We start from the raw sequence: 1,030,353 nt of genomic DNA on the forward strand, positions 1-1,030,353 counted from the left end.
TATAATACCAGAATCCACAACGCCAAAATCAAGCACCAAAGAGCTCTTTATTATCCTGAAGGAGTTCGAATCTCCAGCACCTCCATCCCAGGATTGTACCAAGGATACTGCCTGGTGCACAAAAATTCAACAAGCATTAGCGGACAAAATCACCCTATTACAAAGTAAGATCGAATCCAGAAAAATAAGCCTCTCAAGCTGCCACCGCCCTAAATCGGAGTCTGTGAATAGTCATCCACAATGCACACCCATCACATTTTCCCAAGTAACCCCGAAAGAAGTGGAAGACATCATCAAAATGTTGAAACCCTCCCACTGTCAGGGGGACGTCGGTCCAGCCTCCATCATTAAGGAAGGAGCCAAAGACCTAGCCTCTTTCATCGCCACTCTGATAAATTCCTCATTCAAACCAACCACGTCCCTACCAATCTCAAGGAAGCCTGGGTCATGCGGCTCCTAAAAAAGAAAAAAACAACCTTGACCCCAATACTCCAACTCCGGTTCAGGTTTCCGCTCCCAGTCCTCCTCTGCAGGTGGTTTTACCGGGGAACATTCCATTAGCCCCCCCATAAAGGTTTATGGGGGATCCGAAGCGTTTTGCAGTATTCATGAATCAATGTAATTTACAATTCCTGTCTTGATCCCGATTTCCTGTGTTGATCCCGGGTCTTTCCTTCAGATCAGGTTAAGGTGGCATTTGTGTTATCCTATTTGGGTGGACATGCTGCTGATTGGTCCATTCCCTTAGTCTATCAATAGTCAATCGAGATGATCCGTTATTAAGAAACTTCACTGGGTTTCAGCAGGAATTAGAAAAGCTCTTTGCCTGTCATTCACAGGGATAGGCCTTAGATAATGAGCTGTTCTCTTTACGCCAAGATAGTCAGTTGGCTTCTTTTAATCGACTAGTAGTAGAAACTAATTAACCCGAAGAGAAGAGGACAACCCTCTTTTATCGAGGATTACGAGGAGAAATCAGACATATTGGCTCAAGTAGTGAACCCTCCTACAGGTTGTGCAGAATTCATAGACCTTACTATGCAATTGGATCATCGGTTGCAAGATCGACAAACTGATCGTGCCAGATAAGAAAATAGATCACTCTGTCTGTTCAAAAGACAGTGGAATTCGTCAAGTAACTGAAGGTCATTCAGAACCAATGCAGTTAGGAGGTGTTCGGGGTCCAATTTTTGCCTCCATTGTGGTTCAGCTGGTCATCATCTTCGTAATTTCCCAGAGAAACCTCCATGGAAACCAGTGGGAGCTGTAGACAAGACTGACAAGAATGTAACAAAAATTAACTGATGGAAAACTCCAACGCCCGAGAAGTATAGAGGTCGACTTGTCGACCCAGAAGAAGGAAATTCAGATCTCTCATTTCGTTGTTCCCGTTATCACAAGTAGTGACCTTCAACGTTCCAAGGTATATTCTCTTGAAGTATATGTGGACAGTGGTGCGATTGGAAACTGCATGGATTACGAAGTAGCAGGCAAGATGGGTATTGGTATGCATCCAAAGTCTGTGGTAGAGAATGTCACAGCAGTTGAAGGATGGACATCGAGAAAAGATCTCGTTTGACCTAATAAGTGCTCCACAGTTTAAAATCATTTACAGAGGAAGGCAAACACTCATGCTATGTTCAAGGCGGAAATTCAGGAAAAGAAGTTCCAGCGATTTCAAGAGGAAATCCCACTTTAGGATTAATAGGAATTCTACTACCTGAGTATCAGGATTTTCAAGAAGTTTTTGAAGAAGAACAGGCCAACGTGCAACTCCCGAATCGGTCATATGACTGTCAAATTGATTTAATCCCTGTGTCTCAAACCCCATGTAGTAGAATCTAAGCCTTAACCGAACAAGAAAATATTAATTTGAAGACATATTTGGATAAGTACTTATCCAATGGTTTTATTTGGCCTTACAATTCCCCAATGGCCTCTCCTCTGTTCTTCGTGCCCAAGAAGTAATGGGACCTTCGTACTTGCATAGACTATTGTGCTTTAAACCAAATTACAGTCAAGAACATATACCCCCTTCCACTCGTTCCAGTGTTAATGGACCAAGTCAAAGATGCAAAAGTTTTTACCATACTGGATCTTCGGGGAGCTTACCATTTAGTGAGAATCAAACAAGGGGGTGAATGGAAAACGTCCTTCCACACAAAATATTGTTTATACAAGTATCAAGTTATGCCGTTTGGCTTATAGAACACACCAGCAGCTTTTCAGACTTTTATGAATGATGTTCTAGATGTTTGTAGTGTACATCAATGACATTCTAATTTATTCAAGCCCAGCCCAGGAGCACATAGCTAATGTGAGAGCAGTACTTACGAAGCTACGGCAACACAAGTTATATGTCAAGCTGGAAAAATGCTCATTTCATGTGACCTCAGTGGAATTTATTGGGATTCATTATCTCACCATTGGGAATTCAAATGGACAACAGAAAAGTTTAGGCAGATTTAAATTGACCTTCCCCTACGTCAGTGAAAGGAGTGCAATGTTTTCGGGATTCACCATTTTTAATAGGCGCTTTGTTGCAGGATTATCCCAGCCAGTCCATCCAATAACTTCGTTATTACAAAAGAACAAGAAATTTGCTTGGACCAAGAAGAAGCTTTCCAGATCTTAAAGAACAACTTTACCACTACTCCCATTTTAAGACACCCACAACCTGAGTTACCGTTTGTGGTAGAAACTGACGCATTTAGTGCTGCAATGGGAGCTGTATTATCTCAAAACGATTCAGAAACCAGACAATTGCATCCAGTGGCATTTTGGTCAAAAAAGTTCTCAACAGCAGACTTAAATTACAGTATCACAGATAAAGAATTATTAGCAATAAATAACGCTTTCAAGGAATGGAGACACCATTTACTGGGGGCCTGCCACACCATCACTGTTCTCACAGACCACAGAAACCTGCAATATTTACTCAATGCAAAGGCTCAGTCCTCACGACAGCTCCATTGGGAATTGTTTTTTGTGGAATATGATTTTGTCATAACTTACCGCCCAGGAGTATGTAATGGTAAAGCGGATGCTTTGTCACGTATCTGAGAGAAGGAGGAGGACCAAAGTATCTCGGATCCAGTGAGCATAATTCTGGAACAGAAAATGCTGGGAGTCACTGCATTTTCAGAAGAAGACCTACAGTCACAGATTCAACTTAGCATGACCATTTCCGAGTTAGAGGCCTGGGAGTCAAAAGGAACAAAATGTGTCCTTCAAGAAGGTTTATCCTATTTCCAGAGTCGTCTTTATTTACCAACTCAGGAACTGCAAAGAAAGGTCATAGCAGATTATCATGGAGCAATACTAGAAGCCTATCCTGGAATTGCTAAGACTACAGCCAAGATCAAAAGACATTTTTGGTGGCCAACATGGCACAAGGATATTAAAGAATTCATCCAAACTTGTTTTATTTGCGCCCAAAAAAAAAGTTCAAAGCAGAAACCAGCAGGACTCCTTCAACCTTTACCAATTCCACCAGCCCCATGTCACGCCATTTCAATGGACTTTATTACTGAGTTGCATCCTTGTTCGGGTTATAATACAGTTTTAGTAGTGGTGGATTTATTCTCCAAATTGGCTCATTTCATTGCTCTAAAGGGACTTCCCTCGTCATCAGTCTTGGCAAAAGTTTTCCTGGAACAAATTGTACGTCTTCATGGATTTCCGTAAGCAGTGATCTCTGGTCCAGGGAGTCAATTTGTTTCCCAATTCTGGAAAAAATGTTGGGAGTTGGCTAAAATTGAAGTACGTTTATCTACCAGTCACCATCCACAAACTGACGGTAGAACTGAGAGAACAAATCAAACCTTAGAACAATACCTTTGGTGTCTACTCCACCAAACAGATTATTCTTGAGTGGATGTGCTCTGGGTTGCAGAGTATGCTTACAATAACACACTTCTGCAGGGCATACCCACTTTTACATACTTAATGGTTCACACCCTCGGACCTCTACCTTTGATCCAGCATATTCTTTAGAGATGCCCGCCATGAAAAATCTTCATCAAAACATTACCCGAGCACAGAAGGAGGTCTTGAGGCATTTAACTGAAACAAAAGAAAGTCAAAAGAAATTTGCGGATAAACTTAGAAGAAAACCTCCAGATTATAAGGTGGGAAACAAAGTATGGTTAGCTTCAAAACACATCGCACTTAAGGGCCCACGTAAATTCCAGCCAGAATAGACTAACTTACGTTTTACGTTTTCTCATCCTGAGTATCCCTGCAACCATACTGCATCCATGGTTGCTTTCATCATGAAGAAAACTCTTCCTTAAAAGTGTGCATCATTCATAGTGAGCGATCCAACTCCCTAGAACTTGCAAAAAGGGGAAAAGACAAAAGTAATTAGTATGAGAGATCTCTCCAACGTAGGAATCATTTAAAACTCTGAAGGACTACAGTATCTTCAATTGTTTACCTACCTAAAGACTCATTCTTTTAAAAAGACTCTCTCCCTCAAAGAATTACCGAGTTCTTCATCATTCCAAGTTTTAGCAATGTCACCATATCAATGCGCCCCTGTTGAAAGCAGGATGGAGAGCTCCACAATTACAAAACACAGGTGAGAAGGGTGTTAGCACTAGAGTTAGAGGGGAATAACATTCTAGGTATTGATACACATTTCATCGAGCATTTACCCCCCATTGTTGTCATCTGTCTGTCTTAACAGAAAAAAGAATCCTAAAGGCTCCAAGGTTACAGGTTTACGGGTTGAAGGGATAGTACGCTCCTGAGGAGTCCAGGTAAGCGTTACACCTTGGAAGAACCCAGCAGCTTTCGGAATACACAAAGAAAATGCAGTAGCAGACTTCTCGATCTGGCTCCAGGGAACAGCTTCTTCCCACTTGAGCTTCTGGACATCCATTTCAAGATTGGCTTCTGAACAAATTGGTGAGTGAGAGGTCCCCTGTTATACACATTTGTTCCCCATTCACTCAGACTGAGTCAGGGTCGGCAGCCAGTTATTCATGAGTGCATTCATGCAGGCAGGTAGCTAATCAGGCTCACAGCCATTAAGGCTATTCACTCCACCCAGTCACCCATAACAAAGAATGGAGATTGGGGTAAGCACCCAGCCTTTCAGTACACTGCACTGCATTCACTCCAGTTTCAGTCAGGGCTGTCTCAGGCATTGTGTCACATATACCACACCCAGACACCCACAACACAGAATATGAGTTCACTTCAGACTCCATTCATACATGTGCCACCCAAAGGGTGTACCTACCACACACAGCAACTGGGAATGCTCCAGTCAGTCTGACAGGAGGCAGCCCCAGAGCAATTTATGGTATTTCCACCCAACAGCCAGTCTGGAGGAAAAAGACAGGGGCAGGACTTCCCAGGACTTGGGGAAACGAGGTGAAAGGCAATAGAAACCAAGAAGCCACAGTGGCCATCTTGCCTCTGTTAAGGAACTCATTGATTGGCAGGGCCTGGGTGTCCCAAAAATGGAGGATACTCTGAGCCACTGCCAAGTCAGCATGTAGCTGCCACCAGTCCATACCCTGTTTGTGGCCAACACACATAAGGAGTACAGGGTGTTCTCCCACCCATGGGTGCCATAAGGGTGTTGTTCACCTAAAGGAAAACATGAAGAGCTGCACTACCAGAGGTCCAGGTGTGACCTCAGTGGCAGAAAACATAGAGAAAACACACACAGAGAAGTGGTAGGTCAAGGACTAGGTCTTCAAAACTTAAATCACACTTCTAGTTGTTACCTGCAGAGTCATCATCAATTTCACCCATCTAGTCAGCATATCAATGACTACAATGCAATACGTCTGGCTCCCGCCACTCCAAATGGGTCCAATCACGTCAATCGCCAGTTTCTCCCATGCAGGGGAGTTGCTAGGTCTGGAAAAGACCCGGGGCTAAGCTGATGCCGGAACGGTTGGGGTTGGGGGCTAGCTAGTCTTTTGGCTGTAGCTCCTGAGATTCTATCCGGGGCTACAACCAAAAGATCAGGGGCTATAGCTCCCTTAGCCCCCCCCCCCTAGCAACGCCCCTGCTCCCATGGCCTCCCTGGTATATCCGTGAGACCCATTGGACATTACTCACTCACACACACTTTGTCACAGTTGGGCCAAGGATACAATCCCTAACAATTCTTTCAATTTGGGTGTGTCACGCCGGCCACCAATAGCTGTTCCTTATTCTACGTTTAGTCTTAACTATTCCTTGATGGCCTTCATGTCCGAGATGTATCACTTTTTCCCTTATTCCTTCCGGCGGTACCAGCTTATCACCTTTCATCAGGATTCCATCCTGGACACACAGTTCATCCACATACAGTGGATTCTTTCCATTAAAGCGCCCATTGATTGCATGCTTCCTTTTACTGCCACACGGCTGCCCATCTACCACCCTGGGGCAGCCTCCACTTGGGCAAAGGGAGAATGTGACTTAATGCCCCATTTGCTTGGTGGTCCTCGTGAGTACTCTAAGATGGACGCCCCTTTCCCTGCAATGTATAAGGACCTTCGAAGTCATCCTCTCTCACCTGCTTGCAGCCGATTGTTTTGGGAGATTAGCAAATTTGCCTATTGGGGACCGGCAGACTTTAGACAGCCCCCTCTCTAAGTGTCCTATCTGCTCCCTGTCCTCTGCCTGGTCGGGTGGAGAGGTGCACCCACATGAACACATGGAGGCAGAGGAGAACTCCACACACTCTGACACTGGAAATCAATGGAGCATCTAACATACCTCGGAAGGTTAGTTCCCTCAGCTAACTTCTTTGGTCCTCTACCTCCACACCTTTCTGTGACTGTCCCACCTCTCACTCCATCTCATCTGGACTCCCACTCCCCATACCTAACTTTGCTGTGCCTAGTTGCTGCATTCTGTTTTCACCTTGTACTGCCAAAGGCGAATTTAGCTGTGCCCCGTTGCTGCATTCTGTTTTCACCTTGTACTGCCAAAGGTGAATTTAGCTGTGGCCAGTTGCTGCATGTGTATCCACCTGTCCTGCCAAAACCGAATTTAGCTGTACCCAGTTGCTGCATTCTGTTTTCACCTTGTCCTGCCAAAGTCGAATTTCGCTGTGCTCAGTTGCTACATGTGTATTCACCTGTCCTGCCAAAATCGAATTATCGGTGCCCAGTTGCTGCATGTGTATACACCTGTCCTGCCAAAACTGAATTTAGCTGTGCCCAGTTGCTGCATTCTGTCTTCACTGTGTCCTGGCAAAGTCGAATGTAGCTGTGCCCAGTTTCTGCATTCTGTTTTCACCTTCTCCTGCCAAAATCGAATTTAGCTGATTCTGTTTTCACTCTATCCTGCAGATATTGAATCTAGCTTTGCCTAGTGGCTACGTGGTGTCTTCATTAGCTGTGTATGCTACCCCTCTGTATCTCTCCACCTCCCTTGTGCCTCTCACCCCAACCCTTCCTCCCTGTGCATCAGTACCTCAAACTGGTAAGTGTTCCCCCACCATTGTAGCCAACTGTGTCGTTATCTATCACTCATATCTTCTCTAACTGCTTCTCTATCTCATATCCCTCTCCTATCACTAAATCTGGTCGGGAGGAACTTAAGAAGGACATACTGGGCTCCAACCCAGGCCTTTCTATTGCAGACACCTATGTCACGGCTTCCACCAGAGAGACTCTCACAGACATTCTCTTTTTCGTAAACGCGTCTGACCTATGGACTCGCTGCATGGTCGTCTTTCTCCTATCGCGTCTTCTCCCATTAATGGTGGCACTTGCTGGGGGAGTCTCCTTGACCTCTTCGCCATTTCCAGAGTCGTCATCAATGTCTATTTCAATGGAAGTATCATGGTTCAGGGTCCTCAACCCAAACTTCTTCTCTTTGACAGGCTCCTTCCTCGCCTCTCTAACCTCACCTCTCACTCTGGCCAGGATCCCCTTCCGCCTGTGCCTCTTCCCTCCTCTGCACTGGCTCCCTCGCCTACTTTGCCCTCCTCCTCTGCAGTGGCTCCCTTGCCCACTGTGCCTTCCTCCTCTGCAGTAGACCCCTTGCCCACTGTGCCTTCCTCCTCCTCTGCAGTGGCTCCCTTGCCCACTGTGCCTTCCTCCTCCTCTGCAGTGGCTCCCTTGCCCACTGTGCCTTTCTCCTCTTCACTGACGCCCTTGCCTTGCCGCACTGTTCTGGCTACCTTATCAGCCTTGGCTCCTCTGCCATCATCCACTATCCCTCTGGCCCAGCCGCCACCCTCGGGGAGGGGACCTTCGTCCTCTGCATCCCGTGCAGAAGACCATCAAAGATGGCAAGCTGCTCCATATTGGCACGCTCAACTCTCGCTCCGCTGTCAAACACTTGTCTGACATCTATAACTTCCTTGAACTCATGGACCTTGATGCACTCGTCATCATAGAGACATGGTTCAAGGATAGCCCTGTCACAAGCTTTTTGACACTCCTCCCTGAAGGTTACAAAATCCTCTCTGCGCCTAGACCAAAGAAGACAAGGGGGGAATGGCGCTGATCCTCCCAGAATGGATACCTGTGTCCATCATCCCTACTCAGGCCTACTCCTCTTTCGAGTGCCTAGTCTGCAGGCTCTCACTCTCTCCTAAATCTTCTCTCCTTTTGGCTACCTTCTATTGGACACCAGGACAGTCCACTCCCTTCATCTTGGAATGGGATGACTTGGCCTCCTCTCTACTTTCCTCCTCCTCGCAAATCCTCCTGATGGGGGATCTCAACATCCAGCTGGACTCTCCTTACTCCTCAGGACCTTTCTGCAATCTATGTGACTCTGTCGCCCTCTCTATCCTACCCTCTGGCTCCATGCACACCGCGCAGTGGCGTAACAGGGGCCACCGCAGCCCCCGCAGTGCGGGGTCCCCACGCCATCATCACTGAGGGGGGCCACAAGGCCACTCTCCCAACAATACTGTGCTCTGTCTCAGTCAGAGCTGCTGCTGCACTGACTGCACTTCACAGCACAGTGGCCCATCGCTGCCTGTGCTGGCAGCAGCAGTCACCATGCTTGCAATAAATTATATTTACTCAATAAATTATATTTACTCTCTTTCGTCGGGGTCGGGTCAGGCACAGGCAGGCACACACACCTAGTTGCCTTGCCTTGCACATTTGGCGAGCTGCGCCTGCGCTGCTTGCTGCAAGGCACATGCGCAGCTGGCAAGCCCTGCCTCTGCACAAGTTGGAGAGGACAGGGAGCCGCACCCTGACAGTGTCACTACACGTGCGTGCGATGAGACAGAGATAAGGTTATGTGTCAGACTGAGTCTGACAACATCATTATAATTCGTTGGTTGCAGCAGGATGAACTGAGGCTTCAGTTCGCAGGTCGGGACTTGAAGGACTTCACTTTCACTGAGTCTGAATGTCGACTCGTCAAGGTAAGTTATTTGTATTTTAACTAAGCATGGCCTGAGCAGGCAGCCTTACGATGATGCTACGTGAATGCCAGCATGCGCAATACTCAGACCCTAGTACAGCTTACCGAGATTTTCGAATTTGCGATACAAACGCAAAATTATTTGCTGCAAATGCCCCGTAATACACATTAAACTCTGCAAAAATTGCTTTCCCTCCCTGCAGGCTGCTTCTGTGTTTGTTTTTCCTGGCGGCAGGGTGAAGTTGAGATAGTGTGGCTTCAGTCTGATTGCGCAAATGGGTCTAGGATGAGTGGGGACTGGAGGCTACACTCAACATACACAAAGCTGCCATTGGCTGTGTATGCAAGTTCAGTTTCTCTTTGACCCAGCGCGCGGCAGAAATTGGCACCGAATATAATGAAAGCCCTTACACCGGGTGGCTCTCTATTTGCCCCCTGGGTCTGTTCAGCACTGCCCCCCTCTGCCCACTCCAAGAACAGGACCAGTGCTCACTTGTGTCCTCGGATCTGCAGGACAAGGAGTCAAGGACCCCAGGTATCCACACCCAGGTCTGTCTTCATCCTGCAACTTGTGAGCTTTTACCTTGACATTTTCTCCATTCTGTCTTTTCCCATTTCCTCACTCGGTTCCCCATGTACCTCTCTTCTCACCCCCATTCATTAAATGCAGCCCAGTTGCCCTGTCACGCACTCAGTGCCACACAAACTCACTCCTCCATGCGCCCATGTTCACGAGCACCTGCAGTCACATGCACCCTCTCACCCTTGCAGGGATCCTGTCTTTCACCCTCATTCTCGCATACTCTCACAACTACCCTCTCACTGACTCACTCTCATAGGCACCCATCATGCTGACCCTCAAGTCCACTCTACAAGTCTACATCCATACGTGCACTGCCATCCAGCCCCATTTCAAACACTTCACTCCCCCATGCACCCACGGTCACAGGCACCCTCAGTCACATGCACCCTTGCAGGCATCCCGTTCCTAACCCTCATTCTCGCACGCACTCTCTCAAATACCCTCTTACTCTCAGACACCCATCACACTGACCTTCAATTGCACAATACATCAGTCTTTACAGTGCAGTCCAGCCCCTATTTCACGCACTCGGCTCTAGATAAACTCACTCCCCCATGCACCCACAATCACAGGTAACCTCAGTTCCATGCAACCTCTCACCCTTGCAGGCATCCCATTTCTCTCACACTCATTCTCGCACAGCCTCAATCTCGCGCACACTCAGATTCCTTCTCACCCGTCACACAGACCATCCATCTAATGGGAGCTCAGTCTAATGTGATTTCTGTCCCTGCATTACAGTTTTGCCCACACTCCTCCACTTAGCCCAGCCAGCCAGTACCATGTGCACTCCCTGCCCTTTCTTGAATCACTCACCCCCTCCTGGCCCTGAATTGTGTGCCATCCCCACGGCACTGTATTGTGGAACCACTAAGCTAACTTCCCCTTGCCCTGCATGATTAGCCCCATTCCAGGCGCTGTATTGCATACTGGCCCCAGTTGTGCAACACCACACTCCAATAGGTACCTCTTTGTGCATTCCCCTACACAAGTCTTCTAAGCTCTGTAAATTGGTGTCCTCTGATCTGATTTTTAAAGAGGTTCGTGCTGGAGTGCTCAGCTTATAAGCTCTGTACATTGTTAACATCTGCTTTATGTAGTGCTCCATTCTGCATTCTGCAGCTTTTAAGTGCGGTACATTTTCAACATCTGCTCTATGTGGATATTCATGTTGAATTCCTCATGCTTAAAAGCACTGTAAATTGTTAGCATCTGTTTTACGTAGTGCTTCATGCTGTATTGCTCAGCTTCTAAGTACTGTAACTTGGTGTCATCTGATATGATATTTATACTGCTCAGTGCTTGAGTTCTCAGCTTCTAAGCACTGTAAATGGTTGTCCACATCTGCTTTATGTAGCACTTATTGCTGAATTCCTACTTGTTTCAATGTACAGTTGGGTAAAATGAAATCGTATATGGGATTTCGGTGGTGGGGTGCAGTACAGGTTGATGAAGCAGATCTACGTGTGGCAGAGGGTAGGTATACCGACAAAGCCAGGTACCCGCTAAAGTTCAAAAGACAATCATGTAATCATGGGACAGCTAGTTTTGCGCATGCAACGTGTTTCTTCATTTATTTACCGGCCTGATTCCTCTAGTGGGGTTGACTACTAGAACATCTAGTCTCGGTCTGCAGTTAAGAACCGTCTCACAAGGTGCACCAGAAAGGCACCTCTTGTCCTGTTGGTGCAGGAAGGAACTCAGAAAGACAGTGAGAGAGAAAGGGAAAGCGAGAGAGATGGGTTGCGGGAGAGTGACGGAGTGAGGGAGCGAAAGAGGGAGAGAGAGTGAGAGAGAGGGGCAGAGGGAGAAGTGCAGGAGAAGAGGGCGTGGGGACACAGGGTGAGATGAAGGTGGAGCAAAGGCTGCTAGAAGATAGTTGTTGACGAATTGTGTGAAGACAAACGATTATCAAACCCTGAAGATAATTTTAGGGTATCAGTATTTTACACCAATATTGATATCACAGTTACAAAAAGATTTTCAGGTATAGATGCCATTGTTCAAAGATTTAATTTCATGACCCCATCGAAAATTCTGAAAGCAACTGATTTGTTTTTCAATCAAACACATGTCAGGGGGAACAATGAAAGATTTGCCAGACCTTTTATTTTTGAAAAATAGTGGAATTCTGGCTAGTGTTTTGGATGTTGCAACAGCTATTAAACTTTTCCAGTAACTGTTGCTACTGCGGAACGATCTTTTTCTAAGCTAAAATTAATAAAAAATTACCTTAGAAGTTCCATGACACAGGAGAGACTGACCGGACTGTCCATTGTGAGTATAGAGAGCCAAAGAGCAAGGAAAGTAGATGTTAAGGAGCTAACAGATGAGTTTGCACAAACAAAAGCAAGCAGACAAACTTTATTCCAACACAGTACTAGAGTTTCAAAGAAAGGTGCAAGCAACATTTAAATTCTAATCCAAGGTGTTACTCAAAATCACAGATCAACATAACCTCTCTTTCTTGATTGCAAGTGCGGTAAACTGCCTAACAAAATTGCTCTTTTATCTAGTCATAAAAGCATGTTCTGGAATGCATGGATACCCAGAGAAAAACAATGTTAAGAAAACTGCAAACCTAAGTAGTGGAAAAGTAAAACAGAAAAGTCATGTTCATACTTGCGGAGCTTAAACTGTGCTTGACTAACACCATGAAAGTAATTAAACAACGGCGGTATGATGACAGTGCGTCTTTTGCCCTAATACTCTACAACTTTAATTTTCCAGCAAATCAGTCATCAATATGTAGTTCAGTGTGAGTGCAAAACAATAATCGGTGTAGTCCATTTTGTCAACCAGTCAAGCCGTCAACAGGCAAATGTGCCAGCAAGCATCCAACAGTCTGAAGTCCAGGTTGCCAGCCAAGACGTTATCAGTCCAGTGTACCAGCCAACAGCAAAGCAGTCATTAGTCTATGGTCAAGTGTGCCAGCCAAGTAGTCATCATTTCTTCCAGCCAGACAGTCAGTCTACATTTTCCAGTTGAGCAGTCATCTGTCACGTTTGCCAGCTAAGCAGCCATGAGTCTGTAGTCCAGTGTGATAGCAAAGCAGTAATTGGTGTAGTCCAGTTTGTCTGCCAATCAAGCAGTCAACAGTCAAGTTTGGCAGTCAAGCAGCCAACAGTAACATTTTCAAGCCAAGCAGCCATGAGTCTGTAGTCAAATGTGACAGCGAAGCAGTCATTGGTGTAGTCCAGTTTGTCTGCCAGCCAAGCAGTCAACAGTCACATTTTCTAGCCAAGCAGTCAACAGTCCAGATTGCCAGCCAAGCAGTCACCAGGCTCTAGTTCAGTGTGCCAGCCAAGCGTTCATCAGTGACAGTCAAGTTTACCAGCCAAGCAGTCAGTCTCCAGCCCAGTGTGACAGCCAAGTGTTTCATAGATATGAGGCATTCATTATTTGTAGCGTTCCTTTTTTCTCCAAAAATGTCTTTTACAAGTGATGTTGAAATTACTTTAATTAGCAGTTTTGTTTTTAGCAACCGTTCACTTAGCATTTTTAACAATGAAGTAGTGCATCTGATTATTTGTTAGGAAACAAATCTAAAGGCAGTTCATATACAGATACATTATTACTTTTAAATCATAGGGTAATTTGCTAGATGGTTAAATGTATGATGTGTATGTTGCTTATAAGGTACTTTATTTCATTCTTGTTTCTTTCCTCAAATTATAGTTCTGGACTTCAGGTGCAAGGATCTTTCACTGTGACAATGTTAATTGAAGGGACTTCATTCACTAAATCGATGCGCTGTCACACTGTTTAGCTGGTGAGACCATTTTGCCCTTTCTTTACCCTGCTCAATTGCCTTTTTTGTTTCCCATTGATGTTTATGCACTGTCTATTGGCATGCACACATGCCTTTTCTTTGTATTTATATGTTAATATACATAAGTCATTAAGATTGTTTTATTTTTGAAAACCTGCAATTCCAAATTCCCAACACTTGATTTGGGATAATGACTGTTGTTTGACTGACAAGAAGAAGCATATATTTTATAATATTTTATTTTGATCACTATACTCTGATTTGGGGCTTGTTATCTTTATCACTTCCTTATGTATATTTGCTTAGTTTGCATGTATCGTAAGATAACATAAGTATTGCATTATATTCTGACTGTGCCATGTATTCGATACAATACATTGTACATTAACTGGTAGCAATGTTTACAAAATAAACGTGAGAACGTTGTACTTGAGTGCAGATGCTCGTCAAGGTATGAGTGGGAGTAATGGCTATGAGTGGAACATAAATATACGAGTGTAGCAAATTTGTATGGATGGGGCATATGGTGGTGGGCGTGGTCTAAATTGGTGGGCAGGGCATACCTATCTTGGGGCGGAGCTTAGGGGGGCCCCCATTGGGAGGTCTCACAGGGGGCCCCCCACATTTTGTATAATGCCACTGACACCGCGGGCCACACTTTGGATGCTCTCATCTCTATTGACATCCCTCTCTCTATCCCTCTCACTACCTCTCTTTCTTGGACTGACCTCTTTCTTTTCGCAACACACCTGAAGCTCTCCTCTTCTCTTGCAGCGTGACACCCAGCATGGCCACCCGGCTTCAAAGTCACCAGACCCATGAAAAAAGTGGCAGTGGCTGCCTTTGCCTCCACCTACTCTCCTCCCATTCGTGCGGCTGACTCCCACCCTGACACAGCCCTCGCTAACCTTAATCTCTGTCAGACCAAGGAAGCACTTGAAATGGAGCGACTTGCCTCGTCGTGTAGATGACAAAGTCTTCCAAATAATGTACCTGTCTGGCTATTTAGAAATAACCAGAATGGTCTATTACTGGAAAGACAGGAGACCGATGACCCAGGCGCCGTAGAAGTGTAGACACGGTATACAGGAGGACACACCACCAGCTGAAAACAAGGCAAGTATCAGACTTTGCATAGACAAGAAAGCCAATACAAAACAGCATACACGGAATACCACTAACCTGCTAACTCAGGTAAGAAAGTTTTAACCGGTTGGTAATGCTGGCACCTGCAGTCTAAGCAAAGAATACGGCAATGAATCACTTATCAATAAGCATCAACAGAATAACTAGGAGTCCCTAATTACACTCATAGTCTTACCGTGTTGGACTCCTGTCCAGTGGTAACAAGGGTCCAGAGGGGCAGAGGAAGTTCATAGCAAAACCTCAGTCGCGAGGCAGAAGACAAGCAAACAACCCACAACGTACACCTTTGGAAGTCTCTAGTCCATGTACTTGTGAGGGACGAAAGCAAGGAAGTTCAAAAACCAAGACGGAACAAAATCTTTCAAGGCGAGGTAGCAGCGTGGAAGCAATCCAAGGCAAAGTCCAATAACAATCCAATGTCATGCAGGGAGCGAGCAATGCAGACCAAATCAGTATCCAAGGCAATATCCAATGTCAGGCCAAAGTCGAGCAGGGAGCGGGCAGTGCAGACCAATTCAGAATCCAAGGCAAAATCAGGGACAGTCCGTGGTCAAGACAAGGAAGGCAACCAGATCAAAGGCAAATTCCAAAGAGCAACCAAAGCAGTCCAAAGTCAAAACCGGGAGGACCAGAAAAAACTGTGATCAGGAAACAGGAATCAATGAATCAGAAAACAGGAAATCCGAATCCGAAACGCCACCGAAGAAAGTTCAAAAGCGCCGGTGATTGTACAGGGAGGAGCTTATGAAAACGGTATCACGTGACTTGGTTTGTGTGATACCGTCACAGCAGGACGAGTGCTCCTGTAGTGTAGAGGACGCCCGCGTTGCCAGGCTACCTTCCAGGCACTGCGTTGCATCCGGGGTAAGTGAAGTATTCGACTGCTAGGATACACCTTTGTTTTGCGCTGAAGGCTTTGATCGAGGATGCGCCGGTGAGCAACTGGCGACGTCGTGCTTTCTTTTCCAGCTAACAGACTGGAAGGGCAGAGAGATCTAACAGTATCCTCCCCCAAAGAGGCCCTCACCCTTCGGACAGACCAGAACTGGGAAACTAGAGCTGGAGCATGTATATTACACGCCGGTTCCCAGGTACGATCTTCCGGACCGTACCCCTTCCAATCTACTAGGTAAAACCGTCTACCTCTGCGTATCCGTGTGCCCAGAATAGCGTTCACTTCATATTCATCTGAACCATGAACTCTAATAGGAAGCGGACGAGATGGAAGCCTGGTAGAAGGATGGCAAGGTTTAACAAGAGAAACATGAAACACTGGATGGATTTTCCAGGTAGACGGGAGTTTCAACCGGACAGCCACCGGATTAATGACTTCCGAAATGACGTACGGCCCTACGAATTTAGGTGTTAGAGCCTTGCGACCCGGTATTCGCAGATTGGTACCTATTTTGTATTTCGGAGCCAGAGACCTATGAGTGTCCGCCGTTTCTTTCATTTTTGCTTGAGCTTGGAGTAAATGTTGTCGAACTTTTCTGCGTGTTTCAGACAAATCCCTCACACAAGCCAGAGCTGCAGGGTTATTCGGTGGAAGCTCGAACTGTATAGGAAGGGCTCTAGGATTCATTCCATACATAGCAAAGAACGGAGAAACACCTGTCGCAGTATGCATAGAATCATTATAAGCGTATTCAGCAAAGGACAGAAGCGAGACCCAAGAACCTTGAAGATGACTGATAAGGCAGCGTAGGTATTGTTCCATAGTCGCGTTTACGCGTTCAGTCTGCCCATCGGTTTGTGGGTGATATGCACTGGAGTATCTACCATCAATACCTAGGGTAGAGGTTAACGCTTGCCAAAAGAGAGAAGTGAATTGTGAACCCCGATCAGTAATGATGATTGATGGAAGACCAAAACGCCTGAATACATGCTTCCGAAACAGGCTCGCCAGAATAGGAGCTGTAGGGATTCCTTTGCAAGGAACGAACAAGGCCATCTTCGTGAGATAGTCAATGATAACCCATATTGTGTCAAAGCCTTCCACCAGCGATAGTTCCACAACAAAGTCCATGGAAAATCATGGTCCATGGAAGTTTGGGTATGGGCATAGGCCGTAACAAGCCTACTGGTTTGCCATGAAGGGTTTTGCACTGGGCGCAAACCGCACAGGTTGACAAATGGTCTGCAACATCTTTTGCCATACATGGCCACCAACACTTCAGTAAATCCAGAGTTTTCCGGATACCCGGATGGGCGGCAATAGACCAATCGTGGCACCATTGCATCGCCTGTTGTCTAGTAAGAAAATCGGGTAGATAGACCTTCCCATCTTTATAAGGGAGGGACTGCACTATCTCCAGCCCCAGAGTGGATATTTCCGAGGGAGATGTCTCCACCCAATCTCAAAGCTTGTCTTTAAAAAACGGTTGGAGGGTACAACCACATACCACCTGGTTAGCTAAAAGTGGAACCCCATCCATGTTACTGGGCTCAGGACTACCATGGTTACGAGAAAGTGCATCAGCTTTCGAATGGAGGGCTCCTGGGCGATACAAGATAGTGAAGTTAAACATTGAGAAAAACTCGTGCCAGCGAGCATGCCGAGCTGTAGTACACTTAACGGACTGGAGTGCAAGCAGATTTCTGTGGTCGGTAAAAACCTGGACAGGTTCTGAGGTACCCTGCAAATGGTGCCTCCATACCATGAAAGCATCTCTTAATGCCAACAACTCTCGTTCTGTGATAGTGTAATTCCTTTCATATGAGGTGAGTTTCCTGGAGTGGTATGCAACCGGGTGAAGACCGTTGATCTCGGGGCATAATTGCGACAGTATCACTCCAAGAGCAATACCTGAGGCATCTGCTTCCACAATGTAAGGCCGTGCCGGATTGGGGTGCTGGAGTACAGGTGCAGTAGTAAATGCGGTCTTGAGACTTTCAAACGACGTTTGAGCTTCCCCATTCCAGCGAAAATGCTTTTTGGAAAAGGTCAAAACCGTGAGGGGGGCAGCAATGGTTGAGAAATCCTTAATGAAGCGTCGGTAGAAGTTAGAGAACCCCAGAAAGGACTGAAGCTCTTTCAAGGTCACAGGGGTCGACCATTGTAACACTGCTGATACCTTAGAGGGACTCATTTGCACCCCATGGTTGGTAATGTTGTAACCTAGGAACTCCACCTCCTGTACATGAAATATCCACTTTTCCAATTTGGCGAACAAGTGGTTTTCTCTTAATCGCTGCAATACACTGGTTACATGTGAAATGTGTGTTTCCAGAGAGGGTGAATAGATCAAAATGTCATCCAGATAAACCACCAGATAACGGTCAAGCATATCATGGAACACTTCATTGATGAAATACTGAAAGGTAGCCGGGGCGTTGCACAGCCCAAAAGGCATCACGCAATACTGAAAAAGCCCATATTTGGTTTTGAATGCGGTCTTCCATTCATCTCCCTTTCGAATTCTCACCAGGTTATACGCTCCTCGCAAGTCCAGTTTAGTGAACACCACTGAACTTCCGAGTTGATCCAATAAGACAGAGATCAGCGGGAGTGGATATTGATTTCTTATGGTAACCACATTCAGAGCCCGATAATCAATACAAGGGCGTATGTCCCCCTCCCTTTAGGGGACAAAAAATAAGGGAGAGGCTGCTGGGGACTTTGATGGGCGAATGAAACCAGTTTCTAAGGATTTCTCAATATAGTGCTTTAGGATTAAATCTTCTTTGGGTGTCAGAGAGTATATTCGCCCGGGTGGTATCTTTGCCCCAGGTACCAGTTCTATTGGACAATCATAAGTCCTGTGGGGTGGCAGAATGTCTGCTGCAACTGAATCAAAAACGTCCTTGTATTCTTGATATTCCCTTGGTAAAATTGTGTTGATAACAGCTCCCACAATGGAAGCGGTATCAAGCAAGGCGTGACTAGGTTTCGATGTGTCTGGAGTACTTTCCAAGCAGTTGTTTTCGCAATGATCAGAAAGGAACATCACCTCCCCCGATTGCCAGTCAATTACGGGGTAATGTAACCGTAACCAAGACAGTCCCAATATGCACTTAAGCTGTGGAGCCGCAATGAGATCAAAAGTTATATTTTCGTTATGCCCAGACTACTGGTCATTACCAACATGGCTGTACACTCTGTTACGGGACCTGAAACCAATGAAGACCCATCAACAGCACTCACGGTTTCAGGAAAAGGTTTAATCACAATAGGCAATCCCAACTCTCGAGCATAATTTTCGTCCATATAACAGCCAGTAGCCCCCGAGTCTAGGACAGCCAAGACCTCCTTTAGACCACCTGTGTGAGAAGAGAGGGTAGCCGAGAGGTAATATGGGGTGGAAGAATTAGAGTCCATGGAAGAAATGCCCGGCAGCTGGACCCCTTCTACTGCCGAGCTTTGGCGTTTCCCTGCTTCTTAGCTGGTTTCTTGGGACAAACACGCAGAAGATGATCTGAGGCCCCGCAATAGAAACACAATCCGTTCTTCCACCTGTGTTCTCTCGTCTCAGCGGAGAGAGGTCCCCGTAATACACCTATTTGCATAGGATCCCGAAGGACTAGGCGTAGGAGCGGGGGGTGAAAAGGACGTGGGAGGAACAGTTCGTTTTTTTCCCCTTTTCTTTCCGCTCGTCTTGAATCGATTTGTAACACCAAATCAAGAAGTTCAGGGAAGGTATTTGGCACAACCGGAACAGTGGCCAGGGTATCTTTCAGGGGTTCCGAAAGGCCTTTGTTAAACAGTGATGCCTTCTTATCTTCAGGCAATCCGGTCTCTGCCACCAGATGATTGAACTTGGCCAAATATGCAAGAAGAGAAATCTCCCCTTGCTTGAGGCCCAGTAAGTCTAGATCTGTAGCTTGAGTAGCATAACGTGTATCAAACACACGACTCATTGCATCTATCAAGGCGTCACAATTGTACAGCAAATGACTGCCATCCTCTAGCAATGGGTTAGCCCAGGCGGCCGCTGTACCACCCAAATGGGACAGCAAAAAGGCGGCCTTAGTCGTAGAGTCAGGAAAGGAAGCAGATCTACAGAGGAAATGCAACCTGCATTGATTCAAAAAGGTCCTGTAGGATTTAGGATCTCCGTTGAATCATTCTGGGGGCGCCAATGGGAACTGTGCCGTCATGTACACTGGCCCAGTCCCTGGTGCCGGTGGTCCTACACCTGACCCAGATGCCATGTCAGACGGTGGTAGTTGTGTGCCTGGGGATTGCATACCCGATTGTAGCTCATCGATCTGTCGTTGGGTGACGGAATGGGCAGCAGTCATATCGTTACGAAGGGCAGCCACTAATTGCTAAATAGTGGTCAAGGTCTCGTTTACATCCATATTTAAAGGCTTCTGAATCTGTCAGACCAAAGAAGCACTTGAAATGGAGCGACTTGCCTCGTCATGTAGAAGACGAAGTCTTCCAAATAATGTACCTGTCTGGCTATTTAGAAATAACAACCAGAATGGTCTATTACTGGAAAGACAGGAGACCGATGACCCAGGCGCCGTAGAAGTGTAGACACGGTATAAAGGAGGACACATGACCAGCTGAAAACAAGGCAAGTATCAGACTTTGCATATACAAGAAAGCCAATACAAAACAGCATACATGGAATACCACTAACCTGCTAACTAAGGTAAGAAAGTTTTAACCGGCTGGTAATGCTGGCACCTGCAGTCTAAGCAAAGAATACGGCAATGAATCACTTATCAATAAGCATCAACAGAATAACTAGGAGTCCCTAATTACACTCATAGTCTTACCGTGTTGGACTCCTGTCCAGTGGAAACAAGGGTCTGGAGAGGCAGAGGAAGTTTGTAGCAAAAGCTCAGTCGCGAGGCAGGAGACAAGCAAACAACCCACAACGTACACCTTTGGAAGTCTCTAGTCCGTGTACTTGTGAGGGACGAAAGCAAGGAAGTTCAAAAACCAAGACGGAACAAAATCTTTCAAGGCGAGGCAGCAGCGTGGAAGCAATCCAAGGCAAAGTCCAATAACAATCCAATGTCGTGCAGGGAGTGAGCAATGCAGACCAAATCAGTATCCAAGGCAATATCCAATGTCAGGCCAATGTCGAGCAGGGAGCGGTCAGTGCAGACCAATTCAGAATCCAAGGCAAAATCAGGGACATTCCGTGGTCAAGAGGAGGAAGGCAACCAGATCAAAGGAAAATTCCAAAGAGCAACCAAAGCAGTCCGAAGTCAAAACTGGGAGGACCAGAAAAAACTGCGATCAGGAAACAGGAATCAATGAATCAGAAAACAGGAAATCCGAATCCGAAACGCCACCGAAGAAAGTTCAGAAGCGCCGGTGATTGTACAGGGAGGAGCTTATGAAGACGGTATCACGTGACTTGGTTTGCGTGATACAGTCACAGCAGGACGAATGCTCCTGTAGTGTAGAGGAGGCCAGCGTTGCCAGGCTACCTTCCAGGCACCGCGCTGCATCCGGGGTAAGTGAAGTATTCGACTGCTAGGATACACCTTTGTTTTGCGCTGAAGGCTTTGATCGCGGATGCGCCGGTGAGCAACTGGCGACGCTGTGCTTTCTTTCCCAGCTAACAGACTGGAAGGGCAGAGAGATCTAACATTCTCTCTATCTCCAACACTCTTGATACTCTTGCCCCTGTCATGAGGGTCTGACTGAAGCCTTCCAAAAAGTGCAACTCTTGGTACAACTCTGATCTGGCTGCCCTTAAACGCAAGTGTAGGGCAGCTGAGAGGAAATGGAATTAGTCGGGTGGACCATCGGACAAACTGGCCTGACGCCTCCTTCAAAGGCATTATCGACTATGCATCCGCTCCAAGAAAATAATCTTTATTCAAGCCTGCATTGCCCCGGAGCATCAAACAACATGGCAAACTTTTCAAAGTCTGCAAGGAACTGGCCAATCCTCCAGCAGCCTCTTCTTCTGTCACACCCACCCAGGACCTTTGTCCGGCCCTGACTGCACACTTCATCACAAAAACCCAAGACATCTGTTCCTCTCTCTCCTCCACACCAGAGCATGCAGCAACACCGGAGCCTCCCTGCCCCCCCTTCACTTTCCCTCTCTGCTCTCTCACCCATCCCACCCAATGAGCTCACTAGACAAGTCCGGTCTATGAAGGCTTCATCCAAAAAAATTGGACCCTTGCCCCTCCAAAACCATTAAGAACTATATTGACTCCCTCGCCCCAGCCTTGGCTGATCTCTGCAACCTCTCCTTTTCCACTGGAGTATTCCCAACTGCTCTTAAGCACTCCCTTGTGCACCCTCAGCTCAAGAAACCCTCTACCTACCCCATCATTCCAGCAAATTACCATCTGATCTCTATCACTCCTTTCCTGGGCAAACTCCTGGAGAAGTTGGCTATCTCTCAGCTGACCCTCCACACTGAATCTATTGGTTGCTTCCATGACCATCAATCTGGCTTTAGAGCACCCAGAGGCATGGAAGCTGCTCTTCTGAACACCTATAAAGACCTGCTCTCAAATCTTGACACTAACACTCCCTCTGTCCTCATTCTCCTTGATCTCCCCTCTGCCTTTGACGTGGTAAACCACAACATCCTGATCACACGTCTCCGTGACAGCCTAGGAATCGCAGGTCAGGCTCTGGCGTGGTTAACCTCCTTTCTTTCCGACTGCCCATCCCAGGTGGAACTCAGAGCCTTTCTTTCGACTATCGCTCTCTTAACCTGCAGCGTTCCCCAGGGATCAAACCTATTCTCCTGGTTCTTCAACCTCTATATAGCTACCTTAGCATGTGTGATTACCACTTTCACCTCGAACTTCCAATGTTACATGGATGACACGCAACTATCCTTCAGGCTATCCTCAGCTGCCTCCTCCTCGTCGCTCATATCTGGCTGTCTGTCCGCTATTCAGTCATGGTGTGCTGCTAACGACCTCTGCCTCAACGCCAGTAAGACTGAGATCATTCGCATTGGGACCCATGCTCCCGCCTTCCCGCTTTCACCCTGGCCGGCCTCCCTTGGCCCTGCGCCCACACCCACCTGTGAGTCCAAAAACCTTAGGGTCATCTCCGATTCCACTCTCTCGTTCTGCTCTCACATTTCAGACATCTCAGAAACGTTTCTCAGCTACACCTCCTCAGAGGCACTCTACCTTTTTTTACTTTCCCTCAACGGCTCACTGTCTCCAGAGCCCTGTTTCTCTCCAGGCTGGAATATTGCAACAGCCTCTTCTTCAACCTCCCTCCTTCTGCCCTGCGCCCGCTGCAACTCATCCATAACAGAAGTGCATGATTTATCATTGGTCTCAAGCCCAGGGACCGCATCTCTCCGGCACTGAAATCCCTTCACTGGCTCCCTGTGGCTGCAAGGATCAAGTTCAAGACCTAACTACCTGCAACGGTGCCTACTTAAATACTATCCCTCAGAAGCCCTACGCTCATCTACTTCCAACCTTCTGCAAGTGAGCCGTTTCTCTAAGCAGATTTGGAGGGAGATCCCTGTCCTTAGCAGGTGCCTCCCTCTGGAACGGCTTCCATGCCACCCCCTGTTTTGAGCCTGATCTTCTTAAGTTCCGGAAACTCCTCAAGACCTTCCTCTTCTCCTCCTCCTCCTCTCTCCCTCTACCCTGCTAACCTAGCTCTTTGCTCTCTCCATTTCTCCCTCCTCTTCCTTACAGCTTGCCGACTGGTCACCTGGTGTACCTCATAGTCTCACAGGTCCCCGGCAGTCCTCTCTGCACTTGCCTCAGGGCCCTGCACCCCATCCTCCCTCAATGCACTTGAAAATTAACTCAAGAGAGTGGCCCTCTCTGCACTCACACCAGTCTCCACCAACTGGGCTCACTTGGACCTCCCTTGACCGTCTGTGCACTTGCACGATCCAAATGCACCTTTGTCTGAAGATAGTCTGTCTGTTCACCCTTGTCTTCAACCCTTAATGTGCACTTGGTAAAACTGCAGAATCGTCGTCAGGCCTATTTGCTATATCTCAATTGTTAAATGTATAACACTCACTTACTCTGCCTGTAAAGACTATTATCGTCTCAGAAATTCAAGGGCTCTGAGCGACTGTTGTTTTTCCCCCATGTTCCCACCCTCCTTGAGCGCTTTGAAACACTTGCCTGTGTATAGGCGCTTCATAAATAAACATTACCATTCCAGAAACCTTTCATTCCTAATCTTTGTATAGTCTCTCTATTTAATCCACCTTCCATTAAATCATTAATGATGAAAGATGGCAAAATGAGTATCTTCATTTCTTTTCACCATTCCTGCTTCGAGATTGATGGTTCCGATACCTCACAAATTACATCTTGGTCTTCAACACACTTGGTCTCTACATTTGTTGTCATTCTGCAGCATGTTTCTTTTACTCCAGAAATGTATATCACTGTAAAATCAAATTTTTGTAATCTGGACACCCATCTTCTTGCTGCCTTTCAACACTTGTGATGCAAATGTTATCACATGTTCTTTTCTTTCTTCGATTTGTGTTAAAACTGCTCCCAATCCAACATTACTTGCATCCGTCGTAATCACTGTACGTCACTGCTGCTAGCGCTCGTTTTATGTATTGAAATTAGTTCTCTCAGCTATCAACCCATCCTCGCCGCCGCTCTGTGGCGTGTAGAAAAGCATGGGTACGTGGACACTATGTGTAACTTGGGAATGTTTAACAGGATATTTATATATATGTAAATGGAGATGGGGATCTAAATGCAAGCCCTGCTTCCTGTGTCCGGGTGCTCCAATGGTCAGTCTGTTCCAGAGTTCCATCGTGTCACTGCATTCTGCAGGTTCAATACTACAGGGACGGACGTAGTCCCACCAATCAGCTCTTGTAACCTGCCTTAAAAATGTATCTGTAATGTTGTATGGTAATTTGGCAAATTATGTATGAAATGTTCAGCCGCAGTGGGCAGCGTTGTCAGATATCACTTCAGTTCCACGTGGCCTCTCAGAACCATGCTTCCCAGCTGTTTGGGTCCAATAAAATTGCTTTACTTCTTGTTTTGTATACGCTCTGTTACTTTTAGATTACTTTTATTTCCTGGAGTTACTTTCTGGAGGAGGTTCCCTGGTACAGTAGCTTGGAAAGCAGTCAAGGCTTATTCTCAGGGCGAATGACGGTGTTTAGGGTCTCCAGTGAGCGTACACAGCGAAACACCATTACAATTAGATAGTAGTATGCAGAAATACACAGTTTATTATAGGCCCAATAACAACACAATGAATAATGAAATGCACTAGTAAAATACCACACAAACAGGGCACTATTTAATATATATATATATATATATATATATATATATATATATATATATATATATATATATATATATATATATATACACAATCACTGGAGTCAATGCGAGAAAGTTAATAACTCCACCAATACCTGCAAAGGAAGAAGGTAACTTTTGTAGCACTGACAGATGTCGGATGTCACAATCCTAAATTTAGGAGTCCAGCCCTAAGATGAGTGGAGCTTTCTGTTCAGTTTTCAATGCACATGTAAAACACACTTACACACTTTACTTGTGTGTAAATTTCACAAGTACTTTTTAGGGAGCAGGAAAAAGTTAGAAGAATTCTGAATGTGTAAAACTATTCCAAGAGTCAGGTGAGGATCTGCTGCAACACACACAACTGTTCCCGACTTTCAGAGAGCTCTAGGCAGCAAAAACCACCTAAGCAAACAGGTAGGCCAGCAATTAGCCTTCAAGGAATGAATGTGTTTGGATGAACAAGGGGCAACCGGTAAGTGACGTTACTTCTTGCTACCCTTAGTTCGGTTTTGGTCAGACTTGGCAGGTTCAGAGGTGGACACCAGAAGTACAATTTCCCGCCCTCCGTTCGCGTTCCAGATGCACAGGTGCTGCGGGTGCAGGCACAGGCCCGGTATGGCAGAGGAGCTGATACACTTTATTCCAACAAGGAAAGAAGAAAACACTGATGCAGCAAGTCCCAGAGCATTGGAAGGAACACAGGAAAACAGTCTTCAGCGACTGTCACTGCAGCACAGAGACGCAAGGGGAAACAGCTCTGGCGGTATGACGTAGCCTTCTATCTCATGGCCCAAAGATGCTAGGATGACAAAATTCAGCAGAAGGGTGCCTTGTTGGATAAGCTAGGTCTCCTCAAAGTCTCTGGTTGAAACTTGAAATGACAACGCTCCTGCACAGCAACATGGGTTTGAGCTGGACAGCCTACTGGATGGCCCAGGGACACTTCCGAACAGACTCACTTGCAGGGTTACCAGGAGTCGTCGAGAGTGATTGGTCCCACCCCTCCAAGGAAGGTCTTTTGAGATCAGGCACAAGAAAGGGCTTCACCGGGACAACAGAGGGATTCGGGTGCCAGGCCTCCTCCAAGTGCATCTGAAGTTCGTACTTTGTTCTGCTAGGTTCCTCAGGATTCTTGTCTCCTTCTTCAGATCTGGTGAATGAATGCAGGATCCCTCCTCTTATTCACAGTCAGGTGAGTGCTTGCACCCAGCCCACCAATGGCGAGTTCTGCTCCATGCATGCACACCAGCAGTGGTCCAATCAGGGACCACTGGGGTGCTCATGGTCTCATGCACACCAGACACCCTGGCACCAACAGTGCGGATTGGGACCAAACAGTCCCAGTCCACTTCCTGGGTGCCTACACATGTGACCTGCAGAGGCCCACAAAATAAACAGCTTTTGTGGGTGAATACATGCCCAACGAAGAAAATCCCAGTACTGGAAGGACAGGGAGAAGGCAAAGGACAAAATGGCCAAAGGAACAGACAAAAGACCTTGTGGCACGGCCATGTTAGACGCTAGCCATACTCTGGAGCCACATGCGGTAAGGTTTGGTAAAATGTTAAACAAATACGAAAAAAACTACTGCTGCCACCAGTCTGTTCCGAGGCAAACTGCACAATGCGAAAACACATAGGCCCCATTGAACGGTACTGGAAGGTACTTTGTGCAATGATAAAATGTTACCAACAAGTGCCAACAAAGTCAAAAGACTAAGAGAAAGAAAGGTTCTCAGTACTGACAGCCTAAAGAATGTGCCAGTTTCCCCATAACAATGAGCGAAAGCCCAGTAGAGAGGATCTGAAGGCTGCACTCCACTGTAAAAATTCAGATCAGAATACAAAAACAAATTCAAAAAGTGTGGGGATCCATGGTCTATAGAGGAAAAGTTGTTTCTGGAGAAATCTTTCCCAACAGATGGTGAGGTTGAGCGCCGAAGAGGGTCGAAGGGAACAATATGATGAGTAAACTGAGATAGAGCCAGACATGTATTGAGGAGCAAGACCATTGATGGCTTTGTAGTCTAGAAAGAGCTAGACAAGAGAACAGGTCTGCATAGAGAGCCAACCAGCTTATTGGTGTTGGTAGGTAGAAGTGGGGGAGAATCAAGGTAGGTTGTAGAGTGTGGATAGCAAAGTTGAGGACTTTGTCTAGAAGGGAGAAAGGAGTCGATCAGAAGACCAAAGAGTACGCTTGAGAAGTGGTCGCGTTTGCTGAACACAGTTTTTGTTGTGTGGTTAGTAAGGAAAGGACACATTTTCTGATCGTTGATGTTAGTACGAGAAGCAGTGGTAGTAATGAATTGTTGGAGCTGTAGGTCGCTAACAAAGAGGACCGCAAGATTGCAAGCTTTGGATGAGGGACATTGGTATAGTGGAGGCCTCCGTGGTGTGGACGCAGGCTGCTGCCCCCTGTCCTGAGGGAGAGGGGTCCCAGACTTTGATAAAAAATCCTTTCTTTTTGAAGTCACTCTGACTTCAGCAAAAAATAATTTCTGTTATGACTGTAACAGAAATCATTTCGTTCTGAAGTCCAAGGGCCCCCACAAACCTCCAAGATGTGGTTGGAGGCCTCTGGCTCCTGTGCTTTGTGTATGACGGGAACTGTCTTGTTTTAATATTTGTAAATGTGTTTGCGTGCGTGCTTGCAAGGTTGCCTGTGTGTATGGATATTATGTAATGTTTGTGAATGATGTATGTGTGGCTGGGTGTGCGTGTGTGTCAGGCAGAGGCGCAACAACCATTGGGCAGATTGGACTTAAGCCCAACCCCCTCCCAGAAATATTGGGTTATGTTGACTTGTCCTGGCTGAACTACAGAGCTCTGGCAGGACATTACATAGACAATAAAAGGTGCCTGTGGCTGCACAGTTACCAAATGCCTAGCAATTACAAATGTAAATTGTTTCATTGTTAGTACCTGCATTCGTATGCATACATTTTTAGGAAACTGAAATCTCGGTGGGGTGTGAGTTTTTGCATGTAAGGAGAGTGATTGGAAGGGTAGAAGGGGACAGAAGACAGCTCATTCTCACAGCAGTCCTTAAGTGTCTGATTTCAGATGTGAATGAGAGAATACACTGCTTGTTTACATTAAAGCTACGCAAGGAGAGTTTCATCAGAACATGTAAAGAATGTAAATGTCGCCACACAAGTTTGCCCCTCCTACACACTCTATGATGTTAACCCCTCTCCCAACATTTGAAGGGTTGGCTCCCTACCCCGAAAATGTATCCCAATTGCACCCCTGTTGTGATTGTATGGTGAATGTGTGCACATGTAAATAAGCTGGTGAATGTGTGCGCGTTTGTATTTGATGCTGGGCTAAGGAGATGATTTTGGGGTTTGGTTGAGCGTGTGGGAGGCAGAGGGGATGTGTTGGAGAGGGGATGTGTGGGGGCATACATATATCATGAAATATGTGTGAATGAGTGAGTGCGTGATGTATGGGAGGCTGTGTGTGTGAGTGTATGGTTAATGGGTGCGTGTGTACTTGTCTTTAGTGCTGGCCCAAAGAGCTGATTCTGGGGTTTGGAGGAGGCTGGGAGGGAGATGGGACGTTTGGGGGTGCAGCGTCGTTCACTAACACAATTTGAATGGGCATCCATGATAAAGCAGGCATGATATGTGTTATTAGCGGCTAGACTGATATTTTGCTGCAGCCAGTCTAGTAATTTCTTACTGTGGCATGATATTGTGTTTACTGGGTTTCTATAATAAAGTAAGCATGATAAGTGTTATGACCTGGCTAGCCTTGCATTTGGGTGCAGCCAGTCTAGCCTTTTCTTACTGTGTTATTGCATATTTTTCTGGACATCTATTATAACGTAAGCATGATAAATGTTAAGTGGTTAGACTGGCATTTTGGTGCAGCCAGTCTAGGTGTGTCTTACTGTAGCACTGTTGGCGACTTGCATCTATTGGATTTTTGAATTGGAGTTACCCTACAAAACCAATTGCAAATCCTCTGGCTTTTTACCTATTTCTTCTCAGAAAGTGTTGCATGATGCACCATTTTAAGCCATTATTCAAACATTTATCTTGGGGATAGAGGGGGCGGAGTGGGGAGGGAGACACCCCCAAAACCCCTTTGGATGATTTGTGCCCCCCCCCACTACGCTCAGGCAGTCTGGCATCTTTGTGGGAATTAGAAAATTCACCAGCTGCCATTGGATGAGTGACTGGTGGCAATGTTGTTTACATGTTTTGCTGGCAAAGTCAACTTAATGAATGTTATTAAATGGCAGATCATTTGGGCTGAGGGATTTATAGCACAAGGTGGTAGGCAGACTGGCCAATGTCTGTGGTATGGCGTGTTGTACTCCCAAAAGGGGTAAGACCAAATTGATGTCTGTTCTTACATGGTGGGTGAAGGCATGTATGCAGCCAAACAAGGAAATGTTTCCTTACAGTAGTATTGCATGTTTTGCTGGCGTTGAAGGTAAAGTCAACATGGTGGTGCTGGAATTGAGCAAGCATTTGTGCAGCCAGAAATATCATGTTATCTCCCGATGGCATTATATTTGTACTTCCATTAAAGACAAAGCCCACAAGCGAATGTTGGTACATGGGGATATTGTCAGAGCCAGCATGAACATGTTTTCTTATGGTATCATTACTGTGCGTAATATGACTGGCCATACAGAGAGTTTGCTGGTACATTTGGGTGCCTGGAGGTAGCCACAGCCCGTTGTTTCTAAGTTAGGTGAAAGATTTAAGGTTTTATTTAAATCTTTCACCTAATGCAGTGTGTGGCATACCTCTGCAGCAGCATGATCATCATGTGTATTGCGCATTAGTGGTGGTCCAATCCGTCCCAGAGTGTGGCACGTCCCCCCTTTGTTTGTTGTTGAGCTTTGGGGGGGCTTATCATGACTCGCACAGGGGGCCCCAACATTTTGAGCTATGCAAATGGTGAAGAAGCAAGAAGGTTAGGTGGGAAGACCGTAGAAGATGGCAGGGTAGGAATGGCATTGGAAGCCCGGAGAAAGAAGACTTCAGTTTTTGAAGAATTCGGTATTAGGCAACCCATCTAGTGACAAATTGCAGTGAGACAGTTTGTAATCCATTCAGAGATGGCTGAGGTGCAGGGGGAATGAGAAGAAAAAGTGTAATCAGCAAAAAGGTGAACGTGAAAGCCACAGGATGAGAGAAGTCTTCCTAGATCAGAGGTATAAAGGGTAAAGAGCAGAGGTCCAAGGACTGATTCTTGGGGGATGCTACTTTGGAAAGTGGTCGGGACAGAGGTTGTTCAGTTGCAAGAGATCTTAAAGGATCGACCTACTAGGGAGGAGGTGATCCAATCAAGGACAGATTTTCAAAATCTAAACTGGAGAAGTGAGGATGAAAGAGGTGTAGTCGACATTCTTGAAAGGGTGAAAGGTCCAAAAGGTATAGAGGAGAGGTGGGAGTGGTGGCATTGGAGAAAAATTAAGAGCCATGCATGAGTGCCGTCTCAATGGAGTGCTTACTACAGAGGCCAGATTGCAGTGGATCTCCAAGGCTATTATCCTAAAAGTACTTAGTGATACAGTCAAAGACTATTTATGCAAATAATTTGAATAATGGGGAAGGAGAGACACTGGGTAATAGTGTGTTGAGACGTTTGCGTCAACAAACGGGTGTCTTCAACAGGTGTAAGACTGTCTGGCCAAGCTAAAAATGTGTATCTAGGTTTCCCATTGCCTATGCACCCTAGAGACCTAGGTTCTTGTGCCTTGATTGTCTAAATCGAATCTAGATGACCTTTGCCTCACACCCTTATAGTGAACCATGCTTTATACCTGTTTGCTAATTAAATTTAGGTGACCCCCTGCCTATGCACCCTGCTAGGGTGTCCCATGCTCTAGTGCCCTGATTGTTAAAAACGATTCTAGATGACCCTTTGCCTTCAAACTGCAGTAAGCGACTGTTGCACTCGTGCCGTGACTGTTAAAAACTGAATCCAAGTGACTCATTGCCCTCGCACTATGTTAGTGACCTTGCCTTCATGCCTGGACTGCGCAAATCGACTTTAGGTGCCTCAATAGACTAGACCCACACTACCAGACATTAATACATCGCACCAGTCTACCCTGCCCAACACTACAATGTATCTCCACACGCTTTATACAGCGTTATTGAGATTAACATTGTACATCTTGAATAGCCAATACCTAATCATGCTACCCAACCTATCTGCACCTGAGCCTGCACACAACCCACACTTATTAACTGAAATGAACTCCATACCCTGCCCTGTTCTCGCAAGAAACCTTAGATTACGTGCCAGGCTGGCAAGACTCTATGACCCACTGTCTAAACTAGCCCATAACAAGGTGACCAGGAATCCATCTCTACACCCTCTTCAACTGAACAGTAGACTCCACCGTGATCCCATCCGAGACCAGAAAAGCACGCACGATGCTATGCCACCACCCCTAAACCTAGCAGATCTAGGGACTAAAGGCGCATTTATAAATGCACGTTCCATGGTAGCCCACGCATCAGACATTGCTGACCTGCTACATAATGAAGACCTGGACTTCTTAGCAGTTACCGAATCCTGGCTTCACCCCATGGCAGGCCCTGCAATTATGCTAGCAGTCCCAGACGATTACACGCTATTAAGACTTGATCGCACCACTTCTAGAGGTGGAGGTCTTGCCATTATAGCCAAAACTAAATTTACTATCACAATCGAATCTCCTATCAATGCTAGCTCCTGTGAATCTCTTACAGCTAAGTTAACCCTCTCTAGCACTCAATCCATCTCCATTCACCTTATCTACCGACCACCGGGCCCTTTAGGATCATTCGAAGAAGACCTCACAGACATCTTATCAGACAATCTCAAAAACTCCTCACAACGCATCCTACTAGGAGACTTTAACCTTGGCTTTAGCGACCCTGCAGACGCCAATGCTAGTACAATCAACAATACCTTAGAGGAACTGGGCTTCACCCAGAAGATTACCGAACCTACCCATATCAAAGGGAGAACTCTGGACTGGCCAGCTGTGCACAACTGCCCAGTCCTGGTCTCTGCCATACTCCCACAGCCCTGGACAGACCACTATTTGATCTCGTTTACCCTAAAGACAACCCCAGCACAAGCCAGTACTATAGCTCCAGCCGTCCAATCCCGTAACAAAAAAAACATCACCCTGGAAAACCTGATCCCGCTTATCACACCAACCTTGAATGCCATCCCGGACCACACTGATCCACTCACTATGGTGGATATCTATAATGAAATCATGCTCTCATCCCTCGACGCTATAGCCCCTTTGAAGCTAAAAAAGAGCAAGCCCCGGAAACACATTAACTCCTGGTTCTCGCCTCATCTCAAAGCCCTCAGACAAGAAAAGTGACGCGGTGAGAAAATCTGGCGAGCTTCCCCCTCAGAAAAAAATAAAAAAAAACCTGAGTAGCCTATCCTCCTAATATAAAAAAGAAATTATACTGGCTAAACAATCGTCATTCAGCATGCGGATCTCACAAGCCAAATCTAACACTAGAGAGCTTTTCACAATACTTAAAGAGATCAAATCCCCGATTCAAGTACCTGACTTGTGTATCAAAGACAAAAACTGGTGCACAGGCATTCAAAATGCCCTAGCGAACAAAATCTCATCCCTCAAGACTAAAATAAGCAATAAAAAAGAATATTTACTCTCCTCCACCAAACAGAGTACCGCCTCCCACAAAAAGGCTCACCCGACTCAATCCCCCCCCAGCGCTTAACCCATCCTTCAACTTCCACAAAGTATCCACCAAAGAGGTAGAGAATACTATTCTCACCCTCAAACCCTCAAACTGCCAGGGAGACTTATGCCCCGCTCAACTGATTAAGGATGCTGCCCGCGATCTCGCACCATTTATTACCAAACTAATAAATGCGTCCTTCACTTCAGGCACCGTACCTAATAATTTAAAACAGTCCTGGGTCCTCCCTCTGCTTAAAAAACCGAATCTGGACCCTTCCACCCCCACCAACTACCGCCCTATTACCACAGTACCTTTCCTCCTTAAAATCATAGATAAAATAGCATACCAACAGATCCAACACTACCTTGAGCACTTCCAATTCCTAGGCGTCCGCCAATCAGGTTTCAGGCCACAACACGGAACTGAGACCGCACTCATAGACCTCAAGGCACAGATAGATGAGTTGAGAGACCAGGGGAAGACAGCACTATTGCTTCTCCTTGATCTCTCTGCGGCCTTCGATCTGGTCGAACATGAGATCTTGTGCAACCACCTACAAATAGCTGCCCACTTCTCTCAAGATGCAACTAACTGGATCCAATCCTTCCTTAATAACCGTACAATGAGAGTCTTCTCATTAACAGCAGCAGCCGACCCTATCTCGATCACGTGCGGTGTACCGCAAGGATCGTGCGTCTCCCCCACACTTTATAACATTTTTACGAAGCCCCTTTTTGATGATCTAGACGATCTGGGTATCACCTACACTATCTACGCCGATGATACCCAGATCCTCATCCCGTTGTCGGGGGATTATGACAAGGATTTGGCCTTCGTTAATAAAGTGTACCTCATCACCCAGGCATGGATGGCCTCACACGGACTATGCCTGAATGATGACAAGACGGAACTTCTCATTCTAGGCTCCACACACCACCTCAACAAACTGGGCCACAAATACTCCTCATTCATAATTGACAACAACAAAATAATGGTAGCTAAGGAGGTTAAAACCCTCGGATTCTATCTAGATTCCACCCTTACCTTCAACAAACAAGTGAACGCAATGGCCTCCGCCACCTCTTACACTTGCAAACTTATCAGGGCAGCCAAACCCTTTCTCTCCCCCACCAACTGCACCACCTTGGCCAGGGCGCTGATCCTGTCCAAGTTGGACTATTGCAATGCCTTATATGTAGGCTGCAACAAATATATCTCTAACAAAATCCAAATACTCCAGAACAATGCCCTCAGAGCGGCCCTTAGCATCCCGAAGAAAGCCCATATCTCAGATTCCAGAAGAACTGCTAATTGGCTATCCACCAAGGACAAGATATTTCTTAAATCAGTGTCTTTGATTCATAAATGCCTCCACCAAGCAGCCCCCCAATACCTCATCGCCAGATTCACCAGACCCACCCTCTCACGCCCCGCGAGAACGGCCAATTCCAACCTTCTTCTGGTGCCCAGGTTTAAACGTACTACATCTGGAGGAAACAGCTTTCCAGTAAAAGCAGCACAATACTGGAACTCCCTCCCTCCGTCGTGCAGGGAGGACCTACCCTACCACCAGTTCAGAGCTAGGACCATCCATTGGCTCAAATCTCTCGACTCACAATGACTCTTAGAGACCCAGATGTGCCACTACCATGTGGCGCCTCACTGAATGTAAATTTGTTTATAGTATTGCCCTAATGCACATGTTATGTTCGTCCCCTACGCATTAATTGTAAATATGTTTATAGTACTGCCTTTAATGTACATGTTCTACCCTCCTACTTGGCGTGATATTTCCGGCAATGTAACCCTAGCTGGACCTCGCCACACGTATGTAACGAAGCTTTGCAACCCTCTTGCTGCCTTTGCGCCTGGCTACCTTCGGGTTAGGTGTGCATTACAAATAAATACAATACAATACAATACAATATAATATATCTATCTGAGACTCCGTGGGTCCCTTTGAGATGCCCACTAATTCCCATTAAGCAAACTGCCTTGCAACCCTATATTTAGAAAACTTTATTTGTCCCTGCATGTGGGTTGAAGTCTTGCATATACAGTGCACTTCAAGATATGCCACAAGAGGGGCATAGCTAGACCATCTGGCATGTCTGCCTTGTCCGGGAGCCCAGATATCACAAAATGAAAAGTCCTAACTATTATTGTACCAAGGGTATGGCCCTCCGAGCTTCACTCATTGTGAAGGTGCACTGATGAAGAGGATAGGCTAATGGCTCAGACCTATGAGAGCAGAGAAGGGTGAGTATGCATGGATCAGCCTATCTGCCCCACCATTCCATCTCTGACCACATTGCATGGGGGATAGAGGCTGCTCTGCCAGCCTTTGGTGATGTGATGGCTAGACCATTAGCACAGTGCACAGGACTGTACTTGTTGTCCTGGCTTCAGTTGGGGCTTAACCAAACCGGGTTTAGAGGTTCTTAGGCCTGGGATACATGACTGCTAGCATGCGAGTACATGCACAGTGTTTATCCTTGCCCACAAAGTGTTGCACCCTCCGTTTATACCCTCATAACTTCTCATTGCACCCTAAACTGTGTGATTTTGTTACTTCATTCACTTGTCATCTCCTGGCCCATGGTCCATTATTCATCATCTTCTGTTGTAAGGCATGCAACTGCTTGAAGGATGTATTTCTGAAAGTGCTTCTTATCGTAACACCATACACTAAAACATAAGAATGCAGAACAAGACTGGTATCTAGGGTGGAGAAGATAAGTGACTAGTCCATTTACGATTCATGCACATTTGGAACATAGATATTTGGAACATAGATGCACATCAGATAAGGATTGTCCATGAGGGAAGTATAAAGGGGCAGACCTACCACTGTGGAGGACACGGCAGCAGGGAGACAGGAATAAAGGCCTGATGCTGGCCTTCCTCCCTTAGAGTCAGAGCAAACTAAAGGACTTGGCAGATAAATGTTGATGGTGAGATGATCTTTCTGTATCACATAAGACTGGCAGAGACAGTCTATTTGGCACTTTCTGGGGTGTCCTCAATGTGATTGGCAGACCCACTGACTCCCCGATGAGAGGTGAGCACAGTTCTAGAGATGTACTCTTAATCAGATCCAAATGGAAGAGTATAGTAAAGTCACAAATATGGCACATAAGCCAGCACATAGGGACAGTAGAAAATTGGATTTTCTGTATACCTGAGGAGAAGTCACATAGGTGTGGTGTGTCTGGTGTTGGCTCACCACGTTCCTCCTCTTCTGACAAAGCCATTAAGGAGAGTTTATGCCAAATTGAGAAGACAACCACCAAGGTGGATTTCAGTTAGTCAAGTTCAGTGTGGTGGATTTTAGGCTTGAAAGTCTGGTTGATAAAGTGGCACACGCTGCTTCTATGTTACCAATGTGATCTTCAGAAGGCAGCGTCGGTGTTAGAGACCCTTATCACTTCTTTGAACAAGGGAATAGAGCACTGGTTCACCCAGAGAAGCTTGAAAATCATCAGAGCCCCATTCATAGAGTGAGTCTGATTAAGGATCGAAAATGTTGCATTTTTGAACCACCGGTTGCGTCAGTTTGTGCGTGTGTCATGTTGGGGAGTGCTCTAACGATTTGTAGATTTTGTCTTCGCTGCTGATTCTGTATTTCTTCCCTCGGTTTGTTTCTCCCTTCTGAGTTTCAAGAGTATCTGCGGAGAAACCACAAAACAGGAGTGTCTGTGGGTGGACAGTCAAGACCTAGCATCTAAATAATCTTGCATTATTAGGTAGCGATGTGGCATTTGTGGCTTGTTAACTGACTAGTCCTATTCCACCGTTAATGAAATGTAAGTGGCATTGAGCTAGGAAAGCCTGAAACTGTTTAAATAACCTAAACGGTGATGTTTGGAGACTAGGGAATGTTGCTGATCCTATTTAGCGCCCTGATGCCTGAGGGTTTGTGTGTGCTTTATAAATGCAAAAATAAAATAAATAAATGATTGCTGTGCAAGAGTTACTGGCTGCATATTGTGGGAACACAGGCACATTTTACATTGTTAAATATCTTGTAATGCAACTTATCAACACAGTAAAGTACTGTATTTACTTATTTTATTTATTTAATTTAAAGTGCTTTTTTAGATGACTTGCATCTTTTTCACACTATATCACATAATACATATAAAATATACATTTCTTATACACTTCATTTAAAACCAATTTAAAACAATTTAAAACAATTCTAAATAAATGTAAACAATCTTGGCTCAGACTAAACGCCTACTTGGCTTCTGGGATATATAATGCGTGAAATGGTCAGATCTATACAAATTGCCAATATTCAATGTTTTACAGATTCTCATACCTCAAGTCCATTTACTTAGAGATAGCCTTCTCCATTTTGGCCATCTTTTTAATTGCTATCTCCCATACATGAAAGGCTGCATGGTTTAAAACTGATGTCTTGGCCATAAAAATATCACTCGAGAATAGGTCAGAATTGTGATTTCCATATTTTCCATACGCCAACCTATGCGTTGCTTCCAGTTCCTGACATTGGGTTAGAATATGTCTGGCCGTCTCGATACATCTACCACATAGGCGGCATAATCTTTCCTCTCTTGGTATGCCACTGCGGGCACCAGTATTTTCCAGGACTTTGATATTTTGAAGTATGAGGGACAGAATAAATCTAGTCATCTTTGGGTAGCGCTTCCTTACCAAGTAGGGGAAGGGCCTACCTCTATCAAAGGGCTGCCTTACATACTCTCTAAAAACTTTTTGCGTGCCCAGGTGCGTTAAGGAGGTATCTAGGTCAATGGTCCTTGCCTTAAAGGGAATTTTGGCTATGTTCAAATCTAGGCAGGTTTCAGGGACCTGGGTTATTCCAATTTTATGTAAATAGTTTGTCACTCTGCCTTCTAATTCCCTGTTCCATTTACTAGATTCATATCGAAGGGCGTGAGGAATCGTGTATGCTAATAGGCTATCTGGACCGGCCAAGTCGTACTTTATTCTTGCCCATAAATTACAAGAGGCAATTGACCAGTACATATTCCAAGAAGCCAGCCCCAATTCCAGTCTAATAGCTTGCACAGGGGAGCCCGGAGGGAGACTTAGCATTGATCGTAAGATCTTTCCTTCCAATTTCTGAATTGGTGCGATCCATTTCCAAGGAAAGACCTCAAGGGCATACAAGATTGTAGGGATAATTGATGTTTTATATGCTAGAACCTTTGCTTCCAGCGATCAACCTACTTGCCCGTCTATCAATTTCTTTAAGGCTAGCCATTTGCCCATGCCTTTTTTGTAACCGCCTCAAGCGTGGCCGCCGCCGTAAGCTTGGTGTATCGATAGCTTGAAACAATTTCGACTCTGTCATCCCCTAACCACCACAAACTGGATTTATTGTTAGTGGTGGAATCTCCAAATATCAGGATCTTTGTCTTTTGAATATTGGGTTTGAGTGACAGTTCCTGGGAAAATAATGACAGAGCCGTAAGGGAGCATTGTAGCCCTACTTTGGTACTGTCTAAAATGACCACATCGTCTGCGTACACAATGCATGTCAAGCCCTTATTGCCATAGTAGGGGGGGTTGTGGGCCTCTTCCAATCCAGTATTTACTTATTCATTTCTTACTTGTATGTATTTGATGGCTATCCATAACCAGCAAGGGATTTTTATCCTTCAATCCTTGTTGCAGTACATTTTTCATAAAAGTAGGGCAAACTTTCAGGATCCAGTTGAGCGCTTGTGAGATATAATATCTTGATGGTAGCCCACTCACAAAGCTGTGTCCTTCTGTCACTGTAGTTCATTTATTTGACTGCTTTTTAATGCATCAAAAAGTGTCCTTCTGACCATATTTCAGTATTTGAGAGTTTGCCATTAATGGCTAAGCATCCCAAAGAAATCAGCTGGGGTGTATGGTGGCTGCTTGTATCTAGGGTTAGATAGTGGGGTGGCAATGGGAACCAGGGGCCACTGTGCTCTATGTGATGGTGGATCCAGAGGCGCAGTCGGGTAGATAACCACCCCACCATTCCCCGGCTGTGTTTGTCAGGGGGTTATCGTGGCAGAATGCCATCTGCAAGGGTTAAATGCTCTTTGCAAAAATCATAGTGCACTCATGTGCCTTTGCTGGGGAAGTCTCCTGACCGTTCCAGGTAGTGGCAGCAGTGCAGTTTCAACGGTAATGTGCATTCCATAGCATCTGCTGAAACACAATTCCAACAGACAAAGGTAGCTTTTTAATTGTCTGCACCTCGGTTCAAAGCATAATTGTGTGCCCCAACCGTTTGGTGGATGTTAAACTGTAAAAATAAGCTATGTCCAGTTATGATGTGATGGCTACTGAGATTATACCATTAACCACAGCATTTGGATGTTCTATTGTCTCGGACAATTCACTCATGACAGGGCTGAGTGTGTATTAGCTGGCCTTGGCCTTCCTCATGTGAATCAAATGCCTTCCTACAATGCAGAAGAACCCTCCCCGAGAGGGCCCCTAGAAACTGGTGCTTCTGCTACAGTCCTGGCATGACTTTCTCACAGCAAGGGTGGTGATTACTGGTGTCCTACTGGCGTATGCGGACACTGTAAGAGGGTGAAGTTAGAGTGACCCATAGTTGAGGTTTAGGCCAAGAGATGGGTTCCACCTTGGTGGACTCTGGTAAGGCTCCCTAAGCGTCCTGCTTCCTCCCCACTTCCTGCAGACAAAGCACTCTTGGTTTGACATCAGAAGGCAAATGGCACGTGTCGCAGCAGCCTAGATTGAACCTCTGAAAATGTGCTTGATTGGGATCAATCTGCTGTGACAATTTGCCTTTATAAGCGGGAAAACTCCACCTTTAGCTGATATCTTTGGACTTAGAGAGCAGAATGATTCACCTGGAACTCTCTTGGGGAGACCGTCTATTCTAAAATACTCTGCCATAGAGGTGAACATAGAAGACCCCAAAGAAGAGAAAAGCTCTTCTCCCGACCAAACTCAAGGGCACATTTGGGGTGAAGCTGTGTGGACAAGGCCTACTTCAACAGTGGCACTAGTTCACAAGACCCTTCCACTGAGGTAACATATTCCCTGCAAAAGCCTCCTCCAAACCTTCCTGATTGAGAAGGGCAGAAGAAAGGACTTCACTTTCTCCTGAGACCAAGGACTGGTTATCCAAGCAACCACAGAACCATGGTAGCGGTACCTGGCTCTCCCTGCATCTGTGAACCGAGCTGCTGCAATTGAACTATCAGAGTCCTCTCTGATCTGGACCACCTCCGCGTCTGAGTTTTGCTCGACACAGATGCCAAAGTTCTTTCATCTCTGCATCTGAGAACCACTACATTTTGTAGTATCCTCAACTTGACACTGCCCCCTGGTAACCAGGTTCTTTGAACTCCAATCTAACACTGCAGCAGAACCATGAAACTAAGTTGAGCCAGAGGAGCGCACTCGCTGCTGAATGCTATTCTCTGCTTCTCGTACTTGAGGCCACAGTACACCGACCAGACATTGCATGTTGTTAACACAGTCTATGATCCGTATGCTATCATGGATGCTTAACAGCACTACTTAGTGGGAACCTGTCACTGCCGCTCCCCAACTCGACACTGGCCCAGTGCCGTAAGTGCCCAGACTCCTGGTTTGACTCTGAAAAGCCTTGCTGAATGACAGTGCAACAAGCAAGTTGGAAGAACAACGGGGATCAGCCACTCCGTAAGCCTAAATGATTAGTTATAAGAAGGAGCGCAGGGAAAATGATGTGGCAAAACATGTAAGAGGTGTGGGAATAAGTAAAAGAGAGTTAAATGAGGAGATGACAGGAGGCACAAGAGGGAGTCACTTGGGTGTGAGACTATGTTGACCAATTGAGGAGACAGACCAAGATAGGGTGTTGGGGATCCAAATGGGGAGCCAGGACCCCAAGACAGGGAAATGAAGAAGCCAGCTGAACCATACCTCCAGAGCCTAGCTGACCAGCCATCCCGTGGAAGTTTTGGAGTTCTTCATTTTGCCATTTAGCCTTGACATTTGCCATTAGACTGAACCAGCCTAGATTAGCATGCAGGCACATGTAGGGTCCTGAGACCAGGAGAGTGCCTTCCCCTGGAGTATAAGATGAGTTGGTATGGACCAAAGACAACTGGCTAAACCTTACTTCAAGGCAACCCCAGGCTTGGCTGGCTTGGATTTGTGCAGCATTTGCGATGGGGATGTTCCAACTGAGTGCAGGACCCTCACCTCTACTGGACTGAAGGTCCATCTCCCCCATGGAACCTATGGACAGATAGGCCTAGCAATGAAGTATAGCACTGATGTTGGAGCTGTGTAAGTGGATGGAGATAATCGTAGGATAATTAAAGTGCTAGTTGTTAACAAGGGGAAAGATGTTTACGTAGTTCCATTGTAGTATAATTAAAGTGCTAGTTGTTAATAAGGGGAAAGATGTTTACATGGTTCCTGGTTGTTTATGTGGTTCCTGGTTGACCAAATGATTTCCGGAGAGGACTGTAGAATCAGGCCAGATCCTACTTTGTTGTCAAAAGTGTATGCTATACAGGGCAGAACATATACAAGATGTGAGGCCGAACCCATGCCACTTGTTTCTTTCTTCATTTACTAGAACTGTCCTGGATTTGGCCCATTCACACCTGACAGCAGGCCACCATGGGGTTGCCAGAATACAAGATAGTGTTCTAAATAGTTTGTATGGCCCAGCATTTATCAGTAGGTAAGGTTCTGGGAGGAATGTGCTATCTGCCTGAAAAACTCCTGCATAGATATTGGCTGTGCCCCTTTCCAATCCTTAGAAATTATTGATTTTCCCTTTCACTGCTTACGTATCTATACTATGGCCCCTTTGAGCCCCTACATTGTTGGGAATAAATGTAGCCTAGTACTTGTGGACTGTGCCACATGATACCCTGAGACATCCCCCTTATGTGATAATACAATTTGACAATTATGAAACATCCAATTCAGTTTTTGCTGGAATGGGTGTTTCCCAAGAGGTCATTATGGACCAAGGCTCTGTTTATGTCCAAGCTGATGACTGAACTAGAAACCATGATACGATGCAATGCAGTGCCATCCAAACCTCAATGTATAGAGTGTAAATGGGTGGCTCAGTCGAGGGATTTAGTCCTTGAAGAGTCTTCTGCAAAAGGTAGTGGAGGGGCCAAGAATTGGGATGACCTCTGTTCCTGCGCCCTATTTACTGTGAGACACCCCACCAAGCCCCCACTGGACTTTCTCCATTTGAACTGGTTTATGGGCATGAAACCCGAGATGCCTTGGACATGCATAAGAGGGCCCACCGTCTAGGAAATTCATTATAGTGGGGGATGAAGATCTGGTGCTATTTTCTTCATCAGAACCCAAACTCTAGGCATGAAGGCATGGGCCTAAGCAAATCTGTGAAGTCCTGACTTGGCCTCCACTATTCTGTCAAACTAGGTGATCGACAGAAGGCTTCAGAAGTATAGCAAAAGAAGTGATGGCTGGAAAGTTTAGAAGCAATCTTAACCTCTGGTATAGCTCTTAGGACCCCTCCAAATCATTGTTCGGCCTCTCCTCACCAGACTCAACTTCCCTTGTGATCTGTTCCATTATGTTGCCAAAGAAGTTCAGCGGTAAGAGGGAAGAAAATTCAAGGTGTTTCATGTTCATGACAGATTGTCACAGATGGCTTTGTGCCTTAAGTATGTGTTTGCTCTGACTGAACCGTCCCAGAGAAACAGAGTGGAAATTATTAACTCTGAACCGGCACGCCCCCCTCTGCAGGTTTACCAGTTCGTTTTCAATCTCCATGTCTCCTTCATTCAAGTCTGAGGCAAATGTTGTAGTTTCTATATCAGAGGTATAAAGGGTAAAGAGCAGAGGTCCAAGGACTGATTCTTGGGGGATGCTACTTTGGAAAGTGGTCGGGACAGAGGTTGTTCAGTTGCAAGAGATCTTAAAGGATCGACCTTCTAGGGAGGAGGTGATCCAATCAAGGACAGATTTTCAAAATCTAAACTGGAGAAGTGAGGATGAAAGAGGTGTAGTCGACATTCTTGAAAGGGTGAAAGGTCCAAAAGGTATAGAGGAGAGGTGGGAGTGGTGGCATTGGAGAAAAATTAAGAGCCATGCATGAGTGCCGTCTCAATGGAGTGCTTACTACAGAGGCCAGATTGCAGTGGATCTCCAAGGCTATTATCCTAAAAGTACTAAGTGATACAGTCAAAGACTATTTATGCAAATAATTTGAATAATGGGGAAGGAGAGACACTGGGTAATAGTGTGTTGAGACGTTTGCGTCAACAAACGGGTGTCTTCAACAGGTGTAAGACTGTCTGGCCAAGCTAAAAATGTGTATCTAGGTTTCCCATTGCCTATGCACCCTAGAGACCTAGGTTCTTGTGCCTTGATTGTCTAAATCGAATCTAGATGACCTTTGCCTCACACCCTTATAGTGAACCATGCGTTATACCTGTTTGCTAATTAAATTTAGGTGACCCCCTGCCTATGCACCCTGCTAGGGTGTCCCATGCTCTAGTGCCCTGATTGTTAAAAACGATTCTAGATGACCCTTTGCCTTCAAACTGCAGTAAGCGACCGTTGCACTCGTGCCGTGACTGTTAAAAACTGAATCCAAGTGACTCATTGCCCTCGCACTATGTTAGTGACCTTGCCTTCATGCCTGGACTGCGCGAATCGACTTTAGGTGCCTCAATAGACTAGACCCACACTACCAGACATTAATACATCGCACCAGTCTACCCTGCCCAACACTACAATGTATCTCCACACGCTTTATACAGCGTTATTGAGATTAACATTGTACATCTTGAATAGCCAATACCTAATCATGCTACCCAACCTATCTGCACCTGAGCCTGCACACAACCCACACTTATTAACTGAAATGAACTCCATACCCTGCCCTGTTCTCGCAAGAAACCTTAGATTACGTGCCAGGCTTGCAAGACTCTATGACCCACTGTCTAAACTAGCCCATAACAAGGTGACCAGGAATCCATCTCTACACCCTCTTCAACTGAACAGTAGACTCCACCGTGATCCCATCCGTGACCAGAAAAGCACGCACGATGCTATGCCACCACCCCTAAACCTAGCAGATCTAGGGACTAAAGGCGCATTAATAAATGCACGTTCCATGGTAGCCCACGCATCAGACATTGCTGACCTGCTACATAATGAAGACCTGGACTTCTTAGCAGTTACCGAATCCTGGCTTCACCCCATGGCAGGCCCTGCAATTATGCTAGCAGTCCCAGACGATTACACGCTATTAAGACTTGATCGCACCACTTCTAGAGGTGGAGGTCTTGCCATTATAGCCAAAACTAAATTTACTATCACAATCGAATCTCCTATCAATGCTAGCTCCTGTGAATCTCTTACAGCTAAGTTAACCCTCTCTAGCACTCAATCCATCTCCATTCACCTTATCTACCGACCACTGGGCCCTTTAGGATCATTCGAAGAAGACCTCACAGACATCTTATCAGACAATCTCAAAAACTCCTCACAAGGCATCCTACTAGGAGACTTTAACCTTGGCTTTAGCGACCCTGCAGACGCCAATGCTAGTACAATCAACAATACCTTAGAGGAACTGGGCTTCACCCAGAAGATTACCGAACCTACCCATATCAAAGGGAGAACTCTGGACTGGCCAGCTGTGCACAACTGCCCAGTCCTGGTCTCTGCCATACTCCCACAGCCCTGGACAGACCACTATTTGATCTCGTTTACCCTAAAGACAACCCCAGCACAAGCCAGTACTATAGCTCCAGCCGTCCAATCCCGTAACAAAAAAAACATCACCCTGGAAAACCTGATCCCGCTTATCACACCAACCTTGAATGCCATCCCGGACCACACTGATCCACTCACTATGGTGGATATCTATAATGAAATCATGCTCTCATCCCTCGACGCTATAGCCCCTTTGAAGCTAAAAAAGAGCAAGCCCCGGAAACACATTAACTCCTGGTTCTCGCCTCATCTCAAAGCCCTCAGACAAGAAAAGCGACGCGGTGAGAAAATCTGGCGAGCTTCCCCCTCAGAAAAAAATAAAAAAAAACCTGAGTAGCCTATCCTCCCAATATAAAAAAGAAATTATACTGGCTAAACAATCGTCATTCAGCATGCGGATCTCACAAGCCAAATCTAACACTAGAGAGCTTTTCACAATACTTAAAGAGATCAAATCCCCGATTCAAGTACCTGACTTGTGTATCAAAGACAAAAACTGGTGCACAGGCATTCAAAATGCCCTAGCGAACAAAATCTCATCCCTCAAGACTAAAATAAGCAATAAAAAAGAATATTTACTCTCCTCCACCAAACAGAGTACCGCCTCCCACAAAAAGGCTCACCCGACTCAATCCCCCCCCAGCGCTTAACCCATCCTTCAACTTCCACAAAGTATCCACCAAAGAGGTAGAGAATACTATTCTCACCCTCAAACCCTCAAACTGCCAGGGAGACTTATGCCCCGCTCAACTGATTAAGGATGCTGCCCGCGATCTCGCACCATTTATTACCAAACTAATAAATGCGTCCTTCACTTCAGGCACCGTACCTAATAATTTAAAACAGTCCTGGGTCCTCCCTCTGCTTAAAAAACCAAATCTGGACCCTTCCACCCCCACCAACTACCGCCCTATTACCACAGTACCTTTCCTCCTTAAAATCATAGATAAAATAGCATACCAACAGATCCAACACTACCTTGAGCACTTCCAACTCCTAGGCGTCCGCCAATCAGGTTTCAGGCCACAACACGGAACTGAGACCGCACTCATAGACCTCAAGGCACAGATAGATGAGTTGAGAGACCAGGGGAAGACAGCACTATTGCTTCTCCTTGATCTCTCTGCGGCCTTCGATCTGGTCGACCCTGAGATCTTGTGCAACCACCTACAAATAGCTGCCCACTTCTCTCAAGATGCAACTAACTGGATCCAATCCTTCCTTAATAACCGTACAATGAGAGTCTTCTCATTAACAGCAGCAGCCGACCCTATCTCGATCACGTGCGGTGTACCGCAAGGATCGTGCGTCTCCCCCACACTTTATAACATTTTTACGAAGCCCCTTTTTGATGATCTAGACGATCTGGGTATCACCTACACTATCTACGCCGATGATACCCAGATCCTCATCCCGTTGTCGGGGGATTATGACAAGGATTTGGCCTTCGTTAATAAAGTGTACCTCATCACCCAGGCATGGATGGCCTCACACGGACTATGCCTGAATGATGACAAGACGGAACTTCTCATTCTAGGCTCCACACACCACCTCAACAAACTGGGCCACAAATACTCCTCATTCATAATTGACAACAACAAAATAATGGTAGCTAAGGAGGTTAAAACCCTCGGATTCTATCTAGATTCCACCCTTACCTTCAACAAACAAGTGAACGCAATGGCCTCCGCCACCTCTTACACTTGCAAACTTATCAGGGCAGCCAAACCCTTTCTCTCCCCCACCAACTGCACCACCTTGGCCAGGGCGCTGATCCTGTCCAAGTTGGACTATTGCAATGCCTTATATGTAGGCTGCAACAAATATATCTCTAACAAAATCCAAATACTCCAGAACAATGCCCTCAGAGCGGCCCTTAGCATCCCGAAGAAAGCCCATACCTCAGATTCCAGAAGAACTGCTAATTGGCTATCCACCAAGGACAAGATATTTCTTAAATCAGTGTCTTTGATTCATAAATGCCTCCACCAAGCAGCCCCCCAATACCTCATCGCCAGATTCACCAGACCCACCCTCTCACGCCCCGCGAGAACGGCCAATTCCAACCTTCTTCTGGTGCCCAGGTTTAAACGTACTACATCTGGAGGAAACAGCTTTCCAGTAAAAGCAGCACAATACTGGAACTCCCTCCCTCCGTCGTGCAGGGAGGACCTACCCTACCACCAGTTCAGAGCTAGGACCATCCATTGGCTCAAATCTCTCGACTCACAATGACTCTTAGAGACCCAGATGTGCCACTACCATGTGGCGCCTCACTGAATGTAAATTTGTTTATAGTATTGCCCTAATGCACATGTTATGTTCGTCCCCTACGCATTAATTGTAAATATGTTTATAGTACTGCCTTTAATGTACATGTTCTACCCTCCTACTTGGCGTGATATTTCCGGCAATGTAACCCTAGCTGGACCTCGCCACACGTATGTAACGAAGCTTTGCAACCCTCTTGCTGCCTTTGCGCCTGGCTACCTTCGGGTTAGGTGTGCATTACAAATAAATACAATACAATACAATACAATATAATATATCTATCTGAGACTCCGTGGGTCCCTTTGAGATGCCCACTAATTCCCATTAAGCAAACTGCCTTGCAACCCTATATTTAGAAAACTTTATTTGTCCCTGCATGTGGGTTGAAGTCTTGCATATACAGTGCACTTCAAGATATGCCACAAGAGGGGCATAGCTAGACCATCTGGCATGTCTGCCTTGTCCGGGAGCCCAGATATCACAAAATGAAAAGTCCTAACTATTATTGTACCAAGGGTATGGCCCTCCGAGCTTCACTCATTGTGAAGGTGCACTGATGAAGAGGATAGGCTAATGGCTCAGACCTATGAGAGCAGAGAAGGGTGAGTATGCATGGATCAGCCTATCTGCCCCACCATTCCATCTCTGACCACATTGCATGGGGGATAGAGGCTGCTCTGCCAGCCTTTGGTGATGTGATGGCTAGACCATTAGCACAGTGCACAGGACTGTACTTGTTGTCCTGGCTTCAGTTGGGGCTTAACCAAACCGGGTTTAGAGGTTCTTAGGCCTGGGATACATGACTGCTAGCATGCGAGTACATGCACAGTGTTTATCCTTGCCCACAAAGTGTTGCACCCTCCGTTTATACCCTCATAACTTCTCATTGCACCCTAAACTGTGTGATTTTGTTACTTCATTCACTTGTCATCTCCTGGCCCATGGTCCATTATTCATCATCTTCTGTTGTAAGGCATGCAACTGCTTGAAGGATGTATTTCTGAAAGTGCTTCTTATCGTAACACCATACACTAAAACATAAGAATGCAGAACAAGACTGGTATCTAGGGTGGAGAAGATAAGTGACTAGTCCATTTACGATTCATGCACATTTGGAACATAGATATTTGGAACATAGATGCACATCAGATAAGGATTGTCCATGAGGGAAGTATAAAGGGGCAGACCTACCACTGTGGAGGACACGGCAGCAGGGAGACAGGAATAAAGTCCTGATGCTGGCCTTCCTCCCTTAGAGTCAGAGCAAACTAAAGGACTTGGCAGATAAATGTTGATGGTGAGATGATCTTTCTGTATCACATAAGACTGGCAGAGACAGTCTATTTGGCACTTTCTGGGGTGTCCTCAATGTGATTGGCAGACCCACTGACTCCCCGATGAGAGGTGAGCACAGTTCTAGAGATGTACTCTTAATCAGATCCAAATGGAAGAGTATAGTAAAGTCACAAATATGGCACATAAGCCAGCACATAGGGGCAGTAGAAAATTGGATTTTCTGTATACCTGAGGAGAAGTCACATAGGTGTGGTGTGTCTGGTGTTGGCTCACCACGTTCCTCCTCTTCTGACAAAGCCATTAAGGAGAGTTTATGCCAAATTGAGAAGACAACCACCAAGGTGGATTTCAGTTAGTCAAGTTCAGTGTGGTGGATTTTAGGCTTGAAAGTCTGGTTGATAAAGTGGCACACGCTGCTTCTATGTTACCAATGTGATCTTCAGAAGGCAGCGTCGGTGTTAGAGACCCTTATCACTTCTTTGAACAAGGGAATAGAGCACTGGTTCACCCAGAGAAGCTTGAAAATCATCAGAGCCCCATTCATAGAGTGAGTCTGATTAAGGATCGAAAATGTTGCATTTTTGAACCACCGGTTGCGTCAGTTTGTGCGTGTGTCATGTTGGGGAGTGCTCTAACGATTTGTAGATTTTGTCTTCGCTGCTGATTCTGTATTTCTTCCCTCGGTTTGTTTCTCCCTTCTGAGTTTCAAGAGTATCTGCGGAGAAACCACAAAACAGGAGTGTCTGTGGGTGGACAGTCAAGACCTAGCATCTAAATAATCTTGCATTATTAGGTAGCGATGTGGCATTTGTGGCTTGTTAACTGACTAGTCCTATTCCACCGTTAATGAAATGTAAGTGGCATTGAGCTAGGAAAGCCTGAAACTGTTTAAATAACCTAAACGGTGATGTTTGGAGACTAGGGAATGTTGCTGATCCTATTTAGCGCCCTGATGCCTGAGGGTTTGTGTGTGCTTTATAAATGCAAAAATAAAATAAATAAATGATTGCTGTGCAAGAGTTACTGGCTGCATATTGTGGGAACACAGGCACATTTTACATTGTTAAATATCTTGTAATGCAACTTATCAACACAGTAAAGTACTGTATTTACTTATTTTATTTATTTAATTTAAAGTGCTTTTTTAGATGACTTGCATCTTTTTCACACTATATCACATAATACATATAAAATATACATTTCTTATACACTTCATTTAAAACCAATTTAAAACAATTTAAAACAATTCTAAATAAATGTAAACAATCTTGGCTCAGACTAAACGCCTACTTGGCTTCTGGGATATATAATGCGTGAAATGGTCAGATCTATACAAATTGCCAATATTCCATGTTTTACAGATTCTCATACCTCAAGTCCATTTACTTAGAGATAGCCTTCTCCATTTTGGCCATCTTTTTAATTGCTATCTCCCATACATGAAAGGCTGCATGGTTTAAAACTGATGTCTTGGCCATAAAAATATCACTCGAGAATAGGTCAGAATTGTGATTTCCATATTTTCCATACGCCAACCTATGCGTTGCTTCCAGTTCCTGACATTGGGTTAGAATATGTCTGGCCGTCTCGATACATCTACCACATAGGCGGCATAATCTTTCCTCTCTTGGTATGCCACTGCGGGCACCAGTATTTTCCAGGACTTTGATATTTTGAAGTATGAGGGACAGAATAAATCTAGTCATCTTTGGGTAGCGCTTCCTTACCAAGTAGGGGAAGGGCCTACCTCTATCAAAGGGCTGCCTTACATACTCTCTAAAAACTTTTTGCGTGCCCAGGTGCGTTAAGGAGGTATCTAGGTCAATGGTCCTTGCCTTAAAGGGAATTTTGGCTATGTTCAAATCTAGGCAGGTTTCAGGGACCTGGGTTATTCCAATTTTATGTAAATAGTTTGTCACTCTGCCTTCTAATTCCCTGTTCCATTTACTAGATTCATATCGAAGGGCGTGAGGAATCGTGTATGCTAATAGGCTATCTGGACCGGCCAAGTCGTACTTTATTCTTGCCCATAAATTACAAGAGGCAATTGACCAGTACATATTCCAAGAAGCCAGCCCCAATTCCAGTCTAATAGCTTGCACAGGGGAGCCCGGAGGGAGACTTAGCATTGATCGTAAGATCTTTCCTTCCAATTTCTGAATTGGTGCGATCCATTTCCAAGGAAAGACCTCAAGGGCATACAAGATTGTAGGGATAGTTGATGTTTTATATGCTAGAACCTTTGCTTCCAGCGATCAACCTACTTGCCCGTCTATCAATTTCTTTAAGGCTAGCCATTTGCCCATGCCTTTTTTGTAACCGCCTCAAGCGTGGCCGCCGCCGTAAGCTTGGTGTATCGATAGCTTGAAGCAATTTCGACTCTGTCATCCCCTAACCACCACAAACTGGATTTATTGTTAGTGGTGGAATCTCCAAATATCAGGATCTTTGTCTTTTGAATATTGGGTTTGAGTGACAGTTCCTGGGAAAATAATGACAGAGCCGTAAGGGAGCATTGTAGCCCTACTTTGGTACTGTCTAAAATGACCACATCGTCTGCGTACACAATGCATGTCAAGCCCTTATTGCCATAGTAGGGGGGGTTGTGGGCCTCTTCCAATCCAGTATTTACTTATTCATTTCTTACTTGTATGTATTTGATGGCTATCCATAACCAGCAAGGGATTTTTATCCTTCAATCCTTGTTGCAATACATTTTTCATAAAAGTAGGGCAAACTTTCAGGATCCAGTTGAGCGCTTGTGAGATATAATATCTTGATGGTAGCCCACTCACAAAGCTGTGTCCTTCTGTCACTGTAGTTCATTTATTTGACTGCTTTTTAATGCATCAAAAAGTGTCCTTCTGACCATATTTCAGTATTTGAGAGTTTGCCATTAATGGCTAAGCATCCCAAAGAAATCAGCTGGGGTGTATGGTGGCTGCTTGTATCTAGGGTTAGATAGTGGGGTGGCAATGGGAACCAGGGGCCACTGTGCTCTATGTGATGGTGGATCCAGAGGCGCAGTCGGGTAGATAACCACCCCACCATTCCCCGGCTGTGTTTGTCAGGGGGTTATCGTGGCAGAATGCCATCTGCAAGGGTTAAATGCTCTTTGCAAAAATCATAGTGCACTCATGTGCCTTTGCTGGGGAAGTCTCCTGACCGTTCCAGGTAGTGGCAGCAGTGCAGTTTCAACGGTAATGTGCATTCCATAGCATCTGCTGAAACACAATTCCAACAGACAAAGGTAGCTTTTTAATTGTCTGCACCTCGGTTCAAAGCATAATTGTGTGCCCCAACCGTTTGGTGGATGTTAAACTGTAAAAATAAGCTATGTCCAGTTATGATGTGATGGCTACTGAGATTATACCATTAACCACAGCATTTGGATGTTCTATTGTCTCGGACAATTCACTCATGACAGGGCTGAGTGTGTATTAGCTGGCCTTGGCCTTCCTCATGTGAATCAAATGCCTTCCTACAATGCAGAAGAACCCTCCCCGAGAGGGCCCCTAGAAACTGGTGCTTCTGCTACAGTCCTGGCATGACTTTCTCACAGCAAGGGTGGTGATTACTGGTGTCCTACTGGCGTATGCGGACACTGTAAGAGGGTGAAGTTAGAGTGACCCATAGTTGAGGTTTAGGCCAAGAGATGGGTTCCACCTTGGTGGACTCTGGTAAGGCTCCCTAAGCGTCCTGCTTCCTCCCCACTTCCTGCAGACAAAGCACTCTTGGTTTGACATCAGAAGGCAAATGGCACGTGTCGCAGCAGCCTAGATTGAACCTCTGAAAATGTGCTTGATTGGGATCAATCTGCTGTGACAATTTGCCTTTATAAGCGGGAAAACTCCACCTTTAGCTGATATCTTTGGACTTAGAGAGCAGAATGATTCACCTGGAACTCTCTTGGGGAGACCGTCTATTCTAAAATACTCTGCCATAGAGGTGAACATAGAAGACCCCAAAGAAGAGAAAAGCTCTTCTCCCGACCAAACTCAAGGGCACATTTGGGGTGAAGCTGTGTGGACAAGGCCTACTTCAACAGTGGCACTAGTTCACAAGACCCTTCCACTGAGGTAACATATTCCCTGCAAAAGCCTCCTCCAAACCTTCCTGATTGAGAAGGGCAGAAGAAAGGACTTCACTTTCTCCTGAGACCAAGGACTGGTTATCCAAGCAACCACAGAACCATGGTAGCGGTACCTGGCTCTCCCTGCATCTGTGAACCGAGCTGCTGCAATTGAACTATCAGAGTCCTCTCTGATCTGGACCACCTCCGCGTCTGAGTTTTGCTCGACACAGATGCCAAAGTTCTTTCATCTCTGCATCTGAGAACCACTACATTTTGTAGTATCCTCAACTTGACACTGCCCCCTGGTAACCAGGTTCTTTGAACTCCAATCTAACACTGCAGCAGAACCATGAAACTAAGTTGAGCCAGAGGAGCGCACTCGCTGCTGAATGCTATTCTCTGCTTCTCGTACTTGAGGCCACAGTACACCGACCAGACATTGCATGTTGTTAACACAGTCTATGATCCGTATGCTATCATGGATGCTTAACAGCACTACTTAGTGGGAACCTGTCACTGCCGCTCCCCAACTCGACACTGGCCCAGTGCCGTAAGTGCCCAGACTCCTGGTTTGACTCTGAAAAGCCTTGCTGAATGACAGTGCAACAAGCAAGTTGGAAGCACAACGGGGATCAGCCACTCCGTAAGCCTAAATGATTAGTTATAAGAAGGAGCGCAGGGAAAATGATGTGGCAAAACATGTAAGAGGTGTGGGAATAAGTAAAAGAGAGTTAAATGAGGAGATGACAGGAGGCACAAGAGGGAGTCACTTGGGTGTGAGACTATGTTGACTAATTGAGGAGACAGACCAAGATAGGGTGTTGGGGATCCAAATGGGGAGCCAGGACCCCAAGACAGGGAAATGAAGAAGCCAGCTGAACCATACCTCCAGAGCCTAGCTGACCAGCCATCCCGTGGAAGTTTTGGAGTTCTTCATTTTGCCATTTAGCCTTGACATTTGCCATTAGACTGAACCAGCCTAGATTAGCATGCAGGCACATGCAGGGTCCTGAGACCAGGAGAGTGCCTTCCCCTGGAGTATAAGATGAGTTGGTATGGACCAAAGACAACTGGCTAAACCTTACTTCAAGGCAACCCCAGGCTTGGCTGGCTTGGATTTGTGCAGCATTTGCGATGGGGATGTTCCAACTGAGTGCAGGACCCTCACCTCTACTGGACTGAAGGTCCATCTCCCCCATGGAACCTATGGACAGATAGGCCTAGCAATGAAGTATAGCACTGATGTTGGAGCTGTGTAAGTGGATGGAGATAATCGTAGGATAATTAAAGTGCTAGTTGTTAACAAGGGGAAAGATGTTTACGTAGTTCCATTGTAGTATAATTAAAGTGCTAGTTGTTAATAAGGGGAAAGATGTTTACATGGTTCCTGGTTGTTTATGTGGTTCCTGGTTGACCAAATGATTTCCGGAGAGGACTGTAGAATCAGGCCAGATCCTACTTTGTTGTCAAAAGGGTATGCTATACAGGGCAGAACATATACAAGATGTGAGGCCGAACCCATGCCACTTGTTTCTTTCTTCATTTACTAGAACTGTCCTGGATTTGGCCCATTCACACCTGACAGCAGGCCACCATGGGGTTGCCAGAATACAAGATAGTGTTCTAAATAGTTTGTATGGCCCAGCATTTATCAGTAGGTAAGGTTCTGGGAGGAATGTGCTATCTGCCTGAAAAACTCCTGCATAGATATTGGCTGTGCCCCTTTCCAATCCTTAGAAATTATTGATTTTCCCTTTCACTGCTTACGTATCTATACTATGGCCCCTTTGAGCCCCTACATTGTTGGGAATAAATGTAGCCTAGTACTTGTGGACTGTGCCACTTGATACCCTGAGACATCCCCCTTATGTGATAATACAATTTGACAATTATGAAACATCCAATTCAGTTTTTGCTGGAATGGGTGTTTCCCAAGAGGTCATTATGGACCAAGGCTCTGTTAATGTCCAAGCTGATGACTGAACTAGAAACCATGATACGATGCAATGCAGTGCCATCCAAACCTCAATGTATAGAGTGTAAATGGGTGGCTCAGTCGAGGGATTTAGTCCTTGAAGAGTCTTCTGCAAAAGGTAGTGGAGGGGCCAAGAATTGGGATGACCTCTGTTCCTGCGCCCTATTTACTGTGAGACACCCCACCAAGCCCCCACTGGACTTTCTCCATTTGAACTGGTTTATGGGCATGAAACCCGAGATGCCTTGGACATGCATAAGAGGGCCCACCGTCTAGGAAATTCATTATAGTGGGGGATGAAGATCTGGTGCTATTTTCTTCATCAGAACCCAAACTCTAGGCATGAAGGCATGGGCCTAAGCAAATCTGTGAAGTCCTGACTTGGCCTCCACTATTCTGTCAAACTAGGTGATCGACAGAAGGCTTCAGAAGTATAGCAAAAGAAGTGATGGCTGGAAAGTTTAGAAGCAATCTTAACCTCTGGTATAGCTCTTAGGACCCCTCCAAATCATTGTTCGGCCTCTCCTCACCAGACTCAACTTCCCTTGTGATCTGTTCCATTATGTTGCCAAAGAAGTTCAGCGGTAAGAGGGAAGAAAATTCAAGGTGTTTCATGTTCATGACAGATTGTCACAGATGGCTTTGTGCCTTAAGTATGTGTTTGCTCTGACTGAACCGTCCCAGAGAAACAGAGTGGAAATTATTAACTCTGAACCGGCACGCCCCCCTCTGCAGGTTTACCAGTTCGTTTTCAATCTCCATGTCTCCTTCATTCAAGTCTGAGGCAAATGTTGTAGTTTCTATTTACAAGTGCTTTATACGCAATAGTTTTTTTTTAATGTGTAAAAAGGCTATTTTGGCCCTAATTGATGCAGGCAGGTGGACTGGCAGACCAAGCCAAGGCTGTATCATCAGTGTTCCGAGCCTGCGCTGCCAGATTTTGATAATTATCCTTATAGAACTCATGTGTGCATGGGAATCTGAGCGGCCCCAGATTGTTGTGCTAATGTCCACTCCATTCGTACATTTTGACAGGATCACTGACGTATGAGCATACAGCAACAACAGTGATCAGTAATGGTGGCAGTCACTTAAACACATTGGGCCTCATTACAAGGTTGGAGGTATGTTTATGTTTATTATTTGTAGTGCGCGCCTAACCCAAGAGTAGCAGGGCGCAGAAGAAACAAGAGGATTGTAAAGTTTAAGTTACAGGAGTGCAATAGATGGCGTCCATCTGAGGTTACATTGCTGGACAACATCAAGAACAGTGAAAGCCAATACGGCAAATTATAATTACAGGAAATATACAATACTTACAGGTTAATTGATATGTCTAAACAAAGATGATCAGTAGATGTACATAGTAATACACAATTTACAGTAATAAGTATAGCGCGGCAAGTAAGAGCGTTAGGTATCGTGTTCCTTGAGCCAGCAGATGGTATTGGATCTGAATTGAGGGTAAGGAAGGTCTTCCCTGATGGGTGGTGGTAGGGAGTTCCAGAATTGTGCTGCTTTAACAGGAAAGCTATTCCCTCCAGACAAAGTGCGTTTGAATCTTGGCACCAGAAGGAGGTTAGAGTTGACCTTTCTGGCAGGGCGGCAGGATGCTGGTCTGGTGAATCTCATTATCAAGTATTGAGGGGCAGCTTGGTGGAGGCATTTGTGAGTCAGAGAGACAGATTTAAGGAATATTTTGTCTTTCGTTGAAAGCCAATTGACAGATCTTCTAGTCTCTGAGATGTGGGCTTTCTTCGGGAGGCTTTGTGCAGCTCTTAAAGCATTATTTTGTAAAATTTGAATTTTGTTCGTGATATATTTATTGAGAAAATAAATATAACTTGATTCTGGAAAAACGGCACAAAGCCAAAATTTGATAAGTCTGAAAATAACACTTTGTCAATAAATTTGATTTCACTCACCGTACAGCAACTTTACATCTAATCATTTAAAGAGTTGGCACATTGGAGTGACAATTTTTCCCATATTGACCATTTAATGCATATATTTATTGCTGCCTACATAAAGAGCATTATAATAGTCCAACTTGGACAGGATCAAAGCTCCGGCTAGGCTGATGCATTTAGTGGGTGAAAGGAATGGTTTGGCTGCTCTAATAAGTTTGCATGTATAAGATGTGGCGGATGCCATAGCATTAACTTGTTTTTTGAAGGTAAGTGTGGAGTCTAAATAGAAGCCGAGGGTTTTGACCTCCTTGGCTACGGTGATGTTGTTGTTGTCTATTACAAATTAAGAGTAGTTTTGGCCTAGTTTATTAAGGTTGGATGTGGTGCCTAAGATGAGGAGTTCTGTTTTGTCATCATTCAGGCATAGACTGTGTAAGGCCATCCATGCCTGGATGATGAGGTACACTCTATTTACAAAGGCCAAATCCTTGTCATAATCCCCCGTCAGCGGGATGATGATCTTGGTTTGATCAGCATAATTTGTGTAGGTGATACCCAGACCATCAAGATCATCGAAAAGGGGCTTTGTCAAAATGTTGTACAAGGTGGGAGAGACACAAGAGCCCTGAGGCATAACGTGGAGTTCTCTCTATGTTATTGTCATCACCTGGAGACTTGTGGAGCCTGAGCTTGGTTCACGTCATAGCAGACCTGGGTCGGGCTTTCCCAGATCCTGTGGGTTATGGGGAGCTTTGATTGTGAGTCCTGTGTAATGGTGTGCTGCTCTTCCATAGTCATTGTCAGCCCAAGATAATTATATGCTCCCTTCTTCGAACCCCACTTTACTCAGTCTTCTCTGCTTGGCTAGACTACTCTTGTTTGTCTCCTCTCTGCATCTCCTGAATGTTCCCAATGATTGGGACTTCTTCAACTTCTCCACTTCGCTGTGTGATTCTTTGCTTTCACCTCTCTGTACTCTCTCTACGTTTTTTCTCCCCATTCCTCGCTTCTTTCGATCCCCTCTCTTCCTACATCTCTTTTCACTCTCTGCCTTCTCCAACCTATACTCCTCACACCAGGTCTTTCTTCTCTTTTCCCCCTCCTTTCTCTTCTTCCCACTTCTGTGTTCCTCCTCTGCTCTCCTGGTCAACCCACTCTTTTCTGCCTACCCAACCTCTGCGCCCCTCATCCTCGATTTAGGATACATGTACAGCGCACGCAGACCCCCCTAAGGTCTTGAGGCAATCCTCACCAACATGCTCACAGGAGTCAACGGATCTGAGATTTTGGATCTCAACATCGAGATCATACCAGTAGTTGTCGGCCTGTACAGCAAATCTTCTGCCTCCTTTGGAGGAGAGTTTGAAATGGCCGGACGCAAACAGTGAGCTTGCAGTGCTTCGCAGGGAGCGGGTAGAGTTATACCATGTTGTATTTTTTGTTTCGATTTTTTTGCAGACATTTGAAGGACAAGCAGTTTCATTTAAATTAAATTGTCTCTTCGCCCAATGAAGTGAATGTCTGACCTTAGAGATTTGGTCCTGTTTGTAGAGGGCACAGACGAGACTAACAGCCAGATTATATGCACATTGGAGTTTATCAGTCTGATATGGAGCATATGATTGGAGACGTGCATAGAGATCACTATGCATTTCCCCCTCCTCTGTGCTCTGTTCCCCTCTATAGGTTTCTCCGCTCCTTGCTCCCTCCAGTCTTTTCCTCTCTCTTTATCTCTCAGCTCCTTCCTCCCTCACTGTACACCTATATCCAGGTCTCCCTTTCCTCTATCCTTACTTCACCTCCACTGCTTCCCTCTATCTCTGCACTCTTCTGACACGCCCACCTCCCTCTTGCACGCTATTCGCTCTACTCCTCGCGCGCTCTCCCTACTTACCTCCAGGGCCATCTTAAGCACTTTTGGGGCCCTGGGCACGGACATATTTGGGGCCCTCCTCCACCAAACCAAAGGGGTTAAGGGTTCAAGAATGCTGGTCGCATAAGATATATTAGATGATTTAACCAGGATTACTGTATCGCCTGCTGGCAAATCCAGATACAAGCATGAACGCTTTTGTTCCGTAGTCTTGAATTTGGATAATTATTCACCTCCTGGCCTAACAGTTTATGCCATCGTTGGAGGCGATTGCCTAGGTTTTACAACACCCCATCTGAACAAAGCAATTTCTAGACCTTCACTATACAGATGATATGTTAGTTTTTATGGCAACCACTGTCTGGTACAGGTACATTGCTGATAATAGCAGATGTTGTTCTGCAAAACCAAGTACATATGCAGACAGGTTTATAAACTTCAGACACAGGAAAGGTTCAGCCAGCCTTGCTGGAATGTAATATTCTAATTTTGCATGTAAACACATATCTCTGCAAAGGGTGCTTCACACACTGAGCTAACTTCTGAACCATCGTGGCACTCAATTGATCAATATGCATTTCACTGTTGCCTATTGCACACGATCAACATAATTCCCACAGGAAGGAAAGAATGCTACAGAGTTGTTCCGTAAGGAACACACAAACTATGTACACCACAGTGAACACAGAAAGGAATACATGATGAATTGATGAAGGCAGAATGTACTTGTCAAAACAGAAAGGCAATGCGTTTAGACCCTCAGCATCACCCCATAAAATATCCTGACGTGTGTCCTGACGTGTGCTATTTAAGACTGGTGAACAATGTAATCTTACTTCTTCAGATCAGACAGCCCTGAGGGGCCCCCCTCAAAGGTGGGGCCCTGGGCAAGTGCACCTTTTGCCCTCCCATAAAAACGTCTCTGCTTACCTCTCCTCACCACTGCTAGATTCCTTCTAACGCCCTTCTGTCGCGTAGCTTTGTACCAGATTTTACAGAGGTGCTGACCTGCCGTCCAGATCTGCAAATGACAGCTGCAACACAATGACCCTTCTCCACAGGTTGATCATTATTCCATGTTTGTCAGTGCTGCTCTGCAGAGCGAACATATAAGAGAGATGCCCGCCATTTTGCTTCTTATGCTGCTCTGCAACACCTGCTTACCTTCTCCGTGCTTGGCAGCTGGTAAAATGTTTTCTGTCATTCGAAGAAAAATGCCTCACAATTCTCAAGACATGAAACCAATGCTAGATATGTGTTGGTGAAAAACGGGTAGACCCTGCAGCCATTGATTCCCCCTCGGGTACTTCAGTTGGTTGCATTTTGATTTTTTGGTGCACAAAACTGCTGGTCAACATAACTTGGCACATTATATTTAGTGCAAGGCTGGCCTACTTCAGGCATTTGTTCTTGAAAGGGGTGCTGTAACTTTCACAGACCTCCATAGGTAATGGGTATTTGAAGGTGGGGTTTTATCAAATGGGAATTCTGGCATAGCTGGTGGGTGATAGGGCACAGGGGAAGGGTCAGGGTGATAGCTTGTAAAACAACTTCTTTGGTTGTGGGGCCTCCCTAAAACGTCAGGGAGGCTGTTTCTCATCTCGAGGACCATAGGTTTTAGGAAATCTGATTATGGGAAAGGGTTGATTTTGTCTTGGTTCTTGAGTTCCCCTTCCCCAAATGCTATTCCTTTGTCTAGCATATCATTTTTGTTTTGCTTTATAATCTCCTTCTCTCAGGGGTCCCTATTTCTCTTATTTCGAGGACCTCTCTGTTTTTGTGGAGAGGTATTTTTTCAGAGGCCGAGGATTGTCTGTACAACCTTGTGGATTTACCTTTTACCTCTTCCAGGTCCTACATCACATGACGGGTGGTGGCACCCATACCCATTGTTCCTCCAGACCCATCCTTCAGCCCAAAACACTGGACTGTGTCATAGTTCTTATACATCTCTGAAAAAGTAATAGAGGAGAAGATAAACAAGTACTGGTAAGGTCAACAGTGTTGGCTTCTGTGCAGGCATAGGGTATGCATTTGCCAGGCACTGCCTTAGTAGTGCAAGTACCTGGGCATATGATAGCGGTGCCTGGGCACATGCCTATAAAAGAACCAAAACGGTTGGGTTAGCCAATGCTTGTTTTTGCCAGGAACTCAATGCAAGTACAGATTTGCAGACATACATATTGCTTAAAAATCAAGCGACTGAAGGCATTCATCATACAGCTGAGGACCCAGAATAATCTGAATAAATAAACGTGAAGCAAATACTCACGAGATCGATGAAATATGAAGGGAAACGTAGTGACTAATTGAATGAGGCCGCACATTCATTCAACTATTCAACAGAGTTCGAGCACACACTAGAGGCAGGTAAATGCATATCTTATAATTTGATTAATTGATCAGCATTAAGAGAATGAAGCACAATCAGAATTATCAGCCAATGTATGTACATATTGACTAAGAATTTTCTTTTGCGATGAACATCAATTCATAAAACTGAGGACTGAAGCAGGCTCCTTTGCATACTCCGCTGGATATATTTTCTTTATAAATGGGATAAGCCCTAAGCCAACGAAAGTTTTTGAAGCATTCAGTATTGTCTTTCCAAGAGAATAATGAATAACGATGTAACAAGCACAGCTAGGGTTTTTTTGGACTAAGTTATGGTGCGCTCTGAAATGAAACTGGGCATTTGACAATTGATTTGTGTGAAAGAATTAGTTTCATATTGGTGACTTTTTCCAAATTAGAGATTTTTGAGTTTACTAATATCTGTTTCCTTCTTTTTCTCTTCCCTCCTCTTCCTCTTTTGTTTTGTCTCTCTCATATGTGCAGCATTTTACTAAGACAGTTGGTACCAATTCATGACTGTAGAGTTAGATTTTGTGCCCTGACGAGGAGCCAGAGGGTCGAAACATGTGTTGGCAATTAATTATTTCAAGAATTTTTATATATGTACTGATTATATGAATTTGTGCAGCAAAGCTCTAACTATAAACCTTGCACATGCACTAATGCAAAATAAATTGCAACTGTCTTCAGGCACACTCCTCTACGTGGTTTTTCATTTCCAATAAGTACTGAATTGTTGATTAATTATTATAGAAAGGTATAGCGCGTACTAGTGGAACCACTGGACTAATACTATAAAAATCCTTGATGTTACTGCATGCTACAGCTAGATCAGAGAGATTCCAGAAGGGTGTGTTTTGAGGCAGGGAAGGGCAGCCATTGAGTGGGAATGGAATGGCCATACCTATGACCATGGTCAGGGGCAGTCAGTTGGTTGGGTATGCAGGTTCTTTGTGATTTGGTTGAAAACAAACCATCAAATCCATTTTCATCCAATGTTTCTTTATTTTTCTAGATTTTGCTGCAAATATATGTGGGGGGAAGACCCCCTGCAGCCCTACCCAATAACCACCCACACAATAGTGTTTACACTAAACCCTCCCTGGCCCCATCCCCCACATTTGGGGCAAAATTAGATTTGAAATCATTTGTTAAACAAATTGGATGGATTCTCCCAAGAAAACCCATGGGTATACAACCAAACACCCAGATGCTGTGTCCCTCCTCACATCTAATCTCTGTCCTATCTGTTTTCCCTTGCCAATAGTTTTGGATTCATGGCTGGTGCTGTAGCAGCACTTAATAGTTAAACCTAAAAATGTTAATTTTCCAATTCCATAACGACGGAATTCTGAAAAGTTGTAGGCTCAAGATGTTTTGGCCCATCGCTTATTAGTAAAGGTAATTGCTGGTCATGGTAGGTGAAAGGCCCACCACTTTCATTTTCCATTTAGGAAAAAAATCACCCCTTTGTTATTCCTCCTTTAACACCATTGAGAAAATTGAACTAAAATCTATCCGCTTTAAATGTGCATCCAAGAGAATACATTTCATCGCTTTTGAATTTGCAGTTTTATTTGGATGCTTTTTTATGTAAATGTAGCATATCGTCTGCAGCTCGCCTTCTCATAGTGCGGTTTAAACATGTATTTATACTATAAACTAGGCGCTATTATGGAGTGGATTTGAAAGATGATTAACTTGTGCAGGAAAAATATAGCTATCCATTATGCAGGCACAATAGAAATAGTAAAAAATGTTAACTTTATCTTCTTCATTTATTGTATATTGGTTTACAAAAACCTTTACAAATCTCATATTTCATAAATACGTCATCACAATAACAATAAGGCTAAAAACAATTTTCTATTTACATCAACCATATATGCTTTTTGTTTCAGTTTTTCGGTTTATAATAATAAAAGTTCTTTATACACCTTATATTCATAATACACCCAGTACCATTCAAGCAATACAGTACAATACATAAATCCTATCAAGACACTTTGCAGATAATCGTTAAAAACGCTATAACTCTGATCTTCAACGACATGTCATACCCATGGAGCATTTCAAACCATATTTTCTCTCTAGACACACATGAAGTATCATCAACGAAATCTGAAAAGTAAGCAAGCCTTTCATTCATCAACAAGGGACAGACTAACAAGAGATGTAACAGTGTTTCAATGGTCTCCTCATTCATACAGAATCTACAAATCTTCCTATTTTCAGGAATTAATTTCCTTATAAAACTAATTTCATTGGTATTCATCACGTTGAACCTGAACCGCATAACACTATTGCGTAATTTACGAGAAGGATATTTTACAAGATAAGACTCAGGTACCGGGAACCATTTCAACACAGATAGGGCTTGCCAATACAAGTTAGAAAAAATGTTAACAAATCTTGATACTAGTATTTTGGCGACCACAAAGTAATACCACAAAGATGCCCGTCTCCCTTTTCCACTAGAACGCTAACCTCTGTGCTGTGTGGGTGTTCTCTGTATTGCAGTTTTGGGAATTTGCAGACGTTTATGTCACTCACTCCTCTTGTTTTCCTAGCTAGATTAAAAACCGATTGAGACCCTAATTGTTATGGTTTGTTGTTGTTTATTTTTTTCACACATATGACGACAGGTCTGTAGGTACATTAATTTACCTTTTAATGTTGCCCTGAGTGCGACCTAAAAAAAACTCTCCCTCCAACCATTCTATCTAATCCCTCCTGTGGTGTATGACCCTAGATCGCACTGGTGTGCCGCTTATCTAGGGTTAGGGGACAGATAAAAGAGGCTTGTCCTAACTTATCCAGGCAATGGAACGGTTTATCGAATCCCAATGTTATAAAATACACACTTGTCTATGGGCATTAAAGAATGTTGTGGTTTATGCCACGCACCGCTGCCATTTTCATGGTCTGCAGGTGCTCCGGCGGATCTGAAAAAGAAGGGGGTTGGGAGGGGTTCATTAGTGGGATTTAGGGGGAAAGGTGCAAGAGAGCTTTGGCATGCTGTTGGCTGCTTCAGTTCAGAAAAACCTATCGCTCCGTGCTGGTTTGTTTTTCGGTGGTCGACGCTGTGGGGTGTTTGGTGCAATGTTGTATATGGGGGGTTTATGTGTGTTTGGTTTAGTGTCCTGTTGAGTGTGTGGCTTATTGTTAGATTGTCTGTAGTTTCCGGGTTTTTTTGTGGCAGAGGTGTGTGTGTGGTTTGTTCAGTGTTGGAGGGTGGGTATGCAGAGTATTGAAGTTTTTAGTAGAGTTAGTCAGTGTTTGTTTGAGTCTTTATCTGCAGGTTGGGTTGATCTGTCGAGTTAATGTTATTCTATGGTGCTTTGTGGTCAGATGCTTTATTTCTTTGGGTGGCCTGGTTTCGGGGAATCAGGTTTTCTGTGTTTTTATTGTGTTGCATTGGCAGTTTTTCTTTGCTGGTGTTTCCTCTTTAGCTTAGTGAGTTAAAGAGCCATGTTTTTAACAGTTTCCTGAATTTTAACTGATCATCTGTTCTTCCTCTGGGTGCGGGTTCCAAATCCTCACCGCTATGCAGGAGAATGCTGATCACCTGAATGTGTGATTTGCTTATTGTTTATGCCGTTGCTGAAACCTAATGTTCTTTTTGATTAGTAGATTGAGATTTTTCCCTGTATGAATTTCGCTCCTTAGCCATGAATTTCTCTGTGTGTGTTATGCAGAGTGTTTTGAAGAAAATGTGTTTTTTGACCGATAGCTAATGTAGTGTTCTCAGTCCTGGTGTGATGTGTTCTCTCTTAGTCTGAACATGGAACTAACACTAGAACCGCAAGTCAACGCAGTAGTTAAGAGATGCTTCTTCCACTTACACACAATTAAGAGGATACTCCCCTTCTTCACCTTCCCACACAGAACACTCGCTCTAATCTCTCTTCTCATGTCAAGAATAGACTATGCAAACAGCATCTATCTCGGAATGCCAGAATACCGTATGAAAAAACTACAACGAGTATAGAATGCAGCAGCAAGACTGATCCTCAGATATCACAGACAAAGAACTCCTGGCCATTAAGTCAGCCTTTAATGCATGGCGGCACTACCTCTTGGGCGCCAGACACACAATCACCGTAATAACTGACCACCGGAACCTCCAGTACCTAAAAACGGCAAAGGCCCAATCCTCACGACAACTACGTTGGGCTCTTTTATTTGCTGAATACGACTATGTGATTACATTTCGACCAGGAATGAAAAACGGGAAGGCCGATGCCCTTTCCCGTATAGGGGTGGAAGAGCAAGGGTATCAGACCCCTGACCCAATAGCAATCATCCCGAGTGACAAGCTCCTAGGAATCACAGCAACCATAACTCAGAAAGAATTACATGAAGAAATCCAAAACCTGATGAGTCTGGAGCAATTACAAGCGTGGAGTGCACAAGGAGAACATTACATGATAAAAGATCAGTTGCCCTACTTCAGGAATCATTTATTCTTACCAAACCAAGAACTACGAGAACAAGTCATGTCCGGTTATCATGATTCCTTGATCGAGGGCCACCCCGGAATCGCTAAAACCCTAGCCAGGGTAAAATGAAATTATTGGTGGCCCACGTGGCGTAAAGACATTATCCAATTAATCCTATCTTGTGAAGTGTGTGCTCAAAACAAGTCATCCAAGCAGAAACCGGCTGGGCTATTACAACCATTGGAAATCCCACCAGCACCCTGGCACACGTCCCTCGATTTTATTACTGACTTACCACCCAGTCAAGGGTTTAACACTATTCTTGTGGTCGTGGACCTATTTTCAAAGATGGCACATTTCATTCCTCTTAAGGGACTCCCAAATGCTTCCACTCTGGCAAAGGTATTTCTTGAAGGCATCGTACGGCTCCATGGATTTCCTTCAGTTTTGGTCTCAGACCGAGGTACTTGTATCTAACTTCTGGAGAAAATGCTGCTCTATGGCCCAGATCGACATCCGGCTATCCACCAGTCACCATCCCCAAACGGATGGTCAAACTGAGAGGACAAATCAGACACTCGAGCAGTATCTGCGTTTTATGTTACACCAAGCTGAAGGAAGCTGGTTCGACCTATTATGGATAGCTGAATATGCTTATAATAATTCCCTACACACCAGCACTGGGCAGACACCCTTTTATACCATGTATGGCAGGCACCCACGTACTTCTGAGTTGGACGTTCCAACAACCCTGGAAATGCCAGCAGTCAAATCCTTGCACAGGACCATTTCTCAAACCTTTAAAAGGGCAGCTGAACACCTACTTCAAGCTAAGAATCGCCAAAAGAAGTTTGCTGATCAACACAGAGCAAAGGCCCCCAACTACCAAGTGGGAGACAAAGTCTGGCTGGCATCTAAACACGTGTCCATTAAAGGAATCCAAACTTTCCGTCCAAGATACCTGGGTCCATTCACCGTCACCTCCGTGATAAATCCTGTGGCGGTCAGACTAGCTTTGCCGTCAAACATTTAGATTCATCCTGTGTTCCACGTGTCTCTCCTTAAACCTGTTCAACCTGGGATCCGGGTAGCAACGCCACCGCAGCCAGTAGTAGTCGCAGGGGAGCCAGAATTCGAAGTCAAGGACATCCTAGATTCAAAGTACTTCAGATCCAAATTATATTACTTAATAGACTGGAAAGGGTATGGTCCACAAGACAGAACATGGGAGCCTTGTGAGTACATCCATGCACCTTGCTTGCTTAGACGATTTCATCAAAACCATCCAACCAAACCAGGACCAGACAGAAGAGCCTTGAGAGGGGCATTGGGGGGAGTGCTGTCATGATTCCTGCCCCTCATGTCCCCAGCCCTCCAAGATGTCAGGCTGCAGCCAGGCCACGATCACCTACATGGCCCTCAGGGGTCTCTCCATCCCTCCAAAGACCCACTTGGAGTCAGACTTGGCGCTTGCGACACCAGACTCACTCACTCCCATAGGATAACATTGGGGATTGGACTTGTAGTGCATTGATGGGGACAAGATGGATGCCCCCACATATTTCGGTTCCCAGAACTGCATGTGCGGTCTAGTCTTTTGGGTGTGGTTCAGCCCAAAAGCACCTGGGATACCCAGAGACTATTTAAGCCACACCCAGGTTGAAAAACATGCTTTGTGTTTTCTGCACCTGCAGCGTGACACCCACCGTGTTCGGATCGGTCTCCAGTATGCCTGCATCTTTCTTCTGCGCTCAGCTCCTGCAAGAACAAGAACACCATTAGGAACAGCCTTACCTTGCAGCGCTTCTGCCCATCAGTCATCGCTCCTTCTGTTCTGCAGGCATCTTCGGCGGTGTCATTCCCATCCCGGCACGCCGCTTCCTAAGGAAAAGGGAAAAGAACAGAAAAAAGGCATTAGTAAGCATTCTGCAAATCTTCTCTTATTTTTAAATACTGTACGAGCTTCAAACGCTTACCTGAATCCCAGCCGTTCTGGGGGAACTCTGTCTCCGGAACTTCTCATCCATCTGCAAGCGGGAAAACACACTCCAGGTTAGCGTGGAAAGATTTAGAGGCGTCGCATACCGGGCTTACCCACCGCATTTGTTCTTCATAATCGGTATCCACGCTGAAAACGTTGCGGCATCTAAAAGACACAGAAAAAGAACTCAATGCAAATACGAAAGGGGTGCATTGCGCTCTCACTCACCTTCAGTGCTACTCATCTCAGCAGCACGCCGCCATCCCAGGACGCCGGCCATCATCTAAGGAAGGAAAGGAACGAAGTTAGAGAACTGTTAAAAAGACTCATTATACTTACCTGTGGGACTCTTCCCAGTGAAGTAACTAGGCAGCAACAAGCCTGCATCAATCAATGCGCCCCTGCACTGAAGGCAGGACGGAGAGCACACTATCCAAGAAAACAAGGTGAGCTGTGGATCAAAGGGAAGGGTTGGACCCCGGGGAAGAAGGGGTTGAAGCACACAGAGACAATAGGGAGTTTAACTCCACCAATCCTGTGTTTCAGCCTAGTCTCCAGTCGAATAGCCTCCAGGGAAGGGTTCGGTGTCGTAAGAGGCCAGAACAGGCTGTGTGACGTCCCCGTAGATGCCAGGTGAGCGTTACAGCTGTGTATATTGCTCCTTTCACCAGTTGTTGTAGATGCATTGTTGGTAGTTGATTTGTTAATGTTTTGGGTTAGTCGATGTTTTGTTCTTCAAACCAGATGTTGAAATCTCCCAGTATGATAAGGTTATCATGTTTAATGGCAATGCTGCTGGTGGCATCTACAAATGTGTCAGTGAAAGTAGGGTTGTATGTCGGTTGCCTGAAGACATGTAGGAATGATAGGTTGGTTTGGTGATCTAAGGCTAAGCGCAGGAGGGGTAATTTGCAGTTTGGGATGTTTAGTGGTGGTGCTGTTATTTTTAGCTGGTCCTTGTATGCCACAACGAGATCTCCTCCTTTTGACTTCTCAGTTGGCTTGTTTAAGTTTGAAGTTGAATAGGAAATTACGTTCTGTTACATTGAAGTTTTGAGTTAGCAAGGTTTCAATGAGGAATAGCATGTCTGTCCCTTCCTTTGCTTAGCAGTTCGTATATTTCTGTTGTGTGTTTTGACATTGATCTGGTGTTGAGTAGGTTGCAGTGTATCTTTGCTTTCTGTGGTTTGTTTGATCTGTGGATGTCTAGTTGGGAGTTTGAGTTGATATTGATTAATTTTTCCATCAACTTGTGCGTTCAGTTTGGTTTCTTCATAGAGTAGTTCGGCAAGGTTGCGTCGTGGATTGATGTTTTTTTCAGGGTCGTCTGCTCACTTTGATGATTCATTGTGTCATGGCAATTCATTGTGACGAATGGCGTGTAAAGGTCGTTTCTTCCTGTTTTGCTTCTTTGTGTTTCCCGTCTGTCCGTTGGGTTTCCAGTTATCCTCCTTATGTGCTTAAAGTTCTTGAGGTTGGATGGTTGTCCGAGTGGGTGGTAAGTTGATTGTTAGTGAGATAAGTAGAGTGATTTTGGTCTTGTTGTGACAAAGGGGCTCTTTTGTGGTGACCTGGTAGGTGTGCTATCTCTTGTTACAGGTTGGCTCCTGGGTGTGAGGTTTTGAGATTATTAGGATTGTTCCAATTGGTTTATTCTGTTTTGGTTATTTCTTGTGTGTCAGACTTTCCTGGTGTGGTTCATTTTGTGGTTGGGGTCAATCCCAGGGACAGGGGCTATTCCCATGGGTGGGGACTATCCCCGGGGGCTGAGCTGTCTTGTGGCCGTAGGTGTTTCAGGGCAGAGTTATCTCAGGAGTAAGGCTGTTCCTGGGGCGGAGCTATTCCAGGGTGGAACTATTCCCTTGCCAGATTATTCACCAGAGCTGGATTTCTGAGTGATAAATTCTTACTATGTTATGTTTCCCTGTCTTGAGTTCACATAGTGATGCTCCCTTGTATTGGTAAGTCACTTAGTTGATTTAGCCTCCTGATGGTGTGGGCTTCCCTTTATGGGGTCTTGTATAGTTAAGTGCTTCATAGTGAAAAGGGCCTCTCTGTGGTGGTTGGATTTCAGTCTCAGAGTCACGTGATGCTTGGGGATCCCAGCTTGTTAGGGCTTTCTAATGGTGTCAGGTTCACAGTGTGGAGAGCCTCTCTGTGGTCTTATATTTTAGTCTCCAAGCTTTGTGGTGCTTGGGAATTCCCATTTTACCATGGTATTTGAGGCAAGAGTTGAAGGGTTCCAGGATTGCTAGTGGGAGGTTTAGAGTGTTGGAGTCCAAAAAGGTCTTGTTTTTTTAGTCACAATATCAACTTGGGGCCTTAGTTAGGCAGGATGCAAATGTGACAAACTATGGGTATTGGCCATACTTACTGGGTGAGTAAGAATACACAGTGTGGTGGAGCAGGGCACGAGCAGGGTTGTAAAATGTGAAACCAATCTGGGGAGTTCTGTGGGAAGAAAATGTAGCATAGCGGAACACAACACTAACAAAAATCAAAAATGAAACCAAACCCAAATTAGGAGGTGCTTTGGAAGAAAATACAGTGTGGTGGAACGAATCTAAGTGATCCAGCCGTGGCTGAATTTACTGCGGCCGGAACGTTCGCATGAGAAAGGTGCAAACTACAAAAAGTTTGCACCTTTCTCATGCGAACACACATTCATACTCACACCCACCCACAACACACCATAATACACCCCCCACCCACACCCTCAGCACACCCACACCCCCAACATAAACATACCCTACTTACCTCCTTCTTCACGCTGGTTTCCTGCGACGCCAGTTCCCTTTCACTTCCGTGATCGGGAACCGGTGCTGCAGGTCCTTTTCTTTTCTTTTCTTTTTTATTTTACGGGGGATACAGGGGTTTCCCCCGCAACCCTTGCTCACTATACTGTAAAGTATAGTAAAGTATAGTGAGCGGGGTGTTGCGGGGGACACCCCTGCAGCCCCCGTTTTCTTTTTTTTTGCGGGTATGCTGCGGGGGTGTCCCCCGCAACACCCCGCTCACTATAACAAACAGTATAGTGAGCAGGGTGTTGCGGGGGACACCCCCGCAGCCCCCGCAGTCTTTTTGTTTTATACTTACCTACAATGCTACCACCAAAGGTTTGAACCTTTGGTGCTTCAAACCTTTGGTGGTAGCATTTTTCAGACTTTTAGTCCATGCAAACTTTTGGATGCGTTCCGTGCGACTGCATCCGGTGGAACACAATACCAGCCGGATTCAAAATGTAACCAAACTCAAATCAGGTTGTGCTGTGGAGGAAAAAATGAGATGTGGAATACAATACTAGCAAGATTAAAACACAACCAAACTCACATCAGGTGGCTATGTGGCAGGAAAATGCAATATAGTGGAACACAGCACCAGCAAGATTCTAAATACAAAGCCGACCCCACTCGGGGAGCTGTGTGGAAGACAAAATGCAATGTGGTGAGACACAACACCCGCGAGACACAAATATGCAAACAGCCCAACCTGGGTAACACTGTGGCAAGAAAATGCAACATGGCTGCACAAAACAAAACAAAGAGATTGACAATGCAAACCCAGCCCTGAGCACCGTGGGGAGAAATTGCAATGTGGTGGACCACAACACCAGTAAGACTCAAAATGAAGGCCAATTCAAATCAGGCAGCGCTGTGGAAGAAAAATGCAATGTGGTGGATCACCATACAAGCAAGATTTAAAATGTAACCAAACTCAAATCAGGTGGCTCTACACCAATCACCAAGCCTCCTACCTGTGTGTTGCTGCAGACCGCAATAACTGTACCTTGCAGGGCTGGGGCGCTGTGGCAGGGCAGAAGGAGTCGGACTCAAGTTGGACATTTTTGACTGGTTTATTTAAATAATAAGAAAAATGCTTACTCGCACTATTGCTATGGGAATGTTCCCTACATCGCTAAACGAACTAAGGGTGCTCATCTGCCGTCAAAAATCCAAAGAGAAATGTCCTCAGTCCAAAACCTACTTCTATCTGACCCTAACACTAAATCTAATGGCTAACAATTACTAAAATTCATATCTTCTGTCACCCTCCCTTTTGACATATGTCTTGGAGCTTTATTTCAGGGGTTTTGCCACTGACTGGAAACAAGTTAGTAGAAACTAATGATCATAGTTCCCAGTGTAGATGGTGCTGTGTATTCATAGGTCGGCTGTCCCAGAGTGTGCAAGACCTATCAATGTCCTTCTTTTTGGATGTAGTTTTTACATTCCTTCCTCTCTATATTAGTCCTTCAGACTCTTTATAGTTGATGCTCTTTTGGTTGGGGCTTGGTATACCCTTAACAATGGTATGACACCACCAGTCCTGGGGGCTCTCTACTGGGTACCCCTTTCTTTGTCTCTGAGATTGATACTTGAACTTAACTCAGAGCGGTTTTCAAAGTCTTAGTAATGGCTTCCAATGTTCCTCCACAATTATACTTGGTAACTTTCTCACTCTTTTCCCCATATACACATTTGTGGTCCTTAATGCTTCCCAGTCAATTTAAGGGGACGGCCCTCTTTGGTATCTGTTAGCCATTAGGGGTGTGCACTCTCTCTCTATCCTCCAATCAATATTAGTTACAACTCAGTGTTTTCCAATAGGTATGCTCCGGTTTTCTCAAGGTTTCACAATCAATATTGCTTATATCTTTCCTTGGTATCTTCCAATATAAATGCTCGGCTACTTCTCTCATTTAAGCCTGGTTGTCTCCCCTTTCTCTGTCCACCCCTCTACGGTCAGTTGTGGGTCGATGTATGGGGCTTGGGTCGATTTTTATTGACTTTGTCTCCCCTTTCTCAACTACACGGCAGACTCACTCTCGGCATCTCACTGCGTTGGTGTGTTCGGCTTATGGCTGCAGATGGAAGGTTTTGTTCCTTCTGTCCTCTCTGGTTTTGCTGGTGTTGGTCAGGCTCCAGGCCTACCAGGGCTTTTCCATGGCCACACCACCAAGTAGGAGGGTCTCCAATATTCCGTTCTGACTGCAGTTTCCCCACTGTCCATTGCAACAGGGCCCTGGCATCTTCCTCTGCCATTCTCTCCTTCGCGAGCTGCTGAGGACTCAGCGCTGCTCCACCTCTCGAAGATGTCACTACGTCAGAGGGCTTTCCCTCCATATGGCTCTCTCTGTCGTCTTGATCGGTTCACCCCTTTTACATACAAGTTCACGTTCAAAGGGCCTTTCGTTTTCCTTCAGGTGTTGTATTGTGTCCAGCATTACCTAAAGCCAAACAAATGGGCCTTCACAAGGTGGGTCTAAGCAGGAGACTCTGCCATTGGGTCCACTGTCTGATGTCAAATGTGTGTGTTGTTGCATGGGTAAGCAGTTTTCACTTATGGCTGTACAATCAATACCACTAACAGTACTCCTAGCTGGTGAGAAGAGAGACATACAGTAGTCATTTGTAGTATTGACTTTTTAAACAACTACTCTTGGCATATGAACAAAAGTGCTTCAACACCAACTTCAATTATATTACACAAATTGAACACCCTATTGTAATCACAAATTGTTCTTCAACAATTATAAATTCTCTTTGTCAATAATGCATAACAATCCATAAACGGGTTAGTACACATTTTACCCATGTGTATTGCCTGTAACCATAAAAATAAAAGTTGCGCACAACTTCTTTCCTTATGAGTGCCCCATCATTGATATCTCATGTGAGTTCATGTATTGCTACTGCAGCTCCTTCTGGTACAGTGGTGCGAAGAAAGTTATTTCTCCTAGTAGGGATATTATGAAATATGCAACAAGGCACTGTGATGAAGGCCACTTTTGGGGGGAAAAACAGCAGATCCACCCTTCTTACATGTAAACACCGAACTCTGGATTTTAGGATTCCAAAGGTCAGTTCAATGGTATTAGTTTTCCAGATGTGCTGTGAAGGCATCATGAAGTAGACACAGACAACGGGATAACGTTTGGGCTATAAGCGTTTATTTAAAAGGCGTGTTGGAAAAGTGCCTAACTTGCCGTATGCTAAGTTGGGATTCCCCTACCTAAAGGAACCGATGGCTACTCTGTGTCAGGAAGTACAAAGCACATGTCTGTCTGTGTCCAAAACCTATACTTGCCCTCACATGTAATTGTATACAATGTGTATGGATTCATAGGAAGGATCTCCACCAATATCTTAGCCAGAAATGGTGTCTTCGTAAGTGATGCTCCATTACATTAGACACAGCGACCCAAGCACTTATGCCACAAACTATTGATTATAAGGACTCAGATGTTTTGGACCATTGATTAGTCACCCTAATGTGAACCATTGGTGACGCAAACTGAGACTAAACACTCCCGAAAGGGTTTATGATCTTGAGACACTCTAGGCCTTGACAACGACCAGGGATCGAAACACGTGTCGGCTGTTTTTTCATCACTGAGGAATAAATACAACACATCTCATATTTGAATACATTTTTTGGATGGACTATTTATCAAATTTTTTAAAAGACTGGTTTTGAGTGCGAGATACTCTCTCCCTAAGTCACTTTTTTGTGTACATTTAGTCACAAACTCTGTGGGAAGTTTGAGGGTGGTGGTTTTTCTCGCTGCCAAACGATTGTGATTGAGTAATAGGCTTTGCCCTTCAACGTAAACATTTTGGAGTGGTGATTAGCGCGCCTACAGAGATCAATCGCATAGCTCTAAATGTTATAGAGCCATATCATATCTTATCATAAAACATTTGGAAAATGGTCCAGGATTTAAATCCGCATTTGTAGTTGATAATGAGATATTTTGGAGCCCATCATTCAGCACAACATTCAATACCTGCTGGAGTACATTTGAAAATCCAGGCTGGAACAGTGATGTCATCACTGCAGCTGTGTTTTGAGTTGAGACACTGGGCCAAAAACTGAAGAACGGAAAGTAGTTTCACCAATGGTGAGATTGCCGTCCTGTGGCAATTTTGGGCCCCCAACATGCCCTTCACAGAGTATGTATAGGATGGCTTCACAGCCCCATGTATATATCTACATGCCTTGCACCTTCGACATCTGGAATACATTCACCCTCATCCTGTAGATGCGCTCTCTGATAGGTCTTGCATGTCTCCTATGTCTTCTCCTTTGCCTCAGGCAACACCATAGCCAAGTTAACATACACAATAGTAGTATCTTCAAATAGAACACCATCTACAGGCCCAACACGATCAGGTACTTCAGCAAAATATGAGGCGTAGACTGTTAGGCGAAGTTAAGCATCCTAGAAACAGTCCTATAAAGTTAATGTTTTTTTTTTTACTTCCTTAAGATTTGTGCATTTTTTTCACTTACTGATTAAAAAAAACGTGGACTCTTTACACTTCTAACCATTAGTACATGCCACAATCTAGGTTCATAAAAATGTTTGACCTTCATGATACTGGCTACCTGGGGACGCTTGCCTTCACATGTTAGAAAAAGCCACAACCCACACGTGAAAGTGGCACACACCGTTTCTGGCTGCCACTTATACATACATACATACACACGCACATTACTCTATTGAATGCATTACCATGTGGGGACTTGGGTTTAGGTCCCCAGAGTGTGCGTGTGTGTGTTTTCATACCCAAGTCCCCACAAGGATAGTCTCTCTCTCTCTCTCTCTCTCTCTCTCCCTTTCTCTCTCCCTCTCTCTCTCTCTCTCCCTCTCTCTCCCCGCCCCCCCACCTTTTACAGTTGTGACATATGCACATCGGTGCCTGAGGGCAGGGGTGTTGCTAGGTCTAGAAAAGATTTGTGGCTACAATAATGTCGGGAATTGGGGCTAGCTAGCCTTTTGGTTGTAGCCCCTGAGCTTCTATCTGAGCCCCCCTAGCAGCGCCTCTACCTGAGGGAAATAAAGCTGTGTGTGGCAACTCATCCATCACTTTATACCTAACAAAGAAACAGCATTTTGTAAAAGAAGTGTACAATTTCAGAATGGAATTCCACAACAATGAATAGCTCTTTCCCTTTTGGGAAGTGGACCCCATTGGCGAAGTGGATTTTGATGAAAAAGGAGCTTGGTTTGGGTTCCATTTAGTTAAATCCTACTTTTGACAAAGTGTCCATGATGTAGTATTCAGTAATCGGAAAAGGTGGAATATCTGGTTACTCACAGTTTGTGTGGCTCTTTAAGACCTTCAACCTTTCAGTAACACTGCATCCTGCTCTTAAGTAAGCTTACCTAGTGGCTCAGACTTGTATTGACTTCTCAGCCTGATCTTTATTGCATCCAAGCACATTGTGTTTTGAGTAAGACCCATTAGCTGCTCAAACATATTTCCTCTGCCACCCCATGGCACACTCGTTCAATATAGCGGCAGCAACCACGTCTCAAACCAATGATGCATTCATAAGTCATGATTTGTTCATAAAATATTTCCTCTTCCTAGGCCCTTGAACTACTGCCCCAACCCTTACCATGATTACTAGATAAAGCAAGACTAATATTTATCTTTTGGTTTTGGTCTCTTTTAATGCACTTCTCCAGTGGGTGGATGTTAAAGAGACAGGGTTAGGACCCATGCAAACTTAATTTTTCAACATTATATTAGATCCGAATGGACGCATACCACAAAGGGCATTGACCAAAACAGCATGTAATTTGAAAGACGTGGGTTCTCATTACAAGCCTGGTGATCTGGCAAGAAGGGTGCTGGTAGCAATGTACCGGTACCCTTTCCGGACTGCCGGACTACGAGAATGCCTGCAGGGGCCAGTGCTATCGGCAGGGCTGACATACCAGAAGCATCGGCCCCTGCAGGCATGGTTTTCAGGGAAGTACCAGTGCTTCCGTGTCCCCATTCCCGTGGAGTCCTATGGGACTTCACGGGAATGGGAACTTACACTTTCCGCCGCCTGAAATCCCTGGCCGCCGGGACTTGTAATGTCCCTGTGGCACTGGGATCTCAGGTGGCGAAACAGGGTTCCAAGGTCGGCAGCAACCCGCCGGTAGCACCAGCGGGTTACTGCCGACCTTATAATGAGGCCCATGGACTAGTTCCTCTGTGGATTGTAGGAAGACTGGTATTTGTATCTGTTTGAATGTGTAGACTTCCTTGAAGAGGATAGTCTTGAACCATATGTGTTGTATCTGCACTGTGGTGAATTGGGGTGCATGCTAAAGAGAATCATTTTCAACATCATTTTCAATACGACCATTTTGCTTGTTCGTAAGTCCATTTTGGAGTTGATTAATTTGTGCTCGCAGTCACGTTTTCTTGGGCCTGAATAATGCTTTGGTTCTCTCCCATTTCCAGCCAACATGGAAATTCTGTAACACACAGTAAATTCACTTCCCTGTGATTGAGTGAAATACGCAAAAACCGCTTCCAGAGATCAGCCTCTTTTCCAACAGTAGCCAAGTAAGTTTGGCACACAGACTTTAGGTACTGTAGAGAGATTGAGTAATGGTACAATGTACTACACAAGAGATGTTAATAGGGAAATATTCTAGAAAGAATAAGGAAACACTTAATAAATCAGTATCAAGGACGAGATGACTTAAAATGGGGTTCTTCATATGCCCCTTTCACCTCTGGATGATTTTCTTTATAACACAAAAGTCTTGATCCTACTGTTTTAATTCCCTGTCCCTCCCAGGATGCCCTATTGTAATAACTAAAGTCCCACAATAATAGCCAACTAGTTCAAATCTATTATTTGTCCTTTAGAGTCCTGGCTAATTCTAAGCTTCAATCAGAAGTTCACCAATCTTGGCCAATAGAAATGTTCATAAACTTGTGCTTTCGAAGTCCATTCCTACTCTAGTAAACAAACCTTTATAAGATGTTTTCATGGGCATTCCATTCCTGGGGATACTTGCAGTTCTGCCTTCTGCTGGACTCCTGGTCAACACAGGTTCTCTAGGCCCGTGCGCTGCCATTTGTTCCTCTGACCACATCAATCGTCTCAGGTCTCTCCATGACCCCTGATTCTCTCCCATTTCTCTTAAATCTCCTCATGAGCTCTGATTCTCTCATGTTTCTGTCCCCTCTCTCCACGACCTGGGATTCTCACAAAGATAACGAGTACTTCCATGTCACTGTTTCCTCCTTTGTTTTTAGGCAGACAATATTCTTTTGCTCCTCTCAGGAACTCTTCTTATGCTTCTTAAGCATGCACCCAGTCCTCAGGCCGTCCTTCTGGTCTCAGGTTTGGCTGGTAGAACATGCCTCTAGGTTTTCTTCACAGCAGAGTACCATTGCTGTTTGTTATGTTAAGTTGATTTATACCATTCACCACTGCCATTCTAATGGTCTCCAGGTGCTCACGTGGGCCTGTAAGGAAAAGAGGGATAAGATAGATGATGTGCTCATCTGCAGAACCAGGAGCAACTGGCGTCTGTGCGTGTGAGCTTTCTGGATGTGCTTTGTTTTGTGCACTGGACGTGTTTTGGCCAGAAGTGCAGCATCCAGTGTTTCACTTGTTTGTTGCCTGAGGTGGTTGGTTTTATTGCTTGGTTAGAGAGATGTGCAGTTTGCATGTTTTGGTGGCTTCATACACTCGCCTTTTTGGCATGTGTTGTAGTTGAGGAGTATGGGTTGTGTGGGAGAGAAGAAGTGGTTAGTGCGTTTGTGGTGATCTTTGGTTATTTGTAGTTGTTATTGTTTTCCATTCTAGATTGATCCCTTGTTTCCCTTTTTCCCATTTATGGTTTGTAGAAGCAGGGATTGTTTGGGTTGGGCAGGTTTGTTCATGAAGTGGTTGTTAAATGGTTGATCCGTGTTTATCTCACCGAATTGAAAAGCCAGACTTTTCCTGAAAGTGAGGTGCTCTTCCATTGTTTTTATTTACTTAGGGATAGAGTTACATAGTTTGGCTATTAGATAGGAAAGGGCAATTTCTCTGAATTTTCTTTTCTTGTAGTGTCTTGTTTCTATTTGGAGGTCGGTACTGGATTTTAAGTGGCTCCTGAGGTGGTATCAGGTGATTTTTGTTTGGATGAATTCTGCTCCGTGTCAATGTACTGATTAATGGCCAATGTAGAGGGCTTTGAATTTGATGCGTTTCTTTACTGGTATCCGGTGTTGATTTCTTAGGGCCAGTGTGATGTGGTCTCTCCTATTTAATCTCAGGAGTAGTCTTGCTGGAGTTTGTTTAATATGTTATAGTTTTTTTGGTGAGGCATTCCGGCATTCCTATTTGTGTAGTCTATCCTTGATAATACAAAGGAGATGATTGCGCGGATTGTGTGTGTGAAGTTTAGGTAATGGAGGTTCTCTCTTATTAATCGGATGAGGTAGATGCATTTTTTAGCTGTTGCGTTGACTTGTGGCTTCAAGGTGAGGCTGTTGTCCAGGAGGATTCCTAGATTTGTTATCACTGTTGTTGTCTCCGGTTGGGTTCCAATGTTAGTGGGCCATGTTAGGGTGTCTTCATTGGACTGTTTTCTTGTGGGGTTATTAATATTTTTGTTTAGTTGGGCTTATTTTGAGGTTATTTGCCATCTATGTGTTTTTCAGTGAGACATTCATTGAGGGTGTGGCCGGATCGCTGTCATTAGTTGTTTGAAGGTAAGTTGGGTGTTGTCTGTGTAATTGTAGGCTGTCACTCTGTGAGTTTGAATGTATTTCATTAGGGGATTGATACAGATGTTGAATAGGAGTTGGGAGAGGCTTGGTCCTTGTGGTACACCGCATGTAATATTTTTTGTGTTCGATGTGAATGATGGGATGTGGGTTCTTTCTGTTCGGTCGGTGAGTAAAGATTTCAGCCATTGTAGTGCAGAGCTTTGTATGCTGGATTCCTTCGGTCTCTTGATTAGTATTGTGTGCCTGATTGCATCGAAGGCAGCTCATATGTCCAGTAGTACAAGGACCGATTGGATGTTGTCGTACATTTTTAGGTCATCTCATATGGAGAGGAGTGCCGGTACACATGGTTTTGCAGAATTTCTCTGGAAATGGTAGATTTGATATGGTAGTTAGTAGGGTCATCTGTGTTTCCCATCTCATCTTTTAGGAGAGGTTTGATGTATGCAGATTTTAATGAGTTGGGTACTGTTCCCTTGTTTAATGATAGGTTCATTAGTATTTGGATATAGAGGGCTGGTGATTCCTGGGAGAGTAGCCTTTTGTAGATATCTAGTGTTGCGTTGGCTTTTGGGGTGCTAGTTTCTGGGAGGGGGTGTTTGTAGTCCTGCGGGATGTTGATGGCCTGTTGTATTGCTTCTATTTTTGCTCTTAGGTGGGTCGTGATGCTGACATATAGGGTTTTCGAGGGTACAATGATGTTGTTGCATGAAGTTGAGATTTTTATTTCCTTTGCGATTCTAAACATTTCCTTTCCTGGCTTTGTTCCCAATTTGTTACTCGCAGTATAGCATGCTTTGTTGGCTTTCAGAACCTTCAATTTGTATAGCTGGTTTTGTCATTGGTAGTTAGTTTTGTCTATTTGATTGTAGTGCTTCCTCCATGGCTTTTCTAGTTTCTGGCTACTTTTTTTCAATTCCCTTAGTTCCTTTGTGAACCATGTTGCTGCAATTTATTTCATTGTGGGTTTGAAGAGTTTTTATTTTTAAAAACTTTTTTTTATTAGAGTTTTAAACAGGTTCATACACATTACAGGAACATTGCTGGTGGCATATTACATTTAATTACTTACTGTTTCATTTCCCCCCTCCGGCAACACCTAAATGCGTAAATCACATCAACATTCCCCTCCCAACCTCCCCCTCTCTGAACGGTGTGCTCTTGTGACTCTTTACGATGTGTCTAATTCTCAAATTCGTGGTTTGTGTTCAGTTTTAGCCTTTATCGGTAAACCATAAGTGCGCCCACCTGTTTAAAGCCCTGTTTCGAAAACTTACCTTGACCCCCTCAGGTGAAGCTGCTTTCCGGTTTCAATCAGTAAGTACGTTCTGAAGGTGTATACTGAAGTCCGATTTAGTACACCCCCTCCACTAGGGTTTCTCAGATGCCAGGCATATACTTCTCAACAAAGGTTCCCCATAGAGTCTCATATTGGGTGGATTTCCCATGGAGGGCTGCCGTGATTCTTTACATTATACAGATATTCGTAGCCACATATCTCCACTCCATTTTCCCTGGAACATGGCTTCCCTTCCACTGAATCACTACGGTGGCCCATGCTGCTAATAATAGTGGCACTGACAGGTTTGTCACCCTCCTAAAATCACCTTCACTCTTTTCATACCCAAACAGTATTAGGAGGGGATCAGCAGTGTGTTGGATCTCATCCAGTTCCTTAATCCATCCCAGGACCTCATCCCAGTAAATCCTAATACGGGGACATCCACACCACATGTGCCAGTAATTGGCATTCTCCCCACACTCGCGCCAGCACATAGGACTTCAGGTCTGGAACATCTGGGATAGTCTATGGGGGTCATACTGCCATCTGTGTAGAGGTTTGATAGCGTGTAACTTATACTGGCATGCTATCGAGACTTTCAAGGTCCTCTGCATATTTTCTTCCACAAGGCCCGATCAATCTCTTCACCCAGATCCCTTTCCCACCTACTTTTTAGATTCCCGGTTGACCCCTTCCCGTTAACTATCAAGACTCTGTACACTTCTGAGATCAGGCCTTTGGACTCGGTTCTGGTATTTAATAATTGTTCGAAGGGGGTAAGATCCCTCTGGACCTTCTCCTTCCATTTGTTTTTTGTAAGGATCCCCTTGAGCTGTAAGAAGGGGAAGACCGGGAGGGGGGACAACCCAAATGCCTCTTCCAATTCTGTGATTGTTAGAAATGTGCCCTCTTTCCATAGCTGACCAACCCTCTCCAATCCAGCTTCAAACCAGGGCTTGAATCTTTTGTGATTGGGGATCTCATCTCTAACCTCTGGTGCCCAGATGTGACTTGAAGGGCACGGCCATGCAGTGATTCCCTGCATGTTGGTCCCTTCCCTCCATGTGTCCCATATGGTCCCCATTATCAGGTGATTCCTTGTTCTTCATGGAAGTTTATTTTGGGGGAACCATAACCATTCAGCAAGGGTGACAGGGGACAGGTGGTAATTATCCATGTCTATCCATTGGAGCCCTGACTGTTTTCTGAGGTGGGGGACCAGGATTCTCAACTGTACAGCTTCATAGTATTTGTTGAGGTCTGGCAGACCAACGCCCCACCCCCCATGTCTTTGGGTAACGTCAGGGTCTTGTAGGCTATCCTAGTCTTCTTCCCCTGCCATAGAAACTTTAGTATTGCCCTCTTTGTTTCACTGAAGAAGGCGTCCGGCATCCGTAACGGAAGCATCTGAAAGGAGTAAAGGAATCTAGGCAGACACACCATCTTTATGGCGTTCAGCCTCCCTACCCAGGACATTGTTAGTTTATCCCACTTCGTTAGCTCTGCATGGAAACTCTCAATAAGGGAGGGGAAGTTGGCTTCATACAGTGAGTTTAAGTCCCTTGTGATGTTTATCCCCAAGTATTGAAGAGTGTTGTCCCCGGTTGTTAGTCCCAGATGGGAGAATCTTTCATCATCCCCCTGTGAGGGTTCCCGCAGCGAAACAAAATTGATTTACCTCTGTTTATTGTAAACCCAGAAAGCTCCCCATATTCCCCAATCAGTCGTATAGCTTTAGGAATCGACGGCAGAGGGTTCTGGATGCGTAGGAGTAGGTCATCTGCATATAGAGGCACTTTACATTCTTTCCCTTCCATCTGAAGACCCTCAATCTGCGGATCTTCTCTGAGACTCTGGGATAGGGTTCTAGGGAAAGGGCAAACAATATGGCAGTGAGAAGGCACCCCTGTCGTGTACCTCTGCCAAGATCAAACCAGCGAGAATACTCTCCGTTAACAAACACGGAGGCTCTGGGGGATGTATAGACCGTCTAAATTCCTTTCCTAAATTTAGAACCTAGTCCCACTTTGCTCAGGATCGCCTCCAAAAAAACCCTTTCAACCATGTCAAAGGCTTTTTCCGCGTCAACCGAGAGGAGGACCGGGTTGTTAGACATTTGTAGGGTCTTACTCATAGTATCAGCGCCCTGTCTCCCCATTATGAATCTGACTTGATCGGAGTGTATCAGGTGCGCCATAAGAGTCTCCAATCTCGCGGCAAGGACCCTTGGGTAGATTTTGGCATTGATATTCAACAGGGATATGGGGCGATATGAGCTACATTGTGTGGGATCTATGTCTTCCTTAGGAATCATGCTGATGAGAGCATGCGAGAAGGAGTCGGGGGCGATACCTGATTCCAGAATATCATTGAAGAGTTCTACCATAAAGGGGAGGAGTGGAGAGAGAAAGGACTTATAGAAGCCTGCAGTATAGTCGTCTTCCCATGGGGCTTTCCCCAGGGAGAGTCTCTTCACAGCTCTCTTAATTTTCTCGGGAGTGATGGGAGTGTCAAGGCCAAGAGAATCTTCTTGGGACCGCATTGGCATCACAACGTTTGCCATATAGTGGTGAATTCCTATGGGTGAGAGGTCTGCTTCGGATTTGTATAGACCCTCATAGAACATTGCGAACTTCTCCGGAATAGTCCTACCCCCTGCGGTTTGGGCGCTACCATGTCTTCGATGCATGCAACCCGTTTCTCAGCGCGTTGGCGAGGAGCCTGACAGCCAACATCGTATCTACCTTGTCCACTTTTTCATGACTGCTTATTCTCTGTACTCTCCTCCTCTCCCTTTCTCCCTTTTCCTATCTCCTCCCCTCCTCCCTTTACTTTCTTCTATGCACTTACTCTATCAGAATTGTCCTTGGACCTAATATGATAGCAACCTCGTCTGTTTCCTCCCCCTCCCATTACTTGTGTCTCCCACCTTCAGCACTGTCTGAAATGTCGCCAGGCCTAGTACGATAGTTGCTTGTTTTGTTCCCCCCCTCCCTTTCTGCACCCCTCTCCTTCACCTTTTGTTTTTCTCCGGCTCTGCCAGAAATGTCATCAGGCCTAGTACGGTAGTCGCCTTTCCGTTTCCATTTCCTTCCCACTCTCCCCCTCCCTTCCTTATCTATGTTTTAGCTCTTGCACTATCTGAAATCTCATCAGGCCGAGTACGATAGTTAATTTCACATCTTTACTCTTCATGGCCTCTAAGAATGTCATTGTATTTTCCCTTGTTCCCTCCCTTGCCTTGAAGCGCTTTGAAACACATTGTGTATAGGCGCTATACAAATAAACTATCATATCATACCGTGAACATGTCGTGATCGGACCATGAGATCGGTACAATCTCCGATCACAAGACTGCCCCGCTTAGGTCGTCTGTGGTATATACATAATCGATCCTTGTGAAGTACCATGTGGTACAGAGTAAAGTGTGGAACCTGCTTCCTCTAGGTGGAACTCCCGCCATGCATCTCTCTGTTTATAAAGTTCCAATATTTCCATAACTTCTGCACAACCTCCCTCTATTGGATCTTGTGTGCTGGGGTTGCCCACCCTCCTATCCAATCCGATGTCAGCCCACCAGTTAAAATCCCCCCCTAGGATTATGTGCCTAGAGTCCTCAAGCATTATTTTGGGGAGTGTCCTTTTTAGGAATTGGATTTGACCCATATTGGGTGAGTACACAGTCGCCAGAGTGAGGGTTAGCTTTTGTGCAGTGCCCACTATCAGTAAGGATCTCCCTTCCACGTCAGTCCACATCTTAGTCACCTCGAAGTTTAACCCTTTTCTAATGAGAATCCCCACTCCTGCCTTCCTCAGGGGCCCAGAGCCCCAGAGTTCAACTGCCAACATTGAGTGCAGTATCCTTCGTTCTTCCCCCTTTGCATATTTAGTTTCCTGTAAGAACATTACATCGAGCCCTGCTCTGCGGAACTCTGTTCACCAGGGACCTTTTCAGTCAGTGACTTCAATCCCTTTTCATTCAGTGTTCCAACCTTGAGGAGCCCTTTACATTGCTGGTCTAGGTTAATTGCCATTCGTTTCTGTTAAACCATGGTGACCCTCTAATATGTGGCCACGCACTTTGGAGAACACACACTTTGCCACGTTTTTGTTGCTGCAAGAGGATCCCGTTCCTACCCTTCCCTCCCAACCCCTTCCCCACCCATCTCCACCCCTAACGGCATCCAATCTGGCCCAGGTAACCTCGGCAAGTCAAGTTCGGACCACCAACTGGGACCGGCTTTCTGTCGGTCCTATCTAAAGAGCAACCTAATTAACATTGAGCCCCCTTTACAACCCACCCATCTCTCAACACCACACATGAACTTCATAATCGTTTCAACATTTTCGGGGGGTTTCAGGCCTCTGCATCAGGGGAGGCATTTCCACTTCGGTACTTCCGGGACACGGATATACATCGTCGTTTCAGGCCTTGAATACGCCTTCAAAACGCCACTGTCTATCATCGGGTCTGGACTCCTTTTGTTCCTGTCCATCTTCCGGATTGCCCAAGAGTTCGGCTATGCAGTTCTTGATATCTTTCTCAGTCCTCAGCCTTTCTCTTCTGCCATCCAGTTCGAAGGTAAGGGAGAATGGGTATCCCCATCTATAACGAACCCCCTTTCCCTTCAGCCATTTTGTGAGGGCCATGCACATTCGCCTCAGGGCCAAGGTCAAGGACGAAAGGTCTTGGAAGATCGTTATTCTTGCTGCCCCTAGGATGATGGCATCACTGTGTTTGGCCTTTTACAGGATCCTGGCCTTGTCTTGGTAGTTGTGGAAGCAGATTAATATCGCCCTTGGGCCGCCAGCTGCTCCTCCTGCTCTGTGTATTCTCTCAGCCTTTGGTTTGTCGATGACATCATCTTCGAATCGTAGTTTCGTAATTTCGTGAATCGTTTTTTTCAGGTTTCGCTCTGTTTCTCCATCTTTTTCAAGAATACCAAAGAATCTTAGGCTATTCCGTCTTTCTCAGTTTTCCAAATCATCCATTTTGAGCTGCAATTCCTCTTCTCTTGCTTCTATTTCGGTGATCCTTTGGTCAAATTGAGTCTTAAGGGTGTTCAGGTACGATTGCTTGTTCTCGACTCCTTTGAGTTTCTCCTCCATTTTGTCCATTCTTTGAGTCATTTTATCAATCTTTCCCTCGATGTTCGCACCCATATTTTTAATTTCTTCCAGTCGACCTGCCACGTCACCCTTGGTTGCTGCTGCTTCTGCCCCCAAGGTTGCAATATCTGGTCCTTGGTGTGATTTAGGTGCGGGATGATGCAGGGAGTAGCTATATGTTGCCAACTTCCGACGTATTTCCATGCACTTTGCAGTCGGCCCCTCTGGACAGGATCCCAGATTTTGTACGTGGTCTCTTTTTTCACACTGTGGTTTTGTCCCTCTGGAGTTATCTTGGTACGGGTAGGGGGTCAGGTGCAGACATTTGACACTCTTAGACGGGGGCGGTCAGTCTTCACGTGTTTCCGTGGACTTGCACCCTGGAGGAGGGCACACGTCCCAATCAAGACTAGGGCCCAATCCTCACCGGTTGCCTGAGGTAGGTCAGCACAATGTTGCTCTGTCCGTCTCAGAGGATGGGTCAGGGGGGGTAGTGATCCTACAGCGGGGGCCTGTTGAAGTCCACAAGTTGTAGAGAGGTAAGCCATTGCCTTCTTCTCAGTGGTGGAGTAGATTTAGGTTTCAAGATAGTGTTTTGTCTGGTAGATGCAGAGGACCCGGGTGGCTGTGGTGAGGCAGAATATCTGGGGCGGCTCTGGCTTCGGTCAAATGAGACTGGCCCTCCTAATCAAGGTTTGACCCTTCCTGACGGATCTAGTCTCTCCAGTGTGGGTTACTTTGTGGATCCCATTTTCTTGGGTGTTAGACCCGGCGAATTATTAATTCTCCCCCTCTCTTCGCCATTGTCTCTGTGTGTGCTCCAGAAGATGTGTGAGTAGTGAGCAGAAGGAGGGTACACGCCCCAAAATTGGGGGCCCAACCCTTCCACCAAGGGACAGTGTTCTGTGCGTCTTTGGTCTGTAGTCAGCGGCACCAATTGTGTAAAGTAGGACGCTCAGGTTCAGTGACGTGAGGTTGCGGTCTCACCTAATCCTTCTAGGTTGGATATGGGGATCACACTTTCGGCAGGATCGTGCTCTCACTGTTATCCGTGTTGAAGTCCGGTTCTTCCTTCGTTGCACCTGGGTAGCTCGTTTGCTCGCAGCCACCTAACAGGGTATTATCACAGTCCAATGTCTGCAGTCTCGATCCCTCCTTCCTGAGGCTTAGTAATGCGTGGGCCCACCCAGCTGTCCATGTCCTACGGGCTAGGTGGATGGAGTGGCCTGTGATCGTGGGCCAGATAGGAGGTTCTTTCTTCCTTAGGCTTAGCGTTCAATGAGCCAAGTCAGGTAGTTGCAGTTCCATGTGGCATAGCGCCGGTGGTACACAGCCAGACCCCAGTGTTCAATTCCTCCTATCGGTGTGCAGGCCAGTGAACCGAAAGCAAGACCAGCTTTCTCCTCATGTTGCACTAGTAGGTCAGCCGGATGAATCCGAGTGGCACGTCTGACGCCGGTGGTACGCAGCCACAGACCCCAGTGTTCAATTCCTCCTATCGATGTGCGGGCAAGTGAACCGAAAGGAAGACCAGCTTTCTCCTCATGTTGCACTAGTTGGTCAGCTGGATGAATCCGAGTGGCATGTCTGACTTTGGTGTACGCCTCCGAGAGGGCGCTTGTATCAGTACATTTTAGGGTGCCACACCTCGTCCTTCAGAGGGTCTTTAAAGGTCTATAGCCCCCAGGGGCCCCCGACCGCTCTATTATTCTGACCCTAAGTTGGCTGGGCGGACTGCATGCTCGGGCCGCGGGAAGCCTCTCGCACCAGGAGTGTAATGTGGGGTAGCCCTCCTAACCGTTGCCATCACCTGAAGCGAGTCGCAAAGCCTTGTGGTTCACTCACCTGCTCCTCGTCAGGGTGTTGCTTATTCCCTGTAGGCAGTTGCTGGAGGTAGAGGGATTCACCAGCTACATGCCGCAGAGCGGTCGCTGAAGTTCACGCTCGTCTCTTCATGGCCTGTAAATTCGGGAGGGGCACACCGTTGAGGATCCGTTGCGTTCTATAATCTTGAGAGACCTCGGTCAGGGCCTGCGGGGCGAGTCCATGCAGTTTGTGTACGTAGACCGGGGGGTCGGTTAGCTCATTCTGACTTCTCCTTCGTGCCGAGTTGGTTACGTGTCTCTACCAACGCGAGGCCGAGGAGTTACTTTCACTTCCAGCTTGCTTCAGGAGAATCATGCTCCGGATCTCACTCCGATGGGCAAGGAGAACTCCTCTGTTTCTTCACCGATTTGTACCGCTTTTTCGCTCAATGTGTGGGGGGGGGTTCACATCCCATTTTGCTAGCTCTATTTCAGCTGGGGGGGTCTTTTAGTGGGGGGCTCAGACCACTTGTTGGACCACTGGGCGCGGAGCTCACGCGGAGGCTGACCACATCCGCGTGCCCCCTGGTCGCCGTCCGGTTTGAAGAGTTTTAAGGGTGTTAGTTGGTCTAATGTGTCTGTGATCAAGGTGTGAAGGTTTTATTCAACTGTATCTGGTGTCATTTCGTTTAGGTGGGAGATGCCTGGTTTGGTAGTTTCTAATATTTGTGTTAAAGTTTCAGTATCAAGTCTTTTCCAGTTTCTTTTGTTTGTCGCTGGCAGTTGTGCATTTGTGGGCATCTTGTGGCTCGGGTTTTTGACGGTGAAAGGGATCATATGGTGGTAGCGCCATAGGATTGGTACCGGAGTGGTGGCACGCGAAAGTCCATCCCTGCAGAAAACTGTATTTAGTGTTTGTCCAGCTCTGTGAGTGGGTCAGTTCACTATTTGAGATGAAGAGTTTCCAGAAGGGTACTGAGGGAATTTGTTGTGGTTTAATTTTCTCTTTCGAACCAAATGTTGAAATCTCTTAGAACAAACAGGTTATTGTGATTTGTGGAAAGGTTAGCTATGACGTCATTGAGTTTTGCAGCAAAATTAGGGTTATAGGTGGGGGGTCTGTAGATCAGAAGGATGAGTACGTTGAATAGGTAATTGAGCTTGAAGTTGCTTAGGAGTGATTCGCAGTCTTCTATGTCTGTTGAGGGTAGAGATGAGGAGCTGATGTGATTTTTTTGCACTGGAGCGATTTCTCGTCCCCTTGTTTCTCTGTTAAATTGTAATCATTTGTAATTGTCGGGTATGGCTTCATGGGTGATTACTTTGTAGTTGTCTGAGAGCCATGTTTCTGTGAAGAATAAGAGTGTCTGTACCGCCTTTGCTTAAGAGGTCATACATTTCTGTTGTGTGCTTTCCCATAGGTCACACATTGAGAAGGCTGTAGTTTATTGTGTGGGGGCTGGTGTTGTTCTCTGTAAGAAGTTATTTCTGGTGTTTCGGTTGGAGCAGTGTTAATTTGCCCTTTGACTCTCTATTAGGTTGGCCTGTTTATTATTGGGTGTGCTTTCGTCTCATCTGTTCCCTTCGTTGAGAAGTTCCATTAGGTTGCGCAATGGGATTCTCTGTTCTGATTTGTTGTAATTAGATATTTGGTTGTCTTGGTGGTCTTTTTCCCCCATCTCTGGTAATGTAAGGGGTGTGGGCGGTCAGGGATACCAGTCTAGCTCTCGTTTTTAAGGGGTTTTTCTGATACTGTTTTCTGTGTGTTGTGGTTTGATAGTATACTGGGATCGCCTCTAGTCTTCCCTTAAATGTGGGCTGTTTGATTTCTGGTGTGGCTGGCTTGTAGGTGGAGAGGTAGCGGGAGATGTATGATGTCTTTGTTCAAGCCTTAGTCCTGATCTTTAGTTCTTTTAGTGGGTGTTGATGGGCATTTCGAGGTGTTGTGAATTCCAGTAGGTTGTTCTTGTTGTTTGGTGGGGGATGCCTTCTTTTGTCTTTTCTGTTCTGTTTTCCATCCTCGTTAGTTTGTCCTTTTTGTATCGGGGCAGTGATTGTTGCAAGTAGGTGGTCTATTGATGTTGTGGTTGTGCATCAAGCTGTTCTGGTTGTAGGCTTCCTGGTTGCAGTGGTTCGCTGATGTCGATAGGTCCTGCTGGTTCTAATTATGCTGGTTATGCCGTGTTGTTGGGCATATACAAATCCTGTCGACTGCATTTGTTGGCTTAACACAGTGGAAAATGCCTCGCTGTGGTAACAGGGTGGGGAGGCTTGTGTTTGTCAGGGCCTCGTATGCTTTTTGGTTACAGAGGTGAAAGCCCTCCTCTGGTGAGTTGTTTCTTAGTCTCTGGGGTTCGAAGGCAGTGGAGGGTAAACCAGTACAGCTCAAAAGTGGCCAGAATTCATAAGTGGAAGAGATTATGTCCTTACAGCTGCAAATAGGCTAAATTCAAGTAGTAGAAATCAGACCAGATCTTCCCTGTGTGGTGAAATCTCTTGCATACCTTTGCCATAGCAACATCTGCATAACTGGTGATAGGTAAACTACCACTTCCCAGGTAGTAGTCTCCCTGTATATCCAAGGATCAGTGATAAGCATGTCTGCTTTCTCCAAGTCGTTGCTCTCTTCTGGCTATTCCTGGCCTCTTTTTTAACGCTGGGCTGTAGGCTGCCTTTCTAGACCAGCCCAGGATTGGTCTCCACTGAGCAAGTTGTTTTATGTTTCCCGATTGGTTTGGCCACTCATGACATTTTTATTCAAAAGTGCCTTATTTCTCATTTGTATTAGGATTTAATTGCTATTGTTCAACTGTGGGCCCTGAGCCAATAAATATGGATCGGGCCCTCAGCGCATCTTAGAACTGCAAATACATGTGGATGTGCTTAGTGGTGCAATTTTATGTTCAGTGTTCTCATAGCAAGCAGGTGTTTGCTGTTTCACATGTTCATATGAACATTAACAGTCATCAACAGTCTGCTGCTCCTCCTTATGCCTGAACTAAAGGTATAACGCTTTATTGATGATCTCACAGATGGATATCTTGTGGTGTACCATTGCTTCAGCATTTCATTTGTTAAAGGGTTGTGGCTAGATTTAACTTCACAATAACAAGTCCATGCACTCTGAGTTTTTATTGTTCTCCTTGTATTCAAGTTTAGGAAGTATTTTCATTTAACATCTTTCTTTCGGATAGAATTTAACAGTTTTGAGAGACGTTGCAACTTGCGGTCTCAAGTCATCTCATTAGACAATGATAAAAACTGGATGAATTTATGGAATACAGTGTCTTGGAGGGGAGGGCAAACTCAGGGAATCCTGCTCCATCTACCCACTCCGAGGCACCCTGGGTAGTGACCATCCCAATCCAGTCTTCTGTGGCTTGGCATCCTAATAAAAAAGGATAGGGTATATACCCCTTCCCTTTCTTTCTGGCCTCTCCCATTTTCTAGGGGGAATCGAAATAGCTAATCCACATCACCTTGCTCATTTCCTCAGTGTTCTACTTCAAAGTTTATAATGGGAGGAGGCAGCAGATTATTCTCGCCATTGCTACCTTTGTGTTGAGCAAGCCATATCAATGGAGCATGATCCATATTAAAGGTAAACTTTTGGTTTTCAGTATCCCATTTGATGGCAGGAGCCTCAAATTCAATAGTCATGTAATTTTTCTCCCTTGGACAGAACTTACCACTGGTGAAACGGTTCAGTGTTCTCTATTGAAGTAAATTTGATACAATACCACTCCTAAAATAACCAAATATGCATCATTCCATAACAATAAAAGGTCTTGCAAAATCAGACATTCATAACAATTGGGGTTACAGAGACACTCCTTTTAGTTTCTTGAAGGCTTTTTGGTTTTCTTTTCCCCAGGTCAGCCTTGCAGGTTAACTTCTTTAAACTTTGCAGTTACATGAGCTGCTATAGTTTAAAATGTGGTGATGAATATCTGATAGTGCCCAACAAACATAGAAAGGATTTAAAGTATGTCTTAGAAGGATCCAGAGGGGTATCACGTACAGCCTCTTACTTTTTCTCTTGTTGGTGGTCTATCCCCTGTCTCATGAAGAATTCAAAATTAACCACTGCATGTTTGGTAAAATTCTGGTTATAGATTAAAGGATTGAATGAAAAGGATCGTATGACAAAAGGTTCGAGTCAAAAGGACCGAAAAAAAGTGTCAAACCCCTGTTTTTGGTGTAAAAACCACTTTTTTTTACCTATACGGAAGCCCAAAAAAAATATACATTTTAAAAAAGGCGTTCAACCTTTTTGTTTTTCGGTCCTTTTGACTTGAACCTTTTGTCATTCGATCCTTTTCATTCGATCCTTTGACTGGACATGCAAAATTCTATTTGTCAGGATTCACTGTGAGAGCTTCTGCTGTAAAGTCCATTAACTCTTGGAATGTGTCATGAGCTCCATGCAACTTGAACAGCAGGAATGTAAACGGAAACAAGCCAAATGGTGTTGAAAGTCTGTCTTTGCTTGTCCTCAGCAGCTAATAGAACATGCCAATGCCTTTTTGTTGAATCTAGATTGGAAATAAGCTTGGTGGCCCGCGGTATTTCAATTAGTTCATCAATACGAGGGATTGAGTATGCCTCAAAGGAAGAGATGGCACTTGCTCTATATCAATTTTAGAAAAGTAAGTGACATCTCTTCCTTTGACGCATACTCTATCCCTTGCATCGATGAACTAATTAACAGATTGTTGGACACAATGTTTATTTCCACACTATATTTAACAAAAGTGTTTTGGCAGGTACCATTGGATTTCGCAGCAAGGTCTTTGGCTGGTGACCACTGGGTGGTAGAAAGCTCACTCACCTTAAGTCGTAACATTTTATCTATTGCCTATCTATTACCTGTCGTTGGGTTTCAGGGTGAACCTTTCACCCAAAGGGTCTGAATGTGTTGGAAAGACCCATCAACTCTTCCAGTATTTTGGGAGAGAACATCTGGGTAATTGATCTTTAAATTCTGTAAGTGTTGCTTTCCTGAGAGTCTAGGTTTCTTGATTTCCTTGAGAATCTATTGGTGATATGGGTTGGCATGTTCTTAGAGGCCTTGACGAGGATACCCATGTAGATATTTCTATTACAGTAATAAATCTTATATTTTTAGTCTTGTCTATCTCACACAATAGTTTAGCTGCCCTGCTACCTTAATGATTTCATATGGCTCATACCATTTAGCTAAAATCTTGTTTTCAGAAGTGGGAAGTAGACCAGAACATTGTCTCAAACTTTAAGTTTGTGGAGTAGGGATTCTTGTGCTATAATAATTTCAGATTTTCTTAGGCGGAGTGTGATGGCCCTCGGCTAGTCCTTGAACATGGGTCATACGTGTCAGAACATCTTGAACTATGCTGGCCTATCCCCTTGATCATTGTGATCTTCCTAGCTCTCCGTCAGCATGTCTACCAGATCCCTGGGCCCCTATGGTACACTAATTGTAAGGGTGCAAACCAAGTAGATATTTAGGGGTCCTTTGCCTGAAAAACAAAGCCCACATGAGCAAGATATTCTACTGACTTCTACCCTCACTGATGAGCTTCCTTAGGAAGGCCTTAAGTGTCTTATTAACTCTCTACCAAGCCATCGGTCTGGAGATGGTATACTGATTTTCTTAAAGTTTTGAACCAGTAGAGTTCTTTAATCTAGACCATATGTTTTGACATGAATATGCTGTCCTGATCAGTAAAGATTTCTTTGGGGAACCTAACGAGGGAAAAGAATGTGATCAGATTTTCAAACTTTACTGGCTATTATTGTTCTTCAATGGGAAAGCTTCCAGGTACCTTGTGACATAGTCAATTACAAGCAGGATGTATCTAGTTGCCTGTTTGTCCATTGGGGATATGGGAAAAGGGGCATCTATTGTTAGCAGGGGCTGAAGGGATGCCCTTGGTTTGGGACCTGCTGCACCTTTTTAACATATTGGACAAGATGTAATATACCTCTTTATGCTATTATAATGGGGCCAGAAAAAGTGAGGCAGCATCTTCCTAATCCATTGATGCCATGAAGTGATATGTGAATGAGTAATCTCCATTAGCTTTCGCTAAAAACATGCTAGGACTAGCAGTTGGAGGCTCCTGTCCTGTTTCACAGTATTCTCTGCCTGCATAGCGCACCAATTTCTCTTTACAAAGTAGGATCCTTTGATCCCTTCCCCACCATCTTCTGATATTGCTTCTCGGAAGGCATGCATCAACACAGGATCATTTCTCTAGGCACTTGTAAAGTGAGAAGAAGGGGTCTCAAAGATGTTCAAGTGGATCTCTGCTATGGTAGATTTTGAGCTGGTTGGTTGATGGTTCTGATATACCAAGGTAGAACCAAACATTCCACTGCTTCTCTTATTTGAGTCCGGCGAGGTTACCTCCCTCACCTGGAGACTAATATTTAGTTTGCACATTACTTGTGCCATTAGATCCCCCACATTGATGTCATAATTTACATACTGTCATTTTCCATAAGAACTTGTATTTTCCCTCAAGAAACCATTTCTATAGCCCAAACGTTCACACCCTCAGAGCTAGAAATTGATAAAACTAGATTTTGGATTATCCTTCCGCAAGTGAACCCTGGTAATTGGGCTTCATGTCCAGTCCTGACCTTCATTTTACCACTGTTTGGAATGGTTACCGTAATAAAGCTACTTCCAGGCTTCTTTGTGGGTTACTTTAGCTTCAATGACATCTTCTTAAGTTACAGTTACATTAAGGTATATGGAAATAAAAACACTGGCACACATCACCCAGGCAAGGGAGCTCTAACTGCCTGAGTGTGGAACCTTCAACTCAACATTCCTACATGCACATCACAACACTCCACATGACATCACCATCTTACACCAAACACAGACAGGCACTATACAACACACCTCCTTCCCTTACTGATACACAACATACACACTGGCACATCACACAGCACAGCACAACACAACACATCTCCCATCCTGCACACAGGATCACACTGGAAGCACGAGGAAACAAATGGTGCACCTTTTTATGGAGAGGTGCAACTTGCAACAAATATTTCAACCACACTCACTACATACTAAAGCTGGAGTCCCTTCCTCCCTGAAACCCTTGTAGCTACTTCAACCACACTCACTACATACTAATGCTGGAGTCCCTTCCTCCCTGAAACCCTTGTAGCTTACTCAACCACACTCACTACATACTAATGCTAGAGTCCCTTCCTCCCTGAAACCCTTGTAGCTACTTCAACCACACTCACTACATACTAATGCTAGAGTCCCTTCCTCCCTGAAACCCTTGTAGCTACTTCAACCACACTCACTACATACTAATGCTGGAGTCCCTTCCTCCCAGGAACCCTTGTAGCTACTTCAACCACACTCACTACATACTAATGCTGGAGTCCCTTCCTCCCAGGAACCCTTGTAGCTACTTCAACCACACTCACTACATACTAATGCTGGAGTCCCTTCCTCCCAGGAACCCTTGAAGCTACTTCAACCACACTCACTACATACTAATGCTGGAGTCCCTTCCTCCCAGGAACCCTTGTAGCTACTTCAACCACACTCACTACATACTAATGCTAGAGTCCCTTCCTCCCTGAAACCCTTGTAGCTACTTCAACCACACTCACTACATGCTAATGCTGGAGTCCCTTCCTCCCAGGAACCCTTGTAGCTACTTTAACCACACTCACTACATACTAATGCTGGAGTCCCTTCCTCCCAGGAACCCTTGTAGCTGCTTCAACCACACTCACTACATACTAATGCTGGAGTCCCTTCCTCCCTGAAACCCTTGTAGCTGCTTCAACCACACTCACTACATACTAATGCTAGAGTCCCTTCCTCCCTGAAACCCTTGTAGCTACTTCAACCACACTCACTACATACTAATGCTGGAGTCCCTTCCTCCCTGAAACCCTTGTAGCTGCTTCAACCACACTCACTACATACTAATGGCGGAGTCCCTTCCTCCCTGAAACCCTTGTAGCTACTTCAACCACACTCACTACATACTAATGCTAGAGTCCCTCCTTCCTGAAACCCTTGTAGCTACTTCAACCACACTCACTACATACTAATGCTGGAGTCCCTTCCTCCCAGGAACCCTTGCGGCTATTCAACCACACTCACTACATACTAATGATGGAGGCGCTACCTCCCTGAAACCCTTGCGGCTATTCAACCACACTCACTACATACTAATGCTGGAGTCCCTTCCTCCCAGGAACCCTTGTAGCTACTTCAACCACACTCACCTCATACTAACTCTGGAGGCGCTACCTCCCAGAAAACCTTAGGGCTGCTCAACCACACTCATACCCTAGCATACACCAAAATAACACTAGAGAAACGCTACCTCTCCCTCATCCACACTTTCATCTGTACACTGACGCTGGAGGTGCTACCTCCCAAACACTGTGGCAGCACACACATAGCCACAATCTCACTTTCTTCAAACTGGTGGCGCTAACACCCAATTCCTTGCGGGACATCATCCCCACATATTATGCCATCATCACAGACATGCACTTTAAACATTTTTAGCATTAACTTCCTTACTTTCTTTTAAAACAACTTTAAAGTTACATTACTAGTAACACCTGTGTTTGAAGCTAAAAGTCCATGCTGAACGAAATCTGCTCTAACTACCTGCAATGCCTCAAAAGGTTAAATCTACACACTATCTAAGATAGCACATACTGCAAAGTCTCAAAGAGTTAAAACCACACACCAAACACACCCACTAAAAGTTCCAGGTGCACAACTTCTTAACATATTTTCAAATTGCTTAAAGTTGTCACATTACTGACCATAGCTACACATTTCTCATGCTCTGCTTATGCTTCCAGTCAATCATCCATTCCCACAGCATGCATCATCAAACTCTACATGTCACTTTATGACAAACGTTTGTAAACTTTTAACTGCTTGAACTGTTCCTTGACAGTTACTCTATAAAATGCCTAAAAGGATACTGCCAGCTTCATCTCCTTCCAAGCTTTACTGCAGTCCATACACCGCAACGCTTCTGTCCATGAAGGATGTATTTAACGAAAATCCTGGGTAACATGTTCCTCTCAATTTGTTACGTTCCATGGTATCGGAGACCAGTCTCATCACAGACACTTCTCTTCCTTGAGCATTGTCGCTCTGACAAACCGGCATTATTAGTCATTACATGCCGTACGCTGACTAACAAAGCATGCAACCCATATTTCACTTGCAGAATCCATTTATATTTGATTTTCAGGCTCCTAATCGCCTCCTTCACCCAACGAACGTCCAACGTATCATAGCTCTACTTTGCTACTATTCACTTCCTGTTCACGCAGCCGACGTTGTTAGGTTCTTTACTCAGAAGACTCTCCTTCAATCCCTGAGCCGTGCTGTCCTTGTGCTTCTCATCTTCACTGTATTAAGCATAAGCAGAATTTCTCTGTCTTGCCCAGGGAAGCACCCAGCCACTTGACTACTGCACTTCAGGGTCAGTCTATGTATTGATCCAGCCCGTCCATGGCACTGCTTGCCCTCTCCAGCATATGGGCAAGATTTCCTTTTCCAGCCTGTGTGGACAACTTCCCTTTCCACCTTTTGGGTCTGCTCCCTTCTTATGGGCACAGATTCCCATTTCAGTTTATGGGCACAGCCTCCCTTTTTACCATATAGGCACAGCTTCTCTTTTCAGCACATGGGTGCGGCTTCCCTCTCCAGCCCCTGGACACAGCTCTCCCTCCAGCTTATGGACAGCTTATCCCTCCTGTTACTGGGCTCTAATCCTCCCCCTTGATGCCCTGGGTGATGGTCTTACTTGTTTGGGGGCAGTGTTGTCATTCTTCCAGCACCCACCAGAGCAGGTTTCCTCAGCTTCCTTCTTTTCCTTGCACGCAGGTTCTTCTTCTTGAGACCAACTCATCGCCAATGTAATAAAGCTACTTCCAGGCTTCTTTGTGGGTTACTTTAGCTTTAATGGCATCTTCTTAAGTTACAGTCACATTAAGTTATATCGACATAAAAACACTGGCACCCATCACCAAGGCATGGGAGCTCTAACTGCCTGAGTGTGGAACCTTCAACTCAACATTCCTACATTCACATCACAACACTCCACATGACATCATCAGTTTACAACAAACACAGACAGGCACTATACAACAGTTACCTCCTCTGCACTAAAGAGGTTCAGTGCCTTTGGTGGCTCTAAGAGATAGTTTGGCCTAAGGGGAACATTGAGAGTTGTAAAGCTTGAGCTATGTTTTGGCGATTGTATCAGAGCTCTCAAGCCAATTTCTGACACTACTTGTCAGGTGGTTCAGCATTGACACAACATACTAAACAAGTGAAATATAATGATGATTAATATTTACAATATAAGGTCTTGGGTTGGATGAACGCCTATAGTTAAAAGGGAAATATGGTCCAAAGAATGAGGAAAAACTTTAAAAAACAGTACAACGCTAGTATAACTTAAAGTGGGGTTCTTCAGGTGATCCTTCCATCACAGGATGATGATTTTGTTTAAAAAGACTTGAACATTCTCTCATAAGTCTCTGGACTTTTGTTATTCTAGTTGAGTGACCTGGAGGGACAAAAATGATGGCCAACTGAAAGCTCAAACCTATTCTTGGAGACATGCTAGCCTCCTGGCTAACCTTAAACTGCAGCAAAAGTTCTCCAGATTTAGCCAAAACAAATGTTCATAAATATATACTTTCGATGTCCATCTCTATTCTAGAAAACAAACCTATACTAGATGATTTCCTGTGCAGTACCTTCCTGGGGATACTCGCTTCTTCCTTCTTCAGGATCTCTGGTCAATGCAGGTCATCCAGGTCTCTACATGGCCTCTTGTTCCTCTGACCACATCATCCTTCTGTGGTATCTCCATGACGTCTGATTCTCTCACGTTTGTCTTTGCTATCTCCACAACATCTGCTTCTCTAATGTTTATCTTATGTCTTTCCATGACCTCTTGTTCTCTCAAAGATTAACTAATAATACTCCATCATCCCATTCCCTTTCAACTAGACTTATGGGAATTCCTGCTGAGCTGGGATGGGACCTGAGTCTTAGCAAAGCAATGTTCGCCCTTCCTCAACTGCTGGTCTCGGTAGGCCCTCGGGTACAGTGGCAGTGCGCGGGGCAGGATGCACCTCAGGATGATTACTGGTACATGGCAAACTTCCTTCAGGAGCGAGGATCCCTGTACAAGCCCTTAAAGCGGCTGGGGCCACAACCTGGTTGTGGTGCCACCGAAAACATAGGTTTACTCAACCACAAAGCTCTTCTGATGTTTCAGCGGAGCGACCCTGAAGATCTCTTCTCACCACAACAATCGATGCTTAAGTGACTTCTGAGAAAGTGCACCACAGAGTGCACATGTGTCCCATTGATAAAGCAGACCTAAACATTGTAAACACAGAGTATTTGGGTCTGCCCGGTGCATACCGAGAATCCGGCTTTACTTGTCATACACGATAGAGAGATGATTAGAGCGGGGCATAGAAAAAACAAATCCAAAAAGTACTGCACAGAATTAAAAAGAGCTTTACCAGGTGACCGACTGGAAGGAGTGTGGGCTGCAGGCAGGGGCCTAGCTGTGTCCCACACATGCAGCTTGCCTCTCTGTGCCAATGTAAACTGAAAGTGTGCATGTTGGATTAGTAAGGCTCTTGTCCCATCCCGCTCTGCGAGAACTCCCATAAGTATGGAGGAAACGGATTTTCGAAGTAGGAGGATAGTAGTCACTACATTGGGTAACTTTTTCTTTCACCAACGTTCGTTCAGGGTCCTTTTCAGGCAGACTATATTCTTTTCCTTCTGCCAGGGGCTTTTCATATAATAAGATATGATATGATATGGCATTTATAACGCGCCTATACACAAGTGTTTCAAGGCGTAACGAGGCAAGGGAGGGGGGAACAAAGGGAAGACAGACAACGATCCATTGAGATCGCGCAAGTGCAGGGGAGGGGGAGGGGAATAGTGTGAGAGGAAAAGGGAGGGGGCAGTGCAGTACATGGGATCACACAGTAGAACAAATAAAACAAATAAATAAAAAGGGAGGCCGGCTGGTGGCAAGTGCAAGGGTAAGTACACACATCGAATGTCAAATGCTGGTAAGGGACTGGAGGGATACAGAAACAGACCCAGAGTGCAAGGGTTGCCAGAAGGGCAACCAGTGCCGGAGTTCTACTGGGGGGAGGGGACCTGGGACCGTGATTAGAGGAGGGGTTCAGCAGGGGAGAGGAAGAGAGAAAGCAGAAGCAAAGAGGAAGGTCTTGAGGTGCTTCCGGAACCAGAGATCTTTCTCCTCAAGTTTCAGAGAGGCAGGAAGGCTGTTCCAGAGGGAGGCCCCAGCCGAAGAAAGACATCTACGACCAACTCATTGCTTGGAGGAGCGACTGACCCTGAGGGAGTTGGAGGCGAAGGAGAGACAGGCCCGAGAAGGAAGATATTTAAGAAGCAGGAGTTGAAGATATTGAGGCCCCAGCCCCCAGAAGGCCTTGTGGACAATGCACAGGGTTTTGAACTTAATTCTCGCAGCCACTGGGAGCCAGTGAAGAGATTTCAGTCCTGGAGACATATGTTCCCTGGGCTTGAGGCCAAGGACAAGTCTCGCAGCCCTGTTTTGGATGAGTTGCAGAGGACGGAGAGTAGAAGCAGGCAGATTTAGAAAGAAGCTGTTGCAGTGGTCCAGCTGTTGCAGTGGAACCAGAGCTCTGGAGACAGTGAGCTTCTGGGGGAAGGAGAGGAATGGAAGAATACCTCTGAGGAGGTGCAGTTGGTAGTGTGACCTCTTAGAGACGTCGGAGATGTGAGGAGAGAAGGAGAGTGTGGAGTCGAAGATGACCCCAAGGTTTTAAGCCTCACAGGAGGGAGCAGGAAGAGGGCCAGGAGATGCCAGCCAGAGAGTGACAGGAAAGGAGGGAGCAGGTGTGCCGATGAGGAGAATCTCGGTCTTACCTTTCATTAAGGCAGAGATCATTGGCGGCACACCACTCCTGGATAGCAGGCAGACAGTCAGAAATGAGAGATGGAGAGGAGTTGGCAGAGGGGAGCCTGAAAATGAGCTGAGTGTCATCCGCATAACACTGAAGTTGGGGCAGAGAGCGGCAATGCAGTGGGCAAGAAGTGCCAGGTATTGGTTGAACAGCCAGGGAGAGAGTTTGGACCCCTGGGGAACATCACAGGTAGAGAGAGAGCTAGAGGAGAGGAAGGACCCAAGTTGGACATGGGAGGGTCGATCAGAGCGGAAAGAGGTAAGCCAGGCTAGGGGCTGATCGGTGATACCCAGGTTATCACGGAGACGGTTGAGCAGGATGGCATGGTTGACCGTGTCAAAGGCAGAAGAGAGATCAAGTAAGATAAGGACACAGGGGGTATTTGAATCGAGGTTGGAGAGCAGGTCTTCACGGATGTTCAGGAGAACAGTTTCTGTGCTTCTGGCGGCTCTGAAGCCAGACTGATGGTCATGGAAGCAAACAACGGTTCAGTCTGAAGATTAAGTTGGGAGATGGACAGTTTTTCCAAGAGTTGTCCCAGGAAAGGAAGTGCCCATTCTTCAGGCCCGCCTTCTGGTCTCAGAAGTGGCTTGTAGAACCTACCTCTAGGTTCTCTCCTCAGTGTACCACTAGGGCTTGTGTTGGGATCTCTGGTGTAGCTCTGCCGGAGCAATTGTTGAATAACTTACAATAGGCGAACTACCTCTTCCCAGGTGGTAGTCACTTTGGAGCTAATTTTCTTTAAAAATGTAAATTGCAACCGGTCCCCTCTGGGAAATTTTCGTCATTTGCACTGCAGAGTGCAAATGCGAAGCATAAAGAGACGGCAGAAGCCTCTTTACACTTCTCTAGTTTCAATTCTCATTGCAAATAGAGTACACTCTGCTTGCCATGTTCACATGGCAGGCAGGGTTTACAATGATATCCTATAGAAAAACGCCCGGTGCCAAGTGCAAAAAGAAGGCGGATTCCATGGGGAAATCATTGGTTTCATGCCAGCATGAAAATGTCCGTTTTTTGTGTTCTTTTTGTGTTTTTTTCTACTTATGGCCCTGATGAAGACATTGCCAAAGTTGGGCATCTATGTCAAAACTAGGACCGTCCCACTAGATCTACACCATATTGTGTAATATCTATTCTAGCAGGCAGTGTATTGGGTCACAGTTGTCATAGCTGTGTTTTTTAATGAAGTTCAGTTTATTGTCATCTTGAGCCACAACTCTGGATTAGTTTGACTTACAGTGACTTACAGTGTTGAACTGCGCATAGCTAGTAGGCCAGTTTGACGTCTACACAGTTTTGCCATCCCTGTGATGGCATGCCATCAGTAGCTATCTATCTTTGTGCTTAGTATTGGACTGATTATTTTTCAATATATGTTTTTCTTTATTTTTTCTTTATTGTGCATCTAGTTAATACAAACTTTAGGCACATTAAAAAAAATGTTTCCTCAATGACATCATAATAGAATTTAAAAGAGAAACAAAAATTTACTATATTGAAATATGTGATAACCAATTCATGCAATTTAAACTCTCAATAAGATCAATAAAATTGAAGAAACAATTCCTTAGAATCTCCTCAAAGCTTCTTTCCATATGGCTAAAGCTGCTGCAACCATAACTATTGAATCCGCCCCAAAAAGTGCCGACTAAAATTGATTGTGAACAATGTTCTCAATTTTATTACCATAGCGAGAGTAACCTTTATGATAATTAATTTCTAAAATCGGGCAGGCAGTCGATATGTGATGGCAAGTCTCTACTTCTTTATTGCAAAGCCGACATAAACATTCAGTTGATGGAATATTCTGCCATGCAGCAACAAATTCCATAGTGGGGAGTAAATTTAGGCGTAAATATAATATAAAACATTTTTCACAACATTTAGACAGATAACTGCAAGGTGTATGCAGAGAAAAATTCTGGTGTGAATATTCGTTATACCTTCTTTTACTATGTAGTTTTTCTACATTTTTAGCTTTGTCACATGACTTCCATTTGTTTATTATTAACATTTCGAAGTTAGGCACAGAGTCAAAAATATCCGACTCTAGGTCCAATGCGGCCAAATGTGTCATACCTGTCGATTTTAGTTCCAAGACAAAAGCCTTTTAATCTCCAATGTCAATCCTTTTGCCTAAAAGTTGCAGTAGGCCATTGGAGTTTTGGTTTGTTCGTAAAAATGTGGCATACAACAATGTTCTCTGTACTTGCCACATGGTCATTAAAGAAGATAGCCCAAATTCCAACCTTAGTGCTTCAACCGGCACTGAGTTTGGAAGGTTTATAACTGCCGAAGCAGTTTACCTTCAAATCGATCAAGCCAGAGTACATGTTTGTGCACTAGCACAGCAAGCACATACATTGTGCCTGGTACAATGCTAGTACAATAAACTTTCAAGAGACCCACAACATTATATCCTCCACAATGCACTATATAATCTGGCATTTTTCCAAATTTTTGCTATGGTCATTTTGCCATAATAAGGGAGTAGAGGGTTCAATCTGATATGGAAGCCCAAAAAGGTGTATTCTTCTACTCTTTTAAGATGGTCATCTTTCAATTTACACACAAATGGGTGTTTCTTTGTGGTACCTTTTACCAGCGCCTGACTTCCTGGTGCCACCTGGAGATTACAACTCTGGTGACCCGGAAAGTCAGGCGCCGGTAAAATGTAAGCCCCCAGTACCATACAGTCACATAGGACTCAATGGGAGTGGGGACACAGAAGCACCGGCACCGTTGCTAACGGCGCTTCCGTGACCGGTCTGCCTACTGTGGCCGCGGTGCCCGGCAGGGTCAGACAGACCTATAAACTGCTGGTCCGTTAACAACATTGCCGGTGAGCTTACTGGCACCCTTGTTTCCGGACTGGAAGGGTCATAATGAGGCATATAGTCTTTGATTTAATTGTATTGATAACCATGACGTTTTTTGTAGCATAGTCGGCTAAAGCATTGATCGTGTGCTGCAGTCCGATCGGGGTCAGGTCGAACGGTACCACATCATCAACGACGAAAGCCACGATATTCGTTCACTGTTTATTTTAGGTAGAAAATTGTGGGCTAGGCATAAGACTTGAGCCAGATCAGAAGTGTAAAGATTATACAAAATGGGACCCAAAACGCAGCCTTGTTTGAGGCCGCAGTTTGTATGATGGTAGTTAGTGTATACACCTGCTAAATTCAGTCAAATTGTGATTGAAGTGTTTGTGTGTAGCTATTGAGTATAGTATAATAATTTAGGGTGTATTCCCCACAATTTAAGGTCATTCCAAGGCAAAGGTCGAGAAATAAGATCGAATGCTTTGCTAAAGTCAACATAGCAGGGGGGTGCTGTTGCGCGGGCCATAAAATGGCCACAGCCTAAGAGTGCTCCAGCAGAGTCTCAAACATTTGGTTAGAAATCCTGCGGTCCAGCTGTATGCTGAGGTGGGAAATTGCATGGCACGGCCTCAGAACTATAGAGGCATTGAGGTTCACTGACATTTGTCTCTGCGAGCCCGTGGATCTTGGGCTACCAAGTTGTCTCCCTTGAGGCCGCCGCGGCTCGGTTGGATTTGGTGGGTCATTCCTCCACCACCGGCGACTGCAGTATCTCTTCATGGCTCCCTCTCTCTGCAGCACGGCACGCCACCATCTGTGGCGGCGGCACGGTGGCCTCCACCCGCCCCTCTTCGGTACCCGGATCGCCTGCTGCTGGAGGGCTGGCACAGCGGGACCCGCTATTAGCCCCCCTGTGGCTTACTGAACTTGGCCGTGCTGCGATGGGGGCCCCGGTCGCTCACTCGCGGGTGCCTGAAGGGGCGCCTCCCCTTGCCGAGCACGGCGCGGGCTGGGTCTGCCTCCTGGAGCCCATCCGCAGTGTTGGTGGAACCTTGCCCTCACCTGCTTGCGAGTGCTTGGTGCACCTCAGGACTCACTGTTTCCTTCTTTGCCGCCCAGCCACGCTGGACTGACACCTTTGCATAGCGGTGAGTCGGGTGGCTGATGGGGGAGTGTTTAGTGGGTGCTCCTGCTTCGGGGTGGGGGCAGACACGACGGAGAACCGGGGCTCACCGTACTTGAACTGCCTGATTGCACAACCTCTTGGTCCCTGTCCCCCCTCCTTTTTTCTTGCGCAGTGGGGCTCTCGGACTGCTGGAGGTGCAGTGGCTCTGAACTGGGGGAGACCTGTACAGGGGGCCTTGCGCTGGCATTGCTGGTTGTCCACGTTCTGCAGCGCCCCCCTATCCCTACAGTGTGGGGCTGGTGGGGGGTCTCTCTGGGGGCGGGGGGCGGTCGCTCCATCTGTCTGGGTGGTGCGGGGGGCTGGGGGCCCCGCATGGACCAGGAGGCACCATAGACTGAGACTGTTGGTGAGAATACCTAGCGGGGACACACCTCCCACCTCTAGCCAGTTCTCTGCATAAACAATCTATACCCTGGACCGTCCCTCTTGGGCGCCCATAGAGTGTTACCTGGCCTGTGGGGGACTGCCTTTCTGCCCTGTTTGTCTCCTCTGTCGGGTGGTCCTCGGGCGGTGACATTGGGGCCCTCCGTCCCCGGTTGTACCTCCCTGCAGCCCTCCTGGATACACTGTGTTATGCCTCACAACCCTGGGACTGGCCCACGTGCAACCCGAGTCCACAACCCGCGCCCGGAATGGGCAATCAGAAGAAGATGGATCAGTATGCCAGGTCGGACTCTTCACAACAGGAGGCCGAGACTGGCCCGTCCCAATTCGATATTATGGCTCTCAGCCAGACCTTGTTAGCGCTAAAAGGCAGAACGGACAATTTGGGCGCTAAAATTGACGCGCTAATGTGCAAAGCGGATGTGTCAGCAGTACAAATTGAAAAATGATGCGGCAGGATGTCTGAGCCGGAGCACCGGATTGGGGAAGGGGAGGACAAGATTGCGGTGCTTCAGCGTGAGGTGGAGTCCCTGCAACAGACGGTGAAAAGAGTGGTGGCCAAGAACGACGACTTAGAGGAACGGTCCAGAAGAAATAACATAAGGATCACATAAGGATCACAGGGGTTGCTGAATCAACTCCCATTGACAATATGGAATTATTTGTGGAAAAACTGCTTAAAGAGGTCCTCGACTACCCTCCCGTCACGAACATGTTCATGGTGGAGCGGGCCCACCGTTCCCTGGCGGCATACCCCCCCTCCCCCTATCGGTACCGGGATATCCTGCTCCACAATGCTAGGGGAATAAAATCTCTTCAGTGGGGCTCTGCTACAATTAGACTTTTCCCAGACTTTAGTCAGCAAGTGCAGGACCAGAGGAAGCCTTTCCAGGCGGTGAAAAATATCCTGAGCAAGAAAGACATTCGCTACTCTATGATGTACCCCCGCCCAACTCAGGGTCGTTTATCAGGGGAAAACCTTATTCTTCACGACTCCGGAGTCGGCGGAGCGATTGCCTCCCCCCGTCATCCATCCTAGTCTGCTTGTTTTTGGGGGGAAATTTTACACAGCTGTGTCTTGCTCCCGGGGGCCTCGGTGAACCTCGGGGCTCTGCTTTGCAGTTATTGGAACCAGTTACTAAGCATGTTAATTCCAATGTAGTAGTTTAATGTGGTAAATGAGCCTCTTGCTACCGGGAGGCACAGCGGCCGCCGGCACCCCCCATGCCCATCGGCGCCTAAACGACTTGAAGTTGAATGGTTGTTGTTAAGTGGGTGGGGAAAACAGAAAACAAAATCCTGGCGAAACTGCTTTCGGAACGGCTCCTTCCCCACATGCCCGCCCTGATCCTCCCAGATCAGGCGGGATTTATCCCAGGACGATCTACACAGAACAATCTGCGTAGATTATTCACTTTAATACATAATGTGAACCCGGACGTTCCTATTGCTGGGGTGGCTTTGGATGCGGAGAAGGCGTTCGATTCTGTTGAATGGCCTTTTCTGTTCGAAGTCCTTTGACGCACGGGCGTAGGTACCACGTTTCTTCACTGGATCCGGCTCCTCTACTCAGCCCCGCGTGCCCTGGCATACACAAATGGAATTCAATCCACTCCTATTTATCCTACTCGAGGTATTAGGCAGGGGTGTCCCTTACCCCCCTCTTATTTGCCCTGGCTGTCGAGCCGATTACTTGCGCCCTGAGAGAGTTTCACTCCCACCGCGGAGTGAGAATCCGCTCACATGTATCTATTTTCTCCTTCTATGCGGACGATGGGCCTCATTACGAGTCCGGCATTAACCGAGGCGGTAAAACCGCCTGGTTAACGCCGGACTCGTATTACCATTCCGCCTTCGTGATTCCCGGAATTACCGGGGCATTACAACCCCGGTTTTCCGTGAATCACGGAGGCGGAATGGTGTAAATCCCCATTCCGTCCTATGGGACTCGATGGAAATGGGGATCATGGAAACACCGGCAGCATCTCGTAATGCTGCTGGTGTTTCCTCGTCCGCCTGCATGCGGGAGGTGTTAAACCCGCCAGGTCAGACCTGGCGGGAACATCACCTCCCGCCTGCACGGGTCGGACTCAGGCTGTCCGGAAACAACAGTGGCGGCGGGTTTACCGCCACCGTTATTTCCGGACCGCCTGGGTCGTAATGAGGCCCCATATGTTGTTATACATAAAACACCCTCGGATCAACTTACAGCCCGTGAAGGAGGAGATATCCACATTCGGTGCCATTTCTGGCCTACAAATAAATTGGTTTAAATCCAAGGTCCTTCCACTCACAACAGGGGTCTCCTCGCAAGATGTTGGGGAGACCTTTGCTTGCTGCCCACAGGGAATTTGTTACCCGGGTATAAGAGTGTCCACATCCCCTACAAACCTTTTCAAGGAGAACTACAGCACGGCCCTGCAACACTTGGAACACAGAGTAGATACTTGGACACGACTCCCCCTTTCCCAAGCAGCCCGCATCTCTCTATCTAAAATGGTTATCCTACCGAAACTACTATACATTTTCAAAAACGTCCCAGTATGGCCCCCTATATCCTTCTGGAATCGCGTAAGATCACTGAGGTCTAAGCTGATCTGGACGAGGAAACGTCCTCGCATATCCCTACGCACATTGTGCTGTTTGTATGCTCAAGGTGGGCTGGAGGTCCCCAATCTTTTTCTTTATTACCTTATAGCTCAGATCCAATATTCAACCTGGTGGTGGTCCCCTATGAATAATTGTCTCCATTCACAATTGAAAGGGCAGTCGCTCAGACCGACGACTTAAGGGGCTTCCTCTGGGCCGCCGGGGAGCGCCACGTGAGGGCGGAGGTTCAACCCCTAGAGATCACGCTGAAGGCTTGGGATCAGCTGGCAAAATGGGCAGAGTTGGGACCGTGGTACTCCCCAATGATGGTCATATATAGGGTCCGCGGGATTCCTCTTACATTCGAGCACATTTTTATTCAGCACTTCCAGAACCTGCATATCCACACGTTAGGGGATGTTGCACCGCATGGCAAATGTATAACTTGGGACGAGCTTAAGTCCAGGGGCGACTGGTCCCCGATCACTATGCTACTGTATTTCCGTCTCCGTGAAGTGTTGAATTTAAGATGGCCCGATTTCCCGATTGCTCCTGAGGTTTCCTCAATTTTTGAGTATGTTACAAACCCGATATCCACTAGAAGGGTGGTATCATCCCTGTATGGTATGGCTCGATTGTTGGTGTCCCCCTCATCATCCCAATATAGGACTAAATGGGAAGACAGTATGTCACGTTCTCTGTCAGAGATTCAATGGGGTTTTATACTTGCTCAGTCCAAATCGATCTCCATCAACAATAGATTTCGCTTGATCCATTATAAGTTCCTATATCAACTGTATTACTCCCCTCTTTCTTTGCATAAACTGTTCCCACTTAGGTCCCTGAAGTGCAAGAGATGTCAAAAGGCCCCAGCCGATTTCTACCATGTTGCCTGGCTCTGTCCTCATATTCCAACCTTTTAGGTGGCCATTGCAGAAGCTATGGAGAAGTTAGTAGATGATCCGATTCCATTTACTCCCGAAACCTGGTTGCTGGCATTGGTGGAATTGCAATCATGTAGCGATAAACGTTTGGTTGGCATGGCCTCTGTGGTTGCTAGGTCATTGGGGGCACGCACATGGGGGGCAGCTACAGCCCCTACCTTACACCATTGGGTGAACTCTATGTCGATGTGTGAACAGAGAGAGACCCAGTACAATCAGACGCTCCCCCTCAACAGCAGGCCCAGGGACTATTGGTTGGCCTTCAGGAGCTACATATCTGATGGATTGAACTGTGAGAGCATCTCATTGTCGCAGGGCGCCCTGGAGGCTACTCCGACAATGCATTGAAGGACTTCGACCACTGAGTCGGAACAGTCACTTTGTTTTGGTGTGGGTCTGTCTTTGGGATATATCTCTTATAGCAATAGAGCACTTTAGGTTTTCTTTTCTTTTGGAACTCTAGTTATGACACTAGTACGCTGACGTGTTATTGTGATATGCATGCAGGACCTGGAAGGGGTTGGGAGGCGGGGTGGGGGGGGATGTTAGTCCCCATGAGGGGGCTTTGTTAAATTGTATGAATTGTATTGTAAAAGTTAATAAAAACATTTTTAAAAATAAAGTCAACATAGTAGCAAAACAAATTGGTTCTGTGACTATTGCAAGCATCTGCTATTAGATACTGGATAGTCCAAATGTTGGTTATTGTATTATACGTTTTTCTCAATCCTGTCTGAAAAGGGCTTAAAGGTTGGTTCTTTCAGCCCAGCTAGTAAGTTGTCTTAATAGCACAGTGGCAAAAATCTTCTGGCTGAAATGCATCATGGCCAAAAGGAGATAGTTGGAAGGATCCAATCTATCACCTTTTTTTACAGATTGGCGCAAGCACAGATTTCCACCAACTGACAGTAATAGAGCCAGAGAGTTCAATGTGCAAATATAAATGTGTTCATATTTTTACCCACATTTCCGGGTGGTCCTTGAAGACAACGTTGGGTATACCGGCTTGGCCAGGAGCATGTGATCCCTTTAACTTTAAAATGATGTTAACCAGTGTGTCTTCTTCTTTATCCAAGATAGCAGGGTGTGGTTTTACATTTTCTGGTCCTTCTTGTGGATAAATCGTATTGGGTTCAGTGTATAGCTGATCAATATATCTGAACCATGTAGCTTCTGACATGGGGTTTAGTTCTGCGGGCCACACTATTAAAGTTAATCAAAATGAATGAGTGTCATGAGATTTTAACCATCCAAACATCAGTAGCCAATTGGAATTAGTAGTTGCATGTTTATATTGTTTCAACCAGTTTTTATACTAGGTGGCAACCTTTTTAGTACGCATTTGTTTCTCATGACCAAGAGGCTGCCCATATTTGAGGCTCGGGCTTTCTGGAGGTTGCGCTTTTTTTCTGCTATAGTCTCACCAAATGGGGAATTGTTTTTTATATTACAGTAATTTACCACAAATCACTGTTTATCTAGGTGTCTTTCACTTTGGTTCACATCATAAGTTCCAAGTACCAGTTAGCTTGCAACAGGGCAGTCTCAGTAGATTTTTGGTCCGACCACGAAGAATCGTTCATGTCCTTTATATTTGATGCAGTCCAGCGAAGCCGCTTTCCCCGAAAGTTAGAGATGATATTAAAACTTCTAGCCATATTTACACAGATAGTGTCAATATCAACTATCCAACTCAGGACCGCATGATCACTCGAGTCGTTAAACTGAGTTTTCACTGAACAACATCTTTCTTTCAACACTGGATCAGTAGTAATGTAATCAATATGTGACCTTACGGATCCATTTGTCCCAGTATGACTAACGATATCTAGCTTAGATGTAATGAATGGTAACTATGTAGGTCATAAGATCTTATAAAGCGTGACCAGTGGCAATAGGGATTAGTGAAAGTTGATGTAGACAGGTGTAAGTTTCTTGCATTTAAATCGCCCGGTACAACAATCAAACCCGTAGGAGTTATCTCGTTCCATTGAATGATGGTGTCATCAATTATAAACTGTATAGATTCAGTTTGTGCATCAGTTTGTGCACCCCCGGGGGGGTCATATACATTTATAATCAAGGTACGAGATAATATGTACTGCAATGTCTGAAGAATCGCTGATCGTACATAAGGCGATTGGATAACTTTGGGGAATGTCAAAGTATACATAGATTTTGAACCAATAACGAGGCCGCCACTAGCACAGCCCCTATTTGAGGGAATGGCTTTGTTTTGACAGTCTGATATCCATGTATAGTAAAAGCTTTGATACACCAAGTTTCCTGTACGATAAAAATATTGCATGATTCAATGATCTGTAAACCAACAGGATGGACAAGGAATGATGGATATCCGCGAGTGTTCCATGATATCCATTTTTGGCTATTCTTTGTAGTATGCAGTCAGTTTGCTCCATTGATGATGCGTTCGGGTAGCCAGAATTCCATTTCCTGGTCGTTTGTTACAGCTTAATCGTTATTCACTTGGAGGGCATGTAATGTTGCTCTCTCAGATTTTTGTGCATCTTTTATGAAGAGGTAATTGTTTGTTCCTTAAGAAACTGGTTCTAAGCATCTGGGTGTCTTTGACTTTCGACATATGATAAGAGGTAAACCTAGTTGTGTAAAGGATGTAGCATACGTAAAGCCACCATCAATGATAAAGAGAATTCTATAAGTGCCCAATTAGTGGGACTGCCAGTCCCAGGAAGTTCGATTTGGATGATGTCGGTTGAGCTAATCAGGCTAAAATGTGGCAGCTGGTTAAATATGCCCAATAGTCTGGGCCGTTTTAAAAAGGGGCTATAATTGGTAAGATTAATTTCTTCCTGAAGGATCCATTTACCCAAATATTGCAAATCATTAGTTGATTTTCAATCACGGTGGTACTAGCCCTTATATCGGGCTGCAGCTGAACCGCGGGCATAGTAATGATGGTAGGCATGTCTAGTTTTTATCGACTTGAATAACTTGTACGCAAACAATTGGCCGATTTGGAACAGCTGGACCTAGTTTCGGAGTTCTGATTTGAACATGTAGGCCTCTGTAGTTGAGTTTCTGACGTGCCAGTTTGAGTCGAATAGGAGTGATGATCTGGTGAGCCATTTAGCTGAACTTGTCAGACCGAGCCGTCAGATGTGTTTGTCACTGTAATTGTCTTTTTTACATTTTCTGAAATTTTGTGGGTTTTGCATTGAGAATTTCTTTGACAGGGACCCTTTCATCGTTTTTCGATGCATGCTGATTTTTTCAATCATGGCCAAATATAACAGTTTTGACGGCTTTTGCTGACTAGATGTTTTTTTTAGTAGCTTTTTTAGGCTCAAGAACCAGTGGGGTTTGTATCTCCTCATAGTCCCAGTTGTCGATCGGGACATCAGTTTGAGTTGCATGGATAAAGGGACACAGGGCCAACGATGGTGAGTTTTGCCCGTTGCTCACGATATAGATTAAGTCCTAACAGTTTTAGTTGTTATAGCGTTGAAGTCTCTTTGAGATGAAATAGAGTCAAACATTGTTTTACTTGAGATCGAGATCGGATCAATCACTTTTGCTAGTGTCAGTTTGGCATCCAGCTGATCCTTAGCAAAAGTAGCTATTATCATCAATAAGGCATCCACTTTGGATATTATTCTATTTATGCCGCTGAGGATTGATGTATCGCCTGACTCAAGTTCTACTTGTCCGCCAGTGCGCTCGCTTCCTCACTTTCACTGTTGGTTTCAAGCAGGTCAAAGAATCTGAGGAAGACACCAATGCGGCTAAATCAGGAGAATTAGACAAATCGATTTCAATTATAATCCCATCACAGTCCTTTTCACCACCAAGAGAAGCACGCTGTAAACCAACACATATGTTTAGGAGCAAGTTGTTATTATCAATGGTGTGGGAAGACGTCTGTTCACACATCTCAGTCGAAGAAGTCGAGAAATGTTGGTTTGTAGGTGGAGGTTCTTTGGTATCGAAAAAACCTGTGATGGTAGGTTGAAAGGGATTAAGGTGAGTTTTTCCTTATCGGTAGTAGTGACCTTGGACTTCAAATCTAGGCCTTGTTTCTTGGCGGCTCGGGCTGTACGAGAGCTGTTGCACTGCGTAATATAGATTTCACTGGTAGTACAGTGCTTCATTTGTTGGACAGTTATTCACAAGTAGTCTTACCTGGGGTGTTGGCAGATCAGTCTCATGTGACACAAGACACTCCTGCTTACACGACGCGTGCGCTGACACGCATGTTTGCAGGATTCATGACCGGGTCTGCAGGCGAGCACTGAGCATCGAGTGGCAAGCCGCTCCAAGCAAAGGCAATCAAGCCCAGAAACACTGCTTTGCCTGCAGTGCCGCTCTCCAGGTAATTCGAAGAAAGTGAAAACAGTCGAAAATCCCAGTAACACAAGACACTCTGCCACACTCCTGCTTTCATGACGGGCCCATATATACTGGTAATTCACATTTTAATTCTACAGATGTGCGTTCACATTGTCATGTATTGCTTTAGCACCTTAGTTGCAGGTGAAGCCAAGCAATCTTTTGTTTTACTTTAATAAATGATGTATTTTGGACACCAGTCTCTAGGAAATTCCTTAATCAACAGTGTTGGCTCTACCTTGTCACTAATTGAAAAATTATACATCTACTGACGTATTAACTGGGTTCACATTGGATCATAATGCAAAGTTTGTTTATTTATTTGCATTTGTACAGCGCACCTGCAGCCCAGATGCATCTTGTTGTGTGTCTAAGCAAAAAAATCTCATGTCGTTGTGAAACCAAGTTGTTTTTGGAGGAGGAGGGCAAAAGGGAGGTGGAAACGTAACTCCTGAAAATCCTCTGGAGCGTAAATGGAGCCGTTAAGACAGGTGTAACGAGGTTACACCTGTCTTTATCTCCTCCATTTACGTTCCAGGGACTTCAAAAATTAGCTCCTTTGTGTATTAAAGGAGCAGTCAATAGAATGTCTGCTTCCTCCTCACTACCTTCACCGGTATCAGGTAATATAATCGCGGCAAAAATGTTGTGGTAAACAAATATTGTGGCAAAAATGCGTTTGACCCGGTAAAAGTGTGCCCCTTATACCATTTAAGGGGAGCAGGAGTTGCGGGGGGGTCCCCGCACCCTTTACATGGTATAATGGGTCCACGGGTTGCGGGGGTGTCGCCTGCATGTTTTACATGGACTGCGGCGCAAAAACGGCGGCATTTTTGCCGCGATATTTTGTTATCACAGCAATTTTTGCCGCTATTATATCACATGGAACCTCTTCACCCTCTTCTGGCTTTTTCCAAACTCTTTTATAATGGCGGGCTGTTGGCTCTCTTTCTAAGCATGCCCAGAAATGGTATTTCCAATGATCGGCCTGTTTTAGGTTTCCTAATTGGTTTGTGTCTCATGATGTTTTATTGGAAATAGTGTCTTATTATTTTCTCCTTGAATTGGTCAGGAGTTAATTGGTAGGTAGATTGTTCAATGGTTGGCTCTTTGGCTGGAAATATAGGCTGGGACCGCTGCACTATCTAGGAACTGCAAATGCTTGTGGGTGCTGATCTGCAGTATTTGATATTTTGCACCATGTGGACTCTACTGTTTCACTCAAACAAGTACAGTGCTATACTGCTTTTTCTCGTGGAATATTTTCTGTCCACGTTCAGCATTCCATGAACTCTTGCAGTGCACCATTCCTTCGGCATTCAAGTCAATTAAAGGGTTGCAGTTAGCTTTTACTCTGCAATAAACATTCCCTGCAGTGTGAGTTTTGACTGTTCTCCTTGTGTTAGAATTTAGCAAGCATTTCCAGTTGCCACCTTCTCTTCTGTTAGAATATGAGTTTTCTGAGGCATGTTGACACTAGCAGTTGCTAATCATTGTTTTAGGCAATGATTGATTGAATGGATTAATGGAATACTCTGTCAGAGGGAAGGGTGAACCCAGTCAATCATGCTCCATCCACTGCTTGGAAGGCACAGCGGGCACTGGGTGGCTCGGGACCTACATAAGAAAGGATGGGACTTCCTTCATCTCACCAGAGAGACCTCCACCTCCCTGTTCTTTACCTTCCCTCTCTCACTATCCCACAATTTTGTCGGTCGAGTTCAGTGCTGTACAGAGAGCAGACAGTTCAGTAAACTAAGCTATTTTGCCAGTGTTCTCTCGTTTCACACTACTGATCCATGTTAACTGAACTCGTAAATTGCAGCTCAGTGGTAGATAGAAACGTGTGGTATGTATGCAGATTATTCCCAGAGAAATCCAGCAACCACCTAAGGAGGGCCAGTCTCCACAACGCCCCAAGAATCCGCATAGGTTTGTCTCAAGTGCCGATTGACTGCTCGACCAGCAGCCTCGGGACTGTATTCTCAGCAGAGAACCAATATACTGAAGGCCACCCTGACCTGGCCGTGTCTTCATGCTCACCCACGTATCCTTACTGTAGAACTGGATGTTTGGGGTTGGGGGGCCATCCAATGCAGAACATCTAGATTAACTGGTGCTTACGCTGTTGGTGTGCAGCTTCCAAGACCCTCCCCGCTTCCCTCCTCAGTTCTTTGTAACTGACTTACTGTGACATATATTGCTATGCAAGCACCAAGCATGTCATGTAAGATTAGCATCCCTCCCCTGAATGGGATCCCCAAGCTGTGCAGTGACTGCACACTCACACATGAATTCCAATTCATTATTACGTTGTGGCCTCCCACTGCAACAATCCTTCAATATGTGGCCATGAAAGTATGCAACTCGTATGGGTGGCCCACACATCTCTCTTCCCCTATGTGTGCATATCACTTGCATTGTACACAGGCTGCTCTGGACTCTTAGCACTTCGGAAAGTTGGTTGGGCAATCCCAGCTGTATCTCTCTGGAGTGTGACAGCTAATAGACACGCACCCTGCGTTCAAGGGTATGCTGGAGCACATATCAAGTCCACCATGCAACCACTCACTGACACATTTCAGAATTCCTCTGAAAGTACTAGAAACTGCCACAAAGCACTATGCTGTGATCGTTCAAACATGCATTACAGACTTGCACACCATTACAAACTTCATAGACTTCCGCTCATTCCCCTTTGTACCTGTACACATTTTTCATGTGTGCTTTTCCTGCCATTTTGTCTTTTCCCCCACCCCTGCTACCCTTTTCTATTCTCTGAGATCTGGAAAGTCTTAGTGGGGGCATAATATGCCACTCTTCCCACAAGCCTCTGCAGTGTTAGACCACTAGGGACCATGACTGGTTATAGACCAAATATACTCTTACCATGCTTACTTTCCACAAAGGGTGCCATCTGTCCAGATAAGCTCTTTGGTGAAGACGGTGGGTGGCTCTGGAAAGAGGATGTATGTGCACAAGGGGGGGCATGCAGCCCCCTGAGGTATGTGCTTGGATTGCACAATGGTTGGTTACACCAGAGTTTACCCTCATAGATGAAAAATAAACACTCATTGCATTACATCGATTTCATAACAAAACAATTTAATAGATATACAGTGCCATTTTCTGTTGATATTAAAAACAAAATCACCGAAAGCAAAATCTGAAGTGTTTTGTACAATAAATAATAATTTTAAATGTACAAAGATGGTGCCTGCAGATAGGAAACGGATATAGGTTCTGTGTATTGGAATAGAAAGATATATTCACTTTTATAACTATAATAATTTACTCATGAAATATAGCTCTATATAATATACATGTTTTGGTCAGTCACTATGTTTTTATCCATGAAGAATGGAATTGCGTTGATGGCTGTTTCTCGTTTTAAATGTAAATAACTCACAGTTTGAACTTATTGACATTATTGTACAGCTCTTTGCTGGCGGGAAGTCGATCTGATTTGTTTGGTTCCAAGGCAGGGATAGAAAAGCTTGTGATGCTGTAGACGCTGCATTGACTGCGCCAAGTGGACAGAGCAGAGGGGTGCGAATGAGAACAATGTGCCGGTCTTGGGGTCACTCTTGGAGTCCTTTCTTTCCGGAGCCATCGGTTTCCCCTATTGACCCGTGGAATTGTCCTTGTTCATCGGTACTTTGGGGGGATCAGGGGGGGGACCGCAAGGCCACAGCAAGGATTCATTCCACCACAGGTAAAAGAGCAAGCCTTTCATCCCTCAAAATGTGTCGGGAGTCGATTTGTTAGGGCCAAAACAGCACCCATTCTTTAAACTCCATTCCAATAATGTACACCCCATAAAACGTTTTAATCTGAATAGCTCCAGCTCCGGATGGTCAGTAGAGCAAACAGTTCATGAAAGATCTAACATTGCAAATAAATAACTGTCTCACGCTTCTAAATTCCCATCAAATTATGCTTTCATTTGGGAGTGGCATAGCTAGGAGGGCAATCTCTGGTTTCGTCTACACAATTTAGCGCAGTTGTTAATTAAGATCTACTGTTTCGGTGGCATGACCCTATATATGTGTATATATATATATATATGTGTGTGTGCGTGTGTAAACAATGGAGAAAGAAAGTCCAGGTGGCACTGCACACACTGGACTTACTAGTTACTTCAAAAAAAAAATATATAGGGCCATACTATATGTGGGAATGGAGGGGAGAGCTGGGTGTTTGGAGAAGGGGGGGGTTAGTAAAAGAAAAAACTTCCAACTATAGTTTAGCTAGGAGTGCTTAGTACACGGCTATACATGGCTCTCATGACACATCTCAGTAGGTACACGTGGACAGCAGACACAGGATCTGCAGCGTAACAATGTGTACAGTTCAAAGCCAACAGAAAATACATAAGTAGTGTGTGACTTTTTCTGCGGACGGATGCAAAAACATTGCATTGAATTATTCTGAACTTCCTCGCCAGGGGCCTGAGCCATAGCAGCCGCTCTTTACAGATTGTCAACGTATATAACTACATTGTGCCTTGGTACTACACTGGCCCTGCACTGGCACCTTTTTTGTATCGTTTGCATTCCTGAGGAAGTTTGCGCAGCCTCACCAACCTAAACTATGGCGAGGATATGTGTACCACCTTAGCATTATGTTGCTATAGGTATTACATACTCGCTTTTCTATATCCGTATCTTTTCATCCTCCCCAGCTCCATGGCACTCCTTGTATGAGCACTTTGGCAGGAGGTTGTATGAGATCAATAAAAAGGCAGGGCGTGATTTTCCACACCCTGAGGCTGCAGCAAGGAGGTGCAGCGAGAAGCCCTGCTTGCCGGCTCAGCACTCGGGCCATCTAGAGGTTCTGCTGTGCATTTACCAAATGCAAAAGAAGCGCCATGCTTGCCGGATAATGAAACTGGTCATCTTTCCAGCTTTCATTTGTTTGTTAAAGGAATTGTGAAAATAGAGCGTTAATGTAAGTAACAAATAATTACTGATGTTTGACATTGGCTTTGCATAACTAACAAGATTCATATTTGTAGAGGAAATAGAATTTTCGGAATATGGCAACATTTTCTGGTTTATTTCTTGAAGTGTGTTATGGGCGCACACACGCACAGTTGTTTTCAGTTACCACCCCCCCCCCCCCACCCCAATTGGTTTACTATCAGGGCACCACCAATTACTTACACACTTTATTTTGGCAATCTTTTCAGGATCTGTTCCTAATAGAGTCTTCCAGACTAATTTCCGTTTGATATATGAACGTCCTATTCCCACGTACCAGAGACCACAATTCCATTAATTCAAACTAGTATTTTAGGTTCCAGAGAGAGCCTTCTCGTTCTCCCATGTGGTCCAACTGTCTTTCTTGACCCTCATTCAGGTCAGATGGCAGGTAGCCTACTTCAGGGGTCGCTACACTGTTAAGTCCTAGCACATGCAACTCCCTGTGGTTTAAAAGAGCTACTAGCATCAGCCCCCAAGCACCTTTGTATCACTTGTGCTGGCAACATCGTTCCTAAGGGTAGTCCATGAAACTGGAGCATCCCCAGCGACAACCTCGTCCACCCTCCCTACGCTGATGTAGCACCTGCACACATAACTCAACAGCATGATCTGCTTGTAATTACTGCTAGTGGTCTGTGCCCAACTGATATTAATGTTTGCTTTGAACTGAAGCGAGGAATCAGAGAAATGTAAGTGGCTCCAAAGGTAGAAAAGATGTTTAACTGAGTGTTTCAGAGGCAGGGATGAGCAGGTGCTCATCTTCCAGACCCCTGAGGTTCTAACTAGTAAGCAACCACGTTCACTTAGCCAGCTTACTTAATTGGAAGCTCCCTTTCCGCTGGGCATACCTCTGGTCTTACTTGCTGTTTGATATTTTGGGAGCTTCGTGTAGGTGTTTTGGTGGTAAGTCTGCGTCTGTCAGTTCTTGTAAGAGGCAGGCTCTTTCACACCCTATGCATGGCCATGATACTGTCCCCCTCATTCCTTTTCCACTGATTCGAGTGTGGCGCAAGCATCATGAGAATGCCCAGTGGTTTCCTGTAGGGACTATTCGGGGTCCCTTCGTTTGAACGTTGGCACGCACTATGATAAACAGGCTTCTAAAGGAGGGCACTGGCTCATGAATGTGTTAAGCATCCGATCAACCTGTGTGGCATTATCCAACCCTTTGTAATACAATGCAGTTAATCAAGCCGGCACCACCTCGAGATCCTGAAAACGCAATGCTTCTAGTAGACATGAAAACAGACATGTAGTTTATTTGGCTTGCGAATATTTGGTGTATACCGCTGTTGAAAATTCCGGGCTCTTGTCCAACTCTTTTAGCCAGCATTGTTCTCTTTTTTTCTCCAAAACGTGGAAAACGTCATTGTCCTGTGTGTATACAAGTACTGCATTATATTTCAAGGCGTTGCCATCTTGTAAGGAATCAAAGTCTCTCCTGCAGCTCCAACGTTGCCCTCCCTGCCAGATCCAGGCATAACCAGGCATAGCAGTGGCTGCATAGTCCATGGGTATGGATATGGCTGCCGGCTGAAGCTTGGCTTTCTGTCCCTCTCTTGATGGTCTATTTGTTCTTGCTTCTTGAATGGCAATACTTAAAGCACCTGAAACCTAAAAAAAAGAAAAAAAAACAAGATTTGTTTTTTAGAATTCTGCCACCAGTTGGTCATTGTAAAATAAACTGAAGACAGCTCACACACGCACACAATGCATTTTGCTGGGTTAATAGAATTAGTAGCAAGTGCTGGTAAATGGGTGCTCTAAAAAGGATAGGTTCCACCTTGCATAGCTATATTCCAGGGAAAGGCATGACCCTTGGGCAATCATCAATGTCTGCTCATTCACCCTTTTATGTGATCGACGGATCTCATAGTCTGTGGTCATGCAAGTTGGTAAGAAGAGGGATCATAGAAGGGCAGACGTGTTCAGCTCAAATGTGGTTTCTTTTTGACAAATCCTCCTTTGATTCTTTATTTTGGGAATGTGTACACCCCTTACATACCAAAACCTAACTTCAGGGCCCCAGAAATGAGGAGGGGGGAGATCAGGGAGGGCTAAGGGAAAAGGGATAGAAACAGGATAAAAAGGAAGTTCAATAGCCATTTCAGGGTAAACATTCCTCAACGTGACTGTGTTGGGGAGACTTCAATTGTTGCAGAACTAAACAGAACCACTTGAATGTTTAGGAACTATTCCCAATGTAGAGGTGGGTGGAGCAAAGGTGACTTCTCTGAGCTTCTGCTTGAGTAACTTCTTGAATTTCTTTTGACCATGAATGTTCTTAAGTTATGGGTTCATAACATTCCAGGGTCGAGAGCCTTCAATTGATAAGGCTAAACCCGTTAAAATCTTCTTCACAGGTTTTATTTGTAGACTCCTTGTTGATGACGATCAATGTTTTTTTTTGGCAAGAGAAAAAATGTCAGTGCAGTATTTCGGACCAATCCTCCAAACTACCTTATGCATGAGGCAGACTGCCTTAAGGGGAAGCAAACCCTGTGTTTTTTGTGCTGGTGTAATGTGAGGCCTTAACTTAATTGTGCAGCTTATCTTTTGCAGCAACTGTTTTTGGGTTTGGATCTATTAGCAGGCCTAGATCAAGACCATTAAAGTAATCATGCTTAAATGGAATTTGCGCTTGAACTATTTGAGTTTTATGGACTGTACTTAGAAGGGAGAGACTCCTTTAAGCAAGGTAGTGGTGGTAGTGTATGTTGCAACTCACTGCTTCAATTCTGTTGTGAACTAACATTATGAATTTAAAAAGCCACTTTTTAAAAAACTGTCTTTGCTACATTGGTGGGGTCTCCTAAAGGGTATGACCTTTTGGATGGGAACAGACTCGGTGTGTGGTTTGAAGTACAAGTTTGTCATTTTTATTCCCATTCAAGCAGAAGGAATAATTAACCATCCAAATGTGAATTATTGCGAGGCAATCCATTATCTGGCCTCTTTGTCATTGTTCAGGAGTTTGACCATCAGTGGGGTGTTGAAATGTGGTACAGGGTTCTGAGAGGACATTTGCTATACAGCAGATGTAATCATTAAACTACCAGGGAGGTAAGGAAGATCCATCAGGTATTCCACAGGAGTGCCTAAAATGCCTCATGAAATCGGCCTAGTTTTACTTCAGCAGATCAGTCTTGTAGAATATATTTTTTCAATGTAAGGGCTACTCCTCCAAGGACGGTACTGAGATGCAATTGGCCAATGAGAATTGTGTGGTTCCCCGTGTCATATGCCAGGAAGATCGGAATATATTGCTTATTATATCCAGTGCTTTCAGTAGGGATTTTCTGAAGTTGGTTACTGTGGTTTCAGCGCTTCTAGAGGGGCAGAAGCCTAATTGCCTATCATCGAAACTGCCTCAATTTTCTCTGTAGTTCTCAAGTTGTTAGGCTTGCAATTTCTCTAGGATTGTACCCATGAGAGGAGGGGGATTAGAGATAGGGCAGATGTTTGTAAAGTCAGGTGGGTTATCATTGAAATTTTTTAGGAGCGGTATCTGATAGCCTTACTCAGTTTTCTTGGTGTTATGCCCCCACTTGAAGTACCCATTGAAGATGTGCGTGATAGGTGGACCTATAGTTTGAATGTAGTGCTTAATCAAAGAGGCAGGCCACTGAGGGCGCTGAGCGGAACATGCGGCCATCTTCCAGCTATGTGAATCATATTCAGGGTAGAGATTGTGAGGAATTTGTCAGAGCAAGGTTCAATGGGAAGGACATTTGTTGGTGCTGTTGTCATTCTCTAATTTGTTTGGATCTTTACATCAGAGAATGCATACAACATACTAAAGGTTCCAGGGAAGAGAGAACCTCATCTAAAATTTAGTTTGTAGCAGGAAAGCTCCTTGTTGATATTAAATGGTTATTTTAACTTGGTTGATGTCTTGGAGATACATTTGGCATAGAATTTTTTTTTTTTATTTTCAACTAAATGCCCTGTTGTATTATCAAGCGTAGATCTTGGAAGGCTACAGCATCCGGCTAGGTGTCTGATTGCTGCCATTTATGTTGCCTTTTCAACTCATAAACGCCTTCCTTGTTATATAAATTGTTGGCAAGATTTTCTCTGGTTTGGGGTTTCCTCAATGTTGCCAGGCCCATTATACATAATGGTCTCAACATGTCCTTGTTGAAGACATTAAGGACTGATGTTGCATCAGACCCCTCTATATGGGGACAGTAGTATTTCCAAGACTTTTTTTTCAACTTTCCCAAATAATGGTTTAGTCTCAATTGACTATTAGTTGGCAACTGGTTTGTTTGAGCTTGATTAGGTTTTCGGTAGAAGGTGGTGACCAGGCATAAGGATGTGGCCTGACCAGAAGTGAGTGTTGTTTTCCACTATAGACTATTCCAGTCAAGGAAAGCATCCTTTGTGAGTGGTCATTGTCTGTGTGGTTACCATGGGTCAGGGTGAGACCTATGCTGTTCATATGTGAGAAAACATTATGAGCTGGTTTGTTGGACGTATTTCCAAACCATGGATTTCGTGGCCTGTTGGGCATTGCATATTGAGGAAGGGGATACTTTTTTTTTTGTAAAGATTTTTATTATTTTATAACAACACTCCAAACATTACAAACAATTAGGACTTACGTGTTTAAGTTTCACAATGTTACATTACAGAATACACTCTTCTGTCCTCCCCCCTCCCACCCCTTTAACTCGAGCCCCTGTGTCCATGTCATCAGCCTGTTCATCATCAGGCTTGTCAGCTGCCAATATCTCTTCCGTGTCATCATCACTATGGTCGGCCTGGAGGGGCCCGCCATTGAGGCCACCAATTGTCTCCATGCTATTAGGGGTCCCACCTCCTCCTCCTCCCCCCTGCTGACCGCTTCGTACCAGGCAGCCGTTTCTGCCTCTGCCTCTGCCCACTTCACGAGGTTAGCCCACCACATCTCTATTCTAGGTCTATGGGCTGCTTTCCAGCACATTGCAAATCTCCGTTTGGCCAGGATGTAGGCCAGGTCCTTCATCTTACTAATGTGCCTCAGGTTACGTGGTCTGGGAAAGCCCCCAAGCATACATGCCCAAGCTGACTCCACCTCCAGCGTAATCCCTTTTTCTGCCAAGCGTACCTTCAGTTCTGTCCAAAACATTCCCACCTCTGGGCAAGCCCAAAACATGTGTAGCATCCCAGCTTCCTCCTCCCCACACCTACGGCAGTTCTGTGTCAACGGGCCACCAAATCTGGCAATTTTACTGGGGGCCAAATATGCTCTATGAGTGACATATAATTGAATCTGCAGGAGCCTCGCATTTCGGGACACCTTCTTATGAAACCTTTGGGCTCTATCCCATTGCCCATCCGACATGGGTTCACCCACCTCTTCTTCCAAATCTCGCCTCAGTTGGAGCAACTCCTTCCCCACTCTGGTCCCCAGTAGCTCATATATGCGTGATATTTCATGCCCACCCTCCGAGATGTCATACATCGTCTCGATGGTAGCATCAGGTTGTTCCGCAAGCACTGCCGCAGGCCACCTTTCTCGCACTCGTTTAATGATTCTAGAATAGGTGATATGTTGGCCCTTATGCACCCCAGTGTCTTCTATTAGCCTCTGAAAGTCCAATACCTGCCCCTCCTGCCATATATCTCCAAGGGTAGCCAGGCCCATCGGTTCCCAGTATCTGCGGACCCCTTTTATCATTTGGCAGTCCTCTCCGCATAGCGCCACTAACGGCACCTGCATGGAGAACGGAGCTGGGTATCCCACAGTCTGCCATGCTCTATGCCACACCTCCCAGCCAAGCACCAGCAGCCTCGCCATTCCTAGTACCTTTGTTTTAGGTAACCACACTGTCTCTCTAAGGAAGTAGGGAGCAGGATCCTTACATAACAGCCTGGTTTCAGCCGTTTCTTCTTCAGACAACCACCTGGCCACATATTGCAGCTGTCCCGCCAAGTAATACAATTCAAAATTCGGCAGGTTTATACCACCCCTATCACACAAGTTTTGTAATTTCCAGAGGGCCACCATGTTCCTGGAGTTATGCCATATAAAACCCCTGCACAGGCTGTGGAGCCTGGCAAAGAAGCGCTTGGGGATCACATACGGAATGTTTACAAAAAAGTGTAACAGTCTGGGCAGGACTACCATCTTGATCAGAGCCGCTCTCCCCATCATGGCCAGGGGTAGTCTGAACCAAAATCCCATGCTGTTTTTAATGCCTGCATCTGCCTTTTCCGTGTTGTGTTTGTGTTCTTCTCCTATCGTGTGGTATATGTCAATGCCCAGGTATCGGAACATCTCGGTTCGCCAGGGTATTGGCAATACCGGTAGGCTCCTCGGTAGGGCACGTCTGTATCTCCCCAGGGGGAACATGCTGGATTTCTTGGGGTTCACTGCTGTGCCCGAGAGGGTAGCGTATCTATCGTTCCATCACCTCCAGGCCATATTGTAGGTTCTCCTCTGGGAAGCGCAGATATAAAAGTATGTAATCGGAATACAATGATATGAGATGCGAGCCTCCCGCAGTGTGGATCCCTATCTCCCCATATTGTTGTCTGAGGCATACTGCCAGTGGCTTCAACGCTAGGATATATAGCGTAGGCGACCAAGAGCAGCCCTGTCTAGTGCCCCTGCTGAGTTGCCATTTATCTGAGATGGTAGCGCCGGTTTTGACCCTTGCGATTGGGGAACTATATAACATTTTAACCCACCTTAGGTACCCCGGCCCCATTCCATATTCTCTCAGAGTTGCTAGCAACCAAGGCCATCTCACTGAGTCGAAGTCCTTGACCGCATCCAGCGAGACGATTGCCAATTCGCCAGAGTCCTTCTCTGCGTGGTCAATAATGTGGTGAAGTCGCCTATGATTATCAGTTATATTCCTACCAGGGACGTAGCCTGTTTGGTCGGGGTGTATCAGGCTTCCGATGACTCGCTTAAGCCTGTTTGCCAGCACTGCCGTGAGGATCTTGCTGTCCTGATTAAGCATCGATAGGGGTCTATATGACCCACAGTCTGTGCTTGGTTTACCTGGTTTTAAGAGCGGGATGATCACCGCCTCTCGCAGGGACTCTGGCAGCCTACCGCGCTCAAACGCCTCATTAAGCATGGCCAGCAGCGGGGGGAGCAGCTCTTGTTTGTATGTTTTGTAGAATTTGCTGGGGAGCCCATCCGACCCCAGAGCTTTGCATGTGGGCAGGTGCTGGATTACTCTATCTAGTTCTTCTGAGGTGATTGGGGCGTCCAGGTCTGCCCGTTCCAGATCGTCTGAGTGGGCAAGCCTATGTCTTCTAGTGTGTCCTGGATCTCTTGGTCCCTTACTTCACCTCTGTCCTCATAAAGGTGTTTATAGTATCTAAGGAACTCTTCGTTTACTCTCTCTTGGGTATCCCAGATCTGGTCACTGGTTGTGATGTTTCGTTTTTATATAACCAGGCCAGCAATCTGCCCGGCTTGTCTCCCCCGCATGCTGCCTTTCGACATACTTCTTATAGCTCAACTTGCATAATCTATCCCAGTGCTCACTGCTGGTTTGTTGTAGCAGTCTAATCCTTGCCCCATCCTCCCGAGAGGTGCCCCCCTTAAGCATTATGTCTTCCAACTCCCTCTCTGTTTCTTGCAGCTCCCGTTCTATACCCCCCTGGAGCCCTCTGGATTTTGATATGGCTACACCCTGCACCACAACTTTGAATGCCTCCCATACGGTTCCTACAGATTGGACGCTTCCGGTATCAATATCGAAGTACTTAGTGATCGCCTCGCTCAGGTCCCCCCGGAATCCCGAGTCTTGCAGTGCCTCAGCTCTGAGCTTCCACGTCAGGATTCACGCTCTAGGGGGTTGGTGTCACCACTCCAGGACTAAGTGAGAGTGGTCCGAAAGCACTCTGGCCTTATATTCCGCGCCCACCATTTCCCTTACTAACTCAGCAGCAGAAAACACATAATCCAGCCTTGTGTGCAGGTCATGTGGTGCCGCGTAGTGTGAGTACTGCCTGTCCACCGGGTGCAGCTGTCTCCAGACGTCTACGAGTCCAAAGTCTCTCAGCAGGGCCTGTAACGCCTTTGCGGCCGGGGTGGGTTTGTCTAGTTTACCATCTGACCTGTCCACTTTAGGATTCAATGTACAGTTAAAGTCCCCTCCCCATAGGATCGTGCCACCCAATAGGGGGCTAATTTTGCTGTATAAAGTCCTAAAATAGGCCGCTGTATCTTGGTTAGGGGCGTATAAATTTATAATGCTCACTTCCTGGTTTTCCAGCATCCCCCGCACTACTATCATTCTGCATTCTGGGTCCCCTGTAGACTGAATCAGTTGAAATGGTACATGCGGTGCCACCCATATGATAATTCCCCTTGCGTAAACTGAGTATGTAGCTCCCGTGGTGTTCCCTTTCCACTTTCTCTTGACCTTTGTAATGCTTCAGATAGCTATTAAGGCCCCTCACATTCCAGGTGACCACTCTAAGACTACCCAACGCCATTTATAAAGAATCCCGCTTCCCCTCCCAATTTCCCCTCCCGTCTGATATGACACAAAATTTGGCTCGCTCCCTTCCCACTTCCAACAAACTCTCCCTCCCCCCCTTTCCCAACTTTAAACCACTTCACGCAACCCCTTCCCTCGCCCCTCACCACCTAACCCCAACAAGTGACCAGCTCCATCCCTGGATCTCAGGCTCCCCCATGTTTGGTCCTGCCTCGGAATGCCAAAGCCAGGAACCCGACAGGGTGTCTCCGGACTACCGGTGACCTAACTAAACTTCTCGTTGTGGGGGTATGAGGGCAGGCTCTGTAAGGCTCCTGCGCTATTATCAAGGTTTCTCGGTGCCAACGGATCATGCATACTTGTATGGCCCTAGCTAAACCCACCCAAAGGCTATGTCTTATACTATATTCAAGTCCCATTGTCTTAGGCTGTGACACCCTGGGTGCCACAGACATCTGTTATTTATCTACTCCTTCTCCTGTCTGGATACCTGATTCTTGGGGGCAGCTCTGCATGTCCAGCCACCCCATAGCGTCCTCCGGGGTTTCGAAAAACAAGGTTCTGTTCTTGTGGAACACCTTCAGTTTTGCCGGGTAGATCAGCATATACCTGTGGCCTGCTTCACGCAATCTTCTTTTCACAGTCCCAAAGTTCATGCAAGGTGTAATCCGGGTATGCGGTTATGTTTGCCGACCCCTTTTGTATTGTTCCGCCTTTCCGAAAGTGTTCAAGAATTCTTTCGCGATCCCGGTAATTCAGGATCTTGGCGATCACCGGCCTAGGGGGGTTCCCCGGTGGCGGTCTCCTCGTTAGGGCCCTATGCGCCCTTTCCACAGCAAACCCCTGGGACAACACACCCCCAGTTATCTCCCGCACAGCATAGATTCAATGTACTCCGTGGGGTTGGGTCCCTCAGCTCCTTCCGGGAATCCAACGATACAGATATTATTTCTTCGGGCGCGTCCTTCTGCATCCTCCGCCCTACTTTCCAGGTTCCCCACACGTTGCACTAGGGCGTGAAGTTCCGATTTGTGGGTTGCGCAGTCCGCTGTGTTCGGGGCCACCTCTTTTTCTAGGTTCCCCGTGCGTTCTGCCATTGACCTGACATCTTGCCGGAGAAGATTTACCTCCTCCTGCACCGCCCCGACTTTAAGCTCTTTCAATTTGGTCATGGCCAGTCCCAGTTTGGTCTCCCAGGCCACTTTCAGATCGGCAATCGCAGCAAGAATCTCTTGGTTCGTGCCCATATTGGCTGTGCCCCCCACAGGGTTTTGTCTTTGCTCCTGGCTTCTTCTGGACCCGGCGATGTTGTGGCGTATTCGTCGAGCGCTGGTTGCTTGCCCTTTGTTCTCAAAGGTTTATTGGTCCTCGTGTTGTGGCAGAGAAGTGCGGGCAAGCCCCACCACTTTTGGCCCCCGGCCTTAGTAAAGTTTAGGCTGCTATTAGTGTTAGGGCCCAGCCGGGCCGTGCCAGGGGCGTAATTAAGCTGCCTGTATTGCTCCTGGAGGGGGCTGTATACAGTGCCGCCCGCAATCTCACACCGCACCTCCACACTCCGTGGGCCCCGTCGCCAACATCCCGACTTGGCAGGGTCTCATCCCATCCGCAAAGGTCCTCCTTTGCTGGCACACACACCGGCCTCCACCTGTCCCGCCAGGACACGGCGGGCTCGGTCTCCTCTGCGCCTCTCCTGCCACCTTTCCCTGCGACGCAGCGGTCAGTTTATATGGCCCTTTGTTCGCCTTCTGCCATTTTCTTCAGCCCCGAGACTCGGGCTCTCCAAATCTTCCAGCATCCGTTCCACGCCCGTCACGCCGCAGATCGGTCCCTCATTGCGCTCCATTCGTGCCCCCGATGTTCATGCATCCATAGATGTGCGGCAGGCACATGTGTAAAAGGTGAAGCCCGTTCATATCCAAGGATCAATGTCGGATCTGCGGGAGCCGTCCAAGAACCCGTCCACTCACACGGCCATGTAGCCACGCCCCCCTCAAAGGGGATACTTATGTTAGTATTGATGAGCAATTTTAGATTAATGTTCTCATGCCTGTTTTGAAATCCTTTTTTTTGGTCGGGGTTTGAAGTCCCAGTACCAAAATCTCTAAGAGAGACGCATAGTTGGGGCAAAACCATATCTATGCGATTTCTGAGAGAGAGAGATTGTGTGATTTAAGGCAGAAGTCTTTCTTCATTTGGATTATCGCTGCCTCAGTCCCGGTATTGTCGTTTAAGTTGTGACTAAAAGTAAGTGTCCAGTGTCTCTCAGAAATTTAGGATTGTGGGGAAGGTTGAAGGAAGCAGGGTTAATTTGGGTGCAACTTTGCGATCTTTGTAGGACCCTGATGTATTTAGGATTTTTTGTGTATGAGTGAATGTTTGATGAGCCATGGGCTTAGACCTAATAACTGTGTTTTGTCCAGGAGCTCCTTGGAGAAGACGTCTCATAATCAGCAGTTTTGAGTTGGTGTTAGTTCTTGGTGTAGGAAGTTATGGTACAATTACTGACTGGAGTATGTTTTCAAGGATGGCAAGTTAGCTCTGATCTGAGATTCACTACCATTTTGTCTAGGGCTTTGAATCTGTTTTCTACAGCTTACGTAAAGATCAGCCCACTCTTAAAGAAGCTGGTAGTGAGTGTGTTGCTATATTTGGGTCTGTCTCTGATGGTTGATCTTTAACGTCCTTGTATTGTTGTTCATATGAATGCAGAGAAATGCCATCACAATAGAAAACAAGAGGATGTCTTTAGCGGTAGTACCAGTTTTAGAACATTGGTAGGTGTCTGCTATAGAGACTTGAGGGTGTCCTTGTACTTTGCAGTATCTTCAAGTCACAGTTTTGCATTGCAAGGATAACTAATGTTACTGCCATTTTGGAATGTGGGTGAAAGTGTAACGTCATATTAGTATTAGATATATTTTGATCACATTTAACAGGACAGGAGTAGTCCTACCAATGAAAACCTTTACAGCCGTTAAGGATGCCGAGAGCAGTAACGTCTAAAAGCCTGCACTTTGGTAAGGTGGCCACGGTCAAAGAAACCATGAGGACACAGTGGTAAGGTGGAGGGCTATGATGACATTATCATGGTAAGCAAGCCTTGCCTGGCAACTGAAAAAAACACTGATCTCCTCCAACCTACAAACTGTGAAAACAGAATATGAGCATTCAATATTGCCTATTGATTTCAAATATTGTATAGTTTATAATCATTTCACATATTGTTATATTTTCAAAAAATCACTATAAATAAACAACAGACATAATTGAGGCTTTACTAAGCATGCAAACACGCTGTCTCTGTAAGGGAATTGGGTAATGGTTGTTGGAGTGAAAATTGTTAGAGAGTACAATCGAAAAAACAAGCTAAAAACATTTGAACGCAAGATAGAGTAGGATGAATCGAACAGTATGCCTGTTTCAAGTTATAAGTTAATAGATATAAAAGAAAGTTACACTAATGCCAGTTTCCTTTGCTCTGTGTCACCTTGAGGTACATTCTCCAGCCACTTTGCCACTGAAGGTTGCAAAATACTGTATTTTATGTATGTGTTACTGATTCTGCCCCATGCTTGTTTTATCCTTTGTTGGCAAAATAATTAAGCAATATGCCCCGAATGGCGGGGGCATTACCGACTCAGGTAATGCCCCGGGGCCCATAGTTATACCAGAGTCTGTAATGCCCCCGCCACGAGGGGCATATAGCTATTAGTACCCCGGCCTGAAATATCTGCGTGACCGGGGCACTAAAAGCATTTTTTATGTCCCGAAACGCTGCAGCGTTTCGGGACAGAAAAAAAAAACAAGAAATTGGCCGCCAGGAAAGGGAAAACGGAGTCAGTTTTCCCTTTTCATGGCGGCCATGGGAGCGGGCATGCTGGGAACAGAAGTGTTCCCGGTATGTCCGTTCATGAAAGAAGACGGAGAAGAAGGTAAGTGGGGTTGGGAGGGAGGGGGGGAAACGTACCAGGTCCCTGGCGCGGGACGATGGAAGCCTCCAGCCGCGTGGAGGCACAAAGCGGGGATGGTCCCGCTCCGACTCTCCACACGGCTGGAGGCTGCCATCGTCCCCCACTAGCGACAAAGGAGCAAGAAGGTAAGTGGAGTGGGTAGGGCAGGGAGGAGGGAGGAACAGGGAAGGAAAAAAAAAGCCTTACCTGAGTCCCCGGCGGGGAGTGAAGGCAGCCTCTTAGCCATTGGGAGACTCGGTGAGGGGATAGCACAACTTCGAGCCTCCTCATTGGGTGAGGGGCTTCCATGCCCCCCCGCCGGGGACAATGGCAGTGGAATCCCGACCGAGGGATTCCGGCCGGGTAATGCCTCGGCGAGGGCCAATCGGAATGTTTTTTTCATTTTGATTGCGCCCTCGCTGGATACTAATAGGGAAAATAATGAATTTCTTTATTTGTATATGGTTTTAAACAAAACCTTTACAAAACACTATTTAAAATAAGTAATACAGTTAAAAGAAAACTAAAAACAGCAAATACAATTTGTCTAAAGTATATAATAGGGAAAATAAGACTATACGGAACCAGGCTGCTTCAGTCGACAAAATAATAGAATTAAAGAGTGTTGTCCCAATTAATTACACTGGATACATATTTTACACGTGCCTCCTATGCTATTGTCTCTTTCCAATACCAGAGCATCTATCGTGTGTCTTAAACTCTTACAGGTGGAGAAAGATCTCAAACTGGGCCAAACACAGTACAGTGTGAAGCACGTGAATCAACTGCCACATCCCGCTCCTCACTTCAAACATTCCACTAGAACACATCTTCCCCAAATTACAAAACAACTATTCCCCGAAATAGTTTATGTGACTTGGGTAAAACAAGGATACACCATTACTTCTTATTTAAAACACATCTTAAGCTTGTAGCTAACTTGGAATCCTCCTTTGACTTTCAGCATCTTCCATTAGTAATGACATGGCCAGGGTCTTATTCAGTATTTATGGGAGAATGCTCAGAGTCCTCTAATCCCGCCTCATCCACAGCATTTAGATAAAGAAGTTCACAAGCTTTGTTTTCACACAGTTTGGGCGTGGGCCTCTTGTGCCTCGGACAAATACAAACTACTGACAGTAGGCAGAATGTATACAACTAAGGGATGGGAAAGAAGAATGCACACATTGTGAGAAATCAATTTGCTCGTAAAAAGAAGCATAACAATTATTCAATAACTGGGCGAGACCTGCCCCCTGAAAGTGGCTGGCAAAGCAGAAAGGGAGAGTAAGCAGGTCTCTGTAAAGAATTGAAGTGAGGGCATATAAGGATTGGGGCAAGAGTGTAGATGCACGAAACACATTATTGGGTACATTAATCAGGTTTATAATTGGGGAGAACGAACATCAGGATATTTCAAGTATTAGAGGATCCATTCGAGCCGGAAGGTGGATTTCATTACTTACTAACAAGGTGACGTATCCACACATGTGCTTTGGGAGGAGAGACTGTAGAATAAGCAAAAGGGACAGAGGGGAGTGTATTTGTGGGCCAGCTAACTCATGCATTGCCCCTTCTGGCAGAAGATTCAGGATTACCAGGAGAGTTTACGGCGTTCCTTCTATACTGATTGATCGCATAAGTCAGATGACTGTCATTAACTCACTCAGATCTTCTCTGATTTAGTTCTTTATTCATTCTTGGGACTCCACATCCAATTATGATATATTCTGTTGTTTTGTCCTATTCAGACATCCACAGCCTCTTTATACTCCTCAGGTCTACACTTGGGCCAACTTTCCTTGAGAACCAGTCAGGAACGTTAGCCTGCAGTGCCTAACAGGAATCTATTTTTTCTATCTCGGCCAAGGTGCTAATATGATGGATTGCCTTTCTTTTAAATGTGCAGTGATTTTGGGATCTTTCACCACTGCCATGTTGCCTTTGACTCTTAGTGTACTCCATGCATGTATATGATAGGAAAGCAGGGGGAATTATCCTTGGGTTTGTTTATTGCTCTAGGTCCTTCGTGCAGTTTGTCCATGGGTCTTACTTGTTCCATTTGTTGGGGGTTTGCCATTAACATTATTGTGGCTGCCCATCTGAATTGAGGGTTTGTTTCTTTCAATACCTATTGTAGATTTCGGCAATAGATGGTTGACAGTGGTGGTTAGAACATTTGGTGTTATTAGATCATACCAATTAGCTAAGTTAAAACAGCCTACATAGTTGTTTTTTCCTGGTAGGTGTGGTGAATTGAATTGCCACAAGTAAAAGTAACTCCTCACAAGAGTTAACGGCTGAAAATGAGCCTCAGATATATCATGCTGGTAAGATAGCTCAGTGGATTGAGCACTTACTGCTGGGATCTGTGTGATTTGCAGATAGCAAGGTCAAATCCTGGCAAGGCCAACTCAACCTTTCATCCTTCTGAGTTGGATAAATAAGTACCAACTTCGTTTGGGTGGTATTGTATGCAAATATGTTCTATGTAAAGCACTTTGGCAAAAGTGCTTTATCATTATCATCTCGTTCCCCCTCCCCCCATCCCTCCTATTTGTTATTCAGGCTGCAATATGGAATGAGTGGTAGAAATATCTGGGGATACAGGTGAAAGCGTTTCACCTTCTAGATGATTTCAGACATTCAGAGGGGGTCTGGTGAAAGCAGGGGAGCTGGGGCACACTGGCATTATAACCTATAACATTTTTGTAACGCCCAAACCCAAGGATACCACAGCATTTCTACCGAAGACCATTTAAAAGTGGCCCCCCTGCAGCTTTCAATGTCCCCTACAGACGAGCAGAAGCCTGAAAGCTCGCCCCAACCTGCAGACGATAGGTTGACCTGCAGTGAAATGCTACCCCCTTCTGGAAGCCAGCAGACGACACCGGCCGCCTTTAAAAGCCATCTTTTAAAGTAATTGGAGGGGAACCCTGTCCAGCCTTGAACAGCTTACGGTGCCTTTATTCTACTCCCGCTCTGCCGTCCCACCATACCCCATCCTCACTCCTCCTTGAACCACTTGATCATGGCTACTTTGCCACTCAAGGTAAGAGATGCGACGCAACGCTTGCGCACCTCCCTCGGGCCATACGCTATGGTGCTATGGGGTACATCGTCATGATTACTTTTCTTTTGCCTAGTACCTCCAAGTGACTCATGCCTCGGTGTGTGCAGCACTCACATGGCAGCTGCAGCTTTCCTGGCCCCTCCTCTCAAACATTGGTGTCCGTCCTTGACACCTGCCGGCGCAAACTCCTTCCGCCGCCATCACCTTTTCTTCACCCTGGTGGCTCTAGGCACTACCTGATAGTCCAGTGGCTTGCTAAAGCTTACCGCGACAAGCCCACTGTGCAAGATATTCCTTTCAATGTTTGCTCATTTGAGACCCAACCTCTGTCTCACCCCCGACACACCCAACCTTATTCTCCTTCCTCCCACTCCAGTCCTCTCTTCTACCTTCCACACCCAGGCCACCTCTAATGTGGGTCTTTACATTCACGCACTTCTGGTCAAGGCCTGCCACGCCCACCCTAATTCTAGGACACTGCACGCCTCCGCCTATACCTCGCTCAAGAGCATTCCCTTCATTACACATTTTCTGCCAAATAATAATAGCTTTGCTATGCTCATGCCTGATGGGGATCTCCCAGCTTACTCACTGTTGACTCCTTCCCTAGGTAGTGACAATGACAGCCCACCTATTCTTATGACTGACGGGAACGTCCTAATCTCCTCACTGCAGTCACCTACCACATGCAGTGACAAATACAGCCTAATTGTTTGTCTTATAGAACTGCTCGACTGAACCCAAAATTCCCTTCCCCTCATATCCAACCCTGTGTGGGCACGGAATGCCACAAGTAACTGTGCTCTAGAACTCTCCTAACGCTCATTGCAGTGCCCAGACTCACGTATCCCATCTTGGGATTTGCCAGAAATAGCAGGCTTTCCTCCCACACCAACCCCCACCCTCACATCCCCTCCCCTTTCCAACACCCCTCCCCTAACTCATCCTGTTGCTCATTCTCATGCTGTTTATTTTTGCTCCTCTCCAAGATGGCTGTGTGAGGTGTAGTGGAGCCTGTGCAGATAGGCCTGGGCCCTTGCCCATTGGCTGCTTGTGGTCTTATCCTCCAATCGTCTTGACCGCTGTCCCTCAAAGGCCCACTTCCGGCCCATGCTACCTCAATTTATCTTGTTTTCTGGACCCTGCCGAACACGTGCGTGCTCCTTCACCAGCATTGCAGCTGTTTTTCTTCCTCTCCAGTCCTGCGGATATCGCGCTCCGTGCGCGCACCTCCTATCCAAGATCAGCTGTGCCTCCATGAAGGATCGTGCATCACGCGCTCTCCGTGTGCACCTTTTTGCCATCATCAACTGTTCTTGGTTTTGGAGGCTGAGCTTGCGCACCTGCGCGCGTTCCAAACCTCGGATCAGCTGTTGCCGTGCTTTCTCCACGGTGCTCACGTGTCGCTTACTTCCTTTAATCTGTTAAGACCTGTGGGTCTTCTTCAGTGTCCCTTTCCCCTTGTTACTGAATCTTTTTTTCCTCTGCTACTTTTTTCTTGAATGCAAATAAAAGGAAAAACTATACAAATTTGGGACACATATTTTTTATTGAAATCTTTTATTCTGGTTGAACCTCGCAGCAGCATGTTCTGAAAAAGCATGGATTTGCGCGCGTGTTTTTTTGTCCAGCATTGAGCTGTGTATGCACCAGAATCCTGAATTGTGAGCCTTTTCCCACCACCATTTTGCTCCTCTCCAAGATGGCTGTGCGAGGTGTAGTGGAGCCTGTGCAGCTTGGCCTGGGCCCTTGCCCATTGGCTGCTTGTGGTCTTATCCTCCAATCGTCTTGACCGGTGAGGCGGAAGCCGGCCTTTTCCTCAAAGGCCCACTTCTCAAGCCCCTGTCAGCTTCTTTGTCCGCTTACAGGCCGCTTGATGAGACTCCTGCCACAACCCAAACCCTGCATGAGGCTGTTACCCCTGGACTATTGGACTACCATGACTCTCTTACCATATTCTGCATGGGTTAGTTCCCTCCTTCTTGATTTCCCTGTACTTCCTTTTTCGGCAGGCACTCTCTGTTCTCCCTGTTATGTACTCATTTGAAGCTGTTTCTGTACTCACCTTTACTGTCTGACTCCCACTTTCAATTCCTTAACTTCTGGGACCACATTTAACTTGAAAGTCAAACTTGGGTGTATTTTGCATTTAACTTGAAAGCCAAACTTGGGCGTATTTTGCATTTAACTTTGGCCATTGATTGTAACCTGCTAGCCCAGTGACTGTTCTATACCGCTGTACTTTGCTTACTCCTCCCTCTGCCTCCTCTCTTCACACTCATGGCGCTTTCTGTGTCTCCCATCTATTCCAACTGCTTCTCTATCAACTATCCTTCCCTTCTCACTAAGTCTGGAAAGAAGAAGTTTAAAACGGATATCTTGCCCTCCAACCCTGGTCTCCCTATTGCTGATACCTACACCAGCGCCTCTTCCAGACAGACCCTCACCAATGTCCTCTTTGTTGTTCCTTCGCCGGATCTGTGGACACCCCATATGATTTCTGTGCTCTGTCCTGTCTCCTCCTCTCCCATTAATAGTGGCACTTGCTGGGAAGTCCTCATGGCTTCTTTCGACTCCTCCTCAGTCATCCTTAAAGTCTACCTAAATGGCACTGTCATGGTTCAAGGTCCTCAGGCCAATATCCTCCTACCTCGCCTCATCAACTTCCTTACATCCCCGGCTGTTCCCTCCTCTCATTCCTTGACAACCTTGCCCACTCTTCCATCCTCTGCCCCTCTTCATGCTACCTCCACAACTCCGCAAGGCGTACCTCTGATTTGTACCCCTCCCCGGAAGGTCTTTAAGGCTGGCAACCTTCTTCATCTTGCCCCTCTCAACTTTCACTCTGCTGTCAAACACTCCTCCGACATCTGCCGCCTCCTTGAAGAACTGGAACTCGATGTCCTTGGTTTTACGGAGACATGGTTCACGGCCAGCTCTGTCACCAGCTTTGATACTCTCCTCCCTGATGTCTACAAGATCCTCTCTGCGCCCACTCGCCCTGGAGGGGGGCGTAGCCCTAACATTTTCCTGAGTGGATTCCTGCCACTATCATTCCCACTCAGATTTACTCCTCTTTTGAATGCCTTGTCTGCAGGCTCTCAATCTCTCCTAGCAACTCTCTTACTGTTGCTATTCCCTACCGACCCCTTGGTCAAATCACCTCTTTTTTCTCTGAGTGGGCTGACCTCTCCTCCCTCCTGGCCTCAACCACTCAACTCCTCCTCCTTGGTGTCCTCAACATCCACCTCGATTCTCCCTGTCCCTCATCTCTGCTCTTTTGCGACCTCTGCAATTCCCTCTCCCTCTCTATCCTCCCCTCTGGGCAGACGCACTCTGCAGGACACACACTTGATGTCTTGTTCTCCTCTGGCCTCCCCCTCTCTATCCCTCTGACCACTCCTCTCTCCTGGAGTGACTACTGCCTTCTCTCATCTCTCATTCCCTTCCCCGCAAGCCAAGCCCACCCCCTACACTGCCACCTACCTTCTCGGACATCCGTCCTATGAAGCGTGTGTCAGTTGAGGCTTTTGCTGACACCTTCTCCCCCTCCCTCCTCTGGCTGACTCACACCCGGATACAGCCCTGTCCCTTCTCTACTCCTATATTTCTGATACGCTTGATGCTCTTGCCCCTGTCATGAGGATCCGCTTGAAGTCCAAGGCCAAGTGCAATTCTTGGTATGACTCCAACCTAGCTACACTTAAAGAGAAGTGTAGGGCGGCTGAGAGGAAATGGAGGGCTTCTTTCTCATCCTCTGACAAACTGGCCTGTCGCCTACTCCAAAGGCATTAACGACTCTCTGTCTGCACCAAGAAGAAAGTCCACATTCAAGCCTGTGTCTCTGCGGCATCTAACAACTCGGCCAAACTCTTTAAAATCTGCAGGAAGCTTGCCAACCCTATTGCAGTCTCTACCCCTCCTCTTGCCTCCCAGGCTCTCTGCAATGCCCTTGCCTCTCACTTTATCTCAAATCCCGGGACATCCTGTCCACTCTCTCCTCCTCTGCCCCTCCTCTTCCCGCTCAGTCTGTGCTTACTGACCCCCCCCCTTTAACCACCCACCCACCATCCTTCTCGTCCTTTCCTCCCCTGATGAAGTTGCTAGACAAGTCCGATCTATGAAAGCCTTGTCAAAACAGGTTCATCCCTGTTCCTCTAAAGCCATCAAGGACCACATTGACACCCTTGCTCCGGCCCTTGCCACTCCTTTGCCTCAGCATCCTTCCTCTCCCCTCTGAAGCACTCCCTTGTGCATCCTCTTCTCAAGAAACCCACAGCTGATCCTTCCTGTCTGATTGTTCTCTTCAAGTTGCAGGGATGCTGTTCCAGAGGGAGGTCCCAGCAGAATAATGTGATCTACCACCAACTCGTTGTTTGGAGAAGCAACTGATGCAGAAGAAGTTGGAAGTGGAGTAGCGAGGAGTTTGAATAGGAAGGTGTTTACGAAGGGAGAGTTGAAGATATTGCGGACCCAGGCCCCAGAAGGCCTTGTGGAGAATGTAGAGGGTTTTGAACATAGTCCTCGCTGCCATTGGGAGCCAGTGCAGAGATTTCATTCCTGGAGAGAAACAATCCCTGGGCTTGAGGCCAAGGACAAGTCTAGTAGTCCTGTTTTGGATGGTTTGCAGAGGGTGGAGAGTAGAGGCAGGCACATTTAGAAAGAGGCTGTTGCAGTAGTCCAGCCTGGAAAGAACCAAACCTCTAGAGACAGTGAGTTTATGGGGTAAGGAGTGGAAGGCGAAGGAGAGGAAAGGAAGAATCCCTCCGAGGAGGTGCAGCTGGTAGTGTGACTTCTTAGAAACATCAGAGATGTGAGGAGAGAAGGAGAGTGTGGAATCGAAGATGACCCAGAGGTTTTTAGCCTCACAGGCGGGAAATATATCACCAATAGCAACCACAGACATGCGTTTTATCGATCGAGTAACAGTTATACAAATGAAGGGAAGTTTAAAGATATACATTAATGAATCATACACCGGATTAAATCTGCACAATTAAATACTTTTATAGCATTTAAATTGAATGCAGTAGCATTCGATTGGGGAACATAACGAATTTCTTTTATTGTGAGCACATTATGAAGACAGCTACAAATCATATAAATCGGGAAGTGAACTTTTCAATAAGTTCCGTTTTAGGTACACAGGGCTCGTTTGCAATGTTTTGTGGCATTGTATGTGTCCTATATAGCAGGTAAGCTGGATGAAAACATCCAGCTATTAAGTTGCTCTCTAATCTTGTCCCAAAAATAGGGTTTCAAAAACCATTGTACTTTCTCTCCGAATGTAATAATTTCAATATTTTTTGTTAATTCCTGTAATAAATTAGCCGTAGTCATAAACTTCTGTTTTGAAGTGATTTTCTTTTGTTGTATTCACTAAATGTTACTGAGGTGAGGCAAATTCCAGCACATATACTGATACATATGAGGGTTCTAGTGCTAATGCATTTCGTAATATTATTCCTTCATCGGGGCAAGCCTCATAGTCTATGCACATACAGTAATAGTAAAATCACAATTAAAGGTAAACACGTACCATCAATCCAAATATTTTCACATTGTCAGCCCATGTGGTGGAAAAGAAATACAGGAAACGTATGTCAATTAAGCAAATAATTTGCTAATAGCCATTAAGGTATGTGAAATATCATGTCTCATGTTACCTGAATATGCAGTTTCTTTAGGTAGTGCTCGATCAGTTCTTAATATGGCACAAGTGCCGTACTACAATATACAGGCGCTGTTTAGTGGAAATATATTCCCAGTTAGTATCTCTCCTTTATCCCAAAAACAAAGGTCACTAAGCCACATGAAATGAAACTCATTAGGGACCTGTATGGTACAAGAGAAATCACCATACGACCAGCTGATAAAGGGGGAGCCTTAGTTATCATGAATACCGGTGATTACGACAAAGAATGCGAAAAGCAACTCCAAGACCTCACCATCTATGCCCGATGGATAATGACCCCACAATAACAATCAAACAGAATCTTGAAATCCTTCTTGACAAGGCTGAAGAACTGGAATGGATCAATGCACACACACACACAAATTCCTAATTAATCAACACCCAAGGATCCCTAATTTCGATACATTACCCAAAATACACAAGGATCTACTACAACCACCAGGGAGACCGATTGTGGCTGGAATGAACAGTATACTCCCAACCCCTAGGAATATACATTGATCACTTCCTGCAACCATTAATACAAGGGACAACAACATACATTAAGGACGCAACACACTTTCTTCAGATACTGAAAGCTACAACTTTCCACCCAGATTATCTCTTGTTCACTATAGACATCAAGAGTCTATACAATCGATACCACATGCACTGGGCATTGAAGCAGTTGAATGGATGCTTCTGGAAGCTCTGGAAATTGAAGCAAGAAAGGAATTCATCATGTCACTGCTCCAGTTCATAGCAGAGAATTGTTATTTCCAATACAAGAACCACTACTATCTAAAGATCTCCGGCACCTCCATGGGAGCCACCATGGCCCCGACATATGCAAATTGCTTCATGCATAAATATGAAACAGACCACGTGCTGAACAACCCGCAATGGAAAAGGTACATTCACCTATGGGTACGGTACATAGATGATATTTTCGAGATACGGTCTGGAACAGAGACAGAATTTGACAATTTCTTCATGTATATCAATAGTATTGACCACAGAATACAATTCACCAGAGAGGCTTCCAAGAAGGAAATCCATTACTTGGATGGTAGAGTAATGATCACAGATGAGGGGTATAATACCAATCTATTCCGCAAACCAACAGACAGGAACAATCTGCTGCATAGACTCAGTTTCCACCAACCTAGCCTGATCCGCAATTTACCATAAAGTCAGATTTTGTGATTTAAAAGGATTGTGAGTGATCCTGAAGACTCCAGCCAAAAACAGGCAATGATGGGAAATAAGTTCTTAGCTCGTGGTTACAAAAAGGATGAAATCAAATCCACAATACAAAGGATCAATGCCATCGACCGAGAAACACTATTATCTACTAAGACTAAAGACACTAAAGAGCTTAAAACACCAGTGTATACATCTAAATTTTCGATATAGAGTGGAAGAATTAAAAACGCCGCTAGAAAACATTGGAAAATCTTTAAAGATGATACAAGAGTACAACACCTAGTTCAGGAACCTCCTGTTTTTGCATTCCAGAGAAGCCATAATTTACGTGATGAACTAGTGAAAACCAAAACAACAGGAGTAACAGGGGATACCAGGCATATCTGGGTACTGTGACCTGGCCTGGATAGAACCAAAATATTTATTTAAACATCAAAGGTCAGAGCACTGGTGTTTTTATGTGGTGAGTTCAGATGCAGTCTACCGATCTACATGATCACACTAACTTAACGACTTAGGCAACACCTGTCAGGTGACGTGTCTCTCAAAAAACTGTATGCTGAGATGAAACAAATTCAATCCAACCCAGTGGACACTTAATCATGATTAAACATATTTATTAACATATAAAAAAAGTCATTATAAAAGACTGATCTCATTATAAAAAACAGTCGCAAATATGAGTATCAATACATTCATTAGTTAGACAATCCATCAAATTAATAAATGGATTAGTGCAATACATCATTTCCATCTAAAACCATCCCAAACCACACACCGACCATACTACATTCATACTCAAACAATTCATCAATTCACTCAATTATAACATAAAAAACAATCATGCTAAAATACAACAATACAGTTTCTTGTCCATTATCAATATGAACCATGAGTTTGTCATAGCTGGGCCACCGCTGATTGTGCGGTCTATTCCAGATCCAACTAGTGTCAATTAAAACTGTTTACAAGTAACAGTACAATCCCAGACCCGACATGTTTCTTTCTGTACAAATCTTGTTCACCAGAAATTCTTCAAGGGCACTATGGTCCAGCGTGGTCAGAAGGAATGTAGATGGAAAAGAGAACTGGTAGACTACATCAACAAAGCTCACCTAAATATAAACATAAAAAACACACAATCAATCGAGCTCAATGCTTAAGTGTCTAGATTGATCATTACTACCACCGCACCGCAAATGAACGGGGTGTAGAAAAGGGTTATTAGTACCCATCGACTCCCTCTACCAATCTGGGGATCATAAGAACCGAGATTCGGAACCATGATTGATTTACCATATTAATTGGTATGTCTCACCAGCTATCACCATCAGCAACACCACGTGACATGCCAAGACTTCCAGAACCATTAAGGCCGTCCCTCAGGGTAGAGGTGAAACCAACCACAACCCAGTTGTGTGTCATGCGAGAAAAAGGAGAAGGCTATAACCAAAATAAATTCCGCCAGACACTCACATTGAGTCTTCGGTCAATATCTCGATGTATGACGCTGGTGTTTGCCGACCAGAATGGTGCACGATCACCACTGAGAAAGTAATTCCCGACAATCAAGGGGGCATGCACAGCTCTATGGAGCGTTGGTGTACGTCAGGGTAAGTCCTTGACCCCCTAGCATCAAATAAGGGCGGAAAACAAACATTTCATAACCGTAACGGCACTGTAAGGTTCATTCATCCCTTCATCCACATTAACACATGGTATATTTCAAATAGCCACTGTGTATAAAATGTGTTGACACCCTGGACAGAACACAGAGAGCACTGCTTACCTTACTCACAACAGAGCGTCCTTCGCTCTTCGCCGCAGTGGTTCTGTTAGCCGGTGCGACCAACGTTCAAACTCTGCGCATCCGGGTAATATACGCACTCGCATGATCACGTGACGTTCAAGTCACGTGAAGTATAGCGTACTTTCAAGGCGTAAGCCCACTCGGTCGGGGCTAATAATGCAACACGCCTCAACGTAATGGACACAAATACGTCACATTCAGGTGAGGTGCCTTTATTAAATCAAAGAATCACAACATCACAATCCGGCGTCATCCGTGATTGGTGCTCCGAAGACCACTCATGCATTAATTTTTACATGTGCTCAAACCCAAGGACAAGTCGGCTCTCGTGGGGTGTATAATACATCCCCTCAACAGCATTTACATGCTGGAAACAATCTAGACAATATACTAGAAAGCCTCATATGTTCTGGCTATCTTGTAAAGTTTAAACTGAAATAACGGAGATAGCCTGAAATATGAAACAACTCGAGCTACAGGTGCCAATCTATCGCCTAACTTAAACCGACCAAATAGCTTTGACTTAAAAAAGATAAGTTAAGTCTTTTCCTAGTTCGTCCTGGAATGTGCAGAACATGTAACGAAGTGTCAGCTAACAGTGATATTCCCCATCAAAGAGGGAGGAAAATGACAATGAATCCCACGGACAAAAAAGCCGTGCAAAAACACAAACCAACAGGAGTAACAGGGGATACCAGGCATATCTGGGTACTGTGACCTGGCCTGGATAGAACCAAAATATTTATTTAAACATCAAAGGTCAGAGCACTGGTGTTTTTATGTGGTGAGTTCAGATGCAGTCTACCGATCTACATGATCACACTAACTTAACGACTTAGGCAACACCTGTCAGGTGACGTGTCTCTCAAAAAACTGTATGCTGAGATGAAACAAATAGTGAAAACCAAGCCACCTACCAAAGAATTGACAATGCGACACAGAGGAACATATCCTCGCTTACACTGTGCAAATTGTAACTTTGTTATTAAAGGGACACAGTGTACCACCCACGCACAGGTGCAAAAATTAAATTGAAGACTTTTGGTACATGTGACAGCACTAACATTATTTATGGGATTAAATGCCCCTGTGGACAATACTATGTAGGGAAATCAACACGATCAGCAAAAACTTGCTGGAATGAACATCGCTCCTGCATTAGGAACTGCAACACCAATTCAGCAGTTACGAGACACTGGATTAAGAAAGGACACAATCTATCCCAAATAAGATTTCTAATCCTTGAAGTGGTATGGAAAAATAATCCGCATGAGGATATGGACCTCAGACTTGATCAAAGGGAAACTTTTTGGATAGACCGATTGGGGTCTCTTACCCCAAATGGATAGAATGAGGAGATACATTCCATTGTTATATTTGAATTTGCTATATATGCAAGAAATGCACCTTACACAAGGGAGAAGCCACATGCGAATTGATAGTTTATCTGAATGTGTTAAATTGAATGTGCCATGTGTTTGTAAACAATGTGGGAACTGTTGATTTAACTACATGATTAATGCACCATAGCTAATTATAAACTCACTGGAATGTTTACTAATCTGCATAGATTCAACTTTAGGTACAATATATAAGTATGTCAGTCCAAATTGCACTAGTGGCTCAGGCATTTAGTCCCAATCGCTTTCACTAGCGCCTGGGACCTGGGATGCGACACCAATGTGCCTGAGTTTAAGACACAAGGTAAATGACATGAGAACTGTTTATTTAACTATGTGATCTAGATGCCACATTATTATGAATACATCGGAACGTTTAATAATTCACATAGACAGATCTTTAGGCACAATGTATAAATGTGCCAGTCTTAACCGCACCAGTTGCCGAGGCATACAGTCCCAAACGCTTTCACTAGCGTTTGCGACCCGGGTGCCGCGCTATGCGACACCAATATGCCTGGTTGATCTGGACTAGAATTCACATAATTTCCATTTAATAAAGCGCTTGTGCGCGGGACACATCAAAGGATACCAATCGGCCGCTGGGTACGCCCGGGTTGCCATGGGGTTTTAGCCTACCTTGCTGACTGTGATCACAAGGGCAACCGGACGCGTACGTAATAGAATCATACTGTGTATTTTCACTATATTGACATACATTTTTGGCATTTATAACTTAACGCTCTAGTCAGTAAGGATAGCAGATTTAAACTTTTTAAACAACATTATATCAGGATATACATTATTATGTTTGCCACGCACGAAAGCGGCAGAATACATAAAAGAGTCCTGTTGTCCCGGGAACAAATTCTAACAGGAAAAAGACACGCGTTCACGAGAGAGCAGAGACGCGTCCGTGTGAGAATGAGAAGTAAATGCTTTAAGGTAAGCAGGGAAACTCCAAGGGCTTAGTGACCTTTGTTTTTGGGATAAAGGAGAGATACTAACAGGGAATATGTTTCCACTAAACAGCTCCTGTGTATTGTAGTATGGCACTTGTACCGTATTAAGAACTGACCCAGCACTACCTAAAGAAACTGCATATTCAGGTAACATGAGCCATGATATTTCCCATATCTTAATGACTATTAGTACATTATTTGCTTAATTGACATACTTTTCCCGTATTTCTTTTTTCTTTTCCACCACATGGGCTGACAACAATGTGATAATATTGGGATTGATGGTATGTGTTTACATTTAATTGTGATTTTACTATTACTGTATCTGCATAGACTATGAGGCTCATCCCGAGGAAGGAATAATATTCCGAAATGCATTAGCACTAGAACCCTCATATGTATCTGTATTTGTGCTGAAATTTGCCTCACCTAAGTAACATTTAGTGAATACAAATAAAGAAAATCACTTCAAAACAGAAGTTTATGACTACGACTGATTTATTACAGGAATTAACAAAAAATATTGAAATTATTACATTTGGAGAGAAAGTACAATGTTTTTTGAAACCCTATTTTTGGGACAAGATAGGAGAGCAACTGAATAGCTGGATATTTTCATCCAGTTTACCTGCTATACAGTTATTTCTAGTCTGGTGTCTATGGACTCTTTTCAGTTAGCTCCTACAAGATATTTACACATTGAGAGATACATGATTATCTACAACTACGCGTATGAATAAGTGTGGTGCCCACCTTTAAGGTAAGAGTTGGGGAGTTTGTTGTGGAGGATTCGTATTTTCTGTTTCTTACATAACATGACCAGTGTACCTATGTGTTTTCTTCCACTCTAGCTCTGTTGCTGCCCGGCCTTTTCACCTGAGCCCCAGTCTGACAAGTTCATTCTATCCTGCGGACCGCGCTCTCTGGGGGAAAGTCTCTCCCTGAAGGATCCCCCTGTCGTCCTAGGACGTCAGGGGATACATCGTGGGACCCGATTACCGACAATCAGCATCTGATTTTGCAAATTTATTTCTCTTCTAAAGTTCTCTCCTTACGTCAGGACATTCTATCGTCACCCTCTTATAACTCTTCTCCTTTACCTCTGCCTACTCCTTCTAATACTGTCTCTAACTTCGCTCCTGTTTCTGATTCTGAGATGGCTTTTCTCTTGGCCAAAGCTCGCCCCACTGACTCTATTACTTCTTTAGTCATTCCTAAAATCTATCAGTTTCTGGTAAATTTTTTTGCCTCCTTTTTTAATATCTGTCTCTCCACTTCTACGTTTCCCTCTGCTTTCAAACATGCAATTATTATTCCAATACTCAAGAAACCTACAGCTAATTCCCTTCTTGTTTCAAATTTTCGTCCTATATCTCTATTACCTTTTTTATCTAAGCTTCTTGAGCGACTTGTTTATTTACAAATTTCTACATTCGTGTCTGGTCTATCCCTTCTTCCTCCTACTCAGTCTGGCTTTTGTCCCTGTCACTCTACTGAAACAGCCGACTTGTGTGCTTAACTCTCTTCTTACAGCTTGTTATTCTAAACACTCTTCTATTCTTAGTCTTCTTGACCTATCTGCTGCTTTTGGCACTGTGGATCATGCTTTGCTTCTGGATTCTCTCTCCTCCTTTGGCCTTCGTGGTTCTGTTCTAGCATGGTTTTCATCTTATTTATCTAACCATACTTTTGCTGTCTCCTGGGGTGGTAACACTTATCTATCTTTTCTCCACTTATCTATCTTTTCCCCTTGATGATGGTGTTCCTCTGGGCTCAGTCCTTGGTCCTTTTCTATTCTCCTTATATACTTCTCTTCTTGCCGCTATAATTTCTTCATTTGGACTATCATACCATTTCTATGCTGATGATACTCAGCTCTTTCTATCCTTCTCATCTTGGACACCTGATATTCATCATACTCTCTCAACCTGCCTTTCTGCCATTAAATCCTGGATGACATCTCATTTCCTTACTTTAGATGCCGGAAACACTGAAGTCATATTCTTTCCCGCTAACGCTCTCTTGCCACAATCTCCTCCCTCTTCTATTTGTTTTCCTCCCTCTAGTCTATCTATCCACTGCCCGTAATCTTGGTCTTTACTTTGATTCTAATCTTTCCTTCGCCCCCCTTACATCTCACGCCTGTCGATTTCATCTCTATAATATTCGCAGAGTCCGCCCCTTTCTCACTTTTCATGCCACGAAACTTCTTATCTCTTCATTAATTTTCTCTCGACTATTTATTGTTCTGTCACGTTCTTTTGTCTTCCTTGTTCACGTCTCACTCCTCTTAAACAAATTTACCATTATTCTATTTGCTCACTCTGCCATCTCCCTTATCAGGACTCGATCTCTTCTTCTCTAGCCTCACTCGGCTGGCTGTCTTTCTATTCTCAACTTAAATATAACTTTCTTTGCCTAGCTTTTAAATCCATTTACGGACTTGCCCCTGGCTATCTTGCATCTCTCCTTTCATTTTATTCTCCTTCTCGTTCTCGCCATTCTTCTGGTCTTTTTAGACTGCATGTTCCCCATCCCCCATGTGCTCAATCCCGCTTTCGTTCTTTTTAGCTCCTTGCTCCTCTTCATTAGAACTTGCACCCTCTGTCCCTTTGTTCCATTACTTCTTACTCTTTGTTCAGTTCCTCTCTAAAAACTCACCTACTTCAGTCCTCTGATTGATTGCTACCAGCAGCATCTGAACGCCTATTTGCATTGCTGATTTTATGTACTGTTGTCTTTTTTATGTAAAGCGCTTTGGACAAAGGCGCTCTCTAAAGCACAATAAAAATACAAAATAAAAATACTAATCAATGAAAGCCATCTTTCAAGTAACATTTCTACAGACCCATCGCAAGTTTTGGAGCTCCACCAAAGATGGTTGCTGATAGACTGACACTACTTTAAAATATTTTCTGAACCCTTTTTTTTACCAGCAGCTTTAATTTTTTTATTGACTGATTTGGCAACTTGCCATACATCAAATTGATGACGAATGTGTGGAAACTGCTCTCGCATGGCCTTGGCTACTGAAACATGCCTGTCAGTGGCTATATGGTCTATTTACAATCCCCTCGATTGAAGATGTTCGACGGATTTGATGAAACCATGTTTCTCCATGGCCACAGAAGATGTACATTCGGACACCTGCACGATCTCTGAACTCACAATTTTTTTACTTTCCATTTCTTGAAAGTGGAATGTGCTGTACTTTGCTGAAAATCCGTGGATGTCACACTGTCCGTGGCCAGCTAGCCAGAAACGTTTGGCGGTGAATGTGCTTTCCATTGACATCTGTTCAATTTTCCAAGCTTGACTAATAGTGCAGAATAAGAATTCCCATTGATATTTGTTGTACTGGGTATTAGCAGGGTACTGAACTCCCACAAATTGACAGAAACTGGAAATCTTACCGAAAGTCGACCTGCTGAAAAGTAAAGCTGCTGATGTCCAGCGGGCACTTTGCCCAGCATCTGTTGAGCGGACCATGAAAAAGTATTATGGAGGTGGACACAGCTGGCTTGTATTTTCAGGTTAGTGCCTTCTAATGCACAAGACATATTTACCAATGGCTCCCCGCATATGTTCCTCCTCAATGCATGGACACATTTCAGCATCTGTACAATCTCTAGCAGGCAGCTGTCGAATACAGTGTATTTTTGCTCCTTTATTAGCCAATCGTCCGGTATGAATGTGTTTTTGACTCGACTGTGGTGGACAAATGCCCACACGAGGCAAACTGAAGTTGAGACCCTTAGCAAATTCCTTGGTCAATTGTGTTGAAGCTTCACTCTCTGCTAGTTCAGGTTGTGATATTTGCACACGAATTGGTAACATTGAATGGAATATGTTTAGCTGGTGTAGATTGTGTCAAAGGGTCTGCGAGGAATGGCAATGCATCTTCATTGTACTCAGTTTCATCTTGTCCAGTTGTCACATGGTAGCAATGGTCCATGGACACTTTGCACGAATCTCCGGTCACATTGCATTCAGTTTCCGGCCATTGGGCATAAGCATCACAAGTCTGCTTATTGACTGGACCACGCTGCTCCCCAATTAGTAGTTGCTCCATTGTAAAATATGTTTGGCAAGCACCTTCTTTGGTTTCATGTGTTGTCTGTGTCTTTATACTTCTCTTACTTCTGGGCATCTAAGAGATGGTTTGAAAAACAGGCTCAATGTATAGCACACATACAGCAGATACCAGTTTAAAAACAAAAACATTCTATGAATAAAACACCAGCCTAAAAACTTCTACAAAACCAACTTGTTTCTTCATTACCCTTGTTTTCTTTGAAACCGTGGGCTTCTCTCTTACCACCGCACAAGCAAGCTGGAAAGAATTGCGTTTTTCTATGGTTTAAATCAAGCACATTTAATTTCAATGCAAACAAACATATGTACATATCTACAAACAGAACTAACTTGATTGAATAGATTAACAGGCCGATTCATGGAACTAATGTGCGCTGAAAATGTCTGCGCAAGCGTGCGAAAGCGTGCGAATCGCAGCGCATGTGCGAAAATTGCAGCGAAACCCACGCACAGCGATTCATGGAAGTCTGTGCGCGTGTAAATCCATGGATGTGCGCTAAAATCCTGTGTGGCGCACGCTGGAGCACACGTCTTCAAACAGCCTGCGCTACGCACACAGTGAAAGCGCACATAGCGCAGCACACACAACCAAAGTAGGCGTAACACGGGGTGTAACACGCGGAATGGGGAACAACGCGTGAAAATGTGGGCGTCACGGGGGAAGTGCAGGAGGCAAATGCGCGGAACGGCCACACGCGCGCCTACAACATGTATTCATGGAATCAAACGGGGCTAATGCGTGCGCCAAAAGAGACGCGCTTATCCGGAAACACGTACGCCAGCAGGAAACAGGCGTACGTGGACCCGCGCATCAGAAAAGTGCACGCAAACAACAAACAAGCTCAGACGCTAAGATGAATATACCATTCCTTGCAGCAGTGGTCGTGGGATACCGCAGGACGAGGAGGAGGAGGATAGTCAGGGCCAGAATTTTTACACCCAGAACCAGCCTTTTTGGGATGCCTGATGACCAGGTGTATGGGAGGTACAGGTTTCCACCTCACATAATACTCGACCTGGTGAGTGAGTGGGAGGATGTCCTCACATCACCCACCCTGTGCTCCCAAGCACTGAGCCCCTTGGAAAAGGTGCTCAATGTACTGCACTTTTTGGCCACTGGTTCATTTCAGCGGACAAGTGCCATAGTGGGGGGGGATGTCACAGGCCACGCAGTCACGCTGCCTGCACCAGGTGTTGGCCATCATGACTGCACGCCAATCAGTCCGCAGGCACATATACCTGCTCAGAACACCTGCAGAAAGGCAGGCTGTCATCCAGGATTTTTACGGGGTGGCACACTTCACCAAAGTGCTAGGTGCCATTGATTGCACCCATGTGGCTCTACGTCCTCCCAGGGCCACTGAGCACATCTATCGAAACCGCAAGCACTGGCATTCCATCAACGTGCAGGTAGTATGTGATGCCAAGGGAATCATCACCTCAGTATATACCAACTATCCAGGGTCCACCCATGACAGTTTCATTTACAGAATGTCAACCCTAAACCGAGACCTAGAAGCTGGTGGGCATGGCGATACATGGCTGCTTGATGAGTATAAATGCCCCAGCACATGCATGCATGTCAGATACTGAGTAATGCCACAACCCCACTAATGATACCCATCATCACCTCCCCAGGGGACAGTGCCTACCCTCTGAGCACCCACATGATGACGCCAATTCGGAACCCCACCACACCACCCGAGGTAAGATACAAAACAGCCCATATTGCAACCCGTGGCATAGTGGAGCGCACATTCGGAGTGCTCAAGTCACGCTTTCACTCCCTTGACCGCTCTGGTGGGCAGCTGCTATACGCGCCCCCAGTAGTGTGCAGGATCATAGTGGCAGCATGTGTCCTGCACAACGTTGCAACACGCCGGGGCCTGCCGGTGGACATGGTGGTGCCCCCACATCCCCAACCACAAGCACGGCCGCTGCGCATGGGAGGGGAAAGGGCACGTGGTGAGGCAGCCCGTAAGCAGCTGGTGGCTAATTACTTCACCTAAAATCACACCCCTGGCACATACCAGCTGACAATCAATGATGATGACATAAGGGACAGTCAACTGTCACAATCATACCAGCCTGAGATTGGTCACCTGGAAGTGTTACATTGTGTGCATCCCTACCTACCGAAAGACAACCAATGCTGTGTCACAAAAAGACACACATTTATGCTGCATGAATGACTATCCCCTTGCAAAATACAACATGAAAATAGCGCCATGTCACCCAACCCCTCCCCATTTCCGCCACCCAACACACCATGGCATGTCCTGCAATGTGAAAGCAAACAAAGGAATGCACAACACATGACACAAGTGTCACAAAGTGCACTGTCCCAAATGGAAACAGGCCACAGACAATATGCTCCCAGTAATCAATAACAAACAGCACACATGACCAAATACTTACCAGCAACACAATACAGCAACACAGCATGAAACATTGCCAAAATATGACAGTACAAACTCAAAGTAATGTAAGTCATACAACCTCAATAAGCCAGCACATCGACTCCTTCCAACTCCAGAGTGTTGCTGTCAGGCAAATGTGTCAGTGTACTGCATACAACATTAACTGCATCTGCAAAGGAGACAGCCTTGTGAAGACATGAAGAAGGTACCTGCGAATAAGGAGGAAGACATGGATGCACAAGCACATATCAATACACCATGCAGTGTTCAATACAAAAACAAACCCCACTAGGGATGTCCATACAGACTGCTCACACAGCTCATGGGAGCCCAATGTCACTGTGTAAGTCACTGTCACTTGGTCACACACTTTGCGAGCCCATGTAAATGGGAAGCAGGAGGGGTGTGTGTGTCAGGAACCCAAGCATCTAACCCAAACACAGGACAGGTCTGCATGTGCCCAGCCGGAATACACAGTGGATGCCCACGGGAGCCATACAAGGTAACGCACTGTAAAAAAAAAGAAAAAAGAAAAATCAAAAATGGCCATGTGGGGGGCAAGGGGGGTGAGGCCACCCAGGAGGTCCGAGGACAGGGTGCACACCAACACCCACCTGTGTGGATGTTGCAAAAAAATAAACACCTCCATGGGCTCATGGCCTGCATGGCTACGCTACTGTGGGAGAAGTGCTGCTGTCGCTCTCATCACCTTCTGCTGCTGCATCAGGAGGTGGTGGTGCTATGGGAGGCAACCCACGCAAAGCCCTGGTATGGTCCTCCATGGCAGCAAGCATGCGGGTGTGGAAGGTCTCGTTCTGGAGGATGACACTACGGCGATCCCCATGCAGCACCTGACGGGTTGCCTGCATTTCTGCACGGATGGCCTCCTGTGATGCCTGGATCGCCTCCCGAGTTGCCTGCAGCTCAGCTGAGAGTGAACGTGTGAGCCGCTCCAGCTGCTGTTCTGTCCTCAAATTCGTGGAAGCCTCAAGTTCAACAAGAGTCTCCCTGAGGTTATGGAGTTCTACCCTCAGTGCTTCCCTGTGGCCCTGTGACTCTATAGAAATGGCTTCCCGCAGAGTCTCCAGTGCCGCCCGTCGGTCCCTGTTGGATGCCAACATGTCTTCCCTGTGTGATTGGCAAATGGAGTCTGTTGCCTGCTGTTGTTGCTCCATCTGCCTTTCAGGGGGGATAATGGAAGTGGCCACCCTCTCCATTTCCTGAGCCATCATTTTAACTGATGCTGCCTGTTGGGTTACCATACCGTACATGTAGTTCTCCCATACAGTATTGCCTGGTGGCATACAGCCACCGCATCGGCGGGCACCACACCTGTTTGGGGCAAGGCGATCTGCACCTTGCTGTGCTGGCACTGCCTGAGGCTGCAGGACTGCAATCCCCCTCTGATCTGCTGGCCCAGAAACAGGATGTGGAGTGTGACCCTACATCCGTAACCGCCAAAGGCGGAGTAAACAACACTGACATCCCCATAGAGGGTTCTACCCCTGGTGCAGGTGGGTTGGACAGAACAGAATCCCTGCCAGAAACACTCACCTGCGACAGAACATAAGTCTCATCATCCGATTCAGCACATGAATAGAGGTCTGGGGAGGTGCACCCAGAGACACCCCCTGGACAGTATGGTCTGCAGTAACAAAGGGTTTTCACCCACCACCACACCACGTCCCCCACTGGTGCCCGGTCGTGCCTGAGATTACTCCTGGGTCTGCACCATCTCCTCCACCTCAACAGCATCAAGTGCGTCATCACCTGCAAAAACATGAAAGACAACAAATGGAAACAGGCAGGAGCACCATAGCACACACATAGGCCTGACAAGGCAGAGATCCAGTACATGAATTACACATGTCCCACATGACTATAACCCTGGCATGCATGCACTGTCAATGAGTTGGAAGGGGAGGCAAAAAGCACACACTGATGACACCAAGATGGAAAAGCAAGACATTTGCTGCATGCTGGGTAGCACTGGCATCACACATTAGCCTGTGAGTGGCATGTCCAATACACATACATGACACATGCCATCACACAGATGGCATGTAGCATAGCCATGGTACATTCCACAAGTACAGCCATATGTCAGTGAATGAGTACTGTCAGCCATCCATGTGAGATGGACATGATGAGATGAAAAATGCTACATAGTGTGACAAAATATGCATGTGCCACTCACTGCAACACATCCAGTGTACAAAAATACAGTGATTGCAGACAGATGTACACATCAATGGTTGGTCACTTAAACTTGACAGGAAACAACTATCATGTACCACACACAAACAGGCCCCAAAAATCAATGTGAGCAGGCCAATACTCAATCAGCCTGAATGGTCTAATGATTCACATTACAAGGTAACAAATGTGGGCCAATGTGGGGTGTAATCAATGACAGAAGCATGTCACATATGTGACAATAGGGCTGAAAAATGCGTTGCAAAAGTGGGAGAATTGAAACAATCAGCCTGAATGAACACTGAAAAATTCTGAACAATGTTGTTGCAAGATGACAGTTCAAGTGCAACTACAGTAATGTGGCGCTAAATGGCTACTGTGGGCAGAAGGGATACTGTCATACCCAAATCCAAGGCCAGTGAATGTTTTGGAGGAAGCACATGGGTGACCCATTCCACTCAGGTGCACACACCCTCACCTGGCACTCAATCAGAACCCGTCACCCACACAACATACACATGGATTACACACACATGCATGGGCATTCACCGGACAATGCGTCGTAATCTGGTAGGTCTCCCACGCCTTGGATCTGTTCCTCTGTGACGAAGGTTCCAGCAACAGACTCATGTTCAGTGAGTTGGTTGTCCTCTTGTGGAGACCCACCGCCATTCACCAGAGTAGAAGCATGATTTGAGGCCAGCTTGTTCTTTGCTCTCCGTTTCAGGTCATTCCACTGCTTGTAGCAATCATCAGCTGTGCGCCTCACAAATCCAAGGGCACTAATGATGTCCGCGATGGTCTGCCAGTGTGCCTTACGTTGACCAGGTGTGGTCTTGCACCCTGCAGTCACCACCATTTTGCGGCTATGTGCCGACACATAGGCCACAAGTGCATCAAGTTCGGCGTCATTAAAGCTAGGCTTCCTTGACGTGCCGGAGTGTGTAGCTGTGTCTGGGGTCTCAGCCTGTAGTGCCAGAGCACCCTTATTCCTCATTTTCAAAGGTGGTGCGGATCCTGAGTGGCTTACGCCGCTCTGGTCAGTAGGGGCAGAAGCGCCGGTGGACTGGGTACTAGGAGTGTGCGAATGCACAATGACCATAGGTCTTGGTGCAGGCATTGGCTGCAGGGTGATGTTGGCAGGGGCAACGTCGGTTTAATGGACCGGGACCCAAACTGTCCCGGCTGGGAGACTCAGAGCTGGGGTGGATCGAGCTGCAGCTGCCCCTGCAGCCTCCCCACCCTGCCTACTTGGGGCAGCAGATGACATAGCTGGCCCAGATCCACGTGGCCTGGTGACACCAACTTTCACCGCCACACGTGGCTTAGACTTGCTGACCTGGAAGTCAGCCTGGGAGTCATCCTGTGCCGGTTCAGGTGCCACAATGGGCTGGTCCAACAAGGGCTGAGCTGGGATGGTGTCAGCTATGTTTCCCACAACCATGGGGGGGCATGGGTGTCCCTGATTGCTCCTCCACACATGGGGGTCTAGGGGCACCCTGCAAATCCTGGCCACGTCCCCTACTGTGCCCACCACACCCACCTTTTGGAGGTCGGCCACCTTTGCCTCCCTTACCACTTGGTCGCCTCCCAACCATGGCACTGATGTTGTTGTGCATATGGGAGTTGCAGTAAACGATTGTCCTGGGCAATTGGGGGTGAAAGGGGTAGGGTACTAGATGGAATTCGTACCCTAGTGCTCTAGCAAGGCTGTCTGTGACCCCTGGGGGAAGATGACGGGTCATGCAATGCACAGGCACCCCGAAAACAAAAAATAACATGCACGCAACCCCTCGTAGACCACGTGCGTGGAAAAATGAACCCGCACTACGCTGTGGCACCCAGAAACACAAAAGTAAGCGTACGCGTAATACACGCAACCTACAATGATACACGACACACGGGGCAAGCACAGTTGGTAAATACGTGCGCGACTCACCGTCTGCCTGGAAAAAGAACGTGAAAAAGACGTGCATGTGCGCGTTGGCAACAACCCTGCCAAAAGAAGAATTGTACGCTGTCTGAGGAGACAGGACAAAAGAAGAAGTGAACGCTGTTTGAGGAAACAGGCCCAACAAAAAAATTGAACGCTGTCAGAGGTAAAAGGGAGTACGAACTTGAAACGCTGTGAAGTAATCGCGTGTGAACCGACAAGAAGTACAGAATTCACCCACTCGCTCTCCATGAAAAGCACGTACAAGGAAATGGCATCCTACACGTACCTTTTAAACCGGCCCACACGTACAACGTCACTTACGCATGTATGCGCTAAGGCCCTTTCCTCCAATTACACAAGCTGACACTCGGACATGCAGTTTTTGCACGTGTACAATGAACATGCACCCGTGTTGAGGGAAACGCCCTTGCGTGTCACGTCACAGACGCGCACAACGCCCTAAGGGCCTTTGGTCCAATGATTTCGCGTACGTGCTCTTTCTTCACGTGCTGATTCACTATGCACCCGTCACTAGGGAAACACCCGTGCGCGTAACGTCACAGACGCGCTTACACGCTAAGGGCCTTTCCTCGAATTACACGCAGACGTGCAAGATTTTCACGTGCCAAATCACTCCGTATCAAGCTGGCCACGCAACAACACATGGAAGTCCACGCTCCTGCCCAGAAGGCCGAATTACTGCCCCCAGAGCCCCGAACACGCTCCCACCGGCCATCTGCTGCTGCCTGCCTGCTGCCCAAGTGCCCTGCTATTTGCTGTCTGCACGTCTGCCAGGGGTGCAGTTGCTGTGACCACCCCTGCTGGAACCAAAGACTCCCGACTGGAATACCGTTGCTCCACAGCCCAGCCCCAGGACCCAGTTGGCCACCCACACCTGCCTCTGGGGTTGCCATGTCGGGCACTACACCATCTACCACCACTGGCAGCCCCCAGCCAGAGAGGCAGAGGGCCACCAGCTTCAGTGCCAGGGAAGTTGGTGTCCTGGTGGAGCAAGTCCTGGGGCAGTATGATGCCCTCTTTGGAAGTTTGCGCGCTGACTATGAAGGACGGACCAGGATCTGGATGGACATTGTGACTGCCATCAACGCGGAGGGGGTGGCAGTCCGCAACATCAAGCATGTCCGGAAGCGCTGGGAGGACTTCAGGTCCAGGACCCTCGACAAGGCCCAGCACCTCTTGAAGGCAGCGGATGCCAAGGGGCACCGGGGCCAGCTGTCAGACCACCAGATGAGGGTCTTGGAACGCACACGCCCAGCGCTGCACGTCCAGGTCCTTGAGAGGCTGGCCCGTCTGGAGTCGAGCGGTAAGTGTTCATGCATACAGATTGGACGCTGTGCGTGTTGTGGTGTGCCAGTAGTGTGCAGGTTACACATGTGTTTTTGTAGGGCCATGTATGGATGTGTATGTACAGGGCCGTGAGGCTGAGACATGTGAGTCCTCTCATGTGTGAGACACATGGATGGTGTATGTGTTGGTAAGCATGAAGGCCAAATGCCGGTGTGGGAGCACACAAGTATGCATTACTGTGTATGTATGTTGCCATGGTTGCGGTGTCACACATGGATGGTGGTTCCAGCTGCATGTATCTGCACTGTGTACATGTGCATGTGTGTGTATTTGACAATTGTGCAACCGTGATGCAACATGGATGCATGTGGCACTGACATGTAGAAGGCTGAATGCCAGATGTGACATGGATGTCGATCTCTTCACTGTGACAGTTGTTGGACATGTCCACATGCATGTGAGTGTGGTGGCGTGTGTGCATTTGTTGTGCACTCTCCGTGTTTCATGTGACGTCAGGCTCAGCTTCGGATGCTCATGCTGTTGTATGTGTATGGATGGTGCTGCATGGTGCAATATTGCTGTGGATTTGCTCATGTGTGGGGTTAAAAATGACATGTGTGTTGTGGAGTTTTATGCCATGTCTGAAGTTTGACAATGCCACTCATGTAAACTGTCATGTGTGTATCAGTCCATTGTACAGTGCCCTGATGCCTGTGTTTTATCTCTCCCAGTCTGCAGCTTAAACTGATGAAGAGGGCGTAGAAGGTGCTGTGGAGCACAGCAGCAGGGATCGCACCACCATCCGGAGACGCAATGCCCGGCTCCCTTCCCAGATTGTCATCTCGTCGGGGAGTGAGGAGTCTGGTGCCGCGTCCCAGGCCGCAGCTGCCGAGGGTAGGTCCAAGAGGCAGAGGTCGGAGGTGGACTCCTCGGCAGCAGAAGGGGCAGCTGAGACCCCACAGGGTCCGACGGAGGAAGATGGCACTGAGTCATCCAGGTTGGTGGGGGGTTTGGTGGAGGAGGCCGCGGAAGGGACACACACAGGGTTTGGAGGTGGGGATTCCACTGGTGCTAGTGGTGCAGTGCAGGACCAGGGACAGGAGGCAACACAGGCCGCCGCGGAGGTGCCTGTGTGCAATCCTGTCCCTGATCCTGTCACTGCATCATCTGGCACCAGCAGGGATGCCAGCGTCCAGACCCGTTTTCAAGAAGGGGATCAGCGCACAACAACTAGCCTTCCCCTCCCTGCGGACGTGGATTTCCGGGACCGTGTTGAGCCTGTCCTGGCTGGGATAGTGTTGCGTCACCGGGGCATGCGAGGTGACCTGCGGTCTTTTCGTGAAGAGACTGCACGTCATCTCGGATGCCTCTTTGACCGCGTTAACCTGCTGGGATGGGTCTCCAGTGCTGGATTCCTCCGTGTGCTGGACCTTCTTGCGATCCCCTCCTCACCTGAACCCCTTACGTGCCAGTCGTCCTCCATGCCATTTTCCCACCCATGTATCACCTGGGTACCCTGTGGAGCTGCCTCTGACCAAGCGGCCAGGCTGGTGGAGGACACATCCCTGCCACAGTCGGGAGTCGGACGTCCAACAGGGGTGGCCACCACGACAACTGCACCCCAGCCGGAGGAGGACGTGCAGGCAGCAAGAGCCAGGGCGCAGGCACAGGCAGAGCAGCAGCAACATGGTGGGAGCAATTATGGCTCGGGGCCTTCAACATCGGAGGGGCAGGCATTGGCCAGAGGGCAGGAGGACCCAGGATTTCAAGTGTCTTCCGTGTGGCAGCGGTTGGGCCATGCCATAGATGCGGAGCGGCAGCGGGCGGAAGAAGCACGGCTCACAATGGTCAGGGCGTAGAACTCCATTCGGAGGGCCCTGAGGCAGGCCGAGTGCCTCGAGGCAATTCGCAGGGAGTTGGAGGTGAACATGTCGTCATCCCTGCGAACCCTCTGGGCCATGGAAGAGGACTGCCTCCAGGACATTGAGCGGGAGTTCCATGATGCCCTGGCCCGGGACATCCAAAAGTGAGCCGTCGGACTAGCCCGCTGCCATTGTAAATAGTTAGTTAGTTAGTGTTAGGTTTCCTTTTGTTTCAAAAAATGTTTTGGGTGCTTGGGCAATACCCCACATTTTTGTATATAGTTCTTCGTTAGTTAGTGCATTTTTGTAGGTTTTATTTGGACAGCTGGGCTCATGGACCCAGGATTTGATACTTGTAAATAGTTGGAGTGTGGATTTGGCAACTATTTCTTTTTGGATTTCTCCATGGAGCAATGGATTTTACTTTTTCATTTCTGTTTGGATTTGCTTTGTTGGAGGGAGACTTTGGAGACAATTTTTTTTTTCTTATATTTTGGATTCTGATTTACTTGTTTTATCATTATGTGACAATCTGCTTTGTTTTCCTTATGTCCTTAGTTTTGTGTTTAATTTTGTTTCAACACTATTTTTGGTTCAATACATTTTTTCACATACTTCAATGTCTGGTATTCTCTCATTGTTTTCATGCATGTCATGATGTGGGTTTTCACATTCACTGGCACCCATTGTGTGTGTGTGACGGATATGTGTTGATGCATACATGCCATTTGGATTGTTTCATGTAATGGCCATTTCAATGTGGTGTGTATGTTATGTTTGGTTGTTTTTTTGGCCGGGGGGGCGTGGGATTTGGGTGGCCATGAGAGCCATGATTGTGGGTCATGTTGACGTGTTGGGGGGGACATGAGTGGGGGCCTGCTGGCAGGTGCCCCTCACTGCTGGGGGGTGGGGGTGCTGGGGGACATGAGTGGGGGCCTGCTGGCAGGTGCCCCTCACTGCTGGGGGGTGGGGGTGCTGGGGGACATGAGTGGGGGCCTGCTGGCAGGTGCCGCTGACTGCTGGGGGGTGAGGGTTCAGGGGGACATGAGTGGGGGCCTGCTGGCAGGTGCCCCTCACTGCTGGGGGGGTGGGGGTGCTGGGAGACATGAGTGGGACATGAGTGGGGGCCTGCTGGCAGGTGCCCCTGACTGCTGGGGGGCGGGGGTGCTGGGGGACATGAGTGGGGGCCTGCTGGCAGGTGCCCCTGACTGCTGGGGGGTTGGGGTAAAGGGGGACATGAGTGGGGGCCTGCTGGCAGGTGCCCCTCACTTCTGGGGGGTGGGGGTGCTGGGGGACATGAGTGGGGGCCTGCTGGCAGGTGCCCCTCACTGCTGGGGGTGGGGGTGCAGGGGGACATGAGTTGGTGGTCACTAGTGCAAGGTGACATGTGGCCTGGCTGGGGGCATGCCCATGGTGGATGGACTGCCTGCGGGACATGACCAGGGGTGCTGGGTAGTCCCCTGTGGTGTGGGTTGCCTGCAGGGTCCGTGGAGGGGGTAGAGGGCACACCTGTGAGAACCCACACTGCCAATTGACGTGTGGGACTCCCCGCGCACCCCTCTGGATACACGTACCCCGCTCTGACAGCGAAAGCACGTGTGGAACTTCCCCCGTACCGCATTGTACATGTACCCCGCTCGCACAGGGCCAATCGCGTGTGAAACTTCCAGCGCACCCCCCAAATCCACGTACCCCGCTCGCACTGGGCCAATCGCGTGTGAAACTTCCCGCGCACCCCCAAATCCACGTACCCCGCTCGCACTGGGCCAATCGCGGGTGAAACTTCCCGTGCATCCCCCAAATCCACGTACCCCGCTCGCACTGGGCCAATCGCGGGTGAAACTTCCCGCGCACCCCAGTAATCCACGTAGTCCGCACGCACAGGGCCAATCGCATGTGAAACTTCCCGCGCACCCTAGTAATCCACGTACCTCGCTCGCACTGGGCCAATCGCGTGTGAAACTTCCCACGCACCCCAGTAATCCACGTACCCCGCTCGCACTGGGCCAATCGAATGTGAAACTTCCCGCGCACCTCCCAAATCCACGTACCCCTCTCGCACTGGGCCAATCACGTGTGAAAGTTCCTGCGCAACCCCCAAATCCACGTATCCCGCTCGCACTGGGCCAATCGCGTGTGACACTTCCCGCGCACCCCCCAAATCCATGTACCCCGCTCGCACTGGGCCAATCGCGTGTGAAACTTCCCGCACCCCCCAAATCCACGTACCCCGCTCGCACTGGGCCAATCGAGTGTGAAACTTCCCTCGCACTGCCCAAATCCACGTACCCCGCTCGCACTGGGCCAATCGCATGTGAAACTTCCTGCGCACCCCCCAAATCCACGTACCATGCTCGCACTGGGCCAATTGCGGGTGAAACTTCCCGCGCACCCCCAAATCCACGTACCCCGCTCGCACTGGGCCAATCGTGTGTGAAACTTCCCGCGCACCCCAGTAATCCATGTACCCTGCTCGCACTGGGCCAATCGCGTGTGAAACTTCCCGCGCACCCCCCAAATCCACGTACCCCGCTCGCACTGGGCCAACCGCGTGTGAAACTTCCCACGCACCCCAGTAATCCACGTACCCCGCTCGCACTGGGCCAATCGTGTGTGAAACTTCCCGCGCACCCCAGTAATCCACGTACCCTGCTCGCACAGGGCCAATCGTGTGTGAAACTTCCCGCGCACCCCCCAAATCCACGTACCCTGCTCGCACTGGGCCAATCGCGTGTGAAACTTCCCGCGCACCCCAGTAATCCACGTACCCTGCTCGCACTGGGCCAATCGTGTGTGAAACTTCCCGCGCACCCCCCAAATCCACGTACCCTGCTCGCACTGGGCCAATCGCGTGTGAAACTTCCCGCGCACCCCAGTAATCCACGTACCCCGCTCGCACTGGGCCAATCGCGTGTGAAACTTCCCGCGCACCCCAGTAATCCACGTAGCCCGCACGCACAGGGCCAATCGCATGTGAAACTTCCCGCGCACCCTAGTAATCCACGTACCCCGCTCGCACATTGCCAATCGCCTGTGAAACTTCCCGCGCACCCCCCAAATCCATGTAGCCTGCTCGCACTGGGCCAATTGCGTCTGAAACTTCCCGCGCACCCCAGTAATACATGTACCCCGCTCGTACAGGGCCAATCGCTTGTGAAACTTCACGTGCAGTGGGGTACGTGTATTCGGAGGGGTGCGCGGGGAGTTTTACAGGCGTTTTTGTGGTTGTGGGCCTGTGCGCCATGTACGGGATGTGTGCGCTGTACATGGCGCACGGGTAGGGGTTGGGGGCGTAACTGTCGCTGCTGCAGGGCCGCTGCACCACTCTGCGCCACGGCTGGTTTTGGATGTTAAAATCCTTGACTACGCTGTGTGCGGAAATGGATTTTAGCGCACGTGGCTGGCGCAGAAAGTCGTACGCGCACACTGTGCGCCAACCGCGTGCGCCACTTGTGCGCTGAATTCTATGAATTACCCCCAAAATTACAAAATTAAAAAGTATTCCAAATGCAATGTGATGTCCAATTGTATTCAATATTAGGTTATGTTCACCTCTTGTCCATGTGACTCCTCTTCTAATTCCACGCCTTGTGTACGTTCCTTGAATAGAATATTCATTAAAAAAAATAAGTCAATCGTACTGGAAATGAAAATCATTGCACAGAGCACTTGCACACAAAGTAGTATTAAATGATTAAAAACCGTGTACTACAAGGTTTGTTGTCGCAACACTAATAGAACATTCGTATGAACATAACCTCGCAAACAGTGTACGTCATTTAGTCATAATATACTTTTGAAATTTCACCTGATAACCTTCCTAGATGACACATGTACCTGATCAGAGATCACTGTGCAAAACATACTGATTATAATGTTGCCCTAAAACATTTTTTTATGTATTCTGCATTAGGGAGGAAGTGTAATGTTAAAACTGAAATCTGAAAAGTTTGAAACAGTGTACGGTTATATGCATTTCACTCTCTAATAATATCCTTTGTAGGATTTGCTTTCATTCTTGCAAGGGAACTGTAAGCACGCATACCTCATACTCTGGAACAGTTGCAAAGGAGGAAGTTATTGTAGTCGAAGTTCCAGCATTCCCCTGTAGCGCCGTACTTGTTTTAGTAAGGATGAAAACAGCAAAATGGAACTGAGACAATGAGATGCAGACAGTGGTACATATAGAGAGAGACACCCATACATGCAACTTAGTGTAAATAACAAGGTAGCATACATAAACATTTTCTTATTATTTGAAATTCCAAGCATAACACATTCTCGTAAAGGACAAGTAAAATAAAATTACTTGATAGGCGAGTGAATTTGATGTTGACTCGGGAAAAGAAATTGATGCGGAATCTTGCTCCTTCATTTTCAGTGCATTATCATAAAGTGGTAGAAGGGAAAATTAAAGTTGTATTAGATATGTGGGCAGATCCAATGCTAGAGAATATCACTTTGTGCATGTCGGTAGGGCTCACGATTGGGATACTGGACATGTCGGTCGTTTCATCACTTGTGAGGGTCTGTGCTTCCATCAGTGTGTTCTGCGTAAAAAGGGACATGTCAAGCAACCGATTACGAAAAAAACATTATGCTTCTTTTAAAGGGCATTATGGCATTGTTTTCTAGTGGTCATAATTCCTTGATTTATTAGAGGCTCCAGAAAGCGGGGACAGATGTAGTATAGTAAAATGTAGTATAGGAAAAATTCAATACAATCTGGTAACTATGCAAACTTTAGTAAGACACACTTTAAGTAAATATACACCGAAAGCACCAACCCGTTCATGAAGTTACCTTTTCAATACCCTACCCTAATTAGATTGAGAGATCATAGATAATATTTAGTTATGTAGACCATCATCCTACATAACAGCAAACAAAGCTAATTCATCATCCCGGACTCACCTGAGGCAGCGTGTGAATACATTTAGTTGGAATTGCATTTGGAAGCAATTTAGGAAAAATTCTGGGTCGATGCTTTTTTGTGTACTTCGATTGTTCGTACATATCGTCGGTAAAGTGCAGGCTGCAGATGCAAAATCGATTGGCCCTCACACGTCCTTCAAGACATTCTGTGCTCTACTTTCCGTCTCATCCACCGGAAAACCACAATATTTAACCCATCTTCTTATTAAATCAATATCCTTCGGGAATGTATGCAGCACTGTGTCTGGAATTTTGGTATGGCTCCTAGAAGGTCAACCAAAAACCATACAAATAGACATTCTTGAAAAGTCTGTAAGATCTACATAAAACAATATAAATAATTTAAAAATGATATACTGTATGCATGTGATTTATGGAATTGTATCACAGCTTTCTATGCAATATTTGTTTTAGTCAAAGAAGGAAAAACTGTGTATCCTAGTTGAATGAACACGGCAATACCTTCCTTACAGAATTGATTGGTATACCGCAAATCGTAACTTGTTCCTCGTCTGTTGAATGCACTTGTATACATCAAAAGGAAACATGCTTACAGACACAAAAGATTCCATTCCATTAAAATTGACACTGATGCGATGTGCTATTTATTGAGATCAAAATACTTGAAATATTAGACAATGATGAAGTCATTGAGATAAATGAACATAACAATACTGGGTACATTAGGTCTAAATAGATAGAAAATTTGAGATCAGCAATTGATGAATATAGAGAGTTAAATAGGTAACCTACCCTTACCTGGACGAACAAACAAGCCAATTCAGCAAGCACGGTAGCAAGTAGCTGGGGAACATGTAGCACGATAAAGAGATAGCTTGCAGAGCTCAGAGATGTTCTCCTGTAAATTATCAAGGTGTTTATAAAGGATTAGAAAGGTGGGGGTGTATGTGATTATGTGACGTGTTTGTTGCAGGGTCTTGGAGAGGGGAGCCTTGAGACGCTGGGTCTGGGGAGGGCATGAGAACAATGGTCACTGTGCAGAAGAACTCTTTTGAAGTATACATGGCGTTTGGCACCTTCGCCGTTCCCATCCTCCCAGCCCCCTTGCGAGTGCATGGCCACAGGTGCGAACTGCCATTGCTACTGGAGGGGGGATGGATGGGCATGAGGCGAGCATAAAATGCCGGGAACACTGCCGAAGGGAGACACACTTATGTGGGTTGCAGGGGAGTGGTCTTCAAGAGGAGAGTCTGGAGACATTAGGTCTGGGGAGGCCATGAGAACAATGGTCACCATGCAGAAGAACCCTTTTGAAGTGTACATGGCGTTTGGCACCTTGGCCGTTCCCATCCACCCAACCCCAATGCGAGTGCATGGCCACAGGTGCGGACTGCCATTGATACTGGAGGGGGGATGGATGGGCATGAGGGGAGCACAAAAGGGCCGGAACACTACTGAAGGGAGACACACTTATGTGGATTGCAGTGGCGGGATCTTGAAGAGGGGAGTCTGGAGACACTGCGTCTGAGGAGGCCATGAAAACAATGGTCACTGTGCAGAAGAACCCTTTTGAAGTGTACATGGTGTTTGGCACCTTGGCCGTTCACACCCACCTAGTACCACAGTGTGATATAATAGAGTGTAGATGGATTTATGCGGACGAGGTGAGTGTAAAAGGGAACCAACCATTCTTTTATGTCCCTCATAAACTAGTTGTTAATTCACTGAAATATTGAAACAACTATTTGTAAATGCTCATTTGTATTGTATTTATTTTGGTGATGTTGATGGATCAAAAATAACTACAAATTGTATACTTGAGGTTGCAGCACAGTGTGTGAAAATCCCCTGTACTGTCTGCTGTCAATGGGGAATTTGGCACAAATGGCTCCAACGACACAGGCGGGTATTACTCGTTGAACACGGAATCCAAGCCTCCCATAAAGCCACTATGTAAATGCACGGTAGGCTACCAGCCAGTACCACCTGTGGAAGAGAAACATACATAATGTAACTAAATGAACCTGATAAGCGTACAAACCTTACTTGAAAATGCACCCTGTATTTTATGGCATAGTTGCCCGTACAAAAGTTACTTCATGGATAATTGAACTTGGGCTTTGAAGTCCCAACACATTACAAAAGTGAACACCCATTCTATCCAAAACGTTTGGGGGCACGGAGAAATATTGTTTCTTAGTTGAATGTGAAAGATACGTAAGATGAACACTGATTTCTCAAAAGCGAGAGAAATATATTCAATTTGCAGACTACATTCATTTGTCAGTGATGGATCAAAGTTACAACAATATAGGAGACAAACATGAAATGTTAGTCGTCTCAGTGGTCAAAATGACATCACATCTAGAGTACACTCACTCATTACTTAGGTTGCGAGGGCAAACTGTTGCGCGAAGTTTGTGCATAAGCACCATCATACTCCTCAACAGGGACCTTGTGAGGCAGGCTGCCCTGAAGTCATGAAGCTTGGTAACGCATAGCAGTGGTGTGTCTTCTTCTGATATGTAGGCCAAGCATCCAGAGTTTTCTTTGGAGCAGCAGTTCTCCACCTCGGTTGGCATGACCTTGCAGCGATTGCAGGTGCACCAGGTGGAAACGTCTTCAATGCGACTAGGCTAAGGCTCATGGTCTGGTGATTCAACTTCCCAACTATTGTCCCATTCCCCATCGTTTTTGCATCTTTCTCTTTACATTAGTTCCTCCTTGGAATACTCAGGCTTGTACTGGTAGGCCTGTATTGTTGCCATTATACGACACCATTTTTAAATAAAACGCAAGTAACGATTGAAATCAATAGTAATGCTAGTGTAAGTAACTGTTCGCAGGGGCTTCGTGCAACGAAGATAGCTGAACAGAGCAGAAACGAGTCACAGGTGATCCAAAAAAATAAGACCGTGAAACGATTGAAAAAGCAACTCTGATGTTGTCTGATGAGAAGGGGTCTGTTTATACTTATTGAGGAAAGAGGCGTCCGGCCATTTCCATGGAGACACGTCAGTAGCTTGCGCACACAGACCCTTGACACGAGACATGCATTGGCGTTGAGACAAGGGGCGTAAGCGTCAAGTGATGTCAGCTTCAGGGGCGTGTGATATGATTTAGTGCCGCAACGGCAACTTAGGGCGATGCAGCCACGGATAAGATTAGCACAAGATGGCTGCCCCCAACCTGTTGTTTTCGCATTTGTAAAAGTGAGGAAAACCAAGGTAAGATGTATATTTTTTTTTATTTTAATTTTATTTTATTACATTTGTTATACGCCCAGACCCTGAGATATCACGGTGTATAGGAAATTCTTTACAATGGATCACATTATGCTTAAAAACACATGCCCGAACGCTCGGGACAATGAAGTTTTTGAGCACACTATCCCTTTAAGGCCACCTTCTCCTCCCTTTGTACCTCAACACTATCAGCTAACAATAGCCCAGAAGCATTAGCCAACCTAGAACACCAGAGCGGCCGCCGCCGCCTTCTCACGATGGATCAATATGCTCCCCTCAAACCCAAAGCTCACAAACCCACCAACTTCTGGTTCTCTGATGAGCTTGTCTCACTTTGTAGAAAAAGGAGAACTCTTGAGCACCTTCGCCAAAAAAAAAACCTCCCAAGTCAACCATTATAATTTAGCTAAAGCTGCTCCCTCAAGGCTAATTCGTATAACACCAGAATTTCTAATGCCAGCTCTAACTCTAAAGAATTGTTCTCCATCTTGCGAAAGTTAGAAAACACTGTCATTCCCAACACTCACACTAGTAACAACAAACATTGGTGTACCACCAATTAGGATGTGCCACGCCAACAAAATCGACTTACTTCGAAACAAAATGACTGCCCAAAAAATCCAACTAGTCTCCAAAACCTCCACTCCTGGTACCTTCCCATCATCAATTCACCTTAACCTTGCAGAGACAACCACTTTTTTATTCTCTCATGAATCTGAAGATTACGTCCTGGAGACCATCCTCGCCCTTAAACCCTCAAACTATAATGGTGACTCCTGTCCACACTACATTGTCAAGCTGTGGGCACCCACAGCCAATCATCACAGACTTTGTGAATGCTGTGAGGGGTCAGCAATGCGAGGTGGACAACTTTAAGATGATTGTTCAAAATATGGCATTTTATTAAGTTATAAAAGTTATCAAACGCCTCACTATCCTTACTCTGACAAGGGTTTCCCTGCCAAACAAAACTAAAGGGAAAGACTCTAGCATGGGATGCCTGGCCCTCACACTTAAACATCAAATGCACACAGAAAATATAAGGAGCTGGAGTTGCAAGAGGCAGGAATGAAGGTGAGGGAGTGGCAGGGAGGGTCCAGGCATTCTGCAGAAATTGCAGCAAACTAAATGAGATACATGAGACAATGAGTGGTGATTATAAAGAGGGCAGATGCGAGACCGTGAGATATACGAGAACAAAGGTTAAAATAGTCTAGAAAGAATTCGAAAGATAGAGAATGTTATACAACAATTGGAGAGTAGAGAAACCCTGTCTGAGTGTTGGCACTTTGAAAAAGTGATTTTTCAACATATCATAATTTCCTTTGTGTGTAGGTGTTTGTATCCTCCTAGCCTTAACCCAGTAGAGTGTGCACCTGTCCCACTTCTATTCCCCCATCCTTTCCTATCATTGCTTTAAAGCGGCCTTAGCTAAAAACAAGCAATATGCCCTAGCACATGGCAATGATTCTCAGCCACCCCTCCCCCGGTCACACAGTTTCATAGAGTTGCCATTGGGCTTTATGTGAATGCCAATGGGAGAAGCCTTGGCTGCTGAGTGTGTCACCGTTGCCAAGGTTTAACCATCCCATGCAGTCCCACCTTCTTCTCCAAAGCGGTTTTAGCTGGCTTTAGGCAACCGAGAGCCCTGTTCAAGAACCCTCATTCAGCACTGTTCACTATTACATTTTCCAGAAATGGGCCAACTTACCAAACACATGAAACATAAATATCGTAATAGGAATTTGGTTTTTGAAACGTAAGCAGTAAGATCTGCTTTGTAGAGTGTTTTATTTGTTTGATGGTCATAGGTCAATACCAAGATGTTGCCCTTATCGCATATAGTATTAACATTGCCTATATTTCGACTTCTACAAGTAGACCTTTGTTAATCGTGCACAACAGTAAATTGGTTGAACTAAACGATGTCTTTCAAATTTGTATTTAAAAAGCAAAGCGAATGATACTTGAAAAAGAACAACTTAGAATGCCAGTACTGGTTAGACTTTGTTTTTTTAAAGTTTATTATTTATGAAAGTAACCCCAAAACAGTCACTCCGTAGGGTACTGGTGAAAAATGTGTAACAATATGTAAGGAATGGAAACTCCCTGTGCTGCCCTAATTCGGAGTAGCGCAAACATAGTTAAACAACAATAACGTCTAATATTAAAACAGAAAGCAAAAATCATATTACAGTTTCCTTCACCCTCACAAGCAGAAACCTTTTGTTTATCATTTTGAGCCTTTCCAATTAAAAGGTTTACATTTGTACCTGGTACATTTCCCCCAGTGCGGTAATATAAGAACATTGTCTGTGGGTACATGTTTGTGTCAATTGGGGGCCTGCCCAACCGGCAGTGCATTAGGCATGCTTGATTTCATGAAGTAGGTGCTGTACCTTCTCGGCTGTGGGTCCTATAGAATCCCTGGTACTTTGAGACGTCTGTCCACTCGTGCTTGGGGTTGCTTGGTCTGGTTTTTCCTTTTTGTCCTATCCAGAGAAACCTTTTTCCTGCAAAGGGAATAGTGCAGTTTAGTTACTATGGAGTAATGGGATTCCCACAAGATGTGCTTTAGGGGACAGCCTCCTAATTGAGGCTAAGGATCAGCTGATCTGAAATAGAAATCACCTCTAAAACATGAAAGCTGAGTGTGGGAGGTGAGGGGGCATCTGTTTGCCGCATCCTCCGGCTTTGGGGGTGCCTGGAAGCATTCATTATCAGTGAAGCTCAGATTGATCAAGATGTTGAGAGCAAAAATGATGGGCAGTTGCCCAATGAAAGCCATTGCATGTTGCTTTAGAAGAGTCATGCCGGAGTAATGCCATGCACGGAAGCCACAATGAACAGCTGAGATAGTATGGATGCGTGTTGCCTCTGAGTGGACATGCAGCTTCAGCTGCCTGGGGTGTTATTGAGGGGGTGACTGTGGAGGAACACAACGAGTTATAGCAACTCCATGCACTGGCTGTCAAAGTGCATACATCCCTGTACAAACGCACTGCCTGCAGAGCATACCTAGAGGCAAGATGCTACAAGGTCTATGTTACCATAGCCCCTTACCCCCTGAATTGTTTGCTTTTGGCAGAGCTGGTGAAGTACTCATCACCATTCTCAGCAGCTGTTATGCATTATTCATCTAGCATGTTATCTGTCGCCACCTCTAAACGAGTGTCGTCCTCGTCTGATGCTGGAAAGCTCCTTTTTAGAGAGTTTGACTTTCATTGTATTCTAATCAGGTCTAATTTTGTACTTTGAAACCGCACAGCAATATAGCCGAACACGTCAGATGCGGAAAGGAAAATCAGTTTAAACTCGAATCTGAGTTCTTTTCGCTGCACTTTATTCTGGAAAGCAGTTAAATGGTGAACGTTCGTATGTAGGGAGTGCTGTAGCTATTGAAATGTTCCTGGGTAGAGCTGCTATATTTATTTTGATCACCTCCTTATTTTGTTTTTACAAGTATCCATTGAGTGACATTTGATTGGTACATTTTGAATTGCTTATGTTGCCATTATTGTCGATAGATAGATATCACGTGAACAGCAAAGGCTCCACCCCAAATGGTTTCTCGACTTTTCGGAATCGTGACGTAGGAACAATCTCTCTTTAATACCATGTTGCACAAGGCACCTGAGATCATTGGGTCATGTAGGCCTTTGGCCACCAAGAGGACAGTAGCACGCATTAACACTTGAGTCGAGCCCTGGGCTCTTGCTTGCCTCAGAGCTTTAGTGAAGACTCCGTCAGAAGTCACTGAGCACCCGAGTGGTCCTGGAGACAGGCTACAGCCTATCCTAGCAAGCGTTCCATAGCGGACATCATGGTCCTTCCATAGAGCAATACTCTTATGGGCTCCCTCCCTGTGTGATGTATTACTTGGCACTAGAATGATTGTCACTGGCAGCCAAGGGAAAGTGAGAAGAAAAGTAACTCCCCACAGAAGAAACCTGCTTTCCTAAAAGCCACTCCCATTAAGAGCGTCCATACATTCCTTTATTTGGGAGTAATGTTTTCCTCTCTATAGATCTTAAGAGGAAATAAGCACAAGTGCCTGAGTGTGACATGCAGTGCAAAGCTAAATTATAACATTAAAACAGCACTGTTTCATTGCCCATAGTTCATTGTTTGTAGTGAGTCAAGGAATGGATTTTAACCATTACAATGTCTGCTCCTAAACGGGTTTCCCCCTAACATAGGCGTGCTATCTGGTGCATGTACTGCCTACACCTTCGCCATTGTTAAATGGGGCCATAGAGAGAATAAGGAGGCACGTTGGCTGGGCATCGGAGCAATTTGACAATCGCAAGATGTTTTGACTCGGGCTCTGCGAATGCAAGCTCCTCATCTTGAAATTTCCAAACCTAGGAGGCTTCTCCCTCTTGAGGAGGGGTCTGTTTGTTGGATTTGAGACCAGATTCATAATGGAGTTACAACTGGCGGAGCAAGGTGTAACAAACCATTAACACCAGTTATATATAGGTCTTTCTCCAGTGCTGTAACTGTAATGCATCACTCTATCCCAATAGCAGCGGTCCAATGAATATTTTGAGGGGGGGAGGTGAGACCTTTGCCTACTTCAAGCGTCTGTGAAGGTGCTATTAGCAGCAGACCATGGGGACTATGGGAGTAAAAGCAAGATGGCAGGACTGTGCCAAAAGATAATTGAATCCCCTGGGGAGAGGCCCTTCAACAGGAGTATAACTGACCTGTGAGATCCCCGATAGAAAATGTTAGTAGCATGGAGTGCATGAATGGGCCAATTGGAAGCCCTCCAATGCCGAAAGAATGTTATGTAAGGTGAAGAATCCAGATACACCGATGTTCTGAGCGTCCCTAGATTGACACCTGTGTGTGGGCCCTAGCTGCCATTTAACTTCTTTTATAAGGGTTAAATAATCTTGTAGGCAGACACAACTCCGCAATGACTGGGATCATTCATCCGGAGATGAAACAACATTAAAAAAAAACACGTGCACACATCTGTAGCAATAATCATGAGCTCTGCATATACCACCTACTCTACTTCTGCCCATGGTATGCAGTAGACCGGATGAAAATGTGCTTGACCATCAGTTCAAAGCCAAATGTTTCCAGGTGGAGTGAGAGCCACTGCCAGATCGCTCATAAGAGCAATGAAGGAAAGCGAGCAAGACCCCGCTCGGGCCCATGATGTCACAAGAACTTTGCACCGGTGCAAGTGCAATTGTTTACCGTATTAGCACTAAGGCAAAGATTGCCCCGGTGAAAAAAAGGCATTGAAAGAAGCATTTTGACATTAGAGATTGTTTTCACTAGTAATAATGACACACAATTGCACTTGTACTGATATTAACACCACCACAAACAAAGATGAAAACATATTGCTAGAATTAATAGAGTGGGTAAAAAATACAGACCAGCATATAAAATATCGAAATAAAGTGTAATGATAGGGGTGAGTATTGGGTTAAAAAAACAATAGAGTTTAGGCTTAAAGGGGAGGGAGACAAGGAGAGTTTATGAGTAGAAGGGGTTTTTGGGGGGGTGACCCCCCCCAAAATGGTATTTTTACAATGGGCCATGTAAAAGGCATGTCGATATTTTTTCTTTCAATATTTATTGCACTTTGTAATTCTACTTCACTGTTATTTCAGCAATAAAATCACAGTAATCCCAAACATTGTCCTGATGCAAAAAAGGCACTCAAAGAATGTTTTTAAACAAGGGCGGTTTTTGTTTTAGTGGCAATAGAGTGCAAAATTGTCAATGCACTATTGCTAAAAATCTGCAGTATGAGCACTGGCCCCTCAAGAGCAACCCTGAACCGACAGTGACAAATGGAGAACATGCAGCAGAATAAAATCAGACTAATAAAGAAAAATCATGTTCTTCGACTGGCCTGCGCCCTTCTTTCCCTCCCGCACGTTTTTTCGATCTTCCTATTTTCTTTGAAAGCGTTTCTAATTTTTAATTTTTACGGTCTCGATTTCACAATTACATTTGGTTTGCAAAGACCAAATTGCAGGATGAAAAACACAATCTAGAGCTCAGAATTTCAAATGAAAGTTGATGGTTCTGGTATGAGTGGAAGAAAAATTGCCTTGACTTGCATTGGACCCTATGGCAGTAGAACCCTGGTTTATTTATTTAATATTTATAACGCACCTGCAACCCCTGTGCAAAGAGGCACAAAAAAAAGGACAGACCTCAGCAGACATTGAGCAGGCAAAATAAGTTCAAAAAGACACAACGAAACACACATGGACAACCATCAAATATCACTTAAAAAACTACATTACAACATACAAAACTATGATAAATGTTGAAAAATCAGAAAGCTGATTTAGTAAAAGGATAAGTCTTGAGAGCCCCCTTGAAGAGTGTCAGTGAGCGTATTTCTCTTAAATATGGTGGCAGATTGTTCCAGAGGCAAGGAGCTTTGGAGTTGAAAGCCAATCTCTCAGCTCTTTTCAGTTTGACATGTGGGGTAACCAGCAAGTTGATGTTATTAGAACGCAGTGAGCGAAGGCTGGTTTTAAAAGTCAGTCTGGCTTTCAAATGAGGGGGGAACTCCCATAAAGTACTTGTGAGCAGTAATAATGATCCGGGAAACAAGGCGCTCCCTCACCGGAAGACAATGAAGTGCACAACGAGCCTCACTGATGTGGTCACAACGTTTGAGTTGATTAACGAGCCTGACCGCACAATTCTGCAGAGTCTGCAGTTCAGATAGATTGCCCTGAGATGTGGCATGTAGGAATCGGCCACAATAGTCCATGTTTACCCCGACAATGGCTCACGCAAGATAAGCACAATTCTCTTTAGAGAGAACCAGACGAATACAGGAGAGCAGTTTCAAATAATGATCTAGAAGCAATATAGTTGGTTTGAGCTTTCACGTTCAGGGTAGCGTCAAGATAGGCCCCTAAGGTCTTAACCTTGGCCACCATTGGGATGACGCAGCCAGCGATAGTTAACTACTTAGGAAAAGTCTACCTAACCTGTATTGTGTGCCAGCGATAAGAAGCTCTGTCTTAGCATCATTGAGCGCTATTCCATTAAAAGGCATCCAACTTTGGATGATCTCATAGATCTTGTTAATGTTAGCAGCATCCTGCTTGTAGTCCCCTGAAAGCTGGAGCAGGAGCATTTCCTTTATGTGTAGAAGGTTTGATTGATAAACCAATAAACACAATAATGTTTTTTTTTTTTAAACGTTTCCACGGGGTATTTGGCATTTCTCATTGCGCTCCTTGCGCTCTGTTGCTTCTCGAAGCTATGTTGGCGCTCAATAAATACAATAATATTAATAATAAAAAAATTGTTTCACTTGTACAACCATCTTGTTTAGCTGTATTATGCATGTCCTTCCTGTTCTCCACTCGATTTTTATGTCACCGCAGTCGAGCCCCCTCGTTGTTTCACCCATTTCCCTTCAGCTGTCTTTCATCTATTGACTCTTGCTTAATTAACAATGCATTGCATACGGCTCCCTCGATGTCGTTGTTCTCCCCTTTGACAGTATAGCAATGCTTTTATCAATATTGGCGGTACCTCTGTATGGGAACAGAAGGGTTAAGAGTCATGCACACTTTAGTAATAGCTACCATTCTGGTGTGAGTCTGTTTCCTGATGTGTTTTTGAAATGTGCACAGTGCTTCTGCTACTCCCTTTGGGCAAACAGGTCGCTCTGTGTGGTAAGCAGCACACAGGGGAGCTCGCCCTCAATTAAGGTCTCATATGCCTGCATGTTAGCCAAACAGATGTCCACTCAAGTGCACTTTGACACTGGAGTGAAAGCATACAAAACCTTTCTTGTTAGTAAACATCCCCGTCCCAACGGTTTCTGGTCTGAGTTGCATGTTCTCCATTGCTGTTGGCAGCAGCCTCAAACTGTATGGAACATTCCATACTCAATGTCTATATCGTCAGTGGCATTCCATTTCATGACTTGATTTTAGCTGTTTGATCATCTCTCATTCTCTGGGCCCTCTGTGGGAAGATCTGAATACCTTCTAGTCACTTCTGACACTGGGAAAAGGGGTTGGTCCAGAAAGGGATAATACAACCTGTGTGGGAGATTCACCCCTTAGGACGAGGAAGGATCTAGCCATGTAGGACAAGGTTCGCTTAAGGGGTAAGTTGGAGACACTGGCACATAGACACTTCTGTGGGAGGGATGAATCCAAGGAAAAGTTAGGGAATACCTCTGTGAGAGATCTGGGTCAGAGCAGCAGTTGGGCAGCATCTCTGAGTTATGTACAGCAGCACCAATTAAAGTGGCAGGAAAGGGGCAGTACTGCACTGCTGTGGGTCTAACGTTTCACTTCCTACTCCCGCTCTAGACCACAATGCTTAGAGGGTGCTTATATCTGCTTCCCTGATTACCCTCTGGAGTGCTCTTCCCATCATCTTTATCACTTCCCTCTTTGAAACACACCTCTCTCTGCAGCTCTACCTCACTGACTCAATGTGTCTGCTGCAGACCTATCACCAAAATATTGACAAGGATCCGTATTTCTGATGTAGCTTCCAGAAAGCTCTGATTTTCAACTAGTTTCAGGAAAACACCTTCTGAAAATGTTTTTGATTCTGCTATGAGGATGGGTATTGAGCTCTTTTCTAAAGAGGAAGAAAAGGCTGTCAAACTAATAGATTGGCAGCATAAGCAGAGTGAAGACACAATGTCACGGAGGGGATGATAAAGAAAGTGCCTTTCTTGCTTTGGATCCCCCCTTTCATTTAACATATTTTATCCATCTTTGCCCTTTTGTTCCACATTTAAAATGTTTTACTTTGAATGGATTGTGTCCTGCCACGTATTCCTCATCTATGATATTCGTATCTCGGCAGCTTTGCTGCTTCAGAAAAAAAACATTCTTGGGTCCCATTCTCGTATCACCTTGGCAGAAGTATCTGACGAAGAAGAGGGAGGCCTATGTCTCCTCCTCCTCTTCACCTACTTGGAAGAAGACTAAGAACGTCTCGATCTACTCCTAGAACAAGACCTCTTCGAGTGCTTGTGGCGATCTGAGTCTTTCAACTCACAGGACTTCCTATGCTTCTTAGAAAAGGCCTTTGAAGAGGCCTTTGAAGCTTCCCACCCCACCGCCAATTTACCTTTTCGTTCACAAAGAGCTTTCTCCATCATCGACTGACAGGAGCAACAGTCGCCGGTTCGATGGTCCGAACCTAAACACCAAAGGCAGACACAGTGAGGGTCTGTGATCGACATTTTAGAAATGCAGTCGATACACTTTTTAAACCCCGTCTTAGGAGTGTAAGGGGTCGAAGATGATGGCATTTTCCTCAGAAAGTACGATGCACGCCGTTAACTCGATTGCGAAAACGGAACTGAAACCAACGGGTGCGGTACAAGCTTCTTATGCTGCTGGTGACGTCGACACGCTACGGAGACCGTCGAGGGACATCAACGCCATAACCTCGTGCACAGCGCCCTCTGCCGAGAAAATGTTTTTCCGAAGCAGCAAAGCTGGCGAGATACGAATATCATAGATGAGAATAAGTGGGAGGAACATCCAGTCGAAAGAATGTTACAGTTGGTAAGTAACTTGTTCTTCTCTGCTAATTCATAGCATACTGATACCTTTCTCCCGAAATAATGACATCACCACTTTTATATCTTTTCAGCATGAAAAGCAAGAATGGAAACGCTGATGAGCAATGTTTTGATATGGGTTTAACACCTCTTCTGTCACTGAGTATCAGTGGAAAGTCAAGTTCATAATCCTACATACCGTTCATTAGTTATGTACATTTGCCCTCCACTGTTCACCCCTTTGAAGTTTCAGGACTAGGAAAGCCAGATCAATATGCCAAGGTAAATTCAAGGACAATGAACATAGGGGACACAAGATCAGGGCTCCTGCCTTTGGAGCAGCATAGGTCCTGAATTCATGTCTCTGGCCAGCCTGCTTCCATTCAAAGCGCTCAGGAAGTTGTTCTCCTTAACAAGGCCTTCCAATTACCAGACATTACAAGGGTGACCCCCTCATCCGCTGAAGGATAAAACAGGCCCCTAGTCACCCAGTCATGGACTGGATAATGTCCACTACTAGGAAGGGGCAATCCAATGAGACCTGTTGATTTAACACCCCTCATTTGTATGATTGTATCAACAAATAAAGACGGGGGGGGGGGAGTTCAACCTCACAGAACGTACTTGGTGTCAGGTAGTGAACTTAGATTACCTGTGCAAACCAATTAAATTCATGTATATATAGAACCGGGGCCATTTGTAGACAATATTCATCCAGGACAAAGCACCAAAATTTTCCCCCACAGCCCTCTTCTCCCGAATCCACCTGCTTGCTCCTCTTCTGCTACGTTGTAATGCACTCCTTCTCCAACATGATCAGACTTAAAATGAATACATATACAACAATATTTCAAACAGGAATTAATTTACCATAGCCAATGTTTGATAATTATTATCTAAATAAAGGGCAGTCTTAGTGCTGCATAATTTTTTCTACACTTTTGCTCTCAGTTGAAAGTGTGGCAAGAGCCAAAGGTTCTCTTCACTTGGTGAACACAGTGCTCTGAGGTGGTCCAAATGCTCCAAGAGAAGAATGGAAGAAGGGTGTGAGAGAAAGGGAAATGATTAGGTGGTGGGGCAAAAGGACACTTTCCAGGCTATGTAAACTAGGGTTAGATTACAAAGAGTACATATTAGGGGAGGATCGAGACATAGGTAAGATATAGGGTAAAGAAGTGCCATATGTTGTGAGTACATAGCACCAATTTTAACAATACCTGTCAAATGGTCCAAATTAATTTAATAGTAAAATTTGCCAAATGTGGAAGATATTTGTCTATGGTTTAATTGTCTTAAACCAATTCACAATACATAAGATCTGGTTATTACAGAGCTTAGAAACAGTCTTCCCAATGAAGCTGAATAAAAGTCACCAAATCATTATATGATGCAAGTATGAGACCAACATATTGAAATACCTAGTAAATTCTGAGTGTTGCAGTTGTCTGATGGCAAAAGCTGACAATGTGTGTGGAAGTGTGTACGTGGTGTGGAAGTAGAAGGCATGCGAAAATCGGGAAGGCCATGTGGCAGCCCCGAGGCAGAGTCGCAGTTTTGGACCAGGGAATTAACAGACCACAATGAGGTATGCATTGTGTATGCGGACTGGGTCCCCCCACTGGCAATAACAGGCAGGTTACCCAAGAAAGTGAGAGCAAAAAAGAAGGCACAAATGGCTTTGCAGAAATCAGGAAACAGATTTATTGCAGAAAGGGAAGTAGGCTAATTGCCAGCAGAGTAGGTTAGGGACCCTGACATGGATGATTGTCTGCTCTGGGCTGCGGGCACAAGGAGGGGTATTGATGAGAGGAATACTAGCTATGCACACCCAGAGGAAAAGTGAGGGAGAGTGAGGTGTAGATAGGGGGACAGAGAGAGACAGAAACAGAGGGAATCAGAGAGAGACAGAGAGAGAGAAAGAGAGAGGGAGACAGAGAAAGAGAGAGGGAGACAGAGAGAGAGGAACAGAGAGGGAGACAGAGAGAGGAACATAGATAAACAGAGAGAGAGAAATAGAAAGAGGGGCAGGGGCAGAGCAGGTTGGAGAGGAAGGGGCACACAGGGATGAAACTGAGGGCACAAGGAGGGGTATTGATGAGAGTAATACTAGCTTTGCACACCCAGGGGAAAAGTGAGGGCGAGTGATGGGTAGATAGGGGGACAGAGAGAGACAGAAACAGAGGGAGATAGAGGGAGACAGAGAGAGGGAAAGAGAGATGGAGACAGAGAGAGAAAGAGAGAAGGAGACAGAGAGATAGTAACAGAGAGGGAGACAGAGAGAGAAAAATAGAAAGAGAGGCAGGGGGCAGGGCAGAGCAGAGCAGGTTGGGGAGGAAGGGACACACAGGGATGAAACTGGAGTAGGCCAGACTGGGAGAAGTGTACCTGCTAAGGGTCTCTTATAGCTCCCTTGCCCCCACCCACACTTCTAGCACTGTAGCAAATAAAGAGACCCAGCCCTGGTTCTCTGTACACTTATATGGCTGTTGCTCTATCCCTGCAGAGCCCACCCACAGGGTCCAAGAATTCCTGGGCAGGGATTATGACAGTGTGTAGGATGACACATGCAGGTACAGGCGCCCCCCTCCATAGCTGTTGTTTCCCTCCTCTCAAGGAGAGGAGAAGAGTTTCTTAAGAGGTCAAAATAGTTATCAGGGTCCAAGTGACAGGGAAACGGTGGAGGTTCACATGGGGGGTAGGCTGGCACATGCAGGCACAGCCCCCCTCCTCCTCAGCTGTCCCAAGAAGGGGATGGAGGGACCAAGGAAGAATGGGACAGGGATATGACAGGTGGGCAAACATCTTGGAATGGACACAATGGTTCCCACACAACTGTAGGCAGAGGGGCTGGTGACACTTTGATATGAGGCACCAGAGCAGTTTCTCCAGAAGGAGCTGAGCAGTCTCTTATTCCATCCAGAACGTCTTTGGATGTATCCTTGGGGGTGGGCCCAAGGGAGGTGATGTGAGTGGCATTGTCAAGGGTTTTATCAGAGGAGTCTGGAACAAATACACACACAGCTCTGATCCAATAAGTGCACTCACTCCAGCATGGGAAGCCAATATCAGGTTGTAGATTTTGAGCCAGTGTTTTCCGAACTCCCTCTGCTCTGCGGCCAATGTTCCCAGTGACTCAGCAGCCTCATTCACCACCACTTCCAGAATGTCCTGATATACAACCCAACACATTCTCATGGCAACCAATGGGGGTGATGCCATGCAGCTGTGCGTGTATCAGAGGAGTGTAGTTCTTGTGGGCTTATTGTAAGTAATGGGCATTTGATGGTGAGCACCACATGGCCTAGGGCGCCACTGCCACTCAAGTGTTCGGGCAGCTGCTTGTAGTCCTTGCTGCCTCTGTTCCAGAAGAGGTCTTCAGGTGCCAATCAGGTGTCTGCTGGCTGGCACTAAGGTAAGGATTTCTTCCATACCCGACAAGTAATGTTAGGTATGAGGTGGGGCTGCATTGTTCCATTTTCTTCATAACTAGGGGTGATTGTGCGACCGCAGCACCGTGGACTGGCATCTGGTGGTGGTACCTACATCGTCTGCCTCTTCTTCTCTTTCCCCCTTGAAGCACACAGGTGACCTTGTACCGCACAGGGACACTTTTTTTCCAGGTGTGCACTGGGCTTCCCGGGATAGCGGAGGAGACACTGACAGTGGGGAGGCATTTGGGCACAAACCCAGCAGTTGGTTTGAGTGCACAGGCTGCCAAATGGCAGATCTAGATGAAATAGTCCTCTTGGTAGTCTGTTAATGCATGAGGGAGGAGCAGAGCAAGCGAATTCTGGATGCCAGAATTCAGCATCAAACAATGCACTAAAGCTGAAATCTTTAAAATAGTTACCAACCTTAAACCCACGGCATGTAAGGGAGACATTTGTCCAGCTATCACCCTCAAAGAGTCCCTTCCTTTATTCACATCCTGGATCACTAGAATGGTCAACCTTTCATTCAATGAGGGCTTGGTTCCATCGTTACTGAAGGAGGTGTGGGTTACTCCCCCCAGCCCCCTACTGAAAAAAAGTTCACTGGACCCCCCTCTTCAGCAAAGAACTATCGTCCCATAACTAATGGACCCTTCCTGCTCAAAATTGTGGACAAGGTAGCATACCTGCAGTTCCAGGAGTCCTTGATGCTAATAACATCCTAGACACCCACCAGTCTGGATTCAGAGCAAGGCACGGGACGGAAACAGCCCTCTTGGATCTGAAGACAACCCTTACTGGTATAATTGAAAGTGGGAACACAGCACTACTGATGTTATTGGACCTTTCCGCAGCCTTTGACCTCGTTGAGCACTCTAGTCTCGTCGATCGGCTAAAAAATATAGCGGGGTTCTCTGCCAAGGGCTCAGACTGGATCTCTTCTTTCCTTGGCCCATGGCTATCAAGAGTGGCTGTCGACAATGTTCAATCCTTACTTGATGTCGTTAATGCAGGAGTCCCTCAGGGAGCCTGCATTTCGCCATCACACTTCAGCCACTGCTTGATTTAATGGACCACCTGGGTGTCAAGTATACCAACTATACTGACGACACTCAAGGTGGTATTTGAACTCGTCTGCAACTATGAAGAGGACTCTAACATCAGAAATTATGTCTATGCTGCAATACAATGCTGGATGGTCTCAAACTCCCTTGCCCTGAAAGACTCTAAGACTGAGCTTCTTATTGTGACTAGCAGCCATAGACTCAAGAAACTTGATGCCTCATATAAAAACTTTAATATCGCCAAGAACCAAATCAAGGTTTCAGATTGTGTCAAAACCCTTGGAATTCACCTTGATACTGAAATGAATATGAAAGCTCATGTATCATACACACGCTCATCTTGTGGCTAAGTGGTCAGGATACTTAATCAAATTAGGACCCATATCTCGGTTAACAACCGAAGCACCCTAGTCTCTGCCCTAGTCAACTCAAGCCTTGACTACTGCAATAGTTTTCTGAGTGGGACCACACAAACCAATCTGCTGGCCCTCCAGACCACACAGAATAGTGCAGTACAAGCAGGGTTGGCTTCCGTAAGTAGGATCACATCTTGCATTCAAGGAGGGCCCTGTAATGGCTGCCCGTTAAACATAGGATATTGCATAAGACCCTTGCACTAGCCTATAAATATGGGACCTCTACCGCTCCCGTCTATCTCACAGAGCGGTTTAAGGTCGACCAACCACTTCGAACCCTTCGCTCTGGTGACAATCACAAATTTGTCCAGCCCCGTTTCTTGTTGTCCACATTTGGATGTGCCAGTTTTCCAGTACAGGCCTCCAAGGCCTGGAATGCCCTCCCACTACCAATTAGAGCCTGTAGTTCCCTGCTGGCATTCAAAAAAGCTGTGAAAACCTACCTGTTTAACAAGCAATAATCAGGCATTTCTCGCCTCAGCTCTCCTCTCTGTCTCTGGCTCTGATCGTCACTCATCTTGCTATATGTCTGTCTGTCCTGTCTCATTACTTGTGTGCCCTGGGTCCCATGGGCATGTGGCGCTTTATAAGAAATAAAATAAATAAACTGGCTGATGATGGACATCTAAGTATTGGCTTTGGGGCCCCACAGTCAGAGTCTCTCTGTACTTTCGAGGAGCAGATCAAAAGTTCACTCGATCTAGGGGAAAGCAGAGACTTCACAATAAAGCATGCTGGAAAGAAAAGCTGGTACAAAAGGTGGGACAATGGCATAGTGCAATAATGAAAGATGAAAGGCAAGGCTGGTATGCTGGAACAGAAATATAAAATAAAATGCACTCAAAACAAATTGAGCTGGGTACACTGTATTCAAACATCGCAACTCAAAAAATATCTTCGAAAGAGATATCAAATGTCAGAAATACCAGACAAAGTCAAAATATTAAAAAAAACGAAAATATCAAAATACAAAAATAAAAACCAAAAATCAAAATATACAAATTACCTTTATCGAAATACTAAAATTACAATTCAAAAATATAACCCCCCAAAAAAATATATACAAAATTTACAATTTTAAATATAACAAAATTAAAATATAAAAATACCAAAATCAAATAACAAAAACATCAAATTATAACAGATAAATAAAACTGAAAACAAAGTTAAAAAAATGTAAATATCACAGTTCAGCAAGTGCTGTTTTCCAAACACAGGTCACTTTTACATGGCGAGAGAAGATAGCCGATTCCCATTCCTGTAGGGTTTCTGAGCGGGGCTGGGGCTGATTTTGAGAAAAATAGTCCATGCCCTGTGGTGCAGTGTCTTAGCACTCCCTCCTATCCTAAATGCAATCTTTCCTGGCCTGGGACAAGTTGTGTCTCACTGACCTAGCTGCAGATCTGTCTTATGACTGAAGTAAGGTTTTTGAAATATTCCAGAACTGAATCATCAGTCAGTGCCAAAAGCAACCTGTTCACAGCGGGAGGAGCTGCAGCTGGTAGGGGCATTGGTCTTACCATCATGATCTCAAATGGAGAGAGTCCAGCAAGCGGCTGGGCATAATTCTCATATACAGGAGGGCAAGGGGCCACACACCTGACCAGCTGAGTCCTGTCTGTGCACACACTTTTGCCAGCTTGTAGACCCCCTTTCTTCTTTTCTGTTTTCCCCAAGCTTTGTGTTCTATTTTGTCCCTATGGTAGTCTGCAGTTTGTGTAGCAATGTTAGTTCTGCTAAAGGATCTTGTACTGGTGAAATGGGGAGAATGGGCCAGGGACTCAGAACTCGCAACAGCACTCAGACAAGAGGGTGGCAGAGCAGTGACAGTCCAGTTTCATTCAAGCTTGGAGAAACTAGAAGGGACTCTGGCCTGACTGCTGATGCCAGAACACTCCTGGGGCAGCTGTGGAGGAGGGGGGCTGTGCATGCATGTGTCAGCCTAACCACCCCCTGCGAATCACCACCTTGACCTGTCCCTTGGACTCCGGAAACTATTTTGACCTCTTGAGAAACTCTTCTCTCCCCTAGAGGGGTGAAGTGACAGCTGTGGAGGGGGGGACCTGTGCTTGCATGTGTCATCCTGCACCCTGTCATAATCCCTGACCCTGTGAGCGGGCAATGCAGGGGTGGAGCAACAGCCTTATAAGTGTACAGAGAACCAGAGCCTGGTCTCTTTTTTGGCTGCAGCGCAGGACGCGTGGGGGAGGGTTGGGGAGCTACAGAGACCCTTAGCAGGTACACTTCTCCCAGTCTAGCCTACTCCCGTTTCATACCCTTGTGCCCCTTTATCCCCAACCTGCTCACCTCTGCCCCTGCCCCTCTCTCTCTACCTATTTCTCTCTCTTTGTTTCTCTCTTCCTCTCAGTTTCCCTCTCTCTCTCCGTCTCTGTTCCCCTCTGTCTTTTTCTCTCTGTTTCTCTCTCTGTCTCTCTATCTCTCTCTCTGACACTTACTCTCTGTGCCCCTCACTCTTCCTCACTCTTCCGCTGGGTGTGCCTAGCCAGTATTCCTCTCATCAATGCCCTTCTTTGTGCCCGCAGCCGAGCGCAGACAATCATCCATGTTTAGGGTGGCTAACGTACTCTGCTGGCAATTAACCTATGTCCCTGTCTGTAATAAATCTGTTTCCAGATTTCTGCAAAGACGTTGCTGCCTTCTTTTGTGCTCTCACTTTCTTGGGTAACCTGCCTGTTATTAACAGAGGTGGAGGATACCCAGTTTGCATACACAATGCACACCTCACCAGGGTCCGTTAATTCCCTGGCCCAAAACTGTGTCTCTGCCTGGGGTTTCCCACACGCCTTCCCCGTTTTGGACTGCCTTCCACTATTTTCTGGTGCCTGTGGCTTGGATCCAGGTCTAGGTCCCTGTTCACATGAGGAGCACCTTAACATCATCTTCTGTGACTATGCTCACCCATGTTCTGCGCTCCTCTACTCCGTCCATTTTCTGCGTTCAACAACAGCCATTACCATCCATGTGGATTCTAACTTTGCCCTTTTCCAGAATCTATGGACCAGAGCCCACCAGCCCCAGAGAAGAGGAGTCCCTGCCATGAGAGCTGCCTGCTGTGCCTGTGCTCGTCTTCCTGGCTGCCAGATCAAGTGGTAAGGTAAGAACTGAAATATCAGTCACGCCCACTGACATTGCCAGCTTGTAGCTTGTTGGGAAGGCTCCTAGTCTCTGAGGGGGATGGTGACACTGAGGGTAGGTCAGTTTACCCAACAAGTTAAACCTGGTCCAACTCCCACAGTGGTGGGTGCTGGCACGTTCCCACTGTCAGAGGAGGACCTGGACACCTATACAACATCACACAATTTTACTGGCAAATTGTAGGGTGCACCTTTCCAGATAATCTACCTAACTAGTCATAGCATCCAGATCTCAACCCCTAATTGTATCCAGTGTTTGGTTTTAACCCTCAGAGTTCTTCAGGTGAGGGGAGTCACCTACCCCATAACAATCTCCCCTTCTAAGCCCATATTGGAGGGTGAACAAGGATAGCTGTGACTCATTGCGCACTATCGGGACCGGTCTGCCTAGAGCCTCGTTTTAGAGCACACTACATGTCTCTTAACTCAGTTTACCAGTGTGCCTGAATCTGGGTACAAAGAGTGGTGAGGTGGCATCTTAATAGTAAGTTCTTTTGTAGTTACCTTTGTGGAGTGTTCCTTGATACTCTTCATTTTGCTTGTCTGGGCGGCTGGAGCCCTCACTCCACCAAAGCGCCTAATTCAGTTTACTAGTACCAAAGTTACCTAGTCTGTACCAAACCCATATCCTAGACATTCACTAGGAGAGAACAAGGCTAGTAGAGGGCCCAACCTCACCCACTTACCCATTTTTATTGTGTCCATATCATGGTCGTGAGAGCCATGTATTTCTTTAGGACCTCAAGAGTGGGCCTCTAGAGATCATCTTTGCCTGGAACTCTTTTGTGCGGAGTCCCAGATTTTTCTCATTTCCACAAATGCATTTCACTGTATGTGACTGCACTGACCAAGACAAAAGGGATTGTTGCAATTCAATATATTACATGAACATTATTCCCACCACAGGCACAGCTAACAGCTGCCAGTTTTATAGCGAGTTTAAAATCTTCAAGCCTGAAAGCTGGTCCCTCCCCATTCCTGTACTAAGCTTACTTGAGTCCTTGCAACAGCTTCCCCTGTGTGCTTACCTGCCCCCTTCTCCCTGTCACCAGCCCCACTGCACCCTAGAACAGTTGTGTGGGAACCATTGTGTCCATCTTGGATGTTTGCCCACCTGCCATGTTCCTGCCAACTTCTTCCTTGGTCGCACCACCCTTCTTCCTGTGACAGCTGTGGAGGAGGGGGCTGTGCATCCACCATTGTGTTTGTCCTGGGATGTTTTCCCACCTTTCATGTCCTGGCCTCCTTTCTCCATTCTAGCGCACTCACAATCGCTTACAGGCACTCACAAATACACACTCACAGGTGATCAACTAGGGAAGGGGTTTGGGTGATAAACTGTTGCAGGACAAGGGGTGCAGTGATGCCAAGCTACTCGCCCATTATCAAAAAGGAGTGTCGGGTACAATTCCCAGGCGTCCCTGGAAAACTACTAGGATTCAAGCAGGCAGGAAGGTCTGGGACTCCGCACAAAAGAGTTCCAGGCAAAGATGATCTCTAGGGGCCCACTCTTGAGGTCCTAAAGAAATACATGGCTCTCACGACCATGATATGGACACAATAAAAATGGGTAAGTGGGTGAGGTTGGGCCCTCTACTAGCCTTGTTCTCTCCTAGTGAATGTTTAGGATATGGGTTTGGTACAGACTAGGTAACTTTGGTACTAGTAAACTGAATTAGGCGCTTTGGTGGAGTGAGGGCTCCAGCCGCCCAGACAAGCAAAATGAAGAGTATCAAGGAACACTCCACAAAGGTATCTACAAAAGAACTTACTATTAAGATGCCACCTCACCACTCTTTGTACCCAGATTCAGGCACACTGGTAAACTGAGTTAAGAGACATGTAGTGTGCTCTAAAACGAGGCTCTAGGCAGACCGGTCCCGATAGTGCGCAATGAGTCACAGCTATCCTTGTTCACCCTTCAGTATGGGCCTAGAAGGGGAGATTGTTATGGGGTAGGTGACTCCCCTCACCTGAAGAACTCTGAGGGTTAAATCCAAACACTGGATAAAATTAGGGGTTGAGATCTGGATGCTATGACTAGTTAGGTAGATTATCTGGAAAGGTGCACCCTACAATTTGCCAGTAAAATTGTGTGATGTTGTATAGGTGTCCAGGTCCTCCTCTGACAGTGGCAACGTGCCAGCGCCCACCACTCTGGGAGTTGGACCAGGTTTAACTTGTTGGGTAAACTGACCTACCCTCAGTGTCACCATCCCCCTCGGAGACTAGGAGCCTTCCCAACAAGCTACAAGCTGGCAATGTCAGTGGGCGTGACTGATATTTCAGTTCTTACCTTACTACTTGATCTGGCTGCCAGGAAGACGAGCACAGGCACAGCAGGCAGCTCTCATGGCAGGAACTCCTCTTCTCTGGGACTGGTGGGCTCTGGTCCGTAGATTCTGGAAAAGGGCAAAGTTAGAATCCACATGGATGGTAATGGCTGTTGTTGAACGCAGAAAATGGACAGAGTAGAGGAGCGCAGAACATGGGTGAGCATAGTCACAGAAGATGATGTTAAGGTGCCCCTCATGTGAACAGGGACCTGGATCCAAGCCACAGGCACCAGAAAATAGTGGAAGGCAGTCCAAAACGGGGAAGGCGTGTGGGAAACCCCAGGCAGAGACACAGTTTTGGGCCAGGGAATTAAGGGACCCTGGTGAGGTGTGCATTGTGTATGCAAACTGGGTATCCTCCACCTCTGTTAATAACAGGCAGGTTACCCAAGAAAGTGAGAGCACAAAAGAAGGCAGCAACGTCTTTGCAGAAATCTGGAAACAGATTTATTACAGACAGGGACATAGGTTAATTGCCAGCAGAGTACGTTAGCCACCCTAAACATGGATGATTGTCTGCGCTGGGCTGCGGGCACAAGGAAGGGCATTGATGAGAGGAATACTGGCTAGGCACACCCAGCGGAAGAGTGAGGAAGAGTGAGGGGCACAGAGAGTGAGTGTCAGAGAGAGAGATAGAGAGACAGGGAGACAGAGAGAGAAACAGAGAGAAAAAGACATAGGGGAACAGAGGCGGAGAGAGAGAGAGGGAAACTGAGAGGAAGAGAGAAACAAAGAGAGAGAAATAGGTAGAGAGAGAGAGGGGCAGGGGCAGAGGTGAGCAGGTTGGGGATTAAGGGGCACAAGGGTAGGAAACGGGAGTAGGCTAGACTGGGAGAAGTGTACCTGCTAAGGGTCTCTGTAGCTCCCCAGCCCTCCCCCACGCGTCCTGCACTACAGCCAAAAAAGAGACCAGGCTCTGATTCTCTGTACACTTATAAGGCTGTTGCTCCACCCCTGCATTGCCCGCTCACAGGGTCAGGGATTATGACAGGGTGCAGGATGACACATGCAAGCACAGGTCCCCCCCCTCCAGAGCTGTCACTTCACCCCTCTAGGGGAGAGAAGAGTTTCTCAAGAGGTCAAAATAGTTTCCGGAGTCCAAGGGACAGGTCAAGGTGGTGATTCGCAGGGGGTGGTTAGGCTGACACACGCATGCACAGCCCCCCTCCTCCACAGCTGCCCCGGGAAGGGGGCGGAGGGACCATGGAGGAAGGGGGCCAGGACATGAAAGGTGGGAAAACATCCCAGGACAAACACAATGGTGGATGCACAGCCCCCTCCTCCACAGCTGTCACAGGAAGAAGGGTGGTGGGACCAAGGAAGAAGTTGGCAGGAACATGGCAGGTGGGCAAACATCCAAGATGGACACAATGGTTCCCACACAACTGTTCTAGGGTGCAGTGGGGCTGGTGACAGGGAGAAGGGGGCAGGTAAGCACACAGGGGAAGCTTTTGCCAGGACTCAAGTAAGCTTAGTACAGGAATGGGGAGGGACCAGCTTTCAGACTTGAAGATTTTAAACTCGCTGTAAAACTGGCAGCTGTTAGCTGTGCCTGTGGTGGGAATAATGTTCATGTAATATATTGAATTGCAACAATCCCTTTTGTCTTGGTCTGTGCAGTCACATACAGTAAAATACATTTGTGGAAATGAGAAAAATCATGCAATACATTAAAATGCACCAAGTGACATGCAATACATTAAAATTCATTAAAATGCAACACATGGCCTATATGAGAAACACAGGTCTCCATCCAGCTGTGGAGACTCCTTTGCACACTGGCAATGATGTCAGTACCTTATTTATAATAATAATACTTTTAATATGTTCTGAATATGTGAACGCGCCCTGGAAAAACCTAGAAAATTATTGTATCTTGTATATTCAATTGTAACACTAGGCAAATCGGGACGGTAAATGTGATCTGTATGCCTACATTTGCAACAAGAATATTGACTACAGACACACACACACAAAGGTTGGCTTTGTTAATATTTGTTTTCAACCTTTGCAAATAAAATGTTTTTGCAGTAAATAACCACACACAAGAAATTACTCCTTGATGCATACAACACCAAACAAAGAAGTATGTTTCGTGTTGTATGCACCATTGCTCTCCCGTTTTCCAATTCATGGTGCCTTTGCCTAAAACGCAAAGGGCAGCAACACATATAATGGGTAACAATATTTCTTTTTTTGCTACTTAAATAAGATATATTTTTTGCCGTCCAGTACTTTGTAATTTTCCGTGTCGCCTGATCAGGTCCTGGTCCTTCATGTAATAGATCAGTGCACTCTGGGAGTTGTAGTCTTTTTTGTTGTCAACTCGATTAACATACCAGAAAACGATGATAATCTTAACAAACCCCAGTAGGATTCAGATGACATGGAGTCAACTGATTTGATCGCACTAAAACATCTCTCACGCACACACACTCTGGGGGTCATTACGACCCTGGCGCTAAGGGGTTAACGGCGCCGTAAAAGGCTGCGGCGCCATTAACCCCTTGGCGCCTAATTACGAGGTCCCTTTGCGGGACCCGACCTTAACAGCTGGTCTAGACCAGCCGTTAAAGTGGGACCCGCAAAGGGACTTTCGAGGTAAGTACGGTACCGCAATTTGCGCTACCGTACTTACCTCCTTCCCCATTCCCATTATGCCCTAAGGGGCGAAAAATGGGAATGGGGAAGGGCAATGGGGGAAGGGGAAATTACCGCCCCGCCAACCTTGGCATGGGGTGGTACTTCCCCATTTCACCATGGCGGACTCGGTACAATACCGGCACCAAACATGGTGCTAATAGCGCCATGGTTTAGCGCCGGTGTTGTAATGAGGGCCTCTCTCTTGCTAAAAGACCAAAGGCCAGTTCCTCCCTCCCTCATATATTATGACTTCGTTTGATCATTACATTATGTCTTCCACCCCTGCTCCTACAACCTCTGGCAGTCTCTGGCCTTTGATTAAGCCAGCATAAAAGGCCTTTTTAGTCAATCATCAACTCACAACCCTGAATTCTGGCATGCCCCTGATCCTGTGTAGCAATGATCACACTGTCCAAGATTGTGTGGCAGTTTAAAGATCTTTAGTTTCCCAAAGAAAATGTGATTTGGGAAGGAGGATCTTTCGTAAAATAGTCCTTGCAGTATTAGGCTTTTGGCTGCATCATGGGGTGGGCTGGATATTGGCAGGGCAGGGTATGGCCCATACCTCTGTCTGTGCGCTGCTGCTGCCTGTTAGTTAAGTTAAAATGAAAAGGCTTGCTGCTTTCCCAGGTGGCATATTGCAGGCTGTCCCTGCTGCACCTCTCCCCCCACCTTTGTACCCCGGCCGTTTCCCCTCAAAACGGAACTGCATAGACCTTCTTTATCAGGGAGCGTATGAGTGAATCATTGTTGTCTGTGGGGCTCCTCTTTATCTTCTCCTGGTCTTCACTGTCATACTCCTGTGCAAGTAGGGCAAGGACATTCCCAGACTTGCTTAAGCAATCCATTGGAATAGAATTGGGATAGAAGACGCTTGTGTGGTTTAGATAGTGCTAATAGCTCCAAATGAAAGACTACATTGTGATGCCCTGGGTGCAAATTATGTTACAAAGTGTTCTGCTGTGCCAAATAGCCACCGTGGTGAGCTCAGAGGGCGCAGGCTTGTCAGAAAGGAGGCATGTTGTGCCCCCTCCAGGGGTTTTTAGAGTGTATTCTGTGAGGACAAGATGAAGGAGAGAAGGGAGAAAGAGGCAGTAACAATAATGGACAAACCACCTAGCTGTGTGATGGATTCAAGATGTGCTCAATTGACCCCTTAAAGCCTGTGCCTGTTGCTGCCCAGAAGTATGTTTCCCACAAATCAAACTTTAGAATATTATTTCTGGGACTGCCAAGCCTATTGGCCAAGAGTATGAAAGTGAAGAATGGACTCTACAAAATGAGAATGTGGATGGTGATAGGCATGGCAGGTGAGGAGAGTTGGGCCAAATGTATATCTTTCTGTATGAAGTGACAGACTGGCATCCTTTTTTGCAAAAGGTTCTAAACAGATTTGAGCACTTCCTTGGCTCAGACGTCTTGCGTTTGAACTGTGGCTCTTATGGGGCAAAGCTCTGAACAGGGCCTCCCAGAACTTTTTGAGGCCTGTTAGGAACTTTGTGGGGATGCTTATAGCAGCTGGGAGGCAAGCCACCTGTTGGGATGAGGCTGAACTCTTGTGGGAGTTACTTTGCATAATCAGGCCTTGTCTAGCCTTCCTTCTGATCATCCTTTGCAAGTCTACCTTGCGTATTATGGCCCTTTTCAGCAACTTAGCACCACTTATCAGCTTTTATTTATTTGGGTGTTTTGTGCCATCTTACCTGTCACACTCTGGCTGCCTCAAAGCCCTTGTAGGCCTTGTAAGCCCTTGTAGGCCTTGTATTGAGCAGCATGACATTCATGTAATACATACACGCAAAGAATGGTATCATATAAGAGGACATAACCAGACAGTGTAACAAAAAAAAGCATTATATCTCAAAAAACAAAATGAAGGGGTGGATTAATAAAAAACCCAGAACGAAAGGAGCATACCTCCCTCAGAACAGAAAAATGCAATTCTATTGCAAGCTCACAATTGGGAAGGGAGAATTGAAAAGGAAAGACACAAGTTTGGAGCAGGGTTAGGTATGGATGAAGTGAGGAAGTAAATGGTATTCCAAATAGCTGTGTGGTGGGGAACCCCCAAAAGCTAAAAAAAAAAGGTGGTGTACATCAAAAGCACACGTTCGTTTCCTGCTAACATGCAGTTGTAAAGAAAACGCAGAGATCGCAACCGAACCAACAGCAGAGCATGTCCAAGCAGTTTAAACACGACATGGCGGAGGATAGATAACACGATATGGTGCAGCATAGTAAACCCAAGAAAGCATAGCATTTTCAAAGCAAGGAACAGCGTATGGAAGGGAAGATAATATAGGGCAAAATAGCGCAGCAACATCGCAAAAGCATGGCATAATGTAGCACGCCAGTCAAATACTAATGTAAGCCAGCATAGCAGCACTGCAAGAGTGTCATATTTCAATGTAGAGACTAGAGTGGGTGCCACACTCTGAAATTCGCAAATAAAAATTAAAAAGGGCAAAGCAATTTGATTGCAAGTTTGCAATTGGGAATGAAGAATGAATAAAGGTAAAACCAAGTGCAGAGCAGGTTTTGGTATAGATGAAGTGAGTAAGCAAGTAGAATTCAAAACAAGGGTGTTGGGAGGGGTTTCAGTCTTTTAGTGTTTCATGAACTATGTTCCTCAGCAGACTTGAAGCCCCCATGAGGGTGGAGGAGGGAGGGTTGTTGGAGAGGGGAGGTACATTGGTAATTCAATGGGACATATGCGAAGGTGAAGGTAAGGAGACTTGAACCCACATAATCGTGTATCCGGTGAACTTGTGGCCCCGAAACCTACAGCACTACTAGATGATGGTTAATATCTGTTTAGGACTGCAGAATTTCACCAGGTGCGGCCGGCGGCCCCGGAGGGGGGGTCAGAGCGGAGAAGAGTATACAGTTGTCTATGCTATGTGATGTAATTGCTCAAGATACATTCTATGCCTATCTGCTTCATGTTATAAAACTATGTTAAAAAAAAATATATTTTTTTAAAGTGACACTTCTCATAGATTACTTTATTCTCGGTTTTGGAAGGAGACATCTAAAGCCAAAAAGTGGGCGGTCATTGCTGAAAAGGTGCATGCCCACAGCTTCTGCTTGTGTAGTGATGCTCATGGATCTCATGGCCAAGAGTCTTGAAAAAGCCTCAAGAGGGAGAGAAACAAAAGTAAGCAGGACAAGTAAAGGGACGGAGGTTCAAAGTCGCCAAACACCAGGTAGAGAAAGAACCGGTACTGAGAGATCCTTAGGAGAGGTGCGTGCCATGAAATGCATGATGCAACGTGAGGCGCAGGATTCCCAGTGCTATTATAGAAACAGAATAGAGTAGGGAGTGCTGCATGCTGGAACGTGAGGGGCAAGATTCCCGGTACTATTATAGAAACAGAATAGAGTAGGTAGTGCTGCGTGCTGGAACGTGAGGTGCGAGATTCCCAGTGATATTATAGAAACTGAGTAGAGTAGGGAGTGCTGTGTGCTGGAACGTGAGGCGCAAGATTCCCAGTGCTACTATAGAAACAGAGTAGAATAGTGAGTGCTGCGTGCTAGAACGTGAGGTGCAAGATTCCCAGTGCTCTTATAGAAACAGGGTAGAATAGGGAGTGCTGCATGCTGGAACGTGAGATGCTAGATTCCCAGTGCTATTATAGAAATAGAGTGGAAACGGGAGTACTGCAGGCCTGAACTTGAGGTGCGGGATTCCCAGTGCTATTATAGAAACAGAGTAGAGTAGGGAGTGCTGCATGCTGGAACGTGAGGCGCAAGATTCCTGGTACTATTATAGAAACAAGAGTAGAGTAGGGAGTGCTGCATGCTGGAACGTGAGGCGCAAGATTCCGGTACTATTATAGAAAGAGAGTAGAGTAGGGAGTGCTGCATGCTGGAACGTGAGATGCAACATTCCCAGTGCTCTTATAGAAACAGAGTAGAATAGGGAGTGCTGCATGCTGGAACGTGAGATGCAACATTCCCAGTGCTCTTATAGAAACAGAGTAGAATAGGGAGTGCTGCATGCTGGAACGTGAGATGCAAGATTCCCATTGCTATTATAGAAATAGAGTAGAATAGGGAGTACTGCAGGCCTGAACTTGAGGTGCAAGATTCCCAGTGCTATTATAGAAACAGAGTAGAGTAGGGAGTGCTGCATGCTGGAACGTGAGGCGCAAGATTCCCAGTGCTATTATAGAAACTGAGTAGAGCAGGGAGTGCTGTGTGCTGGAACGTGAGGCGCAAGTATCCCAGTGCTATTATAGAAACAGAGTAGAGTAGGGAGTGCTGCGTGCTAGAACGTGAGGTGCAACATTCCCAGTGCTGTTATAGAAACAGAGTAGAATAGGGAGTTCTGCATGCTGGAACGTGAGGCGCAAGATTCCCAGTGCTATTATAGAAACCGAGTAGAATAGGGAGAGCTGCATTATGGAACCTGATGTGCAACATCCTAGAGCTCCTATAGAAACAGAACATAGTAAGCAGTGATGCATGCTGGAACCTGAGGGTCAATGTTTCTAGAGCTACTATAGAAACCGAGTACATTAAGGAGTTCTGCATGCTGGAACTTGATGTGCAAAGTTCCTTGTGCTATTATGGAAAAAGAGCATAGTGAGGAGTGCTGTGTGCTGCAACCTGAGGTCCAAAGTGGGTAGAGCTATTATATAAACAGAGTATGTTAAGGGGTGCTGCATGCTGGAACTTGAAGTGAAAAGTGGCCAGAGCTAGTATATAAACAGTGTATATTAAGCAGTGCTGCATGCTAGAACGCGAGGTGCAAAGTGGCTAGAGCTTTTATAGAAACATGGCATAGTAAGGAGTTTTGCATGCTGGAACTTGCAGATTAAGGTTCCTAGAGCTATTATACAGAGTTTAGTAAAGAGTGATGCATGCTGGAACTTGAATTGCAAAGTAGTTGGAGCTATTATAGAAACATAGTAAATTAAGGAGTGGTGCATGCTGGAACTTGAGGTGCAAAGTGCTTAGAGCTATTATATAAACAGGCTATTTTAAGGAGTGCTGCATGCTGGAATTTGAGGTGCAAAGTGGCTAGAGCTGTTATATAAACAGGGTCTATTAGAGATGCTGCATGCTGGAACTTGAGGTGCAAAGTGGCTAGGGCTGTTATATAAACAGGGTCTGTTAAGGAGTGCTGCATGCTGGAACTTGAGGTGCGAAGTGGCTAGAGCTATTATATAAACAGGGTCTATTAGAGATGCTGCATGCTGGAACTTGAGGTGCAAAGTGGCTACAGCTATTATATAAACAGTCTATTAAGAAGTGCTGCATGCTGGAACTTGAGGTGCAAAGTGGCTAGAGCTGTTATATAAACAGGGTCTATTAGAGATGCTGCATGCTGGAACTTGAGGTGCAAAGTGGCTAGAGCTATTATATAAACAGTGTATATTAAGGAGTGCTGCATGCTGGAACTTGAGGTGCAATGTGGCTAGACCTATTATATAAACAGAGTTTGTAAAGGGGTGCTGCATGCTGGAACTTGAGGTGCAAAGTGCCTAGAGCTATTATATAAACAGGGTCTATTAGAGATGCTGCATGCTGGAACTTGAGGTGCAAAGTGCCTAGAGCTATTATATGAACAAGGTCTATTAAGGAGTGCTGATTGCTGGAACTTGAGGTGCAAAGTGTCTAGAGCTATTATATAAACAGAGTTTGTAAAGGGGTGCTGCATGCTGGAACTTGAGGTGCAAAGTGCCTAGAGCCATTACAATCACTGTCATTGGGGATTGCATCATCCAGGAACTTAAAATGAAAGATTTCAAGAGCCAAGATGAGAAGCACATTACTGAGGGACTTAAAGTCCAATATCCCAAGAGACGTTGAACAAGCAGAGCAAAAGAAAGTTGTATATTATGACTTGAAGTGCAAAGCATGAAGAGACACTGAACACATTAATGTCAATGCAAGCACTGCAGAGTGGGACTTTAAGTCCAAGGTTCCTAGGAGTATTGCCAGTCAGCAGACAAATGCATGGTGGGACTTGAAGTTCAAGATCCCTAGTGATTCCACCTTCTCTCAAGCATGCGCTTGTGGTTCCACTTTTAAAGAAGCCTTCTCTTGATCCTAATGTACTGTCCAACTACCGCCCTATCTCTCTTCTTCCTTTCCTTGTGAATGTGATGGAAGCACCGCTGTCCCCCCTCCTGTCCAGCTTGCTTGAGTCATTTCACTGTTTTGACTCTTTCCAGTCTGGTTTCAGGCCGGGCATGGGCACTGAATCCGTCCTGAACTTGGTACTGGATGATTTGGCGCGTCTGGTAGATAAAGGCGTGTCGGAGCAATCCTTTTGCTAGATCTATCAGCTGCTTTCAACACGGTTGAACATTCCATCTTTATTTCCCGTCTCTCAGACGCCGGCCTCTCCGGCCAGGTTCTCAACTGGTTCTCTGCCTTTCTGTCCGATCGGTCCCAGTCTATCTATCTTCCCCCTTTCCGCTCGGCTTTGGTTTCACTACTCTGTGGTGACCCCCAGGGATCAGCACTGTCCCCCATCCTGCTTGTCTATATTCCCCCCCTTCTGCTTTTCATCCGGGCACATGGGTTTCACTATTATTCTTATGCAGATGACACCCAGATTATTGTCCGCCTGGACCTTACACAATCCGACACAGCGTTCCGGCTGAAGAAATGTCTAGAGGACCTTGGGTTATGGATGATGAGAAACTGTCTGAAGCTTAACGGCAGTAAAACTGAGGCCCTGGTTGTGGGTACCAGTTCCCCCCAACTATTCTGGACCTCAGAATTCTGGCCTACTAGCCTTGGCCCCCTCCCCTTGCCGGTCCAATCAGTCAGGAACTTGGGGGTTACAATTTCTGACTTTCTTGCCCTGGATGACCAGGTGGCCGCGGTATGCAAGGCCGGTCATTTCAAGCTTTGCATTTTGCGTAAGGTCCTGCCATTTATTGCTGCCAAATGCCAGGCCCCCGTGGTGGCTGCTCTGGTCCTGAGCTCCATCGACTACTGCATTTCTCTTTATCTGGCTCAACCACGTTATCTGAATAACAGGCTTCAACTCTTGCAGAACGCAGCTGCTCACTCCATACTTCGCCCCCCTTTTGCATCCAACATGACCCCTCTGTTGAAGAAACTCCACTGGCTCCCTGTTGCCAATCGAATCCTTTTTAAATCCATGTGTATTGTGCACCGCTTTGCCTTTTATGGTATGGGAGCTAAGTACTTGCAAGCCAAATTCGCTCATTATGTTCCGGCCCGCCTGTTGAGATCCCAATCTGCTCTTCTTGTAGCGGTTCCTCGTTACCGTCTGTCATGCAAGGGGTGGCGAGCCTTATCTGTGGTGGCCGCCAGAGCCTGGAATTACCTCCCTCTGGCCCTATAGGGTACTACGGATCATTTCACCTTCCGCAGACTACTGAAAACCACTCTGTTCTGAATTGACCTGAACTTGCTATGTTTATAAGTGGCCGCACTCACACAACAGCGCCAAGATGCCCTCGGGGGTATGTGTGCTTTACTAAGTTCATGTAACATAACATAACAGTATTAAGCAGCAGACAGTTGCATTGTGGGACTTGAAATCAAAAGTCCCCAAAAGACACAGAGGCAAAGAAAACCCTGGTAGGCTGGGAGCTGAGATTCAAAGCTCACCAATGGTGCCGAACCAACTCACCATACCTGCACCCTGTTGTTTTACCAATCAAATAAGTGAACTATATCACATGATTTTAGTGATCATTATACTGAGATTACCACTGGCATTAGCCATGTCTGGAGCTTTTTTTTTTTACTATCAAAGCATGTCAACTGCATTACACTGGCAAGCCCCAAACATGCAAAAACACATATGTGATTAGTGGAAACTTTGAGTCTGCCTTTGGCTGTGCAATAGGGTTTGCATCATGACCCTGTCAAAAGGGGGCAGAGGTAACCTTCCCACACTGTGGCAGGAGGAGCACCAAGACAAAAGCCAGAGCCAGCTCTGCTCCAGATACGTGAAGTGGGGGTCGGGGGAGAGGGGCTTCCCTGTCCCCAAAACCTCTAGGTGCCAATATTATTAATGGTGCCAATTGTTGTCACATAATTCCTCCCGCTATTCTTTCTGGCCCATGTTCTCTTCTTTTCATTTCAGAACAGCAACTCCCAGAGTACCCCTGGGAACAAGCAAGGGAACCAGACAGGATCCAAATGAAGAGGACATCAGAAATACTGCAAGCAAGACACAGTATGAGCTGTCACCACATTCCAACAGTGACCAGCACCTCAGAAAGCACATAACACACAACAACAGCAGAAAAACTTTATGGAAATTATCAGAGACTGTTAGCAAAACCGTGCTGGAAAGAGGTTAGGGGTTTAGAGTTTTTTTTTAAAGCCTCTCACCTGGGGAACATAGCTCCTGGGGAAAAGACAGGTGAGAACAGTGATGCAGACCCACTGGCTGAACATTGCAGTTTTGAAAGTTTGCTCCTTTCACTGTTTTTATTCTATTCTCTTCTCCTCTCTCTTCCCCTTCTCTCTCTCTCCTCCCCCCTTCCCTACTTTTTTCTGTGCACATACTCTATCAGAATTGTCCCTGGACCTAGTATGCTAGTAACAAATGTCTGTCTCCTCCCCCAACCTTACTTGTTATCCCTCCTCCCGCTCCAGCCCTATATGAAATGTCGTCAGGACTAGTACGATAGTTGCTTGTTCTGTCCCTCTCCCTTCTCTCTCCTCCCCGCTCCCCCACCTCGTATAATTCTGCAGCACTACTAGAAATGACTGCCTACATGTTCATGGTCTCTAATACAACTTACTTTTGCAGAATCAAGTAGAGCCTTATCAGCGGTGCTGACATTATGTTGAAAACCGGCCTGGAGCTGGTGCAAAGCCCCCACCTCCAGAATCTAAGCTTCCAGATGACCCAGCACTGCTTTAGCAAACACCTTGCCCCCTGCATCAAGGAGAGAGATGGGTGGGTAATTCGCCGGACAGCCCCTATCTCCCTTCTTGTATATGGGGACAAGAATTGCTTGAGTCCATGAGTAAAGGACTCTATTCGCTGCCGGCAAGGCATTGAAAAGGTTGTACAGGTAGGGAAGCCATATAATCATCTCCTGTCTATACCAGTTGATGGGGACCATGCCAGGTTCAGGCGCTTTCCCCAGTTTCTGCGACATTAGGGCTGACTCGATGTCATGCATGGTCAATACAAGGGAGACAGAGTCCTCCTCCCCGGGCCTTTTGGAAAGAACTCTGAATCCTGTGTAGGAGGGCACACCGTCTGCCTTATAAAGGTTTCCAAAATGGGTGACCCAAGCCACCTCAGGGATGCTATCCTGGATCAAATTGTGCTCACTACTCTTCATTGCATCAACATAATGCCAGAAACCTCTAGAGTCCCCATACTTCGAAGCCCGGAGAAGGTTAACCCAGACCAGAGTTGACTGAATACTCCCGTTTTTACTGTGAGCAACTTACAATATATAGTCATGGATTCAACCAGGGCTCTGGTGCCTAGCTCCCTGGGACCCTTAGCATGCTTAATCAGTGCCTTTTTGGCAACTCGACAATTCCTATCCTGCCATGGTGCACTGCGGGTAACCCTGTTGTCAGCATTAAATCAGGGCTTCCTTAGGCTTTTTCCCAGGGAACTCACAATCCCTTCATATAAATGAAGCAAATTATCAACATTGGTCGCCTCACTATGGCAAAAGGACTCGAGGAGGGTCAGAATGGATGCGTACATGCTTGGTAATTTACACTCTAGATCCAGTATGTGCCACTTAATGGCACGTCTCGCTCCACCCAATGGCTCAGCTGGAACGATGTTGTGTCCAAAGATTTCCCCCTTTATTCCAAAGAAGGACCCAGCAACTGAGGCTAGGATAGGATTGTGATCACTTTCTGGCCTCTTCATCACTGTGAAGTCCTGCGAATACCCCCAGGATTCCACGTTCACCAACAAGTAATCTATCAGACTACATTTAGAGGGCATGCCATAGGTCGTACTTGCTGGTTGGTCACTTTGGAATCTTCCGTTGCATGCCCGGAGACCACACAACATAAACACACTTGCTGCTACCCTGGCGGATCTATAATGCCTCTTTCACCCACACCCAATCACATGTCCACCTAATCCCTTAACCCAGCTATAACATCAAGCAGCTCAAACTGGAGATTTAAGTCACCACAGATGATGATTTATGTCAGACTGGGGTGACTATCCCTGCATTTCGTTACTCTTTCCTCTAACATTAAAATCAAATAATTATTGGCAAGGGTATCATGTCGATTATACACATTAATGCACAATAGGTTAGACCCATCAAGACAATGCATTTGAATTTCCATGAAGCCGTCCAAAACAATAGGGAGCATACCTACTGATTAAAATAACTTCACATTTACCCAGTAAATCGGGCCACCACTAGGGTACCATTTCTTCCCCTTTGAGGCTGGCACATGAAATGATGCGAAACCGTGAATGCTGTGGGCCTCCAAAGCCCACGTCTCTTGCAGGGCTATTAAATCGTGAGAGCGCACCAGGTCCAGCCACTCCATTTCTTCTATATGCTTCTGGATGCAAGCTATATTCCACGAGATTACAGGCTTTGGTTCAAGTGGTGTTGTCAAGGGAGTTGAGTTAACAACACGGAATTAGGGACACAAACAGCCTCATGGGACAATGGTACACAATCAAACTAGTTGTATTGTCAGTACTTGTTCATTTGAACAGATTCAGGAATCCAGCATGTTGTCTACCTCGTTGAGGCACTTAGGCCCGGAGTCAGCCTACTGGGTCCCCTCAACAAACTGTCAGTAGTTAAATTGCAGGCCGATGGGATGAACATGGAACCCCTAAGATGCATGCCCTTCTGGGCCTTGCTTAGTGGCTTATCACATACTATTAGCCGAAAGCCCCATTTATACAGCATGCTGGAGTGCATATAAAGTAAGGAAGTCACAACAGTAGACACAAGCTCAATCAAAGCCTAATTCGTGGGACTAAACCCGTTCGGAAGTTCAACACTCAATATATCAGCGCTAGTAATAGTTGAGAGATCCTGAATCTGTTTCCATACAGCTAGCAAGGAGGATCTATTCAGAAATGGGATCTCCGCTTTGGTACTAATTTGCTAAATTTTTACTAAATTCCCCAAAAGTAGCATGTTGCTGTAGAGGAGCAGCCAACTGCCTCTGCAGGAAGTCCCGCCCCCCTACTGCCTATATGTTGGAAGCCTGAACCTGCACCTTGTCTGACACCAGTAGTTATGATCATACCGCGAGTGTTGGAGAAAAGTTATCCACTAAGAAGGCCAAATCTGATGTATCCGAGAAGAGATGAAGTCCCTGAAGGACTATGACGACAAAAGAAAGAGGAGCTGGTGACGTCACAAGAAATGAAAGTGACGCACTGAAAAGAGTGGTTGAGGAAGAGGATGTATAGACCTTATGGAATCTGATGACGAAGTAAGGAATCGAGTGAACATTCTTATGCAGAATGAAGATTGCAAGTATAAAGAGTACTGCAGAAAATGCAAGCTATTTAATAATTGTACAGATGCAGCAATGCAAGTAGATCAAGCAATCTTAAAAACTGGCTGTATGTAGGTAATAGACTTCATGCAAAGCCGCCATTGTAGTGTCTGGACATCAGTGCCGCAATTTTAGTAAGTTCAAATCTACAGAGAAAGAAGGATTGAGAGCCGTTTATGTTGCAGCAAAGAATAGTTGGAGATCGCGAACTTGAAGGGTGAATCTGATTGGCCTGATGTCAAAGCTGAAGCAGCCAAGAACTAGTTATCTATCCATGAAGGAATGAAACCGTGAGACGTTGAATCATCTTGTGTTAAGGTGCAACGAAGGAGCACCCTGAGTGCCAAGTTTATTAATTAAAGACAATTAAATGCTGAAAAACAGGCCGGAATACGGTCTCCTGTCACGTGAACCAAGGATGAAAAAAGGAGTTGGGCACGCAGACCAGAACTTTGATAAGTGTGTGCCTGTACTCCGTTTTATTCCCAAGAGAAAAGAATCTATTGCAAGGCCAAGTTCAAAGACAGTCTGCATGGCATAAGGCATGGGTGATGAGAGATGAGGGGCTAATTGGGTGGGAAGCAAAAGTCATGCCCACCTCCCGGCACCTGGGTATGAGCTTACGTGCTGCTAAGGAGCTGAATGTTCCAGACATGGCACGAGTGTGCCAACCAATTATAGAGGGCCACATAATGAAGGGCATTATAGTTTAAGAACCAATAATATTCTGTGTACTTAAATGTTGAGGATGATTTGCAATAGAGGCAGGCTTAGGTTGTGCACCTGACTGTAGAGACCCAATCACAACCCTTTCCTATATAGAAAGTATACTTAGATGTTCCCCTTGATCCAACCACAACACCCTGTAGGTTTTCCTTATTTGCCACGTAGTTTGACATCACTTATGATGAATTGTCAGTACTAAGTGTCATTTTTCATGAAATGCATTGAGAGCTCAAGCGAACATCCGTTGATGTCCGCTGTAACTCCCTGTTTGAGACAATTGATAATAGAACAGTCCGATGAGACTTTTGCCAACTTCCTGAGTCGGTCTGATTATTTGGTGTAAGAGTTATTGTGCATCCCATCCATGCATGACATGTTACTTATTAAGGACCTTAAGTTCACGTTGTAGCACTGTCCGATGGTTTGGACCCATCAACCAGTTGGGCTCCAGAATTTCAGATGATTGGACATCCTCTGCCATTTTGCTGGAAGATCGCTGAGTTTCCTGTGGAGAGTGGCCGAATAGAAAACGTGCAAGAAAATCGAGATGATGGGCAGTGTCCCTCGTTGACGAAATCCCTACCTGGTTTCCACAGGCACTTTGCAGACGGAAGGCGAAAGTGGTCGATTGGAAGAGGAGATGATACCGAAGGGCTTGAGTCAAACGACCGAATGGGTAACGGGAGTAACGGGAAATACTGTATAGAGATAAAGGGAGAGGTAGCACTGAGAGTCCTAACCCAAGGGGTTTAGAAGAGGTCATCTTACACCCCAACTGGGGTCCTTACACTACGTGTAAACAGGTTTGCATAAGAAGACGAGCTAAACTCTGTGATCAGAGTATTGATTAGGGGCAGAGAAGAAATAAGTGTGATCACCAAGGTTTTAAATGTGAAAAGTCAACTAGAATATCAGTTTTTGCATTTGTGTTGAATTAAGTTGTTGAAGAGCGACATGAACAGTTGTGAAGGAATTAAGATAAAAAGTCAAGGAGTTATACTGTCTATCTAGGGAAGTGGTTGGTACCAATCTAGAGATAGAAAGAGGTGTTCAGCAGCGATTGTTGGAGCGCGCTCATATTTGTTTTTGGTGACGGTATTTTTTATAAAATTTAAGTATTGACAGTGAATTGAGACTCGTCACAATGGTAGATGACACTCCTTTGATGTATTTCTGTAAGACATTGCCAAAGCACATGCCCGAGCTCAAACAGTATAGTGCACAATGGGGTAAAGGCACAGCAGACAAGATGTTCATGCCATGGCCAAAAGCAGGTTCGCTGTCAAAAGCGGTATTGCAACATATGACCACATACTTGCACACTGCATGCAGGGGGAAGAATTTGGAGAAAACGTTCGCTATTTTAGAGCTTTGGAAAATGTATCAGGAAGCGAGGGAAGATCATCCACCTGAGGAGTGGATGCTTAGTCAATGTAAGGAGGAAGGTGTTGAGCCTTCGGCCCCCCCTTGCCTTGCCTAAAGTGAAAGGCATTGAAATGGAAGATGTAGGGTTGTATCCGTTAAAGGAACTGAAGGCAGCGGCAGGGTATAGTAATCCGATATACGAACCGCCCACCTATAGCAGTGACGATAGTCCAGAGGAGAGTAAGAGAAAAGAGGAGATTTTTAAGATCATACAAGATAAAGAAGAGAAAATTGAGCGATCGAACATATCAACCGAAACAGAAAGAGAGATAAAGAGATGGAAAGGAGAGAAAGATAAAGCTGATGAGGTAACGCTTGTACAGAATGAATGGATGAAGGAAAGATATTATTCAACCTAGATGAGAAAAGCATTGAGGAAGTAAGGCAAAGAGAAGATGAACAGGACAGAAAAGACAGGGAACGAGAAAAAAGATTGAAGGAAGATGAGCATGAGAGAAAGAGCAAGGAGTGACGAGAACGGATGTATCAGGAGGAGCAAGAGAAAAAGCAAGAGCGAGAAAGAAAGAGAAGAGGTGGAAGCGCAGAAATTGAGGGACAAAAGAAAACAGAGACGAAGAGAAGAGGAAGAAAGGAAAGCAGAAGCAGGGAGAGAAGAGATAAGACAAGAGGAGGAGAGAATTAGAAAGGAGGCGAGAAAGGGAAGAGAAGTAGATGAAGAATTATAACGTGAGAGGAGACAACGGGAGCTTGATATTAATCGCATTCAAAAGGAGCTAATGGAACAGAGTCCAACAATACGATGGGACAGAATAGAAGAGTTTCTTCCAATGAAGGAGGCACTAGACAAAGAGAATTTTGACATAGGAAGCATCCGAGATAGGATCAATAAGGCTTATCAAGAATTAAAGGAAGGTAGAAAATCAGGAAGCCGAGGGAAGGAAGATCAATCCCAAGTATTTAAATCATGAAACAAAGAATAAAATCTGTTTTGACTAGAGCATAGAGCCTTGTCTTTGAGCAGACTGAACTTAGACCAAGGTGAAGGGGACGAGAGTCACACTAGTTGGGAACTAGACATGTCAGATGAAGAGAGAGAATCCTTCCGTGGGGAAGAGCGAGGTGGCGCATGTGCCCCTGAGGGAAGCCTACAGATGGACAAAGAAGTAAGATGGTCTGATCTAGAGCAGCCTAAGGAAAGGACACCAGATTCCATAGCATATCCAGAGTGTCCCCGAGGATGATCATATAGTGAAAAGATAGAATCACTGGCATATGTGAGCAGGTTGAGATCATTGCCAGGGAGGAGAGGGTCAGGGACCATTGTCCCTGCCATGGATAGGCAGACGATGGGAGCTGGTTGTGGGTTAGGGTTTACTCAGTTTCCCTTATTGGAGAAAGGGGGAACAAAGCCACAGTATATTCCATGGCCACAGATGGATAAGGATAATTTAAGATGCAAACTCCCGAGTTTGACATCAGGTGCGGGAAAATGGGTTTACGAATTAGAATTACAGGAGGAACTACGTTGGCCATTGGAGACAGTAAGGGTCTCCTGGCAGCCACTCCTGGGGAAAGAGCTGATGACATATGGAGGAGAGCATGCCGTTTAATAATTGCAGAGCAGATGTTTGGAGGGTTCTTAGAGTGCAGCATCCTGACACATCAGATATGGGTGGAATTATGACACGCAAGATGAAAGAAGATGAAGACACTACTGCTTACATTCAGAATATGCAAGAGCGTTGGACTCTTGAAATGAAGTAGCCGTGGGAAAATACTGTGGCATTATTTTGCCACATTTTATGTCAAGGGTTGCCCGAATCAGTACAGAGGCTGGTGAAGAAGTTGGTGGGAATGGAAGCCAAACCATGAGCTGAGATACAGTTGATAATAGTGCATCACTGTCGGCTATTGCAGGAGAAAAACAAGAAGAAAGATGAGGCTAGGAAAACTGTGGAATCTAAATTAATTCAGAAGAAATTATCAAAATATGCCATAGAAGGGGCGGTATACACAAGCGGAGGAGGACTGGGAATACAGCAAGCAGTGGGTACATCGCAGGCAAATAATCAGCACCCGATGGACCAAGAAATGGTTTCAGGCCGCGAGCAGAGGTATGGGATATGAAGGAAGGGGAGGATTCCAAAGTAACCAAGGTGGATTTCAGGACGCACAGAATGAGAATCAGATGTGGAAGGAGGATTTAATCAAGGGGGAACTAGTCAGATGGCCTGCCCCTGTATGTTGGAAATGTGGGATGACAGGGCACATTGCATGCGTATGTGGGAGCCAAGGGAATGTACAGAATGCACAATTCACAAGAGGGAGGACAGCTTATGCTCCACCATATAGCACACAAACTAGGGAAGGGTTTGTCCAAGATCAGACCGTGTATCAGACACAAGCGCCGTGAATGCAACAGACACAACAACCACAGCAAGTGCAAATGAATCCACCACAAGGTCAGTCACACCACACCCTCATGCAGACACAGCAGTATGCAAACACGGGACAAATATTGACATCTAGAATAGGAGGTGCCACTGTAGTGGGAGAGAATCCTTTCACATGTACAGGGGTGTGAATATAACCACAATAGGACAGCTCACAGGGTGACTTGATGTGTTCAGTACTATCTGTAACACCAGACCCCCAAGAGGAACCAAGGGCCGATGTGACGTTAGGAGGCAAATCTTTTTCTTTTTTAGTAGACACTGGGGCTACTTGTTCGTGTATACGAGAGGGAACATATCTAATATTTGGAATTGCCATGGATGCTCAAGGATGTCACGGTGCTTGCCCCCAGACATCAGGAGCAGACCAGCCTGCCCCAGGTACCGGCACCTATGGGGTCTTTTAAGGCCCCAAAGGATTGCCTAAAGACTTCCTGGACTCAGTCCTGGCGCTGTTGGCGCCAATCTCATAATGCTCTTTCAAGCAAGGCAGTTTGCAGGGGAAGAGGAATCACATTCAGCCCAGTCTGAGGCATGCTGGAGGGACTACTTTACCTGGGAATACTTGGGTAGGGTGTGGTTGGAGGGACTACTTCACCTTGGGACTACTTCTTTGAGGCTATATAAACCACACCCTCAGAACAGAACACGCTTCGCATTATTCTGCACTCCTGCAGCGTAACGCTCACCGTGTCTGCTAGCTTCAGCCCGGTCTTCAGCCATGCCCATCCTGGTCTTCACGAACCATTGCCTGTAAGGGAAGAGAGAGAAGAAACAAGAACAAGGTTCTTCCCTGACGCTCCATTTCAGTCGCTCTCGAGCCGCCGCATCTGCCGAAGAGAAAAGGAAACATCAGGTTAGCCGCGCAGAGCAAAGGACCACGTTAAAGACATTTCAACACTGTGCAGCGCTAATACTCACCAGAAGGCTGTGTACTCTTGCGATCCATAGAGGCACCATTACGCGATCTCCCCTCCGGAGCTACCGCATCTGCCAAACAGAAAAACATCAGATTAGCTGCGCAGAAGAAAAAGGCCTCAAAGACATTTCAACCTTAAGCAGCGCTAATACTCACCCGAAGGCTGCACACTCTTGCGGTCCCTCGAGACACCATCACTCGATCGCCGCTCCGGAGTCACCACACCTGCAGAACTGAAAAGAACAGCAGGTTAGTTGCAATGAAGAACAATACCAAATTTGTATACATTATTACATCACGCTAGAGTTGAAACTCACCTCTGGAATTCTGCTCATCATTTGTGGAGTGGAGGCACTCTTCATCAAAAAGGGGATCTGCAAAGAAACAAGCACAGTAGTGAACTTTTGGCAACTTGAACTCTAAAGCAATCCATACCAAGAAATATTACCATAAAGACTTACCCACAGAATCACAGTTGTCTGGAACTATACAGTAATCTGCAGGATCAGTGAAGTAACTAGATCCTTGAACTACAACACACCCCTGCATGCAGTCGCAGGACGGAGAGTCTGCCATTCATAACTCTAAGGTGAGACATAGTAGGGGGGTGCACAAGGAGGTCACGGGAGGTGGGAGGCATTCCTCCTCCTTATGGTTAGTTAACATCTTGTTTCAACATTTTAGGCAAATCTTCATTCGTGACGAAAGGGCAAAACAGAGAGGGCACGTGCAGCCATTCACCACTCCGCTACTTGTGACGCTGGTGGAGACAGTTGCCATCCAGCTTTGTTCGGTGCCCCTGTGGAGACCAGGTGAGTGTAACAAAGGGTTCTCTGGAGCTGCAGGTCGAGTTCCTTTTACTAATGAATTACCAGTCTCTATAGGAGAGTGTGATATGTATGTTCCATTATTGTATTCCCGGCAGACACCAGTTAACATTTTGGGAAGAGATTTGATGACAAAACTTAACATGACGATTTCTTTTACTGATGAAGGGAGAGTGTGTTCTAGTCTTAGAATACACTAAAAGAATGTATACTGGCATTCACAGGGCAAATGGTTCTGCAAAGCGTTCCAGTCGAGCAAAAGGTGTTTCTTTATAGGGTGAGCATTCTATTAACATTCTATTAACATGGTTACCTGGCTTAGTGGGGGAAGACTCTGAGAATACCTGACGAATTCTGTTTAGACCACAGATACCTATGGATACCTATGGACGAAGAGGTGGGGCAGACTATCCCTATAGAACTAGAAGTAGCCATAGTACGAAGGGAAATGACAAAGCTCAATTAACGGATGATGAGGGCAGACCGTGGAGGACAGTTATAGCTATCGAAGAAGGGTACAGACTGACTGACATTACTGACAAAGACATGTCTAGAGATGACCCAACAGACGATGAAGTAGTGTTCTTTGTGAGCATCACATATTGGATAAGAATAGCGAAAAAAAGGGAAGTCCCCCAGCGAATGGCAATAATGCGACAAAGTCCAGCATTTTTTGACGAAGACTTGGAGAAGGTGCCCAGCGCCTTATGAACTACAGGACCGTATGACATAGGTTTATTAAAGGGTATAATGGGAAGTTAAAATAAAGCTGAAGCCAGGGGCAATTTTACCTCTAGCAAGACAGTACCCCATGTCTCGGGAGGCCAATGAGGGTATATTAAAGACTATCACAGCACTGATGGAACACGGTATTCTGGTACCGTCAGAATTATTGTGCCACACTGCGGTGTACCCTGTGAAAAAAATCAAAGAGAGGGTCGAGGCGATGCATACAGGACATGAGACCGTTTAACCAGATTGTAGAGGCAGAATTTCCTTTAGTTCCTAAGCCGGTGACAATACTAAGCAGTATCCCAGTAGAATATCTATATTTCACAGTGATTGATTCATAAAATGCATTTTTCTCAAACCCGTTGCACAAAGACTCACAAGACTTGATGTAATTTACATTTCGCCAGACTCGTCTGAAACATACAAGACTGCCCCAAAGGTACTGTGAGTCTCCATCGATCTTTAACACAGTCCTCCAGATGGACCTAGGCAATATCAATTTGAAAAGTGCTGTGATACAGTACGTAGATGATATTTTAATTTTTAGCACTACAGAAGATGAGTGCAGACAAGACTCAATTTGATTAATGACTATCCTAGCAGACAAGGGATACAAGGTAGACAAGGAAAAGAAGAGTTGTTGTACATAGGACAGTTGATCCCAGATGAGGGAAAAAGGTGACACCTGAAAGGGCTGAGGCAATTATGAAAATTGCAAAACCACACACAGTAAAACAGATGCAACAGTTTTTGGGACTATGTAATTATGTTAGAGCCTGGGTGTTTGATGACAGTTCATACACAAGACCCCTTTTGCAGGCTTTAAAAAAGACACAGGTAGATAAAGTCACTATAGAATGGACTGAGGAAATGGAGGAAGGATTTGAAGAGTTGAAAAAAGCAATTTGTACAGATACTGTTTTGGGAATCCCCAATTATGCTGAGATGTTTTTCTTACTCTCGCACACAAATGGGACAGTCATGACTGCAGTGCTTACACAGAGGACCACATTGGGGTACAAGCCTCTAGCATTTTACTGTGGGATTCTAGACCCAGTTATGAAAGGACACTTCATCGCTGCAGCTGCCGTGTTCACAATTGAGAAGTCTACAAGCGTTGTAATGGGCTGTTCTATGCCTCTTTTTGTGGGGCATGCTCTGTTTGCCATTTTCGAAAAACCCAAGGGCACATTGGCATCCCAGAGAGCTTCTGCTTACGAAGTAATGATTTCAAATCTAATGATCAAAATTGTCAGATGTAAAATGGTGAACCCTGCCACATTTGTAGCTGAGCCAGTGACAGAGAGTGACCATGTGCATGATTGCTCAAACTATGTTGAATTCTGTGATGATATACCTTGTATTAAAGAGAACGCATTGCTAGAGGAGAAATTCTCTTTATTGATGGTTCTTCGAGAATTGATCAAATTTGTGGAGGAAGACATTCTGGCGCAGCTGTAGTGAGGCATAGAGCAAATGGCAAGTTTGAAGTTCAGCACAAGCAGGAGAATTGGTAGCGTTCATTGTCACGCTCGAGAATCACAAAGGACAGAAAGTGACAGTGTACACTGACTCTGCCTATGTGATGTCAACCATACACGCATGCATGAATGCACCGTACCTGAAATACCTCAGCGACAAAGCCCTGCCAGGAAGATGGTGTATTCCATGGTGTTGAATTTGGTGAAGAGATCTAATGGCACCAAAAAGCTGTCATCGTGCCTTGGTAGTGAAAACTATCTTGGTACTGCAGCCTGTCTGACATGATGTATTTTTTTAAATTCTATGTCAAGACTGGAGGCGAGCATTATGTTTCAACTTCCTTTATTCAACTCTTCACAGCAAATTTAAATCTTTATAAAGTCTCTTTTTTTTTCTTTTTTTCATGTGAACACATCACAACAAAACCAAACTGGATTACACATCCAATCAAAACCTGGGACTCTGGTAGTTCATCAGTCCACTTCCTCCCTCTGGACCTCACTAGTCACTTGCTGCCCGGGCCCTTTCCTCTTCTTTTTCTGCTCTTCACGAAGCTATTTTGTTAGCTCCACTATCTGGGAGCCTATTACACATGGTTACAACACATTGCTCTGTGTCATTATTTCATAAAGTGTGTTATGTGCTATGGATGGTAGTGTGCATACAAAATTTTAATATTTAGCATTTTTTAACAATGTGTCATTTGTTATTTTGACCGTGAGTGACACTAGTTGTGCGAGCGCAAGCTCAGGTTTTCGCGCTGCGAGAACGTTCAGCGTTTATTTTATTTTGGATGGAAGCGCACCCGGACCCATGAAAATCAAGTTCACTGTAGGGCTGCTCTCCACTGAGATCATCCCCCGCTCAGGACACGGCTAGGTGGGAGAAGCAGGCTTCTGGCTTTGCCTCAGCTGCGCGTACATGTTGGGTAGCATTACGTTGTGCGCAAGACATCTTACGCTAACGCAGGCATATTAACAACAATACGCTGTGTCCCTGGTTCGGAGCAGACTTCGCTCCGATGTGACAGCCTCACACCAATTCACCTCAATTCAAAGCAGAGTGGCGTTGAGTGACCGCCCGCTTCAAAGCAGCATGAGCCCATCGAGCAGGCTTTATCACAGCTCTTACTGCCTCACAACGAGCGTGTAGCTCCATTCACGGAGCGTCGATACAGAACGGCAAGCAATTACAGCAGCTAAGTCAGAGTGCTCCATAGCACAGTGTACCAACAGCCGGGGCCCCCAGCCCAACTTTTAGTCTCCTGACAAAGAGCAGCTGACAGCCTACAAGTCTAGAAGGCTGTGATAGGCAGATATTGCTGCATCCCCTCTGACTCTTCCTCACTCTAATTCAGATGACGTACCATTCAGCCTTCCCTGTCCAGGTAGCCAGGCACATTTCATTGTTGTACATTGGCTCACAAGATGGAGTCAGATGAAGGGAGTGAGGGGAGTCGGGACCAGATAATGGTGGACGAAGATACTGACCTGACTCTCAGTTTTAAGAGTGTGTTGGGGGATTCCCTGGTGAATGCAGTGTCCCAGGGGGTACGTCTGCTACAAGAGAGATTGGAAGCCCTTGAGTGTTTGATTGGGGATGGCCTTAAGAATAAAGGCCTTGATATTGGTGACAGCACGTATTCTAGCCAACCTCACAAGGAGAAGGTTCTTAAGGGGAGAAAGCAGCCCGTAAGGTAAAGGCTGCTCTGACTCCCTCTGGTCCGGTGAAGGAGGGAAAAATAAATCCTCCTGAGGTTTTGATGTGTTTGAGAAGCTTAAAGGAGCTTTCATGAAGCGATCGACTGTGCCGAGCCTCCTACCCCCTTCCCCAGGGGAGAAAGGTATGGGGCACGAGGACTCATCACCAGAGTCCGACATGTCAGACTCAAGATCCTCTCTGAGATCAAAGTGTGGGAAGCAAAAGTCGAAGAAAAGGCAACTAGAAGTGTCCAAAGATGAGCTGACATGTTCGGTTCTGGAACAATTGGGCTCCCAACATCTAATAACTGGTTGCCATCACCTAGGGTGGCCTCGTACATGACCCAGAGGTTGCGTAAACCAATCGAGAAGGAAATGAGACTGTGCATGTGGTCAGAGTTCCCCCGTCCGGACCTGCTGGGAAAAGTGGCAGAGACCCCACCGCAATATCCTAAGATGATTACCTTTGTGTCTAAGTCCTCGAGAGATGTCAGGAAAAGCATGGAATGTGTCTGGAAGGCATGTCAAGAAAATGTTTTAGACTTGGCAGGGCCGTTGGGGAAGATTATGGACCTAGCGGAAAGGGCCAGTGACACGGGGAGCCAGTGGACCCTGCGACGCTAGCGAACTGGACCCAGAGGGCCGTCTACCTTCTAGGGAAGCAAACTGCGCCCTGTCATCTGAGAGAAGGAGAGGCCTATTATTGAAGATTGACTCCAAGCTATGGGACCTAGCCTCTTACGCGGCAGGCAAAGCCGCACAGGGCCTCTTGTTTGGTGAAGCATTCATTAAGGAGATGGGGAGACTTGTTTGCACTTATAAGGCCCTCGAAAAAAGCATAGACCTCCATTAAGAGAATTTTCTCTGCCAAAGTTTTTGCAGGGACCAGCCGCAGTAAAGGTCATGAGCCCAGTCGCTTCCATTGCCAGAAGAGGCCTCAACACCCAGATCGCATTACTGGGAGTCATGACAGCAGAACGCTTTCTTCCCAGCGTGAGGGTGCAGCAGACGCGGGTGCAGAGGTTGAGGATACTTCCTTCACCACCGAGCCCAAGCAGGTGAGAAGAATGGTCAGCTATCCCCTGGTGGGATTCAGGACGCGTTTGTAATGTGTAATGTAATGTAACAGCATTTATAAAATTCAAACTAAGGACAATGGTATCTATGCGCTAAAGAAACAGTGCGAGTGGCTAAAAAACACTCCAACTAAACAGACTCAGCTGATTCAGCATCTAGAAAAGGTGCGTCTTCAGGGCTTTCCGAAATAGTAGATGATTGTCAATACTGCGCAGGCCATATGGAAGCCTGTTCCACATGCCAGACACGAGACTTGAAAAGGCACGGCCACCCAGCTGAGTTCTATCAGGAGCTTCTGGGATTCAGATCGAAGACACCTGGAGGGAACGTGCAGGATCAGCTTAGTCTGCAGGAACTCCTCTGGTGAATCGCCCAGTGGGTAATGCACAGCATCTTAAACTTGATGCGACTACGCACTTGGAACCAGTGCAGTTGACGGAGAAAATCGGCAGAGCGGGACATCCAACCTGCTCCTAATGCCAAACGGGCAGCCCCATTCTGCAGTAGCTGCAGTCTCAGGATCAGAAAAGCCGGATGGCCCAAATAGATGCCATTTCAGTATTCAATGGCCCCCAGTATTGAGTCAGCAACCACCTTAGCGCGAGACTCCAGGGGGGAGAAAAGGCAAGGTCTTCCTCAAAATGTTTTACTTGACAAACCCAGAATTGTAGACAGATGCAATTTGTATTTCAGGAGAGCCCGAGCCCTGAACTTTAATGCCTAGGCTTTTTACAGAGTTAACAGGAAGTAGACGTAGACCCAGTGACACTGGCCCGAAGTCATCATTCCAGGATGCCTGTGATTCATTGTCACCCGTCACCATGACCTCTGTCTTTGCACCGTTCAACTTCAGCCAGTTCTTTTCCATCCAATCCCCTACTGCTATTAGACAATTCTTCAGTGTGGATGGTGGGTCACTTTTAGGGGAATTTAGTCGAAAAAGAAGCTGAGTATCGTTAGCATAGGTGTAAACCTTTACCCCAAACTCCTGGATCAGGTCAGCCAAGGGGCGTAGGTACAAATTGAAAAGCAAAGGGGACAGTGGCGAACCCTGAGGGACCCCACAAGACAGGACCCTAGCTGAGGATTGAAAAGGGAATAGTGATACTGGCTATGTGCACTCTGACATAAAAGATGTAAACCAAGCAAGAGGAGCCCCAAAGATTCCTGCATTCATCATACCCCTCAACAGGATACAGTGGTCTATGGCATCAAAGGCTGCGTAGAGGTTGAGCAAAAACAGGACACCAACCTCCCCATGGTCTTGTAGACGCTCCAGATCATCCAGTAATGAAATCATAACCAATTCTGTACCTCTCATGGGACTGAAGCCGAATTGAAAAGGAAATAGCAGGCCACCAGACTTCAAAAAGAGGGAAAGCAGTAGAGTCACAATGGCCTCCATAACCTTCATAACGTAAGGTAGAAGTTAAATTGGCTGATATTAGAGGCCAAAGCTGGATCCAGCTGAGGTTTCTTTTAAAGTTTGTGAAACTAGCGCATGCTTCAGAGCACAAGGAACGACTCCTGAAGAGAAAGTGGACTGCACTGCTGCTGTGAGGAGTGGGATGACCTCCTCTGGCAGAGACTCAAGTACCCTTAAAGGGATAGGATCCAATGAGGAGGATGATTTCAGTTTCTGAAGCGTCACCTTGAACGTGTTAACAGTAACCGGTTCAAACGGACCCATCGTAAGAATAATTTCTCCAACTACTGATTGCTCCTGGGGGTTGCCATCGGCTTTGGCGATCCCATCGGTGAGCAATTGAGTCCCAAATTAGTTGGATCTTTTCAGCAAAGAAGGAATTTATGAGATCACACCTTTCTTGTGATCATAAAGGATCAATAAAAGGGGTGACAGATGAGTTACTTTGCAACTTTGAAAAGTTCTTTTGCTGAACAGGGGGCTGATATGATCTGGTCTGCATAAAATTGAGATTTTGTGGTGCGTATAGCTTCCTGGTAACGGAACACTGACTGTTTATAATTCAGTTTGGAGACCCAGTCGTATTCCAGCCTCCATTTACACTCTAGCTGACCGACCTGCTTCATACTTCTCAGCTTTTCATTAAACCAGCCAGCTGACGGCCTAGCACAAATTGTACTTTAATCGGTGTAATAACATCAGCAACTTCCGTCATGGCTCTAAGTAGGGTCGTGCAAGTGTCCTGCAACTCATTAATAATAAAATCGCTGGTAGCCTGCACAAGAAGTTTAGCGACGACTGCGGGGGACACCATTCCCCAGTGTTGTCGCTGACCCACAATGTTGGGTGCGCAGCTAGTGGTAGAGGCGCAAGAGATGGCATAGGGAAGAACAAAATGGTCTGACCAAAGATCGGAAAAGGGGGGGAGATACTGCTTCAAACTCTTTCTCAGATGAGGAGATCAGATCCAGTACGTTTCCCCTATAGTTTGTAGTCCGCTGATTACATAAGGTAAGGCCAGCATCAGCCAATGTTCTAATGAGATCTTTTGCTGATGTATCTGAGGGATTATTGGGCTTAACATTGACATCTCCCATGATCAGCACGTTAGGGTAGGAGAGAACCAGATTCCCAACTAGTTGTGCTAAATTTGCACCAAAATGTGCTAGAGACCACGTTGAGGGCATATAAACTAACAATAAATAAATTGAAACATTTTCTGACCTGTGAATAGGGATCAACATCAATTCACATGGAAGGGAATGGGGCGGTGGGATGATTGAGTAGATCAGAGACTCTACATGAATCAGAGCCAAGTCCCCACGTCACTTGGGGGTTGAGGGGTTCTGTCCTGATGGAGGATAGCATATTCAGGTGATAGCAGTTGCACAATGTCAGGCTTCTTGTGTTTAGAACATTGGCAGAAGCTTTTCCAGCAATACCTGGCTGCTGCAGGCAGCGGTGGGGCTCCAGCTGGAGTTTACTGCAGAGCCCTTTCAGAGGATCTGACCCAGACAGTGCAGACACGAGGGGAGTGCAGGCTCCTGGAATGAGAGCTGTGATAGTTAACCAGCAAGGGTGCAATAAAGCACAGCGACTGTGCGGCGGCAGCATGCATCAGCAGCATGTTTCTTGTGCACAGGAAAGAGGCTTGTCATCAACCTGAAGGCGCTCAATGGTTGGCTGAATTACAGGCACATCAAGATGGAAGGAGCCCATGTCCTCAGAGACATTCTCCGGAGAGGTGATTGGCTGTTGAGATTAGATTTGAAGGATGCATACCCGACGATCCCAGTATCCAGGGAGTACTGCAGGTATCTGGGCTTCCTGTGAGATGGGTAATAAGAGAGAGAGAGAGAGAGAGAGAGAGAGAGAGAGAGAGAGAGGAGAGAGAGAGAGAGGGGTATATGGATTATAATTTACCTAGACGATATTCTCATGCTAGCAGAAAATAAGCAGACGCTCTTGGAACAGATGCAGTGGGCGTCTCAGCTCCTTACGTTGCTGGGTTTTCTGATAAATCAGGAGAAGTCCAAGCTCATTCCAAGGCAATGTATGAAGTTTCTGGGATTTGTCTTGGATACTATGAAAGCGACACTAGAACTGCCAGCTCTCGAAATGTAAACGATAAAGAAGGAATTGGGAGCAGAGTTAGCTAAGACTGTGATATTGTTACAATCTCTAGCGAGGATCGTCAGTCTTTTAGCAGCCTTCATCCAAGGTCTGTTGCATTACAGGGCACTGCAGAGGTTGAAGATCTGGAATCTTCATGAGGACATAGGGTACCATCAGCTAGTCCCTCTGGATGAAGAAGGGAGTTCGGAGTTGGAATCGTGGCTTCAGAACATGGAATCATCAAACACAAGCGAACAGGGTCGATGGAACCAAGACCACCAACTCCTTTGAAACAATTAACAAAATTGTACTACACATCTCAAATAGTTCAAAACGTTATCTTAGTTAGAACAAGATGGGTTTCTGATTGAGACGTAACACAGAAAACTCATTCCATACAGGTATACAACCAAAAATCCAGCTTGAACAGACAGTCAAATTCTTCAGCTGGAGGCTAGACCCGGAACTATGAGGGCTGACGCTGTTCTACAGTCATGGTCGGCGCAGTACAATACGCCTTTCCCCCTTCATGATGTTAGCCAGGATGTTAGCAATGATCAGGTGAGACAAAGCAGAGGCTGTCATAGTAGCCCCGAACTGGAAGTTGAATGGTTTCCAGTTCTGATTAATTATTTGTTGGATTTCCCATAAGTGATCCCTCCCAGGCAGCATCTGCTGTCAAATCCATCAGGGAATGGTCATCCTCTGACAAAGACAGGGCAGCTATCGCTGCTGGTGAGCAGGGTATCGGGGGCAGATGCTGAATTTATCAAACAGTCTTGGGTCCGCTCCTCCTTCAAGAGCTACGCTGCGGCTTGGATGAGATGGTGCCTATGGTGCGGCCAGCACAGTATTCATCCTGTTTCAGCCCCTTTAGTGCAGGTGCTAACTTTCTTGGCCTCACTCGCAGAAGGGGACAAAGCATTTCGGACCATAGGAGTTTACAGTTCCGCCATTTCAGCGGGCCACGAGCCGGTAGAAGGAGCCCCAATAGGAGAGCACCTGGCGCGAGTGAAGGTTTGCATGCCCCCCAAGCCTAAGTATCCTCAGCTGTGGGACGTCAATGCAGTGTTGCGTCTCTTTATGGATTGGCCGTGGAACAAGGATCTGTCAGATCAGCAGTTGTCAGGAAAGCTTGCTATGCTGCTGTCTAGTGTCCTGTAGAAGAGTAGCGGATGTGAAGGCACTCGAAGTGGATAGGAAGTCTTTCCATCCAGGCAGAGTGTCTTTCTCTATAGCAAAATTAACGAAGTGCCACTCAGCAGTTATCTCATATCCTTATTTTCAGGTGCAGACGAAATTATGCGTGGCTAATTGCATCAAAGAATATGAAGCTAGGACGAGCAAAGTGAGACCGCAAGGCATATTTCAGCTGCTCATTATGCGCAGGAAACCATTTAAAGTGATAGCTGGGTGCGGGAATTCATGGCAGGCATAGATGTAACATGTTTTGAAGAGAACTCAGTGAGGGGAGATAGCCATCACGACAATTGGAGAGCAGCTGATTGGTCCAGCAGTGCTACTTTTAAGACATTTTATTTTAAGCCATTAGTGAGCATAGTATCACCCGTTGTGCATAGCATTGAAAAGCATTAATGCTCACCTCTGGTAGTGCAGGGAGTCTTGATTCTATTAAAGACACAGAGGCGTGCATTAACCCACCCATTCACACAATTACTAGAAAGGTTATACTGTGATGACAACTATCAGCTGTTTTATTGTCCATTGCATCTTGGTACCCTCCCCAAGGAGTTTCTTGTTTGGCAGGCTGAGCACCAAGGAGCGGCAGTGACGATGGGTCGATAATGGCGTTGCCTGCGCAGGCTGAGTTTTTTTTTCGTTCGGATCAGTTCCGGTTGGATGCGCCAAGTTGACAGCAGGATTGTGTTTCGTATTGGTTTTGCTAGATGCCAGTTGCAAGGCATCAAAAGAACAGGAAAGGACCTGGGAAGGAAATTACTAGTTAGGTCCAGAGGGAGGAAGTGGACTGATGACCTACCAAAGACCCAGGTTTTGATGGGATGTGTAGTTCAGTTTGGTTTTGTTGTGTTTAGCTGTGTTTACATGAAAAGGAATATATCAAGATTTAAATCTGCTGTGAAGAGTACAATAAAGGAAGTTGAAGCATAATGCTTGCCTTTGTGTCTTTTTAATAGAATCAAGAATCCCAGCACTATCAGCATGGGTAATCTTCATTCCACAAGTTTCGTCAGTTCAAAATTAGCATCTGATTGAATGATCTCTCCAAGGAAGGGGAGTCTGGAAATTGCACAAAGGTTTTCTAAGTCCAGTAAGTGGTAGCATTGAAGTATGTTTAATTTGATCAGGGTAAAAAAAAACATATTGAGCGGGGCATTAATGATCTAATGAGGAAACCCACAGCAGGAAAGATAGGCTTGCATTTTAGGATAGCACGCCTCCTCAGCAGGTGACATTTTTTCGTTTTTCTTTTTATTTATTTTATTGGCATGTTTTACACAACTTAACACAAAACAAATGAAAACAGCAATAACCCCAACCCCATCCTAACCCCCGCCCTGTCCCCCCCAGACTTGTTGGCGTACCATTCTTATGTTTCCAGGTATCACCCACTTGATTGAGGAATGTTGCGTCATCTACATTATGTCCAATATTCTAAAATTCTGAGGACACAATTGTAACATGTAGTCACCTCTAAGGTATTCAGTTACCATTCCTCAATCTGTCCGAAATTTACTCGCATTTCCTTGTATTCTATATGTAACCCATTCCATTGCCAGTGTTCCCCACAGTTTGTGTATCCATTCTATGTTAGTGGGTGGAGATTTTTGCTTCAATTATTTAGCAATTACTAATTAAGCTGAAACTAACAATATCACAAAAGCTTTATGTTTGGGTATCAAAAGGATCTGTTTCTGAGGGTCAAACATGCCACACATCCATTCCCGGGCTGTCTAGTTACATCTACCCAGAACGGCTTCAATACAGGACAATCCCACTAAATATGTCTCTGATATCCCCTTCCCGAGCATCCCCGCCAACATTCTTGTGTAGTGGTGGAAAACATGTTATGTAATCTTTCTGGTGTGTTGTACCATTGCACCATAACTTTGTACCACGCTTCCCTGGTTTGGATAAATCTTGTCAACTTTGGAATATCTGTCCAGCACTATGTCGAGCAATATTTCCCGGGGGCATGTCCATGTCCACACCCGCCTACGAGGATCCCACCCTTTCAATTCCACCATCAACAGAGTGTGATCTGACATAGTTATTACACCTAAATTCACTTTCTCCACCTCCCCAAACAATGTGGCCGTCATCCATAAATAATCAATCCTTAACAGTGTTTGACAAACATGGGAGAAACACATAAATCCTCTTTCTGTTCCCTTCTTAGAACGCCACAAGTCCCTAAGGGCTAGGTGTTCAAAGTTCTCGCTCAAAAGCTTACAGGGGGTACCTCTGCTATGGCGATTGCTCATACTCCTATTTAAGTTGGGGCCCCATGACAAGTTAAATTCTTCAGTTAACACTATCTTCCCTACCGCACATTTTTCCAGTTTCAACAGAGTCTCCCTCAGAAACACCTTTTGTCCAGTCTTGGGTGCGTAAATCGTTCCCAAAGTCACCTTTGTGCGTCCCAATAGAATCAGTAGGAAGAGGAATCTACCCGGTTTATCCACTGATGTTTGTTCTATCTTTGCTTGCAGTGTTTCCTTAAACCCGATCAGCACCCCCGCCATTTTCCCTGGGGCTTTTGCTTGATAAAGATATAAATTGACAGAAGCGGGGAAGTGATCTATCTACTTTCCTAATATGGGTCTCTTGTAACATTATTATACCAACTTGTAACCACCTTGTTTGTGCCTCCACCTTTCTGCGTTTAACAGGGGAGTTTATTCCTCTAACGCAGTGATCCCCAATATGTAGCTCGGGAGCAACATGTTGCTCTTGGCATCCTAAATTGTTGCTTGCCAGTTGCTCTGGGCAGTGGCGTTGCTAGGGCGGGGGCTAAGGGGCCTATAGACCCTGGTCTTTTGGTTGTAGCCCCGGATAGAATCTCAGGTGCTACAACCAAAAGGCTAGCTAGCCCCCAGTCCCGACAGTTCAGACATCAGCGTAGCCCCGGGTCTTTTCCAAACCTAGCATCACCCCTGGCTCTGGGCCATGGTGTGGAGGCCTAGAAGTAGGTGCTGAGTGGATGAGCCCTCAGTAGCAGTATAGCCAGGACAGAGTCCTGGACAGTGTGAGAATGTTAGCCAATGAGCCTGCTGTGGTTCCAGCTGTCTTATTTTTATACATTGTCTTTGTTGCTGCCATGCAAATTATTTTTCGTTAAATGTCTTTACTTATTATAACAGTGTCAATGTTAAGCCGAACCATGTATGGGAATGCTTGTGGTCTCGTGCAGAAAGGATGTGACCAAGCAGTTTGGGCTGGACTGCCCGTTTAGGGGTGGGACCACAGCTGATTTGCCTATGCTCTTTTGTAATGGCTTGGCAAGCGAAGAACGATGGTCTGGAGGGTTGGCCAAAGCAATGCCAGAGGTTAAGATTATTTCTAAATCTTCCAGCCATCACCTCTTCTGTTTTGATATTGTTAAAACCCTGTCATCTTCAGATACTTTGCCCATCTGACAAAGGTATTAATGAGTAAAATAATTGAAGCATGTTTTTGTCCTGGAGAAAATGGTCATATGGTGTTCCTTTGTACAGCTAGTAGGAGCATAATGGACAAACAAGTAGCATGAATACCCAACTTTCCTTTCTTAAATAATGTGCATGCATTATATTTATCAGAAAAATAAATTTAAGTGCCACATATATTTATTATTACATACTGTCCTAGTAGAATTAAGTTACTGTTAATACATGTAAATTATCAAGCCAATTAATGAATCCAAATACTTACTCAACACCACACCCCACTATGACGTGGTCATCAAGTGCTCAATGTTTTTATCGATGTTTGCCACTAAGACTTATGTAAAAAACAGTTTGGATAGAGAAAGGAGTCCTAAAATCCTTTAGAAAAGTATTATTTTCACCAAAGTAACAGGCCTCGGGAGCTTTGAAATGCCCTATTTGCCATTACATGCTAAAATAACTCAAATAACTCTTAGGGGGGAACCTCCAAAGCCCCAGTGAAGTGATCTTTAACCCCTACAATGTAATGACCAATATTACTCAATCAATATTTATTTAATCGTATTTCTCACTTAAATTAGCAACATGTAAAAACATGCATCATATTTCATAAAATTCACATAGAACAAGCGCAGAATCAAAAATCAGCTTTAACATATTCAAACAAGCTATATATAAAATCCTGATCATTACGATTAATTATATAAAACCGCTGCAATGGATGTCCACGCTTATGCAAAACGGAGACTTGACAAATTAACAATAAATTAAGCAAATCTTCATCAGCTGCTATTTTGCAGGCACACTTTGTGCTTCCTCCTGCACACCCTCTTAATTTAATGAGGGGTGGGTACATTTACGGATACCATTAGTATCAGGCTCCTGAATTCTGGGGATCCTTTTTCACAGATTTCTCCTTGCCATCTTACATGTGCATGGTAGTCTGTATACAAGGCTAAAGAGGTTAGCCTACATATATTTTGGGTATCTGCCTCTCTTTCCATTGGGCACACTCTTGGTTTAAGAGCTATTTTGAGTTGACTTAATGGGAAAAATGTAGTTATAACATAGCCCTATCCAAATGCACAGTGCCTTACGACCCACCTTACTGCACGTCTGAAATTCCCTTTATCTTTATAATTAGCAAAAAATCCCAGATGTGATTTCAAAAATATGTACAAAATCTTAAGTGGTCAAACACCTTCAAACTGAACATCCCCAATTCAGCTCATAACACGCTACCAGATGTATGTATCTGCAGGGACAACTGCTATTTGGCACAAGAATTTATTTTGCAACCCCTCCAGGTCATAAAAGTTTGAATCACCCTAGATTTCACTGCCATAAAAATCATGGAACAGACCTTTACTTATATACCTCCAAGCACTTGTCCAATCAGAATGCCCCAAACTTGAAATAAAACTGTTAAACGCCCTTTAATCTTTAATGATCCAAGCACCGCTCTTTCAGAAGAGTAGGCTAAAATAAAAATGAGACTGCCCCCTCATCTCTACATTCATTTAAGAACTAGCTACAAGGTTCCAACCTTTCACCGAACACCATCATTTTTGTTTTTATCATATTTAATTTCGAACCATAGTTCCCAAAAATGTAATTTGTATTTAGCAGGCCCTGTTGGAGATCTGCTGGGGTTAGGTCCAAAATAGCAGTGTCTTCAACATAAAGAAGCATGCTATAAAATGTACCCTTCGGAGTGAGGGTGGATTAACTTTCCTAAGAGAAGTACTAGAAAACATCCTAAAGAAATAAATTGGGACCAACTGACATTCCTGCTTTTCACCTTTATTGGTGAGGGAAAACAATGTATGATTCCCGGATCTTGTATATTTGATAGATGCTCAGATGTCTGCATATCACAGTTGGATAAGATGTAATAAAACATTAGGGACCCCAATAAAATGCACATTATGCCACGCTATGTTTCTATCAATCAAATCCTACAAATCTGAATGAAAAAAAACAGAATAATCTGCCTCCCTTAACCTTACTTTATTTCTGCATAATTGTGTCAGAGTGAAGCAGTGGCCCACTGTACTAAGCTCTCCCCTGAAACCTGTTTGGAAGGGCTTCGAGATATTGTTCCCATGAGTCCCCTCCTTCACTCTGAACAACAATGATTTGGAGAATATCATACTGGCAATATCGAGTGAGGAAATTGGCTTATAACTGTGAGGGCTGGTGGTCCAAATACTACTGTTCCAAGGAGATGGCATAATGCCCGTCTCGACAACTGCATTAAACATAAAAAATGTGGTGTCCTTCGCAAAAGCTCCCACTGTTTCTCAAGATTTTTTTTTTCTTTTGGCAATTTTTATATACCATTTTGAAACTATAAATCTGACAAGCCATGTGCACACCTCTCATTAAATCATGGTTCAGTTTTCTTTTAGAGATTCTAGATTGAACCATGGGGTCTACCTTTCTATAACCTGGAACTCCTAAACTTGGGGATGCTATGCTGTTTGCCAAACAACCACTTAATGTCAAATGAAGTTAAAGGCCTTTCAAATGTACTTTACAGGAATTGCACATGGTCTAGATATCTATTAGGTACTGCAAATTAAAATGTTCTATAAGAAGTCTTATGTTTATTACATTTCTAATTTGTATTGCAATCATTTGTCCACCAACTGAGTACCGATATGTTGCTTTGAAAAGAATGTATGTGGCTCACCATTTCATTTGATCTGCAAATTGTGCTCATTGCGCAGAAAAGGTTGGGGACCCCTGCAAAACGTTATGGGAATAAATTGTCAAAGACATAATTTCTCTCCGGTTCGCTGTCATTATCTGTCATTGTTCCCAGGTGGTAAGTACCTCCTATCCCTAAATTGCCAGTGCTGTCTGTCTCCCCTTCCCCATTTACCCCTCATCCACTCCCCATACCTCTCTGCCTCCAAACACCCTTATCCCTTTCCTTGCTTATTTTGTTCCCCCAACCCCTCTCCCTGTCCCCTCCGACCCACCACCCCACCCCTCACAGCCAGAACCAGAGATCCTATGAAAGGAAAACAGATACCATGCTGAGGATCTGATCCTGATACATCCCCAGTAATTAACCCATAGAGGGCGAACTATGCCCCCCCATTGATTCCATGATGCCGCCATCTACACCCTACCTCTGGTAGGCCTGTATTCCTGCCGCAAACTCTGTTCATGTCACCTCGCCTCTCTCTTGGCGTGTCTAGCTTTCTAGCAGTGCCAATGACAAGGTGGACCAAGTGTGGAAGAAATCTGGTACATCTCAAATTTCTCCTGGCAATCCTGCACTGCCTGGTTTGCCTGAGGGACCTCTTAGCTTGGTGGTCTTGCTGTTTTGTCTGCTCCTAGTCTCTGACCAGTCCCACTGGCGATTACTGTTTGGGGGAAAGAGGGAAAGAGTCTTGTGATTGCCTCTTGGGTCGCCCTTCCTCTGTCACGTTCATGATAGATAGTGCATCCTCCCTCATTGTGGCCCTTTTCTGTCTGCCACCCCAAGTAAATCGCAATCCAAATGGAAATGCCCACTTGTAGGGGATGTGCTTTGCCATTAGTTCCCTGGTCACCGGGCTCATAGCCTTTCTTTTCTGCAAGGTAGAACAAGGCCAGGTCTTAGAAAAGATGAATTTGAGACCCAGTAATTGTTATTTTAGGCTGTGCTCTCGCCGCCCGGAGTTTGTCCTCTTTCATTATATATGACGAGACGGCCACCAGCACGTCCCTTGGCCTTGTACCCGGGCCCGATCTCCTGGGGCCTGAGATCTTCTTCCTTCCTCACTTCTATCAAAGAGCCCAGTTTGCCTTCTTTCATCTTTTCAAGTTGAACCTGAAAGGTGTTCACCATCCTTTCTTCCATTCCTGGAGGTCTTCTTAATTTAGTGCCATTTTAATTGTCTCTAATTCCTTTTCTCCCATTGTCTGCAGTATCCCTTCGTCCTCTGTGGGGGTTCATCGGTACGAGGCCACCAACAACATTGCAGCTGGCCTACCTGCATATTGGTGGGTGTTTTAGACTTCGCAAGGGTGGTTTTCCCTTTAGCGCCTGGCATCTGGAAGGGTATGCTTTCAACTTCCACGGGGGTATCACCATTTAACCATTGGGTCAGTTCTCAGTCTCTTGGCAGCTCGCTGTTACCTAAGAACTAGTATATTACTTAACACATGCTCACCCCTTTTACGATAGGGTGTCTTTGGCCTTCTCACCACCTTTCAGTCAATTATTACTCTTACATATGTCAGTTCATGTAGTGACCCTATCACAGTGGCGTTTTCCCTGAGGTGATTACACTTCACTGGACCCTGACCGGGTACCCACTTCGTAGCTCCAGCCTCCCCTGTCTTGCAGTATACAAAGGTCGATACCCTCAGCAAAAGAGAGTTGAATAAATTCCTGATGAATCACCAATGCATTTATTATCAGCGAGAGGCGCTTTGTATGTTTCTGCCACACGCCTTTGCCATACTCAGTTCAACCTTACATTATGCATCCAGGACTAACAGCTTCCCCACCTTAATCGGAGACTCCTCACCTCATTGATTATCTCCTCACTTGTCCCCTTTTGCTCCAGATGGGCACCGCCACACGCCACTTCTGACCATGTATCCCCTATCCTATCAAGAAGCGCCGCTCTTACTCACTGACTGGATACGCCTTTACAGCCAAGTTCAATTGTCTATTACACCGACCACTCAAGGTGCTCGCTCAGTCGCCTGGTTCCAGTCTCCGATCACCAGTCCACTTCTGGCGTGGCCCGCTCACCGTCCTTCTTTCGCGCACCTTCTCAAGGCACTATTCCATCTGCTTCACTTCTCCTCCAGACACTTCTCCAGCTATTCCAGCCTTGATAGATGCCCGTCCCGTCTCTCCACCTCACTGCTCAGTCCTATTACACCAGGTCAAGATCAAGGGCTTCTCCTCACGCCGCGACGCCCCAGTGTGTGTTAACTGAGTCCGTCTCTCTCCTTATTCTGCATCAGGGGCTGCTCAAATTTCTTCCACCACATCTTCTATTGCTCATTCACTATTCCGGAGCCTGCAGCAGGATGCTATCCCATTATCTTGTCGGCCCGCAGACCCGCTTTTTATGGCCTCACCAGAGCTCAGGGAACACTTCTTTATACTCCGGCATCCATCTTGGAATCAGTGTGTGACATTTTGATCAATAATTCTTTTTGTGCGTGACACTGTCCATGATCTTTTAAGTATTTGTCATGATATGGTTAGTATTAGAATGTTTCATTATTGGCTATGGCGGTGGGTATTTTGATACAGTTGGAGGGTTATCTAGTTTCTTTTATGCGTTATCTTATGTTTGAATTCAGTATGATTGATGCCTTTTTCTGTTTGTAACTGGAATTACTGGAAAATTGGAAAGCAAGAGGTATTACAAATGTTCTTAATGTGCTTAAAATCTCAATAAAAATATCTGACTACAATAAAGTCATTCCAAAATTGTATGTGCAGTTGAAAGACAGTGGAGGGTGAGAGCACAAAAATGAGACAATATCCTATGTTTGATAATAAGAATGGGTTTTTAGTTTAACCTGCTGAGTAAAACATATGTGATTCTGCAAACCTAGTAAAGGTTTAGTGTTGTGTGTGTGTCTGCTTGTTCTAACCATGAGTTAGTCACCTAGGATAGAAATGTTCTGACTAGTCGCCATTTGTGATGAAACCGGATCAGTTATGAAGACAGAAAAAGAGGGATCATATGAGGGAGGTCGATAAACTAGTGTGAAATCCGTGGATCTGGTAGAAGAAATGTGACATTTAACATGAAGGGGAAATACATCTTTACATGTGATTGAAGGGTAATGTTCATAAATGAGGTTATTCTTAAAAATGATGTTGACTCGGCCCCATGTTCTCAGCTGGCAGATTTGTGTGATAGAGCCTCACAATTGTTTGGTAACATGTCATTGAATATATGAACATTATCATGGATGCACACATGATTCTGTGATAGTCTGCACGTCTAGATGTAAATCTAATAGAATATCACCAATATTTACAGAGTACTCTTGCATTTATTAAATAGCAGTTTCGGGTGCAGCATAACAATTACTTAACTGCCCAGGCAAGACCTTTGACGAGCACAGCAGAGCTATTTTGAGTGACACAGCGCATGGAGGAATGCTCCTCTGTTCTAACTTCAATAAGATTGCAGAGTAGTTGGAAGATAACTGAGCAGCTGTTCTGAAACTCTTGTGGCTAAGTCGAAACATGGGGTGTGATCAAGAGTAGTTTGCAGACTGGAAAAATAGGAAGTGGCTATCCAGGTCCAGTGCAGCTATAAACAGGTATGTATGAAACCAAATCATTAACAGTAAAGGACGGTAGCTAAAATCTTGAAGATCAGAGTTTTGGGGCCTGACTATATATAAGGAGGGCTCATGCTGGTGAATAATGTGACCATGCCACGGAGAGAGCAAGATAAATGTTGGGGTGCATCAGTAAAAGTGCAGAAAAAGGATATTGTGCTGTCAGGGTACTCCTCATCTATAAGCTCCTCAAATTAATGATTGCATCTAGTTGTGGAAGAGGCCTCTTTAGATCTCTTCACAGACTGCAGGCACTCCAGAGACGGCGGCCAGAATTGTAAATGGTTTAAACAAGTCCTAAAAGGAAATGGTGTTCAAGACTTTAAACAAGTACAGACTGGAGGAGAGTGCAGGTACAGAATATTTATTTGGGATTCAAATTCCCAAAGTGAATGTACAAGACGGAACCATTTTCTACAGTGAGAACACACCTAATTGTATAGGCATCGTCATCATCATCGTGCTTTATGCACCAAAGATGCCTTTTGCATACATAATTCATATACATCATTCAATACATATGTTATAGATCCAGGATACATGCTTCAGCCATTACAAACTTATAAAATCAAAGGATGTTCACAACCCATAAAAATGCTTACAAAAATGTATCTAACAAGGGATCAAATCCATAAAAGTTGTGTTTTGTTCAGTTGCCCAGTCAAATAGTTCCTGCGAGTTCAAGCTTGATAGATTAATCTTGCCACAAAATATATATCATTAACAATTTCAGTTGATTGGCAAAGTATTAGGACTTCTACAGCACAATTGACACAGGCCTTCCTGAACAACGGTAACGATTACAATCTCCTCAGATCTTTATATTTCTTACACAACGGCAGAAAGTAATCGTCTCGGGGCACGAAACACAGAGCAGGCACATTTCAGAGTTGTGGGCTTTCCAGCCATGGGTACATTTCGATATCTTCAGGGAACCGGATCGGAATTCCATGAACAATGTGCGTGAATAGGCCAGTGATATTAAGTCAAGGTATTTTTCAGCACCTTGGTCGGTGTTCAAGGACAAATAGTTCAACCCTACTTTTAAATGTAGTCAGGAACTAAATTGGTGTTCATGCATAACCCATCAGACAGCCAACTTCACCTCATTTTCAGTGCAGCTAGTCAAATTCTGCGGGTTCTGCCAGATGTCTCTTAAGCCCAGCAGATTTAACTGCTGCCTTACATGTGTAGACCATGGGAGTGAGTGCCCTCCTAGGTAGCTAAGCAAGCTGGTAAAGCCTCCCGATTATTGTCCAAGCTCTGGAGCCACCCAGAGTCTTACCCAGTAGAATACCGGTTTCCAAGCTATCTGCGAGATGATTGGCTCTAGACCGCACTTCATCAATAACGGGGCATTGGGAAAACTCCTTGGGAGCCTAAGCTGAATTTTCAAAAACTTGTTCTTCACAATCCCCAGTTTCTGAAAATTGCTGTGTCCCCATAGTTCAGCTCCTTAAAGAGCACCTAAAGCAGTATGTATTGTGTAAATATTAATAGCAGGGGGCACAGCTCTCTCACCATGGTCCACAAAAAATGTTCTATGACCACCTCTGTTTTCCCCAAGATGACCTGTGCTTTTTCAGACTGAGTAAACCACGCCCTAGTATCAGTGAATCTTACTCCCAGGTAGTCGTAATAATTTACTTGTTCAAGGTTAATACTACCAAGGTGCATACACAGGGCTTTGATCTCGTTGGTCTAAATACCAAAGTTTTGGTCTTGGTTTTGTTTAGGGTCAGGGCCAATGGACAGCATTTGGTGACAAAACATTCAAGGCAGCACCTGATTCCCATAGGTGATGTTGCCATCAGCACTGCATCATCAGCAAAAAATAATGCCAGAAAGATGTTGATGCCAAGCCTCAGGGGATCAAACCTACCCCTTGAACCTTATGCCACCAATTCTAGAATAAGCTTAATTGATGTAGACGCAAAACAGGAGCGGCGCAAGGACACAACTTTGCCACATGCCCCTTGTCAACCATGAACTGGTCAGTAATTTCTGCTGCGATACCCCAGCTCACCACAGCTTTATTATTGGAATAGAGTTGTCGAATGACTGCTTCCTAGGAGTTGGGCACCCCCGTTTCATCAATACCTGCCATAGCTGGTCTCTTGGAACGCAATAAAACACAGTCTGGAGATCTACAAAGACCGCGTACACCTGCATTCTCTTCAGTACTGTGTATTTTTGAAAAACAAGGGACAGGCAAAAGCATTGGTCTACTGTGCTTGTCCCTTGGTGGAAACCAGCCTGGCGGTGAAAAATAAGATTATTAGATTTTACCCAAAACTGCAGTTGCTTTAGGACCACCTTTGCACACATTTTTCCAGTGGGGTCTAGTAGTGAAATAGGTGTGTAAATGTTGGGCTTTCCTCTGCCGCCTTTTTTATAGATTGGCACTATTTTAGCACTACGCCAGGAATCGGGATCCTTGTTGAGTTTAAACACTGCTAGAAACAATTTCCATAGAATCAGTGCCCAAACATCTGGTTCATCTTTCAATAAGTCAGCTGGTAATTTATCAGGACTTGGGGTGTTCTGACCCTTAGAATTCAAGATTGCATTCTTTACCTCAACTAGAGTGATAGTCATCATTGACCTGTCACATTCAATCAACTCTAAGCCTTTGTTTAGAGGTCCCTCAGTGTTGACGCTCTTGTTAGCCGTGACATTATCAGGGGGAACACGGCAGGAGAGACTGTTGTGATGAACTCCCTTTTTATCTGCCACCAGGGTCCAGAATGCCTTAGCATCCCTCTTGGTGTCTTCCTCCAAAGGGTCGTCCCACCCAGCTTTATGGTATCCCTCTTTTTCTCCTGGCTTTTATTTTTATATCTCTTTCTGCGGGAAAGTAGCTCCTCTTTATTCACCTTCCCTTCAGTAGGCAGGCATTGCATTGTTATTCTTTTTGCCGACCAAGTGTCGCCGTCCAACCAATCGGGCTTCCCCACTACTCTTCTTTATCACATCCACTAATTGTATAGGCCATAATATGTGATTGGAAGGAGGCTGAACATGAACGTGTGAACATTATTTGTTTCCCAAAAAAGGATGGAAAGAATGGCACCACCTCCCACTGGAGGTGATAGAGACAGCAAGGGTCAAAGAAATCTAAAAGCGTGGGACGGGTCGTGGACAATTGCAGCAATGATGGAACAGGGGTCAAACTGCTGATGCGCAGTGGTGATGGGACTGGACAGAGGGAATTATCTTAGCGGTCCTTATCTGCTTCCTGAAAGTGTAAGAGCAACAGTGCAATCTCAGGACTGAAGCACAGCACGAGACAAAAACAGACTTACCTTTTGCCTTCGTGGGCTCTTGTGCAGAAGCTTGCGCACTGTTCATCATCTCTGTCTGAACACGAGCACCTCATCGGGCGTCGTACTTGTGAATTTCCCCCAATCTTCTCAACTGATCGCTTGCCTCTGAAGTTCCCTCTATAGTTAGAGAGTCCATATGGTACAATGCGCCTAGAGTAAACAACAAAAGATCTCAAAATAAGAGCGGGAATACTTCAGCTGGTTGAATTGAAATTAAAATAGCAATTAAGCAAAGTTATAATTTTCTAACAGTCCCTCTATTTGAGTAATATTTTAGAATGATGCTTATTGTTTAAGTAAACAAGTTGCTGGGTGTGATGGCATCAGTCCTGAGGAATACACGGATTCATTCATTGGCCTGCACACTTTGAATACCAATTAGGGAAGCTGAAGATATGGCGATCAGGATTGCTCGGAAATCCTAAACTTAGTTCATCTAAATTCCCTTAGCGAATGCTCTCTGGTTTGGAGATCAGGGAGCTTAGAATGTGGACTCTAACCACCTAAGACTATTTTCCAGCTCTCTTTTGTGCTCTAGAGCCCTAACTAACGCTGAATGTAGCTTACTCCCTTTTGTTATGGTCTCCCCCCCCTGCCTATCCCCGACCACTACTAAGTGTTCATTGATCTTGACAGTTGTCCCTTCCTGAAATCAGCTAGCTAATCATACTCCACCATAAGCAGTTCATATTTTCTAAGCAGAGTCTAATGGTGGATCAGTGGGGATCGCACTTCAGCCGTGATGCATAGATATTCTCAAAACTTGTCATGTAAGGAACTGCTTGTTTTTAATGAATAACATTACATCCCTCACCAGTAAGCTCTGTTTGTGTTAAGTGACCTTTGCCCTATTTAAGAGATTCTTGCCTTCAGCACAGGGCAACTGACTTGTGTGGTGGATAACCCATTGCTTCATCCATTACCACACTCCCTTCACGATTTACTCATCGGCAACCACTGGGGTTACATCTGAACTCAGGGCAGAGGGAATTAGCGAGGCAGGGAAGAGCCATGGTGGCATGTCCTGAAGGTAACGCGCATTGCTTTCCCTCCTGGAGAGGACGTTTTGCCTTGGTTCATCTTGATGTTCAGTTGCCAACCTGCCTCTGTCAACCCACCCACGTGAGCCCTTGCCTGGTAGTCAGTAACCCACTGCAAATAAACCAACAGGCCATTCACTGCACATCCCTCAGCATTTGTGACGTGTGCTGGATGCTGGGACAAGCAGCCGCTGGCCATCCTACTCTGCCCATGTCCTTGCTGTACTTCCTAAACCCCTGCCACCCATCCTGCCGGTCCAAGGTGAGAGAGACCACAGATGCTCATGGGTATTCTGCCATGTTGAACTCTGTGACACTGTATACATAGCGGCTAGGGCAATAGATCCTAGGGAGTGAAGAGCAGGATCAGAAAATTACAGATCCATGCCTTCATCTCGAGCTTACCCCATAGCTCTAGAATTTTCAAGTGGGCCACAAATGTCCTGAAGAAGCCATATTGTCAAAAGTGGGTGACATTTTAATTCATGCCTCCTCATTCTGTACAAGAATGAAACCTATACATGCATAGCACATTTGCCCCATATCATATAGGATTTACGGAACGGTTGCATTCTTTATTTCCCACGGTTTTCTGCCAGTTTTGTCAGTTATTAACATTGTATCGCAAGTCTCGCTACTCATTAAAGTGCTGGGTGGGTAAGCAGCTAGTGGGAAACTAGGGCATGTCATGCTACTCTCGATTTGCCAGCATGCGGCATTCTCCGAAATGTGCTGTGTTGCCCGCTTTGTCTACCTGAACAGATCAGAGTAACCCACCTGGTTCTACTATGTGACCTTTGTAAACCTGCCCACATGGAGAGTGCTGTGTGTCCCAGGAGGACTGTGGCAACATTGAGCACGGACATAGTTGCTTGCAGCCATTTATGTCAGCAGATTTATGAAAGGTTTTAAGGCATAAACGTCTGGAAAAATAAATCGGCAATGCGCTGTGGCTAATCCATTGCCCCCGTCCTGAATTTCACACTATGCCTACTAATGTTACTGAGATGAATTCTGCACACCAGTGCCATTCTGGTGGATCAGAAAGAGAGGGTAGTTGCTGTTGCCAAGGTTCCATCAGTGCCAACATGTCACTGAGGGATTCTGACTAAAATATACTCGTTCTGACCACATACCGGATCCCTACCAGGTTTGGCCATCACGTCTGCGTCAAGCTTGTGTGAATCCACGCTGTGAGAATAACTGATGGTTGGTTCGTTTTCAGCTCTAGAAGAGAAGCATGCGGGAGCGGGAAAATCATGATGCTTTCTATCAGACATAGAGTGGTGTAGCCGGGGGTCCCTGTAAGAAGGGCCCTGAGAAAGAAAGAAAAAATGCCTCAGCCATACTAGGAGTGGTTGCAATTCCAGCCTTCCCCCTTCTCCTGTCCCCCATGCGAACTCGCAAGTTGTGATTATTTTCAATCTGGAGGATGGGTATTGTGGTAGATAAAACGTTTTATGACAATTATATGTAGACTAACAGGTAGGGAATAATGTATAACGAATCATATACTGAGTTCGTGACGACTGTAGTGCTGTAACAGGGCATTCAAATGTACACAAACATATTGGTGCTATGAATAGAATAGGCCCAGTCAATGTAATAGTATTCTGGCATATGTAGCAACATATCTGAATGACACCTGGCCTAGTAGGATCGTTGTCTGTCCTCCCTCTGTCCCCCCCCCCCTTGCCTCGTCGCGCCTTGAAACACTTGCTGTATAGGCGCGTTATAAACGCCATACCATATCATATATATCATAACACAGCTGCATGTATTCTGCAAAAAGGTTCCTCATACCAGCACGTTTGCAACTAGAAGGCTTCTTTAATGTAGTCAAACTAGATAAGGCAGACCTGCTCTAATTATAGCATGATGCAGCTGTGTGCCTGGGGGAGCCCTCTTTACCCTGGAGTTAGATACTTGACAGATGTAATCATTCTTCTTTGAGGTATGCGCAGATATGCAGGAAACTGAGAGTTCCTCCCTACAATGACCCTCTCATAGAAGCTAATGGCAAAGAAAGGTATAGGAACCCAAGTGTTCAGGGGAAGCGGCTTGTGCGTTTAAAGAAGTTTACCAACCATCCTGTCAATATGTATACCAGCAGGAAGGTGCCTGCAAAATGCTGTTACCAAGTCAAGTGTATGGTAAAGCCCTACACCCTGGTGGCATAGTATTTTCAGCTTTTTAAAGATGAATGAAGTGATCTACAAAAAGAATTCCCATTCTTGATTAGTTTAAATGTATTACCACCCCCAATGTGAAATCTTTTCTCCTTCGACAAATATAGAATGATGATTCTGTAAGGGTTAGTTAAGGTGACCAGACGTGCTAGAATTGGGCTCTCTGTACTGATAGGTTTTTTTTAAATTTAAAAACCGTGTCCTGAATTTGTGGTGAGGGAGGAGGGTGACTGCTGAATCCCAGCTATGACTGCAGGGAGGGTATACATATATTCTCATATCCCTGCACAATTCTAGTTTACCAGCAATTCAATATAAATTATAAAAGTTATAATTTGGTACATTTACATTAATGGGTAAGCCACATCTATGCGATCTCTGGGTATATGCTTGAACCGCCGGCCTCTCAGTTAATTAACCATATGCTTAAACTGATGAAGCCACATGAACTACTTTGGAATTGGTTTCATAGTAAGGCCTCACATAACAACAACATGACGTAACTACTCCAAAAGACACAAGTTGAGGATATAAACATCACAGTGAACAATATAATTTATGTTGATCCTTCGTCACAGGAACTAAATCAGCGGTGGCCTGCCCATAATGAGCAATGGGGCATCAACCCTTCTGTTTACTTGCCCATCACAGAAGAGCCACCCCAACCCTGTGGAAACACAGAGCGCTCCTTCAGATGCTTATTGTTGCAGCTGTGGCAGCGATCCTTGGCTGCCTTAAACTGTCAAAGGGATAGTTTCCCTTTGATAGTTTAGTTCCTCATCGTGATTGACCAATAGCAAGGGCGGGGGAGTTTTGCTTCCCCAGCCTTGCATGGCGCATTGGGGATGCAGGCTGGGTAACTGCATGTTTGTATGTGGGAGGGGTGCGACTGTGGCTCCCCACACATACAAACCGATTGGGGTGCTGCGTCTGAAGTGCTATGGCTCCTTGATTCAAGTCCAGTATCATCAGCTGCTGAAATCTTCCAACATGAAATGATGAAATATATAAAGTAATGAGGTACATTCCACAATGTCTCAATTACTGTGACAATATGTTATGTTATGTTATTTTGCATTTATATAGCGCCTTATATACCATTGGTATGGTCTGAAGGCGCTGGTAGGTTGAACGCCCTCGGGAACCGAAGTTCGGGTCAGTAGAGAGAGAAGAGAGAGTCAAAAGTGCGTGTGTGCACCAGGTATGTGTGCAGCCGATGCGGAATTCAGGTGGTAGCTGCTTCTTAGCGGTAGGTGTGGTGGTTGAGAGATCAGGAATATGTGTTCGCTCTGGCTGGCTTTATCCAGGACGAATGTGGCTGCGTTAGGCCTGAGGAGAACGCCTGGCTGGAGGGTGTGAAACCAGCAGTGTTTACTTAGAGTGTTGTGGAGTGAGCGGGAGATGTAGATATGAGAACAGTTATACCGAATGGTGTCATAGTATCTCTGTGTTCTAGTTGAGTGGTGATGTAAGGGAGAGAGTAGGCGTGAGGTGTGTTATGATAAGTACTCTTTCAAATGTTCACTGCATTCCAAAACATATTATGTATGTCAGGCAGTTCCGAGCGGGCAGGTCCGTTCTATTCATTTTGTTCATTTCAGGCGTTCGGGATTGTACTACACATTCATGCTTGCTTGACCTATTCTTCTCCAGTGTGCCTCACGCATGCTCTCATGTGTTCCATAAGTGTGCACTCCTGTCTTTCTTGTGCATGCATTCCAGTCTACCCAGCGCATGAACTCCTGTCTGCCTACGCACTCATCCGCTTTGTATACTCAAACGCTTTCTATACACTCATCCGCCCTCCACATTCATCCGCACCCCACACTCATCCGCTCCCCGCACTCATCGGTACTCCACATTTCTCCGCTCTCGCACTCATCCGCTCCCCACACTCATCCGCTCCCCAACACTCATCCGCTCCCCAACACTCATCCGCTCCCCAACACTCATCCACTCTCCACACTTGCTCTGTGCTTTCCACATTCAGTCGCTCTCCACGCTCCTCCGTTCTCCATGCTCCTCCGCTCTCCACACTCATCCGCTCTCCACCCTCATCCGCTCTCCACCCTCATCCGCTCTCCACCCTCATCCGCTCTCCACCCTCATCCCCTCTCCACACTCATCCCCTCTCCACACTCATCCCTTCTCTACACTCATCCCCTCTCCACACTCATCCCCTCTCCACACTCATCCCCTCTCCACACTCATCCCCTCTCCACACTCATCCCCTCTCCACGCTTATCTGCTTTCCACGTTTCCCACCCATCCGTTCTCCATACTCATCCGATTTCCACGCTCATCCACTCTCCATGCTCATCCGTTCTCGGCGTTCATCCACCCTCCTCGCTCGTCTTTTCAACATGCTCGGTCACTCTTACACTTTCGTCTGGTTAAACGTCGTCCGCTCCGCACATTCGTCCGGTCCGCACATTCGTCCCGTCTACATACTCGTCCTGTCTATACATTCCTCCCGTTTACACAGTCATCCCGTGTACACACTCGTCCCGTCTAGACACTCGTACAGTCTTGATACTCGATTACCCGGACCACCCACACATCGGCCAAGCATACTACTCGTTGGCCTGATAATATTACTTGTCTGTTCTGCGTGACTATCCGTTCCAGACACTCATCCGCACTGTGTATTTGTTCGCTCTACACATTCATCTGTTTCACAACTTTCATCCGCGCCACACATTCATCCACTTCACACACTCGTCCGCTCCACACACTCGTCCGCTCCACACATTCGTCCGTTCAGCACACTCGTCCGCTCCACACTATTCGTCCGCACCAAAACGCTCATCCATTCCACACACAACATCCAATTCACACACTCACCCGACACCACACATTCATCTTTTCGCACATTCGTCCGCTCTATCAGCTCATCTGCGCCGCTCGTACGTCTGCTCCACGTATTCGTTTGTTTCGGAACACTCATCCGCTCTCCGCACTCATCCGCTCTCCACACTCATCCGCTCTCCACACTCATCCGCTCTCCACACTCATCCGCTCTCCACACTCATCCGCTCTCCACACTCATCCGCTCTCTACATTCATCCGCTCTCCACACATCCGCTCTCCACCGTCGTCTGCTCTCCAGGCTCACTGCATCCTACGCTTCTGCGCTCTTCACTCAGTCGTTCTCTACACTCGTTCTGTGCTTTCCATACTCATCCTCTCTCCACACTCATCTGCTCTCTACACTCATCCGCTCTCCACCGCCATCCGCTCTCCACCGCCATCCGCTCTCCACCGCCATCCGCTCTCTAGGCTCAACTGCATCCTACGCTTCTGCGGTCTTCACTCAGTCGTTCTTCACACTCGCTCTGTGCTTTCTACATTCAGTCGCTCTCCACGCTACTGCGCTCCTCACACTCATCCGCTCTCCACACTCTTCCGCTCTCCTCACTCATCCACTTTCTACACTCATCCGCTCTCCTCACTCATTCGCTTTCTACACTCATCCGCTCTCATACTCATCCGCTCTCACACTCATCCGCTCTCGCGGCTCAACTGTATCTTACGCTTCTGCGCTCTCCGCTCAGCCGTTTTCCACATTCGCTCTGTGCTTTCGACATTCAGTCGTTCTCCACGCTCCTCCACTCTTCATGCTCCTCCGCCCTTCAATATTCATCCGCTCTCCACACTCATTTGTTCTCCACACTCATCCGCTCTCCACACTCATCCGCTCTCCACACTCATCCGCTCTCCACGCTCCACACTCATCTGCTCTCCATACTCATCCGATTTCCACGCTCGTCCGTTCTCCATGTTCGTCCGTTCTTGACGTTCATCCGCTCTCTTCGCTCGTCACTTCTAGATTCTCATTCACTCTAACACTTTCGTCTGGTCAAGCGTCCATCTAGATCTCCTAGTTTTCTGATGATTTATTCATATTATCCACTTCACTGTTTTGATCTACATTATTCGTTTGGTATTGTTTGTCTTATGGTTTACATTCGATTTTTTTTTTTTTTTTTTTTTTTTTTTGGTTGTACATTTCTTGCTTCCGGTCAAATTGCTGGTTAGCATCCTAATGATGAGTTAGCCAAGAAGCACATGATGCCACACTACATAGTCTGCATGGATGTAGAGGATGCTCATTTGACACTAAATGCCGAAAAGTCCAAATTCAGCAAGTCCACTCAAAGGCCTAGATAGGGTAGGGCCTGAGTGGGGAAGGTCCACCCAAAATCTGCAAATGCCCACTCAGCAGCGCTTTGTGGGAATTTACAGATGTTAATGTCAGTGTGGTGGGCCCAACTACATCAGCTTCAGGCTCCACTAGTTAAACAATCCTGGCTACACCTCTGAGTCCACTCAAGTTCTTTGGTCACATCTTTTCCAATGAGGGCCTCTGTCAAGACCCTGGCCAGGTACAAGCACTCATAGCTATCCTATATCCTGCAAACACATCTACTGAGCCTTCAATCCTAGGCTTAGCAAGCTCCAAAACCCTGTACATGAAAGACCTTGCATCAATAAGCACTCAGCTGAGACTACTCACGAAAACAGGTTGCAGATTTCACTGGTCGACAGATTGCCAGAGTGGATTCTAACAAATAAAGGAACACTTTGCATTGGCCACATGTATGGCCTACTATGATTCAAAACTGACACGGAACTCACACTCGACTACAGCTCGGTTGTCTTGGGTGCTATTCTGGGTCCGCACACAGTAAATTCCTCATCACCACAATGCATTATTTCATATGCCAGCTGCAGCGTCAGCCTGAAAGAACAAGCCTACTCTTAGGTGGAAAGAGAGCGTAGCGGTTGTGTGGGCCTGCAAACACTAGCATCTATTTCTATATGGATTTTCCTTTTTCTACAATCCTTACAGACCATGAAGTCCTCAGAGCTGCATATGTAAAGCACAATGCCAAAATGCCGCCCAGAACTGCGCGATGGGGATTGTGTCTACAAGAGTACTCATTAGAGATCGTCCACAGGCGTGGAAAGGACAGTCATGCGTCTGCCTTTGTTTTGAGACACCCTCTTCCTGCTACGCAGAATGCAGTCATATCAAGGCTGATCAAGAAATCAACTATGACATGCATAATGCGCGCCCACGGGCAATCTCTTTGGACACAATATCCGACCTTAGCATTAGTGATGAACTGAATTTGATCAGGAAGGTGTTGTGACACACTCATTGAACACGCCAGGAGTGGTTCCTCAAGCGATGAAACTCTCTTCCCTCATCAATGCTGAATTATCCACTGCTCCTATGGTACTGTTACTCAAACAAAACAGGAGTGTGATCCTCATATTGCTTCAATCAAAAATAATTCATTTGGCTCCTGAATAGCACTGAGGGATTGTATCCACCCAACGCCTACTACGCTCTGTGTGGCCTCATAGAATGAACATACTAGTGGACGAAACACTCAAAAAGGTTCCACTTGCATGAGCATAGCTCCACACACATTCTCCAAGCCTCTGCAAATGGCAACAATGACCGTAACTCTGCGGGATGAAGTGGCCATTGATGTATTTGTCTCCCTGGCAAATGGCACATACATATTGGCGGCAGTGGATGAATTTTCAAGATATCCTGACATATGAATAAAGTAGCTGCGTCAGCAGTAATTCCCGCCCTTGATCAAATATTTGCGGCTTATGGGTAAAGTCAGATAATGGACTTCCTTTCAGTGGGCAGGACTTTGCCCTATTTGCTGAGTATATGGTTCCAGCAACAGAACATCACACCTCTCTGGCCTTAAGCTAATGGTGCAGTGGAAAGGTGGAAAAGTTCACGGCAAACCCTTAAAGTGCCCTGCAAATATGCAACATTACAAAGGACTCACACAAGCACTCCTGTCACCTACTGTGAGACTATTGCAATTCTCCTTATAGCACCATGGGCAAGTGCCCATCTGAACTGATGGTCAACAGAAGCGTTAGGACACGATTACCCAATATCACAAAGGAAAGGTCAATGGAAGCATCCTGACAGATAGGCAAGAAAAAGATGCCTTAGGAAAAGGGAGGATGAATACATATGCTGATAAGGGACGATGCACCAGCCCATCTTCATTCAAGGAGGGAGATCATGTGCTAGTGGGACAGCCGCAAACACACAAGACCATTCCTGCATGGGATTCCAGGCCGCGGACTGTCACAAATGTTACAGATCTGTGATGTGATCTCAGCTGAACAGAATGGCCATCAAGTTACCCGAAGTTTCTCGTTCTTCAAGGCAGGCCCAGCTCCACATGTTCACCACAGTGCAGACTCTGCATCAGAGTGTAGTGTACATGAAGCGTCTGAAGACATAGATGGTGACATTGACACAGCAGATAGCTGTGCTGAGAGACAACACTGGACATGGCCATCAAAGGCCCGGCCTGTACAGTCATCGCGAGACTGAGACGCTGGATTGAAGAGATGGGGTGGTGATAGCACTTTATTTAATGCACATAGAAGGGTGGGGGGGGGGACAAGAAAAAATAAGAAAGTTCATATTATCTCCTTTATTTCAAAGAGTTTTTTTTTTAATAGAAACAGGGCACGACGTCTGATCCAAAATAATGCAAGTTTGGCCGAGCTGCATGCCCGAGCTTTGTGCCATACAATGTGCATTGAATCAGCTTTGGGTTGGATACTATCAATGGACCCTCATACTTCAGCCAGGGCTTAAGTCGAGGGTACACGTGGGTACAGCTTGATATACTAATTTCCCTGACTTCCGCTAAACCTCACATTTACAAGGGAGCTTGCCCTGCCATAGTGAGCCCTGAATGTCCGTTTTGACGGTGTTTTTAAAAGGGATGTTGTGTTATAAATGAGCACCCTTTAATACTAGTCTCCAACTCATCCACCCATTCTGTAAATGCATTTCCTCACCATATGAAACCCATAAGGTGCCTGTCCTGTAACTGGTCCCTTATGTTGAGAGCCGGGGATCACAGAGTGCCTCATAACTTCCCCTGTTGTGATGTTAAACCTTTGCTAGTGCGAGCCTGTTCTGTTTAGATGTCTAGCACTTACTAGGGTCATTTAAAAAGTCACGATCATCACTTTCTGCATGTTTTTGATCTTTTCTCTTGTTCAGAGACCTTCATGCTAGCACCAACAACACAGTTTGACTTCTGCTCCATGTGTTTCATATGTCCTGCTATGCTGCATATGGCCACTGCAGTAAAGAGGAAACTCTCGTAGGCTGGGCTGGGAGAAATACTTAGCAGGCATAATATGGCATCCACATGCCTGATGGAAAAGCCCAATCATGTTTCCGTGAAGCACCTCAAACCACATGGTTGCAGTAGAGAGTGGTAAACATGGCAGGCCAAGTTATGCAACACAGAGTGGTGCATATGTTAGGTCGATTCATACCGTGCGCCGCTGCCACCCAGGGGCAGTCTCCAGGTGCTCTGTTCCCAATGCCCACTGAGAAAGACAGGTTCAAAAGGGTCTACTGTTCAAATTCAGACTTTAGCATATCAACTGGGCTACACTTTAGTTACCATGAACTAAAATAGTCTGGCATGTGCCTTGCCAGTATTCAAGGCCATAGCATCTGCAGGCAATCTGCAAAGCCAAACGTGTGTTTTAGGATATTGTTTATCCAGGCCCTGAGACCTGGGTTCTGGCCTCTGCCCTGGAGGCTTGACAAACACTGTTCACTGTGCTTCAGCTAACTGGGATTTGCTCCCAGGAGTCCCACTAAAATGTGCACCCGTGCGTTCCGCTGTCATTTTTCCCCGATCCAACTGCAATTCTACTCCTAGATTTGTCTAAGGGTATTTTCTCTTTTGTCTTTTGTACATATTGCTGTCTTCACCCTTGTGTCTTCCCCCAATGTGATTTACAAGCAGCATCTCCCCAGAATTGCACTACCAGAGATGCACTACCAAGACACTGGCACGGCCACATGTGATGGACACCCAAATATTGTCTTCTGTCATTGGGATTTATGCTGCGCTCATCTGCCATTTGAATGGTCTCCGGGTGCTCTGGCGGATCTGAAATGGAAGGGGTGGGTGAGGTGAGCATAGAGCGAGGGGAGAATGAAAGATAGCTTTGCTGGTGTGTTGATGCATGCAGATCAGATGGAACCTGAGCTCTGTGTGGGGGTCCGTTTCTAGGTGTTCTGTATGAAGAGCACAGTCATTGCGTGCCCCTGGAGCTAGGACTAATTGGTTTGGGGGGTGCCATGCAAGATGGTTGTAGAGGTGAGTGTTCTGATGTTGTTTGTTTTGTATATTCTTTATTTACAATGTTGAAATATGCTACCACCATATCAAACAAAGGATAGAAAGAGTGCAGGGTAAATCATACTGATGTTTGATGTCTGTTGTGAAGGGTATTCAATTGCCATTTGTGGGTGGGATAGTTGGTATGCATGTTTTGTGTTGGAGTGTAGCTTTTAAGCCAGTTAGTGCAGGGAGCAGTCAGAGACCTCTATGGGCAAACAACCCATATATAAACCAGATATAGCGTATCATAGCAGGGCTTAACACCGACTGCAGAAAGGCATAGCTGTCATTACAATGCATTAAAAGTCATAGAGATGCTTGGGAAAAGCCTTGGAATCCGGTGTCCTTGCCATGGTCCTACCAGTAACCTTTTGCAGACAGGTCCCATTTCACTTTCTCACATTGCCACTGTCAGACCCAGTCTGTGTGTGTCTCTCTCTCGTAAAACCTAAAACCCCTGTGTAAAACAAGGATCTGGGAATTGGCAGATGCAGGAAGAGTGCTAAGAGTTATGGAAGGCAGTAACATTTGCTTTAAAAAAACAGCTGCTTGATAGTATGAAAACAGGTACCCTTTCAACTACCTTACTATATTTGGCAAGCTGAATGCTGCCTGAAACCTCATTCTAACTTGACGTGGTGCTATGCTTAGTGGCCAGCTGAGTATTTGGGCACCAAGTTTGAGCTCTATGTTCCAAACCGCCCCCTGCGGTCGGTGACAGCAGGCATGTTGTGTGTGCCCTCCTTTCGCCTTACTCAGGTGGGCAGCCGTTATTTCTCGATTGCAGCAGCACAATTGTGGAACACTCTTCCTCCATTTATGAAACTGCTGCCAAATCATCTAGCTTTCCGTAAAGCACTAAACACGTATTTGTTGTGAGCTGCTAGTATCTTGGTTAAGTTGTGTGGCTCTGTGATTGGCCTTTTATCCAGGGCTGGACTGACCCACTTTCCCCGGTAGGCCTCAGGGCACAGGGCCTCTTTTTGTGCTTGCGTGTCTTGAGGAAGGTCGGATACATACATTATTTCGGAACGAATCACCCAGGCCAACCTGCGTGGTTCGCTCTTCACTGGCTGCAGCCTGTGCATTTCTAAACATACGCGGCCGGCACCTGCGCGTTTGTGTGGGCCGCCGCCACCCCCCAGGCAACAGCCATCTGCACGTGCCTTAGTGTGACATGCACAGGCTGGGTGCAGGCAGCTCGGGCGGCAAGTCTGCCCACCATGTTCAGACTGCTGCTGCTGCTGAAACGGAGTGCTCCGCTCCGACGACAGAGCAAGGCAAGGCAGGGCGAGCTCAGGCGTTTGCACTTGATTCACTTATTCTGTCAGGTGCCATTATATGTTTTTGTGTTTTGGCGTCACAGGACTAATCAATCTTTCCCTCTCTCCTGGGAGCGGAGTCGCTTCAAAAAGAAACAGCGATTGCATTCGTAGAAGATACATTTGTTTGGTGACATTGTGGTAAACATAACGTCAATGACAATACGTGTCATTAGTGCGCTGGAACATTTGGGGATTCAGATCTGCATTGTTTTTTACCCTAATACCTAAATGCTTTCAGTACTAGCATTGGCCTCTCAGATAAAAAGAAAAAGCAATTCGCTTTTAAGTTAACCCAATATTTTGGGGGACATAATGTTGTTGGTTTCAGTGGCTGCACTATTCAGCAAATATAAATGCCACTGAGATTGGCACGCGCGTTGTTTCTTTTTGTTTCGGGTGCTTTGCACGGGAGTCATGGCTAGACAGTCTTTTCTGTTAGTTGCAAGTGAAAGTGGGTGATCTGGTCTCAGGCTGGTGCTGCTGTTGAAAGGCCAGACGGGCTGGGAAAAGTCAGCTGCATATCAGAAACGGACCTCCTGGCAAGTCAATGCACCTGCAAGGCCTGCACAGCTCAGGCCCCTCTGCTTTTCACAGATGTGCACCAGTCGTTGGAGTAATCTACACGCGAGAGAACACTACTGCAGTGACAGGATTGCAGAACAGAGCTTTCTGAATTTCCGTTCAGACTGGCATCTCGAATGCCCTGTTTGTGCGTGAGTGGCATACACGAGGTAGGCAGGGTGCTCTACGTTCTGCAAGCAGCATTCACATTCTGTTGGGGTCCGTAGCAGAGGCACTGGCCTCATAAATGCCTAGATGTGCTGCTCATGAAAACTCAGGGGTGGTCCATGTGAAAGTGTGATCACAATGCCTGTGAAATTACTCCTTACCCGTTCTCTGCAAGGTGCGCACCATTTACTGTGCTCACTGCCAACAATATTATAGGAACGCTACTCCTTTGTGATCATTTCTGGGTGCTCGTGATTATTCTTCTGCGAGGCAATTTTTTTTTGTTCTGTGAGCTTTGCTGCTTTCTTCGGTTAAAAAGATCAATTGAATGACATTTGTATATTCCACTTTTAACATCTGTTCACTTCCTGTGCCATCACCTGCTATTGCAAGAGACGTCTTGACCATGGGTGAGACACCTACCTATAACAAGACGAGGATGCCTGTGAAATGGCGCATTAGGATTGCCCCTTCAGAAAATATTTAAACACTCTTAGAGCAGTCCTCTCATATTTGTTCAGGTCTTTATGATTAACCTTCCACCAGGGAAATGCTTTTTTGTTTTGTACACTTTGTTCAATTGGGAAACACCAATATTTCAATGAGATATCTGTTCACTTCCTGTGATGTTACTTGCATATACTAATGACTCCCGCCGCGATTTTTTAGGACTGGTGCCTTGGGTCTTTGGAAAATATGCCTTTTCTTGGTCTTGGAAATCATGGATCTGCCTCAGATGCGTGGATTTTATGGGGTGGGGACATGCAAATTGAGGTAAACCATTTCTACTGCTAAGCATGCAGGTCCACCTGGCTTTGGTAATTCCTAATGCAAGCTATAGTTTCACACGAGCCACACACTGGCTATTAAATGCAAACTGTGCACTGTTAATACCGAACATAGACAGTGCTCAGAATTTGCACTCACCAGTGATAATTGACATTTCTGGCAAATACAGTTGGCCACATTACGAGTTTGGCAGTAAGTGGTAAAGTTGGTGGTAACTATGTTACTGCGAACTTTACCACTACACCAAATTATGGGTTTGGACATGTTTGGACGTGGAGTGGAGGATTTACTTTCAGGAAAATTCTGGAGGGAAATCCTCCAACTCACAGCTGAAAAAGTCGGCAAAATCAGTGGAATTTCCACAGCGGAATTATCGTTGTGGTTATTCCGTCAAAAAAGTGCAGCAGAGTCCCATGGACTTGGAAAAAATGGGGATTTACACCGCCACTTGTAATCCAGCGGTAATTTTGCTGCAGCATGCAGTGGTAACGGTAATTTAGTTTGGTGATATCTGGGTGGATTTACCAGCCAGATACCACCAAACTCATAATGTGGCCCAAAGTGTGCTATGTGTATCAGGGGACTTGAGGTAGCCAGTGACATTTTATGGATGGGTAGTAGCTTGCAACTTGAAATATTTCCTGTTGACATATTAAACATGGCCCACACAGTCAATTAGTGGTGTATCTGAGTAGCATATGCATGCTCTGTCATAGCTTGTGCCTTTTATATGGTGCCCAATGCAAGCAGTAACATGCCAGAGTCTGACTGAACCTTCCGGTCATTAACAGTCTATCACTCATCCCTGCCATAATCATACTGCTGGAGGTAAAGTCCCACCTTTGAGACAGGCATCTTTGCTGACCCGCCAGTTCTTAATTCAGCTCTTTGACTCCAAGGAGAGCCCCATCCTTTCTCCCATACATACACACTTGCATTTGGCAGGTGTCTACTCAGTTCAAACTCATGGCAGCCCCCTGTGCATCCATTGACTTCAATGGACGCTCACCCACCCAAAACAAAACCATCTAACTTCAACAGCCCTAGTAACTCAAAAGGATGAGCTGTATGTCCCTGAGTTGAGTTTCTGTTTGTGGCTATTTTGTAACAGGCAAGTAGGAGGCCTTCTTTGTACTTGCACTGTGATGACCCCCTACTCAGCTTTCCATAAACTGAGAATGTTTTCAAAGTGAGCGATGGAGGTCATCCAGTTTTGGACTCACATTCTGTCCTCTCGCTATGTCCTGGCTACCTTCCAGTATAGTACGAGTGCGTGTGTGTGTTTTCTTTGGCTAGTTAAGGGTTGGTGTGCATTGACCCGAGGGTATACCTGGCCAATACCCTAAAACTGCACCTGGAGTGAAAAGTGTTGGGGTGACTGTGTATTCATTACATTCTCAGCCTATATGGGCAACAGTATTAATAACTCTGAGAAATGGGTACACCCGCCGAATATATTCACAGTATGCATACATATTGGTGAGTGCACCCAGTGCTGGCTGGCTTAATTGAAACCCATTCAGTGTACTCCTAGTGTATATATTGCTGGGCACAGTATTTATTCATTTATTTATTCACATTTGTTTAGCGCACAGGCAGCCCAAAGGGCATTGTGGCGCTTGTTACGGATATGAACATGACTTGTTGTACATACATTGAAGTCATTACTTAGTTGCATGAGAAGAGTAGTAATGCTGTTTTAACTTACACTCATTGGGTGTATTCGGATAGTTTGAACAGTACAGATGGGCACTTTGTTGTCTACATTGAGACCTATTAGCTGTACTTGGGAGTGTATACTTGGAGTTTGTGGATGGTGCTGCCTTCATTGATCCTTATTCATTTGACTCGACGTGTACATGCACTACAGATCAGACAGAGTATTGTCATCATCGTCACCCACCAGTATAGGTAGTATCGGGCAGAATGCTGAATTCTTTGAGACCCATTTTTAATTTTAAACAGGTCTATACTCAGAACGTACATGGGTGACTTGAGACCAGTGTGTACTGGTGATGTGCATGCAGTCGAAGTTGGACACAACTGTTTTCAGTGAGAGTGTACTCTTAGCTTGTGTGCAGTGTAGTCTTAATTGACTCTTCACTGTGCTAAGGTTTCTTATGTTATTTTACTGGGATTTCATGTGCATGCACAATGCTGGCCCATTGACAATTATTCGTTTTACTCAGGGTACACACATTATTGGTTGGACACCATCTGGCTTCATTGTGACCCAGTTACATTGCATACATAGTAGGTATTGGACATGTTGCTCATTTCTTTGTGGTTCATTTATAATTTGGTGCATGTCTTCACTCAGAGTGCCCACATGTAAGGCGGTTTGCACAATACTCGTTTGAGACCCTTGTGCACTTGGGATGCCCTTGCAGTAGCAGAAGTTGTTTTTCGACAATGCAGTGTAAACTTTGGTCACGTGCACAACCTTAGCCTCATTGACACTCATTCACTGTGCTAGGGCTTATTATGTTATGTTACTGGGGTTTATTACTATACCGTGCACGATGCACCACAGCCATTTGTATGGTACTCAGAACGACATGGGTAGAAAATCTACTCTTTACCCATTTCTGAGCACCAGTCGGGCGCTTAACATCAGAGCTATCCATCAGGACTGAGTCCTGACTGCTCCATTATGAGGCTCTGGTCAAGGCATCCATTCCTCTTGGGATTCACAGACCTGCAAGGAAAGGCGACAATGCACCTCAACCGCCCATTGCTTCCTGAGGAACATGAGTGTTTTTGACTTCAACACTGCAAATGCATGTTTTTCCACATAGCACTTTGTCTCGCCCATATTTAGGAGATTTCCCAATTTGGGAAGCTAAGGGACAGTGACAGGATGAATCCGGGTTCTAAATTTTACAATGCCAAGCAGTCAAACCTTTCGAGGGTTGGCCTCACTCGCTGTGTCCGCTCGATTTGCCAAAATATGGGGCCACTTTGAAAAAACTTTCAAGGGCCACTATTTCTTCCCAGTCCAGCCCTGCTTTTATCCTCTCTAGAGCCATAATGTCTATGGTCGACTGTGCGCTCTATAAATGGCCATAACAGAACAGAAAGCACATTGGGGCACATAATGACAATTGTCAGATGTTTGGCGATCAGGGCCTGAATTCCTGGTTGTGTCTCCAGCAAGTCTATCACTGTGTCTCACAGAAGCCTCAAACTCCTCAAATGATGCAGACAGTCCAAGGCCAAAATGGTGTCCCTTCAACCTTCTGGTCTAATGGTGTCAGCTGTGGCTGCAGGAAGATTAAAGAGAGGCATGCTGAAAGGAAAAGAGAGTGGTTTGGAGAACGGGGATAGAATGGGCCAACCAGTAACACTGCAATGTTGAATTTGCAGTATTTTCTGTCCCTTATTAGGTACTACTAGGAAAGCTTTATGCCAGAACTAACTAATGATACCAGGGCAGGAGCAGGTCTGCAGTATGTATCTATCTTTGTGGGTTGTCCTTCCAGGGATGTGGAGGGACTGTAAGGGATTATCATATGTGCGCAAAGTGTGTTGCAGTCTGCCACAGCCGTGTTTCACTCGCTCCGATTTGCCTCATTTGACCTGGAAGTCTCTGGCGGCCTGGCCCAAACCAACAGCACCTTCAAGGGTCGCACGCACAAAGTGTGCTGCTAAGTGTGTTGCAGTCTTCAGTTTTTAATTCGGCGCTGGCGGTTGGCAACACTATTCACATTGCTAAAATACCTTCTTAGCCTACGCCGTCAATGTTCGGACCCGTGGCTTTCCTCTAGTGTGTGAACTCTGTTTTATTTGCACCGTGTTGGCAGGACGTGTCTCCACTAATACATCGGTAAATGCTGTATAACTTCCATAGCACATTCTTACTCCGCTCAGACATGAATGCTGCAGGTATTTCTGGGGATAGCAACATGGAAACAGGTCTCCCTGGGGAGTCCTCGTCATGGCAACCTCTTCATCCTAGCGGTAGCGTGATGGCCTGGTTCGGATCGGCTCAAGCACCCGAGGTAACGAACAAGAAGGCTTCATCCTGGAAGAATTCAATGCCATAAATGGATACAACAGTGGTGGGAACAGATGATAACATCATAGCAATTCGAACCCCTGTTTACCTCAGTTTACGAAGTAATCCATTTCACATTATTGCCCCCATGAGCGTGAGGGGCATGTTGGCAATAGCCTGTGTGGTAAGCAGAAGTGAGGCATGCAACATCGTCTGAGTTTAAGATTCCTTATTTTTTATTTTAAGGATATAGGGCCAGATTGTCCAATGATTTTGGTGCATATGCATTTCATCCTTTGTGCCAAAATAGATGAGTCCTATATCCAAAAAGTATTTTAACGTGCACTTCAGGGGGTGCACATTCATTTTAATGTACATCCCGTATCCAAAAACACATGCGCCGAAAGCAAAGTCATCCCCCCCTCCCCCCCGTGCCCGATTGAAGAGGCTCGGGGGATGCTCACTGGATGATGGGCCAATCCTGGCCCTTGCATTTTACTGTGAGAGGCCATTGGCCACTCCTATGCAAGTACAGGACCCCGGTAATGCGTTATGGATGGGAGCACCTTCCTGACACTAAAACGCAGTGGACGCAGTGGCAGTTGGTGAATTTTTTAACTCAAGGGGCTTAAATATTTGTCCCAGAGCGAGCGAGTGTAGCGGGGGAGCCTACGCCACTCAAGGGGTTTTTGGGGCGGGTGGTTCTCCTCCCGAGAATATTTTTTTAAATAAAATAATGGGTGAAAATGGTGCATTTTAGAGCACACTTTTGGTAAAAAGCCAAACAATTAGCAATTGGGTTTTGTAGGGTAACTCATGAAACAAATCAATAGATGCAAGTCACCAACAGTGCACAGGAGCGTTTCTCCAACACATTTTCATGAGGCCTTTTCCCACAATATGTGCCAGTATAAAACATTTTCACACTGGCTCTGCCCATACTTTTCCATGCTGACTGCAACATTATACCCTATTATTCCCATATAAGAACATTCTCATGTTTGCTTGGTACATAATGCCAGCAATGATACTATAAGAAAACATGTCCATGTTTGTTCTGCCAATGTATGGCAGTATTCCCCACACAAGAACATACTCCAGTTGACCTTACCATTAAAAAGGAATGCCAAAGTATGAACATATGTTCAGACTGGCTGTACTAAAAATGCCAGTCGAGCTACATAATAAAACTTATCATGCTTGCTTTACCAAAGATGCCCAATAAAAAATGTTGCGCCTCAGTAAGAAATGGCTAGACTGGTAGCATAAAAAAATGCAAGTCTTGCTTCATAATAACACTTATCATGCTTGCTTTTCCAAAGATGCCCAATACAAAATGTGATACCACAATAAGAAATGGCTAGACTGGCTGCATTAAAATACAAGTCTAGCTATATAATACCACTTATTGTGTTTCCTTTATATCAACCATGCACAGTAGAAAATGCCATGCCTGCTCCATGGTGTGTCAGCGCCTCGCAGTCGGACATAGTCACAATAATGATGAATGTGATTATGTGTGATTGCGAGGTGCCCAGTAAAGAAAATGACTCGCCTGTCCTCTGGGTCCCGATCTCTTCACACATGCACACAATTAAAGAAAAGAGATTATGTGTGTATTCAAGGCGCTGGGAGACTAGGGGGGCAGGTATGCTATTTTTTACCAGACATCTCTGATAGATGTCATATAAAAAATACCATCCCTTTCTCCTGAGCCGCACAGTACCTCAGACGGAGTGTTGATTTTGGGGGGGTGGGAGGTATTGTGCAACAAAGGAATTTTTAAAATGCCTTTATTGTACAAACCTTCGAACCCCACTTGCTAAAATCATCTCCGACCAGCACAAGCACAAGCACACACACACACTTACACAACATACACACAGCAAGCACTCGCTGTCTCATTCAAAGTCACCCATCATTCACTCACTCCACTCAAAACACAAGCATGCATGCATCCATACACATATTTAAATAATAAATGAACATACAAACGCATACATTTACACAACATACACACACAAGATGCACAGAGCAAGCACTTTCATTCACACGAGCACCCTTGATGCACTCACATACGACACAAGCACACACACATCCATACATATATTTAAACAATAAACATACAAACACACATATTTAAACAACATTCACACAACAAGCACTCTTTCATTCTCACGAACATCCATCATGCACTCACTCAAAACACAAGCATACACGGAGCCCGACAAGCTTAAATGCATTGCCGTTAGCTACATCTGCAATCCATTGGTTGTATTACCTCAGATCCTGTATCGGGTAACCTACACTCTGTATTACATGCGTGTGTTGACTATCTAACTGTAATCTATGCTGTATTTTGTAACGCATCCTTGTAACCATGTAAATTATGTTGTATTTTGTATCGTATCCTTGTAACTATGTAAACTGAAAATCTTCTTGTCCTTGCGCCCCGATACCCTTGGGTCTGGTGCGCGTTACAAATAAATAAAACAAACACGCATTCATACACATATTCAAATAATAAACATACAAACACACACATTTCCACAACATATGCACTGCAAGCACTCTCTCTCATTCACACATCATGCACTCACTCAAAACACAAGCATACACACATCCATACACATACTTCAATAATAAATGAGCATAGAAACACACATTACGCAACAAACATGCAGCAAGCACTCTTTCATTCACACAAGAATCCATCAGGCACTCTCTCATAACACAAGCATGCACACATCCATACACATATGTAAATACTAAATAAACGAACATACAAACACACACATTTACACAACATACACACAGAAAGCACCCTCTCATTCACACCAGAATCCATCATCATACACTCATCATCATTCAAAGTTTATTCGGATTACAAAAAGTCCATAAACCACAATCAAAACATTACAACAACATATAAAATCCATTACACTATAAACATTACTGTAAAAATTAAAATGATCTGAACAATTGAATAACAGCAATAGAAAAAATGTACAGATTAAAATTGAGCGTTCAATAAGTGCTTCCTTCTGTTACATGATTTTCTTAAAAATTCCAAACACCCCCATGCCACAGCAGTGCATCTGGCAGATAATGAAAAGAGCATAGCCGGTCGGCATTGGTTAAAGTTAGCTTCCCTGAGTAATGGGACAATGGTCTTTTTTCTAATATCATGGTAAAATGGACAAAATAACATAAAATGCAACAAGTCTTCTTTTCCTACGCTACAACCAGGGCAAACCGTATCATGCTCAAGGCCTGGCCAGTTCTTTGTGGTATCTCTAAGCCACAGAAGGTTAAAACGGGCTCTAGTCAGTGTCCATCGATCTGAGGTTTTTTTGCTGTGCAGCAAACACAGTTGGATTACATCTAATTGTGTAATTAGACATGTTTCCTATTAGAGGTCCGGAATTAATGTCCGTAACATCCTCTTGTGCTTGTTGCTGTCAGCTAATGCTAGTGGGACAACAGGACATTGCAAAATGTGTGTATTCATCTCTAATGAGCGCTTTGAGATGAAGTTCAGCCATGGGATCCTGCGCGAAAAGGACCGCAACTGTAAACCTTTAATAATACTGTGAGTGAGAGTGTCTCTTGTGTTTGACCATATGGATAGCCAATGTAATAGGGGTGCCATGTGCCAATCATCCCTGATTTGGCTAATGCCCAGTTCTATATGCACAGCAACATTTGGTGCAGAGCACGGCAGGCCCAGCAATTTCTTCAAGAAATTATTTTCGGTTATCTCAATACTTTATATTTTCTCGTTGCCCCACAAAGCTGCACCGTGGTTAGTTTCAGCTTTAGCTTGTGCTTTGTAAACTTCAAGAATGAGGTTGATTGGCTGGCAAAGCGAGAGATACCACCCAGTGACATGTTGGTGCTCTGCCTCTGGATGTGAGATAGCCCCATCCAATCCTCAGTGAAGCAAATGCCCAAATAATCAAATTTAGACACTCTTGGAATAATAGCACTGTTGCTTAACATGCTGCGCATTTTGATGTTCTTGCGCGCCCCTCAAGAGCAAGCCATTACTGCCGATTTGTTGGTGTTAACTGCTAACTTCAAATCAGACATAAAAGTGGTATATACATCTATTAGTTTCTGCAGCGCTTTCGGGGTTCGGGCCAATAAAACCATGTTGTCAGCATATGCCAGTACGGGTAGGGGTTTCATGTCCGCTGTTGGATAATCAGCCTTTGAGTCCACCAGGGCCGTATAGCCCATTGATGTACAGTGCATATAATATTGGGACTACAACACATCCCCGGCGTACTCCTGATGCTACCTCAAAATAATTTGTACACTGCCCCTGTTCCCCAAAATCTTACACAAGCTCTGGTATCCTCATGGATAATTTGCAATATTTTAATCAGTTCAACCAGGCAGCCTATGGACCCAAGCACCTGCCAGAATAAGGCCCTATCCACTCTGTCAAAGGCTGCGTTTAGGTCCGTGAAGGCTAAATAGATTGATTTGCCCTTCATAAAAATAGAGGGCGCCCCAACCAAATATAGGTTGATAGCTTGTTCTCAGGTACCCAGTCCAGGGTGGACGCCATATTGGATTTCCGAGGGGATTTGGCTGTGATCCTCAAGCCTTTGTAGAATTACACGTCGCAAGACCTTGAAGGAGGTGTCTAGAAGGGAAATGGGCCTTATGCTAGGGGATTTTCTGGTTCTCCCTTTTTAAATATTGGATAAATGATTTCAGATTTCCATGATTGTGGGAATACTCAAGTTTGTAAAAAGGAGTTAAAGCATATAGTCAAAAGTGGAACCCGCACTTCCGATCTCCCCTTAACTAGTTCTGCTAGTACTGCATCTGGGCCAGGTGCGTGGTTTTGCGCTTGTTGTTTAATTGCTATTTCCAACTCCTTCATGGTCAGACGTATGGTAGAGGTCTGATCACCCCCCTCATATCTTGCTACCTGCACCTTAAACAGAGATGAAAAATGGTCTGTCCAAGCTCTGGATCCCACGCGATTTTCCTTGTGTGTCTTCACCCGCTTATATGCAGGTCGTCCTGCAAAAAAATCCCAACATTTCTTAGAATACCTGTTGGCAACTGCCAGGACTAATTGTTCCCATGCTTATTCCTCCAGTACATTCACCCTAGTCTCCACTGCCCTCTTGTACATCGCCCTAGCCTTGACCGCATCACCCCTTGTGCTATTCTTGTTGCTTAGGGTTCCCTTCAAATTATTCTGTGCTGTCCTACATGTCTCATCGAACCAGCTGGTTGGTTTAGCTTTACTGGTTTTGAAATCACGTTGAAAGGAATCTGTGAGGGATGGCCACAAAACTTTGTAGTCATGTGTTGTTCGAAGTGGCTCGTTGTGAAGGCTAAGGATACGCATAATAAGATCCAAATGTGTGCGTACCACAGTGTCATGAACAACTGTCGGGTCACATTTGGCCCATTTTATCCTTTGCTTAGCATAGGTCCAATTGACGGTGAGCTATAGTGGGAGTGGCAGATTAATCCTGTCTTAGGACCAGCCTCAAAGGGAAGTGGTCACTGACTATTTCCTCAACAACTGCATGCGATGCCATGGGCAAGGTCTTCGCCCTGTGTCTGCCAGATCATTGGGTATCCCATTGCCCAATTTTGCATTAAAATCACCTCCCAGGATGACTGTCATGTGTTTTGTCACCACATTTACAATTGTGGAGTTAAACAAATATTTTAAAGCCCCCAATGAACTTGTTTCCTATGTGTCGGACTATTGTAATAATTAACCAGCAGCAATGTATTGCCCCGCTTAGGTGTCACCACTAAATATTGGAGAGTATGGGCATTCTGTTCCAATGCTACATTTTCAAAATTTAGTGTGGATTTTTATCAGGATTGTCATTCCCCATACCAATGACCTCTTTTATTTTTCTGCGCTGGGCTTGAGAATTAAATATAGCCATCAAGACGGATGGTTTTTGTTGCCCACGTCTCCTGCAGAAAAAGAATGTTGTGGGTCGTCATATAAGACACCACGTCCCTCTTTAATAATTCCGATGCGGCCCCTGCTATGTTCCAGCCAAGAAGGGTGATGACTTGTTCGGGGTGATGGGCAGTCACTTCAATGGGTTTATGGCCAACCGCCTCATTCACCAAAGGTTTTCTGTTTGGTCCTGCAACCCCTGGTGAGTTGGAGTGCCCTCCTCAGGGGGCAATAGTCAGTACAATTCCTCATTACCTTGCAAAGTGTCAAAGCGGTTTGAGGTAAGAGTTGCCCCCTTCCCCATCCATGGGCCTCTGACGTCCACATTAGAAGGATGAGTTATCCCGCCCCTCCCCTTTGTTTCCCATTCAGCCTGTTCGGACGTTAGGGGGTTGCAATGCGCCGGGTAAAAGGCAGCTAAGGGGAAACATGTGCTTATGGTAATATAAGGCCCCATCGTCTGCCACTTTGGGATGAGTGCTGTAGTAATCCAGCATAGCCAGGGCCACTGTTGTAACTATTACGCAGTCCCCCTCACCCGTTTTGGGGGTAATACCTACCCATGAAACCCTTCTGGCCATCAAGATACCCCTTGGGTTAATCTTCAAACCTGGTAGGCGGGTATTGATCCATTGAGATGCTTTACTTATTAAAGAGATTTTAGTTTCTACCACCCCTTCCACTAAAGGTGGAACACCCATTATGACTCCCAACAGTGGTGCAGCGTCAGGCGAGAGGTCCATTGAAATAGTGTTGGGTCGTAATGTCCTGCCATCATTCTTCACATTGTTTTCATGGGGCACAGATGTTTTTGGGCCTTTAGGGGTGTTTCTCAGCCTAGTATGGTGAATTTGCATAGGGACTGCTAAAGTGGATTGGATATTCCGATGGGCCTCGTTCCGGGGCACTAAATGTGGGGGCTCTATGGGGTTGGCAGTCTTAACCCGATTCGGAGCCACACAGTTTTTGGATATGCTTTGCTGGAGTTCCATAACCTCCTTTTTCCTGCCTCTGATTAAGTCATCCATAATAGTAAGGGAGATGCTGGGAGAATCTTTGAGGGATGCAATAGCATTAAGAATGGGACCGAACTTCTTGTCCAAAACCTCTTCCAAGGTTTTAAGGCTGCTGGATACTAAGATTGAAAAGTTATCACCCTGTTCAGAGTTTGGGGCAGTTCACTTTCCTCTTTGCCCCTGCTGGTGCGCTATGTCCGTTCATAGCAGGGTCCATTTTGGCCTGCTAAAACAACTTCATATCCCTGCCCCCACTGGATCGGTTGAAGTCATGGGGCTCGCAGAGGGGCTTGTGTCTAAACACGGTAAAAATGAAGAGGTGTCTACCAGTACACTTGGTTGGAGGAATGCAGCCTCAATTGTCCTTTCAGTGTTTGTGAGCCTCGCCTCGATTTTGCCTGCTATTTGTTTTAAATAATCATTGAAGGAGGTTTGTTGGGAGGTGTGAGCGTACTTTGATTTAGAGTCAATTAGGCTTGGTCTACTCTTTTTTACTTTGTTTATTGCCTGTGGTGGGACTTGCGTTTTGACATGGGCACAAGGTTTGCAGATTCTACAGAGATAGGCTGTGCAAAAATACAAAGTGCCAAAGTGCAGAGTGCTTGAGGGCTCATAGGGCTCAATGGGAATGGGGAAGGCGCTAATAACGGGCCCGCAAATTGCGGGCCCGTTATTAGCTCCAAGGTCCCTTAACGGGACCCACAGAGAACGGCTGGTCAGACCAGCCGTTCCTGCTGGGACTCGCTAAGGGACCTCGGAATAGGGCGGTAAGGGTTTAACGGCACCTGTCTCCTTACTGGTGACCATTCACCCTTACCGCCCAACTTGTAATGACCCCCATTGAGTCCTCAAACAGGCTGCTACTAATTTCAAAATCAGGAAGGTGGTTATACAATCCTCTGTAGTCAGTATGGAGGGGGATCGAAACAGTGTTCCAACTGCCATTCAAATGCCTTGACCAGGGATCATCGCACTTGGACTGACGTCTGTCTTTTGCTGGCTGAGGTGAACGGACCATCAGTGCCAAAGAGGGAATGGCAAATCCACTGCAATTCTCCTTTGGGGCTGCGGGTAAAGATTCCTTTTCGGACCTCATCGACTGACCTCCTCAATGCAGGGTAGATGTAGTCAGAGAAAATGACTGCCTATTCTTGTGCATTTGTAACACCCAAACTCAAAGTGGAAACCCAGTGGCTTAACACAAAGTGGAGAGGACTAATCTGCAAAATGCATGGAAGTGACCGCTGTGCGTCCTGCCGGAGAGCGACTTCCAGGACGGATACAAGCTTTTCATTGGCAAATGACCTGTTGAGGCCATCTGTGAACCACGATCATGGCACAGGGAACCTAAGTAAAGAGCCTTGGAACATTGCTGCACCTATTAATGTGTTTCAGTTGGAAAAGGTCTTGGTGTGAAGGCGAGTGTCCAAACAGCTGCAAGACGTGTCTGTATCACTTGCTTCCAAAGGACTCCTTAAGATTGCAGGGAATTGTTTCTAGTCACTCAACCTTGAAAGAATGAGTTGCCCCACTGGGATTCTAGCCTGCGACCTGCCGGCTGACTACAGATCTGCGAGGCGAGCACCCACATCACTGAGCTATGTGATGTAAAGCACTCACATGAATATTTCAACTGTATGATTCCAATGCCTGGAGAGAGACGGCTGCGGCCCAAACATAATAAGCTGTTGTAAATGTAATGTCTGTCTGAATCCTAGAAGGAGGCCTCTGTCTGTATTCATGCTCGGCCTGAGCAAGCACCACCCACAGCTGTATTTTGTGAACACATCCCTGTTGTTTCTACAGGCACATTCTTTTCCCCGAAAGGCCCCTCAAAGAAATTCAAAAGCACAGTAGTAAAGCGCAATGAGGAAAGAGGACACCTGGACAGCTGAAAACCCCTGGATGTAAAGTGGATGGATATTCTGATTAATGAATTCTAAGGACATTGAGATGGCAGGGCATAGAAACGAATAATGCATGTGGCTATTGTAAACTTTTGGACAAGAGACAATCTGACAAATCCTAATAGCTATGATCTATATAATGCTTAAGATAAAGAGATAACAGACAAAAGCAATACAAGGGGCGTGCAAGGAGTGTGCACGCTGGAGCATAGATGGGGCAAGCGTGAGGTGGCCCGGTGGAAGCACCCTCCATGCAAGCTTAGGGGCCTCCTTTTGACTGCAGAGCCAGTGGCTCAGCAGTCAGCACTGCGGCTTTTTCTTTTGGGCGGCCTTGTGTCGCAGATTGGGTAGAAGGCATGGGGACAAAGGCACATTAAATCCAAAGACACATTTTATAACAAAAAGAGGATAGTGACTGCAAAAGATAGTTTTTGTGAACCAGATTTTTTTGGTTGTACTAATTTTTAGGCCGAATCCGCCATTTGTGCTTGCAGGAAATCTGTTGCCGCTAGCTCCTACCAGAAAGTGGCCGAAGTTGGTCAAAGTGTGTGCCTGAAGATTTCAGATGCAGCACGCAGAAAATGGGTTTCACAAACTAAATCTAGAGCCACATTTTGGACTTGATTTTCATCCCAGAAACCACTGTCAAGGAAATGGGTACAGCGAAACCATTCTGGTTTCACAATTGCCAGATTACAAGCCACCCGTTGGTCCTCCTTACCTCCAGGTCAGTTATAAAACCTATGGACCAGTAGCTATTCCTTAACGACAACCGAAAAAGGTGTCACTGTCGAACTTTACTGGAACTTGTATCCCTCATGTTCTAAAACAAAAATAATTAGTGGCTATAATATGTAACCTCTTATCACGAAATCACCTGGACCGTTAACCTCCTGCTACGTGTGGTCCTGAAGTCGGTCACAAAACATTCAACAATGGTTAAACAGCAATATGAAAGACTTAAAAAAGGGAGGACAGAAAACTGAAGAGGCTCTGAAAGATCTGGATTTCAAAAAGACAAACTGGTGCACCTAACTCATATGAGAGGTTATCAGAAAGCCTGCTGGTGCAGAAAGTACTACCAACACCGAATTTGAAAGGCTAGTAGTAAACCTCGTGATACCTTCTCAATTTGCAGCAAACTAGTGAAACCAAACACACTCAAGCTCCAAATATCACAGTCCCAAATGAAAAGTACAAACTGACACGTGCAACATCCAAGACTGCTTCACTGACGCCCCTTTTGTTGGCTCCAGCACTTCCTCTCCTTCCACATTTAACCCCACATTGGACCCATGACACAACCAAACCTGTCAAAAGTGCTGACAGCGTGTTGCACAAGGAGACCCAAGAGCTGCAAGCGTGTTGAAGGCCTATATGACTACATAAGCCCTCACGCTGCGTAATGCCTCATGAAATGTTTGCTTGGAGCCAGTCATCATAATGCTGCTACTCAAAAACCACGAAGATGACTGCAATGACTGAAGATTTCTCTCCACTATCAAGTATCACATGTGAAGCAAAAAACCTAGTCACCTCCTAACTCTAAGCCCCAGCAAGAGCAATTCCCTCTTACACCATCAAAGTTCCGGCTGTGGTATATTAGGGTGGAGATACTGAAAAATCTGGATGAGACCAAAGTTGTCACCCTCATCCTAGCGGACCTGTCTGCTGCTTACAATACTGTTGAACAAGGGGCTTTTAGTTCAACGTGGACATTTCAGGGATAGCATTTAAAACAAAAATAGTCTGCTTTCTGTAAAACGGTACTCCACAGGTATATCTGGGTCACTTCCCATTACACTGGAGGTAACTCAGGTGCAGGGTCCCACAAGGATTATCCCAATTCAACTAATATTTACCCTATATCCTTATTTTCTTTCTGTGCAAAGCTAACTGAGAGAATCGTAACTTTCCACCTGCAAGAAGGTATTGAGTGCTCAGACCAGTCTGTGAGGAGGATAGTGTCGGTATTGCTATCTGTGCTGGACGGCATTCGGTGGGCAGTTATGTCGATGGAGTACCAGTGCTGCTGCTGTAAGACCTTTCAGTGCCATTTGACATCAGCCATTGGCTCTTCATATACAGGCTTAAGGGAGCAGTAATGATTTATGTGGATTGCCATGGATTTCCTCTTTCTTATCAGACCTTCACCAATTGGTCTTGATAGAGAATTGTACTTCAGATCCTTTTTTGCTATTCCCTGTGGTGCTTCCGAGGGCTCCTCGTATTCCTTCCAGTCCCCCCACAGCTCCCCCCCAGCTATTCCATTTTTTTGTCATCTTCTCACCCATCTCATTCAGAGCTTTGGCCTCCAACCTGATTCGTTCACTGATGACCGTCCCATTCTCCTGTGTATGGTTGGAGATGTGCAGTTGTCAGCCTCAGACATTCTGGCTTAAATTGAATTCTGAGAAGGCCGAGGTACTCACAGAAGTGAGGAAGACTGGGATTCCTCTTTTGGCCCACTCTCGATGGGATCCTCTCCCCCTCCCTATTTTAGTGGTAAGAAATCAACAGATCTTCATTTACCCAGATAATCCAGGTACTGGTTTGATCTATGTAGTCTTCAACGAATTCTTCCAATTCTGCTGCTGTATTCTCAAGCTACAGTCATTACTGCCATTATCTCATAAAGGTTCGATTATGGCAAATCTTTTTATCTGGGCATGCCTGCATGTTTTATAAGACATCTGCAGGTCATTGGGAATGCAGCTGTAAGAATATTGATGGGAACGTGCTGCAGAAAACACATCTCTTCCGTTATCAAACGGTTGCATTGTCTTCCTTTACATCATAGCATTGTACTTAAGACATTACTGATAAGGTCTTCTAGCGTCATGGCCCCCCTTTCATAAGGGATAAACATCACCATTGCTGCCCTTTTCGCACGCTGCATTCTAATTCCAGTTTACTGTTCCATACATGGAACACGGGCAGTGTCGGCTTTTCTTATTACGGTCCTCAGCTTAAGAGCTTTTTCTCTGGCTACCATGCTCGTTTTAGAAGAAGACAGTACAGTTTCCACACTAAGTTTGTTCCTCTATGCTCTTCATGTAGTCATTGCAGTCCTAAGAGACTGTCAGTTAATAGCTGCACTTTACAAAACCCTCTTCAAATTAAATCACAGATCAGCACTATCTCACTGGCTTTTCAACACATATATGAGACTGATGACATCACTCGGAAAATCTCTTGCAAAACCCTTTCAACTCTACACTGGCGGCACTGAAATCCTGGTTAACCTATTAACTGGAAACAGCAAACCTTGCTTTATAACTCAACACCTGTGAAGGCTTTGTCTCAATCTAAGAGTTTTTTTTTATAACTTGAAACACGTCCCAGAGTAAGTTTACTCTGCTGCCCATCTTTAAGCAGACAGTTGGTTATTGCTCTGTTTTACCTACCAGGGCTAAAAATTGTTTCCAAATAATGTATTTACTATAATCCGAATTGTTGCCATATATGGATTGTTTTATAAGAAGCTGTGAGTAACATTAACATTAATAATCCCTACAATTGTCATCTTCGGGAACCTTTTTCTTGGGCTAAGAGGGTGGAGTGCGGCAGATGTCCACACTGGATGCAAGTTGTGGTCTTTCTCTACATTTATCTCAATGGAGTCAAGTGAAATCCTCTTATGTGAAACATTAGAATCAGCTGCAATTCCCTTGCCCTGGCCTTCTTTCATCTTCCCACTCCTAATGAGAACTTGGGTCTCATCAATGATTGAAAACATGATCTTTGACTCTCATGTGGACACAGTAACCAAACCTGACCATGATCAGCTCCACAATCTGAGGAAACTTCTAGCGCTGCTTGACCTCTGTCGCAAGAGACAGACGGTGGTATCCCCGATACACTCCCCCCTGAACTGGTGCAACAGCATGTACATCGGGCCACCTGCAAATTCTCTAATTGACTCAAACTAATTCAGAGTAGTCTGGCTCGGCTGATCATAGGTCTGAACACTTGACCATTTTACCATGCCACTAAAACCTCTACGGTGCATCTGGATTAAACAAAGAGGGGCCTTCAAAACTCCAGGCACCATAGAAAGATGCTACTAAAACAATGGCCCCAAATACCTGTGCAACCTCTTCCAACCCTAAAATCCATTAAGAAACATTGCAACTGTAAAAATGAGGCTAATGTCGGGCTGCCAAATCGCATACCATCTGCTGGCACAATCTCCCAGCTAGGTCCCAAAATGTGTAATTTTCTCCAGTAGAATGCATGATGGGAAAACAACTTTTGTTGATTTCAATAATACCTGAATGTCTGTTCTTGACACCTGTGGGGACTGCTTGGCGATCTACACCTCACCCTTGATCACGAGCCTCCGCGGCATCCACATTCTCGTGAGAATACCTTGTCCCCTAGGACCTAACAAATTTTGATGATTAAGCTACAATCGAACGACTGCGACTCACGAAAGCTCTACAGGAATGATTAAGGGCTGCCTGCGTCTATGTTTTGAAAAATATAAACCGTCTCAAGATTGATTATAAGCAATTAATAGGGTGCTATTCTTTACCCTTTATTTTATTGATGTTTTTGAAAGTGCCACAAGTATACCACAGCTGTCTCAAAGCGCAGAGGGTGTGGTGGAAGATGGAGGGGAGGAACGAAACTAGGGAGGTGCATGCAGTTTAAACAATCTCAGCAAGGTACAAAGTGCAGAACATTCCTGATTAACAATACAATCAATAACAGAAAACATAATCAAAGAAAGTGGCTAGGGTAAGACGTTTTTAGGTCTGGGGAATTAGGAAGACAGTAAGGGTACGGGGAGATATATGTTAAAGCAAGATAAATACTTTCTGTACTGTATGTCCCCGGTTACTGGATTGAGACCTAGGTCTGCTAGGGAAAGAAGTACTACCTTTTTGCCGTCTTCACTTCCCCACCATTCCCATTCTCGACCATACCACTTGCCCCACTCTTTCAAGTGGTTTTCTCCGCTTGTGGTGCATTGCAAAACTTTAATAGATAACTAAAAGAGCATAGAATCTTTGACATTTGTAAGGAAGTTGTCTGGCCAGCAAGAGGAAGCGAGGTGGATGTTATATCAATGATGGGTGATATCAGGAGAATGGTGAAAGTGACATCAGGGTTATAGCATGTGACGGTAGAATTGGCGCAATGACAGATTTAGACTAACCAGCAACATTCAACACCATTGACCACACCATCCTTCAGGATACCTACAGCTACAGTTAGCGACCATCAAACCATATGAATCAGAGCCAAGTCCCACTATCTTTTGATTTGATTTATACATGTGTCTGCGTTGAGCCATTTTCTTTTCAGGCCACGCGTGTTACCTGTAACAAATATTTTTCATATGAGATAATTTGTAGAAGAATAACAAAATACGTTTCTACTGCATGCCGATGATATTTGTTATTTTAATGTGTAACTAATATATCAATAATATTGTGTTTGTATAGAGTGCTTCATGCCCGATTCCTCCCGCTTCTAAGCACTGTCATTATAGAGGATGCTATTACCAATTTTCCATGGTAATGAATGTATCATAAGAATGAAAGGCTGAACCAATAGGAGTTCAACACTTGTCAGTGTGATGATCCCCTGGGGGCTGGAGGGAATGTCTATTGTGATCTGGGTTAGTGGACCATATCCTTAAGAGGAGGGGAGTGTGATATGCTGGTCATTGGCTCTCTTTTACCTGTGTTGTCATTGTCAGAGTTGATGTGCCAGGGCTACAAATTGCAGCAGACTGCTGGAAACGGGATACATGCCAGAGGTGGGGTTTGTATGTGGAGGAATAGACTAAGTTAATTATCAGGTGAAAAGGATTGTAGGGCACGTGGGTGAATGCGTGTTTGCAGTGTTCTCTTACGAGATGGATAGAAAGTTGGATTGAATGATGGATGACTGCTGCTGGCTGCGATCAACAGGTTGATATAGATGACGCATATAGTACAAGCAATAGACAATTTCATCATTATTGAGTTTCTGAAGGTTCAGTTATTGGGCTCATTTACAAAATGGATAGCATTCGTATCACCACATTTAATCATGTCCACATGTTCTGTTTGGTGCCTTTACGAATCAAATTCGTTCATTGTGGAAGCAGCTGTGGCTAACGCTGTGGGGCTAATCAACAGATAGTCCAGTCAGTGCTGCCAGGTGGGGCACATGAGCTGCTTAAGGGCACCATTCCTGCAGAAAGCGCTTGCGGCCTACTCTGTTGGGTCTGCAGGTGCACACCTGCCAGCTGGATTAGCCACAGGGTATCATAGGGGGCCAGAAAGGTGTGTTCTAAACAGGAAATCTGTGATGTAAGTGCTGAGCAGAGCTGTTAGTGTTTCAAGTGTTCACACGTTTCTGCCTTCGAGAAATCTTAGTGAGAACATTTGCCTTTTTCCAAAGGCAGGCTTGAACTGTCGGCACATGAAGGGACTGTATGTGTTTAGGAACATTCACACCCAGCATTTGAGGACTACGGTCCTTTCTCCAACTTTCACTGATCGGCTTCTCACCTCTGGAGGCAAGCAAGCAAATTGGTAATAATACTCTGGCTTTAGATCGTCTTAAAGCCACAAACTGATATCCTTCTTTGTAAGATTTTTGTTTGTGATCCTGCTCCGGAGTTTGCCTTCCCCAACAGCTTTCACACTCTGTTTCTTGAGGTTGTCATTTATTGACTTCTCCAGAATATGCATAATAATGCAAGTCCGGAGGTTCCAAGGCTGGTTAAGTTAAATATGTTTTATAGTCATTCCCTTTTGGAGGAATGTCTTAAACCTAAAGTGGTTTGATTTGGCTCAAAAGAGTCAAACCACTTGGAGAATTTTTCGAAAATATTCAACCGAATTCGAGCTGCTCGTATGGAAACAAGTGTTTGATGGGGTTCGACTCGGCTCAAACACAGCTCTTTCGACTGGGCCCACAGGTCGACTTGGCTCAAACACACTGAATTCCTGGATACTGTATCGGTATCCTAGAATTCAGTATAACTGTTGTCTAAGGAAAGGACACAATAGGGACATTGGATCATTTTTCTTTAGCCTTAGTTTGTTAGGTAGGGACATCCTTGTTGGGCTAGGGAAAGATAGGTGTTTGCCTCGCCCCTTTTTATTTAATAAAGTGGCAACTTGTAAGAAAACTTTACCTGTGTGTCCATTTCACATTTCTGACCCCTCACAGTGGCCCATCAAAATTAAACTTCCACAAGGGGGAACCTCAGTGCAGCTAGTATATTTCTTAGCCCTCTCTAAGGAACCCTTGCCTGTTGATAGATTAGCCGTTATACTGGGGTCCTCGGGGCATGCCCCGCTATCCAGATTAGCGCCTGAGTGAGGAGCCTCAGAATTAGTGCCGGTGGCGCTAGAGCCAGACCAACCCATCCCATAATTAGGAATCCCCAGAAAGAGATCCCCAGTCCACCGTGCTCTAAAATGCAGTTCACTAACTGGTCAATGTTGTTTTTCAGTGATGAAAAGGTGCTTCGCAGCATGGGAGTGAAAACCATCCTTCAAGGGTTTGAGTCAAAAACCGCAAGCGCAAACCAAAAGTGTGTCACAAGAGAAGTAAGTGGTTCTCTATTGCTCAGGCCCCAAACATTCAAGACAGAGTGAATGCAGATCTGAGGTCGTGTAGTGCCGCCCACAAGAAATAAAAGCAACAAAGCCTTTATGTCTTGGTATAGATGGCTGGAAAATCCGACTACCACACCTGAGACAATGCAGAAAACATTGAACAAAGGACAAAAGAAAAAAGAACGGGAACAAACACCTGATACCTCACACATTCAGTCCCAACCACAAGGAGAAAAGGACTGAAGGCTGAGGTCCAGAGACAGGCTTTAGGGAGGCTGAGCCTTATGCTGTGTGTGCACCTGGCTGACTGTAAAAATAAAAGGGACACATTTTTGTGGTGCAACCAAAAAATGCTCCAGTTCCGTCCTAATGGCTAAAACCCCATTATGTCCTGTATGGGCGCACTATGAGACTGCCCTCATCTCCACCATTGAAAAATGCCTATACGAATTTACATCTGATTGATAACGTCTTGAATATGTTAGAACTCTTATCTCCTCCATCACTTCTATTCATGCACAGGTTCGAGAGACATTACCCAAGGAACTGGCTGAAACCTACCATTCTCTGGACCCTGGGGATTATGGCCTAATCAGAAGTGATCAACAGAATGTGGCTCTTGCTCTCCCAGCTGGTGCGGGCTGTGCCAGGTAATTCTTGTTACTAATTCAGGTGTACCACGCTTCGCAGTGTAAGCATACTGTGCCACCAGAAAACGAGCAATAGAACCATTGTGAGAGAGGTGCTCCTGGGAGTCTGTTGTTTAAGAAAATGGGTCATGCTTAGTAATCCAATAGAAAAATATTGTAAGTATTTGAAGATTCCTCAATCTCAGTTGCATGATACGGTTAGTGAGCTGGACAGGTTATGGAGCAGATATGTTGTTGTGAATGCATCTGTGGCTGCTACTTCCTTCTCAATACCTCTATCTACCTTTCAGTTTATTACTCAGTTCTGGGACAGCAGAAATAATTTCTGTTTGTGGAATGGACCCAATACAGCCCTTGCATAATAGTATGTTTATTAAGGCCAATCTCTCAATGATCGGTTGGGTCCTCTAGAAAGTGCAATAGTGAGTAATACTGAGACACTGAGACACAGCTTACCTACACAGACGCTAATGGTTGGGATCTCCACATTACAGGTACTGCTAATGGAAAATGCTTCAACCTTAGAACCACAAGTAAATGCGAGAATTAAGAAATGCTACTTCCTCCTTCATTCAACAAGAAGAATCCTACCTTTCCTCACCTTCACCCACAAAACACTGACAATCGTCGCCCTCATCATGTCAAGAATCGACTACGCAAACCGGCTCTACCTCAGGATGCCGGAACACCTCCTGAAGAAATTACAAGGCATCCAAAATGCAGCAACTAGACTCCTCCTCAAACTATCCAGAAGCGACTACATCACATCAGTACTAAAACTGCTACATTTGCTTCCATCCAAGCAAACATCGTATCACGTTCAAAACAATGTGCATAATACACAGGGCAATCAGTGGACAGGGAGCAGAATTCCTACAAAAGAAAATAACAACCTACAAGCCAACGAGACTCCTCAGATCAAGCAATGATATCCGCCTGGAACCAAAACCATAGGCCAAGAAAAAAATAGGGGGCTTCTCTTTCTCCCACTAGCTCCAAAAACCTGGAACAACCTCCCGAAAGAAATAAGAAACACAAAAGACCACCTAAAATTTAGAAAACATCTAAAAACCGGGCTCTTCAACACTTCAGAACCAAACTAAAATGACTGAAATAATCAAACAGGAAACACAAAGAACAGACTGACATAATATGCCATGGCAAAGACAACACCTATAACCGACTAAGGGAAACTCCTACAAAAACAAGAGAAGACAAAGCTAGGTGGAACAGAACGCGAGCGACAACCCATGAGGACAAAACAATAGCAAACAAGCCTAACACCACCAACAACCTTACCAAATCAGAAAGGGCGTAGGGTACGGGCGTAGGTCGCAAGTAAACCGATCCGAAAGGACTAGGTTGCAGCAACGACAAACTGAGATAAGAGGGGTGGCCAAACACAAAGATGGAAACACAAAGAGTAGTTGACTTAGCATAATGACAGAGAGATGAGACAGCCTTATCATGCTGAAACCTAATCACTGAAAGGAAGACAACCTTCTCTAAATCATGAAGGAGACAGAATAGTAGTGTGCATCTCTACTAACAAAAAGGCTACTAACCAACCCCAAAAACTACTCAAAACCTCACCACTCCTCACACACCTCTCACACTCTAGCCAAACACAACCACACCTCTTAAAACTGCAGCAACCCACATGCACTTCACCACATCACAACAAACACACCACACAGACCCACACACAACAGCTCACGACAGACTCCGAAATGTATACCACACCAATATGCTCGGTGAACGGTGTTAACCGAACTGAAGTTATCAACAGTACTTCTCAGCTCCCTTGCTCTTCTCCAAACTTTGTCATACTAACACGCCTAACCTACCCCCCTTTGTTTCAGATCCACCAGAGCACCAGGGTACCACTCCGGTGGTGATAGTGCACAGTATAAATATTGTTTAACATTAGTATCTGCTGGAACAGCTCTGCAATGGGCCATTGACTGAGCTGACGTGCAAGACTAGCCAAACCGACATCTAATTAGCATCCGAAAGCATGTACTTCATCACAATTGGCAGAGAATTCTCGTAATGATACTGGAGTCCTGGAAGATCTGTGGCCCTGGAGAGACCTGTGAAATGACATCAGAGGGAAATGTAGAAGACGAGCGTGCACCACCCAAGTGAAAGGTGGCACATGTGCTCCGATATGCAAGATCGTACCAGGTCTCTGGGCAAGCTGCAGTTGACACATGGTCACTCATCCTGATGTATGGCAGGTGCGCCTCCTGGATGTCCTCCTCATTACTTGATTATTGCCCCAAATCCTGATTTGTGTTTAGGTATTGGTTCAAATTGGAATTTCTATCCCCTGCAACCTACATGGTTGCAATGTCTTAGTAAATTAGCAAGCGGTCAGGTAATACGGGTAGCGAACAGAAAATGATGGTAAGGTTACGCAACCAGTCTAAAGTTGCAAGGTAGGCCACTTCTTAAAGAGAATGATAGCTGTGTAGAGTTGTTATATTTGCCTTCTGTGTATATCCATTGTATCTTGCAAACGAGAATGAAAAAACACGTTTATTGCCACGTAGAAAAGAAGCGTATAGTCACGTTGCATATGGACAGGAATGGTCCCTCAAAGGTTTGAAAACGTTTTCGGCTTGTTGAAACAGATTCAGGTAATTACAGCTGTACATCAGGATTTACATATTTTGGAAGTCATGTACAATAGTTAGAAAGGGGCTTTTGAGGTCGCTCACCGTAGTGCTGCTCTGTTACTTCATATGATGCAATATGTTTTGTCACCATAGATGTTCGTGAAAGATGTTTTCTTGGCACCACTGTCTTCCTAATACTGTCCTTAGTTTACTTAGCAGGAATAGTTGTGTGCTGTCCCAGGTGCTGCAATAAAAGGGACAGAATTGTTTTTAATGCTGAACCCCTCTCAGATGCCAAGGGATGTGAAAGGATACTTACTATTCATCAATAATGTTCCAGGATCTGACCTATGAGTTGAATGAGTTGCAGCTAGAGTTGGATGCCCTGATGCTTGTTGCAATTTAGATTGTAATGTGGAGGAGAAGTACAGGCCTTTCTGCTTTGGCCCACTCCCCATAAAACTAGAGTTGCCTTGTAACAAGGCCATGGAGTAGGAGCTGTTCGAAATGAAGCTTGATTTCAAATGAATGTAAGGAAGAAAATGTTTTCCTTTTCAGGTGGACATTGATCATGTACTGAGTAAGGTAGGTCCTGCCCTCTTTCCCCCAATGCCACTCATTACCTGTTGGGTGTTTCTTTCCTTTTTTTAGTGAACATTGTGATTTTTTTATCTTAAATTGCCTCTGCGAGTACTTTTATGACTGCAGACTTATTTGAGCTTGTGCTCTATGAACTGGACTTCAAAGGGCTTTCCTCATGAGGGTACATAGCCAAGAACACAGTGGTGTAAATCAGCCTTAACTGTTTTTAACAATAAAGACACTCATGAGCGGCAGGATGTCATTATGGGGGTGGAGTTCCAACGCCCCTCAGTAGGAATTGTAAGACTGGAAGTTATGTGACATCACAAGCGGAAGTGATACACAAATGAGGGACTATTTATCAATTAATGGGTTCATTGTTTTGGCAGGAGGCGAATACGTGTGAGTGAGGGCCTAGTAGTAGTTTTCTCAAATTGCCTCAGGTCGGACACTATTACTTTATAAAAGTAAGGCAGCATAGAGAGCGGGTCAGGTCAGTCAGGTTGGGTAACGTTTGGCGCAGGGTGATGTTTTCATAAAGCAGGAGAGTCTCTAAAAATGCAGAACACAGGAGTCAAACTGGGTAAGTTCCTTGGGCGTGGTTGAAGGCAAGTGAAGGAATTCTTAATGCAGACTCAGGGACTTAAGTTACAGTAAAGTTAGGTACGTCAGATAGTTGGAATAAATGGCAGCTCCCTGACCCAGACTCTGCCTGCCCCTACGTCTTTTACCTTTAACCCTCTGTCTCCATTCTCTTTGTAGCCTTATAACGGCACCCTTAATATTCTGCCCTTAATGTAGCCTAATGTTGCATTCTAGATTCTAGCACTGTATAGTCTTGCTGTACAGGTCGTCTCCTTTGCTTACCAGCTAGATTTGCGCTATCTGAAACACACACGTGTGCTGGGGATGAAAGTGTGCTACGTTTAATAGTGGCAGGGAGCAAGGAAACAGTGTGAAACCATCCGCTATTTTAGATGCTAGAAATGTGCATTATACAGTACTATGATTGTTTTTTGTGCAGCAGCCCAGGCACCAGGTGTTTGCAGAGCGTGGTGCTTTGGCAGAGTCTGCCACTACTGGTTTTGGAATGGAGTAGTGAGTCTCCAGAGGATATGCTCATGTTTAGGGGTGGTCAAAACTGCCGAATTTTACTCCAATGAGCGAAATTGTGCTTTTTGAAAATGTTGCCACTTGAAATTTTGTTTTTGGTCGGTTTGCTTCAGGACTAAATTAGGCGACTGCAAGAAGTCTTGTCCCCCTAACTGTCCGAAATGCTGGGTGTCCAAAGCAGAACTGGCCAAAAAACGTTATCTTTGCAAAAGTGGCGAATAATAAGTGAAAAATCTGCTCTGCTGGTGAAGAGAAGATGGAGGCAGATGTTGCCTACTTCGCTTAGCTGGTGCTCATTTCCTGCACCCCGTCTCATTGTAGTGTGCCCATTTCATGTCGGAGTTCATTTTTGTTTTAGTGTCTCTTCGAGGACTTTTTTTTGTTCGAAATCTGTTTTTTTATTTCTGAAAGTGCACACCATTATGAATGTAAGGTGTACATCTTCTATTCCAAGATCACACTTCAGATGTCTACCTTGTTTGTACTCCTGGTGCCAGATTACAGAAATCTTGCACCAGAGCAAGTACACAGCTGCACAGGGACAGCCCTAGGTCAAGGTTTTCCCTCTGTCTAAAAACACTGGCACATATTCGAAAACCATTGCACCATGACACGTGCAGGTTGGCATGTTATAAGCACAAGGGCAAACATTGCCCTGGTGCAAAAAAGATAATTTTCACTGCATTTTTGCACCGGGGCAAGCTTGGCCCTGTGCCTATGACATGCCCAACTGTACTTGTCATGGTGCAATGGTTTTCTAATATGTCCCTTTGTTTTGAGAAATAAGGAAAACATTGCCTTAGTGCAAATACCGTGCACCTTTGCACTTGCATCAGTGTTTAGTGTCTGTAACCTGCTCCCAGATGTCCCCAGTTTGCGCAGAAGTGAGCGAGGCCGGTGTTTTCAAATTCCCAGGGGCAAAGGAAGGTGCACCTCATGGTTCCCATCTGCTCTAGTACTTGCCTCTTGGAATGGTATAGGAAATGGGGGGGGCAGAGGCCCTCTGGACTGGGGGTAGATTTCTAGAATACTGAATGTTTCCACTGCACTGTAGCTAATCCTGGTACAAGGACGCATAGTTCCTTCAGAAGAACAGAACCCCAAGAGGGATTTTTGAAGATTAAATGGACCACTCCGGTGGTGATAGTGCGCGGTACAAATATCCTTTAACATTACCATTAACATTCGGGTGAAGCTCACAACATTCCTCGACCCGGACCATGTATTGCTCCCAGAGCAGCAATCCTTGGCCTTTCCTAAAGCTATTGTATTTTCTAGGGTGAGACTATAGTCAGAAAATCCATTGGAAGCACAACACTGCCATCCTTATTGGCAAAGGCAAGTTACAGCGAATCACTCTGCAACGTTCGTTTAAGCAATACACTGCATCTGATGTACCTCTTGCAGCCATCAAACAATGCAGTATTTCCTCCTCTCCATATTGCTAATTAACAGTGAAGCTTATGCAAGGAAAGCCCGCTGACGTTGCTTACTCCCCCTGTTCAATCTAAGCTTGCGCACACTGGAGGTCATTACGACCTCGGCGGTAAGGGGTTCACGGCGCTGGTAAAGGTGCCGGAGCCGTCAACCCCTTACAGCCCTATTACGAGGTCTCCTCGCGGGACCCGGTTGGGACGTCTGGTAAAACCAGACATTCTTAACGGGTCCCGCGAGGAGACCAGCATGCTAACAACGGGCACGTTATTAACGGGCACGTTGTTAGCATGCTCCCCATTCCCATTGAGCCCTATGGGGGCTCGAATGGGAATGGGGATGTACCGGGTCCGGGTTCCTTGAATGAGGAATTACCGGGCCCTCCAAGGTTGGAATGGCCCAGTAATTCCTCATTCAAGGAACCCGGACCCGGTACCCGGCATGGTTACCTCCTACCGTGTAATGACCCCCACTGTCTGTTATAGAGCATCTCCTGTGTTCTAAGCAGCACTTCTTGCTCTCTACTCTTCTCACTTTGCCACTCCAATCCTGTGCACTCGACTGAGCTCCAGTCAGATTCGACCCCTCAGTGTGCAGTTTGCCCTTGTCACACACTGTATCCCTTCGGGAGAGGAAGGTGTGCATGGTTGGAGCATTAAAGGACATCAGTGGACATCAACCCTTCAATGGAATTACGAGCTCTGTGGTTAATGCCTCGGGTGAGGGCGGGCCCCATCCACGCATTGGGGAAACCGCTGACTTCTGCATAGTGCAGGCTTTTAATTAAGACTCTTCCAACAGATTTCTTTGGCTTCAGTCAAACATGAATGGAATCCATCCTCGTTGCCACCATCAACGGGCCGGCAACTGGAGGGGTCCCGCATTGCTTGGGCAAGCCTTTCATCTGCAACAATTTTAGGCTAATGATTAGATGAATGACACCGGAGCCACATCTCTTTTGCCTCTATCGAAAAAACTAGTTTCGATGTGCTCTGAGGAACGTGCTGCATCTTCTCCTACGGTCTCTGTTCCTGGCAAAGAGGTTTTGAATTCAAGCATTGGCATTTACGCCTTCTGGTGTGCTTGTTTCTAGTTGTTGCACTATCCCATCGCCCAACTAAAAGTCGCTCTTTAAAGCCTGTCTTCACTGTGGGTTGGGGAGAGCATCTTTAACAGCACAGTCCTACAGGTCTGTGGTATTTACACATTTCTAGCAAGCACAACCCTTTTCCTATGGAAATAAAATAGGTTTGCACTGAAAAAAGGCCCAGGGTGCACAGACCCACCGGGACATCTCCAGAGTTCCCTATATCCAGTCCACCCTGCCCAATAGGATGTGGTGGACATGGAAGTGGGAGCAAAGCTGGCATTAAACTCTTTGCACTCAATATTATTGTTTTTATGTTCGAGTTATTTTGCCTGACCATCACCCTTACGCCCCCACCATTGTTTCTACACCCTCCCTCCAGAACATTAGCTGTGGTAGTGATCTGGTGGGATTGGCTAGGCCTGTGTAGGCTGTCGGTGGGGGTCGGTCATGTGTGATGTAACATGGAAGTGTGGGCATTTATGAGGTTGTTGGGTGGGTAGACAGGTAGGGAACAGTAGTGGAGAGGAGGAGTAGACCTCAATTAGGAGTCCACTGGCCTGAGATGCTATGATCCTCGGGTTAAACAAAGTGGCTTGTTAGATGTATTCTGTAGTAGCTGTTGGGTTCCTTTTTGGTTGTGTTGAGTCTGCACAATGTAGGTTTCATCATGGTATGTAAGGCGGCAGTGTGCACAAAGGTTCCTGGTGTTTTCTGCGGTTATAAAACGGCCTTTCTGTGGGTGGTTGCTGGCAGTTAGATCTGCAGACCAGGGGTTTCGACTGTGCTCTTGAGAGAGAGTTTAGTTGAAAAGACAGATTTTTTGCTGCTTTCTGAAGTTTAGATGGTTTTTCTCTGCATATATGTGTTTGTTTAAGGTAGTTTGGTTGCTTGGAGGCAGCAAGAAGGTGGGTCCCCTCCCCCAGTGGTGCCAGGAAGACTGGAGGGATGGACGTTAAGCAGCTAGCGGAAACTGGCTGAGGGTGTGGTGACACACCCTCAGCCAGAACAATGGAGAGAGCCACAGGGGCCTCGGCAATGTTGCCAAAAGGCCCCATTAAAAATGGGTGAGGGAAATGGAAGGAGAGTGCCCCGTGGATCTCCTGGATCCTCTTCTGCCTGGACCGGCGCTGTCGCTGGGGGGAACCTCTGCCACGCTCTCACACAAGTTTTGGACCGGATGCTGCTCTTGCTATTCAGCCATTGCGGGAAAGTGCTGCCGGCGGAGGACCTGCCTCAGTTGCTCTCGGGACTCCTGCAGGCCGCAGGCTGCGGATCGGGATGCGCTGCATGGTTGCTTTTATTTGTTCTTGGCCCCGGGTTTGCCGGACTCCCCTGGTGCAGATAAGGGGGTAAGGTGCTACTGAGCGCGTTCTCCCTGGGCTAGCGCAGCCTTGATGGGGTTGGGCAGCGGGTGGGGTTCCGGAGCATTGTGCGGGCAGTGCAGTTGGGGTTTCTTCCTCGGTGCACGATGGACGGAATAAGGGGGCAGAGGAGGACACGGGTGCGAATCGGAGGAGGGCAGAGAAGAGTGGGGGACTAACTGGGGGTGTGTGGGAGGAGTGATGCGAGCAGGCCGCCCGGGTGAAATAAAATGTATTTATATAAAGTTTTGCATCACAATCCCTCAAAGATCTATTGAGTGGGGATAACTTGTACTGTGGAAAACATCTGTGAATTGACACTATCCATGTGTGAAATTCACAATTTTGATATTACTATTTGAAAAAGGCACGGGATGCCGAAACACGTGTTAGCCATATGGGCTTTTCCCACAGGATTTGTTATATATAATTACACGGAACAAGTTTCTGTGTTGAAAACAATTGTGGTGCACTATTTGTGAGAAACAATCAAAACATTTTCCATTGAAACATGTCCCGGAGTGCTCAATAACGCTTCTGATGCATTATCTTGTTTTAAGATGCAGGAATTCCGCAGATGGTTGCCACAGGCAGAAATGATGATGACCTCCTTCCCCGACAAACTCTGGAGGCTTGGTGCCCCAATTTAGCACCCATAATTGTGGGATCACTGACCAAGAAGACCAAGGCCGCATATGAGAAAGCATGGCAGGAATATCGGGAGTTCTGTGGGGATGAAGGGAGAGGGGAGATGTTCCACAGGTACTCATTGATAGCCTTCTTGAGAGGTTTACATAGCACAGTAGTGTCGGCAGGGCAGAAAAGGGAAAGGAGGCAGCTATCAGGTTCATGGCCGGATTGCTCGGGGAAGTAAGTCCACCTACCACTTCACAGTAAAAAATGCATTAACAGGATGGGGTAGGATGGGGCCAAGCAATCGGATTTGCGGCGCCCATTAGACCCACAGAAACTAGAAGAATTGGTCCCATCTCTGAGAAAAATATGCAAGGAAGGTTAAGAGAGCACACTTTTTATGGTGGCATTTGTCACAGCCTTCTATGGGGCATTCAGATTGGGGGAAATGTGAGGTGGGCATGGGGAAGGGCTCATGATAAGGAGGATGATGAAGAGAAGTCTTACACTGAGTATATGATGCATAACATGCCAATTTCCTCCATTAGTAATAGAAGATGCCACCAGCGCGTGTACTATGGGTGATAGTTCACCCCTTCATAAAACAGATGGAAAGGAGAGTGAGAGACCAACAAGGGATGCCTAGACGGGCAGAGGCGGCGATACACTGGATCAGAAAGGGGGTATGTGAATAGGCCAAGTGCGCTGCATCATGGCGGAACACAAGGCAAAACATCGCACGCCCGAGCCGGATGTGGTGATTATACACGTAGTAGAAAATGTGCTGATGCCAATGGGACACAAGGAACTTCCAATAGCACTGGTCTCTCTGTTTGGTCGGTTAGGCAACTTCTGACCACACACAATGATCGCCTGGTCACAAATTATCCCAAGGACAAGGTGGGTAACCCTAGGGTCGGCAAGGTCCCTAAACATTTCTGCAAGAAAATTAAACAATTAATTGGCCCGTTTGGCAGGGAGTCAACTACGGGTAGTGGCCATCGTTTTGGTGCGACGGACGGACAATTTGCGTCACAATGAGTGAATTTGTCGGAACAAGGAACAGACTTGGTTTTGAGACCTTTTTAGCTGTGATGAGCAAAGCACATGCAAGGGGGAGTATCCCTGACCGGTTGGTCGAAAGTTCTGTGGCAGGTGGGAGTGGACCAGGCGGTCAGTGATTTACCCCTCCCGGGTGGATCCTGAGGCCGGTTAGGTGCAGTGATGTGGGCACGGTCTGCCTCTCATTGTGATGGCTTCGACCTCACAGGAGGTTCTGATGGAAAGGTGGACGGATAAAGGGGGCGGGTGGGGCCAGGAGGCTGAAGGTGCCGTACAAGAGATGGGTGCTTCCTGGGATCACCTGCAACATAGGGTATGATGGGGCGGTCCGTGACCGCGTGGGGGGACCTCAGTGGTACAACGAAAAAAGGGGACAGAGATGGCAGTTACACCTGGACTGCCTGTCACAAGGAGGAACTACAGTAAATATGTGGATATTATTTTTAAAATGTACCGTTTATGGTTATGCATTTGGTCAATTTTAGGGTTGCGTTTATATGTGAATATGTTGATCATGCTTAGTAATGTTAAAGGATTAAACGTGGCCATATACTTACAAAAGAAGGAGTCTGTGGGGTTTCTACAGTGTGACTGGTACTGCCTCCCTGCTGAGCCTACGTGGAGCCTCCTTTTCATTTCTGGTAGAAGTTTGGAACTGTTACTAGTGTGTTGTTGCTGGCTCGTAGTTTTCTTGGTTGTATGTTGTGTAATGTTGTGTAAGGGTTTCCTTCTCATGGGTTTCAGTCCCCTTTGGTAGTAGAAGCAGTGTGCATAGGACTTTAAATGGGATCCTCTTTTTGATTGGGACCTGGGGGAATATGAAGAGTTTTGGGGTGATGTGTTCAAGTCTTTTGACTCTAAGTAGTAGTCTGGCTGGTTTTGAGTTCTTTGTACACTTTTGAGTAGATATTCCGGTAGTCCAAGATAAAGACATAATAAAGTCTTGAAAGTGCCAGGGAGATAGCCGCCATGGTCCTCTGTGTGAAGCTCAAGTTTTTAAACAGCCTCTAACAACGGTTTTACCGGGTGTTTCAAGTGTAAAGTTGCTGTCCTTTGTGACTCCCAGATTTCTCACAGTTAGATATGATATGATATGATATTTATAACGCGCCTATACACAAGTGTTGCAGGGAGTGGACAGTATCCAATTAATTTCCGACAGGGGATCAGTGTGAGATTCAATAACGTTGCACTGCAGATCATGAGTTCTGTTTCGGATGAGTTAATTTTAAGTCTGTTCGGAGTCACCCAGAATTCCATATGTGTAAACTATGAATTGAGGTCTGTTGTGTCCATTGCTGGGTACCTGGTGATTTTGTAAACAATTTCCATGTCGTCTACATAGTTGAAGCATGTGAGACCTGTGTTGCTGATGAGTTCCAGGAAGGAAATCATTAGAGAAGAGAAGAGGCGAGAGAGTGGTGCCTCAGAATACTATGCAAGTTAGGTTGCAGAGGAGTTATCTGGAAGGTGCCATGAATGCAGTTTCTGTTCTCCAGCTGAGGAAGCATGCAATCCAGTGTATGTTCCCTTTATTCCAATGTCCTTCAATATCTTTTTCGTAGGATCGTATGACTGATGTCGAGTAGAAAAGGTGTACTAGTTGTGCCATTATCCGTCTTGTTCTTTATAATTCTAGATTGAGAAGAGTGTGGATTCTATTCCTCTTATTAACCTGAATCATGTTGGGATACATGGATGAGGTTATTTTTCTCAAGGTATTCCCAGAGATGCTGTTATATGATTGATTCGCTATGAATTTGCCAATAAAAGGTGTTTTAGATACTGGGCCATAGTTGGCTTGGTTGCTTGGGTGAGCAGTGGGTTTTTTGAGGAGGGCATTAACAGTGGCAGTTTTGAAGGTGAGCAGGATGGTCCCTTGCTCAGTGGAGGTGTTGAGAAGGAATGGTAGTAGAATCCTGGGTGCATTTTGAAGGTGGTTGGAGGTGCGCACAGGCCTGCGGGGAGCGAGCCAGGTTGCTGGAGTTGAACATGTAGGCAAATCCTTGGATCGAGAAGAAGTTGAAAACCTCACACCGTCATGAAATATTGTTAACATTTTCACATTATTTAATGATGGTGTGGGGGAAGCTGAAGGGATCTCCTCCCTTGTTGGGTAGGGCACTGTTGGCCGTTTCCTTTTAAGGTGGTCTTGGATTTGTTGGGTATAGTTGCTGAAGTGTATTGCCATGCATGGAGTCACAAAGCTCTTGCATGATGATAGGATCCGAGTTGAAAGCTTTGGGGTTCTCGCATTCATGGATGATTTGAAATACTGCCCTGTGGCTGCATTGTGTGTTGGTAATGAGCTTTTTTTGCTTTTAATATTTCCTCTCTGTATTGCTGCAATTACCAATGGTAGGCCAGATTTTCTGTTAGTTGCTTTCTTCATCTCCAGGGTTTTTTGAGCTTCTGTTTTTCTTTTTTGATTACAGTTTAACTTGGTGAAAAATGTGGAGATTTGTTTCTTTTGTGTGGATTTGATAGGATTTGTTGGAGAACTCATTTCCAGGGCAGCGTGTATCCAATTGTGGATAAAGCTATGTCGGATGGCTGGTGTTTCTTTATGGGTTTTGGTTGAATTGAGGGGTTTAGTGAAGTTGAGTTTTTCCGGCAGGGTATCCAATGACAATTTCTTTTCCTGTTCTGGCAAGAGTTGGTGGCCCTTTGTAGAGTTGCCCCTGCCCAAGATAATCAGGCTGGGGGAGATGTGACGACACCGACCAAGGTGTGTCCAGCTTTGTAAGTTGGTCCTTCAACAAGTTATTTAAGGTGAAATGCGCCAAAGATTGTGGAGCGAGCCCTTGTAGCTGGGTTGTCATACTTCTCAAGCTAGATGTTAAAATCTCCCAGGATGATGAGATGTAGGTGGTCGATGCAAGGTTAGTGACCATGTCTGCAAGTTTGTCAGTGAAAGAAAGGTTGTAGGATGGATGTGTGTATAGGAGGAGGAAAGTTAGTGTTTACGTCTGTGAGAGCAAACAGACTAAGCGGAGTCGGGATGTTATTGAAGGTTGGAGTTATAACTTTTATATGATTTCTGTGAACAAGTGCAGTTCCTCCCCTCTCATAACTGTTCTGTTAGAAAACTTCAGTGTGCAACATGCAGGAATGGTTTAATGTATGACTGGTTAGTGTTCATTTGGGAGCCAGATTTATGTGATGAAAAGTGGGATTATCTGGTCTTTGCTGGGGAGATCATAGATGTTTTAGCAGTTTTTGGTGATTGAACGAGGAGACATTTAGTGCTGCCTGTTCCCATGTAATTCCATAATGCTCATTTAGGTACTTGCTGGGGTTGGGATGGTCCTCCAGGTTCCAGAGAAGGGTTTCTATAGGAAGCAGTTTTATGACGTAAGACATGGCCATCAGAGACACTTAGAATGATGTGCTTTTGCAAGCCAGGTTGGGTGAAGGTGGAGATTGTGCAGCCATCGGGGGGCTTATTTGGCGATTGTTATAGTGTTTGCTGTTTTCAGTTGCTTCCTCTTGTACTGTTTCGGCTTTGGGAGGCAAGAAGTGAATTTTTGATGCTGGTTCTGGTATTTGTGTGAGGAGGTATCTGGAGGTAAGGGAGGTCTGCCTCCCCTATCTCTTGATTGATTTGTGGGCATTGTCAAGGTAGATTCCATGGTTTTCCTTCTCCTCGCTTCAGATCTTGTCTTTATGTCTTTTTCGAGTTCTGTGCATGGTTTGGTCTTGCTCCATTATTTTTATATTTAATTTAACATGCAATTGGTTAGTTAAAACCTTATACACAAATTAAAATCCCATAACCTTACATACATATCTTATATAAAAAACCATCAACAAGATATCAAAAACATTATTGTATATTACATTTCATTTCATATAATTACTTTAAAAGTATTGGTCACTGGGTAGCAATCTGATATCACAGACCAAGTCACTGTACCCCCGATTGTAACACTCCTGCAAGTAATAACAATCTCTGAGGAGATGTCTAATTGTTTCCAGCTCTTGATTACACATTCAACAAATTCTTTCTCCATAGAGTACACACGTCCAAGCCTCTGCATACTCATAACAAGGTAAAATATTGAATCAGAGGAATAATATGAATCTTAGGAAATCCTGGTTACAACATATTTATAAAGAATTATAGAGTTTCGCTATCTCAAAACTCTGCATGGTATAACATACATATTGCTCATTTTTACTTAGCCAAGTTATTAGTCACATCCCACTGCATTGCCTTTCTTTAAGGTGGCGATGGAAGCTGGGTATTTCCTTTTCTTCCTGTGGCATACTTAGGTCAATATCCTGCATAAAGTACAATATTGTAGATTGTAAGTCCAACATGAGCTGATTTTGCTTTTTATTGTCCATGGTCATGGATATCATACCTAAGAGGCTTGCCTGGTTCTTCTGTGTTACGTTTATCTTAATGTATAGTTTGCTACAACGTATCATCCACAGAGTGATCAGGGACACTAGACCTAATTCACATCTAATGGCTTCTATTGGAACAGCTTTAGGTAGTGTTAGTACAGATCTCCATAGTTTCCCCTCCAATGTATTAAACAATGTCACATATTTAGCCTTAGGCATTTCTAAAGCATATAAGATACCAGGCACAATACTACTTTAATTGAGTGTCCCGATTTCTTGCCAGATATCTTCCTAATAACATTCCATTTACTCATCCTTTAATATATTTTCATAGAATGCTTTAGTAGGTTTGTTCACTATCGGGATACCTAGATATGGGTAGATGTCTACTACTCCCAGCACATCTTTGTCAATCTTCCAATTGAATATTTGCTTGTTATTTTTGTACTTCCGAGGCCCAATTATCATGACCTTAGTTTTCTTGACATTAATACACATATTATTATTCAGAGCAAATAGATACAGCGCATTGAGCAATCTTTGCAGCCAATGGCGTCTTATCCATAATCACTGTATCATCTGCATATGTCATCCATCTTATTTCTGAATTACCAATTTTAGGGAGGTAGCAATGTAGCAATGTACCATGTTTAAGTATTCCTTCATATCAGCTACATACAAATTGTATAGCACCGGTGAGATAACTCATCCCTGTTTTAACCCTGTATTGGTAGTAGCTGGGGCAGGGTGGTTATTGTGGAACCGTATCCAGGAAATCATCACAGTAGTATCCGTGTACATAGCTCTTATGAAATGCAGAACATTCGTGCACACCCCACCCCCCCAGCTCAGCATTTTACCCCAGAGCCTATCCTTATTAACACAGTCAAAGGCTCTGGAGTAGTCAAAATAACACACAAATAAGCTGTGACCCTTACTACCAGTCGTAACAGAAATAATATGATTCAGCGTGAACACGTTATCCAAAGTACTAAATCCGTCTTGAAGCCAGTTGGGTGAGGTGATAATAAATTGTTATCTATAATCCATATGTTCATAATTTTCAGCAGGAGAGTACAGAAGATAATACAACTCGAGTCTGACATAGCTAGCAGTCGATGGTTGGCCAGGCTGGTTCTCACACCCTTTATAAAAATAGGTACTACTGTTGCTTTACGCCAACTTTCAGGAATAACCCCACTTCACCAAATTGCTCCATTATGGTCTAGTTGCTACAATGGTTTTGTGGGGGGCGTTGTTATAGAGTTCCCTGGGCAGAGTGATTCCGGTTCTTCCAAAAGGAGGTTTGATTAGCGATTGCAGATGGGTATGGCTCTGGAGCAGAATATATAGGTAATTTATAGAAAGGTCTAGTTGTGTGGAGTGGACTGGATTATTCAGTGCTCAAATCTGGTTAGGTGAGCAAGAGAGCATACAATTGGGTGATTTTCAAAGGCAGAGAAATCAATTACTTTGCAGTAAGATTCAGAGGCAGCAAAATAATTAATCTGGCTATGTACTGGGATCCAAAGGCAGCATAATGAGATAATCTGACTTTGCAGTAAAATGCAAATACAGTAGAATTAATTAATCTAGGTATGCACCGAAATTCGAAAGGCAGCAAAAGGAAATTATCTGGCTGTGCATTGATATTACAAGGAAATTACATGAATTAGTCTGACTATGAAGTGATCTTGAACGCATGCAAATTTATTAATATGGCACTGTGTTGAGGTCGAAAGCAGCAGAATGAAGCTATGCAATGGGGTTTAAAATCAGTAAATATATTCAATTGTTTATGCAGTGGGATTCAGCAGCAGCAAAGGAATACATTTGGCTATGAAGTGCTTGTCTGCATTATGATTGTGCAGTCTATCTCTACAACAGAAGTACCATCGAATTGACAGGAAGTCACACTTTTCCAATAGGAAGTCCCATCTTATCAACTTGAATCCTTACTTTATCAACAAGGTGTGCTGCCCAGTGGTGTTTTTAAAAAAACACTTTAAATGTTATTTTGTATTTGTACGTATTAGGCTAAAAGGAGCTTTCATAAAAAACTGTAGAAAGACTGATACAGCTGACTGGAAAATTCCAAGATTGGGTGACTTACAATGGTAAAGGACAACCCCTGCACCGAGGGACTGTCTCTGTATCCCTACAGCCCCCCCTTTCCCAGCACTTGTCTGCACTTAACTTGCACTTGCCACCAGCTGGCCCTATTTATTTACTTATTCTACTTACTTGTATTGCACTTCCCCCCTCCCCTTCCCCTTGCACTTTTCCCTTCCCCCTACCCCTGCACTTAAGCGGTCTGAATGACACCTGGCCTAGTAGGATCGTTGTCTTGTCTTCCCCTTGTTCCCCCCTCCCTGCCTCGTCGCGCCTTGAAACACTTGTGTATAGGTGCGTTACAAATGCCATATCATATCGTATCATAAAGGAGAATCAATGATATGATGTGATATGGCATTTGTAACGTGCCTATACACAAGTGTTTCAAGGCGCAGTGAGGCGAGGAAGAGGGAAACCTAGGGAGGACAGAGACAACGATCTTAGTAGGCCCAGTGACATTGAGATTGTGCAAGTGCAAGGAAAAGGGGAGGGGAAAAGTGCCAGGGGAAAGGGGAGGGGGCAGTGCTGTACATGGGATCAAAACAGTAACATGAAATTGGGCCGGCAGGTGCAAGGGTAAGTGCAGACAGCAGGTGTCCAAAAGTGCAGGTATGGGGACTGTAGGGTTACAGATACAGACCCAAGTGCAAGCTTTGCCGGGAGGCAGTGCGGGTCTGCAACTGGGTTGATACGGACCTGGGACAGAAATCAGAGGGTTTCCAGGTGACCAGTGCAGTATCAGACAGGAAATCAGCATGGGAGTGGAAGAGAGAAGGCAGAAGCAAAGAGGAAGGTATTGAGGTGCTTCCAGGACCGGAGATCTACCACCAACTCGTTGCTTGGGGAAGCGACTGACCCTGAGGGAGTTGGAGGTGGAGGAGCGAAGTGCTTGAAGAGAATAAGGACAAGTCTTGCAGTCCTGTTCTGGATGAGTTGCAGAGGGCGGAGAGTAGAAGCAGGCAGATTTAGAAAGAGGCTGTTGCAGTAGTCCAGCCTAGAGAGAACCAGAGCTCTAGAGACAGTGAGCTTTTGGGGGAAGGAGAGGAAAGGAAGAATACTTCTGAGGAGGTGCAGTTGGTAGTTTGACTTCTTAGAGACGTCAGAGATGTGAGGAGAAAAGGGACTGTGGAGTTGAAGATGACCCCACCGTTCTTAGCCTCACAGGTGGGAGCAGGAAGAGGGCCAAGGGAGGCCGGCCAGAGAGTGACGGGAAAGGAGGGTGTAGGTGTGCCGATGAGGAGAATCTCCATCTTACTGGCATTAAGGCAGAGATCGTTGGCGGCACACAACTCCAGGATAGCAGACAGATAGTCAGAGATGAGAGAAGGAGAAGAGGTGTCAGAGGGGAGCCTGAAAACGAGCTGAGTGTCATCCGCATAGCACTGAAACTTGGAGCAGAGAGCGGCAATGCGATGGGCGTGAGGTGCAAGGTATTGGTTGAACAGCTAGGGAGAGAGGTTGGATCCCTGGGGAACACTACAGGTAGAGAGTGAGATAGAGGAAAGGAAGGACCCAAGTTGGACCTGGGAGAGTCGATCAGAGAAGAACGAGGTCAGCCAGGCCAGGGCCTGATCAGTGATATCCAGGTCATCAAGGAGACGAGTGAGCAGGATGGCATGGTTGACCGTGTCAAAGGCAGAAGAGAGATTGAGTAAGATGAGGACATAGGGGAGATTAGAATTACGGTTAGAGAGCAGGTCTTCAGGGATATTCAGGAGAGCAGTTTCTGTGCTTCTGGCTGCTCTGAATCCAGACTGATGGTCATGGAGGCAACCAACAGATTCAGTGTGAAGATTAAGCTGGGAGACGGCCAGCTTTTCCAGGAGTTTGCCCAGGAAAGGAGTGATGGAGATTGGGCGATAGTTAGCCGGGCAGGAGGGGTCAGCTCAGGGTTTCTTAAGAAGAGAGTGCACAAGAGATTGCTTCAGGGGGGAATGGAAGATTCATTATCCAGGTATAGCAGGAAAGCAATGGAACAGAAAATGTGATGATACTACAATTTTATTGAATTTGTTGGCCATATTTTTTGACGTTTTATTTACCACAAGCATACAGAGCATAAGTATCGGAAAGGTATATTAGAAAGTGTGGCTGGAGGGATGGAAGAAGGGAGTGCAGTGTTTCTCAACAGCTTTTTATGGTAAAACAACTTCACAATCAGCCAAAATAAATTATAGGAAATTGCCACTACAGAGATCCTGGAAAGGTGAGTAAAATCAAATCACAGTTCACTCCTCATGCATCAAGCTCCCATTTCTATAGCAGCTGCAGCTGGCAGCAGTGTAAAAGTCCTTCAACATCCCTGTCAGCAGTGTCTATGACTTAAATGTAAATGTAAAAAGTAAGTATTCTGTTTTTGCTTTGTTGAGAGGCAGATGAATACATCATCCATAGCTTCTGCCGCTCCCCCAGCGAAATACTTCACAGGTGAGAAACCTTATTCATCAAGACAACCAAACCACCCTTGTCACAGGCAGTTAGAGCGGGAGTTGGACACAATTTAAGCTGAAGATGGCACAAGTAACCAAACTGACGTTATGACAAAACATGTGTATGTATTAGACATAGAGCAAATGTGCACTCAACATGAAGAACATGCACACTAGTTAATATATGCATTTATACATGAAACATATTAACATGCAATCCATAAGACTTGAAGAATACTAACATATGCAATGTATAAACTGAATGCAATATGAACGACATGCAAATATAGCTCATTAACATAAAAACGCAAGTGTAATGGATAGTCATCTTTTTAAAATGGAAGCAGTAGCATGCATTTAAATAGACAAAGGCCCGCATTACGACCCTGGCGGAATTCGGAAAACGATGGCGGAAATGCAATACCGCCATCGAATAGCGCTCGGTGCGACTATGACCCGTCACCGCAAAGTACGAAGCCATTAGCGACACCGTAGTGAACGCCAACGCTAACTGCACCAAGCATGCGCGCGCGCGCCATGCCAAACCGCAAACACCACCATGGCGCAAGGGTACGCCAATTCCGACCCTAGCGGACATGTACCTAACGCCATCAAGCATGGCGGAATGTACCATACCGCCATGGTGAGAAGTACGGCATCGCGAATCAACCGTAAACGGCCCCACTGAGTGCCTGTACACCGCTCCCTGCCCACAAAGTCCAACTCCCCGTAGGTGCAATGAAGTCACAATGCAACCATTGAAATGTACAAGTCACCCATGCATGCCAACGAACAAAAGAAACACAACAGGGGCCAATGGGAGCTGCAGGGCACAGATGGCACGAATACAGAAGCCATCCCAATGGACATGACCACAGTCCCCCACCAAGAAACGCACGCAAACACAGGCACCTGTGACCAGCAATATTCCGAGAATCACATCATTCCACCAGTCCACCTGGCTGACCGGCATCTGTTACACAAAACCCAATCCCCCGCCCCTGAGCATGACAACATTCAAACAGTCATATTGGCAGCCCCCATCCCTGACCTCACGGGCTTCGTAGGCAAACGCGCCCAGTACAGTACCCAGAGGCGGATCTAACGGTCGCTAGGCAAACAAAAGGCGACCGGGCCCCCCCCCGCCCCGGGCCCCCCCCGGCCCTTCCACACAACAGGGCCCGCCCCTTCCACACAACAGGGCCCGCCCCTTGCCCGCCCCTTCCACACAACAGGGCCCCGCCCCTTCCACACAACAGGGCCCTTTCATTTACACTCCGGGTTCATTCCAATCCTGGGCCAGGACTGGCCCAGGAGACGTGTCTACGTCACAGTGACGCAGTGTTATGTGCCGGCGGTGTGATCCCACGAGGAAAAAGAAGTAATCTCCATTGCCCGGGCCCAGCTGAGAAGAGAAGGTGCTGCTCGAGTCGAGGCTGTCGAGTGGTGTTTGCTGTTTGCTGTCTCCTGCCTACTCGGGTAAGTTTAGCTATTGTGGGGATTTGTGTCTCCATGCTCCCGTGACTGTCTCCATGGACCATGCTCCCCTCCTGCCCCAGCCCCCCGTGAGTGTCTCCATGCCCCCCTCCCTCCCCAGGGCCCCCGTTTGTGTCTCCATGCCCCCCTCCCTCCCCAAGGCCCCCGTTTGTGTCTCCATGCCCCCCTGCCTCCCCAAGGCCCCCGTTTGTGTCTCCATGCCCCCCTGCCTCCCCAAGGCCCCCGTTTGTGTCTCCATGCCCCCCTGCCTCCCCAAGGCCCCCGTTTGTGTCTCCATGCCCCCCTGCCTCTCCAAGGCCCCCGTTTGTGTCTCCATGCCCCCCTGCCTCCCCAAGGCCCCCGTTTGTGTCTCCATGCCCCCCTGCCTCCCCAAGGCCCCCGTTTGTGTCTCCATGCCCCCCTGCCTCCCCAAGGCCCCCGTTTGTGTCTCCATGCCCCCCTGCCTCCCCAAGGCCCCCGTTTGTGTCTCCATGCCCCCCTGCCTCCCCAAGGCCCCCGTTTGTGTCTCCATGCCCCCGTTTGTGTCAAGGCCCCCGTTTGTGTCTCCATGCCCCCCTGCCTCCCCAAGGCCCCCGTTTGTGTCTCCATGCCCCCCTGCCTCCCCAAGGCCCCCGTTTGTGTCTCCATGCCCCCCTGCCTCCCCAAGGCCCCCGTTTGTGTCTCCATGCCCCCCTGCCTCTCCAAGGCCCCCGTTTGTGTCTCCATGCCCCCCTGCCTCCCCAAGGCCCCCGTTTGTGTCTCCATGCCCCCCTGCCTCTCCAAGGCCCCCGTTTGTGTCTCCATGCCCCCCTGCCTCTCCAAGGCCCCCGTTTGTGTCTCCATGCCCCCCTGCCTCCCCAAGGCCCCCGTTTGTGTCTCCATGCCCCCCTGCCTCCCCAAGGCCCCCGTTTGTGTCTCCATGCCCCCCTGCCTCCCCAAGGCCCCCGTTTGTGTCTCCATGCCCCCCTGCCTCCCCAAGGCCCCCGTTTGTGTCTCCATGCCCCCCTGCCTCCCCAAGGCCCCCGTTTGTGTCTCCATGCCCCCGTTTGTGTCAAGGCCCCCGTTTGTGTCTCCATGCCCCCCTGCCTCCCCAAGGCCCCCGTTTGTGTCTCCATGCCCCCCTGCCTCCCCAAGGCCCCCGTTTGTGTCTCCATGCCCCCCTGCCTCCCCAAGGCCCCCGTTTGTGTCTCCATGCCCCCCTGCCTCTCCAAGGCCCCCGTTTGTGTCTCCATGCCCCCCTGCCTCCCCAAGGCCCCCGTTTGTGTCTCCATGCCCCCCTGCCTCTCCAAGGCCCCCGTTTGTGTCTCCATGCCCCCCTGCCTCCCCAAGGCCCCCGTTTGTGTCTCCATGCCCCCCTGCCTCCCCAAGGCCCCCGTTTGTGTCTCCATGCCCCCCTGCCTCCCCAAGGCCCCCGTTTGTGTCTCCATGCCCCCCTGCCTCCCCAAGGCCCCCGTTTGTGTCTCCATGCCCCCCTGCCTCCCCAAGGCCCCCGTTTGTGTCTCCATGCCCCCCTGCCTCCCCAAGGCCCCCGTTTGTGTCTCCATGCCCCCCTGCCTCCCCAAGGCCCCCGTTTGTGTCTCCATGCCCCCCTGCCTCCCCAAGGCCCCCGTTTGTGTCTCCATGCCCCCCTGCCTCCCCAAGGCCCCCGTTTGTGTCTCCATGCCCCCCTGCCTCCCCAAGGCCCCCGTTTGTGTCTCCATGCCCCCCTGCCTCCCCAAGGCCCCCGTTTGTGTCTCCATGCCCCCCTGCCTCTCCAAGGCCCCCGTTTGTGTCTCCATGCCCCCCTGCCTCCCCAAGGCCCCCGTTTGTGTCTCCATGCCCCCCTGCCTCTCCAAGGCCCCCGTTTGTGTCTCCATGCCCCCCTGCCTCCCCAAGGCCCCCGTTTGTGTCTCCATGCCCCCGTTTGTGTCAAGGCCCCCGTTTGTGTCTCCATGCCCCCCTGCCTCCCTCCGCCTCAATTAACTCCGCCCACCCTAAGCTCCGCCTCCATGACCCGCCCACCTAGGGCCCTCTGTCAGGTGCTGCCCACGGGGCCCTTTGCCTTAAATCTGCCACTGACAGTACCACGCAACTAAACTCCGAAGCTGGAACCCAATGCAGATCTCCTCACAATCCATCGCCCCCCAAATAGGCATATGCCACATCACTTGCAAAGAAGAACGCTACACGGGCCAAATCAGAATAGAAATTTAATGCACATCAAAATCACCAAGCCCATACAGCCATCAGGCCATGAACTCCAAAACACTTTTCACCATTGTGGGCTGCATCCGCAAGAAATGACCAGCCACTACTTGTGTGACGCCCTGTTCCCTCATGGTACACAGAGCCACATTCACGTACGAAAAGGCAACATGGAAGCGCACAGAACCGCAGGGCCGTCCCAATGGGGAGGCACTAGTCCAGCTGAAAGGCCGAAATGTTGCTCCGAGCCACCAGTACTGCGTAAGGGCATGTGGCCCATTGGCGATCGTCCCATAAGATCGTAATGCTGCTCCACTGATTAACACGAAGCAGCAGGTGTCGGGAGTAAAACCCATCTGCAGGAGTGGCATACAGATGGCAGTGGCAAAAGGGGAGGAGATACCTGTCAACCAAAAGAAAAGAAAAAGAACAGAATGGCCATCAGAACTACATTCGAACAACTCACTTCAATGATCACACTAAATCCACAGCCATATGCATGCTAGCCCACTCCAAAGGATCATCACCACCCCAAAACCACTTGCGACTCATAACCATCTATATCGAGGTGCAAACACCATCACAAACGAGTGTACCTGTGCATGCGTCTGTCAAAACAGAATCCATCAGATGGGAATGTTAATGTGCATGGACACAAGTGTCTGAGGGCGCGTCGAGACAGGGAGGGCTCAACAAGGCCAGATAGACGATGGTCCCACTATGGCAGCCCTGCATCACATAGCGTAGGGGAGGCGGATAGATCCCAAGAAGCCCTGTACATGGCAAACTCTGTATCAAATCACCTGCCCATGCATCCATTCATCATTCCCTCATCCCGGTATGAAAACGCCTGAATATTTACTCACATGACATTAGAAATATCCATTGAGTCTGTGCGTTATGCAGCCTGCAAAATCCACAGTGCCCCAGCCCGTAATTCCAGTGTAGTGAAGTAACATGTATTTGGGAACGTCCGGCCTCATCGCCCACGTCGCTATTGCGCATCCCAAACTATTCATATCAATCATTGCATCCTCGCCATGGCCCCTGTCTCAAGGACATTGAACAATAGAACGTTATATTTGCAGTCAGACCTGTGGGCATTTCCTCGCCGCTAGCTGAAAACCGAAAGCGCCTCCCTTCGAATTCCTCATTTGCAACATCACGTCGAAAAGGCATCTGTGGCCGTTTGAAATCACTAATTAATCCATCGAGTGCGGCTGTGTGTGAAAATGGCAACTGCCTTCACCCACAAATGGGACGCCCCGCCCGTCGTTGCAACTCGGTACAGTGATGCATGAGGGCCCACCGTTACTCGAGTACTACTGACCCTTCACAAGTCTGTTCGCGACTGCACAGATAGTATGTGAAACAATGGGACCACAGCAGAATGAACATGTCAACCAATGTTACACGGCCATCGGGTACAAATACATGATTGCAATAGCAAGATGCCATTCCCCGAATTGCAGCGTTGTGCGCGGGACGTGCTCGGCCAAAGGGGAGAGCAGTTTGCACAGGTGGAATGAATCACCACAGGTGGAGGCCATACAGCCTGAAAACACATAAATTGCACAGCCAGTATCCTCCCACAACCACACCAAAATGCTACCGGCAGGACTCGCGATGTTGGCCCTGGGGGACCTGATAGCACTGCAAGTACTCCAACTCCAAGAAGAAGACGAACACCAACTACAACCGGCCGCACGGAGGAGACGCAGGAGGAGGAGGAGGCCAAGGCAGGGCCAGCAAGGGCCGCCAGCACAGCCACTACCACCACGCAGGCAGCCCGCAATCCCACGCCTCCGAGCACATCCGTTCAACCTCACTGATGAGCAGATCCACACCCTCTACCGTCTGGACCGGGACACCATAGCCGCCATTGTGGACATGACACAGGCTGACCTTGTCAGCATGATAGGTAGCCCAACCGCCATCCCACCCCTACTGAAGGTGGTGTCTGTACTACACTTCCTGGCCACAGGCACCTACCAGCACACAGTCGGACAGTTGCATGGCATTTCTCAGCCACTGTTCTCACGGACACTATTGCAAGTGCTCGATGCCCTCCTGCAGCACGCAGACGACTACATCTCCCTACCACGCTCGGAGCAGGAAATTACGAACACAAAAGTGGGATTCCATGCACTTGCCGGCATACCGGGTTGCATTGGTGCCATCGACTGCACCCATGTGGAATTGGTCGTCCCACATGCCATGGAGGCCCAGTACCGCAACCGAAAACAATTTCATTCCCTGAATGTACAAATGGTGTGTGACTCCAACAGGATCATTACACATTGTTGTGCCCGATTCCCTGGATCAACCCATGATTCTATGGTCTTGAGGAACTCTACAATACCACGCTACATGGAGCGACACGCAGGGAACAGATCCTGGCTACTCGGTGAGTCTCATTACATGCATGATAATGTGGGCTATGTGATTCGGCAATGACCTGGCAGGAAGGGGGGGGTGTGCGTACGTAGCAATGGCATTCCACATCATACGTTTCTCGTCCACATACAGGTGATGCTGGATATCCACTGAAGAGATGGCTCCTCACACCAGTCCGGAACCCACGGGACCAGCATGAGGAGGACTACAACCATGCCCACTCACGTACCCGTGTAGTCATTGAACAGGCATTCGGCCTACTGAAGGGTCGTTTCCGCTGCCTCAGCAGGTCTGGCGGGGCACTCCTGTACCGCCATGAGAAGGTTGCAAAGATGGTCATGGCATGTGTCATGCTACACAACATGTGCGTACGTAGAAATGTGCCCATGCCCCCTGACGCAGAACTGCATGCACCTGAAGATGGTCATGATGAGGGTGGGGATGTGGCAGCACCTCAAGGAGTCCGCGAGGCACAGGAGGCCCGTGAAATTCGTCAGCATCTCATTGATGTATGCTTCTAGCACTCACGCCTGGTGGCTGATACATGGACACGGGACTCGTGGCACTGTGTGTGTCTGGGACATGCACAATATGGACTGTACGCCTATGATGGCCTAGTACACAAAGATCAATGTCCACACATCTCATTGGTTGATCGTGCACTGTTTATGGCATATGTGATATCATGTTGTACACCCTATCGACCCGCCACCCAAGTGAGCCCAACACACCCCCTCCACCCTCCTACCTCCCCCCCGAACACCAGTGTCCAAAGATGCCCATTGTCAGTGGGCAGTCGCTATTGCAAGCCCCCTCTGCGGGTATCAGGGGCACCCCTGCCTGTGGAGCGCAGGTTCCTCCCAGATCTACGTTGGGGGCTGCCCTGGACGGAACTTGCAACGGATGATGTCTCTGCCTGCTCACGTCCATGCATGTCCCTAAGGGTTTGCGAGAGCTCAGTGAGCACACGGCGCACTGCGGCAAGTTCGGCACATACGTCCTTGGACGTCGCATGCAGTTCCCCCCTCAGGCTCTCGGTGCATCTCTCCATTTGGACTCCCAGGCTCTCGGTGCTACTCTCCATTTGTGCCCTTAGTGTCTCTGTACCTCTCTCCATTTCTGCCCTAAGTGTCTCAGTTGATGTTTCTATGTCTGCCTTAGTGCCCCCACATTCATCGGCATGGTCCTTGAGGAGCGTGGCCAGTTGCTGCTGTTGCACGATTAACTGGTCGAGGGACTGTTGCCTCTGCTGGGCCATGGCCATTTGCAGGGGTGTCACAGAGGGGCTGTTGTCCTCATGTTGGCTTGCCACAGGGCTTGTGGGGGATGGCCAGTCGTCGTCTTGTGGGTGCCCCTGCGTGGTATCCTCATGTTGTACGGGATGGGACAGACAGGGGGATTGGGACAGGTCATGGATGGATCTGACTTCGACATCCCCGTCTTCTGTGTCGGAGCATGCTGCCATCAATGGGGTGTCACCTATGGTGCTGCTGCCACCAGAGGCAGTGCCTTCTGTGGCATCCGTTGGGGGGACCTGTGGTGGTGGTGGTGTGGGCATGCTGGCTGCTGGGGTGCCTGTTGATGTTCCCTCCTCTGTGCTGCCACCTGATTTGTGCTGCTGCCGTGTCTTGATGCGTGCAGCTGAGGTGGAGGGTCTTTGGCCGTTGGTCTTGGCCCTCTTTGCAGGTGTGCTGGTAGGGGTGTCCTGAAGCTCGTCGTTTGGATCGGACCCTGTGGTGGAGTAAAGGAGGGCGAGGGTTATTGATGGGTCTGTGGGAATTGGAATGGCATTGTATCACATGCATTGGGGTGGTACCTGAGGGTGATTTGGGTCGGGGCCTTGGAGGTGCTTTCATTTGTGTGTGGAGTGAGGGTGCAGTTGTTTGGCAGCCTGCAGTTAGGGTGTGCCTGCTGCACGTGTAGTGCGTGTTTTAGGGGTTTTTAATTATTTATGTATTTATTGTGGGTTTTAACGTGCGCTATCAGGCCGATGTGTGTGGACGTTCTCCTGGACATGTGTTTCTGTTGCACTATGTGGACGCATGGTACTTCACATGGATGGACTTTGTGGATTTGGCATTGTTTTATTTGGCCCACCTACCTGAATCTTCGGATGTCTGCACTCCTTTCTCCATCCCTCCGACTCCCTCTATGCTCTCCATTCCGATGGTGGAGGCACAGATTTCTTCCCAGGGGGTCAACTTGATGGGTGATTCAGGACCTCCCCCGGTGGCTGTGGCAATGTTGCGGTTGGCAGAGAGTATGCTGCGGACGCGTATCCGCAGGTCGTCCCATCGCTTACGGCATTGCTGTGGGGTGCGGGGTGCGGTCCCCACCGCACTTACCCGCTGTGCCACCAGAGCCCATATGGCCTTCTTGTTTGCAAGTGCCGTCCTGGTCATTTGCGTGGAGAAGACGACGGCAGCATTCTCCTGGAGGGTCTCTGTTAGCACGGTGAGTTCCTCACGGGAGAAGTGGACCTGCCGCTTGCGGTCGCACGCTTTCTTCGCTACTTTTCCCATTTTTCTTGGTTTCGCTAGGGTGGATGACGGGTTGGGGTGTGTTTCAGGGTAGTGATTTTAGTGGTTGTGTGGTTTTAGTGGTTTTATAGGTGTACGGCGGGATGTTTCCCGTTCCGGGCCCATGTTTTAACTTCCGTTTCCGTATATTTCTGGTCACCGTACTTTCCGGTAGGCGCACACTGCGGTGTCCGCTGTGATGGGTGGCGGTATTGCACCTAGGGCGCCGTACGGCGGCGGTGTGGGCCGTTTTGGGGTCATTTCCGCCATCGCGGACTTTGCACTTCCGCCATGCCGTGGTGCTCGTGCCGGATGGGTCGGAATGGGCCGCACTTTGCTCCTTCGTGCAATGGCGGAAACGCTATTTACGCTGTGGCGGTCCGGTCAGTCACTTTCCGCCAGGGTCGTAATGAGGGCCAAAGACATTAATGCTTCGAGAAAAACCAAAATGCTGAAACCACGCAACTATAGATCTGTGCAGAGCTCAGACAGTAGCTAGCAACCCAAGCCAAGGTTACCATGAATAAGGGAGGATAGGAACGGGAGATGAAAAGCACGAGACAACGAGTCCTAAAATGCAAGCCATAAAACCAAGCTTTGTTTGCCTGGTGCAGAACAACTATCAGCAAAAGACTCCATGAAGAATAACTCAAGAATGTTCCCAGTGGTAAAAGAAAACATAACACTTGCATTAATATTAGCTAAATTTTCAATAAATGCAGGTTGAAATAATTCCAAACACAGTCTCATCACATGTGATCCATAATTGGGGAACACTGTCTAATCATTAGCAACGAACACAGATAGGACAGCTGTTTTACTTCTCACACATATCCCCAGGCACGAGGTGCCACACAAGGCCAAATACAAAGAGATAACCCTGACCCATAGCCTAGAAATGAGGGATGGTATCTTTTTTAATCGAAAGGAAAGCAGTCCATGGATCTCTCTCCTCTTACTCCTGTCCAGCTCATTTCTTGACGACCTGTCAGTTGTCCAAAGTTGGTTGGTAAGAAGCCAGCCAATACTAATCCCCAATGTTAGGCTGCCCATGAAGCAAGGTGGCAGCCAATTACATATTGTTGTTATTATGGGCCTGAGTCACAGAAGCATTTTATAATGGTGCAATCCCATTGGAAAACTTTCTGTGAATCAGGCCCTATGTATTTTTACCTTTATCAATTTAGAGGTGGCCTCAGGAGGAACCATCAGACAAGCGTTACCCAATTACAAATTCAACCCCTTTAGAATGCATATATAGTCACCACTATTCACGATCCCTGTAGGTTTTTGGTAACTAAGATTACAGCATGATGTCAGTTATGACAAATGTTGAATATATAAACCACTGTTCTTGATATGCATGCCGAGAGCGGCAAGAATTCTAGGTGTGTATGCTGTCCCTGCTTTATTTTGATGATAATAAAATGGGGGTTTGCTTTGTCTTTTTCTGTTATTGAGTCTGGTTTGAATTGGCTCCAGAACCTCCGTGTAATGTGAGCTTCCCAGACTGTCTAAACAGCTGTTTATTACACACTGTATCACCATTTTCCCAGTCCCAAAAAAAAATATTGTTCCACTTTCGTTAGTCTATTTTTCAAAGGGTCAATAACCTATTCTGTTGTCACTGGGAAATTTGGGAACTTTCCAACACATCTATGTAATTTTGGTTTGGACCAAATAGCTTGAAATACATGGGTTTGAGAATTTCTACTTTGAATTCCAAAAAGACCTTTTAAGGGCCTATACTACATTACATGACCTTTCAGTGAGAAGCTTATAAATACATCCAAAAGCCCACATTTGCCTCTTGCCACTTTTCTCCCTTCTATGTTGATAGTTAACAAACCAGCTACTCTGCATCACTTGAAAAACATGTAAACATAGCAGGCTCTAGTTGCGGCTGAGATGGCATGTGCAGGTGAATAGGTTTGTTGTTCAAGTGAAGGTGTTTTCCTAGGTGCCCGCCCATTTGGCCACAGCTGAATGACCGCATTAGTCAGAGGGACAATTTAGCACATTTTACCATGTAGGTTTTGGACGGTAGGACAGGGAATGGAATAACTGGGGTTTGGGGCAGGCAGGGTAAAGAGTAGAAGGGGGGACTGATGCACTCATAGAAACACTATGGTAAAACCTTTCGTATGCAGTAAGGTGTGCCAAATTCTTTTCATACATGTCTTTTTAAACTGTCAAGGATCCTGAGCCTAAAATCTACCTTATTACTATTAGGTGAATTGCAAAGCGTGCTGATATCATGAAAAGGTATTACAATGGTGCCTGTTTGAGGCTGTTTTTATTAACCAGGAAGTTATTTCCTGTTTGCAAAATACTCATTGTTAAAGACTGAGCACTCCAACACTCATGACCATTGGTAGATGCCTTTTAAAATGCCATCTTTCACACTGTTCTTGTACATGTTGGTAGTGCTTATGAAAGTATTTGGTGAATCTGATCTAAAGAAACCCATATGTGAACAAATTAATCTGTGTTAAATTGCTTTTTTTGGGTTCATCCAGGTAGTAATATGCACATGAACTCAATGAACACGTTGTACATTCACAAGACAGTATCTCGTTCATATGTAATAGAGGTAGTTGGGTATGTTCGTAGGCCCATGTACAGTCTGCAGTGCAACAGGCTTGGCGAGGAACTAGCTGGGACCAGGTGGAGAAGCATCAGGTTTCCAGAGGTCAGGCTGCCACAAAGACATTTAGAATGGATTATGTCCTCCCACGTATTCCTCTTCTTTGATACCCGAGTCTGCTTGCAGCTTGCTTCGGAAAATGATTTTCAATTATCGGGCGCTGTGCAGCGTCCAGTCATGACCCTGTCTTCGGCCGTGACGTCGACGATGGCATTACTAGCATGCGTGGTGACCGTTTCCTTAGTTCTGTTTTTCCGCATGCTAGCCAGCTTTAAATGGTTCTTCACCTCAGCAAAATTTAACTGCGTTTCTTTGAGAAATCGAGAATGATGTCGCCACCCAAGACGGGGCTCAAGCGGTGTTCTGATTGTGGGGCAAAAATGGCCATAACAGACCTGCATCGAGTCTATTTGTGGTGCCTGGGAACAGACCACAGGGTGGATGACTGCAGATCCTGCCAATCAATGACGTGAAGGCCTTGCGAGAGAGGAAGGGAAAACTAGTGGCAGGTAGGCTCCCTTCTAAATTCCCTTCTGTAACCCAATCAAAAAAGAGGTCTTCGGATAACTCAATCTCGACACCCTCTTCCCATAAAACGTCAAAGAAGCCGCCCCACAGGTCGCTGTTGCCTTCTTCCTCCTCACCAGACAAGACAGTTACTTTCCCAAGTAAGTCGTCATCCCCAGCTGACTGGGAGAAGTTTAGAGTAAAAATATTGGTGGTATTTCAAAAAGCTGCCCCAAGTGTCCCTTTGAGCGCGCCTTCAAAAGAGCCGAAAAAGTCCTCTAAACCCATTGCATCTGACAAGACCGGCAGGGTGTCTGTAGCCTATGCTTCCCGTGCAACAAAGACCCTGGGAAGAAAGTCTCCTTGACATGTGTCGAAGGAGTCTTCCTCGAGACACAGGGGGAAGCCGGACTCTTCTTCCTCAACGATTGATAGAGGTCAGACACCAGGTCCTTCGAAGCCTATGTCGAAGCTTTCATTGAAATCGGCATACCCGTCAATGCCCTCAACGCTGCTTCTTAATGTGACACCCTCGACACTGTCAGCTCCATCGGTGCCTCCGAAGGTTTCCAAACCTCCTGTCAAGACATTGAAGACTTTTAAGCATCTACCAAGACCTGAGTTTTTCAGGTCTATGGGATCTATATTCTAGGAGGAGGAGGACTAAGATGTACCATTTGGGTACAATTATTCTACAACCAATGTACCCAAAGAACTAGTCTCGGAGGAAACCAGGATGAAAAATCTTGTGGAGACATTGAAAGAGGCTAGCAGTCTGGAAACTTCTCCAGTAACTGTCTTTGCGAATCCAGAAGTATCACGGTACTCTGATACTTCTTATAGATCTGTGATGTGCAAGGTAACCAAGTATCTCTGTTGGGGGAAACTGGCTGCCATAGAAGAGAATGACAATCTCACGGACATCCTAAAGAGTGAGCCACTAAAAGAAGCGATACTGCTGTTTCAAACGGCTTTGAGGACCAGGATTTTGGAGAACTGGCATAAACCCTACTCTGCCAGCACTGAACGAACATTTGATGAAAAAATATAGGGCTGCTTCTATTGACCCTCAATTTTTATTCAGGCACCCGACACCAGAAAGTCTAATAGTATAGGCGGCAACATCTTCGAGAGTGTCCTCGTACCCTTCGATTCCACCTGATAATGATAAAAAGATTGATGTACTGGGGAAAGGGGTCTTTATTTCTGGATGCATTGCATTAAAATCCATCAATGCGACTTGCGCTTTAGCCAATTACACCCATACCTTCTGGGACATCGCTGTCTTGTCGGCGGAATACATCACGGAAGGTGAGGAGAGGGATGGATTCCTAAACTTGATCCAATATGGAAAGGAGGCAATGTGCCAATCACAGCAATCTGGGTTGGATTCAGAGGATTCAGTTAGTAGGGCAATGACAGCCAGCACAGTCTCAAGACGTTTTGCGTGGCTCAGAAATTCTGGTTTTGCCCCTGATGTCCAATCATGCTTAATGGACATGCCTTTTGACGGGTGGCGTATTTGGAGAAAAAGGGGTGATGATAGCTTGGAGAAGCTTCAAGCTTCAAAAGGAGCTGCAAAATCTCTAGGAGCCGCAATTTGCCAGCCAATTTTTTGCAGAACAAGGATCTTCAGCACAATAAGTCAGTTTAAGTTGATCCATAGTTGCCCAAGCCTCATCCATATCAGGTAGGGAGAAAGAATGCCACTCCTGGTTTGTTTTACAATGAAGAGCCGCAGTGGATAGGGGTGAACAAGGAATGTCATCCCTAATAGGAACGGGATGTGCAAAGTCATGACTGCTCAAACTCTTGGGTTGTTCAGTGTGGCATTGTCTTGGATTTGCTATCACTTTCACCAGGGAAAATAGCATTTTTGGCTTTGTTTATAGCTAGGTCAGTACCCAAAGTGTAATACGCTCATTTTGTTTCCACAATATTCCCTGAGTATTTCCTAAGTGCAGTTTACAAGGAGATTAGATGTTCAGCAGATGAGTTTGTATGCCATTTCCGCTCCACACCCCATTAGCTGTTGTTTGTGGGTGTTTAACTCTTCAGAACACCCTGGTGCTGAAGGTCTGTTGCAAATAGTTTTAGTTACAACTGGCGCTTGTCAATTTTTCCTAAATTTATATTCTGTAGTTTAACTACAGCTTCATCAACAGTATAAAGCGCTCGATCGCTATTTAAGGATTGAGGGAATACCTGCAACCGAATTCCCTTATCTACAAAATATAGATACTGTTTTTTACAAATACCTCTTTTAGTCCGATCTACAGTCATCCCCTGTTCTGATATAAAGTTGAATGATAAAACCATATCATCAGACCAATCCACCTCCCGCAAGGAGATTGACAATTTAATATTGTGAGGACTAATTATCCAGTCTTAAGCATTCCCTTTTATGTGTTTTTCTTCCTTCACAATTTTGCCTTAAGTTCACTGACTCAAAAAAGTGTTTCAATATATTTACATGACTGCTAAGGGAGTTTACCCTTGGTCGGTTGCTTAGATAGAAGCAATCATATTCGGTGCATATTTAAAATGCCTGGTATCTTTTAGAATATAATATACACATGGAATTGATTATGGAAATTGCTTGTGTGTGAAGTAGTGAGATTCATGCAGGCAGGGAGCATTTTGTTTTATTCACTTATGGTTTATGGGTCTATAACATTAGAGTCATTTCCATGGTATAAAGATGGATGGAGACCATCGTTGTTTGAAGTTGACTTAGGTCTCTAAATAATTTTCGAGTTTTTGAATAAACTGTTTTTCTGACCCAGAATTGTGTGGTTGGATTAAGCATCAAGAAAATTAGACTAGTTGTTCTGCCCTAGCAGAATCAATAAATATATATTTCTACAAAGGATATAACTTCACGCTAGTTGCAATTTGTCCAGTCGTTTTCATGAAGCCATCTCAACATACTTGTAAGACATGAATAAGCACTCTGACTTAATTATCTATGTTTACATCAATACGGCCAAAGACTGGTTCTGGACACCCATTGCCCTCTCAATCTGGAACTAGTTGGGGCACCGTTGCCGATATCCCTCAGCCTCCTCTCCTGATCTGATGCTAGGCTCTCCATCCCCCTTTGGGTTTTTCTGGTTTCCCTATGCTCCCCATTCCCTCCTCAACCGCAGGACTGGTTCTGGGCTCCCCTTGCTTGCTACCCCACCAGACCTCAAACAGTAATAGATCACAGGCTTTTCTGAAAAAGGAACATCAAGACAAATCCAGCTAGAGATTAACCCACGTAACAGAATGGAAATGCGCGGAATGAGTCTGGTGCATCAAAGACTGGAGCAAGGGCTGAGTATAAAAAACTGTGGGTTTTGGGCACTGTCACTGTCAGTGGAGGAGGAACGGAGCACGGAACATCCTGATATCAGTAGCAGACACTAGTTCTGCATACATAGTAGGCTCAGTTAGGATGATCGCCAATTGCAAATCAGGGAGTAACAAAGGGTGGTTTATTGGCTTTACTTGCAAAACTGTGAACAAATGTGAACTGAACGCAAACAGTGAGCAAGAGGTCTACAAAGGATAAATGGATTCTAACTCTTTCCTTTCAGAAACGTCACCGCCTCTTCTTGGAGGCTTGACTAACCCTTGGCCTTTGTGCACAGGATAATTGTTAGGTGAATTCCTACAGGACTTAAGAAATATACCTCGAACACAACAGTGCAGTCGATTATGAGGTCATGTGTTCAAGCTACGATGAAGTCCCCCATGGCCATAGAGACTAGGGCAGGTGCGAACATCCCTCTAACCCAAAAAGAAAATTGGGCTCTTCTATAACTGCTGAGTGGCCTGGGCTACGCTCCATACAGAGTATATGAAAGTACAGACTGTTTCCGATACTAATGACTACCAGAAGCAGGATTTGACCCGAAAGTTCTTCTCTTGGTAGTCACATGAAAGTAACCCAGAAGAAATAAAGACTGAAATTGTCGTGTGTCCACGGGTGTAAAGTGTTCATCAAATGGAAAAAGGCTGCCAGTAAGTAGTGGTTAGAAGCCCAGTTCACTGCATCTGTAAGTTCACTCTAAACTGTGTCCGGTTTTAAATCTACATCTCTACTATGGGGTTCATTATTAGGTTCACTCATAGAAGTGGACTTGGTAATGGTTAGCCCCTCTAAGAAAAAGCTCTCAGCTTAGATAGTAGAGACTTTAGAGAAGGACTTGGCTCTTCCCAATACACAGGTGAATTGGAATCGCAGACACTGAATAGAAGGACTAAGTATTTGTGTCTCCAAATTATGGCTACCTGTGCCAACTTTCAAGCAAAACGTTGAACTGCAGTCTGTTAAGTTGTCTTTTGCCCAGTGACATTTTTCCTGCTTCTGCTATGAAAGGAATCTTGACATACTTTTTAGTGTAGTTTGGTATAGTTATTCAAAAATAAAAAAGTAAGTGGAGTGGGACGGAGAATGTGAACAAGAGCTCGTCTACCAATTAGAGGGACTCCGATTAAACAAATGCCAAAGTCGATATAAACGCCTCAACATCCGTCAATATGTTATTATAAGTCATTTCTGTTCGATATGACATCCATGTTCTTCAAATAAATACAAATGAAATGAAGAGCAGTAGTTATGAGTCCACTTGAATAGTGGACACGTTGTCGATCCAAAGGGCCTCATTAGGAGTTTGGCGGTAACCGGGCCTGTAAGAAAGGCACGGCTACTGCCAAACTCGCATCCGGCACCCGCGAATGGGCAATTACCGGTCCATTCCGAGTTCGGCACGCTGGTAATTGCCCCTTCGCGGGTGCCGATGTGGATGCACTCCCCATCCTCATTCAGTACCGTAGGGCTGAATGGGAATGGGGAGTGCGGATGCACCGGCACCGTTTATAACGGTGCCGGTGCATCCGCGAGTTGTGCTCGCGGGTGCCTGACAGCCCGCCAGGTCAGAGGCTGTCAGGCACCCGCAAGCACAACTCAGAGTATGGCGGTGCGGTAGCAACAGTGTCGGTGCCTTACCGGCACCGTTGTTACCGTAACGCCATACTCCTAATGAGGCCCAATGTTTCATGCAAACATTCTGATGGGCGCTCTGTTGGTGCCAGTGTGCCCAAACAGGTCTGATCACCATCATCATACAGCACCCAGACTTTGGATTGAACAGCGCAGTTTTGCACTGACACTTGGCTGATTCCCCAGTGCAACAATGCATTAGGGAGGCCCACAAGCACACACTTATCAGTTTAGGCATCAATGCGACAAGACATTTTCCCGATTAGCTATGAGGATATTCTTTAGAGTTGAAAGGAGGTTCAGGGTGAACGAAAGACTCCTCTCAGACTCATTAGCCAGTTTGCTATCTGTAACCGCATCAGTCTATTTGAAATGGCTTACACCTGGAGCTGGCTTGTCGATGCGAGCGTTTACTGCAATCGTGCCCCACTCTGGAGAGTTTCCAGAAACTAAAGAGGAAGTTCAGATGTGGCTTTATCGCCCCGGGGTCTCCAATGCCATGTGCAAATGATTCTAGTCAAAGCCTGTAAAACATGATGCACGTGTTGCATATGTGCCCCCCCCTGATAGGTACGGGGGCATTTAAAGAGAGCAGCTGGGTTGTTGGAACGCCCCTTCCTGGAAGAAGTCTTTAAGCACATGCGTGAATGCCCATTAGGCCCAATGTATTTAATGCACTCTCAAAGTATATCCCATTATGATTTACTGTCACATTGTATGGTTATGTTCAACCAGTATGGCCAACTGAAGTGTATTAAATGTAATATGTTTACATAGTTTTGGGAATGCATAGGGAATACAACATTATGTATACATAGTATACATAATGCTGTACCCCCCCTTCTCGCCCCACTCTTTATCATGCACAAGTCTTTATTGTATGCTCTTTTCTCTCTCCCCCCACCCCCATCCCTTCCTGTCATGCACTTGCACTAGTAGAAATGCCTCAGACCTAGTATGCTAGTTATTTTTGTTAGCTCATTCGGAAACCTCAAGGCCTAAGAAAGACTACTGTATTCTCTTGTTCCCTTCTATCTGCAGCAGCAGCTGCGAAACTGAGCTCTTTGCTCAGTACCCTATCTCAGATCCACTATAATTGGCTGGGTGGCACAGCCCCACCGCCCATTACAAACAAGTTGTATCAGAGACTGCAGTGTTTTTACTTGGGAAAATGCAAAATGATGTAGCATTTTACCATTCTGAAATGTGCCCACAATACTGCCACATTCGAGTACCTTAAAACCCAGACAGTCATATGTATGGAATGCCTCCTCTATGCAGCTTAAACACAGAGCACCTCTAAAGAATGCATCAGGATTGCAGTCATGTATCTTACCCCATATTCCACAAATACAATAGTACATTTGTAACTCTGTTTCAGTTCTTTTATTAATATCTTTTAAGCCCCCGCAATTCTATACTCTTGTTAGGGGTGCTTAATGTGCCTATGATGTGCACAGTGTAAACGTCAGCCTAGGCTTTTTATTTGGACATTCTCTTTTAGAATGTTCTCTGCACATAGATGGTACTACACATATTTTAGGCCATTACTTCGATTTAGTGTTAGAGATGTAGCCATCATGGATAAAATGAATTGCTCATTGGTTGGAAAAATATTTGGAATGTATTTCCTAGAACGCACCTTGTACACGTCTCGCGGCAGTCTGCAGCGATTACGTGTAGGCACGCATTAGTTCAGTACCTTAGCAAGGCGGCGACCCAGACTTCAAGAGTCATTACGGTACTGCCGTTTTCTAGTCTTCAGTAAACATACCTTATCTAGACAGCCTTGCACGTAGGTATGCAGCATTGCCTCTATGACAACGTCTCCAGCTCCAACCTTTCCTAGACTACTGACAACATGCCGTGTCAAGATGTCTCCATACGTACGCACATAACGTTGCCGCTATCAACATCTCCATGACAACATCTCTCCCTAGCAGCTTAGCACAGCAAACAGCGGCGACACGGACACCAACAGTACCTGCTTCTTTCTGAACTCCAGGGTGATTTAGGTGAGATATCGTATTGTATAATAGCATCTTGATTTCAGTAGCGCTAGACTCTCGTGGTGCGAGTAATTGAGTACACTTTTACTATCTAGCAGAGCCTCGGTTGCCATGCACACAACACAGCCATCACGTGTCGAACAGAAAGATCTACGTGTTTAAACCAAGAAGGGTGAAAGCTTTTGTCAGGCAAAGGTAGGCACATGGGTTTGACTTACTAGGATTGTAAAGATAATGGAGTATACTAGACAGACATGATTAGTCATAAGTATCAGATGATTTACATGATGTATGCGTTCTATTATATGTTTCACAGAGGCTCTGGGTACGCTACTGCTAAAGACCTATTTGAAACACAATTGTAGTGTCGTTAACCTATAAATTGGAACCTACCACAGTGATACAGGCGTTGATATTGTGGAGTGATATACATCCACACAGGATATGTGGGTAAAGCTCAGACATTTGCAGTTACTTGGTTTATATAATGTTGAATTCTATCATGCGCAATGGCACGTTGTGCTCAAATATGATGAACATGTGTTTACAAGATTGAATCTTCTCTAATCAATGCTCTTGGCAAACTAATCTAAATTAGATTTCAAATTGTTTTCTTTTGCTATTGTAGAATTCGCCCTGATGAAGGACCAATTAACAGGTCCGAAACGCATTGGCTTTGTTGGGATTCTGCTTCTTCACTAATATGAACTTTACGAATAAAAAAACCAGAAGAAAAATAAACAAAAAACCTTTCTTGCACTTGGAACTTTTGTTTCTGCTCCCTAAAGAGTATATGAATGAGTACATTTCACTAGTAGTGTTCACTACACAATTGGCGACCCGAGGTCTAGTGAAGTGCACTGCCCATACTAACCACATTAATTCAATAGCTCTCTGGAATGATGCCATAGACAAGGCAAGCGAAGGAAGCAGCTAATTTTACTTGCACAGATTCCTAGAAAAAGGAAACCGTGTCCCAACAAGTACAGTTACCAGCCCTATACACCACAGTCTCGGTGCTCCAGATAAAAGAAATACAAGGAAAAGCCCCTAGAGAAGAACAGACGCTCTGGAAAAAGAGAGATGTGTTCTCTCACCAACATATTTGCTCTGGAGACAGAAAGTGACAGGGAAGGTAGTAATGCCTGTAGAGCTGCTTCTTTTGACCCTAGAGCAACTACAATACCCATCACATACTTCTCGACAACAAATCGCAGCAGAGCTCGAGGAGGATTGGTTTATCCCTAACTTATTAGAACAGCTAAGTAGATTTGTAGGGAATTATCTAGTGTGCAAGGAGTTCAATCCCAGAAAGGTCGGTGAGGAGAGTCTTGCCCAGGCCCTCTGCACCGTTCAAAGAGTTCTACATCGATTTTGTGGATGTGATAACGAGGTGCAGTAACTTCAGGTACCTAATAATTGTCATAGCTTGTCCATTCTCTCTGTGGCTTTAAGTTGGTCTTTGTGTATGAAAAGTGTTAAGAATATATCTTCTCAGGTTGTGTCTTCTAACCAACAGACAACAGGAGAAAACCGTCGAGACTACCGACGATCAGCACAAAATATAGCTTCTCCCCGTGGACAGAGTCTGCATTCGAACTTTTGTGCGTTGCTTGAATGAGCAGCGTTTCCATGTTGTACGATTCATTAAAGTTCATGAACAAGTTCGAAAGTTTCAGAGGTCAATACTTGTTCAGGTTTCTTACGTCCTATATAAAGTGTTCGGCAACCTGACTGCACATAGTTTCATGATGTAGCAATATTCAGGTGTTGTGACCACCCTACCACCACGGTCATCCCTAAGACCTGTATTGCCACTGGTTTCAAATCGACACATTTGATGCACATTATGTAGTGTATTGTTTGTTTGGTTAATCGAAACAGCATGTATTGCTTGCAAAGCTTTTTAATATGTGTACATTCCCAGAAACATGGGGCTTATGTTGGCTACATCTTTATTGCGCTACCAGCACATGTTCCACTTCTTAAGCCATGCTGCAGTCATTTTATTTGCTATTAAACCATCTCTGCACGTTCTTTTTGCTTCCAGCGCATTCTTTAGGAGACTATGCTGAGTGTAAAGGCGTCTGGGCTGATTCACAAACAACATTTTCTATTTCTAAATGCACTTCTGCGTGCGCAAATGGATAAATGTGAACTCATCAGGTATGGATTTGGATGGCAGCATGGTCTCACATTTGTAAACGTTTCACATAGATATGTGCTCATATACGTGAGAAAAAAACCTTTGACATACAGAAGAGTAATGCACAAAAGGTTCACACATTTTCCTCCCTGGCATTGCCCTTAGTTAGGAGAGCAACGGCAGAAGCTGCCGCCGCCGCTGCAGCAGATGTGCTCATGGAATGTTATTGGGGACACGCATGTCTTTCCTCCAGTTCTGAGTGACAGGCCGTCCCGTTCACGGGTTGTCCTGCTGAAACGAGCCCTTCCCCCATGGATGCCTGGAGCTAATGAACACATGCGGCTTTAGGTTTATGTGCAGGCTGAGAGGTGGGTGCTGTGCTGTGCCCTCACCCTGCCCCTTCTCAACACCTGCATTTCACCTTTGTTAGGTGAGCTATGCATTTTGTCCACCTGCGCAACTCAACGCAAGGCAAGATTTGTGGTGCACAGTTAAGCAGGATGCTCTGCAACGCCCCTGCATCACCCCAAGTGTGAGATGTAAGTGCGATCTTTTGACCGTAATTAAATATATGGAAAGCAATGAGCTCCACGTTCATGAAATCTTTTTTCCTTTTTGATGACAATTGAATTGTAAGAATAATATGTTTTACTGAACTTTAATGGGGCCTTCTCTTTTATCTGGAATCACGGTAAGGTGGTATTCTTAGGCCTTGTGTTAGGTTATGTTATGAAGCCTGTATACTCTGCCACATTACCACCGTAGCGGTCGAAAAGCGCCCAGGCAAGTCTGCATGTTGGGGTACAGCGCCCCTGCCCAGAGTATCCGGACTTTAATGGACAGAATCAAAAAGGAAACAGTAGAAAGCAGAAACATAAGAGGATGGGAAAGAGGGAGACGGCACCACAGACAGAGGTAGGATTGGATGTAGCAAGGGACAGCATTAACTGTGATGCTTGTAGGCCCCGTGAGGTGAAACATAGATTGAAAATGCAGAATAAAGGTACATCCTAATATGTTTGAATTAAATTGACTTGTTATTTGTGAGGCAGATTTGGAAAGCAATAGGAAATTAGTCAGGAACAAGTGTTTTTATACATGATGGGCTTGGAGTGTTGTGGCTTAATTGCCCAGGCTTACCTTTGGGACACTGTGGAATGGTAACTCTGGGACTGTCAAGCCTGTGTGCCAAGTGTGGCGTAGTCAAGAGTCGCCAGTGTAAAAAAGGTGACGGTCATTGGATAACAAAAGTGTAGGGATAGTTAGCATGTTCTCATTGACTAATTCATGAGATTGACAGCGTGTCACCTTGAACAGATAATGCTCTTGGGTCAGTCTTCATGCCCATCTAGAAATCCATTTGAATTCAAAAGCTTACATAAGAAGCCCAAATACAGGTGGAGCTGCTGGATTGTGGAAAGTATAGATGGAATGAAAACTCAGTTCTAACAACCACAGCAGATTGCTTTCTTTGAGGGCACCCCTGCACATATCTTCAGCTACACGAGTAGACGACACAAAGGATGTAGACTTGCAAAGGAACACAGCAGTACAGTTTAAGCAGCTTATAGAATTGAGACACTGTCCCCTCCTTCAAGTCAGCAGGGGATGCTGGGATCCCCAAGGGCTGAGGGACTTGCAGAAAATCACCTGGTTACACCGTCCACACATAGGGGACAGTAACATTGCCTCAACCCCGGACAATCCCAAAGGTCTAGTTCATCGCCACCATGATAATAGATCAGCGCTTAAGGTTTATCCCTAATCAAAACCCTTCGAATAACCTGCAAGGTACTGATAAGGGATCACCAGCCCAATTGAATTTAATTGAACTGATTATGTATTTATGTCGCCCTCATACACGTGTTTCAGAAGAGGGGAACAAGGGAAAACAAGAACAAGGATCTTACTAGGCCCAATGACATTGAGAACGCGCAAGTGCATGGCAGAGGGAAAAAGGGGAGAAGTGCAAGGAAGTGGGAACAGTGGAAAGTGCAGAGCAAAGGAAAAATAGATAAATAATAAATAATACATAGATAAAATAAATAACGAGCAACAAACAGTAGAAGTGCAGCCTACAGATGGCAAGTGCTGGTTTAAGGCAATAGACAGGGTGAGTCTGTTAAGTGCAGCAGGAAAAGGGGGGGCTGTATTGTTACAGATAGAGGCCCCAGTGCAAGGGATTGCCAGGAGGCAGTGCAGGTGGGGGGCACGGTTGAGCAGGTACCTGGGCCCAGAAATCAGAGGGTAGGCCAGGTGCACGGTGCCAAGAGAGCAGATCAGCAGGGGAGAGAAGAGGTGTAGGCAGAAGCAAAGAGGAAGGTCTTGAGGTGCTTCCTGAACCGGAGATGGTTTTCCTCAGGTTTCAGAGTGGCAGGGAGTCTGTTCCAGAGGGAGACCCCAGCCAAAGACAAGGATCTACCTTGGGAGATCCTGCAGTTGCCTTTAAAAAAAAAAACACTCTAGGAAAAGTTTTCTTTCCCTTTCAGGGGAACATTTCCATTCGCTACACACTACGTTCAGGTGGTGTAACATTGCTAAAACATTTTCAGGAGCATCTGGGCAGTCATTTCACATTTTAAAAGGGACATTCAATGGTTCAGGGAGCCCCTCCGATACAATATTGCAAGCCTGCAGTTTTCTGACTGAGAATTGTATGAAAGGACAAACAAAGTTATAGAAGCATTGTCTCTGAGCAGAAAGCTGCTTTGCCGAGAATACAATACTGCAAATTCTGCGGATTCAAAGATTCTCTATTAAACTGTGTAGTGTAAACAGCTTACCATATCTTTTCTCAGTATTGAATTCACCCGCTCGGAGAGCAGGGACTCTCAGTATAGTACATGCAGCACAGGGCAAAGTAACAGAGGAGGGATTAGTGGCATCCAAAATAATGGCCAAATATATAGGCTTTGTCCAAACCCTTGGGCCCAATTCAACCCGAGGAGCACTCACAGAAGCTAGAGTACACCCCCAAATAAAGTGTTACAGCTAAAGCACAGAGGTTTGGAGTCTTTGTTGGTCCCAAGTGTCCTGCCTGGCAAGACAAGAAGACACCCATAGGCATCAAATGAACAAACGCAGTGGCAAAGGCAGCTACCCCCCAACTTATAAGTGTTAAAGCGAATGAAATATTTTTCTTGCAAAAACGACTTCGCTGGTTGCCTAAGTGTGCTAGGGTGATCAGATTATTGAAAACCAAAGCCCATCCTAGCGAGCAACCTAGCTAACTGGTTGGTAAGCCAAGACTTTATTTGGTGGTGGCATGAATCCAACATTTCTTGAGTTTTCGAAGCAATAAGAGATATGCATTAGAAAACTTTGAACACTGCTTAGTGAGATGGCTAGGGAAATACACCAACATGTCGCGCTCAGAATTTCGACTCCCAAAATTCCTAAATGTTTTGACCCCCCTTACACCACATTTATATGTGGGTGAAGCATGGGATCTAATTGTAGTATGGAGTCGGGCGCTTGGGGTCTACCCCTGCATATGTAAAGGGGGGTTGGTTTCAGCCGTCAGAATTCTGGGGGTAATAGTAATCACATAGATTCGATGCCTAGCTTTGTTATTTCAGAGTATTAGCTGCTAGAATATTGTTTCTCATTTGAGATGGTGTGGTGGTGGACATCAATAGGGTAGTGGCACCTTAGTTTTTTTTCTGTTGGAGACATATTTTTCATTCAATACTGTGGGTATGTGAAACACATGGGTGGTCATTTTGATTTCCTCTGTCTTTGTAGGGTTAGCAGTATTAAAAGGCTGCAAGGCAGTAATGTAGAATGCTCACTGCTTTTGGGTATACTAGCTTGCACTTTTCCTTCCAGGGTGGTTGCATCTTTTTTTAAGCCCCTTGCAAGGAGGAGAGAGTGCAATTTTTGCTTTTTCGATTGAACCAATAGCCACCATTTGATTTGCTGGGTTTTAGCAGAGGTTTTATAGAACTAAGCAAGGGAGTCGATTCTCAGGCAGGTTTAGAAACTACTACATTTAACAGGAATGCCCAATTGTACAGAGTGAGTGCAATTTATTTGGTGCCACGTTTAAGGATTTAAAAATTTAATCTATGGCGAGACCGGAATCAAGCATTATGCTTCTCTTCGAACTTAGCCACAATGACGTAGAAGCTTGAGCAGTAGGTCTCCACAACAAATTACATATTTACTACACCCTAGGCCCAGGGAAAGATTTGTAAGGAAGGCATGGTATCACCAGTAGGACACAAGTGACCACAGTTCCAGGGTGTTTATTGAACCTTAAATGGGTTTGAAAAACATCTACCTAAACCTAAATCTAAAGATGGGAGCAAGCTACCACCATCAAATAATAATAATGCAGTCCTACTGGTGTCTTGTCAAAATAAAAGGGCCTATACTAATAGGCCTATTGCCAATCCTTACCTCTAAGTACTAATAGTGTGGGAAACAATGTTATGCAAAAGAAAAGTGTTCAAGAAGTGATATGTCAGTATATTCAAGCTGTTGGCTTCCCTTCCCCATGTGTTCAGCACCGGATAAGACAGCACACTCGAGCTTAGCACAGTCTCTGGCTTCTCTAAAACAAGGGTGCAGTTCAAAACTCCAACATCACAGCATTCTGTACCAAAGTCTCTTTGCCGTTGAAAGTCTCTTCTTTGAGAAGGCCTGATGCAACAAACAAATATCAAAGTTCCTTTACTTTCAGTATTCCACTACACACACTTTTCTCAGTTGATTTACTGTTGACCTTGGACCCCCCTCCGCCAGGCTCAGATCCACTTTAACACAGTTCGTTTTTTCATATATACATAATTTTCTTAGGATTTCCACATATACAATTTCTCAGGTGACTCACGGTTCACCCCGGATCTCCCTCTGCTGGGCTCGGATCAATTTATCTATTTTAACACAAACTTGCTTTAGCACAAAGATTTCAATTGATCTCCTTCTGCCAGGCTCGCATCAACTTTATCTACTTTGCTATCAACTTTCTTTACTGTATCAATATCGAAGACTTTTGATTGTGCACCGAAATATGGTCCTGCCCTAAGAGTTCTTTCTTTCTCCGTTGCAGGACCACTTCGATTCACAATCCTTTGCCACTCTTTCACCTTGTCCACTTTCAACTGGACACCTTACAGAGACCTTTGATTGAGCATGCATGTGGTGCCGGACCACTCTGTCAAAGGTATCATATATTTTGGCTTCAAAGTTCAATCACTCATCTGCAGTTCAACTATACTCGCTTTGGTTATCACACGCGTTTCATGTCCAGCGCCCGCCATACAATGTTGCAGCTTGAAACCTTGGCTTCAACACAGACCGGTCTTGTATCAGTCTCCCCAGCTCACTGGCTGTGTTGATTTCACTGACGCTGCTTTCTTGTTGGCGCCTGGGACAGTACCTCAGCAGCTGGTGATTCTCCCCACCTTGATTATAGATGCGGGAGTGCCCCGGGTACCTCCGACACACAATGCAGGATTCCTCAGCCTGGTTTTCTGGTCTTACACTTTCTTTTCTTGAGGTTTCATGAAAGTAACGGTTCCTTGTCGAAAAGGTCAAGGGAACTTCCCTCCTTGTGATTGTAAAGATTGGAGGGCGGTATCTGTGTTCCTGCTCTCTATATGGCAGAGGAGAGGCACTCAGGAGGTGATGCGGGCTGGTTCTTAAGTACAGTGTAGTCCCTAAGCACCCACAAAGGAATGTCCGCACACTGTATTAGTGAAAACACAGTCTTTATATAATTAAGGTTCAAGGTTATATACACAATCACGATAACTCACTTTGTGCTCAGTTAATCTACAATGTCAAATATATACAGTTCTAAGTGGTACCACGATTATTATCAGATTTCATTAAAGTGCATCAACTGTACTCTGGTCAAATGTCACACAAATCAATTAATAAAGGTAACCAACATTAGATATAGGAGCAAAGCAGTTGGTTGGAACAATTGGCAGAATACTGGCCCCTTTACCTAGACACAGTTCTATGTGGAGATCCCCCCACCTGGGCAACCTGTAAAATAAAGATATAATATAAGCCCAGTCCATATATTGTTCAATTAGTCTTATTTCCTTCTAAAGTGTTTCTACCACCCCAATGTACCTGGAATAGCAGAGTTCCTCGAGGAGGCGTTGATGCATCCTTCTTGAGTGACTCCCTTTAAAGCAGGAGCCACGGATCATCGATGGGCCTTAAAGAAGGTGAACTTGGCGTCGATGATCCTCGATGAAAAGTTCGATGGCGTTGAGGCAGCAGCTTCAGTCCTGGTGGTAATGATGAGTCGAAGACGTCCTGCTAGGAAGAGGCGTGCGGGGCACCTCGATGTCAATAGTTCAGGACAGCAAAGAGTCTATGAAGAACTTTGGCCCAGCAAGGCCATCGAGTCGTCCGGCGTCTCTGCGGTCTTCGTGTGGCGGGAAACCCACCGGCGGATGCTCCTCGGCACGTCGACAGCCTGGCCTTCTCTGGTGGGATAAGGCAGTCGGCGGTGCAGACGAGTGCGTCCAGGAATCAAATGTCTTAGGCAAAGGAGCGTTGCGGCTCCAGTCGTCGACGGCACGGCATCAAACAGTCCCCGCTTCTGGGCAACTAACTTGGACGGGCTTCCAGCGGTTATAGCAAACCTGTGAACCCAGGTCGACGACGGTGGATGGAATGTCCAGTGCTTCTCTTCGTTTTCCTCCTTGCGTTCCCCATCTCTGGTCGGCAGCCTGTCGTGGGTCTGACTTCCAGGGAGCTTCGGCGAAGGTTAGTGGTGCTCGATGGTCCATTGAAGGTCGGGAAGAGGTCGGCTGACCAGGTCCTCTCTCAGATCAGTCCTCGAACTTGACAGCATTCAGATCGGGTCGAAGCAAATGCAGCAGCAGATCTTCTTCCAGCTGGGCTTCAAGGATAAGCTTCAAGTATCAACTTCAGATTCTGAATGATTTCTAGCAGTGAGAGGCCCCCAGATATACTGTTGATCTCCTATTCATTCTGCTGGGTCACACTCAGGCAACCAATCACTCAGAAGGGCATTCAGCAGTCTGTCAGCCAATCAGGCGCACAGTGAATTCAGGCCGTTCGTCTCCATCCAGGCACTCCCAACACAGAATGTGGATTCGGACAAGTACCACGCCATTCAACATTACACACTGCATTCATACCAATTTCGGGCAGGGCTGTCTCAGTCATTGTGTCAAAAACCAGATACTAGACATCCACAACATAGAATGCATATTCGACACACTCCATTCACCCAGGTCCCACCCACAGGACTTCTGGGCAGAAAACAATACAGAACACAAATGAAAAAGGACGACAGGACAAGGACAAGGAGGCCCTGTCCCTCCAATGCATTTCCAGCATCACAGTGATCCCCTTCGGTTTGGCTGTCTTCCTCCTCGTGTGAAACTGCCATCTTGGAACTGCTGTTTCTTCGTGTGCTTTGCCTCGCTCAGAGTATGCTCTCGTGCTCTGTCATTTATCTGTGTGGGAAAGTGTAATGGAAGTCAGGTCTGCGTGATGGTCAGTAATTGCCTGACTCTGCCTGACCATTGTATTGGAACACGTCAGTTAAACGGTTCGGGTGTTAGTCTGTTTTCTCTCATATGGGGCTGTCCGTGAGAAAGTGTTTGTGTTGTGAAGGGGGTGGGGGGTGGTTGAGTTCCTAAGTATCCTATCTGGTAGGATGGGGTAAAGGTGTTACAGGGAAGGGGATACCATGTCTCACCATCCTGTGTCCCACTCCCTGAAGACCCCTCACCTAGATGATCCTCCCACAGTGGTCCACCCCCAGGAGCTGGATCCAAAAGCGATGACCGTGTCCTGGCCACCAGGATGACAGATCCCTGGGGAATAGCGGGCGAGACACCTTATGAGTTCTCACAGAAGGCTGTCCTCCAAAAAGGAGAACTACGCAACCAAGTCCCCCAAAGCCTCTTCTTCAGCATACATACAACTAACTGCCAGCTTCTCCCATTTGCAACTGCTGCTTGAGCAGGAGATACCATACCCTGGCATAGTATTTCAAATTGTGGCTTCGCTCTGGCCTGTAACTGGGGCCACGGGGCATTACCTGACGCGATAATGCACCCCTCCCCAACCCACCACAGATCGGTATTCATTGCTTAAGTAAGACTTGAACAGTCTCAATGCCCATCTCATTTGAAAATCTGTTTTAAAATAGTGCATAAAGTCAGATTTTTCAGAAAAATGTTTTAACTGTTCAGCCACAATCCATTCCAGCATCCTACGTGGTTAATGAAGCTGCTTGAAAATAGGTCAGAAATGTAAATTTGCTGCAATACAGGGATTGCCAGAGTGTGTCTACAACAAAGGAAAAACAATGACTTCAGATTGTAGACTGGAAGGAAGGAGACCTGCACACAGAGAAGAATGAACTACTGGTTTTGGGGAGCTAGACTAGTGTTTTTCATTAAAGCTGAAGGGCAGGGATATTTTGGCTAGGAGGAGAGAGTGCAATTTGCTGTGTTTTAAGATCATGGGAAACGATTCTGCTAAGCCAGAAGAGAGGAACGGCTGTTCATCTGATATCTTCAAGGATGGAATCAAGACAGAGCTCACTGGATGCATATAGAGCTGTTTATGCAGCATGCGCTTATATAGGCTCTCACAGATTCTGAGAGGGTGTAATGCTCGGATTGACAGCTTTCATGGCACAAAGAGCACAGACAATGGCATCTGCTCCCCGCATAGAGTTGCTGATATCCACATTTCTCAGGGTTTCTTTAACTTATGCTATAGGATGTTAGCCTCTGCAGATAGTGTGTCTTCTGTAGGGCATCACACTTTACGACCCTTTAATATTCTGGGTACTGTGTTGTATTTTTTTATAGGCACGTTCTTCGATAAACCGTTTCTACGAATTCCCTGAGGCTTTAGGAGTTTCAAACCTTAATGGTGAAACCCTGTTCCATTTGCTAAGTATTTTATCCTGAAAAGACTCAAGTGCACGCGATGGATCTAAATCAGTTATGGGGGCTGGGGAATTTGAAAGAGACATGAAGGTCATAGTTATTTCCTTCAAGCCTGAACATGTATTTTCATGTTGTTACCGAGCTTATGATTTAGGGAGTGGTTACATGAAACATTTCAGATGAGAGTGATTAGAGCAACCGGGAAGATGGGGTGAGGAAATATTAATGGTAGAGTTAGGCACATACAAGTGATTAAATGTGTGGTCCAACATGCACATTGGTGCTGCATTCATTGAAAATAGCCGAAAATCGTGAAAGTGCGATGAAACCTTGTGTTTCAATGTAGTTGAAAGACCAAACCATACGTTATAGCTCTGCAACATATAGCTCCTAAATACTGAAGGCAGTGATCACCTAAGAGTACAAATCTAAACAGCAGTACCCTTTCCCAGTCTCCTATTCTTATCCCATATTTAGGTGCTTCAGCAAAATAGTCACCCACTTTCAGACAATCTACTGTGGAAACGAATACAATTCCAGCTGCAAAAAAAGAATAGGACTTATGTAAGAAGATGCTTCATGTTCGACATTGGGCACAAAGTCAGTTGCGAATTTGCAAACACCATTCGCAATGTCTAAAAGGGGTTAAAAGAATCCCAAACGCAGCACTGAGAAAAAGTGAGTCAGTCACAGTGCAGCGAATCGCAAATAAGGAGTTGCAAATGACATGTTCCGAAAATTCACAAATATTCAGTCCTTGCAACACGCTGCATCTGGTGGCAAATCTGTGTAAATAATATCAAGACTCCCAGAAGGATGCCCTCCGAATACGTTCAATGGCATGACTGCAAGCTGTGGAGCAGCATATGCAGCTACCAGATGTCTCTATGCACCGGCAGGGCGCCTCTTTGTGTACACCACTGGTGCGCGTCTTCTCTTGCCACAGGGTTCAGAATGAAGATTCAATGAGCCGCAGTTAAAACCACCTCTGACTCATTGCAGGCACCAACCAGTAGGCTGGAGCTACCGCCCGGGAACCATGAGCGAGTACACGGTACACTGCAACCCTAACGTCCATGTGAGATGCACCCTGCAAACCTATTGCCCATTCGGTATGATCCATTATATTTAAAAGTGTCCTCTATTCTTCTTTACTTACATTCTCAAACACTGAAAGTTCATGTCACATGTGCATGTTTGCAAGGCACCAGTCAGCCTGGCGGAGCCAAAAGTAGCTCCTGGCAAGTGTTGGTTTTAGGCTGTCCAGGCTCTCCTGGGGTAAATAGCTCCCAGCTTCTAGCCAGTTTGGAACCCTGCTGCCATACCATCTGGTTAACACACGTCTCCAGTCCATCCTCCATCCCTTTGGTGTTGGTAGGTAAGCAACATCAGAGCTGCAAGGGCAGGCGCATTCACTGCAGAGGCACGCACTCCCACGTCCCACATCCAGGGCTTTAAGTGGGCCGGGGCCTGTCGGGGCCGGGCCCCGGCAGTCTCCAAAAAGTGGGACTGAGCCGGGGCCCTGCCGGGGCCCCCGTCCCACCACACGCAACATTGGCGGGATGCAGATGCGCCTGCCATGAAGTCAGGCGATCTGACAGAAGTGGCAGCCAACCACAGCGATGCTGTGCCTGGCTGCCACTTCTGTAAGTCATAGTAACTGCCTCTGGTGACCTCTCGCGCGAGGGGTCACCAGAGGCAGTTACTGTCCCTTTGTTTCCCCAGGTCGCCGAGGCGTCTTTAACCCACGGCGAACCTGGGGATTCCTTGACATTTTTCGAGGTTTATGAAAGAAGGCTTGAAAAGTACACAATTCAAGCCATCTTTTATAAAGCTTTGCCGGCGGACAATTTTGTCCGTAGTCAAAGCTTTATAAAAGATGGCTTGAATTGTGTACTTTCAAAGCCATCTTTTATAAAACCGAAATGTTTTAAAAAAAAATGGCCTGAAAAGTAGGCAAACCGTAAGGTATGCACACACACATATATATGCATGTTATATATCTGTGTGCGTACCTTACTATGGTTTGTGTACTTTGCAAGCCATCTTTTCTAAACATAGAAATATGTATTTCTATGTTTAGAAAAGATGGCTTGCAAAGTACACAAACCATAGTAAGGTACGCACACAGATATATAACATGCATATATATGTGTGTGTGCATACCTTACGATTTGCGTAAGTTTTAGGCCACGCCCCCGCAAGCCACGCCCCCAAATGAGGGCCCCCCCCTCGATTTCTTACCCCACTTAAAGCCCTGCCCACATCCTCCACGGGCTCCACTGGTCTGCGCCTTAGTGATGCATCTGCTACCACAGAGCAGGGTGGGAAGCCTGGAACCTGCCACTGCTGTAGCTTTACTTTTCTCTCTGTCACTTCTGCAGCTCATCTGCATTACGGTGACAGATTCAAGGCAGCAAATGTTCTCTTGGACAGGTGTGTCAGACATAATCCTCGTGGGACCAATGAATAGGGTGACCAGACGTCCCGATTTTGCCGAGACTCCATGTATTTGCACCTCCACCCCAGGGTCCCGAGACATTTTTAAGTTTAAAAACCCTGTCCCGGGATTTGGGGATCGGGTGGATAACATCCCGGTTATCCCGGACATCATATTTTTTCCATCTGTTTGGCCAAAAACTGAGATGGCATCTATCCACTTGAACCCCAAATCCCGGATGGGGTTTTTAAACTTAAAATAGTCAGGGGACCCTAGGCGCTCTCCTCATTTGATTTTCACCCCCTCCCACATACCTTCCACCTTCCTCCGGGTCCCAATACGCATTCTGTTCCTGCAACATGACACAGTACAGGCCACCCACATAGAAGTAGGACTACAGTTTCACCGCTGAAGCTGTAGTCTTACTTCTATGGCAGTGGCCTGTCCCGGATTTTTTATTTTCAAAATCTGGTCACCCTACCGATGAAGCCCCTTCCTCTGGCCATCCACGCACAGTGCATATTCCAGGAAATATGTTCCATTAGAGAGGAAAAGACAAGTCGCTTCTCATTGACAGAAGACAAAAGCACGGCTACCGGTAGATGATTCTCTTCAGAGCATCTGGGGTACAGAACACCACTCCAGTAAAAGACAAGCAGCATAATAGGATGGGAAATTAAAGCAAGCTAAACAAGGCAATGATGGGCGAAAATATAACCAGTTAAATAAACATACAAATGAGCAAACCCTTTCCCATTGAAGAATTCTTTCCTTTTAAGCAACTTCCAAATTATGTTTTTAAAAATATTTTTCGCAGCCATCCTAAAAGAATTCGGCACCATATATAAACAAAGAATGCAAATACTCTGAGCTCAACAAGGAACACAAAATGCTCTACAAACCCCTTGTGTCTGGAACACACTATTATCAGGAGACCTCTCCAGAAAGCTGTTATTTAAAGCTGCAGACTCACCTACAGTTCATTAAAACTTGGATATTTTAAACTGGTGTAATTTCTACTGGCATGCCACTTATCAGTTGACATCTGTCCGCAGTGTGGTAGTGGCAACTGTGTCAAGTGCTCCTTCAGTGTGGCTGTGGCAGAAATGAATGTGGGGACACTGTGCACCCACTGTGTTTATGGTGTGCACATCTATCATTTCCTGCAGGAACATGCCCCTGCATACTTTGTGTTCTGGCGTCCGATGAAGCATTGGACGATTTCATGTAATCCCCTTCAGAACTCTTTGTATAGCCTACGGCCTTTTTATCCAATCTGTCCTACAATGTCTGCTGTGAAATGCACCATATCGACCCATTCATTAAATGCCAATGTTGTGGGGGTATTCCAACAACCTTTCAGGCTCGGGCACTTGCTAGCAATAATTTGGGGGGAAATATTTTCACAACATCTCTTTAAAAATCTACTATCCTGTTTATTTTTGTAGGCCTGACAATGTGGCCCAAGAGAGGCGCTTTTGAATCCAATCTAGTGCACTGTTGGATTGAGTTTGTCACCCAAGCTCTAGGACCGCACACCATACGTCTAATCCCATTTAATTGCAGTCTGCTAGTGCTAGCTGACAGGCCATGTCCTAAAGCAGCACTGCATTGAAACCGCTCTTCTTTGTTGTCACTGTGTTGACAAGCACTTTACCTAAATATCACACTCTTAACATAGATTTCTAATGACTGGCATCATGGGTATGCTTTAAAACGTGAGAGTACAGTGCCCACTCGGACTCGAGCGAGTTACCACTGTGCTGAATGAAATGGGCATTGTATAATGGGCACTGTGTTGACTTGTGGGAGGCATTGTGCTCCATGGCACTACGACTACATACCGTAACATACTGACTAGGACTCCGTTTAGATTCTCTGGGGCAGTACGGTGCCCCTTTACAGAGTATAGCTGTACTGAGGGTGCCTTCTAATGCAGGGCAATTGCTGGAGGGGCACTCTGATCTTTACTGCACTGACTGGCATCGAATTTATATCATATTCGGATATTCGATGGGTTTTTTCGTTAAAAGATTTGCAGTAAAAAAAACACAAAAAACATCCCGCAATGAAATGACATGGAACCACCTAATCCAGTCCACAGGCGATATAAAATGTACCATAATTATAATTGGTTATTTATAACACGCTTAATACCCAGAGGCTTCTAAGAGCGGACGCTGGATTGAACCTGTGTTGCTCTGCATCGTTTTGCTTCCAAGGCGAGCACGTTGTCCCAGAGCTATCCTCCCGAGACAAGTATGTCATATGCCCCATCCAGATCGAAAGGCAATGCTGCATATCAGGAATCATTGAAGTTGCAAATAAAATACCTAAACTATTAAAAACAACTGCCCCATCCTCCAATCATGGACAACACAATGAGCCTATCAAAAACAGTGACAGGCCACTATGCCACAAACAGCAACATTGGAGTAACAAAGCTCATTCTTTCTACTAGGCCAAACGCTAGCCATTTAAATATAGGGAATCTTGGAGATGGCTTGTGAAACTACTGTGCCTGAGAGACTCCTAGTTTGAGAATTAACCATCCCTGAGTTTCCACCACTAGCAGCAGCGGAGTTGAAGTTGCCTTGCACCCAGCCCCACTGCCCCCGTCGATCATTCTACAGAATAGTAATTGATGTCAGGGGAGTCATTTAGGAGTTGCCTGAGGTTGCAATTGCAACCCTAAAGCTGCCCATTGATATCCTATGTGAGTATAAAGCATGCCTTTTATCAGCTTCTGTGAGACATTCGAATTAGTTGTTTTGCAACTGCCTAATTGCTTCCTGGGATTATTTTACGTTGCAAAGGCTTCACACTGGGATTTCTTTGAAAACAAAATAGGGGTTGTGGGGCAAAAAGCATAGAAAAACACTTCTTCTACCCTTGTTTGAATTCTAAAAAATATAGAAGAACTAACTACCTTGCTCCACGAAAATTCCCACATTCTCTCTGGTGCCCAAATCTAACCTGATGAAACCCAGAACTAGAGTTATGTTATTTGCTGCCTCAGACAGCACCACAGTGAAATGCCGACTAACCTTAACCACCTGCCTCAACAATATAAGTAACACCAATAGTAAACACGCTGTCCCCATCCTACCCAAACAGATGATATGAAAACTCATGCAAACTATGTTCAAATATGAAATATGCCTATGAAAAGGAAGATACTAGAGAAGAAAGTACTGTTATCTGTTTGTTTCAGTTAAGCAGTCAATCCTCAAAACTACTTGTTAATGGAACAAACACTTCAAAATTGTCAATCTGGGTTCAGACTGAAAGGGACAGAGTCTAAACGGATACTAATAAAAATATTAGACGTCCTATGTAATGTCCTGATCCTACTGGTTCAATTTGACAGCATATGACAAGAAGACAAAACCATTCCCCTACAATACCTAGATTCCTAGGTGGGGATAGAGGACATACGCAGATAGTACATAGTAAGTCACTATTTCCTCACCTTTTGTAATCACCAAATCCGATGCTCCTCCAACCCAACCACCATTTCAAACTGCATAACATAGAAATATGGATCAGTGGAGGAGAACTGTGCCTGCCGTACAAGGAGCTGAAACCAACTCTTTACTACTGGGGCATTTCACTAAAGAAAAGATATACCACATTCCTGACCGTAGTCCTTGCATCAACCATCAGTGCAAGTCAACACGATTTGAAACTTAGGGATTCACTCCTTTTAATTTCATTCAACTCCAAATCAATGCACTAAGCAAAGGGGCCGCAATTCCCTCTCGTACTATTATAAGAACTTTGGAAACAAAAACATTGAAAATAACTCCACCTCATAAACATCAGAGAAGTGAGAGCAATCGTGAGTGTAAGTAAGAGAGTCACATTGGAACAAGCACTCAAAGGACCTAATTCACAGAAGCATTTTATGTGTTCAAAACGTTTGCACAAGCATGTTTTCTATATATATTTGATTGTCTTTTTTGAAAGGGAACTTTTTCAGGACTGGCCAAACTGTAAAACCTCCTCTCCGAAACAAAGAGGAATGTTGAGAGAAAACAAGGCCATTTTATGTAGTAGGCCCCACGTTATTACCATTGTATACGCTCCTGGCAGTTATTTCTGTTATTTAAATGAGTACCAGACTGGCATGAAGCTAATGGCATCAGCATGATTGGGTTATCTCTTGACGCCGAGCATGCATGTTCTCCCTGTAATTTGCGCTCACCAAATTTCTGTGAAACAAATTGCAAAAATCCCAAATTTAATTATATTTATAAAGAGGCAACATGTTAGGAAATGAGAGGGGAACAGATGGAGTGAGGTGCACTATGAGGATAGCTCAGTGGCAACGTGCTGGCCTTGGCAACAAGACGACACGAAGCAACACAGGTTCGATCCCCGGGTCCTCCCTTAGAAACCTCTGTGTATTTAAGGGCGTTATAAATATGAAACTAAGGCAACAAAAAAAATAATTCTGTAACAGCTCCTCGATGCCCCCGGGTTGTGTGAGCGCTTTAAAAATGCAAATAAATAAAAAAAATAGAGCGATGGATAGCGGGGGGAGGAGGGGTTTGGCAGAGAATTCAAAGAGGAGCATGACTTCTTCAGAGCACGATTTGCCTTTATACCTCTCCTTATCAGAATCATTTGGTTCTGAAAATGATTGTTTATTGGGGTGAGACAGCACCATTTGAAATATTGATGGTGTTATTCCAAAAAGACAGATATCTTATAATTCTCCATTTTGAACATTTCATTCTTGTAGACGCTCACATCAAAGGCTGATCTTTTGCAGTAACCCCTCAGAAATGCATACATGCGGTGAGCAGCGCATGAGTTGACCTGCAATAAGAAAATGACATCACCATTGCTCTGTAATCAGTTATTACGCTTCAGTTGTGATGTCACAGTGCCTGCTGCTTGAGCCAGCAGAGAGAATGCCAGCTGTCACTGCAGCATTGAAATAAAACCGTGAAAAGCTTTAAAAATCCTTGCTTACAGATAGTTTTCTGTGTCACTTTACAGCCATTAATTGATAAGGAACTGTCTATGGAACAATGTTTAATTTGTGCACTGCTGACGTTTAACACATGTCAGCTAGAATCTGCATACTTACACTTATTTTAAAGCACAAAATTCAAACCCTTTTTTGATACATTTTATTACACAGCTTGAACTATTTTTCTGCTACACATTAGGAGCTGCATTTTTGCTTTTTTAATCCAAAGATTGTATATTGATTATATGGGTCAGAAAATGGAAGATCGCTTACGTTATCTTATGCAAGAGCCAAGGTTTTAAAGGGAATGACAATGTGTGGCCATGTAATATATGGAATAAAATACTCCCTACCGCACACAAAAAGGATATTGCAAGTTACCTTCGAGTTCCGTGACCTTATAAAGGAGCTCACCTTCGTCCTCGTTCCTCTATTTGGTAAATGCAACTCTTCAGCGACTTGCAATATCCTTATAACATACGGGAAGGGGGTACTTTATCCCTTATATAACATGAACAAATATTACTCACAAGAAGTGGGATAAGAACCAGAGACAGCTAAACATTTAGAGGAATTAAACATTGAAAATAACTAGTGATGGACGACATGCAAAAACGGTAAGATCACTGGAAAGTCAAATCACCTTTTTTCAGAAAAATGTAAAACAAGAAGAAAATCACTGATGTCTTTAAAAGAAGACAATTTGCTCATTATTAAACAAGCAGACAAAGGGGGAAGTCCAAGTGATTATATACAGTTAGCGAATGCTCATCTTAACACACCATATCACATGAAATTGTTCAATAATCCAATCAAAGACATACAACATAGAGTATCAACTCACTTAGATTAATGGACTTGGGTGTGTTCACTTGTATCAGATGAGAAACAATATTTGACAGTCAAATATGCACAAATGTACACTGTTTATTTTTTGCCAAAGTACAGAAACCCTACATTCGTCTACCAACAATGAGTTGCACCTGTTTGAGACACTGGTGTAGTGTTCTGTAGGAAGCAATCACAGATTCTGGGCCATACAGAAATCACCTTACGGATGTCTGACAAATGCTGTTCTTTGCCCAACTGCTTTGCCCAACTGCTTCCCAACATACTAAGGAAGGTGAAATTAGTGTCTGGGGTTTTTATTTCTCTGGCAGCTCTTTCCTTGAACCAAAAGATTAATGTCTCCCATAACCTTAGAGCGTTGCTTATGGTGAGCTTCCTGTCTATATCTGTTGCACATGGCATACAAAATATACTTGATATAGAGATAGAAAGACTGATGATATGATATGATATTTTATTTATATTGCGCCCATACACAAGTGTTTCAGGGCACGACGAGGCAAGGGAGGGGTACAAGGGAAGACAAAAACAACGATCTTACTAGGCCAGTAACATTGAGAACGTGCAATTGCAGGGGAGAGGGAAGGTGGAAAGTGCAAGGGGCAGGGGAGGAGTGGAAAGAGCTGAACAGGTGGACCATAAACAACAACAGGTAGTGCGGCCAGCAGGTGGCAAGTGCATGAATTAAGCACAGACAACGGGTATAGATAGGTGCAGGTAGGGGACTGTAGGGTTGCAGATACAGACCGAAGTGCAAGCGAAGCCAGGAGGCAGTGCTGGTATGCAACTGGGTGGGCAATGATCTGGGCCTGATATCAGAGGGTAGCCAGATGCCCAGTACAGAAACAGACAGAGATCAGCAGGGGAGAGGAAGAGAGAAGGCAGAAGCAAAGAGGAAGGTCTTGTGGTGCTTCCGGAACCGACAATGGTTCTCCGCAAGTTTCAGAGAGGCAGGGAGGCTGTTCCAGAGGGAGGCCCCGGCCGAAGAGAGAGATCTACTGCCAACTCATGCTTGGAGAAGCGACGGACTCTGAGGGAGTTGGAGGTGGAGGAGCGAAGAGCTCGAGTAGGAAGGGATTTCCGAAGGGAGAGTTGAAGGTGTTGCAGACCCAGGCCCCATAATATGCTGGGCCGGCTTCTGCCTCCCAGAGAACACTATTGGCCAAAGTAGAAGTAGGCAGCCAATCAGTGAGGCAAGGGAGGCCAAGATCCAGAGAAGGGTTGGATCCTAATTGCGGGCGGCCATCTTGGAAAGGCTTGGCACTGCAGTAAACAAAGGCGGCAAGAGAGGATTTTTAAAAATAAAATCTTTCAAAACAGAAATGCAGCTCTGGGCCTCTTAGCGAGGGGCGAAAGAACAGTGCCCAACAAAAAATGACTCTTCGTTGGTGCGCGGGACGCACGTCTAAGAATGCACAACAAAAGCTGTAATCGATGTGTCATGGATGTGCATGAATTTTCGGTGCAGCTAAGGTGAAGCGCTGCAGTCTTCAGACCAGAGTGGGTCTTACCTTCATTAAGGTGCAGTGGGAGTACGATGGGAGTGCTCAGAGCAGCCGAGAGATTCTGTTGCCACCAGCCAAATCAGATGTTCCGTGGGATGAACAGCAGGGCCCGATGTGGGCCTTTGATATGCTGGGCCGGCTCCTGCCTCCCGGACAACACTATTGGCAAACGTAGAAGTAGGCAGCCAATCGGTGAGGCAAGGGAGGCCACGGCCCAAAAAAGGGTTGAATCTTAATTGCTGCCGGCCATCTTGGAAAGGCACGGCACCGCAGCAAACAAAGGAGGCAAGAAATAATTTTTGAAAAATAAAATCTTTCACAACGGAAATGCAGCTCTGAGCCTCTCAGTGAGGGGTGAAAGAACAGTGCCCAACAAAAAAGTGCTCTTTGTTGGTGCATGGGGCACACGTCGAGGAATGCACAACAAAAGCTGTAATCAATGTGTCATGGATGTGCATGAAATTTCGGTGCAGCCAAGGTCGAGCGTTGCAGTCTTCAGCACAGAGTGGGTCTTACCCACCCATAAGGTTTAACGGTAGAAAGGTCAGAACGTGAAATGGGAGTTATCTGCAGATCCCAGCGGTGGGAGTCTAGGGGAGGAGGCCATATGCTTTTGCCTTGTTAGGACTTTCCTTGCTATGGCTTTTAGTGCTCTGTTGTGGCTTTAATTCCTTGTAATACGTTCATGCTTTGCAGGGCCATGTTATACCTTACTAAATGTTGCTTCTTGTTTGTTTCTGCCCGTTACTAGCTGGCACACCATTCTACTTTCTACTGTAAGGAAGGCATGGTACCAACAGTAAGATAGACACAAGTGACCACAGTTCAAGGGTGTTTATTGAACTTCAACAATGGTAAATCTACAGATAGGAGCAGCTACAACCATCAAATAATAATAACGCAGTCATAGTGGTGTCTTGTCAAAATAAAAGGGCCTATACTAAAAAACATTTTGCCAATCCTTACCTCTAAATACAAACAGCATGGGGAATAATGTTACAAAAAGAAAGAAGTGTTAAAAATGATATGTCAGGATGTGCAGATCGTTGGCCTCCCTTCCCCCCATTTTAGCACTGGACAAGGCGGTTCACTCGAGCGTAGCACAGTCTCTGGCTTCTTTAGCACAAGGATACAGTTCAATCATAACATCGGGACCTTCTTTATGCAAGTCTCTTTACTCCTCAAAGTCCCTTCCTACAGAGGGCCCAATGTAACTAAGAGAAAACAATACGCTATTTTCCTCTTCGGATTTCTACAAGTATTCACTTTAGGTGATTCACTATTCACCCGGACCCCCCTCAGTCGGGCTCAGATCTCCTTAGTACAATGTTCGTAGGATATTCTTACGGGTGATGCGCGGTTCACCCCGGATGCCCCTCAGCCGGGCTCAGCTCCCCTTTTAAACACAATTAGTCTCGCTCAGCCAGGTTTGGACCAATTTCAATCAAGTATCGAAGATGTTTGAATGTGCGCCCGGTTTTGCTTGAACTGTTGCAGGACCACTTCGATTTTACATTTCCTTCTCTTTACATTTGTCCCCTTTGGGTTTGGATAACCAACAGAGACTTTTGAATGAGCAGGCACGTGGTGCCGGACCACTCTGTTTATGGTATCTATCTTCACATCAAAGTTCAGTCACTCATTTTAGTGCATTAATTATGTTTGCACCACTTGCCACATACGCTTCATGCACTGTCCTCTTCAAATTCCTTCATACAATGTTGTTGCTTGCAACCTTGGGATCCAGACTGACCGGGTTGGTATCAGTCTCCCCAACTCACCGGCTGTGCTGCCATCACTGGCTTTTCTTTGTTGTAGGAGCCAAGGACAGTACCACAGCGGCAACCGCTTCTCCCCACTTTAACTATATTTTTATCTGTGCTCCTAAATTGTCTGTTTCTGTCGCCTCTCCACGGCCTATTACTTGGTCAGATTATTTCGTGATCCCTTTTTCTATTCTTCAGCTGGATCCCACAGCACCTTTGTCTAAAAAGGCTACTTTAAAAAAGTACTTTAAAGCGGAATTGGTGGAAGGTGACAAATCAGGAGCTAGCAAGGTCCCTTCAGTCGCAACTTGTTCAATGCGATGCCTGCTTTTTGACCACATTGGAAGCTGCTTTTCTGACTACAGCTGATAGATTGGCTCCTCTCAGACTTAGTAGGGAAATAAACCACATTAATGAACCCCGGTTCTCTGATGAGCTCAAGGCTGAATAACTGTGTTGTAGACAGGCAGAGAGGAAGTGGCGAGTAGGCTACTCGTCTGAAGCTAAGCATACCTTTCGCCTTATCCTTACAGACTACCAAAAAGCTATTACTGCTGCCAAAACAATCTTACTTTGGTAAGAAGGTGGAAAACCCTATTAATAAACCAAAGGCCTTATTTGAATTGGCCTACTCTGACTAAAGCTACCTCCTTGGTAGCCCCTTCGCAGGATCTGTGCGATTCTCTTTCTTCCTTCTTTCTTACTAAAATTGAGACAATCTGAAATGACATTAATGATGCAGCCGCCCATACTACTGTCATCCCTACGCTGGTTAAACTGCCCGCGTCCACTGCTACATGGTGTTCTTTTCTCCTCTTCCCCTATTCTCTGATCAAGAAATACTTAAAGCAGTTTGCTGCCTTAAATCTGCCGGCAGATGCTATTCCTCTGAATCTGCTGAAAGACGTTTCAGGAGATTTGATCTCTCACATCACCACTGCAATAAATGCCTCTTTTCAAGATGGCTGTATTCCTAGCCCTCTGAAGCATGCTCTTGTGCTTCCTTTGCTGAAAAAGCCGTTGCTTGATCCTGGGGTCCTGGCCAACTTTGGCCCCATCTCTCTCCTGCCTTTTCCTATGAAGGTTCTTGAGGTTCTGGTGTCTCCCATCCTCTCTTCCTTCCTGTAAACTTCTGTTTTTTTTTTTAATCCATTCCAGTCCGGTTTTAGACCTGGGAGAGGTACTGAGTCCATTTTAAATTCTGTACTGGATGACCTTACTCGCCTGGTGGATCAGGGTGGGGTGGGAGCAGTATTACTGTTAGACCTGTCTGCTGCCTTTGATACGGTTGACCACCCCACCCTGCTCGCCCGGTTGCTGGACGCTGGTATGTCTGGCCAAGTCCTGGACTGGTTTTCTGCTTTTTTTTTAACTGGCCGGTCCCACTCAATCTCGCTTCCTCCTTTCTGCTCCAACTACTGTCATGCGGGGTCCCTCAGGGATACGCACTCTCCCCTATTTTGTTTAATATTTATATTAGACCACTTCTTCTCATTTTGTCACATAGCTTTAGATATTACTCCTATTCTGATGACACGCAGATTCTGGTTCGTCTGGACCTCACTCGTCCAGACACTGCGGCCCGGTTTAGGAGATGTCTGGTGGACCTGAGTACCTGGATGGTGGCCAATTGGCTGAAACTGAATAGCAGTAAGTCGGAGGTGCTTGTTGTTGGCCTCCAGTCCTCTCTCGTTCTGGACGGCAGATTTTTGGCCCACCTCCCTGGGACCGTGTCCCCTGCCTTCCCCCTCAGTGAAAATCTGGGGTTAAAAATGTCATCTTCCCTATCTATGACAGAGCAGGTGGCTGAAGTGTGTAAATCCGGCCATTTCAAATTACACATCCTGCAGAAAATGCTCCCTTTCATCCCAGGCAAGTTACATGCACCAGTGGTGTCCACACTAGTCCTGAGCACAACCGATTATTGCAACTCTCTGTATTTTGGGCAGCCACGTTATCTTACCAACTTGCTTCAGCTGCTTCAAAATGCTGCTGCTTGAGCTGTTTTGCATCCTCTCTATCGAGCGCAGATGTCCCTGCTTCTCACACAATTCCACTGGCTCCCTGTTGAAACGCGGATTCATTTCAAGTCCATGTGCATTTTCCATCGGGTCTTCTATAAACTGGGATCGGAATACCTCCAAGAAAAGATTATACGGCATCTCCCTGTCCGCACCCTTTGCTCCCAATCTGCCCTCTTGCTATGTGTCCCTCATGCCAGATTCTCACGCAAAGAAAGCTGTGCCTTTTCTGTGCTGGCCGCAAAAGCATGGAACGACCTGCTGTTGACCCTGTGAGCCACCACTGACCATCTTGGTTTCCGCCGGTCATTGAAAACATTACTATTTTAGGCCCGTTTTTCTTCATGCCGCCGCCCTTTCTCCTCTTAGCGCCATGATGCCTTTTTGGCGTACGTGCCCTTTACAAATACATTTAACATAACATAACAATAACTATCAACGGGGGAGAGCCCTCAGGGATCTGCACTCTGCCCTATTTTGTTTAATATTTATATTAGACCACTTCTTCTCATTCTGTCACATGGCTTCAGATATTACTCCTATGCTGACGACACGCAGATTCTGGTTCGTCTGGCCCTCACTCGTCCAGACACTGCGCCCGGCTTAGGAGATGTCTGCTGGACCTGAGTGCCTGGATGGTGGCCAATTGGCTGAAACTGAATAGTAGTAAAACAGAGGCGCTTGTTGTTGGCCTCCAGTACTCTCTGGAGGCCAACAATAAGCACCTCCAACACACAATGCAAGAGTCTTCAGCTTTGTTTCCAGGTCTTACATTTTCTATTCTCGAAGGCTCATAAAAGTTTCGGTATTTATGTGAAAAGGTTAAGGGCCAGTCCTTTGTATTCCTTTTCGGTCTCGCCGTCATTCACCTTGTATTGAACTGTCATCTTGTAACTGCTGCTTCCTTGTGTGCTTTGCCTCGCTCAGAGTGTGCTCTTGTGCTCCACCTTTTATCCATGTGGGGCAGTGTGATGGATGTCAGGTGTGTGTAATGATCAGTAATTGCCTGACCCTGCCTGACCATCGTGTTGGGACATGTCAGGTATACGACTCAGGTGTTAGTCCATTTTCCCTCACACTGAGTTGTCCATGAGAAAGTTTTTGTGTCGGAAAAGGGGGCGGGGATAAAGGTGTTATCGGAAAGGGGATAACGCGTCTCACCGTCCGGTGTCCCACTTCGACTCCCAGAAGACCCCGCATCCAGGTGATCCTCTGGCACAGGTCCACACCAGGAACTGGATCCAAAAGCAATGGCCGTGTCCTGGCCACCTGGTTGACAGATCCCCAGGGACTAGCGGGTGAGACACCTTCAGGTTTCTCACACTACCTAAAAGTGTACTGCTACTATGCATCTCATTGTAATTCTGCTCCTAGATGTCCCACGTAGTTTGATCCCATTTGTTCCACTGAAAGTTTGTTTCCTTGTGTACCATTGCAATTTTGCCCCACTGTGATTTTGATCCTCGGTACTCCACTCCATGATAGCGAAGCTTTGGGTGGGGGGTATGTGATGATACAAACCTGAGCACTAGTGTCTGCCTTTAGTGCAATCATAGTCTGCCGGGATTGACACAAAGCCTTCTCCAGCATTGGATCTTTCATAGACAGTGGCGGCTGGCTCACGGGGGCGGTTGGGGTGGTGCCCCACCCCGAGCCTCCACCATGTCCACGAGTAACATCTTGTCACTCATGGAGACGGTGGCTGTGCTGAATGTGCAGTGGGGAGCGCTCTAAAAAGCCATCCCCACTGGACATGCGCAGTGCAGTTTGTGCTCGGGAAAACAACAGATTGCCGATTAAGCACGGCTCTAAAGGATGCCTGGGGCGTTAAGAAAGAAACGCCCCCAAGGCATACTTTGATCTTGAGCCCACCCCCTGTCCTGTACCTCATACATGCTGGGGTGGGGTCACAATTTGCATACTGCACCCCAGTCTGTACAAGAGTTAGGATACGGGGCGGAGAGCTAAGGGTGGGGTCAGGTCTCTGTCTCTGGCTGAGGCTGGTACATGGCGCCTCCCTCAGCTCTCTAGAGCGGGTAAAGAGGCCGCTGGAATCCCATACACATGCAGGCGCCTAGGAAAGAAAAAAACACAGCCACCAGAGTGCACGGCTGCAGCAGCAGTGTGCAGCAGCACTGCCACGTGGCTCCAGAGTGCACGGCTGCCGCAGCAGTGTCCGAGTGTTCCACAGCCACCTGGTTCCAGAGTTCACAGCTGCAGCAGCAGTGTCCGAGAGTTCCACAGCCACCTGGCTCCAGAGTGCACGGCTGCAGCAGTAGTGTCCGAGTGTTCCACAGCCACCTGGCTCCAGAGTGCACGGCTGCAGCAGCAGTGTCTGAGTGTTCCACAGCCACCTGGCTCCACAGTGCACGGCTGCAGCAGCAGTGTCTGGGTGTTCCACAGCCACCTGGCTCCAGAGTGCACGGCTGCCGCAGCAGTGTCCGAGTGTTCCACAGCCACATGGCTCCAGAGTGCACGGCTGCAGGCTCCAGAGAGCGCGGATGCAGCAGCAGTGTCCGAGTGTTCCACAGCCACCTGGCTCCAGAGTGCACGGCTGCAGCAGCAGTGTCCGAGTATTCCGCAGCCACATGGCTCCAGAGTGCACAGCTGCAGCACTAGTGTCCGAATGTTCCACAGCTACCTGGCTCCAGAGTGCACGGCTGCAGCACTAGTGTCCGAGTGTTCCACAGCCACCTGGCTCCAGAGTGCACGGCTGCAGCACTAGTGTCCGAGTGTTCCACAGCCATCTGGCTCCAGAGTGCACGGCTGCAGCAGCAGTGTCCAAGTGTTCCACAGCCACCTGGCTCCAGAGTGCACGGCTGCAGCACTAGTGTCCGAGTGTTCCACAGCCATCTGGCTCCAGAGTGCACGGCTGCAGCAGCAGTGTCCGAGTGTTCCGCAGCCACCTGGCTCTAGAGTGCACGGCTGCAGCAGCAGTGTCCGAGTGTTCCACAGCCACCTAGCTCCAGAGTGCACAGCTGCAGCAGCAGTGTCCGAGTGTTTCGCAGCCACATGGCTCCAGAGTGCACGGCTGCAGCAGCAGTGTCCGAGTGTTCCACAACCACATGGCGCTCCAGAGTGCATGACTGCTGGCTCCAGTGTGCACGGCTGCAGCAGCAGTGTCTGAGTGTTCCACAGCCACATGGCTCCAGAGTGCACGGCTGCAGCAGCAATGTCCGAGTGTTCCACAGCCACCTGGCTCCAGAGTGCACGGCTGCAGGCTCCAGAGTGCACGGTTGCAGCAGCAAGGTCCGAGTGTTACACAGCCACCTGGCTCCAGAGTGCACGGCTGCAGCAGCAGGGTCCGAGTGTTCCGCAGCCACCTGGCTCCAGAGTGCACGGCTGCAGCAGCAGTGTCCGAGTGTTCCGCAGCCACATGGCTCCAGAGTGCACAGCTGCAGCACTAGTGTCTGAGTGTTCCACAGCCACCTGGCTCCAGAGTGCACGGCTGCAGCAGCAGTGTCCGAGTGTTCCGCAGCCACATGGCTCCAGAGTGCACAGCTGCAGCACTAGTGTCCGAGTGTTCCACAGCCACCTGGCTCCAGAGTGCACGGCTGCAGCAGCAGTGTCCGAGTGTTCCTGGTTACTTGCGTGGTAGGTAATATTTAACTTTTTTGTTTCTGGCTGCGTGAGGCAGCTCACACACTACGCAGGCTAATTAAAAAAAATCACTGCCGATTAGCCAATGCCTTTCTTAATAAGACTGATTAACTTACAGGTTGGTTAAGAAAGGCAGTGGCGAATCGGCAGTGCGTTTGTTAATTAGGCTGATTAATCATTTGTGCAGGCTCTTAAAGGCATGTTTAGCCTGCAGTGCCGAATCGGCAATACTGCGGCTGCCTAATACTTAGCTTTCCTTTGCTGGCGTGGAGGGAGTTGTGTGCTTTCAAGCACAAGAAAGTCCCTCGTTTGACCCTGCCCACAGTACTGCACTGCTGCACCCCAGGTCCACGTCAGTGTAGTCTCCACGTTGCTTTTGAATTGATGTGTATATATATATTGCACATAAAGGAATATTTCCTATATGTACATTGTACAACAATCAAGCAACTAGTCTGGTGAAGCCTAGATGTTACAAACAGTTAACTCTCTCCTTCATTTCTGACGGGTCAATGGGACTGATAATGAAGCTGTACTCTCATGTGTGGGATTACCTCCCAGTGAATGATGATACTGTGCTCTAAGAGATGGGACTCCCTCCAATAAATGACACTGTATGAAGGTGTGAGACTTAAATGAATGAGGTTGCTCCAAGGAGTAACATTCACACTCAGTGAGTCTCGCACTGACTGAGTGAGCCTGTGCTCCCATGCGTGGCATGCTCATCAAATAAGTGAAAATTGTGCTGGATAGTGACCAATTCCACTCATTTAAAAAACACTGCTTTTGTTCATTGAAACACACATTTTACGCTCCACCGCTTTCAAAGTTCACCAGCCGCCATTGATCATAGATTCACATGCTGTTCGAACATTCCTCGAGGACAGCCTGGGAATCCTCAGTAACAGTCATTAAAGCAGTTTACCATTAAAATGTAAATTGCTAGTCACTTCAGTACTCTATTAGAGTCATATTGCCCCATAGCAGATCTCACTTAGTTCCAACCCTGGAGGCCATTTTCAGATATTTTACTGCACGTTCAGTGTTAAGATCATTAATCATAGTGAAATTCCTGACCGATGCTCAAATTAAGTATATGCAAAAAAAGCGCAGCTGTACAGGACATGTTTGCTGTGTCTTTAGAATTGAATGTTAAAAACACACTGGGCTGCATCACAAGGTCGGTGGTAACCCACCGGTGCTAACAGCGGGTTGCCGCTGACCTCGTAACACTGTTCCGCCTCCTGAGATCCCGGTGCCACCGGGCATTACAAGTCCCGGGTGTCGGGCGGCGGGAACTAAGTCCCCATTCTACTCCACGGGAATGGGGACACGGAAGCACTGGACCCTCTGCTAACGGTGCCAGTGCTTCCGTGAAAACCATGCCTGGAGGGGCCGGTGCTCCCTGCAGGTCAGATCTGCCAGGAGAACGGGCCCTTGCAGCCATTCGCGTAGTCTGGCAGTTCGGAAAGGGTGCTGGTACATAATTCCGGACCGCCAGATTTGGAATGAGGCCCACTGTATTGTTATAACTTTCATAAAACTAGAATGTCTTTCAATTCTAAAGACACGCTGGTATTATGAACGTTATAACATACTGTCACAATTCAAACACAAGCTCCCTTTAGCCAACAAGGCCTGCAAGAACGCTGGAGACTGGCGTTTGATTATTGCCACTAAGGCATTGAAGCTTTCAGACACATGGATGTGTTTGTTACACAATGAAGCCTGCGTGTTTTAAAAAAAAAAACAGAGGTTTGGAGCACATGAAGGTGCTCATTCGCCATTGTGAAAATAATTGCATTTATTTATTTATTTATTTACTTTAGGTGTCGTCACAATGTAAACAGATAAAAATATTGAGTGCACCCCTCTATTAAATAACACACATACCTTTGAGCATGGAAGATTAACACGCTCCCATTTTATGTGTATTCGTGAAGAAAGCTATCAGGTGAGATGTTCTACAACCAATACCACTTAGTGGAACCTTTTGTAGAGAAACAGAAGATATATTCTGCAGTTTGCTATGGATACATACATTAAGGCACAGCCTGGAATGATGTTTAATTCTACTCAAAATCCATATGTATATTTGGGCTGTGCTTAACTTCCAATACACACTGCCTTTTCATGATCAGTATTTATCTATGATTGACCGCTCTGGTTCTGTTGATCAAAACTGCTTTTCTTTTCCTGAATTCAAGAGGTCGAGTTCTTTAGCACGTTATTGCTTTCATAAACTCACACCACAAAACTGTATCTGATTCACATCAACATCAACATCTTTATACCAATGAATTGCCATTAGTTCTGCAAGCTCCAACTGCTTGCAGGTGTTCAGCAAGTCTATCAATGTCTCAATCATCCGGCCAATATAGTAGTTATTAGAAATGCAAGCATTGATTACTTTTGTTCTCATATAGCGCTTATAAGGCCAGACTCATCCCGCTTCTAAGGGCTGTGATAACAAATGCAAATATTACCCCATTTAATGGTACTCAGTATATCAGGCCGGGCTGAGTCAGGTCGGTCCAGACTTGCCCATCGATAAGTGAGCACGTGATTTGTGAGCTATCCACCCGGCGTATAATAGTGTGTATCACAAATTTAATTTGACAATTTGTGAAACTTGGAATGTCACGATTGGTGCTGCCCATACATTTGAAGTTGTTTGTGAGTGTACACATAGAACCCATGCCACGTTTGAGAAAGCCATGTGTTTTTACATTGAGTGCCCTAGATCTTGCTGTTGGGGTCGCATCGGACAGCATACCTGTGCAAAGTTTGTTTTTTTAACATTGGTGGTTTCCGATATGCTGCCATTCGTTTGCCGGCGCACATCCCTAACAATTTTGAGAACAGCTCTGAATTTGCAGGAATTACACAGATTTAAACATAATCAAGGAAAAAGCGAGCAAAGCCACTAAAATATTCAAATCTAGTGCTAGCAGCATAAAGAATTAATTTCATTTAAAAAGCCAATCAGTCTCATAAAAAAGGGATGAGCATTGTAAACCAAATCCATGGTAACAGTAAATAATGGAAAATAATCATGGTATAAAATCAAAACAATAAATGCATTTACAATTTCTTTTGTAAGCTCTGGCTTCTTTTGTGATTGGATAAGGATATACATGATGTCATCCCTGTCCAGCCAATTCCCTGATATGCCCAATACACTAGGCCTTGGTCTCCCCCTGCAACCACACCATGTGAACGAGCATAAGGACCTGCTCCAGCCCTCCAGCTCTAACTTCTCCCATCTGCCTCCTGGCCTGGACTGACTCCCTCTCCCTAAATCCTTTCCTGAAGGGAATCGCCAGATTATGAAGCCCGGCTTGTCCTTTGGCATCTTGACATCGTTTACTTTTATTCAGGAAAAAGCTTGGCCGTTTTGAAACCAGAAGGGGTCTTGCTTATAAAGAATTAATCACCACTTTCATTAAATGGCACATGTAAAAAGTTTATTGTATAGTAGAGTGCGGATTGCATACATGTGTTCACTCAATGTGTTTTGGAGAGTTTCAGTAAAACACAGTAACTCCAGGCTTCTGCTGGCAGAGTTTTCTCTTGAGTTGGACTGTACATATGGATTTTTTTAACCTGCCCCAACTTTTGCTTTGTCCCCTTTAACCAACACCATCTTTCTGGATGGAAGAAAATTCTAAAACTGGACATTTTGTCCATCTGTTTTCCTCCCAGCTGTGTGTTGGTTGAGTCCCTGGGTGTTACTTTGTGTATCTGATGTCCCTGTACATGACTGTTCTTGGTGTCTCTGAATGTGCCTGTTTCTAGTGTCTTCATGTGTGTCCATTCCTTGTAAGTCCAAAAGTGCCTTTTACGGGTGTCATTACACGTGCCTGCTTCTGGTATCTATACAAAAACAATGAGCACGCTTTTACAGCATGAGTCCTCTTTTTTTAGGGACTTGTTGGAAGAGGACAAGATACAGAGAGAAGCAAGAGAGGGGTTACCAACACACTACCTTTACATATCCTCACCAGAGGTCACACAACTGGCTCTCACACCAGATCCATGTAATCACGGACCATCAATCTTTTAACAAATATAAAGAGATGGTAGGCTAAATTTTAACAACAATAATTAATCAGTTTATTATATTTCCTAATAAAACAGACCATTTGGTCACGTTTACACAACTCATTATACATAAAAAACCCAAATAAAAAGAGACACTTGATCTATAATTTGAATCTTTGTGTTGTGTTCACATAATACTTGATAGTCAGGCAGAAACTCAGAGGAGCATCTTTTTGTGCAAATAAAAAGTCATAGGGCCTCATTCCGAGTATGGCGGTAAGGGATACCGGTCACCGTTAACGAGACCGGTGCTGGTAATCCCTTACCGCCACATTCCGAGTTCCCTTTGCGCCCTCGTCCTTAACGCCTGCTTTTAGCAGGTGTTAGGGATGAGGGCGCAAAGGGGCTTTTTAGCCAATAACGGTGACCGTAAAGTACGGTCACCGTTATTTGCAATTTCCCCATTCCCATTGAGTCCTATGGGGGCTCATTTGGGAATGGGGAAGAGCCCTGGGGAATGGGAAATTACCGCCCTGGTCAACTCGGAATAGGGCGGTAATTTCCCATTCCACCAGGGCGGTGCCGGTACTTTTCCGGTGCCGACCAAGGCGCTACTACCGCCAATGGTTAGCGCCGGACTCGGAATGAGGCCCATAGAGCTCTTTGGATGCAGGCGATTATGTTCCATGGCTGCAAATGAGTCTACAGCACGTGCCGTTTTCTTGTGGCCAAGGAGGAGGCTTGAGCATTTCGAGAGCGCTTGTGTTTTGAGCCCCTAAAAGGGCGCAGTGAAGAGGAAGGCATGCAAGTGAAGAGCTGTTTACGTCGGCCCCTGCATCACGGCGTTATGCATCCGAGTAGCCAGAGATGTGTGTGATAAACTGAAGGCATCGGCTGCACATTGAGCAGCACCGCCTTCAGCTACATGCCTACAGGAACATCCAAAGTGTTTAATTTCTTCATATAGGACAAAAAGAAGACATCATCTCACTGCCTGCAGTCTTTGCATGGAAAGGAAGGGACCAATAAGGGTGTAACATCTTTGTAATGCCAAACGATGCAACACCATGCATAGGACTGGGAAGAAGCCAGAAGACCTCTCCTGCAGCCCTCTTGCCAGTATCCAGACTGCACACAGCGTGCACTCTTAGCCCAGAGAACGTTGCTTCTGTACTGTAGCTCTAGGGACTAACTGTAATAGTATGGGGTGCTGTTACCGCTTGAGCTACCATTCTGCTCTTTGGTCCTGCAATTTTACAACTATAATAATGCGCAGAGAGCCGCCTCAAACAGAACAGACACTAGCCCTGGGCATTAGTTGTGTTCTTCTTGATAAACAAGCCTGCAAACACAAGCATTTTGGGGTCCTCCACTCTTTCTTACCCGGCAGCCAGAAATGCAGACGTTCTAGCACCAGCCGAGGCTTCCCTAGACCTGAAGCACGCATGATTTTTAGGTGGGACGTCTTTCAAGCTTGTTATCACACTAAATGAGTTAGCTATATAGTCTCACGCAGCATCGTCTAATTTCATATTCCAGTACATTTTGTATCTATCATAATTTACTGTGGGGTATTTTCATGTTCAACCCAAAAAGAGAGACACCCGGGAATTTCAATACTTCAGAATGAAGTATTGTAGATCCAGTCTCGCCCCAGACTCAAAACTTACTTCAACAAAAACAACAGAACTGGATCACTGTTGTTGTGTGCGTAGGCATCACTTCTAGTTAATTCTCTATTCACTGTATAAAAATATCTTTATTGAATCATTACAACCTCTACAGCAATCTCTAAGAATCATGATGGACAATATAATTGTCAGATTTACTCAATTCGCAGAAGTAAGTTGTTCAAGCAGTCATACTAGACGATCTGGTGTGTTACAATCACCATACATCCTCTTCAAAGATTTACATGTTTTATTTCTTCTATATTCAGCAGTTAATGTCAACATTGGATTCTGTGGTGGCTTGATGCATTTTCCATGAGTTTCCACTATTTCAAATGGGCATTGTCCTTTCTTCCACCCATGACCAAATACTGAATGCTGCAATGGGTCCATTCTGAGCGTTTTGCATTAATTAATTAATTAATTAATACCATTTTTATAACATGCTCAATACCAAAGACCAGTCTCTAAGTTCAGACCGGGATTCAAACCTGTGATATTCTGTGTTAACCTGCTTCCAAAATAAGCATGTTGCCCCTGAGCTATCCTGCCGGTCCAAAGAAAACTGCACATATGGAAGATGTGATGAATCTGATTGTGTCATCACTCGTTTCCCTGAGGTAGCCTCTCCCCATGTGGCCAGGGGATGGCAGCAGCACCTGATCCTGACCATGGGGGCGCCTATATGATGGAGAATCAAATGGGGATGACACAACATCATTGGAGGAGGTTACATACCTCCCTTTCTCTTTCAGGGATGTTGTTTCCTGAGGCCCTGATGGCGTACTGTGATTTTCTTACCCAACCACTTCCCAGACCTACTTTAGGCATTCCCCAATATGTTCCAAGAACTAATGTACCCGCAATTGAGATGAGGAAGAAGCAGGGAGCAGTAGTGATTACTCCCAGTAGTATGTCGGCCACTGAGACGAGAAAGAGGGGCAGAGCAGTGAAGACGACTAAGACTGGAAAACCAACGCTATGGTCTAGTCATTGGAAATTGTTCGAACACGCCAGGAGATTTAAATCTGCCACAGCTGACAATCAAGGCAAGGAAGTGCAGAGGATGTGTGGGGAGGTGGCCTGTGCAAACACTGATCTGGATGCTGAAGAGAAGCTGGCCATAGGAAGCAGGGAGATGGCGAAACATGACGCAGGGAGAAACCGGGCTGCAGTAAGCCCGCCGCATGAGACCTCTAGGCAGCGGAGACCGCACACAGCAAAATAGGTGAAGGCGAATCGGCTAACCAGATGCATACCGACTCAACAACCTGAAGCGAAGCAAAGCAGAGAAGCACGAGAACACTTCAGAGTACCCAGTAAGCCCAGGGAAGACAGATGGGTTACTGGGTTACCTAGAAGTGTATGCGTGTTACGAAAGCAAAGCGAGAGATGGAAAACGAAGACTATAGAGAAAGTAACGTTAATTTGAGTTTCACTACAACCTGGTCATTGAACCCATACATCAAGAAGGAGAATCCCTTATATTTGAATGGTTTGGTGAAAGGGGCAGTGACCCAAAGCAGAAAAGTGAATATTGAAAAAGACTTTTGCAAACAAGAATCGATAAACCAATGTTTGGCAAAAATCATTCTATCGATAAAGAGAAGGCAATTTCATGCAAGTCCTGGCAGGAGTGTACACTAGATAAAGCCGAGTATTTTTTAAAGGAATTATAAATCAAACATTTGAGAGATTGCATGAAAGTCCTGGCAGGAGAGTATACTAGGAAACGCCAAATCTTTAAAAACAAGTAGTTAAGAAACTGCATAGAAGTCCTGGAAGGAGAGTACACTAGGCAAAGTCAATCGATTGAAAGAGACTGTGAATCAAGCGAAAGTCCTGACAGAAGAATATAGCAGGACAAGTCAATTACACATAACAAACATCAGTAAAGAAGAGGTAAAGGACAACCTGGCAGGGGAGTATACCAGGTAACCTGAATGTCTGCGACCGGCACTTACATTCTGATATTGTGAAGCAGAAACTCACAAAGCATATATGCCCTTTGAATTGTTAAAATGTCTTCAAAGTGGTTAAGAGGAAACCTGGTAAGGGTAGCCATTCCCCAGAACTGTCAATATTCTTCAAGTGGATCTTTTGGTTGGATTTATTCCTTTATTGGATTTGAACATTTGTGCACTTTGAGAACGAGAGATGTTGTCCCTTTGCAACTTAGAGTTAGCTTTAGAGTGTGATGGCCAGAATAGTATTTTAACTTAACGCCTTTTTCAATATTTTTTGTATGTTCCAATGCCATATCATTTTTTTAAACTTTTATTACATTTCCACTAACAAGTAATAAACAGCAGACTAAATTCAATACAAATCCTATTAAGGGGAAAGTAAAATAAGAAAAAGTACACAGATAACTCCAATTCAACAAATCCATACATAATAAATGGAACCCCATCTCAACAAACAAACAAAACAAACACACACAAACACAAAAAGGCAACAATGAAAACCAGTCATGCTCAATCATATAGTCAAGAGCCATAACAAAATCAAACATCAGATTCACCATATCATTCATTGAAGGATGTCCAGATGTTGGCATAGTCATCATAACATTCCCTTCTTCTACACATCACCTTTTCGTATGTGGACAGTACAACTAACTCACTCAACCAAGTATCAATTTGTGGCTTTTTCCTCGTTTTCCATACTTTTAGTGTTTGTTTCTGTGCAACCACCAGCTATCTGACAACCCACATCCTCAAATGATAGTCCATTCCCATACAACATCTACTCAGCCTCAGTAATGTGTATTTGAGGCACCTCAAAATCTCATTCACAACCAATTCAATCTGATCAATGACTTCTCTCCAAAACAATAAAATTATTGAACGGCCGGCCTGGAAATAAGAAACCTTGCAAGGATTTTACCTGCTTACACAGTAAAGTAGTAGCAATGGCTGAGCAGCCAGACTTATCTCAAGAGTAAGGTCAGCAGTACAAGGGGTTACACAAAGCACTAGCAATCACAGTGATTCAAATAAACACTTAGTCAAGGTTTCTTGGTAAAATAATATACATTTATTTACACAGTCATTTGGAAAACATTCCACTAGCAAAAGCAGCTCAATACCACAATCTAATACACTACAATACACAATCAGTTTCTAAACAAGTTCAGCTTGCCAGAAGTGGGAGCAAAATAGCTTTTCAGATACTTTAAAAAGGGGTAAAAAGGTAAGGTTATAAGAATCAACAGCACAAATACTTCCATAGGCAGCGCAAAGGGTTTCAGTTCACTACAACCAGCAATTCAATTCAATAGGCCTGGGCCAAAGTCAATGGTTCAGAGTCTTGTATAGGATAGCACAGTTCTGGTAGTAAACAGTTAAGTCTTTGCCACAGATCTTAGAAGAATTAGGTCTGACGAAAAGTTAGATGTTGGTTCAGCGAAGGACATGCCTTCAAAGTCGGGAAAGTTTCACAAACTTTCACCGCAGCCGAATGGAGTTCTGTATCACACTTGCACAATACCTTGTAAGTGAAGAAAAGCTGTGGCTGAGGAAGTTGTTCCTGGCAGTTCCTGCAGATCTCGCTGTTCCTGAGCTTCAGTCGTGGGGACAGGAAGGAGGATGTCGGGAGGTTCCTGCACTGCCCAGGGAAGAGGCCACAAGCTTGGCAAAACGTTGGTTTAAGGTATGAGTGCCTTAAAGAACACAAACTGGTATCCTTCCCACTGGCTATCTGGTTTTCAACAGCACTCTGAAGAAAATTCGACCAGTATAGGGACGGTGTCCAGGTGTCTTGCGAGTTGGTTGTTCCCACCAAACTCAAGGGAAGAAGTTAACCTTGAAGGCCTTCTCTGTCAATGGAGTTTCAGGCAATTCAGACCTGCAGCAGGGCTTCACCGGTAGACCAGGAGTTGCAGGAGTCGTCTTCCTTCAGCTCGTCTTTGGTTCTTTCGTTCCAGTGGTCGACTCTGCTTTCCAAGTCCCAGAGGCCTGCTTTTAAACAGTTTTCCCCCCTTTCATTCCAGCCTGACTGTCACTCACACAGCAGTATGGCTGTCAGCCGGCCAATCACGCCAGAGTGCATTCAGGTCTCCTAGGAGACTAAGCACAGGGAGTTTTGGGCACCTCCCTCACATCCTGTCCACCCCAGACACTCAGGCGCCAGAGGAGGGCTTCAGCACTGAAGCCCGTCAAAGGCCAATGAACAAAGGGACCAAACCTGGTTTGGCACGCAGAGACAAACACAAGAAGGACCTTTCCAAAAAGAAATGGCAAAAAAAGTTTACCAGAGTCCGTTTTTACAGATAGGTCTGGGGCGCCATATTGGAGAACATGGATGACCCGATTTTTAGCTACCGGTGTTCGCGGTTGGGACAAATCATGGTAGTTTGCTTAAAACTACTGCCACCAGCCTTTTCAAGTGGGAAAGGGTAACATTTGACTGTTACATGAGTGTTTAGACTCAGGGGAAACTAGGCAACCTCTCCAGTACTCTATATTAAGATAGTGTGTGCTGGGTCTGTACATTTAAAAAGACTAGTAAAGTCAGTTTAACTTTACATAGTCTGGGAGACAGTAGTCAGTCCCAGAGAAGGTATTTAAAACTTTGGGAGTCTGAAAGACACCCCTGTGCCACTGCACTGAGGGTGCTATCTGACACACAGAAAAAGATGATGCCTATGGAGTTGCTTTAAAACTCCATAACCATAGAACACAAAAGTAAAACACACATCAAAATACATGGAGGCGTGGCAAGAAAAGGCTCACACTCTTCCCAGGAAAAAAATCAAATCCTAGAAATCCAGCAAAGTTGCTGGGGGTCTCAAAAAGTAAGGGAAATTAGCACATTCTTGAGAATTCTTCCTAACAGCCGTGGACATGAAAAGATGGCCAGCGTGGGAATCAAAAATCTTACAAGGACTTTGCTTACCCAGATGGCGTACCAAAAGTAACCTACCCAAGTGGAAGCAATTCGCCAGATGGCGAAGCGGACCTCAGTCGAAGGACGAGGTCAACAGCTGCAGAAGCTCTCTGCCGCTCTCCGTTGCTTGCCGCTGCGGACCCAGGACAGGAATGACCTTGCTGTGCCTACTAACTGCAACCTAGCAGGTAAGCCTAAGGTACCCTTATGTACTGCCGGTACTTTTGTTGCAGGGAAAAATGCTATGATGCTAGCACGCTGCCCGCGCTTTCCCACTAGCATCTGCCTGACTCCGTTCCTCCCTTCTATAGTCACTTTCGACCCTATGGGTAGATCCCTCCCCGCAAAGAGCACAACGCTAGCAAGTTAAATAGGTCAGGTCACAAGTTTGCATCCCGGTCACCACACTTCTCATCCCAGCCTCTCCAATCCCTAGACATATCCACCTCACAAAGCCACAACAGCCCATCAGACCCAGCAGACGCAAGCACCCAAAATAAGATGCAAAGTGCCACAGACTGGCACTAGCCACGTATGGCCCCCTCATACACTGATTGTCACTTCAGCTGACCAGACCCACACCACCTCACCTAAGCTAAGCCCACCAACCCTCACGAGTCTCGCAGTCAAAAGACCATGGCTGCCAGTCCCCAGACCTCCGTCCAAATAAGGAACATCAGGCTGTGCTCGAGGACCACCAGAGCTATCCTCTCCCACCATCGGCCTTGAGGGGAAATGGGAATCTTAGTGTACAGTCTCCTGCAAATCACTCTTCTACAAATGCCGATTTGCCTAACCATTACCCTGAGGAATATACAACTAGCCACACTAAGGGCCTCATTACACGGTAGGTGGTAAGGGTTTACTGGTACCGGTAAGGGCACCGGTACCGGTAAACCCTTACCACCTTACTACGAGGTCCCTTTGCGGGACCCGACCTTAACGGCTAGTGTAGACCAGCCGTTAAAGTTGGGACCCGCAAAGGGACCTTGGTGCTAATTACGGTACCGCAATTTGCGGTACCATAATTAGCTCCTTCCCCATTCCCATTATGCCCTATGGGGCAAAAATGGGAATGGGGAAGGGCCATGGAGGAAGGGGGAATTACCGCCCTGCCAACCTTGGAATGGGGTGGTAATTCCCCTTTCCTCCATGGTGGTACCGGTATGGAACCGGCGGCAACCATGGTGCTAATAGCACCATGGTTTACCGCCTACCGTGTAATGCGGCCCTAAGATTGCTAATGATAACCCTAGTCGACATTTCTTCCCTACCTCTGTCCACCCTGGCACATACAATAAAAGGATCCTCGGCACTATTATCACAGATAAATACCAAGGGACAAACACCAAACTGCCATGCCCCGAGATACCTCACTCACCTACTATACCCACTTCTACCTCAGAACCTCAACAATGCATAGGCTAAACAGAGCCCTCATGAATGCTAGGTCCCTATCCGCACATGCTGTGGACATCAATGAACCAATCATAACCTTGAAACTAGACCAATTGGCTATCACTGAAATGTGGCTTCACCAAGCCTCAGGCCATGTGCTGTCGTTAGCACTTCACCATCATCAGATGTGATAGAGCAGACTCCTGAGGTGGTGGGGTAGCCCTCATCCACAGGGACTCCCTCCACATGAGACCCATTAATTCCTCCACAGAAGGCAATTGTGAACGCCTTTCCATCAAACTTGTCACTGCACCCACTTACTCCATCACTAAACATATACTCTACCGCTAGCCAGCCTTGTCATCTGATTCCGAGGAAGACCTCATTCATAACATAGGAGAAAATATCAAACCCACATCAGGAGTGATACTCTTAGGAGACTTCAATCTAGACCTCCATGACCCATTAGACAACCCTCTCAGATCTAGACTTCAAAGACTGCGTCTCATCCCCTACACACATCAAAGGGAGAACCTTGCACTGGATAGTCGACCAGAACAGCCAGACTACCATCGCCTCAAACAAATCCATCCCTTGTCCGGACTATCATGTCCTTGCCTTTACCCTCCCCTCTCTGAAACAAGCACCACCTAGACCACCAACACTGCCACCCACTTGGGCTCGTAGCCAGTGGTCCAAGTGACCGGGAGCGGCGCTCCTCTACTTTTTTAAATTACCTTTTACAGCTCCTATACTTTTATTCTAACAAGAAACCGTTCCTGAATGGTTTCGTTTAAAAATAAAAGTGTAGGAAGAAGTTGAAACTTGCACTTCACTTAAACTGCAGGTGCAAGTGTTTGGGGTGTGTATTGTGTGTGGGAGTGGACGTCGTGATGGATTTGTGGGGAGTGGGTGGAGGCCAGCAGGGAACATAGTTCCACTACTTCTTTTCGTACACTTAGACCACTGCTCGTAGCACTAAGAAAATCTCTAAAGAATCGATCTCTCCCCACTTTGCCCCCTTGGCTCTGGAAAACCTAGCCTCAGCTGGCACTCAAAATTTAGCAGATATCTACATAAGGACCATGACTAAAGCAGTAGATTTAGTGGCCCCACTTCTTCCTAGAAAGTCTAAACCCAGAGACCACCGTAGCCCCTGGTTCACAGATGACCTCCAAGCACTGCACTCTAAGAAAAGACAAGCAGAAGCTATCTGCAAAAAAAAACTGCAGAATGCCCCAAACTGGCCTTCAACAAGATTGTGAAAGAATATAAGCAGGCCATTATGATGGCTAAAACAGACCCCTACAATGCTAGACTAGCCAAAGCGAATTCTAATGCGCAAGAACTATTCAGAATACTTAGCTTGAAACCCCTATCACACCTCCCTCCTCTATCAGTAAAGACGAAACCTGCTGCATCAACATCCAGAATGCCATGCAAAATAAAATATGCCTACTACAGAAAAACATTTTTAAAAACCAAGCCAAGACCATCCCCATCAACCTCCCTGCCACCGCAAACACACATGCTGCACCTACTTTCCACTTTAGAGAAATATCAGAACTGGAAACAGACAATATTCTCAAAAACCTAAAACCATCCAGATTCACAGGAGACATAGGCCCAGCAACAATCATAAACGATTGCTCAGAAGCCCCAGTCCCTTTCATCACGAAATGCAATAATGCCTCGTTCACCACAAATCTGGTACCGACATGCCTCAAAGAATCATGGGTCCTCCAATTGCTAAAAAAACATCACTTGACCCTACGGTGCCCAACAATTACCGACCCATCACCACAGTAACTTTCTTGATTAAGATCCTAGATAGAGCAGCCTATAACCAGATCCAATTCTATCTAGAATTCAATCACATCCTACAGATGCAGCAATCAGGGTTCCGACCTGGCCATGGTACCGAGTCTGCTCTATTAGACTTGAAAATTCAAATGGACTCCTTCTGGGATTAGGGCAGACCTGTGCTCCTCCTCTTACTGGACCGCTCAGCAGCGTACAACCTTGTACACCACAAAACTCTATGCCATCACCTCACCTCCATCGCTAATTTCACCAAGGAAGCCTCCTCATGGACTGCATCCTTCCTAGAAGGCAGATTCCTGCGAGACTTCTCTGACACAGCTACCGCCGCGCCTATCCCCATCCCATGCGGCGTCCCCCAAGATTCCTGCAATCCCCCTTTCTACAGGTTCACAAAACCATTATTTGATCACATGGATGACCTTGGCATATCTTACACTATGCTAACGACACCCTAGTCATCCTACCATTGGCAGGCTCTTATGACAAATACTCTCTTAGTGTTAAAAAAACTCATCCTGCAATTCACATCCTTCATGATAGATGGAATTCAGATTCTAGTCTAAAGCATGATAAAAACCTTAGGTGTACACCTGGAAGCCTCTCTCACCCTCAACAAACAAGTCAGTGCTATTGCAAACTCAGCAGCCTACACTGCTAAGCTCATTAATGCAGCTAGACAATTTCTCACCACAGAAAGCTGCATTACTATTGCCAGAGCAATCACGGGTGGCAGAGTGGATTACTGTAACGTCCTATTTGCGGGAACCTTCAAACGGATCGTAAATAAATTACAAGTAATACAGGATAACACCCTCAGAGCAGCACTGAGCATCCCAAAAAAGGACCACATCACAGTCACAAGGAAACAGGCTAATTGGCTACAGATTAGGGAAAGGATTATCTTCAAGACACTTTCTATTACACACAAATGTTTGAGCAAGACTTCCCCACAATACTTGTCTCAGAAAATCGAGAGATCGAAGTCTAATAGACCAGTAAGATCCATCCATGCATCCAAATTAGCCATACCAAGATTGAAAAGAGCCAAAGGAGGTGGGGTAAGCTTCCCAACAGTCACAGTTAACCACTGGAACACACTTCCTTCAGAACTAAGAGCAGAGGAATCATACTGGGCCTCCCGCAAAGCACTGAAAACCTGGCTATTTGCCTAATCTCCTCTCTATCGTGAAAGTGATCGGCATGTAACCTGTCTCCCTGATGTTTTGTGCTCTTTAGTTTGTTGAGACGCTTCCTGAGCTGAATTAAACTTGTGTGTAATGTAACTGGTCTGCAACAGCGCCCTGATGTCTGAGGTTCAGGCACTTTACAAATGAATAAATAAATAAATAAACATTTCCATAATATATGCAGTAGGGTTCCTCCTACATCCCCATAACCCCAACAGTGATCATCATCTTGGAGACCCAGCAATTGCTTTCTCGCCAGAGTTCAGTATAACCTACATAAAAACTTTTGTCTTTTAAACCTCAATTTGGATCCAATTTCATCAGGGTGGCTTCTTTAGATATCTTTTCCCACTCACATTGTCACAATTCACAGTTTAACTCAACTGACCATTTTGACCTTAAACGTTCCCAACCATCAACAACCTGTGAGCAAACCGGCATAAGTCTAAACAAAAGTTGATACCATCCTGGGTGGGCAGTCATAGATCCAAAAAGCCCTGGTCCATCAGCCAAAGGAATATTACACATATCCATCCTTTGTCCCAACAAGGACTTCAATTCATTAAACCTCTGTCTTTCTCTACTCACTAGTCTGTATTGGATCTGCCATCTCTCAAAATTAACAATCTGATCTGCTTCAGGAACATTGCCTATATTCACTATACGCTTCGATATCCAACTCTTCCAGTACAACAACTTGTTATGTAACTGAAGAGCCAGATTATTCCACAATGACGCCTCCCTCCTTATGTAACCAGATAATCTGTTCATTCTTAGTCAACCACGGCAAGCAGCGCATCACTGACAATTCTAATACTAGGCCACAAAGAAATAACTCTTGGGATCTTACACCTAGTATAAACATTCGTAAATTGGAAGGGAGATATTGCCCAAGCTGCAACAGTCACCCAAATCGGTCTATTCACAAAAGTCTGCCCAAAATATAATGCCGCCTTCTTAAAGGCAAATCACCTATAATATTTATAACGGTCTGGATATTCAAAACCCACGAGCTAAGGCATATTAAGGAAAGTGTTTAGTTTTCTTATTCTCCCATAGAAATGTTTTAAAACCGTTATCTATCTTATTCAGCAACTTCTTTGAAAAAGGCATGGGTAATGATTGAATAACATATAACACCTTTGGTAACAATGTTATCTTTAATGCACTAATCTGTCCCCATTTGTCCAAAGAAATAGTCTTCCACTTAACAATATCTTTCCTGGGGGCGTGGCTACGAAGCCATGTGAGCGGACGTGCTTCTTGTCGGGCTCGTGGCGATCCTACAATGATCCTGGAATAGAGTGCAGTTGCACTGGACTGGCGGACACAGAAACATAGGTATATGCCCGTGAACATGCTGGGATCACTCGGTGCTCGTGGTGAGCGGGCGTGACACCAGGAGGAAGCTGCCGGAGGCGCGCAGAGTATGGTGGACACGGGGGACGAGGAACACAAGATGGCGGCCCGCCGTGGCGGAGAAGAAGTCACCGCCGAAGCGTCGGCGGCGTGTCCGTGAGACGGACTGAAGTGCCTGTGGAGCTGTGAGGGAGCCCTGGACTGTCGCCGGAGTGTGCTGGGAGCTGCCTGTTGCCTGGGACAGCGAGGAACACCCCCGCGAGCAGAGAGACACGGAGAGGCTGCGGGCGCTAGGACCGCGCGGGAGCCGGGAGAACAAAGCGATCCCCGCGGCCCGACGGCAGGAACCCCCGCGGCTACTGGAGTGCGAGGAGGAGAGGCCCGCGGCTACTGGAGTGCGAGGAGGAGAGGCGGCCCCGAGAGGACTGCCAAGGGCTGGAGCCGAGACCGAGGCGCCCGCTCGCTATTCTCCTGGGACACTTCTGAGAGAGCGGAGTGCAAGAATCCTTAAAGAGGCGCCCCGGTCTCCCGTGACACTTCAGGGGGAACAAACTGGGTGAGAAGCCGCAGAGTACTGCGCCCCGGTCTCCTGTGACATTAATCAAAAAAAAAAAAAAAAGCAGCCAATTGACACCATTTTGCCCTGTGCCGCAATACCTCTTGGCACACACATGGGCTATCCGCTGGGGTGGACCCTGGGGGCACCACGAAGTGCCTATTGAATGAGCAGCCCACCCACATAGCCATAGGGCTATGAGTCAACTATAGGGTGCACCGTGTATGGGGCGGACCCCTGGACGGAATGGTGGTGGCGGGGCCCATGCGGGTGGCCTGACGCTCGACACGGGGGCACACAAGCGGGACAGTTACCCATCAGGGGCATAAACACGGGCTAAGGGACACCCTCGGGGAAGCATAAAGGAACGGCAGAGGGAGCTCTTGCGATCAAGCGGGAGCGCATAACCCTCTGCTGTGATTGGGAGCGGAGCCCGGAATTTCTCTAAGGTGCCCCCCCTAAAACACGGGAAACTGTAGCGAGTTACACCTGTTGGAACTGTGGTCCACAAGTGGCAAGGCTGCCTATGTCTTTTAGTGGCAGCGCCATGTCAAATAAGCCTCCAAGAACAAAGGCGAAGCAGCCTACGCTGGATGAATATGCCAGGACCCCGCCGGGTCCTGAGGGGGCCAGGGGTAAAGACATGCCCCCCGTGTGTGGCATCGCGGGCACGAGTGCGAACCAGGAGGTCCTGGCGGCGATCGCGGACCTTAAGTTGGCCTGGGAGACGAAGCTGGAACTGGCTGTGACTGAACTGAAGACAGCATTGGACCGCAAGGTAGGAGAGGTGCAGGAAGAGGTGAACCTTCTGCGGCAGGACGTCCGGGCCCTGGCGGAACGTACGGATAACCTAGAGAAAGAGGTGGGCCCAAACACAGCGGATTGTGCATCGCAAAAGTCGGAACTACACGCCCTGGTGCAGCGGGTGGGTAATTTGGAGAGCAGGGCGGAGGAAGCAGAAGGACGCGCCCGGAGAAATAACATTCGCATTGTGGGTATACCTGAGGGTGCAGAAGGGCACAACCCCACAGAATTCATCGAATCCATGTTGCTGCAGGAAATACCTGGAGGGGTGTTGTCTCAAGGGTTCGCGGTCGAGAGGGCACACAGAGTTCTGATGAGGAAGCCGCCGCCAGGTAACCCGCCTAGGCCAGTGATTGCCAAGATCCTAAACTATCGAGACAGGGAAAGGATACTGGAGCACTTCCGCAAGGGAGGGACAATCCAGAGAGGAGCGGCGAACATAACGGCTTACCCGGACTATACCCTGATGGTGCAGCGAAGTCGGATGAATTTTGGAGCGGTCAAGAGGAGATTGCGGGAGGCGGGCCATAAATATATGTTGCTTTACCCGGCGAAATTGAAAGTCTTTTATAAAAACAGAACTTTATTTTTTGATTCCCCGGATGATGCCATGGGATGGCTTGATATGGTAGGAAGCCCGCAGGAATCGGACGTCCAGGCGAAAGGAGGAGATGGCGCAGATAAGTAACCGGCAGCGGGCGCGCCTGCACTGAGGGCAGCATGGAACTATGGGACTAGATTATAGTCAGTGATGTGGCCCGGCAGGCCGGCAGAAATTGAGGCAGTAGATGATGAGACTGAGCACTGTGATTGCTGCTTTATTAAGAGCCTGGCAGAGCTACTCTGCACACCCCCATTTAGAGATTAGTTAGGTCACCAATAGTGTGGTGACACCCCGCTGGGGTCTTGACCTGGGGTTCCAGGGGAGGTCCAAACGCGGGGGAGCCTGAGATCCAGGGATGGAGCTGGGCACTTTTTGGGGTGAGGTGGGGTGGGAGGAGGAGGGAGGTTGTGTGCAGTGGTTTGGTATTTTTGGGTTAAGGGAGGGGATGGGGAGTTTTGGGCGTTCAAGTTTAAATATGAGCCTTTGGGAAGAATTAAAACCAGGAGTCTGTTTGGTGTGGGAGGAGGGGCTGACTAGAAGGGGGAAGGGGAAATTACCGATGAATCATGGGGGACCTTAAGATATTAACTTGGAATGTGAGAGGGCTCAACAGTTATTTGAAGCGAAATAAGGTCATGCTATATTTGAAGCGACATAAGATAGACGTCGCCCTGCTACAGGAGACGCACCTGACGAGGGAGAAAGTGGAGCTCGTTGGGAGGAAATGGAGAGGAACTGTGGTGGGGGCATCGTACTCGGCCTATGCAAGGGGGGTTTTGGTATGGGTGGCTCCGCATGTTCCATTTAAGCTTATGGAAGAAAAGGTGGACGAGGACGGGAGGTTGGTTATGTTGAGGGGGCTGATAGAGAACAAAGAGGTGTGCATTGTTAATACATATGCCCCTAACCAAAATACGGCGGCATACTTTAGGACGCTGTGTACCAAATTGAGTGAGTGTATGGGCGGTGCGATGATCTGGGGGGGGGATTTTAATTGTGTATTGGACCCTAGGGTAGATAGGTCGGATGATAGGACGGACAGGCCCAACCCGGCGGCTAAAGTATTGCAGGCGCTGCTGGATGACTTTGGCCTGGTAGACGTTTGGAGAACGAGACACCCCGGCGAGAGGCAATACTCGCACTACTCGGCCCCGCATCAGCTGCACACGAGGCTTGATTACATCTTTGCCACTCCCGACGTAGCCACTGAGAGCACCCATATAGATTATAAAGCGAGAGTCCTATCGGATCACTCGCCTTTGGTCCTGGGGTGGCAGTATTGCCCCCCCAGGGCGCGAATACCGACATGGCGCCTCCGAGCGGAGGCGCTTAAGGACCCAGTTTTCAGAGAGGACATGAGAGAGGAGATTGTTGCCTATTTCGAGGTGAATACTGGGAGCGTAAAGTCTGCGGGTACTTTATGGGAGGCTTTCAAGGTTGTGATGCGGGGGACTGCCATTGCGAAGTCGAAGGGACTGATGGGTGGAGTTCTAGCTGACCTGCATAAAGCCGAAATAGAGCTGGAGAGAGAGTTGGGAGGGGGCGTGGCTGATACAGAAGTAGTGCTCAGATTGCAGCGGCAGTGCGCGGAATACTGGGATAGGCTTTGTAACCTTAATTACAAAAAGTATGTAGAGAGGCAGCATGCAGGGGGAGATAAAACGGGCCGGCTCCTAGCGTGGTTGTACAAGAGCGAGACCCCTAGATCTTTGATTCGGACTGTGACCAACGCAGAGGGCGTCACGGTGGACACCCAAGAAGGTGTTAATAGGGCATTTGCTGAATATTACAAGGTGCTGTATGAGGACGCAGAGGGGGGTAGCAATGAGGAGATAAATGAGGTACTGGAAGATATTGGCCTGCCCCAAGTTAGCGACGAAGAGAGAGAAGAGCTGGATGCACCGATTACTTTGGAGGAACTTAAGGGGGTCGTTAGGCAGTTACCCACTAGCAAGGCCCCAGGCGCAGACGGGTTCCCTAGCGAATTCTATAAGGTGTATGGGGAGGAGGTGCTCCCCCCCATGCTGGAAATGCTCAACGAGGCGTTGGAGGTGGGACGGCTGCCAGAATCACTTAGGGAGGCGATTATAATACCGCTCCCCAAGCCCAATAAATCGGGACAAGATTGTGGCTCCTACAGGCCCTTGTCGATGTTGAACCAGGACAGTAAGATACTGACGGCCGTCCTGGCCAACAGAATGCGAAAAGTAATTGGCAAGCTAATTCACCCAGACCAGACGGGCTATGTCCCGAGCAGGAACATCACCCACAATCACAGACGGCTCCATCGAGTGGTCGAATGGGGGTGCAATAACGAGGGCGAAATGGCGATTGTGGCACTGGACGCAGTTAAGGCGTTCGACTCAGTTAAGTGGCCATGGTTGCTGGCGGCCCTAGCAGGATATGGAGTGGGGCCAGGCTATATCAGATGGGCTAAGATACTATACAATGAACCGCTGGCTAGAGTTCGAACGGGTTCGGTAGTGTCCGAAAGGTGGCAGCTGGGCAGGGGCACTAGACAGGGGTGTCCCTGGTCCCCGATGCTTTATATTTTAGCCCTGGAGCCCTTAGCAATCTATCTTAGGCAACAATATGACCCAATCGGTATAGAGGTGGGAGGGGAACGACATCTTATATCCTTGTATGCAGATGATATGTTACTATATCTGAAATACCCGGAGGAAAATCTTCAATATGTTCTGGAGGTAATGGAGAGGTATGCCAGGCTGTCCGGTATAGCGGTGAACCCCCAGAAATCTAGTATGTTCCCGCTGGGTAGCTATGTGGGAATTCAGGCAGAAGGGTTGCCGGTGTTGCAGGTCCCGTGGGCGGTGAGCTCTTTTCGCTACTTGGGAATAGATGTGTATCACACGGTAGAGGAGGAACATAGGCGCAACACGGAAATAGCCATTGGGAAAATCGGGAAATGCATGAGGTTCTGGGAGAGGTTGCCTCTGGCGATGATGGGCCGAGGTGCTATGCTTAAGATGGTGGTTTTACCTAGGCTGTTACATTATTTTAACAATATCCCATACATGATACCTAAGAAGTTTTTTGTTAAGCTGAATGGTATGTGCAGGGACTTTTTGTGGCACGGCACCCGGAATAGAGTTGCGTTATGGAAGTTGCAGAACTTCTACGAGAAAGGCGGCATTAAACTGCCTAATTTTGAGGTTTACTATGTTGCGGCCCAACTGCAATACGTGGCTAAGTGGCTCTCAGATGACGTGACCCCTGAGCACAAATTATTTGGGAGGAACTGTACTCCTTTTTATTTGCGGGAAATTATCTGGGTGGCTAGCTCGGAATTGAAGGAGCGCCCTAGAATGCTGTTGCTGGGGCGGAACGTGTGGCGGCGAGCCTGTCGGATGATGGGGGACCCTTTCCCGTGTGTTCTGCAGATACCGTTGGTCGCACTGGTGGAGGGGGACAGGCAGCTGAGAGTGATTATTAGGACCTACTGGGAATCAGTGGGACTGGTTACGCTAGGAGACATGTGGCGAGACGGGACTATCACGACCTTTGAAGGACTCGGGGGGGAGACGGGACTACACGTGGGCCAATATGTCACCTATCATGTACTCGTGCAGAAGATTCGTAGTATGTGGCCTGAAACGTCGTTAGCGGAGGAACCAGATGCTACGGCCGGGGTAATTTATGATATATCGGAGGGTGGGCACGAGGTCTCAAGGCTGTATGAGATGATGATGACCAAGGTGGGGAAGGACTTGGGGCACTTGAGATTAGAATGGGAAACAGAAATGGGAGCCCCGATTGAAGATGGGATGTGGCAAAGGGCTTTGGGATATCATAAGAAGGTGTCGAGAAATGCCAGGTTTAAACAAATACAGCTATATGTTACGCACAGGGCATACATGACCCCGCTCAGAATATCGAAGTTCCGAAACGTTGGGCGCCAGGCGTGCCCTAAGTGCGACGATGAGAGCGCTGACATGATACACATGTTCTGGGCGTGCCCGGTAATTGGAAGCTACTGGGGCGAAGTGGCGCAGAGGTTAGCGGCAAAGGGGATCACGCTCCAGGTAGACTCGGCCTGGGCCTGCTTGTTGGGAGGGTATCCCAGAGCGAAGAGACTTAGACATGTAGAGAAATTGAAAGACTTGGCATACGTACTTGCGAAACGAAGGATTGCCATGGGATGGAAGGGGTGTCACGGGCCACGAGTGGAAGTCTGGTGGAGGGACCTACAAAAATGGGCGGAGGCTGAAACGGTGGTGTGGCAAGAGGCTAGTAGTCATACTGGGGATGAGGAAATGGGTTCCCTCATGGCGTGGAAACTATTGATAGCTGAATTGTTTGGAGCAGTGTCGGATCCAGCTGAATCTGAGGGCAGCGATGCCCAACCGCACGGAGCAGACACTGAAAGTGAGGAACACGCAGGCTCATAGGGGGGGGGTGGGATTGGGAGTGTAGTGTTTTTAGGTTGTCAAACGTGTTTAAATGAAACGTCATAAGCTTTACTGAATGCTGGTTGTTGGTTGTTTGGTTCTAATAAAAACTTTTAATAAAAAAAAACAATATCTTTCCTAATGACTGTAATCACCCTCTCAACATTAACCTCAATGGTCTTTTTTAAATCTCTTACCAAAAGATTTCCCCAAGTAAGTGACTCTCTCATCCGATCATTTACAATTCCATCCTCAAAATCCATCATTGAACTGCTGTCCGTTAACTGAAACATTTCCCATTTTGACCAATTAATCTTGTGGCCAGATCGTATCTCATTTTCATTAAAAATATTCCTCAAAAGCAGACATGACGCCCTAATTTCGACCCGTCCTATCTTTAATCCTTGAAGACCTGCAATCTGGCAAATGAGCATTATCAGTGGGTCAAGAGCAATATTGAAAAGAAGAGGTGACAAAGGGCAACCCTGTTTTATGCCTTTATATGACCTAAATGCCTCACAAATGATACCCTTAGCCCAGATCATGCCTGAAACTCCATTATGCAGGCAATAAACCATATTCACTAAAGGTAAAATTCAGAAAATGGCAGTTAATCCTATCAAAGGCATTCTCTGCATCCAAAGCAATCAATGCCGCTTTTGAATATATGCCGTACTTATTTCCAATCACGTTGATAAGGGACCTAATATTATCATATCAATATTGTTGACTAATAAACCCAGATTGAGAAATGTGAATCAACTCTCCAATACAGCCACTCAACCTATTTGCATATCTGTTTGCATGAATTTTCATATCAACATTCAGTAGTGAAAATGGATGATAATTCTCGCACTTAGCATGATCTTTGCCCGGCTTAGGAATTAGTGTTCTTAAAGCTTCCTTCATACTCGCGAACAATTCACCTCTTGCCAGCAAAAAATGATAGACTTTACACAATATCGGAGAAAGCTTGTCTGAAATTGATCTATAAAATTCCGCAGGCAAACTGTCAAGGCCAGGTGATTTGTCCACCTGAAGTTGATTAATGGACGCAGTAATTTCAGTCTCTAAAATGTTAGCCTCCAGCTGTAAACAGATAGGGCCTCATTACGACCCGGGCGGTAAGGGATTACCGGTACCGGTAAGGGTACCGGTAATCCCTTACAGCCCAATTACGAGGTCCCTTTGCGGGTCCCTACCATAATGGCTGGTTTCTCCAGCCGTTAAGGAAGGGACCCGCAAAGGGACCTCAGAGGTAATTACGGTACCGCAATTTGCAGTTCCGTAATTACTGCCTTCCCCATTCCCATTGAGCCCTATGGGGCAAAAATGGGAATGGGGAAAGGCCAATGATGAATGGGGAATTACCGCCCCGCCAACCTTGGAATGGGGCGGTAATTCCGCCATTCACCATGGCGGATTCCGGCGTCAACCATGGCGCTAATAACGCCATGGTTAACGCCTGGGTCGTAATGACTCCCATAGTCTTTGATAATACTGGCAGTTCAAGTTCAACTTTCTGGAAAGAACAAGTCCAATTCATCATGTGTAGGAAATATTGTTTCAGAGTAAAGAAACTTATATTACAATTTAAAGCATCCACAGATCTCTTCATTTGTCAAAACTGACACACCATCAGTAGTCTCAATATTTCTTATTACTGACGTATTTCAATAACCCCTGAGTTTCCTAGCCAAGAGTCAACACCCTACTTCATCATTCTGCCAAAATGCTTGCCTGGCATAAAATAAACCTTTTTCTGTTTGTTTAACAGTTTAACAATTCCTTCAGTCTACCCAATTCAAGCTTATCCTTATCTCCCTTTGAAATCACATAACGTCTCTGAACTGTAACAAGTGAGGTTTCTAATCTCAGCCACCCCTTGTTTCCTGATGTGATATTATATGATATGGCATTTTTAACGCGCCTATACACAAGTGTTTCAAGGCGCGACGAGGCAAGGGAGGGGGAACAGAGGGAAGACAGATAACGATCTTAACAGGCCAGGTGTCATTCAGATCGCGCAAGTGCAGGGGAGGGGGGGAGTGCGGGGTGAGGGAAAAGTGCATTAAATGGGATAATAAACAACAAGATAAATAAAAGAACGGCCAACTGGTGGCAAGTGCAGGGTGAGTACAGACATAAGTGCTGGTGGGGGGACTGTAGGGATACAGAAAACAGTCCCCAGGTGCGGGGGTTGACAGGGAGGCAGTGCAGACGTGCAACAGCAGGGCCTGTGCCTGAGATCAGAGGGGTGGCCAGGTAACCCTGCAGTATCAGTATCAGCAGGACATCAGCAGGGGAGAGAAGGCAGAAGCAAAGAGGAAGGTTTTAAGGTGCTTCCGGAACCGAAGAGGGCTCTCCTCAAGTTTCAGGGAGGCAGAGGGGCTGTTCCAGAGGGAGGCCCAAGCCGAAGAGAGAGATCTACCACCAACACGTTGCTTGGAGAAGCGACTGACCCTGAGGGAGTTGGAGGCGGAGGAGCGTAGAGCTCGAGAGGGAAGATATTTAGGAAGAGAGAGTTGAAGGCATAGAGGCCCCAGGGCCCAGAAAGCCTTGTGGACGATGCAGAGGGTTTGAACTTAATCCTCGCAGACACTGGGAGCCAGTGCAGAGATTTCAGTCCTGGAGAGATACGATCCCTGGGCTTGGGCCAAGGACAAGTCTTGCAGTCCTGTTCTGGATGAGTTGCAGAGGGCGTAGAGTAGAAGCAGGAAGATTTAGGAAGAGGCTGTTGCAATAGTCCAGCCTAGAGAGAACCAGCGCTCTGGAGACAGTGAGCTTCTGGGGGAAGGAGAAGAAGGAAAGAATACCTCTGAGGAGGTGCAGCTGGTAGTGTGACTTCTCAGAGACATCAGGGATGTGAGGAGAGAAGGAATGTGCGGAGTTGAAGATGACCCCAAGGTTTTTAGCCTTGCAGGTGGGAGCAGGAAGAGGGCCAAGAGAGACCGGCCAGAGGGCTGCAGGAAAGGAGGGAATGGGTGTGCTGATGAGGAGAATATCAGTCTTACTGGCATTAAGGCAGAGCTCATTGGCGGCACACCACTCCTGGATAGCAGACAGACATTCAGAGATGAGGGACGGAGAAGAGGTGGCCGAAGGAAGCCTGAAGATGAGCTGAGTGTCATCCGCATAGCACTGAAAGTTGGGGCAGAGAGCAGCAATGCGGTGGGCAAGGAGTTCCAGGTATTGGTTGAACAGTCAGGGAGAGAGGTTAGACTCCTGGGGAACACCACAGATAGAGAAAAAGATAGCAGAGAGGAAGGACCCCAGTTGGACCTGGGAGGGTCGTCACAGAGGAAGGAAGTCAGCCACGCCAGGGCCTGACCGGTGATACCAAGATTATCACAGAGCCAATTAAGCAGGATGGCATGGGTGACAGTGTCAAAGGCAGAAGAGAGATCAAGCAAGATGAGGACACAGGGGGTGTTAGAGTCAAGGTTGGAGAGCAGGTCTTCACGGATTTTCAGGAGAGCACTTTCCGTGCTTCTGGCAGCTCTGAAGCCAGACTGATGGTCGTGAAGACAAACAACAGATTCAGTGTGGAGATTAAGCTGGGAGATGGGCAGTTTCTCCAGGAGCTTGCCCAGGAAGGGAGTGATGGAGATTGGGCGATAGTTAGCCGGGCAGGGGGATCGTCAGAGGGTTTCTTTAGAAGAGGGTTCAGAAGGGAGTGCTTTAGGGGGGATGGTAAGACTCCAGTGGTAAAGGGGTGGTTGCAGAAGTCAGTTAGGGCAGGAGTTAGGGTGTCAATGTGGTCCTTGATGGTTCTGGAGGAACAGGGGAACCTGTTATGATGACACTTTTATAGATCAGACTTGTCCAGAAATCACGTCAGCGGAGAAAATGGGAAAGGCAGAGAAGGAGGGAGGAGAGGTGGCTGCAGAAGGGCCAGAGGAAGAGGCAGGGAGTATAGGGAGGGAGGGGAGAGGAGGAGAGTGAGGACAGGATGTCCTGAGTTTTAGAGATGAAGTGAGAAGCAGTGCTGTTCAGAGGGCTTGGGAAGGGACAGGAGAGGTAGAGACTGTGGCAGGATTGTCCAGTTCCTTGCAGATTTTAAAGTGTTCGGCCGAGTTGTTAGATGCCGCCGAGATGCGGGCTTGTATATGAGCTCTCATCTTGGTGAGGACAGAGAGCCGGTATTGCCTTTGGAGCAGGCGGCAGGCCAGTTTGTCAGAGGATGTACGAGAAGCACGCCATTTCCTCTCGGCCACCCTGCACTTGAGTTTTCGGGTAAAGAGGTCTGAGTCGTACCAGGAGTTGCACTTGGCTTTGGGCTTCAGGCGGATCCTCATGACGGGGGCAAGGATATCGAGAGTATCAGATATAGCAGAATGGAGCGTGGAGAGGGCTGTGTCAGGGTGAGAGTCTGCCAGAGGGGGAGGGGGGGCGAGAACGTGGTGGTGAAAGCCTCAACTGATACGCGCTTCATGGTTCGGATGACCAAGAAGGTGGGTGGCAGTGATGGAAGAGGCTTGGCCTGAGGGGTAGAGAGGGTGAGCTGGGAGGAAAGGAGATAGTGATCACTCCAGGAGAGAGGAGTGGTGAGAGGGACAGAAAGGGAAAGGTCTGAGGAGATCAGAACGTCCAGAGTGTGCCCTGCAGAGTGAGTCGGGCCAGAGGGGAGAATAGTAAGTGAGAGAGAGTCGCAGAGGATGCGAAAGAGCCCAGAGGGAGGACAGGAGGCATCCAGGTAGATATTGAAGTCTCCAAGAAGGAGGAGTTGAGTGGACGAGTCCAGGAGTGAGGAGGAGAGGTCCGTCCACTCAGAGAGGAAGTGGTAAATCTGACCAGGTGGCTGATAGATAGTAGCCACAGTAAGGGAATGGCAAGGGGAGAGAGGGAGCCTGCAGACGAGGCATTCAAAAGAGGAGTAGACCTGCGTAGGAATGACAGAGGCAGGAATCCGCTCGGGGAAGATCAGGGCTACACCCCGTTCGGAGCGGTTGGGCCTGGTCGCAGAGAGGATCTTGCCGCCATCAGGGAGGAGCATATCAAAGCTTGTGACAGAGCTGGCCGTGAGCCATGTCTCGGAGGCCGAGGACTTCAAGGTCAAGTTCTTCCAGAAGGCGGCAGATGTTGGAGGAGTGTTTGACAGCTGAACGAGAGTTAAGAGTGACAATGTGGAGAAGGTTGCCATCCTTGAAGGACTTCTAGGGAGGGGTACAGATCAGTGGTACGCCCTCCGGAGGTGTGGAAGGAGCCCGAGAGGGGGCAGAGAGGGAATGAGAGGGAAAGGTAGCCGAGGGGTAGGCAGCTGGGGGAGGTAAGGAGGCCATAGCGGGGGGAGAGGGGACAGCAGGAGAAGAAAGGAAATTGATGAGGCACAGGAAGCATCAAAGAGGTGAATGTTGGCCTGAGGGCCTTGGACCAGGACGGTCCTGTTAGAATAAACATTAATGATGACCTTGGAGGAATGGAAGGAGGCCAGGAGGGCATCCCACCGGGTGCCACCATTAATGGGAGAAGAAGAGAAAGTAGAGAGCACAGAGACCATATGTAGGGTACATTGATCTGGCGAGAGAACGACAAAGAGGATGTCGATGAGAGTTTAATTGGAGGAGGCACTGGTATAGGTGTTTGCGATAGGGAGGCCTGGGTTGGAGACCAGGATATCCTTTTCAAACTTCTTCTAGCAGATTTCGTGAGGAGGGAGGATAGTCAATAGAGAAGCAGTTAGAAAAGATAGGAGAGACAGAGAGCACCATAGAGTAGGAAGGGAGAGGAGAGAGGTGGAAGGGAGAGGGGAACACTAGGGAAGGACAGCAGGCAGGGTGCAGGCAGATGAGACAGTGAGAGGCAGGGAGGTTGAGCAAAAGGACAAGACGACAACACTCAGGATTAAGCACTATCAAAATGATCAGTTCCCCTCTCATTTCAGCCTTAAAGCAATCCCATACAATACTGTTGTCTGCAGAATCCAGATTCTCAATGAAGAACCTATCAATGTAATTTCTTAATCCCTGTTCAACGGCTTCATCCTTCAAAATACATGTATTTAATCTCCATCTCCGGTACCCTTGACTATTTCTACATACAGTAAAGTTCAACAGAACACTAGCTTGGTACTTTCCTGGACATCCACACCTGTTACTGCATCCAGCAATGTATCAGTCATAAAATGATAGTACAACCACGTGTAGGAATCATGCACTGGTGAGTGAAAAGTAAGCTCTCTAATATTTGGAAATGTAACCCTCCAAACATCTACCATATCAAAGCTATCAATCATACTCCTCAAACTATCCGTTACATTGTGTCCCAAGTATCTACAAGAAGGCAACCGATCTAATCCTTCATTCAGTATGCAGTTAAAGACACCACCAAAAATCATGTGGTCATCTACCATGTTCCGCAGACTTGTCGTCAAATCCCTGAAAAAAACAGCACCATTCGCACCCGGCCCCTAAATTGAACCAACAGTGAGCTTAGTATTATCCAGGATAATATTAGCCAATATAAACCTACCCTCTAGATCTCTATCAACTTTCTCAACCACAACATGTATTCCCTTTCGGAACAAAATACACACACCATTCGATATGGAAGTATTGCAGCTCAACAACACTTGAGTATATCTCGAATTTAGTAACATTTTCTAATCACATTCTAATATGTGTGTCTCATGCAAGAAAGCAATATCTACTTTCATTCTCCATGGCTTGTTGTAGATTTTCTTTTTCTTTGAGGCACAATTAATTCCTCTCACATTCCAAGTAAAAAAAAAGTGATGTTACTCATAAACCAAAGAGGAAAAAAAGAAAATAAATAAGTATCAATTCAAATTAAAATTTAAAAAAGAACATGCGTCGTGCCAGTGTCCATATTCAATAAATCCAGCCTTTGTACAAGTGGTGAGCTGCATCATTCCAACTAAATAAACCACTGTCATATGTAATATATGACTTTGCACAACAGACAACAGTATAATATGCCATAACTAAAAAAAAGCATAACAAAAATAAAACACACCCAACATGCAATCCTGCTATTAACAGAATTTTTAAAAATCCCATAATTTACAAATGTATAGTCTAGAATCATTGATCTTAAGGCTCCGCAACTAACAACAATTGCTAACTAAATACCCTCCCAATGGCTTCAATTTCCCAACATTAAACTAATCTCCACCAATAAACCATCATAAGAACCCAACTCATGTGTAAATATGCAAAAATTGTTACCAGAACAATTATTAATCGATGTTGAAACTATGAAATTGTACAGAGACTTTTGTCGGGAGAGTGCACGTGGGTGACCTAATGGCAACAATAGGCTGTTTTGTCTGATAGTTGTATTTCTGAGTGTCCACAGGCCCGGAGACTAGTCCCATATGCACCTGAAGTATACTTTAATGCCATTGGAGTTTTAGTATGGAGTAAATAAGGGAATATACCTACACCATTATGAACACAGAGTAGGGCCCTTCCCACCTTCTTCTTTTTTAACCCTTCCTTCTATGTACCACAGTCCTGGGCGACCGAAGAGTCCAGATCTCATCAGAGCCGCACAGTTCCATCACGGCTACAAATTTGCTCCACACTTTTTATTGAAAAAAATAAACGGTCAACTAATCCAAACATAGCCATTTGTATCCAACACCAATAAAAAGGTTTAAAAAATAAAAATGTCTGCAACATGTTATAAATACATACAGTGCTATGGATAGAATTATGTATGTAAATCCGTTCTTTTACCACTCCTGTGCCTGCATTGCCAAATTGCTAGCTTTACCTTTAGCTAGGGCCCCCCTCGCTGATACCCCAGATACATCATCAACTCCTTCCCCCTGTGCCATCAATGACCCCTTTGATGGCCTGGCCTCTTCCTCTTGTGGCAGTGCAAACTCTCCTTATGTCAGCGCTTCCTTATTGTCTCTTCCTGAGACAATCCCCATTGACTCTCCCCCTCAGACACCATCTGATGTGGCTGTCAGCGACAGGCCCCTATCCACACAAGTGGCACACCTTTTTCTTCAAGACCTGGCAGTTAACACCCTCATCCTCCGAGTTCAATTACCAATACCTCTTCATGATGATTACACATGTGATTTACACTACTTTCTAGACAGAAGCAACAGAGAAACAAGATTGGCTAGGGAAAACAAATGGATTTCCATGAGACTCAGACAGACTATTTAAGGGTTCTCAGACATAAAAAAGAAAGTGACCAAAACACAGAAGGGATGATCTGGTTCACACACAAATGAGAAGGGTTTGTGGGTTCCGCAAACTAGCAGGAAAACAAATGCAAAAAGGAACAGCTCATTTAGTGGGGCACAAGGCAAGCCAAGGTGAATCAACCGCTGAAGGCACACAAAGCCTAGTAAAAGACACAAACAGCCAAATGGGATTAGGGTAAGAAATGAAAGGTCCTTGGCATTTTTATCAGAGAAGCAGTATAGTTTTTGGGGTGACACAAAAGGGAAAAGCACACGTTGGTGTTTTTTAAACTTTATGTGGAAAGCATAAAAAAGGGACAAAGTGGAGCGTATTAAATACACAAACAGGAAAAGGGAAGCGGATAAATATCAGCAAGCTATAAAAACGTTTATGTGCGTAAAAAAGACGAGACTACACCATAGTACACCCAATGTTGTGAGTTTGTCCAATACACTCATTCTCTTGCAGTTTAGGAAACTCCAAAGGAAAATTAAAGTGGCCATTTTATATGGCCACTGAACCTCCGCAGAGCTTGATGAATCTGCCCGAGAGATTCAGTGGCTATGTTTGGCCCACCTCACTAGAGCCCAGCCCACCGAACTAGCATGTGTTTTCAGGTGCTGTTTTGGGCTGTTGTCTAATCCTGTAAAATTCCACCGGTCCACTGAATCCAGCCCATAAGATTCGGTTTCATATGTGAGAATGGCCATGGGGAACTTTGCCCAACCTTACTCAAAACGGGGAAACAAGGAGAACTCCTCTCTGCCCCAGTCTTGTGATAATGCCTGTGTTATTTTTGAGGAAATGTTCTTCACCTTAAAGTATTTCACACATATTAAACTCTAAAACCCTGAATTTCTCAGCAGGCTTACAGCATTCAATCATTCTTGAAAGATGATCCATTGCAAGAATATACCTAGTACTGCATGCAGCAGTTCAGTTAATCTGTATGCATTCGTTTTACAGTTTTAACCATTTTATGGGGATCGAAATGAGTTATACCTCTACTCAGAATGGACTACTATATGCAGTGCACTGGAAAGGGGGTGAAAAAGTTCTCACACTTTGGGTTTTGCGCTACCCGTCATTGTAGGAAAACAAAAAAAAAACTTTGGGTGCGTTTTTCAATTTTTATCTCCTGCTCTGCACAACCGTTCCTTTACTTGCTTTGGTAGTAGGTAAGAAGGCTCCACTCCGCCAGAGCCACAAAAATCCTTAAAATGGCCCTGCCAGCAAAAATGTTATAAGGATGTCTATTACTGAAAATTGCCTGTGCTATGCCACTGTTTTTGCCATAGGGCAACTTCCTGAGATATGAATGAAGTTATAAACACTTTATTTATAATTTCCACAAAATATATTACAACCATGCATTGATTCCAAAGAATGAATGATTAGAATAAAAATACAAAACACATGTAACAACAAAGCAAAGTAAAGAACCAACATATCAATTTGAAATCACATATAAATACCAAGCTTAGATTCACTAAAGTATCATGGAACAATACAGATCAACAAGAGATCAAGACAAATCAGGACAAAGGACAATACATAAAACACACTCCCACATCCCAACACCCCCTCTTACATAAAACAATAAATAAAATAAAGCCATTAATCCCATACTATGACATAGAATCATCCACTCCCATAAGATCATTGAAAGGTCCCCAAATTTCTTCATATACTGAAACTTTTTGCTGCCTAGAAAATAAGCATTTCTCATACCTTGAAAGAATCTTCATATCACACAACCAACCCTCCACAAGAGGTTTCTTCGTCGTTTTCCAGACCCTCAACACCTGTCTGACAGCTACAAGTAAGCATTTGTTAATCCAATTTCTAGTCACACAAGCAATACTGCGCCCACATCTTGGAAATAACAGAAGAACAGACAACGGGTTCAGCGGAAAAGTAATAGTCCAAATCGCATCAACCCTGTCCAACGCCTCTTTCCAATATTCCTTCACCTTATCAAAGCACCACATGTGCAACAGAGAACCCTTCTCCTTCCAGCACCCCCAGCAAACATCATCTCCCATCAATCCCAGATGATACATACGAAGCGGGGTCCAATAAATCTTACCCAACACCCTCTGATGAATATAACGCAAGTTTAAGTCAATTGACCCCTTAACCGGTACCTTCCAGATTTGTTCCCACTCTTCCACCGAAATATCATTGCCCAACTCTTCAGACCATTTCAGTCTCAGCCTCTCCCATGAGACCAACCAAGCACTCTCTAAAGGTATAACATTCATGATATCCGACACCTTCTGTTGCATCACAGCAAACAATTCAGATACCTCCGGTTTCTGCAGAAATCTGAACCCTAACATCTGTCGCCGCTCAGAAAGCAAATCTTTCAACAACCTATACCTTCCCTGTTCCCTCCTGCTCAGTCCATATATATTACTCAAAACGTCAAAGGAAACCATCTCATCATTATCGTTCCAGACATCTCCAATCATCAAAACACCTCTATTACTCCAACTTCTACAATATAACATTTTATTATTAACCTGCAACCCAGGATTGCACCATAAAGAAGATTATTTATACATATGCAACCCTTTACCATTATCTGTTATCAACAAGACAAATGCATCCTTTGTAACAGCAATAGATTTCGGATTCAACGCCTCGAGGCAATTTTCCCAGAGAATATAAACTCTTTACATTGTATGGATTCAACATTTCCCTCTCAATTCGCACCCACCAAGGTGCTAAATCCAAATCCTCATTTGAGAAAAAAATTTTTAAGTAGAAATCCTTTACAATATTTCCCCAGGATAGGATAACCAAACCCACCATCACAAACCTTCCGAGTCATAATATAACGTGGGATCCAACTCTTTTCCTAGTACCCCATAAAAATTATTTGAAGACTTTATCAATACGCCCTGATGTTTTCTTTGTGAACTGCAGTGGAATTGATTGTATGAGATATAAAACCTTAGGAAGCAGCATCATTTTAATTGCGTTAACTTTTGCCCAGATACTTAAGATAGCACAACGCCACTTCCTAATGTCTCTTTGAAGAACCTCCATTAACTTATTCACATTTACTCAACCAGCTTATTAACATCCCGAACCAGATAAATACCCAGATACTTGACACAATCCCTTTCCCATTTACAATCCCATCCCAATAACCGATCACAATCAAGAGTAACACTCAGTGGAAAGACTACCGTTTTCCCCCAATTGATTTTATAACCGGACAACTTCCCTACCTCTTCAATCATAGACATTAAAATAGGCCCACCTTCCCTCTGGTTATTCAGTATTACCACCACATCATCCGCATATGCTAGGACTTTAATTTCTCCACCCCAAACACACAACCCTTTGATTCCACCATTCTGTCTTATATAGGTAAACAAGGGCTCTAGAACCAAATTAAAAAGGAAAGGAGACAAAGGACAGCCTTGTCTTGTACCTCTAAATAATCGAAAGGGATCAGAAAATCCCCCATTCACCCAGACCCTAGCCGATAAATCCAACTGCAGAGCCCCAATAGCATTGATAAATAATGGCCCAAATCCCATCTTCAGTAGAGTATAATTTAGAAATGACCAATTAACTGTGACAAAAGCCTTTTCGGCATCCAAAAAAATAAACAATGTCTCACTAACTGCAGATTCTGGCAAATGCATAATATCTAAAAGAGTCCTAATATTGTCATACCCATGTCTTTGTCTCATAAAACCCACCTGTGTCCTATCAATCAGACCTCCCATATATTTATCTAACCTATTGGCCAATATCTTAGAAAGATCTTCATATCCACATTTAGTAATGAGATAGGATGATAATTGCAGCAATGAGCCGCATCCTTCCCTGGTTTTGGAACAACTGTTACAGCAGCTTCCCTCATTGATGGACACAAAATACCCTCCATCAAAAATCGATTATACAACTCACACAATTACGGTGCTAGCTGTGCTTCAAAACATTTATAAAATTCAGTAGACAACCCATCTATACCCAGAGATTTTCCATCGTGTAAACCACCAATTGCTAACAAAACTTCTGATACAGCAATAGGTGCATCAAGCAAAGTTCTGCCTTCCTCAGATAGAGTTGGAACATCAATTATTCCCAAAAATGCATCTAGATCTTGCAATTGGGGGGTAAGGTCATCAGTATATAATTCCGTATAAAATGATCAAAATCATTCACCTATCTCTTTACTCATTACCAGTACACCTTCAGTGCCCTTATCAATTTTGCGCACATGTGACCTTTCCAATAAACCCTTCAGTTTGTTTGCCAACAGTTTCCCTCACCGATCACCTCCTTGCCAATACCTTTGCCTCATATAAAACAAACCTTTCTCCATTTGAGATTCCATCTCTAGTTTCAGGGCCTCCTTTACCACACTCAACTCCATCCTATCCTTATTACAATGCGATAAAGCATACCTGCGTTGTAGATTTCCCAAGTTAGTCTCCAGTTCTAATAACTTTGCTTCCCCTCTTTTCCTCGCCCTAGCAGTCCAGCACATCAATTCCCCCCTAATGAAAGCTTTAAAGGAATCCCAAACCATCAGACTATCTGACAAACCCTTATTATCAATAAAATAATTATTAATGGAATCACACAATGCTTTGGAAGCTTGCTCATCTTTTAAGACAAAAGGCTTAAGTCTCCACCTACTCTTTCCATGATTCCTGCCATCAAAATGTAACTTAATATTCACCATTGAGTGATCAGATACTTTACGTTCCCCCATACTTGCTTACACCACAGATTCCACTAGTACATCAGAAACCAACACATAATCCAGTCTCGAAAATGAATCATGTACCGGAGAATAAAAAGAAAAATCTAATTCTCTTGGATGTAAGTTCCTCCAAGTGTCTACAAGGTGATAGACATCTAGAAAGCCATTAAATTCCTTGCTTGATTTATGTCCAGAAAAATTACACACAGAGGATCTATCCCTTCTATAATCCAATATGCAATTAAAGTCCCCTCCCAAAATAACATATTCCCATCTCATGTCACGTAACATTGTTTCCAGAGTTGCAAAGAATCGACCACTATTAACACATGGACCATAGAGAGAGCCAATAATAAGCAACTTCCCTTCATATTTCAAATCAACCCATAGTACACGACCTTCCGTATCCATGCTCACTCTTTCCACTCTAACCATCAAACCCCAAAAACAAAATCCCTACCCTTCTAGATTTTGTAGTATGACAATTAAACAGTACCTTTGTGTATTTAGAGTTAGTTAACAAATCCTCAGATCCCGAAGATAAATGCGTTTCTTGGAGAAAAACAACATCAACTTTATCTCTCCATAATTTAGACAACACCATTCTCCTTTTCTTCAGACAATTTAGGCCGTTCACATTCCAAGTTCCGATTGATAAAGTCCCCATTACAATCTACACTTGTACAACACCAGAAATTCTATTCCACAGCCATTCCACATCGTGCAGGGCCTCAATATATAAGAAGCTACAGTAGCTAACCAGTACATATTAATGAATGGTAAGTGCATTTTCCCAACAATTTGATAATTCCTCTCTAGTCACAACAGAGACCCTCAATACAAGAAACAGACCAGATATGAGATAATATAACCCCTCACACACCGACAAACAGAACATCAACTGAAAGACAAACAACAAAAAGAAAGCTTTGTTTGGATAAAGCCCGATCAACTACGGACCTAACTATCAGACTACTATATACAACAGAAATCGTAACCCTAACTATACTCCCAAAGATGTGCACCTTGAAAACAAATCTAATGTATTTCCCATTAAATATATACAATGAGGAAGCATGTTAAACAATATAATATAATGTTATCATCCCCTAAAACCTCAAACCTGTTCAAAAAAACTCCAAGTCTGTATCTAGAATCAAAAAATGTAGTAAGCCCACCAACCCACCCTCATAAAAAAACATATTGCACACAAATCAAAATTATAATCCAACCCATACTACCATAACTCAACCTTATTTCCCTATCTATACATCAACATAAACCATACAGTACCAACTACCCCTCTTCATTTCAATTCAACCGTGTCCTCACTTAGATCACAAAAAATGACTCAAGGACAAAACCCAGGTTAACCAATAAAACAAAACACAGAGACCTTTGTACTACAAATTAACACATAAATCGAGTCGTGAGTAATAGCATCAAACAATCCAACCCCCACAAATGTGTATCAACAAAATTAGTCTTATAACACCTATTTCTTAGTTAATGTCTATAAAAGTCACTAGAGATTACGGAGTGTGCAGCAAAACCACCAGCCATGCTACCCATAACCTCTTGCACTACCATCACTAGGTCAAAATCCAACACAAAGTACCATGAAAATCGATTGCATCCGTTAAAACAATCACACCATTCAACAATACAATATCATTAACTCAACAATTACTAATTATGTGGACAATCTACATGAAACGGGTACATACACAATATAGGTAGGAGCCACAATTCAACATGTAAGATTTAAGGATTCATCTACAGCTCGCAAAACCACCACTGGAGCACTTTTCATGACAGTCCCCCGACATAGACTCAAGGGATGGTAAATTAACAATGAATAAAAAACATTTTATTTACCTGTGTCAATGACTGTTATAATATCCTCCTATCTATTATCAGTTACCAAAAAGCGTTTGCATTTCCAAATTCAAAATACAGTCCCCCAAAAAACAGCAACACATAGATGTAGAGCTCAGCCTCACTAGAAGTTCCAACAAGTAGTCTGTAATAACTGTAATAATTGCAGTAAACCACATTAGGCACAGAATTGAGATCTAGCGGTTAGAATTCCAGGAGAAGGAGACTTGCTGTCCTACAAAGATGGTATAATCACCTGCCACCTCCTTCATAAATCCTGATATTCTCCCGAATATACATAAGTACACCATGCCCTTCTGCTACAATGCATAACACACAGCAACTTCTTGGCAGCAACCCACAATCACAATGGGTAAGTTAAAAAAAAAAACTAGGTAGTCATACAACGTTTCAAGTAAAGGAGTACTATAATAGTGGTCTGCAGCACTCTGACGTAATGGAAAAGAACAGAATTCCAAGAACTACAACAATTAAAAGCTAAGGCAACACAGCAGAACGGCAGCATCTGACGAACACTTAGAGACAAATTCAGTAGCAGCAAACTGGCAAGAGTAAAGGCAATGATGGTTTTAAGCCAGGAACCACTGAAATGGATGCTTATTTGTAATAAGAAGTCGTGTCCCAAGACTGAAGAATTTAAAGCAACATAGTATTGTACCTTTGAATGTACACAGCCTGGAATATATCAGAGCCCAACCTAAACACACGAATGAAGTTATAACATGCAGCCGCCCATGAAATGCATCCTAAATTCTGCTTATTTCAACATTGCATTGTTGCTGCATGATTAGCTGCATCCCATGCTGCAAAAGGGAAATTACCTCCAAACTGTGTCTCCCGTGAAATGGGATCTTTTGGATTTAGGGGAAGATAAACATAAACAAATTGCTGCATCAAATTAGTCCCTTCTTAACCATGGAAAACAGCGTGGTACTAGCTACAGTCTTGAATTATTTGCGCCTTGATTACTGCAATAGTTTATTTGCAGGCACACCCAAAGGTAACACAACAAAAAGTTACAGATCTTACAAAATGGTGCAATCAGGGCCATTCATGGTTTGAAACGAAGAGATCATGTCACATCATGGAGGCGGTCTCTTCACTGGCTTCAGGTACAACACTGTATACAGCATAACATTCTTACACTAACACACACATGTATCACTGGATCCGCCCTACAATACTTGGAGGACAGGATACCTATTAAAACTCCTGTGAGACTGGTGCAATCCAATAAGGGTATCTGGCTCACCCAACCACGATTCAAGCTCCTGATAGTTGGTGCCACAGAGTTTGATGCCTGGGCAGCGAAGGCCCAGCAAAGGCCTGGAACAAGTTCGTGTGTGCCTTGCGTGATACCTCATGTCTAACTATGTTTACAAAGGACCTTAAGACTTTCATGTTCAATAAAAGAATTGACTAACAGTTTATATTTTTCTGGGGTTTGTTCTTGTGAGTCTTTGTGCAATGTGCTCTGAGGCACTATATTGGGCAGCACTTTATAAGAATTATAAATAAATAAATGCTGAGTGCTTTGTATTGTAACACTGGCAGTTTCTGGATAGGTTTCTCAGGAAGTCCATTTAATCCACATAACAATAGTCTAGTTCCGACAAGACATATGAAGTGTCTTGAATATGGAATATATTCACGGGGCAAGCTTGATTTATAGCATTGTTTGTGCTTTCTTTTTTTTTAAAGTCTTTTTATTATCGTTTTGCAATTACAACTCACTGCCGATATAAAGGGGTTGACGGCTCACAAAAGAAGACAACCCATCAAAAAAGAACAATACAGTGGTTCGGTATTCCACCTCCCGCCATGCACCCTCATGCAGTTATACATTACCATTAATGGATCCGCTCCGGTGCCGGCAGTCTGGGCCTATGACATTAAACATCATGGAGCACTTTTGGTGATATAAGCCTTTCCCTGCCTTTCAATCGCAACTTCTGTCCCCATGGACCTCTCATCGTTGGTTCTCCCAGGAATTGTATCTGTTCAGAAGTCGACTCCTGTTAACCTCTCGGCGAGTGTGGGCTTGTGTGATGAGGTATTGCACATATGGCCCACAGATATCTGTGGGCCAGTCAGCCATATTCTGTCTCCATTTCATTACAGTACAAAATATTCTCTCGCCATTGCTCCATATTTGGGACTTGTGCTCTCCCCCACACCATTGCCACTCGTCGTTTGGCTAGGAGAAAGCGTGACCCAACCAACCTCCTCATTTTTCGTGGAATATGCTTGGTATAACCCATTAATGCGACCATTGCACCCATCCTCTCCCCCACTATCCCACCTAGCATCTTAAACACCTGTTCCCAGAATTTCTGTATCCTCGGGCACCCCCATGCTATGTGCAGAAAATCCTCTGGCATCTTGGACACTCGTTTGAAGTGTCTGGGAAGATTTTGTGCAACGTTGCCGGGGTGTAATAGAATTGATGCAGATATTTAAAGTGAATCAGCTTAAATCTGGTATTGAGAGCCCCCTTCCTCATCTCCCTGCAGCAATGGGCCCATGTTTAGTCTGGTATTGTGCACCCTAGTGATGGTTCCCATTTCTTCCAGGATGAGTCATCTCGTCCTACCCTAATGTCCAGATTCATATTGTAAAGATAGATACCACCTTGCTAGTGCCACCTCGTCCAAACATTTTGGATAGCAAAGGGGATACCTCTGGTTCACTAGGGAAGGTGGGGAATATCTTTTTCAGGGAATCTCAAAATACAGAAACAAGACTATGGACCTAAGTGCCCCCTTACTCATTATCTCATCTATTGTCAAAAATTGCCCTTCCAGGAACAGATCCCTAAAGCAGGTTATGTTCAAGCGCTTCATGCAGCCCACATATCCCTTGTCGTGGGTAATCGGCACCCCTGGGATGTATATACCTGGAGGCTCGGAGAGTAAATGACTTCTGCCTTTGTTTTGCACTCGACACATGCCCACGACCTGCAGGTCAGTTCCACCATATTGGTCACCTTCGAAGTCCGATAAGGCGATGTCAGTACAATCTCTCTCAGAAGGGGGCTGCCAGAACCCTCTCCACCTCCATGTGCATTCTGTCCACTTGATACCCAAACCAACATATGAGAAACCCACCTGGGTGGCTTCCTATTATATTTCGAAATCTGGCAATGCCAGTTCCCGCCAATCTAATGGAGCCACCAATTTCCCCCAGGGCACTTGCGCCTGCTTTCCTGCCCAGATGAACCGCAGTATTTCCGAGCGTAGCTCTCTGAAGTACTCGTTGGGGAGTGACAGGGGCAAGTTAAGAAATACATATAAAAAGTGCAGAAGTAGCACCATTGTTACGAACGATATTTTTTTATTTATTTAATGTGATTTAGTCTAAATAACTTAAACTTTACACATATCATAATCAAACTTACACAATAAATGAAACACAGTAATAAAAATCAACAGAATAAGCAACAATATCAATATATATACATTTTTCACATAAGTACAAAATTAAATTGACATAATGCCTTCCTATTAATAACAAGAACTTTAAAAACAGGTAAATGTGGCCTATGAGAATTATACTGGTGTTCAAATCAGGTTCAGGTTGTCTTCAGCCTCAATCTATAGATATTTTTTCTGAATGCTTTTTTCACACTTTATGGCAGAGGGCCCAGTCTGGATTCAATCCTTGTCCATATATTTTATAAGGCCACTAATAAGCTCATGTTCCCACAGTTCACGCAGTATTGCCAAAAAGACAGTTCACTAATAGCTTCTAGATTGTGCACATATTTGGTTAATATTGCCTGAATGAATGTAATCATGACATGACATTGAGTTAGTAGATGTCTAGCTGTCTCAGGGGTATCTGCTTGGTTGCACAGTCGACAGATACGATTTTCTATAGGGGTTTTTATTCTACAGCCCAAGTTCATCCTAGTGGGAAGTTGTTCCAGTCTTAGCAAGATAATGAATTGCCTGAGTCTCATGTCTGGGCAGAGGTTTAGGTATGCCTGAGGCTTCATAAAGTCATAGGGCCTCATTACACGGTATGCGGTAACCATGGCGCTATTAGCGCCATGGTTGCTGCCGGTATTTTACAGTGTCTGCCTTGGTGGATGGCGGAATTACCGGCCTACTCCAAGGTGAGCGGGGTCGGTAATTCCCCATTCACCAAGGCACTTCCCCATTCCCATTTTTGTCCCCATAGGGCTCAATGGGAATGGGGAAAGAGGTAATTACGGTACCGCAAATTGCGGTACCGTAATTAGCACCAAGGTCCCTTTGCGGGCCCGTTCCTTAACGGCTGGTAAAACCAGCCGTTGAAGTCGGGTCCGGCAAAGGGACCTCGTATTAAGGCGGTAAGGGTTTACCGGTACCGGTGCCCTTACCGGTACCAGTAAACCCTTACCGCATACCGTGTAATGAGGCCCATAATATCTATGGTGAACAAACTGATATTTCTTTAGTTTGCTCCGGTGGGCATAGTTTTCCAACCAATCCCATAAGGCAACTCGCTTATGGAGTGCATTTTGCACTGCTTTCAAATAGGTAATTCTTCTGTAGTTCCATCCTATCTCTGTTAGATATTTGATCATAGGCTCATATATTGATCTAGTGGCATAACATTTGCCTAATTCCTGTCGGACAGTTGTCAATAGCGGATTAGTGGAGCCGCCAATCGTCCTCAGGAAGAAGTCTGCTCTCTTGTTTAGGACAACAGGTTTAAGAGAGAGGAGACCAAGTTCTAGTCTTATGAGGGCCATTGGGACTCCAGCAGGTAACCCCAAAATCTGTCGCCAGAATTTACCTTCAATCACTTGGAGCCAAGCTAGATCTAAAGTCCAAAGTGCCTCCAAGCCGTAAGTAATCATTGGGGTGAACACTTGGATATATAAGTGCTGCTTGGCCCACATTGTGAATCCCCCCTGTCTATAAAAAAAGCTAGCCATGAGGGCAGACACTTGGGCGGCTTTAATAATACGCGCTTGTCTGCATGCATTATAGTCTCCATATGGTTCATATTCAATCCCCAGGTATCGATAACACGGTGTGTATGCTATGTTCATATCACCCACCATGAGGTCAACCCTGCTGGCTTTTTTATAAGTGTATCTAATGACCTGGGTCTTATCAAGGTTAATAGTCAGCCCATTAATTTTGGCATACTCCCACAGTGCTGTTGCAGATCTTCTAAGGCCACTTATGGTGTTATCCAGTAATACCAGATCGTCTGCGTAGGCTAACACAGCACAATGTGAGTCTCCAATTTTGGGGGGGGGGTCTCAATTACTGCTGGTATGTTACTAACGATATCCTCCCGTAGAGGCTTAGTGGCAATTCCATCCACCTATTCATTGATGACCTGGCCTGCTCCAGCGCCCTTTGATAATTGCGCTTGTATAGTTCATCCAAAGATCACACAATATTTATTCCAAAATACCAAGTGTAGGTCTCATGCCATTGGAATCCATACTTATCGTCAAACTGTCTAGAACCTGCTGTAAGCAGGAATAGTACCGATTTTGTGGCATTGATCTTTAACCCAGCAAAATCTCCAAAGGCCATCACATCTCCCATGATGGGACCTAGTTTGTGGCTTGTGTCTGTGACATAGCGAACCATATCCTCTGCATAAAAGGAGATGAATAGCCTGTGTTTGTACAGTTGTATCCCTCTGTGAAGGTGCCGCTCTCTGATCACCTCGGCCAAGGGTTCAATTGCTAACGCGAACAGCTACAGCAAGAGAGGGCACCCTTGTTGCGTGCCTCTCTCCAAGGATATTGCCGATGTGAGCTGGCCGTTCACACGGATCTTAGCGCTGGGCAAGGTGTAGAGTAGCCTGACTAGGAAGACAAATTCCTCCCCACCCCATCCTGCACAGTACTGTAAACAGTCAAATGTTTTCATGGCATCCAGCAGCGCAGCCACTATCAACTCGTCTTGTTGGACCACTGACAATAGTCCAAAAACCCTTTCTAATCTGTAGTAGGTGGAGTGCCCAGGTATGAATCCTGCCTGGTCTGCTTTCACACATCTGTGCATCAACGGGGCCACTCTGGACGCCAGTATTTTGGCCAGAATATTGTCTATATTAATAAGCGATATAGATCAATAGGAGGAGCAGTCGTCTACTGCTTTATCCGTCTTCAATAGTACCACGACCATCGCCTCTCTTAATAATTCTGGCAGCTGGACATCCCTCAGACTTTGCTGCTACACCTCTAGCAAGTGTGGAGCCAGCTTTCCGGCAACGTTTTTTTTAAACTCGGCTATGTAACCGTATGAACCCCAGGGCTTTCCCTGATGGTAATGATTTTATTGCCGACAGGACTTCCTCCAATGAAATGGGGCGGCCTAACCATTCCCTTTCCTCTGCTGTGCACCAATACAACACCACCTGATCAAGGCAGTCACCCAACTTATGCTGCAATGCTTGATTCTGTGAGGAGTACAAGTGTCTGTAAAATGCACAGAATTCCTGGACAATATCTGCATTCCCGAATTTCTTCTCCCTTTGTTCGTTCCTAATGGATAAAACATGGCCCCTTGGCATATTTGACCTTGCCGCTCTCGCCAGCAGCATGCCAGGATGCTGACCCTCCCCATATTGTTGCACTACCACCTTCCCCAGGAGAAACCTCCCTTCCCTATGAGCCAGCTCTCGAAATAACTTCAGTTGTTTCTTAATCTCATCCTGCTTGGTCGTCATAGTCGCTGATACCTCTGCTTTCACTTGCCCTGTCCGAGCCTCTCGATCTGCCATTTGTTGTTGAATTTGCTTCAGTATCCCCGACTCCTTTGAAATGTATTCCCCTCTGATAACACATTTAAAACTCTCCCACAGTGTGGCATAGGATTCCACCGACCCCAGATTCAGTTAAAAAAATTAATCAATAGCCCTAGATATCTCTTCCCGGCATACCCCATCCGTCAAACCTTTGCTCTTAAACACCCATGGCGGTCTCCCTCCCATTCTACCGGGCACTGTCAAGGCCATCCCCACTGGTGCGTGATCCGACAGTGGCCGCGCCATGACTACTACCTTGGATACCTAGCCTACAATTGTGTTAGAGACCAAGAAGTAATCCAACCATGAGGCTGAATTATGGACCGAGGATTGAAACGTGTACCCCACTCTCTCCAGGTGTTTAGTTCTCCAGACATAATTTCCTTCCCATGTCCAACACATATCCCTGAGTCTGCATGTCACTTTAGGCAGTGGCCTATGGGCACCACCAGTCCTGTCCCGATCGGGGTCCACTACTGTGTTGAAATCCCCTGCCCACATGATCTACCCGGTTGGGGTCCCCTCCAGCTGCCGTGTTATCCACCCCAGGATTTCCACAGAGTCTTGGTTGGTTCTGTAGAAATTAATCAGGTGAATATTGAGCCATGTATTGATCCATGTACCATTAAGGCTCGCCCCTCATGATCCTTAATGTGCGAAATCGTTCGGAACCTAACCATATTTCGCAACAATATACACCCCCCCTGGAGTAGGAGGAATAGGAGGAAAAATAACGATGACAAACCCCACCCCCTTCCCACATTTTGTTTCTCTCACCAGGGTCAAATGAGTTTCCTGAAGAAAAGCTATGCCCACTTGATGACATTGAATGTACAGTATAACCTTACGGCATTTAGATGGACAGTTCAGCTTCTGACATTCCACGTCATACTCTTAAGTGTTTTAGCCATCTTGTTGTGACAATTTCCCCATTTTCCCATCGTAAAGGCTGTAGCCCTGCGCCCCTCGGCTGGCTTGCGAAGCAAGGTGGAAGCTACTGCATTCTCCCAACTCCTTTCCCAATCACAGTACCCCCCCACCAGCAACCCCAACCTGCCACTTTCCCCCCACCAACTAACGTACTCACGCATGAGGATACACCAGGGCCCAGTTGCCCAGGCAGCCCTAGTTAACATGCATAGCTCCGACTGCCAGTTGCTTGTGTAATCATGTTTGCCACTAGCCACAGACATCCAGTGTTTCTTGTTTATGGGGGATTACCCCCTTGTTCATAGTTTCCACAGCGACATGGTGCTCTAGGTGCTGATTCCAGAAACGCGTGTGCTTCCTCTGTGGTGTGGAAAAACAACTCGCAGCCATTGTGTTCCACTCAGAGTTTGGCAGGGAATAACATTGCATATTTAATGTCTCTGTCCGAAAGTCGTTTCTTAACATCTATAAAGGTCTTCCTGGATGACTGCACCTTGTCTGATAAGTCTGAGAAGCGGTGGATCGATGCACCTTGAGGTATCTTTTCTCCCTAGCTTTCTGCAGGGCCCTATCTCTATCCCGGTTGTTCACTAGTCGAGCAATTATCGGTCTCGGTGGTGCCCCACGCACCAGTCTCTTTCCACTGGGGATGCGATGGGCTCTTTCCACAATGAATACCGCAGAGAAATCTTCATTTCCCAGGAATTCCCTGAGCAGGTCCTCCACCATCGTCTCCATCTTGCGCTGGTACGCCGCCTCGGGCACCCTTTATAATATTGTTAATTCCTTCAGCACTCTCTTAACCAGGGCTAGGCCTATTGTGGCAGTATGGGATTCATCCTCGACAGTGGATACCCGGCCTTTTACCTCATATAGGTGCTCTCCATGTTTGTCCAGGCGTACCTGCATATGATCCACTTTGAATGTCAGGGTGTCCATCTTCCCGTCTAGAGACTGTATGCTTGCCTGCACTTGACCAAGCATCGTTTTGATGTCGTTGAGTGCTCATCCTGGGTCCAACGCGGGAGAATGAACCGCTATGCCTGGGGAATCCTCCCCTGAGACTAGGTGCTTGGCCATCACAGGAACCTCAAATTGCAACTTTGACTGCCAGATTTCTGTGATTTCGACATGGTGTCGCTTTCCGTTCGTGGTGCTCTCCCCATTCCGGTCGTGCCTCTGCTGTGCCGTCCAGGGACCACCACACCAAACAAGGATATATATAGCCATTCTTAGTCTGCTGTTTCGCCACCTCCGCCATCTCACTGTCCCTAACCTCTGGGTCTGCAAGGTGTCGGGATCCACCCCCAACAGTATCTGTTGATGTATTGATTTTCCTATGTTCAGGGCCAGCACGACACTCTGAGTTCTACTCCGCTTGAGAGGGAGCCTAGGGATAGGTCGGTGCCCCAGACACCTAATTAGATGTCCACTCCTAAAGATGGGCCCCAGTTATTCATAGGCTCCTGTCTAGGTGGTAGCTCACTCTCCCTCCTGGCTGTCCGGGTGTGTGCCGGCTGGCGTCCCTGGTCTGGGCCCTGCTCTTGATTGGGACCTGTATTGCAGCATTACCCCTCCAGAGATCTGTGTACCACAGCAGACAGCCCCCTGCCCCCTGCATTCCAGTCCACATCAGGGGGAAGGGGGAAGGGAGTGGGCCTTAGCAGGAAAGGCTCTCTCCTATAGCGCTTCGCAAGGCCCCTTCCCAGGGATGGACACCGCAGTTCGTAACTCTGTGTTCCTTACCCCTAGCTGTATCAGCTTCCCCAGCGCAGGCTGCTCCCAGGTGTGCTAATAGGTGCCCAGGCTCTCCGTCGCTGTACGCCCTTGGACCTCGTCTTCAGCAGATTCCCTCTGCTCCCCAGCGGCCCCCAGGCACACGGTCACCGGTGGCTAGTTCGGTCTGCTCTGGTGTCCCGATCCGGCATCCAAACCTACTCTTAAACTCAGGGCCACGCCCTCCGCCTCACACATGGGCTGTATCACGGGCGCTGCAGGACGGCCTCCTCCATCCCTCACTCCGGCGACAAGTCTCTTGCTCCTTGCATTGGACTCGCCAGGCTGGATTTGCATTTCCACTACGCGGCCAAATACAGTGCTTTGATATGATATGATAGGTTATTTATAATGCGCTTAATACCCAGAGGTTTCTAAGCATGGACCCGGGGATCGAACCTGTGTTGCTCAGTGTCGTCTTGCTTCCAAGGTGAGCACTTTGCTGCTGAGCTATTCTATTTTGTTCTCCACCATCGAGGCATGCAGGACCCCCAGATTTTCTGTGGTTGCCTCCTGCACATTCATGCTCCATACCAGATGCCTATTATGAATGCAGCAAGTCGGATTATGTCAGAATTTCATCCAGATATCTGGGGCTGCTCGGGAGCTCACAGGCATGCAGCCATTTTAACTGGGCTCTCTAGTGCCCTCCAGCAATGTTGGTTCTTATTAGAATTGACAACTAGCTCAGGCTATCGGAAATAATACTAGTGTTTTTAAATGTGCTTCTCTGTTCAGGAGATATGCCCAATGTAACAAGGCTAATAGAATGGTAGGGTACTTAGAAGCAGCTGGCCAAAGATTTGACTTTTAGACCTGTTAAGCGGTAGTCAAGATGTATCAGCCTCGTGCTAGACAGAGACCGGGCAGTTAGAGATTGTTTCAAATCTTAGTATTTTCATAGGTTCTCTTCAGTTGTGACTCGCAGTTTTAAATTTGTTTTTATTATTTTATATTTCATTACGCTTATTCAACATGATACAACCAATCTTGGTGGGCGTTTGTGCCCAGCATCTTACCTAAGTCCATTGATCCTTTTTTTATACAGCAAAGTGATCCAGACCACATACTCTTGTAACATATTGATAAAAGTCTGATCACTTTCACTTCCATTCAAGGTGTTTTCCAGTCAGGTGGGTATTTATTTCTCTGCACTGGCTGGCTATGTCCTAATCTAAGGCTGACAAGTTCCTCTTTGGTGAGTCTTTCATATGGAAAATTCAAAATCTTCAACAGAAATGCTAATTTGGGTTTGTTAACTTTGATAGGTCATATTCATTTTAAGTCCCACCACAGCTCACAGCAGTTGATTGGATAATTTGTGAAAAAAGGTAAACTAATTACTTTTTAAACTGTACAAGCAAAAAATACTGTTTTGGAAACTGCACATTGTATTCACATAATGCAAAACAATATGCTGAATCCTGTTTCAGATATTGAAAGAAGCAGGTGGCCTTTATTGATGGCACAACCACCCCACAGCAGACTATACAGTTATGCCAAATTGCATGTGAATAGGACATTCAGCTCTAGGTCGTTTCCTTGCATTTTTTGACTTGCAGCTCCCCACTTATAATGTTTAATTGAAACTGAGTACATGAATGCAGAGAAACACACAGCAAAGGATACCTGGTTTAAATCGTTTGGGGCTCTGGAGAGAGTGTTGCATGTACTGACTTACAAACCCAAGCAATTAAATAAATGAGCCTGCTACACACATCATCTGTATTGTGCTCTGCAGCTTGATGTGCAAATACCACAGACAACTTATGATGTCCAATGTCACTTGTGAGAATTCATCTAGTCCAGATTAGTTTGGAATTGAATTTATAGTATGGGTGCAGGGAAACAACCAAGGCAGGGACATAGTGTAGGAAATTATAGATCTCTGTTTCACAACCACCATATTTTTATTTTATTTTTTATTTAATTGTTTAAAGCACGGATCCAGCACAGGAGCAGAAGAGCTCTGTACATAGTGTGGGTAGCCAGCATTTGGGCTGGCATCTTAACAATAGCGCAGTACTGTGAGTTATGGTCTATGCTTCGGTATGTGCATCCGTTGGAATTAGTCCTTGTTCAGGTGTTGTTGAAAGAGCCAGATTTTGAGAGATTTGTGGAATTGGAGAATTGTGGGGAATTTGCAAGCTGACACAGGGTTTGAGTTCCAGATGGTGGGTGCATGACAAAAGAAGGATTGTTTGCGAGTCCTTTGTTTGCGGACGAGATGTCATTCAAGACAGTTGGTTGATTTGCTGCCCGAGGAGCATGTGCCACCAGATATGTGGAGTTTAGCCGCCAGGCACAGTGGTAGATGATACATGCAGTCTGCTACAGTGTCCTGGCCTGGAGAGGAAGCCAATGTAGTTCTTGTAGGATGGGGGTGATTCAGTCAAATTTCCGAATAAGACTTGCTGCAGGGGAGTGGACTAGTTTTAGGGGTGCCAAGTGAGCATCTGGGAGCTGCTGGGAGCCCTGTCTGGAGAGCATTTCCCCCATTGAGGTGCAAGACCACAAGGGCCTGCAGTGCTGTCTGGACGTCCGGTGGCCGAACAAAGGGTTTTCTTTTTGGAAGGGTAGTGATTTGGAGGCAGGCTGTTTGGGCCTTCTTGGCTACGTGTTTCTGGACGCACAGGTTGCTGTCAATGGTGTAAGAAGGTAGATGTGGATTAGTAGCTGCATGTTCTAGAAGGCAAATTGCTGTTGACTGTAAAGCCAGGATTGAATGATGGCGCGAGACACGTGGTGGGGCCACTTTGCAATATCTAAAGCATTATTGAAATATAGTTTCCTCACCATGGATTGATCAGGTTGTCAGAAATAGTGTTCGCCACTCCACCAATCCTAGCATCCAGTTCGGCATTACTTCACAAATCTGCTACTTACAGATCTGCATTTATATTGTGGAAATTAAACCTCGCTCATACTATTGTAAAAAGGAGCAAAATGGCATGAGCTAAAGATCTCCATGTGTAGCAGTGTCTAATACACAAGTTCTGTGTCTGTATATTTTCAGAAATTAGCATAACTGTAAAAGTGACGTTGGATGTTAAATGCGTTCATCATAAAAATACCTCTAAGCCTTGGCTTCTGGCTAAGAAATGCCCTTAGCGGTAGTTTATCATCCACTGCACTGAGATCTGCCCTTCTTTGCTTCTCTTGAGTAAAGCAGATTGGATCTAGCTGATGACAGCTTGTGGTATGTTAGCCCGTTGCAGCAGGGTGTGTCATTAATGGTGTTATGATTACTTGACAGGATAATTGCTTTATTGACCTCAGAAGGATGAAACACCTAGCAATAGACAACTATGCAGAAAGCATTGTATATTGATGGTATAAACTGTATAAGAAGGAAACCTTGGCTAAATTCCCAGCTTCTAGAATTAAACAGTTTGTGATACTGGGGGAATCGCTTTAAATCATTATGCCTAACTTTCCCTAGTTGACAAAATTGTTATCACCTCGAAATGATTCCTTTAGCTGTGCACTACTGAAAGATACTCACATCAGTCCGCAGTTTTGTAATGTTTATAATAGTGATATAAGCCATTTATATATTGCTACACGCAGACGTTTCTCTTATGTCACTCATGGCTACATCAATTGTCTAGCATCATGGCTCTCACCTCATAGCATAAGTGAAATATATTGCAGAACAATGCTTGTTAGGTGGGTGTAGGATGGTCGGGAAATGTTTGGGAGTGCAAAAGGCATGAAAGGAAGTGATTATCACTGAGATACAACCTGCTAATCTAGGGCATTCTGAAAGATCTAAAGGCGTAGCACTGATACTATAATATAGATATCTTTTCTATTAAAAGCACATAACAAAGTGCTCAGGACCAACTCACGGTATCCTGCTTTTTATGTGGAATACACAACATGGCTTTTTGAGAAATCTCAGAACCTTTTCCTAATATTATTGGCTAAACTGCATCCCTGCACATGTTAGACATTCGTCTATTCCTGGTCAAGCAGCATTTTTCTGTTCTATTGTAATTTAACCACTTTAACAATACGTTTTTCTCTTTTTCTCGTGGGAATGAGCTCAAGAGACGGTGGTCAGTCAAAATCTCGAATGCCAAAAAGCCCGAAACAAAAATCTCGAAAAAAAAAATATCGAATTTTTTATTTATTTATTTATATGTTTTTGGGGTCAGGTAAGTAAAAAAAAGGGGTAAACTAAAAAAAATGAAAAAAAGGGGGGTTGGGGGGGGAACCCCCCCATTTTGGAAAAAAACACATTGAAAAAAAAAAATCGATATTTTTTTTTTCGGCCTTTTGTATTCGAGATTTTTGTTTTCGAGATTTTTTGATTCGGTATTATCACTATGAACCTCAAGAGACACATCAATGATGTACATCCTAGTCTCTTAAATCACCAGGGTTTTCATTACAGATATACCCCTTGCTGAAAAGTGGCCCTATGTTGCCTATATGTCACACGTGGCCTCTACACTAAGTCTGCTTCCTCCCCACAGTGTTCGAATTACACAATTATAAGCAGGATTATAATTTTGCTAATCACTATGCAACCAATAAATGAAAGAGGGCCCGAGTCCAAACAACAATTTCATTGGTAATGGAGCCCAGGGCCCTTATTATATATGTTTCATTTGTGTGTATCTTCCATACTTCTGTGTACACTTACGCCCAGGTTAGTGAATGAACCAAATTCCCAGTGCAGTGGGAGTTTACTTCTCTAATCCCACCTCTGCCAGCCTGGCTAAATAGCAGCAGACACTGCCAGTCTTTCCTGTGATGCTTTCCACTGCCACATTGACCTCACTTTCAGCCATGTTTCTCACCCATGTCTTGCTTTACCCACATCTTTTCCCCCTTTCTCCCACTCCATTTTCTCTCAAATCAGGAGTCGAATGGGGTGGGCGGGGGGGGGGGGCTTCACTTCCCGGTCTCGTCTGCTGCTTCCCCTCTATGCAACCTTCCAATACCTCCTGCGCCCCTTCTGCCACACCATCCTCCTGCACAGAACCCTTCCTGCATGTGCATTAAAGACACCCACGAATCAAGTAAAGGCCCACACAGACTTTACTTCCCCTTCTCTTCCCCTTTTGTGTTGCCTCGTACTCACTTTTACATGGCCAGCTTTTCGTTCTGGCATTTCTGTCGGGTGACTAGGCATTCTCAGATTATCATACTGGTTTACCAGTTGGGGCATTACAAGGTTTTCTGGTGAAGAAGAATTCACATTGTAAGTGCATTATAGAGTCCATAACCTAACCATGCGCAAACTGTTTCTAGAGCCACGAGAAAACTGAAATAGAAACTGTCCTCACCGGAAATTGTTCAGCTTTACAGAGAGCTTTTACTCCCTTTTTTCTTGTCAACATTCAGTTAATGCAACCCAATGATTACACACACACCCACACCCCTACTACGACGAGAATACACCCTCCCATTAAACCCCATGTACCTTTCCTTTCCTTTACTTCATTCATTTGTATCGTGCAACCAAAAAAGACCTGAAGGCATATGGGTGCTGGAAGAAGGAAAAACTTCTTAAATATCAAAACAAAGAACACAAAACAGGCCTAACGACAAAAGGATGCCTTTGATCATAGGGGGTCCTTGGAATATCTCAGACCTATCTGAATCAGTTTCTTTTTTAATGTACCTAGAGATTAGATGGCTCTGAGATCTGGCGGAGTAGAGTTCCAGAGTCTTGGTGCTGCTATAAAGAACACCCTTCGCTCTGAACCACTAGCATGTTGGTATTATCAAATCTGAGGTTTGTGACTGCAGGTTTCTTTATTAAACTTTCTGTTAGATAATGAGGATTTGTAGGTTGTCAGTGGGTGGAATTCTATTGTGACATTTATAGGTAGCCAATGAAGGCCCTTCCGTATCTCCGAAACATGCTCATATTTCTTTAGACCTACAGTTGCTCTTATGGCCCTATTTTGGATGACTTGAAGTCTTGCAAGTTCTCCTTTTCCAATTATATGAGAAGACTACTGCAATAGTCTATTTTTGAGCCTATGATGGCTCTTGCCACCGTCTAAGAACTCTTTTGAGAGATGCACAGATAGGAGACGATTCACTTGAGCTTTCATGTTCAGGTTTTAGTCTAGGAAGACTCCCAGAGGTTTGATCTTTTGTTTCGTAGCAATTTTACAATCCGCTATCTGAAACTCCAGATATTCAGAACCCAGTTTTTTTTAATTCTGGGGCTATTACCTATAGCCATATTTTCTATTTTGTCGTTATTTAACACTAGCCACTTTCACGCATCCAATCCTGAATAAGGCTGTATATTTCATTAATGTCACAAGTGTCTTCCAGGTAGTGCCCCTGTAAGTGTCATCTGCATAGTTAGAGAAACATATGTCCCTATTCTCTAATATCTGACAAAGCAGAGCTGTACAGATATTGTACAATGATGATGACAAGCATGCTCCCTGTGGAACACCATAGGGTAGGGGGCTGGCCTAGCCTCCACTGTGCCACTGTCCATCCTAAAGGATCTGTTCTCCAGAAGGATCGTACCCAGGTAAGAGCAACATAACGAAAATGTGCCACTTCCTGTAGTCTGTGTATCAGTAATGGATGTTCGACCAAATCAAATGTGGCAGAGAGATCTAAAACCAAAAGCATTCATATTTTTCATCATATTTGACTTCAGATCTAGAAGGGAGGATTCGGTTCCAAAGCCAGGTCTAAAGCCTGACTGCCACTCATTGAGGATGCTGTGCTCGGTCAGACGCTCTAATATTTGCTCATAGGCAAACCTATTGAATATTTTTAATTAAAAAAAGAGAGTTAGTACATGGTCTGTAATTTGCCGGAATGCCTGTGTCTAGCCGTGTTTCTTTTTTTTAACAAGGGGGTTATCCAGGCACCTTCCATCGGTGAGGTATTAACAATTTTGGTAAGCGTCCCAATAAGTAATTTGGAGCATGCTTTCACCACTGTTGCTGGGCATATATCACCTTTTCATTCAGGCCGTTTGAGCTTACTTAGTATAATACTAAGTTCTGCCTCAGTGATGGTTCTGAAGGTAAATGAGGGAATTGCCTGCTTCTGTGAGGAACCTTAAGGTAGAATTTGACATATCACTTTCCTGTACATCCTTAGGGTCCCTCGCAAATCATGATTTATGTTTGTGCTGTTTGATTTTGTTGAGCTTATTTACCATGGCTTCCTGGATTGAAGTGCACCAAGATGCGTCTTTAAGTGCGCCTTCTTGTGTATTATCCCATGGCTTCTCTAGTTCCTTTAGGATTCTAAATAGCTCCTTAGAGTCATGCTGAGCTTCTTCCATTAGTATTTCATAGGTGGATTTTTTAGCCTTACCTACTGCTAATGTATACACTTTGGCAGTCATAATACAGGTTTCCTTGTCCGAGTCTAGCTGTGAATATTTCCAAATGTAGAAGATTTTCCTTTTAAGGACTCTTAGTTTATTTAATTCAGAGGAAAACCAGACATTACTTTTTCTACATAACACACGTTTGGTTTTCAGAGAGGCTAATGTATTCATAGCCTTTCCCACTGTCATAATATGCTTTTATTAGTTGTTTGGACATGTATAAGAGAGGTAGATTATTTTTATTGTTTAGTGGCAAGATCCAGTCATGCATGTTTTCAGGCTTAAGCTTCCTAGTATTTCGGGACACGATCCATGTGTTTTTTGCCATAACTGTTTTTATTGTATGTGTAAATAAAATGGATACATTGATTAACAAAAGGGGTGAGACCACGTACATGGGGTAGTTATAGGTTTACTGGTAATGGTATTATATGAGGCCATGCAATTCAGGGTATTGCCCTCTATATGAGTCCATCGGATAAGGTCTCCCAACAAGTTACCCATCTGTGTAGAAATATCAGCCATGGGTGCGGGGGGCCTATATATGAGCATTATATTCACAATAGTAGTTGCCTCTGTCCTCACCTTTATGTATAGGGTTTCACATCCGCCAGGACCAATAGCCTCTGTTTCCCAAATAACCAATTTGGTTTTGTGCATAAAAGCAACTGCCCCTCCCACTTAGTTCAATCTATTTGTATAACAAATAGTATCATCTTCGGGTGTATCCAGAATCATCGATGGACCGGCCGGCTGCCTTGTGGGACCATGTTTCTGTTATGGAGCAAATACCCTGATCCTGTTCCATGATATAATCTTCCACCTCCATCGCATGCTTTACTAGGGATCTTGTGCTGAGCAATAATATATTAAGTGTGTGATTCTTTTCTGTTATGTGCACCTTCTCCTTTGATATACTACTACTCAGGTCTACGATGTCTGCAGAAACCCTAATAGGGGTACACCTGTGGGGGAGTTAGCAGTATTGTCCTGTGAGATATCAATTACCTGGTGAATATTGACTGCACTAATACTAGGATCTACCTCCATCTACTTTCTGTTTGTATTTCTATCCTATTCCTGATTCTCATAACCTCTCATCCTTTCCCTTCTCCCACAGACCACAATCAGAATACGACACTCTCTGGGCACACCTCTGATCTGTAAAATACCTACGGTGGTGACGGGTGTAGTATAAAATGCTTTTTAACATAACATAATGTCACTTTTTAAATATCTTATCCGGTGTAACCACGTGGCTGTTCTAGTTGTGGCGCACATTAGATCAAGTTAATTGTTGGGAGAGTCAGGGAATGCCCTGCAGTGGGAGCGGATAACTCTGATAGCAGCCAGTGGGCAGCACCTAAGGCAAAATGGCAGTGGAGCCAAACAATGGCAGAAGACATCCACAAGAAGGCACCTGTGGGCAGCCCAGGAGCAAATCATATGGGAGTGAAATAGTAGTAGGGAACTACAACAGTCTAATTAAATGTTTGGTATTGGAGGAGGCTTGTCTGGAGCATGAGTCTTGACTATTTAGGGAGTCCACCAGCATGATTTATTTTATTTTGTGGCTATGGGGTATCCACCAGCTACCCAGCTTGTGAGTGGAATGGAGGGGGGCACTTGTCTTAGTCATGGGGGATGCTTGACACCTGCCGCATGTGTTTCTCCACTGTCTTCTATCACCCTGCTGGAGGCTGGGAAAAGTTCCCCAAGGGTTACGCCCACTAGCAGCCCCATTTGCCACTATCCCTCCTCTAAACAACATGTGCCATCTCGTTGTTACTCAATTTAACAGGCTAAGAAAGATTAAATGCATTGGCCCCACATCCAAGATCCACCTGCAGGTGGCAAACAGATGTCTGCAGCAGGAGGATAAACTGAGTGAGTAACTTTACAAATTACATTCTAAGTATTCTGTGTGTTTATCTACTTGAGTATAGGTGAGAAGAATAAGGTTGTCCCACAAGATTTGTAAGTGATGGATGCATGCCTTTGAATGTATCATCAACTCTATCAATGGGCAGTCTTCAAACTGTCATTTTTGATTTTGGCCAATTTTGTGGTACTAGCACCACCTAACGCCCAAAATATCGGTACTGTAAAAGAGAAAGGAGGATGTGGATGTTGGGAGCTGTCTATGGCATTGGCATGGCAACTTGCATGGCAACTTGCAGACGCTTGGCAGACGCTTGGCAATGAAATGGCCGAAGCGCCAGACGGGCCTTGAGTTTTTCAAGGAGGGCTGTGCGTCTGCCATTTTAGACCGTGCTTTAATGAGTTCCTCAAGACGGCTCCTTTTGGTGCGTCCCCTTCCAGTCTTTATTCTTACTTTCTGACATACTACCTGCTTCCCAAGCTCCTCACGTGGTTGGAAAACAACGCGGCTTGGTTCGGGAGATCATCAGCTTTGCCCACTTTTCAAGCGTTATACTAGGCAGACGTAAAATTGAAGATTTGTTTTGCTCCAGCACTCGGCGTAGTTGAAAAATATGTTTAAATATCCTGGTGTCCTTGGGAAGTGCGCTCGTACTCCAACTATCAGTGCTGATCAACTGGGTAGGCTTCTTTCTGGCTACACACAAAGCGTGTTATCAACACACAATGCTGAACGGAGCACGGCGCATGAGCTGAGCGTGTTGACGGGACGTCTGCCGGCCTGTTGCTGTTGCCGGGGAGCTGTGCGTGCTCCAAAGTAGGAGCAAAAGCGCTGCCCCTCCCAGGGCTAAAAAAAGGAAATTGGTGTCAGCTTCATGGCTGCGATTGTTACTTTGATCGATGTCGGCACTTGCAGAGGCAGACCCGTGATTCACGGCATGCATACACTGGAGCCCGTTTTTCTTTGTCGTAGGCATGTGATGAGTCTGGTGTGTTATTTATCATTTGCACATGTGCCTGGTGTAAATTAGCAATGGCTGCCACATTTGCAATAAATGCTGCCAACATTCTGCCATGATATGAGGGATTGCACCTGTTTTTTGCAGACTCATCAAAGCCAGGTACATTCTGTCAAAATAATCTGCTGGACTTGGAATATGTTTGACGTGGAATACTCATACCTCATGTTATAGAGAGATGTTGAATGGGTATGGTGTCCTCCTCCTGTTTAAAACCACACAGTGTCACCAGCCACATATTATGCAGATGTTGACGTTTTACCAGCCAAAGCTCTTTTGCCCTGAAAATGCCTGTGCCAACCAACATCTGAATTAGATTGTTAGTGGAATTAAAACTAAATGGAATTACATCGATACGTGTTTTGAACGTGTGGGTCAAGTCAGATTATGTAAACCACAGTAAATCTAGTTGTGACGTATATGGAGGCAGAATACTACATTCCTCCCATCCTGACACATCTGCAATATGGGCTCAAACTCTGAAAATGCATAATGGGTGTACACTCTCCTCTGCATGGAAATTGGGGAATGATATCCCATCTGTACTCTGACACCTTAGACGACTGACCACCCTTGACGCCTTGGACACTGCTGCTCCGTAGCAGCAGCCCCTTTTCTTGGTCCAGGCTGAGCTAAAGAGCTCAGGAGGGGGGCGCAGTAAGGGGCCCACCCAGAAAGCTGTTTCTGACCTTGCAGGACAACAGATGAAGCAGCCTGCTGTGCCGGTGTGTGCTCCTGTGTGATGTGCGGCTGGCTGCTCTGTGCTGAGTGCAATGCGTTGCAATATGCAAACGAAGGAATGTATGTTCCCAATGCAGCATGTGCGATGCTCTGGAGTCACATGCTCTGTGCCCCTCACTCTTTGTGCTGACAGCCTTTCAAGTGGGGCAATTTATAAGTGATGGCTCACTTAACGAGCCATTGTTTTTACACAGTGTGCGCTTAACATTTCAGTGTTAAGAACTGAACATGGGGCATTTTTTGTTCACCAGGCCTGCACAAGGCTGGTGTGCTGTGTAATGGGGCTGATCTGACAATTCAGCCCCTAAAATGAAAGCTGATAATACTGGGAAGGGCCCACCGTAAAGAATGAGATAAGTTCATGAAATTGTAAAAACACACTTAACTCCTAAAAGTAAAACGCTCGGGCCTGGAAACAAATAATCTCAGTCTGCCCGTGCATAACGCCTCCAGTCAGGCACCTGTGATTTATGTTAAACGTTTCCGTCTGCAGATTTAGGCTGCGGTTAGCAACCATAGCAAACTGTTTCGTTTATTCGCGATCATTAGAAACAATCAGTTAACCAACGCACAAAAATACTGCCGTCATTGTACAAACAGTAGAATAATTTAAAAGCAATGTGTCACTTAACCGAAACTGTCTTCCTCACATGTCTTGCTGGTGCACAAGAATAATAGCCTTCATAAGCGGGTATGCCCATGATTACCAGCCGAAACTCGCAAAAACGGCCAGGTTAGTCAGGTTGATACACTGCTGATATCACAAACGACAAAAAACAGCTTCTGCAAACACTTCATGCTCTCCAGCCGCTGCCGTGCCCCAACCCCCTCTCTCCCTACCCCATCCACCCATCCTACCTCCTCTTTATCTTCTCAACCCTACCCCCTCTCTTTACCCCACCAGGCACCCTATGCCCTCTCCCTAGCCCCACCCACCCTACACCCTTTATTCCCACACACGCCCACCCTACCCCCTCTGTTCCCCATCCACTCACCTTACCCGCTCTCTCTATCCCCTCTCATCCTTCCTCTCACACCCTCACTTGATTTGCTACCCTCTCGCCCCTTCTCGCACATATTTCCTCTTGCTTATTATCGGCACGCTGAATCAATGGCTTCCTAGGTGGCTCTATTCCCCATCTAGTTCTATTGCACACCTGCACCCCTTTCAAACTTTGCACTCTTCTCTTTGCACCCTAGTGTCTACAAATGCATAATGCAAAGAACAACATTAAACGCCAAAACGATTGGCATTGCCAGTGCTTGTTTAGTATATCTACACCATTAGTAAAGGGGACAAGCTACAGTCAAATGGGTCTTGGTCATGTCATTAAAGATGCAGTTCAGTCTTATCTACTTGGACACATCCCATCTGCACTGGAATACAAACCACACCAGCTATGTCTAGGCCTTGTGGGCTAGCAATTTGGGCAGTACTACTCACATCTGTGGGAGGACCAATACTGATTTGCATACAATGGAATGGAAGGCTTCCAAGAGCAATGGGACGGGATATGATTGTTTCAAAGGCTTCCATCCACCCCATTTGGGTTTTATAGGGACAGAGTATATGAAAAGAGTTGGGTGCCCTGTTTGACTGCACCTCACTGATTATGTCCATGAAGGCCATGACTGAAAATGCCAAAGCTAGAATGGTGAGTATGAACACCTATTGCTCCGTAGCTCACTCCGTCGTGCTGAACGTAAATGGAGAAAAAAAAATTACTCTGATCTTCAGGCACTATCCTCCCTACACTCCTTTTATAGCTTGGAACTGTTTAATGCCAAAACCTCTACTATTCTAATCTCATTCTATCTCTTCCTTCTTATCGACACAGTCTCTCCCAGTCTGTAACCATCTTCTCTCACCCTCTCTTCCTTAGCCTGCTCTTAACTTCCCTTTATCTTCCTCTGACTTTGCTCTTTCTTTACAGAAATGGTTCTTCTCTTAAGGGCCTCTCTTCCATCTCCCCCTCAGCCAGACTTGCCTCTTTCACCTTCCCAGTCTGCTCCTTCATTTACCCTTGCCTCTTTTTCCCCATCTTACTGATAGAGCCCACCCTTCTGCTTCTCTGCTGGATCCTGTTCTTTTAAACCCTCTTCACTTATTCCTAAGGTTTTCCCCATTCTCCTTCCATCCCTTTTTAACCTTTCCCTCACAACCTCTGCTTATCCCTTCTCATTCAAGCATGCAGTCATTTATACGATTCTCAAGAAACCCGCTCTTGACTCCTCAGTACTAACTACCAACCAATTTCTTAATGCACTGTTTACTCTCAACTGTCTACCTATCTAGATCATAACTCTCTTCTTGCTCTTTTTCAAACTGGATTCCGCCCACTTGACTCGGTTACTGAGTCTCTTCTCTCTGCCCGTCATTCGAGACTCCCCTCTATTGTTCTTCCATTGGATCTCTCTGCTGCCTTTCACATTGGGGGTCACTCCCTCCTTCCTTCCCCCCTTTCCTCTTTTGGCATTACTGGTTCTGCTTTTAATTGGTTCTACTGTTATCTACCTGATCAGATCAGAGGTTATCCTGGATACCTCACAATTAGTTTGTTGTTTCAAAAGAATTATGGATTTTCCACACTGTTTATGGCTAGTGTTTAGTGCAAGAATGTTTTAATAGTCATCAATTGGTTTGTGTGGGCTCATGGACCCAATTGTGGTTAGCCGACACGTGTTTCGGCCGCATGGATCTTTATCACGGCTAGTGGTACGGTATGGATGCCCCGGATGGGGTTGGTGTGAATAGAAACGCGGTCAGTCCATTGGATGACGGCTGGGCTCCTTGATAGGACTGAGCCCGGCAGAGGGGTACCTTTGTAAACTTTATGTTGCAATACAATTTTGAAAGTCAAGCAAAAGACTTTATCGTGGAAGGCCAGACGGGCCTCAATCCACGGTTTGGTACTGCTTAAAGTGTTAGAAACCTAGCCAGAGTGTGTGTCGCCTTCCTACAAGGACAGTCTTACTCCGTGAGGTATAACGTGAAGAGGAGAGCTGCTTCAACTACCTTTATTTGTTTAAACACGGGTTTTTCCTTTGCATACATTTCTCCTTTTTACACTTTTTGTACAAGAGATAGGGCAGGCATTAGGTTTTTGTTAGCATAGGCCATTTTGATTTGACAGACTCCACTAGGACTGTTTTGTTTATCGTTTGAGGGTCGAGACTACACGCATCTTAGTTATAGGGCAAAATAGGAGTTTCTCTGACCCCAACATTTTCAATAAAGGTTTTACAAATTGTTTCCATTGTGTCGGTGTCATTCTTGTGATACCATGCCTTCCCTACAGGACCCTGAAGAAGGACAACTGGTTTTTGCGCAGTGGACCTCAAAGATGCATACTTGAATGTATCCATTTGGGAGCCTCACCGGAGACTCCTCAGATTTTCTATCAGCGGGAGGCACTTCCTTTTGGACTGAATTTGGTACCAAGAGTATTTGCCAAGCTGATGACAGTTTCCTTCATCACGGGGCCTATATGTCTACCCTTACTTTAGACAATGGGTTGGTACGGGCCCCTTCTGCTCCGCAAGCGGCTTCTTCGATCCAGCTACCAATGGGCACTGCGCTTCTTCATCAACTTTCAGAAGTCCATTTTGTTTCAATCTTAGAGACTAATCGTTTTTGGATTTGTATGAGACTTGCAGGCCTCATAGATATTTGTATGTCTCAGCAGAGGATCAAAGACATCTATCTGGCTGTGGGGTACTTCCAGAGTAGGGAATCCACCACAGGCAGCTGGTTTCAGAGGCTCATTGGACTGATAACTAGATGCATTCTATGCATCCCAGTAGCCCGTCTAAAAACGAGAAGTAAGGATCGCGTCCTGCGAGTTTAGTAAGCCTGTATATAAGGGAAAGCAATCGGATCACATCAGGATACCAGCCTCTCTATGTCAAGATCTGGCAAATGGAGCAGGCACAACATGTTGACCTATGGGGTTCCATTTCCAGTGTTCGTCCTTGAGTCATGTGTCACTACGACTCTTCTCTCTAGGGGTAGGGTGATACATGGGAACCATTTAAAGTTCAAGGTCTATGGCTTCATAAGGAGAGTCTTTTCCACATCAACATACTCGAACTACACCCTAAGAGCCTTTCTCCCTGTGCTCCCGGGGAAGCGAGTTCTCATCCTGATCAACAGTGCAATGTTCATGTTTTACCTGAAAGAGCAAGGGGGAAGGGAATCCCCTCTGTTGTGCAGGTTGGCAATAGAGATTTGGCAGTGGGCCACCAAGCAGGTGTCTCTGAAGACTCAATCTTCCAGGGCTGCTCAAAGCAGAAGCAGACCTTCTGAGCAGATTGATGTCTTCAAATCCTGCGTTGGAGATCAAGCACTTGGTTCTGGGGACCATTTTTTCACAGTGGGCTCATCCACAGGTGGACCTCTTCATGACAGCCAGTGAGAGCAAGTGCCCTACGTTTGTGTCCTGGGGAAAGCTGGGCCTGGACCCCTTGAGCAATGCCCTGCTGATACAATGTGACTGCCAACTGCTTTTTGCTTTCCGACAATTCCTCTCCTGCCCAAGTTCCTGGTGAAGTTTTCCGGCTGCAAGAATACCACTCTTATTCTGATCGTTCTGCAGTGGACTCCTTGCTTCTGTTTCTCCGACCTGATGGAACCCCGGAAGGAGAGTACAGTTCCCCTTCCAAACAGCCATGACCTTGGTCAGCAACAACGGGGCACGGTGCTCCACCCTTGACCTCCATCCCTGAACTTCGCAAAGTAGTTATTGATCAGAAGGCCATAGGACATTCTTGTTAATTATCAGACAACATGGTCATAATTCAGGTAGCCAAGACGGCTTCCACTCAGGCCCCGTACACAGGTAAGTGGAGCACACAATGTTATTGAGCACTGGACAGGCACATCTATCCTTTAGTGATGATGTCCCACTGGCCTCAATCGTCGGATTCGGGTGAATCAGCGGGAGCCCACAGAACAATTGTGGTGTTTCAATTTCTCTGGTGAGTTCAGACAAGATCGGGAATCCCATACATGTATTCGATCATCGCTCAAGTGTTCATCCGAAAGAGTCAAAGTGATGTCGGATTTGGGTATTACTCCATGGATTCGAGTGAGTTCTTACCAGCAACCTCTTTTTTTTACTTTGCATGTGGTATTTGGCTGCAGGAAGTTGAGTCAAGGCTGATCCACATCAGGAGTTGAAGAAAGCAATAACATTTTTAGGTGTAAGCAGCATTTATTTTCCTTTTGGCCATCATGTGTATTATTTGGGATTTTAAATCATTTTGGTTTCAGCTGGGAAACCGTTATTTGTTTTGTTTTTTTTTTTACTTTTGGTTCAAGGCACTCAGGCAATTTACTTGGGAAGCCATTTTCCTGTTAGGAAATATTTTTCTTTGGGTTGTGATTTGAATTTGAAACATTCGTTACTTACGTTGGGGAAACCCATTTTTTTCTTATTTTTGAAGCAGGTTTATTTAGGAAGCCAGTTTCTTTAGTTAGTTTTAGTTAGGGAAACCTTTGATATTTTAGTAGAGAGCCCTTTTTTTCTTTTTCTTAGGGAAAATACTCGTATTTTTCTTTTGTTTAGAACTTCTTTTTTCATTGGGAAAGTGACAGGGATGCATGATGTCGATGTTTGGCTGTCTGGGCATGAGGATTAGAGCCTCTGCTTCCTCCAGCAGATGATGCTGCTGTAGAAGATGTTGGTGGAATTAGTGGTTGAGATGATGATGGTGGTGCTTGGGGAAATGGTGGTGATACAGAAGCAGTGGTGAAGCCTGTACTGGTGGCACAGAGCCCAGTGAGGGTTCAAGTAAGTTCCTGAAATTGCTCTGAAGATACAGGGAGGGCAGTAGCACAGCCGCCTCCTTTGCCATATATGTATTGGGTTGGAATTACTTTAGGGTGCCTGGTGGGGTTTCAGCATTAGAGGCTGAATCCATGGAATGTACTTTGTGCCGGGTCAAAGACCGTTCGGAGGTTGAGGATCTCTGCTACCCATTCAAAGGGTACCATGACCCTCCTGAACCAAATGCAGCGTTGCACCTGGATTTGCATTACATCATTCATCCACCGCAAGCCCATACCACTATTGATGATGATGAGACTGCAGCAGGGAGCTCGTAGGAGGGAATAGGGGAACGACGAAGTAGTCATAAGTGCAGACTTGACCACGCGCAAGCGAGTTCTGGATGCAGTGACGGGGTGGGACCAATGCACAAAGGTCCAGGCCAATCCAAAATGCCATTCCAGCGTGTGTGGGAGACAGGGTCAGGGTCTCGGAGGACAGGGCTACAGACAACATTGTCCCGCAGATCGGACATTGTGCCTAAAGTGTGGGATGTGTTCAGCTGGGGAGAATTGGTCTATGAGGGAATAATGACCAGTGCACTGCATCTTTTCTGAGAAGTACAACCCTGCACATTTCAAAATGTTGAGAGTTTTGCATGGTGCTGGGGGAATTCTGTAAATAATGTTTGTTTTGTTTCTGGAGGAGGGCTATTTATGTTGTTTTTTCCTAACGCCCCTTAAAAAAGTAACAGAAAAACTACAAAGGATACAAATTTGAAAAAAAGCAAAATCCAAAACGAAAAATACCTAAAAAGATATGCTAAGCTTGTTTCTGTTTAGAATTGTGTTAAAGAATAAACATTGAAGTGAGGGTAGACATTTCCAAAAATAATTCTTGTGAATCTACGCTGTAGCAACAGTGTAGTATAGGTAATGAGGTTAAGCAATGAGCTCCAGCATACAAAGTTACTTAGCACAGGCTTGAGAGTGGTTAATTGAGCAACCCCGTTCTATTTAGGCTCATTACCCCCGATAGTGACGTAACGATTCAGTGTGTGCCCCCATCCGAGCAAAAAAGGAGAGACAAAAATGTAGTGCATATGCTGACCCCTGCAAGAGAGGATAAATGTAAAAATTCAGTGTGTGCCCCCACCCCTGCAAGACAGTAGAAGTGTAAACATTGATGTGTACGTCCATTCACGAGAGAGAGGAAAGATATACAAACGTGATGTGAATGATCACTGCTGCTAGAGAGGAGATGTAAACTTTGAGTAGTTGCCCCCGCACCCAATGTGAGAGAGGAGAGACATAAAAATGTAGTGTGCATGCCCACCCCACCAAGAAAGGAGAGACGTACAAATTTAGTGTGTGTGCCCACTCCTGCGAGAGTGGAGAGACATACAAATGATTTGTTCCATCATTGGAACATAAACTGATCATGCACATCCATTTTATGCTATGAAAGTAGACACACAAAATGCAGAATGCTGGGCAAGAGTTGAATCAAGGATCAGCTTTGGCGCACAAACGTCCAAAATGCCCTCTCTGACAAAATAACCCTTCTCCAAAACAAAATCAAAGCCAAAAAAGCCAAACTCAGCAGAGACACTGTACCACTTAACTCTCTCACTGTGTCACCATCCACCATCCACAAATTTGAATTCACCCCTGTGTCCACAGCCAAAACTATAATAATCATTAAAGGATTGAAGCCCTCAAGAAGCCAAGGTGACATCTGCCCTGCTACCCTCATTAAAGACTGCATCAACGAGCTTGCTCCCTTCATCACATCCTTGATTAATAACTCCTTCTCCACTAGTAAAGTGCCAGATAACCTAAAAGAAGCCTGGATACTCCCACTGCTCAAAGAACCTACACTGGACCCTAATTTCCCCACTAACTACCATCCCATAACCACGGTACCATTCCTCTTGAAAATACTTGACAGAGTAGCCTACCTACAGATACAAATATTCTTAGAATCAAACAGTCTCCTAGGACTCTGGCAGTCAGACTTCCGCCTTGGCCACGGAACCGAAACAGCACTCTTAGACCTCAAAATCCAAATGGACCAAATCAAAGACAAAGGGGACTTAGCGATTCTCCGTCTACTCAACCTATCCGCAGCATTTGACCTAGTTAACCACAACATTCTATGTCAAGCTGCTCATTTCTCGGCCAGCGCCATAGAGTGGATTGAATCATTCCTCTCCAACCGCACAATGAGAGTCTTCTCCCCTTCGGCGGCAGCTGTACCAGCCCTTGTCTCCTGTGGAGTGCCGCAAGGCTCAAGTGTCTCGCCAACTCTGTAAAACCTTGTTTCAAAACCACTGCCTAGACAAATTGGGTGTCACGTATAATAACTACGCCGATGACACCCAAATACTCCTACCAATTTCTGGGATTTATGGCACTGATTCCAACTTGTTAAACACAATCTACCTCACCATTCAAGCGTGGATGTTGCAACATGAGCCTTATCTCAACGATGATAAAACTGAACTACTCATCATAGGCAGCCAATCTAAACTGAATAATTTACCCCAACCATAGAAATCATTCAATTTTAATTTTAATTTATTTAAATTTATAAAGCGCACATCAGCCCTTGGACATCGAGGCGCTGATACAGAAAACATACTTAGTTGCAGGATGGGTACAATTACAAAGTCAATGAAAAGCAGAAAAAAGGTTCTTTGGTTACAGTGGAACACGAAAACATGGCAGGTCCCAAAGTTACAGTTGATAGAGGATGTTGTTCGTGCTAAATTATTAACATTGTACATTGAATCAATAGTTGAATTTGTGCTATGAATTTGTGCTAAGTTATCAAACATTAAACATTACATCAATAGTTTGCTAAATTATTAACATTATACATTGCATCATTATTTGAAGAGTGTTGTTTTCAGCGTTTTGCTGAAGGCTGTATATGATGTTTAATTTCTGAGTGCTGTGGGCAGAGCATTCCACCTTTTTGGTGCGAGATGTTGGAAGCCAGAGCCTCCTGCTTTAGTTCTTTCGAAGGGGGAACTTAGATCTGGTTGGAGTGGTGTGTCCTAATGGGTCTGAATAATGTGATAGGGGTAATCTTTTCAGATAGATAGGAGGCGGGGGCAGTGCGCGAGAGGCACTTGTGTTTGATGGCCATGGGGTTGAATATAATGGGCTCTTTGACTGGCAGCCAGTGCACATCTCTCCTCGCTTCAAAGATGTGTTCCCTTTTGGGGATGCTAAGGGCTTCCCTGAGGGCTTTGTTTTGCGTGACTTGTAGTCTATGAACGTTTTTGGCAGAGGTTCCCAGGAAAAGAGCATTACAATAGTCGAGTTTGGCGCCGACTGTAGCCCTAGCTATTGAGAGGCAGTTTTTGGTAGATAGGTAAGGTTTGACCACGTTGATGGTTTTGGTGGTGAGTGCTGCCGAGGAGGCAATGGCACTGACTTGTCGTGTCATGGATAGGGAGGAATCAAGGACCACCCCAGGGGTTTTAACTGATGGTGATACAGTGTTAAGCGTGTTGTCAATGTTGAAGGTCATGTATTTGGGGTTGAGTTTATTGAGCATCTTTTTGGTGCCTACCAAGAGGATCTCTGTTTTATCTCCAATGAGACAAAGTCTATTTGTTGCCTTCCATGTCTGGGTGGCTGTGTAGATGCTAGCCAGGGCAGCTGAGTCTTGTTCATATGAGCCGGTTAGGCAATATCGACAGCAACACCATCACTGTAGCCAAGGAGGTAACAACCCTGGGTGTTTGCCTTATCTCTACACTCTCCCTAACAAGGCAAGTCAACACCATAGCAGCCATCAGCAGCCTACACCTCCAAACTGATTAGAGCCAGCAGACCCTTTTTATCCACTGACAATGGCATCACCTTGGCCAGAGCACTTATCCTATCCAGGATTGATTATTGCAACACCCTTTTTGCCGGGTCCAATGCAAGAAATATTAACAAACTACAAATTGTCGAAAACAATTCTAACAGAGCAGCCCTCAATATTCCCAAATACGAACACATCTCATCAGCCAGACGTAACATCCACTGGCTTACGATCCGAGATTGGATCAAATTCGAAACTCTTTCACTGACGCACAAATGCCTCCCCAATAGTGCCCCGGCTTACCTGATAAGTCAAATTGCAAATTGCAGTCCAACAGACCCACCGCTCCACGTACGCTGGCCACGTCGCTATCCCTAGATTCAGATGACAAAAAGCAGGCGGCTCCAGCTTCCTAATGATTGCGGCCAAACTTTGGAACTCCATGCCCCTGGCCTTGAGAACAGACTCATCATTATTGTCCTTCCGCAAAGGCCTAAAAACTTGGCTTTTTGCCCAAGATCTTATCTAACTTTATGCTGGTTGCAAAACATACAGCTAAAAGATGTAATTTATGCAATCCTGTCTGTACATTCTGTAATCCACAATGTATGCAATCGAATGTAGGCGGTGCTTGTAACGTACTACTGCCATGTAATCCTGTCCGCACCTCTTGTAATCTACAATGTATGAAATCGAATTAGGTGGTGTCTGTAACCTACTACCGCCTCAAATGATCTGCAAACTAATGCAAGACAAGGCTACAATTTGTAACCTGCTACACTGTGATATATCCATGTAATGACTGTAACCTAATGATACAAGCACTAACTATAACCAAATTCTTAAGCGAAAAGCACCTAGATGCCTCAGGGTTATGGGCGTTATATAAATTACAAAGTAAATAAATAAATAAAGAGTATCATCAAAATTGTTGTTCATCTTCATCACCTTGTTCACCTTCCAGCACCAATGCAAGGCAATTTAATCTTCAGAGCCGGAGCTCTCGTATTAATGGAATCCACAATAGCGACCACCCCGCTCATTGTCCAGTCTGCCCTGTCCACTGGGGCACAGGTCATCACCTGCTAAACTGTGATCTGCTGTTGATTTTGAGGATCCTCTCGCTGGGCTTGTGGAAGCAATGGCATCTTGCCATAGTGGACTGGGATATGGTGCTCATTCCTTGTAATAACCGTCAGTTGGTCTACGTGAGCTACAAAGAGGCTTCTCATGTCATCAGAGTCAAAAGCACCTGTAGCACTAAAACACACTCTGACTGTACACAAAGCAGGTGGCTACTTAGTATGTCAATGGGTACAGTATTAAAATGTTCACACTGACTACTTGGTGAACCAATATTGTGGTGAGTCATCATGCTTGCCAATCTGGTATGTGTTGCTCAAATATGTATTCACCATCTGTGTACCTGCAGGCCCACTACCACTGCCTGTTTTTCTCACAGGCCCAGACACATTGAAGAATGCAGAATCTAGAAGCGGGTCACACAGGGTCATATGTATGAACGTTGCACACCCTGCATGGGTTGCCCTCCTCCTGACATAGTTGCAGTGGAGATGGCACTACCAGATGAAGAAAGACTTGTTATTGGATTTTCTGGATGCTCGGTTATTGTTGTTGCCTGTCCTTCACGCCTTTGTTCTGCAAGCAGATGATCTTGCAAATGCCTCTCACATACAGTCTTACACATTCCAACTATGTCTTCTGAATGTGGCGTCCCACTGCCCACAGTCTGGAATGCATTCATTTTAACCTTGAAATGATGGTAAATGAATGAAGGCAAACAACACTCAATTTTTTATTTCATGAGTTTGTATGTGTGTCATTCTGAAATATTGCCAGCAGTTCTCCCATCAAGTGTGCAATGTCTGTCTCACCAGTGTTATCATGCTCCATTGTTCTTTTGGGTAGGCCCATTTCAAGCAAGTAGACCAATGGGAGTACCTCACTTAGTGATAAGAAGTTGTAGCTTGCACGGTCTGTGGCTTTGTCAAAAGGCCATAGCAAAGAGCATACATTACACATGATCTGTCACTGAGTTGCGGTGAAGAAGGCCCCATCCAATGCTTGGCTGTGACTGTAGTCACTTCATTGCTTTGCTCACACAGCCAGTCAACGATATGCAATATTGAATTCTAGCGTGTGGGAACAGACATTTCTAGCAGCTGTTGTGGGAGTCTGTGCTGCACCAGCAACACACTCAAAGCATTTCTGGCACTGTATGACTGGTTGAAATTAGAGCAGGTGAAAATTCCAAATAAATAACTCACAAACTCTCACTATTCAGTTAATATATAGACCGCCTGGTCCTCTTGGTACCTTCGAGGAGGATCTGCGCAACTTACTCATGAACAACGTCAAACCGTCCTCACAATTACTCCTATTAGGGGACTTTAACATAGGTTTCAATGATCAAATGGACAAAAATGCCTCTAACATAGTCAACATAATCAGTTAACTAGGACTCTATTTCATCTATCATGCCTCTTTCATGGTCAGACCATTCATTGGTGTCCTTCTACCTATCCACCACAAGACCTACTCCACTAGCTCCACCATTAGCGCCACCCTGCCTCACCAGAAATAAAAAAAGTATTGCAGCTGAGAAAGTAATCCCTGCTATACCCCTACTCTGAACACATTGTCTGAAAATCTTGATCCCAGCATCCTAGTGCATGAATATAATAAGATCATGCTCACTACACTGGACAAAATCACCCCCCTCAAACTAAGATCTAGTAAACCAATTGCCCATTTAAACAAATGGTTTACGCCACAACTTAAAGACCTTCGCATCTTGAAGAGAAAGAGTGAAACTAATTGGAGACTTTGCCCCACTAACGAGAACAAAGCTAAATTAACCTCACTCTCTTCGCATTATAAGAAAGAAATCTGTCGGGCCAAACTTGACTCCTATGATGAACGCATTGCAAATCTAGTTCTAGCATGAAAGAACTCTTCTCCATTCTAAAAGAACTAGAGTCCCCAATAGCTGTACCTGATATCTGTACCAAAGACAAATCTTGGTGTACAGACATCCAACAGGCGCTAGCTAACAAAATCAACATGCTCCAAAATAAAATACAGCAAAAAAAAGAAGCACTGAATTTACAGTACTCGCCCAAAAACCTTTACCTAGTGTATCACTGACGTTACATAATAATCCTTTCCATTTTTCCAAAATGTCGATTTTGGACGTTGAGAAAATAATCCTGTCACTGAAACCTTCTAATTGCAAGGGTGACACGTGCCCAGCACAACTAATAAAAGATGCTGGCAGGGAACTATCTCCTTTCATCACTAAACTGATCAACGCCTCCTTTGCTACAGGCTCCATCCCTGCTAACCTTAAACAATCTTGGGTACTCCCTCTCCTCAAGAAGCAAACATTAGATCCTCTCATCCCCACTAATTACCGCCCCATTACTACGGTTCCATGTTCCAAAATTCTGGACAAAGCAGCATATATTCAAATTCAAAAACACCTTGAATTGCATAAACTGTTAGGTAATAGACATTCTGGCTTCCGCCCATTACACGGAACAGAAACAGCTCTAATTGACTTAAAATCCCAAATACAGGAGCTGAGAGACAAAGGAAGGACAGTATTTCTGCTCACACTCGATCTCTCAGCTGCATTTGACCTGGTTGACCACAATGTCCTCTGCAGACACCTTGACTCTGCTGCCTATTTCTCCCCTGAGGCTATCAGATGGATAGAATCCTTCCTGAGTGAGAGAACTATGAGAGTTTTCTCCCCTTCGACATCGGCTGACCCGACCCCCATCCTGTGCGGTGTCCCGGAGGGCTCTTGTGTCTCGCCAACTCTATATAATATCTTCACCAAGCCCTTGGTTGATGATCTGGACCATCTGGGTGTCACCTACATGAATTATGCAGATGACACTCAGATTCTCATTCCGCTTTCTGGGGATCATAGTAAGGACACAGAGTTGGTGAATAAGATATACCTTGTCATCCAAGCATGGATGGCCACTCATGGCCTATGTCTAAATGACGACAAGACTGAGTATATCATCTTAGGTACACAGGCTAATATCAGAAAATTAGGCAAGGAGTTTTCCTCATTTAACATTGATGGTAATACCATTTAAGTCCCCAAGGAAGTAAAAACCCTTGGTTTCTATTTGGATTCTACATTATCTTTTGACAAACAGTTAAAATCCTTAATGTCATCCACAGCTTACAGTTGCAAGTTGTTAAGAGCAGGCAAGCCATTCCTCTCTGATGATAGCTGTCTGATCTTGGCTAGAGCCTTAATAGTTTCTAGAATTGACTATTGTAATGCCTTATATTGTGGTGCTAATAAAACTACCATCCGAAAGATCCAGATACTACAAAACAATGCCTTAAGAGCAGCCTTATGCATAAATAAAAGAACTCATATCTCCTCCCTTAGACGCCAACATAAATGGCTGTCTACGAGTAACAAAAAATACAGCTTAAGACACTGGGCCTCATCACGACTTTGGCGGTAACCCTTAAATCCGGCGGTCGCGCTATTACTGCCGGATTTAAGGGTCCTCCAAATCAGGACTTCGGCAGATTTCACCCCAGCTCTTGGCTGGGGGGAAATCCACCGAAAATGTGCGCTATTACCGCCGGCGGGAAATCCGCCGGCGGTAAGAGCGCAAATTTTCCCCATTGAGCCCAATGGGGAATGGGGCATTCCCAAATGGGCTCAATGGGGAATGGGGAATTACATTACTGCCGAACTCGTGATCCAGCGCTATTAGCACCGGGGAGTTCGGCGGTAGGGCTAATACTGCCAAAGTCGTGATCAGGCCCACTGTCTCTGACTCATAAAGCTCTCAACAACGCTACCTGACAGATAAACTACAGAGAAGAATCTCTCCTAGACCAACCAGAGCCGACAATAACAACTGCCTGGCTATACCTAGATATAGGCTCACCACTATTGGTGGTAATAGCTTCCCTCTAAAGGCGGCAAAAACATGGAGCTCACTTCCACAAGACTTGGGAACTGACCAACCATACCTACTCTTTAGGAAAAATGTCATAAAACGTATTGGCCCTCATTACAACACTGGCGGTAACCCATGGCGCTATTAGCACCATGGTTGCTGCCGGTGTTGTAATGAGTCCGCCAATGTTCAATGGGGAATTACCACCCCATTCCAAGGTTGGTGGGGCGGTAATTCCCCATTGAACATTGGCCCTTCCCCATTCCCATTTTTGCCCCATAGGGCTCAATGGGACTGGGGAAGTTGCAAATTGCGGTACCGTAATTACCTCGAAGGTCCCTTTGCGGGTCCCTACTTTAACGGCTGGTCCAGACCAGCCGTTCAGGTTGGGTCCCACAAAGGGACCTCGTAATTAGGCGCTAAGGGGTTAACGGTGCCGCAGCCTTTTACAGCGCCGTTAACCCCTTAGCGCCAGGGTCGTAATGACCCCCATTATCTTGTCTGACCCATAATCTCCTACCGCTTTTGTCCATGCGGTTTTATTTATTACTTATTCCCTCTCATCCCCTCACTTACCAAACAAACTTAACTTCTTGTCATCACCTGTAACCCAAATGCACTACCTCCTATAATTTGTATATCAGACTATTGTATATTGCTGTAATCTCAGTTAGCACACTCTTACTGTTCCACGGAGTGTAGTTTTCTGCAACTTGCATACTTGTACATGATACATTCCCGTAGCTCTATAGATGTTATATTCTTACCTCAATTTGTGCTTTGTATATATTGAAGCCTTTGCATTATTTTTGTACATACCTGTTTACTGCATAACTATGTAAGCCTTGCGTTTTCATTCTGTCGCGCCCTATTACCTCCGGGTCTGCTGCGCGTAATAAGTGAATAAACAAACAAGCATGTTAAAATATTGGCTCATGCACAGTGTTCGTCAGCTATAGTATAGCAGTGACATTGGGGCCATTGTGTGCCGCCGCAAAACCCAATTCTAGTTGTAGAGGAGTCAGACACTCTGACACCACCTGCTCCACTTTATCCCAGAATTGTGCTTCTGTGTGGATCTCTCCATCAAAGCCTTGCATTCGCAAAGAAGCTTGTTGGTGGCCAGTATACACCACCCCTAATGACTCCCCTTGCTCACCTCTAGAAGGAAAGATGACCCAATGCACTGTTACAGCCATGTAATGAGTGATTTGTCCACATTTGTATACTGAAGTGGATTTTCAAAAACTCTTACTTGTCCAAGGCCTTTATCGCTGCAGGAACTACTGCAGTGTGTAACGCAGGTACAGCCTTGCATGAAAAGTAAGTCCAGCTGAGATTTTGCCAGCAGCATCAGCACTTGCCATCAGAACTCTGACATCTTTGTTTTCAACAAAGGTGTCTGGCAGAAGTTCTTCTGCCAGCATGACTGCCAATTTAACATTGAGCAGCGTTACTTGTGGATGGTTACAGTGGTATTTCTTACTGCTCTCAAATGGCTCACTGAAGCTGGGCTAGCACATAGACAGTGTTCCCCTACTGATACTTTGTTTATGGGTGCTGCTGACGGCACTGATAGACACAATACTTTGTGTGGGACTGACACACCTCCCAGTTCCGGGTTCAATGTGTGGGACACTGCCAGCATGCTGTTGAGTGTTTGTTGGCCTCTGACCTTATGCTGTGTAATATGTTGGTCCCACTCTGACCTTATGCTGTGTAATATGTTGGTCCCACTCTGACCTTATGCTGTGTAATATGTCGGTCCCACTCTTGTGCATGATGTTTCTTCATATGGCCCAGCAATGATTACGCACCCAGTTTCAACCCTGCATTCTCATGGTACACAACTTTTCTGCAGCATGCAGATGGGAAGATGCTGCTCTGACCCCATACAAAGAGATCCCACACCGTAGATGTGTGCTGTGGACTTGCATTTGGTGCCTTTGTTTTTTTAGCAGAGGCAGAAGGAAAGGAAGCATGGTGCAGCAGGTGGTACTGGTTGCTGTGATTGTCTGGTAGATGCTTCTGTTTTCTGATTGGTGTACACCACTGCCATTTCGAGATCTCTGTGGTGTTGGAAAGAGAGTGTATGGAATAAGTGCTTTGTGGTGGCATTTGTACACTTTGAACGTGTGTGGTATTTGTGGTGGTAATATGTAGCCTTTCAGGCTGTGGCTGTTCCTCCAAAGCTCCCGCTGGGCCACTGCTGATGTTGGACTCAGTATCACCGCTCGTAGCTGTTAAAAACTCACTCAGTGTTCTCTTATAGAGGAGATGGGGTAGTGAATGTCCCATCCATCCTCATCCTCACCATTGCCATCATCTAAGCCCGATGCCAGGGGAGTAAAAGGGGTGGGAAATGCAATGGGTGTGCTAGGCTGAGAAACATCCTGTTGCTCTAACATCTGCAATTCAACATGGCTCTGCTGCCCCAGGCCCATTGCTGAGAGCTGCAAATCCACCTCCCTCAAGAACATATCCTTCTTCTACCACATATTCAGTGGCAGGCTCTTCAGCTGGTACCTCAAAAGACCTCTGCAGAACTTGGATGCGGACATGGGTCTGCTGAAACAAGGACGCATTAATGCATCCCCAATTATGCCAGTCTCTGATTTTAGGGAAGTTGGGGTTTTGGCTGGCTGCAGTGAAATGGCGGAAACAGCTAAGCCAGAGATGACATTAGAAGCACTAGTAGCCACCACTATGACTATTTTACATTTTTGCAATACTTCTGTGAGTGGTTGATGTGCAACTGGCTGTTACTGACTGATGCTATGCTATTTAACTTGTGTTAATCAATGTAGCAGCTACTTTTTCTGAGTGAACAGTGCACCATGTTCACAGTGCTTTCCTCTCCCCACTGCCATGTTTGGCCATTGGCTCTGAGGACATGTTCATTAGTGTTGCTCTTTGCCTCAAGCACCAGACAATGGCAGCCACAGGAGATCCTTTGTCAAAAGGAGGTTGTGCTGTATGCGCTTGCACCACCAATGTTCGCACAAGTTAAATCAAGTTCTGCTTTAATCATACTGCTATCAAACAGCTGATCTGCTCCCTTACACAGCCAATCAACCTTCCACTAATGCCCACTGCCTGCGATCACCACCTCCAATCATTTTTCCAGCACCCCCAAATTTGTTTCTGTTCCTCCAAAGCAATTCAAAGCCTTGAGTTGTGTGAGTGCACAGGATCAATCAATCTCGCCCAGAGCAAATTCCTCCTCAAGCGTACTGCTCAAGCAGGTGGTGTGTTGCGTCAAACAGCCAATCAACCTGACACCACTGCACACATCCTGTGATACCACATCCAATCATTTTTCCAACACCCCCACATTTGTTTTTGTTCCCCCAAAGCAGGGGCAAATATGTTCAACTCAATTGCGAGCGTGTGTTCATTCAAGCTGTCCCAGTGCATATTTCCAAAATAGGTTGTTGAGGAGCCTGGCAAAGAAAATGAAATCTCTCCGAAATAATGACAAAAGTTTTTTTTTAATAATTCTGTTTATTTCGTTTTAGTAACACAACAACAAAACAGGCATGAGACAAAGGCATACAATTGATCATGATAGTAAGGCAGTTTTTCAAAGAGGCAGAGGGAACCCAGCGGGCCGAGGGCCATCAGACATTCGTTGGGTATGGCAGGTAACCAATGTTAACAATAGTGCATTTCTATTCCCCTCGGTACATTTCAGTTAGCGTCTAGCCATTTACCCCATATTTTCTGGAATTTGCGGGGGCACCCCCGTGCGTTATAAATCCGGCGTTCCAGGGCCGCACATCTGTCCAACTCATTGCACCATCGGTTCACAGATAGGGGGTCGGCAGAGCCCCAGCTAGCCGCAATCAGTCTTTTGACTGTCCCAAATGCCAATGCCAGAAATATTCTATCATGTATTGAGAGGTCCACTTCACCTCGGATTCCCAGCAGCATCATTTTGGGGTCCCTGGGTATCGGTGTCGCCAGGGTGGCAGAAATCGTGTTGGTACAGCTCTCCCAGAAGACCTGTAAGACTCGGCAGTCCCATAACATATGGTAGAAGGTGGCCGGTTCTGTTTTGCACCTGAGGCACGTCCCATCTTCCAGTCCACCCCATCTGACCATGGCAGTGCGTGAATAGTATGTGCGGTGGAGGATCCTCAGTTGTATATGCCTGAGTTTAGAATCAATACCTATTTCTCTAGGGGACATTAGTGCCTCTGCCCAGTCCTCTGGTTCCATGTGACCTATATCCCTTTCCCATTTTTCTTTGAGCCCATCTAGCTGCGCCGCTCCGAAGGAGTTAAGGGCTTGATAGAGCGTGGAGGTGACCTTGGAGGCAATGCGTTGCGGAAGGATGTTGGTTTCAATGGGGGTACAGGGGGGTATGGTCGTCGTGTCAGGGAATTGGGTGCGGATGGCGTGGGTCATTTGCGCATGTCGAAACCGGTCCATAGGTGCGAGGTCGAAGCGCTCTTGCATGGCCTCAAAGTCAAGGAGATGGCCTTCCTGTACCACCTGTGCTAGTGTATGTATCCCTTTCGCGCACCAGTGATCGAAGGGGCCCATCTTCACTATTTCTGGGAGGAGTGCGTTGTGCCATAGGGGTTGGGATAGTGTTGGTTTACTTTTCCAGCCTATCAGTTTGTGCGCGTCCCGCCAGGCCCGGCAAATGTGACGTGTCATTTTGGGTAAGGACGGGGGTTGGTCGTGGGTGGCGTAGAGGGTCTGTAGTGGGGTTAGTGGGGTCATGGTCTCCATTTCTAGGCGGATGTGGGGGAGTGTGGGGTCAGCATGTATCCAGTCGTTTACCACCCCGATCTGGGCTGCAAGGTAATAGGTGCGAATGCATGGTAGGCCAATGCCTCCCTCCCACACTGATCGCTGCAGCGTCTCCAGGGCGATCCTGGATTGTTTCCCTCCCCACAGCAGTGTGCGAAGGCGTCTGTCAATGAGTGCAAAGGTGTCCCGGGGGATTATGTGGGGGGCGTTTTGGAGTACATACAGCAATCTGGGGAGGGTCAGCATTTTGAACAATGCCGCTCTGCCCAATAGCGATAGTGGGAGTGATTGCCAGTGGGAGGTGTCTCTATTGAATCGGTCGATTATTGGTTGTAGATTGAGTTTTAGGAACCCACCTAGTGATGGGTCGAGTCTTATGCCCAGGTATTTGAGTTCTCTAATGGAGATATGATATGGGCAGGTTTCCGGGATCGCAGACTCGCCACCCTGGATCGGGAAGTAAATGGTTTTGGTTTCGTTCACCTTGAGGCCTGCGAAGCGCTGGTATTCCCTGAGGATACGGGAGACAATCGGGCAGGAAGTGCGTGGGTTACTTAGGTATATGAGGAGGTCGTCCGCATAAAGGGATAGTCGGTCCTCTCCCCCCCCCGGCCAGGCGAACCCTGTCCAAGTAGTGTTGGTCCTAAGCTCGATTGCGAGAGGTTCTATGGCCAATAGAAAGAGCAGCGGGGAGAGGGGGCACCCCTGTCTCGTACCCCGACCCAGAGGAAATGATTGAGAAGACCTGCCGTTCACCCTTACCGTGGCCTCTGGGTGTGCATACAGGAGTTTGACCCACGATATGAACGATTGTCCCAGGTTCATTCGAGACATGACTGCCCACAAGGCTTCCCAGCCCACGGAATCAAATGCTTTTTCGAAGTCCACTGCCAGGAGGGCCAATGGGGCTGGTATTTCTTTGGCTCTACTCAACGCCAATTGAACTCTGCGCAGGTTCATGCGGGTGGATTTGTTGGGCATGAATCCGCATTGGTCAGGGTGAATCAGGGTCTCAATAACCCGCAGCAGTCTATTGGCCAGTGTTCTTGCAAGGACCTTGGCTTCGCCGTTAATCAAGGATATTGGACGATAGGAGGCACATTCCTCCGGGGGTTTCCCGGGCTTATGTATGACGACTATGCATGCCTTCCTGAGGTCCGGGGGGAGTGCCCCTAGCTCCATGCTGCGTAGAAACATGCGGTGCATGTGGGCTGGCAGTGAACCGCCGAGGCATTTCCATGTTTCTGTAGGGAACCCGTTGGGGCCCGGGGTCTTCCCAGGTTGGAGCTGTGCGAGTGCCTCTTGTACCTCAGTTACAGTGATTTCGGCGTTCAGGAGGTCTGTTTGGCGCTGGGAGAGCTTCGGGATCTCGAGCCGGTCGAGGTAGGATGTGGGTTCGGGAGGCAGGTGTTCGGCCGGTGGGGTATAGAGTTTCTCATAATAGGCGGCAAATGTTGCAACAATGTCCGAGTCGTCTGTGAGAAGTGTTCCGTCTGGAGATACAATTGCCCGCACATGTCCCCTGGTCTGGTCGCGCCGTTCCAGCCAGGCCAGTGTCTTATTTGCCTTGTCTCCTCGTTCGTAAATTTGGCTCCGGACTAACTGATGGGCTGTCCGTGCATTGTCTAGCGCCAGGTTGCTAAGGGCCACTTGTGCGGTGATCAAATCCTCCTTAGCTTCTTGGGTGGAGTGTTCCAGGGTTTGTTGTTCGCACTCCAGGACGCGCTCTTCTGCCTCTTTGATCTTTCGGGTTCGTCTTCGTTGGTAGGCTGAAACTTCCGAGATAACTTCCCCGCGGAGGACCGTCTTATATGCCTCCCAGAGCGAGATCGGGCAATCCACTGATCCTTCGTTGATTTCGAAGTATTCTGTTGTCTTCTTCTCCAGTTCCTCCGCTATTTCGGGGAGACGTAGGTGGTATGTGTTCAGGCGCCAATTACGGTCCGGACCACGGCAAGAGTTCTTCATAGACAGTAGGAGCGGAGAGTGGTCGGAAATACCTCTGGCGAGGAAGTCAGCGTCAAGAAGCCTGTGACTTACATTGCGGGGGATGAAGGCATAGTCGATTCGGGAGAATGACTTGTGGACACCTGAGAAGAAGGAGAACCCAGCCTCATTTTTGTGGAGCGCGCGCCATGCATCTGTCATACCCAGAGCTTCGGCGAACATGGCGAGTGATGTGGGGGCGAGACAGGAACCTGACCTCCTGTGAGATCTGTCGATCGTAGTGTTCATCACTTCATTAAAGTCCCCGCCAATCACCCATACGTCGGCCACATCTTCAAGCAGCCGGCTCTGTAGCTCGGAGAGTAGCTCTTTCGTCTGTGAGGGGGGGGCGTAGACTGCAGCGAGGCCCCATTTCTCGCCCCAAATATCAGCCAGTATCATGACATACCGGCCCCGGGGGTCGATCTTGACCTTCCTGACCTGCAGGGGGACTCGCTTGTGAACCAGGATCATCGTGCCCCTAGCTCCTGTTGTGAATCCAGCCTGGTAGGTGTGAGAGTAGTTGGATTTTTTGAAGAAGTTTGCGCTCGTGCCTAGCAAGTGTGTTTCATTTAGTAGGGCAATATCAGGTGAGTAGCGGTTGAGGTACTGGAGCACCAGTCTTCGCTTTATGCTGGAGCCGAGGCCGTTGACATTCCAGGAGAGCACAGTCACCTTGTTGGAGTTCATTCTCTCTGCGTGGGGTGCTTATCTGGATATCTGGGAGGATCAATGGTAGTCCTGTATGCTTGAGATTTGTGCAACGCTATGCTTTCGGGGGGGATGCCCGAAGGTCTTCTCGTGTTGGTATATCTCTTGCCTGGATGATGATCGTGTCTGTGATCTTGCCCATAGCCAATACCTGGCTCCCTTGCCAGTGCTTCTATGTGTCGTGTCCTCTTATTTCTTGTTTTGTTTTCTTTACGAACTTTGAACTCCCCCCCCACCCTGTACTTCCCCCCCCCAACTGGGAGCACCTGTCGCCCAAACATTAAACTTATAACTTTATAAACTTCTTCGGGATAACCCGGGTGTGGTAACGCACGCTCAGCCTTAGGGGGCGGCGGCCGCTAAGTGAGCATTTCCACTCCACGAATCTGCAGTTTGGGCCCTACAGTACAGGGTATTCATCCTTTTCCCGCCGGGGTCCTTGACGCGTCGTCGTCTGCTTCAGACGGGGAGCGAGGGGGCGAGGGTCTCCCAGGTCTGGGTCGCTGCGTGGGTGGGCCCGATGGCCCACGTCTCCCGTTGGGTTCCGTGAGGACGTGAGTTTCAAGCCAGTCCCATGCATCTTTGGGGTTGTAAAACAAGTGTGTAGCGCCCTCATACTGGACTTTTAGTAATGCCGGGAAGAAGAGGGCATATTTGATGGATAGTGACTGGAGCTTCCTCTTAACGGAGTCGAAAGACTGACGGGCTTTTTGAACTTCTTTCGTGTAGTCAGGATAAAAGCCAACCTTGTAGCCGTTGTATGTGATCGGGCCCATGGCCCTTGCCATTTGTAGGATCGCATCTCGGTCGCGGTAATTCAGTAGGCGTGCGATCATTGTTCTGGGTGGGGCGCCCGGGATAGGCCGGCCGGTGGGGACTCTGTGTGCTCTTTCCACAGAGAAGAATTTGGATAGCTTCTTCGGGGCAAAGATATGAGTGAGCCAATCTTCCAGGAAGAGTTCTGCACTGGGGCCTTCCTCTTTCTCCGGTATACCGAGGATCCTGAGATTATTGCGTCGCGCCCTCCCCTCACTGTCTTCGGCGCGGTTTTCCAGTTGGGTCACCTTTTGGGCAATTGCAGTGAGCTGTTGTTCCATGCGGCAGATCGCATCTTCATTGCTGGACACCCTCTGTTCTGCTTCACCCACTCTGGTCGACAAGTTGCGAAGGTCTTGGCGTATAAGGGACACCTCCGAGGATAAGCCGCCCATTTTGAGTTCCAAGGACGTCCTCGAGTCCCCAATCGCTTTCATAAGGTCTGACAAAGAGATAGGAGGGTCGCTGAGTTCTCCAGGGTTATTTTCTTCTTCTAGGGGTTGAGGCTCGCGCTGGGGAGGGGCCCCCACGGTGTAGAGATCCATCTTGCTCTGTAGCGTTTGCCTCCTGGTTTTCTCCTTTCCCATGTTGTGATTGGGTTCCGTGTAGTAGGGGGGGTCTAGGTGTTCCCCCTCGGGGCGGGCGATTGCGTATCGGTTGCGCGGGATGCGCACCGTGAATTGCGGCCAAGGTCACGCTTGGGGTGTTCGTAGTGTCGTCGCTCGGCCGCACCAGGCGGCGTGGTGTTGGCACTTGTCTACCTCGGGTGTATCGAGTGGCCAAAGTGCGTAGGGCTGTGCCCTTGTTCTACCACGAGTGCTGTGCTTCGGGGTGTGAGGTAGGCCGTTCGGGGTGGTCCCAAGAGAAAGGCAGGGCAGTTCTACAGTTCACGTGTTTTGGGGTCCACCTCGGACACGCAGGTAGTAGCAGCGCTCTGGGTCTGGTGCTGGTCTGTGGCACACCTGTGTTCTGTGGGCTCTGCAGCAGACTGTTGCAAAAGAGGGGGGTCGCTGGGGAAGAAACAAGCAGAGCGTCCGCCCCCCACTCCCCTGTACCTTCTTGTGGGTGCCTCTGGTTGCAGCGTGGTTGTAGCGTATCTTCCTCAACAGGGGAGCGCAGCACACGGCTTCCGCTGTCGCTCGACCCCGGGTCGCGTAGTCTTGCTGATGGGGGGGGGAAGTAAGGCAGCGCCCAGGCCACGCAGCCTCTCCGGATGTGTCACCCCCGTAGTGTGTAGACCACTATTGTCCTGGGGAGGTGGGGGGGGCCGCCCAATGGTTCCCGGAGAGCTCCGTGGGGTCGCGTTCCGAGCGACGATCTCGCCTGGGGGTCAGCGAGCTCAGCGCCTCCGGGGGGGGAGGGGCGGTCTTCTTCTTCCGCCCGCGCTGCGATGGTCGCCTGCCGTCCGCCGGCAGTCCGCGGGCTGGTTCTGGCGTCCCCGGTTCCGATTTCTCACCGGAGTGCGGCGTCAGCAACCCTGGTGGGGCCGCCACCGCTGGCAGGCGGTTGGGGCAAGGTTAGTCCGCGTGAAGTGGGAGATTTGCAGGATTTTAGCAGCGGCCGCCGGGAGCCGTTGGATTTAGCAGCGCATACGTCGCCCGCGCATGCGCCCCCATAATGACAAAAGTTAACCTGCCTTTAATGAAAATTGTTTTTCAATGGTGTTTGAAATAAGAAAAAAAGAACATTAGTTTCTGCTGAGCACTTCTTAAAATCACCTTACCAAGTTCTCTCATATAACCTAATGCTTCCTTTCCTTTAATCTCTGGGAGAGCTTGATTGATCCTGTGCACTCACACAACTCAAGGCTTTGAATTGCTTTAAATGTTCCTTCTTTCTGTCTTTCTCTCCAAATATATGAAATGCACTGCATGCAAAGATATTTTGTGTACAAGCCCAGAAATCTCTACCTAGAAAAGAAAGTAAATTGCTTCAGCTCTCAAACAGCAACGGACACCAACCAGTCCACATCACCCTCCCTCCTGATTCCCAGTGACTGCTGCAGGCCATTCAATGTATAGCCAGTTTAATCTGCTTGCCCAAACTCATTTAGTGGAATTCTCTTAAATTGGTAGGCAGGTTTGGCAGGATATGAATACAGTCAAAATGTGGGTGATTCGGGATGCAGACAAATAATTTGGCACAGGCTTAGTGAGATGCTGACATAGACAGCTTGTGGGAGTTCCTTGCTTATTGACCTATCCATTGACTGCCCAGTGCTGTGCAAATGCCTATGGCCACTACTTCACCCTCCCTATCGAAAACACAGCCTCCTGGAATCCCTTTGAGCTAGCTAGATCAAGCAGTAACATCAAATGTTGTGCTGTATAGACCTGCCAATATTAATTCTAAGCGGCATTCTGAGAGTTAATGGCTTACTTGCAGCTATATGTGTGCTACTGGTGTAATAAAATTGTCTTAACCAAATGTGCGTTCAGCCACTTGATTTATAAACTATATGTGGCCCCAACATTTATTCATTCCACTGTAGTCCTGTTAAAAACAAGCATCGTCAAAAGCAACAGTTTTGGCTAGTAAGTATTATATAGACACTAGCGGTATCCCCCGGCGTTACCTGGGTCTGTAGCTGACAAGCATGTGGGGGTCTGCTATGGCCCGATGTATGTTTTATTGTGTCATAACTTCCTATTTTTGAAAAATCTCAAAATTGGTAATCTCCCGAAATCTCCTATACTGATAGCACAGGGCCGGACCCCACTTCAACCCCTGTGGAGGGCGAATGGGTGGGGTTGGTCAAATTTCACTATCGCCAGTACACTCCAGACGGGTATGCAGACCTTGTGTCCTAACTTCCCTTTTCTTGGAAAAGTTGGAAAAAATTGACAATCTCCCGAAATCGCCTATACTGATAGCACAGGGCCGGACCCCGCTCTGTGCAGGGTGAATGGGTAAGGTTGGTCAGATTTCACAATTGCCAGTACACCCCAGACTGGTATCCCGACCTTGGGCCAAAATGTCAGCCCCCCAACTGTTATGGGTCTGGAACCAACCCAGAACATACAAACACACTTTCACAAATAAATAAATAAATATCTATCTATCTATCTATCTATCTATCTATCTATCTATCTATCTATCTATCTATATATGTGCGTAGAGTGAGATTTGCCAGGCACTGCTTTATTGTGCCAATGCTCTCACATCATTTACATGCTGTTGATATCTGGCTAAGCAGTAGCGTTATGGCAGTGCCTGGCAAATGCCTATCCCATGCCTCCACAAAGTTAAACTGTTGGCTATGCCAATGTTTGTTTGCATTGCAGCGAGTTTCTGCCGTACCTTCCTGCCAGGGCTACTGCATGAGTGAGGACTGCCTCTGCCTTAGCACGGCTGCTCAGCATGATGGGGAGCTTTCAGCTTGGCGTGCATTACGAGCAGTGCGACTGATGCACGCGCCCGCGATTCCTCTCCAAGTGCAAGTGATGAGCTGTGCCGTTAGAATTATAGATCCTACTCCTCTATCCCAGATTCCGGCCCTTTATTTTCTAATAGTGTTGAGGGCCGTTATATAAAAAACACTGTATCCAATTAAAGTTCTTCCTCCGCTTTTCGACACTGACGTCGAACAGCACCGTTTCCACTTTCTTAAAGTGCGTGAAGTTACCCATAGTAGAAGGAAGGAGCTGCACATAACAATTGCATTAATAAACCTGATCGCTGTCTGAAATGAGGATGAAGACTCTTCAATAGGCTTGCAGATTAGTTTTCCGGAAAGTGCTAGTTATGTAACCTTTGAACCTTGACTCTTATCTGTTATTGTTGGGCCGGGTCTTTTGCCCCCTGTGCCGTGGCCCTTGACCAGCACTGCAGGCTGACAGCTGCTCTAGATGATTTAAAGCCATGTCGCATATTGTTTTTAGAGAGCCATCTTTCACACTCACTTTAAGTGCTTCTTGTTAAACCTCCTCTTCTCAGTTTGTCAGATTGTTTCTAAACACAGTTCAGGGTTTACATTCCAAAAACCAATGGGAATGGATATCATTCGTTTGTTACTAACCCTCTGTTAACCCTCGAAGGCAGTCGACAGCCCCAGGAGAGAACATTCAGGCGAGGGAGGGACTACGCGAAAAGGGACTCCAGAGCGCGCGGGCTTGTGGGTAGTCAATTACATGTCAGAGGAGACTTTTCTGGCTGCCTGAAATGTTGTTAAAGCAGGGCTTAAGTATCTCAAATTAATTTGCTGGAAAATAGCTGATATGAACATAGAGGGAGCACATCAGGGGAACTACATTTCCTAAGAGCAAAGCAGTTTACAAATGCACATGTCACAGAAACTGCACAGTCACGTTTCACCGGCTCAACTGCAAAGATAAATGGCAGGCAAGTGCTTTTATATTTTTTGGACCATAGTTTGTTCTGGGAACAGTTGCTTGGATCAGTGGAGAAACTTTGCTGAAAATGTTGGGGGGGACATGACATCTGAAGAAAAGGTGCCCAAGGCAAATGAATGTGGACAAAATGGTGTGCCATGAATGTTGGGGGGGGACAAACACCCCCGCGCCCCCTAAAATTACGCCCATGGCCTGGATTACTTATCAGTAATTTCCTTTTCTTTTAAACCTACACTTCCCCATCAGAGTACTAACTTTTGAGGCAAATATATCCCCAAGACAAGAACCCTGTGTTTGATTTTTTTAAATCCTCCTACCGGGGCTGAGAAGATCTACAGTCTCCACTCTACCTAAAATCCCCCTGTTCAATTCCCAGTAAAGAAGGAATACATTCATCCATTGTCAGGTCGCAGAGTTATGTAATTACGGCGACGAGGACGAGTAGGACTAGGAGTAATGAAGAGTACTGGGAAGTAATAGGCTCATTACCTTCTCGTCGCTCTTCCTCGTTCCAGTCTTCACTTTTGAGGCATACGCGAACTAAGATGAATGCAGACGTGACATCATTAAAGAAGCAGTGACAAAGCCAATAGCTTGGATGATTCACTGGAATCAGCATCATGTCTCCAGGCACTTCCACTTTTTGCCAGCTATTCCCATCATATGCGCAGGAACTGCTATCGTTTGTCTGGTAGCGACATACTATTCTCTGGTTTTCATTTGACAGGTATTGCTATAATATACCATGTAATGCCATTAAATGCTGACATCGTTTTGCTATGGAAATAAATCTCAAGGACTCAAACAATTGCTAAGTATTGCTACGAGAACACACTAATTGCACCATTGCCATCCAATTCCCAGGTACTGAAACCTTTTGTCATGGATAGGTGTAGTTATCCAAACACTGCAAGGTTCCACATTGCCTAGTTAGCATAGCAGTGACATATTTAGTCCTGCCCTGTTAGCTAGGAAGTGCCAGGATCAGTTTTGCGTAGCATAGCATAGCGCAGCACAGCCAGATTCCGTTATGCCCAATTAGGACATTAAGGCCATGTTTGATTTTGCCCATTTAGCTCACTAAGGTCAGATACTAATGTGCCCAGTTACAACATAAGTACCAGATTCCATTATGCCCAGTTAATACTGCAAAGCACATTCCAATATTCATAGTAACCAGAGTAAAAACAGTTATTATGTCCAAAAAACATAGTAATCTCAGATTCAAGTATGCCACGTTAGCACTCCAGGGCCAGATTTCAATGTGGGGTTGGGTGTGTCGGCGGAGAGGCGCAGTATTGGGGCAGTGTATATGCAGTGCTGGGAACAATGTATCTGCAGGGATATGTGCAGTGTCTGAAATGATAGGGATGTTGTGTATTTATGTGCAGTGCTTGGGATGTGTGTATGTAGTGCTTATGGTGGTGTGTGTTCAGTGTGTGTGCATATGTAGTGCTGGGACAGTGTGTGTCTGTACATGTACACTTTGTTGGTGGGTTAGTTAGTGTGCTTGAGAAGATTAGTGCCAATAACTGTGCGTGTGTGTGCACAGTGTTGGAGATGGTATGTGTTTGTAGTGCTATTGGTGTGTCCAGTCGGAGACAGCTGTGCATTTGTGTTTCCGCATTGAGTGTTGGAGGCCATGCGCGTGTGTGTGTGGATACTGCGCCTATTTATGTTAGGATAAGTAACATAAATAATAATGATCTTTACAAAAGAAAGAAACCTTTGTGTTTGATGCTTCATTATAGAAAAGCTCCAATTGGGCTATGCTATACCCAAATAACTCCTGCACGCTGTATCCCTCCTGTGACAAAGTTCACTGCCTTGTTTTAGGAACTTCTTGTGGGGTGATGCAGGTGATTGGGTTCCTCCCCCCAGCCAGTGGATGATTGGCCTTGGGATGGGGAGAATACATTGTTCGCCTGAACCAAGCCCCCGCCAGCAGGGTCCATCACCTACGCACAACCATCACCCTCAGCCCTTAAGGGAGAGAACTATGCGTCAGCAACTCAAAGGTTTCTTAGAGTCAGGGCCCTGCAGCATTCTTTCTGCAAGCCAAAGAAACCCAAATATCGTCATCCTACTCGTCACCCGCCCACCTCGTTTAAGGGAAGAAAAACAAAATGACTGATTCCCTGTTACAGACAAACCATGCTTCACAAGCACGTAGCACGTACCCAGAAGCAAGAACCAAACGTGGCTCTGCTACCTTGGCAGCATAGTGTATGGACATGTCGGGTATACAGCGCTGGTGTTAGTCCATTGTCGCTCACAGTGAGTTGTCCATGAGAATGTGTTTGTTTCGGGAAAGGGGGGGTTGAATTCCTAGGTATCCTATCTGGTAGGATGGGGAAAAGGATACCGCATCTCACAGTCTGGTGCCCCACTTCAACTCCCTGAAGATCCCTCATCCAGGTGATCCTCCCGCACTGGTCCACCCCCAGGAACTGGATCCAAAAGCGATGGCCGTGTCTTGGCCACCTGGATGTCAGATCCCCGGGCACTAGCGGGTGAGACACCTTCAGGTTTCTCACAATGTTTCTAGCAAGCAAAGGAAATATGTTCTCCAAATCTGAAAAAAGCCACAAATAATCTCCCACACCCCTTAACCTTACCATATTTTTCCATGATGGTGCTCAGAGTGAAGCAGTGGTCCACTGTACTAAGCGCTCTGCTGAAACCTGCTTAGGAGTGCCTCAAGATATTGTTACTTTGAGTTCACTCCTCCAGTCTGAGCAACAACCATTTGGAAAATATCTTACTGGGAATGTCCAGTAAGGAAGTTGGCCTGTAGCTGTGGGGAGATAGTGGTCCAAGGTCTACTTATCCAAGGAGATGGCATAATGCCGGTTTCGACAATTGTATTAAACATAAAACAGTTTGGGATCATTTGAAAATGCGGTCCTATAAAAGCCCCCATTGTTTCTCAATACATACTTTATTTTGTCTTTTAGCAATTATGTATGCCCTTTTGAAACTATAAATCTGGCCAGCTGTGTAGACATCACTCATTAAATCATGGTTACATTTTCTTTTCGAGAATCTTCATTCTGCCTCGAACCATGGGACTTATAACCTGAGCCTCCTGAACTGGTGCATACCGTTTGCCAGTAGCTCTGTCCCGAATAGTTTCAAACAAAGACTCAAACTGATGCATTCCTACTTTTTACCAATTGTAAGAGAATATCTTAATTTCTTGTGAATTAGTAATTCTTTCCAATGCCACCTTGTCAACCTTAGGCATCGCCAACCAGTCCCTCTGGCTGTCGGGCATCTTCTTCGTGGTGCCTTCTCCTGGCCATTGGAAAATGAACGCAAGAGTGATCACTCTCGGTTCAATCAGAAATGCACAATTGAATAACATTCCTGTAGAAAAAACAGTCCACAATACAGTAATCAATGACTGTGGAACAGTATTACTGGTCTTGTATGCTTAGGAATGCACCCGGACATAACCCCAAAATGCACCTAAAAATCGGCGCTCCATTTGTGGTCAATTTGATTGTCCAAACATTTGCACTACATTTCTTGAAAATATTGTGCTTGAGAACCTGCAACCCCTTGGTTTATTTAGTTCTACTATATTTTTTAACAACTTGACTGGTCCTATCTTTCTAGAAATGTCTACTGACAACTCAATTTCCTCAACAGTTCCTGTAAAAAAACACTTCATGTCAAATGAAGTTAAAGGCCTTGCAAATTTCCCTTACTAGAATTGCACATGGTCTAGGTTACTGTTAAGTACTGCAAATGAAAATGTTCTAGTAACATTCGTAAGTTTATTACATTTCTAATGTGTGTTGCAATCACTTTTCCACCAACTGAGCGCTGATATGTTCAGTGGAAGAATGGAATTTGCTCACTATTTCATTTGATATGCACATTTTGTTCAGTGCGCAAAAAAAGGTTGTGGACCCCTGTTCTAATGCTATGCAAAAAACTCAATCATCTTGCTCTCACCTATTTTCCAAGATAGGAACATAGTCTGCTTCCCACAGTGCAACACTCTGAAATTCTAACAATGATTACATTGGCATTTATGAATGGGTAGATCCTTTCCTTAAGAATGGGTGAAACCCAGTTAATTTCTTGTAAAAACAGTTAATTTCTGACAACCGGATCATTGAATCAAGGATCTTCCACTGACCCAGATTTATGCTTCTTCCAATTCAACAAATGGGAATTAATCTTTAATGCAGATCTAGAGGACTGTTATTTCTCAGGTATAAAACAATGCAGTACTATCGTGTTAGGTAATTTCCCTGCTGTCAGAATTCTTTACTGCCGAAATGAGGGGAACCCCCATGTTAGAGGATTGGAGACCTGCCTGTCCTGAGAAGGAACAGGACCTTCAGCTGCAGAAAAGCCCACTTCGGCCAATCAAAGTGATTGTACCCATGTATACTATTCCTGATTGATGGACTTCATCTTGGGTTACTCTGTATTTACTTGAAACATTGGTTATAGTACAGGTTCCTGAGAATAGAATGAAGATGAAGTTCTTTCCCCTTTTACCATTTCACTAATAATGCTGGAGCCCCCGCTTCCTTTCACCTTAGCCCAACTGTTTTTACTGATCCATATTGATATCCCCTATGCATATATGTTTAGACCACCTCTTGTCAGGGTGGTACTGGGACATACAATCAGCCAGGGCACCAATGAAACATTGGCCCACAATCACAAATTATAATTCGTTACTTTTCAGAATAGACTGTCTGATTTTCGGTCATTTTGTTGCAAATAGTGAATTTGAAAGCACATTTGTTTAGTAATATTGGTGAAGAAAAGTGTTGTAACTCAGGACACTGTCTCACTCTAGCCCAAAAACTTGCACAGAAGAGAAATAATGAGCTAGCACTTTGAGCATTAGCTTATAGGCCAGTCCATGTCTGCCTCTCGTAGAGATAAAGAGGAAGAAGAGACTAAAGGAACTCTAGTCAAGCATTCTTGTGAAGCATACTATAGAATTACTGCTTACACCGAGCGTGGGCATTACTTCTATGGAGCTGTCATCTTCCGTTCCACGTCTTACCTTAAGACGCACTCCCACCTCCCTCATGATACAATTACCAGACCATTCCAGCTGTGCTTTAAGGCCATTTTACAAAAACTGAGAATGGGAACAAATACATTAACACAGAGGTCAAAGTAGTGGTAGGAGTAGCATTACTTTTATATTTTTACTGATAACAGTTGTACTGCTTTTTACAGCTACTTTCACCGTTCTGGAACTGTTCTTTTTGAAATAAAAGCTTACCTCTTCATTTTACCACTCTATCGCAGTTACTGCCTAAATTACATCGGTTTCCCATTCACATAGGATGGGTGGGTTCTATCTGGCTTTATCTCAACTATCAGAAGATGGAGGAGATCCTGCTAACACTAGGAAATTCAATTCTCTTCCCAGACACCCCATCTCCCCCTGATTTTTGGAACACGTGTCAAGTTGTTGTCTCAGGATAAATGCTTAGATGATACAGTTTATAAGGTTCAGGCCATGTCCATGGGATTTCATTTTAACATCAGGCGGCTACATGGGACTTGCGCCTTCACATGCCAATGGCCAAGTGTGCAGGTATGGTATAGTAGGAGTTGTAGTGACTAGTTACATGGGCTACTGTAATGCACCCCTGTGGGAGACGTCAGGGCTGCAGACTATTCATCCATAGGACTCAGTCAGAGCAGAGGAGATAAAGGACTTTCAGTGTGGGATCCAGGCTTTGTAATAAATGAAATGTTTTTATTAATGATGCATTTGTCTAGTGGCATGCCCCGGTTGAAGCAGCTGCTGTTTAGGTAGGTGCTCAGGATGGATTGCAGCAGAGTTAAGATAAGCAAGTAGAGGTGATAGAGCTCACAGAGGCCATATATAAATGTTCCAACTGACTGACCAAATGTGAGAAATTAAGGAAAAACGATAGAGAGGAAGTCATTTTACCTGTTCCAACCACTTGGCTGTCAACCGGGCCCATCCACAACCCCTCAAAGCATAGGCTGCAACTTGCTCCCTCCCTCATACCCCGTCCCCCGCCGGAGTCAGTTCCATTACTTTCTTGACACACTTCTTCCAGTGCATTGACAACACTTATCCGTAGATATAACAGCTATTGGAAGGACAGGTGTATGCTAGGTGCGGGGCGTTTCAAGCAGAAAAACAGACAACATGGTGGTGTATATGGCCTGTACGCCTCTATCGCCTGTCGCTGTTCCCTTTCTGTATAAACACATTTAAAGAGGATTCTCATGCCTGCTTGCCAGCCCTTCCCGCTTAAAGACTGACCATGCATTATCCCTCACCCGATGCTGCGCTTCTCACATCGCATTAAATAGCAGACCGATTTATTAGTCCTCGCCGTTCTCTAAGAGACCTCGCTCGGCAGGGTCTCAGTGAAATCAAGACACCTCACCTTTATCACCCCTTTGCTTTTGTATCTTAAATTGACAACGCAGAGGACTTTTCGCCCTCTACCACAACCTGAGCCCTTCGCCCGGCAGGGCCTCTGAAAAAAACCAGTCCTTGTGTCAGGGATCAAACCTGCATTCAATCAGCATGCCCACCAGATATGCTGCCCAAAGGCAAGTAAGTAAAACATGATCTGCTCAACCACAGCTGAGCAGGGATACAAGAATGCTGCATAAGAGAGCCTGCCCAGCAGGCCCCAGGATGCCTGTCCTGAAGACAGGAGAAACAGAAGGATTATTGATAAATGAGAGGACAACCTGTGCACTACCCTGGGCAGTCATTATAGGCTCAGGCAGGGCCGCCCATGTCTTTGCTGTGGTGAAAAGGGGAGGTGCTGCAGCATCCTTTCTCTGGCAGTGCCCTGCAAGCTCTTTGGTCCCACAGCCTTTTCAGTGGTGGCAGACAGAGACGAGGCATAACTTCCTTGATCCCCGAGACTTCAGGAAGTAGCAGGAGAGAAATGCATTCTTCCTCCTCCTGCCAAAGCCTCCCCAGCGCTCACTCAAGGCAAATCGTCAGAGTTACTGCCGACTTGATGGCAGCACCTGGCAAACAATTGGAGTACCTGAGCAAATTACGGCAATACCAGCTAAATTATATCAGTAACCGGGCATGTTATGGCAATACCTAGTAAATTGTGTTAATACCTTGGCATACGATGGCATTAGCTGGCATTGCGGTACCTAGGAACATGATTGCAACACTTAAACAATTGTGTGAGTACATGGCACAATATGACAGCAATACCGTTCTAATGATGACAATGTCAGTATATATCCGTACTCTATGTCTTCTTGGCCCTCGAGACTATATTTCTACCTCACTCTCTCAACTCGCCTGGCTCACATTCCTCTCACAATTGAAATTTCAATTCCTCTGCCTTGTCTACAAATCTCTTCATGACCTCGACCCCCCCTATCTTTCCTCCCTCCTCTCATTCTACTCTCCCTCCAGCTCTCTCTGCTCAGCTGATCTATACCTTCTCACTGTACCCCAGCCCTTTGTGCCTCCTCACGCTTCCGCTCCTTCCAACTCTTGGGCCCCCTCCACTGGAACTCCCTACCTCTCTCTATCCGCTCCACCCCAACCTACCCATCTTTCCGCTCCTTCTTGAAAGCCCTTCTTCTCCACTCCCCCCTGACTCTCCTTCCCTACCTCTTCCCCCCCAAAACCCCTGCCCCCTTCCCTTCCTTTCCCTCCTTCCCCCTCCTCCCGATGACCTCATATTGGATGCTGTAACCATCTATGGGCATTAAAATCACCTGGGAACTCCCCCCCCTTCACATCCCGCCCCCTTCCTCCTTTTGAGTATATTGTTCTATATACTGTACCACTGGTTTGTTTCAGGTTTGTATATATGCTTCTTTCATTATGTACCTGTTGTTATTCTGTAAAGCGCTTTGGAGTAAAGCGCTATATAAACTCAATAAACATAAACATAATAATCATAATATCAATAATATAATGAAAGTAATAGAGCCTATCATTGCATTATCTGACAAATGATTGCAGTTCCTGGACATGTGCAGGCAAAACCTGACAAGTGGTTTAAGGATGTGCACCTATCATGTCCATACTCGGTTACACCAAGTGCAAAAAATCCCACTAAACAGCTTCCTTCCCTTACCGTGCTGAGTGAACCAACTTAGATGTATGTGTACTTAATTTTTGCATACTTAAACCTAAACAAAAGGGCACTTCACCTCTTAATTATCGAAAAATACTCATATTTTATTGTTTATCACACCATATTAACAATTCTAATATACACAATTAAAAATATTCCAAACACATATTCAACAATAAATCATTGTATGTACATCTTTCTTCATTACAAATGAAGGCATAGACATATCTGCTTAGACCAACCTTTTATATGCCTTACTGGGGGTGTGTTCTCTTTTATAGAACGAACCCCACTCTTATTTCTGCCCTTCCTAATTTCTCTGGGCAAAGCGGACTGTGCCAACACTTTTATAAAAATGTGTTTCTAGGACCAGCATGGAAATATATCTTTAAGAATAAGCTAGGTCAGTGATCCCTATGGCGAATCCTGCTGGTACTGTCTTCAGGGCACATAGGCTTAGTTCATATAGTGGTTTTTCACCCACTTAATGGTTTGTCGTAATTTGCAATCTTTCTTTCGCTAGATCTTCAATCTTTTCTCGTGCGGGCTAGTTCCTGTTAGCACTGTGTGGGCACTGTTGCTGCCCAATGGAGTTCTCTTTGTCTAAGGAACGGGGCGTCTCCCTACTAGTATGTGGCTTTGCTCTTCAAATTTCCTTCATTTCTATAGGGGGACTTCATCTCTCATCGCCGTTCATGAGGCCACCCGAGGCATGGCGTAGCACGACCGAGCAGCAGACGTTTTACCGCGAGCGGCACGCTCGACTGCAGACACACCGTGCACGGGATATCAGTCGGCACACAGACCCATGAGAACCTGCCTCGGGTGGCCTCATGAACGGCGATGAGAGATGAAGTCCCCCTATAGAAATGAAGGAAATTTGAAGAGCAAAGCCACATACTAGTAGGGAGACGCCCCATTCCTTAGACAAAGAGAACTCCATTGGGCAGCAACAGTGCCCACACAGTGCTAACAGGAACTAGCCCGCACGAGAAAAGATTGAAGATCTAGCGAAAGAAAGATTGCAAATTACGACAAACCATTAAGTGGGTGAAAAACCACTATATGAACTAAGCCTATGTGCCCTGAAGACAGTACCAGCAGGATTCGCCATAGGGATCACTGACCTAGCTTATTCTTAAAGATATATTTCCATGCTGGTCCTAGAAACACATTTTTATAAAAGTGTTGGCACAGTCCGCTTTGCCCAGAGAAATTAGGAAGGGCAGAAATAAGAGTGGGGTTCGTTCTATAAAAGAGAACACACCCCCAGTAAGGCATATAAAAGGTTGGTCTAAGCAGATATGTCTATGCCTTCATTTGTAATGAAGAAAGATGTACATACAATGATTTATTGTTGAATATGTGTTTGGAATATTTTTAATTGTGTATATTAGAATTGTTAATATGGTGTGATAAACAATAAAATATTAGTATTTTTCGATAATTAAGAGGTGAAGTGCCCTTTTGTTTAGGTTTAAGTATGCAAAAATTAAGTACACATACATCTAAGTTGGTTCACTCAGCACGGTAAGGGAAGGAAGCTGTTTAGTGGGATTTTTTGCACTTGGTGTTCCATTATCCTCACCCACTCAGCCCCTAAAAAGAGGATAGGTACAGCTCAAGCAATATTCAACATACTCGGTTACAGAAAACATATTTGCATTATACTAAAGGGTATGGAGTGTACTTGAGATGCACACGTAGACCTAAATTGCAGTAGATAATACTTGAATTTTCAATTCAGAATCCATGACAACATCAGAAAATATACATGGAAAAAGCCATTGCATATGTGTGAGAAGATTTTAATCCAAGCACAGCCGACACGTGTTTCGACCACTGGGTTGTTATCAAGGCAAACTAGTAATGCTGGGCAAATTCCCTAGTAGGTTATTCATTCTTCAATAGAATAACTGAGTACTGCGCTGCAGGGATATATCCTCAGTCAACGATACCCGTGTAATAGGTCATCAGAGTTCATGGCATAGGTGCCTGATTACGAATCAGTCTGAAGCTCCCTTAATTAAAGTGGTATCAATACCTCGGATTTTCAATAGAAGGGATAAATCCCACACGGGTGATGCTCATTGCTATCACCCGTATGGGATTTATCCCTTCTATTGGAAATCCGAGGTATTGATACCACTTTAGTTAAGGGAGCTTCAGACGGACAGACTGGCCCTTCTGCCCTACTACATATTCGTAATCAGGCACCTATGCCATGAACTCTGATTGACCTTGGACACTGTCAGTCACTCTTTTCCCTTGACAGTCCCCCTCAACTTCTATGGCACTCACTGCCCTAGCATGGATGACCTCCAGCTCAGCTGCTCACTCCTTTTTCATTTCCTGAACTGCTGAATACTCCAATGCAACACCTTTTCTAGTAGCGAGATCCTAAAGGTTTGATTCTTGGTGCTCACCTAAGCAGCCTCTATACCTTGTCTCTTTGCAAACTTGCCTCCAGTCGAGTCCTTGAACCGCATCCGGCTGCACCACCGACTGTTGTCACACCGCAGTCGCCACAGCCGTCCGGGATGCCTCGACCAGCATTCCAGATCCGCCAATCAGCACAGAGATAACGCTTCTTGGCCCTGAGCCGCTGTGCCAGAGAGTCGGCAGACATCCGTCCAGCCTCGCTTGCTGAACTGCCTGCCTCCTGGTACCCGCAGTTGTCTTCCGCTACTAACTCTGTCTCACGGGCTGCAAAGTGCCCTGGAAAAGCCTTGACACTGTCGAGCACCAAGAACATCTTCAGCAACAGGTACATTGTGGTTCTGCCCCCCCTGGTCGTTCTCTGAAGGCCCCAGAGACAGTTATGACCCTTTGCCCCTTTGGTGTTGAAACCAAATAACCTTGAACCTTGAACAGTATGACCGATTGCTTTATCAATTGCTTTACCAACTACCCTCCTGTTAGTATCCACAGTGCATGTCTGTCCTCTGTGTTCTTTTACAGTGTGGTTTGTAATTGTAGTGTGCTAGAACTGTCTGTTGTAGTGATAATAAAATAAATATTTGTATATAATCTTGTCTGGACAGTCCCTTTCTTCATTGGCTAATAATTGTATTTTCGCTGTGTTGCAACTAACCAACGATCCACGACCTTCAGGAGATAAGCCTGCCATTCTGTCCACGTTACCAAACATTGGACAAGGAGGTCTTATAATGCACTTGTATTCCAATCTGTTCGGATCCCTTCTGGTGTACTAGAGGTGTGGGGTTAATGGATGGTTTAGAAACCGATATTCATCCCTGGACCACTGGTTGCCCAGAAGTTGATTCGTCACACTCCCCCCGCACCCACATCCCATCCTCAATTGCTCTCATTCTGTGGGATTTCTTTGACAGCAAACTGGAACATCCTGTTCCAACCAACTCATGGAACGTCCGCGCTCTACTCATTTACCTCACTTTAAAAGGTACTTGATTTTGCTAAGAGCACCTTTGTCAACCTCTCCCGGCCCTCACCCACCATTGACCACCTCCTCAAGACCGGGTGGATGTCTATGTGCAATTTATCCCCCTCCCTAGGATTTCTCCTTATGTACAAATCAATACATGTGTTAATGCTATCAGCCTGAATGTGGCTAACTCAATTTCTCATGTTGTCCAAATGCTAGCACTCTGAGTTTTCCAGGCCTCCGGAAACTCTCTGTTCCCTGTCCACCTTGCATTACTGCCTGCTTTTGCTCCTTCACGTTACATGCTCCCTACCAAAGGAACACCCTGCTGCCTGGCATCAAGTCCATCCTCTCTCTGTTTGTTTTCAAGGCAGCATTGAAAAGGCAACTCTTGTCCCTGGAAGGAGCACTCGAGCTTCTGGTGGTATTTCCCCATACTCAAATACTGCCTTTTTACATGTATATTGTTGTAAATATTGTGAACGAAAATCTTGTATCATATGTATGTATCGCAACTTGCTGTTTTATGTATGTCTGTAACGGTATGTCACTGCCCTTCTTGCTGCCCTAATGCCACCCTGCAAAACGTGCATATTGTACCCTACCATGCAGCTCATCTGCCCATTGAAGGCACCCATCCATGGGATCACACAGCCATCTATATTTGTGCATGTACAGATTTTCTTGTCAAATCTCTCTTCCGATCCAAATAAATATATATGCTTGAAGCTCGAGCCAAACATGCTCTGCCCAGGATCGGGGCCAGTGCAAGGCCTTTTGCTGCAAAGTGCCATTTTGGTGTCCCGTTCCCTTATGGCGGGGCCAAAGTTGAGGTTTTAGCGCCAAAATGGTACCTCGAGAGCATTCTTGCAGAATGTGCCTTAGGCAACTTCCTAATATTGCTTTATTGTAGCACCAGACCTACCTGGGGTCACCCAGTTTGCTCAAGTGACTTAGACGGAATTCAATCTCTGGTCTTCTACAGATGATGATGTAACAGAGGTGGGCAATCTGCGGCCCTCTGTACGTTTTGACCTACAATTTCAATGACCCCTCATCATTGATTACGCTGGTCTAGGCTGATGGGGGGTTTGGCGGGCTTTCTATTTATTGTCAGTGTTCTTCTCTTCTGCTGTGTATGCCAGCACTTCCTCAAATGATGGGACAGCAGTAGGCATTGTTCGTCTGCAATGCATTTTGAGTGACTCAACTCCTTCAGAAGTGCCTGCCATGAAACCTGTTCACCCTAGGGGAGGGGAGGGGAATGTGCTCTTTCACCCCCCAGGGTACTTGCCTGATCTGTTACTGTCTCTTGGCTCTCTGACCCAACTATCACGTGCGAGAGAACAATTGATGTCTGACTGGATAGAGGTCACCAACCTCCGTAAGGCTTTCAGCAAGTTATAAAACAGGCACATTAGCCAACTATGATGTGGCCTGTAACCTGAGAGCCCACTCGTCGGCGTTTAACTGTGGGACTTTAGCCGGAAATACGGGACCAATGTGTTAAATGTTTCTCCACTTATTTAGAACACTTTAGAAGAACACGCCCTAGGCAAGTCTCAAGAACAGTAATACTTTCTTAGTGTTCTAGTATCTTCTGTTGCCCTAGCAATGGCCGTCTTTGAAACCAACACCATGTATAAAAGCTGACTCCGGAATTCCAGACATTCTCAGTTTCTGCAAAAAAGCATACATTATTCACATCATTCACATTCATATTTCTGTACAATGGCTGTGTGCGTGTTATTTAAAAAAAAATACTTTGAACTGTTTCCAAGGTCATGTCCCCTCTGCACAGAAACACAAGCTATCCCTGCTAGGCCGAAATATGTCTGGGGTTGATTAACGTGGGCCCCTTGTTTGTTGTGCCTGAGGGAACCAACCTGCACCTCACTGATGAGGTCCAAACAAGACCGAACCATGTATGGGCTTCCTTATGTTACTGTGTAGAGGGGACTTGGACTGCTCCCATTGATGCAGGGCCAAGACTGATTTGCATGTGGCTGGTCCCCTTCTTGAATGGCACAGATCGGCTTAAAAATGAAATTAAAACATTCAGTCAGAAACGCCTCATGTGGAATATCTGTGTGGTTACCTTGATGTCCCCCAACCCCCATTCTGGCGTTGAGCCATTTATATGTTCCCGAGTTACATACATGGAAGGTTACTAGGTTTACATGAGAAAATTCGCCATTTATATGCTCCCCAGTGATATACATGGAAGAAAGTTACTAAATTTACATGAGAAAAGGAAAAAACAAATCATTTCCTCTTTGACTGTACGCCTTCTTCATGTAAATGAAGCCAGTAAAGTCTCTGGGACATTTCTTGTAAAGTAAAGTTGAAATATAGGTCGTTTTGCATTGGATTTCCCATAGAGCAAAAGAAAATCAACAACACCAGTTTTTAGGGCGCATATCTTGAAATTGTCAACTTTGATTTGTGAGATTATTACCAGGCAAGCTAACCGGATCTGGAACTTGTGTATGCTGCAAGCATTCCAAAAATGGGACTTTCCAAATTTGAGATATTGGCTTCTTAGAATTAAATGAAACATATTGAGAACTCGGACCTGCACATTCGAAATACACCCCCTTCCCCTGAGGAATTCACATGTGCATCAACGAACACAGGATGACTACCAACACACCACTAAAGTGCTACACACACACACACACACACACACACACACACACACACGCGCGAGAATCCCTTGCACTAGGCTATGCTCATAGGAAGTATGCCACTAATACAAAATGCAAGGAATATTAAGGATCACAAAAAGCACATACAACATGCAGAGAATATAATTGAGCATGATTGATATATACATAGATACTAGAACAGCACCGGTTCAAGGTGCGCTCACAGGGTGCGGCCGCACAAGGGCACCCACCCAGCAAGGCAAATAAAGGGTGCATTGCCTCCAGTTTACATGACACTGAACTGGAGGCTCCAGCTCATTGTCATGTAAACTTTGGTACTTGCATGGGCCGTCTATGCATGTAAAACCAAAAACGGAATACAAAAGCATCTGGATCGCTAAGGCAGTCTCAGAAGGAAAGCAAGATGTGACTGTCTACACCCTCAATGGACACGGCAATGCTTCTAGCACCCTCTTGCTGTGCTCATTCTTGGTGAAGTATTAGCATGCATCTTGCAAAATTAACAAGTGCTGTTCACTTCAAAATGGGAAGTCTGGCTCATCAACACCTCAGCCTTGATTGTGGGGACAGTAGACACACTGTGCTCGTTCTCCTTTTGCTATTTCTTACGTACTCTTTAATTTGTTTATTTTTTGCTTTGAATTTTTGCATTTCGCTTTATTTCCATTCTTTCTTTCCTGACTTTCGTTTTCTTTTTGAATATTTTTTCCAGCCATCCGACCTGTCAACCCTTCCTTTTCTTTCACTCTTTCATCTGCCTCCCATGACCTCCACCACCCATGACTTTGCTGCTGTCTCTGTCTCCTACTCTCATAAGTGGTGAGTCAGCTCCCAAACGCTTTGGGACACATGTCCCTGCCTATTTTACACCAGATCTATCTATTGTAGTTAATTATGGATGAGATATGTTACTAAAGTGTTATTCGTTGTTTAGAACTGATACATATTAGCTTGCACACGCACAGAAAGATAAAATGGTAAAACCACCAAATGTAACATAAACACGATTCACATAGGTGCTCTGAAGTACGTGGAAACTGAGAGACGGGGAAGGGTTTTAATGCGCATGCAAGTAAGAGAACTGTTTATAGAGAACAGGTATTAAACATGCCTGCACGTTGATACTAATACATAGGGAATTTGTGAATCTAAATATAGTGGGATTTTTACAAATTAATTAAAACACGGTAGTTAGGCCGGTTTGCAAACCAACCTGTGAACTTTGACTTTTGAGAAACTGATTCTGTGGGATTTCAGAGCCCAGAGTATTGGTAAATAAGTAACTTTAACTTTCACAGTCAGTTGAGCTGAAGGAACTGTCCGTGAGTTTTATGGTCTGATAAGTATCACAGACGACAGATGTAATCTTCTGATGCATGGGAGTTTCACAGAAGGAGTTTCGCTATTTGTTTTGGTCAGTAGTAAAACACGGAGTGAGTAATGCCCAAGGCTAACATAATTGAAACCCAGGAGTTACAATTGTATTTTCAGAATTGCTGTGTGCGATTAAGTGGCAGTGATTTAGATTATAATGTTCCAATGGAACTAATGACCTAGGGAATGAGATAGCTATTGCTAACTCAAAGAGAACTTATTTACCCAGCCTTCTTCATATCACTTGAAATATTTATGCGAACCATGTGCAATTATAGGTTAAGGCTAAAAGGGCTTAGGCCTTAGGCCAGTTATTACTAGTAATGGATTATGTTTTCATACCAATGTTTAACAGGATGATGATCTCATGACCTACTATGGACAAACCCTAAAAGGAGGTGTGTTCTACACATGACCTGAAGGTTGGTAGGTAAGATAAGAAGCTACCAATGAAACCGTAGGAATTGGAAAAAGATGGGATTTCTTGGCAACTTCACTGAATCATTTTTGCCAGGTATTGCCCAGCTATAAGGCGAACATTCTAAAGTACCATACAGAATGGTTGGTGGAAAGTAAGGGGAAAATTATTGTCCTGTCAAGGGAATGTATGATACAGGGATATTGGAGAACCTGCATACCTTTTTGACTACAAAGCACAAGGTCTTGAAGTAAGAGAAACAATTAGATATCTTGGAATTGTGGAGGATGCATTTAAAAGGCGGGAAGGGCCATACTGTTGAAATAATGGAGGGTGGGTCAAAAAAGGAAAGTGCAGGAATTCCTTCTGCACTGCTCCCATATGGGTGCTATCCTTTATTGCCTGCAGAGGGGTAAACAGACCCTAAGTTCATAACACCATTTTCCCCTGCGGCTAATCAAGTGGTTGAAAGGCGGACAAAGGTAACACCTCCGTCAGTTGCAATTTCTATGAACTGGGATCTTGAGGAAAGTGGAAGGGTGACTCCTTCAATGGTTAGCGCAGCAAAGAGGTTGGAAATGCAGAGCGGGAAGGGGATAACTCCCCCGACTGCTAGGTTAGCAGATAGATTAAGGGTGGAGGAGCGAGAAAGAGTGAGGCCGGCAGTCAGAAGAGCAGATGAAAATGGGAGAGAAAGAAGAGGTTAGGCCTTTTTCTGCTAGGATAGAGGATATGCTGTGAAGAGTGACAGAGACACACGAAGGGGGAAAAATTAAGGAAGCGCTAAGGCTAGTAGAGGAAGAGGTAGTGCTGCTATGGCAGCAAAGAGAGGAAGAGCGGGAGGAAGTGAGGAGACAGGTAAGGGATGCAGAAGAAGGAAGGTGGAGACATGGGCAGGTTCTTGTTAGGTTGGACAAATCAGTTATCAGAGCGGTTGAGGTGGATATGGAGAACAGGGATGCTGCCACAGGTACAGGGACTGAGCAAGTAAGGGGGGAGATGGCACCCTATGGTACTGCTGATTATGCATCCATGCCTGTAAAAGGGCCAGGAGATGTAGTACCCGGAGTACAAGATGAAGAGGAGTGGGAATCAGATGTCGAGTAGGGAGAGCAGGGTGAAGTCGCCCTACCTCCCACTCCATCCTTACATGACTATGGCAAGTAGTTGGGGGAAGCCCCAATAAAAACGGGTGTAACTTAGTTTCCGTTGCTCCAGAAGGGTCTGGGAAAGGCGTATTATGTCAGGTGGTCACACATGGACGGAATAACCTGATGAAGACCCTCCCATCAGTCACTGCAGGGGTGGGGACATGGATTTATGCATTAGAGAAACACACCACTGCCGAAGTCATGTTGGCCATAATGGACATGAAGAGCTTATTCACAGTCCTAATGGGGGAGCGGTCAGATGAGATTTGGAGGAGATTGGGCTATCCGGGAGTTCAGTTGGAAACAAACACCCATGATAGAGCAGCTTTTAATAAGTGAAGGGTGCAGCTATGGGGGGCCTTGCAGATTATGTATCCCGATACGCTGGATATAAATTTGATTCTAGCTAAAACAATGAAATTGGATGATGATCCTGCCGAACACATCTAGTTAATTCAGGAGATGTGGAAGGCAGAAACGGGAGAAGCATGGGACAAGCATGTGGGGATTTCTTTTACAACATGCTAAAGAAGGGACATCCCAAGGAAGTCCAGCATGATTTAGATAAATTGGTAGGGATGGAGTCCAAGAGCTGGCCAGAAATTCAAGCACATATTGCATATAAAACAGGCACAAAAGGCAGAGACCAAACTTGTTCAGAAGAAATTCGTGAAGATTTCTTGGAAGGGACAGAAATTACTAACTCTGTTGAGGGACAGCAGGGGCAATTGGGACATGGTGAATTGGGCATGGCATAGAGGTGGATGGACGGGCATGCTCCCAGTCCAAGGCAAATTAGAGGTTTTCCGGAGGAGCAGGGGGAGGATTTGCATGGGGGAGTGGCCCATTTGGCAGGTTTGAAGGAATAATTGTGGAGGGTTTTATGGTATTCAGTTTTGCCCATGGGCTGGTTGGGACACATGCAATGAAATTGTCATGGCGGGCCACAGTCTTTTAACATAGGAGCTCAGCAGATACAATCCCCGGCCCTGCCATATGCCCCAGGCAATCGCAGCAGGCATGGGTTGAACAGGACCCAGTGACCAGGACTGCACAGAGCTTTGGGATCCCATAGACCATGCCAGCACAAGCATGTGCAGACATGAGACACAAATCCTTTACCCCAAGAAATGGTTACTCACTACACTGGAGCACGTGTTTTTGGAGTGAGTCATTTTTTGCTCCCTGGTGCTAATATGTACCAGGACTAGTATAGCCCACAGGGGTCTCTAATGTGTCCAGTCCTGTTTGTTACCACCAATCTGGAAGAGGAACCCCAGATAGGTGTACATGTATGTGACTGAACATTTTCTTCTTTATGGTTGACACAGGGGTTACACAATCTTGCATAAAGGAAAGTCAATTCCCCTTGTCAGGCAAAATGATGGACACACAGGGATTTGCTGGGGCTATCCTGTCGGTTCCTCATGCTGAAGATCTTCTTATTAAGGTAGGTATTCAAAATGTATCTGCCCCTTTTTTTATTATACGGACACTCCGGAAAATCTTTTGGGAAGAGACCTCCTAAGCAAGCTACATATGTAGATTGCTTTCACGGAGGGAGTTATAGTATGCTCGACCCCAATAAGAGAAGCAGTGCATTTGTGCATCTATTGTAGTGAAAGTGCGATTAAAGGGGTTCCTGTACATTCAGCATTGTTTCTTTATCAGGTGATGGTTTTGTTGTGTTGGGTCCCGGGGATCAGAAATCAGACATGATGGGTACCGATAGAGTTTTTATTTCGGCCTGCTGTGCCTCAAGATGTAACACCAAGCACCATTGTCATGAATCTCTGAGTCCGTAGTGGTCAAGAGGAACAGGGTGGTTCTCTCAGGTATAGATGAGGAAGGCGGACAGTGCTGTGCATCGATCCAACCTTATCGCTAAGGGACGTGTCTGACGAGCAATTGTTTGAAGACACTGGCGAGATGGTCTTTGAGATTGGGGTGCCTTGCCAGATAGCGATAGAACAAAGGGAAGTACCACAGACCATGCTCTGCATTAAAAATGCATCACCATATTGGAAGGTGGATTTAGGAAAGGTGGCAGACCATTTATGGACCAGCAATCCTCATGATGTGGGGCTGCTAAAGAGTATTGGAGCAGTGTGAATAGAATTGAAACAATGTGCAATATTACCACGGGTTAAGCAGTACTGTGTGTCTATGGAGGCAGAAAAATGGATTTACGAGTCCATCATGGCATTGTTAAAGCAGGGCATAATACAACCTTATGTGTCACCATGCAATACGGCTTTCTACCCTGTGAAGAAAGGGGTCCAGTTGGAAGATCATCCAGCATTTGTGCCCCCTCGCAAATATTGTTGAGGCAGAATTTGCGGTGGTACCGAATCCTGCCACCATTCTCAGTAACATCCCTACTGGGTCAACCCACTTCACGATGATTGATTTTAACCCTTACACTCTGATTCTCAGTACCTCATGGCATTTACGTACCGTGGTCAGAGATTTGAGGACATGTCGTTGCCCTAGGAGTACTGCAAATCACTGAGTGTGGTTCAGATCGATTTGTGGAATTTACATGTGTCCGGTACCATAATTCAGTATGTGGACAATCTATCAGTCTATAGCACTTCAAAGGAGCTATGTCGAGGAGAGTCAATAATGCTCCTCACCCTGCTCACAGAGAAGGGGTACAAAGTGGACAAAGGAAAATTGCAGTAATGACAGAAATAGGTAGTATATTTGGTGCAATTAATATCGCTTGCAGGAAGAATGGTAATGCCGGAGAGAGACACCCCAGTTTATAATATGCCTCAGCTAGTCACAGTAAAACAGATGCATCGGTTTTTGTGGCTCCGTAACTATTATAGATCATGGAGCTTTGATTACTCTAGTTATGTGAGGCCCTTAATGCAGGGACTCAAGGAAGTGCAGAAGGTGGAAGGTCTGATAGAATGGTCTGAAGAAATTGTGACTTGCTTTCAAAGTGCCGATCAACAATGCTTCGGTCTTGGCGACCCCGAATTATGAGAAACCATTTTATTTGTTCTAACATTCAAATGGGCAGGTGATGAGAGCGGTCCTGACCCAGCCAGCATCGCTAGGCCACAAACCTTTAGCGTACTTGGACTACTAGACCCAGTGATGCAGGGACAGTTCCCTTATGAGAAAGCTCTAGCAGCAGCAGCTTTTGTGATTCAAAAGTCTTCCACCATTACCATGTGTTGCCCGGTGACATTGTACATAGAGCATGCAGTTTTTGCGATCTTGTAAAAGTCCAAGTCTACATTGATGACCCAAAGGGTTTCGGGGTATGAGGCAATTTGATCAAATGTGTCAATACATCTTGTGCAGTGTCACCTAGTCAATCCTGCGACATTTGTAACCAAAACAGTGAGGACATTAAAGATTGTGCCAATTATGAGGGTGAAGAGGAAGAGAAGATGAATGTTAAAGAGGAGGTCCCAGAGGTTGGTGAAGTACTTTTCATGATGGGTCTTCAGCCATAAATCAGGACACTGATGAAAGGCATATGGGTGCAGCTGTTGTGGGCCTCGTGGGTGGGTAATACGGGGTCAGACTGAAGAGACGGTTGCCTTTGCATTAGACCGTTCCAGCGGCTGAACTAGTGGCACTTATAGAGGCACAACAAATGAATAAGGTATATTCTGGGTTATCAAGATGGCAAAGAAGAGGGTTTAGGAGGTCTGATGGTACCTCTGTTCAGCATACTGCACTGCTATCCTAACTAATTGAAGCGTTGGCTTTGCCAGTAGAGATATGTTTAGTTAAATGTGCTGCGCATGCTAACCGCACTAATCCGATTTGTGCGCAGCTGGAACCAATGGCGTTTCCCTGGGCCTCACCAAGTGATTTACTTAACTCAAACTGCTGTGAAGCTGGAGGGCAACAAGAAGTGGATACATCTCAGTGATACCCGAAGAGATACACGGAGCCCCCCACCAGCACAGGAGCAGCCATAAAGTTAAGTACACCTTAAGGATTGACTGTTCGTTTCAGTTCAGAGGGGGGTGTAAATGAAGATCTGGAATTTAAAACATTTTGTTTGGAAAAAGAAATGTCTACATTTGTCAATTGTCTGAAAATGAATGTTTTTATGTTTTTTATGGTCCCTGTGTCATCATGTCTGAAGATGGCAACCAGTATAAATACGGTTTTAATGTGTCTACTTTTGTAGAGTTTGAAGAAGTTATGACAAGGGAAAAAGGTATGTTAATACTAATTTATTGGATAATGGGGATGACAAACTAGATCCCACAACTGATGCACATGGTTCTGCAGCAGATAACATATGGTATAGCTATATGAGGAAGGTGGGGAGAGAGAGATCCATAGGACATTTCTACATCTGCTCTCTCATCCCCCATGATTCTGGCTTCCCTACGGTGTTTATCCTGAGCGAGGTAGAGGTAACAGATGCGTTATGTCTAGTGCCTTGTGCAGGTTCCAAGGGCAGTCAATTAGGGATTCAATCATACCAATCAATGAAGACTGTTCAGTGACCAATCGTAAAGAGCAGAAAAACATACAGTGTGTTCAAAAAACCCAATTGACTCTGGAAGGGGCTGCATTTTCTAAAAACCAATGGGAGCAAGGGGTGAAGAATTGCAGAGCTGGAGGAATGAGGGGATTCTCAGAAGAATGGGCATCACAAATAAATCAAGAATGAGAGACTTTAATGCTGCACTGCTATCCCTACTAATTGAAACGTTTGCTTTTCTAGTAAATATAGGTTTAGTTAAATATGCTGCACTAATCCGATAGCTCCCGGGAATGAGGCCTCAGACAAGGCAGCGAAGGAAGCGGTATATTTACCTTTTACAGATTCCCAGAAAATAGAAACCGTGTCCCAAGAGGTAAAATCACTAGCCCCATACACCCCAGTCCTGCTGCTACAGATCATAGAAATGCATGGTAAAGCCCCTAGCAAAGAACAGGAGCTCTAGAAAAAGAGAGGTTCTGTTCTCTTACCCACAGATTTGCTGTGGAGACAGGAGCTGATGGGGAAGGTAGTAATGCCCGGAGAGCTGCTTCTCTTGGCTCTAGAGCAACTACACTACCCATCACATACTTCTCAGTGACAAATCACAACAGAGCTCCAGGAGGACTGGTTTATCCCTAATTTACAAGAACAGGTAAGTAGGTTCATAGGGAACTGTGTAGTGTGCAGGGAATTAAATCCCAGAAATAACATGAGGTCTGTAAAGGGGGGTCCTGCCTGGGCCCTCTGGTCCATTCAAGGAACTCCACATTGATTTTTTGGACATGATTACGAGGTGCAGTAATTTCAGATATTTGATCGTGGTGGCTTGGCCATTCTCCCGGTGGCTTGTGGCTGCTCCTTGTGTATATCCTGATGCTAAATCCACAGCAAGACTTAAATGTTTCTACAGTGGGGAATTTTTGAGGTCCTAAAATCCAACAATGGAGCCCACTTCTTCAATGCCTTGTTCACTGAAATGACTTCGCTTTTAAGGATCAAGCACAGGTTGTGCTTGGTTTACCACCTGCAGGCCAACGGGATTGTGGGGAAGCTCAATGGGGCCTGTTTTGCCACAAGGATTTTGGAGAGGTTTTTGTCCAATCATATGTGGGGTGGATTGGAATAAAGTATCCTCGCTTGCAGTATTTAAACTTATTCCCCTGTGCAGAGTCTCGTGCACTTTATAAGAGATTTCGTCTTGATTTATTTCACACCAAATCCCGAACCAAGCACTGGTTTGCACATATAAATCTTTCTCAAAACTTAGTTTGTCGATTCTGTAATAACGAAGAGGTAATAGAAACTGTAAAACATCTTTTTCTTTTCTGTCCCTACTTCGAATCGCACAGATTAGACACTATGAAGGCTTTCCATTATACAAACACAGTGTTAGGATGAAAACTCGTATGGGCTAGATGTATGTGGGGAACAAATAATTCCATAATTCTTGCAACAGTACGTTTTCTTCGAATCATTGATTCAGCGCTTATCTCATAAGGTTATATGATATGATGATATACTCTGCGAAACATTCTTTTTAGCATTAAAAGGGCATCATTTTTGTCCTTCCTTTGCGATATTTTAGGGCTGTAAATGCTTTTGACTTTTGCGAAGTCTTGCGTTCTCCAAAGAAAATGTTTTATTGTGTTATGTATTAGTCTATGTGTGTTAAAATGTATTTTTTCTGTATATTTGTATGCATCAGTAATCTGTTATGTCTAGTCTTGTTGCCATTAGATGTCTCATTTTAAAATGTTTGTTTCATTTTATGATGATGTGATGATGCTATTGTTTGATAAACTTTTGTAAAGGTGTGTAAGCACCAAAAACAAAATAAAAAATAAAAAAAGTATCTGGGAGTGTTTTAATGTTGCAAAAATGTATATAAGATCTCAACTGATTTGGTTTGTTGAGACTTGGGTTAGTTTGGTTCTACGGCACCATCTAACTGCTCCCTGGATGATTGTACAATAAACGTGCCTTGCATACAAAATGTGAACTCGTTCCTCAAATGGTGGACCTGCTTGGATTAGGGTAATTAAGGGGACAGCCCATACAGACACCCCTTGTTATACCATAGCTCAGCATGTTTATGCACCTGCAGTGGATCACTGTGTGCAACCAGAGTGTCCAGTTGCCTAACAGACCAGCAGAGAGGAATGGAAGAGATGGAAACATGGAGAGTGGGGCAAGTAAAGTATGAGAGGGAGGAAGGTAGGTGAAGACATGGACAGAAAGAGGGAGGGAGAGAAAGGCAGGGATTGGGCTAGAGATAGAAATGTGGAGAGTAGAGGAGTGAGGCCAGGGTGGAGGGGGCAGAAAGAGTGTGGGTAACTGGGTTTGGGGACGGGCAAGTAAGGAAGAAAGAATGAGGGGGGATTGGGAAGTAATGTGTTGGGAGAGAGAAAGAGAGATGAGAGGGTGGCAGACTGAGGAATGTGATTTGAGAGATGGAAAGGAGCAAAGGGAAGTAGGTGTAAGGAAGGCATGGTATCAAAGTAAGACAGACACAAGTGATCACAGTTCAAAGGTGTTTTTTTTAACTTTATCAGGGGTGTGATAAATGCCTATCTAAACCTAAATCTAAGATGGGAGCAAGCTACGACCATCAAATAATAATAATGCAGTCCTGGTAGAGTCTTGCCAAAATAAAAAGGGCCTATACTAAAAAACCTATTGCCAATCCTTAACGCTAAGCTACAAATAGTGAGGGGTAGTGTTTATGAAAAGGAAAGAAGTGTTCACAAAATGATAAGTCTGGATGTTCAGGCTGTTGGCCTCCCTTCCTCATGTTTTCAGGACAGGGCAGTTTACTCGAGCATAGCACACTCTTATGCTTCTTCTGCACAGGGACACAGTTCCTTTTACCAACATCAGGGCATTCTGTGCACAAGTCTCTCATGCTCAAAGTCTCTTGATTCAGAGGGCCTGATGTACCAAAAACAATGAAAGTCCCTTTTCAAATATTCAAGTCGGGCGAGTTACTCTTCACCCTGGATCCCCCTCAGCCGGGCTCAGGTCCTTTTTTATACAATTAGTCTCCCCCAGCCAGGCTCAGACCAATTTCACTTCATGTTGGCTATCGAAGACATTTGAATGTGCACATGATTTAGCTTGATCCATTGCAGGACCACTTCAATTTCACAGTCAAATAATTCTCACAGGCTCAGTTGGATACTAAACAGAGACCCTCAAATGAGTACCCATGTGGCACCGGACCACTCCGTATATGGTACTTATTTTCGGTTTCATAAAGTTCAATCACATACGAGTGATCTTTCCTCATACACTGTTGCTGCTTGCAAACTTGATCGCAATACAGTCCGGTCTGCTATTAGTTTCTCCTACTCACCGGCTGTGCTGAATTCACTGGCGCTGTTTTGTTGTCGGAGCCAAGGACAGTACCACAGCGGCAATCGCTTCTCCCCGCTTTGGCAATCAATGCGGGAGGGCCCTGTGTACCTTCGACACACACAACACCGTTATTCAGCGGGAATTCCCAGTCTTATGTTTCTTTTCCTCAAGGACGCTTAAAAGTTGTGGTTCTTCTCTGAAAAGCTCAAGGGTAGTTCCCTCCTTGCAGCCCTCTCTGGTCTCGCTGCCTTTCTCCTCGGTTTAAACTGCCATCTCAGAATTGATGCTTCCTCGTGCATTTTGCCTTGCTCAGAGTGTACTTTTATGCTCTGCCTTTTATCCATGTGAGGAAGTATGATGGACGTCAGGTGTGTGTAATCAAAGTTGATTGTCTGATCTTGCCTGGCCTCAAAATTGGGAAAACATGGCAGGCTCTCATAGGGAGTTATAGTCCTTGTATTCCTATGGGGATTTTTTTCTGTCTACTAGTTCATTAACCCTCATCCTAGGAGGGTTAGTAAACTTGGAAGAGTGAGAATATGGGGAATTGTAGTGTTTGTAGAATGAATTGGAAAAATCTGTAAAATAATAGTTTTGTAGGCCTGTCGAGGAAATAACCGGGATTATTGTTGTGAAATGAATAGGGGGTTTGTGTGAACTGTAGTGTTTTATTAAAGCAGACTGGGATTTCTGAAAATAATAATCAGAGGGACGGGGAGAAGAATGACTGGAGGTACTCGGGTAGTCAACAAGAAAATAGATATTCTGGGAGATGTTGTTTCCCAATGCAACTGGTTTGGGTTCTTAATAGGTTTTACCAGATGCGGAAGGGTTGTTGGATTTTGCTTTCGGTAAGGGAGATTCATTGGGTGGAAGGGTGGTTGATTGGGAACAGCCTATAAAAGCCTCGAGGACTTCGTCCTCCTTGCCTTCTTCCACGGTGTAATACTGCGTCTCATCTGGGGTATTCCCCTGAGCATAACCCTGGGTTCCCCCACCCAGATGATTCTCCCTCGCTCGTCCACCCCTACAGTTGGGGTAGGAGAGCATCAGCCCTTCCCTGGCCACCTGGATAAGGGATTTGTGGGATCTACCTGGGAGAGTACCCTCAGGTTTCTCACAGAGGCACAATTAAGCATTTGTGAGATGGAGAGAGGGATGGGAAGAAGAGGAAGGGGCAGATGGGAAAAGATAAAGGCAGAGTGGGTACAGTGTGGCAGTGTGAGGATAGAGGGATATTGGAAGGAGGTGTGAGATCGCAGGGGTAAGGGGAGTGCGGAGGATTAGATGCAGGGATTGTGTATGTATGCGAAGTAGCCCTTCAAGGTGCAGGAACTCCATCCTCAGACATTTATACACAGACACAAACCATAAGAAACAAGAATGTATAAAACAGAAAAATTATCAATACCCGCGCTTAAGCCTTAAGGATCCATGAAGGGATTTTCCACCCTCCAAACAGTGCAGCAGAACCTCTCTCAGGCCCTCCTTCTAACAGGGCTGAGAAAACACTATCCAATCATTGTGGTGCTCGCTTCACCTTCCAAATGTTACTCTGACAGCCAGAGATTCTTGTAAGTCTCCCAGGGACAGCGTCTGGGCCTTTTGACATTTTCAGTTGAAATGTGCCCTGACCCTCAGGGGGGCTCATGTTGGCAATCTTATGATACAGCAACATGCTCCTTTATTCCACAAATTTAAATGTGTGCTTTGCAGCAAATAGGTTACGTTTGCTGTTGCCTTCCAGCCATCACCTCCCTTGGGCCTCTTGCAGAATCAAGCACCCTTCTTATCACCGTGTTGCATTTTGATTCCAGTTTCCTTTACATTAGCACCGGTTATAGGTTAAAGTTTCGACTCAAAAGGGTCAAATGACAAAATGGTCGAGTCAATTTCACCGGAAAAAAAAGGACCTCATATTTTTTTTTAATTTCTTTTTTTTTTGGGCCCTTCCCACCCCCCAAAAAAAACCTTTTTTGTTGTAAAAACACCTTTTTTACCTATACTAAATAAAATAAAAAATATTCATTTTTTTAAAAAATTCGATCCTTTTGTTTTTGGTCTAATGCATTCTCACCTTTGGCATTCAATCCTTTTGATTTCGTAACTTTAACTGGACACCATTAGCACCTTAATGTCAAAGAGCGATTTGTAGCTTTTCAGTGGTCATTTAGTGTTTCAGCTCCCCGCTGGCTGCCTTTCCATGATAATCTGCCGTTATTAACCATCTTGCTGCATGCTTTTGACACCATTATAATTTAAGCACCCCATGTAAGGGGGACTCCAAAACATCTTTTTTATATGTGCCCCTACCAGCCCTGACACATATGCAGACAGGCTTGCAGTTTCCTGCAGACCCTTACACATCATGATAGCTGGTTTTACTCTGATGTATGCATCTATTGATCAAAACTCTGAAATGGTTGCAAGTGTGGCACAGGTTTCCATTCTCAGCGGGCAGACCTGTGCTTTATATCAAATCACAGCACACTCGTGCCGACCGGAACCTCATTGTTTGCTGTCTCATCTGTGAGACAGTGGCTTGAATTTGAGTTGTTAGCTTTCTTGATTTTAAATTGTCCTTCTTCTATACTGTACATTTCTGGACATGGACACCATTATGGGTGAATGTATTAGATGGCAACTGTACGTAAGAACACATTTCCTTGGAAAGATTGCCTGTAATAGTGATAATTTCAATAAACTTTGTTCAAGATTCGGAATGCTTTATGTGTACTAGTCTCTGCATAATGCTAATTTATATACCTTACAACAGAATCCCATGTTTTAACCAACGTTTTTAAGGTTTTTATAACTTGTTGGTGCACATCGTGCTAACCTTTGCAGCGTTATGGTTAAGAAGGATTCGGTAAATGCAAAAAAATAAAAGAATGTCGTCCCTGTACTCAAAAGTCAGCAGCCATAGGTGCCACCACATGGGATTACTGTGTGCTGTATGCTACTGAACGTTCCAAAACAATATTTGGAGCACACCAGTTATCCATATTTCCACTATTTGGAACCCTACCGTTCCAAAATGTAGACCAAGGAAACGTTCCTCAGTACAGGGTAACCCAGGTACTAATACTACCACAAATATGTGTTACTAGCATCTGAATTGTACATATGAGATGTTAAAATGACTTTAACGACGACTAAGATTACTTCCCCTCTGTATTGAATCTGATGGGTGAGCATGGAGGGAGTTGTTTCTCGGGGGGGGGGGGAGGGGGGATCGTGATTTTAATTGCATGTTGGACCTGGATCTGGACAGTACAGGGACATTTGGTCTTCTGTAACAGCAGGCAGCGGCATGGCAGAGGGTAGTTGCGGACCTGGATTTGGTGGCGTTGTGGCTGGAGGCGCATGGGCAGGAATGGGAAAGACTCGTGTCTGATCATTCCACCTGGTGACGCAGTTGCAAGTACTGAGGTGAAGATCATAGCAGTGGTTGTGGCGTCTACAAGCGGTGGCACTAGGGCATGTGGGATTCACAGGGATGTTACAGGAGGAGATGGGGCACTTCTTTGCAGACAATGGATACAGCGGGAACCCTCTGGGAGGCGTTTAAGGCTACTGTCAAGGGGGTGCGGGGTCTGCATATCTAAAGTAACCGGGATCAGAAGAGGACTGCAAAGTGAGCTAAGGATGATAGAAGGGACAGTGGCTGAGCTGGAGAGGGAACGGGCAGGTGGGCGGCAGACAGGGAAGAGTTGAATCGGGCACTGGCTTTGCATCGACATTATCAAACTTTGAGAGCAGCAGACGGGATGTGGAGATTCACAGGGAAGGCGACAAGGCACAGTGGTTGCTGGCTTGGCTGCTCCATTGAAAACGGCCACGGCACACCATTACACAAATTCAGGGGGAGTTGGGAGACTTGACCTACACTCAGGAAGGGATCAATGAAGCTTTCAGGCTTTTCTATCAGCCCCTGTACACGAGTGAGGGGGCGTATTCCTCGAGGGAGGCAGATGAGCTGTTACAGTGGATTCAGCTGCCAGTCCTGACTACGGACTGTGCATCCTATCATTATATCTCGATATTGAATGTGGATGCAAACATCTTAGGTAAGATCTTGGTCACTAGATTATCTGGGGTGGCTCTGCTACTGGTGCACCCTGATCAGTGCGGGTTCATTGGGGGCTGCATTACAACAATGAATATCTACTGCCTACACCATGTTATGGACCAGGTTAAAAATCTCGAGGGGGGAATTGCCCTGGCGTCCATTGACGTATCGAAGGCCTTTAACTCCCTAGAATGGGAATGGCTGTTCAGAGTATTGGGAGCCTTTGGGTTAGGGGAGAAAATGTGTTGATGGTTAAAGTTGCTATATAGTAACCCGGTGGCAATGGCAAAAACGAAAAATGGTATCACTGCAGTGGACGCTAAGCAGAGGGGTGCGGCAGGGGTGCCCAGTCTCACCAATTATTTTCTCAATGGCACTGGAACCACTGGTGCAATTCCTTAGGAAGAAGAAGAGTGAGGCAGGGATTTCAGCGAGGGGAGTGATGCATATGGTCTCGCTATACATGGACAATTTGCTGCTGTATGTGGGGATTCCGCTGGATAGCATGCCTATACTGCTTGAAGTGCAGGGCCATTTTTGGATGCTTTCGGGCATTCGGATTATAAAAGAAAAGTCTCTCCTGTTCCCAGTGGGGGGTCTGCATGGTCATGATCTTGTTGATCTCCCAAATTGGGGAATACGTTGGAAAGGGGAATTGTTCCGATATCTGGGCATCCACATTTTTCATAAGATAGAGGACACATTCATGGACAATATGGGCAGGGCGTTGTCAAGGGTAGGGGATGTGGTCCAATTCTGGAAAAAGCTTCTGCTATCGCTGATGACTAGAGTGGCGCTTTGTAAAATGGTCATACTCCCCAGGCTAATCTACCATTTTACGAATATTCCCTATGCAATAAAAAGGTATTCTTTAAGATGCTGGACGAAAAGGTGGGATAACTGCGATGGTATGCGGGGAGAAGAAGGGTCTTGTTGGTGACCTTGTGGCGCCGGTGTTCGAGGGTGGGGTCTCAATTTAGCAAGCTACAAGCAGTATTTTTATGCAGCACAGCTACAGACGGTACTGGCATGGGACGGGAGTTACTGACGGGACTGTTGAAAGCCCTCCCTGCTTCTCAACAGGAGATGGAATTGCTGTGGGGCACGATGGGTGGTAAAGGGGAGATGAATGTGTTTTAAGTGGTGCGGGCGATATGGAAAAATCTTCTCGATAGCCTATGTGTTGCAGAATTATACAGTGGGGACCTGCCCAGGAGTGTGGACCAGAAGCTCTAATTGGCACTTGGGAGGGTGTCGATTTCTGGGTTGAGGGAGAGGGGGTGTTGAGTGGTGGGAGATTTGTTTGAGGATGGGAGATTGCTGCTGTTTGAAGAGTGGAGTGCTTGCTATGGGGTCTCGCTGTATGGAAGGACATTCCTGAAGAAACTAACGTGAGCCCATTGATGCAGGTGTTGCTCGCACAGGACGGGGAAAAGGCTAATATTTCCTGCATCAACCGGAGTGCGGAGTGAGTTCCCTTTGAAGGAACTGGGGAGAGGGATTTAAAAAAATGTTTTATTTACTTGTTTTTTTATAATGCGCCTAATACCGTACCTGAGTTCGGTTTCTAAGCGCAGATCCAGGATTCAAACCTCTGTTGCTCTGCATTGTCTTGCTTCCAAGACCAGCGTGTTTCCCCTGTGCTATCCTCCGATATGGGCAACCATTCATCCGAGGGGGACTGGACAAGGGTTTGGGAACAGGTCTTCAAGGCCTGAAGAACGCTCAGTTTCAACTTACACAATTTTATATATTACGCAGAATCTAAATGACCTCGGCCAAATTGCATACAATGAACAACAACCTCAGTCAGGACTGCCCTTGGTATGTGACCAGGCCAGCGGGGAACTGGCACATGATATGGTAATGCTTGGTTATTATACACTTTTGGGGAGCAGTGACATGCAGGATTAAGGGGTTGTTGGGCTCTAGGTTTTTGAGTGTGACCCAAGGGTATGTTTATGGGGTATGACCCCAGGGGGGAAATGGCACAAATATTCATAATAAGTATGAAATTGAATGGCCCAGATTGTGCTGATACTAGCCAAGCGGCGGATGGCTATCGCCTGCAAGAGGCCCCATGGTCCATCAGTAGTGTGTTGGATGGAAGACTTCCTCAGGTGGGGCGATGACAGAATTAGATATCTTGCAGAAAATTAGGGACCCTGAGCAGGAGGAAGAGGTTACGGTGGATTGGAGCCAGATGTTAAATGATTTGTGTTCATTGGAGGTCTTGAAGCCCTTGTGAAGGGGAGAGGTGGGTTAGTAGGCAGTACAGAGGTGGGAGGAGTGAAGTATGGGGGAATGGGTAGGGTGGTTAGGAGGATGGGAGACCCTTGGAGACGGAGGGATGAGCGACATGTGGTCCCAGAGTTCTGTCCTGAGCTGAAAGTGGATACCAACCGTTTTGCATCCTATTGTGTGATCTGTATGTCAAGGAAAAGTAGAATGAAGAAAGGGGTGGGGAATGGGGAAGGGAGGGGATGGGCTGTTATTTGATACAATTATAGAGTGTTAGTTCCTAATCGCTATTCGGTCTTTGAAGGCATGTTTACAAAATGAGCAGAGATTTTGTATTTTATTTGAATATGTCCGCCTCATCTATAGAAGAACTAAGAATGGGGATTTTATTTACTGACACCTCTTTTCAGACTCTTTATCGTTTTCAAGGAGAATGAATTCTGCATGGGGTGTATTTTTGTTAAATATATGTGAACCTGTACACTTTTTATGATGTTACGCACACTACCTGCTTCAGGCACCACCAGATTTCCAGTACACATATATAAATGTGTCATTACAAATTTGCAAGTATGGCAGTTCTCCTTATGTACTCTTTTCTTTGTTTTTATCGCAGTTTTAATACATCAAAAACATGAAAATCAGAAATAGGACAGTGGTGTAATTCAAAACATCTCTTACTACCCCGCTCCCTCCTAAGTCACACCCTTAACCTGCGCTGCTTTTCGCCCCTCCTGCCTCCCCGCTGAACGGTGTCTTCTGCAAAATACTAGTATCGCCTGAACCGTTGCCTATGTTAAGTCTTTTACCCCTATCGGTATTCACTGTTTTGGCCGCCTCTGAGGAGGCTTTCTCCTCCATTGTAGTAATACACAGTTGGGGCGGACCCTGTAGCCGGTGAGGTTAGTAACTCCAAAGGACCTTGTGACCATGTGGAGCAGTCCGTCACCTACATTTTTTACCATACGGTCCTTCACTTGTTATTGTAAATGCACCACAACATTTTGTGTGGCACTGCGTTCCTATGGAGTGTGGCCGTTATCCTCTCCATCGTACATATATTTATGGCAACATTAATCCACTCTTTCTTTCCTGGTATCTTAGTATCTTTCTATTGCATTTCAAGGCAGCCCCTCGCTTCAAGCAACAGGGGTGCCCGCCACCCCCTCCAGCCTTCTGAAATCCCCATCAATTTCCTCCATCCCGAACAGTGTCAGAAACGGAGTGCTATTACGGATTATCTCATCCAAATCTATAATCCAGCCTAAGACCTCCTCCCAAAATACTTTAATGTGGGGAGATCCCCACCACGTGCCAGTAATCGTCCTTCTCCCCACATATGCGCCAGTACATGGGGCTAGCCGAATGGAACATCTTTGACAGCCTAACCGGGTCATATTGACATCTGTGAAGAAGCTTGATGCCGTGCAACTTGCACTGGCTAGCAATCAAGGTCTGCAATGCCCCTCTAAATATTCACTCCCATAATTTGTGATCTATATCCGTCTCCGCATCCCTTTTCCACCTTAGCCTCAGTTTCTCCCTTGACCCCTTTCCAGCATTCACCAGTCCGCTGTACATGGCAGAGAGCAAGCCCTTTGTTTCCCTCTGTTTGTCTAAAAGCTCCTCAAAGGGGATGAGGTCTCTCTGAAATTTCTCCCTCCATTTCTCGTCTGTAAGGACACCCTTTTGCTGGAGATAGGAAAAGGCTGAAAGCGAGCGGTCCTATGCCCAACGCCACTTCTAAGTCTGTGATCTTAATAAAAGTGCCCGCTTTCCATAGCTGGCCCACCCTCTCTAGGCCCACCCACCTCAAGCCGAGCTTGGAATCTGTCAGGATTTGGGATTGCCTCCCACACCCTGGGTGCCCAGATATGACTCAGGGGAGATGGCCATGAAGTAATTCTCTGGGAGGACATCATACTCTATTCTCGCGTTCTTCCTCTGCCACAAAAACATGAGCATCACCCTCTTTACCTCCCGAAAGAAAGACTCTGGGAGATGAATCGGGAGCATTTGGAATGCATATAGGAATCTCGGCAGGCAAACCATCTTCAGGGCACTTGGTCGTCCCAGCCATGATATAGTCCATTTTTCCCATCTTTCAAGATCGGCCCGGAAGCTGTAAACAATAGGGGGCAAATTAGCTTCAAATACGGCCCCCAACTCTCTTGTGGGATTGATCCCTAGGTTTATCACAGGGTGTCCCCTCCAACTGTGAATACCAACGGGGCAAATATATAACAATCTCTTTGCTCGAGTTCTTTCATAGGGACTGAGACCGACTTGGCCCTGTTGACCTTGAAACCGGATAGTTCACCATACTGTTCGATCAGCTAAATCGTCCTAGGTATGGAGGATAGGGGATTCCTTATGTGTAACAACAGGTCACCCGCGTATAGGGCCACCTTGTACTGAACCTCTCCAACCATGAGACCTTCCACCTTGGGGTCCCTTCTGATTCTTTGTGCCAAGGGTTTTAGGGAGAGAGCAAACAGGATCGGAGAGAGGGGGCAGCCCTGCCTCGTGCCGCTACTTAAGTTGAACCATAGGGAGTAATCTCTGTTAACTGCCACTGACGCTCTGGGTGAAGTGTAGACCGCCATTACCCCCTCATGAACCTAGATCCCAACTCCACCTTGCCCAGGACCTCCGCCAAGAAGCACCATTCCACTCTGTTGAATGCTTTCTCTGCATTAACTGAGAGAAAGGACGGACCACCCTTCATATTCCGTGACTCATAAATCAAATGTAGGGTTTTCCTCATCGTATATGCTCCCTGTCGTGCCATTATGAAACTGACTTGGTCCGAGTGTATCAGGTGAAGCATATATGTTTCAAGTCCCGCCAATACCAATACCCTTGTGTATATCTTGGCGTCGACATTAAGGAGCGATATGGGACGATGTGATCCACATCTTTTGGGGTCCCTGCCCTCCTTATGGATTACCGTAATTAACGCCATTGAGAATGATTCGGGGGCTTACCCTGTCTCTAGAATATTATTAAAGAGTTGCACCATGAAGGGGAGCAGGGGGGAAATAAATGTATTTTAGAAGGCGGCAGTGAACCCATCTTCCTCAGGGGCCTTCCCCAGTGGTAAACGCAACAGCGCCCTTTTAATTTCTTCGCCGTAATTGGGGCCTCCAGTACGTTGCCTCCCTGCCAGAGAGTCTCGGCATCCGTGTGTCAGCTAAGTATGCCCTTATTTCTGCCCTTCCCGTGTTGACCTCAGTTTTGTATAGGGTCTCATGAAATGGCACAAATCCCTCTGGTATCCCTTCCGTCAAAGGGTCCCGCACCCCACGCCCCTCATCTATGGCCTTCACCCACCTTTCGGATCACTGCGCACGTAATCTGGCAGCCAGCAAAGCGTCTGCCTTATCGCCCTTCTCATAACATTTTTGTTTGAGGAATTGCAAATTACTCACTATTTGGCCCTCTTCGAGGAGTCTAAACTCTTCCCTTTTCTGTCTAGCCTCGAGGACCCTGATCTCCCTCTCCTCTGAGGCGTTCATTGCCATCCTATCAAGATGGACAATCTCCTCCATTAACCTATTCTCGAACAGGGCCCAATCCCTCTTCTTCCTAGCTCCCTCCCTAATCAGGAGCCCTCTCCATGTCACTTTACCCGCTTCCCACACTGTCTTCCTCTGGACCTCTCCCATGTTATTTATTTTAAAGTATCCCCCAATCTCTTCAGACATCTCCGCTTGAAATACGGGGTCCCTCCACAGGGAATCATTACATCTCCACTTTGACCCTTTACGCGTTAGGTCCGAAAAGTCTAGATCAGCGGTCACCATGTCATGGTCCGACCATGTGATCGGGGAGATCTCCGAGCCCAGTGACACATCCCACAACCCACTCGAGACATACAAGTAATCAATTCTAGTGAAAGTACCATGGGGGGAAGAATAAAAAGTGTACCCTTTTTCATTCAGGTCGTGATTCCGCCGTACGTCCCTTAGTCCGTAAACCCCCAACATCTCCATGACCTCCTCGCACCCGCTCCCCTGGGGGTCTTGTGTACCGGGAGCTCCCACCTGCCTATCCAATTGAATATCAGCCCATAGGTTGTAGTCCCCACCTAAGATTATATGGCTAGAAGCCTCAAGCATCATCTTCGGGAGTGTCATCAACAGGAACCGCGACTGATCCGTGTTGGGGCAGTACACCGTCGCCAGTGGAAAAGTCACGTTCTGTACCATGTCCACAACCATTAGGGCCCTCCCTTCTACGTCTGCCCACACTTTGGTCACCTCCATTTTCAGCCCTTTCCAAATGAGGATACCCACCACCGCTATCTGCAGTGGACCGGAGCCCCAGAATTCCTGTCCCACTCCCCCACTCGGGACCCTCCACTCCTCCCCTTTGGCGTATTTAGTCTCCTGAAGGAACATCATGCCGAGGCCCGCTCTACGAAACTCCCTGGCCACTAATGATCTTTTTTTGTGGGTAAATTCACTCCCTTAACATTTAACGAATGTCCCCACCCTAAAAAGGCCACCCCGAGAGAGCCTGAATCTACCGCCATTTGCGTGTTCCAGAGCCCTGATCACTTCATCCATCCCCGGGTGGCCAATCCCAAAACTCTACCACTCCACCGCTGCTTGCACTGAGTTTGGAGAAGACCCTGTTCCCACCCCCTTTGGCAACCCCACCCCACCTCCTAGCCCCCCTCAGAGGCATCCGACGCCACCCAGTTAACATCACCATGGCAAACTCTGACCACCAGCGGGGACCGTTCACCCTCCGGCCCCTCATTTGAACAACCTTATAACAATTGAGCTCCCTGCACTCCCCCCTGAAACTGGGCCCTGTTGCTGCAGATCCCCACGAAGACCCGTAGGCCCCCTCACTTAGCATCCGGTACCCTAACAGGATACTCACATCCCCGAACTCTCACAGGGCCCCCACATCTAATTGTAAACCCCCCTACCAACATTTCACAGACAATAACCATCAACATAGTGTACTCAGCGAATTTCAGGAGTCCACCACAGGCAAAGCCTTCACCCTCCTATACTTTCTTGAGCCCGATATGCGCCTCCGTTTCGGAATTTGAATGCGCCATTTTCCTGTCGTCATCTGGTCTTTCACCCTGGTTCTGCTCATTTTTGGGTTCGCCCAACATCGCAGACATGCATCTGTGGATGTCTCTCTCCGTCTTCAGCCTTTGTTTTCACCCATCTATTTCAAGCATGAGGGAGAACGGAAACCCCCATCTATAGCGGAATCCCTTTTCATGTAACCACTTTCTCAAGGGCATGCACATCCTTCTCCTGACCAGGGTCAGTGAGGATAGATCCTGGAAAATCATCACTCTCGTCATGCCACAGGTGATCTGGCCCTTCAGTTTTGCTCTCTCCAAGATTTTTGTTTTGTCACTGTAGTTATGGAACCGGGCTAGGACAGTCCTGGGGCATCCAGCAGCCCGCACTGCTCTATGTATACTCTCAATGTTCACCTCGTCAATGGAGTTATCCTCAAATACCAGCTTCATAACTTCATGAAGCGTTCTTTTCAAGTCCAGCTCCGACTCGCCTTCATTGTCTGGGATGCCAAAGAGTCTCAGGTTGTTCCGCCTTTCATGATTTTCCAAATCGTCCATCATCAAACGAAATTCCTCATCCTGGCTTTCCATTTCGGCTATCCTGTGGTCCATTTGTTACTCTAGATTAGTCAGAGAGGTCTGATTATTTCCGACTTCCTCTAGTCGCTCCTCCATCTTGTCTGTCTTCTGAGTTATCTTGTCAACCCTGCTTCCGATGTCTGCTCTCATGTTCCTTATATCTTCCATCAGGGCCGCCACGTCCTTTTTAGTTGCTGCTGATTCTTCCGCAGACGCTGCCATTTTGAGCTGAATCAGTTTCCCCGACCCTGGACGTTGTGGGTTGTATTTATAGGTGGCCAACTTCTTCCGTACTTCCATGGAGCTCGTACTGTCGAACTGTGCTTGGCCCCTAATTCCCCCTATCCTATTATGCTCCTCATTGGGTGGTAATTGCCTCCTCAAGCGTGACGGTCCCTTCAGTAGCCATTAGTTCACCTTGATCGTTCATTGTCCAACGCAGTCGCTGTGGTGGGCACACGCCTCTAAGACGGGGGCCCACAACACCGAGGAAAAGAGCAGGATGGGGGCAATCAGGCTCCTACCTCTCCAAGCGATTTTTAATCCTCACACAACAGTCGGTGACGGACTACCACCCCTCCGTGGGACCGTCTTTGATACAGGAACCCAACGTGGTCTGTGCTCTTCACCTGTCGTCTCCAGACAGCAATCTCAAGTTGGTGGATGCCCCCTCTGTCCGGAGCCCAGGAGGAGGGCACACGCCCCAAACTTTTGGGGGCCCACCCTTCATTGGGAGTACAGTTCTCTTCTGGTTACTCAGCCGCAGATACATGTCCGGGTATGCTGCTTGGGCTGATTCAAGTGGACAGTGAATTACTTCCACCTAAGCGTACAGGTGTTCAATAAACAGTCAGTCTGGTATTAGTTGGGTGGCGGAGCCTGCCCTACGCAGCCTTCCTCTGTGGCCCAGAATGACCATATGCCAGTTGGGCTCCACTATTCCAGTGCCTCTAAGGGACCATGAGCAGGATGGGATTGGTCAGGAGCCTGTCGGGTCTCTGGATGGCTCACCGGGTGGTGTGGTCCCCTGTCATTGCTCCTCAATCATTATGTGTGGTGGGGCCCCTCTGCCTTATTTCCCTGTTTTATGAGTACTTATTTCACCTCTTGCATGCCTGGGACAGCTCGCCGCCTAGTGGCACCACGTGTTTGAAGGGACCCTGATTCTACATATCTCATGTCGGCTTCACGCTGCCTGGGGCAGGTCTGAGTCCCTCTCCCTCCGTAACTCCCTCGTCTGTGTCAGCCCCTCAGTGCACTCTTACTGGGATAGTACGTCTCGGCCGGTCCTTAAGTGTGCCTCACCTCGAAACCACTGGGGGGGAGGCAGCGCGCCCTCCCGGTGCTGGTGTCTCCGTTAGGAAAGCCCTCCATTGGCTCTGTGTTGGCTTTGTTTGCTGGCTCCCTCCGCCTCTCTGGATACACCGCTGATGCGGGCACTTCAACTCCGGGGGGAAGGAGTTCAGCCAGGGTACTGCAAGCACCCACGTCACACATTGGGAGGGTTCAGGCCACCGGAACTTCTAAGCAGCCACTAGTCAGGCTGCACGGATCCCCTCACAGACTAGGCTGGCGCTCATGACGCCATTTCATCCCTCGACGTAGCTCACACACGGGCTGTGATTTCACTTTAGTTTTCTCTTCTTCGTGCGGAGGCTGCTTCTCTGCAATTCTGGGACCAATGTTCTTTGTTCCTCGCCCTGTTGTTGCCCGCAAAGTTCCCACATCTCCTTGCTCAGTCACTCTTAGAGTGGGGGGGGTGTCTCAAAGTCGGGGCTCAAACCACTTTTTGGGATCGATGGGCCGGGAGTTCACCCTGAAGCAGGCTGCATCTGCGCGCCCCCTGGTGGCCTCCTTCTGTGTACTCTTTTCTAAAATGGCATTTATATCTAGGTAGCTTTAGCTTTTTTCAGTGTGCAGATCGGCATGTATCAACCAAATGAAGGCACTGTATAATTGTCTATTTAACTTAAGGGACAACTTATTTTCTTTACTTCTCTATTTTTTATTCATCTGTGGAGTTGTGCATTTTTTATATTTTCTTATCACTAGTTTTTCTTACTTTTCATTTATATTTTGTCGGTTCCATTTTTATTTGTACATTGTTTCTTTAAATTGCTACCTATTTTTTGCGCTAGCATCTTTCTCTTTTTCCCGTTTTTTATAGTCAGGGCATGGCTATCTTTTCTTTGTAATATTCGCAAAGCATACTTGTTATTTTGGACTGCTTATTAGCGCTCTGTATTTTCTTGAATGCTGATGTTTCTTTACTACATGACGTCACCAGGTCAGGTGCATGTGACATCATCACGCAATTGAATACATGCCAACAGATATTTGGCACATTGTGGAAACATGCTTTCCATGGTGCATATAGTTCTCAAAAAGAACTCTGCTGCCATTGCCTTTACATCGTTTGGAGCGACATGGATGGGTAGGTCTTTCTTTCCGCATTAAATGGACCCTTTCTTGCACAGAGTACTTGACTGCTTGGGGGGTGATGATCAAGTCACTTCCTACTTCCTTTTTTTTCTTTGTTGCTTTCTCTTCTCTTGCATTGGTTCTTCCAGGAATCCACACTGTTACTTGCCTCACTGTCTGTGAGCCTAAAGCATTTAAGTCTTGTTTCTGATTAGAGGTGTGCAACCTCGTTTAACCATTTGACACATCACTTTCATTTTGAGAAGGGGTTTCTTTTCTTAATTATTTGTCTCTTGACCTTATGTCTTCTAGGCAGGCTCAGACTGGCCTATGGGGCATTCGGGCAAAGCCCAAACCAAAAACACAAAATGCTAGTGTGGGACAGTTTTTTGGGTGAAAGTGGACCACTTTGACCAGTGTTAGTGAATAAATATTCTTTAAAATGCACAATGTGCATCACATTTGATCAGAAACCTTCCCCTTGGGTACTAAAACAGTCTGTCACAAAAGCAATGAATCGCCATTTGCAACTGCGGGCCACCTTTTCATTGGTGCCCGAGTTCTTTTTATGACCCAGTCCGACCCTGCTTCTACATTTAATATTTACACATCCTAGAGAAAGGTATGTTTGTGAATCAGGTTTACTATTGACCCCATTGTTGCAAATAGATAAGTTATTTTTAAATGTATAGGGCTCATCGTTGTGTATTTTGGCTGATCTTTACAAGCATCGCTCTGACAAAGAAACTAGTCGGTCCGAAATGCATCGGTATAACATCGCCTATCTCCAAAATGTTCAAATCCAGGTTTCTGGGACTTAAAGAATGTTCTGATTATTCCTTGAGCATTCCTGCATGACATTATTGGAGTAGAGGTTGTTGTGTTTGTGACGTATTGCTTTGGTAGTTGTACTGCCTGGAATGCCTGCTACATTGGGGTATTGCATCAGACCCGGGCAGTTAGAGTGGCTTGGGGCAGGGAGAGGGACAAGGGACAAATTAAGGTAATGTTATCTTACGTTACGTCATTCAGCTTTCCCCCTGCGCCCACCACCACCGCATTGACCTCAAGGCAGGGCAAAAGAAAAGCCTGTGCGGGGGGCGGGGAAGACTAAAATGGGCAGAAATCGAGCCATGATGAGGGTTATGTGGGGGTCGACCTGGGACCGTGAGAGTGCCATGTGGCAGAGCGGGGACACTCAGAGGGTCACTTGTCTCAGGGCTCAGCCTTCCCGTGCTTGCTCTGCTCTTCTCTTCGGCTGACACGTCTCCTGTGTACCAGGGGAGGCTTTTTTGGAAGGATAGAGGAGCGAGACGTGGTGGCGCCAGGTGACAGCAAACGGGGATCTGTTTCAGTTTCACACAGCCTCTGGGGTCCCTGGATCGGGGGGGGGGGGGGCTAGGATGTAGTTCCAGGAGCTGCGAGTTCCCAGGGGTGACACCCAACCCAGGCCTCTGCTTCTCCACCTGAGCAAGTTTCAAGTGCTTTTAAGGGTAGGCTTTTGGGAATGCTCAACCATCCCTAGATACGTTATACATTCCCTGTGCGACATAGGTAGTGATAGAGTTTGCAGGATTTCATAGCCGGGCTCTGCAGATACAGCCTGGGCGATCGTGTTAGCTACTTGCTGGCCTATAGTTGATCAGCTTCAAAGTTTACACTGGCCTTGGTGATCCGCCAAAGTGTAAACTACGGTCACGTTTTCACAGTGACCAAAAAACATGCAAATAATTCCCGTTGAAATTCATCTTATTTCAATGTTTCCTATACATATTCATTTTGGAAACCCGCCTGGATTTTGTGCGCGGAACGAGTCCGACTCTACTAAGAAAGACTGCGGCTGATGTGGAAGCATCGGAGCAGATACAGAGACCTGTGTTACGCGATGCTTCGAGAGTGCAAGATATGGCTCGTTGTGTAACAGTTGCTTAAGGAAGCACGCAGATGTCACTCAGCTTTGTAGTTGAACATAAGATTGTTATTTTTCAGAGTCCTTTGAGGTTGCCGCGGCCACCTCTTTAGCTGTGTGTGTGTGCGTGCGTGCGTCCGTGCGCGCGCGCGCGCACGTGTGTGTGTACGTTAGGCTTTATCAGGTGCTTGGGCACACCAGCTGTACATGGGAAATCAGATGAAGCTGCATCCATGTGAGCCATTGATGTAGATTCGCAGGGCTTCATCCCTGGGGCCCCCTCCGACCCTCCGCGCTGTACAAGAGATTGAGACTACATAAGAGACTTCAACACCTTTTCGGTGTATGTCGGCCTCTATGTGAACAGTGGTCAATGTGTACGAAAAGACGTAGTGCAACCCTGTTCCCTACTTGCCTGCCCCGCTCCTTATCAAACCCATCGCACGCCCCCTCCAACGCACAATACAAACTCCCAAATACATGTGCCTGCTCTTTAATAACTGCCAAGGCTATCATGCAAGTCTGTGCAAAAAGGTCCAGCATACCGGTCCTTAGCACTTAAGGGGTTAAGCGAATGTTCAGTGGAGTGCACTGCAGTGCAAGTTTCAACTTGTTCCTACACTGTTATTTTAAAATAAAAGTGTAGGAACAGTGAAATTTAAAGAAAAGTAGAGGAGCATCGCTCCCGCCCACTTTGACCACTGCACGTGAGACTACAATGACCGACCCTCTGGATCTATTAGGCTCTATCCGAGGCTAGAACGCCCTCTTCATTATGCTTAAGCCCAGCCTTTGACCTTTGCTGCATGACTGCAACGGGGCAGCCCTACAGTCAGCTCTGTCACTTAGTGTGTTCATAACTTTCAAGCTGTGCAACGCGATGACACAATTTGCAGTCAACCGTGCTCCAGAGGCGAAAATAATTGATTTAAGATTCAAAACCTTTTGACTCCGTCTCTGTTAGAGTGGAAATCTGCACAGTTTCGTCAGTTTGCACAATCGACTGTTCCAAAAAAATGAACATTTAAGAAATGTACAAACTGCACACCATAAACAATTTCGGAAGCTCCAAAATGTTTCGACTTCTCTTAAAAAAAACGTATTTCATTTGAAACAACAGATACCAAATGTTTACAAACGTCACTCGTCATTTTTATTCCTGGATGTTCCCGGATTCTCCACAGTGGCAGGATGTGTGGTAAAGGACCACTTTGATGCGTCCCACGTGGGCATACGAGGGCGACTTTTGGCAAATTCGTCTTAGCTCCAGTGACCGCCAGGATTAAAATGTGCTAAAATCGGAACTTTCACAACATGCATCACCTTTATTTGACATTCTTTTTGTAAAATGTTTATGCTGGGTTTTGTTACGAAGCCACGGGTGCCGGTCTCCCTGTTCTTGAAACCAAATAAAACGGACTAACAACAGGGAAGCGGAGGAGACATTTCTATGGGAGAAACTGAGGCTGTGTTCAGTGGCAAATAGAGATATTTTTAATTGGAGACCAGTAAATATTTTCCACAAATATGCCACGACCAAGCGTAACGAAGGGGTTCCGGAACCAACCACGGGGGTTTTGGGTACGTTTTTGCCACAAGAACATTTTTTGACTAGGGGATTAAATGTTGCATTTAACAGCACATTATCTGTAAAATATTGTGTAAAAAGTCAAAGAGTTTGATTTACATGGTAACTCCAATCCAAAAATGCAGTAGATGCAAGCCACCAACAGTCCAAATGAGCATTTCCCCCAACACATTTTCATGATGCCTTTGCCTACAATATATGCCAGTATAACAACATTTTCATGCTCGCTGTGCCCATACATTTACACTCTGGCTGCACCAATATATGCCACTAGCACTATAGAAGTACATGCTCATGTTTGCTTTCTGCATAATGCCAGTAATGATACCATAGGAAAACATGTCCTCGCTGGTTCTGCCAATATATAGCAGAATCCCTGCATAATAACATACTCATGTTGGCTTTGCCATTAAAATTCCATGCCACAATAAGAAAACATGTCCAAATTGGCTGCACAATGTAGGCCAGTCAAGACACATAGTAAAATTTAGTTACAGATGCCCAGAGTAAAATGCCATGCCACAGTAAGAAAGAGCTAGACTTGTTGCACCAAATTGCCAGTCTAGCCATGTAATAGCACATAACATTCTTGGTTTATTATAGATGGCAAGTAAAACATATCATGCCACAAAAGGAAATGGCTAGATTGGCTGGAACAAAATGCCAGTCTGGCCACATGATACATACTACATACCATTGTTTTTTAATCAACAGCACAGTAAAAACATCCTATTGTTGCTGCACCCCCACCTCCAGTTCCCACACCTGCCAAAATCCGCTCACCTGCCCAGCACAAAACACATACGCACACACATTCACACAACATTCATTCACTCTTTTACACACAGCATTCACTTACTCATTCAAGCACGCACCCATATATCATACACTCAAGCACACACATTACATTATCACAACTTATCAAAAATATAATAAAATCTTGCCTGCACATAGCTTCGGTCTTCACTCAGCTGTGTCGTGGCCTCCAGAAAGCCCCCTGGCTCCCCTGCAGCACAAACAGGAACCAGGCAGCAGAGTGCTTCCTAATTCCTGCTCATGCACACAGTAGCCAGAGCACCTGTGACACAATGCCCCAATCTATTTGCTTGTGAAAGGTTGGCACAGGATAGCCCCCTCACACATACAAATGTGCAATTCTCCAACCTGCATCCCTAGTAGTCCATGCAAGGCTGGGGAAGCAAAATACCACTGGCCTCAGGTGGCCTATTGTGTATGCACACTGGGGAACTAAACTGTCAAAGGGAAACCATGTTTGCCGTTGACTGTTTAAGACAGCCCAGGAGCGCTCCCTCAACTGCAACAAACAACTGAAGGAGCGCTGGCTGTTTCTACTGAGCTGATGCGGCTCATCCACGATGGGCGAGGGTATAAGTAGGATGCTTCCTCACCCATTATGGATGGGCCGTCCCTGGCTGTGTTGCCGCATGGAGCTGAAATAGTGTGCAGTTTATGTACGTGGCAAAGGATCCTGTTAAAAAGGCAGTGTGTGAGTAGGCCTGAAGTGTCAGCAAAAACGTTGGTCTTGCCCTGGTTTAAAACATTAGGTCAGCCTCAGGTCAAATGCCTAAGGGTTGTGTGCGCTTTATAAATGTAAAAATAAATAAATAAAAGCAGCCTGGCTCCTGACCAGTGGAATAGGAAGTGGGTGAAGGTTGCTTTATTGCAATGAGGGATTGGCAACATCAGGGCACCAGACCGGGAGGGAGAACAGCAGTACAGCGGGCCAGGATGAAAGCCCTGGCTAGCTTAACAATCTTATACAGGTGAGTCTCGTGCAACAGGAAACCAGGAAATATAACAAGAATCTCAGGTATAAAAGAGAGGCATTGAAGGTAGGTAAAGCGGGGGAGTTGGCAGCAGGAAGGAGAGGATGACAAGAGCATGGATGAAACGGGAAAAAACCAAAGGAGGAGAGACGAGTTGAACCAGAAAAAAGGGGAGAGACTGTCAGGACTAGAGAAGAGATGCATGAGGGAAACTATCTGGAATAGAAAGGGCTGAAGCAGCAGATGGAACTTGGGAAAGTACCAAGGGGCAGAGATGGAGCTGGAGAAGCAATTGAGATGCACATAATAAGGAAGCAAATATGGAAGAATGGGGGAAGGTATAATAGAAATCAAAGGAGATGGGAACTAGGGCAAGTAGAAGCAGAGCCACCAATAGAATACATCTGTTGGAAGAGGCTGGAAGGAGCTGGAAGGAAGCAGATCTATTTGTGGAAAGTGCAGAAAGTCTCATGAACAGAACGGAAAGACTGATATCATCCAGGAAATAAAGGAAAAAGCAAACTACGGTCAAACAGTTGATTTGCTAAGAAAGAGAAAAGGGAAAGAACCAGAGAGAAGTACGAATAAGAAGAAAAAGAGAAAGCGGGGAGAATAGAAAGGAAATAAACAGTGTTACCATGCGACAAGGAGAGTAATGTTGGAGCATTGAGAGGGAGAGTGGAAGAGGAAGGACAGGAAGGGGAGGAGAAGATGTGTTAGATCGAAGAGGAGAAGACGGGTGTAATACAGAATAAACATAAGGGTAAAGGAAAGAGAGAAGAATGAAAGCTGCAAAGTGGAGAGAGTGAGGATGAAAATGCAAGGAAAGGAAATGAGTCTCCAGGAGAAGCACCAGTAGCAGGGAAAAGAAAAGGGAGATTCGTGGAGGGACAGGGAAACGTAGAAATTAGAAAGATTCACACCATAAAGGTATTGAAGCTCCAGGCTAAGGAAAACTGACCGGAAAGAAGCCCCAGAGTTCAAATACGAGTACCACTTCCAGAGTTGCAGAAAAGGAAGCTAATAGGAAGAGAACGGACCCAAACACCAGCAGTAATAGAAAAATGGGTAACGGATTTAGCAATATGATAAGAAATTCCTGCAAGCCTAAGGGGAGGTCAAAAGAAGTCCCCAATGGGAAGAGAGGGCACATCTCTGGAAAGACTTGAGAAAGAGCCTTGGACCAGCATAGGTTGAACTATTAGTAGAAGGGAAAATAAATCCAAGCGCTAAGGGCCATGAAAATAGAGCCCTAACAAATGTAGTGACTACAGGAAGATGTCCGCATGCTGGACCGAAAGGGTAGTCTAACACCCGAATCTTCCCATTGTCATAATAGTCCCACTTTTTGATTCAGATGATTTTGTTTTTTGGTAATTCTTCAAAGGAGACCAGTATTTGGTTGCGTTTTGTTGCCTTCATATCATATAGTGACTGTCTTCCAAGTGAAACATTTTTTCAACTTTATTTGGTTGCTATGGAAGGCAGATGTTTAAAAATCCCCACAGGTCCCTGGCGGGTGCCATTCCATTCAGACCATGAGACCGTGGTGTGTGTAATTGGGTGTAGTTAAAATGAATGGACTGGAGTTCTGAAATATACTCTCCTCTGTCCTCATGTGTGAAGTATTCTTCACTTCTCCTCAACTTCAAACGCAGGATGTTCAGAAATCTAGATCTTTCGTTTTATTTGATTGATAGATCGGACTGTAGTCTGTGCACTGGATCTTTTTTTATATTCTAGTATCCTTCCTATACAGACACAGTATCAAGATGAGCCGACCGGTTTCAGTGGTAATCGGGTGTTGGTACCACTTTCATCAGGGCTAGTACAGCTGATATTATGTTGTCTGCTGTTTAGATTTTGGTGAAGCATCTACTGGCTGGTTTCTATGACGACCCGCCCTCAGGAGGTAGAGTTCTCCCTTTCCCAGGTGGTCCTTTGTTGTAGACTGAGTATCTTCAGTCTTGTTGCAGGGGCTTGAAGCCGTCAGCCTACTGCGATGTGACCTTTGGAGATATTTGCCTGCTCCCACGGAGTAAATCGAACTGAAAGTAATTTGATGGTAATTTCGGAAGAGCTGTACCACAAAGCGATCCACCATCGAATTACTTTAGACACCCATCCGACGCAATTCCTGGAGTTCGGCGAACAATGAGTGTCAAGGAGGGACTGGCCTCAACCAGGTACGTGGCCTACAGCCTAATCTTCTTATGCGCACTGCAGTTTCCCACTGCGTCCATATGGACAGGGTATGCAGTGGCTCCAGTAGCTCCCGGCTACCCCATCAGCACCCCATACCACCTCTCCAGCCCGTGAAGAGGGGTTCTTCGAGAGGTTCCTTGGGATCATGAAGTCACCTCAGATGGAGATTATCCTCAAGGATGCCATCAGGGAGGTCCTCCCTATGACACTACCGGCACCACAAGCTCCTTCCCTGGTGCCCCTGGCCCCGGTGTAGCCGCTGCCTCTGGCTCCCCAGACGATTCCTCAGGCGTTCCGTACCAGCCTCTGCCTCCTCCTCAGCCTCTGGCCGTGGTCACTGTACCCCAGCCTCTGGCTCCAGCTACTCCTCCACATCCATAGGATCCTCCTGATCCACAGGATACGAATGATGAGGAGGCCATCCTCAGCCAGGGCGTTCCAAAAACATCTTGCTGGGCTGGCGGAGTACCTGAGCCAACCCCAACCCGAGGTTGAACAGCCGGCAGAGGGGGTACTGGCTGAAGTCCTCACGCGACACCCCTCTGCCAAAACGGGGATTCCACTGCAAACCGATATAGTCTCCCTGGCCATGAAGGGTTGGTTCAAGCCTCACTCGGTCCAGCCGGTCAATCGATTCCTGGGAGCCAAGTACAGGCAGATGGAGGGGGATACACTCTTGCTATCGGCCCATCCTCAGCCACACTCCTCGGTGATCGATGCAGCATCACTATACTCCAAGCCTCAGTCATCATCAACCTCCACAGCAGTGACACTACTAGGCAAGGAGGAAAAGATCTTGGAGGCGTACGGGAAGAAGCTGTATTCCAACGCGTCCTTGCATCTTCGTCAGGCCAACGCCGATGCCATGCAGGCCGTTTATAGCAGGAAATTGCGGACTTCCTCCTGGAACTCCCTACGCAGAGCCAATCACATTTTAAGGCGGGACTAGCCGAGGCCAAGTTGGTGGCGCAGGACCTCATGGAATCCACAGTGGCCCATATTGACAACTCTGGCCATGCCATCTGTATCGCCATTGACATGAGAAGGACAGCCTGGCTCCGGGCAACAAAATTCAACCCGGACATCCAGGAACGCATATTAGATCTACCGTTCGAGGGGGGGACCTCTTCCACTCCTCCACGGACGAAGAGCTGGACAAGAAGAAAAACAGCTCACAAACGGGCAAGTATTGATCCATCTTGACAAAGACCACGCCCAAGTCATACACCCAGTCACAGCTCTGACTGGGGGCGTACATATGGAGGGTTCTGCTGCTTCCAGGATCGGAGATCCAGGCAGCCGTACCATTTGCCATCTCAGAATTGGCGCAAGCAACAAAAAGGAGGGGGAGTAAGGGCTTTTTCCAGTCCCCCTCCTCCGCAACAGCCTCAGAGAGAAAGAAGGCATGACGCGCCCCTTCGGGTCCACGTGCTTGCTCTCCATGCACATTTCTGGCACAAGAATTTCGCAGACCCTTGGATCCTATCTGTAGTATTCACGGGGTACCGCCTACCTATCGCAGCTCCTCCCCTCCACTCCCTCAAGTTGGGACAGCAACTCTTCTGGCGGATATACGGTCGCTCGTAGAGAGCCAGGCATTGTAGGAAGTCCCAGCCTCCCAGCGAGGCTTGGGATTTTACTCCAGGATTTTCTCCATTCAGAAGAAGAACCAGGTGGGCCTGAGAGTTGTGCTGGACCTTTCCACCCTCAATCTCTGATTACCCCTACAAAAATTCAAGATGGTTACGCCAGCTTTTATAGCGAAGACATTGTGCAAGGGAGACTGGATGTGCTCCGTGGATCTGAAGGGCGCATACCTACACATCCTCATTTGGCAGCCCCATCGTTCTTTCCTCCGGTTCAGGATCATGGGCTACCATTTTCAATACAGGGTCCTTCCTTTTGGCCTCAACTCGGCCCGAGGGTCTTTACCAGGCTAACGAATATGGTGGCTGCCCTCCTAAAAGCGCAGGGCCTGCACATCTACCCATACCTCGATAACTGGCTTGTCAGGGCTACATCCCCGAAGCGGTTCACCACTCTTCCCATGCCCTCATGAACACACTGCACGATGTGGGCTTCTCGCTCAATCTCAAGAAGTCTCAGCTGCAGCCCACGCAAACTCTGACATTATTGGGCCTCATCTGGGACACATGCTCCGAGAAGGTGTTTCCATAGGAGGACAAGATCTCAGCCATCAAGAGGGCCACCACCCACTTCCTCGGCAGGGAGGTGACCTCGGCTTGGTGGTACCAGCATCTCCTGGGTCTCTTGGCGGCGGTCCTATTTGCCGTTCCACACATGAGATTGAGGATGAGGAGGATTCAGCTGCACTTCGCGGCCTCATGGAACCAGGAGCGGGGCTCCCAATCTGAGATGATCAACGTTCCTCCATCTCTCCACCCGGACCTCACATGGTGGTCCAGGGACTGCAACCTTCCGACGGGCAAGCCCTTTCGGCCGCCCACTCCGCAGGCCACCATCACCACAGACTCCTCGCTCGAGGGCTGGGGAGCCACCCTGGCGATCTCTCGGTCCACAGCACCTGGACTCGACAGGAACAGGAATACCACATCAATTGGCTAGAGCTCAACACCATCTGGCTAGCACTCAGAGCATTCCTATCACTTCTCAGGGACAAGGTTGTCCTCATCCAGACAGACAGCTCGACCAGCATGTACTACGTCAACATGCAGGTAGGCACCAGATCCCCCCCTCTGTGCAGACTGGCAATCAGCATGTGGGAGCGGGCCCTGGAAAAACACATCTACCTCACGACAGTCCACCTCCCAGGGGAATCCAACCTGGAGGTAGACAGGCTCAGCCAGTTGGGAGCAGACAATTACGTGTGGCAGCTAAACAACCTCGTTATTCAGGAGATCTTCAGCAGCTGGGGTACTCCCCAGGTGGATCTCTTTGCCACCGGGCACAACAGAAAGTGCCCTCAGTTAGCCTCCTGGCAGGGACAGGGTCCCGGCTCCCTAGGCGACGCATTTCGGCTTTAGTGGAATGACATGAAGGCTTACGCCTTCCCACCCACTCTGCTGATTCACAGAGTGATTTGCAAGATCAAGGAGTCTCTCCAACTCAACATCATTCTAATAGCTCCATGGTGGCCGGCCAGGCCATGGTTTTCGGAGCTCCTCTGCCTCTCAGAGATACCCCTGATTCATCTACCAATGGGCCCAGCACATCTCTGGCATAGCAGGGGGGCAGGGTCATACACCCCGTGCCTCAGAAACTAGCCCTCACAGTGTGGTACCAGAGCAGGAAACGCTGCAGCACCTCAGCCTCTCCCAGGCTAATCTGGAAATCATACAGGGTGCAAGGAGCAAGGATACCAGGGCCCAGTTTAAAAGTAAATGAACCAGGTTCTACCATTGGGCAGACTCCAAGGAAATCGACCCCCTGGCATGTACTTTGGACGACGTGCTCTCCTTCTCAGCACACCTCGCACAATCCGGTGTGCAGGTGGACATCTGCCATACATACCTCACAGCCATTGGGGCGTACAGGAACTTGGAGGAGGGGATTTTCTCCTCCTCTAATCCTATCGTCAAGAAAAATTTGACGGGGCTCACAAGGCTCTAATCGCCCCTCAAGAGGCCGCACCCCATGTGGGACCTTAATGTAGACTTGGGCGCACTACCACACAAACCGTTTGAGCCAATGGCATCCACTGACATCAGGATAGTCACCATCAAGATGGCCTTACTAGTCGACCACACCTCGGCTCGTAGAGTCAGCGAAATCCAGGCGCTGGTCACCTCGGAACCATATACTACCATTCACAGGGACAAGGTAGTCCTGCGGACACACCCAGCATTTCTGCCCAAGGTACCCTCTGCTTTCCACTTGAACGAGGAAATAGTCCTTCGTACGTTCTTTGCTGACCCTAAGAACGAAACACAGAGAGTGCTGCACTGCCTGGATGTCAGGCATGCCCTGAAATTCTACTTGGACAGGACCAAGGTCTTCCGCAAGTCGGACGCCCTGTTTGTCACTTTCGGAGGCTCAAGACCAGGCTATCAGGCCTCCAAGGCCTCCATATCCTACTGGATGGTCTGGGTTATCAAAGAAGCGTACTAGGGCCAGCACAGGCCGCTTCCAGCCAACATGCATGCCCACGCAGTCAGGGCCAAGGCAACGGCCATCGCTTTCCAGCGCCATGTCCCTTTAATAGTCATAAGCAGGGCGGCCACTTGGGCCACTCCTTTGGCTTTCTGCAAGCATTACTGTTTGGATGCTGGCTCTAGATCTGATGGGGCTTTCGGACAGGCGTGTCTCAGGAACCTAGTTGCTTAAGGAGGGTCTCCTCTACACCCTGGGGCTACATTCAGTTGTAATCGCCCATGCAGTATGGAGGAAAGGGGATGGGACATAAGAGTAATTATAGGTTACTCACCGTAGTGACTAACATACCTTAGTCCCCTTTCCTCCATACGTCCCACCATCCTCCCCCCTAATAACACTGGTGTCATTAGGCAATGTTAAATCTATTGTCGATGCGCCAATGGGAAATGAGGTGTGGCCCCGGAGGGCGGAGTCAGGGCAGCGCATGCTCCCAGGGCCACACCCCCACGCACCTCTAAATTAAAAGGGGAAGAAGGTTTTTTTCCGGTGAAAAAGGTTCCATCCCAGTATGGAGGAAAGTGGACTAAGGACTAAGAGTAAGTTAGTCACTACAGTGAGTAACTTATAATTTATTCTCCAGGGAAGAGGTCTGCACATTTTGGCTCTCCAGATGTTTTGTACTACAGCCCTTTTCAAACCAGTCAATGAGAGAAAATGAGAGTTGCAGTACAAAACATCTGACGAGCTAAAGGTTGCAGAACCTGTTGTAGGGTATCTTGGATGTAGTACAGCTGATTTTTTCCCCATGAAGAAATGTTGCCTATGGGGAACCCTCTGCAGGCAAAGCAACCACTCACGTCCATGACAGCCTTCAGCACCAAGATTGCCAAGCAAATGGTGAACATTGAGCTTTTTACAAGTACCACTCACAAACTGCTGCATGTATCAACTTTCTCATATCAGACACACACACAACTGTGCTGTAACATTCCTATGACTCACACGAGCTGTGCAGTTACACTGTTACAACACATCCAGATATAGCTTGCTGTCGACATGTCCAGGATCCGTAAAACTAACTTTGTCATTGAAGGGTACATTCTGGGGTCATCATGCTGCCAACCTTTAATGCAAGGAGGACACTGCAGTACAATGGGGGAAGCATACAGGAAAGGGGGCCACAAGGCTGGGCACACAACGTGGAACTTACACACTGAATCCCTCTTTCACTTTAGACTTACACATGCACAGCGATCAAGCAATTGTGGATCTGTGGCCACGCTGGTGCAACACTCCAATTGTACCAGTTACTTTCTCTCTTACCCTAACCATACTACAATCATTCAACTTTCTTCCACAGGTCCTTCTGTTGTAGATGCTTGGAACACATATGCCATGGCGATATGAGGATCTGTTCCTGGTCGCTGGATTGTGGAGGCTGAAGCACATCCAATCATCACACAACCACTCGCACTCCATCTCAGTACACTTCCAGGTTTGCTAGCCAGAATACATCTTTAAAGTTCTCAGCATCTCCGCCCTACACCGCTCATTGTCAGAACTTCTCTCTCGAACTAGAGAAGTCAAGTCAACAAAGCACACCCCTTCCTGATCGTGTGGTCTTTCCACATCTATATCCTCCCCTGTGCTTCTTGTTATTACCACTGTCTCCAGCTCCCTCTCAGCCTACCGCTTCATTGCCCCACCACCGGGTATGATCTGGAAACCCCCTTGGGCACAATATGCAATATCTACCCGGGCAATCCTCAGAGACAGGAGACCACTACAATGGCAATGGGCAAAGTGTATATGTTATGTTATGTTACTTGGCATTTATATAGTGCTCTATATATCATTGGTATGACCTCAAAGCACTGGAAGGTTGAATGCCCTCGGGAACCGTAGTTCTGGTCAGTAGAGAGAGATAGTGACGTAGGGTGCGTGGGTGCACCAGATATGTGTGCAGCTGATGAAGTTGTCAGATGGTAGCTGCATCCTAGCATTAGGTGTGGTGCTGAGGATATCAGTTGGATGTGTGCAGTCTGGTGGGTGGACACCCAGACTGGACTCTGGCTGCGTTGGGCCTGAAGGACGCATATGTGAGCAAGTAGGCTGGAATGTCCTCAGCTAGCTACGTTTTATTAGGGTGATGAGGTGTTCATGGGGTCGTATTCGTATGTGAACAGCTAGGCCTAATTTATCAGGGGTATAGCTGTGTTCTAGTTGTATGATGGTGTATAGTATAGAGTAAGCGTAGTGATGTGATATGATGGTAATATTTGAGGCGCCCGAGACCAGGCACATGAACAGGATGGCAGGAAACACAGCGACACACAGACACATAGAGATGGGTGGCTGGGCATTACAGTGACAGGAGGGGGGATACAGATATATAGCAACAGCATGGGGAACAGGAAAGCAGGGTACACAGTGATACATGTGTGGGGCATGTTAACATTTACATTTGCATTTCTATCTAGATGCGATTCAGGTTAATGTTCACAACTCCACCCAAGTGTGGGACATGCTAACATTCGCATTTCTATCTAGAAGCGACTCAGACTAGTGTTCGCAATTTCATCCAAGTGAGGCACCTGCCTCCATCAACAAGTCCATCAAGCGTGGGACATGCTAAAATTTGCATTTCAATCTAGAAGTGACTTAGGCTAAAGTTCGCGATTTCGTCTAAGTGAGGCACCTGCTTCCATCCAGAAGTCCATCAGGTGTGGGACATGCTAACATCTGCACCTCAATCTATATGTGACTCAGGCCAACGTTCGCGATTTCGTCCAAGTGAGGCACTTGCTTTCATCCACAAGTCCATCAAGTGTGGGACATGCTAACATTTGCATTTCTATATAGAAGCGACTCAGGCTAAATTTTGCGGTTTCATCTAGGTGTGGCGCATGCTGACATTCTCAATCCCATCCAAGTGTGGGACATGCCGACATTCACAGTTCTGTCTAGGTGTGAGATATGCTGGGACATGCTAACATTCACATTTCTATCCAGATGTGACTCAGGTTAATGCTCATAATTTCATCTAAGTGTGAATGAAGTGCAATGGATCAGGCACCTGGGAGGGAAGACATTAGATCAGATGAACACTAAGTCCCACAATAGTAGAAGCACGAGTCATGTAGCTCATCTCAGTTTTGATCTTGATGACATAATAGATAATGAATGTTTATCCTGTCTGGGTCTGTGGTAGGCTAATGTTCACAATTCTGACTGAGCTCGGCATTGCTAACATTCACAATCTTGTCAGGGTCTGGGGCAGGCTGATGTTCACAATTCTAACCAATTGCGGCATTGCTAACACTCACAATCCTATCCCGGTCTGGGCAGGCCAACGTTCACAATTCTAACCAAGAGCAGCATTGCCAAAATTCACTTCATTAATACTTGTCTCCATAAATAGGCTTCCAGCCTCTCCCAGATTTGCCAAGGCAGTTGTAACACAGCCTCTGCCCCATAGGTAAGGATCTGGGCGACCTTTTGTTTGTAAAAATAGACAATCTGCACCACTGAGAACTTCCCATATCAAAGGTGTAAAGCCTTTACTTGATTGGTCAATGAGATTAACTTAGACCTTAAATGGCCATACTGTCCTTTTTCATTCGGGTTTCGATTTACTAAAACCCCTAGATATATTATGGAATTCAGTATTTCAAGCGGTTTTCCACCCACTCTCATTGTGAAACCACAATCTTTCTTTTTGCAGGCCGACTTCATCGTCACTATCTTGGATTTTGCCACATTGACCTTCATGCCATTTTCTGCTAGATATTTTTCAAATGTCCCAATCCGCCGTTGAAGGCCAATTGGCATCAAATCCAGAAAGACCAAGTCATCCGCAAATAGAATCCAGGGCCCTTCCACCTGGTTTATTTTTGTGGGGAAAGCTGACACGTTTTCCAGAGAATCGCTCAGGTCAGCGATGTAAAGACAGAATAATAAGTGAGCTATGGCACACCTTTATTTTAGCCCGCGCAAGGTCAGGATCTTCCTGGTAAGAAGTTCTTTCTCTTAGAGACGAATCTTTACCGAGGTGTTGGAATACAAAGCCTCTATGACCTCGACCAGGCCAACGGGACATTGCCAAGCTCGAAGCTTGGACCCTAGCTTTTCTCTAATGACACTGTCGAAAGCTCGTTCTAGGTCCATGAACACTAAGTATAAGCAGCTTTTAGTGTCCAAGGCTCTCTCTTTAAGAATGTTAATAATAAAGAGGTTGAGTGGAGTCCCAACTCCCTTGACAAATTCTGTTTGTCTCGGTCCAGGATTCCCCTTCTGATGGCCCATGTCTTTAAGTCTCTTAGTAAAACTGTTGCAAACAGTTTCGCCACTGAATTTAAGAGTGCGATAGGGCGGTAGTTCTTGGGATCCGCCCTAGCTCCTTTCTTAAAGATGGGGACGATGTTAGCTTCTCTCCAAGTGGATGGAATCACCTTATTTTGCATAATTTGGGCAAACATAGTAACCAGGAGTTTTCCCCATAGCCCCTTATATTTTTTCAATACTTGATTGGATAGTCCATCCGGCCCAGCCGTCCTAGATGAGCTCAAATTACCAATCATCACCAGGGCTTCTTCCTCATCGAACTGGAATTTCCAACGTGGTGTAATGGCATCACTTTTCTCCTTTTCCACCCTACCAGGGTAAGCAAATAGGACAGTGTAGTGGAAAACCCATGCCTCTTCGGAAACCATACTTAAGGAATGACCTGCTCTAAAATTGCCCACATTATTTATCAGCTCCCAGAGGTTTCGGGTATTCTTTGCACAGACCGTTTTTAACATGTGCTCGGCATCCCTCTGGGCTCTCCCTATTCTAGAAGAAGTTAGCCAATTTCAATATTTTTGCATGGCTTTTTGCATTCTTTCCTTCTTAAATGGGCCTCTAGCTCTCTGGATCTTTCTAATGGAGGTTTGCATCTCTTGTCTCATCATCACCAGGTCAAAATCATATGGATGTTTCTGGACCCAATTACCTTTTTCCATACTATTATCTTTCTGAATGTATTGCTTCAGGATTCCCAGGTATTCTACGCTATTTGGTTTGGCTTTGAGCAATGTCCGTAGCTTTCAGCCTCAATTTTACCCCATTCCAGCTCTACTAACTTGCTAACAGATCAAGGTCACTAGATCTTTGCTGTAGTATCTCAAGCGATTCACCCGCTGCCTCAGATTCTCAGATACAAAGCAATAATCAATGCAGGATTTTTGAGCCCCACAGCACCACGTACATCGTCCCGGGATATCGCCCTCAGTTTGTGCATTCAGCATACACATAGCTCTCCCATGCATGCCCAGCATCCATTTTCGAGCTGTCTCGTTCCATTCACACTCTAACAGAGGGGAACCTTCCTTGTTAAGGAGTTTGATGTTTAAGTCCCCGCATAGAATTATCTTAGCGTCATCCGATCCCTCATCAATTCATCCATCGCACTAAATATCGACTCTACAAATTTGATTTCTTTGGCCATATTGACTCTCCAGTAGATGTTGACAAGGAGGTAAGTGGCACAGTTCCTATCCGTTGTTCTTGTTAGAGTCATAATTTGGACATATGGATTTGGGTACTCAATGCTTGTAACAGTTAAACCAGATCCCATTTTTATCAGAGTCAGGAGTCCTGAAAAAGGCTGTCCAATGATTCTTTTCAGAGCTGGATTTAAGTGGGCAACAAACCCTTCACACTGGGGCACATATCTTAACCACGTTTCTTGGAAACACAACACCTGAAACAAGGATTTTTCACTAAACAGCATTTGAAATCCTTGCGTGTTCAATCAGGCAATTCTGAGATATTTCAAATGGTCTTGGCTATTAGTCTACTCCCTTCCTGACTTACCCAGGACCCATGATAGCCAGTCCCATGCACTAGCATCTTTGGTTGCTGCATCTGATTCGTCTCTGTATTTTCTGGTTTTCGACTGTAAACTTCAATGGGATAAGGTCCTTTTTGTAGAAAGAAAGAGGATCTAACTTCTTCAGATTTATGGTCTTACTTGAGGTTTTGCCTCCTGTTTTCAGTGAAGTAGGACTTGTGTCCATCTTTGTTTGTTTCTTTAATTCTGTCGCTTCGTTCCAGTTTGCTCTAATTCTCTCCTGGTAATCACTTATATCATACCCCAGGCAGAGGAACCTTTCATTTAGAGATAGTAGGAGGTCTTTCCTGGACTGTGAGGCCAAATGCAGAATAACCCAATCTGTCCGCTTATCTAGAACAAATTCCACAATTTTGGTCAGCTGATGATATCTGTCTTTGTGGGAGGATGCATTGGAGCAGTCTCAAACCATTTCTTCTGTTTAATATGGTAGACTTTGAGTCCTCAATGACTCTTTCCAAGTAGATCTTGGGACTGGCAGTAGATGTTCAAGTAGCCGAGGCTCGTTGGTTGCTTTTGTTCCTTCTGTCAAAGTGGTCTGCCTGCCCTCTCCTTCCTTTGGGGCTAGAACCCGCCCCTCTTACACTGGCCTTTTGCCCGGTTTCTTTGTGGTTATGTATTCTCTTTTCCTACAATGTTCTAAAGCTCACTGGGTCTTTCGAAGCTAGTTGTGGCAGTTGCTTGGGGATGGATTTAGGCTTTACTGCACTCAGAGGTTGAGTAGCTAGGGCCATTTGGTTCTCAATTTCAGCCCATTCAGAGGAACTCATATTATTCCAATTGTCATCTTCCTCACACTGCCCGATTTCTTCAATTAAATCACTTAAGCAGTTATCGGACAATTCAACTATTTCCTCTGATCTAGGCGGCTCCTGAAATGCCATATCACCAGCCCCTTCCACCAACGGCAACATGAACTCTTTCCTTGCACGTTTAGATGTTGGTCTATCGTCCGTTGGCGGAGGCGAGCGCAGATTCCTTAAGAACGCTATAGAGCCATTTGACTTCCTTTTAGGCATAGATGACATATTTTTTGATTTTTTTAGCCTGTTGCACATTTTTCCTTTTGTCAGTCATAGGATTTTTAATGACCTCCTTTGTCTTATTTGATTTAAACAGAAAGAAAATGTTTTCATCATTTGCAGTATTGAGTGGCTCAGAGTCGTTGGACAGAATTGTAATTAACTCCTCAGCCAAGCCTTTCTTTTTTTCACTTAATGATTGCACAATGGGGCTCTATCCATTTCCTTTGGCTGTTTATAATGGGCTTTTATCCATCGCAATCTTCGTATAGTGCGTCCATCAATAAGGATTTATCAGCCGTTTCTCAGCTCGCCAAGTCGCACAGATGGTGTTGCCACCTTGCCGAGGTTTCGGCTTCCTTGTCCAGCCGAGAGTCAACCTTACTGGCCAGTATTTCCAATCGCTCCATTTTACTAGACATGGCAGCAATAATGGTCAATTGATCCTGCAAGGTATTACAGAGGGCCTCATAGAGCTCAGTGAACAGCGTTAAAGATGCTGACAAGGATGCCATCACCACCTCCTGGAAGTAAGCACATTCCTCAACTCGCGATTGCCCTGCGTTTTTCCACTTATTCCATCGAGACTTCCCCAATGTGTGGAGGGGGAGGCTGATGAGGCGTTGAGCAATCACTCACACTTTCCTCAGTCTCATCTTGCGTCCAGGTTTTCTCCTTCGGCTCCCCACACACACCCCTTTCACTTAGCAGAATGTCCTCCTCATTTATACCAGGGGTTTCCGTTCTTTTTCCTGGGACATATTCATCATTTATTATCTGCGGCTGGACGGACTCTTGGTCAATTTGATCAGTCTGTTGCTGGACTGACTTCAGCACCACCTGTCTCTCATAAGTTCCAAGGTGGGCGCACCACCTGTCTCTCATAAGTTCCAAGGGGGGCGGTTGTCAATCCCTTTCCAAGCTCCTGTAACTCTGCACTCTTATCCACCTGTTTCAACGATTCGTCCAACGCCAAGAGCCTCTCTTTAACACAAGACAGGCTAATTCTTTTTTGCTGTACGATTTCTCTGGTCAATTCTGTTAATTATTTTGCTATGTGGGCTGCTAGGTCTGCATTACAGCCACTTACTGACATGGGGGTTTGCTCGCCCACACTCTCACTTTGGCTGATACATGCTGGAAGTGGTTGATCAGCTTCAAACCGGCTTTCAGGAGCGTTGTCCAGATTATCAATGGCTGTATCCTCCAAGAGGCTTGTAAACTCTTTTTGCCCTGCCAGCCCCTGTTTTGTCGGTACAATTGAGATATTAGATTCTAGATCAGGCATTACTGCCACTGGGACAGCCGGCACGGTAGGTGTAACATGCCCCATTGCTCATTTAAATCACCCTGCATGTTAGGCACCCTTGGGAGACTAATTTCCGGTCTCTGAAGGGTAGCTCCATAGAGAGGGGGCAGCTGGCACTCCTGGGCTTTCGCGGCAAACACTTCAGGCCAAGCAATCGGCCGCTGCTATAAGTTCACTGGTCGTTCATCTTCAATTTTGCGCTCCCACTCCCCATTATCCCCGAGCACCTGAGCATTGAATGCACAGTCCATCGGGAATAACAAGCTAAGGAGCATGCTGTGATTGTCCGTTAGCAAATTTTCGCTCTCAATTTCCGCTCCAGATTCAGACATATTGCACACACTATTCAGACCACGTCTTACCTGAAGTCGTGTGCTGGCAACTCTGGGACTAGCAACGCTTTTCATTCGCCACTAGGGACTCTGTAATCTTCCTCCGCAAACAACAGCAAACAGACAGCTACACTTAGCACCACTTCAAACTTTAACCTTTTACCACTTTCTACAAGGATCGCTGTGCCCATCATCGCCAAACACCGCCAAACACTTTCTCTCACTTCCGCTCAATTTTGCAGTATTGAACTCCTGCCGTGCCTGGAGTTTGAGCAGGGTTAAAGGGCCAGCCAGAGTCCAGTTCTCCTGCAATAATACTCATGTCTAACTAATTACATTTCAGCCATATTTGATACGCCAGTCTACCACCAAGAAACCCCAAGTCTGCCCGCCAATGTTTTCCCTTTCAGAAGCTTCGTGTTTCTGCCTTACGTGCTTCTCCCTATTTCTGCACCTTGTAAAAACCTGCAGTGACACTATTAATTCATATGTCGCAGTAATGGCAATACACTGCAACTCCCATGGATAGCATTGAAACTCTAGATTGCTGACACTAAAGTCCGAGACGTCATCGATGTTTAACGTTCATCTAATGGTGTATCCCAACCAAGCCCCTAATAGTATCCGAATACTGATCACATGACAGTTTATCCACTAAAAGAAACGTCTTGGGCTCTCCCCAGAATAATCCCTAGATGATTGGCAAGGTGGTCAAGCTGTTTCTGAGTACTGATTATTTTGCATAATTCGCAGGAATTACATAACTTCTACAAAATATGGTGTCCATCCAATAGGACGCCTAGAATATTAACGCTCTGGGTTTCACAGGCATTTGAATAAAATAAAACGCAGCATGTCATCAGCCTTGATGCAAATCTGTCCATTGCTGCACATTATGAGCTGGGGGTGTATGAAGCAGCAATGAGCCAGGTGCATCCATCTCATGTGCAGCTCCCTGGACAGGAAAGGCCAGCAAGCTCCCTGAGTGCTCCGTCCTGAGCTGCACACTGCCGACAGCAGCTTTGGGCCACGGACCCCAAGCCTTTTAGAAACTGCACTTTGGGAATGGAAACCTCACCTATTGAGTAACGGCATTGGAGTGTCATTTTGGTTTTGCTATAATTGCCCAATAAAATGCAACCTTATTTAGCTTCCCGCTTTCACGAATTGTTTAACAGGCATACGTGCCATACTAAACTACAAGATATACTATAAAGGGTACATCTTAAGCTGCTTGATCGACGACGACGAGAATGGTATAATACATATTGATATCATAATGTACCTATTTTCAGATCATTCTTCTGGATTAAGGGGCTAATTCACAGAAGCGTTTTATAATGGCAAACCCCCATTGGAAAACGCTCTGTGAATCAGGCCCTCAGCATTTCAAACTCTGTGAATAAAAATGCATAATGTGCAACATGTCCAACATGTATTATCGTCCAATGAGGTTATCTCGGAGTTCGGATGTGGTTTATTGTGGCATCATTATATCCCCACAATGTGTCAGAAGCGAGTGTTCTGCACTCTTTGCCGACAGCTGTGAGTACAGAAACAGGGATTCGTCACTTTTCTTGGATGGGGTTCAGAGTTTAAGGAAAATTCGGTCAACGATGTTTTCAACCTGACTCTGCTTTAAAAAAAAATGCATTTTGAACAACATCCAGTGTCAACATGGGAGCAGAAATGTTACATGTTTGCTCTGAATTGAACCACGGTCAACTGCTTGGAAGGCAGCTATGTTCACCACTTTACCACAATGCCTGCCTGTCAGGATTATGTGCTTGGTAGCCCTCTGGAAATAAGAATATGAAAGGGAAGGTAAAGAGCAGAATCAATTCACATTATCGGGTCTTGGCTGTCACCCCAATATTTCCTCAGGACCTCCAACAACAAAAAAAGAATTCTCTTTTAGTTGGAATACGTCGGTACATTTTCTTGGCTGAGCTAGGCACATCTGCTATTTAGCACAAGAGTGGGATGAGGCAGGAAGTTCACGGAATTACTTTGCATCCAGGCACTTGCAGGCAGGCCCTTGTGTTCCTTGGCATGTCAGCATTGCCCAAAAACACACAAACATAATTCAAAAATCCATAGCAGAGGATGGCTTTGATCCATCAGCCTCTTGGTTATGGGCCCAGCATGCTTCCGCTGCGTCGCTTGTGTGATGAAAGCGTTGAAGTTGTGCACTTCTACAACCTACAATTCTACATCCCTAGAGTCAGCTTACTGAGTCGCCCTGGCATATATAGAATGGCTGATCTTATCCACACATATGCCATTGTTCTCATTTTCCAGGGACCTACAACTTCTTCTTTGTGTTGCACAAACAATTTCTCACTGACAGCCCACTCTAAGAGAAAAAAGACTAACACCCGAGCCGTGTACCTGGCATGTCGGAATACCATGGTCAGGCGAGGTCAGCGAATTATTGACAATTACTCACACCTGACTTCCATTACACTTCCCCACACGGATAAAAGGCAGAGCACGAGAGCACACTCTGAGCAAGGTAAAGCACATGAGGAAACAGCAGTTCCACAATGGCAGTTCAACAAGAGGAGAAAGATGGCGAAAACAGAAGGGGGTCGAAAGGAGCGAAGTTCCGTTGACCTCTTCGACAAGGAACTGTTACTTCCACGAAACCTCGAGAGAAAGCGTAAGACCAGGAAACCAGGCTGAAGAATCCTGCATTGTATGTCAGAGGTACCTGTCGCATCAGTAATCAAAGCGCAGAGAATCTCTAGCCACCATGGTACTGTCCTTGGCTTCAAGAACAATGCAGCTTCTGTGAAAGCAACACAGCGGGTGAGTTGAGGAGACAGATACAAAAGCGGTCTGTGTTGAAGCCAAGGTTGCAAGCAGCAAAATTGTATGACAAGCTCTGGAACTAACATTGTTGAAACGTGGTTGATAAGAGATGCTCAATTAAGTTAAACTGCTGTTGAGTGATTGAACTTTAAAGAAAGCTACAATACCTTTGACAGAGTGATCTGGCACTGTGTGGGTGCTCAATTGAAGGTCTCTGTAAGGTATGCAGCTGAGAAGTGATCAAAGTTGATAAAGTTGGTCCCAGCCCGGCAGAGGGAGATCAATTGAAAGAGAACAGATAAATGTGAATCGAAGTGGTCCTGCCACGGGTCAAGTCAAATCCTGCACACAGTTGAAAGTCTTCAATTTCGATCAAGTAGAGAAAGTTTTGAAAAGTACATGGATTTGGTCCGAGTCCGACAGAGGGTGATCAATTGAAAGCTTTATGTTAAAGTGGGTCGGACCTCGGCGGAGGGGGGTCGGGGTGAATCGTAAATCACCCACAAAGTTGTACTTGAGAATCCTAAGGATAAAGGAACTTTTGAATGTTTGTTTATCGCATCAGGCCCTCTGAAGTAGGAGACTTTGAATAGCCAAGAGACTTTGACATAGAAGGCCCTGATACTGAGATTTGAACTGCATCCTCGTGCTAGAGAAGCCAGAGACTGTTACACTTGAGTGTGCTTGAATATACTGACATATCATTTCTTGAACACTTTTCTTTTGCATAACATTGTCTCCCACACTATTTGTATTTAGCATTAAGGATTGGCAATAGGTTTATTAGTATAGGCCCTTTTATTTTGACAAGACACAACTACGTCTGCGTTATTATTAGGTGGTCGTAGCTTGCTCCCATCTTTAGATGTAGGATTAGATAGGCGTTTTTCAAAACCAGTTGAAGTTCAATAAACACCCTTGAAATGTGATCACTTGTGCCTGTCTTACTGTTTGATACCATGTCTTCCTTACACTACCCTCACAGATGCAGTTTTGCTCATTTTCAGGAGCCTATTAACCTTTTTGTGTTGCATGTATGTATGTGTATATAGGTCTATACACTGGGGATGATAGACTAATGGAGAATGTACCAGCCTCATTCTTCAACCCTAGTCCCAGCTTACACAGTAGCAGAGGCATTTACAAAATGGTATTGAGTTAATTTCCTGACAAACATTTGGTCAAAGTCATTTCTGATGCTGAAATTACTTTTTTAAAAACTCCACAAAATATATAGGGGGAGGAGTAAGGGAATAAAAGGGATGGGGAAGGTATTGCGGAAGAGAAATCGCATACGGAAAGGGCGGTTTGAAGGGGGATGCCCCCCCAAATAAAAATAAATGTGATGAGTTTTCAAAGTAATTTTGGGGAAGGAAATTACTTCGAAAAATGCTTGTCAGCAAACTGACATGGATCCACAAAATGGCTGATCCTATCATGACACTTGAAACTTCTTCTTTGTGTTGCATATCCTCCTTTTACATTTCTCAGGTGGCTTAGCATGTGACCAAGGGTGGGCAATGTACCATTGCTTTTGTGGTCTCAGAGGGGCACACAAAGCAGCTGAACAGTTCAGCAACAAGTGCTGTGTAATTGTGCTGCCTTCTCTGACATTGTTCCTCAGACATCTATAAGCATAATTATAATATTTAAAGTGATTTAGTAAAATATTTTACACATATATCAAAACAATTACATACAATCATAAACCATACATAAAACTATAGTAAAACGTAACAAGCCACATGGAACAATCCATACTCAAAAATAGGTCTTAAACATAAAATCATAATTTATGTGAAACATAAAGACCTCACATTTCTAACACTTTCATAGTGAGAAAAATACTTTCAATAAAACATAAAACATTATCTTCTGTAATTATTATCATTGTGGTCGCTCTTTATTTTATATAGCTTTGAACCACCAACCATACCTTATAAAGTGCAAGGTGTGTCGCAATAGCAGTAACGTTCAAGCATTGTAGCCGAAAACGATAGCTTTTGATTGTGTTACTCTCACAAAGCACCCAGATGTTTTATATAAACATCTTGCAAGATAATACATTCAATCAAGACATGTTTAGCCGTCTCAGGTTTAGCAGTTCATTGACAAATGCAACAAAATCGTTCTTCCTGAGGAATTTTCAATCTTGAACATTGACATTACCTAAGAGGCAGCAGATAAATTCGTAATAATAATATGAACCTTCGGACATTAGCTGACGAGCAGGGCATTAGGAATGGATGAGCCCATTTAAAGGTATATAACATTTTCCCCTAAAAATCATAGCTTTTCAGCTTAGATAAATGTGAGAAATTAATACACCAATCCCACTGCTCAACTTTTTTAATTGATGTTTGCTAATTCTCATAGTATGATACATTCCAATTGGGCTCCCATACAATTTCAGCGACCCCAATTGTTTCTCAGACATCTTTCCAACTTGTGTAAAAGTTGTAAATGTAAGAGCACAATTCAGTCAACACCCCTCGTGCTTAAGAATTACAGCCCGACAGCCCCTATCCTCCTTCCTCTCTTCTGTTGTGTAAATAGTTGTTAATGGGTGAGGCAATACCTCCCCTGGCTCCATGAGCCTCCCTTTGGGAAACTACTCACACCTGTGCATATTCTAATCTCTGACAGTCCCTTCCTACCCTTGGAAGGACAGCCCTTAAAATCTGCTTGAATTTTGCTTGGCTGTTTTTACCCTGATTCCATCATTTAGGTTTGTCACAAGTTAGGAAATCCCCCTGAGACCCTTAACTAACCAGTGACCAGAGAGACTGCAAACTCAAGATGGCGGTTTTAATGAAAAATCTATCATACCCCCAAAATCCCAGTCTCTGTCTATTACTGCCAACACACTACTTATCGCCATCCTCAAGCCATCGCACCTCCTGTCCACTTTTCTAGGCCATGGTGCTGGAAATTGTTTAGCAATCAGCACTCTACCATCCATCTTTTCGTCACCTCATTTCATTGTTTAGAACCCCCTGCAGGATTGCAGCATCAATCTGATAGCGAAGGTCCGGTGTTGCAACAAAACCTGGTGAGTTGTGGCTGTAGAAGGGTGGTTCATTTTGAACTGTCTGAGAAAGGTTTGGGCATGTGTGAGATGGCAGGATAGACCTCTGGGCGAAATGAGCAGGGATTCTGACCCTTACTAATGACAGCAGGGTAGACCTCTTGGTGAAACTAGCAGGAGTTCTGGCCCCTGCCCTGACCAATGCCTGACAAATTCTTTGCCTTTTCTCGACAGGGCCTGCCCTTGACTGACATAAGTCCCAGCACGTAACCGAGCATAGCACATGTTAGATTGAGGTTGTAGGCACCTCCCAGTCTGCTAATCAACATACTAACTAAGGTGAAATGGGTATTGAGTTCCTCAAATGTCAATCAGTCCTACCGCGGAAGCTATAATTCTTGCCTCCCATAACACTCAGCAGGTACCTCACGATAATTTGTGAGTTACCACAATGCCCCTTTCCATTATCTGCAACTCGCAGGTGCTTGTTTTGTTCCACATTGGGTACAATGTATTTATTTGAGAGCGAGGGAGCGGGAGAGATAGAGAGAGAGGTGGCACTCGGGGGTCGATAAATGAGACCTGTCTGAAAGGAGTCAGGGCTATGAGTGCAGGGTTGCAGGTTGTTTTGCCTTGTAAGGCCTACTTCCCTCTTCCCCCAACTAACCAACTCCCCTCTAAGATCACCTACCACCTTACACCACACACACAAACCGCTCACAAATGGCCACGGTAAGCCTAGCCATTATCACATCAACACTTAAACAAGCCACCACTAAACGTTCCTCTTTTGCCCATGTCACACTGTCCCACATCAGCAGCTAAGCTGACCCAAAGCGATGTAGTCTATCTTGTCTTGAGTTCTTCCCTACAGATTGAAGCGAAGGAGGAGCTGAGCTGTGCGGCTTCCCTTGAGACCTGTATGCGGTGCAGCAGAGTCCGGTATCACCACCCCTGCTAATCATGTCTGGGAAAGCGGGCTTCTACTGACAGGAGCTCAGCAATACAGTGTGGGTAGTGCTCAAGTGATACACCAGCCTCACCTCAGTTGTTTCTGTCACCTACCGATCTGCCTGGCAAGATGTTTGTGTGAGCATTGGAGTGTCCCGATCGGTGCCCAAACTACAATTTCTGTTGCATGCTTTCTGTTTCTCCTCTCTCTCGTCTTTTCAAAACACTGCCTGCCGAACGGCCATGCTTCTGAGAGCTCTTCAATTCCATTGTAATATGGCAGGAGGCGCAGTGCAACTATAAAATAACCTAACATATGTATTATATATATAAAAACGTTTTTTCAACGAGCTAAGTTTACTTACAATAAAAAGGTGAACTTGACAAAATGTTCACCCTGACAACATTACAGTACAACACTCAGTCCAACCAAGCTATTTCCCAGATACCAACGAGGTCCATCAGGCTTCAAGATTAAACCTTAACTGACTCTCCACATCTACTTTAGAATACTCAGATCAAAGATACCTAGTAATTGTGAATTATCTGAAATAATGGTGTGGCATGACTTAACGTTGAATTTCTGGTCAGGTGGACTTTGCCTTAGGGAAATGTTGATTTGGAGTGAATGTTTTGGTGTGTGATGTCTGTAATTGTTCAGTATGCCCGGGTGTTTGACTGAAAGAAATCCATTGTGACTAATCTGGACTATTCGCCCCTTCTCCCCAGAGTAGAGACACCTCCTTTGAGGATACGGGGGTGGGCCCGGCTAAAGCAAGACCTTCCCTACGGGTCTGGGAAAGTGGAACTTCGCTGGGAGTGACTCCCCTCTTGGGGACAAGAACTCCCATTCCTGTTATGAACTCCCTGTCCAGAATACAATGTCTGCCTATATGGGAATCGTAATGACTGCTGTTACTTCTGTTTTGGATTCTCCTGGTAATGACATTTCTTCAATCTCTTTGCTTCAGATAATGCTGGATCTCGCTTGAACTCCACAGTGAAAGAGAAACGAATCACCCCTTTTGTTTGTTATGATGTTCATAAAACAACGAGCAGTCCTACGCAGAGACAAGCCTCTGACGGGAGGACGTCCTGGAGGTGCAGAGCCAGGCTTGACCACAGAGCCGGTGGTAGCATGGGGAGCGAGCTGATCACTAGCAAGATGCCAGAAGGCTGGCGTCCTGGACGGCAATGCAGCTGAAGTCGAGAGATGGAGATGGTGAAGAGACTGTCTCGTCTGGTGATGTGACCAACCGGAGGGCGTGTTGGCCTGGGGCCCGTTAACAGACACTGAGACCAGACCGCAGCGGAGAGATTGGATCCCTGATCTCCGCAATAGAAGTGCATCAGCTGCCAAGCAGGGAAGAAAACACTCCTGAAGAAGTAACGCTGCTGAGAGGGGAGAACAGATTGTATCCAAGGTTGGGGAGCCATGAAAAGCCGAACAGGCATATGCCCAACAGAGGCCCCGCTAAAGCAGGCCTATTTTAGGACCAAAATGCTTTGGGGAGCCCTGGAAATAGAGAATTTGATATCCAAGGCTGAGAAGGCCATAAAGCTTACAGGAGCCAGGAAAACCCGAATGGGCAGACACCCAACAGGGGCTCTGCTAAAGCAGGCCGATTGGAGGACAAACAGCTTTGGGAAGCTCTGGAAATATGAAACATATCGAGCAAGACTGGGAACACAAGTTCAAACCCAAAAAAGGAACTTTATCAAAAGCCAAGTCAGAAACGGTGACATTGTATTAAGGAGACCCTTTTTCCCCGTGAAGAAGGTAATGTGACGGAAGTGTATAAAGATTTAAGACTGGCTGTTCAAAACATGCAGAGAGTCTGGAAGATGCAATTGTGAGAAATTGAAGAACTTTTAAAACTTTCTTTGGGAAGAGATCTAAGTAGCTGGGCCGAGCAAAACTCAAGTTTATAGGATATTGCTCTGGTCTATATTTTTGTTGCTTTTTTCTAAGTGGTAAAGCCAGATAGTAAGTAGGGTTTGGACTAAGGACTATTTCTTTTGGACATTTGACGAGCACCATTAGTTTTAGTTTGTTAGGTAGGGAATTTCCCTGATAGCGGTCGGGCTAGACAGGCGTTTTCTTCTTATTTACATAAACACCATTGAACATGTCACATCTTAGTGTGACTCCTTCTGGTTGGCCAGACTATCCTATTCAAGAAACACATTTATAAGAAGATAACACTCTATATCAACTAGTCTCGTGAGATCTGAATAGCTAGCTACACCCACTGCGTAACAACTAGTATCATTCTAAAGTGACACTACAGGCTCAATCACAATATCCAACCCAGGGAGTAGCCAGCGTGGCGTGGAATGTAGACAATCTGTGGAAAAGGTCCCTTTTTAATGCGGGAATGGGGTTCTATGTATTATCAAGGAAGGCAGCATGACCTAACCAGCCATCTTCTTGGTCTTCCGAGCCGCTTGCCAACAATTCCGCTACAATCTAAAGCAGTTGCAGCTGGTGACTTTGCAAAAGTGGAGGGGTGTAAACGTTTTAGCTGAATAGGCGCTACAGTGTGTGAAAGAATCCAGTAATGTTTTGGTGGTTCTTCAATGTCGACATTTTTTTTTAAATAATGGGTTGAAATCATATTTTGCAGCAGAAATTCCAGAAACATGGGGTAACAATCCAGAGAACATACAATTGGTTCTGCCTACTAAACACTCCACTAGATCCAAGGTCACCAAGAGCACACAGGAGCATTTTGAGGTATGCCTCCCTTTCACATTGGTTGTGCATAAAAAGGAAATGAGGCTGCTTGTAACAAGACATAGCAGCATTTCTCCTGTAAAACACATGTCCATGCTGCTAGTGATCAGGCCAAACATTGAGGCCTCTCTCAGCAGCACGTGCCCCCCGTGCTTCCCCCTTTCATGCTACTAGAGCCCAAATCAAAGCCTACCTCAATAAATGCCTGTGATGCCCCCAATTCCGCATCATGTTGATTTAAGTGCCCACAAGCTGCTTTTTCACACCCGACACGTGTGCACATATGTAGAGAGTGAGACTCAGTCACCCAAACGTGCACAAAGAAACACGTGTTTTTAGATGTCCCTTTTTTTTGCTCGGTCACTCTGCTTCGCTCCTACCCATGCTAACGTTGGGAGTCCCACTTCTGGAAATCCCAAGGAAGGATTGTATGGCTCGGATTTGGAGCCCCAGGATGCAGACTCCTTTGCATGCTGGGGTTCATCCCGGATGCCCTTGTGGCATCCTATGAACTGGGACCCCTAAGCAACACCTACCGCCTGCAGGGACAACGGTCTCTACAGGCCCCCATGTGGGACGGCACCTACTCCCATATAGTGGCAAGCCCTTCCCTGGTATCTTTACTGAGGGGAATGCTCTGCACGACACAGGGACAGCCTGTGCATAATCCATATGCACCGCCTAATGCCCATTATGCAAAAGCTGCCAGCTGGTCGAAAGTCTACTTGCAGCAGGTTCAATGCATTATAAATAACAGACGTTACTATTACCCCACTGAAAGGTACCCATTTTATTGACTCATAACGATGGAAGGCAAAGAAACCCTGGTCCGAATTCTAATAATATAGATACAGTTGCACAAACCATTCTGGAGCTGTACGCATAGGTGTACCTAGCCCCACTGGCTGAAACTGCTTATTTGGCAGAGGTAAACATGTCCACTTACACCACACCACAGAAATCGACATGCAAAGTGAATGGGTCATATGATAATTCTAAAGCACGCAAAGCTAGTTATGTGGACAGAACATAACATCATTACTTTACTCATGCTCTTGTGTTCTTAAACATACGAGGGAACAGAGCTCTCAAATAATTTCCTGTAAACTGGACTTGTGTGCCCTAATGGATTAGTCTATGAGCCTAAAAGTCAGGGATGGTTTTAATTAGACTTACGCTCACCTGTAATTCTGAGCTTACTGCGGGTGCAGCGGGTACTGTTGTGTGTCCCACGCCCTTTGAACCCCGCCCCACCTCCTGGATGTAAACGCGCTGCAGTGCTGAAGCAGCGCTGACTAGGCTTGCTCTCACCTGTAATAGTGAGCGTGCTGTGGGTGCAGCTGTGACTGTTGGGAGTCTACGGCCCTTTGAATCACTCTCAGTCACCTCCAGGACTTAAACGAGCCGCAGAGCTGAAGCGGTGTATACGCAGCGTGACAGCGAGTCTGTAGTCCCAGGTGGATCTATGGAGAACCCTGCCAAAAACACGGACAGCACACCTTCACGTCAGTCAACTAATGTAGTGGTGAGTTCTTCTCTTGCACCACTCGCACTGTGCACACCAATACTTCTCGCCGGCACACATCACTCAAGTCCAGCCGCTGAGAAATCTGACTCTAAAATCACTAACACTTTTTCTCCAGCCATAGACCCTTGCTCCAGTATGAACAAAAGATTAGAAGAACCATTAGCTAGCTTGTTGGAGTGCTTGGGAAGTAAGCTTACACAAGCTATTATCACTTCACTTACCACCACCACCTCTACGATGGTGCCTACTGGCAAAGTCCTGCTTAACAGCTCAGCTGAATTAGGTCCTGGAGTCAGCGGGGTGATGAGTTGTGCCAGTCTTGTTCCACTTGAAATTCAAGGACCATCTCCTGAGTATGCAGCCCCAATGGATCTCTCCATATCTAACATTTGTACTTTGAAGCCAGCGCGTATTGTCCAACAAAATTGCACCACGGATATTGGTGAGGAAGTGTTAGATACTGTTACTACATGTGGGATTATTAGTAAAACTCTGAAAACTAGACATATAACCTTAAATGGCCTAGTGATACACCTTCACGCCAGCAACAATCAAATGAATGCAAGCCTGTTGGTGACACCACACCTGTCTACATTACATTCTACTCTGCAGGATGAGGACACACCTGGTACTCCCAACATAATGCAAGCCTGTTGGTGACACCACACCTGTCTACATTACATTCTACTCTGCAGGATGAGGACACACCTGGCACTCCCAACATAATGCAAGCCTGTTGGTGACACCACACCTGTCTACATTACATTCTACTCTGCAGGATGAGGACACACCTGGCACTCCCAACATAATGCAAGCCTGTTGGTGACACCACACCTGTCTACATTACATTCTACTCTGCAGGATGAGGACACACCTGGCACTCCCAACATAATGCAAGCCTGTTGGTGACACCACACCTGTCTACATTACATTCTACTCTGCAGGATCAGGACACACCTGGCACTCCCAACATAATGCAAGCCTGTTGGTGACACCACACCTGTCTACATTACATTCTACTCTGCAGGATCAGGACACACCTGGCACTCCCAACATAATGCAAGCCTGTTGGTGACACCACACCTGTCTACATTACATTCTACTCTGCAGGATCAGGACACACCTGGCACTCCCAACATAATGCAAGCCTGTTGGTGACACCACACCTGTCTACATTACATTCTACTCTGCAGGATCAGGACACACCTGGCACTCCCAACATAATGCAAGCCTGTTGGTGACACCACACCTGTCTACATTACATTCTACTCTGCAGGATCAGGACACACCTGGCACTCCCAACATAATGCAAGCCTGTTGGTGACACCACACCTGTCTACATTACATTCTACTCTGCAGGATCAGGACACACCTGGCACTCCCAACATAATGCAAGCCTGTTGGTGACACCACACCTGTCTACATTACATTCTACTCTGCAGGATCAGGACACACCTGGCACTCCCAACATAATGCAAGCCTGTTGGTGACACCACACCTGTCTACATTACATTCTACTCTGCAGGATCAGGACACACCTGGCACTCCCAACATAATGCAAGCCTGTTGGTGACACCACACCTGTCTACATTACATTCTACTCTGCAGGATCAGGACACACCTGGCACTCCCAACATAATGCAAGCCTGTTGGTGACACCACACCTGTCTACATTACATTCTACTCTGCAGGATCAGGACACACCTGGTACTCCCAACATAATGCAAGCCTGTTGGTGACACCACACCTGTCTACATTACATTCTACTCTGCAGGATCAGGACACACCTGGTACTCCCAACATAATGCAAGCCTGTTGGTGACACCACACCTGTCTACATTACATTCTACTCTGCAGGATGAGGACACACCTGGTACTCCCAACATAATGCAAGCCTGTTGGTGACACCACACCTGTCTACATTACATTCTACTCTGCAGGATCAGGACACACCTGGTACTCCCAACATAATGCAAGCCTGTTGGTGACACCACACCTGTCTACATTACATTCTACTCTGCAGGATCAGGACACACCTGGTACTCCCAACATAATGCAAGCCTGTTGGTGACACCACACCTGTCTACATTACATTCTACTCTGCAGGATGAGGACACACCTGGTACTCCCAACATAATGCAAGCCTGTTGGTGACACCACACCTGTCTACATTACATTCTACTCTGCAGGATCAGGACACACCTGGTACTCCCAACATAATGCAAGCCTGTTGGTGACACCACACCTGTCTACATTACATTCTACTCTGCAGGATGAGGACACACCTGGTACTCCCAACATAATGCAAGCCTGTTGGTGACACCACACCTGTCTACATTACATTCTACTCTGCAGGATCAGGACACACCTGGTACTCCCAACATAATGCAAGCCTGTTGGTGACACCACACCTGTCTACATTACATTCTACTCTGCAGGATCAGGACACACCTGGTACTCCCAACATAATGCAAGCCTGTTGGTGACACCACACCTGTCTACATTACATTCCACTCTGCAGGATGAGGACACACCTGGTACTCCCAACATAATGCAAGCCTGTTGGTGACACCACACCTGTCTACATTACATTCTACTCTGCAGGATCAGGACACACCTGGTACTCCCAACATATCAGGAATCCACACTAGAGACGCCAGATACCCATGTTACTCCCTCTCTCGACTGCAATTCCAGGCCCTTGATTACCGCCTCACATCCTTAGTTAAACTGTGCAATGGTCTTCAGGAAAGCGCGACAGAGCACACACTATTAATGAATACGATAATATAACAAACAGTCCCCAGGAGACCCGTGACAAATGTTGCATGTATCATCTCCAAATCAATGACTCCGATTGAATCAATACAGGATCACCCCTGTTCTGATGAGATTATTACAGTTAACCTAACTGGAAATAACGTAGTTGATGATGAATATAATACTTGAGATATAACTCTCAGAATTGCCAATAACAACTTTAATTTAAAAAAAATGATAGTCTCATGATCGTATCCCTAGGTACATAAATAGGAAAAAGAAGAAATAATAATAATAATATCAAGATAAACAACCATATGAGAGGTTCAAAATCTTCACCTCCCATTTGCCCCGATAAGGTACATTTACTGAAAAGCAACAAACATATGACTTTCTTAATTGCCAATAAAAAGGGCAACTACGAAATTGTGGACCCTGCTTCTAAAAATAAATCGAAATTTCTTTCTGATTTCGAAAAATGTAAATCGAAGACTACCAGTTCCAAATCTAAAGGTAGCAAATTAGAATCATGAGATTTTTGCTGTTATGTACCCAACAGTAAATTAGTGGCTACTGAACAGGCTCCACTGACCCTTGTTCACAACGGTTGTGATGTAATCAACTTGAGTCCAAACAATGACTCCACTGGCTATGAGGGACTAGAGAGCTTATTTATATCACAGGAAACAGATAATAAACCGATATCAGTTGGTTTTATTCAAGAGCCACCTCACTTGGCCCAGTCCGTAGCTCAATCCTCTCACACTTACAACAGTAATGAATTTCCATCTCGTAGTTTGTGTGAAATAAATTCTAATCTCCTGGGTTCGACTAACTCTATACAACCTTCAATAACGTTTTCTTCTTGCTCAAACAGGACACTGAATAATCCACTGAGTGTAATTACCAGCGATCAACTAAGACCATAGTCAAAGATCCTCAGAGTTTGCAACCTTTTCTCTGACTTAATACATAGTATTCTTAACCGTGGTACTTTTCTTTATCTTTGCCACCAAATTTTGCCTTTGAGAGGTATCTCTTCGTCTCACATTGAGCTAGTAGAAATTTTGGAAAATACCTGTTTCTCTAAGATTCTTCTGCATTTTTATTCTGAATACATCATTGATTCTATCATGACTTTTCGAAGATAATTTCTGCCAACTTGACTATGATTGGACGATCGAGTGAAATGTTCTGCCGGTTGCAAAATGAACACCTAAATCAGTGGGGAAATTCCTACAACCTCTTTCAGACATCACCTAATTACATACCCAATATGATCCACACCCCAAAAGGGTGCACGAACAAACACTACAACTAGGGAATAGTTATGACAACCTTAAGATTGAAAGTGAACACAGAGGCCTGAAAAAGGTTCACGCGCTAACACAGAGGCCTGAGAAAGGCTCACGCGCTAAAAGTAGATGACTTCACTCTAAATTGGGACTGGGTATCCTTCTTCCTTTCAATCAATATTCAGAAACGACCCTTATCCAGGTGTCAGTTTGATATCATGGAATAATCAGGGCCATTTCCATCTTCTTGAAGCAGATGGCTTATTAACCCATTGTAATGCCTGTGGATTTAATTGCTCGCCAGGAAACTTGGTAATCGAGGAAATTACACTTGATGGTAGATGTGCCATACAGAGGGTTACAACTAAAGGTACGTTGGGCCGTTTGAAGGGGGGTACTAATAATTAGTGTAAACAATCATTTTTCATTAGGCACAGTTAACTGGAAAGCTCTGACTGGATATTTGTTTAACTTACTTACAGTTAATCTATAGGACCCGCCTGGACAGACACTCAACTTAACTCTGGTTAGTATAGTTCAAAATGTACTTGAATCTTACAGTGATCGTCACCATAATTGGGTTATGGGGGATTTGAATGTGAGAATCCCTCTTCAGCTCTTCTCCGATGAAGGAATTCCAGAATCAACATTTTTGCAGCTGACTCTCGTGGGGTTGCTTGAGCTAATCTTTTTGGAATACAGGGGCTATGCATGTTAAATGGCCGATGTACCCAAGATTGCAAGGGTAATTTCACCAGAGTATCTGCAACTAGTGCTTCCATCATAGAAAATATTGTAGCTAATGAAGCTCTATTTAACAGATATTACAAACACAAAGAAGAACAAGGGAAGGGGAATACTCTAAATGGCTGGAAAATCATCAAAGCGCCAACAAAATTGCACAATGGCAAGCCCTGGCCACTGCTAAAATAATGACTCTCTGACCTTTTAGAAATTGGTATGGCCAACAAATTTAAATGCACCTATGCTGTCAGGGCCGTCAAAAAACGACTGGGAAAAAATGTGTAACTGATAGAATAGGTTGTAATATTCCAACAGATTTGCTTATAGCTTTCACTAACATCAAGTGGGAGTTCACCCTTGGTAAGGCCTTTTTATCAGCCATATTAGGATACTTAAGGAACTCCCGCGTTCTTGGCCAAGCCCATCTTGGTGGACTTTAAAATGAAAAGTTATTGGCCATCTGAATTGCATTCCTGCAACTTGGAGGTAAAGCATAGTGGTTCTAGTTCATAAAAAGGGCCTGTGCAACAATGCTGCTAACTATCGAACCTTGGCCATGCCAGATGCACCGGCTAAGAGTTTCGCGCGGGTCCACCTGCTGGAACTAAACAGCTACTACCAGTAAAATTATACTGCACAACAGACAGGTTTTGCAAAGGAGTGAGTACTATGACCAGTCTTTTAGCAGTAACTTCTGTAGTCGCTGCACCTTGGCATATTAGAGGACAGACCACTTATGCAGCATTTATTGATTATAGGGCCTCCTTTCATTTTGTCTGACGCAAGTGCGTTTGGCATCGGCTACAAAACTGGGGCATTCTAATGTGCTCACTTAAAATGGTTATTGCTCTGTAGTCAGGAACTAGTATTACAGTCAGACTCTCATAGTCAGGGCAAAAACTGATAATATTCCAAATACTGTCTCCCTCAAACAGGGCTGCATTCTTTCCCAATATTATTTAATCTGTATCTTGCAGATCTCATGCATGCGTTCTGTTTCCCGGAGGCAAATCCCTCAAGGTTCGCTACTGCCCGAATTCAGGGGTTAGGCACACCGACGACTTGGCCATGCGGGAGAGAACACCAAAGGGCCTACAGTGCCTATTAAATAAACTAAGTGATTATTCAAAATCAGTGACCTTAGTATTAATAATAATAAAATAAAGGTCATGATATTCAATCCTGAAATCGAAACACAGTACATCGTGGCACATTGGCCCTTAATCTATAGAATGAGTACATCAATATCCTTTTTTAGGGGTACCCCTTGATGACAGACTAACTTGGCAAGCTCATTTAGCAAACATTGAAGCCAAAGTTTACCAACTTGTGGGTGCAATCTAACGTTTTGCAAAGAACCGGGTGGATCTTCACTTCAGGCCATTTCATGGCTGTGCACCTGTGTGTTCGTGTGCAGATGTTTTCAGTTTCCGTCTGGGGTGGACTGGCCTATTGGCAACTCTGGAGATTTCCAGTAGGCCTCTGCACCCTGGGCCTCTTTTTTTTATGGTAACCCATTTAATGTTCAATTGTTCTCATAAGAAAGGGGCTGTGTTTGCTGAAAATGTGCATCATGGAACACGCTTGAAAATGATTTCCAGGGCCTCTTTTGGTTCCCAGTCCACCCCTGGTTTCCATGCGCATTTCTGTGTCCCATATGTTGAGTGCATCTCTAAAAACCTGTACGTTTCTGGACATCTCCTGTATGGCTGTGCATGTCTGTGTTTGCGCTTATCTGTGATATCAAAGCATGGGTATGTTGTATGCTTCCGTATATTTGTGGTTTCTGTAGGTTGTGCACATTTCCGAATAAAGCAGTTGCTGGCCGTGTGTGTCCGTCTGTACGCAGGCTTTCTGTTTTCCGTTACTCTAATTACTGGTGCCTTTACCTGCTCTACTCTGCATGTGCAAAAATAAAGATGCATCCCCTTTAACAATTGAAAAGTGAATAGCTCAGAATTTCCTTCTGTGATTTTAAGTATTGCATTGTGTGAACCACGTCTCCTTAAGGCCTAGACATGACAAAAATCAAAGCAGCCGTATTTGAGTTGTTTGTTCAAAAGCGTGTTTTTGGCTCTATGGCAAGCCCCATTCTATGAAAATTTGAATGTCAATGTTTTGACATGAAACCTGTGTATCGTCTAATATGCCACATGTGTCACACCTTAAGGATGGCCAAATTTGGCGAAGTTCTTGGGTGATTTCAAATGTTCCCGAGGAAAATGTTTCTCTTTCCGGTTCCTATGCAAAGTGCCATGCAACCTTTAACTGTTGCTATCTGAGTGTGTGTAGAGAATCCCAAAGCAGCTTAAAGTAAACAGGTTCCTGGAGCTGAATGATTGAACAATGCGTAGCGTGCTCCCATCCACACATTAACACACACGAAAGAATAGTTGATTGAAAAGGCTTACTAGGTTTCCAATAACCCCGCTATTTATTTCAAAACAAGTCACCGCTGCGAATTTGTTATTGTGTCGATTCTGGCCTTTTTGGCGGGCTGTCTCAAGTTGTGAGCACCATTTCAAAGGTTTTGCCATACAGCCGTTTCAGTTGTTAATTGCTCATGAGAATAAAAGTGTCCTTGCTCAATTTCATTGCTAGCTGTTAGCCTTGCGCCTTATAGAAATCACCCCTCTGCCCGCTACCATTGTGGAGAATGAAAGTGCAAAGCCAACACGAAGGGTGGATGCAAGTTGGGCATGTTTTGAGCCTCATTCTGAGTGGGGTCGTGCTGGGGTAACATTCTTTGTGCCTAACTCCACTGTCTTCGTCAGGTGAGGAAGTCTTCGGTGGCTGGCTTCTGACCCTACTGCAGCATCTGGCTACTGACACACGGATGTTCATTTCCAGCTTTCTGTTTATCTCATAAGAACTTTACTTTCTTCGGACCCTTTAGTAAGCAGCCTATCCGAGGCCCAGCTCCACGGCCTTGCAGCCTTTTCAATTGAAATGAGCCCCCCACACCTTGGGAGGTGTCTGTGACTCTGGCAAAGAAAGCTTTTCTGAACTGGCCATTTAGGGGTTGAGCTGCCCCGCTGGCTGCCTTTCTTTGTTCTGCCATGAAAAGGCCAAAAACCCTGTCCCTTCAGATTCCCCAGCCACCCTCCCTCTGCCTCCATTGCTTTGTCTATTTGCCACAGAAGGGGGTTGACGTCAGGCACATATTCCCTAAAGGAAATAGTCTTCGAAAACTAAACTATACGGCCTGATTTACAAAATGTAAAGCAATGGGATTAAAATGCCTTTGTAGGTCAGGCCCACAGAGATTTCCAGTGGGATTGCACCATTGTAAAGGGTTTTTGTAAATGAGGCCCTAAGTCGCTTAAAAGGAGCATTTGCTGGCCAAAAGCTGCCCTCGCTAAAAGAATGTTGATTATCGGGAACATATTTGACCCTGCCGTCAGCTCTTGCTGTCAGGCAGTGAATGTGCGTGGGGAGTGATGAAGTTCAAGGTGGCTCTCGTGTAGGGGAACCTGCGTGATAAAAGCTGAGAAATCGCTCCCTGAAATGTGCTTTAGGCAGCATGTCATCTACTGCGCCACACGGCTGCCCCCCCCCCCCCCGACCGTAGTCTCTCTACGTATGCTGCCCTGAACTCATTCCTCCCATTCTTTATAATATACCGACTGTGTGATGAGACTTCTGTTACAGAGCTACCAACAGTGCCTTAAAAAACGTATTTACAATTTTTCCTCCGCCCCGTGGAATGTGAAAACCATAAAACAAATCGTAGCAATGCACTGTTATTGTTAAGATACGCAGTCAGGTTTTCCCGGGCACCCAACCCTCCTTATAAAATGGCCTCCTCGCGCCACTCGCCTCACCTCCCACATCATCTCCCTGCACTGGCCGCTTCCCGAGGTTTCCAGCTTAGAATAGCGCGTAGAGCTTGGCTCTTGGAGAGAGCAGACATCCCCAATCACCCAAAGCCGTCTCCACCCCCTGCCCTTGTGCCCCAGCCCCTCCTCACGAGGAGTCCTCAGCACTGGAAAACCTGGACGGGGATCAGCGACGTGACACCAAAGAAGAATTTGAACCAAATAATCGTGTGCTTTGGATATATATTTCTCGGCTGGGTACATGTGACGCGCACGATTTCACGGCACAGTGAGAGGAATGCGGGCGGTGGAGCGCGCAGAGTCGGCGATTGACGCATTGCCGCGTTTCCTGGACGCCATCACAAGCCTTGCTGATGCAGTTCATGATAAGGCCAATGACGCGTGTGAGGTGTACGTGCAGCCGGGGTAGAGCCGGGACCATAGGCCAGCGCAAACACGATGGCAGTCTGAAGTAGCACAACCCTTGACCATTAGGGCAGTCTCAACGAGCGCAACCCTTTACCGCTAGGGCAGACTGAACGAGCACAACCCTTGACCATTAGGGCAGTCTGAAATAGCACATCCCTTGACAAATTGGACAGTCTGAAATAGCACATCCCTTGACCATTAGGGCAGTCTGAAATAGCACATCCCTTGACCATTAGGGCAGTCTGAAATAGCACATCCCTTGACCATTAGGGCAGTCTGAAATAGCACATCCCGCGACCATTATGGCAGTCTGAAATAGCACATCCCGTGACCATTAGGGCAGTCTGAAATTGCACAAACCTTGGCCATTAGGGCAGTCTGAAATAGGACATACTTGACCGCTAAAGCAGTCCAAAATAGCAATTTGCTTGACCATTAGGACAGTCTGAAATAGCACATCAATTGGCCACTACGAGAGTTTGAAATAGCACAAACCGTGACCATTAGGGTAGTCTGAGAGAGCACATCCCTTGACCACTGGGGCATTCGAAATAGCACTTGGCTTCACCCCTAGGGTAGCCTGAAATAGTACATCTCTTGACCACTGGGACCGTCTGAAATAGGACAGCTCTGGACCAACATGACAATTTGAAATAGCACTTCTTTTTTACTGCTTTGGCAGTCTGAAATATCCCATCCCTTGACCAACATGGTAGTGTGAAATAGCACATCATTTGACCACTCTGGCAGTCAAAAATATCACAGCCTATCACCAATCTGGCATTCTGAAATGGCACATCACTTTCCCATTATTATAGTCTGAAATAGCCCATCCCTTGAACACTATGGCAGCATGAAATAGCGTATCTCTTGAGCACTATGGCAGCATGAAATAGCCCATCCCTTGAACACTATGGCAGCATGAAATAGCGTATCCCTTGAGGACTATGGCAGCATGAAATAGCACATCTCTTGATCACTATGGCAGCATGAAATAGCCCATCACTTGACCATTAAGGCAGCATGAAACAGCACATCTCTTGAGCACTATGGCAGCATGAAATAGCACATCCCTTGACCAAAAGGGCATAGCACATCCCTTGGCTAATCTGGCTGCGTCCCTTGAGCACTAGGGCAATCTGAAATAACACACCCCTTGACCAATAGGGCAGTCTGAAATTGCACATTCCTTGACCATTATTGCAGTCTAAAATAATACATCCCCACAAGTGCTATTGCAAAGGCAGAGTTTTCGCTGTGTGCGCAACTATTTCCTTACAAGGACATCTAGCAGGAATAGGAAAGAGCGCTGCAATCCAAACAAGGCTTCTTGGGGGAAAGCACTACTGTAGATTTAGAGCTTGTTTGCAGAACTACACGAAATATAAGTCAAAACTGCCATCGGCCAACAAGCAAACTACAACTCATATCGCAGGGAGCGAGTTGCACTGAGTGCAGGCACTGTCACGCGACTACAGCCCTCAGAGGGAGCGATTACACAACGAAATGTTGGAAGGCGATTGCTCATGTGTTTAGAAATGGTTGTACCGATGACGGAACTCACAGCGGCTGCCGATCAATGCCGCGGCCACGGGGTTCTGCACACGACCACCAGGGTTTCTACTAGTCACATTGAAATGTTCTACCCCAGTGGTATTTCAACTGTGGGGCTGCACCTCCCCCTTTGCAGGGGGCCCGTAGGATGGGGAAGCGCGAGGGTCTTTAAATCGAGAAGACAATAACTGGGTTTTACAGAAGTTATCAGCAGTTCTGGCATCTTTTGAAATATACAGTAGGTCGAAACACGTCCTTAAAGATTGGATGAAAACCAACCAACTGCAGTTTACTCTTCCTTCAAGTGCACAGAAGGGCCTGCTTCACAACGCGTGTTTCAAGGGCCACACAAACGGACACACATTTTGCTATCTGAGGATACCAGGATGCCTTAGTTGCGCAGGCGTGTGGCGAGACTTCAAATGTACGCAAACATGCAGCGCTCCTTCAAGACTAGTGGCCGACTCGCCCCTACCCGTCCCTCAGTAACTGCCCTCAGGGCAGTTTCTAGCCAGCATGGTGCCCAGGGCGAAACATCACAACCCCCCCCCCCACCCCTGTCATGTAACAAAACACCTCCTTAATATGAATAAATCATGCTATATAAATGAAGCTGGTTTCGTTACATTTTGATTCAAGTACTTTACAGAAGAATTCCAATGTGAAACTACAGCTGTTGCTGCCCAAGTAAATGTTTTTCTCACCTGCTCCTAGGCTATTAGGGAAGGCCTTGCCTGAATGCAGTTTCAAACTGTCCATACTGGCACACTGTGGTTGAACAGCCTACCAGTGTCTGAGGGCCCACTGACCTGGCCCTGTGTTGCAGGTGTTCTTTTCGTACCACCTCACTTGTATTTTGCAAGGGGCAATACTGAACTTACCATATGAATTATTTTCTGATGGAAGGTTATCATTCCAAGATGCACAGTCTGGTACACTCTTATTGTACTCTTGGGAAAGGGGACAAATAGCAACAATGAGGATTCCTGTATGCTTTGCATTAAATCACAGAGCATTTCAGGACTATAACAGGGATCAGAGATTTATACATTTGATAAACACGTCTGTGATAAAAGGATTGTATGTGCGAATCTCTGAATTCATAACTAATACATGGCTTGGTGCTCACACCACGTTCACAATACTCACCCTAAGATTAACATGTTTGTAACCATGAACCATACATGCTCATTTGGACAGCTTACATTTATGGATGCGAGTATAAAATGGCTGCACCATAACATCAGCCACTCGAATGGGGTACAAATACTTTTTTGCTTCGTGTAACTGAAGCCTTTTAGAGGAGGAAGGGCTGGGTCTCAGTGTGGGCATACCCAACACCAATACAGAAACATCTTTAGGGAATTATCTACGGATAGGGCAGGATACCGCAGAAGAGAGACCCAATAAACAATGCACAGAAAGTAATGTGCCTCTTTCAAACTTTAGCCTGACTAGTAATTAGCCGATGAAGCGTTTTTCAACAAAACTGGCTTCTGATGCATGGTAAAGGGTCCACAGTTCCTCAGTCACCACGTCTCACTATTACTCAGGCCTCAGGGGTTATTTTGGCAAAAAAAGAGCAGGCCCATGCTTTATCTAACAGAGCTGGCATTAGCATCTCTTAGTGCTGGCCTGAAGCTAGTGAAAATCAGTGTAGAAAGGGCGTTTGGCCTAGTGGATTTATAATTTGAGGCAACTTCTTTGATTGCTTTATATGTTTACGTGTGGGCACAGTATGGCATGCTCGTCAGAGCCACATACACAACACGTTCCAGTGTGCTATTCTATGGATATTGAACACATCAGACAAAAACAGGTATATGTGCTGTTACATAAGGAAGTACCACATAGACACCATTAACCAACAGGGTGCCGACTTGTTTAGCGCACAAATCATTGCTGCAAAACATATCACTGAATTGATTTGCCATGGACTACTGCCTGCGCAGTGACACACAATGAACTCTACTTTCCTAATCAAGGTGCCATGTAACTTTGAGTTGCCATCTGGTGTGCGCACTAGGCAGTGGTTGGCTTGTTTACACAATTAAAAGACCTTTGATGTTGAGCAGATGCATTTAGTCCATATCCCAAAGCAGCCACTAGAATACTGAGTGGGAGGAGGGGGGGTCTCGGAGTCAAGACACACTTCCTGGTTGTAATCTGGCACGGCTGCTCTGGGCACAGGGCACCCGTGCGGGAGTGCCACCAGTGAACTGTAGCCCTTGGGGCCAGCCCAGACAGAACATCGACACTCCATTTTGTATGCCCACCGACTCCATTTTGTTTCCTCATAATGGCAGGCAACCATGATATTAGAACACAGGCCGGCAGCTCTCCTCTCAAGACGCGCACAGCGAACAAGCTACTCCCCCCACCTCCTCTCCTCTGTCTTCTCTGCAGCCGCCCGGTTCTCATGGGAGGCTGGCCACACGAATGCATCAAATTTCGCACTGTATCTTCTGTCTTCCGTCTTACCTCAGTGACCCAGCCACAGCCCAGCTCAAGGCCTGGCAGCAGAAAGTCGTTCATCTCTATAAACCTGCCCCCACCATGCAGGTCGTGTGATGTCACTTCCGCTACCCCTGGCATTTTGGTGAAATGACGTCCCTGCATAAAAACTGCACATGCCCGCACTAAGCTACCTCATTTTGAGCTCAATGTAAATATATGCACAGTTTCATGTAACAGCAACGTGATATGTGTTATGGCTTGCATGTAATGAATCTAACAATGGACTGTTTAATCTAGTATGGAAAATAACATGTCCATACAGGAGCTATCACTGTGAGGTTTATAATTATAAAAGCACCCAACCATGTAATGATGATCACTTGCTTTAGACGGTCACAATTGTGATGTAATAATTGTGCGCAAAAAGGCTTTATGTAAAAATGTCGGAGGAGGTCCTGTTTCCCCATGCAATGCAGGACTGCACCTCAAAGGTGTTTTGATTCCTCCCCCACCTCTCATGGCGCCAAGGCAGACTAGGAGATACTCAATGATGTTTAGACAACTTGCCTTTAACCCCCACAGAAAGACTTATGACCATTGTGCTATGCACCTTGCGTGACCCTTCCCTTTAATGTGTGATTTAAGCCTTAAAGTTAGCACCCTCTTTATTGTACCAGATGGACATTCCAGACCACACAGTGACCTCAAAGTCTTACCCCCTTAAACAGTATATCTTGTATTATACTAACACACAGTTAAGCAGCTTATTGATGGATCTAGCACTGAGTTTAACAAATGCATTATGACCTATGTCCAATGATAGTTAACCTGCATTTGAGAAATATCTTTCCTTTGGTGTCAGATTCACAGGTCTCAGAAAATGCCGGACAAGACAGATTGTAGAATTGGATTAATGGGAATGTGTGGCCACAAGGGCAACTGTCAAGTGTTTATCAATATGTAACCACACGAAAGTTGCCTGACACCGCATGCCAACCCGATGAGCCCAGCTGACCGATAGACCTGAAGAGCATCATCACAGCATCACGCAAATCTGCACCAATCCCAGCACACCGACCCTATGGCACCCATAGGTGCCCGTCCCTAGTGACCAATCCCAACTCTTCATGTGCCCCTTGGACCTCCCCTCTCCTGGATAACGCAAAAGTTGTATAAAAATGATTTGTAACATGTTTTCTGCAGAACGCTCTTGGCGTGAGCAGAGTAGATCCTGTTTGCCCTATTTTAGATAAACACTTTTTAATATCACAAGCACTTGGTTTTGGTCACATTCCCTCCTGGGATGTGTCCTGTTTGATTCTCATTAGGTGAATTAAGTGCATTTTTGGGGACTTCTCACTTTCAATACTTAAGGACGAAAATTAGAGTTAACCTTCCCATTGATGCGCCATATGTAATTAAAAAGTAATATATATATTTTAAAAAAGTTTTGGTGTGTCAAATAAAGAGACATAAACATAAAGAAAATAGTTTACAACTTTTCTGTGTGGCACGTTAATTCTCTTTGCAGAATGCATGGGTTTCGTTAGCTGACTGATACTTGTGCTGGCCTAGTGAATAAAAATGCCCCATGTTCAGGTCTTAACACTGAAATGTTTGGCATATACCGTGTAAAAACAATGACTTGTTAAGTGAGCCAACACTTATATATTGCTCCACTTGAAAGGCTGTCAGCACAAAGAGTGAGGGGCACAGAGCGTGTGACTCCAGAGCATCGCACATGCTGCATTTGTAATATGCACTCCTTTGTTTGCATATTCCAAACGCATCTCAGTTATCCACAAGTCGAGCAGCCAGCCGCACATTGCAGAGGAGCACTCACCGGGACAGCAGGCTGCTTAAATCTGTTGTCCGGCAAGATCAGAAGCAGCTTTCTGGGTGGAGCTTCTTACTGCGCCCACCTCCTGAGCTATTTAGCTCTGCGCCCCGGGCCGTCGCCCACCCTTCCCAGGCAAAGAAACGGGGCAGCCTGCACTTCTTAAAGCCAAAAGAGAGTGCTAGCACTCAACCTTGTGGCAGGATGAAAAAAGCATTTCATTTATCTGTTTTGTAATAGAAGACTTTCCTCCCGCAGCTTTTGCTATGGAAAGCTGTGCCCTCTCCCGCCTCTTCTCTCCCCCACAGTGTTCTTGATGTCTCGTTCAGGGCCCACCTTGCACAACAAAAGGAGAGCCAAACATGCAACTCCAGAGCGGCCAGCACGCCAGGCGCGGGAAACCCTTTTGCAAATTGGCCCTTCCTGTTACCCATGGGATCCCTTCAGAGTTTTCCTATCGAGCACAGATTGGTTTGGACAGCACGGGGAAATAATTATTTTAACACTCTTTTTTTCTTAGCAGTGCCTATTCGAATATGTATTCTAATATGTAAATGTTTAAGTAAGTTGAATCGTGATAAAACCTACTGAATTGAAATCCCATACACAGCTTCAGTTAACTAACAAATTCCTTATCATAGACAATGACAGTGAGCAATAATTGGGAGTTGTTCTCAAAGCCTGCCATCTTTTGTACATCACAATACTGGTGTAAAAACAGGTAAAAATCAGTCTGCAATTGATGAGCATCTTTGAGAGATGTTGCATTGGGCTAACAGAATCACATTTAAAGCTAATGACTGAATGTTAAACCATTATACTGAGATTTTGGAAGGAATCCCTGAGATGTTTCAGCACAGCATGCTTCAAAGGCCCGGCGTAGAAAAAAAAAGACTTACTCAGAGAGTTAGAGGGTGTGACAACATGACTAAGTGCGAGTGTGGGGATATAGAGAAATAAAAATGGACACAAATAGAGAATGAGCCACGAAGAGCAAGACAAAAGTTAGACAAATGTAGGACTGCGAAAATGGAGTTGGTCACACAGTGGGAGGTTAAATAAAATAGGTCAATAACTTTTGGCCCGGCTCCCTGAGCCCCGGCCCACTTAAAGCCTAGGTTGGTGACTACTTGCATTTCTTTTTTTCCATTTAAAGCACTGGCGAGAAGTGAGATAATAAGCACACCCTCTGCCAGGGTGTTTTTGAAAAAATAAAGGCCAGTTCTGCCACTGTCACGGGGAACACTGCGCAGAATGTCTTGATTTATGTAGGTTTCACCCTCACTTATTTCTGCATCTTGATCGATATTGAAAGATCACAGACAGCAAAGCATACACCTTGCAGCGTGAGATCTGCGACCACAGTGGAGGTTAGAGGGTTTAAGCAATTGTGTATAGTATAATGTTTATTTTGTTGCGTGGTAAAGTTTTGAGCATTCGTCCATTTTCTAATATTTTTAACAGTCAGACGATTTCTAATGTACTCCAATACGAACAAGAACGTTTGATTGTAGGAGAAAGTAGTGAAGGGGCTTCATTGAAATCTTGTGTTATGCTGCTTCTTTAAAGCACCAGCCTGGCACTTGGCAAGCAACTCTGGAGTTGGCGAAGATGGCCGGTACAGAGCGCAGAGGTGCCCAGGCCTTCAGTGGCTGGGCTTGGTCCAGATCTAAGCTCTTTTTAAAAAGCATGGATCTGATGTGAAGTTAGCCTGTGCCCTCCAAGGCTAAGTCACTGAGTGACACCTTGCCAGGGCCACTAACATGCTTGACCAGCAGCACACAGGGATATCATTGCTATTCTCATCCTGAGCATATCGATGGATGCAGAGGCTGGTGCTCTATAAGGATTAAACACAGCCAGTGAGAGCATGGACCTCTGGGGCATGCAACACCCCACAGGCGAGGGAGGTGGATCCAGAGCATATCAGCTAAACAGATTGAGATTGGTCAGATAGTAAAGATGGAAACCACCCGAGGACCCATTCCTAATGCCATACGCCCAGAAAGAACAGCAACCAGTGCCTCAAGGTCCACCATATTGTAGGCTGCTGATGAACCCAACAATATAGGCAAACGGGCACACCCCTACATCCATAACTTGCAGGCTATCTCCCATCAGCATCTCAGTACCATGACGGTCAAACCCCGGATTGATGAGGTCTTAGAAAGGCATCCCCCTTGATATCAGCATGCAGCTGTCCAGCCAAGAATTTCACAGGTAGTTTCCCCAGGAAGAGTAGACTGGCAAATTCCCCATCCTGAATGGAAGGCTCCAAATAAGCTGGGAGCTTTTTAGCTCCTGCTTCTGGTCTATGGGAGCCAGCTTTGCTTGAAATCAATAGCTACCAGGAGCTACTTTTGGCTTTCCAGGCCAACTGCTAGTTTACAAATAAACATATGTGAAATTAACTTGGAGTTTTTGAAAATGTTAATAAAGCATTATTAGTACACATAATCGGCACCCATTTGAAGTATCTATCCCACACACCAGTTACATTTAAGGTGCTCTGCATGCTTGCCCCTGGCTCCCCAGCGGCATCTACGGCCTAATGGATGATGCCTGACATTCAGGAGTAGGTTTTAGCTCCTGCTCATCAAGTCTTGATTTCAAACCCTGGCCCGCATGCAGAGTAGTGCAAGCCTAACCTGGCCCGCATGCAGAGTAGTGCAAGCCTAACCTGGCCCGCATGCAGAGTAGTGCGAGCCTAAGTAATCTCCTTTGGGGTTTACTGCTGTATTTTCAAGACTTAAATGCCTACAGGCAAGGGAAATGCATTCTAGGTTTCCCTCCTTGTAGTCATTCCCAGGCTAGGAGGACCGGATGTAGCTTGTTTTGTACCCTTCCCATTTGTAATCGGCCAAAGTTAGCACTTCTTAAATGACCTTCTACGGACAATAGTCAGTCGTGATTATCCACCCACTGCTGTGTGCGCTGCGATCTACCACTAATCACTTCCATTCCTAAATTCTCTGCTATGCATAACCAAGACACATGTTACAGATCTAACTAGCCTCCTTATTATGGCCACTCTGCAGTCCTGTTTTTTTGTGTGCTTAAAATGCACAACACCAAAAGACAAATGTCAGCATGTCCCTTCCCAACATTCCCCTTGAGGTCCCGGTGACACCATTTCTCCCCCGCCTACTGCTGCATCCCCTGCTGCGGGCTTCACAGATCCTTAAATATTGGACAATCTATTTCCTATGCACAGATCGTTTAAATAGGAATGTGATGGTTCAATGGAATAATTTGTGTTTTCAGTAAGAACCTACTAAGTTTTAAGTTTTACAAGATATGATATGTGATAATTCATTTATAACGCCCCTGTGCACAAGTGTTTCTATGCGCGACAAGACAAGGTAGGGAAGACAGAGGGAGGACATGACAAACAATCTTACTAGGCGTTGTGATTCAGATCGTGCAAGTGCGAGAATGAGAAGTGGGAGGGAGGGGGGAGGGGAACACAGGGCAGCAATGCTCTGAGTAAGTGCAGCCAGGGCAGCAGGGCTCTGGGTAAGTGCAAGGAGAACAAGGGAGTTTAGGGTTACAGCTACAGCCCCTAGGTGCATGGTAGGCCCGGAGGCATTGCAAGGGTGACCGGTCAAGAAACAGCCTGGTACCCAGTGAGACTCTGAGGGTAGCCAAGCAACCAGTCGGTACAGCAGACAGGTAGGTCAGGTTGGTCAGCAGGGGAGGGAGCGAGAGAAAGCCGAGGAGAAGAGGGACGTTTTGAACTGCTTCCGGAACTTCAGGCGGTCCGGCTCAAGTTTGAGACTGGTAGGAAGGCCATTCCAGAGGGAGGCACCTGCAGAGGAGAGAGATCTGCCCCCCACTCTCTGCCTGGAGAAGCAATGTGTTTTATTGTTGCAATGCCCACACAAACCTCCAGTAAGCTACCCACAACTGTGCCTTCCTTCAAAGTCAATTAAAATGGGTCACACAAAAACCTTATTTTAAACTGTGTCCCTTATTTTCAGGTTTGCTTAATTGACACACCAAAAGCATTGGCTATTTTTTGTAAAACTTCACGTTTTATTTACATCATTTATGAAGGTCAAACTGCTTTCCACTCTCAGTCATACTGTCTTCCATTCAAGACAGGGAAAACAAAGCTACAATCATACTTTTTTTGGCTCATATTTCTATACGGATTTATATGGTTTTAAATATGTGCTGGGGTCGTTATTATGATGTGTACTTTTAAGTTATGAACTGAGAAGATATGTGGTCGAGTGCCTAAGTTTCAGGCTGTTGTCAAATCCCGGCTGCACGATTTAACCGATTGTGTGATCCTGGGTAAATAGTTTTATCTCACTGTATCTTATGTACCAAAATTAGAAGTTACTAGAAGCGGTCGAGCTCACACAGTATGCTGTTAAGCAAAGGCCCCACTGTTGGTATTGCTCCATCACCCTGCTCCTATCATCATCTGCTTCCTTACTCGGGAGGTTCCCGCTCTTGCCACCACCTTGAACTAGAAATCGCCCCCCTCCCCACCCCTCCTTAACTTTAGGCTCCTTCCCATCTCTGGGAAGTAAGGTGGGTCCCCTAACCCAGTACCTCCTGTTTTCTTTCTGTGAAATTCTGCAAAGGAGGCAGCAGGGTGTATCCCCCTCGAAGATACGGGAAATATGGAGTCTTCGCCTTCTCGTGTTCCTGGGGTCCGGGGGGGGGGGCTGGGGCAGAAGAAACACACTCCAAAGTAACGTGCTGGTTTGAGGCATTACGTGGCCCTGCAGACTCATTGTGCGTGAGGTGGCAAGTCATCCTCAGGTGAACTGCGTCATGTACTGAATGGAGGGCGTCATACAAAGTCGCTGGGGAAAGTGGAAGCGTGAAAACGTACTCTGCTGACTTACAAGCCAAGTCAGGATGGGCACAGCTGCGTTTTGTATCCCAGAGGAGTGGTGTGCTTAGAATTCCCTGGCAGAGTACTATGCTTCCTGAAGGTGGGAACAGAGAGTATGAGTGCTCATAGATCATCTCCTTTAGGGGGCCCGGTTCTCTAAGAGGCAGATCCTGTACCCACACCTCCACAGAGAAGATGATGGACAGGTTCTCATGGCAGGGAGTGTGGGAGTAGCAGGTATTCCCAGATCTCTTCCCAAGGATCCACCACAAGAAAGAAGAACCACACTCACTCTCCCTCTTCCCAGGACCAGAACATCACTGCAACTAATGATTGATCCGGCAGTTGCTTCAGCTGTCGCCAAAGAAAGAATGATTCAGCATTGGAGAAGGAAAATACTGAGGGGACAGATGTGGATCTTGACCAAAAAGAACTAACACCCAATGTGTTTCTCAGAACAAGAGGTGGGGCCAGAGGATGAGAAGGACTGCCTTGGCAGATGTGACACACCTTCCCTGTCCCAACCTGCGGTGTTCAGATCAATACACAAGATCCGAAAAGGTAATGATTGTGACATTTTGGTCCAGAAGATCCCCTTCAAGGGAGGAGAAGCAGAACTCTCAGACAAAGTGACAGCAGATTCAACGGAACTCAATCTAGGAGGTAAACATCAATGGCAGCAGAAGACATGGTTCCAAAGGACCAAGTTGATGGTTGAAGTGTGGACTCAGCACCCAAAAAGGCCTATGCAGGGCCCAACTCTTTAGTTCCTATCTTTACTATGGCTCTGAACTTTTCGTTGAGTACTGGACTCATCTCTCCAGTTCTTAAACACACAGTGGTTTCTCCTTTATTGAGAAAAACCCTCTTAGACCCTGCTCTCCCGGCCAATTATCAGCCTATCTCTCTTCTGATGTTCCTGATGAAGGCTTTGGAAGCCATTGTCACTCTGAAGCTTAGATGTTTCTCAGAAGACGTGGACATTCTTGACCCATTTCAGTGATTGATGACCATACCATGATCTTAGGCCAGGGTGGTGTTGGTATATTAATTCTTTTGGATCTGTCCGCGGCCTTTGATTTCATCGACCACTCCACCATGTGTCAGCGGCATGAGGAGTCACTGCAATTCTTTGGTTCAAATCTTTTCTTTCTGGGTGTACACAAACGCTCTCTTTACCGCCTTATCACTCTTCTCCTACTTTCCTGTCCAGCGGGGTTCCGCAGGGCTCAGCTATTTCGCCCCTGTTGTTTATTGTTTCTGTCTGCTCTCTGGCAAAACGTATACACTCTCATGGGTGCCGCTTCTACTGTTACGTGGATGATAACCAACTGATATTTTTGGTCGGCCGGGAGAAGGGGCTTGCCCCTGGCTGTCTGAAGAACTGCCTTGAAGACATTGGCAAGTGGATGGATTGTAACTAGCTTAAGCTGAATGCCGAAAAAACAGAAGTTTTTATCTTGGGCACAAGAACAGTCGCCGCAGTCTACAGAGTTTTGGCCTTCGTCTCTCGGACGTTTACCCATTCCAGTAGACTCTGTCAAAAAAAACTTCAAGCTCAAGCGTTTGAAAAAGGTTGTGCCGTTTATTCCTACTGATCTTCGTGGCCCAGTTGCCTCAGCAGCGGTTTCAGGGATCTTAGACTATTGAAGTGCCACATGGCTTGCACAGCCTAAGTATTATATCAATAGTCTCCAGATTCTGCGAAATTCCGCTGCCTGCTTAGTTGCGGCTTTACCTAAGTTTTCTCACATCTCCCCAGTGTTGCGAAACCTCCATTGGTTGCCTGTTGATAGCAGAATAAAATGTAAGTCCCTTTGCATTGTCCACTGAGTTCTACATGGCCTTGGGGCTTCCTATCTGAGGGAAATGAGGGAAATCTGAGGGAAATATTTAGCCAATATGTCCCGGCTAGAAACCTTTGGTGCGCAACCACAGAGCTATTATAGGGGTTAGGGCCTTCTCAGTGATGGCTGCCACTCTATGGAATTCTCTTCCCCCTCTGCCTTCGCAGGATTGATGGTCATTTTCTTTTCAGGAAATCCCTAAAAACTCACTTCTTCTGTAGTATGGGCTAGCCTGTCTTTTGGTCATTTTTACTTAAGGTACTATGTTTCCTTTTTGGGTTTCTTTAACAGCGCCAGGATACCTACGGGTCACAGTTGCTCTGTACCAGATCTCTTAACATAACATGTCTCTTATTATAGGTCCTTATCTGGTGTACCTAGCCCAGTGCATTCTGAAAGATGAATCCATGTTACTTGACAAAATGGATGCTGATGTTGACTGTGGCCATTGGGTGTAGAGGATAGTGACAGAAGGCTTCCAAATCGAGTTTCCAGACTGTGCTCTGGCCACTGGCATTGTGTGGACAAACTTTAAGTTAAGGAAAACGAAGAAAGCTATTGAACACGTGATGAAATCACTACAATGGAAAAGGAAAACGGGTCATCAAACCAGTTCCCAAATTTGTGGAGGGAAAAGGATTTACTTGCCAGTATTACTGGTACCGAAGATACCTGGAGACTGCCAGCTGATTCTGAACCTGAAGGAGCTAAACATATGAGTGAGCAATGTCAAGTTCAAAATGGGAACCCCCCAGAATGCAATGCAGTGGATGCAAGAAGGACTGTGCAAGACTTCAGTGGACTTTCAGGGTGAATGCCACCAGTCCCGATACACCATCATCCCCAAAGTATCATCGCTGTGTCTAGCAGGTAATATCAATATTCAGTTCTCCTGTTTAGCCTAAACATCGCACTTTGCATCTTTACCAAGGTGGTAGCTGCAGACATGACTCTACTACATCGGAAAAGTACACATCTACCCATACCTCAATGACTGCCTTATTGTAGAGATGTCTCAGGAACAAGCATCTGTGAAAGTGGGCAGTGCAGAGTAGTGACAAAGATGGGATTCGTCATTAACCATGACAAATACCATCTCTGCCCTCTCAATGTCTGCACTTCATAGGAGCAAATTCTGGCACAAATGTTGATATGGTCTTGCTGCCACCTGCCAGAGCCATCAAGATCAGGAATTGACTGAGGACCCTGCTGGAACAACACTGGACAACAGCGAGAGACTGGTTGAGGGTTCAGAGGTATAGGGTGTCTACCATTTTCCTGGTCCCCCGAGCAAGGATGCACATGAAACTACTAAAGCAATACCTGCTGGATCGTGGAACCCTCACTTTCAACTTCACAAAGCAAGGATACAGTTTCCACTGTGATGTAGAAATCAACTGGAATGGTGGCTGGTCCAAGAGAAATTCGAGAAAGGGTTCGCACTAAGTCAGGAGGATCTGGAGATAATTACAACGGTCTTAAGTTGGTCAGGCTGAGGAGCCGCATAGAAGGAAGCAACAGCACAAGGGTTATGTACATCACAAAAGAGCACATCCTGCAATTAGGGGGAACTTCAAACTATCTGACAGGCTCTGTTGGCATTCTGTTCTCAACTCTGGAACAGAAGGGTGGTAGTGAGGACAGAGAACTATACAGCAAAGGCTTAAATAAACTCCAAGGAAGGCAACAAATCGAGATCGCTGATGAAGGTAGCAGAAGAGATTTGCTCAATGGCGACAGTCCCCCGGCAAGACTTGAGGGTGTTTACATTCAAGGATTACTGAATGTGGACGCAGATTGGCTCAGAAGGGCGTTCACCCCATCTACAGATATGTGTTCCTCCCAGACTATGTTCAGTCTAATTTGCCATACTTTGTGAGGTCCGATAGCTGAACTATTTGTACACAGACTCAACTTCTTTTTGCCCCAATATTGTAGCAGGAACATGGATCCAGAGGCCTGTGGGATAGACATTCTCTCAATGATTTGGCTGGAAATTCTCTTAAATGCTATTCTGAATTTCTCTTTGATTGCATAGGTGATGTCTTCCCAAGCTAGGAGGATTCTTGTGGTTCTGTATTGGCCACAGAGATGTTGGGTTCCGGTGGTCCAGAAGTTGGCTGTGGCAGCTCTGTTGAGACTCCTGTGTTCGCTCTCTTACTGAGCTTCACCTGGTGGTCCAGAATGAAGTTTTGCATAATGAATCGGGTGGCTTGGATGATGAAAGGGAAGGGATTCAGCAGTTAGGGGTTTCTTTAGAGGCTGCTTTCGAAATGTAAAGGGCTAGAAGTCCTGCAACATCCAAAGTGTAAGCTCATCGTTGGGAGTTGTTCAGAGGTTGGGTCATGGAGAAAGACCTAAATCCTCCAGAATGTGACCTGCCAAGAAGTATGCATGTGGGATGTTTTACTTGCCGGATTTGACTGCAGGTTAGCTGTGGAAATCTTGAAGGTTCAGTGGGCATCAGTAAAGACAGTCAGACAACCTTGTGGAGGATTGATCTGTCCTTTCTGCACTTTTTGACAAGGTTGTTCAAAGGATTCTTTCTGTTAAATCCCCTGAGAAAGGGAGTGGATTCCCTGTGAGATCTGTGTTTAATGCGGGGCACCCTTCAAAGGTCTAAACCATTACCGACTTTTATCTTTGATATTTCTATCTTTCAAAACTCTTTTTGGTAGCAATTTCTTCAGTCAGAAGATTAGGAGATCTAGTTATGTGTCTTGTCATGTCTGCTACTTTTTACCAGATGCATTGGGGCTCAGGCCGGGCCCAGGGTTCTTGCCTCAGGTGTGTCCCGCGTTTACCAATTCAGATGACCAACGGGGGGACTCTCTGATTATAAAAATAGAGGTGCTGTTATATTTGAATAGAACTGAGCAGTTCCATAAGTGTGATGGCCTGTTTTTGCCCTTGGGTAAAGACAGGGAGTAAAGGAAGCCCCCTATTGCTGAATTAAGTAAACAGGCAACATTATGTATTGCCACGGCTTACATGTTGGCAGGTGTGCTTTAAGTACGCGAAAGCAGACTGAATACTTGTAAGTGAAAGGTTTATTCAGTAACACGGTGAAGCAGCAGGCACTGCCTCCAGTCACTCTCGCTAAATGAATGTATTTCCAGAACTGCTACACATTCTGGAACTCCTAACATTCAACAACAAGCTACGAACAGAAACACTGACTACATCATCATGACATGAACAAAGTACATCATCATAACATAACACATCTCCCCCTTATGCACAATACATTGACTAAGTAAATTACTCACACCAGAAATCCTTAAAACGCATAGGCATTCTTTTAATCCTCCCTCTGGGATAATCCGTGACATTGGATTGCACCACATCCTTACTATTGCCTACATGAGCTTCACCTTTTCCCATCTCTACGTTCTCCTCAGTACTTTCATTACACACAGCCACATCTTTTCCATCATCCAACTCACCGCTCTCACCACATTTGACCAATCTTCCCTTTGACCAACATTCACCACCTTCTAATATCACCACACTGTCCCGAACTGACGTTATCCTCTTTGGCCCTAAAAACATACTCTCCCAGCATTTGGACCCTAATCTAGAATTCTTAATCAGTACAAGGTCTCCCACCCTATACTCAACATCCTTGACTTTGGCACATGAATCAAATCTTTGCTTGTACTCGTTTTGGGATTCAGTAATCACTTCCTGGCAGTCCACTTCTACACAATCCACCATTTACAAGCCACTCCGGGCACAATTTCGTGGCTGGTTGGCTGCCCTTCAATGATACAAAAGGAGAGACCTTTGTAGTGGAATGCGGTGTGGTGCGGTAGCTCCATACCATCTCCTTCAATACATCGGACCATAGCAAACCCGAACTGAACGCCAACTGTATACCTCCTTTAATGAATCGGTTAGCATACTCAACTAATCCGTTTGCCCTGGGATGATACAATGCTGTACATAGGTGATTAAATCCAAAAAGCTTTAGATATTCCTCCATCCTGTCTGAGCAGAACTGGACACCATTGTCCGTAATAATCTCTGTGGGAAAACCCTCCCTGAGGAAAACATCCTCAAAAAATAAAATCATTTCAATAGTGCGGCTTCTCTGAACGCTCATTCCAACCACTAAGAGTACTTGTACTAAGACTACAATAACCTTAAATCCATCATCTAACCCTTGTATAGCGCCCATTAAATCAACAGCAACTTTCTTCCATGGTTCCCTTGGAACCTGTACAGGAAGCAGAGGGACCTCCCACACCACTTTCCCTTTGTCACTCCTCTCACATTCTTTGCATGACTCCCATGCCCAAATGACCTTGATGAGCCAAATTGACTTAACGGCACCTGATACCAACTGGGGGAACAACATGTGATCCTCTCCTCAATCTACTGCCATCCTCGGATAAACTTAATTCCTGGTTCACTTCATAATAGCGATCAACACTCCTGTCCATACTTTCTTTACACAGCCACACCCCTACCGTTCATTCCTTCACTTTAGAAACCGTCACATCTTCCTGGTCTGCCTCCAGTCACTCCTCTTCACTCACTGCACTACTGGAAACATTTGCCATGACCATGTACTCCTCACGGATCATTTCTACAGTACCTCCCACTGCCTCAACTGGAAGCCTGGAGAGACAATCCACAACCCAACCACATTTTCTCTGCCCGGTACATAACTCAATCTAAAATTGTACCCCTCTAACGCAATCATCCACCTAGAAATTCTTGGTGAACCATCCGCCCATCCATTACTGCTCATAAGTTGTACCAAGGGTTTATGATCTGTCTTTACGTGAAATTCTCGGCCCCACAAAAAGAATTCAAAATGTACAATTGCCCAGAACACAGCTAAGGCTTCTCTTTCTATTACAGACTAGTTTTTTTCTGCACCACTCAACGGTCTAGAAGCAAACACTATCACGTGCTCTCTTTTCCTGAATCACATTGAATCAATGCAGCACCCAACCCTGATAAACTTGCATCCACCGACAGTACTGTCTTTCTTCCACACACAAAACCACCTAGGGATGGAGCATTTCCAATACTTTCCTTGATTGCTACGAAAGCTGCTTGACATTCCTCTGACCATTCGAAGTTAACACCTTTTTTGAGCAAGTTCCTCAACAGAGTGGAAATGGTGGCAAATTTATCGACAAATATATGATAAAATTCCGGCATGCCCATTAATTATCTCAACTGATCTTTGTCCACAGGCACAGGAACCTTATGTATGCTCTCTACCAAGCTAAAATTAGGTGATACACCTTGTCCTGAGATTCTATGCCCCAAATATTCAACTTCTCTTACACCAATCTTTCATTTGCTCCTCTGCACCATAAGCTCGGCTTCTCTCAATAGTTCTAAAACACACATCAGAATCAAGTCATGCTCTCTTTCACAATCAGCATACACCAAAATATCATCTTGAAACACAGCCACCTTCTCCACACCCCTAAACACTTCTTCTATTACTCTTTGAAACACTGAAGCAGCGGAAGCTAAACCAAAAGGCATGTGTAAAAACTTAAAAGTTCCTTCAGGGGTGACAAAGGCTGTAACATGTTGACACCTTTTAGACAATGGTACCTGATAATAGGCAGCAGACAAATCAATCACTGAGAACCAGTTAGGCTCTCTAAGGGTGGACAGAGTTTCAGCAATAACAGGCAAAGATTGTCTCTCAACTGCTATATCCTTGTTTAACTCCCTAAGGTCTACACAAAGTCTCAAATTACCATTACTTTTAGTAACTAACACTACAGGCGAGAGCCACTCAGTGCCATCAATCCTTTCAATGACTCCTTTCTCAACCAGTTCCTCATGGAGTTGCTGCCTCATCTTCAACGGCACAGGCCTTACTTTGTGCACTACTGGTCAGGCAGAAAGCTTTATTTTAATGTCATGCTCACAGTTTTTTAACTTTCCAAGTTTCTCTGTAAACACCTCTGGAAACTCCTTTGTCCACTTGTCGTCCACCTGCGCTATGGTGACTGGATTCACTGCACTAGCCTGGATCTACACACCCAGTTTTCTTTATTCATCCCAGCATAAAAGTGAGGCACCCTTTTTAGCCACCAATATATCAGCAGTACACATTCTTCCTTTATATCCCCCATGGCCTTGAAACTCTCCAATCAACTCAATAGCAGACTCCCCATAACCACAGGGCTGGACTTAAGCCAGTGCTAGATTCTGCCCCTCTTTGCCCAAGACGCTCTTGAGAGTATCTTCCAAAATTATGGTCCATGTGGACGCTGAATCCACTTTCATCTATAAATGGCACCCATCTACCATGAAATCATCAATCTGTCCACTTAAAACACCCAAAACAGCAGAAATTTGGAAAATATGTTGTGGGTGGCCCTTCCACACGGGGTGATGAAGACTCAGTGGTTGGTCTTGCAGACAACTGACTAGAAACGCCATCATCCTGTTCCCTCTTGCTAACTATATTAATCGATGATTCTCTGCACACGTTAGCAAAATGTCCTTTGCATTCACACTTAAAACATTCTGCACATTTTGCTGGACAATTGGGAGCACCTGTTGCATGTCTGGGACTGCCACACTTGCCACATTTCTGGTTCCACCACTTTCTTCCTGGTATTATACCTGCCAGTTTCTTCTTTGGTCCAGTTGCACACACACCTTGCCCCCCCTTGTTTGTCCAATTTCATCTCTCTCATATACTGTGTGGTTTGTTCAATGCTGCGGGTGAATTTGATTGCCTGTTCTAATGTTACATTCTTGGCAAGCAATTTTTCTTGGACTCTCACACTGTTGGTACACCTTACCAACTGGTTCCTTATTAATGAATCAGTAAGTTCACTGAATTCACACGTGTGGCTCTAGGTTCTAATCGAGGCTATATATGACTCTACAGATCCGGAAATGTCCTGGACCCTTTGAAAGAATGTATGCCTTTCGAACGTAACACTTTCTTTATGCTCAAAATAGTCCGCAATCTGTTTTATGCCCAATAAGTATTCATCTGCATCACCTCCACCTTCCTCTTGATGAGCTGCAAGGCCATCAAAAACTCTTCGTGCTTCAGAGCCCAAATTATGTAACAGTAGCGCCTTCCTTCTGGCTGTACTAAACCCATCTCCGCCGATGGCCACAATGTAGTTTTCGAACATACGTCTCCATCTATCCCATTTGTCTGGAGGCCGACCTGGTTCTGCCAAAAAGGGAGCAGGTGGCGGAATAGCAGCAGCCATGACTTCCACTTCACAATCAGACAGGTTGATGCAGTTGTGCAGAGATTGTGCAAATCACCACCACAATTGAAGGTATCAAAGTTTGGACCATAAGTTCAGTGAGCCAATATTCAAGGTTCAGTGGCCCACAATATCATGCACCAGAGGTTAGACCAATGCCATTAGCCTGTTGCAGCTGGATGAAGACTACAGAATGCCTCATTGTGATTATTAAGTCCATTATTGGCCAGAATTCAATAAAAGGCTAAAGATTCCAGGTCCTTTTCACTGTAAATGCTGAGGTTTGTGGTTGCCCAGCAACCCACGTCACACTAGCCAATCCAGAGTAGTGAGGCTCATCCACGGAGGATGCCTGGACAGTCCCCTTGCCAAGTAGGCATGGCGTCAAGGCACGTCACTCGTGGAGAATGCCGAGGCCTTGCGCTAGCAGTTTGACATGCGCAAGCTTATCTTCCTCCAAAAGTGAGATTTCACATCCCGTCCGCTCCACAACCCAGCACACCGCCTGACCTGCGTGACGGGCAGGGGCTGTGGTGCTTGCTGCTCCGTATGCCGGGTGCCTTACAATCAAGCACACGATCACCGCTCCGAGCCGTGTAGACGTTCGGTGCACCTTCTCCACAAAGTCTGCCAGCCGGTCCAAAACGAGTCACACGCCTGGGAATCACGAAGTCGTCGTAAGTGAAAGCAGACTGAATACTTGTAAGTGAAAGGTTTATTCAGTAACACGGTAAAGCAGCAGGCACTGCCTCCAGTCACTGTCTCTAACTAAATGTAGTTCCAGAACCACTACACATTCTGGAACTACTAACATACAACAACAAGCTACGAACAGAAACACTGAATACGTCATCATGACATGAACAAAGTACATCATCATAACGTAACATGCCTCTACCTTCGATTGTCGAGGGCTGGTCCACCTTTTGACATTTGCCAAGCCGCAACTTGGGCCTCTCTTTCTATGTCCATTTCCCACTACACACTGCTAATGGGCTTGCTGCCAGAGATGATTGTGAATTCTCTGCACCTCATTGTTGTCTTTGATTAATACATTCACAAACATTGTATTGATTTGGGTCCTGTTACTATTTATGACCCTGGAGCCTTATAAATGCCATGTCTTCTTGAGTGAGGAAGGGGGGCGGGGCAGTGCCCAGATTACGTATGATCATTCTCATTATCCTGGTAACCTCTCTTGTCTCCTTACTCAGGGCACTCCCTCCCAGATGCAGGTTGTGTGGCACCTGTGAACATTTTGGAGACTGAAAGAAAGTAGGGGTCAGAGGAACCCCTTAAACTCAGGACAGGGAGATGAGCCCATGGGGAAGACTATTTCTATATTATGGCTGTGGCAAGAGAAGGCATCTCCTAAGTGAGGAGGGGAACGTAGGAGGTGACCAGGGTAAGGAGGAGCACATAGTAATCTGGTCATATAGCATAGTAATAAGGCCTAGCATTCATATGCTGTACATTGCAAAGTGTATTTCTTGGTCTGCCATGGCAACTAAATGCACTTACTTCCCATGATTCCTTTCAAAATCAACGACTCGCTTTCTGTGATGCCTGCCATAGTGCTGTCCAAAAAAATGCAAATGAGTCCCCTCTCCCATGCCTTTTGCTGTATGTCTCGCAAATCTTAGTACTGGTCCTGCAGTAACCCACGCACACTCCTCGTATTTACCATCTGGCATGAGCTTTTGATTTCCCCAGAAATTAAATAAGGGGCACCGTCTTTGCCTGATTCCTGGCCTGTGAAAATCGGACACAATTGTGCACTGTATAAAACCTTGTACTGTGTTCTACCCGCATATTCCCTCTTCCTTACCTTTTATAACATCAGTCATCATGGAACAGCAAAAATGATCAAATAATCTTGCTAAAAGCTACTTTGGTCCTTCCTTATTGGCGGCCCGCCCTCGAATCACCGGAGCGGGCGCAGCACATGTCGGGATCACCCAACATTAACCATGGAGCTGCGCTCACGCAGCAGACACGCAGCAGGAGGCATCCTGCGGGCCTCGGATCACCGGAGCGGGTCCTCGTCGCTGGTGACACCCAGCCTACAGCAGCCCCGCCTCTGGGGGCACCCAGGCCGGGGCGGCGACCATCGCAGTGTTCACACTGCACCCCAAGGACAGTGGAACGGTGTTGCCCGGCAGGGGCACCGTCGAAGTGCAGGGCCCATCCCATAGACCACCTGCACGTGGCGTGGCACCAGCATGGTGCTCACAGTAAATCCGCCGGAGTCAGTTCTGTGTTAGACTGACGAGCCGGAAGCGGCTCGCCCCTTTTATTAGCTTGGTCACATGAGTACCACCATGTGACCATTACACAAGTCCTGGGAGCTACCATGCTGCCAGGAGGGGTGACATACAACATTCCTTGTCGCCTTCAAGACAGTTACAGCCTCCCCCCTTGGGCCTTGGAGGCGATTGGTGGGGGGGAATATCCCTACCACCAGTCAGTTGGGTGATTCACGGGGCAGAGTCACCCACCACTAGTCCCCGCTCCCCGGAGATGGAAAGAAGAGTGAATCTGAGTGTGTCCGGCGACTGCTAGGCTTGGTGCTGCGCGCATGCACACTACAGAGTTATCATGCGGACTCCATTCCCAATGCAACTAGCAGATTTGGTCTGCTTTTAGCTGGTGCAGGCAAAGCAGGCCCGATCCGAGAAGTGGGCGCTGGGGTAAAGTTGCGGGGTGTGGCGGATGGCAGTGACCCCTATGCACATGCCATGGAGAAGTTTGGAACTAAACCTCTCATGGGGTCGTTAATAATATCAAAGCACAGATAGGAAAAGCCAAGCATCACAGACCGCTTTGGGCAGGTTTTTTTCAGTTTCTGGAAATCGGTAGTGAATGGTGTTATTTTCAAGTGCTGGTGCTTGCCAGACATTAGCTTATAGATGGAGCGATTTGAGTAAAGGTTATATAACACAGAACTCGACTTCGTGAGAGTCTAATGAAGATTCACGGCACACCTCGGGGTGTGAAATAGCGTCAGGCTTTCGTGTTTTTATTTGGGGAATGCCTTAGCTGGGCTACTTTGAAGTTGCGTTAGCATCTTTAATATGTGAAGGTCTAGAGCCCATTTTAACTCGTAACGGCGGGGCAGGGGGTTTGCCCTGCAGGAGAATGCCAGACATTCCAATTTTAAGCGTGAAGGACCCAGGGCCTGGACAATGAAAAGAGGGGCGTCGCCAGAGCAGTGGGAGGCTGTGAAAAGACGCCTGGTTTTACATGACAGCCAGATTTTTACAGGAAAGCAGTATTTCTCCTTAGTTACCTCCTGATGGGCAAGAGACAACAGCACCCCTCGTGGCGATTTATGACCAAGTAATTTTCTCCTTAGTGCAGTGGTCTTCAAACGTTTTTGGCCTGGGCCCCACTGATCAAAATGTGGGCAGGCCACCCCCCCGCCCAAAATGTCAAATGGACAATAAGTCCTAATGGCTATGATGTATCGCGCCTCACAGCGGCATCTTGCTCCCAGTCTAATCCCTGGGCTATCCTACCTGCTCCCATCACAGTCTCTGGACTCCCTCACCCCACTCCTAGCCCAGTCCCTGGGCTCTCCCCACCCCACCACAGACTCTGGGCTCACCCCACCCTGCTCCCACCAAAGTCCCTGGGTTCTCCGCACCCTTCTCAGTTCCAGACCTGGTGCCAGCTGGTGAATTCTTTAAGTGAAGGAGCATAAATATTTCACCCAGATATGCCATAGGGAGTGAGCGTCCCGCGAGTGCGGGGGGCGGGGCTTCCCTGTTGAAATCTTTTGAAATAAAGTGTGAAAAATCTGAATTTTAGAGCACAGTGTAAAAAAACCAAGGTCAAACAGCCAAACAGTTTGCAATTGGCACTGGGGGGCACAGGGAGGAGGCATGATACTTTTTTACTGGACATCGGTGACAGCTTCTGTATTTCTCTATGATCCATTTATATTCTAAAAACTGAGAATGCCACTAACACGCCGTATGCTAAGAAACGATTCGAAGTTGACTAGAACTTAAAGAGGCTGAATGGAATGTTTGAGTATGTCACAAGTGCACAAGGTATGATGACCCTTTTACCCAAAGAGAACAGTATTAAATATACTTTTTAAACATCGACAGCTATTTAGTAGGGTTTGGACTATCAGGAATCCGAACTTCTGTGAGTGGCCCAGATTGTGGCTGAACAACAGGCGTCCAAAGTCCCTGACAATTTCTGACAACTCTGTCAGAGCAACGTCTTAATTGTTGAATTAGGCAAATGCCACTCTGCGTTTTTAGTTTTGTAACATGAACAGACCACATATTTTTATTGCAATACAAGGATATGGTCTGACTGAGTATCACAGTTTGGTATAGTAAGTTAAACCTACCCATAATCCTCCTGTTAGTTTTGCTGACCTCTGGCCATCTCTTCCATGGGAGGAGACTACAGAACCCGTTCTCTGCTGAACTGCTGTCGGTCGTCAGTGAGCACCAGTTATCGCAGACCCTGCAGGACTTATCGTGGACATAGCTTGGGGACACAGAGGGCCCTGAGTATGCAGTTGGGCCCTCCGGTCCTAAACTGAGCCATGGGCATTGGGATCCAGAAGGACAATGAGAGTCAAGGTCAGTTTTGGCCCCTTTGGAACATGTTCATACTGCAGGAGTGGAGGTTTCCGGTGAAGGACAATTCCCTTTATTTCTGGGTCCCTGCTCAAATGAGGAACAGAGAAAAAAGACTAGTGCACTGGTAGAGATAATCATGCATGCTCAGTAGAGAAGATGCTAATCTCCTGCAAATGTCTGGCCAAACTGGGCCACTATCCTGGGCGTGCATGAACTTTAGAGATTCCCCTGTTTATCAGTTACACTCTGTCTCTACGGAGTATCATTGTTCCTGTTGTCAGGTCTGGGGCAACATTCAAAAGACGTAATGACGATGTGCTCTCATCAGACACACACTCTTCCAGGTGTACACCAGGAAGTTAGCTACTAAGAGGAGACACTGATGTAACTCTACTCAGTTGCTAAAATACCTGATCACAGCAACAGTTTTTTTTATGTGAGATCACATTTCCAATTAACTGCTCCCCCGTCCCCTGATTGGCTTAAGATCCGCCCCAATTACTAATCTAGAATCTAGATGCCATCTAATGTCTGATATAGTAATCACCTGTAAGGCACAGCCTCACAAGTCGGGTTACTATGACCATATTTAAAGTGCAGTTTAAATTAGCCCTGCCAAGATATTCAATGCCAGACAATGCCTTATCACAATATCATGATTTTATATTATTTATTTATTTTAATTTTTAAAGCGCTCACACAGCCCGCAGGCATCGAGGCGCTGTTACAGGAATATGTCTCTTAGTTGCGTATTTATAACACGCTTAATACCCGGAGGTTTCTAAGCACGGACCCGGGGATCGAACCTCTGTTGCTTCGTGTAGTCTTGTTTCCAAGGCGAGCACGTTGCCGCTTAGGCTATTTTCCCAGTATCGTTCTTTATGCTGGTTCCTCCTGCTTCTTCAGACTCTAATAATTCTTGCTATTGTACCCAATTTAATGGTACTGAGTTGGTCAACCTCAGAAGATTGACGGGCCCTGCTGAGTTTCCAGTGTGTGAAGTACAGGTGGAACCCATGTCAGAGGCGAGTGCTTAACTTGTTGCGCTATAGTCGCTCAGAATAGCCTTTGTATAGTCACTGACATGAAGGTGCTGCCTCACCTATCCAGTCATACAGCTGCTACCTCCATGCACACTTGGAGCCTTAAATGCCCCATGTTAATATTATCAAAATAGCTTATCCTGCCTGATGACGTTGCTATTACATGGCTATGTATTGATTGTCAGGTATTGCATACTTCAGTGTATTGTTCATACTGTTTGACATGGAGTGGCTCAGCAGTGATGTTTAGCGGATCCCTCACACGAACTAGGAACACAATCAAACCCCAAATGGACCTTCCATAAAAGGATTGCAATCAGTCAGCCCAGGGCAGATCTGATAAGCATGCCTGCTGCAGTGAACAGACATGAAGGGTGTCATTTATCCATTAGTTAAGCCTTCCAGCCATGTTCCAACTCTGAGCATTTGGAGAGCGGGGTGAAAGGTGGACTCCTGCTTCAGGGGAATTCCCTTAATAGATACACGAGAGCCCTTGCTGCCTTCTGACCCTTGCATGCCGGTGGCTTTCAAAGGCAATACCATGTGTGCCAAAGGAGACGCCAGGGGTAACAGTGGCCACCCCTGCCACGCCCACACGAAGCCTGCTCTCAAGACCACGTGTAGTTGGGGTTGGGTTGGTCAGTACGCAAGAGGGGCCTTGGTCCCCATTGGAAGGGTGCTGGGATGCTTCAGCACTTGGGAATTGTTAGGGAATGGGCAGTGTAATGGAATGCTTCAGCACATGGGAATTGTTAGGGAATGGGCAGTGTAATGGAATGCTTCAGCACTTGTGAATTGTTAGGGAATAGGCAGTGTAATGGAAAGCTTCAGCACTTGGGAATTGTTAGGAAATGGGCAGTGTAATGGAATGCTTCAGCAATTGGGAATTGTTAGGAAATGGGCAGTGTAATGGAATGCTTCAGCACTTGGGAATTGTTAAGGAATGGGCAGTGTAATGGAATGCTTCAGCATTTGAGACTTGTTAGGGAATGGGCAGTGTAATGGAATGCTTCAGCACTTGGGAATTGTTAGCGAATGGGCAGTGTAATGGAATGCTTCAGCACTTGGGAATTGTTAAGGAATGGGCAGTGTAATGGAATGCTTCAGCACTTGGGAATTGTTAAGGAATGGGCAGTGTAATGGAATGCTTCGGCATTTGGGAATTGTTAGGGAATGGGCAGTGTAATGGAATGCTTCGGCACTTGGGAATTGTTAAGGAATGGGCAGTGTAATGGAATGCTTCAACACTTGGGAATTGTTAGGGAATGGGTAGTGTAATGGAATGCTTCGGCACTTGGGAATTGTTAGGGAATGGGCAGTGTAATGGAATGCTTCAGCAGATGCCTTGCATATTCCAATGTTGAAATGAACCAAAGAAAACATGTTTAGCAAAAACAGGATTTGGTGACAAAAATATGTATGTAAATGGGTTAAAAATATATTGTTGTGAACTTTAAAAGAGCTAATAGTTGTGGATTCTGCATAGGCATTGTGTAGACATTTGCCAGTCATTCTATACCTGCCAGCATCTTTCGAAGTGCCACCAGCATTTTCTCTAGTGCTTGCATTTTATGGCAGGAATTGCTATAATGTAACACATATTACCATCAAGCGCATCAGGCACCCATGCCATTGCCAGGGAGTGGACACATGTGCCCAGGTCCTTACACCATTAGCCAAGTATTGAGAAGTTTCGGTTAAGAAGTGAAACAAAAGCCTTGATTGCTGGAGCTCAGCTCCAGTGTATATGCTGTAAGGGCACAACCTGCTCTTTCCCTGACTCCAGGAGCATGCATGCCACAGCATGCCATGCTCTACTTTGCATGCAGAGGCATATTCGAAGCATGGCAGGTTTGGCTTGCAGTGCGCAACTGTGCTGCTCTCCCGCAACCCTCTGCCTTGCACCTGGCAAGTGCAATCCGTCAGTGCGAAGCAAGAGGTCTCCCTGTCCCTCTGGGGGATCTGCCCGCTGAGGAATGTTTCTATGCTGGTTAGCAATTTGCATTGAAGTGTTGATGAAGTTCAAAGAATCTATCACTGACTTTAGATGCAGAAGGCCCGACATCTAATCCCACTCTTCCCACATCACCACAAGTGTGTAACACTGGGCAATGCAATCACATCCTCTCATGTTGCCTCGCTTCCACTGCCTAACAATTGCAAGTGCTTTCAAAGAGTAGGTCCCCAAAAGTAGAACAATGTATCATCGCCAGCATCCTGCGATGAACCACCATGCCGAGTAAAGGCCCATTTTGGGGGAAGGTGGTATTTGGTTAGAGGCATTGTCCTATATGACACACCCTAGTGATCTTTCATTGGGCGCTGCATAGGGCACGGGTGGGTGTTTTGTGAGGCCACTGACACTCTGCAGGATTTGCGTGGCAGGGCACAGGGTTCTATTAACGGAGGTGGTCTTAGTTGTGCCGTCCTCTGGCAGTCCAACAGCTCACCAGTGGGTGATGTTTTCTGTGAGACCAGTGCACAGGAAGTCACTGTGCAGTGTACCTCCTTCAACACCTGCGTAGCCGAGCAACGTGCGAGGGGGCCTGCCTGTGCCACTTACCAGTTCATGCAAAGGGGACTGTTAGTGTGCTAAGCTCCCATTGCCCTGCTCTATTCATATGTATATGCGCTCAACTAACTGTAAATGCTAGAATGGCCTGCAAGCTCCCGTTGATGGCTTCTGGTGCTTGCAGGGATGACTTGGGATAGGGCGAGAATGCCCTGCTAATGCGCATGCGCCTCTTTACATGGATCTGTGCCGTTAGATGAATGAGCCCATTGAACAAATAGATCATGTTGGTGGATAGATAAGATGGATTGACCAATACTGCATGCTATTTATCCCAAACATTTGATAACGCACAGAATCCGAACAGAGTAAACGGCATCAGGGTGTACCAGCAAACATTACAACAATATACAAGTGAGAATAAAACAAATTCAAAAGGCAAACTCAACAAAACGAGAAGTCTTAGAAGCATTCTGGTAGGAGATCAGAAATGTGGAATAGCAAAGCTCGCTGGCAAGGGGGATCCATGGAAGAGGGCCCACCACAGACACATCTGTGGTGGGTCCTCTTAAGTCTTACATCGAGATTTTGGAATCATCTGGGTATTATGTGAGACTGGAGTAGCTGTTTGTCAGATTTTCCCAGAAAGATATAATGGGTCCAGGCCATAAAGACACTTAAAGGCTAAACATCAGATTTTAAATTGAATTCTCTGTTGAACTGGAAGCCAATGAAGAGCTTGCTGAAATTGGAGAATGAGAAGAACTTTGGTAGGCCATACATAAGGTGGACCCCAGCATTCTGGACTACTTACAGCAGTTCCATTTAGTACTTCATCTTGGACGAACCCCATCTCCAGCAAAGTCCACAAGAGGCTCCTCTGGGAACACCAATCAGGAAGAAATCACCTCATCCCATTAACACCAGGGACAGTATCACAGAGACCAACCACCGATGGACTAGGCGATCAGGTGACAAGAGTGTATGTCATCCCTTCTGGGTTTTGGCTTCCCTTTATGTTTGGAACTTCACTGTCAGTGGCCATCTTGAATTGGCGACTAACATCACTTCCGGCAGCCATCTTGGATTGGTGGCATCAGTTTCTGTGGCCATCTTGGATCAACCCCATCCCCAGCTGAATGTCACATGAGACTCCTCTGGGAACACCAATCAGGAGGAAATCACGCCATCCCAGAAACACCAGCGACAATATCGGAGAGACCAACCACTGATGGACTTGGCAATCAGGTGGCAGGAGCGTGTGTCATCCCTTCTGAATTTCCTAGGGGCTTGCAGCCATGGGTGTCCCAGTTGTGGACGGAACAGTGAAGCGTGAAGACCAGCCATTGACAAGCAGCCTAATTACTGTACTGTCTCTCCACACTGTGTTACTCACCTATAATGCATTCACTCCTGCTCCTCCTACTCACCTCGCCCTATGCTTTCTACAATTAAGCCACAACTTCCTCCTTTCCTATTTCTGTTATAAAATTCACAACTTGAAACTCCCACTACTCCATCTATCTTCCACCTCCTTCCAACAAACAAAGCCAACAAGCTAAGCATATCTACTCTGTCACCTATCCACCTCATCTCTATTCCTCTGGGACTCAATTTCTCTACTCTTCCTTACCTCATCAACTGAACATTGCACTCTGGAATGCTCAGTCTGCATACAACAAAACTTCCTTTATCATTGACTTCTTTCTCTCCAGCTCTCCTCCCCTGCACCTTATTGCTATCACTGAAACCTGGACTTCTCCATCTGACAATGCCACTCTGATGGCTCTAGACAACTGTAATCTATGCTTCATTCACTCTCCGCGACTGCCATAGGTGGAGGCGTCTGTCACCTACTCTCTTCTCACCTCAATGCCTCACAAATCTCCAATGCCACATCCTCTCCTACCTCTTTTGATTTCACCATCTCTACTATTGCTCTCTCTCACGGTTCACATCATCTCCATTTATCGCCCTCATGGTCCTACTGGACCATTCTTTGATGATAATTGGGCAACTCCTTGATTCTCTTTCCACTAAACATCGCCTCATTCTCTTAGGTGACTTTAAGCTTCCCTCTCTAACCACTTCTCAGACATCTGAACTTCAGTCTTTTCTTAGTGACCACGCTCTCCACTCTATCCATAACCGATACAGGGGGTAACTCTTTGGATCTCTTATTCATCTCCACATCTCCCTCAACCAGTAATACTACTGTGACACCATCCACATCTGATCACTCAATTGCTTCCACCACCACCCTCTGACCATTCCTCACCACTTGCTTCACCTACCACTAAAAGGAAATGTAAACCTTTGCCATTCCCCCCTTCGTCTTCGATCTAAAATTCTCATTCTCCACCTTCACACCCAATGCCTCTTCCACCAACACTATGTTCTCCAGCTTCAAATCCCTACTATATGACTAATTTCCCTCTCACTTTCAACTGTTTACTTTCACTCCTAAGTCTCAACATCCTCACCCATTGGTCACCCCATTCATACATTCACTCTGCACAGACATGTGTCAGCTGTTGTGCAAATGGAGGCATACCCACTTGCACGAGGACCTGCCACTCTACCTCTCTGCCCTGAACTCTCCCAACCCCTCCTGATAGAACAAAAAGGGACTTCTACCTAACCCTCATTGACTCTCACTCCAACCATCCTCACCGGCTACAGGACACCCTAAATTCACTTCTCACTCCTCCTAAGTCTTTGAACATCAACTCCATTCTCACAGCTAATGACGTAGCTGAAGTCTTTGCTGCAAACATTTCCAAAATTAGAGACTCTCTCCTGACTTTAATAACTCTTTCTCCTCCTACATTTTACACTTTGCCTACTCTTCCATTATCCACCGCCTCTATCTCCCACTTTAGTCACACACGTACTGATGAAGTGCTATCTCTACTGATGAAGGCTAACCCCTCTTGTGCCCCTTTAGTGGCCTCACATCTCCCTGAACTCTTCAACCGTCTGTCGACTCTGCTTGCTTTTCCTCTGTTTTCAAAACAGCCACCGCCATCCCTCTCCTAAAAAAGCAAGGGACTGAATTGAACCTACCGGATAACTTTCGCCTTGTGTCTCTCCTTCCACACTGCTCTAAAGTGCTACAAAGGATTGTGTTCAACTGTCTTACCAATTTCTTTGACATCCACAACCTTCGAAACCCGCAAGAAGCAGGATTCTGCGTCTTTCATTGCATAGAAACTGCCCTCATGAATATGTCCAACTTCATCGCCTCTGTTAAACACTCCAACCTATCCTCTATGCTAATTCCCCTTGAACTGTCTACTGCCTTTGACACTGTCAATCACTCTGATCTTCGGAATACTCTTTCTTCTCTGGATTCACACTAAAGCTCTTACCTGGATTGCATCCTTCTCAATTCTCTGTGTCCTGGGGCAAAAACACCTCTCAACTCACTCCTCTAACTGTTGGTGTTCCACAAGGCTCTGTATTGGGTCTGCTCCTCTTTACACTCTACACCTCTGCTATTGTGGAACTAATTTCATCCTTTGGGTTCTCGTACCAACTCTTTGCGGATGACACCCAAATCTTTGTCTCTTTTCCTGAACTCTCCTTTGATCTCTCTATCAACATTTCCAACTGTCTCTCTGCCATTAAATATTGGATGGCTTCGCACTCATGGATGTTAAACTCTACCAAAACAGAGGCGCTCTTCTTCCCTGCCAAAATCTCTCTCTCAACTCTACCTCTGTCTATCCAGTTTCCACCTGACACTCTCCCCTACACTTCTTCAGCTAGAAACCTCCACGTCATCTATGACCTCACACCTTCTCTACTTTCATCTTCAAAACCTGAACAGCAATTTTCCCCAACCTCCTAAATGTTAGGAAAATGAGGCACCTTCTTCCTTTCAATACCACCAAGCATCTCTTAACCACTCTTGTCTTTCTAAACTGGACTATTATGCCAGCATCCTCTTTGTTCTCCCCAATAATGCTTTATGTCCTCTTGACAAGATCATTAACTTTGCTGCCAGGACTCTTTATTTATTGTGAATTTGTACTTCAGACCTATGTTCAATGCAAAACAGGGCCAGATTAAAATGTCTTCTCCTGGTTCACACATCTATCCACAATAATACACCACTGTATCTATTCTTCTCTATCCAACTCTACAAGACATCTCATAATCTCCCCTCTGCCTCGATTACCCTTGTGGCTCTTTGCTCTACCTGTGCTTCCTCTCCCTTCTGCCCTTTCTTCTTGCTCCACTTGCATAAAATTCTCTTTCCAAAGACAGCAGAGAAACAGTCGACACATATTTAATCAAAGTCAAACTAAACGCCTACCTCCTTCCCTGTGAATTACCCTCCTAACCTACCTCTCATCTGCTTGCTAGCTAATATTTTTCACTCGCCTCTAACCTGCCTCTGCCCCTCAAATCAGATTTTTTATCCATTGTACATTCTTTTGTGAATAAAGAGCATTGTTCCTCCTGTATATAAATAAATGCATACATACTTCGTGTCCCAACGTAGACTGCATTAGAGTCAGCAATTTTAGAATTAATTAATTAAGGAGCTCATAACTTGTGGTATTTCCCCTTTCCACTACATGATGAAACCCTAGTCTCAAAAGCTTTTGTGGGATGTTGTTATCCCATCCCCTTTCATCAAAATAGCATCAGGAGAAAAGATAAGACTTGAAAACCTAGAAGGAGGGCGAGAAAAAATGGGGTGGCCTTGGGTGAGACATGGTGTTCCCTTTTCCCTAGTGACAAAGCCACCAAACCCTTTCCCAACCTTTATGGGCTATTGAAAGCCAGTTCCCCTCATTTCTCCACAATTGGCACTTAACAGGACTGGATAATATAAGGTAAGTGCGATCCCTGCGTAGTTGAAGAAGTTTGAAAAAGCGCATTTTCCATCACCTTGTCTACCTGCAGTTTCACACCCAAATCCGTCTCCCAGTACACCCCGAGATTTCTTACTGATTTTACAATCATAATATAAGACCCCAGAGCTGAAGGTCAGGTGAAGACTTGTGGAGTCAGATATTGCATGCTTAGAACCCAGGCGCATCAACCCATTCTGTACCTTCCAAAGCATTCATTTCACTCAGGCCATTAATCAATTGAGAAAAATCAGCTGCTGAAAAAGGGATCTTGAGATAGTTTTGGGTGCCATTGACGTAGTAGTGGTAAAACAGCCCACAATTATCATGAAGAAAAAACAGGGTGTATCTTAATATTAAATAATAAAGGGGAGATCTTTGAGGTACTCTACATTTGATCAGAAATAGTAAGACAGAAACAAGCCTAAACTCACCCATTGCAGCCGGTTAGAAAGAAAAGATAGAAACCACCCATGGGCAATCTCGGAAACCCCAGCCACTTCAGATAAGTGAGAGATCAAAATATCATGATCCACGCGTTGAACGCCACAGAGAGGTCCAACATAACCAAAAAATAGAGGCACTCCTTGTCGGCGCACAACAAAGTAGCATCTCAGGCGACGGATACAGCAGTTTCCGTCCCGTGGCAAAGGCTAAAACCAGACTGAAAGTCATCTTAGAATGTAAAGTTTTCCACGCGCAGTAGCTAGTGCGTTACAATAATTTCCAAGATCTTAGAGAGCCAAGCCTGGCCAGCAATTGGACGATAATTCTGATGGATTGATCAGGCAAGATTAGGTTTTTTCGGCAAGAGGGCAATACTAGCCTCTTTCAATCTTAGCGACACAACCCCTTGCTAAATGGAGTGCTTATCTATCAAATTTCCCAATAAATGGTGTTAAAATGCCGGCATGAAAGGAAGCAAGTAAAGCCATAATAGAGTCTTACCACAGACAAGTAGGATTTAAAGCGTCTAATGAGTGAGTCACTTCTTCCGTTGAGGTAGGTGATGCTGTTGCTATACTGCAATGTTCATATACAGATACTGTTTCTATAAAGATATTTTTGGTCAGCAATTACCATTGCTGTATGGATATTGTGCATGGACAATTTATGGACTTACGCTGCTGTTTTTAGATCACTATTATTGATGGAAAAAAGTATGATGCTAGATATTGATGGACCGGTGCTGTTGCTTTATACACACTGTTAACAGGTAGTGTGAGAAACTTGAGGGTGTCCTCACATACCCTGCCCCCTTGGATCCTCTGCGAAGGGGGCTAGGGAAAGGCCATCGATTTTGGATCCTGACCCTGGGGTCACAGAAGCGAGGGATGGAGGGTTCTTGGGGAGAGGGATTGAAATGTCCTCAGGTGAGACGCAGTATTTCCTCTTTCCATTCCATGATCAAACCCTAGTCCCAGAAGCTTTTGTGGATATTGTTATTATCCCATTCCATTTAATCAAAATAGCATCAGGAGAAAAGACAAGCCTTGAAAACCTAGAAGGTTGGTGCCCTTGGGCGAGACATGGTATCCCACTTTCCCTAGTGACAACCAACCCAACCCTTCTCCAACCTTTATGGGCTATTAAAAGCAAGTTCCCCTTATGTCTCCACAATTGACACTTGACAGGACTGGGACAAAGAGGAGGCAACTAAGAGCAATGAAGACTATGCTCTTTTACCCCTGTAGTACTGGGAAGAGGAAGATGCCTGCTAAAAGTTGTGAAGGTCAGGCACGTCACTTTAATGGAAGTGAGGCAGGGCTGAATAATCATTCACACCTGCAGCCTGTGAAGGGGCTGTAGGTGTATAAATGGAGCCCAACCCAGTGGCAGGGGGAGTCGAAATGAGAGGGACCAGCAAGTCGGTGCAGGCCACAGAGGTCTGGACTGCATGGCGTGGGAGTGGGGACTCTATGGAGCAGATTAGGAAAGCTGAAGGGAGCCATGGAGAAAGGCTGCCCCGTTCCTTCCGTTCAAAGTGCTTGTTCGAGAAACCCAGTGCACGTGTGTGAACTGATGTGTTTCCTGAATTGTATTCGAGCGGAGTGGTTGCATGTAGCAAGAAACACATTTTCAAAAGGTTTTCGAACATTGAATTGCTCAAATAAAGGGAAACTAGCAACTATATTTGTTAAAAATACAACAAAGGGAAATACTTTGCACCAGAGTGGTCAGGTGTGGCAAAGAACACATTTTTGGAAGTCTCTGAACAGCAAACTATTCAATTAAAGTACAACAAACTGTTAAATTGATTTAATATTAACTAAAACGGAATATCTTGCATCAGAAGGGTCGCGTGTTACAAGAAACAGGTTTTCAAAGGTCTCTGCACGTTGTATTATGCATTGAAAGTGAAACAAACAATTATTGAACTCCATGTGAAGGGAAAACAAACCCTTTGCCTGAGGTTTACTTATTGAACATCGAATTGATTTAAAGACTTTGCTGTTAAACAAAACTAAGATTTTGCTACCAAACAGAATTACACAATTGAAATTTAAAGGAGGAAAGAAAGTGAAATCCATACAAATCCTCACATATTGATGTGCTACAAATCAAACACTGTATGTTACAATATAACAAGGGGTGAAAAGAACAGGCAACCAAAGCATACTGAAGCCTGACGTATAATGACATTTTCAAAATGTGGGAATGCTACAAACTTATTTGAACTATATATTTGAAAACAAAATAAAACTATAGAAGACAAGGAAATTTTGTGTTTCTTTTGGAATTGTGGCCTTTGGAACTTGTGGAAGGGAACCCTGAGTCCTGACTAGAAGCCTTTCATTGTTAGATCTGTCGGCTGCTTTTGACACCGTTGACCACTCCATCCTGCTAAATCGACTTTCTGCTGCTGGGATTTCTGGTCTGGTTCTATTCTGGTTTCATTCTTTTCTTTCTAATCGCTCTCAGTCTTTATCTCTTCAGTCTTTCTGCTCTATTTTCTTTGGTTTGTGGGGTTCCACAGGGTTCTGCCCTCTCCGCCACCTTGTTCAACATCTACATTCAGCCTCTTGTTGTTCTTATCCGCTCCTATGGTTTCAGATATTACACTTACACTGATGATACTCAGATCATAGTCCACCTGGATCTGCTCCACCCTTCCCATGCTACCCAGCTGAGGGACTGTCTCCAGGCCGTTGGGAGCTGGATGAGTAACAATTGGCTTAAATTAAACGGTGGCACGTCTGAGGTTATGGTGTTGAGCTCTGCTTCTGCTACTTCTCTCTGGACTCCTTGCTTTTGGCCTTCTTCTATTGGTCCTGTGCCTGCCCCGTAGCAGTTGTTAGAAATCTTGGTGTTAGGTTTTATGCGTCCCTCTCTATGGCCACTCAGATCAGCTCAGTGTGTCAGCCTGGCCATTTTCAGCTGAAGATTCTGAGAACAGTGCTGCAGTTTATTCCTTAGTCAAATTGACCATTGCAACTCCTTGTACCTGGCTCAACCGTCTTTTCTGTTACTACGCCTGTAGATTTTTCAGAATTCTGCAGTTTGGCTAGCCATTGATACCCCATTCAGGGATTATATCTCCTCAGTTCTTCGTGATCTTCATTGGCTCCCGGTGGCCAAGCGGGTACATTTTAAGGCCCTGTGTCTTGTACACAGGGATTGCATGCTGTGAGGCCTGAATACCTGCAGCATAAGTTCCACCCTTATGTTCCCTGCCGGTTTTTGCGCTCTGGGTCAGATTTCTTATTCCTGTGCCTAGATTTCAGTTTGTTCGAGTTGGTGGTCAGTTCTTTTCTGTGATGGCTGCCAAACTGTGGAATGCTCTGCCTATTACATCGTGGCCCATTGTGGCTCATTGGCAGTTTAGACGCTCTTTAAAAACCCCTGCTTTTCTTATAGTCTGTGTTGGGCTAATGTAGGTGTTCTGAAAGTCTTGTAGCGCCAAGTTGCCTTTTGGTGTTAGTGATTTGGAGGAAACCCCGAGACCACCTGAAAAGACTATTACATTCTAATTCTCAGAAAGGGAATTTTGATACTTTACTTTGTTGAACCGTTTCATACATGGGGAAGGGAACTGCAAGAGTGCTGTGAGCTGGAAGAAGCTTAGGACTTTGAACACTGTTTTCTTTTTGGTTGCTAACACCCCTACACATTGTATAGTTATAGTTGTGAGGGCAAGCATAAGTTTTGGACACAGACAGATTGCTAAATTGAACTCTTTGACTCAGACTTTCCTTAGTTTTATTTAGGTAGGGAAATCCCAGCTTAATATAGAGCAAGTTAGGCATTTTCCCACCCTGGCATTTAAGTTACTAAACTTGTTTATTTTGAATTCGGAATCTGTTGTCTGTGTCCTTCTTCATGATACCTTCACAGACGATACTGTTGCTAGGTAGGTATTGTTGATGGGCAAAAAGATCTAGATTTACCATTGCACCAGATGTGAGAATACATTGAAGCCTTCACTAAGAGAGACCACATTTGCCCACTTTGTTCGCTCTGCCCTGGCCTCTTTTGGTAGAGTTGCACATTTAAGAATATGTAAACAATGCTATCTTAAACCTGCCTCTAGATTCAAAGTGTGCTCTTTTTCTCTACAAGGTACACCATGTGATCTTGAACCCCCTACTATTGCAATCTCATGTCATGTGCACCCATTGTTTATGTACAGAAGCCATAACAAAGATGTTAGGAGAGTATTTCTCTGCTCTGTGGTCAGGGTGTGACAAAGGCCGACACTCAACTAGGCAACATGATTTATCTCAGGTCTACCTGACTCTCCTAGTAGTAATAGAGGACTGGCAGTCAGGGCTATACTCTTAGGAGGGGAGCAGGAAGGTTAACATTTATGACATAACACATATACAGTTCAATTAGGGAATGGCCACACAGCCAGTAGTAAAAATAAATTCTCCCTGATGTGCATGTGAGGAAAATAGTAATGCAGTTGACAGGTGAGTAACTTTATTTATTGTGGTGTCTCTGAGGGGTAGACCTATTAGCTAAGGTCTTTGAGTTAGTCCAAGGTCATCTAGGATTAGCATGCACCTAGGTTGGCTGGTTAGGACCACCTGACACCCCAGGTCCAATATTTGTCTAAATAGAAAACACATTCTCAAAGGGCCCAGTGCTTACAGTACCAAGACACTTGGTTTACCCCCACAGGGATAATAAATCAACGACAGGCTGTCAAAAGGCAAAGTCCATCAGCTGCAGAGACTGTTTCCAGTTTGGTGCTGATGACTCTGGTAGGGAAAAAAGAGAACCTGTGCACATGTAGGTGACTTGGAGCCATTGGAAATAATGCTGGGTTAGAGAGGATTATGGGGTACAGTGCAGACATCCGGTAGCTGAAGGCACGTACCTGGTTCACAAAGTGCAGGCAGGGATCCATTTGTCGGGTAAGCCTAGGGTTCCACAGAGTCCGAGGGGTCTTTGTTCAAGGTTATTTGAGTTTCAGGTTGGTTTGTAACAATAAGCCTCTGGCTATTTCAGTTAACAGAACTCTAGTCTTCCACTGCGCCTGCCTGATCATGTCAGGATGAGCACGGTCAACCAGCAAGGCTTTGTCTGTTAGCAGAGGGTCTTTGAGGCTTGTAAACCCACTGTGCCGTTGGGGCAGAGTGAGGCAGTACACGTTTTATGGTTCCCTGTGGTCTCGAGAAGACTGGTATTAGCAGATAATGGCAGGGCTTTGTCTTTAGAGTGTGATCATGAACAGATGCCTCAGCAGAGCCTCCCTCTGGTTCTCCTCAGTTAGATTCATTGCTCTGGTGGTTCTGGACTCACCCCATTGATTGACAAAGGAAAATGGCAGATTACTGTATCTTATAGGAATAGTGAGAGCAGAGTGTAAACTTATCTTCCAATCATAGCCGTGCATCCTTTTAAAACCTTGGATGGTCAACCCAATCCCTTGGTGGCAGCCACATTAAGCCTTTCCTGAACCTTCTCCAGACAAACACATAGGGTGTGAATTCAATATTAAAATCTGACATCCATTCAATTACTGGTCCTGACCACTCCTGCCTCAAATTTCTGAGCAAACAGTGTCCATGACCATAGGTCCACATCCATATCCTTTTGTATAAAGGAAACCAATGTTTAGCCATGGAACTCCACGGGACTCCCAGCACAAGAGCACATATAATACACTTTCACAGGCAAGAGGCTCTGGTCTCTAAGGGGGCTTGCCCAAGGAAACATAGTTTGCCTTTGAGGCACCCCTTCCAGAGAGCCTCACGATCTTTAAGGGGGCTCATAACACAGAGAAGCCTCTATTGTAGACTAGATTAGAGCCCACTAAGGAGAGGGTTGGCGAGCAGGTACAGGAAAGCAAAATGTTCACAGGGCTCACACCAGAGCTATAGCGTAGGACTTTCTGACCAACAATAGGCATACGCTACCCCCGATGTAACGTGTTTTAACACATCATGTTAAATAGATGTTACTACACAGTAAGGTCCCATTCCTTTCAGAAGAATTTGCCTGCTATGTCCCTATATGTAAGCCGAGCTCCACTGCAGAAAATTGTCCAGTTCCCTTTTCTAAGTCTAGAAGAAGAGCCTTCCCAATGGCGGCCACTCAATTCGGGATCTTCCTATCCTCAGACATTCGTGCCACACAAAAACATCTCACATTTCATTGGGTTATCAAAATTCAGGACTTTCTCCAGCTCTAACTGACTGAACAACAACATTATCATGTGTTCTCAGATGTTTAGGTCACTAAAGTCCTAGACATCCCCATGGTGAAAGCGCCAACCACAATCTCAGAACAGAACCAAGTCTGTGCTTCAGTGTAGAAATATTTTTGATGGGTCAATACTGTTGTTAGATATTGTTGATGGACTGAGGACAGTTGCCGTAGCAATGTTTCTGGAGGACACGTACAGTTGCTATTCATATTAGGTGCATGAGCATATCCTTTCCTTAGAGTGATAGTGTGTAGCATGTATTTTCATTGGGTCCTTGCTGCGATCTGCTTGAGCACAGTCGAGTAGACCTTTGTCCGATATATGTTGTTGCTAGCTCGTGCAGAAGTAGAAGTACAACACATGCTTTGGAGTATGCACCTTGAAAACAGTGCTTAATTTGTGCCAGGGCTTTCCGGTGTTCGGCCCCAGAACAGTTTTTTTATAGGCATGGCTGAGCACTGCCACTTTTGACTTGCTGTATTTGGGAGTCCAACACTACAGCGCTGGGCTCACCAGCCTTTTTAAGAACTATTTGATCCCCCAAGGTGGATGTGTCTAGTAGAGTCCTCACCTGCTGTTTGCGCAACCCACAGTTAAAAGAGAAAGGGCCTCATCACGAGTTTGGCGGTAACCCTTAAATGCGGCGGTAGCGCTATTACCGCTGCATTTAAGGGTCTGCCAGATCATGGCTGAGGCGGATTGACCTCCAGCTCTGAGCTGGGGGGAAATCCATGGCAAAATTACCAATTTTCAGCACGATTACCGCCAGCGGGAAATCCGCCGGTGGTAATAGCGTAAATTTTCCCCATTGGGCCCAATGGGGAATGAGGAATTCCCGAATGAGCCCAATGGGGAATGGGCAATAACCCTTCCGCCAAAACCGTGATCCGGCGCTAATAGCGCCGGGGGGTTTGGCGGTAGGGCTAATAGCGCCGGCGTTACCGCCCAACTCGTCTGCTGCTACCTTATGCTCCCGAGCCTGGTCAGCATTGGTGTTTAGACCCATCTATCAATCAGATGGGAAGAGCTTGTTAAGGCCTGATCCTTTTCTTTTCATGTGCCCTCTTACAACGTGCGGTATGGTATCTAGTCAATTCATCTAAAACCATTCCATCTAATACCATTCCATCTAAATTTTTCCATCTAAGAAATTTCCTACTAGGCCTGATGACATTTTAGATAGTGAAAGTGCTTTAGCAATAGATGAGCGAAGGGAAGGGAAGAGAGGCAGGGAACAGACAGGATAGGTAAGAGGCAAGGATAGTGCAGGACAAGCATGAGTGTAGAGTCCAGGGCACACAGATGCATGGTTGGGTGCAAAGATATTAAAACAGCCAAATTCGAAGTCCAGCACACACAGATGCAGGGTGGGGTGCAAATATGTCAAAACAACCCAATTCAAAAGTCCAGCCCACACAGATTCATGGTGGGGTGGAAAGATGTCAAAGCAACCGAATTCGAAAGTCCAGCGCACACAGATGTATGGTGGGGTGCAAAGATGTTAAAACAATCAAATTTGAAAGTCCCGCGCGCACACAGTTGAATGGCGGAGTGCAAAGATCTCAAAACAACCCAATTCGAAAGTGCAGCGGACACAGATGCATGATGGGGTGGAAAGATGTCAAAACAACCCAATTCGAAAGTCCAGCGCACACAGATGCGTGGTGGGGTGCAAAGATGTTAAAACAATCACATTCGAAAATCCAGCGCACACAGTTGCATGGTGGGGTGCAAAAATGTAAAAACAACCCAATTGGAAAGTCCAGCACACACAGATGCAGGGTGGGGTGCAAAGATGTTAAAAACAATCACACTCTAAAATCTAGCCCACACAGATTCATGGTGGGGTGCGAAGATGTCACAACAACCCAATTCGAAAGTCCAGCACACACAGATGCATGGTGGGGTGCAAAGATGTCACAACAACCCAATTCAAAAGTCCAGCACACACAGATGCATAGTGGGGTGCAAAGATGTCAAAACAACCCAATTCAAAAGTCCCTCGCACACAGATGCATGGTGTGGTGCAAAGATGTCAAAACAACCCAATTCGAAAGTCCAGCACACACAGATGCATGGTGGGGTGCAAAGATGTCAAAACAACCCAATTCGAAAGTCCAGCACACACAGATGCATGGTGGGGTGCAAAGATGTTTAAAAACAATCAAATTCGAAAATCCAGCGCACCCAGATTCATGGTGGGGTGCAAAGATGTCAAAACAACCCAGTTCAAAAGTCCCGTGCACACAGTTGGATGGTGGGGTGCAAAGATGTCAAAACAACCCAATTCGAAAGTCCAGCTCACAGATGCATGGTGGGGTGCAAAGATGTCAAAACAACCCAATTCGAAAGTCCAGCACACACAGATGCATGGTGGGGTGCAAAGATGTCAAAACAACCCAATTCAAAAGTCCAGCTCACAGATGCATGGTGGGGTGCAATGATGTCAAAACAACCCAATTCGAAAGTCCAGCGCACACAGATGCGTGGTGGGGTGCAAAGATGTTAAAACAATCACATTCGAAAATCCAGCGCACACAGTTGCATGGTGGGGTGCAAAAATGTAAAAACAACCCAATTGGAAAGTCCAGCACACACAGATGCAGGGTGGGGTGCAAAGATGTTAAAAACAATCACACTCTAAAATCTAGCCCACACATATTCATGGTGGGGTGCAAAGATGTCAAAACAACCCAATTCGAAAGTCCAGCACACACAGATGCATGGTGGGGTGCAAAGATGTCACAACAACCCAATTCGAAAGTCCAGCACACACAGATGCATGGTGGGTGCAAAGATGTCACAACAACCCAATTCAAAAGTCCAGCACACACAGATGCATGGTGTGGTGCAAAGATGTCAAAACAACCCAATTCGAAAGTCCAGCACACACAGATGCATGGTGGGGTGCAAAGATGTCAAAACAACCCAATTCAAAAGTCCCTCGCACACAGATGCATGGTGTGGTGCAAAGATGTCAAAACAACCCAATTCGAAAGTCCAGCACACACAGATGCATGGTGGGGTGCAAAGATGTCAAAACAACCCAATTCGAAAGTCCAGCACACACAGATGCATGGTGGGGTGCAAAGATGTTAAAAACAATCAAATTCGAAAATCCAGCGCACCCAGATTCATGGTGGGGTGCAAAGATGTCAAAACAACCCAATTCAAAAGTCCCGTGCACACAGTTGGATGGTGGGGTGCAAAGATGTCAAAACAACCCAATTCGAAAGTCCAGCTCACAGATGCATGGTGGGGTGCAAAGATGTCAAAACAACCCAATTCGAAAGTCCAGCACACACAGATGCATGGTGGGGTGCAGAGATGTCAAAACAACCCAATTCAAAAGTCCAGCTCACAGATGCATGGTGGGGTGCAATGATGTCAAAACAACCCAATTCGAAAGTCCAGCGCACACAGATGCGTGGTGGGGTGCAAAGATGTTAAAACAATCACATTCGAAAATCCAGCGCACACAGTTGCATGGTGGGGTGCAAAAATGTAAAAACAACCCAATTGGAAAGTCTAGCACACACAGATGCAGGGTGGGGTGCAAAGATGTTAAAAACAATCACACTCTAAAATCTAGCCCACACATATTCATGGTGGGGTGCAAAGATGTCAAAACAACCCAATTCAAAAGTCCAGCACACACAGATGCATGGTGGGGTGCAAAGATGTCACAACAACCCAATTCGAAAGTCCAGCACACACAGATGCATGGTGGGGTGCAAAGATGTCACAACAACCCAATTCAAAAGTCCAGCATACACAGATGCATGGTGTGGTGCAAAGATGTCAAAACAACCCAATTCGAAAGTCCAGCACACACAGATGCATGGTGGGGTGCAAAGATGTCAAAACAACCCAATTCAAAAGTCCCTCGCACACAGATGCATGGTGTGGTGCAAAGATGTCAAAACAACCCAATTCGAAAGTCCAGCACACACAGATGCATGGTGGTGTGCAAAGATGTCAAAACAACCCAATTCGAAAGTCCAGCACACACAGATGCATGGTGGGGTGCAAAGATGTTAAAAACAATCAAATTCGAAAATCCAGCGCACCCAGATTCATGGTGGGGTGCAAAGATGTCAAAACAACCCAATTCAAAAGTCCCGTGCACACAGTTGGATGGTGGGGTGCAAAGATGTCAAAACAACCCAATTCGAAAGTCCAGCTCACAGATGCATGGTGGGGTGCAAAGATGTCAAAACAACCCAATTCGAAAGTCCAGCACACACAGATGCATGGTGGGGTGCAAAGATGTCAAAACAACCCAATTCAAAGGTCCAGCCCACAGATGCATGGTGGGGTGCAATGATGTCAAAACAACCCAATTCGGAAGTCCAGCTCACAGATGCATGGTGGGGTGCAAAGATGTTAAAATAATCAAATTCGAAGGTCCAGCGCACCTGCATGACAAACATACCGCTGTGAGAGAGAAGGTGGGGGCAATTATTCTGCTATTACTGGACATGCTAATTAAGAGTACAGCAGTGAGACAGTGGCTGTGTAATCCTGTCAGTGCGTGAACTACTCTCTGTCAAGTAAGGGTATCGCAGTGATCATGTATATGGCAACACATCTTAATATTCATTCTGGGAGAATCCTTTGGTAGTGTCGGCTATTGTGGAAATGGGCCTTTACTCTCCTTGGGCCTCATTACGACCCAGGCGGTAAGGGGTTTACGGCAGCGTAAACAGCGCCGACCCTTACCGCCTGATTCCGAGGTCCCTTAGCGCCATGGAGGATTTAACACCTGCTTTTAGCAGGTGTTAAAATCCATGGCGCTAAGGGACCTTGTTGTTAATTACGCCACCGTAATTTACGGTGGCGTAATTAACGCCTTCCCCACTCCCATTATGCCCTATGGGGCAAAAATGGGAATGGGGAAGGGTAAATGGGGATTGGGGACTTACCGCCCCGCCAACCTCGGAATGGGGCGGTAAGTCCGCCAACCACCATGGCGTAAACGTAGTTTACGCCATGGTGGTAAAGGTACGACCCAGGCAGTAACTTACCGCCTGGGTCGTAATGAGGCCCCTTGAGTGCTGTAGATCCTCCGTTTCGTGAGGGTTGCAATTAGAACTGCTGCTTCTCATTGCAGGTTCCGCCAAAGCCAAATTCAAGTCTCTGGGCCTCATTACGGCCCAGGCGCTAAGTGGTTAACGGCGCCGTAAAAGGCTGCGGCGCCGTTAACCACTTAGCGCCTTACTACGAGGTCCCTTTGCGGGACCCGACCTGAACGGCTGGTCTGGACCAGACGTTAAAGTAGGGACCCGCAAAGGGACCTCGCAGGCAATTATGGTACCGCAATTTGCGGTACCGTAATTGCCGCCTTCCCCATTCCCATTGAGCCCTATGGGGCAAAAATGGGAATGGGGAAGGGTAATGGGGAAATGGGGAAATACTGCCCCGCCAACCTTGGAATGGGGCGGTATTTCCCCATTTCACCATGGCGGACTCGTTACAACACCGGCACCAACCATGGTGCTAATAGCGCCATGGTTTAGCGCCGGTGTTGTAATGAGGGCCTCTGTGTGTATACGTTTGTTTTTTTTATCATTAAACTGGCAATTGCACTAACAGCTGTTTCTGGTTCCTTTTTAGGAACCCAAGTCCTGCAAGGTGATTGATGCATGCGTCCAAAGGCTGTAGCAATGGCCGTGACATTCTTTGGCCCCTTCTTATGCTTATGCAATAGGAGCCTAATAACCCCCACTAAAGAAACGCAGTTGTTTGCTCACTGCTGCCTTGGGATGGCCGCCTGCCATCTCACCTCAGAGCCTCCGAGACTTGGTCTGCACGCGAGCAGGTGGCCAGCATGGTCCATTGTTCCTGGTTTGCTCCGAATAATCCTTATTTATTGAGGCCTTCAGCAGACAGGCACAACATAACGATACTGTAGCTATGGGACCTATTTGCAAATCCAAGCAAAATTCACAGGGATTGTAGCAAACTGGCCTTTGCTCAAATTGCCTTTTGATTAAAAGTTTATCAAATATAGGTAATTACAAAGTGAATAAATGTACTTATCTAACTTAAAACTACCAGTTGTTTCCTATAACTTGTGGCTTCTGATGTGGAAATAATTCGATCACTGTTCTCCCATAAATTGAACTGCACGATACATTGCAATGGTGATTACCACATGAATTCTAAGTGTATGTATGGTTACAAATGGACATTCTCAATGTGTTGCCCCATCTTGGACAATATTTTCAAGAGACATCTCTGTAGCAGGCCTCCCAAAGATTGCCTTCCTGTTCATTTACTTTTATCAGCAACTTTATTGACTAACCCGGTTGCTGATTTATTGGAATATCTCATGTGTTCAGAACAGCCTGTAAATCCCATAACTCTGTTTACTTTCATGTTAGAAAATGTCACAGAATGCACCTTTTCAGCACATTATTCGTGTCTTGTGTGAGAACTCTTCCGCCCCCAGGAGAGAGGCCACCTCGTGTGTCATGTTCTCATATTTCAGAGTGGATCTCATCAGTCCTTGTAGTGGAAATCAGAGAAGTTGGCGGCCATGTTGGCCTGCTCGCTGTGATGTAGTGTCTGTGCTGTGTGAAGTAACGCAGACCCATATTGCTCATAATTGTTCAACGCGAGGGAAGCGTTCAATGCTGAAGGCCAAAATTGATGGTTTTGTCTGAGGGGAGCTACTTAGTGTAGCTCTGCATAAGACCCGACGGGCCTGTTTTTAGTGAGGGAATGCCAGTACTTCTGTGGCTACTTATTGGGCTACCTGCTCTATATGAGACCAGGACAGCTTGCACTGCTTTGAGCCGTGGTGACCTGTGCGGGGCAAGTCTTCATTGTCGCAACTCGTGCTACCCTATGTGATAGAGGTTTGCACTGCTGTGGCCAGTACTGCACCTCTTTCTAATGGTGTGTTGAAAGCTTGCACTGCTACTGCTGTGCCTCTTCTATGTGAAACCAAGTCTTGTAGTGATGCTGCCCTGGCATTACCTGTCCTGTCAGTGTGAGGAAAGCACGCTCCACCCTTGTCCAAGGTGGCATGTTCTGTGTGAGCAAGGTAATACTTAGCTTGCAGTGGCAAGTAATCTATTGCTTACAGGGGAAGCAGTTTGTAGTGCTGCAGTCAATGCTGTATCTGTAGCACGCGTAAAATTAAAGTTGTGTTTTCACGTTACCTGTTCCTTGTGAGGAAAGCCTGCACTACTGACCTTTCCCACCTCGTTCCTATTTGGAAAGGGAGCTTTCTCTGCTGCTGCCAATGCTGTGACTGGTCTCTGTGAGAAAGGCTTTGCTTCTGGTACTCCTGTGTTTTTAGTTTTGGCTATAAGGTGACGCTTTAGAGCCACCTATGAGCTGAAACTAATGCATTGAAGTACAGCTCGGGAGAAATGGCATATGAGGAGGGACACAAAGCTTGTAGGTGTTGTTTGGTTATTTACCCACCCATTGGCAGCCTATGGCCATGCTAATCCATATGGCCTTTCCCACCCATTGCCTGCCACCCATGTGGAGCATGGAGACAGAAACATTTTGTACATAAAGGGACATATGTACTCTGAGCAGGTCTCGTTAGATTTAGCTTTAAGTAAAGCAGGATTTACAATGCTGTTATGTATCCACAGTTTGCTGATTTTGTCGTTTTATAGTCACTTGGGTATGAATATGGTGAGAGTTACTTTCCCTTTTTTTCCTTTCTTTATTCGACTTGTGTATGCACTAATCACACAGATTATGATTGTAGAAAGACTGTTCAGGGGTGAAGATGCATATACATGTAAGAAATTGTTTCCTGACATATGAATTCAGGGATTGGAATTACGATTGGATATGCAGGAGCTAAAAGTAGGTCCAGGGTATCCAGCCTTAGCTCATGACCAGGAGCTAAGGCGTAGCGTTCGGCAAATCTAACTTGCACATAAGATACGAACATATCATTTATTTCATGATTTATGACGCCTTATGCTTTAAATGTAGTACGGATGTTTCCTAATATTTAGAGATTATCCCAAATGAAGAGTTAACTTCACATAGTTGTATTTGTTTGGCCTCCATTGGCCTGGAGAGCCAAAAGTAGCTCCTTGTAGATGTTGATATTAAGATAACTAGGCTCTTCCAGGCTACAAGCAGGAGCTAAATAGCTCACAGCTCCCCTCATTTTCAAACCCTGGAATTGATGTTAGATTTTGAAAAATAAAAGATTTGTGTAAAGAAAGTAAATTTAGGAGTATCTTACTCGTGTAGCTTATGACTGTATCAAAAGCCACCTTGTAATCTACAAAGGCCATGTATAATAATTTGCCAGCATTTCTCTTCGCCTTATCCATTAAGAACTGTAACATCCAAATGTTATTAAGGCTTCCGTATCCAGCCCTGAAACCTGTCTTATATGGAGATATATGTGGTCCTCTTCCATGCACACTAAAATCTGATGCAATAGCAAGTTACTAAAGATGTTCCCGATAACGGCGTGCTTGCATCCACCCTAGGGCCTTTTTTTATGTACCTGGATAATATGAGAGACCCTCCAGGCAGCAGGAATTATACCATATTTATAAATCTGTTTGAGCAATATGTTTAATAAATGTGCCCAAGATTCCGGATTGCTTTTTAGGACTTTATTTGATGGACCATCGGGTCCCGGGGCTCCCGTAGCGCTTAGAACTTGATACATCAGATGATATCCTTTATATCATTGGGGTAACTATTAAGACCCCATCTCTGTATATCAGTCCAAGACACAGGGCTGGATACAGTACAGTACATGTTCCCAAATCGGGTTCAATGTTTAACGCATCTGATGATTTTGATAATTGTTGATTATCCTCGAAGATTCTCCATTATCATTACTTTTCAAAATCCTATACATGAGTTGCCATTGTGCATTGCATAAGGAGCTATTACGACCCTGGCGGTAAGTTACCGCCAGGGCCGTGACTTTACCGCCATGGTGCTAACTACGTTAACGCCATGGCGGTAAGGGGATTTACCGCCCCATTCCGACCTTGGCGGGGCGGTAAATCCCCAATCCCCATTTACCCTTCCCCATTCCCATTTTTGCCCCATAGGGCATAATGGGAGTGGGGAAGGCGTTAATTACGCCACCGTAAATTACGGTGGCGTAATTAACACCAAGTTCCCTTACCGCCATGGTTTTTTACACCCGCTAAAAGCAGGTGTAAAAACCGCCATGGCGGAAAGGGAACTCGTAATTGGCGGTAAGGGGTCGGCGCAGCTAACGCTGGCGCTAACCCCTTACCGCCAGGGTCGTAATGAGGCCCAAAATGTTTCAAATTTTTATATTTCATTTTCAAAGCAGCAATAGTACTCAATTTGATCTGAACGCACATGTACATTTCCTTCCGCACTAACCTAATATGTTTCCTAAGCTCTCTTTTCCTAGTTTCCACATGGTGGTCATACATTCTGTAGTTGTCATTTACTATGCCACCACCAATGCCTATTGCCCTTTTCCCTATTTGCCAGGTCAGTTCTGCTAATCTCTCCACCATTAAACTACGATTTAGATTACTATAATAGCTTTGAAATATGGGATCAGTAGTGATTTCCCCATTAATTGTAGCTCCAACTTATTCGATTTCTCTATGAATTGATCTGAAAATGGCCCTCCAATTTAGTAGGATCCCTATAATACATGGTTAACCTTAGTGCAATGATACACATATCTCTTCTGGAATTAGGAATTCGCCTTAAGCTAGCAACTATGTTCTGATATTTCTGGACATTAATACAAAGGGGATGTTACTGTGGCTGTTTCCATTATTCCATGTATAAACTGGGCTAATACCTTACACATACATATCCGATAACATTAATAGATCAAAATTATTAATCAGAGTTGACTGTTTAAGACCTTGACTAACTCTGTATTTGATATTATTATTAATCGCACCGGTATTACTCTGCATGTATTTAGATTACTTTGCAGTAAGGCATTTAGATCCCCACACAATAGTATATTATTTAAAATCATATTGGTTCCTATAACCAGGCCACCTTTAGGGCATCCTGATGAGCCACTGAACGCACATCTATTCATTAACTGATAACCATCAATATGATTACTCATTGTCAACCAAGTTTCTTGGAACATAAATAGGTCGTATTGTGCCAAGCATAGGAACCCTTCCCTTCCTTCTGTAAAAGATGTGCGCCCTCTTGTATTCCAAGACATTATCGCGAACAATGTAACACCTTTGTTTGGAATCATTATGTTTCGTGACCTGAAGTCCCCCTGCCAACCAATCCCATGATGGGATTTCACGGGACAGCTCAATTGCTTATTTGGCTCATAGAATGTTTGCATCCCTTTAATATTTCATACATTTCCTTATCACACAATGTTTTAGTACATGTAATTTTTTCAAACACCTAACCCTTCTTCATAAGTGAACAAGCCAACTTGCAGCCAATTTTCCATAGGCCCTCTTAACGCAGGTAAGGTGACCGACCAAGTGGATATGTCGAATCCCAAAACACACAGCTCAGGAATTATATGTAATAAATTTAAAACAAAGGATCTATTCAAAAAGCCCAAGCTAGTAGAAGGAAACATGGCTACGAGTTTCACCGCCTTGGAATCACAGATTGCAATGTTACTTGAGTGTAGCAATTATTTGTTGCTACAGACAACTTGGGACCCATTTTTAGGCTAGGCATGTCTAATGGCTTCCTTTCCTCCTGAGATACTCCTGAGGCATTTGAGGCGCTATGTTGATAGTTATCGCTGATAGGTGCCATCACTGAAATACTAATATGCAGCGACCCGGATGTTGTCTTCGGTCTCAAAATCTTTTGGGGTCTTCCCCGCCTTGGCGAATGTAAACCATTTGTCCAATGTTGTATTCTTTTTTGTTGTTTTCCAGGTACCATTTTCTTTTCCTTTTTATTTACTTTCTTATCCTGAAGCTCACATTTGTCTTCCAGTTCAATTTACGTGACACCGGAGCTAATTACACCATTGCTAGTAATGGGTGCCATCTCCTTATTTTTTTATTTTGATATAGCTGAATAAATCAACTTTTCAAAATTATAAAACAAATATTACACTTATTACACTTTTCAATTATACTCAAAGTTACATAGTAAAGAATTAATTCAATTAAGCAGAAATTAATAAAATCAGGTAGGAAAACTAAAATTTTGCACAACAAATCAGAATGCATAAACATCTATGAAATATTTGCAGGCAAAGATCAGGGTTATTCATTTTTTTTTTTAACAGAATTATTTCACATGGCAAAATGGCTTCAAGAAAGTGCACTAAAGCTTTTACCACTGAGAATTTCGTGCTGGAAAATAAAATACTCCATATCTGATTTTCATGCATTTCCTCCTGCAAATTTAACAAGTTGCTGAAAAATGTGGCTCGTTGTTCATTCAAATTGACACAAGTTACAATCAAATGCTGTAGAGTTTCCCTTGCAAGAGGGGATTCACAGAAACGACAAAAATTCATATTGTTTGGAATGCGGTTACCCCTAACTAAAACTTCCCTGGTAAGCCATAAATTTAGTCTAAGACGGAGAAAGTTATTGCGTATGCTCCCAGACGGACGGTATCCTGCCGCTTGTCCCAGCCTCTTATTGCCAAAGTTGTGGCTATTAAAATCTTTATATTTTAAACAAGCTTCACAATTTTGTATCCAATCCCAACAATAATACTTTGTTGTGCACGGCCGGGATTTTTAATTAGGAGTTGCAAGGATATGTCAGCTTGTATCAGTGTGTTCAGAACAAGGTTGCGCCATTTCAATGGAAAAGCATGATTTGAAGTGACCAGATAGTGGGCAACCGTGCTCAAGATGTTATCATTTTCCAAACCCAACAAGCACTTTCGAAAAAAACAGCACATTCTCCACTTAACTCTACATGCCAAGGAGTTTAGGCCTAATTCGAATCGTAAAATGGGCAATTGTGAGCAATTCGGGAGATGTAAAACCCTTTTCCACAAACATGCCTCAAGCTTGTTCCATGTTTTATCACACATGTACAGCTTTGATTCAACACCATATAACAGTACGGGAATAGCTTTTTGCTCATAGAACAACAAAAGATGTTTTAGTGTGAATTTCCCATACTTGTAAAGGAGGATTCGAGCTTGTGAGATCAAATTCGACAATTTAGACTGAAGAGAGCTCTCATAAATGTTATCCGTGACTGTGTTCTGTACCACAAGCCCCAGATATTTATATTCCGAAACCCCTGCCATACATTCCTTTCGTATGAACCAAGTACAGTTATTAACTTTGCTTTTTCCCTGTGGCCTACAAACCACAATTTGGGATTTATCCAAATTGACTATAAAATGATTTTTTTCAACATAAGTGGAAAGGGCTTAAAGTAAGTTCTGAAGTCCCTCGGGAGTTTGTGATATGAGAACTAAGTCGTCAGCGTTCAGCAACCAAGCTATACGCTGACTTCCCATCTCAGGGGCATCAGAAACAATTTGAAGAAACTAATTGCCCATGTAAAAAATGAATAAGTTAAACAATATTGAGGCTAAAATGCAGCCCTGCTTAAGACCCAAATAAGTAGAGAAAGATGCAGACAAGAAACCCTCTAGCGATAGCCTTACACGCATAGAGGTTTCTGTGTGTAGGTGGATCACTAGTGCCAAGAGTGATGATGGACAGCCAAGGAGTCTTAACCAGTGGTCGAAGTGTATGAAAAGAAGTAGTGGAGCTATGTTCCCTGTTGGCCTGCCCCTGCTCCCCACAAACCCCATTGCCACAACCCCTCCCACACACAATACACCCCCGCAAACACTTGCACCTGATGTTTAATGGAACGTTCAGTGCAGTGCACTGAAAGTGAAGGTTTCAACTTCTTCCTACACTTTTATTTTAAAAGAAAACCATTCCGGAACGGTTTCTTTTTAAAATAAAAGTATAGGAGCTGTACAAGGTAATTTTAAAAAGTATAGGAGCACCGCTCCCGACCGCTCCCGCTCACTTCGACCACTGGTCTTAACTTTTGGAATAGTAAGCCCCGATTTATGGAATCAAACGCTGTCCTATAATCAATAAATGCAAAGTATAAAGATTGTTTCCGAAAAGCGTACTGAGCCTTAAGCATGTTGATTGTGATAATGTTGGGGAGGGTACCAAGGCCACGCACAAATCCAGATTGAAAAGGATCTCTCTTTAAACAATTTTTTGTCCAGTTGTTCAAATCCCTTAGAATTAGACGGCAAAAGATCTTCCCAGGCACGTCTAACAGGGAGATGGGTCTATAACTATCCGGGTTAGCCCGTTCACCCTTCTTGTAAATAGGGATAACGATGGATTGTTTCCAGGACGGCGGTATTTTTTGGGTTAACAAAACATTCTTAAAGATGAGATATAATATGTCAGCCCAAATGTCCGGGAATTGCTTCATTTGTATATTTGACAACCCATCTGGACCCGGTGCTCTGGACTGGCTAGCTTGATTGATGAACAATAGAATGTCATCTTTATCAAAGGTTAGATGGAAATTAGGTTGGGGCTCAGGCTTATCTATGCTGGTGTCTTCCAGGGGTGCAGCAAAGAAATCAGAGTAATAATTTAGAGTAATAATTAACCCACATTTCTTCACTCACATCATTGGCTTGAACAGCCACCTGGTGGCCTGCAGTCGCCTGGTTTATAAATTTCCACGATTCTGCAGAGTTCTTGCTAGCCAAACGTTTTAGCATATTGCTACCATCAGATTGATATAATTTGGCGTGCTTCCCTCTTAACCAATGCCTGGGTCTTGTTTTAATAAGAGTCAGGACCAAGGCTCGCTTATCACAGGTGAGCTTGTAAGCCTCCCTCTTTTCTGCCCGAACCAAGGATTTCTTGGTTTTAATTTCGTGATGAAAAATATGCAAATGAGGTGTTCGTTTTTGTTTGTGAGTGATAGATGGTGGTTGAAAAAGCTGCATTAATTCATATTAGACTACCTCAGAACCCTGTTTCCAAGCCACTTTACACTTTAGCTGGGCATCATAACATGACCTAAATGCTTCCAAAGATGACTCCGACCAAATTAACCTATTTCTAGCCGTATTTATTGAATAAGAGCCCATAAGATAGCATGGATCCCCTTGAGTCATATCTAGTTTAAGAAGCCATGTCGCATTGAGCATGTTGTGATCGCTCACTTCCGTGTCAATTACTTGGAAAGATGTTACTCTATTCAACATGCTTGCATTGACATATATATAGTCGATAATTCCTTTGCTACAGCCTCGGTGCCATGTTGTCTTAGGGGGGATGTCTTTAGAAAAGGAGCCATTTAGCATAAACAGGTTTCTGGACTCTACAAAGCTTGTCCATTTAGTAAGGAGTGTTATTTCGGATTTATGGTTTGGTCCCAAGCAATGCAAATTCAGGTCCCCAGCTAGAATGATCAATTCCAAATTGCTGTCCAATATTATAAGATCTAAAACTTTGTTCACAGATTCCAGAAACCTGTCATCAGTAATGCCTAAGGGATTCCAATACATTAATGAGTGCGCATGAAAGGTTATGTCCAGTTAATCTGGACATTTGTACAAAAGCATTCAGAGAGAACCAGGGTTCTGCCTTTAATGTTGAACTCTGTTTAACAGCAGTTAATAAGCCAGAGGCGGGTCGTCCTGAAGTTCCCTTAACTGCAGGAATCAAGAGGGTATCATAATTGTTCCACGATGGGGCGGTGGTGAGCCAAGATTTGTGTATCATAATAACATTGTGGTCTAACAAAGGAATTGCATGATTGTTCAATAAATGCATATACCCTCTAGAATTCCAACTAATCAACGAGAAGGTATTTTCCCCATGATTCCTATGCTAACATTGGCTATCCTTGGAATTACAGTTGCATTTATGAGAGCAATTGCCATGGTTTCGGTTTATAAGTTGTTGTGTGGCTTGCTTCGGTATGTCAACCGATACACTTTCAAGCAAGACCGGACTAGCTGAAAGAATAAAGCCAAGGTCAAAAAGTTGGGACCTAACTGCCCAAATCGTTTTAACTACTATTGTCGAGTTTATCCAAAGATTCACAGAGGACCATTTCACCCGATCAGTAAACTCCACCTGCTCAATATCAATAGAGCCAATATCGTCAAGTTCAGGAATTTTGCTGAATATATCCAGAACTGAGGCTCGATTCAAATAATATTGTCGAGCAGGAGGAGGCTTACATCTGATAGATAAGGAATGCACTGCAGGTTGCTTTACACAAGGAATTGAATTTTTTTGTTTTGACATATTAGAAGAGGCTCGATGATTTAAGTTCTTAGTCGCAGGCTGACAACTTTTTGAGGAAGCATCTGTATCAAAAAACTTCAGTAATGTAGATTGAATTAACTTTTCAATGTCACATGATGCCGAATTACTAGATATTGGCACGTTTGTCTTATTGTGCATTTGCGCCTGTGTTACAGATCGTATTAAGAGAGCACGGCCAGAAGCTTGTGACCGAGCTGTTTGCACTTCCTGTACTAAGGAGGAACCACACTCGTTCGAATTTGCAGCCTTACATGGCACCAAGTTCAGTTTCTTTGAAGCTGGTTTAGTAGCCATGTATTCATCAACAACTTGTCTTATCTCTTTACGACAATTAGACAAACTCTGATCTTCTAGAGCTACTGGAGGTTTTAAACATAGAACATTGTCAGTTTGATTTTTGCTTGTGTCCTTAGCAACAGTAGCAGCAGCAGAAATAAAGTCATTCGAAGGACCATATGACTCGACATAGGAGCTCGGAACTGGCAGAACCTTTGCTTTCTTCGTCTGCGATTGCATGAGATATTTTTTGGCTATAGCTTTAGAAGCAATTTTGGTAGTTGTTGATGGAATTGATACATTTTTGACAAATGATTTGATTTGTGATGAGCGTTTGGTTATAGATTTGACATTTTTTGATTTCTTAGGAAGGGCACCATTATTGCGCCCCAACTTCGACGGCATATCAAGTACGTTAGTACATGTGCCACCAAAAAGTGCATAATTAGGTTTTTTTTGCTGATCAACCAAAAGTTCATTTGCACAATTTGCCAAATCAATGATAGGGTTTGATATATAAGGAATGTTCTGATAATTCTGCACAGAAACGCTAGGCTGGGAAGAAGTCTGGCAACGTATTGATCTTTTGGAGGAGGGCAAGCTAATAGGGCCCCACAATGACTCAAGTTTACTTGTGATCGTATATTGCCCAGAAAGAATCTGATTAAGTTGGTTAGAATGTACATCGGCCTTTTTAGCTAACGCTTCAAACAATTTGGCCAATGACAAAATCGCAGTATTCATTGAAGCCAGAGCAATGCCAGTAAATACGTTTCGGGTTTCAACTGGGTCCACAACAGGGGCGCGCTTTGCCCCAAATTTTCCAGGTGTTGGAGCAATAAAGGACAATTTTTCTACTGAATCAGCAGCACTAATGTTGGTGAACAAAATTGGGGATTTGGATAGGTTTTCGGATATGGTGTGAGCAGAAAAACATGTGTTCAAATCTAGATCAATTACAGGCATATCCCCTTGCAAAGGTGTGTTGGACATTTTAGAATTGGAAATGTCATTTTCAGATAATACAGATACATCCGATATTTTAGCCGCTAAAACAACAGGGGCAGTCAGCACATTATTCAACAAAATTGTATCTGTTAAAGATACATTTTCTTTTGCAAAAGTTACCGTTGTAACATTTTCTGACCCAAGATTAGTTTGCCCACCAAAAGTTCCTCCATCCACCGCATCATTTTTGCCAGAAAGGCCATGCTGAACATCTTTTTGATGACAAATTGCTAAAGCAATTGATTAATCCGCACGGCTGGCTGACACAGCCGGGATATCTTTATTGGTCAAATCAGCGGATTCCACATAACTTGCATCACGAAAAAAGGGTTGAATATCCATACCCAATAGCATCTCAGCTTTAGATCTTGTTTTGGGTTCCATAACGCCCATGCGAGGGGTAGAACTTAGTCGGGACCTTTTTACTGGACAGGTAGACAAGTTATGAGGAGAATTCTCACCATTAGTGCAATGCAAGGCTGTTACAGCAGGCATGCCTGATTTTAGAGTGGTAATATCTCGTTTCATATTTGAATTAGGCAAACAGTTCAGACACGATTCCTAAAGAAAGAAAGGGTAAAAGTACAAACTAAACGCTAACCGCGACAAGCGCGGCAAAGTGGCAAAGTAGGACTTACAAGGACTTTCACGGGTGCGCGTGACAGATGCTTCCTTTAACGGGAAAAGGAGTGAATTCAATTAACGCAAAAGCAGCTTTAACTCCTCAATCAAATGACAAAGCCACATACAACAATTAATACATATAAAATGTCACGCCTTGAGCACATAGTACTTTACCGAGGCTTTCTGGCTAACACTAAAACACCCACAGTGCAACAAGTTTCCTGACTTCAAGGCAAAATAAAAATACTACAAACTAAGTCATTAAATGTGGCCAGAAAAAGGCTAGGATCAAAGGGACTCGCCCTGCAGTCTCCTGCCGTTTGCTGGGACTGTTCACAAAAATTCTCCAAAAGGAGGCAGTATGATGTGCAGGTAATATTAGTTTATGCGTAAATCTTCATTGGCAACAAATATTAATCAAGGCAACACGCCAACACACAGAGAAGGGGACCACTGATAGCTATTCTTACTGTGTTCACCAAGGTACATGCGCACCCAAGCGCCAAACAGTCGCACAACAGTGACCGCCCTTTACCCCTGTCGGGCTCAACGCCGCGAGGGTGACTCACGGCTGATTAAAAGGTCCGGAGATATCACGTGATCAGTCACGTGTTGCAGAGTGGCTCCGCCTCCTCTAGGAAGCGACAGGAGGCTACGGGGGCACAGCAAGAGCTATATGCAGCTTGCAATGCTGTGGGAGGCAAGAAAGCGTTCTGTATTAAAAACGAAGCTCCAATGTACAGCAAACGCCTTCTCTGTGCCATCTCCTTAACCACCGTTGGCTTTAACGCCCTATTCTTCTTCTGCTTTGGTCTCCCACACATTTTCCGGCCACGCTTTTGAGGTTCAGGAGAGCAGTCAATAGTAATAGCCATAGGATTCAAACCATTCTCACCAACCTCCAGTGCTTGAGTCTCCAGCCTGCCTTTCAGTAGTCTCTCTGACCTCAATGTGGTGCTCAATCGAAATCAGCATTTCAGAGTTACCTTCTTGCGTATAGGGTAGTATGCAGTAGCCTCCAGGATACTGGACTGGAGTCTGTCTATTTGAGAATGGGCCAAGTTCATTGCAACACCTGCCTTTGATAAGCTGCTCTAATGGTGCCTGGTGCTTTTTCTGGGTTTCTTGTGCAACCAGTTAATACAGATTTCAAACAAATTGCTATAGTGTCCGTACTTGGTGTGCTGGGTAGCAGAGAGGAAGAATGTGTGTCCTCGTGGGATGTGAGAGCAGCAGTGGCAATGTTCTCAAGGCCGGGAGTGCCCAAAGGGTTAGCAGCAGCCAGGACTATTTCTGCATTCGCTATTCTCCCCATGGCTGCAGTGTTCCTAATGGCCGGTACTTCTCTTGGGGATTCCAAGCGCATGCGCAGCAGTGACTTATGGTCCAGCAGCCCTTGTTCTTGAGATGCCGTCCAATTGATTGAAGGCTTCATTCAGATCCGTGCTAATGTTCGACACAGCGTGAGACTCTTTTCCTGGTAACGGCCCGTGATTTAGGGGAAAAGAATGAGCTCATTTTCCCTGTTGACATCGCTACCCGAAGGCAGATGTAAGTTCAAGGCATCTATTCATGTATTAGAGCTGTTTTGAGTGGGTGCACACGCCATGCCTCTGCCTGCGCTACGAAGATTGTACTTTATAATGAATGTGCTCAGCTGATAATGTCGACAAAATGCACATAAACAGTTCGAGGCACTTCTGCAAAGGGTCACCCCAACTATAGCTGCCCCCCACAAGGATGCACTCTGGCCAGATCAGCCTGCTGCTAATTGATTTGCTGAACAGGTCACCAGACCGCCACTCCGCCTCAAGTCCCCCTGCCCAGCCACCCTTTGCTCTCAGCTCAGCTCACCTAACCACCTTGGCAAGCAGCCAATTCACAGCTGCTGCCTGTGCACGGCCACCAGATCTTGGCACCGCAGGCTCGCCGGCCCCCAGTCCCGTTCCACACACCGGCAGGAGGGAGGGGACACACTCCCTCGACTCGAGCACCAACCGGCACTGCACATACACCTGAGAACTGTGAGTGGTCCAGGAGAAAGAAAAAACAGGAGGCAGAAAAACTGCAAGGGAAAAACCCTGCAACATGTCTACAGCGACCTCAAGCCGCAGCACCGAGGACCCACTTCCGACACCTCCCGAAACTAGCAACATCCAGTGCCATTACGGCTATGACTGGCAAATACCTTCCCCATATCTTCACAAAAGCCAACACGTTTCACTTTGCCAACGTTTGTACTATATTCACATCAGAAATGGATCTATTAAAACCTACAAATCGGTATCTAATTTTTTTGAAATGTGTGTTGTAAAATGTAACCTGTGGCCCAGTGTCTCAATTTTCCTGCAAAGCCCCCTGCAAAGCTTTTTATGCTTATAAAGATCACCTAGCACTCTATTTACCATGGTCAAAATGTGGGTCATGTTGTAAAATAGCTACAAGATTGCAAGCCAAAATGTTGTGAAGCCTTCCAAATCTCGCGTTTACATCTATGTACATGGCACAGTGGCAGAGCCGGCCTTATGGGGGGGCGAGCCGGGCGACCGCCCATGGAGCCACGCCTCCCAGGGTGCCATTAGCCCCCACCACACCAGCTCGGAGGAGTGTTTCAAGGGCTCCCCGAGCTGGCGTACTGGCAGAAGGCGCGGCAGGCGGCCTTTTGCTGTTAAATGGGCCTGCCGCCGCGTGTGCCTTTAATGACAAAAGGCGCTATTATCCCCCCACCACGCCAGCTGGCGGGCAGTCCTTCAAGGGCTCCCCCGAGCTGGCGTACTGGCAGAAGGCGTGGCAGGCACCTCGTTGTCATTAAATGCACCCGCAGCGGTGGAGTCATTAAATAACAATAGGGTGCTTACGCACCCTAGTCATATCATTAGCTCCTCGCCAGAGCGAGGAGGTAAAAAAAAAAAAGAAGTGGCCCATCCTGGCCCTGCCCCCCCTTCCGCCCCGCGCCCTGTTAACCAGGGGCGCGCGACGGGCGAGGGGAGCGCCAATTCGCCTAAGGCGCTGCTGCCCTTAAGACCGGTACCCTGCACAGAGGAGCCACCTAAGAGAAATGGTGAGCCCTGGCACTTATCATTTTACAAATTAAACACTGATTGATATATATATGTGTGTTTTATAGATTAACTGTCTTGATATATGCTACAAGAAGTATCCATTTTAAAATTAATCATTCAGTGGCAATGAAAGTTTATCATTATCCGTAGTACAGAACCCTTCGAAACAGGAGGCTCTTGAAAGGCAAGCATTATTCTTAAAGTCAATTACTTTGTATTTTCAGAGTTCAGATCAATTGAATATGTTTGTATTCTAAACAATCAGAGAGGTCTTGTTCGCAGCAGGAACTATGATGTGCTCCATGTCTTACTCCATCTCCCATGTAATGGGCAAGCAATTGGAGTCACTCTTAATGACGTCATTCCTGCCCTGTCCTGAAGCTGATCCATGTTTACAGAGAGACTTGCAGCTGCAACTCTACCAGTGATGGAGTAGTTGTAATGAGTATTCTTACGCTATTTTTTGGAAAGCAGAAAAAATAGACAATGAGGGTCATTTTAAGTCCCCGAGTATCCCGCGGGTAATTCTGGCAGGGTACCGGGGGACTACCTTACCGCACCGTCTCTGCCACCCGATATCCCGGTGTTACTGGGATATTAGGGCTGGCATGGAGATGCCGGTAAATCCCTCTTCCCGTGGAGACTTATAGGACTCCACAGGAATGTGTTGCTGCAATCACAGGCACCTGTAGTACCGGTGCCTGTGATTGCAGCAATTATCTGCTGGCAGGGGCCTGATCTACCAGCAGGTCAGGCCTGCCGGTAGATCACAGCCCCTATCTACAGACTTGCAGTCTGCCGGTCTGAAACCGTGCGGCTACACGTTGTTACCAGCGCCTTATTTCCAGACCGACAAACTTATAATGAGATCTACTACTTTATCCAGTCCAGTTAGTCCTCGGATTGTTTTAAAACATGAATAGAGAGCTGTAAGCGCTGAAAGGTATGCATCTATGGTTCTCCAGTGGTATATAAATCACGGAAGCGTTGTCGCCTTTTGCGGGTGTTTCGCGCTGAAATTACGCTTGGCTGCCTGCCATGTAAGGGGGTGGGGGATCGTTAGGGCGTGACCGTGTGCTTCCTCAGAAGGCAGGAGGCGGGAGGGGCCTGCTGTGCATTCCGCAACAGCAGCCGAGTTGCAGGTACTCTGGCGCTGTTACTATCAATGCTCTCAGGATCCAGGTCATGTTTTGAATGTCTAATCCTGAAGGAAAGTCCAGAGTTTCTGGAGGCAGGAGGAAGGGACGGCCCAAAGCAGAATATTAGTGTGCAGCGCTGAAGATCTGGGGTGCAAGCCTACCTCTGAACTTGCAGGTACACCACCCATCAAGTAGGTTTGTGCATGCTCTCTCTAGAACTTTTATTGTCAGGGTCCGGCAATCTGTTAATGATCCAGGTACCAGTGGTGGACAGGCCGACAGGCAACTCTGGCAATTCTGCAAAGGGCCTCTGCACACAGGGCTTCTTGTGTATGTGTTTCCTAGATGTATGCTCCTCGTACCCTATTTCACAGTCAGCCCACCCCCTTCCTCCCTGCTCGCCCCATTCCACAATTCCTAAATATGGACAGATGGGCTTTAAAATTCACCATTTGGACAACTTTTTCCAGATTTTCATGGGCGGAGAACTACCTCCCACTATTTTTCTTCGGTGGCCTTCAGCCTCTCCCATTCTCTCTGGTACTTTTTTCCTCATAGGATAACGGCATGGGGCTCAGCATGCCTTCGGGTACTCAGCTTCTCCCCTTCTTGGCTTGGTCTCGTATTTCGTGGTAGTGTGCACTCCCGGAGCTCTGCAGACTCTCGGGTCCTTGGTTCCTCTGTGGTACTTGTCAGTGCTTGCAGCCAAATCTCTCTTACTCCGACACACTCTCTGGTTCTTGAATTCTTGGTGCTCAGAGGTCGTCTGCATATGTGGCCGATAGGAGTGGACAATGCTCCCAACACTTGGGGTTTCGGCATTGTTGGATGGACCTTTCACCCACCATGCGGTCGATATGGTCACGCCAACACTTTGTACTGGTTGCAGCTTCCCTTACCAGCAACGGTTCTCCCGTTGCTGTACTCATTGAATTTCTGGCGTTTCTCTCTTCGGCTTCTCTGAAGTTGCAGGTCCTGCGGCTTCGTTCTGCTCCGCCTCTGCCAACCATCAACACACCATCAACACTTCAGGGGGCTTCCCTTGCCGATCCTGTATTGCTGTTTACTTTCCAGCTTGTCAATAGCCCAACATAAGGATGACAGATTATTCTTTACCTCAGGTCAACCCATATCGGCAGATAGGGTATTGGCCATACAGAGTTCCTTATCGGAAAGGGAATCCTTGCCCCCTAAGTGGAGTCACTCCCATTGAAGTCCCACATGCCCAAACACCTGGGGGGGTGTTACAGGGTGGGCTCAGTTCCCTAGCCTCAAAGGGGAAGGATCCCCCTTGGGGGGAAGGGGAGAATACCCTTGATTTGTCACTGCACCCATTTTCGCACTCGGTGCACATGAAGACGAGCCTCAGGTGCTCTCAAAAACAAATCACTTCGAAACATACTTGCACACTGAGACAAGGTACTTCTGATTGGCACACATGAACACAACAGAAAAGCTACCTTGAGTTCTCGCTCTGCCCTCACTAACAAACCCAACCTGCTTTTCTTGCAAATCCTACAGCGCCAAAAGGCTTTATAAATGGCAGAGGTGCATTGTATAAATCCCAGTAACTTAACATGTCATATGATATGGTGACTATGCTGAGCAGTAGTTTCATAACATGCTCACACCAGGTATTAGCTCGGCAAGATTCAGCCCCTTATGGTGAGGTGGCCGGTGTCACCACATAGAGCATGGTAAACAAACTGAGCAGAACTGTTGTGACTTACTTTACCAATCTTCTAGCTGTAAGCATGGGGTAGCTAGAAACTAGACTGATGCTGTTATAAGAAAGCTTATACATGTAAGCATGGGGTAGCTTGAAACTAGACACATGTAATTATAACCAAGCTTCTAGCTATACACACGTGGTAGCTAGAAATCAGACTGATGCCATTATAGCCAATCCTCTAGCTGTAATCACGGAGTATCTAGAAATTAAACTGATGCTGTTATACCCAAGCTTTTTTTCTATAAGGGCGGGATAGCTAGAAACTAGATACATCATGTTATAACTAATCCTCCTATAAAACATGAATTAGAGACTAGAGGGATTTTAACGACCAAGCAAGCAGTCCCTCTGAACTCAACACTCACGACTATATTGGTGCTTTGATGTGCTGTGTGTACACACACAAATTACCAGATGAATCTTCTCTTAGAGAAAGGGTTTTTCTTAATTTTCAAAAAAACCTTTCAAACAGACCATAACTTGTCTATTCCGATACACTTTTCATTAATAATGTATTCTCATACATATATGGTTACATTCATAGCAATAAATGTATTACAAAATCATAGGGGTCAGTGGATTTATGATGGTCAGTATAAAACTCTGCAGTGCAAATACTGTTTATTCATTCTCAGTTTCTAACCTGTCATTCAATCTTCTTGAATTTATCCCAACATGTTTCATTCCTTGTTTCTAGCTACCCGATGTTTACAGCTAGAAGATTGGTAAAGTAAGACATCAGTCTAGTTTCCCAATGCTTACAGTTGGAGGATTAGTTATAACTGCATATACATAGTTTCTACCTACCCCATGCTTACAGCTAGAAGATTGGTTATAAATACATCAGTCTAGTTTCCCCATGCTTACAGCTAAGTTATAACAGCATATGCCTAGTTTCTTGCTACCCCATGTTTACAGCTAGAAGATTGGTAAAGTGCGACATCAGTCTAGTGTCATATGCTTGCAGCTAGAGGATTAGTTTGCCCCAGGCCCCGGGCCGCATGAAATGCGGGACGATGGAGGGCCTGGGAGTTTAGGCGCGGGGTGGGGGGAAACGGCGCGAAAGCGTAGGGAGGGGCGTCCGAATGGCACCACAAGAAACAAAAGCCCAGTAAAGGGCACGAAGCAGCACCTGGGGAAGGTGCGAAATATAACAGCAAGGGGCCAGATGGGAAACCCAGCCCCCAAGAAGGAACAAAAGGCCTGGGGTTTATAAGTAAGCCAGGAAAAGGAGAGGCAGCACAAACCAGGTAAAGAGCTCACCTCTCTCGGGTAGGCTCTTAATGCCTGGATAAGGGGAGGGAAAAACGTTTGCTCTTGCGGGCTCACACATTTTCCACATCCTCTTACTTCGGTCTAAACGCAGTGGCTACGAGTTCGCCCAACCGTGCCGGAGCAGGAGCGACGAAGAAGTACCAGCAGCAAGCGAACAGAGCACTTTCGTCGTGGTCAGGCGCGACAGGCAAAGCGGTGTGAAGGAGCAGGAAGGCGTGGCTGACAGAATTCAGACGAGAAGGATGGCGGAAGGAAGAGCAAAAAGGGCTCAAGAATTCTCAGGATGGGCAAGGAAGGCAGAGAAAGAATATGGGGCACAATGGGTGCTGGAGATAATGCAGAAGGAAGAAAGGGCGAAGGCAATGTCACCCTTGCTGTTCATAGAGCCTAGCAGCAGCGAAGGAAAAGACGAGGTACCGCAAGGACAGAAGAGGGGGAGAGAGGAGTCGAAGAGATCAGAGGAATAGACAGAGGCACCTACCAAGAGGAAGAAAAAAAAGATAAAAACAAAGGTACCGTGAATAATAATGTGGGGAATAAAATCGTAAAAATGTTTAAAAATGGTGTCACGGTTTCGGGTAAGTCGCTCAGAACCAATGGCAAGAAGAGCAGACGTGATAAGGGATCCAGGGAGGAGCAGCAGGGGAATTCTTCAACTGAAATAAGCAGTGATGACGAAGAAAGGGATCATTTAAGGGCTTGGGTAAAATGGAGAGGAGTGGTGAGCAGGGAGAAACAGAGAGGGGCAGGGGGGCAGGGGCAGAACCCAGGGAAACACCGGTCCCGGCGCCACAAGGGGCACCAGTAGTCCCGGCGCCACAAGGGGTCCCGGCGCCAAAAGGTGCACCATTAGGGCCAAACACAGGGGGAGCACCGCAAGGACCCAACCCACAACCGGTGGTACCAACGGGGACACTAGCGGCAACAGGGGCAGGGGACCCACCGCCGGGGGCAGTACCGCCAGTGGCAGCGGCGGAAGTTGGGGGACCACTCATGACGAAATATGGCAGACCAACCATGGGTAAAAATGCACAGGGCAGGTCAATGAAGGCAATGGCTTGGTATATAAATGACAAAGTAAAGGAGAAAATATGGAGGAAGGAATTGATCGATATTTTCACATGGTTAGATTGTCAAAAGAGGGGGATGAATGTGGCACTAGAGGACATTAAGGAGGACGAGAAAAGCTTACTGAAAAAGGGGCCAGTAGTAAGGAATTTTGACAACTGGATGGTGGCCTTCACCATAATGTCTACAATTATATTACAGAAATTCCCAGAAGACGGGGTAGCATTAGTGGCGTATCAGCAGAGGGTGCTGAAGGTACACACAGCGTTTGGGGGAGACGCATGGCTGGAGTACGATCACGAGTTCAGAAAGGAGATGGACTGCTTTCCGGATATGGGATGGGATGAGGAACATTTTAATCTCTACATATTTAATGTGCTGAAGGAGAAATGGGATTCCAAGGAGCGAAGCGCAGGAGAGCAGCAGAGAAGGCAATATTGGCAGAATGATTACAAAGCTGATTATAGATGCAATAACAGAAGATATGAATACAGCTATGACAGAAATAGAGAACAACATTTTCGGAGCAGGAATTATGGGTCACAGAGAGGGTGGCAGAGCAGCCTGCCCCCAACAACGCAGGGGGGGGCAGCGGGGGCACAGGGACAACACGAGCAGAACCAGGACAATGTCGGAATTTTGAGAAGGGAGTACCCTGTAGCTGGGGATGGAAGTGCAATTTCAGCCACAAGTGTGAGAGATGTAAGGGTGACCACAGCAGCTCCAAGTGCACAAGGGCCGCAGCTCCAAGCGGCAGAAGCGATGAGACGCGAAAATAAGAAATAGGGCGGGAAGGGGTCCACGCCAGTAAAAATTGAGAGGATGGAAGTGTGGCTCCAGAAATACCCAGACCAAAAAACAGCAGATGAGATCAGGCAAGGCTTTAGAGAAGGTTTTAACATCCCGTTTACTGGGCAGGGAGCGCAGGACATTCCTAGAAACCTGAAGTCTGCAACCGAGAACAGAGATATAGTGACCAGTAAGATCCGAAAAGAGGTAGAACTGGGTAGGGTAGAGGGCCCCTTTACAGCCTTACCATTTGAAGAATTGATATGCTCTCCACTGGGTCTGGTGCCGAAAAAGGGTGAAGGGGAATACAGGCTGATACACCACCTATCCTACCCCCCGGGGGCCTCGGTGAACGACGGCATCGCCCAGAGCGATGCAACAGTATCATATTCAGAGTTCGAGGAGGCAGTAGAACTGGTCAGGAAAGCAGGAAAAGGGGCATGGATGGTGAAAGCAGACATTAAATCCGCATTCCGGCTGTTGCCGGTCAACAGCAGATCTCAAAGGTGGTTGTGCATGCATTGGGAGGGGGAATACTTCATCGACAAATGTCTCCCGATGGGGTGCGCCATCTCATGTGCATATTTTGAGAGGGTACGTTCATTTTTGCAGTGGGCAGTCACAGAAGAGATGAGGGAGGCCATGGTGGTACATTACCTGGACTACTTTTTATTCGTAGGGCCCAAAGGTTCAAAGCTATGCAAGGCAACCTTGGATAAATTTGTGGAAATAACAAGCGAGTGGGGTTTTCCACTGGTGGGGGAGAAAGCGATGGGCCCAACGCAGATCATCCAATTCCTAGGAATAGAAATTGACTCAAGCAGGGGAGTGTGCCGGATCCCGGATGACAAGGTGACAGATCTGCTGAAGACAATAAAGGAACTACAAGGAAGAAACAAAGTGACAGTGAGAGAATTGCAAGCGCTGGCAGGAAATCTGAACTTCGCAGGAAGAGTCATACCACAGGGGAGGGTGTTCCAGAGAAGCATTGAGCTGAAAACAAGAGGGGCGACAATGGGGCACCACAGAGTGAGGCTAGGGGGAGGAATCAAGAGAGATCTGGAAGTGTGGGCAGGATTTCTCAAGTACTTCAATGGGTCGGTGATATGGCGCTCACCGGTAAATGAGGAAGGGAAAGGGGTGTTGTTCACCGATGCAGCAGGTGGCCTTGGTTTTGGCGCAATACTGGGGAAACAGTGGTGTGCAGGCAAGTGGCCAAAAACATGGCGGGTGGCGGAATGGACAAAAAACATAACGCTGCTGGAGCTCTTCCCAATATGGGTCGCGTTATGCGCATGGGGGGAAGAGCTAGGAAACAAGGAGTTGGCAGTATGGTCGGATAACATGGCGGTGGTGCACGTGTTAAATAAAGGAAGTGCGTCATGCATAATATTGTTGGAATTAATGCGGGCAATCACGCTGGAAAGCCTAAAAATGAATATATGCATAAGGGCGAGGCACATCGCTGGGGAAGCAAACGTGGTGGCTGATGCAATCGCTCGCTTTCAGTGGGAGAAATTCAGGGAGCTGAGACCGGACCCCGACAAGGAAAGAACGCCCACGCCGCGGAAGGCATGGGTCCCGTTGGAGGCACTGGAAAGGAAAGCACGGTTGGCCTCAAGGTCGACTCTAAAGAAGTGGGAGAAGAACGGAGAACGGAACGGGTCACAGACAAACTGACCAGGAACGCCCTAACGTATAAAACGGGTAAGCAGTACGAAAAGCATGTAAAAGATGTGTTGGTGGAAACAGGTGTAAAAGAGGTGGAAAAAATGTAAACCGAAAAAATTTGTGAGTTTCTCGAAGGGGCATTTGCCAAAGGGAAAAAGAAAAGCTGGGCGGCAGCGCACCTAGTGGTGGTGGCATATACCACAAAAGTGGCGGGCATACCGGACCCAACCAACAGCGCTAGAATAAAATATGCTATGAGAGGATGGGCTAAATTAGAGGGGAAGAAACCAGATAACAGAAGGCCGGTGAACTTTGGGAAGTTGATAATTCTGTTAAAAGTGTTACGAGATACATGCAGCAGCACGTACGAAACCGTGTTGTTCAGGGCAGCATTTGCGCTGGCATATTACGGGGCTTTCAGGGTAGGGGAACTGGTGGCCAGTAATACGGTGGCAGGAGACGGCCTGGCAAGAAGGGATATTAGTATGGGAAACAAGGGGATGTCTATAATGCTAAAGAAATCTAAAACAGACCAAACGGGGAACGGGAGAGCAATAGACCTCAATTGCATCAGAGAGAAGGACCACTGTCCCAGATGCATCACTCAAGAATTCCTAGATCTCCGACCAGAGGTCGACGGGCAGCTATTAATACATAGGGATGGCAACGCACTCAGCAGGTACCAGTTTCAGGCGGTATTGAAACAGGCTGTGGCAAAAGCAGGATGGGATCCAGCCGAATTTGGAACACACTCATTCAGGATAGGGGCGGCAACCTCTGCATGGGCAGGGGGCCTGGGAGCAAAGGGAGTGAAAAGAATTGGGGGGTGGAAGTCGCAATGTTTTAAAAAATACATAAGGGAGGAACTGATATAAACACTTATCTCCCCTGTTTCCATAGAGGCTGGACCCTACAAATCGGCATGGATAGTGGGGCACTCTTTCGTGACCCGGGCAGGCAGGTGGCTGGAAGAAGTGAAGCAAGGCTACATTTCAAAAACACAATTACATCCTGGTTGGTCCTCCCGGGGATGCACTGGTAGGACATTCACGACAGGCTGTCGGACCTGATAGGTTTCAGGGACCCCCCCCCCGAGTACCTGGTTATACACCTCAGAGGGAACGACCTGGTGAGCACAAATAGTGGTAAATTACAGAGGAACATTTGCGAGTCGCTGCATAGCATAGCCCGCAGTTGGTGGAAAACCGAGATTTTCATGTCAGAAATAATACCAAGAAGGGTCTGGTATGGGGCACAGAGGAGGCACGCAATCGAAATAGCCAGAAAGAAGCTAAATAAATCAGTGGAAAAGTACTGCAAGAGCACAGGGCTGCATTTCATAAAACATAGAATACACTGCAACAATCCGGACATGTTTCACCAGGATGGGCTACACCTATCAAGGAAGGGGTTGGGTTTTTTTTCCGACAACATTTTTAGGGCACTCCAGGAACCGGGTTGTAGGTAGGGTGCTTTTGGGGGGGACCTGAATGGGCGCGAATAACACCCGCTTAGGTGTGGCGGCATGTGCCCAGGAACGAAGGCCCAGGGATAACAAGGACTCAGGAGGAGCCTTGGGCAACTTCGGGACTGCACACAAGGTGCCCAAAAGCATATGGCAGTGTATTGATTTTTGTTGTTTTGTATTTTCTGTAAGAAAATAAAATGCCTACGGCCTACAACTTTTCCATAAACGTAATTGGTCTGTGATTTATTATTTAGGTAGGGATCTGGTAAGAAGAGCAAAGCGAGCCCACACTACTCAGCCTATGCCCCAGGACCCGGGCCGCATGAAATGCGGGACGATGGAGGGCCTGGGAGTTTAGGCGCGGGGTGGGGGGAAACGGCGCGAAAGCGTAGGGAGGGGCGTCCGAACGGCGCCACAAGAACCAAAAGCCCAGGAAAGGGCAGGAAGCAGCACCTGGGGAAGGTGCGAATTATATCAGCAAGGGGGCAGGGGGGAAACCCGGCCCCCAAGAAGGAACAAAAGGCCTGGGGTGTATAAGTAAGCCAGGAAAAGGAGAGGCGGCACAAAGCAGGTAAAGAGCTCACCTCTCTCGGGTAGGCTCTTCGTGCCTGGATAAGGGGAAGGAAAAACTTTTGCCACCCAACCCACCCTACAAGAATAACGGAAGAAGAAGGAAGCAGGCAGGAGCCGGAACGCCGAGTACTCTTTCGGTACACGGTCCAAAAAAAAAAAAAAAAGAAGGAGCAAGCAGAAGTGGGTACGCCGAGTACTCTTTCGGTACACGGTCCAAAGCATGTCGTAGGCGGTATGTGCCCAGGAACGAAGGCCCAGGGATAACAAGGACTCAGGAGGAGCCTTGGGCAACTTCGGGACTGGACACAAGGTGCCCAAAAGCATATGGCAGTGTATTGATTTTTGTTGATTTGTATTTTCTGTAAGAAAATAAAATGCCTACGGCCTACAACTTTTCCATAAACATAATTGGTCTGTGATTTATTATTTAGGTAGGGATCTGGTAAGAAGAGCAAAGCGAGCCCACACTACTCAGCCTAATAACAGCATATGCCTATTTTCTAGCTACCCCATGCTTACAGCTAGAAGATTGGTTATGAAGACATCAGTCTAGTTTCCCCAATGCTTACAACTAGAGGATTAGTTATAACAGCATCAGTCTAGTTTCTAGCTTACCCTATGTTTACAGCTAGATGGCTGGTCATAACGACAACAGTCTAGTGTCTAGATAAACCCAAGCTTACTGCTAGAGGGGGCTCCTTGGCAAACTGGGGTCTGCTTTTCTGTAACATTTCCACTGCTGGACTTCAGCAAGAAAAGGTCCACCTATGCTTATAAAGGGTCACAAGACCCAAGTGACCCCTGGAGCAGGTGGCCAGCAGTAGAGCTGGCCAGAGTGCAACCCACCCTCTGAGGCACCCTTATGAAACCCAGAAAACATATAGGATTAAGTAGGCTGGGGCCCCCGGGGGCCAGGCGCAGGCAGTCTCCATGAAGTGGGGCTGAGCCGGGGCCCCTGAGTCCCACCATAACGTTGGCAGGACACATTATCCCATCGTGGCCGCAGACACGGCGGGAGATGCGCCTGCATTAAGTCAGGCAAGCTGACAGACGTGCCAGCCAGCCACAGCGATGCTGTGACTGGCTGGCACTTCTTTCAGTCACTGTAAATTCCTCTGGTGAGCCCTTGTGCGAGTGGTCACAAGAGGAAGTTACTGTCCCTTTGTTTCTCCAGGTCGCCGAGGGTAACCTCGGCGAACCTGGGGATTCCAAAACATATTTAGAGGATTATAAAAGATGGCTTGAAAAGTACACAATTCAAGCCATCTTTTATAAAGTTTTGCCGACGGACAAAAACGGCTCGGGCTTTGTCCGTCGGCAAAGCTTTATAAAGGATGGATTGAATTGTGTACTTTTCAAGCCATTTTTTATACACATAGACATTTTTTTTAAAGATAGCTTGAAAAGTACGCAAAGCATAAGGTATGAACACAAATATATAAATCGTATATTTGTGTGCGTACCTTCCTATGGTTTGTGTACTTTCCAAGCCATCTTTTATAAACATAGAAATATATAACATATTTCTATGTTTGTAAAATATGTCTTGCATACTACACAAACCATAGTAAGGTACCCACACAAATGTATAAATGCTTACATGCATTTATATATTTGTTTGTGTACCTTACTATACAGTTTGTGAACTTTTTAAGCCACGCCCATCCCACAAGCCACGCCCCCAAATGAGCCCGCCCCCTCGATTTCTTACCCCACTTATAGCCCTGCCCGCCATCTGTTGCATTTTGGTGAATGTTTGGCGGTAGCGGTGTGGGAACACAGCAATCATGGTGGCAGTAATTAAGATCAATCAAAATAATCCCCCATTGTTGGAGCCTAGTTCCAGGGCAGGTGTGGCCACTGAGCGCTGCTTATTGGAAACAAGTCCTCGCAGAGCGAATTCCTGCATCCCGAGCAGACGTGCGGTCGGCATCGGGCACACGCGCCCTTTTGCACCGTGTACGGCCCGGGCATTGCTGAAATGGTGCCGTGCATTTGAACACCGAACACCTTGTGGGTTTGCCAAGGGTGCGAATGGCATGCTCTTGCTTCTGACAGCCGAGTAGACATTACAGGTGAGGTGCAGGAAAGCGGCGAGGGGGATGCCTCTCGGGGCCATGCCAGGGCTAGCGCCCAGCTAAGGCTAGCGGCGGGCAAGACATGGGTTACGGCGCACGCGGCTCACGCCAAAGCGCAAGCAAAGCGCATAATGACACGGTAGACGTTCCCATGCACTTTGTGTCTGTATTTCTAACTTGAGAAATGTGCTCAGCGGCGGCGAAAGTGTTGTCGGTCACGCGGTATATTTTTGAAGGGCATGCGGATTGGAACAGTTTGACTGTTATTGGCGCAGGCAGAAAGGATACAACAACGCGCACTGTTATCAATATACATCGAATGTCGCCACTTGTAAATCCGCCCTCGAATTCCTTCTCCTTTCTCTTGAGGAAAAGAACCCATTGCATAATCCATCGCAGCACTGCTGCGTCCGCAAGCCCCCCCGCCCCCCTAGCCCCCTGTACATTTTATTCAAACGCTTGAACTGTTCCTTATTATGCGATCATGTGCAGAGCCAGGGAGAGACTGTTCGCAGCATGTGCTGCTGCGAGTCTGGGTTGGCCACGTTTTACGTGCCAGCCTGTAAGCCCCGCCCCTTTCACGCGGACTCGGGTCAATACCCGCCCATCCCCTGCAGAGGGACTGCTGGCTGCATTGGGCCCCACTGTAAAGCGTCCACTCCCTGTTGCTGCACCGACCGACCTCGGCCTGGCTATGTCTCTGCAGCTGGGAATGTTGCCCCCTACTGCTCATTCAGCGCATTGAAGCGACCCGTGAGCGCTGTACGAGCAACATAAACTAGCCAATCAAATACCAGATCAGAAGTCATGCAAACGAGCAAGCATGCCACAGAGTGCCACACACGCCACCCGTGTCACGTGGCGGACAGGTAATGATTTTCACATGTTTTTAGGAAGACGTTTTTTTCTTTTATTGCAACATCTTGTACTTGAAACACTGTTTTTTGGAAGGGCGTCAACAATCTATTTGCAATTAAAAGACTAAGCGAGTTAATGTTTATTAGATGAGCAGGCTGTTGCAATACTCATGACATATTACGTGGCTCTAATACAGCCTACCAGGCAGAGAACAACAGCCAAGCAGTGGTCCAAGTGTACAAAAAGAAGTAGTGGAACGATGCTCCTTTGCCCTGCCCCTTTTTGCTGCTCCATTCAATCCCTCATACAGTAACCCCCCCCTCAAACCTCTCAACTCAAACCACCTACCCGGGTCCTTCCCTCCACCCCAAAAATCTGTGATTTACAAAAGTTCTCACAAGACTACAAAAAAAAGTGGTGAAAACATATAGATTTAAATGACCACCATTGGTGTGTCATTGCACCCTCCCTGGCGTGCAGCTTTATGTAGCCGACCCTTCCTTTCACCCACCATTTACACCTCTTGAGGAACATGTACATGACACTAGCCTGGCTTACATGCCAGCATTCAGTGACCGAAAAGATGTAGGATTTTTCAAGTTTCTAAAATAATGCCTAGCATAACAATGACGTCATAGGAGCATCACTGGAGCATTCCAAAATGCACAACCCATCAAACAGCACAACATGGAAAGTTGCTCAAGTGATTAAAATGTATAATTGTGAATGGTAAGTTAACACCAAATTCAATTACCCAACTTCACAGAAAATAATCGCACAGAGCTGGTAGGCAACATTTTCCACTGCTCTGTAGCATCAGCCCGGGCAGTACATATTTATTCCTGCGGTGCAGGTTGAACATCGAACACCATGGAGACTGATACCCTCCGCAGTCTGATAAGCAGATGACGTGTGATGGTGGTACGCTCTGCCACTTGCCTTCACTGGTGGTTCACCTATGGTCTGTCCCGGCAAGAGTGCACGGCCGAGTCATGTAGCTGTCAGGTCAGTGGATTGATCTGAGCCCATCACTCAAATGTATCCCTTACCTACCCACCGCACAGACCGATTAATTGCCTTAGAGTCACATAAATTACCTGCCACTGTAAAAAGCAGTGGGATCTCTCACCCAAACCTGTAGGCGGTAGGACTGCTTTAAAAGCAGTAGCCTACTGCCTAAATCAGTAGGGTTGGCAAGTATACGTGCACCCCTCCCATTACCTGCAACCACCTCTGTGCCTATATAAGCCCCTGGTGCCTACAGCAATTCCCGAATTGCTGCGTGACTGCCTGGGAATGCGCTTCATTCGCAAGCAGTCGTTTAAATAAACAAAGTTTAGCAAGCACGTGTGAGATCGCACAATGTCGTTTAACACAGGATTGTTAAACCAAAACATAGGTTCAAATCCCCAGCAGGGGAACTGTTATTTTCTTTATTTATTTTTAAGTGGCATTTCCTAACACCCTGGAATGGTACTCCAGGTCACATGAAGTAAGGGAACTATTACCAATTTCCCTGAGAAGTAAGGGAACATCGTACCCTTTACACCCCTCCCACTTTGACCACTGGTTTCACACAAGCAAGGGCAGGGGCAAGGTGTGTGCACCATGTGCGGTTGGATCGGCTGCACTTGGCCCTGTGCCTGCTAGGACCCCACGCTGAGGGAGCCGTTGACTTCCTCTTGCAGGCTGCAGCATGCATAAGCTTGCTGCAGTCCACTCAGCGCACGGCGGCACACACTGCAGACTGCATGATGACGGGGAAGCTTGCAGGCAAATCTTTTTCAAAAGTGGCTGTCCCTTGAGGTTTCTTTTGTTTCATCTGGTGAGGTAACTTATCACCTGTCAACTTCCTGCTGCGACTCTGGATAGACAAACAACCCCCAAACCCAGATGCAGCTCAATAGACTGTGGGGGCCTCATAAGCACTGCTGATCACTTTCTTTCTTAAAGCAGAGCGTTTAAAGTGGGTGCAATTTACTATTGATGGCCTATTTAAAAGACCATTGTTGTGTTAAGAACTGCAAAGGAGCATTTTTATTTTGAAAGCACATGCAAAGCAGCAGTTAGCTGCCTACAATCTGTGCCTTCCACCAGCACAAACATATTGCACAAAATCGTTTTAGCCATTTGCCTTATTTTCACATGTTTATATTTCCCAAGCGAAAACATGTTTAAGTAGAATGTAACATGTTCCTCACATCATACATGAAGCATGCAAGTGAGCTATGAATATTTACCAAGGATGTGACAAGAGGGGTTGTCATCCCGGAGATTGGAGGGGATATTTTCTCTGGTTCTGGCCCTGTATTGATTTTCAGATCACAAGTCGATACATGTGGGTGGACAGCGTCCACCCACTATTTTCAATGGGCGGAGACAACCCCTCTTGTGTGTTTTTGAGGCCAGCATTAAAAAGAAGTTTACTTGCTCAAGTGTTCAGCTACTAGGATTTCACACCAGGTTGTCATGTCTCCAATGCAGACGCTTATCCACAAGAACACATAAAAGTGCCATTAAAGTGCACGCCTCATGTTTGGATTTTGTTTTCTTTGGAATGTTTTGGTATAAATTGTTGGGCTTGAAAGGTGGGTACCTTTTATACTTTGCTAGTGTGGTTATTGAAAATTGCCTCTCGGATTACCATGTTTTCGCTGCTGCCTACATACGTAGTGGTTATTATCTTGTGATGTCACATCCTGTGATGACACTTCCTGTAATGTTATCAAATGCAAATTAAGGGGCCCTGCACTTAGTTTGCTGCACTTGGTCCCGCAAATCCTAGGGCCAGCCCTGCACGCAAGGATATTTGGCCTGCAGTGACTTTCGGCGGATCCTACGCTTTCACTGAAGCCATGACCAAGTCATTAAATGCCCCCTACTTTTACCCCGACTGTGATACCGTGGCAACACCAGAAGCCTGGGGTTTGATTAAGCAAAGTCTGTTGGGAGGTAATAGGATGCATGTGGCATAATGGTTACTGACTCAGGAGCCACGCCAGGAAGGCATACACTTCACCACAAAGGTCTTAGTGGCTTGGCTGCCTATCATGCCACCCAAGTTACTTTGCTCCTTCCCACCTCGATTCTGCATTCAGCGCTAGTGGCGGCCAAAGGAGAGCCGGGAGAAGATGCATCGATCAGGGTTTCTGTCTTGCTTGGGCTGGAGGATCCTCCTGGGACCAGAGGTGGAGAAGAATCAGATATGGGGTTGGATGCTGCAGGCATCTAGCAGGTTATGAAGCTGGGCCCTAGTGGAGACGGTCCTGGCAAGAAGTCGGACAGCCAGCGCATACGTAGGAAATACCAAAGGAAAAAAGGGTGCAGACAATCCACCACATTTGCCGGTGCCGCGGAATGACGGCAGGCAAGAGGTTTAAGGGCAGCGTCTTTTTATTTTTTGATTTTATTGTTCATTTATAATGCACTTAATACCAGCTGGTGGTTTCTAAGTGTGGGATTGTGATTCGAACCTGTGTTGCACCACGTTGTGTTGCTTCCAAGACAAACGTGTTGCCTCTTAGCTATCCTTCCTCGTTGAAACTGGTCTTTTGATCATCCTGGCCGGCACCAGGGAAGCAGCTCTGCCCCAGACCAATTTTGTCCCATAAGTATCTGGGAAACAAAAGTTACAATTGAATAGGTCCAAGAGAAAAAGTGCTCACAGAATACTCCTGATTTTTGTCAACCTCTGCATGAAGAAAGAATTACTTATTCATACTCTGTGTAGAATCAATCTTGTTCTTTATCTAAAGTTGTACAGTTCAACATAAAATAGACACTCAAGAGATAACATCAAAAACGGTATTTGACCGGAAGTACAGAAAATATTTACAACACACAAAACCAAAAGTTTCTTGGCACAACAACCACTTTGTTATAATAGTTACAATAGTTTTCTCTGTGTTAGGCAGCGTGAATATACTGCAGTTAACTCTGTAAAGTTAACTGCAAGATATTCACGCTGCCTAACACAGAGAAAACTATTTGTGTCCTTGAAATTTATATGTGATGTTACAAATGTCTAACTGTTTATGTGTTTGCTAGTTTTATGTGAACTTCATGGCAAACGACACCTGAGGTTGAGTTTGTCTTACACACACAAAGTGGTTGTTGTGCCAAGAAACTTTTGGTTTCGTGTGTTGTAAATATTTTCTGTACTTCCGGTCAAATACCGTTTTTGATGTTATCTCTTGAGTGTCTATTTTATGTTGAACTGTACAACTTTAGATAAAGAACAAGATTGATTCTACACAGAGTATGAATAAGTAATTCTTTTTTTATGCAGAGGTTGACAAAGATCAGGAGTATTCTGTGAGCACTTTTTCTCTTGGACCCATTCAATTGTAACTTTTGTTTCCTAGTAACCCTCCTGGGTAGAAAAGGCTCCCAACCAGGAGCCCTCATTTTTTGAACCCATAAGTATCTGGGCCTGAGGGCACACACAAACAGTTTGCCCCACATCACGCTCTGCACGGAGCACGTTGGTAATCTGACTGAAGGAAGATTTCTTTTATGCGCTGTAGATTTCTTTCCCTTCTTTTACGTGCTCTCCATGGAGCACATCCACAGCAGCGTCGTCATTCATCAAGTGCACGCTTGAGTTGTGTGTCGCTGATGCTGGCGTAAAGCAAGAAGAATATTTTTGGCATTTGGCCCGCTCTGCATGTGGCACGGCTGATCGAGACAGCGCCCAAGTGCTTCAAGAAGCTGGCTGTGGGCCGCCGAGGCTGGGTGGACAGTAAGCACAAATCGGCAGAGCTTTTACCTGCTGGGAGGGTCATCTGCTTTTTGCTGGCACGCAGTACGTGCTGCTGGGGTGAAGGGCGGCCTGCTTTGCCACACGTTTACGGCACCGAAATGAAGCCGGAACAGAAATGGCGACATAGAGGCAACGGCAAAGGGAGTTGCTGGATTGGGCAAAAGCACAGGAATTTAGCCGCAAAGGGTTCAAGGGGTTTCTACGTCGCGACGCGGGGGTCAAGGGATCTCTACGTCGCGACGCTGGGCCGACAGACAGAAGAGAGCCTCCCAGCCAATTCGATGAACCCGATAATGAGGTTTTCAGTGAGGAGATCATTGCAGAGGACGAACCAGCAAAGAAAAAGGCATGTAGACGAGGAGAAGAGCCAGGGAGGACCTCCGGGATAGCAGCGAACACCAGTATCGGTAGAAAGTACAGCAAGAAGAAGAAAAATACAGGTACTGATAGGGGGAAATAAGCAAAAATTATTATGAAAGCAATGAATAACCAGAAGGAAGTACACAATAAAGAAATGCTGAAAAGATTGAAACCTTGATAAAATAAGTAAAGGGAAAGGTACTGGTACAGATGACACAGAGAGTAGCAGTGATGAAGAGAGAGAACACCTTACAGCATGGGTTGAAAGTAGGAGCGCAGCAAAAAATAAAAATGGGCTAAAAAGGAATGGAAAGCTTAAATAAGCTTTCAAAACAAATTGTGGGAGACATAGCAAGTAGAGAGACAGGGAGAAGATTTAAAAGAACTCTGGCATGACGTATAGAGAAGAAAGTGAAAAGAAAAATGTGGAGACAACAATTCATAGAGATCTTCTCCCTACTAGAGTTTCGATAGAGAGGTTTTGATATCCTCCCAGCCCCCAGAAAAGAGGAAAAAAGAAAAGCACGACAAAGAAGGTATCAGTGGAGCACACCTTCCAAAATTGGTTATCAGCATTCCACATTTTGACGCCCATAATTTTACAGAAATTCCCAGAGGAGGGGTTAGCATTGATAACTTACCAAAACACAGTGCTAAAGTGTACACAACATTCAGAGGAGAAACTTGGCTCAACCTCGATAGTTAATTTATGATGTTTAGGTACACCCAGTTACCCAGAGCTAGGATGGGACGAGGAAAAAGCAAAACGATATATATTGAATGTTTTAAAAGACAAAACGGCACAGGCACCTACTATCACAACACCCATGGAGCCAATGATTATTAGGAGCAGAAAAACACCAGGGGGCAGCCCTATCGCAAGAGTCAATCATGGAGGTCAAAAGCCTATATTCACAATAAACCACAGTTCTGGGCAATGCCGCAGGGCTGCCCAAGGTGAGGCAGGGTAACTGATGTTACTATGTGGCAGGCCTAGGAGAGGGGCAGCGCCCTCTCCCAAGCCTGCTCCTCCCCCCCATTAACACAGAGACACGCAGTCTTCAGCATACAAAAGCACGGGAAGCGTGAGGTGTGAACAATCACCTCACCCTTCCACCAAGCAACAAGGTGCTAAGCACCAGGAAGGTAGCTATCAGGCAGGGCGCAGGGTCAAGGACCTGCCCCCTCCCCTCCTGGGGGCATAGACAGTCGGCTACACCGGCCTGGGAGCTGGACTACAGCTCCCCCACTATGCACATCAAAGACCCAGGGATCCCCTGGGTCTTATAAATAAGAGCAGCATGCTCTAAGAAAACACTACTTGTTTGTGGACCCTGAACGGGGACCCAAACAAACAGGAGGTTCGATGTGCACTCAGCGTCCTCCAATCTTTGTTTCTTTACTTTAACACGGTTGCTGTGCACTCAGCATCGTGTATTTCTTGACTTCTGGTGTTCGCCATACACGCGGCGTCCCTTTCTCTCTTGAAACATTGTACTGTTTCAGTAAATCCCTTGCGGCTCCCCCACTTCGCCGTTAGCGTGGATAAACAAACAAACGTGAGACGCCCAGCTGAGTGATCCAGGGAGTCGTGAAGCTGCAGCAGGAGCGGTCTGAGGAAGCGCGAAGGAAGGAACCCGGCGCGGCGGCGGCTTTGCAACATTATTTCAAGTAAGACGGCCGCGGAGCCGGGCAGAGGCAGCGGTGCCCGCCTCTCATGAAGAGCGGCTAAATGAAATAGACTAAGCCTCCATTTGGAGGCAAGGCAACAAAACAAACAGGCCCGCTAGTACGCGGCCGTCCTATCTAGACAGGGGGGGCCCGTACGCCACAATAAGGAGCTCCATTAATTTTGCTTCCAGTGGAAGCAAGGCAACACATAGCAACATGGTCCGCGATATAAAAAAAAAATAAAAAAATTTGTAGCCACCAGGTTATATAGTACAGAGGTGAAGCGTCCCGCCTACAAACCTGACAACGGGGTTTCGAGCCTCGCGGTCGGTGGTAAAGCATAATTTCATGGACCACACTCAATATTGCTCATTTTTGGTACAAAATTATAACAAATTATAAAATTTAACAGGAGCACCCGGGGGCGGCCGAAATAGAAACAGCAGGCCAACATTTGTTTGTGTAAAGGGGCACGGGGATGCTTATACTCTAAAGGGGTGTGTGGGTAAAGCTGCAAAGTTGCAAAAACCATCTGCAGACCCATGTTGTCCACACCCGGTCAAGTGGCTCAGCGAGTAGAGCGCCAGCGTCGACAGCTGTGCAGAGCCTGTTGATGCAGGTTTGAATCTTGGCAGGGCCTAACTCAGCCTTTTATCCCTCCAAGGTCAATAATAAGCACCACACGCCCTGGGCAATATTATTCACAATCCAATGAACATTACAGAAGCCATTTGATATTTCTTGAAGGGGGCTTTCCATAATACTGAAACTGGATAGCAGATAAAGTGCACAAAGTTGGACGATACAGGCCCACAAACAGCCAGCTACCCAAAGTACGCAGGAGCATAGACAAGTTTTATGCATACAGAATTTTGTGACACAAATAAACAAATTGAATGGTGAATGATTAGTCACGTGTTCACAAAGACAGGTAACCGCACAAAGTTCAAAAGGGAATAAAGTATTTCCAATTCTTTTACTTAAACAGGCAAAGAATAATGGCTCCCAAGCGAAAACCACAAGAACCCACAACACCACCACAGAAGCCCAAATCACCCCACTTGTTGGCGGCAATAGAAGCAGCCGAGCATTATGGCTGGGCCTGGGCCAAGGAAAACATATACGGCCTACCTAAAGAAGGGGTACGCTTGCCACCAGGCCTGGGGAACGACCCACCTCCAACAAAGAAAAGAAAGCCGACAGAAGGCATGGGAAAAGGTAACAAAAACAAAAAACAAACGGTCTCAATTATGTGTGAACATGAGTGAAATGCAACAATTATTGCTTGAAATCAGGGGTCAACAGCCACCTCCCCCAGGCGGGACCGTTTCCCTAAGCCCCACCACTCCACTTGAACCCAACATCATTAGAGACCCCCCAACGCCCACAACAATATTAACAACACCTATGTCACCACCTTTAACAGCGCCCCTGCCGCTCATAACGACAACACCAACAGCAGCTGCTACAGGTCCACTTGCGCCAACAGCGGCATCACCAGATCCAACAGGTGCACTGAATGCATGGGCAAACTCACCGGGGCAGACAGGGGGAAACAGCAACAACCCAGCAGACATGTTAATGATCAGCAGTGCCCAACTAGACCTAAAGCTGAAATCCTTCCAAACAGAAATCCTGAACAGATACAAAAGATGCCTAGCATGGAGCATTGACATTACAATCAAAGAAGCCATATGGGCAAAAGAGTTCATCAAAATCTTTTCACTTATAGAAGCCCAACGCAAAGGGAGAGATGCTTTCAGGGATCCCAAAAAGATAGAGGAAAAAGCCATAGCTAGGTAGGCCCAGGTAGAAGAGAACTAGGACAACTGGTTACAATCTTTTGCCATCCTAGCAACCATGTATGAGGAAAAATTCCCCAGGGATGGTAGAAAACTATGGGCATACATGGACAAGATCAGAGAAGTAAAAATAGCACAAAGGGGAAAAACCTGGCTAGCATATGATATTAGATTTAGGCTGAGCATGTCAGAGAGGCCAGCCATAGAATGGGACGAGGTACAGAATGATCTATACATGCTAAACGCCGAGCCTCCATCAGAGGAAGAGGCCAACCAAGCAATACCCAAAAACAACAGAAATTCATAGGGCCCCAGAAATTCTGAAAATGAAAAATACAAGATGGGAGAGCAGCCCTTTCGGAAGAACCAGCCATGGGCGGCTAAGTCTAATGCCCACAAACAGAACAAAAACCACACTGCCAAAGCCAATATTCCATGCAGGAACTTTGGGAAAAATCAGTGCAACTGGGGGAAGGAATGCTGGTACAAACAGACGTGCACCAACTGCAACTATGACCATGCAGCAAGCAATTGCACCAAACTCCCAGCCAAAAATGCAAAAGCCTAGCAGCAACACCCCCCCACCAATCCCATTTCTAGAACCATGAAGAACGCCCATCAATCCTAACAACTTTAGAGATGCGCTGAGGAACTCCCAGATAAAAGAAATCAGCCATGGACAACCTAGAAATGGTAGAGACCAAAATTGAGAAGGAACTACTACTAGGCAGGATTGCAGGCCCCTGGGACTACATGCCCTTTGCGGAATTCATAGTCTCCCCACTAGGCTTGGTCCCCAAAAAATAACCCGGAAAAATGAGGCTAATCTACCACCTGTCCTACCCAAAAGGCCAATCACTGAACGATGGCATCCCGTACACAGAATCTGCGGTATCCTACACACACTTCCAAGAAGCAGTGAGACTCATACAGGAGTGTGGAACGAACACCCTTATGGCCAAATTGGACATAGAATATGCTTTCAGATTACTGCCAGTCCACCCAGACTCTCAGCAATGGCTAGGGTTCACTTTCAAAAACAAATTCTATATAGACAGATGCCTCCCCATGGGATGCGCAGTGTCCTGCATCCTATTTGAACAGTTCAGCTCTTTTTTTCCAATGGGCATTCCAAAAACAAAGACCAGGAGCCAAAATAGTTCACTACCTTGATGACTTCATGGTAATGGGACCAGCACATTCTGAAGAATGCAGTAGAGCTCTGGCCAAGTTAGAGGAAATGGCTGCACAGTGGGGCATCCCCCTGGCAACAGAGAAAATGACCAAACCAGCCACCAACATAATCCTTCTGGGTATTGAAATAGATTCTGCACGGGGCCTATGCAGAATTCCAAAAACTAAGATAGCAGAACTACTGGAAAAAATACAAGGCCTGACAACAAAAGACAAGGCCACAGTAAAAGAAATCCAGTCACTGGCTGGAAGGCTCAACTTTGCAGCCAGAATAATACCCCAGGGGAAGATATTCTCCAGAAGTCTGGAACTAAAAATCAAATCATACACCAAACCCCATTTACACATCCGGCTAGGCAAAGAAGTAAAACAAGATCTGGAAGTTTGGGGGAATTTCCTCAGAAACTTTAACGGGACCTCACTTTGGTGCACGCCATTGAATACATGGACAAAAAGGGTCCTTTTTACTGATGCAGCTGGGAGCAGGGGGTTTGGAGCCCTACTTGACGCAGAATGGGTGGCAGGACTGTCCCAATTCATGGCAAATGGCAGGGTGGACAAAAAACATCACCCTCCTGGAAATATTTCCCATTTGGCTAACCATACACATCTGGGGCAGGCAGCTGGCTAACACAGAACTCTTGGTCTGGTGTGACAACATGGCGGTGGTAGGCTCCATAAACAGAAGATCTACCAAATGCCATTTAGTGCTGAAAGTCCTACGAGCCATTACAGCAGTCACACTGCAGGAAAACATTGTGGTCAAAGCAAAACACATCGCTGGAGCAGACAATAATATTGCAGATGCTTTATCTCGCTTTCAGTGGCCAAGGTTCCGGGATCTAGCACCACACGCCCGAAAACAGATGACGCCAATACCTGCGGAATGCTGTTCAATAATGGGAAATTAAGAAAAACGGCATCAACGCCAGTGCCAGAGAGCCCAGGCCAGGATGCCCAACAAGAGCCAGGCACCTCAAAAACAGGTGCCAACATCACGCTATCCACAGAGAACAGGAACCCTGGCATGGGGTTCCTAACAGAAATGGCCGAGAAGGCACTGGCAGGCACTACCGCAGCTCAATACAATAAGTGCCTACAAACAGTATTCAAAGCTACAGGTTTAAACCATGTAGAATTAATAACGATTAAAGACATAGAAATATTTTTAAAATGGGCTCACAACCAGGGTTTCAAGAGGGACTGGGCAAAAAGACACCTGGTAGCAATTTCATATTTTTCCAAAATACGGGGAGACTCAGACCCCACTCAGAACACTCTGATCTCCTACGCCATGAAAGGCTGGGGCAGAACAGAGGGACCCCAGGTAGACACCCGCCGCCCCCTAGATTTCAACAAACTAGTAAAAATAGCAGAGCAACTGGAGGCCATATGCTGGCACCCCTATGAGACCATGCTATTTAAAACAGCATTTTTTCTAGCGTACTTTGGATCCTTCCGGGTAGGGGAACTCATCGCCTCCAGCACAAAAGCCAACAATGGGTTAGGCATCATGGATGCCAGGGTCAGACAAGACAGCGTCAGCACAGACATCCAAAAGTCCAAAAGACGGGCCTAAAGAACCATCCATATCTGCTGCATCGACGATGCAGAAAAGTGCCCGGTGTGTATCACCAACCTTTACTACGCTCAAAGGCCAAAAGTGGGGGAGAGGTTCCTAATCCACAGGGATGACTCGGCACTAAGCCGCTACCAATTTAAAGGGGTGCTGATGAAAGGAATCAGCAAAGCAGGATGGGACCCTAAAGATTTTGGCACCCATTCCTTTAGAATTGGGGACGCCACCTCAGCATGGCAAGGAGGCCTGGCACCAGAACAACTAAAAAACATAGGGGGATGGAAGTCAGATTGCTAGAAAAGATACATCAGACCACAGCTAATATAGCCCTTCCCCCTCCCTTTTTCTCTTTCCCTCCACCCCTCCAGAAACAACTTCCGGGGAGAGGACACCACTCCGATCAGCACGGATAGTCGGCCACTCATTCGTCTTCAGGACAGGCCGATGGGCAGAAGAAACTAAAGAGGGTCCACCCTTCAGGAACACCATAGCTTCCTGGTGGGGATACTGTGGTCTTCTCTGGGCCGACATCCACGACACACTAGCAGAGCTGGTCGCATACAGAGACCCGCCAGAATTCCTGATAATACATCTATGGGGCAACGACCTAGTGACTGCAGGAAGGAGAAAACTACTGGAAGAAATTTGCTCCTCCTTAGTTGGCATTTCGCATAACTGGAGGGACACAGAAATCTACTTCTCGACCATCCTGCCCAGAAAGAAATGGCGGGGGGCCAATTGTTACAATTCAATACACATTTCTAGACGAAAACTGAACAGGGGGCTGGAAAATGTTTGTATAGCACGAGGCCTGGGTTTCATAAAACACCCGGCCATCACGTTAGGTGACCCAGATCTGTTTCTTAAAGACAGCACCCACCTATCAAACCAGGGCATGGAACATTTCTTTCGAGAAATCACAGCTACCCTAGCCTCCAGGGGTTGCCAGTAGAGATACTTTCGGAGGGAACACAGTCAGCCGGCAACCTGCCCGTGTGTGGCGGCACGGGCCGGAGGCGGTAACCTCTGGACCCGGTGCCCAAAAGTATGATGATATTATGATATGTGATTATTGTTATTCCATAACCATATCTGCACAATAAAATCATACAGCCTTTTATTGCCAACACTTGACAAATGTGTGCTCTTGCTTATTACTGGTGAGGGTAAGGGTTCGGCCCATACAATTTGCATGCATATGGGTTCAGCAGTTATGGGCAATGCCGCAGGACCGCCCAAGGCGAGGCAGGGTAACTGGCAGGCCTGGGAGAGGGGCAGCCCCCATCCCCAAGCCTGCTCCTCTCCCCACAACGGACACAGAGACACGCAGTCTCCAGCATACAAAAGCAAGGGAAGGGGGAGGTGTGAACAATCACCTTACCCTTCCACCAAGCAACAAGGTGCTAAGCACCAGGAAGGTAGCTATCATGCAGGGCGCAGGGTCAAGGACCTGCCCCCCCCTCCTGCGCGCGTACACAGTCAGACTACAGCTCCCCCACAATGCACATCAAAGACCCAGGGCTCCCCTGGGTCTTATAAATAAGAGCAGCATGCTCTAAGAAAACGCTACTTGTTTGTGGACCCTGAACGGGGACCCAAACAAACAGGAGGTTCGCTGTGCACTCAGCGTCCTCCAATCTTTGTTTCTTTACCATAAAACCCACCCACCCTACAAAAGAAGGGAGAAGAACAAAGAAAAAACGAAGAAAGACACTGTACGGTGACCTTTACAAGTCGTGGGACAATAAGGTGGCACGGGCCAGAGGGGGTAACCTCTGGACCCGGTGCCCCAAAGTATGATGATCCTACGGCCTTTTATTGCCAACACTTGACAAATGTGTGCTCTTGCTTATTACTGGTGAGGGTAAGGGTTCGGCCCATACAAGTTGCATGCATATGGGTTCAGCAGTTATCACTCACAGCCCAGGGAGACATGCAGAGTGGGAATGCAGCGATATGTTGGATGTTTGAGAATTGTATATGCACGTGGGGAAAGGAGTGCAGGTACAGACACCAGTGTGGCAAATGTGGGGGAGAATACAGCAGCAACACATGCACAAGGATCATGCCCAAAGTAATTGAAGCAAAAAACATGCATGAGTGTGAAATGACGCTGGGTAACTCACTAATCAAAAAGCAAGCAATGGTAGAATGGTTACAGGCATGTCCAGACAAAGAGGTCAGCAATTTCCTTACAGAAGGTTTTACACATGGTTTCATCATACCCTTTAAAGGCAGCAGCTCGCAGGCCATCCCCAATAACCTTAAGTTAGTGAGGGATAACCCAGACGTAGTGAGGGAATCAATACAAAAGGAAATAGGTTTGGTTAGAGTAAGTAGCCAATGGAAGGAGTTACCGTTCCCCGAATACACCTGCTCGCCACTAGGCCTGGTTCCGAAAAAAGAGAAGGGAGAACACAGGATGATTCACCATTTATCCTAACTCCCCTCCCCCTCAGCCCCCTCAGGAAAATATGTAAACAATGGTATCCTGGCACGGAAGTGGCAGTGTCTTAAACCAACTTCCAAGAAGCCATTGAGGTAGTCAAGAAGGTGGGGAAAGGGGCTTTATTGGCCAAAGCAGACAATCTACTTCCAGGCTACTGTCCATGCACAGATGTTCACAGTCCTGGCTTTGTTTTCAATTTGAAAACACATTTTAGTTTGACAAATGCCTTCCAATGGGCTGTGCCATATCATGCTCTGATTTTGAAAAGCTGAGCTGTTCCCTTCAGTGGGTCTTTCATCAATCCATGCCAGAGGCAGGGGTCCTCCATTACTTGGATTATGTTTTGTTCATAGGCCCATAAGGATCAGAGATATGCAGTGACAAAGAAAGAGACAGCAACAGTAAAAGAACTACAGTCGCAAGCAGGCATGCTTAATTGTGCAGCCAGGGTAGTGCCACAAGGGCAAACATTTGCAAGAAGCATCGAATTAGAGACAAAATTGGCGACAAAAGAACATTTTCATAAATTATATGTCAAGAAGGACCTTGCAATATGGGAGGAATTTTTAAGGAACTTCAATGGGTCAGTCATATGGCGCCCACCACTACATCGAGATACCAGGAGAGTGTTTTTTTAAAAAAAATGTGTTTTATTGTTATATGGTTATTAAATAATCTTTAACAAAGCTTCAATGCATCAGAATTACATGTATAAAAAGTGTTAAAAACAAAAAAGATTAAAAAGAAGCGATAAAAACAGTGTTAAAGAAACAATGTATCATTTCACTGCAATTCAAGATAAAAGCGAAGATGAGTACACATTCTAATGCCACCGTACATCAAAATACAATCAATGAAAAAAATAAGCAATTTAGTCAATTCTAGCAATTCATGAAAGATAAAGTGATGAGAGTGTGTTATACCTGTGCCAAATAGTCTAACAACAAAGAATCCAGGTAGTTAGCCACCGCCATCACAATAGCAGTAGGTGTTCACAGACTCATAGTCACAAAAGGCAAATAGATCAACGTATCTATTGAAATAGATGTGTCTTTTGGCTATCAGTGCAGGGCAAGATGTAACTAAATGCCTCAGTGTTTCGATTTAATTCCCTGCCTGACAAAATCTACACATACTTAACTCAGGGGATAGCTACCCATGACGAATTCAAACCTCTCTAGTTGGTAGAAACATTCTGCAATAACGCATACAATTACCTCTGATTATTATTTTGGGGTATATTGTTAAATATTGAGCAAGAATACCAGCTTTTTACAGTCTCTACTTAAGTAACTCAAAGACGTGTATGCATGCATCTCCTTCATGGTAAGAGCCCATTTATGGCGAAATAATTGTAATTTATCTTTCCTCAGATTTGTAACTAATTCAACAGCGGATGACCTAATTTGTTCAAGAAGATTGCTGCAGAAATTTAAGAACTTCTTAGCAAAGCGATCCCCCTTATTATCTCAAATAAGGTTTAAATCTACATAGAGGGAGTCCTTAGGCGGATTAAACATTTTATAATAAAAGTTTAAGAATTTCCAGCTAGCCCTTGCTTGAAGAGAATAGTTACCCAGCTCATACCGAATCAGAGCTATAGGCGTACAATTTGGTAGCCGCAACAGCTTTTTCCAAATAAAAATATTCCAGAGAAGGTAGGCTAACACCCCAATATCCTCAATTTCCAACCCGTATAAAATGTTGGGGACAATTTTTCCCTCATAGATCAGGGAAAACATTCCATACCTAACATCAATTCTAGGCAATTGATTTAACAATTCGGTCATCCGCGTCTTTAGGCAAGCTTTAATCTATTCTTTAAAGCCTAAATAAATAAAGTATCCACCAGCTCAATCACAGTAGTTCCAACATGCCAAGTATACTTTGGAGCAATCTTACGCCGAGTACATTGCATTACCTTTGTCCTGTCAGTGTTCACCATAAGAGAATGAGCATCAGCAAAGTTCAAAAATGCGGTGATCAAGCGCTGTAAACCTAATTGGGTAAAATCATCTGCATAAGCCAACCACGTAACTTTCAAATTGCAGATCTTAGGGTATGCAAAAGCTGTGGGGCTTACCGATTCCCCTACAGCAAACATGTACAGGTTAACAAAAGTGGGCACCAACACACATCCCTGCCTCACACACGGATACGTCTTAATTTTATGAGAAAGAGAGCCCTGTTGATCCGGTCTGACTTCAACATTCGAGCCTTCATAGAGACCAATGACAAGACGCAGTATTCCGTCATACTTGGAAGACCATGTCTGATTCAAAACGCCTTTCAGAACAAAGCCATTAATGGAAGTACCCAGGTGTTTGCGAATCCTAGTCTGCCGTTTCGAGATCCTCCCCGTCTTCTACTGCCATTCCTCGAGATGCACCAACAGCGAGGCCGAAAAGACCTTGCTGTCGGCATCAAGGATGGCAATAGGTTGATAATAAAACAGGTCAGATTTCAACCCCTTTTTGAAAATAGGCAAGACAAGAGCTGTAGACCAAGAGGAGGGAAACCGGTGAGAAGAGACACAACCTGCTCAACTAAAATAGCCACAATCTCAGCCCTTATCTCGGGAAAACCTTTAAATAACAAATTGAACAGCATATTTAGCTCATGGGGCCTTGAGGAAATGATTTTCCTTAGAATTTCTTCAATTCCTACAGAGTTTACAGGGAGGGTCCAGGCACTAGTATTCAGCCATAAATTCGGAATCTTATTCCCAACTGAGCTTGTAGGCGGGGTAAAAGGGTTGTATAATGGGATACCTAAGCCTGCTCCGAGATAGGATTTAATAAGCTCGCAGAATCCGGAATATCAAGAGCATTTAATACTTGTCAGAAGGCCCAAGAGTTTTCGTTGACAGAACAGAGAGCATATGTTTAGCTTCCCACTGACCCCTCAGAAAACGGTGTCCCCTTAACCAGTTTTTATATGCCTGTTTACGTTTATGAGTACCTAAACCTTTCAAATACAGAGAGTTTAATAGATCTGTTTATAACTCTAATCGCAGCCCTCAAAGTTCTTATTCATGCAACAACCTCACCATCATATAGATGCACGTGTTTCCTTCGCATGTCACTAATGGTTGTTTTATGCATGGGCAAACTTTGATCAATTAGATATCTAATAGCATCTTCAAAATTGTTCACTGAAAAGCAAGAATAATTACTAGTCTGTGTGTTGGAGTTAACATATGTGGCAATGGTAGAATTAACTCTTGTCACTGATGATACATTCCAACTAATTCTATTGCAAGCCACGGTCACTCTCGCACCCGTTGTAATTAGGGCTGTACCGAATAGCATATTTAGTATTCGGCCGAATAGTTTGCCAACTATTCGGCCGAAGCCGAATATGAAGCCGAATAGTTGCTTTATTTAGTAAATCATGTTCCAAACTTAAAAAAAAACACACTTATTAAAAAAATCAAATAAAGCACCATTTTAAATGCATTCTATACTTTTATTTCTCTTCATTGGAATTAATGTAGCATCTTTAAATAAAGTATAAAAGCCAGAAAAAAGCTAATTTAACCAAAATGAAGGGACCAAATGTACAGAAGATTGTTGCATATTCAGTGCCAGTTAAAGTAGGAGGCTTCACAAATGCAAAAGGACTGCCTTTGTGAATCAGATGCATTGCATTCTCTATCCAGTTGCAAAGTCAATGCGGTCTAGTTTCGAAACTTCTTTGCAGCTCACATAGAAATGTATAAAATGGTTCATGTCGGCTCATGCAGGGCACAAGTCAAGAGGAAATCTTAAATGTGTGAACTCCATCTCACAACTATTCACCCCACCCAACCAAATGCTGTTCACTTTTCACTTATCCTAGCCACTCCTTCTCGCCAATACACAAACATATGCAACTGATCATTCCTGATGAAATATCAGATAATGTTAAACTCAGGACTCAAGTCCGTAAATAAAGAAAAGGTGGGACTATGACATATGCAAAGTGACATGACAGGAACTGAAAGTATCTATGCACATTTCTTTCAGTTTGTCTTTTCCAACTGAAATAAGTGCACATTGCATATAAATATATTTTCCTGTATTGTTGCAGGCTAAGTATAAAAGATGAGCACCTTTTATGTAGAAGAATCTGTAACAAAACATGTACTAAAGAGCAGATTACAATGTAAGATATTTTTCAGCTGTGTGATAGCAATTTGTCTGATCTAATTCTATTCAGTTTTGCAAACTGAAGTCTATATTTGCCTTTCTGAGTTATTGTTGCATTGTATTCAAATGAGAATGTCAAAGTATTCGGCAAGAGCCGAATAGTAGGAAACTATTCGGCCGGTGCCGAATAGCTTTTTTTCAGCCGGAATTCAGCCGAATACTTACTCAAAGCCGAAGTTCGGTACACCCCTAGTTGTAATACACCCTGGGTCAATGCCAGTAACTTCCCCCAACCCAAACTTTGCAATAACATACAATGGTCACCAATTCTGTGGGGCAGGTGTTTAAATGAAGACATCTCTCCGATAGACATTGACTGACAAATATTTAATCCAGAGCTCAGTGACGCAAGCCACTGAACCATGTGAAATGGCTCGGTACATCCCCACAAATAGCTCCATTCAACGTTACTAGGCCGATCCCAGTTAGAGCTTTGGACCAAATATGGCTAAACTGGTCTTTCCCTTCTTTAATCGTGCCCACTCCCACTGATGATAGAGAAGGCAAACATGAGGAATTAAGATCACCACAAGGGAGAATTAATCATCTTTCCAAAATGTCCAGCTATTCATGAATACAACCAAGTATTTCTTCTACAAAGTTACTTATGCTGCCATGACCCACATGCCAATTCACATTCAAGACAAGAGTGGATTTAACCAATGTCAAAAGACTGCCAAAAGGGCGGCCAGATAACCCCTTTTTGACAGATTGAAAGGAGTAAACACAGCCATCAGTCAGAGGTGCATTAGTGAGCTACGTTTCGTGTAAATGTATTACTGAGTTAGAAAGGTAATTCACTGCCGGGTTTGTGAACAAATGAATGTGACCCTGGGTGTTCCATTATAGAAAAAATATGTCATGTGACTTAATGTTAGGAAGATTGTGAGGGTCCAACACCATTGCCTTCACTTAATGCAAATGAGATCCAAAACCAGTCCCGTGGCAAGTTAACCACATTGGTTTGGCTAGGAAATAATTGGATCGACCTAGTTGAGCTTGCACCCTGATCCAAACAAACCACAACATCCTTGTGCATGACCACAGAAACACCCCATGCACACTTCTGTCTCAATTAGAAACCCTATCCACATAGGGCGTAATATGAAAACAGAATATGCAGACAGTATTTTGTTCCTTCATAACTGCATCCAAGATCACTCTAGAGCGGAAATAAACATTCAGCCGATCTCTTCTAAAGTGGTCAGAGTAATAGACCCGCTCACTGTCACGGGAAGTTAAAGCCCCAAGTTATGGAATTGCACTCCATAACCTTAAAACATTTGTGAGATTCCACACTACATGTTTGTTATCCGGGCAAACACTCAAGCAAAATTCTAAATTCTTCATCTGAGTTCGGGACTCTACCATAACCAGAGGTGCTCACATATTCCACGTTTCTGATCCCGTCCGGTCCCAACTGGATGGCGGTTCTGAACAGCCACAATAGGCTGCTCACAACCCTTAGAGCCCTTTAAAATCCTATTAGCATTTATGGGAGAAGAACACCCATGATCCACACCTTTAGTGCCAACATTGGAAGCCACTAGATGTTTAGAACTAAAATAGTTACTTCGTAGGCACAAACCTTTCAGTTACCAGGGCTGCCTCTGAAGACAATGAGAGGAAAGGATTTTTACAAATAATAGTGCCAAACAAGATGTTTCTATAGGAACAGTATTTTGCAGACTACTCAGCCGCGCCTGTGATAATACAGGATTCTCTGCGTTGGCAGCCGTACCCGATTGCGTTAAGTCAACCACCGGACAGCTACCCGATAAACCTGATCATGGATAATCACACATTCACCCTGGCCCCATTCCGCCCTTCCATATTTGTCACAATTTCAATGGACGCCATAGTGCCAGGCTCCACATTGACTTCCACGGCATTGCCTTCTAAACCCTTTTAAACCAAATGACGCTTTCAAAAACTGTTCAGAAATGTCTTTGTAGCCTGTTTAGTGAGTTTACTAATGGGAAAATGTTTCGTCTTCCTAAAATGTTTAGCACCCCTTTTATTATTCAAAGTCTGCTGACCCCCGAAGGAATATCCCCCAGGGCTGCGCCCACAACCTCCATTGCTGCCCCAAATGAAACCCCACCTACAACAGCATCATCACTAGGTGCGAGGTGGGCTGCTTCGCCAGCAGTTACAACCTCAAGGATGGGTTGCTCCCAGGGGATTTGAAACTCCATAAGTGTAACATTACCCACCTCCACAGTTTGTGAAAACGGAAGAGGAACACTATCACTTGGAACAACAGTTGGTAAGCTGCCCGTGTGTAGTGATGATCTTGTTTGCACTGGCAAAGTACCACTAGAAGACAAGGCAATCATTTGATTTTGAGATTTCGCTCCCAAATTTAAGCAATTAATATGAATAGGAGATTCAGCTTCCACAGTAATTAAAGGGCGGGGTTCACTAAAAGGGACCTTACAGTGATTTTGACTAACAAAATCTTTTAGATTGCTATAAACCATTGGGTTATTGAATTTATGCAGAAGAGACTCCAACATTGCAGAATGTGTCTTGGTCTCTAACTCAATGCCTTCACACAAAGAGACCGAGGCACGTAAAACTTGGTTTATCTCACTCAACATGTCCTTCTTACCTCCGTCCAAATTGTTGTCTGCATGCTTAAACATGATTGAGCGCTTGCGAGGTGAAAGATCCGCAGGCGAAGGGAGTGCGGAAGAAGAAAGGGAATGTGTCAGCTGTAAAGGAGAAATGTCTGGAGGCGGGTTCATCATGGGGAGATAATACTTTGGTGCTTTTGTTCAGGTCATTGGTGCATTATCCCACCCACCAGAAACACATGTACAAACTGATTCTAACTGTAAAGTTATAGCAATTAAATGAAGTTCCAAAAGCTTGAAATTTCCAAGAGGGAGTGATGATGCAACAGAAAAAGAATCAGTAATTTTGCCATATGACGAGGCAGCGAGGGAGTTAGCAATTTGTGAAGGAGGCAGAGAGTGGCACGCTGCAGATTGCGCAGTTCCCCCGCTGCAACATCCGCCAGTGATAAAGGAAGCGGGAGGCTGATTGCCAATAGCATATCTTGGTCCGAGATGTGAGCCGTATTAGCAAGCAAATTTACAACCATGCCTCTGCCGCTTCGCAAGTCATGCATCGATTCCAGTACGGCAACCAAAATACTCTTATGGCACTCAGAACACAATTATTTAATAAAAGGGCGATGGTGGACAAGAATGGCAAACACACAAACCACCTTACAGCCTAACTGCCCAACTGCTTCAACACTCTCCACTGCACTCACGTCGCACACATTTCGCGAAGGAGGTGGGTTTTTGATGGATACTCCAAGACAAGGTTAGCCGAGCAGAATGCTTCCATGCTTGCTAGTCGATTGCTGCACTGTAGGGAATCCAACAGGAACCTAGAAATGGGCTCTTTAGTTCCAAAAACCAGAGCCAAGTATCAAAACACCATTCTGCTGCCCAACTTCTTCAACACTCGTCACCGCACTCACATCACATTATTTACAGATGCAGCAGGCAGTAGAGGTTTTGGGGCAATTTATGGGCGAAAGTGGTGCATGGACCCCTAGCCTCAGGCATGGCAGGACAACGGTTGGACCAGAAACATGACATTACTCTAAATCTTTCCACCGAGATTGCCCTATGATTGTGGGGCAGAGATCTAAAGGACAAAGAGCTGGTGGCTGTTTGGTCAGACAACATGGCTGTGGTACACATAATTAACAGGAGATACACTTCATGCCAAATGGTTTTAAAGGTGCTAAAGGCCCGGGTAAGTGATGGGGGCTTATTCGTTTTATGTGTGGCCTGGATGGTTACATCCTTTGTAGCTTGGACATAACTGCAGAAAGAGCGAGTCCTTTAAATGGATGGGGACATGTGGAGTTGGCATTACAGTCTCTGCAGATTAAGCGCCCGAGAAGAGGAGCGTGTGGGCACTGCTCTGGTTGCTCTGAGAATCGGTTTGTCATCACATTGATTAACATTGATGGTGTGCGGGTGCTCACCTGGGGATGGTATTTTTCCTGGCATGCGGTTCCCTGTTCTAGATGGTATGAGTTGATGAGGCCACAGCCAATTTGGTCTTTCATACATTGGGGTGCAATGGTTGTTATCTTTTGGCAATTTACATAATGGTTGAGTCATAGGACACATGGTCCTCTATATTATAGGATAGTTTAGTATCGAGTTTACATGCCCTGTTCTTTATTTTTAGAGACAGGACCGACTGTATGAAACTTAGATGACCTTAGTGTAGGCACACTGAAAGTGCTGACATAATTATGATGTCGTAACCATCCAGAATTTGAAGGAACTACAGGTATGGTTTTGAATTTACATCTGGCGTAAATTAACACATTAATTGTGTAAAAATGAACCTTGTGGTTCGAAGTAGTGCTTATGTGTAATTGTTTGTTATTGCGTTTGTTTTTAGAAAGAAGTTCCAGGTTTAGGCAGCCCTGATTGAAACACTGTGACCTACATTGGTTTGAATATGTGACAATAACTCAATTGAAGGACTGTACTAATGAGTTTAGGAGAGATAATTGTGTGTTATCACCTCTGAAGAATGTCAATCATTTATTGGGTATGACTGAAACATGTTGGGTTTAGGCGTGAACATTATCACATTTGTTTAAATTGATACTCAATGCTTAGGTGTAGCCCTGATTTTGATTGAATTCAAGACAGAGGTATAGGTTATTATCGTAACTTTCTATTTTTTAAATTGTAGGATCTCCTTTTATATGTGTAGTTAGAAGTTTGGACACTTCAAAAGTGTATATTCATATTGTTGTGTACATGATGTTTTATCAAATAGTGACATCCTTCAAATATATTTTTGTACTGCAATAAAAATGATGTGTATTTTGTGTGGGGATGTTTGAGTAGGCACTACAGGATGACTTATTGCCTTTTTGTTTATGTTGCATAAATTACCCTAAAAGTAGGCATTGTCACCACACCTTTTGGATTTGGGGTTACCTGATCAAAGTAAAGAGTCACACATCCTATGTCAGTCTTTGGCCTTGCTGCACGGTATTCATTCACAAAGTTCACTTTGTGGTGGTTTTATTTATTCTGCACCTTTCTGTCATGCTCTTTGACACTTGTGCTCTTATTAAGCATATGGCTATCAAATGGGCTCTTTCCCATTTACCTTTCATCAGCTCGTAGCTTTGCCCACAAAGTTTTTATTTAGTTTGGTATTCAATATTCGTGATTTAACTTTGCCGCTCCATTCTTCTTCAGCCCGTGGCTTAGGTTTATTTCAATTTGTACGTCATTTCATTTAGCATTCTATTTGGTTCATACAGCATTTCTGACTTATACGTAGCACCTAGGAGCGCCCCGGCTTCGAGTGCCATTGCCCTGCTTTCACCAGTCCACAGCGTCCCTTTCCGGCGGCTGTGTCGCTCCACTTCTGCTTCGCCGGCTGGCTTGCTGGTAATTGCGGGCCCCACTCGCACTTCGGGTGCTTCTCTGCACTTGCCGGAAGCTCTGCTGGCCTTTCGCAGACACTGGCGGATCCTTTTCTTCTTTCTCCTAGGACGGCATGGTCCAGCTGCTCTTTCCCGACCACAGAGGCTCCCACAACTATGGAATTCCAACGGCCCAACCCGCCCTAGACTTCACAGGTCTTCTTGGTCTGCCGGCGTCCTGGCTTCCTTTCAGTACTCACCATGGCTACTTCCTCACAGAAAGGACTCCCTGCTGGCCTCTCCCACACAGGCCTCCCTGTTGGTCCTCTTGTTGCTCTTTACCTCTCCTCTTATACATCTGCAAATACTTGACAGGTTACAGGTGTGAGCTCCCAATTGGGCTTGCCTGACTGTAGTTAGAGGGACATCCCTGACCTTCCCAATACTCTGCAGGCATCTTCCTCGTCCCAGTACTAGATGGGTGAAATTAGTTACTAGTGTTCACTACTCCTACCCTTGGGTTTCTCACACCACCTGCCCTTGAGCGGGCATCTCTTGATCCATAGCAATGGGAGAGCCCTTAGCTGGTTTCAATTTCAGTCAGTAATGAAGAGGTCAATATTGGTGGCAGGGTGGGATCTGTCAGAGTATGGCACCCACTCTTTCTGCATAAGGGCCGCAACATCATCTTCGAGGGGGTGTTTTGGCCCAGGGAAAATGAAGCAAGTTGGGGGCTGGACGTCTGATTGTTATAAAAGATACATAAGGCAAGAAATGATATAATATAGCACTTTTTTTTGACAGGTGACGGCAGCCCTTTCGGGTCGGCTTGGGTCGTAGGGCACTCCTTTGTGTCACGAACAGGAAGATGGTTTGAGGACACACAAGGGCTATATTTCAAAAAGACAACCACTGTCTGGTGGGGAACCCCAGACATGCTTTGGGAAGATATCCATGACAAACTAGCTAACTTGGTGGGTTTCAGGGAACCCGCAGAATATCTAGTTATACATTTGGGGGTAATGATTTGGTTAAACTGGGGAGAAAACAGTTGGTTTATGATATCTGCACATCATTAAATTGCATGTTACACGCTTGGAGGGACTTCGTTTGGATGTCCGAGATGGCGTGAGGCCCTTTCCAGCAAAGCAATTGATGCAGCGAGGAGACAGCTGAACAAAGTAGTGTCACAGTTCTGCGGGAGCCTGGGCCTCACATGTATCAAGGCATGGGGGAATAACTTTAGGAAACCCTGAGCTGTTGCACAAAGATGGAGTACCTTTATCAATGAAAGGTATGGAGTAACTTTATGCAGGTATCTTCAGTACTTTAGCGGATAGTGGATACCTTTAGAAGTACTTTTGGGGGAACCTGAGCGCCAGGGACCCACCCAAGCGTGGCGGCACGGGTCAGGCTGAAGACTGCCCACAAACCATAGGACACAGCACCTGTCACAAATAGGTGTGACAGGACCCACCTTCACGAACCCGGGAATGTAAGGGTGACAGGTCCCACCTTCACGAACCCGGGAATGTAAGGATGACAGGTCCCACTCACACGGATCTGGAAAGCCAATCATGACTGGTCCATCAAACGTGGAGCTGGGAGTAGAAGACACGCTGGAGAAATTGCCCCAGGCCCCGTGGCATACAGAGTATGACACGATGGAGGGCCTGGGGGGTTAGGCGCAGGGCGGGGGAAACAAACGCGGGAAACAAAGAGGGAGGGGCAGACAAAGCAGCGCCCCCACCCTCGACGTGCCAGGGGAACGCACCAAAAGGTGCGAAGGAAACAATAGGGGGAGGAAGAAAGAAGCCCGGCCCCCACCAACACATCAAAGGTGCAGCGGGGGATAAATACCCCCGTAAATCCCCAAGGAGTCTCAAACAGGTCCGGAGCTCACCTCACTCGGGTAGGCTCCTCGGACCTGGGAAAAGGGATAAGGAAGCGTTACCACCCAACCCACCCGGCAAGAGAAGAGGGAATGAGAGCAAGAACGCCAAGTACTCTTCATCGGTACATGGTAGAAGAAGAAAAAAGTCGTAGGCAGCGGCACGTGTCCAGGAAGGGATGCCACAGGGCAACGAAAATTAGCCTAAGGAAAGGCTCGGCATCCATAACCACTGGACACGAGGTGCCCAAAAGCGATTGATAATGATATGTGGCTGTCATGTTTATTGTATGGCATTATTTTCTGTAGAAAATAAAAAAGGCCTACGGCCACAATTTTTCCACAAAGCAAAAAACGCCTAGAATATCATTTCATTTGTCTATCTCAGGTGACAGGTTTTAGGTGCAAGGCCAGGGGGGGGAGCCCACACTACTCAGCCTAACAGCACTTCCCGCCGCCCGACCCCGATGTTCCCAAGAGCACACACCTGGATCGTTACAGTTTAGCATTCTTTGTTTGTGACTAATGAAGATGGCGGCCTGTTCTTTTCCATAGTGCAATCATTTCATGTCAGCGAATCGCCCCGCGCTGCTCCGCATCTTAGGATGCTGAGCTTGTATGGGCAGTGTTTGTACTGCTCACGAAATAACACAAACCTCGGCGAGTTCCAGTGTCCGGCCCCCCACCCCCGACATTTGCCACACAGGGACTTCCAGTGCCCGGCCCCCCACCCCCGACATTTGCCACACCGGGACAGGCAGTGCCCGCCCTCCCCCCCACATTTGCCACACAGGAACAGGCAGTGCAAAGGGCTCGGGGGTAGTAGGCGGGATCGCGCGATCTTTGGTTGGCAGACGCTGAGAATATGGCTCCTGAATTGAACCCGAGCCACAGCTAACTGTCTCGCTGCAGCGATAGGACCCCTCAGCAAGGCTCGCCCATGAAGGGCTGACGGCGCGCGCGCCCGCCCCAGCGCTGAGGCATGCATAGAGAGAGCGGCGCGAGGTGGCACTCACTCTGGGGTGTTGATCCATATGATGTCCAGGTGGCAGTAGTAGACGCATTCCTTGTCCTTGTAGGTGTAACACGTGCAGCGCTTGTCTCTTCTCCTGGGGGCATCAGCCTCTGCGGGACCCGGGGGGCCCCCCTCCCGCCGCTCGGTGTCCCGGGAGCCTGCGGAAGTGGGAGCCGGCAGCAGGGCCTCGATGCGCGCCTCCCTCTTTTCCCTTCGCTGGGGGCTAAGCCTGCTCCCCCCGGGCCCCGGCGGGATGGACACTGCTCCCGGGAAGCCTGCGAGGGCACATAAGCCTGGAAGTGTTTTTGTGCTGGGGAGTGGCATGCGGGTGACACGGATGGATGACAAGTGTGACAAGACAGGCAATACAGAATGACAGTTGCAGGAATGAGGAGACTGACGAGCATGATGTGAGGTGGAAAAAACTTTGGCCACAAGCTTTATTTTAGTACCAGCCATGGTGCAAAAGAAAAACCAGCCATAACATCACATAAGGATAACAATACTATATTTTGGGGACAGAGGGAACAGGTGAGCGGGGGGCCCTAATCCCAATTAGGGGCCCGCTCGAGGCTGATCCCCGCCGCCATTCATATGAAAGCTTGTGACAATTGTTTGGCCACAGCGTGTGAGCTGTGACATGTTCATAATTGCTTGTCTTTGGAGCAGGTTCATCCTGCTTTCTCTTGTCCTTTCCAAGTGAGGTGGGTAGGTGTGCGCTTGTGTGCCTTTTACTGATGTCCAACCTGACCAGGTTTAGCACTTGCGCCCTCTCTTGCTCACAGGGTGATTTTCGCTGAAGTTATGGCTCTTGATCCGTATTTCTTGATAAAACAAAACCCCGCATTGTGAAGCCATTCACTTTATCCTCCGCGGGATGTGTTCTTGGAGCCATTTTGATTTTTTGGTCATGTGTTTTGTACTTTTCCACGGATGGAGGCGTTTTAGCCTCTTGGTCCACTCTTTGGAGATGAATTTGGCACTTTCTCCACACATGATCCACTTGAGTTTTTGAAGCCCCCACGCTCCGTTTGCGGGCTAGTTGTTTCCTCGGGGGTGGGTTCTAGGAGCCTTACTAGGGTCTTCCCTGCTCCAGATCCACTTGTGCTACGAGACCCCTTCTGCGCATTAGGCTGCTTGTTTTACTGCCGGGGTGGGTTTAAAGAGCCTTACTGGGTTTTTTCCCTGCTCCCAATCCACTTGCATTGTGAGACCCCTCAGCGCTTAAAGCTGCTTGTTTTTACAGCCGGGGTGGGTTCAAAGAGCCTTACTGGGTTTTTACCCAGCTCCCGATCCACTTGCATTGTGAAACCCCCTCAGCGCTTAAAGCTGCTTGTTTTTACCGCCGGGGTGGGTTCAAAGAGCCTTACTAGGTTTTTACCCTGCTCCCGATCCACTTGCCTTGTGAGACCCCCTCAGCGCTTAAAGCTGCTTGTTTTTTCCGCCAGGGTGGGTTCAAAGAGCCTTACTAGGTTTTTACCCTGCTCCCGATCCACTTGCCTTGTGAGACCCCCTCAGCGCTTAGCGCTGCTTGTTTTTACAGCAGGGGTGGGTTCAAAGAGCCTTACTGGGTTTTTACCCAGCTCCCGATCCACTTGCATTATGGAACCCCCTCAGCGCTTGAAGCTGCTTGTTTTTACAGCCGGGGTGGGTTCAAAGAGCCTTACTAGGTTTTTACCCTGCTCCTGATCCACTTGCGTTGTGAGACCCCCTCAGCGCTTAAGGCTGCCTGTTTTTACAGCTGGAATGGGTTCAAAAGGAGAGCCTTACTAGAATGTTCCTTGCTCCCGATCCACTTGTGTTGTGAGACCCCTTCAGTGCTTGTGTTGTACTAATTCGCTGCTGGGGTGGGTTCTAAGGGCTTAGCTGGGAACTTCCCCCGCCCACGATCCACTTGCGTACCCCAGTGCGCTTATCTTGCATAAACAAAATTGTGAGGGGGTGGGTTCCGGAGCCTTACTAGGAACTTACCCTGCTCCTGATCCACTTGTGGTGAGACCCCCCCTTCTGCATGCATGGAGGTGGATACTTGAGGCTTACTAGTACATGTTTCTGCTCAAGTTCCTCTCTCCTTTTCACTTTTGTTGTACCCCTAGGGCTCCCACCTGTATTGATGTTCTCTGGTGGATTCTGAGCGCCTGGGTCTTCTATAACTGTATTTTCCTGGAATATTAACTAATAGACAAAAAGACCCCCCGGTATTTTGAGAAGGCCCTTCTTGGAGTTGAATTTTTATGATTATTTTTTGAAGTGAGGCGTTTTAGCCTCCCCTAATGCTATGATTGTGTTCCATTTTCTACCTGGCCCTCGCTATAGCTTTTCCTTACGGTTATTTGTAGGGTGGGAGGGATGGTTTTTTAGACCTGCAGCCGTCCTGCTGCTGTCTGTTCGTGGCTGACGGGGAGGAAGCATGAGAAGAGGCCACCTTGCCCCCGCCAGATAAAGGCAAAATTCGGCCTGGGGGCAAGGCGGCCCCTTCTTTGAACTTCAAAAGGCCCCCCGCTCAGCATCCGCAGGATGGGAAGGGGGGCCTTTGAAGTATGGAGGGCAAGGTGACAGGGGGCAGCGACTGCCGGTTGTCACCTGCCCCTCTCACCTCACCCTCCTGTCTTGGAGACGCGCTGTCTGGGTTCCCATTGTAAAGGGACCCAGCAGCCCGACCCCACCATGTGCATGCTAAGTGGGGCAGCGCCAAAAGGCACTGCCCCACCGGACTTAGCACAAACCCCCCACCTCCCAGCTTACGGCCCCGGGCCTCCCATCCGGGTGGGCCCGGGTGTATAAGCCTGGAAGTGTTTTTGTGCTGGGGAGTGGCATGCGGGTGACACGGATGGATGACAAGTGTGACAAGACAGGCAATACAGAATGACAGTTGCAGGAATGAGGAGACTGACGAGCATGATGTGAGGTGGAAAAAACTTTGGCCACAAGCTTTATTTTAGTACCAGCCATGGTGCAAAAGAAAAACCAGCCATAACATCACATAAGGATAACAATACTATATTTTGGGGACAGAGGGAACAGGTGAGCGGGGGGCCCTAATCCCAATTAGGGGCCCGCTCGAGGCTGATCCCCGCCGCCACCCTGAGGGGATGCTGACCGGCGTCTCCCAGGTCCCCCCAAAATAAGAGATTATGAATTAAGTACAGCCTCTGGCTGCCAGGGTCCAGAAAATATTCCTGGTGAAATGTCCATACCTTCAATGGACAGGTGAACCCTGTCATTGCAGAACATGGCCTGGTTGTGTACCGAGATCCCATGTTTAATAAATTTGAGGCCTGATAAAAAAGGCAGAAATTGGCCACGGCTTTGTTCAGTTTGCGCTTAGAAATCTCCATGGCTTTGCTGCACTCTGCCTCATGCCACTGTTGGCGAGGGATGATTTCTGACCTCTTCACTTCTGTTCGAAGTCTTAGCATGCGTGCCAGGGATCTGAGGGAGGTGCCGATTTAAGCCAGAAAAACGTCCTGCCCAGCTGAGGCAAGTCATTGCCCCCGACATGGGTGGATGATGAGGAGATAATCGGGGGGGGGGGGAGGAAGATAATATTAAATCAAGTATTTCCTGATGTATCTTTTGTAAGCCCCCGATTCCAACCCCCACTCCCTTTTATGGCTTTCTCTTGCAACCCCCCCATCCAGGCTGAAGTGGCTGCTCCTTTCCTGAAGGAGTGGGATCCAAACACAGTAGGATTCCATCCTATAGCTATTATAGTCTTCCTGAGGACAGACCTCACCTGGAATCTACTGAGGGCAGACCCAATTTTGTGTGTGAATCATTGCCCCCCCCCCCGGCTGGGGCGCTTGTTCGTGAAGGCCCTGGTGCTGCGGATAGGGCAATATTCTGTTTCCTCAATGCGGTACAGGTTGATGATCCTCCCTTTTCCTAATTGGTCAGTTTTGGGCCTACACAGTTTCACAGCCCTACCTCTGATCCTGTGTTTTTGGAGGCTATCTCGCTGATCCTGAACGCCCCAGAGTAGTTGAGTGTGAAGGCAGCTCTAAATAGTGAGCTCTCGTAGGCATTGTTGCATACTGCAGGGAGGGTGTCTAGCAGAATTTTGTAATTTAGCAAAATTGAGGGGGCGCCTGGTGTCTGTCTTGACCCCTTCCATTTTGGACCAACCGTTGAGAGCATATCTGGTTAGTGCGCCGTGGGTGGGGTCGGGTGCCACCGCTAATCTAGTGTAATATGAAACTGCTGACAGATGGGAGAGCTGGCTGGCGGGGGTTGCCTTGGATTTGTCCATGGTGGCCCAAACCTCTTCTGGAACTGCTGTCCTCCTGGCTTCTGCCTGTGGGTTTAGTGCCTTGCAAGTGGAGAACTGAAAAACGGGACAGAGCGTCAGCGGCCTTATTATCTTTGCCTGCAATGTGCCGCCCAATTATTACCATGTTATTTTCCAGGGTGACTTTTTGTCATTTCTCTCAACACTTTCAGCACCAGAGGGCAGGAGGCAGCACCCTTGTTTAACATGTGTACAACCGCCATGTTGTCTGACCGTGTGACCAGTTCTGTGCTGGCCAACAAGTCCCCCCTTAAATAGAGTGCCATCCATTATGGGGAATATCTCTAGCAGTGTGATGTTCCTGAACCAGCCCCCCCTCTGCCAGCAGGGAGGCCAGTGCTCAGCGCACCACTTGTTACCAAAACATACCCCAAATCATTTGCTGCCAGCCGCATCTGTGAACAAGGACCTTTTGTCTGTTCCATTCATGGTTTTGCGCCATATCACCTGGCCATTAAAATTGTTAAGAAATGATTCCCATATGGCCATGTCTAGTGTTATTTCTTTGCCCAATCTGATGTGGTGGTGTGGCTTAGAAACCCACCCTCATTTTTAGTTCCACGTTCCTGTTAAAGATCCGGCCTAGGAACATGATTCTGGTAGCAAAATTGAGCTTCCCAGCAAGGGACTGTATTTCCCACAGCGTCGCCTATTCCCTGCCTGTCATCAACCTTATTGACTTTAGAAGGTCCTCTATTTTGTCTATGGGTAGGCAGCATTCCCTCTTGGAAGAGTCAATCTCTATGCCTAAGGATGACAGGGTGGTGGTGGGTCCTACCGTCTTCTCAGGCGCCAGTGGAACCCCTAATGCCTGCCTGGTTTCACTGAATAACTTAATGGATGCGCTGCATATGGGAGACCCTGCTGGGCCAGTGAAGAAGAAATCATCTAGATAGTGTACCGTTCTGGCTCTAGGCGTGGCCTGTTGGAGTACCCTTTGTAGGAAAGAACTGAACTGTTCAAAGTAGGCACACGCGATGGCGCAGCCCATTGGGGGGGCGGGGGGGGGCGTTTATCAAAACAGAATTTGTTGTCAAAATGGAAACACAGCCACTGGTAGGTGTTCTTGTGCACAGGTGGCAGCCTGAATGCTGACTTAATGTCCGCTTTTGCCATGAGAGCGTGTCTACCTGACAGTTTTACTAGGTCGACAGCATTTTGCACGCAGCTGTAAGAGACAGTGGCCTCCGTGGCAGGGATGCCGTCCTTGAAAGAGCTGCCGGGTGGGTGTGATAAATGATGGAACATCCTGAACTCCCCCGGCCCTTTTTTGGGCACAATGCCCAGGGGGGAGCATAAAAACTCAGTGAAGGGGGGGGGGTGCTGGAAGGGGCCCTCAAACCTCCCTAGTTGTAGCTCTTTATCAATTTTTTCGCTTATTATGGTAGCTAGGGATGAGGCAGATTGTGGGTTCTTCGGTATGGTGGGAGATCCCTGGCCCTTGAATGGGATCCGGAAGCCATCTTTGAAACCCTGGGCCAGGGATGCTCTAGCTGCTGGGTCAGGGTAGTTCTCTAGCATTTTAGCAGTTGGTCAATTTTTATTGGTGAGGCCCCTAATCTATAGCTAGTGCATGTTTTTGCCCTCAGTGACTTTTGGGCTGGGCCTGGAAGGAGAGGCCTTTGTGCAATTGTTGCTGCTGTGGCCACCACTGCATGTGCTGCATAGGTGCTTGTATCTGCACTCGGTGCCCTTGTTACATGACCCTCTGTTGAAGTACCAGCAGGACCCCGGAGTTCTTCCTTTTGCCCCCCCGTTGCTGCGGTTGCCAGACTGCCCCTGATTATGCCCTGTTTTTTGCCCCCCTGGGGGCGTTCTTCGAAAGGGGGGTTTGTTTTTGTTAGTATTTATACTGTCTTGTTGAGGCCTGCGCTGGTTATGTTGCCTGTTTCTACCCCTTCTATTATACTGATGCTCATGGTCTTTGCTGCTTTGGGCGCTCTTAGCTGAGTTTTCTTTTAATACATGAAAAAGATACAATTTAGGGTCTTCCTCCTCCCAGCCCGGGTCAGGGAATCTCTGCATCTCCTTCCTGAACTCTCTATCATAGTTCAGCCAAGACTCCCCCCCAAAGGTATTGAGAATCTCCAATATTCTGTGGTGGTAGGCAATCAGTGCCGTGCCCTCTTCTGGGAATTTTTCTAGAATTATTGTAGATAGTATTTGAAAAGAGGCCTCCCAGATCTGAATATTCTTCTCCAGTGTGGGCCTCTTTGCTCTCTCTTTTTCTTCCTCTTTCTTATCCCTTTTTGAAATGCCAAAACCTAATTCTTCATATTCCAATAGGCAGAAAATGTCAATAAATTGCTTTTTCCAGATCTTTCTCTTAATTTTCCGCTCAATGTGCCATGCAATGGTCTTTTTTAGGCTTCTATTTACACTTTTGCCGGCAGTGCGCCTCCCATATTTAGTCATATGAGGGGTTGGAGATGGTACATCATTGCTAGGCCCAACCCATGCTTTAAGGTGGCCCTGGTCATCCTCGCCCCCAGATTCCGACTCTGTGTCTGTGCTGTCACTCTCGCTGCTGGAGCTGCTCGAGTCATCCCTGTGCCTCCTTTTTTTTTTTTTTTTTTTTTTTTTTTTTTTTTTTTTTTTTTTCAGCACCCGCACCCTTATGCCAAAAAATTGTTCAAGCATAGGCCCCAAATCATTGCTTTTCACAGTACCTGATTTTGCTTTCCTTTTGGTGCCTGGGTGGGTGTCTGGAGAGGCGGGCATGCTGCGGACGTCAAGGCGCTGCTTCTTCCTGGCCGGCTGCTCCCTTTCTGCTGGCTCCTCATCGCCGTCGACCTCCTCTTCCAGAGCGCCTGCGTCATCCTCGTTGAGGCCGGTGGATGCGAGCTCTGCCATTCTTTCCTGCACCACGTCCATGCCATGGAGGGCTTCCGCTGTTTTGGCCCATTCCAGGAGTAGTGTTTCTTTTAGGGATAACGCTTTGGCCATCACTTTCCTTTTTTGGCCTCTGTGTGCTGATGTATGAGTGCTGCCAAGGGTATAGCACTCGCCTATGATGTGGGGCGCCTTTCTTCTTCTTTGGTGCACCAGTTATAAGATCCAATTATTGCTCCGTGTCCTCCTGCTTCCAAAATTTGTTTAGCGCTTTTAGCAGAGTAAAGCGCTGTCTGCGTCCTCTTCAGATGCTTGCCGGTGCTGTGTTTTGAAAAAGGAGATGGCTTGTCAACACCACAGTGGCCCCGCTCGGTGGTGGCTTGGCCTGGGTACGGGTATAAATGTAAAGCCTTTTCTTTTCCCCAGTTCGGCTTGTTCTTATCACAGCATTCGGCTCCCCCGGGATGTAAAGAGCACACTTTCTGCCGGTCTCCCTTCCGCAATGCGCTGATGTGCTAATGCGGAATAGTTCAGTATTATGTTTCTAAAGCTTTCCTCGTGCTGTTCGACTTTTACCTCCTTCGAGGTGGCTCTGTGTCGACCTGCTTCCAAGATTGGGGTTCTTTAGCCCTTACCCCTTCAGGCGCGGCAACTTATTTCCTTATATTTGTGCAGCCTCACCGCAGTATCCCCAGAGCAGCTGTTGCATTCGTAGCTGTGCCGGAGGGGACTGGAATTTAGGCCGTCCTTCCCAGTGACTCTGCGAAAGGTTAAAAAGGTCGCCACTCTAATGCTTTTCGTGACCGGAGATCGCGCCTTGGAGAACACAAAAAGACCTGCTGTGCATCATAGCATTTGCAGATAAAAATGCTCTTCTGCTCCTGAATGCGATTACGAGCAGTTTTGTTCCTCCTGCTGGTGATCTTAGTTTCCTTGACCGTCCGACAGCTTGTTTGTTTTCCAAGCAGCGTTGATGTCCACGGGGCTGGGGTAGCTGCCGTCCAGCAGTGTTCCAGTGAAGCCAGATGGACGAAAAATCGCAAGGAAACCCACAAATTCTCCCTGGCCTTGAAGGAGACCTGCAGCCGTCCTGCTGCTGTCTGTTCGTGGCTGACGGGGAGGAAGCATGAGAAGAGGCCACCTTGCCCCCGCCAGATAAAGGCAAAATTCGGCCTGGGGGCAAGGCGGCCCCTTCTTTGAACTTCAAAAGGCCCCCCGCTCAGCATCCGCAGGATGGGAAGGGGGGCCTTTGAAGTATGGAGGGCAAGGTGACAGGGGGCAGCGACTGCCGGTTGTCACCTGCCCCTCTCACCTCACCCTCCTGTCTTGGAGACGCGCTGTCTGGGTTCCCATTGTAAAGGGACCCAGCAGCCCGACCCCACCATGTGCATGCTAAGTGGGGCAGCGCCAAAAGGCACTGCCCCACCGGACTTAGCACAAACCCCCCACCTCCCAGCTTACGGCCCCGGGCCTCCCATCCGGGTGGGCCCGGGTGTAGAAGACACATTAAGCACACCGTGTGCACTGGCGCTGCGCACACACGCTCTGCACCTCCATACGTTACACACAGACATCACACTGCACATGCGACATGCGTGTGCGTTGCAAACCCAGACACTGAACACTCACAATAAAGGAGCATTGCCACTGGAAATGAATAAGAGTGCAGAGCTCTGTTGTGTAACGCCTTATATTTGTGCGTCCTTATGACACGTTTACAGTGTATCTACGTGCACACGCTTCTGTCATTGTCGTGCGAGTTATGCCAAAGTTTAAAGATCGAAATACAATTATACACATTAAGTGCATGCGCAAACTTCGCAAGCATTCCAAATACACAGCTTGCGCGCATGATTTAAGCATTCCCATAAAGCACGCACAGTAATCACGCACGTCAGATCCCCGGGAGAGAGAGCGCCCTGCGTGCCTGTGGGATGACCCGCCTCTGTAATATACCACATTTAAGTGCTTCCCCTCAAAGTTTGGCCGGGGGCCCTTGACATCACTCCAGTCCTGACATTCCCAGCGGCTTTCTCCTTTAGACTCGTACCAAAGTAACACACAGAAAACAAAACACACACAGACCCCTCGCACCACACAGACACCAGAACCAAGTGGACCTAGTAGTTCTGATCGCTTGCTTAAGCTCCTCGCACCCACACGCGTGACTGATGGCTGGCCGCCCCTCTCACTGGAGTTTGCACCCACCGCCCCCCCGCCCCCCCACCCAAAGAAGGCTGCACACACCACGAAGAATTTACACACCGTGCAGGCGCACACTCGGGTCTTCCAGGCACCCGGAACACTGCCTACCTAGTGCTACACAAAACATATATAACACTAAATAGAAAGCAGACGCCCCGTGCAGAGCGCATAGACAAGGTACACAATCCGCGCACACTCTATGCACACTGCGAGCACTTCGGTCACATTGCAGACACCCCCGGCGCGCTTGCCGACAAATGCACACGGTTTAATTCGCACAACAGCCACGCACATAATGGATTCACCGGAGTCACACAATCTGAACGCCCTTTTATTCATTTTCATGGAATTCGTTGTTTCTGCTGTGCACCTACATCTGGCAGTGTAGCACACATTGTCCTCCCTACAATGGAACACTTTAAGGTTGGTCTGTGCCTTCACGTGTCCCTCTCGTTAGTGGTGTACCTTAAATTAAAAAAACAGAGATCGGAGTCTCCTGCGACCTCCGCAACCCCGCCCAGACCCGCTCCTCTTGTACCTAAAGTATAATGTCTCTTCTAGGCGCTGTTTCACACCTTCGTGCTGTGAAAATGGAACTTTGATTTACTCCCGCAGTGGCGACTCAGCCAGCTCCTCACCCACCCTCCACCTGCCCCACAGTTCCGAATAGATGGCGCTCCCGTGCTGCCCACGGCACACACCTCAGTGGATAGGATAGTGGAGGACAGCAGCACACCTCAGTGGATAGGATAGTGGAGGACAGCAGCGCACCTCAGTGGATAGGATAGTGGAGGACAGCAGCGCACCTCAGTGGATAGGATAGTGCAGGACAGCAGCGCACCTCAGTGGATAGGATAGTGGAGGACAGCAGCGCACCTCAGTGGATAGGATAGTGCAGAACAGCAGCGCACCTCAGTGGACAGGATAGTGGAGGACAGCAGCACACCTCAGTGGATAGGATAGTGGAGGACAGCAGCACACCTCGGTGGATAGGATAGTGCAGAACAGCAGCGCACCTCAGTGGATAGGATAGTGGAGGACAGCAGCACACCTCAGTGGATAGGATAGTGGAGGACAGCAGCGCACCTCAGTGGATAGGATAGTGCAGGACAGCAGCGCACCTCAGTGGATAGGATAGTGGAGGACAGCAGCGCACCTCAGTGGATAGGATAGTGCAGAACAGCAGCGCACCTCAGTGGACAGGATAGTGGAGGACAGCAGCACACCTCAGTGGATAGGATAGTGGAGGACAGCAGCACACCTCGGTGGATAGGATAGTGCAGAACAGCAGCGCACCTCAGTGGATAGGATAGTGGAGGACAGCAGCACACCTCGGTGGATAGGATAGTGGAGGACAGCAGCGCACCTCAGTGGATAGGATAGTGGAGGACAGCAGCACACCTCGGTGGATAGGATAGTGGAGGACAGCAGCACACCTCAGTGGATAGGATAGTGGAGGACCAGGGCACACCTCTGTGGAGAGGACCCTGGGGGACAGCAGCACACCACAGTTGAGGACAGCGGCACACCTCAGTACAGAGGACCATGGCACACCTTCTAGAAAGGACAGCAGCACACACCTCAGTGGAGACGACCCTGGAGAACAGGGGGCACATCACAGTGGAGAGGGCAGAGGAGGACATCGACACACCTCAGTGTAGAGGACTGTGGCACACTTTCTAGAAAGGACAGTGGAACACCTCAGTGTATAGGACCACAGCGCACCTCCTGGAAGGGACAGGGGCACACACCTCAGTGGAGAGGACAGTGGAGGAGAGTTACACACTTCAGTGTAGAGGACAGTGGCGCACCTTCTAGAAAGGACATCAGCACATACCTCAGTGGATAGAATAGTGGAGGACAACGGCACACCTCAGTGGATAGAATAGTGGAGGACAACGGCACACCTCAGTGGATAGGATAGTGCAGAACAGCGGCACACTTCAGTGGAGAGGACAGTGGCACACCGCAGTGGATCAGATATTGGAGGACAGCGGCACACCTCAGTGGATAGGATAGTGCAGAACAGCGGCACACTTCAGTGGAGAGGACAGTGGCACACCACAGTGGATCAGATATTGGAGGACAGCGGCACACCTCAGTGGATAGGATAGTGCAGAACAGCGGCACACTTCAGTGGAGAGGACAGTGGCACACCACAGTGGATCAGATATTGGAGGACAGCGGCACACCTCAGTGGATAGGATAGTGCAGAACAGCGGCACACTTCAGTGGAGAGGACAGTGGCACACCACAGTGGATCAGATATTGGAGGACAGCGGCACACCTCAGTGGATAGGATAGTGCAGAACAGCAGCACACTTCAGTGGAGAGGACAATGGCACACCACAGTGGATCAGATATTGGAGGACAGCGGCACACCTCAGTGGATAGGATAGTGCAGAACAGCGGCACACTTCAGTGGAGAGGACAGTGGCACACCACAGTGGATCAGATATTGGAGGACAGCGGCACACCTCAGTGGATAGGATAGTGCAGAACAGCGGCACACTTCAGTGGAGAGGACAGTGGCACACCACAGTGGATCAGATATTGGAGGACAGCGGCACACCTCAGTGGATAGGATAATGCAGAACAGCGGCACACTTCAGTGGAGAGGACAGTGGCACACCACAGTGGATCAGATATTGGAGGACAGCGGCACACCTCATTGCAGAGGACCCTGGGGGACAGCGGGCACACCTCAGTGGAGAGGACAGTCGAGGACAGCCGCACACCTCAGTATAGAGGACCAAACCACACCTTTTGGAAAGGACAGGGGCACACACCTCAGTGGAGAGGACCTTGGAGGACAGCGGGCACACCTCAGTGAAGAGGACCGTGGAGGACAGCGGCACACCTCAGTGGGGAGGATAGTGGAGGACAGCGGCACACCTTCTAGAAAGGACAGCAACACACCTCAGTGTATAGGACCACAGCACACCTTGTAGAAAGGATAGTGGAGGACAGCGGCACACCTCAGTGGAGAGGACCGCCGCGGCACACCTTGTAGAAAGGATAGTGGAGGACAGCGGCACACCTCAGTGGAGAGGACCGCCGCGGCAGACCTTGCAGAAAGGATAGTGGAGGACAGCGGCACACCTCAGTGGAGAGGATAGTGGAGGACAGCGGCACACCTTCTAGAAAGGACAGCGACACAACTCCGTGTATAAGAGCACAGCACGCCTTCTAGAAAGGATAGTGGAGGACAGCGGCACACTTCAGTGGAGAGGACCACAGCACACCTTGTAGAAAGGATAGTGGAGGACAGCGGCACACCTCAGTGGAGAGGACCGCCGCGGCACACCTTGTAGAAAGGATAGTGGAGGACAGCGCACACCTCAGTGGAGAGGACCGCCGCGGCACACCTTCTAGAAAGGATAGTGGAGGACAGCGCACACCTCAGTGGAGAGGACCGCCGCAGCACACCTTCTGGAAAGGATAGTGGAGGACAGCGGCACACCTCAGTGGAGAGGACCGCGGCACATCTTTCAGCGAGGATAGCAGCGCACACCTCAGTGGATAGGATAGTGGAGAGGACCACGGCCCACCTCCTGTAGAGGACGGCAGCGCACACCTCCGTGCAGAGGATGGCGGCTCGCAGAGCATTCGCTGCACGGTTGCTGCTTTAGCACGCACAGAACTCCCCGCGCCTGTGTGAGAAGCCCCCTGCAGCATGCACGCGACGCGACCGTCTCTAAGCTGGCTCGGTCCCGTTTCCCATTGACCGACGCTGTGAAGGAGGCTTTCACACCATTCTAGCACATGGCACCGAGCCCGGATCCTGCCTTCCCTGCTCCTTGGAAACCGAAAGAATCAGTGTCACCGCGTGTGCAATCGCACGCATAGACCGCTCTCTCTGTGTATGTGTACAGACGCACACATATGCACAACCATCTCATCTCTTGGGGGTCCCTAAGCGCAGAGGCCGCGCGACGAAAACAACAATAGCAAAAGTGAAGCTAGATAAAACCGCAGAATATATCGTAAGCAGCATGCACGATTGTGCATGTTTGTGAATGTCTGAAAACGGCAATTTAACACCAACCCACTCAGGACCTAGACTACCGAAAAAAGCATGGCCACGTGTATATTAAATGAAGCTTGTGAGCCATTGTCAAGTATTGTTGTCCGACCCCCCTGAAGGGCGCCCTGGTCGCCTCCCGAGCACACCTGCGGCCAGGATGAGGATGGACGGAGAACCCAGGACCGCGCACCCGCGCATGGGGCAGCGGGCAGGCGGCATGCGCGGGGCTCAGAGGCGCCGCCAGCTGGCTCCATTCCTCACCTGCGTTGGAAGTGATTGTAAGTCCCAGGAGTAACAGTAAACGCAGCTCCATGAACACAAAATGGGCAAAGGGCCGAGGCGATCCAAATGCCAATCCTGGGTGACACAATCCGGGGGCTGCCTCGGAGCAGGTCACTTGCCCGCGGTCCGTGGGATGGAGGCTCCGGCGTGCACTGCCTCTGCCCGCTGTACCCGTCGTGCGCCCAGCGCTTCTGCTTCATGGAGTGAAAGTCCTGCGGGGAGACAACTTGCCAAGCAGGAGAACGGATCCATGCCCAACTCTACAGGGGCTCCACGGGGAGAGCCTTTTAATGCTGGAGCAGCGAGGGGCGCCCCCCTCAGGAGGAGAGCGGCAGCGCTCGCTGCTGCTCTGCCGAGGAGGGAGGTGGAGCTGTGGAACTGCCGCAGGAATGCCGGCCAGCCTTTCACTTACATAAATCCCCTGCATGTTCCCACACTTTTTTTGTTTCCTGTCTGAGGGCAGATGAGTTTTTGTTTTAACTTTTCAGGATCAGAAAGTATCAAAACCTGACCGATAATATGGGCAAGGGGAAAATCTGAGCGATTCCCTTAGGCTTCATGAATGTGTATTTATTCCTCGATGGCAATATGTTATGCAACCATATTTCAAAAGCAGGGACGGCGTCACAGCCTTTCAAACTTTTCAGTTGAGAATGAAGCCTAGGGCCCAGGGAGTGGGGGGCAACAACTGTCCACATGTTGTCAGCCAGCATTCTTATAACACGGCAATCCATTTCTTTATATATTACTTTCGTTCTGAGGCTTTAAATGCGCGGTTGGCAGTGCTCACCTTACAAGTTGCGTTTGTTGGCAGCGCTCGCCTTATAAATTGCGTTTCCTGGAGCCCTTTCGGCTGTCACTTCCCTCAGGGCACACACAAGTGTTATCACATCAGGGCCTTGTAACAGCGACTCTTCCGCATCGTCCACTTGCTGACAAATGAGGATTTATATCGTTTCTCAGAGCTTTTTGGGTCTTTAGTACGTCGGTGTACAAAGAAATAGCGGTAATGCCACAGTACTGCACCACCGTACTACAACTTTGGTGCAAAGGCAGAAGGAAAAGCTCCAGCAATATACTGCAGGTTATTCCGCCTCCTTACCGCCAAAAACTGGCCAAATTCTGCCAAATCCATAATGGGGGACAGACACAGCGATACCGCCACTTGCAATCCGGGGGTCATTCTGCCAGACTAAGTGGAAGTAGCGGTAATTCCATTTGCCAGTATTCTGGCAGATTTTGTGCAGGTATACTGCCAAGCTTGTAACGAGACCCTTCATGTATCTGCTCCCTGACGGCTGGCCATCTCGTGATAATCAGGGACTAATAACCGGGGGGGGGGGGGGGATTTCCTTGTTTCCATTGGCATGCATGCACCTCACCTGTGCCTTACCAACCATCATGAGAAGGGGGGCCCCACACAGCTTCAGCCGGGGCTGTTTAGCGGCATGGCTGGGTATCTGTCAGTGCGGCATATCCGTGACACGTGTGTCTCGGGAACCCCCATTCCAAAATGGGGAGCAACAGCTATGGCGGATTCATTTGGAAAGATCACCTCTGTTGAGGTGGGTAGAAGCAGAACAGTGGTTTGTGGCAGGGGGAAGGGCCTAGTGTCAGAGATGAGGCAGAATAACATTACTTGCCTGGGGTTCCCTTCCCATTCTAACCAAGAATGTTTCAAGTAGGGTCGGAAGTAGCAGCACATGGTGCAGCCTGCAGCACATTGGCACATCAGTGGCATTGCCCAAAAACGATAGGATTTAAGAAGATGCTCATTTTTAATGGGACTTAGATGGCTCAAGAAACACTCTAACGCTCATGGACAGATCAGGTTTTTTTTATTGAACTTTCAATGGGCCCTAGAGCCATCCCTTCCTCTCGTCTGCATGCACCTTGAACAAAAGATCCTTAATCAGTAACATGTAATGCAAAGGATGGGATGAAGACTAACTCTTATATCAAATAATCAGAAGAACTCAGGAAGTTGGCAAAGTCTCATCCGACTTTTTTATGATCAATTGTCTAAAACAGGGAGTTACAACGGACATCAACGGACGTTCCATCGAGCTCTGAGCGCAAATCTCATACAAATACATTTTTATAGCAAAGGTTCATCATACATGATGTCATACTACATGGCAAATAAGAAAAACCTATGGGGGAATGTGGTTAGCTCAAGGGGAACATCTAAGTATACTTTCTATACAGGAATGGGTTGTGATTGGATCTCTACAGTCAGGTGGACATCTTAAGCCTGCCTCTAGTGCAAGTCATCCTCAACACTTATTAAGTACACAGAATACTATTGGTTCTTAAACTATAGGGCCCTTTGTTATATGGCCTTTTACAATTGGTAGGCACACTTGTGCCATGTCTGGAACATTCGGCTCCTTAGCAGCACGTAAGCTCATACCCAGGTGCCGGGAGGTGGACATGACTTTGCTTCCCACCCAATTAGCCCCTCATCTCTCATCGCCCATGTCTTCTGCCATGAAGACTGTCTTAGAACTTGGCCTTGCAGTATATTCTCTTCTCTTGGGAATAAAAGGGGGTACAGGCACACACTTATCACAGTTCTGGTATGCATGCCTAACTCCTATTTCCATCCTTGACTCACGTGATGGGAGTCCGTATTTCGGCCTGTTTTCTAGCATGTAATTGTCTTGAATGAGTAAACTTGGCACTCATGGTGTTCCTTCTTTGCACCTTAACAAGAAATAATTCAGTTTCTCACGTTTACTGTTCTTCATAGATAGATAACCATTTCTTGGCTGCTTCAACTTTGAAACCAGGCCAGACAGTCCCCATCGCTTCAAGTCCGCAACCTCCAGCTAATTCTTTGCTGCGACACACACACAGCTCTCAATCCATCTTTTTCTGTGGGTTTGAACTTACTAGAATTTGTGGCACCAATGTCCAGACACTATATAATGGTGGCTTTGCCTGCAGTCTATTAACTACGTATAGATTGCTTCTAAGATTACTTGATCTACTTGCGTTGCTGGATCAGTACAGTTTATTAAACAGCTTGAATTTTCTGCAGTGCTCTTCACACGTGCAATCTTCTTTTCCTCATAAGGATGTTCATTTGACTCATTATTTTGTCATCCGTTTCTATAAGGTCCATACATCCTAGTCTTCTTATCATGTTAGTGCGTCACTCTTGCTTCTTGTGACGTCACCAGCTTCTCTTTCTCTTGTTTTCATATCCCTTTGGGGATTCTCTAAGAGATTGTCATCCCTTCAGGCATACATTTGGTATGGCTTTCTCAGTGGGTACCTTTCCTCAAACACTCATCGTGGTATGGTCAGAACTGCTGGTGTGAAGCATGATGATGTAGGTTTCCAACATACAGGTAGCAGGGGGGCGAGACTTCCTGCAGAGGCATTTGGCTGCTCCTCTACACTACCCCCTCTGGTTGATTAATCAACAACACCTTCATCAGTCTCCACCTCTTGATACCTTTCCTTGAAGAAGTGCTTCTTCAGGGTCCAAATCTTCATCACCCTCTTCAGGGACCCAGCTGATTTGACATGTTCGTCCACACACCAGGTCATGTAACTGTACTGTCCATTTGGGTTACAATAAACCCATCACTCTACGTACTTCTTGTGATTCTTTGGATACAGGAACTTCGTTTCCTCAGGTGCTACAATGCTGGGCTTTATGTATCCTCTGATTTCTTCATTAGTCAATTCCTTGGGTCTAAACCCTGATTCGACAGCAATCATGATCTTCATTCCTACTACCTTCTTTGTTGTCTTCTTACACTATGTGATTATTATCTTGGTCACGCAGAATCCAAACATCACTATTACTAATACTGCTCCAAGAAACCAACCTGAAGATGCTCGCCATCCATTGTGGAATCCATGAAAAGATAGATGCAAACCAACTGTCATCTGCAATGTCCTCGGTCTCATCTTCCATCTGATTGTGCAGTTTCATTAGTAATGATATAGCCTCTCTCAAGGTACCATTCTCACCAATGTGGAAAGGTATGAATGTGCAACATGATGGCCTGATTCTGGCGCAAACTCCTTCATCGATCGCTGTGATCATATCAAGGACATATATGTTCTGAAGGGTCATTAATCTTATGGCCCTCCATTCTTCCCCGATAGCATTGAATCCTTTCATGGTGGTGTTGATAGTCTGTAGAAGCTCCCAGCAAGTGATTTGTAACCACCTCGCATTCGCCATCATCTGGGTCCCAGACATAAAGATAGTTCTGAAGATTGACACAGTTTTGCTGAACAGCCTATGCTCATACAGATGGCATCAAAGGCTTCTATTGATTTTGCTGATATATATATATATATTATTGTTTATTTATAACATGCTTAATACCCAGAGGTTTCTAAGCGCGGACCCGGGGATCGAACTTGTGTTGCTCCGTGTCGTTTTGCTTACAAGGAGAGCGCGTTGCACCTGAGCTCTTCTCTTGAGAAATAGTTCTCTCTCTTTGTTCAGTTGAGAAATTCAAGTGATTTCCTTCTCAAACGGGCATCTGCTTTCGGAAATTCTCCAATATTCAGGTCACTCTGAGGAACCACTAATGCTGGGACATGGATAAGCACTTAGGAACATGTTCCTCCCCAGTCCTTGGGCAGCTTCATGTAAGCTCTGGACTCACAGGCCCAATATTGATCCATTAGGACAGCTGTCCCTGATCTCATTCTGGAGACATCAACTGTAATCTTACAGCCTTTATTACTTCCCAAATAATTCTTTCCTTTTCTTTGAAAACATAATGTCGCATTTGTCAATGAGATCACAACCATAGGACCTGATTCATCTTCTACCGATGTCAATCATTTGGCATGATTGGCCCACAACTTTAAACAGGCATCATTCACTCTCTACACCTCTGGTAAATATTCTGACTTCAATAGATGAGCTTGCAGGACATCAGTCCTTGTTCCCATCTCTTCTTAGATTTAACTCGTCCATAGACCAAGACCAGTGTTCGTTCCCAACATCCAGGCCATCCAGCTACTTCCGCTTTATCCGGGCAGTTCAGTCTCTTCATCTTTTCAACTCCTACCTCTTACTGTCCTGTCACTGGATATGTAAGCATCTTGCTTTTCCATCTGTGTGGTCTTGATATAATAATCCTGGAATGGAAACTACCATTTCGATCTCCATCGCAGAGTGGCCCAACTTCCTTGAAATTTGCCTCTTGTCATGCATGCTGCAAGATGAATGAGACATCTGGCATCGTGCTCTTGAATTTCTCTGGAAATAAAAGTTTGTGCTGTACTCATGGCATAAGGTATGAGGGCACAGATGTAGTAATTCTCCTGAGATTTTTTTTTCTTTCCCACTTTTCTCATGTGTTGATACCACATGTTATTACCCAGGTGTGCTGTTTTATCTAGATATGTGTTTATCCCTTCATTATATCCTTCTGCATTTCTCTTACTTCTCACCACTACTAAGTCAGTACTTGAAGAGCACTCATGGAGTACGTCAAAAATAGTTCTCCTTTTGGGAAGGACCATAGGAGCCTCTACCTTAGTGGAAGTAAACAAATCAAGGTCAGTTCCTGTAGAGGGGGGGGGGGGTAGTGGTCTCTATCTGAACAGGAACATCAGCATAATAAGGAATGGTGAACAGAAGAAACAGAAAGACACAAAGTATAGTCGTACATCTTGTGCCATTCAGGAATTTCTTGGGCTTGCTCATTCCTTAAAATAGTGTTGACCTCATTATTCCTCATTTCTACTATAATTAATTTAAGGGAAAAGAGTCCTGAAGCTGTAACACCTGTTCAATGATTGCGATTAGCACTCTTCTAATTACTGACCCATTTTTAGGATCCTGTAAAAAAGTGTGAATATCAACATCTCTTCTGACAAGAGAAGGATAAGCTTGAAGAATAAACACAAAAACAGCAAGCACAAGGCGATGTACATCCCTGTATGTTAGGACAACAGATCTAGCCAAATAGGGTGAGAAGCGAGTCAGGGTATTGTTCACGTGTCCCATTCTTAATCACGTGTTGTTGTTTAGGTATAATCATGGTACATCAGTATTTCTCTAAAGTTCATTTTCAAAGAATCCTGTGACTCTAGCAAAGAACTGCACTCCTGCTATAACATCTACAAGGAGTGTCCAAGTGGAGTCACAGTCAAATGCAAATCTGCATTTATCAGCTAGTAGTTTTATCATCCTTCTTTGTCATCGATCGAGTCTGCACATGCTGAAATTCTTCTTCTTGTCTTGCTTCTAAATTGAAAGCTGGGGGTGGTACGGTCTTGCCTCTGTACGGTTTAGTGTCACTTAAATAAAGCCATGCTCTCCTGCCTTGAACCTTTACTGCTAATGGGGTTATATTTTCAACGATAAAGGGGCCATGAAATCGTGGCTCGTGTCACTTTCGGGTAAAACATCTGAGTAATATTGTGTCTCCAATAAACAATTTAGGTGCTGATAAAAGTTCAGTTGATCCGGTTGCTGAATGGTTTTTATCTGTGTTCTGAGACGGACCCCCATGGCACTTGAGCTGATCTGAAATGAGAGAGATGCTAGACATCATACATGTCAAATATTCATTCAATTAATTGCCTAACATTTTGGCTGTACTCTGGGCATCACTTCTACTCCTCAATGGAGGCGTAAGAGGCTTTCTCATTCACCTTCCTGTTACTAGTTCATGGGGGTGAGATGATGGTCCGAACCAGACTGATTACTTAGGGTATATAGAGCTCAAGACAGGCAATATAGCCACCCCCTGATATGATATGATATGATGATATAATAGTATAGTTTATTTATATAGCAACTATACACAGTGTGTTTCAAAGTGCTTCAATGCAAGGGAAGGAACAAGGGAAAATACAATTACATTCTTACAGGCCATGAATAGTAAGGATGTGAAATTAACTATCGTTCCAAGCATTTCAGACAGTGCAAGAGCTAAGACATAGATAAGGAAGGAAGGGAGGGGGAGAGTGGGAAGGAAATGGATACAGACAGGCGATTACCATACTAGGCCTGACGACATTTCTGGTAGAGCCGGAACAAACAAAAGGTGAGGGAGAGGGGTGCAGAAAGGGAGGGGAGGAACAAAAGAAGCGACTATCGTACTAGGCCTGACAACATTTCAGATAGTGCTGGGGGGGACGACAAATAAGGGGAGGGGCAGGAGACAGACGAGGTTGCTATCATACTAGGTCCAGGGAGAATTCTGATAGAGTAAGTGCATAGATATAAGTAAGTAAGAGGAGGATATAGGAAAAGGGAGAAAGGGAGAGGAGGAGAGAACAGAGGGTAAGCATTCAAAAAGAGTAGAGAAGCAAGAGGGGAGAGCGAATATAATTGCAGAGTTAATCACATTGTTTGCTTGCAAGGGATAAGCAGAAGATAACTTATGCTTAATGTTTAAAAGAAGCCCTATCTGTTCAAATACTTAATTGACAAAATGTGGCTCATTATCGGATCTCAGCACTTCACACACCCCACCTTGGATAGACTTCCCATACAAGGACCTTCCTCGATCCACCTGGAGAAGGGACACACAACCACTACCAGATACCTGTATCCACTACACACCTGCAGCATATCAACATAGTCAATATGTAAATGCTGAAAAGGACCATTTGATCAAGGAATTACTCCTTTAATCATTCTCATTGTATGCCTAGCGGTAAACCTTTGACATATGATGCAGTTTACTACATAAAATACAACATGTAAAAAAAGAGGGGTGAGGCGCGCTCTCCAATTCCTGGCCAATATACAACCTGAACAAAGAAAAAGAATAAATGGGTTAAATCCCAAAGTGTCCAATTCACATGTTCTAACAGATTTGGAATAAACCAGTCTTCCACAATTGTTGCAGCAAGACTTTCCCTAGTTACATTCGCGGGGTAATTCAGCTGTTCAAGCACTACTTTTAACAATTCTACTGGCATCACCGGCTTTCCAGTGCTGTCCTGTCGCCATAATGGTTCTGTGAGGGACAAGGAACACCCCCTTCACTTCCATAATTCCTGCTCTTCCTGTGGTGCACTTCTTTGAATCTCCATTAATTGGGTCATCAGTAATTTTTTAAACCCTTCTTGCATCACCATAACTGTGACAAATTTTTCTTTGACGTTTGGAGTATCAAAACTTGAGATATCTGGTGAATACACAACCCCTTTGGCTTCCACTGCAGCTTCCTTCCCACAAGAAATAAAGTCTATTTGCTTATTGTGAGCGGTGAATTTAACGACCGATATGGCTAATGGAAGTTGCAGTGCCTTAATAAGCCTGTACAATAACGATGTGTGTTGCATTGAAGTGCCGTCCGCACGGAGGTAGGCCTCCTTTTCCAACGTGCTAACCCTGCGTGTAGGGTTGACGTCACATAGGTGGAGTCACTGTACACCATCACTTCCTGACCTTCATGTTTCTCGAGCACGACAATGAGCGCTATCAATTCTGCTGCTTGCGCCAAAAAGTGAGACGGTAGTCTTGCACTTGCTACCACATTTGCTCTGGGCCTCACTACAGCTGCGCCAGAATGCCTTACTCCACTAGTTTGATCAATTTTTGAAGAACCATCAATCAAAAGAATTTCCCCTACTGGCAATGTGTTTTCTTTTATACAAGGTATATCATCGAAAATTCAACATAATTCGCACATGGTCGCTGGCTCAGCTTTAAATGTGGCACTAATTTTACATCAGACAATTTTGATTGTTGGTTTCAAAATCATTACTTCATAAGCAGGAGATCTCTCAGATGTCAATGTGCCTTTGGGTTTCTCTAAAATGGCAAACAGAGCATGTTCCACCAAAACTGTCATCGAACAACACATTATAATATTGGTAGACTTGTCAATTGCGAACATGGCGGCTGTCAATGACTGTTCGCAGAGGGAAGTATCCTTTCATAACTGGGTCTAAAATCCTACTCTAATACGCTAAAGGCTTGTACTCCTATGTGGTCCTCTGTGTAAGCACGGCAGTCATGACTGGCCCATTTGTGTGTGAGAATAAATAAAATTCCTCAGCATAATTGGGAATCCCCAAAACAGGATCTGGACAAATTGCTTTTTTTAACTCCTCAAATCCTTCCTCCATCTCCTCAGTTCATATGATATGATATGATATGGCATTTATAACGCGACTATGCACAAGTGCTTTAAGGCGGACTAGGCAGGGAGGGGAAACCTAGGGAAGACAGACAACGATCCTACTAGGCCAAGTGTCATTCAGATTGTGTGGGAAGGGGGCAGGGACAGTGCAGTACAAGATGATAACAATAAGTATCGGCCAGCATGTGGCAAGTGCATGGGTAAGTGTGGACATCAGGTGTCAGGGCTGGTAGGGGACTGTAGGGATACAGAACAGTCCCCAAGCACAGGGTTTGCCCGGTGGGCATTGCAGGTGTGAGACGCTGGCAGGGGAGGGACCTGGGCCTGAGATCAGAGGGTGTCCAGGTAGTCAGTGTGGTTCAGGTTTCAGCCAGGAGGTCAGCAAAGGAGAGGAGGAGAGAAAGCCGAAGCAAAGAGAAAGGTTTTGAGGTGCTTCCGGAACTGGATATGGCTCTCCTCAAAATTAAGGGAGGCAGGGAGGATGTTTCACTGGCCGAAGAAAGAGATCTACCACCCACACGTTGCTTGGAAAAGCGACTGACCCTGAGGGAGTTGGAGGCGGATGAGCGGAGAGCTCGAGAAGGAAGATATTTAGGAAGGCAGAGTTGAAGGTATTGAGGACCCAGCCACCAGAAGGCCTTGTGGACGATGCAGAGGGTTTTGAACTTAATCCTTGCAGCCACCGGGAGCCAGTGCAGAGATTTCAGTCCTGGAGAGATACGATCCCTGGGCTTGAGGCCAAGGACAAGTCTCACAGTCCTGTTTTGGACAAGTTGCAGAGGGCGGAGAGAAGAAGCAGGCAGATCTAGAAAGAGGCTGTTGCAATAGTCCAGCCTAGAGAGAACCAGATCTCTGGAGACAGTGAGCTTCTGGGGGAAAGAGAGTAAAGGAGAATCCCTCGAGGAGGTGCATCTGGTAGTGTGACTACTTAGAGAGGTCAGAGATGTGGGGAGAGAATGAGAGTGTGGAGTCGAAGATGACCCCAAGGTTTTTAGCCTCGCAGATGGGATTTGGGAGAGGGCCAAGAGAGGCCGGCCAGAGAGTTACAGGGAAGGAGGTAGCGGGTGTGCTGATGAGGAGAATCTCGGTCTTACTGGCATTAAGGCAGAGGTCATTGGTGGCAAACAATTCCCGGATAGCAGACAGACAGTCAGAGATGAGGGAAGAAGAGGAGGAGGCAGAGGGTAGCCTGAAAATGAGCTGGGTGTCATCCGCATATCACTGAAAGTTGGGGCAGAGAGTGGCGAAGCGGTGGGCAAGGAGTGCCAGGTATTGGTTGAACAGCCAGGGAGAGAGGGTAGATCCCTGGGGGACACCACAGGTAGAGAAAAAGATAGCGGAGAGGAAGGGCCCAAGCTGGACCTGGGAGGGTCGGTCAGAGAGGAAAGAAGTCAGCCATACCAGAGCCCGACCAGTGATACCCAGATTATCACAGAGCCGATTGAGCAGGATGGTATGGTTGACAGTGTCACAGGCAGAAGAGAGATCAAGCAAGATAAGGACGGAGGGGGTGTTAGAGTCAAGGTTGGAGAGCAGGTCTTCACGGATGTTCAGGAGAGCAGTTTCCGTACTTCTGGCAGCTCTGAAGCCAGACTGATGGTCATGGAGACAACCAACAGATTCAGTGTGGAGATTAAGTTGTGAGATGGCCAGTTTCTCCAGGAGCTTGCCCAGGAAGGGAGTGATGGAGATTGGGTGATAGTTAGCCGGACAGGAGGTGTCGGCAGAGGGTTTCTTAAGAAGAGGGTGCACAAGGGAGTGCTTCAGGGCGGAAGGGAATACTCCAGTGGCAAAGGAGTGATTGCAGAAATCAGCCAGGGCAGGTGCCAGGGAGTCGATGTTGTCCTTAATGGTTTTGGAGGAACAGGGGTGGACCTGTTTCGACAAGACTTTCATAGATCGGACTTGTCTAGAAACCTCAATAGCGGAGAACAGGGGAAAGGCAGAGAAGAAGGGGGGAGAGGTGGCTGCAGAGGGGCCAGAGGAAAGGCATGGAATGTGGGGGGAATAGGAGGAGAGTGAGGACAGTATGTCCTGAGTTTTAGAGATGAAGTGAGAAGCCAGTGCCGTGCAGAGGGCCTGGGAGGGGACAGGAGAGGTAGAGACTGCAGCAGGATTGGCCAGTTCCTTGCAGAATTTAAAGAGTCCAGCCAAGTTGTTAGATGCTGCAGAGATGCTGGCTTGGATATGAGCTCTCTTCTTGGTTAGGACAGAGAGTCGGTATCGCCTTTGCAACAGGCGGCAGGCCAGTTTGTCGGTGGATGCACATGAAGCATGCTATTTCCTCTCGGCCACCCTGCACTTGCTTTTTAGGATGACGAAGTCTGAGTCGTACCAGGAGTTACACTTGGCTTTGGGCTTCAGGCAGATTCTCATGACAGGGGCAAGGATATCAGGGGTATCAGATATAGCAGAGTGGAGCATGGAGAGGGCTGTATCAGGGTGGGAGTCAGCTAAGAGGGGACAGGGGTGTGAGAAGGTGGCAGCGAAAGCCTCAGCTGACACACGCTTCATGGGTCGGATGACCAAGAAGGTGGGTGGCAGTGATAGAAGTGGCTTGGCCTGAGGGGTAGGTAGGGTAAGGTGGGAGGAGAGGAGAAAGTGATCACTACAGGAGAGAGTAGTGGTGAGAGGGACAGAGAGGGGAAGGTCTGAGGAGATCAGAACATCCAGAGTGTGCCCTGCAGAGTGAGTTGGGCCAGAGGGGAGAATAGTAAGTGAGAGAGAGTCACAGAGGTCGTGAAAGAGTCCAGAGGGAGGACAGGAGGCATCCAGGTGAATGTTGAAGTTTCCAAGAAGGAGGAGTTGAGTGGTGGAGGCCAGGAGTTAGGAGGAGAGGTACGCCCACTCAGAGAGGAAGGAGGAAATCTGACTGTAGCCACAGTAAGGGAATGGCTAGGGGAGAGAGAGAGCCTGCAGACAAAGCATTCAAAGGAGGAGTAGGCCTGCATAGGAGTGACAGAGGCAGGAATCCGCTCAGGGAAGATCGTGGCTACACCCCCACCGGAGCGGTTGGACCTGGGCACGGAGAGGATCTTGTAGCTGTCAGGTTGGAGTGTATCAAAACTCGTGACAGCTGGCCCTAAACCATGTCTCGGTGAGACCAAAGACGTTAAGGTCCAGTTCTTCAGAAGGCGGCAGATATCAGAGAAGTGTTTGACAGCAGAGCTAGAGTTTAGGGTGGCAATATGGAGAGGGTTGCCATCCTTGAAGGCCTTCCGGGGAGGGGTACAGATTAGAGGTACGCCCGGTGGAAGTGTAGAAGGGGCCCGAGAGGGGGCAGAGAGGGAAGGGGACAGCAAGGTAGCTATGGAGGGGGTAGAGGTAGTCACAGAAATGGGAGAGGGGACAGCAGGAGAAGAAAGGAAGTTGATGAGGTGTGGGAAGAGTCTATGGAAGAGGTTGGCCTAAGGGCCTTGGACCAGGACGGTCTCATTAGAGTAAACATTAATGATGACCTTAGAGGAATGGAAGGAGGCCAGGAGGGCATCCCAACGGGTGCCACCATTAATGGGAGAAGAGGATAAAGAAGAGAGCACAGAGACCATATGAAGGGTCCATAGGTCAGGTGAAGGCACGACAAAGAGGATGTTGGTGAACATTTCCTTGGAGGGGGCACTGGTGTAGGTGTCAGCGATAGGGAGGCCTGGGTTGGAGACCAGGATGTCCTTTTTAAACTTCTTCCTACCAGATTTATTGAGGAGAGCAGGATAGTCAATAGAAAAGCAGTTAGAAAAAATAGGAGTGACAGAGAGCACCATAGAGTAGGTGGGAGAGTAGGGGGGGTGACAGGGAGAGGGGGAGACACTGGCGAAGGACCTCGAATAGGCAGACAAGACAGTGAGAGTCAATCAGTTTCAGCAATGGGACAGACGCCAACGCTCAGGATTAAGGGGTTAACAAAATGCACATGTTTAGAGACAGGTGAGAGACACACCTAAGTTTGAGAATCCTAAACAAGGGAGAAAAGGCCTAATTTTTGCAATACAATTTTTTTAATACTGATACAGTGCATATTAAACCAACACAGGGAACAAAACACACCTTAGTTTGAGAGTCCTAAAAGAGGGAGAAAAGGCCTAATTTTTTGCAATACAATTTTTTAAATACTGATACAGTGCATATTAAAAGAACACGGGGAAAAAACACACCTGACTTTGAGAATCCTAAACAAGGGAGAAAAGGCCTAATTTTTGCAATACAATTTTCTTTTCTTTTTTAAAATACTGATACAGTGCATATTAAACCAACACGGGGAAAAAACACACCTAAGTTTGAGAATCCCAACAAGGGAGAAAAGGCCTAATTCTTGCAATAAAGTTTTTTTTTTAATACTGATACAGTGCATATTAAACCAACATGGGGGGGGGAAAACACACCTAAGTTTGAGAATCCTAAACCAGGGACAAAAGGCCTAATTTTTTGCAATACAATTTTTTTAAAATACTGATACAGTGCATATTAAACCAACATGGGAAAAACACACCTAAGTATGAGAGTCCTAAAAGAGGGAGAAAAAGGCCTAATTTTTTGCAATACAATTTTATTTTAAATACTGGTACAGTGCATATTAAACCAGCACGGGAACAAGAACAAAGGAAAAAGAAAACAACTGAGTTAAGAGTCTGAAGGTGGAAGGGGGGCAGGCAGGGAAGCTCGTGGGACTATCCAGGAAGACTGACTGGCAACTGGCGTCCCCTGCAGACAACTGCAGACACAACAGGAGCCGCTACAGTGGGAGCCGCCCTGTGCCTTAGGGGCCCTTAGCCTTGGGGCTGCCGGGCAGTGGGCTGCCCTGGTAGCTCCTGTGATGAGGAGGGCGTGACAAGGGGGTGGAGGGAGGCGGAAGGTAGGGAGCGGATCAGCGGGGAAGGCCACGGAGTGGAAGAGGGGAGCAGGGGGACACACGCAGGGGTTAAAACACAACCAGGCACCAAGAAAATAAAACAACAGGCCCATGGTGGGTCTGTTACCTTGTGATGCGGTCCTCAGTCACCGGCTCAGGCAAGCTGGAAATGCCGAGCACGGTGCACTGCAAGGCAGCCTAACTTCCAACAAGGAAGCACAGCAGCCAATCAGGGTGGTGGGAGGCGGGAGGAAGGGAAGGGATCAGCGGGGAAGGCCACAGAGGGGCAGAGGGGGGCACAGGGACACACACAGGGGGAAAAACGCAGGTACCAAGAAAATAAAATAGTCCATTCTATTGTAACTTTGTCCACTTGTGCCTTTTTCAAAGCCTGAAAAAAGGGGCCTTGTGTATGAACTGTAATCGAACACCTAGGCTCTGACATAATTACATAGTCCCAAAAACTGTTGCATCTTTTTTTACCATATGCGGTTTTGTAGTTTTCATAATTGCCTCAGCCCTTTCCGGTGTCGCCTTCTTTCCCTCATGTGAGATCAACTGTCCTATGTAAACACCTCTTCTTGGCAATACTGTAACTCTTCCTTGTCCACTTTGTATCCCTTGTCTGCTAGGATAGTCATCAGCTGAATCGAGTCTTGTCTGCACTCATCTTCTGTAGTGCACAAATTAAAATGTAATCTACATATTGTATCACTGTACTTTTCAGATCAATATTGCATAGGTCAATCTGGAGGACATATAGATGGAGGCTCACAGTACCCTTGAGGCTAACAAGTGTGTTTCAAACAAGTCTGGCAGAATGTGAATGAAGTCATTCTTGCAGTCCTTGTGCAACAGGATTGAGAAAAATGCATTTTTCGAATCAATCACTGTGAAATATCATGCTGGGATACTGCACAGTATCGTCGCCGGGTTAGGAACTAAAGGAAACTCTGTGTCTACAATCTGGTATATCGGTCTCATGTCCTGTATGAATCTCCACGACCCTCCCTTTGATGTCTTCACAGGATACACAGCGGTATGACATGATGATTCTGATGGTACCAGAATACCTTGTTCCATCAGTGCTGAGATGGTCTTGAATATACCCTCTTCGGCCTCTCGAGACATGGGGTACTGTTTTGCTTGAGGTAAATTTGCCGCTGGCTTCAACTTTATTTTGACTTCCCCTTTCCCCTTTAACAAACCTACATCATAGGTGTTCTGGTTCAAAGGATCCATGGCACTTTGTCCCAGTCTTCTTAAAAAAATGATGGGCGCTGCTGCATTATAGCCATTCTCTTTGGGACTTCCTTTTTCTCAATCCTTATCCAGCACATGATGTTCATAAAGAATACCACTTCATCGTCTGTTGGGTCATCGCTAAACATATCATCGTCAGTAATATCAGTCAACCTGTACCCTTCTTTAAAAGTTATCACTGTCATCCGGGGTCTACCCTGATCATCCGTTCCTTCGAGCATTGCCATTTTTCTTTGTACTGTGGCTGCTTGTAGCTCGATAGGGATAGTCTGTCCCCCCTCTTTGTCCATAGGTATCTGTGGTCTAAACATACATTTGTTAGTTATTCTCACCATCTTCCCCACTAAGCAAGGTAACCATGTTAATACAATGCTCACCCCTTAAAGAAAAATGTTTCACCCAACTGGAACGCCTCGGAGAGCCACTTGCCCTGTGAATGCCAGTATACATTCGCCCACGTTTAAATAGTGTATTCCAGGAGTGGAACACACTATCCCTTCATCCGTAAATGAAACCATTATGTTAAGTTTTGTCATCAAATCTCTTCCCAAAATGTTAACTGGTGTCTGTTGTGAATACAACAATGGAACGGACATGTCACACTCTCTTATAGAGACTGCTAATTCATCCATAAAAGGACCTCGACTCCAGAGAACCCTTCAGCATTCATGGAAATTCCTGTCATTGGATATTTTCCCTCTCGTGTACATGAACGAGTAGCCCCAGTGTCTACTAAAAAAGAAAAAGATTTGCCTCCTATTGTCACATCGACACTTGGTTCCTCTTGGGGGTCTGGTGTCACAGATAGTACTGAACACATCAAGTCACCCTGTGAGCTGTCCTATTGTGGGTATACGCATGCCCCTTTATCTGTGAACGGATTCCCTCCCACTATGGTGTCACCTACTATTCTAGGTGTCAATAATTATCATGTGTTTACATACTGCTGTGTCTGCATGGAGGCGTGTTGTGATTGTCCTTGTGGTGGATTCATTTGTACTTGCTCTGACTGTGGTGTTTGTTGCATTTGTGGCACTTGTATCTGATGCAGTGTCTGATCTTGAGTAAACCCTACCCTAGGTTGTGTGCTATATGGTGGAGGATAAGCTGTCTCCCCTCTTGAGAATTGGCCGTTCTGTACACACCCTTGACTCCCACATATGCGTGCAATGTGCCGTGTCATCCCACAATTTCAACTTACGGGGGGAGAGAGACCGTCTGACTAGTCCCCCTGGTTAAATCCTCCTTGCACATTTTGATTCTCATTTTGCTCATTTTGAAACCCGCCTTGATTGATTTCAAATCCACTGCTTCCTCTATATCCCATACCTCTGCCTCGTGACATAAACCCATTCCCTCCTTGGTCCATTGGGCACTGATTATTTGCCTGCAATGTACTCACTGTTTGCTGCACTCCCAGTCCATCTCCACTTGTCAATACTGCCCCTTCTATGGCGTATTTTGACAATTTCTTCAGAACTAATTTGGCTTCGTCAGTTTTCCTAACCTCATCTTTCTTCTTGTTTTTCTCCTGTAATAGCCGACAGTGATGCACTATTGTCAGCTGTATCTCAGCCCATGGTTTGGCTTCCATTCCCACCAGTTTCTTCATTTGTCTCTGTACAGGCTCCGGCAACCCTTGACATAAAATGTGGTAAAATAATGCCACCGTTTTTTCCAACGGCTCTTTCATTTCAAGTTGCCACCGCTCCTGAATATCCTGAATGTAAGCAATAGGGTCTTGCTTCATCTTCTTTAATCTCACGTGTCATGATTGCCCCCACATCTGATGTGTCTGATATTGTACCCTGAGAGCCCCCCACACATCTGTTCTGCAATTATTAAACAGCGCTCCATTGTGCGCTGTATTTTGTGCTGTCACGCTTGCATATCCTGCTCTCCTCCATATATCATCAGCTCTCTCTCCAATAATGGCTGCCAAGAGACCCTTAATGTCCCCTATGGCCAACGTGTTACCTCCTGCCATTTTTCTCGAACTCATATATCCATTTCCCAGCACCCGATGTCAAACGCAGGAGCTTGCACCGCAAATTATCCTTGTCCATCTGCAGCCATGGAATATACTGAGGTCTTGCTCCCCCTTTTTCCATGAAGGGAAACTGTGTTATCCCTAACTTGCAGTCGACTCCCATCGTTTGTCTATCCATGGTGGGACAATGGTGCTTGACCGTCTCCTTGCTGGGAGTGATCTTAACCTGCTCACATATGGCAGTGATTCTCCCTTTTCCACTATATGATCATCCTCAGGGACATTCCGGATATGGTATGGGATCTAGCATCCTGGCCTTAGGTTGTTCCAGATCCAACCATTTTACTTCCTTATCTGTCTGCAGACTACCTTTGCGGGCGCATGCACTTCCTTCCTCCTCCTCAAGGAGAGATTCTCTTTCTTCGTCGGACATATCTTGTCCCCAAGAAGTATGATTACTCTCCCCTTCACCCGGTTCTAGGTTCAGTCTGCTTAAAGACAAGGCTCTATGCTCAAGACGAAACAGATTTTCTTCTTCGTTTCATGGTTTAAATGCTGGGGGCACATCCCCTTTCCCTCGACTTTCATAACTGCTTCTTGCCTTTAATTCCTGATAGGCCTTATCAATCTTATCTCTGATGCTTCCTATCTCAAAGATTTCCTCTTCTAATGTTACTTTAGATGCCCCTGGCATTGCTTCCTTCATCGAAAGAAACTCTTCTATCCTGTTCCATCGTTTCGTGGACTCGGCTCTACTGGCTCCTTTCGACAAGGCTAAATTCAGAATCCTGTTGTCTCCTTTTTCATTCTAATTCTTCATCTAGTTCCCTTCATTTTCTCGCCTGCCTTCTGATTCTCACCTCCTCTTGTCTTATCTCTTCAATCCTCACTCCTGCTCTCCTTTCTTCCTCCTCTCTTTGTCTCTGTATCCTTTTGTCCCCTAATTTCTGTGCTTCTTCCTCTCCCTCTTCCTTTTTCTTCTGTCCTTATCTTCCATCGCTCTCTGCCTGTTGTCATACTTCCTTTGCTCCTCTGCTCGTTCTTGCTTTTTCTCTTGCTCCTCCTGATACATCTGTTCTTGTCGTTCCTTGCTCTTTCTCTTATGCTTGCCTTCTTTCAATCTTTTTTCTCGTTCCCTGTCCTTTCTTTCCTGTTCATCTTTGTCTTCTCCTTGCCTTTCTTCCTTGATGATTTTCCCATCTAACTTGAGTAATATCTGTCCTCTCATCCATTCGTTCTGTACGAGCGATATCTCGTCAGCTTTATCTTTCTCTCCTTTCCATCTCTTGATCTCTTGTTCTATTTCTGTCGATATATGCAATTGCTCACTTTTCTCTTCTTTATCTTGAATGACCTCAAATATCTCCTCTTTCTCTTACTCTCTTCTGGACTATCATCAATGCTATAAGCAGGCGGTTTGCATATCGGATTACTATACCCTACCGCCTCCTTCAGTTCCTTTAACAGATACAACCATACGTCTTCTATGTCAATGCCTTTCACTTCAGGCAAGGTAAGGGGAGCCGAAGGCTCAAAACCTTCCTCCTTTTGCTGGCTAAGCATCCAATCCTCAGGTGGCAGATCTTCCCTCTCTTCCTGGTACATCTTCCAAAGCTCTAAAATAGCTAGCCTCTTCTCTGATTTCTTCCCCTTGTAGGCAGCGTGCAAATATGTGGTCATGTGTTGCAATACCGCTTTTGACAGTGATCCCCTTTGTGGCCACGGCATGAACATCTTATGCAGTGCCTTTCACCTATTCCGCACTATACTGTTTGAGCTTGGGCATATGTTTTGGCAATGTCTTGAATAAATGCATCAGAGGAGTGATATCTTCCATTGTGTTGAGTCTCAATTGACTATCAATACTTACCAGATTTTATAAAAAATACCTTGACCAAAAACAACAAATATGAGCGCGTTTCAAAAATCGCTGCTCAAACCTCTCTCTATCTCTGGATTGGTACCAACCACTTCCCTAGATAGACAATATGACTCGTTGACTTTTATCTCAATTCTTTCACAACTGTTTGTGTCGCTCCTCAACACCTTAATTCAATACAAATACGGAAACAGACAGACTACCTGACATTTCACATTGAAAACCTCTGTGATCACCCTTTTTCCTTTCTGCCTCTAATCAATTACTCTATAATAGACTTTAACTCGTCTTCTTATATGAACCTGTTCATACGTAGCCTAAGGACTCCGACTGGAGTGTAAGACAAGTTATTCTGGAACTCCCTTGAGTCAGGACGCGTTAGGCACTATCTTCATTTCTTCACACAATATTTCCTGTTAGTCCTGTTACTTTTAAAACGGTTTATAGTCATAATGTCGAAAAAAAATGTCGACAGACAAAAATGTCGAAAAAAAATGTCGAAAATAATAATGTCGACATCCTATACTTATAATGTAAAAAGTCATTTTTTCGAAAAAAAAATGTCGCCATTTTTTTTTTTGACATTATGACTATAAACCCTTAAAACTATCAACACCTCACCCAACACCCCCCTGCCATCCCCCCACACCCCCCCAACCACCCTTTCACCCCTCATACTCAACACATACCAATTATTTATTTATTTATTTATTTATTTATTCAATAATTAAATAAATAAAAATTGTATTTACTATGGGGGGGTCCCCCCCCCCAACCCCCCCTCACCCAACACCCCCCTGCCACCCCCCCCACACACCCCCAACCACCCATCATACTCAACACATCATATATATATTTATTTATTTATTTATGCATACACTAAATTAAATTTCGAAAAAATATCGAAAAATATCGACATTTTTGTTTGTCGACATTATTGTTTTTCGACATTAATTTGTCGACATTTTGACTGTCGACATTATTGATGTCGACATTATGACTGCACACCTTTAAAACTACCACAACCAGTCGGCCACCAGGGGGCGCACGGATGAGTCGCCTTTCCGTGTGAGCTCCGTACACAAGGTCCGAAAAGTGGCAGTGAGCCCCCACTTTGAGACCCCCCCCCGATGCTGATTTTCGAGCGAGAGGTGCGGGAAGGTGTCCTCCCCACCTGGGAGAAAACCCGGTGAAAATCGGAGGCGGCATCATAGCGAAATTAACTTCGGCGCGCTGAGGCCTCCGGCGCGGCGTGCGAGCTGCGGATCCTCCGATGCAGGCCTGAGCACACGCGGGGAGAGCCGCTTCCTGTGATTGCCCCGACGCGGTTTCCTGGAGCCGTACACTACTGCTCTGTCTGGCTGGGAGCCCCTCTTGGAGCTCGCCGACACTCCCACCGCTGCACGGTGAGTGGATCTCCCCTCTCCCCCTGTACCACGAGACGGCTGTCCCCTCCACTGCCGGTCTCTGCTGGCCTGTCCTCGGCCCTCGGCCCGGTGGCGTGGCGGGGCCTAGCCCTCCCTAGCAGCTACCCTCCAAAGGAGCCCGGCACTCGCTGCATGACCGGGGAGGAGGGTTGGGGGGGGAGCCACACATTGTGACCGTAGAGGAGGAGACGGTTTACGAAGACATGGAGCTCCGGAGTGCCTTATGTTGCCCCCCCCCAGCGGACGTGGCTCTGTTTAGACACCCTGCACGTAGAACAACACCGCGGATGACGGTCCCTCGTCCTGAATGGTATCTCCTACCACCACTTCTCTTGTGATACGCGGTTCCGTGCAGAATCCACTTCTACTCCAGAGAATCACCGGAACTGAGGGTTGGGCCCCCAAAAGGTTGGGGCGTGTGCCTCCTCGAACACCCCCGCATACCAGGCAGCCACCGTTGTGAGGACGAAAACCGGCAGCACACCCCTGGGTCTTCGCGGATCTCCTCTGGCTGACGTGGGATTGGGAACTAGGCCCTCTGCAAGCCCTCTACACATGCCTCACCGTACTTGCTGGACACGCTGACACATACCTGTTTTTCTCCCTGGAACGATCTGCCTGAATGCGAATGGTCAGTCCAGACCCAACCTCCCCTGCTGCGCAATCTTACATGAATATCTCTTCAGGCAAGTAGTGGTACAATACTCGTGAGATTCTGGTGGCCCGTGTCCATATCAGAAGTACTGTGCGTGAAAGGCCCCACGACTGAACGGGTCCTAACGCTATATCCATTGAAGATCGCTAGAACCTTTTTTATCCTGCTGGGTGATTCGGGGTCCCACCCCCCATGGACCCTAGGACTAAATTGGCGAAGTATACGTTCTCACCAATTGCCAGATCCCCTTTTCCGATCTCTATGATGTCATCAGCAGGGTCCGAGGCTGCTGCGACCAAGGCAGACGTAGCTGACCTGCTTGCTGAAATGAAGGGCATGCGAGCAGACATTGGCAGTAGGATAGATAAGATCACACAAAGGATAGACAAAATGGACGACAGGCTCGAGCAGGTTGAGCACAATCAAACATCTCTGAGTGTATTAGAAGCGCAGATGGATCACCGCATTGCGGACATATCAAACAGAGAAGACGAATTGCGTCTTAAGGTCGACGACCTTGAAAACAGGGAGCGTCGTAACAACATCCGAGTTTTTGGTGTTCCTGAGAAAGAGGGTGAAACCGAACTGGACCTGAAACACTCATTACACGCTATCTTGAAGCTCCTCTATAACGACGACTCGATTGATGCACCTAAAATTGACCGAATCCACAGGGCTGGAGGTAGACCGGGGGGCCCGAGATCGGTCCTGGCCCGATTTCATAATTATGCGGACAGAGCACGAGTTTTGGATAGGGCCAGAACCGCCCCACAATTGTCCTTGGAGAACTCCGTCATTTCTCTCTATCAGGACCTGTCATCCCTCACGCTAGCAATGAGGAAAAAGTGCTCTCCGATCACGAAAATGTTGAAGGACAAGGGTGCCAGGTACCGATGGGGGTACCCATTCTCCCTCACCTTCGAGTGGGAAGGCTCGACATTGAGACTTGTCTCGGAGAAAGATATTGCCGACTGCATATCGGATCTGATAGGCCCGCCGGAAGATGCCTCTTCTCATGAAGATCAAGGGAAATCTGGCGGCGAATGGAAAACCAAGGCTCCACGGCGGAGAAAGATACCAGGTTCTAGGAAATATAGAAAAATGAACACTTCCCAGGACATGGAGCACTGAAAGTGTGAGAACTGATCAAGTTATTCTGCTGAGGGGGTTATGGACTCGTGTACAGGAGTCAACCTCCTGCTTCGCGACTTCCATAGATGGCCTACAGGCCAAATTGTGAGTGGTCACTTTCTCCACGTGCTAGGTATACATAGCTCTGTGTGCCTCAGAAGCTCGGACTGTGATATGGAGTAATATTCACATTGCGTTGGCTCCTGGAGGGAGGTTGATGACTCTGTTACTAGATTATTGTTAGCGTTAGATGCGCACAAAAGTTGGGGGCTCACTGATATATGTGATTTTATTATGGTAGGACCGCCTGTTTTGCGGTCTTCACTGGTGGTCCGAGTTCGGCTGGGTGATGTTAACCTGGGCGAATCGGGCGCCGAATACGTTGGGGATGGGGAGGGGGTGTTTGGAAAACGCACAGTCTGCACTAATCTTGATCCAATAGATGCACAGATGCACCTTGGAAACACTGAGGTCTATTGTATGTGCCGAAAGACCTGGTCGTTGGCCTCTAAAGAGCTTTCTGGGATCCACTCTTATGACACTGACCCACACATTGCAATAGCCGACGGGATATGTGCCACGGCACAGACGAAATGGCCGCCCACGACCTCTGAATATATCTATGATGGCACCTACGCCCCGTAGTGACACATTACGCATTTGCACACTTAACGTCAAAGGCTTGAACTCCCCCACGAAACGATCAATGGTGGCCAGGGAATTCAGGCAATCAAACGTAGACATCCTGTTCCTTCAAGAAACGAGATACCGGAGGGGTGAGGAGAGGGCCATACCGTCACGGGAGATTGGACTTGCTTACTGGAGCTCGGGTATACTGAAGAAGGCAGGGGTGGGGATTCTGGTTCGCAAATGCCTGCGGATGACAGTTCTTGACATATGGACAGATACTGAAGGTAGGGCGATCACGGTTGTGGGCAACATAGGGGGCATAACAATTACTCTGGCTACGCTTTACGCACCCAATCAGGGACAAAATCGGTTCCTTCACAAAATCTCTGAAAAGGTCTTCAATATGGCTAAGGGGCACACTGTCCTGGGTGGGGACTTTAACACATGGATGGACAGTTCTATTGACAGACAGACTAGAGCCGACGCATTAGATCCGCCCGTTACCCGAATTGAGGCTGACATTAAGTTTACCCTTGATCTGTATGGCCTTGTTGATAGCTGGCGATACCTGCACCCGTTAGACAGAGGCTTTACCTTTCACTCCCTCCCCCACGACACACTCACACGCATCGACTATATTTTCCTTTCCAACGATCTTCTACGCGTGCTGCAAGCTGCCACTATATATCCCTCCGCATGGTCAGACCACGACATGGTTGCGATTGATATATCTTGGACTGAGCTCGCACCCCGGAATACTAAATGGAGGTGTAATGAATCCCTCTGGGCTGACCCGGTCTTTAAAGGGACCTTTGAAACCGAAATCGAGCAATTCTTTTCCACTAATGATACAGGAGAAGTGGGGAAGGTGTCTGTGTGGGAGGCAGCCAAGGCAACTTGGAGGGGAGTTCTTATAACGGAAGGGGCCCGAAAGAAAAGGGAACGCGCTTTAATGGAAAGGGGCATCAGGGAGAGGCTTAGTGTGGCTCAGAACCTGGCGCAGTCCTCCCCGTCTGATAGACCTAGGTACTTAGCTGAAGCCAAACAACTCAGAGAAGAATTGAGGATACTTATTGCTGGCAAAACAGCCCAGACCCTACAGTGCCTTAAGCAAAAGTATTACGAGAAGGGGGATAAAGCAGACGCCCTGTTAGCAGCCCGCCTTCGTGCACAGAAAGCGGAAAGATGGGTTGATAGAATTGAGAGGACTGACGACACTCTTATAGATACGACTGTCACGTCCCCGGAGGACATACAAGAGGCATTTGCCTACTTCTATGAAGACCTATATATGTGTGACCCCCCTCCCCCTATGGGAAGCATAGACGCATATCTTGAGGACGCGCGTCTTCCTACTCTCACAGGTACGGAGGCCGAATCCTTAGATACACCGATCACTGAGGATGAAGTTTAGAGTGCCATTAAGAGGCTGAAAATAGGGAAAGCCCCAGGGGATGACGGATTCACACCGGGTTTCTATAAAGCATTCTCCACCCTTCTTGCCCCTTTCTTAGCATCCTTGTTTAACCATATCTTCGATACGGGTCAGGCCCCCCCATCCTTCTCTCAGGCCCTCCTGGCTGTAATTCCTAAGGAAGGTCGAGACCCCAAATACTGTAGTTCTTATCGACCCATCTCGCTTCTTAACATCGATGCAAAGGTGTATGCCAGAGTCATTGCGGCTCGGCTCGAAACATATCTCCCTAGACTGATACACTCTGACCAAGTTGGCTTTGTCCTGGGCAGGCAAGGCGCAGATACTATGAGGAAAACACTACACTTACTTCACGAGGCACAGGGAATGAAGGGGGACCCATCTCTTTTGTCGTTGGATGCTGAGAAGGCTTTTGATAGGGTGTCATGGGACTTTCTGGAAAGAGTGTTAGTGTCTAATGGGTTGGGACCGAAACTCTGCCGCGCCATTAAAGCATTGTACACCTCCCCCACGACGTCTGTGGCGGTGAATGGAGGATACTCACGCTGGTTCCCCCTTGAAAGAGGAACGAGACAGGGTTGCCCACTGTCAGCAATATTGTTTGTGATGTCCCTCGAACCACTGGCGCAGAAATTAAGGAGTGACAGTAGAGTTAAGGGCATCACGGTAGGAGACAGGGAGTATAAACTGGGACTATACGCGGATGATATCCTGCTTCATCTGACGGACCCCTTAGACTCGATCCCAGCTGCGCTCAACATAATTGAGGAATACGGTGCACTGGCCGGCTTAAGAATCAACACAGGGAAGTCAGTCCTCCTCCCGATTGACAAAGATAGGGATTCTGAGATCGTGCGCTTTGCCCCGCTAGGAGTTCAAGTCAGCCTTACTACCCTCCGTTACTTGGGCATCAATGTCACCCGCGATCTTGACTCCTTATATGGAGCTAACTTTCCACCACTGTCACTCGCCCTACAGAAAGATAGCCAACGCTGGTCTAGGCTCACGATCTCCTGGATGGGCCGTTTAAATGCCATAAAGATGGTCTTTCTCCCTAAAATATTATATTTGTTTCAGATGCTCCCCATTAGGATCCCCCCAGAATACTTCACGGAAGTGAGAAAATTGTTTCTGACCTTCCTATGGCAGGGCCAGAGGCCAAGGATTCCGAGATCCTTACTCCAGCTCCGCAAAGACAACGCAGGAGTAGGCCTCCCGGATATGGAGACATATTACAGGGCGACACAACTTAGGGTTCTTGTCCCGCACTTTAGGCAACGTTCAGAGCCCCAGTGGATAGCGCTGGATAATTATCACCTCCGTCCCTTTATTGTGTCCGAATGGTTATGGGTCCCCAGATCTCAATTGCGTGAGGGAATCAGATCCCACCCTATCCTGGGCACATTGTGGGCAGTATGGAAACCCGGCGGGAAAATGATGGGCGTCACGACATGGCCATCTCCCCTAGGACACCTTTGGTCACCAGGAATCCGAGATGCAATCCCAGAACCAGGAGGCTATGAAACATGGTATCAAGCGGGGCTGGAAAGGGCGGGCCAATTATGGCGCAATGGAACCTTTATAACCATTCAGGAGCTCCAGGAGGCGCTCGGCATAGGCCCGCTCTCGGTCTTCCTATATTTGAGACTCAAAGGGGTAATGACAAGGTCAATCTGGAAGGACCAACTGCAGAGGGATCTTACCCCGTTTGAAATGATCCTTGATCGATGTACGGGCTCCAGTGGCCTGATAAGTGCTATGTACTCGGCTTTGATCGAGGCCGATATTTCCCCCTCCTTGGTGCTTAAAAGCAGATGGGAAGCAGATATGGGTAGGCAAATCTCGCAAAAATTGTGGCTACAAATCTGCAGACGTACTGCGAAATCCTCTATATCCTGCCAGTATAAACTGCATGCTATAAAGTTATTGTATAGGTGGCAGTATGACCCGATCAGGCTCGCCAAGATGTACCAAGGGGTTAGCCCATACTGTTGGAGGGGCTGTGGGATGCGAGCTGATTATTGGCACATGTGGTGGGGGTGTACAATGGTTCAGACCTACTGGTCGGAGGTTCTTAGCTGGATCAGGGAACTGGACAATGAAGGAAGGGTACAGCACCCAATGCTCATCTTGTTTGGTCTGATCGAAACAGGGGACAAAGTTGTAAAGGCACCTACGATGGTACACGGTCTACTGATGGCTGCACGAGCCTGTCTCACTATGGTATGGAAGAGGCCAAAGCTCCCTAGTAAAACCGAGTGGCTTGGGGTTGCCCAAACTCTCTATAGAATGGAATGCTTGACTGCCGCCCTACGCGGAGACCTTACGGATGTCGAAAGTGCCTGGTTTGAGTTCAGAGCCAAACACGCCTTGTAAAGATAATGTGTGCAGAATACTGTTGTGATTTGTGCCAATACTGACAATGAACGATGATTCTCGTTGTGGCGGCTCCATGGGCCACGCTATGTGTCTTGGTCGGACACTATATTTGTACTCAAAGCTTTCTGATGTGGTTTCACTGTTTAATGTTGTTTTTCAATCCCGTACTTGGAAATGTTAGAGAAGGGAGGGGAGGGGGGAGGGGGGAAGCAAGATTGGGTATTACAGATTTTACTTGCAATATTGTTTAACTCTCAGGAACTATTGCGCATGCCATACGGAGACGGTATTCACCTTACATGCCATTTCTAATATCTTATTGACAAACTCTGTATGTAGATGACTGTTGATTTTGCATAAAATCAATAAATTTTGAATTTAAAAAAAAAAAACAAAACTACCACAACCCTGTTCCCTTAATTTGCCATTGCCATTCCTCTCAATCTACTCACCATTCAGTCACTTGGCTCAAGGCCTTCAGTATCATCTCGCCCTCCAACTGACCACTTTCGCCTTACGTCTGAAAAGCACCTGTGGAAACCAGAAAGGAATTTCGTCAAAGAGGGACCCTGCCCACTGTCTCGATTTTCTTGCAAGTATGCTATTGTGCCGCTCTCCACAGAAAACGCTGCGATCTTCTGGCTAGATGGCAGAGGATGCCCGATTGTCTGAAACTCTACAGCTTAACAGGTTGATGGGTCTTTTTAACCATCCGACATTGCTACCACGTGAACATTAGGTCCTTAATCAGTAACATATCATGCAAAGGCTGGGATGCAGAATAACTCTTCCATCAAATAATCAGACTGACTCTGGAAGTTGGCAGTCTCATCCGACGGTTTTATTATCAATTGTCTAAAACAGGGAGTTACAGCAAACATAAACAGACATTCGATTGTGCTATCAGTGCAAATGAGATAAAAAAACATTTTAGAGCAGAAATTCGTCATATATGACATCATACTACATGGTAAATAAGAAAACCTATGGGGGATTGTGGATTGCTCAAGGGGAACATCTAATTATACTTTCTATACAGGAACTGGTTGTGATTGGGTCTCTACAGTCAGGTGGACAACTTAAGCCTGCTCCTAGTGTAAGTCATCCTCAACACATATTAAGTACACGGGATACTATTGGTTCTTAAACTATAAGGCCCTTTGTTATATGGCCCTCTACAATTCGTTGGCACACTCGTGCCATGTCTGGAACATTCGGCTCCTTAGCAGCATGTAAGCTGATACCCAGGTGCCTGGAGGTGGACATGACTTGATTTGCCACCCAATTAGCCTCTCATCTCTCATTGCCCATGCCTTCTGCCATGAAGTCGTCCAGGCACACACTTATCAAAGTTCTGGTCTTCATGCCCAACTCCTATTTCCATCCTTGACTCACGTGATGGGAGACCGTATTTTGGCCTGTTTTCTAGCATTTCATTGCCCTGAATTAATAAACTTGCCACTCATGTTGTTCCTTCTTTGCACCTTACCGAGGGATAATTTAGCTTCTCACCTTCACTATTCTTCTTAGATAGATAACCAGTTCTTGGCTGCTTCAGCTTTGATACCAGGCCAGACAGCCCTCCTCGCTTCAAGTTCGCGATCTCCAGCTAATTCTTTGCTGTTACACACACAGCTCTCTACACTTTTTTCTCTGTGGGTTTCAACTTACTAAAATCTGTGGCACAAATGTCCAGACACGATATAATGCCAGTTTTGCCTGTAGTCTATTCACTACGTATAGCTAGCTTCTAAGATTATTTGATCTACTTGCGTTGCTGCATCTATATAGTTTATGAAATGGCTTGTATTGTCTGCAGTGCTCTTCACATGTGCAATCTTCTTTTCCTCATAAGGATGTTCACTCGACTCCTTATTTCTTCATCTGTTTCTGTAAGGTTCATACATCCTCTTCTTCTTATCTTCTTAGTGCGTCACTCTCGCTTCTTGTGACAGTTTCTCTTTCTCTTGTTTTCATATCCCTTTGGGGACTTCTTCCAAGAGATTGTCATCCCTTTGGGTACACATTTGATATGGCTTTCTCAGCGGATACCTTTCCTCGAACACTCGTTGCGGTATGGTCACAACTAGTAGGGTCAAGCAGGATGCAGTTTCAGGTTTCCAACATACAGGTAGCAGGGGGCCGAGACTTCCTACAGAGGCATTCAGCTGCTCCTCTACAACCTCCTACCTAACAAAGGTGCCTTTGGAACCCGGTTAGTAGCTACTGATTGTTTCCCCCTTGGTATGCTAAGGGCTTGTATAGCTGCAACAATGTCCTTCAGTTAGCCAGTGTAGAGTGTTCTCTGGGGATACGAAATGTGCCTTCCATAAACCCTGCTAGATTTGCTCTTGAGTCTACCATGCTCACAGTTTCCTGTCCTTGTCCCTCTCTCCACCTCGTATTACTCTCCTCCTCCAACTCCTCACACCCCTAGTCGCATCCCTCTCCCCTCTGTCCCTGCAATATCTCTCACCTCCTCTAGGCTCCACTTCCACCCTTCGATGCTTACTTCTCCCTCCTCCTTACCACTACTCATCTTTCCCCAATACAACTTCCCTCCTCCACACTACTACAACTACCACTCGGTCCACTTGCTACTCAGTCACCCTACTTTCACTCACACAATCACTTCACATTCACTCCTTACACTCATTTCTCGGCCCTTCCCAACCAGGAAGGTTAGTAGAGGGCACCTAGAGGGGTTCTGTCACTTCCATTGGCAAGGTCCTTGTTTCCAGTGCCTTGTTTGCAGTAGGCCTCGTACACATAGTAGCTTCACCCCAAATGTACTCTTGGCATGGCTATGGAGCACAACTTCCATGTGCCCTAGAGCCTTCCGTCTTCACCTCTTTGGCAGAGGACTTTTGAATAGACTGTGTGATGAATTTCCAATCTGGCAAGGGTGTGAAAGCCCTGCCTTTTTTATTTTGTATTCATTAATGAAAGGATGCAGGTAAATCCATCTCTGAAAGGGTAATAGGCTTATCACAACCCCCTTTCATAAGCTCCACACCAAAACCATTGTGTGTATTCGTGCCTTTGCATTTGAGATATGCATCTCTGAACTAAAACTATGATGATCATATGTAGCCCATGCTGGATGCAAAGTAAACTCTAAATATAAGCTATGCCTAGGTTAAGTCATGGTGCATGGCACTACTCACAAAAATTGCAGCCACATTCAATATATCACATCACACATGTGTCGGCTCCTGTGCGCCACCTCAGCTGTGGAAGGTGATGTGTATTGTGGCCAGGCAGGCTGATCCTGCCAAAGTGACAGGACAGGAACCAGAATTACCATGCCTCTTTTTGATCTCTTTGTGAGGGTATGTAATGTCCTCCTCCAGAGACAGCCGCATGACAGGCAGCTGCCCATAGCCCAGGTATCAAAGGAGCACACCCGTTCAAAGGAAGTAGCCTCACACCAGGGTGCTGTATTTCTAAAGGCCTTTGATCCTAGTGAGAAGGGATGGGGCGGGCTTAGAGTAGACAAGAGACCTTTGTCCAGTGAAGAAAGACTTCCACCATCTTGTTTCTCTCTGCCTCTCTCTCCTTCCTGTAATTTCCACTTCCTCTAGAGCAAAGCACTTAAGTCCACATCTTTCAAGAACAAGGATCAGACCAGTAAGGCAGGCTAGCTTTAGTCCAATCACCTGTGGACGTTAACCTTTAAAAGATGGGGCCTCCCACCACTTTTGAATCATCTCTGGACTCCAACCCTTGAGAAAGATTTCATTGGACACTGCTGGGTGAGCAGTCATCTCTAAAGTACTCCACTTGTGAGGTGAAGGCAGGTGTTCCATGTCAGAAGCGGGGACTGTCCCCTAACCATACCCAGGGACCATTGGGAGTGAACTCTGCGATAGCCGTGCTGTTGCCAGGACCTCACCATGCTGTAGGACCCTTGAAGGTGCATGCCAGCCTCCCCCATGTTTGTAAGCCAGAGAAAAGGACTAATCATGGCCTTTGAGATCCTGGAGTGAGACTCGCAGCTCCTGGAAACCAGAACAGCCAAGATCTTTGTGTTTTCGGCATCAAACTTTGATTCAAGCGTGTTTGGCACCGAACGAACCACAAGGACCTGTCATAAAGATGCTGATTCAGCGCCAGACAGATGGGCACACCTACCAATTGCGGGAATAAGAGGGGTGGGCAAGGGGGGGCACACTGTGTATATAACACAAAATAGACATTAGGGAACTTGCTGTACAAATGCAAGGGAGGCAAAAAACAAAGGTAAGCGTACTCCATGGGGAGGCCCCAGGTGGGTTTGAACACACCTTTCAGGTGGCTGTTAGACTAATGGCTAGAACTCGTTGCCGTATGCCTTTTCTGCATGGATTGACTCAAACTATTTCATGTTTATTCAGACATTTTTCGACTGGTTTCTTACATCGGTGAGTTTATCTCCTATTCTCCTCCCCCTACTGATAACTGTAACTGATGTTTTGTGATGTTTTTGTCTTGAATCTGTTTTCCTTCTAAAATTAATACATTCTGTACATTAACATTGTCCTTTTTAAATTGTTTTCTTCCTGCATCCACCTTACTGGGCCCAGGTCTCCTAACGAAGACATTTTGAAAATTACAGACTGGGGCATCATTCTTGTGTTTCAGAATGAAAACATGGCCTGTACACAGCGGCTCGGGGGTGGGGAAATGTAAATTCAGGCTGCTTGTCCCAGGATACAGCGATACAATCAAGGTCGGTGAGCCAGCCCCAGGGTTTCTCCTGGCTGATGGAATCCAGTGAGTCACGTGCACAACACCGAAGGCGGTTTGAAATCGCCCCATGGCTGATGAGCATGGAAACAAGGGTGCAGGATGAAGCAGCGCTCCAGGAAGAGGAAATCAGACGGTAAGTTTTGGTGTCCATGAAAGGTAACAAACCGAGTGTCCATAACAGTTGGGTTATCATCGGATAGGTGCTCTGTGAATCTCTTCCTTCCCAATAGTCCAGGATGTCTCGTGTTCCATCTTTTCTGGTGCTGACCAATGGCAGACGAATAAAGATTCAGAGGTCCGCACAACTATGTTATAACTAATTGCAGGTAGCTTTCAGGGTGAAGTGGGAGGCAATGTGGTGCCACACTTGGCGGGAATGAACTTGGAGAGGTCATGCCAGTTTTTGCTCAAATCATGTTCAACTAACCTATGTCTATTGTGAGAAACCAAAGGGTGTCTCATCTGCTAGCCCCCGGGGATCTCTCTGTGAGGTGACCAGGGCACAGCCATCGCCTTTGGATCCAGGCCCTGGGGGTGGACCAGTGGGGAGGATCAACTGGATGAGGGGTCTTCGGGGAGTGGGGGTGAGGCAGCTGATGCTGGGATGCAGTATTTACCCCTTTCCTGTACCCATGCCCCATCCTATTTTATAGCATTCTCCAATGTAGCAAACCCCCACCCCCTTTCTGCACAAACACTGGGGAGGTGAAGAGGGTAACTGAGAATAAAGAGACTAACCCTACCATATGTCATTGGATATGTCCCACTAATTGGGTCAGGGAAAGTCAGGCACTTGACTTTAATCACATACATCTGATACCCATTAACTCTCCCCATGCACATAAAAGGCGGAACATAGAGACACACTCTGAGCAAGGTGGAACACGAGAAGGAGTAGATCTTCCAGGGTGAAGGCAAACCCACTGGAGCAGAACAACGAATCGAGGGACGAGAGAAAAGGGTAGGGAAACCCAGGAGATCCCTGCAGGATGTTGTTGCCTCCAAAGAGCCGTGAAAGATATGCAGAGAAGGCCAAATTCCAGACAAAAAGACTGCATTGTGTTTCGAAGACACCAGTGACTCTCCCGGGGGAACAACAGAGTTGGGGAGGCGATGCCAAGCCTGTGGTATTAACCTTGACTCGTGAATTAAAGCCGCAAAGACAAGAAAGGAATGCACAGAGCCGATGAGTTAGCAAACGACATGAAAGGCCGGTGTGTGTTAAGGAACGATTGAAGTTGCAACAGTATATTTCACGATTGAAGGCTTCCCACATGCTGATGAGACGCAAAGAAAGGCAGACCTGATAACTGTGAAGCCAGTGATACACAGTAGCAGAGTGGTCAGGTGACAGGAAATAGCCCACTCGAAAGTCTCTGCGAAATATGTGATGTCTTGTTATAAAGCAGCAAAGTTAACAAACTATTTTAAGAGAAAGATTTCTATGAACATTTGGGCTTATGATAGTGAATTACTAAGACCAAGAGACACTGGGGCAAATAAGACAAGAATGTGAGCTGAAGAGAAAGTCGAAGTGGTCCTGTGGAGGTATAGTAAAAGCCTTGCACATTTGAAAGTCTTCAACATCCGTGAAAGGTCCGAGCCTGACTGAGGGAGACCGGAAGTGTGATAAGTTAGGAGAAGGGATCGCCTAACGAATGTTAATAAAGCTTGGGGAAGGGAACCCCTGCAAGTGCTGTGATTGCGACGTCTGAGCACGAGTGAGGGAGATCTATTTTGAATCAGGTACTTTTTGATTGAAAAGTCTGAGGCAGACCGAGGGAGACCTACGTGGACATTTTGCTTTGAGAGGTCCGAGCCCAACTGAGGGAGACATGTGTGACCTTTTGTTGAACTGTGAAAGTACTTTTGAAAAATGGAATTAGTGACTTTAATGTGGAAGGCTAAGCGGGCCTCAATCCACATTTTGAACGGCCTTTGTTTTGAGAACCTGAGCCAGAGTGTATCATCCTGTGTACAGGGGCTGCCATACTCTGTGCTGTCCAACATTGGAAGGAGAGCTGACTCAGCTACATTGATTCTTTATGTTATAACATTGACTTCCCTTTGGATACATATCACCCTTTGTACACTTTTTGTATAAGAGATAGGGCAGGCATTAAGTTTTGTTGGACATAAACTGACCAGGACTGTATTTTCTTAAATATATGATAGTAGAGACTGCTCCCATCATAGCAATAGGGCAGAGTAGGAGTTTCTCCAAACCCCAAAAAGATCATAAAGGTTTTGAAACATGTAACTCTTGTGTCAGTGTCATACTTGTGATACCATGCCTCCCTTACATATGGTTCTAAAATTCCAGAAAATCAGACCTCTCTACCACCACAAAGAATCCATAGGCTTTGATATTTGTAGCATCCGAGAAGCCACTATCCCTCCTGGGAAAAGAGGGATGATGCCCCCTGACTTGCTTCTTTTACCCTCTGTGGGTTGTTATATAAGATTGGCCCCAAAATCTGGCCTAGCCTGGAAATTCAGTCTAGACATCCTAGCATGAGTTATAGATCCAAACTTTCGGGGAGGCATAAGTTCTCTTAAAGAACCATGGCGGGACCCCGTTTGAACTATGTCCCGGGGACAAAATGGCACAGGGAATTCTTGAGAAAGCTCTATTTCCCCATTTTGAGGAAGAAATTTAACCAGAGGAAACTGAGAGAGGTAGCCTGTAGAGCGCGATGAGATACGTACCACCGAAGCAAAAAGGGAAGAGGAACCTACCACCCATCCTGACCTAGCCTTCACCCAGCGAAATGATCCTGTACTCGCAGAAGCTTTCTTACAAGTCATTCCTGACGGAGAAGGACAAGAAAAGGGAAGTTCTTTAAGAATCTTTAAGGAGTATGGGAATGCGGGGATCTATGCGTAGGTGTGAAAGTCTCACTCTTCCAGCCTACCTTGTGACGTGACTGGACACCGTGAAATAGGCTTTTCTCTGTGTCTTTTTGTATATTTGATTTAATTCTACCAGTCCTCTGCCATCTGTGGCTTATCTTGACCTTTCTGAACAGGATCTTCTGTTCTTTTCTTCTTAATTCTATCCAATGTCAGCGGTTTCCAGACAGATAAGACCTTAGCTTCTTGGCATGATCATCTTCAGCTGGGGTTTGTGCTGCCTTGATTCTTTATTTTCATACTGTGACACACTCCTTTTGAGGCCTTTAGTAACCTTTTGTTCAATTCTGCTTATGTGCATAGTGGGATTATACTTATACATAAAGTGCTTTTGAGGTATATACTTGTATATGTTGGCGCTTGCCGTAATCTATTTACTATTAAGCATAAGCAAGCTTCACAATTTCTTTGCTACTTGCGGTTATTTGCATCTGTACACGTTTAAACTGACTGAATAACTTCATCATGTATGTGGCATGACTTTCTTCATTTTAACATACATTCCTTCATCGCGGACTCAAAAATGTTATTCATCCATGGTCTCTCGTCTCTTGTCAGCATTCTCAGGTCCTTATATCTTCTATATGTGCGTCAGTACGACATCTGATGACGTCAACATTCATCTTCCTTCATTATCTTCTTGGTTTCTTCGTATACTCCATTCTGACAACCGTCATTTTGTCTTGACTGTAAATATGGCTTTCTCAATGGATACCTTACTGTCCATGTTTTCTTAGGTGTCGGTACTTCTATAGGTGCTGTTATTCTTATAGGTACTGGGCAGAGCCTATGTGCTGCTCTCTGCTGGTTTATCTGTTCATCATACGTCACATATTTTGGTGTTAGAGTACCGGGCACTACAAGGGGAGCCCTTTTGCAGTGGTTTTAAGGCCCTCAGGGTTCTGGTGGGAGCCTGCTTGTGGCACAACTTGTGCCCCCTCACAGTGGTCATGGCAGGTTTCCAACGGTCAATTATATCCATCCCGATTGTAGAGAAAGGGACTTCTATTATCAGTAATGGGTTTAGAGGGGCTGTTAGGGGAGCCTTTTATTGGCATATCTCACGTGTCTGAATGAAGATCTTGATGTCAGCATGATGATCTATTTGAAGAACAAATAGGTGAGGATGAGATGACATTTGAGGTAAATCTCATTTATTGGGTGGAAATGATTAAAAGAGAGGTGCCTCAGAGAATGATGCTGGCACAAAAACGTCCTCAATATTTTGATGACGACATGGCAAAGGTGCTTGTCTCAGTATGGACTACGCGCCCTATGATGTAGGCTTACTGAAAGGAGTTGGAGAAGTGAAGATTAAATTGAAACCAGGAGCAATTTTCCCAAAAGCACGACAGTATCCCATGTCTAGGGAGGCAGACGAAGGTATTTTTAAGACACTTTCTGCCATGATGGATCAGGGCATCTCTAGTGACATCAGAGTCACCATGCAATACGTCAGTGTACCCTATCAAAAAATCAAAGGGAGGATCATGGCGTTTGATACAACATTTAAGGCCAATAAACCAGATAGTAGAGGCTGAGTTTCCTCTAGTCCCAAACCCGTCCACGATCCTACGTAACATACCTGTTGAGGCACTATATTTCACAGTGATTGACCTGAAATCCTATTGCACAAAGATTTGCAGGATTTGACATCATTTACGTTCAGACAAGGTTGTCTGAAAAGCACAAGGTTGCCTCAAGGGTATTGCGAGTCCACTTCGATTTTCAATAGACTCCTGCAGATGGACTTAAGCAATATTGCATTAGAGAGTGTTGTCTTGCAATATGTGGATGACATTCTGATTTGCAGCACAACAAAGGAAGAGTGTGGACGCCATTCCATTCAGCTATTGATGATACTTGCTGAGAAAGGATATAAAATTGACAAGGAGAAGTTACAGTATTGTCAACAAGAAGTGTTGTTCATAGGCCAGTTGATTTCACATGAAGAGAAAAAGGTCACCCCTGAAAGAGCTGAAGCTATTTCAAAAACAGCTAAGCCACATACGATAAAACAAATGCAGATTTTTCTAGAATTGTGTAACTATGTCAGGGCATGGGTCTTTGACTACAGCTCTTATACCAGGCCCTTATTACAAGCCTTAAAGAAAGCACAGGCAACACAAGAGAACATGGTGTGGACTAAGGCCATGGAGGAAGGGTTTGATGAACTAAGAAAGCTATTTGCACAGCACCAGTCTTAAGGATTCCCAATTATGCAGAGGAATTCTACCTGTTTTCACACATGGATGGCACTGTTATGACAGCAGTCCTTCCACAAAAAATGATGTTACAGTACAAGCCTCTGGCATACTACAGTGGGATTTTAGATCCAGTAATGAGAGGTAATTTCCTGTGCGAACAAAATTTGGCATGCCTCTGCGTTCGCCATAGAGAAAGCTACAACCATTGTAATGGGGTGCCAAATGACGTTATTTGTCGAGCACACATTATTTGCTATTTTAGAAAAGCCAAAGGGCACATTGACATCACAAAGAGCTTCTGCGTATGAGATGGTCATATCAAACCCAACGATTAAAATAGTTTGATGCAGGATAGTGAACCCAGCTATGTTTATAGCAGAGCCAATCACTGAAGGAGAGCCAATACATGACTGTGCGAACTATGAAGAATTCTATGACGAGATCCCCAGAGTAAAGGAAAATGCATTGGCAGAAGGAGAAATAGTCTTCTTTGACGGTTCCTCTAGGATCCATCAAAATGATAGACAAAGATACACAGGTACCGCTTTAATGAAACACACAGCAAATGGGGAATTTCGAGTACTTATCAGTGCACGTACACCCTCTCATTATTCAGCACAGGCTGCAGAATTATTGCCGCTGATACTCACGCTCGAGAATCAGGCAGACCAGGAAGTAACGGTGTACAGTGACTCTGCCTATGTGACATCGACAGTACATGCAGGCTTAGCGTGCTGGAAAAGGAGGGGCTACCTCAGAGCAGACAGCACGCCAGTGCTGTACGCCACCTTATTGGACAGGCTCATTAAGGCACTACAACTCCCAGTGGGCATAGCAGTCATGAAGTGCGCAGCCAACATGAAAGGGACGGATTTTACCTCACACGGAAATGAGGCAGCTGACACTGAGGCCAAGCGTGTGACAAAATAATGATGCATGTGAAAGTGCCTGATGTGTATGAGAAAATGATTGTTGTACGAAATGAGCCGGAAGGCTATAGTAAAATGTCAAACACTCAATTAATGGAGCTCCAAGGAGAGACACCACAGGAAGAAAAGAACTTTTGGAAGCAAAGAGGGTGTTCTTTAAACCCCTCTAAGGCTTTGTGGCGACAAGACAACCTATAGCCTTATTGAAGATACCACTGGAACAGTTACACTATCCAGTGCACATAACAAGAGAGAATCTAGCAGCAACAATTGCTGAAGACTGATTTATACCGAACTTGGCAGAACATGTTGCATTTTTTGTGATAAATTGCATAATCTGTCAGAAATTCACGGCTGGGCATACACTACATGTGATCAGGGGAGTCATCCCAAGGCCTGATGGGCCTTTTCAGCACTTGCATATCGATTATGTGAATATGATTCAAGTATGTAACGGGTACAGGTACTTAATTGTTGTGGTGTGTCCATTCTCTAGATGGATAGAAGTAGGTCCATGTACACACCCGGACTCTACCTGTGCGGCCAAATTCCTGGTGATGGAGGTGTTTCCCAGATGGGGAGTGTGTGAGGTGATGAGGTCAGATAATGGTCCTCATTTTGTTAATGCAGTATTTGAACAGATTAGCTTGCTCCTTTATATAAAGCACAAGTTTTCTTTGGCGTATCATCCATAAGGGAATGGGATATGCGAGAAGCTCAACGGCTTGTTAAAGGAAAGGATAGCCAAGTTGAAGCTTACTCTGAAGAAGGGATGGTTGCACTGTCTTCCACTGGCATTGTATGCACTCAGAAACCAGCCTGGTTCTGATCACCATTTTACGGCGCACGAAATCGTGACAGGCAGAAGGATGGAGACATTGTTAACACCTCGAACTATAGCTAGATATGAGGCTCAGCCAACAGGAGAAGTGTTAGGAGTGGAAATGCAAAACTATCTGAACTGTATGACTTGCAGTTTTTCTGTAATTTCAGGACAGCTGCAGCGATGGCAAGAAGGGTGTAGGGCAGTGCAGAACACAGAAGGAGATGCTTCAACAGATAAGGTTCCAGAATTGCATATACCTCAACTATTCCCTGGAGACACTGTCCTAGTTCGGAATCAAACAAGGAAAAGGTGGGACGAGCCAAGGTTCCATGGGCCGTTTATAGTGTAGGATATCACCCCATCTGCAGTCAAGTTACAGGGAAGAAGAGCTTGGATCTTCCTGGGAGATATCAAGCCATATATCGGAGATACCCCTCTGCCTGCACCCCACCGCGAAGAGACTACAGACAATGGGGAAGAACTACAGCACGTGCAGACGAGATCTATGATGAGGAAGACCAATCAAGTAAAAAGCCAGGATCCCTTGTGTTAGGTCGTGGCTTAGTTTTGGACATTTCCTTTGAGCAAAATAAGGGAAAAGGGACTCAAATACTAACACTCTGTGCATCTAGTTGCAGGGTGAAATAAAGAGAACTACGTGCATAAGCCACAAATAGCTGTTGACTTTGGAAAGAGGCACACTGAAGCCTTGATAAGAAAAGCTATGCCAAATTTTGATCAAGGATATATAAACTGGAAATGAATACAGTATCCTGAGTCCTTCGACACAGAATCTTTGTTTGGAATTACTTATGGTCTTGCGCAATAGTGACCTCACCAAAGACATACTGATCCAGTTCGAATTGGTATTGAGGTCCTACTAGTCATTGGTGGGAAGGCTCACAAGCATAACAGAATTTCTTCAATATCCTAGGAACAAAAAGACGATAAAGAGGCTGCTCACAGTGATTACAGAACAGTTTCTTTTACATCCAGAGTACAGCGAGGACAAGACAAATGCCCCTATCACAAGAGAATCAAAGACTAGCAAATGTGGTGTTCTTTTGCTTAATCGAAGACTTTCCAGAACTTGTGGGAAGACATGCCATTTTTGACGTCCTCACTTTCATCTGAGACCCAGCTAACACTACGCATCTGAGTATGCTTTTGCAGTATCGTGATAGAGGTTGCACTTTCTGATCACCATCAAAATCACAGAAGAGTGTAGAAACTTTCATTCGAGGGGCAGATCGTAAAGGTGTTGTCAAAGACTTCACTGTTGTTCATGCTGATAAGGAAGCTACATGTCACCTGGAGTGAAGCAGATAAGAGGCATTGACTGAGAATTAGTCTACATGGAGTATGCAGTATAAGACTTACTGAACCTTTTCCTTTTTTGGAACTTTCATTTATGGAAAAAGAACTGTTTCCAGAAACAAAAGACAGTCTACTATTCGGATCAAGAGGACAATCAGTCCAGCACTATTGATCTACAAGCAGAGACAGAGTCTAGAAGAAGTGATAATGATAAAAATGTATTAAAGAACCAATTTTTGCTTCCGTAGATGATCGAGATGGGAAGCCAGAACAGCAGCATCATTCTCCCCCATGAGGAGAGACATTCATATTGCCCCAGGGACAAATGCTGTAAACTCACCTACAGGTGTATAATGTATACCTGCATTATATTCATTATCATACTGTTGTCATTAATGATTAGAACTGCATTTTGTATAGGTGCACAAAGTGTTCAGACCCCCATACATCCACATAAGGATGTGAGCATAAAACCTACAAAGGTGCCCAGACCTTACATAGTCATTCCTGTTCCCAGAAAGAATGATAAAGTGACTGAGCTTGAGATGGATGTGGTAAGCAATGACACACACACACAACACTTGTTTTAGCAAATGAGTTGAAGCGCCGGAGACAGGGTCGGCAAAGTAACCAGACAAGAGATCAATGAGAGTTACACCTACACAGATAATGAGTACAATCACACCTGGTCTAGTGTCAATGAGTTCAGAATCACATTCCAGAGAATGGGAAAATCTGGACAAAAAACGATGGCAAGCTTCACACCAAGAGAAGTTGAGAGACAAATGGAGAAAGCTGAACTTTTAAAGAGACAAAGGGCTTTAGAGAATAAGCAAATAGAGACAATATTTGCAAGCACACCTGATCCAATGAAAAAAAGCCCTAGTTCAAGTCCACAAGGCAGTCATGTGTAGAGATAATAGCAGAATCAATATGGCTGTTTATAAACAGAGCCAGAAAGAGGCAGAGGGATAAAGAAAGACTTACTAAACTTTCTCCTACTCAAATAATACAGATGAAAATACCCAGATCAGTGTCACAGATGCCTGAGAATCCTCCAGCAAGAAGAAGCTAAGCAGAAGTATTACGTGATATGCTGGTGAAAGCTCATATCAAAAGTATAAGAGTCAGAAGGAGCACACAAGAAGACAATAACGAACTGAATGATTACCTGGATATCACAGCACATTTGGGAAACAACATATGGTGCCACCATATGAAGGAAGTTGGACGGCAACTTCAGATGAAGAATGTTTCGTTTGTGCACTCCTACTGTACATCATGGGGAAGTCAAAAATCTTCGTAGCTGTTGAAATAGATGTTAAGACAGTACACTGTCTGTCACATATAGCAATGTGCACAACCAGAGGTCAGTTTATGGGAAGTGATGCTTCACTCAAATGGGCGACGGAAGCAACTGATCCAAATGAAGATGATTATGTCCAAGACATAAAAACGAGAAATAATGGCAAAACTAAGAATACTGTGATCAGATAAGAGAAACCTGGAGTAAAAGGAGCAGAGATCAGAAGAGAAGCAAATAAAAAAACTGGACATCAAAGGAAAAACTACAGAAGATGCTTGCAGATGGAAGAACAGAGGACAAATGCAAATCTGGGGAGTATTGTCGCCAGACGGTTGGGAGGAAGGAGAGGTGATCTACATAGCATGGATGATCATTGGATACCACAAAGAAACAATCGAAAATGTACAAATGATATACTGTGGCCGAATATTCGATGCAACAGGAATGATGCATGGAACTGTAGTGATCATGGTTTGGATTGGGCATGTGGAGCCAAAGCATATATCAGATTGCCAAAGAATTGGGGAGGTATATGTACATTGGTGAATGTCCATGTACCAGCATTGGTGATTCCAAAGAGTGATCTGAATATCGAAAACTTCCCGAAAGCAGATGCTCACCTGAGAAAGAAGAGGTCTGTGGAACTAATAAGCTGAATGAAGAGAGAAAATTACTTCTCTGCCAAATCGATGGAAGCCTTTGATGCAATCTCATATGAACATAGGTTGTTCAGCCTGACCTCTTCGGTGTTCAGGACAATCCTGATGCCAAGAATTCAGGTTGGAGCAAATACTAAATGGTTGCAGATAACCAGATGGGAATTACTGCAGACCATCAACACGACCATAAAAGGATTCAATGCAATCAGAAAAGAGTTGAGAGCAATCAGTCAGACCGATGACACTCCAGAACAGATGTGTCTTAGACATGATCACAGTTATGGATGGAGGTGTTTGTGCAAAAATCGGAGAATCATGTTGCACATTTGCACAACGGCGAGAATTGAACTTTAACAGAAGCCATAGGCATGCTGACAAAACTACAGAATCAGATGATAAATGAAGTTGACGAAATTGACGATGACAGTTGGTTTGGAGCACTGTTTTCATGGGTTACACAATGGATGGCAGATGAATTCAAGTTTTCAAGAGCCCTGTTGGTGATGATATTACTTGGATTCTGTGTGATCAAGCTAATAATCTCACAATGCCAGAAAACTGCAAAGAAAGCCATAGGGATGAAGATTATGATTGATATTGAGTCAGGATGGAAGTCCAAGGACCTGACTGATGAAGAAATAAGAGACTTTGTGAAGGCCAGCATTTACACACCAGAAGGAACAAAGTTCCTGTATCCCAGAAATCATAGAAAATATGTGGGAAGATGTTCTATTGCAGCCCAAGTGGAGAATGTCAACTGATGACATGGAACAAAGATGAGCATGTAAGAACAGCAGGATGCTTGAAGGAGTCATAAAGATATGGACCCCAAAGAAACATTTCTTCAGACCAAAATGTCTGGATCCAGAGGATGAAGTAAAAGTAGATCCAAATAAAGAAGCGAGATTGGTTGATGAATCGCCCAGATGGGTGTGTGAAGAGGAAGTGTCAAGTATCACCCCCACTCCAGTTGCCCCCTTCGTAGTGCCTGGTACTTTCACTCCAAAATATGTGACGTATGATGACCAGATAAACCAGCAGAGGGCAGCACATAGGCTCTGCCCAGTACCTATCAGAATAATAGCACCTATTGAAGTACCGACACCTAAAAAACATGGACAGTAAGGTATCCATTGAGAAAGCCATATTTACAGTCAAGACAAAATGACAGTTGTCAGAATGGAGTACCCAAAGAAACCAAGAAGATAATGAAGGAAGATGAATGGTGCCATCATAAGATATCGTACTGACGCACATATAGAAGATATGAGGACCTGAGAATGCTGACAAGAGACGAGAGACCATGGATGAATAACATTTTTGAGCCGGCGATGAAGAAATTGATGTTAAAATGAAGAAAGTCATGCCACATACATGATGAAGATATTCAGTCAGTTTAAATGTTTACAGATGCAAAAAACTGCATGTAGCAAAGAAATTATGAAGCTTGCTTATGCTTAATAGTAAACAGATTGTGGCAATCTCATATGAGATTGCATCACTCAATCTACGAGATTGACTCGTAGAAAGATTAGAATTCGGAGTTGACATCCTGCAGCAGTGTAGCCAGAGTGCCATCAGGTCTCTCCACGGCCGGGATACTAGGGGAACCCAGCTTTCGGCGGACAAGGCGGGCCAGAACATGGCCCGGCCACTCCCCCTCCCCATAGCTCCGAGCCAAACAGGGATGGTCAAGGAATTTCCGTTCCCGCTCCGCGTGCAAGCGAAATGTGTCCAGTTCGGGCCCTATGGCCGCTAAGGTGTCAGGGGATTGTTGTAATGTATATTGGCACTCAAGGGCGGACAGTTTCGATTCACTTATAAGGAAATCACTCCGAATGACTTTAAGGATCCCGCTTTCCTTGGAGACAGCGATGCCTCTAATATAGACCTTAAATGACTCCCACAGGGTGGCTTGGGAGGGGACAGACCCCGTATTCAATTCAAAATGATAATCTATGTCCGATTCCAGCTTGGCTCTGAAGGCTGTGTCGAGTAACGCATGTGGTTTCATTCTCCATTGCTGAGTCTTGTTGAAATCCGGCCCCCATCTCAAGGAGATGGTCACCGGGGAGTGGTCGGAGAGTGTCCTAGGGAGAATCGACAGGTGCGAGATGTTTCTAACCAGCGTGTCCGAGACCAACCATTTGTCAATCCTTGAATGCGAGTCATGAACCGAGAAGTAGAAAGAGTATGTACGAGAATCAGGGTTCATCAGTCTGCATATATCAGATAGAGTTAACTTGGGCAGGAAGTGAAGGATGGTTTGGGCTGCTATGGAGAGCTGGCGGGGCCTGGAACCCGATCTTTCGAGGTTCACATGAAATATCGTATTAGAATCGCTGCCCCAAAGGATCGGGACTAGAGGGAAGCCCGCCAGGAGAGAAGCTAGATGTAAGTAAAACTCTGAGTCATCCACATTAGGCCCATACATGTTGAGTAGTACAACCTCCCTGTGTTGTAGGGTACCATAGAGTAGTATATATCTGCCCTGGGGATCTACATGAGAGGACTTGCAATGAAAGTTGATCAGAGTCATCACTCCCTGATTCTGTGTGGAATAATCAGTATAGTACCTTTGGGGCCCCCATGACCTAGTAAACTTTGCGCATCGCTCAGCATGCATGTGCTTCTTGCAAAAAAAGGACTTTAGTACCATGTCGCTCAGCATAAAGTTGAAGATGCTGCATCTTCTTGTAGTTCCCCAACCCCCGTACATTCCAGCTCATAAATAATAAATTGTTGTAAGCCATTAGGATAGAAATGAGAAATGTTCATAAAGAGTTGACAAATAAACAAACAGAAGACCGGCCACAGTGCACGTAATAATGTCTCTGCCCAATACAATATTGTTTTGCATAGTCTTATACTCTACCTGCTCCCTGAGGGCCAAGCATTTTTTAACATAACTCCCAACCCGACCCACCCCCATGCACATCCCTCCCCCAATCAGAAGAATGGTAGACCCAAACCCAACATCCTGACATCATCGCCTGGGGGCCTGCGAGCTGGCCTGGTGGCTATGCTCCGGGCCGGTGGCCAGTTAAGAATAAGCATGGAGCATTGAACAACAATGTGCATTGTAGATGAACCATTATAACAGGGAGCTATACAACAACCATAAACAAGTGACGTAAATTATCAGTGGTTAAAAAGATGGATCTCCCATCAGCGAGGGCCAAGTAACAGCTGGACCCAGCACGTGTTCGAAGACAGAGTACGTAACATTGCTTCTATAAACTTGGAGGCCTCTTCTGGAATCGTGAAAAAGAACACTTGATTGGAATGTTCGACTCTCAGTTTGGCGGGATATAGCATGGAGTATTTGACCCCCAGCTCGCATAGCTTCTTCTTAGCTGCCAGGAAGGTCTTGCGTTCCTGCTGGATGGCCACTGAGAAATCAGGGTACCGATGGATCCTGGAAGACCCCACGAACAGTTCTCCCTTGGCTCTCACCGCTCTGAGAAGTGTATCCTCGCAATGATGGGGTGTGGGGATGCACCAGGCCTGGGCTTAGCGGTCAGGGCGCAATGAGCCCTCTCAATTGCGAATTGTGGTGAAAGTTTGGGAGAATCCAGTAGCGTCATTAGGGTACGCTCAACATAGCCCTCCATAGGCTCTTTGATTCCGTCCTCAGGGACCCCAATTATGCGAAGGTTATTATGCCTGGATCGCGACTTGAGATCCTCATTCTTTTTGGCGATCTCGTGCACCTGCCTAGAGAGCGAGGAGACCTCCGCTCGGAGGGAGCCGAAGTCGTCCTCCACAGTACCCACTCTTGTCTCAACCTCGGCAACCCGACTGTCTGTTTTCTCAATGTGCGCCTTGATCGATGAGATGGTACCATTCATATCATCGAATTTAGAGTGTAAGGCGGTGAACCCCTCCCGCATGAACTCCATAATTTTCTGCAAATCCGCGGGGTCGGAGGGGATTGAAGTGGTGGGTTCTAGATCAGGTGCATCATCGGGTGACTCAGACGGTGTCTTGGTGAACATATTGATGGAGCTTTGCTTTTTTCCCGCTCCTTTGGTCATGATGTGAGTGGGAGCGGCTCAGCAGGATCAAGCAATGAAGAGGGTGGAGCAAGCCACAGGGCACCAGGGCGACCCGTCTATGGTTGGTATGTGAATAGGCGGCCGAGGGGAGCCTCTGGGCAGTGAACTGCTCCTGCGTGTAGCAGGGGATCTGAAGGTGGTAGATCAATATGGAGTCACAATCAAAAGGAGCACCCAATCCGTCCAGCTGCCCAAGTAAAGGGGTCAGATAGCGTATTACGTGTTAATCAATGGGGGCCCAACAGCAGGGGGTTCCAAGGGGTACACAGGCAGTGGACCCTAAAGCCAGTGGATGACCATGAGGTTAACAGTAGATTTGGTGAAATACTGAGGATAGTAGGTCCAAAACGAGACAATGGATGCATGCACATGCAACCATCAGAGCACTCGTGGTGGAATTCCTTGCAACCAGTAGAAGCCAGTAGGGTGGATGGGCAGAGTCAACAGAAGGGGTATGATAGGCTACTCAGGGTGGATCACAGGCCGGTGGGGGAGTGAGAGAGCGCACGAGGAAACCCGTTCAGTGTTGTTTAAGACTGAGTGACTAGTGTGCAGCCAAGGTGCAGTAGGTAGAGATTCCAATGTGAAAGCAAACCAGTCTCTAAACACCAAAAAGCCTACTGAAGGAAGCACAGCATAAGGATTTTGAGCGGTGAGAGGCCGCAGAAGAAGCACAACAGGTAACGGGTCATGAAGGCAGCTGCCGGATCTGCTGCGCACGGTATGTCCCCACGCAGTGGGTTGATACAGCAGAGTCCATGCGGGCGAAGGACTGAGGAAGGCGGTAGAGGAGGGTAGCTGACCAGGACTGTAGTGGAGGGGATCGCGCCTGGATCGTGGGGGTCACTAAGTGGTAGCCCCAGGGAGGAGCCCTCGGGTGGCCACAAGTAGCAGACAGCAGGATCCCAGGTTGTACATTAGACGTGGGGGGTGCACAGGCAAATGTCCCAGGATTAAAGCAGGCCCCCACGCCCGCACACAGTTGATCCGCGGGGCCAAGGTGGAGTGGGCCAGTGGGACTGCTCAACCACAGTATTCAGAGCCCCAATGGAAAAAGTGCAGGAAGGACTCACCGCCGGTGTAACAGCACAGCAGAGTACCGCAGGCCCTCGACCTCCCAGCCTAGCAGGCAGGACCACAGCGACGGGCACAGTCGCCTCCGGGCAGTCCCAGCTCGAGGCAGCCGCCACAGGAAACCGAAGGATCTCAGTCCAGCGCCACAGGCAACCCAATGTCTGCCAGGGTCTCCTGGGGACCGTCGGCCGGCAGACACAGGCGGGGCAACAGGGCCAAACACACAGGGCAGTGGGGGTGGGTGCAAGGCCATGCAAAATCTCAATCAGGCGGCCCAATGAAGTAGTGCACAGCGTAGCAGCAAGCCCCTCCTCCACTGCAGGCCCGGCAGCCGTGGCATCCGAAAGAGAGACAGGCCGTTTTCCCACGAGTCAAAGAACATATCCAGGCGCAGCCCGCTCCTGGCCAGGTGTAGACAGCGATATCACTGGAGGTGAGCTGTGTTGTGGTCTGAAAATTGGATAGGTCGTGGAAAGGGATATAGTCGCCAATCTCCCAAAGTAGAGACGTTCGCAGCCCACTCAATCCGCAATTATTTCGAAGGATGTGGCCACTTGAACGAAGCTCGCTCTTCAGGCGGCCATCTTCAGCCAAACGCAACGGCGCCCCCGGGTTTTACAGTGTTTTCTAGTTGGTTAAATCTGTGCATGGTGTGTTTGATTAAAGTATATAGTTTTTATAGAACCTTGATTGGACATTCCTTTATTTTGGACTGTTGTACTTCACTGATTGGTTTGCTACTGAACCACATTCACACCCCTCCTGAGAGTATAGCCTTCCCTCTGCCCACCTTACCACAAAAGGCAAAGGAGGTATATTTCTTAATTGTGCCTGATTTACTTTTATGATTGGGTTTGCTCTTGGTTTGTGGAAGCGTGAGGGCATGAATGGGCGCTTTAGCCACTACTCATCCTTGTACTTGTGCAGGACAGAAGTCAATTTGTCACAGACTGTATTCCCAATAGAGTTGCAGCAAATCTTTTATCTTCTTCTGAGAGTTCAAAGATGAATCAACCAAGGAAAGTATTTAATCTACTTATAAAGGCAAAATATTTACAGGGGAAACATAATTATATGCATCCTTTTATCAGTAAAAATCAAAAATACAATGGCCCTCATTCCGAGTTTGGAGGTAAGTTCCGTCCCTTACCGGCATGGCACAAATAGCATGTCCGAGCTGGCAATAGACCGCTAAAAGCGCACTATTACGAGTTTGCGGGCACAAGCTTTCCGCCATGCCGGTAATGGACATAGCGGCATGCCGCAAAAGGGCCTGAAAACCCCCCTACCGGCATGAACCGCACCGTAGACAACACTACCCGCATAGATTAACGCGGCATTAGCAGTGGCCGTAAATAGCGGTCACCGTTATTTACGGTCACTGTTAAACTGCGGAACCAGAAATAGCGTCATCGCACAGGAACGGGAAGGAGCACGGTGGCCATCATTAAAAACACAATCCATTGCCATCCTCACCAGACAGGACCCCTGGCACACTGGTGACCTACCGGAAACTAACTGTAACCACCCAGGAATGCTCAAAGCACCAAAGAAGGGAGCTGCCCCTCTCCGAAAGCAGCAGTTCAGCCCAGATGAGCTGCAAATGCCTGTAGATACCCTCCACGAGCTTGCTGGGACTGGTTTTAGCAGAAACATGCAGAGGGAGGCTGTGCTGAAGAAAAAGAAATCTAGGCTCTCATATGCCAGAAGGTGAGCGCAGTGGGCAACACCCCCGCACCATAAAGGATTGCCACAAAGGTGGGATGACCTGCGGCTGAGGGTGCGGAGCATCCTCTCTGCAAACAGAAACTAGGCCTTGGAGACCGGAGGAGGCCCAAGTTCGGCAATAAAACTCATGCCGTGGGAGGAGACATGTGTGGCCATGATAGGGGCCGAATCCATTGAAGGGATCTGAGAAATGGAGTGTGGCGCGACGTCATCCGCTGATGGAGGTGAGTGTCGAAAGTAAATACTGCTAACGCAAATGTTATGAAAGTCGCTGCTAACGTCAGGTCAAAGAGTCACGGCATGGTCGGCCACACCCCCCCACCCCCTGTAAATCATGCCGAAGCAAGCCAGTGGCAGGTGCAAGGCCGTAATGTACATGCCACATACCACACAAAGTTGCCCATCCCATGAGGCACACAGGGTAGTTGATTTAAACAGTGTGCATGTTAGACAGCACAGTACCTGGCCAACATGAGTGACACCGACATATGTATGCATTGACTACCCAAGTATGGAATGATGTGCCGTTCCCTACACAGATGCTGATTACCCACAATTGTCTGAATGTGCTATCCTAGCCATGTATGAATGCTGGCTATCCAAACATCACTCATGCCGTCCCTCTTTCTTCCACCCCCACAGGCAGTGAGCATGACAGTGAGGAGCAGGAGAGCAACCGTCCCAGCACTTCCAGGGGCCAAGGCAGGGGCTGCGTCTCCCAGTGACAAAGACAACACTGGGACGTACACCACCAGCACCAGCAAGGCCCGTGGAGGGTGCACCACCCCCACACCTCCCTGCACTGGCTGCAGACACCTGCCCAACGCCACGGTCTGAGGAGTCCAGTGTGGCTGGGCAGGTGGCAGCCACGGCCCCCCTCGAAGTTGAGGACATCCCCAATGACATCTGGGGAGCGACTGAGGATGACACAGTGGAAGTCGTGCACACCCCCTGAAGACTACTCAAACCCCCAGGTATCCTTCAGTGACTCTGGTGAGAACGAAACACTGGAGCAGTCTGGCCAAGGACAGACACAGGGATATGTCAGTCCTGTGTACAGTTCCCTTGAGGAAGCACCGGCAGGACATGCCAGCCCGATCCCTAGCAGGGCCACTGCTTCATCCGCCGATGCACAGCTGGCTGACCAGCTCACAGCCCTGATAACAGAATTTGTACAGGACAATCGGCAGGCCAGGGAGGAGTGGCGTGCTGAATTGAGGGCACTGGGCCAGTCCATAACGGAAAGCACCAACCGCCTCTGCGAGGTGCTCAGCCGCATAGCCGATGCTCTGGAGGCTGCTCATCCTGGCCAACAGCCTCAGCATGAGGACACACCTTCAACGAGCAACTCCACCCAGACCAACCCACTCCATTGGTCGCTCCGTGCGCTGCGCTGCCAGGACATGCCTCCCCCTGGCTCCGGGAGCGCAGAGTGACTTTACTGCCAGCCACATGTGGGCTACGTGGACCCTATGGGGCTAGTGAGGGGTTGTTGTGGTGGGAGGGGGAGGAGGGTGAGGGTGTGTTGGGGAGTTGAGTGGGTGAGGGTGTGTTGGGGAGTTGTGGGGGAGGGGGAGGGGTGAGGGTGTGTTGGGGAGTTGTGGGGAAGGGGGAGGGAGGTGAGGGTGTGTTGGGGAGTTGTGGGGGAGGGGTAGGGGGTGAAGGTGGTGGGTGGAGGATTTGTTTTTCACGTTGATATTTTCACTTTCAATACACTGGTTGTTCATCAAAAAAATTACCAGAGTGGACATTCATCATTGCGCATGTATCATTTATTCTTGCAAAGTGCATACTGTACATGTATTCCCTCACCCAGTGCCCTATGTCCTAACATTATGTCACCCTCTGCTGACTTGTGTGTCAGAAATATTGTGCAATCAATGACTGCCGCACGGCACGTCCCTCCTGTGCATCGGCACTGTGATGATGTCCTGCCACATCTTCCTCTTCCCCTTCATCATCATCAGGTGGTAGCAATTCTATGTCAGGGGGCAGGGGCACGTTCCGACGGATGCACATATTGTGCAGCATTACACATGCAATGGTGATCTTGGCCACCTTCTCATGGCTGTAGAGGAGAGCCCCACCCGACCGGCTGAGGCAGCAAAATCGTTCCTTCAACAGGCCAAAGGTGTGCTCTATCACCACACGTGTACGGGTATGGGAACGATTGTAGTCCTCCTCGTGCCTGGTCTGTGGGTTTTGGCAGGGGTCATGAGCCACGGCTTCAAGGGATAGCCACAATCACCTGCATGAGAGTGGAATAAAGGTAAGTGATGGCACATTCATGTAGCACAACTGTACTAGTCTCACATGGAAGAAGGTAATTTGTGCCCACACGCACATGTCCCTGGATGCATTGACCCCATTTCTGGCCCCGGTATGTGCCCTGCGCAATGGACTAATGGTGTGGGTTGCATCTTCAAGATGGGTCATAGTGTGCACTTACATCTTGTTGCACGTGCATCGTATATGCAAACAGCAGTGTTGGTGTAAAATGAGTGATGAGTAGTGTTCTGTGGAATTTGGTGGTAGGGAGCTTTGGCTGAAGTCAGTTCTATATTGGGCATTCTGCACTGATCAGGTCCCTGGTGACATGCAGCACACCTATGGGTGTTTGCCGAACCAGTGACACACTGTGGTATCCCAGGTCGACTCAGTTCAATGCACGGCCAGGGATAACTGTCCTGTGTGGTGAAATGCGGCAGTCAGCAACATAGCGCATATGCAGTGCAGAGTGCTGGATGAACTTACGGTGTGTGAGGGCCGGTGATGAGTTGTGCATGTGTTGTGGGATGTGGGCTGGTTACATGTTAGTCATGTAGTGATGGGTGTCGGCCTTACTTCATCACTATGGGATTTGGTTGTCATGTACCATTTCAGTTGCTTTGGGGCACAGTGTTCGGTGATGTGCACATCGTGCACTGACATCAACGTTCCCACCCAGGTGGAGTATGCATCCCCCCATTCCCACCTAGGTGGAGTATGCAGCCACCCACCTCACAACCCCAATGCACTGCCATGGCCCAGTCAGGCAACTCACCTGGGCAGCCAAGCACGTCGTCCAGCATGTCGCTCCATGTAGCGTGGTAGCGTTGGGGTTCGGCAGTACCAAAGAGTCATGAGTTGATCCTGGATATCGGGCACAGCAATGTGTGATGATCTTGCTGGCGTCGCATACCATCTGCACATTGATGGAGTGGTATTGCTTGCGGTTTTGATACACCACATGCATGGCATGCGGGACCACCAACTCCACGTGGGTGCAGTCGAGGGAACCTACACAATTTGGCATGCCTGCCAGTGCATGGAAGGCAACTTTTGTATCGTATATCTCCTGGGGAGTCCATGGTAGGGATATGTAGTCCCTTGTGTGTTTGAGGAGGGCATCCAGCACTTGGTTCAGTATCCGGGAAAATAAGGTTTGTGATGCCATGCATGTGCCCCGCTGTGTGCTGGTAGGTTCCTGTGGCAAGGAAGTGGAGCACAGACACTACCTTCAGTAGAGGGGGGATTGCGGTGCGTATTTCTATGAGGCTCACTATGTCATTGTGAATCAGGTCCACTATGGTGGTGATGGTGTCACGGTCAAGCCGGTACAGGGTGTGGCTCTGCTCAGGTGTTAGGTTGACGGGGGTGGCTCTGATGCGAGGGATTGGGGGCTGCCGGCGTAGTAACAGTGGCTGCACTGGTGGGGCATGCTGGGCCTGTCTCACCCTCCTTCTCCTCCTGCGTCTCCTATGTGCTGGCGGCTGTTGTTGTTGTTGTTGTTGTTGAGACATTGCAAGCAGGGTCTCCAGCTCCAGTAATGCTAATACTTTTGGTATCATCTTGGTGTGGGAGGGGGTATGGTGTGTGGGTGTGCTCTGTTTGTACTGGCCCTGACTCCATTGCCTCCACCTGTGCTGATTGTGTGCACCTGTGGCACTTGGAAACACTGCACAGGCTTCTTAACGCCTGGTCGGCGATGCCGGTGTTTACACCATGCCGGTAAGCACTTTTTCGACCTTCAGGAGGCCGTTATTTGCATGTCCGCATCACTTGTGATCATCTCCGGTTTACGGCATGCCGCTAATGCCGGCATGGTGTGTGTCGCGCGCGCACCCAGACCGCTATTTAGGGCATAGTAGTTTACGATGCTTTAAATAGCCATCTGCTCGGTCAGAATAGCCCGTAGCGGTAAGCAATGCTGGTAATCCTTTACTGGCATCGTTTTTCCCTTACCTCCAACCGCGGAATGACCCCCAATGGCTTTTACTCCCTTCAAATTGCATTTCACCACAGTTTGGCTAGGTAAACCCCTATATATATATATATGATGGTATGAGTACCCTACTGAAGCCTGCACCCAATGCTTTGAAACGCTGCCTGAGTGGTAATCCTGTTATCAGTGATAAAAATAAATGTGCTTTAACAGAATGCACTCTCTGTAAGTACACTCCAAATTTCTTTGTTGCCCATCTTTCCTGGTTAGATTGCCTTTTTAAACATGAAGTTATGTTAAAGAAATTCAATGACCCTCCAGGAATTATTGAAATATTTATTGGATTTATTTATTTATAGGTTCAGCTAAGGTGCACAAGTGATTTCATGCACCCTGTTATACAGTCCCACCTCACAATTATGGGCAAGAAATACAGACAGTGTTTTTCTCAAAGCTCAAAATATATTTAATGAAATTGACTCACATTTAAACAAAGGTAGGCTCCAACTTTACAAGGAGATCACTACACTATTATGTATTCATAAACACTAAGGGCCTCATTACACGGTATGCGGTAACCATGCCGCTATTAGCGCCATGGTTGTTGCCGGTATTTTACTGTGTCCGCCTTGGTGGATGGTGGAATTACCGCCCTACTCCAAGGTGAGCGGGGGCGGTAATTCCCCATTCACGAAGGCACTTCCCCATTCCATTTTTGCCCCCATAGGGCTAAATGGGAATGGGGAAGGAGCTAATTACGGTACTGCAAATTGCGGTACCGTAATTGGCACCAAGGTCCCTTTGCGGGGCGTTCCTTAACGGCTGGTAAAACCAGCCGTTGAGGTCGGGTCCCGCGAAGGGACCTCGTAGTAAGGTGGTAAGGGTTTACAGGCACCGGTGCCCTTACCGGTACCGGTAAACCCTTACCGCATTCCGTGTAATGAGGCCCTAAGTCAAACAATCGAAATTCATCCTGACTACATGAATCATCCCACTACTGGTTCTCACGCACACGTTTATTTCCATAAACATATATGTATATAATACTCTAAAAGATACTCGGTAGTTTAAACATTTCTATTTTTTCTGTCTAAGCAACACAGTTTACTTCAATGTTAACAATGCTGCTTTTCAAAACATTTGATTTTCTCCAGTATCAAAACAAGTAGGGTGTCAGAGAAAAGTTCAATGAAAAGTTGACATTTATCAATATATATTTAGTCCACTTGGTTCCCCTATATGTGTGTGTGGTTGGGAATGTATTGGCTATTTATTTATGTATTGTGCATTTGTAAGGTGTTTATACATCAAATAAATTGAGTTTCAAAGTGCTGTGAGAAACCTGAAGGTACTAGTCCCCGGGGATCTGTCATCCAGGTGGCCAGGACACGGCCATCGCTATTGGATCCAGTTCCTGGGGGAGGACCCGTGAGTGAGGATAACCTAGATAGGGAGTGGAAGTGGGACACCGACAGGTGAGAGGCGGTATCCCCCTTCTTATACCTTTTCCCCATCATACCCCATAGGATACTCAAAAACTCTACCTCCTCCCCTTTTCTGACACAAAAACATTTGCGCACCATGAAAGACGATGGACAAACATCACAGCCGTTTACCTGACATGTCCCAACGCTAGGGTCAGGCAAAGTCAGGCAATTTACCAGAATCACACATACACCTGACAGCCTTTTCCCTTCCCCACATTGATAAAAGGTGGAGCATAAGAGCACAATACGAGCAAGGCAGACTGCACACCGAGAGAGCTAACTCAGCACAGCAGTTTAAGCGGAGGAGAAAGACGTTGCAAACCGAGAGGGTGACAAGGAGAGAAGCGACCTTGCCCTTTCCGAACTAGGCCCTTGCAACCTCCACAAAATGAATCATAACACTGCGAGCAATAGCCGGCGTGTGTTGCAGCAGATGTCAACGGTACACAATGCCCTCCTCTGCTGATAACCAAGCCGAGGGGAGACACGTGCCACTGTGATACCGACCTTGACTCCAGAGAAAGAAAAGCTGAGCGGTTCATCACAGCCAGTGAGTTGAGGGGAGAGCCGATAAGAAACCCAACTGTGTTTGAACAAAAGTAGCAAAACGGCTTATTGAAGAAAGTACAAAGAACTGTTGTTTTGATATGAGAGGGGAAAGCCACCTACAGAGGAGTCAGACACCATGTGGGTGTTAACTTGAGAAACTCTGAGTGATTACCCTATGGTTGAAACTACTGTTACCAGAAAGTCTTGGGAAAGCGCGAGAAGAGGGTCAAAGTGGTCATACTGGTGTCTAGTAAAATCCTCCGTATAGTCGTAAATCTTTGACCGACAAATGAAGATAAAGCTAATCGAAGTGAATCCCGCATTGTAAGAACTATTGAAGGAATTGTGTGAATTGCAAAAGTTGACAAGAGTGAACCCGATGGAGGGATGCCGATGAACAGGGGACAAAGTCTGAAGTCCCAATGTACAGTGTGTTGACAAGAGTGAACCCGACAGAGGGATGTCCACAGTGAACTGTTTAAAAAGAAAGACATTAAGAATCGTGAATGGCACAGATGAGATTGTGTTGAAAGCCGTACTGAACCTGACGGAGGGAGGCTGACATTCGAGAGAGTTCTGAGCCCAGAAGAGGGGGACCCAGGGGTGAAGAAGCATCACTCTGAAGACAAGTAGAAAAGAACTTTTGTTTTGAATATATCAGGCCCTCAGGAGCAAGAGATTGAAACACTGAAGGTCCTGTTATCACTAGGAACCTTCTGGGGATCTGAGCCTGGAAGAGGGGGATCTAGGGGTGAAAAGGCATCACCCAACATGCAAGGAGAAAGGAACTTTTGTTTATTATTTTGGAACACAGATCTTCAGAAGCAGGAGATTTTTTGTAGAAAAGAGACTTAACCACTGAAGACCCTGATAGTTGAGAGAGGAACTGTTAGTTCGTGCTGGGAAAGCTTGAACGTGTACTGTGCTCCGGAGTCCTACCTTGTCCCATGCTCAAAACGTGGGGAAGGGAGACTCCGACTACAGCATCCTGACTTATTATTTGTGAACACTTCTTTCTTTCCTGTGAACCCTATCCCACACTCTTTGTTTGTATTTAGCATAAGGATTGGCAATAGGTTTTACTTAGTATAGGCCCTTTTATTTGTCAAGACGCAACTAGGACTGCCTTATTTTTATTTCATGGGGGTAGCTTGCTCCCATCTTAGATTCATGTTTAGATTTGGTGTTTTTCTAACCCGCATATACAGTTTAATAAACACCCCTGAACTGTGATCACTTGAGCATGTCTTTACTGTTGCCACCATGAGTTCCTTACAGCACCCACAGGGCAAGAACATGGGAGAGAAAGGAAATATAACAATGAAAGATAGAGGTGGACCTACTAGGTTTTGTCAGCCAATGGGGGGTAAGTGCTAGGTGTTGCAAGAGAGTGCTAGGGAGTAAACAGCTGTTAAGTGACTTGGTGAGAGTGGTCAGCTGCCAGTAAATAAGTGCAGGCCTGTGTTGGCATAGACCAGTGGGTGCAAAAGCAAGTGCTGGGATCGGGCGGAGGCTGAAGGTGATTGGGTGTGGGAGGCCAGGACCCAGGAGGACACATAAGGGCCCTGGTCACCAATCTCAGCAACTGTGGGGGCTTAGCAGAGGAGGGAGGAAGGGAAAGAGGAGGTTAAAAGGAAGGTCTTGAGGAGCTTCCGGAATTTGAGGAAATCTGTCTCAAGACGAAGAGGGAGCATGTCAAAGAAAGAGATCAGCTACAAGCTTGCTGTTTAGCGAAGCACTTAACACACAGAGTTGGTGCAGTTGGAACGTGAAGATCTGTAAGGAGAGTATTTAGTTCGAGCCAGTTGTAGATAGTGTGGTCCCTGGCCCCAGACAGACTTATGTATGATGCAGAGGGATTTGAATTTGCTCCTTGGAGCAATCAGGAGCCAGTGGAGAGAATTTAGGGCTGGGGAGGTGAAGTCCCTTGGCTTGAAGCGAAGGATAAGTCTTGCAGCCCTATTCTGGATTAGCTGGAGGGGTCGTAGAGAAGAAGAGGGTAGATTTCGGAAAAGGCTATTGCAGTACTCTAGCCTAGAGTGAACCAGAGCTCTTTAAGCATTGAAATACTGGGGGAAAGTGAGGAAAGGAAGAATTCCTTTGAGGAGGTGTAGTTGAAAATGGGCCTTCCTGGCAAAGTCCTGAATGTGAGGGAGGAAGGAAAGAGAGGAGTCGAAGATGACTCCAAAGTTTCTGGCTTCAGATGAAAGAGAAGGGGGAGAGTCCATAGAAGATGGCCAGAGTGAGGGTAAGAAAGAGGGAGCAGGAGTCACAATAGTAAGGATTTCAGTCTTGCTGGCGTTGAGGCAGAGATCATTGGAAGTACACCAGGACTGGATGACAGATTGTGAGTCAGGAATGATGGAGGAAGTAAGGAGAGGAATAGGGGGAAGTTTGAAGTGGAGTTGTGTGTCATCTGTATAAAATTGGAAGTTTGGGAGAAGTGAAATGAGGTGTGCAAGCGGAGCAAGATAGGTGTTAAAGAGCCAGGGAGAAAGGTTGGAACCCCCGCGGGACGCCGCAGGTTCAGTTCCTTTAAGTGCAGACTATGACCAGCTTGCATCTGACTCGCATATGACTCCTACAAGTTTGGATTCGAAAATAATGCTCTCAGGGATTTTTTACTCTGCTCTGTATGTGCAAGCTTCTCAGAATATGTGTACGTAGCTTTCTCCAGACATGTGCAGATAACTTTCAATTTATGTGTGCGTGTGTGCTCACATTTAATCTAAATGTGTATGCGCCACTCTCAATATACATGTGTTTACAACTTTCAATCTACTCCTATTAATTTGCCGGCTGCTTTATATGTTTTGGGCTGTAATATTTTCCAGTAGAGGTACAATTTTATAGCACCTGTGCTCTGTCACATTACACACAGGTCTACTTGAGCATTTTGATGTAAGGAAATGCAGGAGTTTACCACCGTGTGCGATTTTCTACACAAGCGTAATGAATTCTCTGTGTTATTTTTGGTTTTGTAAACATCCAATTCATGTTTGGACTCATATTTGCTGCTTATCGCATGATATGACATTATGCAATAGTGTATCATGACTTGCTCTATGGCCTGTGTGATTCTATTCTGGCAAGATTCTATTTGATGGTGCTTAATTCAATAAAAACAGTCTGCATGGGAGAGGGCGCTAGAGAGCCGACCAAGATGGCCGCTCCCTGGTGAGCTCTGGTTCGGCCCTGAAATAAATCCTGATTAATCTTTGCTTTCCGGTGGGAGATTAATCTAACCCTGCGCCTGCATCCATTGCTGAAAATCATCTTGAGCAAGAAACCAGACAATTGCGGCGAACTGAGTCCCCTTAGGTTCGGGCAACGGACAGTTAGCGCCCTTCGGGCCCACACAGCCATTGCGGCCTGGCTGACCCGCAGCCACCTGGGAAACCTCCTACAAGCTGGCGAGAAGAATGAGGGGAGCCCGACACCACGGCAACGACTGGCCCGGGGCTGGATCTCCTCCGCACTCCCTGCAGCTGACGGGCGATTGCACCTCTGCTGTGCCCTGCGGCTGGCGACTGTGGGCAGCGTGCCAAGAAGGCCTCCCTGATGCGGGGATACTTTGCCGAGCGGGTGCAGACGGGCGTCGGGTGGCGGCTCAGTGGAGTGCAGACGAGTCGGCAGCTAGACGGCCAGCTCCTGCGGCAACGGTCCCTACACCTGTTAGCAGACCCTCCTTCGATCACAGAATCGGCCACAGCTGGGCACGTATATGCTCCGAGCGAGGACAACTGGGGCAAATGGCCCGCCGACCCCCTGAATCCCCCGGAAGAACACGGACTGCAATTCGCTAAAACTGATCCTTGGTGAAAGTGTGGTCGCCGCTTGCAATCTTTCCCCACAACAACTCCGAGTGCCAAAGCCGGGGCCAACGGCAGGAGTGAACGGCTCGGACTCGGGTGCAGTGGGGGACAAAAGAGGAGGCAGCGTGTCGGTGGAGCAAGAAACATCGAGGCTCCGGTGCCCCCTGGGTCCTCCGCGCAGACAAGCGCAGCGGATGCGGTGAGAGCTGATTGGCAATAATAACGGCGGCTGAGGAACGGGCGCCCTCCCAGGCCATAAACACTGTTTATGCAACGAACCATCAGCACTGAACACATTCGGAATATGCTTGACACGGAGCCCACACCCCACTGTCTCGTTGGCACACAGCCGAGCCACACGGAATTGTGATCACCCAGGCTGTGGCAGAGAAACAAGCGATAAAGCTGAGGTCACATAGACACTGATTCCAACGATCCCAAAGGCCTGTACACACCCAGCTGGATCGGGAAGTACAAACAAATTGCTGAAGGCAGGGACACTGTATGAGGTGAGAGCCCACATTGCATTAATGAACCCATAGCACCTTTGAGCCTCCCTACCCATGCCAACTTAGGGCAGGCAGCACACCTTGCCCCACGCACACAGGCATATTGCACTGCCGCACCAACTGTTTGCTTCTAAAGCTGCTTAGTGTGAAGTCAAGTTGCGACAAGACATCCTTGTCTGAAGCCACAACTACTAGTGGTGCACAGCGCAAAGTGGAACGAATAATCCTAGCACTCCGCACTCCTGCCAATAAGCTGACAAAAGCTGTGAGTGTGACAACCGTCCAGCCCGCATCCTAGAATAGGGCCAACTGTGTGCGTAACATCCAGACACCAGGCCCAGTCAGCACAGCAGCCTACAACTCAACAGTTGAAACCAGTCAGAGATCACACAAGAAGAGCAGTGGCGATCTATGCATATGACAAGGGAGCAGTCGACATGTAGAGGTGGACAACACGCTGCCCCGATCTCGGAGTCCTCATATCATTAAGATTATACACCAAGATACGACACACATCTGTGTCCCAATCTGCTCTGACAATCTGACTACACGCAGGCCAGACGTCAGTGCGAACACATCCCTTACTACTACACTTCGAGACCTCCACCCACCCGAGCAGAGATCTGAGAAGTCAGCAATAGTAGACAACGAGTCACTGCTCGAATAAGACCTCTCAAAGCAAACGGAATAGACCACTGACGTACCACTGCAGCCTGGCCAGCTCCGCCCTTTGTGCTTTCCAGACATTGTTGTACGATATACCAGCAATTCACTTTCCAGTCGGAAACAAGCACAACACAGGTTGCCCCTCATAAAGCCATCCTACAACGGCACAACCGCAACAGCCACATTGGAATCCCCAACGCCTGAATCAGCTCGGATACACGCCGGTCCTGCCAACCCTCCAACATTACCAAACATAGGCGAACAACCACGAGGAGTCCTCCCAGACATTACCCTATATCAGTGGCGTGAGGCACCAATCCCCCACAGCTACAGGTCACCCAGTAACGCCCACTACCACACAGGAACCATGGGAAAGTCTGATAAATCACAGCGAAAGTTGAACTTTGACACTGAATCTACATCTAAAGTACCACACTGCAGCGGCAAAACAGAGTCCCCTGCGCTCATACCAACCCAGGAAGCCGACCCTCCCTAACCCCTCGATATTAGAGAAATCCTCCTAGAACTAAAAGCGGGAATTGGAGGTCTTGACAGCAAAATTGACAGTCTCTCCTCCAAAGTGGACCAACTACAGCACCGGTTTGACAATCACACCGAACGACTAGGCACAGTCGAGCAGCGTGTATCCGACCTTGATGACAGCACGCTGGACTCTCAGATGAAAATAGCCAATGCACGAAATGAAGACTTGGAAGGACGCTCTAGGAGGAACAACGTGAGAATTGTCAGGGTCAGGGAACAGCAAATGCAGAAAAAAATGGAAGATCACGTAGAGGCAATGTGCATAGAGCTTTTCTGGACAGAGGCTCTCTCTCACCTATTTGTTGTGGAAAGAGCTCATAGAATCCCAGCAACGAGACCAGTCCCAGGGGCCCCGCCGACCCCTATCATAGCAAAATTACTTAACTACAAAGACCGAGACACGGTCCTACGACTGGCAAGAGAAAAAGAAGAGCTACACCATGACGGCGACACCGTCCATTTCTACCCAGACTTCTCGCCAACTGTGCAAGCACAGAGGATAACTTTCACTAACCTTAAACGCAGACTTCGCGACAACCAGCTACCCTATTCAATGCTCTTTCCCACCCGGCTCAGAATACAACACAACGAAAAAGCTCAACTCATACCTCGACCGGGCCGGCTGCGGGCCACCAAACAACAACCTAGTTCTACCACAGAGAGAGATGGCTTGGAGGGACTCACCATGATCAGCCACAGTTAACTAAAGTCCATTGCATTGCTGGCAACAACCCCACCGGAACACAACACCTGGGTATTACTTACCCCTGGGCCGTGCGACTTGGAAGACTCCGAGCGCCCCTTGCGCAGCAAAGTTAAAGTCCACCAGTTAAATGTTAGTGGGATGGGTGAAGACGACGAGCACGTTGGGGGTTGCTCGTAAGAAGCGGGGAGATAATCGACACAATTTGGGGTTTGTTAAGTTAAATGGAGTTTGTTACCGCACGCATGCACCCGCCACATGAGGGTCACCCCTCACCCAGTTCCGCCGTAAAACCTCCCGTCACCGCCACACCCCAAAGGCCACACCTGAAAACCTAGCTAAACAAACAAGAAAAAGACTGGCACATTCAATTTAGCTATGTGGAACATTAAAGGCGTCAACCAACCAACTTAAGTGAGAAAAGTAACACAATATCTACGCCGGCACAAAATAGATGATAGATGTGGCTTTCATTCAGGAGATACACTTGCGCCCTACATCCAAACACCTCTGGGTCAAAGAGTGGGGATGCCACAGGTACTTTGCTTCGTACTCCTCATATGCTGGAGGAGTAGCCATCCTCATCAACAAAACAACCAACTTCAGACTCATATCGACTAGAAAAGACACAGAGGGCAGATCTCTGCTGGTACATGGAACAATTGATGTAGAGGTAATCACCCTAGTAAACTCCTATGGCCCAAACACCGACAGCCCCAACAACTTTCAATGGGTAATGGCACATCTGGAAACAAACGGGCGATCCACAGTCATCTGGGGCGGAGACCTTAACACACCACTCAATCCTACTAAAGATAAGTCCCACAACACAGCGACGGCTCCCTCCAAAGAGAGCCTATAAATCACGGAGATATGCAAGGCCTACGACCTCACAGACATTTGGAGAGACAAACACCCGGATACCCAGGAATATTCTTTTTATGCCTGGGCCCACAAAACCAACTCAAGAATAGACTACCTACTCGTGTCCTCACGTAGTCACTTTCAGTGGGGCGACTGCCAAATCCTGCCCACATCCTTGTCAGATCACTCTGCAGTAACCTTGGAATACATCACATCACGAATAAGCAACACCAAACCTCATTGTAGATTCAAGCCTAGAGCTCTACAAGACACAGTCTTTGCAGAAGAACTCCGAACAGAAATAGCGACCTTCCTCGAAATCAACCAGGGATTGGTGTCGTCAGCAGGGACACTGTGGGAAACCCTAAAGTGTTTTACTAGAGGAGCTTGTCTGGCGAAAGAAAACGGGATCCTTAAATAATATGCAGAGAGTTGAGCACTAGTGAGTCCTGTCTCAAGGAACTTGAACGCTCACTGTTATCCGTCAATAGCCCACAGAACTTAGCGGAACTCAAGAAAGAACTTGATACATTCTGGACAGCCGCAGAAAGAGAAATAAAATTTCTGGCCAGTCATCACAAGGTCTGCCAGTACGGCGAAGGACAACAACCGAAGCACTCCTGGCATGGCTCGTGGCAGCAGACAGGAAGCCCACAATGATCGAATCGGTCATCGACCACGCTGGAAATCCCGTCTATTCCGCAGAGGAGATTGTTGAGGCATTCCGCCGATTCTACCAAGGACTATACGACTCAAACTATTCCATAGATCCCGCTGAATTAGCACAGTACCTAGACACAGTTGAACTGTACTGGACAGACGCCGATCTTAGAGAACCGCTGAATGCACCAATCACTATGGAAGAAATACTCGAAGTTATCAAGGAACTACCCAACACAAAGGCACCAGACACAGATGGCCTGACTGATGAATTCTACATATTTTTTGCGAATCTCCTAGCTCCACTCCTGCTACAGGTCTACGATGAAGCCCTAGACAACGACCAACTACCACCAACACTCTACATGGCCAACATAATCCTCCTACATAAACCTGGCAAATCCAAGGACGACTGTGGATCCTACATGCCGATATCACTGATAAACGTAGACAACAAATTCTTCACAAAAATCCTGACCAAAAGACTGCTGCCTCTGATGCCCACCATGGTGCTAGCTGACCAGTCTGGCGCCATCACAGGCAGAAACACCTCTTATGGAATAAGAAGAAATTTTGGAGTGATGGAAGCCCTAGACCCGGAGTGCCAAGTAGTAGCAGTACTGTTAGATGCTGAAAAGGCCTTCAACTCAGTCGAATGGCCCTTCCTCTTCACAGTCCTAGAACGTATGGGCCTAGGCAAACCCTTCATACAACTAATCTCGCTCCTATATAAAAAACCAACATCCAACATCATGCTGGGAAACATCCGCTCATCCGACATACACCTAAGAAGAGGAACTAGACAAGGCTGCCCTCTGTCCCCACTATTGTTCGCCCTCTTAAAGGAACCCTTGGCCTCAGATCTTCGAATACACCATCTCCATAGAGGCCTTTCCTTAGGCCCGCACTACCTGATCATTTCTTTGTTCGCGGATAATGTCGCTCTTTTCCTTCGGAACGCTAGCGAGAACCTGAACCCAGTGATGCGTGCAGTAATACAATTTGGTCGCTTCTTTGGGCTGAGAGAGAATCAACAACAGCAAATCCATAATATTCCCGCTTACCACCGCCACCAGCGAATTGGTCGACGACTTTGGTTTTTAATGGCAACATTCGCGAGTTAGATACCTAGGCATCTACATGTCCAGAATAAAAGAAGACATCCTACGAGACAACTATGAGAACACAGTAGACACTATCCAAACTAAAGTTAACAGGTAGAAATCACTACCTCTTACACTTTGGGGCAGAATATCAGTAGTCAAAATGATTATCCTACCGAAACTTCTGTACCTTTTCTCAAATATCCCCCTGCTGCTGACACAACAGTTCCTGCAGCGCATCAAGTGTATGGTCCTCGACCTGATATGGGCGTGCAAGGTGGCGAGAGTGGCCTATACCACACTGACTCTGCCAACACGACAAGGAGGATTGGCCTTCCCAGACATGGAACGCTACTACTGGGTTGCCCATGCTCAATTTCTCAGTCATTGGTATGTTACACTCTTCATCAGACCCCACGTTCAGATTGAAAGAACTCTGGCGACAACACATCTCCTCCGTGCCATCATTTTCGGCCATTTGCCAACAACTCAGACATCAATGAACATTGTCTCCATGACATACTTAATCTGGAGCAAGATGGCCAAGAAAGTGAGATCACAATCAGATTCTCCCCTCTACTTCCGATCAAACACATCCCAGGAATTCCTATCACCGCAGAAATCTTTTTCCAGCAATGGACGGAAAAACCGCAGTTCCACATTATGAACAATCTCTTCCCAGATGGTACGTTCTTGTCCCTACAACAAGCTTAAGATATGGGAAGCGACAACACTCTACACACCTTCATTTATTTCAGGCTGTGACATTCCCTACAAGCTATTATTCCGAGCTTTCCACAACAACTACCAGTATGGCCACTACTGCATGATACGATGAAAGCCCAAGGGGACGGCCACCTAATAACAAATATTTACAAGACCCTCCTAACCGAACAGAAACTACCCTGTTCAATCACTAAAAGAAGATGGGAGAAAACGTTAAAAACCACGATTGCAGATGGGGAGTGGAATTACATACTAAACCTCACTCAAAAAATGGCAATTAACACGAGATACAAGCAGATACACTTCAACTACCTCCATCAAACATACCACACTCCAGCGAAACTCCATGCCCAAAGAGAAACAATATCAGCAGTATGCAACAGATGTGGATCTCCAGAGGCAGGCTTCCTACACCTGGCGTGGTCCTGCCCACCGGTGGCTGCATTTTGGAGCACTGTGCTGGAGAAAACATCAGCGATAATCGGACTAAACCTGGTCTCCGACCCTAAACTAACAATGCTGGGTCTGACCAAAAACCTGCCTACCACAGTGAGGAGACTGACAGACCTACTCTAAATTCAATTGAAAAGGCCTTGGAAATGCTTGCAGTCTGTTGAAAACATATTCTTATGTGGGCATGCATTTATGTACACCTTGCATTTCCCAGGGATATACTTTTCATCATGACTGTGAGCAAAATGGACAATCCAATAAGAAGCATGCATGGTGACTCTATTGCTCTTTCAGAAAGGCATTTTCTCTTTTTTTAGGCCATTATCTGAGCTGCATTTCTTTCAGCCTAATGGTCAAAACAGGTGAATTAGTTCAAGCTCTCACCAAGGTTTTGGGATGGTTTTATAATAATAGTTACTCAGGCACTATAGTCTTTTCTGGCGACTTAAATGCAAAGTGCCTACTGCTATACTTAACTGCTGACTATATTCCTTTGATGAACAAGCCGTATTTACCTCATGCTGTCCTTTTACAACAATTTTTAAATAAATTGGGTAGGATTTGGAATAACATGCTTAATAATTAAGACCTATCTCTGAGACCAAATCTATTAGCCCACTCGCGTTGGTGAAGAGATTTTATTAAGGACGAGTAGCATTTGCATGTTACTCGACATGGATCTGTAGAGGAGCAGCTGAATGCCTCTGCAGGACCGCAGGACTGCAGTTACCGCCGGACTCGTAATTAGCCCCATAGAATTATGGATATTGAAGGGAACCTCTTTGACGAAATCCCTACCTGGTTTCCACAGGCGCTTTGCAGACAGAAGGTAAAAATGGTTGATTGGAGTAGGATACGATACCGAGGGCTTCAAGCTGAATGAGCGAATGGTGAGTAGAATAAGGGGAATAGCAAATTGAGGGGATGGCGTTGTGGTAATTTAAAAAGTAACAAAAGTAACGGAAAAAGTAACAGGGGTAACGTTTTTTTTTTTGTATATGATGAGAGAGATAGAAGAGAAGGCCTAAGAGTCCTAAACCAAGGGGTTTTTGAAGAGATTGGGTCTCATTACGAGTTTGGAGGTAGCCATGCCGTTCTTAGCGGCATGGCTGCCTCCAAACTCGTGTCCGGGTCCCAAAAAAAGGGAATTACCGGGTCATTCCGACTTTTGCAGGCCCGGTAATTCCCTTTTCTCGGGACCCAGACCGGGACATCCCCATTCCCATTCGAGCCCCCATAGGGCTCAATGGGAATGGGGAGGATGCTAACAACGGACCCGTTAATGACGGGTCCGTTGTTAGCATCCTGGCCTGCTCGCGAGTGGCGGTATGCACGTCTGGCCCAGATGTGCGTACTGCCACCCGCGAGCAAACTCATAATGTGGCGGTCCAGAATAAACGGTGCCGGTACCTTACCGGCACCATTCATTCCGCGGCTGCCAGGCTCGTAATGAGGCCCATTGTCTTACACTCCAGTCAGAGTAATTTATACCACGTGCAGGACAGGACTGCATAAAATGACAACCTAAACTCTGTGATCAGGGTATTATTAGGGGTCAAGATTAAGAGTGATCACTAAGGTTTTTATGTAAAGAGTCGACTTGTCGGTCTGTTTATGTATTTGTGTTAAATTAAGGTGTCGAGGAGCGACACAAACTGTTGTATGAGAACTGAGACAAGGTTAAAAAAGTTATATTATCCATCTAGGGAAGCAGTCAGTGCTGATTCAGAGGTAGACAGAACAAATTGGAGAGATAAAGATTTTGAGCAGCGATTGTTGGGATGCGCTCATATTTGTTGTTTTTATAAAGGTATTTTGTAAACACTGGTAGGTATTAACAGTAAATTGAGACTTGTCATAATGGTAGACATTACTCCTCTAATGCATTTATGTAAGACATTGCCAAAGTACATGCCCAAGCTCAAACAGTATAGTGCAGAATGGGTGAAAGGCACGACAGATGAGATGTTCATGGCATGGCCACAAGGAAGATCATTGTCAAAAGCAGTATTGCAACACATGGCCACATACTTGCACGCTGCGTACACGGGGAAGAAGTTAGAAAAAAGATTAGCTATTTTAAAGCTTTGGAACATGCACCAAGAAGAGAGGGAGGATCCGCCACATGAAGAGTGGATGCTTAATCAGTGTAAGCAGCAAGGTGCTGAGCCCTCAGCTCCCTCGCCTTACCTTGCCGGATGTAAACAGCAATAGTTTGGAAGATGTAGGATTGTATCGGTTGAAAGAACTGAAAGCGGCAAAGGGGTATAGTAATCCGATATACGAACCGCCGGCTTATAGCAGTGGTGACAGTCCAGAGGAGATTAAGAGAAAAGATGAGATCTTTAAGGTCCTGCAGGACAAAGGGGATAAAAGTGAGCGATCAGATATATAGACAGAGATAGAACGAGAGATTAAGAGATGGAAAGGAGAGAAGGATAAAGCTGACAAGGTAATGCTCGTACAGAATTAATGGATGGGAGGACAGATATTGCTCAGGCTAGATGGGAAGAGCATCGAGGATGTAAGGCAAAGAGAAGATCAGGACGAACTGGATAGAAAAGACAGGGAACGAGAAAAGAGATTGAGGGATGATGAGTATAAAAGAAAAAACAGACAAAAGCGAGAACAGATGTATCAGGAGGACCAACAAAAGAAAGAAGAAAGGGCAGAGGAGCAAAGGAAGCATGACAACAGGCAGAGAGCAATAGAAGAACGGGACAGGCAAGAAAGGAAAAGAGAAGATGAGGAAGTGCAGAAATTAAAGGATAGAAGAATACAAAGACAAAAAGAAGAGAAAAAAAGGAGAGCAGGAGCAGGGAGAGAGGAGAGAAGACAGGAAGAGGAAAGAGTAAGATGGGAGGTGAGAAAGCAACAAGAATTAGATGAAGAATAAGAATGAAAGAGAAGACAGCGAGAGCACGATATTAACCTCACTCAAAAGGAGCTGATGGAACCAAGTCCAGCATTACAATGGGGCAGTATAGAGGAGTTCCTCCCGTTACAGGGAGCAATGTCAGGCCCATCTAGTGTAGCCATAGAAGATAACTTTCATATAGGAAGCATCGGAGACAGTATCAATAAAGCCTATCAAGAGTTAAGGGAAGATAGTAAATCCGGATGCCAAGTGAAGGGAGGTCACACGTTGGTCTTCGAATCATGAAGCGAAGAGGAAAATCCATTTAGCCTCGAGCATAGAGCCTTGTCCTTATGCAGAGTGATCTAAGATAAGGGTGAAGGGGACAAGAGTCTCACTACTTGGAGACTAGATATGTCAGATGAAGAAAGAGAATCCTTCCATGGGGAGGAGGAGCATGTGCCCCCGCAGTGAATGAAGCCTGAAGGTAGACAAGGAAGTAAGATGGTATGATCTAGAGAAACCAAAGGATAGAACGCCAGATCCCATAGCATATCCAGAGCCTCCCAAAAGATGATCGTATAGTGAGAAGGGAGAATCGCCATCATATGTGAGCAGGTTAAGATCGTTGCCAGGGGTGAGGCGGTCAGGAACCATTGTCCCTACTATGGATAGGCAGATAATGGGAGCTGATTGCGGGTTAGGGTTTACACAGCTTCCCATATTGGAAAAGGGAGGAGCAAAACCACAGTATAGTCCATGGCCGCAGGTGGACAAGGACAATTTAAGATGCAAACTTCCAAATTTGACATCGGGTGTGGGAAAATGGATTTATGAATTGGAAAAAATGACAGGAGGAAATATGCTAGCCATAGGGGACATTAAGGGTCTCTTGGCAGCTATTCTTGGAGAAAAAGCTGATGACATATTGAAGGGAGCATGGTATTCCAGTGTGACAGCAAAGAACACAGCGCATGATGGAGTGCTGTTTAATAATTGTAGAGCGGATGTCTCGAGGGCTCTCAGGGTACAGTATTCTGACACATCAGACATAAGTGCCATCATGACACGTAAAATGAAAGAAGACGAAGATCCTCTTGCTTACATTCAGGACATTCAAGAGTGTTGGACTCTTGAAACGAGGGAACTGTGGAGAAAAAACAGTTGTATTATTTGACCATATTCTTTGTCAAGGGTTGCACAAGCAAGTACAGAGGCAAATGAAGAAGCAAGTGGGAATGGAAGTAAAACCATTGGCAGAAATACAGTTGACAATAGTGCATAATTGTCGGCTGTTGCAGGAGAAAAATAAGAAGAGAGAAGAGGTTAGGAAACCTGAGGAAACTAAACTAGTTCAGAAGAAATTGTCAAAATATGCCATAGAATGGGCAGTATTGACAAGCGGAGAAAGACTGGGAGTACAGCAAGCAGCGGGTACATCACAGGTGAATAACCAGCACCCGATGGACCAAGGAGGGAATGGGTTTGTATCACGAGCTAGAGGCAAGGGGTACAGAGGAAGGGGTGGATTCCAAAATAATCAAGGTGGGTTTCAGAATGCACGGAATGAGAATCAGAATGTGCAAGGAGGATTCAACCAAGGGGACTAGTTAGAAGGCCTCCTCCTGTAGGTTGGACTTGTGGGATGACAGGGTACATTGCGCGCATATGTGGGAGCCAAGAGTATGTACATAATGGTCACTTCTCAAGAGGGGGGACAGCTTATCCTCCAGCATATAGCTCACAAGCTAGTAAAGGGTTCACCCAAGATCAGACAGTGTATCAGACACAGATGCCACAAATGCAACAGGCACAGCAGCCACAGCAATTACACCAAGCCCAAATGAATCCACTGCAAGGGCAATCACAGCACACCCCTATGCAAATACAGTAGAATGCAAACACAAGACAGTTATTGACACCTAGAATAGGGGGTGTCACTGTGGTGGGAGGAAATCCTTTCATGGGTACATCGGTGCGCATGTATCCACAATAGGATAGCTCACAGGGTGACTTGATGTGTTCAGTACTATCAGTGACACCAGACCCCCAAGAGGAACCAAGGGTCGATGTGACTATAGGAGACTCCTCTTTTTCATTTTTAGTAGACACTGGGGCTACTCGTTCATGTATAGGAAAGGGAAAATATCCAATATAGGCGGAGTGTGGCTGCGAGTGTGCAGTCTCTGGCAGTCACTCTACTGTTTCCATTGATCCTGTGGGAGGCGCTACTACCTGCTTGCACCTACAAGAACCCTTCATTCCGCGGAGCGGACCGCGGAGTGTGGCTGCGAGTGTGCAGTCTCTGGCAGTCACTCTACTGTTTCCATTGATCCTGTGGGAGGCGCTACTACCTGCTTGCACCTACAAGAACCCTTCATTCCGCGGAGCGGACCGCGGAGTGTGGCTGCGAGTGTGCAGTCTCTGGCAGTCACTCTACTGTTTCCATTGATCCTGTGGGAGGCGCTACTACCTGCTTGCACCTACAAGAACCCTTCATTCCGCGGAGCGGACCGCGGAGTGTGGCTGCGAGTGTGCAGTCTCTGGCAGTCTGTGCATGGCTGTCATGGCAACCGCTCTCGAAACCCCACTTCTTTTGGACCTCGCCTCTGTTTCCGTGCCAGATTCTATAGACCTTGAGGAGGGCCGCTTACTTAGAAGTGCACGTCCTCGACTCGCACAAAAACAACCCCTCCTTCCACGTGGTGTTTCGAGCCTCTCAAACCCGGATACAACTTATTGTCAAACACAATCACAACCACAACCTCAAGCCCTTCGGCGGCGGGCCGAGAACAAAGAAAACAAAGACCCAGCCGCAAGAAAAACCCCTACCATAACGGTTCGAGGAAGTCAGGTGGACTCAGAAATCCACCGCGATGATTCACAGTGCGCCGAAGTTACTCACTCACCCCTGGGTCCTGTGGCTCAGCGACTCCCGTCGTCACTTCTGCAATCGCGGCTTCCCCCCCCACAGCTCCGAGCCTGGGATGCCTCCGGAGGGAGGACCGAGGCCCGTGAGCGGGGGGGGGCGTCTGCAATCGCCCACAAACCGGGACCCCCCCCAGGGGGCGGAGCTTGAAGTCGTTAGGGAGGCGGCCTCTGTTGAAGCTCCGAGCAGTGAGGACTGGGGGGAGAGGGGTTCCCATCCCCCCCCCACGGCAAAGCAAACGCCGCCTGTGCACTTACCCGACCATTTGGTAACATCTCCTTTGGGGCAGCGGAAAAACAACGTCTCGACAGTTGACTCATGTCCTCACATCTTCACCGCAAATGCCCCGATACAAATCGAGGCACAAGTCCACTCGGGCTCTGATACATCTGCCCCTGATTTCCGGGAGGACTCTTGTCTGCGCCCTCCGGTGGACCGGAGGGGCGCGATCCCTCGAAATGAGTTACCACTTGAAGGAAACCCTAGTCTGCTCACGGAGCCGTACCCCCCTCCACGTGTAGAACCCTTAAACCCCAAAAAACGGCGTTGGAATGAGGTGGAGGCATCGGATTCCAGAAACCTCGCACTCTCACTAGAAAAGGCCCACAGAAGCAAAAAATGCAAAAAAAAATCTTCACAAGCATAGCGTCGGGTAAAACTAAACAAACTGGCCAACCCGCAAAAAAACCATGGAATCCTGAGTCCATAAAGCCCTCAGTGGCTAGTCTAGTAACAGACTTTTTTCATGCTTTTGCTCCGGACACACGGAATAGACAAGAGGACCTTACCGATGAGGAAATCCTAGAAGCAGTTAAAACGTGCCACCCTCCAGAAAAATCTAGAAAAAGGGCCTCGGCGTTAGACCAACAGCCAAAGGTGCAAGAGACCTCTGAGCCACAAACGGCCTTAAATTCTCCAATTCCAACGCCACAGGCTCAACCCCCGAAGGACCCCTCTCTCGCCCTGCCCAGCCGAACCTCAACCCCAGAACCAAGCGAAAAGGGCTTGGCCGCCCAAACTTCTTTGACTAACCATAACTATAAGTCTCCTTCGATCCCTATGGGGAGTACAGTCCAGGACAATCAACTAAACTTACTTGGCCAGATCCACAGTCCTTCTCATCCAACAAAGCAGAAAATCAAGGATCTGCCGGGTTGCCCACCCCCAGCTCTGCCACAACCTATTCATCTTACCACTCCCTCTGTTCAAAAGGTGGTGGCTCCAACAAAGGCTCGGTTGCTCGAAACTACACCTCAAGCCCTATGCAAAGCCTCAGCAGACATAAGGCAGCAATCCCGCCTGGCTCGGGCTGGCCTACCATCTGTTCCTCAAAACAAACTGACTCATCCGGACCGGTCCACTAGTGAATCCTTAGAGATAACATCCTCTTCTGTAGTAAGAAGACTTCTAAACGAGAGTCAATCAACCACCCCAAATCCGAAAAATCATATGCAGCAAGCAGCGCATCAAACTGATTCTCCTACGCAAAACAAGAGGGATTTCCTTTCAATTACGTCAGCGGTCACCATAGCCTTAAATCCGTTCACCAAACTGTACGAGGGGATAAATGAGTCATTAAAAGATCACACCTCGATTCAAGCGACGATGCTCACAAAACTGACTTTCCTAGAAGGTTATATTACCGCCCTCGATGGGAAACTGTCAAACTTACAACTGGACGCAGCAAAAAGAACTAAAATCTTTGTGGAAGCCCCCACAGAAAACCAGATGGAAGTCGGGGCAGGCGTACAAAAAAGGTGGGCTCCTCCTCCCTCAATACCCACCACCGCTGACATCCAAAGGTCCATCCCTGCGGCTGAATATAGATTAACATCCCAGGAAGTTATTGACATTACCGATGAACCGCCGTCACTGTCCACACTTCAACCTTCTGTGAAGGGAACAGAGGAACGTGCATTCTCAATATTCTCTCCAACATTATCAATACCTCCTCCACAAAGTGGCGTGGTCCAAAAACATAACCAAAAAGAAAAACAAGTTCCCTCGGGGATCGCAGGACCAACTATACAATCCAAGATTGCGGAAAACAAGGTTCAAACTCTGGTGCTTCCGCCTGCCTTACAAAACCAGAACAAAGCCTCACCTTGCTCGTCGGAGGAATTTCTGGCAGATGCGGACCTGATGAACATCTCCCAGCATTTTGATGACCCTCAAGTTCATCAATTCGTGAAGGAAGGAAAGCAAGCACGGGTGCACCGTGCCGCTGATTCGCCCCCTTCCCCTGGCGCCTTGGCTGACCTGAAATTAACTGAAGATCTATCAGAAGTCGATCTATCGCCAAAGTTTAGTACCCTGGAAGAACGCAGGAGGAAATTACACCAGGGACCTAGCCAAAAGCCCTCTAGTCCCCCAAGCTTTCGAGTCGTGTCGTTCGCGACCCCTGGGGCCAAAGAGCGCTCAAAGCGAAACCCCGGGATACAACAAGTGCGAGAGAAGCCTGGCGCCTCGGCACCAGATAGACATCCCAGGCCCCAAAGTAGCCTACACTCAGGTGAAAAAACTAAGGACAGAGGGAAACACTCAAAACCTCATTTTTCTTCGCAAACCGAAAAATACCGAAAAGTCAATGCTCACGTAAGAGTGTCTCCTATAAAGCTGGAACAGCACGCCAAAAACAAAGACGATATAATCCTAAACAGAAGAGGTCTACTTTCACTGTTCAGCCTCATTCCAACCCTTCGGGGGATAAAATCGTCAGACCTACAGCTAGTGGACCCTTATCACTCAAACCATAGAGCAAAAGCTTTCATTCACTTGGCCTCCGCGAGCGTAAAAAAGGAAATTGTTCGTGCTGAAGAGGATTTGGCATTTCTTGGGTTCACCTTGATTAACCTAAATCAGAAACCCCACTCTCCCCAGCCAGGAAACCCAGGGAGCAACATGGGTGGCCATGTAAAAGGTAGAGAAAACGAAAATAGGAGCGAAAGGAAAAGATTTTCTGATCCAAAGCAAGCTTCTGAAAACCACGATTCGAAGCCCTTAGCTCCTGCCATAGCGTCTACAAACCGAAATCCAGCCTTGTCTGGCTTGAAAAAAACCTTCGATTGTCGGGGGTCTTGTTCGGCATCAACGAATTTTGTAAAGGTGACTTCTATACCCGACGCTCCCATCGTTATTAGTAACGATGCCCAATGTTCAACAAACAGAATCTCCTTGGACAAAAACGAATACCCAAAAGACAAACTCCAGAGTCTGTGGGCATGGCTCCCAAAGGCTCTTACACTCACGAAAAAATAGCAATGCGCAGGTCGGCTAAAAGGGCCCTCGGACTCTCCAACCGCCGACCCAACCTCATCTACCCTTCGCCTCTGTTCGTGGAACACCCGTGGCCATTTGCACTTAACAATGCCGAGTGACGCGAATCTGGCTTTATTTGATATCATCTGTTTACAAGAGACATGGCTCTGGAAATCTCCTGCTATGGATGGCTATGACATCATATTGGCTCCAGCAAATAAAGGATTAGCGGGCCGCCCGACATCGGGACTTTTTATTGCCTACCGTCAGGGGATGGGCCTGAAGAGCAAGTCCATTCTCGTATCCAACCTTTCAATCTTGGCAGTACTATTCGACTGGGAAGAGCAACCAAACTGCAGGCCCTTACAAACCGCAATTATTAACACCTACTGGAACCCAGCAGCTATAAACCAGCAGACATACCTAGCAATGATGGAAAATCTAGTAGATGAAATTCAAGCCTTCCATCAGGTTCCTTCTATCATTATCTGCGGCGATCTGAATGCCCACTGCTTCGACAACCACCTCAAGTCGGGCAAACCTTCTTCCTCGAATCCTGCCTCAATTAGAGGGAGCCTGTGGTCCACTTTGATGGCCTCAAGGAAAATGGAAAACCTGGACTCAGTTTTCCCCAATGCTGACCGCCCTCCTACCTGGGAGCAAGGTGCTCACCATGCCACCATTGATTACATTTTTGCCTCCCGTCACATTCTCCCCAAGGTAAAAGATTTCCAGGTTCGCAAGACAAAAGTGAGTGATCATAACCAGCTCATCATGTCTCTGCAATCCCACTTCAAACCACCGGCCCCTTATGTTGCAGGAGTGGAACCAAACTCACGAGGAAATCGCCTGAACATGACAACGAAAGCTGTGCTAGACTTGTCTGAAAAATATGCGCTGGGGTTACACTCCAACGGACAAGATACTTTGGACTACGTCCCTCTTCTAATCCAATATAGGTCAAAACTAAAACTGTCGGCTCCGTCCTTTACTGCTCCGAGACATTCTTTCGACGCAACATTGGTGGCAAAAAGACGCGAACTGCGCAGGCTGAAACGGACGCTTGGATCACTTCCTCAAAACCAGGCCCAACTGATATCAGCAATCAAGGCCTACAAAAACTGGGTAAAGAATCATCGCCACAATCTGTACCAGCAGGATGCAGAATCTATGCTAAAAGCAATTTGTGGAAATAAAGCGAAAGACTTCTGGTCCCTATTAAAAACATCAGCACCTTCTCTAAATAATACGTCCATCAACGCTATGGCGGAAGCAAAATGGGTCAGTCACTTTTCGTCCCTTTTCCAAGCTCCACAAGCCACAGGCCTGCCTGAACTGAAAGCGAAAAACGAAAACTGGCTGAAACTTGACGACGTGGCGGAAATTAGAGATCACATCAAAAAGCTGAAGTCCTCCAGAGCGACAGGCCCGGATGGAATCTCAAATGTTGACTTGAAAAAAAACGTAGAGGAATGGGCACCTCTTATTCTGTCTATATTTGCACAGTGTGCCGCCCAGAAATCATTCCCACCATCGTGGACGAAGGCGGTCATCGTCCCAATCTATAAGAAAGGCGACATCACCGACCCACTAAATTACCGCCCTATAGCACTTTTGGACTGCATTGGGAAGGTCTTTGGGAGCCTGCTTTTGAAAAGATTTGACGTCTGGTCAAAGTCGGCTCCCTGCAATGACAGGTTCCAAACGGGCTTCAAAAGAAATATGGGAACATCGGCCAACATACTTACAATCAGTGCATTGAAAAGCAAGGTCTTGGAGGGCAAACCGAGGATTTTTGTGGCCTTTATCGACCTTTCCCAAGCTTTTGACTTGGTTGACAGACATCGCCTCTGGAATAAACTTGAAGCTTGGGGGTGCCCGCATGAGTTGCTACAGCCCATCAAGGCCCTCCACTCAGAAACCAGCCTAAGAGTCCGCCTGTCACAAATGGGAAACTTGTCATCTGAAATCCAGACGGGCCGAGGGGTGAAACAGGGCTGTCCCTTAGCTCCAGCACTTTTTCTAGCCTACATTGGCGACTATGGAAATTCAGAAGATTGCTCAAGGACCTTTCCACCATCCCTGGCCACAGCTAAAATAAGTCACCTATTGTATGCCGACGACCTCATATTACTCGACCAGACCCAGATCGGCCTGCAGAGACAATTATCAAATCTCCTGCGATACACTTCAGAAAATAACCTCAAAATAAATAAAGAAAAAACAAAAATCATGATCCTGGAGTCCGGACAGAAAAAAAAAGCAGAAAACTTCAAATGGCGGCTGGAAGATTATGTGATTGAGACAGTCACAGAATACAAATATCTCGGAGTTCTGATGGACAGTTCCAAACACGAGAGTTCAATGCAGGCCAACCTCCAAACCAGAATAAAGAAGCTGACATCTCAAGGAAAGGCGATTGACATAAAATTCGGCAAATTTTCTTGCATCCCTGTGATCGAATTCTACAGAAAGAAAGTTATCCCTTCCATTACTTACGGAGCAGAAGCTATGCCTATGATTCCCAGTAAAATCTGGCAAAAACTCGAAAGCGTGTTTTGGAAAGGGGTCCTGTCCCTTCCTAAATCAACACCCATAGCCGCAATCCGGAGAGAACTGAGCATAGTGTCTCTAAAGACAACAGTTGACATCAGCTCCCTAAGACTCTATCGAAAATGCATCATGGATGAGACCGAGGAAATCCATGGCCTCCTAAATAAGGAGTTAAATTCTGGCAAGGTGCAAATGCTTGCAGCATGGAAAGAAACAAATTCGACCCTACTCCATTCAGTCGCCTGCTCGGAAGTCGACCTCACCTCAAATCCAACCAGAGTGTTCAAAAAATTGAAAGAGCTTGACTGGATCCAAACCCAGGAGTCTGCCTCAAAAAACAAACTACTCGAGCACTTGCCTCCAACATTCCGCAAGCTCAATGAGCCAATGAGGTACCTGCAAAAATTCCCCAATAGGGGGGCACGGAATGCGCTTCTAAGAATAAGGCTGAACTTGGTGGCCACAAATGAAATTCGAAAGATCCGAGGTTTATCCGACACGAGCACTTGTCGCTTATGCAAGACAAACACCGAATCCATCAGACACTTGCTTTTAACATGCCCGAAAAACCAGATCCTCAGAGGGGCCTACTTGAACCATCTAATCGGGGACGATAGAGGGTGGGACGAGGTCACCTGGTGGAACAGACTGATCAGCGGAGACCGAATTACTTGGCTCTTGGCAACCGTAAAAATATTGGAGCACACGATGAAAATGACAACTGTTACAGGGTCCCACCCTGGTTAGTTACCGCGAAACTTACTTCTACAGCTCTTCTTTTGTAAAATTCTCTTGAATATACACAAATAAAACAAACAAAAAAAAAAAAAAATATAGGGAAATGCCATGAATGCTCAAGGGTTCTCTGGTTCTACGAGTCGAGTTCCTTTTACTGATGAATTACCAGTCTCTATAGGAGAGTGTGAAATGTCTGTTCTATTGTTGTATTCATGACAGACGCCAGTTAACATTTTGGGAAGAGATTTGAAGACAAAACTCAACATGACGATTTCTTTTACTGACAAAGGGATAGTGTGTTCCACTCCTTGAATACACTACATGAATGTATGGGAATTCAAATTGACATTTGCAGGACAAATGGCTCTACAAGGAGTTGCAATAGAGACGGAGGTCTTTCTTTATGGGTTGAGCATTCTGTTAACTTGGCTACCTGGCTTAGTGGGGAAGACTATGAGAATACCTGACAAACTCTTCTTTAGACCACAGATACCCATGGACGAAGAGGGGGGACAGAACATCCCAAAAGAGTTAGATGCAGCCATAGTACAAGGGGAAATGGCAATGCTCGAAGGAACGGATGACGAGGGTAGACCATGGAGGACAGTGATAGCTATTGGGGAAGGGAATAGGTTGACTGACGTCACTGGCGATGACATGTTTAGAGATGACCCAGCAGATGATGAAGTAGTGTTCTTTATGAGCATTACATATTGGATTAGAATAGAAAAAAGGGAGATCTCACAGCAAATGGCGATAATGCGGCAGCACCCGGCATTTTTTGACGGAGACTTGGAGAAGGTCCCAAGCACCTTATGGACTACGGGCCCTTATGACGTAAGCCTATTAAAGGGGTTAGGGGAAGTTTAAAAAAAGCTGAAACCAGGAGCAATTCTACCTCGAGCAAGACAGTACCCAATGTCTCGAGAGGCGGATGAATGTATTTTTAAGACTATCTCAGCACTGATGGAACAAGGTATCCTGGTACCGTCAGAATCATCGTGCAACACCACTGTGTGCAAAATCAAAGGGAGGGTTGTGGAGATTTATACAAGATATGAGACCGATGAACCAGATTGTGGAGGCAGAGTTTCCTTTAGTTCCTAACCCGGCCATGATACTATGCAGTATCCCAGTAGAAGCTCGATATTTCACGGTGATCGATTTGAAAAATGCATTTTTCTGAATCCCGTTGCACAAAGACTCACAAGACTTGACTTCATTTACATTTCGTCAGACTATTCTGAAATACACTTAGATGACATTTTATTTGTAGCACCACAGAAGATGAGTGCAGGCAGGACTCGATTCAGTTGATGACTATCCTAGCAGACAAGGAGTACAAGGTAGACAAGGAGAAGCTGCAGCATACATAGGTCAGTTAATTTCACACGAAGGAAAGAGAGTGACACCTGAAAGAGCTGACGAAATCATATAGACTGCAAAACTGCACATGGTTAAGCGGATGCAGCAGTTTTTGGGGCTATGTAATTATTTAAGAGCCTGGGTGTTTGGCTACAGTTTGTATACAAGACCCCTTTTGAAGGCCTTAAAGAAAGCACAGGCAAACAAGGAGAAAATAGAATGGACTGAAGAAATGGAGGGAGGATTTGAAGAGTTGAAGAAAGCCATTTGTACAGCTCCTGTTTTAGGAATTCCCAATTATGCAGAGAGGTTTTTCTTATTTTTGCCCACAAATGGGACAGTCATGACTGACTGCTGTGCTTACACAGAGGACCACATTCGGGTATAGCCATCTAGCATATTACAGTGGGACTCTAGACCCAGTTATGAAGGGACACTTTTCTTGCGAACAGTCGTTGGCATCCGCCACATTCGCAATTGAGAAATCTACAAGTATTGTAATGTGCTGCTCTATGATGCTTTTTGTGGAACATGCTTTGTTTGCCATATTAGAGAAACCCAAAGGAACATTGACATCTTAGAGACAGTGGCCCTCATTACGACCCTTGCGGAAATCAACCGACCGGACCGCCATAGCGTAAATAGCGTTTCCGCCATTGCACGATGGAGCAAAGTGCGGCTCATTCCGACCCATCGGGCACGAGCACCACGCCATGGCGGAAGTGCAAAGTCCGCGATGGCGGAAATGACCCCAAAACGGCCCACACCGCCGCCGTACGGCGCCCTAGGTGCAATACCGCCACCCATCACAGCGGACACCGCAGTGAGCGCCAACCGGAAAGTACGGTGACCGTAAATATATGGAAACGGAAGTAAAAGCATGGTTCCGGAACGGGAAACATCCCGCCGTACACCTATAAAACCACAAAATCCACACAACCATAAAAAACACTACCCTGAGACACATCCCAACCCGTCATCCACCCTAGTGAAACCAAGAAAAATGGGAAAAGTAGCGAAGAAAGCGTGCGACCGCAAGCGGCAGGTCCACTTCTCCCGTGAGGAACTCACCGTGCTCACAGAGACCCTCCAGGAGAATGCTGCCGTCGTCTTCTCCACGCAAATGACCAGGACGGCACTTGCGAACAAGAAGGCCATATGGGCCCTGGTGGCACAGCGTGTAAGTGCGGTGGGGACCGCACCCCGCAACCCACAGCAATGCAGAAAGCGATGGGACGACCTGCGGATACGCGTCCGTAGCATACTTTCTGCCAACCGCAACATTGCCACAGCTACCGGGGGAGGATCGGAATCACCCATCAAGTTGACCCCCTGGGAAGAAATCTGTGCCTCCACCATTGGAATGGAGAGCATAGAGGGAGTCGGAGGGATGGAGAAAGGAGTGCAGACATCCGAAGATTCAGGTAGGTGCCCCAAATGAAACAATGCCAAAACCACAATGTCCAATCATGTGAAGTACCACGTGCCCACACAGTGCAACAGGAACACATGTCCAGGAGAACGTCCACATACATAGGCCTGATAGCACACTTTAAAACTCACATCAAATACATAAATAATTAAAAATCCTAAAAACACCCTCTACACGTGCAGCAGGCACACCCTAACTGCAGGCTGCCAAACAACTGCACCCTCACTCCACACACAAATGAAACCACCTCCAAGGCCCCGACCCAAATCACCCTCAGGTACCACCCCAATGCATGTGATACATTGCCATTCCAATTCCCACAGACCCATTAATAACGCTCGCCCTCCTTTACTCCACCACAGGGTCCGATCCAAACGACGAGCTCCAGGACACCCCTACCAGCACACCTGCAAAGAGGGCCAAGACCAACGGCCAAAGACCCTCCACCTCAGCTGCACGCATCAAGACACGGCAGCAGCACAAATCAAGTGACAGCACACAGGAGGGAACTCCAACAGGCACCCCAGCAGCCAGCATGCCCACAACACCACCACCACAGGTCCCCCCAATGGATGCCACAGTAGGCACTGCTTCTGGTGGCAGCAGCACCATAGGTGCTACTGCATTAATGGCAGCATGCTCCGACACAGAAAACGGGGATGTCGAAGTTAGATCCATCCATGGCCTGTCTCAATCCCCCTGTCTGTTCCATCCCATACACCATGAGGATACCACGCAGGGGCACCCACAAGACGACGACTGGCCATCCCCCACAAGCCCTGTGGCAAGGCAACATGAGGTGATCAGCCCCTCTGTGACACCACCGCAAATGGCCATGGCACAGCAGAGGCAACAGTCCCTCGACCAGTTAATCGTGCAACAGCAGCAACTGGCCACGCTCCTCAAGGACCATGCCGATGAATGTGGGGGCACTAAGGCAGACATAGAAACATCAACTGAGACACTGAGGGCAGAAATGGAGAGAAGTACAGAGACACTAAGGGCACAAATGGAGAGTAGCACCGAGAGCCTGAGAGTACAAATGGAGAGAAGCACCGAGAGCCTGAGAGTACAAATGGAGAGAAGCACCGAGAGCCTGAGGGGGGAACTGCATGCGACGTCCAAAGACGTATGTGCCGAACTTGCCGCAGTGCGCCGTGTGCTCACTGAGCTCTCACAAACCCTTAGGGACATGCATGGACGTGAGCAGGCAGAGACATCATCCGTTGCAAGTTCCGTCCAGGGCAGCCCCCAACGTAGATCTGGGAGGAACCTGCGCTCCACAGGCAGGGGTGCCCCTGATACCCGCAGAGGGGGCTTGCAATAGCGACAGCCCACTGACAATGAGCATCTTTGGACACTGGTGTTCGGGGGGGAGGTAGGAGGGTGGAGGGGGTGTGTTGGGCTCACTTGGGTGGCGGGTCGATAGGGTGTTCAACATGATATCACATATGCCATAAACAATGCACGATCATCCAATGAGATGTGTGGACATTGATCTTTGTGTACGAGGCCATTATAGGCGTACAGTCCATATTGTGCATGTTCCAGACACACACAGTGCCACGAGTCCCGTGTCCATGTATCAGCCACCAGGCGTGAGTGCTAGAAGCATGCATCTATGAGATGCTGACGAATGTCACGGCCCTCCTGTGCCTCGCAGACTCCTTGAGGTGCTGCCACATCCCCACCCTCATCATGACCATCATCAGGTGCTTGCAGTTCTGCGTCAGGGGGCATGGGCACATTTCTACGTACGCACATGTTGTGGAGCATGACACATGCCATGACCATCTTTGCAACCTTCACATGGCGGTACAGGAGTGCCCCGCCAGACCTGCTGAGGCAGCGGAAACGAGTCTTCAGTAGGCCGAATGCCTGTTCTATGACTACACGGGTACGTGAGTGGGCATGGTTGTAGTCCTCCTCATGCTGGTCCCGTGGGTTCCGGACTGGTGTGAGGAGCCATCTCTTCAGTGGATACCCGGCATCACCTGTATGTGGACAATAAAGGAATTTTGAGGAATGCCATTGCTACGTACGCACCCCCCCTCCCCCCTTCCTGCCAGGTCATTGCCGCATCACATACCCCACATCATCATGCATGAAATGAGACTCACCGAGTAGCCAGGATCTGTTCCCTGCGTGTCGCTCCATGTAGCGTGGTATAGTGGAGTTCCTCAAGACCATAGAATCATGGGTAGATCCAGGGAATCTGGCACAACAATGTGTAATGATCCTGTTGGAGTCACACACCATTTGTACATTCAGGGAATGAAATTGTTTTCGGTTGCGGTACTGGGCCTCCATGGCATGTGGGACGACCAATTCCACATGGGTGCAGTCGATGGCACCAATGCAACCCGGTATGCCGGCAAGTGCATGGAATCCCACTTTTGTGTTCGGAATTTCCGGCTCCGAGCGTGGTAGAGAGATGAAGTCGTCTGCGTGCTTCAGGAGGGCATCGAGCACTTGCAATAGTGTCCGTGAGAACAGTGGCTGTGAAATGCCATGCAACTGTCCGACTGTGTGCTGGTAGGTGCCTGTGGCCAGGAAGTGTAGTACAGACACCACCTTCAGTAGGGGTGGGATGGCGGTTGGGCTATCTATCATGCTGACAAGGTCAGCGTGTGTCATGTCCACAATGGCGGTTATGGTGTCCCGGTCCAAACGGTAGAGGGTGTGGATCTGCTCATCAGTGAGGTTGAACGGATGTGCTCGGAGGCGTGGGATTGCGGGCTGCCTGCGTGGTGGTAGTGGCTGTGCTGGCGGCCCTTGCTGGCCCTGCCTTGCCCTCCTCCTCCTCCTGCGTCTCCGCCGTGCGGCCGGTAGTAGTTGGTGTTCGTCATCTTCTTGAAGTTGGAGTACTTGCAGTGCTATCAGGTCCCCCAGGGCCAACATCGCTAGTCCTGCCGGTAGCATTTCGGAGTGGGTGTGGTTGTGGGAGGAGACTGGGTGTGCAATTTATGTGTTTTCAGGCTGTATGGCCTCCACCTGTGGTGATTGATTCCACCTGTGCAAGCTGCACTCCCCTTTGGGCGAGCACGTCCCGCACACAACGCTGCAATTCGACGAATGGCATCTTGCTATTGCAATCATGTATTTGTACCCGATGGCAGTGTAACATTGGTTGATATGTTCATTCGGCTATGGTCCCATTGTTTCACATACTATCTTTGCAGTCGCGAACAGACTTGTGAAGGGTCAGTGGAACGTAGTACTCGAGTAACGGTGGACCCTCATGCAACACTGTACCGAGCTTCACCGACGGGCGGGGCGTTCCATTTGTGAGTGAAGGCAGTTGCCATTTTCACACACAGCCGCACTAGATGGATTAATTTGTGGTTCCAAGCGGCCACAGATGCCTTTTCGACGTGATGTTGCAAATGAGGAATTCGAAGGGCGGCGCTTTCGGTTTTCAGCTAGCGGCGAGGAGATGCCCACAGGTCTGACTGCAAATATAACGTTCTATTGTTCAATGTCCTTGGGACAGGGGCCATGGCGAGGATGCAATGATTGATATGAATAGTATGGGATGCGCAATAGCGACGTGGGCGATGAGGCCGGACGTTCCCAAATACATGTTACTTCACAACATTTGAATAACGGGCTGGGGCACGGTGGATTTTGCAGGCTGCATAACGCACAGACTCAATGGAATTTTCACATGTTATGTGAGTATGGAAACAGGCGTTTTCATACCGGGATGAGGGAATGATGTATGGATGCATGGACAGATGATTTGATACAGAGTTTGCCATGTACAGGGCTTCTTGGAATCTATCCGCCTCCCCTGCGCTATGTGATGCAGGGCTGCCATAGTGGGGCCATCGTCTATCTGGCCTTGTTGAGCCCTCCCTGTCTCGACGCGCCTTCAGACACTTGTGTCTATGCACGTTACCAATCCCATCAGATGGATTCAGTTGTAACAGACGCATGCACAGGTACACTCGTTTGTGATGGTGTTTTCACCTCGATATAGATAGTTATGATTCGCAAGTGGTTTGTGGGTGGTGATGATCCTTTGGAGTGGGCTAGCATGCATATGGCTGTGGATTTGGTGTGATCATTGAAGTGGTTAATTCAAATGTAGTTCTGATGGCCATACTATTCTTTTTCATTTCATTTGGTTGACAGGTATCTCCTCCCCTTTTGCCACTGCCATCTGTATGCCACTCCTGCAGATGGATTTTACTCCCGACACCTGCTGCTTCGTGTTAATCAGTGGAGCAGCATTACGATCTTATGGGACGATCGCCAATGGGCCACATGCCCTTACGCAGTTCTAGTGGCTAGGAGCAACATTTCGGCCTTTCAGCTGGACTAGTGCCTCCCTATTGGGACGGCCCTGCGGTTCTAGGCGCTTCCATGTTGCCTTTTCGTACGGGAATGTAGCCCCTGTGTACCATGAAGGAACAGGGCGTCACACAAGAAGTAGCTGGTCATTTATTGCGGATGCAGCCCACGATAATGAAATATATTTTGGAGTTCATGGCCTAATGGCTGTATGGGCTTGGTGAATTTGTTGTGCATTAAATTTCTATTCTGATATGAACCGTGTAGCGTTCTTCTTTGCGAGTGATGTGGCATATTCCTATTTGTGGAGCGATGTATTGTGAGGAGATCTGCATTGGGTTCCAGCTTCGGAGTATAGTTGCGTGGTACTGTGCTGGGCGCGTTTGCCTACGGAGCCCAGTGAGGTCAGGGATAAGGGCTGCCATTATGACTGTTTTGATGATGTCATGCTCAGGGGCGGGGGATTAGCTTTTGTGTAACAGATGCCGGTCAGCCAGTTGGATTGGTGGAATGATGTGATTATCGGAATTTTGCTGGTCACAGGTGCCTGTGTTTGCGTGCGTTTCTTGGTGGGAGACTGAGGTCATGTCCATTTGTATAGCTTCTGTATTCGTGCCATATGTGCCCTGCAGCTCCCATTGGGCACTCTTGAGATTCATTTGTTCGTTGGCAGGCATGGATGACTAGTACATTTCACTGGTTGCATTGTGTGACTTCATTGCACCTACGGGGGGTTGTACAATGTGGCCAGGGAGCGGTGTACAAGCACTCAGTAGGGCCGTTTACGGTTGGTTCGCGATGCCGTACTTCTCACCATGGCGGAATGGTACTTTCCGCCGTGCTTGATGGCGTTAGTTGCATGTCCGCTAGGGTCGGAATTCGCGTACCGTTGCGCCATGGTGGTAATTACGGTTTGGCATGGCGCGCGCGCGCGTGCTTGGTGCAGTTAGCGTTGGCGTTCACTACGGTGTCGCTAATGGCATCGTACTTTGCGGTGACGGGTCATGATCGCACCGAGCGCTATTCGATGGCGGTATTGCATTTCCGCCATCGTTTTTCGATTTCCGCCAGGGTCGTAATGAGGCCCAGTGTGCTTATGAAGTGATAATCTGAAACTCAGCGATTAAAACTGTCAGATGTAAAATAGTGAACTCTGCCACCTTTGTAGCTGAGTCAGTGGCAGATGGCGAGCATGTGCCTGACTCTGCAAATTATGTAGAATTTTATGATGATGTACCACACGTAAAGAAAAATGCGTTGTCAGGATTGGAAATTCTCTTTATTGATGGTTCTTCAAAAATGTATCAAACAAGTGGAGAAAGGCATTCTGGCGCAGCTGTAGTGAGGCATAGATCAAATGGCAAGTTTGAAGTTGTTGCAAGTTCAAGACTACCGTCTCACTTTTCAGCGCAAGCAGCAGAATTGGTAGCGCTTGAAAATCATGCAGGGCAGGAAGTGACCGTGTACAGTGACTCCGCCTATGTGACGTCAACTGTACACGCATGGCTAGAACATTGGAAAAGGAGGGGCTACCTCCGAGCGGATGGCCCTCCAGTACAGCATGCATCTTTATTGGACAGGCTTATTAAGGCACTACAACTCCCAGTATCCATAGCGATAGCTAAATGCGCAGTGCACACAAAGCAAAATGACTTTATCTCTTGCAAGAACGAAGCCACAGATGCAGAAGCCAAAAGAGTTGCATATTCACCAGACATTTCATGTTTTGATACTTCAGATGTTAAGGAAAAAGTAGTTACGATCATGGTAGTTAAAGAAGTATTTAATCATTTACCGAGAACGCAAATGAATGGCTATTCAAGGAAGTGCACCACAGGAAGAGCAGGAATTGTGGAAATGAAGGGGATGTTCTTTATCCCACACTGAGGCATTATGGTGACAGGACAGCACTGGAAAGCCAGTGATGCCTGTATCCTTGTTACGGGTAGCACTTGAACAGCTGCACTAGCCGGCGCATATGATTAGGGAGAGTCTTGCTGCAACAATTGCAGAAGACTGGTTTGTCCAAACCTGTTAGAACACGTTGCATTTTATGTAGCAATCTGCATCATATGTCAAAGGTTTACCACTGTGCATACACTGCAAACAATTATATGAGTAATTCCTTGACCAAATGGCCCTTTTCATCATTTTCATATTGATAATGTTGATATGCTGCAAGTGTGTAGTCGATACAGGTATCTGATAGTGATGGTGTTTCCCTTCTCTAGGTGGATCGAAGCAGGTCCGTGTACACACTCTGATGCCACTTGCACAGCAAAGGTTTAATTATTTGAAGTCTTTCCAAGATGGGGAGTTTGTGAAGTGCTGAGATCCGATAATGGGCCACATTTTGTTAATGAAGTATTTGAACAGATAGGATTATTGTTAAATATTAAGCACAAGTTTTCTTCTGGTTATCACCCGCTTGTGAACAGGATATGTGAGAGACTCAACGGCCTCCTTAAAGAAAGGATTGCCAAGCTGAAGTTGACACTGAAAAAGGGTTGGCTATATTGCTTTCCCTTAGCTTTATATGCCCTAAGGAATCAGCCTGGTTCCGACCATCAACTCACACCCCACAAACTAGTGACAGGAGGACACATGAGAAACCCTTTGACTCCTCCATCGAGGAGTAGAAGTGATGCCCAGAGTGCAGCAAAAATTTTAGGAAATTAACTACGTTATTATTTGACATGTATGACCGCTAGTATCGCTCTCATTTCAGATGAACTCATGCACCAGGGGGGTCGGTCTCAGAACACAGATGAAAACCATTCAGCAACCGGATCCTCAGGACATTTATCAGCACCAAGACATTTCGCTGGTGACACTGTGTTGATAAAAAAACGTCACTTGGAAGAGGCAGGAGCCAAGGTTTGATGGCCCATATGTAGTAGAGAACATTACTCCGTCAGCAGTAAAGGTTCAAGGCAGACAAGCTTGGATCTACCTGAACAACGTCAAGCTCTACACCGGCGAGGCCAAAGCACCCCAAACCACTGATCCAGAAGCAAGGCAAGAAGAAGAATTTTAGCGTGCCAGACTCAATCAATAACAAAGAAGAAGGACGATAGGGCTACAACGGACTAATAAATTCAGATTTGCATTTGGATTGTGGCTTGGACACTCATTATAGATATTACAGCAGGCATGCAACTCTTTTGCTTTATCCACATGAATCTTGAGAATTAACTTTAGAGAAATGCTGATATTTCATGAATATGCCCAAACAACAACACTTGATTAAGAATTGGAAACGTGAACAGTACCCTGATTCGTTTCTTACTGAATATTTGTTTGGCTGATTTTATGGTTCTCCCTGAAAGTAATGTGCATCGTATCGTGCTTGCTATTTTTGTGTTTATTCTTCGAGCTTATCTGGCCCTTGTTAGAAGAGATGTGGACATCTACTCTTTATTACAGGATCCTAAGAATGGCCCTGTAATCAGAAGGCTGCTTGTGGCAATAGTAGAGGAACTACTCCAAATACCAAACCTATTTCAGTTACCTGAGTAAGGTGTGTTTCCTTCCTTAAATTGCAGCAAAAATGAGAAATATTGAAGATAACACAATTTCAGAGAATGAGCAAGCTCAAGAAGTTCCAGAATGGCATAAATGGTGGGGATAATAATGTTGGTTCACCATATACATATGCACAGTTTTGCTTTGTGTCTTTCTGTTTCTTATGATTCACTTTTTTATACTTTCGATCCAAAAACTGCAGAAGTCCATTTGATTCTCCCCACTCCAGGAACTCCAGTAGGTTTGCCCATTACCAGTGAGCCAATGTCTCACGTGTTTTCTCCCAAGCATACAGCTGTGTTAGAGTTGTTTCCATGGGCTGCAAACATTTTGTTAAAGAGACACAGGAGAAATAGAGAGGAAGATACTAATGGGATAAACACATATCTAAACAGTACAGCACACTTGGGTAATAACATGTCGTATCAACAAATGAAAAAGGTGGGAGAGAGAACGTATAAGGAGGGCTGCTATGTCTGTGCGCTCATAGCTTATGCCATGAAAGCCGCAGGAACTTTCATTCCTAGAGAACTTCTGGAAAACAACGCCAAATGTCTTGTTCATCTTGCAGCATGTACGACTATGTGACAGTTTCAAAGAAGTCGGGCTGCTCTCCGATGGGGAGTGAAATGGTAGTTTCCATTCCAGGATGATTATATCAAGACTACACAGATGGAAAAGGAGCTTGAATGGAAAGGCCAAATGCTTGTGTATCCTGCTGCAGGACAGGATGAGGTAATTGTTAAAGAAATGAAGAGACTGAACTGTCCTGATAAGGAGGAAATAGCTTGGATGCCCGGAAGCTGGGAACAAGCTGAACTGCTGATCTATGGAAGAGTGAGATCTAAAAAGGGATGGGAAGAAGGGCTGATGTCATGCAGAGCTTATTTACATTTTAGGTAGATAACGAGTGTTCTAAGTTATGGACCAAGTTTGCCAAACTATTCACGTCGGTGAAAGACGAATCAGGCCCACTACTGGTGATTGCATTGATGAATGCAACATTGTGTTTCCGAAGAGAAGGAAGAATTTGTGTAGAAAATAACAGAGGCTGTAAGAAAATAGTTGATGTCTCCAAAATGGGAGGAGGAACACCTGTCTTAATGGACCACTATTGGGCTTGTGAGTCCAGAGCCTACATGAAGCTGCCCAAGTACTGGGTAGGGATGTGTTCTATAATGATAATTCATGTTCCAGCGTTAGTGATTCCTCAAAGTAACCTGAACATTGGTGAATGTCCAAAAGCAGATGCCCATTTGAAGAGAAGATCACTTGAGTTCCTCAACCGGACACGGATGGAGAATTATTTCTGTGCTAAATCAATATAAGCCTTTGATGCTATTCCTTATGAGCACAGGCTATTCAGTAAGACTGCTTCGATCTTCAAGACTATCTTTATTCCAGGGATCCAGACAATGGCAAATGCAAAGTGGTTACAGATCAATCGTTGGGAACTCCTGCAGATGATCATCACTACCATAAAAGGATTCAATTCTATCAGGGAAGAATTGCGGACCATAAGATTGATGACCCTCCAGAACAGATATGTGATATGATCAAAGCAATGGATGGAGGAGTTTGCACCAAAATCGGAGAATCATGTTGCACGTTCATACCTTCTCATGATGACGAGAATGGATCCTTGACAGAAGTGATAAAATTGCTGATGAAGTTGCACAACAAGATGGAAGACGAGCCAGAAGATATTACAGATGACAGCTGGTTCGCGTCTGTCTTCTCATGGATTCCACAATGGATGGTGAATATCTTCAAGCTCCTGGGAGCAGTATTGGTGATGATAATGTTTGGATTCTGTGTGATCAGTGCAAGAAGACAGCAAAGAAAGCAGTAAGAATGAAGATCATGATCGATGTCGAGTCAGGTTTTGCACCCAAGGAACTGAGGGATGTAGAGATCTGAAAATATGTAGAGGCTAGCATCTTAGCACCTCAGGGAATGATGTTCCTACATCCAAGAAACCACAAGAAGTATAGAAGTATGTGGGACGATGGATTTACTGTAGTCCAAAGGGACAGTGCAGTCACATGACCTAGAGTGTTGATAAACATATAAAGTCAGCAGGATCCTCGAAGGGAGTAGTGAACTAGACACCAAAGAAGCACTTCTTCAAGAGAAGATACCAAGATGTAAAGACTAATGGAGGAGTGGTCGATGAATCAAACGGAGGGGGGAGTGTAGTGGAGCAGCTTAATGCCTCTACAGAAAGTCCAGTCCCCATCTTACCTATAAGCTGGAAACCGGAAATTGCGACATGCACAACACCAGTGATAGTGCCTATTCCATGGAGAGTCTTCGAGAAAAGGTATCCATTAAGAAAACCCTATATCATGGACCCTCGCAGAGATGACAATCTCTTTGAGGCGATCCCCAAAGGAATGTGAAGATGAGAAGAAAAGAGGCTGGTGACGTCACAATAAATGAGCGTGATGCACTGAGAAGGATGGTCAAAGAAGAGGATGCATAGACCTTATAGAATCTGATAACAAAGTAAAGAACCGAGTAAACTTTCATATGCGGAATGAAGATTGCACGTGTGAAGAGCACTGTAGAAAATGCAAGCCGTCTTATAACTTTACAGATGCAGCAACACAAGTAGACTAAGGGATCATAAAGGCTGGCTATACGTAGTGAATAGACTGCAGGTGGTGCGCCATTATATAGAATTCTGGACATCGATGTCACATATTTAGTTAGCTCAGACCTGTGAAAAAAGAAGGATCGGAGGGTTTTGTCGCAGTAAGAAAAGCAGCTGAAGATTGTGGAAAGGCCTGTATAGCTTTGTGGCCTGGTGTCAATGGATGGAGTAGCCAAGAAGGGTATCTATCCTTGAAGAACAGTAAATGTGAGAAGCTGAATCAGCCTTTGTTAAGGTGCAAGAAAGAACAGCATGAGTGCCAAGCTTATTAATTCAAGACAATGAAATGCTGCAAAACAGGCCGAAATATGGTGTCTGGTCACATGATACTTTGCAAGGGCAAGTTCAAAGACAATCTGAATGGCAGAAGGCATCAGCGATGAGAGATGTTGGGCTAATTGGGTGGGGAGACACGGTCAAGTCCACCTGCTGGCACCTGGGGTACCAGCTTCTGTGCTGCTAGTGTATCGAATGTTCCAGAAGGGTACAAGTATGCCAACCAATTGCAGAAGGCCACATAATGAAGGGCCTTATAGTTTGATAGGTATTGGTGTACAGTGTATCTAGTAACTGATGAGGATGACTTGCACTAGGGGTGGGCATAAGTTGTTCACCGGACTGTAGAGACCCAATCACAACCCGATCCCTTAAAGAAAGTATAATTAGATGTTCCCCTTAGTCCTATCACCATCTCCTGTAGGTTTTTCTTAGTCTGCCATGCACTATGACGTCACGTATGACACATTTTTGCTATATAAAAGTTTTTTTATGCAAAATGATTGAGAGCACGATTGAACATCTGTTGATGTTTGTTGTAACTCCCTGTTATAGACAATTGAAAATAAACAGTCAGAGGAGACATTTTGCCAACTTCATGAGTCTGTCTTATTATTCGGTGTGAGTTATTCTGCAGCCCCGTCCTTGTGTGATGTGTTACTGATTTAAAAGGGCCCATCCGTGGGTTCAGTGCCAATAGAAATAGAGGCAGAGATTGCAAGGGAGGACTGGATTGCAGTGCATGGGCTGGATGACACAGGACGGGCATGGAGAGCAGGCAGTGATCACAGTGACATAATGGTGCAGGTTGACCACAGTGATGGATGAAGAGGTTTTCAGGGAAGAAAGACTAGAAATAGAGATGGTGTTCAAAATTAGTGTGACCCATTGATTACCCAGGGAAATACCACAGGGAATGGTAATAGCACTAGAAGTGCCAACACCATTCTGTGAGGAGGATATGGCTAATGTACCCAGCACCCTATGGACCACAAGTCCCTATGACGTGGGGCACATAAAGAGCACAGGGGGAGGGCAGATAAAGCTGAATCCAGAAGCAATTTTACAAAGATTAAAGCAGTATCCCCTCCCCTAATTAAAGAAGCAGATGAGGGCATTTATGAGACAATCACAGCCCTGATTGAGAGAGGCATACTGGTATCATCAAAATTCCAATGTAACACTGCAGTGTACCCAGTGCGCAAGGCAAAGGGAGGGTCATGGTGTTTCATACAGGATTCAAGACCCCTTAACCACATTGTAGAAGCAGAGTATCCTTTAGTTGCAAATCCAGCAATTATTTTGTGCAGCATTCCAACTGAAGCTGCCTGTTTCATTGTCATTGATTTGAAGAATGCATTCTTCTCAGTGCCACTACACCCAGACTCACAAGACTTGACCAGCTTTATGTATTAAAATCAGAAGTGGAAACATACTCATTTACCACAAGGGTACTGCGAGTCACCATCTGTCTTTAACACAGTGATACAGATGGACTTAACCAACATACAGATGGAGAGCACAGTTTTGCAATATGTAGATGACATTTTGATTTGCAGAACGACAGAAGATCCGTGTAGGAAGGGCTCTGTACACATGCTGACTGTGTCAGCTGACAAGGGATACAAGATGGACAAAGGCAAATTACAATACTGTTAGAAGGAGGTGCTATCATTGGACAGACGATATCTCAAAATGGCCAACAGATCAACCCAGAGAAAGAAGAGACAATACACAAGACACCTAAGCACACGATAGTGAGGGAAATGCAACAGTTCTTAGGGTGATATAACTAATGAAGAGCATGGGTCTTTGACTACAGCACATACACAAGGCACCAATGGGCACTCTGAAGGAAGCACAGAAAGGAAAGAAGACACTGACATGGATATCTTGTCATGACCACTGTGAGGGGCACAAGTTGTGCCACAAGCAGGCTCCCACCAGAACCCTGAGGGCCTTAAAATGACTGCAAAAGGGCTCCTGGAGCCAGTCCTCGCACCTTTGGCACCAGGCTCATATGTAGGAAGGAAGGGCTGTTCAAACTAGGTCCCATTTAGGTACATGGGCCTTTAAATCCAACATGGAAGCACCCACACAGTCTAGTTCTAAGAACCAAGCCATGCGGTCTAGTGTTTTGGGTGTGGCAGGCCTGGAACTACTTTCCCTGGTACTACTTTACCTGGGCTATATAACCCACACCCTGACTGCAGAACACGCTTTGTGTTATTCTGCAACCAGCAGCATGACGCTCACTTTGTCCAGCTCCTGGTCTTCAGCATCTTCCTATAATCCTGCAAGAACAAGAACAAGATTATTCTGTTTTACCTGAGAAAACACCATCCAGCACTCAGCATCTCAACTGGGCTGCAATCTGTGGAAATCGAGAGAAGAAGAAACATCACTCACCTGTGAGTATTAGCTTAAGGACTTCCGGTGAACCGCTACCACAGCTGCTGTTCGAACATTGCGACTTGCAATAACAAGAAAGGGAAACACAATATTACAACGTGCGCTTCCAAAACATCGAAGTCCATCAGTCTTACCTGAATTCCATTGTGCTACGCTTCCATCCGGAGCACCACAGCAACATCTGCAAAGGAAAAGAGACATATTCAAGTTTGCTTTCAATATTAAACAACTGCACAGCGCTGTACTTACCTTAACGGATTCCAGGGGCCTGTTTTTCATCGCACTCTCATCCACTCGCAGCACTACAGCGGCCTGTGAGGAGAAGAAGAAGAAAACACAAGTTTGCTTTAAAAGACAATAAAGGTGCTGCACTTCACGCTTTCTCTTACCCAGAAACGTGCCACTCCATCCGGCACGCCAGCATCAAGACCTTTGCACCTGAAAAGAAGGAGATAAAGACATTAACGAATTCCCACCATAAAAAGAACAAAGACTTACAATTAACAAACCTACCTGCCTACCAGCAGATTCAGGGTCACAGCAGGCCTGGGCCAAAGGAAGGCGTACTGCACCAGTGAAGCAACTCGGGCAGCTCACCATCAAACGTCAAGCGCCCCTGCACAAGAAACGCAGGATGGATAGCTCACCCTACAAATAACTAAGATTCATTATTCAGCACTGGGCAACTACGCATCCAGGGTTCCAGATCTCAGAGCCTTCCAGACGCCCCCGGGGATATCAGGTGAGCATAACATATCTGAGATGACTGAAGCATTCGAGGAATTGAAGGAAGCAATAAGCACAGCACCAGGGCTACGGATCCCAGACTACAAAAATGCATGTTTCCTATTTTCACACACTGACGGTGTAGTGATGAAGGCAGTACTGACACAAAAGACAAACATGGGACACAAGCCAATAGCTTACTACAGTGGACAACTTGACCCGGTAATGACAGGACACTATCAATGAAAACAAGTTTTGGCAGCTGCCACATTTGCAGTGGAGAAGTCAGCAGCAATACTGCAGAAGCCAAAGAGCACACTGACTACACAAAGAGCATCAGGGTACGAGGTGATGCTATCGAATGTAGGCCTGAAGGTAGTGAGATGCAGGATTGTCAACCCAGCAACATTTCTAGCAGACGTCCTACAGGTAGGAGACTATGCACACAGCTGTACAGCAAATATAGAAATGTTTACTGCCACTCGCAAGGTAGAGGAGGATGCACTTGAGTCAGGCATACTGGGACTGCAGTAGTAAGACCGAAAGAAGACGGGACAAGTGAAGTAGTTGCAAGTGCGTGACTACCATCCCATTATTCAGCATGAGCAGCAGAATTAGTGGCCCTAATACTAGCACTGGAAAACAGCATTGAGAAGGAGGTGACAATCTACTCTGACTCTGCCTACGTGATGTCAACAGTACATTCTGGACTGTCATGATGGCTCAGGAGAGGGTTCAGAAGGACAGACAGGACTCCAGTGCAACATGCACTTTTACTGGCAGACAGATAGAAGTAATTGCTTATCCTACACAGGTAGCAATGGTGAAGTGCCAAGCCCACATGAAAGGGGAGAGTCACATCTCAAGGGGAAACGAAGCAGCAGACATTGAGGCAAAATGCGCAGCATATTTTGGGGAGCAAATGCGGGATAGTGCACCAGGAATATGGTACTTAAGGAAGGGTACAACGTACTGCCAGAAACGCAGATTATGGAGTTGTAGGGAGCTGCACACAAGGAAGAGAAGGAAGTGTGGGTAAGGAGGGGATGCTCAATGTCTCCGACAGATGCCCTATGGAGGCAAGATAACACGGGGGAAAGTGGTGATGCGACTAGTATTATTGAACACTGCATTGACACAGTTGCACTATCCAGCACACACAGGGAAGGAGGTCATTGCTACACGCATTGTTACTTCTTTGGTGGATAGCGCTTCTTTGATTTCTCGCCAAATACAATGACACTGGGGAGGTCCAGAAGACAGCGAAGAGAATAACTGCGACAACGCACCACAAGACCATGGACTTCAAAACCTTCAGGAACTTTGTGAGGCGCTGGAATGCGTCAATGTTCACTGGACCACATGTAGTGGAGAAAGTGGCCGACGGTGCTCTCTTGCTAGAGCGAAAGACAGTCTGGAACCACTTGGCGGATGTCAAGCGCTACAAAGCAGCGGCCTCCCCTGGCAACAAAGTCACCTTGACCGAAAGGGCCAAAGCTCAGCACCTCAGAGAGCTACAAGCGCGTTCTGAACTTACACTACTGAGAGAAGGATATCCAATGGTCAAACACCACGAGCAGCAGAAGTAGAGACTGGAATACTTGTGGATATAGATTAGGTCACATTGTCTTTTTTTGTTTCCTCTCCCGCACACAAAGTCTACGTGAAAGCCAATGTAATCATTGATAATTGTCCATTTTGCCCTCTGCTCATCACCCATCACCCAGATACTTTCTCGAACCAATTTGTCCATACTGTAAGGAGACTCAGCAGATTCTGACCCCGATCCCCAGAGTAAGCTATCTTGCCTTTATAGAGTACTTGGCCCAAATGTACCCACAGCTTGAGCACGCTGATCCCCTAGTCCTTGCCACGTTGAGAGACCCATCAGTTAGAAAATTGTGGGAAGAAGGGTTTGCCTTTGCCATCAGTGACTATCTGGTTCACTGGGCTTAAGGGCATTTACAACACTAACAAAATACCACATTTCAGGTGGGCAACTGTATCTTCAAGCAGGAAGGATCAAGCAGAGTAAGTGAAAATGAATGACATATTAAGAAATGTGATGATTCTGTTGGTTTTACTTATTCCTAGCGGTGTTATTATATTTGTATTTTGAAAAATTACTTGTGTTGCTAATGCTACCGCTGTACCCTCTACTAATATTCCCCCAACCCGAGCAGGTGGAGCGACCATGTCAGGTGGACAGTGTTGTGTACCTTCTTCATGCAACCTTAATTACCTTAAATAATCCACTGAGACAGTTTACACATCCATCCTTCTTTATTGCTCCATATTAACTGCCTCCCTTTCTCTTCCTTTCATTCAGTCTCAATTCCAGTTCCATTCCCACTGCATTCCATATACTACAAGCCACAACATCCCCCCTTGCTTATCATATAAGTTCATCATCCATCTGTCCAGCAGGATAACCTATACATCTGCTCAATCAGACGTAAAGTTTACGAATAGTTCTTTGAGGCCGAACATGGGCTGCCCCTTGAACTCCCTCACCAGTCAAACAAGGTGGAGAATGTCCACAGTCTTTAAATTACATGAGACCAACAGGTTCTTCATTTCCCCGTTCCTCATGCAATTCTTCATTCAATCTCTCCTCACATGCTTCTCTCCACCTGAATCATCTTAAAACATTGCATGAAAGAACAAGGCATCCTCAGTCACTTCACTACCATTCCTCATGGCAGTGACTGCGGGCCTTTTACCATCCGTCTCAATCAGGGGTTCTGTCTCATCACTAAGGTCCACCTTCCTTCGCTGCCTCTGCCCTACTAGCATACTCTCATCTGCTAGCATCTGATGTTCTTCATGTTTTTCAACTCTCCTACGAGTTGGCCAAACTTTGTCCCTCTTTCTTACTTCTCTTTCATCTTCACCAATCCCTTCTATATGTATGCAGTTATAACCTTTATGGCCTGGGCTATGGTCCTTCAGCTAATATCTGACCATTGTCTCAACGGGAGCACATCCTGTCAACTCATGGGGAATCTTTCAATGACTTAATTAGTCCTTGATCCAGTGTGGCCACATCACTTTGCTCATTTTGCTCTTTCACCAGTCTCTTCACATCTCTCCGGCTCACCTCCCCATGCTCAGAATGTTCCCCCCACTATGCATTGTCTCCCATTCAGTATTGACTGGGCATTAGACCCACAGGTCGGCAATAAAATGCTCTCTCTTTGCACATGACCCAAAAGTGATCTCTCTGACCATATCCCACACACATTCGACCAATGGCCGGCCACCAACCTTTGTGCGGAAATCTAGATCCATATTGATAACATCTTCTCGGTCTGCTTCTGCTGAAACCATTCCATAAGCCTTGACAGAGTAGCATGCTTGAGTATCGGGACTGTTTTTGTACATTATTTCTGATGCCAGCTAGTGTCTCCTGCTCCCCTTTGTTTTCCATATTGGCCTCTTGTTTCTCAATTCTTTCATACGTTCTTGCTAGTTTCAGAATATCTTTCAACGGGAGGGGCACCCTTAGAAAATGTTTCCGAAACTCTGACAATGTGCAGCTCTCAATTATTCTCAGCCTAATTGCTTCTTCATCATCACAGTTTGCGATCTCTTGTTCTCTCAACACAAACTGTGCAATTGTCTCCTGTGGCCCCTGTGAGCACTGGTTAAATGCATATCTTTCATAATCTCTGTTAGGAGCAACTATTAAATGTTCACTTATCGCAGCAATAAGAAGCTGATACAATTTTCTCTCTTCAGTTGTTGTTAATGCCTTTATGACACTCTTCATTTCTTTTCCTAGCAGACTCATAAATACGTCTACTTTGTTTGGAATATTCTAATTTCTTAATGCCCTTAGAAATTCCTCGAACTCATTTACCCACTCTTGCCAGTGCTCTCACTGGTTATCATGCGGCTCAAGATCGAATGAACCTGGGCGGTGCAGATAATTGACTAAACTCATGGATATAGGGACTCCCCACATGTCTTGAGCTGGGTCTAGATCTCCACTTATAATGTCAGACAACATTTTGAACTGGTAGATAGTCTTTTCTCACCTTGGCTATTGTTTTGGACACAGTTTGTTTGTTTGTTGCCCCGTGCTGAAATATTGTAACGTTATCAGCTGTGTTGTGCAGGTGCCGGTGTAGGTGTAACAACTCTTCTTGCGTCGCTCTTAGTTACGCAGCGGCTATGCCACTGGGCATGGTGCGCATGCTGCACTTGCATATTTCTTCTTCATTAGACTACGGTGAGAAAGCACTCCCCTTATTATTTGGTGAGCAGTTTACCTCCCACTGCGGTCGCATTGGTTGATGCAGAAACCTTCATCTTTCCTATTTGTGCACCTTAGCCGCTCTGTATCTGTGGTCTTCCTTAATTATGCGTGCATAGTCTATTTGCTCTTTTGTGCCATGGGTTGGTAAACAGGTAAATATGCACTATAACTGTTATTTTCTCTCTTTACCACACCAGTTTGCATGTTGTTCTGATACACGCTGCTGCCCAAGGTCGAATAGAAAATGCTGTCACAAAGTGTTAATTCTGCGTCAATTGTTCATCAATGCAGTGTCTCTGTGTCTTTCCTCGTTACTTTACTGTTGTACGTTATTACCTTTATTTATCTTTCTATTCTGTGTTTGTGCTGACACACTTTATCATTTCTCACGCTAAGTCTCTCATTTACTATGCCTGGTGTCTCTGATTTACTAGGCCTGTTGCAGCTCTCCATATCCTCTTTCCTAATCAGTACTTGTTGTGCACATTTAAATGCTCCTGCGCACGCACATGGCATCACATATATTTACGATCTGACATCTGAGAGATATCAGTGGTAACAAAATTGTTTTCGTTTACATCCGTTGCTTCGTGTTGTCATGGCAATTTTATGCTTGTTCCTGGTCGAACAAATATGGCGGCACATTTTCTGACGTTGCTAGTGCCTTTTTTCTAACTTTCCAACGCTATTCAGTGAGTCTACGTTCAGCTTTGGAGTCCTGTGCCTCGTGCCTCAGTGAGTTACATAGCTCCTGATTATATTTCAAAAAATGCCTCCATTTTACAAAAAATGCCTTATTCTGCGTGTTTTTTATTTCATTAACTATTTCATACTTTCATGAACATATACTTAATCCGCTAACACTATTACCGAGCAGCCTACTCTTTATGACATTAATTAAATGTTCACATCCGACGGTTGCGCCACTCCGCGTCTTACTGTTTTGTGAGTCCTGTTTCAGCCTTTGCACTCCTTACAAAATGCCTTTGCGTAAAGTGGCTTATCACTACTGTTTATCTTTACTCACAATTACCATAGAGCCAGTATTTCAAAGTGAACGCGCTGCGCACCTTACTGCTTTTGTCATTGTTGCAACTCTCCTATGTTTTCGGCAGCATCTCTTTTTTTCATGCGCTATCCTTCCTTGCGATAGTTGCCCATAAGCCTTTACTTTTCTTGTCACCACACCACTTTGGTTATGACCTCATACTTAGGTCATTTACGTATTTGTTCTCCAATCTTTCACTTTTAGCCTCTTTCTTCAGCTATGCTACAGCGGCAGTTTCGTCTGCTTTTACAACGCGATTCACTTGTTGCTTTTTCCACTATATATTGCAATACAATCCATTTCATCCACACCACTGTTCAACTCTTTATGTGAGACCGCAGCGCTATGAGTTGCTACACTCTTTTCACCGTCTATTTCTTTTGGTATCCTCTGCACCCTCTGCACATTGTCTTTTTTTTTTAGTCTCAGCCACGACCTCCTCTTCATGTTCCCTATTTGTCTTTCCTTTCTTGCCGTATCAGCCACCTCCACAGGCTGTGTTTCATCAGTCTTCTTCTTAGGCCGTCAATATTCCGGTCATTTCCCCTCATCGCCAAATGTTGTATACCTTCTTCATACAACCTTAATTACCTTAAATAATACCCTGAGACAGTTTACACATCCATCCTTCTTTATTTCTCCATATTAACTGCCTCCCTTTCTCTTCCTTTCATTCCGTCCCCATTCCAGTTCCATTTCCACTGCATTCCATATTCTACAAGCCACAACAGATCAAGGGCAACAATGGCAGGAATGGATGGAGGAATTCGAGGGCTTCTTGAAAGCATCAGGGAACTAGGATGCCTTAAACAAAATGGACATATTATTTTGGTAGGAAAGGAGGTGAAAATGTTGTGATGAGCATTCCGGCTCAGGAGAGAACGACATATTAACAATTGGTCTCTGCGATTGGTGAATGTTTGGTGGTCCCTCCCAATCAGGACTATGAATGGTATGCATTTAACCAGTGCACCCAGATTCTGCACGAAACAATTGACCAATTTGCATTACGATTGAAGAGGAAGGCAGAATATTGCGAATTCGCAAGCTTTAATTAGGCTGAGAATCATTGAAGGGTTTACTTCTTCACATATTCGAAGACATCTTCTAAGAGTGCCTCTCACGTTAAAGGAAGTCCTGGAGTTGGCACGAGTGTATGAAAGAATTGAAATGCAGGTGGCCAAGATGGAAAACGGAAGTGAGTTAATTACCAACAGTGTCAGAGCTAACAGACACAGGCAATCCGGATGTTCGAACTAGTTCACCTGGCAAAGTGCATGGTATGGCACAGGCAGGGATCGACTGGAGAAGAAGCGCTATAGATGTGGATTGGATTTCCTACACATAGGTAGATGTCCAGCTTTTGGTCAGAAGTGCATGAGATGTGGACAGAGAAATCATTTCTGGATCATGTCCAAAGAAAGAAACCCCAGTGTTGGCAACATGAGGATCTAGGGCACAATTGCTGCTGAGAAAGAGATGTGGCATGGTGAGATTTCCTGATGCGGAATTGCACTGGCAGAAGGAGAACATAGAACCTAGTGCTAGTAGATATGTAAAACTGTGTTGATTCCAGCTGAGACCTGCCAAAGCAGTGACACCAAACCAAAGAAGAGGTATGGCCACAAAGCATTTTGAAAATGGGGGTGGGGGGTCATGGACATGGATATGGACATGGAAGAAAGAAGGTTGCAGGCCAATGTGAATTGGATAACCTGCAAGAGGAGAATGGAAGAAAATCAGATGTCAGTGAATGAAGGTGAATTTGTACTAAGCAGGCAGAAACAACGAAGGAAGGTTTTGGGATCCAGCCATGACTCTGATGCGTTAACAGTTATGGCTGTCAAAAGGCCAATAGCGACTGTTGTGAAAGTGGATGGTGTAGTAACAGGGATGAGAGAAGATGCTTCACTCTTTCATGCAATGTTCCAGGAAGAGTTGGAAGAAGAGACAGGGAGAAATGAGAAACCTGTTAGGCCTATGTCACAGGATGACTCAAATGGAAATCTACATGGGGAAAGGAGGAGCGAAGAGCCTGTTAGTCTCCTGTCCCTTAAAGACTCTGGACATTCGCCACCTTGTTTGATCGGCAGTGGGTGCCCTCAAAGAACTATACGTAAGTATTCCGGCTCAGGAGATAATGACATATCAACAATTGGTCTCTGCGATTGGTGAGCGTTTGGTGGTCCCTCCCAATCAGGACTATGAACAGTATGCATTTAACCAGTGCACCCAGAGTCCACATGAAACAATTGACCAATTTCCATTACGATTGAAGAGGAAGGCAGAATATTGCAAATTTGTAAGCTTTAGTGATGATGAGGAGATTGGGCTGAGAATCATTGAAGGGTGTACGTCATCACAACTTCGAAGATATCTTCTAAGAGTGCCTCTCACGTTAAAGGAAGTCCTGGAGTTGGCACGAGTGTATGAAAGAATTGAAAGGCAGGTGGCCAAGATAGAAAACGGAAGTGAGTTAAATACCATTACCAGTGTCAGAGCTAACAGACAGAGGCAATCCAAATGTTCAAACTTGTTCACCCGGCAACGTGCATGGTATGGCACAGGCAGAGATCGACTGGAGAAGAAGTGCTATAGATTTGGATTGCCACACGAAACAATTGTACAATTTATATTACGATTACAGGAAAAAGCAGCATACTGTGAGTTCACACATTTTGGTGATGATGAGGCGATAAGACTAATAATCGAAGGGTGCACATCTTCGCAACTACAGAAATATCTCTTAAGAGTGACATATGAAAGGGTTGAGGTACAGGCAGCCAATATGGGAATAAGAAGCGAGTTGAACACCATGGTTGACTTCAAGATTAACTCACAGGAACAGTCACGTTTGTCAAACATGCTTTCCAGACAAAAGGCATGGAATGGTGAAGGCATGAGGAGACCAGAAAAACGATGTCACAGTTGTGGATTTGAGTTCCCACATAAAGGTCGACGATGTCCTGCTCTTGGTCGAATGTGTATCAAATGTGGTAAGGAAAATCATAATCCCATTGAGAGAGGGATTGAATATCACTTGAAGGACCACAGTCCACGGCAGGAAAGTTATAACCATATAAATGGTGAAGCAATTGGTGGAAAGGAAAATGAAAGGAGAAGGAACAACAACGTGTGGCCAGCTCGCAAGAGGAGGGCTGAAGGACTTCAGATGCCGGTAGATGAGAGTATAATGGTGTGGCAGAGGCGGCGAAGGAAGGTGGGCTCTCGTGATGAGTCAGAGCCCTTCAATGTGACAGCTGTTAAAAGGCCTTTGGTCACCGTCATGAGGGACGGTAGGGCTGTAACTGGGGGTGCTTTGTTCTCTCATGCAATGTTCCAAGATGATTCAGATGGAAGAGAAACATGTGAAAAATGGTGGCATGAAGAATTACATAAGATGCAGGGAAATGGAGAACCGGTTGGTCTCATGTCATTTAAAGACTGTGGACATTCGCCACCTTGTGTGACTGGCAATGAAGTTCGAGGGGCGTGTGCTATTCGGAAGTGTAGAGGTGGTCTTGTCAGACTGATGGAGAGAGTGAACTTCTATGATAAGCAAGGGGGAGGTGTTGTAGCTGAATAGAGTGTAGAACGTTTGGTGGGATGAACTTGGGAAGGAATGGAATGGAGAGGAGTCAGTTATGTTATGGGAATAAAGGAGTTCAGACATGTAGGCTGTCTCCTGTAATTATTTGATGAAGATGTAATAATAGGATGGTGTCCCCACATCACTTTGCTCTCTCGTATGTCTCTTCAAATCCATCCAGCTCATCTCCCCATCCTCAAAATGTTCCATGCTTCTGCACTCCCCTCCATTCAATATTAACTGTGCATTGGATTTATAGGTTGGTAATAAAGAAACTCTTTCTCTGCACATGACACAGAAGTGACCTCCCCGACCACATCGCATGACTTCTGCCAATACCATTCTATGTGCTTTGGCAGATTAACATGCTTGAGTATCAAGATTGTTTTTGTACGTCCGCTTTGACTTCAGCCATTGCATCCAGCTCCCTCTTGATTTCCTCTTGTGTGCGCAGTGTTGACACAGACATGAAGGGGGTAGACTTGTATCTCACTGACACTGCTCGAGTGTCTAATAACACGTGGTACAAACACATTTCCAAAGTAGGTAAGGAAACCACCAGGGAGAGTTGTTATGTCTGCTCCTTAATCCCCTACACAATGAGTGCCTAGAGAACATTCATAGCAACTGAAATACCCGCAGCAAGAGTACAATGCCTGATGTATCTCTCGATGATGCAAACTCGAGGACGGTTTCAAGGGAAGACAGCCACACTGAAATGGATGCCCAAAGCAACGTTCCTGTATGAAGATAATCACATAAAGACATTAGACATGATGACCAATTATTGGCAGCTAGAAGAAGCTATACAGTACATAACTGATGGTCCAGACAAGGGAGAAACAATCGGCCACATTACGAGCACGGCGGTAACCGTGCCTGTATGGCAGGCACGTCTACCGCCATGCTCGCAACTGGCACCGCCTCCAGCGATTGGGTAATAACCGGCCCATTACGAGATGAGTGGGCCGGTAATTTCCCATTCGCGGGAGGCGGTAATGCCGGGCTCCCGATACCCTTTCTGCCCCATAGGTTCCTGACAGCCCAACCTGGTGGGCTGTCAGGAACCTGTGAGCAGAACTCATAATGTGGAGGCCGAGTATGAACGGTGCCAGTGCCTTACCGGCACCATTCATACCGTGGCCGCCACTGTTATATTGAGGCCCAATGAGTATTACCCTGAAGGCACTGCCATGTCCCTGAACACGAATGAGGGAGATAGGAGGAGAGCCTGATTGCTGGGAAAGAGCACATATACTAGTGTATGGACAAGTGTACACAAAGGATGGATGGACGGACAGAGTGGTGGGCAGCAAAGTGCTGACACTAGCACAGTCACCAGTGAGCAAGGTGCAGGAAGAAAATGACAAGTGCCTGAACGAATGGGACGCAAGTGCAAAGCTACTGACATGGCTGGAAAATGAAGCAGGTCTGATGCCGATAATACCTCTGAAGACACCAGCACTGTGCTATCAGAACAATGGCGATGTTGAAGTTGGTGAGAATGTTGGGTGCAGAAGCATTACACAGCTATGAAGGCAGGAACAGCAGTACTGATGGATCACTATTGGGCTTGCGTATCGAAAGCATACGAGAAGCAGCCAACCGACTGGGGAGGAGTTTGCTCATTGGTACACATCAACATGCCTTCGTTGGTCATGTCCAGGAAGTATGTGAAGCTTGATGAGTTCCCAAAAATGGACAATAACAAATGAAAGAAGAGATCGATTGAGGTGGCACCAACTGCCAAGGCAGAGAAGCCAGCAGGATTGAGCACAGTAAAGAGAGGAGGAAATTACTTCTCAGGAGCATCTGAAACAGCACTAGATAAAGTTCCAGCAGAACGCAGGCTGTTCAGCAGGGAAAAAATGTTTTTTCATCAATAATACCATCTGTATAGACGTACACAAACATGAAGTGGTTACAGACTATGCGCTGGGAGCTGATGGTCACTATTAATTCCACAGTGAATGGATTTAACACAATAAAGGAAGAGCTCCGAGCAATAAGGTTGGTGGCACTCCAGAATAATTATGTTCTGGACCTCCTCAAAGCCATGGAAGGAGGAGTTTTGTGCAAAGATAGGGAGTTCATGTTGCACATTCATACCTGCCAACGATGAAGATAACAGAACCCTATCAGATTCAGTGGCACAACTGGCATGGATGCATGTCAAGATGGAAGATGAAGCAAGGGGGACAGGAAAGGACCAGAGCTGGATAGCGTACATATGGTCATGGATGTCATCATGGCTGTCAGATGGGCTAAAGGTGATAATAGGAGCCCTTTTGTTGGCAGCAACATCGATGTGTGGGATAAAAATCTACATGGCCAGGTGCAAGAAAACAGCAGAAGAAGCCATCAGAATGCAGATCCTGAAGGATGTAAACATAGGAGGAGCAAAGGACAAGATTGTGGCAGAAAGGGACAAGGTAAGAGAAAGAATTGCACAATGCAAACTGTTCCCAACTAGCTCAATGAAGTTGGACAACCCATTTGATGCAAAGTACTATGAAGGGAAGTGGGTTTGGTGCAACCTCAAAGGAGTATGCTGTTACGTGAACTGGTTGTTCGATGACCACACATACTACTATGGACACCTCAGATGAATAATGAAGATATGCCAGCCAAGAGCAAAAGGACTGTCATATAAGGATGTGGTTGACAGGTCGACCAGAGGGGGGACTTAAGAGGGATGGGGAAGCCTACCATCCCTCGCCCTCGTACTAAATTCATGACAAGGAAGAAGGCCAGAAAACACAGCAATCACCCATTCTATTTCGGACGAATTCCCAACGGACCCATGATTGACAAATATGTCGAGAGGTAACCCCTGTGCCAGCCATACTGCTTGAGGGACATACAGAACTATCCCTGTGTGGATGAAGAGCCACAGGCCACGATCGATTTAGGACACCTGCATTGACAGCATGGACTGGACACCAAGAAGCCATGTTGCTGACGTCGTTAGAGACACCATGACATAGCAGAGTTAGACATGAAGCACACGTGCCATCTGCACTTTGGGACATAAACAGACACTTGAATACATGAAGAACATGAGCGTACAGTTCTATAGTTATAGGACAGATACATATACATATTGTTATTGCTTTTTTATTTTGCCATCAGCCAAACACAGCAACGCAGAAACCACATAAGACAAGAGATCCTGAGCAGGGCTGCAGATGCTTACATGCAAATAACCCTATGGAACTGCAGGAGCTCCTATGGGACCTGACAGAGCCAAGTGTGCCTAGAAACCACATAATAAGGTTTGGGAAAATTACAGCAGGCCTCAGGCCTCTGAACAAGAGAATAGCCAAGCTGATTCAGGGTGGAACGAAAGCAAGATGTGTGAGACAGGACCTGCAGCTAAGGTCAAGAGATACGGATGACATTACAATCCCCAGATGACAAGGGGACCAGCTGCAGAAAATACTAATAAATCTTCATAATTCAGAGATGCACAGCTCAGATTCATGGTCTCTGAACATGTGACACGGCCGAAGCAGACAATGGACAGTGATCAGGGGTGGGAAAGGAGAGCTGCTCCCAGGCCGCCAACCACAGACAGCGACAAGTATGCAACAATATGCCACAAGTGTTGAGCCGATCAGGAGAGCACTCTCATAAACTAAGATGGTACACACACATGACAAATCAGACACATAGGTCCTCATTACGATCCAGGCGCTAAGTGGTTAACAGTGCCATAAAAGGCTGCGGGTCCCTTTGCGGGACCCGACCTTAACGGCTGGTCTAGACCAGCCGTTAAAGTAGGGACCCGCAAAGGGACCTTCCCGGTAAGTATGGTACCGCAATTTGCGGTACCGTACTTAGCGCCTTCGCCATTCCCATTATTGCCTATGGGGCAAAAATGGGAATGGGAATGGGGAAGGGCCATGGGGAAATGGGGAAATACCGCCCCGCCAACCTTGGAATGGGGCAGTATTTCTCCATTTCACCATGGCGGACACGTTACGATACCGGCACCAACCATGGTGCTAATAGCGCCATTGGTTTAGCGCCGGCATCGTAATGAGGGCCATAGTTTTCTCATTACCTTGAAGAGGTACACAGCGAGCGGAGAATCTTTGCAGATCCCAGGCCTGGTCAACTCTAGCCAATCACAGTTTAGTACTCTAGGGGTTGCAACGGGTGAGGACCAATGCTAAGTCCACAATACTGCAACAATGTCATAGTTAGTGACTTGGGGATGGACCATGCCAGCCACCTGACATGCGAGGGCCAGTAGAATAGCATCTATAATGTCCCCTATAGGTGGTAGAATACTCAATACCCAATCACTTGGTCCGATAGGTTTTCTGGAGAAGTTGTGACGTCATGCTCAAGTTGTGATGTCATGCTGACGACATCTGGAAATAAAACCGGCCTGTGAGCCAAGGAAGAGTGAGATGTGCAAGGATTATTCCTGTTCCTGTGCTGATCCCTGTTGTTTTGCCTGTAATAAACCGTAGTTTGAACTTGCCATTGACTGAGTCCTCTGTGTATCCTGGGGGATGGTGTTGGGCCCTTCCAGTGTCTCTCTGGCATACCTGGGGGTCCATCCCAAAAAAGGTCACAATTGCTTTTGCGTCCCTGGCACTTAAGGAGGCAGAGATTAACTAATCGGTCATGTAGAGAGAAGCACTAGCTTGTGTTTGGGCTGTGCGACACTTCAGACAGTGCATATGGGGCGTTGTTTGTTTTCAGGATGAATCACAAACCTCTACTTCAGATTTTGTCAGCTAGCTGCATGACACACGTAGCTCCAAGATTAAAAAGATTCTCTGTCCTTCTGCAGGAATATGATTATATTATGGAATACAAATTATTTATCTATTTTATTTTATTTTATTTTTCTATTTGTGTAATGCCCAGACCCACGGGTATCACACTGTTTGTACCATAGTAGACATAGCATAAGAACATTAGACAATGAGGGTGATAGGAATATTGAAGAAGTCTCTTGGACACAGTTAGATATTAGTCATATCTGCCAAATAACCAGGTTTTCAGTAGTGTTTTAAAGGCAGGGTAAGACGGTTCATTTCTGATGTATGAGGGGAGTGAGCTTCAGAGAAAGGGGGCTGTAGTGTTGAAGCTTACACCGCCAGCCCCGGGGCACTCAAACCGAGGGACCACAAGGGCAAGTTGTCAGAGGAGCGTAGAGGTCTGCAATGGTTTCTTACAATGCAATTGTCAAAGTACTGGGGTGCTTCTTTGTGGATGGACCAATGTGCAATAGTCAAAGCTTTAAAGTCAATTTTGGCTTTTATCGGCAGCCAGTGGATCTCACAGCGAGTAACAGAGATGTGGTCAGACCTGTGGAGGCCCAGGGCTGCACGCAGGGCTTTATTTTGCAGTATTTGTAAATTGGCAAAATAGGATGCTGACATGCCCTTAAAGAGTATGTTGCAGTATTCCAGTTTACTCAGTATCACAGCTCTGGTGAGGGTCAAGCAGTTATTGGGGGTCAATAACTGTCTACTTAGTGAGATCGCTTGGGAGTGTGGGCAGGAGAGGAGGCAAGGGCATTAATGTGCCTGGACATAGATTACTCCATGTCAACTTAAACCCCAAATGTTTTGGCATGTTTGAGAACAGTGATGGAGGAGCCATTGATAAGGAAGGAAGAATAGGCAGAGTCAAGTGCTTTGAGGCGGTTTGGTGAGGTGACCATAAGTAACTCTGTCTTCTCAACATTGAGACAAAACTGAACACCAGTTTTGGATGGTGCTGAACAATGTGTTGATGATATCAGTTTAATTGATGTGGTTGCCAGAGATGGGGATGACAGTTTGTGTATCATCCGCAAAGTTGGTCTGCGTGATGCCAAGAGTATCGAGGATGTCAAAGAGTGGTTTGTTGTAACTGTTATAGAGCATAGGGGATAGGCAGGAGCCTTGTGGGACACCCAGGGAGAAAGGGAGAGGTCCAGCTGAGTGGTAATCAATGAACACTCTAGAGGTACTGTCAGTGAGGAAGGATTTAATCCAAGAGACACCCTCTGTAGAAAAGTGGAACAGGGAAGAGAGGTTATGACGGAGCAGATGTCCACTAGTCCAAATGCAGCCGACAGATCCAAGAAGAGGAGGATGGCTAGGTTGCCTGAGTCTCTGATGAGGTCAAGCTGCAATTTCAGGTCTAGGAGAGCTGTTTCCGTGCTGTCTTTCGGTCAGAAGCCTGCTTGCCTAGCACCAAGGAGCGAGCATTGCTCCAGGGATTGTTACACTTGGAGGTTAGCAACGCAATCTAGTATTCTGAGCAGCAATGGTACAGTTGTAACAGGTCTATAGTTGGTGGGTACTGTGGGGTCCAGTGTGGGTTTTTTCAGAAGAGGGGTAACACAAGCTGCTTTTATGCTGGTGGGGAGAGTGCAGGACCTAAAGGAGGCATTGATAAAGTCTGTGATGACAGGGGTAAAGCTAGGTGCACAGGCTCTTATAATGTGGCCGGGGCAGGAATCGCTCTTGCAATTGAAGGGTCTGAGAGCCTGGATTGTGTTCAGGACAGATTCCTGGGTGACAGATTGGAAGGCGAAATGGGGGGCATCTCAGATACCGAGGTGATGGGGGTGGCCAGAATGTGCGGCTCAGCGGCTGTATTTAGTGGCTAGCATGGCTTTCTTGCTCATGATTTTAATGCATAACAGATCTATTTTGGCAGAGAGGGCAGTTTGAATTGTGGTACACCACACTTTATCAGGAACCGTCTGCACTATGGGTGCACACAAGTTTTCCAGTTCTCACAAAATGTAGAATAGCTCCTTGGTATTGGAACTGGCGTTGGCGATTCTGTTGTCATAAGAGTGGACTTTGGTGGAAATGATAGCTTCCTTATAGGTTTTTGTGGCTTTGACCAGGTTGGAGGCATTTGTCGGGGTGGGATGCTTCCTTTGAGATGTTCAATGCCTGTTTTCTTTCTGCTGAGAGTGGCCAACTTGTCTGTGAACCAGATGTTAGTGGTCTTTAAGGGTTTCATGGTTTTCCTTTTAAGTGGTGTGTGCTGTTCTAGCATCAGGTGGAGGCTGTGGTGGTAGTGTGCTGTGAGGGCGGCAGGACACTTAGAGTCCGTGAGGAGGCTACCAGGGACAGTAATAGATTAGGCTTGAGTGTTTTGTGAGCGAGTCTTCTGGTACTTCTGGCCAGGATCTGGTTTGCACACTGGAGTTAGGCTAGGCGAGAGATTTGTGAGGAGAAGTGTGAATTCCACCAGATAGTGATCAGACCATGGCATTGGGCTGATGTGTGCAATGCCTATGGAAGAGTTAGCGGTCAAAATCCAGTCAAGTTTTCAACCTTTAGAATGAGTTGCTGCGGTTACAAGTTGTGTGATGTTCATTTCAAGGAGAGCTTTGGCCAGTGATGTGGGTTTGTGGTCAGTGGGGTCATTATATCCTATATTGAGTTCTCCTAGAATTATACACTTAGTGGCTGGTTTGAGGAACGTGTAATGAGTAAGGGAATGTCAGATTCAGGGGAGAGGTTAAGATTGGGTTGGCGATAGATGAGGAGGGTATTGTAGGTGGTCTGTGGGTTGGTCTTAAGCTTTAATAGCAAGGTTTCGTATCCCTGGTACGGTGTGGGGGGGGGGCAGGTGTGAATGTGGAAAGAGGATTTTGCAATGAGGGTGACTCCGCACCCCATAGCAGTAGTATGATCTGCTCTATAGGTTGAGTAGTTAGCGGTAATGGCGAGGCTAGCAAAGTTCCTGAGGCGCTATGAAGCCAGGATTCTGTTAGTGGGAGTAGGTTGAGATGGTGGTCAGTGATGAGGTCATGGACCTCAATTTGCTGAGCTCCCAGAGAGCATGCATTGATGAGTGCGCAGGTAAGCAGGGCATCCGCATGGTGGATGACACAGGCTGGCTGCTGGGGGGTAGGGATAGGGGGTGGATGGGGCGGTAAGGGATGCCTGGTCCTGCTAGCGAGTCTGATCCCTCTAGACTCAGCTGTAGCCCCTCCTTTTGCATTCAATAGCCCTGATTTGAGAAAGACGGCGTAGTCCGTCGAAACACGTGTTATCACAAAGGGCACTCATCCTAATTAACTATTAAACCTCAATCATTATATTCCAATTGAGTGGAGTTTCTTTTCTTTATTATAACTTGGCGCATGAAGGAATAAGCGCAACCACATTTTTCATTTCTACCTGGAAAGAACCCTTTTTCTTTAAACAGAATGGGACAGACTGAGGGTTATAATTCACTGTATATGAAGGGGGTTCTGCATCCTTATTCCCTTCTGGGTTCATGTGGAACATGATCACAGAAGATTTATAAGGTACAGACAATCTATCCTGTGGCTTTATTGCTGGTGTAATTAATCGTCTTTTATGGAATATGGAGCAACCCACCGGTTTCATAATAACTTCCTCGAATTCATTCATGTTTGTTTTGTCTAGTTGACCAGTTTCACTTTCGTTCCATTTCCCATAATATAAGGCACTCAGAGAAGCATAACATGCAGAAGTCAATGGCAGGGGCTGTACATACCATCCTATTCCCTTACGACCATGCTGCGGCAGGTGTGCACAGACCCAACAGTTGTTCTTTCTTAGTATTGAGTGTGTCATGTTCATTATCAATAGTAATGTGTTGTTCCCATATCCTTCCCTATGTCTCTCTTCCATTGGGGACAAGGTATAGGAAATCCCATGGACTGGGCTTTCCGTCGTGGAAATGTTCACAATAGGCAACAGTACCTCAAGGGGGTGCATTTGTTCTAGGTACCATAATACTGATATGGTCAATATTGGGGCTAATATACTCATTGTACACATTATTATCGTTAAACCCAATATACAATTCTTTTGACCATGTCCCTTTTTCACCTTTCTATGTACTGCGTTTAACTCGTTATCAGCATTAGTGCGGAAGGAGACGTTGGCTGGCTCCGGCATCTTCCCTCGTCGTTCTGCTCTCGCCGTGTTCGTCGTGAATATCTCCTGCCGATGCGCTTGTTGGGATGTCAGAGAGTTTGATAAATTTCTACAGTTCTTCCATGCCAGTTCTCGTTTCAGCCTGGATTGCTTATTTGTTTGGTAAGATTCCTGTGCATTTGCACATTGCTCTAGAGTTTCAGAGCAGTTGCCTTTGTACCATGTGTGCCCCGCTTGTTCACTCGGGTTCCGGACACATGGATTTAGCACCGAGGAGTTGCGTTTGTTGAGTTGTCTAGCTTGCACAACTCTCACGCCATTCTCCTCTAGGCCTCTGGTTCCTACTTCATCCGCGAATAGGAAACAGAGGCAATAAAATCACAAAAAGCTGAAGATGTGATCACTCCTTTTTTCTGCTCCGCATGTTATACCGATTTGCTCCCGGTATCGTGTGGTCGACAAATAGTGCGAGTGCACTTCCGGTCTCAAGCTTGGAGTCAGCCTGGGGCACAATGGTAGAGGATCATGAGTGCCCAGGTGACGATGCAGGCTGCGGCGCAACAGAAGATGGTGGGCGCCACAGAGGTATACGCTTGATATCGGCCAGCAGTGATGCAGGATCTGCTGGACAACTTTGGGGTGCCCTTTGCCCTTCCTCTCTTATGGCAATCTCATCAGGCTTTGTTTCAGGATCAGGCAGTTTTTGTGGCAGTGAACTGGCAATTGCATTCTTCGTTTCTGGAGCCGCTGCTGTCTCTTTCTGGTCTTTATCCCGATCAGTCGAAGTGTCAAATGGCGGTGGGACTTTCTTGGCGTGCGTGGCGTGAATCCACGCTTTCCGCCCATCCACGCGTATCGCTGTCTACGTGGTCAAAAGGATTTGATTGGGCCCATGCCACCTGGGTGCCAGCGATGTTTTCCGCTCATAATTTCCAATCAGCACCCAGGTTCCTGGCTCCAATGCATGTTCTGGGCCAGTGTACCTCACCGGTAATGCCTCCTGCACCTGCTGATGAATCAAACACAGATTTTTTACTAACAAATTACAATAAATGCTGAGTACAGGGTATTCTACCTCTCTCATTCTTTTCGGCTGGCGTGCACATCACACATTTGCCGGTCTTCCCATTATGATTTTGTATGGGGATAGCCCAGTTCTGGCTTGCACTGATGTTCGCATACACAGTAACACTATTGGCAATGCATCTACCCAACTTAGCTTGCTGCCTGCACAAATCTTACTTATTTTGGATTTCAGGATGCCGTTATGACGTTCAATAATTCCGGCACGCATGGGATGCCTGGAGCAATGGAATCGCTTATCGATTTGGAGACCTGCACAAATCTGCAGTATTACTGCTCCTACAAAATGCAGACCATTGTCCGACCATATGACACGGGGCAGACCGAAGCGAGAGAAATACTCTTTTAGCATTACTTTCGCCGTGCTCATGGCTGTGCATTCTTTCAATGGATACGCTTCCACCCATTTGCTGAATGCACATATGAACGTGGTGATAGCATATGCGGCGGTTGAAGTGCCGTCAGGTAATTTAAAGCAAGAACCATCACAAAATAGTTCTCCATCTGGTTCTTTTAGTGGCGTATCGTGTAGATCAATTCTCTGTTTTGTTTCTTCCTCAGTAACCATTAAGCAATCATGGGGAGGTGATTCAGTCTCATCAATGTTTTCCCCGGGCATTGGCATTAATTCTGCTGGATTCAAAGTGCTACACCTCATGATTTGGATGTGGGGGCAAACAATACAATTTCATATCTAGTCATTCTAGCAGAGGTGAGGTGTTGCATCTGCATTCTATTGAGTAGAACATCTATGGCATGTGGCACCATTAGAATTAAAGTGTGCCCCAATACCATCCCTTCTGTTTGTTTCACTGACGCCATAGGCCGTCTCATCATCTACCTTCCTTATTCATTTCCATATATCCGCTGGCAGAATCACGGGGAATATTAGATCTATATCACTCATAGCGAACACCGAGGATTGCAATAAAGACTCTACTTCTTTATAAAAACCTGATGGATTTTTCCGTATATCAGGGATCGTCTGTTTTATATTATTCACTTCCTGTCTAGAGAAGGGAACATGCACATATTGGGCTGTGTAATGTGCTGGAATTACCTGAGGCGGCGCATTGCCTACCCCGGGAGTCTCTACCTTCGGTACAAAGGTTGGGGGTACTTCTCTCATAGGGAATGCCATACTCACTGTTCCTCCCCCCTCTCTCATATGCAACAATATTCCCAAATCAAGGGATAAAGCTGTCTCTCCTGTTCCCCGTTCCATTGCCCTCTTATATACCGGCAGCAGCTCAGGAGGGATGACCTTTCTCTCGCTTATATCTTTGTTTATCAAATATTCAACCATTGTCTGTAACGCTCTCCTTTTCATTGATAGAGTGTATTCATCAAATATTCCATGTATTTCCATTGTGGGAGTACTAGGATCTGAAATCCATTTTAGTGCCTCTCGTATACATACTTTTAGTTCTGCACTAATTTGCACTGCTGGTGACAAGAATCACTGCTGTCTACCCCTCTCAATGTCTTTCCTCCTGTACCCCGGTGTGGCAAGTATTTCAGAATACTCTTCATCAAGTTCATTCTTTAATTCAAACAGTCACTTCACATGCTCTTCTATTTCCTCATCTCTCCCTCTACAACAGGCCAATGCATTGAAATCCAACAATCGCTGAGGTGGTAACTTCCCAACTAACGTTTTTTATTGCGCCGACAAATATTCCCCATGCATTCCAACAATACCTGTTTTTCGTTGCTCTTCCTGAAGTCATGTATTGACGCTAACATGGCCATCCCATCATTCACGTCTATATATATTTCCGCCTGCTCTTGCAGCTCACGCTTTCACTCATTGCTGATCGCGCTGCGGGTCACTCTCACACACTCGCTTTGTTCTAATTCGCTTATGGGGGGCGCAGTCGGAACAGAAATACCCCCTTGAGCGGAAGGTGTGGAAGGAGCAGTGGGCACAGGAGAGATCTGCTGGGGCTGTGATGGTTGCGAAACACTCAGGGCTGGCTGACTAGAGGTCGGTACCATTACTAATGCTGCCTGTGACTGTATTGGAGTTGGGGCAGGCTGAGCAATAGGAGGGGGTTGGGTGGCGGCTACTGACGTCATCTTCTTAGTTTCACTTCTCGGGCCTTGTTTTGTCTCGGTTAGTATTTTGTTTATTAATTCATCTGATGAATGTAATGTGGATATATTTTTTCAATATTCAACTGGTCGCGTCTATTTGCCTTTTTCAAACTATTGCTCCACTCCTCCTCCTCTTTTTCCTCCGCTATCTCTGCTTTTGGCTTATGCCTGCACGCATGTTTCTCTCTACTTCTAAATCGGAGCATTGCTTCCCTCCTCCAATCGCTAAGGATATCACCTACCGCAGGACGTGCTTTTTTACTTATCAAAACCTTTTCCAGGTTATCTATCCGATCCATCTCAAAACTACCATTCCTTGGCCATTGAAGGTCTTCCTGCTTTCTGGTTTGCTTATGCCAAATTTCACAAAACATTATCGCTCCCACACCATACTTCACATACATATCATAAGCCGGCGTTCCCCCCAGAGGCGCAACCTGGCCAGTTTCCAAAGATTATTGGCCACAGCGGAAAAAACCTGCTAAGGTGGACAATACCCCAGGCATGTTTTAACCTTACCCTTGGCTAATCAAACTTACTCTGGGCATTTGATTTTGCAAAATCAACTCTCTACCAATTTCAGGATTATTTACAAATCGGGGCACGACTCACCTGATTAGTCAATGGGCCTCATTACGACCCTGGTGCTAAAAGTTTAACGGCGCCGTAAAGAGCGTCGGCGCCGTTAAACCATTAGCGCCTGATTACAAGGTCCCTTAGTGGGTTGGAGGCTTTAACGCCTGCTTTTTGCAGGTGTTAAAATCCAACCCGCTAAGGGACCTTGGAGCTAATTACGGCAACCGTAATTTACGGTGCCGTAATTAGCGCCTTCCCCATCCCCATTATGCCCTATGGGGCAAAATGGGAATGGGGAAGGGCAAATGGTGAATGGGGAATTACCGCCCCCGCCAACCTTGTGATGGGGGTGGTAATTCCGCCATCCACCATGCCGGAGACCGGCATGGACCATGGTGCTAATAGCACCATGGTCCAGCGCCTGGGTCGTAATGAGGCCCAATTTGTCTTTTCAAGACACAATTCGTCCGTATACTGACGCAACCAATGACGTCATATCTGCGTATCTCGGCACTGCCTCGCTTCTGGACCCTCCCCACCTTGTTCGCTGGCCAGGCACGTCAAGCAGGGATCAGCTGTGTGCAGATCTGCAAAGGAGTCTCATCACTTTCGCAGGGTGCCCCGGACACCTCTTGATCCCGGCTCGATCGCTCCCGTCCTCGCCGTTCTTGCCGCCTTCATCAATTTGCACAGTACACGATGGAACAAGTGGGGGAGGGTCTCTATTCGGGCGCCATCTTGAAGGGGCCCCTGAGGGACCCTCGAATGTGGAAACAAGGCACAATCACCACACACAAACTGATACGCCAGACACGAGGTTGTATTCCCAAAATCTAGGGTTTATTGCAAAAACAAATAGAACCAGTTGGTCAAATGGTCGCACGCCCCGCGATGTGTGTCTAACAGACCTCGGGGGACGCAACAGAGCGAAAATCGTACATCAGTTACATATATACAAAATGAGCATCTTACAATCAGTAATGACACGTTTGACACATTTGATGCCGCCACTAATTCATTCCCTTTGAAGTGGAGGCGATGATTGACCATGGTGACGAATATGGCACTTTAGATCACCATATTTAGTAACAGTTTGCAATCTCGAATTCACAGACAATATTCTTTATTTGTGTGAACACAGCGCTTCTGTTTTCATGGACAAGCTGTGCGTAGGGGGACTGGCACATTCCAGGCCTTACTATCTCCTGGTTTCGATTCACGCTCTAGAGGTCAGCTTGCTCTCTGGGGGTTCACAGCGCTCAAAAGGGGGGCCGTTAAGAAGAACATAATTCAAACCCTTTAATATTAGTTTCGTGCATTTCTATTCTTTTAAGGAGACTCACTGGCATCCGTGTACTGATAAGAATGCCTTGCTCCCTGCTTCCAAGGATATGTGAAGGAGGAAAACAGGCTTTTCTGTCTGGCTCCTTGCACAATGTTTCAACATGTCTTTAATAACCTTGGACCATTGAAGTGGAATACTATTCTACAGCAAAGCAGTTTTACATGAGGCAAAGTGGCATTGTTAAAGAGAAACATAGAGAAAACAAAATGGCGATTCTGGTCACCTTAAAATGGCCGCACTCTAGTTGAACTAATAGCTACGTAATAAGTAATGGGCATATATTCTTTATACTTTAAATGAGGCGGTTGGTCTTCGGCCAACCAATTATCCTGCATTGCCTTCTGTTCGAGGGGTGTCTACTTTTCTAGACTGACACAGTAACGGTCCACAACCTGTAAGGAAATGGAGCAAACAGTGTGAATATACTTTAGGCAGTTCTTCACTTGTCAGACCTTAACTAAGAGGCAGTCCAGTCCATAAGAAGAGTGGAGCCTAGCGCTCAAAAGTACTTTTGGTGTAGACACACGCGATCGTGCGGTAGAGCGAAAAACAGGGTCTCTTGCAGGGGCTGTAACAACTCAGGCAGGTGGGTGAGGCAGTGAATAATATGTTCCCACTATTCTAGGAGGGTCTCCCCAAGAGGGCAGAACAGAATCCAAGAGCTGGGAATAGCTTGGTTGAACCAGGGTTATCGACCCAACCCTTTAAGACGGGGTATAAATAATTTGAGATGGATGGGGATGTAGAAGATACTCAAACATCAATAATCAAAGTAACTCAAGAAGTTGGCAAATCACAGATATTTTATTTGCAATTGTCTAAAATAGGGAGTTACAACAAACATTGACAATTCATTCGATCTTCTCGCTCTCTCTCAATCTTATAGAAAAGCATCTTATATAGCAAAAACTCCTCATTGCTGACATCATCCTGCGTGGCAAACTTCAAAAACCTATTGGAGAAAGTGATTGGGTCTAAGGGAACATCCAAGTATAAGTTCTATACTTGTCTAAGAGAGTGATAGGGCCTCTAGTATCAGGTGGGGCAGCTAAGCCCTCCCCTCAAACAGGTCACTATGAATGTCATCAAATACACAATGTCCCATTGGTTACACAAACTATAGGGCTCTTTACCACATGGCCCTCTGTAATTGGTTGGCACCCTTACATCTGTCAGTACTTTTCCACATACACCAGTAGCATTGAGCCTGGCCTGCAGGTGCTGGTGGTTGGTCTTGACCATAGCTTCCCACCAATTAGTATACTATCCATAATCACACTGCTGTCTGCCAGTCAATTAGCCCTTTGAAGATTGGCCTTGAATTTGTTCTTCATGCCTGAGAATAAAAGGGAGTATAGCATACTCTATCTCCTTGCGTAGGTGTAGCACATCACGATTGTCAATTTTCAGCCTTCCACATGACTGAAGACCATGGTGTTGAGCTTTGGTGCATTTAAAATACTATTATTTAATGAACATCTGACGTCTTCATTGTTTTCGTGCCTGTCTTCTGAACAGGAGTTTGTTCTTTCACACGTTTGTAAGTACCGTCTGATGATTCCGGCCCAGAGCAGCCTTGGCTTCTTGGGGCTGGTCCAGACTCACCCTTCTTTGATTCACTTCTGTAATTCAATTGCTTTTCATCTGCGACACACTGGAAAAGCCTTCCTTTTGTGGTCCAGCTCTGCTAAAATGTGTAATGGAATCATCCATAGTTCACTCACTTATATATATGTTGGCGCATGCCGCAATCTATTCACTACATCGCTAGCCTTAAGAATACTTTGTCTACTTGTGTTTCTTTGCGTCGGTACACATGTAAAATGACTTGATATCTTCATCATTTTTGTAACATAACCTTCTTCATCTCGATTCTGAAATGTTACTGGTCTTTGATACTTTCTTGACGCCTATAGAATATCTATGTTCTCTTGTCTCTGCATCTCTTCTGGGTGCATCAGTCTTGCTTCGTGTGACATTACAATCTCCCCTTTTGCTCACTTTTCCTGGTTCTTCTGGGATTGCATTCAAATGGCCATCATATTGTCGCGTATGCAGGTATGGCTTTCTTAATGGGAACCTCGCTTCCAGGATTCTCCTTGGTATCGGTATTTTCACTGGTACTGCACATATTTCCCATTCTGGTTCCCAGAATATAGGTAACATGGGCGCGATGCTTGAGGTGTGGGTACTTGGCTCCTTCTCTACACTCCCCCCCACTGGGCGATTCATCTACCACTCACTCATCATCCTTCACATTTTAGACATCCTTTTCTGAAGAAATGCTTTTTCGGGGCACATGTCTTTATTACTCCTTTAAGGCATCCAGCTGATTTCACATGCTCATCTTTATTACAGGTCATAAGCATGCATAGTCCACTCAGAATGCAGGAGATCCATTTCTCCACATACTTCTTATGGTTCTTTGGGTACAGGAATTTTGTTCCCTCAGGTGAATGGATGCTGACTTTCACATAATCTCTAATTTCTTCATTTGTTAGCTCTCTAGATTTCCATCCTGATTCGACATTAATCATGATCTTCATTCCTATAGCTTTCTTTGCAGTCTTCTTGCATTGTGAGATAGCCAATCTGATTACACAGAATCCAAGCAACAGCATCACTATCAGGGCTCCAAGGAACTTGAACATGTCTACCATCCATTGTGGAACCCATGAAAACAGTGATCCAAATCAACTGTCATCAGCCATATCTTCCACTTCATCTATCATCTGGACGTGTAGCTTCGTCAGCATCTCTATGGCCTCTGTCAAGGTACCATTCTCGTCATCATGCAAAGGTATAAATGTGCAACATGATTCTCCAATTTTGGCACAAACACCTCCATCCATGGCTGTAATCATGGCCAGGACTTATCTATTCTGAAGAGTCATCAGTCACATGGCTGTCAGCTCTTCCCTGATAGCATTGAATCCCTTTATGGCAGTGTTGATTGTCTGAAACAGCTCCCATCTGGTTATTTGTAACACTTAGTATTTGCTGCTGTTTGGATCCTTAGCATGAAGAATATCGTAAACATGAACATTTACTATAGAACATAGTCCTCCCCAATCCTTGGGCAGCTTCATATAAGCTCTGAATTCACAAGCCCAGTAGTGATCCATTATCACTGCTGTTCCAATGCTCATTCCTGGTGCCTCAAAAATGTGACCACAATTATGGTTCTCCCCAACTTTTCTCGTGTCATTATTTCTGAAACACAGCTTTGCACTTTCCAGAGGCACTATCTGCAAAGCCCTCCTTTGTCTTCGACCCATGTCAATAGTTTTGACCATAATGGTTTACACCGTTTTTCTGCATTTTCAACAGTTGGCTTGTAATGACCAACTATTACCCAATCTCTGCAGATTACCAAACCTTCTTCCCAACCATCTGGTGAAAGTACTGAACCCCAGATCTGCATTTGTTCTCTTTCCTTCCATCTTCAAATTTAATTTTTTCTGCAGATTTTTCTGGACTCTCAAGTATTCTGTTTACTTTGCTTCTGATACCAGCTCCTTTTACTCCAGGCTGTTCGTATCTGATCACGTGATTTTTTTTGTATGTGCCTTTAGTCTTGTCTTTGTGTCTTGAACATAGTCATCTTCATCTGGATCCGTCCATTCTGTTTCCCATTTTATATAGACTGTTAGGCCCATGAGCTGACCTCTTGTTCGGCAGTATGCAATGTGTGATAGACAATGTGCTGGCAGGACATCTATTTCAATAGCTATGAACATCATAGACTTCCCCGCACATAAATAGCATTCCTCCTTCCCACTTCTTTCATGTGCTGATACCACATGTTGTTTTCGAAATGCGCTGTACTATCCAGGTAATCATTGAACTCATGATCATCCTCCCTAACACTTCTCTTGTCTCATTAGCTTTCTTAATCATCCTATGAAGTATTTCATCATATTTCCTTCTCACTGGGGGAATCATAGGAACATTTGTGAGTGAACTCGGTGTCTTTACATGTGCTACTAGTGTAGGAACAATTACATAAGGCCTTGGTTGTCTCGTAGTTGCACATCTGTACGCTCCTGCTGCATCAGAAGATACACGGGACCCTTGCTCTATTTGAGTCCCCATAATAGACACTATGTGCTGTAAGTGAGAGAAGAATCACAATAAACAAGATGCAGGTATAAATGATATACCAATAGGCCCACTTTACACAGCAGTAGCTTTTTGCTCATCATGGTGGCCTCTCATTATTAGCCAAGTTACTGGTGCTATCAATGTTGCCCATTCTTAATCTTTTTTAAGGAAGGAAAAATCAAACTTTATTCAGGCAACATTATAAAATACTCTGGTAGCATCTCAATCTGCTCCACAAGCTCTTCAAGCAGCTGGCCAATTGCAGGATGATTAACAGGATTCCGAATATACAGAAAGGAGTCGTCCTTTCGCCAAATGAAATGAGGATGTGCTTCCAGTAAGTAATAGAAAACCAAGGACAGTAAGTTTTGAATGTCTTCCCTCAAAAATCTCATTGCGGATGCTTGCGGCATTGCTTCGGAAAAAAAACAAACTTCCTCGTTAATGTCTCTTAGCAATTGATTAAGCGCCACTAGATTTCTTGGATCTCTCCAGAAAGGATGGTCTTCAACCAGGAAATAAAAGACTATTCTGACTAGTGTATTAACATTGTCCTCAGATAGGGGCATTTGTGTTTTCCAAATTGTACTCAGGAAGCTGGAGAACTTGCTCTATTATGGCTGCAAGTAATCTCCTCATGATTGGACCATTTTTAGGATCCTGCAGGAACAGGTGAACGCTACCAGTTCTCCCCACAAGCACAGGGTATGCACGAAGAATGAAGAGAAAAACAGTAAGAATGATCCGGCGAACGTGGCCATCAGGCACTACTATGGGTGCCTCCAAAAAGAAGCTCAGTGAGAAAGGAATCAGGGAACTGTTCCCTCTTCCAGTCTTCGAAAAGGAATTCCAAATCTGGCATCTTTCCCTTCTCGATTAAGACTTTAAACGTGTCTCAGTCCAATGTCAACAAGTTCCTGTTGCTCAAGAAGAAGTAGCTTTTTCTTTCACTCCTTATTTAGTAGCTTATAAAGAGTGTCTCCATAAAACCACATATCCAATGTACTTCTTATCTGTCTATTGGACAGTCTCAGCATCCTTCTTCCTCCTCATCGATCTCGTCTGCACGTGCTGAACTTCTTCTGTAATGCTTGCTTCCGACTGGGGTGGGGCTAAGGGGGACTCTCCGGTGTACACTTTCATATCGCTTAGGAATATCCAAGCATGTCTACCCAAGAGTTTTACTGCCCAAGTTGTGACATCTTCCACAATGAAAGGGCCATGAAAGAGCGGTTCATGCCACTTGCAAACAAAGTTCCTGATTAACACCTGATCACCGGGAAAAAGTCTAGGCAGTAGTAATTCTTTTTGTCTGGTTGCTGTATGGGCCTCATCTGTGTTCTGAGCCTGACCCCCCGTCCGCTTGAGTTGTTCTGAAATGACAGAGATACTTGTAGCCATACATGTTAAGTAGGCATGTGGCTCATTTCCTAACAATTGCGCTGTTGTCTGGGCATCACTTCTAGTTCTTGATGGAGGGGTGTCCTCATTCACCTCCCTGTCAGTATTTCGTGGGGCGTAAGATGGTGGCCAGAGCCTGGCTGATTCCTCAATGCATATAAAGCAAGGGGCAGGCAATGTATCCTTTCTTCAATGTAAGGTTCAATTTAGCTATCCTTTCCTGCTGTTGAGTCTCTCACAGATCCCATTCGCTGTGGGTGATAAGCCTTAGAGAACTTGTGCTTTATACTAAGCAACAAACTTATTTACTACTCAAAGACTTTGTTTACAAAATGGGGGCCATTATCTGATCTTAATACTTCACATATTCCCCATCTAGGAAACACTTAGTGTACTAAGAATTTCACTGCGCAGGTGGAATCTGGATGTGTACATGGACCAGCTTCAATCCACCTTGAAAAGAGACATACTACAACTATCATATATCTTCATCCATTACAGATCTGCAGCATATCGACATAGTCGATGTGTAAATGCTGAAAGGGACCATTAGGTTGAGGGATAACCGTCAATAAAGAGGATTTCCTCAGCTGCTAAAGCATTTTCCTTCACCCTCGGGATTTCATCATGTGCATGTTCGTCTTCTGTCAGTGGTTCCTCTGCAAACATGGCAGGATTCTTTATTCTCTATCTAACTATTTTGATCGCTGGATTCGATATGATCATCTCATAGGCAGAAGACCTTTGAGACATCAAAGTACCCTTAGGTTTTTCCAAAATAGCAAACAAAGCATGTTCAACAAATAATGTCATGGAACACCCCAACACTATGCTGGCAGCTTTCTCAATGGCGAATGCAGCGGCTGCCAAAGATTGTTCGCTGGGAAAGTGACCCCTCATTACTGGGTCCAGAGTCCCACTGTAGGGTGCTAGAGGCTTGTACCCCAATGTGATTCTCTGCATGAATACTGCTATCATGACTGTGCCATTCATGTGCGAAAATAAGAAGAATTCCTCAGCATAATTGGGAATCCCTAAGACTGGAGTTGTGCAAATTGCTTTTTTCAACTCATCAAACCCTTCCTCCATTTCCTCAGTCCAGACACTTTTTTCCTGACTTGCCTGTGCCTTTTTCAGAGCCTGTAACAAGGGTCTTACATAGGAACTATAATCGAATATCCATGCTCTAACATAATTGCATAGTCCCAAAAATCTTTGCACGTGCTTTATCGTGTGTGCCTTTGCCATTTTCAAAATAGCCTCACCCCTTTCAGGTGTAACTTTCTTTCTTTCATGCGAGATCAACTGCCCTATATATAACACCTCTTCTTGACAATACTGCAATTTCTCCTTGTCCACTTTATATCCTTTCTCTGCTAGAATAGTCATTATCTGAACTGAATCACATCTGCACTCTTCCTCTGAGGTGCTGCAGACTAAAATGTTATCCACATATTTCAACACAAAACTTTGCAAATCAATATTGCTCAAGTCCATCTGCAGGACACTATTGAAAATCGATGGGGACTCACAGTACCCCTGGGGTAATCTTTTGCTTTTTAACTTAGTCTTTCTGAACGTAAATGACGTCAGATCTTGAGAATCTTTGTGCAATGGGATTGAGTAAAATGCATTTTTCAAGTCAATCATAGTGAAATATCGCACATCAACAGGGATACTACATAAGATTGTTGCTGGATTAGGAACTAGAGGATTAGGAACTAGAGACCTCTACAATCTGATTAATTGGGTGTATGTCCTGAATTAAATGCCATGGCCCCCCCTTTAGATTTTTTAATCGGATATACTGCAGTATTGCAAGGTGACTCTGGCCTCACTAAGATGCCTTGATCCATCATGGCGGATATAGCCTTAAAAATACCCTCATCTGCCTCTCAAGACAAGGGATACTGTCGTGCTCGAGGCAAAATTACTCCTGGCTTCAGTTTAATTTTAACTTCTCCAACCCCTTTCAATAGGCCTACATCATAAGGGTCTGTGGTCCATAATGAAACTGACAGTTTCACCATGTCTGCATCAAAAAATGCAGGACGTTGCTGTACTATCATCATCTTCTGAGGAACTTCATGTCTTATTGCCCTCACCTAATAAGTGATACTCATTTCAAATACTTCATCGTCATCTGATGGGTGGTCCCTAAACATATCCTCGTCAGTGACGTTAGTCAATCTGTAACCCTCTCCAATGGCAATCAATGTGCTCCATCGTCTGCCTTCATTATCAACTCCACCAAGCATAGCTATTTCTCCTCGCACTATATCTCCCTGTAACTCTAAGGGAAAAACTCGTCCCCCCTCTTCATCCATAGGTATCCTTGGCCTGCATAAAAACTCATCAGTTATTCTCACAGTCGTAGCCACTGTCTAGTGGCAGCCATGTTAACACAATGCATACCCCATAGTGAAAGACCTCTGTTCTAACAGTACCCCTCATATGGCCATTTGGCCTGTAAATGTCATAATAAATTCAGTCACATTTAAATAATGCATTCCTGTCATTAAACACACTATGCCTTCATCAGTAAACAAAATCGTCATGTTCTACTTTGTCATTAAATCTCGACCTAGTATATTAGCTGGTGTCTGCCTTAAATACAACAATGGCACAGACATATCACATTATCCTATAAAGACTGGCAATGTCATGGTCCATGCCCCTGACCCCCTCAGGTATAACAGCCCCCTGGCAGCAGTGGGGCTAAAGCCCTTCACACTGGCCCCAAGGGCCTTAAAACTCCATCAGAAACATACATGGAGTCAGTCCTGGCACCTTTGGCGCCATGCTCATTATCAGGAATAAAGCAATACCAGTTTTGGACCTTAATCCAACATGGAGACCTATTACACAGCTCAGTTCTTTAGAACCAAGCCATGCAGTCTAGTGTTTTGGGTGTGGCTGGGCCTGGAACTACTTGGCCTGGAACTACTTTACCTAGGCTATTTAAACCACACCCAAACAGCAGAACTTGCTTTGCGTTATTCTGCACTCCTGCAGTGTAACGCTCACAGTGTCCAGGTCCTGCTCCTCTGCTTCTCCGGTGGCCTGATCCTGAAGCCCTAGATCCGGATTCCATTAATAACCTGGAAGAACAAGAACAGCATTAGCGAGCAAGAACACTTACCTGTGAAGTAATCAGCCTTGAATCCATCCTGCGCTTCGCTTACCTCGCCTATCTCCGGAGTTCACCGAAACCTGCAAAGGTAAAGAAACAAGGTCAGCATTAATACAATTCTTACCTGGGCAAGCAGTGAGTCCTGGCAGCACCCTGCGCTTCTCTTACCTCACCCATCTCCGGGTTTCACCGCAGCCTGCAAGGGAGAAGGAACAAGGTCAGCATTAACAAAGCTCTTACCTGGGCAAGCAGCGCTTCGATCGCTCATCACTCCGGAACATTACTGCAACCTGTACAATATAAAGACGGAAAAGACATTATAACTCACCTGGAAGACAGCAAACAGAGTCGGAGTCACAGCCGGTCTGGACCCGACATAAGGGCACACGGGCCAGTGAAGCAACTAGGTCCACGGAACGCCCGCACCAACCACGCGCCCCTGCACAGAGACGCATGACGGAGAGTTCAACGTACAAAAACCTAAGATGAGCAATAACCCCAAGGGAGGGGATTTGGACCAGAGGGAGGTGGGAGTCCACCCATCACAGAACGAGTATCTTAACCCTCCATTCTCGAGTTATAGGCGCTACCCAATGTCTGGCACAAAACCAAGCAGAGAGGGGTCCGGGATAGCGCTTAGACCTCCATCCAGTATCGTGTGGCACACCCATGTATACCAGGTGAGCGTAACAGGCAATCTTTCAGTGAAAGGAACTCTACTTGTAGCTCCTGTGAAACCTTGAGCATTCATGGCATTTACAGATAATGTAAATTTCCCCTCTTGTATACATGAGCGTGTTGCACCTGTGTCTACCAAAAAAGAAAAAGATTTGCCTCTTATAGTGACGTCAACCCTCGGTTCCTCTTGAGGATTGGGAGTCACAGATAGCACTGAACACATCAAGTCACCCAGTGAGCTATCATATTGCTGGTACATGCTTACTCCCGTGCCTGTGAAAGGATTCCCTCCCTCAACAGTAACACCCCCTATCCTAGGTGTCAGTAACTGCCCTGTGTTTGGGCCCTGCTGTATATGCATGGATGCGTGCTGTGACTGCCCTTGTGACGGGTTTGATGGTGTCTGCTGTGGTTGCAAAGCCTGTTGTATTCTCGGCACTTGTGCTTGCTGCACTGTCTGATTTTGGATAAAACTGTCCCTACTTTGTTGGCTATATGCAGGCGATTAAGTGGTCCCCCCTCTTGAGAACTGCCCTTGGCTCCCACACATGCACGCTATGTGCCCTGTCATTCCACATGTCCAACATACAGGAGGAAGCCACCTAATTTGCCCTCCCTGCATGCCTTGGCTATCATTCTGTGTATTCTGAAACCCACCTTCAATATTCTGGAAACCTCTTCCTCGGAAACCTCCCCAACCTTGTGGTACGAACCCATTATTACCTTGATCAAACTGCCTTTGGTTATTCATCTGTGACATGCCTGCTGCTTGCTGAGAACCTGGCCCTTCTCTGCTAGTCAACATCACCCCTTCTATGGTTTATTTTGACAATTTCTTCTGCACTAATTTTGCTTCTTCACCTTTCCTACCATCATCTTTCCTTCAATTTTTCTCCTGTAGCAGTCGGAAATAATGCGCAATGGTCAGCTGTATTTCTGACTATGGTATGGTTTTGCCTCCATACCCACCAATTTCTTGAGCTGTTTCTGCACCTTGTCTGGCAGCCCTTGACATAATATATGGTAGAATACAGGTATAGATTTCCACCAAGTTTCCTGCGTTTCCAAACTCCATTCCTCCGTAAAATTCTGAATGTAAACAAGAGGATCTTCCCCTTCCTGCATCTTTCGTGCCATTATAGCTCCCATATCTGACGTATCTGGATATTGCACTTTAATCGCTTTCCAGACTGCCGCTCTACAGTTATTAAATGGTGCTCCGTCGTGAGCTGTGTTCTGTGCAGTAACACTCGAATATCCAGCTCTAGACCAAATGTTGTGAGCTCTCTCCCCAAGGATAGAGGCTAGAAGACCTTTAATGCCTCCTATAGCTAACGTGTTTCCTCCTGTCATTTTCTCTAACTCATGTATCCATTTCCTAGCACCGAAAGTTAAACTCAGAGGTTTACACCTTAAATTATCCTTATCCATCTGTGGCCATGGTATTTATTGCAGTCTGGCCCCTCCTTTTTCTAACAAAGGAAACTATGAGATCCCAAACTCACATTCATCTCCTATCGTCAGTCTGTCCATAGCAGGACAATGGTTCTGCACCACCTTCTTCCCAGTAGCAACCGTAACCTGCTCACATAAGGTGGCAAGTCTCCCCTCTCACTATGGGATTGCCCTCTGGGTCGATCTAGCTGCGCCAGAGATTCTGACGTCTGAGATTTAGATAGGTCTAAATCTGACCATCTTACTTCTCTGTCCATTGGAGAACATCTTTCGGGACCACATGCGTTATCTCCCTCCTCCCCACGGAAGGTTTCTCTGTCCTCGTCTGACATATCATGCCCCCAACTTGTGTGACTTTCCTCATTCTCATATCAATGCATGGTTAGCCTGTCCAAAGAAAAACCTCTATGCTTCAGATTTTACAAACTTCCCTCCTTGCCATGCAACTGGGTACTTTCAAGCCGATCAGCTTTTCCCTTTCCTTTCAGCTCTTTCTTGGCCTTCATCTCATGATAGACCTTATTGATTTTATCCCCAATGCTTCTTATATCAAACTCATTCTCCAGATTTGCTCTAGACGGACCTGGTATTGGCTCATGTGCTGGGAAAAATTCTTCTATGTCTTCCCATGCTACTACTGGATTAGGCTCCATTAATTCTTTCTCTATGCGATCAATGTTGCGTGCCCTTTGCCTTCTCTTTCGTTCTATTTCTTTGTCAAATTCTCTTTGTTTCCTCGCTTCTTCTCTTACCATTTCCTCTTCCTGTCTTTTCACCTCTCTTCTCTCATTTGTCCTATTTATTTCTTCATCTTTGCGTCTTTGCATTCTTTTATCTCTTAATTTCTGCTCTTCCTCTTCCTCTCTTTCTTTCTAGCTTATCCTGTTCTTTAATTGCTCTCTGCTTGTTATCATAGTTCCTTTGCCCCTCTGCTCTTTCATGACTTTTTAGCTGCTCATCTTGATACAGCTGTTCCTGTCTTTGTCTATCCCTACTTTTAGCCTCATCTCCTTTCAATCGTTCCTCTAGTGCTTTATCTTTGTTATCTTGTTCTTCTCGTTTTTCCCTTTGCTTTACTTCCTCAATGCTCTTTCCATCAAGTTTGAGCAAAATCTGACCACAGAACAATTCGTTCTGTATGAGTGCTATCCTGTCAGCCTTATCTTTCTCTCCTTTCCATCTCTTTATTTCTCACCCTATATCTAAGGAAATACTTGGTCAATCACTTCTCTCCTTGTCCCAAGGGACTTTAGGAATTACATCTCTTTCTGGAGTCTTTTATGGGCTCTCATCGCTGCTATGCGCAGGTGACTTATATGCCGGATTACTGTACCCTACTGCTGCCTTACGCTCTCTTAATGGGTACAGTCTGTTATCCTTTGTGTTATCGTCATTTATTTCAGACACAGCAGGGGAGCAAAAGGCTTCTCACCCCCCTCTTTGCACTGGTTAAGCAACCAGTCTTCAGGAGGTGGCTCTTCTCTTTCCTCCTGATACATTTTCCAGAGCTCTAAGCTCGCTAACCTCTTTTCTAACTTTTTTCCTGTGTGTACTGCGTCCAAATATGTAGTCATGCATTGCAAAACTGCTTTTGAGGGACAGAATAATTCTTTCCACTTCAGGAATTGAGACTTTGGTAAAGTTGAATCTGGTAGATTCATCGACCTTGGTATTCCCAATTATTTTGGATGGAGGAGGGTCATTTAGAGAGGCTCTTTTACAGGAAATTCTGTTTTGTAGGGTGGATATTTAGTTGGCTAAAGCGTGTTGGTTATCTGAACACCATTTTTTATCTTTAGTACATGTGTCAGGTAATGCTATAGGTGTCTCTATTTCTTTAAGAATGGTGAATAGTTCCTTCATATTGGACTTGGCTTGAGATATGCGCGTGTCGAAGGATGTTTGTTTTGCTAGACATATTTCTTTTTTTTATAGAGGGAGGACAATTTGGTGAGTTTAAGTTTGTTGGCTTCTGATGGAAATTTTTTCCAGGCAGCCTCACAGTTTCTTTTTTGTTGCCTTAAGTTTTTTAAGAAGGGTGTAAACCATTTATTCAAGTGAGTTTTCAGCTTGCTTGGTCTGAGTTTGAGGGGGGCGATCTGGTCCAAAGAGATGGTCATAATTTTGTTGTATTCCTCGACCAGGCTCTCGGGATCGGTGTTGACTGGAAGCAGGTTGAAGGTGGGAAGTAAGGCCGGGATAAGCCTGTCCACATTAATATTCTTTTTGTTTCTAGTTAGTGTTGGTGGAGCCCTAAAGGCAGGTGGAGGTGGGGGTCTGTTGGTAGAAAGCATGAATGACACATGGTAGTGGTCAGTCCAGGCTAATGGTGAGATGGAGAGGATGTTGGCCTGACAGTTATGGTCTGCAACCCAGTCAAGTGTTCTACCTTTGTTGTGGGTGGCAATTTTGCTTCTTTGAGTGAATCCAAGTTCGGAGAGGATGTTAGCTGTGGTTAGGGCGAGCTGGTCTGATTGGTCATTAAAGCCCATATTAAAGTCCCCAAGTAAAAGTACTTGCCTTGAGCTTTTGAGATTACTAGACAGGGTAGTGTTGATGTCATCCTCGAAGGTCCCGGGAGGGCCTGGGGGGCGACATATCAAGTGGATATTAATGGTTTTGGCATTGGTAAGTGGAACTTTAACTGATAATAGTTCACATGAGTGGACGTAAATTGGGGTGGCTAATCTCATAGAGAGGCTACATTTGTAAATATAGCAATGCCTCCTCCTCTGAATTTTAGTCGGTCTTGACTCAGGATAGAATACCCGCCCGGGACTGCTATCATAAGAATAGGGCCTGCAGCTGGGTGTAGCCTTGTCTCGGTGATGGCGAGGAAATCTAGGTCATCTCTCTGGATTGGGTCGGCAATTTCCGTTGCAAGTGCATCTGGAGTTTATTAGAGCTCCTTTGATCTGAGGGCTCATAACGATTGTGGTAGTCGGTTGGGGGGCTTGTGGAGGTTTGAGTTTTCCATACTTGGCTGTGCTGTTTATTGACCTAGTGCCATAGTTGTGAGCTAGGTTTGTGCTTGTGGTCGTTCAGCTAGGTAGAGTTTTAGTAGTCCTTGTTCTTGTGATGGTAGGGAGAGAGCTGATAGGAGGCTCATATATTTTGGCTAACCTAGCTCTAAGGCGTATGTTCCTATTCGTAGCTGAGCAAGGATTGCTTGGTGTGAGATCTTTAGAATCTTTCATATCTATGAGTAATTTAGTGGTAGTATTAATCGAGATGGTGGAGGGCGCCAGGGTGGGTGGGTGGAGTAACATGATGTAAAGCGTAATGCTTTGTATAAGGGCTGTGATGTAGACAGTTTGGCTGGTCCCTGTGGGGAGCATACTAGTATGAGGTGGAGATAAGCTTTCTATGAAATATGTAACTGAGGTAGGTGGTGGGTTAATGGAGGTATTAGGGGGCAGCGGATCACAGGTGAAGTCAATATTTAGACCTTGTGCCAGACTTAGTATAGTGACGACCATCAAATGGGGAGGCCGCTAGGGTTGAATGCAGCAATCAAATGGGGCACATATGGGCTAGGTGCATCGGTCACAAGAGGAGCCACCTACGGCTAAATGCAACAATCAAATGGGGCACATATAAACTAGGTGCAACAAGAGGAGCCACCTAAATGCAGCAATCAAATGGTAAGCAACATATAGGCTAAATGCAACAATCAAATGGTAAGCAACATATGGGCTAAATGCAACAATCAAATGGGGAGCCACCTGAGGCTGGGTGCAACAATCAAATGGTAAGCAACATATAGGCTAAATACAACAATCAAATGGTAAGCAGCATATGGGCTAAATGCAACGATCAAATGATAAGCAGCATATGGGCTAAATGCAGCAATCGAGTGGGGAGCCACCTATGGCTAGATGCAGCAATCAAATGGGGAGCCACCTAGGGCTAGATGCAGTAAACGGAGAGAGGCGTAAGCACAATGGTAAGTACTGAACTAGGTTCAAGTGGCATGGGCACAGTGGGCTACAATGAATGAATGTAGAATAAACGTGTGCAGCATAGTACAGGTTGGTGGCCCCGCTAGGTGTGAAATTTAGTCAGGCAGGCATTAGAGAGGAAAAATTGGTCCATGGATCGATTAATACAAAGAGTCGCAGTGCAATGGGAGAGCGCAATATGGGGCATAGATACAGCCAATGTATATTGTTTACTGTGTTGTGCCAAATCAGGGCAGCTAGGGAGTGGTCGCAATGTTTACACTGCCTCATAATACAGTGAGATGCATATGCATACAAAGAATGAAATACATACATGGAAATACAGGTAGGGAATACAGGCAAATAGTGATCACTAATGAGGTGAGGCTTTTACAAGATGCAGTGAGTAGACAATAATGCAGCAAGGTTTAAGTCAGTGAAATGCTATGCAGCATGTGATGACAATGAGGGTGTAGATAGGCAGCGTCTAATATGAATGAGAAATGTACGTGAAGGCGACCAGCTATGGCGCCATAGGCACAAACACAGTACAGAGATCGTAGGAGGGGAAGAGTACGCCGAGTGAGTTCCGGGAAGGTGAAAGTGTCAAGTAGTGGATTGGGTAATGGTTGAGTTGCTTCTATGCTGCTTACCAGAATGTTTGTAGTCAGCTCACGAAGAGGAGGGACCAGAACTAAAACAGGCAGCTGAGTTCCAGGGATGATTCTGTGGCGGGACAGTGACAATTTCTCCTCTCTTGGTGAAGGGATCAGCTCGATTTCACTGCAGCTCGTCTCAGGGCAAAAGGGGGCACAGCAGCAGTGCACCCTCGAAGTTCATCACCACTGCTGGGTGACACAGTGACCGTGTGCACTCTGGTGCAGGCGTACTCTCCTAATTGCAGACCTAGAGTGCTTAGGTGTGCGAAACTCGGCGGGAGAGTGCATTATACCCAGTGCTTACGATCTCCAAAGTCTCAAGAGTCAACTCAAGACAGTGGCAGTTCCAGAGCAAAGGTCCTGCGTAAGCTGGTCAGTTCACTGGTTGGCACAGGAACACTTCTGAGAAGGCTCACTTGCAGGTTAAGGTGGAGGTGCCATGAATAGTTGTTCCCACTATTCAAATGGGTCAAAGCGCGTTTGCAGACCTTCTAAGTTCAATCAGATGCAGAGGGATCCTGTGGGACAACAGCGGTCTGAGGGTGCCAAACCTTCCAACGGGTCACCAGCGGTACCTTGACTCAGCTTCTTAGGTTCAGGATGCTTGGATCGTATCCTAGGTTCAGGGAGAACTCAAGAGATCAACCTGGTATGAGTGTTTGGTCCCTTCTCTTATCCAGAGTCTCCATCGTGCTGCCAAAACAAAGAGGACCCAATGAGAGACCTGCTCACATACAGCCATGCAAGACATGGAACAATCATCACAGTGGCGCCAGTCATTCCCAGCACACCAGACTCTCTGGCACCCAGGATGTGTATTGGAACTAGACAGTCCAGCCCACATCCTGGAAGCACACACACAAGGCATGCAGAAGCCCACAAAAGCTTGGCCTTTTGCGGGAGAATGCATGACCAAATAAGGACTGTGCCGGGTCTGCTCGACCGGGGGAAGGCAAAGGGACAAGATGGCTAAAGGACAGAATAAAGTACCTAGTGAAATGGCCATTTTGGGGCTAAGCCACTGTCCAGGGCCAAACGCGGTAAACGCGATATGAGCCAAAAGAAAGGGTTAACAATATATGAATAATAACAGCTGCCACCAGCTCTATCCAAGGCACATCTGCACTTCTACTGAAAAATCCTTTGAGGGCGTCTAGGGCCGTAAAGACGAAAGCGAATCTGCAGCGCACTGTACTGTAAGGTACTTTGTGCCCTGGTAAAATGTTGCAAATAATTTACAACAAAGTGAAAAGTTAAGGGAAACAAAGTCTCCAAGTACCAACTGTCTTTAAGGGCATGTCAGTTTCCTCATAACAAAGTGACCAAAAGCCCAGCGAAATGCAGCAGAAAGCTGTTCTCCACTGGCAAAAGTCGGGCTAGGATGGTCAGACAACAGCAAAAGGTTGGGGGGTTCACAACTGGAGGGAGAATTACACATAACTGGAAATCTTTCCTAACAGTCACCAAGAAAGCCCCTATCACACCAATGCCAGTACTGTAGGTACCTAGGCGCACCTTGGATATTGATGTTGTGGGCCCTTATAGTAACATTTCATCTGACAGTAAATATGCTATAGTAATAATTGATTCTTTTTCAAAGTGGTTTGTGGGAGAGGTTAAAACTCATTCAGTGATAGGGGTCTAAAAGGATTTGTACGGGAGAGAAGGGTTTCCTGAAATCATTATATTTGTGTCTAAGGAAATGAATGCATTTTTTAACATGTGCAGATTTGAACATCACACTACTTCTCTCTCTACCATCCCCAGGCAAACTGCCTAGTAGAAAGATTCAACAGGTAGTTACGTCCGTCATAGAATTGGTCATACAACATTCAATGACACCCCAGCATGTGATTCAAAGCATGCTATTCTCATATAGAACTACACACAATCCTGCTACCGATGTCTCACCATTTGAATTACTTTGAGGACGCAAAGCACCATTGCCCTTGAGGCCTTGGTGTATATGTGATGTGTTGAAGACAAACATGAACATGTTGAACACCTTAAAGGTAAGGAGGGTAAGTATCAAGTTACATGAAGCCCAAGAGAAAATGTGGGCGAATTTATGGTGATTTGGTGAGGTGCGCCAGTCTAATTTTAAGAAAGGAGTTTGGGTCAAGGTAAAACTGACAGGTTTTGTTCCCAAATGGGAGTAACAGTAAACGAGAAGGTGTGGGATATGAAGCGAATAGCGCATTATGGCATTAATAGTTTCTGACACACCAATTATAACTCACGATCAGAACACTGATCAAATGGGAGAAAGCTGCCCTGGGGAAACTGCAACTTGTACGCACGCCATTGTTCCCTGTGAGTGGAGACAGTGAAGAACCTTCACACAGGCAAGAACAGGTTATGAAAGCAAAAAGAGTGAAATCAAGGGGCCGCAAGTCTAATATTCCTGTCAGGTTTCAGATACAGAGGGGTGTGTGTGAGTGGAGACGAGTTGGACCGCTGCAGATGGGGGGCCCCGGGGGGAACGCGAAGCGTTTCCCCCCGGGGAGTATTTTGGCGCTGCACACGGCCAGCGAGTGGCCGTGGGGGGATAGAGCGCCCCTCCGGGGGTACTTAAGGGCTCAGGGAATGTTCGGGAGGCAGGCGACGGTTAGGACTTGGTGATTGTACAGGTCCCGTTGCCTGCTCCCGAGCCTTCCCTGTGTTCCCTGGGCCTAGCTGGCGGTTAGCGCAGGTGAGATAGGGGATTTAGTTAGCGGGAGGGCGGGTAGGTAATAAAAAAAAAAAATAAAAAAAAAATTAAAAGTTTGGTTTGGTTAGCAGGGTAGGAGGGGTGCCGTAAATAAGACACCCCTCGCGGCTTACCGGTCTATCCAGGTTCCGCGCCGTTAGGTGGGCGGCCCGCAAGCGGGGGAGGGTCTTGGGGCTCCGTGTTTTTTCGTCGGTTTTGGAGGATTAGTCATCCTCTCAGTACGCGGTTCGTGGGGGCGTTGGGGCTAAAGGGGGAGCGGAGCTTCAGTTGATCTGCAGCGTTTTGTACGCGGGGCCCCTGTGAGCCGCTCCGCTCCGAGCGTTCGTTCCGTGTGCGAGGGCGTGTTTTGCCCAACGCTCGCACATAAAGGGGATTGGGCGGCGGGTTTAAAGGAGCCGCGCCCGATTGTTAGTGTAGAGTGCGGTGCGCTCTGGACACGGCCAGGTGGCAGTGTGCTGCCTGTTAGCAAGTGCTAACTAGGGCTTGCTTCTGGGGGTTTTTTTGCAGGGCTCCCGCTTCTGGAATAGGGGTGGGGAAGGGGAGGGTAAGGTGATAGGTGGTAGTTGGGCAGGGGGAAAAAAAAAAAAAAATATTTTGGCTAATATACAATTTTCAATTTAGCAGTAGGGAAGTAAAATAAAAATAAAAAATAAAAAAATACAGTAAAGTAGGTTAGTTTAAATTTGTGGCCTTTATTGATTGGCACTATTAGGGAGGCTATTTTCAAGGTTTCACACTAGGTGTGTGCGTGGTTTGGGGTTTTTTAGGGGCGCTTTGCTCCTTTTGAGTTTTTGAGGTTACAGGGCCTAAAGGGCTAGTCCACGGGTAGGTCCCGGCTCGAGGGCATAGATTATTTAGGGCAATTTCTGAGGGTTGTATTTTCTGGGCACACACATTTTCGTGTGCACAATGACAGGCCGGGGGGCGAGCAAAAAGGGGCTGGTGGATACCGGGGCCTTGAAGAAGGCCCTGGAAATCATTAGCAGGGCAACTAAAGCCCAATTGGAAAGTGCGGTAGGGGAAGTTACGGGAGAGGAAGGGAGCGGTGGGGGCCGGCCGCAGCGCAGAGCGGCGGCAGACGGTGCATTGGCGGCGGTGGTGGCTTGCACCCCTACGGCAGGGAAAGGGGAGATTTGGGTATCTAGGGGCAGGAAGATGAGGAGGGAGATAGACAGGAGGGCAGATGGGGGTTTAATGAGTTCAGGGGGTCAGCCAGAGAGGGAGGAAGGGTATGATAGCTCCAGGGTAGAGGGGAGCGCTCGAGTTGGTAGAGACCGAGGGAACAACAGTGGGGGCAGGGGTGGAGGGCAGGTGGGAGTGGCAGGGCAGAGAGGAAGAGGGGGAAAATACCTGCAGAAGAGCGCAGGTGGGAGAAGGAGGGAGAGGTCCCCGTCAATTGAGGAGGGTAGGGTGGGGCGCGGAACGGCCCCTCCGGATAGGAGGAGTGGGGGCGGAGGGCGCTGCGCAGCCCCCGCTGTGCAGATGGAGGATGAGGGTTTTGGTACGGCCCCTCCTCGGTTAACGCAAGGAGAGCCTAGAGGGCACAGCACAGCCCCTAGCAACGAGGATGTCAGGGTGGAGGTCGGAACGCCTCGCCCAAGAGAAGAGGACCAGGCAGAGGTTCCCACAGCCCCGCCGAGAAGACGTCAGAGGAGTGGCGGGGCGGACGCCCCGGGCTCGGAGGAAGATCAGCAAATCAGCTCGGGCAGGAGCCCGCATCCTCAATGGTATTTAAGGGGTGATGAAGTTGGTTGGGAGGAATACGGGGGGCAATGGGAATTTGAGGATTACAGGGCGGAAAGGCAAAGGGCGGAGGAGAGAAGAAGTTCAAGGTGGGACAGGGAAAGGGAAGTACAAGGGGGTCGGGGTGAAATGGGTCGAGGAAATTATTGGCTGGGCGATTGTGCTGACATGTTTTGTCCCCGCAGCAGGAGCCCTCTCAGAATGGAGAGGAGGAGCAGCGGTGTGGAGGCCAGGCCGCAGATGGCAGGCGTGGAAAGAGGTGAGCGGGAAAGGGAATGGTCATCTGCATGGCAGAGAGGGGTCACAAATAGGGGGTTGGGGGATGACCGGGGTGGTCTGCAAGGTGTGATGAAGGAAGTAGGGGTACAGGCTTTTGGAGCTGAAGGGGTTGGAAAGAACATTTGCTCAGTGGAGGTCCAAACGGACAAGGTGGTGGAGCCATTGGGGCTCGAGGTGCAGGCGGGAAAAGATAAAGAGGTGGAGGTAAAGGGAAAGGAGAAGAAATTGCCATATATGGGGATAACAAAACCATTGGGGGCACATTTGATGGCAGCAACCAGGGAGAAGATACAGGGAGGTGAATTTGTGGATGTCTTCAAGTTGCTGCATAGGGAGGTGAGAGTGAAAGAGGGGTCTAAGGAGGAGGAGAGAGAGCTGGCTTCACGCCCGAGGGTCCCGGTGACCATTGAGAATTGGACGTCGGCGTTTATCATTTATGCCAGCGTGTATTGCGAAAAATTCCCGGAGCGTTGCGTGGCTCTGTTGAAATACATGGATGTAATAAGGAAGGCTTTCACGAGCTTTGGGGGCTTTGCTTGGGTAAGGTATGACGAGGAATTTAGAGCGAGGATGGCGGAGGACAGTCAGGCGGTCTGGGGGGAGATAGATATGGATCTTTGGCTGCAATGGATGGCCCCAACGAGGCCAGCCCCGACATTACACACGGCGAGCGGGCTGCCAGTGCCTTTCCGGCCCTTTCTTGGTCGCCCCGCCCATGAAGGGGCGGGGGGAGGAGGCAGGGGCCAATCCTCAGCAGCATGCTGGGGGTACAATAAGGAGAGCTGCGCAAGAACCATGTGTAGGTTCAAGCATGAGTGCAGCAAGTGCGGGGGAAAACACCCTCTCACGCAGTGTTTCCAACAAGGAGACAGGGGAAGGGGGAGAGGTGCAGGAAGAGGGGTTGGGGGGAAAAGCTTTTACTCCAATTAAAGTGGGGGTGCTGGAGGAATGGTTGCAATTTTACCCGGATAGGGAAGGTGCTAAGATTTTGAGTGAGGGTTTTGGGCAGGGGTTTAGATTAGGTTACCAGGGTCCAAGGGTGCGGAGATGGGCGGAAAATCTGAAGTCAGCAAGAGAGAACACGGAGGTGGTAAGGCAAAAATTGAGCAAGGAATTGGCAGCGGGCAGGATGGTGGGTCCGTTTGATGAAGTACCGGGTGACCTAGTAATATCTCCACTGGGGGTGGTGCCCAAGAAAGCCCCGGGGGAGTTCAGACTGATTCATCACTTGTCTTGGCCGGAGGGTATGTCAGTTAATGACTTCATTGCCCCGGAAGAGTGTGGGGTGGTGTACGCGAGTGTAGACCAGGCGGTGGAGCTAATAAGGAAAGAAGGGCGAGGGGCCTTCATGGCCAAGTGCGATATCAAAGCGGCGTTTAGATTATTGCCAGTGCACCCAGAGGATTTTTGGTTGTTGGGGTTGCAGTTTGAGAACCGCATTTACATAGACAAAGCATTGCCTATGGGGTGTGCAATCTCCTGTGCGCTGTTTGAACGATTTAGCTCTTTTTTACAGTGGGTTTTCTCATTCAGCTCAGGGTGGGAGAGTGTGTTGCACTATTTGGATGACTTTCTGTTCATTAGCGGGGCAAAAAGGGAGGAGGATTGCAGAAGAATGCTAAAGTTGTTTCAAGACTTGATGGAGGAGCTGGGGGTACCATTAGCCGAAGACAAGACGGAAGGGCCGGCAGTGGTGTTAACATTCCTGGGAATTGAGTTGGATTCGGTGGCCATGACCTCACGCTTGCCGCACGACAAGGTGAGCAAATTGGTGGTACTGTTGGAAAAAACAGTAGGGGCGAAGAAAATGATGCTGGTGGAGATGCAGAGATTGGTGGGACATCTGAACTTTGCATGTAAGGTGGTGGCCCCGGGGAGAACGTTTTGCAGAAATATGGCAAGGGCCATGGCGGGAGCGAAGTGCCCACATCACCGGATAAGAATATCGGGGGCAGTGAGGGAGGATTGCAGGATTTGGTTGCGTTTTTTGGAGAGTTTCAATGGAACGTCTATGTGGTTGCAGGGAGATCCAGTGACTTGGGAAGTTCAGATTCTCTCGGATGCAGCGGGGGCCGGTGGCTTTGGAGTGTTTTGGGGGGGAAAATGGTGTGCTGAAAAATGGCCGGAGAGATGGTTGCAGGAAGGGAGAAGCATAGCGTTCCTGGAGTTTTTTCCATTACTAGTTGCATTGGAGTTGTGGGGGAAGGAGCTGCGAAATAAGAGGGTGAATTTCAATGTAGACAACGAGTGCGTGGTCCAAGTGGTGAACAGGCAATCAGCGAGGGATCAGAGGATGGCAAGGCTGATGAGAGAATTTGTCCTGCGTTGCATGGAATGGAATGTGGTGTTTAAAGCAACACATGTGCCATGGAAGGATAATGGCATCGCTGATGCATTATCTCGTTTTCAATGGCAGAGATTCCGTGGATTGGCTCCAGAGGCAGATCGGGAGGGGCGGCAGATTCCGAAGGAGCTGTGGAAGATAGGAGGCTGAGAGCGCTGGCACTGGTGGAGGGTTCATTGGCCGCGGCATCCAAGAAGTCATACAGGAGGGCCTGGGAGGATTTTATTAGAGGAGGAGCTAGTAGTTGGAGGGGTAGATGGGATGCGGAAGAGCGGAGGAGGGATGACGTGATTAATTTCATACTGAGGTGCATTGACAGGGGCTGGTCAAGGGCAACGATAACAGGAAAACTAGCAGGGATCTCCTTTTACGGAAAATGGTTTTGGGGTTTTCAACCAAGTGGGGGGGAGATGGCAAGTAGGATGTTGGAAGGATGGGCAAGGGAGAGTAAGATGGACAAAGATAGGAGGAGGCCGATATCGGCTGAATTACTGCAGAGTTTGATTGAGGTTTTGGGGGGAGTTTGCTGGTCGGTATGGGAAGTGGAATTGTTTGCAGCTTGTTTTACATGGTTATTTTTTGGGGCCTTTAGGGTTTCTGAGTTGGTAGGGGGAAAAGGGGGGCTAGGGGGGCTGCAGTGGGTTGATGTGCAGATTACAGAGGAAGGTCTAGACATCAAGATTAAAAAGTCAAAGACGGATCAGAAGGGAAAGGGCTCTTGGGTCCGGCTGGGTCGAGGGAGCGAGGCTCTATGCCCAATTAAGGTGGGTAAGGTATGGAAGGAGCGCTGTGGGTTTAACTCAGGTTTGGTTTTCCAGCATGCGGATGGATCCCCGGTTGCAGCAGCGCAGGTTTTGGGGGTATTGCGTAAGGCGCTGGGCAGGGTAGGAGAAAAGGGGGAGGAGTTTGGGACTCATTCTTTTAGGATGGGCGCAGCATCTGAGGGTAGCAGACTGGGTTTTTCTGAAGAACGGGTGAAAAGCTTGGGGCGTTGGAGATCGGGAAAATACAAGGGTTACGTTAGGGATTTTGGGAAAGGGGATTGCTGAAGACAGTTAGTGGAGGACTTGGGGGGCAAGTTGTTTGGTTTTGTAATAAGATGACTTGTCAGTAATTTGTGTAATTTTTGTTTCAGATGCTGCGCAAAGAAAGGGGGAGTTGGCGCAAGTTTGGATTGTTGGACATTCAATTGTGAAGTGGGCTGGCAAAGAGGCGGAGAAAAGGGTGTTTGGCAGACAGCTGGGGTGCAGTTATAAAGAAGTGGTGGTGAGGTGGCATGGTTTGGGGGGCCTGCGTTGGGATCAGCTGCTGCCCATATTGGCAGGAATGAGAGAGCGATATGGAGTTCCTCAGGTGGTGATGCTGCATGCTGGGGAGAATGACCTGGTTAGGGATACGGGGGTGGCTCTGTTGAGAAAGATGAAGAGGGACTTAGGTTGGGTTAGGGATATGTGGCCTCAAGCGGTGGTGGTGTGGACGAAGTTGTTGCCGAGAAGAGTTTGGAGGGGTGCAAGGAATGAGGGAGCGATAGAGCGGGCTAGGAAGGGGATAAACAGGGAAATGGAGAAATTTTGTGCGTCAGTGAAAGTGAGGGTCATGGACCATAAGGAGATAACATACGAGGGGTTTCTTGTTTTTAGAGGGGATGGGGTACACTTGTCCATATACGGGAACAGCTACTACCTTGCGGACTTGAGTTCGTGGCTGGGAGACTGGGTGAAAAGTTTGAGGTAGAAAAAGGGGGGCGGGGGGTTTGGGGCAGAAAGAACTCCTCGGGGGAGGGTTTATCTGGTGCCGGGGGCATGGCCCCTTTTGATGTGTGGGGGGGGAAGCACAATGGGGGAATGACACGGGAAAGGAGGGGGTGGCGCTGTTTGCACAAGCAGGTCACCCCGGGGGATCAGGTATTGAGCCTGGAGGGGCATGGCCCCTGGGGAGAAAGCGGGACGCCTGGAAAAGGGGCAAGGATTCGGTAGGATCCAAGGGATCATTAGGGAGGAAATGGGTTATTTAATTATTTAATTGTTGGGGGAAAATGGGAAATGTTTAAGTTATTTAATTGATTGTTCAAATAGCTATTTAGTTTGTTAGGCCATGGAGCCAGTTAAGCGTTGTGATTGTAAGCTTTGGCCTGTCACATTAAAGCGACCTTTTCCACTTTTAAATGAGTCTGGGTTTTTGTGCAGTAAGCCAAAAAGGCTGCCCACTTGCACTTGCATGTTAGGTCAACACACATTAGTATAGTTTTTGTATAGCATCTCTTTTATGTTCTGTGCACATTGTTTTGTTTCATCCAATGCTTGGTTGAGTACACTGTTTTCTAAGCATTGTTTTGTTCCAGCCAACATTCTCTTGAGCACCCGTTTTAGAGAGAACACTTTTCTGTTCATATTGTTTTTTTCCATTCAACATGTGTATCTTGGTAAATGATTGTAATTATAAGGAAGTATAATGTAGAATTCCAGTGTGCTTGTGTGTCTGCCCTCATGAACCTTGATGCGTAGAACGGCCACACGAGGACACTGGTGGTAGATGGTTGGGAAAGTAGAGAAGCGCAGAGGAGTGAAGCGGGCAGATGCTGTTTGGTCGTCTGGAGAATAAACTTATCTTGCTCTCACAACCAAGCGTTTGGCCTAATTCGGGTGGTAATCCTAAACATCACACACTTGCCAGGAGAGTCAGAGAACACGTGCAAAATCTAAGATGGTAGACAGGCCCCAAAGACCAAATCAGCCCTAGGTTCACACAAATAAAATAGCCAATTCCAGCCATCACTCAATTACTCCTTGCAGGGGCAGATCCTAAGTGAAATATCCAACCGTAAGAATGGGGCAGCTGGGTATAAATACAGACAGCCCCAGTTGTGGCGTGTAGGTGACAGGAGCAGGAGGCTCACATGCGGTAAATGCTGGAGGGTGGAAGGTGGTAGAAGACCAGGAAGCTACACAAGCGGAGGAGACTGGAGATATAGCAGCACAGAATAGCTGGAGGAGGCGTTGAGAGCTGAAGGGGTTGAGGAAGGAGGTGATGACATTAGGTGTGGAGAGGAAGGATGTGGTGACATTAACAGTGGGGAAGTAGGTGGTGGGATTAGGAGAGGGTAAGGAAATGGATGAGCAGGCTGAGCAAATAGGACTCCCGGATAAAGATTGGGGGTGAACATCAAAGCCTGGGAACCAGAAGCTAACAGAGGGAAAAGTGATACACACGAATTGGGGATGCCGCAGAAAAGATCTTAGAATAAGGAAGTCTGCAAGTAAGACTAGGGCCTTGTTAGCCAGGGCAGGCATGTTCCAGCGGGTCAGTTATGCTCTAGGCAGGGCCAGATGGTGGGAGGAGGAGGGAGCCAGGGCCTTTCTAGCTCTCCCTGCCAGCTACAACCAACCACCCGGCAGCACACAAGACTTGGCGGCTGCACTAGGGTCAGATAAAAAGGAGGATTTGGGAACCACGTGAGCCTGCAACGCCTGGGACAAGGAGGTGGTGCACCCTCCCTCCTGGAATTTTCACGACTTAGGAAAGAATAGTTTTCGGTAACATCAGAAGCCAGCAAGGACTGAGAAGAGGGAGGTGGTTCACTCCCACGGGAACTCTGAGACTGGAACTTTCATGCCAGAGACTAGGGTGAGGGCCTGGCCCCTGCATCCAGCACATCTCAACCCATCCTCACAGTCTTGGCCTTTCAATGACACTGCTTTCTATCTGGCTAGTATTCAATAAATGCACTTTTCCCGTGCGCAGTCCTGAATGACTTCCTGAACCCGGGGGGATCTTTGTTTCTCACTTTTTACATATTTCCTGACCACACCTTTCCATTTGTGGTCTAGCAGCTGAACGCGATCCATCTGACCACAGATCCGGCCGATATGTTCAACTACACATCCCCTACCTTGCCTGACAGAGCCATTTATCTTAGAACATAAACGAGGCGTCAGCGGAAGCAAACACGAGCCTGTTCACCCGCCAATGAGCTGGTCAAAGGCGAAGAGTCACGGGCTAATGACCTTCTGATGCCCAGCAGGTCAGCCCGACGCTGCCCGGCTGTCTAAACACATTTTTAAGCGAGCCGCGTCTTTTGTTGGTAAATCGTCACCGGGATCCAGTGTGGGCGCAGTGAATTATTTCGAGGTGTTTGATTACGGACCCCTTGATGTTGCCTTTTCAGTGCCAAGACTTGCAATTACTGAATGGATAGATTAACAGCAAGGTGTGGGATGTGAAACCTGCAGTGAGTGGTACTTCCATTGCAGCAGAGCGTGGGTCTAGGATGTTTCCACATAACTGCTATGTATTTAAAGGCAGCTTAGAAACACGGGCACTGTTTGCCAGGCTCTTCGCTTAGTGTCGGCATTGCATGGCTGACACTGTTTGCCAGGCTCTTCGCTAGCACTCAAGTGGCTGCTTAGTGTCGCTTTGCACGGCAGACACTGTTTGTCAGGCTCTTCGGTAGCACTCAAGTGGCTGCTTAGTGTCGGCATTGCATGGTGGACACTGTTTGCCAGGCTCTTCGCTAGCACTCAAGTGGCTGCTTAGTGTCGGCTTTGCACGGCAGACACTGTTTGTCAGGCTCTTCGGTAGCACTCAAGTGGCTGCTTAGTGTCGGCATTGCATGGTGGACACTGTTTGCCAGGCTCTTCGCTAGCACTCAGGTGGCTGCTAAGTGTCGGAATTGCATGGCGGACACTGTTTGACAGGCTCTTCGCTAGCACTCAAGTGGCTGCTTAGTGTCGGAATTGCATGGCTGACACTGTTTGCCAGGCTCTTCGCTAGCACTCAAGTGGCTGCTTAGTGTCGGCATTGCATGGCGGACACTGTTTGACAGGCTCTTCGCTAGCACTCAAGTGGCTGCTTAGTGTCGGCTTTGCATGGCGGACACTGTTTGACAGGCTCTTCGCTAGCACTCAAGTGGCTGCTTAGTGTCGGCTTTGCATGGCGGACACTGTTTGCCAGGCTCTTCGCTAGCACTCAAGTGGCTGCTTGGTGTCGGTATTGCATGGCTGACACTGTTTGACAGGCTCTTCGCTAGCACTGAAGTGGCTGCTTAGTGTCTGCATTACACGGCTGACACTGTTTGCCAGGCTCTTCGCTAGCACTCAAGTGGCTGCTTAGTGTCGGCTTTACATGGCAGACACTGTTTGCCAGGCTCTTCGCTAGCACTCAAGTGGCTGCTTAGTGTCGGCATTGCATGGCGGGCACTGTTTGTCAGGCTCTTCGCTAGCACTCAAGTGGCTGCTTAGTGTCTGCATTACATGGCTGACACTGTTTGACAGGCTCTTCGCAAGCACTGAAGTGGCTGCTTCGTGTCGGAATTGCATGACTGACACTGTTTTACAGGCTCTTCGCTAGCACTCAAGTGGCTGCTTGGTGTCGGAATTGCATGGTGGACACTGTTTGACAGGCTCTTCAGTGGCACTGAAGTGGCTGCTTAGTGTCTGCATTACATGGCTGACAGTGTTTGCCAGGCTCTTCGCTAGCACTCAAGTGGCTGCTAAGTGTCGGAATTGCATGGCGGACACTGTTTGACAGGCTCTTCGGTAGCACTGAAGTGGCTGCTTAGTGTCGGCATTGCATGGTGGACACTGTTTGCCAGGCTCTTCGCTAGCACTCAAGTGGCTGCTAAGTGTCGGAATTGCATGGCGGACACTGTTTGACAGGCTCTTCGCTAGCACTCAAGTGGCTGCTTAGTGTCGGCTTTGCATGGCAGACACTGTTTGCCAGGCTCTTCGCTAGCACTCAAGTGGCTGCTAAGTGTCGGAATTGCATGGCGGACACTGTTTGACAGGCTCTTCGCTAGCACTCAAGTGGCTGCTTGGTGTCGGTATTGCATGGCTGACACTGTTTGACAGGCTCTTCGCTAGCACTGAAGTGGCTGCTTAGTGTCTGCATTACACGGCTGACACTGTTTGCAAGGCTCTTCGCTAGCACTCAAGTGGCTGCTTAGTGTCGGCTTTGCATGGCAGACACTGTTTGCCAGGCTCTTCACTAGCACTGAAGTGGCTGCTTCGTGTCGGAATTGCATGGCGGACACTGTTTGACAGGCTCTTCGCTAGCACTCAAGTGGCTGCTTGGTGTCGGTATTGCATGGCTGACACTGTTTGACAGGCTCTTCGCTAGCACTGAAGTGGCTGCTTAGTGTCTGCATTACACGGCTGACACTGTTTGCCAGTCTCTTCGCTAGCACTCAAGTGGCTGCTTAGTGTCGGCTTTGCATGGCAGACACTGTTTGCCAGGCTCTTCGCTAGCACTGAAGTGGCTGCTTCGTGTCGGAATTGCATGACTGACACTGTTTTACAGGCTCTTCGCTAGCACTCAAGTGGCTGCTTGGTGTCGGAATTGCATGGTGGACACTGTTTGACAGGCTCTTCAGTGGCACTGAAGTGGCTGCTTAGTGTCTGCATTACATGGCTGACAGTGTTTGACAGGCTCTTTGCTAGCACTGTAGTGGCTGCTTAGGGTCTGCATTACATGGTTGACACTGTTTGACAGGCTCTTCGCTAGCACTGTAGTGGCTGCTTAGTGTCTGCATTACATGGCTGACACTGTTTGACAGGCTCTTCGCTAGCACTGAGGTGGCTGCTTAGTGTCGGAATTGCATGGCTGACACTGTTTGACAGGCTCTTCGCTAGCACTGAAGTGGCTGCTTAGTGTCAGAATTGCATGGCAGACTTTGTTTGACAGGCTCTTTGCTAGCACTCAAGTGGCTGCTTGGTGTCGGAATTGCCTGGCGGGCACTGTTTGAAAGGCTCTTCGCTAGCACTCAAGTGGCTGCTTAGTGTCGGCATTGCATGGCTCACACTGTTTGACAGGCTCTCAGCTAGCACTCAAGTGGCTGCTTGGTGTCGGCATTGCATGACGGACACTGTTTGACAGGCTCTTCGCTGGCACTGAAGTGGCTGCTTAGTTTCTGCATTACCCATTCTTTTCAGAGAATAGCAACAGGCAATTAAGCCTTGTTTGTAGTCCTGCCGGCGTATAGTCTAATAGGACCAGATCGTCAGCATAACCTAGCCATGGTAGATCGATGATGCCCAACTTCACTGGATTAATCATATTTTTATCTACCTCAGTCATATAATCGGCCAGGTAAAGATTAAACAGTGTCGCTGCTAGTCTACAACCTTGTTTTACTCCACATCCTGTGGGAATTGATTGGGTGAGCCGTCCTTCACCATCTAGATGTACTCTAACTGAAGTGTCAGAGTATAGTAACTTTAGCATATACAGAAGCCCTTCAGGTATCCCCCACAGCTTCAGTTTATTCCATAGATTTTCTCTTATCACCGTATCAAATGCTGCGGAAAAATCTATGAACACCACATATACTGGCAATTTACGGACATTCCACGAGTATTCAACTGCTGATACTTGATGGATTATATTGTGGGTAGTGGAGGATTTTGCTCGAAACCCTGCTTGGTAATCGGAAGGATTTCATTCCTCTCGATCAATATATCTAGATCATCAAGTAGTACTTTTGCAAATATTTTTGCCGGGATGTCCAGCATCGCCAGCATACGATAGTTTTTAGGGTCTTTCCATTCACCCTTTTTGTATATCGGTAATATTACACTTTCGGGCCACGTTTTTGGAATCACCCCATTCATACCGATCCATCTAAACAGGAGATTAAGTACTTTTACCCATACTTCTGGTGCTCAACGTAGGAGGGCATTACATGTCCCGTCAGGGCCAGTTGCTCTAGAGGAATGCAATTTCACAATCATGTTAGCCAGAGAAGATTCAGAGAAATTGCCCACCCATGTTACCTGACTTGGCGTCAGCCCAACTTTTTTGGTCTCATCAGAGCCCAATGTATGTGTTACATGCATAATCCACTCTTTTTCTCCCACACTATTAATTGGGAGATTACGTTTTTTTACGCCATTTATAACTCTCCACATCCCTTGATGATTATTACTTCTTGCTTAAGCAGCAATATTTAACCATATTTCACATACTTTATTTTTCTTATGGTAACGCATCCACTTCTTATGTTGTTTTTTTAGCCATTTTATCTGTATAGTGGCATCGGTACTCTTGGCCTCAGCAATTTGCTTAATAGCTTTCCTCAGTAAAGTTTTAGCTTTATTAATTGCTGGATCATAGGAATTGTGTTTGCCATGGGTCAGATTCAATTTTTCACCATTCCTGGAATACTTCCATTTCATGGAGGCAGCTTCTTTGATCTTACTTATGGTTTCTTCATATTTACCAATAAATTTGCTAGGATTTACTATTTGTCCGTTATCAATCGTATCCCACCACTTTTGTAGCTCATTAACGGCTACAACATTTACTTTTTCTAATTTAGAGGGATTCCAGGTGATCCGATTAGCAGCATTATTTACTTTTATGTTACCAGCCATATGGTATTCTGCCTCCTCATTAGGGTATTCCAGCATTACAATAAGTGGAAAATGGATGGTCGCTTTCTTCTCGGCTTCCTATTGCCATGTCAATAATAAAGCTATTGGCCTTTTCATTGACAATAATGTAGTCGATTGTAGATAGGCTACCCCAGCCTACTCTTGTAATCCCTCGTTTAGCATCACCTTTAGTCTGTCCATTTCTGCATTACATGGCTGACACTGTTTGACAGGTTCTTCGCTAGCACTCAAGTGGCTGCTTAGTGTCAGCAATGCATGGCTGACACTGTTTGACAGGCTCTTCGCTAGCACTCAAGTGGCTGCTTAGTGTCAGCATTGCATGGCTGACACTGTTTGACAGGCTCTTCGCTAGCACTCAAATGGCTGCTTAGTGTCGGAATTGCATGGCTGACACTGTTTGACAGGCGCTTCGCTAGCACTCAAGTGGATGCTTAGTGTCGGAATTGCATGGCTGACACTGTTTGACAGGCGCTTCGCTAGCACTCAAGTGGCTGCTTAGTGTCAGCATTGCATGGCTGACACTGTTTGACAGGTTCTTCGCTAGCACTCAAGTGGCTGCTTAGTGTCGGAATTGCATGGCTGACACTGTTTGACAGGTTCTTCGCTAGCACTGAAGTGGCTGCTTAGTGTCGGCATTGCATGGCTGACACTGTTTGACAGGTTCTTCGCTAGCACTCAAGTGGCTGCTTAGTGTCAGCATTGCATGGCTGACACTGTTTGACAGGTTCTTCGCTAGCACTCAAGTGGATGCTTAGTGTCGGAATTGCATGGCGGACACTGTTTGACAGGTTCTTCGCTAGCACTGAAGTGGCTGCTTAGTGTCGGCATTGCATGGCTGACACTGTTTGACAGGTTCTTCGCTAGCACTCAAGTGGCTGCTTGGTGTCGGAATTGCATGGCTGACAGTTTGACAGGCTCTTCGCTACCACTCAAGTAGCTTCTTAGCGTGCAATTGAGCATGACAACCCTTAAACAGCCTGTCATGCTTAACTGGGAAAAAAGAAAATATACATTTGCAACCGTTTACAAAGGCCGCTGCTATGTCCCTAAACCAATAAGAAGGGCCTGCCATTTTAAACGGCACAGACATTTTAGTTAACGTAATACATATTGTATTGGGATTGTGTACATTAAGAAAAATATTTAACAAAAAGATTTAATAAACACGATCTCACAGATCCAATTTTGAGGACGGATTACACGGCCAAAACCTCAGCATGTCAGACTCCAAGTTTTGAAACAGGTTTGGGGCACAGCACATTCGTATGGGCTTGCTTACGCATGTTTAGATGTGTTTACTTTTGCAAATTGTAGGCAGCTGCACACACATTCTAGTAAATAAATAAAAATAGAGATTGTGGAGGAGGGATTCCTACTGGGCCCTGCAGTGAAATGAAAAACCCTGGCACGCGACACGACACGACACGATGGGGAGCACGAGGCAAAACGAGGAAACCTTTCTGAGCTTTAAGCATGTTAATCTGCTTTTGTTGCACTGTGGGCCGGTCACCTACCTGACGCTGCTGCCCCGGGTGGCAACGCTTGGGAGGTCCCTCCTCACGGCGCTCCTTCGAGCGCATTACAGCAGCCCGCGCAAGTGATGGACTCCTTATAGGAAGGACACTACCCCTCCTCCGAGATGCTGAAATGGTACATGGGTGACTATCAACCAAGGGGAAATATTCCGCCTCAGGGATTCAGGGTTACATCATAGACAACTCAAGCTTCCTTCTGGGTGTCTATCAGATGTAACTCTGAACCCTTCAGTAGACTATTTCCCCGTAGTTAATAGTCACCCATGTACAATGTGTATACATTGTGCACCAAATTACCACCGTGGCAGTCTCATAGAGCTGGTGTGTCTGGGATTTGACCTCTTATGACCCCGCCCGGGGTGTCCAGACCTAAATCTGTGGGGAACAGGAGTAGGGATAAGGTAGGAAAAGTGGGTGCGAGAGCAACAACAGGGGGTGATGTTGCAGGAAAAAGGAATGTGATAGTTTGGTTGCATGTGGCACATTTAAGGTGTACCATACGTCTAGATTGTAGGAAAGAAGTGTATGCTAAGCGTAGTGTTTGGTTGTGCAATGGGCACGAGGAGTGCTCCATCCCCCTGAGTTAAATTGTGTTGGCTTTCCACATCTGGACTATCTTTATACTTTTCCAGAGGCTGAACTGTGGAATAGTAATTCGGCCAAGAGTAGACGAGTCAAGAATACACTGTGTGAAAGTTGAATGTAGTTGGAGAACACAATGCTGGGATGTGTTGTACAGATCGACTGTCCACATTTCCGGATATGTTTCACGCCAGGCATTCCTCAGTGTGAGATCTCGTGGTCAGAATGCCCATGTTCCTTCATCAAGAGCATTTTCAAAAATATTTTTAAGTATGCTAAAGAAAGCAGAATCCAAATGCCAATTGATGAATGTATGCCAAGTACATATGTTGAGAGAAATCTCTATGTTGTCCTCCCCACATTGTGGAAGCTCAAGCACATATCCACACCATGGCCAGTTTTACTCTCAAGAATCTTCCCACCTGTGCACTCACTTCAAGATATACCTAAGATTGTGCTTACCACCTGTTGAGAAGAACTCCAAGGTATACCAGAGGGACACTTGAACTCCTCAGACTTGGAGAGCCTAACTCCCTCCTTCCCAGACACTCGGAGGACTCAGTCAATGGCAAGTTCACACTGTGGTTTATTACAGAAAAAACCAACAGGGATCAGCAGAGGGACAAAGAAAATCCATGCACAACTTCCTCGGCTCGCAGGCCGGTTTTACACTACAATTACGTCGGAGTGACGTCACAACCTGACCCTTCTCCAGAAAACCTGTTGGGCTCCATGATTGTGTATTGAGTACTTTGCCACCTATAGTGGACACTATACATGTTATTCTACTGGCTCTCGAATGTCAGGTGGCTGGCCTGGTCCATCCCTGAGTAATTATCTATAACGATGTTGCAGTGTGGTGGACTTACCATTGGTTCTGGCCCATTGTTACCCACCCCTAGAATATTAAGCTGTGATCGGCTAGAGCTGATCTTCCCCAGGCCTGGGATCTGCAAAGATTCTCAGCTCTCTATGCACATTTTCAAGGTAATAAGAGTTGACTATGTATCTGCATTATAACTTGTGTACACCACCTTAATCTATGAGTGTGCTCTCCTGCCCAGTGCAACACTTCACTCATTTTGTAGCATATTTTTTGCTGTCTTATGTCTGGTAGCCTGAGACCGGCTCTCTTTCCCACCGCTGGTCGCTGTCCATTGTCTGCTTTGGCCCTTTCACGTATTCAGAGACCACAGATTTGAGCTGTGCTGCTCTGAATTATGAGGAATTATTCCCATTTACTATAGCTGGTGCCTTTGTTGCCTCTGGATTGGAATGTCATCCGTATCTCATGGCCTTGGCTGCGAGTCCTGTCTCGCACGCCTTGCTCCCTTTTCAGCCTGAATCAGCTCAGTTTGTCTCTTGCTGAGAGGCCTGTGGCCTGCTGTAATTTTCCTAAACCATTATAATGTGGTTTCTACAGTGTCCATGATATACTATATTCTCCGTAGGTTAGTCACCCTTCGTTCTGTCGGGTCCCATAAGGTTCCATGGGGCTTATTCGCATGTAAGCATCTGCAAGCTTTGTTCAGGATCTCTTGCTTCTTGTGGTTTCTGCATGGCTGCATTTGGCTAATGGTAAAATAATAAAAGCAGAGACAGCATGTCTATGTGTCTGTCCTCTAACTATAACTATAGAACTGTATGCTCGTGTTCTTCATGTATTGGAGTGCGTGTTTGTGTACCGAAATGCGGATGCGTGCTTCATATCTAATGCTGCTATGTTGCGGTGTCTCTAAAAATGTCAGCAACATGGCTTCTTGGTGCTTAGTCCAGGCTGTCAATAGAGGTGTTGTTAATCACTGTCTGTGGCTCTTCGTCCATGCTGGGGTAAATTCGTGCCGCACCTGGTCTATGAGGCTGGTTGAGGGGGTATGGTTGGCTGAGGGCATATCTCTCGACATAATTGTTAATCATGGAACCACTGGGAATCGGTCAGAAACAGAATGTGTGATTGCAGTGCTTCCTGGCCTTCTTCCTCGTCAGGAATTTCTGAGGAGGGGGATGAAGGGGTAGGCTTCCCCAACCCTCTTCACTCTGCAACGTTTTCCCGGCCCAGGGTAGCAAGCCATTCTAGCATGCATGTACTCAGAGAAAGAAAGGGATTGTTACACAATAACTGCAGAGGACTGCGCAGTAGCACCTGGAGCGTTCCAAGTGCTGAATGAGATTACCAAAATAAATGATCTCAGGCTCACATAACTGGACAGGCTCAAACAATATGGCAAATTACTACTTTATTATCAGTTCAAGAAAGTAGGGAAACCTGACGAAAAAACAGATTGTAGCTCACACGCTCTCAGCGCATTTCAACTACGCAAAAGGTTTTATACCTCAACATGCGTCAGCTATGACGTCATCCTACGTGGCAAACAGCCAAAACCTACCGGTTTGAGGGATTTGTTGAGTGAGGGAACATATACACCTATAGTTTATATAAGTATTAGTATTATCATTGGCTGCCCCTTATCTGATAGGCACACCTTGGACAACCCCTAAGTATGTAAAATACTGATAATAGCATAACAACAGCAGCGGATAGGCTTCTGTAACAATGTACGGACCACCATTACATAGGCTCTTGTTAGGGAGAATTTTCATTTCTATTCTAATTTCCTCCCACCTTAGAGACCCCCAGCTATTTTGCTGGACTTAGGTTTTTTAATTTTAATTTCTGAGTGAGTGGGACCTTTTTCTCACTCCCTCATGTGTTTTCCCTGACCAGGATTTTATGTTTTCACTGTTTTTGGAGTCTGACAAACTCCATAGGCATCTGCTTTTTGTATAGTGACACGCACCCTTAGTGCAGTGTCAGTGAGAAATCCTTTGGATTTCTCTTAAGGTGTAAATACCTTTTCTTGGGTAAACTACTGTTCCCAGAAAGAGTAGAGATGAAATTGATCTTCCTTACCTTTTTACTTTGTGGGTCCAGCACACACCTTCTTATGTGGAGTACTGGGGGTTACCTATTACCCCCTTATCCCACTTTCTCTTGTAACATGTTTTGTTACCTTCCCTACTTTAAATGGCTGGTGGCAGTGGTTTACCTTTTACTACCAATGTGCGTTTTTACTGCAGGCTCAATCCTCAGCTACAGTACAACACCCATGGGTGACCATTTTGTCAAAATGGCCCTGTCTTCTTTTTTTGCCATTTTCAGTTTGTGAGGTCTTTCTTGGCTTTTACTCTATGCGTTGAGGCAGATTTGAGCCCTTTGTGTCTTTTTGCTTTGGCGGGCTTCACTCCTGAAGCCCGCCCCTGCCTCCAGTGTGTCTGAAAGGACAGGAAAGACCCTACTGGGTGATTGACAGCCTGGGGATGTGAATGAATGAGAACGAGCTTGAAAGGTGAGGTTCTTGGGACAACAGGCAGAGTCAAGACCTGGAAGAAACATCTGAAAAATAAATCATGAAGAGAATCCCTCTGCAATCTCCTGGACCTCGAAGTGTCCGGTGAAGCCCTGCTGCTGTGCTGACCTTCTTTTTCGCAACAACAGAGAAGCTCCAAATGGAACGATTCATCGCCTTGGCATGGTGGGACCAACTAGCCCCGAGACAAACTCCACTTTGATGCAACCCCCAACTTGCTGCGCACGACTGAGGGAGCAAGGAAAGTCCAACCGGGGATATTCGTTCTGCATCAGTGCTGTTTGCGCAGTTCTGAAACCGCGAAGAGCCACTGAATCGAAGAAGATCCGTAGCTGCCGAAGTCCTTTCCTGAGTACTGCCGCAGGAGCCTGCCAGACGTCCTCTCTCTTGTCCCTACGACTGATGCTCAGTAAGAACAGTCTGTTTGGCTGTAGCAAAACGGAATCTTGCTGGACCACTTTCTTCAACCAGAGGTACTTTAGGGTTTTGGGATGCTTACCTTATTGCCTTAAGTCATGCTTTTTCACTTGATAAGTGCACTGGCTTACCTTTTGTGACTTGATTTACACACCCCTTGCACAGGCTTAACAGCTTGTGTGCCTTCAGTGATTTTCTTAAACTATCTGACTATAAACTATAGACTTTGTCCAATTGACTTTGTCTATCCTAGTTCCTTAATGGCATGCTTCTAATCTATTGACTTTGGCATTGCTTGTCCCTTCAGGTTGTAATTTGTTGAACACTGTTACTGCTGGGAAAGGCTTACCTAGATTTCATTAGAGGATTCAAACTGTCTTCCTGTTATAAGAAAGTATGGTCTAACATTTCTATGGGCCTCATTACATGGAAGGCGGTAAGGGTAATGGTACCGGTGACTGTTAACCCTTACCGCCTTACTACGAGGTCCCTTTGCAGGTTGGTACTTTAACGCCTGCTTTTTAGCAGGTGTTAAAAACCAACCCGCAAAGGGACCAGGGTGCTAATTACGGTACCGCAATTTGCGGTACCGTAATTAGCACCTTCCCCATTCCCATTATGCCCTATGGGACAAAAATGGGAATGGGGAAGGGCAATGGGGAAGGGGGAATTACCGCCCCGCCAACCTTGGAATAGGGCGGTAATTCCCCTTTCCTCCAAGGCGGTGCCGGTATTTTACCGGCATGGACCAAGGTGCTAATAGCTAATAGCACCTTGGTCCACCGCCTATCGTGTAATGAGGCCCTATATCCTTAACTCTTCCTTCCTGAAACCCAGAGTCTAAAAATTGTACTGGTGTTTTAGAGAAATGCAATACTATCCTTATTATTGAAATCACTTCGGGGTGTAGGAGAAATGTATTAGCATCCCCAAAGAGTATTCACCAACTTTATTAACTTTGTAAAGGGATTCCAAAGTTTTCTTGACTGTTACAAATAATTGCCTTTTTAAAGAATGCTTAACTAAAACTAATGTGTACATACATATATATTTATAACTGAAACCTTGAGTGTAAGTGTTACTTGGTAACTTGTATTGACTGATTTCATCTGTACAGCTTCTACAGCTCACATTTACAACTCTTGCTGCTCAGTCATACTACCAACTTGTGTAGTACAGACCTATACCAAAAGGTGGGTTACCTAATACCAAGAAGATGCGTCTTATGTAGTCTCACACAGTGTGACTGCACCAATTCTTACCTAACAGTAATTCCCATGATTGGTTGGCACTCTCTTCCAACCTTTAACATTCAGCTCGTTAGCAGCACATAAGCAGCGAAATCCAGTTGCAACGGAACAACAACTGCCCTCCTTGGGTAATTAGCCTAAATCTCTCATCAGTTAGGCCCTAAGCCAAGGCTTCATCTCCGTAGTTGACCTTACTGACTGTTTTCTTCCTTGGAGCTTTAAAGGGAGTGAAGGTACAGTGCTATCTTCGGTTGGAGCTTTATGAATTGGTCTTGTCTTCTGGTCTTGTACCAGATGTGAGGAGACCATGATTTCTTCCATTCTGTTCTTTTATTTAGTGCTATTTGATTCAATTATATTGGGTGCTATTACTCTCCTTGGCCTCTGGAGACTTGGTCACTGTGTCTTGCATGTGTTTTCTGCATCTTTGATTGTTCGATACTTGGCACATACAATTATTCACTCATTAACTTAATCTAAAATAAATATGTCTCTCATACATGGTTTATCCTCTTTGACTCCTTTCGTGGCTTGCAGTTGCTTCTTGCTGTGCGATCTTTGATTCTGAACCAAACAAACATCCTTTGTTCTTGCACAAGTCTGTATTCCAGTGCCTGTCCGCTGTGCAGTCTTGGTTTGCCTTCTCGAGGCTTCTTACTTACTATCATTTGATGCTGATGTCCATTTTCTCAATATGGCTGCTTTACTCGTGTTATATTTCCGACTTTAGCATGCTTCTATAAGTGTATTTGATTTTCTTCCTATTCGCAAACATGTTTACTTTATCACTGTAGTCACATCTTCATTCTCTAGATATCCATACATTAGATTTAGTGCACCCATGTGTCTTCTCTTCTTCATGGCGTCACTTGACACCTGTTAGACTTTACTTATAATTCTTCTATGCCCAGTGGTGTCTGCAGGCTCATGTCTACCGCGTCATTTCAGGAATACATTTGATAATATTGTCTGAGTGCGTAACGCCTCTCATACCTTCGATGTGGTATTGGAATGATACCAGGTGTTATGCACAGTGTTCTCTAGCTGTACATCCAATATGTCGTAGGTGAGAGGGTGGGCTCTATAAATGACATGTACATCTGCCTCTCTACATACTCCTACGTCCTGTCCCCTTTCCTCAATACTTATGGGACCTTCCTCTGTCCTGTGGGACGGGACGGAACACTTTGTAAAAGCATCAACATTTTGCAAAAAGTGTAGTCCTTCCTCTCTTTTACGTGGGGTGCTGCACACGGCAGTAACTCTGCCCATCTTAGCTCCGCCCGCGCATCGCCCATCAGTCCTTTTCTCCACTCGTTCGAGACTAGACGCACTTGCATCTGTGGAAGCTTTTTCTTTCTTTTTCCTCCTCTCTGGCTCTCACTTGCGATCGCGTTATAGTCCATCTATGCCATTTCAGCTAGACTTCCTGAATTGTTCTTCCTGTCAGCGACGCTTCGCTAGGGCGGATCCCCATCCTCTTTGTTTAGAGTGTTTGTGTCCTGACCACCGCTGGGACTCGTGTTTTTATTGCGATTCCCTTTCTGTCCGGGTGCTTCAACGTCGGTTAGAGTGGTGAGAGGAGGTGTTTCAGCGCACTCCCCCTTCGCATTTCCAATCCTTCATCGACGAAAAGAAGAAACGCCCGGTAAGTTCCTTACTTTTTAGGGCACCCCAGCTGGGGGACTCCTTTCTGGGGTCTTCCCGGTCTGGGAGGAGCTTCAAGAGCTCTTTTACTGGGGCTTGCCCGAGGTGCTGCCTGGGCCTAAAAAGTGTACCGAAGTTTTCTCCGAGGGCCTCCATAAGGGGCCTGTTGAAACCGGATTACATTCCGAGGCCCCTCCTGTGGGGGCTGTTTGTAGACCCAGTTCTACTGAGTCGTGGGGTACCGGAGCTCGCTCTGAGGCCTTCTTGATTGGAGCTTCCCTTAAGAGTACCGGGGTGTGCCCCGAGGCCTCGGCTGAGGTTGTTGATACTGAATGAAGGTTCGAGGCCCGGCGTGAAGGGGCTTCTACTGGACACGGGTCCGAGGTCCCTCGTTTAGAGGCTAAGGTGACCAGCAGTTCTGAGAGGCCTGTTAAGGCCTTGTCGGTGAAAGGTGTTCCTCATCACTCCCGCTCTTGCGGTGGCTCCAGAACTGTTGAGGGGGCAAGGAGTGAGGATTCAAACCGTATTTCCTCCTTTACCGGCAGTGCCAAGGTCCTTCCCGCGAAGGCTAGTCTGGCTATTAGCATGTCACAAAAACATCCTAGACCACACAGTACCGGCTTGGCCGAGGTTCCTGTTAAGGCTAAGATGAAGACCCCTGATTCGCATGTGGGGACTCCTGCCTCACTTCCACACGTGTCGCAGTTCTCCTCAGGTGCTGACAAAATACGGCCGTTCCCGCCAAGACCAAGGCAGCCATTTTGGACACATCCCTTACAACTACGCCATCGGCTTTAGGTGTAGGGGTTGGTTCGGTAGGTGAACATCGGTTTCCTTGTGCACATCCGTTTCATCCAGTTTATGACTGGAACGTCCGGATGCCCCTTCCGCACAATGTCTCGCTGCCTGCTTGGTAACCCTCTCCCCTGCGTCCCTGGAATTACCCTTCTCATGAGGGGCCTCCGCCGGCCACCCCGAAGTCATCGGCGGAGGACGCCTTTTTCGGCAAGTTTCAAAAACGTATGCGTTCCAACCCCATGAAGGAGTACTTTAAGGGCTTGTTTAGGGAGATATGCCCGCCTGTGCCGTTGGTTCCACCTGTGTCTCCGGTGGTTCCGCTGACGCCACCTTTACCTGCGGGCCTCCCCCTACTCTTCCACCCTTGCCTCCGTTGTCCCCAGTGGACAAGGTTGTTGTGGTGCCCGATGTGGTTCAGCCGGACCCTGATCTGTCGGATGACACGCAGGGCGATCAGGACAGCGAAGACCAGCCCTGCTCTATCAGAGCCTTTTACGACCGGGTGATGTTTCTGTTGGATGTTCCAGTGCCCGAGGCACCTGCTCCGCAGGAGGGCATGCTTTCAGGGGTGTTCACCTTGTCTCCTTCGGAGCATACCAGCTTGTTCTTGTAGAAGGACGTTTTGGCCGAGGTCCGTAGAGTCTGGGAGAGACCACACTCTGGACTATTCGTCAATAAGAAAATTGACGTTCGCTACAGGCTGCATTCTTCGAAAGAGGAGGCCTTAGCATCATGTCTGCCCCCCTCCCCCACAGTGGTGGCTGCGGCCAGTTTGCAGTCCAGGCCTGCGGCATCCTTTTCTACGACGGCTACTCAGGTCCTGGGCAAAGAGGATAAGCTTCTCGACTCCCTTGGGAGTAAAGTTTTTGCTAACTTGGCCCTGCAATTGTGTCAGGCTAATGCAGAACTCGTGTTAGCGGGGGTGAATATGAAAATGTGGAAAAGTCTGTCAGAGTTTGAGGAGTTCATCCCTGCTGAAAAGCTTGAGGACTTCAAGGCGGGATTGTCAGATACCAGGGTCCTGGCATAAAGATCTGCTGGAGGCTGCAGCTCATCACGTTGACACTTCGGCCCGAGACCTTATGCTTGGAGTGGATACCTCTCAGCAGGCTTGGCTGCATGCCACCAAGTTCTCTAAGGAGGTACAGGACAAGGTTGTGGACCTGCCGTTTGATGGCAAGGAGCTTTTTCATTCCTCAAGGAATGTAAAGCTGACCAATACGAAGGATAGCACCCAGACCGCCAAGTCCTTGACTGTCCTGTTAAAACCACCTCTTAGGACACCGTTGTCACAATCCCGGCCCTCTTCTGGTTTCAGGGTTTTTCTAGATTGAAAATCCAGCGGAGTCGATACCCGTTTGGGAAATTCTCACTGGAGGCAGCAATGGAATCGTTTTTTTCCTGTTCCTCAGCCTCCTCCTCAGGTTCAGGTGGTGCCGCCACTTAAAAACCAGCCAAATGAGAGTTCTCTGCACTCGCACGAGACCCTGGTGGGAGGACGCATTGCGTCTCATTGGGAGGCGTGGCAGACTATCACCGAGGACCGGTGGGTCTTGTCAGTCGCTCGGGCGGGCTTCCGCTTACCCATTCGCCCTACCCCACCCATCAATCCTCCTTTCCAGTAGTCGGGTTTGCCCTCCCTCAGGGCTGAGATTCAGAAGTTACTGGATCTCAGAGCAGTGGAACCCATTCCCCTAGGGGAACGAGGGGAGGGCTTCTACTCCTGACTGTTTACGGTGCCCAATTCCAACTAGGCTGGCCTGCACGCCATTCTAGACCTTTCCCAGTGCAATCTTTTCCTACCCCAAGAGAAATTCAAGATGATCACGCCTGGTCAGACAAAGTCCTCTTTGCAGATGGGCTATTGGCTCAGCGTGGTGGACCTTCTGGATGCATATATGCATATTCTGATCTGGAATCCGCACCGGAGATACCTGCGTTTCTCTGTGGGAGAGGAGCATTTCCAGTTCTGAGTGCTTCCTTTTGGCCTCAGCTCGGCACCGTGTGTCTTTACGAAGATGATGTCGGTGATTGCATCTCATCTTCGTCTGCAAGGTATCCATGTGTATCTGTATTTGGATGATTGGCTGTTACGCAGCCCTTGCCCGCTGTTAGCCGTGTGCAATATTCAGTCTCTCCTCCAGCTCCTGTTTCACCTTGGGCTGTCAGTGAACTGGTGGAAATCTTCCATGAAGGTCTCTCAGGACTTGATGTTCCTAGGTTTTCGCTGGAACACGATCAACTGCAGAGTTTACCTGACCAGGGACAGAATGGCGGATCTGTTGGCCACGTGTCAGATGTTTGCACAGTCGGAGAACATGTCAGCCTGGTGGTTCCAGAGGCTTCTGGGCCTCATGGCCTCGTGAGTATTGGCTCTTCCTCTTGCCCGACTCAAGATGAGGCAGACTCAAATGGCTCATCTGAGTTCTTGGCGTCAGGCTGTGGATCCGGACTTCAAGATGATATTGATTCCGGCTTCCATGAGGGTGGACCTGCAGTGGTGGTCGTCTCTCAGCAACCTGTCGGTGGGTGCAGAGTTTCAAGAACCTGCCCCGATGGTGACGGTCATGACAGACTCCTCCCTTCTGGGGTGGGGTGCGACACTGGATCTTCTTCAGGTCTCGGACCTTTGATCGCCCCAAGACAAGCTCCTTCACACAAATCATCTGGAGCTTCTGGCGATTTTCCTAGCACTCAAGGCGTTCAGGCCGGTCATTGCCAACAGAGTGGTCCGTATCCGCACGGACAATGTGGTGTCAATGTATTACATCAACAAGCAGGGGGGCACCAAGTCTCCTCCTCTTGTGGACCTGAGCATCCAGATTTGGGAGTGGGCAGTTTGCCATGGTGTGTGGCTGGTAGCAGTCCACATCCCGGGCCAGCTGAATGTCACGGCAGATGCACTCAGTCAGTGAACAATGGTCAGCTACGAGTGGGAATTGAAGGTGGAGATCCTCTCATGGATATTCCTGTGTTGGGGCACTCTGGAAGTGGACCTCTTCACAACATCGGCAAACAAGAAACTTCCTCTGTATGCCTCCAGAAATGGTCTTGGAGCCTCCTCCCTGGGGGATGCTCTCGAGATTCCTTGGCACAACATGAGGGTCTATGCTTTCCCGCCTCTTCTTCTGATTCATCGGACAATCTGCAAGCTGAGGTTCACAGTGAACTGTTCTCTTCTGCTCATATCCCCGTGGTGGCCTGGCCAGGTTCTGGTTCTCAGAACTTCAACACCTGTCGATGTGTGCACCGATGAGGCTACCAGTGATTCCCGATCTGCTTCACCAGAGGGAACGACAGCTGTTGCACCCCTCCCCACAATCGTTCAGCTTGGCGGCATGGTGCCTGAGTTCAGATCTTTAGAGCATCTCAACCTGTCTGCTGATAACATGCGAATAATTCAGGCAGCCAGGAAGCCTTCGATGAGGTCTCAGTATAAGAGCAAGTGTCTTTGGTTCTGTCACTAGTGCTTAGCCAAACAGCTGGATCCCAAGGTGGCTACGATTGACACGGTACTGTCCTTTGTGTCTCACCTAGCAGAATCGGGCATTCATGTTCTGTCATGCAGAACTTACCTTTCGGCGGTAGCCACCTACCTATCCACGGACCAGTGCTCTTATTCACTGTCAAATCTAGTGATTAGGAGACACTTTGCGGGTTTGGTGCATCTTTATCCTCTGCTTCGCAAGCCGCACCCGACGTGGGATCTGAATGTGGTCCTCACAGCATTGTGCCATAAACCGTTCAAACCTATGGCCACGGTGGACCTTAAGCACCTTTCGTGGAAGGTGTCTTTTTTGGTTGCCATTACTTCAGCAAGGCATGTGAGTGAGCTCCAAGCTCTGTCGGTGGAGCATCCCTTCTTGGTTTTCCACAAGGTTAAGGTGATCCTACGGACAAATCCTTCTTTCCTGCCAAAGGTGGTCTCTGATTTCCATCTGAATCAGTCAATCTCCCTGCCGGTCTTCTTTCCAAACCCAGCTTCAGAAGCAGAAAGGGTTCTGCATTGTTTGGATTTTAGAAGGGCTCTTAAGTCCTATCTGGACAGAACATCTGAATTTAGGAGCTCTTCTCAACTGTTGGTGACCTTTGGTAATCCACAAGGTAGACAGGCCTCTAAGGCAACTATCTCCAGATGGATCGCTGCCTGTATTACGGAGTCTTACACTGTCCAAGGTCTGCAGCCTCCTAAAGGAATTCATGTACACCTGGTGTGGGGCAAGGCAGCTGCAGTTGCTTTTCAAAAATATGTCCCCTGGGAGACCATCGCAAAAGCGGCTACATGGGCCTCCCCTTTGGCTTTTTGTAAACATTATTGTCTAGACCTGAGCTCCAGATCTGACGCTCAGTTTGGCCAAGCTGTGCAGAAGAACCTTTTTCAATAAGGGATTTTCCATCCACCCGTAGGTCCTGTGAGGAGTGCTTGGGAATCTCCCATAAGTATGGAGGAAAGGGGACGGGACGTAGGAGTATAACCAGGTTACTCACTGTAGTGACCACCTTACTCCTGGTCCGTAGTCCCCTTTCCTCCATACGCCCACCCGCCGTCCCCTCTAATAGGGTTCCTCTATTATTGCTTAAAGGTCTCTGACCTGGCGATAGAAAAGGACTGATGGGCGATGCACGGGGCAGAGCTAAGATGGGCAGGGTTACGGCCGCATGCAGTACCCCGCGTAAAAGAGGGAAGGACTAAATAACATTTTTGCAAAATTGTCATGCTTTTACAAAGTGCTCCGGTCCCGTCCCACCGGACGGAGGAATGTCCCATAAGTATGGAGGAAAGGGGACTATGGACTAGGGGTCAGGTGGTCACTACAGTGAGTAACCCGGTTATTCACCCCTCTGGTCGAGTCCTCAATCACTGCCTTGTTTTTCTTCACCTTTCTTCACACATCCATATCTTTGCCACCCCCCTCAGGTCACCTGCATTCATTAATTGTTTTTCCACTATCCAGGTCATACAGCAACATTCCCCGGTTGGTGAACACAGAGCATCCTACATAGTTCTCATGGTCCTTAGGATACTGAAACTTCATTCCTGGGTGTGTCATATGGCTTCATTTCAGGTGCTCACAGGTGGTGTTTTCAGTCTATGGGTGCTCATCAGTCACAGCATTCACATAGATCATTATCTTCATCCCAGTAGCTTTCTTTGCTGTCTTCGTACATTGCCCCATGATTATTCTTATAAGATAAAATCCCAGCAACACTAACACTAGTGTTGCTCCCAACATTTTGAAGATATTTGCCAACCAGGTTGGAACCCACGAGAATAAAGATGAAAATGAATCTTTATCTTTGGTCTTTATACCTCTTCCACCATTTTCGTATGCAGGGTTGAACACATAGTTATTGCTTCTGTCAGGGTTCAATTTTCTCCATCAAGGGGAGGTGCGTATGAACAATGGTAGCTCCCAATTTTGGCGCAAATGCCTCCTTCCATTGGTATAATTAAGTCCATGATATACCTATTCTGGAGGGTCATGAGTCTGATGGCCATCAATTCTTCTTTAAACGCGTTCAATCCTTTTATTGTTGTAGTCATCATTTGTAGCATTTCCCATCTGGTGATTTGTAACCACCTGGCATTTGCTTCTACCCCTGAATTCCTGGCATGAATATAGCTGTAAATATCACTGCTATCCTATCGACCAATTTGTGCTCATCTGGAATGTCGTAATAAGTCTCTATTGATTTTGCCAAAAAATAGTTCTCTCTTTTCTGTTGGGTGAGATTGATCAACCTATTCTTCTTTTTGTGTGCATCCATTTTCAGAAAAGTCGCTGATGTGGAGATCACTTTGGGGGATCACCAACATAGGAACATGAGTTATCACAATAGAAAATATTCCACTCAAATTTATAGGTAGCTTCATTTAAGCTTCCTTTCCACAGACCCAATAGCGGTTCATCATTTCATTCCTGGCACATCAATTATTTGCATACATCCTTTACTTTCTCCAACTTTGGTCAGGGCACTGTTTTGGAAACCCAGTGTCACACAGTATTGATACCGGTCCTATTTCATCTTTAACCCATGTTAGTAACTTTGAATACTTGGCCCATTCCTTAAGGGATCCATTATTTAATACTTGCACTATCTTTACTGGTGCTGTCATCAGTAAGTGTGCACTGCATCCCATCCTGTACTGGTGGCTACTTGTCCATCTGCCAATAGCTGAGGTCTCGCCCAGCATTCTGACGATACTGGTGATTTCCATGTGTCTGCACAATGTCTATCATCTTCTGTGTTTTTATGTAAGCATCTTCATATGGGAACGTTCTCTTTGACATCCATTGTAGGGTTGCCCACTTCCCTTCAAATTGTCTTCTTGGCATGCATGCTACTAGATGACTGAGGCACTTTCCATCATGTGTAGGTATTTCTGTTGCCATACATTTTCTGGCTGTGATCATTGCATAAGGGATGAGAGAACATACATAGCAGCTCTCATCTGCCATTTTTCTCCCCACCTAACTGATGTGCTGATACCGCATGTTATTTTTTTAAAATGGGCTGAATTATCAAGGTATGTATTTATTTCCTGATAATCTTCTCCAGCATCCCTCTTAAACCAGTTAATTTGTTTGGAAACATCAGGAAAAATATCACTAGTGCTTTGTTAGGGATAGAAACAGTTGTCTCATTGTTAGACACTTCATCTATATTGGAAACCATAATTTGACGAAATTCTATAAGAATAAGGAAGTAAACACTACATATTGTACAAAATTTGGCTACAAGAAATATTGCAAAAGAATAAAGGGGCCGTAATGCATTCTGCGTATTAATCTTCTTGCTAGCAATGTGTATCTTATAAGTTGGAAGAACCCCATTCTCTTTTAATCAGTGTTTTGTTTTTGTTATTCTTCATAAAAAACACACATTTTTATAACAGAAATTGTAATAGTATTGCAATGATGATCCTGCAGATAATGGGGGCAGTCTTAGGATTTCCAAAAAAAGGTGGCAATATTAACGTTTCATCTCACTAGAGCTGGATAGGATCGGCAGCCTAAAGTGTGTGTGCGTTCTTCTTTTTCTTTCTTCAAAACATTAGCTCCCGCACCCATTCCCATTGAGCCCTATGGGGGCTCAAATGGGAATGGGGAAGGTCCGGGCCCGGGTACTACAATGTACAGTCCTTCAAAACGGGGCTTATTCCAAGTGCAGACAAAACTCTTGACAAGCTCTTGCTTCTTGACAAACTAGGTGACTTAAACAGTTCTATAGGGTTGATCTTTTGGCTGCTGTCTTCTTCAATCGTCTTCAACCCTTCCCTCTGATTCTTGATCTGTTGGGAAATCATAAAAACATGAGCAGTCATATTTGTCATATAATCATGCATCTCATCCCCTAATGTTTTTGCTACACTATGGGCATTAGTTTCTATTTGAGTGGGAGGGAATATCAAGGGGTACTCTCATGCAGTGTCTAGTCACCAACTCATGAGGAGTCAGGTGGTGATCTGAGCCAGACAGGTTTCTCAATGCAAATAAGGCAAGGGGTAGGCAACATAGCCATCCCTTCTTCAAAGTCATCTTAATCCTGGCTATCCTCTCTTTAAGGAGAGCATTTACACGCTCACAAATACCATTCGCCTGTGGGTGATAAGCAGATGAAAATGTATGTTTTATGCCTTATTGAAGAGTGATTTGTTCAAAAATCTAATTTACAAAATGCATCCTGTTATCAGACCGTTGGACTTCACGTACATCCCATCTGGAAACACCTCACGCATAAGAAATTTGGCAGCACATGTGACATCGGGGTGCGTGCATGGACCTGCCACAATCCATCGGGAAAAAGGACACACTACTACTAACATATATCTGTATTCATTGCATATTTGCGATATATCCACATAATCTATATGTAGATGCTGAAAAGTACCATTGGGGCAGAGTATCACTCCTCTCACCGTTTAGAAGGTATGAACAAGCCAATGGTTTTTGTCCATGTCCTAATGTTATCTTCTGTGTACTGATGCTGTCATTACCACTCCATTTGAATGCAAAAATAAATAGAACTCCTTGTTATAATCTAGAATCCCTAACACAGGGGCTGTACAAATCGCCCTTTTAACTCTTCATATCCTTCTATCATCTCGTCTGTCCATGTTATGTCATCTTTACCTATCTGTGCTTCTTTAAGTCCTTTCAAAGTGGTCTAATATATGTACTGTAATCAAAAGCCCAGGCCCTACAATAATTGCCTAGGCCTAAAAAATAGCAGCATTTCCCTCACTGTCTCAGTTCTTAGAGTTTTCATAATTGCTTCTGCTCTCTCAGGTGTCACTTTTCTGCCCTCTTAAGAGATTAGCTGCCCTATATATAAGACCTCTGCCTTGCAATACTGGCAATACTGCAGTTTCTCTTTTCCACTTTGTATCATTTTCCTGCCATTACTGTCATTAACTGGACTGAGTCTTCTCTGCATTTTTCTTCTGTCTCACTGCACACTAATATGTCATCTACGTACTGAATTATCATTCTCTCAAGTTGTATATTGCCTAGGTCTATCTGAAGGACCCTATTGAAGATCGATGGGGACTCACAGTACCCCTGTGGTAATCTTGTATGTTTCCACCGCTGATTTCTATATGAAAAGGAGGTCAAACCTTGGGAGTCCTCATGAGGGGAATTGAAAAGAAAGCATTTTTTAAATCTACTAGTGTAAAATATTTAGCTGTAGCTAGGATGTTACATAATATTGTAGCTGGGTTCAGAACCAGAGGAAACTCTGCTTCGACAATATTGTTTAGGGCGCATAGATCCTGAATGAATCTCCACAATGCCCACATTGATTTCTTTACTGGGTACAGAGCCCTGTTACATGTGGAGTCTGATGGTACCATTATTCCCTGCTGTACTAAAGCAGAAATGGTTTCAAATAAACCTTCATATGCTTCTCTGGACATGGGGTACTGTTTTGCTTGTGATAACATTTCTCCTGGCTTTTGCTTTATTTTAAAAGCTCCTGCTCTACTCAATAGACCCACGACATCTAAACTGTTGGTCCATAAAATGCCTGGCACTTTTTCTAAATCTTCCTGGAAAAATTGTGGTTTCTTACTTGCCAATGCCTTTCTCTGTGGTATCTCCCTATTCCCAACTTTAATCCAATAAGTGAGACTTATAAAAAATACTAATTCATCGTCTGAATTCTTATCTCAAAACAACTCCTCACCTGTCAATTCTGTTAGTCTATACCCTTCATCAAGAGCTATTACTGCTATCCATTTGCTTCCTTCATCATCTTTCCCATGAACAACCACCCTTGCCTCTCTTACTACTGCTGCTTCCAGTTCTATGAGAATAATCTGTCCTTCCTCATCATCCATAGGTATTTCTGGTCTAAACAAAAATATGTCAGGTATCCTCAATAATTTACCTATCAATTTAGGAAGCCATGTCAACAAAATATGTACTCCATACAAAGATACTTCTGGGTCTTAAGGAACTCCTTACAATGCTTTTTGGCCTGTAAATGCTAATTTGAATTCTCTTACATTCATGTAATGTATCCCTGGAGTGGAACATATTATCCCCTTGTCAGTAACTGAAATTGTCATGTTAAGTCTTGTCATAATGTCACGTTCTAATGTATTAACTGGTGTCTGTCGGGAATACAATAGTGGAATAGACACGTCATGTTCTCCTATTGAAATTGGTAGTTCATCAATAAAAGGAATCAAACTCATAGCCCCAGAGGAGCCCTGTGCATTCATGCCAATGCCAGGCATTGGATACTTTCTCTCCTGAACATAGGAACAAGTCGCTCCTGTGTCCACAAGAAATGAAATTGTCTTTCTTGCCTCGTATTGTTACCCTGACCCTCGTTTCCTCTTAGGGTTTGGAGTCACTGATAGTACTGAACACATCAGGGCACTCTGTGGTGTTCCTATTGTGGATATGAATTCATCCCTGTACCCATAAAAGGATTCCATCCTACACCTGTCACACTGCCTATCCTGGATGTAGGTGTTTATGGGGCTCCTGTATTTGCATTCCATTTTGGCATTCAATTCCATCGGCTAATGTGTCAGAATGTACTGTTGGGTATGTGCTTGTGTTTGCATAGGTGCTTGCTGCAGATGCTCTTGTGGTGACTATGATTGCAGCACAATCTGCTGCGTTTGCTTTATTTGCGGGGTACATGTCTGATACTAACGTGATCTTGGGCATAATGCTCCTGTGGTTCTGTACTATACCGTGGAAAATTGCCTGTCCCCCCTGTTGGAGCTTGCCAGTTTTGCTGCATGCCCTCTCTACTTCTGCACGTTAGGGCAATATGTCCTGTTCTCCCACAATTTCACCACTGCTGTGGCTGGCCTCCATTAAATCCTCCTCCCCCTTGAGGGTTTTGAAATCTGCCTCCTCATCCTCTAGGTCCATTCCCTCTACAACGTGGCCAACAATTGTATGCGCCCTGATCTACGGGATACCCTACATTGATTGGCTGTGTAGGCTGTAACCCTTGCGTAACCACTCCTTCACCGCTCGTCGGTACTGCTCCTTCTGTAGAAAATAAAAAAAAAAATTGGAACTAACTTTGCTTCCTCAAGCATCCTTTTCTCTGCTTTTTTCCAATTCTTCTCTTGTAACAATCGACAATGATGTACAATAGTCAACTGTGTTTCTGGCCATGACTTCACTTCCACCCCTACATGTTTTTTCATCTGCCTTTGCACTGCCTCGGGCATTCCCTGACATAAAATATGGCAAAATAATGCTACTGTTTTATCCCTTTGGTTCTTTCTTCTCAAGGCACCAACGTTCTTGAATCTCCTGAATATAAGCAACAGGATCTTCGTCTTACCCATTTTCTGTGTCATAATCGCACCTGTGTCTGACATTTCAGGACCCCGTACTCTAAGTGCCATCCATACATCTGCTCTACAATTATTAAATGGCACCCATCGTGTGTCATGTGTTGTGCTGTCACACTTGCATATCCTGCTCATCTCCAAATGTCATTAGCTCTCTCCCCTAAAATAGCTGCTAGTAGGCCTATTACATCACCCACTGCTAATGTCATTCTTGCTGTAATTTATTCTAACTCATAAATCCATGTATCCGCTCCAGCAGTCAAATTAGGTAACTTACATTTTAAAATATCTTTATCCATCTGCGGCCACAGTATATATTGTGGTTGTCCTCACAATTTATCTAATAACAGGAATTGTGTGAACCCTGTTCTACAATCGTATCCACCTACACTTTTTGTCTTCCAGGTGGGGCTAGTTTTTGTCCGTTCGTCTTCGTGCTGGTAATGATATCAATCTATTTACATAAGGCAGAGACATTTCTCTTACACTATGCATCTGTCCTTGTGGTCGTTCAGGATATGATATGGGTCCAGTGTTTATGCTTCTGGTTCTCCTAAATCTGACCACTTTACCCCTTTGTTCTCTACTCCTTCACATTTCCTTCTGCTCTTACTCTTCCCTTTTCTCATCTCCCTCTTCTCTTCTTCCTCTCACCTTCTCTGCAACCTTCTTTCTTTCAGTCTCTGTTTCTATTTCCTCACATTTCTTCTTTTCCCCATCTTGTTTCTCTCTCTTTTACTTGCTTTTCATACCTTCTTCATACCTTCTTAGTGCTTCCTTTCACTTCCTATCATCTTCATATGCTCTTTCTCGTTCCTTTTCCTTTCTTTCTTCTCTTTCTTTAACTTCTTATCAATTACGCCTTAAGCCAAGTCTTCTTTTCTGTATTTGACCTTGCTGACTGTTCTCTTCCTTGGAGCTTTAAAGGGAGTGAAGGTACATTGCTATTTATTTATTTCCATTTTATTTTTTACATTTATATAGTGCTCAGACAGCCCGGGGGCATTCTGGAGCTGTTACTTGTAGGAGACTTAGTTACAGTAGGTATACGTTCAGTGCATTGGCTAGCATGGAGGTTATACATATTATGAATAGAAAGCGTACACAATTCGCAGTATCCCTGGGGAAGGGATGGATGTCACATCAGAAGGTGGGGGTGATCAGGCGAACATGGTGGTTTTCATGGCCTTATGGGAGGCAGTGAGTGATGGTTTGGCTCACAGGGCAGTGGGGAGGGCTTTCCAGTGTAGGGAGGCCAAGTAGGAGAAGCTGGTGCCACCATCCCTAGCTTTTTTTATCCTGGGTACGGTGAGCAAGTTGGCATAGGGGGTCCTAGTTAGTCTTGTGTATCTTCATCTGGAGCTTTATGAATAGGCCTTGTTTTCTGGTCTTGTACCACGTGTGTGGAGACCATGATTTTGTCCATTCTGTTCTTTTATTTAGTTCTATTTGATTCAATCATATAGGGTTCTATTACTCTCTTTGGCCTCTGGAGACCTGGTTGCTCTGTCTTGCATGTGCTTTCTGAATCTTTGATTGTTTTATACTTGGCGCTCACAATTATTCACTCTTTTACTTAATCTAAGAGAAACATGTCTTAGATACATGGCTTATCCTCTTTGACTCCTTTCGTGTCTTGCAGTTGCTTCTTGCTGCGGCATCCTTGATTCTGAGCAAGAAAATATCCTTTGTTGTTGCACAAATCTGTATTACAGGCCATGCCCGCTCTGCAGCCTTGGTTTCCCTTCTCAAGTCTTCTCGCTTGCTATTATATGATGCTGAAGTCCATTTTCTCAACATGGCTGCTTTACTTGCGTTATATTTCCTACATTGCCTTTTCTGCTTTGCGTTTCTGCGTATATACATCTACTGCATCTCTTGTGACTTATCTTCTAATTGTACATGGATTTCTTCATATTGGCATTCATGTTAACTTTGTCACTTTAGTCACATCTCTAGATATCCATACATCAGGTTTGGTGCTCCCACATATCTTCTCTTCTTCATGACTGTTAGGAAAGATTTCCATTTCATGTGTAATTTTCTCTCCAATTGTGTACTGCCCAACATTTTGCTGCTGTAATACACCATAGTCTGACTTTTCCAGAGGAGCACAGCCTTCAGCTGCACTCCCCTGGGCTTATTGCTCACTTTATTATGGGGAAACTGACATGCCCTTAAAGACAGTCAGTACTAGGAGACTTTGGGGTCGATTCATGGAATTAATGTGTGCCGAAAATTCCAGCGCAGAGGTGCCAAAATGTGCAAATCGCAGTAAAAGTGCGAAAATGGCAGTGCAAGTGCGAAAATCGCAGGGAAACCAACGCACATCTATTCATGGAAGTCCGTGCGCGAGAAAAACATTGGATGTGCGCTTTAAAAGATGCACCGCGCACACCGGCGAACAGGTCATCCAACAGCGTGCGCCACGACCACTGCGAAATCGCACATAGCGCGGCGCACATCACAAAAGTAGGTGGAATACGGGGCGTAACACTCGGAATGGGGAACAACGCGTGAAAATATGGGCGTCACGGGGGAAGTACAGGAGGCAAGTGCGCGGAACGCCCACACGCTCGCCTACAACCCGTATTCATGGAATCAAATAGGGCAAACCAGCGCACGGTCAAAGACGCGCACAGGGCCAAACAAGTACGCCACAAGAAAGCATGCAGTAGCGCCCCTGCGCCTGAAAAAAATGTGCGTCAAAATGTGCGCTAACAAAAAGCACCCATATACAGCCATGATGAATGGTCCATACAGTGGCCCTCTAGGACAAATGAGGTGCAAAGGGGTACTGACAAACACGGACACCTGCTGTGTGAAAAATAACGTGTGCGTGTGTTCCTGGGTGCGCGGAAGTTCCACACGCGATTATCCTGGGTGCGTGTACTATGGGGTGCGCGGGAAGTTCCACATGCGATTAGCCTGGGTACGTGTGTTTCGGGGTGCGCGGGAAGTTCCACACGCGATTGGCCTGGGTACGTCTACTTTGGGGTGCGCGGGAAGTTCCACACGCGATTGGCCTGGGTACGTGTACTTCGGGGTGCGCGGGAAGTTCCACACGCGATTGGCCTGGGTACGTGTACTTCGGGATGCGCGTGAAGTTCCACACGCGATTGTCCTGGGTACATGTACTTCGGGTGCGCGGGAAGTTCCACACGCGATTGGCCTGGGTACGTGTATTCCAAGGTGCGCGGGAAGATTCACACGCGATTTCAGCAGGGTACGTGTATTTCGGTGGTGCCGGGGAATGCTACACATGATTTGGCCGTGTGGGTCCTCCCAGGTGTTCCCTCTACACCCTCCACGGCCCCTGCAGGCAGCCCACACCACAGGGAACTACCCTGCACCCCTGCTCATGTCCCACAGGCAACCCATCCACCATGGCCATGCCCACCAGCCACCCCACATGTCACCTTGCACTACTGATCACCAAAACATGTCTCCCAGCACCCCCACCCCCCAGCATCCAGGAGCACCCTCCACCAGGCCCCCACTCATGTCTCCCATCACTCCCACCCCCCACACCCCCCAGCATCCAGGGGCACCCTCCACCAGGCCCCCATTCATGTCTCCCACCACCCCCACCCCCCAGCATCCAGGGGCACCCTCCACCAGGCCCCCTCTCATGTCTCCCACCACCCCCACCCCCAGCATCCAGGGGCACCCTCCACCAGGCCCCCACTCATGTCTACCACCACCCCCACCCCCCAGCAGTGAAAGGGCAGCCTCCACCAGGCCCCCACTCATGTCTCCCATCACCCCCACTCCCCAGCATCCAGGGGCACCCTCCACCGGGCCCCCACTCATGTCTCCCACCACCCCCACCCCCCAGCATCCAGGGGCACCCTCACCAGGCCTCCACTCATGTCTCCCACCACCCCCACCGCCCAGCATCCAGGGGCACCCTCCACCAGGCCCCCACTCATGTCTACCACCACCCCCACCCCCCAGCATCCAGGGGCACCCTCCACCAGGCCCCCACTCATGTCCAACTCATGTCTCCCTGAACCCACGGCCCCCAGCATCCAGGGGCACCCCCCACCAGGCCCCCACTCATGTCTACCATCACCCACCCCCCAACAGTGCAGGGGCAGCCTCCACCAGGCCCCCACTCATGTCTCCCATCACCCCCACCCCCCAGCAGTGCAGGGGCAGCCTCCACCAGGCCCCCACTCATGTCCCCCTGCACCCCCACCCCCCAGCAGTGCAGGGGCACCCTCCACCAGGCCCCCACTCATGTCTCTCACCACCCCCACCCCCAGCATCCAGGGGCACCCTCCACCAGGCCCCCACTCATGTCTACCACCACACCCACCCCCCAGCAGTGCAGGGGCAGCCTCCACCAGGCCCCCACTCATGTCTCCCAGCACCCCCACCCCCCAGCATCCAGGGGCACCCTCCACCAGGCCCCCACTCATGTCTACCATCACCCCACCCCCCAGCAGTGAGGGGCACCTGCCAGCAGGCCTCCACTCATGTCCCACTCATGTCCCCTTGCACCCACACTCCCCAGCAGTGCAGGGCACCTGCCAGCAGGCCCCCACTCATGTCCCCTTGTACCCCCACCCCCCAGCAGTGCAGGGCACCTGCCAGCAGGCCCCCACTCATGTCTCCCACTACCCCCACCCCCCAGCAGTCAGGGGCACCTGCCAGCAGGCCCCCACTCATGTCCCCTTGCACCCCCACCCCCCAGCAGTGCAGGGCACCTGCCAGCCGGCCCCCACTCATGTCTACCATCACCCCCACCCCCCAGCAGTGCAGGGGCAGCCTTCACCAGGCCCCCACTCATGTATCCCACCACCCCCACCGCCCAGCAGTCAGGGGCACCTGCCAGCAGGCCCCCACTCATCTCCCCTTGAACCCCCACCCCCCAGCAGTGCAGTGCACCTGCCACCAGGCCCCCACTCATGTCTCCCATCACCCCCACCCCCCAGCAGTGCAGGGGCAGCCTCCACCAGGCCCCCACTCATGTCTCCCACCACCCCCACCCCCCAGCATCCAGAGGCACCCTCCACCAGGCCCCCACTCATGTCTACCACCACCCCCACCCCCCAGCAGTGCGCTGGCAGCCTCCACCAGGCCCCCACTCATGTCCCACTGCAACCCCCCCCCTGCGATTTGCCTGGGTACGTGTATTCCTGGGGTGCGCGGGTAGTCTCCCATGCAATACCATCAGGGTACATGTATTATGGGTCCGCGTGAACTTCCACACGCGATACCAGCAGGCAACGTGTTTTACTGGGTTCGCGGGAAGTTCCACACGCGATTGCCCTGGGTACGTGTATTTCGGGGTGCGCGTGAACTTCCACACACGACTGGGCCTGTGAGAGTGGGGTACGTGTATTCCAGGGGTGGACGGGAATATTCACTCGCGACTGGCCTGGGAGAGCGTGTTACGTGTATTCCTGTCTGACTTTTCCAGAGGAGCACAGCCTTCAGCTGCACTCCCCTGGGCTTATTGCTCACTTTATTATGGGGAAACTGACATGCCCTTAAAGACAGTCAGTACTAGGAGACTTTGGGGTCGATTCATGGAATTAATGTGTGCCGAAAATTCCAGCGCAGAGGTGCCAAAATGTGCAAATCTCAGTAAAAGTGCGAAAATGGCAGTGCAAGTGCGAAAATCGCAGGGAAACCAACGCACATCTATTCATGGAAGTCCGTGCGCAAGAAAAACATTGGATGTGCGCTTTAAAAGATGCGCCGCGCACACCGGCGAACAGGTCATCCAACAGCGTGCGCCACGGCCACTGCGAAATCGCACATAGCGCGGCGCACATCACAAAAGTAGGTGGAATAAGGGGCGTAACACTCGGAATGGGGAACAACACGTGAAAATATGGGCGTCACGGGGGAAGTACAGGAGGCAAGTGCGCGGAACGCCCACACGCTCGCCTACAACCCGTATTCATGGAATCAAATAGGGCAAACCAGCGCACGGTCAAAGACGCGCACAGGGCCAAACAAGTACGCCACAAGAAAGCAGGCAGTAGCGCCCCTGCGCCTGAAAAAAATGTGCTCCAAAATGTGCGCTAACAAAAAGCACCCATATACAGCCATGATGAATGGTCCATACAGTGGCCCTCTAGGACAAATGAGGTGCAAAGGGGTACTGACAAACACGGACACCCGCTGTGCGAAAAATAGCGTGTGCGTGTGTTCCTGGGTGCGCGGAAGTTCCACACGCGATTAGCCTGGGTGCGTGTACTATGGGTTGCGCGGGAAGTTCCACATGCGATTAGCCTGGGTACGTGTGTTTCGGGGTGCGCGGGAAGTTCCACACGCGATTGGCCTGGGTACGTGTACTTTGGGGTGCGCGGGAAGTTCCACACGCGATTGGCCTGGGTACGTGTACTTCGGGGTGGGTGGGAAGTTCCACACGCGAGTGGCCTGGGTACGTGTACTTCGGGATGCGCGTGAAGTTCCACACGCGATTGTCCTGGGTACGTGTACTTCGGGTGCGCGGGAAGTTCCACACGCGATTGGCCTGGGTACGTGTATTCCAAGGTGCGCAGGAAGATTCACACGCGATTTCAGCAGGGTACGTGTATTTCGGTGGTACCGGGGAATGCTACACATGATTTGGCCGTGTGGGTCCTCCCAGGTGTTCCCTCTACACCCTCCACGGCCCCTGCAGGCAGCCCAGACCACAAGGAACTACCCTGCACCCCTGCTCATGTCCCACAGGCAACCCATCCACCATGGCCATGCCCACCAGCCTCCCCACATGTCACCTTGCACTACTGATCACCAACACATGTCTCCCAGCACCCCCACCCCCCAGCATCCAGGGGCACCCTCCACCAGGCCCCCATTCATGTCTCCCACCACCCCCACCCCCCAGCATCCAGGGGCACCCTCCACCAGGCCCCCTCTCATGTCTCCCACCACCCCCACCGCCCAGCATCCAGGGGCACCCTCCACCAGGCCCCCACTCATGTCTACCACCACCCCCACCCCCCAGCAGTGAAAGGGCAGCCTCCACCAGGCCCCCACTCATGTCTCTCACCACCCCCACCCCCCAGCATCCAGGGGCACCCTCCACCGGGCCCCCACTCATGTCTCCCACCACCCCCACCCCCAGCATCCAGGGGCACCCTCCACCAGGCCCCCACTCATGTCTCCCACCACCCCCACTGCCCAGCATCCAGGGGCACCCTCCACCAGTCCCCCACTCATGTCTACCACCACCCCCACCCCCCAGCATCCAGGGACACCCTCCACCAGGCCCCCACTCATGTCCAACTCATGTCTCCCTGAACCCACGGCCCCCAGCAGTGCAGGGGCAGCCTCCACCAGGCCCCCACTCATGTCTCCCACCACCCCAACCCCCAGCATCCAGGGGCACCCCCCACCAGGCCCCCACTCATGTCTACCATCACCCACCCCCCAGCAGTGCAGGGGCAGCCTCCACCAGGCCCCCACTCATGTCCCCCTGCACCCCCACCCCCCAGCAGTGCAGGGGCACCCTCCACCAGGCCCCCACTCATGTCTCTCACCACCCCCACCCCCCAGCATCCAGGGGCACCCTCCACCAGGCCCCCACTCATGTCTACCACCACACCCACCCCCCAGCAGTGCAGGGGCAGCCTCCACCAGGCCCCCACTCATGTCTCCCAGCACCCCCACCCCCCAGCATCCAGGGGCACCCTCCACCAGGCCCCCACTCATGTCTACCATCACCCCCACCCCCCAGCAGTGAGGGGCACCTGCCAGCAGGCCTCCACTCATGTCCCACCCATGTCCCCTTGCACCCACACTCCCCAGCAGTGCAGGGCACCTGCCAGCAGGCCCCCACACATGTCCCCTTGCACCCCCACCCCCCAGCAGTGCAGGGCACCTGCCAGTAGGCCCCCACTCATGTCTCCCACCACCCCCACCCCCCAGCAGTCAGGGGCACCTGCCAGCAGGCCCCCACTCATGTCCCCTTGCACCCCCACCCCCCAGCAGTGCAGGGCACCTGCCAGCCGGCCCCCACTCATGTCTACCATCACCCCCACCCCCCAGCAGTGCAGGGGCAGCCTTCACCAGGCCCCCACTCATGTCTCCCACCACCCCCACCGCCCAGCAGTCAGGGGCACCTGCCAGCAGGCTCCCACTCATCTCCCCTTGAACCCCCACCCCCCAGCAGTGCAGTGCACCTGCCAGCAGGCCCCCACTCATGTCTACCATCACTCCCACCCCCCAGCAGTGCAGGCGCAGCCTCCACCAGGCCCCCACTCATGTCTCCCATCACCCCCACCCCCCAGCAGTGCAGGGGCAGCCTCCACCAGGCCCCCACTCATGTCTCCCACCACCCCCACCCCCCAGCATCCAGGGGCACCCTCCACCAGGCCCCCACTCATGTCTACCACCACCCCCACCCCCCAGCAGTGCGCTGGCAGCCTCCACCAGGCCCCCACTCATGTCCCACTGCAACCCCCCCGCCCTGCGATTTGCCTGGGTACGTGTATTCCTGGGGTGCGCGGGTAGTCTCCCATGCAATACCATCAGGGTACGTGTATTATGGGTCCGCGTGAACTTCCACACGCGATACTAGCAGGCAACGTGTTTTACGGGGTTCGCGGGAAGTTCCACACGCGATTGCCCTGGGTATGTGTATTTCGGGGTGCGCGTGAACTTCCACACGCGACTGGGCCTGTGAGAGTGGGGTACGTGTATTCCAGGGGTGGGCGGAAATATTCACTCGCGACTGGCCTGGGAGAGCGTGTTACGTGTATTCCTGGGGTGGGCGGGAAGATTCACACGTTTGCCTATGACGCGCCGAAAAATAAATGGTCCAATCCTGAAACACGTACGCCAACATGAAGCAGGCGTACGTCGACCCGTGCAGCATAAAAGTGTGCACAAACAACAAACAAGCTCAGGCGCCAGGATGAATATACCGTTCCTAGCAGCAGTGGCCGTGGGTTACCAAAGGAGGAGGAGGAGGATAGTGAGGGCCCGAATTTTCACTCCCAGAACCAGCCTTTTTGGGATGCCTGATGACCAGGTGTATGGGAGGTACAGGTTTCCACCACACATAATACTGGACCTGGTCAGTGAGTGGGAGGATGACCTCACATCACCCACCCTGTGCTCCCAAGCACTCAGCCCCCTGGAGAAGGTCCTCAATGTACTGCACTTCTTGGCCATTGGATTATTTTAACGGACAAGTGCCATAGTAGGTGGGGTGTCACAGGCCACGCAGTCACGCTGCCTACACCAGGTCTTGAACATCATCACTGCACGCCCATCAGTCCGTAGGCACATATACCTGCCCAGGACACCTGCAGAAAGGGAGGCTGCTGCCCTCGATTTCTATGGTGTGGCAGAATTCCCCAAAGTGCTAGGTGCCATTGACTGCACCCATGTGGCACTACGTCCCCCCAGGGCATCTGAGCACATCTATAGGAACTGCAAGCACTGGCATTCCATCAATGTGCAGGTAGTATGTAATGCCAAGGGAATCATCACCTCAGTATATGCCAACTATCCAGGGTCCACCCACGACAGCTTCATTTACCGAATGTCTACCCTAATCCGGGACCTAGAAGCTGGGCGGCATGGCGATACATGGCTGCTTGGTGAGTATGAATGCCACTGCACACGCATGCATGTCAGATGCAGAGTTATGTCACTACCCCACTAATGATACCCATCACCTCCTCACAAGGGGACAGTGCCTACCCTCTGAGCACCCACATGATGACGCCAATTCGGAACCCCATCACGCCTCCCGAGGTAAGATACAATACAGCCCATATTGCAACCCGGGGCATAGTGGAGCGCACATTCGGAGTGCTCAAGTCACGCTTTCGCTCCCTTGACCGTTCTGGCGGGCAGCTGTTATATGCGCCCCCAGTAGTGTGCAGGATCATAGTGGCAGTATGTGTCCTGCACAATGTTGCAACATGCCGGGGCCTGGCTGTGGACATGGTGGTGCCCCCACATCCCCAACCACATGCACGCCCGCTGTGCATGGAAGGGGAGAGGGCACGGGGTGAGGCAGTCTGTACGCAGCTGGTGGCTAATTACTTCACATAGAAATCACACCCCTGTGGAGTGCACACAGCCCTGGCACATACCATCTGATAAGCAATGATGACTCGACCTGACAATTATGACCAACAAAGGGACAGTCAACTGTCAGAACCATAGCAGCCTGAGATCGTTCATGTGGAAGTGTCACAATGTGTGCATCCCTACCTACACAAACACCACCAATGCAGTGCCATCAAAAGACACACTTCCATGCTGCAGAAATGAATACCCACTTGCAAAATACTACATGAAAACAGTGCCATGTCACCCAACCCCTCCCCGGCACGGCCACACAACACACCATGGCATGTCATGCAATGTGAGAGCAAACAAATTAATCCCCACAACATGCCCCAAGTGTCACCAGCTACAGTGTCCCTAATGGAAACATGGCCACACATGAAATGCTCACAGTAATGCAGGACCTACAACCCACATTACCAAATATTTACCAAGAATACCAATCACCTACACAACCTCCAACCTACCTTAAACATGACATTACAGACTTAAAAATTTGCTAGCCTCACTACCTGATGATGCCAGCACTTCGAACACTTCCAAGTATACAGTGTTAGCGCCACGCAAGAGTGTAGGTGCACTGCTTACAACATGGACTCCAGTTCCAAGGTGGACCGCCTTGTGAAGACATGAGAAATGGAACTGCAAATTAGGAGGATGAGATGGATGCAGAGGCACATATCAATACACCATGCAGTGTACAATACAACAATATTCACTATGAATGTATACACAGTATTGACTACAGACTGCCCACACATCGAATGGGAGTCCAATGTCACCATGTACGTCAATGTCACTTGGGCACACCCTTTGCAAGCCCATGGAAACGGGAAGCAGGAGGGGTGTGTGTCACACAAACCCAAGCATCTGAACCAAATTCATGACAAGCCTGCATGTTCCCAGCCACAATACAGCGTATGCCCACGGGAGCCACACAAGACAACACACTGCCCAAAAAAAAAAAAAAGTAAACATTTTTTTTTTTTAAATCAAAAATGGCCATTAATGGGCCCAGGGGTGTGGGGGAGGCCACCCAGGAGGTCCGAGAACAGGGTGCACACCAAAACCCACCTGTGTGGATCTTACGAAAAAAAAAACACCTCCATGGGCTCATGGCCTACACGGCTACCCTATTGTGGGAGAATCACTGCTGTCGCTCTCCTCACCCTCTGCAGCTGCATCAGGAGGTGGTGGCACTATGGGAGGCAGCCCACGCAAAGCCCTAGTCTGTTCCTCCATGGCAGCAAGCATGCGGGTGTGGTAGGTCTCGTTCTGGAGGATAATTGTGCGGAGGTACCCATGCAACATCTCACGGGATGCCCGGACCTCCGCCCTAGTTGCCTGCATCTCAGCTGAGAGCGTACGTGTGAGACGCTCCAGCTGCTGTTCTGTCCTTCTGTTTGTTGAAGCCTCAAGCTCAACAAGAGTCGTCCTGAGGTGAAGGAGTTCCACCCTCAGGGCTTCCCTGTGGCCCTGGGACTCTATGGAAATGGCTTCCTACAGAGTCGCCAGTGCCGCCCGCCTGTCCCTGTCAGACGCCAACATGTCCTCCCTGTGTGACTGGCAGATGGAGTCTGTTGCCTGCTGTAGTCGCTCCATCAGCCTTTCGGGGGGACAATGGAAGTGGCCGCCCTATCCATGGCCTGAGCCATCATCTCTGATGATGCTGCCTGTTGGGTTGCCATACCGTATATGGATTGCTCCCATGCGGTATTGCCAGGTGGCGGACGGCCACCATGTCGCGGGCACCACACCTGTCTGGGGCAAGGCGAACTGCGCCTTGCTGTGCCGGCTCTGCCTGAGGCTGCAGGACTGCATTCCCCCTCTGATCTGCTGGCCCAGGAACAGGATCAGATGTCGCAGAGTGTGACCCTGCATCCATAACCACCAAAGGCGTACCTGCCAACACTGACATCCCCATTGAGGGTTCTAACCCTGGTGCAGGTGGGTCGGACAGAACAGAATCCCTCCCAGGAACACTAACCTGCGACGGCACATAGGTCTCATCATCCGAATCGACACCTGAATACAGCTCGGGGGAGGTGCAGCCAGAGACACCCCTTGAGAGCACGACCTGCAGAAGTTGTGGGTTCTCACCCACCACCACACCACTTCCCTCACTGGTGGTCGGTCGGGCCTCAGACCCCTCCTGGGTCTGCACCATCTCCACAACCCCAGCAGTATCAAGTGCGTCATCCCCTGCAAGGACATAAAAGAACACAAATGGAAACAGGCATTAGCACTATGGCACACAATTAGGGCTGAGAGGCTACAGAAACAGTACTTGATTGACACATGTCCCACATGACTAAAACCCTCCCATGCATGCACCGTCACTGCGTGTGAAGTGTAGGCAGATGGCACACATTGATGACACCAAGATGGAAGCTGAACACATTTGCTGCATGCTGCCTAGCAGTGGCATCACACATTGGCCAGTGATTGGCAGGTCAAATACACATGCCATCACACAGATGACATGTACCCTAGCCATAAAGTGAAGAGGGAGAGGAGGGCACCAATTGTTCATTCAGTCCAGTTTGCTCATGAAATGGATTTTTTCATTGAAATGGTTCAAATGTTTAACCTGGAGCTGCCAGTCCAATATGGTCCTATAGTACAGGGACATGTCTAAACAAATCATGTCCAGGAAACAAAGCCAGTCCACTGTACCATAGCCATGTCAGACATGTGACAATAGGACTGAGAAATCCCGAGTAGAAGTGGTGGTATGCAAACAATCTGCCTGAATAAACAGAGGTAAATAAGCAACAATGTTGTGGCAAGATGACACTTCAAGGGCAACTGGCGTGGTGTTGGGCTGGATGTCTAATGTTGGCAGAAGGGATGCTGCTATACCCAAATGCTGGTGCGCAGAATATATAGGATGAGGCACATGGGTGACCCAAACCACTCAGGCACACACACCCTCACCTGGCACCCAAACAGAAGCCCTCCCACACACACCATGCACATGGATGACACACACATGCATGTGCACTCACCGGACAATGCCTCGTAATCTGCCAGTTCTCCCACGCCTTGGTTCTGTTCCTCCGTGACGTAGGTCCCAGCAACCTGCTCATGTGGAGTGAGTTCTATGTCCTCTGCTGGAGACCCACCTCCAGTCACTAGAGTTGCGGCATGACTTGAGGCCAGCTTATTCTTTGCCCTGCACTTCAGGTCATTCCAGCGCTTGTAGCATTCAGTAGCTGTGCGCCTCACGAATCCAAGGGCACTTATGATGTCCGCAATGGTCTGCCAGTGTGCCTGACATTGTGCAGGTGTGGTCTTGGATCCTGCAGAAATCACAATTTCGCGGAAATGTGCGGACACATACTCTACAAGTGCATTCAGTTCGGCCTCATTTAACCTGGGCTACCTTGATGGGCCGGACTGTGTAGCCGTGTCTGGGGCATCAGCCTCTACTGGACGAGCACTCTTCCTCTTCCGCTTGGAAGGTGGTGGGGATCCTGAGTGTCCTACTCCGCTCTGGACACTCGGGGCAGGAGCCCCGGTGGACTCTGTACTAGGAGTGTGGGATTGCACACTCAGCATGGGAGTTGGTGCAGGCATTAGCTCAAGTGTGATGGTGTCAGGGGGAATGTCAGCATGATGGACTTGGACCGACACTGTCCTGGCTGGGTGTGTGAGAGGTGGGGTGGATGGAGCCGCAGCTGCCCCTGCAACCTCCCCAGCCTGCCTACGCGGGGCAGCAGATGACCTAGCTGCCCCTGATCCACGGGGCCTGATGACACCAACGTTCACTGGCGCTTGTGGCCTAGACCTGCTGACCTGGAAGTCAGCCATGGAGTCACCCTGTGCCAGGTCTGGTTCCACAGTGGGCTGGTCCAACAAGGGCTGAGCATGGATGGTGTCAGCCACGTTAACCTCAACCAGGGGGGGGCATGGGTGTCCCTGACTGCTCCTCCGCACATGGGAGGCTAGGGGCACTCTGCAAGTCACGGCCACATCCCCTACCGGATCCACCACGGCCACCACATGGGGCTCGGCCACCTTTGCCACCCTTACGGCTTGTTCGCCTCCCAGCCATGGCACTGATGTTATTGTGCGTATGGGAGTCAATGTGAACTATTGTCCTGGGCAATTGGGGGTCAAAGGGGTTGGGTACCAGATGGTAATCATACCCTAGTGCTCTAGCAAGGCTGTATGTCACCCCTGGGGAAAGATGATGGGTCACGCAACGCACAGGCACCCCAAAAAAGGGAAGTAAGGTGCACGCAACCCCTCCTAGACCACGTGCGTGGAAAAATAAACCTGCACTACGCTGTGGCCCCCAGAAACACAAGAATGAACGTATGCATGTCACACGCAGCCTAGAATGACCTCTGAAGGGGTACGCGACACACGGGGCAAGCACAGATGTTAAATACGTGCGCGACTCACCGTCTGCCAGGAACAAAAGCGTGAAAAATAGGTGCATGTTCGCGTTGGCAACACCCCCGCCAAAAGAAGAATTGTACGCTGTCTGAGGAGACAGCACAACAGTAGAAGGGAACGCTGTTTGACGAAACAGGCCCAGGAAAAAGAGGAAAAGAGAAAAAGCTGTCAGAGGTAACAGGGAGTACGAACTTGAAACGCCGTGAAGTAAATCGCATGTGAACCGACAAGAAGTACAGATTTCACCCACTCACTCTTCACGAAAAGCACGTACAAGGAAATGGCGTTCTACACGTACCTTTTATACACATGTCACAGACGCGCATACGCGATGAGGCCATTTCCGCCAATTACACGCTTTGACACTCGGACGTGTATCTTTTTTTTTACACGCGCCATTCTCTACGGCCATGCGCATGACGTCATAGCTGCGCATTGGGGGCCTATGGGCCAATGAAATCGCGTATGCGTGCAGACGCGCTTATGCACTAAGGGCCTTTCCTCGAATTACACGCAGACGTGCAGGACTTTTCACGTGCCAAATCACTCCGTATCAAGCTGGCCATGCGTAAGCACATGGAAGACCAAGCTCCTGCCCAGAAAGCCAATTTACTGCCACCCAGAGCCCCGAGCACGCTCCCACCTGCCATCTGCTGCTGCCTGAATGCCTGCTGCCCACGTGCCCTGCCATTTGCTGCCTGCACATCAGCCAGGGGTGCTGTTGCTGTGACCACCCCTGCTGGAACCGAAAACTCCCGACTGGGATTCCATCGCTCCACAGCCCAGCCCCAGGACCCAGTTGCCCACCCACTCCTGCCTCTGGGGTTGTCATGTCGGGCACTGCAACATCTGGCACCACTGACAACCCCCGGCCAGAGAGGCAAAGGGGCACCAGCTTCAGTGCCAGGGAAGTTGGTGTCCTGGTGGAGCAAGTCCTGGGGCAGTATGATGCCTCTACGGAAGTGTGCGCGCCGACAAGGAAGGACGGACTCGGATCTGGATGGACATCGTGACTGCCATCAACGCGGAGGGGGTGGCAGTCCGCGACTTCCAACATGTCAAGAAGCGCTGGGAGGACTTCAGGTCCAGGACACTGAACAAGGCCCGGCGCCTCTTGAAGGCAGCGGATGCTAAGGGGCGCCGGGCCACTTGTCGGAAGATCAGATGAGGGTCCTGGAACGCATATCCCCAGCGCTCCACGTCCAGGTCCTTGAGAGGCAGACCCGTCTGGAGTCGAGCGGTAAGTCTACATGCATCATGATTGTAAGCTGTGCGTGTGGTGATGTGCCAGTAGTGTGCCGGTTGCACATCTGTTTGTATGGGGCCGAGTATGGGTGGGGGTGTACAGGACCGTGAGGCTAACACATGCGAGGGCTGTCATGTGTGAGACATGGATGGTGCTTGTGTGTGTAGGCTTGCATGCCAAATGCAGTTGTGTGGGCACACATGTTTGGATGAATGTGTATGTAAGTAGGCATGCTCGTGATGTCACGCATGTATGTTGTTTTCCGCTGCATGTATCAGCACTGTGTACATGTGCATGTGTGTGTATTTGACAAGGGTGCAACAGTGATGCAACATGGATGCATGTGACAGCGGAATGTGGAAGCCTGATTGGCAGATGTGACATGGATGCCCATCGGAACACTGCGACAGTTGGCTGAGGTGTACACATGCATGCAAGTGTGGTGGTGTGCGTGCATGTGTAGTGCACTCCCTGTGTTGCATGTGATGTCTGGCTCACCTTTCCCTGCTCATGCTGTTGTATGTGTATGGATGGTGCTGGCAGTTGCGATGTGGCTGTGGTATGGCTCATGTGTGCATGTTGAAATGACATGTGTGTTGCCAATTGTGATGCCATGTCTGAGGTTTGCCAATGCCACTCATGTGCAACTGTCATGTGTGTATGTGTCCATTGTAAAGTGCCCTGATGCCTGTGTTTTATTTTTCCCTGTCTGCATCGTCAACTGATGAAGAGGGCGGAGAAGGTGCTGTGGAGCACAGCGGCGGGGATCGCACCGCCAGCCGGAGACGCAAGGCCCGGCTCCCCTCCCAGGTTGTGATCTCGTCGGGGAGTGAGGAGTCTGGTGCCGCGTCCCAGGCCGCAGCTGCCGGGGGGAGGTCCAAGAGGCGGAGGTCGGAGTTGGACTCCTCGGCAGCAGAAGGGGCAGCTGGGACCCCGCAGGGCCCAATGGGGGAAGATGGCACAGAGTCATCCAGGTTGGTGGGGGGTTCGGTGGAGGAGGAGGCCGTGCAAACAACAGAGACGGGGTCTGGAGGCGGGGATTCCACTGGTGCTAGTGGTGCAGTGCAGTACCAGGGACAGGAGGCAGCACAGGTCGCCGCGGAGGTGCCTGTGTGCAATCCTGTCCCTGATCCTGTCACTGCATCATCTTGCACCAGCAGGGATGCCTACGTCCAGACCCGTTTTCAGGCAGGGGATGAGCTCACGACAACTGGCCTTCCTCTGCCTGCGGACGTGGCTATCCGGGTCCGGGTTGAGCCTGTCCTGACTGGTGTGGCGTTGCGTCAACGGGCCATGCGAGGTGACCTGCAGTCTTTTCATGAAGAGACTGCACGTCATCTCGAATGGCTCGTTGACCGCGTCGGCCTACTGGGACAGGTCACCCAGGCCGGATTCCTCCATTTGATGGGGCTTGCTCAGACCCCCTCCTCAACTGAACCCCCTATGCGCCAGTCGTGCTCCGTGCCATCTTCCCACCCATCAGTCACTTGGATGCCCTGTGGAGCAGCCTCTGACGGTGCGGCCAGGCTGGTGGAGGAGGCATCCCTGCCACAGTCGGGAGTCGGACGTCCAGCAGGGGTGGCCACATCAACGACTGCACCCCAGCCAGCGGAGGATGTGCAGGCAGCAGGAGGCAGTGCACGGGCAGAGGCGCAGCAGCAGCAGCAACGTGGTGGGAGCCATGATGGCTCGGGGCCTTCAACATCGGAGGGGCAGGCATCGGCCGGAGGGCAGGAGGACCCAGGACGGGAAGTGTCTTCCATGTGGCAGCGGTTGGGCCACGCCATAGATGCGGAGCAGCAGCGGGCAGAAGAGGCACGGCTCACGATGGTCAGGGCGGAGAACTCCATGCGGAGGGCCCTGAGGCGGGCCGAGTGCCTCGAGGCAATCCGCAGGGAGTTTGGGGTGAACATGTGGACGGCCCTGCGGACCCTCGGGGCCATGGAGGAGGACCGCCTCCGGGACATTGAGCAGGAGTTCGATGATGCCCTGGACCGGAACATCCCGAAGTAAGCCGTCGGACTAGCCCGCTGCTCTTGTAAATAGTTCTGTAGTTAGTGTTAGGTTTCCTTTGGTTTTGCATTTTCTTTTGACCTTTTGGACAATGGGCCACATTTTAGAATATATTTTCTTTTTTTTAGGTAGTGTTATTAGATAGGTTTCCTTTCTTCGGTTGGGATCATGGACCCTGGATTGTTTATCTGTATATAGTTGACTTTTGGATTTTCTTTTTTTTTATGATTTCCCCATGGAGCAATGGTTTTCGATTTTATTTTTCCATTGGATTTACTTTTGTGGACTGTGACTTTGGACACCTTTCCTTTGCATTATGATTTGTGGTTTTGCATTATTTCACGTACCTTCTGGTTTATTTGTTTTTAAATTTCCATTATTGTAAGTTTATTTTTGATTCAATTTATGTTCCTTTTAATACATATTTTTTCTTCAAACTTCAATGTGTAGTATCATCTCATTGGTTTCATGCTTATCATGATATGGGTTTTGACATTCACTGACACCCATTGGGTGTATGTGAGGGACATGTGTTCATTTCCAAACCTGCAATTGGGGTTCTATCATGTTTTTGCCATTTCTAAGTGGGTGGATGCAATACTCAGGTGGGTGTTTGGCATTTGGAGGCTGACCATAAGGGCCAGGGATCTAGATTGTGGTGACATGTTGGCTGGGGGACATGAGTGGGGGCCTGGTGCAGGGTGCCCCTGGATGCTGGGGGGTGGGGGTGGTGGGAGACATGAGTGGGGGCTTGGTGGAGGCTGCCCCTGCACTGCTGGGGGGTGGGGGTGCAGGGGGACATGAGTGGGGGCCTGGTGGAGGCTTCCACTGCACTGCTGGGGGGTGGGGGTGCAGGGAGACATGAGTTGGACATGAGTGGGGGCCTGGTGGAGGCTGCCCCTGCACTGCTGGGGGGTGGGGGTGATGGTAGACATGCGTGGGGGCCTGGTGGAGGGTGCCCCTGGATGCTGGGAGGTGGGAGTGGTGGGAGACATGAGTGGGGGCCTGATGGAGGGTGCCCCTGGATGCTGAGGGGTGGGGGTGCAGGGAGACATGAGTTGGACATGAGTGGGGGCCTGGTGGAGGCTGCCCCTGCACTGCTAGGGGGTGGGGGTGATGGTAGACATGAGTGGGCGCCTGGTGGAGGGTTCCCCTGGATGCTGGGGGATGGGGGTGGTGGGAGACGTGAGTGGGGGCCTGGTGGAGAGTGCCCCTGCACTGCTGGGGGGTGGGGGTGATGGTAGACATGAGTGGAGGCCTGGTGGAGGCTGCCCCTGCACTTCTGGGGGGTGGGGGTGGTGGGAGACATGAGTGGGGGCCTGGTGGAGGGTGCCCTTGGTGGCTGGGGGGTGGGGGTGGTGGTAGACATGAGTGGGGGCCTGGAGGAGGGTGCCCCTGGTGGCTGGGGGGTGGGGGTGGTGGTAGACATGAGTGGGGGCCTGGTGGAGGCTGCCCCTGCACTGCTGGGGGGTGGGGGTGATGGGAGACATGAGTGGGGGCCTGGTGGAGGGTGCCCTGGTGGCTGCGGGGTGGGGGTGGTGGTAAACATGAGTGGGGGCCTGGTGGAGGGTGCCCCTGCACTGCTGGGGGGTGGGGGTGATGGGAGACATGAGTGGGGACCTGGTGGAGGCTGCCCCTGCACTGCTGGGGGGTGGGGGTGATGGTAGGCATGAGTGCGGGCCTGGTGGAGGCTGCCCCTGGATGCTGGGGGTGGGAGTGCAGGGGGACATGAGTGGGAGCCTGGTGGAGGCTGCCCCTGGTGGCTGGGGGGTGGGGGTGGTGGTAGACATGAGTGGGGGCCTGGTGGAGGCTGCCCCTGCACTGCTGGGGGGTGGGGGTGATGGGAGATATGAGTGGGGGCCTGGTGGAGGGTGCCCCCGGTGGCTGGGGGGTGGGGGTGGTGGTAGACATGAGTGGGGGCCTGGTGGAGGCTGCCCCTGCACTGCTGGGGGGTGGGGGTGATGGGAGACATGAGTGGGGGCCTGGTGGAGGCTGCCCCTGCACTGCTGGGGGGTGGGGGTGATGGTAGGCATGAGTGGGGGCCTGGTGGAGGCTGCCCCTGGATGCTGGGGGTCGGGGCGCAGGGGGACATGAGTGGGGGCCTGGTGGAGGCTGCCCCTGCCCTGCTGGGGGTTGGGGGTGATGGTAGACATGAGTGGGGGCCTGGTGGAGGCTGCCCCTGCACTGCTGGGGGGGGTGGTGGGAGACATGAGTGGGGGCCTGGTGGAGGGTGCCCCTGCACTGCTGGGGGGTGGGGGTGATGGGAGACATGAGTGGGGGCCTGGTGGAGGCTGCCCCTGCACTGCTGGGGGGTGAGGGTGATGGTAGACATGAGTGGGGGCCTGGTGGAGGTTGCCCCTGGATGTTGGGGGGTGGGGGGGTGGGGGTGGTGGGAGACATGAGTGGGGGCCTGGTGGAGGCTGCCCCTGCACTGCTGGGGGGTGGGGGTGGTGGGAGACATGAGTTGGGGCCTGATGGAGGTGATGGAGGGTGCCCCTGGATGCTGGGGGTGGGGGTGCAGGGAGACATGAGTTTGACATGAGTGGGGGCCTGGTGGAGGCTGCCCCTGCACTGCTGGGGAGTGGGGGTGATGGTAGACATGAGTGGGGGCCTGGTGAAGGGTGCCCCTGGATGCTGGGGGGTGGGGGTGGTGGGAGACATGAGTGGGGGCCTGGTGGAGGGTGCCCCTGCACTGCTGGGGGGTGGGGGTGAATGTAGACATGAGTGAGGGCCTGGTGGAGGCTGCCCCTGCACTGCTGGGGGGTGGGGGTGGTGGGAGACATGAGTGGGGGCCTGGTGGAGGGTGCCCCTGGTGGCTGGGGGTGGGGGTGGTGGTAGACATGAGTGGGGGCCTGGTGGAGGGTGCCCCTGCACTGCTGGGGGTGGGGGTGATAGGGGACATGAGTGGGGGCCTGGTGGAGGCTGCCCCTGCACTGCTGGGGGGTGGGGGTGATGGTAGACATGGGTGGGGGCCTGGTGGAGGGTGCCCCTGGATGCTGGGGGGTGGGGGTGCAGGGAGACATGAGTTGGACATGAGTGGGGGCCTGGTGGAGGCTGCCCCTGCACTGCTGGGGGGTGGGGGTGGTGGGAGACATGAGTGGGGGCCTGGTGGAGGGTGCCCCTGGATGCTGGGGGGTGGGGGTGCAGGGGGACATGAGTGGGGGCCTGGTGGAGGCTAACCCTGCACTGCAGGGGGGTAGGGGTGATAGGGGACATGAGTGGGGGCATGGTGGAGGTTGCCCCTGCACTGCTGGGGGGTGGGGGTGATGGTAGACATGAGTGGGGGCCTGGGGGAGGGTGCCCCTGGATGCTGGGGGGTGGGGGTGCAGGGGGACATGAGTGGGGACCTGGTGGAGGCTGCCCCTGCACTGCTGGGGGGTGGGGGTGATGGTAGGCATGAGTGCGGGCCTGGTGGAGGCTGCCCCTGGATGCTGGGGGTGGGAGTGCAGGGGGACATGAGTGGGAGCCTGGTGGAGGCTGCCCCTGGTGGCTGGGGGGTGGGGGTGGTGGTAGACATGAGTGGGGGCCTGGTGGAGGCTGCCCCTGCACTGCTGGGGGGTGGGGGTGATGGGAGACATGAGTGGGGGCCTGGTGGAGGGTGCCCCCGGTGGCTGGGGGGTGGGGGTGGTGGTAGACATGAGTGGGGGCCTGGTGGAGGCTGCCCCTGCACTGCTGGGGGGTGGGGGTGATGGGAGACATGAGTGGGGGCCTGGTGGAGGCTGCCCCTGCACTGCTGGGGGGTGGGGGTGATGGTAGGCATGAGTGGGGGCCTGGTGGAGGCTGCCCCTGGATGCTGGGGGTCGGGGCGCAGGGGGACATGAGTGGGGGCCTGGTGGAGGCTGCCCCTGCCCTGCTGGGGGTTGGGGGTGATGGTAGACATGAGTGGGGGCCTGGTGGAGGCTGCCCCTGCACTGCTGGGGGGGGTGGTGGGAGACATGAGTGGGGGCCTGGTGGAGGGTGCCCCTGCACTGCTGGGGGGTGGGGGTGATGGGAGACATGAGTGGGGGCCTGGTGGAGGCTGCCCCTGCACTGCTGGGGGGTGGGGGTGATGGTAGACATGAGTGGGGGCCTGGTGGAGGTTGCCCCTGGATGTTGGGGGGTGGGGGGGTGGGGGTGGTGGGAGACATGAGTGGGGGCCTGGTGGAGGCTGCCCCTGCACTGCTGGGGGGTGGGGGTGGTGGGAGACATGAGTTGGGGCCTGATGGAGGGTGCCCCTGGATGCTGGGGGGTGGGGGTGCAGGGAGACATGAGTTTGACATGAGTGGGGGCCTGGTGGAGGCTGCCCCTGCACTGCTGGGGAGTGGGGGTGATGGTAGACATGAGTGGGGGCCTGGTGAAGGGTGCCCCTGGATGCTGGGGGGTGGGGGTGGTGGGAGACATGAGTGGGGGCCTGGTGGAGGGTGCCCCTGCACTGCTGGGGGGTGGGGGTGATGGTAGACATGAGTGAGGGCCTGGTGGAGGCTGCCCCTGCACTGCTGGGGGGTGGGGGTGGTGGGAGACATGAGTGGGGGCCTGGTGGAGGGTGCCCCTGGTGGCTGGGGGTGGGGGTGGTGGTAGACATGAGTGGGGGCCTGGTGGAGGGTGCCCCTGCACTGCTGGGGGTGGGGGTGATAGGGGACATGAGTGGGGGCCTGGTGGAGGCTGCCCCTGCACTGCTGGGGGGTGGGGGTGATGGTAGACATGGGTGGGGGCCTGGTGGAGGGTGCCCCTGGATGCTGGGGGGTGGGGGTGCAGGGAGACATGAGTTGGACATGAGTGGGGGCCTGGTGGAGGCTGCCCCTGCACTGCTGGGGGGTGGGGGTGGTGGGAGACATGAGTGGGGGCCTGGTGGAGGGTGCCCCTGGATGCTGGGGGGTGGGGGTGCAGGGGGACATGAGTGGGGGCCTGGTGGAGGCTAACCCTGCACTGCAGGGGGGTAGGGGTGATAGGGGACATGAGTGGGGGCATGGTGGAGGTTGCCCCTGCACTGCTGGGGGGTGGGGGTGATGGTAGACATGAGTGGGGGCCTGGGGGAGGGTGCCCCTGGATGCTGGGGGGTGGGGGTGCAGGGGGACATGAGTGGGGGCCTGGTGGAGGCTGCCCCTGCACCGCTGGGGGGTGGGGGTGATAAGGGACATGAGTGGGGGCCTGGTGGAGGCTGCCCCTGCACTGCTGGGGGGTGGGGGTGATGGTAGACATGATGAGTGGGGGCCTGGTGGAGGGTGCCCCTGGATGCTGGGGGGTGGGGGTGCTGGGAGACATGAGAGGGGGCCTGGTGAAGGCTGCCCTGGCACTGCTGGGGGGTGGGGATGATGGTAGACATGAGTGGGGGCCTGGTGGAGGGTGCCCCTGGATGCTGGGGCGTGGGGGTGGTGGGAGACATGAGTGGAGGCCTGGTGGAGGGTGCCCCTGGATGCTGGGGGGTGGGGGTGCAGGGAGACATGAGTTGGACATGAGTGGGGGCCTGGTGGAGTCTGCCCCTGCACTGCTGGGGGGTGGGGGGTGATGGTAGACATGAGTGGGGGCCTGGTGGAGGCTGCCCCTGCACTGCTGGGGGGTGGGGGTGGTGGGAGACATGAGTGGGAGCCTGGTGGAGGGTGCCCCTGGTGGCTGGGGGGTGGGGGTGGTGGTAGACATGAGTGGGGGCCTGGTGGAGGCTGCCTCTGCACTGCTGGGGGGTGGGGGTGATGGTAGACATGAGTGGGGGCCTGGTGGAGGCTGCCCTTGCACTGCTGGGGGGTGGGGGTGATAGGGGACATGAGTGGGGGCCTGGTGGAGGCTGCCCCTGCACTGCTGGGGGGTGGGGGTGATGGTAGACATGAGTGGGGGCTTGGTGGAGGCTGCCCCTGCACTGCTGGGGGGTGGGGTGGTGGGAGACATGAGTGGGGGCCTGGTGGAGGGTGCCCCTGGTGGCTGGGGGGTGGGGGTGGTGGTAGACATGAGAGGGGCCCTGGTGGAGGGTGCCCCTGGTGGCTGGGGGTGCAGGGGGACATGCGTTGGTGGGCAGTAGTGCAAGGTGACATGTGGGTTCGCTGGGGGGCATGGCCATGGTGGATGGGGTGCCTGCGGGACATGTGCAGGGTAGGCCCCTGTGGTGTGGGCCACCTGCAGGGGCTGTGGAGGGTGTAGAGGGAACACCTGGGAGGACCCACACGTGCAACTCCCTGTGCACCCCTGGAATACACGTACCCTGATGGAATCGCGTGTGATACTTCCTGCGCACCCCTGAAATACACGTACCCTGCTGCTTTTGTGTGTGATACTTCCCGTGCACCCCTGGAATACACGTACCCTGCTGCTTTTGCGTGTGATACTTCCCGCGCACCCCTGGAATGCACGTACCCTGATGGAATCGCATGTGATACTTCCCGCGCACCCCTGAAATACACGTACCCTGCTGCTTTTGCGTGTGATACTTCCCGCGCACCCCTAGAATACACGTACCCTGCTGTTTTTGCGTGTGATTCTTCCCGCGCACCCTTGGAATTCACATGCCCTGATGGAATCGCGTGTGTTACTTCCCACGCACCCCTGATGTACACATACCCAGGACAATCGCATGTGGAACTTCCCGCGAACCACTGAAATACACGTTCCCCGCTTGGCGTTTGCTGTTTGGCAGCCCTGTGAACTGGTCCAGGGTTAGCGCAGCCCTTTGCGATGATTTGGGGATTTTGAAGGCTTTTCCTTGCGTGAGGGCGTTCTTGGGGGCGTAACTGGCGCTGCTGCAGGGTCGCTGCGCCACTCTGCGCCACGGCTGGTTTCGGAGGCTAAAATCCATGAATACGCTGTGCAATGAAAAGGATTTTTTTGCACGCGGCTGGCGCAGTGTATCGCACGGGGACACTGTGCACCAGCCGCGTGCGCCATTTTCGTGCGAATTTCTATGAATTACCCTGTTTGTTTCCCTTAGTCCTTGTCAATGTTGCAACTTTTCTGCATCATGTTGCAAGTGCACAATGTACCTTCCAGTAGAGTGCACTTGGGTCTTCCTGTCATTTCTAAAGGCCCTACATACTCTCAAAGGATTTTTTTTAGAAGAAGTGCAGATGTGCCTTGGACAGGGCTTGTGGCAGCTTATCTTTTCATGAATTTTTAACCCTTTCCTGCCAGGTAAACCGCGTTCGCCGCTTTTGGCACGAATAGGTGACCTGGCTCCAAAATGCCATGCAACAAGGTTCTTTTTCCTGTCCTTTGTCCATCTTGCCCCTTCACCTTCCCCAGGTCGCGCCTACCCGGGTCAGTCCTTATTTGGGCATGCATTCTCCCACGAAACACCAAGCTTTTGCGAGCTTCTGCATGCGTTGTGTGTGTGCTTCCAGGTTGCGGGTTGGACTGTCTGGTTCCAATACACATCCTGGGTGCCAGAGAGTCTGGTGTGCTGTGAATGCCTGGAACCACCGTGGTCCATGATTGGGCCACGTATTTTGTACCTGTATGTGAGCAGATCTCCCATTGGGTCATCTTCGTTTTGTTGTGAAGGAGATTCTGGATAAGGGAAGGCTCCAAACACCCATACATGTCAATCTCTTCAGTTATTACCGAACGAAGGATAGGATACAAGTATCCTGAAACTAAGAAGCCGAGTCGAGGAACCGCTGGTGACCCGCTGGAAGGTTTGGCACCCTGAGCCAGCTGTCTTCCCACTGGAGCCCTCTGCATCTGATCGAACTAGAAGGTCTGCAAATGTGCTTCGACCCATTGGAATAGTGGGACTAATTTCCCACGCACCCCTGATGTACACGTACCCAGGACAATCGCATGTGGAACTTCCCGCGAACCACTGAAATACACGTTCCCCGCTTGGCGTTTGCTGTTTGGCAGCCCTGTGAACTGGACCAGGGTTAGCGCAGCCCTTTGCGATGATTTGGGGATTTTGAAGGCTTTTCCTTGCGCGAAGGCGTTCTTGGGGGGGTAACTGGCGCTGCTGCAGGGTCGCTGCGCCACGGCTGGTTTCAGAGGCTAAAATCCATGAATACGCTGTGCAATGAAAAGGATTTTTTTGCACGCGGCTGGCACAGTGTATCGCACGGGGACACTGTGCGCCAGCCGCCTGCGCCATTTTTGTGCGAATTTCTATGAATTACCCTGTTTGTTTCCCTTAGTCCTTGTCAATGTTGCAACTTTTCTGCATCATGTTGCAAGTGCACAATGTACCTTCCAGTAGAGTGCACTTGGGTCTTCCTGTCATTTCTAAAGGCCCTACATACTCTCAAAGGATTTTTTTTAGAAGAAGTGCAGATGTGCCTTGGACAGGGCTTGTGGCAGCTTATCTTTTCATGAATATTTAACCCTTTCCTGCCAGGTAAACCGCGTTCGCCGCTTTTGGCACGAATAGGTGACCTGGCTCCAAAATGCCATGCAACAAGGTTCTTTTTCCTGTCCTTTGTCCATCTTGCCCCTTCACCTTCCCCAGGTCGCGCCGACCCGGGTCAGTCCTTATTTGGGCATGCATTCTCCCACGAAACACCAAGCTTTTGCGAGCTTCTGCAAGCCATTTGTGTGTGTTTCCAGGATGCGGGTTGGACTGTCTGGTTCCAATACACATCCTGGGTGCCAGAGAGTCTGGTGTGCTGTGAATGCCTGGAACCACCGTGGTCCATGATTGGGCCACGTATTGTGTACCTGTATGTGAGCAGATCTCCTATTGGGTCATCTTCGTTTTGTTGTGAAGGAGATTCTGGATAAGGGAAGGCTCCAAACACCCATACATGTCAATCTCTTCAGTTATTACCGAACGAAGGATAGGATACAAGTATCCTGAAACTAAGAAGCCGAGTCGAGGAACCGCTGGTGACCCGCTGGAAGGTTTGGCACCCTGAGCCAGCTGTCGTCCCGCTGGACCCCTCTGCATCTGATCGAACTAGAAGGTCTTCAAATGTGCTTCGACCCATTGGAATAGTGGGACTAACTGTTCTCGGCACCTTCATCAAACCCTGCAAGTAAGCCTTCTCTGAAGTGTCCCTGGGCCGACCAGTGGGCTGACCAGCTTGCACAGGACCTTTGATCTGTTACCGCTGCCGTTTCGAGGAGGCCTGAATGTCGTACACTTGGTGTTCCCAGGTCTGGAGTAAAGAGAGAGCGCCCAAACCAGAGTGAACAGTGTTACTGTGTCGCCCAGCCGTGGTGACGAACTTTGCAAGTGCATTGCAGCTATGCTCCTCAGTGCCCTGAAGCCTGCTACAGTGAAACTGCCCTGATCAATCCACCAGGAGAAGAGAACTCGCCACTGTCCCATTTGGGAATCAATTCTGTAACTTCGTCGCTGAAAGCCGCAGTGCCGTGAGATTGCCTCATTTGAACCTGCAACCGAATTGGACTCAATTGCCGAAGTTTGGTCCAGAGTGCGCCTGGTGTCGGTGAGTAATTGCAACCCTTACCTGTGCCCCTAGCGCATCCATCCATTTTTACGCAATTGGCCCCTGAGGGACCCTCTCCTTTCCACAGATAGCCTGAGCTATGGAACTATTCCCAACTCCTGGAACCTGTTCTGCCCTCACAGGGAGACCCTCCACGAATAGTGGGAACCTATTCTGCATCACCTCGCCCACTTTCCTGAGCTGCTACAGACCCTACAAGAGACCCCGTTTTCGCCCAGCTGCACTACCCCATGTACCAGCATTGCAAGTACATTTGAGCAATAGGCTCCCCTCTTCTTAGGGACTGGACTGCCTTTGAGTTAGGATTATGATTACTGCAGAACTGCATAAAGACTCTTTGCACTACTGCGAACTGCATAAAGACTCTTTGCACTACCTGCTTCCTTCCCTTTTCTAGGTTGTGGAACCATTTCGTGCATTAACCCTTTAGAGCCCTTGTTTTTGTATATATGTACTTTAGTAGGATTGTGTGGGTTTAAAATTGTTACTGTTAATGACCATTGTGTTGAAACTCAAAAGCCTTGAATAAATGTATTTGTATTTTGAATATATATACACACCTGACTGGGAGTGATTTGTAAGTGTCCTTTACTCTGTGTGCTCATTGAGGTCCTCCAGTCACCCTCAACCCTCTTGAGACCTAGTCTTGACCGCTGCCAATGATGTATTGATTGGCCTGGCTTGTCCAAAAGGTTACCCTGTTCCAAGAAACTAGACTGGACTTCTGAACCTCTGCCCACCAGGTCAGAGTTCAGAAATCTATCTTAATAAATTGGTGTACAATGGTGGGATAGGACTGAAGGTATCCAGTGTTGTACACTAGTGAAGACATTTCAGATTACCCCTATCCAGGACCAATAGTGACCTAGTAGTGATAACTGTAAAGGCCATAGACCTATCTAAAATTATGGAAACAATTACCAATGTAACCTTAAATGCTTCTAAATCAAAAATGGCAAGAGGTGCAACTCAGTGCCATAAACTCTGATGAGAGTGCAGAAGGAGGTGGAGCTGCTTCCACTGGCAGAACCGACAATTCTGTTGCTGCCCTCAATCATGGTGCCCATGATGACAGGGATGATGTGATGTCCAATGTTTCCTCTGCAAGCTCTGATGCTGAGGCCATGCTGGAATTCAAGAAGAAAGAACTGCTATTTAAGCAGAAGGAGCTAGCATTCCACATGGCTATGCTGAAGAGCAGGCAGAAAAACAGAAGGACAGGGATCACCAGTTGGAACTGGCCAAGCTTCAAGTTTCCAATGGATCCAATAGTTCTGGGCATAGGTCTGGGACCTCCTCTCATCCACGATTTCCAAAAGATCTGCTCAGTGTGTATGATGAAAAGAATGACATTATGGACTGGCTGAAAGCATTTGTGTATGCATGTGAAGTTCAAGAGGTTGTGAATGCTGATTAAACTGCATGTTTACTTGGCAGACTACCCTATTCTGGGTGCAGTGCTATTATGGAAATGTCAACAGCTGAAAGAGTAGATTTTCCAATGTTGAAGCAAACTCTCATCTTCAAGTTTGGGAAGACTCCTGCCCAATACTTGAAGAGGTTCAGAGAGTACAAAAAGAAAGAAGGTAGTACTTGAGTGTCATATCTGACTGATTCTTTAAAGAACTTGACTGGCTGAGTTTGAAGGCTATAAAGTCACCACCTTTGAGGGTATGATATGTCTGGTCATGCTTGAACATATTTAACATCTTGTTCCCCTGAGCTTAAGCAGCAGAGTTATATCCTAATAAGCTGGCCTTAACAGCAGATTTGTGGGTGTCACATAGAGTGTCCCATAAGGACAAGACTCATGCTGGTAAGCAGGAGGAGGGGAAAAAGTCCAAAGAAATGGAGTGTGGGGGATCTGATAAAACGTCCTCCCAAAAGAGTCATAAAAGGAAATGTAAGGGCAAGTCACAAGAGAACACACAGGGTAGTGGAAAACATCAAATAAAACCTTAACTACTGTGACTCAGAAACATCAAAACACACACCCAATTTCATGAGTAATCATGACAACAACATCCCAATTGTTTGCCTTCAGTCACTATTCAGAGGAACAAGTGCGGAAGGTGGTCTTCGATCTTAAAGCAACCTCATGTCCTGGTGATGATTGTAACACTGACATCTTCAAAGACTCATTAGATCTTCTCGTCCCCTGGCTCACTCGGCTAATCAATCTATCCTTTGATGAGGGTATCGTTCCTACCTCTCTGAAGACCGCTTGAATCACCCCATTGCTCAAAAAAGACAACTTGGATCCCACAATCACAGACAACTATAGGCCTATAACTAATGTGCCTTTTATTTTAAAGATTCTTGACAGATTAGCCTACATTCAACTTGAGGCTCATGTAGAAAAATATAACATCCTAGGGACAAGACAATCTGGGTATAGAGCACGGCACGGAAACTGCCATGCTTGATCTTAAGTCTAGTTTGGCAGGCATGGCAGACAAAAATCACCATGCACTGCTAATGCTGTTAGACCTCTCTGCAGCCTTCGATCTTGTGGATCACGCACTGCTGGTGACAAGGCTCGCAGAGGTCACCAATTACTCCTCCTCAGCCTCCAACTGGATCTCCTCCTTTCTGTGACCCTGCAATGTATAGGTTTGTGTAGGGAGCAATCACTCTACCTCCATTACACAAACCTGCTGTGTCCCTCAAGGCTCCTGCTTGTCGCTGCTCCTTTTTAACATTTATATTCAGCCACTGCTTGACTTGCTGAACAGGCTGGGTGTCCAATACACCAACTACGCCGACGACACCAGGTTGCTCTTCAGCTCAGTGGACACTACAAGCAGGACCTTACCTCCCTCAACACCATATATGACGCCATACAGAACTGGATGGCCCACAACTCCCTAGCCCTTAATAATTCAAAAACTGAATTTATGATGGTTGCTTCCAAGACAATACGGAGTAAACTCACTTCCGACTATTCTGACTACTTGATTGCAGAACATACTATCCTGGTCCTGAAGAAGGTGAAAACCACAGGAGTCATTTTAGATGACGAATTGTCCATGAAGCCTCATTTCTCTTATATTAGGTCAGCTTGCAGCTTCATCAATAAGCGCATACAATACATTCGACCTTTCATTACTGCTGAAAACTGCGCTCTGTTGTCTACAGCGCTCATAAATTCAAGGTTAGACTATTGTAACAGTCTCCTGCACGGCACTACCTCTTTGAACATCGAAGCCCTTCAGTTAATACAAAATAATGCTGTACGCACCATCTATGAATTTACCTGTCAAACCCATATTTCCACATCTAGGAGAACCCTACATTGGCTCCCAGTCAGGCAAAGAATACCTCACAAAGTTTTTACCCTAGCTCAATAAGTGCATATCCTTCTCATGTCCAGTCTGTCTATCGGATCGCATTAAGAGCAAGATGGCCACCAGAAATCTTTGCTGATCTCTTGCACTCACACTGATCCAACCAATATTCAAATTGAGTCGGTTTGGCAGCACAACCTTCGAGGTTCAAGCTCCTCTTCTTTGGAATTCTATTACTGCTCCCATACGCCTCATTGACAACTATGCTTCCTTCAAGAAGGCCATTAAAACCCATCTTTTCACTCTTAGTTCTGACTGAATTTCATGACTCTATGCCCTTCTTTGCTTGTTTGTTTTTCGTCTCGTTTTGTTATGTGTGTGCTCTGAGGCCTACGGGCATGTGTGCACGGTACAAAAATTTAAAATAAAATAAATTATCCTCCTAAACAAAACTCTGGATACAATAAGCATTCCTATGTCCCAAGACCCAGTGGATCTTGTGTGGCTTGTGGAGCAAGTGACCATGTGAAGGGGGACCCCAGACATAAAGTTAAACTTTTGGGGGGTCCACTCTGCGAATCGGGCCTTATTAGGAGGAAGAGATCACAGGGGCCTCCTTCTCCTCAGACTCCTTCCCCAGTGGGATAGATTGTAAGGTAGTCTTAGTTTCCCTGGGTTCCTGGGAGCCTAAAGTCACAGAGGCTTATGCTGGGATTCCTGATAATACCAAGCACTATTTTAAAGACAGTGTGCTAGTTAATGGAGTGGACATTCCTGCCCTTAGGGATAGTGGGTACAGCAGAACTGTATTGGATTCTACCTTGGTAGACCCAGAGGAAGTTGCCAGAGCTCCTCTGTTGCCCACTTAGTTGGCTGATGGCCCACCTCTCAACTGTAATACTTTCTTGAGGATGGGAGCCACATACCCTTTTCTTTTGAACTGTGTTGCCTTGAACTTGGGGAAGAGAATCCTGAGGATTTGTGGAACAGTGTTGCCGTGAACTTGGGGAAGGGAGACCCAAGGATTTATATAACTGATTTGAACTTGAGAGAGGTAATCTCACACTTTTGTGGAGCTTTCTTGAACTTGGGGAAGGGAAGCTGAAATGGAAGCTAAGAGCTGAAAGAAGCTCAGAACTTTGTGTTGATCACCATGTATTTTATTGTTGCCATCCCTACACATTATTTAGCTTTAGTTGTGATGGCAATGACAGGTTCTGGACACGGACAGACTTTTAAATTAAACTTATTGATGCCGACTTTCCTTAGTTTTATTCAAGTAGGGAAATCACACCTTAGCATAGCCTTCAACCATCCTGATATTTGAGTTAATAAATCATTTCACTTTTGAATCCATTGTCTGTGTCTTGCTTCATGATGCATTCACAATAGCCAATCTAACACATTTGGCAAATCCCAACAATAATGGATACATGCTCAATCAAACACATCAACTTCTGTTTACAACGGGCCTCATTACGAGGGTGGAGGGAGGTAGCTATGCCGTTTATACCGGCATGGCTACCCTCAAACTTGGGTCCGGCTCTGGGTCCCACAAAAGGGGAATTACCGGGCCATTCCGACCTTGGCGGGCCCAGTAATTCCACTTGCGCGGGACCCGGAGCCGGTGCATCCCCATTCCCATTTGAGCCCAGATAGGGCTCAATGGGAATGGGGAGGATGGTAGCAGCGGTACCGTTCATAACGGTACCATTGCTATCATCCAGTTCTGCTCACGGGTGCTGCTCTGCATGCCTGGTCAGACCAGGCGTGCAGAGCGGCACCCGTGAGCAGAACTGGTAATGTGGCGGCATGGCAACAACGGCGCCGGTAGCACTACTCGCACCGTTGTTGTCATGATGCCTACCTCCAAGGAGCCAGGTCCGACCCAGCAACCCCAGAGGCAGGCATCATTCCCCCCCAGGGAAGTGCCAGCGGGCCCAAGCTGGGGCCCTTTGGACACAGTCCTGGCGCCTTAGGTGCTAGGCTCATGTTGTACCCCTGTCCTGGTGCCTTAGGCGCCAGGCTCATAAAGCTAGACATGTGTTCAAGTGTTTTAATGTGCACTTACCTGATGCAGACCATGCTGCTACATCCAGGCCCTCTTGAGGCCTGAATGGAACTACTTTACCTGTGGGACTACTTTCCCCTGGGTGTGGTCGGGGAAGGATACATACCTGATCGGTGGAAGGATACATACCTGGAACTTCTTCCAAAGCTATTTAAACCACACCCGATCAGCAACTCACGCTTCGCGTTGTTCTGCTCCTCGCAGCTGGACGCTCACCGTGTCAGCTCCTGCATCTGGACTTCAGCCACGCCTGTCAGCATCCTGGGTCACCTGCTAAGAGAGAATTGGAGAGAGAAAGAAGACCTTACCTGCTAAAGCTGCATCACGGAGACTTCACACCGACAATCCTGAAAGGGAAGACATCATTTTAAAAGCATTTCGCTTCGATCGCTGCAGCGCTGCATTTCACTCACCTTTCCTGGGCACCTCCATCTTCAGCAGCGATCATCCGGATCCGCAGCCACTTCCCAGAGCCTAGAGAGAAAAAGACAAGAACACAAGGTGAGAGAAGGAAGGGAATAGGAAAAGCTCAGTTTCCTTCTAAGACTTACCTGTTGGGTCATTCCCATTTCATTTCGGGTCCTGCCGCTTCCTGGAATTCCGGACCCCGGCCCCTATGGTGAAAAAAGACAAAGACATTGAATGAGCGAATGCAAAGACATTACCCGAACGCTCATCCAGAACTTACCTGTCATTTACTGGAACTGCACGTTTCACTTCGGGTCGGCGCCATATCTCCGGCATTCCAAACCCTGGCCCCTAAGGGGAAAAAGACATAAGCGTTAGCGCTTGCTGCAATAAGACAATGAACATTATTATTAAGCTTGAACTTTTGAACTTGCTACAGAACTCTTACAGCGCCTTACCTGAATAGTCAAGCTTATTTGAACTCCCATCAAACCTCAATCCAGTGAAGTAACTGGGTTTCAACGCGCCCCTGCATCAGAAGCAGGATGGAGAACTCATCCTTCCAGACCCTAAGGTGAGACTTCACAGGGAATCGAGGAAGGGTATCGTGGAGGGTTGGAAGGGAGTGGGAGGCTTGAGCATTATTCCGTCAGTAGGTAATACTCCCTTTTCACGCACAGGGGAATATTCCTGCGAGCCAGAGAGTCCATCTTCAGAGTCCTGCGCTTCACCATTGAAGAAGCATCAGCACTCGAAGCCAGACCTGCGCCTCCGTGGGAATCAGGTGAGCGTGACAGAACGCGAAGCCAACCCACAATTTCCCACCCTGGCGCTATGGAGACTTCCGAGACAGATCAGCTGGCCCAGCTTTTGGTTGGGGGAATTACGGGTAGAAGTGCACTCAGCCCGCCAGGAGACTAACGCTCTCAAAAGAGAACTGATCCTATCCAAGGAAAGAACAGATAACCTGGCCAAAAGGTTATTGCAGGCCCAGGCAGGGCACACTCCTTTACCTAATTCCGGAGGTACTTCCACATCAATGGGGTTGAATAACCCGGTACAAATCAATCTACCTGGACACATGCCTTTGGCCCCGCCTGAACGTTTTGCGGGGGATCCCAAGAAATATGCCGTCTTTATGAACCAATGTCGTTTACACTTTTTATGCAGACCCGGGGCCTTCCCTAACGACCAGACCAAGGTAGCCTTTATACTATCTTACCTCAGTGGCAGTGCTGCAGATTGGTCTATTCCATTGGTAAATCAGGATGATCCCATTCTCCAGAATTTTCAGGGTTTCCAGGCCAGCATGGAAAGATTGTTTGCTCGACACTCTCAAGGACAGGCCCTTGATAACGAACTGCTATCCTTACGACAAGGTAATCAGGATCTCCTGTCCTACGTTGCCACCTTTAATAGACTAGTTGTGGAAACTGGATGGCCAGAAAACAAAAGGATCACATTGTTTCATCGAGGCCTGCGCGGAGAGCTTAAGGATGTTCTAGCTCAGATAGTAGATCCACCCCAGGTCTGCGCAGATTACAGAGACTTGGTGGTTCAACTTGATCACAGACTTCAAAATAGAAAAGCAGATCGGTTCAAGTACGAAACCCGAGTACCGATCAAAACCCACGCTAACTCCAAGAGTACCGACGTATCCGAACCTATGCAAATCGGCGGTGTTAAAGGACCATTAACGCAGAAGGAACGAGAGAGAAGGCGGCAAATGCAACTTTGTCTGTATTGCGGGACTTCCGGTCACTTTCTTCGAAATTGTCCGGTTAAACCACCTAAGAAGGTGGTTGGAGCCACTGATAACGATTTATTGACACCTGATTCGGGAAACGACCTAGCCCGACAAGCGTAGGGGTCCGCTTGCCGAGCTTGAAAACAAACTCTTTGACCTCGCATTTTGTCATGCCAATGGTGCTCGTGGACCCATAACAGCCTCAGCTGTTGCATGCTATAAAAGCATACATCGACAGTGGAGCTATTGGAAATTACATAGACCGTGAATTGGCTTCCAGGATTAAGCTCCCTCTCCGCCCGAAAGTAACCGAAGATGTCATTACTACAGTAGATGGAACCAAAATAGCCTCAGGGCCTGTAACGCATTCCACCGTTGAAATGACACTGGTGGGTCAGGATGGACATCGGGAAGCAATCGTGTTTGATGTGATCAAGGCCCCACAATTTCAAGTAATTCTTGGAATTCCTTGGTTAGAAACACATAATCCCAGAATTGACTGGCGAGCAAAGAAGATAAGTTTTCCTGATTGTGAACCAACTTGTTACCCAAGAAATCCAGTTATGGGTCTAGCCTCAGCAACTTCCACCCCTGTACAGCTACCGTCAGAATACCAAGAATTCCAAGACGTTTTTCAGAAAGAACAGGCTAACACGTTACCTCCCCATCGGTCTTATGATTGCCAAATCGATCTGGTACCCAATGCTCAACTACCTTGTAGTAGGATTTATGCTCTTACGGAACCTGAGAACCTACATTTGCGTCAGTATTTAGATCAGTACCTAGCCAATGGTTTTATTCGCCCGTCCAAGTCTCCTGTCTCCTCAGCTCTGTTCTTCGTGCCGAAAAAAGAGGGCGACCTTAGAACATGTATAGACTATCGCGCCCTAAATCAAATAACGATTAAGAATCGTTATCCTCTGCCCCTGATCCCTGAGCTTATTGACCAGGTGAAAGACGCTCGTGTGTACACCAAGTTAGATCTCCGAGGAGCTTATCACCTGGTGCGTATAAAAGAAGGCGACGAATGGAAGACTGCATTCCGCACCAAATTTGGGCTCTTCGAATATCAGGTGATGCCCTTCGATTTGTGCAATGCACCTGCCGCCTTTCAGTACTTTATGAATGATGTTCTTCTGGAACTTATCGACGTCTGTGTCATTGTTTATATTGACGACATCCTGGTATACTCTTCTTCAGAATCCGATCACAGAAAACATGTTAGGGCAGTTCTTGAGAAATTGCGCCAGCACAGACTATTTGCAAAGCTCGAAAAATGCGTTTTTCATACCACAGAAGTGGAGTTTCTCGGATTCATCCTGACACCTCAAGGAGTCCGAATGGACTCACGAAAGGTGGACGCCATCCTCAAATGGCCATCTCCTAGCTCGGTGAAGGGAGTTCAGAGCATGCTCGGCTTCGCCAATTTCTATCGAAGATTCATCCCGGAATTTTCCCGAACAGTCCAACCCATCACAGCTCTCCTAAAGAAAAACAAAGCTTTGAATGGACTCTTGAGGCCGAACAAGCCTTTCAGGACCTGAAAACCAAATTCACCTCTGCACTTATATTGAAGCACCCACACCCAGATCTCCCTTACATTGTGGAAACCGACGCACCCAGTTCGGCCATGGGAGCTGTCCTGTCGCAAAGAGACCCAGAAACTAACCAACTACACCCTGTGGCCTTTTGGTCCAGGAAATTTTCTCCTCCTGAAATCAACTACGCAATTACTGACAAAGAGTTACTGGCTATTAAAACTGCTTTCAAGGCTTGGCGTCACTACCTTCTCGGGGCAAGACACACCATCACCGTAATTACGGAGCACAGAAATTTACAGTATTTAAAGACGGCCAAAGCTCAATCTTCACGACAACTCCGATGGGCTCTATTCTTTGCGGAATTTGATTTTGTAATTACCTATCGCCCTGGCTGCAAGAATGATAAAGCGGACGCCTTATCCCGGATTGGCATGGAAGAACCCAATTCGAGTTTAGAACCTGTGCTAATCATACCTGAACAAAGAATCTTAGGCCTAACTTCATTGCAAACTATTGAGGACATCCAAACGCAAGTAAAACAACTTCTAGACTCTTAAGCCTTACTGGAATGGAGTGAAAAGGGTCCTCATTACACCATTAAGGATGACTTACCCTACTTCCAGGAGCGGTTGTTTCTGCCTAGTAAAGAATTGCAAGAACTTGTTATTGCCCATCATCATGAATCATTAATGGAAGGACACCCTGGTATCGCTAAAACGGAGGAAAAAATCAAACGCCACTTCTGGTGGCCTTCTTGGAGAAAAGACATAAAGTCTTTTGTATTGTCTTGCGGAATTTGCGCCCAAAACAAGGGTCAAAAGAAAAGGCCACCCGGCCTACTTCAACCCTTGGATATTCAACCGGCACCATGGCACACCTTGTCAATGGACTTTATAACTGACCTGCCTCCTTGTGCTGGTTACAACACTATCCTTGTAATTGTGGATCTATTCTCCAAAATGGCCCACTTTATCCCTTTAAAAGGTTTGCCTTCAGCTTCCACCTTGGCCAAGGAATTTCTGGAGAATATAGTTCGCATACATGGTTTTCCTTCCATATTAGTCTCGGATCGTGGAAGTCAATTTATCTCCCATTTTTGGAAGAAGTGTTGCCAACTAGCACAAATAGATGTGCGGTTATCCACTAGCCACCACCCCCAGACCGACGGACAAACCGAGCGAACCAATCAGACTCTCGAGCAATATCTTTGGTGCATGTTACACCAATCCGAGTTAAATTGGAAAGACATCCTTTGGATCGCAGAATATGCATACAACAATTCAGTGCATTCTGGAACCGGACAAACTCCTTTTTATACTTTGTATGGTCACCATCCTCGGACCCCTGATCTAGATCCACCTCTGACCCTGGAAATGCCCGCAGTAAATCATCTGCATTCCACAATAGCCCGAGCCTTCAAAGAAGCTGCAACTCATTTACAGCAAGCCAAGAAAAAGTATAAAGAAAACGCTGATTTGCACCGAAGTAAAACTCCTCCTTACCAAGTAGGAGACCAGGTATGGCTAGCAACGAAACATTTACCCCTCAAGGGCCCGCGAACCTTCAATCCCAGGTTCATAGGACCTTATCTCATCAAGGCTATAATCAATCACGTGGCCTTTAAACTGGATTTACCATCTAACATGCGTATTCATCCAGTTTTTCATGCATCACTTTTGAAGCCAGTACAACCAGGGACCCGACTGTCCAAGCCTCCAGACCCAGTTCAAATTGAAGGGGAATTATAATTCGAAGTTAAAGACATTTTAGACTCCAAGGTGTTAAAGTCCAAACTCTTCTATCTTGTTGACTGGAAGGGATATGGACCTCAGGAGAGATCGTGGGAGCCTAGTAAGCATGTTCACGCACCTCGATTAATACAAAGGTTCCACCGGAGATTTCCGAACAAGCCAAAACCCCCGGAGGGAACAACCTTGGGAGGGGCCTTGAGAGGGGGTACTGTCATGATGCCTACCTCCAAGGAGCCAGGTCCGACCCAGCAACCTTAGAGGCAGGCATCATTCCCCTCAGGGAAGTGCCAGTGGGCCCAAGCTGGGGCCCTTTGGACACAGTCCTGGCGCCTCAGGCGCCAGGCTCATGTTGGACCCCTGTCCTGGCGCCTTAGGCGCCAGGCTCATAAAGCTAGACATGTGTTCAAGTGTTTTAATGTGCACTTACCTGATGCAGACCATGCTGCTACATCCAGGCCCTCTTGAGGCCTGAATGGAACTGCTTTACCTGTGGGACTACTTTCCCCTGGGTGTGGTCGGGGAAGGATACATACCTGATCGGTGGAAGGATACATACCTGGAACTTCTTCCAAAGCTATTTAAACCACACCCGATCAGCAACTCACGCTTCGCGTTGTTCTGCTCCTCGCAGCTGGCCGCTCACCGTGTCAGCTCCTGCATTTGGACTTCAGCCACGCCTGTCAGCATCCTGGGTCACCTGCTAAGAGAGAATTGGAGAGAAAGAAGACCTTACCTGCTAAAGCTGCATCACGGAGACTTCACACCGACAATCCTGAAAGGGAAGACATCATTTTAAAAGCATTTCGCTTCGATCGCTGCAGCGCTGCATTTCACTCACCTTTCCTGGGCACCTCCATCTTCAGCAGCGATCATCCGGATCCGCAGCCACTTCCCAGAGCCTAGAGAGAAAAAGACAAGAACACAAGGTGAGAGAAGGAAGGGAATAGGAAAAGCTCAGTTTCCTTCTAAGACTTACCTGTTGGGTCATTCCCATTTCATCTCGGGTCTTGCCGCTTCCTGGCATTCCAGACCCCGGCCCCTATGGGGAAAAAAGACAAAGACATTGAATGAGCGAATGCAAAGACATTACCCGAACGCTCATCCAGAACTTACCTGTCATTTACTGGAACTGCACGTTTCACTTCGGGTCGGCGCCATATCTCCGGCATTCCGAACCCCGGCCCCTAAGGGGAAAAAGACATAAGCGTTAGCGCTTGCTGCAATAAGACAATGAACATTATTATTAAGCTTGAACTTTTGAACTTGCAACAGAACTCTTACAGCGCCTTACCTGAATAGTCAAGCTTATTTGAACTCCCATCAAACCTCAATCCAGTGAAGTAACTGGGTTTCAACGCGCCCCTGCATCAGAAGCAGAAGTCATCCTTCCAGAACCTAAGGTGAGACTTCACGGGGAATCGAGGAAGGGTATCGTGGAGGGTTGGTAGGGAGTGGGAGGCTTGAGCATTATTCCGTCAGTAGGTAATACTCCCTTTTCACGCACAGGGGAATATTCCTGCGAGCCAGAGAGTCCATCTTCAGAGTCCTGCGATTCACCATTGAAGAAGCATCAGCACTCGAAGCCAGACCTGCGCCTCCGTGGGAATCAGGTGAGCGTGACAGTTGTTGCCTTAACGCCACTATCGTAATGAGGCCCAATGTGTTGTGGCTGGGAAAAACAGGTATTGTGTTGCGCTATTTGGATAGTTTAGAAAAATAATGCTTCTGGTCACCTGAAACACAATCATTTGGTTCACCAAATAAAAATATGATTTAGAAATTGGCACCATAGACACAAATATTCTGTGAAGACTGTTCAGTGGCAGATAGTGCTAAAAGACTCAAAGATGTTCTGGCGATTAGTCAAAAACATTAGGTCCAAAAATGTGTCATCTGAGATAAATCCCATGTCTGAGGCTAAGTGAAACTCTCATATTAAATCTTTGTTCTTAGAGGCAAAAACCCAGTATTGTCATTAAAAGGATCCTTTATTGCTCAAACTATGTGGGTAGGTGTGTAAACGCAGTGTACAACAATTTTGGCAAGAATCGCTCCTTAACCGAGTTCATAAAAACAGAGATTGATCCGGCCCCCGGAAACTATTGCTGACTACAGATGCTCGATGCTAGTAGTGAGATCTTTGCTACAATATTACACATCGAGCTGACCAAATGGGCAAATGCAAATACCATTCTTCCAAGATTTCAGACTGGTTTTCTTTCTGGTTTCTCCATCCTGGACAATTTTACTGTGTTACAATATTTCATACAGCAGGCAAGTTATAAAAATGCTCCACCTTTATACCTTGCCTTTATAGACTTCAAAGCAGCTTCCGATGCAGTAAATCGAAACCTATTGAATAAAGACCAGAAAATTGGTGTGAACTATTGATGGCAAGAAAATTGCAGCAGTTAATAGTTTCTTGTATTTGGTCTATATTTTTGCAACCAAGAACATCCTAAAAATCCTGAAGGCAAGATTGAGGGAGAAAATCCAAACTCTTCTGGTACAAATGAGATTAATCAGTAAGACATTTTGTTTTTGCTTGAAATTTCTAAAGCTGAAGTGATGCACATTGTTCTATATGGCCTGGAGTGTTTCCCCGCCTTATTTAAAGATTTGGCTTCATTGTTGTGTAGGGAGGAAAATGTGGTGTGGCATTTTAAGACTACCCCCTCAATCTCCATAGAAGTAATTTGGTGCAACCTGGGCCTGGATTCCTGGTGGTCGGCATACAAGTGGAATACGGTTCATTTATGTATGAAAGTTGTGTGTAAGGGGGGCTTGAATTTGGGGAAATCTCTCGGGATGGGTCATATAAGCTTTTGAATGTTTTTATGATTTCATGTGAACATTATTTAATGGGGGTGGATATCTCCATTGACCACCTTCCTTTCAATAAGAAAAAGCAAAAATTGAAGTTCTGGGAGAGGAATGTTACTCTGGATCACTTGCGTAATTTGACCTTATTTAAATGATATATTACATGTGCGGAGGGCTCCAAGGGTGGTTGACTCCCGCAGAGTTATCTTACTAAAGCCCCCTCAAGGCTTTATAAAGACACAATGCTTAGAGTTAGGTTAAACTGTATGCATACCTTGGAAGTCAAAGGGCCACACATAGGCTAAGATTTTTCTAAAAGGACTTCCAGATTGTGTTAATTAGGAGGGGACATCAACACTTTTCAACATCTAGTTAGGACTGCAAATTTTTTGTACCTAGATGGTTATTTTATTTTTCTCATTTTGTGCATACTACATCAGCTGTGTTTTCTGATAATCTGTGATGCCGGATCATGAGTGCAAAATATCTGGCGCAATCCATAGCTACGGTGGCATTTCTAACTGAGATATTTGCCTTTAAGGGGATGCACTCACTAAAAGACTTTTGAGTAATGGGGAGTGATCACATGGCTATCATACTTGGTAGGACTACTATTGGTGTCATCTTGAGTCAATGTTTTATACCCATTACCATTTTAATAATGTGTTTCATGATGTATTTGACCTTTTTCTGATTTTATTGACATATGAATAATGTTTTTGTAAACTTGATGAATTTGTGAAAGGTTTTTATTGCAAAACCAAAACAAATTAAATACATTTAAAAAGAAAAACGACTTATTTTAAACCACAAAAAAAATCGGAACCTACTTTGGTGCAAATCAGTAAACTGGGGTGTACCACTTGGCCTCTTAAACTTAAAACAACAATTGTTCTCAAAAACGTCTGTGAAGGTTCGTCTAAAGCACCTAGGATAACCCTCTAACTCTATTCCCATAAATCATTGACTTAACCAGGACTTCATTTTTGTTCACCTTCTTTTCAATCTTTATTTGACGGACATGATGAAGACCATTGAAGCATCTCATCATTTTCCTCCGAATGTCGGTGATGATTGTGTATGTCGCCGGTGATGTGTAATAGTGGACCAGACCCAAGTCGGATTAAAACTCGAGGGCCTCATTACAATTTTGGCGGTAGCCATGCCGCTATTGGCGGCATGGCTGCCGCCAAAATCGGGTCCGGGTCCCCAGAAGTGGGAATTACTGGGCCATTCCGAGTTCGGAGGGCCCGGTAATTCCTCCCTCCAGGAACCCGGGCCCGGACCTTCCCCATTCCCATTTCAGCCCACATAAGGCTGAATGGGAATGGGGGAGGGAGCAAACAACGGGCCGATTACGAGCGGCCCGTTGTTTGCTCCCTCTTCCCCTCACGGGACCCGGTAAGCACGCCTGGTTTGACCAGGCGTTACTTACCGGGTCCAGCGAGGGGAGCTTGTAATGAGGCGGAATGGGTTTAACGGGTCCGCCTCCTTTAGCGGGTCCCGTTAACCCGTTCCGCCTCACTTGTAATGAGGCCCTCTAATACAGTCCTGATTAAATATGCTAATTGCAATGATTTTTTTATTAATTTTGAGCAATCAAAGGTTTTGGCCTCTGGGGTAAGGAAGCATATTAATCTTGCCTGTAGAAACCGGGCTGATGGGCAGAGGTATGATTTGAACAAAAGTCAAAAATAAAATATCTGGGAGCATAGAAAACAAATACCAAAGTACAGTCTACTATTCAACCTTATGTTACCTAAAAGGCCTTGCGAGACTAGCTTTCATTAAGAGCTTCACTAAATATTCTTTGGGTTTCTCCTTCAAAGGAGTCAGAAAAGTCTGTATCACCAGCATCATCCCAGCTGGAATATATGATCTAGAAATGTAATCCTGTCTGAAACTAGAGTAGCTAAATGCCAAGGAATGCAAATTATGGAGAACCATCTTATGCCTACTCCAGAGCATTTCTATTCAAAGCCATTCGCCTAGAACTAGACCGTACCTCACTAAAAACCTAATGGATATTAGGCATAGTTTAGTCTATATAAGGATGATGCTGATCTATTCTGATGTGTATTAGGGCTCTTTGGTGATTTGGCTGGCCAGGGCAAGGACTTTTATTGTATATTGTTTAAAGAATCGTGAAACCATGTCCATGAAAAGATATAGTGGGTCGCAGTCTGACCACTAAATAAAAAAACAAAAAACATCACATTAAAAACACAGCCTATCTCTGGGACTGGAATATACATGTAAAATATTTGGAAACAAAATAAAATATCAGAATTATGTTAATTCCTTAATTCATTAATGAAACCTGCTCCCTACCTACTTCTTTGTCCTAATGACAATATAGGTAGATTTCTAATGCGGCCACAACATAATCTTCTTCCTTCACTCATTGAGGGTGTCCATAATACCATACCATTGAGGGTGTCCATAATACCATACCATTGAGGGGGTCCATAATACCTTACCATTGAGGGGGTCCATAATACCTTGCCATTGAGGGTGTCCATAATACCTTACCATTGAGGGGGTCCATAATACCTTGCCATTGAGGGTGTCCATAATACCTTACTATTGAGGGTGTCCATAATACCTTACCATTGAGGGTGTCCATAATACCTTACCATTGAGGGTGTCCATAATACCATACCATTGAGGGTGTCCATAATACCATACCATTGAGGGGGTCCATAATACCTTACCATTGAGGGTGTCTATAATACCTTACCATTGAGGGTGTCTATAATACCATACCTAAAGAAAGGTAAACTTGTAGAGGTTTTTGCGATTCATCTTCTTTGGAAAAAATGAAACATCTGTTTACACAATGCCCGCAGTCCACACTATAGCACCAACATTATTAGATAAATATGTACCTAATTCTCGTCATAAGGCCCCTAACCATTTTTAGAAATATTGCCTTTCAGGCAGATCGGTACATCTGGTAAATGCATTATTCACTTTATGGAATATTATTGTTCTAAATTTGAAAATGGATTTTGATAATGCTTTAAGAACATTGGAATGAAGTGTATACATATTAATGCAAATGTCTTTAGTTTCTGATATCATGTATTATTGTTCGGAATCAAATTCTTTTTTATTATGATTTGTAAAGTTTATTATTAAATCAATCATATCGAAGAAATTTTTTTTTCAAAAAAACAGACAAGATATAAACGTGTAAACCACAAAAGCATGATTGCCGCTTTATTTTCCACATCCTGAATCTAAGACTAAACTCAAAGAATTCAAGGTTTTGCACTCTTGAAAAGTCTTGTCTGTTTCACATATATGCCACCATGCCCTGTTCCTTTTGGGAGATGCTAGGAGCAGTCCCGAATTTAACTTTGCATTCTGAGGTTTGCAGCACTTCATTTCTCGTCCACAAACACAGAATGCACATTTAGCATCAGCGGAATGGAAGGATGGGGAATGTTTGCATGCATGGCTTTACATCACTATAAATGTGCACTTAAAGGCACATCATGGATCTGCATATGGCAATTGATTAGCAGAAACCTCCAGCCTGTTACTATGCATATTCCTAAGAAAATTTTGAAAAGTCACAAAAAAGCAAGCCTTTTTAAACAGACATCATGGATATATATACCAAGCTTTAGAAAAGGAGTTTTACTTTGTGACTGAATATCTTCAAGAAGCCACAGACATGCTGGGTAACTGCAGCACTTCTGCGGCCTTTCGGGTGGAAATGCTCCATTACCATTTCAATCACTGTTTGAAAAAGCAGTGCTGATAAACTTAACTAGCTAAGTGCCAGATCTATGGTAAGGTGCCGGCTGCACAGCACTGTTCTGCATACGGTACATCTTTATTTTATTTTATTTATTTATTTTATTTTTATTTGATTACATGCTGAAAACCCGACAGGCATCAGGGCGTGACAAAAACACTCACGACAAGAACATAAAGCACAGGACCGCTAACTGATACTGGGGCAGAGAGAGAAGAATTGTTTTTATTTGTATTTATAAAGTATGTTTTCAAACTCTTCCGAAAGGATAATAGATTTCTTTCTAGGCACAAGTGTGGAGGGAGAATATGCCAAGCAATAGATGCAATATATGGACATTATTTGCCCTTAGCTTTAATCTGCTTTGGTTGTGGACAGCTCAATGACATACTGTTGCTTGAGCGCAGCCTTTTGTGTGGCTGGTAGATGGTTATTCTTGTTTTCAGGTAATCCGGTGCTGCAGCATAGACTGCCTTATGGACTTAAAACAACCATCTTAAATTGCACTCTGGCCTTGATTGGAAGCCAATGGAGGGATTTTCGGTATGCTGTAATATGTTCCCCTCTTATTTAATTTATTTATTTAAATTTGTATAATGCGCCACACGCCCATGGGCCTCAGAGCGCACAACTTGGAACTTGTTTTATGATGCAATAGCATCATTTTGAACAACTTGAAGCACATGCCTGCTTTTCTTGGAAGGTGGATAGCGGTGGATAACGGCTGCCGGAGGTTCTCTTGTGGAAAATGTAGGGTTAACCTTGACTTTGTGCTCGACTAGGAGAGAGCCCGTAAGAAGAGTTCGATTCGGTGAGCAACACGGAAGTGGGGTCCATTTTCGACTCTGCAGATTCATCCGGACAAATGTGAAGTTGTCCTGATTGCCAATGGGGACTCTTGCCTAAACATTGACAAGGCGGTTTTATGAGATACAACAGAGTCACTGATAAAGGAATTCATTCGCACAATTGAGGGTGATACGACTGGTTGGAATTAACAAGACCATTGCTGCGAGACTCAAACCTGTGGAACGGCCTTCAAACTCGTGCACGTTATTGTGAACTAGTCTGGCAAAGTACCGCTCGACAACTACGTCTTTGTGGGGCTGGAGTATGAAATACACAAGAATCAACGCAGTTAAACATCTAATAAATGAACTCTATCGTACACCAACTTGCAGTTATCTTTAAGAATGTATTTTTATATTTGTTTGTCCTGATGAGGTGCACTGGTTGGAAATTGTTCTACCGACTAGTTGCCGAAACTCGAGTCGACAAGACCAGAGGTCCTACTCCACCCAGGAGTTGGACTCTACTTGGGTCACACAGAAATATTGTGGCAATTGTATATATTTAAAGAAATTTGACAATATATACCACCTTTAGAATATATATTGATGCACTTTATGAGACGATAAATATATTGATATTGATATTTTATTTCTATCGTGCTCATACAAAAGTGTTTCAGAGCGCGACAAGGCAAGGGAAGGGGAACAGAGGAGAAACAAAAACAACAATCTTACTAGGCCCAGTGACATTGAGAACATGCAAGTGCATGGTAGAGGGGGAGAGGGAGAAGTGCATGGAAGGGGGAACAAAAGGAGAGTGCAGAGCAAGGAGGAAAAAAATACATAAATAATAATAAAATGAATAAACAAAAAGGCAATAAATGAGGGAGTGCAGCCAGCAAGTGGCAAGTGCTGGGTTTAAGGCAGCAGGCTGGGTAGGTCTGATAAGTGCAGGAAGAACAAAAAGGGGGTGGGGGCTGTATGGGTAGCAGATACAAACCCCAGTGCAAGGGGTGGCCCGGAGGCAGTGTGTACGGGTGGCAAGAGGAGCAGGTACCTGGGCCCGGAGGAAAGAGGGTGGCCAGGTGCATGGTGCCGAGGGGGAGTAGAATCAGCAGGGGAGAGGGGGGATCTTTAGCATCTAAAGGTCTATGGGAATAGACCAGTTGTTCTGATTCCAGAACATACAATTGGGATTGCGTTTGTTTGCACAATACGAATGAAATTGGTGTGAATGGGGATGAAAGGCTATGACAGGGATGTTTTGAGATATATGGTCACCGGTTGGTGTGGTGCTTTTTTACAATTTAGATTTTAATGTTTGTTCAACCAATAATTGTCGCTTTTGTACACATTTTCCACGATGATGTTGGTCAGATTACAAAACTAAGAAAATAAATTAAACAAACTAATAATGTCTTTGTCTATAAATTACTTCTACAAGGAGTCCTCAGTGGAAGGGATTGTTTGGTTTGCATTGTGTAGTTACACATTACAAATGCTTAGAGGCTTGGTACTTGTCAATTGACAACTGTACCTTTTGTATGGTGCTTTTCTTAGAATAACTGTCCAACAGGTCATTACAGTAATCCACTCTTAATAGAATTTTGGCTCTGGCCAACTTATCACAACTTTTATCTCAAATCAATGGTGTGATTTTCCGATCCTAAATGAAAAGGTATTTTTATAACGATCTTTTCACTAAAACACTGATTTAGAAAGATAGCTCCGTGACCAGACGGAGCAGTCTTTCTAAATCAAACTTTCACGCCCCTGCCACACATGAGTGCGCACAGGGGCTGACAGGCTCTGCGGGTTCTGGAAGCGGAGAGCGAGGAGAACGGGTAAGTGTGTGGGTGCGTGTGTTGGTGTGTGTATTGTGTGTATGTATGTGTTTTGGTTTGGGTGGGGGGTGGGGACAGGTGTGGGGTGGGGGTAGGGGACTGGGGCTGAAATCTCATGGGAGAGGTTGGAGGGCAGAAGGAACAATGGGGGGCTCAGGAGCGATTCCCCCTGCATATCTTTTTTAACGTATTTTAAAGGTCTCAAGAGAAAAAGACCTCTACAATGCTGTTTTTACGATCAAAAGAAAATTGTGCATTGTAAATTGGTCTTTTTCTCTTGAGACCTTTAAAATAAGGTATTTTCACATAGAACTGATTTTTCTCAGTAACTTCAAATGATAATGTGTGTTGCATACAATCCCATTGACTTAGGCCTTTGCGCTACTACTACAATCCAAGTATGTACCTATAGTTTTTACTTTTGTTTGTGTCTTGATATAACATCCATCTAACAGGAAATTTGCATATCTAGGGTCTAATTTAGACCTCATATGTGTTGAATCAAAAAGTTGCAGTTCCATTTTGGCATCGTTTAAACACATCCTGTGCTTTGCCATACATTGTTTCACTATTTTAAAAGTGCCATTCAATTTACTTGTGTCCTGATCATAATCCCCCTCCAGTTTCAACAAAAGCAAAGTATTGAAGAGAGGGTCCCTGGAATGCCTCTCCTCGCCCCCATGAACATGATGGCCCGAAGAGTCAAAAACGCACAATGCTGCTCATTATTCTGACAGCCCCCATGAGGACCAATGACTGACACGTATGCAGAGAGATATTCGAGATATTCTCTTAGACCGCCATTCAAACCTTATCCAATCAATGGGCCTCATTACGACCCTGGCGGAGTGGGTTTACGCCAGCGGTATTCGCGGCGGACCCGTCCGCCCCACTACGAGTTCCCGTAGCGCCATGGAGCGTTTTCCGCCTGGTTTTTCCGGGCGGAGAAATCCATGGCGCTACGGGACCTTGTTGTTAATTACGCCACCGTATTTTACGGTGGCGTAATTAACGCCTTCCCCACTCCCATTATACCCTATGGGGCAAAAATGGGAATGGGGAAGGGTAAAATGGGGAATGGGGATTTACCGCCCCGCCAACCTCGGAATGGGGCGGTAAATCCGCCAACCCCTATGGCGCTATCGGCAGCTTTCCGCCGTGCTCCATGGTGCATTTGGCGCCACGATTTCCGCCAGGGTCGTAATGAGGCCCAATGTCTTTATGGATACAGGTGCTTCAAGATTGGTCATGGACCCAAATGCATCGATGGAGGACGTTGACTAATGCTGAGAACCACTGTGCTGATGTCATTAGTGACACCATGACATAGCCACATTAGTCAGGAAGTACTCTTTCAGCCATGCACAGAGTTACACAAACATACACTCGTATACACAAAGAACATGCTTAGAAAGTTCTGTAGACAGAGGACAGATGCATATACATACTGTCAAAAGCTTTTATTACTTTCCTCATTAGCCACGTGCAGAAACGCTGAACGCAAGGCGAGGAAGAGATACAAAGCAAGCTTATGGCAACTAACCCTATGGAACTACAGGATCGCGTAAGGAGCCTGGAAGGACCAAATTCGACTAACCTATAGGAAACATAGCACGGTATAGATACGTAGAAATCATAGTATAAGTATAACAAGGGTCACATAAGGCCACAAGCCGGAGGACGAAAGACGAGTGAAAGCAGAAACATGCTGAACAGAACAGCAGGCCAGAGCTTGCAGCCAAGTTTAGCCGGGCGGGAGGGGACGGCAGAGGGCTTTTTGAGGTGAGCATGCACAATAGACTGCTTGAGGGGTAGCTGGAAGGAGCCAGTGGCGAAGGAGTGATTACAGAAATCGGCCAAGGCTGGCGCGACAGAGGCAATGTTGTTTTATGATCGTTTTGGAGGAGCAGGGGAGCACCTGTTTGGAGGAGACTTTCATAGAGAGGACTTTTCTGGAGACCTCATCCAGTGCTATAAGCGAGAAAGAGAAGAGTAGGAGGGAGGGGGGCCAAAGGAGGGAGGAGTGAGGGGAGTAGAGGAGAGTGAGGACAAGCTGTCCTGGGTGTTGGTTAAGAAGTGGGTTGGCCAGTGAGGTAAGGGATGGCAGGGGAGAAGTAGAGACTGCAATAGGATTGGCGAGTTCCTTGCAGATTTTAAACAGTTCGCCCGTGTTGTTAGTGACCTCAGAGATGCGGGCTTGGAAATGGGCCCTCTTCTTCGAGCAGATGGAGAGTCTGTATTGCCTTTGGAGCAGGCGGCAGGCCAGTCTGTTAGAGGATGTTTTCCCCAATGCCCGCCACTTCCGCTCAGCAACTCTGCACTTGTGTTTCAAAGAGTCTAGGTCGGAGTCAAACCAGGTGTTGTGCATGGAGGCAGGCTTCATGCAGATCATAATGACAGGGGCAAGGATTTCCAGGGTGTTGGTCATAGAGCGGCGAAGATTAGCAAGGGCAGAATCAGTGTAGGAGACTGTGGCAGGGGGAATGAAAGTGGCGGCAAAAACAGCAACTGACACTCGCTTCATCAGTTGAATGATGGAGGAGACTGGCAGTGCAGGCAGAGGCTTAGCCAGGGGACCTCGGAGATACAGGTGAGAGGACAGGAGAGCATGGTCAGACCAGGAGAGAGATGTAGTGAGAGGGCTGGAGATGGGGATGTCTGCTGAGATGAGAGCATCCAAGGTGTGTCTGGCTCAGTGCCTTGGAAAGGAGGGATGAATGGTGAGGGAAATAAAGTAAAAGGCCCTCATCAGGAAGTTGGAGGTAACCATGCCGCTTTTGGCGGCATGGTTGCCTTCTTACCACAATCCGGGCCCGGGTCCTTCGAATGAGGACTTACCGGGCCATCGCAACCTTGGCGGACCCGGTAATTCCCCGTCCGAGGAACCCGGACCCGGTCCATCCCCATTCCCATTCGAGCCCCCATAGGGCTCAATGGGAATGGGGATGGAGCTAACAACGGGCCCGTTAGTGACGGGCCCATTGTTAGCTCCCTGGTGTCCTCGCGGGACACGGTATGGATGCCTGGTTTTTCCAAGCGCCCATTGCGGGTCCCGCGAGGAGACCTCGTGGTAGAGCGGAATGGGTTTACCGGCACCTTTACCGGTGCCGGTAAACCCATTCCGCCAACCTTATGATGAGGGCAAAAGGCATTGTAAGAGTCCGGTGGCCAAATCTGGAGAGACAAGGTGAATATTGAAGTCTCTGAGGAGGAGAAGCTTGGAGGTGGAGGCAAGAAGAGAAGATGTGAGGTCAGACCACTCCAAGTGGAAGAGGGAGACCGGAACTGTAGATGGTGCTGAGGGTCAACAAGAGAGTTGGAGAGAACCCAAGCCTGCAGACGAGGCATTTGAATGAGAAGTAGGTTTGAGTGGGAATGATGGCAGCAGGGACCCATTCAGGGAAGACCAAGGCCACTCTGCCTCCAGACCGGGGTGGCATGAGAAGGGAGGAAGTTGATGAGAGATGCAAGACACCTATCAAGAAGAATGAGGTTGGGCTGAGAGCCCTGGCCATGACACTGCCATTTTGAGAGGCATTAAAGATGCATGCCGAGAATACTTCCCAACTAGTGCCACCATGGGCAGCGAAGAGAAAGGGGATGGGACAGAGACCATGTGGGGAGTGCATGTCTGTGACAGTCTTCCTGGTGTCAGCGATTGGCAGGGATGGATTGGAGACCAGAAGATATTCTTTGAATGTTTTCCTTCTAGGCTTCGAGAGAGGTAGGATAGGGGATAGAGTAGCAGTTAGAGTAAATAGGAGAGATGCAGAGCACCATGGAGGGAGAGACAAGAGAGATGGAAAGGGGGAAAGAAAGAGACAGAGAAACTGCACAATGCACAACGTACTCAGTGGGCGGCCTAGCAGCAAGATGGTTGCAGACAAGTCAGGTGCACAAACCGTCCCAGGTTGGCAAAAACAATCAGGTGCACAACGTCACAGAGGTCGCCAAAGAGGAGGAAAGAAGGCAACTCAGGTGGGATGAGCCCTTCATACGAGGAAAGTGTCTTAAATACCCCAGAGACAAGGCACTTCAAATTGCAATGCTATGGCAGCTTGAAACGCCAGCATTGATATAAACAGACCTAGTTCTGCAAACACCACACCTCTGGTAATATATAGACTCCCAATGCCACGCTGAGGCACACACCATCACAGTCCATGCCATTGAAATCGCTCTTCCCAAAATACACAATGTAGTTTGTCCATAAGGCCACAGAACTGGTGATCTGAGCTTCGTGATGTATACAACTTGAAACGTAATTCAACTGGAGAATGAATGCTAGCGGTGATGGTGTCACAGAGCCAGTGACAGCCAGCAAGGCAGTTTTGTTCTCACTCCCTGTTGAGTGCAGTTCCCTGTGCACCTGCAACTGTCTCCTTGTCACTAAATCACGCAGGTGTCCAGCCCCATAATTAATTTTCAAACAATATCTCATCCCAGGAATATGTTTCCTGTTATCTCCGTGTTCCCGCCTGCCTAGATAACATCTGAGTTATTTCCTTTAGAGTACATTCTTGAAAATGTGTTTTTAATTCCTCTTTATCCCTTGCATGCGCCCTCTCTCTTGCGTAGCACACAGCGATCAGTTCAAACAAAGTACATACAATACTCACAGTGGGTAGAGCCAAGAGCTGTTTTCCCTTTCCAATGCAGCAAATCAGTGTGCAGTTCTGCACGCTACACCGTGCATCAGAATGTGGGCCGGCTGGCAAGTGCGTGAGCGGAAAATAGATGATGAAGATCAAACAGGACGAGATAACTGGCTCCAGTGTTTAGGGGCTAGAAGGGAACATCAGCAGAAACGAGATTGAGGACAAGGAGATTTTGGGGACAGCAAGATACAATTCCATTGGAAACGGAAAGAATGAGAGGGAGTGTACACCATTATAAATGAAGAGACATTCAGAGGAGTGAATCCATGAATGCACCTAAAGACGATGCAAAGGGAGTGTTGTCCTGCTCAAAAAGTGTGCGTTCAAGAAACACGCCCCGTTCACTTACTTGTGAATTCAAATCCCGGGACTATGCTCAGGGAGAGAGCACAGCCTCATCTGCTGCCATGCACTGCCATGAATATTGTCGTTCCCTCTCGTTAGGACCAATGAAGCCAAAGTCTGAGATCTTCACTTGCCGACATACAATATTATAAACACAGAACCACCCACCGCGAGGACACTCACCCTCACACTTTTTGAGCAGGACATGATGTGGTGTTCCCAAGGTGTTGGGGGATTTCTACCTGTGCATGTTTTAAAGCACACAGTTTAGAGCATGACACAAAGGGCCTGACTCATGGAATGTTTTCCTATGGGATGGGAGTGCGCCATTATAAAACACTTCCATGAATCAGGCCCAAAAGTGTGGATCAAAGGTGCAGGGTGACCTATGCCTGACACATGCAGCGTGCAGGTGTGGTAAGGGTGAGTGCAAGTGGTACACCCGAATGGAAGGGCTATGACCCACATAACTAATGGGCATGCTACCCCACAATAGCACGATTAGGCATGTAAGCAATTGCCATGTATAGAGTGATTTGTTAGCTCGGAGATACAAAGGGTTGTCATTGTCTGGTTACAGGGAACAAATGGAGAGACTCCTGAAGCTGAGAAGTGATTGTCCTGTAAAGAAGATAGGACTGCATAGGAGTAATTAGTGCTGCTTAATTGAGAAGCAACTTTTGTAATTGCTAGGCATAGTTTCAACACCATACAGGTAGTTCTATATGAATAGAGGCATAGAATTGGAATTACCCTACTGCGTAACAGACAATTAGACAAGCCTCTGATGAAGTTCCTGTGATTTGTCATCTAGCCGATCAGGAACAAAACATGTTGGGCAGGTTAATATTTGAATTGTAAATGATGTGTTTTACTTTTATAATTGTGTTTTAACAGTGCAGAGACCTTTCTTGGTAAGAAAGATAAGAGCATTGTGTTACCAAGGGGCTCTAGTTCTGACTGTGGTAATATATATCTTAACTAAGAATGCAAGATTGCACAAAGCACTTTATTAATGAATACATGAGCGTGAGTGTAGTGTGTTGGTGAGTTGTGATTTTGTAACTTTTTATCTTTTTCACAATTGTTGCTGTTCACACTGGTTTTCTGACACACAGATAGGGTTTATTTACTTGGATATAATTGCATATGATGAATTCATGTTATGATATTCCTTTGCACTTCATACATGGCGATCAATACCTTATTGCATTACTGACTTTGCGGTTGTACTAATTGTTGTACATGGGTTCTTGTGTTTTTGATGAGATTGGTGCCAGGGGTACCCGATTGCATGTTTGCCTGGGGTTTCTTCTTATTGTACTTGTGAGCCAGCATCTAAGCATTCAAAATGACAATGGTAAATTACACAATAAAATAAATGCCCAATCAAGGTTCTAAGGAACAGACACACTCTAAAGGAACATTAACAACCATCCCCTGTAGTGTGATACACAGAGAATGCAGACTTTGGGAGAAAGGGGCACTTAAGCTATTGAAGAACAAGGGTCCAAGAACTTAGGGCAGGCAGGTGATGATCGGGTTGGCATAGCTCAAAGCAGCTTGAAGTTGAGCGAGTGTCAGGTGCAGCTTCTTTGTATCTTTCCAGTGGCCTGCAGGAGTTTGGGATGCTCATGGCAGCTCAAAGTTGTTTAAAATTGCAGAGAGAGCCAAAGGCAGTTTCTTTTGGTCCTTGGGGGCCTTCATCAGGTTCCTAAGGAAGTGAAGTCTCTCTTATGCCCTTCCCAGCCAGGAGGTTTTCCAGGGACACTTGCAGGGCTGCCACTTCAGCAGGCAGAGTCCTGGGTACCAATGTCCAGCAGCAGTCAGGTTTTCCTCCAGCATCCCACTTAAGCAGTTAGAGAGAGAATCTACACCCTCCTTGTAGGTTCTTGTCTTGACTCATTGTATGGGACTTCGAGGCACCTTTTACCCCTTTTGACCATTTCTCATTATTGTGCCTTTTTGTTCTTTCATGCGCTGTCTGCAGGTACTATTTTCCTTCTCTTGGCCCCATTGCTCTCTTCCCGTGAGCAGTGTTTGAATTGTTAGGGCTCTGAATGCTGAATTCTACCCATGAAGGCCATGTGATAGAGCCAAGGGGACCAAAATAAGGTCAATGATGCGCTGTCAACTATCTAACTTTGCAAATGTTGCTTGTTCCGAACAAAGATACTATGATTTTTTTCAGTACAAGAAAATGAGTCATATATTTAATACTGAAAACTCGGTACAGTAAAATGTTTAAAATACATACCCACATAGATGCGTTTATTAGTTAGCCATTACCGAATCTTTCCTTTTATAACATACTAAGCAGATGTGAATACTATCAATCTCTTCTGATCCCACTCCAGTGAAATGCAGAGTCCCATATTGCTTTTTCCTATTCTTTTTTATATCCACCTTCTGTATCTCTACCTCTGGTTCACCTGACCAGGTTTTTTGGTCTACATTGTTTGAATTATGGCGACAACACCCAGATTCTTTTGAGGCATATTTAATTCCAACGATTATATGTACTTCACTTTCAGGAATTCCCAACTGCTTTAGCCTTCTAGATTTGAATGAACTATCTGAAACTGAGTTGGTCAAAAACAGTGATTTTAACAGTAGGCCCTCCCAGGCCTTTAATGGGTTCGTTTTGTCCTTCTCAGATGAGACTTGGCAGTCAAGAGTCTGGAGGTTCTGTTTCACAGGGATCAATGGACCCCCATATTATTCATTTACTTGATTATCCCCTAAAGTTAGAGCTTTGGTCACCATACTCCAGTCATATCATGCCTTGTGAGATGAAAGGAGTAAAGGAGTACATGGATGAACAGGGCTTCTTAGCTCTTCCTCAGCTCCAAATTGCTACTAGAATAGCAGTGAATGCAATCATAAAGATGAAATAGGCACAACATGAATGCTATACCGCCATCTCTTAAGCTAGGCTTCAGATGGTGCGAGCCAGCATCTAAGCATCCAAAACAACAATAGTACAGAAAGTGCCAAAATAAGAGTCATGTCCAATTACGGTTCAATAAAAAAATCTTTCATTAAACTAAAAGGACAGACACACTAGTAAAAACATTAACAACACTCCCTTGTATTGCGATACACAGAGAATGCAGACTTTGGGAGAAAAGGGCACTCAGGTTATTGAAGAACAGGAGTCCAAGAACTTGGGACAGGCAGGTGATGTTCGGGTTGGCATAGCTCAAAGGCTCTCAAAGCAGCTTGAAGGTGAGGGAGGCAACTCAATTGGCTCTTTCCAGCCACTTGAAGAAGTTTGGTATGCACATTGTGGCTCAAAGTTATTCTAAATTGCAGAGAGAGCCAAATGCATCTTCTTGTGGTCCTTGGGGTTCTGTGGGACCCTTCAATAGGTCCCTAAGCATGGGGGTCTCTCTTCTGCCTTTCCCAGCCAGGATGTTTACCAGGGACACTTGCAGGGCTGTCACTTCAACAGGCAGAGTCCTGGGAACCAGTGTCCAGCAGCAGTCAGGCGTTCCTCCAGAAGGTCACATCTGCAGTTAGAGAGAGAGAGAGACTGCACCCTTGGTAGAGGTTCCTGTCTTCACCCAATGTATGGCACTTTGGGCATTTATTACCCCAACAAGGTTCTAGTGAAATGTTCTTCAAGTTGTCCAAGATCTTTCCATGATGATTTTTCAAGATAATTTTTGAAGTTGCTTCACAAAGGGCATCTCAAAGCTGATTCACAAGTATGATTAATTTAAGGTGGATCTCACCCTCTCATATAGTCACTTTGCAACAGCAGTTTGGCCCACTAGAAGACTTCTGTAAGGGGCAGATTATGGATGTTAAAACAAGGGTTACTCCTTGTGATGCCATCTTGCAGAGCGCCTTGTCTTCAGGAAGTTAGGGGGACCTCAGGGAGGAAGTGGGCCTGGGTATGTTCAAGATGGCAGATCCCTTCTCTAGTGAATAGGTCATTTCCCTGCTGCAATGTACATCTCCCTCCCCCATCTACCTCCGATCAAAGGGGCTCCAGTAATGATCTCTCTACTGTGACTTCACTGTTATGCTGCAGAGGTGCTTCCGAATCTCCCAGCCCTTATGTAACCCCCAGAAAAGGCATTCCCTGTTTTACTTGGAAAGGTCTCCAAGCTGCTCAGCAGAGCACAAAAGATATCCTGGTCTGGCCCACCATGTGTTGTGGGTGAAACCCCCAAGGCCAGATGCAAACACTCAACTGGGTAATGTAAATCGCAGGGTTTCATGTGATAATGGCGCCGGTAAAAAGTCCCCAGGTAGGCGACTTTTTTTTCTGACCCCTAAAATTCTTTCCCCAAATATTCTAGGAGGGGTATAATTATATATTATTACTTCCAATCCTAGAATATTTGGTGAAAGTTTTTGATTTTCTGGTGGGTGCATTTTTAGGTAAATGTCACCACCTGGCGGCCATTTCCCCAGCAACATTATCACTGTGTACCAATGATATCACTTTGGGTTTTGGCAATTATAATTGTATTGCCTCATATGCCAATATATTTGATTAAGCATAGCTTTATATGTATATGTAACCAAAATATGGCCACCAAACAAATGAGGCTATGCAGATGAAGATAATTTGAATATGGGTGCCAGCATTGTAAAAGGCAGCCCATGGCTGTTAGAATTAATTTGATTCTAGCAGACTGTTTTAGGAAGGTACATGTTACTCTGTATCTGCCATGTGTCCAAGTTACATTGCTGCTGTGGGCATGTCAGTAGGCATGGCCAAGCAGAGTACAAATGTTTACCATACTTTACAGCATGCAGCATTGGAAAGTGAGGTCTATTTAGCAGAGCACACTTACTGGGAGAGAAAACCACCAATATTTCGCTTAGCAAAAACAAAAAAGCTCAGGATTGCACACCCTTGCAGATGGCATTCTTTAGGCAGCTTTGAAAGCAGTGAGGATTCATGACCTCAGCTGGCACACATATAGGGAAATAGTCAATATGTGTTAGCACTTGGATTGCGATTGTTAAATATGCAGCACATCAGGCATTGGATGACCCCATTAGCTGTGGTAATGATTTTGCTGATCGAACAGGCAATCAGGCTGCAACTGGAAGAAAATGATGCATATATTCTGTCAGTCAAGACAGTAGAGGAATCAACTGTGTATAAAAAGCATGAAGATCTTTCATATATACAGGGGAATGCCCCATCCTATGAAAAGGACAATTGGATTAAAAAGGGCTACAAGTTGATTGAGGACTGTCTGTGACGAAATGAGCAGAGTCGGTTAGTGGCTTCAAAAATAGTAGTATCACACCTTGTCCAGATGTATCATCGGCAGGCACATGTAGGAAGAGATGGGATCACCATGCTAGTGGGTCATTCGTGGTTCACACCTGAATTCACCACTATGGCACAGGAATACTGTAAATGATATGTTATTTGTCTACAAAATAATGTGGGGGAAAGTGTGCCAATTAGACCTGGGGTGCTCTCTCCCCCTTCTGGCCCATTTGTAGGGTTTCAAATCAGTTTTCTTCAATTGCCAAAGTATAATTAGTGGCAGTATTTACTTGTGGTGGTGGATTTATTCTCTGTGTGTCGTGAGGCCTCGCTCTGTAGGAAAGCAGATGCAGCAACGGTTGCCAAAATATTGATCCATGAGTTTGTACCTAGATTTGGAATACCCGTGTGTATTAACAGTGATCAGGGCACTCATTTTGTTGTCAACATTGAAAATTCAGAATCATTTACACTGTCCTCAACACCCTTAGGCCATAAGAGCAGTAGAGAGACAGAATGGGGTCCTAAAGAATAAGCTGGCAAGACTATGTCAGTAAACAGGGTTGAAGTAACCTGAGGCCCCCCGCTCGGTTTGTTTAGTGCTTAGTATGAGAAGTACCCCAAATTGGAAAACTGGGCTCAGCCATTTTGACTTCCTTTATGGACCACCCATGAGATTTCCTGTATCCCCACCACTGAAAACTCTACCTGATAATTTACAGCTGTCGGATGACCGATTATTGGAATATGTCAAGGCGTTAATATCTTCTGTCAGTCTAATTCATATTCAGGTTCAAGCTGCTCTATCACGGGAACCAGGCACTTGAGGTCATTTGTTGCAGCCAAGTGGCAGTATCCTGATGAAGATTCAACAAAGCAAGACAGCTCTTGTACCCAGGTGGAAGGGGCGTACCTGCGTTACTTCTAACTCAGCTATAAAAGTTCAAGGGCACGCAACATGGGTGCACATGAGTCACTGTAAATGGGCAGTAGTCCCTGCAGTGTAGTTTACGTGACCTGTTTGATTCATTTATATGTACTGACTTACAATGATGTAGTTAAAGGAGAACATGACTCTACTGTAAAGACTGTTTTATCTATGAAGAACTTAACTAACGTGATAACATCTTCTGATGTCCAAGCTTGGCTGTGGTATAAGAAATGCTGGGTGGTGCACTGGTAAGGAGGAACCTGCAACTTGAATGGGGCCTGGGAATGTGGGGTGGAACTTTGGTTGGGATTTATACCACGACCAGCTGAATGCCAAGTCATGGTAGTTCCTTATTATTATTTTCTTTCTTCATGAATGATGACTCTATAATTGTGAGTCCTTTTCTTTATGTACTTCATTCAGCATATACACTGATGACAGTTACCACTTTCAGCCAACCTCCTTCTCCTCCCTCATGCATGTCTCTCTCTCTCTACAATACTCATTCTAGAACCTGCATCTCCAGGTTCTCATTGAAGCAGATCACAACATATAATAACTAACTAATGTTTACTGCATCTTTACCTTTGCCACCCTACTTAAGTTCCACCATCGACACTCACTCGTTAACACACTGGTTCTTGTAACCATAATAACTCTGACTGGCTTACTGAATTTAGAACAGGAGTTATGCACATTGAAAGCTAACTTTACCTTAACACTGTCACTCTTCTTAATACCAACAAAACGTGTTCTCTTATTTGTGTCGTACACTTGCTTCATCCTTTCCTCTTTCTTCCACTTTACTGAAATCCACGCTTACATCTTCATCACCCACTTCCCTCTCTCCTAAACTCTTCAACCAAACTGGGAATCTGCTGTCTATACATCGTCTCCCTCTCATTATCTCAATTGGAGACGTTTCTGTATTTGCATGCTTTCTGACTCTGCATGCGTATAGCATCTGGTTCAATTCTGCATCAAGATTCAACCTTAACTGTCTACTCAATTGTATAATATTCTTTACCAACCTATTGAACCCTTCCACTAAATCATTAGCTTGTGGATGATATAACAGTGTGGTAACATATTTAATCCCTTTCTCGTTCATGACATTCACCATTTTAGCAGACACAACTTATGTCCCATTGCCTGTAACAATTTCCCTTCGGTCTCCCTCCCTCTCGAAAATATTCTGCAAAAATGTTATGACCATCTCCATGGTAACTTCCCAATAACAACACCCCTGATATCTTTAGGTGGTACCACCCTTTCACCTTTCCTCAATATACCACCTTCAGTCGACAGATCTTCATTGATCATGCCAAATTGTTTGATATCCATATTTTGATATTTTGATAAGGGCCAACCATCAACCGCATGTCTGCACACCTATTGTACAACCTCATCATTACCATGAGCACTTAACCAAGCTTCCTTCATTATTGCACTGCCTGTCAACACACATACCTCTGCAATAGACACTGCCTCATCCAGCACATTGTCTTCATCTCCTATCTCTAGGACTGGCATCCTTGACAAACAAGGAGAAAAAAGACCTAGGCTACCCACTTCGGGTTAATCGATTTCTCTTTGTTTCTTAATAAGCTCAAAAGGCCAACTTTGGTGATAATTCAAAAATATAATCTTATTTAATGTTAAAAATTATGGATTCATTAGGTATAAAAAAGTTTTGCGCTTAATTGGTTAAACATCACCAAAAAAACGAATGCTGTCTGTTGAGGCAAAACAGAAAACCCATCCAGCTAATGCATTTCGGAGTTAATCCTTCTTCAGAGCCAGGTTATTACCAGGTCGTCCATGGCTGTGATCCCCCAGGTGAAAACCCATCCAGCTAATGCATTTCGGAGTTAATCCTCTTTTTTCTATTTTCTTTCCCCATGAATGACTCTATAATTGTGAGTGCTTTTCTTTAAGTACTTCTTTCAGCATATACACTGATGACAGTTACAGCTTTCAGCCACCGTCCTCCTCCTCTCTCGACCATGTCACTCTCTCTACAATCCTCATTTTAGAACCTGCATCACCAGGCTCTCATTCAAGCAGATCACAACACTTATCCAAGTGAGACTTTTCCGAATTGGATGAGTGATGAGGATTATCTCAAAGCTCTGAACGCCGACTTGGAGGAACTGTGATCGACCAAAAGGTGTCTCACCCAGTAGTCCCCGGAGATCTGTCATCCAGGTGGCCAGGACATGCCCATCGCTTTTGGATCTAGTTTCTGGGGGTGAACCAGTACGGGAGGATCACCTGGGTGAGGGGTCTTCGGGGAGTGGGAGTGGGACACCAGATGGCAAGACACGATATCCCCTTCTCTGTAACACCTTTAACCCATCCTAACAGGTAGGATATGTATGAACTCTACCCCCGCCCCTTTCCTACACAAACATATTCACATGGACAGCCTGCTCTGGGAGAAAACAGACTAACACCCGAGCAGTATACATGATGTGTCCCAAAACAATGGTCAGGTGAGGTCAGGCAATTACTGACCCATGCTCACACCTGATTTCCATTACGCTTCCCCACATAGATAAAAGGCAGAGCACGAAAGCACACTCTGAGCGGGGCAAAGCAAATGAGGAAAAAGCAGTTTCAAAACAGCAGCTGAATGAGGGACAAAAGACGGTGAACTACAAGGGATTTGCAAGGAGGGAAATTCCCTTGACCTTTCTGGAAAGAAACCGTCATGATCAAGAGACCCCGAGATTGGACAGCTTAAGGCCAGGAGAGAAGTCTGAAGAATCTTGCATTGTGTGTGTCGGAGGTACCGGCGCTCCTCCTACATGACTAATCCAGTTGGGTAGAAGCATCAGCTGCCGTGTTACCGTCCTTGGCTCCAAGAACAAAGTAGCGACAAAGAAATCAACACAGCCACTGTGATGGGGAGACCGATACAAGACTAGTCTGTGCTGAAGCCAAGGTTGCAAGCAGCAACATTGTATACCGAGTGCTGGAAGAATATTGTTAAAATGGGTGTGATGAAAGTCGTGAGTAAAGTTGAACTGCTGATGAATGTTTGAACTTTGAAAGAATACAATATCGTTGACAGAGTGGTCCGGCAGCGCGTGCATGCTCAATCAAAGGTTTCTGTAAGGTATTCAGCCAAAAGGTGGTGGAAGTGAAAGTAAAGAATTGAAAGTAAAGAATTGTGAGTCGAAGTGGTCCTGCGGCGAGTCAAAGCGAAATCCTGCGGACAATTGAAAGTCTTTGATATTTGATATAGAAAAGGAAAGATTGGAAAATTAGATAAAATGGTCCGAGCCCAATTGAGAGAGATCAATTAAGAACATTGGGCCTCATTACACGGTATGCGGTAAGGGTTTACCGGTACCGGTACCGGTAAGGGCACCGTTAGCGGTAAACCCTTACCGCCTTACTACGAGGTCCCTTTGCCGGACCCGACCTCAACGGCTGGTTTTACCAGCCGTTAAGGAACGGGCCCGCAAAGGGACCTTGGTGCTAATTACGGTACCGCAATTTGCGGTACCGTAATTACCTCCTTCCCCATTGAGCCCTATGGGGGCAAAAATGGGAATGGGGAAGTGCCTTGGTGAATGGGGAATTAGCGGCCCCGCTCACCTTGGAGTAGGCCGGTAATTCTGCCATCCACCAAGGCGGACACGGTAAAATACCGGCGGCAACCATGGCGCTAATAGCGCCATGGTTACCGCATGCCGTGTAATGAGTCCCAATGTGTTAAAGTGGGCCTGAGCCCGGCCCACAGGGATAGGGGTGAACAGTAAATCACCCGAGAAATTGTGCATATGAAATCCTGAGAAGAAAGGAACTTTGGTGTTTGTTAGCCGCATCAGGCCCTCTGAAATAAGAGACTTTGAATGGAAAAGAGACTTTGGCACAGAAGGCCCTGCTGAACTGCATCCTTGTGTCAGAGAATCCAGAGTGTGTGCTAAGCTTCAGTGTTCTGCCTTGTCCCGTGCTGATAACAAGGGGAAGGGGAGCCAACGGCTCAAATATCCTGGCATATCATTTCGTGAACACTTTTCTTTTGCATAAGATTGTTCCCCACACTATTTGCTTTTAGAAGCAAGGATTGGCAATAGGTTTATGAGTATAGGCCCTTTTATTTTGACAAGACTCTACTAGGACTGCATTATTATTATTTGATGATCGTAGCTTGCTCCCATCTTTAGATTTAGGATTAGAGAGGCGTTTTACCAAAACATTTGTAAGTTCAATAAACAACTTTGAACTGTGATCACTTGTGTCTTTCTTACTGTTTGATACCATGTCTTCATTACAGAACTCACATTGACACCCCAACCTAATCTTAAAGCTAGAGGGTTACTTATTACTACTAGTAACATACCTGCTACCACTGGAAAATTAACTACTTAGTATCCTGAGGCTTCCCATATTTCTGATTTGATTTACTGTTGTTACCCTGTTCTTCCTACCAGGAGAAGGAACAAGATGATCTCGAAACTGATCTACTGGTATAAGCAATGGTCCGGAACCACAGTGGTGACAGCCCTACAAGGACTTGGTGGCAATGTTAGTTTGGTGTCAGATGCAGTGAACTTACCCATGGCCATGCACAGTGTTGTGATGCCAGGATATTGTGAATTAGAAGACCATAGCACTATTTTAGGGAGATGTAGGGACAGCCCGATATATTTGGAGTGTTATTTGCTAACGATCCTAGATGAAAGAAATGGTACTAGAGCAGTGAAAGTATGTTCAAACTCGTCAGAGGCTCAGTATACATTTTCAGGAAATTTAGATAATTGAACGTGTACTGTGATTCAACATTTTGCACTTTCCAGAAATGGATATAGAAGTGTTTATGAGGATGGATAGTGCTAGTAGAAAATAGGGTGCATTGGGAAGGAGAAGGTGCTGGATATAGTATGGTAGGAAGACAGCTGTTTTGGGGAAAAGATTGATGTGTAAAATTAGTAGCCCCACCAAATTCAGATATTGATGTTATGATACATACAGAGAGCAAAAAATGTACTTTCTTCTGGCCAACTACAAAGAGACAGGCGGTAAAGCTTTATCTTGAGTTTTTGAATGGGTGGCGTAAATTGGTGCCATACAGGTTTGAACGTTCGGGAGAAGTAGAGAAAATGATTAGAAAGGTAACTGATATTTGGAAGAGTTTGCAAGTCATGAAAACTGTGTTCAATGAAGAAAAATGTGCATTTGAAGTGGCGCATTGTACTGCTACTATATGAAGTCTAGGAGAAATTTTGTGTGCTAAGAATCAAGAAGTGTCTGAACAATGTAACATTACCACCACTGTCCTTCTCACAGCATTTTCTCTTCTGTTGCCGGGGGGGGGGAGGGAATGTCCTTTGGGCAGTGCTGTCATGGACAAGGACCCGTGGTAATTAATAATGGACCCTCCAGCTCGCCTCACTTTCAGTCGGCCCCTGAACAATGCTCAATCTTCACCCTTTTAGAAATTCAGCAGGAAACTCAAATGTTGCAGCAAAAATTATGGGAATTGCTAGAACATAAAGGATGTGTATATTTTGAAAAATGCAAGTTTAACCACCAAATAAGATGGATGTTGATGGTTGACTGACACAACTGAACAGTTGGATTGAACAATAGATGAAGGACCAGTGGTAGAATTCCCTGTGTAAAGGAAAAACAGGTGAAATGGGATATAGAGAATAGTGGACCAGCAAGGGAATAAGGGATTTGTTGCGAAAAACCCTGGAGGGAGGGGGAGGGATTAGTGATGTGACTTCATCATCAAGACACCATAAAATGTGCAGATGTGGCAAATAATGATGTTGTGCAGGAAATTATTGTTTGTTTATGGACTATCACATTTTATATCTGATACCTGAATCACCTGTAAAGCATTATATAAGCCTGAGTGTTTATTATTTTTCTTCGCTGGACATTATTTGGGTAACCCCACCTATGGACTATGGACAATGCTTGCACTTGATGGCTCTCCAATGAGCATGTGCTGAAGGACTGCTGAGTCAGCGCTTTAGGAGGCTCCGGAGTGTATTGGTTGAAGGTCACCAAGCTGCCATCTTTGGATTAAGCCAGTCTGTACTAAGTCAATGGAGCCTTATTCCCCACAGGAACTGTGTCAAGAGGTGGTGGCTTGACGCCCCTTGCCCGAGGAGGTGGACACCTGATGTAATCATATTGAGGCGGTTAACCCCGAAGGAGAAAGTCATGTGATTCGTTGTCAGGATCTGAACATGGAGAAAAGACTCGGAGACGGAATACAAAGATGTCTATTGTTTAAAAATGGGGTGAGGTACGTCAACAACTGGGCTGGGTTAGGTCATGGAAGGGACCTTTTCTAGAGGAGGTCCAACTATGAGGGTAATAAAGGCCAGGTGAGTTGGCAGCAGGTTGGGTTGGCTCGGGTGGTTGGGCATGGTGGGATGCTGCCTGTTTGTTGACATGCAAGTCTGAATAAAGGGAACCTGATTTATCCATTCTCTACTTGGCTCCTTAGTCTTTCTTCACTTCGATAGAACTGAAGAACAATGTTCAGCTGTGTGACAGACATAACTGGTTTTCTAAAGGAATATATCCTCAAGTAACTCAAAACTGCACTTTATTACGTTCATACCATGCAAATGGATAAGTGGAAAGGGTCAATAGGTTCATCAAAGGCAGCTCTCAGTTGGCTACAGCATCCTTAAATTGATAGTGCTATTTGACACATACACTAAACACTGTTAGTGGAGTGTCACCCTTCCAAGTGATGTGGCAAGGAGGGCCCATTTCAGCCTGATTTCACTATGGTTGCCTGATCTCAGAGGGGATACGGATGTCTCATTATAAGGCTTTTTTCTATTGCATGTGAAGTAGAAGCATGCTAATCCAAAGCAACTTTATGATTGAAGGCATGCAGATTGGACAAGACATGCTATCTAAATAAAGTTGGGCACTGCATGTGCTCGGGTGAGAAGAAACGATGTCCTCAGCAACCCCTGAAGGGTCTGCAATTTGGAACGGCATCTCTCTTTGAAAGAGGCGCAACCAGTGACCAACCTGACATATGATCACGTGATCTTGAGACACTCCACAGAAACAGAAATGCAAAGAAGTGAGGATCCCAACACTTGTGGATGGTCCACCTGCCCTCAACTCGGTGAAGGCTATTGTGGTAAATCGATTTGAAAAGCCCGAACTCGATATCATTCTGTTGTGGTTTAGACAAGAAAGAAGAATTCAAATGAAAATTGCAATTTTGCACTGAATCACTTTATAGCTCCCCTTACAGTGCAATGTAGGTCATTCTGCAGGAATGGGTAAAAGTCAACACTGTAACACAATAACTTTTCAATTCTTCCTGTTCTTGTGCTCGAATTACTTGAACGATGAGATGCAGATAACTCGCATGTTCCCAATCGTTTTTTAAATCTAACGATCCCTTTATGTAGGTTTCCAAACTGTTAGATTGTAACTTCAGCAACATGCTTTGAGGGACGTGGCCTGAAAATAGCAAGTACAAATATTGCTTACTGCACCAATTCGCATGCAATGAAAAAATGGTACCAAGTTCGCAAAAATAAATTTACATTCAAAGTAGTCTACTCTAAGTTCCAAACCTAATACCTCGAGGTGAATACCACAATTGTGAAATGAAAAAACAATGTCTAAGCAAGAGGCTGAGGCTTCTGGACAATCACTTCATGATTCACTTATCAATACTCAAGGTGCACCAATTAATCATTGAGGCCCTTTGACTTCTGCCTTTGAAGAAGCCTTATTCAAAACGATTCGCGTGCCTTTGGCAGCTTTTGATGATACCAGTCTTTTGGGAGATGCTCGATCACCTCTAACAGTCTACTCCACAACTGATCATTCATGGCATTAAAGTGACCTGGTGAGTTTACATAATGTGTCTGTATGTCTGATTTTTGCTAAAAAATGCATTCTGACAAGTATAATATATAGTATAATAAAATGCACATGGGCTAGTTGAAAAGATAAGATTTTTTTTATTTATTATATAAGACCAAGACCGGTGTGAGGCAGGGGTCCATGCTTGGTCCTGGGAGCACGAGTCAAGAATAGCTAAGAGTAAAATATAACAATGCAAAGAAGATAGATGCAAATTAAAATCACCTATAGGGACTAGAGGAGACTCAGATGGCAATAAAGAGGACACAAGTACATCGAGATCACCGCATAAGGTAAGAACAGGTTTGGATGGGAGAAAGAGAACTAAGAAAGCAAGAGGAGCAGGATGAGAAAATGAGGAGTAGTGATACTCAAAAGATGAGAACAAAGAAAGACTGAGGGAAACAGGGATGTATGGGGAACTGTTATTAAGATGCCTGCGTTGATGGTTTCTCTGATTGTTGGACGGAAATTAACAACAACTCTTTTGTGGTCTTCATAAGAAATGGCAATGGTGGGAATCCAGTGAAACCTCAGTTGTGTCATGCACTGTGACCAGCCGTGGCAATATTTAGGTACGTTGATTCACATAGAACATAAGAGGGGGTAATCATCTTGTGAAAGCCAGACAAATCATGTTGTAGCTTTAAAGGCATCGAATCAATGTGGTGTTTTACAGGCAACAGGCTCACCCCCTATGGCGGACGAAGAAGTGGAGAAGTCACAGATAAAATTGGTACTATTCTACCCACGTAAGGGGGGTGGCCATACTGATACATCACTCTCTAGGTTTCAAGCTGTACGAGTCCTCAAAGGATCAAGAGGTGTGCACCCTTGTTGTGTCCTGGGGAGGTTAATGGATGTAAAATTACACTAGGAAATAGTTTTGTGCCAAATATAAACACTCCCAAATACTGAGATTGGATATCTATTAAAAAAAGGATACTCTAATTCTATGGGGTGCACATTGTAATAGAGTAAAGGACACGAATATATACAGGACATCAATTGTGCTCGCAAATGTTATGTGATCGTGATTTAATGGATATTTGGAGAAACAGAAATCCCTTGCTCCATGATTTTGCGTTTTATTCCTCAGTAGATGATTCTGCACCCAGATAGATTTTAAAAAACACTTTTGGGGAAGGAGAGCTCAGTGGGCAGAGGATTGCTCTATTAATGCCTGCATACTCTCTGATCACTCGCTGGTTGTCATTTAGCTCAATGTTCCCTCAGACAGGTCAGGCATGAAAGGATGGAGAATTAAAGCCAGTGCGCTTGCTGAGGGGGCCTTTTGATCAGACCTTCAACCATAGAGTACAAAGTTATTGTAAGCAAATACTGGTCTGTTGATTCTCCGTCCATATTGTGGGAGGCTTTTAAATGTGACATTAGGTGCATCTGTCTCTTCAAAGAAGCAAATTTATTGCTTGTTATTCAGGAAGAATTATATTAATGTAAAAGGGAGTTAAAGGATAGTAAAAATACATGTCTCCCAAGGGTGAATCAAAAACTGCTGGTGTTAATGAAATCAGTTTTATTGCAAACTATATTCACCTCTAGTTAAAACATGTATGCCTCAAATTGAAAAATAACTGGATCAAATGGTTTTATATTGGATTGAGACGGAGGTGAGGGAAATCCTAACACCCGATCATTGTTGAGGAGTTCAGAGCAGCCACACAGTGTTTTTTTGAGGGGGACTGTGATGCTGGAAATGCACTGGAGGGACAGGGTCTCCATGTCCTTGTCCTGTAGTCCTTTTATCATGTGTGTTCGCTGTTATTTTCTGCACAGGTGTGCATGTGGGACTGATGGCAGTGCAGCTCTTCCTCTTTTTGCTTTGGTGTACAGACCGTTGGGATACCCTTATGGCATCCATGGGTGGGGTAACAAACCCTGTACCCCTGGTATATGTTTTTGGGACACCTGTGTGTGGCCCACAGAGCAGGGTATGAGCTGGTGGCCGCTCCATGCTGAATTTGACAGGTGCTCTGAGTATCCTCTATTTTGCCCTGCCATTGGAATCAGTTGATTCCTGATAGGAGACAAGATGGCCCCTGCGGCCTCTTGCTTTCTATTGTCAGTTGTCTTGTTTTCCCAAAGTCCTGGGAAGCCGTGACTCTGTGCCTTCCCCTGACTGGCTGTTGGGTGGAAGTTCCATATACGTTATTGTGGGGAAGTCCAGGCCAGACTGCCTGGAGCCTTCCCAATGACTGTATGTTGTGGTACGCCCTTGGGGTGGGACCTGGGTGAATGGAGTGTGTGACCAATATGCACTTCATGTAATGGGTGTCTGGTTTCTGGTATGTGACACAAAGATTGAGACAGCCCTGCCCGAAAATGGTATGAATGCAGTGTAGAATGCTGAATGGCTGGGTACTTGTCCCAATACACATTCCTTGTTGTGAGTGTCTGGAGGCAGGAGAATGGCCTGAATGCACTGTGAACTGCCTGCCTGCATGAATTCCCTTCATGATGATTGGTTGCCTGAGTGTGACCAAGCAGAGTGAATGAGAGACCAAACAGTATATCTGGGGACCTCTCACTGATGGAAATTGTTCAGAAGCTGCAGTCGAAACTTGATGCTTACTCTCGAAGCCGAGCCAGATGAAGAAGGTTAACCGCTGTTCCCTTTGATGCAATCTGAAAGCTGCTGCTGCTGAAACTCTCTCCAATCGCGATTCTCTGGTCTAGGCGCAGTTGTTAGACCACACTGTCCACCCATCACAGGTCACGCAACCAGGATCACTGAACTCTTAGTGGGCTGGTTTCAGGGTGTCCTTGACTTTCACCATTCAGGGTCCTCTGGTCTAGGCGCAGTTGTCAGACCACACGGTCTGTCCATCAGAGGTCACGCACCCAGGGTCCCTGGACTCTTATCAGACTGGTTTCGGAGTATCCTTCACTTTCACCATTAAGGGTCCTCTGGTCTAGACGCAGTTGTCAGACCACACGTCCACCCATCACTGGTTACGCAACCAGTGTCTCTGGACTTCTCAGCCCAACATATAAGTTCCTTAGCTCTTAAAACTATCTTCCAAGTCACCCTTACTTGACTTTGTTGAGTTGTTCGTCTGGCTTTTAGGGTGCAATCTTATATCCTTTGGCTTCTCCTGGATTGCCTCGTGTCCCTGCCATAATGTATCACACACCCTTCACCAAGTAGCATTCTTGCCACACTGCTGTCATGACCACAGTTAAGGGGCACAAGTTGTGCCACAAGCAGGCTCCCACCAGCACTCTGAGGGCCTTAAAACCACTGCAAAAGGGCTCCTGGAGCCAGACCTGGCGCCTTTGGCACCAGGCTCATATGTGGTAAAGAGGGACTGTTCAAATTAGGTCCCATTTATGTACATGGGCTTTTAAATCAAACATGGAAGCAACCGCATGATTCAGTTCCTGTGAACCAAACCCTGAGGTCTAGTGTCTTGGGTGTGGCTGGGACTTGAAACTACTTTATCTGGTACTTTTTTACAGGGGCTATATAAACCATAGCCAGGCTGCAGAACACGCTTCACGTTATTCTGCAACTAGCAGTGTGACGCTCACCGTGTCCAGCTCCCGGTCTTCAGCATCTTCCTGTAGTCCTACAAGCAAGATTATTCTGTCTTACCTGCGAATACACCATCCAGCACTCAGCATCTCAACCGGGCTGCAATCTGTGGAACCGAGAGAAGAAGAAACATCACTGTGAGTACTAGCTTAAAGACTTCCGGCAAACTGCTACCAAAGCTGCTGCTCGAACATCGCGACCTGCAATAACGAGAAAAGGAAAAACAATATTGGAGTGCGCGTGCTTCCAAAACATCATATTCCATCAGTCTCACCTGAATTCCACCGTGGTACGCTGCGCTTACATTCAGAGCACCACAGCGACATCCTGCAAAGGAAAAGGAGACATATTCAGGTTTGCTTTCAATATAGAACCGCACAGCGCTTTACTTACCTTAACAGATTCCGGGGGCCAGTTTTTCATCACGCTCTCATCCACTCGCAGCACCACAGTGGCCTGTAAGGAGAAGAAGAAGAAAACACAGGTTAGCTTTAAAAGACAATAAAAGCGCTGCGCTTCACACTTTCTCTTACCTAAAACCGTGCCTCTCCGTCCGGCACGCCAGCAGCAAAACCTTTGCACCTGAAAAGAAGCTGATAAAGACATTAACGGAATACCACCACAAACAGAACAAAGACTTACAATTAACAAACCTACCTGCCAATCAGCAGATTCGGGGTCACACCAGGCCTGGGCCCAAGGAAGGCGTACGGCACCAGTGAAGTAACTCAGGCAGCTCGCCAACAAACGTCAAGCGCCCCTGCACAAGAAAAGCAGGACGGATAGCTCACCCTACAAATAACTAAGATTCATTATTCAGCACTGGGAAACTACGCATCCAGGGTTCCAGATCTCAGAGCCTTCTAGGTGCCCCCGGGGATATCAGTTCATTGTTCTGTAGTCTTTATTGTGGTCAATTGCAATGTTAGATGTAATTCACTGTGCAACACTGCTTTACTCTGATTAGCATTTCAATTCAAAGTTCAAAAAGTATTCTTATGTTTCTTAATCAAATTCAAGTTGGAAAGCACATGCAGTGTTCAAAAAACAGAGTCTTATATTGGTTGGTATTCAGTATATTTGTATCTCCTTGTAATATTAGGTTTTCATATAGTTTAGTATTCAGCATATATTGATTTCTTGAAATATATTAAGGTTTCATACAACATTAAGGGTTCATGTAGTTCAGTATACAGTATATCTCGGTTTCATGCAATGTTAGCTTTTCAAAAGAAAGCTCAACATTTAATATGTGGATGGACACTTACCGGCAGTCCTGTTCGGACCTACTGGTGCTTGCGTGTGTCTCTGACACTCACCAGTGGTTTGCTCCTGCTGCCTGTAGGGCGTCCTGGAGCTCACTGGTATTCGCATGTCCCATTGACACTCCCCAGCAAATTGCTCCATTTCCTCAGTGGCTTCTGTGGCAGTCCCTGCTTCGCTTCTGTACCGGGAACACCACTGACGCAAGCCCTGTTCGCCTCGCTGCTTGCGATGAACGCGGACAGCATTCTGTGAGGCCTGGGTTTGCCGGCATCCTGGTCTGGGCATCCAGTCCCTCCACGGAGGTCCCTTGAAGAGCGGATCCCTTAATGGTCCCTTGCTGGTCTCCCTGCTTCTCCTTCATGGCTCTCTGTTCTCCTTCATGGCTCTCTGAGACAAGACTCTTTCTCCCTGCAGGCTTTCTGTTTTTATACACATGCAGCCCTCTAACAGGCTGCAGCTGTGTCGGGTGAATTAAATCTGCCTGATCAGAGCTAGGCAGACATGCCTGACCTTCCCAGTGTTTGGGATGCTGCTTCCTTGCCTCAGTACCTAAGTGGTGAAGAGGAGTAATCTTCATTACTCTCAGTTGTCTCTTCTTCGTCTTAGTAATGTCAGGTCTTGTGTGTGGAACCATGAGTGTAATTGGCTTGTAACAGCCTAAAAAGGGCGGAGGAGGGTTAGCTTGACTATTTCTAGAAAAAGGGAGATACCATGTCTCACTAAGGGGCATCTCATTCCCAATTTTTAAGCACCCTCCACCCAGATGTTCCTCCTTTGCTTTAGACCCCCCACGGCCAGGATCCAAAATCAATGGCCATTCCCTGGCCACCTGCATAGAGGATCCAAGTAGAGTAGGAGTGAGAATACCCTCAGGTTTCTCACAATATGTAATTCGATGAAAAATGTATTTGCTACATTTATGGATCAACAGCAAACGCAGAGTTACTACATGATACAATACTTGCCGAAGGGGAGGGACGACTTATCTCTCTGTCTTCATTTCTCTGTCAGAGGATCTGGCATCAGACTGTACCCCCGACAGATTTCCAGTGAATCCTTCTTCAAGCAGTGTTCAAAGATGAATCAACTAAGGGCAGGCTATTCAACCATATATAGGTACAATGTACAGCAAATCTGTGCAGAGCAAGTCTGTTGTAAAGAGTCCAATCAAGGCTGTTGTAAAAAGTGTCCTTTGCCTGTCAATGTCATGCTTAGAGAGCCATGTTTGCAGTAACTGATAATGGGATACAGGAGGTTTTGTAGACCTCCAAAAAACAGGTGAGACCATTTTGCGTTCTGAATCTCCCTTTAACAAAAAGGAGGTGGGGTTACAAATGTGCATACTATACTGCTACACCAGCAACAAACCCCAAATAGGTGGAGACCTATTGCACAACACAACAAGTGCTGGTGAGCAGTGCTCAAATTCAGGAGGGAACCCTTTTCCTTTCTATTAGCAAAGAAAATTAAACGAGGCACAGCGCTGTGTTCTGATGTAAACAAAATGATAGCCAAAATAGGAGAATTCAACCAGCTAGCAGACAAAAGATTAGTAAAAAAATATTTTATTCATGAACATCAATTAAAATTCAAAGGCGAAAACAATCAATATTTCCTTCGTACATTGCATAATGTGTGGATTTACAAAAACACCAGACAAAACAGAGTGCACAAGGAAAGGACCAGCTGATGTAAACAGTTTCTTCAGCTGAGTTTTCAGGCTAGAAGGTAAAACAAATCAAGCCTTTTGGTTAAGAGGAGGTTTCAACTGTTCACCAAAAATGCGCTAAAATACAAATTATCCATCCACTAACACACCAATACATTCCCATTCAACTCAACATGTTTCATTCCTTGCGCACTTCTCATACAGTAAAATCAAGGAAAATTCTTCAGGGACACTAATTTGCCTGTGAACAATTTGCAATGCATCGTGTGGGGAAAAGACCACAATGGTCTTCAACTGGGACGTGGTTGACTGGATGAATGGTTTAATCATCCAATAAACAGTCAACTTGTTTCTACTCCATCAACCATCTTCGCTTGGTCGAATGAAAAGAAGGAGTCTTCAAACCTGAAAAGGAGACAGGACAAGGGTAAAGATAAAACCTCATGTCTGGGGGAGCTAAACAAATTCCAAGTTTTACGGAGGATTTTGTATATTGACCTTTGGAGAGTTTTTAATACTCTATAGCGAAAAAGTGCTGAACAAGAACAATAACAGAAATCCTGTTAGACATCAAACTACACCAAGGCTGATACTTCAGCAGAGTTAAACTCTGTATCACACCGTCTACAGTGCAGAGATTTAGCTAAATGTCCTGGATGATATATAGCTGTACGTAATCTAGAGCTGTGTGAGTTACAATTTATTCATACAACAAGGGATCATCTAAGAACAATTTTGCATCTTATTTTGTTCAAATTCCATTGACAAACACTCACCAGCAGCCGAACGGTTGAAAATCAAATTCGGGAGCGGGTGTCAAAATTAGCCTCTGACCACGTTGTTGGAAGCGGGCTAGCGTCCCTCAAGGGTGGAAACCGAAGCAAAGGCTCTAAGTCTGACCCGAAGTTTAAAGAAAGATGGAAAAGAAACAAAGCACAATTAGGGGGCGGTCCAGATGAATAACGCTTTCCACTAGCGTGTGTTATGGATAAAAGTTTTGAATCCATAATTACCTTAATCTGGGCCAACGGGTTCACTCTCCCACCAGGGAATGTGTTATTCTGTGTCGCGTGGACAGCTTCTCATCTGGCATGCAATCGGTGCTGTTAAAAAATGTAACGAAGAACACAGAAAAGAATGTCAAACTGTGTTGGAGTGAGGACAAAAAGTCCTTTGCTATAATCTTGATGGCATGCTAATCACCTGCAAATGCTTGCGGATTTGGTGCATCAAAATGGCTAGCATCCAAGTTCACTGATATTGCACGGACAGTGCACGATACGGGAAAATATTTCTGATGACCAATGTTGTGGCACTCTAACGTAATGCAGACCATCCGTTCCGGCAGCGTCAGATAAGGTAACTCTGCGGGCAACACGAAAATAGCGTGCTCAGGGGTGAGCAAAAAGGAAGCCCCACTATTCGTATGCTAACTATGTTAAGCGTAGAAATTGCAGCAAAACTGCATTTTAAATTGCTTATGAAGTGCAGGGACCACATCAAGCTTACCATCACCAAGCATTGGCGGATTGGGGGTCCAAACCATCTGCAGGCCACAGCTGCTGTTGAGTAGGGCAGGGGACCGTTCCGGAAATCACCTATTCCTTTCTCGCAGCGGACATCAGTGCGGTTGGTATTGAAGGGATTGTTAATATCCCCCCACTGTTCACGTGATGCTGTGTTGCTGAGCAACCTGTGTCACGGGAGTAGCCAGCCATCGCTCGAGCCGAGTCTATTCACAGAGCCTTCTGGTGTTGGTAGTTAGAATGTGGCCAGCAGGTAAAGTATTATGATATCACATATCGTATTCACAATCCTATGTACTGTGCACTTTGGTGGTATTATGTACCAAAAAAGTGGTCAATTTCTGGACAATCTAGCTGGGTCACTGATTCCGGATGTGAAAGAAATAGGAAAAGTATACGAAGCAGCAGCGCGTGGTTCTGAAATGGATGGACTTGCTCTGATGATGTGATGCTCTAGCAACCTTTTAACATCAGACTGTCCAATCAAATTTGTCGCTTAGCCCATTGAACAAGGTTTTAGCCAGATAAATTAACCTCTGTTCTTTGTTGAATAACAGTTTCTTGTCTCTATTTCCATCCGGGCTGGGGTTAAGTTTCCATATAACCGTCCAGCGCAAATCGTCTACTTTATGGTCGTGCTCTACCCAATGGTCTACCAAAGGTGCATTTTGTGTTCAATTACGGATGCAACTCTTATGCTCGCTTATATGGATTTTAACCTTCCTTTCGGTTTTACCTATATACAGCTTGTTACACGGGCCCCAAATGCCATAGATCACCATGGTTGAGTTGCAATTTGTAAAGTTGTTTTGCTTCCAGATTTTTCTGAGACCCATATTGATTTAATTGCTTTTGCAAGTCAAATTACAGCATGCACAATTCCCACACGGAAAGTGGCCAGTGAGTTTGGGTAAGCCCCATTGTTCCGGGAGCATAATCTGTTTTGCCGGTCTTCGACTGACATTATTTCTGGAGATTTGTTTTAAAGCTATGATCGGTCTCTCTAACGGTTTACTCCCATGTGCCAGGATATTCCAATTTTTAAGTACAATCTTTTTAATTGGATTAGACAGATGGCTAAAAGTGTTGACAAAAACCAGTTTGTCATTTTCACCTTGATTGGGATGTATTTTATACTCGAGTAAAGCGTCTCTATTGTTGTTACTCGCTCGCTCATGGCGATTGATGTTAATTTCTCGGGATAACCTCGCTCATGAAGGCATTTGCTCAAAGCTACTGCCTCTCTCTTAAATTTGTGTTTGTGTGTACTATTAAGTTTTAAATGTAAAAATTGTCCCAGTGGTAAATTGTAGCTGACATGCTATGGGTGAAAACTACTATAGTGTAGCAGAAAGTTCTTGTCTGTATTTTTATGATATGGTTTGACACTCAACAAATTTGTGTGTCCTTCAGCTAGGATGCTAATGTCTAAAAAGTTCAGTTCTTTAGTGCTGCTCGTGTTGGTAAATTTTAAATATACATCTTGTGTGTTTAGTCAATTGAAAAATTCTTCCAAATCGGTTAAGTTACCCTTCCAGATGACGAAAATGTCATCAATATATCTCTTCCATGATCGAATACAGGTCTGGAAAGGGTTATGATTGGTCAAGACTTTGTTCGTTTCAAATTGCTCCATATATAAATTTGCGAAACTTGGAGCTAGGATAGCACCCATGGCTGTTCCCTGGATTTGCTTAAAGAAATCACTGCTAAATTGAAAGTATCTTTCAGTGAGTGACATCTCGGCACACCACAGCACAAAGGACATGGGGGTGGTTGTGGTAGGATATTCTTGTAGGAGTCTTTCTTCAAGCATTGCAAGCGAATCTCTTTGCGGAATGCTTGTATAAAGTGCCAACACATCTAAACCGACCAGAAATTCGGTGTCGGGGTCAAAGTGGAGTCCCTCTACTTCCTTGATAATCTGGATGGTGGTATCTTGTACAAATGAACTCATTTTATGTACTAACGGCTGTAGAAATAAATCTACAAACCGTGAAAGCAGCTCCAAGACTGAGTTGACACCCGAAACGATGGGTCTGCCCGGGAGTTGCTCTAAGCACTTATGTATTTTTGGCAGTATGCATAATTGGGGAATTGGGGAATCTGTGGTTTATCAATACACAGAAAGTCGGCTTCTTTGAGAGAGATCCAACCACGCTGTTTAGCTCTGGATACCTTTGCCTTGATCAGTTCTTGTAGTCTCACAGTGGGGTCACTGGCTAGAGCTACATAACAATCTGGATCTAGCAGCTGTCTATAGCATTCCAAAATATATGCCTCACAATCTTGTAGAACTATTGTCCGACCTTTAACTGCCTTGCGTATAACGATGGATCTATTAGCAAGGAGATAATTCATGGCTGTTTGTTCATGGTTGCTTATGTTACAAAACGTGGATCTATCTTTTACCAATTGTTCAAGAGATACTAGATCTTGTAGTACCCTACTCTCAAACACTTGAGCCTCCGCTGTTCTTTCATGTATAGGTACACAAAACAAAGATTATTTGTGCAAACCTGTATCTGTATCTTGAGTATCAGGTACTTTATTTTGAAAAAATTGTTTAAGGTGTACTTTTCTCATGAAAGCCTGAAATTCTTGATGAAATTGAAACTCGTTGTGTTGGTTTGTTGGAACAAAACCCATACCTTTTTCTAGGATGTGGTCTTTGGTGGGTGCATACGACGAAAGATTCACCATAAGGCTTGCATGCTCCTGGTAATGCGCGCCTCTGGTTCTCACCCCGCTGAGCCCTGGTCTAAAAAAGGTTGTTGGGTACTGCTACCTCTATTGCCATGATTGCCTCTATTGTCATTGTTTCTTCCACTGTAGTTGTTTCTCTTACCACCTTGACCACGTTTTTGTCCACCACAATTGGAACCTGAGTCTCCATAATTGCTCCCATCGCTTGAGCTGAATGACATATCTCTAAATGTTACATGTTTTTTCCTGTTTATTGGGGCAGCATTCTGTGGATCATCCAGTTTGTAGTCATCCTGAGTATAGCAAAAATCTTTCTCATGCGTGAAGTTCTGTAAATCTTTGTTAAGTATTCTCATGTGATCTTTTAGAGTACCTTCTTTGAAAGATTTCATTTCTGGGATAGTGCCTGTCGCAAATATAACAAAGATCAATTATGCCACACTCTCCTACAGAGACTGATAATTCAGCAAAAAAAGGAACTGAACTCGTAGCTGCAAAAAACCCTCACTCTTCTGATAATTCCCACCATCTGACACTTTTCCTCCTTCATTCATGGACATGTAGTCACAGTGTCTACCAATAGAACAAAGATTTCGCCTTCTACCGTCACATTAACCATTGGCTCCTCTTGGGGCTTAGTTTCACTAATAATTCTGAGCACATCTAGTCGCCCTGTGAGCTGCCTTATTGTGGGTGCATGCATACCCATGTTCCTGTGAAAGGATTTCCTCCTACCACATTGGCATCTCCTATCCTGGGTGTCAATATCTGTCCTGTGTTTGCATATTGCTGAATCTGCAGGGGGGCTCCCTACAATTGCACCTGTAGTGAATTCATTTTACACTTGCTCTAGCTGCTGTACCTGTTGCACTGTCAGCACTCATGTCTTATACAATGTCTGATCCTGGGTAAACTCTTCCCTTTTTTGTGAGCTATTTACTGGAGGGTAAACTGTCCCCCTTCTTGAGAATTGTCCATCTTGTGCATACCCTTGGTTTTTACATGTGCGCACAATGTGCTCTGGCACCCCATACATGTAATATACAGGAAGAGCCCTTCTAACTAGTGGCCCTTGGTTAAGTGGTCCTTGCACATTCTGATTATCATTCTTTATATTCTGGAAACTACCTTGGTTATTTCTATAAACTATCTCTTTCTCTATTTCTTATTTCTCTGTCTCGTGGCACAATCCCATTCCCTCCTTGATCCATTTGGCACTGATTATTCGCCTGTGATGCATCCAATGCTTGCTGCATTCCTAGTCCTTCTGCACTTGTCAATATTGCCCCTTCCATGGCATATTTTGACAATTCCTTGTTAAACTAACTTGGCTTCCTCAAGTTTTCCTAGCATTGTCTTTCTTTTTATTCTTCTCTTGCAGCAGCCTGCAATAATTCACTATAGTCAACTGTATCTTTGCATATTGGCCTTGCTTCCATTCCCACTTGCTTCCCAAGTGTCTTTATACCTGCTAAAACAGTCTGTGACATAAACTGTGGTAATATACGGCCACTGTTTTCACCCCTGCTTGTGCGTTTCAAGAATTCAGTGTTCCTGAATATAAGCAATCGGAACTTCACCTTTTTTATTTATATTTCTTCAAAACAACCAGCTACTCTTATATTCCGCTCCAAATAAAACATAATGTTCCCATTTAGCACTCTAAATATAAAACAAAGCAGACTTTATGTGTGTGTGGGTGTTCCCATTGCAATATTGAAGTCCTTCTTCTGACTGCCTATGTGTGTTTTTTAAATGCATTGTCTATAGCTCATTGATCGCCTATACTTCCATAAAATCATGTGTGCATGTATGTATGCATACCTTCTCATGTTCATATATGTATGTGCATGCATGTGTATATGGATGTGTCACTCCCCTTCTTCTTGCAAACATATCATAATAGAGATTCTATCCTTGATCTTCTTTATTTTTTCCCCAATAAATCACTTCATCACGTGTAATAATACTCCATGCTGTGCTCAATAACTGTGCCAAACCTGCCTCAACTTTCTTTGTCATTGCCCAGCCTGGTTATACCTCATTCATAAATACATTGTATTTGAACAAACCCCTGCAAAACCCTTAAATATTGGATTCCTTATTCTTAGAAGTCAGACCATCAAGGTGTGTACTTCTATAAAAAAAATAATTTTTCAACCTAATGTCTTCTCAATCCAACTGTTTTAAATGTACCATACCCTTTACTTGTTTTGTGTGTGCCCTTAGCTTCAGGGAGCACTTCCCCTCATTGCCCATTGCTTCCTCATTCTAAATACAAATTCTTGCATTTTTAAATGCATTTCCAATGTTTTCCCAAAAAGTGCTTTTGTCTCATTTATCCTCGCCATTCTCCATACATATTCACTGTGCTTATATCAATATCATTCACTAATACATTAACCTACCTTTTACTGTAATTTGCACTCATAATTACATTTTTACTCTCAGTGACACCTTTTCAATTTTTTTGATCCTGGACACATTTTTTCTTTTTCTTCTCCAAATGCCCCTATATTGCATAGATATAATGTATGGTGAGGGAAACATTGCTCCCCTTCTTGGTACCCCCCAATGTGTGCTAACATTTTGGTGCACATGCCTAAACCTAGACTTGCATGTATAATACCCTTATGATTCTCCATTTGTAGTGCATATCCCATGCCTTCTCTCTGTCCCTAACTATCAATATTCTTGCTAGTTGCGAAGTTGGCTGCTGAGTTGAGCAGTCTGCAGCAGTCCCCGGATACCCTACTGGTCACTGACTAGAATCACTAGTCTTTTTTCCACTTCTACTATTGCCTGAGACCGGAGAAGGAGATCTCTCAAAAGCCTCATTCTGCCACAGAGCGGCCGCAGAGTTGGCTGCTGAGTTAAGCAGTCTGCAGCAGTCCCCGGACACCTTGCTGGTCACTGACTAGAACTGCTAGTCTTTTTTCCACTTCTACTATTGCCTGAGACCAGAGAAGGAGAGCTCTCAAAAGCCTCATTTTGCTACAGAGTTGGTTGCTGAGTTGAGCAGTCTGCAGCAGTCCCCGGATGCCTTGCTGGTCACTGACTAGAATTGCTAGTCTTTTTTCTACTTCTAATATTGCCTGAGATGAAGGAGATCTCTCAAAAGCCTCATTCTGCAGCAGAGCGGCCGCAGCGTTGGCTGCTGAGTTGAGCAGTATGCAGCAGTCCTCAGTGGCTGCTGCGCACAGGGCCCGGTGGAGGAGAAACAAAAGGAGAAACAAAAATGGAACAGGAGGGGCTATACCTCCGGAGTCAGCGCTCCCGAAGATGCGACCTGGGTATGGCGATGCGGAGTCTATTGAAAACATCATTACAGCCAAAAAAACTCATGTCACCACCCATGCCGTCGAGAACTTTGTCGGAAACAGGTCTGAGCACCTCAGACATTGTCATTTTCCCTCTGTCCCAGCCATGCTTTTCATTATCTACTGCAAAGCCCCACCCTTCCAGTGCCTGGAACCCTGACACCTTTCTGCCAAGATCACTTGTGATGTCTCAGCCGCCCGACATCACAAGTACGGATTTACCTTTCTCACAATGGCAGAGCAGCACTGGCTTGGTGGTGAGTGCAAGGCAGGGGGAATCTTCAATCACAGATATCCAGGTGGGGTTTGCCTTGGAGGAGGCGAGCCGTGCGCTGGAGCCCAAAGTCGCTGACTCAGACTCGTCACCCCCCCATCGTGGTCAGGCACAGCGATGAATGCAGTATGGCAGAGCCTCATCCCGAGAGGGTGGGTGAGCAGCGAAGGGGGGAAGAGGAGTTGCCTCAGGATGTTGGGCAACGTCTTGAGGGACTGGACATATTTGACTTACCTTCAGCCATGCTCCCCCTTCGAACAAATGGACCAGACAGGGCTACACTTCTTGGACCCCAATCGAGGCTGGTTACGGCTAAGTCTGGTAAAGCCGCACCAGAATCCCTGGAAAAAGAGGGGATGAGTGGGGTTCGCAAAACACCATTATCGAATGCGGATAGTCTTCCTAAGTCCCCCAGGGGGTGAAGATTGGTGAAATTGACAGCGTAAATGCCGTGATTGAAATTCCAAAAATCCGAGAAGAAACATTCTCTGATACTACTGCTGTACCTGTACCCAAAACACTTCAGATTTACATAGAGGTTTATCCAACGTTGAACAAGCCCGACCTGAGGAGTCCAATTGATCCTGTGAGCCCAACTGACAGTACAAGTTTAAAGATTTTTTTAATTAACGAAGCTGATATTACACACGAGAAAAACATGAAGGATCTCGCAGGAAGATGCCCAGAGAAATCGAACGACCCCTTTGAAGAGAGTGAATACTTAAACAAATGTACTGAATCTATTGAACAGATACAAGATCACTCGAACTCAATGGATCAGAGGGAGCCTTGCACATTAAAAATAATAGAAATCATGCGACAAGGGGTAGGGAAGTACACCAGAAAGAGAAAGTCAGGACTAATCAAAAACACGGTATAAGAAAGTCAGTATCTAAGGTAGGACATACCAAAAAACTTGCACAAACAAGAAGTGGTCTAAAAGATAGGAAACATCAAGAACAAAAAGAGAACAATGCGAAAAATAATCCCTTTGAGATCTATGACATCTGCACCAGCGGGGTCAGTGGCCTGTTTTTGCCAAAAACAAACGTTTCAAGATCAGCCACCTCTGGATGAATTATCCGACGCTGAGATTTTGGAAGGTGTTTCTATTCCAATGACCCAAGAGCATCAAATATCCAATGAGTTTGTATGGTCCGACCTAAGAACCATAACACCTAGTGTTATAGGCATAAATCAGCCAATCAATCCATTCAACCATGCGATTAACGACCATGGGTTTAACTTCAGTGGAGCAAAAGCCTCTCTACACAACACCAATCCCTTACCACCCTTATGCCTGAAGGAAATCAAGGAAGCCCCAGTCCATGTACAGTCCCGAAAGGAATCCCGGGAAGGCACGGGGAACAGTAAGGATTTTGCTTCAGAGCCAAACTCGATTGAGGACTTCACAATCATAGGTTCATTTTTGACAAAAGAACCTATTTTAACAGCTCTCAATCTACCTGCTTCTCCAAGTACCCAAGAAAGTACCTCACCACGGACAGATTCAAGGAACCTTTGCGATTTAGAGGTAACACACAGAGATGAATTATCAAACCACCATAAGAAGAACACAAAGCGACCAGTAAAGTATCTCTGAGAATCTCTCTGTTCAGTCACCGCTGCAAAATAGAACATCTACCACAGTCCCTTCACAAAGTGGTAAAGAGACACCGTAAAAAACGGACATCTTTGCTATAATGTCGGCGGTAAGTATAGCCCTGTCACAGTTGAGTAAATTGTATGAATCTTTAAATGATACACTTAAAGACCATGCAACACTTGCTGCAATACTACACACAAAAATGATATACATAGGAGGATATATCACAGCCTTGGAAACACATAGGGGGCTGCATCATGGTCTAAGAAATCCACAACAAAACATAGAGGCTGGCAGTTCTAGGTCTCAACAATTTAACGCATGATCTTGTGTACAGTCTAAACACTCTGTAGCCTCCAAAACTGAAAAATAGCTTATAAAGAATTTCAGATCTGAATCGATGAACACTATCTATGAGGAAGATCTATTAAAATTAAGAGAAGAACATGAAGTAAGTGACAACACCATCACATTTAACGATGGTACAAATTGTGAAAAACTGTCAGCAAATATTTCAAATAGACCAGCAGCTTCTGTTCAACTACTGGCAGTTGGAAAAGTTGCAAATGGATGTGTGGTTTTGAGTTTGAACGACTGTGTATCGAGTCAAGATTCCTCAAGGCCGGTGCAAACAGAAGGTAAAAGGAGAGGAAACAAAGAAAGAACTTACCTCCAACTTGATACTCCGAAGCAGGAGAGAAATATGCAGGACAAAGACCTTGTTAACTATCCACTGTTTGCGCAAGGGAAAGAGAGGAATCGCTTTGAAGGGAGAAGAGTAGTGTTTACAGAGGTTGCTCCAGAGAACGCTTCCTCAATACAAAAAAGAAATGATTTGAAAAGTAATAAAGTGTCTCCAGTTCCGGCCTCAAAAAAACGAGCAGTGGAATGCTCAGGAAAAACGCTGGCTTCTCAATTGAAAGAACGGGTAAATGAAATGCGCCATTCACCCCAAATTCTGATTGAATTTACTCAGATGTTAGCATAGATCTAATGGATCTATTCGAATACTCGGTGGAAGCTTCTGAATCAGAGCTCCAGATCCTACCAGCAAACAACATACAGGTGAATGCAAGCATGCCTGGTACAAAAACAACTGGCTGAAGAAAATCAACAGGAGAACTTTATGACTCTGGCAGAAAGATGTGAAAAGCTATCAAAAGTTCAGCGACTCTCAAAAATTAGAACTAAGTCTCTCTCATCAAGAAACGAGGAAACAAATGCTATCCACTATAACAAGACAGCGAACTCGCCTAATAAAAAAGGCAACAGATCAACACGAAAATTTTGCCCAGAAAGAAGTACGCCAACAGAAAGATCCAGGTCGCAGTTCGCCTAATGCAAGGTCAAAATTAAATAAGCATCCTCATACCACGGCCTACATGAACAAGGCAAACTCTAAGCAGAGACATGGTTTGAGAGAAGAGGTGAAGAACGAGCGATATGTTCCCTATAGACAAACTCTAAATAGCGTACGGTCTTTTAAGTTGGAGCGAATAGGACAAAAGTCAGACAAAATCATTCTAAATAGGAAAAACTTCATGATCCTATTTCAGTGTATTCCCAATCTGCGTCAAATTCGAAAGGACGACTTGAAGATTGTGGAATTTGGCTCCTCTGGAAGTCAAGATTGTGTGTATCTGCACGTACCCTCATTGATAATTCGAACAATGCTGTCTGCGGCATCGGAAAGTTTCCAAATGTTAGGATATGACCAAACTAATGGTCTGATGGAAATATGTCAGAGAGTGACAAAAAAGGAAAGCACTCTCCATGGAAAAACAAAACATTAAGCAATCCTCAAGACCAAGATCGGAGACCCCTGAATGCTAAAAATCAAGAGAATACATCAAGAGAAACAAGGAAGAGAAAATAATGTTTAAATCATGAAAGAAAAAATGGTGGAAGCAGGGAAGAGCGTGCTAAGGAGTCTGGGATCAGATCTCCAAGATCCGAGGAAGAAGAAGTAGAAGAAAAAAAGAGAAAACAAAGAAATGGGAAAGGAGAGGTCAACCTTTAAGGACCCGTTGGAGATCGGACGAATACCAAGAGGGCCACTGTCGAAATTAACAGTGACTTTTGAGCCAGAAGCAATCTCACCAGCAGTATAGGCTCAGACCAATGCCCAAGATGAAGAAGTCCAAATAAATGAACAGCACAAATGGACTTGGATCTCACGAGCCCTGACAACTATAAGATAGCCACTCAACAGGCTTGTAATCCCCCGGGACCTTACAACGGAGGAGGTGGATAAAGCCAAAGAGGAACAACAAATAACTATGGGCTCCTCGAACACCAGAGGTTTTGGTCACCTTTTAAAACCAAGTGACGTCAACTTGGGCGCATTTGACATCTTGTGTTTGCAAGAGACGTGGCTAACTAAAAATCCATATCTGGACAGCTTCGAAACGTACTTATTCCCGGTGCAACAGGGCCTGAGAAGTCGACCATCCTCGGGACTTCTGAGAATGATACGATCTGGGAGTGAATTCCACTATATAAGATCTCTGACTGCAAACGTGTTTTTTCAGGTGTCACTTCTAAACTGGACGCAAGTAAATACCCAAAAGAAAATGGACCAAGGAGATGTACTGATCTTGATCAATACATATCTGAATCCATCAATAATTACGAATGACACATTTCTGGAAATGGCTGAGAACATCCTTGAAGAAGCCTACACAGTTTGTCAACCTAAACACATATCATAATATGCAGAGACTTGAACGCCATCTGTCCGACAGTGAAAGAAACAAAGAAGAATCTTAAAAATGTTCCACTAAATAAGGTGCAAGGCTCCCTATGGTAATTTTTGATGGCCTGCGAGATCTACATAACCTTCAAATTCTAACAACTAAAGAAACTGATCCAATTCCAACATGGGAAAGCAATGGCCAAAGTGCAAATTTGGGCCACATATTTGTATCAAGAGAACTGCTCTCGAGAATGAGTGAATTCAAAATAATCAGAACTAACTAAAACAATCACAACCTCTTGAGAGCTAGATGGACTACAACCTGAGAGTATAGATTAGAAATGAAAACTGAAGTTGAGGCATGTAATGGCGGCATATACCTCAGATTGAACGCGAAATCAATCACAGAATTAACTGCCACATATAACTATATGAGTAGCACCACCAGTGTAAGAGGATCGACGGGTTCCATTGAATATCCACCTCTCCTAGTTGCTTGTCAAAAGAAGGAAACAAGTGGAGTATTTCCAATCAGAAATCACACCAGCACGAATTTGACAAGCAACTGGTTATGGAAAGAAAAAAGCTGAGAAAGATCAAGCGCCTGGCTAAGAAGATAAACTTCTGTGAATATCAAGAACTGGCCAAAGCAGCAAAAAACGATACAGAAATTGGATGAGGTCGCAAAGAGCAATTTTGTATCAGGCAGATGCTGCTGAAATGTTGAAAGTAGCCTGTAGTCGAAAAACCAGAGAATTTTTGACTTTAATAAAAACAACAACAAAGGAAAAAAATAATTCTCTGGAAAATAATGTAGGAGAAAAGGTTTGGAAGGAAAATGTCACAGCCTTATTCCAAAAACCAGTGAAATCTTTGTCAACACCGCTGAACAAGTACAATGTCACATGAAGTGTCCCTTGTGATTTGGACGATATTAGGAGGAAAATAACAAGATTAAACACCTCAAGGGCTCCTGGCCCAGATGGATTCACTAATGCAGACTTCAAAGAACATCCGCAAGAATGGGCTGCTTTCATCCATAGAGTGAGTAAGAATTAAATGGAAACAAGATCTTGTCCATCTTCATGGACAACACCAACTATGATCCCCATCTATAAAAGTGGAACAAGAGAACTAGCAAAAAATCTATCATCCTATACCTCTACTGGACGTTATCAGTAAGGTTTTTGGAACTTTAATGCTTGACAGATTTCAATCTTGGGCAAGAACATCTTGAAACGAAGATCCTTTCCAATCAGGGTTTGTGAAAGATGCCGAACCTCATCTAATATCCTGGGGGTGATTTTAAGCAACAGCAAACGCAAAGCTACCATGCAAACTATTCTGATGGAAAAAGCAAAGAGATTTACGTCACAAGCCAGAGCGATCGACAGAAAGTACGGCCGTTTCTCTATGACTCTGGTCATACAATTCTATAAAGGAAAGGTTGTTCCATCTTTGATATGGAACAACCTTTCCATATGAAAGGTTCAGATGGTTCAGATGGTCTGCTAATGATCCCAAAGAATGTCTGGCCTCAACTAGAAGGCTCTTTCTGGCGAAGAGCGTTAAATCTACCAACCTCAACACCTGTGGCATCAATACGCCATAAATTATGTCTCCTGTCATTACAATATATGGTGAACAGGAATTTGCTAATGCTTTACAGAAAGACAATCACAACTAAGTGTGGAAATGTCTTGGGTATTGTAAATATAGAAATGACAGGACAACAAAACAAACTATTGCTGAAATGGGCACAAACAAACAAGGAGCTCCTCAAGGAGATAAGCAGCACCGAAGAGGAACTAATCCAAAATCCCAATAAGACGAAACAAAAATTAATAGAATGGGATTGGAATCAGACCGTCTCTTTGGGGTCTAGAAGCAAATTGATAAAACACTTGCCCTCAGCGACCAGGAAAATAAATGAACTCCCAAACTACATGAGAAGGTTCCCAAACAAAGTGTTGCGAAACACCTTCTTAAGAATACGACTGAATCTTCTGCTGACAAATGAAATAAGAGAGATCAGAGGCTTGTCGACAGGAAACGGGTGCCGTTTATGCAAGAACAAAGATTACCAGGAAACTATTAGGCATCTGCTATTGGCATGTGCTGGCTTACCCACTCTAAGAAACATACATATTTGACATCTTGTGTTTGCAAGAGACGTGGCTAACTAAAAATCCATATCTGGACAGCTTCGAAACGTACTTATTCCCGGTGCAACAGGGCCTGAGAAGTCGACCATCCTCCGGACTTCTGAGAATGATACGATCTGGGAGTGAATTCCACTATATAAGATCTCTGACTGCAAACTTGTTTTTTCAGGTGTCACTTCTAAACTGGACGCAAGTAAATACCCAAAAGAAAATGGACCAAGGAGATGTACTGATCTTGATCAATACATATCTGAATCCATCAATAATTACGAATGACACATTTCTGGAAATGGCTGAGAACATCCTTGAAGAAGCCTACACAGTTTGTCAACCTAAACACATATCATAATATGCAGAGACTTGAACGCCATCTGTCCGACAGTGAAAGAAACAAAGAAGAATCTTAAAAATGTTTCACTAAATAAGGTGCAAGGCTCCCTATGGTAATTTTTGATGGCCTGCGAGATCTACATAACCTTCAAATTCTAACAACTAAAGAAACTGATCCAATTCCAACATGGGAAAGCAATGGCCAAAGTGCAAATTTGGGCCACATATTTGTATCAAGAGAACTGCTCTCGAGAATGAGTGAATTCAAAATAATCAGAACTAACTAAAACAATCACAACCTCTTGAGAGCTAGATGGACTACAACCTGAGAGTATAGATTAGAAATGAAAACTGAAGTTGAGGCATGTAATGGCGGCATATACCTCAGATTGAATGCGAAATCAATCACAGAATTAACTGCCACATATAACTATATGAGTAGCACCACCAGTGTAAGAGGATCGACGGGTTCCATTGAATATCCACCTCCCCTAGTTGCTTGTCAAAAGAAGGAAACAAGTGGAGTATTTCCAATCAGAAATCACACCAGCACGAATTTGACAAGCAACTGGTTATGGAAAGAAAAAAGCTGAGAAAGATCAAGCGCCTGGCTAAGAAGATAAACTTCTGTGAATATCAAGAACTGGCCAAAGCAGCAAAAAACGATACAGAAATTGGATGAGGTCGCAAAGAGCAATTTTGTATCAGGCAGATGCTGCTGAAATGTTGAAAGTAGCCTGTAGTCGAAAAACCAGAGAATTTTTGACTTTAATAAAAACAACAACAAAGGAAAAAAATAATTCTCTGGAAAATAATGTAGGAGAAAAGGTTTGGAAGGAAAATGTCACAACCTTATTCCAAAAACCAGTGAAATCTTTGTCAACACCGCCGAACAAGTACAATGTCACATGAAGTGTCCCTTGTGATTTGGACGAGATTAGGAGGAAAATAACAAGATTAAACAACTAAAGGGCTCCTGGCCCAGATGGACTCACTAATGCAGACTTCAAAGAACATCCGCAAGAATGGGCTGCTTTCATCCATAGAGTGAGTAAGAATTAAATGGAAACAAGATCTTGTCCATCTTCATGGACAGCACCAACTATGATCCCCATCTATAAAAGTGGAACAAGAGAACTAGCAAAAAAGCTATCATCCTATACCTCTACTGGACGTTATCAGTAAGGTTTTTGGAACTTTAATGCTTGACAGATTTCAATCTTGGGCAAGAACATCTTGAAACGAAGATCCTTTCCAATCAGGGTTTGTGAAAGATGCCGAACCTCATCTAATATCCTGGGGGTGATTTTAAGCAACAGCAAACGCAAAGCTACCATGCAAACTATTCTGATGGAAAAAGCAAAGAGATTTACGTCACAAGCCAGAGCGATCGACAGAAAGTACGGCCGTTTCTCTATGACTCTGGTCAAACAATTCTATAAAGGAAAGGTTGTTCCATCTTTGATATACGGTTCAGATGGTCTGCTAATGATCCCAAAGAATGTCTGGCCTCAACTAGAAGGCTCTTTCTGGCGAAGAGCGCTAAATCTACCAACCTCAACACCTGTGGCATCAATACGCCATAAATTATGTCTCCTGTCATTACAATATATGGTGAACAGGAATTTGCTAATGCTTTACAGAAAGACAATCACAACTAAGTGTGCAAATGTCTTGGGTATTGTAAATATAGAAATGACAGGACAACAAAACAAACTATTGCTGAAATGGGCACAAACAAACAAGGAGCTCCTCAAGGAGATAAGCAGCACCGAAGAGGAACTAATCCAAAATCCCAATAAGACGAAACAAAAATTAATAGAATGGGATTGGAATCAGACCGTCTCTTTGGGGTCTAGAAGCAAATTGATAAAACACTTGCCCTCAGCGACCAGGAAAATAAATGAACTCCCAAACTACATGAGAAGGTTCCTAAACAAAGTGTTGCGAAACACCTTCTTAAGAATACGACTGAATCTTCTGCTGACAAATGAAATAAGAGAGATCAGAGGCTTGTCGACAGGAAACGGGTGCCGTTTATGCAAGAACAAAGATTACCAGGAAACTATTAGGCATCTGCTATTGGCATGTGCTGGCTTACCCACTCTAAGAAACATACATATTTGACATCTTGTGTTTGCAAGAGACGTGGCTAACTAAAAATCCATATCTGGACAGCTTCGAAACGTACTTATTCCCGGTGCAACAGGGCCTGAGAAGTCGACCATCCTCCGGACTTCTGAGAATGATACGATCTGGGAGTGAATTCCACTTTATAAGATCTCTGACTGCAAACTTGTTTTTTCAGGTGTCACTTCTAAACTGGACGCAAGTAAATACCCAAAAGAAAATGGACCAAGGAGATGTACTGATCTTGATCAATACATATCTGAATCCATCAATAATTACGAATGACACATTTCTGGAAATGGCTGAGAACATCCTTGAAGAAGCCTACACAGTTTGTCAACCTAAACACATATCATAATATGCAGAGACTTGAACGCCATCTGTCCGACAGTGAAAGAAACAAAGAAGAATCTTAAAAATGTTCCACTAAATAAGGTGCAAGGCTCCCTATGGTAATTTTTGATGGCCTGCGAGATCTACATAACCTTCAAATTCTAACAACTAAAGAAACTGATCCAATTCCAACATGGGAAAGCAATGGCCAAAGTGCAAATTTGGGCCACATATTTGTATCAAGAGAACTGCTCTCGAGAATGAGTGAATTCAAAATAATCAGAACTAACTAAAACAATCACAACCTCTTGAGAGCTAGATGGACTACAACCTGAGAGTATAGATTAGAAATGAAAACTGAAGTTGAGGCATGTAATGGCGGCATATACCTCAGATTGAACGCGAAATCAATCACAGAATTAACTGCCACATATAACTATATGAGTAGCACCACCAGTGTAAGAGGATCGACGGGTTCCATTGAATATCCACCTATCCTAGTTGCTTGTCAAAAGAAGGAAACAAGTGGAGTATTTCCAATCAGAAATCACACCAGCACGAATTTGACAAGCAACTGGTTATGGAAAGAAAAAAGCTGAGAAAGATCAAGCGCCTGGCTAAGAAGATAAACTTCTGTGAATATCAAGAACTGGCCAAAGCAGCAAAAAACGATACAGAAATTGGATGAGGTCGCAAAGAGCAATTTTGTATCAGGCAGATGCTGCTGAAATGTTGAAAGTAGCCTGTAGTCGAAAAACCAGAGAATTTTTGACTTTAATAAAAACAACAACAAAGGAAAAAAATAATTCTCTGGAAAATAATGTAGGAGAAAAGGTTTGGAAGGAAAATGTCACAGCCTTATTCCAAAAACCAGTGAAATCTTTGTCAACACCGCTGAACAAGTACAATGTCACATGAAGTGTCCCTTGTGATTTGGACGATATTAGGAGGAAAATAACAAGATTAAACACCTCAAGGGCTCCTGGCCCAGATGGATTCACTAATGCAGACTTCAAAGAACATCCGCAAGAATGGGCTGCTTTCATCCATAGAGTGAGTAAGAATTAAATGGAAACAAGATCTTGTCCATCTTCATGGACAACACCAACTATGATCCCCATCTATAAAAGTGGAACAAGAGAACTAGCAAAAAAGCTATCATCCTATACCTCTACTGGACGTTATCAGTAAGGTTTTTGGAACTTTAATGCTTGACAGATTTCAATCTTGGGCAAGAACATCTTGAAACGAAGATCCTTTCCAATCAGGGTTTGTGAAAGATGCCGAACCTCATCTAATATCCTGGGGGTGATTTTAAGCAACAGCAAACGCAAAGCTACCATGCAAACTATTCTGATGGAAAAAGCAAAGAGATTTACGTCACAAGCCAGAGCGATCGACAGAAAGTACGGCCGTTTCTCTATGACTCTGGTCATACAATTCTATAAAGGAAAGGTTGTTCCATCTTTGATATGGAACAACCTTTCCATATGAAAGGTTCAGATGGTTCAGATGGTCTGCTAATGATCCCAAAGAATGTCTGGCCTCAACTAGAAGGCTCTTTCTGGCGAAGAGCGTTAAATCTACCAACCTCAACACCTGTGGCATCAATACGCCATAAATTATGTCTCCTGTCATTACAATATATGGTGAACAGGAATTTGCTAATGCTTTACAGAAAGACAATCACAACTAAGTGTGCAAATGTCTTGGGTATTGTAAATATAGAAATGACAGGACAACAAAACAAACTATTGCTGAAATGGGCACAAACAAACAAGGAGCTCCTCAAGGAGATAAGCAGCACCGAAGAGGAACTAATCCAAAATCCCAATAAGACGAAACAAAAATTAATAGAATGGGATTGGAATCAGACCGTCTCTTTGGGGTCTAGAAGCAAATTGATAAAACACTTGCCCTCAGCGACCAGGAAAATAAATGAACTCCCAAACTACATGAGAAGGTTCCCAAACAAAGTGTTGCGAAACACCTTCTTAAGAATACGACTGAATCTTCTGCTGACAAATGAAATAAGAGAGATCAGAGGCTTGTCGACAGGAAACGGGTGCCGTTTCTGCAAGAACAAAGATTACCAGGAAACTATTAGGCATCTGCTATTGGCATGTGCTGGCTTACCCACTCTAAGAAACATACATATTTGACATCTTGTGTTTGCAAGAGACGTGGCTAACTAAAAATCCATATCTGGACAGCTTCGAAACGTACTTATTCCCGGTGCAACAGGGCCTGAGAAGTCGACCATCCTCGGGACTTCTGAGAATGATACGATCTGGGAGTGAATTCCACTATATAAGATCTCTGACTGCAAACTTGTTTTTTCAGGTGTCACTTCTAAACTGGACGCAAGTAAATACCCAAAAGAAAATGGACCAAGGAGATGTACTGATCTTGATCAATACATATCTGAATCCATCAATAATTACGAATGACACATTTCTGGAAATGGCTGAGAACATCCTTGAAGAAGCCTACACAGTTTGTCAACCTAAACACGTATCATAATATGCAGAGACTTGAACGCCATCTGTCCGACAGTGAAAGAAACAAAGAAGAATCTTAAAAATGTTCCACTAAATAAGGTGCAAGGCTCCCTATGGTAATTTTTGATGGCCTGCGAGATCTACATAACCTTCAAATTCTAACAACTAAAGAAACTGATCCAATTCCAACATGGGAAAGCAATGGCCAAAGTGCAAATTTGGAGCACATATTTGTATCAAGAGAACTGCTCTCGAGAATCAGTGAATTCAAAATAATCAGAACCAACAAAAACGATCACAACCTCTTGAGAGCTAGATGGACTATAACGCGAGAGTGTAGATTAAAAATGAAAACTGAAATCGAGGCATGTAATGGTGGCATACGCCTCAGTTTGAACACAAAATCAATCACAGAATTAACTGCCACATATCACTATATGAGTAACACCACCACTGTAAGAGGATCGGAAGGTTTCTTTGAATATCCGCCTCTCCTAGTTGCTTATCTAAAGAAAGAAAAAAGTGGAGTATTTCCAATCAGACGTCATACCTGCACAAATTTGACAAGCAACTGGTTATGGAAAGAAATAAGCTGAGAAAGATCAAGCTCCTGGGTAAGAAGATAAACCACTGTGAACATCAAGAACTGGCCAAAGCAGCAACAAAACAGTACATAAATTGGATGAGGTCACAAAGAGCAATTTTGTACCAAGCAGACGCTGCTGAACTATTGAAAGTAGTCTGCAGTCAAAAGTCCAGAGAATTTTGGACTTTAATAAAAACAACAACCAAGGATAAAAATAATTCTCTGGAAAATAATGTAGAGAAAAGGTTTGGATGGAATATTTCACAGCCTTATTCCAAAAACCAGTGAAATCTTTGTCAACACCGCCGAACAAGAACAATGTCACATGGAGTGTCCCTTGTGGTTTGGACGAGATTAGGAGGAAAATATCAAGATTAAACACCTCAAGGGCTCCTGGCCCAGATGAAATCACTAATGCAGACTTAAAAGAACATCCACAAGAATGGGCTGCTTTCATCCATAGAGTGATTAACAATTGTATGGAAACAAGATCTCTTCCATCTTCATGGACAACATCAACTGTAGTCCCCATCTATAAAAGTGGACCAAGAGAACTAGCGAAAAACAATCACCCTGTATCTCTACTGGACGTTATCAGTAAGGTTTTTGGATCTTTAATGCTTGACCGATTTCAATCTTGGGCAAGAACATTTGGAAACGAAGATCCTTTACAATCAAGATTTGTGAAAGATGCCGGAACATCATCTAATATCCTCCTACTGAGTGTATTGAAAGAGAGGATTCTGGAAGGTAGTCCCAGAGTTTTCTTGGCTTTTGTTGACCTGGTCCAGGCATTTGACCAGGTCAACTGAGAAATTCTTTGGGAGAAGCTAACAGTGCAAAAATGCCCTGATGAAATCTTGCAGCCAATAAAATCCCACCATGAAAATACATCGATGAGAGTACGCTTGAATAAGGGAGGCAGACTGCCTAAAGAAATTTCGACAGCAAGTGGGGTTAATCAAAGGTGCCCTTTAGCACCTACCCTATTCAATTCGTACTTATGGAATTTTAAAGACAAAAGAAGCCAATATTAGATCATTCCCCCCAACAATAGAGAAGGTAAAAGTCTCTCGCCTTCTCTTTGCAGACGATCTAATTCTAATGGATCTCACAGCAATTGGACTATAACGCCAGTTAAACAACCTTGCAGAGTACATAGCCAAAAATAACTTCAACAATAACAAAACTAAGATTATGGTAATGGAGAAACCAACAAGGAAAAGGGAATCTTTCTGTTGGAATTTGGAAGGCTAAGAAATTTAACAAGTAAAAGCCTTTAAATAACTGGGGTTGATTTTAGGCAACAGCAAACGCGAAGTTCCCATGCAAACTAATCTGATGGTAAAAGCGAAGAGACTTACTTCACAAGCCAGAGCGATCGACCGAAAGTACGGGCGTTTCTCTATGACTCTGGTCATACAATTCAATAAAGGAAAGGTTGTTCCATCTTTGATATATGGTTCAGACGCTCTGCTAATGATCCCAAAGGACTTCTGGGTTCCACTAGAAGGCTCTTTCTGGCGAAGAGTGTTAAATCAACCAACCTCAACACCTGTGGCATCAATACGCCACAAATTATGTCTCCTGTCATTACAATCTATGGTGAACAGGAATTAGCTGATGCTTTACAGAAAGACAATCACAAGTAAGTGTGCAAATGTTTTGGGTATTGTAAATATAGAAATGACGGGGAAAAAGAACAAACCATTGATGAAATGGGCACAAATAAACAAGGAGCTACTGGAGGAGACAAGCAGCACTGAAGAGGAACTAATCTAAAATCCCAATAAAATGAAACAAAAATGAATAGAATGGGATTGGATTCAGACCGTCTCTTTGGCGTCTAGAAGCAAATTGATAAAACACCTTCCACCGGCGACCAGGAAAGTAAATGAACTCCCGAACTACATGAGAAGGTTCCCAAACAAAGTGTTGCGAAACACCTTCTTAAGGATACTACTGAATCTTCTGCTGACAAATGAAATAAGAGCGATCAGAGGGTTGTCGACAGGAAAAGTGTGCCGTTTCTACAAGAACAAAGATTACCAGGAAACTATTAGGCATCTGCTATTGGTGTGTGCTGGCTTAACCACTCTAAGAAACATACATATGAGCCACCTGTTTAAGGATCTGCGATTCTGGAATGAAAAGGACTGGTTGTCACGCTTAATTGACAGTGACAAAACATCGTACGTAATAGCAGTTGCCCAGTTTTTCCAAAAACTGGAGCTTTGAGACTCAGAGAATTGAGGAAAGACTCTATTCTATATGGACACAGTCAAAAATGTCTGGAAATTTGGATTTCGTATTTTTCTTTCAGAGAAACTCGAAGGAACAGAAAGAAAACTTGTAAAAATTGCATGTCAATTAAACCAATAAAAACAATATATATTCTTGCTATTGTGGTCACCTTACAGCACCTTTCTGTGCTTCCATTTGACAATCTATCTTTTCCCCCATAGTGCACTGAAAGCCATTTAACAAATATTATTTCCTCTCTCCACCTCATTTGCACAACTGGCCAATGCATGTTCCAGGACCTGTGCTCTTTATAAATGCCCCATCCCTCCTCAGTAAGGGACAGCTATTTGGCCCACATAAAAGCAACAACTTAGTGGCGCTTCTTAGTGTATGCTCAACAATAAAGCATCCATAATTACCCCATTAAATGACCAACTAACCCTCTAAACATGGGAATTAATTTATATAGCCCTAAATAATGACTGAATGGGGCCTCCCCAGCTCACACATATACAATAACCGAGTGTAGACTCTAATGCAAATACAATACATTCAACACAAGGTTTCAACCATACATAGCTCTTCTGCCCAAAACAACAGTTCTTAAAAATACACTCCTTGACTAACCAACCAGGGGGTACATTGCCTCACAACATATCAATTTAAAGCCAACGCCTTTCAGCATCTGATTTCTGTAACCATACACTAATGCCATGGACAAAATGCTGTTTTTCAAAACCTTACTTATTTGTCATTTTACTCAGTGGGTGACAATCATTTTGACCCCTAACTGAGCGTCCCCACTAAGGAACATAAACACTACACTTAATGGGTTCTGGTTCAAATGTACATTTCCATATGAGACCAGGCAAACCCCGGGCCACTTTGATAGGGGTGTAGTGTAACTGGCTGAGGTTTTAAACTGGATCAGGCGTAAACCGGCATTTAAAGACACTGTTTTTTTGTCAGTTGGCAGTATTTATGCCATTGCTTTTCGCCTATCACCGTTCCCACATTTGACTCACATACTGCTTTAATGGGATTCTGGGATTTGATGTGTGACTGTTTGAGTACAGTTTGAATATGCCTACTTTTGTGCTATCATTAGATGTTATAGCGTGTATACATTAATGTGTGGCAGGTTCCTCTGGGAACATCGGCCATCTTCTACCAAACGCAGCCCTCATACGATTGTATTGTAGTAATTTCAGCTGTTCTCCCCCAATGGTGCCCACAATATCATCCAGGCTTACATATCTGCCTTCCGGGTACATGTCTCGCATTTTCAGCAGTTTAACTGGGTCCCAGGTTTTTTGTAAAGCCTCATCAAACGTGGGGGAGATTCCAGGGCAGAGCCAAAGCGGGGCCTCTGGGTCATATGGTATCTCCATATTAATTTATTAATTCTCTTATAAATTTTTGACTAAGCATGGACTGTGACACTGACTGGGTCGAAACTACAGGAGTCTTTATGGCGTGTGCTGAATATAGCAGAACAGAGTTCAGTGGGGGACGCTGCATATTTCTCCAGTGGTATGTGTGTAGCGGTGTCAGCATGGTCATACCAATGTTTAGCAAATTGGGCTTGTGCTGTTAAATAATAAAGCTCGAAATCAGGTGCAGTGATGCCACCACTCGCATATGGTTCTTTCAATTTATCCCATTTCATTCTTGCTACCCCAGGTCCCCCAAAAAACGTTGTAACTAAGGATTGGAGTTTGGTAAAGAATGCCCGGCCTGATCATAGGGGGATATTGCCAAAGTAATATAAGCGTTTGGGAAGGACTGCCATTTTCAGCAGTGCTATCCGTCCGTAGAGGAAGACGGAAGTTTGACCCACAGTTGTAGGTTCACAGCCAGCAGCTGCAGGTAATTTTCATGATTATCCGCATACAATATTTGCCGTTCCCTTGATACTATGATTCCCAGGTAGCGAACTCGAATAGCTGCCCACTTGAATCCATTAATGTTTGGTGGGTGTTCAGTAGCTGGTGTTAGTGGGAATAGTTCTGATTTAGAATTATTCATGTTATATCCTGAATATCGTGAAAATGTGTGGATGTCTTGCATAATGGGCTCCAAATTTAGTTCAGGGTCTCGAAGATAGAGTAAAGTGTCATCCGCATAAAGTGATATTATTTGCGGAGGACCCGTCATCCTTATTCCTCTGTGTCCATGTATTTTACTCACAAAAGTAGCCATTGGCTCAATTGTTAAGGCAAAAAGTATTGGGGAGAGGGGGCAACCCTGTCTAGTCCCCCTACCAAGGAGAAACAAAGCAGATAGGATATGGTTCTTGAGGACTCTTGCTCCCGTTCTAGTGTGTAGAAGCCAAACACATAGTATGAAATATGGACCCATCCAGAAACAGGCAAGCACCAAGAATAGGTATTCCAAGGATACAGAATCAAATGCCTTTTCGGTGTTTAAGGCAACAACCACAGCCTTTGCTTTCGGACATACCTGTGCCATCACCCCAAATAGACGCTGAAGATTGAGGGCAGTGGACCTCAGCGGAATGATGCCAGATTGGTCTGGGTGCACCAATTTGGGCATGTGAGGCAGGAGCCTGGTCGCAAGGATTTTGGCGAATATCTTTGCATCTGTATTGATTAAGGAAAGGGGTCTGTAGGAAGCCATGTGGTGTGGGTGATGCTGTGGTTTTAATACTACAGTTATGATGGCCTCCTGCATCGATTCTGGAAGTATACCCTATTCCATAGCCTCCTCCCACACGTTCAACAGGATGGGGGCCAGTTCGCCATGGCATTCTTTATATAATTCAATTCCCAGGCCATCAATTCCTGGGACTTTAGCTGAAGCCAGTGCCTTAATAGAGTCTACTATTTCTTCCTGGGTAATTGGTAAATCTCGGGAGTGTATCGCCTCAGGTGGAAGCACAGGGAGCCCCAGTTTACTTAGGTATTCTGAAACCTCCTCCACTGTCCTCTTGTCACGATAAGAGTATAACTCTGTATAGAACTGTGTGAATTTATATTTATATCTTTTTCTTGAGTCACCATTGTGCCACTTGCTGCCAGGATACCAGCAATGGGATTATGGTAATTTTCTGCTTTCAACAAGTTAGCCAGAGATCTGCCCGCTTTGTCCCCCTCCCCATATCTGTGATCTCTCATTGGGGAGGCCATGTATAGCACCTCCCTATCAGACAACTTGTGAAAGTCGCTTAATAATTTGTTGAGGTTTGCTAGTGTCTCCCTATTATGTGTAGTACTGTAGCTCTTCTCGTGGTCCCATAGGTGGCATTCAATCTGGTACAATTCTTTCCTAACAGATTTAATTAAGCCAGTGGTTTTGGCCATTAGAATGCCCCTGACCCAAACCTTGAAGGTTTCCGAGAGTGTTGCATGGGTGCTGACGGAGCCTTTGTTGATGTCGAAGAACTCCGCTATTTCTATGTGTAGGGATTCGGACACATTGGGGTCTCTGAGGATATTAGGGGAAATCCTCCATCGTTTAGCATGCAGGGGGAATCCTGCAATTAGAGTCACAATGAGACTGGAGCGTAGAGTGTGCGGGGATGGATATCACAGCTCGGCACCATATTTGAAAGTGAACTGGTCAGCAACCAGTAATCTATCCAAGATTCTGAGTCATGTACAGTGGAGTAATATGTGTATTGTTTATCTTGTGGGTGAAGGGTCCTCCAAGCGTCAATTAGCAGTAGCTGTAGTAGTATCTGGTGTAGGGTGTTAGCAGATTTCCTAAGTATCCAGGGAGTATCAGATGACCGATCTAGTACTGTGTTTAGAATTGTGTTAAAGTCCCCTCCCCAGAACACCCATGTTTCGTCTAGTGGGATGAGCATTTCCATTATGGTCTGATAAAATTCTGGGTCGTCTATATTGGGCCCGTAAGTATTCACCAGTACCACTGGGTGACCGGCTATCTCACCCCACACCACAACTCAACATCCCAGTATATCTATTTTGCTTGCCGTAAACCAGAAACCTAACGAAGGATGGATAAGTGTAAGGAAGCCCCTTGGCCTGTGTAGAATACTCAGTGTAGTCTCGCAGTGGGACCCAATTGGTGATAAAGTCAGTATTCACTTTCTTTAATGCATGAGATTCTTGGAGCATTAGGATCTGTGGGCTGTGTCGTGTCACGTATGCACCCACCTTTTCGCCTTACCTGGGTTATTAAGACCCCTGACATTCCAGGTTAATAGCTTAATTTTCAGCCCTTTGCCCGTAAATGTGTTGTGTGGCATTTGGAATGCAATATTTGCCACTTTCATTACATGCACTCAAATATCTTGTGTTGTTCTTAGCAACATGACCATTGCTTTTAAAACATTTAACTCCCCCAACTCGGCCGGCCACCCTCAACCAGACCTCCCACATTTCATGTGCATCGGAAATTGGCCTTTGAACACCCCTCCTCCTTCCCCCACCCGCACCATCAACCCCAACAAGATGATGTTTCCCCCTTAACTTTTGGAACTTTCCCGAGGTGCGTATATTGCAGCGACATGTCCGCCACAACTGCTCGCCAACGATCGGGCATTAACTCACATTTATGTATCGGCGCCACCCATTTACATTACTTTTCAATGAATATAAAGGATATGACAATCTACAGCTTTCAGTCTGTTGGGTTTCTCCTCTCATCATTGGACCGCGGACTCATGTTCTGATCAGCTCCACAGTCACGAGTGGTAATGGGATCGAGGCCTCAATATAATACATTTCTGCAATAGGGTTCTCAAAGAAATGCTCTCTGCATCCATGCTGTATCTGCACCTTAGCCGGGAAAATCAGCGCATGTGGGATTTGGCGCAGTTAGAGTTGTCTCTACACTTGTTCATAGGATCTCCTTTGAGCTTGCACTCTTGTGGCAAAGTCGGGGTAGATATGGATGTTGTTGCCCTTGTAGTGTAGTGTTCCCATCTCTCTGGCCATTTTGAGGATCGAGTCTCTGTCCCTATAATTGAGCAGCCTGGTGATAATGGTGCAGGCGGAGCCCCAGGTTTAGGCATCAGGGCTAGGGTACGATGGGCTCTCTCCACCAAAATGTGATTGGAAAATGATGCAGTGTCAAAAAGGGACTTTTGGAGGGTATCAACATTGACTTCCATTGGACCTTTACACAAGGATTCTGCAACCCCAACTATACTGATATTGTTTCTTCTGGATCTGTACTCCTCACACTTGACACGCATCTTGAAGAGTTCTCCTTTCAGTTGTATAATGTAGCTGTCATGCTGATCGATTTTATCTTCGTTCACACTTATCCCGACCTTGGTTTCTGTTATACAGGCACTTTCTTTGTCCAATTTCGCCTTGAGTGACCTGATGTTGGCCACAATGTCGTCCAGTTTAACATTTACAGATAGGAATCTGGTCTGCATAGTGGTGAGTAGGAAGTTGTCTCTGGGGTTCACTTTGGATGTAGTTGGGGTATCTCCTGCCGACCCGTTGCTTCCGGTGTCTGGGAGATCGCAAACGAGTCCATCAGGCCCTTCTTCTTGGCACCTGCACCCTTTGTCATTATCGTAAAATTTCTGTGTGTCTGATGCCCCGTGGATCCTGTGAGAAGAACCAGGTATCTATACCAGTGGTAGGGTAGCTCCCGAGGGCTAGCTGTCCTGCAAGCAGGGAAATAGCCTTGAGTAGTTTTGTGTTAGCGGTATTCACTGCATCAGAGTGGGCTCTTCCCAAGGATGTATTGCTCCGTTGATGATCAAACTCCTCCACCGCATTTCAGAAAGGATATTGGATCTGCTGTGCTTCGAACCCCCAGTGCGGCGGGGAGATCTCCTTCACTTACCAGTTATGACAGTGTCTGTCCTGGTGGAGGAGGGTCTGTAGCAGGATTTAGGCTGGTACATGTCGGTCAATAGTTATATGCTGGTTCTCCCTGGTCAAAACGTAGCAAGTAATTTGCCCAATCAGGAGCTTTCACCAGACTCGTGTCACACGGCTCTAACTCCTATGGTTTCGTGGAGTACAGCCAGGGAGGTAGGTCACAATGTCCCCTGTACTGGACCTGCTAGGCTCCAAGTATCACTAGCTCCGCACCAGTATGCACTGATCACTTAGTGGTACTCCAGTTTGCATTAACTGGTTTGGGTATCCACACTGCTTCTCCAAATAAATGTTCCGTGTACACTTCACTGCATATAGTGAGATGGATTGTGCTCTCCCATGTTATCATGGGGATTTGTGCTGTTAGGCAGGATTAGGCAGTGTTGTCTTCGTAGCTCCACTATAGCAGCAGTTATATTATTTATTGCAAGCCTTAAGTGGCCTCCCTGGTGTCCCGTGCATCAATGGCCTCCACCCACACAGGTCGGGTCAGCGCCGGTCCATTTGTACCAGGATTTAATATTTAAACAGAAGGGTCAAAGCCTGCTATAAGTGCGGTGCAGGGCACATGTGGGGGTATTAGGCGTATGTACTAACAGCTTTCCATGACAAAGTCAATAAAGGCACCAAGGAGTATGCAGAGGACGGGGGTTATATCTTATCCACTGCGTTCTCTGCAGTAGTCCGCATAAAACTTGATGCAGGCTTCCAATGTGGAATTGTAAGGCCGGTGCCCCGCCGTCGGCCGCCTCTGGGCTAGGTGGTGCGGGAGGGATGGCAACTTCCAGCTGAACCAGGCGAATGTTGTCTCCCATATCTTCAGTGGCCCCCCACGCCGCACTGGTTCTGGTTGTGTCCAGTAAGCTGGGTTTGCCCCGCAGTCAGATCCGCCTGTATTTGGGCAGCCCAGATTGCCCTGCGCAACCTCTACAGGGTCTAAAAGGTATGCCCTTCGTCCGGCGCTCAGCCTCTAGATTGCGGGTCAGCAGACCTTGCAAGCCGCAAGCGGTCATGGCATGGATTATCTGGGTGAAACCCCAGCGACTGAATCGGGAGAAATAGCCGGTGCTCACTCCACACAGAGACCTCAATAAAGTTATCGGCTGCCTCAGCGTCTCACAATGGGGTGAAGAACCAGCGTTGTACTACGCGGTGTGGTAGTTCTGTTTGGCTCCTCCCCTCTGTGGCCTTTGGAGTTCCGCTCCCCCTTTGGCACCAATGTCCTATTGCATGGTTCTTTTAGTCTGCCGTCTCACCACAATTTCTCCGCTCACTCTGATCAGAAGGATTACTCTGCTTTCTCACGTCGGGCATATATCAAAGTTGGACCAGATGTTCAAAGTCCCTTAACATACAAGACTTGCAGATATTGTTATCACTGGTTGGCTCCAGTAAGGATATAATTTGATTCAGGATATGGCCCGAATCGGAGCGCCTCAATCAGGCAGCCATTGCGAGCCTGCACAACAGCGCCCCCCCTTCAAAAATGTATTTTTAACACATGTAATATATGGCAGGAGCTTTATCTTTAGCTGGAGGGAGGGAATCTGATGTCGGATTTGTGTTTCAATTAAGAGAAATGTTTTCCTACTGCATAGCTGCCTGTCTGAGGCAAGATTAATTTCTCTCACATTGAGGGTATTTGGAAACGTACGGGGTTATCCATTCCTCCCCTTTTCAGACTGCATTCACAGCGTAATAGAATTATTGCTCTACTGCTATAATATGGATTGGATATAGTGAAGGAATGGCAGTTATTGTTAAAATTCGAGTGCCCACATGTCAGTTGTTTTCAGTATCTGATACAGGCATACACGAGGTGCTCCCCGCACTACATTACCCATAAGAAAAGAGTAGTCCGGGTCCACGCGCGTGCGACGGCGTGATGACGTCATCGCGTTACGTTGCGTATGCGCCGACGGGATGACGTCATCACATCTCCCGCGAAAATGATCCCGGGATCCAAACACTAAAAAGAGACCCATATAGAGGCACATCGTGTTATAGGATTACCTTGAGACCGACCGAGTGAGTAACTTTACATCATTACACATCCTCCTCATGATTGAAAGACTAGCGGTCTTCATGAGATATTTGTCATTTTACAGCTACTAAAGTAAAGAAGACAACCCATTTAGTGAGGGTCTGGATGGGAAGGGACAACCGAGCCATTGGGCAGGATATATTGGAGATAAAAACCGTCCTTTCAAATACAGATACATAAGTAAGTGGATGTTTTTAATGAATTTTTTAATGATTTTTTTCAGCATTTTCCACTTAGTATGAAATAAGCGGACAAATTTCTGAGGGCTTTTTTGTTCCCATCTTTATATCTTTCAGGGAACAGATAGCCTTTTGGACATTTGAATAATTTTGAGAAGTTGGAACATAACATGAGTTGATGGAATGACGATGTGGCCATAAGTCTATAACAACAGGGTAAGATCCATTTTTTGGGAAAACAAGATATGATAATACATTATATCAGGCCAATATGAGTCTAATGTCGACATGTGTTGTATACTAGGACAGAAGATAGAGGAGACAAGGCATCAAGTTCTAAAACAATTGGAATTTTGCCGTCAAATTAACCATTCATGGTTAGAAAAGACTCCAGCATAGTGAACCCTCGAGTCAGAGAGGTATGTAATTAACAACATACTTTTCACCTTTATGGGGATAAGGGTTACACAGCTAGTTTATTTATAGGACCAGAACTGTGATATGAGAGAGTAATATAGTGCCTCCTTTATTTTAACAGGGTACATCGTCTTTACAAGAAGACGGAGGTTTGATAATATGGTTTCATCTTGAATAGAATCGACACAAGATACTACACACCCCTGAAGAATGTCCTACATTGTTGTGTGAATGGGACAGAAACTTGTACAAGTTGGGAATCTGAAAAATCAAAATATGCAATAGCCATAATGACATCACAGGCTAAGGGAACTCAGTGTGACTAGACCACACGGGTTTGACCAGACATTGAATTGAATCTTAGAATTGACTTAGGCTGTTTTCACTTGTGTGGGTTTTAGACCAGATTGATTATTTTATGTGATATGATCATTTTTAATGATGTTTTTGAGTAATGAACTTTGTTTAACTAATAAAATTTGTATTTTTTGAGTATCATAGTGCTACTTGACTGCGAGACAGGATACCCATGTGGGTTTGGCACCTTTTAGTAATTTGAACTTCTTTTTGTAGATAACAGATATTGCTCCACGGAGTAACAAGTTTGCAAATCCCCGCCTGTGGCTTAGAGCCGTGTTGAGAATAGTGTGTTTTGGAGACCAGTAGGGTCTCGGTGGCTAACGTGGTTAGTTGCATGTCCTCCTCTGTCCTAGTGTACCTATTGTAGATATTGGCTGGCCTCAATATGGCTTCAGAAAAGTGTTTATCCTGCAATGATGATTATGTACGCAAGCTCATGGAATCTTTACCTATTGTAGGTCTTAATAAAGATCTTGATATCCTTGGCAAAGATGACCAATGGGATGAACTTGTACAGATGAGGAAAAGACTCATACGTACTGAGTTAAATGCTATAATTATGATAGAGTATGTAAAGAATCTAGCCTTGCCCCAAGGGCTTACAGTTAGGAATGAACCTCGTCTCTTTTTAGACAATCCTGAATTCAAACTAAAATGGAGTTATATCGCTAATAAGTGCGGCCGTGATTGGCTGATACTTATTATAGAAACTGCACAAGAAACAGCAAAAAAGATTGAAATAGATTTAAAGAATTTAGAAGAGGAAATAAAGAAAAAAATTGATATAGAGGCTTTCAAGAAAGGCCTAGAGAAACATCTAAAAGACATGCAGGAATTCAAAACAGAAACCATCACTGAACGCATCAAAAGGATGAAGAAAGATAAACAAAAGTTCACTCATGAGAAGGCTTTTGGTTATACTAATAAAGACTACACATTTGGGGAATCAAGACCAAACCCGAGGCAGAATCGGAAAGTACGTTTCCGTAATACCTCCTATAGCTCCAGTGATGGTGCTTCTGAGTATGATGAATATAGTGACCCCCCGAGCAACAGTGGGGGCACCCGACCAAGCCGGGGGAGAGGATCTAGAGGCAACAATCGTAGAGGTGATAATCAACGACAGTCTTTTTTAGGAAGGGGAGAAAATCAAAGGCAATGGGCACCAGAGCGGATGCAAACACGCAGCAAGAGGGGCTGGTAGTAAATCTCTCAGATGTTATTTTGTCTAAAAAAGAGGAGGAGGTACTCAACAAAGGACTTAACTTTGTGATATCTAAACATCACAATCCCTTTGAATTCAGGGTAGAATTCAACCAATTTATGCGCAAAGTACATCTGAGAGAGTTCTTTAAAGATACCCCGTTTGAGAAAGGTGAAAACTTCAGTGGTCTTAGGAATCCCTCTACTTTTTGTGCTCCTTTCAATTCTCATAAACCGGAATCCAAAGTCTTTGAAAAGAAAGTGATGGAGGAAATTAACATCTTAGAATCTCAAGGAATACCGCATCATTCCAACTTGAGTAAAACAGAACAACATGTTTAAAAAAACTTGGGGTCGAATGAGAAAATCGTCATTCGCCAAGCAGAGAAAGGTGGCACAATAGTGGTTCTTGATAGGAATGACTATATTGAGGAGTGTTTAAATCTTCTCTCTGATACCAATCACTACCAAAAGCTAGATAAAGATCCCAGCAATGACCTTATTAGAAAAATTAAAGAGAAAGTTACTAAAGCGGTTGAACAAGCCATGATTAGCAAACAGGAGGGTGAGTACTTGATTAGAGAGAATGGGAGAATACCTGTATTTTACATTCTCCCCAAAATCCATAAAAATCTGGATAAACCCCCGGGTAGACCTATTGTCTCGGGTGTAAATTCTCTCCTAGAACCCCTCTCCAAGTTTGCGGACTTCTATTTGAGACCCTTTATTCCTAACATGAAAAGCTATGTGAAAGATACCACGGATGCCATCAATAGAATTGAGGGAAATGTTTTTGACCCTTATGTGAATTTGCTTATGTGTTTGGATATACAAGCATTATATACCAATATACCTCAATTAGCAATGTTAGAGGTAATAGAAGAGACTTTACTGAATAGAGAAGATCAAAATCCAGTCTCCAGCTCTTTTATAAAATGGTGTACGGAAATGGCTCTTACAAAAATTTCTTTCAGTTTATGGGCCAGTTCTATAAACAAATAGCGGGTACTGCCATGGGGACGGCAATGGCACCAAATGTGGCAAATCTGTACGACAACATGTTTGAAGAAACAGTAGTGTATACTAACCGTAATCCATTCCAAGAGAACATCCTATGTTGGCTACGCTACATAGATGACGTTTTCGTCATTTGGAAAGGGAGTGAGGAGGAATCACAGCGTTTCGTACAATGGCTGAACCAACAGAACAGATATTTAAAATTTACCAGTAATATCAGTAATGAACAGATACATTACCTAGATATCTGTGTCTATCATGATCAAGGGTTGCTGCTGGTTAAACCCTACACTAAGGAAACTGATAGAAATGCCTTATTGCATTATACCAGCCACCATGCACAACATGTGAAGAATAACTTGCCCTTTGGGCAATTTCTCCGGTTGAAGAAAAACAGTAGCACCAATGCTTCCTATGAAAATGGGGCCAATGGTCTTATTGATAAATTGGTCCATAGAGGATATCCCACTTCTCTAGTTAAAAAAGCTGCCAAGAGAGCATTTAATAATAATCGAGAAGCTCTCTTAGATCAACAAATACGTAGAGATGGAGAAACGAAAGAGACACCTTTGGTTTTTGTGAACACATTCAGTAATCTCTCGTATAAGATCAAGAGTATTATTAACAGAAATTGGAAGAAAATCATGACTAAAGAAATTGGGAATCCTATTGTAGCTTTCAAAAAGAGCACCACTGTACGCAATTTAGTCATGAGAAATGATGTAAAGAACAGGAAGAGAGTATGTCAACAGACCAACCTATGGGGACTCCCACCTGTATTAGGACACCATCCCTGTGGCAATTGCACAATGTGTACGCAAACTAAAAAAACTACGACTGTGGATTTGGGCTTTGGTAAAACGTGGAAAATTGCAGAGCATACAAATTGTGAAACAAGTAATGTTATTTACTTAATCAAATGTCCCTGTCAACTTATATACATAGGAAAAACAAACAGAAAATGTAAAACAAGGATGATCGAGCATAGAAGTTGCATTAGGAACAGTATTGAACAAGCACCCATGGTGAAACATTTTATGGAAAAGAAACATACAGTAACGAATTTGAATGGGTGATCCTGAAACAAATCAAAGGGGAGACACAAGAATTGATTAACAAAAAGTTACTGCAATTAGAACAGAAATTGATCTTCCTGTCTAGAAGCCACATCCATGGTTTGAACGAAGGGGTAGAGTGGCACAATGCCTAGACAACTTATTTTGACTCAATCATCGATGTTGAAAATAGGATTTTGGATAAATGTAACCATATTATTGCCAGAGTACCCAACTAATTTCCAACCGACTTCACATGGGTATTTTGGAGATGCCATTTGAGAGTGAGATCTGTATGAAGTAAGGATGTAGAATCCTACTGCCAGAGTACCCAACTAATTTCCAACTAACTACATATAGGTATATTGGAGATGCCATTTGAGAGTGAGATCTGTATAAACTATGGATGTAGGATTCTAGAATACACTGATATGTCTATTAAGGTGGTTTAGAATATATGAATATGTTTGCCAATTGGCTGTGAGCTTCTATGTGAAATATCCTCGTGAAACTCTGTGAATACATGCCATGTCAGATCGAACTGTATATTTGAACAAATGATATATTGGTGCGGGTATTTGGAAACGTACGGGGTTATCCATTCCTCCCTTTTTCAGACTGCATTCACAGCATAATAGAATTATTGCTCTACTGCTATAATATGAATTGGATATAGTGAAGGAATGGCAGTTATTGTTAATATTCGAGTGCCCACATGTCAGTTGTTTTCAGTATCTGATACAGGCATACACGAGGTGCTCCCCGCACTACATTACCCATAAAAAATGAGTAGTCCGGGTCCACGCGCGTGCGACGGCGTGATGACGTCATCGCGTTACGTTGCGTATGTGCCGACGGGATTACGTCATCACGTCTCCCGCGAAAATGATCCCGGGATCCAAACACTAAAAACAGACCCATCTAGAGGCACATCGTGCTACAGGAATACCTCGAGACCGACCGAGTGAGTAACTTTACATCATTACACATCCTCCTCATGATTGAAAAACTAGCGGTCTTCATGAGATATTTGCCATTTTACAGCTACTAAAGTAAAGAAGACAACCCATTTAGTGAGGGTCTGGATGGGAAGGGACAACCAAGCCATTGGGCAGGATATATTGGAGATAAAAACCGTCCTTTCAAATACAGATACATAAGTAAGTGGATGTTTTTAATGAATTTTTTCAGCATTTTTCACTTAGTATGAAATAAGCGGACACATTTCTGAGGGCTTTTTTGTTCTCATCTTTATATCTTTCAGGGAACAGATAGCCTTTGGAAATGTGAATAATTTTGAGAAGTTGGAACATAACATGAGTTGATGGAATGACGATGTGGCTATAAGTCTATTACAACAGGGTAAGATCCATTTTTTAGGAAAACAAGATATGATAATACATTATATCAGGCCAATATGAGTCTAATGTCGACATGTGTTGTATACTAGGACAGAAGATAGAGGAGACAAGGCATCAAGTTCTAAAACAATTGGAATTTTGCCGTCAAATTAACCATTCATGGTTAGAAAAGACTCCAGCATAGTGAACCCTTGAGTCAGAGAGGTATGTAATTAACAACATACTTTTCACCTTTATGGGGATAAGGGTTACACAGCTAGTTTATTTATAGGACCAGAACTGTGAAATGAGAGAGTAATATAGTGCCTCCTTTATTTTAACAGGGTACATCGTCTTTACAAGAAGACAGAGGTTTGATAATATGGTTTCATCTTGAATAGAATCGACACAAGATACTACACACCCCTGAAGAATGTCCTACATTGTTGTGTGAATGGGACAGAAACTTGTACAAGTTGGGAATCTGAAAAATCAAAATATGCAATAGCCATAATGACATCACAGGCTAAGGGAACTCAGTGTGACTAGACCACACGGGTTTGACCAGACATTGAAGTGAATCTTAGAATTGACTTAGGCTGTTTTCACTTGTGTGGGTTTTAGACCAGATTGATTATTTTATGTGATATGATCATTTTTAATAATGTTTTTGAGTAATGAACTTTCTTTAACTAATAAAATTTGTATTTTTTGAGTATCATAGTGCTACTTGACTGCAAGACAGGATACCCATGTGGGTTTGGCACCTTTTAGTAATTTGAACTTCTTTTTGTAGATAACAGATATTGCTCCACGGAGTAAGAAGGTTGCAAATCCCCGCCCATGGCTTAGAGCCGTGTTGAGAATAGTGTATTTCTTGACCCGTCTCCATTTTTATACAATTCATTGTCACTCCCTAAAACATTCAATTACAAAACAGACATATAGAACAAACAGACAGACTAGCCGACTTCAACATGTATCTCCCCAGCGCTCTTCCGTGCTATCTCTTGCCCCTAAAATATACCCGATAGGAGTTCAAATCATTTCCTCTCATGGACCTTGTCCACATGCCGCCTAAATACTCCTTGGGTTTTGAAATTACTTCTTCTAAATGCTCCTTGAGCTTATGACTCTGGGCTTAGACATAGACGCTCCTCATCTTTACGTTCCTCATCATATATTTACTCAGTCAACCCCCTGTTACCTTCATATACCTTATTACTTATCTTCTAAACTACCATATTACTTTTTTACATTACCACAAACCCCTTAATGTTTATACATATTACATGTTTATTTATTCCTTCCTTACTCCAGTCTTCATAATACAAACCAAAATGCACAGATGTCAAAGCAAGCCATCCATCTTTCATGCTGCCAGTCATGGGCAGACCTCTTCTGGTAAGATGGGGGCACACTGCATATTCATTTTACTTACCCTGCCACTCTCTCCCCAGGCATCTTCCCATCTCTGCCAGCATAGATCTGGGTTCTTTCCCTGAAAGTATATTTCAGGGTCGCTCAAAGCGGTCGCCATATGAAAAGGGGGACCCTCTGCATCCCCACCGGCCCTCTGTGACATCTGTAGACTCAGGCACTGGAGACTGGACAGGAAGGGAGACGGACGCCTGGGCATTTGCTTCAAAAGTCATCTTTAATGTATGCTCACCAGACAGCAGAAACAGCAACACTGGGCAGAAATCACATTGTGCTTTTCTAGGCCTATTTCAATGACCTCATGTTTTCATGCAAATTCAGGATACATTCCATATTGGCTCTCTTAACTAACATATACGCCCTCCCAGTCTCCAATTGGCTGGCTTGCTTGTCAATCACCAAGCCCACATGACTTTATTTTGGCATGCAATATTTGACTGACGCATAGGCTAATTAAACTTGTGTGAGATCCTGCCAGCCTTCATTATAAATCGATTATCGCCTGCCAAAAGCAGCCTCATATCTGATCGCCGATTCCTGGCAAGTTCACTTGGCAGGCTATACTGTGAAAACCCCTCATCAGCTCATCATATTTGTTGCTAGTTAAGCAAGTAATTGGTAGCTTTCCCAGGAGTTTAGCCAGATCTATGATTCGCCATTGTCAGCTTTACCTGCCAAGAAATTATAAATATACAATGCACCACTCTCTGCCAAAAAATATTCAACATCAGAATGATTCAGCAAATTGTTTTTCAAATAAGCTTTTTTTTACTGCTTTATTATAAACCTTTAAAAAAGAAAACGGGAAGGGTAAGAAACAGCAAACATATTCAAAAAATAATTATGTGTTTCTCCAACTCTCTTTCTGTGAATTTTCAAGTACATTTGCTCTTACAGATACTAGGATGGACCCCCGCATTTTGGTTCATTCCCGATATTAGTCAGGATTGACCTGTTCCAATTATGATTCATATAGAGTTCAGTGATCTCATACGGTTTCATCAAGACTTTCTAGATGAGTAACCATCACCAATAAGGTTTATTGGTGAGTTGTCACAGATTACATTGAACAAGGCATGTTCTCACTTGCATACTACATACTTCACAATACCACATTTTGTTTTTAAAAGAAAACATTAACCCCCCACCTCAACTGTGGGAGTAAACTTAACTCCTCACCACTCACCCCATACTTCAACCCCCCCAAACACCCCTTCCAACAAACATGGCTCTCGGGGAAGCACCACAGCTGTTTCAACCGAGCCTGCTTTAGTCAAGCTTTCCCATCATTAGTTCCACTCTCAACTTCAAGTCCGTCCACTGGGTTCTGTATGGGTTTCTCCATATCCTCCTCCTAAATTCTTGGGCGAGCTTCATAAACATCAGTCCCCTCCTCCTTTGTTTATTTCAACCAAAGTCGTCTCCTTCCTCCTTTCCCCTTACCACTTCAGCTTCGCTCTTCGGCACACTCCCCCCCCATGGGGCCGCCTGTGGGCACCTGCTGCCCATTTCCCCCACCTAGCTGGGATCCCACCGGGTCATACATTTCCAGGAAGGGTGCCCATTCCGCTGACGTTGATGGAGTTTGGTCATGTAATTGCCTGGTAAATTGTTCCATCATATATATGTCTAGGGCTTTGGAGGCCCACTGTCTTTCACTGGGGAGTTCTTCTCTTTTCCAGCCTTCTGCTAGACAGGCCCTGGCTGCGAGCAGCAAAAAATGTAACGTGTGGAAGCTTAACCCAGTCCCCCTCTGTTTCCTCCACCCCAAACAGCACAATAAAGGGTCCAGCTGCCTGTCTACCTCATCTAAGCTACTTATCCAACCCAGAATTTCCTTCCAGTACCTCTGCAATTTTCTGCACACCCATCACATGTGCCAGTAGTCCGCTATCGACCCGCATTTCCTCCAGCAGTGGGGATCTGCTCACGGGTACATCTTTGATAGCCTAGCTGGATCCCACTGCCATCTATATAAATGTTTGAGTCTGTGAAGCTCTATCTCCGCTCCCTGCGCTTCTAGCAGGGCTTGGTACAGTTCAGAGATGAGCCCCCCTCGTCCCCTTCCTCGCATCCAGCACCTTTTCAGTACGCGTCCATTCTCTCTGACGTACCTCCTTCCAATCGTCAGCACCCCCTTAAGCTGCAGGTATTTAAATACTGAGATCTTACCCCCTCCCAGGGCCGTCTCCAGCGTATCTAGCTCTATGAACACCTCCTTCTTCAAGACTTGGCCCACTCTTTCAACTCCTATCTCAAACCAACCTTGCAACCTCTCGTGACCTGGGATATGGTCTGGAATTGGCGGGGCCCAGTTGTGATTTAGGGGAAGGGCCATGTCGTGACCACAACCATTTCCCTTTCAACCCTCCATAGGGCCCAGAGCGGGCCCAGAATCCTGTGTGCTTTTACCCGTCTCAGAGCTGCTTCCTGCGGTGCCCAGAGCCACTCTCCAAGCGTTACCGGCCTAAAGAGGTAGCTCTCAATGCCCACCCATTGTTTCTGCTTGTCTGTCTGCAAATGAGGAACTATGGCTCTAAATAGTGCCGCCCTGTAGTAAGTACGCATTTCCGGTAAACCCATCCCTCCCTTTTCCTTGGGTTGCACTTGAAGTTGATAGGCTACTCATTGTTTTTTTCCCTGCCAAAGGAACCTCACTATTCTTTTATTCAATTCTCCAAAGTTCTAATCCAGTAGTTCTATTGGCAGTGCCTGGTAGAGGTATAGAACTCTAGGGAGGAGAACCATTTTTAGCGTATTAAGCCACCCCAACCAAGCGATGCCGAGCTTCAACCAAGTATCTAGGTCCTCGAAAAACCGATGCAGCAGGGGAGGAACTTTTTCTCATATATTTTATCCAGATCTCTAGAGATCCTCACCCCAAGGTACTTAATGTTATCCTCTTCCACCAGCACACCCAGCCCTCCCCATTCTGCTCTCTGTTCCTCTGTAGTCACTCTGAGGGGGAGAAGGATCGACTTATCCACATTTACCTTACATCCTGACAGGGTGCCATACTATTCCAACACCTGGAGCACTCTCGGGACTGTGTCCTTCACCTCGGAAAGATATACCATTACATCATCCTCATTTATACTAGTTTGTGAGTATCTGCTCTCAACCCGATGACCCTTATCTGTTCATCCTTACCTATTTCTTCCCCCAGTGGTTGCATCATCTGAGCGAAGAGTAGGGGCGACAAGGGTGCCCCTACTGAGTGCAAACTCCCTGGACTTTGTCCCATTTACTGCCATCCTCGCCTTGGGCTCAGAGTAGATTCCCCTGATAGCCCTACATATTATTTCCCCCACTCCTATTTTTCTCAGCACTGCAAACAATAACCCCCATTCCTCACGGGCAAATGCTTTTACTGCATCCGGGCTCAACAGTGCGTATTCCCCTGATGCCCCCCCTGGCATGTTCAATGAGATGTAAGGTCTTCCTAATTGCATCCGGACCCTGCCTGCTTGCTATAAACCCCATCTGGTCCAGGTGTACAATCGGGGCAGTTTGTCTTCAAAAGGTTTAGCTTGGATTCATGTGAATATTTTCTCATCCACATTCAGGAGCGAAATGGGACCGTATGATGAACACTGGGCCAGATCCCTCCCTTCCTTCGTGATTACTTATATTAGAGCCTTAGGCTGGTGCCTCTCCATATCTAGGATGTGGTTATATAACTTCATCATGTGGTGAGACAGGACTCCTCCGTACCTCTTATAGAATCCAATAGTATATCCGTCCTCACCTGGCGCTTTACCATTCGGGAGGCGTGATATCGCCTGTTGCCCCTCCTCAGATGTTATTGGACCCTCTAAGTGGTCTGCCCCAGGGTTTGTAATTTTCAACATTTCTACCTTACTTAAATATTCGCTTATGGCATTGTTCTCCCTCAGGGCTTCGGATTTGTAAAGCTTCTCATAGTATTGGGAAAACCCATCTGCTATCTCTTTTGGTGTTACCCCAGAGTCCCCTGTGGAGTTGTCCAAGGGGGACACCCATCTCTCCGCCCTCTACACCCTGAGTCTCGCTGCCAGAAGGGCGTCCGCCTTGTCCCCCTTTTCATAGTACTTATGTTTAAGATATCTCAACTTCCACATGGTTTCCCCCATCCCCAGTGCTTTCAGCTCAGTCCTTTTGGCTAGTATCTCCTCTCCCATCTCGTCTGTGTTTCCTTTCGTGGCATGCATCTTACCTTCTCCTTCCACTATCTCTTTCCTCACTTTTCCCTCCCTCAGATTCCTTTCCCTTTTGTGCCTTGCCCTAATCAGCATTCCTCTCCAGGTTGCCTTTCGTGCATCCCAGACGACCCCTGCGCTGACCTCTCCAGTATCGTTCAGTTCAAAGTATTCAGTGATCGCCCCAGCATGTTGGTCCTCAAAGATGGGATCCTTCCAGAGCGTTTCATTACAGCGCCAGCTGCCCTCTGGCCTGTACAGCCCTCTAATATCTAGGGTCATTAGCACCATGTCATGGTTGGTCCATCCACCGGCCTACTTCTGCTATCCATCACGCTTGTCCCTTAGTCCCTGTTCAGAAGTATGTAATCGATCCTTGTGTATGTTTTTTGCGGGGCCGAGTAAAAGGTGTAACCCTCCTCACTCGGGTGCTGTTGTCTCCACAGGTCCATTAGACCACGTGTTTCGATCGTGCGTCCCATTTGTCCCAGTTTATCCACCCCTTCCCCCGGCATATTACCCCCCACAGTTCGTCTGTCCCATGTTTCATCTGCCCAGGAGTTAAAATCCCCCCAGAATGTACAAATCAGCATCTAGCTCTTGTATCGCATTGAGCGCACTCAAAATAAAGTGCACCTGACCCTGGTTGGGTGCATACCTCGCCACCATGAGCACCCTTGCCCCTTCCACAATTCCTTGTAATATCAACAATCTTCCTTCCAGTAGACTGGTAGTTTTGCATTCCTGCAGCTTGTACTGTTTGTGTAACACAATTCAACCCCCCACCCCTTTTGGAGTTTCCCGATGCCCAGTATAGCTGTCCTATTCACCCTCCCCTTAAAGCCCGCTCTTCTCCCTGTATTAGGCACATCTCTTGCAGAAAGAGCACATCCAGGGATGATTTACGAAATTTTCTGACCACAAGGGATCTCTTCGTTGGGGAATTCAGACCTTTCACACTAAGAGAACCCACCACCAGACCCTTGCCTACTTCACCTCTCCCCATTCCGATTGCACCTTATCACATATCTCTTCAAATTGGACAATGACTCTATCCTGAGCTCCCCTCCTAAATCCCTGGAGCTTCCTCCCTCATAGCCACGGCTGCTTCCCGTGGCTCCACTCCAGTCGTAGCAACATTTGCTTGTAAATGAACCTTATAATCATTAAAATTTTGTAATTGAAACTTATGTTCATTAAGAGTCCTGGAGACGCCCCCTCTCCCACTGAGGGCCACTTTGGGGAGGAGATATACGCCTCCCTCCGGCTATACTTATGAATTTTTGTGCTTTCCTTCTGGAGCGAACTTGTTCTTTTTTTCCATTTCACCCTGGCTTTCATCTCGAATCGTTATCTTGTGGATGTTCCAGGATTTTAGGCGTCTTGCGCGGCAATGGCCCATTCAGCTGCATGTATTTTCTGCCCATTTGTCCTCTTCTCTTCCGCTATGTACCAGGTTCCGTGCACGGTCCACCCCTGCACAAACTCGGTCCATTGGGCCCCTTAGCTGCATATCAGCTCCCGCCGTGAGGTGATGCAGGGCCTGTTCTGCCTCCTCCGGGGAGATAACTCAGTAGTCCACCGAGTCTACCTCAAACTGCAATGAGAGTGGGTATCCCCACCTGTACCTAATACCTTTGTCCTGGAGCTATTTTGTGAGGGGTCTACAAGCTCTGCATCTGGAAAGAGTGAGATTGGACAAGTCCTGATATATCGCCACTTTGGAGCCTTCAAAATCCAATTCCCTTCTTTGCTTGGCCCTGTTCAGGACTTCTGTTTTGTCCTTGTAGCTTAGAAATTTCGCCACTATGGAGCGAGGGCCACTTCCATATGGTTTACCTCCTCTGTGTGCCCTTTCAAGTTGCACCTGCTTAGCCTCGTCTGCTTCGAACAAGTGGTGTACCAGAGCTTGTACCTTTTCCTCATCTTGCCTCACGGTTTCTCCTGCCGTCTCCTTCAGTCCCAGTGTCCGTATATTGTTCCTTCTTTCTCGGTTTTCCAAGTCATCTATTTTCAGCATCACTTCCTCTTCGTGTAGCTCTATCTCTGTGATCCTTGCATCTAGCCTCATTTCGACCATGTCCGCGTTCAGTTGGTTGTGCTCCAGGCCTTCCACTTTGCTTTACATTATTGTTATTCTACTTGTTAGGTCAGTGAGCGAGGCCTGTATGTCTCCCCTGATGGCTTTAATTTCTGCCAGTATGTTCCCCGAATCCTTTGTCAAAAATTGGGACAAATCCACTTCTTTCATTGTTCTCACATCCAGCACCTTCCCCGTTGCTCCTGCTGTTTTCCCAGCCTGTGGTACTACACCTTCCTTCCCGGGTCCTCTTTTACTCTGTTCTGAGGGCCCATTTTGGCACCTTCTGGTGACACACTGTACCTTCTTTCTACTTCTTTGAGCCATGTCTTCTCCACTACCTCTGACCTGCCTGTGTCGTAACTCCCTGTGCCTTTTATTCTCTCCCCTTCTCCGTGTATCTCTGGTTTGGTCCAGCTTTGCCGCTTCTCACTTCCCATTACTACTGCTTCACCCTATGCAATTGTTCCATTGAGGCCGCACTCAATTCTCGTGTGCTGCAGTTTGGTCGCACTCCAATCTATCTGGCGGCAATACTATGGATAGCCGCGTTTGTTCATATGACCCTCGCGGCTGTCCCCCTTATCAGGTCTTTCTGAAGCTCTACAGGCTGATCACAAATGTGTGCAATGCTTCAGGCCCCTAGGTTAGCTTTAGTCTGTGCTGTGTGCAGGTCCTCCTTTGGCACCTGTGTTGTTCTTCCACAGCACTCCGCAGCTCTCAGCTACTTCTGGGGCTTCCCTGGTTTGCCATTGTCCTATGTCTCAGCAGCAGGTGGCCCCTGGGTCCTGAATCCTTGGTGAGGTCCCCCTGCTCCCTCCCGGTGACCGTGTTGTTTTCTGGGCGCACTAATGTGCTTTGGGGCCCTCTGTTTTCCCGGCGTGCTGTTCTCCCCCTCTCTGTATGGAGCTCCTGCACTTGTGAACCCCTTAGTCAATCTGGATGGAGGATGCACGTCTTTGGAGCCCCCCTACTGTTGCAATAGTCTTCGATTCGGGAGGCGGGAGTCTGCAATCGCTGTCGGGTGCCTCCTACTGTCCCGTGACCAGCTGCTCACTCCCCCACCTCACTTTTGTCCTGCTCCCAGGGGGATAAATTCCTCCTAATGACGGGGCTCTCCCCAGTCTCCTCCCTCTTACCGCTGTCTTGTCGCTTCTGTGGATGGGACCCAGTACCTCCGAGTGCTCGGGCTGCTGCACTGGACAGGTCCTCTGGTCATTTTCCATGCCACGGGGCCTGCTCTCATGGCTCTGCACATATTCCATGTCCGAGCCCACAGCTGGAGCTCTGTCCACATTTCTTCAGGTCCTCCTCTGGGTCTTCCACCAGTCTCCTCACCATGGAATACATTGCCAGTTTCCCAGGGAGATGCACTGCGTTTGTGCTCCAATTCGTTATTTCCCAGGCACAGGCTACTTCGCCACCAAGTTTACTCGTGGGCCTTGCCGCAACATTGCCTCAGTGTTTATGCCCCTGCAGCTCACCGGTCCTCTTCCATTTATCGCTCTTCACCCACCGCGGGTTACTACACACTTTCGATCGCCAGGGTATTGAATGTTTTTCATTCTAAAAGCACCATGTCATCTCTGTAATGCCCGGGGGAAGCGGGAGCTACGTACTCGTGCAGCCATCTTCTCTGTGCCCCCTAGTGGTCTCCCCATGATTTAGCTATTTTAACATCTGCTTTCAGACCACAATTTTATATTCGGCATCCATCTTAGAATTTAATTGAACTGTCTTAGCCTAGAGACTCAGCCATACTACCAAACGACGAACCAATCTGCTTTTAAACATAACTCATTTTCTATTCAGTTAACAGATTACATTTCCGATATTCATGTTGTACGTGTAATACCTAAGACACCCTCCATCTCCTGAGGTATTTCAGTCTTCAAAAAAACTCTATAATTCTGATTTTTGTAATACTGGAACCATTGATCAGCCTGACAAGCTACATGTATTCAGTTTGAGAGGGGGGGGGTCTAAGACCTGCTCTACAGTAGGTGCACCACAATTAAGATGAACATTCTTCCGCGGTTGCTCTATGCCTTCCAGGCCCCCCCAGTGCTGTTCCCATCCCACACTCTTAAAAGTTTGCAATCTCAAATCTGGGATTTCATTTGGCATGGGAAATCTCCTTGAATATCTAGGAAAATTGTGGTCCTCTCCTGTCACAAGGTTTATAACGTGTACAAACCTTTAGCGGAAGACATGGGGGAAGAGTTGTAGGCATATATAAGGAGCTGGGATTATGTCATGCTATGTGGAGGAGGGCTTCTAGAGCATCTGTATGTACCACAATATTATAGAACTCTTACAAAATTATCTATCATTGGTATCTTACACCTGACCATTTACATGCTAGGTATCCCCTGTATCCCCTTGTTTCCATTCACGGTTGGAGGGGGTGTGCAGAGGTTGGATGCATGGCACATATGGTGGCACTACCCAGTAATTAAACCCTATTGGGCAGATGTTGTCACTTTAATCCAAGAAATTGTGGGTATTCAGATTCCCTTGGATTCTTTGGTGGTCCTGTTGGGAGATAAAGATGACCAAGATGTTTGTACCATTGGTGTCCCTCACTCAGTTTTATCAAACCATATGCTCAATGCAGCTAAATTTACCATAGCTCAGCATTAGAAAAAGGTGTACAAGATTTGGTATATTTGCGCCATGGAGAAAATCACTGCTACCCTCTCTGACTCTTTTACCAAATTTAGGCATGTATGGGATCCCTTTGTCACTTTTGTTATTTTGGATGATTTCAGCCCTCTGATTTCCCAACAATGGAAATAATTTTTGCTATTTTAAATAAGAGATGCGCTGAGCGTCTTAGATGGACGCTACGCTAAGAGTTTGCCCTGTAACCTTTTATTGATGTATCCCAGGTCCTTGTGCTGAACTCCTCTCGACAGCCACAGATGATCCCTGTGCTCCCACTTTCTGTTTGTTTTCTCTTACCCCTTTAATTGCACATTGTGAGGAACCCATGGTATCAAAAGCAAGACAGACACAAAAGATAAGTTTTGAAAACCTTTATTGTTCTCGAAAAGGGGTTGGAAGAATGCCTATCTTGCCCTACGTCTACGATATGAGCAAGCTCGACCATCAAATAATAAAAATCAACAGTCCCAGTGGAGTCTGTCGAATCAAAATGGCCTACACCAACAAACCCTAATGCCCGCCCTATCTCTTGTACAATAAGTGTGTAAAGGAGAATATGTATGGAAAGGAAAATCATTGTTAGAATATAAAGAATAAATGTGGCTGAGTCAGCTCTCCTATCCATGTTAGACAGCATGGAGTAAGGCGGTCCCCGTAGACAGGATGACACACTCTGGCTCAGGTTCGCCAAACAAAGGTAGTTCAAAACGTGGATCAAGGCCCATCTGGCCTTCCACGTTAAAGTCTCTCTTTCCAGCTTTCAAAACACAGTTCAGCAAAAAGTTCATGCCGGTCTCCCTCAGTAAGGCTCGGAGCTTTCAAAGTAAAAGTCCATGTAGGTTTGCCTCAGTCGGGCTCGGACGTTTCAAATCAAAACATTCACGCAGGTCTGCCTCAGTCGGGCTTGGACCTTTCAAACAGAACACTTGCAGAGATTCCCTTCCCAAGCTTAATTCACATCCCTTAGGGGTTCCCTTTCCCTAACTCATCACACTTCCGGTCTCTCTCAGTCAGGCTGAGACCTTTTCCTGATGTCGAAGACTTTCGAATATGCGTGGCTTTTACTATAGACCTCCGCAGAACCACTTCAACTTTCACTTCAGCTCAGACTCTTGTGTTATTTGTCCCAGTGTCTCTTGGTCTGGGTAGTTCGATGTCATAAGCACAAAGGTCCAAAGTTCACCTTTTTACTCCCCCCCTTTTCCCCGGGGTTAATTTGGATCACTTTGCTTTTTATAGTTCATTCACTTTATTGCTTCATAACAAAAAAATGGTCACCTTTCACAGAGACTTTCGAGTGGGCTACTTCCTTTCACCGGACCACTCCGCTACTCAGTACCACTGGTTTGACAGCTATCAGTAATTCAAAGTTCATCACAGGTCTGCCTTATTTTGCGTCTCATCCACACACGTGCAGCCTTCTATTATGCAATATACTGTTGCAATTTCAATCTTTCCTTAACACACTGGTCTTTCATATTGCTTGCCAACTCACCGGACTCACCGGCTGTGTGCATTTCTTTCCTGTTTTTTCAATTCACGAGTCACAGTTAATACCCCAGGCCTGGCCTCGCCTCCCCAACTCTGCCGTTCAGCCAGGAGGATCACTGCCGTCCTTGAAATACAATGAAGTATCGCTGGTTTCACAGCTATCGGTAATTCAAAATTCATCACAGGTCTGCCTTCTTTTGCATCTCATCTGCACATGTGCAGCCTTCTATTATGCAATATACTGTTGCAACTTCAATCTTTCCTTAACACACACTGGTCTTTCATGTCGCTTGCCAACTCACTGGCTGTGTGCATTTCTTTCCTGTTTTTTCAATTCACGAGTCATGGTTAATACCACAGGCTTGGCCTCGCCTCCCCAACTCCGTTCACCCAGGAGGATTGCTGGCATCCTTGAAACACAATGAAGTCTTCCTGTATGGGATTTGGCCTTCTTCACATGTCTTTCACTGCCTTTTGGAAGCAATAACCTCCTGCAGGGAACTCCTGGGGTTCTCTACTCTTTTCTCTCATCCCTCGGTCCGTTGATCTGCTCCAGCAGATTTGTCTTCACCCCGGAAGTTCTGCTCTTTCTTGTGTTCCACCATGCTGAGCTTTGCTCACCAAAATGTCTTTGGACTTCAAGTCCCATAATCCTTCACTCTGATTTTGCCCCCACTCCACCAGCTCCCTTTTAGGCACTCTGGAGGTTTTGGGAGCTACAGCAGTTTAAGGGGATACTATTTGAGGTCAGGGTCTCGCCACTTGCCCCTCAAAGGCCTGGGCTTTCCTGCTTTGCCCAGGGGAGGAGCTCTGGTAACCCTAGCTGCACCTGGTTTGTCTCCCTGGAGGTACAGTTCCCTCTCCACGCTGCAGCCTGCCCTGTACTCACAGGTCCAGCAATCAGGCAGTCCTTCTTCCTCCTGGCGTTCCAGGGTCTCTCCAGCTCGAATTCTCTCACTCTGGCTTCCGTGCACCATTCAGCATCCCTAGCCTGCTCACAGTTTGCCTGTATGCTCCACCTTTTATACTCCTTGGGAGAGTCAACCAGAATCAGGTGTGAGTGGTTGTAGAGGGAGGCCTGACCGTGCCTGTCCTTGTTAAGAGGACAGTCTGTTGTTAAAAATGAAGATTCTGTCCTCTGTGTCTGAGTGTGTTTCTTCTCAGTGATCTTCATCTTCTTAGTCCCTCTCTTCTTCGTCTCAGTGTTTGCATAAAAAAGGGGCGGGGGGTTGGGAAGTCATAGGGCCTCATTACACGGATGGCGGTGGACCAAGGCGCTATTAGCACCTTGGTCCATGCTGGTAAAATACCGGCGCTGCCTTGGTGGAAAGGGGAATTACCGCCCTATTCCAAGGTTGGTGGGGCGGTAATTCCCCCTTCCACCATTGCCCTTCCCCATTCCCATTTTTGCCCCATAGGGCTCTATGGGAATGGGGAAGGCGCTAATTACGGTACCGCAAATTGCAGTACCGTAATTAGCTCCCTGGTCCCTTTGCGGGTTGGTTTTTAACGCCTGCAAAAGCAGGCGTTAAATTCCCCAACCCGTAAAGGGACCTCGTAGTAAGGCGGTAAGGGTTTACCGGTACCGGTAAAATACAGGTACCGGTACACCCTTACTGCCTACCGTGTAATGAGGCCCATAGTGTTTTCTGGTAATTATGGGAAAATTTGGTAGGGTATTGTCAGATTGGGAAACGTAGATGTATGGTTGTGGGTACATTGGCTCTGGATTCCCATGGGGCTCTCGCCTTCTTTCCTTTAGTGAAAAGTACTGGGGTAGGATGGGACTTGGTTTAACATATCCCATATAGACTGAGGGCTGAGGGGGTGTCAGGTGGGGGTGTGTCGGAAAGGGGGAATGCTGCATCTCTCCCGAGGACATTCCTCCTGCAGTCCCCAAGGACCCTTTGTCCAGATGATCCTCCCGCACTGGTCCACCTCCAGGGTCTGATTCCAAAGACGATGGCCGTGCCCTGACCACCTGAACAAAAGATCCATGGGGTCTATCTGTGAGAACACCCGGGTTTCGCACAACGTCAACTAGAAAGCGAATATGCATGCAATTTTATTCTCCTGTCATATCTCTTCCTGTTTGTTTGATTTGATTCGCTGGTCTAGTTTTTCTTTTCTCTTTTCGAATGTATCTGAAAATCCAATAAAGATACTTTTTTTTTTAAAGCGGTATGTTGCTTGACTCCCATTGGGACAACCCAAGGCATCAGATGAGCACCAGTGGCCACAGTACAAGAACTATTCAGAATAAACATCAAAAGAAGTGTGGGACACTACAAATTCCCAAAGACCTCAAGTTATTATTAACTAACATGAGTGGTCAGCCTTGACCCTAAGATCATCTGTGAACTCAAAGAGAAACCTTATAATTTGGTAATTTTGATGCCCCTCCACCTCTTGATCACCATCTGCTGAAAAACCCTTTGTTGGATATTCCAGTAGCGTCAAGTCCTAGTCCTTATCGTAAACCCAGCTTGCCAATACAGTAAAAAAAGGTAAGAACACTGAGAGGTTGGTATTGAGCTTCTGTGAAAACCTGCCATGTTCCACAGGGTTCTTGATTACTATTACATTTAGGATCAAAGTAGAAATTGTGTGTGTTTGGTGCAATGCCAAACACACTATCATATCAAAAACATGAGCCACAGCAATACCTTTCATGAGGCAGCATAAAAGGTACCACATTTCCTTAGGAGTTCCTTGAATTGGCTCTCTGGTGAGGCCCATGCAATGTTTGCAGATTGATGATTCATGCAAAAGGTCAGTATTCACGAAACCCTTGACTAGGTGACGAAAAACATCCAGAGACATCTACTTGCTCGGTTAACCTTGGAAATAATATGTTGGAATGGAAGGCCTAAATTATTAAATCAACAGCCTTGTTTTACGCAACTAAGAAAAACAAAACAATTCCTGTAACAGCGCCTCGATGCCTGCGGGCTGTGTGAGCGCTTTATAAATGTTAAATAAATAAATAAATAAAAACAGCCACAATTTTTCAGGTAAACCCTACCTCTGAATCTTTAGGAAAGTGCTATTGGGAAAATAGATCTTGGCCCAGCTGTCCCCAGGATAGATTCCATAGTGAAGCTGGCATGAAGCCAGTGTGAACTCTTTCACAATATGTGGCAAACCAAAGCGTAGCATTTTGCGTTCCTGTTCAAACATGCACTTAAACAAGAAGGTGACATCGACAAACAGACCCTCGTCAATGTTAATGGTAGAAAGACAGTCGATTGCCAAGACTCGATATTCTTCTTTGGTTGATATGAACCAACAATGTGATTTGCAGCTTTTGGGTAGTTGAAGTACATTAATGTGCAAAAAGGCTCCTCATAAACCCCTCTGCATTCTCCATTCCCCAAGTATTTCTGGACTGTTCTGGTAGCCTCAAACATTGAGGATAAAGAGTAGTAGATATCTGGGTGCAGCTGGCCTGCTGATGAGCCTCTTCATGAGTGAGGCATCCTGACAATGCCCAGAGCTTTTTTCAAGAAGCCACCTGTCCATCTAAACACGTACAACATGAGTGTGGGACACATGTATACGGCCCCTATATCTGCACTCACTGACTCTTTACAAACATTCAAATGCTCATCAGTGGGAATTAAATCAAGATCTTTCACAATGTTAATCAATGATTTAGAATTCTTCTCAATAATGCATAGCCATCTTATCTTGGCATAACATGTTTCAGGGAATCCTCTTTTTTATATGCCATGCAATGTTAAAGAAATAAGTCTCCAGTCACTGCTTAGGATCAACATTCAAGGGTTAACAAATGAATGCATTGGCTAGTAACTGTTAGCAGTTATATTAACAAATAAAACCATGAAAAAGATATATCAATATTACCTGGACTACGAACAATTTTGTGCTGCAGCGTTCATAATCCTTTACTGGAAGTGAACGCGCCTCTGCATTCCTACTGAAAAAATACATCATGCCAAGTGCCAAGAATGTTTGTAACTTCTGAATGGTTTTAGTAAACATAGAAAGAATACTTAAACAGAAACAGCAGGACTGCCAGGCAGCTCAAATTAACGAGATTAAAGAGCACTTGGCTGACAACTTAATCGGTTTGCCTTTAACCATTTAGGCATGGACTTGCAGTTCAAACTTGTAACTAACTAAGCATATCGTTGCGATAAGCATTTTTCCAAACCATCTTCTGTCACATGACTCCACCCTATAAAGTGCACAACAGTAAAATGTCCAAATAATATCTATTCATAAATTAAACCAATGCTTTGGGCATGAACATGCTGCCCCTGTGTTACAGGTTATGTAATGTGATGAAATGAGATAATGCTCATTACGATGGCTTGTTTTATAGGAAAGAAAACTCACCAATGAAATGTGTGCATGGCTTACAAATGTAGGGATGCAATATTAAATAATAGAACAAATAGGGCCTCATTACGAGGCTTGTGCTCCCGTAATGAAGGGTGCTGATACCGGACCGGCACCGTTCATTACGGGATGCCTGATTACGAAGTCCCCTAGCGGGACCGGAACAGACATCTGGTAAAAACAGACGTCCTTTCTGGGTCCAGCTAGGGGACCAAGGAGCTAATAACGGGCCCGTTATTAACGGCCCGTTATTATCTCCATCCCCATTCAGCCCTATGGGGGCTCAAATGGGAATGGGGATTGGTTTTGTGCATGAGGAATTACTGGGTCCTCCAAGGTTGGAATGACCCGGTAATTCCTCATTCATAGAACATGGTACTGGAACCCAGTATGGAGGCAGCCATGCCATAATCAAGGGCATGGCTACCTCCATACTCGTAATGAGGCCCATAGTGTTTTTCTCATATTGCATAATATTCTGATATAGCCTGTGCTTTTAATTACCTGCCTGTGTACAGATGAGTGTAAGAATGAAAAATAAAGATACAAACATAATTATGTGAAAAATATTGCAAAACAATTGTATTTGCTAGCAATATGACAATTCTTGGAAAAAGCAATTGAAAAAATGGAAAACGCTAATTAAAGCCAAAAATAGCTAAATGCCAATCGATACAAGAATGATCATTCCAAAATTGTTTTTGGAGGAAATATTTTGTAAATAATTATATTGAAATGATGAAATAATCACCAAATTCATACTTGTGCAAAAAATGCAAACATAGTTAAAATTAAAGAAAATAAGGAAGTGTATGAAAACATTGATGTTAGTGAAAAATGGCCAAACAACAATTTGTTTAAAAATAGTCTTAGTGTAGACAGATGTTCCAGTCTGATATGTCACAGGTTGGCATAATCGCAACTCCTTCTCCCGCTATCTACGATGTCACAGTATTTGTTCCAATCCTTGACATCTGTGATGACTAATAGTAGTGAAGTCCTTCGCGCAAGGAAAAGCCATCAAAATCGCTAAATCATCGCAAAGGGCTGCGCTAACCCTGGACCAGTTTACAGGGCTGCCAAACAAGGAACACAAAGCGGGTAACGTTCATATCAGGGTACGCGGGAAGTTTTACATGCGATTAGCCAGGGTACGTGTATGACAGGGGTACGCGGGAATTATCACACGCAATTTGGCTGGGTACGTGTATGACAGGGGTACGCGTGAAGTTTTACACGCGATTAGCCAGGGTACTGTATTATAGGGGTACGCAGGAATTGTCACAGGCGATTTGGCTGGGTACGTGTATTACAGGGGTGCGCGGGAAAAATCACACGCGATTTGGCTGGGTACGTGTATTACAGGGGTGCACGGGAATAATCACATGCGATTAGGCTGGGTGGGTCCTCACAGGTGTTCCCTGTACACCCTCCACGGCCCCTGGAGGCAGCCCACAAAACAGGGGACTACCCTGCACACCTGCTCATGTCTCCCACCCCCACCCCCCCCAGCAGTGTGGGGCACCCTCCACCAGGCCCCCACTCATGTCTCCCACCCACCCCCCCAGCCACCATGGGCTCCCACCCATGTCTACCACCCCCCACCCCCCAGCCACCATGGGCAGCCCCCACCAGGCCCCCACTCATGTCCCCTATCAACCCCACCCCCCAGCCACCATGGGCAGCCCCCACCAGGCTCCCACCCAGGTCGCCCACCACCCCCACCCCCCCAGCAGTGTGGGGCACCCTCCACCAGGCCCCCACCCATGTCTCCCACCACCCCCACCCCCCAGCCACCATGGGCCTCCCCCACCAGGCCCCCACTCATGTCCCCTATCACCCCCACCCCCCAGCAGTGCAGGGGCAGCCTCCACCAGGCCTCCAATCATGTCCCCTATCACCCCCACCCCCCAGCCACCATGGACAGCCCCCACCAGGCTCCCACCCATGTCTCCCACCACCCCCACCCCCCAGCAGTGTGGGGCACCCTCCACCAGGCCCCCACCCAAGTCTCCCACCACCCCCACCCCCCAGCCACCATGGGCATCCCCCACCAGGCCCCCACTCATGTCCCCTATCACCCCCACCCCCCAGCAGTGCAGGGGCAGCCTCCACCAGGCCCCCACTCATGTCTCCCACCACCCCCACCCCCGCAGCAGTGTGGGGCACCCTCCACCAGGCCCCCACCCATGTCTCCCACCACCCCCACCCCCCAGCCACCAAGGGCAGCCCCCACCAGGCCCCCACTCAACAGTAATGGCAATCAAAATTAAACAAAATACACAAGTAAAAAAAAAACAAAATTAAGCTGGTTGTCCCTTTTCAAATTAAAATCAATAAATGATAATCCAAAAACATTTCTTCCAAAGTTCAAGTCCATAAAAAGGAAATGAAGGGAAAAAAAATAGAAAACCATTGCTCCATGGAAAAAAATATTCATAGTAAAAGAAATATCCAAATGCAAAGTCCAACTATGTACAAAGTATTCAGGGTCCATCATCCCAACATAAGAAATGGAACTATATACAAAAGGTGGAGCAGTGTCCGTCCACTCCAAATAAAAATAAACTATAAAGGAAACCTATCACTAAATAACTATATACAATGGCGGCGGCCAGTCCAGAGGCTCAATTAGTGGTGTTCCGGGCCAGGGCATCATCGAACTCCTCATCTATGTCCCGGAGGCGGTCCTGTTCCATGGCCCCGAGGGTCCGCAGGGACGCCGACATGTTCACCTCCAACTCCCTGTGGATTGCCTCGAGGCACTCGGCCCGCCTCAGGGTCCTCCGCATGGAGTTCTCCGCCCTGACCATCTTGAGCCGCGCCTCTTCCGCCCGCCGCCGCTCCGCATCTATGCCGTGACCCAACCGCTGCCACATGGAAGACACTTCCCGTCCAGGGTCCTCCTGCCCTCGGCCGATGCCTGCCCCTCCGATGTTGAAGGCCCCCAGCTATCGTGGCTCCCAACTACAGCCTCCTGCTGCTGCAGCTGCTGCTGTCCATGTGCCCTGTCCGATGGTGCCTGTACATCCTCCTCCAGCTGGGGTGCAGTCGTTGATGTGGCCACCCCTGCTGGACGTCCGACTCCCGACTGTGGCAGGGATCTGTTGTCCACCAGCCTGGCCGCACGGTCGGAGGCAGCTCCACAGGGCACCCAGGTGACACATGGGTGGGAAGATGGCATGGAGGACGACTGGGGCATAGGGGGTTCCGTGGAGGAGGGGGTCAGAACAAGGTCTAGGAAACGCAGGAATCCAGCCCTGGTGAGCTGTCCCAGTGGGTCAACGCAGTCAACGAGCCATGCAAGAAGACGTGCAGACTCATCATGAAAAGACTGCAGGTCAGCTCGCATGGCCCGTTGACGCAACGCCACCCCACCCTGGACAGGCTCAACCTGGTGCAGGATAGCCACATCCGCAGGGAGTGGAAGGCCAGGTGTTGTAAGCCAATCCCCTCCCTGAGAACGGGTCTGGAGGTAGGCATCCCCGCTGGTGCAAGATGATGCAGTGACAGGAGCAGGGACAGGATTGCACACAGGCACCTCCGCGGTGGCCTGTGCTGCCTCCTGTCCCAGATCCTGCACTGCACCACTAGCACCAGTTGAATCCCCACCTCCAGACCACGCCTATGCGCTTGCACGGCCTCCTCCTCCTCCAAACCCCCCACCAACCTGGATGACTCCGTGCCATTTTCCTCCGTTGGGCCCTGTGGGGTCCCAGCTGCCCCTTCTGCTGCCGAGGAGTCCAACTCCAACCTCCGCCTCTTGGACTTCCCCTCGGCAGCTGCGGCCTGGGACACGGCACCAGATTCCTCACTTCCCGACGAGATCAGAACCTGGGAGGGGATCCGGGCCTTGCGTCTCCGGCTGGTGGTGCGACCCCTGCCGCTGTGCTCCACAGCACCTTCTCCGCCCTCTTCATCAGTTGATGCTGCAGACAGGGAGAAAGAAAACACAGGCATCAGGGCACTGTCCAATGGACTCATACACACATGACAGTCATACATGAGTGGCATTGGTAAACCTCAGACATGGCATCACAATCCCCAACACACATGTCATTTCAACTTGCACACATGAGCCATACCACAGCCATATTGCAACAGTCAGCACCATCCATTCACATACAAGAGCATGAGCAGCCAAAGGTCATCCACACATCACATGCAACATAGGGAGTACACTACACATGCACACACACCACCAAACTTGCATGCATGTGTACACCTCCGCCAACTGTCGCAGTGTTCCAATCGACATCCATGTCACACCTGACAATCATTCCTCCACATCCTGTGCCATGCAAGCCCACACACACAAGCACCATCCATGTGTCACACATGAGACCCCTTGCATGTGTCACCCTCACGGCCCTGTACACCCCCCCCCTACTTGCCCACATAAAAATACATGTTCAACCTGCACACTCCTGGCACACCACACGCACAGCTTACAATCAGTATGCATGTACACTTACCGCTCGACTCCAGACGGGTCTGCCTCTCAAGGACCTGGACGTGGAGCGCTGGGGATATGCGTTCCAGGACCCTCATCTGATCTTCCGACAAGTGGCCCTGGCACCCCTTAGCATCCGCTGCCTTCAGGAGGCGCCGGGCCTTGTTGAGGGTCCTGGACCTGAAGTCCTCCCAGCACTTCCTGACACATTCGTAGTCGTGGACTGCCACCTCCTCCGCGTTGGCAGTCACGATGTCCATCCAGATCCGAGTCCGTCCTTCCTTGTCGGCGTGCAACCTTCCGAAGAGGGCATCATACTGCCCCAGGACATGCTCCACCAGGACACCAACTTCGGTGGCAGTGAAGCTGGTGCCCCTCTGCCTCCTTGGCCGGGGGTTGCCACTGGTGCCAGATGTTGCAGTGCCCGACATGGCAACCCCAGAGACAGGAGTGGGTGGGCAACTGGGTCCTGCGGCTGGGCTGTGGGGCGATGGAAAAGCAGTCGGGAGTCTTCGGTTCCAGCAGGGGTGGTCACAGCAACAGCACCCCTGGCTGATGTGCAGGCAGCAAATATCAGGGCACGTGGGCAGCAGGCAGTCAAGCAGCAGCAGATGGCAGGTGGGAGCGTGCTCAGGGCTCTGGGGGGCAGTAATTCGGCCTTCTGGGCAGGAGCGTGGTCTTCCGTGTGTGAACGCGTGGCCAGCTTGATACGGAGTGATTTTGCACGTGAAAATCCAGCACGTCTGCGTGTAATTCGAGGAAAGGCCCTTAGCGCGTAAGCGCGTCAGCACACGTCTGTACATTCATTGGCCCAAAGGCCACCAGCGTATGCGCGTCTATGAAGTCACGTGCACGTTGAATATGGCACAAGTTTGAAATGTTGCGTGTTAAAATAATGAAAGACACGTCCGAGTGTCAAAGCGTGTAATTGGTGGAAATGGCCTTAGCACGTACACGCGGAAGTGACAAAGCGTGTAATTGGTGGAAATGGCCCTACACGCGGAAGTGACAAAGCGTGTAATTGGTGGAAATGGCCCTAGCGCGTACACGCAGAAGTGACGCTGGACGTGTGGGCCTGCATAAAAGGTACGTGTAGAACACCATTTCCTTGTACGTGCTTTTCGTGGAGAGCGAGTGGGTGAAATCTGTACTTCTTGTCGTTTCACACGCAATTTACTTCACAGCGTTTCAAGTTCGTACTCCCTGTTACCTCTGACAGCTTTTTCTCTTTTTTCTCTTTTTCTGGTTTTCCTGGGCCTGTTCCCTCAAACAGCGTTCCCTTCTACTGTTGTCCTGTCTCCTCAGACAGCGTACAATTCTTCTTTTGGCGGGGGGAGTTGCCAATGCGCAAACGTGCTTCTTTTTCACGCTCTTTTTCCTGGCAGACGGTGAGTCACGCACGTATCTAACATCTGTGCTTGCCCCGTGTGTAGCCTACCCCTTCAGAGGTCATTCTAGGCTGCGTGTGACACGCATACATTCATTCTTGTGTTACTGGGTGCCACAGCGTAGTGCAGGTTTTTATTTCCGCACACGTGGTCTAGGAGGGGTTGCGTGCACGTCATCTCCCTTTTTTGGGCTTCCTGTGCGTTGCGTGACCCGTCATCTTTCCCCAGGGGTCACATTCAGCCTTGTTAGAGCACTAGGGTACAATTACCATCTGGTACCCAACCCCTTTGACCCTCAATTGCCCAGGACAATAGTTTACAGCCACTCCCATACGCACATTAACATCAGTGCCATGGTTGGGAGGCGAGGAATCCGTAAGGGTGGCAAAGGTGGACGAGCCACAATTGGTGGCCGTGGTGGATCCGGTAGGGGACATGGTCATTACTTGCAGGGTGACCCTGTCCCCCCATGTGTGGAGGACCAGTCAAGGGCACCCATAATCCCCCCCTGCCCCCCCGGGTTGAGGCTGATGTGGCTGACACCATCCATGCTCAGCCCTTGTTGGACCAGCCCATTGTGGCACCAGACCTGGCTGACTCCATGGCTGACTTCCAGGTCAGCAGGCCTATGACACGTGCGCTGGTGCACGTTGATGTCATCAGGCCACGTGGATCAGGGGCAGCAAGGTCATCTGCTGCCCCAAGTAGGCAGGGTGGAAAGGCTGCAGGGGCAGCTGCGGCTCCATCCACCCCAGCTCTCACACACCCAGCCAGGACAGTGTCGGTCCTAGTCCATCCTGCTGACATTCCCCCTGACACCATTACACTTGAGCCAATGCCTGCACCAACTCCCATGCTGAGTGTGCAATCCCACACTCCTGATACAGAGTCCACCAGGGCTCCTGCCCCTAGTGTCCAGAGCGGCGTAGGACACTCAGGATCACCACCACCTTCCAAGCAGAAGAGGAAGAGTGCTCGTCCGGCACAGGCTGATGCCCAAGACACGGCTACACAGTCCGGCCCATCGAGGAAGCCCAGCTTCACGGATGCCGAACTGAATGCACTTGTCGAGTATGTGTCCGCACATGATAACGAAATGGTCATTGTTGCAGGATCCAAGACAACACCTGCACAACGCCAGGCACACTGGCAGACTGTTGCGGACATCGTAAGGGTCCTTGGAATCGTGAGGCGCACAGCCAATGATTGCTATAAGCGCTGGAATGACCTAAAGCGCAGCGCAAAGAATGAGCTGGCCTCAAGTCATGCCGCAACTCTAGTGACTGGAGGTGGGTCTCCAGTAGAAGACATGGAACTCACTCCACATGAGTCAGTCGCTGGGACCTACGTCACGGAGGAACAGATCCAAGGCGTGGGAGATCTGCCTGATTATGAGGCATTGTCCGGTGAGTGCACATGCATGTGTGTGTCATCGATGTGCATGGTGTGTGTGTGAGGGCTTCTGTTTGTGTACCAGGTGAGGGTGTGTGCGCCTGAGTCGTTTGGGTCACCCATGTGCTTCATGCAATACATTCTGCGCAGCAGCATTTGGCCATAGCAGTATCCCTTCTGCCAACAGTAGACATCTAGCCCAACAGCACGCCAGTTGCCCTTGAAGTGTCACCTTGCCACAACATTGTTGCTTATTTTTCTCTGTTCATTCAGGCAGATTGTTTGCATTCCACCACTTTTACTAGGCATTTCTCAGTCCTCTAGTCACATGTCTGACATGGCTATGGTAAAGTGGAGTGACTTTGTTACCTGGATATCATTTGTTTAGACATGTCCCTGTGCAATCGGACCATTTTGGACTGGCAGCCCCAGGTGAAAAATCAGACCTGTTTGAATTAGAAAAGCTATTACATGAGGGAACTGGACTGAATGAATAAGTGCTGCCCTCCTCTCCATCTTCACTCAATAGCAATGGTACATGCCATCTGTGTGATGGCATGTGTATTTCACCTGGCAATCACAGGCCAATGTGTGATACCACTGCCAGGCAGCATGCAGAAAATGTGTTCATCTTCCATCTTGGTGGCATCAGTGTGTGCCATTTGCCTACCCTTCATACGCAGTGAGGGTGCATGCATGGGAGGGTTTTAGTCATGTGGGACACGTGTCAATCAAGTACTGGTTCTGTTGCTTCTCAGCCCTCATTGTGTGCCATGGTGCTAATGCCTGTTTCCATTTGTTTGCTTTTATGTCTTTGCAGGGGAAGACGCACCTGATACTGCTGGGGTTGTGGAGATGGTGCAGACCCAGGAGGGGTCTGAGGGCCGACCGACCACCAGTGAGGGACGTGGTGTGGTGGTGGGTGAGAACCCACAACTGCTGCAGGTCGTGCTCTCAAGGGCTGTCTCTGGCTGCACCTCCCCCGAGCTGTACTCAGGTGTTGATTCGGATGATGAGACCTACGTGCCGTCGCAGGTGAGTGTTCCTGGGAGGGATTCTGTTCTGTCCCACCCACCTGCACCAGGGTCAGAACCCTCAATGGGGATGTCAGTGTTGGCAGCTACGCCTTTGGTGGTTACGGATGCAGGGTCACACTCCGCGACATCTGATCCTGTTCCTGGGCCAGCAGATCAGAGGGGGAATGCAGTCCTGCAGCCTCAGGCAGTGCCGGCACAGCAAGGCGCAGTTCGCCTTGCCCCAGACAGGTGTGGTGCCCGCCGACGTGGTGGCCGTATGCCACCTGGCAATACCGCATGGGAGCAATCCATTTACGGTATGGCAACCCAACAGGCAGCATCATCAGAGATGATGGCTCAGGCCATGGATAGGGTGGCCACTTCCATTGTCCCCCCCGAAAGGCTGAGGGAGCGACTACAGCAGGCAAACATCTCCATCTACCAGTCACACAGGGAGGACATGTTGGTGTCCAACAGGGACAGGCGGGTGGCACTGGCGACTCTGCAGGAAGCCATCTCCATAGAATCCCAGGGCCACAGGGAAGCCCTGAGGCTGGAACTCCTTCACCTAAGGACGACTCTTGTTGAGCTTGAGGCTTCAACAAACCGAAGGACAGAACAGCAGCTGGAGCGTCTCACCCATACGCTCTCAGCTGAGATGCAGGCAACTAGGGCGGAGGTCCGGGCATCCCGTGAGCTGTTGCATGGGGACCTCCGCACACTCATCCTCCAGAACGAGACCTACCACACCCGCATGCTTGCAGCCATGGAGGAACAGACTAGGGCCTTGCGTGGGCTGCCTCCCATAGTGCCACCCCCTCCGGATGCAGCTGCACAGGGTGATAATAGCGACAGCAGTGATACTCCCACAATAGGGTAGCCGTGTGGGCCATGAGCCCATGGAGGTGTTTTTTTTCGCAAGATCCACACATGTGGGTTTTGGTGTGAACCCTGTCCTCGGACCTCCTGGGTGGCCTCCCCACACCCCCCCCCCCCCCCCCCCCGGGCCCATTAATGGCCATTTTTTTTTTTTTTTTTATTTTTTAATTATTTATTATTATTTTTTTTGGGGACAGTGTGTTACCTTGTGTGGCTCCCGTGGGCATACGCTGCATTGTGGCTGGGCACATGCAGGCTTGTCATGTATTTGGTTCAGATGCTTGGGTTTTTGTCACACACACCCCTCCTGCTTCCCGTTTCCATGGGCTTGCAAAGGGTGTGCCCAAGTGACATTGACGTACATGGTGACATTGGACTCCCACTACATGTGTGGGTAGTCTAGTCAATGCTGTGTATACATTCCTAGTGCATATTGCTGTTGTGTTGTACACTGCATGTTGCATTGATGTGTAAGTCATCATCCTTGTCTACCTACCTAATTTGCAGGTCCTTTCCTCATGTCTACACAAGGCCCTCTACTTTGGAGATGGGGTCCATGTTGGCAGCAGTGCACCTACAACTCTACATGGCGGCAACACTGTACAGTTGGAAGTGGTGGGAGTGCAGGCATTTCCAGGTGGTGAGACTACTAATTCCTTACATTCGTAATGTCATGTTAATGGTAGTTTTGAGGGTCAGTAGCTGATAAGTGTTATTGCTAAATACCTGCTCAAGTGTGTTGTTGGTCCTGCATTACTGTGAGCATTTCAGGTGTTGCGAGTTTCAATTAGGGACACTGTACTTTGTGACACTTGTGTCATGTTGTGGGGATTACTTTGTTTACCTGCACATAGCATGACATGGCACGGTGTGTCGTGTGGCGGTGCTGGGGATGGGTTGGGTGACATGGCACTGTCCTCATGTTGCATTTTGCAAGTGGGTATTCATTTTAGCTGCATGAATGTGTTTTTTCACGAAACTGCATTTGTGGTGCCTGTGTAGGTAGGGATGCACACATTGTAACACTTCCAGGTGAACAATCTCAGGCTGATATGGTTTTGACGGTTGATTCTCCAGACATTCAGGATCAGTGTCAGGTTGAGTCATCATTGATTGTCAGATGGTATGTGCCAGGGCAGTGTGCACTCCACAGGGGTGTGATTTCTATGTGAAGTAATTAGCCACTAGCTGTGTACGGGCTGCCTCCCCCCGTGCCCTTTCCCCTCCCATGTGCAGCGGGCGTGCATGTGGTTGGGGATGTGGGGGCACCACCATGTCCACGGCCAGGCCCCGGCGTGTTGCAACGTTGTGCAGGACACATGCTGCCACTATGATCCTGCACACTACTGGGGGAGCGTATAACAGCTGCCCGCCAGAACGGTCAAGGGAGCGAAAGCGTGACTTAAGCACTCCGAATGTGCGCTCCACTATGCCCCGGGTTGCAATGTGGGCTGTGTTATATCTTACCTCGGGTGGCGTGGTGGGGTTTCCGAATTGGCGTCATCATGTGGGGGCTGAGAGGGTAGGCACTGTCCCCTGTGGAGGTGGTGATCGGTATCATTGGTGGGGTTGTGACCTTGCTCAGTATCTGACATGCATGCATGTGCAGTGGCATTCATACTCACCAAGCAGCCATGTATCGCCATGCCGCCCAGCTTCTAGGTCCCGGCTTAGGGTGGACATTCGGTAAATGAAGCTGTTGTGGGTGGACCCGGGATAGTTGGCATATACTGAGGTGATGATTCCCTTGGCATTACATACTACCTGCACGTTGATGGAATGCCAGTGCTTGCGGTTCCTACAGATGTGCTCAGATGCCCTGGGGGGACGTAGAGCCACATGGGTGCAGTCGATAGCACCTAGCACTTTGGGGAATCATGCCACGCCGTAAAACACCAGGGCGGCAGCATGCCTTTCTGCAGGTGTTCTGGGCAGGTATATGTGCCTGCGGACTGATGGGCGTGCAGTGATGATGTTCAAGACCTGGTGTAGGCAGCGTGACTGCGTGGCCTGTGACACCCCACCCACTATGGCACTTGTCCGCTGAAATGATTCCGTGGCTAAGAAGTGCAGTACATTGAGGACCTTCTCCAGGGGGCTGAGTGCTTGGGAGCACAGGGTGGGTGATGTGAGGTCATCCTCCCACTCACTCACCAGGTCCAGTATTATGTGTGGTGGAAACCTGTACCTCCCATACACCTGGTCATCAGGCATCCCGAAAAGGCTGGTTCTGGGTGTGAATATTCTGGCCCTGACTATCCTTCTCCTCCTCCTTTGGTAGCCCACGGCCACTGCTGCTAGGAACGGTATATTCATCCTGGCGTCTGAGCTTGTTAGTTTTTTGCGCGCAAATGTATGCATCACGGGTCGACGTATGCCTGCTTCCTACTGGCGTACGTGTTTCTTTGCGCGTGTTGTAGGCGAGCGTGTGAAACTTCCCGCGCACCCCTGAAATCCAGTACCCAGGCCAATAGCGTGTGGAAATTCCTGCGCACCCCAGAATACACGTGCGCTGATGTACTCGCGTGTGTACGTGCCCGCGCACCCCTGAAATACACGTACATAGGCCAATCGCGTGTACGCGCACTTTTGTCCAATTACACGCGATGACACTCGTGCAGTCTTTCCACGTGTGCTCCGTCATCACGTGCTATGAGGGAAACACCCGTGCAGGTCACGTCACAGACGCGCTTATGCGCTGAGGGCCTTTGGTCCAATAGAATCGCGTATGCGTGCTGACGTGCTTACGCGCTAAGGGCCTTTCCTCGAATTTCACGCTGACGTGCAGGATTTTCACGTGCCAAATCACTCCGTATCAAGCTGGCCACGCGAAAACACACGGAAGACCACGCTCCTGCCCAGAAGGCCGAATTACTGCCCCCCAGTGCCCCGAGCAGCCTCCCACGTGCCATCTGCTGCTGCCTGCCTGCCTGCTGCCACCGTGCCCTGCCATTTGTTGCCTGCACATCAGCCATCTGCAGGGGTCCAGTTGCTGTGTCCACCCCTGCTGGAACAGAAGACTCCCGACTGGGATAACATTGCTGCACAGCCCAGCCCCAGGACCCAGTTGCCCACCCACTCCTGCCTCTGGGGTTGCCATGTCGGGCACTTCGACATCTGGCACCAGTGGCAACCCCAGGCCAGAGGGGCAGAGGGGCACCAGCTTCACTGCCACCGAAGTTGGTGTCCTGGTGGAGCATGTCCTGGGGCAGTATGATGCCCTCTTTGGATCGTCCCGTGCCAGCAAGGAAGGACGGGAGAGGATCTGGGCCGACTGTGTGGTTGCCATCAACGCAGAGGGGGTGGCAACCCGCGACGTCCAGAAGGTCAAGAAGCGCTGGGAGGACTTGAGGTCCAGGACCCTTGTGAAGGCCCGGCGCCTCGTGGAGGGGGGCCGGGGCCGCATGAGTTCCATCCAGATGAGGGTCCTGGAACACGTACGGCCAGCGCTCCACGCCCAGATCCTTGAGAGGGAGACCCGTCTGGAGTTGAGCGGTAAGTGGCCAAGCATTGCTGTGTGAGACAGGGCATGTTGCGGTGTGCTGGTTGTCTGATACTTGCCTGTATGTGTGACATAGGCCATGTATGCATGTATGTGTGCAGGGACATCATGGTAATGCATGTGCGACCAGTGATGTGTGAACCACATGGTTGTTGCATGTGTTTAAATGCGACATGGGGAGCCCTATGCAGATTTTACACATGAGAGCATGCCAGTCTCTGTTCCTGGACATGGGTGGGGGTGAGGGATGGGTGCTGATGCCAGGTACATATATGGTAGCCATGTCTGTGTGCCTGACCTGGTGTCTGTGACTTGTGAATGCCATGGATGCATGACACATGTGTGTGACAATGCACAGATTCACTGATGCAGCCTAGTTATCCTTGTATCTGCTGTGTTTGGGGTGTATGAGGCCAGATGGATGTGACTGAGGTGAAGTGTGTGCATGTGATAGGCATGACCCATGATGCATGTGAGTTCCATATCATTGTATGTTTCAAGAGTCCATTGGACATGTATGGAAATGTCCATGGTATGCACCATGCCTGTTACTGTGTGTGTTTTGCCTGGACTGACCCATGTGTTGTGGAGGGACATGATGGAAGTGTACTTTGACAGTGGTACTCATCTGCTATTGCTTCCTGTCTAGGGGATCATTGTACAGTACTCTGATGCTTGTGTTCTATGTCTCCCCCTACGCAGCGGCTAGTGAAGAAGGGGGCGGAGACGGCGCTGTGGAGCAAGGCGGCAGGGATGCCCCCACGGCTGCAACGGAAGGGGTGGCTGAGCCCCCACAGGGGCCTGCTACGGCGGAAGAGGAGCCATCCAGGTTGGTGGTTTCCACAGAGGAGGAGGAGGCCGCCACTGAGGCACACATGGGGCCTGGTGGGGGCATCCCTGCTGGTGCAAGTGGTGCAGTCCAGGGGCAGGGGCAGAAGGCAGCACAGGTCACCGTGGAGGGGCCTGTGCATGTCGCTGTCCCTGACCCTGTGAGTGCACCACCATGCACCAGCAGGGATGCCCCGTCCCAGGCCCGTCCGCAGGTAGAGGGGATGTCCATGTCACCTGACTCCCCTCCACCTGTGGACGAGGGGACCCGTGGCCGTATGGAGAAGGTCCTGATTGGGGTCGCGATGCGCGCGGGTGCAATTCGTGATGACGTCCGTGCTTCCCGTGAGGAACACGCACGTCATCACGAAGAGCACGTGCCGACGTGGCCCAATTGGGATCTTCCATGTTCGGGGGTTTCCTGCATGTGTCGGCCAATCTGGCGGCCCTCTCCTCCTCTGTGGAGGCTATACGTCGGTCGTCCTCCTTGCCGTCTTCCGGCCCAGATGCCACCAGGGCCCCCTGTGGACCTGCCCTGACCAATGCAGCCAGCTCGGTGGGGATCCCATCCCTGCCACAGTCGGGAGTCGGAGGTCCAGCAGGGGTGGACACCACAGCAACTGTACCCCAGCAGATGGAGGATGTGCCGGCATCATCAGGCAGGGCACGTGCACGACGGCGTCGGTGGATTCCATCAGCCTGGATGCCGTCGTGCTGGCAGAGGCAGTTGCGTCGGAGGCAGCAGTAGAGTCAACATGGGAGGCATCATAGCTCGGGGCCATCAACATCGGAGGGGCAGGCATCGGCCGGAGGGCAGGAGGACCCAGGACGGGAAGTGTCTTCCATGTGGCTGCGTTTGGGCCAGCAGATAGGTGCGGAGCGGCGGCGGGCGGAAGAGGCGCGGCTCACGATGGTCAGGGCGGAGAACTCCATGCGGAGGGCCCTGAGGTGGGCCGAGTGCCTCGAGGCAATCCGCAGGGGGTTGGAGGAGCAGATGGCGTCGTCCCTGCAGACCCTCGGGCCATGGAACAGGACCGCCTCCGGGACATAGACGAGGAGTTTGATGATGCCCTGGCCCGGAACACCACGGAGTGAGCCGCTGGACTTGCCCGCCGCCTTTGTATATAGTTCTTTAGTTTTAGGTTTCCTTTGTTTCTTCTTATGATTTGGAGTCGACGGACTCTGCTCCACTTTTTGTATATAGTTGCATTTTAGTTAGGGTTTTTTGTAGGTTTCCTTTGTTCAGTTGGGCTCATGGACCCTTGGAAGTTTTGTACATAGTTCTTCATTGGATTGTTTTTTTTATTTTTTTTTATTTATTCACCATGGAGCAATGGTCTTTGCATTTATTTTTCTCTCTCGGATTGATTTTATTTTTAATGTGACTTTGGACAACATTTTTTTGGATTTGGATTTGTAGTTTTGATTTTTTTGGACGGACATGCAGCTTATCTTTTTTTCATTGCCATTGTAGTTTGTTTCATTTCATTTGCATTCAATTTTTTTTAATACAATTTTGTCTTCATACTTCACTGTGTGGTATCATCTCATTGGTTTCATGCATGTTATGTTGGGTGTTTTCCCATTCAATTGCAACCATTGTGTGTGACGGACATGGGTTCATTTGCTTTATGAACATTGGGGGTGTAACATGTAATTTCCATTTCCATGTGGGTGAATGGGTTACTTGGTAGGGCCTTTTGGCTGTGGAGGCTGACCATAACGCACATGATTGGGGATTGTGAGGACCTGGATGCAGGGGGACATGAGTGGGGGCCTGGTGGAGGGTGCCCTGCACTGCTGGGGGGTGGGGGTGATAGGGGCCATGAGTGGGGGCCTGGTGGAGGGTGCCCCTAGATGCTGGGGGGTGGGGGTGATAGGGGCCATGAGTGGGGGCCTGGTGGAGGGTGCCCCTGGATGCTGGGGGGTGGGGGTGCAGGGGGACATGAGTGGGGGCCTGGTGGAGGGTGCTCCTGCACTGCTGGGGGGTGGGGGTGATAGGGGCCATGAGTGGGGGCCTGGTGGAGGGTGCCCCTGCACTGCTGGGGGGTGGGGGTGGTGGGAGACATGAGTTGGACATAAGTGGGGGCCTGGTGGAGGGTGCCCCTGGATGCTGGGGGGTGGGGGTGCAGGGGGCCATGATTGGGGGCCTGGTGGAGGGTGCCCCTGGATGCTGGGGGGTGGGGGTGATAGGGGACATGAGTGGGGCCTGGTGGAGGGTGCCCCACACTGCTGGGGGTGGGGGTGGTGGGAGACATGTGTTGGACATGAGAGGGGGCCTGGTGGAGGGTGCCCCTGGATGCTGGGGGGTGGGGGTACAGGGGGACATGAGTTGGACATGAGTGGGGGCCTGGTGGAGGGTGCCCTGCACTGCTGGGGGGTGGGGGTGGTGGGAGACATGAGTTGGACATGTGTCGGGGCCTGGTGGAGAGTGCCCCTGGATGCTGGGGGGTGGGGGTGCAGGGGGCCATGAGTGGGGGCCTGGTGGAGGGTGTCCCTGGATGCTGGGGGGTGGGGGTGATAGGGAACATGAGTGGGGGCCTGGTGGAGGGTGCCCCACACTGCTGGGGGGTGGGGGTGGTGGGAGACATGAGTGGGGGCCTGGTGGAGGGTGCCCCTGGATGCTGGGGGGTGGGGGTGCAGGGGGCCATGAGTGGGGGCCTGGTGGAGGGTGTCCCTGGATGCTGGGGGGTGGGGGTGATAGGGAACATGAGTGGGGGCCTGGTGGAGGGTGCCCCACACTGCTGGGGGGTGGGGGTGATAGGGGCCATGAGTGGGGGCCTGGTGGAGGGTGCCCCTGGATGCTGGGGGGTGGGGGTACAGGGGGACATGAGTTGGACATGAGTGGGGGCCTGGTGGAGGGTGCCCTGCACTGCTGGGGGGTGGGGGTGGTGGGAGACATGAGTTGGACATGTGTGGGGGCCTGGTGGAGAGTGCCCCTGGTTGCTGGGGGTTGGGGGTGCAGGGGGCCATGAGTGGGGGCCTGGTGGAGGGTGTCCCTGGATGCTGGGGGGTGGGGGTGATAGGGAACATGAGTGGGGGCCTGGTGGAGGGTGCCCCACACTGCTGGGGGGTGGGGGTGATAGGGGCCATGAGTGGGGGCCTGGTGGAGGGTGCCCCTGGATGCTGGGGGGTGGGGGTACAGGGGGACATGAGTTGGACATGAGTGGGGGCCTGGTGGAGGGTGCCCTGCACTGCTGGGGGGTGGGGGTGGTGGGAGACATGAGTTGGACATGTGTGGGGGCCTGGTGGAGAGTGCCCCTGGATGCTGGGGGGTGGGGGTGCAGGGGGCCATGAGTGGGGGCCTGGTGGAGGGTGTCCCTGGATGCTGGGGGGTGGGGGTGATAGGGAACATGAGTGGGGGCCTGGTGGAGGGTGCCCCACACTGCTGGGGGGTGGGGGTGATGGGGGCCATGAGTGGGGGCCTGGTGGAGGGTGCCCCTGGATGCTGGGGGGTGGGGGTGCAGGGGGACATGAGTGGGGGCCTGGTGGAGGGTGCCCCTGCACTGCTGGGGGGTGGGGGTGATAGGGGCCACGAGTGGGGGCCTGGTGGAGGGTGCCCCTGGATGCTGGGGGGTGGGGGTGCAGGGGGCCATGAGTGGGGGCCTGGTGGAGGGTGTCCCTGGATGCTGGGGGGGTGGGGGTGATAGGGAACATGAGTGGGGGCCTGGTGGAGGGTGCCCCACACTGCTGGGGGGTGGGGGTGGTGGGAGACATGAGTTGGACATGAGTGGGGGCCTGGTGGAGGGTGCCCCTGGATGCTGGGGGGTGGGGGTGCAGGGGGCCATGAGTGGGGGCCTGGTGGAGGGTGCCCCTGGATGCTGGGGGGTGGGGGTGATAGGGGACATGAGTGGGGGCCTGGTGGAGGGTGCCCACACTGTTGGGGGGTGGGGGTGGTGGGAGACATGAGTTGGACATGAGTGGGGGCCTGGTGGAGGGTGCCCCTGGATGCTGGGGGTGAGGGTGCAGGGGGACATGAGTTGGACATGAGTGGGGGCCTGGTGGAGGGTGCCCTGCACTGCTGGGGGGTGGGGGTGATAGGGGCCATGAGTGGGGGCCTGGTGGTGCTGCCCCTGCACTGCTGGGGGGTGGGGTGATAGGGGCCATGAGTGGGGGCCTGGTGGAGGGTGCCCCTGGATGCTGGGGGTGGGGGTGCAGGGGGACATGAGTGGGGGCCTGGTGGAGGGTGCCCTCCACTGCTGGGGGGTGGGGGTGATAGGGGCCATGAGTGGGGGCCTGGTGGAGGGTGCCCCTGGATGCTGGGGGGTGGGGGTGATAGTGGCCATGAGTGGGGGCCTGGTGGAGGGTGCCCCTGGATGCTGGGGGGTGGGGGTGCAGGGGGAAATGAGTGGGGGCCTGGTGGAGGGTGCCCCTGCACTGCTGGGGGGTGGGGGTGATAGGGGCCATGAGTGGGGGCCTGGTGGAGGGTGCCCCTGCACTGCTGGGGGTGGTGGGAGACATGAGTTGGACATGAGTGGGGGCCTGGTGGAGGGTGCCCCTGGATGCTGGGGGGTGGGGGTGCAGGGGGCCATGAGTGGGGGCCTAGTGGAGGGTGCCCCTGGATGCTGGGGGGTGGGGGTGATAGGGGACATGAGTGGGGGCCTGGTGGAGGGTGCCCCAAACTGCTGGGGGGTGGTGGGAGACATGAGTTGGACATGAGTGGGGGCCTGGTGGAGGGTGCCCCTGGATGCTGGGGGGTGGGGGTGCAGGGGGACATGCGTTGGACATGAGTGGGGTCCTGGTGGAGGGTGTCCTGCACTGCTGGGGGGTGGGGGTGGTGGGAGACATGAGTTGGACATGAGTGGGGGCCTGGTGGAGGGTGCCCCTGGATGCTGGGGGGTGGGGGTGCAGGGGGACATGAGTGGGGGCCTGGTGGAGGGTGCCCCACACTGCTGGGGGGTGGGGGTGGTGGGAGACATGAGTTGGACATGAGTGGGGGCCTGGTGGAGGGTGCCCCTGGATGCTGGGGGGTGGGGGTGCAGGGGGCCATGAGTGGGGGCCTGGTGGAGGGTGCCCCTGGATGCTGGGGGGTGGGGGTGATAGGGGACATGAGTGGGGGCCTGGTGGAGGGTGCCCACACTGTTGGGGGGTGGGGGTGGTGGGAGACATGAGTTGGACATGAGTGGGGGCCTGGTGGAGGGTGCCCCTGGATGCTGGGGGTGAGGGTGCAGGGGGACATGAGTTGGACATGAGTGGGGGCCTGGTGGAGGGTGCCCTGCACTGCTGGGGGGTGGGGGTGATAGGGGCCATGAGTGGGGGCCTGGTGGTGCTGCCCCTGCACTGCTGGGGGGTGGGGTGATAGGGGCCATGAGTGGGGGCCTGGTGGAGGGTGCCCCTGGATGCTGGGGGTGGGGGTGCAGGGGGACATGAGTGGGGGCCTGGTGGAGGGTGCCCTCCACTGCTGGGGGGTGGGGGTGATAGGGGCCATGAGTGGGGGCCTGGTGGAGGGTGCCCCTGGATGCTGGGGGGTGGGGGTGATAGTGGCCATGTGTGGGGGCCTGGTGGAGGGTGCCCCTGGATGCTGGGGGGATGGGGGTGCAGGGGGAAATGAGTGGGGGCCTGGTGGAGGGTGCCCCTGCACTGCTGGGGGGTGGGGGTGATAGGGGCCATGAGTGGGGGCCTGGTGGAGGGTGCCCCTGCACTGCTGGGGGTGGTGGGAGACATGAGTTGGACATGAGTGGGGGCCTGGTGGAGGGTGCCCCTGGATGCTGGGGGGTGGGGGTGCAGGGGGCCATGAGTGGGGGCCTAGTGGAGGGTGCCCCTGGATGCTGGGGGGTGGGGGTGATAGGGGACATGAGTGGGGGCCTGGTGGAGGGTGCCCCAAACTGCTGGGGGGTGGTGGGAGACATGAGTTGGACATGAGTGGGGGCCTGGTGGAGGGTGCCCCTGGATGCTGGGGGGTGGGGGTGCAGGGGGACATGCGTTGGACATGAGTGGGGTCCTGGTGGAGGGTGTCCTGCACTGCTGGGGGGTGGGGGTGGTGGGAGACATGAGTTGGACATGAGTGGGGGCCTGGTGGAGGGTGCCCCTGGATGCTGGGGGGTGGGGGTGCAGGGGGACATGAGTGGGGGCCTGGTGGAGGGAGCCCTGCACTGCTGGGGGGTGGGGGTGCAGGGGGCCATGAGTGGGAGCCTGGTGAAGGGTGCCCCTGGATGCTGGGGGGTGGGGGTGATAGGGGCCATGAGTGAGGGCCTGGTGGAGGGTGCCCCTGGATGCTGGGGGGTGGGGGTGCAGGGGGACATGAGTGGGGGCCTGGTGGAGGGTGCCCCTGGATGCTGGGGGGTGCGGGTGCAGGGGGCCATGTGTGGGGGCCTGGTGGAGGGTGCCCCTGGATGCTGGGGCGTGGGGGTGATAGGGGACATGAGTGGGGGCCTGGTGGAGGGTGCCCCACACTGCTGGGGGGTGGGGGTGGTGGGAGACATGAGTTGGACATGAGTGGGGGCCTGGTGGAGGGTGCCCCTGGATGCTGGAGGGTGGGGGTGCAGGGGGACATGAGTTGGACATGAGTGGGGGCCTGGTGGAGGGTGCCCTGCACTGCTGGGGTGTGGGGGTGGTGGGAGACATGAGTTGGACATGAGTGGGGGCCTGGTGGAGGGTGCCCCTGGATGCTGGGGGTGGGGGTGCAGGGGGCCATGAGTGGGGGCCTGGTGGAGGGTGCCCCTGGATGCTGGGGGGTGGGGGTGATAGGGGCCATGAATGGGGGCCTGGTGGAGGGTGCCCCTGGATGCTGGGGGGTGGGGGTGCAGGGGGACATGAGTGGGGGCCTGGTGGAGGGTGCCCCTGGATGCTGGGGGGTGGGGGTGATAGGGGACATGAGTGGGGGGCCTGGTGGAGGGTGCCCCACACTGCTGGGGGGTGGGGGTGGTGGGAGACATGAGTGGGGGCCTGGTGGAGGGTGCCCCTGGATGCTGGGGGGTGGTGGTTCAGGGGGACATGAGTTGGACATGAGTGGGGGCCTGGTGGAGGGTGCCCTGCACTGCTGGGGGGTGGGGGTGGTGGGAGACATGAGTTGGACATGTGTGGGGGCCTGGTGGAGGGTGCCCCTGGATGCTGGGGGGTGGGGGTGGAGGGGGACATGAGTTGGACATGAGTGGGGGCCTGGTGGAGGGTGCCCCTGGATGCTGGGGGGTGGGGGTGCAGGGGGCCATGAGTGGGGGCCTGGTGGAGGGTGCCCCTGCACTGCTGGGGGGTGGGGGTGATAGGGGCCATGAGTGGTGGCCTGGTGGAGGGTGCCCCTGGATGCTGGGGGGTGGGGGTGATAGGGGCCATGAGTGGGGGCCTGGTGGAGGGTGCCCCACACTGCTGGGGGGTGGTGGGAGACATGAGTTGGACATGAGTGGGGGCCTGGTGGAGGGTGCCCTGCACTGCTGGGGGTGGGGGTAATAGGGGCCATGAGTGGGGGCCTGGTGGAGGGTGCCCCTGCACTGCTGGGGGGTGGGGGTGGTGGGAGACATGAGTTGGACATGAGTGGGGGCCTGGTGGTGCTGCCCCTGCACTGCTGGGGGTGGGGGTAATAGGGGCCATGAGTGGGGACCTGGTGGAGGGTGCCCTGCACTGCTGGGGGGTGGGGGTGCAGGGGGCCATGAGTGGGGGCCTGGTGGAGGGTGCCCCTGGATGCTGGGGGGTGGGGGTGATAGAGGACATGAGTGGGGGCCTGGTGAGGGTTCCCCACACTGCTGGGGGGTGGGGGTGCTGGGTGACATGAGCAGATGTGCAGGGTAGTCCCCTGTGGTGTCGGCTGCCTGCAGGGGCCGTGGAGGGTGTACAGGGAATACCTGGGAGCACACAGCCAAATCGCGTGTAGAATTTCCCGCGTACCCCTGAAATACACGTACGTACCCAGCCAAATCGCGTGTGGAAATTCCCACGCACGTACCCGGCCAAATCGCGTGTGGGACTTCCCGCGCACCCCTGAAATCCACGTACCATGCCAAATCGCGTGTGAAACTTCCCGCGCACCCCTGAGATCCATGTACCCAGCCAAGTCGCGTGTGGAAATTCCTGCGCACGTACCCGGCCAAATCGCGTGTGGAACTTCCCGCGCACCCCTGAAATCCACGTACCCTTCCAAATCGCGTGTGAGACTTCCCGGGCACCCCTGAGATCCACGTACCCAGCCAAATCGCGTGTGGAAATTCCCGCGCACGGACCCGGCCAAATCGCGTGTGGAACTTCCCGCGCACCCCTGAAATCCACGTACCCGGCAAAATCGCGTGTGGGACTTCCCGCGCACCCCTGAGATCCACGTACCCAGCCAAATCGTGTGTGAAAATTCCCACGCACGTACCCGGCCAAATCGCGTGTGGAACTTCCCGCGTACCCCTGAAATCCACGTACCCTGCCAAATCGCGTGTGAGACTTCCCGCGCACCCCTGAGATCCACGTACCCAGCCAAATCGCATTTGGAAATTCCCGCGCACGTACCCGGCCAAATAGCGTGTGGAACTTCCCGCGCACCCCTGAAATCCACGTACCCTGCCAAATCGAGTGTGAAAGTTCTGGCGCACCCCGGAATACACGCACACATTATTTTTCAGTCAGCGGGTGTCCGTGTTTGTGTGTACCCCTTTGCACGTCATTTGTCCTGGAGGGCCACAGTATAGGACATTCATCATAGCTGTATATAGGTGCTATTTGTTGGCGCACCTTTTGGCGCACATTTATTACAGGCGCAGAGACGCTACCGCCTGCTTTCTTGTGGCGGTCGTGTTGGTGCCTGTGCGCTGGTTTGACCGTGCGCTTTTTTGCCCTTTTCGATTCCATGAATACGTGTTGTAGGCGAGCGTGTGGTCGTTCCGCGCACTTGCACCCTGTACTTTCCCCGTGACGCCCACATTTTGGCAAGTTGTTCCCCATTCTGAGTGTTACTCCCCGTGTTCCGCCTACTTTTGTTGTGTGCGCCGCGCTATGTGCGATTTTCGCTGTGGCCTGTGCGATTTTCGCTGTGACCTGGCGCACCCCGTTAGATGGCCTGTGCGCCAACGAGCGCCGCGCACTTTTTTAGCGCACATCCGATGGTTTTCTCGTGCACGGCCTTCCATGAATCGATGTGCGCTGCTTTTTGTGCGATTTTCGCACTTGCACTGCGATTTTCGCTATTCCACTGCGAATCACACGTTTTTGGCCACTTGCGCCGCGCTAATTATTCCATGAATCGGCCTGTCAATTTCATAGCCTATTTGTGAAAAATCTTTTGCTAATGTTTCCAGAGATTGATTGTAAAAATGTTTATCTGTGTTAGTTCATCTAATCCGTAAGGATTGTGAATATGGTAATGATGATATTATGATTCTTGAGTGTGCTGGATCTACTGTTACTAAAGATTTCTGATCAGTGGGTTTACAATAACATCAGCATAAAACGTGGTTAGTGAAGACATTAGCTATAGTGTCCACAAATGTCACAGTGTTCATACCAACAAGTGTGGTAAAGTGTATCATAGGATGAACATTGTAAATGTAGTCAAAGTATTCTTCCAATGGTTGCAATTGAGACTGCCAAATAATTAAACTATCATCAATGAATCTCCTCCAAAAGAATTCGTTTTTCACTATTCTCCACTGAAAGCATTTTTGTGTTGAAAATGCCCCATAAACAACAGTGCACAACGGGGAAAATATGGCCTCCTTAGATGTACCAAATAATTGTTCCTAACAATTACTGTTGAATCTGAAATATTTATATCCAAAACTAATCAGCACCAAAGCTAAAAACATGATAAAGAATTCCCAAAAGACACACAGGGTAATTCATAGAATTTCGCAGAAAAGTGTCGCAAGCGGCTGGCGCCGAGTGTCCGCGTGCGATTGTCTGCGCCAGGCACGTGCGCTAAAACCGATTTCCGCGCACAGCGTATTCATGGATTTTAGGCTCCCAAACCAGCCGTGGCGCAGAGAATCGCAGCGACCCTGCAGCAGCGCCAGTAACGCCCCCAAGAACGCCCTCGCGCAAGGAAAAGCCATCAAAATCTCTAAATCATCGCAAAGGGCTGCGCTAACCCTGGACCAGTTCACCGGGCTGGCAAACAGCAAACGCCAAGCGGGGAACGTGTATTTCAGGGGTGCGCGGGAAGTTCCACACGCGATTTCATCAGGGTACGTGTATTTCAGGGGTGCGCGGGAAGTTCCACACGCGCTTGTCCCAGTGCGAGCAGGGTACGTGTAATCCATGGGTGCGCGGGAAGTTCCACACGCGATTTCAGCAGGGTACGTGTATTTCAGGGATGCGCAGGAAGTTCCACACGCGAATGGGCCAGTGCGAGCAGGGTACGTGTATTCCATGGGTGCGCAGGAAGTTCCACACGCGATTTCATCAGGGTACGTGTATTTCAGGGGTGCGCGGGAAGTTCCACACGCGATTGTCCCAGTGCGAGCAGGGTACGTGTATTTCAGGGGTGCGCGGGAAGTTCCACACGCGATTGGCCCCGTGCAAGCAGGGTACGTGTATTTCAGGGGTGCGCGGGAAGTTGCACACGCGATTGGCCCCGTGCAAGCAGGGTACGTGTATTTCAGGGGTGCGCGGGAAGTTCCACACGCGATTTCAGCAGGGTACGTGTATTCCAGAGGTGCGCGGGAAGTTCCACACGTGATTTCAGCAGGGTACGTGTATTCCAGGGGTGCGCGGGAAGTTCCACACGCGATTTCAGCAGGGTATGTGTATTTCAGGGGTTCTGGGGAGTACTACACGTGAATTGGCCGTGTGGGTCCTCCCAGGTGTACGCTCCACAACCTCCACGGCCCCTGCAGGCAGCCCACACCACGGGGGACTACCCTGCACCCCTGCTCATGTCCCGCAGGCAGCCCATCCACCATGGGCATGCCCCCCAGCCAACCCACATGTCACCTTGCACTACTGATCAACAATGCATGTCTCACACCACCCCCACCCCCCAGCAGTGCAGGGGCACCCTCCACCAGGCCCCCACCCATGTCTCCCACCCACCCCCACCCCCAGCCACCATGGGCAGCCCCCACCAGGCCCCCACTCATGTCTCCCACCACCCCCACCCCCCAGCCACCATGGGCAGCCTCCACCAGGCCTCCACTCATGTCTCCCACCCACCGCCACCCCCCAGCCACCATGGGCACCCTCCACCAGGCCCCCACTCATGTCTCCCACCCCCCGCCCCCCAGCATCCAGGGGCAGCCTCCACCAGGCCCCCACTCATGTCTCCCACCCCCCCACCCCCCAGCAGTGCAGGGGCAGCAACACCAGGCCCCCACTCATGTCCCCCTGCACCCCCACCCCCCAGCATCCAGGGGCATCCTCCACCAGGCCCCCACTCATGTCTCCCACCCACCCCCACCCCCAAGCCACCATGGGCAGCCCCCACCAGGCCCCCACTCATGTCTCCCACCCACCCCACCCCGCAGCATCCAGGGGCAGCCTCCACCAGGCCACCACTCATGTCTCCCACCCACCCCCACCCCCCAGCCACCATGGGCACCCTCCACCAGGCCCCCACTCATGTCTCCCACCACCCCCACCCCCCAGCAGTGCAGGGGCACCCTCCACCAGGCCCCCACTCATGTCTCCCACCACCCACCCCCCAGCAGTGCAGGGGCAGCACCACCAGGCCCCCACTCATGTCCCCCTGCACCCCCACCCCCCAGCCACCATGGGCACCCTCCACCAGGCCCGCACTCATGTCTCCCACCACCCCCACCCCCCAGCAGTGCAGGGGCACCCTCCACCAGGCCCCCACCCATGTCTCCCACCCACCCCCACCCACCAGCCACCATGGGAAGCCCCCACCAGGCCCCCACTCATGTCTCCCACCACCCCCACCCCCCAGCCACCATGGGCAGCCTCCACCAGGCCTCCACTCATGTCTCCCACCCACCCCCACCCCCCAGCCACCATGGGCAGCCCCCACCAGGCCCCCACTCATGTCTCCCACCCCCCCAACCCCCAGCATCCAGGGGCAGCCTCCACCAGGCCCCCACTCATGTCTCCCACCCACCCCCACCCCCCAGCCACCATGGCCAGCCCCCACCAGGCCCCCACTCATGTCTCCCACCCCCCCACCCCCCAGCATCCAGGGGCAGCCTCCACCAGGCCCCCACTCATGTCTCCCACCCACCCCCACCCCCCAGCCACCATGGGCAGCCCCCACCAGTCCCCCACTCATGTCTCCCACCCACCCCCACCCCCTAGCCACCATGGGCACCCTCCACCAGGCCCCCACTCATGTCTCTCACCCCCCCACCCCCCAGCATCCAGGGGCAGCCTCCACCAGGCCCCCACTCATGTCTCCCACCCACCCCCACCCCCCAGCATCCAGGGGCACCCTTCACCAGGCCCCCACTCATGTCCCCCTGCACCCCCACCCCCCACCCCCACCCCCCAGCAGTGCAGGGGCAGCACCACCAGGCCCCTACTCATGTCCCCCTGCACCCCCACCCCCCAGCATCCAGGGGCAGCCTCCACCAGGCCCCCACTCATGTCCCCCTGCACCCCCGCCCCCCAGCAGTGCAGGGGCAGCACCACCAGGCCCCCACTCATGTCCCCCTGCACCCCCACCCCCCAGCCACCATGGGCACCCTCCACCAGGCCCCCACTCATGTCTCCCACCACCCCCACCCCCCAGCAGTGCAGGGGCACCCTCCACCAGGCCCCCACCCATGTCTCCCACCCACCCCCACCCCCACCCCCCAGGCACCATGGGCAGCCCCCACCAGGCCCCCACTCATGTCTCCCACCACCCCCACCCCCCCGCCACCATGGCCAGCCTCCACCACGCCTCCACTCATGTCTCCCACCCACCCCCACCCCCCAGCCACCATGGGCACCCTCCACCAGGCCTCCACTCATGTCTCCCACCCACCCCCACCCCCCAGCCACCATGGGCAGCCCCCACCAGGCCCCCACTCATGTCTCCCACCCCCCCCACCCCCCAGCAGTGCAGGGGCAGCACCACCAGGCCCCCACTCATGTCTCCCTGCACCCCCACCCCCCAGCCACCATGGGCACCCTCCACCAGGCCCCCACCCATGTCTCCCACCACCCCCACCCCCCAGCAGTGCAGGGGCACCCTCCACCAGGCCCCCACCCATGTCTCCCACCCACCCCCACCCCCCAGCCACCATGGGCAGCCCCCACCAGGCCCCCACTCATGTCTCCCACCCCCCCCAGCCACCATGGGCAGCCCCCACCAGGCTCCCACCCATGTCTACCACTCCCCCACCCCCCAGCCACCATGGGCAGCCTCCACCAGGCCCCCACTCATGTCCCCTATCACCCCCACTCCCCAGCCACCATGGGCAGCCTCCACCAGGCCCCCACTCATGTCTCCCACCACCCCCACCCCCCAGCAGTGTGGGGCAGCCCCCACCAGGCTCCCACCCATGTCTCCCACCACCCCCACACCCCCAGCAGTGTGGGGCACCCTCCACCAGGCCCCCACTCATGTCTACCATCACCCCCCAGCCACCATGGGCAGCCTCCACCAGGCCTCCACTCATGTCTAACACCCACCCCCACCCCCCAGCCACCATGGGCACCATCCACCAGGCCTCCACTCATGTCTACCACCCACCCCCACCCCCCAGCCACCATGGGCAGCCCCCACCAGGCCCCCACTCATGTCTCCCACCCCCCCACCCCCCAGCATCCAGGGGCAGCCTCCACCAGGCCCCCACTCATGTCTCCCACCCACCCCCACCCCCCAGCCACCATGGGCAGCCCCCACCAGGTCCTCACAATCCCCAATCATGTGCGTTATGGTCAGCCTCCACAGCCAAAAAGCCCTACCAAGTAACCCATTCACCCACATGGAAATGGAAATTACATGTTACACCCCCAATGTTCATAAAGCTAATGAACTCATGTCCGTCACACACAATGGTTGCAATTGAATGGGAAAACAACCAACATGACATGCATGAAACCAATGAGATGATACCACACAGTGAAGTATGAAAACAAAATTGTATTTAAAAAAAAAGAATGCAAAAGAAATGAAACAAACTACAATGGGAATGAAAAAAAGATAAGCTGCATGTCCGTTTAAAAAAATAAAACCACCAAATCCTAATCCAAAAAAATGTTGTCCAAAGTCAAATGAAAAATAAAATCAATCCAATGAAGAACTATGTACAAAACATCCAAGGGTCCATGAGCCCAACTGAACAAAGGAAACCTACAAAAAACCCTAACTAAAATGCAACTATATACAAAAAGTGGAGCAGTGTCCGTCGACTCCAAATCATAAGAACAAACAAAGGAAACCTAAAACTAAAGAACTATATACAAAGGCGGCGGGCAAGTCCAGCGGCTCACTCCGTGGTGTTCTGGGCCAGGGCATCATCGAACTCCTGTTCGATGTCCCGGAGGCGGTCCTGTTCCATGGCCCCGAGGGTCCGCAGGGACGACGCTGTGTCCTCCTCCAACCCCCTGCGGATTGCCTCGAGGCACTCGGCCCGCCTCAGGGCCCTCCGCATGGAGTTCTCCGCCCTGACCGTTGTGAGCCGCGCCTCTTCCGCCCGCCGCCGCTCCGCACCTATGGCGTGGCCCAACCGCTGCCACACGGAAGACACTCTCTGTCCTGGGTCCTCCTGCCCTCCGGCCGATGCCTGCCCCTCCGATGTCGAAGGCCCCGAGCCTTCATGGCTCCCACCATGTTGCTGCTGCTGCTCTGCCTCTGCTGGTGCACTGCCTCCTGCTGCCTGCACATCCTCCGCCGGCTGGGGTGCAGTCGTAGATGTGGCCACCCCTGCTGGACGTCCGACTCCCGACTGTGGCAGGGATGCCTCCTCCACCAGCCTGGCCGCACCGTCAGAGGCAGCACCACAGGGCACCCAGGTGACTGATGGGTGGGAAGATGGCACAGAGGATGACTGGCGCGTAGGGGGTCCAGTTGAGTAGGGGTCGGAGCAAGCCCCATCAGACGGAGGAATCCGGCCTGGGTGACCTGTCCCAGCAGGCTGACGTGGTCAACGAGCCATTCGAGATGACGTGCAGTCTCTCCATGAAAAGACTGCAGGTCACCTCGCATGGCCCGTTGACGCAACGCCACACCAGCCAGGACAGGCTCAACCCGGACCTGGATGGCCACGTCCGCAGGCAGAGGAAGGCCAGTTGACGTCAGCTCATCCCCTGCCTGAAAACGGGTCTGGACGTAGGCATCCCTGCTGGTGCAAGATGATGCAGGGACAGGATCGTGGACAGGATTGCACACAGGCACCTCCGCGGCGGCCTGTGATGCCTCCTGTCCCTGGTCTTGCACTGCACCACTAGCACCAGTGGGATCCCCACCTCCAGACCCCGTCTCTGGTGCTTGCACGGCCTCCTCCTCCACCAAACCCCCACCAACCTGGATGACTCCGTGCCATCTTGCCCTGTTGGGCCCTGTGGGGTCCCAGCTGCCCCTTCTGCTGCCGAGGAGTCCAACTCCAACCTCCGCCTCTTGGACCTCCCCCTGGCAGCTGCGGCCTGGGACGCGGCACCGGACTCCTCACTCCCCGACGAGATGACAACACGGGAGGGGAGCCGGGCCTTGCGTCTCCGGCTGGCGGTGGGATCCCCGCCGCTGTGCTCCACAGCACCTTCTCCGCCCTCTTCATCAGTTGACGCTGCAGACAGGGAGAAACAAAACACAGGCATCAGGGCACTGTACAATGGACACATACACACATGACAGTTGCACATGAGTGGCATTGGCAAACCTCAGACATGTCATCACAATCCCCAACACACGTCATTACAACTCGCACACATATCGCAACTGCCACCACCATCCCTACACATACAACTGCATGAGCAGCCAAAGGGGAGCCAGACATCACATGCAACACAGGAAGTGCACCACACATGTACACACACCACCACACTTGCATGCATGTGTACACCTCTGCCAACTGTCGCAGTGTTCAGACGGGCATCCATGTCACATCTGCCAATCAGGCTTCCACATACCGCTGTCACATGCATCCATGTTGCATCACTGTTGCACCCTTGTCAAATACACACACATGCACATGTACACAGTGCTCATACATGCAGCCGAAAACAACATACATGCGTGACATCACGGACATGTCTACTTACATACACATTCATCCAAACATGTGTGCACACACAACTGCATTTGGCATGCAAGCCTACACACACAAGCACCATCCATGTCTCACACATTACAGCCCTCGCATGTGTCAGCCCCACGGCCCTGTACACCCCCACCCATACTCGACTCCATACAAACAGATGTGCAACCTGCACACTACCGAATAATCACCACACGCACTGCTCACAATCAGGATGCATGTACACTCACCGCTCGACTCCAGACGGGTCTGCTTCTCTAGGACCTGGACGAGGAGCGCTGGGGATATGTGTTCCAGGACCCTCATCTGTTCTTCCGACAAGTGGCCCCGGCGCCCCTTGGCATCCGCTGCCTTGAAGAGGCGCCGGGCCTTGTTCAGGGTCCTGGACCTGAAGTCCTCCCAGCGCTTCCTGCCATGTTGTAAGTCCCGGACTGCCACCCCCTCCGCGTTGATGGCAGTCACGATGTCAGTCCAGATCCGAGTCCGTCCTTCCTTGTCAGCGCGGGAACTTCCAAAGAGGGCATCATACTGCCCCAGGACTTGCTCCACCAGGACACCAACTTCGGTGGCACTGAAGCTGGTGCCCCTCTGCCTCTCTGGCCGGGGGTTGTCAGTGGTCACAGATGGTGTTTGACCCCACATGACAACCCCAGAGGCAGAAGTGGGTGGGCAACTGGGTCCTGGGGCTGGGCTGTGGAGCGATGGAATCCCAGTCGGGAGTCTTCAGTTCCAGCAGGGGTGGTCACAGCAACAGCACCCCTGGCTGATGTTCAGGCAGCAAATGGCAGTGCACGTGGGCAGCAGGCAGTCAGGCAGCAGCAGATGGCAGGTGTGAGCGTGCTCGGGGCTCTGGGGGGCAGTAGTTCGGCCTTCTGGGCAGGAGCGTGGTCTTCCGTGTGCTTACGCGTGGCCAGCTTGATACAGAGTGATTTGGCACGTGAAAATCCTGCACGTCAGCGTGAAAATCGAGGAAAGGCCCTTAGCGCGTAAGCGCGTCAGCACGCATACGCGATTCTATTGGACCAAAGGCCCTCAGCGCGTAAGCGCGTCAGCACGCATACGCGATTCTATTGGACCAAAGGCCCTCAGCGCGTAAGCGCGTCTGTGACGTGACCCGCACGGGTGTTTCCCACACAGCACGTGATGACAGAGCACACGTGGAAAGACTGCACGTCAGAGTGTCATCGCGTGTAATTGGACAGCACGTCAGAGTGTCATTGCGTGTAATTGGACAGCACGTCAGAGTGTCATCGCGTGTAATTGGACAAAAGTGCGCGTACACGCGATTGGCCTATGTACGTGTATATCAGGGGTGCACGGGCACTTACACACGCAAGTACGTCAGCGCACCTGTATCCCGGGGTGCGCGGGAATTTCCACACGCTATTGGACTGGGTACTGGATTTCAGGGGTGCGCGGGTCACACGCTCGCCTACAACACGCGCAACGCATACATTTGCGCGCTAACAAAATAACAAGCTCAGACCCAGGATGAACATACCGTTCCTAGCAGCAGTGGGCGTGGGCTACCAAAGGAGGAGGAGGAGGATAGTCAGGGCCAGAATATTCACACCCAGAACCAGCCTTTTCGGGATGCCTGATGACCAGGTGTATGGGAGGTACAGGTTCCCACCACTACCAACTGTGCAGTGTTGGCGCCATGTAGAGTAGTAGGTGCACTGCTGCCAACATGGACCCCATCTCCAAACTAGAGGGCCTTGTGTAGACATGAGGAAGGGACCTGCAAATTGGGAGGTAGACACAGATGAGTTACACATCAATGCAACATGCAGTGTACAACACAACAGCAATATGCACTAGGAATGTATACACAGTATTGACTAGACTACCCACACATGTAGTGGGAGTCCAATGTCACCATGTACGTCAATGTCACTTGGGCACACCCTTTGCAAGCCCATGGAAACCGGAAGCAGGAGGGATGTGTGTGATTCAAACCCAAGCATCTGAACCAAATACATGACAAGCCTGCATGTGCCCAGCCACAATGCAGCGTATGCCCACAGGAACCACGGAAGGCAACAAATTGTCCCAAAAAAATTGGGAAAAATAAATTTAAAAATAAAAATAAAAATAAAAATAAAAATCAAAAATGGCCATTGATGGGCCCGGGGGGGTTTGGGAGGCCACCCAGGAGGTCCGAGGACAGGGTGCACACCAAAACCCACCTGTGTGGATCCTGGGAAAAAAAAACACCACCATGGGCTCATGGCCCACACGGCTACCCTATTGTGGGAGTATCACTGCTGTCGCTATTATCACCCTGTGCAGCTGCATCCGGAGGTGGTTGCACTATGGGAGGCAGCCCACGCAAGGCCCTAGTCTGCTCCTCCATGGCTGCAAGCATGCGGGTGTGGTAGGTCTGGTTCTGGAGGATGAGTGTGCGGAGGTCCCCATGCAACAACTCACGGGATGCCCGGACCTCCGCCCTCGTTGCCTGCATCTCAGCTGAGAGCGTACGGGTGAGACGCTCCAGCTGCTGTTCTGTCCTTTGGTGTGTTGAAGCCTCAAGCTCAACAAGAGTCGTCCTGAGGTGAATGAGCTCCTGCCTCAGGGCTTCCCTGTGGCCCTCGGACTCTATGGAGATGGCCTCCTGCAGAGTCGCCAGTGCCGCCCGCCTGTCCCTGTTGGACGCCAACATGTCTTCCCTGTGTGACTGGCAGATGGAGTCGGTTGCCTGCTGTAGTCGCTCCATCAGCCTTTCAGGGGGGACAATGGAAGTGGCCACCCTATCCATGGCCTGAGCCATCATCTCGGATGATGCTGCCTGTTGGGTTGCCATACCGTAAATGGATTGCTCCCATGCGGTATTGCCAGGTGGCGTATGGCCACCACGTCGGCGGGCACCACACCCGTCTGGGGCAAGGCGAAATGCGCCTTGCTGTGCCGGCACTGCCTGAGGCTGCAGGACTGCATTCCCCCTCTGATCTGCTGGCCCAGGAACAGGATCAGATGTAGCGGAGTGTGACCCTGCATCCGTAACCACCAAAGGCGTAGCTGCCAACACTGACATCCCCATTGAGGGTTCTGACCCTGGTGCAGGTGGGTGGGACAGAACAGAATCCCTCCCTGGAACACTCACCTGCGACGGCACGTAGGTCTCATCATCCGAATCAACACCTGAGTACAGCTCGGGGGAGGTGCAGCCAGAGACACCCCTTGAGAGCACGACCTGCAGCAATTGTGGGTTCTCACCCACCACCACACCACGTCCCTCACTGGTGGTTGGTCGGCCCTCGGACCCCTCCTGGGTCTTCACCATCTCCACAACCCCAGCAGTATCAGGTGCGTCTTCCCCTGCAAAGACATAAAAACAAAGAAATGGAAACAGGCATTAGCACCATGGCACACAATGAGGGCTGAGAAGCAAGAGAACCAGTACTTGATTGACACATGTCCCACATGACTAAAACCCTCCCATGCATGCACCCTCACTGCATATGAAGGGCAGGCAAATGGCACACACTGATGCCACCAAGATGGAAGATGAACACATTTTCTGCATGCTGCCTGGCAGTGGCATCACACATTGGCCTGTGATTGCCAGGTGAAACACACATGCCATCACACAGATGGCATGTACCATTGCTATTGAGTGAAGATGGAGAGGAGGGCAGCACCTATTCATTCAGTCCAGTTCCCGCATGTAATAGCTTTTCTAATTCAAACAGGTCAGATTTTTCACCTGGAGCTGCCAGTCCAAAATGGTCCAATTGCACAGGGACATGTGTGAACAAATGATATCCAGGTAACAAAGTCACTCCACTTTACCATAGCCATGTCAGACATGTGACTAGAGGACTGCGAAATGCCTAGTAAAAGTGGTGGAATGCAAACAATCTGCCTGAATGAACAGTGAAAAATAAGCAACAATGTTGTGACAAGGTGACACTTCAAGGGCAACTGGCGTGCAGTTGGGCTAGATGTCTACTGTTGGCAGAAGGGATACTGCTATGGCCTAATGCAGCTGCGCAGGATGTATTGCATGAAGCACATGGCTGACCCATACGACTCAGGCGCACACACTGTCACCTGGCACACAAACAGAAGCCGTCACACACACACCATGCACATGGATGACACACACATGCATGTGCACTCACCGGACAATGCCTCGTAATCAGGCAGATCTCCCACGCCTTGGATCTGTTCCTCAGTGACGTAGGTCCCAGTGACTGACTCATGTGGAGTGAGTTCCATGTCTACTACTGGAGACCCACCTCCAGTCACTAGAGTTGCGGCATGACTTGAGGCCATCTTACTCTTTGCCCTGCGCTTTAGGTCATTCCAGCGCTTATAGCAATCATTGGCTGTGCGCCTCACGATTCCAAGGGCACTTACGATGTCCGCAACGGTCTGCCAGTGTGCCTGGCGTTGTGCAGGTGTGGTCTTGGATCCTGCAACAATGACCATTTCGTTATCATGTGCGGACACATACTCGACAAGTGCATTCAGTTCGTCATCCGTGAAGCTGGGCTTCCTGGACGGGCCGGACTGTGTAGCCGTGTCTGGGGCATCAGCCTGTGCTGGACGAGTACTCTTCCTCTTCCGCTTGGAAGGTGGTGGTGATCCTGAGTGTCCTGCGCCGCTCTGGACACTAGGGGCAGGAGTCCTGGTGGACTCTGTATCAGGAGTGTGGGATTGCACACTCAGCATGGGAGTTGGTGCAGGCATTGGCTCAAGTGTAATGGTGTCAGGGGGAATGTCGGCAGGATGGACTAGGACCGACACTGTCCTGGCTGGGTGTGTGAGAGCTGGGGTGGATGGAGCCGCAGCTGCCCCTGCAGCCTCTCCGCCCTGCCTACTTGGGGCAGCAGATGACCTTGCTGCCCCAGATGCACGTGGCATGATGACATCAACGTGCACCAGTGCACGTGTCATAGGCCTGCTGACCTGGAAGTCAGCCATGGAGTCAGCCAGGTCTGGTGCCACAATGGGCTGGTCCAACAAGGGCTGAGCATGGATGGTGTCAACCACATCAGCCTCAACGGGAGGGGGGGGATTATGGGTGCCCTTGACTGGTCCTCCACACATGGGGGGACAGGCTCACCCTGCAAGTAACGACCACGTCCCCTACCGGATCCACCACGGCCACCACTTGTGGCTCTTCCACCTTTGCCACCCTTACGGAATCCTCGCCTCCCAGCCATGGCACTGATGTTAATGTGCGTATGGGAGTGGCTGTAAACTATTGTCCTGGGCAATTGGGGGTCAAAGGGGTTGGGTACCAGATGGTAATTGTACCCTAGTGCTCTAGCAAGGCTGAATGTAACCCCTGGGGAAAGATGACGGGTCACGCTACGCACAGGAGCCCCAAAAAAGGGAGATGACGTGCACGCAACCCCTCCTAGACCACGTGTGCAGAAAGAAAAACCTGCACTATGCTGTGGCACGCAGTAACACAAGAATGAACGTATGCGTGTCACACGCAGCCTAGAATGACCTCTGAAGGGGTAGGCTACACACGGGGCAAGCACAGATGTTAGATACGTGCGTGACTCACCGTCTGCCAGGTAAAAGAGCGTGAAAAAGGAGCGCGTTTGGTTGGCAACACCCCCGCCAAAAGAAGATTTGTACGCTGTCTGAGGAGACAGGACAACAGTAGAAGGGAACACTGTTTGAGGGAACAGGCCCAGGTAAACCAGTAAAAGAGAAAAAAGAGAAAAAGCTGTCAGAGGTAACAGGGAATACGAACTTGAAACGCCGTGAAGTAAATCGCGTGTGAAACGACAAGAAGTACAGAATTCACCCACTCGCTCTCCACGAAAAGCACGTACAAGGAAATGGTGTTCTACACATACCTTTAATACAGGCCCACACGTCCATTGTCACTTACGCGACGTGTACGCGCTAGGGCCATTTCCACCAATTACACGCTTTGTCACTTCTGCGTGTAGGGCCATTTCCACCAATTACACGCTTTGTCACTTCTGCGTGTAGGGCCATTTCCACCAATTACACGCTTTGTCACTGCCGCGTGTACGCGCTAGGCCCATTCCCACCAATTACACGCTTTGACACTCGGACGTGTCTTTCATTTTTTTCACACGCAACATTTTCAAACGTGTGCCCAATTCAACGTGCACGTGACTTCATAGACGCGCATACGCTGCCGACGCGTTTACGCGCTGAGTGCCTTTGGTCCAATAGAATCGTGTATGCGTGCTGACGCGCTTACACGCTAAGGGCCTTTCCTCGATTTTCACGCTGACGTGCAGGATTTTCACGTGCCAAATCACTCCGTATCAAGCTGGCCACGCGTAAGCACACGGAAGACCACCCTCCTGCCCAGAAGGCCGAACTACTGCCCCCCAGAGCCCCAAGCACGCTCCCACCTGCCATCTGCTGCTGCCTGACTGCCTGCTGCCCACGTGCACTGCCATTTGCTGCCTGCACATCAGCCAGGGGTGCTGTTGCTGTGATCACCCCTGCTGGAACTGAAGACTCCCGACTGGGATTCCATCGCTCCACAGCCCAGCCCCAGGACCCAGTTGCCCACCCACTCCTGCCTCTGGGGTTGTCATGTCGGGGCAAACACCATCTGTGACCACTGACAACCCCCGGCCAGAGAGGCAGAGGGGCACCAGCTTCAGTGCCACCGAAGTTGGTGTCCTGGTGGAGCAAGTCCTGGGGAAGTATGATGCCCTCTTTGGAAGTTCCCGCGCCGACAAGGAAGGACGGCCTCGGATCTGGACTGACATCGTGACTGCCATCAACGCGGAGGGGGTGGCAGTCCGGGACTTACAACATGTCAGGAAGCGCTAGGAGGACTTCAGGTCCAGGACCCTGAACAAGGCCTGGCGCCTCTTGAAGGCAGCGGATGCCAAGGGGCGCCGGGGCCACTTGTCGGAAGAACAGATGAGGGTCCTGGAACGCAGCATATCCCAGCGCTCCACGTCCAGGTCCTAGAGAAGCAGACCCGTCTGGAGTCGAGCGGTGAGTGTACATGCATCCTGATTGTGAGCAGTGAGTGTGGTGATTATTCGGTAGTGTGCAGGTTGCACATCTGTTTGTATGGGGTCGAGTATGGGTGGGGGTGTACAGGGCCGTGGGGCTGACACATGCGAGGGCTGTAATGTGTGAGACATGGATGGTGCTTGTGTGTGTAGGCTTGCATGCCAAATGCAGTTGTGTGTGCACACATGTTTGGATGAATGTGTATGTAAGTAGACATGTCCGTGATGTCACGCATGTATGTTGTTTTCGGCTGCATGTATGAGCACTGTGTACATGTGCATTTGTGTGTATTTGACAAGGGTGCAACAGTGATGCAACATGGATGCATGTGACAGCAGTATGTGGAAGCCTGATTGGCAGATGTGACATGGATGCCCGTCTGAACACTGCGACACTTGGCAGAGGTGTACACATGCATGCAAGTGTGGTGGTGTGTGTACATGTGTGGTGCACTTCCTGTGTTGAATGTGATGTCTGGCTCCCCTTTGGCTGCTCATGCAGTTGTATGTGTAGGGATGGTGGTGGCAGTTGCGATATGGCTGTGGTATGGCTCATGTGTGCGAGTTGTAATGACATGTGTGTTGGGGATTGTGATGACATGTCTGAGGTTTGCCAATGCCACTCATGTGCAACTGTCATGTGTGTATGTGTCCATTGTACAGTGCCCTGATGCCTGTGTTTTGTTTCTCCCTGTCTGCAGCGTCAACTGATGAAGAGGGCGGAGAAGGTGCTGTGGAGCACAGCGGCGGGGATCCCACCGCCAGCCGGAGACGCAAGGCCCGGCTCCCCTCCCGTGTTGTCATCTCGTCGGGGAGTGAGGAGTCCGGTGCCGCATCCCAGGCCGCAGCTGCCAGGGGGAGGTCCAAGAGGCGGAGGTTGGAGTTGGACTCCTCGGCAGCAGAAGGGGCAGCTGGGACCCCACAGGGCCCAACAGGGGAAGATGGCACGGAGTCATCCAGGTTGGTGGGGGCTTTGGTGGAGGAGGAGGCCGTGCAAGCACCAGAGACGGGGTCTGGAGGTGGGGATCCCACTGGTGCTAGTGGTGCAGTGCTGGACCAGGGACAGGAGGCAGCACAGGCCGCCGCGGAGGTGCCTGTGTGCAATCCTGTCCCCGATCCTGTCCCTGCATCATCTTGCACCAGCAGGGATGTCTACGTCCAGACCCGTTTTCAGGCAGGGGATGAGCTGACGTCAACTGGCCTTCCTCTGTCTGAGGACGTGGCTATCCAGGTCCGGGGTGAGCCTGTCCTGGCTGGTGTGGCATTGCGTCAACAGGCCATGCGAGGTGACCTGCAGTCTTTTCATGGAGAGACTGCACGTCATCTCGAATGGCTCGTTGACCACGTCAGCCTGCTGGGACAGGTCACCCAGGCCGGATTCCTCTGTCTGATGGGGCTTGCTCCGACCCCCTCCTCAACTGGACCCCCTACGCGCCAGTCGTCCTCTGTGCCATCTTCCCACCCAACAGTCACCTGGGTGCCCTGTGGAGCTGCCTCTGACGGTGCGGGCAGGCTGGTGGAGGAGGCATCCCTGCCACAGTCGGGAGTCGGACGTCCAGCAGGGGTGGCCACATCAACAACTGCACCCCAGCCGGCGGAGGATGTGCAGGCAGCAGGAGGCAGTGCACGGGCAGAGGCACAGAAGCAGCAGCAACGTGGTGGGAGCCATGAAGGCTCGGGGTCTTCAACATCGGAGGGGCAGGCATCGGCCGGAGGGCAGGTTGACCCAGGACGGGGTGTGTCTTCTGTGTGGCAGCGGTTGGGCCAACAGATAGGTGCGGAGCGGCGGCGGGCGGAGGAGGCGCGGCTCACAATGGTCAGGGCAGAGAACTCCATGCGGAGGGCCCTGAGGCGGGCCGAGTGCCTCGAGGCAATCCGCAGGGGGTTGGAGGAGGACACGGCGTCGTCCCTGCGGACCCTCGGGGCCATGGAACAGGACCGCCTCCGGGACATCGAACAGGAGTTCGATGATGCCCTGGCCCGGAACACCACGGAGTTAGCCACTGGACTTGACCGCCGCTTTTGTATATAGTTCTTTAGTTTTAGGTTTCCTTTGTTTGTTCTTATGATTTGGAGTCGACGGACACTGCTCCACTTTTTGTATATAGTTGCATTTTAGTTAGGGTTTTTTGTAGGTTTCCTTTGTTCAGTTGGGCTCATGGACCCTTGGATGTTTTGTACATAGTTCTTCATTGGATTGATTTTATTTTTCATTTGACTTTGGACTACATTTTTTTGGATTAGGATTTGGTGTTTTTAATTTTTTACACGGACATGCAGCTTATCTTTTTTTCATTCCCATTGTAGTTTGTTTCATTTCATTTGCATTCTTATTTTTTTAATACAATTTTGTTTTCATACTTCACTGTGTGGTATCATCTCATTGCTTTCATGCATGTCATGTTGGGTGTTTTCCCATTCAATTGCAACCATTGTATGTGACGGACATGGGTTCATTAGCTTTATGAACATTGGGGGTGTAACATGTAATTTCCTTTTCCATGTGGGTGAATGGGTTACTTGGTTGGGCTTTTTGGCTGTGGAGGCTGACCATGACGCACATGATTGGGGATTGTGAGGACCTGGTGGAGGCTGCCCATGGTGGCTGGGGGGTGGGGTGGTGGGAGACATGAGTGGGGGCCTGGTGGAGGCTGCCCCTGCTGGCTGGGGGGGTGGGGGTGGTTGGAGACATGAGTGGGGGCCTGGTGGAGGCTGCCCCTGCACTGCTGGAGGGGGGCGGTGGTGATAGGGGACATGGGTGGGGGCCTGGTGGAGGGTGCCCCTGCACTGCTGGGGGGTGGTGGTGATAGGGGACATGGGTGGGGGCCTGGTGGAGGCTGCCCCTGGTGGCTGGGGGGGTGGGGGTGGTGGGAGACATGAGTGGTGGCCTGGTGGAGGGTGCCCATGGTGGCTGGGGGGTGGGGGTGGGTGGTAGACATGAGTGGAGGCCTGGTGGAGGCTGCCCCTGGTGGCTGGGGGGTGGGGGTGGTGGGAGACATGAGTGGTGGCCTGGTGGAGGCTGCCCCGGCTGGATGGGGGGTGGGGGTGGTGGGAGACAGGAGGGGGGGCCTGGTGGAGGGTGCCCCTGCACTGCTGGGGGGGTGGTGATAGGGGACATGGGTGGGGGCCTGGTGGAGGGTGCCCCTGCACTGCTGGGGGGTGGGGGTGGTGGGAGACATGGGTGGTGGCCTGGTGGAGGGTGCCCCTGCACTGCTGGGGGGTGGGGGGGTGGGAGACATGGGTGGGGGCCTGGTGGAGGGTGCCCCTGCACTGCTGGGGGTGGTGGTGGTGATAGGGGACATGGGTGGGGGCCTGGTGGAGGCTGCCCCTGGTGGCTGGGGGGTGGGGGTGGTGGGAGACATGAGTGGGGGCCTGGTGGAGGGTGCCCCTGGTGGCTGGGGGGTGGGGGTGGTGGGAGACATGAGTGGGGGCCTGGTGGAGGGTGCCCCTGGTGGCTGGGGGGTGGGGGTGGTGGGAGACATGAGTGGGGGCCTGGTGGAGGGTGCCCCTGCACTGCTGGGGGGTGGGGGTGGTGGGAGACATGAGTGGGGGCCTGGTGGAGGCTGCCCCTGGTGGCTGGGGGGTGGGGGTGGTGGGAGACATGAGTGGGGGCCTGGTGGAGGGTGCCCCTGCACTGCTGGGGGGGGTGGTGATAGGGGACATGGGTGGTGGCCTGGTGGAGGCTGCCCCTGGTGGCTGGGGGGTGGGGGTGGTGGGAGACATGAGTGGTGGCCTGGTGGAGGCTGCCCCTGCTGGCTGGGGGGTGGGGGTGGTGGGAAACATGAGTGGGGGCCTGGTGAAGGGTGCCCCTGCACTGCTGGGGGGTGGTGGTGATAGGGGACATGAGTGGGGGCCTGGTGAGGGTGCCCCTGCTGGCTGGGGGGTGGTGGGAGACATGAGTGGGGGCCTGGTGGAGGCTGCCCCTGCACTGCTGGGGGGGTGGTGATAGGGGACATGGGTGGGGGCCTGGTGGAGGGTGCCCCTACACTGCTGGGGGGGTGGTGATAGGGGACATGGGTGGGGGCCTGGTGGAGGGTGCCCCTGCACTGCTGGGGGTGGGGGTGGTGGGAGACATGGGTGGGGTCCTGGTGGAGGCTGCCCCTGCACTGCTGGGGGGTGGTGATAGGGGACATGGGTGGGGGCCTGGTGGAGGGTGCCCCTGCACTGCTGGGGGGTGGTGATAGGGGACATGAGTGGGGGCCTGGTGGAGGGTGCCCCTGGTGGCTGGGGGGTGGGGGTGGTGGGAGACATGAGTGGGGGCCTGGTGGTGCTGCCCCTGCACTGCTGGGGGGTGGGGGGGTGGGAGACATGAGTGGGGGCCTGGTGGAGGGTGCCCATGGTGGCTGGGGGGTGGGAGTGGGTGGGAGACATGAGTGGGGGCCTGGTGGAGGCTGCCCCTGCACTGCTGGGGGGTGGGGGTGGTGGGAGACATGAGTGGGGGCCTGGTGGAGGGTGCCCCTGCTGGCTGGGGTGTGGGGGTGGTGGGAGACATGAGTGGGGGCCTGGTGGAGGGTGCCCCTGCACTGCTTGGGGGTGGTGGTGATAGGGGACATGGGTGGTGGCCTGGTGGAGGCTGCACCTGGTGGCTGGGGGGTGGGGGTGGTGGGAGACATGAGTGGTGGCCTGGTGGAGGATGCCCCTGCTGGCTGGGGGGTGGGGGTGGTGGGAGACAAGAGTGGGGGCCTGGTGGAGGGTGCGCCTGCACTGCTGGGGGGTGGTGGTGATAGGGGACATGGGTGCGGGCCTGGTGGAGGCTGCCCCTGCACTGCTGGGGGGTGGCGGTGGTGGGAGACATGAGTGGGGGCCTGGTGGAGGGTGCCCCTGCTGGCTGGGGGGTGGGGGTGGTGGGAGACATGAGTGGGGGCCTGGTGGAGGGTGCCCCTGCACTGCTGGGGGGTGGTGGTGATAGGGGAAATGGGTGGGGGCCTGGTGGAGGCTGCCCCTGCACTGCTGGGGGGTGGGGGTGGTGGGAGACATGAGTGGGGGCCTGGTGGAGGGTGCCCCTGCCCTGCTGGGGGGTGGGGGTGGTGGGAGACATGAGTGGGGGCCTGGTGGAGGCTGCCCCTGCACTGCTGGGGGGTGGGGGTGGTGGGAGACATGGGTGGGGGCCTGGTGGAGGGTGCCCCTGCACTGCTGGGGGGTGGGGGTGGTGGGAGACATGGGTGGTGGCCTGGTGGAGGGTGCCCCTGCACTGCTGGGGGGTGGGGGGGTGGGAGACATGGGTGGGGGCCTGGTGGTGGGTGCCCCTGGTGGCTGGGGGTGGGGGTGGTGGGAGACATGAGTGGTGGCCTGGTGGAGGGTGCCCCTGCACTGCTGGGGGGTGGGGGGGTGGGAGACATGGGTGGGGGCCTGGTGGTGGGTGCCCCTGGTGGCTGGGGGGTGGGGGTGGTGGGAGACATGAGTGGGGGCCTGGTGGAGGCTGCCCCTGGTGGCTGGGGGGTGGGGGTGGTGGGAGACATGAGTGGGGGCCTGGTGGAGGCTGCCCCTGGTGGCTGGGGGGTGGAGGTGCTGGTTGACATGAGCAGGTGTGCAGGGTAGTCCCCTGTGGTGTGTGCTGCCTGCAGGGGCCGTGGAGGGTGTACAGGGAATACCTGGGAGCACACAGCCAAATCGCGTGTGGAACTTCCCGCGCACCCCTGAAATCCACGTACCCGGCCAAATCGCGTGTGGAACTTCCCGCGCACCCCTGTAATCCACGTACACGCCCAAATCGCGTGTGGAACTTCCCACGCACCCCTGAAATCCATGTACCCGGCCAAATCGCGTGTGGAACTTCCCGCGCACACCTGAAATCTGCGTACCCTGACAAATCGCGTGTGGAACTTCCCGCGCACCCCTGTAATCCACGTACACGGCCAAATCGCGTGTGGAACTTCCCGTGCACCCCTGAAATCCACGTACCCGGCCAAATCGCGTGTGGAACTTCCCGCGCACCCCTGAAATCTGCGTACCCTTACAAATCGCGTGTGGATCTTCCCTCGCACCCCTGTAATCCACGTACACGGCCAAATCGCGTGTGGAACTTCCCGCGCACCCCTGTACTCCACGTACACGGCCAAATTGCGTGTGGAACTTCCCGCGCACCCCTGTAATCCGCGTACCCTGACAAATCGCATGTGGAACTTCCCACAAACCCCTGGAATTCACGTATCCTGACAAATCGCGTGTGGAACTTCCCGCGCACCCCTGAAATCCACGTACCCGGCCAAATCGCGTGTGGAACTTCCCGCGCACCCCTGAAATCCACGTACCCGGCCAAATCGCGTGTGGAACTTCCCGCGCACCCCTGAAATCCACGCACCCGGCTAAATCGTGTGTGGAAATTCCCGCGCACCCCTGAAATCCACGTACACAGCCAAATCGCGTGTGAGACTTCCCGCGCACCCCGGTATACACGCACACGTATTTTTTGTCAGTGGGTGTCCGTGTTTGTGGGTACCCCTTTGCACGTCATTTGTCCTGAAGGGCCACAGTATAGGACATTCATCATGGCAGTATATAGGTGCTATTTGTTGGCGCACCTTTTGGCGCACATTTCTTACAGGCGCAGAGACGCTACCGCCTGCTTTCTTGTGGCGGTCGTGTTTGTGCCTGTGCGCTGGTTTGAGCGTGCGCTTTTTTGCCCTATTCTATTCCATGAATACGTGTTGTAGGCGAGCGTGTGGGCGTTCCGCGCACTTGTGCCCTGTACTTCCACCGTGACACCCACATTTTGGCAAGTTGTTCCCCATTCCGAGTGTTACGCCCCGTGTTACGCCTACTTTTGTTGCGTGCGCCGCGCTATGTGCGATTTTCGCTGTGGCCTGTGCGATTTTCGCTGTGACCTGGCGCACGCAGTTAGATGGCCTGTGCGCCAACGTGCGCCGAGCACTTTTTTATCGCACATCCGAAGGTTTTCTCGTTCACGGCCTTCCATGAATCGATGTGCGCTGCTTTTCATGCGATTTTCGCACTTGCACTGCGATTTTCGCTATTCCACTGCGATTCGCACGTTTTTGGCCACTTGCGCCGCGCTAATTATTGCATGAATCGGCCTGACATCCTTTTCAGCAATAATGTGTCTAATGATTTGCACACCTTTACCATGTGGTATGTTGATATATAATCCAACTATGTCCATGGTTGCAACAATGGCAAACTACTTATACAGTTCTTGTCACCAATCCTTGAAGTCAGGTGAAAGTGGGGGAACAAATAGATGGGTATGCTGGCCCACTGACATACTACAATGCAAGGGGGTAATGATAGACATGTTACCTCTTTGTGTTAAATTTTCTTTCCACATTCTCAAGAGGAGAGAAAGCCTGCACACATCATCTAAGATGGTTGGATGGATAAGTAGCTCTACACGTAGTGTACGTTCCTCTGATGAGAAGGAGCTGCCTTAGGGTTTGAAACTCCACTGGCAGGACTCATGCCTTCATTCTTCCTAGATTGCAAATTGTGTATCTCAATTGTGGGCAATAACTGGTCATTGTAATACCTACTTACCTAAATACTCCAAAGCCACTATGCCTTTAATATTACGATATACAAAACAACAAACATTTTATATTATGGTCTTAGCAACAAGACAGTGTGTGGATTTTTTTCTTTTTATGTCATCCAGAGGTGGTTGAACCATTCTTGTATCAGCAGGTTTCAGAAAACATGTGTGCTTCTGGTTTCCCAAAACCCAATATCTGTGCCCAGTATCCCTGTGCTCAGAACACCACTGGGAAGAAACTCCAGGTTATGACTTACCCAAAGAAATATTCCTAAATAAAGGATTCAGAATAGAAGTCTGTAGTTTATAACACAGACATCTATAGAACAAAAATAATGTGTACCTTATTCTTTAATGGATTATGTCCAGCTAGGAGTGTTGGGGACTTTCTCTCATAGTGAGATTTCTTAGGTTGTGTGAAATCAGCAAACATATGTCGAGAATTTGCTATTTGCATCTAACCCTGAAAGTGTTTTCAGAAGGAAAGAGAACTGGGGTAAGTAAAGGCCTCCATAATACACTGTGAGGGAAGCCAAGCAGAGGCTTCAGTGTTATGAAAATGCAAAGTAAAATAGTGACTGCCATTTCTAGTTTAGTCCGCTGTCCTGCCAATTAGAAGCACTGAGTACCACCTCCGAGCAATACTTTTTGTCCTGTATCCAAAATTTGACAATATAAGGTAAGAGGCGCGATTAAAGAATGGTACCCCAGGCACGTTACAATGTGCCTGCTGCAAGCATGTCTTTAGCACGCATCAGCACGCAATGTAATACTGACACTCAAGTCAGTAAAACACAGAGTCCATTGGGCTGATTCCCAAATATAAATGCAAATTAAAAAAGACCAGAGGTTGCACTTTATTAATTTGTGTTCATTGTAAAAGTGCTTAGTTCACCTTATCCACATCAGTGACTGCGCATTTCTTGGGGGTTGTGCGGCAGTGCAAAAGATGTGGTGGCCAGCTCACTTGCACACATTAGTGTCAGAGCATGACCGGTTCCCAGCACACACGTGGGTCCCCTTCCAGAGTCTATCATCCTGCAAGCAAAAATAGAAAAGCATGTATTTCCCTGCTTGAGGTTAGGCAATGCAAATGGCACAATAGTGGCTCATATCACTGCTGTACCACTTTAAAAAAAAAAGTGCATAAGAAGGTCAGGATTGACCCTCGCATGCAATGCGCCGCCCCCTGCGCCTCTTTGTTTTCTGCGCATTTCATTATTTGGAGCAACATTACGTTTTGGGAACCTACCCGCATGTGTAGGTTGATGCAAGAGCAGCACTGGCTGCTGTGTGTTTCATTGTGCACAGTCAACAGAAGTAAGAATGTTTGGCAACTCATGCCTCCGCTCTCTGTTTAATTGACCTTCTGTTGGTATTGTCTTGTACTCTGAAATCCAACCCAGAGGTTTGATAGGTTTATCTATTGTACAGCGGTGGCTACGTGCCACCCACTGATAGGCAGACCCAAAGTGGCATGTCTAAGACATCTCTCAGTTCTCTCACTTGTGCTCTGTCAGGTTTAACGCCTTGGGGCATCCCAAACAAGCTAAATATATCTGGAATGACCCCACGGGGCAACAAGCACTGCACTGAAGTCTTTTCATTGTTTGGAGGGTTCGGCTAGTTATTAATGCCTTGTAGTAACGGTTCTGTGCTTTGCGTGAAAGGCTTCACGGGCCGCTTACACAAACAATGAGAAATAAAATCCCCGACGCTGCGGCGTGCCTTCAAATGATTGATTTTATCCTTTGATTTCTATCATGGCTTGTTGGATAGCAAGGTATAACATGCTCATATTCGTTTAAGCTCATTTATTTTTGGTATTGGTATAGCATATATATTTGAACATTCATTTTTAATGCCATTTCATCCTTGATGATTCTTAATTTTAAAATTTATTTTTTTATTAAAGTGTTTGATTACAAATGAAACACCTTAACCACTACATGTACAAACATATAAAGAAAAACATATCTTAATACACTAGGCAATGATAATGGTAATTCATTAATCTTCAAATATTAAAATCCATTTAGCTAAAACTTTACATACGTAATTCATTAATTAAAAGATAGGACACATTTTAATAGGACAAAAGGAGTGCTTTAGGACTTATACGTTCCCTCTTTGTGCACGATTAGTTCAGACAGATTAGGCAGAAGGTGTGATGTGCCTACCATTTACGCTAGGCTGACAAAATACTTTACAACATAAATCAGACTCGTATTACCATTCCGCCTCCGTGATTCCCGGAATTACCGGGGAATTACGACCCTGGTGACCCAGGAATTCTGGAGGCGGAATTCAGTGAATCCCCATTCCCATTGAGTCCTATAGGGCTAAATGGAAATGGGGAAGTGGAAACACCGGCACCATCTTGTGATGGTGTCGGTGTTTCCACGTCTGCCTGCAGGCGGGTGGTGTTAAACCCGCCAGGTCAGACCTGGCGGGAATGACACCTCCCGCCTGCAGAACTCGAGATCACCCGGTCCGGAAACAACAGTGGCGGCGGGTTTACCGCCACCGTTATTTCCAGACCAGGTGACTCGTAATGAAGCCCAATGTCTGTTGTTGGGCATTGCCCCTAATCCTTGGACCACACCATAGAATGTACATGGTATCCTCAACATTTATGTGGAATTTGATTCCAAGAGAACTGGTGAACGGCCATCATTCTTGGATAGCAGATGATGAAAAGAATTGCAGAAAAGATTGAACATTGTGGCAGAAGAGTGTTTGGGTTGTACTAGAGGGACTAAAATGTGGACATCATGGAATGCATAGTGCAGGAAGGATAGCAACCATTTGAGGACCACTTGGCCAGCTCCTGCAATTACGGCCATTCAAGTGAGTGGATTGCTGTGTGCAGCTGTATTAGAAGATGCAGAAAGGTCAGAAGTGGCAAGTAAGTTTTCAGTAATAGATAGCTGACATTTTTGTTTGTGGCTGCCGCTTGAGTCTAATTAACTGTGGCATTGTGAGCTGACTCCACGTCATATAGAACTTAATTCAATTCAATGTTGGAAGGGTACAATCCCTTAAGTTAATATGACAGAATTAGCAGGTGGTACGACGGCCTCCGAGCCAATCAGGAGTCTCGTAAAGGGACTTTACCACAATGTATAACTCCAGCTCCAAGAGTCCTGGGATGGGGCAGGATGCCATCTTCCCTGCCGGGATGAAGGCAAGTGTGACCCCGAGCTCGGCCGCGTGCCCTTCCCACCACCCTGAATTCACGTTCCCTAACACTTACTTATCCAAAAATAAAAGAGCGGACCAAAGTGCATGAAGAACCAGCTTTAGTTCCTTGATTCACAAAATAACTGGGCCGGAAGAAGATAGAAAACGATCTAAAAAAAGTTCCGTTACATCAGGGGTTATAAACCAAACACAATACAGTGTAATAATTCTAAGAAACACTACTGCAACTTGCTGATTGAATGTTAGAAAGCAAATACCTATATTATTCTATATATTATACATGCTCATTGGTCGGTCCCTGATCTTTAGATACACCCATAGTCCTTCCTTCTAGATGAGATGTCACTTCATGAATATCATCAAACTGCTCTTTCATTGGTTGGCACCACAATGCGCTGACACTATTACAAAACTGGTGCACCATTGGTCGGTGGCTACACATACGGCCTTGGATATTGCATTTGTCCACGACAACCCAATTACATTTTAATGTGCAGGGCGATACCGAAGCATTGCCATAGGCAGAAATAACAAACGTACTTCCAACTCGCTTTATCACACTGGGCCCGAATCTTCCCAGAAAGTTTGCTAAACTTCGACAGCTCGACCTATCTTCCCTCGCGGCACACACTATTGTTTGCAGGTGCATGATATAATTGAATCAGAATGGTTAGTTTATCGTGGTGTGGGGAGCGCTGTGTGTTCATCTTGCTATAACATCCCTGGCAATGTTACTTTGTGCACCTGCTGATGACAGCTTTGCATGTTTTACTCTGCCACTCTGCCACTCTGCCACCAACAAAACAAACTCGTTGTTACATATCTGGGTTTAATCCCTGTGAAGGCCAATTTGTGCAGTCTCCGTTCCCTATTGCTTCTCCTCTCCTTTCTCAACCATGGCATCCTGCACCTTCTGGGCACCACTGTGAACCCACAAAATCTCTATTCAGCAATTTAGCCCCTGTGCTGTGTTTTTTAACTACAATCTCTGGAGGACCTTGCTTATTAAAAATGGTAGTCCTCTTGTCATGCTCAATATTCTTCTATGCACCTTACCTAGCTATGCCTGCTGCCATTTATTACGTTCCCTCTCTGTGTATTCAGCAACCTAACCCTCCCTATAATTTAACACAAATTCCCTACCATGTGGCAAAACTAACTCAAAGCTACTTGTGTTATTTTCTAGCTAATAATGGCGGTTGCCGCAAACTATTCTAGCGTCCAATTTTTTTATTTTAAAACAATTTTTATTTTCATTTTTGACAACATACCAGAAACATTTCACTTTTACATATCCGATTTAACTCACTTACAGGAACACGTTTCCGTTGTACAACTTAGTTTCCCCTCCCTCCCTCCTCCCCTCTTCTACAACTTAACAAACAACTTGTGCACTTTCTGAATTGTTACACTGTATTTAGTTTACTTCACTGGCAGTCCTGACAGTCTATTGCTGCTCATGTACGGCTTAATGCAGCTGTTCATTGCACGTGATATTGGGGTGGTTTCCCGTCTCCTGGGGTGCAAATACTGTGTGAATTAGTGTTTGCCATTCTTGCAGCTGCATCACACTGTCTGTCATACGTTTTCGGCCATCGCCCATCTATTTAAGTCTGCCCACCACAGATCCACCCTCAAGTTCTTCAGGGATTTCCACACCATGGCTATCCTGCACTTCCCCAATATGTATGCTACGTCTTTAAGTTTCTCAATATGTTTTGTATTTTTCTTCCTGGTGAATCTACCTAGTAAGCAAGCTGCTGGGGATTGCACATTCAATGTGATGTCTGATTGAGCTAGTTTGTTTGCTATCGCCGCCCAGTATTGCTGGACTACTGGGCATGTCCAAAACATATGCAGCATGCCCGCCTCTATCTCCCTGAATTTAGGGCATTGCTGTGTTTCCGCACTGCTAAATTCCGACATGTTCCTAGGTGTCAGGTGAGACCTGTGTCTGATAAATAGTTTCATCTGTTGTAGCTTAGCGTTTCTGGATGCACACTTATGGTATACCAGGATGTTTTTCGAACTACTTTCTGTGAATTGTTCCCCAATGTCTGCTTCCCTTTTTTCCGGCATCTGTGGTGTTCTGTCTATCCCGCTAGTGATTAGCAACTCATATATGCGGGTGATGGTGTGTTCCCCTTCCGATACTTCGTATGTGGTGTCTACTATGTTGTTAGAGTTTGTTTGTTGCAATCATTCTCACCATTTTGATTTGAGCGCTTTCACCAGTTTTATATATGTGATGTATTGCCCTTTGTGTATACCCGTTTGCGTTACAAATTCTTATTAGTCAACTCCCCTTCTGTGAACAGGTCGACTACTGTTGCCACTCCCAAGGGTTCCCAGCGCCTCTGTATATTCAGCCTTGTTTGTTGGGCATCTGCTTCGAGCACGACCAATGGAATTTGCACAGAGAACGGGGTGTTCTGCTGCGGTATTTTGCATGCTCTCCGCCAGATGCTCTTTCCCAATGTTTATAGGTGGGGGGATGTGCCAGGCGGGTGTTCTTCAAGCATAGTACTTCTTCAAGGAAGAAGGGCTTGCTGGGTTCTTGTAACAGATCAGTGTCTACAGAGGGTCTGTCTGATAGCCAACTTGCTACAAACTGCAGCTGGCTAGCTAGAAAATAGAATTAAAAATTGAGCAGTCGGATTCCTCTGCTTTCATATGGACAGCGTAGTGTGGACAAGGCCATCCTACTCCTCCCGTTATGCCACAGGAGTCTTCTACACATTGAGTCTAGTTCTTTAAAGAACGTCTTGGGTATGTTGTACGAGATGTTGCCAAAGAAATGCAGCATACTCGGTAACACCACCATTTTTAATAGTGAGGCTCTCCCCATGAGAGATAGAGGAAGTTGGGCCCAGAAGTCTATGGACTTCCCCACTTTTCATAGCGCTAGTAGGGTATTGTTTTTGTACTCTCTTTACAGGTCATGGTAGATATCCACTCCCAAGAATTTTAACGTGGTTGTGTGCCATTGTATCTGCAACACTGGTAGCTTGTTATCTGCCAGCCCTTCAAGCCCTGCTAGTGAAAACAGGCATGGTTTGTCTAGGCTAATCGTGATTCAACTTTTCTGTGTATTTGCTGTTATTCAGCTTGTCTAATCTATCCCAGTGTTGTATGCATTCACGGTTCAGTTGGGTGAGAACAGGGGTGTGAATGTTGGGGTTGTTTTTTCTCTTTTCGTCTATCTCTAGTTTTTTCTCCACCGATTTTAACTCCCTGGTGATTGCTGCCTGTAGCCCCTGATGATTTGGACATGGCTTCACCTCTTATTACCACTTTAAATGCTTCCCACATGTTATCAGCAGTTTTAATTCTCCCAGTGTTATGTATAAAGTAGTCTTGACTGTTTTCCCTAATGTGTTCTTTGAACACCCCATCTTGCAGGGCTTCCGCCCTTAGTTTCCATGTAGCGATATTTGGTCTGGGGGGCTGCTTGCTATGCTATCTGAAGGGGAGCGTGGTCTGATAGTACTCGTGCCTTGTACCCTCCTTGTGCAAATTTCGTTTCGTAGAGCTTATGTTGCCCACAAAGAAGTAATCTATACTAGTGCTTACATTATTCAGTTCTGAGTGTTGTGAATAGTGTCTTGCGTGCGGGTGTATGTTCCTCCATATGTCTGTTAGTTCGAACTCCTTCAATAGGGTAGCCAACACTTTGGCTGGGTGGGCTGGCTGGGTGTGTTTGTTGTCTGATCTATCCAATGCTGGGGATAACATACTAACGTACAGTTGACATCCCCACCCCACATTATCGAACAATTCCTATACAGGCCTATTCTTGTGTCCAAAGATCTGGAAAAGGTTACAGCATCATGGTTAGGGGCATATGTATTGATAATGCATACTTCTCTTCTTTCAAGGAAGCCATGCACTATGACCATGCTACCTTCTTCGTCTGATATTGTTTCCTGTATCTGCAATGGTATGGCTGGGTCTATCCATAGAAGTACTCCACAGGCATACGTGTAGTACGTTGATCCTATCATGTGGCCCGCCCATTTCTTGTTTAGCGTATTTAGCTTGTCTTTAGTGAGATGTGTCTCTTGGAGCAGTGCAATATTGATCTTATGCCTACGTAGGTAAGTCATGACTTTATTCCTCTTTATGTAATTGTTAAGTCCCCTGAGGTTCATGGTAAACGATTTCAGATTCTCAATCTGGTGTGCCGGCTGTGGTGAATTGTCTGTAGGGGCATATTTGCCGGGCTTGGGTGTCTTGGGTTATCTTTTTGTGCCATCTTATTCTGGTTGTGTGGTTGTAATTCTTGCTGCCTGTGCTTTCTATGCATGTTCCTTGCGGGTGTGCATGTGAACTTCTAAACCTAACCACCCTACCAGCTAAACCAATCCCAACTCTCAAACGATGCTCAGCTTTACTTGTCATGCTCAGGTGCTCCTGCTTTGCACTACAGCGCTGCTTCCCTACTGTCTGCTGCGACTGGAGTCCAGCCAGTGGATACTTTAGTTCCTGTATCCTAAAGGTGTGGTTGACTGCGGGGTCTGGGCACACCTGTGTTTCGTGAGTGAGGTACCTTCCCTTGTTTACATCCTGCTTAACTGTGCTTACGCGTAGCCGAATGACTTCGTACTGTTTGTGTGTGTTTTATTTTTCCTTTGTGCATGCTGGCCGTTGTGTCTCTGGATTCTTTCATCTCTTCATTCTGAGTGTGGGCCCTGTCCTTTCTTGACCCAATTCTCTCTCTTTCTATACAGTCCTGGGCACTTTCTGGGGTGTCAAAGAATAAGGCGCCATTGTTATGTATAACTTTCAGTCTGGCGGGGTACATCAACATGTATTTGAGGTTAGCTTTACGCAGTTTTCCTTTGACTGGACTAAATTGCATCCTGCTTCTCTGCACTTTAGTGTATAGTTGGGGTACGCTGAGAGTATTGCTAATGTACTGTTGACGCTGCCACCAGTTCTTAAGAATGACAAAATTCTTTCCCTGTCTTTTTAGTTCATAACTTTTTCCACTATTGGGTGAGGAGGGGCTACTGGCGGGGCTCTTTTTGTTAATTCCATGTGCACTTGCTCGATCTTGAAGCCCTGGGTTAGGTTATCGGGGCCTATTTTCTGCAGTAGCATATTTTCTATGAAGGATGTCGCATCCCTGCCCTCCTCGCCTTCCAGTAGCCCTATGATCCTTACGTTATTTCTGCAGGTTCTACCCTCTGCGTTTTCTGCTCTGCTCTCCAAGTTTGACACTTGTCGCTGTAGTGTTTTGATGGTGTCCTGCGCTCCCTTTGTCTTTCTGGTGTTGTCCGCCACCTGTTTTTCCAGTGTCCCGGTCCTGCCTGCTAGGTCTTGGAGGTCTTGTCGTAGAAGTCCCACATCGATCATAATGGAGACTATTTTGGTTTTAAGTGAGATCTTTAGGGCAGCTATTGCCTGCAGGATTGGTGCTCCTCTTCCATTCTGTTCCTTGGCACGTCCTGTGTCTGCTTATTCAATACAGGTTCCTGCGATGTGGTTACTTGCTTTGTATATGACTCTATGGTTGACTGTTTGGTCTTGTGCCGCTGTCCTTGCGCTGGGTTGCGGTTTTATGCTTGTTTACAATCCTGTGTGCCGGGCCCCCATCTATATATGCAGGGGGGCGGATCCTCTTGCGAGCTATCGCCCTCCTGGTCAATGCAGCCAAGTGGGGGCACCTGATTGTTGTGTCTGTGTGTTGTGCCACAGGTTAGCTGGGGTTGACCCTTTTGTAATGTACCCGTCTTGGGCTTGGAGGTTCTCCGCCTCAAGTGGCAGTCCTGCCAGTTGATTTAGGGTTATGCTGAAGCCTTTTTATCTCCCTTTGTGGGGATATGCTGTCTCCTTAACGGTGCCCGGTATCCCTTACCGCCCTATTCGGAATGAGGCCCTTAGTGTTTCTGTGGTTACTTAGCACACACTTACAGAGGACCTGGCAGGGATGGGGCTGGCTGCGGTGCTGGTCTTATGTTTATGCTGCTTCAAATGTTCTATTTTCGCTGCAAGCCTGGCATTGTAAATCTCGGGGGTGCCCGCCTGTTGTAAAACCCAGTGGCTCTGTGTCCCCCAGCTCTCACGCACGGCGCACAGTACTTTCCCTCCCCGTGCCGGTATGCTGCCTACAGTATGGCTCCTCTTGCTGTTTTCAGAGAGGCGCAGGGCGCACATGCTGCCTTACTTTTTTTATTTTAATTTTTTTTTCATTTTGTAATGTAAAACTTCATCTGTGAAGTTGATTTATTCAAGAATTCAAAAAATAAATGAGATTATAAAATCTTTGGTGGTGACATAGTACATGAGAACATAAAATAAACAAATATTGTATTGAATCAGGTGCAATAGAAACAATCAATACGTTCAAATATTCAATTGGTTCAAAAGAGAAAGAAAAAGAAAAAGAAGGTGAGTACAATCAATTATTTCAAACATCGAATCTCTGTGTCTAATTAGGAAAGGAAGGCTTTTTCATTTTTTTTTTAACTTCTTTTAATTAGCTTTTTAAACAGAAAGAACAATCAGCACCTTGTGCCAACAAACAAACTGACCCTCAAGTACAACCCCCATTTAACAAGTGTACATCGTCCAGTGCACCTTGGATCGCATAAACAGTGTACAGTGAGGCAATCATATCCACATTCTTAAATTTCGGGCATTGGTCGTGCCCATTGTGATATCACACGTGCTTTACAGTTGTATCTTGGCTACACCTTCAGCTCATGGCACATGTTATGAAGTTGTGGGGGACTCCCCCCCCCCCATCGACAGGCTGTCGAATCAAAAATTGCGTGTATGCATCCCCCATAATCCTGTTGTTGCACCAACTACGAGTTAGTGACCCCCACCCGCTCTCCATTTCATTACAATACAAGATGTCAGCCATCCATTGAGAGATATTGGGGCTCCACCTACCCCCACAGCATTGCCACTAGTCTCTTAGCCAAAAGGAGGAACAACCCTACACGTTTTCACGTGTGCTTGGGCACCATCTTAGTGTAACCTAGCAAGCCCAACAATGGATCCGGGTGTATTTTTCTGGCCAGCGATGCAACTGATTATTTCGAACACCTGTTCCCAGAATTGTTGCACGGCCGAGCAGTTCCAGGCTAAATGGAGAAAGTCTGCCTGCTCTGTGTTACAGTTTACACATTTCCCAGAGGCATCCCCGAAGTATTCCCTGAGCTTAACTGGTGTGTTGTATTACTGATGTGAGTATTTAAAATGGATTTGCTTAAAACCTCGTGTTGACGGCCCCCTTTCTAGTCCCTTTGCTGCAGTATTTCCACATTTCTTCCTCTATTTCCCTCCCTAGAGTTCTCTCCCATTTCTTCCGTGGTGAGGATCTGCCCACCCCCTGGAATGTATGCACATGTAATATAGACCCAATATCACCCTATGGCCATGAAATCCCTGCAGCAGTCTGTCCATTATGTGGGATACCAGTGGCTGTTGAGGGGAAACGGTGAGCACCCGATCCAGGCTTACCCTCAGTCTGTAGAATAGGAATATGTCTAGTTGATAATTCCACTCTTTCCCGCAGCCCTTCCAGCGTTATAAATGTCCCATCAGGGAAAAGGTCCCCAAAGTGTGATATGCCCAGCCTCTTCATCAGGTTGACAAACCGCTTCTCGCTTGTGACGGGGAATCCCTGGGATGTGTAGTACAGTAGAACAGACTCCCCCACCCCCTTGCCTTATGTTTTACAGGTGACTTCCACCATATTCTGTGGACATTATATTCCGCCTGGCACTGTGAGAATGACCGACCACAACAGGGCCGGCGTCGCTAACACCCTTCCACTTCCACATGCCTTCTGTCCCTGTGTGCCATACCAGTACTGAAGAAACCCAGCCTGCACAACGTTATAGTAGGTCTAAATTCAGGTAATGCCAATCCTCCCTCCTGTATAGGCGCCACTAGCTTGTCCTAAAATACCCTAGACTGTTTACCCACCCATATAAACTGTGAGATCGCCGACTTCAGGCTGTGGAAGTAATCCCCCGGTACACTATTGGGGCATTCAAAAAGATGTAGCAAAACCTGGGGAGCAGCGTAATTTTAATGACGGATATCCTTCCATATAGATTAAGAGGCAGGTTTTTCCATCTTGACATGGCCTCCCGTGCCTGTTCAAGGGCTCTCACATAGTTGCTGTCAAAAACCACTTTATTGTCCCTAGCTATATTGATCCCCAAGTAGCGAGTTTGGACCGTGTGCCACTGGAATCCCCACCCATCTTGGTATTGTTCAACCTCTTCTGTCAGTGAGAAAAGTACTGATTTAGAAGCATTTACCTTTAGCGCTGAGAGTTCCCCGAAGTGCTGCACATCTCTCATGATTGGATCTAGGTTAACACTGGGGTCCTTAATGAACAACACCATGTCATCCGCGTACAGTGATATTACTAGGGTGTGTAGCTGGACCACTCAGTGCAAGTGTAGTTCCCTTATTCTTTCTGCCACAGGCTCTATTGCCAGGGAAAACAGCAATGGTGAGAGGGGGCACCCCTGTCGTGTTCCCCTCTCTAGTGCTATTGCCAGAGTCAGTTGGCCGTTAACCTCACTCTGGCCAAAAGTTGAGTGCATAATAGCAAGACTCATGACACACGCCACTTTACTTGCTAGCTGACACAGAACTTCTGCTGCACTCCTTAGTTGTGCCCTGCGTTCGGGTCCTGTTCGCATTAGCCACAGGTGGTTCTGGCACTCGGCTCTTCTTGGTTACCTGCGTCTGCTCTGGAGCATGGATTGTTTGCTGGACTTCCCGCTGCTTTCCGCCACTTCTAACGCGCACAGTTGCTGCTTGGTGTGTTGCCACGCCGTGTACTCTGTAGAGGGGCACTTACATGGTTGTTTTGTGTTGTTTTGCAGCGCAGATCAGAGTGGATCTGCAGGAGCTCTGTGAAGTACCTCCTCACCCCATGGCAGCTGGCCACACCCCCCTATTCCAGCGTCCTTATTCTATATGGCCTTTCTTGTTTGGGGACTGCCAGGGGCTTGACCTTGTGCCTCATTGGCCTTCTCTGCACCATTACAACCCTCACCCCTAATTTCAACATCCCTAACCGACCCACTCCCCACTTACCTGGAACTGCCTTGTTTCTCACCTGCTCCGGCAACACAGAGTGTTCCTGGTGCATTCCCATCGCGGCTATGGCCACAATGGTTCCTTTGTCCATGTTGGTCATTTTGGATTGTACTTTTTTCAAGTTCAGAAACAGTAAAGACGCTGTATCTCAACTTGAAATAAAAACTATTAGCATCTCAGAAAAAAGCATTCCAGGATACTAATAGCAATAACCCTCTCCCTTCCCCCCCCCTGACGGGGTCATTGACGGGTCTGTTAATGCCCCGGGGCTAACATTGGGACCCTGTAATGCACCTGCCCATCAGGGTTTATTTCTTAAATAAAATGGTAGAATTGGGTCCAGGAAAGATTTCTTTTAGTTGGAAGTTTTGGTGCCTTTTTGAGGACATCCACAACAGTTCCCATTTAAAGCCAACATATTGATGTTGACTGTATTGATTGTATGTAAAGTCCTAGGGGTTGGTGCAGAGTGACATGCTTGTATCAGGTTTGCTGGGCTCATTAGCTTTTCCTCAGAGATTGGTGTGTGTGTGAATTTTGAAAAAGACCCTACTAAGAAGGGCTGTAAGGATTGTCATTTTTGGAATCAAACCAGTTTCCTTTTGAAATGTCTTGGGAATTCGGTTCCAGGGAAGATTAGAGTGTTAGTAGAATCCCTACAGCTCAAGCGGTTGAATGCACAATAAGACACATCCTGACGAAAGTCCAGGGCATTCGACGCTACATAAGGGACAGAAGCATGTGAATGTCAAGGATGAGTCTTCTAAATTATGAGGGGGTACGCTTTTTCTAAATTGTGAAGACTGGTGTTGAGAGTATCGATGCTCAGTCAGAGTAGGACAGTTCTCAGTTGAATGTGAAAGGGGACATAAGGTCATTATTACATAGACCAGTGTTATGAATGTGTGGATACCCTGTCAGAATTAAATAGATCTGTGTTGAGTGAGAACAAGGATGCATCAGGATTTTTTATTGTCAATCATGCTGGCACAAAATGACCAGTGTAATGAGAAAAACATATGTATTGTGTAGTTGTCATGATGCCTACCCCCAGGCATCCGGACCAAGTCCATCAGCCCCGGGAGCAGGCATCTAGACATTTAGTAAAACCTCAGCAGCCCCGGCTAGGGGCTATCTGGGTTCAGTCCTGGCGCCTTAGGCACCAGGCTCATAGTAGGAATCATTCCTGGCGCCTAAGGCGCCAGGCTCATAGTCATTACTTACCTCAGGCAGACCATGCTGCAAATGACTCCAATCCAACATGAAGCCTGAAAGGGACTATTTTTCTACAGGGACTATTTTTTACTCGGGTGTGGCTCTAGGGACTTCTTACCTGGGACTACTTTTGAGGCTATTTAAACCACACCCGACCAGCAACACATGCTTCGCGTTGTTCTGCATCCAGCAGCTTAACACTCACCGTGCCTGCAGCCTGCATCCAGTCTTCTGCCACGCCCACCTCGAATCCGGAGCTCCTAAAACAAAGAGGAAAGAAAGGGACAAGGTTAGAAAACGAACTTATTTCTATTCCACACCTGATTCTGGATCCATCTTGTCTCCGGACCTGTAAAGAACATCATTTCTGCACGCGCCGCACCTCCAGCTGCAGCGCCGCGCCATACTCACCAGTCTTCACAGCATCCTTCGGGTCGGCGCTGCCTCCATCATTTCTTCGCTGAACTTCGGCACCTAGGAGACAAAAGAAAACCACAAGGTGAGCCGAGGGAACCAACAAATATAATTCTTACCACCATAGACTTACCTGATTTACCACCGGAGGCATCCTTTTGTGACTCTCCATATTTTCACGTGCCGCATCTGCAAAGAGAGACAAAACAACACGTTTTTCCTTGTGCAACATTTACCGGACAGCGCCGGGTAATACAGACTCTTACCTGAGCACCACCAGCTGCCACAAGAGCATCTTTTCATGAGCCAGCTGCAAGACAAGAAAGGAAGGGGGGAACAAGAGTGAACATCGGACATATTGAACTCTATGAACTTAATACTTACTGGTCCTCACCAGGAACCTCAGAGTCAATACTCTCCGGAACTCTCCCGAGCCTTCAAACCAGTGAAGTAACTGGAATCGACGCGCCCCTGCAAATCCACACAGGATGGAGAGCTCATCTTTCAAGAATATAAGGTGAGATTGCTTTGAGGGCATTTCGGAGGTGATTAGTTGGGGAGGACTGTGGGGGTGCCAACACTTGAATCCACAAGTGGCTAAATCCATCTCTCCACTTGCAGGAGAATATTTCTACGGGTTAAGCAGACAAGATTAGGAGGGCAGATCCAGTCAGTCATCGCTGCACTACGCATCACGTGGTTGGAGACCGCAGCTGTCTGGGTCCGACCGACACCCCTGTGGGAGCCAGGTGAGCGTAACAGTAGTACAAGATAAAAAAAAAATCTAAAATGAATATGAAGATTTCTCCTATGCCGTTTTTTTTAATAATGGATAAATAATTAATTAATTCATCTTTGTATAGCATGCTTAATACCAGAGACCAGTTTCGACGTGCAGGACTGAGATTCAAACCTGCGTTGCTTTGCGTTGTCTTGCCTGCAAGAGAAACACATTGCGCATGAGCCTCCCAGCCTTTCATGATAAACCTAATTTGTTTCAAAATATATATAAAAGATGTTGGTCACATTTAGATATGTTGAGATCGGAATGGATACAGATAGGATTTTATTGAACTACTTACTTACATTCCCATGGTTGGTTGAATGTTAGTAGCGAGTTACTTCGATTAATACTACTGGTGTTAAATCCGGAAGTCCTTTCTTGAGAATGTTGTGTGAATTGTGGGCCACTGCTTCAGAATTAGCAGATAAGGGTGAAATACATTGTTGATGTTTGTTATTTGCTGATGGAGGATATTCTAGAAATTAATAATTTCCCTTTGTTTTTGCAGGACCCCTGTGATAGGAGGGGAGGTGAAGCAGTTGTATATTGGAGACCTTTGACTATGTTACATCCTTGCTTGTGTTTAATGCTTTGGACATGCTACTTGCAATGAGTCTATATCACCTTATGGGTAGTGTCTGTTGTGTAAATGGGGCAGCATTGATGATCTTCTAATATGTGACTTTTAATGCCATGGTCTTGCAGGCTTCTGACCTTTACTTTTAGGGTTTTGAGTGTAGCTCTATGAAGTTATGAAGGAATCACTGCTAGGGAAGGTGCTTGTGTTGGTTATGAAGAAGTTTTGGAATAAGAAATATAATGGGAAGTTCTTGGAGGAGGCGGAAAAGAAATGAATGGTATTTGAAAAGTTATTGATTTTCGTGTAGACGAGATTATTTGTTATTGTAAGGACAATCGCTGATCACTCGGCACAACTCTACATCTTCCCCTGTGACAATCCCCCCTGCTCTTCCAATGCCCATCCTAGCTCCTCTAATACCCCGGCGCTCTACTTGTAATCTCCTGGATGCATCTCCCATGTACAGCTCCCAGTACAGCTCCCACTTGTATTACAGATAGGTTTGCTCTTTATAAATCCCATACATACCAGCATATATGTAAGGAGACTTTGGGCTACAGTGTGCCGGCTCTCCATTCTGAAACTACAGTAAAATGCATGCATATCAAAATTATCTTCGCATTGAGGGGAATGAAGTGAGAGCAGCGAGGATAATAATGTTTCTTAATGCTCTCTGGTTTAAGAATATAAGGTTGAGGTTGGATTGAGCTGTATCGATGGAAGATTATTTTTTTGTGAGAAGCAGAGGTTTTCTAGGTTAGAAAGGAAGGTCAATATTCTGGAATCAAAGGGTGTGCCCAGCCAAATATTTAAATTAGAATAATCTTAATCATGTGAAAGATGGACTGGAATTGGGGTTTGAAAGCAAAAAGTTTGATGTTGAAAAGGCTGATTTGTTTTGGAGAGAATGAATAGTGTCTTTGGAACATCCTTGGCCCACAGAGTAGCACTGCCTGACTGCTTACAAAATTGGAGCTGGGTTGTATACAGTGACAGGCTTACAGGTGAATAGATCATGGTACATTGGTTTGGTAGAGGTTGTCTTCTGCATCTCTGATGGATTCTACTGTTCGGTTTGAGTTCATAGTTTAGCAGTATCAGGGCATCTGTGATGCAGGAGGTGTTGATATTATTTGCTAGGTTTCTGTGATGCAGGCAAATGTGGAATAGCGATATTCATCCAAGGTGACTAGTTTGATTTGCTTAATAATATGTTACTGATAAGAGGTTCATTGAGGCTATCCATTGGTCTTTACAAGGGGCTTGTAGTAGTTTTAGGAAGGGGGAAGCTAGTAGGAATAGGTTGTCCACATACCAATAGCCAAAATGTTGTGGTGGATGTACATTGGGAGTTTCATTGTAGAGTGAGGAGTGCTGAATTCAGAGCCAGGAGAAGTGCAGGGTCGTTTTAAAAACGTGATCATTGATATGGGATCTGTGGGTGGAAAGTGTGGGATGGGATAGGAATCAGTTTGAATTTAAAAGGGTTGTTGAGGTGCAGGATGGAAAGGCGGAAGGCTCCTTTTCACATAGAAGTCCAAGAAGAGAGGCTTATGTGGGGAGCACCTAACACAGTATTTAAGCACCAATGATTGAACAGGGTAGTTCAGGTGTAATATGGTCAGACCTGGGTTGGAATCTGGGTTGGAATCTGTAAAACATGATTAGAACCTTCTGGGAAATGCCATTCACGTGCACCCACTTTGCTGTTTTATGGGCCTAACCGATTAAGGACAAGTAGGTGGGCAGGGCTTTTGCAATTGTGCTGCTACACCACCTTCCCCAATGCAGTCTTCTTCTCTGCCAGGTGTTAGTTGGGAAGTGCCATTAATGGGACACAATGTCTGGCGTATTTTGAGGAACACGGAAGGCAGACTTTTTTCTTTTTGCATGCTCTACTACTTTTGTTACTTCCAACTCTGGCTGGTGTAAAGGCATCATGAAGCAAGACACACACAACAGATTCAAAATTCACAACAAAATTGTTTATTAACTCAAATGTCAGGATGGTAGAAGGCCTAACTTGCCCTATCCTCAGGTGAGATTTCCCTACCTGAACGAAACTAAGGAAAGTCTGAGTCAAAGAGTTCAACTTAAAAGTCTGTCTGTGTCCAAAACCTATCCTTGCCCGCACAACTAAAGCTAAACAACATGTAGGGATGTCAATCATAAAACAAATGGTTATCAACACAAGGTTGTGAGCTTCTACCAGCTCTTAGCTTCCTTTTCAGCTCCCCTTCCCAAGTTCAAGAAAGTTCCACAAAACTCTTAAGATTACCTTGCTCAAGTTCAAACAGTTGCACACAGTCCTCGTAGTTCCCTTCCCCAAGTTCAAAGTAACACAGTTCAAATAAAAAGGGGTCTTGAGGCTCTGTTCACAAGACAGCACTTTGTAGTTCATCAAGTCTCAGGGTTCCCTTCCCCAAGACCTCAACTTAGCAACCAATATTTATTTCACTCTTTCAAAGTTCAATTTACCTCTAGGTCAACCTGACCTTCCTTATGGTTTTTGTCACCAGCTCACTTAGAGTGTTCCTTCTTGATTTGTTTCACAATGTCTTTGGATTGACTCACTGGTCTAGGTGCAGTTATCAGACTACATCATCCACCCATCACAGGTCGCGCAACCAGGACCCCTTGGCTCCTCAGCCCACACAGGTTCTTCTGCATTTGCCCCTGTCTACAGATTCCCATGCATTTAGTTCCTCTTTGTCAGCCTCTTGACTTTAAGTGCAGTTTTGTACTCTTCTGGCTCCTCTCAGTTAGCCATGTGGCTTCGCCATGACGTATTACACACCTCTTGTCAGTCTTTGGCCTTGCCGCACTGCATCCATTCATATAATTCCCTTTGTTCATACCCCACCTTTTGTTGCACTCTTTTACACTTGCTCTTTTCCCATAGGTTGGTTTAATGTGGGCACTTTCCCTTTTAACTTTCACTAGCTATTTGCTTTGCCTGTAAAGTTGTATTTCAGCTCAGTATTCAACATATTTCATTTCAGGCTTTCTGTCAGTTCGGTACTCAATATGCATAGCTTAGCGTTGTTTTAAACTTTCGTTCAGTTCTTTTAAATTTGTTTATTGTGCATTTAGTTTAATTTACAAAACTTTAAGCACATTTCATATCGAAATTATAAAAACACATCAATTCAAACATAGATCATCATATTTAAAAATCAAACATATGAAAATTACATACATATTCCTATTATCTTTAACAACATACATTGTTATGATAGTTTTGCCCTTCGGAGGTCAGTTATTCCTTAGCAATTCGTCCTACCCCTTTGATATTTCTTCATTTTTTTGTATATTTTTCCATATGTCGTGGGCTGCTGTGCTTAATATCACCGAAGTTGCTCCGTGTATTTGAGACCAAAATTGATCTCCTGAAATGTCTTCTAGGTTATTCAAAAAATGTTCCATAACCCCTTGCATGCATAGGTGTCAGATATTTATAACTTTTCAAGATGTGTTGACTGGTTTTTATTTCTTCCTTACAACATCTGAATTATCTTTCTGCATATGGGATGTCCGACCACTCTCCTGTAAATTCCCTTGTATGCAAGACGTTCATACGCAGTTGTAATATGTAACACTTAAACTCAATATTGGATTATTTTGTCAGGTAAAGAGACGGTGTGCATCTTTGCCAACCCTGTCGGGCCCGAGCCTGGTATCGTGTTTTCATATGTACAGTGTCCATGTTCTTTGCCATGTCCCAGTCCCTTGCTTTCACTTTTATTTTATTCTCTGCATTAGGGTCCTGTTCTAATATTTCCGGATCTAAATTCAGTTATGCAATAAAACTTTCTGCTGATTCTCTAAGTGATACCAAGAAACTATTTTTACACTGATTATTTACAGATTTTCCCATCAACCTGTAAAGATAATTTTACTCATCATTACTACCCTTGAATTTTGCATATAACAATATTCTTTATATTTGCCAAGTGGTTCTCAGAGAAGCCACTCCGTACTCCAAACATAGTGCTTCAACTGGTACTGAACTTGTTATATTTATCATTGATCGAAGAATTTTGCCTTCCAAGCTCTCTAACCAAGTTATCTGGTGAACGTTTAGTGCAGCCAAGCCATATATTATAGTCGGTATTATAATAACCCTAAATATTTCAAGTAGATCTTCCATGTTGTTTCCCCCACAATGGGTTAGTAGTGCTTTACCACTAACCACATCTTCCAAACTTTCTCCCACATCTTTTCAAAATAACATTTCCCAGTTGTGTTTGCTGTTATGAAGAATTCCAAATAATTATACTCAGATACGTTTACCAGAGGAAAATCTTGAATTTGCCAAGTAAATTTCTTCTTTTTACCAATGTTCTTTTTACTTAGTTGCAGCGTTTTTGTTTTGTTTATATTAATCACCATTACGTTCTCAGCAGCATATTTTGCCATAGAGTTTAAAGACCTCTGCAAACCTATCTGGGTACGATCAAAAATGATGAGATTGTCAGCAGAAACCAACACTGGGGTCTTCACTCCGTTACCGTTTGGTGGGAAATGTTTTGTTTCAATAAATACTTTTTCCATGGCTGCGGTGAATAAGTTGTAAAGTATTGGCCCAAGTACACACCCCTGTTTTAAACTTATGTTTGTCTCTTGTAAGTTTGTACAATGCCCTACTACATTCAACCGGATTGCAATGCTTGTATTTGTATAAAAAAGTTGAATGTACTACAGCAAATTATTATCTATTTCCCAATCTATTTGTTTTTTCCAAAGGGTAATATGTGGCACCAAATCAAACGCCTTAGAAAAGTCAACACAGCATGCGTACAGGTATGGTGTATTTTTGTTTTCCGCCTCTGCCTTTAAATATTGAACCATTGATATATTTGTTGGGGTATTGTATTTCTTTCTGAATCCTGTTTGATAATGACTCAGAATATTGTTTTCTGCGGCGCATATTGTCAATTTTCTTAATAGAACACCAGCAAATATTTTCTGACTGGTATCCATAAGGGCTAGTAGCATGTAGTTTTGAGGATTTTCCCTCTTTTCTTTTTTTAAAATTGGGACTAGTATTGCCTTATGCCAGCTTTTTGGCAAAGTCCCCTTCTTTTCAATATTTTTACACATATCTACAAGTATTTCGGCCCATAGCTCTAGCTGCGCCGGCATAACTATATTTGGAATCCCATCGGGACCTGGCGCCCAAGAGCTCTTTAAATTTACAATAATTCTATATATTCAATTTTCGTCAATATCAAAATTTGACATACTAAATCGATTTTTCTCCTTCGAAGTTTGAATATTTTTGGCATCTGAGTCGAAGTATAGTTTTGCTATGTACTTTAGCCATTTTTCTTCTGAAATAGGATTTAGTTCCAAGGGTGAAATGTCCTTCTTATATGTGTTACATTTAGACCAAAAGGATTTACTATTGTGGCTACCTAAATAATAATAACCAGTTTGAGTTTTGTCTGCCAAGCCTATGCTGGTTATGCCAATTCCTATAGCGAGTAGCTAATTTTCTTATCTGCGTATGTTTTTCGCTCAGGTCTAATAATGCATTTTTTTAAATTAAATTCCGCGGTGTTCTATAGGCTCTCTTTCTATTGGCTATAATTACGTCATAGAGGTTTCTATTATTCTGGTTTTTTTAATGCCTTTCCCTGCTAGTTTTTGCCCATGAGATTTCATGTAGGAATCTAGCAATGATATAATATCCCCCTGGTAGTGTTCCAAATCCTGATTAGTGGTGCTTTTTTTTATTCTGTTCGGTATTCAATATGTACAGTTTAGGGTTGTTTTAAACTTTCATTCATTTTGTTACTGAACATCTATCATAGATATCCAGTCAAAAATACCAAGCTTTCCTCATGAGCCCCTCAGCGCCTTGAATACACACATAATCACGTTGATTGTGTGAGTGTGTTAGGCGCTGTGGGGCCCAGGGGACAGGGATGGTATTTTGTTACTGAACATCTATCATAGATATCTAGTGAAAAATTCCATGCTTTCCCCCTGAGCCCTCCAGCGCCTTGCATACACACATAACAACATTGATTGTGTTAGTGTGTTAGGTGCTGTGGGGCCCAGGGGACAGGGATGGTATCCTTTTACTGGACATGTATGATAGATGTCCAGTAGAAAATACCATGCCTGCCCCCTGTTCCCCCCAGTGCCAATTGCAAACTGTTTGGCTTTTTACCCAATTTAAAAAAAAAATGCTATAAAATGCAACATATCAACCCATTATTATTTAAAAATATTTCCCAGGGGGAGAATTCCACCGAACCCCCCTCTCCCCGGGTGGTTGGGGCTCCGTCTCTACGCTTGGTCGCTATGGCATATATGGGGGAAATATTTATGCCCCTCCACTTAAGCAATTCAGTAGCTGCCACTGGGCCTGGGACTGTGCTGCTGGGAACGGGGTGGGGAGCCCAGGGACTGTTGTTGTAATGACTATAGACTATATTTCTGAATATGCCCAAATACAAAATCTGCAGAATCCACCATCCTGTTCAGACAACAGCAGTGAGCAGCAAGAAGTAGTTAAGAATCCCCCTGGGAGCCTTACCATCCCTCCGTCCTAGAACCAGGAACGGTGGAAGGCAACACCCCCAGGGAAACCCTCTGGGGTAAAAAACCCTGATCGATGTAGAAGGAGACTTGGCACAGCATGTAGTAACTTCAGAGGCTTCGGTTCAGGAATCTGGGAGGTTTCTCTGATCAAATGGCGAGTGTATGAAGCAAACAGTCTCCCGAAAACTTCTTAGGTAGGTTTCTGGTAAGAGAGAAAAGATGTTACTTCTAAGTGAAACTTCAGAGTAGTGAAAAGTGAAACCCTGGACACCACCCACCTGTATAGCATAGAGGATGGCTGTCTTTTTGTGCAGTGGCAGGTCTGATACCTTTCTGCAAGGGGAAGAGAGGAGAGTATGATGCCAGGCAATTCTAATTATAGGAGGTCAAGAAAGGATTGTATTGAAACCTACTTAGTCAACGCTGGAGTGAAATGTAAACAGGAATTCTGCGCGGATACGTCACGTATCAGAACTGGACTCGATCGTCTGAGGTAAGATAAGGACTCTGCAGAAAATAACAGAATTAGTAACCGATCTGATAGAGGAGTAGATTGAATAACTGAATCGGATAAACATCCCCTTACTGAAGTCTTCGAAAGGTAAGTCCTGGCAAAGAGAAACGTTGGAAAGGTTGTCTGATCCAGAAGTGGGAATGTTTCTGTGGAATGAGTAACGGTAGTTCTTAGCGGGAGAGCGGGTGAAGTTCCGGGAAGAAAAGGACCTATAAATCAAGGAAGAGATTAGAGAAGAGCAGAACTAGTGAAGGGAAAACGTACGGAGCATCTTGCTGTGGAGAAGCGACGCGTCGGATAGTGGAACAACTGCCACTATATGTTGTCACGTGATCACCTGCCGGTGTCCATGCCGTACGTGAGAATCCAGCGTCAAATGCTGAAACGAAGCAGGCACAAACAGCGGCCATTTTAGGAGGGGCCAGGAATAGAGAGCGGCATACTCTGCTGCGATGCCAAAAAGACCAACGGTGGTAATGGGATGTAACAGTTGTGGGAGCAGGATGGGGGAGCAATGGGATAGTGGTGGGAGCAGTGTGGGGAGAACCCAGGGTCTGTGGTGGGGTGGGGAGAGTCCAGGGACTGGGTAGGAGTGGGATGAGGGAGCCCAGAGACTGTGATGGGAGCAGGTGGGGGAGCCGAGGGACTATATTGGGAGTAGGTTGCAGTGACTGCGCACGATAGTTCAGAGCCATTTGGACTTACGGTCCATTTGACATTTTTTGGGGGGGCCCGGCCTGCACACGTTGCTCTGGGGGGAGGAGGCATGCCAAAAACATTTGAAGACCACTGCTGTAGAGTAATAACTTTTGGGGCAAGGGAATTTCAATTTGTCCTATGACTGTGAGTGATGTGTGAGAGGCGTTTGGGGCTTGTTGAAGATAGCAGGGTAGACCCCTGGGAGAAATTAGCAGGAATTTGGCTATGTTCTAATAGGCAAATGATTCAGCAAGCCACTGAGCACAGCACTAGAACATGTTAGATTGAGGGAAATGGTGTCTCTCAGCGTGAAAAAATAACATACTAATAAAAGTAAAATGGGAGCCTGCAAACCACACATTTCAAGCACGGTCCTGTAAAGTGGCAGATGAGCACTATACAAACAACTTAAACTACATTAGTACCCGGCAGGGACGTGACTTAGGCCTCCCAGCCAATAAGCCAGTAAGGAGCCTCAGAACCGGGGCTTTACCACACGTTGTAGCCCCCGCTCCGAGCCTCATCAGATCACTGATAAGTGCGTGCTGCCCCTGTGTTCCCTTCTTCCTAGCCCACCCCCCTTTTCTACATCTCCCATACCCCCAACCCCACTTACCTGCGCTTCTTTGTCCTTCTCCTGTGCTGGGTACACTGGCCCAGCAATGGCCACCATGGATAGGGAGAAGGGACCTTTTTCTTCACTTTTCAAGGGCTGCCATTGAAAGGAAGTCCCTTCTCCCTGTTCCATGGCAGCCATCTTGTTTGTTCATTTTCTTTTCTCACTTTCAAATGGCCGCCATGGAAAGGGAGAAAGGATGTTCCTAAAGCCGCAATGCCTCCTCAGCTTGGGGCTTATTGCTTAATAACGTTGGCCGTTTAACACATTTCGGATCTGAAATAATGCAAGCACAGCTCCTCTTTTATTCTGAATGTGTCTTTACATTAGGGTCAGGGCCTAAGTATAATGTACTCAGTCTCATTCCCTACATCACCAAGCCACAAAACTGTACTCTGTCGTCACCGATGAAATCCTTTACTGTGTATTCAGAGATAAAATAAGAGTATCCATGGAGTAGTGTTACGAGGACCTGGAAAGGCAGCAAGATTGTATTTCACCACTAAGCTGCCCCATAATCTAATTGTGGTGCTTTCTGCCAGGAGTTTGTTCAAATACTGTCAGTGGCCTGTCATGTTTGGGCAACCATTGGATCTAACATGATGTATTCTATTCTTTTTCATATTTTGGTTGCTAATTACTTCAGCAACTGACTGATGTTGCATAATTGAGGTGCCTGCTAGTATTCGTATTTGAAAACATGAGGATATGTTAACCATCCCTGTGATCTCGGCTGGATGATAGTTGCTCTGGGGAACCTGGCTTGGGTGTCTGGCTTTAGACATGCAATAATGAACTACATATAAACATGCATATTTATCTGTTATGTTAATGCCTAAATATTTGAGTTCGGAGAGGTGTACTCTCCTTGGGTTTTGTGAAGTAGGTTACATCTAGCGTATGGCTGGGAGCTTGCTTTTCATCAAAAATAATTTTTAAACCTGAGGATTCCGTAAACTCTGTAAATACTTGCACAAGTTTAGAATTTTGGAAGTGTGTTAATCCACAGAGAGAGTTATATCATGTGCCAACAGGGAAACCTCGTGGTATTCTTCTGCATAGTCTATTTCTATAATGATATTGTGCTCTCCTGTCAATTGTGGGAGGGGTTCTACTGTTAGGGCAAATAAAATGGTGTAAAGCCAGCATTCTTGGTGGCTATTTCTTGACAATGAGAAGGGCAAAGATAGGTAGCCGTTCTTCCTAATCTAAGCTGTAGGTGCCAAATACATTTCAATTAATTCTCTCAGAAACTGCTGACCTATCCCCATTTTGTATGATCTGCTTCAGGAAGTACCATTAGATGTTGAACTCTTTTTCTATATCAAAGTTTGTTAAGACCACATATGTTTTGATTCACTGTACTATGTCAACTGGGGATATGATTCTGTGCACCTTATCTGACCGTGGAAAACCCATTTTAAAGCCATATCCTCCCCTACCATCATGGGCAAAAAGTCTTCAAACTTTTCACCAAAATCTTAGCATACAGTTTGCTGAAAAAGTGGGGCATTTGCCTGGTTTTGGTAGTATTGTGATAGTTGCTTCTCACGATGTCTGTGTTACCGGTTCTTCTCACTGTATACAATTAGACAGATCCACTAGGCTCTTGGAGTTGCCATTGAAACCTTTAAGAAGAAAGGACTTCAAAAACCATGTAAGCTAGAAGGCATTTTTATTTAACTGATTGCATCAATTACTTTTTCTTTCACGATTGCCAAATGTGTTTCTTTTGTTGTTCTGTTCTGTGATAATAGGCAGGGAGATTATGGGCCTCATTACAAGGCCGGCGCTAACCCTGCTGGTGCTACTGTCGAGTTGCCGCCAGACTTGCAATATTTACCGGTGCCTGGCTTGACGGTAACACCCAGGGATTAGATCTTCAAAACTCTTAATCTCCTCCCTTATTTTCCCCCGCCTCTTCTACTGCTTCTCTCTCCTCTGTGGACTCCCTGTCTCTCACCTGACTCCCCTAAAATCCATCTACCACTCCTCTATCCATACTCTATGTCTTCTTGGCCCTCGAGATTCTATTTCTACCTCACTCGCTCAACTCGGCTGGCTTCCCTTCCTCTCTCAACTAAAATTTAAATTCCTCTGTCTTGTCTACAAATCTCTCCATGAACTCACCCCCCCACCTCTCCTCCCTCCTCTCATTTTACTCTCCTTCCCGCCCTCACCGCTCAGCTGATCTCTACCTACTCAGTGTTCCCCCAGCCCCTTGTGCCTCCTCACGCTTCCGCTCCTTTCAACTCTTAGCCCCCTTCACTGGAACTCCCTACCTCTCTCTATCTGCTCCTCCCCTTCCTACTCTTCCTTCCGCTCCTCTCTAAAAGCCCTTCTTCTCCACTCCCCCCCTGACTCTCCTTCCTCTCTCCCCATACCACCTGCCCCCCTTCCCTTTCCCTCCCCCTTCCCCCTACCCCCGCGGACCTCACATCTGACATTGAAACCACCAGGAGGTGTCGGAGGTCACCAGGGGCCCCCCTTCCCTTCCCCTCCCTCCTTCCCCCTTCCTCCCCTCCCTCTGACCTCAAACAAGACATTGAAACTTTTCTTACCTACCTCCTCTCCCCTCCCCTTCACCCCCTCTCCCCCCCTATAAGTAAATTGTTCTGCATCCTGCATCACTGGTTTGTTTCATGTTTGTAAATATGCTTCATCCGTTATTGCACCTTGTTGTTTTACTGTAAAGCGCTTTGGATTAAAGCACTATATAAACTCAATAAACATAAACATAAACATAATCCCCATTCCCATTGAGTGCCATTGGACTCAATGGGAATGGGGACCATGGAAGCACTGGCACCGTTAATAACGCTGCCGGTGCGTCTGTAAAACTCTTCGGACAGGTGCTGTTCAGCCTGCCAGGTCTGACCCTGGCAGGCGGTACAGCACCCACCCGCAGAGTCGTACTGTGCCGGTCCGATAACAATGGTGCCGGTAGGATTACTGGCACCGTTGTTACCGGACCACCATAGTTAGAATGAGTCCCTATGTCTAAAAATGTGTGAATTGTCTGTTCATATTAACTCAGGAATAATTCAGATATTGCACAGGGGCCTTGATGGTACACATAGACTTGGGCTTTATTACAGATTCCGTTTTTAGTCATTTAGAAGACACATTTAGAAGACACAATCATATTAATACAGGAGTCACCCACCAGCCACTGCTCTCAGCCTAGCTCAGCCACACATACTGATGATTCATTCAATCCCACCCACTGAACATTCTCTGAGTTAGCATTTACTCTGAATACATCAACATTCCATAACACACACATAGTGGCCAGCAGGACAAGAAACAAGACCCAGCACATCTGCATCTCTTACATCAAAACACACCCACACTCAGTGCTTCTATTCACCAAGACCCATATACACCAAACACCGGAAAGCAAACAGGCTGCATAGTTGTCCACAATGCCAGCCCAGACTGAACCTCCAGACCTGCCCAAGCCTGTTGGCCAGCCAAACTCAGACACAACTGGAGTCCAACATTGCTGAGACAAACCACACACACTCCCCCAAGCCTGCCTTGCAGGTTACTCAGGCACATCCCTGAGGCAGTCATATGCTAAAAGAAGATGTTAAGAAGCAAAAAAGAAAACCTCTGTATGGGAGTCTACAACAGGAAAACACTAGTAGTTCCAAAGTCCCCAGACAAACCACTAATCCACGCCCATACCTGAGCCTGCCACTCTTAGACCATAATTTTGGGGTGGGGCCAAGCCTGATTTGCATATGGTCTTTCCCCTTCTGTAATGGCTTGGCAGGCGAAGAACGGTGGTCTGGAGGGTTGCCCAGAGCATTGCCAGTGGTTAAGATTCATTCTAAACCTTCCAGCCATCACCTCTTTGTTTTTGCTTTGTCACCCCGAGTGGGACGGGTATGCCCAGACGTGGGTCCCGTGCCTGCTGGGCCTAGAGACCCAAGCTACTCCTCACTGATGAGCCCCAACAAGGGCGAAACATGTTTGGGGATGCTTGTGGTCTCGTGCAGAAGGGATGTGGCCTAGCAGTTCGGGCTGGACTGCCCCTTTTGGGGTGGGGGCAAGCCTGATTTGCATATGGTCTTTCCCCTTCTGTAATAGCTTGGCAGGCGAAGAACGGTGGTCTGGAGGGTTGCCCAGAGCATTGCCAGTGGTTAAGATTCATTCTAAACCTTCCAGCCATCACCTCTTTGTTTTTGCTTTGTCACCCCGAGTGGGACGAGTATGCCCAGACGTGGGTCCTGTGCCTGCTGGGCCTAGAGACCCAAGCTACTCCTCACTGATGAGCCCCAACAAGGGCGAAACATGTTTGGGGATGCTTGTGGTCGTGTGCAGAAGGGATGTGGCCTAGCAGTTCGGGCTGGACTGCCCCTTTTGGGGTGGGGCCAAGCCTGATTTGCATATGGTCTTTCCCCTTCTGTAATGGCTTGGCAGGTGAAGAACGGTGGTCTGGAGGGTTGCCCAGAGCATTGCCAGTGGTTAAGATTCATTCTAAACCTTCCAGCCATCACCTCTTTGTTTTTGCACTCTTAGACCAGGCCTGCCACACCTGCACCTCAACAGTCCCACAGTACGGGGACAAGCAACTGATCAACAGATGTCCTGCTGGGGCCTTACACCTACAGGTATATTTTACAACAGATGGCTCCCTTCCACACCTGCAAGAACATGGCACACCATTGCACATGTACAATTTCCACGTCAGTCACATTCAAACCATGCCTTCCATGCATGCATCATAGATGTCCCACAGTACTGGTACAGACTGCTGACCAACAGAACTAAGCCCTGAAGTGGAGAGAAAGATGAACCATGTGAAAATGTTTCTGAAATGCAGATTTAAACACTCATAGCTAAAATTATTTACAAGTAATTTCTTAGATGGGTGCATGCTACAGAGGCCACTGAGCTGCAAGCAGTAGAGGTGTTTTGTCCAGCTCAGGATACTTCAAATACTGTTGTAACAATGAGTAATAGGTGCACTAGTAAAAATAAAAGTGTACCAACTAATGCCGGCCCTATTACCTCTTCCCCAACATTGTCAATGATATGTTCTTTGTAGTGAGAGCTCCCTACCTCCTCCCCGAAAAACATTGGGAAGTTATTTAAATAAGAAAGATACCACATTATACAGCAATTTTTGCTGATTTGATAGTTTACAAAGATGCAGTGCTAGCAAAAGTTGTCTTTCCTCTTCAGGGTAGTGGGGTAACCCTACAAGAAAACGACAATCCTCAGTTCACATGCCCCATATATCAATCTAAGGTACATGGCATGTGTGTACTAGTGAGAGCTATTGCGCCTTTGATCTTGTTAGAAAACTTGTAGTGCTGTTTAAGGTTTAACTCTGAGTAAAGTTCTTGCATCAACACTTCTACGTTTCAGATGCCAGATTAGGTTTATGAAGCCATTATCACCCTCCAGATAGTGTTGGCAGTCTTCATTCACCATGAGAAAATGAAAGGCACATGGAGACTGCCTCAATGTAAAGCTAGATGCACTAAACAAACGCATCATTTTAAATAAATATATATTTTCATAAGTCACCTGCACATCTGAGATAACTCTCGACAAATGGGAAAAGCGCTACAAACTATAACCACCCCAAAGACCTTTGAATACATTACACCCCAAAACTGGGTTTTTTACCGATGGCAAGGAAAGCAGAAGATTCAAAAAGCACCATTTTAAAATGAAATTCTATTTCTAAAGCTACAAAGAGCCTCAAATGTGTAAGGAACATGAATCAGCTAGCTGAAGAACTGTGTCCAGAAATAAGCTGGAAAGTGAGAAGAGTTAAGCGAATCATCATGTGATTTGATAGGAAGTTGCTATGTTTTCATACAAAGAACAAAAATGCACCTGTTATTCTCTAAACTAGTATGTTACTTGCTTTCAAATGTAGCACAACAATGATAAGTGGATTGCATCCTGCAATATTTTTCATTTAAATCACGTGAAATCATGATGAATGCAAAAATTATACTATGATAAACGAAGAAAAGAATGAAGCAATAGTTCTATTGATTTAGATAACAGTGTATTCAATTCAGCTTGAAATTCTGCTGACTACACGTGAACTCATGTTCATACGGGAGCAAAATCCCTCCCAGCTTTAGGAGACATTTTGAACTCTCCATGCCAATCAACCTAGCCAGATAATGGGCTCTGTGTGCAGAAAACAAAAGGTTGCTGTTATTTCACTCACATCCATCACTGTCAGAAATGCAGAGCGGGTCAGTTAAATGCATGTCGTACCTCACAATAAATAAGCACATAATTACTGTTGACTTTACATGCAAAAAGTGTATAACATTCATAAAGTTGGCTTGTCTGTATTTTCATAATGAATACGTTAATTCATATTTCACATAATTCCGAAGCAATATGCCACATAGTTGTGTCGCATCTTCAAATTTGTGCCTGCAAATATATTGTCCCATTATTTTGGTGTCATTGGGTTGCCCTGTTAATGTCATGAATTCTGAACGAAAAACAAAATTGCTGTCAAGGGTATTCGGAGTGGTTTTTGACCCCACTTTTTCTGATCACAAATAAACAAAAAATCATAATCATTCAAAAGACCCAGAGTGGTATATTCAATAGGAGTCTATAACAATGAGGTGGGGGAATGTAGGAACTTGGCCAATCCCATACTTGGACATAATTATGACAGAACCCAGAGAATTTTGAGATTGGAGAGACTTTAAAAACAGTGGGAGCGGGGGTGTGGCAAACCAAGGAAGCATGGAGCTGCTTCCTTTGTGAGCTCCGGAGGTCCTCACCCACAGCCCACTCCTACTAGCCCTTAATATGGTCAAAATGAGTCTTCACTCCTGCCACTGTATGGTGAAAGCCTGCAGCATGCATTGTTCACAGCTGGAGACCTGCGGTCGCGTCCTAGCGCATTATGATCTCAACACAGCTTAGAGGAGGGCCAGTCAAGATGACGCCTGGAACTACGATTAAGAATTGAGGCCACAGAGAAATTGCGGCTGTCGGCAAGGGAAGCCTGGAGGAGCTGTGTGTGGAGATCGGAAGTGTGGGGCGAAGTCGGGATCCCGGATGAACAAAGTGACCAACCATGGTGGTGCAATGCATGGACCATCTCCTGAACCATGGATGAGATGTTGGGAGAGCTCCACAAGGGAGCAAGTGGGAGAGGTTGCCCAAGTCTGGAGTGTGGCATGGGGGCTTGACTGCTTCCCCGCTGTTGCTACAGTGGTTGGTAGCGGTTTTGTGCCAGGAGCTCTTGGGGCGTTAGCCCCAGAGGAACAACCAGCGAGGAACAGAGTTCTGCTCTATTAGCGATAGTAGCCCACTGAGGTGAAGAGAACGGACAGTGGCGGGAGCAGCGTGATTGAGGGTTGCGTGGCTGAGGAGTGCCTTTGCGTAGCATGATGTGTAACTGGGGGGCCTCTTGGTCTGCGGGGACCCACAAGGTCCTGGAGGACTTGGAAATGGTGATTAAGGCTTCTGGCACTATTCCAATGCAGAAGGTCCAGGGCACAGAACAGGAGTGATTCAAATCCCATAGAGCCTGCTTAGGGTCTTCTAACTCGAAGAGGTGAGTTGGGACTGAGCAAGCAAAACATTACAGATGACAGAACCACAGCCGGGAGTGTGCAGAGTGTATGGGAGTTGCGCAAGGTTGAATTAGAAGAAACTCTGCACCAACTCAGTGAAGTTGTGAATTCACAGGATGCTCGTTTAGCCATGGCTAAGACCCCAGCCAGCAAAGTAAAAGGGCTAACTTGCAGGGGATATTAAAGCATTGATGCAGGTACAAGACAGCACCAATTACAATCAGCTCCAGGCAGCGGCACAGATCTACTCTCCTCAGAGTCCATAGTCACTGATCGATGAGGCACCAATAACAAAGTCAGACTTGCAATTCATGCTCTTCAAAATAAAAAAAGAAATCAAAAAAATGTCTGCATCCTTAATGAAATCTATATCGGAGCTCAATAAACACATGCTTGCATCTGAAAAGAGACTGGAAGAGGTGGAAACGACCCTATATAACCAGGGACACGAGCAGGCTGCACTAGTAGAGAGAATGATGGGGCTTGAACAACAGCTGGAATTTGTCCTGACAAAACAAGAGAATGCCGAAAGAATATAAAGCAGAACAATATTAGATTGTGAGGCATTCCAAGTCAAATCCCCAGTGGGGAGTTGGCTAACTATGTTGCAGCTTTGTTTCGGCACATTCTGAATGCATCTGAGTAGGTGAAAATAGTGTTTCACAGAACACACAAGGTTTACGCGACCAACCAGCGGAGTAGAAATCTACTTCCAGATGTTCTCACTCGTGTCCATCTGTTCCAACTTAAAGAGAGAATCATGGCAGCATCAAGGAAACATGAGAACATCCGATTTCGAGATACTCCAATATTGCTGCTCGAGGATTTAGCCCAAGCGATGATGCAGAACAAGAACATGCTGTGGCTGGTTAGGAATTGGATGGAATATAATCTCAGGCCACAAGGAATAGCTATAGGTGATCGCCGAGATGAACATTGTGACCCTGAATGTACAAGGGCTTAACTCCCCCTCAAAGAGACGCTCAATCTTTAGACTCCTTACTGAGATGAAAGCCTCCATTGTTTTTTTGCAAGAAACACATCTGTGATTAAAGGATGAAGTGAGAATGAGAAGTGGTTCCTGAAACAATTCTTTGCCACCAGCGGTTTCAAAATGAGTGGTGTGGCTATCCTGTTTGGTAAAGGGTTTGATTTTCCTAAACAATTCATTTTTAGGGACCCTGATTGGAGATTATTGGTTCTCAAAGGTGTATTGAAGGGCCAGATATTTACTTTGGTCACATTGTATGCACCTAATGAGCAGCACCATCATTATCTTTAGGCTCTCTTGAGGTCTATGAGGGGCATTTGTGAGGCACAGGTAATTGTGAACTTCAACTGCGTTCTGGACCCAGCTCTGGATAAAACACTGCCTTCAACAGCGAACGATGTTAGAAATCACCAGGAATTGGCACGGTGCCTTAGAGAATTAGAGTTAATCAAAACCTGGAGAATTTTCAGGGAAGGGGAAAGAGATTACACACATATTTCTGCGGTTCACAGGGTGTTCTCTAAGGTTGATATGGTATTGTTATCAGCCACATTGGTACAGACGGTACTCGGTTAACATTGTCTTGCGGTACTTATCGGATCACGCCACTGTATTATTGAGGTTACCGGTTGATCATCCGAGGGGACTGGGGACGAGGCAATGGCGTTTGAATGAATTGGTTTTGCGGGATGTCTCGATTAGTACACATATTGAGGAGGTCCCTCAGAATTACTTATATTTAAGGCTAATAGATTTCATCAGGAGATGGACTCAGTGGTGGTAATACTGGGAGACGTGGCAGAGGGGGCATATGCGTCCTCAGGTGGCTGTCCGATGCTTATCACACATTTCTTGATGGCTGCAAGATTGGTGTTATCTGAATGTTGGAAGTCTGAAGATGGTCCAGTTATGGTTTTATGGGGGATGAAAATGTGTGGGGTCTTGGCCATGGAAAAGGTATGTGCCCTAGCTAGTGGTACCAGATGTTTCTCAAAGTATGGTCCACCTTTTATGATTTAGTAGCCGACACATGTCCCCATTAGATGAAGGCTGAACTTGGATACCATTTGGAGAAATGGGCCTTGTTCATGAGGGATTGGAACCAACTTAACCTGAAGCAGTCTAGACTACAGCGAAAGGACCGAGAAGTGCCTATTCACTAAGACTCCCTAAGAACAAATGAGGTTTTATGCTGGCTACATGCAATGAAAGATTCCTTTAAGGTGATCATGACAACTCCCCAAATATAATTGGATACGTCCCTGGAATTACAGCTCAGATTAGGAGCTGGGGTACAAGGGAATTGGGGTGGTGATTGTCACTAGGGTCCCCCTTTTCCATATAGAAAAATCTAATATGTTACGTGAAATGAAACAGTGCTTTCCATTATATTGAAACCTTAATGAGACTTGATTGTGTGTTGAACACGTGCCATTCCTGCACATAGAGTGAGGGGTTGAGAAAATATTATTCAGGGGGAAAGAATAGGATATTGTGGTTTGATAGGGCGAACTACATCCTTATTTCATTGTATTCAAGGTAGAGGGTGATTGTTTTAAAAGAAAAAATAATTTTCTGTCAGGGATGCTCTGTAAAATAGGGAATGTTTCCACGTGCTGACAGTGTAACATGAATAAGTGGTATTTAAAAACTACCCTAAGTGCTATCACAGATACAGTCAGCATTATACCATGGTTCGAAGAGTGCCCATTCCATGGCCTGATGAGAATACGTTCAATAATAAGCATTCTGTGAAGGTCATGCAATGGGAAGTGTGAGCAAGTGTTATTGAGCTCTTTTATCCGCCTCAGAATATTGCAAATGGGGTGGATGAGTCAAAACAGTATGATGACTCTAAATTGAAAACATTACTTGTCTAACCAAAAGCGGTAGAATTCAAAGTAAGCTATCATAAGCCTATTTTAAACTACACACTTTAGTAGCCCACTGCACTGGACCTAGAGGGTGAATACATTAGATGTCACAGTTCTCTCCCTATAGCATATATATGTGTCATTGGGGAAAGTGAGGATTCATTCATTTGAAAATGTAACTTCATGTGTAATTTGGATATGTTTCAAAGTGAAATCAAGGATTTTGATATACTGAATGGCAAGCGGTACAACTGTAACTAGAATGTTTATTCAGAATTTAATAAATATAGAATTGATCATGGAAATGAGTGCTTGTGTTTGAGAAATAGCGAGATTCATACAGGCAGGTCATTTTCGTTTTTTGTAGACCGGCTTCCTTTTATTGTGCAGCATTGTGGTCACTTCCCCAGCATAAAGCTGGAGACCGACCTTCTTTTGAATTCTCCTTTAAGTTCTTTATTTAAACAAATTAGATTTTTCAGCAAACCACCTGTTGCCTATTTCCCAGAATTGTTGGATAGGACTGTATGTGAGGAGGCTTTATATAGGTGATGCCCATCTAACGCTGAGTTAATCTATTAATCAAAATATATCTTACAACCACTTACCTCACATATGTCACAGGAGGGCTTAATTCTCTATATTTCAGGGGTCTGGAGCAATGGTCATCCTTTTCCCCTTTTTTGCTCAGCAATCCCGAGCCTTCTGTACCTGTACAGATACCTTTAATTTCCTACTATACCATAGAAATCAAGTTCCACAAATAGCTACCCTTAATATGTTGCACAATTCGTTGGAGACAAAAGATTGACATAAAAGAGTGTTTACACCATCTTCTTTAACAAATATCAAAGATGGAAGAGTCGGGTATAGAAAAATATATGACAAATCTAATTAGTCAAACACATCATAAAATACTTATCACTAAGTCAAACAAAAATAATGAAGACAACTAAAACATACATATAACATGTCTACAGCATACAACCTAGTGTTGTTAAGGTAGTCATTTCTTTTGGCTGCTCTGCGTCAATTAGCTACGGGCAAAATCAAGGTGATGTTAGTAACCTGAGAGTAACTTTTTAATGAAATCATTTAGATAAAAAAAAACCCCAAATTGACAGTGTCGACAGTATAGATTTGTTTCCAGCCTTGCTTATTTTACACAGTTTCATCCTTTCTTAGTTATTCCGAAAATGGGCGACAGTTCAAGGCTTTGTTCAAGACACAGAGTCCCCAAATGGGGAGAAATTATGTTATCTATAGGTTCTTGGCTGATGGATGCTGCACATATATATATATATATCTAAAAACAAACATATATAGAGCTGTATCAGAACAATAGACTAAAACATACTTAACCCAACACATCGTCTATTTTATTACACTCAATATGTTCAATTTGTTCTATCACCATCATTATTCTTATGTGCACATCATTTAGATTATCTTAATTTGTTAAAATACTTCAATACATTGTTTATGCAGTCATCTCTTTTTTCAAGGTACAGTGGAGACCATTCCTAATAACTTGTGACCCAAGCTTTTGTCTACCTTGTGGTGTTGTAAATACTAATTACTCATATTGTGTTCACACTTTCAATTATGTATCCACAAAATCCAGGTATTCTTTTTCCTGTGGTCATTGTACATGTCATAGCTAATGTTGACTGGTTGTTATTTAGCAATCTGGGCGGACGTAATCATACATAGGTTACATATGGCCATCTGCTGAGAAATGTTTCATCTTGGCACGTGTCCTATTAAGCCGATGATAATGCATCAGAGCTCTACATGTGTCACAAGGCGATCAAATATATTTAGATAAACCTAAATACCTCATTTGTGCGCTCTAAACAGGTTATCCAAGATTTGTTTATGTCAGGTTTTCAAAACAAGGCATCCAAAAAAAGGCAGTCAGCGGCCTCAGGGCGACACATCTAAAGGAGAACCGTAGTCAAGGTTATAATGGTTTACTGTGGTTACTCCGAGAGTAAACGGTGGTCAATAGTTTGAGCGAGACCGCGTACCTGTTTGTATATCCAACTACCGGCGTGTCAAATGTTTATATTAATGTTTGTGGCGTCGGCCCGTATGCGGAAGCCTCGTCAAGCTGTTTGTGCTATTTTCGGGGTTTCGCCTGCACAGATGCTACGGAGACACAAAACTGAGAGACACTCCAACTTAGCGTCTTGCTGAGAACAGTGAATGGAGGACCTATCGCTTTATAGAACACAGATATTAGTACAGCAGGTTTCACTTACTTGATTCATTTCTTTCGTGAGTTCCGCTATGAACGGGCTGCTGCTCGCTTCTGTGTGGATAGGAAAGCTGCTAATGCATAAGATCACATGGTGTGTGGTTATACACACGTATCAACATTGTGTATCTGCGTGTAGCGTATCAACATTGCGTATTTTCGTGTAGCGTGCCGATCGAGCTGCCATCTTAGGTGTGCACAACAAGACTGCTACTAGCGGCCATAATTCACAGATAGTGCCCTGGGACTCGGATCCAATAACCGACACCTGCCAGCAGACGACACCAAAGCAGGCGAAGCAGGGGAACAGACAGAATCTACCCCGCTGCACAAACAAGGAAGTAGACATCCTTAAACGTAGAACATATTGCCACCTCTGGTTCGGTGTGCGGGGACTCAGGGGTGGCACTGGATTGCTCAGAGACGAGAACCCGGCCTCGCTGGTAAACTGAACAGCTCCTGAGGGACCACACTTACTCCTGCCTGGACAGATTATCTCTGGATCACACAATAACAGCAGCGGAATGCTGTAAGCAACCAGAACAATAGTAATATCTGGATACAGTGATCATAAAAAGACTCCTCATAAGCTCCTGTTGAGCCGACAGCTCTTGGGCCATAAAACGCATGGAGGAGTCGAACAAGCACGACTGGAATCATACTTCACAGTCTGCACGCACAGGTGATTCAAATGAACGTAGATCAATATTACCAACCTGCAGCCGATCCGTGATCTGGAGGAAGTGGGGTAAGCAACATCGAAGCACTTTAGGGAGATATAACGGCAACATCAGATTATGGCACAGAATACACTTATTGATGCGGGAGGGACAACCAAGCAAAACAGAATTTACATATCACAGTACACGATGCATTATCCCAAATTGATTTCTGGCTAGAACAATGAAGGGTCAGTAGTGAAAAACTCTAGTATGTGGGAAACGTTTAAAGTGTGGTTTTGCGGTATGATGATTGCCTCCACAACTGGCATACTTAAAAACATGTGCAGGGCACTGGGTGAACTGGAAGAATCTCTAAAGAAACTAGAGAATGAATATGGTAATAGTGGGAACAGAGCACTCCTGGGATTAATTAAGGGCAACCTATTAAAATTCAGAAACTTAGCGAACTGCGAAGTCTGATTCATAGTCAAATAAACCCAAGCCTGAAGATATGGCGATGGGGACCGACCAGGTCACCTCGTCATGGGAATAATTAGGGGTGAATGGGGAACACAGCATATCGCGGGCATCAGGAGCCCAGATGGGAGCCATACTACAAACACTGGAGAGATAAACAAGATGTTTATGAACTATTATCAAAACCTGTAGGCCAACTCGGACACAGACACCAACGTAGAAGTAGATAGATATCTAGATGAGACTCCCTTACCCAGTCTGGACCGAGAGGCAAGAGAAAAACTGAATGGCCCAGTAACACTGGAAGAGATTACAGAAGCCACAACATCTCTTGCTTCTGGTAAGGCCTCTGCCCCGGATGGATTAGGGTCCAACTCTATAAAACGTACAAGGATAACCTTGCCCCTCGCCTATTGAAGCTGTGGGAGGAATAGTGTAATACAGGCAGACTCCCATCTTCCCTAACAGAGGCGTAATAACAGTTCTTCTAAAACCTGGCCGACCGTCCAATGAGATCTCCTCATACCGCCCACTCTCGCTGATAAACGCGATCCTTGCAAATAGGCTTCTCCCCTTCATGACTAGTTTAGTACACCCAGATCAATCGGACTTCATCCCAGGGAGGTCGAACGCCCTAAACCTGCGCCACCACACATTATCTCCGGAACATTCCACAATGGCAAAAAGTGAATTCTAATTTATGTTGTAAATTAAATCCTAAATTTACTTTACTACAACAACAGAAAGCAACTAATATCATCTTAAAGCCCCCTCAGAGGAGAAAGCATGTCAAAGAGTGTGCACAAATAAAATTAAGATTACAAAACATCCACGCAGATGATCCCAATGTAAATTTAAATCGAAGTAATATCATGAAACTATTCAAATGCATACCAACGCTGCGTACTATAACTTCGGAGGACATAATGATTGTAGAATACGCAACTGAAAGAACTTCAGACCAAGTGCTGCTACACATCAACTCACAGGCTGTTAGTAGAACGCTTTTTGATGCAAAGGATGACCTACTACTATATGGTTTCGATCTCTCTCTCGAACCAGAGAGAGAATTTAATGTTGATCATGCCTCCAATGACAAACCTGACCCACCGATACGAATGGAGCAAAGAAGAGAACAACTAAGGCACCATTTTTCTAAAACAAAGCAAGTTAAATCGTACACACCATCGCAACAACAAGAAACAATGAGGAGATTTTGTACAATCTCCCGGAACTAGCTAGAGAGTGAATCACAGGAGCAGGCTCAGAACCTAATTTCTTGGAACACAAGAGTGTTTGTGCACCTGTTGAATGAATTCCCAGTAGCCTTGGACAAAGATTTTGCCCTCTGTCTACAAGAAACATGGTTGCGAAAGCCACCTACCCGCGATGGTTACACGATTTTATTAAATCCAGCTGGAAAAAATCGAAACGGTCGACCCTTCTCAGGCCTCTTGACGATGATAAAACACTCTCTTTTCTGGCATGTGAAGGAACTACTAAATCCAAATGTATTTATACAAGGAGTGCTAATCGAACATCGAAGGGTTCCAAACATTGAAAAACCTAGGACATTGCTGATAAACACTTATTGGAACGCTGCAATGATCAACCCTTCCCAATTTGTTCATTCTGTAACATCAATGATAGATACATACTTAACCAGTGAAAAAGATCTGCAAATCATGATATGTGGGGATTTAAACAATACATGGTTTGAGATCGACAAGTCCACGAACAAACAAAGGCCCATAAAGTTTGAAAAATTGACAGCAGAGGCCAAATTGTTGCATGCAGCAATGAGTAGCTGAAACTGCATTATGCTGAACGGACAGGTCAGAGGTGATATCCCAGCCAACACAACCTGGCATCAAAGGCATACTCAGAAAATGCTAGACTATATCTGGATATCTCATAACCTATTAAGAAAGGTCACAAAACTAAATGTTATTCCAAATCTCAACAGCGATCACTCTCTGCTAAAGTTGACCTGGCATGAGACTGAGCAAGATCCACCGATCAAATACGCCCACGCTGTTGCTACAAATGCAAGTGGAACTCGCCTCCGAATGAATGAGAATCAGATCTGTCAGTTGACCCACATATTTGGGAAAGCTACAGCACCACATGACCCCAATTACGAGCCGTTGTTAAATACATTTTTAGTGAAAACGAACACCAAGGGGATAGTCGGTCATCAACATCAACACAAATATAGCAGGCTTTTGGCGACGGAAAAAAAATCCTTTATGCGAGGCATAAGGAAAATTCAGAAATTGAAAAATATTATGCGAGAAGAGCATCTACGACATCGCCAACAACAATATAGAAACTGGGTTAAAGCATTTGCCACTCAAAGAGAACAAGAACGTGTTGAATTAATGCTAGAATTATTTCAAAAACATAATTCTCGAGAAATTTGGGCTATTTTGAACACTGGTAATACTAAAAGCAACCAACTACTGATCAATGAACTAGCTCCCCAAACCTGGGTATCTTACTTCTTCAAATCATTCAATGATGGAGAGAAAGAGAAGGAAATAATCCAAAAGATATCAACTGAACAATGGAACGCAGTGGGATCTAGTGCCGAAATATTGACCGCAATTAAGCAGTTGAAAAACTCAAGAGCAGTAGGACCAGATAACATCTCAAACGTGATGCTTAAACAAGAAGCAGAAGAGTGGGCACAGTTTATTACAGTGTTATTTAAAAAAATAGCAATTACACAAGAAGTTCCTTCATCCTGGAGAGCAGCGGTAGTAGTACCAATACACAAAAAGGGGTCAAGGGCTGACCCAGGAAACTACCACCCTATTGCATTGTTAGATACAATTGGGAAAATATTTGCCTCATTCCTCAAACGGACAACATGGGTCGCACATGTAAAGATTGCTGACTGTCTACAAACAGGATTTACAAAAGGTGTAGGCACTGAAGTAAACTTATTGCTTCTGAATTTATTAAAATTAGCCTCACTAAAAGAACGTAAAACTCTATTCCTGGCGTTTGTGGATATGAGGCAAGCTTTTGACAAAATAAATCGACATCTCCTTTGGCAAAAACTAGAAAAATGGCAATGTGCAGTGAACATATTGGAGCCGATTAGAGCCCTACATGAAGACACATCGATGCGCATTCGGACAAACCAGAAGGGTGATTTGACAAACATAATTCCTACATCAAAAGGAGTAAAACAAGGCTGCCCGTTGGCAGGAATGTTATTTAAACTATTCATCTCCGATTTACCAAACGAATTAAAAGAGGTGCGATGTTTCCCGCTGAAAATAAATGGCCAAGCACTAAACAGCATTATATATGCAGATGATATAGTCCTGGCGGACCAAACAGCAATAGGCCTACAGCGACTGCTAACAAAACTAAATATATACTTAACAAAGAACATGCTCGAAATCAACACAGTAAAAACCAAAATCATAAAGATGTCGAACATGAAGGGGCAGAAAAATAGAAACTTTAAATGGCATGTTGCAAGTAAGGAAATTGAAACAACGACGTCAATACGCTACCTTGGAGTCATTTATAATACATCAATCCGAGAATGGCCATGGTACCAAGACTTGAGAAATAGAATGATAACTTATGCGCTACAAGGGTTGAAGATACACAACGAATACGGCAAATTCTCCATCCAACATGTATTAACATTCTATTTGAACAAAGTTATACCGGCCATCACATTTGGGGCTGAATGTGCTTGGAATCTTGATTTCAAGGTATGAGACGTACTTGAAGGGCTGTTCTGGCGGAAAGTATTAAGATTACCTCGCTATGTCTCAATGACCACTGTGCTCCATGAATTGGCGATAACCTCTCTGTATAACGCAACTGTCTGGAAAGCATGCGCATTGTTACGCAAAATACGAGAACATCCTGGCAAACCAGCATACTAAATATTTAAATCAAATCCATCGGATCTATCATCAAACATCATAAAGCACTGGGCTCACAAAGTGGATCAAATTTTGCTAGCAGCCGATATTGACACAGCGTCTCTGCAGTGGCATCTGCAATTGGGTAAAAAACGCTTCCAATTATGGTGTTGGATCCAGAATAGTGAAAAAAGAACGTCATTAAAAAAGGCTCTTCTGTTAGAACTTACAACGAACAGACGAAATACACAACCAAAATATCTATTAAGATGCCCATCTCGTCATCATCGAGACCAATTTTTGCGGTTGCGGCTAAAAGCCCTACAGACCAAGGAGATGAGATGGATAAGAAAAGAACCTGAACTAAAAAACAATTTGTGCAGACATTGCAAAAAAGACGTTGAATCACTCTATCATCTGATCACAAAATGTGAAGCAATCTCAAATCAGAGGAATTTTCATCTAGGATTCTGTGTTCCGATAAACGGAAACAGCGAAGAATGGTGGTCGCGTGTGACTTCAGGACATAACATGAAAATAACTTGTGCAATCATTGATTTTCTAGATGTAATTCTAAAAGAACCATAGAAGGATTTGATCACAAAAGGCTACCAAATAACTTGAGTTGGATTGATTGGGCAGCTGAAAGCGAAATGTGGTTGTATAGACATTTTGTGAGAAATGTTTGTGATAAAGGTTTGTATGAACTAAAGATCACAATAAAAAAATTAAAAAGAATAATTCACAGATAGTGCCCTCGGACTCGGATCCAATAACCGACACCTGCCAGCAGACGACACCAAAGCAGGCGAAGCAGGGGAACAGACAGAATCTACCCCGCTGCACAAACAAGGAAGACATCCTTAAACGTAGAACATATTGCCACCTCTGGTTCGGTGTGCGGGCACTCAGGGCTGGCACTGGATCGCTCAGAGACGAGAGCCCGGCCTCGCTGGTAAACTGGACGGCTCCTGAGGAGCCACACTTACTCCTGCCTGGACATATTATCTCTGGATCACACAATAACAGCAGCGGAATGCTGAAAGCAACCAGAACAATAGTAATATCTGGATACAGCGATCATAAAAAGACACCTCATAAGCTCCTGTTGAGCCGACAGCCCTCGGGCCATAAAACACGTGGAGGAGTCGAACAAGCATGACTGGAATTATACTTCACAGTCCACACGCACAGGTGATTCAAATGAACGTAGATCAATATTACCAACCTGCAGCCGATCCGTGATCTGGAGAAAGTGGGGTAAGCAACATCAGAGCACTTTAGGGAGATATTACGGCAACATGGCTAATAATCACATAACACCACTCACTGAACAATAATTAGGATACACGTGGTATAACTTTACTGGGTGAAACAGCAAAGCTGGCACCAGATAATGCAACCTGGAGCCCGGCCCTCGACATAGCCCAGCTGAAAGTGCAACATATAGACACGTAGCTGGCCCAAGGACACCCGACCACCATCCAGGTGTGACAGAGGCCTCAACACAGTCAAACTGCAATGAGACGTCTCAGGAGGTGTCAAGCCCACACGGATAATGCTTTACTCTGAAAGGTTGGAAGACAAAATACTGAGAAACTTCACAAGCTTCTACCTATCAGGAACAATGCATACCGCCATATACCAGACCAGCCACAGCTAACGACGAAAGACACCGGATGCACCCAACAAAACAAAAGGGTTAGAGAGGAGGAGCAGGTCGACGGTTGGCCGACCAACGTAGCACGCACATCCTACCGCAACACTGGGCATAAACACTTGGTGATCACTGGATACTGTGAACCTGGAACTCGCAACAGGAATTGGTTGGGGACGCACACAGTGGCTGCAGACCACAGTACCACCCAATAACATGACAAAGGGGCCCCATGGATTCATTTGCTGGTCTGTGCACCTCGGCCCCAGAGGCGGCCATCCAGCCCAGCGAAAGCCAGGGAGAAACAAGGGAAGGCAACACACGAGACGATTACCTCCTTAATGCTATGCAGAGTGGATTCATGCTGATTAATGTTAAGCTCGATAACATTGTCACCACATTGGGATCTATGAAAGCCAAACTTGAGAAAGAGGGCGGGCAAATCAAAGGAAGTGGAAACAAGAGTCAGCACTACAGAGGACACACTTGGCCGACAGGATCGCGACATTGCATCTTTAAAAACTGAGCTCAATAAGATAAAGAATATATGAGACGACCTAGAATCACGTTCTAGGGGCAACAACATCCGCATTATCGGCGTACCTGAATCCGCATGCAAAGGTCAGATGGAACCTTTTGTAAAGAACCTACTAAAAACACTGACACCTCTGCGCTTTCCTTGCAATTCTTTGTTGAAAGGGCACATCGTACACTTGCCCTGCCACTGCGCCCAGGTGCCCCTCTGTGCACAATAATGGCGAGATTGCTGAATTACAGGGACCGAGATGCAATCCTGAAACTCTCCAGAGAAATGGGGACACTGCTATGAATCAAGCAATATACATACATAGCCGGATGTTGCTTCTGGTGTTCAGGCACAGAGGAAAACATATGACCCTGTAAAGCATCTCCCTAGGGCACGTCGAGTGCCATACTCCTTGATCTTCCCTGCTAATTTGAGAATCCAACATGCGGGCAGGGCACAACCCCAGCAGAAGCACTTACCTATATTGAGGTCTCCATACCTGCCCCCGCCCACGCTGCACCAGAACAGAGAACCAAATGGCCCACCAGGGGACGGAGTGGACCGGGGTAATGTAAATGACTGAACCAGCGCTATGGCATACACAACTAACTAATTAAATGACACAGTAACCTGGCACGCAAGAATATAATTATTGAAGTTAAAATGGGGCATACTGGAGCTGAGTCGGGAGGACATGGCAGCCAACGGAGTGCCTCAGGGAGTTTCCAATGTTCAAAGGATAATACATCATCAAGTTGGGGCAGATGGTGAGGGTGGCGGGTTGGGGGAGGAAGTTAATCAAGTTAAAAGAATACAGAGGAATGGGGAGATGGGAGCCCATATGGGCCCGCATGCTAAAAATGTAAAGGGTGGATATAAAATTTGCAGTTGGGTGAACAGGATGACAAGACACACATTGAGACAGTAAAATACATGATTCACATGTTAAAAAGTAATGGCTAAGAGTCTGAAATTGATATTATGGAACGTGCGTGTGCTAGAAAATCTGATAAAGGCCAGGAATGTCTGAGCCAAATTTGGAACGTCACTCACTCAACATTGTGATGCTGCAGCAGACTCATGCGCTTGAAACGACGCATAGACAAATGGCACCAAGGTGGGGAAAACACACATACTATACTAGTTACTCATCACAAGCAAGAGGGGTGATCACACTAATATATTAATCCATAAAATTCAACACCAAGTCTACCCATATAGACCCTAACGGTAGATATCTGATTGTGACAGGAACAATAAATAATGAAACAATAACATTAGTAAATGCATACAGCCCAAATATTGATGACCCAGCATTCTCTGCCCACGTGGCTACGCTGATTGGGAAGACGCCAGAAGCCCCAGTGTTGTGGGAGAGCGATTTCAACACAATACTCGACATCACTAAAGATAGATCTAACACTAGAAACCGAGGCAATACGAGGGCAGCCCAACTGATACATCAGATTATGGCACAGTATACACTTATTGATGCATGGTGGAAGGGACAACCAAGCAAAACAGAATTTACATATCACAGTACACGATGCATTATCCCAAATTGATTTCTGGCTAGAACAATGAAGGGTCGGTAGTGAAAAACTCTAGTATATGGGAAACGTTTAAAGTGTGGTTTCGCGGTATGATAATTGCCTCCACAACTGGCATACTTAAAAACATGTGCAGGGAATTGGGTGAACTGGAAGAATCTCTAAAGAAACTAGAGAATGAAAATGGTAATAATGGGAACAGAGCACTCCTGGGATTAATTAAGGGCAACCTATTAAAATTCAGAGACTTAGCAAACTGCGAAGTCCAATTCATAGTCAAACAAACCCAAGCCTGAAGATATGGCGATGGGGACCGACCAGGTCACCTCGTCATGGGAATATTTAGGGGTGAATGGGTAACACAGCATATCGCGGGCATCAGGAGCCCAGATGGGAGCCATACTACAAACACTGGAGAGATAAACAAGATGTTTATGAACTATTATCAAAACCTGTATGCCAACTCGGACACAGACACCAACGTAGAAGTAGATAGATATCTAGATGAGACTCCCTTACCCAGTCTGGACCGAGAGGCAAGAGAAAAACTGAATGGCCCAGTAACACTGGAAGAGATTACAGATGCCTCTACATCTCTTGCTTCTGGTAAGGCCTCTGGCCCGGATGGATTAGGGATCCAACTCTATAAAACCTACAAGGATATCCTTGCCCCTCGCCCATTGAAGCTGTGGGAGGAATAGTGTAATACAGGCAGACACCCATCTTCCCTAACGGAGGCTTAATAACAGTTCTTCTAAAACCTGGCAGACCGCCCAATGAGATGTCCTCATACCGCCCACTCTCGCTGATAAACGCAATCCTTGCAAATAGGCTTCTCCCCTTCATGACTAGTTTAGTACACCCAGATCAATCGGACTTCATCTCAGGGAGGTCGAACGCCCTAAACCTGCACCGGCTTTTCGGTACAATGGCCTAGCTGAACCCGGGGGTATCTGCTGTGGCCATCATACTCGATGCCGAAAAAGCATTCGACTCTGTGTCTTAGAACTTCTTGTTCGGTGTCCTAAAGCGATTTGGCATGGGGGACGGCTTTATAAACAATGTGAAATTATTGTACACTGACCCAATGGCCAAAGTGCATACAAACCAGAATTACTTCCCCCCTTTACACTAGCGAGGGGAACACGACAGGGGTGTCCTTTCTGCCCCTGCCTACTCGCGCTGACAATAGAACCATTAGTAAGCCGGATCAGGGTACTCCATGGCCACAGAAGAATACATATACAGGGTCCTCCACAACTAATTTCACTGTATGCGAATCACACACTTCTATATCTGCGTAACCCTAACTACATTAAATTTAAGCCAATGTTGGATGAGGTCAGGAAATTCACACTATACTCTGGTTAAAGAATCAATACAGCTAAGTCTGAACTATTTCCACTAACAGAGAACTATGGAACCAGAGAACCTGCAAGTGCTGCGGTGGGCACAGACCACAGTTAAATACTTAGCGGTTAAGGTATCGCGGACATGAAAGCTATTGTTCAAAAAGACCCATGAAGAATATTTAAATACATTAGAACATAAACTAAACCTGTGGACCAAATACCCTCTCATTATATGGCAGAAATACACTCCTGAAAATGGTGGTAGTACCCAAACTATTGTATTTCTTCAACACTATCCCAATATGGCAAGGGCAAAAGTTTTTTTTTAATATACTTTGAACACTGGCAGTGCAGTACGTGTGGGGGGACCGAACAGCCCGCATGAAATGGGAAGCCCTTGTGGAGCCATACAATAGGGGCGGCCTGGCAGCACCAGATTTCGAATTGTACTACCTGGCAGCCCATGCGCATTATGTAGGTATTGGTATGGGCCGGACACTGAAACACCACACAAGAAATTAGAGGACTATGGGGAATCTCTGACTGATCTCAAATAGGTCCTACTAAGTGACCATTATGTAAACGCATGCCCATATGACCCAGTGCCCACCAGAGTGGACGCATGGAGTCGAATACATTTCAGACTGGGTACGATCAATCCATACTGCAGCAGCATCCCCCTATGGAACTGCCCGGATCTCCCCACATCATTTGATGCAGATATCTAAGCGGCATTGGACCCGGGCAAAAAGAAAATGAAACTAGGGGACCTTTATCTGGGGGGTAGGTTTGTCACCTTAGAAGAATTTAAGGCTAAGCTATGAGACAATCCAGTAAGGTTTCTGCAATACAATCGTGTGCACGCTGCCATAAACAAGAAGTGGCCGTTGTTCCTGCAGGAACCTGAACCAAGCTGATGTATGGAGATTATGGCATTGGGGAACAACCAAAAGGGCCTACTGGCAAGAATATATGCTAAGGTACAAAATGGGAAAGACCAACACAGTGCAGCGAGACTGAAATGGAAAAGGGATACCGAAGCTAACTTTACAAAAGGAGTATCGTTAAATGCACGACTTCGCTTGATACAATTTAAGGTGTTTAACAGATTACACTATACATCAGCACACATCTCATGATTTTACCCCAACACAACACATAATTGCCGGAAATGCAGAAACGAGGTAGCAGATACCATACACATGTTTTGGAACTGCCCCGTGGTAAAGGTTTTTTGGCAAAAAGTTGCTGAGGTGTTGCATGAAATAACTGGGAAACCCCCAATACTTCTTCCCTCAAGTACCTATTTGGAAATATTGGGAAAGCAAAAATAACAATACGTCGACTCTTCAACATGGGGGTGCATAATAGCCAAAAAATGTATTTTATTAAAAGGGAAATCGAACTTGGCACTGACGATACAGAAGTGGTTTAAGGAATTGACGTATGCTAATGAAAGGGAGGAGGGTTATGTGTGTACAGTTGTCACAGCTAGCAGACCGAAAGATATATGGGGTCCGTACCGGGAATAAATGAAAAAGATACAAACTAAAGCTGAAGCATGTAATTATAGTACTGTATGGTTAATGTAATGGAATTCATTACCTGTTAGAAATTAAGTGTAAATGTATCAAACGACAGAAATGAGTGATATGTACCGGTGCATCCATTTGTAGAAACAAGCATATGTGTAATAGAAGCTGGTCTCCCTGTAAACCACTGCAAACAAGTTAAATAAGGTTTTAAAATAAAACTGCCACACATATGCACACAAAGCTATTCTTTATGGAGCTCAGAGGCAAGAGGCATCCGTCTCCATAGAGGGGAGAGCAGAAGAAGAATGAGCGGGAAGCAAGTGCACTACAAGTTTGAGCGTGGGAAAGCAGCCTTTGAGGAGAATGACACAAGGAATTCAATGGATTGGACGCGGTGCCTGGGATTATTGGGGAAAGGTGCATCCGGAGATCGAGAGCTGTAGAGTACAGGCACCGTGGAGGCGGAATGCAAGAGGAAAGGGGGTCGGCACGTAAGAGGAAGGCGGGAGTGAGAAGCTCTCCTGAAAGGGATGGGAAGGCAATACGTGAGTGAGAGTGAATGAGACAAAGGTCCAACCAGGAACATGGGCTGGTGAGGCAGAGAGGATCGCCAGAAATCCAGCAAGTCAAATCCAAATAATTTGAAAGGGGCTGGAACTGAACCAAAGAATGATCCACCGAAGAATGTTGACCTGGCTCGCCAAGAGTCGAATGACAAACATCTATTAATGGAAGCAATTTTAGTGCTTTTAATGGATCCAGAAGTCCTGCGAGCTAAGGGCAACAGTAAGTGAAATCCCTAAAGACACACAAAGTAACAGCCACGTACAGAATGCTGCAACAGGGAAATCAGTTTTGGGGCCAGAAATAAAGGAAACAAAGAAACACAAAGGGGGGCCAATGCTTTTGGGAAATAAGCAATCATGCCCAAAGCAAAATAAAATAGCTCCCTCGCAAATGACAGGCGATAGGAAGTCACTATTAACTTACTCTATATTTCAAGATGTAAACCTACTGCCCCAATTGATGACAAGGGACAAGAAAAACATCCAACCCTCATCGCTCACACATACTGTCAACAAGAAAATGAAAAAAGAAGCAATTAAATGAAAAGCAAATGGATCCCGAGCGTTCTTAAGAAACATAAGAACTCCGTCACGAGAAAATACAAGACCTCCCTCTAAGAAACCAAGAAGAGAAATGACATTAAGCCAAATCCAGCACCAAGAACCTCTGCAAGAACAAGCCTCTAAAAGAGAAGAGGAGATGGACTCAAGGTCAATAGTTGATCTGGATGCCTATTATTTTGACTTCATCGAAGTAATCAAAGATAATGATGAGGATGAAACGTGGGCGAATATTAGTATGACAGACTGGCAAGTCATTGATAAATATTCAAATCTGGAGGAGAAAAAAGAAAGAAATTTAAAAGACAAGTGTACAGTAGAAAAAAAAGAAAAGAGGAGGAAAGAACTGAAGGCGCATAGCGAAGCACTTAGACCTCCAAGTAAGGCCAGAAGGATGACAAAACTGCTCCGGGAGCTGGAAGATCAAAGGACACCACGCACAAAAATTCAACCATCTAAGTGGACTGAAACTAATCACCAAAGATACGTAAAGAACCAGGAGCAGCATTTCGAAACAATAATACATTCGCGATCAGAAAGAATAGGAAAATGCAAACAAAATCTGCTACTAGAAGAATGGGTAAAGATTCCCTAAAGGAAAAGATCTCCAAATCATTTAAATTAAAACTAGAAAGGACCACCAAAGATGATAAGAAAATCCTTTTGAACAGGAAAAATACACTGTTCCTGCTAAATTGGCTGTTAGTGACAGAGGAACCACGGCTGGATGACATTGTAATCATCAAATTTATGGACGAAAGAAGGCTGGACCTGATTCAGATGCATCTTAGATCACAGAGAGTAAGAGATATGGTGCTGAGAACAAAGAATAATTTAAGGGAACTAGGCATGAGGGTGAGCATAGTGGATGATGACGGGACCAGAGATAGAACCAAGGAGCATCCTCAACTTGTACAAGCTCTGCATTATCGAAACAAAAAGCTTGCTGAGACAAACTCGAGTATGCACAGGCAAAGGAATTCCCTAAATACTAAACCAGAGAATATTAATCAAAGGAAAGAAAAACAGATTGAGAGACTCCCCAAAATCGACCAGAAGAGGGGCAGTCTGAAAATAACAGAGTTCACTGACAAAAAATGAGGTATACTGTGGACAACTCAAGAAATCAAGAGATGCAAACTAAATTAGGGATTGCCAAATAAACCCAAGGGGAGATGAGATCCGGGACACCAAAGCTCACAATGGAAAAAAAGAAACAATAGGATCTACTGGTGCAACCCAATGGAGGATCCTTGCTAGCCTCATGGAACACCAGGGGTTTTGGACATTGTACTCAGGTGAATGTGAATTATTGGAAGAATATGAAATTATATGCATACAGGAATCCTGGGTAAGATCTAGTCCGGTATGTGAAGGCTATCAAATATGCATGGACCCAGCCCTAAAAGGCCCATTAGGATGACCGCGAGCTGGCCTTCTGACATTAATTAAAGAGGACTCGAACCTACAGATTCTAGAACATCAAAACCCAAACTCTTATGTTCAAATGGTCAAATTGGTTAAAAACAGAGGAAAAAAGGAAATAAGAATGCTCTTAATAAATACATACTGGAGCTCCCACGACTGTGAAATAGAGCAGTATGTAAATGTGATTATGGGATTGATCGACCGATCATTGTATGAAGAGCCAAGTCAACTGATTGTAATATGTGGAGACTTGAATCTAAAGCTCCTGGATGCTAAGGGAAGGTTGAAACAAAAAATACATCTTGGAACATCGGAAATGAGATGGATTATGGGAATGAACATACGGGATATGACAATGTTAAATGGGTAGACACGAGGCGACATTCCAGGCACAAACACCTGCCTAGATTATTGCTTTGTGGCTGGAAATACAACTAGATGGATAAAATCATTGTATGTAAAGAAACAAACCACAAGTGACCACGCACATTTAGAAGTGTAATTCCTATGGTACTCAAAGGAGCAGACTAATACCATGAAGCAACAAACTGAACTTACATGGGGCAGGAATCGGTTACGACTTAAAGCCTCCAACATCCCTCAGCTGGTGGCCAATCTGGATAACAACATAAAAAAAAATAATAATGGTAAGGTGGTGGAGTATAGATGGCTGCTGAAAAAATTCGAGGTGAGGAGAGACATAAATAAATCAACTATAATTACAAGGGAACATGCATGTAACAGTGAGGTGATTAAGAAGAAAAGAGAACATTGAGCTGAATAACAAAGAATCCATCAAAGTAATTTGCCGAACAAAATAGAATTGCTTAGGTTAAGAAAACAGAGCTACAAGAACTGGCTAAAATCATCCAAAATCTGGAGAGCACAAAGCGATGCGGAACAGATGTTAGCAGCGGTGACAACTGCCAATGTGCGATCCCTGTGGGAAATAATAAATAAGGGAAATGACATACAACCAGCATTAACCATCAATCAAGTATCAAAGATAAAATGGGTGAACCATTATACAACACTTTTCAAGAATGAGATGACCTTATCACCGTTTAAAAAGAAGCCCAACTCAATGTCCTGGGCCATTGATATAGATAGGGAAGATATATCATTACGACTGAATCATCTAAGCTACTCCAGAGCAGCTGGCCCAGACGGTATCTCGAACAAGATGCTAAAAGAAAATAGGGAAGAGTGGGCAGATTTCATCCTGATCCTTTTTCACCAGATCCTGCGACGGAGAACAATACCTTCATCCAGGAAAGAAGCACTGATAGTTCCAATTTTCAAAAAGGGGGACCGTACCAACCCCAGGAACTGCAGGCATATCTCTCTTCTGGATTCTTTTGGCAAGATTTTTTCATCAATCCTGCTAAGAGACTTAAAAAACTGGGCGCTGAAGACAGGGATATTGTACAGATGCCAGACGTCCTTTATGACGGAAGTTGGTCCCTCCCTGAATCTGTTCCTACTAAACCTATTAAAATCACAGGTTTTGGAGTCAAAAGGGAATGTGTATCTAGGCATTATAGACCTCGAGCAAGCTTTTGACGCAGTTAACAGAGAGCGTCTGTGGACAAAATTTCTTAAAAATGGCATTGCCCGGATGATCTTTTGGAAGCAATCCAAGAGATGTACACTAATACAACAATTCAAATAATTGTATCGAAGGGGGGTGGTACAACAGAAAAGATCTCAACGACCAAGGGTATCAAACAGGTCTGTGCACTAGCCCCCTTCTTATTTGTCCTATATATGGCGGACATGCAAACATCACAAGAAAATATAAGAGCATTCCCACTGAAACTGAAAGGAGCAGAACTATCCTGGGTCCTGTCTGCGGATGATGTCGTTTTTATCGATCAGACGGCAAAAGAGTCCAGTGAAGAATTGTGGAATTCAAAAAATACCTCGATGAAAACAAAATGAAAATCAATATAGAAAAATCCCTGATTCTTATAATGCAACGAGCTATAGGTACAAGGAAAAACATCCCTTTTACCTGGTCAATTGAAAATCAGGCACTAAAAGTAGTGGACAACACAATTTATCTGGGGGTCAAGATAAATAAAAACAGCAATGAACAAACACAACTGAATTTCATCAAGGAAAGACTAGTCAAATTAACAAACCGGGGGAGAGCCTTGCATCAGAGACACGGAGTCTATTCAATGATTCCAATTATAACCTTCTGGAAACAAATGGTAACACCTATCCTGACACATGGAGCTGAGACCCTCTTAAATTTACCATGGGATTCATGGGGAAAGCTAGAGGGTTACTTCTGGGGGAAAATTCTAAGACTCCCAAACTGTCTGAAAATGTCAACAATCAGACACGAATTGAGGCTACAATCTATGGCATCGATAGTCCTCTGGAAAACAATCTCCCTATTTCAAAAATGCCTTCTGGACAATCCGCCAATCCCTTTTGAGATTCTGGTAACTCTCCTGAATATTAAGGGTGATACATTTCTTGGAGCATGGAAGCAGAAATGTCTCGACCAACTCAAGCACAATAACATCAAATTAGAAATGCTCAAATCAAATCCTGAAAAGGCTAAGAGACGTCTAAGAGAAAGAGACTGGCTTGAAACAGATACACTAAAGGCAGAGAATAGATACTGTCTTAATCTGGTATGGAAAAAAATCCCTGAATCAACTTCCTCCATACATTAAAAGATTTCTGCCTCCCCACTACCGAGATCTGTTGATGCGTTGTCGACTTAATCTACTACCTTCGAAGGAAGTGCAATTTTTAAGGAATCAGATCAGTGAACAAGAGGCTATTTGCCACTTCTGTAAAAACGGGGAAATAATGGAATCAAAAAGACATTTTGCGCTGTCCTGCCCGAAATTGCAAAGATTGAGAAGTAAATATCTGAAAAACACACCCATATGACCGGATCACAGTATAGAGGAGGAGTGGTAGGAACGCTTAATGACGGTCGATAAAAAAATAGGCCAGACATTGGACGTACTGAGGTTAGTGGAACGGATATGCACAGAAATAAGGAAAGGAGACAAAGATCATAACCTGGCCCTTGAACTGGAGGAAGAAGTAGGATTCGGAAGGAACTTGAGAAAGACTTTTTCTTCTCTGTTTTTTCTCTTTATGTGGAAAGGAATAATACAGGTTCTGTTTGTTAATGGTTGACAATTGGTTTAACCAATAAAACAATAAAAAATAAATGTTGACAAACTACTTGTTCATGCTAAAAATGGGTCTTCATAATACCATTCCATATTAGTTTAGTCCTTTGTTTATGTTTTATACTCAGAATACAACCAGGGGAGCATCTTGGAGTGACTAACAGGATCTGTTTCCCTTTGGTCTTCTGACTGTTGTAATGTCCAACTTCCACTTAGGCTAGACTTTCCACCCTCTTCCTGGTCCTTTTCACATACTGTTTTTCCTCAATGATCTATTGCCACCTAAATCCAGAGAGTCTTCTAAAGGGGTGTGATGTCTTTGGATAATTAGTGGCAATCAATAATTTTTCCAGTCTTCGGTTCCAACAAGGTTACTAATTTGATAGTTTGATGTGGTGTATGGTATGGGAATTTGTTGTTAACTTTCACAGCAGGCGTCTATTCCAGCTCTGCTGAGAAGTGCTCAGATGTAGATGTTGCCACAGAAATAGAGATGGACAGGGCCTGAGCTATGTTGTGAATATGTTGCAGATTGTCATAATCTCCCAAGGACCCAAAATCTTACAGTGGCGAAGTGGGGGCTGTGACGAATCGAAGGAATGCGTCCCTTCTCACCGGGCGTTAGGCCTTAGGCCCTAGCATCTCCCCATTTCCCCAGCGCTCCTCCCTGCTCCCACTTCCTCTTTGCCTCCTTCCTCCCACCTCCTGGACTATGTGATTGGCCAACTGTAGTCCTCCATAGGCTGCCTTTAGCCAAAACATTGCACTGTGCTCGCCATTTCGCACCCAGTGTTAGCTGACTGTGGCTTGCTGCTGCTACCCCCAGGCCTTGATTGTTAATTTTGTAGCTAACTCTGGTCCCCCAGCCCTAGCGTCTCCCCGTTTCCCCAGCGCTCCTTTCCGATCCCACTTACTCCTTGCCTCCCTCCTCCCACCTCCCCTGACTGCTCCTCCATCCATCGTGATTGGCCCATTGCTGGTCTTACTCACCTTCCCAGAGCAGACCTCTGCCCGGCAGCTCCTGCGGTTAAGGGCCCGAAGGCAAAGGGTGGCTCCTAAAGCGGCGGCTCCATATCATGTCTTCAGGTGTCAGCAGGGGAAGCCAGTGGCCGGCCATCAATCAGCTGCGACTATTAAGGTAGGAGTGGCCTGAGTTAGAAATAGAGCCCTCAATCTACCCTAATAACCTGACCACATAACAGACTCTCAGACCTAGGTGTGTTTTTCTCTGTTATTTAAATTGCACTGTGAAAGTATATTAAAATTGCATTGTGAAACCTAGTCCTTATTCCCCACTATACAGGACTCACAGACTTAGTTGTGTTTTTCTCCTGTATTTAAATTGCATTGTGAAAGTATATTAAAATTGCATTGTGAAACCTAGGCCTTTTTTACCCCACTATACAGGACTCTCAGACTTAGGTGTGTTTTCTCCGATAATTTAATTGCATTGTGAAAGTAGTGCCGTCCTGTGGTTTTGCCTCCGAGTTACGCAGTCATCTTGCAGATTTTCTACCATTATCTAAGCTCCTGTCGTCTTGTCCAATTCTCTCGCTGTCTCTTCTCCTTGTGCTCCTCCCTGTGACCTTCCCTAGTGTTCTCCCCGCCTCCACCCCTTCCCACTCCCTTCCTCTTCTCTCCTCTCCCTACCTACTCTATGGTGCTCTCTCTCGCTCCTATCTTTTCTAACTGCTTCTCTATTGACTATCCTTCTCTCCTCACTAAATCTGTTAAGAAGTCGTCTAAAAAGGACACCCTGGTCTCCAACCCAGGCCTCCCTATTACGGATACCTATATCAGTGCCTCCTCCAGTCAAACCCTCACTGACATCCTCTTTGTCGTTCCCTTGCCAGACCTATGGACTCTTCATTTGGCCTCTGTGGTCTCTCTCCTTTCTCTTTTTCGCCCATTAATGGTGGCACTCGGTGGAAGGCTCTCCTGGCCTCCTTCCACTCCTCTAAGGTCATCATTAATGTTTACTTGAGGGGCGTGGCTTGAGCTCATGCCGTGAGGACGTTTTCATCCGCGGCTGTTGCCCTGATCCTGGAAAGATCCTGCGTTCTTTAAATAAAAGGCAAGACCGAGTGACTTGACCCGCACTGGAGGCTCCGACAAGCGTTTCCCCAGCCCCCGGACCGCACAAATCCTAAAATTGGAGTGCGGACGGGAGAAGAGACGACGGTAAACCCGAGACCCCCCCGGGCTTCAAGATGGCCGATGCGGCCTCGGCTCGGCAGTGAGGGGGAGGAGTGGCTGGAAGTTCGACTCTGAGTGAGCCCGCCCGACACACCGAGAAGGCGTGGCAGAGGACATCGAGGGACACAGAGACCGGCCCGCCAGGACTTTGTCTGGCAGGTGTGAGCTGGAGGGACCTGGTGCACACGGGAAGACCCCGGAGGGGAGAAGAGGTACGTGGCGCGCCCGCACGTTGAGGCCCACCGAGAAAGCCACACTATGAGGGGCTGGGTCCCGGTGACTCCTGGACATAATTTGTTATGGTCACCCATGCAACAACGAACGACCCAGGGACATTATTTGCTGAAGGTACTGGATGGGTCAAACATTGAAACAAGGCACTGGGGGCAGCATACCAAGGCACACCGCATGCTATACTACACAGATCCTGGGGCCTATAACCTCTATAAACCGCGAGCGGCTGGTCCCTAGATGCCATACCTGAACCACCAGGTGCAATACTACCCTTGCAAGACCACTACATCCCTCTTCACTCTCGAAAATCACTGGGGCCATGCTATCCCCGAAACAAAAAAAGGAAACAACGATCATGGACTCCTTCAATGCCAAACAGAAAGGGCAACCACAGGCCACCCTAGAAGCACAAGCACAACCCGCAGAGAGCCCCACTAGCAGTGACAATAAGGTGCTCAAAGCAATTGCAGCCCTACGTACCTTCATCGACACCAGAATTGGGGAGATCAAGTCAGACATGCAACTGATGAGACAAGATATGAGCAACCTCACGGAAAGAGTCACCCCGGCCGAAACGACCCTGAAGGAGACAGCAGGAACCACCAGCGACCTGGAGAGGCGACTGACGGAGCTCGAAAGGAGGAACGCAGCGGTGGAAGCCCGAGCAGAAGATGCCGAAGGGCGAGACTGGCGCAATAACATACAGGTTCTGGGGGTTCCGGAGGGAATGGAAGGGCCCAACCCAAAGGACTTCATTGAAAACATGATACTCCAGGAGATTGGAGCAGAGAAATTGTCGCAGGGGTTCACGGTGGAACATGCCCACAGATCACTACAAAAAAGGCTGCCTCCGGGTTCGCATCCGCGACCCATGATAGCTAGGATATTGAACTTCCACGATAGGGAAATCATCCTGAGGTTCTCCAGAGAGGGAGGTGAGATCCACCGGGATAACCCTAAAATAGCCATATACCCAGACTACACCCCAGCGGTGCAGAGAGCCCGGAACTCCTTCGTGCCAGTTAAGCTGAAACTCAGGAAACTGAACCTCAAATATATGCTCATGTACCCGTCCCGCCTCAAGGTCCTTTACAAAGGGCGCGCCATCTTTCTTGAAACGCCTGCCGCGGCCAACATGTGGCTGGAGCACAACAACCTGGACGATGGCCGTGAAGCTGTTACATGAGGAACGTTGATTCAGACAGCCATGGGGGAGGGGGGAGGAACACATCAAGTGAACCCTGCTCGGGCGCAAAAGAACATTGAGAAGACCGCCACAGTATTTTATGAGGCAGGGGCAAGCGGGGGCCTCCGACTGGGTGAAGGTGCACACCCCACGAACCGTTCAGTGTCAGCCCATTGCTGACACCACAGCCCGCACGCCTTGGCCCTGCAGGGTCAGTCAGTTGTGGGGGCGCTCGAGCGCCACAAACACAAGGTGGCTGCTGAACCCAGTTCTAGTTCTGGTTTGGTTATTAATTTGTTTGGTTTTGGTTTGTTCTTATTACGCAAGTGATGAGATCTCAGCGCAAAATGAGGCATGTAGCATGAGGGGCGAGAGTACTACTGCAGGTTGTGGGGTGGGGGTGAGCTCGGCTGGGGCAAGTGATTGGCCTGTTTGCTGGAGGGAGATCAGTGGCTGGATGGCTCTGGATCCAGCCGGTGGGGTTGCACATGCCGAAATGGCCAATGACATTAGAATCCTAACATGGAATGTTCGGGGCCTGGAAGGAAGAAGGTGTCCATAGCCCTGCTCCAAGAAACCCATCTGACCCAACAAACCCTGGGGGTGCTGAGCGACCACTGGGACGGGCAGTGCTATGGGGCTCCCTACTCTAAATACGCCCGGGGGGTGCTTGTCTGGATCAGCCCTTTGGTTCCGTTTAAGGTGTCAAGCTGGGAGGCAGACCGGGAGGGTCACTATCTGCAGGTGAGGGGATGGATCGAGCAGAACGAAATCTGCATAATAAACTCATACTTCCCCAACCATGGAATCCCAAAACACCTAGACACACTGGGAGCCAAACTAGCTGACTGCCAGGACAGCCTCTGCATCTGGTGGGGGGCGACCTTAATTGTGTAAGGGACTGGGAACTGGACAGATCTAGATCACCAGTAACCAGAAACGATGCGGTGACCGGGGCACTCAATGCGCTGATAGAATCCCTAGACCTGGTCGACGTGTGGCGAGAAATCCACCCAATGGACAGAGAGTACTCGTACTCCTTTGTCCCCCCACGCCTTGCGCACCAGGGTAGATTACATATTCGTGCCCAAACATTATCAGCCACAAATGGACTCTGCCCAATACTTGAGCAGGTCAATATCGGACCACTCCCCGCTGCAGGTGCTGTGGACAGTGAGAGGCCCCAGACCACCTATACCACTGTGGCACATGTCCCTGGATACCCTGACAGACCAAACCTTCGCGGAGGAGTTACGGGACAAGCTAGAAGGGTACTTGGAAACAAACGTGGGCAGTGTAGAACACTGGGGCATTGTGTGGGAAGCAATGAAGGTGGTTGTCAGGGGGAAGGCTACTGCAGGAGCCGGCGGCATACAGAAAACACTAAGGGCGGAACTTGAAAAAACTGAAGAGGAAATAAAACACAGGGAAACCAACAATACAGGAACACGGGGGGAGGAGGAAGATCTAGCATTGTAGCGAGGGAATTGTTCGGAGGCATAGGGCTGGCTCTCCAAATTCGATTTCACAGTTAAGACAGCCAAATCACACGCTGAAGGTGACAAACCGGGCAGGCTATTAGCATGGCTATGCCGGAGGGAACATCCGAGGCACCAAATCATCGAGATAAAGGACGAAACAGGCATGACACATAAAACGCAGCAAGACATAAATGACACTTTCTGTGACTTCTACTCCCGCTTATACAGCCACGACCACCAAGTGGCAAACTCAGACATATTAGACACTCTAGATGAAATAGGGCTTCCCAAAATAGAGGAACACACAGGGAGGCCCTAGACGCTGAAATAACAGGTGAGGATATCACTGAAGCAATCAGGTCCTTCGCCTCCGGCAAAACACTGGGCAGCGACGGACTCCCACCAGAGTTCTATAAAACATATGCTGATGTCATCACCCCGGTACTGCTCGAGGTCTACCAAGAAGCATTCACCAATGGGGTATTACCGGGGTCTATGAGAGAAACACTAACTGTCCCAATACCGAAGCCCGGAAAACCGACTGAAAGCTGTGACTCATACCGCCCTTTGGCGATGTTAAATTATGACATAAAAATCCTTACCACTGTCCTCGCCAAATGCCTGAATAGAATAATTTGGGATATAATACACAGCAATCAAACAGGCTTTATACCTGGGCGCAGTACTGCCCTAAACCTGCGCAGACTGCAATACATCCTGGCGCAGACCGAGGGCTCCCAGAAGGAATACGCTATACTCTCTTTGGACGCAGTAAAGGCGTTTGATTTGATCTATTGGGAGTGGCTGTTGGCGACATTGAGGGGGTTTGGATTCAGTGAGGCCTTCATTCGCTGGGTCCGTATTCTGTACACTAATCCTAAGGCCAGGGTCAAAACGGGGAGGTTGGTGTCTGCCATCTGGGATATTGAGAGGGGGACAAGGCAGTGTTGTCCACTCTCCCCAATGCTGTACGTCCTGGGTCTTGAACCCATAGCGATATACCTAAGGAAGCAATACTTAGATGCGGGCATCTGGGTCGGGGGTGCGGGGCACTTACTATCGCTTTAGGCGGATGATGTCCTTCTATGAGAACGGTGTTAAATTTGTATTTCAAAAGTTTGTATAATCTATGTGAAATAAAAAAAAAATTAAAAAAAATAGATGTCCTTCTATACGCAGAGACCCGCATTTAAACGTCCCGGTAATCCTAGATATACTGGACATCTATGCCAAGGTTTCTGGAATCAGCTTCAGAAGATCGAAATCCTGCATATTCCAATTGCTGGCCCGTGAAGGGAGAGACCCCAGCATGCTGCCTGCAGTTGGTCTCCGATGGGAGACTGTCTCATTTAAATACCTGGGGGTCAACATTAAACACTCGCCTGAACAAATACACAAAAACAACACGGCTAGGGTGTTGCATGGCATGAGGAACTCTATGAGGTTCTGGGCCACGCTACGGCTATCACTGCTAGGTAGAGTTGCTATCACCAAGATGATCATCGTCCCGAGGTTCCTATACTTTTTTAATAATGTGCACTATTACGTCAAGGCCTCCTTCTTCCGGAACCCCTGGAGGGGCTGATCCGGGGGTTCCTGTGGGGTGCCGCTTGCCACAAACTCTCACTCAAGACCCTATACCTGCCAGACGACTGGGGGGGCGTGAAGCTGCCAAACCAGGAAAAGTACTATCTGGCGACCCAACTTAGCCATGTGGTCAAATGGCTGTCTGATGACTCCACCTCAGAGACTGTTCTGCTACAACATCTGGTTGCGCCCCTCACACTAAAAGAAATACTCTGGGTAACCCTCGGGGCTACGAAACACACTCCAATGGTGGTGACACTGGGGCGGAAGATATGGAAAAAAACGCGAGCGGTACTGGGGACCACATACCCTTATACTCCAAAGATACCAATAGCGGCGGTGCATGCCAGGACAGTTCAGACCTGGCGGCTCTGCGAAGATGGGAAGGGCATGGGATATACACGTGGGGAGACATGTATGACGAAGGGGTCTTCAGGGAATTCAGCTCAATACGGGAGCGGGAGGGAGTCCCCGGTGAGCAGTTCCTGTGGTATCAACGGGTCCGAAAGGTGACCAGAGTTGGCTGGCAGGGCTGGCCGGACAAGCCGCAGGCTGAACCAATTCTTACCCTAATGTACAACCTTGATGGTGGCTGGCGCCCAGTCTCTAGCCTATATAGCACGCTCATAGACACGCCCAACCCCAAGAGTGCAGCATTGAAAGAAAAATGGGAGGCAGACCTGGGCACGACATTAACAGAACAGGAACGGGAGAGGGCACTGAGTTACCCCAAAGCAGTCTCACAGAATCATCGGTTCAAACTGATACAGCTAAACGTGCTGTACCGCACCTACATGACCCCACACAGAATAGCCACCTTCAACGGGAGCACCAGCTCGGTTTTCCCATGGTGCGGTAGGGAGGAGGCAGATATGATACATATGTTTTGGGGCTGCGAGCGGGCAAGGGATCTTTGGGTGCGGATAGAACAAGCCTGTAGAGCTGCTGGCGTCGCCCGGTACGAGTGGTCACCGAAAGAGTGCCTGCTTGGTGCAAACATAAGCATGTGCATAAATTCATGGACCTCGCATGCATCCTGACCAAGAGCATCATTGCCATGTCATGAAAGAGGGCTGGGGGGCCACGGTACCAACATTGGCATAGGGAATTCGAGAGGTGGGCAGAGGCTGAGACTAAGGTATGGGCGGAGGCGGTAAGCAGATAAGAGCTGGATGGTAGTGACAAATGGGTTGCCTGGAAAGCACTAGTATGGGACATGTTTCATCCTTCCGACGACAAGCCTCCATGAACGAACTGCACACCATGATGAGCACTCCCCCCACGCCTGGGTGGCAAACTGCCCACCCCCACCATGCGTGAACTGGAGGAGTTGCCCCCAAGAAGAGCAAGAACGGCATCCCGGATGAGGAGACATCCGCTCGTTCTCATGTTTCACATGCCAAGACTGTAACGAGAATCGCTTGTTTTGCTTGTTTGTTTGATGGTTATTATTTAAAACTGGCATTGCTGCATAATTAACTTCTTGTAACGCAAATGTCTTTTACCAAAATGCCAATAAAAACATTTAAAAAATAAATCATTAATGTTTACTTAAATGGTGCCATCTTGGTCCAAGGCCCTCAAGCCAAACCTCTCCTCTTTGATAGACACTTCCCGCGCCTCATCAATTTCCTTTCTTCTCCTGCTGTTCCCTCTCTTCCCTCCACGGCTTCCTCGCCTCCTCCAGCTCCCTCCTCCTTGGCTACCTTGCCCTCTCCTCTTTCCTCTTTTGCCCCTTTCCGGCTTCTTCTACACCTCCGCAGGGCGTACCTCTGATTTGTACCCCTCTCTGGAAGTCTTTCAAGGATGGCAATCTTCTCCATATTGCCACTCTCAACTCTCGCTCAGCTGTCAAACACTCCTCTGATATCTGCCGCCTCCTGGAGGAACTTGACCTCGATGTCCTCGGTCTCACTGGGACATGGATCACGGCCAGCTCCATCACAAGCTTGGACACTCTCCTCCCTGATGGCTACAAGATCCTCTCTGCCCCCAGGTCCAACCATTCCGGAGGCGGTTTAGCCCTGATCTTCTCTGAGTGGATTCCTGCCTCTGTCATTCCCACGCAGGCCTACTCATCTTTCGAATGCCTCGTCTGCAGGCTCTCTCTCTCTCCTGGCCTTTCCCTTACTGTGGCTACCATCTATCGGCCACCTGGTCAGATCTTCTCCTTCCTCTCTGAGTGGGTGGACCTCTCCTCTTCCCGCCTGGCCTCCACCATCCAACTCCTCCTTCTTGGAGACTTCAACATCCACCTGGATGCTTCTTGTCCTTCCTCTGGACTCTTTTGCGAACTCTGCGACTCTCTCTCACTCTCTATTCTCCCCTCTGGCCGGACTCACTCTGCAAGGCACACTCTGGATGTTCTGATCTCTTCAGACTTTCCCCCTTCCACATTGCTCACCACTCCTCTCTCCTGGAGTGAGCACTTTCTCCTTTCCTCCCAGCTTACCCTCTCTACCCCTCAGGCCAAGCCAACTCCAGCACTGCCACCTACCTTCTCAGTTATCTGATCCATGAAGCGTATGTCAGTGAGGCTTTTGCCGCCACTTTCTCCCCCCTCCCACCTTTGGCTGACTCACATCCTGACACAGCCCTTTCCATGCTTCACTCTGCTATCTCTAATACTCAATGTTCTTACCCCGGTCATGAGGATCTGCCTGAAGCCCAAAGCCAAGTGCAACTCTTGGTATGACTCAGACCTTGTCACCCATAAAAGCAAGTGCAGGGTGGCTGAGAGGAAATGGAGTCTTCCCTTCACCCTTAAAGCACTGCCTTGTGCACCCTCTTCTTAAAAAGCCCTCTGCCGACCCTTCTGCCTGGCTAACTATCGCCCAATCTCCATCACTCCTTTTCCAGGCAAACTCCTGTACAAGATGGCCATCTCCCAGTTTAATCTTCACACTGAACCTGTTGGTTGTCTCCATGACCATCAGTCTGGCTTCAGAGCTGCCAAGCATGGACACTGTTCCCCTGAACATCTGTGAAGACCTGCTCTCCAACCTTGATTCCAACACCCCCTTTGTCCTCATCTTACTTGATCTCTCCTCTGCCTTTGACACGGTCAACCATGCCATCCTGATCAACCATCTCCACGATAACCTGGGTATCACTGATCAGGCTCTGGCTTGGCTGACTTCTTTCCTCTCCAATCAATCCTCCCAGGTCCAACTTGGGTCCTTCCTCTCTGGTATCTCTATCTCTACCATGTGGTGTTCCCCAGGGTTCTAACCTCTCTCACTGGCTGTTCAACCAATACCTGGCACTTCTTGCCCACTGCATTGCCGTTCTCTGCCCCAACTTTCAGTGCTATGCGGATGACACTCAACTAATTTCCATGCTCCCTTCCGCCACCTCTTCTTCTCTCATCTCTGACTGTCTGTCTGCTATCCAGGAGTGGTGTGCCGTCAATGATCTCTGCCTTAAAGCCAGTAAGACCGAGATTCTCCTCATCGGTCTCTCTCTGGGAAGCCTCTCTTGGCCCTCTTCCTGTTCCCACATGTGAGGCTCAAAATTCGGGGTCATCTTCGTCTCCACACTTTCCTTCTCTCCTCACATCTCTGACATCTCTAGAGTCACACTACCAGCTGTACCTCCTCAGAGGTATTCTTCCTTTCCTCTCCTTCCCCCAGAAGCTCACTGTTTCCATAGATCTGGTTCTCTCTAGGCTGGACTACTGTAACAGCCTCTTTCTAAATCTGCCTGCCTCTACTCTCCGCCCTCTGCAACTCATCCAAAACAGGAATGTGAGACTTGTCCTTGGCCTCAAGCCCAGGGATCGTATCTCTCCAGGACTGAAATCTCTGAACTGGCTCCCAGTGGTGGCGAGGATTATGTTGAAAACCCTCTGCATTGTCCACAAGTCCTTCTGGGGCCTAGTGCCTCAATACATTCAACTCTCTCTTCGTAAATATCTTCCTTCTCGAAATCTTCACTCATCCGCCTCCAACTCCCTCAGGGTCAGTCGCTTCTCCAAGCAATGAGTTGGTGGTAGATCTCTTTCTTCTGCTGGGGCCTCCCTCTGGAACAGCCTCCCTAACACTCTGAAACTTGAGGAGAACCATCTCCGGTTCCGGAAGCACCTCAAGATCTTCCTCTTTGCTTCTGCTTTCTCTCCTCCTCTCCCCTACTGATCTCCCGGCTGAAACTTAAACTGCACTGGTTACCTGGCTACCCTCTGATCTCGGGCCCAGGTCCCCTCCCCACCAGTTGTGCACCTGCTCTGCCCTCCTGGCCACCCTTGCACTCAGGGACTGTTTCTGTATCCCTACACCCCCCTTCCAGCACTTGACACCCGATGTCTGCATTTACCCTTGCACTTGCCACTGGCCACACTTTTATTTATTGTCTTATTTATTTTACTATTATCCTATATACTGCACTGTCCCCTCCCCTCTTTTCCCCCACACTTTTCCCCTCTCCCCTCCCCCGCACTTGCGCACTTGTTGTCTCTGTCTTCCCTCTGTGCCCCCTTCCTTGCCTCGTCACGCCTTGAAACACTTGTGTATAGGCGCATTATAAATGCCATATCATATCAAGAGCCACCCTCTTCGAGTCTAGAAAGGTGATCCTGCAATACAAAATACTTTGTAGTGGATCAGGCAAGTGGGATATCTTTGGGGGTGACAACCCCCCAGGGGATTAAGACTCTCAAGCAAGCAACTCTGTATCATCTCCATTACCACCAATGTCCAAAATGTTTATTGCATACATTGGAGCTGATAACCATGTTAAAAAGGGACCTTTAACTATGCTTGGTGTGGCTGCTGACCCCTCTCTGAGATATTGATCCAAGAACCAATGGAATTATGTCTCTCATTACTGGGAGAGACTTATAAGGGATAAGACCCTAACTGGTGTAGAGGGGCTGATGTGGAATGAGTGGACTGCTGGGGGCAGAAAACTGGACATAGACCGCACCAGATGGAGTCCACCACTGTAGCACGGACGCAATGCATCCCGAAGGCAGAACCATGATGCATATGTGGTGGACTGAGAGCCTGCAAAAACACTGCCGAAGACAGGAGTGCTGGAAGTCCAATGTACGAAGACTGGTGTGTCAATGCCATGGCAGCTGAAGGAAGCAACAGGGAACCGATGGCATGAGGAGCCAAGTTTCACCACAACAGAAGTGATCGCCTCCCCAAAGAAGGCCACCATGAAGAAGCTGGTATGCGGTTCTCAGCAAGGAGTGTGAGGTTGACAGTTGGGCTCCGTGGGGCTCCAACAGGGAGACAGAATGATGTGAAAGTGAACCAAGTGCCAAAGAAGGCCAATGGATCTATTAACCAACAGAAACTGCGAGAAATACCCAAAGAAGGTGAGCTTGAGAACCATGACCCACAAGGGGTTATTAGAAACCAGAAAGTGAGGGAAATACTGCAAAGGCTTGAGCTTGAGAACCATAAACCGCAAGGGTTTATTAGCAACCAGAAACCGAGTGAAATACGGCAAAGGGTTGAACTTGAGAACCATAACCCGTGACTCGTTAGTAGAAACCAGAAAGCGAGTGAAATATCAAAAAGCGGTGGACCTGAGAACCACAACCTGTGAGGCATTATTAGAAACCAAAAAGGGAACGAAATACCCAATACACCAGGAGCTTTTTCCACCATACCTCTTAGGTTAACCCATGGGTGTCATAGGGTCTATCACCTTCTCCTCTTTGCTACTGTTCTCCACCACCTATCCTTCTCCTTCCAGATGTTTTTCCACATCTTTCAACAATTCTACCACCAACTCTTTATCCCTTTCCTCTATCTCCCTCTCTTTTCTTGTCCACCACTCTTGGTCTCATAACTCTGCCCAGCCCTCTGGATATTTCTCCTCCCAGTCCCCTAAGGCATTAACCTTACAACCCCCAGGGTCATTCTTTTCCCCACCATCTGGGTGTTTCTCCTCCCATCCCACTGAGTCTTTCTCCTACCAGCCCTCTGGTTATCTCTCCCCATCTCTTTCTTTCTCCAGCCCTCTAATTTCCCAGATCCAGGGCCTGCCTTTCCCCAGCCTCCTGGACCTCACTGTCACTCTCCTTTCTCTTTCATAGCCCAGCCTTCTGGGTCACTCCTCAGGTTTCCTGATCTCCACAGGATCCAGGAGCTCAGCTCTAGTCTCAAGTCTCCTTCTCCATCTTCTTCACCAAGTTCTTCTCCAGTTTCTTCTCCCACTCCTTTTCCATGTCCTTCTCTAGCTCCCTCGATTCACATCTAAAGCTGGCTTTGTATGAGCTCATCAGCCTAATACATACAGCCTTCTGCCACAGGCCCTGTCAAAGGGATTTGGCACCCTGCCTTTTTCTAGGGCAAGAGTCCTCAGGTATGTTTCCTTTGGTAGCTGCAAATGGCTTACAGTTCTCCCGGTAAAGTTGCTTACAGTTCTGATGTGGGTCTTGGGGTTGCCTCAACGTTTCCAATGGAAGGTCCTCTCTCTCTGCCTGCCAAACCCTGGCCCCACCCTCGGGTGGACTGCCTTAGCCTAACCTAGCTTAAATGTATGAGCTTGCCACCCTTGCTGTGACTGATGGATTGCTTAATTCGGTTTCCTGATTTACATCCCACTTTTTCCTCCTGTGGTTGTGTATCTGATTTCTGAATCCACATGAGGGGACCTGAGCGAGCAGGAGTGGCTGGCTGTACGGGTTCATTGCTCCCTGATTCCCTTAACAGAGCATTAGTGTATACAGTGGCAATGTGGAAAGCCCCTGCCTCTATAGCATGTGGCAAGATAGCGGTAGCCAGGAGAGCTTGCCCATATAAACCATAGGCCCAGCATCACATGGCCTGTGGTGACACTGGGTCTCCTTTGGTGACCCTACTATCCACCAGCAAGGCAAGGCAGGTGCAGAACCCCACCAATAAAGCCAATAAGTGAACCCAGGCAGCAGAGTCAGATTTATTTCCATACAGCTGTACAGAAATGGACAGAGAAACCAGCAGAATATCTGTATACCAGACAAGACCTCCCAACACAGATATCTCTGGGGTTTGAGAGGGTTTTACACAAAGATGTTCATACAGAACATTACCACAATACATTTAGTCAACTTCATTAATAATGATCTTCCTAACAGAACATCCTCTGACTTTAGTCGCATGGCTTAGTAGCACCATGCTGGATCTGTGCCATTTCGCTTGGCCAACCCACATGACACAGTGTCTGCCTAAAAAAGAATTCTCCATCACACGTAACACGTACTGGTTGGGTGACTAGCACCCATGGGACCCATTTTCTAGTTCTCAGGGAAGTATACCTTGCCCTCATTTGTGGTGTGGCATTTAGGGGAGCCAACGTATGAATGTCCCACAAGGTGTGGCTGCACAGATTCCAGAGCAGCGGCATTGAAAGGGTATTAATTTTGGCTTTCTCAGGGGGTTTCTGGTCCCTGGCGCCATTACGTATCCAACTCACTTGCTGTCATACACCACTGGGCATACCTGGACCTCGGTCAGAGACTAACATCAGAGACGCATAGTCTTAGGGGCTTGCTGATTTCTGTCAGCCGATAATGTTACTTTGTGGTTCTTATTGCATTATATCCCTAACTATGACTGTGGTGCTGCTGTGCCCATGGTACATGCACACCCATCGTTTATGGGAAAACATAAAATACTGTCAGCTAACACAGTTCCCCCATTTTTGTGCTTTTTACCACAACCTTATTCATATTTAATTTGTCCCTTTAAATCTCCCTTTGTTACAATCATGTTTCTCTACAAACCAGGTCTCATGTGGACCTTTATTTTCTAATCCTGCCTGTAGAGGTTAGTCTGAGCAATTTTAATAGGCTCTTGTGTCAAGCTCTTCGAGAGACACCAAACTTCAAGGTTGGCCCACCCTCGAAACAATTTAGAAGTTTCAATTACGCCTCTAGCGTACTTTTTTGTACACAGGGATGGCTCAAGAGGGAGCTGTCTGGTACTCCCGTTACAGTATTAGCTGGGCACAAGAAATTTCATTCTAGTGTCTTCCAGTATTTTTAAGAGGATTTTGTGACTAAGGATGTCAAAGGCGGCTGAGATGTCAAATAGGATGAGCTTGCATCTGCATTGTTTTGAAGTGTGTCTCTGGTTGAACGCAGAACTCATTGTGTACCTTTGTATAGTTTGAAACCATCATGTGTCTCATCCAGGAAGTTATTTGTTTCAATGAAGTCCTGGAGGTTATAGTATATACATTTTTCCAGAACCTTCCTGATAAAAAAGGGTGTTTGACGTGGGACGACAGCTGGTCTGGCCATTTGGGTCAGCTCCAGGTTTTGTTCAGAAGCAGTCTGATTGATGGATCTTTCAGTGGACCTGGAGCACTTCCAGTGCTGATGGAATTATTGAGGAAGCATAGAAAAATTGGTGTTGATTCATGTTGGATTTGTAAAAGCACATCTTCACTGGTGATCGTGTGCGGTTGCTTGATTCAATGGCAGTCAGCAGGTACTCTGCAGGTTGAAGGCAAATATAGGGTGGAGAGGAGCTGGGGGAGGCATCAGTGAAGTGCCATTGGTGACAGCCAGTGTGAGTGTTCTTTGTTGTTAAGGTGTTCTTGCGTGTTGAGGATCTTTGTCTTGTAACATGCAGCAATCTGATCACAAAGTTATTGATTAGGTGTTGTGTTGCAGACTGTCAGGTTTTTGAATTTTTGGATGATCTTATACATTTCCCTTTGGCTGTCTTGCACAAATTCAATGCATTTGGAGTAGTGTGGTTTCTTTGCTTTGATCACCTCTGCTTTTTTTTAAAATATATATTTTATTGATTTTCAACATATAACCATACATCTTTATAACCATTGTTCGCTTTAGACTTACACATACAGTTATACGCGTTTTCCCCCTTTTCCCCCTGCCATAACACCCCCAACCCCTCACGGCCTACGTCACACTAGTCCACCTCATTCCTTCTTCATCATACCTATTCACAATTATGCCCCGTCTAACGGACTGACTTTTGGCTGGACTGGCCTGGCTCGCTATAGTCAGTGTGGCCACCAATTGCCTCCCCGCCTCCATTCCCCCCTCCTCAGAATCCTCATTCCTTCCCTTGGCTTCTTGCCAGTTTAGCCAGTATGTACGCTACGTCCTTTACTTGCTTACATGCTTCTCTCTCCGAGGTCTTGGAAACCCACCCACAAGGCTTGCCCAAGGGGTACTCGCGTCTAAGTTAATCTCTGCTTTAGCCATGAATTGGGCCTCCTCTTCCCAAAATCTACGTATCTCTGCACAGGACCAGAACATATGCACCAACCCAGCTTCCACTTCCCCACACTTCGGGCATGTCTGTATGCCTGTATGATTGAAAGGTGCTATTTTCTTGGGGGTTAAATATGCCCTATGGGTTACATATAATTGAATCGTTTGCAACCGCACATTCCTCAACACCCTTCTGTGATATCCTTGTACTATGCCCCACAACCCATCAGACATTGGTTTTCCAACCTCCTCCTCTCATTTCAATCTCTTGTGAACTATTTCCCTACCTATCTTTTTCATCAGCAACTCATATATTCGGGAGACCTCGTGCCCTCCTTCTGATACATCATAAAACGTTTCTATTACCTCATCCGGGTGCCGGGCCAGTACAGTTTCCAGCCGCGTGTTTTTTGTGATCTTCAAAAGGCTAGTATACGTTATGTGTTGTCCCCTATGCAGTCCCATGTCTTCCACTAACCCTTCAAATTCCCTGGGCTTCCCGTCTACCCATACATCCCCCACCGTTGCTATCCCAACCAGTTCCCACTTCCTCCTCACGTTCAGTCTAAGCTGTTCATCCAAAGCTTCCAGCGCCACCAGTGGCATCTGCAGGGAGCACAGGGCTGGATTGTTTATAAGTTGACAGGTCCTACGCCAGATCTCACCTCCCAGTTTCAACAAATGGCCCTTTTCAGCTACTCGATTCTTAGGTAGCCATATTATCTCATTTAGGAAGTTGGGGTTGCTCTCGGCACTCAGCAATCTAAATTCCGGTGTCTGCTCATCTGCCAGTTTTTTTTCACAAATTGTAACTGGCTTGCTAAGTAGTATACTTCAAAATTAGGCAGTTTAATGCCTCCTTGTTCGTGTGCGTTCTGTAGTTTCCATAATGCTACTCTGTTTCTAGAGTTGTGCCAGATGATGCTCCTACTTATGCTCTGTACCTTCGTCAAAAACCTCTTGGGTATTGCATGTGGGATATTCACAAAATAGTGTAGCAGTCTGGGCAGCACCACCATCTGCAACAATGCTGCATAACAGACAGTGGTAGTTTGGTCCAGAATATCATACTGTTCTCGATTTTGGACAGCGCTTTTTCTGTGTTTGTCTGTGTTCTACCTCAGGATTGTGCTATATATCCATGCCTAGGTATCTAAACATATCGATTTTCCAGCCTATCGGTAGCACTGGCAAGTTATGCATGGGCTTCCCTACGTACACTCCCATGGGGTATATACTTGATTTCTTTGGGTTAACAGTTATACCTGACAATATTTCATACTGTGCCATTACCTCTAGGATATATTGTATATTCTCTTCTGGATACTGCAGGTATAAGAGCATATTGTCTGCATACATTGATATTAGGTGCCGTTCTCCCTTAGTGCTAATCCCCACTTCCCCATATTCCTTCCTCAGGTACACCGCTAAAGGTTCCAGTGCCAATATGAAGAGCATTAGCAACCACAGGCATCCTTTTCTAGTACCCTTTCCCAGTCGCCAATGTTCTGAAATAGTGGAGCCAGTCAAAACCCTTGCCACTTGCTCACTGTACAATAACCACACCCATTTCAGGTATATGGGCCCAAACCCGTATTCTTCCAGGACCGCTAACAGCCAGGGCCATTTGGTGGAATGAAACGCTTTCACTGTGTCTAGTGAGATTATTGCTACTTCCTGTGTACTCTCTTGTGTGTGATCAATGATGTGGATTAATCTCCTAAAATTGATAGTTATATTCCTGTGTGCAACATAACCGGTTTGATCTGGATGTATAAGCTTGCCTATAACTGCCCTTAATCTGTTCGCCATGACTGCAGTAAGAATCTTCCCATCCTGATTGAGTAGTGAATTGGGTCTGTAGGATCCACAATCCGTATCTCGTTTATTAGGTTTGTGCCACGACCCACATCCAGAAACCCCCCTGGCAAGCCCATGGGCCAGGAGGCGTCTTGGCTCGGGTCTCCAACAAACTTAGGCATCCTTTGCCTAGGCCCTCTTGGGGCCAGTCCTGGCGCCTTTGCCGCCAGGCTCATACTTAAAGACTTGTGTTTAGGGAACTACTTTATTTCAAGTGTCAGCCAACATGGAGGCATCCACATAGCTTGGCTCCATGGAACCAAGCTATGCGGTATAGTGTTTTGGGTGTGGTAGCCTAGGAACTACTTTGCCTGTACTACTTTCTTGAAGCTATTTAAAACACACCCGACTTGGATAACACGCTTTGCGTTACTTTGCAATCCTGCAACGTGACGCTCATCGTGTTCAGCTGTACCCGCGAACCTCGGAAGAACAGCATCTGTAAAGAGACAAAAGGACATTGTTAACAGCAGCAGCTTACCTGTAATTCCATCGTTAGCTGCCCACAGCTCCTGCGAACAGCATCCTAGGATCAGCGCGTCTCCCGGACCGGCGGATCTGCAAAAAAGGAAGAAACAAGACATTAGACACTTTACAACATAACAAATTGTGCCGAAAAGCTTACCTCACAAGTCGCCCCTCGACCAGCATCGCCTCGGGATTTCATACACCGGGTGAGCACCGCAAAAGACAAAAAAGACAACAGGTTGGCAAAGGCAAGGCATCATAGCGCTGCGCATAGCGCCTACTTACCGCATCAAGGCGCTCTTCATACGGCATCATTTACCGGCGAGACCCAATTCAGCCAATGCATCACATTGGACTTCCGCGCACCTAAGGAAGAGAAAAAGATATTATTTAAACCAAGAAAGGCATGCAAGAATAACAATATACACCAGCAATAAGACCTACCTGAAAGACTCAAAACGGGCCGGCATCAGTGAAGTAACTAGATCGCATTCGCCCACAAAGGACAACGCGCCCCTGCCAAGAAGGCAGGACGGAGAGCACACCTGAATTAACGACAAGGCAGAACTTCCCCGCTGGTCACACCTGGGAACCGCAGAGAAGGATACCAGAGTCCCTACGGCTGGGTGGCGTCCCCGTGGATACCAGGTGAGCGTAACAGAACGCGAAGACTGCCAAACCAATCCGCCTGGGCGCCTTGGAGACATCAGAATTAGACCAATTGGCCCAATTGTTAGGAGAACGTTGTGCCGAGGTTCATTCTGCCCGACAAGAGACTAACGCTTTCCGGAGAGACTTACTAGTGACTAAAGAGCGCACTGAAGAAATTAGCAGGCAATACTGGCAATCACAAGCAGGACAGACGCCTCTACCTGGAAACAACCCAACGATGCAAAAGCCTACCATGCCATACACTACCTCTACTCCAGTACACATCATGTTACCGGTAACAGTTCCTTTGGCTCCACCGGAGAGATTTACAGGTGATCCATGGAAATACGCAGCTTTTATGAATCAGTGTCGCCTTCACTTTCTTTGCAGACCTGGAGCATTCGCAAATGACCAAGCTTGGGTAGCCTTTGTTTTATCATACCTGAGTGGTAGCCCAGCAGATTGGTCTGTACCATTGGTGACCCATGACGATCCTTTATTACATGACTTTGGGGGATTTCAGAGGGAAATGGAAAAACATTTTGCTCGCCATACCCGAGAACAAGCAGTGGACAATGAACTCCTTTCCCTCCGACAGGGGAATCAAGACTTGTTGACGTACATTGCTACTTTCAACAGGTTGGTTACTGAAGCTAGGTGGCTTGAAAACAAAAGAACCACGTTGTTTCATCGGGGCTTACGAGGCGAATTAAAAGATGTTCTAGCTCAAGTGGTTGATCCTCCTAGAGACTGTTCTGAATTCATAGATTTGGTCGTACAACTAGACCACCGGTTGCAAGACCGAAAAGCAGACCGTTCCAAAATGAACCCTCGGGCTGTGTACGTTCGATCTAGAGACAACGTAACTGGAGTGCAAGAAAATACTGTGGAGCCCATGCAAATCGGAGTGGTACAACCTCCACTAACAAAACAAGAGCGAGATAAAAGGAGACAACAACAACTATGTCTGTACTGCGGAAAACCAGGGCATTTCCTGAAGGACTGCCCAGTGAAACCTCCAAGAAAAATCATCGGGGCCACGGAAAAAGATGAAGAGAAGGAATCTAAGTCGGAAAACTACCCAGCTCGGCAAACTTAGAGGTCAGTTTGTCGAGTGAGAGAAAAGAGCCACCGACCTCACACTTTGCAATAACTGTGATCTTAATTAATAACCAATGGTCGTCAAGAATGCATGCCATTGAAGCGCACATCGAGAGCGGAGTTGTTGGGAATTATATAGATCAAGACCTGGCTGCAGAGATGGGGCTTCCCCTATGTTCCAAGCCGACTACAGACAAGGTGACTACGGTGGATGGGACAGAAATCGCTTCTGGACCCGTAACCCAATGCACAGCCGAAATAACCTTGCTGTGCCAGGCCAGACATCGGGAACTTATTTCGTTTGATCTCATCAAGGCACCTCAATTCCGGCACATACCATGCCATGGTTAGTCGCTCACAACCCTTTGACTGACTGGTGGGCAAAGAAATTAACCTTCCCCAGCGACTGCTCCCCAGCCTGTTATTATCAAGAACAGAAACCTGCTTTCAGTATCTCTACGACTCCCGGAGTGACAGCATCAACCCTGGGAGTAACTAATACCTTGCCTGAGGAATACCATGATTTCCAGGATGTATTCCAGAAGGACCAAGCAAACACGCTATCGCCGCACAGGCCCTATGACTGTCAGATCAACCTTGTTCCAGGAGCTCAAGTCCCTTGTGGTAGAATCTTTGCTCTTACGGAACCTGAAAACCTTCATCTGAAGTCTTATTTAGACCAGTACCTTGCAAACGGATTCATCCATCCATCAAATTCCCCTGCAGCCAGTCCTTTGTTCTTCGTACCGAAAAAAGAAGGGGACTTAAGAACCTGTATTGACTACCGTGCATTAAACCAGATCACCGTGAAGAACCGTTACCCCTTGCCACTTATCCCTGAAATGCTGGACCAGGTCAAAGATGCCCAGATTTATACCACCAAATTGGACCTTCGAGGAGCGTACCAGCTGGTCCGGGTCAGAAGCGGAGACGAATGGAAAACTGCTTTCCATACCAAATACAGTTTGTACGAATATCAAGTCATGCCCTTTGCGTTATGCAACGCTCCCGCAGCATTTCAATATTTCATGAATGACGTCTTGAGAGAGTTAATTGATGTCTGCGCCCTAGTGTACATAGATGTTATCCTAGTGTACTCAACCTCAAAACAGGATCATATCAAGCATGTCCGTTCAGTCCTCACCAAGCTCTGTGAACATCGTTTATATGCAAAACTTGAAAAGTGTTTTTTTCACGTCACCGAAGTTGAGTTTCTGGGTTTTATTCTTACTCCAGGAGGCATCAGAATGGACCTGCAAAAAGTAGACGCCTTTGTGAAATGGCCATCACCAACGTCAGTAAAAGGGGTACACAGCATGTTGGGCTTTGCGAACTTCTATCGCCGCTTCACACCAGGCTTCTCTCAGGTCGTACGCCCGATCACTGTATTGCTACGAAAAAACAACAAAAAATGTGCCTGGACCGAAGAAGCAGAAAAAGCTTTTCAGGAACTGAAGAAAAGGTTCACCTCCGCGCCAATCCTGCAACATCCTCGCCCAGATCTTCCTTACATCGTGGAAATGGTCACTTCCAGTATAGCAATGGGAGCTGTCCTCTCACAAAGAGATCCAGAAACCGGCCAGCTACATCCAGTGGCCTTCTGGTCGAAAAAATTCTCACCTCCGGAGATTAATTACGCCATCATGGACAAAGAACTCTTGGCGGTCAAATCCGCCTTTAAAGCCTGGCGGCACTACCTTCTGGGGGCCAGACACACCATTACAGTTATCACGGACCACCGAAACCTGCAATATCTTAAAAAAGCTAAAGCCCAGTCTTCGCGCCAATTGCAGTGGGCCCTTTTCTTCGCCGAATATGATTATGTCATCACATTTCGCCCAGGGGTCAAGAATGGAAAAGCTGATGCACTCTCTCGTACAGGCACTGATGACATAGTATATACGACCCCAGACCCAGTCCCCATCATACCGGAAGACAAACTCTTAGGCCTCACTACGGCCTTAGACCAAGTAGAACTGAGAAACGAGATTCAACGAACCATGAATCCAGATACTTTCCTTGCATGGCAAGCGCAGGGGGAACAATATTCCATCAAAGACCACTTACCCTTTTTTAAGGATCGTCTGTACGTACCCACCAAGGACTTACAACTACAAATCATTTCAGGTTATCACGATTCTCTGATCGAAGGGCACCCTGGAATCACCAAGACTCTAGCCAAGGTAAAACAGAACTTCTGGTGGCCTGCCTGGCGTAAAGATGTCATCCAATATATTCAATCCTGCGGAATCTGCGCACAAAATAAGTCGCAAAAACAAAAACCATCCGGTCTTCTGCAACCTTTGGACATTCCTCCCACTCCATGGCACACTCTTTCCCTCGACTTCATTACTGACCTACCTCCCAGTAAAGGGTTTAACACCATTCTTGCAGTCGTGGACTTATTCTCAAAGATGGCGCACTTTATTCCTCTCAAAGGCCTCCCTGACGCATCCACTTTAGCCAAAGTGTTCCTGGATGGTATTGTTAAACCACATGGCTTCCCATCAGTCCTGATCTCCGATCGAGGTAGCCAGTTCGTCTCCAACTTCTGGAGAAAGTGTTGTGCAATGGCGCAAATTGACGTCCGACTATCTACTAGCCATCATCCCCAAACGGATGGTCAGACCGAGAGGACCAAGCAGACCCTCGAGCAATACCTACGGTGCATGTTGCACCATGAACTAAGGGACTGGAAAGACTTACTATGGATAGCCGAGTACGCATATAATAATTCCTTGCATTCCAGTACCGGACAAACACCCTTTTATACCCATTATGGTAGACACCCACGTACCTCAGAACTGGATCTCCCAACCAGTTTGGAAATGCCAGCAGTAAAAACCCTTCACACCAACATCACTCAAGCTTTCAAAAAGGCCAAAGAACATCTTATTCTCACCAAAGAGAAGCAAAAGCAATTTGCCGACCAACACCGGAAAAAAGTCCCTGACTATCAGGTTGGAGACAAGGTTTGGCTGGCCGCCAGATTTGTAGCCATCAAGAGAACCCGGACCTTTCAACCCAGGTACTTAGGGCCTTACACCATCAAGGCAATTATTAATCCAGCGGCGTCAAACTAGATTTACCACCTAACCTACAAATCTATCCGGTATTTCATGTGTCCCTTTTAAAACCAATGCAGCCCGGTACACGGATTGGGACACCACCAAAATCCATACTTATTGACGGAGAACCAGAATTCAAAGTCAGAGGCATCATGGATTCCAAGTATTCAAGAGGCAAGCTATACTATCTAGTTGATTGGAAAGGATTTGGACCCCAAGATAGATCCTGGGAACCCTGTGAAAACATTCATGCACCACATCTGATCAAAAAATATCATCGAGGTGGCCACCAGGGGGCGTGCGGATGTGGTCTGACTTCACGTGAGCTCTGCTACTTTGGGTACCTAAGAGGGATTGAGCCCCCACTTTGACGACCCCCCCAAGATTCTACGTCGGTGTGCTGCCAGCAGAGAGCCCCCCCCTGTTTGGTCAAAAACTTGATCGAAAACGACCCCTGCAAACCGGAGATATACGTCCATCAAAAAGACGTCACACGCAACGGCTCTGCGGCCCGCTCGCAAGGAACTGCGCAGCGGTCGGAAGGGACCCTCAGCCTACCAAACGAAGGAAGCCTGCAAGACCTAGAACCCTGACAACGGAATTCGCACTCCCAACGACGTCCCGCGCGCAAAAGGAGCGGGACAGCCTCGGTCGAGTCGGTAGAGTTTCCGAAGAGTGGGACCGGGCTAGGCTAGGCCCTGGAACAGCACTGAGCGGGGAGACGGTAGGCCCGCCCATCCCATCTACCCCACGAACAACGGCGGCACCACCACGCAGCGGCGGCTCGGACCCCTCGCGCCCTAAATGTTTCGCCTTGCACAAGAAGAAAACACCCCCCGAGTGCACTCCGGGTAACCCATACGCATAACTGAACCCGCACCCTGGGCATATCAGCAAACTTACGGAGAACACCGACGTCGAAGTGCAGAGGGTAGGGCCCCCGATCCAGGGGCGTGTGCCTCCTCTGACCCCGACTCCGTCCCCCCATCGGACAGCATTGGTGATACTAAGTAACTTTGGGAGAACCAATGGACATTAGGGAGAAACTAGCCACATTCTCCTACGTCTCGACTTCTGCCGAAAACTGTGCCCATACCATGGCGAACCCAAATCCCTCAGAGAGTGAATCAGCAGCTACCAAAGGGGACATTGCCGCTTTGCTGGGCGAAATAAAGAATATGGGTGCCAGCGTTGGCTCCAAAATTGACAAGATTACCCAACATCTAGATACCATGGAGGAGATGCTCGAAGGGGTCGAGAACAATCAAGCGTCCATAGACACTCTTGAAGCGCAACTCGACCAACGGATGACCGAACTGGAGCAACGAGAGGAAAGCTTCAAACTCAAGCTTGATGACTTGGAAAACCGGGAGAGGCGGAATAATCTGAGGATTTTCGGAATCCCGGAACGAGAAGGGGAAACGGAGAGCGACCTGAAGAATACCCTGCACGACATCATCAAACTCTTAGTTGCCGACGATGCAGTTGATGAACCTAAGACGGAGAGAATACACAGAGCCGGAGGGCCCCCAGGCGGACCGAGATCTGTCCTCGCTCGATTCCACCGCTTCCAGGACAAAACACGGATCCTCGAGAAAGCAAGAGGCAGCGACTCAATTACCCTCCAAGGATCCCGAATCTCGATATACCAGGACCTATCATCCATGACCCTGGCACTCCGATGCACGTGCGGCCTATCACCAAACATCTGAAAGAAAAGAACATAGGATACAGGTGGGGGTACCCCTTCTCTCTGTCCTTTGAATATAACGGAAACAAAATCAAGCTGAGCCCAGAAGGGGAGATCAAGGCGTACATCTCCGAATTCCTTGGAGCAAGCGCAGAGGAACATGATCGGGGAGACCCACGCCACGAAGAAAGAGGATGGCGTATACAGGGCCCCAGAAGGAAACGTGTCAAGGGATCAAGGAAATTTCAGAGAGGTAATACCCCCCCGTGGGGGAGAACTGATGAACTACAACACTGGTAAGACGACATATACTTTAATACATATGTCCATGGCCTGAACTGTGTAAGGATATCTAGGGTCAAAAAAGATCCAGACCATGTACACAAAGATGGGGGGTGAAGGGGGGCTCAATCAAGATTATGATGTTATAATAGTCTTGGGGACCCGAGGCGACGGTCCCTAAAGGTGGTTCGATGCAGGACCACCGTTTTCACCTGGGTCCGTACGGACGCCGTCAATGTGGGAAGGGTGGAGGGTGGGGGGGCTGGGCAGACAAGAAATGTACAGAGGATGAAGCAATACCGGCAACACGAAGGATCACTCAAGACGACGTGAGTCCCTATGACCAATATACTTACTTGACATGGGTCTCGAATCCACAACCGAAATACTGTGATAATGGCACCAATTGAAGAGCAGAAGGTTAGGGAATCCCTAAGGATAGGAACATTTAACGTGAAAGGCCTCAACTCGCCGACCAAGAGATCACTAGTGGCAAGGGAATTCCGTAGATCTCAAATAGACATTCTCCTTCTACAAGTGACAAAGTTTGCCAAGGGGGACGAGAGAGGAATACTTGGAAAAAGAGGGGGAAAGGAATTCTGGGGCTCTGGCCCACTCAGGAAAGGCGGAGTCAGAATTCTGATCAAGAAAGGAATTAACTTCGAAGTGGATAAGACATGGTCTGATGTAAGAGGGCGGGCTCTCCTGATATCTGGGACAATCGCAAAGGTCAAAGTAACAGTCGCAGTAATATACTCCCCCAATGCAGGACAAGCCAAGTTCCTAGAAAAGACAATACCCAAAATAATGTTGGAAGCATCCGGCCAGGTTGTTCTTGGAGGAGACTTTAACCAGTGGGCAGACCCGACCAAAGACTGGGAACCGGGCAACCCAGAGATAAGAAGCCAAATGAGAAGTGAACGCACTGGACTTTCAGGCAAAATGGAGATATATGATCTACAAGATGCGTGGAGAATTAAACATCCTGATGAAAGGGGCTACACATTTTACTCCAATCCGCACAAAACATACACCAGGATTGATTACCTGTACCTCACCAAGGACCTCCTTGACACCACAACGCTATCAGAAATAATTCCGATAACATGGTCGGACCATGACATGGTCCTGTCAGATATAAGATGGGCAGACTTACCTGTTTCAGGAGGGAAGTGGCGCTGTAATGAAAGGCTGCTGAAAGATGCAGTATTTAAAGTTGAAATGGCAACTGAAATCGAGGAATACTTCAAACTAAATAACAATGGAGACGTCTCCAAGCAGATAACATGGGAGGAGGCAAAAGCCACCTGGAGAGGCATCCTGATACGAGAAGGATCTACCAAAAAAAGAGAGAGAAAGATCATTGAGCACAGACTTAGGTCCGAAATATGCCAACTGGAGAGCGAGAACAGAGAACACCTGGGCACGGACTGCGACAACATTAACATGGCACAACGTAAAAGGGAAGAGCTAAAATTATTGGAGCACGAACAAATAGCACGCAAACTCTGATTCCTCAAACAGAAATTCTATGAGAAGGGGGACAAGGCCGACGCACTATTGGCAGCCAGACTCAGAGAACAAAGGGCAGAACGGAAAGTCAAATAGATAATTGAAGATAACTCTACAAACCCCCCAATCCCCCACGCTATCCCAGAGAGTTTTACCAACTTTTACGAGGCGTTGTACACCTCCGAAGTGACTCCAGGGGAATCAGGTACAGAACACTATCTCTCCCAGATAGATATGCCCAAAATCTTGTACCCCGAAACTGAGCTCTTAGAATCCCTGATATCCGAACCTGAGGTCCAAGAGGCACTTAAAAGACTAACTATAGGTAAATCCCCCGGAGATGACGGTTATACCGCTGGGTTTTATAAAACCTTCAGCAACCAACTGACACCATTCCTGACAGAGCTCTTTAACGAGATATTAGAAACAGGGACGGCCCCTGACTCCTTTACGAAGGCGCTAATAACAGTGATCCCAAAGGAGGGAAGGAACCCCAAACTTTGTGCTTCATACCGCCCAATTTCATTGCTCAACTTGGACGCAAAAATTTACACCAGGGTACTAGCCGCTCGATTAGAAGTACTGATCCCTCACCTCATACACAATGACCAAGACGGATTTATACTGGGTAGGCAAGGGGCTGACATCAGGCGAAAAACTCTTCATCTCATCCATTCATCACTAGAACTACCAAGTGACCCTGCCATACTGTCAATAGATGCAGAAAAGGCGTTTGATATAGTGGAGTGTGAATTCTTGAGGGCAGTCGTTCGCAAGGTGGGGATAGGGCCGAGATTTAGGAAAGGGATACAAGCAGTATACACATCCCCAACGGCATCTATCTTTGTTAATGGGGAATACTCCAGATGGTTTGGCATGGGACGTGGTACTAGACAGCGGTGCCCCCTCTCAGCTATACTTTTTGCACTCTCCCTAGAACCCCTGGCCCAAAAGATACGATCCGACTCCAGAGTAGAAGGCATGCGATCGGGAATAAAAGAATATAAGATAGCACTTTATGCTGATGACATACTTCTACACATTACCAACCCCTCTGTATCTGTCCCTCATGCTCTCCAACTATTAGAAGAATATGGTAAACTCTCCGGGTTTAAGGTGAACAAGACTAAATCAATATTGTTCCCTTTTCAAGGAACAAAAGAGGAAAACGAAACCAAGTTCTTGCCCTTAGGCCTCAAACTCGAACACTCTGCCTTTAAATATTTAGGCATCCAGATAACCAAAAACATAAAGGACCTATACAAAGCCAACTTCCCTCCCCTCCTCCAGAGCTTCTCGGCCGATCTGAACAGGTGGGACAAACTCACGATTTTGTGGTTAGGGCGGATTAACGCCATTAAAATGGTATGCCTCCCCCGATTCCTGTACCCTTTCCAGATGCTACCTATCGAGATACCAAATGCGTTTTTTGACGAAGCTAAAAAACTTATGCTTAGGTTCCTCTGGCAGGGAAAAAAGGCGAGGATTGCATTCAATACTCTGACGCTTTCCAAAGACAAAGGAGGGGTAGGTCTCCCGGACCTGCGAACATACTACAAAGCCTCACAACTACGCATTCTTATCCCACACTTACGTGAACACAACCATCTACAATGGGTCCACATGGACAACCATTACTTCCCGCCGGCCACTGTGTCAGAATGGCTATGGACCCCTCACAAAAGGATACAACGGAAAATTAAGGGCCACCCGATACTGAGTACCATCTGGAACATCTGGCAACCAAGCAAAGAAATGAACAAGATCACCACCTGGCCGTCCCCACTTAGCCACTTAGGGTCCCCTGGCATAAACAATCACATACCTGAGGTAGGGAGATTCCAATCCTGGTACGAGATGGGACTCGAAAGGGTAGGGAAACTCCAGCAGAAGGACAAATTCATTACTCTCCCAGACCTAACTGATGCCCTAGGGATAGGCCCATTGTTCACCTTCCAATACATCCAGATAAAAGGAGTCCTCACAAAATCCACATGGAAAGAAAAACTGCAGAGAGAACTCACACCATTCGAACAACTCTTGGATTCTAAGTCTGAAATGAAGGGTTTGATATCGCCTATGTACAAGGAACTTATCGAAGCAGGCACTGGGTCCACGGAATATCTTAGAAGCAGATGGGGGAGAGACTTAGGAGAGGAGATAGACCCAGAACAATGGGAAATGATATGCAAAAACGCATCCAAGACATCCTTATCCAGCCAATATAAATCACACGCCATCAAACTCCTACATAGATGGCAATACGACCCACTCAAATTTTCCAAGATGTTTCAGACTCTGAGCCTGAAATGTTGGCGAGAATGTGGAGAAACTGCCGACTACTGGCACATGTGGTGGAGCTGCCCACGCATTAGGGTATTCTGGGAGGAAGTCCTGGCATGGATAAAGGACATAGATGGCATACAGAGAGACGTTGATCCACGTTTGGTTCTCTTCGGAATGGAAAAAAACGAGGACGAATGGACTAGACTTAGGGGTCTTGCCCCACACCTATTATTAGCAGCCCGTGCGCTGCTAGTAACAAAATGGAAATCCAAAAAGGTTCCAAGTAAAAAGGAATGGATCAATTTATCAACCAACATTTATACAATGGAATTGATCACGGCTTCCCTGCATAACAAAGCACCGCAATGCAAGACCTTATGGTCGGAGTTTCGAAGCACACACCTCTCCGAGACGACGGACTCCCAACCCGAAGACACTACATGATCTTTAATGAACCAAGAATCCCAAAACATTCAATGCAAGCCAGCTAAGACCCAAGAATCAAGGAAACCTCATAATATTGAACCGAACATTACCCACTATGAACATGTCAACATAGAAAAGATGCCGCAATGATGTCTGCCCAACCACGGGGAGGGAGGGCGGTGGGTAAGGACGATCAACTGTATGAGACTCTAGTTTTGTTCTTTTGATGTAACCACATGCTAACAGAGTTGTAACAAGTGAAACGCTCGAATCTTTTGTTCTTTTTTGTTTTTATTTTTGTTTCAAAATCAATAAAACCACATTTTTAAAAAAAATATATATCATTGAAACTTTCCAACTAAACCTGGGCCGGACAGAAGGAACAGCTTGAGAGGGGCTTCGGGGGGGGGAGTGCAGTCACGACCCACATCCAGAAACCCCCCTGGCAAGCCCATGGGCCAGGTGGGGTCTTGGCTTGGGTCTCCAACAAACTTAGGCATCCTTTGCCTAGGCCCTCTTGGGGCCAGAATAAAGACTTGTGTTTAGGGAACTACTTTATTTCAAGTGCCAGCCAACATGGAGGCATCCACATAGCTTGGCTCCTTGGAACCAAGCTATGCAGTATAGTGTTTTGGGTGTGGTAGCCTAGGAACTACTTTACCTGGACTACTTTCTTGAAGCTATTTGAACCACACCCGATTTGGATAACATGCTTCACTTTACTTTGCAATCCTGCAACGTGACGCTCATCATGTTCAGCTGTACCCGCGAACCTCGGAAGAACAGCCTCTGTAAAGAGACAAAAGGACATCGTTAACAGCAGCAGCTTACCTGTAATTTCATCGTTAGCTGCCCACAGCTCCTGAGAACAGCATCCTAGGATCAGCGCGTCTCCCGGACAGGCGGATCTGCAAAAAAGGAAGAAACAAGACATTAGACACTTTACAACATAACGAATTGTGCCGAAAAGCTCACCTCGCAAGTTGCCCCTCGACCAGCATCGCCTCCGGATTTCATACACCGGGTGAGCACCGCAATCTATGGGAAAGAAAAGACAACAGGTTAGCAAAGGCAAGGCATCATAGCGCTGCACATAGCATCTACTTACTGCATCAAGGTGCTCTTAATACGCCATCATTTACCGGCGAGACCCAATTCAGCCAATGCATCACATTGGACTTCCGCGCACCTAAGGAAGAGAAAAAGACATAATTTAAACTAAGAAAGGCATGCAAGAAGAACAACAATATACAACAGCAATAAGACCTACCTGAAAGACTCAAAACGGGCCGCCATCAGGGAAGTAACTAGATCACATTCGCCCAGAAAGGACAACGCGCCCCTGACAAGAAGGCAGGATGGAGAGCACACCTGAATTAACAACAAGGCAGAACTTCCCCGCTGGTCACACCTGGGAACCGCAGATAAGAATACCAGAGTCCCTACGGCTCGGTGGCGTCCCCGTGGATACCAGGTGAGCGTAACAGTTTGAGAAGCGGGATGATGATCGCCAGAGTTTCTGGCAGTGTGCCTGTACTGAGCGCTTCTTTTAACATTACTAGTAATGGGGGAAATATTTCTTACTTGTATGCTTTATAAAATTCGCTAGGGAGTCCATCTGCTCCTGGTGCCTTGCTGGTTGGCAATTGTTTTATCACATGCTCTAGATCCTCTAACGTTATAGGATTTTCAAAGCTCTCTCTCTCTCTGCTTCATCTAGTTTGGGGAGCGCTATCTCTGTTAGTGTTTCCTTTATATCTATCTCCTCTCCTTCCTCATAGTCTTTGTATAATTGATGTTTAACTATTGTTGATAGGTGAATTTTCTGGTTTGTAGCTTGTTTTTCCTCCACATTTTCCCCAGTTCATGAATTTTCAACCAGTTTAGTTTGGAAGGGAATAATTTGCTAGTTTCTTCTTTTGGGAGTTTTTGAAATGTGTCTTAGAGACAATGCTGTCTAAGGCAGAATGAAGTCAGTAATTTAGTTTGCGGAGTCACAGGTCCAGCATGGGTGTTGGTCCATCAGCGGGGAGGATAACTTTGTGTGCTGCAAGTCTTTCTAGTAGATTGTTGATATATATATATATTTCCAGGATCCAGCCATTGTTGATGGCATTTTTGATGGTTCTGCAAGGGGCGACTTCTCTCTGAATATTGTGAATGATATGGATAAGTGGTGTCCACAGGGGAAGTCTACTGGAGAGCAGATGGTTGTACAAAATCCCATCCAAACTGTATCCGACTGGCTGAGTGGGACCCTTCACCATTTGTTTGAGGTGTAATGTGGCAAAAAATGCTCCAAGAGACTTTGTGGCTGGGTCGTTCTCTTTCTCGAGACAGATCTTGAAATCTCCAATATTAGTTAGAAGTTGGTGATCTAGTGAAAGTTTGAGGGTGGGGGGGATGAGATACCTGAAGGTCTCCCTATCTGCTCCCTGGGGATCTGTCATCCAGGTGACCAGGACACAGCCATCCCTATTGGATCCCGTTCATGGGGGTGGACCAGTGAGGGAGGATCACCTGGATGGAGGGTCCTTGGGGAGTGGGAGTGGGACACTGATGGGTGAGACACAGTATCCCCCTTCTTTCTACACCTTTTCCCCATCTTACCATGCAGGACATTCACAAACACTGCCCCCACCCCCTTTTCCGACACAAACACTTTTGCACAACATGACCGACAACGGACTAACACCCGAGCCGTTTAACTGACATGTCCCAATACAAGGGTCAGGCTTGGTTAGGCAATTGAACAGAACCACACACACCTGACGGCCCTTTGCCTTCCCCACAGGCATAAACGTTGGAGCACGAAAGCACCGGGCAAGCAAGGCAGAACGCACAACATGAGAGCTAACTCAGCAAAGCAGTTCAAGAGGAGGACAATGACGGCGCATACCAAGTGAACCCTACTGAGGGTTGTCCACAGTAAATTGTTTGAAAAGACATTGAGACTTGTGAAAGCTAGAAAAGCGATAGTGAATCCAAAGGAGGGAGGCTGATGTCTGAAAGATGTCCGAGCCCAAAGGAGGGAGATCCAGGAGTGGAAAGTCATCACCCCAACGCTCATTTTGGAAAGGAACTTTTTGTTTGTTTGAACCCATCAGGCCCCGGCAGCAAGAGACTTTTTGAGAGAAAAGAGAATTAACCACTGAGTGCCCCGATTGTTGAAAGCAGAACTGTTAGCTCGTGTTGGGAAAACTGAGCGTGTTCTGTGCTCCAAACTCCCATTGTGACAACGCCACTAGGACTGCCTTATTATTATTCGATGGTCAAAGCTTGCTCACATCTTAGATTTAGGTTTAGATTAGGTGTTTTTCCACTCTGCATTTCTAGTTTAATAAACACCCTTGAACTGTGATCACTTGTGTCTGTCTTTATGTTTCCTTACAAGTGGTAATCAGCAAGTTTGTCTGGAAAGTATGGGTTGTAGGAGGGAAGCCTGTATATTAAGAGAACGCCTAGTGAGGTGGTGGGAGAGATGTAGCATGTTAAAGTGAGTGATTCACTATCCAGGATGTTTTCATTGGGGTGAGCTGAGACTATGTATACCAATGCTATTCCTCCACCTCCCCTATTGTTGCACATTGCACATATTATCTTGTAGACTGATGTGATCATTGTGTGAATAACTGGGGAATGGTCTTTGAAAAGCCAAGCTTCTGAGTTGAGGAGCAGGTCTATTTTGTTTCCAGAGAGAAGGGAAAAAATGTCAGTGGAGTGTTGGAGTCAGTTGGTTGAATCACTGTCAATGGATTGTTTGCAGTTGCTTTCCTTAGTATCTCAGGGATCCATCTTAAGATGTTCAAATTCAATTAGGCTGTGCAGACTCATTTTAAGATCTGGCAAAACCCTCTGTCTTCCTTCATGGGTTGTGGTGAATTGTGTAGGATAGCTTATGATGAAAGGTGTAATAAGCAATACGTCTTGCTGTGGGGTTTTATAGTTGAATGGATGGTAGATGTGGTAAAGCCTGTTGGGTCAGTGGTGAGTCCTGTTTCTGGTGCCAGTGTCTGGTCAGCTTAGTTTGGTGCAGGAGGAAGCTGTCAGGGGTATTTATCTGGAAATAACAACTGTTAGTGGTCTCCTTAGAAGAGGAAGTGGGATTCCTTTAGACTCTCTTGATGATTAATCTGAAGGAGTGGCAAGGGTGGTTCCATTTATTTTATTTGTCTTACTTCCTTAATGATTCTGCTGTCTTTGTGACTTCTGAACATCTTGCTGAGTTAGAAAGTTGCAAATCGAGGTGGTAAGAATCGAAAAGAAGTTTGGGTGGTACAGGATTCGGGAAAGATGAGGTGATACCCTCTATTTTAATTCAGGGCCTGTAGGTCTGGTACGCTTGTTGTAAACATTTGCGACTGAGTATGGTGCAGGAATTATGGGTTGTTACACTTTTCATTTCCTAGATT

General features: G+C 46.7%; 1 protein-coding gene across 3 annotated transcripts; it reads right to left on the reverse strand.

The window, feature by feature from the left end:
* Positions 1-114,744: 114,744 nt before the first annotated feature.
* EDN3 (endothelin 3) lies at positions 114,745-606,726 on the reverse strand. 3 transcript variants are annotated; one of them, XM_069651042.1, is made up of 5 exons: positions 606,370-606,726; positions 592,758-593,031; positions 228,284-228,454; positions 167,531-167,644; positions 114,745-118,259 (listed from the first exon to the last, which is right to left on the reverse strand). In XM_069651042.1, the coding sequence occupies exons 1-4, from the start codon at positions 606,419-606,421 to the stop codon at positions 167,548-167,550; spliced, it is 594 nt and encodes a 197-aa protein (XP_069507143.1). In that variant the 5' UTR covers positions 606,422-606,726; the 3' UTR covers positions 114,745-118,259; positions 167,531-167,547. The 3 variants fall into 3 exon arrangements, with proteins under 3 accessions (XP_069507143.1, XP_069507144.1, XP_069507145.1); XM_069651043.1 differs by lacking the exon at positions 167,531-167,644 and having other exon boundaries at positions 606,370-606,724; XM_069651044.1 differs by lacking the exon at positions 592,758-593,031 and having other exon boundaries at positions 606,370-606,712.
* Between the last annotated feature and the right edge of the window lie 423,627 nt (positions 606,727-1,030,353).

This window comes from Ambystoma mexicanum, chromosome 3p (genome assembly GCF_040938575.1).
Source record: "Ambystoma mexicanum isolate Mex_15411 chromosome 3p, UKY_AmexF1_1, whole genome shotgun sequence".
Taxonomy (NCBI): Eukaryota; Metazoa; Chordata; class Amphibia; order Caudata; family Ambystomatidae; genus Ambystoma; species Ambystoma mexicanum.

Coding starts and splice junctions, on each gene's coding strand:
- EDN3 (XM_069651042.1), bottom strand. CDS start 606,421: ATGGAGCTGCGTTTACTGTTACTCCTGGGACTTACAATCACTTCCAAC. Junction 228,455..592,757: donor ATATGGATCAACACCCCAGA/GTGAGTGCCACC, acceptor TGTTTACTCTAG/GCGCATTGTACCATATGGAC. Junction 167,645..228,283: donor AGAGCCCACGAAGGCAAAAG/GTAAGTCTGTTT, acceptor TTCCCTTTGCAG/GAAAAAGGTTTCTCTGGATA.